General features: G+C 40.5%; 5 protein-coding genes and 1 long non-coding RNA gene across 12 annotated transcripts; 3 read left to right on the forward strand and 3 right to left on the reverse strand.

Annotated features, from left to right (window-relative positions):
• Window positions 1-4,713: 4,713 nt before the first annotated feature.
• LOC132379771 (heparan sulfate glucosamine 3-O-sulfotransferase 1-like) lies at window positions 4,714-5,658 on the forward strand. The gene has a single exon (XM_059948061.1). It carries the CDS (start codon window positions 4,714-4,716, stop codon window positions 5,656-5,658), a length of 945 nt encoding a protein of 314 aa, XP_059804044.1.
• Window positions 5,659-126,312: 120,654 nt separating this feature from the next.
• On the reverse strand, window positions 126,313-135,487 carry LOC132379565 (uncharacterized). Its single transcript, XR_009507463.1, has 3 exons — window positions 135,350-135,487; window positions 133,605-133,736; window positions 126,313-126,509 (listed from the first exon to the last, which is right to left on the reverse strand). It is a non-coding gene; the product is annotated as an uncharacterized LOC132379565 (long non-coding RNA).
• On the forward strand, window positions 133,828-142,886 carry LOC132379564 (homeobox protein vex1-like). Its single transcript, XM_059947623.1, has 3 exons — window positions 133,828-135,974; window positions 136,621-136,829; window positions 141,520-142,886. The coding sequence occupies exons 1-3, from the start codon at window positions 135,587-135,589 to the stop codon at window positions 141,784-141,786; spliced, it is 864 nt and encodes a 287-aa protein (XP_059803606.1). The 5' UTR covers window positions 133,828-135,586; the 3' UTR covers window positions 141,787-142,886.
• A 12,845-nt stretch (window positions 142,887-155,731) lies between these two features.
• LOC132379773 (homeobox protein vent1-like) lies at window positions 155,732-157,612 on the forward strand. 2 transcript variants are annotated; one of them, XM_059948063.1, is made up of 3 exons: window positions 155,732-156,506; window positions 156,601-156,830; window positions 157,137-157,612. In XM_059948063.1, exons 1-3 carry the CDS (start codon window positions 156,242-156,244, stop codon window positions 157,461-157,463), a joined length of 822 nt encoding a protein of 273 aa, XP_059804046.1. In that variant the 5' UTR covers window positions 155,732-156,241; the 3' UTR covers window positions 157,464-157,612. The 2 variants fall into 2 exon arrangements, with proteins under 2 accessions (XP_059804046.1, XP_059804045.1); XM_059948062.1 differs by having other exon boundaries at window positions 155,732-156,410.
• Window positions 157,613-172,753: 15,141 nt separating this feature from the next.
• LOC132379566 (kinase non-catalytic C-lobe domain-containing protein 1) lies at window positions 172,754-326,870 on the reverse strand. Of its 5 annotated transcripts, XM_059947624.1 has the most exons (31): window positions 326,389-326,858; window positions 303,387-303,585; window positions 296,122-296,180; window positions 272,944-273,090; window positions 268,846-268,963; window positions 260,827-261,968; window positions 257,071-257,185; window positions 251,585-251,656; window positions 251,394-251,455; window positions 251,150-251,308; window positions 249,541-249,618; window positions 240,517-240,631; window positions 240,258-240,423; window positions 238,436-239,328; window positions 234,137-234,284; window positions 228,004-228,263; window positions 224,076-224,479; window positions 213,905-213,998; window positions 209,309-209,406; window positions 206,808-207,022; window positions 203,578-203,694; window positions 198,847-198,994; window positions 196,422-196,604; window positions 194,025-194,243; window positions 191,080-191,162; window positions 189,123-189,273; window positions 184,144-184,266; window positions 181,548-181,607; window positions 179,189-179,346; window positions 176,346-176,595; window positions 172,754-174,406 (listed from the first exon to the last, which is right to left on the reverse strand). In XM_059947624.1, the coding sequence occupies exons 1-30, from the start codon at window positions 326,464-326,466 to the stop codon at window positions 176,364-176,366; spliced, it is 6,096 nt and encodes a 2,031-aa protein (XP_059803607.1). In that variant the 5' UTR covers window positions 326,467-326,858; the 3' UTR covers window positions 172,754-174,406; window positions 176,346-176,363. The 5 variants fall into 5 exon arrangements, with proteins under 5 accessions (XP_059803607.1, XP_059803610.1, XP_059803609.1 ...); XM_059947627.1 differs by having other exon boundaries at window positions 172,759-176,595; window positions 326,696-326,870; XM_059947626.1 differs by having other exon boundaries at window positions 172,759-176,595; window positions 326,555-326,857.
• A 65,612-nt stretch (window positions 326,871-392,482) lies between these two features.
• Window positions 392,483-924,443, reverse strand: LOC132379568 (adhesion G protein-coupled receptor A3). 2 transcript variants are annotated; one of them, XM_059947629.1, is made up of 19 exons: window positions 922,656-924,443; window positions 867,186-867,257; window positions 744,425-744,496; window positions 725,430-725,501; window positions 721,606-721,677; window positions 714,458-714,621; window positions 699,372-699,585; window positions 654,969-655,133; window positions 636,569-636,767; window positions 610,758-610,907; window positions 584,616-584,777; window positions 569,757-569,978; window positions 480,713-480,920; window positions 479,639-479,847; window positions 439,888-440,015; window positions 431,298-431,421; window positions 414,560-414,705; window positions 395,637-395,732; window positions 392,483-394,825 (listed from the first exon to the last, which is right to left on the reverse strand). In XM_059947629.1, exons 1-19 carry the CDS (start codon window positions 922,871-922,873, stop codon window positions 393,589-393,591), a joined length of 3,930 nt encoding a protein of 1,309 aa, XP_059803612.1. In that variant the 5' UTR covers window positions 922,874-924,443; the 3' UTR covers window positions 392,483-393,588. The 2 variants fall into 2 exon arrangements, with proteins under 2 accessions (XP_059803612.1, XP_059803613.1); XM_059947630.1 differs by lacking the exon at window positions 744,425-744,496.
• Between the last annotated feature and the right edge of the window lie 44,390 nt (window positions 924,444-968,833).

Genomic DNA, 968,833 nt, shown 5'->3' on the forward strand with positions numbered 1-968,833 from the left:
TCTCTGAGACCCATCACAAAAGATTCGGCAAACGTTGGAAATTCAGAGCAGCCCACAAAATACTGGAGGAACTCAGCAGCGTAGGCAGCATCTATGGAGGGGAATAAACAGATGATGTTTTATACTGAGACCCTTCATCAGGACTGAAAAGTGAAAGGGAAGAGGTCAGAACGAGAGTGAGGAAGGGGAAGGAGTACAAGTTGACAAGTGGTGCTTTCGGATGCCAACCCTGTCTTGTAGTCAAGTTGATTTATGTTGCACGAAAACTGTGTTTTGGTCTTTGTCCTTGCTCAACTGATAAGATCCATCAATAATTTCATGCTGTTCCTTTGAGGTCATGTAGTAAAGATAGCTGCAGATCTCACGTATGTACCATCTCAATGTATGTTGGAGTGGGAAAAGGGATATCAGAATCAGGTTTAATATCACCTGCGTATGTCCTGAAATTCGTTAACGAAGCAGCAGCTAAACAATGCGATATATGATAAGTATAGAAAAATAAATAAATAAATTGCACTGTATATATGTGTATATTAAATAGTTAAATTTAAAATAGCAGTGCAAAAACAGAAATAATAGCAGCGAGGTAGTGTTCATTGGAACCATTCCTGGAAAATGTCCTGGATACCACAGAGGCTAGTACCCAAGACGGAGCTGACTGATTTTACAATTTGTTTGTAGCCTCTTTTGATCCTGTGCCATCGCTTTCCCCACCCACCATACCAGACAGTGATGCAGTCTGTCAGAGCACTCTCCATGGTACACCTGTAGAAGTATTTGAGTGTTTTAATTGAATAACCAAATCTCCTCAAACTCCTAATGAAATATAGTCAATGTCTTGCCTTCTTTACAGCTGCATCAATATGTTGGGACCAGGTTAGATCCTCAAAGATATTGACACACAGGGACTTGAAATTGCTCACTCTCACCACTTCTGATCCCTCTATAAGGACTGGTTTGTGTTCCCTCATCTTACCCTTTCTGAAGTCCACAACCAGGTCTTTGGTCTTACTGACGTTGAGTGCAAGATAGTTGTGTGACACTACTCAACTAGCTGGTATATCTCACTCCTGTACACCCTTTTGTCTCCCTATGAGGTTCTGACAACAATGGTTGTATCATCAGCAAAGTTATAGATGGTATTTGAGCAATGCCTAGCCACATAGTCATGAGTATAGAGAGAGTAGATTAGTGGGCTAAACACACATCTGTGAGGTGTGCCAGTGTTGTTCGTCAGAGAGGAGGAGATGTTATTACCAGTCCACACAGATTGTGGTCCCCCTCACAAACTATAGACTTTTCGCAAAGCCCTAATATCATAGGAAGTTAAATTACTAAATAATGGATTCACTCTTGTTTGCTTTTAAGATGGTTTTTGCATTTTGAAGAGATAATGTCAACTGCTTTATCTCCTGATCTCCTAATCTCCTGACTTACTGAGGTGACATTGAACTGTGTAGAGGGAGAGTGAGTTTAAAGGAAGTGAGCAGGGGTATTTGGCACAGTTGGCGTGTCACAGTTCTCGAGGAGACATTGGACTGTGTAGAGGGAGAGTGAGTTTAAAGGAAGTGAGCAGGGGTATTTGGCACAGTTGGCGTGTCACAGTTCTCGAGGAGACATTGGATTGTGTAGAGGGAGAGTGAGTTTAAAAGAAGCGAGCCGGGGCAACCAACACATTTTGTGTGCCACAGTTTCTGACAGCTTTCAATGGATTTCAGTGCCTGATATCTGCCACATCTCCCACCATTGCATAAGCATCTTCAACAAAATTTTCTACATAAGGAAAGGAAAATCCATCCATGAGACCAGAAGGCAGTTCACATACCTACATATGCCGAGACAGCGGGCTTCTCCATAATTCAAAGACTGACAGACTGAGCTGTATGCCATTAAGGGCTCCTGCAACCTGTTTCTGAACAGAACACACTTTCATTCCCTGATTCCACATGATCACTGACAGTTGATTAGATTGTTAATGCCTCAGACCAGAAAATCCTAATCTCCACTACCCCCCCCCAACCCCACACCCCAAGACTCATTCATCCTTGGTTAGTCAGTTGTTCCTGCTATATTTCAGCCACAAAGAATCTGCAGTAAATATTATTTTTTTTTAAATGTGCATGGCGTAAATAGAAATAAAAGGAGAATGGGGTCAGCAGGTCAAACAGCATCTGTGGATAAAGAAACAGAATTAATGTTTTGGGTCAAAGACCCTTCATTAGAAGTTCTGGTAAATAGCCTACAACCTGAAATGTTAACTCAGCTTCCCTTTCCACAACTCCTTCTAAGGATATTTATTGAAGCAGCCTTTAGGATTCCAAAGTCAGCATCTCAGGTGCCTAGACAGGTCAGGACACTCCCAATTATGCTCCAGGAAGAATATCCCAGTTGATGGTCACCTCCTATATTTTCCATTATCTGGCTTTCATTCAGACTTACCTTTGTGTGTGATATAACAACTGTTGAACAAGGAGGAGAATCAGGAGGAAATATAGGCCAAGGAGATGGTGCTGGCAGATGCTGTCTGTATGAGCTAACAGAGTATTATTAATTGGCCTTTTAACAGCTTACGATATCACATGTCCTTGACATAAGACAGAACATGCTTCAACCAGCAAGATCTGAATAATATTTTTCCTTGGCTTGATGAGTGGTGTTAGATTCATATCACCTCATGCAAGACAATGGTACCTACATTCAGGTGAAGCCTAGGTGTTTCCCCTTCAATTTCAACAGCATTCCCATTGCCTACTACCCATTCAAGGGATCACCAACAACCAAAACCTGCTCTCCCTCAGGCAATGTATTATTGTGGCAGCAAGAACATAGAAATAAGATGTGCATTTGCCAATTGAAGTTATGACCAACAAGACCGCAAGACATACAGTATGTTGCAACGGTGAAAGGATGTTCTTTATTTGTCATTTTAAGTGCACCTCCGTGCTTGCCACTGGATAATCAACCCATTTGGTTGCCATCAGCCATTCTGAACATTCATTGCAGCCACTGATGATTCATGATGTTGGCAGTGCATAACGAGCAGTGCAACTCTTCAGGTCTTCCTTGACAATTGCTGGGAAATGCCATGCATTCTGTACTCGGAAAGATAAAGTATTTGCATCTTGCAAATGAGAAGAGTTTGTGGAATGGCATTGGAGAGTGCAATATAAGGAGTCCTAAATATGGGACCCCCTTCTTCAATCACCTCTGCATCTCTACCAATCAAGGATTCTTTGGCAACCATTTGTATTTATAAATCTGTTCTCCAGACTACTAAATTTTTTGCACCAGTAATGTCAGCCAGAAGTCTGTTGTTGATAGCAAGAGCAATGTAACACCTTCCACTGCCAGAAAGATGGAATGAATGTTGACTAGTATGCCTGCATAATGTATCTATCAATGTGAAAAGGTAACCTGTGAGATGTATGTGTAGGAATAGTGATAAATTTATGATTGTGTGGTGGCACAAATATCACATAGGAAATCTGAGTCATGTTTTAGCCGACTGAATATGGTACATAACATGGAACTGTGTATCAATGTATTGGAGAAATACAATTTGTAATAAGATCACCCACCATTTTCACTCTTCCTACAAGATCATTAAACTTTTTTGCAAAAATATATTCAAGCCCATGTTACTTTGCTCCTGGCTTGGATCTCCTTGGCTATGCTCTGCCTCTGCGGTTTTTAAATTCTGTTTGGTGATACAGCACAGTAACAGGCCCTTCCGGCCCAATGAGTCCACGCTGTCCAATTGCACCCACACAACCCATTAATCTACAGAACAGCACATCTCTGGAATGTGAGGGGAAGGTGTAGCACTTGGAAGAAACTCTCAGAAGATGTACGCACTCTTTACAGACAGTGACAGGGACAGAACCTGGGTCACCGGCAGTGCAATAGCATTATACTAATGGTTACACTACCATGCCACACTCAAATGTTCAGCAATAGTCAGCTGATTCTGGGAAATCCTGAGATCCTTGACTTTGAGACTCCCTTCTATCCAGTCCAGCTCTTCAACTAACATCTTGAGAGCAGCATTAGAAAATTGAGATAGTCCTCTTGTCCATAGTCTGATATCTTACATCAAATTATTCAGCTCTGTATAATCATTTCAGCAGCGGTCAGAGTCAATGAGAACTACATCTTTAAGATGTTCAGACAAGATTAAGATCAACACCACTTGCGTGCAGCTGGTGATAGACAATCTATAATAACGGGCCTGAACAACTGTAATTGCAATATGCTGCAGACTTGGCACTAGCTCATTGCAGCAATCATCTCAGCCAGGTGCTTCGATGAATTTCAAGTGCAAGCTGTACCGGGGCAAACCAACATGGGCTCTACTGATATTGTGATTCAAATTTTTCCGCACTGTGTGGTTTCCAGACCGTCATCTTGTAGACTACTACAATTGTTAAAACGTTGGGGTTGTTGAATGTGCAAGGAAAAATCAATGATGCATAATTAATGTGGAAAAAAGAGATTAAGATTTTAAAAACAACTATTTTATGTTAACATAGTTTTACATGTTTGAATGTCACTCATTTTGTTGGGTTTATCTTTGGCAGATGCAGCTTAAGGCAACATTCCAAATTCATCCTCGTGTGTTTCTGTTCACATCACTTCACCTGAAAGTGCTGACTGGCATTTAAGTGACGACGATAGACTTCAGACTTTGCTGCTAACTGGGCACATTTTCTCCCCATGGCCTGCCTACTGGTGGGGGCTCTCCTTCTGGTAGCTCAAACGAGCTCGGTGCAACCTGGAAGTTCTCAGTGGAAAGAAGGAACACTGCTTCAGTCACTAAGATACCATGGCGGACTGGAAGGAAATGAAACTGAATACAGGTCACCACAGCCACAAAACTCCATTACAAGCCAAATGATTCCACAAACCATAATTATAGGTGTTCGCAAGGGAGGAACCAGGGCTCTTCTGGAGATGTTGGACATTCACCCAGATATCGTGGTTGCTGCTACTGAAGTCCACTTTTTTGACTGGGATGAAAACTATGTGAAAGGTTTAGAATGGTACAGGAAGCTGATGCCTTTCTCTTATCCACACCAAACCACAATAGAGAAAACCCCAGGCTATTTCACATCTATTAAGGCTCCAAAAAGGATCCATGATATGAACAGTTCTACAAAGTTGCTATTGATTCTGAGAGACCCAACAGAGAGAGTGATATCGGACTACACTCAAGTCTACTACAATCGGCTGGAAAACCACAAGCCTGTGCAACCCATTGAAGAAATGGTCATTAAAAATGGAGAACTCAATACTAAATACAAGGCCATTCAGAGAAGTCTATATGACATTCACATGGGTAACTGGCTAAAATATTTCCCGCTGAACCAAATACATATAGTTGATGGTGGTGCTCTTATTAAGAATCCACTGGAAGAATTGCAGAAAGTTGAAATATTTCTTAACATTCCTGCTAAGATAATGACATCAAATTTCTACTTTAATCAAACCAAGGGTTTCTATTGTCTTCGAAGCGATGGCAAAGAAAGATGTTTACATGAATCCAAGGGTCGCCCCCATCCAGTTGTGAATAGTACTGTACTGAAGGAACTAAATGCTTACTTTAGAGAACACAACGAGAGGTTTTTCAGGATGGTCAAACAGTCTTTCGATTGGCATTAAAACAGGGGGAAGATGCAAGTTAACTCAGCTTGGGTTAAAGCAATCAAAACCATTTTGTGATTTTGTAATGACATCCTTTTTAATTCATGGAAAAATTAAAGAGAACTTGTGATCTTCTGTCATAGTAGGTGAGCTGGGCAACAAATCTCCACACAAATGCTGGCCATCAACAGCAATGCATTATTGGAGTGAGCAAATCTAAGACTACTCATGTAAAGCAAAATAGAGACCTTTTCAGTGATAAAATATTCCTTGATGGAAATAGGAGACAATAATATACAATATATTTCATAGGTAGTGATGCTACTGGTTTGTCCCTATCGTATGGATATAGATGAGAATTATTGACAGTTCATGTCAATTATTCTTTGCTTAATTGGCTAATAACTTTTTATGTTCTGCTGATTGTTGTTTGCCTAACCAGAAGGCCTAAAATTGCATATCTGTTTTACATAAATTATGTAAATGAACATGACCAACCTTCTCAAATAAAGGTATTTTGCATGTTTGAAAATGCATGATATTGTTTCTATTTAAAATATTCAACTGTAATATTTCAGAAAGAAAAGTGACAAATGGTTGTGTTACTATATTCAACATATTCATGATATATTGTAAACTGTTCAATAATATTATGATTTGTGAACCTACTACTCATATTTACTTTAAACTATCAAAGCTCCAATGTATATCTTTTTCTCTGCTTTCATTGTGCTATTTATATCAAAATAAATAATATTTTTTTAAATATTCTTTGTTTCATAATGTAATTGCTAACTGTGTGTGCTGCTTACTGTCAACATTCAGGTGATGAAAAAGGAACTACATTGTTGTATCTCCATGTTCCCGTTCAGTTTTTGGGGATGCATTCTACAGGAGAGTTAAGAAATGTTGATAGGCTTGCCTATCCTCAGCATCTTAATTTAACCTGCCAATATGTAATCACATTTTTAAATTTTAATACAATAATGGCATTAACCATAAATATATTAACAAAAGCTTTCAACGCCAACTACTTATATTACAATACAAGTCTTTGACTCAACTTGGAAACAGCTTAATGTTACTGGATCATCGACATTGATTTCTTTGTAAATAGCACCAAAGAACTGCCTTTGAGGTTTTCACACTATTTGGAATTTTCTCATACAACATGAACTTTGCTCCACTGCAAAGTTCAAAGTATGTAAGTGGAGTGAAAATTCAAAAGGCACAAAGTACATTCATAAACCATCTTTAATTCAGGTTGCTTGTCAAAAATTGAAGAAATTCAATCGCATTTCATTTTTGTACAGAAATGCCATCACAATCCCATCAGGTTAAAGGTTGAACTGCACATAAATCTGTTCCAGTAGTTTCACCTTCTGTCACTTGTAATCACATAGTGTAATTCATTTATCTACTTGACTTGCAAGGACTTCATAGCCTGTCTGACAACTGAATTCATACCCTCTTTTCTCGTGATAGATCATTGCAACCTTCACTCAGTGCACTAAATTATAAACCCAAAATCTAGTTCAAACCAGCTGTTAATTCCCTGTCTATAACATTACATATTGTATAAATTCTCACGGGCCACATTTCTATTCTGAACCCTTTGAGGTTGTTCTACTTGTTGGGTTTCAGGTTTTGTATCACCTCCCTTCACTCGCACTACCATATCCCATTCTCCAATCTTCAGAGAGAATGGATCAAGAAGCACATATCTGTTAATTACTCCAGAATGATCACTTATTTTTACATTTAGTTTTATTTTACATTACAGTACATTTAGTTTTATTAACTGAATTGCTATCTATTATATGCAAAATAATTTAGAATTTTGTCTGGTTCAATTTTGTTTTTTTTTCCCTCTTAGTCAATTTATGAATGCACACTCACATAGTTTGGAGACCCTGAGCTCTTTTCAAACACTTCTGCTAAGAATATAGTTTGCACAGTGATACAATTTGCTAACATGAGAGAGCACAGTTTTAAGGTGCTTAGCAGTAGGTACAGCAGAGATGTCAGGAGTATGTTTTTTACGCAAAGAGTGGTGAGTGTGTGGAATGAGCCGCCAGCGACTGTGGTGGAGGCGGATACAATAGGGTCTTTTAAAAGACTCCTGGATAGGTACATGGGTAACCTGTTCATGTTCAGCACAGCATTGTGGGCCAAATGCCCTGTATTGTGCTGTAAGTTTTCTATGTTTCTAATATATCACTCTGCAGAATATTTTCCTCCAAGTAAGCACAGAAGTCAACTTTTCCCATCATTTGAATTGGATTATACATTCTTTATTGCAGAAGGTACAGATGTTTATCCTGAATCTTATAGTGGCTTTTTACCTGTTGTGAGTCCTGGACTCATTTACAATCCAGACGATGGCTAAGTATTGCCCTGGGCTACCAGACGTGGGGATCTGCTCATACAGCTGTTTAAATACTTCCAGAAATCAAACTGCTGGAGGAACTCAGCAGATCAAGCAGCATCTGGGCAGGCAAAGGGATGGTCAATGCATCAGCTTGTTATGCTACATGACCTATCGTTTCACCAGAATCTTCATATTCAGAAGATGCTATGAGACTACAGCTTTCAAAATCAATGCCTGAAATTGCTTCATATGCAGGACAACACGAAGACCCAGAATTGTGGTTGCCATCGCCATGTGTCTCCCAGAAGCTATCATTTGTGGACCATTTTGTGGGAGCAATCCAAAATTAGTCCTATTCACTTGCTCTTTTGTCTTTTATGATTGTCCCATATCAATTCCTAAATCAAATATTTACAATTTTCCCTTAAAAATTATGCATAATTCAATTTCAACTTTCTCATGTGGAGTAAGCATTTCATGTCCTGTCAACTCCTTTATAAGATGTTTCTTCAAACTATTATTTTACTCTGAGGCACTTTATTATGAAGATGTTAATGCAATTCCCCAACATGTACAAAGTAAAACATGAGAGATTCTGTAGATGCTGGAAATCCAGAGCAATACACACAAAATGCTGGAGGGCTCGGCAGGTCAGGCAGCATCAATGGAAATGAATAAACAATCAATTTTCCGGCCAAGATTATTCTCCAGGATTAAGAACTAATCAAAAACTAAATTGCATCTCTCACCCTATTGAAACACTACAACATAAAACTCCAATAATCTATGATTGTTTGGAAATCCAAATAATTCAGCATCTGCCCCATTGGGTGTTGTTTCCCAATTTAAACACACTGAGGCCCCATTTCCAGAGTTCCACTTAAACTTATAAGCAACCTGCCTCCTGTATTGATTTTAAATTTACCAACGTAATAGTTCTCACGTTATTTTTATACTCACCTGCACCCTATTATTCACACTCCCTTTAAACTCACTGGTTCACTAGTATTTATTACACCAATTGAAACATTTTTAAAAAGTGGATTGAGGGTGATTTGAAATATGAAGTGGAATATATTTCACTAGATTGGTTCACCAGACCAGCACCACCAAAATCCCTAGGGTTTCTGGATTATCGAATATGTACTGAAATAATAACAAAAATCTACATTAAATGTTCTGTTGATTTTCAACATTGCAGTAGAAACAATTCCAAATCTTTTCCCATAAATATAGTTCTCTCACTCTCTCACTCTCTTTGGCATCATCCTAGTGAGGATGGCAAATAGTCTAACCGCAATTTCCTTTCTATATGGTTGAAAAATGTCACTTGAGAATTGTATTCTTCTTAAAATTAGATTAATCACATATATTCTCCTTGACTGATTCACAAAATCCATTATGATGGCAGACTCGATCATGCACTTCTTGATTTACATTCCAGTTTTCTGGAAATTATATTTTCTATTTATAGCAGGCAAGCATCTGAGTATTAAACCAGGTTTGTCCTTTCTTCACGTCAATGATCACCAAATGCCTTAAGCCCTCATTTTGAAATGCTTTTTGAATGTTTTCCAATGCAGTTAAGTCCAAGCATGGCTACCTTTTTGGAATTCAGATGTCGAGTCATCCATAGCAACAAATTTTATCAACATTTGGTGTTAGATCATTGGTATCAAGAAGTGATGCACCTGGCTAAAATACTCAGATAACCTGTCTGCCATATATACAATATATCATTTCCTGAAAACTGGAATGTAAGTCAAGAATTGGACGATCAAGTCTGCTATCGTTCAGGATTTTGTGATTCATTCAAGGAGAATATGTGTGATTAATCTAATTTTAAGAAGAAAGCCATTCTCAGATGATGTTTTCCTCCCCATGGACCTTGTTATTGAAGACAACATTGCAGATGCCACAATTCAATGGCCAACAAAAGGCAAAAGAACAAATGTAAAATAAAAATTTATGCAAACAGCTAAGTTAACTTTTGATGTATTATTTACATTAGGTGGGTGGTTGCATTACTCATTGATGGCACCAATAAATGTCCGTGTCTCACTTCAAACTGCATCATCAAGCTATATTCACACCTTAGACTGGCAATTCATGGATTTGGCTTGTGGAACAACCAATTTCAGTTTATTTAAAGCTGATTGTATTTCTTATTAGCAGCAGTGTATTCTAATTTATCAGTTGTTTCTGTTGCTTACTTGAACAGAGAAAAATAAAAGCAAAATTCCAGTTTTATCTGCGAACTACTGGAATGCATTGCTCTTCCACAGACTGGAAGAGGCATGCATCACGATGCCATAAACGGGCTATAGCTCCTCAATTAGTACCACCATCATCTCAACACTAATGAATAAGCTTCAAGACAACACACAGAAAATGCTGGAGGAACTCAGCAGGTCAGGCAATGTAATAGAAATGAATAAACAGTCAACTTTTCAGGCTGAGACCCTTCTTCAGGACTGGACAGATGGGAGAAGATGCCAGAATAAAAAGGTGAGGGGAGGGGAAGGTGATGATAGGTGAAGCCAGGCGAGTAGAAAAGGTAAAGGGTAGGAGTGGATTGAATCTGATAGGAGAGGAGAGTGGACCATAGGAGAAAGAAAAGGAGGCCATGACCCAGGGGAGGTGATAGACAGCTGTGAAGAGGTCAGTGGGGAATAGAAGAAGAGGGAGGGAAGAGAAAAGTTTTTTAAGTGGGAAATCAATACTTATGCCATCAGTTTGGAGGACACCCAGACAGAATATAAAGTATTGCTCCTCTACCCTGAGGGTGGCTTCATCGTGGTACAAGTAGAGGCATCAACCAATCTGTCGTAATGGGAATGGGAACTGGAATTAAAATGTTTGGCCACCAGGAAGTTCTGCTTTGTGTGGATGGTGCTGAGGTGCCCAATTTATGACACAAACAGTACACAATGTGCAATTAAACAATTGAGCTTTTTATGGTTAGTAAAGAAAACAAAAAAGGAGAAGAACCCATTCTCATGAACAGTCTAATGCACAATGTTGGAGCTCACTGATAAGGCCGATCGTCCACCATCGACTTCCTCCAGTCATTGCTGACCTTTGGACCCTCACTCCAAGTCCACTCCATCCGAGGTCTACCAACACTTTCCATTTGCGTCTTCTCTCCTCATCTCTCCCCGGCAACAGACTGTGAATTCCCCTCTCCCAGACACACAAGAAAGAACAACATCCTGTGCAATGGCTAACATGCCCTGTTATCTCTAGTCATAACCCAAACATTGCTGCTACAGAGAAACCATTACCTCAGCAGTGGAACACTACAGAGAAGCCATTACATTAGCAGTAAAACCTTACAGCATGTAACACTCTCTCCCAACCAAATCTAGCCATGTGCTCATGACTTTGAGATAAGTCGCCAATCCTTCCTACAAAACACAAATTCCAATCTAGGTGCACAAGACAGTGACAAAGCTCCCCAAAGCAGTAGGGGTCACACTCTGCTCCCCTGGTGCTACATAGGCCAGCCTATCCAGTGGTCTCCTAATTCTCTGAGACCTCTGCACCTCCTCACCTAACTCTTCATGTTTGGACACTATTGGAGGGACTTCTGGTCTATTTGGCAAGGCCTCCGCCGACCTATCACTTGTGCCCACTGGCAACTCAAACCCCTCTGTCCCATGGCCAAGCCCCCCTCCCTCCCCTGCAGAATCCAGCTCAAACCCAGGCTGCCCACAGATAGCATCCCCCCACCCACTTCACCTGACTCAGCAGGTGAAGGGCTGGGAGTCTCTTCCTCAGTCAATGGGGAGTTAGCGTAAGGCAGCATATACCGCACATCCAGGTCCTCATCCTCTGAATCAGGATCCCTCTCAGGGGTGGGGGCAAGCCTATCCTCGCCTGCTGTGGATCCTGCAATCACCCAGCACTTTTGCAGTCCTCTTACTGGGTGTAGGCTCCAAGTCAGGGTTTGGGTCTACCTGCGCCTCTTGTCCCGGGGGCAGCAGGTAGTCCCAATGGAGAATCTTGACAGGCCCATTTCCATTCTCTGGTTTCACCTGGAAAACTGGTAGGTCTGGCATCTGACTCTCCACCACATAGGGCGTAGCCGCCCAGCGGTCAGCCAACTTATGCTTTCCAGGTAGCCCCAAATTCCTTATGAGGACCCAGTCTCCCGGCAGGAGTTGGGAGAACCTATTCTTTCGATCATACCTCCTCTTGTTTCCTTGATTCTGCTTGGCAGACATGACCCCAAATAATTCATAAGCCCTTTTCAGCTCCCTTCTCATATCAGACATATACTTCAGATGAGTGTTCAGGGGTAAGTCACCCTCGTCAGTCCCAAACCAAAGGTCAATGGGCAACCTCGCCTCATGCCCAAACATCAAATAACATGGTGAGTACCCAGTAGCTTCATTTTGTGTACTGTTGTAACTGTGAACCAGATCCCTGATATGTTGACTCCACCTGCTTTTCTTGCTGATCTCCAGGGTCCCAAGCATGTCTAACAAGTTCCAATTAAACCTCTCTGGTTGGGGATCACCCTGTTGGTGATAAGGCATAGTCCTCGACTTCTCAACTCCAAGCATGCCCAGTAACTCACGGATGAGTCTGCTCTCGAAATCCCGCCCCTGATTACTACTATCCAACTGGGAAGGCCATAATCGATGAAATACTTCTCCCATAACACTTTTATAACACTTGTGCCACTGTAGACTCCCCCTGGTCCTTGGTAGGAAAAGCCTGATCTTATCTGGTGTAGTGGTCTGTGGTGACTGAGGCATTCACTGTGTTGCTGGCATTGGGTTCTATTGACAGGAAATCCATACACACCAGGTCCAGAGGCCACGCACTCTGCAAGCGGGTGCCGCCCGCGTAGGCAGTGTCTTCCACTGTATGCATCAAATGCACGACTTGCAGTATTCTTCAATCTCCGACTTCATTCGGGGCCAGTAAAACCAATCTCTGAGCAATCAACCCCCAAATGTCCAGAATCATCATGAAGTGACTTCAACGCAATTCTCCGAAACTTCTCGGGCAGAACCAGCAGACAATGCCGAGGTCGGTCTGGGGGTGACATGACCTGGTATAAGACCTAGTTCTTCAACTCCAACCAGGGCCATTCTCGCAGTAATGGAGATGTGTGTTTCATCTTCTCCACCTGAGCTATGTTTCACTTTTCGACTGGCTCAATCCTGCCCCTCCTTTCCCTCTGCCTTCACGGTGATGGCAAACTGACACATGGCCTTCACCTCAGGGGCAGGAATGCTCTGCCATTCCTCGTCCCTGACCAGTCCCTCATGCACCCATCAGGACAAAGCATCAGCATCAATGTTCCTGTTTCCCGGCCGGTACTCCAGGCTGAAATAGGCAGACAAAGCTGCCAACCACCGATAGCCTGTGGCATCCAGTTTCACTGATGTCAGGATATAAGTTAGGTGGGTTGTTGTCCATCCTCACCTCAAACTTGGCCCCATAGAGGTAGTCACTCAGCTTATCCACCACCACCCATTTCAATGCCTGAAATTTCAACTTGTGCATGGGATAGTTTTTCTCAGAGGGTGACAGACTCCAGCTGACAACGTAATGGACCTCAACCCGATGCCCTGATGCTGATAAAGGACGCCCCCTAAACCCTCTCGCTGGCATCCGTGTGCAGTACATATGGCAATCAGGGGTCCGCAAAAGCCAGCACTGGCACCTAGGTCAGCAGCTCCTTCAGCGACTGAAAGGCCTCTTCACCGTCTACATCCCACCTCTGTCCAAAGGACTCCGATGGGCTAAGATACTCTCCAATGCTCCTGTCCTTTTCTCCCCCTCCCTTACTTCCCCAAGGGAGGGTAACCCCACAGAAGCTGATTCAACAAGTGACTCACTTTCACATAGCATTTCACAAACCTCTGATAGTAACCACAGAACCCGAGGAACAAGCGCTCACGGTCTGGGGCCTTGGCCAAGTGGTGACCACCTCTGTCTTAACTGGATCCGCAGCTAGTCCATTTACGAGACTATGCGCCCAACATAGCTAACAGTCGTTTGGCAGAACGGGCACTTGTCCAGGGAAAGTTTTAACCCTTCAGCTTTCAGGCAGCCCATACCTTCAGCAGCCTCGCTTCATGTTCCTCCGAGGTGGATCCAAATACTATGAGGTCATCCAGATATACCAATGCCTCAAGCAAGTTCATACCCCCCACTGTCTTCTCCATGACCCGCTGGAAGGTTGCAGGAGCTTCCGATATGCCTTGGGGCATCCTTTCAAACTGGAAAATCCCAGGGACATATAAATGTTGTTTTCTCTTTGTCAGCCTCACTCATGGGGATCTGGTAATATCCACTCCTCAAGTCCAGCACACTGAACCACCTCACACCACTCAGGCAGGCCAGCGCGTCTTCAATCCTTGGGACAGTATACTGGTCAGGGAGGATGCACCTGTTCAGAGTCCTATATTCCTCAAACATCCATACCTTCCAATTCTTCTTTTGGGCCTCTTCTAACCCCCAGGAACCAGGGAGTCCCCAGAGTCGAATGACAGCAGTCAACTTTCCCCCTTTTTCCAATAGTTTCTCCCCGGCTTGTCTCACAGGGACACTAGACATTACCATCACCGAGAACAAATGCGCCAGGGATTCCCCCACTTGAAGGTGACCTCCCTCTTCATAGTGTTCCTGACAATCAGTGCCATCCTGCTTGCCTGTACCACCAAGGGCTTCTGCAGTTCAGGCCTTACCAGTACCCCAGCAGGAAATCCTGACTCTCCCTCATGGTCTTCTGGAGCATCCACTAAGAGGGCCTCGCCCTCAGGCACTCCGGGAAACTTGGGTGTCCCCATCACTTTCACAATCTCCCCGGGCCGTATTGGTTTAGACTGGCCGAACTACACAGTCCCTCGTCTAAATTCGGTATCCGGCCTAATGCAGCCACGCACTTCTTCAAAAATGATAGAACCATGTCTTTGAAATCTCCACCCCCAGCTACCAATACGTCAGCACTGGCCTACATTAAAACAAGAGCTGCACCCACCATTTTATCAAACCTCCACACACAATCGCAACTTTAACCGTACTTAACAATTCATCCAGAGTACGAATATCTACCACACTCAGGGTAATCACACAGCGTCTAATGGAATCAACCGCGAATGTAGCCCCCACAATTGTAACTCTCGGTTCAGCTAGCAGCTTAATATAGGGGATAATAGCTTCCCCAGCCCATCCAAAATTAACAAATCTCGTTTGGGTGGATGCTGCATGATGTGTCCCCTGTTACAAATCAGTATTTCATCTATTATGGCCTTCCCAGGCAGATTCATAGTGATCAGGGATGGGATTTTGAGAGCAGACTCATCCATGAGTTACCGGGTGTGTTTGGAGTTGAGAAGTCAGTACCACGAAATAACAAATAGTACACAATACGTGATTAAGTGATTGAGCTTTATAATTCTTAATTTGACTATATGGTTAATTAAGAAAACCAAAAAAGAAAAAGGGCCCATTCTCATGAAACAGTCCATTGCGCAATGTTGGAGCTCACTGATAAGGCTGCTCATCCACCATCGACTTCCTCCGATCATGGCTGTCCTCCAGACCCTCGGTGCAAGTCCACTCCGTCCGAGGCCTACCAACTCTCTCCAATTGCGTCTTCTCTCCTCATCTCTCCCCGGCAAGAGACCGTGAATTCCCTGCTCCCAGACACACAAGAAAGAATATGCCACTCATTGGCTAGCATGCTCCATTACCTCTAGTCATAACTCAAACCATTACCTCAGCGGTGGAACATTACAGGGAAACCATTACATTAGCAGTGAAACCTTACAGCATGTTACAAGTCTCTGCCTATACTCAGCGAGTGGAAGTACAGCCAGGTGACTGGACAGTGAATGCCCAGAAGAAAATCAATCTCAGCACTGTATATGATGATTTATATGTACTTTGATAATAAATTTACTTTGAAATTTTGTTTCATGTTTCATTCTGGACCAGCTTTCTTGACATAACATTCTGTCTCTTTTGCTCACAGTTCAATCCTTTTCCCCCTAAATGAGCCTTCACTATCAGTCTCCACAGTTGTCCCAAAACCACATAGACCTGCTCCTGCATTTCTGGGTGGGGCAATCAGATTGGCCATCTCAATGCCCTCACTGCAGCTTGCTAACCACAGCACAGCAGAAGCCTTCAGACAAACAACAAGGGCACTTGTTTCAAGGTTTCTGTACTGCAAAAGACGATGTGAGAATGGAGTTTTAGGCCAACACCAGCTAAATAGAATGGATGGGCTGTGCTGGCTCCTGCCTCTTGTTTGCTCTTCCACAATCCCTGCAGCCACAATGAAGCAGAAGAATTAATAACAATAATTTAAACTTACAATTATTTACAGTTGCTTTTTCCATTCAGGTCAATGACACAATTCATTTGAAGAGGTTTTTGATGTGCAGTGCCTATAAGAAGTATTCATCCCCCTCAAGTCAGCATTTAGTAGATGCACCATTGGCAGCAATTACAGCCTTGAGTCTGTGTGGATAGATCTCTATCAGCTTTGTACATCTGGACACTGCAATTTTTCCCATCCTTCTTTACTAAACTGCTCAAGCTCTGTCAGATTGCATGGGGATCATGAGTGAACAGCCCTTTTCAAGCCCAGCCACAAATTCTCAATTGGATTGATGTCTGGTCTCTGACTTTGCCACTCCAGGACATTAACTTTGTTGTTTTTAAGCCGCTCTTGTGTAGCTTTGGTTTTATGCTTAGGGGCATTGTCTTGCTAGGAAACAAATCTTCTCCCACGTCGCAGTTCTCTTGCAGACTGCATCAGGTTTTACTCCAGGATTTCCCTGTATTTTGCTGCATTCATCTTACCCTCTACCTTCACAAGCCTCCCATGGCCTGCTGCTGTGACGCATCCCCACAGCATGATGCAGCCACCACCATGCTTCACGGTTTTGATGATTTGTGATATTTGGCTTATGTCAAACAGCAGGTGGCCAAAAAGCTCAATTTTGATTTTATCAGACCATAGAACCTAAAGCTGCAACTGATGGAGCACCCAGGCAATAATTGTATGTGCAATCTCTCCTATCTCAGCCACTGAAGCTTATAACTCCTTCAGAGTTGTCATCGGTCTCTTGGTGGCCTCCCTCACTATTGCCCTTCTTGCACGGTCACTCAGTTTTTCAGGGTAGTCTGCTCTAGGCAGATTTACAGCCATGCTATATTCTTTCCATTTCTCCAAGGGTATTCAGTGACTTGGAAATTTTCTTTTATCCATCTCCTCCTGATTTGTGCTTCAATAACCTATTCACAGTGCAGTTTGGAGTTTGTTTTTTTTTTTGTCTTCATGGTGTACTTTTTGCCAAGATACTGATTCACCAACAGTTGGACCTTCCAGATACAGGTGTATTTTTACTATGATCAATTCAAACACCTTGACTGCACATGGTGATCTCCATTTAGCTAATTATGTAACTTCTAAAACCAACTGATTGCCCCAGGGATTATTTCGTGTGTCATATTAAAGAATTGGGGGGGGGGGGTTGGGGATTGAATACTTACGCAATCAATTATTTTGTGTTTTATATTTGTAGTTAATTTAAATCATTTTGTAGAGATCTGTTTTCACTTTGACACCAAAGAGTCTTTTTCTGTTGATCAATGTCAAGAAAAGCCAAATTAAATCCACTGTGATTCAATGTTGTAAAACAATAAAACATGAAAGCTTCCAAGGAGTGTGAATACTTTTTATAGGCACTGAGTGTGCTAACATAGCCTCAGTAAAGTTTATGGGTTAGTTGTCATGTGCCTCTGGCCACTCAGCTAAGGGTTTCTGTGCCCTGCTGCTGAATGGAAAGCTGCCAGTGGAGCACAAAACCAAATTCAGAGGAATGGGACCTCCAGCAAACTCCACTCCGCAATGTGATGCAATGGCAGCAAAACACAAATATGAATCAACCTATTATCTGGTTATTTATTGTACTGCTGTTTGGAGGAAGGTCCTGAAAAAAGATTCCTTCGCTTTTCTGGTACATTGCAGTGGTAACAACCCTTCACTGTGACTGTCCTGTTGTATAGAGAACGTCCTGAGATCCCTTTAAAAATCTGTGATCTGTACTGATGTACTTTCAGTCTGGAAACATTCATTCAGTCCAGCACTCGTAGCCTTTTATCACAGATATTTTTCATTTCTACTTCTTGATTTATAAGAAAATATTGTTATTGAATTCCAAAATAGCATGTTCCTTTTAAGATTATGTAAATTGTTTCCAAATTGGTCACTACAACTTATTGCTAATTCATAGTTTCTCATTAAGTGAATGGCTTGTTGAACCATGTTTAAAGGTAGATATAAGTCAATCAGACTGCTGTCACCTTGAAGGTGCATATTGGTCCGATGAAATAAAGATGACAGAAATCCTTTCTTGATGGTCAGATAGTGCTGTGGCTGGTAAAGATATGGCAATCAAGAAGTCACCTGCTGACCTTAAATCCGACTTGATCCGAGTACTGTTGCTTTATAGTGCTAGAGGAGGCTTGACCCAAAAGCAGAGCAGTGGAGCTGATTTAGTGGTGAGCAATAACTTTAATCGCTAAGGCCTCCGTCTGTCAGAGTTGAGCATGGATATTGTGTCCTAGCAGTCTAGATTCACAAGCCTGGGCAGTACAATATGGATGGCAAGCCAAAGGAACCTAAAGGAACATTAGAGACTGATAACGTTTGGTACCAGCAGCATCACCGGAGCTGCCAGTCAGCAATATAGGACTCCAGCTCCGTATTTTTCCCTTGGGGTTTACTCCTGAAGCCTTCCCAATGAGCAGGTAGCACAAGGCAGCAGAGGTCAGAGTTTTCCTTGAGCTGCCAACAATGTGTCCAAAGCGACTGTTTTAAGGTGCCAGTAACCCACTGTTTCCTCTTCCCCTATCAGTGGAAATGGTTCCGCCAGGCTTAGCAGCTAAGCCACCTGTGAAGACCAGGAGATGGACTTGATTGTCAGAAGCTGTTTGAGATGCACACTATTGGGAACATTTAAAACGTAGTGGGAGCTTGTCCCCATTACCACCCCTGGCTATAACAACCTTAAGGAAATTTAATAAACCACAGCAAAATACCAAGTGACAAGGGGCTGTAAAATAATGGTGAACAGATACTAAACACATGCAACAGGGTAACTGAAAGCTAGGAGCAACTGGTTTAGGCTGGCTAGTTCAACGTATGAACAAGAATTGTGGATGAGAGCTCGGTTTAAATAGGCTGCAGGTGATGAGTTAGAAACAAGTGGCAGATGACTCCTTTTAGCTGGGGTGAGACTGGGAGAAGCCTGTATGTACAGGCCTGATAGGACCCCATCCCCTACAGCCGGGCCCTGATGGCCGTGAACGATCAGGATGGGTCCAGTGGAACTCGCCAATGAGCAATGAATCCAAGATGTAACTGGATGGCACCCAAGATCTCTCCTCTGTTCCATACCCTTCCCAGTTGACCAGGTTCTGCACATCCCATCCTCAACGATGAGAATCCATCAACCTGCAACCATGTACACTGGACTACCCTCCGCCATCTTGGCTCCAGAGGTGCAGGCTTAGGCGGATTGAGTGGTCCATGGACAAAAGGCTTGAGGATGAACTCATATAAGGTAGGTGTGATCCTAAGGGATGGTGGCAAGCGGAGATGGTAAATGATTGCATTAAACCCTTCTTTCTAATGATTTGATTTATTTGTTACCAACAGAGCAATGCCACAGCCTCTGCCTTCCTGCCTGTCCTCTTGATACAATGTGTGTCCTTAGACATAAGCTCCCAGATACAATCTTCCCTGCATGATTCAGTGCTGTCTACAACATCATACCTGCCAACCTGTAACTGTGCTACAAGTTCATCTACCTTATTCCAAATACTGCACACAATCAGATACAACACCTTTAGTCTCGTATTCACCCTTTTCGAATTTGTCTGCCTTTTACATTGCAACTCATCCTGTTGACTGCAATTTACCCTCTCAACAGCCTCTCCTCACTATACGTTGCCTCTGCTTGTTAACTACCTCAAATTCAGCACTATTTTTAGTGATGAGCAATAACTTTAATCATCAGCTGCAAAATACCAAACCACAAGGAGCCACAAAATAAGAGAGAACAGATGCTAAAGCACCAGCAACAAGGCTGGGAACAACTGGTTGAGACTGAATCATTCATATGAGTGAACAAGGACTTTGGATGAGAGCTGGACTTAAATTGCCTGCAGGTGATGATTTGGACGTGCGTGGCAGTTGGCTCCCATTAACTTGGTGGAGACTGGGAGGAGCCTGCATGTGCCCATGACACAAATTCACTCCACAATAATCCAATCTTCTTCCACTGTTCTTATCTGAGTAAAAGACAAAATCATTGAAAATCAATAGTGTTGGGCCTATTTTGTGCTTACTTGTTGGTTCAATATTGTCAGTCATAGCAGTAGAAAGATTTATGACTGATTCATCAATGTACTTAGCTGGACTTTTTCCAGAATTAAGCATTTCCAGACCATTTCTGGAAATCAGTAAAAGTATTTTTGCTTCCCCCTGTTGGCAAAGGCTTTCAAGCTTCTCAAAATGTCTTAACAAGCAGTCCTTAAAACCAAGCCTGGAAGAAACTTGGAGCAAAACTGTCGAATTTACTTTACTCCGAAAGCAAGAAGCATATGAGTTGTACTGCATCAGTATGCTTCTTCACAGTTCAATGTTGAGAGTCCTGATGCTTTAAGTATTCCTGCCATTTTTTCCAGAATTTAGTCCATTAGGGCAAATAAGTTTTAATGATTTTGTACAGTGATTTTACAAATGTTCTGCATGGTACAGCTGGATAAATCATTGTTTTGTTTTTTTTATAACAATTACTAAGCTGCTTGGCAGTGTAAATGGATCATCATTACCTATAATATGTGAATATGTGAATTTTAGTTGTTCCCTCCAGTAGAATTTAAGAATTAAAGTAAAGCAAAACTGTATTGTTACTATGTGTTATCACAGCATAAATATTAATGAGTTGCCCTGGGAAAGGGTTCACTGTAAATGTAATGGTTTCTCTGCAGCAGCAGTGTTTGGTTAATGGTGAGAGATAACGGGGGCTTTGGAATGTGCGATGTCCAATGAGGGGAATGTTTTCCTTTCTTCTGTGCCAGGATCGAGGGATTCACGGGCTTTTGTTCGGCAGAAGATGGAAAGAGAAGGTGCCAGAACGGAGAGGTCATAGACTACAGGACTGAGTGGATGTGGAATAGTGTCGGGAGTGACGATGCCTGGGGGAAATTGATGGAGAACGAATGGACGGGAAAATCATGAGCTTCAATGTGCACATCAGACTGGTTTGTTAAAATGGGCCCTTTTCTTTTTGTTTTCTTTACTAACCCTCCAGTCAAATTAAGAATTATAAAGATCGATCGTGTAATTGCATATGGTGTACCATTTGTTAACTCGTGGTACTGATTTGTAACAGGGGAAAACATCACGCAGCATCCACACAAACGAGATTTCTCAAGTTTGGCGGGCCAGAGAGTGTCTTTCCCTAGACTAACACAGCCCACCAAACCTGAGAGTTACAATTGTCGGGCTTCAGGATTGTCCAGGATTGATTTCGTTGAATGCTGCGTTGATTGCCCTGAGCATTGAATGGTGGGTTGTGTGTGTTTTAAGTCTGTACTAGTATGGATGCTGCCGGGGTGGAGCGGTGGTGTTCATCCACAGGGTTACCGGTGACTAATGCGTGCATGTTGAGTGAGGTAGGTATTCGTACTCGAGATGAATTCTTAATTTACCCGTTAAGTACTGTTAAAGTTGCTGGCAAGGTTACAATTGTAGGGCGGAGGTTTGATAAAATGGTAGGCACAGCCCTTGTTTTACTGCAGACTAGGGCTGATGTAACAGCAGTGGAGCGGGCCCGAATCACAAGTCAGGTTTCCCGTAGTTGGGGGTGAAGACTTCAAAGACAGGGTTCTGTCGTTTCTGCTTAGCGAGGGGAAGGAGTGGTCAGATTTGGAATGTCTAATTAGTTCCCGTCCCCCAGGAAAGAGTGAGAATTCTGAGTTATATCCGCCCTTACCTCTCTGGTGGATACGTGGAAAAATACCCAGGTCCAAATCCCTCCTATGGTAGGCTCTGCCTATTCTCTGCAATAACGCCCACCCCTAAAGGGGAAGAGGAGTAAGAGACTTGGGCGGAGCAGACCTCTCAGTTGTTAGATGAGTGGCAGTGCTCTGATGATGTAAAGCGACAGAAATCCATTGAAAGTTTGAGTGGGCGGGCTGCCGATGTGATGAGAACCATGAAGTTCTGGTACCCCCTAGCTAAAGCTGTCGATTACGTGGGAGCACTAGAAAACGCACTTGTCATGACAGGGAGCCCAGTGGAGCTCAAGGTGGGGTTTCAGGGCCTGCATCAGGAGAAGGGGGAGAAGCTTTCTGCCTACATCTTTCGGCTAGAGAGGCAGCTAAATTGCTTGCGACGCAGAGGGGCCATTCAGGTGGCTGAGGTAGATCAGTTAAGAATGGACCAGATAGCAAAGGGCACCCGGTTCCAGGACCTGGTCGCTTGGCATCTCTGACTGTCTTGGACAACACGCCCCCCCACCCCCATTTGTTGAGCTGAGCAGAGAAGTACGAGAGGAGGCCTCTGTCGGCAGGGTACAGTCCTCGGTAGTGGTCCCCTGTGGTGAAGTGACCATGAGTAGCCTGCCCCAGGGAGTGGTAGAGGAGATTGTGGCAGACGAGAACTGAGATGTCCCAGTTGTTATCAGCCGGCATGACCCCTGCATATGATGGAGCTGATAGGGAGGTGAATCCCCTAAGGGGACGGACTGTGCAGAGGGCTGCTGGCAGCCGGTGTCACACAAGAAGGAGAGAAGCCAATATTGTCTGTTATAACTGTGGTGAAGTGTGACACTCCAGGCAGGAGTGTGAATGATGGGAAACCCTTTGGAGAGTGAGCCCCTGGGTACCTAAGCAGAGACAGAGTTGTTGGGAAAACTTTAAAAAGACCCAGTGAGGGAATGACCTGGCATCTCCGGGGGGGGGGGGGGGGCACATTCCCAGCAATTTATCAAGAAACACACTAAAGCAAAGAACCCTATTCCTGAAGGCTTAGTGGGGCCACTCCAGGGTATCACTGCAGACAGAGGGTATTTATGCTGGAGCCATACTTGACGCAGGGTTGCAGGTCGCTTTGCTGTTCCGTTCATTTTACAACTGGTATTTGACACCATTCAGTGCACTAGAGATCTGGGATCTTAGTGCAGGTGATTACCTGCATGATAGCTACTTGTCAGTGAAGCTGGAGTTTTCAGGGCCCAAGCAGGAGTGGCCGAGGCCCTGGATACGTTAGTGCTAGGTTGTCTGGACCCCTTTGAGAAGGGCTGCATTTCAATTCTTGTGGGGACCAACACTCCTGTTGTGAGTAGTCTCACGGGAGCCTGCAAGGAGAAAGCTGGAGAGAGCTTCCTGAGAACATTGTCCGTTCACCCGGTGTTTCGAGCTTCTTTTGAGGAAGTGTGTGGCAGCATTGGGCCGATAACGAATTTAGACGACAGGCTGTGTGATTCACCCAGTCCAGACCAATTGTGTTACAGCCTAGGGAGGTAGGGAGAGTAATGGGAAACCCGTGAATTTCTTGGAATGCCCGAGGGCAAGTCCCTCATGGTGGCTGCTCCAGAAGACCACGAAGGGGAGTTGGGATTACCTGCCGGGGTACTGGTGAGGCCCGAATTGCAGAAGCCCCCAGCTGCACAGGCAGACAGGATGGCAGTGATTGTCAGGAGCACTACAAAGAGGGAGGTCACCTTCAAGCGGGGTTGCCCAGGCGCATCTTTTCCCAGTGACAGTAATGTCTAGTGTCCCTGTGAGACAAGCCGAGGAGGAACTAATGGGAAAGGGGGAAAGCTGACCGCTGAGTCATTCAACTTCGGGGACTCCCCGGTACCTGCAAGTTGGAAGAGGAGGTTGGCAGAGAAGATGCTGAAGATCAATTGGGAGTTTCTGATGACGCCATTCCTCAAGTTTTCTGTAACCTGACTGCTCTGAAGACAAACAAGTTACCAGAGTTCGGGGGAAGTGGCCGCCGCTCAGCAAGGTGACCCGGGCATCAGTAGCATTCGGTCAGTGGTCAAAAAGGGAGACATGGCTCAGGCGGCAAAAACGAAACATGTTGCAGTACCACCATTACTGAGAGAGCAGCCCAGGTTGGAGTTGAGGATCCTATACCCGGGTTACATCACCTCCAGACCAGCCTCAGCGTTCCCAGCTGGTTCTGCCTGATTGCGTTGAAATCACTTCATGATGATTCTGGACATTTGGGGGTTGAAAAGACCTATGGATTGCTCAGAGATTGGTTTTACTGGTCCCTGAATGAAATCAGAGGTCAAAGAATACTGCAAGTCATGCATTCGAGGCATACAGTGGAAGACACTGCCTGCGCAGGCAGCTCCCTTGTCCAGCTTGCAGAGTGCAGAGCCCCTGGACTTGGTGTGTGTGGATTTCCTGTCAATCAAGCCAGATGCCAGCAACATGGCGAATGTCTCAGTCATCACAGATCACTATATGCATAGCCTTTTCCTACCAAGAGCCAGAGGGCGTCCATGGTGGTTTAAGGGAGAAGTATTTCATTTATTATGACCTCCCCAGGCAGATACATAGTGATCAGGGACGGGATTTCAAGAGTAGGCTTATCCATTAGTTACTGCCATACTTGGAGTCGAGAAGTCAAGGACTACTCCCTATAATCCACAGGGTGATCTCCAACCCAAGAGGTTTAATCAGACCTTGCTAAACATGCTCGGAACCTTGGAGATCAGCAAAAAGAGCAGGTGGAGTCAACGTATTGGACATCTGGTCCAATGATACAACTGTACCCAAAATGAAGCTGCTGGGTACTCGCCATATTATCTGATGTTTAGGCGCAAGGTGAGGTTGCCCATTGACCTCTGGTTTGGGACTAACGAGGACGACCTACCACCAAAGACTCGTCTGGAGTATGTGCCTGATATGAGAAGCGAGCTGAGAAAGGTTTAAGAATTAGCAGAGGTTGCAGCTGCCAAGCAGAATCAAGGAAATAAGAAGAGGTATGATCAAAAGGTTAGATTCTCCCAACTCGTGCCAGGAGAATTTGGGGCTACCCAGGAAGCATAAGTTGGCTGACTGCTGGGCGGCTACACCCTATGTGGTGGACAGTCAGACGCCAAAAGTACCAGTTTTCCAGGTGAAACCAGAGGATGGGAATGGAAAAATTCTCCATCGTAATCACCTTCTGTCTCCGGGACAAGAGGTGCAGGTTGAGCCAGAGCCCGACCTGGAGCCTACACCTTGTAAGAAAACTCTGCGGCAACGCAGGACAACAGCAGGAGAGAGTAGACCAGGCCCCACCCCTGAGTGGGATACTGATTCAGAGAATGAGGGCGTGGGGGTGTGGTATATGCTGCCTATTGCGTGGTACTGATTTGTAACAGGGGAAACATCACACAGCATCCACACAAATGAGATTTCTCAAGTTTGGCGGGCCAGAGAGTGTCTTTCCCTAGACTAACACAGCCCACCAAACCTGAGAGTCACATTAATAAAATGGAAGAGAGTAGGAAAGCAGATTATAATAAAATATATACAAATTTATCATGTGTTTCTTCACGATGTATTTTGCTATCAAGCTTATTTACGAAGTATTTCATTATCAACAGTCTATACTATTTCCCACGGTGAGATTTATTCTGATAAGCAAAATTTCTGATGAACGAATGTTTTTTTGAAAATTCAATTTATTCTTAAGCAAAATCAGATTATTTTCAAAGATCTGTTACATAATTAAAATGAAATTGGTGGCTGATTTATCTTAGAAGAATTCTAACATCATCAGATAAAATATTTATTTCTATTTATGCCATATTATTTGACATTTCATTTACCAGACATCGACAAATGTACAACCATTTTCTACAAGCAATGATAGAAACGTTACAATGGTTAATGTGTTTTTGGTGCAGTTGGTTGAAGGAAGAACATAAAACTCTGATAATCCTGCTCCCACAGAATATTGGCAGTACCAGGCTAGCAGATTTCTGGACAATACCTCAACACCTTTTTACTTCATTCTTTTTGCAAGTTAATAAAGTTTCCAGTGAACCCAGTGAGTTTAAAGAGAGCAGGAAATATTCATGTACACTGGAGCCTGGCTCTGACTGGAAAATCACCGTCATCAAAGATCTTCACCACCCAGATTATGCTCTTTTCTCGCTGCTGCCATCAGCTAGAAAGAATTGTGCCTCAGGACTCATACCACCAGGTTCAAGAACAGTTACTACCCTCAACTATCAGGCTACTGAACAAAATAGCTACGCTATTTACACTATCTACGCTCATTTACGGACCCTGTTATATTGTTATTTCATGCTCATTATTTATTGTTATTTATTTACATCTGCATTTGCAGTTGTTTACAGTTACTGTTCTATAGATTTGCTAAGTGTGCCCACAGAAGAAGAATCTCGGGGTTGTATGTGGTGGCATGTATATACTCTGATAATAAATTTTATTTTGAACTTTGAACGTTGGATTTACCCACGTTTCTAACTCATGCTGTCTGGGCTCCAACATGTATTGGGTTGCACCTTGCCCACAGAATGAGCCAGTGCCCTGGCCTCCCTGATTTTGCTGTCTGCCACACATTCACTCTGGATCCTGGGCAAATCCAAATGAATGAGTGAGCCAAATGCTGAACCATCAGAGCATCTCAACAATGCGATGCAGCAGTATCTGCATTTTACTAGAGTACCATGTACTATAGTAACAGGTACCTTAGATATTGTCACCAAATGAAGCCTCAATTTAATGAATTCAACTGAAGGTTTGGCTGTAAAGCTATGTAAAGGAACTTAAAACCATGCCACTTTGTGTTAGTCATTTTAGCCCTGGGAAAAAGCCTCTGGCTATCCACACAATCAATTCCTCTGATCATCTTATATCAGGTCACCTCTCATCCTCCGTTGCTCCAAGGAGAAAAGGTCAAGTTCACTCAACCTGTTCTCATAAGACATGCTCTCCAATCCAGGCAACATCCTTGTAAATCTCCTCTGCACTCTTTCTATAGTATCCACATCCTTCCTGTAGTGAGGTGACCAGAACTGAACATAGTACTCCAAGTGGGGTCTGACCAAGGTCTTATAGAGCTGTAACATTACTTTATGGCTCTTGAACTCAGTCCCATGGTTGATGAATGCCAACACACCAACAAGACTGTCAACCTGCGCAGCAGCTTTGAGTGTCCTATAGACACAGAACCAAAGATCTCTGTGATCCTCCACATTGACAAGAGTCTTACCTTTAAGTGTCGGTTCAGTTAGCGGCTTAATATAGGGGATGTTTGCCCTCGGCCCTGCCAAACTTAAGAAATCTCATTTGGGTGGATGCCGCGCGATGTGTCCCCTGTTACAAATCAGTACCCCAAAATAACAAACAGTACACAATATGCAATTAATCAATTGAGCTATACAATTCTTTATTTGGCTCTATGGTTAGTAAATAAACAAAAAAAAGGAAAAGGGCCCATACTCATGAAATAGTCTATTGCGCAACGTTGGAGCTCACTGATAGGGCAGTTCATCCACCATCCCTCCTCCGATCATCACTGACCTTCGGACCCTCGCTCCAAGTCCACTCCATCTGTCGGTCTACCAACTCTCTCCATTCGCATCTTCTCTCCTCAGCTGTCCCTGGCAAAAGACCGCAAAATCCCTCTCCCAGACACATAAGAAAGAATAACATCCCGCTCATTGGCGAACATGCCCCATTACCTCTAGTCATAACCCTAGCTGCTACAGAGAAACCATTACCTTAGCAGTGAAAGCTTACAGCATGTTACATTTAATACTAAATTCTGTCTTCAAATTTGATCTGCAAAGATGAATTGGATTGGATTACTCTGTCAATTTTTTACTGACAGAACTCTGCCTGATAGGAATGCAAATATTAAAAAACAAAAATATATCTGATCTAATATGCAAAGATGATACATCACAGGGACAGGTCAGCTGATCCATGGTCGTGTTCACGCTGCACACGAACCACTTCCTGAACCATACAGGATCGATTGTGAAAGTGTGGTCAGTGCACATGCAGCCGACTGATTGAGCAGTGAATCGACAGGCCTCCTCCATGTGGAAGGCTGGCCCTTTTTGCATGGGTTTTCAACTGCGCATGGTTTTCTGTCTCAGCAGGCCCGGTTGGTCACTCCCATACTGTCTTCTCCCCGGCGTATTCCGTGACAAACCTGACTCAGTAAAAAGGTTTAATCCTACTGCTCTGTTATCACTCTTGTGGCCCACATACATACCCTCCTTTATTTTTCCCGTTGATCCAGTGCTTTTATTCTTTCTGCATTCCACCTATTTTAACCCAACTAGCTTTCCTCCTAATCAGGGGTTCCCAAACTTTTTTATGCCTTGGATCAATAACATTAACCATGGACATCAGGATGGGAACCCCTGTTCTAAATGCATCATTGCCATTAACTACTCTTTATGCTGTTGTGTTCTTGCCAATCTTTTGAGTTGACAGAACTTTCTTAAATTCCCTAACAAATTATTAGTGGCCATTCTGTGAATGTTATTTGGAATACAGAGCTTCAATCTGAAATATTAGCTCTGCTTCACTTCCCATAGAAATGGTCTAATCTGCTGAGTATTTCCATCATTTTGTGTTTTAGATTTCCATCATCTGCTGTTTTTACTTACTTTCACATATATAAATGGCCCTACTTTGCCTTTCCTTAACAAGTGGAAGTGTTCTATCTAAAGATGTGTTATCAAACCCTTTCATAATCTGAAAGAATTCCAATATTGATCAATAGGCTTCTGATTTATCAGTGAGCAGGAACTTTGGATGGTTTGTCAAGGAATTAAAAAGGAAGTTCATATCCAATTGTGGTAGTTGCCACATCACTAGATTGATCTTCAGCCTCCTCGCCACAAGAATTTTTGGAAGCTCAAATATGAGAGATGTAACTACTTTGAATACCAAAATGACAGAAGTCATAAAGGATGTTTTTGCTGGATGTGCAGTTAGACTCAACATCACAAAGCTACGCTCAGAAGTGTCATTCTGCCCTTGGCTTCATGAATGCAACCTGTCAATGGGCAGATCACTATTGAATGGAAAGAAGTTGTTTTATTAGTCCAGGCAGTAGGCAGAAAGCAGAAAAAAACTCTACATTAATTTTAGTCTAAGTTCCCATTTACAAATGTGGTACGTGTGATGTTTTGCCAATCGTTGTGACAGTGAAGCTTAACCTTTGCTGGTATGCAATCTCATTCGTTTAGGTTTTAATTGCATTCAGTGTTTTAAATATATAAATAATCTGTAACTTTCCTGTCTCAGTTTTCTCTCTCATTCTTTCACCAATGTTTTTCCCTCTTTATTTTTTTCTCTTCCTCTGATCTGACATTGAATCAAGCCATGTCAGTTTGCATTTCTTACTCAGTGCTTGTTCTGATAACTTCTCAATCCTTGACTCTGACAAGTTCAGGAAATCCAGAGTTCCATTTCTTGTTCAGTATGTCCTAGATCCTCTGATTCCCTTACTGTGATAGTTAGTTCATACTTTCAGTCATTTGCTAAGCAAAAAAGCTTTATGAGCAAAGTACTAAAAAAAATGTTTAGCCACGGCAAATATGGCACAAAATGATGTAACAAGAAGCAATTCAATTTTCCAGTAAACACGAGTGAATCTGCAGATGCTGGAAATAAATAAAAACACAAAATGCTGGCAGAACTCAACAGGCCAGACAGCATCTATGGAAGGAGGTATTGATGAAGGGTTTCAGCCTGAAACGTCATCACTACCTCCTCCCATAAATGCTGTCTGGCCTGCTGAGTTCTGCCAGCATTCTGTGCTTTTATTTTTCAATATTCCAGTAATTATTTTTCAAAAATTACATTTAAAAAATCTAAGTTAAACATGCAGCTATATTTGAAATTTATAAACACAAGATAGAGTAAATTTAATTGGCTTGAGGGTGTCAAACAGCTGACGATATTGCACTGCTATATATCACACATTAGTTAAAATAAAAATATTATTTTAAGCATCACAAACAATTCATTTTCAGTATTGATCCTACAGCTTGCTGTGGTTAATCTTGGAAAAACATACTAAATAAAACAATTAACAAAATGCATTTGAAAACAAGCTAAATAAAAAAAACACAAAATGCTGGCAGAACTCAGCAGGCCAGACAGCATCTATGGGAGGAGGTAATAACGACGTTTCAGGCCGAAACCCTTCATCGGGAGTGAAGTAACATGGGATGGTCGAGGGGGGATAAGAAGCGGGGGGAGGGATAAAGTAGAGAGCTGGGAAGTGTTAGTGTTACTTCACTCCTGATGAAGGGTTTCGGCCCGAAACGTCGTCACTGCCTCCTCCCATAGATGCTGTCCGGCCTCCTGAGTTCTGCCAGCATTTTGTGTTTTTTTATTTTTTCCCAGCATCTGCAGATTCACTCATGTTGCCTTTGAAAACAAGCTGATGTAGTTGGAAAAAATCATTAAAAAGGAATTACTATCTTTATCTTCTGTTAAGTTTATTGCTCATCTTCCAATTTCTAAAGAAATTTTACAATGTGCACCTAACTACGTATCATAAAATTATGGATAAGACCGCAAAATAGTCAGCAACACTGAGCCTATTAAACTGCAGTCACCATAAGACATTACCTCATGGAAACAGATCTACTCTGAAACTTGCACTATTGACTGCTCACTTGACTATGCATCCCACACTCTTTATTCATGAGATTAGTCTCCGTTACTGCGGCTTGCTCAACATTGTGTAAAATCTCATAGGAGAAAAAAATAAAAGGTTTTGTTTTTCCATGACCCTATAATTCAAATTCAATTTGATTGAAAATAATTCATACCTAGGAAGTTAAAGTTAAATTTCTTTCAGCAAGAGAAAAGATCAAATTCTGTCATCCACTTCTGCCTTTGATCTGATTTCCATATTCATGATATATTTATGACTTAGCATCTCAATATCGATATGCTAATTTTTTCCACTTTTCTTAGTTTTTAAAAATAATATGGGTTCCTATTGTTCTGAAATGTTATTACAACATTCAGGACAGAGATTTCATTTAAACAATAATGTTGTCACAGCAGATTTAATCATTCTACTAATTTCAGTAGACTCCAAAAGTGGCTCATGATGAGGAATTAACTCACACTCGTAGCTGCCAACTTTATCCTGTGTGCGAATTAAAATGATTTGCTTATTAGGCTGCTGAATGCTCCATTTGGTAGTGGTATCACAATTGGGAAATCCTGGATAAAACCAGCCTTGCATCTCCCTGAAAAGAAAGATACTTCGTGTCTGGACAACGTGGAGGCAAGTATTCTAAAGAAAAAGGGGCAGCATATTCATCCCAGTAGTAAGGAATGCAGCTGGGCAAGTGATGGGTGTGTTGGCGGGAGAGCATTTTGGAGAAACTGATGATAAACTCCATGAGCTCATGGAAATTGATAAGGTTAGTCTGAAAATTAAGGTCCTGAATTGGGAGCAGGCCAATTTCAATATCATAAGACAGGACCTCTCAAAGGCAGACAGTTACTTACACATCAGTCTACAACTGTAAAGTAGGAAGCGTGAGAGTGTTAAAAAGAGACAGTTTAAGGCCAATATATGTCCATGGGGTGAAAGAAAAGTGACAGCATGTCCAGAGAATCCTGGATGTCAAGAGATAACAGGGGCTGAATTAGGAAAAGATCAAGCACATGGGAGGTACAAAGGACTGAGAACAGAGAAAGCTTCTCGGGTTTAAAGAAGGTGGATGGGACAAGTTTTAGCAAATGCAAAGAGCAAATGTAAATTACACTAGTGTGCAGGATTGAGGATAATCAGAAAGATTATAATAAGTATATTAAGGTCAAATAGATACCTGGGGAAATAGACCCTGAATGTTTGTTATGTATGCTAACAAGTTTGATATGAGTGTATGAAGCAGGATTAGTAGGATTGCAGATGACTAAAAAGTTAGTGGCTGTTGCTGATAGTGAGGAGGATAGTCTTGGGCTACAGCAAAAGGTCTAATGGGCACAGGAAGGGCAAACAGAATTTAATTCTGTGATATTCTGTGAGGACCAGGAAGGTTAGGACCCAAACAATGATCAGGTGGGTCCATGGGGTATTGTGGAACAGAAGAATGCTGATGTGTGTCCCTGAAGCCCCAGTATCCCTGAAGCTGGCAGCGTGGGTAGAAGAAATAGTGAAAAAGATGTGATGGTATTGGGCTCACTGTCCGCAAAGCTCTAAACTCAAAAGAAAATTGAATTCCTCATTGAGAAATCAGGGGTGGTGAAGGTCATCAGTTTTAAATTTCTCGATGTTAGCATTTTAGAGGATCTGTCCTGGGCCCAGCACATAAAACTGCAATTATGAAAAAAGCATGGCAGATCTTCTATTTCCTTAAAAGTTTGCAAAGATTCCGCATGATATCTAAAGCCTTGACAAACTTCTATAGAAGTGTGGCGAAGAGTATATTGACCAGCTGAATCACAGGCCTGGTATGGAAACACTAATGCCCTTGTACGTGTACAGTCGACACCTCCCCCACCCCCCACATTTTAACTCTACTCCTCATCTTCTTTGCTCCGGTCCTGCTGAAAGAGTCTTGGCCCGAAACGTCAGCTGAACTCTATTCCATAGACACTGCCTGGTCTGCTGAGTTCCTCCAGCATTTTGCGTGTGTTGCTTGGATATCTAGCATCTGCTGATGTTCTCTTGTTTGCCTTGTATGAAATATCTTCAGAAAAGAAGTGGATACAGCAGGCCCATCACAGGTGAACATTGAGCTTATCCACACAGGACATTTTCAAAGGAAAGCAGCATCCATTATCAGTGACTCCCATCACCCAGGACATGCTCGGTTCCTGCTGTTTCCATCAGGAAGGAGGAACAGGAGCCTCAGGACCCACACCACCAGGTTCAGGAACAGTTATTAATCCCTCAACCATCAGGGTCTTGAACCAGAGAGGATAATTTAATTCATCTTCAACTTCATGTTGTCAATATTTATTCATTTATTTATCTATCTATCTATTTATTTTCCTTTCCCTTTTTTTTCTTCTTTCTTTTTGTATTTGTACAGTTTGTTGTCTTTTGGCACTGGTTGTTTTCCCTGTTAGTGTGGTCTTTCATTGAACCTATTATGATTATTGGATACATTGAATATACTTGCAAGAAAATGAACCTCGAGGTTGTATATGGTGACATTTATGTACTTTGGTAATAAGTTGACTTTAAACTTTGAAGGTAAGTATCTACAAGTACCCCCACTATAGAGTGGTTATACTATATAATCCTACTCTTCAAAGACTAACTATCTAGTCTCTACAGCAAGGTCTAGTTGCCAATGTCCAGTATTTGATTTCTGGGTCCTCACTCCCTACCAAGAAGGAGATACTTCCAGCTAATGAAGTAGTTTAAACACAGTTTATTTTATTTTTGATGATACTCATTTAAATTTAGGCAAATAGTTCTCAATGCACATTTAAAACTCACAGAGGATTTCTGATTCATAAAAGATTTCCAAATTACAGAAGGTTTATAAACTACAAAACATTTCCAAACACAAGTGCAATTCTTGTGAACTAAAAATACATAGCAACAAGTTGCTGACAAGCATATCAACCGTCAGAGAAACTGAAGATTTTGGAATGAATTCTGTTTCTTCTTTCTGTCATTCTCCTTGTCATTCCCAACAATCCCCAATGCTTTCTTTAACATGTATACTGTTTTACCACTAGTTGACATTATCTGTATGTAATATTTTACAGATACCTTTGCTGTAATAAAGTAATCCACACAGATGATCTAATAGCACCTGTGGACAGAGATCCCAGATTCCCAAACTGAATGCTGTGAGAGTGGACTCTCTGGATACACCATTATCCCAACTATTGATGGATCAGTTATACCCATGACCATGTTTGATATGCTAATCAACAAAATCAGTCTGGTCTGCAAACTTCCTTGAACTCAGTCACAATGGTGCGAAAAACTTGGCCAGTGGTGTCTGGTTAGATGCAGCCCAATTAGCATTACCCTATTGTCTTACATTGATTAAGTATCAGCCTACAAGACCTCATTATTTACTTGTTTACAACAAGAAGCTGAGCAAGGAATATTGGTTAGAAGTTTGTCACAAGCACCCTGACACTATGGAAAGGTCACACTGCTGTGTTAGAAAGCCCAAGTTAGCAGTACGCCTCTTGTACACTGGGAAGGGCATACACTTCATGAGATAATAGTGGAGGCAAACACTCTCACAGCATTTAGTAAGTATCTAGACAAACATTTGAATTAACAAAGCATACACAATTATGAATCAAGGGGAAGTAAATAGGATTAGTATAGATAAGTAATTAATGGTCTGCAAGGACTAATTCTGTGCTGGATGACCCCATGGTTGCATACCTGCTTGGCATTGTTCCAAGCTAAATCTCTGAGCAAGTTCCACCTGTTTGATAGATTTTAAAAATTCCACTATTGAGCAAGTCCCAAAAAGCATTGGATGCCTGCCACATGTGTCGATATCGGCATCTGTGAAAATGTAGGTTCCACACAAAGACCTTGCCCACAGCAATTTGTTGAATGAAAGGAACATCATTTCTCCAATGTTTCATTATATCTTTATTTAGAACTGCTCCATCCTTGCTGCTCTTTCAAATAGATGTACCTTGATTTTTATCAGGCTCTAGAATTACTTCTTCCAGTCTTTCTCCAAAACATACAGCCAGATCACAACAACTTTCATTCACTGAAGTCAGCTCCCTATTTCCCTTTGAGAAACTTCCAATACAGAGCTGATCTCAAATGGCATGCACTTCCTGTGCTTCTGTCCAAGTGGTACAACCATAAACAATAAAATATTTGGCTGCTTTTAATAAATATGTGAAACAAAATTACATCACTCTTGGCCTCCAGTGGGTATTTGAAATTTCAGGCATTTGCCTGGCTATAAGTGTAAAACAATAGTCATTATCCCGACTAAAGGCCTTTGAATTCACTGAAAACAAGGATTGTTGTTTTTGGTTCCTCATCAGTTGATCTGGCTGCCTGATTATGTCAGGTTCTCTTCCAATAAATTTCTTTGCAAAATGATTGCATTTTCAATACATTACATATTCTACTAAAAGAGGAAAACTTCCCCGTGTGGTTCCTCCCACTTTTCCAACACTCTCAGATCCCTGGAGTTTCTTAAACCTGTTACAATAGTTTCTCCTGCCACCCTGGGAGATTTCCTTGGAGTATGCACTGCACTTGTATTTTGACCAGCAAGCGCACTAGCATATGACAATTCTCAGCCATTTGCTCTACAGTCAATCATTAATCTACATAAAGATTTACATTTTACAAAAGTATGCTTTCAATTGACTTTCAGTTGGTAATACTGAGTGTTCTACAACATATGTTCAGCTTTCCAAAAATAACTTCAATGGAACCAAACTGGACTAGAAAGCATCACCACCACTACGGTGAGTGTTTAGCACACCAGTCTGCAGTGTATTTTTTGGAATTAGTAAACAGTATCTAGCATTTCAGTTAGCATAATAAAACATTCCAAGATATCGCACATTAAAGTAACCCAACCAAAGACATTGAGACAAGTCTTTAGGTTTGTTACCAAAATCTTGTTTTAAAAAAATGTTAAATCATCTTGAAAGGTGGATGTAGCAGAGACAGATTGTTTTAAAGTAGAAAAGTAAAATTCAGACACTTGAAGATAAAATCATCACGAGTAGGTGAAGAAATTAGAAGATTCACAAAAGTAAAATTCCACTGCAAACCATTCACTATAGTACTAAAATGATCAGTTTTGCTCTTAACCTAAAGTATCAAGACTGAATATAATCTTGTCAGACACCTGATTTCATTGGTCCAGTTTCTCTCTCCAATAAAGTGAAACCACAAATTAAACAGAGGGTAAATGAGACAAGCTGAAGCAGGGTTTCAACCTGAAGTGCCTTTTTGCTCCCACGGATGTTGCTCAGCCCTCTGAATTCCTACAGCAGTATTTTAAGGAAGGATGGATAATGTTGGCAGATGAGCAGTGGAGGTGATAAGGGAACATTGACAATATTAATAAACCCAAATATAACCCAGCTATGTAGTCAGGTATTTTTGAACTCATAGAATATCTTGCGCAGTATCTTGAAACTTTTCTGAAAGGAAGCCCCAAATTGAGAACAATTTGCTTTGAAAATATTTTGGAACAGCTGTGCAGAATTTTCATGTTCAGCCTTTGCATCAAACTTCATGAACAAAGAGAACAGAATGGAACTTGGGGTGCCAGTTATTCATCTGGCAGAGCAGGAACTAAGTGCCTTGCCCTACCGATGAGCTTACTTCAATGGAAATAAACTCTAAACTAATATGGAAGAGTCTTCCTAAGTCTAATCATGAATTCGTTGCTTTTCAACATTGATAATTGTTGTTCGGTTCTTAAGGTTATCTTAAATGTGGTGGGGTGGAGGTGAGGGGGGATAGTGGGGATGTGCCCCCACTACTTTTTAAATGCTCCCAATAGTGTAAGTCTGAAACTAAGACCAGCTCCTGACCTTCACATGTGGCTTAGTTTTTGAGACTGGAAGAACTGTTTCTTCTGACAGAAGAAGGAGTAAAGGCAGGTTACTGGCATCTTAAAACTCGTCACTTCAGTCAGATAGGGCTCATCAGGTGGGTTGGCCACTCACCCAGGGGAAGGAAGTCTCTGATATGAAACCTCCGATGCCTTGAGGCTATACCCACTCATGGAGAAGGCTTGGGGAGTAAACCTCAAAGAAACTTCCAGAGATGGAGCCCCTAAGGCAGTCCTACGTTGAGTTCAATGCTGACTGGCAGCTCCTGCAATACTGCTGGTGCCAATCTGTATCGGTCTCTATGAGTTCAACAACTGCATGGAGAGCGGGAGCCGGCACCCCATATTATACTGCCCTTACTAAAGCAGGAATTATGCCGATTCTATTTTATTTTCAGGTTTTCTTCAACTTAGGCTCTGACTTTTGGCTTGCATTTGGTGTACATCTGGATGTAGGCTTGTTATTCTTCAAGAACTAAGACAAATTAATATTATACACGTCGAGTCATTAAAGGTTTGTTGCAAAAAAAATGGTATCAATTCCTCAAAGCATGGCAATTTGTATTACCTAGTCTTGTTGGAAACAACTTATGTAGCTGCATAAGGCAACATCTAATCCATCTTGAGAGATGACTGTCACAGCACTGCCAAAGTGCTTGATGACGCATCCAGCAGTGAACAAATTAAACAGCAAGTTGCAAACTTACTACCTTCTGCCAGAAGCTGATAATGTGTTCGAAAATAAGATTCCTAAACAAAGACTCATAACGAATCCTTGCAAGCCTCAGTTCTAACGGGCAGCACTTTAAAATATCCCAGTAAAACAGACTTTGAAACAAAGTACAAACCCTAGCTTGTGATGTTCTCATCGGAATAACAATGTTCACTATTTTTCTCTTATTTAATCTGAGGATTGCAGATTTGTAACTTCATTAGGCAAATGGCTGAAAAATATCTTTGCACCTTGGCTCCGGACAATTGCAAATTATTCCCAGAACCAGTTTCATTGAAATGCCAGTTGGATGGGTTGTACAGAGGGTGGACAATGCAGCAGATTCTCTCTGAGATGGTGAAGGCCAATTTAAGCTTCAATTACTATTTTTTAAGCACAGAATTCCCTTGAACATAAAGAGACATTTACTAAAATCCTCCAGTTTGGATTCAATAATACTAATGTCAAAAAAAATCACTACAGGTTACACCTTCATGCCAGCTTTAATTTATAAAATGGCCCAGTTGCTCAGACAAAAATATGATGCTGAAACAAAGAAAGGAATATTGTAAAAGTTGAACAGATTCTTGATCAAAACGCAAAGCTTTAAGCTCACATGAGATAAGGAGTGCTACTTAATTTGAACATGAGAATACAAAGTTTAAACTCGAGGTATTGGTGGGTGTGAGGCTGTGGTAGGGAAATAAGCACATAGCTGATGACTTAATTTGCTGCAGGAGTGATGGCATCCTGGCAGGGACCCCAGCAGGGAGTGTGTTGAAATGGTTACAGGTGGAAATAACAAAAACATGGACTGGATCAGCCAAGATAAACAATATTATAGAGGCAAGATTAGGCGACCTTTGTAATGGGATTAACTTCGGGTTTGGGAATCATCTCAGGGTCAGTCAAAAGATCAAAACTATGGACAGTCTGGTTTGGCATCAGACAATGACAAGCAGGAGGAATGTATCTGTTGGAGAACAGAGTTTTCTCTGAGGCTGAATTTTAGGTAAAATTCAGTTAAAGTATTGCAAGTGTGAGAAAAGGGGAAGGGGGATGTAATCTATAACTAGCCAGCCTATTTTCAGTGATAGTGAAAATTTATAATTGTGAAATTGACTGGATCATGGCTGATGCCATTTAATGCAAGTGACTCGTTTTGGTAGAATGAATGAGAAAGAGCAATATAAGCTAAATGTTAAAAATTCTGAAATAAAGGTGGAAAACACTGCACACTGAGAATGGCTCGGCCTTCATTCTTAAAGAGAGAAACAGAGTTCATGGTCGCATTGATGACTTTTCATCAAGATGCAGACAAAGAATTGTTAGATTTCCAGAGAACCAAGAGCTAGAGGGCTTTTGGACAGAAGCATGAGGTTAAAGATCAGCTATGACAATACTGAATCAAGAAGCAGTCACAGGTGTCCAAATGGCTTCTAAGCTTCTGTTATTCTGGGGAAGGACAAACGTGATGGCTTGGGACAAGGTGGTGGCTGCAGAAGCTACATAACAAGTGGGACGATGATGCAAGAGAAAAGGGGTTGTAAAAAGCCTGTACATACATGAACAAAAGATGGGTTGAGAAGGGACAAGGAGAACAATTTAAAATGGGAAAAGTCAGAATAATAGTGAAATGTAACAGCCCAGGCTACATCTGTAGGAAGAAAAGCAGAATTCACATTTCAGATTTAAGGTACTTTTAGATATGCATAACACAATCCTTGATAGGCCACAATCATGTGTATGACATCCCTGCATATGGATTGTGCACTTCAGTGGATGCCCCCACTACCCTTGACTTTTTGCTCTGGACCCACTCCCATTTATAAAAGAGAGTGAAATTGCAATGGCAACTAAGTGGCCACTGAAGTTCTCAAGGTGATATTCTGCCCCTTGGGCAGTCTAGGGTTGCCTGCAGTACACTTCAGGGACAATGTCGTGACTTTGACATTTGTCGCAGGCAATGTTTACCTGAAGACCCTGCGTGGTCAGGAGAGAGTATCGCAGAAGAAGGGTTTTTGAGCAAAGGGTTGAATGAAGAATCCCTCAACCAGCTTACCTCTGGACATGTAACAATAATAAACCAATTTGAATACCAAGGGCATGCAGTTACAAGGTAAGGGAGGAATCATTTAAAATTGGGATGTATAGAAAGGAGCACCACAGTAGTATAGTGGATAGCACAATGTTTGACAGTACCAGTGACTCGGGTTCAATTCCTACTGCTGCTGCTGCCTGTAAAGAGTTTGTAAGTTTTCCCCGTCACCACACGGATTTACTTCAGGAGCTCCAGTTTTCTCCCACAATCCAAAGATGTACTGATTGATAGGTTAATTGGTCATTGTAAATTGTTAAATTGGGGAGGTGGCTGGGCAGCCAGCCTTGAAGGGCTGGGAAGGCCTACTCTGCACGGTATCTCAATAAATAAATTCCTTGCAAGGAGAGCTGTTGATGCTAGATCCTGTGAGTATTTAATGAGCAGGATAATAAATCTTTTAGGCACAGTGAGGAATTGGGGGTTATGTGGGACTAGTGAAGAGGAAAGTCCAAAATGTTGATTGTTTATTGCTCTCTTTAGAGGCTGCCTGACTTACTGAATTCCTCCAGCATTCTGTAAGCGTCCCAGAGGAAGAGTTGAGGCCTGGGCAGGACAGCTGTGATCACTTGTGAAAGTACAAGGGGGCTTACACTTGCTCCTATTTCCATATGATCTCGTAAAAAGGAATAATAATTCAGCCATTGTGGAATGGCGAAGCAGACTTGATGGGCCAAATGGCCTATTGCTGTTCCTAGGTCTTGTGGTCTAGAGTTTGGAATGAAAGCATAAGTGTCAGTTTACTGTCACACCACACTCTTGCTTGGCAATGATTACCTGCGTCGACTACTCAACATACCGGCATTACCATCAGTCCAGCAGATACATTATTAGAACCAACATGGATCGGTAGGTAACAGGAACCAAGTAACTAGTCATGGTGGCTGCAACAGGAGAGGCTGTGTGTGCCCACGTTCAAATCCTTAGCTAGTGTAACCCCTCCATCAGCTAACAGCCAGGTCTAGATTGTCTTGGTGAGTACTTCTTCAAAACCTCTGGGCAATCCCCCATCCCATTAAAGACAAGGTATCCTCTGCACTGTCAGACCTTAAAGCCACTTGAGATTTTACTTCAGTCCAACATTGCCACTGACTAAAGCGGGTGTCACGTTTATTTAGTTTCAAAGGTGGAGCATGGTGAAAGGCAACAGGCCCCCACCTATGCGACCAATTAATCTTCCAACCCACACATCTTTGGAATGTGACAGGAAATCAAAGCACCCGGAGGAAACCCACACGGTCACAGGGAGAACATACAAACTCCTCACAGACAGCGGTGGAACTGAACCGGTCAGTGCACTGTCATAGAGTTATGTTAACTGCTATGTTGCCATGTCACCTCATGTTGCACGTGGATTGTCATAACCTGTGAAATCTTGCTCCACTTCAGAAAGAAAAGATGCAATCTGCTTCATTTTATCAACTCTGCTCTCAAACGCATCTCTCCCATTTTCCGCACATCTGCCCTCACCCCATTCGCCTGCCACCCCACTTGGGATAGGGTTCCCCTTGTCCTCACCTACCACCCCACCAGCCTCCAGGTCCAACGTATAATTCTCCGTAACTTCCGCCACCTCCAATGGGATCCCACTACCAAACACATCTTTCCCTCCCTCCCCCTTTCTGCTTTCTGCAGGGATCGCTCCCTACGCAACTCCCTTGTCCATTCGTCCCCCCTATCCCTTCCCACCGATCTCCCTCCTGGCACTTATCCTTGTAAATGGAACAAGTGCTACACCTGCCCTTACACTTCCTCCCTCACCACCATTCAGGGCCCCAGACAGTCCTTCCAGGTGAGGCGACACTTCACCTGTGAGTCAGCTGGTGTGGTATACTGCGTCCGGTGCTCCCGGTGTGGCCTTTTATATATTGGTGAGACCCAATGCAGACTGGGAGACCGTTTCGCTGAACACCTACGCTCTGTCTGCTAGAGAAAGCAGGATCTCCCAGTGGCCACACATTTTAATTCCACGTCCCATTCCCATTCTGATATGTCTATCCATGGCCTCCTCTACTGTCAAGATGAATCCACACACAAGCCTCCAACCTGATGGCATGAACATTGACTTCTCTAACTTCCGTTAATGCCCCTCCTCCCCTTCTTACCCCATCCCTGATATATTTAGTTTTCTCCCTTTTTTTCTCTCTTTCTGCCCATCACTCTGCCTGTTCTCCATCTCCCTCTGGTGCTCCCCTCCCCTTTCTTTCTCCCTAGACCTCCCATCCCATGATCCCTTCTCCAGCTCTGTATCCCTTTTGCCAGCCAACCTTTCAAGCTCTCAGCTTCACTCCACCCCCTCCAGTCTTCTCCTAACATTTTGCATTTCCCCCTCCCCTCCACTTTCAAATCTCTTACTATCGTTCCTTTCAGTTAGTCCTGACAAAAGTTCTTGGCCCGAAACATCTCCTTATAGGTGCTGCCTGGCCTGCTGTGTTCCACCAGCATTTTGAGTGTGTTGCTTGAATTTCCAGCATCTGCAGATTTTCTCGTGTTTGCCTAGCCATAACGTGCTGCTTTTGGTTGGGTGCATTACAACAGATAGCTGAGGTGTCACTTCTTTTCCTATAATTGCACTGCGACATGCAATGGATCTTATAGGTTCTACCATCTCCCCCTCCACTCACCCCCATCCAATTATTCACCCTCACGCCCCATCCCTGCAACGGCATTCAGAAACAGTATCACTTTTCCAAATTGTGTCGAAGTCTGTTTGCTCTATATCAGCCTACCTGAGACTGAACCAATCTTAACACTTCTAATTGCATTCCAGGTCAGATTCCATCAATCTACCTTTTCCACAAATCCAGCCTCACCTAAAACTCCACTGCTAATATCACAGCTCTCAGCATCCTGCAAAAACAACAGATGTTGCAGATGCTGGAAATCCAGGGCAACACATACAAAATGCAGGAGGAGCTCAGCAGGTGAGACAGTAACTATGGAGAGGAATAACAAGATGACATTTCGGGCTGAGAACCTTCATCTGGACTGAAGGTCTCAGACTGATCTCCTTTTGAAGGGTCTCGGCACAAAACATCAACTCTTTGTTCCTCTCTATGGATGCTATCTGACCTGCTGAGTTCCTCCAGCGTTTTGTGTGTGTCACTCAGCATCTGGTGTGTCCACCACCTTCGTTCTTGGTGACCTGCACGGAATCTCAGCTATGTAGTGTGCTGCTTTGAAGAAACCGCTCACCTTCCATGACTTCAACCCTCTCTATCCATGAAATCCCCTGCAGCCGTACAAACCTCTGAGATGCCTGTGATCCTCACATTCATTCATTCCACCTTTCATTAGACATAGGAGCAGAATTAGGCCATTCAGCCTATTAAATCTGCTCTGCCATTTCATCCCTGCTGATCCATTTCCCTCTCAACCCTGTCTTCTCCCCATAGCCTGTGACACCCTGTTTGATCAGAAACCTATCAACCTCCACCTTAAATACACCCATTGACCTGCCCTCCACAGCAGTCTATGGCAATGAATTCCACAGATTCACCGGCCTCTGACTTAAGAAATCCCTCCTCATCTCTTCTAAATGGACATCCTTTTATATAAAGACTGTCCCCTCTGGTCTTAGACTCCCCCACCATTGGAAACAACCTCTCCACATCCACTCTAGCTAAGCCTTTCAACGTTTGCTAGCTTTCAATGAGATCTCCTTTATTCTTCTAAATTCCAGTGAGTGAAGGCCCAGAGCCAACAATCGCTCCCCATACGATAAGCCTTTCATTCCTGGAGTCATTCTTGTGAACCTCCTCTGAACCCTCTCTAACGTCAGCACATCTTTTCTTAAATAAGGAGCCCAAAACTGCTCACTATTCTCCAAGTGAGATCTCACCAGTGTTTTATAAACCCATAGCATTACACCCTTGCTTTTATATTCAAGTCCTCTCTAAATGAACGTTAGTATCGCATTTGCCTTCGTCACCAATGACTCAACCTGCAAATTAAACTTTAGGGAATCCTGCACCTCAGATTTTCGTATTTTCTTTCCATTTAGAAAACAGTCTATTCTTTTATGTTGAAGGTTCCAAGGTTCATTTATTATCAAAGTGTACAACTCTGAAATTCTTCTTCTCCAGAGAGCAACAGAACACCAAGAAAGAAAATAATGGTAGCACAATCATCAACCCCCAAATCCCTCCTCCCTGGACAAAAAAACAAACAAAAATGGAACAGACACATCAATTCCCCCCCCCTCAAATTCCCAGCCCCACACAAAATCAGGCAAAAAACACAGAATACCAAAAAAACGATGAGAAAAAGTCCACAGTCCAAGGCCACATCCAAAATGCTGAAAAGCTGGGCAACATTCTCACTCTCCGAGGCAGAGCAATCTCAATCTCCCCTCTCCAGCAGCACAACAATCCCTCAGTGATAAAAAGTCAGGCAGGTGAGATTTCAATCTCTTACATCACTTTAATCAGCAATCAAGGCAACATCGACTTGCCACAAGGTGCCTGCTCACTGCCTCTCCCTCCTGGAATCCTCTCAGTGCACAGAGGCAGCCAAACGATCTGCAAATTGCAAATCACAGGGTCCAACATTTCCAGAAACACATTCAAAATGAAAAATAAATGTAAAAGACATAAAAGAAGTGATATATATGGTTTTGTGATCTATCCAGAAGATGTCCACTGAAGGAGTGTTGTACTCATGCACCATCTTGCCCAGAAAATTTCTACCAAAGTGCAAAACCATACACTTCCCAACACTGTATTCCATCTGCTACATCTTTACAAATTCTCCTAATCTGTCTAAGTCCTTTTGCAAGCTCCCTGTTTCCTCAATACTACCTGGCTTCCACCTATTTTCCATCATACTCAAACTTAGCCACAATGCCATCAATTCTGTCATCCAAATCATTGACATACAACCGAAAAAGCAGTGGTCCTAACACAGACCACTGCAGAACACCACTAGTCACCGGCAGCCAATGAGAAAAGGCTCCCTTTATTCCCACTCTTTGCCTCTTGCCAATCAACCAATGCTGTAACCATGCTAGCACCTTTCCTGTAAAACTATGGGCTCTTGTCAAGCAGCCTCATTTTTAGCACCTTAACAAAGGCCTTCTGAAAATCCAGGGACACAACACGCACCAATTCTCCTTTGCCTATCCTACTTGTTATTTCTTTAAGGAATTCCAACAGATTTGTCAGGCAAGATTTTCCCTTAACAAAACCACTCTGACTTTGGCCTATTCTATCATGTGCCTCCAAGAACCATGAGAGCACTCATGTCCATGTCTTCAGCATTCAAAGCCCAAAGATCTGAAACTCTCTCACTGAAAACCGACCTCTCTAACCCTCCTTCATCATTAAAAAAAACTCCAAGTCTCTTATCACCTTTCCTCTTTTCTCCCCCTGTTGCTAAGCGGTGAATATTGTTTGGCAACGCTTCCATGAATGGCTATGCATTGTTTTTCCATATTGAAATTCTATATAAATACAAGCTGGTGCTTTGGTAACTACTACAGTAGTAGAGCAGTCCATAGGCAAATTAAAGGTCAAGTGTCTAGTAAAGGAGATCTTCCAAGTTCAAAGTTCAACTTGTTATTATTATTGAAGTACATGTGTGTCACCTTGAGATTCGTTTCCTTGTAAGCATTTGCAGGAAGATAAAGAATTTATGAAAAAGTATAAATAACAAAGACTAGCAAACAACCAAAATGTGCAAAAGAAGATAAATTGTGTAAATAATAAAATAGTAAATGAATAATATTGGTAATAAGTAATACTTGTAGTAAAATGAAAACTGCATTGTAATGATCTGGAAAGCACTGCTTAAAATGGTGGTGGACGAGACGCAGTGATAACATTTGAAATGGAACTGGATGCGGAAAAGTAAGGGAAAGATTTGCTGGGCCACGGAGTGTGAATGGGGCAGTGGGACTCATATAAAGGCACTGTTCACCCACTGGCACAGGCAAAGTGGACTGAACGAGTGCAGAACTAACCTTAAATCAACAACTAGCTCTGTGTCTCTAACAAATACCTTGCAGCTGGATAGCCACAAGTAAAATTAAAAGAAACATTTTTCGCTGTTTCAGTTGAAGCCAGTTCAAATATAGTTGGCGTGAATTCAGGATGAACCTGTAAAAAGTGCAATGTAAAGGCAAATCTCAATAAATGAGTTATGTTATAAAGGCAATTCCCAGAGCACAACTTGGGTAATAAAATGTTTATTAAATGCAAGGTGTAATTTCAAGGTAGAAAGCCACAACACAGTACTATAAAATGAAATATTGCCGTGGGAAATCTCCACTTATCTAATTACCCATGAAAGGCACTAAAAGATAGAGTTTATTTTCCATAATTCTTCATGCTGGAAAGGAGGAACATTTACATAAACATTTTACTATAGCTTTGACTTCCTCTGGCCTCATTCTGTCAACATATCACATAATCTTGTGGTACCATGCCGAGATGTGTTCTGGCAAACACAGGCCAGCATTGGAACATTTTCATTTCCCGCTGTCTGCGTCACTTTATTAATAACAGAAGTAAATCCTACTGGCAAAACCCTGAGACAATTCAGCACTGCTTTAATTCAAAGCAAGCTAACAAACAAATAAGTCACAAAGCCATGACATAAATGTCCACTAACCTTAAAACTAACGTGCAGTATAGAAGCAAAGATTTACCCATACATATGGCTACTGGAGTTATTGTTTATTAAATCAGCAGGACAAAATGTAATTTTAAAGCCAGTTTTGTGACTTGTGACAATGCTGTTGTAGATTACCTGCTGAGACAGCAATCATTCTTATTCCTTAATATAACTTCCCACTGATCACACAGGGGATGCACTGGCAAAGATGCTCCAGTTGTTGAAACGATCTGCATATCCATTGTGAAACTGACAGAAAACAGTTCGGCTTCAGATTGGCAAGGGGTAAGCCTGCACTGCCAATCAGTCTGCTGTCAGCCCCCAGAGGCGTAACTGAACATCTGTCAGTGCTGCCAGCATTGCTGAGGTAGCTGTAACTGAGCTGGGTGGTGTAATTAGCATCGGCATGATTCAGGTATGCAGAGATTGGGCATAGCCGGTGGTCCTAACCAGGCCCCACTCCAATATATGCTCTGCACATACTTCTGTTAAATGGTAGCTCCCTTGTGCCATTCACTTATACATCTTTGAAGAAAAACCTTTTTTCTATTTCCATGCATAATGCTAATGAAAGCCTTTAGCTGATCCAGTGCAAGGTCTGGTGTTTGGGCAGAAATCTCATCAGGTAATATTTTCACCTCCTATACTTGCATGTTAAATTAAAACACTTTTTAAAAAGTCATATGGAAAGTATTTAAGTATTATTCAAAACTGTTTCAAATGCTTACAGTCTGATTTATGTTCTTAACATTTCATGCTGCTAGTCCAGAAGGGGAGACAGCCACAAAACAAAGAAACCCAATAGGACCCTCTGCGGAACACTCTGCAGTGGAGGCGAAGTCTGTGGGTATACTTAAAGTGGAAGTTGATCATTTCCTGATCAGTCAGGGCATCAGAGGATATGACAAGGAGCAGGTTTATGGGGTTGAGTAGGATCGGGGATCAGACATGATGGAATGGCCTAATTCTGTTCCTATGTCTTAAGGTCTTATGCTCTTACACATCCTCCTAGGTTTGCAGATTATGGAAGAAGTTTTAATTTCGTAATTAAAATTTGCCAAATCGTTGCTAACACAACAGTGTATGGAAACTCACTCCTAAAATTTGGAAGAGCAAATCTTGAAGGTGTTGTCCCAGGTATCAGTGTTCTACTGTTTGAGGGCAAATCATTGCATCCAACTGCAATGCCCTTTGGAAACTTACTGATAGTGTACCATCCCCAGTGGCAGCACTTTATGCTTTAGATAACACCTGCCACAAGAAAGCATGGCAGGAAATGCACTTGCCACAGTTGGTTGCCCATAACCACCATTAGGTAATGGCTTTCTGATCAAATATGTGCCCATAATATCTCGAAGCAGGCGATGAACTTATCCTCAGGTGTAACAATGGCACCACCTTGTGGTTTACACTGGACATCACATGCATGTCCCATTTGTTCCAAAGACTTTGTGAATGAATCATTAATCTGAGATGGGGCCAGAATCTAATTTGTCCATTTGATTTATTGACAAAAAATGAAAGAGCTGAGTAACCGTTTTTTAAAAAAATGCCAGTTTGATATATTTAACTTTGCAATCCTTCCAGTAAACAAAAAGATATTATGAAAAATATATTACACCCTCACGAAAAGGTATTTCTTGATCAATCATCTGAACCTAACTGGCCGTGATAATATGATGGAAGAGTTTCCTCATTGTTAGATTAGGCTGACTCTCCAGAATATGCTGAATGGCGGGCTTTTCTCTCTGAGGTCCCAGCATGGCTCCAGCATTCCCCCTGTTCAGTGATGCACCAGCAGGCCTGTCAGCCAAATCCTTCCAAATGTTCTTCTCAAAAGGCATGTCAATCTGGGTAATCATTAGAAACATCTCCCAGAGTACATGTAAATGCTTCTAAGATTTCTAAATTAATTTTTATTGCCTAAAGCATTCCGATTCCAGCTCTTCCTCTGAATCTTAATCTTTATTTCTCAGCTCTGCTGTGCGTGAATCTGCTCCCCTGAGAGCATCACTTAACTCAATTATAGGATTTTTAACATCACATAAATGAGGTGTGTGAATGGGACACTCAGTCCTTCAAGTCTGATAGGCTGTTTAATCTGTACTTAATGAAATCTTGGGATGATCTGATTGCAACTTTAGCTTTGCATTCCCCCCCTCCCCCCCAGTTCCTAGTAACATTTCACTCCTTTGTATTAAGTAAAGTAACTTGGAGACTCTGTTTCCCCAGTCACTGTGGAGAGTAATTCCAAAGACTCCCAACACCCTCAGAGGGAAAAACGTCACTTAATCTGTGTTAAATGGATAATCCAATATTTTAAATCATTGAACACTAGTTCTGTACAAGGAATGCTCTCCTATTGACATCACCTGGTCAATGCTCCTCAGGCTCTTAAATGTTTCAGTCAAGCCCTTCTCACTCTTTTGAATTCAAGTTTAGCCCGCCCAATCTTCCCTTGTAAGATATTTCTTCCCTGAACTGCTTCCAAAACCATTAGTATCCTTAATTAAATATGAGACAACTACTGCACAATGCGATCCAAGTACGATCTCACAATGCCCTCTATGACAGAAGCATAATCTCCCTAGTTCTGTCTTCGGTTCCATTGACAATAATATTCTCACAATGGGGGCAGTATTGTTTTTAATGTTTGGAAGTACATATAAAATAAAGTATATTAACTCAATTTGATATCTGTATCAGTGTATATCTGTTTACAGAACTATACAAAAGTTTTGGGCACATATATATAGCTAGGGTACGTAAGACTTTTGCACAGTACTGTATTTGTCAATGTGGAGTGGAGAGCGAGTTTGTAAATCTGGCAGGAAAAAAGGATGTTGGGAATGGCAAGGGTGGAGTGTGGGACAGGTGGCAGACAAGGAGTGCCAGGGGCAAGGGGTGGTGCAGGTGCAGATTCACCCAGCCCTGATGCACCAGGCAAGGTCATTTGATTCTTAACAACTGAGTTATTGATAATTACAAAATGGTTCTCTAGTGCTTCCCTACCCTCTCCCTTCCTCTTTTCCCAACCATGATTCCCCTCTCCCTGCCCCCTTCCCACTCTCAGTCCATAATAGAGACTCATGTTAGAATCAGGTATATCATCACTCACATATGTTGTGAAATGTGAGTTTTTTTGTGGCTGCAGTACAGTGCAATATATAAAATTACTACAGTACTGTACATAAGTTTTAGGCACCCTAGCTATGTATGTGCCTGAGACCATGCTTCGTACAAAGATCAGCGTGAATGAAATGTTTTAAAACAGGGTGAACAGTCATACAAAGAACTTGGTGGAAGCCATAGAGTTTGGGAACTATTGCCTAACAAATAGGAAATCTGCTTATGAGTGTATAATGAGATAAATTTCTTCAGATGTATGATGGAGAGCATTCTAACTGGCTGCACACTGTCTAATATGGATGGGAGCTACTACACAAGCTCGACATAAGCTGCAGAGAGTCATAAACTTAGCTCCATCACGGGCACTAGCCTCCATAGCATCCAGGATACCTTCAAAACCTTCAGGGAGTGATGCCTGGAAAAGGCGGCACCCATCATTAAGGACTCCAATCACACAGGTCATACCTCGTGCTCATTGCTACCATCAGGAAGGAGGTACAGATGCCCGAAGGCTCACACTCAACGATTCAGGAACAGCTTCTTCCCCTGTGACATCCCATACTGCTGGAAAGTCAAAACAAATTTCACAACATATGTCAGTGATATTAAACCTGATTCTGTGAAACCATTAGGAGAGAAGTCCACAGCAGGGGCAGAAAACCCAGACTGGCAATAAACTAAAAAATTCATGTGCTATGGTAATTCTAAGCAGTGATAATCATTGATTAATGTATTAGTAGCAATATAATGAACATTTTTGAGGAAAAAAGGATAAATCTGTTGTTTATTTATGTGTCTTTATTGTTTTAATATTAATAAAGGTATAATGTATAACCCAATATAAACTAGTATACAATTATCCTCAGAACTGTTAGCTGAGCAATTAGTTGCTTGGATTTTCCTGGAGGTCTGCAAAATGATGCCAGTGCTGCACAATTTTACAGTGGATCAAATTCTCACCACGGATTTGGGAAGAAAGTGTAGATCACTCTCAGCAACCGGGGGCTAGAAATACATTCTTCTCATTACTCTGTTCTTGCAGATACCCTTCACCCTGCCGTAGATCTCTGCTGCAAACCACTGGATTTCTGTATTTTTCTAACTTGTGATAAACTCTGAGGCATGAATAATACATCACGCTATACCATGCCTGCATTGCTCCAAGCAGTTTTCCTTCTCAAACTGATCTACCCATTTCAGTTTGCCCTTAAACTCTTATACTGGTAAGTGTTTACAGTAACTCAACTTCTTGTTCATTTTCCATTTTGCTGAGGTTAATGATTGCCGTGACATCAATCATCATGATTTCAAGATGACACAGCTTTTCAGATTGTCCAAAATATGTTTGTCATCAATTCTCAAGGATGGGAGCTTCAATGTATTTAATAGCATGAAGAAGACCTTGAATTAAATCATTTTTCAAGGACCTAAACTAATCAAGAGAGCAAGATTGTTTTCTGCTTTTGAAGGATGGCTCCTTTGTGTTAGAAAATCTGCTGGTTACCTTTTCAACTCTTCCCATTTCACTGGTGTTTACATTAAAATGGTTAAAATGCACTTCATTCTTCGAATGTCTTTAATTGGTCACAACATGTTGATTACCTTTCCATGAGCCATGATGCCAGAAATTTTGCAAGAAGTCTTCAAATAGACTTTAAATAGAACTTGATTGTATTCTGCCACCTTGTCAGACCATTTTAATTGTACTTTGATTTCCACAGAGTTCAGTAGTTGACACTGAATTTTATGAATTATGACCATTAAGCTGGCTACTGACTTGTAATTCTCTGGAGAATTTCATTAAACGTTAAACAATATGCATGATTTCAATAACACCAGAATATGTTTTCATTGTCATGTTCCTCCACAGCTCGTACCATGTTGGCATCACTGTTTAAGCAGTCATTTCAGTTATCGAGTACATGTATTAGATTCATCTATTCAAGCAAAGCCAAAAGTGAAAAGACCAAGTGTATTCACTATCTAATGAAACAACATTTAACACTATACAATATTTGATGCTAGAGTTCCCAGTGGATTTTGGCAAGAAATAACACAATCATTAATCGCAGGAAAGTGTGTTTTTTATATTGAGCTGGTACACTTTCATAGAGGGAATGTGAATAATAACATCTTAGTTGCCATGCTACAAGAAATACATCATTTTTATAATAAGCTTGCAGAAGAATATAGGAATTATTTCCAAAAATAGGCAGAATACAGATGATTCAGAAAAATTGCCACTAGATATATATAGAATCAAGCTGAAAAGCATCATAAAAGCTTACTGAAACACAATGACAAGCAAATTGTAAAAGCAAAATCCTGGGCCAAATCTGCATGACAATAACCACTAAGGTTTACTCTGATCACTAGATGTAACTGTATTACAAGTGCTACAAAGGGCATTGCCCCAAAAATACTTAGCTGAGAATTTCAGCTCAGTTCAATTACTCTGCTAGCACAGCTCACTACCCACAGTTGCCCCCATCACCAGTTCACTCTTATAGAATCACATTTCACTTCCATTTGATCTGATGAAACTTGTAATCAAGTTACATATGGTGACCAGTGCAAATCTTAGTGGTCACACATTCTGCACCCTCTATTCCACTAAATCTCTCACTTTCTCACATTTTCTCTTCTGCATTTAACATCTGCACCATACAATATCTGTACTGTATGACCCCCTGTATACTCCACTCAACCTATAAATGGCATTATTTCACACGTCATGATTAACAGAAAATAATATTCAGTTTGACGTTCTATTTTTAATTTACAGCTCTGTAGAGGTTCTGATTTCTGAACATCAGAAAATACGCAACATTTGTTGACTGGATCATTCTTTATGCTTTCAGTATTTACAGTTGAAAACATATCATGGGACATTTGACATATATACTCCTTGTTCATCCTAACTTCTGCCATCTAAATATGCAATAAATCCCTTCAGAAGTCCCTGAGCGTTTCAATGTTGTCAAGTAGAACGTTTGTCTGTTTACCTTATTACATTATCAAGGTGACATATGTATCCCATCAGAGAATTTTTGAGATTATTACATCCTACAATCTGGCTGAATCATTCTGTTTAGTTTCAACACCGCCCATTACACATTTGTCAAAGTCTGGCTGTGTTAATTAATCAATGCCATAATGGTAATAACACTGATAGTTATGTTATTCAAGGAAATTTAACCAATGCCAAGATTAATCCCATGGGCTATGCAATTCCTTCTATCTCACGGTCCAAAAGCCAGCAAATAAATAGCAGCAAAATCTAATAAGAAGCAGTTAATTTAGCTACGTTTAGCTTCCTAGGAGAGAAGTCAGTGAAATGTATTAACTTGTTCAGTATCTCAGACAGCCACTAACTTTTCATTTTCTCGTCACTGTCAAGGTCTGTTCATAACAGTAAAGAAATTAAACTGCTGGATGAATTCATTAGGTCAAGCAGTATCTGTGGCGACAAATGATGGTCAACACATCCTGACCTCTCCAGGATCTTGACCTGAAACATCGACTATCGCTGTCCTTTCACAGATAATGCTTGACCTGCTGAGTTTTCTTCTGGCTGTTGGCTTTTTGCCCTAGATTGCAGCATCTGCTGACTCTTAAAACTCCTGTTTGTGACAGAGTGGTTATGGAATAATTCCGAATTCTGGTTCTGGAAGACTAACACGAATGAGATTAAGAGACAAAAAGGTTGAAAGGGTGATGATTTTGCTGGAGTAGCAAGTCTGCAAGCTAGCAGACACTGAAGCTTAAGGTGGCCGCCTAGATGTTGTTCACGTTTTACTGATCTAAGCCTTGAAGGGTTAGTGTTAGGAAGAAACAAGGCACATTTGATGAAAGGGCTACTCAGCGTGACTAAAGAAAACGGATTGAAATCAAGAAGCAAAATGAGGCATTTAATAACGTCAGCTCAAAGTGCAGCAGAGATTGAAGAAGCATAAACATTTTCCAGAGGGAAACTGAAAAAGAAAGCAAGGGCAGCACACACAAATTGCTGGAGGAACTCAGCACGTCAGGCAGCATCTACGCAAATGAATAAACAGTCGACATTTTGGGCCAAGACTGGAGAGAGAGGGGGCAGATGCCGGAATAAAATAGTGGGGGGGGGGAAGTAGGATAGCTAGAAAGGTGATAGGTGAAGCCTGGTGGGTAGGAAAGGTAAAGGACTGAAGAGGAAGGAATCTGATAGGATAGGAGAAGGGGAGGAGGAGGGGACCCAGGGGGGAGGTGATAGGCAGGAGAGAAGAGGGAAGAGACCAAAATGGGGAATAGAAGAAGAGGGGAGGGGGAGGGAATTTTTTTACCAGAAGGAGAAATCGATGTTCATGCCATCAGGTTGAAGGCTACCCAGACGGAATACAAGGTGTTGATCCTCCACTCTGAGGGTGGCGTCGTCGTGGCACAAGATAATAAGAAGACGAACATAATAAGAGGAAAATAAGATGCTAGGAAAGAGTCTGGGCATAACATGTATGTGTTGAGGGTTTGAGAACAGAGCTGAGGGTCCCGCACAGAGTCTACCTCCTTCCTTTTCTCCCATCTGCTCCTGTCCTCCCCGGTCTTCTGGCTTCTCCCTAAAGTCTTCCATCTCTAAAGGCAAGCCAAATAGAACAAGCCAGCAAATCTGGGCAGAGAGAAGAGCCTTCATGCAAGGTATTTCTTGTTTTCAAACACCCTCGTGCTCAGTATGATCTCATTCCCTAGCCTGTAACATTCATTTGTTTATTGCACATTGCTAATTTTTAAAAAGTTCCTGCAACTTTGAATCATGTCCTCCAGCTAAACTTGAGTTACTGGTGTTAATGGATTCCAAATTCACTGAGGTAAAAATTATTTTTCTTCTGAAGAATTGACAACCGACCTTCAGTTTATATGCAGCAAAATGTCTTAAGACCATACCTACCTTTGCATCTATTCCCCTGAGACTCCTGGGAACATTATTCTTTCCCTCTGCCTTTAGGCTTTTCCCAAGCGATTACTCTACAAGCAGCAGTAATGCACACCACGATGCTCCACAACAGGCAATACGTCACACTCTCCTTGCACCAGCACGACTGCCAGAATCCACTGGAGAATATAACTAATGACACTGACAAACGTGGACTGGGTGACATTTAATTCACCAGTAAGGAACAAATGTATATGGAGGACGGAAGGTCGGAGAAAGCTGACTTCCCTGACATATCAGTATTGTGTAAATAAGGGATAGACTTACTCTCATCCTGCCTCAGAAAAGAGTTTCATGATAATTCCAAATATTTTGTACCCACGTGCAATCTGTTGCCCTAAGATTGCCCTGTTGCATGATATTGAAATTTTTGCAAGGCAGCAATCAAGTGAGTAGACGCCATAGTGTGACTGGGAACTTCATGAGCCCCGAAGGTTACCTCCATCAGTGCAGAAAGGTGAGCTTTCAGTCACAAATGTGGCAGTACAGTGGTGTAGTAGTTACCAGTCGGGGTTCGATTCCCGCTGCGGTCTGAAAATTCTTCCCATCATCGCAGGGGGTCCCTCTGGGTGCTCCAGTTTCCTCACGTTTTCCAAAAAGATGCCCAGGTTAGGGTTAGTAAGTTGTGGGGATGCTATCTTGGCAACGGAGCGTGACAACGCTCGCTCAACACAATTGTATTGGTTTGATTTGACGCAATCAACGTATTTCACTGAATCTTTCAACGCGCGTGTGAAACATGGGGATAATCTTTCATCAAATGCTACAATTGCCAACTTGGCACTTGCTGATTGAAGATTATCGCTCTCAATATTAAACCATTTAGGACTGGCCACTTAAAAGGATATGACAGATATCAAAATCCAAAAGCAGAAGTAAATATAAGCCAAGCCATTGCACTGTGTAGCACCCACAAAGGACTGCACGTGTCAGAGAATGGGCAGGTGTCAAAGTATATCTCATGTGCCATGGGTTGAAGGATGCCTCGCTGAGTGCCCTTCAACACAAATGGTTTGCTCTGGAATAAACTCAAATAAACCGCAGAGATTTAATAATAATCTTCCATTTCAAAAAAGTCATTTGATTTCTCCTCAAAGTGAATACTGGTTGAAAGTTGGAGGCATTGAGGTACTGTGTGTTGAGAAAGGGTACATGATGACAATTTGACTCAGCGAGAGGCAAGATGGCATATTTTAGAAAGTGACACTCTGTAGGTGTGCTCTGCAGAGCAACATTGGACCATGACAGTGTATTGACATAGTTCCCAATCATAGCTGTCCATTTTGCTATAAGACTGCTCTGTTCATATCAGGACCTTCCTCATCCTTATATCTGGCTGTAGGCTCAGTGCCTTGTTAATGAAATGCTTGTACACCATTTAAGAACTGAAGGGGTTGTTAACTATTATTTCCAAGATGGCGGTGCGAAGAAGCTTGCAGCGGCCACTCCGGAGCTGATTATCTGTTACTTGTGAAGTGGGGTGCCGTGCACAATCATAATCGATTGAAAACGGACATGGGAGCACAGAGGAACATCAGGAAATCTCCAGGAAGACCTTCTTCGTTGCTGCCGCTGCTGTGAGGTCTGGGACTCAGCTGGGAAGAATAGGCCCCCAGTCCTCAGGGTCACGTTGCTGATGGCCGCTGGTGGGGCCATCTTAATACGCTCAGCAGAGGATGGTGCTCGGAGAAGCTGTGCCGGAGGGTATGGTCGTTGGCTCGGAGGTTCGACGGACTCGGAATCTCCTGTGGTCAGGTCACTTTCGGTGTGTGCTGCGTCTGCAAGGCTGAGTTGGGCGGCGCCATGGAAGTCCATAGCGGGGGCATTCCCTTCTGCCGCCGGCGTGGGATGGCAAGTCTGTCAGGACCCTGGGGACTTGTGGAAACTGTGTGGTGATTTCTTTTGAACTTATAGTCCTTTAACAGCTTTGGACTATTTTCACTGTGCCCTTGGTCTGTTTTTTTTTAAAATCAATTATGCTATTGTTTGCACTGTTGTAACTATGTGGTTTTGTGCAGGTCTTATAGCTTTAGTTTTTGGTCTTGTTTGTCTGGTGGATTTGGAGCTCCTTTCCGGGGAACGCGCTAAGACAGTAGCGCGATATTAATACGCAGCAGCCTCTCCGGACTCTGGATTGGGGATTGCCAAACGTTATGTAGATTTTCTGGTGTGGTCTGTTTTGTCATATGCTTTTGTGATATCATTCTGGAGGAACATTGTCTCATTTTTTAACTGCATTGCACTTGTGGTTTCTAAATGACAATAAACTGAATCTGAATCTGAATTAGATCAGCACCATGCATGGGCAAAAAAAATTAGCACAGCAGAATCCCTACTTCATGCTCAGTCAGGCAGTATCATGAACCTATGTGTTTCTGTCCTCTGTTCTTGAGTAAGAGATTCTAGCTGGCAATATTAACCACTGACTGTCATCAGTTAAGTTCTTTAAACCTCCAAATAATCAAGGCACCATGGGCTGGTTTAAGATAAAAATCAATAGAGGAGGATAGTTGCAGGCTCGGATGAAATTGATCAACTAGCAAGATTAGCAGAACAAAGGCACACGAAATTTAGTCCAGTAAGTATGAGGTAATATACTTTGGGAAGACTAACAAGAGTAGGATACAAGCCACAAATGGTAGGGCTAATGCGGGACTGAGAATCAGAAGGGCCCTTGTGTGCAAGTCCAAAAATCGTGAAGTTGACAGCACAGGTGAAAAAGGCAAAATGGACAATACATCAGTCAGGACACAGCATGTAAGAGCAGAAGGGTAATGCTTCATTTTCATAAACCATTAGTGAGACCACAGCTGGTGCACCGTGCATAGTTCTGTTCAGAGGGCATGATTTACACCGTAGTCTCTTTCAATTATGAAGAGTGGCTGGATGGACTAAGTTGGTTTTCCAAGGAGCAGAGAAGGTTGAGGGGAGATGTGATAAAAGTATGTAAAATTATGAAGGGCAAAGATAAGGAAACTATTTTGAATGGCAGAAGTTTTGAAAACTAAAAAGCATGGGTTTAAGGTAAGGGGCAAAGATCTGAGGGAAAACATTTTCAGCCAGAGGGTGATTGGAACCTGGAGTGCACTGCCTGAGTGGGTGGTGAAGAATCAAGATGAGCATTATAGTCGCTAGCCCATAGAAGGTTCTAGACCAAATGGACTGAAAGGCCTGATTCTGTAATGTACACATCTATGATTCTATTTTCATCATGGATAATGGCATTAGAATGCCAGATCACAACAACTCACAAAGCAGTGCATTTTGTGAAGAGGGACATTTTCCTCTTCATAAATGATCAGAAATGTGGTCAGATGCCAGATGAAGTCCTGCTGGTTAAATGAGTTTCATCTACAATATAATGCCCAGGGCTCTTGACAAGCCTACAGTGTGACAACAATTAACTGCTGGGAATGTAATAAACATGAAAGTCATTGTTTTGCTATTTCTCACTGCACATTTCAATTAATCTCAATATCCTGTGGATACTTCACAATTCGGTTTGAATAATCTTGATAAAAGCAGAAAAAATATATTTTCATCAAAGAGCTTTAGACTCCTGACACATCCGGAAAAAATATTTTTTGAAGTAGTACTCCTATGACCAGGCTGTAGATGGACACTTATCATACAAATAAGGCATAATCTTCACTGAGGGAAATGTAAATTAAACTGATTTATTGTACTAGAAGCCATACCCCATCCTTCAGCACCAATTTGCCTCAGATTCCCCCGACAAAGTCAATAGCAGGCCTTTTACCACTCACCCCTTCCACTCAGCCCTTTCTGACTGATGACCTTGTTTATATCATTCAACTGATGAACTGATATCATTGTACCTGCCTTCAGATGTATCCATTTATTTAGTGGATGGATAAAGGAAGACAATCCATAATCAGTTGCTCAGTCAGTCACTACAGCCCTTGTTTGTTCAAAATACTACTAATACTATTGCGACTGGTTGATTCTTCTACATTAATTTCAGTCAAAGTTCAAAGTAAATTTTAATATCAAAGTACATACATGTCACCATATACAGCCCTGAGATTCATTGTCTTGTGAGCATACTCAACAAATCTATAGAATAATAACCATAACAGAACCAATCAAAGACCACCAACAATGGTGTTCAACCAAGGTGCAGAAGACCAACAAACCGTGCAAGTACAAAAAGAAAGAAATATCTATAATAATAAATAAATAATCAATAAATCTTGAGAATGTGAGACAAATAGTCCATGAAAGTCAATCCATGGGCTGTGGGAACGTTTCAAAGATGGGGCAAGTGAAGTTGAGCGAAGTTATCCACTTTGGTTCAAGAGGTTGATGGTTGAGAGGTAGTAACTGTTCCTGAACCTGGTGGTGCAAGTCCTGAGGCTCTTTTACCTTCTTCCTGAGTCAATGTGGTTTTCCTCCTTGGTAGCAGGTGTCATGGTATTTTGGGGAGCTGATCTTCTTTCGCTGTTTTGTCCTTGGGCAGATGCCACTTTAGTTGATCTCTGCAAGGCCAGTCTTTCTTGATATGTACAACCAGAGGACCCAAAGAAAATAAAAAAATTTCCTAAAGAATGAAATTCAGTGGCTTCCTTTAAGTGTGGTGAGATATAACAACACTGTACTTTAAATACCTCAACCAGAACTTATTGTGAAAAATCTATGTCAGACCACAGTCCATGCAGTTTTCCATTCAACACAGCTGCTAAAATATGTTTGACTTATAAAATCTTTAAGTGATTGATTGTGCAGGATTCCTGTAGTAGAGGTGCTGTCTCATCGCTCCAGCGACCTGGGTTCAATCCTCACTTTGGGTGCTCCCTGTGTGGAGTTTGCATGCTCTCCCTGTGAACATGTGAGCTTTCTCCCACATCACAAAGGTTTACAGGTGTGTTAACTGCTGTAAATTGTCCTGAGCGACAGAATCTGAGAGAGTTGATGGGAATGTGGGAAGATTAATCTAGTTAGGGTAGGATTTGTGTATAGATAAGTACGTGATGGTCAGCATTGTCTCTGAGGGCCGAGTGGCCTGCCTCTATGACTTTGTGATATTTAACATTCCCTATTTGTCTGCCTTGTCAACACTGAATAATGAGTTATCACCTACTTAATTTTTACAAACAACCATTTTGAGATCAGAGAGGCTGTTACTCAATAAATATTTAACCATTCTCACCAGGTACTAGGTTGGCATATGAATCCGTTCATCTCTGGAGAGACTAGATTTAAATCCAGGCCAGATGGGGAGATAAATTACTTTTTGCCTTATGGCTACAATACTTCAGTTTGAAATAACCTTGTGTAGGCTTAACCCAATTCCTTCGCTATGCCCATAGCAACACTTCTCATAATTTAGACAAGCTGACATAAAATTGGCAATCACATTAAAAAACCTGCCACTTTTATACATATCTCTGCGGACTGAGGCAACTCTTAGGTGTGACAATTTTTAATTCAACTCAATTGTTCCCACAAGGTTAAACTAGACCTATATTCACAATATTGGGCTTCCAAAACTCAGAGCAACATCATTGAAGTAGTATCTTTAGAACAGCAAGTTGCTTCGCAGCAGAATTTGATACTCATTCACACGAGATAGTATTCTGTCAGTGTGCCTTAATCTAAAGTAGAGACATTTTAATGGGAAACTTAAAGGCTGATTTTTGAGAGACTCAGAGGGAATTCCAGAGCTTCAGGACAGGGCAGATGCCCCCCCCCCCATCTTTTTTATTCTGGCATCTTCCCCCTTCCATTTCAGTCCTGAAGAAGGGTCTCAGTCCAAAACGTCAACTGCTTTTTCATTCCATAGATGCTGCCAGTCCTGCTGAGTTCCTCCAGCATTTTGTGTCCATTGTTTTGAATGGCTTGCTGTTTGTGAAACATTTAAATCAAGGATGATCACGGGGCCAAAAGCCAGGGAGTTCAGATGCCTCAGAGGGTTGTGGGGCTGAAGGAGCTTGCAGACATTGGGACAGTCTAGACCTTAAAACTGTTTGAAAACAAGAAAAAAATATATATAACTCAAAAGAGCCAGTTTAGGTCAATAAGCAAGGCACTGATGACTAACCTGATTTAAAGCGAGTTTTCAGTCCTCAAGACAGTCAGGCCAAAACTGATTCATTTGTTGATTCATTTCTACAGACACTGCCTGACCTGCTGAGTTCCTCCAGTATTTTGTGTGTGTGTTGTTTAAGGTTAGGGTGTTAGATCAGACTAGACTTAAAGCAAATCGCTGGGACAGAACTTAAAGTAAAATCAGAAACATAGTGAAAAGAAAATCATTTTTGTGGGCATCCCTTCTTTGTGATATCAATAAAACCATGTAAATGTGACAATAGATCAAGAGTAATAGATAAATTACAAGGAAAAAATAGCATGAAAAATTAATACTGATTTAGGGAAGGATGCATGGTTAAGGGTAAAGGTTTAATGGGAAAGTTTTTTTATTCTCTATTGATAAGGAAATTGTTAACATACAGTATAAAGGAAATGTTTCTGAGTTGATATAATAAAATAATTCCCAGCAGATATTTCAAAATAGAAATGCTTCAGGTTCCATCTGGCTATGCTATAACCAATCTGGAACCCAAGCTAACATTAGTAACTAAAGGGGAAATATTCTTCAATTCCAACATCCTTGAACTTGAAACACTCACAAAGAAAGCTGTTAATCTTCCCTTTCTGTAAATCAAAATAATTATTTCTCACATTAGATTTCAGAAAGCCATTATTTTACTGCAGATGTTTTTAGTAAAATCTGTTGCTACTGTTTATTTCCAGTCCAGTGGGTAAATGACCTTCCGATGTCTTGGTCTACAGAAATTTGGTTCTGATAGTTAAGCAATGCTATTGATGTTCCAGCTTTAGCAAAACATCTGCCGTGTGAACATTGAATAAGCCAATTATCCTTGATATTGCAAAGCACTGCTGTGATTGAAAATCCCCTGTTTGGATACCCAATTATCCACAGCTTATCATTCCCAATTCTATGATATTTAAAGGCTTTCTGTTGTTTGTATCTGGGCAGACTGTTTAAAATGTAACTCCATTGTATTACTGGCAGTAATCTCCACTATCGGTTTATAAAGGTAGATCAATTAAATTAAATGTGGTGAGCTCCAGCATTTCATGAGAGCACTCTATGTATACAGAATCCATAGCCAAACCCTTTAAAAAGATCTTTATTGCCGTTGCCATCAATATTTTTTTATATTTGAATAAAGCTGTGCCTGGCACAGACACCAAGGACAAAGCTGTATTGGTGAGAACAGAACAATGCTACTGTTTCTCCCCTTTCAGACACTGAGATAACTAAATTGCTTAGCAGACAATGTAAAGTATAATAATACAGTGTTGCATGTGTACCAACTGGAGTCAGATACAATGAACTTCTCTCAGGTATTGTCACATTTTAGGGGGTGATTTCCATCATGTTGTGCATTTCCCAGGGCCAGACCGTTAATATACCCCATATTCCTCAGCAAACACTGTCACCAGCAGACACTCTGATCCACAAAGTTTCTTGTCATCTGGGGAATATATCTTCTGCTGTCTGTGTACTGTCAGTGACATAAATGAACACATTCCTGAAAAGGTGTCCTTCAGCACTGACCCATGTATCTTGGGACACTGAAGATTGAACCACAACCTGTATCAGTGTTCAGATGAGGCTTGCAGCCCATGCACAATCACTGAACATACTCTGTCAGCTTGCTACCCCTTAGATGTTAGAAGAAAAGAAAACAGGAGCTTAAAGGGATGGCAGGAGACTGTTGTGCAGAAAGAGGTTGGAAGATCACAGCTGAAGTTAAGGGAATCACAATGGAGAGAAGACAGTGGATCCAAGGAAGAGTTAAGATGATTTTTGAAGAATGGGTTAGGAGATCATAGTGGTGAGAGAAGATCAGAAGGAATAGAAGATTAGTGAGGAGTGAGGAGGAGAGGGAATGGACAGAAAATTGGGAGATAAAAAAGAGATTGATGCGGAAAAAGAAATGCAAAGCATGAAGAGGCAAGGAGGAAGGAGTTGGAAGAATGATCAGCAAGGGAATGGTGCAGAAGACAAAGATCAAAGTTAAAGGATGACCCTTGATTGTTCAGGGGAAAGCTAAGGGTAGATGATTGGAATGGAGTGAAAACAGGAAATTAAACATGAAAGAAGATAGGATCAAAGGGGAGAGAAATCATTGAAAGCAGATTGGAGTGTGGAAGTGAGGTAAGAAAAGGCACAATCTATGATGCAACCAAAGTCCTTAAACACACCCAAATTCCATTCACACATCTGTGTACAAAGCCTGTGACAGTAGGACCGTGAGCCGAAACATCGTTTTGCATAAGTTATAAGGAGTTTCTAAATTCACTTCAACATTATGATACTTGTTTGCTTTTAATTTGTACTGAAGTATGAAAATATAAACTATAAAAGGTGTTTGCCTTGCTGCATTGACTGCATGCTGCGCTTACATGCTGTGCGCCTCTGGATTCAGTTTAGAAAATAGATCCATCCAAGTGTTTATCAGCATGCTTTCACACAGGGCAGGACAAAGTAGGAAATGTTTTCATAAATTTTCCTGTACATTGATCAGCCAATTAATTTGATTGCCGAGCATATTGTTTTTAACAGCTTCAGATATATTCAGGTATGGAAATGCTAATCAGTAGTTCATGAGGAGACACCAAGCTTCAAGATTGAATATTATTCATTGTTATGTTCCAGTACGTGAGTGTAAAGAGGAATTAAATGTTTGTTGCTTTGGATTAGATGTGGCATAAAATACATAATAAGCATAAAGAATACAATATAAAACAGGAAAAACACAATTAGATACAATAGGTCTTTTAAGAGACCCTTAGATAGGTACACGGAGCTTAGAAAAATAGAGCGCTATGCTCTAGGCAGCTTCTAGAGTAGGTTACATGGTCAGTACAACATTTTGGGCCAAAGGGCCTGTAATATGTTGTAAATTTTCTATGTTTCTAATATAAATATGAAAACAATTCAGTAAAACACACTGTGCAAGTAACTGTCATAAACATAGATTGGTTGTAGGTACATAGGTGTAGGTGATGTATCTGTAGTGGTGGTGGGATGGGTCAATGGATGAAGGTGTTAATCAGCCTGACTACTTAGGGGAAATAACTATTTTCAGCCTAGTGGTCCTGGCATGGATGCTGTATAGCCTCTCCCTTGATGAGAGTGGGACAAAATATCCATAAGCAGGGTGGGTGGGAAGCTTCATGACGCTGCTGGCCCCTTTCCTGAACTTTTATCTATATTTGTGTCCTTAATGGTGGGTAGGCCGATGCTGATAATGCATTGGGCAGTTTTAACTATCCATTGTAGAGCCCTCCAGTCCACAGCAGTGTATCTCCGTACCACACAGTAATGCAGCCTGTTGGGATGCTTTCCACTGCGCCCTTGCAGAAGGCCATGCATGTCAGTGCACCAGCTCTCTTCAGCCTCCTCAGAATGTAAAGGTATTGGTGAGTTTCTTGGCAGTGTAGGATGTGTTCTGGGACCATGAGAGACTGTGCAAGATGTGTACCTCCAGGAGTTTGAAACTACTGTACTCTCAGTCTTGACTGCTGTGCCGCCAATGTGAGGAGTGGTTTGGGAGGTACGGGTTTTCCTGAAGTCGATAACCATCTCCTTTGTCTTGCTGATATTGAGAAAGAGAGTACTTGTCTGACACTAATCTGAGTACAGAATGTAAGCTAACTGAACATGAACTCTTGCACGGGGCAACTACAGTCAACAGAGTTTCAGATGGTGACAAGACAGCATACCGGAATGAGATAGGTTGGCAACAACCTTGCATTCAACGTCATTAAGACCAAAGAACAGATTGTGGACGTCAGAAAAGGTAAGACAAGGGAACACACACCAGTCTTCATAGAGGGATCAGAAATAGGAAGAATAAGCAACTTCAAGTTCCTGGGTGTCAATATCTCTGAGGATCTAACATATCAATGCAGCTACAAAGAAGGCACAACAGCAGCTATACTTCATTAGGAATTTGAGATATTGTATGTTACCAAAGACACTCACAGATTTCTACAGATGTACCATGGAGAGCAATCTAACTGACTGCATCACCATCTGGTATTGGGGGGGGTGGGAGGGGCGGGGCTACTGCACAGGATCAAAATAAGCTACAGAGAGTTGTAAACTAAAGGCTGATTTATACTTGTGTATTGCATCTACGGCATAAAGTGACATGCACCTTCCCAAAAAACTCACTCACGTGTCGCAGCGATGCAGACCACAGTAACTGTGATTGGTCCACTTGGTAGCATCGTAATTCCTCCTACACATTTCCCGTTGCTTCTTCTCCACCCTGTCTGTACACCGATGCAAAATAGATGAACCTAGATCATCAAATCTACCTGTCGACATACAAAAATGCCCATTCGCACAAGTATAAACCAGCCTTTAGTCAGCTCCATCATGGGCACTAGCCTCCAAAGTATCCAGGACATCTTTAAGGAGCTGTCACGGTCCCAATCGTTAATTCACTATCTTTCTCCTAATTTCCTTTGATTGTGCCATGGTTCCAACCATTAATTTGCTTCTAATTCTGTTTGATGATGGCACACCTGGTTTCCATTAAGACCTGCAGCATAAGAACCCCGACATTACAACCACTAGTTGTCAGATCGTTGGTTTTGCCTGTGTGGTAATTAGCCATTCCTGGCCGCGTAGGAACATGTGTTCTAAGTTTTGCTCCAGTTTCAAGGCTTACCTATGAAACTCCATCTCCGTGTCAAGGCTCTGTGTCAAGATCCCACCTGTTTGCTGTTCAACGTTCACGCCCGCATAACCATCCTAACTCAGTCTCCGTGCCTGTGTCCTGCACTTGGGTTCGCTTCATTCACTCATTGCAACAGGAGCTGTGCCTTAGAATGTTGGCAGCCATCATTAAGAACCCCATCACTCAGGTCATGCCTTGGTTCCATTGCTACCATCCGGAAGGAGGTACAGAAGTGTGAAGGCACATACTCAGCAATTCAGGAACAACTTCTTCTACTCTGCCATACAATTCCTGAATGGATTGAACCCATGAACACTACCTCACTACTCTTTTGATTTCTACTTTTGAACTACTTATTTAATTTAACTATTTAGTATACACACTTACTGTAATTCACGCTTTCTTCTCTATTATTATGTATTGCATTATACTGCTGCCGCAAAGACAGCAAATTTTACAACACCTGCCAGTGATATTAAACCCGATTATGACTCTGAACTATTATCCCATCGTTTGTTGCAGCCACTGTCCCCTCAACAAATTGTTCCCCTTTAGTCTTCAATCTCTGCCTCAGCTCTGCAGTTGTTTGTCATCTCCTGATGTCTTCCGGTGACCAGTGGTGTGGCTCAGAGATCTGTTCTGGGATCCTTACTCTTTGTGATTTTTATAAATGACCTGATGAGGAAGTGGAGGGATGGGTTAATAAATTTGCTGATGACACAAAGGTTGGGGGTGTTGTGGATAGTGTGGAGGGCTGCCAGAGGTTGATAGGATGCAAAACAGGACTGAGAAGTGGCAGATGGAGTTCAACCCAGATAAGTGTGAGGTGGTTCATTTTGGTAGGTCAAATATGATGGCAGAATATAGTATTAATGGGAACACTCTTGGCAGTGTGGAGGATCAGAGGGATCTTGGGGTCCAAGTCCATAGGACACTCAAAACTGCTACGCAGTTTGACTCTGTGGTTAAGAAGGCATACAGTGCATTGGCCTTCATCAATCGTGGGATTGAGTTTAAGAGCCGAGAGGTAATGTTGCAGCTGTATAGGACCCTGGTCAGAGTCCACTTGGAGTACTGTGCTCAATTCTGGTCACCTCACTACAGGAAGGTGGTGGAAACAATAGAAAGGGTGCAGAGGAGATTGACAAGGATGTTGCCTGGATTGGGGAGCATGCCTTATGAGAATAGGTTGAGTGAACTCAGCCTTTTCTCCTTTGAGTGACAGAGGATGAGAGGTGACCTAATAGAGGTGTACAAGACAATGAGAGGCATTGATCGTGTGAATAGTCAGAGGCTTTTCCCCAGGGCTGAAATGGCTAGCATGAGAGGACATAGTTTTAAGGTACTTGGAAGTAGGTACAGAGGAGATGGCGGGGTAAGTTTTTACTCAGTGCTGAGTGCGTGGAATGGGCTGCCAGCAGCAGTGGTGGAGGCAGAAACAATAGGGTCTTTTAAGAGACTCCTGTATGGCAACATGAAGCTTAGAAAAATAGAGGGCTATGGGTAAAGCCTAGGTAGTTCTAAGGTAGGGACATGTTTGGTACAGCTTTGTGGGCCAAAGGGCCTGTATTGTGCTGTAGGCTTTCTATGTTTCTACATCACCTTACCAGTTCAACATAGACTCAAACCATAAAAATGGTCAGGACTCAGTACAATGACATGAGTGACCCTAGCCATTCTGAGAATTAAGAGTTTTTCACACAATTCCTTTGTGTATAGTTTAGCAAAACAGCTTAAAACTCAAAAGGAAATAATATAATTAATAAAGAAACAAAGACATAGACATTATCTACACAAGGTGCTATAAAAAGCTGTTCTATGAAAGTGCACATAAAATAATAGTATTGCAATTATATGTAAACCTCTATTATTTAGTTTAGCAGAAACCATTTGCAATACAAATAACTCTTATAAAGCTGAATTGAATGAACAATGAATAGATATGATTAGCTCCGTCTCTAATCATTCAAACTCAGTGACCTCGGTACCAGGATTGAGCAAGATAACATTGTGAAAGAAAATAGTTACAATAACTCATTAATGCCAAAGCTCACTTCGCTCAATTATCCTACCAAATGATGGCCTTGCATCCCTGCACTGCTCTTTCTCCCCCACTCCACTTAATGATACTGGAGGTTTGAGACATTAAATGCTTACATGGACTTTGGAGTGAATTGATCTGCAACACACAGATAATAAAATCTGCCTCTCAATTTTTTCCCCAATTCTCAATTTACAAAGCTCATACATTTCAGAATCAGAATCAGGTTTATTATCACCAGCACGTGACGTGAAGCTTGTTCAGTGTAATACATAATTTCAAAGGGAAAAGTAATAATAATAAATAAAATTAAAATAATAACAATAAATAAGTAAATCAATTACAGTATATGTATATAGAATAGATTTTAAAACATGCAACAAACAGAAATACTCTATATTAAAAAAAGTGAAGTAATGTCCTCAGGTTCAATGTCCACTTAGGAATCAGAAGGCAGACGGGAAGAAGCTGTTCCTGATTCACTGAGTTTGTGCCTTCAGGCTTCTGTATCTCCTACCTGATAGTAACAGTAAGAAAAGTGCATGCCCTGGGTGCTGGAGGTCCTTAATAATGGACGCTGCCTTTCTGAGACACCACTCCCTAAAGATGTCCTGGGTACTTAGTAGGCTGGTGCCCAGGATGGAGCTGACTAGATTTACAACCTGCAGTAGTCCCCTCCATACCAAACAGTGATGCAACCTGTCAGAATGCTGTCCATGTTATAACTATAGAAGTTTTTGAATGTATTGTTGACATGGCAAATCTCTTCAAACTCCTAATAAAGTATAACAACTGTCTTGTCTGTTTTATGACTACATCAGTATGTTGGGACCAGGTTAGATCCTCTGAGATCTTGACACCCAGAAACTTGAAACTTCTCACTCTTTCCACTTCTGGATCCCTCTATGAGGATTGGTATGTGTTCTTTCGTCTTACCCTTCCTGAAGTCCACAATCAGCTCTTTCGTCTTACTGACATTGAGTGCCAGGTTGTTGCTGCGGCACCACTTCACTAGTTGGCATATCTCACTCCTGTACACCCTCTCGTCACCACCTGAGATTCTACCAACAATGGCTGTATTGTCAGCAAATTTATAGATGGTATTTGAGCTATGCCTAACCACACAGTCATGTGTATATAGAGAGTAGAGCAGTGGGCTACGCATACATCCCTGAGGTGCACTATTTTTTTCAGCTGAAGGCTCGAAGCTTGTTGGGCAAACTAAATGAAAACATGTTTAATATCCATATGATATATTTCTTTAAGATTGTCATGGCCAGAGGAGATAATAGGGATAAGCTCCCACTACCTATTAAATGCTCCCAATGCCATGTGTCTCAAATAGCCTCTGACAACCAAATCCAGCTCCTGGCCTTCACATGTGGCTTAGCTACTAAGCCTGGTGAACCTGTTTCCACTGACATATAAAGGGGTAAAGGTGAGTTACTTGTCCTTCAGGGAGACAGGGCTCATCTGCTATTGTTGGCAGCTCATCTAGGAGAAGGAATAAGCACCAAGGAAAAATCTAGAGCCAGTGTCCCTAAGACAGTCCATTGTTGAGTTCAATGCTGACAGGCAACTCCTGCGATGCTGCTGGTACCAAACTTTATCAGTCTCTGCTGTTCCTTCTAGATTCATCAACTGTATGGAGAGGCGGGAGCCCAACAGGTTGCCCTCCATATTGTTCTGCCCTAGATTGCGTATCATATAGACAACTAGAACACAATATCCATAAACAACCCCAACCAACTAAGGGCCTCATTTCTACCAGTATTGACCTATTGGCATCCCTGATGTTTGGTAACTTCTGTTCATTGTCTTCAGAAATAATATACTTTCTTTGTTCAAAATTGATAGCTTGAAGTATGTCTAACAGTGCTGAATGGACATAATGAAGATCTGATTAATGGTAAGGGCTTCTAACATACCAAAAGTATTTGACATGTAATAAGGAAAATATGGTGAGATCAAAATAAGAACAAAGGAATTTGTACCAAAGTACAATTAAGTGAGAATGACAGTTTAGGAGAATAACCCAGTGTGAGAGACAAAAGCAAGAATTTGACAAGCTAAAGGATGGTGATCCAGCAGCAACTAAACTAGATTAACAGCTACTATGTACAAATACTGACAGTTTGGGGTCATTAGAAGTGAGCATAGGTTCAGAAAGGAGCCAGAATGTATATTTCATGTTTGTGGCCATGACAAGGCTAATAGATGTTTGCACCATGTTACGGAATAAGAACAAGCTATGAAAAATCACTAGTGTTCAAGCCTATACTAATAGGAAGTTATTTTGTCTTGTTGCTGCTTCGGGCATTTGCCACTCACGTCCAGGTTGTGACCCATGATATTGAAAAACACATTGCAGTTAAACTAACACTTGTAAGCAACCACTAAAAAATAATGATGGATTTGAGGGGAAATACAGAAGACCACAGTTGTGAAAAAAAGAGATCAAAGATATACTTAAGATTCCACTAATATTCAAAATAAACAGGATTTAACAATGGTTCTGCTGGGGCAGCTGAGAGTCCAGGACGTTTCTCCTTGCTGTTTCATTTTAAACGTAGAAAGGGATAGCAGAATCCAATAATCGGAAGTTCAATACACAAATACGAATAAACAAACAACAGTTGCTTTGTGAATTTCTGTGGCTTATTGTGGGACTTTTCAAAGGGTAGAAGAAAAAGACCCAGGGATTAGAGACTCGATAGGGGTAACTGACTGTTCAGTTAAATGGGAGTACTGCTTCACCACCAAGAGCAGGATGATGAATGTGTAACCACAACTCATGTTCTCAATATTATCTATCTATGCATCTATCTATAAAACCATCTATCTATTCATCCATCCATCTATCTATTGATCCATCTATCCATCCACCTATCCATCCACTTATTTATTTGTTCATTTGTTTGTTTGCTTATGGATTACTATTTTTTTTGTAATGGCACAGTTTGTCTTCTTGGCTGTTTGTCCATCTTAGTTGTATAATGGTTTTCACTGGGTCTATTGTGATTCTTGTATTTACTGCGATTGCCCACAAGAAAATAAATCGAATATGGTGACATATACATAATGTTCACTTTGAACTTTGAACCCAGCCCTGTATCATCCAGCCATTGCCAATGAGGAGCAAAGCCAGATTACTATAAGCAGATGTTCCAAGTTGTGAGAGGTTCAAGCAAACTATTGCAGAATTATGATTGAGCTCTGGCATCGCTGTTCAGTCTCTTGGAAAGGTATGTTTTCTTCAATAGCCTAATCTCAGGGGTTCATTTCTCCACTGTGCGTTTGAAAGAAGGAATGCAAAATTCTGAAATGAGAATCATTCATTGCTTGTAGCTGGTTGACAAAAAATATTGATTTGTGTCCAGGCAAGGTAGAACCAAATGGATGATGAAAATCACAGTAACATAGGTAAAACCCACCTGCAACAGTATCATCTTTCCAACCAGATGTATGCTCATATGATTGACAAAGTCACACAGAATTGAAAATCACAGCTAGATAAAATATGCACCAAGAAGTTCTAAAAAGTAACTTCTACTTTGAAATATACCACTTTATTGTCACGGAATTTTTTTTTCAGTTGCAGTTCTAGACTGTTACTTCAGTCACCAGGATCTGAATAAAATGTGCTTGTTGGGAATTGTCAGTGCTGGGTTTTGCATTTGCACCCAGAAAAGCCTAAGAGAGAGAAGATTGAATGCACTTCGAGAAACAGCTTTGAATTAAGTAACTCTTTCATGAGCTGTAGACTTGCAAAAAGAAATCATCCTCTGACACAGTTATGCAAGGACTCCTTTGAAGTGAAATTCATCATTGTTTTGTAAAGAATCATAATAACATATTTATATGCATATGAATATTTTAACTCAGCATTACACAAATGAAAATCAGATTTTCCCAGGATGAAATGCAATGAACCACTCCAAAGATTCAACCAAACAGTTCCAGTCATGAGTTATGCTTGCATTGGTCCCACAAATTCCAATCTGATATGCAAGGAGTGATATAATTCCTTGAGCAATCCTGCAGAGAATTTTTCCTGGAAAACTGGCCCATGCTTTTCTGAGATATGCCTGATTTTGGGCATTCTCAGAATAACATGGCTTTCAGTGCACTTCTGAATGGTCAAGTCCCCGTCCATGGCTACAGTACTGATATCTACGGTCTCACTCTCCTACTCCTTGACTGTAAACACCGCCAGTAGATCTCCGTCACTTCACCACTCTATAACCCTAGCTTTCCCCATTCTCCAATTATCCACTGCTTTTGGCCCAGATTTCTGTATCCAATCCCCAAAGGAGGCCTGAAGTGAGCTCTGGCAGTGAAAGAATTCATATCCATCCCTAATCCTCAACACTAACTGAGGTCCCAACTGCATCCTCAAAGCCTGGCCTAGGTTTTGTGTGATCTGTGACCCCATCACTCAAGTGAAGCCCTTTTCTAAGTTTCATCTTCAAAACATTGTACCTCCAATCTCCCATGCCTCCTGGACTTGAACCCACTGCTGTGCTCACCTGACAATTTTCTTCATCCTACCTGCATGATCACAGTGAGCAAAGGCACATATGTAAGTTGTATTGAGTAAACCAACAGCAACCTTTTATCTTATTTCCCCTGGTGCCAAGCATCTTCTAGGCCACAGATATCAGGCCTCAGCAGCTGATACTGTGAACCTTACTGATTGTATCTGCAAGATAAATTTTGTGCAAGACAAATAAGTTGTTCCATACTAAACAGTAAAAAGTAGGTTTTGTATAATTTTATAATTATCTCTTATAGATTTTTTATTCATATATGCTGCACATGTAATATCAGCTCCAAACTTGCATGGTAGAGTAGTGGTTAGCACCAGTACCAGTGACCCGGGTTCAATTCCCACCGCTGCTTGTAACAGGTTTGTTCATTCTCCCTGTGACTGTGTGGGTTTCCTCTGGGTGCTCCAGTTTCCTCCCACATTCCAAAAATATACTGGTTGGTAGGTTAATTTGTCATTGTATAATGTCCCATGATTGGGCTAGGATTAAATTGGGGGATTGCTGAATCGTGCAGCTCAAAGGGCCTACTCCGCACTGTATGTCAATAAATAAATAACTATCAGCAGATTCGATGGGCTGAATAGCTCCTATCTCAATATACTTTTCAAATATATGTATAATGGCAACTACAGTAAGATTTCAATCCACTGCAACTACAGGTTAAGTGCTTGCCTAGTTTGCATTTTTCTAGAACTTATTTTTATTTACTTTCAAATATGTTAAAATCATGTCATAGTCAGAAAAAAAATTACACTGACAAAAAAAGTTACATTGCTATTCATTTCTCAACTTACCATGTGTATTTACTTGCTATTTAGCTAGAGACAGTATCACTGCTGATACCTGCATCTGGAATTTGCTCTCCAAACCACAATCTGGAATTGGAAATACATCACCATTCAGTCACCGTCACTGGGTCAAACTCCTGGATCTTCCTCCTTAAAAACATTGTGGGTTTGCTTATACCTCAAGGACTCCAGCAGTTTAAAAAGGCAGCAAGCCACCAACTTCTCAAGGGCATTTGAAAGACTGGATCAACCTACAAAACCATCATCCCTAAAATTAATATATAACAAAAGTGACAATCATGCCCCATTGTACCCAACCCCAGCAAGGGCCCCTACGTTCTTCCATATTAACCTAAAATCACAACAGAATTTCTCTCTGTGATTTAGGAGTGCAAAGGCCTAGTTCTGATGCCACCCCAAATGATTGAACATCAGTTAAATTAGCACCTAGTGAGGGTTGAACGTAGGATGTTGCCAGGCTGTAGGAGTACCTTTCACTAGATGAATATCTCACCACGGGATTTATATTGTGACTTTAAGTATGTGTTACAATAGAACCGATAATCTAACTTGATTGTTTTAAGGAAACATAATTACAAGGTGTCAAACAGACATTCATGAAGGGGTGTTATAAAAGATGGTGAGTAACTCAATTATCTGCTATGTAGCCATAAAAACAAAATTATAGGACAGAATTGCTTACACATTCTGCAGCAAGTAGCAGTATAAATCACATCAGGTTTTACAACTTATGAAATTGGTTCTCTAGAATGGCGAATTCACAAATGCTTTAATTGCACTAAATACATCAGTCTAAATGTCTTATCAGGTTAAGACAGTGTTAGTCTGCAATCCATTCCTATGGGCCTCCATGATCGAGAATATACTGTATCTTGGTAAGGAATAATAGTGACTTGAGCACAGCCTGTGCAGATGAGTTCTTCAGCTCAAATGGAATAGAACTAAAGGACAAGCTAAAAGGCCTCTGGCAAATGAACAGGCAGGATTTTCAGTGTAAAAATGTGCAGTCATACTCACCTTTAACATCCAAGTCATCACAACAAACAGCCACAACATCAAAAGAATTCAACACAAATTACCGATTTTATGAAGACCTTTGAGAAATTACAGCATGATATTCTCTGGAAGATAATTGCAAGATAAGGATGTGTTAAACGAATTCAGTTATTGTATATGAATTCAAACAGTATAGTGCTTGTGAATAAAGAAAGTAATAGATTCTATTAGTTGGTGTCCCTCAGGGAAATCATCCCTCACAGTTTTGTTCAACATCTTCTTGTAAAATATCATTTAAAGATGCTGGGGAATATTATTACAATTACATATAAGGCAGTAGGATTATTACTAACTTGCATTTTGCTGATGACTGACCTACTGACTGAAAATAAACAAGTTTTGCCATATCAAGTAACAAGACTTATATATATTTTTAAAAACTCCAAGCATTTAAAGAGTTGAAATGAAGGTAAGTGCAAAAGAACAAATGTTTAATGAATGCAAGTTCAATTACTAACACAAACATAATATTGAATGGCTGGAAGCTGAAAGTGGGCATTTGCTTGGACTCCCCATATCACCTCAAAATACCCCATGTTGAAATAAGGCAGAGATAATAATGGAAACTGCAGATATACCCAAAATGATAAAAAATAGAAACTAAGAACAATATCATTACCATCACAATTAAGACCATGAATCCATAAGAATCCATAAGCAGAATTAGGCCATTTGGCCCATTGAGTCTGCTCCACCATTCCATCATGGCTGCTTTATTATCCCTCTCAACCCCATTCTCCTGTCTTCTCCCTGTGACATTTGACACCCTAATTAATCAAGCAGTTATCCTCCTCTGCCTTAAGTAAAATGACTTGGCCTACACAGCCATCCGTGGCAATAAATTCCACACCACCACTCTAGCTAAAGAAATTTTTCCTCATCTCTGTTCTAAATGGACATCCCTCTTTTCTGAGGCTGCGCCCTCTGGTCCAAAACACCCCCACTATACCGAACTGAAGAGACGGAGGAAGGGGAGGTTGGCTCACAAATAGAGAAAGCTTGGAGACAGTGTGAGAGGGAGGATAGGCAGGTGATAGCGAAGGGAAGCATTCAGACCAATGGTTTGAGATGTGTCTATTTTAATGCAAGGTGTATTATGAACAAAGTGGATGAGCTTAAAGCGTGGATCAGTACTTGGAGCTATGATGTTGTGGCCATTATAGAGACTTGGGTGGCTCAGGTTCCGGAATGGTTACTTCAAGTGCCAGGCATTAGGTGTTTCAGAAAGAACAGGGAGGGAGGCAAAAGAGGTGGGGGCGTGGCACTGTTGATCAGAGATAGTGTCATGGGTGCAGAAAAGGAGGAAGTCATGGAGGGATTGTCTACAGAGTCTCTTTGCATGGAAGTTAGGAACAACAGGAAGGGGTCAATAAACTACTGGGTGTTTTTTATACACCACCCAGTAGTACAGGGACATTGAGGAGCAGATAGGGAGACAGATTCTGGAAAGGTGTAATAATAACAGGGTTGTCGTGGTGGGTGATTTTAATTTCCCAAATATTGATTGGCATCTCCCTAGAGCAAGGGTTTAGATGTGTTCAAGAAGGTTTCTTGACACAATATGTAGATAAGCCTACAAGAGGAGAGGCTGTACTCGATCTGGTATTGGAAAATTAACCTGGTGTCAGATCTCTCCGCGGGAAAGCATTTTGGAGATAGTGATCACAGTTCTATCTCCTTTACCATGACATTGGAGATGGTTAGGATCAGACAAGTTAGGAAAGTGTTTAATTGGAGTAAGGAGAAATATGAGGCTATCAGGTAGGAACTTGGAAGTATAAATTAGGAACAGTTGTTCTCAGGGCAATGTATGGAAGAAATGTGGCAAATGTTCAGGGGATACTTGTGTGGAGTTCTGCATACATATGTTCCAGTGAGGCAGGGAAAGTATGGTAGGGTACAACAAACACTCCTTTCTTTCCTGAGACCATTCTCGTAATACTCCTCTGGACCTTCTCCAATGCCAGCACATCTTTTCTTATGCAAGAGGCCCAAAATTGCTCATAATACTCCAAGTGCAATCTTACTAATGCCTTATAAAGTCTCAGCATTAATCCTTGCTTTTATCTTCTTGTTCTCTGGAAATGAATCTAACATTGCACTTGCCTTCTTTACCACTGACTCAGCCTGCAAATTAACCTTTAGGGAATCCCGTAAGAGGACTTCCAAGTGCCTCTGAACCTTTGAGTTTTGAATTTCCATTTGGAAAATAGTCCACGCCTTTATTCCTTCCATCAAGTGCATGACCATGAACAACCCTATATTATATTCCATCTGCCACTTCTTTGCCCATTTCACAAAACTGTCTTTTTCAGACACCTTGCTTCCTCAACACTACCTGCCCTTCCACTTACCTTAAATTAACCTGAACAAAACTCCTTGCTGTGCACAGCTATGGAAAGTAGACAACCAAAGCCAAAACTGAAAACCTTCAGGAAGTACATGGAATGAATTACTGTCATAAGATCCCAAGGATTTTCTTACCAGAAACTTAAAAGAATATGCACAGCGGTCGATTAAGCTGGGAAATAGCAGCTTCCCATTAACTCCATCAATAGAAAAGTTTGCAAAGGTTTGCAATATCCTGAACACCAACAGCTCAAAATCAAAACCTCAGGGAGCATGAAGGGAAAAGAAAGAGCAAAAACAGGAGAAGATCAAGTTAGAAAATCATACAGTCGATAGGAGATACTGCAGGAAATGTAACCATGCATGTCAGAGTCTATTAATTAAAAGGCCGCCAAAAGGGTACCTTAAAATTCAATGGGCTATGCAGATCCTAACAGTTAAGTGAGATAGCATCATAATTCCTTTGTTAGCAGCAGATGTTCTACCAAGAGAGTTTTTGCTGTCTATGTTGCTGGTAGCTCTTCTGTGTTAATATAGATGTGATTTGTTTTTGCAATTGTGGCTGTCACTTTGCATGACTGTTTTTCTACTTCCCTTCTATTTTGTACATTTTTTTCTTTTTGTTTTCATGATTCATAAATTTTCAAGATAATACACTTAATCTTGCTCTCTCTCCGCTTTCAACAGTTGTCTTTCAAACAATTACCACAGCAACTTCACTTAATGTGGTAAAATACCACAAAACACTCAACAAAAGCAGAAACAATAAAAAGAGACAGCAGTTTCCACAGGTAAATGTAAAGATAAAGTACTAAAAACGTAATCAAATGACTACAAGATGTGTTCAATTCCAGCAGCTGTCTGGTAAGATGTTGTTCTTTCTCCCCATGACAGTATGGGTTTCCTCAGGGTGCTCTGATTTCCTCCTACATTCCAAAAACTTAGTTTTAGTAAGTTGTGAGCATGCTATGTTGGTACTGGAAACATGGCAACATTTACACCCTGCACCCAGCACACCCTTGGACTGTGTTGGTCATTGAAACAAATAACCCAGTTCACTGCATGTTTCAATGTCCATGTGACAAAGAAAGCTAATCTTTTTCTTTTAAAGTGTCAGAAATAAAACTGCTAAATTTTGTGGATGGCCAAAAAAACTAGAATTAACTGTTTGAAGACTTGCATAATCAGAAGAAATCATAGAGAACAGAAGGGGGGGGGAAGATTTTAAAAAGGATGAGCAGTTGTTGGATGACAGATCTAGTCAGAGGACACAGGTGGATGAGGCCTGGTGGGAGATAAGTCCAGTCAGCAGAGTTTACACAGTGGATGGCAGAGAGAAACGAAGCCAAGAGAATAGTGAAAAGGTGTGGATAAGCACACGAGATGGGACTGAATGAGAATCCGCAGTATTATAGTGGGAAGTGCTCATCATGAAGTTTATATCAGTGTCAAAGTTTGGAACTGGTCCAACTCCATTTTACTGCTATACTCTGGAGCACTGTTTTAATTCTTCGGTATCCAACAACGTTTCTTCATACTCTCATGTCTTGCCATGCTTCCTTTTCTTCTGTTCCATGCACTATCCCATCTGTTATTCATCTCTATTTCCTTTACTAGAATTTCTAACTGGGCTTCATTCATTTTTCTCTTCTCTGACTCAGTTTCAAAAAACAGAAAAATAAACATATGTCTATTAAGGTGTCAGAACTACATATGAGCATCTTAAAGAATTTCTCATGTGGATATAAAAATAAACTATATCCATTTAAAGAACTAACAGCCAAACTTTAATCGCAGCCAAAAAGAAAATCAGACCTCTCAACATCGCCAATGCACAGGATTGCAAGTGGCTGCTGAGTGTTGTAAACTCAGCCAGGTCCATCATGGACACAACCCTCCCCACCACCAAGGACCCAAAAAGTGCAACCTGAAAAGTGCAACTTTTGTTGTTTCTTTCAGTTTTCAATTCGATTGCGGCTCACCCCTGAGATCTGCTGATTATTTCCAGTATTTTCTTTCCTTTAATTTCAGACTTCCATCGTTTGCAATTTATTTCAATGTATATTTTAGTTGTTCTACCCAGCACAGGTTGTTCATAAAATGGAACATTTCTCAGCAACATAATTTTTATTATTTTCACAGGAAATTGGTTAAAATTTATTTTTGAAAACATTGTGGTGAAACTTTTACTCAATCTTAATCTTCTTTCACTTGAAGTGTCTCTATCTCTGGAGGAACAGTATCCTGTAAGATTGTAAAGTCAAAATTCCTTGAGTTAATCTCTCCATTCTGTACCTTCAAATCTCTTGCTGAGCCAACTGTGTTTCAACTACCTTAATTTTATTTATTAAAAATAGTTATTCTCCTGAGATTACCCCATCTTTTCAAATTTTCTTGTCAATAAGTACCAACTGTAATAAAGAAAAACAGAGATAAAGAACATGAAAGGGTATGTTGGTTTAATTAGCCGAACCAACATGTTGACCTTCAGCACAGAAGCTGGCAGAAAGAGCCAGAAGATATTTTGGATATGGAGTGAAAAGTCAGGACCAGCTACTGGTCTGCCTGGTGCAGGAGGCTGGAGGATTGGTGGCAAAAGTGGACCAGCAAGAAATGAAAGAAAAAGCATGCAAGGGCTCCGTCAACCATGACAGAGGAATATCCACTCTTCCCGAAGAAGGAGGTGATTTCATGAGCTTTTGAGCAGAAGGCCCTGTCTTAAGATCAGAAAGAATGGAGACAGAGTGATTGAGAAAACTTGATATCACTGTGTAAGAAGCAGGGTAGGAGAAGGGATAGTCCAGCCTTTATTGAAATATTTATGAAATATTGTTATCTGCTGCCATCTTGTGGCTTCTTTTTGTGCTCTTTCAATGGTCAGTTTTAATACTTTGTTTAATAAATCACATTTGAAATGTACACTTATAATGTAGAATATCAAACAGTATTAAGACAATGCCATATAAAACATCATAGAATCAGCAGTAGTAAATGAAAATATCATGGGCTTGAGATCTTGTTGAATCTCTCTGATGGTGAAGTACTTGACTAATCAGAACTTTTCATTGTTGCGAAGTACTGGGAACTCCATCTGAAATTTTATGATTGGCACGATTTCATCCATCTTGGAGTTGGGGCAGCAGGGAAGACTGAAGAGAAATCAGGTCAGTTCAAAGCAACCAGACAGCCAGTATTCCAAAGTCCTGGGAGTCAAATATTTGTATAAAAAGATCTCTTTATTCTCAAGGAAAATAGCAGAATAGTATTACAATGGCAATTTATTTGAGCTCCAGATAACTTGTCTCATTCAGTTCCCCTTAAGACTCAAGCCTATTCGCACACATCTACCTTGACTAACAAGTTCAAAGTAAACTTACTATCAAAGTGTGCATATGTCATCACATACCACCCTGAGATTTATTTTCTTGCGGGCATTCACAGTAAATACAAAGTAACCAAAAAGATCGTACAAAATAATTCAATAAATAAGCAATAAATATCAAGATCATGAAATAAGAAGTCCCTGAAAGTGAGAAGAGTTCAGTGTGGGATGAGTGGAGTCAACTTAGCTCCTCGAGTTCAAGAGCTTGATGGTTGAGGGGGTAATAACTGGTCCTGGACATGGTGGGGTGAGTCCTGAGGCCCCTGTACCTCCTTCCTGATGACAGCAACGAGAAAAAAGCATGACCTGGATGGTGGGGATCCTTGATGACGGATGCTGCTTTACTGTGGCATCTCAGTGGTGGGAAGAACTTTTACCTGTGAGGAACTGGCATGCATCAACTACTTTTTGTTGGCTTGTCTGTTCAAGGGCATTGGTGTTTCCACATCAGGCCATGGTGCAACCAGTCAATATCCTCCACCACATATCTATGGAAGCTTCAAAGTTTTAAATGCCATAATGAATCTTCACAAACTTTTAAGAAAGTAGAGGCACTGTCGTGCTTTCTTTATAATGGTGCTTAGGTGCTGGACCCGGGACGATCCTCTGCAATGATAACACCGAGGAATTTAAAGTTTCTGACCCTCTCCACCTCTGAACCCCTACTGAGGACTGACTCATGGAACCCCTGAAGGCGATAATCAGCTCCTTGGTCTTGCTGACATTGAGTGAGAGCTTGTCATTGTGGCACCACTCAGCCAAATTTCCAATCTCCCCCCTTTATGCTGATTCGGCACCACCACAAACAGGGCAGAATGAAGTGGGTGAAATCCCTAGGCTTATTTTCAAACATCCCAAATCCATGCACTCACAACACTAGAATCTGAAACGTGTGGAAGGAGAGGTGGGTAGAAGATCCACAACAGAATTCATTCTAGAGCAAATGAGGCAAAAAAATTCAGATCAGAATCTTGCGAAAAACTGCAGCCCCATTTCCGCTGAACATCATTGTGTTTCCACTCTGTCCGGTCTGCAGAGCTTGCATCCAGTGGGGGTGAAATTTGCCTGTAGTAATATCAGTAAATGAGTAACACTGCTGTGGCAACTCATTGCATTCCTTGCCTGAGTTTTTGCTTCTCATTGACTTCAGCAGAGCAAATATCAAACTAGATATGAAGCAATTGGCTGCCTCTCCTTTGCCAATTTTGCAAAACAACTGAAGGAGTTTATTTGTTGAAAGATGTTTTACCTTATCTGAGTTCTGTTTGCTTGTTGCCTATTTAGCAATATATTTGTAACAAAAACACTCATCCAAGACTCAATCACCTATTTTAATATGCTGTAAAGTTTTCAATTGATCTTAATCTTTATCACTTCTAAAACTTAAACTGTAGACTCTGAGGGACTTTCTCAGAGAGTTTGAATCACATATCACAAATGTCTATTTCTCAGCCACAAGGAGAGTTTCACATTGCACTGTAATTAGATTTCACCCTCCTTACATCAACAAAAATGAGATTGCCCAAAAAGATATTTTAAACAGGATTAGGATGGTGTAATTATAAGAATCAGAATCAGGTTTAATATCATCGGCAAATGTCGTGAAATTGGTTGTCTCTTGGTACAATGCAATATATAATAATAGAGAAAAACAGTGAATTGCATTAAATATATATATTAAATAGTTAAATTAAGTAAGTAGTGCAAAAGTAGAAATCAAAAAATTAATGAGGTAATAGTGTTCATGGGTTCAATGTCCATTCAGAAATCAGATGGCAGAGAGGAAGAAGTTGTTCCTAAATAGTTGGATGTGTACCGTCAGGCTCCTGTACCTCCTCCCTGATGGTACAAATGAGAATGGGGCATGCCCTGGGTGACGAGGATCCCATCCTCGTGGGCTAATTCTTCAAAAGGAAATTGTCCATGAGGATGGGATCCCTATGACATGGATTCTGAACTAACCAATTCGTGAGACTTGCTTGAAAAGGTAATAGTCAAGACCGGACTGTGGCCCATCCATGAGACTTGCTTCAAAAGATAGAAGTCAAGACTGGGCTGGGGTGTGCCCACTTGGTCGAGGAGCTGTCCCACGCCGGCCGGTGACCACCCCTGAGTTTGAGTAGAGGAACGAGAGGGGAATCGGAAGAAGGAACACAGAGGGCTCCAAGAGAGTAAATTTAGACTGACAGATAAGAGAAGTGACCTTGGTGTGTGCTAAGTGGTTGGCCAACCATTGGGGAGAAGGGATTGTAAACATTACCTGTAAAAAATATAAGATATTGTACAGTTATTAAAAGTTTGTCTCACCAGTAACTGGAGGAGAAAATGGGTAATATCAGCTGTAAATTTCTAAGTAAAGATTAAGGAAGAAGACCCAGGAGCGAGTTATCTTTCCAGTCGAGACCTGCTGATCAATAATACACAAAAGAAGATTGAAAGTTATAAGGAGACTAACAACTCATAGGTTGGGTCCCCCGCGGACAAGATTTGGTTGGAACTGGGAGACAGCAAGTACTCTCTAACCTTTTCTCGTTATCACTACAGGTGGAGTTGTGGAATAACAAATTACGCAGAAGGCCGAGGTACCCCCATCAGGACCCTCGACTCCGACCACCTCGGGAACCGGACTATATCCTCGAACAGCACCCCTTCCCATATCTGCAATTTCTGGACATTATGGATATAATAGAAATGGTTGTTGGGGTGTCCCGGCGTTGTGACCACCCTGAGCAGCAGCAACATCAGCAAATGCCGAGGAGAGGCTGATGAATAGCTCAGAATCTCTATTCCAGGCTCCTCGCATAATGGTAGGGAATGTCTGATACTTAAACCCTGGACCCTGGCTGAGATATGCAGCATGATTAGAGAAGCAAACCAGTAGCCTTGCAGCATTGGTTGGTCCAGACTTTCCAGGTTTTTAATCCATTACCTGGAGATGTCCAGGCATTGCTCAGGGTAGCCTCTGGATCTTCACGGCCAGGATTTCCCAATGCACCCCAAGGGGACTGGGCTCCTCCATTGGGGAACAAGCGGAATGGTGATGGGAGTCTTACTGATGGAATGGCTGATTGGCTGAGCAGAGCAAAAGATGTCAATCTCACTGGCCAGGCAACACAGTGACTTCGGAGAAGTCACTAAATGTAAACAAAAAGGAGACGGAGACTATTATTGATTTTATTGTCCTGCTTAAAGATTCTTGGGAATCTAGTGCAGTGGTATCCCTAGCAGGAAACAACCCACTGGCAGTGCAGACATTTATAAATTGTCTCCAACCAGAGGTAGCACAATCTTTCAAACTGACCAATCTTAAATGGCATTATCAAAAGGCAGCAAAGTTAGTAAGACTGTAGAGATATCCAGAACCTATGATAGAACCCAGCTGAAGTAAAGATAGGGAAAAATTTGACTGATAAAACATTTGTTAAAGCAGAGAACCCACCTGTTAATTTGCTCAGAAGCTAAGAAATCTGAACTAAATGCCATTATTCATTGCATCTTGAAATGCCTGAGAATAGATTACCTGAGCTCTGCCCTATAATGCTACATAACACTGAACAATCAGAAAGACCAGCTGCTCTCTACGGCTGGCAGACTGGGGGAAAACCCTGGGGAGATTGGCTTTGGCAGCACATAGAAGTCAACATTAAGGCGGGGGAGTTCTTGGATAACTTGATCGGAACTTGTAAACAAGTAACTGCACTACATTGTACTGTGACCTTCAGAGATCCAGATCCCGATTTTGATTATAGAAACCAAGCAACTTGAAATTGCTCACTCTTTCCACTTCTGACCCCTCTATGAGGACTGGTGTGTGTACCCTCATCTTACCCTTTCTGAAGTCTACAATCAGTTCTTTTGTCTTATTAATGTTGAATGCAAAGTTGTTGCTGCAACACTACTCAACTAGCTGATATATCTTGCTCCTGTATGCCCTTTCATCGCCATCTTAAACTCTGCCAACAACAGATCTGTCATCAGCAAATTTTTAGATGATAGTTGTGTTGTGCCTAGCCACATAGTCATGGGTGTGGAGAGTTTAGCGCAGTGCGGGCTAAGCTCACATCCCTGAGGAGTGCCGTGTAGATCGTCAGCGAGGTGGAGGTGTTATTTCCAATCTGCACAGATTGTGGTCTTGCTGTTAGAAAGTTGGAGATGCAGTTGCCGAGGGACATACAGAGGCCCAGGTTTTGCAGCTTTTTGATCAGAACTACAGGAATGATTGGGTTAAAAGCTGAACAGCTGTCAATGAACAGAATCCTGACATGGGTATTAGTGTTGTACAGTAAGCGATACTTTTAAAAACTTACCAGAAGTTACAATAAATAAATAAATAGATAGATAGATAAATCAAATACTGCGAGCAAGGAAGAGCAAAGTAGTGTTCACAGCTCATTCAGAAATCTGATGGCAAAGGGAAAGAAGCTGTTCCTAAAATGTTGTGTATGAGTCTTCAAGCTCCTGTACATCCTGACTGAGGTGGTAATGAGGAGAGGACACATCCTAAATGGTAAAGGTCCTTAATGATGATGGTAGCCATCTGAACTCACATGAAACAAAACAGATTGTAATATTCCACTGGCCTGATATTACTGAAATCAAGCCAAATGAAAGCACCCCTCTGGCAGTTGCTCAAATGCACAGCTCGCCTCTCTAATGCAAACTGGAGATGTTGTAGAGACCAACTTTTGCTGCTTGGAAAGATCTTATGGCAAGAAATTGAGTGCCAAAATGACCTTAACATCCAAAGTGGAGGTCAAGGTCTTCCCACAGCATATCACAAACCTCTTTGATGACAATCTAGGGAACCTTGAGCCTAAAAATACATTGTTCATCAGAAAGGTCTTAGTACAGGGGTTCCCAACTTTTTTATGCCATGGACCAATATCATTAAGAAAGAGGTCCTTGAACCCCAGGTTTAGAACCCCTGTATTAGTAGGATCTGAAGACACTATGGTAGTAGGCTTTAAACAAGTGGTTTGCCTTCTGTGCAGTTCACCTGATTTGGTTAACTATTGCTTACTAGTACCCCTAGTAATAAATTGCTGCTAGTGTCATTAGTTACAGAGACACCTGCTGAATGAGTATCTCAAGCATTAAAAGCTGAAGAAACCACTGTCCATTAATCTTCAGCCTGTACTGAATTCTAATGCTGTTCAGAAAGGCTTCCCAGTATTGCAGATCATCCCCCAGGACAGCACAGTGGCACAGTTGGTACAGCAGCCACCCCTAGTGATTAATCCAACAGGCCAGGTTTTATCTTGATTTCTGGTGCCGTTTGTTTGGAGTTTACATGCTCTCCCTGTGTCCACATGGGTTTCCACAGGTACTCCAGTTTCCTCCCACATCCCAAAGACCTACAGGTCTGATGGTTACTCAGCCACCGCAACAAATAACTGCCCCTTCTGTGTAGTTGAGTGGTAGAATCCGGCAGAAGTTTATGGGAATGTGGAGAGGATAAAATGGATTAAGATAAGATTAGGGTCTGGAATTTGAAAGAGATGCAGAAGGAGTAGCAAGAATGGTAGATTGGCATTTAGTATAGTGGAGGAAGGACCTGTTTCTATTCTGCATCACCCTGTATGACTCTCGTAAATTTCTACAGATGTACCGTCGAGAGTATTCTAACTAGCTGCATCACGGTCTGGTATGGGAGGAAGGTGCTACTCCACTGGATCAAAATAAGCTGCAGAGAGTTGTTAATTTAGTCAGCTCCATCTCTGGGCACTAGCGTCCACAGTAGCCAGGCCATCTTCAAGGAGCAATGTCTCAAAAAGGTAATGCCTATCATTAAATACCCTGATCAGCAAGTTCATGCCTTAGACTTGGAGGTACAGAGAAGCCTGAAGGCACACACTCAATGAATCAGGAACAGCTTCTTCCCCTCTGCCATCTGATTTCTGAATGAACATTGAACCCTGAGCACTACCTCACTACTTTGTTTAATTTTTACTTTTGCACGACTTATTTAGTTTAACTTTTTTTATACACTGTATATACTTACTGTAGTTCACCTTTTTCTATCATAATGTATTGCATTGTACTGCTGCTACAAACACAACAAATTTCATGATATGCTGTATGTTGGTGATATTAAACCTGAGCAAAGGTCATAAGTTGGATTGCAAGTTTTAATGCAGTGAGGGTGGAAATAGGCATTCTTTTGCCATTAAGCAACGGATGAAGTGTGCATCTGTGCCAAGAAACATCTGAAATGCTGACATGAGTAGTGCTTGATAATGTCAAATCCAGCTTCTGGATGGCTGCTATTTTCATCCAGGGATCACCAGGTTAATTTATTCTGACTTTACTTGATTTTGTACAGGAAAAGTTGTTGTGTAACTTTTACAATTTCAAGGCACTTTTGCCTCTGAGTAATTAAAGCAATGCTTTAAACAATAACAGTGCACAGTCAACATCTCCAAAGTCTATCTCAGGAGGACTCAACAATAGTAGTGAATATAAATGAGATAATGTTAATGATTAATCACTATCAAACTATCAGTAGCAGAGCAAGTCAAACAACATGAAGAAAGAAGGGCAAGAGAAAGTTAAATAAGAATGATAAAATAAATAGAAGGCAAAGCTGTCTTTTGGAAAAAAGGAGACAAATGTTTGTGAATAAGAGCTTCTCGTGGGAGTTCTGTCCTTGGCTTGTGCTGAGTTAGCTTATCTGGGGAGAGAGGGGGAAAATTCTATATTCTCTCTTCAATCACTGCTTGAAATATGTGGCTGTGGATGCAGCGAGGGGCCAACAGGATCAATTGTGACGGGCTGGCAGCAGAATAATTCACACAGTGGCCTAGAAACTGGGTCATATAAGCAATAATTTCTTCAGTGCTCTGCACAGATGCATACTTACATCACTCAATAACAGCACAAGCCCATTTCCACTCTTACTGAATTAAAGCTCGGAATCCAACCTACAACCGTTGCTCAGGGGTCACAGTATAACTTGGGGTGTTTTCTTCCATTTGGTTGCATTTATTGTTAGAATCTTAGAAACTGGGACTCTTCCTTCTTTGCAAGAAATCTCACCAAACACCACAGATCTCAGCTCTGACCTTCTGACCTATATCCCTCCTAATCCATAGTTACCCCAACTAACTTCTGACAAAGACCCTCCCATCTGTTGATTTTGTTTCTGCCCCTCTTTCCAGATGCTGCACCACCTTCCTCCTCAGCTCACGCTAATGACTGCCATGTCTGACTCCCCCCCCCCCCCCCAACAGAGCTGGTTGGCTTATTGCAAACCACCTACCCACCTGCCGGGCCCTGATGCCCACACTGGCCTAAGACTTCCGGGACCTGCAAATGACCTCAGGTGAGCGAGATAGCACAGTGGTACAATTAGTAGGACTGCTACCTCACAGGACCAAAGTCTGGGTTCCATCCTCATCTTGTTTATTTATTTAGAGATACAGTTCGGAACAGATCCTTCCAGCCCAATGAGCCACACTATCCAGCAACCAACCTAGCCCAGGACAATTTACAATGACCAATTACCCTACTAACCTGAACAGTCCAAGCTGTGTTAGCCTAACGCCAGCCACCATGCTACCATGACAGAGCTTTATTTGGAGATTGCTTGTCCTGTGACCGCCTAGGTTATTCCTGGGTGCTCTGGTTTCCTTCCACATCTCAAAGACATTCAGGATGATAGGTCAACTGGTCAATGACAATACCTCTAGGTGTGCAGGTGAGTGGCACAATCAAGGTGGGGTTGACGAGAATATGGGCAGACTTTCTAGGTTAAGTGGATCTGGGTGGTTGGTTACCAGTGCAAACTTAGTGCACCTGTTTCCAGGCCTCGTGACTCCATGATCCACTGGACCTGTGAATGAACTTCCAGCACAGCCCTGAGAGAAGAACATTGCATTTCTACCTGGTGCAAGAATGGCTTAGAAACAGTCGCTTAGGAGTTTCTAAGATGTGTGATCCAGTCTCTTGCATCAAGTATTCAATCAGGGAGAAGATTAGAGTGACACCAATACCAATGCACCAAAATAATATACCCACAATGCTCAGCAGAACAACACCGAGCACAGCCAAACAGAACACGTCAAGCAACAAAGCAACAGTAAAACAAACCGTGTTCCTCCCTCCCACTACCCACCCACCCGTGCACACTAACAGACTTCAAGCCCAGAATGGGCCACTTCCAGCCTCCAGTGGACTCACAGATTCACAGACAATGGTGCAGACACAGAGCTCAGGACTTAAGGCCTCGCTTCCAGATTTCCAAACGACCTTTGGGACTCAATCTTCAGCATCGACCCCTGGACTCGCCAGTGACAATGAATGGAGACCCTGGATAAGGATCCTGAGTTGCACGCCTCAAACTCCAGACTTATCAATGACAGGACCCTGAACACTATGTTTCAATCCGCGGTCTCGCTGATTCGCATACTCGGGGGCATCACCAGCCATTGTGCCTCCTTCCTGCAAAGACCTCCAATCGTGAACCAGCCAACAACTTGCTGACCGGAGGGGTGGGAGGTGCTACCAGTCATCAGCCTTGCAGGTCTACCGACCAGACATCTGGCCATGGATGATTTTCATCCCACATTCACATCACTGCCCTCTGAGCATGGAACACAGAGAGCAGAGGACTAAACACCAGCCTGACTTCAAACTCCCACCACATCCCTGTCCCCAAACCCTAAAATGACCCTTAACTCCCCTCTCTATCCCCAAAAACATCTTCATAAACCTAAAAAAATCCTGAAAAACAACCAAGTCTGAGCCACGACTACAATGGAGAACACAGCTCAGCACTACCTTGACCATGTGGATAAGTTAAAGAGTTACACAGTGGAATGTGATTCAGGAAAAAGGGGCTATAAGTCATTCAAGTTATGGTTATGGTTGTTTGCTTTTATCTTTAAACAAAACATCTTTTCTGCTGCAAATTATAATTGCCTCTCTTTCAGACATAAACAGTAATCAGCATGAAACACAGAACAGTACTGCACAGAAACAGGCCCTCTGACCCACAACGTTGCTGAAGTAATTAAATGACTGACTAAATTAATGCCTCTGCCAACACAATGTCCATAGCCTTCTGTTCTTTGCACATTCATAAGCCTATCTAAGAACTCTTAAATGCCCCCCCCCAGCAGTGTATTCCAGGCACCAGCCACTCTCTTGCCCTGTATTTCTTCCTTGAGCTTGCCCCCCCCCCCACTACCACCTTACATACTGTATATGCTTTTTAGCAACTACTTTTATGGGGTGAAGAAAATAAACTTGCTTTCTGCCTGGTCAGCTCAGTTCCCTCCTATCTGCCCTGATTGTATATCTCCCACCCCATACTCAAGCTCAGCATCTTCACCATTTCAGTTACTGCCATCATTTCAGCAACAGGTATTTTTTAAAGTCTCCCTTCCCCTCCCTCCCTTGCTGCCCTTGGGAAACCTCTCTCCCAGTTCACATGCAGCTGCATTTTTGGGAACATTAGCTGTCTGCCAATTGATCAGTTACTCCCCAAAACAAACAGAAAAGTGAAAAGTGTTGATGACAGCCAAGTCTGCGAATGGCAACAACCTACCAAAACCAGAATAACAGACCAGCTGTTTTAGTCACTTTAAATCTGTCCTTTATTTTATTCCCATTAAAATAGTTAATGCTTGCAGGGCAGAAAGCCCTTAGGCCATCTATTTGAACATTCACAAATTACAGCACCACTGTCGTCGGAAAATAATTTTCTTGAAATCAACGCCAATTAATTGTTCATGCAATTTAGAATTATAACACGTATTGAATTTATTCTGTAATTTACTTTTCACCTTTGGCCAACAGCCAAATATTATCGAGGAGGACTGAGATCAGGGCAGAGCTGGAAAAACAGGACACATTGAGAAAGGAGATATGGGCTACGAATGTTCAGCTGCACCATGAATGGGGGAGACAGGCAAAAACTCCCACAGTCTTACAAGATTCCAAGAGTTTTCCTCTGTAAATTTTGATAGTTCATTTACTGATTACTGTGCACTTTCATTTTGGCATTTACCCCCAATTATTGTAATTTGACATCCTTTTCATAAGTGAATCTTATGAAATGATCTGTTAATGCACAAATGATCTGTTAATGCACAAATATTTTCTTAGTTCATACAGCACATAGGATTGTTATTTTGACTGTTTTTGCATTTTTGCATTTTGCAGTATCTTGAGAGTGCAATTTAAATAGATATTAATTTAAAAATTTAAAAATTGATTTTAAAAAAGAATATTTGGTCATTGCAGTGGTTGGTAAGGACAATTATTATCTTCCTTTTCTATTGCTTAAGCAATTTTAAATTGAAACCACCAAACTAAAATGGAAGATACTGATACCAATACTATTACTAATACTAATACTATTTCATTTCACGTTTTTTCCTAGTCTGTGAATACCTCAAAATGTACAATTTAAACTCTGAATCAATTTTATTTATAGAACAATCAGAAATAAATGAAAATATCCTTAATCATTGCTATTGTAGATCTGTTTGTACTGCTGCTATTTTATCACAGAACTAAATGATTGTACTAAGCTCTCAGATGAAACTCTGTGTGAATCCGGCACCATAATTACTCAGAGATGCAGTGGCTGAGGTAGAGCAGCGGCTATCTTGCTGCTTTAATAGTTCAATTGTTCAGTAGTTCCATTTAATATCGGAAAATGTATACAATATACAAGCTGAAATTCTTGTTCTTCACAGGCACCTACAAAAACAGAAGAGTGCCCCAAAGAATGAGTGATAGTAAAAACGTTATGCTTGGTTCCCATTTTACAGATGACTGACTTATTTCGCACGAGTTAAGAGGAGAAACAGTGACACATACCGTGCTTTCCAGATTTTGTTCTGTCATTTCAAATGCTTCATCTGGAACTTGCGTTTAGGTTCAGTGGTTTCACAGATGAGAAAGAATAAAAGTAAAGAAACGAACATTTGGTCAATTTCTCATACAACTAAGATGCAAAGTAATTCAATTTTGTATGATTCCCTAATAAGTTTGGTTTCACTATATCAAGCTCAAAATGTTCACTCCATTATCAACCACATGCCCATGGGTTTTCTGGATTTCCAGAGTAAATGTGTACATACATCATAAGTTACCATTAGCCATCAGTTTTAAAATCCATTCAGATAAAGGGACTAGCTTTATTTCTCATCTGTACTTTGAAACATTCAGTAAAATGTGTCGTTTGTGTCAACAACCAGTAGTCAGAGGATGCGCTAGGGGGAAGCCAGTAAGAGTCGACATGCTTCCAACGCCAACGTGGCATGCCCTCAGCTCACTAATCCTAACTGAACGCCTCAGGATGTGGGAGGAACCCAGGGTACCAAGAGGAAACCCACTGGTCACATGGAAAATGTATAAGCTCTTTACAGACAGGGACAGGAACTGAACTCTGATCACAGACACTGTAAGGCATTGTGCTAACCACAAAGCTATGGTGCTGCTCCAACCATTCAGCTGAAAAGGCCAGAACAAATTTCCTTCCCTGATGTTAGGCTGTTGAAGATTTTAGCAATGTCCTTATCTCAATCTTCATTGTCAAATGTCTGTTTTTTACGTGGATAATTTGCTAAATTTCTGGCTACTGGTCACATGGCTCACCCTTCACCTCAAAAACATTAACTTTGAACATTTAAAAAGCTTCGTACGCTATCTCCTCAATGGGTGCTTGATAATTGAGAGTACACACAGTAAACATTGCAGCATGAAATCATCAACCAGTGTATGAAAGGAGAGAGGAACTGCTGGCAATTATGGATGTTACACATTATGAATAAATTCCTTTTTAAAATTATCAGTGTGTGATGCTACAAATAATGTATCTGAATTCAGACAGCCTTCTCTGTTCTGACCTAGGTCTACAGTTTCAATTACTGATTACAGTGGTCAAATTGTACATCTTGTATCATTTGTTGTTAGACTTCAACAAGTAACCATTTGCAGACTGATTCTGCACAATGGACAAAGTAGCAGTTACATTTAAATTAAATGTGTTTTTTAACTTCTCTCAGGAATAATTTCCAAAACATCACTATGCTATTGTGGGTTCTGATCCACAAAATCAAAAACCACAGGATAAGATGTTAATACCCCTCAGGCCAATGGATTGTGAGGACCTGCTCCAGGCTGCCTTGATGTTGGGAGAGGCACAGGGTTAACACGTAGGGTTTCAAATGGGCGCCTTCCTAATTTCATCAATTAGCCCACTACGTCTCCGGAGGGCTCGATGATGATTTCTGGCATCCAGAAATGTTATATTTTACACCAATAATTCAGACAGAAAATCAGCCCAAAAGAAAACGGGAGGAGCCAAGCCAAGCTGATGGATCTTATGGCACCATTGTTTTCAATCCAGTGTCTACTTTATCCCAAGCAGATTATGCTGGAAAATGCCTCAAAGTAAGATCATATGAATAACAAATTGGACTGGGCACTTCCTGCTCAATAGTTCTCAGTGTGCCTGACTGCAGGAGAGATGAGTAGAAAATGGTGCAATGCCCTACGGATAATCTAAATGCACCACCTACATTTCATCCTCTTATATGGAGTTGAGCTGACTGGTAGTTCCAATCTGATGGTTTTCACTCAACACTTCATATTCAGTTCTCTGAACAATCTGACCAGAAATCAATCCACCTTAATGAGCTATGTGAACTGGGAGGAATCATGTCTCTGCTCTTTCAGAAGAGAGACAAATTTCTATGTGCCTTATCTCAGCTACCTTTGGACAGCAATAATGTTCCTGTGTGGCTGCTGTAGGGGATCTCTCTACTCATGCAGGACACCAGTCTGCTGATGTGCATGATCTTTCTCTTCATGTAGACCAGCGAGCTCCCAGAAGTTAACATCTCTTAACTCTTGGAGTTCCTCACGGGTTGCAACCCTGAGTCAAATGAAAGCAACAAGCAAAATGGCTGTTTTGCCATTTCAATGTGAACAGAGATCTAATAATGTTGCATTCTCTTGCTCAAAGAAGGTATAAGATCATGAAATCATGTCATAGAAGCAGAATTGGGTCAATCAGCCTATCAAGTCTGGTCTGCCATTCCATGATGGCTGATCTATTATTCCTCTCAATCCCATTCTCCTGCCTTCAATCCATAATATTTGATACCCTGATTAATCCAGAACCTACAAACCTCCATCTTAATGATTTGGCCTGCACAGCCATCTGTGGCTATGAGTTCCAGAGATTCACTAACCTCTGGCTACAGAAAATGTTCTTCCTTCTGTTCTAAATAGATGTCCCTCTATCCTAAGGCTCTGCCCTCTGGTCCTAGACTCCCCCACTATAGTAATCACTGTCTTTGCATTCACTCATTAGGCCTTTCAATATTCAATAGGTTTCAGTGAGATCCCCCCTCTTTCTACTAAACTCCCACAAATACAGGCCGAGAGCCATTAAATGCTCCTCATATTTTAACCCTTTCTTTCCTGGGATTATTCTTGTGAGCCGCCTCTGCACATCCTCCAGTGCCAGCACATCTTTTCTTAAATAAAGGGCTTAAAACTGCTCACAATACTCCAACACAAAACACTCTAAATGCTAGAGGAACTTAGCAGGCTGGGCAGCATCTATGAAAAAGAGTACAGTCAATGTTTCAGGCCAAGACCTTTCAGCAGGATTTTCATCATCTTCAGATTTTCTCTTGTTCATAATACTCCCAGTGCAATTTGACCAATGCCTTATAAAGCCTCAACATTACATCCTTGCTTTTGTAATCCAGCCCTCTCAAAATGAGTGATAACAATGCATTTGCCTTCCTTACCCTCAAATCAACCTGGAAGTTAACCTTTAGGGAATCCTCCACAAGGACTCCCTAGACCCTTTATATCTCTGTTTGTTGAATTTTCTCTGCACTTAGAAAATAGTTCATGCCTTTATTCCTTCTACCAAAGAGCATGAGCATGCACTTCTTTACAATATATTCCATCTGCCATTTATTTGCCCATTCTCCCAATCTGTCTAAGGTGTTCTGCAGATATCCTCTTTCCTCAACACTACCTGCCTCTGCTTCCTGCCCCTCCACCTATCTTCATTTCATCCACAAACTTGGCCACAAAGCCATCAATTCCTTCATCCAATTTATTGACATACAACACGAAAAGAAGCAGTCCCAAAACCAACCCTTGCAGCACACCACTGAGAGCAAATTAGAAAAGGCCCCTTTATTTCCACTCTTTGCCCCCAGCCTGTCAGCCAATCTTTTATCCATGCCAGTATCTTTCCTGTAATACCATGGGCTCTTATCTTGTTAAGCTGTCTTATATGCAGCACCTTATCAAAGGCCTTCTAAAAATCCAAATGAACATCACCTAAGAATTCTCCTTTGTCTATCAGAATCAGAATCAGTTTTATTATCACCGGCACGTGATGTGAAATTTATTAACTTAGCAGCAGCAGTTCAATGTAATACATAATCTAGCAGAAAGAGAAAAAAATACAATAATAAATAAAATCAAACATAATAATAAATAAACAAGTAAATCAATTATGTATATTGAATACATTTTTTTCAATGTGCAAAAACAAAAATACTGTACATTAAAAAAGTGAGGTAGTGTTAAAAGCTTCAATGTCCATTTCGGAATTGGATGGCAGAGGGGAAGAAGCTGTTCCTGAATCGCTGAGTGTGTGCCTTCAGGCTTCTGTACCTCCTACCTGATGGTAACAGTGAGAAAAGGGCATGCTCTGGGTGCTGGAGGTTTTTAATAATGGATGCTGCCTTTCTGAGACACCGTTCCCTAAAGACGTCCTGGGTACTTTGTAGGTGAGTGCCCAAGATGGAGCTGACTAGATTTACAACCTTCTGCAGCTTCTTTTGACCTGTGCAGTAGCCCCTCCATACCAGACAGTCATGCAGCCTGTCAGAATGCTCTCCACACTACAACTATAGAAGTTTTGAGTGTCAAATCTCTTCAAACTACTAATAAAATATAGCTGCTGTCTTGCCTTCTTTATGATTACATCCATATGTTTGGGCCAGGTTCGATCCTCAGAGATCTTGACACCCAGGATCTTGAAGCTGCTCACTCTCTCCATTTCTGATCCCTCTATGAGGATTGGTATGTGTTCCTCCGTCTTATCCTTCCTGAAGTCCACAATCAGCTCTTTCCTCTTACGTTGAGTTCCAGCTTATTGCTGCTGCACCATTCCACTAGTTGGCATATCTCACTCCTGTACGCCCTCTCGTCACCACCTGAGATTCTACCAACAATGGTTGTATGGTCAGCAAATCTGTAGATGGTATTTGAGCTATGCCCAGCCACACAGTCATGTGCATGCAGAGAATAGGGCAGTGGCTAAGCACACACCCTTGAGGTGCGTCAGTATTGATTGTCAGTGGAGGACATGTTATCACCAATCCACACAGACTGTGGGCCTGTTATTTCTTCAAAGGATTCAACAGATATGTCAGGCAAAATATTCCCTGAAGGAAACCTTGTTGAAGCAAGAGAAACAAGAGAAAATCTGCAGATGCTTGTTGACATTGACCTATTTGTCATGTGCCATCAAGGACCCTAAAACCTCATCCTTAATAATAAACTCCAACATCTTTCCAACTGCTGAAGTCAGGTTAAATTATCTATAATTCCCTATCTTCTGCAACCCTCCCTTCTTACAGAGTGGAGTGAAATGTACAATTTTGCAACCTTGTGGGACCATTCCAGAAGCTAGTGATTCTTGAGAGATCATTACTGATGCCTGCACAATCCTTTCAGCTACCTCTTTCAGAATCCTAGGGTGTAATCCAGGTGACTTATCTACCTTCAGACTGTTCAGCTTCCCAACCACCTTCTCCTTAGTAATACCAATGACTCTCTTCAGCTCATTTCAGACATCCACTGCTCTTTCAGAACTTCAGGTTTCTCCTGCAGCACGGACACCAGAACTCTAACGGGATTCTGTATGGATACAGAAAGGCATCACGTAGCAATCGATAGTCTGTTGACTCCACAACAGGCAACTCCTGAAATTATTGGCACAATGTAGTGGGATTGACACAGAGCTGCTGCAAAGAAATGCATATGTTCTCCCGAGCAGAGGTTATGGTCTCCTGGTTCTGGATAGCATCCTGTGACATGTTCATTATCTCAGAATGTATCTGCATCACAGTCTTCCATGGGATGCATGGATCACCCTCAAACTCAGCCTACCAATGCAGTGAAACCTCACGTCACATTTCCTGTGACTAATGCTTGATTCATCCCCCTGAAGCCTCTTTCCTTCTTGCCTACCTACTTACCTTGAAGTTCAGAATCTGAGGTAGTGCTATCAGTTGTCATATTCCATAATAAAGATTGCTCATAATTAATATCATCATCAATATCTCCCCTTCTCTCTCCAAGCATCCCTCCTGTTCCTAAATGTTCTTCCTGCTCTGCGCTATGCTATCCAGGTGATGTGGAGGAAAAAGCCGTTCCTGAAATCTGACATGACACAGCAGAAACAAAGGATATTTGCACTTGTAGATTGAGACTAAAATGCCTTTACCATTACGTAGTAGCACAAATAATAATGAGAATGACTACTGTAGATCAGATCAAATACATTGCAATCACCACAGTGGAACATTATTAGTAGGCTTACCTGGCAGATTACTTGGGCCCTCTGTTGCTGAGGTGGTTTGGGTCTCTGTGTGATCTCTGTTCATTAGGAGGAACAGAAGCTGGTGAGATGCTGAACTTATAACGGTCTTTCTTCCAAGCGACTAGCACAGAGGTCGGCAACCTGCGGCTCCAGAGCCACATGCGGCTCTTTGATCTCTGTGATGCGGCTCCCCGTGGTTTGTTAGCTTTTGAAATGTAATTCGAAATTTGAAGATTATGGTGATCTTGTACAATCTGAAAACTTTGCGGAGATACCGTTTCCTGGCACATCCGAACCGGCTCACAATTAGCCACCGTTCAGGCTAAGGGAGATAGCCTACGGGGGTTTGTGAGTACGTGTCTTTTGGAGCATCCGCGCCCATGGGGGGTGGGTTGAGGGAGGCTTTAAAGCAAGGCTGTTTAGTTCGAATAAAGTTACCTTTGACTGCAGTCTTTATTTTAGCGCTGCGTGTAGCGCTACACCGCTACAACGTGTTTTTTTATCGCTATTAATATACATCACCACTGCCAATGCCTGACACCCGCCAGTGCGCGCTTTCTTTTAATTCTTCGATCCAAGGTAGGCTACCTATGGAGTAACCTTCAACCCAACGTCTTTTTTTTCGGAGTTCAAAATGTTTTTGTTGCATGCAGAAATGTAATTTCGTTTTCTCTGCAGGAGTTCATCAATTTCATAAATGCAACACATTATAGTTTGTTTATACATAGCATAAAGGCAAAAAAAAAACCCGTTGTATGCAGTGTTATTTCATTTTGTGGCTCCCAGTGTTTTCTTTTCTGTGGGAAATGGGTCCATATTGGCTCTTTCAGTGGTAAACGTTGCCGACCCCTGGACTAGCAGCACCTCTGTTCCACATCATTCTAGAGTGAATTGATTGGTACATTAAGTACTTCCCTCCCTCCTGTTAAGTTTTCGTATTCCAGGGAAGAAATGATTGAAGCCATTTTTGTTTTGCATTGTATTTTAGATCACAGGCTGGAAAACCCCCCAGTCTGGTTTGTGGTAATCCTTGCTTGAACTTGTACAAATAACATAAATCATGTTTTAAGTGCCTGAGTAATGCTTCAAAAGACATCCAGAAGGTGATCATGCCTAGTACAGAATATGGAGCTTTGGATACACGACCAAGCAATTTTAACAAGGGCTGGAAAAGCTATGTAAAATGGAGGCAGCAACATTCACTGCAAGTATAGGACTGGATTTTGCCTCTAGCCAGTTTTGTGGCAAATCCCAGAGTACAATTGAGTGAGAATTTGAATGGATTGTAATGTACCCACATCCACAGTTCTTCTGCCCATCTCCCAAAAGGAATCTAAGTATCTGCTACTTAATCTGATTGATAATTGCCAATTAAAACTGAATGATCTCTGGGCATAGTGGTGACCACTTTTCTGTGCCCTGATTCAATGCAAAGGTTTGTTACACCACATGAACCTTTTCCTGGCAACATCTGTCCTTAATCAATACACTTTTAATCCATTTTACCAGCTATGTAGCTTGAGGAACATTAAAAGATAATCATAGCATTTACAGTGGGTTTTGTTCTAATATACGCACGCTCTCAGATATGCCACATTTTGCGAACCCTTTTATATTTATGTCATTTTGTCATCCTCGCAATAAAATATCCCATTTGTGTCAAGTCCAGTACAAAGTGCTGCTCTGAGTGCTGGGGAGGACTGCTTCCCGTCCCCCTTAGTACAGATATGCAAACTGAGCATCATGAGGCACGAGCCAAACCAAGCATATCAATGACATTCCTTTAAAATTAATTTCAAACCACTTTTTTTAAAAGTGCAAATTATAGAGGTTCTAATCTCATTTTCAAAACTGATAATGTCAATTGTGTGTAAACCTTTTTCAAAGCAGAAATCCCTGTTGATTCTAAAGCAGTAACAATACGGGAAGAGATTGAGAACATACCGAAATATACAATGTTGAAATGGAGATTCAAGGTGAAAAAATAAGGGAGATTCCGGAGATACTAAGTAAGCCACTTGCACCAGGAGTTATTAACTTCAACCACACCATACTTGGGCATAAAGTGCACGTGCTCCATTTACTAACAGAGAAAGTTAAACACCACCACTCCCCCATCTGCTGCTGCTTGGTTAGAGGACGTAATGCTTTTTCTGAAATTAGAAAAGATTAAATGCACTTTGAGGGGGTCTGTGAAAAAGTTCTATTCAAAATGGGGACCTTTCTTGTCATATTTTGGGAGTCTTAAGGAATTACCTACTAGTTGAGGGCATTTGATTGTACTTGGGAAGTTGCCTCTCTTGTAACACGCATATGGTTGACCTCACAGGGTGGTTGATGAATTGTAATATGAGTGTATTCTGGATCATCTGACATGTGGATGTGTGCGGGCCTTCTTCTTGAAGTAGGGTTAGGGGAATGGCTGTGAAATGTCCATACCTGAATTTGTGAATTGTTGTATTGTAAATACAGTAGCTGCCATGATATGTTCAGGGAGGTTTGTTTAGGGGTAGATATAAAAGCAAAATGGAGGAAAATGTAATCCATTATGTATTCTGTATTGTGTCATTCCTTCAATAAAATATTTTTTTTTAAAAAGAGAAAGTTAAACACATGAAACACTTTAATGCCAACAAAGAACCAATTACCCTGCCCATTCTTCTAATATAAAATTGAAAATTTAGTCTTCGTTCTTTGACATTTGGCATTTTAGTAGATCAATATACAAAAGATACTTTAATTATTTCACCAACTAATTTACTTTCAACATTTTCGCAACCTTATTATTACAGGTGGCAAGTGAATCTCATATGAATGCATTTTTGTGGTTAGAATTTAGATCACTTTCACCTTTTTTGCTTTTAATATGTAAAGAATTCACAGCTTAGCTCTATGCATATAAGGAATGGGAACATCAGTAGATGTGTAATTATTTTCTTAAATAGAGGTATTATCGTTCTCAGGAAAACAGGAGGGTAAATCTTATGAGACACAGGATAGAAGTGGAAGTACAGAAGAAGATGCTTTCCCAGTGCCTCAGTGAAAAAGCAAGCTAAGTAATCCAAGAAAATCCAGCTGGAGAATGCTCAGACAGAAAACTAAGATCCACACACAAATACAGAACCACGACAGAGAAGAATATTAATGTTAAAACTGGTACGGCAAAAAGGAAGATAAAAAGAATGAAAACATTAAACACATACTCACTTTCACATATCAAGAACACTAACACCAAGACAAATGTCCACATTCCGAGATAGCATAAAAGGCAAAGGGATGCCTCGATCAGAAGAATACATTTGATATCAAGATCTGAAAGAAAGGCTCAGAAGTGAAAAGGTGTGTAAAACATGACAAGCATGTTTTCTTGCTCGTTCAGTGTTAGATACCATAACCTGGTATGACACTGATTTTTTACTGAAGAGAAGGGGCCATACATAATGCATGATTTCATACTGACATACCACTGATGAAAAGTATTATTACAAATGCAGAACCCATGAGCTCTTACCAACTGTTCCACTTTGACAAGTTGACGTTCAGTGACAATGAAGTTGCCAAGTTTTTGTTAACCACAAATGGTTCATTAAATGTCCAGATTTTGCAGAGAAATGTCAGTAGTTATGTATGTCCCTGAAGCCAATGTATATTTTGGGATTTATCTTTAGTTTACCTGAATGGTTTTTTTTCTGTCTACAAATTTTAGGCCTGTGCTTATTAGGCATGGAAGCTTCATATTTTTACCCTGTCGTTTATGGTATTGGTATCATTCCAACAGTGCAGACAATTGGATTCCCTCTGAAATGGCTTAACAAGCCACTCAATTATAACAGGGCCTGAAACAGCTGGTCCCAAGGACCTAATAAATCCATTACTCACAGTTTTAAAATAGATTATTAAGGACCTCTAGCACCCAGGGCATACCCTTTTCTCACTGTTACCATCAGGTAGGAGGTACAGCAGCGTGAAGGCTCACACTCAGCAATTCAGGAACAGCTTCTTCCCTCCGCCATCCAATTCCTAAATGGACATTGGATCTTTGGACACTACCTCATTTTTTTTAATAGACAGTATTTCTGTTTTTGCACGTTTTAAAATCTATTCAACATACGTAATTTACTTGTTTATTTATTTATTTTTTAAATTTTTCTCTCTGCTAGATTATGTATTGCATTGAACTGCTGCTGCTAAGTTAACAAATTTCACGTCACATGCTGGTGATAATAAACCTGATTCTGATTCTGATTTTTCATTTTCCAAAATTATGCAGATTGTGGAATAATTCCTGTTAATTGGAGAATAGCTAAAAAAATGACATCATTATTTAAGAAGGAAAGAAGTCAGAAAGGAGGGAACTGATAACCTATTAGCATAATGTCAGTAGAAGGCAAATTGTTAGAATTTGTAATAATGGATGTAATAACAAAGCACCTTAAAAAGAATAATAGGACTGAGGGGAGATAGCATGGATTTACAAAAGGGTTTTCTTCTTTAACTGATCTACCACTGGATGTGAATGGCAGAATAGTTAGTGTGGTGCAGTTGGATTTTCTGAAGATGTTCAGACACAGGAAATTAATCAGAATTGTTAGTGCACAGGGAACTGGAGGTAATATACCAATGTACTGTAAGTTGAACGTTGATCATCAGATAGGAAGTAGAGTGGAAGTAAATGAGTGGCAAGCTGTAACTAGTGGAGAACCCCAAGGATCGCTACCCAGGCCCCAACTAATTCAACAGCTTCGTTGAGGGAACTACTTGTTGTGTTTCCATGTTTGCTGATAATGCAAAAATGAGATGGTATTCTAAATAGGGAGGAAGTAGGGACCAATTGGACTTACACCTCCTGGCTCTGAAAGAGGTAGCTGAAGAAATTGTGGAGGCATTAGTAGTGATGTTCCAAGAACCACTAGATTCTGCATTGGTTCTAGAAGATTGAAAAATTGCAAGTTCACTCCTCTCTTTCAGAAAGGAAGGGGGAAGAAGAAAGGAAATTACGGGCCAGTTAATCTGATTTCAGTGGTTAACAAGATGTTGGAGTCTATTACTAAGGCTGAGGTTTTGGGGTACTTGAAGCCACATGATAAAACAGACCAAATTCAGCATTTTCTTTAATGGGAAATCTTGCCAGACAAATTAGTTGGAATTCATTGAGGAAATAAATGGCAGAATAGACAAAGAAGAGTTAATAGATGTTGTTTACTTGGATTTTCAGAAGACCTTTTCTGGTTGTCTGTCAGTGACTAGTAGTGTTCTGCTGGAGTCGGTGTTGTCCATTAATTTTCATGTTATATGTTAATAATCTGAATGATATAATTCATGGCTTTGGAGCCAAATTTGTTGATGTTACAAAGACAGATGGAGGGCAGATACTACTGAGGAAGCAGGGAGTCAGCAGAAGTACTTGAACTGATTAGGAGAATGGCCAAAGAAGTGGCAGACATAATACAATGTTGTGAAGTGTAAAAGAACATAAGGAGTAGGTGATTCAGCGCATAGACTATTTTCTAAATCAGGAACAAATTCAAAACTGGAGGTGCAAAGGGAACTGGGAGTCATACTGCAGGATTCCCTAAAAGCTTGAGTCAGTAGTAAAGAAGGCAAATGCAATGTTAGCATTCATTTTGAGAGGTCTAGAATATGAAAGCAAGGACGTAATGCTGAGATTTTTAAGACATTGCTTAGACTACATTTGGAGTATTGTGAGCAGTTTTAGGTCCCATATCAAGGAAAGGATATGCAGGCATTGGGAGAAGGTCCAGAAGAGGTTTATGAGAATGATCCCAGTAATGACAGAGTTCATGCATCAGGTACGTTTGATAGCTCTGGATGTCTACTCACTGGAGCTTGGAAAAATGAGGGGGTTCTCATTACAACCTACCAAATAATGAAAGACCTGGACAGCGTGTACGTGGAGAGGATGTTCCCAAATGTGGGAGAGTCTAGGACCAGCCTCAGAAGGGCATGCCTTTAGAACAGAAATGAGGACGAATTATTTTTGCTAGATAGTGTTGAATCCATGAAATACATTGCCACTGAGGTAGTGTCACTGAAAATGTTTAAAGTGGGGGTTAGTAGGTTCTTCATTAGTAAGGACTTCAAAGGTACTGGTGAGAATGTGGAAGAATGGTGTTGAGAGAGATAATAAATTAGCTATGATCAAATCAGAGCAGGATTGATGGGCTGAATGGCATAATTCTGCTCCTCTGTCTTATGGTCTTAATTTGATCTTATTAACCATTTAATTAGTTACAACAGTAAGAACATGGCAGAAGGACAACAGGATTATGGGGTTAAGATGCCCAAGGATCAGCATGAGCTGCTTTACCTTACCCCAAACCAGGCTGCATGGTTTTATCTTTGAGTGGAGTAAATGGAAGACCAAGCTCCATCTGTGAATCAGGTTACTGTTCATGATTGTGTAACCAGTGTGATCGTTTAAGATAAAAATAGGTATTTATTTTAGTAACTAATATCCTAGAAATGTGTAATTTGAAACATAAGGCAAAAGCAGTATGCTTTTGATCTGAATTCACTGCAATGCTGTTCTTTACTTGCTGTCTGGCTCTCTGAGAGATGAGTCGATAGATATGCATTACCATATTGATTGATAAATGTTACATCTTGCATCTTCCAGCATGATGGAATGCAAACTTGTAAATCTATCAATTTCTTAAGGTAACGTGAAATACAGTAGGTTTCTTACAGGGCAGCTTATAATCTCACTGTTTGAGAGTTCCAGAACCTGTTGCAGTAAGATTTTTCACCATGTCAATAAAAACCACAACCTTTCTGAATTCTCCTGATTTAGTGGGATATCACAGCAAATAATACCAGGCCATTAGAAAGCTAATCCGATTGTGTTGAAGACATCCGGACACTTTTGTTCATCAATGAGAAAAATGAAATGGATTGGAGAGTGGAGTGCTTGACTGGCAGTAGTGATTGGGTGCGGGAGGACTTAAAACATCTAAACAAAAATAAGTTAAGGCATGCCTGGCAATACTATGCCCAGCACAAAGCAGACTTTGGTATCTACCACATACCTTGACATTTGACACACGTACTCAGTGGATTAATCAAGACGTATGGAATTCCAGAAATACACTAGTAAAGGATGTGAAAACATAACTGATGAAGCCTGTCAAGATATAATAATTAAGATTTTCCCTGTATCAATTTGTTTTATATGAGTGTATTCACAGTCAGAAATGTACATCACGGACATTATAGACAGGCCCTCCTCCACTGATATCTCCACGGTAAGACATTTCTAACAGATAAAAACCATTAAAAGAACACTATTGGTAACTGCTTTATTATAGGACTATCAAATGGATCGATACCACTAAAGTGAATGTTATTGTTTTCTGCCTCAATTTCTGCTTTCCATTTATTCCACTATATTTGTGGGACTTGGTGCATAGACTAAACTGTCAGAAGCAGAGGGAGAGAGAAATTAATTTTATTTGTCACATATTCATCTAACACTCGAAACATACAGTGAAATGTATTGCTTGCATCAAATCAAATCAGCGAGGTTTGTGCTGGGCAGCCCACAAGTGTTGCCATGTTTCTAGTGCCAACATAGCAAGCCCACAACTCATTAACTCTAACCCATACATCTTTGGAATGTGGGAGAATACCAAATAACCCAGAGGAAACCCAGGTGGGCATGGGGAAAAACACAAACTCCTTGCAGATAGCAGCAGGAGTGGAACCATGATCTGAAATGCTGCCATGCTGCCCTTTATACAGTTCTTTGTCCCATCACGGAGCCTTGCGGTACCCCACTAGTCACTGCCTGCCATTCTGAAAAGGTCCCATTTACTCCCACTCTTTGCTTCCTGTCTGCCAACCAATTCTCTATCCACATCAATACCATACCCCCACTACCATCTGCTTTAAGATTGCTCACTAATCTCCTGTGTGGGACCTTGTCAAAAGCCTTTTGAAAATCTAAATATACCACATCCACTGGCTCTCCCCTATCCACTCTACTAGTTACATCTTCAAAAAATTCTGTAAGATTCATCACACATGTCTTTCAGGTCACAAATCCATGCTGACTTTGTCCAATGATTTCACTTCTTTCCAAATGTGCTGTTATCACATCTTTGATAATCGACTCTAGCATTTTCCTCACCACCTATGTCAGATTAACCGGTCTGTAATTCCCCGGTTTCTCTCTCCCTCCTTTTTTAAAAAGTGGGGTTACATTAGCCACCCTCCAATCCTCATGAACTAATCCAGAATCTAAGGAGTTTTGAAAAATTATCACTAATGCATCCATTATTTCTTGGGCTACTTCCTTAAGCACTCTGGGATGCAGACCATCTGGCACTGGGGATTTATCTGCCTTTAATCCCTTCAATTTACTTAACACCACTTTCCTTCTAACATGTATTTCCCTTGTTACGAATGTGAAGCAACTCTGAGGGGCCGAAGGGTACAAAGTCGCCCCCTCCTTTTTGAGAATCGCAAGTTCGCTATTAATTGGGGTCTGGGACCCAGGAACTGAGAGAGAGAGAGAGACTCGGAATACACAAGGTTTGTAATGTGTCCTGGCCTCAGCAGAATGGAACCACTGATAACGGCCATTGTCTCTTGGAGACAGAATTGTGTATTGAGTACTGTACTATTCATTGAAACCACTCAGGGGACAACCAGACTGGTCTGGTTGAGAGATTGCATCATCCCAACCTGATTGACATCTGAGACCCTGTGAGTAAGGATAAAAGAGGGATCTGGGGAACAACCCCTTTAGATGCACCAGGAGAAATGCTAGAAATCCCATGACAGCATTTTATAGCAAAAGCAGTGGGGGCTCGTCTGCGTCCTCCCTTGCCTGGGTGGCGGGCTCAACACGGAAGAACAGTTTAGCTAAAGGAGAGGTCACAATTGAACGGCCACAGCAATGAAACACCTGATGGATCAAAATCATAAAGGAAAGCCAGCAAGTTATTCTCCTAAATCTCTCTCTCTCTCCAACAATTGCAATGAACTGAACAAACTTTATATTTCCATCAGACAATTCAATATCCCCTAGACAACGATAGAGCTTATTTCTTATTGATTATCATTATACCCGCACTTTTAGATTTAGTATTGACGACGTATATTATCTGTATATTTGCATTGATATTATTTTTGTGTATTTTTACTAATAAATACCGTTAAAAATAGTATCATCAGACTTCAACAGACGTCTCTATCTTTGCTGGTAAGTAACCCAGTTACGGGGTTCATAACAACTTGGGGGCTCATCCGGGATTTGATACCAAATTGGAGGGCCAGTAAATCGGGCTTTTAAGTCCAAACTTGAATCTGGTTGCATGGGTAACCAGACAGGAAGCCAGCAAAGATGGACGTAGACAAATTTATAGAAAACCCGACTCTGGAGGAGCTAGAGGCGGCCACAAATTCAGACTTGATAAATATTATGAAAGGACTAAACCTCGCAGAGGTGAGGTTGTCAATGAAAATGCGGGAGGTGCGGAGGGCCATAACTCAGTATTATCTTGTGAAGAATGTGTTTTTGGCTGAGGTATTGGAGAATATCCCTGAAAAGGCACCAGCTAGTGGGACGGCTCAGTTAGAGTTGGAGAAATTAAGGTTGGAACATGCAATTAAGTTAAAACAGTTGGAAGCAGCTGAAAAAGAGAAGGAAAGAGCTGGAAAGGAAAAAGAAAGAGCCGAAAAGCAAAGGGAGTATGAGCTCCAGCTAAAGGAGTTAGAGGTGAAAAGGGAGCAGGAAAGAGCTGAGAAGCAGAGGGAGCATGAAATTAAGTTAAAACAGCTGGAAGCAGCTGAAAAAGAGAAGGAAAAAGTTAAAAAGGAGAGGGAGATGGAGAAACAGAGGAAACATGAGATGGACAAGGAGAAGTTAAGGCAAGAGCAAAGAGCTCAAGGGCCAGACCAAGAGGAGAGATTTAATGTTAGTAGGGAGTTTAGGTTAGTACCTCTGTTCGAGGAGACGGATGTTGATAGTTATTTCTTGCATTTGGAAAAGGTGGCAGTGAGTCAGAAGTGGCCCAGAGATCAGTGGGTGGCGTTGTTACAAAGTGTGTTAAAAGGGAAGGCACAACGGGCATATGCGGCGTTGTCCATGGAGGAGGAGGAGTCTGAGAATTATGAGGAAGTAAAAGAGGCCATTCTTTGGGCCTAAGAATTGGTACCTGAGGCCTATAGACAAAAGTTCAAAAATTTAAAGAAAGTGTGGAATCAGACGTATGCAGAGTTTGCATATGAGAAGGGTGTGCTCTTGGATCATTGGTATGCAGCAGAAATGGTGAAAGAGGATTTTTGGCGTCTCAGGGAGTTAATTCTGATTGAGGAATTTAAAGGTTGTGTTTCAGATGATATCCGGATGTATTTGAATGAGAAGCTGAATAAATCCATATCTGAATTTGCTCGGTTCGCAGATGAATATGCCCTAACCCACAGGACAAAGTTTTCCTTGAATAAGATTTACCAGAAAGACCGTGGGAAAGGTAGAGAAAGCCCGCCAGCTGAGGCAGAGATCCAGCCGGGAGCTAGTGGTAAAAATAAGGAGGAGGATAGGCAAGACGGCAGGAGGGGTCCTGGCTTGACCTGTTTTAATTGTGGCAAGGTAGGTCATATTGCATCTAAGTGCCTTGCTCCGAGGAAGGAGACAGGAAAAGGGAAAGCAGCAGTCCCTACAGGATGTATTGTGGTGATCAGTAAATCGACGAGAAAGCCCCAGATAGACAGAATACGAGAGGGGCCTGAGAAATTTATTTCAGAAGGAACCGTGTCTGTGAAAGAGGGAGGCACACCAGTTCCAGTGCAGATCTGGAGGGACACTGGAGCTGAGCTGTCATTGATTCGCAGTACGGTACTAGATTTTGGTCCCGAGACTGGAGAGGTGGCTTTGAGAGGCATAGGAAAAGGGACAGAAGCTGTGCCTTTGCATAGGATCATTATAAATTGTGAGCTGGTATCTGGACCAGTTGAAATAGGGGTGCGATCAGAATTTCAGAGAACTGACTTAGACATCCTTCTGGGTAACGATTTAGCTGGTGATGAAGTTTGGTCAGCCATGGAGCTGACGAGCCAGCCTGTAAATGTTGAGGACCTGCCCCTAGATTCCGAGATCTACCCCGCATGCACGACCACTCGCAGCATGTCGAGAAAGACAGCTGAGAACAAGACCAGTTTAATTCAGGCCAGTATTGATTTGGCTGAGACATTTTTACCGACCCTTTACCAAAAGGTGTTAAGAGGGTGGTAAAATGGAGAATAGGGAGGTGAAAGAGAGTAAGGGAGAGGAGGTAGACCTACCCTTATCCAGGAGGAAATTTATAGAGGCACGGAGTAAAAATGAGAAACAGATAAGGCTGTTAAAAGGTCCAGGGTTGGACATGGATGATCTGTCTGGCTTGACAGAACTGTTTGAAGAAGTTGAAAACTTTAAAGGTGTTCCCGATAAGGAAATGAGGGCAGTCCTAGATGAAAAGGATGCCATTACCTTGAAGAAGTCTGCTGGGTTGGCAGATGAGGTTGTTTCAGCCCGCAGGGTTGAGATTACTCCGGAAGGGAGTTGCCCAGAGAGTAACTGGGAGGATCAGGGGAATTTAGAATTTGAAAAGGGTACGGGTATTGAAAAACTGGAAGAGGCAGTGTTCAAGATGTGGATGCACGTGGTACTGAACCTAATAATGGAACTCAGAAAAATTCTGAGGTATTTGATTCAGCTGAAAGGGAATGCAGTCCTTGCGGGTCAGATGGACTTGGTTCAGTGAAGAAAGGGTTAACCGTGGTACTAGTGGGAAGTGAGAATTCCCAGTTGTTTGTGTTGGAAGGTGTGTTAAAAGTTAGTGAGGAGATAAAAGGTGGTGATGTGAATCTTATTATTGAAGGAGAAGGGAAAAGTGTAGTTCCTAAATTGAATGAAGAAAATTTAAAGTCTGGATTAGTGTCAGAAGCAGTAACCAGGCTGAAGGGACAATGGCTTGTTAACACGTGCCTGCGAATCAATTACAGGTTGATTTGGAATGTAAAGGTGCCCCACATGCTATTGTTATTCAAGAGTGTGCTGTGAAGAGGCAGAATTTGAAATGCTGTTTTGGACAAAGAGGGATCCCTTGCAGATCGTAAACTGAAAACTAATAGAATGCAGGGTCCTGAAGATAAAACTAACGACTTGCGTAAAAATAAAGAATTGTGTGGAAATTCAGCCAATGGGCTACGTTTGGAAAACATTGTTGATGAAATAACTCCTATGAAAGGAGCATGCAAAAGCCTATTCCACACTGGTGCACAAGCTAACCACATGGGAGTTAACTGGAAAAGGGGCGAGGGTTGATGGGATGTCACTTTAAATAACAGGATCCGGTTTTAAGGGATTTCGACAAAGCACGTAACTAAAAAAGCCAACCCCATGGAAGATTAACTGTTAAGTTTGAAAGTAAAATATAGATTAGTATTTGCATGAACTTTTGTAATATACACGTAAGCTAAGATCACAAATCTTTAGTTTTTGTTTGCTGAAGAAAAGGAATAAAAATAGGTGGTTATTAAATTGGAGTCTGATTCTACAGGAATTTATTAGGCTACAAGATAAGATATTAAAGGAAGTGACAATGTAATCGCTAACTGTTTCGATGCTGAATTGAATGTATAACTGTATTACTCTGTAGTGAAAAAAAACTCTTGTATTGTGTTAGATTCTGAAATCCTATAAGACTCTGTATTAAATAATTATTACCTGTGGCAAAAATCCGAGAAGGAAGGGGGTGTTACGAATGTGAAGCAACTCTGAGGGGCCGAAGGGTACAAAGTCACCCTCTCCTTATTGAGAATCGCAAGATCACTATTAATTCGGGTCTGGGACCCAGGAAATGAGAGAGAGACACTCAGAATACACAAGGTTTGGAATGTGTCCTGGCCTCAGCGGAACCGAACCACTGATAACAGCCATTGTCTCTTGGAGACGGAATTGTGTACTGAGTACTGTACTATTCATTGAAAGCCCTCAGGGGACAACCAGACTGGTCTGGTTGAGGGATTGCATCATTCCAACCTGATTGACATCTGAGACCCCATGAGTAAGGATAAAAGAACGGTCTGGGGAACAACCCCTTTAGATGCACCAGGAGAAACACTAGAAATCCCGTGACAGCATTTTATAGGAAAAGCTGGTGGGGGCTCGTGTGCGTCCTCCCTTGTCTGGGGTGACAGGCTCACCACGGAAGAACGGTTTAGCTAAAGGAGGGGTCACAATTGAACGGCCACGACAATGAGACACCCGACGGATCAAAATCATAAAGGAAAGCTGGCAAGTTATTCTCCTAAATCTCTCTCTCTCTCCAACAATTGCAACACAGCGGTCCCCAACAGCTGCAGCCTGCATGAACTGAACAAACATTATATTTCCATCGGACAATTCATTATCACCTAGACAACGATATAGCTTTTTCCTATTGATTATTATTATACCTGCACTTTTATGTTTAGTATTGACAATGTATATTATCTGTATATTTGCATTGATATTATTTTGTGTATTTTTACTAATAAATACTGTTAAAAATAGTATCATCAGACTTCAACAGACGTCTCTGTCTTTGCTGGTAAGTAACCCAGTTATGGGGTTCGTAACACCCTCAGTTCCTCCATCTCACTAGACCCTTGGTCCCTTACTATTTCCGGAAGATTATTTATGTCCTCCTTAGTGAAGACAGAACCAAAGTAGTTATTCAATTAGTCTGCCATGTCTTTGTTCCCTATGATCAATTCACCTGTTTCTGTCTGTAAAGGACCTACATTTGTCTTGACCAATCTTTTTCTTTTCACGTATCTATAAAAGCTTTTACAGTCAGTTTTTATGTTCCCTGTCAGCTTTCTCTCATAATCTTTTATCCCTTTCCTAATTAAGCCCTTTGTCCTGCTCTGCTGGTCTGAATTTCTCCCAGTCCTCAGGTGTGCCACTTTTTTTTGCTAATTTATATGTTTCTTCTTTGGACTTGATACTATCCCTAATTTCCCTTGTCAGCCATGGGTGCACTACTTTCCCTGGTTTATTCTTTTGCCAAACTGGGATGAACAATTGTTGTAGTTCATTCATGCCATCTTTAAATGCTTGCCATTGCATATCCACAGTCAACCCTTTAAGTATCGTTTGCCAGTCTATCTTAGCTAATTCATGTCTCATACCTTCAAAGTTACCCTTTAAGTTTAGAACCTTTGTTTCTGAATTAACTATGTCACTCTCCATCTTAATGAAGAATTCCACCATATTATGGTCACTCTTACCCAAGGGGCCTCGCACAACAAGATTGCTAACTAACCCTTCCTCGTTGCTCAGTACCCAATGTAGAATGGCCTGCTCTCTAGTTGGTTCCTCAACATGTTGGTTCAGAAAACCATCCAGCATACATTCTAAGAAATCCTCTTCCTCAACACCCTTACCAATTTGGTTTACCCAATCTATATGTAGATTGAAGTCACCCATTATAACTACTGTTCTTTTATTGCACGGATTTCTAATTTCCTGTTTAATGCCATCCCCAACTCACTACTACTGTTAGGTGGCCTGTACACAACTCCCACCAGCGTTTTCTGCCTCTTAGTGTTATGCAGCTCTACCCATATCGATTCCACATCCTCCAGGCTAATGTCCTTCCTTTCTGTTGCATTAATCTCCTCTCTAACCAGCAATGCTACCCCACCTCCTTTTCTTTCCTGTCTATCCCTCCTGAATATTGAATATCCCTGGATGTTGAGCTCCCATCCTTGGTCACCCTGGAGCTATGTCTCTGTGATCCCAACTATATCATATTCATTAATAACTATCTGCACATTCAATTCATCCACCTTGTTACGAATGTTCCTCGCATTGACACACAAAGCCTTCAGGCTTGTTTTTACAACACTCTTAGCCCTTATATAATTATGTTGAAAAGACTGTATAAACAGTTAATCGCTGATAATACAGTCAAGGTCTGTCTGAGCATTATTGTTATTACTTTAGAAACCTGATCCATGCAGTATACATTTTCAATAGACTTTTTTTCCCACATTACTTGTAAGAGCTTTTCCTAGTCACAGTATTTATCGTATCATTTAATTCAACCTTTCCCAAAATACGCCAGAGAGAGAAATATTTTCTCATTCAGAGCTGGAAAAATAACAACTTGCTAGACAACTGAGAAACAGGGAACAAACTCAGCCTGTTTCAATGTAATACGTAAAAATGCCTTAACAAATGGAAGATAAGTCAAGCTGATAACCGTATCGGATGCCATTTTCAACCTAAAATGATTGTGTAGAATACCTAACCTAGAAATTCTAACATGCAACTAACTATTTTAGTGCAATACATGATGGACATCATCAAGGACCCCCGTCATTCAGGCTATGCACTCCCCTCACCTCTGCCATCAGAAATGAGGTACTGGAACCTTTAGATCCCATAACCACCAGGTTCAGGAACAATTATCATCCAGCTCCTGGACTAGCATGGATGACTTCATTCAGTTCAACAACGAACTGATCACTAAACCTATGGACTCACTTTCAAAGACTCTGCATATCATGTTCTTGGTATTAATTATTTATATAATTGTGGGGTTTATTTATCTGTTTGTTTATTATTTGTGGGTTTTTTGTATTTGCAGTCTTCTTATACAGATTGGTTGCTTGTCAGTCTTTGTGTGCATTTTTGCATTGATTCTATTGTATTTCTTTATTCTACTGTGAATGCCTGTATAAAAAAATGAACCTCAGGGTAGTAATATGGTGACATAAACATATTTTGATAATAAATTTACTTTGAACTTGGAATTTGAGTCTTGTAATGAAAATTTAATATCTAAACACAGGCAGGTACTTTGTGTACCTGCAGGAACTTCTGAATTTTCATGTTTCGACTCAAGCTGTTGCTTCCTTCAATGTATACATTGTAACCTGGAATTAAATCCATAAAGCAGTAAGTTTTTGAAATTACACAGAAATGATACCACTAACAACTTTTCCAAATTTACAAAACAGACAAAACATATTAGGCCATTAGGTCTGTGCTTCTGCTGTTAACATCTGACAGCATATTTTATTTAATTAAACATGCCCTTGCATGTGAATGTTGTTTTTTCTAAATGAAGAAATCGGAGCCTAAAATTCATAACACAGCGGAAAACACTGATGGATCAGTATCGTACTGGCATCAAGACAGATACGCTCTCCTGCTTAAGACCCAACATATGCATGTGTGATAGAAAAGTCCTTGGAAGAGGAAATACATATAATGGTCATTTCTTCAGAATCTCCTGGCATTGTGGTTCATCATGGGATCAAAGAGTCAGTGAGCTGAGCTGTGTATTTAGGAGGGAATATGAATAGAGGGGACAGGGAGTACTCTGGCAGTGAGAGGAACCTGTGAGGCAGAAGAAATCATATCACACTACAGAAGAGTTGGGGAAAGTTGGTTACAGAAGTGATCGGTGTGAGAGGAGAAGTGTCATCAATCAACCATACGGAATCAAATCAAGCAAAATTTAATGCTGTGTGTACTGTACATCTTGTGTATTATAGTGACAGTTCTGTGTTCTTTCAAGAAGCTTCTTCCAGCAAGATATAGTGACTGGTTATCAGGTGTAGAAGCCTTTTGGATTTGACTTGGATCCTTGTCTCTTGTGCTTAGTTACAAAATTCTCCTTCAACTGTTGTAACTGTTGTACTCTGAAGATAGACATTAGCAGTTCTGGCTATTTCTTTGCATATAAATCCATGTTGATGGGTGGAGGGCAGAAAACAGCCTTGCCCTCTCCATTCTGGTTTGCATTGCCACATCAGCTGGGATTCGACAGTTCGCATTCTCTCTCGCACCTTACACAGCATTCTGCAACAGTGAGTGCTCCAATAGCATCCATTTGCTAAACCTGTCTCATGGAGTTCCATCACCAGAGCTCCTTTTCTTCTCTCATCATTCACTTCCATTTATCCATTACACTCTCTGCAAAATGACCCTCTGAATTTCCTGGTCGCATATAAATGCAATGGTGTTTAAAAAGCAAGTGGAAAGATGCTGACATCTGAATGAACTGGGTTATTTTTTAATAACTGGCAGTTATTGAAAGAAAGCTGAGTATAAGACCCTATGACCAGAAAACATAGGAGCAGAATTAGGCCATTCAAGTCCACTCCACCACACCAACACAGCTGATTTATTTCCCCTCTCAACTTCAGTCTGTTGCCTTCACCCCATACCCATTGACCTCACCTAGAGTGGTGGTCCACGGTCGCAGGTTTATAGTTTTGAGCAACAGATTCAAGGGGTGATAAGGAGGAACCTTTCAAACTATGACTGATAAGGGCTTGGAACTGACGGTCTCCATGGCAGTGAAAGCAGGGACGATCAATACTTTTGAAAGGAAATTCAATAAGCATTTGAGAAAACTAGACTTACATGACTGCAGGGACAAAGCTGTGCAATGAGACTGACTGGATTGCTCCACAGAGAGCAGCATGGACTTGATGATCCAAATAGCCTCCGTTGTGCTATTATCATTTCAATACTGTTGAGTGAGTGATTCAGTCAGTGTATCAGTGAAGTGTGACTGAATGAGGACGGTACCAGCTCCCAGCATGATCCACAACTTTCATTCACCCAAGTGTTCGCCAAATTCAGATTATTCAATACAGCCTGTTTGCAGAGGCATGAGACTTTGAAGTTATGTACTTCTCGTTCTATTCACTTTGTTTATGCTTACTTTATGTTTCAAGTGGGTTTGTGTTGCAGGAAGCTTGAAAAGTACAAATGACATGTGCCATCTCCCTATTTTAGCTTTCTGAAGAACTGAATGTGCTTTTAGATTTTATTGTTAATTGATTTTGCTAAGTCACACTTTCCCAGTGAAAATGTGGCAGTAGTTCTGCTTTTAAATGTCAGTAATATAATGACAATGCAAGCAAATAACTTGAGTCTCAACGTTAACAAGACTGAAGAGATGATGTGGACTTCAGAAAGTTGCAGGCTGACCACTCCTCACCATACATAAACAGCTCCTTTGTGGGGAGAGTTAGGAGCTCCCAGTTTCTGGGAATGTACATAATGGACAATCTCACCAGGTCTCTCAATACCACCTTCTTTAGCCAAGAAAGCACAACTGCATCTCCACTTTCTGAGGAGATTGAGGCAAGCAAGGCTACCCCTCCACACCCCCCATTTTTACAGGTGCACCATTGAGACAATCCTGATCAGTGCATCATTGTCTGGTAGGAGAATTGCAAGCCAGCTAACTGCAAGTCCCTACAAAGGATTGCGAGGACTGCTGAGAGGAACTTCAGGACCTCTCTTCCACCCATCCAAGATATTTATCAACAGCGCTCAATGTGCAGGTCCCTCAGCATCCAACAATCTCCTTGAACCCCTACCATCATGCAGGAGGTACTGTAGCATTAGGACAAGGTCTGTTAGAATGTGAAACAGCGGCTTTCCCTAGGACATGAGATGACCGAACATCTTACCACTACTCAGGTCTCATCATGTATGAAGCACCAGTAGTGTATACTCTTTACTCTTTGATTTGTGTTGTAAAAGTACCTTATTATTTGTTAACAACACACACAAAATGCTGGTGGAACACAGCAGGCCAGGCAGCATCTATAGGAGAAGCACTGTCGACGTTTCGGGCCGAGACCCTTCGTCAGGACTAACCGAAAGGAGAGGTAGTAAGAGATTTGAAAGTAGTGGGGAGAGGGGGAAATGCGAAATGATAGGAGAAGACCGGAGGGGGTGGGATGAAGCTAAGAGCTGGAAAGGTGATTGGTGAAAGTGATACAGAGCTGGAGAAGGGAAAGGATCATGGTACAGGAGGCCTTGGGAGAAAGAAAAGAGTGGGGGGGGAGCACCACAGGGAGATGGAGAACAGGAAAACAACTAAATATGTCAGGGATGGGGTAAGAAGGGGAGGAGGGGCATTAACGGAAGTTAGAGAAGTCAATGCTCATGCCATCAGGTTGGAGGCTACCCAGTCGGTATATAAGGTTTGGATTCATTTTGACAGTAGAGGAGGCCATGGATAGACATATCAGAATGGGAATGGGATGTGGAATTAAAATGTGTGGCCACTAGGAGATCCTGCTTTTTCTGGCGGACCCAGCGTAGGTGTTCAGCGAAATGGTCTCCCAGTCTGCATCAGGTCTCACCAATATATAAAAGGCCACACCGGGAGCACCGGACGCAGTATACCACACCAGCCGACTCACAGGTGAAGTGTCACCTCACCTGGAAGAACTGTCTGGGGCCCTGAATGGTGGTGAGGGAGGAAGTGTAAGGGCAGGTGTAGCACTTGTTCCGTTTACAAGGATAAGTGCCACACATTTTCACCCTTCCTCTCAGAGGTTACTAAACTGTATTCAGAATAGGGACCTCTCAATGGTCGTTTGCCTCCCTCATTCAACTGATTCACCTCTGATCATGAATCTAACTAGAGCCGTCCAATTTTTGCAATTCAGTGCAAAGTAGATAAAAATCAATCTTTATATTCTTGTAAATAATTAAATAAAGCTTTAGATTCTTAACAGTTAAAATGTAGTCTGGAACTACTTTTTAACACTTGGGTGTCGGTTTGCTGAGCTCTGTTCACTTCAAAGTTCAAAGTAAATTCATTATCAAAGTACACATATGTCACCACATACAACCTGGAGATTCATTTTCTTGCAAGCAAAGTCAAAAAAATTCATAATAAATAATAATGATAATAATTTATTATTTATAATAATATTGTAAATAATAATAATATAATAACGACTGCACCAACTAGGGCATTCAACCAGTGTGCAAACAGACTGACTATACAAATACAAAAAGAAATAACAATAAATAAATAAGCAATAAATATTGAAAACATAAGATGAAGAGCTCTTGAAAGTGATTCCATTGGTTGTGGGAACATTTCAATGCTAGGGCAAGAGAAGTTGAGTGACGTTATCCGCTTTTGTTCAAGTGTCTGATGGTTGAAGGATAATAACTGCTCCTGAATCTAGTGCTGTGAGCCCTAACGCTCCTGTACCTCCTTCCTGATGCCTGCAGCGAGTAGAGGCCATGCCCTGGGTGGTGGGGTCCCTGATGATGGATGCTGCTTTCCTGCAACATAGCTTCATGTAGATGTGGGTGGGCTTTACTTACATTGCTCCACTTTTAGCTAATTGAAAGGGAACAACAAAAGCCAGTGCCACCTACTTCTACACTTTTCAATGACCACATAAAAGTAACAGTCCAAACGGAGGATGAATCCTCCTCTTCATCCAGATATTGTGCTGATAGCAAATTTAAAGCAGACAATATAGAAGGAGCAAGATGTTTAGTAAACTGGAAATTTTAGAATCATTGAATGACACTGGATTTAAGGAAACTGTTCAACCATCAGTCCAAAATTTCTATGTTTGCTCCTGCCACTGTCCAACCAATCAGGCATAAGATTGATAAGATCATCTAAAAGTGTCATGGTCCGGTCCGTGGACTCTAGACTCCGGGTCTTCCAGTTGTCCCTTGTCTCATTTGGGGCTTAATCATCGGCACCTGATTCCTGTCTTGGGGCTGGAAATATGAGTGGCCCTGGGTTTGAGTGTGGGGGCTGGTTTGTCTTGTCAGTATCCTGTCCTTGTCTCTGTGGGGTTTGTCTTGTCAGTATCATGTCCTTGCCTCTGTGTGGGTTTGTCCTGTCGGTATCCTGTCCTTGTCTCTGTGGGGTAAGTCAGGCTGTCCTTGCTGTTACCCTCCAGTGGGATCTGTCCCTCCCGGTCCTTGCTTCTGTTGGGTAAGTCAGGCTGTAATTGCTGTAACGCTGAGGCTGGACTGTTCCCTTCCTTCCCTCTGAAGCCCTGCCCTGCAACCTAGGCCTGGGGCCCTGCCCTGCCCTGCAACCTATGTCGCCCTACCCTCCAACCTGTGTTGCCCTGCCTTGCCCCTGCCTGGAGCCTTGCCCTGTTTGGAACTGTCTGTCTGTGTCCACGCCTTTACTAGGTAGGTCCGGCTGTTTTGCTGCTACCTAGCGTTGGGAACTATCTCATCGTGTTCAGTGTTCTGTGTAATGAGTCCCAACCCAATGTACTGTACCCAAGGAGGGGTCCTGGCTCTGTGTTCCATATTCCTGTCTCTCCCTCAACCCAGGGTTCTGTGTTCCTGTTCTCCCTCAACCAAGACTCTGTGTTCTGCGTTCCTGTTCTACCTCGACGAAGGCTCTGTGTTCTCATCTTATCAATGTGCCTCGCCCAGCCCAGGAGTACCTTGCCCAGCCCAGTGCTGGGATTCCCTTGTCCTGGGATGTCCAGTCCTGTGCTTCTCCTCATCCTGTAGCCACGTCTTGTCCTCGCCTGGTTCTGGAGTCCGAGACCGAGTCAAGACCCAGGTTCTGGGTCCTCGTCCAGTTGCTGGCTTGGAGTCCAAGCCCAGGCTCCTAGTTCCCAGTTCCACATCCTGGTTCCACTATCCTTGTCAAGTCCTAGCCTAGGCCTGGAATCCTTGTCTCACCCGGGGCCTGTGTCATGTCCAGTGTCCTTTCTTCCTCACTTCCTTTGCTTCCTTCTCGTGCCTGGTCCTGTTCCTGGTAGTTTAGTGTCTGTGTCTTGCTTTTGGGTCCGCTCCCAATGCTCCCTTATGACAATGGTGATCACTTGGATCAGTAGCTCCAAGTTTACTCATTTTGGCTAAGGAGACAACAAGCTAATGCTGTTAATGGAAAGGCTATCTTTAACTCCTCTATCTGTTCATTAGTAAGTTCGTCTCTGTGGGCATCAGGAGGATAGTCTGACTCAACCCTATTGTTTTTCATTTGAACAGCCTAATTCTCTGTAACTTTTGGGCAGAATTTAATAGGGTGATCATTTCCCAAACAAACAAACCCATTAGAAGCTACTTAAGTTGTGACAATGGAATAGATTCATTCATTCACCAACCATTCTTTCTAATAATAAACACAAAGTGCACTGCAGATGCTGTGGTCAAATCAAGACGTACAAAAATGCTGGATGAACTCAGCAGGTCAGGCAGCATCCATTGAAAGGAGCAGTCAACAGATGCTGCCCGACCTGCTGAGTTCATCCAGCTTGTTTGTACGTCTTTCTAATAGTAAATCTTCTTACTGTTAATGACAACTGACATTCAACTTTTTAGACTGAAAGAAATGTCAAGGCTGATTTACATAAGGGCACAACATAAGGATTTGCAGCAGACAGAACACTGAGCTAAAGCAAAACTGTGTAAATATCTTTATAAAATATATGCATAAATTTAAAACTAAAAGCAGCTAAGTTCTATAGTACATTCCAATGTGGACAACAATATACTAATAGTTTAAAAGATTTATTATGTGGTATTATCCCTAAATCATGGCGATCTGGTTTTCTTGTCCTTGGGGTCAGCAAGATTTGCTTGTACAGCAGTAAAAAAAATCTTTGTACTCTGTCCTTGGTGCCTTGGTCCTGTCCTATCTGCTGGAAGGGAGAGAGGAGATAAGAAGGAAACTTACTGTAAACTTCTTGGAACTGCAAGTTCTCTACTATATTATCATTTTCGATGCATTGACGCATAAGACCTATCAGCAGATAATAACAAAAATTGTTCCCAATACTGAACACACAATATTAACATTGTACTTCTTTTCTCTATTCCCCCCCAATTATACATTATCAGGCCCCCTCTGACCATTTCATTGATACATTATTTTCTGTTTGAACAAGACCTTTGTGCTGAAAACTCTTGCAGGTGCAGCAAAGACCTTGGCCGGAGTCTGATGCTGATTTTTTTTTAAAAAAAGATATATTTCGAAAACAGTTACACTGTTTTGCTAAATAAGCTCTCAAGGTCTTTCAAACAGGATAAATATTGATGGGACGCGGCTTCTCAGCATTCTGTCTGCAAGAGAGGTGAGTAATGCCTTTGTGACTGAAAACAAACGCACATAATTCCTAGTTAGTGTAATAATAATGAAAATGAATATATTTTATTTCATTATTGTGGTTTGATGCCTCGATGCTTAAAAATACTAGAAATCGGCAGCTGAAGCATTTATCTATTACTGAATATTGCAATACAAAGGATGATTTTACAACGCAAGTATTTGTCTCAAAAACAAGTTCAACTATAGGACATTTTCACTATTTCATAGCTTGTATTTTATATTTAATTGAATTGATAAATGCTTTTGAGGAAAACCTAGGTTTGCCCCAAAATGACTGACAACGCAAATATTTTAAGTTGTTTGTATACTGTATAGACTTAACGCTATTTCTATGTAATGACGATGATTATTTTGTCCTTTCTGTTATTCCGTCATTCCATTATAACGAAAGTTTATTAATGTTTTTATTACAGGACTGCAAAAATCTTCAAGGGTTTCTTCGATACTCGTTGTTCCTTTTTCCTATGCACATACCTCTTTGAGAATTTGGTCTAAAGAGGCATAGGGCATGGGAAAATGGGGCGATAGAGTTTGCATCAGGAAAAGACACCCGATTCACGTCTTTGATCGTCCTTCAGACGCGGATTTAAAATGTTGTTTTACAATACATTATGTTCATGAAAATAAGAGAATCATATTCATTAACATATTTACTGACCTCATACTTTATTCACTTCCTCTAATAAAATCGACCACGTTCAGATTTACAGTTCTCGTATTGTCTCTGTCGCGAAGATACTTGTTTTCATAGAGAATACAAATGGAAAAGCAGTAAATCTGTTCGCTCATTTTAATAAAGGTTGAACAAAATAGAATGGTAATTCTTGTTCAATAAAACACCTCCGTTCAAACTACAAAATATCACAAATCTCAGGGCACTTTAGAATCAAAGTGTATTGGAACACGATTCAAAGTACCTTCTTAACAGGGAATCCTGATGTTCTTGGATCAAATATACACACCCTGGTTACATACAATGTTAAATTACATAAATATCGGTACACAAATACACAAACACAGGTATGTGCATCTGTGTACTCACCATATTATCTATCCTTGTGCAACATTTGAAAGCTGTCCTTGCAAATCTGAAGAGTGCCGACAGTAGAGATTACGGTAAACCACAGCTTCCTCGTATTCGCTCAGCAATCTTCAAAAACATTTATAACCTGCAAGCGTTTACTTGGAAACACATCAAAACCTGGAAAAAAAACTAGAAAATGGGTCCAATAATTAACTATCACGGACAGCACTGTACTCTAAATCTTCTTTTGAAAGTAATACCAATGCACAATTTTACAATTCAAAACTGCAGCGCAGCAAACTGATCAATTCATGAAATACATTGGGATGAAATAATTTATTAGAAGAACTTACCGGAATGGCCATCTACTCTTAAGTAGAAATCATCCTTGCCTCTATTTAAAATCGGACCAATAAGAACTTTTTAAAATAGAAATTTTACATTTCTTTTAAATTAACGTTTTGGTTCTGGGAGCAGAAATACATTAGGAAGATCTCGGGGTTACGTTGGGTGTTTTAGTCCTGATATTCAGATCTGCCTCAGCAGGTGACAGTCCGACAGTTAACACCACATCTGTGGCCTACACACTTCTTCATTTTAGAAAAATACAGAAAAATATTTCTGAGGTGTTGCGGATAGTGTTCGGGATACGAATGCCACACTGTCTCCAAACAACAACGTCCACTATTGATGAATGTGATTAAGGAAGGGGTCAGCTTGCCAAGAGACAAACGGCACTTCACCTTCGGTTTTTTCCTGACCGATGTGAGCACGAGATTGGGGGTCGTTCGCAGGGAGTAGATGGAGAGAAAATTTATGGCCGAACCGCCTGAAACAAAAACATCACGTTGTCCTTACAGATGGATGTTAAGGTCGGGTTATACTCTCTTCTAAGTCTTCCTCCCAATGCCCCACCAATCGTGTCCATCGGTATGACAATTGCTGACGAACAAGATAGAAAGGGTGGCACAAAACTCATTATGTATAACCAAAGAGCGGAAAGCGTTTCCTGTCCTTATAAATTCTTTGCCGAGAACGAATAAAAAGCTGCACCTCTTCACTAGTTTGTGCATTTAGTTTAAACCTGCAGTTTAAAAAGCAGCAGTTTCGGCTTCAGACTAGTTTTACGGTTGTCGCTAGCGAACAAGGGATTGAAGCTATTTTCCAAAGGAATCGTCCCTGATTCAGTCATAATTTTCTCTTCAGTATGAACTTCTCTCTGATTAACAACTACAATGAAAAAGAAACCTTAGTGCGAAGGAAATTCGCTCCCATATGCTCCGTGCTCCTGTGAATTCAATATTTGGCTCGTTCACAGCACATTGCAACAGGGTTTGAAGAGGATGTGTGGGCGGCATCCATCCCTAACGCCTGGACAAGTTCAGTTTTGTGGCCTATGTGTTACAGACACTTAACAGAATAGGTCTGGCCGCAAACTCTTTGGTTTCGCTCAATTTATAACCACTCTTTACATGCACCTGTCCAATACCATGCTTTGTTAAAACGCATTCATTTAAAAAATAACTCATTTTCTACGGGATCTCACTGTAACAGCTGATGCAGAAATTTTGTCGTACAGTATTATGAACCGCGATGCTTCTGGAGATCATAGACCTCTGGCAGTGTTTTAGATCGGAGGCAGACTAAATCAGACATCTAACGTTAAATAAAATTCACCTACGGCGATTCACTGAACTGGAGCAAATATCTGACTTGTACCACTCCAATTTGTCAGACACAACGGAGACAAGATGAGAAAGCAGATGACTGGTTAATAGAGAAAACGAACTGCTGGAAGGACTCAGCGAGTGGAGACGCTGCCTCAGTACTTGAAGTGCAGAGGGACGATAGCCCTTATGGAGACGGGAAAGGGATACAGAGGATCACCCCACTTCAATAAACTGGCCGACATCCCCCGACACCGGTGATTCCAAAACATCTTGGTTACCACCCCCTAAGCTCCCAAACTGCACTCCCAGCGCCCCTCTCTCCCTTTCCAGCCATTCATAAAAACTATAAAGAAATCTGACTTACGGGTACACAGTGAAAGAAAATAGGAACTGCAAATTCAAAGCAATGGCAAATAATAGCAAAATCTATTCAAATCTATTTAAAACTACAAATAAAAAATACTTATTTAATTAATTACAGTAAAATAATTGTCATCAACAATTTTAGAGTGCGTAATAGTAGTCCAGCAAGGGAGATGAGGCTGAGTACAGGGCTACCTACGGTGGGAAACTTTATCACATGGTGCGAGCAGAATCATCTGCAGCTTAACGTGAAAAAGACTAAGGAGCTGGTGGTGCACCTGAGGAGGGTTGAGGCACCAGTGGCCCCTGTTTCCATCCAAGGGGTCAGTGTGGACATAATGGGGGATTACAAATACCTAGGGATATGAATGGACAATAAACTGGACTGGTCAAAGAACACTGAGGCTGTCTACAAGAAGGGTCCGAGCTGTCTCTACTTCCTGAGGAGACTGAGGTCCTTTAACATTTGCCGGACGATGCTGAGGATGTTCTACGAGTCTGTGGTGGCCAGTGTGATCATGTTTGCTGTTGTGTGCTGGGGCAGCAGGCTGAGGGTAGCAGACACAACAGAATCAACAAACTCATTCGTAAGGCCAGTGATGTTGTGGAAGTGGAACTGGACTCTCTGACGGTGTCTGAAAAGAGTTTGCTGTCCAAGTTGCAAGCCATCTTGGACAATGTCTCCCATCCACTCCATAATGCACTGGTTAGGCACAGGAGTACATTCAGCCAGAGACTCATTCCACCGAGATGTAACACTGAGCATCATAGGACGTCATTCCTACCTGTGGCCATCAAACTTTACAACTCCTCTCTCGGAGTGTCAGACACCCTGAGTCAATAGACTGGTCCTGGACTTATTTCCACTTAGCATGATTAACATTATTATTTAATTACTTATGGTTGTATATTGCTATATTTCTTCACTATTCTTGGTTGGTGCGACTGTAACCAAACCAAATTTCCCTCGGGATCAATAAAGTATGTCTGTCTGTGAATTCACTACTTTTTCACCTCTCAATGAGATGATTTGGCTTGGCACAGTGGTACAAACTTCTCAGATTCCCACTTTCAGTAATTTCCAGTCTGTTTTGTTGCTTTGAAAGAAGTTGGGTGACCACACTGAAACTGTGCTCCACTAATTATGTTGCTGGAGAGGCAATGGAGAAATTTTTACCTTTTTCCACTGTGCAGGATAGCATTCAGAGATTTCTTTCTGCAATCAGTAGTTTTCATATAGCTTTTTGAGCCTTGAATTCAGCTGAAAGTCATTTTGTAGCAAGATCAGTTCTGCCTCCATTCTTCCTGTTTATTCCTCTTTACAAGTGTTCAGGAATGGATGTATTATCCAATCTGGAATTTGGATTGAGAGAAGATCCTGAAATCTCTCTAACTTGTCTTTATGCAGCTCACCCAGGTGGACATTGTGCACTTAAAGATCATCAACTGGCATTCTTCCTTTTCCAACTCAGAAAAGACAGGAAATTGGAAAAAGTCATAACAAAGGCCAATGTTGCACTTAAATAGTTAACTTGGACAGAAATGTTGAGACAACTGATTAGACTTTGATAAGATCCACATAACTTCCTTGCAGAAGATCCATATCATTAAACTTTGCAAATAATTCTGACAAATAAGCCATGTCATGCCTAATATTCTTGAGTTGATTACCGAATGAAGCATTCAAGTCTTTGAAGAATTTTATTGCAAAGTACATACGAGCATCTCAGGCATTTTCTTTTTCCGAGCCATCTGACTTCTGCGTGCAACAGAAAGCATTCAAACTGTTCTTAATTATGAATACAAAGCTCCTGAAATAGTTGAGCATTGAGGTATTGGGGCTTGATTTTATTTAACACTGTGGTAACAGTATTTAATAATTTGTGCAACTGATCACTTGGGTTTTTTTGTGTCAAGGTGTTGTCTGTGAATTACATGGCGAACGGTAAATATGTTCGGTACAGCTTCGTTCAAGAAAGTAAGAACCCCACAGAGGAGTCCCTTCGTTGATGTTGATATTGTACAAATAAGAACATTAGTGAGCAGAATGTCCTTCTCTTTGAAAAGTTGCTCAACAACATGAAATATTGCCTTTCCTTTTGTATCTCTTTCCAGCCCCCTTGCAAATAAGAACTCTTGAACCATGCTTTCATCTCTTTTGAAGTGAATATAACCAAGGAGAAAAGATTTGTTGTCTGGCAAAGTTGATTTATCCAACTGCAGAACAGATTCTGTTATCCTAAGTATGTTGTCTACCACACTCTCAGACAATTCATCTTTTTATCTTTCAACAGAGTTGCAACGAGAGGAATTACCTCAATTATTTGGACTAATGGCTTATGCAAACCCATGCTCAGAACTTTACTGCTGGGAGAGTCAGTTCTTCTCCAATTGTATGGGACTTTCCAGATTTAGCAACGAGCAATAAAAAGTAGCATGAAGCTCGCAAACCATCACTGTTTTGTTCTAGAGTGCTGGAAACCCTGTTTTGAAGTGTCTTTCATTTCTGAAGTTTTCACAAAGTGACTGAAAATAAGCCAAGTTCTTGTTTGCTTTATCAGAGTGTATTCTGTTCAAGTGTTCAAGGAGCCTGCACAGTTTCATTTTCTCATCTGAAAAACTTTTCACACAACAGACACATTGGCTGCTGTTGGTTGCTTTGTGCTGGTATATATCCATATTTCAGATACTCCACACTTGACTGTCTACACTTCTTCTTAGTTAGGTCTGCTTCTGCTATTTTTTGTTTTGGAATAATGACCACCGTCAGTCAGCTACTATTGAAGTCCTACTTTAAGTGCTGCGATTAGTAAAGGGGAAAGTTATGACATTATCATAACTCAGACAAAACCTGACTCACTGCTTGAAGGTACATAAAGTGGGGCAGCGATATTTCAGTTGAGCCATGCGTCAAGACCACTCAAAAGGGCAGATTCTGAACTTCACCCCATTAAAAGCCACATCTTAATTCACAGGAATTGCATTACTGCATGATTAGAGTATGGGAATCATACTAGCTAACACTGTACTGTACTAGTGAACTGTATAATGCACAAGCCAGGCACAGAAATAATACAATCTTTTCATCCCATATTTCTTATGATATGCCAAATACAGAAGTATCACATACCTTTTCAATAATTATAATGTGCCTCAAGCAAAGCATAAGACAGGGGTTCCCAAACTAGGTTCCATGGATCCCTCGGTTAATAATAAGGAACCATGGCATAAAAAGTTCGGGAACTCCTGGAGAATGGTGGGTTAGTAATAAGTGATGTGATTATGTGATCATTGTAATCAATTATGAGGCACTGAGGATCAAATACTTATAATAAGTAATTCATTTCTTAAATTAAGACTGTAATCCCTTAGCTGCCTCTTGCTACCATGCACCTCCCCTTTCCCACACCCTCTATTTTCAAAACTCCTACTACGCCGGGGCGAGGGCTGATATTGCCCACTTTGAGAACCACTGCTCTACATGCTGAGTTGTAATTTAGGATCTCAATCCAAAATGTCAGCTATGCATTTGCCTCCACAAAAATGCTGCTCAACGCATTGAGGCTTTCATACAGAAGACCTTCAACTTATCAGTGACTGCAAATTGATTAGAACCACTCAGTATCTTTCCAAATAAATTGAGGATTTCATCAGCCCTACAACCGGACACCAACATGAATACTGGAAAACAAACAGAACAACAGCACAATATCTATGTAACCCTATAGCTAGCCCATTCTGAGACTTCAGCATGAAATGGCAAAGTTTGGCATGCACAGTTAACACGCATAGAACCACATGTGTACAAATCAGGAATATTTTCAATTTGGTCTGGACATGTATGTCTGTGATTTGCATTATTTTAATTTTGTTTTAAGTCAGTTGTCTTCCATTCTTGAGAGAAATTTTAACTTCACTAGAAATGAAAGCCATCCAAGAATGTGTTTGCAAACTCTATATAATTATAAAGATGACGTTTGCAGTGTATGAACATAAAGTTTTCTTGCTTTTATGTCGGCCTCCCCAACCATCTATCTAGTCTGAACTCCTCCCATCGTATCAAATTGGTTATTGCCCCCCCCCATGCACTGGTCAGCGAATTTGCCCCATCCTCATATTCTACTTGAGCTCATCACCACCATTGTCTCCACTGTTCAAACAGATGTAAAATCCATCAACATAACAATTTTTATACAACCCAACCAATTCCAACCATCCCTGTCCCTCAGATGCACCAGTGCCCACTGGCCATCCTGAAAATGGTCTCTCGCAGGGGGATCAGTTATCAAGGCCTTAGGTACAACCAAATATTTGGTGAAAGGGCTAATGACTAACATATTTATTAGTGTCCATTAGAGTGCCCTGCAACGTCTACATAGCTTGCTTCTAAAATGTTAAAATGCATGGGAGATGAAAATAATTTTAGTAAAACAATATTGAGGCCCCGGCTTGAGTGTAGTGTTCAATTCTGAATTTCCAATCAGTGAATCAAGAAATATAATAGAATGATACCAAGATTAAAAGATCTTTCCTTTTTGAGGAACCACATTATCTTCTTAGAATGAAGATTAAAGGGAGTTTTTAACAGTTGCTTTTAATCATATGTAATTTTCATGGGAACATGAAAACAATTTCCAGTGATTCAGCTATCAATAACCAGGAGACTCAGGTTTTAAGTATTGGTACAAGAACCATGCAGACTCTGGAATTTTTTTTACACACAAGTTGTGTGATCTGGAATTCTCTTCTTGAAAGCATCAGAAAGTCACAGAGTTATACAGCATAGAAACAGGTCCTTCAGCCCATCTGATCCCAACACTGAATCTGGGGACATCCCAATGGTCACAAGACTCCAGTTGGAAAATTGACCTTCAACCAAAGTTTAAAGTAAATTTATTAGTCAAGTACATACAAGTCACTATATACAACACTGAGATTTGTTTTCTTGCAGGCATACACAATAAATCCAAGCGTCATAAAAGAATCAATAAAATAACACACCCAACAGGGTGGACAAACAACCAACGTGCAAATACAAAATAATAATATTAATAATTAAGCAATAAATATCAAAAACATGAGAAGAAGAGTCCTTGAAAGTAGGTTGTGGGAACTGTTCATTGATGGGGCAAGTAAATTTGAATGAAGTTATCCCCACTGGTTCAAGAGCTTAATATTTGAGAGGTATTAACTGTTCCTGAACCTGGTAGTGTGTGGCTCCTGTAACTTCATCCTGATTACAGCAGTGAGTATGGACTAAGTGGTGGGGTTCCTTGACGATGGATGCTGCTGTCCAGTGACAACGCTCCGTCTAGACATACTCTATGGTGGGGAGGACTTTACAGTGATGGACTGGGTGTATCCACTACTTTTTTGTAAGACTTTCCATTCAAGGACATTGGTGTTTTCATACCAGGCTGTGATGCAACCAGTTAATATACTCTCCATCACACATCTATAGAGATATTAGATGTCATGACAAATTTTCAGAAATGTCTAAGGAAGTAGAGGTGCTGCCATACTTTCTTTGTAATTACACTTATGTGCTGGCTGAAATGATAACAGCAGGGAACTTAAAGTTGCTGAACCTCGCTACATTTGATCCTTTGGTGAGCACTGGCTCATGGACCTCTAACTTTCTCCTCCTGAAGTCAATAATCACCTCCTTGATCTGCTGACATTTGCTGAGAGGTAGCTGTTGTGGCACCACTCAGCTAGATTTTCAATTTCCCTCCTATATGTTGATTTATCACCATCTTTGATTCAGCCAATAACAATAGTGTAGTCAGCAAACTTAAGTAAGGCATTGGAGCTGTTTTTAGCTACACAGTCATAATTATAAAGAGGGTACAGCAGGGGGAAAATCGCACAGTCTTGTGGTGCACCTGTGCTGATGGAGATTGTAGAGGAGATGTTGTTGCCCGTCTGAACTGACTGAGGTCTGCAAGTAAGGAAATGGAGGATCCAAATACATAAGGAAGTATTGAGGCTAAGGTCTTGAAGCGTATTGATTAGCTTTGAGGGGATGTTAGTGTTAAATATTGAGCTGTAGTCAATAAAGAACACTTTGCTGTCCATCTATTGTCCATCTAAAATTGTCCACTAATATACTGTCCATCTAATAGCAAAGTACATATTTGCTGTCCAGGTGCTCCAGGGTTGAGTGAAAAGCCAATAAAATGGCATATGCTGTGGACCCGTTGTGCCAGTAGGCAAATTGGAGCTGATCCAAGTTGTTTCTCAGGCAGGAGTTGATATGCCTTAACACCAGCGTCTCAAGACACTTCCTCACAATGGATGTAAGTGTTACTGGATGGTGGTCACTGAGGTAGATTACCACATTCTTCTTTGGCACCAGTATATTTGAGCCTTGCTTGAAATAGGTAGTTACATCAAACTGCCAAAGGTAGAGGTTAAAGATATCAGTGAACTGTCTAGCCAGTTGACCAACACAGGTTTTTAGCACTCGGCCAGGTGCCCCATCTGGGCCAGATGCATTCCATGGGTTCACCATCATGAAGGATGCTCTCATTTTAACATCAGAGACTGAAATCACAGAGTCATAAGGGGCTGTGGGAGGTTACCCTCTGCTTCCGATCATCAAACCACTTATGAATCCAGCTCACTTCTCCTGAATCTTCCAGATCAGCCTGCCATGCGGTACCTCGTCAAAGGCTTCACTAATGTCCATTTAGACAAGATCCACTGTCCTACTTTCATCTATCCACTTAGTTACCTCTTTCAAAATCTCCAAAGGATTCATTAGACATAACCTCACACACACACAAGCGGCGCTAACTATTCCTATCAGGCCTTGACTATCCAAGTGATGGCAGATCTTATCCCTCAAATACCTTCCAGTTACTTTCATATAAGCAAAATCATATAAGGGTGATGGAGAGAAGTAGAGAAATAACATTCAAAACAGAACTAAATAAATATTTGAAGAGGCAAAAAGAATAATGCAAGTCTCTGATGAGGGCCAGGAGAGTGGAAAAAAACTGGATGGCTCACACAAAAGGCCATGAATTATAACAAGTTACAGCAAATAATCAGACTCTTCAGCCCACTGAGCCAGTGTTGACCATCAGCTACCCATTTGCACTTATCCTACATTAATTCCAAATGTTTACCTCAGATCACAATCAACTCTCTCAGATCCTAGCATCCACCTACACACTAGAGGCAATTTATAAGGGGCAACTAGCCTACCAACTTAACCACCTTGAGGATGTGTGAGAAGACTGGAGCATGCAGAGGAATCCCACATCATTACATACAAACTCCACACAAATAGCATTCAGATTTGAACCTAGATCTCTAGCGGTGTAAAATTGCATCTTACTTAGCTGCACCACTGTGCACTTTGGATAGTCTGGACTCCGCAGTAAGTTCAACAGTGAAGCATATTAAAATATAGGCTGTGAATATTTGTTGATTCATATTAGGATTTCTAATTTTGACCATGCCAGTTAGGAAATTCTTCAACTCCTGTCATCTATTACAAAATCTGGGCCAATGAATGTCAAACATAATTTAAGTGTGTGATGCATTGATCTGCTGTCCTTGTATTCTTCATGTGCTGTTGCTTAAGGAATACTGCTCAACCTTTCTTTTAACAATGATCACAGCCAATACAACTCTTTCATTTGAGATACCATCACAGTTTTTTATAAAGATTTATTACATCAGAGCTTCCAGCTATTTCAAGTTCTATTAATCACCATTGGCATCTGTGTCATCATGGTACAAAAAAGGTCTTAACTTTGTGGCAGTAATCTCACCTCTTGAACAGTTGTGGGACAATACTCTTTTTGATTAATTACATGGGCTTGGCCATGCAAGATTTTTTGTACAGAGTTTGCAGATGAGTGAGGGCTAGAGTAACAAACAGTGTCATTTCAAAGAAGTATACTTGGGTCGGTCAAATTGGGGGGGATTATTGGAAATGTGTGGAGAATTAAAAATAGGATTGCCTGAGGATAAACATAAGTGTATGGTTGTTGGGATGTGGTGAGTTGAAAAGCCTGCTTCCACATTCTGCAACTCTATGTTTCAAAGGTCTTTCATTTTTGATCATATAAACTGATTGACAAGATGAATAGACATAAAATCTGTGAAATTTGAAGAGGAAAAGGATGAGTTCTCCTGTGTTTGCAGTTAAAATGAGTACTGGCTATCTAAATTAATGGTATAAATTTAAATCACATGAAGAAACTTGTGGATACAAGATGTTCGCAAAGTTCAGAAAGATGATATATTTGATGGAGACTTACTAATTCTTAAGCAGATCTGATATAAAAACTAATGAAAAACTGTTTCCGGTTAAAGAAAAAATGGGACCCAAAAGACAGTGATCTAGGAAAAGAAGCAGAGATAATAAAATAAAAAGTTTTTGCATAGTGAACTGCAAAGTGAAACGTGTTGAGTGGAATTTGAAAATTATTAAAAAGGAAAAAAAGTGGTGAACAATGGGATTATATGCTATAGATTAGAACCAATAATATGCCTATAGTCTAGAAAACTCCCCCTGTGCTGTACATTCCATACTATTCTAACTCCAATATTCACCTGTGGATCCCCTGCCTTTGCCTTTTCATTGGCTTCTGCTAACAGCTGAAATTTTCTGCACAGCATTCTCTTAGAAATAACCTTTTCATTACAATAATTTCTACTTACACAGTACATAACATCACATAGTACTTTATACAAGTGTTATCAAGCAAAAACAATGCTGGAGATGCAAGATTATGTAAATGCTGGAATCTGGAGCAAAAAAAACCAAACTGCTAGAAGAACTCACAAGTCAGGAAGCATCTGTGGAAGGCTATACAGTTAATATTTTAGGCTGCATCATCATCTGAGATGAGGGTGGGGAGGGAGGGCTACTGCACAGGAATTAAGTAAGCTGTAGAGAGTGTAAAATAAGCCATATCCATCATGGGCACTAGCCTCTATAGCATCCAGGTCATCTTCAAGGAGCGGTGCCTCGGAAAGGTAGCATCCATCATTCAGGACCCCCACCACCCAGTATGCGCCCTCTTCTCACTGCTACCACCAGCAAGGAGGTACAGAAGCCTGAAGGCACACACTCAATGATTCAAGCACAGCTTCTTCCCTTCTGCCATCCAATTTCTGAATGGGCATTAAACCCAAGAACACTACTTTTTTAATATTTCTTTTTTCTCACTGCTTATTTTAATCTATTTACTACGTATATATTTACTGCAATTCGCTGTTTTCATTTTCTCTCTATTATCCTGTACTGCACTGTAGTGCTGCCGCAAAGTTAACAAATTTTGTGACATATGCTGATGATATTAAACCTGATTCTGATTCATAAGGATTGAAAGATAGAAAGGAAATAACCAGTTTAAAGTGGCAATGACAAGGGATGGAGCCAGATATGGCAAGCAATAGGTGATCCAGGTTTGGAGGAGTGATAGGCAGATGGAGGAGGGAAGCGCAGAAATAGTGATAGAAGCCAAGAGGTGATAGGCGGTGCAACAAAGGATTGCAAATGCTGGAATCTGATAGGAAATGAAGGAGCATGGAACCAAATAAAAGAGGTAGAGTGGGCAGATGGGAATATTAAGGGGAAGGTACCTAGTGGGAGGAGTATCTGATTAGAGGAAGAAAAGGAGGAAAGAAACAGTGTGATAGATGGCTGGGGTCTGTGGAGTTATGACCCGTTATAACCCGTGAATTATGTAGAAGGAACTGCGTAGATAAATAGAGAAAAGTAGATGCCTCATCAGATGGAGGGATTTAGGTGTTCTTGTGTGTTCATTGTAAAAGGTTAACAACTGTATTTCTATTTTATATTGACTGTCCTGTTGTACAAACTATTTATTATAAATTACTATAAATTGCACATTGCACATTTAGACGGAGACGTAATGTAAAAATTTTTACTCCTCATGTATATGAAGGACTTAAGAAATAAAGTCAATTCAATTCAATTCAACAATTGGTTAGAAAAAAACCAAACAGCATGTTGACCTTTGTCCCAAATGGGTTGGAGTTTAGTAATTGAGAAATATTATTACAAATGTACTGTACATGGTACTGTGGAGGCTATGCCTAAAATATTGTGTGCAGTTTTAGTCATCTTATTTAAGATATTAAATACTGGCTTTGGAGGCAGTACAAAATGGATTTACCAGGTTAGTTCCCAAGCTGAGAGATTTGTCCTATCATGAGTGGCTAAAGATATTGGACATATATTCATTCTTTGGAGTTTAGAAGAATTAGAGGTGATCTTTCTGAAATAGTGTGTTTAGGACTCTTGGGGGTAAGGCAAAAATAAATGTTGAGTTTCTTTTACAAATAGAGAATCTCAAAGAGATACTTCTACAAAATTAGGGGCTGTCTTTAAAACTGAGGGTCATAGGGTATTTCTCACAGAAGGTGGTAAATTATCGACCCCAGAAGGAAATAGTAGCCAGATTACTGGGGGTACTTAAAGGATAAGTAGGCAAGTTTTTGGATCAGAGAACTGAAGATCAGGGGAACTGACAGAGCAAGGTTGATGGCCTGGGTCAGATCAGCCATGTTCATGTTGAATGGCAGGGCAGGCTTGAAGGCCTGAGTAGTCTACTCCTTCTCCTCTTCTCTTACTTTTTAAATTCAAGAGTGGCCTGAGGACTCTGAGATGTCCTGAAGATCAGACCCCAGTGCACCTGCTTATTTTCTATCAAAATAAACATTATTCATAATAAAAATATTAAACCATGCAATGATTTTTCATTCTTTACATTCATAGTCAATGCTTTCAGTACTGGCCTAGTTCATTGCTACACATCATAGCTATGCAGACACACATATGGCCCTCTGGGGTAGTATACCACAATAATTGAGGGGCTTCTTCACCCAACCTGGACACTTTCTCTCCAGTAGCAGAAGAAACCTATGCCATGGTCATTCCCTACTGAGCCCTTGCGATGGCTGCACCAAGCTTCAGTGCGTCCCTCTACATGTACTGCTGTAGCCTAGAATGTATCAGTCAGCAGCATTCCTCCACTGACATCTCAACGTGCTGGTAGACCAACAAGTTTTGAGCAAACCAAAGAGTGGCTTTCACCAAGTTGATGATCTACCAGCAGCACTTGATGTTCATCTCCCTGTATGCTTCTGGAAACAGATCATTGATCAAGGAGTCCTCTATCATGCAGCTGCTCAGATGAACCATGCCACAAGCTCTTGCATCTTTCACTGCACCCTCTTTGCAAACCCACAGCCTATAAAGAGGTCAGCTACTATCTCTTCCCCACTACAATCATCCCACAGGCAGCGCATGGTGGGAGTGATGCTGTAGGCATGCAGGAAGGATCTGATTGGGAGAGCCCCTCTCACCTCCAGCCAGACAAGATCTTGATGCCTGGCAATGAGGCACTCTTCCAAGTGGTCCGGAAAGTCTGCTCAGGGAACCACCCCACTATCTCCATTGAGTCCTTCTCCTGTAGTGTCTGCAGGACATTCTGGGCTGACCACTCCCTTATGGCCTTTTCGTCAAAGATATTAGTCTGGATGAATTTTTCCATAAACAACTGGTAGTACGGCAACATGACTGGGATGTTGCAAGGCAATGGGGCCAGACACATCCTTCACAACTCTGGCAACAGTTAGAGCCTCAGCACATAGTGGTACTTGGTGGCCACGTATTTAGGTTTCACAAGCAGCCTGAAGCAGCCAGACATGTAGGTGGTCATTAGGGTGAGAGTGACATTGGGTATGTTTTTGCCCCCTTTATCCAGGGACTTGTGCATTGTTATTCATTTGACCCAATCCACCTTAGGTACCCCACAACTGAAGACAACTTAGGTGATTCCCAAACTGGAGAAGCAGGGGATGGACCATACATGCAGCAGGTACAGCTGCCCTGAGAGCATCTCATACCTGATGACCAGGTTCTTCCTGGTAATCTATAAGAACGTCCCTCCCCATTCCCATATTCTCCTTTACCTTTCCCAATTCCAGTGCATCTGTTGGCTCCACCAGTATACTCAGCAATGACTCCAGCTGTGTGGTTGTGCATGGCAAGGAGCTTCCCAATCACCTCTCATCCTTCCTTCAGTATGGCCAGAGTGAGCTAACCTACAAACGAACCATAGACCAGTGACACCATAGAAAAGGCATATACATTTCTTATTTTACTGTAGTTGCAATTTAAATTAAATCTACTTTAATTATTTGACCATTTAAAATCTCTTTATTAGAAACATTTTTAAAGATATTTCAAAAAGCCTTTTACAATGGGTGACCTATCAAAGGCAGTCAGGGTATTTTGGAAAGAGACCTCATGATACTCTTATAGTAGCTCTACCTCATCTGACATCAAGGGTTATTTCATCCATTTTTCTGCATCAGGAAATACAAGAAACGTGGGAACTCAGGACAGCAAACAAGTCTAAGTCGTCGGCCAGGTTCAACTTGAAATCGTCTCTCGATTTTAAACTAGCAGTTACAATGAAGTTATGCTTTGTGTAGTTAACACCTTACAAAGTGATTTAGTAATCATGTAATTTCAATTGCACCATTACAAAAACAGATCACTCCATCACTTCTAAACTGAGAAATTGTTGCCAAAATGCATAAATAATTTTTCAGCAAGTGAGATATGTCATGCTTGGGCTAGTAGTTAAGTCTGACTTAACAGTTTACAGGGGATTCTCTGATCCATGGGCCTTTCACTGATACACAGTGAGATGGAAACACGTGCTGCTGGAAGGGAAAGATGCACTTTGGTCTTCTGAAAGCTGCTGCTGTCCAGTGCATTCCTGGGTCCTGGCCCCTCAAACACTTTATGGGTGTGTTGAAGAGGCATTGTGAATGGCATTAGTACTGACTTGATAACACTGTGATATAGATTTGACAGTTCTATAAATGTAAAGATAATCATATATGTTTTATAGTTTAATTTTGAGATGAAGTTAAATACATAAATATAAAGAACATTATATAAAGGAATGAATACATTCAGGATTGTTTATTGTCATTTCTCAGTACACCAGTGGAAGTACACAAGTTTAGAAGTGATGGAGTGATCTGTTTTTGTAACTGTGCAATTAAAATGACATGATTACTAAATCATTTGTAATGTGTTAACTGCACAATGAATGTCTTCATTGTAACTGCTAACTTAAAGTCACAAGACCATTTCAAGATGAACCTGGCAAGCTACCTAGACGTGTTTGCTGTCCTGGCTGCACACATTTCTTGTATTTCCCAAAAACGATTGTTACTCTGGTTCCGATGCAGCAAGTAAAACCACAAAAAGTACAAAGAAGACGATAATTTAAAATACCTCCTACACATAAGCCGATTGCGTTTATATAAAGTAACGCTAGGTACGGAGTTATCTATGTATAAGGTGACTCTGACAAGAAATGATAATGGATTGGGGAGGGGTGGCCCCAGTTACCAATTTAAAACGATAATATAGTTTAGCAGGATACATTTGCTTGCACGATTGACGCAAATTGGATGAGAACTGTAAATGCCTCCAACAGCACATTATCGAACTGAAGCCAGTACACCAGCATACTTAATACTCTGACACCAGAGTCAATTACGCTCACTGATGCATCACTTTCATCCAAGATAAAAGACCAGTGAATGGTTTGGGGGAGAGCGATGACAGGTGTCTGCATATTAAATGAAGTTAACTGATGCAAATATGCTACATCGAACATCTTGATGTCATTTACCAATCGCCTCAGCCCATTTGAATCCTGAGTGTCGTTTAGTCTACTGCTGTAGATGGCTTTGTCAGATAATGTTGCCGTTTATCATGACGTGGTTGGATCCACCTATTGGCAAGGACGCAGTATTTACTCTGAAGTTAATTCATTACTACACTTATCGTTGTATTGATAATGTTATTTTATTTCTAGTTGAACTTGGCGCCACATCCCGATATCCTCCATTTATCACGTCTTATATTCATGTCTCTTTTGTCGGGGCCGATGAGTCAAGCACTTGTTTATTGGAATCCTTGCTTTGATGTCCGAGCACATTTACTCATCAATGTGAGGAAATGTCCCATAAATACCCGGGCATTCGAAAGGAGCGCTTCTTCTTTTTTTGTTCTGAAGATGCTGGAAGCTGCATTTTCAGTGGAGTGGCTTGCTCAGAGTAGTCAGAACAGCAAAAAAAGTCGGGATGAGTATGGCCAAGTGTTTCGAAGTGGACATGCGGCGAGATATGGTGATTTCTGCGCGACTGAGAGGTCACACGGGGAAGTCACAGCGAGATCTACTATAGGAAGCGGTAGGTCACTAGCCACTAATAACCAGGGGACCAAAACCCAGCAGCGATCTCTGGCAATACGAGGTAAGTGAATATGGGGACGGCATAAAATACCTTATTTTTCCAGGTTTAAAAAAAAAGTCTGTTCATTTTTCGAAACGAATTGCCCTGCTCAATACTATGCGTAGTTATCCCTTCTCAGTTACTAAGGGAGTATTCTAATTGGCAGGATGGGCTACGCGATTTAGTTGCGTTTGTTCATTTCGTTGCAGCTGATTTCAAGGGTGCATAACTTTTTCAATCTCGGGTTTAGTATCACAGGCATATGTCGTGAAATTTGTTTTGCGGCAGTAGTACATTGCATACGCAGTAACGTGAACTACGATAAATATTTTTTTTAAGTAAAAAGGAAAAATACTGAGCCAGCGTTCGCTGTCCATTCAGAAATCTGATGGGGGCGGGGGAGCGAAGCTGTTGTTGAAACGTGGAGTGCGTGTCTTCAGGCTCCGGGTATGCCTTGGGTGCTAGGGGTCTTTAATTATTGATACCGCCTATTTGAGGCATCGCCTTTTGAAGGTGTCCTGGATGCTGGGGAGGCTAGTGCCCGTGAAGGAGCTGGCTGAGTTTACAACTTTCTGCGCTTCTTCCCGATCCGGTGCAGAGTCCCGACTACAAGCGCCAGGCTGCGAGTGGGTCCTGTAAGTAGTGTCTCTGTGTTTGTGTCCGGCAGCTCGGGCCGCCTGCAACAGCAGCAGCGCCTCAGGAGGCGCGGACACCGAGTCCTCCGGGAGCGGCGAGTGGGCGGACCGCCGGCGCCTTCGGACCATCTTCACCGCGGAGCAAGTGCGCATGCTCGAGTCTAGTTTCGAGCGTCAGCAGTATCCGGGCACCTTTGTGAGGAGGAGCCTAGCAGGGGAGCTCCGCCTATCAGAGACGCAGGTGAGTCCGGGGCTCTTGTTCCCCCAGTCTGTGCTGCCGCCTTGCCCGTCCGGTCCCGGCATTGCAGGCTCGGTCATTTCTTGCAATTACGATGCAGAAATGTTAGTCTTGAGGGACAATCATTTCACTGCATTACATGACCAGTTTTAACACGTTTGGGAAATATTGTGCAGGTATCCAGGAAAACGAACAAAAAAAACAAACGGTGAAATTCTGCAGATGCTGGAAATCTAGAGCAACACACAAAATGCGGGAGGAACTGAGCAAGTCGGGCAGCATCTATGACCCCAGAATTGGAAAGAAAGGGGCAGCCAGAATAAGGTGGTGAGGATGGGGGCAAATGGTAAGAAATGCAAGATAGCAGATGAAACTAGGTGAGATGAAGGTGGGTGGGGAAGAGAGACGAAATGAGAAGCCTGGAGATGAGTGAGTACATATACTTCCTTGATACCTGCACAAAAGATTCTGTAGGTGCTGGATATCTTGGGAGAAATGCACACAAAATGTTGGAGGAACTCTGCATTCTATTGCATAGTTCGTCCAGCATTCTGTGTTTCCAAGATTTCTAGCAACTGCAGAATCTGGTGCGGGTATTCTGGAAGCGCATATTCTGCTGCCTGGATGAATTGCTTATTGAAAGGATGGGACAGTGCTGTGAAGTTGTGCAGGAGAGGAATCGTGTAGTGCGTTGAAGAGCTTTTACTCATTGTTGATCGTACCCTTTAAAAGAATGGGATAAATGGGTAAGCTTTTCTTCAAGGACAAAAACTGAATGCCACTCATACAGAGTATTGATGATTCATAAATTTTAAATATAGTTGATTCCTGTTAATTGGGACCAATACATTTTGGCCCAATTAAGCAGCTACCCAATTAGCTGAAATTTCATAGAAATAGTTAAAGGTATTTTTTTAAAGACAGCAAGTTATGTCTTTAAATGAACTACAGAACAAATTAGAACATGAACAATGCTGTGACAACTATAAAACCATATTAGTTGCTAATAGTTGTCTTTGGATGAGTACATCAATGAATAAAGTCAGCACAGACAAGTAGTCACTCTGGCCGTTTCTGGCATCTCCACGCCTGAATGGTTAAACTGCAAGTGAGCAAAACAGTTCAGATCTGTCTTAATGCTTATTTCTTGCCAACTATTGGTTACAAAAATCACTGCTTTTGAACACAAAAGCTGATAACTGGCGCAGTTTTTAAAAACTGCTTGCTCTAGGCAAGGTGTTGTGTTTAATGGCCGTACAAGTGCACTCAACTGATGCTAGTTTAAAAACTGTTCAGCAGCATTCTCCTGCCCCAATTAGGTGGTGCAATCAAATGACGGGAATCCCAGCCATTTTCTCAATTAATTTTCCTTCGAGAGTTGCTACAAATAGTAATTACATCCATTGTACCTTAAATGTATAATAGAAGCATAAAAGCTATAGATTTTTTATGCAATCAGAAGATCCATATGAGAATATTAAACTTGCATCTGTATCAATGGACTTGTACAGTTCTCAAAGTTTCCCTTTTAATATTTTAAAATAATACCATTGCCAGGATGGTAATGTAATGTACAACCAAGAAACTTGCATTGTGAATTTTTGATTTGATCAATTACATTAAAAAAAATCCTGACTTGTTGCATTTTCTTTTTGTTTTGAAGTATGTGTGCAACACCAACCCTATCCCACATCCCTGGGCTCCTTAATTCAATCTAATTTTCGCTTTCCCCACAGTTTCCATTATAAATACTCCTTGATCCTGACCTCCCCAATAAAATCCATGAATTCTGGAACTGCTTCCCAAAATCTCCCAATCCCTTTCATCTTCAAAAGGAAGAAAGAAAGAATTCTTCATCTGTGTTAATATGGCACTATGTTGCTTTTAATTCCAGCGATTGCTTTGGGTCTTTGCTGATTTAAAGGTGCCATTGAGGGGTAAATTGTCACTGTTGTCCCTACTCCCTGGAGAATGGGATTCTCCATACTTTCAAATACAGCCACATTCAAACTGAATTTTGACTTTATTGCAATAAAATCAAAATATGGTATGACTGAGAAGTCACAATCTTTCTGCGACCACTACCCAAATACTTCTGTCAACAAAACCTTTCATTTCCAATGATATCCTGACATTTTTCCATCTTCATTCCAAGTCTTCAGTTTCATAAACATGCTATGGGACACATTTTAACATGATCTGACTTCATTTTTTTAAAGCGAGGCATCTATTTGTAAAGTTGTAATCAAAATGGATGGAATATTTTATGCTAAATTTTTGCTGGTTAGAGTATTAGCAGACACAACGTCCACCAGCTACATAGACTGAATTATTTCCAACAATACTTGCATAGCCATGGGTTTCAATGGTAGTCAAGTTTATTCTCTATGCACAAGTTACATGTATACACAGCTGCAGGGAAAAAATTACTTGCAACAGCATATAAGCAGCATTCATAAGAAAAACAACAAACTTTTTTCAAGAAACAACAAAATCAGAATAAAAACATCACTTTAACTGCAAAGTGAAGTCCATCATAAATTGGATAAAGTAGTTAAAGTTTATCATTTCAATTAGAATCCAGTAAATACTGTATATAATTTTCATAATTATGCCAATAGCCTTGTAATATATTATGTTACAGGGGTTGCTGTTGTATTTGACCCTGACCCTGACCCTAACATCTCTGGCCTTAAGGTCACCCACTTGTTCAGCTGTGCTTTCGTTCATCTGCTGATTAAAAGATTTCCTACACTTTTGTGTACATTTAACTCTTCTATTGTTCTCCTGGCATAGCTTCTAGTGAAACAGAAGTAGGAATGGGCCATTCAGCCCTTCAAGCCTGCTCTACTGTTCAATGTGATCACAGCTGCTCTCTAATTTCAATACCATATTCTGGCGTTCTCCCCCCTACCCTTTGTATCTTTTGCCTAGATGTCCTTCTATCTCCTTTAATAGATTTAGTATATTGGCCTCTACCTTAAGTGGTAGGGAACCTTACATTTGTCCGTGTTCTGTATCCACCATACTATTCCCTGCACATGCAACTTGACTAAATCATACAGTTGTACCATCTGTAATCCTGAAATCATCTAATCCTAACTGGCACATCCTACTCAATCATTGCCTCTGTGAATTGAGCTATAATGATTGCGATTCCCACAATCCTGCTTTTACATCATCTACATCTCCACCCACACAAAAACTCCCCATTTCCCTGCACGCCCATCCCAGCACCAATTCTCCATCACTGTGTTCCTCCCCATCTCTACGTTCTTCCCCATCCCAACAATCCTCCAACACCAGGGGTGGCTACTTGCATGTCTTTTTTTAATTAATCCACATGTTTATCACTTAGTTCTTAAGTTCTGAATTATTTTTCCAACAGCCTCTTCCACTGTAACCTCACCCTCTTGGATACTCCTTTAGATCGATCACTTTGACTTAATTGGCTTTAATATTGTGTGGCTTGGTGTCAACTCCTTTATTATGTTTTACATGTTAGGATATTTTGCTGTGATACCAAATGCAAATTCCTCTAACTCATCAAGTTAATGTATTTAGGAAACCTGCACATATTCTTGGAGAAAATTTTTAAAACTGTACTATTCTGAATTCTATCTGAAACAAGCCCTGATGTGGTAAGAGCTGTTATCAATTTATGAATTAGGACTTTTACAAGAACCAACAAGAAGAGGTTTAAATTTAGCTAAAGAAGGGTGGACATTTTAGAGCTGTGAAGTCAGTTCAAACCAAATACCAGGAGCTTTTGTGGAGATGTAAAGAGGAAGGGGGTAGCTGGGCTAAGTATGGGACCTCTTAAAAAGGTAAATCAATGCTTTGTATTTCTGTTCACAGTGCGGAACACTGCAAAAATCCCAAAGGTTTCTGGTGGTGCTAATTTCCAATTTTGTGGAATTTTGTAACAGTCACAAACACAAGAGGCAAGGTGTTGGAAAATAAGTTGTAGTAAAGGCAGAGAAATTGCCAGGTACTAATAGTTTGCATGCAAGAGTTGTCAAGGGAGCAGCTGCAGAAATAATAGAACCATTGGCTGAGAATTTTCAAAACATATGACTACATTACTTAAACAGAAAAGTCAGCCAATTGGATTAATATCTGTTGGCAAGATGCAGGAGTTGATAATCAAGGAATTAAAAGCTAGTCACTTAGAAATGCTTATTGCAATCATATCAGTTTAACATGGTGTTATAAAAGGTAAAGTCTGTTTGATGGATGTGGTGATGATCATAGATCCCTGTTTTATGACTAAGATAAGATTAACTCTGACCTCTTCTAATGCTGTTCTTGAATCTATAATGCTCAGGTGTGTAGAGTTTGCATAAAATAGCACTCTTTTGCATATTTCCAAAAGTTAAGTGGCATGGTGAATTTGACTAAGCATACTTGCACAGGATATAATGACAATTTAATTGAATTAGCAGAGGATTTGGGTAACTTTGATTCATTTCTAAATATTAACATTTGTAGGGAAAAGGCAGAAAAAATAATTGTCTTCCGGTAGCATATTAAGATTCTAGGAAGTGTGTGATGAAGCAAATGCCCTCAGTCATGTGATCTACACTCAGCTAGATTGGAAGGCATGATGGGAACAGAAATCTTGTAATTTATGCTCATGTTTAAAATGGAGGTGAACTCTAATGCTTATGATCTGCCTTTTACATTCTTTAAGGTCAAAACCTGGTTTCAGAATCGTCGGATGAAACTCAAGCAGCAGCTTCAGGTTGCTCAGGCTGAGGCACTGAAGTCCAGACTGCTTCTTCAGTATTTCTCCCATCCATATCACTCTGCTCACAGCTTTCCTTATGTGGTAGAATCCAGCTTTTTCCTTCATTACCCTGAATTTGGACCTCACCCCACCCAGACTCCTATCTCGAATCACCGCTTGCTGCGCTTTGACTACCAGCTAGATCTACCTCAGACCTCGGGTCACTACTAGTCAACTGCACCCACACCTCGTTATCTAAGATTAAATCTATGGCAATATATTGCACACCTGACAGAATAGCTGTGAACATTCTTTTATTATGTCATTATAATATATTTATTTTTTAAATCTTATAGACTATTTTTGGAGTCGTATGTAGTATCCTGCAATGGATCACAAAATTCTCAACAGGAGCTAACTGTGTGTAAATGAATCTAAATTCGGTTGTTGTATTGAAGGATGTGTTTTGATGCACAGTCCGCTATATTGAAATGTGTAATACTTTTCAATGTACAGCTTTTCAAGCTGTCTTAATACATTGGAAACTGTAAGTCTCTACCTCTTTCCTAAAATGGGTCACAATATCATCCATAAGGGATAATATTTGGAGCTACTTCTGTGGTTTGCTTTAACTAGTTTAGTCAATTCTAGTAATGTTTTTGACCTTTCAAATGTCTTCATGGCATCCTGCTATCTTGTCTGTAGAAATCAATTGCAATTGTTTCTGCAAAGGAGAGATTTTTCGTATTATTCTCACCATTATTGTCGCTGCACAACAGTGGGGTGGAAAGCACAGACAAATCACTTGTGCCTTGAACACCTATGCTGCTATCTTCATCTAAGAACTATACCTCAGTATAAGTCAGGAAAAGTATCTTTTTTTGTCATCATAATTGTCAGCTTTTTCATCAGTAATTACAGCAGCAGTTAACATTATTTACACTGAAAGCTACAATTGTACAAGGAAGTATTACAAATAAAAATGTAATTATCTTTGGTGTATATGTGATGTTTGATCACAATTAAACTGAGTTCTGACTGGTGTTTCATTAAAGTCAGTATAATGTTCTTTCCCTTTAATTATTTCCACTTATAATGCCAAGTATCCCATATATAGTCAAAGATTCACATGCAGCTCTGCAGCCACTTGAAAACTGACCACTTTACATTGCTTCATCTCATTCTTAATTTTTTTCTACATTAAGTTTCTTACACTATAAATCTTTCTTTGTCCTCCTAAATTCTATAACTAATTCTATCAGCTCACTTCATTTCTTGTATTTTATGCCATCAGGAAACATCAAAATTCTGTTCTATATTCAAAAATTGAAATCACTAATATATTTCAAAAGGAGCAGTAATTTCCAGCATTGATCACTACACTAGCTCATTTAAAGGAATTGGTTTAAGTCTAATTCTTAGTGGGGGGGGGGGGGGAGGGCATGAAACAAAAATGGTGCAGATAGTCCAGTGCTTGCCTGCTAATTTACAATTAGTCCAGTTTGTCTGTTTGGCCCATATACTTCTAACTTTCCCTGACTATGTACCAGATATCTTTTAAATATTGTAATTGCACCTGAACTAACAACTCTTTGCATCTTGTTCCAACCTCTTGCTCCTCAGATCCCATTTAAGTCTTTTGCCTCTCATTTCAAACCTATTCTGTCCAGTTTTAAGACTCTCCTACATGGGCGGGGAGCAAAGGGAAGAGAGAGAGAGAGAGAGAATATGTCCCTCATAATTTAAAAAAATCTCTAACAGTTCACACCTCTCCCCATCTTCTTTCACTCCAAGGAAAAGAATCTTAACCTATTCCATCTCTCCCTTCAATCTAGGCAACATTCCTGGGAATCATTTTGCACCCTCCCAAGTCAGATTTTTTTTTTGTAGTGTGGCTACCTGAACACGGAAGGCTCCAAAATATGGTCTAATCAATATTTCATACTATGCCACCCCAACTTCTGTACTCAGTTCCTTCACCACTGAAGAGATTTGGTATGTCAACAAATACACTCAAAAACTTCTATAAATGTGTCATGGAGAGCAGTCTGACAGGTTGCATCACTGTCTGGGGTGGGGCTGGGGCTTACTGCATAGGACGGAAAAAAGCTGCAGAGGGTTGTAAAGTCAGTCAGCTCCATCTGGGTACGAACCTACAAAGCACCCAGGACATCTTCAAGGGGTGGTGTATGAAAAAGGCAGTGTCAATTATTAAGGATCTCCAACACCCAGAGCATGCCCTTTTCTCACTGTTACCATCAGGTAGGAGGTACTCACTCAGTGGTTCAGGAATAGCTTCATCCCCTCTGCCATCCGATTCCTAAATGGACTTTGAACCCATGAACACTACCTCACTTTTTAAATATGGTTTGTTTTTGCATGATCTTTAATCTATTCAATATACTGTTATTTATTTTATTCTACATTATGTATTGCATTGAACTGCTATGTTAACAAATTTCATGACGCATGCCAGTGATAATAAACCTGATTCTGCTTCTGATATATACCTCATTCTCAGCACTCTCGTCTAACTTGAAACAACTTCAGAGAAATATGTATTCCCAAGGTCTCCCAGGCATTCAACATGCATGCTCTGGTCTGACTAAAATCTCTAAAATGTGCCATTTTACACTCGTTTGAATTAAATTCCAACTACCAGAATACCATTCCGATTGGTGTAATGGGGGAATATAATGTTGAGGGATATCAGCCAATACTGTACTTGGATGCAAGGCTTGCTCCTGCTACTAGGCCTTATGTTCTAATACCTTGATGTTTTAGTCACGATTAATATTGGAATTAGCTTATTTAAATAAATGGTTTAGATTAAAGGAAGCTTTCACTTGTAGATGTATCCCCTACAAGTGTCAATGTAGATACAATAGGAGAAAATCTGCAGATGCTGGAAATCCAAGGTACATAAAATGATGGTGGAAACAGGCCAGGCAGCCTCTATGGAAGTGAACAAAGAGCCGACGTTTTGGGCCGCGGCCGATGAGAAGTTAAAACAAGAAGTCGGGGGTGGGGGAAGAAGTACAAGGTGACATGACAGATGAAACCAGAAGGGGGAGGGGGAAGTTAAGAGCCGGGAAGCTGAAAGAGAGAAAGGGCTGGGGAAGGGGAAATCTGATAGGAGCCAGTAGAAAATCATGAAAGAAAGGGAAGAGTGAGGAGCACTAGAAGGAGATGGGTGGTAGGTAAGGGGATGAGGTGAGAGGGAAATGGGAATGGTGAAGCGGGGGGGAGGGGGTGCAAATGTTTACTTTTTTCCTTAGTTGCTGCCTGGCCTACTGAGTTCCTCCTGCATTTCGTGTGTGTGTTGGCAATGTAGTTAATCTTCTCAGATTAAATTCCCACGGACAGCAAAAACATAACGGAAATCGGCTGGTCTCCCGCATTAAATTTCAAGGAGGAGTGCAAATTATCACTCGCGACAATATGGTACTGTACAGCGATCGAATTCGCTCATTCACCTAAACTCTGAGCACAGTTCAGAAGTAATTTTTTTCCCCTACATTCGCGGTCAATTATTCACTCCCACAATTGACCAGGCTACTGTTCTCCTTTCAAACCGTCCGATAACTTCCACAGATACCTGAACGTCGCGATTCTTTGTTTTCACAATTCAAGTGATGTGTCGGTCCTCGAGACTAATTCACTGACCTCTCCCCCTTCTGAGTTGTAGAAATTTGTTCTGAACGTCTACGTTAACCCAGCATCACTAATAGTGGTTATGGGGGGGGGGGGGTGCTGAGAGCCAATTCACTCGAAGGAGCAAAACAGACTGGACGTCCTAACCATACGCGCCAGTTTCTTTGCCAACATGAAACTACTAGTGGCTTTGCACCTCCATGCGTACTATTATATGGCAAATGCCGGAAGAAGATAGCGACTTGTGGCCCGTTGTAACTAAAAGCTGAATTTTAAACCAATAAATGAGCCTTCCATTTCACATCGCTGCTGTATCCGCACACAGACGGGCGCCTGAAGTCTGGCGCTGAAGCGTGAATAAAAATAGTTTGGTTTGTGGTTGTTCCGATCGGTTGACTGTGATCAAAGCCTTGTGAACGGAGAGGAAAACAGTAAACCACTCAAGCAAATGCAAATTATACTATTTACAAATCATTTACAGTACTGTTGGGTTGCCGCTAATCCTTAAAAGAGCCCATCATCGCTGATGATATTTTAGCAGTAAGGTAAACCCGACCACAAAGACTGCGGTTTGTTTGAAGATGCCGCCGCTCTTTGAATCCTACTTTATGTCCATTCGGACTGAAATAAATGAGGTCACTTAGTTCCATCAATACACAAAGTCTAATTCAAGTTTACAGAGGGTGTAGAAACAAGTAAACATTTAAAGAAACATGTTATTTACAAAGCATCTGGTATCCAAGGGCTTCATAAGGAAAAGCACGGAATATATAAAGGGGAATGTTATGGGACATAGCTATCACCTAACATTGATCACATTATGGGCCGGAGCGGGCGCAGTAAAGATTTGCTAGATTGTTTCGGAATTGAAAGGGCTGGAATTTCCTTTCTCTTTAAAAGACAAGGGATGTGAGGACACTTTATCATAACGCAGTGGTGGTCATCTTAATCGCATCTTGAAGGAGATCAGAATCGGCCGGGAGGAGAAGTAGGAGACTGAAAAACCAACACTCAACACTTGACAAACAGCATCTTCCCCTCCGTCAGCAGATTTCTAAACAGTTCATGAACCGTGAACTCTACCTCACTATTCCTTTGCAATTGTATTTTATAGCAATGTTATGTATTTGCACTGTACTATTGTTGAAAAACAAATTTCATGTCATTCTGATTCAGATTCAGTTTTTTAATGAATAAGCTCTTTTTTGAAGGCAGAATGTGGGGAAATATAGACGATATTGCCTGTGGCATAATCCCAGTGAACTAATTGGCCCTTTGTGCGAAAATGAAGTTATAGCTCTGGGATTAATCAGTGCTTTCCAGCCACCTGTAAGGCCATGTTTTTCTTAATGTCCGGAATCCATAATTATAGATGCCGATCACCTGAACTATCTTCCCATGCAGTGGCTTTGATATTTTATACAGTGCCGATTACTTAACACTTTAACGCACTGAACAGTAAACGGCAGAAGATATGACCATATATCCGCAGGGAGAATGTGATTCTTGGGGTTCCACAGGGATCTGCCTGGAGCCCCAGTAGTTTACCATCTATGTGTAGATAGAGCATCAGCTGTTATACCATGATGTTCCCTCGAATGCAGGGATTAACAGCCCGGTTAATGTCATGGCGACTACTATTAAATGAGGGGCCCGTGAACCCCAAGTTGGGAACTGATTCCAACAGGTTTGCTGTAGATTTATATCAGCACAGCTTGGGAAATTTCCCAGCCAAAATCACAACAGGTTAATCTGGCCCAACTACAGCAAATCTGTTCAACCAAAAGGGAGAAATCAGATCGGAAGAAGTACGTGATTTAAATACGTTAGTTTAAACGCTTTTGATTATTTTAAGATAATGTGTTTTAAAATATTTTAACTTTTAATAATCGTTAATAACTTGAATGTTTGTGAATATCAAAACAATGCCAGGTAGGACAAACACAAGAGATCCGGCAAATGCTGGAAATCCAGAGTTAACTCACTCACATGCTGGAGGAATTTGGTAGGTCAGGCAGCATCAGTGGAGAGGCTAGAAGAACATAGAACAAATCAGCACAGGACAGGCCCTTTGGCCTATGATGCTTTGCTAAGCTAGTTATTTGAGTTGAACTGAATTAGCTTTATTTCTTAAAAACACAAAATGCTGGCAGAACTCAGCAGGCCAGACAGCTTTATTTCTTATATCCTTCACATACATGAGGAGTGAAAATCCTTGTGTTACATCTCCATCTAAATGTGCCATGTGCAATCTTAGTAATTTATAATAAATAGAACAGTCAATGTAATATAGAGTACAGTACACTCAAATCAATGAGAGTTCATCAGTCTGATTGTCTGGTGGAAGAAGCTGTTCCGGAGCCTGTTGTTCCTGGCTTTTATGCTGTGGTACCACTTCCCAGATGGTAGCGACTGGAATAGATTGTGGTTGGGATGGCTTGGGTCCCCAATGATCCTACACACCTTTTAACACACTTGTCTTTGTAAATGTCCTGAATCATGGGAAGTTCACAACTACAGATGTGCTGGACTGTCCACACCACTCTCTGCAGAGTCCTGCAATTAAGGAAGGTACAGTTCCCATACCAGGCAGTGATGCAGCCAGTCAGGATGCTCTCAATTGTGTCCCTGTAGAATGTTCTTAGGGTTTGGGGGCCCATTCCAAACTTCTTCAACTGTCTGAGATGAAAGAGGCGCTGTTTTGCCCTTTTCACCACACAGCCAGTGTGTACAGACCACGTGAGGTCCTCGGTGATGTGGATGTTGAGGAACTTAAAGCTGTTCACCCTCTCAACCCCAGATCCATTGATGCCAATAGGGTTATCCCGTCTCCATTCCTCCTGTAGTCCACAACCAACTCCTTTGTTTTTGTGACATTGAGGGACACCACTGTGTCGGAGAGATGACTTCTTCCCATTAACCCATTATTCCTAATTAATCTGATCACTCTGCCCTGTACATTGACTATCAGCTATCTATCTTTAACACCTCCCTGGCAATGCATTCCTTGCCACCATTCTCTGCATGTAAAAATACTTGCCTTTCACATTCCCTTTGTACGTTCCTTCTCACCTCACCAATGAGCCATTGGTGGCTATGTCATCAGCTGCTTAAACTCTAGTCTCTGGAAGGAATTCCTCAGCTCTCCTGACCTCTCCTCCTTGATACTTCAGACACTGCCAATATGTTGTTTGGTGTTAAATTTAATTTTATGTACCTCATGCCAAGCAGATTGGGAGGTTTTATTACATTTAAGACATTATGTTAATGCAAGTTGTTATTGCTGGATAGAAAATAAAGCTTGTCCCAAAGCAAGTTGCAAACCACACAATTGCAAGTTAAAAAACATAATCAGAAAAATTGGGCATAATGTAGCAGCTAGTGCAACACTATTACAGCTCAGAGGCATGGAGTTCAGAGTACAATCCTCTATAAGGAGTTTGCACCCTCCCATGGAATACATGGGTTTTTCTTGGGTCATTGAAAATTGTCCCGTATATCTCTAAATAATTATAATTTTTCAAATTTCATTAAGTACAAACATTTCCCTAATGTCCTTTAAGGAACTTAGCTACTTCTGTCAGGTACTGTATGTCCTACACTTGACATTAGACTATAGTACAGCAGGTCATCTGCAATCTGCACATAATCAAAATAGTCAGTTGATAATATGCTTGCCTCTGACTATGAAGGCAATTTGTTGTCCAACTCCAAAAAGCTTGAGTGCAAATATCTAAACTGATGGTCCATTGCATAACTGACAGAGGGTCCATTATCAGATTTGTTAACCAACGTGCTAGCTTCACTCTCGAGTGTACCACTGTTTGTTGGACTTTGTTGTGTGCATATCTTCTGCCACCTCTTCTATATTGCAAGAATGAATATTCACTTGATTTGCAAGTGGAAGATGTCATCCTCTTGCCATGCTACCAGGGATAGGATTCCTCTTGTCTTCACCTACCACCCCATCAGCCTCCATGTCCAGCACATATTCTCCAAAACTTCCACCACCTCCAACAGGATCCCACCACCTAGCAAATGTTTGCCTCCACCGCACCCCCCCCCCAACTTTCTGCCTTCCACAGGGATCGCTCCCTGTGTGACTCACTTGTCCATTTATCCCTCCCCATTGATCGCCCTCCTGGCACTTATGCTTGTAAGGAGAACAAGGGCTAGACCTGCCCCTACACCTCCTCCCTCACTACCATCCAGGGTCCTAATTAGTCCTTCCAGATGAGTCTGTTGGGGTCATTTACTGTGTTCAGTGCTCCTGGCGTGGCCTCCTGTACATTGGTAAGACCTGACATAGTTTGGAAGACCACTTCGCCAAGCATCTACACTTCATCTGCCAGATCAAGCAGGAGCTCCCTGTGGCCATCCATTTTAATTCCCATTCCCATTCTGATCTGTCTATCTATGGCCTCCTCCACTGTTGTGATGAGGTCACACTTAGGTTGGAGGAACAACACCCTATATTGCATTTGGGTAGCCTCCAACCTGATGGTATGAACATCAATTTCTCAAACTTCCCGTAACATCCCTAGCACCCCACCCACTCCATTTCCCATCCCCTTTTTCCACCAATCAACTTCCCAGCTCTTTACTTCATTCCTCCCCCTCATCTATCATCTGGTGGTTCTCTGTCCCCTCCCCCCACATTTTAAATCTACTCTTCAGCTTTTTTTCCCCCAGTCCTACCAAAGAGGTTTGGCCTGAAACGTCGACTGTACTTTTTTCCATAGATGCCGCCTGGCCTGTTGGGTTCCTCCAGCATTTTGTGTTCGTTGCTCTTTATATTTGTAGATTTGCTGAATGAAATATTTTGGGGAGAAATTGAGTCCATTATGTTTATAACTGATTTTTACCTTTTGTGGGAAGGCATTTCGTAGGTTGGCCTGCAAGGTGCTTTCTTACAACTTGACTCAATGGAACGAAAATCCAGGTCATTTCATTTTATTTAAAATAACTTCTAAAGAACTGTTGAACCACTTCCACAATCCATGCAAATACAAGTTTTTGTACTGAAATGTCTCATCAATCTGCGAATAAGCTTCCAAAAATGTAACTATCCCAGAGCTGTTCGAACACAGACCGGCAAATCTCTTAAATTCAATGTTTCTTTTCTGTAGCATCTAGTGTTTTGAAATAATATTTTGGGAATTTAATGGGCGAATTACAATTTTAACTGTAAATCGGCTCTCAAACTGACTACGGCCGTATGAATAATGACGGTGGGGACAGCGGCGAGTTGGATCGGTTACCAGTACAACTGTCAACCTGTTCTTTGATTTTTAAGGCAACTTCAAACCTGTCCTGACGAGGTTTCCTCCGGCTGCAAAGAGTGCGAGGCGGGGCGGACTACCTGCACGTTAATTAACGTCTTTTCCCTTTCTCGGATTCATCACAAATAAAGCGAGGGTTTGTTCAGACCGCCTGAGAATTTGCATGTCTGAAGAGGCATCAAAGGAAAGATAATAAGCAAACAGCGGGGGCTAGTTCGAACTAATTAAAGGCATCAATGAAATGCTTTGGGAATCGGCAAAGCTGCTAATCGTTGGCGCCGTCAGGTCTGTGTGTGCCCGCTATAGTCGAGGCTGTACCTGGGGTGACACTGTTTTGTAAATCCCAGAAACTTTCTCCCATTCCTCCTGCCTTTTCCATCAGTTGGTTTAAATCCATAATAAGAAACTTGCTTTCTTCGTTCTAGCTCCAATTTTGTACATCGCCCTTTTCTGCCATATTTTGTAAAATGGATACTATGAAGAGTTTATAGCGCGCACTAAATTACTTAAAGGGATGTATTTTCAGAATTAGCGCCTATTTCACTGGAAGGCAGACGCGGAATCCTCGAAACGTGTGAAAAGATTGAATTCGAATGAAAACCTTTGTCGGTAAAGTGAGAAATCCCATTTGAACCCAACTAAACCACGTTCTGCATTAGATTGTGGAACTGATAAGGACAATAAACATTTCAGTTAACTTCACTTGGATCGGTTTCACTAGTTAAAATCACTTTCACAATTTGGCCAAGTGCTATTGGAAGAAAGTCTTTATATTCAAACATTCACACGTATGTAACAAAAGTTGAGCTCTTTGTAGACTCGGGAAATCTGCTCTGAAGGGCTGCATAAATCATTTATGAGAATTTTTAGCAAATATCCACGTTTTTATGCACTGCGTAGTTGAGTTTCGCAGTGCATCCTGTAGTTAATAGGACCCAACCCCAAATAATGTTAATAGTGTGACAATAATAGCGTGGAGAATAAACAAAGGAGATGAAAGGTGGTGGTGTGTAGGCCAGGACTCCGCACGCGATCCTGTTGGACGAGGTATTGGGGGATCGCTCAGCAGGCAGGACGCTTACCTACTGGGTTAATTGTTTTCATTTACTCCTTGATCGTCTGACACATCAACAGTCAGTGTCACTGTTCATGGTGTGAACCTGCTCTCCGGCAGGTCTAATGCAAATTAAAAGTGCTTCGCAGCGGATTTAATCGATTTACAATTGAGAGGATATCGAACTGCAAACTTAATTCAAGTTTGACTGTCAAGGCTTCAAGCAGTTTGGTTCAGCCTAAGACGCTGGCCGTGTAAAACGAATGAAGCCAGCGACAGGCCGCCGAGATAGCGGCAAACTCTGAAACAGATGACTTTCATCTTCCCGGATACGCAACTAACGAAACTTGGTGCAATCCAAGTCAGATACGTAGGGGCTGTGGTGTTGAAACTGAAGTAGCGTTAGTATTAGTCCAAGTTGCCCCTTGTATTTGGAGAGATAACAGCAGGGAGAGAATATATACCTTTAATGTTTATAGAAGGTCTTGTAACTGCGTAATAAACCAATACCCCTCAACAGATCACATACAGAATCGACCTTCTCCCGCTGCTGAGTGCTTTCACATTTGCTATTACTATTACAATTGTGGCAATACCAGCAAATCCCTAGGCCACCCGGTCCCTCAAACTTGCACCGCAATTTAATACGATTTTGGCTGAGCTAAATGCAATTTTAACTCCATATTTAGACTATCCGTGTCACCTTTCACCTCCTCAATATTACATATCAATTTGCCTTAAAATATACCAAATTATCTTAAGATATATCAAATAGATTGTAAAAGTAATTTATTCTTGAGAAAATTCAGGTCCCTTTTAAACCCTATAGATATTGATTCTGAACGTTTGTGTATTGCACTTGATGTGAATCACACAGGTCAACATCCAGCATCTGCAGATTTCCTCGTGTTTGATGGTTCTTCAAACATAGGTTCCAGAAGAAGCATTCTTTGGTAATCTTTTTACATTCCAATAAACAGGCATTTTTAGAAAGGATAGACCTGAAAAGAATGGTCTCTTTCTTATTTTTATTAGGGCTGCAAATCTACAATATAAAAAATTAAAAATCATATATCAAACCTACATGATATGTACTACTAATTTTCCATCAACAATGACATACAATTTCATACCTTGGTCACAATAACATCTTTTCCTGTATAAAATACATTTTCCTAAATATATTATTCAAATAACAGAGAAATTAATGTTAAGGAACTTATCAATTGTATAGATCGACATGGAAAGATCTCAAATCTGACAGGTCATTTGACAAAGAGATATAGACTTACCAAACAGAATAAGTATTTTGCACCAGTCCTCGCTGTGGAAGACACTAGAAGTATTGTGGAACTTCCAGGTGTCAGGGGGCATGAAGTGGGTAAAGCTCCATAACTAGAGAGAAGATTCTTGGGAAAGTGAAAGATCTGAAGGTAGATAAATCACCTGGATTAGACAGTGTACACCCAGAGTTCTGAAAGAGGTGGCTGAAGAGATTGTGGCAGCATTAGCTATGATCTTTCAACCACCACTAGAATCTGGTATGGTTCCAGAAGAGTGGAAAATTGCAAATGTCATTGCACTCTTCAAGAAGGGAGTGAGAAAGAAGAAGCTAAAGGCCAGTTAGTCTGACCTCTGTGTTGGGAAGATGTTGGAGTTGATTATTAAGGATGTGGTCTCAGGGTACTTGGAGGCACATGATAAAATAGGACATAGACAGCATGGCTTCCTCAAGGGATAATCTTGCCTGACGAATCTGTTGGAATTCTCTTGAAGAAGTAACAGACAGGATAGACAAAGGTGATTCAGCTGTGTACTTGGATTTTCAGAAGGCCTTTGACAGGGTGCCACACATGAGTCTGCTTAACAAGCTACTAGTCCATGGTATTACAGGAACTATTCTAGCCTGGATAAAACAGTGAACGATTGACAGGAGGCAAAATGTGGGAATAAAGGGAGCTTTTGCTGATTAGCTGCCGGAGACTAGTGATGTTCCACAGGGGTCTTTATTGGGACCGATTCTTTTTATGTTACATATCAACGATTTAGATGATGGAATTGATGGCTTTGTTGCAAAGCAAAGTTCGCAGATAGTTTTGAGGAATAGAGAGGCTACAGAAGGACTTCGACAGATTATAAGAATAGACAAAGAAATGGCAGATGGAATAAAGTGTCAGGAAGTGTATGGTCAAGCACTTTGGCAGAAGGAATGAAAGGGATGATTATTTTCTAAATGGAGAAAAAATACACAAAAATGAGATGCAAAGGGACTTGGGAGTCCTTGTGCAGGACTCCCTAAAGGTTAATTTGCAGGCTGGGTCAGTGGTGATGAAGGCAATTGCAATGGTAGCATTCATTTCAAGAGGACTAGAATATAAAAGGAAGGATGTAATGTTGATACATTTAAAAAGCACTGGTGAGATCTTTCTTGTAGTATTATGAGCAGGTTTGGGCTCTTAATCTTAGAATGGCTGTGCTGAAACTGGAGAGGGTTCAAAGAAGGTTTACAAAATGATTCCAGGATTGAATGGCTTATCATATTAAGCCTGTCTGATGGCTCTGGGCCTGTATTCACGAGAATTCAGGAGAATTATCTCATTGAATCCTATCAAATAGTGAAAGGCCTTGGTGGAGAGGATGTTTCTTATGGTGGGAGAGTCTAAGACAAGAGGATACAACCTCAGTAAAGAGGAACATCCTTTTAGAATGGAGATGAGCTGGACTTTCTTTAGCTAGAGAATGGTGAATTTGTGGAATTCTTTTCCATAGGCACCTGTAAGGCTACGTCTTTATGTATATTCAAGGCAGAGGATGATAGATTGTTGGTTGGTCAGGGCATGAAGGGATACAGGGAAAAGGCAGGAGATTAGGGCTGAGAGGAAAATTGGATCAATCATGATGAAATGGCAGACTAGATGGGCCAAATGGCCTAAATTTGCTCCTATATCTTATGGTAAGATGGTGAAATAAAGTAATCAATTACCATGTTGCAGGTTACCAACTGGTTATAAACTAATTGTAGTTTCATATTCACTTTCTGGAGAAATTGGAGTTAATATGGTGATTGATGTGGTATCAATAAGAAGATTATTTAAAGGGGACTTATTTCTGAAGACACTAACGTTCAGCAACAGAGCAGTGTAATTAGTTTGGATACACTAACCCACTGAAAAGATGCTTTTATTAATGAAACGTTATAAATCTATCAGGTGTAATTGTATTGAAATGTTTCATGAGTCAGAGTCCAAAATAAAGCAAGTTAACACTCCAGAGTAATAGAGATAAGAACCGGGCCCTGTGGCCCAACTGTTGCATGTCTGCCAAGATACCCATCCAAGCTAGTCCCATTTGGCCCATCCCTGTAAACTTTCCTTATTGATGTACCTTTTAAATGTTGTTAATGAGCTTGCCTGAAACACTTCCTTATAGTGACAATCTTCTGGTGTAAAACTTGCCAACCCGGCTGCTATTAATTCTCTCCCCTCTCACTTAGCCATGCCCTCTAGCTCTTGATTCCCCAAACCATGTGCACTGATGCTATCTATGCCCCTTATAATTTTAAGCACTGGTGTAAGATCACACCTCCTTCTCTAGTTAAATAAAATGTGGTTTGCTGCTTTGAATGGACCAACCATTGTTGGGATTTAAATTATAGGTTGATACTGTGGCTTTAGTTATAACCACATTAACAATTATAGTTTTAGCTAAAACAGGCGTGCTGATTAATGGGTATTGGGCAAGTTCCCTCTCCAAGGAAACCTCTGGCCAGTACTCAATAATTCATGTAAATAAACTTACACCTGCAGAGTCTGGTGGCATCATGCGGCTTGCTGGAAAATTTCAAGTGAAGCCGAGATCACATTGAGATCAGTCGTGATCTCATTGGATGACAACACTGACTTTGGGAGCTTTGGCTCCTAATTCAAATTTTGGCGCGAAACTGATAGACGGATATGAGGACCGGAGAGGATTATATCTTCATCCCAGGCATTTGTAGGAGTCTGAAAGTAACTGCTTTAAAGTCGCCCTTGTCATTTGAAACGTTATTTCAATATAACTGAGGATTCGTGGCCTGTAGTGTAACAAGCTCTACTCTTCCTCGCCACCAAGAACGCGATTTCGAAAATAGATTCCGTCTGCTTTCTAAACTTCCAATGTATTATGAAGAGAACATTAAATTGGGTAAGCATAAATAATTGAGATTCACGTAGTGAACTATTCCCTCTAGTTTCAACTGCTTGCTGCCAACCATTTGCCGTTCTGAGAAGCAGCAACATGTAGTTCGCATTTAATTGTTGGCAGTTTCGATTCATGGGCTCATTAATGACAGGTCGGAAGCGCTTTGCGAATTGCCGACAGCGATTCCAACAGAAAACGATACCTGCTTGGTGTGTGAAAATATATATTGCTTTGATTATTTATCATGCCTATTTGCGAAACAGCAAGGATCCCTCAGATTCCCCCATTCAAAAAGGCCAGAGAGAAGCGCCGCAGACTTGGTGGAGCCAGCGTTCACGGATTTGCCGGATACTCAAACACATTAATGATTTCCTAAATTAGAGCCAATTGTTCGGCATTGTCTGCCCGTTATCTTTGCTTTGAAGTATTTTCACACATGGAAATTGCCGCTGAGCAAGGCCACATAAATTAAGGTGGAGGCTCACGACACGGACTCCAAATTCGAGGCAGAAGGAAGATGGTGAAAGGAAACTTTTCAATTGATTGGCTCGCTCGAAGTAGCCACGAGGTGTATAACGAGAAGACGCCTGGTGAAGGTTCTCCGGGGAGTTGCAAACCATCTGTGCCCCTCACTCAGAATTCTCCCGCAGAAGACTCCACTGTTTCCTGCCTACAAGCACTACCAGGTACCGGTCACTCTACGCTTGAAATGCAAAGACTGTCGCTGCTTGGGATGGGCGATGGTGACCGAGAGCATCCTCTAAGGGAGGGTCTGACTATTAGTAAAACATTGTTAATAACCCACTACGAGTTGCGATTCCGGATTCTGCGCCTAACACTGCAGACCCTCACGGTGCATCTTTGCTTAACCCACAGGTCAGGAGGATTACTGGAGTTCGGAGAGCGATTCCGGCCGTTCGGAGGGCTCGGCTGGGGACGACCGAGGGAGAAGCGTGGGTTGTGGTTGTGATGTCCCCCGCCGAGTGCGCACCGCATTCACAGCACAGCAGATCCACAAACTGGAAAAGAAGTTCAAGCGGCAGACGTACCTGGGGGCGTCCGAGAGGAGCAAACTGGCTGCTTTACTACACCTGTCCGAAACCCAGGTGAGTGTGTCTTCCTGGCAGCTCTTACCAGACACTCTGGTATATTTTAATCTATCTGTACACAGAGGGATTGTTTGAAGATACAAAAATAAAACCGTTGGATGTTGAAATGTGAATTTTAAACGACTTATAAGCACTGAACGGATCAGGAAAAGGGAAACCATGTTGGAATTCCGACTCCATTCGGAACTAGAAATGGGAAATATTTAATTTGGCAGGGAAAGGTGGATAGGGAAACCTGAGTAGTATTATGTGGAATTAATTCTGGCTGCGTTTTTTAACTTGAATTTCCTTTCACCCTCCTAGGTGAAGACATGGTTTCAGAACCGTCGAATGAAGCTAAAACGCCAACTGCAGGATCTGTGCTCTGTTTCCTTTGCCACTCCTGCTTTGACCCATTCGGTGCCGATCAGGGAGCCGCTCTTCGGCCCGTGCACTTTCCCCGGGTACTACATGAACGATCATGGCGTTCTCCACGCCACCAGTAGCCCCCATCGCCACCCACGGCCCGTCTACCCACAGCTGATCCACGGCCACCGTCCGAGTGTGGAGCAGAGCCTCTCGCGGTACCAGCCTTGCGTTTACCCGCTGATGTTGAACTCCTCTCCAGCTGGATTACATGTCTATTCCTGAGCGCTGTCACGGCGCAGCAATCCTATACTGGCGGACTTTTCAGAAAGCGAAGGCGTGGCGCACCGTCAGCCAAGTTGGTAAATGTGAGATGACGTGCTGGTTTATTTAAAACTCTATTTAAAAGTTTGTAAATTTTCAGTCTATTTTGATTATAAAACTGACAGTTGGAAACTTTTCGATTCTGTGCTGATTCAGTACGCTGTTAGAAGCGTTCACCAGATCATAAACCGGAGTAAGAATCCCGCTCTGGAAGCGGCCAAGACACACACGATTCAGTTTCAACGATAGTGGAGGGCTGGATAGGTGAACTAGTGAAATGATGTAGAACAAACAATTTTTCACAGACATCATCCAGGACAACAATGTCTTTGTAAAGAAATATTGTAGACGGAACAGTTCGGAAACATAAAAGGAGCGTTATGGGTATATTTGATTGTCAACGTGGCCTTCAGCAAGACGTTAGTATAGTCCCAAATTAATTGCAAAAACGGTAATCTAGGGTCTGAAAATTAGTATTATGCAAGGATAGCTGTAATGGTGGCAATCCTACAATCGGAACTGCGAAATGTTATTTATTGAGCTACAGCAATCTCTTATTTTAACTCTAGATTTGTGGGAGCAATTTGCAATGACCGATTAACCTATCACTCAGTAGGTCTTTGTGGGCTATAGGAGAAAACCCATGTGGTCATGAGAATGTACAAATTCCTCAGATAGCAGCTGGAACTGAACCTGGGTCACTGGTACTGTTAACAAGTGAATCACTACGCTACCACACCATCTGATGACATTTTTGGATGGTGAAGGGGGTTTTCCTTTCAGTTCAGTGGTTAAGAGATGTGGATAACAAGAGTAAAAGGATTACGGGCTAATGGAAATATTTCTGGTTTAAGTGTGAAATGTATTGCCTGTAAAGGAATTGGAGAGATGCACTCAATACTGTTTTACACAGTGGAGGAGGCTAATGGATTACCTGATGTAGGTATACAATGTACAGAGGGGAATAGATCTACAATAGAGAGGGGAATATTTTTCTTATGATGGGGGAAGTTTTAAGGTTAAAAGTAAAAGATTCTGAGTGGTTGGGAGTGTGGAATACACTGCCTGAAAAGATGGAGGTGGATACACTCAGATATTTAAGAAGCATCTAACAAAAGCTTTATTTGCCAAGACAATAGAATGCTACAGGCTTAATGTGGGTAAATGGGTATCCTGGGCTGCACGTAGTGTGGACTGAAGAGGCTGATTACAATAGTTACACCATGAAAAGTGAACTACAAGGTCTGAAAGCTGTCTGCTGGCATAGATGTGATTGTCCAAGGAGTCCCTGTAGCAGAAATTGACTGTTTAATACAGCATTGCAGTAAAGCTGCATTCCTTGAGAATGTTCTTTTGCCTATCCAAGACGTTTGTGGAAAAGGCCAAGGAATTACATGAATAGCAGGACATTCCATGACTGAATTCTGCAACTATATGAGTTTTAAATTTGTGCCATAAAAGTGGCGGAATGTGGGCAGTGGGAAATTGACTGAAGGGTTTCTTGGCCAGAATACTATGTAGAATTCTAAAATATAAACTGCCCAGTAAAATGTGTTTACTGAATTATTAACTAAGAATCCCTGGTACATTCATTGACAGGTTGAAGAATTGTAGCTTCCAAACATGGTAAAGTAGTGATCCAATCTGCACAGCACTAATTACTTGATTTTGGCCCTTGCTTGTCAAATGTTTCAGATATAATTGCAGTGCCAAATGAATTACAGTCACAGTGACTAGACTGGCGCCAGCTTCTTGCATATTGACAAAAGTGTCATCCAAGCTTCACAAATCTTTGCATTCTCTCAAGCTCAAAGGCAGGGAATAAAAGAATGCCTATATTTCCATAAAGCACAAATGGGGGAACTATAGAACATTAATGAAGGCCCTGCCACTTTACATATACACTCTGCATCTCATACCTACAGTGCCTACCCTACTGTGTTTTCATATGCTCTGCTGATTGTCTTGACAATCTGTTGATTGTCACTCTTGTCACCTCAGCTATTCCTTTATCTAGTGTCACATCTCAGATACTCCTGAACCTAGTGTCACTTCATGTACATACAATAGTGTGATGTCACTATTCTTTGTCATCAATATATCCGAGGATTTTTCCTTGGGCAAGTGTCATTAAACAAATGCATAATGTACTTTCTTTGAAGCTTGTGTAGATTAGACATTTTACCAAAAACTTCGACAAATTTCTATCAATGTGCAGTGGATAGTATCCAAACCGGTTGCATCATAGCCTGGTATGGAAACACTAATACCCAGGAATGGAAAGTGGTCAATCACAGGTTAAACCCTCTTCACTATTGAGTACATTTACATGGAACACTGCTACAAGAAAGTAACACACATTATCAAAGACCCTTTTCATCTCTTCTTGGTACTATCACCAGGTAGGATGTAGAGAACCTTCAGCCCCACACCACCAGGTTCAGGAACAGTTATTATGCTACAAGTATCGCCCTCCTGAACCAGAGTGGATAACTTCTTTCACCACAACTTTGACATACTCACTTTCAAAGACTTCTTACAACTTATGTTCTCAGTATTATTTTTATATGCAGTTCATCTTATTTTTTGCGCATTAGTGTTCATTAGTCTTTATTCATCAAAATTTTTCATAATCTATCTTTTCTTGTAAATGCTTGTAAGAAAATGAATTTCAAGATAATATAATGCTAACATAAATGCACTTATACAAAAAACAACTTTATATTTAAACATAGGTGCACAGTGAATTTTTGACATTCGTAGATCATAGTCAACCCAGGATCAGAGACCCACAGAGTGAGAACAGCACAGGCTCAGTCTGTTATTTTGAGTGTGATTGGCAATCGGAATAAAAGGGTGTTTCTTCAGATTACTACAATTCATAAGACAAAGTGAAGTTAAAATCTTTAATTAGAGCAGTTATTTTTTGAAATGGAATAAAATCCCTAGGGTGATTAATATTGTGATTTACATTCTTTGATGAAAAATGGCAGAAAATAGGAGCTCAGTTAAAAGATGAGCCTCTTCTACTTGGATTATATTTTAAATTATGGGACAAATTTATATTGAAAAGCTGGCTGCATGTGAGTATTCGCAAATGGCCTGGATGACTCTACTCAGCCGAAGGACAAGAGGACTGGGAGGGAATGGGTGATCCTCAGATAGAGAAAGGGAGACAGGGAAACCTTAGGGTGCTAATCATCCCGAATCTTTTTTTCTGCAAGGGGGCAGGTTGTATAATGAAAGCTAAAGCATAGGATATGTCATCATGTGTGATTCTACCTGTCCCATTGCAGGAAGGATGTAGCAGCTTTGGAAAGGGTAAAGCATAGGTTTACCTGGAAGCTGCCTTGATTAGACAATATGGTGTGTCAGTCCAATCACAAACAAGAGAAAATTTGCAGATGCTGGAAATCCAAGCAACATCCACACAACATTGGAGGAACTCAGCAGGTCAGGCAGCATCAATGGGAAAGATTACAGCCAATGTTTCAGGCTGAAACCCTTCATCCGGACTAGAGAAAAGAAGGTGAGTCAGAGTAGGAAGGGGAGGATGAAATTCAAGGTGATAGGTGAAACCAGGAGTGGGGGAAGGATGAAGTAAAGAGCTGGGAACTTGATTGGTGAAAGAGTTACTGGGCTAGGGAAAGGGGAAGGAGAGGACAAAAGGACTTGGAAGAATGAAAAGGGGGAGGGATGGGCAGGTAAGGAGATAAGGTGAGAGAGAGAAAAGGGAACAGGGAATGGTGAAAGGGGGGCATTACTGAAAGTTCCTTCATGCCATCAGACTGGAGGCTACCTAGCCGTAACTTAAGGTGTTTCTCCTCCAAATTGAGAGTTCCCTCATTGCAGCAGTAGAGGAGACCATGGACTAACATGTCAGCATAGTGATGGGAAGTGGAATTAAAATGACCAATTAAACCACCAACCTTTGGACAGTGGGAAGAAACTGGAACACCCGGAGGAAATCCACGTAGTCACGGGGAGAACGCACAAACTCCTTACAGGCAGCGACGGAAAAGAACCTGGGTCACTGGTATCGTAGAGTGGTGTGCAAACCACTACACTACCATGTTGCCCCTCAGCAAATTTCAAAGGAAGTTGCTGAACCAATGATGTTCAAAAATTGCATTTGAATGCTCTGATTGCCTGTCTTTTCAGGAATTTTAATATCTCATGTGTTTGGGGCATAATTAAAAAGTGCCATTTTCAGCATCACCATTAAATACTTACAGCTTGAATTCAAAGGCTCTTGTATCGTCAAACATAACACCAGATCCCTGTAACTTGGTGTTCAAGTAATCTAAATGTGAAAGGAAATCTGCAAAAGATGTCAATCTACAAATCCACATAATGTAACTGAGCTTGACAAAAACATTTTTCACTTGTCAAAACAGATGAATTGCATCAACACACTGTCTTGTTTGAAGACAGACTCCTATGAAGCCAATGAATACAGTACTGTTGTATGTAAGTAGTCTTGTATACACTGAGTTCACCTTAGTAAATTCTGAAATTGGCTTTTTTTTATCAAAACACGTCCACAAAATAAAATTAATTGCCTTGGTTACAACTTTCATCACACCAAGTTCCTTAAGGCTAGCTTTTGCGCACAGTGTTTGTTCACATCACACACAGCCCCTCATGGTCCCAGAACACATTCTACACAGTCAGGAAAACTCACCAAGTCTCTACTGACCAAGCTTCCTGACAAGCTGCCCCTCTGCTTGGCATGGAAACTCCACTGTCATAAACCAGCACACTTTACAATGGGTGGTCAAAACTGCCCAATGCACGAGCCCACAATCAAAAAGACATAAATACAGCAAGGTGCTGGAAAAGTGGTATTAGCATCATGAAGGATACGACCACCCTGCTCATGCCCCACTTTTCTCAGGGAAGAGGCTATGTAGAATCCACAATAGGACTACCTGACTCAAAAATAGTTACTTTCCCCAAGCAGTAAGTCTGATCAACACCTCCACCCACTAACTCCACCAGTACTCATATTTTTTTTCCTGTTAGGCACCTTATGTACAGCCTAGTGTCACTTTATGGTCATACAATCAATGTATATAAGCTATCTTATATATTTATTGCATTTAAAAATTATTATTGTTGCTTATTTGTGTTTTTTGTGCTGCATTGGATCCAGAGTAGCAATTAACCAATTTTTACCAATCAAACTGGATGCACCATAGTTGTCACAGAAACTATTTTTGAAACTAATTTGTCGACCAGACCATTCTTTTACTGGTGCCTTACATACGTTTACACTCATTGGGCATTTTATTATGTGATTCCTGTACCTAATAAAGTAGCCTCTGAGTGTATGTTTGCAGTCTTCTATCTCTGTATCCCATCCACTTCCAAGTTTGATGTGTTATGCATTCGAAGATGTTCTTCTGCACAACACTGTTGTAATATATGATTATTTGAGTTATTGTCAGCTTGAACCAATCTGACCATTCTTCTCTGATCTTTCTCATTAACAAGGTATTTTTACTCAGAACTGTGGCTCACTGGATGATTATTGTTTTTTTTTGCACCATTCTCTGTAAGCTCTCAAGACTGTTATGTGTGAAAATCCCAGGAGATCAGCAGTTTCTGAGATAATCAAACCACCCCATCTGGCACCAACAATCATTCCATGGTCAGCCAATTGGATCACAATTCTTCCCCGTTCTAATGCTTGGTCTGAACAAGAACTGAGCCTCTTGACCATGTCTGCATGCTTTTATGCACTGAGTTGTTGCCACGTGATTGGCATTAATGTGCAGGTGTACCTAATAAAGTGGCTAATGAGTGTACTTCAACTCCGGTGTTTGGTATCTCATCAAAATTGAACAATAATGATTAGTCCAGCCTATGGTGTAACATCAAAGTTTTCATCAAGGAAATGGAAATAAATTTGAATGAACTAATACCTTTTGTTATTTGTTCTCCTATGTTTGATCCCATCATTAATATTCTAAGTTTTCACACTATATGTTAATGATCTGGATGACAGAATTGATGGTTTTGTGGCTAAGTCTGTGGACGATATGTAGATAGGTAAAAGGGCAGGTGGTGTTGAGGAAGATGTTAGTCTGCAGAAGGATTTGGACAGATTAAGAGAATGGGCAAAGAAGTGGCAGGTGGAATACAGTGGACAGAAGTGTACGCTTGTGCACTTTGATAGAAGGAATAAAAATACAGCCTGTTTTCTAAATGGGGAGCGAATTCAAAAATCAGAGGTGCAAAGTGACTTGGTAGTCCTTGTGTAGGATTCCCTAAAAGTTAACTTGCAGGCTGAGTCAATGGTAAGGAAGGCAAATGCAATGTTAGTATTATTAATTTCTTTCTCGATGGGCTGCAATCAGCATGAGAGTTTGTTCATTGGTTATGCAGCCGGAGGTTTGAGAAGAGCTCGGTTGCTTTTCAACTCCTTTTTGGCAGGCTGCAATCAGAACAAGCAGTCATTTGCTGCTGACAGCGCATGGTTTGAAAAGAGCTCAGTTGCTTCTTGGCTGTCTTTTGGTCAGTGCAAGACATCATTTGTGAGTGACACAGTGCAAGGTTTAAAAAGGGCTCGGGTGCTTTTTGGTTCTTCCTCAGCACGCTGCAATCAATAAACAGGAGGCGTATGCTGAGCTGCTGCTGTTGCGGGGGCAATGTCAGACTGATCTGGCTTTGGCTCAACAGGCTTGAGCAAACACAGACAGAGGCTCTAAGTAAGTAAGATTTTAGCACATAGAAAGTACACTGAGAATGGGTTCGGCAGTAGTGGTGTGCTTTTTGTGTGAGATGTGGGAACTCTGGGAGACCTCCAGTCTCAGTGAAAACTACATTTGTACAAAGTGCATCGAGCTGCAGCTCCTTAGAGCCCATGTTGAAGAATTGGAGCTGTAGCTTGATGACTTTCGGCTCAAATAGGAGAATGAGGAGGTGATAGCTTGGAGTTACAGTGAGGTAGTCACGACCCTGAATTGCAGGAGGCAGGTACCTGGGTGGCTGTCAGGAGAGGGAAGAGGAATAGGCAGCCAGTGCAGCGTATCTCTGGTCATTCACCTCAGTAATAAGTATACTGCACCGCTTTAGATACTGTTGAAGCAGGCAACCTACCGGGGCTACAGTGACCAGGTCTCTTCCTCCGATTCTGGCTCTGTGGCTCAGAAGGAAAGGCCGGGGGGTGAAGAAGAGGGCAGTAGTGAGAGGGGATTCCAAAAGCAAAGAAGCAGAAAGCAAAGTCTGTGGACGTGAAAGAGACACCCTGAATGGTATGTTGCCTCCCAGGTGCAAGAGTCAGGGACGTCTCTGATCGGGTCCACAACATCCTAAAGGGGAAGGGTGAACCGTCAGAAGTTGTGATATATATTGATACCAACAACATAGGTAGGAAAAGGGAGGTGGTCCTGAAGAGAGAATATGGGGAGTTAGACAGAAATGTGCAAAGCAGGATATCCAGGGTAGTAACCTCTGGATTGCTGCCTGTGCCACATGCCAGTGAGGGTTAGAATAAGATGACCTGGTTAATGAATGCATGGCTGAAGAATTGATGCAGGGGTTGGGTTTAATTTTTCTGGATCATTGGGATCTCTTCTGGGGAAGGTATGGCCTGTAAAAAAAGGATGTTACACCTGCACCAGAGGGGGACTATTATCCTTTTGGGCATGTTTTCTGGAGCTGTTGAGGAGGGATTAGACTAATTTGGCAGGGGAACTTGAGTGATAGGGTTGAGGATGGGGCAGTAGGTATTCAACTGGCAGCAGTATTTAGTGAGATTGTGAGGAAGGACAGGCTGATGATAGGGCAAAATTGCTGTCAGTGGGATGAGGTGCAGTGCAACAGGAGGGCAAAATCAAAATCAAAAGTTTTACATTTGAATGCACACATACGGAATAAGGTAGATGATCTTGCAGAGCGTTAGAGATTGGCAGGTATGATGTTGTGGCATCTCTCAGTCATGGCTGAAGGAAGATCATAGTTTGGAGCTTAACATCCAAAGATACACATTGAATCTTAAGGATTGGTATGTAGGCAGAGGAGGTGGGGTGACTGTTGGTAAAAAAATAAAGTCAAATGCTTTGAAAGAGGTGACACCGGATCGGAAGACGTAGCATCCTTGTGTGCAGAGTTAAGAAACTGCAAGGGTAAAAAGATCCTGATGGGTGTTATATACAGGCTTCCGAACAGTAGCAAGGATGTGGGCTACAACTTACAATGAGAAATAGAAAAGGCTTGTAAAAAGGGCAATGTTGTGACGATCATGAGAGATCACAATATGTGGGAGGATTGGGAAAACCAAAAGGGAATTTGTAGAATGCCTATGAGATTTTTTTTAAAGAAGCTTGTGACTGTGTCCACTAGGGAATCAGCTATTCTGGATTTGGTGTTATATAATGAACCAGATTTGCTTAGAGAGTGTAGGATAAAGGAACCCTTAGGAGAGTGATCGTAATATCATAGAATTCACCTTGCAGTTTGAGAAGAAGCTAAAATCAGATGTATTGGTATTCCAGTGGAGAAAAGGGAATTACAGAGACATGAGAGAGGAGCTGGCCAAAATTGAATGGAGTAGCAATGACTGGTATTTCTGGGGGCAATCCAGAAGGTGCATGAAAGATACATTCCAAAGAGGAAGAAGTATTCTAATGGGAGGATGAGGCAACCATAGCGGACAAGGGAAGTCAAAGACAGCACAAAAGCTATAAAGAAGGATGAGGATCAGAGTACTTGGAGGTACAGGATAAAATTGGCCAATATCAGCATGACTTTCTGAAGGGGAAATTCTGATGATAAATATCACTGAAACCTATTGAATATTGAAAGGTCTAGACAGAGTGGATGTAGAGAGGATGTTTCCTACAGTGCGGAGTGTAGGACCAGTGGGCACAGCCTTAGAATAGAGGAATTCATTGCCACAGATGGCTTTGGAAGCCAAGTGAGTGGGTGTATTTAAAAGAGAGGTTGAGAGGTTATTAATTAGTAAGGCTGTCACAGGTTATGGGGAGAAGGCAGTAGAATGGGCTGAGAGGGTTACTAAATCAGCTATGATGGAATGGCGGAGCAGATTTGATGGGCCGAATGGCTCAATCCTGCTCCGATGTCTTTTTTTTATATGTTTAATTTAAGAAAGCTACCCCTTACTGCCATCCTCCCTTTCTCTGCCTGCTCTGTAAACAGGTTGCTGAAATTGGCTAGCAACAACACACACAAAATGCTGGTAGAACACAGCAGGCTAGGCAGCATCTATACGGAGAAGCGATGTTGACATTTCGGGCTGAGACCCTTTGTCAGCACTAACCGAAAGGAAAGATAGCAAGAGATTTGAAAGTAGTTGGGGGAGGTGGAAATGCGAAACGATAGGAGAAGACCGGAGGGGGTGGGATGAAGCTAAGAGCTGGAAAGGTGATTGGGGAAAGTGATACAGAGCTGGAGAAGGGAAAGGATCATGGGACGGGAGGCCTCAGGAGAAAGAAAGGACATGGGGGGGGGGGGAGCACCAGAGGGAGATGGAGAACAGGCAAACAACTAAATATGTCAGGGATGGGGTAAGAAGGGGAGGGGGGCACTAACGGAAGTTAGATAAGTCAATGCTCATGCCATCAGGTTGGAGGCTACCCAGCCGGTATATAAGGTTTGGATTCATTTTGACAGTAGAGGAGGCCATGGATAGACATATCAGAATGGGAATGGGACGTGGAATTAAAATGTGTGGCCACTGGGAGATCCTGCTTTTTCTGGCGGACCCAGCGTAGGTGTTCAGCGAAACGGTCTCCCAGTCTGCATCAGGTCTCACCAATATATAAAAGGCCACATCGGGAGCACCGGACGCAGTATACCGCACCAGCCGACTCACAGGTGAAGTGTCGCCTCACCTGGAAGGACGTTCTGGGGCCCTGAATGGTGGTGAGGAAGGAAGTGTAAGGGCAGGTGTAGCACTTGTTCCGTTTACAAGGATAAATCCCAGGAGGGAGATCGGTGGGAAAGGATGGGGGGGGGAATGAATGGACAAGGGTGTCGCGTAGGGAGCGATCCCTGCGAAAAGCAGAAAGGGGGGGGGAGGGAGGGAAAAATGTGTTTGGTAGTGGGATCACGTTGGAGGTGGCGGAAGTTACGGAGAGTTATATGTTGGACCTGGAGGCTGGAGGGATGGTAGGTAAGGACAAGGGGAACCCTATCCCGAGTGGGGTGGCGGGTGGATGGGGTGAGGGCAGATGTGCGGGAAATGGGAGAGATGGGTTTGAGAGCAGAGTTGATGGTGGACGAAGGGAAGCCCCTTTGCTTAAAAAATGGAAGACATCTCCTTCGTCCTGGAATGAAAAGCCTCATCCTGAGAGCAGATGCGGCTGAGACGGAGGAATTGTGAGAAGGGGATAGCCTTTTTGCAAGCGACAGGGTGGGAAGAGGAATAGTCCAGGTAGCTGTGAGAGTCAAAGTTGGCTGCTGTTTCGAAGGTGACGATGCGGAGGTCTTAACACGTTTACAGCTCGCTACAGGAGCACGGCGCCGCAAGTCTTGCAATCACTGTTACCGCTGCAGCACATTATCGGCACTGCTGTAATGCAGGATGTTAATCTACTTCAGCACTACTAATTCCAAAAAAGTGCATTTACATCTCTGAAATTCAGGGCAAAAAAACCCCTTAAAATAATCGGCACTTTGCCAATTGAAGCTGAACAAACACTTGCAAAGATTTAGATGAAAATAAAATAAGACTGATAGAAATAAATTAAAATAACGGTTAATCTCTTTATAACTCTCAGTAATATGAATACACTTTTTAAAAATTCTGAAGAACATATCAAATCACTCCACAAGAAACCACCCTTCCTTCTGAATTTCAGTGTGGGCAACGGTCCCGAAATTGGGAACGCAGCGTTACAATGTTCCAAATCACGACATTCAACGTAAACTCTCGACCAGTTCTGAAATGCCTTGCGGTTTACAGATCTCACTCTCTCCAAGACACCAACGTTGATTGCCGTGCACTAATCTACCGCCAGTCTGTACAGTCGACTAATACCTAGCAAAAGTTACAAATTGGGAGTTTGAGCCTTTGAAGACGACACCATTGTATTGACTAATGTTATGTAAAGCGTTATCGTAAACAGGGCATGACTCACAGATCTAACAGCCAGTTCTGTCAGCTGTTAACTGCCTTTGAAGAAGTCTCCAGGAACACCGCTGGAGTCTGAGAGCCTGTCCTCAAGCAATAGAAACCAGCAGAGAAAAACATAATCATTGCGAGTAGGTGTGAAACTTCGGGGGACAGTAATTGAAGCAACAGGAATTAGATGCAATCATCAATGGACAGCTCCTCCTGTTGTGTACGTTTGGTTGGAACAGCTATGCCTAAAGTGATTTAAGATCCCTATAATTGGATTTATGTAAACTGAAAAAAATACGATTATGAACCTGTTGACAAATGGTAGCAATTAATTCTCTTTTCGAAAATATATTTAACTTGCAAAATATGCATTCAAATGTCACTTCAGGCGATATCACATTTGCTTAAATATTACATCAGCATGGTATCTATTTTCTCGTTTTTTTTTGTGCAACATAGAATGAAGCCATTCGGAGAATCTGTTCTGTATTGGTTCTCCGAGCAAAATCCCATTAATCCCATACTCCCATTTATTTCCCTGTAGCCTCTTCCATTCCATATGCCCATGGATACTCTTACCCATGGATACAAAATGCTGGAGGAACTCAGCAAGTCAGGCAGCATCTTTGGAGGGAAATGAACAGTTGTTTTGGACTGAACCCGTTTGTCAGGACAGGAACGGAAGGGGGTAGGAATAAAAATAAGGGGGTAGGAATTAGAAAAAAAGGGTAGGAAGGGGCAGAACTCAATATGGTAGAATATAGTTGAGTGGGGAGGTAGCTGGTAACATCAAAGGCACAAAACATCAGATACAAAACATACATAACAAAAACAAATTACACACAGGTTTTATAAGAAAGAACATAATTAGAACAAAAAAAGGCATAATAGTATTCCTGTACTGAGGTGGTGGTTAGAGTAGTGAGGACACTGCTGGAAAATTGAGCACCATTACCTACAAAAACGATATGGAAGCACTAGGGGCAGTCCAAAGGAGATGCTTGGATTAAAGGGTCATCATATTGAGGAAAGCTAGATAATAAGGGTCTTTATTTTTTGGAGTTCAGAAGAATGAAGGATGACCTTGTATAAGATACTAAGGGTCTTGATGGGGTAAATATTAGGATACTGCACAGGAACAGGCCCACCATGTCTGCGCCAAGCATGGTGCCAAGCTAAAGAATCCATTTGCCTGCTCCTGGTTTGCAGCTCTCAATTTCCTGGCTATTTACGTGTCTGGTAAAATGCCTCTTAAATATTACTAACATTTCTACTTCTATCACCTGCTCTGACAGCATATTATAGGTATCTCCTTCTCTGTGTAAAATAAAATTGCTTCACAAATCTCCTTTGAAATTTTCTCCTCTCATCTCAGACTTACGCTCTGCAATATATGACCTTTCCACCCTGAGAAAAACTCTATCTACCCTTTCTATGCCTCTCATATTTTTGCAATATTTACTTTTTTCAGACTCTGATGCTCTAGACAAAATAATCTAATCTCTTTTTACAAACCTGACACACCCTAATCCAGACCATGTCCTGGTGAGACTATTCTGCATCCTCTATAAAGCCTTCAGATATTTATTGAATTGCACACAGCTCCTTAGAAGGGGCCTAAACAAAAGTTTTATATAGCCACAGCATGCCTTCCCAACTTTGATACTCAATGCTCCAATCAATGAAGGCATGCTTGCCAAATGCTTTCTTTACTATATGATCTATTTGTGTTACAACTTTTTGGAAACTATGGACTTGCACACCAATATCTCTCTACTCATCATTGTTCCTCATGGGTGCTATTTACTGCATACTTCCCTCTTGCATTTGACTTCCCAAAATATGTCATTTCATATTTTGGGAATTAAGTTCTATTCACCATTTCTCTGGCCAAATTTCCAACTCTATGTCTAACTGTATTCTTGTTCACAGATCTCCAATCAGAGAAATACATATCCACCACTACCCTCTGTCTTCTATGACCAAGCCAAATTTGTAACCATCTTACCAACTCAATGTGGATCCCATGTGACTTAATCTTCTGTTCCAGCACACCGAGGGACCTTGTCAAATACTACAGTCCAAGTAGACAACATTGCGTGTACTCAAAATGTTGAGATGTTTCACTATTTGGAGAGTCAGGAACAAGGGGAAATCGTTCCAAAATTAGGAACCAGTCATTTAAAACTGAGGTGTATAGATGTTCACTTTCCTCGAGGGTATTATTTGTCCCTGAGCATATGAAGTCCAAATTATTAGGAACTTTAATATGATAAGAGATGAATGTTAGAAAGATTGAGGAACTGAGAAACTTGTGTAGACAAATTGAGATCAGACATAAATGTATTAACTGGCCAGCTGGCTAAAGCGATCTGCTGGCATATACCTGCTCCTATTTTCTTGTGTACCTGTGTTTCCCTTCTCCAATGAGTCTCTGCACAGGCTGCACCGAGCTTTCCTGTGCTCTCCTGGATGTACCTGGATCTTGGAAGTTTTCATTTTGCAACAGTCGACTGTGGACAGAGTTTTGTGTTGAAAGACAAATTTCAGACAGACTCAAAACTGATCTTTCAGCAACAGTTAGCACTTGTCTCAGCACGAGTTCCTGAGAGTAGCCTGCAGAACACAGAGAACTGTGAAATGTAACCTCAGTAAAATAATTACATCTCTTTCCAGAGCTTACTGGCAAATGCACATTGCAGAAGGAGATGATGATCTTAATTTTACTAAAGCCACTTTGGAGGTGGTGTGCAGTAATGCAAATACTTTAGCTGTACATGTAGGACCTGACAGCAAGGGTCATTCTCACCAGCCATGCAAGATCACTGTGCTTGTTTTAAAGTTCAGGTGATGAAATATTCTGTTCAATAACTCTGATGGTCTGAATCAGTCATGAGCATAGTACCGCATGTTCTCTGTATTTTATATATAGTTGTTCCGCTCTGCGCGTTGTGGCACATTGGGTGGCAATCTTGCTGTTTCTTTAGCATTTGTCTGTTTTTTACAAGGCCGAGTTGCTAACTTGATGATCAGCACAGCTCAGATAGAAAGCATGCCAGGAGCTGGCTGAATTTAAACCGGGACTACAGGTATTTGCCTTTAAGTCTGGTGCAGATACCACTACACTGGCATAAACATTGTTTTTATTTGCACAGTTTGTCTTCTTTTGCACATTGGTTTATTTATACTTGTTTTTTTTCAAAAATTTGTTTATACTTCTTTATTTTTATGTCAATTCCTACAAGAAAATGAATCACAACATAGTATGCTGTGACATATACAGTGTTATGTACTTTGACAATAAGTTTACTTCCACTTGCGTGGGGAGCCCTTGAAGATCCATTCTCACCTTTCCCCAGCCTATGAGGACATTCCAGGCAGACAATGTCTGATCAACTGTGATCAGAAGAGTTCTTCCATACAAATGTTTCCATGAATGACATTTGGTATGACATGATCCAACTGAATGGAAAGTTCCATGGCAGTGGAACATTCCTACACAGCACTGGGGACAGAGAGAACCACACCAAAGGGACGTTGATGTTGGCATACCCAGGATCTATGCACACCATCAGTCAACCACTCACATAGCTATTAGTATGAGAGCCATCCCATCACCATCACGCCCCAATGTCCTTGAAGATTTTTACTTCACATTTCTGCAGACAAAATTCTCTCCTGTATTCTAGATGAAATGAAAAATGGCTCAGGTGACTGCAACAGCTTGACGGTGAATTGTGGACCACATCTGCTCCATCAGCTGGACAGAATAAATGCAGAATGATGACAAGAAGGGCCATAGAGGTCAGGTTTATCCAGTGGTTTTGCTCCTGAGCATGGTTTACTTACCACATACAAATTCCCCATTACCCTTAATCGAACAAAACATCAACACCAGAGTTTCTTTATCTCAAGATTAAACATACCAAGAAGAAAAAATAGTATCATCGCACTGAAGCAAAGGCAACTTTTCAGCACTAAAGGAGAGTTGAAGTGTTAAGTGTTAGAAGCTCACAGTTCCTAGGATTTCTCTTCCAATGTTTATCTCAAAGTACACTCAGAAGCAGAGATCCCATTCTGTAGGCAATACTTCTAAATTCTAGGGGTTCTACCATGTCTGTTGTATGACAGTTCAGCATATCACCCTATTTTAAAACATTTCATTCACACTAATCTTTGTACAAAGTATATAGTTGTTTGCATTGATACAGATAACAAATTGTGTTAATATACTTTATTTCATATTTATTTCCAAACATTTAAAACAATGCCAAATACAGGTGATTAACCTTTATTTCAGAACAATGTTAATTTATAGTGCATGCATTTCAGTGATACACATAATTCAAACACAATATGTGACTGATAAACTGCAGAAGACTGCACTGTCAGAGCAGTAAAGCCTTGTGATACCTATTCTGCTTATAGCTCATGCATATACTTGTAGAATAAATGGACGGACTTGATCTGAGGGTGGGAAACAGATGACGATCCTGAATGAAAATATCAGAGGGTAGCTGAGTTTAGCTGTTGGGTTTCAACTGAATCTCATCCACAAGTGGCTCCTTAATAACCAGCCAATAAGTGAAGGGGTGCAAAGGTTACCCACAGTTTCAGAGGGTGCAAGCCTGTGGGCATCACTGCTCAGAAATAACCATGGCAGTTCTGGGGTGTACAATGGGAAAGATGTAGAAAAGAGTGTCCAAGAGAACAAGGTCTGGGTTTCTGAGTGGAACCTGGAAATGGACTTCCATAAGTTGCTTACATCATCAGACTTGTTTCTTATTTGGTTCACCTGGCTGGTCAGCTGTGACTGATATCCGACTCAGGAAATCACTAAAATTCTGTTGATTTTGCATGCATGTTATTTAACCTTAATTTATATCTGTATATTTGAGCTAGATTTCAGAGTCTGGCATTTTCATTTCTCTATTCCAATTATGCTAATTTAGAGAGATAAAATTGCTTTCATATATTCAAGTAATTCTTTCAGGCAGTTCCAACAGTTGAAAACTACAAATTTGTTAAAATATGTACCATTTCATGTTGAAATAAAAGCAATTTCTATACACTGATATACATGTTATCTCTCTCTGCAATACCATTAATGCTACCTTTTTTTAAAACAGCATTAACAATTGAAACAAGTCAATGAATGTCTAAAGAATCACCTTGCTTGTAAAGTGCAATAAAATCAACTCAAATATACTAACAGTATGTGTTACTGCCACATTATGTCATCAGTTATCTTTTCATTTATTCTTCTGGATCCATTAACTCTTCAACAGGGAAAAGATCTTCAGCCTATACAGTCCTCCACAGCTTCACTAATCTTTATCTTTTGATGACATCTTACAGACAAATAATGTGACACAGTAAAGCTTCATTATCTATCATGCTGCATTTAATGACTGTCCTGTAACTGGGCAGAGCGGGGAGGCAGGAAGACAAGAAAATCTGCGGTTGCTGGAAATCCAAGCAACACACACAAAATGCTGGAAGAACTTGGAAGGTCAGGCAACACCCGTGGAAAAGTGTAAATAGTCAATGTTTTTGGTCGAGACCATTCATCAGGACAGTCAATTTTATTAAGATGATGTCAGTGTTTTTTTGTTACAGTCATTGATTTTATACATATAAATTAAATGCAACTATCTTGCAGGGCTTTGACACACAGACAATTCCTTTCCCACTACAGACGCTGCTTGACCTGCTGAGTTCCTCCAACAGATTATTTGTTTCTCCAAATTCCAGCATCTGCCCCAGATATTTCAGTCTCTTGTGCACTGTCCAGTAAATTGCACTTCTTTTCCTGTAGAAATCAATCTGTTTTTATTGGAAGAAGCTGCTGTGGTTTATGTGCCCTCAACACTACATAATCTCTCTGAGTAAAAATTGCTTTAGACTACTCTACAACATACACTTTAACAGACTGTTGACTGGTGTCAATAAATATTTTGCATTAAGTACAGAGGGAGTCGATGAGTAACTTGAGGATTGAAGGTTGAAGGCAGAGTACAGATATTGCTTGAGGGAGAACTGGTCAGGATGATGACACTTTTATTGCTCAGGCTCTTGGTTTACAAAGGGGGCTGAGAGGATCCAGGATGTGGGTTGTCGCGGTTGGTCTACTGACAAGAATGTGCCAAGGATGCTGGCAAAGGATTAACGTCAGCTCCCACAATATCAAAATGGGCACACCACCAAGCACAGTGTACGTCTGTCCCTGGCCTCAGATGGCAGTCAATTTCTCACACTCAATGTTGGAAGTTCGTGCTCCTCACTCAGGGCTTCCACAGTCCACAGCAATAATGAGGAGTAGGAGAGAGGCTAGCAGAGAGCCAGTCATACCTCTACTCACCTTTCTGACATCCAGTACTTCATGAAAGACTGACTCAGCTTGAGTGCTTGTTGCCTGCGATATGTTGCTATATACTGGGTCAGGTTTATTCAACAAGTAGAATGCGTGGGACAGTCACTCTCAAACCAAATTTGCATTTATCTACCCAGACCGCTCACTCATTTCTTGTGCTTGTTGTACCTTTTTTAGGTATCTCATCCAAATCCAGGAATCTCAAAGTTGTAGCCAGTGGTGAATGCGTACAAGCAAGCTTTATGAAAGTGGGCTACATGCCCATTAATGGAAAGGCAAATCAAAGACACACAAAATGACTTCAGTATTCTGCCTGACCCAACCTCCATTTTTGTCTATTTTCTTTCTTTTTGCTTTGTGCTAACTCACTTTAAATTGTCCAATATCATACTCTATGTTCATGCACCTTCCCAAAGATGGTGCTGTAACAATTGGATGCTTTGACTGTTCAGTGATTTTATTTAGAAGTGCAGTTTCGTACCATGTGTGGAGACTTTATTGCTGTTTTGATTTCCCGTCTCTCAGTGGGGAGTTCCAAATTGTTGAGAAGCAAGCAGGTTTCTTCACTATTTACCAAAGACAGCACGGAATGTTTAATGTAATATTTAAGTATTATTCAGTCAAATATGTTGATTGCAATGTTTCATGATTTTGTAGTAAATAAATTGTGAAATTTTAGGCTCAAATTCAAAACATCCAAAATATACATCACCTAATTCACAAAGTATGTATTAAACAAATTACAACCTTGTCTTTACATTTCATATTTTCCTATAATATGGTAGGGCATTTGGCGCATCGAGTCTATGCCAACTTTCTCATCCATATTATTCCCCTGCAGTCTTTTCTCTCTCACACATCCATGAAATGCCCCATGATTCTCTTTTGACCCAGCAAATCTGAGCCATTTGCGGAACCCAGACTGGTTGTGGCAAACTAAACCCATGTAGTCACAGGGAAAACATGCATTTTGGACTCATTTAAGTATAACTAAATAGCTTCAGTTGGTGACTGAAAAATTAATTTTAGATTCCTACATTAATTATAAGATTAGTGAAGTTACCTGGATTATGTTAGGTTAAGTGTATTAAATGAAAAATTGAGTCCCAGGGAGTTGACATCAGGGAAGTATTTGTTAAATTTAAGTTGTTTGGTGTCAATTGTTTCCCACTAATTCTAAAGAGTAACTTCAAAAATATTGTAGCTCTCTGGCATTTTAAATTGTTCATACAAATCAATTATTTTTGTGAAATATAAAATAACTCTCAAAAGGCGCAGCTGTTTTTTTAAAGAATAAATTAGTCTTTTTACTAATAACACAAGTAAATGTAATATTCAGAAGGACACCAATCAGTCATCTCCTGAATCAAATAAGTACCTTATTGTTGGTCTAACATCACTGAAATGTTGCTTTCATTTTGCGTAGTGTGTCTTGAATCTTACGTGAGTGCCTTTCAGTTGATGATTTGTAGAAATTATTCTTATTTTCTGCAGCAAGAACATGAATGTCTACTTCACTGAAATGAGATATTTGCTGTCTCAGATGAGTTTGCAGCTCCAGGTCAGGAGTGAATGTGTAGGATTTTTCTTGAAAGGCTTGAATCTGACTAACCACCTTTGCTATTTTCCTTTTAAAAATACAAAAATATACAAAAATACAGAATTACTTGTCCCGTTTGCAGAAAAATAGTGCAAAAGCATTGCAAAAAACAATATAAAACTTTAATAATACTAATGAAGTCACAATGCCCAAATGTCAACGTCAAGATGACATTGTTTATAGAGTCTTCGAGTCACAGAGCAATACAGCCCTTCCGCCCATCCAGTCCATGCTGACCACCATCCAGTGTTGGTTCATATCCCTCTGGACCATACCTCTCCATGTATCTATCTAAATGCTTCTTAAATTGTGTTATTCTATCTGTCTTCAAAAACTTTGACTGGAAGATTATTCCATAAATTTACCACCCTCTACATGAAAAAGTGTTTCCTCAGGTCCTTTTTAGGTTTTCCCCTACTCACTCTAAATGCTCACCCCTAGTTTTTGACTTCTCGAATGAGGTTGTTCCTCATTCTCCTCTGTTCCAAGGAATAAAGACTTAGCCTGGCCAACCTCTCATGATAAATCAGGCACTCTAGTCCTGACAAAATCCTTGTAAATCTCTGTACTCTTTACAGTTTACCCACATCTTTCTTATTACAGGATGACCAAAGCTGTACACAGTATTCCAAGTGTGGCCTCACCAATGACTTATACAACTGCAACATAACGTCCCAAATTCTGTATGCAATGCTGTAACTGATGAAGGCCACTGTGCTAAGTGCCTTTCTTAACCACCTTTTATCTACCTTTGACTTTGTTTTAATGAACTATGTACTTGTTCTCCTAGGTGATCTGTTCCCTTGCATCCCCTAGTGCTCTACTGTATATAGTATAAATCCTACACTGGTTTGGCTTTCCAAAATGTATCACCTCATATAGCAACAGCAGCTCCTAATTTAATGTCAACCAAAACTTACTGATGAATTCATATATATTTGCATCCAAATCATTTAATATAAATAACAAGTAGCAAAGGTCCCAGGGTTAATCTCTGTGGCATACTACTAACTGATAACCTCCATTCTAAGAAAGAACTTTCAACCGCCCTCTCCTTCCTACCTCTGAGCCAATTTGGAAACCACCTAGCTAGCTCGCTAGCTAGATTCTTTGGGACCTAACCTTTCAGCCCAGCCTGCTAAGCAGGACTTTGTCAAAAGCTTTGCTGAAGTCCACACAGAAACCATCCAGATCCTATCCTCATTTACTCTTATGGTTACCTCTTCAAAGGATTAAAAGATTCATCAGACACAACCTCCCATGCACAGAGCCATGCTGACTCCTAATCAGACCTTGTCTGTCCAAATGCTGGTAGATCTTGCTCCTTCAGCAAATTTCCCTTTACTGGTATTGGGTTTACGGAGCTCAAAGAAGTGAGAAGCATCATTCAAGGGGAGGCAGAAAATAATTAATTGCTGCTTTGGTTTATGAGCCAGCTCTATGATCTTCATGGATGTATTAACTGCATCATAATTGCACAACAACTTCACATCAAAGACAGAAGTTGTGGTCTGCCCACATTTCCCACGATTAGAATATTTTGCTCATTATTTTGCACTGCCCACATTCTGAACCTCAGACTTGTTCTAAGTAACTGTGATTCTTGCAAAAACATCTGATTCAGTGATATCTAACCTTTTTTTGAGCTGTGATCCACCAAACTATATGGCATGAAAATCTTGATCTTTTTAGGTGTGGTAAAACAGTGTTACATGGCACACTGATACTGTTTTCTAAAGAACTCGTGGGATCACAATCTTCAAATGCATTCCTTACACCATATTAGCACTGCTGGTTTCCCTGGTGTAATGGGGCGTTGTCTGACTCATTCTAATAAATTCATGCATTTTGATTATTTGTGACTGCTGGTACTTAGCAATGTCGCAGGGATTCCCAAGAGCCAATGAAAGAGTCATGTACACAATCCAATGATTCCAATCCGACGTGTGGTGATAGTGAAACATAATTGACCCTAGAGTGATCAATCATAGTTGCTCTGAGAAAAAGAGACAAAAAGAGAAAGTTCCCATACAATGCTCCAAAGGAAATATTGAAGGAGAATGACATAATCCTTTGAAACAGATGTGCTGAGTGGTGCAAGTAATGGAATACCAGGTCACCCCTCCAGACCAATCTGCATCTTACCTGGAAATCATCGTAAATGTGTTTCATTTCAGAGAGGAAGAAATATATTTTCAGTTGCTAACCCTCAAGAAAACTGTTTGCATGGAATTAAATTACCAGAGCTGAGAATTTCCCAACACCTTTGAAAAGTTTGCAAGTAAAACCTCGATATAAATAAAACAATTAAGTAGTCAAGTGGGTTTGGAATTTAGATCTGCAAGTATAAAATCAGATAACTATGTGGCAATTTTTCTCATGGGTAGGTTTATAGCTGAATTCCTATATTCCATTTGGAGATGATTAACACTAAATTTTAAAAAAGAAAGGTTTAGTGGAAAAATCAATTATATATTATTTTTATAACATTAGCATAACAATGTATAATGATGTACATAATCATTTGGAGAAATTGAATCACATCCTGGACAAATATAATCGAGTACTTATGAAAGGATTAATGACTTTTAAACCAATTACTTAAGTTTGTCAGGACTCACCTTAACTTTGGCCATTTGTAAGTGCCGTTGGCCATGGTAAAGGCACCTATTTCAAGCTGCTGGACATGCATGGCCAATATACGAGCACATGGTAATGTTGGTTGCAGCAGGAAGTTATCTCCCTCCATTAAACAAAGGCTATCACTCTTCAGGAAAACCTGATAACCAGTTTCAAAAAAAAATTAACAACTTAGAAGAAAAATATATTCTTGTGGGTGGGTGGTGTGCAGGGTTGGAAGATTAGGTAGATACAACCGAGTGGGGGCAGAGAAGGATAGTGGTGAGGAAACACAGCTGGACAGATATATGGGTGATGAGCAGGTATATGGTCTATTGTATTCAATATTATGGAAATGCAGCATAGACTAGGCCATGGTTTAGCAGAACACTTGTCCTTTATTTGCAATGGTCATCTTGAACTTCTGGTTGCATGTCATTTCAAACTGCCCTTTGCATTCCCATATGTCTTCAGCCTTCTTTGCTACATGCTGAGGCTAAACATAAACTGGAAGAACAACATTTCACATTCTTCTTCGGTACGCTAAAACCAAATAGTAAGAATATCGAAGTTTCCAGTTTCCGATAACCTCTATCACCCTTGTTCTTTCTCCACTCCAACAAATCCACCTAAGTTCTCTCTCCTTTTGTTGTTCACCATTTCTGTCCCTTCCACTCTTGCTAACAACACTGGTTACCCTTCTCCACCTGGTTCTATTTAACTATCACCCCAACACCTATCAACCTGGGTTTCTTTTCTCTTGGTTTACTTTTCCTATCCCCTTCACAACAAAGTTTCATTTGCCCATCATCCCTCTCTTATCTGATGTCACCTATGACCTAACAGCTCTGTCTGAACTTCTACACACACACACACACACACACACACACACACACACACACACACACACACACACACACACACACACACACACACACACACACACACACACACACACACACACACACACACACACCCTAACTCCTACATATTTGCATAGCTTCCCTGTATATTCCCAACCCTGTTTCAGGTTCTTAACCCAAAATATTGATTTTGCCTTTATCTTCACAGATGCTGTTTGTCCTGCTTATTTCTTGCTGCTTCTAAAAACCTCTCTAACCTGTCGCTTATGCAAGAAAAATTGAATTCATGTAGATTTTGGAAAGTGAAAGCAATGATTTAAATCCTACTTGAAATTTACTCTGTTTGTAGGAGAAGCAGAACGTGTAAAATGTACCTTTCTTTTGACTCTATTATGCCTTATTTCTTTATTATTTCTTTAATGTCTGCTTTCATCATTCACATATCTGCAGTGTGTCACAAAGTTATTTAACCTCTCCAAATGTTAGCACCTTTACTTTCATTTTCATACAGTTTAATAAAGTACTTGCCTATAGATATTTATGTGTATTTCTCATGTTACCATTTGCATGTATGAGAAGTACTGGGCAGCACGATTGTGTAGAGATTAGCACCAGTACTAGCAACCCGGTTTCAATTCCTGCCATGGCCTGTAGGAGCTTGTAGATTCTCTGTGTGAATGCGTGGGTTTCCTCTGGATGCTCTGGTTTCCTCCCACAGTCCAAAGACATACCAGTTAGTAGGCTAATTGGTCAATGTAAATTGTCCTGTGATCAGGCTAGGGTTAATGTAAAGGTACATGGAGCTTAGAAAAATAGAGGGCTATAGGTAAGCTAGTTATTTCTAAGGTAGGGACATGCTCGGCACAACTTTGTGGGCCAAAGTGCCTGTATTGTGCTGTAGGTTTTCCATATTTCTATGTTAAACTGGGGGTTGCTAAGCAGTGCGGCTCAAAGGGCCTGCAGGGCCTATTCTATGCCGTACCTCAATAAATAAGTAAAATGTGATGGCAATTTGCAAACACACTCCATTAGCAATCACAATACTGATTATGAGTTAAACTGTGACAAGACTTCCAATTTGACATTGCATCTTGTGAAGGTGTATTCTTTAGGTTTGCAAAGAAAGATGGTATGAACTGTTTCGCTAACAGAGGGCAATACTTGGCTGTTACCCATGGGCTTCCGGGTAATGTAAATGGCTACCATAGATTGGATCTGCTTGCCATCTGCTCTCCTTAAATTCTAATTTGTCAGTCCTCTTCATTCTTGATTTACACAGTTACAAGATTAGTTAGTTAATCCTCAAAGAAAGAGGGTCTTCTACCATGGCGTAAATGGAAACTCCTGAATCGAACATTGGTTGGTGAGGATTTTATCATAATTAATCCAGCTCACTACTTCAATATGTGTTTCTCTATCAACAGCCAAGTTTTGATGATGGAAGAAAAAGCTTATGCCAATGAAAGAATTCTGGCCACTTCTGAATAATTTACAGTACCTGAACACCAGTTAGCTCTTCCTTGATTTCCAGGGCCTTTGAGGACAAGCTTTTCCATGACTGAAAATAAAAAAGGAAGCAGATTTTAAACGTTTTCAATGATGCTTGTGTTTGGAGACAGACAGCGAAGTGATTATTTTTCAATGTTGAAAAATAAATGTTTTTTGTATTTTCCAGGGAATTACTCAAAATGTCACTTGTTTCTATTTACCATACACATAATAATATGTTGGTGCATTAGATAGTTGCATTATTGTAAAAGAACAATGGACTAGCATCAATAGACTAGAAATGTAAAAGAAAATATAGCTCAAATCCACATGATTGAAGTAAGTCACCTGCAACTCACTTCGCTACTACAGACAATACTTCGATCTAAGATTAGCTGTTACTTGGTGAACACACTCGAGCTTCTCAAAGCTGTCCCGAAAACTCCTACTTCACATTGGATATCATTGGCCAATGATTGCCATGAGTCATTGCAGATACTAAAGTGCAAGGATAAAGTGGGTCAAGCAGCATGCCTGGAGACAAAGGAATGGTTGGCATTTAATGCAGAGACTCTGTGCCTCAGAGTGTTGAAGGAAGACAGACAGTTTATGGAAGCAAGAGAAAGACTGCAGATGATAGAAATCTGAGTGACACACACAAAGTGCTGGAGGAACACAGCAGGCCAGGCCGCACCTATGGAAAGAGTATAGTCAACGTCTCAGCCCAAAATGTTGACTGTACTCTTTTCCATAGATGCTGCCTGGCCTGCCAAGTTCCTCCAGCATTTTGTGTGCATTGCTCAGATAATAGAAGTGTAATTTCTCCATTACACATTCTCAAGGAGACTTTGTGAACATCCTTGAAGCTTGTCCTCTGTTTGCTTGGTAGCCTCTTGCTGTGATGAAGCTTGGAATTTTTTGGAAATTTTGGGAATCTGCTGTTGGGCATTAATGAACAACATGGACTCCATCAGACTGATTATTGGTGATTAGGACTCCAATGTTGGGAATGTTACTTGGGAGTAGACACTGATGTTAGTTTGTTTATCCTGTCAGTGGATTTGGAAGGATTTGTGGAGACACTGTCAGTGGTATAAAGTCCCAATACTTGTTGTTATGATTGCAATGGATTGTGCACATTTTAGATGCATACAACAGGACAGAGGTCACTGATGCTGGGTAGACCATCAGCTCTGAAATGAGTTTGAGAACTTGATATTCAAGTAACCTTTTTCATTGGTGGTCAAACGCTGTTCTTGCATAGTAAAGGCAATGGTGAATTTCTTCACTAAAATCTCTCTTCATTGAGAGCCATCCATATTTCCAGTGTGCTGTTGAACATATTTGTTATTGGAGTGTGGTGTCATGGGGATGGCAGTAGAAAAGTTGGTAGGAGCCCCTTGTTTTGTTCATTTGAAGTGCAGTATAAAAGATTAAGGTTGATCTATCATGTACTTCAGTGATCAAGAAGAGGATAACTTAAGCTCAGTCTCTGAAAGTACTGAAGCTCAATGCAAGAGGTTACGGAGACTTGGGTTTTGCTATGGATGCACATTGATCAAATTTCTGTCAGTCATAGAAAGATAAAGTACTGAACTTGGATGTTCAGCCAACAAAATTCATGCTTACCGCCAATCACCCATTTACCCTAATCTCTACATTCATTTTGTTCTTCTCCCCAAATTTTTACCAACTCTGCCCAGAGTCTGTCACTGACCTACACATTAGGAGCAACTTAGTGACCAATTAGCATACCATACCACATGCCTTTGAGATGTGGGGTGACAATGGAACACCAGAAGAAGACTAACATTGTCTCAGGGAGAATGTGCAAACTCCACACTGATAGCATGTGAAATCAGGATTGAATTATCATTTGCAGCACTGTGCTGCCTATAAATCGGAGATGAAGTGAAGCATTTGGTGAGAATCTTTGAGAAGCTGTTGCTCATGTTGACTGTGGCTGGAAGCTAGAAGCAAATGAACGAGTGCAACCCTTAGAGGGCCAGAGTGCATCTTGGAGCAGGGACACATATATGGCTGAAAGCAGGGTTAGGATTATGAGGGGAGAAGGAGGAGATATTTATTTGGCATAGTATCATTGCTAATTTTAATAGCTTGGTCTATCTGAGAACTATAGTCCTGATAATTCTTAGTTTACCCTTATTCTAACTTCTGGTACACCAAGTTGCTTCCATTAGAGAGCCCATAATTTACTCCAATTAATGCTCTTGGTCCCTTATGAGCCATATCTTCAACTCTATCTTCTGTTTTGTCAAGATCATTCCATGCCACAGCTTGTGTCTCATCCTTTATTACCAGTCAGATTTACTATCACTGTCATATGTCATGAAATTTGTTGCTTTGCAGCAGCAGTACAGTGCAAAACCGTTCAGAAATCGAATGACAGAGGGATGAAAGGGATCATTAAAAAAAACAATAGGGACCAATTAGAAGTAGAACCATAGTCAATATTGTCCCTTTGCATAGCCCAGAAGTGATGTGATCTTTGTCAAATCATTATTTAATTGGCTTTGACTGCACAAGAACTCTAGTATTAATTGCCTAAAGTGAACAAGTTCTTTACCAACCTCAGTAATACTTACCGGTAACTGACGTACTATCAGATTTTCCAGGCTACTGAGAATTTGCATGGCCGTAGCAAAATTTCTCCATTCATAGCAAAGCTGTCCAATGGACAGGAATTTTGACAGCAGTGCACTTTGTGACTGTAAAAAACAAATGAATCACAGATGTTAGCTTCTTTCCTGTTTGCCAAGCAACAGCAGGGATGATCTTCTTTTCTTTTACATATAATTTACAAATAATGTTAATGTGCATGATAAATGTGGATATTTCTGTTATTTTTCTGCCAATACTGAAACATGATAATAAAATGCCTTATGACTGCAAGTATCCAATGAGTCAAGTAAGCATTTATAACCAACAACTCTATACTAATTTAAACTTTCGGACCAAGACTTTGAGATGATGATTTTTGCCATGTGGAGAGATGTAATCAATATTTTATGAAGCAAAACAGCTTATCTGTACGGGGGTGGTGGACCGGCAAAAAAGAGTTGCAAATTCCTTACCCAAGAGTTTAGCAAGAATTCTGGAAACAGTCAAAAATAAGCTAAAATAATTGCAAAGTTATAATACATGATGAGTTGAACACCATTCAAATGAATGTTATAACGGCTTGGAATAAAGATGAATTTCAAAGTCAATTATGAATTCTCTTTTTCTGAGTAGCATCAAGCAGCCCTATTTAAATACTCAATGTGAAACAAGAGGAAGTCTCTGGCTAGAAATAATATGTGGTAAAGATGAGGTGGTTTTTGTCCTGGAGACCATTGATTTTATTTCCAGGTCATTGCTACACTGGCTTCCTATGTTAGTTTATTAAGCCTGACCATCTTCTCACAGTTAATGACTGTTACAGTGCAGATCACAGTCCTAAACCTCATTCTTTCTCCAAGGCCCTGCAGTTAATTTTCTCTTAAGTGCATTTTCAATTGCATTTGAAATTCCCAATTGGCTTTATTTCCATCTGCCTCAAATCTCCTAGATTGTTTGCCTGTCATAATAAATGCAACCTTATATCCTTGAATCATTGCTGATGAAAGCAGCTTATTTCTATGTACCCTGTCATGATTGTGCGCAACTCAATCACATTTCTTTCAATCTTTTTCTCCCTCCCCCAAAGGAAAACAGTTAAAATGTCTCATCCTGGAACAATTCCTGTTCTCTGTATCAACTCTAGATTGTTTAAATCATTTTTAAAATTCAGTCATCTTTTTCTCCCTCCTTTTTTCTCCCTCCTTTTTTCTTTGCTGGCATCCCTTCTCACTGCTGCCACCTGGAGGAAGGTACAGGAACCTCAGGACCCATACTACTAGGTTCAGGAACAGTTACTACCCCTCAACCATCAGGCTCTTGAACCAAAGGGGATAACTTCACTCAACTTCACTTGCCCATCATTGAAATGTTCCCACAACCAATGGACTCACTTTCAAGGTCTTTTTATCTTACTTGTTGCTTATTTATTTATTACTATTATTTCTTATTTTTCTGTTTACACTGTTTGTCATCTACTGCACTCTGGTTGCACGTCCAAGTTTGGTGGTCTTTCATTGACTCGGTTATGGTTATTATTCTATAGATTGCCTACAAGAAAATGAATCTCAGGGTTGTATATGGTGACATATATGTACTTTGATAATAAATTGACTTTGAACTTTTAAGACACATATCAGTAATGTTATCCAATACTCTCCACTTGCTCAGAGAAGTCTGGCAGCATCCAAATTGAACAGCAAATACTTTTTACCTCAATCATTAATTTCCTCCAACTCTGATAATTATTAGTGCCGTCTGCACTTTCAATCCTTAAGCCATCTCAGACAGCAGTCACATTCATCTCTGTGAATACCACCATGTTGATATCTCTATCATACCCCATTCCTTCCTGTCTCTGAGCCAAAATCTTGGAAATTCTATGGGAGTATTTCTCATATGCATCAGTGACTCAGGAAGACAGCAGACCACTCCTTCTTTGACAATAAATGTCGATTTGCCAGTAGCACCCATTTACCATAAGTATACCATATAACCATATAACAATTACAGCAAAGAAACAGGCCATCTTGGCCCTTCTAATCCGTGCTGAACACTTACTTTCACCTAGTCCCACCGACCTGCACTCAGCCCATAACCCTCCATTCCTTTCCTGTCCATATACCTATCCAATTTTTTTTTAAATGACAATATCGAACCTGCTTCTAGCACTTCTACTGGAAGCTCGTTCCACACAGCTACCACTCCCTGAGTAAAGAAGTTCCCCCTCATGTTAACCCTAAACTTTTGCCCCTTAACTCTCAACTCATGTCCTCTTGTTTGAATCTCCTCTATCTATAATGGAAAAAGCCTATCCACGTCAACTCGATCTATCCCACTCATAATTTTAAATACCTCTATCAAGTCCCCCCTCAACCTTCTACGTTCCAAAGAATAAAGACCTAACTTGTTCAACCGTTCTCTGTAACTTAGATGCTGAAACCCAGGTACCATTCTAGTAAACCTCCTCTGTACTCTCTCTATTTTGTTGACATCTTTCTTATAATTCGGTGACTAGAACTGTACACAATACTCTAAATTTAGCCTTACCAATGCCTTGTACAATTTCAACATTACATCTCAACTCCTATACTCATTGCTCTGACTTATAAAGGCCAGCATGCCAAAAGCTTTCTTCACCACGCTATCCACATGAGATTCCACCTTCAGTGAACTATGCACTATTATTCCTAGATCACTCTGTTCTACTGCATTCCTCAATGCCCTACCATTTACCATGTATGTCCTATTTTGATTAGTCCTACCAAAATGTAACACCTCACACTTATCAGCATTAAACTCCATCTGCCATCTTTCAGCCCACTCTTCTAACTGGCCTAAATCTCTCTGCAAGCTTTGAAAACCTACTTCATTATCCATATTATACTTACTAACAAAATATTTTCATTAAGTATGTTGAAATTTAACAAATAAACAAATGAAAATATCAGGATGATGATGAAATTATATTGCACAAACTACAAACCCCATTTCCAGAAAAGTTGGGATATTTTCCAAAATGTAATAAAAACAAAAATCTGTGATATGTTAATTCACGTGAACCTTTATTTAACTGACAAAAGTACAAAGAAAAGATTTTCAATAGTTTTACTGACCAACTTAATTGTATTTTGTAAATATACACAAATTTAGAATTTGATGGCTGCAACACACTCAACAAAAGTTGGGACAGAGTTAAAATAAAATTGAAAAGTGCACAGAATATTCAAGTAACACCGGTTTGGAAGACTCCACATTAAGCAGGTTAATTGGTAGCAGGTGAGGTATCATGACTGGGTATAACAGTAGCATCCATCAAAGGCTCAGCCTTTGCAAGCAAGGATGGGTCATGGCTCACCACTTTGTGCCAAAATTCGTGAGAGAATTGTTAGTCAGTTCAAAAGGAACATTTCCCAACGCAAGATTGCAGAGAATTTAGGTCTTTCATCATCTACAGTACATAATATTATGAAAAGATTCAGAGAATTCAGAGACATCTCAGTGCGTAAAGGGCAAGGTCGGAAACCACTGTTGAAATCGCGTGATCTTCGAGCCCTCAGGTGGCACTGCCTAAGAAACCGTCATGCTACTGTGACAATTATAGCCACCTGGGCTCGGGAGTACTTTGGAAAACCATTGTCACTTAACACAGTCCGTCGCTGCATCCAGAAATGCAACTTGAAACTGTATTATGCAAGGAGGAAGCCATACATCAACTCTATGCAGAAACGCTGGCGAGTTCTCTGGGCCCGAGCTCATCTCAGATGGACTGAAAGACTGTGGAACCGTGTGCTGTGGTCAGATGAGTCCACATTTCAGCTAGTTTTCGGAAAAAAACGGGCGTCGAGTTCTCCGTGCCAAAGATGAAAATGACCATCCTGATTGTTACCAGTGAAAGGTGCAAAAGCCAGCATCTGTGATGGCATGGGGGTGCATAAGTGCCTACGGCACGGGTGAGTTGCATGTATGTGAAGGTACCATTGACTCTGAGGACTCTTAGGATTTTAGAGAGACATATGTTACCATCAAGGCGACGTCTCTTCCCGGGATGTCCAGGCTTATTTCAGCAGGACAATGCCAGACCACATTCTGCACGGGCTACAACAGCGTGGCTTTGTAGACACAGAGTGCGTGTGCTTGACTGGCCTGCTGCCAGTCCAGATCTATCTCCAATTGAAAATGTATGGCGCATCATGAAGAGAAGAATCAGACAATGGAGACCACAAACTGTTGAGCAGCTGAAGTCTTATAATAAGCAAGAATGGACAAAATTTCCAATTGCAAATCTACTACAATTAGTATCCTCAGTTCCAAAATGATTAAAAAGTGTTATTAAAAGGAAAAGTGATGGAACACAATGGTAAAATGCCTCTGTACCAACCTTTGTTGAGTGTGTTGCAGCCATCAAATTCTAAATTTGTGTACATTTACAAAATACAATTAAGTTAGTCAGTAAAACTATTGAAAATCTTTTTTTTGTACTTTTGTCAGTTAAATAAAAGTTCACGTGAATTAACATATCACAGATTTTTGTTTTTATTGCATTTTGGAAGATATTCCAACTTTTCTGGAAATGGGGTTTGTCTGATCTTAAACAATATACTGGGGTCAATGAGGAAAAACTGAGATAACTAAGGCAAAACCTTCTCAAAGACAGCACATCAAAGGAGAAAGCAGGGGTGTATAGGGAGGGTTAAGTAGAACCCTAGGTAGTCAGGCTGAACACTAAGTCATGTAAGTGAATCAGATTTTGCATTTTAACAAAAGCATATCCCTGACTGATTAAAATCTGATGAAATACAAATAAGTGTCTGAAGTTGTGAAGAGCTGGTTCATAAAACCATCTAATAACTTTGATGGATGCAGATTATTTTAACCATTTCACCAAGATCACTGCATTTCAAGAAATGGCTACTATTACAACAGGGTTTTGAGCTATCGAATTATCATAAATTTACATGCTCACCTTACATGTGTTACATGTGACAATTTCAGCACAGATCCAGTGGCTGACAGTGTCTGCATATCTGATCAGCTGTAGCAAGTATTGATGTTGTTTATTTTCTGGAACAAATAAATTACTGCTTTCTAAGGATGTTGATTCTGAAGTAACTGACCTGTGAGTATAAAAGTGAGAATAAATGATCAAATTCTGCTGTGTCTATGCATATATCTTATATTACTGGATTAATTTTCACTTTTAAATTTACAAGATCAAAATAAGCAAAGAAGAATTATTATTGCCATTGGATAATGCCCGTGTTTAGTTATTAATATGTCACAATTTTCATGAAAGTTACAGGATACACAAGAGCCTTGAGAACAAGTTTGTGCTTTCCTGGTTCAAGAGCTGGACTGCAAAAAAAAAGATATTTTCTTCCCACACAAAATGCTGGTGGAACGCAGCAGGCCAGGCAGCATCTATAGAAAGAAGCACTATCAATGTTTTGGGCTGAGACCCTTTGTCAGGACTAACTGAAACAAACAATAGTAAGAGATTTGTAAGTGGGGGGGAGGGGGAAATTGGAAATGATAGGAGAAGACAGGAGGGGGTGGGATGAAGCTAAGAGCTGGAAGGTTGATTGGCAAAAGGGATACAGAGCTGGAGAAGGGAAAGGATCATGGGATGGGAGGCCTACGGAGAAAGAACAGGGGAGGGGAACACCAGAGGGAGATGGAGAAAAGGCAAAGAGTGATGGGCAGAAAGAGAAAAAAAAGGAGGTGGGGGAAAGAAATAAATCAGGGATGGGGTAAAAAGGGGAGGAGGGGCATTAACAGAAATTTATCAGAATGGGAATGGGATGTGGAAATAAAATGTGTGGCCACTGGGAGATTCTGCTTTCTCTAGCAGACAGAGTGTAGGTGTACAGCGAAGCAGTCTATCGATGGCCTCCTCTACTGTCAAGATGAAGCCACACTCAGGTTGGAGGAACAACATCTTATATTCCGTCTGGGTAGCCTCCAACCTAATGGCATGAACATTGATTTCTCTAACTTCTGTTAATGCCCCTCCTCCCCTTCTTATCCCATCCCTGATTTATTTATTTCCCCCTACTCCTTTTTTTTCTCTCTCTGACCATCACTCTTTGCCTGTTCTCCATCTCCTTCTGGTGCTCCCCTCCCACTTTCTTTCTCCCTAGGCCTCCCGTCCCATGATCCTTTCCCGTCTCCAGTTCTGTATCCCTTTTGCCAATCACCTTTCCAGTTCTTCACCCCACCCCTCCTACTTTCAAATCTCTTACTATCTTTTCTCTCAGTTAGTCCTGACAAAGGGTCTTGGCCCAAAACATCGACTGTGCTTCTTCCTATAGATGCTGCCTGGCCTGCTGCATTCCACCAGCATTTTGTGTGTGCTGCTTGAATTTCCAGCATCTGCAGATTTTCTTGGGTTTGATATTTTCTTCCCAGTAGTTTGTGAGGCACAGTTGAGATATTATTATTCAGCTGGGTAAAGAAAGAAGAATTCTTACTCTCAATTATTAACTTGTGGGTTTCACTCTACCATGGGAAACAAATATCCTTGGACTGACCATGGTTAAGATATAATTGTAAAAGTTTTGACAGCATGGGATGTGATGGGGTTTAAAATTGAATTTAATACTATGGTTATAGAAAAACAAAATGACAACATAACTGATATACTGGAAGGTTATGTTTTCAGTGGATTGTAAAAATCTAGCATGACTAAGAAAGGAACAAGAGAAAAATCTAAAAAAACTAAGACTAATTTTATCCTCAAATTCAATTACAAATAAATTACTGAGGACACAAAGTTACTAATACTTTCTGATCATTAATAAGCATTTTTCTTGCCACCTTTTCCACAACATTAACATTTCTTAGTTTTGTTTCAACCATTTTTAAACTTTAATGTTAGTAAAAAAAAAGCATTGTTAAAAAAATTAAAATGATTAAAAACTTACTTTAGAATTGTCGTGGATTTGTCATTTACGCCAAGAGATCTTGAATTCAGAAAATGGACTGGATGACAACCTTGGAACAGCTCCTAAAATTACAGGGAAATAAACAATCTGATTCACTTTTGAATGCTCATGCATCAATTGCGTCCATTAAATATAGGCCTGGAATCTTCAGTGCTCCATAAAGGGAATGTTGCAGACGTGAGTCAACAGTAATTGCTTTGGTATTTCCCACTGGATTAAACTAAGTTGATAGGAACCCACAGAAAATTTCACTAAGCTGATCTACTCTTCCAAAACAGGTTTTGGCACTTTGCCCACTGATCTGATTGGGTTTGGTCAGTAAAGAGATGGAGAAGATGGTAGGAGGGTTAGTTGGGTGGACAGAGACTGTAGTTGCATAGGGAACTGGTTTCTCTTAATGTGGAGAAAGATTATCACAGGAAGGAACCACCACATTTACATGAAGATCAGGATGAACAGAACCAACAATCTACCTTATTTCAAAGTAAATTTATTACCAAAGTATGTATATCATATACAAACTTGAGATTTATTTTCTTGCAGGCACCCACTATCAAATAAAGAAATGCAACAAAATTCATTAAAAACCACACATTACAAAGACTGACAAACATCTAACGTGTGAAAGTGGACAAGTAATAAAAAAAATTAATCAGATGCTGGGCATAAATGGAACTATAAGAAATATCATATGACGAGTTGTATGTAAGAACCATGAAATATAGGTCAATTTTGTAAATAGTTCAAGGGCAGTTGAGCCATTTAAACCAACCGTATATTATAAATATAAGGTCTGTCTAGTTTCTACCTCATCTTCTTCTATGTCTTTTTCATGTTGCACTCAACATTTGCACATCTCTTCAAATTTATGGCCATCTAACTTCATTTCTTAGAACTGAAAATATTAATTCCATTTCTCAGTCCTAGGTAACTTGCCAAGTCCTTCTAGCAATTTTTTGCTATTAGTTCAGATTTCTAGTAAGTACAGTGTTTTTCTTTTACAATTTCTTGCCTCCTTGGATGGCCAACACTGAAAATGTTTTCTATTGAAGATCCTCCCCCTTAACTGCAAACAGTAACAGTTAGAAACCTGTGAGAGAGTAGTGGTATTGGGAAGGGTAAAGAGTAGACTTGTGATAATTAAATATGTTGCATAATTAATTAATGTTAATTAAGAACTCTTTTTATATACTCCAGTGAATAACCTAATAATTAAAAATGATAATAATTACTCAATTATTTTGTGGGTGATTCTAACAAGCAGTATTTATTAACATCTAAGCAATTATATGAAAAAGGAAGACCTGTATTATGGTACAAATGGTTAAAGGCCAGATAACATTAGGAAGAGGTTACATCTAATTCGGTACCCATAATCATGAGCTGTTTGCAGAAGTAGCATTTCACGAAAAGTTAATGAGCATAATCAAGGAAGAGGGAGTTGGACGGAAATAACAGCACCTCAGAGACTCATTCTTCTGATTGTTATTACAAAATTATATCCATTAAAGTAGATTCTGTAATAATTAATTTGTGGAAAATCCTATACCATGGTTGAATTCACCAATTACTTTTAATTTATAAAATGCCTTTTATATACCAAATCCATCTCATGAAAGTTATTATGTGAACGTTTATGGAATATGGACAATGCTGGGAAGGCCAATCTGTATTCCGTACCTGTCCCTAATTGCCCTTGAGAAAGCAGTAAAGAATACTTTATGAAAGTACTGCAATTCTTATGGTGAAGGTACTCCCACAACATTTTGGGGCAGGGAATTTTTGAAACAAGACAAATTAACAAGAAAGAATCAATGTTAGACTTCACTGGATATATATAGTGGATTTCAGGATGGTGTTTGACCCATACTCAACATTTTATGAACATCTTCTTCCCTTCTGCCATCAGATTTCTGAACTGTCCATGAACCTATTAACATTACCTTGCTATTCCTCTTTGCACTACAGTGGATTCCTGTTGGTCAATTGGGCAGCCGCTTATCTGTAACAACTTTTAAAGAACAAAATCAAATTGAGAAAGTAGCTGGGACTCCCTCCATTTATTTGGGACACTATGCCACTTCGTTGGAACAGGAGGCTTACTGGCATTAGTCACGTGCACTTGTGTGGCCAACAGACACTACACTGTGCTTAGAGCATAACGTTTTTAAATAGCATCAACTGCACGAGTTTTATGATAAAAAAAAGTGTTTGTTGTCACTGATAGTTGGCAAGAAATAAGTAGTAAGACTATTCAAAACAGTTTTGCTCATTGTGCTTTCAAGCATTCAGGTTTTGAGATGCTAGAAACAGCTAGGAGTGAAAATGAAATTATCTCACAACTTCAACAAGTTAGGAACTATGAAGAATTTGAAGGCACTGATAATCATCTTGAATATTAAAATGAAAAAGAAGATCTGGCGGATGCAAAGGGCAAAAGCATTGCATGAAGGCTGTCCATTATCCACACGATTTTGTTCATGTACAGTCAATCAAAGGAACAGGGCACTGTATATTGCTCTGCCGTTAGCCATTAGGGACTTCTACTTTTAGGCAAATCTCGAAGTTTTCAAAAGAGTAATCATCTGCTTTGTTTTAATGATGGTTGCCCTCAGGAGAAGCAGTGGCAGCAGCAGATGACCTGAACATCTCCAGGTTAGTTTTAATTAAAACAGGATGTTTACTGAAAATAGGAACAGGCTCAGCTGTGATGAACAGAACATTATACATTGTTAATGTTTACAGATGAATAATAGTCACTGGGCTGAAACACCAATGAACGCCCAGTCAACCAAACTCAGTAAGTCAATACTTTTGGGAGAAGAGACCAGAAGAGAAAGGAAATTGGTGAGAAACCTTAAGATAAAGTGCATTCTACTTCATAAATTGTTAATAAGCATTTATGATGAGAATTCTAATGGTACCTGTTGTAGCAAGGTCAGTTGCTGGGCTATATGCTGTGCACTGTAATCAGCCAATGCGAAAAGGTCTTTCTGACCAGTTTTCTGGCAAACACCCGGCTGTTCTGTTGTGATGTTATCATAATAAGGTCTTGGTAATGCAGCTGCGATGCTGCTACACCTTTCCTTCTGATGACTGTTTGATATCTGAAAGCCTTTAATAATCTTCCGCTTAAAACTCTGCTGAAACAATACAAGATAGGCAGAAAGTAACTCTAAGCAACATTGCTTAACGCTTCAAGATACATCCATGAAATACATTTTTATGGGATAATATTGTTTTTCTAAAGATTTTTTGAACTTATTATTAATTTACATTCATCAATATATTTAAATGGAAATAGAAAGGACAGAACTTGGATACAAGGTGTATTGAAAAGGATCGAGGACAATAAAGTCAGTATGTCAATTCTTTTGTTGAATTACCATTCTGACAACAGATAATTTGCAAGCGAGAATTATTTTTCAAAAATAAAATGCAATTGAATTTTGGGGATGTTGTGCAATAAAGTCCATAATTTTCCTTCACTATACATCAGGGAAATCTGTGCACCTCTACAACCAGACTAATGACATCCCTTCAACCCCTCAGCTACTGTTTCTTGTCCCCATCTATCCAGCATTCAACTACCCGGCACCTTAATGATTTCTGGAAGGTGACCTCTGCATGGAGGTCAGTGATCAGTGGTGTTCTGGGACCCCTCCTCTTTGTGATTTTTATAAATGGCCTGGATGAAGAAGTAGAAGGGTGGGTTAGTAAGTTTTCTGATGACACGAAGGTTGGGGGTGTTGTGGATAGTCTGGAGGGCTGTCAGAGGTTACAGTGGGACATCGACAGGATGCAGAACTAGTCTGAGAAGTGGCAGATGGACTTCACCCCACATAAGTGTGAAGTGGTTCATTTTGCTAGGTTCAACTTGAAGACAGAATATAATATAAATGGTAAGACTCCTGGCAGTGTGAAGGATCTGAGAGATCTTGGGGTCCGTGTCGATAGGACACTCAAAGCTGCTGTGCAGGTTGTCAGTGTCGTTAAGAAGGTATATGTTGTGTTGGCTTTCATCAACCATGGGATTGAGTTCAAGAGCCATGAGGTAATGTTACAACTATATAGGACCCTGGTCAGACCCCACTTGGAGTGCTGTGCTCAGTTCTGGTCACCTCACTACAGTAAGGATGTGGATACTACAGAGAGAGTGCAGAGGAGATTTACAAGGATGTTGCCTGGATTGGGGAGCATGCCTTATGAGAGCAGGCTGCGAATATTTGGCCTATTCTCCCTGAAGTGATGATGAGAGGTGACCTGATAGGTGTATAAGATGATGAGGGGCATTGATCTTGTGGAAACCCAAAGGCTTTTTCCCAGGGCTGAAATGGCTAACATGATGGGGCATAGTTCTTTAAGGTTGTTGGAAATAGGTATCGAGAGGCTGTCAGGGGTAAGTTTTTCACATAGAGAGTGGTGGGTGCATGGAATGCACTGCCAGCAGCTGTGGTGGAAGCGGGTACAATAGGCTCTTTTAAGGGCCTCTTAGAAAGCTACAGGGAGCATAGTAAAATAGAGGGCTACGCGTTAGGGAAATTCTAGGCAGTCTCCAGAGTAGGTTACATGGTTGGCACAACATTGTGGGCCAAAGGGCCTGTAATGTGCTGTAAGTTTCTATGTGCTATGTTCCCCAACATCACTCTTAATTGACTGACCCAATATTCTTCTCTGATCATCAACATCCCACTCAGACCAGATTTCCCTCCCCAACTACTCCCCTGACACACTTCAGCCATGGGCTTCCCCAGCATCCTTTGTGTAGAAAAGACGTGGGTTTGTAAGGCCTGTTCACCAGCTTCCACCTAAGAACCCAAAGAAAACCTTCACTGAACTCCTGTGGATTGAGGGGTTAGTACACCTTTGCAGGTGCTGGCCAGTTTCTATGCACATTGTGCAGGTAAAGCTAATATTTCATTATTGATAGCAGCGTACACAAAATGCTGGAGGAACTCAGCAGTTTGGGCCGCATTTATGGAGACAAACAAACAGTCAACCCTTTGGGCTGTAACCCTTCATCATGACTGGAAAAGGAAGTATCTACCACCTTTTTCTGGTGCCCCTCCATCTTCCTTTTCTCCCATGTTCCCATCCTCTCCCACCTTCTTATTCTGTCTTCTTCCACTTTCCTTCCATGTTCTGATGAAAGGTCTGGGCCCAAAATGTCGACTGTTTGTTCCTCTCCATAGATGCAGCTTGACCTGCTGAGATCCTCCAGCATTTTTGTGTGTATTACTCTGGATAACCAGTATCTGCAGAATCCCTTGTGTTTATTATCTTAAGATTAATTTTGTTAGCCTAAAAAGGCAACACCATACCTTTCTGCAAATATCTTCATCTGAACATTTTATGGAAACTGAGTAAACAGAATCATTGTCTTCTTCATTCGTTATATCCTCAAAATTGAAGCTGGAATAAGACAGCTTATGGGCCATTTTACCATTGGAGAGGTTTTGAAGTAAATTAGTTAAGTATTGGCCCCGGCTGTCACATGGAATCACCTAGCAAAAAAAAAAAAGACTCACAGATGAAGGTAATATTCAGGAGTATCACTTTTGTTGTTAATGCATTATTTTGCATAATTATTCACAATTTTTAAAGTCTTAAATTGGATACACATTCAACTTATCTGTACATCATTTATTAATTATTACTAAATGTATAACTTGTTAAATGACTTGCATTGCTATCTTACTGCTCACACTTTATGAATTATATTTGTGCTTGGCTCTGTTGAAACAAAAATATAGAGTAACACTGGACAACAATTTTTTTGTAAGTGTTGCTTCCTCAGAATTTTTTTTTGTTCAATTAAGCTAAAAATGTTTTGTTAATGATTTTCATTTGTACTCAGGGTCTGCAGCTTCTCGCTTAAGTGTCCAACTATAACCAGCCAGTTTTGATGGATACCAGTTGACCTGATGCTCGTTCTCCATGACCACAATATCCCGGTGAAACCTTTCACCATGCTCATCACTGACAGTGCCAAGATTTGCAGGAAAGAAGTATAACTGGGAATGCAGAAAATGAAACTTTAGTGACATGTTGCACTTTATGGTTTTAGTACACTGGAAGGATGTTGTCAACCAGCTCCATGTAGCTTGGTGCTCTGTAGTTGCCAGGAAAATATTCAACAACATCCTTGAATGCCTTCCATGCAATTTTCTCCGGTCCCACTGAAGTTCTTTGTCATTGATGATATGTTTGATTTGTGAACCAAGAAAAATGCCTTCCTTAATCTTGGCATTAGTTATTCTGACTTGAATTATGAACTGAAATAACAAATATAGGTGACTTCAAAAAATGGTGTGTGACAGGAACGTTTCATGGTGATTTTCACAAACAGCAGTCCAAAATCCATAAGATACATGCAAAAGTATTGAGGAAGCAAAATCTTTGTTGTTCAGTGTAATTAATATTTGTTTGGAAACTGAATTTCACCTTCATTTGGTGCAGTTATAAATGTTGCACTCAGTCTTTGCCTAATTGGATGAATTTGTTCCTAAAATAAAAGTGAAATGGTGAAATATTACCCTTTTAAAAATGTTACGGTACATCCTGATTGATTTGTTAAAAACCATCCCTTATTTTTATGAATGGCAGGTGACTGGACAGTTGCTACAACGTTGCAACTAGAATTCATGGGAAGTGGGTCTGGGTGAAAAAGGTATCTTTTCATGGAAGCCATGGTACAACCATATACAACAAAGATCGTACAGTAGACCCTGGTAATTATGTTGAGAATGCAGTTCCCAATGTCCTTGTACTGACTGCACCAGAGCTTGACAAGGGGGGTTAAATCAAATAACGTTGATAACTTCATCAATATCTTCATTGATAACTCTAAATATGCTCTGTAAACTAGGAATGCTGGGAGAGCTTTAATATTCCAAACGTTATCACGTCTCCCGTACTAGAGGACTGGTATCAGATTTTAAACATGAATAAATAAAAGTCCCCACAACCACCTCTCCTCCCCCAACAGTGCACTCTCCCCACTGACCCTGGACTCTCTCTTATGGGATGTGCATCACTTAGAAAATTGGACTGAGTACTTCTGTGCAAATGTCTCCATTGAAATCCCTCCTCCCCAGCCCTTGGTTCAGCACTGTCCATTAAACTGGAGACTCCTCCACTCTCATCCCTGGTTGTGATTCTTCTCTCTCTGGGTTCTGTCCCTAAGACTACAGCCCAGGCCAATCCTTCTTCCCCATCCACGAAACCAATGTAACTTACCAACTGGATCATCTTGAATCTAACCCTTTCTTCCAAACCTGGGCAACATACAAGTGTTCTGTATGAATGGGACTAGACTGGATAGAATGGAATTGCAAGTATTTTCCCTGCTTTCACCTGTAACTGGTTCTGCCAGAAAATGCATTTTTTTTGTTTGAGGACCCATTTTTGCTAAATGTAGTAATCCTAATTACCCTATCTTATAAATTTAATGCAGCAGAAAATTGAAGTTACTTTTTCTGAACAATAATCTGTCTGAATGCAATAAATAGCAAGCAAGTGTAACCTACATAACATCTGACTGTGAGAATTGCCCTTTTGTAACCTTGTATTAAACACTAAAGCCAAACTGAGCACTAACTTCCACACACTATCACCAAATGCATCTGTATTATCGTTCACTGAACTTGCATTGTATCAATTAGAAATGATCTTTCATTGGTGATTATTTATTAATGAAGACCTTTTAAGTATTAACATTTTTATATCCATATAGATTCAGATTACCTTTCTGGAAATAAAAGTTTCCAACTTGTGTAGAATAACAGGATCCTGTGAAATATCCACACTGTAACATTCTTCAATCCAAGCCTGCAGTAGATCGAGACTTCGATTGTGCACTTTAATGCATTCAGGTGACATTTTCTCTGTTGGACTGGAATTAGAAAATAATTTAGTTTATCTTTACATAGACAGAAATATTGCTTTAAAATAATAAAGGGTCTAATTGGATGTTACCTAATTCTGAGTTCTAGCTTCTTATGCCATTGTGACTGTTGCGGTGAGGAATGCAAAGCCACAAAGACGTAACAAATAGGACGGAGTACTATATATAACAAGAAATATAATCTGATAAAAGTGATTCTCTCTGAACCAGAAAAACAGTTAAATATACTGTATATTTAGTGTTTTTTCATTTGTAAGGTTGTCAAAGCTATTCCTTAGAATCTTAGTAATGTTCAGCACAATAATGGGCTTTTTTAGCCCATTTAGTCCACGCTGTCTACCGCGATGCCCATCTACAGTAATCCCATTTGCCTGTACACTTCCTTGTCTTTTCTATCCAAGTACCAGCTCTAATATCTTTAAACATTTTAATTGTGTTGCCTCCACTAGCAGCTTACTGCAGATATTCCCAAGGCAACATTCCTCTCAATCTACGACTCTATCAATGTTCACATCATCTGCCAATCTGCTAATCATGCCCCCTCCATTCCACCAAGGAAGATAGATGTGAGTACAATTACAATGCTTAAAATTCATTTGGACATATAGTGGAGGACTTTAACTTCTCTAGTATTGAATGAAACCTCTTCAACACCAGAGGCTTGGATGGGGCAGGATTTCTTCATTACACCCTGGAGGGGTTCTTGAAACATTATGTTTCATGAGGAGATTTGCCCTGGTTTTGGGAAATCAGCCGACCCAATGACAGATCTGATAAGTGGTTGAAAATTTTGGGAGTAGTGACTGCACCCATTATCTTTAAGATAATTATGAGTAAGATTAAATTTAGATCTTATGGAATACTAAATAGGGGGAGGCAAATTATGAAAGAATAAGAGCTAAGGGATGATAATTGGGAACAGCTGCTGGTGGACAAGTCCACACCTGACATGTGGGAGTTATTTAAAGACCAGCTGATCAGAATTCAAGATTATCATGTTCCAGTAACAGTAAAGACAAGGATGGTAAAGTAAGGGAATTTGAAAGGCATGTCATTTTTAGGGACAGTCAGCATTACTTTGTGTGGGAAGATCATGCCCGATGTATTTGATTGAGGTTTTTGAGGAGGTGTCAAAAGAGCTTGATGAAGATAAGACAATAGATCAGGGTTGCCAACCTTTTTTATGCCATGGACCAATACCATTAAGCAAGGGGTCCATGGAGCCCAAGTTGGGAACCCCTGCAATAGAATGAATGCACTTTAGTAACAGCATTTGATAAGATGATTGGAATCTTGCAAGTCTGGATTCAGAACTGGCTTCCCACAAAAGACTGAGAGGAGGTTTCAAGACTGTTATTCCAGCTAGAGGTCTGTAACCAGTGGTGTTCCACAGGGATCAGTGCTGGGACCTCTGTTGTTTGTCACTTGGATGAAAATGCAGTGGGATGGATTAGCAATTTTGTGGATGGCACCAAGATTACTTGTGTAGTGGACAGTGTGATTTTCCCTAGAATGTTGAAGGCTGAGTGGAGACATAATAGGCTATAAAATTTTTTGAGGGACAGCCAGAATCTTTTCCCTAGGGTAGAAATGCCAAACAACAGAGAACATGGTTTTAAGGTGGGGGGGGGGGGGGGTTTAAAAGCTGGCACAAGTGGCAGTTTTTTATTTTACACAGAGAGGTAGGTGATTGGAATAGGTAACCAGGGGTAGTTGTGAAAGCTGGCAGTTTGGTGGAGCTTAAGAGGCTTTTAGTTGGACAAATGAATACGAAGGAATTAGAAAGATATGGATAATACACAGAATCATCCATATTATTCCAATCTTACTGTAAACTAGCATCAATATTGCAGGGCAAATGGCCTGTCCAGTTCTGTACTGTTCCATGTTCTTTACAGCAAGGAAACATGGGTCAAATGCAGATAAATGAAACTAACTCAGGTAGGCACCTTGATCAACATGAAGGAGTTGAGGTCCCAGCACTGATCCCTGTGCTACATTTGTTCTGGATTCCCAGTCAGAAAATTATCCATCCACAACAATATTTTGCCTCCTTTCACCTAGGCAATTTTGAATGACAACACATGTCAGGTGCCTTCTTCTTTAACTTTTTGGGCCAGCCTTACATATGGAACCTTGTCAAGAGCCTTAATGAAGTTCATGCATAGCATATAGCTCCTTGGAAAACTCCAAAAGATTTGTCCAGCATGACTTCCCATTGACAAACTGTGCTAACTGTAATGAATCAGACCTTGCCACTACATATCTTAGGAAACCCTGTCTTTCGGAATCTCCTCCAACAATTTACCTATAGTTAATGTCAGACTCATGCCTGCTTCCTTCTGCTATCCTCTTTTAAACAATTCACTTCTCTCCAGTCCTCCAGAACCTCACTTGTGGTCAGAGATGAATCAAAACTCGCTCAAATGCCCTTGCAACTCTGCTCTAGCTACTGACAAGGTCCATGAATGCATGGAGACACACCCTGGAGATTTATCCACCCCAATGTACTTTAAGGTCTCCAATAGCTTCTGCTTGCCTATTCGGAAATGCTCCAACACAACACCGCTCATTTCCCCCATTTCTTTTGTTTCTACCTTGATCTTCACAGTAAAAACTATTTAGTAAAAATCTCTCCCATTTCCATTTACTGTACTCCTGTGTAACATGATGACTGATTTCTCTCACTTGCTACAGCATTATCTGAATTTCTCATCAGCCACTCTTCTCCTCAGAGCTTCGCACCCTGCGATCAAGTTTAAACCCTCCAAAGCAACACCAGCAATTCTCCCTGTCAGGAAATTGGCCCTCCTCCAGTTCAGGTGCAACCTCTCTCTCTCCTACAGATCATCCCATTGTCAGAATAAATCCCAGTGATCCAAGAACTTAAATTATTGCTCTCTGCACCAACTCCTCAACCATGCATTCATCTCCGTACCTTTGTAGCTGATGTGAATGTCAGGATAGTGCAGAATCAGCATATGTGCTGGAAAGTCAACATGAACTTGCTGAATCAAAGGGTCTCTTTCCATGCTGTGAGACTCCATAACTCTGTTGCAGAAATCAGTAAACATAGAAAAACCTACAACATGATACAGGCCCTTTGGCCCATAATGCTGTGCTGAACATGTACTTATTTTAGAAATTACGTTGGGGTACCCATAGTCCTCTATTTTTCTAAGCTCCATGTACCTATCCAGGAGTCTCTTAAAAGACCCTATCGTATCCGCCTCCAACACTGTCGCTGGCAGCCCATTCCACGCACTCACCACTCTCTGAGTAAAAAACGGACCCCTGAGATCTCCTCTGTACCTACTTTCAAGCACCTTAAAACTGTGTCCTTTCACTTTAGTCGTTTCAGCCCTGGGAAAAAGCCTCTGACTATCCACACGATCAATGCCTCTCATCATCTTATACACCTCTATTAGGTCACCTCTCATTCTCCGTCATTCCAAGGAGAAAAGGCCAATTTCATTCAATCTATTCTCATTAGGCATGCTCGCCAATCCAGGCAACATCTTTGTAAATCTCCTCTGCACCCTTTCTATGGTTTCCACATTCTTCCTGTAGTGAGATGACCAGAACTGAGTACAGTACTCCAAGTGGGGCCTGACCAGGGTCCTATATAGCTGTAACATTACCCCACAGCTCTTGAACTCAATCCCATGGCTGATGAAGGCCAGTGTACCATATGCCTTCTTAAGCACAGAGTCAACCTACGCAGCAGCTTTGAGTGTCCTATGGACTCGGACCCCAAGATCCCTCAGATCTCCCACACTGCCAAGAGTCTTACCATTAATACTATATTTTGCCATCATACTTGACCTACCAAAATGAACCACCTCACACTTAATTGGGTTGAACTTCATCTACCACCTCTCAGCCCAGTTCTGCATCCAATTGATGTCTCATTGTAACCTCTGACAGCCCATGACTTCCTTCTTTTCTGCAGTGTGACACTTTCTCTGATCAGCAGTGCCATGCCCCCACCTCTTTTGCCTCCCTCCCTGTCCTTTCTGAAACACCTAAGCCTGGCACATCCAAGTGTCTGTAATGGGCACATCATCATAGCTCCAAGTACTGATCCATGCTCTGAACTCATCCGCTTTGTTCATGATACTCCTTGCATTAAAATAGACACATCTCAAACCATCAGTCTGAGTGCGTCCCTCCTCTATCACCTGCCTATCCTCCCTCTCAAACTGACTACAAGCTTTCTCTATTTGTGAGATAACCGCCCCTTCCTCCATCTCTTCAGTTCGGTTCCTGCCCCCCAGCAATTCTAGTTTAATAACTGAAAATTATTTTCCTTGTAATTCTACTAAATAAGAATTAAGTAGCAGATTCAGTTTAGAAATGAATTATATTTTAATTTTCACTTCATACCAAAAATGAAAAAGAATGTAAGAGGTTTCGTGAGATATTTTGTTGGATTGATTAATTTCATGCAACCCAGATGGCCTCACTCAATCTGATAATGTAAAACACCCTTTACAACAGCCAAAAGACACAAACTAGAAAGCTTTAGATTTAGATTTAGAAAGGACCACTGTTGTGGTCCTTATCAATACCTGATATCAGGGACACTGTTGAATCTATCTTTCAGAAACTGGAGGAATTCACAGGGTGATGTGAAGTAACGGAAGGTATAAAAGAATTGCTGAACATATCCTCCTATTACAGCATTACTGTAAAAATAAGCACAATGTTAATATTCTCATTTTTATGACTTTTTATGACTCCAGCTGACTGGAGCTACAACAGTAAGGCAAAATAAAAGACATGTATAGAGTTAACTATAAATTTAGATACCATCACTTGTCCCCTCCATTTCTCAATTATCCCATCTGCCTGAGAAACAACCTTGTAATTTGGAAGTTCTTTTTAATGTATTGCCCAATTATGCCCAGAAAACTAGTTTGTATCAAAGCCTGCAGGAAATGTAATGGATCATGAGCAGTCTGGTCCTAACCTGCACAACCCTGCCCATGAAACACAAAATTCCTATCCCCTCTCAGAATGTTGACGCTGATCTATGATTTGGCCAATGCCCACACTACAGCCTAGATCTCATAGGATGGCAATACAGTCTAATCCTGATCTTCAAGATATACACACAAAACCATCTACAGCAGGAGTTTCCAACCTTTTTAAAGGCATCAACCAATAACAAGTCAAGTCAACTTTTATTGTCATTTCAACCATAACTGCTGGTACAGTGCATAGTAAAAATGAGACAATGTTTTTCAGGACCATGGTTTACATGACACAGTACAAAAAATTAGACTGAACTACGTAATAAAAATAAAACACAGAGAAAGCTATACTAGATTACAGACCTACACTGGACTGCATAAAGTGCACAAAAACAGTAGCGGCATTACAATAAATAATAAACAGGACAGTAGGGCAAGGTGTCAGTCCAGGCTTCGGGTATTGAGGAGTCTGATAGCTTGGGGGAAGAAACTGTTATATAGTCTGGTCGTGAGAGCCCGAATGCTTTGGAGCCTTTTCCCAGACGGCAGGACGGCGAAGAGATTGTATGAGAGGTGCATGGGGTCCTTCATAATACTGTTTCCTTTGTGGATGCAGTGTGTAGTGTAAATGTCCGTGATGGCAGGAAGAGGGACCCCAATGATCTTCTCAGCTGACCTCACTATCCGCTGCAGGATCTTGCGATCCAAGATGGTGCAATTTCCGAGCCAGGCAGTGACGCAGCTGCTCAGGATGCTCTCAATACAACCCCTGTAGAATGTGATGAGGATGGGGGGCAGGAGATGGACTTTCTCAGCCTTCGCAGAAAGTAGAGATGCTGCTGGGCTTTCTTTGCTATGGAGCTGGTGTTGAGGGACCAGGTGAGATTCTCAGTCAGGTGAACACCAAGAAATTTGGTGCTCTTTACGATCTCCACCGAGGAGCCGTCAATGGGGAGTGGTCCGTGCCCTCCTGAAGTCAACAACCATCTCTTTTGTTTTGTTCACATTAAGAGGTTGTTGGCTCTGCACCAGTCCGTTAGCTGCTACACCTCCTCTCTGTAAGCTGACTCGTCGTTCTTGCTGATGAGACTCACCACGGTGGTGTCATTAGCGAACTTGATGATATGGTTCGAGCTGTGTGTTGCAGTACAGTCGTGGGTCAACAGTAACCAAGAACCCGAGGTTGGGAACCCCTTATCTACAGCCTTCTCTAGTTAAGCTGCAGCTACATATGCTTAAGGTACCAGGAAAGGCTGACAGAGATATTAGCAAAGAATAATTTGCAAAAAATAATGATCAAATCATTGCTACATGTTCTTTTAAGAACTAGGGGTAAACTATGTTTTTATTGCCAAAAGGACACTGAGATGATCAACCACAATAAGAGGGTAAATAGGAAATGTCATGGATATGTTTTCTAAGATAATATTCAGAAGTACAGTACAGTCATTGGTGAAGGCATTGCGCAGCATAATTTGGCAGAACTGGCATCAAATTAGCTTTGCCTGGGCTGACATCACCAACAGTCTCCTCCGCCTAATTCTGGCCTGCCTTTTTTCATTTGTCAGGTAATGGTAACGCCAAGAGTGTGGAAAGACAATTCAAGATCAAAACCTGAAGCTAATCAAAGTGAGTTTGATGAGACAAAACTTGAAAGATGAGATTGGAAATTGCAGGCAGATTCAGTGAATTCACAGCAAAACCAGTTTCTCTCTTAAACCTCATCTCTCTGGTAGCTCAATTCTTTTTGCTTCTAAACTGTAAGTAAATTTATATGATTACAATTATAATACATTATCACCTGTCCTGCATGTTCTGGCAATAACATTGTGGAATATTGTCACACTTGCCCTTGTCGGGCATTGTCTTGAATTCAAAATATTCCTTCTTGATTGCAAATCTCTCTCAGGTTTTACTCAATACTACTTCTATAACACGTCTTACATCCCAAGTTCATCCCCAGTTTACAACAGACCTGTGTTCCTATTGACTGTTCATAACCTGAACCGTTCACAAGTCTGAAATGCAACTGCAGACTGAATTCTCACCTGGCAGAGGATGCCTGCAGCCCTGTAGCAGCTGGCAAATCATACTGCTTGTCTCCCAAAAGTTTGTTTGTATGTAAAGCCTGTAGATAAAATGCTCATTCATAAGCCAGGGAAGACCTGTATTTTACTTGGTCCATCTACATATTCAACACCAACATGGCCAGGTCTTATTCATAGGAGCTTCTCCCTGACACCTTCTGTCTTTTTTTTCCCCTCAGTTTAACCATTTCTTCACAGTATATTCTTTGGAACATATATCTGGCCATTTCCCTGATTACTTCCATTTGGTTTATGTCGATGTTCAGTGGCATATCTAGAACATTCACTAGATTAAAGGTTCTGCATAAATGGATAGCATATTGCAAGCCGTGGGAAACGAGAAAGTTGTGTGACATGCTTCTATAGGGGAGAACATCTCTCTCCGGATTTGCCCTCACAAGCGTAAAGAACTGCAAATACAGTGCAAGAGAAATGTTCTCCACCTGGATACTGATGAAAGGTCATTAACCCTTCGAGCGGCTTCAGGCGGTCAGATGCTGCTGTAGCACTTAAAGGTCTCATTGTGCGGCCACAGAAATGCAGCAGTGCAGTTTTCATTGAACAGAATGAACAAGGAAATCCCACTGCAATCAAAACATTAGGTGATTTTAAACAAAATTAAGGTTGCTGCCTGTGGATCATTTTGGAAAGTACTGGGGTCATAAAGATTTCCATACAGAAGCATATTCTCCCGTTTTATCTAGCACTCAGTAACATTCCTTGCTCTGTGCCATTTACCTGCTGTACAGGTAAGCCATCAAACCCGCTGATGTGCCTGCTTGAAGTATTTGTGTCTTGTTCTCGCTGCAGCTCAGATCCCCTCCTGGAGCATGAAAGGTGAGAAAGGAAATGCTGTTGCTGGACTGGAGGTCTAGCGCCACCCACTGGAGTGGAGAGCTGACCAGTGAATGAAGCAGAAAGGGATCCAAACCCCACAGCTCCATCTGCAAAACCTACGGAGACCAAAAATAACACCAAGAACATACTAGCTTGAATATTTTAACAATAATAACATGACTTGAGGCAAAAAACTGCTTAAATAATGAAAAAACATTAAAAATGAGGCAAAATCCAATGAGCATAATTTTAATTTCCTTTGAGGGAATGTAGAAGTTAAAACCAAGTAAAATACTTCCCTGAAGAGGCAGAATATCAAAAATATATTCCCTGCCTTTGCTGGGCCAAGAAAAATAGAAACGTTGTGGTGGACCAGTAAAGAAAATACTGTACTGCCCTCTCATTCTGCTGACCTCCCATCTCTGAAATTACTGAGAGTGTTATACACTATTTTCTAATTCACCAACACCAATCCTGTGCCTAGCCAGCAGCCTCCAAATTTAATTTCAATGACCAACATGGTCACTTTAAATAAACATCCTAGTCAGTCAGCAATTTGTTGGTGAAGGCCTGGCTTCAGATCAAGTTGCATATCCTACTGCTGTTACATACCAGAACAAGGACTGTAGTACCCTTACCATCAGAAAGATTAGAGTTATGATGAATATACCAACATTAATAAGCTGGGCAACTGTGAGTGTTCACTCAGTAGAAACAATTTATAACCCGCAAAGCCAGAAATAGTGAACCATCCCAACTTGCCTTGAGGGAACCAAGGGTTCGGAGTGGACAAGATGAGGGAACAGGAAGAGTTTATTATTTTTGATTGTCCACAGGGCTATAATATTCGCAAAACAATAATAAAGTAGATTCCAAACATGAGAAAGTCCGCAGATGCTGGAAGTTCGAACTCAGCAGATCCGGCAGCATCAATGGAAAAGAGTTGACATTTTGGGCCGAGACCCTTCTTCAGGACCAAGGAAGGAAGGAGGAAAATGCCAGAATAAAAAGGTGTTATTGGAAAATTACTACAGATAATTTTCCAGCTGTGGGGGGGGGGGGGACTTTGGGGTTCTCATATTTAACTGTCGTTCATTCTTTGGGGCACTTCCCTGTTTTCATGGATGTTTTGCGAAGAAAAACCATTTCAGGATGAATATTGTATACATTTCTCTGACGTCAAATTGCACTTTTGAGGTGTGTACTGTATCTGAAATATTTGGTTGTTTTTGTCAGCACAACTAAATAGTTAGTTGGTTTTAACCATAAGATGGGTGCAGAATATTTAAGGTTTATATTTTACCACCTGAAATGGAGTACTGAATTCCTTTCTGGTCATTTTAAAAGGAATATAGAAGTTCCACAGAGGGCGTGGAAAAGATTTACTACAAGAAGCAGTTGCTACAAAGTTAGATGTAGTGAGGGTAGAGATTTTCACCTTGGCAAAAATGGTTAAAAGGAGATTACTAGAGGTGTGAAAGATCACGATCCGAGATCTTAACATTCTCTCTTTTCATGTCTGACAACTAACGGTCTCAGTATTATTTTTATTTACCATCTGTCTTCTTTTGCACATTAGTTGTCTTTGCTTATGTATAGCTTTTCTGTAAAATTCTATTATATTTCTTTTTCCCTGTAAATGCCTGCAAGAAAATAAACCTCAAGGAAGTATATGGTACCGCATGCATACTTTGATAATAAATTTACTTTGAACTTTGAACTTGTGAATGCAGGCCTTGGGAAGGGACATTGATTGGGAATGCTTATTCAGTTTGACTGAATGGTTGTTCTTTCATGTTGTTGGTGAAATCATCTTTCAAAATCACATTCAACCAAATAGTATGAAGGGAAAATGGCTTTTCTCCTATTTTTCATGAAAAGAGAATGATCTAGTGGCAGAAACAAGATCAAATCTATAGAAGCTGGAAATCCAAGCAACACACACAAAATGCTGGAGGAACTCAGCAGGCCAGGCAGTATCTATGGAAAAGAGTACAGCTGATGTTTTGGGCCGAGATGTCGACTGTACTCTTTCCGTAGATGCTGCCTGGCCTGCTGAGTTCCTCCAGCATTTTGTATGTGATCTAGCGGCAGAAATTACTTTTCTTAAATTAACACTGTTCAACCAAATTATTTTAATTAACATCTCCTTTCTTAATTAAGATGATCAAACATCATGTTACAAACATATATTTGCTTAGTTAAGGGTGTGAATAGAGTTTTGTGGATTCTGATGTAAATAAAGGAATACAAAATGTTTCAGATAAAGTACAGATGTGTAATCTAAAATAGTATTAACTTTAACAATAATAGAAAATATACTGTATATCATCAATCTTTAACTAATAACATTGCTATAAAACTTAACAGTTGTTCTTTAATAGTTTTAGCATTTAAAATACCTCAAGATATTTCTTCTCCTGATCAAGTAGTTCCACCTTCGCTTTTACCTCTTGAAGTTCTTGCTTCAATTTGGGCAACATCACCTTTGCATCAGTCCCTTTAAATTAACAAGTAAAAATGCATTATGAAAATAGAGCCTAAACTCAAATACTTCAACTAAAGACTCAAGAAAATTTTTGACTTGGTCTTCTCCCACTTCAGATAACTTAAACTTAGGTGGTACTGGTTAAGAGTGTCCTTATACTGTCACTTCTGGTTCAGTCTGTGATTTTCCATTTTGCAGTGACATAGCAGTGCAGCGTAAACTGAAACGAGGACTCAGATTGAGTCTGGAGTACAACAGTAGATGATTGACTGTGAAGGACATTACAAACTTCCTGGGAGAACAATATTTTGCCTGAGTTTGGTTAAAGGACCTGCTGAATGGACTGGCAAGTTGGAAAATGTCAGCAAATTCAAGAACTATCATGCAACCTGTATAGAAGCTGCAAATAGCAACTCACTAATAGACAATAGAAAACCATTGCAAATCTCAGGTGATATTGAATTGGTTTAATCTATGTAACCATAAATTAAGCTATTAAAAATTACTTGCAGAGGGTCTTTTCTGGGAGCAAGAATGATATGATATTAGAGTCTTCAAAATTGATTAGGCTTTAGTGTGCAAGTAATCGCATAAGGACATGATGTACGAAACTGGCAGATCCTGAACTACTTTTCACAAGGGATGACATAGGTAAAGTAACCCTTCTGTGTTCAATAGGTAGAAGACATAATTGATTTGAATCCTGAATTGCCCCCATCTGTATATGGTGGACTGCAGATTTTTTAGTGGCACTCAGTGGACTTGGGCCTCAAGCTGTGGGGTCACTTGCTTTTCAGCCGCCGAAGGAGAGGCGTCCGAGTCATCCTGCTCTACTGGGGGTGGCATAGTGCCACTGTGGCGACAGAAGACTTAAAATGGACTGAAGGGTCTGAGCTACATACATGTATATTTGCTTGGTTGTGTTTTGTACTGTATACGTGAAGACTGGGCCTCAAAGCCACAGGGCTGCCTAGCGAGCGTTAGGAGCAGGTCAACAGATGATATTGGCTGGCTGGGTGGGTCTGGACTCTATGTGTATATATATACACGTTCTGTGTTGTCGTATTTTTACTGGTATTCTATGTGGGTTTGTTGGCTTTGTTGTATCAAGTTGTGGCGGGAGGTGGCCTCAGGACTCTTATTAGGTGATTGTGACCTTGGTGTGTGCTTACTGTATGTGACTGTTGGTAATATGTCTTTCCACCTTGACCCCATAGTAACACTGTCCCATTTGACTGTATTCATGAGTATTCATATATGTTTAAATGGCAAAATTGAATTGAATTGAATTTCAGGCTGAATTTATGCTTAGAAATCTACTCATATAAGATATTCTTTTCAGGTCTGTGTGTATGAAAGTTCAACCACGCATTTCCTATTGTGAATCAGACTTCTTATGGAGAAGCAGTTATAATGACTCTTAGAATACTTGTTTCATGAGAAAGAAGGAGAAATCTGCACACATACTTGTCATTCCCACACAACCTGACCAGGTTTGCCCTGAAATTGCATAAAATAAAAGGGAATTCCCTGAGCAGGCAGGCCCAAGCACTGCAAAGCTGATTCAGCTAAGCCCCATAAGACCATAGACCATAAGACATTGGAGCAGAATTAGGCCATTCAGCCCATCGAGACTGCATCATCATTCCATCATTGTTGATCCCGGATCCCACCCAACCCCATACACCTGCCTTCTTGCAATATCCTTTGATACCCTGACTGATCAAGAAACTTCTGCCTTAAATATATACCCCCTTTAAGTTATTTAATTAATGGCTTTCTCTTGGGCCTCTCTACTTATTCACTCCTGCATCAGAAACTCTCCCTCCCTACCATGCCCTAACTTATGACCTTCATCTGTTTCTTATCTCTCATGGCTACATTCACCCCAGGAATAATCAGCTTGTGAAAAATTCTCTTAAGCTTGCCCTGCGCCAACTATTAGCAACACAACCTTAGTTTCTATCCATGGACTCCATGACTGTGGGTGCAGTTTCCTGTATGCATCCGTTGAATTGCTCTGTGAAGTGCTTCCCAGAAACTTCCTTGCCAAAGCCCTCTCCTCAAGACTACATAAGAAAATCCTGCTAATGGATGCATGATTATAAACTGCATGCTTTCTCTAGTTGTCTGTCAAACATCTTGGGGTGATACATAATATAGGTATTTTTATGCTGCTCTTAAAATTGAAGGTAAATTTATTATTAAAGTACGTATATGTCACCATATAGGGGGAAGTTCAAGGGAGATATTAGAGGAAGGTTTTTCACTCAGAGAATGGTTGGGCGAGTGGTGGAGGCAGATACACTAGTGAAGTTTAAGAGACTACTAGACAGGTACATGGAGGAATTTAAGGTGGGGGTTATATGGGAGGTAGGGTTTGAGGGTCGGCACAAAATTGTGGGCCGAAGGGCCTGTAATGTGCTGTACTATTCTATGTTCTATACTACTTTGAGATTCATTTTCTTTTAAGCATTTACAGGAAATAAAGAAATACATTAGAATTTAAACAAAGCTGGACAAACATCCAATGTCCAAAAGAGGACAAGCCACCCCAATAATAAATAAGAAAGTAAATAAATTATACATAGGACATGAGTTGTGGAGTCCTTGAAAGTGAGTCCATAGGTTGTGGAATCAGCTCAGCGTTGAGGTGAGTGAAGTTCTCCACGATGGTTCAGGAGCCTGATGGGTGTAGGGTAATAACTGTTGCTGACCTCGTTGTAGGGGAACGAGGCTTCTGTACCTCCTGCTTCATGGTAGTGGTGAGAAGAAAGCACGTCCTGGAGGGTGGGAGTCCTTGATGATGGAAGCTGCTTTCCTGTAGCAACGCTCCTCGTAACTGAGCTCGACGGTGTGGAAGTCTTTGCCGGTGATGGGCCGGAGTGAAAATACCATTTTTTGAAGACCCTTCTCAGCTGGTTGACAAAATCATTTGCATTTGATGACATGAGGGAATGGAGGCCTTCAGCTTGAGAGCTGTCTACCATGGCCAAGCATCGACAGGAGATTATCTTTTCATTGGATAAGAGAAGCCAGACCAGAAAACGTATAATATTTCCTCTTAATATTGAGATTTGTATCATTCCATAATCTATTTATTCAAAGATGGCTCTCAGAGAAGTCTCATGAATCTCATTCTCTCTGTTTATTCTCTCCCCCATGCACATTGATTTCACTTTGATGTAATTAATGCAAACTAGGGGTATTTGACAGTCAAGTGTTCAAATACGCTATCAACCTGCATTTCTTTGGAAAAGTGGGAGGAAATCAGAGCACCTGAGGGAAAACCCATGCAGTCACAGAGAGAACACAGGTCAGCTCCAAACCTTGTTAGCTGGAGCAGTGAGGCAGCAGCACCATCTGCTGCTCAAAAGATTTTTAGTAGTGACGAGCTTGTCACATTCCTAATCTGTTCATGAGCACCAGAAAGTGACCAGTGAAATCTGTCTCACACTTGTGGAAGCTCAACCCACTCAGGCCAAGGTCATAGTCCTAGAAGCTGAATGCTACCTTAATTCCAGGCACCCTCACGGATATTTCAGCCACCAGCCTCGTCACAGGGGACAAGGATCCATTGTAAATGGACACACATTATTGCGCTATATATGGCAAAGGCCCTTCACTACATTGCCGCAGCTTGGCTGGTATTGAAAAATTCTTGGACTTCGGGGAACCTTCTCAAAAGGAAATTTATTCACCCCATCAGTGAAAAGTAGACTTTAAATAACCGAGCGTGCCTACTTTACAAATGCTCCGTGTAAGACCTGAGACCACTGTTGTTACGTGGAAATTGATTTAAAGGGTTCTTCATGTTGAGACTTGAGGGCCTGAGTTATAGAGAAATGTTGAATAGATTAGGACTTTATTCCCTGGAGCACAGGAGAATGAAGGGAGATTTGATACAGGTATACAAAATTATGAAAAGTATAGACAGGGTAAATGCAAGCCATTTTATTTTCCACTAGGTTGGGCAAGTCTACAACTAGAGGTCATTGATTAAGGGTAAAAGTTGAAATATTTCAAGGGTATAAGGGGAGCTTCTTCACGCAGAGGGTGGTGAGAGTGTGGAATGAGTTGCCAGCAGACGTGGTGGATGTGGATCTGATTTCAATATTTAAGAGGAGTTTGGGTAAATATGTGGATGGGAGCGGTATGGAGGGCTATGATCCAGGTGCAGGTTGCTGGGTCTAGGCAGAATAACAGTTCAGCACAGATTAGATGGGCCAAAGGACTGTTTCTGTGCTGTAGTGCTCTATCTCCTTACTTCCATTACTTCAAATATAATTCAGATTTCCTTTGCACAAAAGTGGAAATATACCTGTAAGGTGTACATGGTATAGAGTAGATGGAATGGATTTCTTGTACTTCTTTTCATTTTACACAGCTGAAAGACAGCAGAAATACCCTTACTGCCTGTATGCTAATTTTAATGTTAGGCTAGTTTCCTTGTAGGCTTTAACAAAACAGAAAAAACAGTGATAATTTAATGCAAAAATGTATGATTAACCTTTGCTTCCTTTTTCCTGTTGTAGGAGTTTCTGATAGAATATTCTGGTTTTCCTGAAATTCTTTGTTTCCATCAACAGGTGTTGCTCAAGGTTCTGTAATACAAAGCATTAATATATTCACAGGAAATTAAAAAAACACTAACAAGCGTATCAAGTATAAATGTATTTTCATAAACAGCAAACAATTGTGGATTCATATTGTTTTATTTACAGTCCTTCACTGTCCCGTCAGGTCATTGACACATAGGTATCTTTAAGCTTCTATCACTCTTTAGTTGTCACAATTGTAGGAATTCCACATAACTGCTCCAATTGTGGCCAATGCACTTCGGACAGTTAATTCATTATGAGAAATCAAGAATTCTCTTGGAAACTTTGAAAGTGGATACCCTTTCCATTGAGTATTACATTAAGATTTCAAAACAAGGTCCTCATTCAAGGACAGGAGAAAGGCTTTATAAAGACATAGAACAGAAATGCGGCAATTCGGACAATATTGCAACAATAGTTATTTCTAGATAATTTTGTTACAATTCATAATTCCACATCCAGCTTTCTCTCAATACAGGTCATGGTCCAAGAGGAATTTGCTGCAGACTGGTTTGTCACTTACATATTTCTCTCCTAAGCAGTCTCCAGGAGTCATGATCTGGTTCCTCTCCAGTTCTGAAATCACTGATGAGGCAGATTCAGCTACACGTGTGGGTAAGAAATGCTTGACATAGAAGGTGGTGCGCTATTTTCACTATTTATGCTGGGCTCCTGTGCACTGATCAAATGAACCCAAGGTTCTTAATGCATTCCCAAATGATCATTATTTTCTGCCACTATAGGCCAGGGACTTCCCAAAGCCAATAGGGAGGCCACACCTTTTCAAGGAGGTTCTCAGAACATTAATGAATTGTGTCCCTTTGGTAACCTTTTGTTGTAATGGAGCTGGAAATAATTCCAGTTTCTAGAGTTTTGTCAGACACGTGAATACTGTACTATGTCCATCAAAGTTAACTGTGTCTAGGACAAGCATCAGTGCTGGAATGCTGGCCTGGGAGAGCACACTGACATTCATTTATCTATTCAGCCAATGGATATTGAAGCCAAAGAGAGGCCATGTAATACAGCAAAAATTAATGGAAAGTCAGAGGATTGGGAAGCCTTTAAAAGCCAACAGAAGGCAACTAAAGACATTAAAAAGGTAAAGATGGAATACGAAAGTTAAGCTAACCAACTGAGAATACCAAAAGTTTCTTCAGATACATGAATGGTAAAATTGAGGTGAGAGTGGATATCGAACCGCTGGAAAACTATGCTGGAGGGGTAGTATTGGGGGACAAGGAACTGGCGGACGAACTGAATAAGTATTTTGCATGAGTCTTCACTGTGGAAGACACGAGCAGTATGGTAGAAGTTCCAGATGTCAGGGGTCATGAAGTGTGTTAAGTTACCTTAACTAGAGAACGTTCCTGGGAAACTGAAAGGTCTGGAGGCAGATTACCCCAGGGTTCGGAAAGAAGTGGCTAAAGAGATTGTAGAGGCATTAGTAATGATCTTCCAAGAATCATTAGATTCTGGAATGGTTCCAGAAAGCTGGAAAATTGCAAGAGTCATTCCACTCTTCAAGAAGGCAGAGAGACAGAAGAAAGGAAACTGTAAGCCAGTTAGTCTGAACTCAGTGACTGGGAAGCTGTTGGCGTTGATTATTAAGGATGAGGTCTCAGGGTACTTGGAGGCACATGATCAAATAGGCTATAGTCAGCATGGTTTCCTCAAGGGAAAATCTTACCTGACAAACCTGTTGGAAATCTTTGAAGAAATAACAAGACAACTTGACAAAAGGAGAATCAGTTGATGTTGTGTACTTGGATTTTCAGAAGGCCTTTGACAAGGTGCTACACATGAGGCTGCTTAACAAGCTACGAGCCCATGGTATTACAAGAAAGATTCTAGCCTGGATAAAGCATTGGCTGATTCGCAGGAGGCAAAGAGTGGGAATAAAGGGAACCTTTGCTGGTTGGCTGCCGGTGATTAATGGTGTTTCACAGGGTCTGTATTGGGACCAATTCTTTTTATGATACATGCCAATGATTTGGATGATGGAATTCGTCTTTGCTGCAAAGTGTACAGGCACTATGAAGACAGGTGGAGGGGCTGGTAGATTTGAGTAAGTAGAGAGGCTACAGAAGGACTTAGACAGATTAGGAGAATGGGTAAATGAAATACATTCATTACATTCATTAAATGAAATACAGTGTTGGGAAGTGAATGGTCATGCACTTTGGTAGAAGAAATGAAAGGGTTGATTATTTTCTAAATAGAGACAAAATACCAAAAATTGAGGCACAAAGGGACTTAGGAGTTGTGGAGGTTAATTTTCAGGTTGAGTCTATGCTGAGGAAGGTAAATACAATGTTAGCATTTATTTCAAGACGACTAGACTATAAAAGCAGGACTGTAATGTTGAAACTTTATAAAGCACTGGCGAGCCTCACCTGGAGTGTTTGGAGCAGTTTTAGGCCCCTTATCTTAGAAAGGATGTTCTGAAACAGGAGAAGATTTCAAGGAGGTTCATGAAAATGATTCCAGAATTGAATGCCTTGTCACATGAAGAGTGTTTGATGGCTCTGGAATTCACTGGAATTCAGAAGAATGAGGGGTGACCTCATTGAAACCTATTGAATGGTGAAAGGTCTTGATAGAGTGGATGTGGAGAGGATGTTTCCTATGCTGGGAGTGTCTTAGATGAGAGAACACAGCCTCAAGATAGAAGGGTGTCCTTTTAATATGGAGTTAAGGAGGAATTTATTTAGCTAGAGATTGGTGAATCTGTGGAATTCTTTGCCACAGGCAGCTGTGGAGGCCAAATCTCTATATATATTTAAGGCAGAGGTTGATAAATTCTTGATTGGTCAGGGCATGAAGGATACGAGGAAAACGCAGGAGATTGGGGCTGAAAGAAGATTGGATCAGCCATGATAAAATGGCAAAGCAGACTCAATGGGCCAAATGGACTAATTCTGCTCCTATATCTTATGGTCTTATTTTGTAGATGCAGCTCTGATATTTCAGAAATTTGAAGTGCCTTATATTGGTAGCTCATGTCTCAAATGTGCACAATAAGGCATGTACACGACCCTCTACTGTCGATAACTCTGGCGAGGAGTATAAAATCTTGATAGTTAACACTCTTTTCAAAGTTGAAGGTTCAAAGTTCAAACTTATCAACAACATTTTTAAAATTTTACCATATACTACTTTGAGATTTGATTGCTTGCAGACATTCACAGTAAAACAAAGAAATACAACAGAATCACTGGAAAACTACACACTAAGACTAACAAGTAACCAAAGTGCAAAAGACAAAAAACTATGCAAATACCAAAAAAATACAATAAAATAATAATAATGCAATGGATAATTAAAGTGAAAAGTGAAACTCAGGATCTACTCATGCAGACTGAATGGGGGTCTGCTGCAAGACATTCAGCAAATCTCCATTGGCAGACGCAGAGGTGTTTTGATGCCTGTCCAACCAACCCAGGTATGAAGGTGGATCACTATAAGTGTCAAATTTATTTGGAGAGTTTGGGAACGGCTTCTTTGGCAGTGAAATCTGGGCTCGAAGCAAATTATTGGGCGGCATGTTCTAGGCCCAGTGTGATTGACCACAGCTGGGCCTGAGTCCTAATGTGAGGCATGATCTGTTGTTTGGATAATTTAAACACTGGCCCTGATAGTCTGGAAAGGCAGTGTGTCAAGAGTCACACTGAGCCAATTTGGAGAAGTTGAGACAGCTTCTTCAGCAGTGAAATCTAGGCCCAGAGTGATCTGTTGCAGTGGAACCCAGGTCATAATGCAATGTACGATCCACTGTTCAGGCAATTAAACACTGACCCAGACAGACTGGGGGCACCTCCCTCCGTGGTGCTAAGGCTATGAAACTGGCCTCGGCTGCTGTGTTTTTGTGTTTGTGAATTTTACGACAATTTGGCCTGCTAATATGATGTACTGAATATGGAGGTTTTGGGCCTACTCTGGGCTGCTCTGGGGATTTGGATCAGGGATTCAATTTGGTCCAGTGTGCTGTTGTTGTTGCTTGCTTCTATTATTTCCATGATTTGTGTTTTTTTTCTCTTTCTCTGTGCACATTGGGGGTTGGTTGTTTTTTAAAATTGGGTTCTTTCAGGTTTCTTGCTTTGCAGATGCCTGTAAGCAAGCAAATCTCAAGGTCGTACAAATTATACATTCTTTGTTAATAAGTGTACTTTGAACGTTTGAATTTTTGCAGTACAGGGGAGGCCACAAATGAGCAATGAATGCAGTAGACTGTACTGGAAGAAACGAATTGCCACTTTCCCCAGAAGAATTACTTGGGTCCCAGAAATGTGGGAAGAAAAGAGTTAAAGAACAGCACCTCAAATGTTTGAATGGGAAACTGTGCTGAGAAAGGGAGTGGTTGGCAAAGATGGAAGAGTGGACTACTGAGTTGCAAAGTGGACGCCCTTAGAAAAGCTGTAGGTGGGAAGCAGAGGAAGAATTGTCTTTTGGTGGAAGCTCTTTGGAGATGTTGCAAATTATGGAGAATGCCCTATGTAACATGGAGGCCGGTGAGACGAAGGAAACCCAAAGCATATTCTGACTGGAAGAAGAGAAGGTGAGAACATAAGTGTGAGGAAAAAGGAGAGGCGGTCGAGGGCTCTGTCAACTTGTGGTAGACTGAAAGCCAAGCTTAAAGCAAAGGGGAAGACACCTTATAGGTACTGGTGTGGAAGAGCTCACCATCTGAGCAGCTACCATGCAAGCAGAGAAAGTAAGAGATTGAAATAGAATCCTATAGGAAACAGAATAAGAGGGGGGATAACCAAGATAGCTGTGGGAGTTGGTAGGCTTACTGTGAATAATATCAGCTAACATATACCCTGAGTTAAAGATCCAGATGATAAAGTAGGTAGGAGTGAAATTTTGAGCTTATTAAAGTAAGAGCAAAGTGGAAAATCAAAGCTACTGAAATCATTAAGTCCTTTATGAGTGTAGGAAATAGCAGAAATACAATCATGGATGTAACGGGAAAGGGAGCAGGGAGGTGATCTGAATAACAGTATATATCTAGGACCGTTTTACATATCCAATATGGAGATAGGCACATGAGTTCAAGAATAAACACAGAAACCTTCAAAAGTGCATACAGTAAAAGACAGTGGAACAGAGACTCTTGCAGTATAACTGGAAGAAAAACTGATGTCAATTGAATAATAACTGGAGCAAAAACAAAGAATGCTGGAAGCACTCAGCACAATCGACGGAGAGAGAATCCATGTTTCTCGGTACTTCAGAGTGGACACAGGATAACTCTAAAGACTTCTACATTGTGGACAGTCATAGACCTCACTCATGTAGTATTTCTCGTAGCAACTGCTGGGGAGCAGCCACTGGTTTTTGCTCTGGAGGTTACATAAAGTTCCCCGAAAGAAAGAACATGTATCTAGAGATATTATCCATTGTGGCGACCCACTTTCTGCGCAGGCGAACCGGCTCACAAATAGCCAGCGTGCGGGGGGAGACTTTGGTAATGCACCTCTGACGTCATTTTCGCCAGGAGAGGGCGGGTGCTAGGGATTAAATGCTAGTGCCGCGAAGTTTGAATAAACTAGCCTCGAAACGACTTACCGACTGCGTGTCGTCTCTAGCTCTGTATGTAGTACATCGCTACATTGGTGACCCCGACGGTCCAAACGGGATTTGGACCAAAGATGACCGACTCTTCATCTCTTCACGCAGTTTCGCTAAAACTGCCAACTTTCTGGACGCTGTGACCACGCGTGTGGTTTAGCCAAGCAAAAGCCCAGTTCCAGGTTCGGCAGATATCTTCTGATTCCACGCATTACTATTACATGGTGAGCATCCTTGACCAGGAGATGGCCGCCCGGGTTGCGGATTTCATACAGTTGCCCCTGGAAGAATGCAAATATGAAGCATTCAAGGCGCTGCTCATTGGGACCTTTGGCCTCTCACGGCACGAGCGGGGTGCCCGCCTGCTTCACCTGGACGGTTTGGGAGACAGACTGCTGTCAGCATTGATGAACAAGATGCTGTCCCTGGCTGATGGACACAAGCCCTGCCTCATGTTCGAGCAAGTGTTCCTAGAGTGACTGCCCGAGGACATACATCTGCTGCTGGCCAACGCAGATTTTAGTGACCCCTGGAAGGTGGCGGCCCGGGCAGACATGCTGTGGAAAGCCAAGAGGGGGAGCATGGCATCCATCAGTCAGATTACCAGGCCACGCACCCAACAGCGGACCAGACCAGGCCCAGCACACAACACAGAGGCAGGAGTGAGGAGGCCAGTGAACAGTGGTGTTTCTACCGCCAGCGGTGGGGCACAAAAGCCCGCCATTGTTGCCCGCCCTGCAAGGGCCAGGGCCAGCTGCCGCTAATGACTATGGCGGCTGGCCACCAGGACAGCCTGTTGTATGTCTGGGACAAACAGTTGGGACGCCGCTTCTTGGTCGACTCCGGAGCGGAAATCAGCGTCTTGCCCCTTATGGGGTACGACACCTGCAACAGGAAGCCAGAACCCATCCTGCGGGCTGCAAATGGCAGCACGATACAGACCTACGGCACCCGCACAGTGCAGCTGCAGTTTGGCACCAGCCGGTTCATGTGGGACTTCACACTGGCCACCGTGGCCCAACCACTCCTGGGGCAGACTTCTTGCGAACTCACAGCCTATTGGTCGACTTGCAAGGGAAAAGACTGGTACATGCTGAGACTTTCCAGACGTTCTCCCTGGGTGAAGCCAAGTTGCCGGCCCCACACCTGGACTCCATCATGCTGTCAGACAATGAATTCACCAGAATCCTGGCGGACTTTCCATCGATTCTGGCACCGCAGTTCATGGCAGCCATGCCCAGACACAGGGTTCAGCACCACATTCCGACCAAGGGACCACCCCTCCACGCCCGTGCACGAAGGCTCCCCCCGGAAAAGCTCCGCCTGGTGAAGGAGGAGTTCAAGAGGATGGAGGAATTGGGGATCGTACGGAGGTCCGACAGCCCATGCACATGGTGCCCAAAGCAGCTGGGGGTTGGAGACCATACCGCAGACTGAATGAGGCTACAACTCCAGACCGCTACCCCGTGCCGCACATACAGGACCTTGCAGCAAACCTGCACGGGGCAAGAATATTTTCCAAAGTAGAACTTGTCCGGGGATACCATCAAATCCCAGTGCACCCTGAAGACATCCCCAAAACAGCACTTATCACCCCGTTCAGCCTGATCGAGTTCCTCCGAATGCCGTTCGGCCTGAAGAATGCTGCACAGACGTTCCAGTGGCTAATGGATGCGGTGGGACGCCACCTGGACTTTGCGTTCATCTATTTGGACTACATCCTTATAGCCAGCAGTAGTCTCCAGGAGCATCTGTCCCACCTCTGCCAGCTCTATTCCCGCTTGAGCGATTTGGGCCTCACGATCAACCCGGTCAAATGCCAGTTCGGTCTCGATACCATCAACTTCCTGGGCCACAGGATTACCAAAGACGGGGCAACACCTTTGCCCACCAAGGTAGACGCGATCTGCCACTTTGCCCGGCCCGACACGGCCAAAGGCCTACAGCAGTTCGTTGGTATGGTGAACTTCTACCACCGTTTCCTCCCCTCAGCAGTCCATATCATGCGCCCTTTGAACACCCTGATGTTGGTTAAAGGCAAGGACATTACTTGAGACGAGGAGGCCGCGGCCGCTTTCGTTAAAGCCAAGGAAGCCTTGGCAGATGCCGCAATGCTGGTGCTCCCCAGAATGGACGCACCCGACACAGCAGTCGGTGGGGTGCTGGAGCAGCTCTTCGAGGGGCGCTGGCAACCCTCGAACTCAAGTACAGTGCTTTCGACCAGGAGCTGTTGGCACTGTATCTGGCAATCCGGCATTTCAGGTACTTCTTAGAAGGCAGGCCGTTCACCACGTTCACGGACCACAAACCGTTGACCTTCATGTTCACGAAGGTGTCCGATCCCTGGTCGGCTCTCCAGCAGCGACATCTGTCCTACATCTCCGAGTACACGACGGACATCCAGCATGTCTCGGGAAAGGACAACATCGTGGCGGATGCACTCTCTAGGCCCTGTCCCTGGGGGTGGACTATGCAGCACTGGCGGACGTGCAGCAGGCAGACGACGAGATGCCCAGCTACAGGACCGCAGTCTCGGGTTTGCAGCTGCAGGACTTTCTCGTAGGCCCAGGTGAGAGGACTCTCCTGTGCAACGTGGCTACTGGCCAACCTCGCCCCAATGTCCCGGCAGCCTGGAAGCGGTGAGTTTTTGACTCCATTCACAGTTTGGCGCACCCATCTACCAGGACAATCGTCCGGCTGGTCTCCAGAAAGTTCGTGTGGCACGGACTTCGCAAGCAGGTCAGTGAATGGGCCAGAACGTGCGCGCAGTGCCAAACATCCAAGGTGCAGCGGCACCCTAAAGCCCCGCCGCAGCAGTTCGAACCCACCCACCGGAGGTTCGACCACATTCATGTGGATATTGTGGAGCCCCTACTAGTGTCCCGAGGAGCACGGTACCTCCTAACTATGGTAGACCGGTTCACGAGGTGGCCAGAGGCTGTTCCGCTGACCGACACATCTGCCGATTCCTGCGCCCGAGCACTGATTGCAACCTGGGTAACACGCTTTGGGGTACCGGCCCACATTACCTCCGACAGAGGCGCCCAGTTCACCTCCAGCCTGTGGTCGGCTGTGGCCAGCCTATTGGGAACGCAACTACACCACACAACTGCCTACCACCCACAGTCGAACGGACTAGTAGAACGCTTCCACCGTCACTTGAAGTCGGCTCTCATGGCCCGCCTGAGAGGACCTAACTGGGTGGACTAGCTTCCCTGGGTCCTACTTGGAATTCACACAGCGCCCAAAGAGGATCTGCATACCTCGTCGGCCGAGTTGGTGTACGGTGCACCCCTGGCTGTCCCAGGAAAGTTCATACCAGCCTCAAACCATCATCATTATCCAGGTCTTCCAGGGCACATCTACCCTTGAAGCAAAACTTTTATTTTTGTATTGTGCATTTGTCTCCTCAAGAACCTGGATCCTAAAGTAGTGAATACCAATCTTGCAATTGATCAATAGAATGCTGTGGAGTGCAAATGGCAGCATCCTCTTAGACATGCAACTTTTTTTTTCTGGGAACCTTGCATTCCAGGATTCTGACCTCATGTGACTTTTAAAACTATATTAGACAATATTGCTATATTACTTTTAAGGCAATAAAAGGTAAGCAAGGAACTTCCAGGCCTTCTGTTATATTGAACAGTCTGATTTTAGGTTGCATTTCATTTGAGGTTTTATAAAGCACTCATTAATAATGTATTAGAAGAAAAATAATAATTGTTTTCTAAACAACTCTTGTAAATATTAAAGAAAATAATTACCCCAGCATTCATTTATTGCCAAATGAATACTACAAATAAAATATACAATGGAAAACATTGAGGATGATAATAAACAATTATATTAATAATGATAGAATAATTTTCATCTGATAATATTAGTATTTTGGGATGCTGCTGTCTCAGGTAATTGATTAATACAGTGTGTTTTTAATGTTTATTTTGCTGCGGTTGTACAAATCTCCCAAATAATTCTTTTGAAAATCTTTTACTTTGTTCAAATCAATGAAGTGCTCATTCTATTCATTAATTTTTAGCTCTGATATTTGTATACTGAAAATCACATCACATATAATATCATACCTGTGGTTTACAAAACATTTAGTTATTGTGCAATTCATTTTATAAATTGGCTCGGAATATCAGTCGTCTCTCAAAAGACAACAGCTTCTTTCAAAATGTTCACAAATAAAATACAGTAGGTATAGGGGAAAAAAAAAGCAAAATAAAATAAAATGGACATTTAGAACATGAATTCAGAAGACATAAAAAGGGATGAAACCACAAAGTTGTTACTATTTACTAGTAACAGCATGATGTACTGCTCAATTCATTGTTGTATAGTAATATAGTTATTGTATTATTTCACATTTGATCTACTAAAATGGGCTCATTTCTTATCTTTTGGTGTTTTTCCATGAAATCAAATCCACGATTCATTTAACAATAGTGTCATGCAATGTATTTGAAGTTATTTTTGAAGTTAGTTGAATAGGGCGCTTACCATCAATTTAGCTTCAATGTTCTCTTCCTCTTTAGAGTTGAATGAATCCTGTTGCTTTACACAAGTCTTCATTTGCTGGTTAAAGCATTCAATTCCAAAAAATGCACTTCTCCACCCTGGGTTGCACCTCTTTTTTCCTGTGCTTAGTTCTGTTATTAGGCTGGCATTTTCTTCTGTGCTTTCATTGCTCTGGCTAAGTTTTATATCTTCATACAAAGTACTACTTTCTGCAATAATATGCCAGTTATTTTCCATCTGATGTAAGTGTTTTGACACATTTTCTTCCCCCTCGCAATTATCTGACTTTAGCTTCTCAAAATCAGTTTCATCCAGTACTGTATTAGTAATATTTTGTCCAAGAATCACTTCAGCATTTGTTTGTAGGTGGTCATCCTTATATTTAGCTGTGCAAGACATAATAAAGTAATCTGTGTTAATAGATGTTCAGGTAAGCTTCTTGCGTAAAATCTGATTGTTAGACTGTATGAAACAGCATGGCCATCCACTTGCACTATTAAAGAGCTGGAATACTTCAAGTTTGATTCAAACACCAGTTACCAGGACAACCAATACCAGCTGAGGTATGTGTCAAACTCCTACCAGCATTTGCCTTACTTTGTTTACTATATGGCTCAGTTCTGAAGCAGAACAGATTCAGTGAATTTATATATAAAGCATGTCAATTTCCTTCCTTTTCATTGGATTATTCCAGCAAGGTCTGACTTGCAAAAAAACCTGGGTGGATAAAATCATAGGAAATTGCAAATTATTTCCAGTGGAATTTAATTTCCAATCCTTTAAGGGTTCATTAACATCCCGTGCCACCCTGAGGGAAATTAGGCTACTCTTGATTTCTTGCTCTCCTGTAGGTGTTGTGATTGAATTCCAGGAACACCATAATTAGATAGAGGGCTCAGCAGAGGGCTGATGAATCAGAGCTATTTTGTGAGATGCCAAAATAGGTACCTATTATAATAGAAATGTTGTAAGAATAACTTCTTACAGAGTAGAACTGTCAATCAAAGGTAAAATTGAACAAAATTAATCCTTTGGTATATGTCAATTTCTCTGGCATTAACCTAGTTGGTGTATAATTTCTTTTATTTTAAGTAATTGACTATCTGATACATTTGCCATTGCTGGACTTTGACCCGGTACTGTAATGTAGGAATGGATTTTTTAGCAATTTAGTCTTCACAAAATCATTCAATTAGTATTATACAGCAAAGTGCATTGATACATTAAATTTTCTGCCTCCTGCAAATGCTAGAATTGAAGAAATTACATAATTGTGCAATGAGCCTTTGGGCTCTGATGCAGCTAATATCTCATTATGGATTCCCTGATGGGGCAAAGTCTTGGTAAATTTGCACAACTGACCTTCAGACCAGAAAATGAGTCAAAGGACGGAGCAGATCTTGGGAATGGGTGCATAGCAACACCTGCACATCAGCAGTCATAACGGCAATGCACCATATCTCGGACATAATATATTACCTGTGACAGAAGGGAACTCCTAACTCGGGCAGATTAACCAAACTCTGTTCACAGTTATCATCTGCACTATGTAGAAAATACTCAACTCATCAGAGGGAAATCATCTCCTTTGCAAAAATGCCAAAAAATCCGAACTTCTTCAAAGAGAGCAACACAGAAACAGATATTTATACTTAAAGTTGTCACAAATATGTTGAATCATAGAATTACACAGCATTGAAACACAGCTATTTGCCCCTGGTCTGATGAAGGGTCTCGGCCCGAAACGTCGACCTGTTTACCCTTTTCCACTGATGCTGCCTGGCCTGCTGAGTTCCGCCAGCATTTTGTGTGTGTTGCTTATTTGCCCCTGGTATCTGCACTGTGAAAGAGCTATTGAATTCATCCTGTTCCATTTTTCTTTCCCTAAAGATCTAATAGGCTTCAATTATATATGCATTTCCCAATTTGAGGTTAAAATTCTCTCTCCCAGCAAGTCCTTCCCATTACACCCTACCTTAATAGTATCTTAATTCCACGGCTCATCCACATTGAATTTTACCTGTAATGAATGCTTCACTGTGTATGATTTTTACAAGAATATGTTGCAGACTTGAATAAATATACAATGAAAGGCCTAAGTAAAGTGAGTCCTCTGAGTATATTTATTGTTGCTTCATTATATTTAGGATGAAATAGGATGCACTTAATGGGAAAGTAGCATCCTGATTCCGAAATTATTTAAATTCTTAATTATGAGACAACAATTAGAAATAACAAAATTATTAGTATGTGACATTTATGTAATCTAAACACAAGTAATTCGCAGATGCTGGAAATCTCGAACAACACATACACACAAGATGCTGGAGGAATTCAAGAGGTTAGGCAACAGCTTTGGAAATGAATAAACAGTTGATGCTTCAAGCAGAGACCCTTCTTCAGGACTGGAAAGGAAGCAGGAGGATAAAAAAGTGGGGGTAAAGGAGGGAGGACTAGCTAGAAGGTGAAGCCAGATGGGTGGGATAGATAGGGGACTGGAGAAGAAGTAATCTGATAGGAGAGGAGAGTGGACCATAGGAGAACGGGAAAAAGGAGGGGCACCGGGGGAGGTGATAGGCAGGTGAGGAGAAGAGGTAAATGGTAATGGAAGAAGAGGGAAGGGGAGGGAAGAAACTATTGGAAGGAAAAATCGATGTTCATGCCATCAGGTTGGAGGATAGTTAGATGATATATACTCAAGAAAGTCTGCAGATGCTGCAAATCCATATCAATGCACACAAGATGCTGGAGGAACTCAGCACGTCAGATAGCATCTACGGAAATGAATAAACAGTCAGTGTTGTTCCTCCAGCCTGAGAGTGGCTTCATTGCAGCAAAAGAGGAGGCCATGCATCAACATGTTTGAATGTGAATGGTGACTGGAATTACAATGGTTGGCAATCAGAAAATTAAGTAATTGGCAGTTCGAACAGAAGTGCTCGACAAAATGGTCCCCCAAATTATGCCAGGTCTCACCAATGTAGAGGAGGCAGCATTGGGACCACCAGGTTCAACAGATGACCCCCAACAGATTTACAAGTGAAGTGTTGCCTCAACTGGAAAGATTATTTGGGACCCTGAATGGAGGTAAGGAAAGAGGTGAATGGGCAGGCATAGCATTTCAATTGCTTGCAGGGATATGTTCCAGGTGGGAGATTAGTGGGGGACGGATGAATGCGCAAGGTAATCACAGAAGAAGTGATCTCTGCAGAAAGCAGAGAGTGGGGTGAGGTAACAGTGTGTCAGGTGGCAGGATCCATGTTGGAGATGGTGGAAGTTGAGGAAAATGTTGGATGCAGAAGCTCTTGGGGTGGTAGTTGAGGACAAGAGGAACTCTATCCCTGTTAAAGTGGCAGGAAGATGGGATGAGAGCAGATGTTTGGGAATTGGAGAACATGTGGATGAGGGCAGCATCAATGGTGGAGGAAGGGAAACGCTGTTCTTTGAAAAAGGACGCTGGAAAAGAAAGCCTCCTTCTGGGAATGGATGCAGCAGAGATGAAGGAACTGAGAAAATGGAATCACATTTTTACAGGAGACAGGGTGGGAAGAGTTATAGTCAAGGTAGCCACGGGAATCAGCAAGTTTATAAAAGATGCTGGTAAACAGTTTGTCTCTAGAGTTGGAGATAGGAGACTGAGAAAGGGGAAAGAGTTGTCAGAAATGGTCCAAGTGAATTTAAGTGCAGGGTGGTAGTTGGAGGCAAAGTTGATGAAATTGATGAGCTCATCATGAGTGCATGAAGCAGAACCAGTGCAGCTTAGTTGTGTATTCTGTAAGCCACAATGGGGTGGGATGGAACCAAGTGTTATTGGCAAGCTTATTATTCTAATTTATTTCTGCATAAGGCAAGTCACTGATTTATTCAAAAGTTAATTTGAAGATCATTTCAATTGCATTCTAGAATATACCTGCAACCAGGTTGTCAGAAAGATGATTCATTTTCAATATTGTACATTCTGGTGGAGCCGAAGGTGATAAATGGTGTTGTTTGAAGATTTCTCTGGTTTCCATATCAACTGCTTTCCTTTCAGATCTGAGCATTGCTTTATGCGAGACATCTTCGCCACTTCTTTGTCTCTTCTGCACAATAAACATGTTCTTTCCCTTTGTATGGTTTTGCAGTGCAAGGTTAACATTGTTAAACACTGGCCTTGTTGCAACTTTTGATCTGAGGCAAATAATAATTAATTTGATAACAGCGCAACATCAAAATTAAAATGTGACAACAGTTTTACAGATGACAATTGTGGTAAAACATATATGTTTCTATTCAGTACACTTATACTCTTTTGACATTTACCCAAACTGAAAGCTTTTACTTAAAGTACATTTACGTAGTAGAAATGAAATTTAAAAGGTTTTCAAACAAACCTTACCAGCAAATCACATCATGGAGCTTTTAAGCTGAAGGGCAAAAAGGCAAGGTAGTTGGTTGTGAGAAACAGAGTGTGGAGCAAAAGGGAGAGAATGATAATGAATCAGAGATATTTAGAAAGAAAATTCTAGAGCAATAGGACCTATCCAATTGAATATATATTTATTGAAAGGTGGAGATAAGAAAATTGAGACATTTTTCACATCAACAGGGAGCAAGAGGATTTATGTATACATAATATGCATGTACAAAACCTTTCACAGTACATCATGAATTCTGTCACAAGTAGTTCAACCGCAGCGGCCAATCTGCCAACAAGAAAATCGAAACACAAAGAAAATAAATGTTATCAGGCTTATAGCACTTATGCTAACTGATAAAGTTCAGCAATAACCTCATTTTTCAGTACTAGGAGGGCTGCCTTGCTGGTCTAAGCTCTTCAAGTATATCCAAATACATTTTAAATAAAAGAAAATTGATGGTGGTGGTGGTGGTGGTGGGTGGGTAGGGGGAGATGTTGAAATACAGCTGATGCCTAAAACATGTAGTTGGCATGTAGATGGAATCAAGAGTTGGGGTGGGGTGGGTGTTTAAAAATGGGTGATGTAGGCCGGAGAAGGAAAATGGGAAGTGTCCTGAGCCTTTGTGGCTCACCAGGCTGGTGCTTATGCCAGTTTCTGAGGCATGAAGCAACTGAAAGTACGAGACTACCCCCCCCCCCAACCCCCCCGGATAGGACGCCAGTCTATCGCAAGGTTGACCCCAGCATTTTTTGCTGGTACCCATTTTCAGCTGGGTAGACTGGAGCATTGTGTGCTTAATTGCCTTGCTCAAGGACTCACATGCTGCCTCAGCTGGGGCTCGAACTCAGGACCTTAAGGTTGCTAGTTGAACACCCTAACCACTTGGCCATGCAAACACTGGAAGAGGATCAAAAGGAAAGAGAGAGGAAGAAGCACACTGGAGGTGAGGGTTACCGAAACTTGAAAATTTAATGTACATACCATCAGACTGAAGATTATCCAGAGAGAATATGAGGTGTTGTTCATTTAGGGTTAAATTTAGAAGAGAAAGTTGAAGGGATTAGGGTCGGGAAATTGATGGGAAGATTGAAATCACCAAAGAAGTCATTCAGTACTGAGGCTCAGCATGGTACATTGGAAGGATGTCTCAGAGTAGGGCTGAGAGGAATTTTACTGGTGAGAATGGTGAAATATGATAAAGTGCTCAAAGAGAAGGTGTGATGCAAGGTCTAACCTGATATTAATAGATACATGACCATCTCAGCAGATTCTATCTGTACAAAGTACAGTAAAACTCCAATAAACTGGTCCCTAATAGCTCAGAGATCACAATGGGTTAACATCTGCTTGCACATTAATATGTTAAGTTCTCATTAACAACAGATTTACGCTTCACGGATCCCTGCACTCAGAGACTGTACTTTATTGGGAATGTGAACCTAGTGCAGTGAAGTCACACTTGGGGCTTGTAACATCAAGGGTTAGGAATCCAGGTATGCTAGTAGCTGGAGCCAGGGTTACTGGAAATTTACTAATACTTTCCACCAGAAGAACAAGGAAGCTGATTGTGGAGAAGTGCTGCTTGTTCTTTGGAGAAGTTGTCACAATTTCAGAACACAGCAGAGAGTAGAGAGACCAAGGTTAGGGCAATATCATAAGCTCTGTGACAGAGGAGCTTTAGAACCATTCATTTTGGTGTGAAGCACAACAGTGAACGTGATCATAGAAAGTGAGTGGAGGGAAGATGAAGAGAGGAAGGTCAAGAGGATCGCTCCCTTCATCATAAGTAGGAAGCAACTAACTCACGTGCATCTCATCAGAGGAGGGCTGCAACATCACTGCTATTTCCCAGGTGTTACTCTGAACTTTCTGTGTCATGTCCAACCTGAAACCTCTCTTTCATGTTAGACGTGACACAAGAAACTCATTAATGAGGAGAACTGCAGGGGTAAGTTAGACTACTCCCCGTCTGCCAGAAAAAGCAGGATCTCCCAGTGACCACCCATTTTAATTCCACTTCTCATTCCGATATGTCTATCCATGGCTTCCTCCACTGTCATGATGAGGCCACATTTAGGTTGGAGGAACAACACCTTACATTCTGTTTGGGTAGCCTCCAACCTGTTGGCATGAACATCGATTTCTCAAACTTCTGGTAATGCCCCACCTCACCATTCCCCATCCCCTTTTTCCTCTCTCACCATGTCGAATAGCCTACTCCTGCACCTATTTTCTATGTTTCTATGTCTGCTTGCCTGCCCATCGCCTCCCTCTGGTGCTCTTTCTCCCATTTTCTTTCTTCCATGGCCTTCAGTCCTCTTCTATCGGATTTTCCCTTCCCAGCCCTGTATCTCCTCAATGTCTCAGCCCAAAACATTGACTGTACTCTTTTCCATAGATGCTGCCTGACCTGCTGAGTTCCTCCAGCATTTTGTGTGTGATCTCAATAATGTGCCTTTCCTTGTAGGTCAATAGTAAGTGCAAGCAGAAAACAGATATCTGCAAATACTGTTCCTACAGCATTTTAAAATGAAACGGCTTCATTTACTTTGTTACACTTTAGTGAAATTTTTAAAGCATTAGACATTGAATCATAATATAGCAATTATTTTAAATTAGCCAGAATTGGTTCCTTTAAGAGGGTAAAATCAAACAGATGCATCACCACATTAAATGAAACATTAAAGAAAATACAGGAAAAATCCAGAAGGTCAGGCAGCATAATTTGTAAGAGAAACAGAGACCTTACTTTTGCTTTGAAAGATGATTTTGATGCAAGGTCTTTGCTCTGATACATTTGATCTATTTCTCCCTCCACAGATGCTGCTTGATATATTAAGCATTTACATTTCTTTCTGTTTTTATTTCAGCTTTGCACCATCTGTTTTTATAATGCTTTGGGTTCATTACCACGTTGATAAAAATTTCAAATAATTGCTTGCTTTGTTCACAAATCCACATAAAGCTACATAAATCAGTGTACTTCAACTCTGTTTCCCATTACAATTATCCAACCAAGGTTGCCTTGGTTACATTAGTGTTCTCATAGCAACTAAACTGGATGTCACTGCATGCTTGAATACACAACTGATGCTAATTATTAAAAAAAAATCCACAGAACCTGTAAATAGACTGCTGCCCACAGAATACAACTTTTTAGACTTATCAAAATTAACCTCGAAATTGGCTTTCAGGCACATCTATCAACTTGCTTATCTACCTGTATTTACATTAAGGAAACATACATTTATGGAGTTCCACTTTTGCAATTAAAATGCCAGGGAGCTTTAATAAGACAAAAAAACCCTAGAAATTAAGAAGAATTAGGAGGGGAGGCCAAAAACTAGATTAAAAAATATTTTCAGGAGAGAGAAAATTATTAATGTTCCAAAGTGGAAAGTTCAAAAGTTAAGTTCCAAATAAATAATTTTATCTTAACATTTTAAATCTCTCAGGCCTCATTATTTACTTTGGTCAAGAGTAACAAAATAAAAAATTTATCTTGAACTGTCCAAAAACAGGGTGTATGTTCATTTTCCCTGTCATTTATAGTTCTTAAGCTCACAGCCCATTATTATTTCATTAAATTATGCCACTAATTTTGGGAAAGTATTATAAAAACAAGACTTGCATCTATAGTAATCCCTTCATAACCTTAGTTCACAACAGAATGCTTATTAATGAGATAAATACACTATTATCACTGTAATTTATTAATAATAAATTAGCTATTATCACAGTTTATGTATAAGGAAGAACATGGAATCATGTAATTGAATGTAAACTGTAATCCCTAAAGAATTTTAAAAAATTAAATATTTCTAATTAGCAAAATCTTCAAAGTATGGTCACTTGTAAATCACCAATAACTACTCAGAAAATATCAAGAAGAATAATAACTTCTCTGCAATATTACACCATGTAAATACGGTCTTTAAAGGAAGATTTAATGAAATATATTATAATATTTTCAGAGGAGATGCAACAAAATAGTTGAGAGGATTATTTTTTAAAAAATCACAATACTTTAATTTTCCAATACAATGCCTTTATTTTACTGTGTACACGGTACACAGCAGAAACTGGTGGAGGCCGCTTCATGCAGACTTTGTTAAATAAATAATTCACATAAATCATCTAGAAAAATAATATATTAATATTAGTTTACAGTTCTTAAGTCTACTTAACAATTTTTAATGAAAATTAAAGAGTCTTCTTTTTAAAAAAAACTGTGAAACCATGCTAATTCTCATACAGTGGCATAGAGTTTCAATAATGGTGATGGGAAGATGGATCTTCAATCAAAGGAGAGCAAGCCAGCAGTGGGTCTTAAGGGTAGCTATAGAAATTGAATCTGGCTCTTCACGTCCACATATAATGAGTATACTTTGATGCTGCTGAAACACATCATAGAATGTGCTGGGATACACTATCAGTGATGTAACCCGGGATCATCGGGTGTTTTGGGTCTTTCAAAGCATCAGTCACTCTCGCCCAGGCGACCTAGCCAGGGCTGATTAGCAGGCTGGCTAGTGTCCCAGCATCACTGGTGCACAGGTCACACCTCTCGCTCAGCAGCCTCTGTAACAGTCCTGAAGGCTCTTTTACTTACAGCCCCCATAATGCCAAGGAGAGGGCAGGTGCTGCACAGCAAGCAGCCAGCAAAACCTCTATGCCCCACCTTGTGCCCTCCATCCCTGTCTCTGGCACTGCTCTACCAGCTCCTGGTATTTGGTTTTCTTACGTTAAATAGTTTGTTGCAGGGGCCGGAGGCAGTTCCATAAAGATTCATGTATTGAGCCACATGCAGACCTGGTTTTGCTTAGTGTGGCAAGCAGAGCAAATGGCTATCTCAGGGTAACCATAAACTACATGGAAACAACAAACAGAAGTTGTGCACCTTACCACATCTTCAATCATGAACATTGCACACACTTGTTTTTAAACTATCACCAAATGGCAGGTATTGTCTCTAAAAGATGTATATTTCCTGTCAGCCATATTGGAAGTTTCAGAGACCATTTAGTATCTCATAAAAGAAACAAAAATAAAATTTCTCTGCTCACAGGTTCATTTAGTACTTCTTTTTGGATGCCTACAACATGACCAAATTTGTCTGTGCCAAACTTTACAGTGGACTCCCAGAATAATTTTCATAGGAGTTTGTAACATAAATGTGAATATTAAATGCAACATTCTTTGATAAAATGTGGGCAGTGCATTTGCAAATGCTAAGAAATCTGTCACTTCCAAAAATATGATGCCTTTCTAAGCTGTGAGCTTCTGAGTCATGGTTCGAGGATAAGAATAGCGAGAGATTAGTGACAACATATCTGGTGTCAATTGGCACTATTGGTTAAAGAAATAGAAGTGAGGCATATTTACAATGAAGTGTCAAGTTTGATGTTGAATTCCCAAAATAGTGAGCTCTTCCAGGAGAGGGGTTCCTGACATTATGCTGGATCTACACAACAACAGTGCTTCTGAATTTCCCATTACCAAGGAAGCCACAATCCCGGGTATTACAGCGAGTATGAGATTGTGTAAAGATACAGTATCTGCAATAATCCTGGGCATTACTTTGCTTAATACACATGCTAGGTACTTTGGGTAGTTAATAAACTTACATAAATTAATACTTACAATGGAGCAGACAACGAAGGATTTCCATTAACAACCTTATAAAGCTGTTTGAGTAGATTGTCATCCCAGTAGAGGTCACAAAACTTCTCCGATATAGCATTACTGAATGTACTGAATTTAAGACTTTTCAAGGATAAGATGTACTCACCTTATAAAAGAAATCAAAAGTCCAAAATCAATTACAAGAGTGAAATGCTATTTCACTTAGCCTGAAAACATTAGTGATGTTGCTTGTTATCAGCTTAGAATAATGCTTTTGAAGCTAGCTACATTGAATTTGAGATTTATTTTGAGTAGTTTCAAACGTATATTACCATATATAAATAAGATAGATTTAGATTCTTCAAATACTACATCTTTTACTATACAAAATAGCATTTTGCAAACAAGAACAGCACTTTTCATTTATTTCTATAATAGAATATTTTTGCTTTTGAAAACAAACAGAGCATTATCATTTTAGTAAAACAACACTGAGTTAAGCAATGAGAGAAAAGATGTCCAGGTAAAAGTTTTCAGCTTCACTATCTGGACAGCAATCTGGGCAAGTGGATATAAACAAAATTAAAATCAATGATTCACACCCACACCAAAATACTGCCAGGATAGTGAAGATGATATAATCTAACACAGTATAAACAAAGGCAAAGAGCAACAGCAAGGAAAGTTCCAAGAAGGACCAAACGTGCAGACAGAAAAACACATTAGAAGTTGTGAGGAAGAAAAATTATGGTGTTCAGCTGCTTTTGAAATCTGCTGCAGCTTTTGTCTGTCAAAAATGAACTAAAAATCATTTGTAAAATAATATTTGAAAACTTTTAACATGTGCCATATCCCACTTTTATAGATTGGTGAGCCATGCTTTAGAGGAAGCAATTAAGTGAACCACTGAAGTTAAGATTGAATAAAATCCTGTTGCAAATAGTACTACAGTTTACAGTGTGTGTATCCAAGCAAACATTTTGATACACTTTTTTTTCACAAATTCACCACTTTGAGTTTGAACCATATTAATTCTTAATGACAGAAAACAACTAGGACTCCGATGTCAACAGCAATCAATGCGCTGGTTTGTGCTGACCCAACACCCTTCACCCAGACTGCACACAGTCGGTATCTGATCCACTTGCCTGCCCTCACCATGTTGAGATGTGACCAGCCTACTGAGCTAGCTCTTCATAGCCCAGGGATGAACAGCAACAAGGCCTCTGGCAGTGTAGTACTGAGGCCCAGTTCCTGAAATAGCAACAAGCAAACTTGGGGGCAGGTGCTTTGCCAGCTATCATCTTTAAATATCTTTGACATGGAAGCAGTTAAAAACAACTAAAATTCAAGTAAATTAAAAAAGTCAGTGTTAATTATTTAAAACAAAATAATCAATATTAACTAAAATGCACAAAAACTTAAATAATTAGAAACATTAAAATGAAGTAATCTTGAAAAGGCAGCTTGAGTCTCACCTTGCCTCCCAAGTCTTTGCCTAAACAAAGCAGCCTCAAATCTTGCCTTTTATCTAACCTGGTTTGGGATACATGATCTCTCAGCATGATGGACTCTGCCATAATGGCTCCATGAGAGAATGTATATTGCAAGGATGTTTTAAACACCGAAGGACTGTCATTATGATCTAAATTAGCAGCAATGTGCAACATGATTTGACCCAATATTTTCTGGACTATTGGATTCTTAAGCAGATGGTCCAAAAAATTTAGTTCAATGCTTTTTTTCCAAATGAACATATTAACAGCCTCTCATACTGATTGCCAAAGGCCCAACAATTCTATCACATAATGTAACAACAGATAGAACTATATGGGAAAACTGGATGTATTGCACAAATAATAAATTTTGTAGCTCTGCCTCTGTGTCTCCACTGGGATTATGTACAGTGGAAAACTCTGGCAATGCCTGCTTGAGCTCCACTTCTGCAAAACTCATCTCATGGTTGTGGTGTGTGGGTTCAGTTACCATTCAGGTAAAGCAGGCCTTCACTATGAGAGAGAGACTTCATTCGGTTAGAGGAGGACTTGCCCAATTACCTGGGGGTTCCCCACCAGGCAGCAGCTGAAAACAGGTGTCCCTTAAGCTAAGAATAAATTTATGCTATCTCATTGCTTCCCAAAACTACGTATCCCAAGACCAAGTCACCGAACAACATAAATGTAACTCTAATCTATCCTCCAGCAAGGGCAACAAACATCACCCCCAAATCCCAACACCCCTTACCACAGGCCTGTGGAACATTAAGAGTTGGGCCCATTGAGCAGGAGTAAATTAGACACGAGGCTAACATTAGTGGAGATGTGAGAGAACAGTCCCCAGTGTAAGATTATGTTGAGAAGCTGTTGGTGATGAGTGAGAAAGAGAAGGCTGAGATTTTAACGGAGTAATTATTTCTCACAAGACTCAAGTTCGGGGGAGCGGGGAAGTTTTGCACAATACCTTTTCTCTTAAATACTCATCAAACCAATTCTTCCTATTGTTAGACTTCACTATTTGAGAGCTAATTCTGTATGTGCTTATTTCAGTGGCAATGCCATCATTAACCTGTGACTTCATTATAGTAAGAAGACCTCACCTTCACTCCTCTGCCTCATATATCACTGGGTAAAATGACAATTCAGCACAAACCAGCCAGTTCTTACTTACAAAAGGGGCTCCCAGCCTGGGGTCCACAGATCCCTTGCTTAATGGTATTGGTCTACTGCATAAAAAAAAGGTTGGGAAACCCTTACTTACATCATCCACCCTCTCCACAGACTCTACACAGATTATACATATTCTGAAGGAGTTAAAATTGGAGCTGAAATTGGCATTCTACTACTTATGAGGAAGAAAGTTGCAGGTTGTAGGAAGATAACAAATAGAGTGGTTAAAAGATCATAAACCTAATGAATGGAATTAAATCCGGAAAAGGAAAATTTTATTTTACCATTTATTCATTCATAGCATGTAGGCATCATTGGTTAGACCACTATTGAGTGACCATTTCTAATGCCCCTAAAATAAAACACTGCTAGGAATAAACCTCTTTACTGTGCAGTGACAGTCACATAAAATAAAGGATAGTGAGAATTCCTGAGCAATAGGGGAACCTTTGAGTGAATAGATTTCCACAGACGTCACCACATTGCAGGAAGCATGCAATAGCGCAAAAGACAGTTCAGAGGAGATCTGTGAAGATATTGCCAAGGCAATATCTTGTAAAATATCCTTGTAAAATTTTGTTACAAGGAGAAAATAGTTTGACTGTGGCTGATATATCTGGGAAAATAGGAGGCTGAGAGGAGGCTTAATTGGAGTGTTCTATGGCAAGCTGAGACAAGGTGAACAGGTAGGGCAAGAGGAGAGGTGAATAACCGAAGTACATAGACTTGATTGATAAGAGAATTGGAGGAGAATGGAGGAAAATTCTTCTCATCCCATCAATTTAAAAAAAAACCTGAATAAATACATGAAGAGCAATAAACAACAATGCTACAGACCCAAAAGTGGGAAATGGGATTAGGCTGTATAGTATTTGATGGTCTCTATGGAATGATGAACCACCAGATTCTCTGGGGAAAATTGAATGCAAATTTACAGGACGCTGGTGAGAGTGCATCTCAGTACAGTGCACAGATTTGGTGCCCATATTTAAAAAAAATGTTATACATGCACTGGAGGCAGTGCAGAGAAGGTTGAGCCCTGAGATGAAGGGGGCTGACATTTGAACAAAACTCAAGCAGGTTGGCCCTCTATTTATTGGAGCTTAGAAGAATGGAAGTAAATCAAACTGAAATAGACAAGATTTAAAGGAGGACTACTGGATGGATAGTGAAAAGTTCTCTGCCTTAACGCAGGTATCAAGAAGAAAGGGACATAGTTTCAGAATAAAGGATTACCATTTAAGATGGAGATGAGGAGGAGCTTCTTAACACAGAGAGCCGTGACTCTTTGAAGCCCTCCACCCACAGAACTGTGAAGAATTAGCTATTTAATATATTTAAGGCAGTCAAAGAATATGGGAGAGGGAACTGAAAAATGTTGAGAACAAGACTGGATCAGCCATGATCATTTTCAAGAGAATGATGGACCTACTTCTCTTTCTTATGTTCTCTACCATAAATATCTTTGATTCTAATGACTAAATAGCAAGTGCTTTAGATGCTGAATACAAGTAAATATTTCAAAAGTGCTTGATTCAACGGTAACTCTCATAATGAAAATATTAGTAAACTTTCCTTTTTGATAGAATTATCAGTAAAATACTTAATGTGTGATAAATTATCAATGTGTGCCAAAATAAAGATAATCTACCCATGGTACTGGCTTCTTCATCATGCTCTAAGTAACCATCAAATGCAAATTCTTCTTTTAAGAGATGAATAGTTTTTTGTAAAAGATTGACTGGTGCTGGATTTGATGAATTTATTGCCACTAGATTGTCTTGAGGAGACACTGGGATGCATGCAGAAGGTAACTGGATATTTTCTGAAATCTCTGCAGAAATGCTTGGAGCAGTTGTGAATGTTTTTATTTCATTTCTAACAACCAATGAGTTCCGTTCCAACAAATATCTTTCAGGCAAAGTCATTTCTGTGGCATTGGTCTTAAAATCTACAAAATTGCTAAGATTGTCAGTAGAAGGCTCCAAAATAGTGTGCGTTTTGATCGTAGCCTTTTCATCATCATTTCTGTTGAGCTTACAACTAAAAGCATTCTTCACTAGTGATCCAGTACTTTTAAAACTGCTTCCATTGCTTCCACTAGAGGTCCTGTTGGAAAGTACTGTAGATTCTGGCAAGAAGCTATTTAACTTCTCTTCATGAGAACTTGGAACGAGGGATGCATGCTCTGACATGGGCAAGTTCAGAAGAGAATCATTTACTGACGTAGTAGAAATAGCTTTGGAGAAGGAATTTACATCCTGGTATTGCAAGGAAATTGTGTGTGGTGCACTTGCTTTGCTTTCAACAATTGGAGAGAGGTTAGTAGATAAACTTGGGCTGCTATTGGTTTGGTTTAGCGATGATGCTGATGTGTGTGATCGTCTGTCCAGAGTCTCATTCTCAAAGTTAAATACAGATGTTTCCACAATTTCATTATGTTCAAAGTCTTTAATGGGCACCGTTCCTTGGTTCTTCTGGATTTCCTCTTTCATAGCTTTAACAAACTGTTTGGCCCCTGGACACTTGCTTGATACTTTTATACTGTTGAATTAAAATAAAAACACACATATACATTTTAGAAAAATGAAGTATGAAATAGAATTTTCACATTCATAAAAAATAAGACTTCTTATCTTTCAGTTTACTAAAAACACTCAGTGTTAAGGTTTGAAAGTACTGCAGGAATGCAAGATACCAGACTAGCAATGTGAAGAACTGAGGAATTATTCAGTGGAATATTATCAACATAAGAGAATGTTTGAGTAATATAACCATACCTGCAACATTCATGAAAACTCTGGGACAGTTATGGAGAGTTACTTTCTGCAGATACAGCATTACATACCTCATGATTGGAGTACTTTGTTGCTTAAATATGTACCTGTGAATCTCAAGAAATCCTTGGCGGTGTCTAGAAGTGTCTACAACTGATACATAAGCCACCATTTTCTATTCTATGCTTTAGTACTTGAAAAATTAAAATATTTCACAAAATAATGCGAAACACACATTTACTTAAATAGTACAAAACCAAAATAGATGCCCAACAAATGGTAAGTAAATAAATGACATTGAATGTGATTTTAAAAAGTAATTTTCAAGTAAACTTTGTTGTTATTGATGTTGTAAAAATTATTAGCTATAAATTTTATCCAATTTAATAAATAAATTTACTTTCTAAAGGAATATCCCACCAGTTTAATGAACACATATTTATTTAGAAGACACTTTTTTTACACCTAGGATCGCCTGACAATGTTAACACAACGCTTTTAAAAAGATAAACTTTTTAGTGAGATTATCTTTCAAAACCTGAAAAATGTAACAAATGGGAAATACAAAAATTACTATATATATTTATAAATTTGCTAAATACTTGTTAAATTCTTTTTATATTGCATTTGCTACCAACAGCTGATCTGAATAAAATGCCCAATACTCTCTGGAGATTCACTTATCTAATGCATTACCTTGTTTTCTCTTTGGTCTGTGCAAGGATAATTGGTTTGAAATGGGTGGCTGGGGAAGTGAAGGCCTCTGGAAGTTTAGAAAGGGACTTGGTGTTTACAGGACACTGACAAGGAATTGGGCCCTTGACAGCTGTCAGCTTGCTGTCAATAGCAAGAGGTACAAATCCTATAAATAATGAATGAAAAAGAAAGAAAATTCAATGGTAATGTTTTTGCTGGTTGATGTAAAAATGTGCACTGCTTCAATAATGATCAGTACCTAATCTGGATGACTCTTGGGCAAATGTTGCATTTTCCAGTGAAGAATAAGAATACTCTAAATTTTCCCATTTGAAATTGAGTCCAGTAACAGTCTTTTCTTTCCTGTGGAATTTCTAATCGAGGGAAAAGAAATGAATGAACAATTATGAATCTACATACTATTTTATCTGTGGGTACTAAATGTACAAATGAATGGAATGCAAACTTAAAAACAAATCAGAGCAACAGAAATAATACAACACTAGTGTCAAAATGAATACAAACACAACATTGATCACTATACATCTGGCTTTTCAGTGTAATATATTTTGACAATCAAATGACTAAAATGTAATAAAGGAATTATTTGATTGTACTGTAATGCTTTGCTTTGAAAAACTCGTAACTGCTTTTACAATCTTGCTTCCAACTAATGGCCTGGAGTTTGCAGACCTTCAGGAAGAGTTTATACCCACCTAGTGCATATCACCTGAAACCAGTCTGCGGCATCATAGCAGATTCCACCCTCTAAGTCTAGCTCCTAGTCAAATGTGAATGGCCAAGCAACAGAATAAACCCTGTCCGCAGAAATGCTGAAAGAAAACTTTAACAGCGATGACTGTCAAAGTTGTTAAAATACTGGTAGCTAGAAATTCATCCCCAGTAGGTGGGGCCAAACAAGTTATGTACTAAACTCTGTTTTGAAATTTGGATGCACGGAATAGAATTTGAATTCCGAATTATGAACTTTGAGGTCTGACAATGTTTTTGAATGTCTCTCACAACTAAACATATTTCAATAAATCTTTTTTTTTAAACTGTAGATTTAATAAAACTTTTTTTTGTCCCACATAGGCATCATCCACTTTGCCAAATGTAAACATCACTGCCAAGTAGACTTTTTGAACAGACTCCATTGCCTAAATGCAGGCCAATTTCTACAGCATTGTGCACCACTGCTGAACTCCAGTGGAGCTGGAAAGTCAGGACATCGTGGGTGCCCAGCTACCTTCAAGATCAGCACTTCTGCAACTGGCCTGGTGGCACGTATGCAGAGAAACACAGATTGTTACTCTAGACAGCTCTCAAAAAATCCAGGTCATTATGGTTAATGTGAATGACATCAGTGAAGAAATGTTGTTAATCAAAACTACAGTGGTTAAAATTCTGGAATATCTTCATTCAGGTAACTCAGGGAAAATATTCTTTCTATTCATTTAGATGATAATTTAAGAGTGGATTACTCCTGCTTTCTAATGCCCATATGGTTTTCATTCTTGCATTTTAAGGCCATTATAATGTAAACAGTAGTGAAGACCCTGATACTTTCATCTGCATGGCAGTAAAAGACTCATATAGGACACCATAGCCAGTAAAGACAACACTGTCAACCTTACTGTTACTCTGTACAGCAGCTTTATATCATCAGTGATATGCACGGCTTCAAACTCCACTCCACCCTGTAACATTAAATCTTCCTTAACCTTTCAGTGAAGCATTAAATAATATGAAGAAGCCACCTTTCAGATGAACTCATACAATGTAACATTTCTAACATTCTGGAATGAGAAGTACTCATTTCATTACTTATTAAATGCAAGACCAGATTAAAAGATTGTTTACTCAAAGGGGGGAGGGGAGGGCGAGGGGAGCTGGCTGCATTTAGGGAGGAGAAACTGATTCCTTTCTGTTAAAGGGATAAAATTGTTTTAGTTGGTTTAACGACTGACTGAGGCAAAAGAAGGACATAATAGCAAATGTATGGAGGTAAGCAACGGGATAGTACATGTACATAATTCTTTTTGGATGCAATGCTGGTTCTGCAGCAGCTTGAGGGTAGTGCTTTTGCAGTGCTGAGCGGCATCTTAGTACGTAGTATTCCTAGACTGAGGAACTTGCAAAGGTCAGTGCTGTGTTTGGGCTTGGACTCAGAAGATGACTCACCTTGGAAAGCTCCCAAGATAGGAATGTATAAAAATACTGTTTATCATGTTCTTGGCGCATGAAAGCATACCACATATGACCCTCATCTGAGCAGTCACTCTTGTTAATTTAATCTTCAGAGCTCAGATACCGCTTTGGTTAATCTAGGAATACCACATTTCCTCAAAGGCAAATATTTGCTAACAAATTCAGCTCTGGTTGGTTGTGCTAAAATTGGTTTGTAATAGTTTTTATGCTTTTGTTTCAACCAAATTTCTGAAGTAAAGGGAGGCTTTCTAATAAATCTTTTACCAAAATATAGCAAAATGAACAGCATTTACTGCTTTAAGGTATGACAATGCCAGGGCTCAGATAAACTACGGCAAAAACTTTGCTGCTAGTATAAAAGCCAGCATTTTCTAAGTGTTTTTATTATTCTTTGTATCTGTCTCTTTCAATCTCCAATACTCCCAGCACAGCAAAATACAGGAAGTATTCTGGTACAAAGTAGATGGTCTCACTTGAGACCATCAAGAAATCTACTTGTCACCATTTTGTCCGTAAGATGAAACTCTCAATACCTCTTTTTAATGTAATGCTTTGACATTATTTACAATATTATCTCCCCATGAAAACTATCCATTTATATTTATTTAACACTTCTAGACCATAAGACCTAGGATCAGAATTATACCATTTGGCCCTTCTCGTCTGCTCTGCCATTCCATCAAGGCTGATCTATTATCCCTCTCAACCCCATTCTCCTGCCTTCTCCTTGTAACCTTTGACGGTCTGACTAATCAAGAACCTACCAACTTCCACTTTAAAAATACTTGATGACGAGTTCTCCACAGCAACCCATGGTGAACAATTCTATAGATTCACCACCCTCTGGCTAAAGCAGGGGTTCCCAACCTGGGGTCCATAGACCCCTTGGTTAATGGTAGGAGTGCTTGGGATAAAGAAGGTTGGGAACTGGGCTTAAGAAATTCTTTCTCGTATCTGTTCCAAATGAATGTCCCTCTGTTCTGAGGCTGTGCCCTTTGGTCCTAGATTCACCCAATATAGGAATCATACTCTCCATACCCACTCCATCCAGGCCTTTCAATGTTCAATAGGTTTGAATGAGACCCCCCTCCCACTCATTCTTCTAAACTTCAGTGAGTACAGGCCTGGTGCCATCAAATGCTCCTCATGCCATTCTATTCCCAGAATCATTGTCATGAGCCTCCCCTGGACCCTCTCTAATGCCAGCACATCTTTTCTTAGATAAGGGGCTTGAAACTGATCATAATGCTCCAAGTGTGGTCTGACCAATGTCTTACAAAGCCTCAGCATCACATCCTGGTCTTATGTTCTAGACCTCTTGAAAGGAATACTAACATTACATTTGCCTTCCTTTCCACCAGCCCAACTTTTAGAACAGCCAAACTTCAATGTATCCTACCACTACCGCAAGGTTAATGCATCATATTTTATTAAATTACATGAATTCTCACTGCACTTTGTATGTATTCAATTGTCTGCTTTACACACTCAAGTGTTGACTCATTTTGCAAAACAGCAATAATGTTGGAATCTATCTTCAGACACATTGAGGCAGAAACTTGGTTTGGTGGCAACTGGAAAGGGATGAAAATAAGTCAGTTGCTGGTTAAAGTCCACGGTCAGTGCTCATAGGGTTCAGAAGTATACACTTCATTTGAACTTAACATTAACCAATTAATGTAATAGAAATAAACTCCTTTTAAGTGCTCTGAAAAAAGAGATTTTGAATCTCTGCTTGTTCGGGGCACAGACAATTTTGAAAGAATCATGAGCTCCATCAGCAGGAATATAATGGTACTACAATACTTTAATAAACATGGTTTATTGATGGGTCTTGATTCAGCAGCAAGGAGGTCCTAGGCAACTGGAGTCCAAAGCCTGCTGAGAGAACATTAACACCAACAAGAAGCTAGAAGTTCACAAAGCTGCCTGTCAGCACGGACACACTCACACATTGAATTGTGGTGCTCCAGTGATTGTCCATGTTGTCCACCAACACCACCAGCTCATCCCAGTGGCTGAGCAGCTGCTGTCTAAATTGCACTTTGGATAATGTCCATCCAAGATGAACAGAGAACTTGATTTTGAGTAAAGAAATGCAGAGAACAGCATTAACCGTTATTTTGATCTCACAAAAAGCATTTGACTCTTACCATTCAAGAGACTGTGGAGCATCCATTCCAAATATGGCTACCTGCAGGCATGTGTTTTCATCTTTTGTCCAGTAAGTGACAGTAAGCAAGCTGAAATCTTCACCAGCTCTAGCCCCCAATCTCAATGCAAACTAGTCCCCAGCAGCAAGGTTGCTTGATCACCCTCACTTTTCTTGAGTTTTTTCAACAGTAGTCCTGCTTCTCACCTTCAAATTGCTTCTCACTCGCTAAACTACAAGACAAATGGGGAGTTGTTAAACCTACGTCACCCCCATTCTAGAATCAAGGACATCCCACCTTCAATCATTGTACTGCTGGAATTAGATAACATCTCATAGACGTATGTTCAGAGGCCAAGCTCCAAGTCTTCTCTGACCAGTTTAGTGAGCAGATGAGGGACTAGGCTCTGTGCCTGATGTCCATAAAACACAATCCTTGCACTTTGTGTCAATGAAGAAATTCGCCACAGTCTTCTGCAGCGTTAACGGCCTGTGGCTATCTGAGAAAAAAATACAGCTTGAAGATCAAGTCCTCAGCACAGGGACAAAACTCATGGTTTGTTGAGCAGCAGTGATCCTGCTTTCCCCCGTGGCTCTGCGCCATGAACTACTTAAAACAGACCTTTAAAGAAATGGATGTTTACAACAAAACTGTCTTGACTAAATCCACTGGTAGGAAAAATGAACCAATAGCAGCATTCTCTCCTACACCAATATCCCTCACATCGAGGCCTAGTTAGGCCCAGTCAGCCTTAGACACGGTCCACTGGACAATGGACGTTATCTTCATGTCCTACACTAGATGAACAAATGAGGTTGATCCCAGATTCATCATGGCTAGGGAGAAGTGGAACTGATTCAGCAACATTTTCAAAACTCCCTTGAAGAAGGGTAACATTTCCACCACCCCATGGAATTGCTGGCCCAGCCTAAATGCCAGAAGCAACACCCTACTTCACAAACCGGCAACCTGTATGCCCCTCAGGCACCTCCTCCCTGACCCCTGGCAGCCTGCAACTTCCACACTGGCCTCATCAGATACTTTCATAAACACACAAGTGGAAGAAAATCACCCTCAATCCCAAGGAGCTGTCTAAAAGATTAGATAGAAATAGAATTAGATAGAAATAAAAATGGCTGCAGGACTGGGAAATCAACCCAGCTACAAACAAGGGTTATGATGGAGATGTAGCGGTCAACCGAGAATTTGCTGTAAAGCTATTGCTCCAGCAGCTTGCATTACTCCTGCTTCTTCTAGTAGTTTCTGCCAACATAAATGGTGAGCACGCAATCTGTTCAGCAAAATAAAATAAATAAACTCAAATGGTAGGGCCGTACCAGACATAATATTCCCCTCTATTCCTGCCTCAGCAATACCAGATATACAGATATCTTTGTTCACAGAGGTGATGCTTGGTATTCTGACAGTTTAAATCTTGGGAAGCAGAAAACACAAATAATCAATCATATGACAAATGATGTGGACACCAAAATCTGCTTGCTGTGCCCAGCTTCCGTTCCCTAACACTACCCTTTGCCATATGTGCCCCGATGTGTCCTGGACAGCCAAACTATTCAAAAGGTTTGTCCTTCCACTGTTCCTTTGTACATTTTGTAAGAAAGTAACCAAGGAGGGTGTCCAGGGAGGGACAGCTCCTCTGGTGAAGGGGCTTGTCGTGTCCAATTTGGTGCAGTTCACCTTTGGTCCCCAACAGGCACCCAGCTCTGGCCTGTGGCTCCAAGAAGCCGTTTACATGCGACAGCGGCCACACCCCAGTACACCGCTTCGGCAGGTGGGCTAAACCAGGCGGGGGTAGCTGGCGGCCTCATACTCCAGTGAGATCGGGAAATGCCTGTCCTAGCAATGTGAAATTACCTCCGGCGGACAATGCCGATGAGATCCAATGGCCAGCAAGATGGTACTGCAACGCTTCATGGACAGCAACAGGCAGAGCAAGCCACAGAAGATGTCGAGGTCATCCACGGAAACCAAGACCCCAGTCTGTGACACTTGTTCGTAACGCTGGACCAGGACTTCTTGGGTCGAGAGTGGAACTACCCCAGTGCAATGGCCTTTTCACTTTAAAAACTCTCCCGCACTGGACAACCACTAATAGAATAGTCAAGCAGAGCAGGAATAAAAAAAACCCTCAGGAGAAAAACATTTTCAGTTGTAATCACTGCTATCAAGTGACAAGGCAATTGGAAAATAATTCTTACAGTTGTTTGCAATTTCTATGAGCAGGAACTGGAAACTCCTGTCCCTCCCTATTCCCACTCCCTTGTCATTTATGCTGGCTTCTGTTGTTCTACAGAAACCCAACTTGTTTATTTATTTATGGCCTTTGTTTGTTTGAAAGTGAATGCTGCTCTTTATTGTATTTAATCAGGAAGGAGCTCAGAAACTGGAACGCATTTGGCATGTTTAATTTCCTATGGTATAATTTCTAAAAATATTCCAACAGAGTCCAACCTCAGTAACTGTCCCAGATATTCACACAATGCCCCGTGAGACTGATGTACAGAGAATACTCGATGTGCTCAGTGTTATTCAGAGATGGTTAATTCCACCTCTGAAATATTCAGTGGTGCATGTGAGGCCTCTGCCATCCCCAGCCGAAAGTACACACACAAGCTTTATTAGGTTTTGTGAAATCTGCATGACTTAAAGGAGATGTTCCCAAATAGTTCCTACTGCAGGAATCCCACCTCATTCAGCAACACAATGTACCCATCGTGAGAGAAACTATGCCAAATAGTCTAGGGCTAGTTGCCGACTGTCACCCAGTTCCCCTTAACTACTGACCAGCCCGTGGACCCTGTTTCTAATCCTCCCACACCTTTCTCCCCAACAACCTCCTTTCCACCCTGCCTGGAAACCTGCCAAAACCCAGCCTTTCTGCTTTCCTTTACATGCTTTGCTCTGGCATGAGCTTTGTACGCTGTGAGCTCCAACAAATTTCTCATACCAGCCCCATGACAAAAATGGCCAAGAGCTCAGTAAATGGATTTTGTGTAACAAGTCTTCAATGATACCACTCAAGTTCTGGGCTTGACCTGTCCACAGCAGTGCCACAGGTAATGCACTTCCCTTAGCTGCTCCATGGTCTTCACACATCCACGATGTCTCCTATGAATTGCCAGGGTGTAGGTGGTTGATCAGATAGAAAGGGCGATGTTAACGTACAAGAGGAAGGATAAGGTACAGGGTAAATGTTAGGGAAACAGATTGATAAGCTTGTTCTGATAGCTGGTATAGACTTGATAGATAGATACATACATACTTTATTGATCTCAAAGGAAATTAATGTACACAGTATCATTACATGCACAGATACCTGTACGCAAATATTAGAAGAGAAGTAAGAAAGAATAAAAAATAAGTTACCTCAAACAGTCTAACAGAAGGGGGTCATCACTTCCCCAGCTATAGGTTGACTCATTATAGAGCCTAACGGTAAGGATGATCTCATCTAGCGCTCTCTGGAGCAGTGCAGTTGTCTTAGTCTAGTACTAAAAGTGCTCCTCTGTTCAGTCAAGGAGAGGCCTGGATACTCCAAAGAACCTCAGTCTCCTTCATCAGACTTGATGATCTCCTTATACGTCATAAAAAGTACTGCATATATAAATGCAATATGTCTGTGCTCAACAACTACTGTTTAACTGTGAACTGTGATTAATGCTCCAAGGTTTCTCACAAGCCTAGACAGAGGAAATATTACATTGAATTCTGATAAAAATTGCTCCCTATCGGATTCCTCCCACCATCTGTCAGTTATGCCAGTTTTCACTGCACAACTCCATTTAAGCTGGAGCTCTTTTGAAACATCCAGAGTTTTACTCTCAATTCATAAATGATTTTCATATTTATGTAAGTAATATTTATGTAATCATTTAAACTGTTGCTTGTACAATGGCTTTGATTTATTTGTGATTCCACCAATCGTCATGAAAGGCAAGAAATGTTACTTCCTTTACAGGACAGGTGGTGTGTAAGTCTGAGAGCAGACTTGTGTGGGAAGAGGCTCCTCACTTTCAAATGAGCATAAGACGAGCTTCTTGGCTGAGAATTTTCACCACTTTTGGGAGTGGTGCTATTTTTCGGCTTCATCTTCAAACTTTTCCCATCTTCTAACATCCTATGTTGTTGCTACAAACCACAAGATGCAGAAGTCAGAAACTTTGTGAAAGTTTCAAATATTGTATCAAAATTCATTTCTTTGGTCAAAGAGAAAACTGCATTTCAACAGCCAATCAGGACACTAATGCCAGCTCCCCGGATCTGTGATCTGCCAATAAGTGACGCTGATAAACTTATAATTTGCGAATGAGCTCAAAATCAGGTTCCACAGGCCTGCAATTGCCTGATCGCTGCTGTACTAATATTCCTACCTGGATATAGAGTAGCTGAGTGGGAAGATCAGTGCAAGTGAATGTAATTCCAGTGGAAAACAAGTATTGCAGTAACACTATAGAGATACTGATTACCACTACATTAAAATCAGTAAGGCAAGATAGCTTGCAGAATCTCTCTGGCCCAAAGAATATGCTCAGAAGTGAAGATGAGTGGTTAATAGATGATTTTGAGTCTAAAGCTGGCCCATTAGATTTACTTCCCCAAAGACAATGATTTTTTCCCCCAACAAAAGTCTAGGAGTAGAATTAGTCATTACTTGAAATAACTTCCTCAGTCTGCAAATTGTCAGCTATGAATTAAATCAAAATCAATTTTCTAGTCCGCTCGATTAATAATTAAGCCTCAATACTGTCATATCCATAATGCTATTTCAAACATCACATAGCATTGCTCTTTGCATTCTTGAGCTTTATCAACTCTTGCAATGGTACACTAGAAATCAAAGGCGAGCTTTCTAGAACACACACTTAAAGATGGAACTATTAATTAATCAACAGAAATACCTGCAGAACACAGTTCCTCAGCAAAACTAAAACCTCTCTGCTGTCAATTCCTCGATTTATGAGGTATTCATTGCAAATCTGTAAAAATTTAAAAAAAGCATCAGTATAAGATTTTTTTCTGCTTCAATTTAAAATTTATATGCATGTTCCAGGAATTGTGACTCACTAGCAAGCCATAATTTTTCCCATATAAATTTAACTTTAGCTTATTTTTCTTGCCAAGCTAATCTCTGTAGGTCAATTGTAAAAACAACAACGAGAATGAGAGGGTAAGAAAATTGTGATCAGTAATTCCAACAATTATTTAGCTCACATTTTACATAGAGTCTTACAGTCATAGAGCACTACAGCACAGAAACAGGCCCTTTGGCTTATCTAGTCTGTGCCAAACTATTATTCTGCCTTGTCCCATCAACCAGCACCTAGACCATTGCCTTCCATCATCCTCCCATCATGTACTTATCCAAATTTCTCTTAAATGTTGGAATTGAACCCACATCCATTACTCCTACTGCAGCTTGTTCCACACTTGTGACACCCTCTAAGTCAGGAGTTCCCAACCTGGGGTCCACAGACCTCTCAGTTAATGATGGGGGTCCACGGCATTAAAAAAAAGAAGCTTGGGAGCTCCTCCTCTAAGTGAAGGATCCCCTTCAATTTTTCTCCTTTCACCCTTAACCTATGAAATCCAGCACTAATCTCACCCAACCTCTGTGGAAAAAGCCCGCTTCAAAAATCCTATATATATACCCCTCATAATTTTGTATACCTCTATCAAATCTCCCCTCATTATCCTATGCTCCAGGGAATAAAGTCTTAATCCAGTCAACCTTTCTCTATTAATTCAGACACCTCAAGTCCCAACGATGTCCTTGTAATTTTTTTGAGTGAAGAACTGCCTTGGGATATTCAAAACTCAATGAATACACAAACCCAAGTTAACATAGAAATTCACCTCAAAAATTTGTGCCAATTGGATTTTGTTCTAGGAATAGCAAAAATATGTTGGTTAACCATAGTTTAAAGGCCTCATTCCCACTCATGGGTCTTCCACTTTAAATTATAGTATTATTACTCTGTACGTGTGCCCCTCTACTTGTTACATTATATTATTTAACGCTCAATTCTTAAGAGCACTAATATATTTTAGTGTGTTGAGATGATATAACAACTTACTGCCTTCGCTACTGCTCAGTAATGGCTGTAGAATAGCTCAGATTTTCAGACAGAAAATAGCAGACCTTTTATTGCAAACATTATACAAATAATATCTATTTTTTTGTTGAGCTTTTATCATCATTCAAGATGATGGTATTCTTGATTAAACTGAATATCCCTGAATGTCTCCAAAGTCTAAATACTTAGCTTCTATTAATCTCAAACTGACAAAGCCTGGAAGTTAGATCACAAATGCAAATAGATGGTGGTGTAGAACCAATGATGGCTTCATTACAACTGCACAGCTTGGAATACATACATAGGAACTGCCAGGAAAAGGTACTGATAGAAATTGAGGAATTTATTTTTAATGCTAATTAAGATACAACTTTGGTGTAATTTACTGAAAAACAGAGACTGCTGTCCAGAGTAATTGAACCGACATTTATACCTTGAGTGCATCTGTAATCGAAGGCCTTTCTGCAGAATTCCTCTTCGCCATATCCAGCAGCAACTTCTTGAGATTTTTGGACAAAGGTAACTTTTGATTCACTGGAGCATTGAATTTCGCAGCTGCCCACAAAATGGCAGCAACTCCATAAACACAGACCTGTGGAGAAAATATTTTCATTCAAAAGATCTGCAGGCCATTCATATGATTAAATATAGAAACATTCTCAGTTTAATTAACAAACCTTTTCAGTAATAATTCCATGCTTTACATATTCCGGTGCCAGAAAGAATGAATCCAGGTTTCCTAAGGCAAAAGAAAGCATATCATGATCAAAGCTCACAGTAGCTGTGATACTATTTATTACTTTAGTAATAAATTTAGTAACTGATATTATTTATTTTCTTATTCAGAACAAAAAAAAGTGTGCCATACCATTGTTCACTGATGATACAAATAGAACTTCACCACTAGAATTAATGTACGCAGATTCCAGACATAAATACTCTAAAAAATACAAAAAATGAATTACCATACTGTTACTAATATCTACTTATTATTAATTTTAAAGTTTAATAACTCAGGTGGTGTTGAGAGGGCCTACAGGATTGAGGTATGTAAGATGAAAGAGCTGATTGTGGACTTCAGGAAGGGTAAGACGAAGGAACACATACCAATCCTCATAGAAGGATCAAAAGTGCAGAGGGTGAACAATTTGAAGTTCCTGGGTGTCAAAATCTCTGAGGATCTAACCTGGTCCCAACATATCGATGTAGTTATAAAGAAGGCAAGACAGCGGCTATACCTCACTAGGAGTTTGAAGAGATTTGGCATGTCAACAAATACACTCAAAAACTTCTATAGATGTACTGTGGAGAGCATTCTGACAGGCTGCATCACTATCTGGTATGGGGGGTGGGGGGCTACTGCACAGGACCAAAAAAAGCTGCAGAGGGTCGTAAATCTAGTCAGCTCCATCTTGGGTACTAGCCTACAAAGTACCTAGGACATCTTTGGGGAGCGGTGTCTCAGAAAGGCAGTGTCCATTTTTAAGGACCTCCAGCATCCAGGGCATGTCCTTTTCTCACTGTTACCATCAGGCAGGAGGTACAGAAGCCTGAATGCACACACTCATCGATTCAGGAACAACTTCTTCTCCTCTGCCCTCCAATTCCTAAATGAGCCTTGAACCCTTGGATACTACCTCACATTTTTTAATATATATTATTTCTGTTTTTTGCATGTTTTAAAATCTACTCAATATAAGTATACTGTAATGGACTTATTTATTTTCCCTCTCTTCTATATTATGTATTGCATTGAGCTGCTGCTGCCAAGTTAACAAATTTCACGTAATATGCCAGTGATAATAAACCTGATTCTGATTTCTTCTGAAATTGTTAACTGTCCATTTCACAATTAGAATGATGTCACAACTACGTACCTGTCATTTAGCATGTGCATTGGCTAATTCTGCAGTTGAAGTGTCATACGAGTGTTGTTTTATTATGCTGATGCTATTATAAAGTTTAAGGGAACATGAGGGGAAACTTCTTCACTCAGAGGTTGGTGATAGTGTGGAATGAGCTTCCAGTGCAAGTGGAGCATGCAAGCTCAATTTCAACACCTAAGAGAAGTTTGGATAAGTACATGAATGGTAGGGGTGTGGAGGGCTAAGGTCACAGTGCAGGTTGATGGGAGTAAGCAGTTTAAATGTTTCAGCATGGGCTAGATGGGCCAATTGGCCTGTTTCTGTGTTGTACTTTTCTATGACTCTGTGACATCAAAGACTACATATTAAGCGGTAAAGCATATTGGTAAGCAAATTAATAGATGCTGGAAAATGAGACTGAAGACCCAGAGAAATGTTTTGATAAAACAAGGAAAAATTTAAATGTGACACAAGAGTTTCTGTAGATGCTGGAAATCTTGAGCAACACACACACACACACACGCATGCACGCACACACACACAAACAAAATGCTGGAGTATCTCAGCAGGTCAGGCATTATCTAAGGAGGGAAATAAAAAGCTTTGTTTTGGGTTGAGACCCTTCATCAGGATTGAGCTAAAAACTGAATGAGGAAAGGCAAAGCCGTGAGAAATAGTGTTTGGAACCTAGATGATGAGCAAATTACAGAATATCATAATTTGATGAAAGGAAACAAGGACAGCTGCATTTAAGTAATTGTATAAAAGTCTGGTCTTAACTCCTAAATAATACTTTATGTCACAGTGTAATATTGTGACATGGGATCAGGGAAACTTGCCTGCCTGGATTCAGAATTGGCTTGCCCACAGAATGCAGAGAATGGTAGCAGGTGAAGCATATTGTGCCTGGAGGTCAGTAACTAATGGTGTTCTGCAAGGAACTGTTCTGGAATCCCTGCTCTTTGCACAGTTAACAAATGACTTGGATGAGATGATGGAGGGGTGAGTTAATAAGATTGCACTGGACATGGAACTTGGAGAATTTGTACATGGTACAGAAGGATGCCATTGGTCACAGCAGGATATAGACAGCACTGAGTTGGGCAGAGAAGTGGCAGATGAAGTTCAGAAAAATGTGAAGAGATATACGTTGGAAGATCAAACTTAAAGGTAGAGTACAAAATTAATAGCAGGGGTCTTAGTAATGGAGGAACAGAGAGATCTTGTGGTGGGGGGGCAAGTCGATAAATCCTCTAAGTCATCTTGTAAGTTGATAGGGTGGATAAGAAGGCACCTGGTGTGCTGACCTTTATTAATTGGGGTACCAAGTTCAAGAGTCACAAGGCAAAGTTATAATTCTATAAAACTCATGTTAGACCACAGTATTGTGTTCATTTCTTGTTGCCTCAATGTAAGAAGGATGTGAAAACTTTAGAGAGATTGCAGGATGCAGAGGAGATTTACCAGAATGCTGCCTAGATTACGGGGCTAGGGTTTTTCACTTTGGAGCAATAGAGGATGAGTGCTGACATGTCAGAGGTGTATAAGATTATGAGGGGCATTAATAGAGTGGACAGCCAGCACCTTTTCCCCACGGCAACACGGGCCAATACAAGAAGACATCTGTTTAATATGAGTGGAGGAAAGGTTAGGGGAGATGTCAGAAGATGTTTTTTTTAAACACTCAGAAATTGGTAGGTGCCTGCAATGTGCTGCCAATGATGGTGGTGTAGGTTAATGTCAAGGGTGACAGATGACACATATTGTTCATAATGGAGACTGTAAATTATTCCACATAATTCATAATTACTGTCCTTGTGTTCACTTTAAGAGAGTGCCTGACGTAATGACTTCAGTGTAAGGTGACTGCGTTTGGTTTGTTCGTAATGGAAGTAAAGGGCTCCTGCTTTTGTTAAGCAGTTAAAACAACTTAGTGTGTTTTATTCACTAAGTCCTATAGTAAAGTTGATACAAAAAGTACATTTAAAAGACACATGGATGTAAGAAAATGGAGGGTTATGAATTGTATAGGAAAGAAGGGGTAGATTGATAGTGGAGTTGATTTATATTGATCGACACATCATTTAAAGGGTCCATATTGTGCTATACTGATCTATGTTCCAATTTTACACAGAATCTACAGATACCTAACCCTTGGTTCTATTAAACTATTTATCATGTCAATTTCAGGAAAGAGTTAAAAGGCAAATGTGTCCGACAGTTATCAAATGTAATTTAATGGAGAAGGATCTGTTAGCAATACACCTGGGCGATAAAGCAGAGCAGAACCCTTCAAAGGAAATAATAAAATTCTACTTTTCATTTCAGTTCCCTAAAAGGCTGAAAATAGCATCATTACACTAAAAAGATGTACTCAGTGAAACCATAAATCAGAAGCCACAGGGGCAAGAAACCCACAAAGCGTAAATCAATGCACTGAATGAAAAATAAAACATGGAAAACAAGGAATCCTTCAGATATTCAGGAAGGAATTTCTATACATTAAGACTGGGAAGAATAAATTCTAAGGCTGAATCACATCAACCACTCACATTTCTCTCTTTAGATCATATTCATTTCTCCCCTATGATATGTCAGGAAAGTTGGTATCAAGTGTAACTAGACCTTGTTCTACAAACATGTAAGTTTAGATTTCTTAACACTTAAAATTTTTTCTTTTCAAAATTAAAACCTGTTTTATGCAAATTCTCAAGAAACAGTTCTGCAAGAGGAGTTCATATGTTACAGTGGAAAGGCAGGCGATGAAATGAGACTCTTTGTCGTGTAGTATCCTTATTCCGGTAGAAATAATTTACAAATAGCAACACTGTATTTCATTGAGAAATAATTACAAGAGAAAATCTGTAACTGTGTTAGCAGAAAGCAATTTGAGAACAAATTTATTCTTTCAAGAGAAAAAAAAGTGGCACTTTATAATTTTAAACAATCTCCCTTATTGTTTTGTTACTTTCAAAAGTTTAAAATCAAATAAAAACATTTAGATAAGTCAAAATATGACAAGAGAATTATAAAATGGGAAGTTCCCCAAACTCTTTCGTGACATGAAATAATGTGAATAATTATGGTATGATGTGTTCCTCAGAGAATACAAGAGTCTATGCTTACTTACATTTGGCAAAAGCTCAAAATAGTTATAAAAATGGCAATTTTATACAATGATGAATGAATGCCAAACCTTGAGTGTGCTACTTTCTTAAGGAAGCACATATCTTGGTTTGAGAATAAATCAGATGAAATATTTGTTCACATTTTAAGAAGATAATTGCTGTTTCTTGGCAAGTTATTGAAATTCTAGTAACTTTTCCAAGGCCTACAGCTACACTAATTTTCTCCCAAATATCTTGTCCTACCTAGATACAACCAAGATATCAGGTGGCAACTGGTATCTAAAACAATGGATATCTATTCAGAGATATGGCAGTGGATTTCAGCAGACTGTTCAAATTTAGATGATTCAAATATCTAATTTTCCACAGGAAACATTGGCCAATAATTGAAAGGCTTATCATATGAAGAGTGTTTGATGGCTTTGGGCCTCTACTCACTGCAATTCAGGAGAATAAAGGGTGACATCATTGAAAACTACTGAATGTTGAAAGACCTCAATAGAGTGGATGTGCAGAGGCTATTTCCCATGAGGGACAGTCTAAGACCCGAGGACACAGCCTCAGAATAGAGGGGTGTCCTTTTAGAATGGAGATGAGGAGGAATTTCTTTGGCTACAGAGTGGTGAATCAGTGGAATTCATTGCCACAAGTGGCTGTGGAGGCCAAGTCTTTACCTATATTTAAAGCTGAGGTTGACAGTTTCTTGATTAGTCAGGGCACGAAGGAATACGGGGAAAAGGCAGGAGATTGGGGCTGAGAGGGAAAATGGATCAGTCATGATGAAATGGCAGAGCAGACTTGATAGGCCGAATAGCCTAATTCTGCTCTTATATCTTATGGTCCTATGATAGGAATGAGATTGCCCTCTTCCCTGGTCGTAGCATCTTTGCTGACTGAGATTAATTTGCAATACACGGGCCAATTCTTTAGTGGTCTGGCTACTATAATTAACAGTACACAACAATCAACTGCATTAAGCTTTCATGCACATGTAGGTCACATTTGCATACTGTTTAGCAAATGCCTTTTAATTATATCAATTATTTTTGTTGCCGTCTAAGCAGAGGTCACCAATATAACAATCGCACATTGGCACTGATATTACAAATGTAACTATGGTAACAAATCAGATTAAAGAAGAATTTTAAAAAGTAAATTACATGAAGCAATATTTATTACCCAACAACAATTAAAATATCACAACAATCCTGCTGTTCCTGCTATATATTGCACACACAAATGTAAGGGCTCTCAATACCACAGTTAATGGTACTGCGAGGCCTACGAAAAAGAAACAAACATGCACAATTCAAACAAAGATCTCTGGAGGAACGTTATCAGATGCTATTGTGCAGTAATACCTGGATAATCGTTGCATTGCTTCAGACTGATCAAACACTCATGGCAGAGAGCCCACAGTTCATAATCCTTCAGAGATTTATTATCTTCAGCAAGAAGATCCTCAAGGGAAATGCACTATTTTAAGGAAAAGAACCAGAGTGAGCATCTGGACATACCTGCCCCACCGTATTAGTAAGCCACTATGCTATGAGCACTGATGTTAACTGCAAGTTTGGAAACAGAAATGAGAGAAGCAAAGCTTAGTCAACCTGGTTGTTTTTGGTACTCAGAAGAAATAATCATGGTGAGACAGTTTGAATGCAAATAATGAATGCACTCTTTGGAAGTGTGAGGCTAGTAAATTCCAATTTCATCAAGAGTTGTGGAATGGTAGGAGCAACAACCAATGTGCTGGAAGAATTCAACGGGTTGCACAGCACCTGTGGAAGGAAAGAAATTGTCCAAGGTTTGGGTCAAAACCATATATCAGGATTGAGAGTGGAGAAGTGAGACAATTAGCATAAAGAGTAGGGTAGTGCTGAGAAAGGATTCAGAGGCGACTGGCGGACTGAGGGGGGGCGTGGGATGGCTGTCAGGTAGTACCAGGTAGGAGAGATGAGCAGGGCAGGGCAGCGGGGAATGTACTGGAGCCAGGAAACTGTGGTAGGTGAATGAAGCAGATGAAAAAAGAGGAGAATATTAAAAAAAAGACAGATCAAGATGGGGGAGGGAGTGTGAAGGTGGGAAACAGCTACTGGAGGAAGATAAACAGCAACACAAATCGCTACCAGAGCTGGATTCAGAAAGGTAAACGAGGTAGGTATGGGAGCTGTTCAGAGAGAGATTGCGGGGTGAGGGGGAGGCGGACGAGTGGAGTGATGGAACGTGCAAACTGGATGGATGGAACTGGGGGAGGGGGAGGAAGATGGGAAAAGGGGAGCTGGGTGGGGGGCAAGGGTGAGAAATGGGACAAAATTGAAAGGACTGCAGATAAGAAATGGGGGTATAACAGAGGGAAGGGAAGAAGACGTAGGGGAGAAAAAGGAAACAGATGGGGGTATAATAAAATTGGAAAACTCGTGTTCATGCCATTTGGTTAGAGACTGCACAGGCGGAATATAAGGTGCCACTCATCCAGTTTTCACTGGGATTCATCCTGGCGATAGAGGTGGCCAGGGATGGCCAGATTAGAGTGAAAATGGAAAGGGGAGTTGAAATGATCTGTAACTGGGAGTTCAGGATAGCCGCTGTGGACTGAGTGTAGGTGTCCAGTGAAATGGTCACTGGGTCTAAGCTTCGTCTCACCACTGCAGATGAGGCCACATCGGGATCACCGAATGCAGTGGACAAGGTCGGAAGAGATGCATGTGAGCTTCACCTAGTCAAAGAAGTAGTTGGACTGCATAGTGCTCAAGAAATTTGAAAGGTAGCAATGTGGTGCAGCATTAATGCTGCTGCCCCATACTCCTGGACCCCAGGTTCTATCCTGACCACACACTCTCACTGCCAAGTTTGCATGTTCTCTTTGGTGCGGTTCTGACTTCCCTTCCGAGCTCAAGAATGTTCCGGTAAATTTTTTCTTAGCATAGTCAAGTAGCAAAAGATTCAAAAAGGACTTGAAAGACATGTGAGAGAAGCTACTATTAAGTTGGACGGCTATAGCGAAATAAGAAGAAAGAATGGAACTTAAGTGATTCTCTTTCAGGAGTTAGTATGAAACAAATTGATTGTATAGTCTAAGCATTTTATTTCAGTACATTTGCACTTCAAATTAAAGACTTTAAACACAAACAGAAAATAATGCTCCATTTTGTATCATCTCACAATAGAAATATCACCCTCAAAGAATACTAGGGACTGGTTTATCAATTGATTATATTTGAATACTTGTCCATTTCAATGAATGCGAAGCAATGCAATACATTATTCAGAAAAAAGAAGTTTCAAAAATCTATTTGCACTCCAAATTTTTAAGGGACAATTATTTCTAAATAGGATATTGCTGACCAATGATGATTAATGATTGTAAAAAGCTTCTTTGCTATGGATTAGTCTCACAAGTAGTAAGCTGCCTGACACTCATCATGCTGGTGCTGAAAATGTATTGCTTGCAATGATCTGGACTCTGAGATTTTAAAAACTGCGCAACAGCCATAGGATGGTGGTCACTTAGGGGAGCAGAGCTGTTGCAGTCATTAGCAGAAAATAGTTTGAACTGGATTACTTTGCAGCATCACATACAAAGCAGTAAAATCATTTGATTAAGTTAAGATTAAGGAATAGATATTATTTCCGACTTGAAGAATTTATATGTAAATGAATAAAGAAATAACGCAGTTTTGTCACACTGAAACATATTTAATGCTTCTTTGAAAACATTACCACAGCACAAGTTTCACTTTGATTTCCAAATGATAACCCACTGATTACAGTTTTTATGAGGGGATGAAATAGCAGGTTGAAATCTCAGTTCAAAAACTGTAGAGGGTAGAGTGAGAGTTTGTGTCTGAGATTGTTTATGTGGTTAACCTGCAGGTTGAGTTGTAAAAGCGAGCAGAGGCAAAAGTGGCCTCTCAAAAGAAAGATGAAATCATTAGAAAAATAGGCTGCTGGTGCACTTTACAATCAACTTCAGTGTGAAGGCCTGGAACTCAGTCATTCATTTTAACATGGAGGAGTTTATATGTAAAAAAAATCAAGGCAGAAATCATGCTATAAAGAGATAGATTATCATCAGAAATACATACTGTTGGACTGGAGTTAAATTGTTATTTTTCATTGTGTTTAACTTTCTTAAGCTTCCTGACATCTTTATATAATCACCTATGTGTGTGTAATTGTTCAGTGAACTTTTAGTAAAATGTTTCTTTGTAGTTCTGTCCCATTCCCCTGAACCTGATTATTTTGTAGGTCACTTCTTATCGATGGAATGTCTTTTTACTATTAGATGATCATAACTTCTTTGTTCTTTATTCTATGTTCACTTTTTGTTCCAATAGCACCGAAAAACAACCACAAAACCAAGCTTTACACCTCATTCCTGACTTCCAAAGAATCTCTGGATTATAATATCACCATATCCAACAATAAGGACAGAAAGACAAGAATATTTTAACAAGATCAATACATAAAATACTGCAAAGTAATATATTACTGAAGAAAAATGAAACTTAAGCTTTGCACGCTTTCAGAAATAACACGCATAAAATTGCTGGAAAACTGTCATTACCTTAGTAAAAATCTTACTTTCATGTTCAGTCCTGAGGTTATAATTTATATTGCTTGCAACTGGTTTGAAACATTACAATTTTAACACCATTTTACAAACAACTAAGACATTGTTTGTGCACACCCAGTCTTTTAAGAGCAAAGGTGATCAAAATTATGGTGATCAAAAAAGGTGATCAAACTTTTAAGACATGACCTTACATGAAATAATGACTTCGTACGCAATGGCCTCAGAGACAATAAAACTAAAAGCATGCTGAAAACATTCAACTGGTCTGCAATGAAGCAAGAAGTACTAATGTTTCCTTCTGAAGAAATCTGATAAAAGGCTTTTGACCCTGTAATGTGAATTTTGTTTCTCTTTCCATAGATGCTGCCCAACTTGTTGAGTCCCAGCAATGTCTTTTTTTTTTGGCTTAGATCTACACAATTGCATTTTTTTTCATGCCTTTATAGAATTTGATTTCAATGACTGGAAAACTACAATACTGTAAGCAAACAGACACAGAAAATTACACCTAGGAATAGTTAGAGCACTGACAAAATACCTGTCGATCTCCAGGAAATCTCTCCGTCGGTCTGATGGGAGGCAATGGCTCACAATCTTCATCTTCACAGTGTTTTGTGATATTTCTAAACTGCAGACCACGACTTTGAGATAAATCATTTACACCAGGGGAATGACTTTGTTTGGAATCATTTCTCTGATTACTACCAGCAGTTCTTCCTGCTGCTGAAATATGATTAATCGTGGAAAACAAATCATTTCCTTCAGCTTCTGGAGCACAGTTACTGTAGTGTCCCACTGTAGCACTTGGTTCTAATAAAATTCCACTTGAGGCAAAAGGGCTTATTTGGCTACTTATGCCTGGAGAAGGAACCGATACTGTTGAAACTTTAGCTTTCAGCTTTTTAATGGAAGACTTTTTCCCTAAAGTGGAAGAGTATCTTAGTACTTGTTCTGCATTCTCATCAAATGTGGAGTTATGACTGTTGGACAGATTCTTATTTATTGCCTCCACACTGGAGACCTTGTAGATGTGCTCATATGAATTGAGGGCATTGAGCCTTTCAAATGGAATACTATTCCTTGCAATAAATGAAATGTCATTATTCTGAGTCCTAAACTGCATTTTCTGAGGATAGTCCTTAATGCTCAATATGTCTAAAGAATACAAAGATTCTGCAGAAATATTAGAAAGCGAAACTGGAGAAGGAATGGATGAGAATGATCTACCGTGGCTCATCTTAGAACGAAGTTGCTGCTGGGTGTTGTCCACCAGCTCTGTTGGCAATTTTGGCAATATTCTCTTCCGAGCTGATGATCGTTTCGGAGGAAGAGATAAGACCTTGTCAGCCTTCTCTCCTTTGGTTTTCCTGTCGGCAGCTGTATAGGCATGATCCACAGTTGCTGCCTCCTCTTTTCTCACACAATTTTCTGCTGTATTTGTATCTTCCGAGCCTTGCTGTTGAGCTTCCTGAATCTCAGGAGTTGAGTCTGGATCTGCATCCTGAGCACACTTCTCAACCTGGCAGACAAGCTCAATGGTTCCACTGTTCAGCATGCTTAAGTCACAAGCCAGGTCTTCAGTACTGGATGACCCATCAGCTGGATTCCGTTCACTGGTCTGCAGTTCATGGCCCACGCCAGCCTGTCGCTTTTTCTCTTTGCAGTTTTCTTCATTTCCATCTAAAAATACAAAAATTTTGAAAGCACAGATCATAAAGTTATCAGGTTCTATATAACTTTTGTGGAAACTGCACAGATATGTAGTATTAGCAATGTATATTCCATTATAATTAAAAAAAACTCATTCATTTTCTGCAAAACTTGGAGCTGAGCTTTAATGGCAATTACATTCACTTTCTCATATTTCACTATGGCACAGAAGTCATGAATTTCTTCTAATACTAACATCAATATTAAGTAGCTACTCTGATAAATTTGTGGAGTAGCAACACTAGGTAGGTGGTACAGAAGCCTGAAGACACACACTCAGCGATTCCAGAACAGCTTCTTCCCCTCAGCCATCCAATTCCTAAATGGACATTGAACCCAGGAATGCCACCTCACTTTTTCAATCTATATTATTTCTGTTTTTGCATAATTTTTAATCTCCAATATACATATACTGTAACTGATTGATTCATTTTTTTTCTCTAGACCATGTATTGCATTGAACCGTTGTTGCTAGGTTAACAAGTTTCACGACACATGCCGGTGATAATAAACCTGATTCTGATTTTTGTAAACAATGGCTTCATAAAGTAAGACACAGTGAATTACTTGGGTTGAAATGCAAATACATAAAGTTTTGATCTATGATATGGGTTATAGAACTGCAGATCAAAGCAAAATAAGAAGAAAGTGCAAAGTTTCATTTTCTGGCCAAATATCAGGAAAAGAGAACACAGATGCTTGCTTACCAGGTTTTTGGATTTCTTTTACCCTAATTTGCTATTTTATTAAAGAGCACAGAAAAGATCTGCATTTATCAGTAACCCACTTCAGTTCACCAAACAGCTGCTGGGTCAGGTGAGAAGCGGAAAGCTGTCCTGCACCAAGGAACAGTTGAACCACCATCTTTGAAGCACCTTCAGTAACACAGACAGAGAAGTTGAACTGGGAGACTGTGATGCCCTCATTGCCCCCACAGAACCAACAGAGGCTTTCGACCTTCAAGAGCTTCTTTTGAAGGAGGTTTAGCAAATGGTCAAGAAAGCCAGAGCTGGCTCAGCGCCTGGTCCGAGTAGCACCATCTACAAACGCTGCCCCCAGCTTCTCCGGCGGCTGTGGAGAGCCCTCAAGGTCCTCAAGAGAGGCAAAGTGCCCAAACAATGGAAGTATGCAAACGGAGTGTGGATTCCAAAAGAAGAGACCTCCAAGAACATCAGGAGTTTAGAATAATATCCTTGCCGAGTGTTGAAGGGAAGATGGTGGAAAAGCGCCTAACAGAGTACTTCCTGAGGACACCTCGGTCCAGAAGGGTGGCGTTCCAAGGGTACCAGGCTGCTTGGAGCACACTGGAGTCATCACACAGCTCCTGAGGGAGGCCAGAGAGAATAAGGGTGACTTAGTGGTTTTGTGGTTGAATTTGGCAAATGTCTATGGATCAATCCCTCACAAGGTTGTTGAAGATGCTCTGAGCAGGCACCATGTTCCTGAAGGAATCAGAGGCCTCCTTATGGACTACTACAATGAGTTCCACCTGAGAGTCTCAACAGGGCCAATAACATCGGACTGGAGACTGGTATCATCACAGGCTGCACCATCTCAGTCATCCTTTTCACCCTGGCAATGAACATGCTGGTAAAATCTGCAGAGCCAGAGTGTCGAGACCCGAAGTCAAGATCTGGGATCCATCAACCACCAACAGGAGCCTTCATGGATGATCTGACTAATAATACTTAATACTTTATTGTCACCAAACAATTGATACTAGAGCGTACAATCATCACAGTGATATTTGGTTCTGCGCTTTGTGCTCCCTGAAGTACAAATCAAAGTAAATATAATAAAAATTTAAATTATAAATCATAATTAGAAAATAGACAAAGGTAAGTAAGGTAGTGCAAGTCAGATCTGGATACTTGGAAGGTACGGCCCAGATCCGTGTCAGGATCTGTTCAGCAGTCTTATCACAGATGGAAAGAAGCTGTTCCCAAATCTGGCTGTATGAATCTTCATGCTCCAAAACCTTCTCCCAGAGAGAAGAGGGACAAAAAGTGTGTTGACTGGATGGGTCTTGTCCTTGATTATCCTGGCAGCACTGCTCTGACAATTTGTGGTGTAAAGTGAGTCCAAGGATGGAAGATTGGTTTGTGTGATGTGCTGGGCTATGTTCATAATCTTTTGCAGCTTCTTCCAGTCTTGGACAGGACAACTTCCATACCGTGTTGTGATGCACCCTAGGAGAATGCTTTCTACGGTGCATCTATAAAAATTATTTAGGGTTTTTAGGGGACAGGCCAAATTTCTTCAGCTTTCTCAGGAAGTAAAGGCGCTGGTGGGCCTTCTTGCCAGTGGACTCTGCTTGGTTAGACCAAGTCAGGTCATTCCTGATATTCACTCCGAGGAACTTAAAGCTTTTGACCTGTTCCACCTGCACACCACCGATGTAGATGGGGTCATGTGGTCCACTACTCCTTCTGAAGACAACAAACAACTTCCTCATCTTGCTGATGTTGAGGGATAGGTTATTGTCTTCGCACCATGCCACCAGGTTCTTAATTTCCTCTCTGTACTTAGACTCATCATTACCCAAGATGTGGCCTACAATTGTGATGTCATCAGCGAACTTATATATTGAGTTCAATGGAAACTTGGCTACACAAACATGGGTGTACAGTGAGTACAGCAGGGGGCTGAGTACATAGTCTTGTGGGGCACCGGTGCTCAGAGTGATTGTAGAGGAGAACTTGTCCCCTATTTTTACAGCCTGGGTCCTGTCTGTGAGGAAGCTGAAGATCCAGCTGCAGATCAGAGCCAGGTTCCAGAGCTTAGGAATCAGTTTATTTGGAATGATGGTATTAAAGGCAGAGCTGTAGTCAATGAAAAGGAGCCTTACATGTGCGTCTTTATTCTCCAGGTGTTCTAAGGAGGAATGTAGTGCCAGAGAGATGGCATCTGCTGTTGACCTGTTGCTCCAGAGTCAGTGCCAGGTGCTAGGTGGATTCTTAAGGGGCTGGAAAGGTTGATGAGGTTGGCAAGGACGTCCTTTAAGCCTACAAAATCAAGATCTGTAGTGCTGAAGAAGGGGACAGTACAGGAAAAATTCTGTTTCTCTATTGAGGACTTTCCAATTCCAACCATCACAGAGAACCCTGTTAAAATTCTTGGGAAGATGTTTGAATCAACACTCAGAGATAAAGCAGTAATAAGAAACACCTGTGGGAAGTTTGAACAATGGTTGCAAGAGGTTGACAGAACTGGCCTTCCAGGGCAGTTTAAGGCATGGATTTACCAGCACGGTACACTGTACAACCAAGAATCCACTGGCCACTGCTTCTCTATGAGTTTCCAATTTCAACTGTTGCTGAATTAGAGAGGGTAGTCAGCTGGTTCCTGTGAAGATGGCTGGGTTTACCGAGGAACATCAGCAGCATCGCTCTGTACGGGAGTAACTACAAACTGAGGCTCCCCCTGAAATCCATCGAGGAGGAGTTCAAGGTTTTGCAAGCAAGAAAAATGCTGCAGTTCTGGGAATCTTCAAATCCAAAGGTTGCTGGAGCAAGAGTGGCAGTGGGAACTGGAAGAACGTGGAGAGCAGAAGCTGCAGTGGAAGAAGCTGAGGCTGGTGGGGGCAGTCGCCAAGGGAAGAGTTAGACGTGGAAGGCTTGAAGTCCCCCATTTTGACAAAGTACAAGGGAAAGAGCAATAAGAACTGGTCCAGAATGAAGTAAAGTCAGCTGTGGAGGAGGAGAGGACCAGCAGAACAGTGGCAATGAAACAGCAAAGTAGCCTGGACCAAATGAGAGCAGGTGATCATGCGAAAGATCACGTGGAACGATCTCTGGAAGGTGGATCCACACCGTATTGTTCCTTATTCAGGCTGTTTATGATGTCCTTCCTAACCCATCCAACCTGCACTGCTGGGGCCTTGCAGAATGACCAGCTTGCCCCCTCTGTGAGATGACCGGTTCAGTGGAGCATATTCTGAGCTGCTGCCCCAGAACTCTTGCCGATGGCCGTTACTGGTGGCGACATGACCAGGTCCTCTGGACAATTGCAGAGACAACCTGCAGCACCCTTAACATCTGCCGGAAAACAAGTCCGGTCAAGAATACCATCTGCTTTGTCAAAGAGGGGGAAAGACCAACAGAACACCAGAAAACAACAGGGTTGCTCTTCACTGCGCTGGACTGGAAGTTAAAAGCAGACCTGGGGAAAAAAGCTGCAGTTTCCTCCCCTCATCACAGAGACTACATTGCAGCCTGACATTGTTGTGGTCCGACTCATCGAAGCACGTTCTTAAGCTTGAGCTTACCGTGCCATGGGAAGAACGCGTGGAAGAGGCCTACAAGTGGAAAAGAGCCAAGTATGAAGACCTGAAGAACAACATTCAAAGAAGAAGCTGGAGAGCAAAGTGTTGGCCTGTGGAGGTCGGGTGTCATTGCTTTGCAGGCCGGTCGCTCTGCAATGTATACACTGCACTTGAAATCATGGGAGAGAGAAGGAGGAGAGCCATTTCTATCATCACAGATGCAGCAGAGAAAGCATCAAGATGGCTCTGGATGAAGATGGCAGATCCGTCGGTTGCTACTAGGGCACAGGCCGGGGTCTGATCAACCCTGGTTGGGTCGCCTGGGCGAGGGTGTATGATGTTGAAAGACCCAAAACACCTGACAACCCCCAGCAACATTACTAATGATGTGCCCTAGCTTAGCATCATGCAGATGTTTCTGTAAGAACTATCAAAATATACACCTGTAATAAATATTGGGTTGCAGGAATTTTACAGGCTCTGTCTTGCCACTGCAAAAGTGGTCTAACAGCACATCCAGCTGCTTGATTGTCTGGAAGCTGAATGACTAACTACCACTAATTCACTCATTCATTCAAGGAGGTCTACTGGTATCTTGCCATTTGTTGTGGATGTAAGGAATGGTAATCCATTCCAATTGTAAAGATGCATTTATTAAAGTTAATGGCAACATCTTCAGTATAGTTTCTTTCCTAACTGTCAATGTGACAGACTGTTATTCAAAACCTACTGTTCTAGCTCACTCACTAATCAGTATATTTTCTTTGCTTTCTTTGACTTGAACCAATGGAGATGTGTCACTCCACTGACTCCACCTCTTAGAATCAAGGTACATTGACGGATTCAAGCTGCAAACCATTCCCTGCAATCACGAAATACAATAAAACCAAAGCCATGAAAAATGAAAGGCTTCACTTTAACTTCTATCTTTGTTCTGTTTTTGCAGAACTAAAAATTTTGAAGGCCAACTCCTTGCACTTATTTATTGACAAAGGCCTTCTGAAAATTTGTGTAAATGACATCCACAGACTCTCCTTTGTCTACTCTGCCTCTTATTCCTTCAAAGAATTCCAACAGATTTGTCTGGCAAGATTTGTCCTTCAGGAAACCATGCTGGGTTTGGCCCACTTTATCAAGTGCCACCAAGTACCCTGAAACCACATCCTTAATAATAGACTCTAACATCTTGCCAACCACTGAATTCAGGCTAAATGGCCTGTAATTCCCTGTCTTTTGTCTTCCTCTCTTCTTAAAGACTGGAGTGACATTTGTGATTTTTCAGTACCACAGGACCATTCCAGAATCTAGTAATTTTTGAAAGATCATTACTAATGCCTCCACAACCTCTTCAGCTACCTCTTTCAGAACGCTGGGGTGTGCACCATTTTACCTTCAAACTTTTTTGCTACCAAAGGATCTTTTCTTTAGTAATAACATCTGCACTCACTTCTGCCCCCCCCCCCCCACACTCACAAATTGAAGGCTGACACAAAATACTTATTTAAATTCATCTTCCTATTCTTTGTTTCCCCATTACTACCTCTGCAGCGTCATTTTCCAATAGGAGTGGTTTAGCTACGTCTTCTTATTGGTAGAGATTGTGATAGACACAGAGCATTGTGCAGTCCCGGTCACTAGTGGTGCATTTGGCTGGACACTGGCACCTGAAGACTTGTCCACACATCTTGACCACTTGAGAAAGCTCACCGAAGTTGCCTCATCACAAGGGATTTATCCACCTGTGTTGTCTCCCACAAGTGTCTCCAGATAATTTAACTGAGGGTATCCAAGTGCTCTGTGACATTGTTCCTCTCTTCCACCCCATACTCCTAGGATGGCAGTGTAGACTTGAAAGTCTTAGAATGTGCTGCCTTTGCACAAAAATATCGCAGATCCAAATAGTCTGTAAAAAAGTTGCCTTCACCTCTTATCCACCTCCCTTTAAGAGGTATAGTCTGTGTTGCAGCAAATAAAGCTAGCCTCATCACTCATTTTGGCTCCAGGCAAAGAAATGTAGATGAAGAACAGTGAAATTAGTGCTTGCTGCAGAAGGTAATAATCACCTTATCTCTCAGGTAAGTGGTGCGTAGCCAAGTGGTTAAGACGTTGGAATAGTGATCTGAAGGTCGAGAGCTTGTGCCCCAGCTGAGGCAGCGTGTTGTGTCCTTGAGCAAGGTACTTAACCACACATTGCTATTGGTCCAGTCCACCCAGCTGAAATGGGTACCGGCAAAAATGCTGGGGGTTAACCTCATGATAGACTGGTGGGGGGGGGGGGGGAAGTCTCATACTCCCAGTCACTTCACACCACGGAACCCGCCACGGCATAAGCACCGGCCTGGTGGGCCTATAAGACTCATATAAGACTTTAACCTTAACTTAATTCTCAGATAAGGGGCCACAAGTTAATCACACACCAAATTCAGAAGCTCCTGAATTTACTCTTTTTTAATTCAAAATAATTTCAATTACCATTTTTATTTTCCAATCTCATTGAAATATGAACATGGAACACACTGCCTATTAGATTATTTTAAAGCAAGCCAATTAAGTGAGCCATTCAAATACTTATACATTGCCTACCTTGAAAAGCACCAACAGATTCAATTGAAAGTACTCTCCGGCCTATAGCAGAGAGATTACGGCAAATAATATCTGATGATAAACATTTCAGTTTTTCCTCACATTTGCTGAGGATACTCTGTGAACACAAATGGACAACAATGTTAATAAGTTCTTAATAAAGAATATTTTGAAAATATTTTGCTGGCAGTGATTCAAAAATGTAATGGGTTAGCAACTACCTTATAACCAGCAGTGCCTGATTTTGGCAGTCAGTAAAAAAAAAACAAAGTGAGAATTATCTGTCCTTTGTAACAGTCCAATATAAAACTAACTTAGACAATCTGGGCTGTGAAATCTGAAAAAAGCCCTATAAAAGCTGATCATACCAAGGGATCAAATGGGCTAGATCCCACAATTAATTCTGCCTATTCTGAACAGAAATGCAGTCAAATTCTGTAATTCAGTGGTGTCAAACACTGATATGATCCAAAATCTACAGAGAATAATGAATATGTTGGATAGATGAGCTAAGGGCATCACAGACAGGCACATGAATGTACGTTATCAGAAATATTAAAGAAGCATGACTTAAAGCAGGACAACAGAACTGGAAGCCTCCTAGCTACAGGGTTTTCAGAGGAAAACAGCGGGTACTAATAAAATGAAGGCACGTAGTAATATTAGTTACAAGAACAATCACAGCTGTGAAAATAGACGATTTGTTACAAAGATCATTAAGTAGGACCAAAGGCATTGAACTAAAGAACAAAAACACTCACAATTGTACTATATAAATCTTGGAAGGAACAAAATTTTCAAGGTAAAGTTCTGACAAATGCAGAGATACATGAGCTGTAGTAGTAGTAAAAGGGGATTTCAGTCACCCTAACATTAACCAGGATACAGATGGGAGAAAGGAGATTTAAAAAAAAACTCTCAGGGCTGGGAAAGACCTGAAACTCACTGCATGAGAGGATAAAAAAGGTAGTATCTCTCAACAAAGTTTCTGTATCTGTACTTGAATAGCCACGTAGGGGCTGGTGATAGAAAGTGGGATTTGTATAGCATTTTTTTTAAACTGGCATATACATACTGAGACAAATATCATATTATATATTTTCCTACATTCTTACAATATAAAATGAGGCCATTCAAGCCACTGACTTTAGAGATGGCTCTTAGCAATGTCATCAGTCACATTCTCCACCCTATTTCTCTATAACCTATTCTCCCTCACATGTCTATCAATTCTACTCTGATTCTCCTGTCACCCACCTGCATTACAGATAACTTGCCAGAGCCAAATGACCAAGGCCAGCTACGGAGACAGGGAGAACGTGCAAACTACACACACACACACACACACACACACACACACACACACACACACACACACACACACACACACACACACACACACACACACACACACACACACACACACACACACAGAGCTTTGACACCTGGGGCCATGAAGCAACAGCAGTATCTCCTCCATCATTTCTGTAGAGTTTTCACTCTTCTATAGTTACAGGACTGGCAAAAAATAGCCAGCGTTTATCAATGAATTGATAGTGATCTTTGAAAATTCCCTAGATTTTGAAATGATCCTGGTGGATAAGAAAGACATAAATTAGAGGGATATGGGCCAAATGCAGGAAACAGGGACAAGTCCATGAATACACCTTGGCTGGCATTTCGAGATATTTTAATCTATTTATTTTGTTACGACTGTGCCCAACTCTGAGGGGCTGAAGGGTCCCAAAGTAGCCCCCTCCTTTTCGAGAATCGCAAGATCGCTATTAAGTCAGGTCAGGAGACCCAAGAAATGAGAGAGAGACGTTTGGAATGTCCTGGCCCCTCAGCGACAGGAAACAGCCATTGTCTCTTGGAGACGGAATTGTGTATTGAATACTGTGCTATTTATTTGAAGCCCTCAGGGAATGACCAAAAGTGGGCTGGTTGAGGGGAGGCATCCCTCCACCCTGATTGACATCTGAGACCCTGTGAGTCAGGATAAAAGAGGGTCTGGGGAACAGCCCCTTGAGACGCACCCAGAGAAACGCTAGAAATCCCGTGACAGCGTTTAATAGCGACAGCCGGTGGGGCTCACGTGCGTCCTTTTCCTTGGCCTAGGAATTGGCGGGCGTCCACAGAACGGCTTAGCTAAAAGGACCGACTACAAAAACGGAACTCTCGAAGGATCGCCATCATAAAAGGAAAAGCTGGCAAGTTTAAAACATCTGTCTCTCTTGACTTCAACCAAAGGCTGCAGCCTAAATGAGCTAATGACTTTTATATTTCCATCTGACAATACATTATCCCCTAGAAAACGATAGAGCTTATTTCTTATTGATTATTATCATACCCGCACTGTTAGAGTTAGTATTGATGACGCATATTATCTGTATGTTTGTATTGATATTATTTTTGTGTATTTTTACCAATAAATACTGTTAAAAATAGTACCATCATACTTCAACGGACCTCTCTATCTTTGCTGGTAAGTGACCCAGTTACGTGGTACGTAACAATTTATTTGGAGATACAGCGTGGAATAGGACCTTTCAGCCCTTTGAGCCATCATTGATTTACCCTAGCCTAATCAGGGGGAAATTACAATGACCAATTAACCTATTAACTGGTATGTCTTAGGACTGTAGGAGAAAACCGGAGCACCTGGAAGAAACCCACGTGTTCCATGGCGAGGACATACAAACCTCTTACAGAGGACGCCGCAATTGAACTCTGAAATCTGATGCACTGAGCTGTAATAATATTGTGCTAACTGCAATGTTACCATGGTGCCCGAAGGGTTTTGGATCAACAGATCTGTCCCTGAGCTGTATTACTCTACGACAATGTAAAAATCTGCATTCAAAAAAGTAATGTGATAAAAAGCAGGAAACTACAGGCTGATTAGCCTAACATCTGTTTTTTATGAAATACTTGTATCTATTACTAAGGAATTAGTGGTAACATATTTAGAAAATCATATTACAATTACATAGAGACAGAAGTTATTACAATTCTTAGCTAGCAGGGTGGATGAAGGAGGTTCAATAGACAATATGTTTGGACTATCTAAGTTTGGATTTCCAATGAGATGCCATCTGAAAGCATTACTACAAAGTAGCTCATGACATTGCAGCTGACATATTAAGATGGATGTAAGTCCTGAAGAAGGGTCTTGGTCTGTCTATTCATTTTAATAGAAGCTGCCTGGACAGATGAGTTCCTCCAGCTTTTTGTGTGTGTTACCTTGGATTTCCAGCATCTGCAGACTTTCTTGCCTTTATATCAGAATGGATAGTATGATGACCAACTATGAGTAAACAAAACTTGGGATCAGTGAGTTATTTTTTGCTTGCAAGTTGTTACTACTGGGGTTCTACAGGGATCAGTGCAGGGGGCATCACATAATTAAACCGTATGATAATAACCTTGATGAGCGAACTAGCCTAACTAAACTTGCTGGCAATGCAAGGATGGGTGGGAAAGCAAGTTGTGAGGAAAAAATGAGCATGTGGAAGGACAAAGGCAGATTAAGTAAGTAAGCAAATATTGTGTTGAGGATTTCTGCCCTTTTCCTTCTTTCAGGCAATGAATTCTAGGTCGCTAAATGTGTGGAAATATGAAATTATTCACTTTGGTGAAAAGGATAGAAAAGCTGAATATTATTCAAATTGGTAGAGTTCATGAACACTTCTGTATCAAGAGATCCAGATGTTTTCCACACGATTGGGGTAAAAAGAGCTAAGGCAAAGATCAGATTTGGTACAATCCTACTGAAGTCAACTTTTGATCTCATTTCTTACAATATTATTGCCATCTACCTCACCAGTGAAGGCATAGTAAGAATTTCTAGCCCACTAGGTTAAGGATAATGTTTATATCCCAGCAAACAAATGTTGTGAACGCAATACCTATAAATTTCTCAGCAGGTAAGCTTTGCAAACTATTAGGCATGATAATGAATTCACAACTATTTCATGCACTCAGCTAACCAAAACTAATACACACTTTGCTTGTTGAAGAAATCCTCAAATAAATAAATCCTATTAGTTAACCTTTATGCTTTTAAAAAGATGAACTAACATGAATTATATCTTGTACCTCAATATCTGGCCTGTCTTCAGGTTTCTCCTGCTGCATTTGCTCAAGAAGGCTTTTTAATTCTTGGCTGAGATTTGGTTTTAATTCTGGCTCAATCACATACTCAGCAGCAGCAGCAAGTGTAGCTCCCAATGAATAGGCATGAGCCTAAAATATTAAGAAAAAAAACATACATGGAATAGAGTTATAATATTAGTTGAATATTTTGGTACCACAATATATATATATAATTTCCTGTGACTTTAATGTAACACTCATAACATTTCAGGTTGTACCAACAACAGAACTTAATGTTTCAGGTTAATATTACATTTATTGCTGGACAAAAAGCTTTATTCATGTACAGTACAGAAACAAAACAACACAAAATTAAATAGCATTAGTTATTACACAAGCAGAAAAAAACTGTTCTTAAAATAAATGAGTAGAATTAACTTAATTATAAAATTATCCATGTAGCCAATATAAAAATAATAATATATCAATTACTGTACCTGGCAAGAATATTTAAGTAAAGTGTCACTTTTTAAATCATCAATATTGTTGATTGGAACCTTGCTGCTTAGTGGAACAAAAACTTCACAATGATGCACAAAAAAATTATTCATAGACTACTTCTGAGAGTGAGTTGGGAAGGGAAGATAAACTAAGGTTTGAAGTCACTCACCATCAGCATGCCTTTCTATGAATATAAATGACACAACCTATTTTGTCTCGTTAAGAGAAACAAGCAAAGATACCCGGAATTATGCACACATATCTCAACTGCAGTTCTGCCAGCAGGTGACAGGCATGTGATACTTGGGGTAGGGACAGGGTCAAGAGGCACAAAGTCTACTGCTGCTGGAAATCAGAAATAATAGAAGTACGCTAGAAATGTTAGGTAGCCAGGCAGCATCTGAGAAGTAGATGTCAGGTCAAAGAGCATGTTAGCCAAAGAAAGCTAATGGGGGAGAGGGGAAAGAGGGAGAGAGGGAGAGATGGTCATGGGAATTATGCTGTAAAGCTCAACTGCATCAAAGGACATTGCCAGTTTCCATTGGGTGAAATGATGCTGAGACACGTCTGCACAGTTCTGCACCTGATATGCTTCTCAGTGACCAGGCTGAGAGCCCACATTGTCCTTTTTCTATGGCCAGTGGTGGGAACATCAGAATTCTACGGTTTGTTAATGGTGAGATGAAGGGTCAGGACTGGCACATGGGGACTGGGGTAGTGAAGTCAGCAGTAATAGAGTGGAAAAGAAGACGCAAGCACTGACAATGGAGGGCACTCCGTGATGGGGACTGGGACTTTGGTAATCAACTGTTTTGAGGGTTAGAGGCAAGATAGTAAATTGATGAATGCTCTGACAGATGGAGATAAGCAGGCATCCCAGTCTGCCTCCAAGTGGACCACAACCTCGTCGTGGTTTGGAGGCTTGCTTGCCTCAGTGACCTGGAGAGCTCTGTTGGTGAGTCAAGGCTTTATGATTTGGATCTTGGTCACTCAAACCAAACAGGTCAAAGGGTAGAGGACAGACAGCGAGTGGTCCACCAGTCCTCCAGGTTCAGGGGTTCTGCTCAGGGCCAACAACCCTGACTGATAAAACAAAATAGTTACAGAAACAACAATGAAGAATCCTTCTACGTCTGAGTGTGACGGCATTCCTGAGTCTCCACCCAGGACTTGCATGAGAGGAAACTATTGACATGATGAAGGAAGTACTGAATACAACCAGAGATGGTGGACCTTCATTGGTGGCATAATGGGCAGTAAGTAAGAAACTCCAGTCTGGAACAGTGTTAGGATGACCATAACGTTGAGAAAGTGGCTAATGACAGTATTGTATGGGGGATGACCTTGTGTTATGTGTCTCTCTGCATGCTGACTTACACTCAGTTGATACAACAAAGAAATACTTGTTATCACTTCTCACTCGAGAACAGAAACAAGTTTCAGCTGCAGAATACTATCATGCAATTGAATATCCAAGAAGTCATGTTTCAACGGAGCTCCCACTGAACTAATGTATCCAAGTCTACCACAGGAATTTGATTCTGTGGATTGAAATGTGTGATTGAAACAGAATCATTCAGTAAAGGACTAAAGGAAATACTGAAGTCAGTCAAGGAAATAGATGTTAGCATTCTCACATTCAAAGAGACAAATTCCTCAAAAGTATGTTCCTGTGTATCCTGGGAGGAAGTTATAGTAGTTAAATATTTCTTATGCCATCAATCCAGAGGAAATTATTTGCTATTGACCACGAACATTGCTGCCTCAAGCTCAATGGTCCAACACATCTGCCACATGCAGTCTGACTTAACCAGTTGCATCTTTAGTCTGGATTAATGATTCTTTTGGAGCTTCAATATTCTGTTTGTAATCTTGTTACAAATCTACCTTCTCTGCTGTATTCATTTTTTGTCAGATGTGCAAATGCACAAATTCTCTTTCCACAGTTGTTGCCTGACCTGCTGTGTTTCTGCATATTCTGTTTCTATTTCAGATTTCCAGCACTTGTAGCTTTAACTTTCATTTGCTATGTTAAGAACTAAAGAAGTTTTGTTTCATTTGCCAAATACCATCATTCTATGTCCCCAATCTTGAGAAATCTATACAATAGGAATACCTACTCTCACAAAATAAAGTGAACAATTTCTCGTGATATGCATTTAATTGAATTGACTTTATTACTTACGTTACTTCACTGTCTAAATGTGCAATTTTTAAAATAATAAATAGTATGTACAACAATCAATATAACATAGAAATACAATTGTATTGGCATGAATTAATCAGTCTGATGGCCTGGTGAAAGAAGCTGTCCTGGAGCCTGTTGGTCCTGGCTTTTATGCTGCAGTACCGTTTCCCAGATGGTAGCAGCTGGAACAGTTTGTGGTTGGGGTGACTCGGGTCCCCAGTGATCCTTCAGGCCCTTTTTACACACGTCTTTGTAAATGTCCTGAATAGTGGGATGTTCACATCTACAGATGTGCTGGGCTGTCCGCACCACTCTCTGCAGAGTCCTGCGATTGAGGGAAGTACAGTTCCCATACCAGGCAGTGATGCAGCCAGTCAGGTTGCTCTCATTTGTGCCCCTGTAGAAAGTTCTTAACATTAAGTGTTTCATGATTAGAAATATCTTCATCAGATCTTACAATCCCTCTTCCTGCTGAAGGAGGAGAAGCTATGAAAGCGTGGTGAAAGGCCTCTACTAACGATTAAAGTTATGTTTTGAATGTCACTACAGTGCAATCAGTGGAACTGAATTCTGTCAGTCACCTGAAACACATGTCTCCCAAGTATTAATGCAGGACTGTCAAAACTATGTGTTAAAAAAAATCAGTTTTGTTTGTACAGCTAGTCACTGGCTCCAATATTATTCCCTAAGCAATTCAAATACCTCTACAATAATATAACAGTGCAGCTTCTGACTCATGAACCCTTGAACACTACCTCACTTTTAAAATATATATTATTTGTGTTTTTTGCACAATTTTAATCTATTCTGTATATGTATACTGTACTGTAATTGATTTACCTATATATTATTATTTTTTCTTCTATATTATGTATTGCATTGAACTGCTGCTGCTAAGTTAACAAATTTCAAGACACATGCCGGTGATAATAAACCTGATTCTGATTCTACAGGCGAATCGATAATAGTTAACAAAAACTTGCAACCTGCAAACTTTTAGTGACATTGACTGATACGGTGCAAATAACCAAATGCAGGAGGAACACAGACAGTCAAACAGCATCTGAGGAGGCAAAGGGATGGTCGACAATTGAGGTTGAGTGGCCGCTTTAACCCAAATGCCAGCATCTGCAATCACTTGTGTCTCCAGTGGATGACACAGTGTCTGTTTATCCATTAACAGAACTGGTTCAGAGATTACCATGCTCATTATTTGTTATGATACGTGACCAACCTTGCTTGAAATTCAATGACTAAGGAAAATTACAAGTTCCAACATGCAAAGGCCAGAAGAGAAAATGATTAACAAAAGTACATTATATTCCTCTGTTGCTAAAATCATCTGTCACTAAGGTATTGATTATTTTTGTTTGCATCAAGAGATTAGGACAGCACTTTATGATAAGGAGGGGAAAATTCCAAAATTCCAAAACCTAGCCAGCACCTACCTGAAAGAACATTGCAAGCAAAAAATAAAAGCATATGTGATATTGGATGATCAGAGCAATGTGTCGTTGGCAAAGTCAACATCCTTTGACACATTCATTATCCAAGGTTCTGTCTCCTTGTGCATGCTGAAGACATGCTCTGGGACATTTGAAGTTGCTAGAAGAAGAGCAGGAGGGGAGGCTTGTCAGTGTTAACAACTATTTAATGGAATTGGTCTTAACTCAAATGAAATCAATATTCAGGGAAAAGACTTCACAGAATCAAGGAAATTATTTTGAAGGAATACTTTTACCCAAGAAGTCCATGCCAGGTCTAAATAAAATGATCTTATCAGTCACATTTCCAGCCTCTTTCCATATCACACTTCAAATTATGTGCCAGAACACTTTTTTTTTAAAAGGCACTGATTGACACTGACCTTCCCATCTCTACAGTTAGTAAATTCCAGGTCATAAATACTCTGACCCAAAACGTTCATCACTTTCCGCTGTGTCTTTTGCCCAAGACTGTAAAACCGTCCTTTGGCCGTTATATCTCCACCATTGGTAAATTTATTTATCCTATTTATTCTATCCTAGTTTTGATCTTTAACAACCATCAAACTTCCCTTCCAAAGTTTTTATTCTAACCTGTCCAGTCTACTCTTGTCACTGAAGCTCTTTATTCTCGGGACCATTCTAAAAAAACCTTTCCCACAACTTAAAACTCCTTCCTAAATCATGGGCACTGCATTCCAGTTGCACCTTAATCAGTGTTCACCAATGCCAACGGGAGGGCAAATCAACCTCTCTGCTTTTGCTCCCCATGCCTCCATATATGAAATCCAGGATCCCATGTGTTTTTCTAGTTGCTCTTTCAATACACCTTTGAGGAAAGATATATCAAGGACCTGTGTCTGTGCAGATCGATGTCCTTGCTGGGCACACTTTCCACTTCATGCAAAGTGACATAGGCAGCCAATTAATAATGAACCCATTCCACTCTTACTGCATAAATCAAATCAATCATATTTGACTTGTTTTCACTGCTAATAATATCAAGATGCTTTATTAGTGGTCACAAAATTGATTTCATTGGTATAACTGTAAAACACAGAAAAACTAGGAATAATGCCAGCAGATTATTGAATCTATTAACATAAATAGGTTCAATATTGCCTGGACTTGAGGTACTGAACTATAGGGAGAGGTTGGGCAGGGTAAGGCTTTGGAACATAGGAGACAGATGGGTTATTTACGTAAGTGTAGAAAATTACGAGAGGTAAAGATAGGGAGAATGCAGTCAGTCTTTTGTTCTCCGGGTTGGGGAAATCAAGATCTAGAGGGCTTAGGTTTATGGTGAGAAGGCAAGGTTTAATAGGAACATTAGAGGCAACTTTTTTTTTCCATACAGAGTATAGTACTTCCATAGAATGAGCTGCCAGAGGAAGTGTTTGAGGTACTCTAGGTACAAGAGCATTTAAAAGGCATGTGGACAAGTACAGAGGCACAAAAGATTTAGAGCAGGGTTTCCCAGCTTTTTTTATGCCATGGACCAATACCATTAACCCAGGGGACCATGGACTCCAGGTTGGGGGCCCCTGGTTTAGAGGGATAAAGATCGAACATGGAGCAAATGGGACTAGTTTAGAAGAGCATTCTGTGTGGCATGAACAAGTTGGCCTATCTCTATGCTGTCTGTATCCATGACTCCAACCTGAGAGTGTTGGACATTGATAATATAAAATAGCACAAGTCCAGTTCATTGCTTCATTGGCAAGATTGATGGCAGGGGAGCTGTGAGGCCTTGGTAGTTGTGTAGACTAGGTCCTCATGCCCCAGTGTCGCCTGTCAGAGTCAACCAGGGGAGGAAGCACTGGAGATGGTTTGGGAGAGAACAGAGGTGTGCCAAGCGCACTGGAAATATCATCCACGCTGGGGTGGGAATAGCAGAGCTGGGTTCCCAGAATCTGTACAGAGTTGGAGGTCGGAAACTTCTTAATGTTTGGTCCCTGGAAGACGAGCTGGATTGCCTGTGGCTGACCCAGTGCAAGACAAGCTAAATTACCTTTGCCTGCTGAAGCAGCATGAGATGAGGAACTGCTGCATACCTGTGTTGTAGAAACATGGCTCCAGGACAACATCCCATATGTCATCAGTCTTCAGGCCATTCCACTCGGGGACTTATGCTGTATGACATTTTGCTGCAGTATGTGCTATTGTCCAACTTCACCTCTGTTCCTCCTTAACATCTTACCCCCACGTGCAGTAGACTTTGTCCTTAAACTGCCAGTGACCTCCCCCCCCCAAAACACACACACACACACACACACACACAATAATTAAGAGGTCATTCAATGTCTACCTCTATTTGGCCTGAATCTATTAAGAACAAGATTGAAGACAGCCAGTTCTGAGGGAGCCTCTCAAGTGCAGTACATCTCCAGGGTGGAAGAGAGGGGCCTCATCCAGAACGGGAGATGTATAATTGAGGGTAATGTGTAATTGAGGGAAATGTGTAATTGAGACTGAAAACAACTTTAGAGCCCATGCAATCTCCCAGATTTGCTCATTAACAACATTTCTGCTAGAGACCTGAGTACTCATCAGTCCACAGTAAGAGAAATTAACTACAAATGTTGGAAATTGAGTACTGTTGCTACTCTCCCTTGGAGTGGGTGTCCTGCAAAGATCACACCTAGAGCACAACATTCAATGCTGAAGGAGGTGAAAAAGAACCCAAGGGTAACAGCAAAAGACTTGCAGAAATCTCTAGAAGTTGCGAAAGTCTCTGTTCATGTGTCCACTACAAGAAAATCACTGATCAAGAATGGTATTCATGGAAGGACACCATGGATGAAACCACTGCTCTCCAAATCAAACATCACAGCTCATTTCAAGTTTGCAAAAGACCACCTGGATGTTCCACAACATTTCTGCGGACAGACGAGACAAAAGTTGAACTTTTTGGCAGAAGTGCACACCACTATGTTTGGAGGAAAAACTCCTGGGAGACTGGTGACGTTTTCTAAAGGAGCACTCATTATGTTTCAAATGTTGTGTTTCAATGGAGCACCAAGCAAAGGATTGCAAGGCCATCATATACACTACTAAGTGTGTCACGAAAAAGTTAAATGAACTTAAGAGCAGGGAGGTTATGCTGCAACTGTACAGGGTACTGGTGAGGCCACATCTGGAGTACTGTGTGCAGTTCTGCTCTCCTTACTTGAGGAAGGACATACTGGCTTTGGAGGTGGTGCAGGGGAGTTGCACCAAGTTGATTCCAGCGATGAGGGGGTTAGACTATGAGAAATTGAGTTGCCTGGGACTATACTCACTGGAACTTAGAAGGATGAAAGGAGATCTTATAGACACATAAAATTATGGAAGGAATAGATAAGATAGAGGCAGGAAAGTTGTTTCCACTGAAGGTGAGACTAGCACTAGGGGTCATAGCCTCAAAATTAGGGGAGTAGATTTAGGACAGAGATGAAGAGGAATTGCTTTTCTCAAAGGACAGTGAATCTGTGGAATTCTCTGCCCAATGAAGCAGCGGAGGCTACCTTAGTAAATATATTTAAGACAAGGTTGGATACATTTTTGCATAGTAGGGGAATTAAGGGTTATGAGGAAAAGACAGGTAAGTGGACATGAGTCCATGGCCAGATCTGCCATGATCTTATTGAATGGCCGAGCAGGCTCAATGACCTACTCCTGCTCCTATTTCTTATGCTCTTATTCCTCCTTGGTATATACTAAAATAAAATGGAAGTCTGTAAGATAAAATAGCATTAGCTTAGAGTGGGGTTGTTTTGAGAAAGTACTTGAGAACCAGTCCACAGCAATGTTTTGAGAAAGTCAAGGAAGCATAATAGCCATAATAGTTGAATGGGCTGAAAAATATGTTTGTCTGGGCTAAAGATTGTAGAGATAAGCTGCTACCACCAAACAATGGAAAAGTACTAGTGTAAGGGGTTTTGAAGGGAATAAGAAGGGGCATTTCCTTTCTGCAGTGGGGAAGGGTGTTTTGTCGTAGGTTGGATCACAGCTGGTGCTCAGATAGGGAATAGTACATTGAGAAAGTCAGAGAATGTCAAGTCGGTGTTAGAGAGAGGGAGAAAGAGATAAAACAGGCTGACTTTATACCTCTTCTCACCTGCCTATCACTTCCCCCTTGGTTGCTTCCTCCTTCCCTTTCTCCTACGGTCCACCCTCCTCTCCTATCAGATATTTTCTTCTTCAACCCTTGACCTTTCCCACCCACTTGGCTTCACCTTTCACCTTCCAAGCAACTCCTCCCCCTACCCCCACCTTGTTATTCTGGCATCTTTTCCCTTCCTTCTCAGTCCTGAAGAAGGGTCTCAGCCCCAAACATTAACAGTTTAATCATTTCTACAGATGCTGCCTGACCTGCTGAGTTCCATCAACACCATGTGGGTGTTACTTGTGAGATTGTCGGATCTGTGGCCTCCAGCATATCTGCTTGCTTAGTGAATGATCATGAATGCAACAGCGACTAGTACACATTAGTACTTTATTCTGGGCCAGCACCTTGGGCCACTACTGGTTCCAGTACACCCACAGCAGAGCACGGTGGGGAGCCGGCTGAGCATCCGTCAGACATAGCTGATACTTCATGCACAGAGATAGGAGGGAAATGCTACAAAGGTAAATCCTGCTCCAAAATATGTCCAGCCAGCACCTACCTGAAAGAACATCGCAAGCAAAAAATAAAGGCGTATGTGATATTGGATGATCAGAGCAATGTGTCGTTGGCAAAGTCAACATCCTTTGACACATTCAATATCCAAGGTTCTGTCTCCTCGTGCATGCTGAAGACATGCTCTGGGACATTTGAAGTTGCTAGAAGAAGAGCCAGTAGATTTGTTGTGCAGGAGGGGAGGCCTGCTTACCCTTGCCAACCCTCACGAGTGCAAACATATTCCCAACAGTAGGAATGAAACCCCAATCCCTGAAGCTGCATGCAGTCATCCACATCTTACGGACGTAGCTGACAGCATTCCTCAAATTGACTCTTCTGCTGGGATTCTCCTGTTGCTTGGCCGAGACACCATCCATGCATGAGGTACATGAGCAGTATAGTGGTCGGCAAAATGCAGTTTATGCCCAAACAACTGGACCTGGGTTGGGTCATCGTTGGTGAAGCCTGCCTTGATGTTCCACTGTCAGCACAATCAACACTAATGTCCTGGAGAGCGGGCACCCAAGTCATTTCATGCCCTGTGAGAGTAGAATTTGTATGAAAGTGAAAATTGTTGGTAAGCAAGCCAAGCAACGTCGGCTCAACCAGATCCAGGCAAGCTGGTCCTCTGTCACTCAGAGGATGAATATAAGCTGGCACCTTCCATCGAAGACCAGGTCTTCCTTCAAATTATAAAGTGTAGACAAACACAGTCTTTTCTGTGATTGCATATTTGTAAGCAACCTTTCAGCACAGAGCAAGTGAATTGGGAAAAGTTTAGAATCTTTGTTGTTCAAAGGCAGGTATGTGCAGAGGAAGTACAGTACATCACAAAGCAGGAACATCACCCAGTCCAAAGTTACCTTCGTGAACGCTGTCCCTTTTTTGACTCTGAGGGCTACAGAAAATTGGAGGACATATTAAGTGGATACAACTCACTTCAGAGGTACCTCAACCAATTCTCATTCTGGGTGAGCACTCTGTCATCAATCTGCTCATCAGACGTTACCATGAACAAGTATGGCATCAAGGCCAACATTTGCAAAGTGAGAACAGTTAAAGACTGTGTAGTAAGATTGTTTTCAACACCAGTCTCCGAGACTGTCCTTCTTTTGCTGAAGATATAATGAAATGGCCATTTGACTTTCAATTTCAGTAAATAAGTTTGACACCATCAGGTGTAGAGTTTTCTGCTTCTAGAGGCGTGTTTGTTTTTATACAAACAGCACTTCGTATTTGCAAGCAGTATTTACAGAATTTCCTCTGCGGGTTAATTCAGATTTTGACTTGAAGTGTGCACGGTAAAAAGACATCCATCTTTATCCACTCTTTATCTGCCCTCAAAATAGCAATTATCTGTTCACAATTTTTTTCATTACAAACCCTGAAGAAAGCTTCTGGCTTGGATGACTTTTGAGAAGGTGTCTAGTTTTGTACACTATGGACTGTGAGGGCAGTAGAACATATGAATCTGCCTTTGTTTATACAGTCTATGAGGAGGGACCCTTGCTTCCCCACTTACATCACAATGGAACAGGAAGGAAGGGTGGAGGGAGAGAAAGGTAATTAAAATGAAAATGAAGAGCATGGTTTATTGCTTTGCCTATATCCCACAGCACAACCTCAGAGACTGCACATCAAGTAGTGAACATTTAGGATCAAATAGGTGTGGGAAGGGATGCCAGATATCCAGGCTCAATCTGATGTCAGGTGTAGGTAATTAGAGTCCTTGAAGGACTTGCTGGAAAGTAGGTCAATAGACAATAGGTGCAAGAGTAGGCCATTCAGCTCTTTGAGCCAGCACCGCCACTCACTGTGATCATGGTTGATTATCCATGATCAGTACCCATTCCTGCCTTCTCCCCATATCCCTTGACTCCACTATCTTTAAGAGGTCTATCTAACTCTTTCTTGAAAGCGTCCAGAGAATTGGCCTCCACTGCCTTCTAAGGCAGAGCATTCCATAGATCCACAACTCTCTGGGTGAAAGTTTTTCCTGAGCTCCATTCTAAATGACCCACCCCTTATTCTTAAACTGTGGCCTCTGGTTCAGGACTCCCCCAACATTGGGAACATGTTTCCTGCCTCTAGCATGTCAAATCCCTTAATAATCTTATACATTTCAATCCAATCCCCTCTCATCCTTCTAAATTCCAGTGTATACAAGCCAAGTCGTTCCAATCTTTCAACATACGACAGTCCCGCCATCCCGGGAATTAACTTTGTGAACCTATGCTGCACTCCCTCAATAGCGAGAATGTCCTTCCTCAAATTTGGAGACCAATACTGAACACAATACTCCAGGTGTGGTCTCACCGGGGCCCTGTACAACTGCAGAAGGACCTCTTTGCTCCATACAGGTCCATACAGCAGTACTGGCTGCAGGACTCAGATGAGGCCTGTAACCAGTATAAATTCATGACAAGGGTGATGTGGATGTCATGTCCTCCTTCATAAATGTAGGAGATAAGGAGCATGCTGGAGTTTATCTCCACTCCTCTCACAGAAGATCGCCCAGGGTCAAAAGAATATGCACTCCAATCTGCATGTTCACAATGGTTTTTTTTTAATTGGAGCAATTTCTGAGCAGCTCTCAGTTCCACAGAAGCAAAGAGATGTGTCATCAATGAGAAGTTCCCCTGGCTGGGACCATGGCGTAAGATCATATTGAAGAACCTTTGCACCTAGAAAAAGGTGACAGAAGATCTTTCTTCTGAAAATTTCCACTTCTGCATTCTGTCCCATGTCCCTAGGTTCCCATCAGAGTCATCAGTGGCATGCAACCTAATGTAACAGAACAGCCACACGTAGCACGACGTTTTAAAGAAATTATCGAAAATGGAGCAGATTTCAACATCTGCAATGTGAGAATGTTTGGCTAAAAGATGTCGACTGAAATTACACCAAAACTAAACAATATAGAATTTTGGCCAGAATCTAGGAGTCATGAGTTTGTTGGTGCAGTATGGCCACTGAAATGAGCATTAAGTAAATTAGCACTTAAACTTTGTGAAAAGCATTCTTTACTCTTCTGATTGTAATCTCAGCACTTTGGAGGATGTCTGAGCAGTCTGTACTCAGTAACAGCAGTCCATTATCTTGTATGCAGCCTTTTCATGGTGCCTAAATAGGGAACAACTGGATGTCAAAACATGATTCAAGACATACTGTCGATGTGCCTGGTTCAATTTTTGTGGTTGGACCCAACTTCTGGAAATTATCAGTAGAACCATTTACTTCAAATTAAACAGATCTTCAGTCCAAAAAGAAGTGCTCTGCAATCTATTGTTGAAGCAGGTCAATATAAAATTTAATGACCAACAGTAGTGCTGTAGGTCGTGCTTTCCATCCAAAGAGTTTTGCAAACATGTTTATGAAATTGCTGCTGTAATGCATATTTATCTGAATTAACACAATTCGGCATTCAACAGAAAGCAAAACCCCAATAATAAAGCAGCAATTACGGGACTGAATGTGAATCCAGGTAGCATAAAGAAGGAAATGGAACATAAAGTGTTATAAAGTAAGAGTACAGATGACTGGGCCGGAACTAATTGTCATGTCACGTAACAATGACTGCTAGAATATGTAATATATTCATTTACACCTGCTTCAAAAACTGCACCCACATTTAAGTCCTTTCTTTTGTCTCTTTCACTATTCAAACCAAAAACTAAATTCCAGAAATTATTATTAGAGAAAAACATGAACAGATTTGTAACACAAAGTTTCAAAATTGACACTAACTTTAAATGTTTCATGAATTTATTTCAGTGTACTCCTTTCAATCAAACTTCACAAGTTGCAGCTAATGTGGTCTGTAATATGTGCCCTATCACTTCCTCAGTGTGCCTTGAACAATTAAGAATTGCACTCCTTGTACTTGGTTAGAGACTAGAAAACTTGTTGCTGGGCTTAAAAAATATATACTAAAGCCGCAACATGAAAATCAAATGGGAAAGAAGTTGCAAGTTCTCAAATGCTCCTTTGCTTGGATTCATCAATTACAGCATTCTTTTTCCCATGATGTTTTCCCATTAGGTGCTGAAAAACATCGTTTACAGTTGATTTATTCTCTTCTGTAGTAATACTTTCCAGTTTGCTAGGTTTGTGATAGATATCTAGTCAGTGTTCTGGATTGTTACCAAATCTATTTTGGAGACATAATCAAGAAATATTCAGCGATTGATTCAAATTTGACAAGAATTTTTGTCTTAATGAAAAACTATATCAACAAAAATACTCTTTGAACCACAATCATCCTGACACAATGGAACAGGCATCTTATTTATTTGAAGTTATATTCATAAAAAACATTAGTCCTCATCTAAATAGTTCTTTCAAAATTACATGCTCAGTAGACTCTGTCATCTATATTGATTTGTTCTTTCTTCTCTTCTAAAGGCAAGCATTGTATTTGCACATTACATCATTTTAATCTATGCAGCAATAACCAATGCCAAGTTCACCCACTTACTTGTACTAGGTGCCAACAATAGCCCCTCAAAGGCAGTTATGAATCTTCAATATTCACTGTTGCCAATAGCACCACATTTAAGGCTGGTGCTGGGCTGTGTCAGTCACATCTGTTAGTTACTGTTAGTTATGGAAATGTGCCACTGAGAACCCAGTATCAAAGAATCTCAGACCAGAAGCCACAATTCCTTCTGTGCCGAGAATGATTTTCTTTCTGCTTTTCAAAGTGCTTTATATCTCATCATGTGTCATGTAAGAAAAAGAACAGTAACCCAGTTCAGCATCTGAAACGGTGACCAACACGAGGAACAATGAACTTAAATATTGCTGTGAAAGAAACAATCATGCTAATCATCTCAATCTCACTGTATAACGAGCAGATCCTTTGTCAGCATCAATACAAATGGCATTGAAATATCTTGTGCATGTGGTGGCGTGTTCCACAGAAATACGCAAGAGCAGCCAAGAACATAGACAATGTATAATGAAGAATAACATTGTGTACTCTTTCTTGTAATAAATAATCTGCAGATATTTTGTTGAGCTATTCATGCATGAAAAAAATAAAACTATGGGATTTTTTTCTTCCTTCCTCTAGTCAGGTGGGGAACCAATAACTGGAAATTTTAATACAACCTTATGGATATGCTGAGTGGCAGCAGCTGTGAGATACAAATGCCCATCTCCATCCAAGGTCCAAAGCCTTTGATGTGTCTGACTAAGAAGTGGAATATAAATGTGCTGCAGTATACTTCTTTCAGAATGTTAGTTCAGAGCGAGCTGAGGCCATAATAGCAGAGACAGTTTTAAAGCCCTGGTATGTTAGCATATGGAATCAGGACAAATGTTGACAACTTGCATATTGCTGAATGGATTGGATCTGGTAATCTAGATGTGATGCACCATCAATAACTCACACTGAGACGTAAGGCGAGATATCGGCTTTTATTGACTGGAAGAAGGAACCAGGAGTGAGTGTCCATCATACTATGTCCTGGAGACTGAGGCCGAGCGTCAGGCCTCAAATCACCTTTATACAGGGGACTGTGGGAGGAGCCACAGGAGCAGTCAGCAGGGGGCGTGTCCAGACAGGCACATAGTTCACCACAAGATGATGATAATGCAGAAAACAAAATCAGGAATATGTAGTTTTAATTTGGGATGGGTCTTTGTTTACAGTCTGGGGCTCAGGAAATCCTAGAGTTACAAAGGATCTCAACAGACAAGAGTCAATGCATTAGGTTGAAGGATGCACTTTGTGAGAAAACCACAGAAGTGTTTTTTTTAAATCATCCTTCTTTTCTAGGAGGTGAGACAATTTGCCACTGAAGTCTGCAGATCATGCTGCCTAAGTGCCCAATACTTCATGGGGTAAATTGTTCATAGTTCTCCAGTGAAAGGATGGTTGCAAGGCGGGATTATACTGCATGTGCAGCATTGCAAGCAGTGACTGCAAGTAAAGATCAACAGATTCACAGAAAAAAATAGGAAAGTTTTGCTTTTGATAAAAGAAAAATTTTCCTGCAAATCCCTGCAAATCAGGAAGTAGAAAGAGTGTTTTTTTAGACCTCACATAACTCTCTGGGTCTCCCATGAGAGCAATGGATCCCTTTTCTTCCCTATTGTTTCATAAATACCCTTTTACAGAATGTTGGTCTTCTTCTGTGCTTGTATTACTGATGCCAGTCTGACCTAATGTATTCAAAACACAGTTGTGTTGGTAAGTTGCAATAATACTAGCACAGGGGTGTCAAACTCATTTTAGGTCACGGGCCGGATTGAGCAAAATGCAGCTTCATGAGGGCCGGATCAGTCGGACGCGTGCGAACGCAGCTTTCGTTGCCTCCGTTTTTTCAGCCTGTTCTCATGTGTCTCAGTCTCTGCTATAACTACAAAGTGTTTCACTTTACAAATTCCATTTCTTATGAAGAAGACTGCTGAGCAAAACTACCAAATAAACACTAAAAACCCTGAAAACCTGGTACCTGAATAAACTCAGCATTAGCCATATCATACGCCATAGGCACTTTGATTACTGGGGCCAGCTTTAATAGTAATTAGATATTATTTCACGGGCCTTGAGTTTGACATATATGTACTAGCAAGTGCATTTCTTTTTGTTAAGGACATTGAGATACTGCAAACACAACGGAGCAATTTTACAACGTCAACCAACTCATTACAAATAGCTTCTGTTGAAAAGTGTGTATCAGGTAGTAGAAAAGAACATTCCAAACGTTGGTATTTATAATCTTGCAGGCATTGTTTGTTTTTCAAATCCTCTGTGCGCTCCAGATTTCTGCAAAACCATTCATCAACTGAGGAAACACCTGTGCTTGCATTCCTTTGAGATTAACATAAAATCTAGAATGCTGAGCTTCTAGGCTCAACAAAGAAACAGAAACAGCGTGCTCTATATTCATAACTTCATGAGCATGTCTAAGGCAGGTTGCTCATGCAAATAAAAGTTTTGTATCGAGTACACTATTCAAACATGCAAAACTGCAACCTTCAAATGCATCACCAATGCCTTGACTGAAAGTTTTGGTCAGCTTGTTTAATTACACTTAATTGTTACCAATTAAATATCAAATTGAACAAAAGCTTCCAAGAAAAAAATGTAGCTTTAGGAAATAGACACCAAACATTCTTTCTATTTCAAGCTGTACTAGAATTGAAGGACATAATTCCAAATGACAGTTCAACACATTATAAAGTTGGATTTCGACAGTGGGTGCTGAACTGTCCTCCAACAGTTTATGCAAAATATTTGAATAATACTTGAGAATAATATAAGGATAAATGTTATCAAAATAATATTAAAAAAACAGAAATTTCAGGTTTTTATTTTTTTTCTTGCTACTACTTTTTCCAGTCACTCAGGAAAAAAGTAGGTAGAGAATGATTATAAAAGTACAATGTTAATGCTTTCTGAAGAATAATTTTCAAATATTTGGCACATGTCTGTTTAAATTACAATATTATTTGTATTCCAGTTTTTTTTAAAAAAGACAGAACTGAAAGAATGTTGTACAGAAACACTGGTATTAGAAGTCTGCGGAGATTTGGCATGATATCAAAAAATCTGACAAACTTCTTTAGATATGTAGTTGAGAATGTGTTGACTGGCTGCATTTTGGCCTGGTATGGAAACAAAAGGCCGTTGAATGGAAAATGGTAGTAGATTTTGCCCAGTACATCACGGGTAAAGCCGTGTTGGAAGAAAGTAGTATCTATCATCAGAGATCTTCTCCACCCAGGCCTTGCTTTTCTCTTGCAAGAGCCTCAGGACTCACACCACCAGGTTCGAGAATAACTACCACACCCTCAACCACCAGGCCCTTGAACAAAAGGGAATAACTACACCCATTTGCCCATCCATTGAGATGTTCTCACAACCAACAATCTCTTTTTAAGGACTCTTTATCTTGTTATTTCATGTTCTTGTTACTTACTGCTATCTATTTATAATTGCATTTGCACAGTTGTCTTTTGCAATCTTTCATTGATGCTGTTACAGTTACCACTCTATAAATTTGCTGCGTATGCCCACAGGAAAATGAATCTCAGGGTTGTACGTGGTGACATACGTGTACTCTGATAATAAAATTTACTTTGAGTTTTGAACTTTGTATTATTGCCAGTGCAAACTTATATTTTCTTTAGCCAAATACACCTTCCTTGCGACCACATGTGGCCCAGATATTAATTTGCCCAGCCTCTTTGCTATCCCGCCACTCAGTGCTGAGCCAAGGGTTCCCTATTAAACTGTCAAGAGAAAGCAAGCAGGTTTTGGCTTAATGTCAGCTATTCAAAAAATAACTAGCAATACAAGTTAGTTTAAGAAGGATAAAGGTGGCAGATTTGAAAATTGCTACTCCTGGAAAATGTACTGTTTATTATACTTAGCTGGAATTTATAATAAAATAAACCGTTGCAGAAATAACATTACATCAGGGATGGCAGTAGCAAAAAGGACTCCCACGCAAACTTGTCAATGATGTAAGCACTTGCAGCAGTTTCAAAGATCCTGGCAATTGACATGCCAGATCATGTATGTGTGATTTTAGCTTCAGATATGGTGATTTATCTCACATTACAAATTTACCATCTTCTTTTCTCCACTCCCTTAAAATTAGCTTCAGTAACCTTGTTATTACTAACCAAAGGCCAACATTAATGAGATTCTTAATAAAACACGGACCATTACTATTTACAAAACTGAAGAATACTACATTGGAAAGCCATTTATACTAAGGTTAGTTGTAGGGGTCCATGGCATAAAAAAGATTGGGAACCCCTGAACTAAGCTAATATTCAATTGTTTATTTTGAAAAAAAAACTAGCATGATTGTTAACCTTGTAGACTAAAGCAGCAAGACAATGCTTTCAAATGAATTTACTTTAAACAGTTTTAAAACATTCTGATGGTCTTTATCTATCTGCTAGGAACAGTGGCATTTCCCTCCTGACCCATGGCCAATTCCAGTTAGCTGCTCAGGTGTACCTGAGGTTTCATATTTCTTTCATATAGTACCACCTCTAGCTGAATCTCAGGCCACAATGATAAGGAGATTGAAGAACACAGCATTTCTGATTTCAATGTCCTCTGGACACCATACAAAAACAGAGCCAGAAGGTCTCTACTATTGATTTCTTTTTGTAGCTCTTTTAGTTGAAGTAAACCAATCTGATTCTAGCCTCCATCTGCTATGTACATTTATCTATGAAAATGTTTTATGAGGGTAGGTGCACTTAAGCCTAGTGGTTCATCTCAAAAATACATTTTTAAAAAATATGTAGATGCTACAAATTTGAAATAAAGGTGGAAAAAGCCTTGAACCCAACAGCTAAGCAGCCCTTGTGGGGTGAGTTAGGTGAAGATGAGGGCTGCTGATGGGCCAAATGAGAATTTGTACAATCTACTGTATCTCTCCACTCAGTGGGGAGCGAAACTACCAACTGAAAGCAAATAGGTTTTGGCTTAATATTGGCTATTAAAAAGACTGACACTGGCAGCTGGCATGAACCATCGATACTACCGTAGATTTCGGACTACAGAGTGCACCTGATTAAAAGCCGCATGCTCTAATTTTAGAAAGAAAATCAATTTTGTACTTGTACAGGTTGCACCGGATTTTAAGCCGCAGGTGTCCCACGTTGTAATATGAGATATTTACACAGAAAGATATTACACGTGAGGATTTTTTAACTTTTAATTAAATCCGTATGGTAACATAAACAAATACATATTGCAAATGCTTTTTTTTCGAACAGTGCCTGTAACACAGCTACTTTTAAATATACATACGTATCGGTAACACACAAATTACGTTGCGTATACTTTTTTACTGAACAGTGCACGAACAACGTTCCAATATCTCCTAACGACTGGTAAAAAAAATATATATACTGCAGCCTACCAGGAAAAGTTATTGATCGCCTTCTTCATCTTCCTCCTGCGCACTAAAACCATCAAAGTCCTTCAGTGTCCGAATTGAACAACCTCAGGATCTCGTCACTCACTTCAGTCTCTTCGTTGTCGCTCTCACTTGAGTGCACGCGGTCCTCTTCATCACGCAGCAGTCCAGCCTTTCAAAACCAGTTGGTGATGGTGGATGTTGTGACACGGCTCCATGCATTTAGGATCCACTGGCAGACTTGAGTTAAAGATGCTCTTCGCATGCGTCCTGTTTTGGTAAAGGATTTCTTGCCGCTCGTCATCCAAGCCTCCCACTCAACGCGCAGCGCCACTTTAAATGCCCGGTTCATGCTAATGTCCAGTGGCTGCAAATACTTCGTGGTGCCCCCAGGAATCACAGCTGGAATTGAGTTTGTACTCTTGATGGCAGCTTTCACAGAACTTTCATTGTCAGCCGCTTAAAAATCACCATCAGTGGAAGCTTTAGTCCGGATGCTGTGCAGCTCAGAACACAAGTAAAATGCGTTCTCTCATGGCCACTTGTTTTCAGTGTGATGGACGAGTCACCTTTTTTATTAACAGTCCGAGTGAGAGGCAGGTCAAACGTCAAAGGTACCTCATCCATATTTATGATATCATCTGGCCCGATGGAATTCTCCGCTATCTTTGTTTGAGTGAGTGTGCGGAAGTTAGCAAGTTGTTCCTTGTGGTCGGGAGGGAGCTGCTGATACAGAGTCGTGCGTACCCTGACGGACAGGCCTTTTCGTCTCATAAATCTAAAACACCACGATGGCCCACCTCTAAAATCTTCGATTTTCATTTTGGTGGCGATTGCTTTAGCCTTCAGTCTGATCTGCACGGTGGAAACACCGCGGCTGCCTGCTCTCTGTGTGTTAACCCAGTCTTCAAGAAAGTTTTCAAGTTCGGGCCATCTGCTATGATTACCTCTGAAAGCTTTTGTCGTCTTTTTGCATTGACTCAGTTCTTCACGCTGGCGTCTCCACTGTCTCACCATCGATTCATTTATGCCAAGATTATGTGCAGCAGCTCGATTTCCTTCTTCAAACGCCAGATTGATCGCCTTTAACTTAAAAGCTGCATCATATGCTTTTCTTCGAGTGTTTTCCATGTTGATGAGGGTGAGTACAAATGACTGATTTACAATAATTTAATTGTGAAAGTGCGCTTGATTTATCGTACAATTTCATTGGACCTCTGTGAACTACTCATCAATTTTATAGGTCTACTGTTACGAGGCAAAATGTTTTTGGCGGCATGAAAAAAAAACATGCATTAGCTGCACCGTAGTATAGGCCGCAGTGTTGCCACAGTGTTCAAAACGTGGGAAAAAAGTAGCGGCTTATAGTCCGGAATTTACAGTAGTCAGTTTAAGAGGCACAATTGTGAAGGGAGAGATGCTGAACAGACTTCTGTACAAAAACAGTTTTGTATAGATAAAGGAGCATTAGAAGGCATTTCTTTTGGAGTCCAAAGTAAACTTATTTTCAATGTATATATATGTCACCATATACAACCCTGAGATTCAATTTCTTGTGGGCAAACTCAAATCAATCTATAGAATAATAAACATAATAGAATCAATGAAAGACCACCAACTTGGATGTTCACTCAGCAAATTGTGCATGTATAAAAAGAAATAAAAATAATAATAAATAAGTAACCAATAAATAGCGAGCGACTGAGATGAAAGTTTCTTGAAGTGAGTCCATTGGTCGTGGGAACGTTTCAATGATAGAGCAAGTGAAGTGAAGATGAGTGAAGTTATCCTCTTTGGTTCAAGAACCTGATGTTTGAGTAGTAGTAATTGTTCCTGACCCAGGTGGTGTGACCCCTGAGACCCCTGTACCTATTTCCTGATGGCAGCAGCGAGAAGAGAGCATGTCCTGTATTGTGGAGTTCCCTGATGATGGATGCTGCTTTCCTGCGACATAATTTCATGTAGCTGCGCTCAGTGGTGGAGAAGGTTTTACCCATAATGGACTGGGCTGTATCCAGTACATTTTGTAGGATTTTTCATTCAAGGGCATTGGTGTTTCCAAACCAGGCTGTGATACAGCCAGTCAATATACTCCTCACTACACATCTATAGAAGTTGGTCAAAGTTTTGTATGCCATGGCGAATCTCTGCAAATTTCTAAGGAAGTAGAAGCACTGCTGAGATTTCTTCATAATTGTATTTATGTGCTGGGCCCAGGACAGGTCCTCTGAAATAATAACACTTAGGAAATTAAAAGTTGCAAACGCTCTCCACCTCTGATCCACTGGCTTATTGACCTCTGGTTTTCTTCTCTTGAAGTCACTAAACAGCTCCTTGGTCTTGCTGACATTGAGTAAGAGGGAGTTCCGGAGTTCTTTGACACTATCTTATACTTGTAAACTGTTATTATTGCCTATGTTAGTTTAGTTTAGTGTTTTATTTTTTTTAATATATATTTTTTTTTCTCACATATTTTTTAATATTTTTTTTTCTTTTTTAATGGTTATTTGTTTTTTTTTCATATAATCATGTGGACTTGATTAAGGTATTTTCTTTTGTTGATGTTTAGTAGGATATTATTATCTTATCAATGTGATTTCAAGTCTATTGTATTTATAATTTACTTATTGCTATGTTATTTTTTTTGTGTATATGTGAAAATCAATAAAAAGATTGAAAAAGAAAGACATTGAGTAAGAGGTTGTTGTTATGACACCACTCAGCCTGACACCAAACTGACTGGGGTCTGTGAGTCAGGAAATCAAGGATCCAATTGCACAAGGAGGTATTGAGGCCAGGGGCTTGGAACTTATTAATTTTGAGGAGACGATTGTATTGAATGCTGAGCTGTAGTTGATAAAAAGGATCCTGATGTATGCACCTTTGCTGTCCAGATGCTTCAAGGCTGAGTAAAGAGCCAATGAGATGACATCTGCTGGAGCAGGCAAATTGAAATGGATAGAAGTCACTTCCTAGGCAGGAGTTAATTGGTTTAATCACCAACCTCTCAAAACAATTCATCACTGTGGATATAAGTGATGCTGGACAATAGTCATTGAGGCAGGTTATCACACTCTTCTTGGGCACCCGTACAATTGAAGCCTGACTGAAGCAGGTGGGTACTGATAAAGCAAGACGTTAAAGGTCTCAGTGAACACTCCAGCCAGTTGATCATCACAGGTCTTTAGTACTTGGCCATGTACCTCATCAGGACCAGATGCTCTTCATAGGTTCAATCTCTTGAAGCCTGGCATGACTTGGAATGAGCAGAAAACACATAGAACAAAAAAAAATCGGTGAAAGATGGGAAGAAGGCAATGAAGCGCTTTCACCAAGGCATTAAAATTACCAGGGTACGAAGGGAATGAAGCTTCTACATAAATCTTAGGAGACTTAGGTGAGCAACAAAATTTGCTCAAGAAACACAGCAAATGGAGCAGCATAGATGGGAGAAAAGGAATTATTAATGTTTTAGATTGAAGTGCGATGTATAGTCTGATTGTAGTCTGATTATGGATTGTCCGCATGGCTTTGTGAGGGGCAGGTCATGCCACATGAATCAGAATGAATTCTATGAGGATGTGGCAAACTACGCTGATGAAAGGAGAGCAAAGAATATGGTGTATATGGATTTAAAAAGGCATTTGATAAGTTTCCACATTGTAGCTTCATTCAGAAAGTCAGCTAAGTATGGGATCCAGGAATAACTGACCTCAGTAACCAATGACATGATGCAAATACAATTAACCCCCCACCCCCCACCCCTACACTAAGCTCATTCCCTACTCTTTTGGGCAACCTGAAGTGACACTCTTTTGCCGTTTCAGATGATGATGGCTTAATCTTCCACTCAGTTTAATAGCTGAATAACTGACACAATCAAATTTCTAAACCTACTCCTACCTTTAGATGATAATAAAGAACATAAGGCAAACATTAATCTTTAATTCAAATGGTTATGTCACAAAAATACAACAGATACTTGGCATAGAGAGAAAGTCTATTAGTGTTTTAGGCATTGAAAAGCTTTTTAGGTTATTACAATTTAAATAATGGGCCTCAATTAACAGCCATTTATAAGCAGCACTCAAAACAATCTAATCTAATTTCTTGAAATCTTTCCCAAGCACATTCTCTCATTTCAAAGAAACAGTTCTCGAGAGAAGCACTTTTCAAAGAAAACATTAAGTATTTATTGCTTCTGTACGGTTTATAAAACTACTTGAAATATGCAGGACAGAAACTCCTTGTACTCTGATGATTTGTATCTCTCTGCAGATGAAAATACTTCAATTTGACCATTTGCTTTCTGGGTCGCTGTCTTATTGTGATGTCCCAGAAGTATGAGATTTCCCCAGAAATCACTCCCTCTATCAAAATTATTCACAATGCTAATTATCTCCATCAGCCCATTCCTTTCCTTTTATAAAAAAGATATCAACTTTCCTGACAATTATTTTGACCCACCTCGAAAGTGTTGCCTGTAACATCAAATTCAGGGGGAACAAATGCACCTTCTGGGTCATCTGCAAATAAGCAACAAGGAAAGTCAGTGACAAAATGGAAAATACAGCAATACGATTTCAAAATAGCATTTAATAACATTGACTTAATAAAAGCACTTTAAAAAATTTCAAAATTTCATTCATTTTAGAAATGTTCTGAGTTTTCTTTCTCTCAAGGCTGCTTCCCCCTTTAGGTACCCAACGGTCACAGGTAACCTGTGTGGGAAGCAAGTAAGCAAGCAGCTCCTTTTTTGAAAAATGAATAGCACTCGTTTAATCTTAATGACCCACTTCTGGTGTGTGACTTTCAATGAGGTGCACAGAGCTGGAACCGTAGCTGGAAAAAAATCAATACTCAGCACAAGCGGACATTCAAGAGCAGACTTGGTGGAAGGCCTGATAGACATAGAAACATAGAAAACCTGCAGCACAATCCAGGCCCTTCAGCCTACAATGCTGTGCCGAAGGTGTATTTACTTTAGAAATTACCTAGGGTTACCCATAGCCCTCTATTTTTCTAAGCTCCATGTACCTGTCCAGGAGTCTCTTAAAAGACCCTATCATATCTGCCTCCACCACCATCGCTAGCAGCCCATTCCACTCACTCACCACTCTCTGCGTAAAAAACTTACCCCTGACATCTCCTCTATACCTAAGCCCCTCGTTCTTCGCCAGCTTTCAAAAGAATCTCACTGGGTTCAAAGTACATTGAGATTTTATATTCTTTAAGCACAAAGGTAACAGTTGATTAAATGCAGTTTCAACATTGAATTTTTGGGTGTGAACTAACAGCTCCACAGAATTACATATTTATAAAGAAAGCACAAATCTGCTGATAAGAACACTTGTACATGTCCAATCAGAAACACAGAAGGTTTGGCAGATGCTGAAAATCCACAGCAACACACAACAAATGCTGGAGGAACTCAGCAGGACAAGCAGCATGAATGGAGAGGAGTACAGAGCTATTTTGGCCCAGACCCTCAAAACAAAAGCTCTTTATTCCTCTCCAAAGATGTTGCCTGACCTGTTGAGTTCCTCCAGTATTTTGTGTGTGTTATATATTCAATCATCTTTGCAAGAAATCCAGATCTCCAAAACAGCTTTCTTAACCACAAGAGATTCTGCAGATGGTTGTTCATTACTGTGCCGTGTCATATGACCTGGGCGATTTTAGTCTTTCCATGACCATGATTGTTCTTAGCAAGTTTTTCTACAGAAGTGGATTGCCATTGCTTTCTTCTGGGCAGTGCCTCAACAAGACTCCAGCCATTATCAATACTCTTTGGAGATTGTTTGCCTGGCGTCAGCGGTTGCATAACCAGGATTTGTAATATGCAGCGACTGCTCATATGACCATCCACCACCTGCTCCCATGGCTTCAAATCTAGCTGATTGAGAGGCTAAGCAGGATCTGCACCTTGCCCAAGGGTGACCCGTAGGCTAGCGGAAAGAAGGATCACCTCCTTTGGTAAAGATATATCTCCACCCTGCCACCCAGATGTTGGAAATCTTAAGCAACACACACATAAATGCAAGTCAGGCAGCATCCATGGAGTTAATGTTTTGGGCTGATAATCTTCACCAGGCCTTTTTTAACCACTGTATTAGAATATTTGCTCACTTTAGTGGCAATTGTACATATTAATGAGGTACCATTGACCTAAGTTGAAGATTCATTCTCATTTATACTAACTGGCTGACATTCTAAGCCCATAACTCCTGAAAATTGTCCCAACACATTGGTTGGAAAAACAATATGATTTAAAGTTGGAATATTTGTGTGTAACTCAGTTAGTTTACCCTCCAATCCTTCCAAACTATTCTCCCGACCTCAGCTCCAACTCCTGCCACGATTTCACTATTACCTCTAATCTTCTTCCCTCTGAGGCAGAACACTCAGCATGGGCCTTACCTTTGTTCCCCTGTATCTACACCCCAATGAGTTCCATGACACCAAGCTTTTCTTCCATAACTTCCATCTCCAATCCCACTTCTTCGACAAGAATTTCCCACCCCTCATCGATGACCCCTTCTCCCATCTTCTTGGGCACTCTGCTCTGGCCTTCTGCCCTATCCGGATCTTTTCATCCTCTAACTGCTGATGAGACCTCAAGTGTCTCCAACTTCATCTTTCCTCTCACCAATTCTGACCTCAACCTCTCTCAACACACTTCCTTCTACACTTTCTCTGTCAATCCCAATCTCACCATCAAACCTGCACACAAGGTGGTGCTGTTGTAGTCTGTCAAAATGAACTCTACCTTGCTGAGGCAAGAAGGCAGCTCTCAGATAATCCTTTTATTTAATGCTTATACAAGGCTTCACGAAGGAGCACCAAGCCTGTCTCCCACAGTATCACCGACCTCTTGATTCTGGTAAACTCCCATCCACTGCCATCAACCTCTTAGTTTTCATACATTACACTGCTTGTTTCTATGTCCTAGATCTATTATTTCTGTTTGCTACTGCCCCACTGAACTCGTGTCCATATATCTTGATTCCATTTTGTTTCCCCTCAGTTCATCCCTTCCAATCTACATTCATAACACTACACATGCTTTCCATCACTTCAAAAATTTTAGTCCCATGGCCCAGATAGCTTTCTATTTCTGATTACTTCCATCCTCCTCCAGGAAGGCCTTAAAACTCTTACTTTTTTCTTGACATCAGACCTAACCAATTTCCCCTCTACCATCAACCTGCATCTGGCAGAACCAGTCTTTATCTTAATCAATTGCTTTTTTGGCTCCTCCTACATACTCCAAACTAAAGGTGTAGCCCTGAACATTTGCACAGGCCCTGCCTACGCCTACCTTTTCGTCAGCTACATGAAACAATCCATGCTCCAAATGTACACAGGTGATGCTCTCCAACTATTCCTCAGCTATGTTGGTGGGTTTCCTGTCCCCATGCTGAGCCTGCTAATTTCATCAACATCGACTCTAAATTCTGCCATGCCCTCAAATTTACCTGGACCATCTCTGACACTTCTCTCCCTTTTTCTCAATCTCTCTGTCTCCATCTTTGGAGACAGACTAAACAAAGACTTCTTTTACAAACCCACTAACTCGCAACTATCTTGACTATACCTGTTCGCACCCTGACTCTTATATAAATGCAATTCCTTTCTCTCAGTTCCTCCATCTCCACAGAATGCTCTCAGGAGGATAATTTTAATTCCAGAACATCTGAGAAGTCCTCTTTTTCCAAAGAACTGCGTTTTCCTTCCACCACTATCAATGCTTCCTTTACCCACTTCTCCCCTATTCCCATCCATCTGCCCTCGCTCCATCCTCCCACCTTTATAATTGGGATAGGGATCCCCTTGTTCTTACCTACTGCCCCATAACCCTTTGCATCCAGTACATCATTCCCCATAACTTCTTCATCACCACCAGGCCCATCTTTACCTCCAACTCCCCACGCTCCACAGGGATCAGTCTCTCCGTGACTCCTTTGTCTACTCTGACCAGATGCCAGGAACATTGATCTCTCTAACTTCTGGTAATTTTGCCCCCTCCTTCCTTCTATTTTTCCATCCTTCATTCTGGTTACTCTCTTACCCCTTATGCCCAGTGGCTCATCACCTCCCTCTGGTTCCCCTCCTTCTCCCCATTCTTCCATTGATCAGTGCCCTTTTGTATTAGATTCCTTCTCCTTCAGCCATTTATCTCTTCCATTATCCCTTCCCTGCTTCTTACTTCATTATCCCACCGTTCACCCACCAACCTTCCCCCTTGCCTGATTTCACCTAACACCTGACAGCTTATACTCCCACCCCACCCCCCCCATCACCTTCTGGTTCTAGCTTTGCCCCCTTCCTTTCCAGTCCTGATGAAGGGTCTCAGCCTGAAGCATCAACTGTTTATGCCCCTCCATAGATGCTGCCTGACTTGTGATCCTCCAGTATTTTATGCATGTTGCTCACGATTTCCAGCATCTGTAGAATCTCTTGTGTTTATAAACACAAGAGCAACTGCACTATCCACCACTTTCCCTATTCTACACAGCCACAAAGGACACCCAAGAGGGTGTGGAAAGTAGAAAACCAAAAGTCTAGGAAAGAGGAACAGGGACAGGCTATATGCTCTGAGCTACTGTTGCAATTCAAAAGGATCATTGCCAATTTAATGGTCTTGAATCTGATTTCCTGACTATTGTCCAAAATCCACACCCCTTGTATAATCCTAAAACTTGTGTTTTGACCCTGGACTACAGATTTCAAAAGATTCATGTCCTCAGAAGAAATTCCTCTCCATCTCTGTCTAAATGAATAATCCATTATTCTCAAGCAATGTTCCATAGGGGAAAATATCCAACCCCCATCTACGTTGGCAAGCTCTTCGTGTCAGAAATCAGCTTCATTAGCTTTCCTTTATTCGTCACAGGTACATTGAAACATACAGTGAAATGTGCCGTTTGCACTTACAAACAGCACAGCCTGAGATTGTGCTGGGGGCAGCCCGCAAATGGCACCACACTCCTAGACCCAACGTAGCATGCCCACAACTCACTGAACCTGATAGCACTTCTTTAGAATGTGCAAGAGAAGCAGAGCACACACAGGTAGACACAGGGCGAATGTACAGACAGAAACATACCCTGAACTTTATTCTTCAAGAGTCTTCTTCTTTAAATAAGATCTGTGCAAAATCTTGTCTTTGAAGAGCAACACCAGATCACTTAATTTATCCTAACAGCATGAAGCACTGCTCAAATAGTCAGCATGAGGACTAAAGCGGCTAGGTTGAAAATGCACAGCTCCTGGGTTACACTTCAAAGTAATACACACAAATTGCTGGAGGAACTCAGCAGGCCAGGCAGCAACAACAGAAAATAAGTACAGTGTAAGCTAACTTTCCAAGCTTAGCCAGTCTGGTTTGGGGATGATGCATGTAAACTCGCTTACATGGGCAGTTCCCACTTACCAATTAAGAAAAAAATATTGATGTCAGGACTCTGGATGGTCAGTCTCTGGTCACAAGCAGGATCCACCTTTCTACTGAACCTCCCCAATATGTGCTGGAAGGCAATTATAAGGAACAACTCTCCTTCTGTCTTGTTGACTCACCTGAAATGCCACTGGTGCATGGCCTTCCTGGCAATTTGAACACAACCAATCGATTGATTGGTCCCTAAAGATACTTCAGTAGTGGGGATTGCATGCCTGTCTACCTGTCTGGGTCTAGCTCAAGCCCCTACCAGCATATCCGCTCCTATGCAAACTGCTAGTATGGACCAGTCACGCATTCCAGCTAAATATGCTTACAGTCTTGTGGTCTTCATTAAGAAGGCCACCATCTCCCTGACTAGCAATACGACTATGCCCTTGACCGCTCACTAGGGCTGACTCTTCTCCCTCTCTCATCTGGAGACGGTGCCCATGGAAAAATACATCAGGGAGGTGTTGGCCTTTGGATTCACCTATCCATCAATCATACCAGCAGGAGCGTGCTTCTTTTTTGTGAGCAAGAAGGATGGCAAGTTCCATCCCTGCATTGATTCTCAGCCCCTCAACAATATCACAGTGAAGAACCCCTAACCTCTTCCCCGGCTTGACTCTTCATTTGAACATCTCCAGGATGCAAATAAATTCTCCAAGGTAGATCTGTGTAATGCTTACACAGGTTGGTTTGCCTCTGAGAAAGACAGCATTCAACTGCTCCACTAGCCACTATGAGTACCCTGTGATGCTATTTGGCTTGGGAAATGCCCCTGCTGTTTTTCAGAACCTGGTCAACGATGTGCTCTGGGACATGTTGAATCAATTTGTTTTTGTGTAGTTGGATGCCTTTCTTAGCAATTCCCACCCTAGCCAGAAACATGTCCAGCACATCCAGAGGATTTTGAGATGTCTCCTTGAGAACAACCTACATGCCAAGCCAGAGAATTGCGAGTTCCACAAAGAGCAGGTGTTGTCCTTAGGCTAAATCATCACACCTTCCAGTATTCAAATGGGCCCAATTAAAGTTCAGGCAGTTACCGAGTGGCTCCCACCTCTGGTCTAAAAGGTGACCTGTTATATGGGATTTGCAAACTTTTATCGCCGCTTCATCAGAAATTTTAGTACCACCATGGCCCCCATAAAAGCAATCACCAGGAAGAGCTCTGCTGGATTCCATTGGACAAGTGAAGCAGATCAAGCATTCTCAGAGCTGAAGCAATGTTTCACCACTGCCCCAGTGAGGCAGCATCCAGATCATCCCATCCATTCATCGTCCAGGCTGACACATCAAATGCTGGCATTGGTGCTATACTCTCCCAGTGGTCTTCAGTAGATTATTGGCTGCACCCTTGAGCTTTCCTTTCCTATCACTTGACTCCTGCAGAATGCATTTATGATGTCGGGAACCAAGAACTTCTGGCTATCAAAGAGGCCCAGGAAGCCTGGCAACATTGGCTAGAGGAAGCAGAGCACTCTTTTCCGGTATGGACAGATCACAAGAGCCTCTCACACATTGATGAAACCAAGAGAATCAACTAACGTCTACCCTGTCGGGGGTCTTTTCTTCATCTGTTTTTATTTCACCCCCACCTACTGCCCTGTCAGCAAGAATACCAGGAATCATGCTTTCCTGATGCATCTTTGAATTATTATAGGTAATACTGAAGTGTACTTTAACCTTCCAGTCAGAAACTGATTCACCATGGGCAAGTCAGAGTCCTGGCTGCAGAAATTCAAAGCTGTTGGACAGTATTTGACATTTCCAAACAAGCCCACAGGCTTCTGTGTGCTATCACGCACAAGATCTGGCAACAATTTTGATCCACAGGAGACTATTCTTACCAGAGAATAACTCCCCCATCCCTCTCTGCTAAACAAAATATTTGGTCATGCTTAGCCTTGTTTTTTCTAAGTCTGTGGTGGGTTTATGGAATGAACTGCCAGAGGAGAGAGCAGAGAAGGGTCATTAAAGTGACACTTAGGAAGTACAGGCAAATGGGACTTGCTTGGAAATGCACCTTGGTCAACGCTGACAAGCTGGGCCAGAGGGCCAGTCTGTTTTCCTGCTACACAACTCCAAATAAGTCCCTTTGTCAATATGTATTTGTAGCATTAATGTTCAGAATTAGTCTTGTAAAGACATCTGCTAGATTTCAGAAACAGAAAGTTATAAACTTTGAATTCAAAAAAAGGAAACACTTACGAATGAACAATGTAGTACAATGTTATATCCACTGAGGCAATAGGTACAGTATATATTTAACATCCGCATTACTTACCACTCAGCTGCTCCATGAAACAGACATTTCCATTAGCGTTGAAAGCCAACGTATCCGGGGTGATGCAGAGTGTATGAAAGAGTGGAGTGTGGGCGATGCTCTTCATTGAAAGACAACATTCTAGGCAGGCTGCCCAGATATCCTGCTCAGTGAGGCAGCTATCTCGCAATGACAGAATATCAGCAAGGGACACATTTTCCTGCCAAATAAATATACAAGGTAAATAAGAAATTCGCATTGGAAACATGGAAGATGACTACATTAAAAAACACATCCATGTTTAGACCAAACACATTAAGACTGGTGACTTTCTACAGCTTTTCAGTAGGTAATTAAAAGAATACACTGAATTGGCAAATTAAATATAGATTAATTTAAAGAAAAAAGAACTGCTTTTTAAATCGTCAGCATTGATATGCCCAACATAAAGAAGGCCATAAGACATAGGAGTAGAATTAGGCCATTCAGCCCATCGAATCTGCTATGCCATACCATCATGGCTGATCCCGGATCCCACTCAATCCTATACACCTGCCTTCTTGCTACCCGTTGTTGCCCTGACTCATCGGGAAATGATCAGCCTTCACCTTAAATATACCCACAGTCTGTGGCAGAGCATTCCACAGATTCACTACTCTCTGGCTAAAAAAATTCCTCCTTACTTCATAAATGAACTCTAGGCAGCAAAATTTTTTCTTAAACTGCCATCAATTTCGTACTGTATGGCTGCTTCGTGAAGTACACAACTTTAAAATGATCATTGAAATAAAGATCAAGTCTTGCTGGTGGGTTAGTTCAAATCAACCCTCTTCAATAGTTATCGGATTGCTTCAGAATGAATTATTCATAGCAACATTTTGGAACAACCCAAGCACAAATAAATCATGCTCACAAGGAATTACAAAGAGCTAAAATTAAACACAGCTCAATGATAGATTTTTTTTGGTGATTTATTGCTAGAAATACGAACTTTCATTTGTTAATCTCTGTAATAGCATCAGTACTCCTCTGGCCAGCCACACAATGCAAATAGTGTTGAAGTGTTACGTAATGGTGGATAGTACCCATTGAATATTGAGATGCATGGTCAGATGCCAGTCTGTATCTATGGGAACCAGGTGCTGGATCACAACTCCCAAATAAAGATGGAAGTCTGAACTCTTCAGTGATCCTGAAGCAACCGCACTCTGTCAGAGACTTTAGCAAGCTTCCCAGTGATTAGGATAGAACATGTCTGCCAGTGGCCTTGTTAAATTTAACATAGACAATGAGCTGTGGTGGTAATAATAATTACGTAATTTTAAAGTTATGTAACTGACGGAAATGTATTTAATTGTTCCATAGCTTTTTATTTTAGTTTAAGATTTTATTCTTGGAATTACTCTTCTAAATTTTAGCTTGAAGACCTGGAAAAAAGCTAAAGAAAATTTTTAAAATGTAGAAATAAAGTGAAGAGTGGTGAGTGGTATAGGCAGGTGCATAGAGGTGATGGAACTGTCTCAGTCCTGCTCACCCAGCCTGGTACATCTACTGGTCAGATATCATCCCTTTTATCTGCTGAGGGAGTTTTCTGCCACCATCCTGGTACTGGTATACGTTTCACCTCAGCCCTGGAGGAGCTGAGCACTGTGTTTAGTCACAAAACAGCACATCCTGATGCCTTTTCTATCATTGCAGGGGATTTCAACTAGACCAGCTTGAAGACGTCTCTGAACATCTATCACCAACATATTACCTGTGACACAAGAGGAGCCAGCACACTTGACCACCATACAGAATGTTTATCATGCCATCCCATGCCCGTACTTTGGATGGTATGACACCCTGGCTACACTTTTATTCCCGGATATAGACAAAGATTAAAGACTGCAGCAACTGTGTTGAGAACCTAAAAGGTATCATCAGCAGAGTTGGAGAAGCACTTAGAAAACTGCTTTGAATTGGACTGGACAATATTCAGGGATTCATTTTTGAATCTGAATACATCACAGTTGTCACTGACTTCATTGAGACCTGTGTAGATGAGTATGTGCCTTTGAGAACATACAGAACATAGAAATGAAAATCAGGGTACTTAGCTTTCTATTAGCTCAGTAGTATTAAGTGTTAATTTGGTAACTGGAAAAACATAATAGTTTGTAGTTTGTGCCTAAAAGTCTTAGGTGTTAGATGTTTCCAAGACTTTTGCATAGTACTGCATTTCAAAAAGTCCAGGGATAAACTATGAAAGGTTATTTTAGCAGTGAGAAAACAATTCTGATGGAAGTTAGAAATGGAATTGGATGCACATCAGTTCAGGCAGGTTTTGCAGGCCATTACTTCCTAAAGGCGAAACCTAACACCATAACTGAAATATGTGATGCTTTACTGCCAGATGCACGCATTGAAAGGGAGAATAAAACTACTCCTGTGTGAAATTCTGCAGCATCTGGTGACCCTGTGATCTTTGTCTTGGAGGCTGATGTCAGAACACCTTTCACGAGAATGAACCCTCGCAAGGCCTCGGGCCCTGATGGTGTACCCAGTAGGGCAATGGAAACCTGTGCCTACCAGCCAACAGGAGTGTTCAAGGATGTCTTCAATCTCTAACTGCTGCAGTCAGAGGTCCCCACAATCAACACTGGTTCACGTCATGGACATGTACTTAGCCTACAGCTCTACTCTTTCTAGAACCAAGACTGTGTGGCTAGGCACAGCCTAGATGCCATCTATAAATATGCTGATAATACAACTATTGTTGGCAGAATATCAGATGGTGATAAGGAGGCATGCAGGACTCAGTAGCCGGTTGAGTGGTTCTACAATAACTATCTTGCACTCATGTCAGTAAAACAAAGGAATTGATTGTGACCTTCAGGGAGGGGAAGTCGAGGGAACACACACCTGTCCTCATTGAGGAGTCGGCAGTGGAAAGGGTGAACTGTTTCAAGTTACTGGGTATCAACATCTCTGAAGCTTTATCCTGGGCCTCACATATTGATGCAATTACAAAGAAGGCATGACAGTGTTATATTTCATTAGGAGTTTGAGGAGACTTGGTATGTCAACAAAGCCTCTCACCAATTTCTACAGACATATCCCAGATGGCATTCTAACTGGTTACATCATCCTCTGGTATGGAGAGGCAACACAAGATCAGAAAAAGCTGCAGAAAATTGTAAACTCAGCCAGCTCCATCATGGGCATGAGCCCTCCCAGCATCAAGGCAGCATCTGCCATTAAGGACTCCCATCACCTAGGACATGCCCTCTTCTCATTGCTACCATCAAGGAGAAGGTAAAAGAGCCTGAAGACAGACACTCAATGTTTCAGAAACAGCTGCTTTCAGATTTCTGAATGGACAATGAATTCATGTACATAATCTCACTATTTTTTTTTCTTTTTATTTCTCACTTTTTGCACTACTTACTTAATTAATATATAGTTTTTATTACTATGTATTGAAATGTACTGCTGCCAGAAAACAACATTGTCCACAACAAATAACAGAGATATTAAACCTGATTCTGATTCTGTGCTTGGTAGGACTGCAGATTGAAAGCAGAAAAGAGTAAAAAGGTCCATGGTATGGAGAAATGCTGGAGAGAGAAAATTGAAATGAAACAATCAAAGCGAAACTGAAAACAAGGTGATTTTAAAAAAAGGAAATACAAATGGGAACGGCAATTACCTGAAATCTTTGAACACACTGTTGTAACTTTCAGCTTATACACTGTACCAGTGAAATTAAATGCAGGGATTTGTAGACAGACAACAGTTCTGCAAAGTTAGTCAACAAATCAGCACATGGATTCACTAATGGAAAGAAATTTTATTTTTTATTGGCATCTTAAGACTTGTCCCTTTAACTTTCCACTGTTCTGATAAAAATCCACCAAACTGAAAAATTGTCTCTGCCCCTAGACCTGCTGGGGAATCCATCATTAACTATTTTTACATTCAACAGTAATATATCCAATCACTTCAAGAGTTTAAAAGATTCAGTTGAATAGATTTTAACCCTCCGTTTCTTCTAAACAATTAAAATTATGGGATGTGTGTATATATATTTTTTAATTTATTCATTTGCAGGATGCGGTTTATCACCAGCTAAGCCAGCGTTTATTGCCCATCCCTAGTTGCCCTTGAGAAGGTGGTGATGAACTGCCTTCTTGAACCACACCAGTGCCTGAGGTGTAGATAAACCCACAGCGCTGTTAAGGAGGGAATTCCACGGTTTTGACCTAGCCACAATGATGGAACGGCGATATGCTTCCAAGTCAGCATGGTGAACAACTTGAAGGGGGATTTCCAAGTGGTGGTGTTCCCAGGTATCTGCTGTTCTTGTCCGTCTAGATGGTGGTGGTCGTGGGTCTGGATGATGCTGCCTTAGGAACTTTGGTGTGTTGTTGCAGTGCATTTTGTAGATAGTACACAGTGCTGCAACTGTTCAATGGTGGAGGGATTGGATGCTTGTGGAAGGGGTACCAATCGAGTGAGCTGCCTTGCACTGGATGGTGTCAAGCTTCTTGAGTGTTGATGGAGCTGCACTCATCCAGGCGAGTGGCGAGTATTCCATTACACTCCTGACCTGAGCCTTGTCGATGGTGGACAAGCTCTGGGGAGTTGGGAAGTAAGCTATACACTGCAGGATTCCTAGCCTTTAACCTGCTCTGTAGCCATGGTGTTTGCATGGCTAGACTAGTTTCAGCTTCCTGTCAATGGTACTCCTCAGGATGTTGATAGTAGGGGATTCAGTGATGGTGATGGTACTGAATGTCAAGGGACAATGGTCGAGTCTCTCTTGTTGGAGACAGTCATTGCCTGGCAGTTGCGTGACTCGAACGTTACTTGCCACTTGTCAGCCCAGGCCTGGATATCGTCCAGGTCCTGCTGTATTTGGGTATGAACTGTTTCACTATCTGAGGAGTAATAAATGGTGCAGAACATTGTGCAGAGCATTGTCATCTGCGAACATACCCACTTCTGATCTTTTTTTAAATTCTATTGTCCTTGCTACCTTAGAAAAAAGGCTCTTTATATTCCTTGCACATCTTACATTGCTTGGAAACCTTTAACATGTGATTGACTAAATTCGGAATTTTTTAAACACAAGTGCATTTGTCATTATATGAATATACTAAGACCATAAGACAAAGGAGCAAAACTCTGCAATGGACAGTCCCAAGCCCAAACTTGAAAGGAGGAGGGTTCAGTAAGAGACTAGCAATCCCATCCCATGCATGCTGAGCTCGTTGACTTCATCAACTTTGCCTCCAACTTCCACCCTGCCCTCAAATTTACCTGGTCCATTTCTGATACCTCCCTCCTCTTCCTTGATCTCTCTGTCTCTATCTCTGGAAACAGCTTATCTACTGATGTCTACTATAAGCCCACGGACTCTCACAGCTACCTAGACTATTCCTCTTCCCAGCCTGTTACTTGTAAAAATGCCATCCCCTTCTCTTAATTCCTCCGTCTCCACAGCATCTGCTCTCAGAATGAGGCTTTTCATTCCAAGATGAAGGAGATGTCTTCCTTTTTTAAAGAGAGGGGCTAGCCTTCCTCTACAATCAACTGCCCTCAAACACATCTCTCCCATTTCACACACATCTGTTCTCACCCCATCCTCCCGCCACCCCACTAGGGAGTGTTCCCCTTGACCTCACCTACCACTCCACTAGCCTCCAGGTACAACATATAATTCTCCGTAACTTCCACCATATCCAACAAGATCCCACCACCAAGCATATCTTTCCCTCCCCCTCACTTTCTGCTTTCCACAGGGATCACTCCCTACTTGACTCCCTTGTCCATTCGTCCTCCCCATCCCTTCCCACCAATCTCCCTCCTGGCACTTAGCATTGTAAGTAGAACAAGTGCTATACCTGCCTTTACACTTCCTCTCTCAACGCCATTCAGAGCCCCAGACAGTCCTTCCAGGTGAGGTGACACTTCCCTGTGAGTCGGCTGGTGTGGTATACTGCGTCCGGTGCTCCCAGTACGGCCTTCTATATATTGGTGAGACCTGATGCAGACTGAGAGACCGTTTCGCTGAATACCTATGCTTCGTCCCCCAGAGGAAGCAGGATCTCCCAGTGGCCACACATTTTAATTCCACGAACCATTCCTATTCCAATATGTCAATCCATGGCATCTTCTACTGTCGAGATGAAGCCACACTCAGGTTGGAGGAACAACACCTTATATTTCATCTGGGTAGCCTCCAACCTGATGGCATGACATTGATTTCTCTAACTTCCCTTAATGCCCTTCCTCCCCTTCTTACCCCATCCCTATTTACATATTTATTTTCTCTCTCTCTCTCTCTCTCTCTCTCTCTCTCTCTCTCTCTCTCTCTCTCCCCCTCCCCCCCCCTCCCCCTGTTCTCCATTTTCCTCTGGTGCTCCCCTCCCCTTTCTTTCTTCCAAGGCCTTCCATCTTATGATATTCCCCCTTCTCTAGCCTTGTATCCCTTTTGCCAATCAACTTCCCAGCTCTTAGCTTCATCCCTCCCCCTCCTGTCTTCTCCTATCGTTTCGGGTCTCCCCCTCCCCCTCCCACTTTCAAATCTCTTGTGATCTCTTTTTCCCATTAGTCCTGACGAAGGGTCTTGATCCGAAACGTTGACTGTACTTCTTCCTATAGATGCTGCCTGGCCTGCAGCATTCTACCAGCATTTTGTGTGTGTTGCTTGAATTTCCAACATTTGCAGATTCCCTCGTGTTTGCGTCCATAAAAATCTGGTACTACAGAAACATCAGCAGAAGTTCCAAATACCTCATCCCTGGGAGAGGAAGGATCTTCACATAAAAGGCGTTTAAAGTCATGTGGTGAAAGCCACTAGTTCGTGGAACCCACTTGGCTGATCAACCTTCTGTAATCCAGGACTACTACAGACTGGTCTTGGACAGAGGACTATGGAAAGCTTCTGTTGACAGCTAACACCACTGTGGGGTAACAGGATTAATTAACTAACTAATATAGGAGCAGATTTGGGCCATTCAGCCCATTGAGTTGGCTCCACCATTCCATCTCATCTATTATCCCTCTCAGCCTCATTCCCCTGCCCATAACCATTGATGCTCACCTTAATCACGAACCCATCAACCTGTGCTTTAAATAAATCCAATGACTTGGCCTCCACAGTCATCTGTGGCAATGAATTCTACAGATTCACTACTATCTGGCTAACAAAATTCCTCATCTCTGGATGTCCCTCAATTCTGAGGCTGTGCCCTCGTATTCTAGACTCCCTCACTATAGGAACCATCCTCTCCACATTTACTCCATTCAGGCCTTTCAATATTCAAAAGATTTCAATGAGTTCCTCCCTCGTTCTTCTGAGCTCCAACAAGCACAGGCCGAAACCAATCACATGCTCCTCATACATTAACCCTTTCATTTTTGGAATCATTCTCATGAGCCTCCTTTGGATCCTCACCAATGCCAGCACATCCTCTCTTAAATAAGGGGCACAAAACTGCTCATAGTATTCCAAGTGCACTCTGACTAATACCTTATAAAGCTTATATCCATGCCTTTATATTCTGGTCCTCTCAAAATCAATAAGACCATAAAACAAAGGAGCAGAAGTTGGCCATTCGGCTTTTTGTGTCGGCTCCGCCATTTTATCATGAGCTGATCCATCCTTCCATTTAGTCCCACTCCCCCTCCTTCTCACTATAACCCTTGATGCCCTGGCTACTCAGATACCTATCAATCTCTGCCTTAAATACACCCAATGACTTGGCCTCCACTGCTGCTCATGGCAACAAATTCCACAGATTCATCACCCTCCAGCTAAAAGAATTTCTTTGCATCTCTGTTTTGAATGGGAGCCCTTCAAACTTTAAGTCACGCCCTCTCATACTAGACTCACCCACCATGGGAAACAACTTTGCCACATCCACTCTGTACATACCTTTCAACATTCAAAACGTTTCTAAGAGGTCACCCCTCATTCTTCTAGACGCCAGGGAGTACAGTCCAAGAGCAGTCAAACTTTCCTCGTATGTTAACTCTCTCATTCCCGGAATCATTCTTGTGAATCTTCTCTGAACCCTCTCCAACGTCAGTACATCCTTTCTTAAATAAGGAGCCCAAAACTGCACACAGCACTCCAAGTGAGATCTTACCAGTGCCTTATAGAGCCTCAACATCACATCCCTGCTCCTATACTCTATTCGTCTAGAAATGAATGCTGACATTGCATTCGCTTTCTTCACCATCGACTCAACCTGCAGGCTAAGTGCTAATATTGCATTTGCGTTCCTTACCACCAACTCAACCTGCAAGTTAACTTTTAGGGAATCCTGCATGAGGACTCCTAAGTCCCTTTGCACATCTGATTTTTAAAATTACTTCACGTTTAGAATATAGACTAGGCCTTTATCCCTTCTGCCAAAGTGCATGACCATACACTTCCCTACATTACATTCCATCTGCCACTTTTTTGCCCATACTCCTAACCTGTCTAATTCCTTCTGCATACTCCCTGCTCCTCCTCCTATCTTAGTATCATCTGCAAAATTGGCCACAAAGCCATTAACTCTGTCATCTAAATCATTGACATATAACATGAAATGGTGCGGTCCCAACACCTTGAATGAAGGGGGACTTTTCTAGTTGTCTGCGAGTGACTAGTGGTTCTCTTTGCCTCCTACCAGTCACCCCAGCTAAGCTGGTATCTTTCCTGTAATACCATGGTCTTTTATCTTGTTAACTAGCCTCATGTGTGACACCTTGTCAAAGTCCTTCTGAAAATCCAAGGAAACACCATCTATCCTCCCTGTTATTTCCTCAAAGAATTCCAACAGATTTATGCCAAATGGCAATGCCTTTGTGATCAATAAATGACACCCACAGTACTGCAAGCTGTGCACCTAATCTAGTTGTTTATTTCTGCAACATCAGTGATATGACTCAAAACCTCCTTTAGATAATTAATGCCATAGTGCATTTGCAGTTACAGTACATTTAACAGTAAATTCATTAAAAAGAACATCCAAAATCTATATACCTTTTTATCTTGGCATCTTTAATATCAATTGTCGCTTACACCAATTTTCAGTAATCCTATTGTTTAAGTTGGGCTATAATGACTACAGATCTAACAAATAATAATTCTGCTTCTTCCTGCAAAAATGATGCCAGATCTACTTATGTCTTTGGTCCTGATTCTAACTTAGTTTGATAAAGGAAGGATAGGTTCCATTCGACTTATCACCAAATTTTCTTCACACAAGACTAAAAAGCCTGATAGTTGTGATATATTTGAAAGCATCTCAATCTCATCTGACCACATGAACACATATTCTTCTTTTGCATTCTTTATGTTTCTAACTCATGGTCATTTTTATGCTTTGCACTGAACTGCTGTCACAAAACAACAAATTCCACGACATATGACCGTGATGATAAACCTGATTGGCATATCTGGGGTCAAAACAACACTTTAAGCTTTACTGCCACTGGGCAAGCCAACAATCTTTGAAGGGAATCTAGCTGCAATGTGGTAGACGATGCACACCTAGTAAATAGCATTCCTCTGACAGCTGTCCTAGGAGTTGAACTATTCCCAAATTTTATGCCTTTCCAAGAGAACATGAGCTGGGAACTTAACTTGACTCTTGTTCTGCTGTGTCCATTTAAAAAAAAAACAATTTCCAGTATGCTTCTGACACTCGTATACACTTGCAGAGGAGGTAATGAAAATAGAAACTAATGTACTTTCATTACTTTTGCTGAACAATAAAGAATAGATCAAACAATAGTTACAAAACTTATGACTGATGATAATGTAATGTCATTTATTCTCAAACAATATTTCAAAACTTGTTATAATTCTCTTTCCTTAGCACAGTAATAACATTACTTTTGCTCAGTATAGCTGCTCTTTGTGTTAGGAAATCAAAAGAGCCGCAGCTAAATATAGCAGTCCCTGATTCCAAAGGTAAGTTTACAGGGGATCCAGGTAGGGCAGTTGGTCAGTAATTCTGGTGACGGGGATGGAGGGGGGGGGGTAATCATTATTTATTTGGCTTGAACGTGATTAAGGCTGTATGGGTCAATCTATGCCACCTACTAATAGGTGCTGGATGCAAGACTGACAGAATGGAAAGCAGAGGCAACTGCAATGCACAGATACTGCCAAGTCTTTTAAGTGCACCATTCTAAGCAGAGATGAATGGCTCTCAAAAGACTCATGCTTAAGGGGACACTTAACTGAGCACGAGTCCCAATTAATTATGAGTCAATTAATATTTTGCTGATAATAAGCACTGTACTGTATGTCAACAAGCTGCTGTTCACACAGTACATGCTGCCTATTACCGAATATATCAAATACAATTTCTACTTTGTTGACACTTATCCTTTGGGATGCTAACCTATATTCCCTGGCTCAAGCACATCCCTGAAACATCTCAATAACTAAATGTCACTCTAGCTACCACTTTATTTCATGACTGCCAACCAACTCTTCCAACCAGTCAACCATGACCTCAATCACTCTTCCCAGACTTATTTCCATTCCCCATGTCCTGTTTTAATTCTCAAGGACCCAAGTAATCTTGAACCCTCCTGATTAACAACTCAAACTTCTCTACACAATACCTTGAATTGTTCATGGCTTACAACCAACAATATGTCAAGTTGACCCAGTGACAGAGAGAGTGGAAGACAGTTCTGTGCACACAGGGTATGCAAGGTCTGTCCTTCTACCAGAATAGTGGAGTCCACTTGTACTTTGCAGTGGAACTCCATGCACAAAACATGCAGTTGTCCATGACAAATTGCTGAGCTACTGTGCCTTTCCTGAAACAGAAACAGTTTTCATAATGGTGAACGTTCTCAACTACAGGAAATCCTGTGCTCATGCATGTTACTGTGGAGTACAAAACTGGGCACACATTCAGCAACAGAATTACTTAGTGGATGTTCAGATTGAATCCAACCTAAAAATCTATATCGACTAAGTAAGCACTGGTGGGTTGCGTAGCCCTGCGAATAATGCAGAACTATAATAGAGTGATGCAAATCATAGAAATGAATGTGCACATCTCTGTCATTGAAAATGGGGCCAATGTTTCATTTAAGTGTGTTCCTGATTAATGCTTTCTTGCTACCCTGATTTCCTAAAACGCAATCTACACCCTTGCTTCCTTAATTAATTGATTCTACGCAGTTCTCTTGAGTGCATTAATCCATTTATTTCAAAATCACTTGCATTCTTACTTTTTCATGTTTTTTTTAAAGCTGATGCTTAACATTTAACGTGAACAGGTTAGAAATGCCTATAAGAGTTCCAATATTGTTTGTGAGAACCCACTCTCTTTTCATTAAACATTGCAAGTCATGAAGGGAGTCAAAGGTAGATCACTTGGTTTGCCAGACTATTAATTATACTCGTACATTTGCAATCAACTTTGTGACAACTAAGTGCCTATGTTTCCTTCTATCTTTCTGTTTCCATAACACAAGGCATTTTTGGAAAAGTTCATATTTCAAAAATGTAATTGAAGGGGGCACTGAAGAATTACAAATAGAGCAGGCATGATGCCTGGACAGCCTATTAAAGTTATAAACGTGAAGCAAGTCAATCGATTACAAATTACATTTTCAGATCTCCAGAAAGAGGTCTCTTGAACATACCATTGTATTTAACTACTCCTGGTCATTTATAATATTTACGTTTTATCTATGTCTCCTGTGGCATTTTCGGAAGACTTTGTAGTTCCCACATTGGTTTCATCAGCCAAATCAGTACCCACATAACAAAAGGGAATGCAAATCTGGCTCCTTCCTGAGGAAAGCTAACAGAACATGTATCATCCTCCAGGAGTTTCCTAAATAGTTTGCCACTTTTGATCATACTCTTATATTCCAATTCGACTTTTTGAAATTTTTATAATTAATAGCAAGTCATTATTATCATCATTATGTGCCGTGTTGAAGAGTTTGGCCAATCGTGGTCTTTGAGCATGAGAGTTCTTGGCAAATTTTTCTATGGAAGTTGACTTGCCACTGTCTTCTTCTGGGCAGTGACTTTAGAAGGTCGGTGACCCCATCCATTATCAATGATCAGAGATTGTCTGCCTGTTGTCAGTGGTTGCACAAACAGGACCTCTGATATGCACCAATTGCACACACAACCATTCACCGCCTGTTCCCATGATCAGGAGGGGTGGGGGGGGGGGGGAGAGTGCTAAGCTGGTGCTACACTGTGCCCAAGGGTGACCTGTAGATTAGCAGAGGGAAGGAGTGCCTTACACCTCCCTCGGTAGGGATGTACCTGTACCCCGCCACCAGTGCACCTTGATTTAAAGGGAAATGTTATCAAACGTTATCCATGCATGCTGGTTTCTGAAGATGTCATCCACATTCAACTTGCTAGTTGTGGTCTTGCTTCCTGTATTACTGGATTGCTGCCTTCTTCACTTCACATGCAGAGCTACCGACTGGATGAGGACATGAAGTCAATTTTGAATGTCAGATCATGCAGCATATTTTATGATCCACAACAAAACATGTACTTCAAAATATTGGTAAATGCCTCAAATAAAATTCTGAAGGCAAAAGTTGCTCATGGTGAAAATATTTTCAGCTCAAGCAGAATCAAGTAACAGTGCTGATATTTCAGGTCAGTGACACTTCATCAAAACCAAGCTATCTGCAACACAGATGGCAACCAACCGGTAGCATTTTTCCAGAAATTTCCATTTTTGTTTCAACATTTCCTGTCATGTTTTGATTTTATAAGTCCTGAAAATTACTTTCTGATGTATTGAGCATGCATCAGTTTCCTCTTGGAAAGAAGCTTAGGCCTGATGTACAGTGTACTCAGCTGGAAATACAAGCCCCTACTCGTGACCCCAGCAATATTGGTGGGGGTTGCGTTACCAGAAAGTGGCCCATATAATCATGATTTTCTGTAACTCAAAATTGCACCACCTGCACATGTTGAAGAAAATAGTTAAATTTACTTTGTCGCCCCCAGATAAATTCTGTGAGCTCGAATTTATATTATCCAAATAGCTGTAGATTATGAAAATTCAAATTACTCTTCCAAAAATCCAAGATACATGCAGTGTTTTTAGGGAGGGCAGAGGGTACAAAGATAGACAATTACAAAATACAGAAATAACAACAGATTTTCTATTTTTTTAAACCTGCATTTCTTGATGTATGCCTAGATCTCTCTCTCTCTCTCTCTCTCTCTCTCTCTCTCGCTCTCTCTCATTACGTCTCCAAACAAATGTAAGGCTTGAAGGTGATAAGTGAAGACAGGAGCATGCCACCTATTGCTATTGTCCCCTCCCAGAACCTGGCTCCATCTACCTTAATCCCATCACCTCAGCATCCTTACCCATCACTGTCCTGTCCTTAGTGATTTTTTTTTTTCCTCCTGATCACATTTTCCGTAGTCGCCGGTGTCTCCAAATGCAGCTGCTGGTCATTTATTAGGAGAATTGTTTACCAAACCAATGAAGTCAGTCTCTTAAGTGCCCCCCTGTCATGAACCAGCAGCTGTTGTACTATTGAGAGAGAGAGAGAAAAAACATCCTGTAGCAACACATCTCCATGGAATTCAATGGGGAAAATAGTACCGCACTAAGGAAAATTACTTTATATCTCTGTCAGAATACAACCCTCTCCAGAATGCAGGATTTCTCAGTATCATTCTGAGGATCCTTCACTGGAATCTTCACACATGACAGTATGAGAATGGAATTTGCTACTGTAACAGTTCGGCATTTGTAATAACGAAACAATCTTTCATATCATTGTTCTCCCAATGGTTCCTTTAACTTTGTTTCATTAACTTTGCATAATATCTACCCAAGAAATACATGCATATACCCAAGGAGAAAGCTAAAGCAGCTATCCTAGTCAAAATAGTGATTCTGTATTTTGTTAATATACATGGAAATATTCTGATTGTGATGCATAATGGCAGGTAAGTTCTTCAGTGCATAAAGAACTTGCCAATCAAGTTTCTTAATGTGCTGGATGTTATTTTCTTAAGGGGTGACCTTATTTGTGGAAGTCACAGTGAAATAAAATCTGTATAAGAAGATTCTTTCATCGGAGATGCAAAGTATACCAGTGTACCAAATGCCTTATGACTGGTATTTATTTCATTTTAGCTCTGGGAAATTCGCATTCTCTACTGCATAATACTGCTCTGCAAATGAATTTTCAGGCAAACAGGTTATAAAGCTTGAAATGAAATACAGCATAAATTCTATTGTTTCTCAGTTGCTTATTACAGTTGTTTCAATAGTGTACCCGTGATTACAATACATTCTTCAGTACACAAGCCAACTTGAGCTTGCTAATTGATGTAATATAAAATCTGAGATGGGGGAGCAGGACGTGGAATAAAATATGAACATAGAGGAACGATTGACAATAAATACCAGCTGTTCTGCTAAACCTGTTTAACACTCATGAGGCACATGTTTCATGACTTCAAATGCCTCCCATCTGCCAGAACTACACCATTCTTTTTCAAAGGAAAGTTTAAAAAAAAAATTGTAATTACTCTCGGACAATAAAGAATGTGGCCTGGCCATAGAAGTTTAAAGGGATGGTATTCACCGATTCACACATTTCCCTATTTAACAATTATAATGAATCAAACAACCTTTTTTCCGTTTCCCTGCTTCCCCCCACCCCAAATCTAAATCTGTTGAACTAGCCTCTTGCTTAAAGGCCAAATAACCTCCTGCATCCCTCTGCCCCATCACTAAATATCAGGTCATCAATGGCAGACTTTGTTTCCTTGGGAGATCTTCTCTATACAGTTTCTCGCCTTGTAATGCTCCAAGCCCAAGGAGACTGCTTTTTCACTCTTGCCTGCTTTTACCCACAATCCACACAACAAGACTGTCTGAGCTTCCATTGTTTCAGCCTACTCAAGACCCATTACATTTATTTATTCCTTTCTTAATTTCATCCTTTGCCCTGTTGTAGTCCACTCCTATTTACATCCATTACCCTTCCGTTGCCCCTCCACCACTTTGACAGGTTCCAATTGTCCAGTCCCAGACACTTGATCTTTATTACAGCTATGCAATTCTTCTATAACTCAGACTCTCACAAGTAATTGTATGATGTCCCTTCAGCAGCAACACACCCAGTTCCCCTCCACCAATAAATCCACCAATTTGGGTGTACTCATCCTTACATTGAGCAACTTTTCCTTCAGTTCCATGGACATTAAGCAGCTCAAAAGATACAGCTATGTGAACTTCTTTTGGGCCTATGATATTCCCATTTCACCTACCCACAAAAAGACAGATTTGCTTCAGTTCAGCTCAGGATCTCTCATCACACCAACAGCTGCATTGGTGCTGCTTGCTAGACTCATGCAGAACTCAAATATTCATTATCTTTTCCTGCCAGTATCCACTTATGTCTCACCTTCACAGATTCATCTTATGCACTTTTCATTTTTGATCTCTCTATTTCCAGCTCAGAAGATAGCATTGTCAAAAAATACCCATTGAGAGCCTATTGACACCCATAGTTGTGTTGACTATAATAGCCCCTACCCTGCCTCCTGTAAGTGTGCCATCTTATTCTCCCAGTTTCTCAGTCTCTGTCATATCTGCTCAAGCAATGAGACTTTTTTTACAAAACTGTCTCTGTAATCTCTTCCTTCTTCCTGAAACGGGGCTTCTCACCTGTTTCCTATAGCTCTACTCTCAGCCTCTCTACCCCTGGACAAAACCAGTGAAGAGTTCCCCTGGTCCTCACCATTTGCTCCGCCAACCTCTACATTCAACAAACTGTCCTTTGCAATTTCTACCAGTTCCAAGCCAATGCAGCTTTCTTTCTCCTTCAGCATTTGTAAGAGATTATTCACGTTGAGACTTCCAAGTCTGCTCTCTAGCCTCCATTAGCCAATAAACCATAGCCCCTCCTTTAACACTTTCCCACTTCTTTCAACCACTTAGAGACCCAAACTGTATTTCAAAATGAAGCAGCAATTCAACTGCATTTCTGCCCGTCTTACAGATCACATCTGGTGTTTACAGTGTGGTCTTCTCTGCATCGAAGATACCAAATGTTATTTAGGTTACTGTTTTGTTTTTAGTCAGCAGGGGTAGTCCTGTTACCTGCTACTTCAGTTCTGTGTCCCAGCTACTTGAGGTTTCTTGCTAGGTTATAATGAAGCCTGAAGAAAGTTTGAAGAACAACAACTCATTTCCCATCTCAGCATCTAATTATCCAACTTCCAATAACTTGCTTTCTTTCTTTATGCTACAAGTAGGAATTTTTGATCTGATTCCTCATGTTACTTGCTCAACATTTTATTAGCACACGCTCAACTGCTATCTGCAACACAACAGATTACTTTGTCACTCTTGAACTATTCATTAACAACTCATCCCCACAGCAACCCTAGCTAAACTAAAAATAATCTGATTATCCTGTCAATCCAACCTTCTCTGCAATTTACAACAGTTTTTGCCCTTCTTTCCAACAATCTTCAACCTGAAACAGTGCCTGTTTCTCAGATGTTGTCTGATATGCCAAAATGCTTGCAGCATGTTGTTTTTGTTTCCGATTTCCATCATTTTAATGCAGTATAATTGTACATGCTTAATTGAAATGTTTTATCAATATGTACACTAATTCTATCAAATATTAATCGCCTTACACTTCTCACTTTAAACAAAATGATTAAAGTAATCATGAAGGTCTAAGGAGCCTCTCAATATACCACCTACCACTGAAGCTAGCATTGAGATGGCTACCATAGTGCTCAATACTACAGTGGGAAGTGTATGGACATGCACTTTGGTGGAAGAAATAAAAGGGCAGATGGCAAACTATTATTATGATGGGGAGAGAATTCAAAATGCAGAGATGCAAAGGGACTTGGGAGTCCTTGTGCAGGATACCCTAAAGGTTAACCTCCAGGTTGAGTCAGTGGTGAAGAAGGCAAATGCAATGTCAGCATTCATTTCTAGAGATATAGAATATAAGAGCAGGGATGTGATGTTGAAGCTCTATAAGGCACTTGTGAGACCACACTTGAAGTATTGTGTGCAGTTTTGGGCTCCTGATCTTAAAAAGGATATACTGACATTGGAGAGAAGATTCAGGAGTATGATTCCAGGAATGAAAGGGTTACAATATGAGGAACGTCTGGTAGCTCTTGGACTGGAGTTCAGGAGAAAGAGGGGGGATCTCATAGAAGCATTCCGAATGTTAAAAGGCCTGAACAGATTAGATATGGCAAAGCTATTTCCCATGGTAGGGGAGTCTAGGACGAGAGGGCAGAACTTCAGGATTGAAGGATGTCCTTTTATAACTGGAATGCAGAGGAATTACTTTAGTCAGAGGGTGGTAAATCTGTGGAATTTGTTGCCACGAGCACCTGTGGAGGCCAAGTCATTGTGTACATTTAAGGCAGAGATAGGTTATTTGATTAACCAGGGCATCAAAGGGTATGGGAAGAAGGCAAGGGAGTGGAGATGACTGGAAGAATTGGATCAGCCCATAACTGAATGGTGGAGCAGATTCAATGAGTCGAATAGCCTACTTCTGCTCAGATACAGTATTTTATGGTCTTATAATACTGGATGATGCCCACCCATTTTTGTTCCTCATTGCAATTTCCCAGCAATGTTTCCCAGAAAGCAAAGTAGATTCACTACAACTCAAAGAAGGAAATAATTTGACAGCCGCTAACTTTTTCATACCCAATTATGTGGAAGATGACTTGAGAGATTCATTTAGGGTTTAGCATTAACATTCTACTTCAGGATTATAAATGTGCAATTTTGCAGTTTCCCAACAAAAGTAGCCTCAAAGTCACTGTTGTCAAGCCACAGCTACATTTTTTACATTTCATAAACAGTTTCCCAGAGTTGTGTTTAATAACCAGCTGATGGCAGGAAGCAATGCTGCAGAAGGTCAGGACTTCTTTATTTAAAGTCAGCCTTAAGAAAATAACCAAAAGTGCAGTATACTTTCACTAACCCTAGAAAATTCTGTCAAAGAAAGCACCATCTAATTTAATACCAATTTTATATTAACACTGAACAAATGGAATTAAAGCTACAAGACTTCTTCGGATTGGATATTGCACAGATTGCTGCTGTTACAGATCATGAGAAATAGGTTCAGTGCATCACACAACACCATTTTTGTGCAAAGGGTAGAGAGGATTTCCCGTGCTAATATTCTGCAGGTTTGGTGATCCCATTGGAATGCTGTATTTCCACTTATCCCCAAGAATACATTGTACAGTAATTCTCAGCTAACAGTCAACCACAATGCTCAGAAAATAATTCAATGCAGAACACATGCCCAACCTGTGACTCCTTGTTATGAAAATTGAGACTGGATAATGAATTGCAAAACTGGTAACTGGTTACCCTGGCTATAGAATGTAGTCTTAGCCAATTACACTACTGCATGGTTCTAGTGCCAACGCACCGCGTTACCAAACATAGAAAGTGACGCAATTCAGTATTTGACATTAAGACATAATTATAGCTATTCTCTACACTGCAAGCTCATTATACAACTTGCCTAATTTCTACGTGAACTAAAATTTTTGATTCATTATGTAAAAGACAGCTGATCTGCTACATAATTTCTGCCAAAAGTAGAACTAAAATAACCTTTTCACTGCTTTTTTTGTTTTGTTTAACCAGTGATTTAGATGTCTGGCTTACCAAGAGTGTCTTTTATTGCACATCAACACACTTATTTTGTTAAGACCACTTATAAAATACTGGACATCCCAGAGATTAACCCATGAACAACAAGCAACGGTGCTGAAGCACAGATGTCTACGTTGTTTGAACTCTAGTGTTTTACATGCAGAGTTATTTAAAACTAAAAATATCTACTAATTTCCATACTTCCACCGCAATTGATTGCTATTATTAATAGAGCCCCAGAATAGCATATTTTTAATTAATAAGAACAATGAGTATTTTAAATTTTAGAACTATTCCTCAAATATAATAACAAGGTGTCATTGCAATTAGGCAGCTCCAGACTTTAGTTTCATCTCAATATTGGATACAGTCTGCGCCAGCATTTAGTTTCCCTCCAATTGCCAAAGATGTGCTTTTTGCTAAGTTAACTGGTTACTGTAAATTGCCTCCAAATGTAGGTGGGACACAGGAGAATTAAGGGGAGAGTAGGGGGTACACTAGAGGATGAAAGAACAGATGGTTGCCTGACAGTTGGCAATGATGTGGTGAGTTAACATGTCTTTTATGACAGTGCTCACTTGATGACTGACAGAGGCAAAAAAGGCACTTTGAAAGTGGTCCTTAAAACCACAACCTGTTGGGCTGTGACACGAGAGACGCTGGAAGGAAATTGTGAATTCTGAACCAGGGTTCAGTTTTAGAGGAAGTATTAGCCCACGAGGAGATAGTTCTTCACTCCAAAGGCTCTGAACCATAGGAGTACTCTACTCTAGATGGCTCTGGCTGTTATACGTCTCCACAAAGCAGCAACTGAAAGATGTTTGCATACTTAAGGAATCAGATGACACTTGGATAAGACTGAGAAGATGAAGACAAATAATTCGAACATTGAGTTTTCTTTCAGATTTCCTGAATTTGCAGGATATTTTCCTTCAGATGGATCAGACATAACTTATTGAATAGCAAAGTTCAAAGTAAATTTAATATCAAAGTACATATATGTTATCATATACAATTCTGAGATTCAAATCAACAGGAGATAATAGTCATTTCCTACAGACTATTTCTTATTATCTGGTGATAATGCACCATCACACAATTCCAGAAATATTGCTCCAATATATTTTGACACCAATTTTTGAAAGGAAATATATGCTGACAACATACAGATCCAAATATTTGATGATCATTTTGTTGTCACTTCAAATTCTCTTAAAACAATTGGGTAGTAACTGCAAGAATATTGATTTAATGTCTATTTTGTGTCACCATGAACATTTCTTTGGCCCAAATATTTACTTCTATATCCTTATAAAATTTATTGTATTGACTTCACAGGGTCTTTTCATGTAGTTCCTTTCAATTCTTCAGGATTCCTTTTTCACTATTTTCTACAATTTCTATAATTCACTGCAGTGTTCTTCAGAAATGCTGATCACGACGTGATTACCTGCCTTCCTTTTAGATAGTTTTATTTCCCAGTTTGATTCATGGAACTCTTATTCATAAACTCAATTGCCTAGCATGGATTTCTCTCAGAGTTTGACCAGGCATATTTGTAATTAATTATCCATGTGATAAGGGATTCATTAGGGGGTACACTTGATTATATGATTTCTGTGTGCAAAGCTTTTTTTTTGGAGCAAAAGAACTTGGACCAAGCTGTCCTGCAGAAATTTCTCTTTGGGAATTCCCAAAACAACAAAGTTTCAGAGCACAGCACTGAACCAGAAGACATGTAAGGTAATTGAAATACACACTTATAATTTTGGTCCCTTGCCCTCCTACCAATTCATCCAGTCTTCAGGCAGACTCACAACCCTATTACTTCAGTCTGTTTTGTGGATCAGCACCACACTAAACTGCCAACTTTCCTTCCCAAAAGGCTCTAACAGTCTCCAGGAGATTTCTTCTACCCTGAATTCCCATCGCGCAATCCTTTGGCCTCATAGCTCCCTCTATCCAAAAGCAATCTTCAAGTTGTTAATTCCAGCAATTCACATGTGTAATCCACTTCTTCCAATTTTGCCCCTACACTATCAGGTGGTTCCAATTTCACAGCCCCACAGCCACCTGCCAGGTTAGATCACCGACCTCCTCCTTGTGTGGCAGGGTGGAGATGCCAGTCTGCTGAAGGAGGAGTAAGGTTCCTCTTCCCTCTGCTAGCCTGCAGGTAACCGTTGGGCAAGATGTAGCACTGCTTAGCCAACCCCTCCCCAATCAGGGTCACATGACCCCATATGAGCAGCGGGTGCATATTCCAAGCCTTGCTGATGCCAAGTAGACAATCTCTGAAGAGTATTGGTAATGGCTGGAGTCACCTGTCTTGTAAAGACACTGCCCAGAAGGCAGCAATGGCAAACAAGAGAAAATCTGCAGATACTGGAAATCTGAGCAACTCACACAGAATGCTGGAGGAACTGAGCAGGCCAGGCAGCATCTCCGGAAAAAGGTACAGTCAACGTTTCGGGCCAAAAACTTTCTGTCAAACCATTTCTGTCCAAAAATTTGTCAAGAGCAATCATGTTGTGGAAAGACCATGATCACCTATTTCATACAACATAGCACAAATCGAATGAACAAACCTCTGCCTATTTTTTGATTATTGTCTCCCAACAATCTGCTAGTTTCCTTCTTATAGTACCAAAACCCATCCATGTTGGTGAAGTCTGATATTCTACATGAGCAGGCCCAACTAGAAAGGCATTGACAACATCCAAACCCCAGCCTTGGGAAAGTGGAACTGAGCAGCATATTTTCACTCATGATCAAAATGATCAATGATGCCCCAAAATTACATTGTTCAAATGCAGCAATTGTTCCTTCCAATTCCTAGGTAGGACTGATAACACTAGACCATGTATATTGTGTCCTATCATTTATTGCTGCTGCAGCCATTTGTTTTGGATTGTATTCCTTATTACTTCATTTCACCTCTTGGTTTCAGAAGCAAACCAATTCTTTGTTGAGGAAAAACAGTGCTAAACATGCTGTTCTATGGTGGGGAAAAATTATAGTAATCGATGTGGTATACATTTTGAAAATTATACTAATTTGTTAAAATGGATTAATTTTATCCCAATTTTACTGAATAGCATTACCCTATTGCTTTTGTCCCTATCAACAGTTCTTCACATTGAGACCCACATAATTTTCAGCTGCATCCATCTAATTTTTAAATTCAATCCAATGTTCCAGGACACTCCTGTGTGGCTGCACAGTGATAAAATCCATTAATTTCTATAAGATGTGTAAGGATTTGTGCTGGTGCAGAAGAGGCCGTTGTCTGGATCAAAAAAGCAAGAAGTTGAACAGTTTTATTTTCTCTGGAACACTGGAAGCTGAGTGGAGACCTGGGAGAAGTATATTATATCGATTGGGTAAGTAATTAGGAGCCTTTATCCTCACGTAAGAAATGCATAAAGACCAACAACCATAGGTCTGAAGTGGGTGAGAGAAAAAGTTTAAACTAGATTTTAAGCAAGTTTTTTTCTTGACAGAATAATAGGTGCCTGGTGCTGCTAGTGGAGGTGACAAGATCATATACAACAGTAATGTTGAAGACCACAAGTGAACAGGCAGGAAATTGAGGGATAGAGAACTTGCGCAAGAAAATGACATCAGTTTAGATTTGTATCACGGCCAGGAAAGGCACGGCAGAACAAAAGACTTTTTCTTGGGCTAGAATATACTATATACACCTTTTCCATTTCCCCTTATTTGTCACGTAATTTGACGGTTTGAATCTTTTCCTCTCCGAACTTTCATACATACTAAATTCTATTTCTTTGCTATTAATACTTACAATACATACTATTTTTGCAATACTGTTTTGCAATATTCTTTTCAAAACTATTAGAGACTGCATCAATTGTTTATATACATATATCCCTACTATATTAAAGTCAAAAGTTATAAATCAGATACAATGCAGCAGAATTGTTTATCGTTTAGAAAGTGTTCGCCTACAAGTGAAAGGGAGTTACTATTTAGAAAATAAATGCAATAAATTAAAATTGAAGGCTTCCGCTTCTGGTCGTAAAGACCGCTCAAATTAAATAAACTAAGCGCATACAAACAATGGCAAAATGTTCGAATAGCCAAATAACCGCTTCACTAACTTTGTGCGAACAATTAAAGTTGCATTACAGGTTACAAGTGGCCGCACAGCCTCAGCGCCTGGCCTAAAATCTGTTCTCTGAAAGAGCTACCAAGGTGATTATAGGACTAACTGCAGACAAGGTAGAAACGGGGGCCGCAGCACCAGCATCTTGCCGATGACCCAGACTCGAGAAGCAACATCCAGAGTCCGAACGTTGAGGGGGTCCACCTACCTCATCTTCCAAAAGCGTAGGCAGCGGCTCGAATTCATAGAACTCCCTCTCGTCGTCATCATCATAATAAAGAGCCATCGCCTTGTACAAGGCTGCTACCTGTCTGCAAGTAATTCGTTCAAAACAAAACTACCGGGTGGGAACCAGGCTGCGAGCCGTCTCTTACTGTTGAATGCAGCTCTCCTGTTTACTCAATGCGTTGGTTGCAAAACACCGGGAACACAACCGCTGCCTCTCCAGAACGAGTTACCCGCATCGCCGCGGCAAGGATGGATACGCAGCAGGGAGACCTTTTAAAAATACATACTTCAAAACATCACCAGTTCATGTCACGATCGTGACCACCTCGCTGCGCAACTTCTCACTCGGTTCGCTTTCATTTGCTGCTCTGCCAACCAACTGAGACCACTGGTTCCCAACATATAATTAATATGAAATTATCTTTTACGCCCCCTCCCCTTTTTTTTCTCCCCGGGTGTTCACCGCAAACGCGACGATCGGTCAGTTAGCTAAATGCCGGCTGCCATGGCAACCCGCATCGTCCCCCCGCCTGCCCGCCGGCGAAGGAGGAGCCTGAGTCGGGCTTCACGCTCCGCCCCCGCCGTTCGCCAGCACTGCGGCGGCTGCCGGCCGCTTGTTACTTCCAGAAAACGGAAGCGGCCCTTCTTTTGATGTTCGTGACGTGCTCCCCCCTCCTCCTTCGCAGGAGAGCGCGGCTTCTCCACTTTCCGCTGATGTTCGGTTGCCGGCAACGCAGAACCCGCAGCCGACGACTTTTTTGTGTAATAGCGGATGCTCCGCCATTCAAAATAGGTGAGACACCAGTACGTGTGGTCAGCCCAGCCATTTCAGCAATTGTTGCTCAGCAGTCCTGAAAGTTGTCAACCATACCCTCGAGCTGACCCTAGAAAAGCGCCAATATATATAACATTGCCCTAAGCCTTGAATTTGCCTCAGATAGGGGCTGTTTTAAGATAAGTTTGGTTGTATAATTGTTTGGAACGTCATGCGCATATCTGCGGCGCATTTTACAGTAGGTAAGAGCCGTGATTTGTGCAAGGATCTGGCATGGCACAAGTTTGCAGAACAGCGAGTTATGATACGAGCGGGGCGGCGAGATGTCACGATCTGGTGCGCTGCTCAAGTCACGTGCGTAACTCACGGGGAAAACCTCGGGGTTCGCTGCAGCAAGGCTCAAACCCCTCCACTTTTGCTGTATTTGTCAGATTGAGCTAAGTCCTTCTGGAGAGCCGGAGAGAGAAACTGGATCCGTTTACACGGATTTATACGTTGTGTATATTCAATTGCGCTGGCAATAACTTTTGGGTCAATTTTTGACCTGCGGAATTCTTAGCAAGTACACTGCTGTGCAGTTGACATGTGCCAAGGGTCAGAAGTACTTTAATGATGTCATCCAGTGCACAGTATCCATTTATGTTTTTAAATTTACAAACACACAAAAAAAGAAATTATTAAATTCCCTTTACATGGAGGTCAGGAAAGAGACATTATTTTATTCAGAGATACAGTGCAGAACAGGACATAGGTCCTCCCTCATTTCAGGTGTAACCTGTCCTTTTTGTTGAAGTCAAAGCTACCGAAGAAGAGATCCCAATGATCTGTCCGCCTGCACCAATTCTTCAGCCACGCATTCACCTGCCAGATTATCCTATGCTTACCCTCACTGGTACGTGGCACAGACAACAATCCAGAGATTATTACCCTGAAGGCCCTGCGTTTCAGCTTTCTGCCTAACTCTTTGTATTCTCTCTTCTGGACTTGCTCCTATTTCCTACCTATGCGTCATGACTTCCTTCTGTTCACACCCCCCCTTTAAGATGCTGTGGATCTGATATAAGACATCCCTGGCACCTGGGAGGCAACATACCATCCGGGTGCCTCTTTAACATGCCAGCTTTCTGGTTTCAAAATAATATTAACAATATAAAAGAGGATGCAAGAAGTCTTTTTTAGCTCAGGAAACTAATGTCTAAACATAGATAATTCACTTGGACCAGATGGTGTACACCTCAGTGTTCGGAAAGAGGTAGCCAAAGAGATTGAGGAGGTATTAGTAATGATCTTTCAATTATCACTAGATTCTGGAATGGTTTCTCTGAGGACTGGAAATTTGCAGTTGTCACCCCACTCTTTAAGAAAGAAGGAAGGCAGGACATTTTAGGCCATTTAGCCTGACTTCAGTGGTTGGAGGGAGTTTGGTGTCTATTATTAAGCATGAGGTTTTAGGGTACTTGGAGGCACATGATAAACTAGTCCAAAGTCAGCATAGTTTACTAAAGGGGAAATGCTGCCTGACAAATCTGTTAGAATTCTTCGAGGAATGAGCAGGCAAGGTAGACAAAGGAGAGTCGGTGGATGTTGTTTATTTGGATTTTCCGGAAGTCTTTCACAAAGTGCCACACTTGAGGCTGCTTAACAAGATAAGAGTCCAAGTTATTACATATGAGGGTAATTTAATGGCTCTGGGCCTGGAGTCTCAGAAGTTTAGAAGCATGAGGGGGGATCTCATTGAAACCTATCAAATATTGAAAGGCTTAGATAGAGTGGATGAGGAGAGTATGTTTCCTTTAGTGGGGGAGTCTAGGACCAGAGAGCACAGTTTCAGAATTGAGGGATGTCCATTTAGAACAGAGATGAAAGAAAATCTCTTTAACCAGAGGGTAGTGAACAGTGGAATTCATTGTAATACATGGCTGTAGAGGCCAGGTCATTGGGTATATTTAAGGTGGAGGTTGATATTTTGTAGATTAGTCAGGGTGTCAAAGGTTATGGGGAGAAGGCAGGAGAATGGGGTTGAGAAGAATAACAAATGAGCCATGACAGAGCAGACTTTATGGGCCAAATGGCCTAATTCTGCTCCTGTGTCTTATGGCAGTGGTCCCCAACCACCAGGCCGCAAAGCATGTGCTACCGGGCCACGAGGAAATGATATGATTTGGCAATATGAAGCGATATGAGTTGGCTGCACCTTTCCTCATTCCCTGTCACGCTCACTGTTGGAACTTGAATGCACGTGAGGTTATTACACACGTGAGGTAATTACTTATGTGACAACCATGTCAGCGTGGGCAGAAGATCAACTCCTCAAGCTTGCAAATGATGGTGGGCTGAAAAGTATGTTTGACATAACATCTCTGCTGGCATTCTGGATCAAAGTCAAGGCTGAATATCCTGAGATAGCCACGAAAGCAATGAAAACGCTGCTTCCATTTCCAACATCATATCTCTGCGAAGCAGACTTTTCTGCAATGAATGCAACGAAAACTAAATTGCGGAATAAAGTGGACTTAAGGAATTCCCTTGGAGTATCGCTGACTCCCATCACCCCTCGATGGGACTGTCTTGTTGCAGGGAAACAAGCCCAGGGCTCCCACTGATTCAGCGATATTGGTGTGTTGCAATGATTTTATACATTCATACAGGGAAAATATGTGCTGTCTGGTTAATATTAAATTTGTTAGATAAACACTTTTAGAAACAAAATTGAGTGTATTAGCCACTTATAAGTGACTTAGTTGACTTATCACTTATATTCCGGTCATGATTAACACCCCCCCCCCCCCACCCCACAGGTCAGCTGGTCTGCAAGAATATTGTCAATATTAATCAGGTCCACAGTGCAAAAAAAGGTTGGAGACCCCTGTCTCATGGAAAAGACCTTCCTGGCCCAATAAGCTGCACCACTTAGCAACCCATCTATTTAACCCTAGCCTGATCACAGGACAATTTACAATGACCAATTAACCTACTAATTGGTATATCTTTGGACTATGGGAGGAAACCAGAACACCCTTAAAGAGACACTGCTATTCCATTTATTTATTGCTCTTCGCCTCTATCAGTCACAGCTTTTACTGTTCAGCATACTTTCAATAGCATTGATGTGTGTCCCATTATTTACTGCAGTTCTCCTGCACAATGGATAGAGAGTTGTGATCTCTGCGATTACTATGAACTCATTCCTTGCAGTGATGTGGAGTCAAATCTAGGATGAGACTCATTCTGCGCGGGCAATGGTAGGGGAACTGAATATACACAGGCTCTTCCCACATGTTCTCCATTACTTTTCTTGGCTCCTCTGTGGTTCCCACTGTGACTTGTTCACTAAAGTGGTCATTAATAAGCACTGGGACTTGTTGGGTTCATTATATATGGAACACACAGTGTCCATTTTTAACTCCAAGTTTCCAGTGACTGGACCAAAGTGCTTTGGAGTTGAGCAATAGAAAATTTTAATAGTTATTGCTAAAAAAAAAATAAAAGATGGACATGTTGGTAAAGAAGGTAAATGGCATTCTTGCCTTCATCATCCAATGCATTGAATACAAGAGCTGGAATGTCACATAATAGTTGAACAAACTGTTGGTTACACTATCATTGTAGAATTGTATGCAGTTCTCCTATAGGAAATGTGTGATTAACCTAGGAAGGGACTAAAAAAGATTCACAAGGCTGTTGCCTGGATTGCAGGGCTCAAGTTATTAGGAGAGATTGGGTAGGTTTGGTCTATTTTTCTTGGAGTGAAGCAAGCAGAGACGTGAACTGTTATAGGTATATAAGATTATGGGAGGTGTAGCGAGGCTAGATAGCCAAAGATTGCCATAGTAATTATGCATAAAGCAAAAGGGTTTCTCTTTAAGGTTCAAGGTAAGATATTTAAAGTGGGATCTGGGGGATATATTTTTTCATACAAAGAGTAGTTAGAAACATAGAAAACCTACAGCACTATACAGGCCCTTCTGCCCTCAAAGCTGAGCTGAACAGGCTTACCCATAGCCCTGTATTTTTTTTGTACCTATCAAGGAGTCTTTTAAAAGACCCTATCATTTCTGCCTCTACCACCGCTGCCGTCAGCCCATTCCACGCACTCGCCACTCTCTGCGTAAAAAGAAACTTACGCCTGTCATCTCCTCTGAGCCCTACTTCCAAGCATGTTAAAACTATGCTCCCTCATGCTATCCATTTCGGCCCTGGGAAAAAGCCTCTGACTATCCACGTGATAGTCTCTCATTATGTCTCTCAAAATCTCTCATTATCATGTACACCTCTATCAGGACACCTTTCATCCTCCATCACTCCAAGGAGAAAAGGTCAAGTTCACTTAACCTATTCTCATAAGGCATGCTCCTCAATCCAGGCAACATTCTTATAAATTTCCTCTGCACCCTTTCTATGGTTTCCACATCTTTCCTGTAGTGAGGTGACCAGAACTGAGCACAGTACTCCAAATGGGGTTTGATCAGGGTCCTATATAGCTGCAACATTTCCTCTCGGCTCTTAAACCCAATCCCATGGTTGATGAAGGCCAATGCCTTCTTAACCACAGAGTCAACCTGCGTAGCAGCTTTGAGTGTTCTATAGACTTGGACCCCAAGATCCCTCGGATCCTCCACACTGCCAAGAGTCTTACCATTAATGCTATATTCTGCCATTATATCTGACCTGTGAAAATAAACCATCTCACACTTACCTGGGTTGAACTCCATCTGCCACTTCTCAGCCCAGTTTTGCATCCTATCAATGTCCCACTGTAACCTCTGACAGCCCTCCACACTATCCACAACACCCCCAACCTTTGTGTCATCAGCAAATTTACTAACTCATCCCTCCACTTCCTCATCCAGTTAATTTATAAAGGTCACAAAGAGTAGGGGTCCCAGAACAGATCCCTGAGGCACACCACTGGTCACCAACCTTCATGCAGAATATGACCTGTCCACAACCACTCTTTGCCTTCTGTGGGCAAGCCAGTTCTGGATCCACAAAGTAAAGCAATGTCTCCTTGATCCCATGCCTCCTTACTTTCTCAATTATCCTTGCATGGTGTACTTTATCAAATGCCTTGCTGAATTCCATATACACTACATCTACTGCTCAAACTTAATGAATGTGTTTACTCACATCCTCAAAAAATTCAATCAGGCTTGTAAGGCACGACCTGCCTTTGACAAAGCCATGCTGACTATTCCTAATCATATTATGCCTCTCCAAATGTTCATAAATCCTGCGCCTCAGGATCTTCTCCATCAACTTACCAACCACGGAAGTAAGACTCACTTGTCTATAATTTCCTGGGCTATCTCTACTCCCTTTTTTGAATTAGGGAACGACATCTGTAACCCTTCAATCCTCTGCAACCTCTCCCATCCTCATTGATGATGCAGAGATCATCGCCAGAGGCTCAGTAATCTGTTCCCTCACTTCCCACAGTAGCCTGTGGTACATCCCATCCAGTCCCAGTGACTTATCCAACTTGATGCTTTCCAAAAGTTCCAGCACATCCCCTTCCTTAATATCTACATGCTCAAGATTTTCAGCCTGCTGCAAGTCATCCCTACAATTGCCAAGATCCTTTTCCATAGTGAATACAGAAACAAAGTACTCATTAAGCACCTCTGCTATCTCCTCCGGTTCCATATACACTTTTTCACTGTCACATTTGAATGGTCCTATTCTCTCATGTCTTATCCTCTTGCTCTTCACATACTTGTAGATTGCCTTGGGGTTTTCCTTAATCCTGTCCGCCAAGGCCTTCTCATCGCCCATTCTGGCTCTCCTAATTTCATTCTTAAGCTTCTTCCTGCTAGCCTTATAATCTTCTAGATCTCTATCATTACCTAGTTTTTGAACCTTTTGTAAGCTCTTACTTTCTTCTTGACTAGATTTTCAACAGCCTTTGTACAACACGATTCCTGTACCCTACCATCCTTTCCCTGTCTCATTGGAATGTACCTATGCAGAACCTCACACAAATATCCCCTGAACATTTGCCACATTTCTTCTGTACATTTCCCTGAGAACATCTGTTTCCAATTTATGCTTCCAAGTTAAAGCCTGATACCCTCATATTTCCCCTTAGTTCAATTAAACATTTCCTAACTAGTCTGTTCCTATCCTTCTCCAGTGCTATGGTAAAGGAGATAGAATTGTGCTTTCCCACTGAGAGACTTGACACTTGACCAGGTTCATTTCCTAATACCAGATCAAGTACAGCCTCTCCTCTTGTAGGCTTATCTGCAGATTGTGTCAAGAAACCTTCCTGAACACACCTAACAAACTCTACCCCATCTAAACCCCTTGCTCTAGGGAGATGCCAATCAATAATGTCCCACCATAACAACCCTGTTATTTGCAGAATAACCTTTGCAGAATCTGTCTCCCTATCTGCTCTTCGATGTCCCTGTTACTATTGGGTGGTCTATAAAAACACCCAGTAGAGTTATTGACCCCTTCCTATTCCTAACTTCCACCCATAGAGATTCCATAGGCAACCCATCCATGACTTTCTCCTTTTCTACAGCTGTGACACTATTCCTGATCAACAGTGCCACGCCCCCACCTCTTTTGCCTCCCTCACTGTCCTTTCTGAAATGTCTAAAGCCTGGCGCTTAAAGTAGCCATTCCTGGTACTTAAAGTAGCTATCCAAGTCTCTGTAATGGCCGCAACATCATAGCTCCAAATGCTGATCCGCACTCCAAGTGCATCTGCTTCATTCATAATACCCCTTGCATTAAAATAGACACATCTCAAACCATCGGACTAAGCGCATCCCTTCTCTATCACCTGCCTTTCCTCTCTTTCGCACTGTCTCCAACTTTTCTCTATTTGTGAGCCAACCTCCCTTTCCTCCTTCACATCAGTTCAGTTCCCATCCCCCAAAAATTCTTGTTTAAACTGTCCCCAACAGCCTTGGTAAATCTCCCTGCCAGGATATTGTCCCCCTGGGATTTACGTGCAACCTGTCCTTTTTGTACAGGTCACACTTGCCCCAAAAGAGGTCCCAATGATTCAGAAATCTGAACTCCTTCCCCCTGCTCCAATCCCTCAGCCACGCATTTATCCTCCACCTCACTCAATTTCTATATTCACTGTCATGTGGCATGGGCAGTCAACCCGAGATTACTACCTTTGAGGTCCTGCGTCTCAACTTCCTTCCTAACTCTCTACAGTCTGTTTTCAGGACCTCCTCCCTTTTCCTACCTGTGTTGTTGGTACCAATATGTACCACGACCTCTGGCTGTTCTCCTTCCCACTTCAAGATATCATGGACACAATCAGAAACATCCCGGACCCTGGCACCTGGGAGGCAAACTACCATCCCTGTTTCTTTCCTGCGTCCACAGAATCCTGTCTGATCCCCTAACTATATTGTTTCCTATCACTGCTGCCATCCTCCTCCTTTCTCTACCCTTCTGAGCCACAGGGCCGGACCCTGAGCCAGAGGCACGGCCACTGTTGCTTCCCCCAGGTAGGCCGTCCCCCGCAACAGTACTCAAACAGGAGTACTTATGGTTAAGGGGGACAGCCACTGGGGTATTCTCTAGCATCTTCCTTTTGCCCTACCTTCTCCTGACTGTGACCCACTTATCTGTCTCCCGAGGCCCCGGAGTGACTACCTGCCTGTAGCTCCTCTCTATCACCTCCTCACTCTCCCTGACCAGAAGTTGGTATCTGCACTGAGATGCCAGAAGAGGTAGTGGAGGCAGGAGCAGTAACAATATTTAAGAGGCATCTAGGCAGTTACTTGAATGAGCAGAGCAGAGAGGGATAAGGAATTAATGCAGGTAAGTGAGATTAACATAGATATAGTTAATGGTAACACTGACACGGTGGCTAAAGAGCCTTGTGTTGTGCTGTACAACTCTGTTGGAAATTCCTTTCTAGCCAGCAGTCAGAAAACAACTTATTAGACAGTGATTTCTATGGACAAGTCAATTCCCTTTTCCATTAGCATTCCTATCTTGCCTTTCTTCTGTGAATCATCATCTCAGTTACTCCTCGGACGCAGTGGTAGTATAAAGGATGACAACAAATCCACCTGTCCTATCCTATTTATGCTGCTAAACCAAGATAAAAATCTATACTGACATAAATTAAAGAAAACTGCATTCCCTTAATGCTGACATACCTTTGACTGTCCAACATTGTTCTCTGCCAGTGACAGCTGCGTAGCTGATGAGACTGTATCAACATCCAGCAGAAGAGATTCCATATATTCAATTAGAGCAGGGGGTCTTAACTGTTTTTATGCCATGGACCCCTTCTCAGAATAAGTTATTTAAATATATAAAATGCATGGGATTACAAATGAAACCAATTATATTGAAATATAGTTATCAAAAATATTAAAAAGAACAGATTTATGATATAGTAACATACGTACTTCTTTACTAATGCATTAAATAACATACATATAAAATATAGGCAAGTTAAAATTAAGTTTTATTTTTAAGGACATATCAGTGTGAAGGCTGTTGTTGCTCAGCTTAAAAATTACATTAAACTGTGGAGTGGTCTTCGTCAGAGCAACAAGCATGTTACGTCGGATATCCAATCGATATTGATTTTGTGTTTTAATGTTTTTATTTTCAAAGATATTGTTGCAAATGGACCCCTGGAATCTATGACGGACCCCCTTTTCATCAGGTAAGATCCCCTGATTTAGGGCGATCTCAATGATCTCCATGCTTAATATTCTCTCATGTAAGTGGCAGCGATCAAGTCTGGTCAGCGACAGTTGATAGAAAGGAATTTGCTAAACTAGCAATGGTGAGAGAAGGATGTTAGAGGAAGGCAGGAAATACACACCTTTTGAAACAACTGTCATAAGCCTCAGTTGAGTTTACAGAGACATGTACACGCGGGTGCAGCAACGTCATGGGCACATGGCATTTGAGACATGGTGCTCACAAGAAAAATCATAAACAAGAACACAATTAGAACAAAACTGAAACAAAGTTTAGAAGACTACCCTGATAATTTCAAAACTTTCAAGACATGGCAGCAGCACCTATGGTTAGATGGCTTCTGTTTGTGCTGTAACAGAAGTTGAGATGTTGGCTATTAGAAACTGTGAGATGGCAAGGCTCATATTGTGCTGAAGATGTGTTCTTTCCATGTTGGAAACAGTGTGCTCAAATGTCTTTAGAATATAGATTTAAACTTTCTGTATCTTAGCAGGACATCTTAAAACTTATTGCTATTTTGCAGAAACATAGCCAGTAATGTTCTTAACATTTTACTCATATGATCATCAGTTTTTATCAGACTTCAACATCAATATCTTCACCCTCACCCTTGGAAGAGCTGAGCTGTGGGCTATCCTTGGTCCTGGGCTGTTCGTTGCTTCCGGCGAATAATCTATAATCTCTAGATTTCCCTCTACAGCACAAAAAAATCCCAGTAACAAACAAGCAGCAAGTTATAATTCAAGAAATAAGAGTGCTTGCTCTATCATTTTCCTACTAGTTTATTGGGCAGTGCATGGCCCAATCAAATTTCTTACCTGTTTGAAAGGAGAGAAACCTAAAGGAATACTCTGGTGAAATGAAAGTAAGAGACACAGCAAATGAGAGCTCGTGGGATGGAAGAAAGTAAGGCCATTGTGGCTAAATATGCTTCAGTGTTACAACTGGTCACTTAATTATGAGTGTTGACTTTGTGTTGAAAAGTAAAACTAATTGTTCTTCATTCCACTTCCCATTCCCATTCTGACATGTCGGTCTGTGGCCTCCTCTACTGTTGCGATGAGGCCACACTCAGGTTGGAAGAACAACCTGTCTGTGTAGCCTCCAACCTGATGGTATGAACATCGATTTCTCGAGCATTTGGTAATGCCCAACCCATTCCCATTTCCTTTTCTCACCTTATCTTCCTATCACGTCCCTCTGGTGCTTCTCCCCCTTTTCTTTCTTCCATGGCCTTCTGTTCTCTCCTATCAGATTCCCCTTTCTCTTGTCCTAATTATCTCTTTCACCAATCAACATCCCAGCTCTTTACTTCATCCCTGCCCCCTCCCCAGTTTCACTTATTACATTATGGTTCTTGCTCCCCCTTCCCACACTTCCTCATCATTTTTTCCAGTCCCGCTGAAGGGTCTTGGCCCAAAACATTGACCGTGCTCTCTCGCTTGGCCTGCTGAGTTCCTCCAGCATTTATGTGTGTTGCTTGGATTTCCAGCATCTGCAGATTTTCTCTTTGTTTTCCATCATTGTGAGACATTGCATCCTCTTTAGTCCACCAACAGGTTAATGTACCCACAAAATTTACTCAGTGCTTTCCACAACCCCTCCATTACCAACCCCATCTTGTTCTGTTCAACCTGCCCTTCACCTCCCTCCATAATGGTTCCCGTTCTCACCCACTTTACATCGGATTCCAGCTCTGATTTTCATCTGTTTCCATCCATCATCCATCTGCCACTGTCTCCCACTTCCACCTCCTCTTCCCCTTCCCTACCTGACTCCATCTGCCCATCATCTGTTACCCTTCCTCAGTCCATCAATCACCCACTGACCCCCCCCCAGCCCCCTATTCTCCCTCTTTAGACTATGTCCTCTCTCCAGTATTAATCCTGTGCAAAATTTCAACCTGAAACATCCCAGATACTGCTCAACCCACTGAGTTCCTCCAGTGGATTATTTCTTGCTTCAGCTGCCAGCATCTGCAGCCTCTGAAGAATCTGCAGACATATGTTGACTCTCATTAACAGATTAATGTTGTTGTTTGTTTATTTTCACGTCAGTACCTCCTGCATGAAGCCGAGGAAAGTGTTAGAAAGTTCTGTGAGAATATGCATGTAAATTTTGGAAGTACAATGGAAAGTAATGACATGAGTCAAAGGCTAAAAGACTCATTAAAAATCCTAGCAACACACACAAAATGCAGGTGGAACGCAGCAGGCCAGGCAGCATCTGTAGGGAGAAGCGCTGTCGACGTTTCGGACCGAGACCCTTCATCAGGACTAACTGAAAGGAAAGATGGAAAGGAAAAATCCTAGGTTGAGTTATATGTGAACTGTAAGTGGCAGTTGCTCTTAGTAACTGAGGAAAAGAAATACAGTGGATTCTGGTTAATTGGGGCAGCCTCACTTAGGGGCAAACCATAAAGAACAAAAAAAACAATCAAGAAAATAGCCGGGATTCCCTTGGTCTATTTGGGACACTACACTGTTTAATTGGGACAGTTTCCATCTGGCGTCAGTCATGTGCACTTATGTGGCTGTTAGACTCTGCACCTTGCTCGGAGCAAAGAGTTTTTAAATAGTGTCAGTTGCTTGCATTAGTGTTCAGAAAGCAGTGATTTTTGTCACTGATAGTTGGCGAGAAATAAATTGTAAAACAGTTTCAAGAATTTAGAAACTGCCAGGAGTAAAAATGAAATTATTGAACTATTTCAACAAATTAGGAACTATGAAGAATTTGAAGGTACTGTACTGCATTCATCTTGAATATTACAATGAAATTGAAGATTTGGAGGATGCAGTTGTCAGCAACATTTTATGAAGACAGTCTGTTATCAGCACTAGGTGTCTGTGCTGATTTTGTTCATTTACAGTCAATCATAAAACATGACAACATACTCTGGATGAATTCCTCTGTCGCTAACTATTGGGAAATAATACATAGTTTTATAGTACTGTAGTAGTTCAAAGGTCCAATTTAATGGCAGAGAAGTGTATACAATATACATTCTGAAGCTTTTTCTTCGCAAACATCCATATATGAATAGTGTTCTAACTTGTTCTGTATTTCATTCAAATATATAATTTGTTACCCAGCTAAATGGTAGTTTGTCTTTTTCTTACTTTTGTAACTACGCCAGTGAAAGTAAGAATAGGATGATTTAACAGATAAATGTGTGGCTGAAGAATTGGCGCAGTGGGCAGGCTTTCAGATTTTTGGATCATTGGGATCTCCTCTGGGGATGGTATGATCTGTACAAAAAGAATCCTGGGGGTGGCATTATCCTTGTAGGCAGTTTTGCTAGAGCTGTTGGGGAGGGTTTAGACTAATTTGGCAGGGGGATGGGAACTGGAGTGATAGCACTGAGAATGGGGCGGTTGTAATGAGACTGTGGGGAAAGACAGGCAGATGAGGGGGCAAAATTGTAGTCAGTGGGATGAGTTAAAATGTAACGGGGCTAAAATCAAAAAGCATGATGAATACAGGACTGAAGATGTTATATTTGAATGCACATAGTATATGGAATGAGGTAGATGATCTTGTCCGCAGTTACAGATTGGCATATATGATATCGTGGTCATCTCCAAGTTGTGACTGAAAGATCATAGTTGGGAGCTTAACATCTAAGGATACACATGTAATACCCTGGTTAAGGTTTCTACTGCTATGCTGTGGGTAGTTTATATTAGCAGCTTTCTGCAAAAGCAGTGTGCCATGCTGCGAAGTGTGTTTTGGCTTCAGCCGAAGACAAGGACACACGTTGTCCAGCTTAGGGATGTGAGTCAGCTAATCAGGATGTGAGATAAGGTTCTAGAGAACTGTGGGGAAAGGTCTTCTGAAGGACAGTGGTCTGGTTCATAGGCTTTTGTTGGGAACTGTGGTGAGGACAGGAGGGAAGATGCCTGAGAATGCCGTGGGGAAGGAGCATCCCCGTTGCATGGTGCTTTGTGCAGATGAATGGCTCCAAGGAGGAAGGGCCAATAGTCCCGTGAGAGAGCCCGTTGGTTGGAGATTGAGTTTGAGTGAAGTTCTGCATGTGGTGTGTGCTTTCACACAGACCAGTGCGTGAGTGAAGACAACTCCAGTATAAGCTCCAACCTTATGTACATATTGGACTGGTTTAACTGTGATGGGCCCTTTTATTTATTTTTTTCTTTTCTCTTTCCTATTAACTGTTCAATAAAGTTGAAATTAGTAAATATACTTTCTTTATAATTTTATGTGGTGTACGATCTGTTATTTCTTGCCATCCAACAAATGTGTGTGTGCAGTATTAATTCAGCATTCACTCAAACCGAGGTTTTTTTAATCAGACTATCACAATGTTCCTGTTTGGCTGAATTCCAAATCATACCGACCCTAGACGTATATTGTTTATGAATGATGGCCTTCCCATTGCTGAGTCACGTGGCCTTTGGCAGAGCCAAGTTTGCATACAAGTCCGGTGAGGGGGCTACAGACATTATATCGGAAGGACAGGCAAGCAGGCAGAGGTGGTGGTGTGCTGTACTGGTGAAAAATGGAATAAAAGCCTTAAGAAGAGGCGACATAGGATTGCAAGATGTAGAATCCCTAGTGAGTAGAGTTAAGAAACTGAATATTAAAAAGAACCTGTGGGCATTATATACAGAGCTCTGAACAGTAGCCAGGAAGTGGACTACAAATTACAGTGGGAGATAGAAAAGGCATGTAAGTAGTGTAAAGATATGATAGCGATGTAGGATTTCAGTATAAGACCATAAGATATAGGAGCAGAAGTAGGCCATTCGGACCATTGAGTCTGGTCTGCCATTAAATCATCGGCTGATCCAATTCTTCCTGTCATCCCCACTCCCCTGCATTCTCCCTACACTCTTTGATGGACTGGCTAATCAAGAATGAATCTCTGCCTTAAATGCACACAATAACTTGGCCTCCACAGCTGCTCATGGCAACAAATTCCAAGGATTTACCAGATTTGGTCAGATTTACTCCGACCAAAGTAATTTCTCCACATCTCAGTTATAAAAGGACGTTCTTCAATCCTGAAGTCGTGCCCCACTTTCCTAGAATCCCCTACTACGGGAAATAATATTGCTATATCTAAACTGTTCAGGCCTTTTAACATTCGGAATGTTTCTGTGAGATCCCCCCTCATTCTCCTGAACTCCAGGGAATACAGCCCAAGAACTGCTAGATGTTCCTTATACAGTAACCATTTCATTCCTGGAATCATTCTTGTGAATTTTCTCTGAACTTTCGCCAACATCAGTACATCCTTTCTAAAATAAGGAGCCCAAAACTGCACACAATACTCCAAATGCGGTCTCTCGAGTGCCTTATAGGGCCTCAACATCACATCCCTGATCTTATATTCTATACCTCGAGAAATGAATGCCAACATTGCATTTGCCTTCTTCATAACCGACTCAACCTGGAGGTTAACCTTTAGGGCATCCTGCACAAGGACTCCCAAGTCCCTTTGAGTCTCTGCATTTTGAATTCTTTCCCCATCTAAATAATATTCTGCCCATTTATTTCTTCGACCAAAGTGCATGACCATACACTTTCCAACATTGTATTTCATTTGCCACTTCTTTGCCCATTCCCCTAAACTATCTAAGTCTCCTGCAGGCCCCCTGTTTCCTCAACACTACCTGCTTCTCCACCTATCTTTGTGGCAAATTTAGCCACAAATCCATTAATACTTTAGTCCAAATCATTGACGTACGTTGTAAAAAGCAGCGGTCCCAACACAGACCCCTGTAGATCTCCACTGGTAACTGGCAGCCAGCCAGAATAGGATCCCTTTATTCCCACTCTCTGTTTTCTGCTGATCAGCCAATGCTCCATCCATGCTAGTAACTTCCCTGTAATTTCACAGGCTGTTATCTTGCTAAGCAGCCTCATGTGCAGCACCTTGTCAAAGGCCTTCTGAAAATCCAAGTACACCATGTCTACTGCATCTCTTTTGTCTACCCTGCTTGTAATTTACTCAAAGAATTGCAGGAGGTTTGTCAGGCAGGATTTTCCTTTCTGGAAACTATGCTGGCTTTGGCCTATCTTGTCCTGTGCCTCCAGGTACTCCGTAATCTCATTGCTAACAATCGATTCCAACAACTTCCCAACCACTGATGTCAGGCTAACCTATGCAGGTAGATTTGGAAAGTCAGGTTGGTGCAAGATCCCAAGAGAGTGAATTTGTAGGATGCCTATGAGATGACTTTCTAGAGCAGTTTGTGATTGAGCGCATTAGGGGAATGACAATTCCTGAATGGGTGGTATGTAATGACCCAGATCTAATGAGGAAGCTTAAGGTAAAAGAACCCTTAGGATGCAGTGATCAAAATAGAATAGAATTCACCCTGCAGTTTGAGAAAGAGAAGCTAAAATTGGGTGTATCTGTGGAGTAAAGGAAATTACAGAGACATGAGAAAGAAGCTGGCTGAAACTGATCGGAAAAGGACGCCAGCAGGGATGATGGCAGAACAGCAATTGCTGATGTTCCTTGGGGAAATTCGGGTGGGAACGATACATCACAAAGACGAAGGAGATGGTAGGTTTGTAGGTTTAGACTTTAAGAAGACTAAACCTACACTGCGCCCTGTTACTATTGATGCCGACGTGGATGTGAGGACCTACAAATACCTGGGGTTGCACCCGGATGACAGAGTTGAGTGGAGCACCATCACAGAGGCTGTGTACAAGAAGGGCCAGAATCGCCTTTCCTTCCTGAGGAGACTGAAGTTCTTTGGAGTATGCAAGTCTCTCCTTCACATGTTCTACCAGTTTGTTGTCGCCTTTACAATCTTCTTTGTGGTGGTGTGTTGGGGCAATTGCATCAACGTGAGTGATGTCAGCATGCTCAATAAAATGATTAGAAAGGCTGGCTCTGTTATAGGAGTCAAACTGGATACACTGGGGGCTGTAGTAGAACCATGGACCCTACGGAAAATCCTGGAAGTTCTGGACAATGTTTCTCAGCCTCTGCATACCACCTTGGTTGAACAGAGGAGCACTGCTTATGATAGATTAAGACAACTGTGCTGCTTCCAGGAGTGCTATATGGGGTCATTTTTACCCTCGGCCATAATGCTGTATAATTAGTCAACCTATAGCCGGGGAAGTAATGAACCACTCCTGTTAGACTGTTTGTAGTGACTTAGTTTTTATTCTTTCTACTTCTAATATTTGTATAGCTGTGCACTTGTAATGCTATTGTGACACTGTAATTTCCTTTGGGATCAATAAAGTCAATATCTCTCTATCTATCTATCTATCTATCTAAGTATTCTAAAGGGAGGATGAGTCAACCATGGCTGACAAGGGAAGGCAAAGACAGCATAAAACAAACTGGAGGGCATAAAATATAGCAAAAATTAGTGGGAAATTAGGGGATTTGGAAGCTTCTAAAAATCAACAGAAGGCAATTCAAAATGCCCTAAAGAGAGAAAAGAAGAAATGTGAAGGTAAGCTAGCCAAAAGAGGATACAGCAAGTTTTTTCAGATCTATAAGGAGTAAAAGAGAGTTGAGAATGGATTTTGGGCTGGTGCAAAATGATGCTAGAGTGGTAGTAATGGGGGATAAGGAAATGGCGGAGGAACCTAATACATATTTTGCGTCAGTCTTCAATGTGGAACAAACTAGCAGAATGCCAGAAATGCTAGAGTGTCAGGGGGCAGATGTGGGTGCCATTGCTGTTACTAAGGATAAAGTGTTTGTGAAACTGGAAAGTCTGAAGGGAGATACTCACTTTGACCAAATGGACAACACCTTAGGGTTCAGAAAGAAGTTGTGGAGCCATTGGTGACCTTTCAAGAATTATTGGAGTCTGGAATGGTTCCAGAGAATGGGAAAGCTGCTAATGTCACTCCATATTTTAAGAAGGGATGGAGGCAGAAGAAAGGAAATTATAATTTCCTTTGGCCAGTTAGAATAACTTCAGTGATTGGAGAGCTATTGGAAGTCCTTTACTGAGCATGAGGTTATGGGTTACTTGGAGGTATGTGATAAAATAGGTCATTGGTAGTATGGTTTTCTAAAGGGAGCGTGCAAAGGGTGGGAATAAATGGGGCCTTTTCTGGTTTGCTGTCAGTGATTACTGGTGTGCTGCAGTGGTCAGTGTTGGGACCATTTCTTTCCATGTCACATGGCAATGATTTGGATAAAGGAACTGATGGCTTTGTGGCCAAGTTTGCGGATGATGAAAAGAAGGGAAGAAGGGCAGGGTGCCTGCAGAAGGGCTTAGATTGGGGGAATGGGCGAAGAAGTGGCAGATGGAATATAATGTAGGGGAGTGCATGGTCATTCCCTTTGCCAATAAGAATAAAAGAATCAACCATTTTGTAAATGGGGAGAAAATTCAAAAATCAGAGGTGCAGAGGGACTTGGGGCTCCTTGTGCAGGATTCCCTAAAGGTTAAATTGCAGGTTGAGTCTGTGTAAAGGAAGGCAATTACAATGTTAGCATTCATTTTCAGAGGACTAGACTGTGAGAGCAAGAATGTGATACTGAAGCTTTATTAGGCATTGGTCAGACCACACTTGGAGAATTGTGAGAAATATTGTGCTGCTTATCTAAGAAAGAATGTGTTGTCATTGGAGAGAGTCCAAAGGAGGTTCACTGTGAATGAAAGGGTTAACATATGAGGAGCATTTGATGGTTCTGGGCCTGTACTCACTGGAGTTTAGAAGAATGGGGGAGGGGTCTCATTGAAACCTATCAATTATTAAAAGGTCTGAAAAGAGTGAATGTTTCCGATAGTCAGGGAGTCTAGGACCAGAGGGAACAGGCTCAGAATTGAGGGATGTCCACTTAGAACAGAGATGAGGATTTTTTTTTAGCTAGAGGGTGCTGAATCTGCAGAATCTTTGCTACAGATAGATGTGTAGGCCAAGTCATATGAATATAAGGCATATGAATATTAGTATAAACTTTGGACAAATAAAACTAACTGCTCTTAATCACATTAATGGCAAGTTGAATCATTGACTTCACAGTGCAGTGTATGGGTTATCTCATTGCCAGTTACACATAATGTCCATCCTCTCATACCATTATCAAAGTTATAGCATCTAGTTAGTACCACTGATATAGCTGAGTACTTTCCTACAGAACACAATGTTATGAGTAGCAAGCTACCTAATTCAAGCCCTACCTACAACTCATGAAGGTGTGATAGGAGCTGAATGTGTGTAGGGGCTGGTGAGAATCTGGTTGCAGAATTGGGGTAGTTGGAATAAGAATATGGAGTGTGGAAGGGAAAGAAACCACCCTTCTTTTTGACCCCACTGGAACTCTGAATGCCTTGGTGAACATGTAAAGATGAGGAGAAAAGTCCATTACTGTCAGGGGCACAGAGAATTAGCCAGGTTAGTATTAAATACAGCAATGGAGAGAGGTTGTCCTCATGATGAACTCCAAGAGCAAAGCAATAAGACCATGCACTGCAGATGCCTATTGGCCTCACACCACAGCAATGAATTCCATTTCCCAAAATCATGGCTTTAAGAAATGCTGCCTTCTCCAAAATTCTACACGTACGCTAATATAAATTTCCATAGATTAAACTCAGTAATTAACAACTATGTCCCTCCATTCGCTTAGGTGCCAAACAGTGCGAATCTCAACTTTAATATAGTTAGCTTTATGGCATGCTCATCATCCATTCACGTGGTTAGACACTCGCTAACACACTTCATTCTCTCGTGTTTGGTAAGTAGGTAAGATACTATGACAAAATTTGCACTGCCAACTAGGAATTGGTGGGGCAAAGGTAGTACTGTTTGGTTGGGTGTAATGGTTATAGCAAGTGACATAACTTCAATGGACTGGAGAGAAGAGTATGACCCTTCTGTTCTGGTGAGATAATAATCCATCTCAATTCCCCCTGCAGTACAGGATCAACCTGACAAAGTAGAAGTGTGAACAGATATGTCCTTTCATAAAAGGTGAAAATGTTACCATTTCAGGCCAGATCCTATCAAAATCAGGTTTAATATAACTGGGATACGGTATGTCATGAAATCTGTTGTTTTGCGGCAGCAGTATATTGCAAAACATAATAATCAAAATACTAAATTACAACAAGAAAATATATATAATAAATAAATAGTGCAAAACTGAGCACAAAAAATAATGAGATTAGTTTACATGGGTTCATTGTCCATTCAGAAATCTTTTGGCAGAGGGTAAGAAGCTGTTCCTAAAACGTTGAGTGTGTGTCTTCAGGCTTCTGTACCTCCTCCTTGATAGAAACAATGAGAAGAGGGCATGTCCTGAGTGACAGGATTCCTTAATGATGGAGCTTGCTTGGTTTGCAACTATCTGCAGCTTTTTCCAATACTGTGCAGTTGCTCCTCCATCCCAGCCAGTTAGAATGCTCTCCACAGTCCATCTGTAAAAATTTGTGAGAGTCTTTCAAGACATATCAAGTGTTCTCAAACTCCTAATGAAATATAGCTGCTGTGTTATCTTCTTTGTAATCGACTGCAGATCTGTTCTGGTATAAATTAAAATCCAACCCAAACAGAACCAATTGGAACCTGACAGCGCCCAAGTACTTGATTTCTCCATAACAACCCAACTGTTACAACAATCTTCAGCATTTATTAATCAGTTTGAGGGTAAAGCACTAAGTATCAATCAAGAACACATGGTACGTGTACTAATACAGTGTAAGTCATCCTGAGCTGGATGAAGTACAGAGCTGTGCCAGCATGGAATTTCCTTTCTGGACGTAACCCTAAATACTTCAACAAAATGTACATCTGACCATCCTGAACATGACATGTAATGGCAACTTGCTCATCTGTTTGGATAACCAGGGGTTAATCACTACCTCTTCAGTTTGTAGTCGTCACAGTGAGATAGAGAGTGATTGTGATAGTCCTTTAAGGAGGGAGTTGGTTGTTTGTTTAGTGTTCAGGTAGAACAGCTTGACTCTGGACATTGTTGCAGTCTTGATCTAAACATGATTAATAGCTCCTAATATTGGTAAAAAATAAAAAATCTTTCTACAGGGGCACAATTGAGAGCATCCTGACTGGCTGCATCTCTGCCTGATATAGGAACTGTACTTCCCTCAATCGCAGGACCCTGCAGAGTGTGGTGCAGACAGCCCTGCGCACCTGTAGATGTGAACTTCCCACTGTTCAGGACATTTACAAAGACAGGTGTGTAAAAAGGGCCTGAAGGATCATTGGGGACCCTAGTCAGCCCAACCACAAACTGTTTGAGCTGTTACCATCCGGGAAACAGTACCGCAGCATAAAAGCCAGGACCAGCAGGCTCCGGGACAGCTTCTTCCACCAGGCCATCAGACTGATTAATTCATGTTGATACAACTGTATTTCTATGTTATATTGCTATATATACTATTTATTATAAATTGCTCATTGCATATTTAGATGAACATGTAACGTAAAGATTTTTACTCCTCGTATATGAAGGTTGTAAGTAATAAGTTCAGTTCAATTCAAATTATGGTAACGGCCATCTCCAATGGAGGAGAACCTAACCATTTCCATTTCAGAAGTAACTGGCTTTGCCATGTTAAACTACCCCAACAACCCAATGGAGCCACATAAGAACTCAGCTACAGCAGTTATATTCATGTTATGGCTACGAAAGTAAATCAGAGATCTTTTGCGAAAGATTAATCTCCAGACTCCCTAGATCATTTCTACTCTTGGGAGGGTATAATCAAAAACTGTGATGGAATAGTCTACACTTTCCTTTACGGATGCTGGTTCAATATGGCGGACCTGTTCTGACACACACTCAACATGTTTGGTCTGAGTCAAAACAGTCTACATATGCAGTACTTTTGAGTGGAAAAATATTGTAGTAAATGATGGGACTAAAAACATTAAATTCAATATACCCATTGCATTATTGGGTTTTAAAAGACATGGCTTTTGGAGTTAACGGTGGCAGTACTTGCCACCCTCCAAAATTGCATTGTTTTTACATTGGTTCCCACAGATTGGAGATAGGAAGTGTAGCTCCAGAAGAGAAAGAAAATGAACCATCGGTGAGTTAGTCTGATGTCAGTATTTGAGCAAATGCTAGAATTTATTAGGAAAGTAGGAACAAGTTGTTTAGAAGATTGTAGAAGCAGGGAGATTGAGCAGGGATTTATGAAAGGGAAACCATATTTGACAAATGTATTGGAGTATTTTGAAATTAAAACCAGCAGTAAAGATAGGGGGGAGCATTGGATGTGGTATATTTAAAGTTTTACGTGCCACATGAATGATTATGACACAAAATAAAGGAAAACAAGTTTGCAAATAATATACAGGAGTGGAGTTGAAGTGATTAACAGAGTGAAAATAGAGAGTAGGAATACTGTTTTATTTTCATACTGGAACATTGCAGGTTGTAGGTGTGACAGGGTCTGGTGCTGTGCATCTCACTGTTCAATATGTCATTAATGAACTGGATGAGATAACCAAGCATAATTTACCTAAGTTCCCTCATGATATAAGACTTGATGACAGTGTGGTTTGAAAGGCTTCAAGATGAATTTGACAGGCAAATTGGAAGAGCAGATGGAATATCGCTTGCAAAACATGAGATAATGCACTTTCATAGAAAAAATGAAGAACAATTTTTTTAAATCTTGGAAGATTGAAAGTGATCAGTGTTCACAGTGTGCCTTCATTTTCTCATATGAGAGTTAACATGCTGGTAGAGCGTTCAAGGTCAGGAAAGCAACGATATGTAGGTTTTTGCTATAAAAGGATTTGAGTGTAAGTATAAAAATGTCTCATTGCAATTATATGAGACCCTCTTGTGACTATGTTTTGGACCAAAACTTCTGCTACATCTACAGTTGAAGTAATGAGAACATTCACTGCTTCAACCATAATTTTCTAACTGTACCTCAGGGTATGTGACAATAATAAACCAATTTGCCAGTTTAATCACTTAGTCAAGTCAAGAAATGTCCCAAGAAACTGTGACACTTACTTCTTTGGGAATCACAGCTCTTACTTTTGTCATTGAGCAAAATTAATACTTTTTAACCATCTAGATGTGCTTGATTTAAAAAATCACTGCTCCAGTCCTGCCGAAGGGTTTGGCCCGAAACGTTGACTGTATTCTTTCCATAGCTGCTGCCTGGCTGGCTGTGTTCCTCCAGCATTTTGTGTAGCTCATTTTGTTGGCTTTTATATATATAAAGAAAATTGTGGAGTAAATGAGCAGAAATGTTAATACAGTATCATAAAGAACTACAGCACAGAAACAGGCCCTTCGGTCCATCTAGACCAGGCTGATCTATTTAAACTGCCGTCCCATCGACCTGCATCCAAACCATAGTCCTCCATACTTCTCCCATTGATGTACCTGTCCAAACTTCTCTTAAAAGTAGAAACCAAAATCACATTCACCACTTGCTCTGGCAACTCATTCTATATTCTCACCACCATCTGAATGAATAAGTTTCCCCTCATGTTCCCCTTAAACATTTCACCTTTCACCATTAATCCATGACCTCTAATAGTCTCACCCAACCCCAGTGGAAAAAGTCTGCTTGCATTTACCCTATCTATACCCCTGATAATTTTGTATACCTCTATCAAATTTCCCTTCAATTTTCTATGTTCAATGGAATGAAGTTCCAATTTATTCAATCATTCCTTATAACTCAGGTCAGCCAGTGTGGGCAAAATCCTTGTAATTTTTCCCTGTACCCTTTCAGTCTTAATTACATCTTTCCAGTAGGTAAGTGATCAAAACTGTGCATAATACACCTAATTAGGCCTCACCAAGATCTTTTGCAACTTCAACATATCTCAACTCCTGTACTCAATACTTTGATATATGTAGACCAAATTGCCAAAAGCTTTCTTTATGATCCTATCTACGTGTGGTACCACTTGCAATTAATTATGGACCTGTATTCCCAAATCTTTGTTCTACCACACTGCTTTGTTCTGCTGTTCACTGTGTAAAACCTACCCTGGTTGGTCCTCCCAAAGTGCCACACCTCACACTTGTCTGGATTAAATTCCATCTGTCATTTTCCAGCTGCTCCTGATCCTACTGCAAGCCTTGATAGCCTTCCTCACTGTCCACTACACTCCCAATCTTGGTGTCACTCACAAATTTTCTGATCCAGTTTACCATAATATCATCCAGATCTTTGAAACAGATGACAAACAACAATGGACCCAGCACCAGTCCCTCCGGCACTTCACTAGTCACAGGCCTCAAGTTAGAGAGGTAACCAGTAACCATCTACTACCACTCTCTGGCTTCTCCTGCAAGGCCAATGTCTAATCCAATTGACTACTTCATCTTGAATGCCCAATGACCAAACCTTCTTGACCAACCTCCCATGCCAGTCCTGTACCTCCTGCAACCAAGTCTCTCTAATGACTACAATATCATAATCCTATGTTGTCCATGCTCTGAGTTCATCTGCCTTTCCTACAGTACTTCTTGAATTGAAATATACACAACTCAGAACATTAGTCCCACCATGCCCAGCCTGTTACTTCCTATCTTTGAGATCTTATCAACATCTGTGTGCACCACCACTCCACTATTTGTTCTAGCACTCTGAGTCCCATCCCCCTGCAACTCTAGTTTAATCACCTCCCTCACCCTTGCAGTGCTAGCAAACCTTCCCAATATTTCAAATCACTTATCAATATGTTATAGGTTCATGTTGATATGCACAGTATTGGAGGCAAAGCAATTAAAACTGCAATGAGCAAGATAGTTATAAACTATACTGACCTAAGATCTAAATGGAGTTCCCTACCGCAGACTTGTAGCGTCACAAATGTAAATCTATTTTCTAAACCGTCAAAGATATGAGACAACCTTAAAACCAATGTGAAATAAGTCAAGGCAGGTGACATTGGATAATTTTGTGGATTTGATCTGGTCATTAATCAGTGGGAGAAAAAATCTAGTGACCCTACAGATACATCTCCTGTTAGAGCCTGGTATCTACATTCTGGTGGTGTGATTTCAGGCTGATCGGTTGATCTGGCACTTTGCTTTTTTTGAGAGTGTGCCATGAGACCGTGTTCAAAGCATGCAGCATGGAAACCAGGAAGCCAGAAGATGGGGCACGAACCCACGATCAATTCTATCTCTCACCGATTAAAGTGCTGAGGCAGATTGAAATCATTGAGTTGGGTGCAGTGGGCAAGTGAGCGTTCAGCGCTGTCCACCAGCCTCTCACTCGTTGCTGTCGGAGAAGGTCTCTGGGTATGGTGGTCTCTTGCTCTCTGCTTCTGAGGAAAGTTTCTTACATTTGAGTGATCTCTCTCTCCCTCCTTGCTGATGGCTGGAGCAAGGTTTGATCGATGTGGATTGTAGATTTGGACTCTGATTCAGGTTTAATGATGTGTTCTATTTCTAGTGCTGTTCTGGTCGCTCTTTTTTTGTTACTACTTTTTGGGCGATTTTTGAACTGGGGCAGCCTGCAGATAGTGAACACTGAGCTGAACAATACTGAAATGTGACTTCTGCATATTCTCTCATTTTGTTTTTGTTGCCATCTTGTTGCTTGAGGGGTTTGGTGTACTTCTTTGAACGGGCTGATTCCATGGTTCATTGTTCCATGACTGTCTGTAGGAAGGTGAATTCTGGGGCTATATACTGCATGCATACTTCAATAATAAATGTACTTTGAATTTTGAACTTTGACCATCTGATTCAAGCCTTAAAAACATTCAAGAAATTCATGAGATCCTTAGATGGCAGGATAGAATATTGTATGAAATCAAGTTCGCTGGTTTGGAGAATGGGGTTAGAAGACACTGATGACTGGTAAGTACTTTAACTATTTATTTTCAGGACAAGACAGACAAGATTCAGCAAATCCTTCAAGTTACATTGAGTTACAAATACTTATCTAAACTGAGTGCCAGAAATAGTAGGACAAAACATACTGTGGCAAATACTTGTGCTTGAATCTTCTTTACTGCAGCACACCTCCACTATTTACTGTTTCCAAGGCATTGTGGTTTTCAAGGCATTGTGGTTTCCTTGTGCAAGATTTAAGCTACTGGCCTTGTGACGTCATCAGCTAAATAGCAGCTAGTGCGAAGGGCTACAACACTCCTGAAAGGGTCAACTCTAGCTAGCAAGAAGGAGCGGCTTTCCATGAACAGGTATGATTTGAAAAAGGTGGCACTGTGCACAGGCTAGTGGAATCCCTGTGGATATACCCCACTATGCTACATACAAATCATAAAGCCATGATTAATGCCCAGTGTGCTACAGTAGTCCACCAGCCTCCCAGTGCCCCATTGTCTTAATATTTGGCTGATGCTTATGAGAACATACTACTGCTTGCAATTTACAATCTATGTTAAGAACTGAAAACTGGTTATCTGCTACACTCACAAAACTCCAGAGTAATTCCTAACATACTTTCCTCTTGGCCCCTGGAATCTGAAATCTGTCCTGGAAGGCCAAACTTTGAGGAGGATCTGATTAAGCAGGGCAGCAAAAATTCCCTTTGTTTTGGATCCCTTCACCAATTGTTAACCTATCATGTTCCTACATGCACCTTTATCTAACATCTCTAAATGGCTATCTATGAAAGTGATCAGAGATGGCAATAAAACATTCCAGAAATTTGATTACATCCTCTTCTTGGGCACAGTTATCTTCCTGATTTCAGCCAGTCTTTAAACTGTAGCAGTGCCATTCATTTGCTTTGTTGCCTCCTTCCCCACTGGCCCATTACACTTTGACCATCCATCACATCCTTATCTTCACAGCTTCGATCCCTGATGGCTAAAACTATCAGTAGTTACTCTGAGGACAGGGTCAGAGCAAGGTGACTTTGCCTCAGGTTCACAGGCAGCAGTTCACCTTCCATGTCATGACAGAACACTATTGGAATAATCTGACAACTAGTCTCTCAGTCCCTTTGATTGATCTGCAGATGGGATTGTGGTTGTGGTGGTCTCCATTCGAGTAGCCGCAATGATCTTGCCCCAGTGGCACCCACTTCCAGACTGTTCTTTCAATTGCTGGCTTAACCACTGAAAGGGCCAAGCTCATTTGTGTTCACTTTGCATTCAGGCAAAGGTAGCTCCCTTTGGAGACTGTGTGCAGTTTCTTCTCTTTCCAATCTACCTTGCCATCGAGGTTATGGAACAAACGAGGGGTGGAACCTGATGTCTCTGCCATAACTTGGATCCCTCTGTTCTATTTTCCCAATATCTTTCTTTTCTGATCTATGTATATAACTAATTACCCGCCTTCAAGAACCAGTCTTCGTTCCAGAGTACCATTACTGTGATATTTACCAAACCATAATACCATGATTCATGGCTTGCTATCACGCTCAAGCTCTCTCTGTCTTCTGCATTCATGTTCCTGTTCATTTTCTTTCGCAGGTTTGCTTCATGGTTGATAGTTGTATTGAAATTTCCTTTAATGAGATTGTTAGTGGATTGATTCCCTTAGTCTGCCTTCTCACTCTGGCTTTCTGTGATCAGCAATGGTGAACTCTTATTTGCATTTTACCTGACATACACTCACCACGTCTCAAATTTGAATTATTTTTTCCAAAAGAACTAAAACTCAATCAGTGTGTTGACAATACCCTACATATATATATATATATTAACCTTACAGAACATTCTTGTTAACAAAAGCAAAGTTTTGGCTCACTCCCCAAGTGTTTAAATCTTTTTCCAAAAACTAATTTCAAATTACCAATTTGCCAAAATGCCACTTTCTTTCTACAACATGGGAATCTCATATCCGGAATAGACACTCGTATTCCCATCACCTTGACCTGGATTCCACATGGCCAGCGTGAAATCCGAGTCTCTCTCTCTCCAATACCCATTCCAAAGTGAGAAACAAATATTCACAAACTTAAAACACATAAGACAAAACAAAAATTGATACTTGCATTTTACTTCCTTCCAAAGCTTCACAAATTGACCTAAAAACAATTGAAACAAACATTTAATACACAGTAAACAATATTTCAAAGAACAAAGGAAAAGAGATGGATGGATGTGTATTCACACAAATTTCACATCAAATAACAGTTTTCCTCTGGATTAATTCAAAACCCAACAGATACAGTTTTAAACAAACAGATGACAGATTTTGCACTCACTTATATAAACGCGCGCACACACACACACACACACTCTCTCTCTCTCTCTCAAGTGAACTTTCTTGTAGCCACATACTCAACTTTTTTAAAACTCGAACTATTTGCACTTTATTATAGGGGGAGGGTGCATGGTGAATGACCCCCACCTCCGTAAGGGGTTGGTGCAGGAAGCCAACACCCACTGCACAATGCCTGCTGCTCGTGAAGGTTCACCAGTGCTTTTTGCAGGGCCTCCAGCAAGGGATAGGGAGAACCCTGAGTGGATTGTGAGGAATCCTACTGGGGATAGGGCTTTATTAGGAGAGGGATTCTCCCTTAATGCCTCCTTGCCTCTCTTCCCCTGGCTGTGCTCCCTCCATATGGCATGGAGAGTTGGAGTGGGAGCTCCATCTACCTGCTCCCTCAGGACCCCAGCCCTGATCAGTGCCAAGAACATTTCCTTATGGATCACATTGGGCCCTCCACTCCATGCTGCAGTCTAATTTGTGCACCTGACTTTGGGAACCTTTCTATTAAACTGATTATCCCCTATCGCTGGTCCTAATAAGGGCAGCAGCACACCCTTTATACAGGGAGCTACTGCCTTAACAAAATACCCTTTCTATGACTCTCCGATGAGTCACCACTGTAGGTTTTCATAAACAAAATGAAGTGGGTGGGACATTTTATATTTAATAAAACCCATAGCACATTTTATTGAACTCCAAAACCTAAACACAAAAGCAGGCTAAAAACCCTTATGTAACAACGTCATCACGTCAGACCAGTCTCTTAAAGTAAAATTCAATGTCAGTAGTTGTGAATTACTCTCCTGCCAATTCCTACCAATTACATTAACCTACACAGCCCCCCACCCCCTAGAATTCACTAAGACCAGCATTGTGAACCTGAATGGAGCTCAGATGAATTGTCTTGTGTTCCGTAGGTGGAGGAACTGCTGGTGCCTCTGTCTCATCTAGAGGTGCATTGACACGCTCGTGGTCTTGTTGTGATTCCAGAGGCATGACAGTGGAATACTTCAAATCTCGGTGGCCTGGTTTAAGGCGATCTACCATAATACATTCTGTTAAGGGTAAATACATTTTGATTTACCCCTCTTCTCTTTAATAAAAGTCTTTTCTCCCCATTCCAGAACATGGAATGGGCCTTTGTAAGGGGGCCTAAGGTGTGCGTCATGGTGGATGAAAACAAACAAGGCGGAACCTGGGTCAACAGGAACCCAAGAGTGCTGTCACCATGATGGGTGCTCGGAATAGGTGAAGAATGAATTGAATTTACTGATGAGGGTAAAATGCTGTTGAGGGGTAGACTAGGCGGTCATGATGTTAGGAATGAAATCACTTAGCACTCGTAATGGCTGCCCGTATGCCAAATCAGCGACAGAGAAAATGCAGGTCCTCTTTTGGAGCAGTTCTGAGCCCCAGCATGGGAGATGATCGTGCCAACACTCATCAGTCAGGGAATCCCTCAGAGTAGCCTTTAAGGGGTAGTGAAACTGCTCGCATAGGCCATTGGACTGCGGGTGTTGTGCCGTGGTGTGATATAGCCTAATGCCGAGGTTCTGGGCCAACGCTGCCCTGAGGTCTGATATGAATTGGGGACCATGGTCAGAGGAAATATCAGAGACAGGGTGCCAAACCAAGGAACCCAGTTCTGAGCCTCATCTCTCTGGCCATCTGCTGGTACAGTTCATCTTGGTAAGAAGGTATGTGAAACCACAGGAGGGTGGGGAAAAGGACCAACAAGGTCCACATTGAAATGGTCAAACCGTCGCTCAGGGACCTCCAATGTGCCAATGGCGCCTAAACACGATGGTTAATTTTTGCCCGCTGGCACCCCTCTCGAGCTGCTGTCCAACATTCATATCCTTTCTGAGGCCGTGCCAAACAAACTGAAGTGCAACCAGATCCTGTGAGGCCTTCCAGCCTGGATGCGAGAGGCCAGAAATAGAGTTGAAAGCAGCCCATCTCCAGTTTGCAGACACGATGTGGTGAGGCCATCCGGTTGAGACATCGCACAGGAGAGAAACCCCACCTTCCCCGAACTTAATGTCAGTGAACCACAGGCCCATGACTGCTGTTCGGTGAGCCTGGACCTCTGGGTCAGTAACTTGGTTAGCTGCCATGCCATCATAGTCAAACCCTATGTGTACGGCCTCAACGACTGGCCGTGAGAGACAGTCACAGCAAATAGTTTGACTTCTAAAGACAAGCGCTGGAGAAATGTGTGGAGTTGAGATGTGTTCGGATTTGGATCCAGGTAAACAAAAAGAAAATCTAAGTCCTTTAATACAGAGTCCATCAGCTGTTGAAAAGTCTGTGCTGCATTTTTCAGTCCAAACGACAAGTGCAGAAACTCAAAAATACCGAACGGGGTTATCACAGATGCTTTAGGAATGCCCTTCGAGCACACAGGCATCTGATGGTAGCCCCTAACTAGATCGACTTTGGAAAAAATTAACCTTCCGGCTAAACATGCTGATAAGTTTTGGATGTGTGAGTAATGATCAGGAGTAGGGTCTCGTTATGGCGTTGGTAATCACCACATGGGTGGCAACCACCATTGGAGTTAGGGACCATATGGAGGGGTCAAGTCCAGGGACTATTTGACTGACGTACAATGCCAAGTCTGTCCATGTTGGCAGACTCAGTTATCAGCTTTCTTGTGTCCAATCTATGCACACAGGCATGGACTGGTGGGCCAGTTGTAAGAATGTGGTACTCAACCCCCACGTTTTGTGACTGTAGTGGAGAATTTGGTCTTGCTGAGATCTAGGAATTCGCCCAGCAGTTGAGTAAACTCACATGCAGCGGTGCATGTGTTTAGAAACATAGAAAACCTACAACACAATACAGGCCCTTCTGCCCAGGAAGCTGTGCCGAACATGTCCTTACCTTAGAAATTACCTGTTACCCATAGTCCTCTATTTTTCTGAGCTCCATATACCTGTCCAGGAGTCTCAAAAAAGACCCTATTGTATCCACCTCCACCACTGTTGCCAGCAGCCCATTCCACACACCCACCACTCTCTGCATAAAAAAACTTACCCCTGACATCTCCTCTGTATCTAATCTGTTTGACAGATTCATTGTGGGGAACTTACTGGGGAAGCATGATAACTACCTAAAGTCCTGGACGTCCATAGGTCAACAGTTCTTAAGATTGATGAACAGTACTTGGTCACACAGGAAACCTGCACCAAGCAGATGTCTAGCCACTTCAGCCAGGACAAGGTCTCATGTATAATGTCACCCACTGAAGCAGAGCATCACCTACCATCTTCTGTACGTCTGGATCTTGCTGCCGTTAGCGGCCTCCAGCGAGGTTTCATTGCTCTTTGCCTTCTGATCAATAGGCGACGCTGGCAGCAGATTCACTTGAGCACCCGTGTCACACAGGAAGCATCCCTCTGGAAGGGTGTCTGTAATGAACAATGGATGTTCCTGGCAGCTGGAATCCATGGAGTTCACAGACCTCTGATGTGCTGATGCCCTAGCACTGTCAGAGCTGCAAGGCAGTCAGCACTTCCTAACATTCATACCAAAGCGAGCGTGGTAAAAAACACCAACCCGGCTTCGGCTGTTTCGCAGCCATGGGTTTCCTATGTTGGAGGCCTTGCTGACCGAGCTTATTCCGAGGCAGTGCATTCCAGACCCCCACAACTCTCTGGGAGAAGAAGTTTTTCCTTAACTCTGTCCTAAATGACCTACCCCTTATTCTTAAACCATATCCTCTGGTACTGGACTCTCCCAGCATCTGGAACATATTTCCTGCCTCTATCTTGTGCAATCCCTTAATAATCTTATATGTTGCAATCAGATCCCCTCTCAATCTCTTTAATTCCAGTGTGTACAAGCCCAGTCTCTCTAACCTCTCTGCGTAAGACAGTCCAGACATCCCAGGAATTAACCTCGTGAATCTACGCAGCACTTCCTCTACAGCCAGGATGTCCTTCCTTAACCCTGGAGACCAAACCTGTACACAATACTCCAGGTGTGTCTCACCAGGGCTCTGTACAAATTCAAGAGGATTTCCTTGCTCTTGTGCTCAATTCCCTTTGTAATAAAGGCCAACATTCCATTAGCCTTCTTCACTGCCTGCTGCACTTGCTCATTCACCTTCAGTGACTGATGAACAAGGACTCCTAGATCTCTATGTATTTCTCCCTTACCTAACTACACCATTCAGATAATAATCTGCCTTCCTGTTCTTACTCCCAAAGTGGATAACCTCACACTTATTCACATTAAACGCCATCTGCCAAGTATCTGTCCACTCACCCAGCCTATCCAAGTCACCCTGAATTCTCCTAACATCCTAGCACACTTTGATAATATAATTACTTTGAACTTTCAGAAAAGATATGTAAAGCATAGACCAAGTGTAAACAAGTTGATTGATTTTATGGCTGAAGTGACGAGCATAGTGTACAAAAGAATGTCTGTCAGATGTTATTAGTGTGGGGTTCCAGAAGACACTTGATAAAAATCCAATATGGGAGACTCACAGTTAAAGTTGAAACTGTGAAACTGAAAGCAAATTATTGACTTGACCCCGAATTGGATGAATGGCCAAAGACAGAAAGAAAAAAAATAGGCACTTTTTAAAAGCAGAACATGCCAAGCATAAACTTAAAAATTAGTATTTGGACCTTAACTATAGATGGCAGTAATGCAAAGGCATTTGTCCCAATTTGCTCATCATATGGGGATATTGTGGCGACCCACTTACTGCGCAGGTGGACCAGCTCACAAATAGCCAGCGCACGGGGAAAGACTTTGGTAATGCACCTCTGACGTCATTTCTGACTGGAGAGGACGGGCGTGAGGGATTAAATGCCAGCGCCGCGAACTTTGAATAAACTAGTCTCGAAACAACTTACCAACTGCGTGTCATTATTTCAGTTCTGTGTGTAGCACATCGCGACATTGGTGACCCCGATGGTCCAAATGGGATTTGGACCAAAGATGACCAACTCTTCATCTGTTCATGCAGTTTCGCTAAAACTGCCGACTTTCTAGACGCTGCGACCACGCGTGTGGTTTAGCCAAGCAGAAGCCCAGTTCCAGATTCAGCAGATATCTTCTGATTCCACGCGTTACTACCATGTGGTGAGCGCCCTTGACCAGGAGACGACCGCCCAGGTTGCGGATTTCATACAGTCGCCCCCGGAAGAAGGCAAATATGAACCATTCAAAGCACTGCTTATTGGGACCATTGACCTCTCATGGCGCGAGCGGGGTGCCTGCCTGCTTCACCAGGACGGTTTGGGAGGCAGACTGCCGTCAGCATTGATGATCGAGATGCTGGCCCTGGCTGACAGACACAAGCCCTGCCTCATGTTCGAGCAAGTGTTCCTAGAGTGACTGCCCGAGGACATACATCTGCTGCTGGCCAACGCAGATTTCAGCAACCCCCGGAAGGTGGTGGCCCGGGCAGACATGCTGTGGAAAGCCAAGAGGGAGAACGTGGCGTCTTTCAGTCAGATTACCAGGCCACGCACCCAACAGCGGACGAGATCAGGCCCGGCAGGGGGGCGCACACAACACAGAGGAAGGAGTGAGGAGGCCAGTGAACAGCGGTGTTTCTACCACCAGCGGTGGGGCACAAAAGCCCGCCATTGTCGTCCGCCCTGCAAGGGCCAGGGCCAGGGCCAGTTGCTGCTAATGATTATGGTGGCTGGCCACCAGAACAGCCTCTTGTATGTCTGGGACAAACAATCGGGACACCACTTCTTGGTCGACAACGGAGCGGAAATCAGTGTCTTGCCCCTGACGGGGTACGACACCTGCAACAGGAAGCCAGGACCCATCCTGAGGGCCACAAACGGCAGCATGATACAGACCTAAGGCACCCGCACAGTACAGCTGCAGTTCGGCGCCAGCTGGTTCACGTGGGACTTCACACTGGCCGCGGTGCCCCGAACACTCCTGGGGGCGGACTTCTTGCGAGCTCACACCCTGCTGGTCCACTTGCAAGGGAAAAGACTGGTAAATGCCGAGGCTTTCCAGACGTTCTCCCTTGGTGAATCCAAGTTGCCGGCCCCACACCTGGACTCCATCATGCTGTCAGACAACGAATTGACCAGAAACCTGGCGGACTTTCCATTGATTTTGGCACCGCAGTTCACGGCAGCCATGCCTAGACACATGGTTCAGGACCACATCCCGACCAAGGGACCACCCGTCCACGCCCGCGCACGAAGTCTCCCCCCGGAAAAGCTCTGCCTGGCGAAGGAGAAGTTTAAGAGGATGGAGGAATTGGGGATCGTATGGAGGTCCGACAGCCCATGGGCCTCCCCCCTGCGCATGGTGCCCAAAGCAGCTGGGGGTTGGAGACCATGCGGCAACTAATGCAGACTGAACGAGGCTACAACTCCAGACTGCTACCCTGTGCCACACATACAGGACTTTGCAGCAAACCTGCATGGGGCAAGAATATTTTCCAAAGTAGACCTCGTCCAGGGATACCATCAAATCCCGGTGCACCCTGAAAACATCACCAAAACAGCACTTATCACCCTGTTCAGCCTGTTCAAGTTCCTCTGAATGCCATTTGGCCTGATGAATGCCGCCCAGACATTCCAGTGGCTAATGGATGCGGTGGGACGCAACCTGGACTTTGCGTTCATCTATTTGGACGACATCCTCATAGCCAGCAGTAGTCGCCAGGAGCATCTGTCCCATCTCCGCCAGCTCTACTCCCGCCTGAGTGATTTCAGCCTTATGATCAACCCGGTCAAATGCCAGTTCAGTCTCGATACCATCGACTTCCTGGGCCACAGGATTACTAAAGACGGGACAACACCTCTGCCCACCAAGGTAGACGTGATCCGCCACTTTGCCCTGCCCAACACGGTCAAAGGCCTACAGGAGTTCATTGGCATGGTGAACTTCTACCACCGTTTCCTCCCCTCAGCAGTCCATATCATGCGCCCTTTGTACACCCTGATGTCGGGTAAAGGCAAGGACATTACTTGAGACGAGGAGGCCGCGGCCGCTTTCGTTAAAGCCAAGGAAGCCTTGGCAGATGCCGCGATGCTGATGCACCCCAGAACGGACGTTCTGACCACCCTCACGGTGGACGCATCCGACACAGCAGTCGGTGGGGTGCTGGAGCACCTCACTGAGGGGCGCTGGCAACCCTTGGTGTTCTTCAGCAAGCACCTACGACCACCCGAACTCAAGTACAGTGCTTTCAACCTGGAGCTGTTGACACTGTATCTGGCAATCCGGCATTTCAGGTACTTCTTAGAAGGCAGGCCGTTCACCATGTTCACGGACCACAAACTGTTGACCTTCGCGTTCACGAAGGTGTCCGATCCCTGGTCAGCTTGCCAGCAGCGACATCTGTCCTACATCTCCGAGTACACGACGGACATCCAGCATGTCTCGGGAAAGGACAACATCGTGGCGGATGCACTCTCCAGACCAGCTGTCCAGGCCCTGTCCCTGGGGGTGGACTATGCAGCACTGGCTGAGGCACAGCAGGCAGACGATGAGATGCCCAGCTACAGGACCGCAGTCTCAGGTTTGCAGCTGCAGGACTTTCTCGTAGGCCCAGGTGAGAGGACCCTCTTGTGCGACGTGGCTACCGGCCAACCTCGCCCCATCGTCCCGGCAGCCTGGAGGCGATGAGTTTTCAAGTCCATACACGGTTTGGCGCACCCATCTATCAGGACAACCGTCTGGCTGGTCTTCAGCAAGTTCGCGTGGCACGGACTTTGCAAGCATGTCAGTGGATGGGCCAGAACGTGCGCGCAGTGCCAAACATCCAAGGTGCAGCGGCACACTAAAGCCCCACCGCAGCAGTTCGAACCCACCCACCGGATGTTCAACCACATTCATGTGAATATTGTTGGCCCCCTACCAGTGTCCCAAGGAGCGTGGTACCTCCTAACTATGGTAGACCAGTTCAGGAGGTGGCCAGAGGTGGTCCCGCTCACTGACACATCTGTTGATTCCTGCGCCTGAGCACTGATTGCAACCTGGGTAGCACGCTTCGGGGTATTAGCCCACATTACCTCCGTCAGAGGTGCCCAGTTCACCTCCAGCCTGTGGTCCGCTGTGGGCAGCCTGTTGGGAACGCAGCTACACCACACTACTGTCTACCACCCACAGTCGAACGGACTAGTGGAACGCTTCCACCGTGACTTGAAGTCAGTTCTCATGGCCTGCCTGAGAGGACCTAACTGGGTGGACAAGCTTCCCTGGGTCCTGCTTGGAATTCACACAGCGCCTAAAGAGGATCTGCACGCCTCGTCGGCTGAGTTGGTGTACGGCGCGCCCCTGGCTGTCCCAGGAGAGTTCATACCAGCCCCAAGGGGGCAAGAGGAAGAACCCGCAGCAGTCCTGGACAGACTACGCGAAAGGCTCAGCAACCTTGCCCCCGTACCGACTTCACAGCACGGACTGACCCCGACCCATGTACCCAAAGAACTGCAGAACTGTAAGTTTGTGTTTGTACGAAGGGGCGGACACCGGGCACCACTACAGCCGCCGTACGAGGGGCCGTTCAAGGTTATCAACAACAACGGGTCCACGTACGTTCTGGACATTGGGGGGAGAGAGGAGGTTTTCACGGTGGACCGACTCAAACCAGCCCATGTAGACTTGGCGCAGCCGGTCGAGGTTCAGGCACCACCTCACAAACAGAGGCTGATCCAGACTGTGGATATTGGGGGGGTGTATCGCCAATTCGGGGGGGGGGGGGGGTTACATGGCGACCCACTTTCTGCGCAGGCGAACCGGCTCACAGATAGCCAGCACGCGGGGGGAGACTTTGGTAATGCACCTCTGATGTCATTGCCGCCCGGAGAGGGTGGGCGCTAGGGATTAAATGCCAGCGCCGCGAAGTTTGAATAAACTAGCCTCGAAACGACTTACCAACTGCGTGTTGTTATTTCAGTGCTGTGTGTAGCACATCACTACAATATATGGGATTATAAACAGCATATATGAAAACATTAAATATTATGTGACGACCAGTTAATCACATGATGGGAAATAAACAGAAGTAACACAATAGATGGGTAAGCAATCTCTTTTACTGAGTATAGGACAAGAGGTAAATGTGATACATAGCTGCCTCCTGGCTGCAAAACATATGATGGCATGGGACTGCTTGACAGCTCTAATCTTACTTTGCAATTTCCAGACCAGCACTCACAAAATGCACAATTCCATGGATTGCAGTTTACATTGTATTTTTCAATGCGTAACCCAAATGACTGTGCCCAGATGGACAAAAATTATCGTAGCACCCTTACTATATTCTGCAAGCTCTGTAAGTTACTAGAAGGAATATTCTACAGTTTATTTTAACCCAAATCATCTTTAAATTTAGTGTTAGTGTTTCCATTCATTGCTAATTTATGGTGGTGGTGTAGTAACTTAGCAGTGATAAATAGTCAAATCCCACTGAAAAGATAACTTGAAAACAACTGGTTTTCTTTAAAAAAGACAAAATTGTTGTATTATTGCAAAAATCTGACTGATATGTTTAAGTGAAGTAATTAATCTTAGCCATTTTGCAGTAAATGTGGCACCCGTCCCACATGATGTTAGATAATTTAACTGCCGTATGAAGTGGCCATATGAGCCACCAAATTAAACAGTTGAAACCAGAATATTACCATTACATTTTATATGTAACTAGGAATGAACAATAAATGTTAATTGTGCTAACGAAGATTCAGAGCTTGAGAATGAATAAACAGATTTTGGCACAGAGAAGTAAATCAAGCACCCATCCAGACAGATTGCGTGAAAAATGTCTACATTTTCCAGTTGCCCAAGATAAAATGAAAAAAAAAGATTGTTGATAGAGCTTCAGTATAGAACTATCAGCTCACAAGTTTCACCAGTGACTGGGAAAGGTGCCAGTGAAAATAGGCTCTTTCACAGTATGTGAGAAGGCAGGAAGTTATAAAATGAATCAGTCTGAGCTGTTTTTGCAGACCTTCTGGTTTTTGACTGCAGAGGCTTGAGAATACTTGACAAAAATTTCAGCTGAGGAACATTATATAGCTGTTGTTGGGGAAGTGTGATTGCTGGCACTAACTTTCCTGATGTCATGATAACAAAGCTCCAGCTGATCTCTTGTGGTCTTCCCTGCAGCATTCTGGGATTTAGAGCAAGAATTTAATACTTTCTTGGTGAAGTGCAGCTGTGTTTAACTTGGCTTGCTTCTTTAAGGCTATTGCACAAGCATTTCCTCGGGGGAACTGATCTAAATATGTCCATTTGAGCAAAACTAGATTTCACATGGAACTAACAGTAGATTTGTGACCCAGCCTTACCCCTCCTCCACTTCATCTTTTTGCTTCAGTAAATGGCACATTTTACATCTGTTAAATCATTCAAACACTTCCATCAGACATCCTTTTAGATGTTATTTCTCTCTGCTTTCAGGTCAAACAAAGAGATTGAAGTGAAATTCACCTTCCTCATACCTATGAAGTTTTCTCCCCTTATAGAAAATAGTCTACGTCTTTATTCTTTCTACAAAAGTGTGTGACCATCTATTTCCCTACACTATATTCTATCTGTCACTTCTTTGCCCGTTCTCCCAATCTGCCTAAGTCTTTCTGCAGACGTCCTGCTTCCTCAACACTACCTGCTCCTTCATATCCTTCCCAAACTTAGCCATGAAGCCATCAATTCCATCACCCAAATAATTGACATATAACATGGAAGAAATGGTTCCAACACTGACCCCTATGGAACACCATTAGTCACGGGCTGTCAAGCAGAAAAGACCCCACTTATTCCCATTTTGCCACATGCCAGTCAGCCGATCTTCTATTCATGCTAGTAACTTTCCTGTAGTACCAAGGGCTCATATTTGGCAGCCTCATGTGCAGCAACTTGTTAAAGGCTTTCGGAAAATCCAAGTAAACAGCATCCACTGACTCTCCTTTTTCTACCCTGCTTGTTCTTTCCTCAAAAAATTCAAACAGATTTGTCAATCATGATTGCCCTGTGCACGTTGGCTTTGGCTTCCTTTATCATTCCCCTCCAAGTAGCCTGAAACCTTATCATTAATAATGAACTCCAACATCTTCCCAGCCATTAAAATCAGGCTAACTGGCTATAATTTCCTTCCTTGTGCCTCCCTTCCTTCCTAAAGTGTGGAGTGATGCTTGCAGTTTTCCAGTCCTCCAGAACCATTCCAGAATCCAGTGATTCTTGAAACATCATTATCAATGCCTCCACAGTCACTTCAGCATTCAATTTCATATCCTCGGGTACAGTCCATCTAGTCCAGGTGACTTCTCTACCTTCAGACCATTCAGCTTCCCCAGCACCTTTTCCTTAGTAATAGCAACTACATTCACTTCGGCCCCGACACTCTCAAATTTCTGACGTACTGCTAATGTCCTTCACAGTGAACACTGACGCAAAACATTTATTATGTTCATCCACCATTTCTTTGTTCTCCATTACAACCTCTCCATTGTCATTTTACAGCAGTCCAAGATCCACTCGCCTCTTTTACTCTACATGTACATATCTGAAAAAAATAACTGTTAGTATCCTCTGATATTATTGGCTAGCTTACCTTCATATTTCATCTTTTTTTCTCTTTAATTTGCTTTCTGTCGGCTTTTAAAAGATTCCCAAATCTTTTACCTTCCAACTATTTTTTGCTATACCTTATGCCCTCTCTTTTGCTCTTAAGCTGTCCTTGACTTCCCTTGTCAGCCACTGTTAACGCTTTCTCCCTTTGATACATGATGTATCCTTGGATATTAAGCTCCCAACCATAATTTTATTTCAGCCATGTTTCAGTGAAGCTCCCAATGTCATGCCTGCCAGTCTCTTACTGCACTACAAGATCTTCTACCTGATTCTGTATACTCCTTTAAATTTAACTCCTTCAGTCTTGTACTCGTCACCCTTTACTATTTTGCCCCCATGTGACACTTTAGCTCAACCCACCAACTTCAATTTTGCCCTATCATCTGCCTGTCCTTCCTCACATTGTCACTACACACTACATCAACTGCCCCATCCTCAACCCAATCATCGTGGCTTCCATCCCCTTGCCAGCTTAGTTGAAGCCCTCCCGAACAGCTCTCTCAAACCTTCCACATGGATATTGGTCCCCCTCAGTTCCAGGTGTAAACTGTCATTTTTGTACAGATCATGCCTTCCCTAGAAGAGATCCCAATGATCCAGAAATCTGAAAACCTGTCCCTGCACCACTTCCTCAGTCACTCATTCATCTGTATTGAAAGTACTCAGGAAGCTGAATAGTCTAAGGGTAGATAAATCTCCTGGACCAGATGAAATGCACCCTCGTGTTCTGAAGGAAGTAGCAGTGGAGATTGCAGAGGCATTAGCAATGATCTTTCAAAAGTCAATAGATTCTGGCCTGATTCCGGAGGACTGGAAGATTGCAAATGTCACTCCGCTATTTAAGAAGGGGGCAAGGAAGCAAAAAGGAAATTATAGACCTGTTAGCTTGACATCGGTAGTTGGGGAGTTGTTGGAGTCGATAGTCAAGGATGAGGTTATGGAGTACCTGGAGGCATATGACAAGATAGGCAGAACACAGCATGGTTTCCTTAAAGGAATACCCTGCCTGACAACCCTAGTGCAATTTTTTGAGGGAATTATGAATAGGCTAGACAAGGGAGATGCAGTGGATGTTGTGTATCTGGATTTTCAGAAGGCCTTTGACAAGGTGCCGCACATGAGGCTGCTAAACAAGATAAGAGCCCATGGAATTACGGAAAGGTACTTACGTGGATAGAGTGTTGGTTGATTGGCAGAAAACAGAGAGTGGGAATAAAGGGATCCCATTCTGGTTGGCTGCCGGTTACTAGTGGTGTTCCGCAGGGGTCCGTGTTGGGACTGCTTCTTTTTATGTTGCAAATCAATGATATGGATTATGGAATAGTTTGTGGCTAAGTTTACTGATGATACAAAGATAGATGGAGGGGCTGGTAGTGCTGAGGAAACAGAGTTTGCAGAGAGACTTGGATAGATTGGGGGAATGGGCACAGAAGTGGCAAATGAATTACAATGTCGGAAAGTGCACGGTCATGCACTTTGGTAGAAGAAATAAACAGGCAGATTATTATTTAAATGGGGAGAGAAATCAAAGTTCTGAGATGCAACGGGACTTGGGAGTCCACGTGCAGGATACCCTTAAGATTAACCTCCAGGTTGAGTCGGTGGTGAAGAAGGTGAATGCAATGTTGGCATTCATTTCTAGAGGAATAGAGTATAGGAGCAGGGATGTGACATTGAGGCTCTATAAGGCACTGGTAAGACCTCACTTGGAATACTGTGTGCCGTTTTGGGCTCCTTATTTAAGAAAGGATGTGCTGACATAGGAGAGAGTTCAGAGAAGATTCATTAGAATGATTCTGGGAATGAGAGGGTTAACATATGAGGAATGTTTGACTGCTCTTGGACTGTTTGGAGTTTAGAAGAATGAGGGGTGACCTCATAGAAACATTTAGAATGTTGAAAGGCATTTACAGAGTGGATGTGGCAAAGTTGTTTCCCATGGTGGGGGAGTCTAGTATGAGGGACATGACTTGAGGATTGCAGGGCGCCTATTCAGAATAGATATGCAAAAAACGTTTTTAGCCAGATGATAGTGAATCTATGGAATTTGTTGCCACTGGCGGCAGTGGAGGTCAAGTCATTGGGTGTATTTAAGGCAGAGATTGATAGGTATCTGAATAGTCAGAGCATCAAAGGTTATGGTGAGAAGGTGGGAGAATGGGACTAAAGGGGAGATTGGATCAGCTGGTGATGAAATGGCGGAGCAGACTCGATGGGCCGAAAGGCCAACTTCTGCTCCTTTGTCTTATGGTCTTGTCATCCTATTCCTGTCCTGACCAGCACGTGGTTACTGAGAGTAATCTGCTCTTCCCTAACTCCCTATATTTACTGTGCAGGACCTGTTCCCCCTTCCTACATCTGTCATTGGTGCCAATGTGTGCCACAACCTCTGGCTGCTCTCCCTCCTTCTTGAGAACCCTCTGCAGCCACTCTGAACATCCTGGACCCTGGCACCTGGTTGGCACACACCATCCTGGATTCTTGTTCATGATTACAGAATCTCCTATTGGGCCCCCTAATTTTTGAAGCGTGGGTTGGCAAGTTTGCAGATGACACAAAAGTTGGTGGTGTTGTGGATAGTGTAGAGGATTGTCAAAGATTGCAGAGAGACATTGATAGGATGCAGAAGTGGACTGAGAAGTGGCAGATGGAGTTCAACCCAGAGAAGTGTGAGGTGGTACACTTTGGAAGGACAAACTCCAAGGCAGAGTACAAAATAAATGGCAGGATACTTGGTAGTGTGGAGGAGCAGAAGGATCTGGGGGTACATGTCCACAGATCCCTGAAAGTTGCCTCACAGGTAGATAGGGTAGTTAAGAAAGCTTATGGAGTATTAGCTTTCATAAGTCGAGGGATAGAGTTTAAGAGTCACGGGGTAGTGATGCAGCTCTATAAAACTCTGGTTAGGCCACACTTGGAGTACTGTGTCCAGTTCTGGTCACCTCATTATAGGAAGGATGTGGAAGCATTGGAAAGGGTACAGAGAAGATTTACCAGGATGCTGCCTGGTTTAGAGAGTATGGATTATGATCAGAGATTAAGGGAGCTAGGTCTTTACTCTGTGGAGAGAAGGAGGATGAGAGGAGACATGATAGAGCTATACAAGATATTAAGAGGAATAGATAGAGTGGACAGCCAGCGCCTCTTCCCCAGGGCACCACTACTCAATACAAGAGGACATGGCTTTAAGGTATGGGATGGAAAGTTCAAGGGGGATATTAGAGGAAGGTTTTTCACTCAGAGAGTGGTTGGTGTGTGGAATGCACTGCCTGAGTCTGTGGTGGAGGCAGATACACCAGTGAAGTTTAAGAGACTATTATACAGGTATATGGAGGAATTTAAGGTGAGAGGCTATATGGGAGGCAGGGTTTGAGGGTCGGCACAACATTGTGGGCTGAATGGACTGTACGGTGCTGTATTGTTCTATGTTCTCTACAGTACAAATGACACAGGTTCAATTCCCACCATTGCCTGTCAGGAATTTGTATGTTCCCCTGTGAACATGTGGGTTTCCTCTGTGTGTTCCATTGTCCTCTCACACTCCAAAGACGGACCAGTTGGCGGGTTAATTGGCCATTGTAAATTGTCCCATAATTAGGCTAGGACTGCATTGCCGGGTGGTGTGACTGAAAGGGCCAGAAAGACCTATTCCACTCTGTATCTCAATAAATAATAATAATCTAATATCTGAAGCAAATATCAGCAAACTTATAAAAGTAATATCGTAACTAAGTTACAATCAATCAGTCAATGGAAATGATGTCAAACTTGATTACATTTGTAACTAGGCATGCAGTTTATCACTAATCAATTTATTTTGTCAGCTGGGTAGAGAAACAATCTGCACAAAAACCAATAAATGAAGAAGCACTTCAGATAGCAAATTGATTTTTTTATGTGATGCACAAAATGTCCTAAAGCTCAGTCACAGTGTGATCACATCTGCACCTTTATCTGTGATTTCTTGACAATTTCTGTCTTTCTATGGTATTACAGAAAACCGTGACAGTTTCATCACTATTGGATGTTATTGCCTATGTTAAATTCAATTTTCTGAAAGATTAGGCCATGCATACTTATTTTGAGATGATTGATGTAAACGAAATGGAATACAAATGGCAAGGCAAAGCAAGTTTTCTTTAAAGGCGGCCTTGATTTCAGGTCCGAACTAATTTTGTCTTTTTTCTTACCTGACATATTTCAAGCCACTTCAATGATTAAGGCAATTTATTTTCCCTCATATCCTTGAAACTCGTGAAATTATTTTCTCTTATGATATGCTCCAGTATGATAAAGTAGTGTGTTCAATTTTTACCAGAATATAGGATATTCATGCAAGAATACGCCATTTAACCATTTAATGGTGATTCACCATTCAAGACACTGCCCAGAAGAAGGCAATCGCAAACCACTTCTGCAGAAAAAAATTGCCAAGAACAATCATGGTCAAAACACCATGATCGCCCATGTCATATGGCATGGATTACAGATGATCCTTTACCTCCATTTTCCATGATTCATCCCACATCAGCTGTTTCCTTTAATATCCACAACTCTATCAGCTGCTCAGAGATAGAAGCTCCACGGTCTTCTTTAGTAAAAAATTCCAACGTTTCATTCCTCCAGTTTGAAGGAATTTATATTATGTTCGGCTGATTTCCATTTTGAGAGAGTGACCCCTGGTTCGAGACACCCCCATCGTCCTTGCAAACACCCTGTCAACGTCAGTAGAATTTTGTATGTTTCAATGACATTTGTCATTTTTTAAATCAAAGGATGTAAGTGGACAATGATAGGGCTGATGGAAAATGTCACACTATGGAAAATTATGAGGTCACCCACCTTGGTGGAAAGATAGGAAGACGAGTATTATTTAAGTGGTGAAGGATTGAAAGATATTAGTGGCCAGAGGGACCTGAGCATTCCTGTGCACAAAATAGCAGGTGAGTAGTAAGGCAGATATCCAAATGCATCACACCCACTGGCTCCCTTTTATTTCGTCTGATAGTTACAACCTGAAAATATTCTTAGAGATTTAATGAAGTGGTTATACTTAAGGCTAGCTCAATAGTTTATAATTAGTCAATCACAGTAATTAGTGGTAATTATAGTGTAGTTATTAGTAATATAAGTAGGTGGTAGAAACACAGAAATCTACAGCACATTATAGGCCCTTCGGCCCACAATGCTGTGCTGACCGTGTAACCTAGAAACTGCTTAGAATTCCCCTACCACATTGCTTTCTATTTTTCTAAGTTCCCTGTATCTATCCAGGAGCCCCTTAAAAATCCCTGTTGTATCCGCCTCTACCACCGTTGCTGGCAGTACATTCCATGCACCCACCACTCTCGGTGTGAAAACCTCTGACATCCCCCTTGAACCTACTTCCAAGCACCTTAAAACTATGCTTCCTCATGGTAGCCATTTTAGCCCTGGAAAAAGCCTCTGGCTATCCTCAATGCCCCTCATCATCTTATACACCTCCATCAGGTCACCTCTCATCCTCCATCACTTCAAGGAGAAAAGGTCAAGTTCACTCAACCTATTCTCATAAGGCGTGTTCTCCAATCCAGATACATAGGTTATAGTCAGGATCTTTTATTTTGCAAAAAAGGGTTTGCTCAAAGGGAAAAGCTCAGAAGTATAGAAACCTAATTGGTGTGATCGGCTGTATTGCTTTGTGCAATGCCTGTCTGTCTGGGCATGGAAAAGCAGCTGAAGTGACTCACTGACTCCGGAGGTGGAGTGGCATCCAGGCAGCAAGCAGTCCTCAAGGAACGTATTTCGAAGGACCGTTTCAGGATGTATATTGTATACACTTCTCCGACATTAAATTGGACCTTTGAGCTTTGTTTTGCAGCCCATCGCATTCCAAAGCTTTTAAGTAATTGATAAACGGTAGAGGTACTTAAAACCTCTCAAGTAGCTTAAAAGTTTTCGTTAACTCTTTTCAAAACAATAAGAAATAAATGTAATCAAAAACTTCTTAAAGCATTAGCAAATAATTAAACACATACAAATAAAGTAAACTAACTTATTTATGTTCATCGGTCTTTATCCAAAAAAATCATTGATGCCGTCTAAATGTATGTCGGCAACCCTCGCCATTCAAACCCTCTCCATTCAAACCCTCTCCTCAGCGCCTCATTCAACGACGAGTAGTAGACGCTAGTAGCTGAAGGTCAACAGCTTCTTGTAGATTCCACCCCTTCTTACTATAACAAACACCATAAATGCAATTTCATTTCTTTCTGGTGATTACTAACACAAAACGTTGAACAAATTATATGACGATTATATGACGATCACGATATTACACCGCAGTATATTAAAGTTGCCAGTGGATGTCGCCAGATGCATTCTGTAAATTGAAAACACTTACGGCCCAAGAAATGCATTAATCTTCATGAAGATTTCTATATTATCCACCTTTCTTCTCATCCCCAGGCAAATTATGCTCATATTTTACATAGGAACTGATTTTTCAGCGACTATTATAAATCAATTTTCAATCAGGAAATACATTATTAAAATTATTTTTAGCAACACGCTCAAACTGCTGGAGGAACTCAGCAGGTCAGGCAGCATCTATGGAAATGAATAAACAGTCGATGTTTCGGACTGAGACTTGTTCAGAACTGAGAAGCAGGAGGAAGACGTCGGAATAAAAAGTGGGGGGAGGGGAAGGAGGCTGGCTGGAGGGTGATAGGTGAAGCCAAGTGAGTGAGAAAGGTCAAGGGCGGGAGAAGAAGGAATCTGATAGGAGAGGAGAGCGGACCATAGGAGAAGGGGAAGGAGGGGGAGACTCAGGGAGTAGTGGTAGGCAGGTAAGAAGAGGTAAAAGTTCAGAGTGTGGAATGGTGGGGGGGGGGATTGTTTTTACTGGAAGGAGAAATGGATATTCATGCCATCAGGTTAGAGGCTACCCAGAGGGAATATAAGGTGTTGCTCCTCCTCCCTGAGAGTGGCCTCATCTTGACACAAGAGGAAGCCATGGTGGAATGGGAATGGGAACCAGAATTAAAATGCTTAACCACTGAGAATTCCACTTTTGGCAGATGGAGCAGAGATGCTTGACAAAGCTGTCCCCTGAATTATAAAGGGTCTCACCCACATAGAGGCGGCCACGTCGAGAACACCAGACACAATAGGTGACCCCAACAGGTGCACAGGTGAAGTGTTGCCTCACCTGCAAGGACTCTTTGGGGCCATGAATGGAGGAGAAGGAGGAGGTGAACGGGCAGGTGTAGCACTTAGGCTACATGCAGGGGTAAGTGTGGAGGGGGGAGATCAGTCGACCTTCAGGGTGGAGGAGCAACACCTTATATTCGATCTGGGTAGCCTCCAAACTGATGGCATGAACATTGATTTCTCCTTCTTGTAAACAAATCTCCCCTGTTCTTCTCTCCCCCTCTCTGACCTTTTACCTGTTCTCATCTGCCTTGTGCCCTCTCATCCTTCCCTTTCTCCAATGGTCCACTCTCCTCTCCTATCAGATTCTTTCTTCTCCACCCCTTTACCTTTCCCAGCTTCCAATTGACTTCACCTACCATTTTCCAGCTAGGCTCCTTCCTCCCCCCCACTCTTATATTCTGGTGTCTTCCCCTTTGTTTCTCAATCTTGAAGAAGGGTCTTGGCCCCAAAATTTCCAGCACCTGCAGACTTTCTTATGTCTATAATTATTTTTATTCATTGTTTCACACAAATGGTTAATTCAGTGATGGAGAAAACGTGGAAAGTATTGTCACCCCCCCCCCCCCCCCCAGTGGCTCCTTTCCTTTCTCCCATGGTCCGCTATTCTCTCCTATCAGATTCCTTTTTCTTCAGCTCTTTAGCCTTTCCACTTATCACTTCCATGCTTCTCAAATCATCCTCCCTCTCCCGCCTGGATTCACCTATAAGCTTCCAGCTTGTTCTCCTTCCCTTCCCCCTACAACTTCTTTTCTGGCTCCTTCATCTTCCTTTCCAGTCCCAATTATGGGTCTCAGTCTGAAACATCAACACTTTATTCCTCTCCAGAATCAGGTTTATCACTGGCATGTGTCGTGAAATTTGTTCACTTAGCAGCAGCAGTTCAATGCAATACATGATATAGAGCAAAAAAGAACAATAACAATAATAATAAATAAGTAAATCAATTACAGTATATGTGTATTAAATAGATTAAATATCGTGCAAAAAACAGAAATAATATATATTAAAAAAGAGAGGTAGTGTCCAAGGGTTCAATGTCCATTTAGGAATCAGGTGGCAGAGGGGAAGAAGCTGTTCCTGAATTGCTGAGTATGTGCCTTCAGGCTTCTGTACCTCCTACCTGATGGTAACAGTGAGAAAAGGGCATCCCCTGGGTGCTGGAGGTCCTTAATAATGGATGTTGCCTTTCTGAGACACCACTCCTTGAAGATGTCCTGCGTATTTTGTAGGCTAGTGCCCAAGATGGAGACGACTAAATTTATAACCCTCTGCAGCTTCTTTCAGTCCTGTGCAGTAGTCACCCCTCGCCCCCATACCAGACAGTGATGCAGTCTACCAGAATGCTCCCCATGGTACATCTATAGAAGTTTCTGAGTGTATTTGCTGACATACCAAATCTCTTCAAACTCATAATGAAATATAGTTGCTGTCTTGCCTTCTTTATAACTGCATTGATATGTTGGGACCAGGTTAGGTCCTCGGAGACCTTGACACAGAAACTTGAAGCTGCTCACTCTCTCCATTTCTGATCCCTCTATGAGGATTGGTATGTGTTCCTTCGTCTTACCCTTCCTGAAGTCCACAATCAGCTCTTTCATCTTACTGACGTGGAATGCCAGGTTGTTGCTGCGACACCACTCCACTAGTTGGCATATCCTGCTCCTGTATGCGATAGAGGCTACCTGACCTGCTGAGTTCTGACTTCATTTTGTGTGTCTTCTTCCTTCCTTGGAGTGGATGAAACGTTTTACTTTTTGGATATACACATAATGATATCGGTCCTAGTGCAACATTTATTTGAAGTAGAAATGAGGGCCCTTTGATCACAATCTAGCTGAAACCTGGTTGCATAGTGCCGCTTGCGACAATAAGAAGAGGCTTCTTTAAGTAGACATCTGTCCAAGAGTGAGAACCTGATGCTGGTGCGAACCCTCAAACTTTTCTGTGGGGGAGTTATTCAAATCACTACATGCGGAATTTTCTTTTCATTCCAGCTGATGCCTGATTACATAGCATAATAAAATCAGTGTAAGTGCACATTAAGAGCTCTGTGCCATTATGCCCCGCCAGTGATTATATTGGAGCGAGTGTGGAGGAAGCTCATTAGGATGTTCCTGTACTAGATTTAGGGGGAAAGATTGGATAGACTGGGCTTGTTACCGCTGCAACGAAGGAGGCTGAGAGGTGATCCAAAAGAGGTGTATAACATTGTAAGAGACATAAGTAATGAGGGAGGGGAGTAGTCTCAATCTGCTTCCCACAGTGGAGGTACCAAACAAGGGGCACATGCTTAAGTTGAAAAGAAAGATCTTTAAAGAGGATGCAAAGGAAGTTTTCTTTTTACACAGAGAGTTGTTGATAGCTGGCACTTGCTGTCAGAGGAGGTGGTGGAATCAGATGTAATCACTAAATTTAAGAGAGAGTTAGACAGGCACAACTTCACAAGGTGATCTCTTAAGTACTTACCATCGCTGTTCATTATGAAGAAGGACATTGTATTTGGATAATTTAGGGAAGTGAAGTGGAATCTTGAAAAAAATTAGACAAATGGGGGGATGCATAGTAGCATCGTGGTTAGCACAACACTTGACAGTACCAGCGACCTGGGTTCAATTCCTGCCACGGTTTGTAAGGAGATTGTATGTTCTCTCTGTGAATGCATGGGTTTCCTCTGGGTGCTCCAGTTTCCTCCCATGGTCCAAAGACATACCAGTCGGTAGGTTAATTGGTCATTGTAAGTTGTCCCATGATTAGGTGAGGGTTAAATTGGGGCTTGCTGGGTGGTGTGGATCAAAGGGCTGGAAGGGCTGTTTCCGCACTGTATCTCAATCAATCAATAAACCAATAAATAATTAAATAAATCACCTGGACCAGATGGTCTACACCCCAGGATTCTGAAGGAGGTGGCTGAAGAGATTGTGGAGGCAGTAGTAATGATCTTTCAAGAATCAATAGATTCCGGCATGGTTCTGGAGGACTGGAAAATTGCAAATATCACACCACTCTTCAAGAAGGGAGAAGGCAGAATAAACAAAATTATAGGCCAGTTAGTCTGACTTCAAAGGGTTGGAAGATGTTGGAGCCAATTGTTAAAGTATGTGGCTTTGGGGTACTTCGAGGCACATAATTAAATAGGCTGAAGTCAGCATGGTTTCCTTAAGGGAAAATCTTGCCTGACAAAAATGTTGGAATTTCTTTGAGGAAATAACAAACAGGATAGACAAAGAGGAATTGGTGGATATTGTGTACTTGGATTTTCAAAAGGCATTTGAAAAGGTGCCAGAAATGAGGCTGCTTGACAAGCTACGAGTCCATGGTATTACAGGAAAGATTCTACTTGGACAGATTAGTGGCTGATTGGCAGGGTGCAAAGAGTGGGAATAAAGGGAGCCTTTTCTGGTTGGCTGCCGGTGACCGGACGTGTCCACAGGGGTCTGTATTGGGACTGCTTCTTTTTATGGTAAATGTCAATGATTTGGATGATGGAATTGATGTTTTTGTGGCCATGTTTGCAGATGATATGAAGATAAGTGGAGAGACAGATAGTGTTGAGGAAGCAAATAGGCTGCAGAAGGACTTAGACAGATTAGGAGAATGTGCAAAGAAATGGCAGATGGAATACACTGTTGGGAAGTGTACGGTCATGCACTTTGGGAGAAGAAGCAAAAAGGTAGACTACTTTTTAAGTGGAGAGAAAATTCAAAAATCTGAGGTTCAATGGGACTTGCTAGTCAATGTGCAGGATTCCCTAAAGGTTCATTTGCAGATGAGGAAGGCAAATGCATTGCTAACATTCATTTCAAGAGGACTAAAATGTAAAAGTAAGGATGTAATGTTGAGGCTTTATAAGGCACTGGTGGGCCTCACTTGGATTATTGCGAGAAGTTTTGGGCCCCTTATCTATGAAGGGTGGCGAGGTAGAGGCATATCTCTACCAAAGGAGGTGTAAGGTGCTCCTTCCCTCTGCTAGCCTCTGCAGGTCACCCCTGAGCAAGGTGTAGCACATGCTTAGCCCTCTGATCAGGGTCATGTGAAGCCATGGGAAGCAGATGGTGCACATCACAACTCCTGGTTATGCGTCCATGGGACCAGGTGGCAGATGGTGCACATCACAACTCCTGGTTATGTGTCCACTAATGCCAGGCAGACATCTCTGAAGACCACTGATAACAGCTGGGGTCACCCATCCTGTAAAGACACTGTCTAGAAGAAGGCAATGGCAAACCACTTATGTAGAAAAATTTGCCAAGAACGATTATTGTTATGGAAAGACCATGATTGCCCACCTCATCCGACATGACACATAACACACAAACAGCTAACAAAGGATGTGTTGACATCGGAGAGGGTTCAAAGGAGATTCATGAAAATGATTCCAAGATTGACAGGCTTACTGTATGAGGACAGTTTGATGCCTCTGGACCTGTACTCACTGGAATTCCAAAGAATAAGGGGTGATCTCATTGAAACCTGTTAAATGTTGAAAGGCCTCCTGTGGTGGGTGAGTCTAAGCACCAGAGGACACAGACTCAGAATTGAGGGATGCCCATTTAGAACGGAGATGAGGAGGAATTTCTTGAGCCAAAGAGCGGTGAATCTGTGGAATTCACTGCCACAAGCAGCTGCAGAGGCCAAATCATTGGATATATTTAAGGCAGATATTGATAAAGTCTTGATTAGTTAGGGCTTGAAGGGTTACGAGGAGAAGGCAGAAGATTGGTGCTGAGAGGAAAATGGATCAGCCATGATGAAATTGTGGAACAAACTGGATGGGACAAATGGCCTAATTTTGCTCCTATATCTTATGGTCTTATTGACAGTAGTATTTGGCTAGGGAATGGTATTGATCAGTTGGTAAAATGGGCAGAGAAATGGCAGATTGAGTGTCATCCTGAAAAGCGTGAAGTCTTACATTTTGGAATGACTGATGACACAAGGTGCATTGCAGTACATCAGAAAATATTGAAGAACAGGGGAATCTTAGAGATCATCCCACTGGTAGGTCGTTTCTCGCTATCCCCCCCCCTCCACCCCAACAGTATCAAAATTATTGAGGTCAAATTATATAATCAACTTTACTAATTATTGAGGGCAAATCTTGTATTTCAACAAATTTGTTGAAATACTTTGAGGAAATAACAGACATGATAGACAAAAGAGTGAGTGGATGTTGTTTAATTGTTGTTTAGAAGGCCTTTAACAAGGTGCTCTACATGAGGCTGCTAAACAAAATAAGAGCCCATGGTATGACAGCAAAGATACCAGCATGGGTAGAAGATTGGCTGACTGGCAGAAAGCAAATAATAGAAATAATGGGAGCCTTTTCCAGTTGGCTGCTGGTGACTAGTGGTGTTTTCCAGGGGTCAGTATTGGGACCACTTCTTTTCACAATGATTTGGATGCAGAATTGATGACTTTGTGGTGAAGTTTGTGGATGATATGAAGATCAGTGCCAGGGCAGGTAGTGTTGCGAAAGCAGGGAGTCGGCAGAAGGGCTTAGATAGATTGGGAGAATGGGCAGGAAAGTGGAAAATGGAATAAAGTGTAAGGAAGTGCATGGTAATACACTTGGTAGAAAGAATAAAGTTGTAGACTTACTTTCTAAACGAGAGAAAATTCAAAAATCAGAGGTGCAAAGGGATGTGGGATTGTTTGTGCAGGATTCCCTAAAAATCAACTTGCAGGTTGAGTTGGTGGTAAGGAAGGCAAATGTTAGCATTTATTTTGAGGGAACTAGAGTATAAGAGAAAGGATGTAATGCTGAGGCTTTATAAGGCATTGGTCAGACAGCACTGAATTGTGAGAGAGGCAGGCACTCTTGAGTGATTTAAGTCTTGAGAGCTGTTTTGGACCACTTATCTAAGAAAAGATGTACTGGCAGGGGAAAGGGTTCAGAGGAGGTTTAAAATGAAAAGGTTAATGTATGAGGTGTGTTTTTCTCTTGCCCTATACTTGCTGGAGTTTAGAAGAATAAGATGGGATCTCATTGAATCCTATCGAATATTGAAATGCCTAAATAGAGTGGATGTGGAGAGGATCTTTCCTTTTGTGGGAGAGTCTAGGACCAGAGGGCACAAACTCAGAGCAGAGGGATAACTATGTAGAATAGAGGTGAGGAGGAATTTCTTCAGCCAAAAGGTAATGAATCTGTGAAATTCATTGCCACAGACAGTTGTGGAGGCCAAGCCATTAACTACAGTTAACGCAGAGATTGATAGGTTCTTGATTAATTGGGCCACAAAGATTACAGGGTGAAAGTAGTAGAATGGGGTTGAGAGGGATATTAAATCAGCCATGATGGAATGGCACAGCAGATTAGATAGGCTGAATGGCCTAATTCTGCTCCTATGGCTTATAGTCTTAGCATACATATAAGTGATCCCTAAAAGCAGCAGCACAGGTAGATGAGGTGGTTAAGAAAACTTCAAGATATTTGTCTTCACCAGCCCAGACATAGAATATAAATTAGAGCAGTAAATTTGTATACAACTATAGAAGTCTTTGATAGTTGAACTATTGTGTGCAGTTCTGTTCACTTCACCCTTAGAAGGTTGTGTACTGGAGAGGGTGCAGAGGAGATGCACGAAGATGTTGTCTGGGATGAGGAACTTCAGCTATAAGGAGAAACTGCATAAATCATGTTGATTTTCTTAGCAACAGACTGTAAGAGATAAGAGCAGAATTAGGACATTCAACCTATCAAGTCTGCTCCGCCATTTCATTATGTCTCATCCATTTTCCTTTAGAGAAGGCCGGAGAGTGAATTGATAGAAATATGCAGAGTTATAAGCTGCATGGATCAGAAGAAACTTCCCCTTAGCAGTGCAGGGCCGAAGTTCAAGGTGAGGGGTGGAGGATTTGGAAGAGATTTGTCCAGGTTATTTCATCCCAACAGTGTTTGAATTGTGAGAGAGGTCGGCACTCTTAAGTGATTTAAGAAGTATTCAAGTGAGCAGTTGAAACACATTGGTGTGGACCAATCAATATAGATGGGTACTAGATGGCTGACAAAGACACAACTTGCCAGATGACCTGTTACAGTGGTTCCATACCACATTCACTACAATTCCTCAGGCACAAAGGAAATTCTAAGCAAGTCATTTTTGTATTGTTTCAGTTAAAAGTGCATTATTGTTAAATACTCTTGAAGTTATATGAGTCGTATTTACTGTGTTGATTTTTATAAAATTATATATAACTTTATCATGGTATACCCGTTCAATGCAAATCCACATTTCAAGTGTCAGTACATAGCAGCACGGATATATATCCATGAATTTTTATCCCTTGTTCAATAGCTAATAACCCTAATTAATGCAGAACCATTGAATGATTTTGTTTCCTCGAAGCCAATTCTTTGTTCACGTGGATTGCTGTGAAATTTTATAGTGGTAAGCCAGTACCATTCTGTACATAATTTTTGAATAGGTCAACCAACAGGTGACCTACAACAAATCTGTGTGGGATACTGGTAGGCGTTACTCTGCAGTTAAAACCTCTTTGTTTGCTTGCTTCAGGTTTCTATCAGCAAACCAATTTATTAATTTTTCAGTATTTCAAATCCCCGGACCTTCATCAGATTTGGAAATACACTTCATCCACTAATTCTGAAAATCAAGTCAAATCATGTAGACAATAGACAGTAGATGCAGGAGCAGGCCATTCAGCCCTTCTAGCCAGCACCGCCATTCACTGTGATCATGGCTGATCATATACAATCAGTACCTCATTCCTGCCCTCTCCCCATATCCCTTGACCCTGCTATCTATAAGAGCTCTATCTAACTCTCTCTTGAATGCATCCAGGGACTTGGCCTCCACTGCCTTCTGGGGCAGAGCATTCCACATATCCATCACTTTCTGGGTGAAAAAGTTTCTCTGTATCTCTGTTCTAAATGGCCTACCCCTTATTCTTAAACTGTGGCCTTTAGTTCTGGACTCACCCATCAGTGGGAACATGCTTCCTGCCTCCAGTGTATCCAATCCCTTAATAATCTTATATATTTCAATCAGATCCCCTCTCATCCTTCTAAATTCCAGTGTATATAAGCCCAGTCACTCCAATCTTTCAACATATGACAGTCCCGCCATTCTGGAAATTAACCTTGTGAACCTGCGCTGCACTCCCTCAATAGCAAGAACGTCCTTCCTCAAATTTGGAGACCAAAATTGCACACAGTACTCCAGGTGGGTTCTCACCAGGGCCCTGTACAGCTGCAGAAGGACCTCTTTACTCCTATACTCAATTCCTCTTGTTATAAAAGCCAGCATGCCATTAGCTTTCTTCACTGTGTGCTGTACCTGCATGCTTGCTTTCATTGACTGATATACAAGAACACCTAGATCTTGTTGTACTTCCCCTTTTCCTAACTTGACTCCACTTAGATAGTAATCTGCCTTCCTGTTCTTGCCACCAAAGTGGATAACCTCACATTTATCCACGTTAAGCTGCATCTGCCATACATTTGCCCACTCACCCAACCTGTCCAAGTCACCCTGCATTCTCATAACATCCTCCTGACATTTCACACTGCCACCCAGCTTTGTGTCATCAGCAAATTTGCTAATGTTGCTTTTAATCCCTTCATCTAAATCATTAATGTATATTGTAAACAGCTGCGGTCCCAGCACCTATCCTGCATACCCTTATGTTACTACCTTCCCAATGAGTTCCAGAAATTTTGGGAGGAACAATTTAATCTTTCCAAAGCAGTCCAGTATTTGTTTTGTTCCAATTAGCAGGATAAGCATTCCAGAAGAAAGGTTCCGATGAAGGGTTATGGCCCAAAACATTGACTGTTTGTTCATTTCCATAGATGCTGCCTGACCTGCCAAGTTCCTTCAGCATTTTGTGCTCGCTGCTTTGGATTTCCTGCATCTGCAGCATGTCTCATGTTTCAGATAGCATGCTGTATTTCCCCTGGTGGAGATACTAATCAGTCTATCACTTCAGTTCATATTTCAATCTACTTGAATATGTTAATACCATTTGTAACTTTCTGTCTGCAGACTCCGTCCATGTATTTATGAACTACCTCAGAGAATTAACTTGAATGCAATCATTTCAGGTAACCATCATTCCAATTATATTTGGTAATTTTCTTTTGTCCTGTTACCCTTTCACTGCACATTTTGATTAGCTGATTAGCATTTATGAGACCTAACCTTTGTAGGCATGTAACATTTGTTTATATATAAATTTAGGCTCTCATGACATTCATAACACAAATTTCTTTTATCATGAGTATTTGAAGATTGCTCATTCTGTGTAGACAGTCAGTCACAGTTATTAATTTTTAGGCAGTTTCCAAGCACCAAAACTTCAGCTGCTGTACACCAGGTTTAACTTAATAGCGAACTTGTTATGTGCATGTGAATAGAGACAGGGAGAAATACAAACAGGCATAGTGCATGAGAGAGGAAGCATTATACAGTACAATAAGCACATTTTGTTATTTAATTGTTTTGAGTCTGTGCTCACAGCAAATCATGTTGCATTTCCATTTCTGATTGATGCTCTCTTTGAACAGGCTATTCTTGTTTGAAGAGTGGATGAAGAAACTTGACAATGCGTTTAAGTTAGTAGAGCTGGCAAAGTGACAGATGACCAGTGAAATCAGAGTGACATGGTTATTATGTGTTTGCCACATACTACATCTTCACAACTTGTATAAGAATACAAATCACAGACAAAAGACCAAAAGATTTACCCATTTTAGAGACCACACAGAATAAATAGTAGGCACATTGAAACTTGTTTGCTTTTTGTTTTGTGTACATAGTTTTATACTATAATTAATGTAGCTGATTGAGTGTAATTAAAATACACTAAACACTAACAGCTATCTAACTAAACCTATTTTGTTTACTGATTTATTTGCCAGACAACTATAACCTGATGCTTGTCATCTCACACCTAGCAGTGGCGCGAACACATTTATATCAACAGAAGCACTTTCTTGCAAATGGTGGAAATAACTTGATAGGTACAACTTACGAGCTGCAATCCAATAATACACAAGTGAGAATTATTCCATTACTTCCCAGTTTTATAGGTCATGATGGAATGGCAGAGCAGACTTGATGGGCCAAATGGCCTAGTTCTGCACCTATGTCTTATGGTCTTATCATATATATATCATACTGTGATGTCTTTTATATATATAAAATATAATTCTTTAGTTTGTGTCTGTTCAAAGGATTGAACTGCAAATATGTTTCTTGCATTAGTTAGTTTGCATTCAGAATAGATTGATTAGATGCCGGTTTACACAGGAAGCTCCCAATCCCAATGAGGACTATAGCATCTTATGAAGACAAACTACAAGGGCCGAAGTATAAAACAACTCAATCTGAGATAATTAATCATTAATTAACCTTCTGTTAATCAATAGCGACAATTAATCAGCAATGACCTACAGAAAAATTGCCATCTTCTCTCAGCTGTTAAATGCAGATGCAAACTGAGTGAGCAGAGAAAAAATAAATGGTTTAAATTTTAATTTTCCTCATATTAATTCCATCTTCATGAAATTAAATTGTCAGCTTAATAGCAAGTATTTAGCAAAAGAACCATATGCATATTCCATTGAGTGAAAGCTACATTAATATTGAAATCGATCAATTAAATAAAAGAATTCTTACCACTGGTTCAGAAGATTGTAGGAAGGTCCATTCCAGAAGAGTATTAAGCATCTCGGCTGATACTCCAGTGTTGTACTAATGGCACGGTGCCCAACTTCACATGCATCTTTTCAATGAGATGTACTACTAAGGCCATGTCAACTTTTTCAGGTGGATATAATTGATGACATGTTTCTCTTGCAAAGAAGATCAGGGAAGCTTTTTTTTTAAGCTTCATTCAATAACACTATAACATACTCTCCGGTCATTATCCTATGTCTGTTTACAGGAACCGAGGCTTTGCTTTCCTTCTATAACATCAGTGTCTCCATTTGAAAAATATTACCCTAATATGTCCTGAGAAGTGGTTAAAAGGATTTTCTCTTTGTTTTGTGTCCAGCTATTAGCTGACCAAAAAGTGTTGCATAGTCTGTTGTTTGCAGTTCTCAGGTATCAAGATGTTGTCCTATTTCATTGTGTTGGCGATTGACCATCCAGATTAAGAAAAGATATGACAGCCACCCAAGAGATCCAGCTCCCTTTCACCCCAGAACTCAGAGTTAACTGCCTTAACCCCATGTATCTGAGCAGCAGTTAAGGCAGGAACATCCATGTTATAGACAAGTTAGTCTTTTTGACTGCAGATCTAGTCATTGGCCTTCACTGACTAAGCCTAAAACAACCAAACATTTCAGAAGAATCACAAAGGCACTAGGGTCAACAGAAAAGTAGGCACAATTTAAGGCCAATATCTGCCAACATTATGCTTACTCTTAAATATCACCGACTTAGAAGATACTTCTTCTGAAAGGGATGAGAAAGGTGTTATGTAAATACAAGTCCTTCTTATTAATGTGAATTGTTTTACTCCCATTTGAAATGGAGGTAGATAGTGGAGCGAGGAAAAATACTTTTAACAAAAACTTATGAGCATGTGTTAACACTGCATGAAATAATGTAAGAGAGCTTGCATGTTCATGCTTTAATATAAACCCTATTTGTACAGAACTGTGTATCAATACCCATGACACATATATCCATTTTAATAATTCCTGTAAAATGTATTCAATGAGTTTGTTTCATTTAAATTTTTTTCCTAATTTTAATAACATAAAATAGCACCAAAGGGAGAAAGGTTGTATCAGGAGAAATATAGTCATATCAAAACTATTTCTTCTTTGTTCCCAAGAAATTAGAAAAATAATTTCTTCTTTATTTTAGAGTAGTTATAATGTGGGAGTGAAGGTCTAAAATCATGGAAATTTTTGCCTCCTGCTGTATTCTTGAAAAACTTCATTTGGCCCAGTAAAAATCAATGAATCTCAGTTGCCAAATAAAAGAGGAAATTATAAACTTCTGACTTTCAGCTTTGAAATAAAAAGGATTTTCTGCTGTCTCTATTCAATCTGAATTGACCCCATTCTTTCAGGTGGACCAGATCGAAATGCTCAGTGTTTGTTTTTGACAAGAAAATTGCCCGCATTTCATCAATGTTTGTCAGGTTAGGTTCAAATTATTCTCTATTGTGGCAGCCAGATTCATAAGTTAATGTTGTGTTTTGACCCACAATTCTGGGCTGGGCTTGTGCTTCTTTCAACTATTACATATCATTTGGATAACTTAAAACATTTTGAGTGTACATCATATACCTGAATTGACAGTCCTTGCAATCAACTTAGCATAACAAACTATATTTCATGAGTCACTTGTGAATTAACTTCAGAAGAAATATGTTATGCCTGGAAAATAAGCAATAAAAACGATGAAGTCTGTAAAGAAGTGGGACGACTTAGAGGAAAATGTGTGACTCCCTCTTTAGAATCCTTCTATACTTTTGTGAAATTATGACTGATACTGAGCAGAGGCTCTTTGCATCCAGAAATCTCTACTGCTCAATCATAGTGTTTTTGTGCGAACAAAATCCTGCTTGTTTGATAAAGGGTGATAACAGAAGAAGTTTAATTCAACCATCAATTGACACATATGTATTTGCATTTTCAAAACTGGAGTAGGATTAAAAATATTAAACAATATCCTGACCAGGAGGTTCACTGGTTGACCCAGGAGTATGGCAGGGGGATGGAAGCAGAGCACCTGGTCAGAAAATAGAGGGATGGAGGGGAGAATAGATGTCATGACCAGTAAAAACAGACAGGAGCAAATTAATAGGTAGAATGGGATGGATAGTTTGAAATGTGTGTATTTTAATGCTAGGAATATTACGGGTAAAATTGCTGAACTTAGAGCATGGATTAGTAGATGGAACTATGATGTTGTGACCATTACAGAGTCTTGGTTAACAGAGAGGCAGGAATCGGTGCTTAATGTCCCAAGGTTATGATGTTTTAGAAAAGAGGTGGGGGAGTTGCACCACTAATCAGGGATATTATCACAGCTGCGCTCAGGGGACATAATGCAGGGCTCATCAACTGAGTCCATGTGGGTAAACTCAAAAACAGGAAGGGTGGAATCACTCCAAAGGGATTGTGCTACAGACCACCAATAGCCACCGGGATATTGAGGAGCAGATATGCAGGCAGATTAAGGAAAGGCATAGAAACAATAGGGTTGTTGTCCTGGGGAACTTCAACTTGCCTAACATAAACTGGGATCCTCTGAGTGGATGAGATTTAGACGGGCCAGAATTTGTTAGGTACATCCAGGAGGGTTTCTTGGTCCAACAAGAGGAAGGGCTGTACTGGGCCTGGTGTTGGGTTATGAGCCTGGTCAGGTGATCAACCTTACAGTGAGTGATTAGTAACCACAATTCCTTAAGTTTTAAGATAGCTACAAGTAATGTGAGGAAAAATTCCTGAAAGCGTCATAAGACAAATGGGCTCATACAAAGGAACACAGGATCTCCAGCAGAGCAGAGACCATTTACAGATGTGACCTTTGCAACAGAGACTGCCACTCTGTGTTTGGTCTCACCAGACACAGATAGTGCTGCACTAACCATGTAGATAGCTAGGACACAACATTCATAGTTGACATCGACTAACAAAGGGCCACTGTTAGGTAAGGACAAGTATGTACCTTGTGGGAGAACATGAAATTAGAGCAGGTCAAATTATGAGAGCATCAGGTAGGAACTAGGGAGAGTTCATTGGGAACAGCTGTTTTTGGGCGTCCACATCTGGCAGGTGAAGGGTGTTTAAGGACCAACTGCACAGAGTACAGGACAGGTCAGAAGGAAGAACATGGATGGCGAGGGAGGACAACCTTGGATGTTAACGGAGGTGATGAATTTAGTCAAGAAAGAAAGAACTGAAAGCTTAGGAAGCTAGAATCAAACAGAGCCCTGGAAGAAAATAATGAAGTCGGAAAAGAACTCAAGAAGGGAGTTAGGCCAGCCATGAGTTGCCATGAAAATCCTTGGATAGCAGGAGTAGAGAAACTCAAGGCATTCGACACACATATCAATAGAAATAGGATAACTAGGGAGAAAATAGGATCACTCAAGAATAATGGGTGGGGGGAAATATGTGCTTGGATGCAAAGGATACAAATGAGGTCCTTAATGAGTGCTTTACCAGTATTTAGCAAGGAGAAGAATGGCGAATAGGGAGATCAGTGTTGAGCATATTGATATGTTAGTGCATTTTGAGATAAAAAGGGGCTAATGTTGAGTCTCTTAAAGGACATAAATGTGGATAGGTTCCCAGGGCCAGATGGGATATACCCCAGGTTACTGAAAGAGGCAAGAGGAGAGACTGCTGGAGCCTTGACCAATATCTCTGGGTCATCTCTAGCCACAGGTGAAGTCCAAGAGGAGTGACAAATAGCTTATGTTGTTCCATTATTCAAGAAAGATACCAGGGATAATCCTGGAAACTATAGACCTGCATCTCTCACGCCACTGGTGGGGAAGTTACTGTAGAGAATTCTTAGGGATAGGATTTATGAGTATTTGGAAAACCATGGCCTTGTTAGGGAGAGCTAGCATGGCTTTTTGCAGGGCAAGTCCTGTCATTAAGATTGAATGTTTAGGTGAGGTGATGAGGGTGATTGATGAAGGTAAAGCTGTAGATGTTGTATACATGGATTTTGGTAAGGCGTTTGACAAGGTCCCTCATGGGAGTCTCATTCGGGGGATTAAGATGCATCTGGATTTCCATAGAGGAATCAAAAGTAGTGGTCAAAGGGACTTATTCAAGCTGAGGTAGCTGATTAGTTGTGTCCTGCAGGGATCTGAACTGAGACCTCTGCCGTTCGTTATGTATGTAAGTGATCTGTATGAAAATGTAGATGGGTAGGTTAGTAAGTTGGCCTATAAATTTCAGATTGGTGGTGTTGTAGATAAGGTAGAAGACTAGCAAAGAATATAGATCAATTGCTGATTTGGGTGGAAAAGTGACAAATGGAGTTTAGCCAAATGCGAAGTGTTGCACCGTGGAAGGTCCAATACAAAGACACAGTACACTGTTTAGCAGTGATGACAAGCAGTGGGATCTTGAGGTCCAAGTTCATGGCTCCCAGAAAGTAGCTACATGGGTTAAGAAGGCATATGGCATGATTACCTTTATTAGTCAAATTGAGTTCAAAAGTCTGGAGATTATGGTGCAGCTATATAAGTGTTATACTTTCAGAGGACTTGTCCTGGGACCAGCATGTAAGTGCAATTATGAAGAAAGCACTACAACACTTCTACTTCCTTAGAAGTTTGAGAAGATTCCACATGACATCGAAAACTTTGACAAACTTCTGTAGGTGTGTGGTGGAGAGTTTTTGACTAGTTGCATCATGGCCTGGTTAGGAAACACCAATGCCCTTGAATGGAAAGTCTGACAAAAAATAGTCGATACAGGCCAGTCTATCATGGGTAAAGCCCTACACCCCCCCAAATGAGCACATCTACATGAAGCGCTGTTCAGGAAAACAGCATACGTTATCAAGGACCCCCACCATCCAGGCCAAGCTCTCCTCTCAATGCTCCAATCAGAAAGAAGGTACAGGAGCCTCCGAATCTACACCAGCAGGTTCAGGAACAGTTATTACCCCTCAACCATCAGGCTTTTGAACCAGAAAGGTTAACTTCATTCAACTTCACTCGTCCCATTGTTGAACAGTTCCCACAACCTATGGACTCACTTTGTAGGACACTTCATCTCATGTTCTCGATATTTCTTGCTTACTTATTTATTATCATTACATTTTTCTCTTTTGTATTTGCACAGTTTGTTGTCCTTCGCACACTGTTTGTCCGTCCTGATGGGTGTGAACTTTCATTGATTCTATTGTGTTTCTTGGAGTTACTGTGTATGCCTGCAAGAAAAAGAATCTCAAGGTTTTATACATGATATATACATACCTGGTTATAAATCTCCATTGATCTTATAAAATTAGTTAGACCACATCTGGAGTAAGGCATACAATTCTGCACAGCCCATTATTGGACAAATGCTTGGAGAGGTTGCAAAAGAGTTTTACCTAGATTTTGCCTGGATTAGCGGACATGTGCTATAATGAGAGGTGTATACAAACTTGGGCTTGTCAGGGGAGATCTGATAGAGATTTATAAAATTATGAGAGGCATAGCCAAAGTAACCAGGCAATATTGTTTTCCAAGGTTTGAAATGTTTACTAGCAGAGGGCATGCATTTAAGCTGAGAGGGGGTAATTTCAAAGGAGGTGTGAGGAGCAGGTGTTTTACGAAGAGAGGGCTGGGGGCCTGGAATGCACTGCCTGGAGTAGTGGCAGAAGCAGAAAGATGAAGAGTTTTTTAAGAGATGTTTAGATAGGTGCATGAATGTGAGGAAAATAGAAGGACATGGACATTGTGTAAATAAAAGGGATTAGCTTAGTTGGCTATTTGATTACTAAATGAATTGGTTCAGCTCAACACCGTGAGGCAAAGGTCTTGTTCCAGTGCTGTGCTGTGTTCAATGTGTTCTATTGACCGATAATTTTTCTCTTAAAAAAAGGGGGCAGAAAAATCATTGCTGTTTTGTCTTAGCTAAGATGACCTAAGTTTCAGTGGGCAAACATGAGGAAATCTGCAGATGCTGGAAATTCAAACAACACACACAGAATGCTGGTGGAACACAGCAGGCCAGGCAGCATTTATAGGAAGAAGCACTGTCGACGTTTCGGGCCGAGACCCTTCGTCAGGACTGATATTTAGTCCTTAGAACCCTTAGTCCGGACGAAGGGTCTCAGCCCGAAATGTTAACAGTGCTTCTCCCTATAGATGCTGCCTGGCCTGCTGTGTTCCACCAGCATTTTGTGCGTGTTGTCTAAGTTTCAGTGGGTTGTATTTTTATTGCAGCAGCTGTGAATAAACTGATCATGTTGAATGAAGTCAACAGATAGATCCACTCCTGAATGTGTGATGTGAAAGGGAGCATTTCACTACTGGATGTCACAATGAACAACTCTCCCAACAGTATTTTAAGGCTGTGATCAATGGCTTCAGTTCTGATTTTGATTACTGGTATTAGCTGTGACTCTACCTGCTGGAAGAATTTTCATTTAACCTCCCCCCCCCCCCACCCCACTCCTACCCTCGCCTGTACTGACCTCAGATTTCCTGGGGATGTTAAGTGGCATACCCTGTCAAATGTTGACTCAAGTGAAAGAAGATTCGGCTCTCCTGATCATAATGAAGTAATGAATCTGCAGGTAAGTGGTTTCAGAGGAACTGAAAGTGAACACTGAGCAACTCACTGGTGAACAGATTGAACTTGTGAAGATGATTGATGATGTTTTCCCTTACCTTCCCGAACAGTTTGCAGAATTTTGGCTGTGGAACATTCTCAGGTAATTTCACTAGTTGCCAGTAAATTAATGAGTTTTTAAAAAAATAATCTTGCACCATTTGTGATTAATTTAACTGATGATAGGTTGGAAAAGGTTGAGCCCCAACTCTCCTTGAACACCATCGCTAATGCAGATGTAGCACAGTAAGATAAAGGAGCGAAAGTAGGTAATTGTACCCAGTAAGTCTGTGCTCCACCATTCAAATGTGGCCATTTTTTTCAATTTTATACTCCCTGTAACACTTAACCTCGCTGCTGATCAAGAGCTATCAGTCTCTTCATTAAATACACAGAGTGACCTGACCTTCTCAGTCATCTGTGGTAGCAAGTATCAAAGATTCACCATCCTCTAACTGAAGGAATTCCTCCTCATCTCAGTTCTCAGGGGACATCTCTTTATTCTAAGGCTGTGCCCTCAGATCCTAGACTTTCCTACAAATGGAAATATCCTTCCAGGTTCACTCTACCAAAGTCATTCGGTGTTTGGGAGTTTCCCTGAGATCACCCCTTATCCTTTTTTTCTTTTCATTCCTGATTTTAATCAATGCCTGCCCACATTGGTGGCAATTCTTTAAGGTGTTTCAGTTTAAACTCTGGAATTCTTTCCTCAGCATCTCTGCCTCTTCATCATTCTCTTTGAGGTTAAGATAGTTCTTAAAACTTATCTCTCTGATCAAGTTTCTGGACCAAGCTTTTGTGAGCTGGAGGCAAATTATATATTGATAATTCTCCTTAACAATCTTTGAATGTTTTACTTAAGCTTTAGAAATATTTGTTGTTGCTCCTCAGAAGTACTTCATCATATTCATAGGCAGTAGTTCCACATCAAACTTTAATGCAGCAGTCAAAAATAAACTATTCTCTACTGTGCACCAATGTCACCCATTCACAAGTCTAATTCAATGCTGACTGATTCATTTAAACTACCAGTTCATCATTATTTCCTTTGAAGAATATTTGCAATGAAGTTCACCACTCTTAACATACAATACAGGGAAAAAATATCCAGCAGTCATTATCAAAACAAGGGCATTATCAGATCAGCCAAAAATATTTCTGCAAGCAGTTGCCTTTGAACTATGCTCTGAAATGCATGTACATGGCAGACCAGATACACCTTATAAAGTACATTCTGATAGGATTAGATAAAGAGGAAGACCAGGCTTCCTCCTTAGTTAACACAGACCAGGCAGGTGAATGACCCATTTATCTGCTATAATATCCATGTGTATTGCTAGCAGGTAATATATCCCTGAAATGATGATAAGTATTCCAGACAAAAATATATTGTTAACACAGGAGATTGTGCAGATGCTGGAATTCTACAGCAACCCACACACAGTGCTGGAGGATCTTAGCAGGTCAGGTAGCATCTACGGGGAGGAATAAGGAGCTGACACTTAGGACCGAGACCCTTCATCAAGTAAGTTGTTGTATTTCTAAATTCTTGTTTAGTGGTTTTTTAAAGGAGAGAAGCATATATCATAGTTGTATGGTTTACAGGTGATATATCTACAACTGAAAGATAAAAATAAAACAAATTTATGTATTAAATTCAAGGGAAGGGACTCTTACTCACATAGCAGCATTTTGTCAATGAGGAAATTTGAAGAACTTTAAAATGAATTCTAAAGATGTAGGCATGTTGCATCAGTATTGGTTTGTCTCTGGAACTGTGTTTTATCAAACAACTTCAAGGATAGTTGACCATCAACCATACTGATATGGGGCTGGTGTTGCCTTTAGGTAAAACCAGGCATGTGTGGTATCAGCAAAAGTGACCCAGCTAAGATATTACAACAATCTGATAGCTTCAATATCAAGTTTACCAATTCAACTTTTATTTTCAGATATCTGAAAACCTGTTTTCAAATTCTCTTATAGCCATGTTGGGGTTTGAGTGAAGTTATCCAGATCCTGGAGGAACATGGCATATCAGACAGCATCCGGGTAGGGAAATAGATAACCAACTGTCCCATTTCTCTCCACAGATCTACCTGGCCTGCTGAGTTACTGTAGCATCTTGTCTATTGGTCCATAATCCAGCATCTGCAGTCTTTTGTGTGTCCACTTAAGCACACCTTTCCTGAATTCCCAATTCAATAACATAACCATAGTGTTCCCATCCCTCCAACCATCTCCACTGAGTCAAACAAATTTACTACTGTGATTAGCTAAGATGAAATGCAGTTACAGTAAACATGTTTCCATTGCTGCTGGCTACACTTCTCTGAGAAAGTTGTGGAATCAAATATGACATTTTTCTTTACCTGATTTCACCTTTTATTGATGACGGGGAATTCTTAAAAGCAAATTCTGAAAAGAAGTTTCATTAAATAGATGACAGACTTGTTGAGGGTTTTTTTTTTGCTTTTTACTAACAAACATGGTGATATCTGCATTTACTAGAAACATTAATTCATTATACAGTGTACAATGTAACATACAACAGTCACTGCATGCTCTGCACAGATAAACTGAAAACTGTCATCTCTAGCACACTTATAGCTTTAAACTTACACATGTGCTGTGGCACTTTAACAGTGAAGTAGTCCAATGACTCTGTTTCAGCATTATGGTTTAATTTGCATGAATTAAATGAGAAGATGCTATAGGTCATACATTACCAGAATGATCAGCTTTTACATATAATAGCAGATGAATATTGACAATAAAATGCAACAAAAATCATGCATATTTCAGCATGTATTGTATGCCTAAATATAGACTTAATATATTTCTTCATACAAAATTAAAGAGCCAATACCCTTTTTATTCTACCTTGTGGGAAAGGTTTCTTTTGTATGGTTTGTGTAACATACCAGACCAACCTATGCTTTGGAGTTACACATTCCATGCTAAAGAAATCACTCCCTTGTGTGTCAATTAAAACACAGGTCCACAATTACCTTACATTATGCAGGATTATTTCAAATATTTATTTATCTGATGATTTATTCCAATGAAGCTAGCAAACTCATAAAAATAATTACAAATTATAAGTTTATACTCTGAACAAATTGCACATTATATTTTCATTATTATAGGGGATTTTTTAAACAAACATTAAAATGCTACTTGTGCTAACCACCAAAGGGCTACTGCCTCTTTAATAGAATAGTAATACTCATCTCTTTTTGGTTGTTTACTTCGAAGAAACAATTTACATTGATAGAAAAATAATCAAAAGCTTCAACTTAATTATGATAAATCTGCAGACTACTTTTTGATTAATGCTTACATTGTGGTAACACAAATGCATCCTTTTAGCTTTAAGTACAAATACATAATATAATACTGCTCTTATGGTACTTTGTATGTGCTGTACAAATATATATGTATACATAGAAATATGCAAATCCTCACAATGAATCATGTAAACAAACACCTAAGCATTATACAAAACTTATATGTGACATTTTGTTGCTGCAATGATCTGAATTTGTAGTCATGAAGCTAAAAACTACACAGTAGTTTCATTTTTCCAAGGACCAGTCCTTATGTTTCCTGTAACGTCTGAAGTATAAATCATGGCTTCATGCAGGTTTCCCTTAAGAATTCCATTTTGATTGGTTACACTTAGAGGACATGATTGTCTCCGTGACTGCATCTCAAAAGTGACTCCTTGGTGCAAAGCCTCTGTGCTGACACCACTGTCTACAGCTTTGTTGCACCCATATAATATTGTGCTGGCCTCACTGCTTTCAGGCTGGCAGACATTAGGGCACTGATCACTTTTTGCACAAATGACTTGCCTTTGGATGGACTGACTGTCCTGGATGCTGTGATGACTTTCCGTATGTGAACTGTGTATGCTCCCATCAATGCTGGAAGGGATATGGTAGGCATATTCCCTCTGAGCTGCGGACCTGTTGTGCCGAATGAACTGTCGTGGCTTAGTTCGAGTTTTCTGACATCTGTGTATGTGCACTGTTGGCCTGCACGTTCCATCTGCATGCAGGTGAATATGTCCGTCATCGTCAACGATTTGTTCATTGTGCATTTTGGCGCAACAGGGTGTGACTGGTGAAACACAATTTACATGATTCTGCATGACATGTAGATTAGTTAATTTACAGATTCCAGTGACGGAATGATTACAACTGGATGGCGACTTATTCGGACAGGGAGAATCCAGGAGGCATGGCACATGAAGCTGGGCATCACCGTTCATGGTCACCTGGGGTCGAGCACTTGTCTGAACAGCATATGTATTCCTGTTTGATTTGCAGCAGGACCACCAACAATGCCAGACGTCATCGCGTTTTGCGCAGTGGTGAACGAGAATAAAAAGTCCTAAGGTCACTGAGACTGCTCCGTACAGGCAACTAAAGATCATATCTAGGAAGTGTCCTTGTGAGACTGCGAGGGCGCCAAAGGTCCACATGGCAATAAACAGAAAGAGAGTGAACACTGAAGCACGAAGCTGAGCCTTAAATGAATGCTCATTCTCTAGCATTGAGGAAGAAATCACTGAACATGTGTGTGACACAGAGCTGGAGTCTGTTACATGACTGGGGCCTACCTCCGTGCTTGCTAGCCGCTGTTGTTCTTCCGTCATCTCTTTCAGCTCATATTTCTTCCCTGGGTGCCGCCTCAGCTGAATTAGCGTACAAAGAAAATAGATGCAACTAACAAGTACAATGAAAGCAGCCGGACCATAAAACGTCCCAAGACTTGGCTCCCATGCCATCCAGCAACTGTGGAAAAAGGAAACACATAGATAAAGTAACCGACAGGCCCAATGAGTGGTTTCTTGATCCCAAGAAATAATCCCCCAAATAATTGAACTAAGAAGTCCATTTCAGAAGAAACATTAGCCAAAAACCAAAAAGAGTACAGATGCTGGAAATTTAAGAAAAAGAAAATACTAGAGATGTTGAACACGTCAGGTAGTCTCACTGGAGAGTGTGACCCCAAGTTAATATTTTAGATAATGACCTTTCATCAGAATTGGAGAATAGGAAACAAAGCATGTTTTCAGATGCAGCTTGGAGAGAACGGACAGAGTGTCTGTGTCTGTGATAATCCTGGTGACAGTTATTGTTTCTGCCATCTAATCTGTGTCACCTAGATTATTATGAACTTCCATGTTCTCTCCCTGGCTTGCAACAAGACATACCTGCTTTCTCAGTTGTCCCATTTTGATCAACTGTTATCCATCTGAAACTCTGTCTGCCTCTCTCTCTCTGTCTCTGTTCTCTCTCTTTCTCTCTCTCTCTCACTCTTCCTTCACTGATGCTGCCTGACCTGCTACATATCTCCAGAATTACCTGTTTCTATTTTTAAGAGACATATTTTTCTCATGTTAATACTTGAAATGTGGCTATATTTTGATAGACTCTGCCCACTTCAAGCACTGGAAGTGAAATTCACCTTGGGAGTTACCAAAGGAGTGATGATGTCAAATTGTAGCCCACTTTACACATCAGTCAAAGATCAAATTCACTCGTAGCAGTTCACAGTAACTTTGGGTAAGTGAGATCCACTTTACAAGGAAATGCTACTTACTATGGTGCATTGTCTTCACTGCCGTAATTGTTGATGTTTGTTGCAGCTGTGATTCCACAAATTATTAATGGAATGCCTCCTCCAATCAGATAAGACCTAAAAAAAGATTGGCAGGTGGATTTATATAAATGCAATGGGCAGAAAAACTGTATATCAATATACTGTACTGACAAATAGTAAGAAACATAGAGGATCGATTTGTAAAGTCCAAGGAAACAATCAAACTGTGAAGACAGCTGGCAGTGTTTAGTAAGTAACAGAATACTGGCCACCAGGGGATTTTAATGGGTGTATATTGCAAATTGCCTGGATTACCGAAGAAGTTATTTTCCTTTAGTACCGACTGTCGCCCTTGCACTGAATTGATGGGTGATAGCTCCTGCTATGTAGACAGTAGCTACCAACCACTGCTGTGGAAATTTATTATCAGGCACTTACGATCCGCTTTAAATGGAGCTTTTGGCTTCCAACTGATGCTGGCAGGGGCAAATGTGCCAGGTTTGAAATTGGAGGGCACAATTTTCATGGTTTTGTTATGAATATATTCTATTTAAAGATCAATAATAATTTGAAGCTGTTTTAAGCATTATTTACCCAAACGATATAAGAATGTACCTCAGCTTCACTTATAAGCCAACAAAAGAAATTCATTAGAACAATAACAAAAGTATTCTGCGAAGTGTTAGTACTACAAAATATATTATACAACATATTATGGTATTGAAAATCATCCAAATCAAGTTCTTCTAAAATGAGCCTTTGGTTTTCATTTAGTGCTAAAGCTATAAATCCTTAATTAAAATGGCTAGAAATAAATGTATAAGCACAAGAAATCATTGTTAGAATACCAAAGCTCTTCATTAAAAATATGATTATGCACATCTTTCAAAGCATAACAACTAATTTAAGCTATGGGTCTCTGAAATGGTTTGCCAAGTGTTAATGGAAAGATGCAAAGAGGACACATGCAGACAAGCAACTGTGTGTTGGCACAGAAACTTCCCTTTGTCTTACATATGTATGGCAAGACAATAGTAAGTCAACTAGAAGGCAGTGGTCTGGAGGCAAGAGCTTGAAGCCAAACATGGAAACTAGTAACTTAACATAAAGTAGTGAAATAAATCTAGGACTTTTTTTTAAAAAAAAAAGCTACTCTCAATAACGCTAACCGTGAAATTACTTGACTGTTGTAAAATCCACCTTGTTCATTCATGTCCTTCAAAAAATAAAACCTCCCATCCTTTTTTGATTTGGTTAATATGTGACTGCAAACCTACCAAGGTTGTTGACTCTTAAAAGGCTCCTCAGTTTGGAGACAATTGGGAATGGACAGTATATAGGGACTTTGTGAAAGACATCCAAATGAATAAATTAATTTGAAATGGAACAATGTAATAGCTGAAATGAGAGATCTTGATTATAAAGTAAGTAGGGAGGCTAGCAGATAACGTTGGGTACGCCATTATATCATTTTACAGAACACAAAAGCTTTGTAGTGTCAATAAGTAAATATGAACAGATATTCAAAATACTTGTATTCATTTTAATTCCTCATAATTTTAATGTGATAACATGACAAATCCCTCATTTCAAAATGTTAATTAATTGTGGCTATGAATAAACGGACAAGTGGGTCCCCATGCAATTAAATGCACTTCTTTCACAAGACACGTGATTCAATCAATCTAATGTTATCTGAAATTATATTGCCGCTCAGAACCACGGAATCAAATCTAACTGAATTACCAGGCATTCAAGCACCATTTGAAAGTCAATTAACTTCAAGATGTCCTTCTTCATTTCAGAAAAATAGATTTACTATTTATCTGTCACCAGTAATAGAATCATATAACTGTCTTCTGATGGAAATAGAATTTTGTATTTTTCAAGCAAAAAATGCATTAAGCTGAGCATTTAAAAATGGATATGAAGTTAATTTATCACATTAATCATAGTATCAGACTAATTGTGAGTGATTTGTAAAAGAAACATGCTTAAGTATCAGAAACATCAGCCATGTATTCCAGATATCAGTTTAGAAGTGTATTCCACAAGGGCACTTCTGTAATACTTTACAACAAGTAATGGGATTTTGCAATTGTGAGTAAACAAATTATGCCTTTATTCTGCAATGCTATTATCATTCTACATTCTCCTTGATTTTTTTTGCTTCGTTCAGGGACTGCAGGTTCACAACAGGTAACGGGGGAATCTTCGTACTCTTGAGATTACATACATATTTGAAAGAATATCAGTTCTCTTACTCCCCACTTCCATGATTAAACAGCCCATGGCCATTCAACAGCTTCATCAGAAAAATGTCAGAGAGTTACCAGGCGTCTACCCAAGTCCACCGGGTGGAACAACAAAATACTTCTGAATAAATGGCTGAGGACTCATATAAAAAATGTAACCATTTCAATGATGAATTTTTCATTTGATAATGTCTATAATATTCAGTATTCTTTGAGAGTCATAAATTTCTCAGCTGGAAGTCTACCCATGTACGTTGATGCTTATATGATGCACTCAGGCATGGAGGGCTTTCTGACAGATGGAATTGCGGGGGGGGGGGGCGGTGTACCACCAGTGCCAGGACATCTAACACTACCCTCACTATGGGAGACCAACTCCATCTGCAAATGCTAAGAAAACTGTGCATTTAGAGCACCAGGCTCTAAAATCCAGAACTAAAGATGATGAGAAAGAACTTTTGTTTTCTGAATGCCATCAGTAGACTTGAAAAAGTTGAGCAGACACTAATATATCACTTTGAAATTATGCCCATATATTTTCTAGGAAAACAGCTTTGCCTGCAGATTACTCATGGTGCAGATGACAGCATTTAAAAAGGGTCCTGTTAAGAATGCACCTGGAAAGCAGTGTACAGGTCTGGTCTTCCTGTCTTAGAAAGGATGCTTGCAGTAGAGGGAGAGGAACAAATATTTAGCAGGTTGACTGGTGGATTAAGGGGATACAGTATTCTAATAGGGCCTGACCAGCTAGATGCAAGGATGATATTGTCCCCTATTAGAGTGACAAGAACTAAGCATTACTGTCTCAAAGTAAGTGGTTCCCCACTCAGGGAAATGAGAAGAAACAGCTCTAATTTGAAGGCAGAGAATCTTTGGAATTGTCTACCAAAGAGAATTGTGGCTAATTACATACAAGATAGAAAGTGAAGATTTTTGTGAGTTAAACAAATCAAAGAATAATAAGTAAGTGCAGGAACGTTGCACTGAATCAAAAGCTCAGCAATATTGTTATTGATGGTTAAAGCAGGTATAAGGCTTCAAATGGCCGACTCCTGCTCCTATTTTAATGTTCTTATGGGTCAACATTGAATGGAGGCTAACAGAAATGAATGAGAGAAACATCATGGATTCCATGGAGAGTGTGGACATTTTTACAGGTCACAAATCAGGAGGAAATGAGGGCAGATAAAGAACAGGTCCTGCAAGAAACATAACTTCACCTGGATCTGGTCCTACAACTTGCTTTCCTGTGAAGAATGCCCACTTAAGGAAAATACTGCAAATACTTCAGATTTTACTTCAACACTGCAATTTTGAGTTCAGTATTTTGCAACTGACAAATTATTATTTTTTTCTCTTTTTTTTGCCAAAGCTGGCTGAGTAAATGAGAAGCCCATCTAAAACACACACACACAAGTAATGCAACACAGCTGAAAAACTAGCAGATCTTAGATCCTAATTTTCTTTCAGTCTGCAACAAAAGAAAAAATCTGGCTGCAGCTATTTTTTAGTCGGCTGCATATGCTCCATTATCTGGGTAACCTCATCCCATTTGAAGGTCATTACCTTCTCATCCCATCTGGTTGCTGCTGATATTAACCCTCCTCAATTCTCATCACGTAATGGTGTTTTTTTTTCTCTCCCTTTCTAAACATCAGCTCTCAGAATTTCTTTCTTCTGCATAACAGATTATGTCTTTTGTTATTCTGCCCTTCACAGTTGCTTTCATTTCATTTCTTTCACTGCTCTTCAATTTCCTTTCCCTTCACTTTTATCCACTTCCTCTGTAGCCCATTCTGTGTAGCATCATATTTAATCCAAATGTGATTTCCAGTTATTGTGTGTCTTGCTCTGTGATTTATAGTTATAGCATTCTATTGCATGTGCTTTTTTAACCAAAAGGCACAGCAACAGTGGTAATAGCATTCACTTGTGAAAGGACTAGAAGACACAGAGATCAGCACTCATTCCACATCTACTCTAATGAGAGACTGTTCGATCTATCAAAGGAAGACAACACACAATCCACTCTAAGAATGAAATGCTTCATCTGTTTTGGAGAGTACTTGGTCCACCTGAAGAAGACAGTGATCATAAGGAGCCAATGGCTGGATCACTCAAAGGAATCAATGTACAATCAACTCATTGGATCCAGAACTCAGTCCATCATAAGGAAACTGCAGCAGAAACAGAATCATTGTAATTTACTATCACTGACTTACGTGAAACTCATTGTGTTATGGCTGCAATACTCTGCAAAGACTTTTAAATTACTATAAATTACAAAATAAATAAATAGCTCAAAAAGGAATTACAAGGTGGTATTTATAGGTGTATGGATTGGTTAGAACGCTAAATCACTGAGTGAGTGTCTTCAGCCTCCTATACCCCTTTCCCAATATTAGGAACAAGAAGAGGGCATGATGAAGATCATCAGTGACAAATGATGCTTTCTCGAGGCACTGTCTCTTCAAGATGTCCTCAGTAGTGGGGAAGAAATTGGCTCAGATGATGGAGACTGCAATCCTGTGCATTAGAGCAGGATTGCAGTCTCCATCATACCGAGATGTGATGCAACCAGTCAGAAGGTTTTCTATGGAAATTTGCAAGAATCTTTGGTGCAGTATCAAATCTCAAATTCCTAGAGCTGCTGGCATGCCTTCTTCAAGATTGCATCATTGTGTTAGCCCAGGAGAGATCCACCAGGATGTTGATGCCAGGAACTTGAAATGCGCTCCAGGAACAATTACTAAGAACTTGAAATCCTCCGTTCACTCTAAAGAAATAGCACTCTGTGTACTTATGGAACACTACATAATCCACTCCAGAAAGGTAATGTTCAGTCGATCCTGACTTGAACACTACAGTACCTAGCCAACTCTGAGAAGCAATGCTCTGTCCACTTGTACAGAAGAGCCTACAAAAAGAGGGCTTTTCCATACAAGTGGCCCAATTCATCATGGATAAACCCCTCACCATCACTGAGCACATCTACATGGAGTGCTGTTGCAGGAAAGCAGCGTCCATCATCACTGACCCCCGCCACTCAGGTCATGCTCTCTTCACGCTGCTGCCATCAGGAAGAAGGTACAGCAGCCTCAGGATTCACACCACCAGGATCAGGAACAGCTACCTCTCACTCATCAGGCTCTTAAGCCAAAGGGGATAACTTCACTTGCCTTGTCACTGAACTGAACTGACTTTCAAGGAGTTTTCATCTATTGTTCTTGATATTTATTGCTTATTTATTTACGATTCTCTAGATTGCTGCCCATGCCACATGCCAGTGAGAATAAGAACAGGATGATTTGGCAGGTGAATGTGCGGCTGAGGAACTGGTGCAATGGGGAGGGGTTCAGATTTATGGATAATTGGGATTTCTTCTGGGGAAGGCACAACCTGTACAAAAGGGACAGGTTATACCCGAACCTGAGAGGACCAATATCATTCCGGGCAGGCTTGCTGGAGTTGTTCGGGAAGGCTTACACTTGGCAGGGGGATGGGAACTAGAGTGATAGTGTTAAGGATGAGGTAGTTGGTTTATGAACAGAGGCAGTGTGTAATGAGATTCCTAGCAAGGAGAGGCTGATGATGGGGCAAAACTGCAGTCAATAGGATGAGTTGCAATATAAAAGGTGGACAAATTTGAGAAGAGTGAAGACAGGACTGAAGGTATGATACTTGAATGCAAACAGTACATAACATAACATAACATAAGAACATAAGAGATAGGAGCAGGAGTAGTCCAATCGGCCCCTCAAGCCTGCTCCGCCATTCAACAAGATCATGGCTGATCCAATCTTAACTCTAGTTTTCACCGAATCCCACAAGGCAACAGTGCCAACCAACAGGGCACCATGCCGCCCATTGTATTTTATTATTCATTCCGCCCAAACCCATTTGATCACCCGGGGAAAAAAAAACAATTTGCCAATTGAGGAGAAAAAATCTGGAAAATTCCTCTCCGACCCATCCAGGCTATTGAAAATTGGTCCAGGAAATCACATGGCTGATCTAAACCTAGCCTCATGTCCACTTACTTGCTCGCTCACCGTATCCCCTAATGCCATTTTTATCCAGGAAAATGTCTATCTCTGTTTTGAATTTATTGAGTATAGTAGCTTCCACAGCTCTCTGAGGCAGTAAATTCCACAGCCCCACTACCCTCTGAGTGAAGTAATTTCTCCTCATCTCAGTCCTGGAACGGCATCCCCTTATTTTAAGATTATGCCCCCTAGTCCTAGTTTCACCCATCATTGGGAACATTCTCCCTGCATCCACCCGATCAAGCCCCTTCACAATCATATATGTTTCAATAAGATCGCCTCTCATTCTTCGGAACTCCAATCTACTCAACCTCTCATCATGCATCAACCCACCCATCCCCAGAATTAACCTAGTGAGCCAGTATGCCCTTTCTTAAATATGGACACCAGAACTGCACGCAGGTAGATGAACTTGTAGCACAGTAACAGATTTGCATGTATGATGATGTGGGCTTCATTGAATCATGGCTGAAAGAAGATTATAACTGGGAGTCTAACGTCCAAGAGTACATGTTACATTAAACACAGGTAGGCAGTGGGGGGGGGGGGGGGTGGGTGGGTGGGGAGCGTGGTCCTGTTGTTAAAAAATGAAATCAAATCATTAGAAAGAGGTGACATCGGGTTGGGAAGGTGTTGATTTGTTGTGGGTATAGCTAAGGAACTGCAAGGGAAAAAAAAGAGACTGGATGGGAGTTAGATACAGACCCCCAAACAGTAGTAAGGATGTGATCTACAAACTACATAAAAACATAGAAAACATACAGCACAATACAGGTTCTTCAGCCCAGAAAGCTGTGCCGAACATGTCCATACCTTAGAACTACCTAGGCTTTACCCATAGCCCTCTATTTTTCTAAGCTCCATGTATCCTGCAAAAGTCTCTTAAAAGACCCTATCATATCTGCCTCCACCACCACCGCCAGCACCCCATTCCATGCACTCACCACTCACTGCGTAAAAAACTTACCCCTGATATTTCCACTGTACCTACTCCCAAGCACCTTAAACCTGTGTCCTCTTGTGGCAGCCATTTCAGCCCTGGGAAAAAGCCTCTGACTATCCACACGATCAGTGCCTCTCATCATCTTAGACACCTCTTATAAATCTTGTACACCTTATTACAATAGGAGATAGAACATGCATGCTAAAAGGGCAATATTACAATCATCAAGGGGGATTTCTATATGCAGGTAGATTGGGAAAATCAGGTTGATGATGGTTCCCAAGAGGGAGTGTTTCTAGAATGCCTAAGAGATGGCTTTTTAGAGCAGCTCATGGTTGAGCCCACTAGGGGATCAGCTATTCTGGATTGGATGTTGTGCAATGAACCAGAATTGATTAGAGACTTTAAGGTAAAGGAACCTGTTGGGATATGTGATCATATCTCAAATTCACCCTGAAATCTGAGAAGGGGAGGCTAAAGTCGGATGTATCAGTATTACAGTAGAGTAAAGGGAATGAGAGAGGAGTTCACCAAAATTGATTGGGAAAGAACACTGGCAGGAGTAACTGCAGAGCAGCAATTGCTGAAATTTTTATAAGCAATTTGAAAGGCACAGGATATGTACATCCCAAAGAGGAAGAAGTACTTTAACTGCAAGATGATACAATCATGGCTACAAGAGAAATCAAAGCCAACATAAAAAACATAGAGAAGGCATATATTAGAGCAAAAATTAGTGGGAATTTAGAGGATTGGGAAGCTTTTAAAAACTTACAGAAGGTGACTAAAATATCATTAAGAAGGAACAGATGGAATTTGAAAGCAAGCTAGCCAATTATATTAAAGAGGACACAAAAACTTTCTTTGGATACATAGTGTAAAAGAGAGGTGACAGTGGCTATTGGACTGTTGGAAATTGATACTGGAGAGGTAGTAATGGGGAAAGAGGAAATGGCAGATGAACTGAATAAGTATTTTGCATCATTCTTCACCGTGGAAGACACTAGCACTATGCTGGAAGTTTGGGAATGTCAGCGAACAGAAGTGTGTGAAGTTGCCATTAGAAAGGAGAATGCTCTTAGGAAACTGAAAGATCTGAAGGTAGGTAAGTCACCTGGACCAGATGACGTACACGCCAGGGTTCTGAAAAAGGCGGCTGAAGTGATTGTAGAGGCACTAGTAATGATCTCTCAAGAATCACTAGATTTTGAATGGTTCTGGAAGACTTGAAAATTGCAAACAAATCTCCACTCTTCAAGAAGAGAGCGAGAGGCAGAAGAAAGAAAATTATAGGCCAGTTAGTCTGACCTCTGTGTTGGGAAGATGTTGGAGTTGGTTATTAAGGATGCAGTCTCAGGGTACTTGGAGGAACGTGATATAACAGGTCCTAGACTGCATGGTTTCCTCAAGGCAAAATCTTGTCTGACAAATCTGTTGGAATTCTTTGAAGAAAATACAAGCAGGATAGACAAAGGAGAGTCAGTGGACGTTGTGTACATTGGTTTTCAGAACACCTTTGACAAAGTGCCACATATGAGGCTGCTAAACAAAGTAAGAGCCAGGATTACAGGATAGGTACTAGCATGGATAAAGCAGTGGCTGATTGGCAAGAGGCAAAGAGTGGGAGTAAAGGAAGCCTTTTCCGGTTGACTGCCAGTGACTAGCGGTGTTCCACATGGGTCTGTGCAGGGACTGCTTCTTTTTATGTAACAATTCAATAACTTGGATAACTAAATTGATGGCTTTATTGTGAAGTTTGTGAAAGATATGAAGATAGTTGGAGGACCAGGTGGTTTTGAGGAAGTAGAGAGGTTACAGAAGGACTTATAGAGAGATTTGGAGAATGGGCAAAGAAGTGGCAGATAGAATACGTTGTCATGCACAATGGTAGAAGAAATAAAAGGGTAGACTATTTTCTAAATGGTGAGAAAATTCCAAAATCTGAGGTGAAAAAGGGACTTGAGAGTCCTTGTGCAGGATTCCCTAAAGGTTGAGGGTTGAGTCAGTGGTAAGGAAGGAAAATGCGATGTTAGCATTAATTTCAAGACAACTAGAATACAAAAGCAAGGATGTAATGTTGAAGGTTAATGAAGTACTGGCGAGGCCTCACTTGGTGTATTGTGAGCAGTTTTGGGCCCTTTATCTTGGAAAGGATGTGCTGACACAGGAGAGGGTTCAAAGGAGATTTATGAAAATGATTCCAAGATTGAACAGCTTGTCATATGAAGAGCGTTTGATGTCTCTGGCCTGAATTCACTGGTCTTCAGAGGAATGAAGGGTGTCCTACTTGAAACCTATCAAATGTTGAAAGACTTAGGTAGAGTGGATGAGGAGAGGATGTTTCCTATGGTGGCAGATTCTAGGAGCAGAGAACACAGCCTCAAAATAGAGGGCTGCCTATTTTGAACAGAGGTGAGGAGGAATTTCTTTAGCCAGAGTGCAATGAATCTGTGAAATTTGTTGCCATAGGTGGCTGTGCAGATCAAGTCTTTAGGTATATTTAAGGCAGAGGTTAATAAATTATTTTTTGTATTTGCAAAGATTGTTGGTTTTGTTTTGCACTTTGTTTGTTGTCTGCCTTTTTGGTATAGTGTTTCATTGATTCTATTGTGTTTCTTGTATTGTCTGTGATTGCTCACAAGAAAAGGAATCTCAGAGTTGTATGTGGTGACTTCAATAATCAATTTACTGCCAACTTTGAACTCTAAGGAGACAGTGTTTGGATCTTTCTAAGGAGATACCGTTCTGTCTGCTCTGCAGAGGCAGGGCTCACTAAATCTCAAGGAGACACTGATTAGTCTTCTCTAAGGAGATATGTCTAAAGGAAATGGTGTGCCATCTGCTCTGGAGGAACAGTTCTCTTCCACTCCAGAATGGCAGAGTCCAACCCAAGTAATCAGTTCTCTGGTCACCCTCAGAAGGCAGCTATTAATTCACACTCAGTAGCCAGTGTTCAGTTCAAAGAAGGCTCACTTCATTCTAGGGATGCCATTGTTCAGTCACCCTGAGAGGTTAGAGGATTTTCAGTGGTCTCCTGGATTACTATAGGAAATGTTTAATCAAAGCCAACCAATCCAAACGTATAGATTAGTTAAAAACCTTTTTACCTCAGTATGGTTCCTCTCTCTAAGCTCGCAGATGTTGAGTATCTGTTTAATACAACTTGTGGATTTGCAACAACTTGGTCTGCTGCTGGATAATGTGAGGAGCCCAACATCAGAGCATAACCAGCAGGCAGCACACTTGGAACTTCAGCATTCATGCATCTGTGTCAAACCTCCTGGGTATCTCCAATATCGTAGTGCAGAAAAGATGGCATTTCCTAGCAAGCTCTAGCTCAATTTGACTCAAGAGATATTTTTAAAGAGCTGGATGGGGCACAAGAATTTCTGTGTCTATGTTGTATTATTTGGAATTGTTTAATATACTTAGGAATAAATAGGGCTGTTTAAAAGGGCCATAGTATCTTTGTTAGTGCTTCACAGTTTTCTTAGGAATTCACAATATTTTCATAAAAATCCTGAAACTTTGAAGGGTTTGATATCATCTCTGAATAGGATGAAGACAGGCAATGTTCACAGTGTGTTTGTGAATTGAAGGTGATGTTGCAAGAGGTTAATATCATGTTGATAGTGTGACCATGAGTATTGTGACTGAGAGAGCTGTGAAAGGAGCAAGTGTTGCATTCAATGTGTGGCAGATAGCTCGTGGATTTGGAAGAGTTTATATTTTCTGTGCAAATAGGTGGGATATTGAAAGGGGTAAATATAATGCTCTGAATAAGATAGAGTATTAAATTGAGATTATATCACCTCTGCGAAGAGGGTGGTACGTTGGAATGAGTTAACAATATTTTTGTGAATATGGTAGGCCACAAGAAATATGTAAGTTACAGTATCTCTGTGAATAGTAGAGAGTCAGAAAGCATTTCCAGTCTCTTTCAGTAAAGGGTTGGATGTTGAAAGGAGCCTCTCATGCCTCTGTGAGGATGGCTGGCATTGGTATTGATTTACTGTGTACCGAGGCTCTGTTTTTAGATAGGGTGTTTGTAAAAGGTTGCAGGGGCTTTGTAATATCTCTGCAGAAAGCTGTTCTGATATAAGCCCTAGAAAACGTTCGAACATTCACAACATTGCTGTGACCGAAGTGGGATTTTGAAAGAAGCTCACAGCATCTTCCTTAATGAGGTAGAGTGTTGAAATGGGTTCACAGGGAGTCTGTTGTTAGGCTAGAGAATCAGAATGTTTAATGTAAAAATCAATATTCCATTAACAACAGAACATGTACGAATCTAAAGTGGCTTCCTTTCATGTTTAAGTCTGTTATTTCTTACAGATAATTTTCTTAGAAAAGACAATTGATCTTACCACAGTAAAATATTATCTTCCGTTGTTTGGGCAATTTTTAATGAAAACTTTCATTCATTTTACACTTAAAAACACAAAATAGTTAATGTAAGGCAAATAGCCTTTCCTTTTTAGATGAAATTGATTTAACGTTTCTATAGGGTGCATGTTCACTTGGTATTTCAAAATACTTCTTTACTGATGATAGTTACAAAGGCAAACACGGCAGTCAGCTTATGTTTGACAAGACCTGACATAAATCACATGTTCAGTGTATATATTCTTCAGAATATGTTCAAACCTTAATGCAGGGTTTGGATCTAAAACCAACAATTTGTTTCCTCCCAAAGACACTGCCCGAACCACTGAGTTCTTCCAGTGGATTGGTTATTCTTCAGTATTTGGAGTTAATCTGTCTCTTTAGGTGTTTATTTATTATTTTTCTGACTAATAAATGTCAAGAATTATAGGACATATCTGTTCATTAGGTCAGAAGGGTATCTTAAGCTATTAAATAGGCGTTTTTTCAGATTATTGAGTCAGTTTTTACAAATTTTTCAGCCAGGTATAAATTCCTTTAGTAATATTACACAAATTATTTAACATCAAAGTTCAAAGTTAATTAATTACCGAAGTATGTGTATGTTACCATATACTACCCTGAGATTCATTTCCCTGTGTATGTTCACGGTAGATACAGAGAAACATAATAGAGTCAATAAAAAAATACAAAGATGGACAATAAACCAATGTGCAAAAGAAGACAAAACATGCAAATACAGAAATAAATAAATAAAATAATAATGAGAACGTGAGTTATAGAATCCTTATAAGTTTGTGCAATTAGATCAGTACTGAGGTAAGTGAAGTTAACTTGTACTATTATGGCATACTCTAGACAAATACATCTTGTGATCTTCTTTACCAAAGTGAGTGGACAGTTTACACTTCCATCATTTTCATTTCCTTTATTCTATTATTTTACTAAACTTATTCATGTTTTAACTGCAGTATTTAGCTATGCAGGTATGTCATCTTCAATACCTCATAGACTTCAAAGTAGAAATTAACTCCAGTTAGTGACCAGTCCTTTCAGCTTGATTATTTTTGGTTTAGCATGTTTACTACTAATATCCTTCATTTATCTCCAGACACAAATCAAAGCAAAGATACCCCATGTGAATTCTACTCATTTATAGAGCCTATAAATCTGGCCAACATTTGTATTCCTTCCAGCTGTTGACAGGAATTAATAATCTCACTTTGATTTGCAACTCTATTTATGTACAGTACTGTACAAAAGTCTTAGGCACATATATAGCTAGGGTACCTAAGACTTTTTGTACAGTACTGTAGTAATTTTATGCATTGCACTGTACTGCTGCCTCAAAAAACGCCCCCAAATATCATGTCTTATGTAAGGGATGATAAATCTGGTTCTGATATGGACTGAAAGTGGGAAGGGAGCAGGAAGAGGGGAGTCATGTTTGGGGAAGGAGCAGGAAGCACCAGAAGGACATTCTGTAATGATCAACAAATGAATTGTTCAGAACCAAATGACCTTGCTTGGAGTCTCAGGGCTTCACCAGTCACAGCTTTATGGGAGAGTGGCAAAGAGAAAGCTGCTGTTGAAAAAAAACTCACACGAAATTTTGGCTAGAGTTAACCAGAAGGCATGTGGGAGACTCTGAAGTCATCTGGAAGAAGGTTCCATGATCTAATGAAACCAAAAGTGAGCTTTTTGGCCATCAGACGTTGTAAGCCAAACACAGCACATCATCAAAAACACACCAACCCTACCATGAAGCATGGTGTTGGCCGCATTATGCTATGGGGATGCTTCACTGCAGCAGGCACTGGAAGTCTTGTGGAGGTAGAGGATAAAACGAATGCAGCAAAACACAGGGAAATCCTGAAGGAAACCTTGATGCAATCTGCAAAGAAAACTTCAACTTGGGAGAAGTTTCGTTTTCCAGCAAGTCAATGACCCCAAGCATAAAGCCAAAGCTACACAGAAATAGCTTAAAAACAACAAAGTTAATGTCCTGGTATGGCCAAGTCAGAGTCCAGACCCCAATCCAATTGAGAATTTGTCACTGGGCTTGAAAAGTGTTGTTCACTCACAATCCCCATGCAATCTGACAGAGCTTGAGGAGTTTAGTAAAGAAGGATGGGAACAATTGCAGTGTTCAGATGTGCAAAGCTGATAAAGATCTATCCACACAGAATCAAGGCTGTAATTGCTACCAAGGTTGCATCTACTAAATTCTGACTTGAGGGGGGCTGAAAACTTATGTATTCATTTTTTTTTATATTTGTAATTAATTTATTTCACTTTGTAAAGTTCTATTTTAACTTTGACACAGAGTCCTTTTATAGGCACTGTATATTGATAGTTACTTTATATTTGAAATAGTATATCCTGACCATACCTAAAAAACATCAGTATTTTAAATTCTAGCTTATTATTTTTTCTCCTTAGCCAACTTGCCAGACACAATGGCCTAGATTTTCTGACCATACTGCTGAAGATGACCTATTTAAATAGATTCCTTACATTCAGTTTTTCACTCAGCAGAAATGGGTCAATGTCTGCAATCTGTGAGCAATACATAAATGCAAGGTGTAAGTGAAACCTGATAACTGCAGGAATTATCATATCAGAAAAATATTGTTAAGAGCATTGTATAGACTTTATTTCATCTTTCTTGCAAACAGAAATGTTTAGAATTTGGGAATATGTGTAATAAGAAGAGATTAATTACAATAACTACCTATTTTAATTTGAATATTTTCTTGTCAGGAAATCAAAACAATAGAAATGCAGAAGCTCAACATTCCAATTTAGGTTTAGGACTCATTTCAGGAACAATTTAGAAAGATAAAAAGATCTTATGCTCATCATCATTATAGATGGCATTTTCATTCAGCAACAGGTTCCTGAGGTTTACTGTACACCCATGATTCCGAAGTTTCATTTACCACAGAGACACACTTCATTAATTAGAGATGGAAAATAAAGGAAAATTTTAAAAATATTTAAATAATACAAAATAAAAATAGTAATAAATTAATATTTTATATGAAATATTACTTTAAAAAAAGAAATTCAAAAACTAATAGGAATGTAATAAACTTAAAACACCAATCAAGTTTCCATGGTGTTCATTTCAGAAATGGTGTCCAGAAGATGGAAAAGATGAGAATCTCTAAATTAGTGAAATAAACGAAAAATTCTGGAAATATTTAATTGGTCTAATGATTTGTATGTCTAGAGGATTGACATCAGTTTTTCAGTCTTTCAGCCTTTTATCAGAGCAGTTAACTGAAGTTAATTGAGCTGAAATGTTAACTTTTTTTGCTGCTTGGCATGCTGAATGCTCCTTTCATTTTCTACATTTATTTCAGCATCCTCATTATTTGGGTTTGGAAGTAACTAGTGACTTTATTATGCTAGTGACGTGTTATGCAACTCAGAATCATACCCATCTTGATAGGGCTTTTGGCCAAAAGCCTTATCAATGTGGGTATGATTCTGAGACACAATAATCTGTATAGAATCTAATGCAGGGAATAAAAAGGTACTGGGGATTGGATGATAGCTACAGAGTACAGGAGAATGGAGGGTGGTTTTCTAAGGGAAGGAGAGCAGGTTCTACATATGGTTGAGGGATGCAGCACGGAAATTCATTTGCAAAATTAGCTCAAGTAATGGCTGGAGGGAGAGTCCAGAAGATCATTCAGTTTGAATAGGGTAAAAAAGTTTGTAAAGGCACAGGAGCGAGAAAGGGAGTGCTAAGAATTAATCAATGTCCATGGGATTAATGTTTCGCATTTTAGGAAAGGAAAGAATGAGAAAACACAAGTGACAACTGAAAAAACAGCATCAGCAGCAGCTCATTGGTCAGGGAATAGGAGATGATAGGGGTTGTAGCAGGTCCAAGGAATTTTTTTTTTACTTCCAAACTGTCTTAAAGCAGTGTGCAGTTTATTAGCAGAGGTGAATATTAATTGTTTGTAATTCTCTACTCCCAGAAATGATCCTGGTAAGATCAAGGTGCAGAATCTCTGCATGGCAGGATTGGAGTATTTCTTTCTGTACTCTGTTTTTCTTCCTACAATAGTATAATTTCACAGCATTTGTGAACATCATTTCTTTAAACCCTGTAAGATATATTCAGGTGCCATGAGATAGTCACAGCAGTGGCATCAATCACCTCCATATGAGGAATTGGAGTTGATTATGAAATGGATCAAGCACCCCCAATCTTTTTACATTTTTGCTTGCCCTGTCTAATCAAAGTTACCAATATGACTTTGAGAATTTTTCTTTGTGAATGACAGCAAGAAGAGCAGTTGAGAAAGAATGATGTCTCTGAGTGCTTCATGAATTCAAGGATTTGAAGGGATGGCGTTCTCGATCATTCATATTTTGATTGGACCTATTCATTTTTGTCTGCTTGACAGTGAAAGTAGCTAAAAATTTTCAATTTTCAGAATTGTGGTGCATGAAAAGTAACCAGAAGCATAATCCATGAATATTAATGGTTGGAAGTCATTTCCTGAACACAGATTAATATAGTAAAGAACATTACAACAGAGTAAAGGCCCTTTGGCCCATAATGTTGTGCTGACCTTTTAAGCTACTTTAAGATCAATGCAACCATGCTTTTCCACATAGCCCTCCATTAAAAATTGATTAAACAGAACTAAAATTTGAGCATTTTACAGATGCAGCAGCTTTCCTTTCTCACGTGGCATCAAGTAAGAGATTACAATCTATGCCATAAGTAAAAAAACAAAGAAATAGAGAAGAATGACATGTGATGAAAGAGAAGCTTTCACAACTGGACAAATCCTATACACTTTGCTGATGGTGTACGCAAGAGAGTAGTGTCAAAATGGTTGTTGTTGTGATGTCTCCACTGTGACAGTGTAGTGGGTAGTGCTTGCTGCTCTCTCTTTTCGCTTCCACCACTGGCTAGCTGTCTTGCGAAGAGGAGAGTTGAATGTGTAAGTCTCTCCCTGCCAGTACACAGCCTCATCTTGAACATTGACTTCTCTTACTTCTGTTAATGCCCCTCCTCCCCTTCTTACCCCATCCCTGCCATATTTAGTTGTTTGTTTGTTTTTTCTCTCTCTATGCCAATCACTCTGCCTGTTCTCCATCTCCCTCTGGTGCTCCCCCCTCCCCCTTTCTTTCTCCCGAGGCCTCCCGTCCCATGATCCTTTCCCTTCTCCAGCTCTGTATCACTTTTCCAGCTATTAGCTTCCCCCCACCCCCTCTGGTCTTCTCCTATCATTTCGCATTTCCCCCTCCCCCACTACTTTCAAATCTCTTAGTATCTCTCCTTTCAGTTAGTCCTGACGAAGGGTCTCAGCCCAAAACATCAACAGTGCTTCTCCCTATAGATGCTGCCTGGCCTGCTGTGTTCCACCAGCATTTTGTGTGTGTTGTTTTAGCCTCATCTAGTGCCTCCTTGCTGGCATCACATGGAAACCGAGCTCCTTTCGGACCCAGGCTGAACTACAGAGGACAGGGAGGAGGTCTGGCCTCTGCACAAGTAGCAGGCAGACCCACTGGTGTGTGGACATGGCCTGGTGCTTGTGAACTAGATCCCCAGCTATGGGTAAATAGCCCCACTGTCTTGTGGGCAGCCTCAGGAGAGACAAAGGCTATGGGAGTAAACCCAGACAGCAAATCTGGAGTGGAGCCCCTAAGGAGGCTGGATGTCACTGAACATCCTTCCGGCAGCTCCTGCAGCCAAGCTGGTGCCAAACATATTGCTTCATAAGTTTTGTTTTGGATTACACTAGTGAGGCAGAGATCATGACAACTGGGCATCTGAGAATCTCCATACCTTCTGCCCAGGCTTGTGATGATGCTCATCATCACTGACTGTCCTTCGAGACAGACGGATGCCAACCAACCAACACAAGAGAGTGAACAAAGAATATAAATGTGTGTAAACTTGCAATCCTAAGATTCTTGACAAAATGCCTACTTGCTCATACATTACCAATAGCAAATATAATTATGCAAAATTAGATAACATCTATATTGCTTATGTTTTAAGCTTGCTACTTTGTACAAATATTAGTCATGATTTAGCAAAATTATTTTGATTAATTTATGAAAGATTTTAATTGTTCTTTAGTGGAGCCATCAATGGAGGCAAGATAAAATAAACACTTTGATAACAGTAACTACTCAAGTATGGTATTTAAATAGTTTTGATTGGTTAATCTAATATCCTCAGAGCTTCTCCACTGGGATCTGATTTTTTTAGCTGTCTGGCAAGAATAAAAGATAAAACATTTCTGTAACTCACAAAATTAGAAAATTATAAAGTACAATGGAATAGAATTATACTCAATTTATTTAATATGTGGAATGACTACCAATGATTTAAAGTAGAAATGTAGTTAAAATTATAACATCTTCATTTTTCTTTCAAGAACGTAGAAAGAACATATTCCGCTATCAAAATAAACACAGGTGTCTAACATTTGCAAATGCATATTACAGGTATTAATTGAAAAATAAAAACTTGAAAATATCCAATTCAAGGTCCATAACCTACCTAATGATGCAACTGGAATGTCAGTTTGTACTTGGTTTCAGAATTTCAAAGCAGCTACCGCAATGGTGATACTCCCAATACACAATTACTCGACAAAATGAATAATAGCGAGTTTGTAGCTAATATTAGATGACAGTAGTGCTGAAGACTGGAACAAATCTGAATGTGCATTCCTCAAATAAGAATGTATTGGCTACAGCAGAGAAAATGTCACTGAGTCTGGTACGGCAATTGTCATTTACTAGAGTGTTCTAAATTTTTAAAAGATCAATAAGTATATGCCAGTGAAATCTATCGGAATCCAGAGAAAAATAGAGGTACTAAGGAACATTAGTGTAAATAGAATTGTATTAAAAATCTCAGTACATGAAAATAAAAAATACTGAACATTCAAATGCCAAAGTGAGAATGGCAAGGTGCATTGAAGAGTTGAACCTATCTGAAATGAAGAATCTTTAATCTTGATGAACCAAAAATTACCACCATATTACAAACAATAAGTTCCCATAACAGCTTGAAGGTATTTACGCTGCAGCATGATAAGCTGAGGAATGCATTGATGGATATAAATTGTTAAATTAAAAGCAGTGAAATGCACAGAAGCAAATGAAGCAACATCCTCATCGGAAATGTCATTCAGACGTTGCGTTCTCTAGTAACTACATTTATATTCTGGAAACATGGTGCTCTGTGTCACCAATACAAATGTCTCTAGCTTCTCAGAGGAATATGATATGCTTATTCCTTACCGCAGCATTGGTTGTTGAGAGTGTGATGGTTGTTCAGCATCGTGGTACTGAGGCACCTTTTTGGTCACTTGCTTGTAAATATTTCTGGCAGTGACACAAATCCAGAAAATTGTAGAGAGAGTGGAGTAGTGTAAAACAATCCCAACCTAAAATATAAAAATATCTACATTATTCAGCGAGAAGAGAAAATCGGCAGAGATATTTAAGGTTAAGGTACAACAATTTTGAAGGAGCCTGTTATACAAAATGTACTCTCTGCAGGGTTTTCTAGTAAAATTCTTGTTCATTATGTAATCTGAGGGCATCAATATGTGTAGCGACATCTCTTCTCTATTCTCATGAGAGGAGATGAATAGCTGAATAACTGAATCAACATGTAGAATTTAAATTAGAAAATAATAAAACCTGTTTTTAGACTTACAATTCATTCTGAATATATCAGATTTTGACCAGTTCTACCATGGATAATGTTGTTAATACATGAATGAAAAGAAATGTATGGTTTGTAGCATAATCATTAAAATCCAAAGTAGATCTTTAGCATAATAGTACTCAGATTTTTGTTACAGGATTAAATTTCATTTTCAGAAGTCAGATTATATGACTGTTCATCCATAAACCTAAACTATCTTTCTAATGGAACAACCCAGAGAGGTATTCATATACACTGTGTCCATCATCTTGAATCAAATGGGGATAACTTCACTTGCCCCATTGTTGAGGTGTTCCCTCAGCCAATGGAGTTACTTTCAAGGACTCTTCATCTCATGTTCTTGATATTTATCATTTATTATTATTATTATTTCTTTATTTTGTATTTGCAGAATTTGTTGTCTTCTGCACTCTGGTTGAACACCAGTTGTGCAGTCTTTCATTGATTTTGTTATGGTTATTACTCTATATAGATTTATTGTGTATGCCCAGAAGAAAATGAATCCCAAGGTTGTATATGGTGATATATATATCTATACTTTGCTAATAAATTTACTTTGAACTTTAAGGGATGCCTCTGTCAAGCATGAGGTTATTTCAGATTGCCTATGATCTTATTAAATAGGCAGACTGAGTGGTCTCTATCTGTTTGCATGATTCCAACATAAATGTTGTGGTATATTCGGAGTACATTCAGAGCTGGCCAGTATGTCCTTACTGAGCACTGCAGCTTTGTAACCAAAGGTTGACGTCTATTCAGTATTTACAGATGCTTGCTTGGTGAGAGATTTGTTTACAGTTTTTGCATTTTGTTAGAAGGTTTCCCAAATTGTATTTACAAAATCAACTTTTGCTAACACAATGGAGAAAATTTAATTACTGGAATTAAATAAATCCTTCACAGAACATGCGTGACATTCATAACCAGATACCAAAATTCAGTTATTTCCATTTTGTACAGTATATCTAGCAAACAAAGCCTTTGTTGAAGACATACTCTACAATTTAAAGATGATGCAGGGAAGGGAGCTGTATGTATGAAAATCTTCATATAAATCACAGCAGCTCATTTTACATCAATATATTGCAGCAAGAATCGATAGAGGCAGTTTATCATTTTCAGCTAAATTACTTTGTTATTAATGACCTTGAAAGTTGTGTATGCATTCCTCCAGGCTACCCCCAATTAGTAACTGGATGAAACAGATTTGTTCTTTTTAATAGCTCTTGTACACCTGTCAGCTTTATTGTGAAAAATGCATGGGTAACCTCCTCTGTAGGAGACATCCAGACAATGAGCGTGATAATAGACTCAAGAGTTGCGGTTCAGTTTTTCGAAGACCCTTATATTAAATATCTCCTTTAGCATCGCTCAGAAACACATGTAGAGTAGATCTTACTACCTGTGAGTCAGAATCCCTGGATTTCTTTCTCTGATTCTGAAGATTCTACCTGCTTTGTTCATAAGAGGACAGCTAGGTTGAGGAAGATTTCCGTGAGAATGTTCTCTAGAACGGGTCAGTAAATGTGACTTGTGGGTAAGCGTGCCTTCCTACAGCATCACCTAATACTGTCTCCATGACATCCTCCAAATTCACACATCCTCTGCCACGCTGACAACCCGAGCATCGTGTAGCAGTTATACTTTACAGTATCAGCAGCCTGGCTTCATTTCCCAGCACTGTCTAAGGAGCTTGTAAGTTTTCCTCAAGACCAAGTGGCTTTCCTCTGGGCGCCCTGATTTCCTCCCACAGTCCAAAGATGTACCAGTCAGTAGGTTAATTTGTCATTTTAAATTTTCCCATGATTAGGCTAGGGTTAAATTAGGGGTTGTTGGGTGCTGTGGCTCGAAGGGCCGTAAAGGCCTATTCCACACTGCATCTCAATAAAATAAAAATAAAAATGTTACACTGAATTGGACATTTGGGGCTGACCGTGTTGTTAGTATACCTGACAGGGTGGGATGTCTGTAGTATACTTGACAGCAGACTCCCAAAGCAAACACTCTGCTCTCAGTTCTGCACAGGAGTGACAAGAAATACAACATACCTTCCTACTTCTGGGAAACTCTGGGCCCATGACCCTTCAGAGTGGAGAATGAGTATTCAGGATGGTGCAAACAACATTCAGGACATGCAAATAAAAATCATACACAGGCAGTAGAAGGGGTGCACCACCTCAAACAACTTCCCACCTGTTCCCCCCCCCCACCCCTCACCATCAGCCACCTCCTGCCCCATTTGTGGAAGGTTCTTAAGGTCCCACAGTGATATAATTTCCCACCTCAGAACCTACAAACTTGGTCTGAAAGATAGACATCCCCAATCCCAAGTGACTGCCTGATAAGAAGACTGAACAAAGAAGACATCAGAAGCAGAATTTGAGCCCTATCAGAGGGCATGAAGAGCACGGAACAGGGGAACAGAGCTGAAGAGATAATGGAGAGGTTGCTGAGGAATGGAGCTGAGCAAGGTGTTATCCAGAGAGCAGAAGATTAATGGTGTGGCAAGTGGGCCATTGCAGTATGTGATTATTCTGCTCTAATAATGGAATATAATTTCCAGAACGTTAGAAGATCAGCTTGGAGTACAGCACTTGACAATGTGAGTTTCATGACCATTGTACAGACATTTAAATAGACAGACAAATAAGAATGGGAAATTCAAATAAAAGAATAGTGGATGATAAAAATGTGGAACAGATTACCATAAAGTGCTCAAAAATAGCTCTGAATAGTTGCTGTCAGCAGACAGGATTCATTGATATTAGGTCTACCGATAAAACATCTCAGAAATCTGGTGGCAATTGAATAGTTCAACAAAATGGTCTTCCAGAGCCTGGGAATTATGTTATATTACTATCACATTCAGGTAATGATTACATTTATCCAAAGACATTTGGCAAAGGAATGTCAATCAGTACCATTCATGCCAATTCTTTCTTCATTATCTCCTGACAGTTAACTAAAATTTATCAGAAAGTAAAGGTATTGCCTTAGGCAACCACTTGTTGTTAATTGAGATCATAGGTAGATCAAAAAAATAGTTTTGTTCTTAGTATGAAAAATGTAAATACTGAATTACAATATGCACTTATCTGCTTTAATTTAAATTAATCTTTGTCTTTTATATAATGTAAATTTTGGTTTCCCTTAAAAAAGCATTATTACAAATCCTACATTTACATGAAAATAAAGGTACATATTAGGCAGTACAAGCCAACTCTCTAAAAGGGTATAAAACTACCTGGTTGTGAATGAGAACAATGACTCTAAAGGTCAGGCACCTTATTTCTTTATTTTAAACTGATGTATAACTCTTTAATCAAATTATAGAAACAGATTTTGAAAAGCACATTCCTTGAGAAATGTATCTAGCTTGCAAAACAAGGGTAAATTGCAGCCATTGACCATCCCCACGCAATAATTTTCAATTCATCATCAAAGATGTATTTTTTTCCAATGGAAATATCAAAAAGATAGATTTGGAATCTGTGCATATTAAAAAGATCCCCAGGTGAGAGAGCTGGTATTTTTTAATATACAATGTTACTTCAATCATATAAAGCTCACATCACCTCAACTGGCTAGACCAAAATTGAAACTTATAACATGGTATTTAAATATTTTTATTGGTGCTTTGAGATTGCATTCCAAAACTTTGTCCACTAGTTAGTGCAATGTGTAAATAATTAGTTATTATTGTATGAAAGGGCAAAGCACACCCACTGACAGAGCCTGAAGTGAACCAGTTGATGGATCTGAGCAAAATATGGCAAGTACCCAAAAGAAAAGTGATGATACAAATGCTGAAGGAATTTGCCACTTGCGACTGAAGTTTGGTGAATTTATTTGAATTTTATATCCCAGGGAATCATAGAAGCTCAATCATGAATCGCTCGCAATTAATATAGGTAACTTTCTGGAGGGAGGTGCAGAAGAATCAAAGGATAAGTAAATAAGGCAGGATGCAGAATTGACACAAGACTACAGCCATGACTTTCCAAAATGGCTCCGTTATCTTAAGGGAAATCACATATAATATTCCTGCTCCTAACTCTTGTGCACTTACATGTCAAGATCACACCTTGTTTCTGATGGAAATTGAATTAGCCTACCTTCTTTTTGGGTCAGTGCCAGCTTTAGATCATACTTCTCAATGGTTTGGATTTTCCCTGGCTTTCTCTATAGATTTACACAACCATTTGTTTTCGCTGCCTATGTTGCAGCTAAATAATGATTTCTGCTTTAAAAAGCCAAAAGGTTTGCCAATTATTTTAACTATTTGACTGACAAATGAAGTGGTTTCCTTTATTGCACCACTACTGATAACTAGTTAATTTGGGTCAGAGCCCTCTTCACTGGTCACTTGTACTTACTTATGTTTGATCTTTTTGAAATTAATAAAGGGAGGAAAATTACTTTCAAAATTATTTATTTTGCTGTTGTAAAATCAATAGTTTAATAAATGCCTGTACATATTGGGGTATAGAAGTAGAATATATTTCATATTTTAAAGTGAGAATGCCATAACCTTTTGCTCATCATTTATGGGGGCAATATTGTTTTCATTTCCATTTGACACTTGCTTAAAAATAGCTCAGATCTATTTAGTGTTCAGAGAATTTATAAATATTTTACTTGTGAGAGGATGCAGGAGCTATTAAGGTTAAGGTAGTTCCAGTACAGATGTAGAGACTTAAGTAATTTGTTAATAGTCTAATTATCTAATAACTATAATTTGGATTTTACATCATTTTTAAATTAAGGCATGTTTTAAAAGTGCTGAACGTAGAGAAAGGTATAAAGTGATGATTCCAGACACAAGGATGGAGGAAGCTAAATGTTCTTCCACTATCCAGGCTGCAAATATTGTAAAGTAAAAATTCATGGGGACTGGGAAGTGAATATTGAGGTAACGAAATAGAAAAGTCAGGAAATAACAAAGGTCACATGATTTATGACGACAGGGGATTGAATGAAGAGCTGAGATGGCCAATGCCAATGAGGTGGCAGGGAACTGTTCTAGCATTAGGAGTCTGCATTTGATTTCAGTGTGTAGTTTTGGCTATCCTGTTGTAAGAAAGACATGGTCAAACTGGAAAAATTACAGAAAAGATTTACAAGGATGTTGCCAGGACTTAGATCTCAGGTTAGCTAGGCTAGGAGTTTATTCCCTGGAACTTAGGGTACTGAAGGGTGACCCTTTAGAAATGTCTCAAATTATAAAAGGCTTATATCAGGTGGATGATAACAATGTTTTACCCAGGGTAGGAGAGCCAAAAACTAGAGGGCATGGGTATAGGGCAAAAAAGAGACCTGAGAAGGAGCTTTTTTATGCAGAGGGTGGTGAATATATGGATTGAGCTTCCAGAGGAAGTAGCTGAGGCAGGTACAATAATATCATTTAAGAAGCACATATTCAGGTGCATGGAGAGGTGAGGCTTTAAGAAATATGGGCAGAATATGCTGCATTGCTTGACTCTATGACTCTGATAGGATATGGGGGTTAATAAAACACCAATCATGTGAAGCAAGAAGCTAAGATTAGAATTCATCCTATTTAATGTGATAACTAGAACGGGGTATAATGTTATTTGTAAGGGTGTGCAGACTAACATGGAGAGAAATGATGATAGTTCCAGTTTTCTTTTGGGTGCTGTTGTATGGAAAGAATGACAATCAGTGAACAGGAATGGATGTGGCCATTTTGTGAACTGTATGATGAACTGATCCTTACTCTGGGGTGACTTAGTTAGAGCCATTCAATGTGGACCCAAGGAATTTCAGCTATTGACCTGCTAAACTTGAGACAATTCTCCAACAAGTAGCTATTTATTATGCAAAGTGACAGGTTTGCAGCATGAGCAATCTGTAATCTCGTTAAGGTCATTGTCTGTGTCTCCTGGTTTGAACCAGTCAGAGTTGAAAAGAACAAAGACATGAGACTGAGAAGAGGCCATAGAACAATACTGTTTGTTGTCCTAGATCAGAGCTAATAAGGAGGGGACTGAGGTCAGCCAGGTGACCTCAAACCAACGAGATTCAAATAGACCATAGTAAGATCACAGGACATAGGAGCAGAATTAGGCCATCTGACCCATCGAATCTGCTCCACCATTCAATCATGGCTGATCCTTCTTTTTCTATCTCCTCGTCAACCCCGGTTTCCGGCCTTCTATCTTTGATGCCATGTCTAATCAAGAACCCATCAATCTCTGCCTTAAATACACCCAAGGACCTGGCCTCCTCAGCTGCGTGTGGTGACCAATTCACCACCCTTTGGCTAAAGAAATTTCTCCGCATCTCTGTTTTGAAAGGATGCCCACCACAGGAAACATCCTTTATACATCTACACTGTGTAGGCCTTTCGACATCCAAAAGATTTCAATGAGATCCCTCCACCCCCCCCCCCCCACTCACTTTTCTGAATTCCAGCGAAATTCAGACCCATCAAACGTTCCTCGCTTTTATTTCTAGAATCATCCTTGTGAACTTCCTCTGGACCCTCTCCAGTGCCAGCACATCTTTTTGAAGAAGAGGGACCCAAGACTGTTCACAATACTCAAGGTGACGCCTCACCAGTGCCTTATAAAGCTTCAGCATCGCATCAAATGTAACATTTGAACTGATAAGAAGTGTTTAAAAAGTAACGAGCTTCAAATGCAAAGCAGCGACAACTATCATGGATGTGGAGATTATAGACTGGAATTATGAGGAACACCTGGCCAGTGAAGACTCCAATCCTAGGTAATACATTTCTCTTCACTGACCGTTTATGGAGGGTCAGGGACACTTAGTAGATGAGCAGACAGGTACTCAGTTGTGTAAATTCACATACTTGTGAACTGAGTCAATATAGGTATTTGTCTGTAAATAGATTCCCTCTGTAGCCAACTACATAATTACATGATCATTATTATTAAAGGGTAATCCTTATAACAGGGCACTGGCGAAGAATATAACTACTCTGATGCAGGAAAAGAAGTCTTATAGTACAAGCTGAGAGTACCAGAGAAAAGATTCAGATGCAGCAGACACATGGAAGCTAACAGACTATGTCAAATAGCACTATAATACATACTGTATCAGTAAGTGTAGGTTAGATCCCGAGGGGATTTGAGGACAGAAAGAGAAGCCTTTGCTGGAAATATACTGGTATGATTAGGAATGGAACAAAGCACAGTTCTACAGAGTTTGAAGAAAGAGGGAGATCAAAGGAGGATGGCAGAACCTGTTCGTGATAAATGGCCTTAGATCTAGACAATAGAACATCACTGTCCCTGAAAGGGCTGGTTTGGTACTTCAGGCTGTGAGTTAAACATTGTGAAAAAACAAGGCAGCCACAAACATCTCAAATCAGGGATAAGACAATTTTCAAATGTTCAGGTGGAATTCAAGGAAAGCGAAACAGAATTCATTTTTAAAATCATACACACTTGGTCAAAACTGTTGGGTTCTCACCAAGAGTGTAATGTCATTCTTTGGCTGTTTTTCTTTCCACAGGTGCTGCCTGCCCTGCACTTTGTTTTCAGCATTTTCTCTTTCTATTTCATTATCCCTTTTATTGAAGGTCATTGAGTGATAAATGTCCTCAGGCCATCAAAAGGACACTGCTGTTCTTTACCGAAACATTTATCTATCACATACAGGTTAGGAGCAGGAGTAGGCCACTCACTCTCTCCTGACTGCTTCACCATTCAACAAGTTTGTGGCTGATGTGATTGAAAATTTAATTCCGCATTTATTCTGCACCCAGCAATCTTACACTCCTTTACCAAGAATATATCTATCTCTGTCTTAGAAATATTCAAAGACTCTGCTTTTAACCATTTATGGAAGAAATCTAATGACTTGGTTCTACATTCCCCGGACAAAAAAAACATCTCCACATCCAACTTGTCAGCTTATCTCAGGATCTTTATATGTTTCAGTCAAGAAGTTCTCTTTCTTCTAAACTGTAGCAGATGCAAGCTTGGTCTCTCTACTCTCCTTCATAAGTCAACCTACCCAGCCTGGTCTATTGTAGCAAATCTTTTCTAAACTGGTTCATTATGTATTGTCATCTTTAAATAAGGAGACAAATGCAATCAAATTACTTCAGATATAATTTCATCAAATCACTATATGAATGATGCACTATCTTCTTGAGAAAGCAGATGGGGCCTTAATTAAACAAAAATCAAAGAGATTTTAAAAAATTGAAAGCAGAATATAATAACTTTGCAAAGACATATTATTAGGATAATGCATGGATTGTCAGTAGGTCAGACAGCATCTATAGAGAGAGATTAAACATTCAAGTTCACGATGGTTCATCAGACTTCCTAAGAAAAAGTCATGGACCTCAACTGTTATCACTGGACTAAGCCATGCTTCACTTGGGTTTTGAGAAGGGATCATATAACAACCCATTAAATAAGTACAAATTTCTGAATCATTGGTCTAGTGCACTTAAGAGTCTCAAATAAGGTTTCATTGTATGCCATGTATATATATATACCTAATTTCCTCAGAATAATCCCCTTTCAATACTTCTGATCTAAGTTGTTCCAATATCAGATTTTAGCTCCTGTGATCTCTGTGGTTGTGTTTTCCCATTAGCAGATAAAGGTTCCAAACTCAAGAGGTTTGATGTGACTGCTGTCCAATGCTTTGATGGCCAATGTAGAAAAAGATCTAAAACAACTGGGATTCTTCTGATCTCCTACTGTAAGTTTGGCAAAGCCGTTAAGAAGTGGAAACTTCACATACTATAGCTTTGCGTAAATTGGTCACTAAATCCATGATAGTAGATTGAGAAACCAGTGCACCAATTCTGTCAGTTTTTAATCTTAAAGCAGACAGCAAAAGTTAATCAGATACCAGAGCAAGGCACACAAAATGCTTGAGGAATTTAGCAGGTCGGGCAGATATCAAACATTACTTTCTGGGAAGGGTACATTATTGCTTCCTTGAGAATATAAAAAGCAGTGGCGTCACCTGCAATTTGTGAGGTCACAAAGATCACCTAATTTACAAGACCCAAGCACCTGCATCATTAGGGGACACTTGACACATTATCAGAGACCTGTCGTTATGAGATTTACATAATAGGATATGAAGATTGTAAACTTGAGGGAGCTATGCTTCAACACTGTTCTTGGATTAGAACAGATATCACATGATTATAAAACCTGGTACAACCATTTTCAAGCAACACATACAAAATGCTGGTGAAATGCAGCAGGCCAGGCAGCACCTATAGGAAGAAGCACTGTCGACTATTCGGGCCAAGACCCTTTCGAACCGTTGGCCCGAAACGTCGACAGTGCTTCTTCCTATAGATGCTGCCTGGCCTGCTGTGTTCCACCAGCATTTTGTGTGTGTGTTGCTTGAATTTCCAGCATCTGCAGATTTCCTCGTGTTGACAATCATTTTCAGCATGCTTACTTGGTCACTCAGGGCCAGGGATGAGGAAACTGTCTTGTTATTCTTAGGCTCAGGTTTTGACTAAGTTACAGTAGTATACCATTCTAACAGGGGTCGGACATCATTTACAAATCTTCTGGAACCTCACAAGACGTAACATGACTAAGGTGTAGAAGGCACCAAGACCTTTAAAACAAACCAGAGCTTTAAAAAAGTTTCTTCTGATATCTCTGTGCTTACTTTCTAAGAATGTTGAAGCTCCAATCTGAGTTTAAGAAAGCCATCGGTGACCATCTTCTTGAACGTCATGGGATGAAGTGTCCTGAAGAAGGGTCTCGGTTTGAAACATCGTCGGTTTATTAATTTCCATAGCTGCTGCCTGACCTACTGATTCCCCCAGCATTTTGTTTGTGTTGTATAGGATGAAGGGGCCATCACAGCAATATTAGGTAGGAAATTCAAGGATTTTGACTGAATGGCAAGGATTTAAGAGTAATCTATTGTCAAGCAGGACTATGTGCAATCTGCAGTGCTGTTCTCATGTATTGTCTGCTCTTATCCCTTTGAAAAGGCTTTGGATTTAGGAGGTGCTATCAAAGAGGTCTTGGTGAATTACTGCAACATTCATTGCACATGGCACTCACTGCAGGCAGAGTGGGATAATAATGGAGAGACTAAAAGCTTAGTGTAGTGGGTGTGATAGTGATGAAGCAGGCAGCTTTGTCAAGAACAGTATTTAACTTCTTGAGTGTTGATAGAACTACACTTATCAGACAAGTGGAGGGTACTCCTACACATTCCTCAATTGCGCCTTGCAGATTGGAATGAGCAAAAAACTGCTTTTTTCAATTACAAGTAATCAATAATCTGTTATAGACTGTGGACTCTTTTCCCATTGTGTGTTTTTAGAAGCCTGTAATAATTCATCCTTTCTTATGATACACTCAACTGTGTGTAACTTCAATTATTATGATCTTTTCAGCATCTGTAATTTGTGAATGGATATCTCTGCAGATATGTTGCAGGAACACTACACCAGAGTAGGTAATCAAAATCATGAATGGTTTTAATTGAATGAATAAGGAAAAAAGCTGTTTCTAGTTGTAGAACTAATGGTGACTAGAGGCACAATTCGAAGATGACTGTTAAAGGAATTGAAGGCAATACCTGCCAGGGTAGAAATGTCACATACGAGAAGGCACATATTTAAGATGAAGGGGGTAAATTTAAAGGAGATTTATAGAACTTTTTTTCACGCAGAGTATGGGATGCCTTGAACCTGCTGCCAGGGAAGGCAGTAGCAGCAGTAATGCTAGTGGCAATTAGGAGGCTTTTAGACTGGCACATTATTACGTAGGGAGTGAAGGGATATAGATTGTGTGCATGCAGAAGGGATTGGTTTAATTTTGCATCATGTACAGCACAGACATTATGGGCCAAAGGGCCATTTCCTGTGCTTTATTTGTTATGATCTGATTTTAACTGCCTAAAATTGTAGTGTAGGCAAGTTTAATAGTCACTTTCAAAGGAAGACCCAATAATAATCTTAATGGAAATATTTTTTCAGGCTATGAAGAAAGAGTAGAGGGATGGAGTCATTTGCAGAGTATTACCAAAATGCTACTATTAGCACAACAGGTCAAACAGTGCTAATACTTTCGTGATACATTATTTTCCTGAAGCCTAAGGCACCAATATTAGGTGTCATTTTGTATCTTGCCACTTACAGTGTTAATTTCCCTCCCACCAATTGAAATAAAAATTACAGGTCTGGAGAAGCACAGCTGATACAGCAGTTTCACAGCACTAGTGACCCCAGTTCAATCTGCTTCTCTCTATGCGGAGTTTGCAGGTTTTTTCCCGAGAGTACATGGATTAATCACGGCTGCACCGTTACCTTCCGTATCCCGAAGACCTGTTAGCGGCCAATGTACAGACCCAAGTGTAGGTAGGAGGATCTGGAGGGGGTGTTTATTGGGCATGTGTGAGAGAAAAGATTACAGGAAGTAGAAGTGTGGGAGCTAGATTGATGGGTTGCTTTAAGAACTGGCACAGACTCAATGGAGTGAGTTGTCTTAAATGTTGGAAGGAAATTTTAGATTATTTGCCAAGGATACACAGCCTTTGACATGGGGGGGGGGGTGCCAATATGCAGCAAAATGAGTGTGTGTACCACCAACTTTAATTGCACCAATACAAAATGTGTACTCCTTAGACCATAAGACATAGAAGCAGAATTAGGCCATTCGACCCATTGAGTCTGCCCCACCTTTCCATCATTGCTGATTGATTACTTCCCTCAACCCTATTTCCCTGCTTTTTTCTGGTAATCTTTGACATCCTTATCAATCAAGATCTTATCAACCCAGTGATGTGCCAATGAGACATAGTCTTCACAGGCATTCAAATCTTACAGGAAAAGGAAATGGTTGGGCCTCCAAGGCTGCTTGAACTCATTCCAATGCTACATACTTGACACCATCTCTAGGTCACCATATCTAGGTCTTGACACCATATCTAGGATATGCTTAATCTCACCCATTTCACAGTTATTAACATCTGTAATTAAATCTCTTTGATTCATTCTGCTTGGTCATGGAGATTTAATGTAATAAAGCTGTTGTGGAACTGGAATTCAAAAATGACCAAGAACCAAGTTGTTAGAGAGTGATTGGCTGCAGCACAACACTCAACAACCAAAATGAATTAAAAAGTTGTTACTGTAAATGGAAACCACATTAAAGTACATTAAAAATACAGAGCAATGAAAATTAGTTGAAGGATAGGATATTAATAGTCTTTCCTAAAAAGTTCACACATTAGGAATCTGTTAATGAACAATTACAGAATGACAATAATGATCTCAATGTAAAAGTGGAAATTACATGATCATGATTCTAACTTTGCTATGGTTTGACAAAAATATAAAGAAAGATCTTAAAAACGAAAATGAATATTTCTCTCTGCTCCTAGTCATGGTTTGAGTCTGTACCTAAACTATTCACAATTTTGGATAACATTATTTCAGTCAATCCCTGCTTTTTATTATTTAAGGAATGTCCATGTTTTTCAATCATCTTTATAAAGTTAGCCCAGAGACATAGACTTTGTTATTCTAGTACCGCACATAATGTAATTAGATCAAAGGGATTTATCAGATTTTTAGCATTTCCACTAACAAAAGAAAACTCATTTGACAAACATAGATTTACTTTGAAATATTCCTAACCCTGATAGAAAGTCAGGGACGTGAAGCATTAACTTGGGACACTTTCCACAAATGTTGCCAGACCTGCTGACTTTTCCAGCATTTTCAATTTTACTTCAGATTTCAGGCGTGTGCAGTATTTCACTTTTGGAAAATTTCAAGTATGCTGATTTTTAAAAAGAAACAGTCTCAGGAAGAATTTTTTGACCTTCTCATGAAGGATTATTTTATTTACATTGAGGTATTAGGTCAGGTTCATCTTGTTTAAATTTCTCCACTCTCGAGAGAGACTAGAATGTATTCTCCAATTACATTGGTTCACCACTAACATTACTGATATAGAAACTTGGTTAGCTTATTCTGATGCGTGCTTGTTTTGCTGATGTTCCTTTAATAAGTGTTGTTTCAAATCAAATCAAGTTTAATTGTCTTTCAACCATACATGAATACAGCCAAATGAGACCATGTTACTCTGGGGCCAACGTGCAAAATGCAGTACCAACAGTCACACACAGCACGTACAAGATAGTAAGCACATGTAAGATATCAGTAAAATACAGTCATGTAAAAAAAGTAATAGTCCAGACCGAGTCCCCATGTATGCCGCAGAAATCTGCAGTCAACAACAACACAGCTTGTCTTCTGCTGAGCAAACACAGGGGGCAGCATCGACACCAGCCTGGATGCCGTGCCAAAGTATTAATTGAAAAGGATCCCCTGGATAAGTTTCTGGACCCAGTTCCAGGAAATCAATCAAGGTATGCTCACTTAACTATTCTCTTCCAAACTTGTCTATGCTCATTAGGCCTCTCCTTAAAGGCTGCACTGACCCTCATGTCCCCAAAGATCCGAACCACATCCAAGACCCCAATCACACATCACCGCCAACGAAGATAATTGTGTGTTGATCTTTATAACAAAGTAATCATTCAATAGGAAATTTGTTTTTGGATTTTAGGACAAGTGTCTCTTCACCCCTCATCTACCTCGCATTTTTCCCAGCCCAGACCATGGGCAGAGTTCTAGAAACTTTGCTTGGACTCCAGTCCAAAGGCACCATCAATTTTTTCTGTGAATCCCATATGGAAGTGATAATTTGCAAGTTGCAAACAAACCTTCAGTGCTTCACTAGGTGCACAGATAAATGTTTAGGCTCAGATGTCAGAGTAAATAAAGGTCAAACTGCACTTGTATACAGTTCTCAGTTGTGATTGCGGAGATATAAGGTCGACATTTATTTGAGAGCTAAGAGAGGAGCCATAGAGTTGGTCCTTCATTGCAAAATAACTGGTTATTGCAAAAAAATCATTAGGTTAATAATTTTATGGCATACTTTTCACCTCAGAATGTTTTTGAAGAGTTCTATATGCAAGTAAGTTATGTGAATGTTGAAGTTTTGTTGCTATGATAGGATAAGAGAGCATTGCCAGGGATGGTGTTGGTTCCATGGGGTTGGGTAGAAAATATGAAGAGTGAAATAATGGCCTTAAATGTGACTTAACTGAGAGTGGATTCCATTGTCGAATGGGAACCCACTCAATGAGACCACCTGTAAATTGTACTACTGACAGCTGTACAATAAAATCATGGTTATATCAGAAATGTCCAATGGCAGGTGCACCTTGCACCAACATAATCTGTTTTCCTGGCAAATGTTACTCTGCAAGGGGAATGGTGTTATTCAGTTCAACAGCACAAGTGTGATTTGCAGATAGTGAATTCTGGTTGAATTTAAGCTCAGAAAAGGTTGCAGTCTTTACTCTTCCCTGGATAAGATTAATTGGCATTGAATAGAGCTGGTTGTGCACTTAATTTTCCAAACCAGTGTGTTTTAAATGATCTTCCAAACAATACCGCAATTGTGCCAGTATTATATTTCTCAAGTATTGTATCAACCATGTTCCATCAGTGCAAAATATGAATTATTGATAGTTGGACAGTACTATTCATACACTCCAGACTAATTTAATACATTTGGCATAGAAAGCTGCTTTCATCTCTGTTTCCTTTGGGGTTAAGTACAAGTTCCAAAGGCAAAAGGGCAACATGTAAATTAACTGTATCACCTTCCATTTCCTGTAATTATTAACATTTTAAATTGTATTTATCACGCTTAAATGGCAAAATGACATTTAGTAGCATTTGGCTTAAAATCTTTATTACTGTGGGGTTAAGGTAATCAGGAGCTATTTAATATCCAATCATATATAAGTATAATGAAGCTCCATATGTCCCAATCATTTAGCTTAAAAGATATGGTACATCATTTTAATAGCAGTCCTAGGGGGTACATTTTGCTTCATGGTTCAAATTGGATATCATTGTTTCTCTTCAAGTGTGGAGTTAAAGGACACTTGAGATTTTAAAAATCAGTTATTGGTACATTCAGTGAATGTGATTTCATATATATGTATGAAAAACAGTTGAATACGCAAAATGATATTAAAATGTTGTTTAAATACAGATATAATAACTGCTATGTACTTTCTGTTAATCAGTTTTGCAAGTTTTTTTTGAAAAATCTGTAAATCACAATTTTCAGCCTTTGCTTACAAGGTATGATGTGATTACCATAAGAAGAATTCTCTAGCATTTCAAAATCACTATTTATTCATTAATAATAAATCAGCTTAATAAATGAGAAGACATAAAATTAAATACTCAAATAATATCTTGAAGAAACAGTTCAAAAAAGCCACATTTTAATACAAGCATATCTGATCAAATATAATTTGTTCCTGTAAGCTTGAGATCATTTCTTGCAGGAATTCCGTTCTGAATACAGAGGTCCATAAGAAACTTGTGTTTGTTTTATAACCATAGCCTGTATTGCAAAATTTGACATGCAAGCTCCATTACCTGTTCTTAAAACTAGAGCAGTTATTATGCATTTCCTTTCCATGACTTTACCACAAATTCCCATTTGTCCCATTCTGATTTGCCAACATTATGGGTTTGATTTTTTCAGCTTCCAAACCCTACTCCTGAATGAAATGTTCGGTGGCAGCTCTGCTTGTTCTTATCAGGTCAAGTCAGCTGTAGCGTGGATGTGAGCCGAGTTAATTAAATATGCAAATTTCTGTCACTTTACTTTTTGTAGTTATCTGTGAAGCCCCTGGGTAATCCAGGGGTATGCCAATTTTAATTAAGTGGAACAAATGTGCTGCCTACTTTCAATTGGACCTAAATTTGGGTACAACATGCATTTGGTGTACCTGTGATTCATATTTTTCCTCTATATTTAATTTAAAGATTTCAAATATTGATCTATTTGTGTAGTGTATTCACTTTGCTTTAATCTTGAGAACCTTAAACAGGATTTCTTTTAGATTCCACATGTTTGTTATTAGTTCAATATTATGCCACCTTACAACCATTCACAAACAGCATGAATTTATGTGGCAAGAATCAGTAAGCAGATTCTGAGAGATCAAGAAAATTAAAAATACATTAAAAGGGCACTGGATATTGAAATAAAGATCAGTCCCCTGCAAGCATTTCACTAACATCAAAAAATGTGGAATAATAACATTTTTAGCAAACATTTTATTCAAATAAAAAAAATAGTGGAACAGTAAAATGGAGACTTGTCTGCCCTTGACTCTACGATAATGTAACTTTGACAGGGACTATCATTCATTTTCTATTTTAGAGATTGCACAAACTAGAAAGTAATATATGCTACTCACAGCTTGACAGATGATTGGGTATTTTGTGCGGTTGATACCTCCAGCATATACAGCACAAGTGAGGCCAGTGTGGAAGCAGAAGTTCAACAGCATATGCCAGCCTTTCCTGCTAATGCGGATGGTGCTGTCAGAAAAAGAAACATGTCATGCAGATATAGCTCTCCCTTTTATCTGTCATCATCAGTGAAATACAATGGTTGTTTTGCTGTGAGATTCACAGGCTATTGCCAACATTACTTTACTAGAAGGTATAAATGAACAGGTTCATTGTCATCCAAATTAAAATAAAACTATTAGTAATTAATAACGATTGTTACAACAAGGAAGCATGTCTCCATCTTATTGCATCATCTAAGGATAACCACTAGAGATTAAATAATCTGAGGATTTTCAGAATGATTAAATTCACTTTAAATAATAACTTAATGATTATTACTTTCTTCCAAAGGTTTTAACTTGGGAAAATAACAACTCAAACTATTAATTAAGCTTTATATTCAGCATAGCTAATCTGAGTTTGGAAGCAGCACAGTTATCTATAAATATGTAAAGATTAGGTGTAGCCTGTTGTACGGATAAAAATTTCCATGCCGTCTTGCAAATAAAAGTAAAATATTTATTTGCGGTGATGGTATAGCTGTGCTTGATGTTATATTTATAGAATAGTATGGCATTGTTGGCAGCAAGTGAACCCATCATATCTATGGTGGGCCTTTCACAGTGCCATTCCTCAGCCCTTTGTCCATATGGTTGCAGTCTTTTTTCCCCCTAAGTCATTGGCATTTGAAACTCTGAAACAGTTTCTATCACCATCTGCAAAGCATTTCTGTCCAAACCTTATTGTTCTACAAAATAGTTAGTCTTACAATCCGAATGGTACTTCTACAACTCAGCTCAGACGTGTGCCCACTATTTGTTACCAATGGACGTAGCCATTAGAAATGGGCTTGATTGCTTTGATTTGATCATTTTAGAATCTTAAGCACCTCTTATCAGGCTTTACTGGTTGAAAACAAAACTCAGTTCTGTTCTTAAAGGGAAGAAAAGGGGCATGATTGTCCAACAGCTAGTGCTGCTGCCTCACGTCACCAGGGAAGTGGTTTTGATCCTGACCTTTAGTGCTGTGAGGTGTTTGTACATTCTCCCTGACACTATATGGGTTTTGTCCTGGTACTCCAGTTTCTTCCTGCATCCCCAGGTTGTGCTGGCAGGCTAATGGGTCATTCCTTAATGTAGACATGTAAAAAAAGAATCAAAGGGCATGTGTGAGAAAGAACACATTGCAGGGTTGCAGTGAAATAAGGAGTGATGAACAGTTATGATGGATTTGCTGTTGGGGGATTATATAGATCAAATAGCCCAAATGCCACTGAAAGCGTACCTATGCAAACAACAGGATCTGTTGTATCCTGTGCAACAGGATTCAGTGTATCCTGTATACTGTATACAGGATACAATACAGTATCATGTATTGTAGTGTTAGTTACAGCCCAAACTTCACTAATCCTTAGAGGCAACTATAATTTCTCAACTCTGTAATAAATACTATACTGACCACTGCATTCTTTTCCCTTTAATAAACGAGTGTGCCCTGTGGTCCAGAGAACCCATCAGCTCCATTCCATACAGCTGTTCTTTCCAATATTCTGACAATAACAAGAACCATTTCTGGGTAGATTCATACAATCTGGAAATCCAGCTGAGAACTACTATACCTACTGTGTCTTATACTGCTGGTTAGTTGCACTCTTACCTTCCACCCTTCAGGTTACGGATGCATCAAACTTAACCTTAGTCTGGGCTCGCGGTTCAAGGCTCCCTAGTTCCCTGGTCAGTTGAAACCAATCCCCAATCTTCTCAATCCCCGGAACTAGAGCCCTTCCTCAGAATTCATTCTCTAAAATCACTGACACAACAGCTCCCTGGACAGAGGGTCTAACTTCTAACTACTACCAACCACTCCCTCTGGGCTAGCCACTGATTCAATCACTGTTCCTCCATAACCCTTCCATTCTTCCCCATTGTCCTTATCAGCAACGTGACCTTAAGCCAGTATCTTCATCCCCTGGATGTGACTCTCCTATTCCTATTTCAAGAATGCAGCACTGGTTCTTGCTCCATTTTCAAATACAAAAATAGGCAACATGTTTCAGCTGAGGCCTTGAGCCAGAGTGAGCTATTGCGCCTCACTGCAAAGTTATTTTAAAACAGTAATTTTGACGTTCCAGAATTTCTAGCCCAACATTCTTTATCAACTGTTTGGCTGCCATTCTTTTCAAAGATGTGAGAAACATTACTGTATCTGTCCATTCATGCCTCATCGTTAAAACTGTACTGTTTGGCTTATATTCACTTCTCCCATTCTATCTACAGTAATCATCAGAATTTTTATTTATTTAATGTAGAAATATATCTGAAAGAGCTTTAATATGAATATTAGCAATGATACTTGGCTCGCAGTGTTTGGGCAGATTACTAAATAGCTGTTTGCACAGGTAGGTTTCTAATGGCAAATTATGAGAGGAATAGTAGAATGTAGAGAAACTTAAGAGGCTCACCAAATTTATCATGTTCCCTTTGACCTTCTCCAATTTGTAATGATGCATCATAAAAAGCATTCTTTCCTCGTGTCTAGAAGAAACTGCAGAGATTGTGCACAAGGCTCAGCACATCACAATCACCAGCCTCCCCTCCATGGACTCTATACACTTCTCACTGCCTCAGAAGATACCACCCACCCTAGACATTCTCTTGTCTCCTCTCCCCTATTGGGCAGAAGATACAAAATCCTGAAAGAATTCAAAGGCTTAAAGTCAGCATATATTCCAGAGAACAATCCTCTACCGCAATAAATTGGACACTACTTCACAATCTACCTCGTTATGGCCTTATATCTTATTGTCTACCTGCACTGCACTTTCACTGGAATTATAACACTTCATTCTGCATTGTGTTATTGCTGTATCTTGTACGACCTCAACACAGCATTGTCATGAAATTACCTGAATGGATAATATTCAAGACATGTTTTTCACTGTACATGAGACAATAATAAGCCAAATTACAAAAATTACCATTTAAAGGGAAAATATCCACACTTCAGGACTTTGTCAGCTCCCATTGCTGGCAAGACTAAATTTTGGGATGATCAACAGTTCAGAATTAGAGGAATACAGATATGTTGCATGGTCTTAGGATTTAACAATATAGAGAGTTGAAGTCTTAAAAGGATTTAGAAACAAGATGAAAATTTACAACTTGGTTAGGCAGGAGGTTATTTATTTATTGAGATTCAGTGCAGAATAGGCCCTTCCAAATGGTGCCACTCTAACCCTAACCTGGTCACTGGACAATTTAAAACAACCAGTTAACCTACCAACCGGTACATCTTTGAACTAGGGAAGGAAACTGGAGCACCCCGAGGAAACCCACGTGGACAAGGGGAGAACATACAAACTCCTCATAGACAGCGGCATGAGTGTAAAGTGTTGTGTTAACCACAACGCTAATTTGTTACCAAGCCAATGTTAATCAGTGAACAGGGTATGCCATGAGATAAGGTGTGGAGGAACTGGGAGAGGACAGGCAGAGGGCAGCAGTATTTTCTACAATCTGTTCTTACATGAAAGGATGAGGGAGAGCAGCCAGGTAATACAGTAGGTATGAATGAAAATTTCAGCAGCTGATGTGCTGGAGCTGCAGTAAAACCAGGTGATTTTATAGAGCTTCAGCAACAGCAATGGATATGTGCTCTAAGCACATTGCAATGTTCAGAAGGCAAGAGATGACTCAGAAATAGTTTGTAGCAGTGACCGAAGCTTCAGATTTCCCAGTCATTAGCAGACAAAAATCTATGTTCATCCATTATCAGACGTTGGACAAATAATTTGATAATTTGGATGCAATGGGGATGTTAGGAGAAGTACCGCTGCCTAGGAAAATACACCATCTCCTCTTTATTCCTCTGTTTAATGTGTTACATGTCAGTACAATCCATAGCCATTCATCTGTCCTCTTGAAGAATATTGTAATTTTCTCCACTACATTCAAGTTTTGCATCTTCTACAGATTTCAAAATTCTGAGCTATTCACCTAAGCCATTTCAAGATCTGATGATGAACCATCATCATGAACAGTCACTGTCCCAGCATTGAAACATCACCAGAAATTTCACTCAAGTTTATTGAAAGGCCTCACACAGTAGGCCCTTCCAGCCCTTTGAGCCATGCTGCCCAACAATCCCATGATTCAACCCTCGCCTCATCACAGGACAACTTACAATGCCCAATTAACCTACCAACTGGTACCTCTTTGGACTGTGGGAGGAAACCGGAGCACCCGGAGGACACACACGCACTCACAGGGAAAACGTACAAGTCTGAAACACAAACTTTCTATTCCACAACTAATTTTTCATTCAGTGTTTCTGCCCGTTTAATCCTATCAGATTTAGTTTAGCTAAGAATTACGTTACAGTATATTAAATTCCCTTTGAAAGTCTTTATATGAAAAACTATTTGCAATGTTCTTATTCAACTCCTTTGTTGGCCTAACACAAACCTCTGAATACATTTTCTCAATCAAACTTTTGGTGGCTCTTTAATAAATACACCTTTGTCCAACCAGGGGTGATTTTTTCTTTCCGAAAGCTTCTTCACCACCAGTGACTGGAAGAAAATTGCCTGGTTTATTTTCCTACCACTTAGAGGTCAAATTACTGCCATTCACAATTCTTCTGTTCACTGACACCGCCTTATATCAAAAGAGGGTTGACAGATAGTTCAAATTTAGGGAGGGCGGATCAGAAAGAGTTATATTTCTAAAGTCACAACACACATTAGTGCGACAAAGTGTAGAGCAAGCTTTTATTATAGCTGTAAAATCAGCCTGTTATAAGGATTAGGAAGTACAGTGGGCTGACATTTCTTTTATTAACGTTGCCTACATAGGAAACAATCCCAGCAGGAAGGAAAGGGAAAATTCTCTTCCAACCAGCTTAAAGGATTTAGTAAACACTTTTTTTTGTGAAGCTTTAACTCTGTACCTACTGGATATAGGTCAACATCACAAAATTAAAACTATTAGCCATTAGAGAGGAGGATTTGGAGAACTGGCACTGAGTTGCAATGGGCATTTCTGCTTTGTCACTGTATTTATTGTGTGATTCCTAAACGTCACTTTCCTAAGATTAACGTTTATCTCTAAAATCTGAAGTAGCTTTCACATGTATCCTTTCTCTCTTTGTTTATCCAAACTACAGGCATTGCAGTAAAGAGATTGCTCCTGTGCCGAAATGGCAACGCAAGCATTGTCAACAACACAAATCTCAATGAAATCCTTGCAGTGAGGGGATTCATCACCAACTGCGGATGTCAGATCTCATGGTAATTTTAACAGTGGGATGAAGAGGTTTACAAAAGTTAAAACAGAATGTGAGCATTATTTGGGCTTTTCGAAAGAAACAAGAGTTTAACCTTTAAAAAAAGATGCCTCATTTTGCAGACTATGGAAACATATTTCTAATTCCTTGGAAATTGAACTAGTTTTTGTGGAAATGTAGTTGTAATGGCATGATGCAAGAATTAAACCAACCTTTAAAGCTATTAAAACAAAGGAAACAAAATCCAGTGTAAATCAGTTCTATAAACCTGAAATTAATTCAGGAATAATTTTATCCCTGCTTTGAAATTATTTTCTGGAATGTATGCTTCATTGTCAAAGTCAGTACTTTTATTATCCATCTCTAATTGGTAGTGAGCTAAAATCTTGAACCACTATCATCTTTCTGGTAGAGTGACCTCATTTGGTAGGGAATTCCCTATTGTGGACTACATGATGATAAAAGACTGATTAAGTATCACCATAGAAAAATTGTGTGTGCCTTGCAGACAACGGTGATCCATGCAACTATTGCCCTTGTCCTCTTTGGTGGTAGAAAATGAGAGAGTCTGGGATACTCAGTTGGAACAGTGTGGGTGAGTGACTGCTGTGCATTTTGCAGATGACATTTACTGAAAGGTGGAGAAAATGAATGGAGTGGGTGCTTGTCAAGAGAGCTGCTTTGTTCTGGGCAATGCTGACATTGAGAGGCGATGGAAATTACGTTACATGTGCTTTTCAGATTCTAAAGAAGCTTTGGAATGCACACAAGTGCAGAAAAGATTTGCCAAGACTTAAGGGACTGAGTTATAGGGAGTGGTTGAACAAGAAAGGACTTTACTCCTTACAGCAAAGGAGACTGAGAGATGATCTTATAGAGGTGTGTAAAAGCATGAGGGGCATAGATAGCGTGAATGCCCTCAATCTGTTTCCCTGTGTTGGGGCATCAAGATCTGAAGGTCATAGGTTTAAGATGAGAGGGGTAAGATTTGAGAGGAATTTGACGGGCAATATTTTTACACAATGCGGTACCTATGTTGAATCTATGCTGTCAGAGGAAGTGGTTGAGGCAAGTGCAATAACAGCATTTAAAAAAGATACATGGATTGAAAAGGTTTAGAAGGTTACTTAACAAGATGCTGTCTCGCATAGAGTTCTTGTCTTTTCAACAGGTACATTTAATGTCAGGGAATGTGTACGATATACATCCAGAAATTCTTTTGACACTGTCCAGAAGGAGGCAATGGCAAGCCACTTCTGTAGAAAAATCTGACGAGAACAATCATTGTCATGGCAAGACCATGATCGCCTATGTCATACCACATGGCATGTAACAAACAAATCTGGAACAGAAGAGATTAAGTGGGCTCATGGAATGGTGTTCTGCCATCATAAGCCAGTTTGATTCATTTGTGATATCATTAAACACCCATGTGTAGGTCTTTTGAGGATAAGTTGAGAGAACTTGGGCTTTCTCTTTGGAGTGAAGGAAGATGAGACCTTCAGCAAATACAATAACCTTTACTTGAGCATGTTAATTAGTGAAAGGTTTTCCTTGGATTTACATTAACTTCAGTTTCAGCAAGGTTCTTTGTTGCTACAGTTGATCACATATTGCCTTGATATTGTCATATTCCCAGTGTTCAGGTCATCAGTTCATGTTTCGAGCATCATCTTGTTGAGGTCTGGATCTGAGTGGTTCTGTCAAAATCTAAACAGGTTTATCAATGAATGAAGTATAATTATACCTTCCATCACTTAGGCCGAAAGAGTGGCAATTAGTTGGTATGGATTGGCTTTAGTTTTTTTATGGGCAGGTCATAACTGGGGAATTTTCCATATTGTCAATTGGATTCCTGTGTTGTAAATATATTGGAACACATTCACTAAAGACACAACCTAAAGCATTTGATAGAGTATATGTTCTTGGGTGTTTAATTATATCATGAATGAATCAAACTGGTTTGTGACGGCAGAACACCATTCCATGATCTTGCTTAATCTCCTCTGTTCCAGATTCTTTACTTTGTTATGTGTCATGCCGTATGACGAAGGCGATCATGGGCTTTCAATGACAATGATTGTTCTTGGTAGATTTTTCTACAGAAGTGGTTTTGCCGTCACTTTCTTCTGGATGGTGTCTTTACAAGATGGGTGACCCAGTCATTATCAATACTGCAGAGATTGTCTGCCGGTGTCAGTGGTCAGTGTAGCTAGGACTTGAGAGACACACCAGCTGCTCACCACCTACCCCCGTGGCTTCACATGACACTGAACGGTGGGCTAAGCAGGTGTTGCCTAAGAGTAACCTCCAGGCTAGCAGAGGGAAGGAGTGCATTGCGTCTCCTGTGCTAGAGGCATATCTCTACCCCGCTACCCTCTGTTCCAGGTTAGATTTCCCGTATTTCTCAAATATTTCTGATTTAATGAACAGAATGGCCCAAAGCATTACAACATAGTTTGACCACATACTGATTTGATTCCACTGGCAAACTGCAAATTTGATCTCTTCTGGATGATTGGCAGAAGATGACACAGGGAAAAAAGTATCCATGACCTTGAGTTTACAGTCTGGAAGGGTATTGGAAACATATTCAATCATGGCTTTTAAAAAGAATTAGGGAAATACAAGAAGGAGAAAAAAATTATAGGGCAAGGGAGATAGAGATTGGAAGTGGGATCAACTGGATGTCTTGTACAGAGAGCGCATAGTAGCTCATGGAAAAATGCTGCATTCCTTGGTGTAAAGAATCTATGTTTCTATATTGTTAAGTTTGCTATTGTTGGTTGTGCTGAAGTAATTGGAGAAATTTAATTCTAAGTCCACAAAAATCCTCCACTTTCTTTTAATATCATTGATTCTGTTGTTTGTGAGTTCTAAAATGAACATTTGGATATATGTTCATTTTTAGCTATAATAAAGCTCTATTACCTCGATTAGAGATTTTATTTCTTTGCTGATTGAAAACACTTATCACTGTTCTGTTCTGCATCAGAACTATGTAAGTTTCCAGCCTGGACCTCCCCACTCAGTCTATCCCTTTACATTTTGTTATTTTTCCAATATATTCCTCTTTTTTCTTCTTCTCCATAGTACATACATGCATTCTTCATTGTAATGAGACAGAAATCTGGCCAAGTTAAAATTCACTTTTAAAAATACATACTGCATACTTTAATATGGCTTTCAGAGGAACAAATCAATTGCTACCTGTGATGCACAATATAGGTGATAATGGATGCAAAGACACAGAGCAAAAGGACTGCAGTGCAGGCATATACCACAGGGTGCAGGAACTCCCCTGGGTACTGATTGAAGGAAAGCACTGTCTTCAAATCCTGAAAAAAAGGCCAAAAAAATCATTAATATTCATTAATATTCACAGCTTTCTTAACCTGGTGAGAAAATGGGGTTACTGCATTAAACTTTACATTAAGACACAAGAAACAGAACAATAAATATCCCTTCATGTTGCTCGTCATTCAGAAAGATCATGGGTATATTTTACCTCAGCAACATATTCCTGCAATGACCTAACATTCTTTGATTCCCTTAATATCCAAAAAATTCATCAATCCTGTTTGGAATAGTCCAAAAAGAATGCTGCAGAGACTTGATCACCTCCTGTAGCATTCTTGGGTGCAGCATGTCTTTTGAGCTTGTTTTTTGTCTTGAATGTGACTCTGGAACTGTTGGAGCCTGTGATTTGCAGTTTGGAGATCTGTAGTCTCAGAGAGGGTTCCAGGAGGCAGAGGCAGCATGTGCGGACCCCGTGGCGAGAAGGCTGCAAGCCCGTGTTTGACTCCATTTTGCCAATTAAAATTTCTATTGTTCACCAATTAAAGTAATGAGAGAGACTGAAACTTCAAGGTCAACGTGGAAGGTGAGCACTGGCTGCCTGCCTTTCAATCGCTGGGGGATCGCTCTGCTGCCAGAGAGGGAAGATTGCCTTTTGATCGCTGGGGGATCGCTCTGCTGCCAGAGAGGGAAGATTGCCTTTTGATCGCTGGGGGATCGCTCTGCTGCCAGAGAGGGAAGATTGCCTTTCAATCGCTGGGGGATCGCTCTGCTGCCAGAGAGGGAAGATTGCCTTTCAATCGCTGGGGGATCGCTCTGCTGCCAGAGAGGGAAGATTGCCTTTCAATCGCTGGGGGATCGCTCTGCTGCCAGAGAGGGAAGATTGCCTTTTGATCACTGGGGGATCGCTCTGGTAAAGGAGAGGGAAGACTGCCTTTTGATCGCTGGGGGATCACTCTGCTAAAGGAGAGGGAAGACTGCCTTTTGATCGCTGGGGGATCACTCTGCTAAAGGAGGGGGAAGACTGCCTTTTGATCACTGGGGGATCACTCTGCTAAAGGAGAGGGGAGACTGCCTTTTGATAAGTGGGGGATCACTCTGCTAAAGGAGAGGGGAGACTGCCTTTTGATCGCTGGGGGATCGCTCTGCTGCTGGAGTGGGAAGATTGCCTTTTGATAACTGGGGGATCACTCTGCTAAAGGAGAGGGAAGACTGCCTTTTGATAAGTGGGGGATCACTCTGCTAAAGGAGAGGGAAGACTGCCTTTTGATCACTGGGGGATCACTCTGCTAAAGGAGGGGGAAGATTGCCTTTTGATCGCTGGGGGATCGCTCTGCTACATAGAGGGGTGACTGCCGTTTGATCGCTGAGGGATCGCTCTGCTACAGAGAGGGAAGACTGCCTTTTGATCGCTGGGGGATTGCTCTGCTGCTGGAGTGGGAAAGGCCAGCCACCACGCCTGGAGAATGTTTCCTGGGTTTTCTGCATTTTGGTTATGGTCTTGGACTATAGACTTTTTTCCAGTCTTATAGTTTTTTATATTCTGTGTAATTTGTCCAATCTTGATTTGGAGGTCGATGTTCCATTTTTGTTCTTTTTTTGTGTGGGGAGGAGGGATTTGGGGGTTGATGATCGTGCTGCCATTCTTTTCTTTCTTGGTTTCATGGCTACCCAGAGGAGAATTTCAGAGTTGTATATTTTGACAATAAATGAACCTTTGAAAGATTGACTATATCACTGGACAACAAAGATTTTGCTTCCTGAATACTTTTAGGTGTATCTTTTGGATTTTGTGCTGCTGATCATGAAAATCACCATGGAATTTCCCTATTACACACCTTTTTGAAATCACTTCTATTTATTATTTCAATTCCTAATTCAAGTCAGAATAATTGACATGAAGGTTAAGGAAGGCATTTTTGTTGGTCCACAAATCAAACACGTCCTCAATGACAGGCAATTCAGGTGGGATTGGAGAATACCACATGGAAGGTATTCAAGGATGTTGTTGAAAATTTTCTTGGTTGATTACAGAGCACCAATCTACGTGCAGCTGGTTGACAACATGCTTCAAGCGTGTAAAACCATGAAGAGCAACATGTCAGTAAAGATTCATTTTCTGCATTCCCATTTAGACTTCTTCCTTGCAAACCTTAGCGTTGTCACTGATGAAAGGTTTCACCAGGACATTGAGGTCATGGAGAAACTGTATCAGGGCAAGTGGAATCCATCAATGCTGGCTGATTATTGTTGGACACTTAAGTGAGAACCCTTAAGACATTGAGTACAAACAAAAATAATCAACAAATCGTCTTTAGCTTAGTTGAACGATTCCAAAGCATCATTATTCAATTAAACACATTATATTCCATGAAAGTTAATTTCTTGTTTCTCCAAATCCCAATATGATACGGGTAGTCTAAAATTATATCATAATCAAAATTGTTGTCCTCTGTATTCTGAGTGTAATTTCTTCTCAGTTTAGTACTGAATATTTGACTCATTTTGAGATGTGAATCCCTGTTCCAGACCATGCCAGCAACTGCACTCTACATTCCAATGAGATCACCTCTTATCCTTCTAATTCCCAGCGATTACAGATTGAGTGTGTTTAATCAATCCTCATAGAATATACCCCATTGCACAAATCAGTCTGGTGAACCTTCGGTACTTTTCCTCTGTTGCAAGCAAGTCCTTTCTCAGATATGAAGAGCAGATTTGCACACAATATTCTAGGTGCAGTCTCAATGGGACCCTACATTACATTATTCCATATGGTTATCATTAGTCAGGGCTTAGAAAATTACACTCACATGCAGTAATTCTTTGAAAAATATGACAGCTTTTTTTAAAAAGCAACTATAATTTTGTCACATTATCATGTGTTTTTTTCTGTATTTCACCCAGCTTTAGCTGGCACAATGCAAGATACAAGTACTTCATGAAGGATCAGCTCCAGTTAATTCATAAGAAATAGCATGATTTCTACATAAGCCTTTGCAAATCTTCACATAACATTTTGAGAAAAAGGGAAAATATGATTGGTAGAAAGATAAAAGAGCAACATTTATAAAGAAATCAATAATTTCCACCAAAAATATTTGGTTTATGTTTGAGCAATCTTTTTCATCGCCTACTTTTACAGAACATAAAGCCCAATATTTTGCAGTTAATCATGAGAGAATGTCTGGATGCAACATTGTTGTTAAACTGCTAATGAAATCTCAGTTTTCAAAAGTGAGATTTCTGTGAATGCAGCTTTATTGGCACTAATGAAACATTAGCACATGATCATGACACAGTGCAATAATTATCCGTTAATGCTTCTCAAGCATTTAATCACATTATGAACATAAACATCAAGAAGTTCATGGAGCTTTTATGATTGAAGCTTTGAAAATGGATGATAGGATTGCTATCCAGGGCTTGTTACCTCAGGACGGAAACTGTTTTAATAGCTGCGCTCTTTAAATCTAGCCTCATATAATGTGGAGAATACCTCATTTGGTGACAGAAGGTGTTGGCAGGCATTTGGGAGTTCATCATGATCTGTGAGACATTGAAATGTAGCACAGCATATGAGAGAAGAGGGCCTATGGTTTACTGCCGCTGCACTACTGCCTTTTGGGCAGAAGGTGGAGAGAAAAGGAGAGTTGAACCATTCTCTCCTGAATTACCCTCAGAAAGAAGTGGGAGGAACCACAATACACCGCACCAGATAATTCAAAGACCCCACATGAATGGTTCAAGGCTAATGAAATCAATTTACATGCCATTTCTCATGAGCTACAGCCCAATAGACCAGTCACCTGTATGAAATTGCCATTAATCTGTGATTGTGTCTAGCATTTGTATGCTATGTCATGTCCTTACATGACCCAGCAGTTTTATAGGAATCACGTATCTCTCAGCCTGCAAAGATTGGCAATTGCTTAATTACAGCAGGCAGAAGAGCTGAAATATTTCATAATATTCATTGGCATACATCACTCCCTCTTTCAGAACAAAGTGGGGGGGAACTTCTGAATTTGATGATGCATTAATGGAAATGTAATCCAGATCTGCTGGAATTTACTAGTAAACTGATTCTGTGGTCTACACTACTGCAGGATTTAGTAGAATGGGTCTGCCTTGATGTTCATGATGGTATACTTAATTGTCTTTTGCTGTCTGAGGCTCAGCAGGGGCTGAACGATTTTTTGTAAACAACAATAAGGAAGAACTGGGATAGTGGAGGGAAAGATGTAAGAGACAACCCAGAAATCCAGTTCTTCATGCACTGTCTCATTCGACTGCAAGGCCACATTTTGGAATTTTGATTAGGCTGAATTTGTGTTGTGGGTCTGTCTGTCAGCAGAGGGGAGTACAACAGCAGCTGTAGCTGAATGAAACATTGGTGGTGTGTGAATTCGCAGAGCGTTCAGATGATTTGGTGAAAGGCAGGTTCAAACTCACTTGGCAGTTGTGGACATCATATCTGTCAACATGTTCTGCGAACAGACTTCCGATGGAGTCTAAAAGGAGCTCAGTTTTGCTGAAGCTTCTCTTGCAGTTACCCCGAGGAAACCAGCTTTCAAATCCTATACCAGATCAGTGCTGACACGAGATCAATAACTCTATGGATTTTAATACTGAAGAGGGTAGGAAGAAATATAACAAGGAAGAATAGTTCTTCTTTTTAAATTGTTTTGGTAACAGTTATTGTGTTTTTGTGAGTGTGCTAAGTGAATTTTATAGTTGAACACCACTTGGGAAATATTTAACATTTGAATTATTGCTTTAATACTTCAATGGTTCAATAGTTCAATTTAATATCAGAGAATATATACAGTATACAACCTGAAATCCTCACTCTTCACAGATACGCAAGAAACAGAAAAAAACCCAAAGAATGAATGACAGAAATGTTAGAACCTCAAAAGGAATACTACTTATTCCTTTTTACAGTATCTCCCTCCTCTCTCTTTTGGCAGCTTGACTGGCTCCAGTACTACCAGTACTTGCTTCCATTGCAGCTACATTCTAATGCTATTAACTACAATGTACTCACAGAGTCGCAGAATCACACAGAGATACAACATGGAAACTTGCCGTGGGGATGGCGGGGGAGCATAACAGTTAGTGCCTGCAGTAAGATTGGGGTTCAATTCCTGCAGCTGTCTGTAAGGAGTTTGTATGTCCTCCCTGTGACCTTGTATGTTTTCTCAAGGTGCTTTGCTTTTTCCCACATTCCCAAGACATGTGGGTTTGGGTTAGTAAGTTGTGGGCATTCCACGTTGGCACTGTAAGTGTAGCAATACCTCCATGCTGCCCCTACTTTAAGATCAATGTAACCCTTCCCTTCCATATAGCCCTCCATTTTTCTATCACCCATGTGCCTATCTTCCATATGTCTTTAATCTGAGAATTTCTAATAAGCTCTTTAAAACTTTTGCCTGTCTGTCCCTTGATGTAACTCATGAATGTCATGCACTGTTGACCACGACTTTCTCTTCCATCAGTTTTTCCCGTCACTGCAAGCTGTTCGTGCTTCTCTTTCCTCAGTACATGTCCCAGAATTTCCAGCTGCCATTTCCTGATTGATGATATCTGCTCTCTTCTTAATCCACCATTATCACCCACGTCAAATGACATGGTACACATGATGAAGATGTGCTTAAGTGTTTCTTAAATGTCCCTAATGTATCTGCCTCTGCCACCAACCCTGGCAATGCGTTCTATGTACCCACCACTCTGTAAAAAAAACTTACCTCTGGTATTCCCCGTTATACTTTCTCCAATCACCTTAAAATTAGGCCTCCTGATATTAGCCATTTCTGCCCTGGGAAAAGGTCTCTGTTTACCCATTCATTCTATGCTACTCATCACCTTGTACACCTCTATCAAATCACCTCTCATCCTCCAGTCTAAAGAGAAAAGTCCTAGCTTGCTCATCCTATCCTCTAGTTCAGGCAGCACCCTGATAAATCTCATCTGCACCCCTTCTAAAGCTTTCACATCCTTCCTATAATGAGGCGACCAGAACTGAACGCAATATTCCAAGTGTGGTCTAACCAGTTTTAGAGTTGCAACATTACCTCACGGTTCCTGAACTCAATCCTCTAATTAATGAAGGCCAACCCACTATACACTTTCCTAACTACCCTATCAACTTGCGCTGCAACTTTGAGGGATCCATGGAACCCCAAGATCCCTTTCTTCCTTCACATCATTAAAAACCCTGCCTTTTTCTTGAATTCTGCCTTCAAATTCGACCTTCAAAATGAATCGCTTCACACTTTTCTGAGTTGAACATCAGTTTTGACTAATATTCACCAAAAGTCCTTGAAAACTGTCTTTAAGGCATCAATTTGAGCTGAAATACAGTGATAGTTAGGAAGTATTTCACTATTCTTGAATGCAAAGTGCTTGAACAGTTTGCATTGCTTGTTAAAGACATTATGTGATTGTAGCTTTTCCTCTCTTTTTGTCTGAGTTGTCAGAATAAAAAAACGAGAATCAGAATCAGGTTTAATTTCACTGGCATATGTTATTTTGTAGCTGCAGTACATTGCAATGCATATTAATAATAAAAAACTATAATTTACAATAAGTATATATAAAAATAAACTAGTTGTGCAAAAAGCAAGGAAAAAATACTGAAAATACTGGATTCAATGTCCATTCAAAATTCTGATGGCGCGGGAAGCTGCTGTTCCAGAAATGTTAAGGGTGTGTCTTCAGGCTCCTGTACCTCCTCCTTGATGGTAGTGATGAGAAGAGGGCATGTCCTAGGTGATGGGCATCTTTAATGAAGGATGTTGCCTTTTTGAGGCATTGCCTTTTGAAGATGTCCTAAATGCTGTGGAGGCTCGTGCCCTTGACAGAGCAGGCTGAGTTTACAACCTTTGCCAGTCCTGTGCAGTGGCCCCTCTATATCAAATAATGATGCAACCAGCTAGAATGCTCTCTGCAATACATCTATAGAAATCTGTGATTTGTCTTTTTGACATTCCACGCCCCCTCAAACTCCTAATGAAATATAGCTGCTCTCATGCCTTTCTTGTAATTGCATCAATATGTTCGGCCCAGGATAGATCTTCAGAGATGTTGAAACCCAGGAACTTGAAACTGTTCACCTTTCCACTGCTGATCCCTCGAGGAGAACTGGTAAGTGTTCCCTTGACCTCCCATCCCTGAAGTCCACTGTCAATTCCTTGGTCTTACTGATGATGAATGCAAGGTTGTTGTTGTGACACTGCTCAACCAGCTCATCTATCTCAAACCTATAAGGCCTTTCGTCACCACCTGAAACTCTGCCAACGATGGTTATGTCATTAACTTTTGAGCTTTGACTAGCCACACAGTCACGGTACAGAGACAGTAGAGCAGTGGACCAAGCACACACACTTGAGGTGTGCCAATGTTGATTGTCAGCAAGAAGGAGAAGTTATTTATGATCTGCAGACTGTGATCTCCTGAAGAGGATGTGCAGGGTCCATTTACAGAGGGAAGTAAAGAGGTCCAGATTTTGAAGCTTGTTGATTAGAGCTGAGTGTATGATTGTGTTGAACGCTGAGCTGTAGTCAATAAACAGCAGCCTATGTAGGTATTACTATTGCCCAGGTGATCCAAGGCCCAGTGGACAGCCAGTAATATTGCATATGATGTAGACCTATTGTGGCGATCGGAAAATTGCAGTGGGTCCAGGTCTTTGCTTATGCATGAGTTGAACCTCTCAAAACACTTCATCACAGTAGATGAGAGTGCCACTGGGCGATAGTTATCATGTTAAGCAGGTATTTGATTTTTTTTTCTCTGGGAGTGGAGAACAAGTGGGACTAGCTCTTTGTCATAGATATCCAGTAACTATCAGCTCAAAATATAACAGAGTAAGGCCAGCACACCATTGAAGTTATGGAGAAAGTCCAGAAGTTTTGTTTTCCGTTATGATAACATAATTATTTTTGGCTGTGTCATATAAAATTAACATAAAATTTGCAGTATCTTCATTAATAGAAAGTGTCACAAGTATGATTTAATTTTGTTGTAATTAGTTTTTATTAAAACTATTAACGAATGTTATATTCCATCGAAACAGTTTACAGAACACTATTTATTGCAAGAATTTGGATTTTCCATAGATAGGAACTTCAGCTTTTGAAAAGATGCATCAGAATTGAAATTTTAGCAGGGCAGTCTTTCTGACTGCTTTCAAATGGTAGTTACCATTCTAAGTACATGGCATGCAGGAGTTTCCAACCTTTTTTTATGGCATGGAGCCTTACTGAGGGGTCCATAGACCCCAGGTTGGGAAACACTGCCAGAATAGGTTCTTAATTGGGGCAGTCATGTTCTTTTCCATTTTTATACAATCAAAGCAGGCAACTCACATTGGTATCTAAATCTTCCAGTGAAGGGTAGGAGCTCTGAAGTGAAGAGGCTATGCTTTAAATTAACTTACTGAGGGCACATTAACAACTGGATGAGGACCAGGAATAGTTATTATTTGCACTTGCAGCTTGCCACCCCTAAACTCTGAATGGAGCCTATAATGACATCTGCTACTCAGAGAAAATCGAACATTTTGTGACTGGGTTATTCAATATAGAGCTGACATTGACATTACTTTGCAATCAGACCCACTTTATATTGCATGGAGCAGCCAATCTTAATATTACAATCACAGCACTTAGCGTGAATAGTCTATCATAGCTATTCATGTCACATCAGACCAGAGCAAAATACATTTTCTTGACAAATGCTTCTTAGTAAGGGTGAAGCAGTACTGGAAGTTAATGTAAACCATTAAAAAAAATTTTTTTTGCACTTAAGGTATAATTTCAAAATTCTAAAAATTATATCATTCTATTCCAAGTAAGAAAATTCCACCAACGCCATGGTGAAAATGAAAGAAATATGCTTCAGATGCTGGATGAGATATGTAAGGAAGATTGAGAGAAGTAAGGGTGGAAATTGCAGAAGTACTGTTCACAATCTTCCAATTACCATTTGATTTGGGGGCTTAGCTGGAGGATTGGAGCACTGTAAATGACTTGACGTTCTTCTCCACACCTTGTGGCACATCGTGTGGCAATCTTGCCTTTTATTTAGCAATTGTCTGTTTTTTTTGAGGCCAGGGTGCTAGCTCAACCCAGCACAGATGGAAAACCTCTAAGGAGCTGGCCTGATTTGAACCCGGGACCACTTGCCTTGAAGTCTGGTGTGGATGCCACTACACCACCTCCTCACCATTGTAAGTGATAGGTAAAGAGTAATCAACTCAGTCCAGGCATAAGGGTATGAGAATAAACTGGGTGTGAGAGTAAACCACCAGCCACAGACCAGGTGTAATGATAAACCAGCAACTACTGACAAAGTGTAAAGGTAACCACAGACCAGATGCCATAGTAAACTAGCCAGAGGCAGATCTACAGAGTAAGCAGCATGAAACTGTTGACATTGGTGAAAAGGTTGAGAATGCAAGAACCAAAGGTTAGTTAGTTTGTACTTGGTATGCATTGTTTGACAGGGTGGTGAAAGAAGATTCAATTACTTAATTGATCTTGACATCAAAGAAACACATAGATTTGGAGAAAGAACAAATGTGTGCGACTAGCTCAATTGTTTTATCACATGGCTTGAATGGCATTTTCCTGTGCTATGAATCTATTACATAATCAATTTAAGTATCAATTTGGATAATGATCTGGAAGTAGACCATTATTCCTTTGCTAATTTTTGGAAGAATGATGGTTTAACAAATGCCAGGTCATCCACTACCCAACTCGAACTCTATCACTCTCTTATTCAAATAGACGACAAGACTTGAAATAACTTCTGCAGAACCCAGCATCCTAGAATTATGTCATCCATGTAAAAAAGATGGATTCTTTTTTAAAAAAGCTAATATTCTTTTCATAGGATTCATGTTTAATACTTGCCTTTTAATATGAAAATATTAAGCTATTTATTATATTTAAATATAATAATATATTTCATCTTGTTTGTGCATATCATAGCACTCATAAATTTATATTACATTTGGTCGTGTTATGTACGTGCATTCCATGTCACAGCAGTAAGACATTAAACCAAATGCTAGAGAATCATTTAGAAAGTACCAGCAAGGATTTGATAAGCAGATAGAAAAGGTGCTGATGAATAATCAGCATTGTCTTTTTATAAGTAGGAAACATCAACAGCTAGCTTGCCCTGAAAGCAAAGCCAAGGCGAAGTATATATGAATAAGATCCAGAATTTGGATTGCACAGCGCAGAGGCTTTTTAATGCAACATTATTTAGTTTCAATAAAAAAATAAAGTGTAAAGGAAAGTTGTGGATTTACTCAGAACTTCACAAAGTGTGCAATTTTCCTTCTGGTCCTCTGGAAACTCTTCTGGAATCCTTCCATTTTAATGCCATCCTTTCTACAGCAGGGTGACCTGAACTGTAAACAGTACTCTCTTTAACTATGTCTTCTACAGCTGTAATATGACGTACTAACTCCTGTACTCAGTATCCTGACTGATGAAGGAAAGTGTGCCAAATGCTGCCTTCATCATTCTGTTTACCTGTCTTGCTACTTTCAAGGGACTACAGGTCTAGGTCCCCATACTTAACAGCATTTTATACAGTGCTGGGGGAAAAAAAAGGACAAATCTCTTTTAGCTAAATAATTAGTGATTTTTCCTTGGAGCACCCAGTGAACCATCCTTACCCAATCGTGATCTTGAAACCTCACTTCACAGTTTCTTGCCAGTTCTATTGAAAACCCAGCCCCAACCCACACATAGTCCGACAGCAGGTTTCTTGGCTTAATTTCTACATTGATACTTTTCCTATCAATGACCTGACTGACCTGCATGCTACTCTGGTCACCCCTTGCTTCTGATGACCAGGTGCAACCTTAATGATACTGTTTCCTGCCAACTGGCGCCCCAACCCTCCTATTGTCCTCCTTGGGTCTCTCAATACAGTGATTTCCCACCACTCACACCATTCCTCTCTCAACTTAACTTGTACATTGTCTTTCTTTGTACATCCCTGAGTCACACCAGGGTAAGACCAACTGTGCATCTCGAAATTCACTAGTTTTTCCAACTGCTTTGAATCCAAGGATTGATAGAGAGTTACTGCTGTAATATTTGTATTAAATTGCTTGTAATGGGCATTGCGGTACAATAGATTAAATTTAGAGCAGCAAATCACATTTGGTACAAATCTAGTTTCCATTATCTTTTGGGCTAATGTAAAGAACACCAATGAGAAGCCAACTTCTGTCATAAAACAGTCCAGAATGAATTAATCACCTTGCAATTTTTTGTGAATAGTTTTTGTTCTCAGACATTCAAGGTAGCTTTAAAAATTGAATTGAAACTCATGGCTGTTTTAAAATGCTGGAATAGAATATTTAATTTACTGGAAACGATCTGTCATATTCTAATATTATCAGGAACAGATTCCTCAGATTATTTTCAGTCATTTAAAATCAGATTACATAGGTGATGGATTGACACTGATTAAAACTGCTTACTTATCTGTAATAAATTTGTTTGCAGTTGTATTAATCAATCTGCATATTGCAACTAACATTAAATACATCAAGGAGCATTCACTGAAGCAAAATAACCTTTTAAATTTTTATTTCAGAATGCTGCTTGATGGCAGATTTTATGTTTGGAAATTAAAAAAAAAGAATAAAACATATTTCTCAAAAGGGGTGCAATTTATAACTATCTCACTAATACAATTGGAAAAGAGAACCGCCTGCTGAAAAATATATCCTCTGGCAAGGGACTGCAGAGCAAGGTCCATCTAGAAGAAGATTTTTTTCCTTACTAAGGATTTATCTTCCCTTAAAAGCTGTGGTTGCTTTGTCAATTAAAATTTCCAAAACTTAGGCATTGGAAGCAAGGGGTGACAAGAGTAGCATGCAGGAGTTAGGGGAGTTAGTCGAAGAGGTCAATCAGGTCATTGATAGGAAAAGTATCAATGTAGAAATTACTACATTACTACAAGTATTGAGCAATAAGTGGTATTGTGAGATATCACAACATAATAGAGTGAAATGACTACTCACGTTGCTCTGTTCTAATGCGAATATTACTATGTCCTATTTGACCTGTGAGATTGTTTTAAAATTGAACACAACTTGCATATATTTCAGAGAATAATAGTAAGCAGATTCTGAATAAATTAGGTATGATTGACAGAAGACCACAAAAGCAATCTAGGCGTTTCAGTTTGTCTTGTAGGTTTGCTTGATAATGCTTTATAAAAGATGTCATATCTAAATAAAAAGCCTGTTTAAAAAGTGTTTTGCAGGTATTCGGTCACAATAGAGAACAGGGAGTGAAATAAGAAGGCTTAAGTTGTATTTGTTGGCACCTTGTTTTTAACAGTTTGTGAAGAGTATTTATTACTTTACACTTGCAAGCTGGTCTAATTATTCACAACACCCTGAAAAAGTATTCAGCCCCCAATCCTTTGCTCACATAAATGAGTATTATAACCAGGGATTTTGATCAACAGCTTGCTCTCCATATCATATTGCCCAGGCTTGTGGTCTAGACAGCTAGGACACAAGATCCATGGTTGAACCTGACCAACAGAGAGTTCCTGATCAATTTAACTGAGAATTTTTATTTGTGAATCACATGCTTCTTTTTTCACAGTAGAGCCCAATAAAACAGGGAAAATTGTAAAGTATGAAAAACTAAAAATGCAAAAACTGATATGTCAGCACTTCAAAAGTGTTCTTTACTTAGTACTCAATTGAACCACCTCTCACAGCTATTACAGCCTGTAGTCTTTTTGGATCAGTCTCTATTAGCTTTGCACAACACGATTGAGCAAGATTTGCCCATTCCTCTGCAAAATTGCTCAAGCTGTTCCAAGCTAGTTGGGGAGTGGCCGTTGGCAACACTTCTGTGGTCTTGCCAGAGATCTTTGATTGGGTTAAGATCAGGATTCTGACTGGGTCATTCAAGGTTCGATTTTTTTTCATTAGAAGCCTGACAGCATGCTTTGGGTTATTGCCCTATTGAAAGACAACTTCCTTCCCAGTTCAAAATTTCTGGCAGGGTCTAGTACATTTTTTATCCAGCATCTCTCTGCATCTGGCAGCATTCATCTTCCCCTCAGTCCTGACCAGATTATCAGACCCTGCTGCTGGAAAGCACCCCCACAGCATGATAGCATAGCATAGGATAACACATTCACTCTCACAGCTACTATACCCCTTCCCACCCTCTTAATTTTAAAATGCCATCCTTTTCTCTCAATTCCTCCATCAACGCTGCATCTGCACTCAGGATGAGGCTTTGCATTCCAGAACTAAGGAAATATCCTCCTTCTTCAAAGAAAGGGGCTTCCCTTCCTCCACCATAAATACTGCCCTTGATTGCATCTCTTCCACTTCATGCATGTCTGCCCTCACTCTGTCCTCCCACCACCCCACCAGGTGTAGGGTTCCTCTCGTCCTCACTTAACACCCCACCAGCCTCTGTGTCCAGCACACAGTCTTCATAACTTCTGCCATCTCCAACGGGATCCCACCACCCTCATCTTTCCCTTCCTACTTTCTGCAGGGGTCGCTCCCTACTCCTTTGTTCATTCGGCCCATCCCACTGATCTCCCTCCTGGTTCTTATTCTTGCAAGTGGAACAATTGCTACACCTGCCCCTACACCTCCTCCCTTACTACCACTCAGGGCCCCATATAGTCCTTCCAGGTGAGGCAACACTTCACCTGTGAGTCTGTTGGGGTCATGTACTGTATCCAGTGTTACCAGTGTGGCCTCCTGTATATCGGTGAGACCCAGTGCAGACTGGGAGACCGCTTTGCTGAGTACCTACATTCCATCAGCCAGAAAAAAACAGGATCTCCAAGTGGCCACCCATTGTAATTCCAATTCCCATTCCAACATGCCAGTCCATGGCCTCCTCTACTGTCGCAATGTGGCCACACTCAGTTTGGAGAAGCAACACCTTATATTCTGTCTGGGTAGCCTCCAACCTGATGGCATGAAGATTGATTTCTCAAACCTGGTAATGTCACCCCCCACCACCATCTTCCAGTCCCATTTCCCTCTCTCACCTTATCTCCTTACTTGCACACCACCTCCCTCTGGTGTTCCTCCCCCTTCCATTTCTTCCATGTCCTCCTGTCCTCTCCTAACAGATTCCCCCTCTCCAGCCCTTTACCCTTTTCACCAATTGACTTCCCAGCTCTTTACTTCACCCCTTCCTTCCATCCTGGTTTCATTTATAACCTACTTCCTTATACCTCATCCTCTCTTCCCCCCACCTTCTTACTTTGACTTATCATCTTTTCTTTCCAGTCCTGAAGAAGGGTCTCAGCCTGAAACATCAACTGTTTACTGTTTTCCATAGATGCTGCCTGGCCTGCCGAGTTCCTCCAGCTTTTTGAGTGTCCTATTAGCAGTGGTGATACATCTAATGGAGCTCCCTCTGTACCGTCCTGTCACACACCCCCAGAGTCAGTCAGACACAAGGCGCTGACTTCAAATTCACACAACTGAGCTGTAGTGGGATATCTCCACCATATTTTACATTAGAGATGGTGTTACACAACACCTATCACCCAAAAAGTTCCAACTTAGTCTCATTCCAACCACAAGACCTTCTTTGATAATCTTTACATTATCTTCTAAGTGACACTTTGCAAAGCCTTTACAGGTCAGGATTTTTTTTTTTAACTACAGCTTCTTCTTTGCCACTCTTTCATAAATACCATTTTGTGCAAGGTCTTAGAGATTGTGAAGCCATGAAATTCATCTCTAGTTGCAGCCACTGACTTCTGAATCTAACTGAGTGACTTGGCATCACAGTAACCTCTCTTAACAAGTGCCATTCTTCTTCAGCAATTACACTTGGAGGGGTGGCTTGACCTAGCCAGAGTGGCTGTGGTTTCACAATGGCCTGTACTGAGCTCCAAGGTATGTTTAGTGCCTTTGAAAAGGTCTTGCACCCTTCCCCAGATTTGTGCTTCTCTATTGTAATTTCCCTGACTTGGCTTGAATGCACTTTTGACTTAATTTTGGTTTGGTCTGTTGAAAATCTACTATACTGTTGAACCTTACAGAGTGAGGATGAATTTATTTGTGTGAATTCATTGAAAACAGGTGGTTCTCCAATTTTCTACATTAACAACTTGGGTGAGTTGGTAAGGTAATACACTATTTTGCACCTGGCAGAAGTTAGTGTAGTAATTACAAAGTCCATGAATACTTTTTCCAGCCTCACAAATGTGGTTTTTAATTTTTAGTAAACCATTGACAGGTTTTGGAATTTTTCTTTTGATTTGACATGACACACAAATAGGTTAGCTCAAGATTCCTACTTCAATATATTTTAAATGTAGAAAATGAGATAGTAAAATGTGAAAATAGTTGAGAGGGCAGAATACTTTTTCAAGGCACTACGAAAGTGTTTGAAAGAAACACTAAAACATTTCCCAAATAGCATGTTAGTTTCAAAAAGAGTGGTTATTCTCTTTATTTCTTATAAAACATGATCAATAGCATGCAGCCACCTGCAGTAGCATGATATTATACTTAGCCATTTATTGTATTAACCATTTTTAATATATGAGTAAGGATAGAAAGCAAATAGATGACTAGGATTATCAAATGAATCAAATTGGCTGCACAGTTACTGTTCTGTTTCACTGCCAATGTTAAATTGAAGAATGCCTTTAGTTGCTGCAGCCAAGTAAATTTTAAAATTAATATACTATGGTAATAACACTACATCCAATGGTAGGAATTTTCTTTGTTTTATTACTAATTCAATTAAATTTATCAGGAAAAATTGCAGAGTTCCACCTGAGGCAAGCTCGAGCTAGAAATTCTACAGGGCTGCGTGTGATTTTTGGTACTTAATTCATGGTACAAATCTGTTGATATTCTAATAATTTGTACCCCATGAATGAGAACTTTGTTTGTACACTTCATTACACACTTGTGGGCTGTTCCATTTACAGAACTTAAGATCATTATCAATCCAGCCTTCTTAGCACCAGTTTGCAGGACGCCTCATTTTAGTGCACCACTGCTGCTCTACGGTCAAGGAGAGGGGAATTCATCTGCTTCTCCTTGACGGAGAACAGCTGGCATCATGGAATCATGGATTGAGAGTGCATGCTTGCCCAAGGTTCAAGGAGTGACACTGTGCAATCACTTGGATCTCAAGGACGTCCACATGAATCTGGAATGCACGTCATGAAATCCTTTCGCTGTATCACCACTGCTACTGCTCTTTGACTATGAACAGAAAATTAGAGGCATAGAGTTCAAGATCTATGCCTCTAATTTTCTGTTCATATACAGCACAGGAGGCAGGCCATTTGGCCCATATCAACCCTGCTAACCAACATGCCTATGTGTGCTCATCCATTATCCTGCATTTGGCCCATATCCATCTATTCTTTTCCTGTCCATGTAACAGTCTAAAAGCTTTGATTGTATTTTCTTCTATCACCTCTGCTAGCTTTATGTTCTATATACCGACCATCCTCTGTGTAAGAAAAACCTGTCTCTCAAATTAAATCCTTTAATTATTTCCCTCTCACCTATGTCCTCTAGTTTTAGACTCCTTTGCCCTTGGAAACAAAACCATGCCTTTCTACCTTATTGCTGCCCCTCATAACTTTATAAACCTTGTTATGATCATCACTCAGTTTCCTGTGCTCCACTGAGATCAGTATCAGCCTTTCCGATTTCTAATTGTGACCAAAACCCTCTATTCCCGGTGATGTGGTGGCGATTCTCTTTCTAGTGCTCCCACGTCCTTTCCAAGATGTGGTAATCAGAAATGTTCCAAGTACGGCCTAATCAGTGTCTTGTACAGCTGCAACATGATATCCCAATTCTTATATTAAATACCACTGTCTACAAAGGCAAGCAAGCCATATGGCTTCTTCATGACCCTAGCCACCTGTGCAACTATGACACCTGGATCAGAGAGCTATGAACCTGCACCCAAAGATCTGTCTGTAAATCAACGCCTCTAACATTCCTATCATTTACTAAACAGGTCCAGCTAGTACTAGACAGTCCATTTATTACTTCGGTCAAGAATCCATGTATATCAAGTGATAAACAACAGATTGGACCTCAAAATTAGCTTCTGTATTCAACCAGGTACCAAGATCTCAGCTACTGGGTGAGAATGAGAACTGCTGTGTCTTTCTGGTTATCTGAGGTATGTTATATACAGTATGTGAAAGTTCAGGTGAGTCCAGAATAAGAAAAGTATAAGGGTGATCATGATCAGGGGAGGAGGAGGGTGAGTTGTGCACACACTGGGTAGGTCTGGAGAATTAAATTGCTCTGGGGTGAAGGACAGCAGGAAATGGATGAACTGAGTGGATAGGAGTACACTGAATCTTACATGGTAACTCATCCTCTAATGGGCACTGGCTGTTCTCTGCCACAATGTCAAATTCAGCATCTATGGAACATGGTTCATGGCCTGACCTATGCACCAGTACTTCTTAGGCAGTCCTGCTAAGGATGAGGGTGCTTTTTCTCCCAATCCTTGTCTGTGGGTTCTGAGATGTCAGCATTGGGCTTGATTCCCTGGTGGCTTCCTTATCATTTTGTAGCAGAGGCAGAAAGGAGATGCATTGCTTAGGGCACCCGGGTCTGTAGTCACTCTCGATTGGCAGGATCAAATGCTTCTGTTAAGTTAAAAAAGGCAATGTATAATGGTTGATCCTGTTTCCTTTTTTTTGGCATTATTATGTAGAGAACTTTCTACCTCAGATACCCCAACATTCAGATGGGTAGAATCCACATTGTAATTCAGAGAGAAGCTCTCCAGCCACTTGCAGGGGCAAGTTATGGTGGTCCCACTGGCTGAGAGAAGAGGACCCTCTGTAATAACTACATTTATATGTCTCTTTTTCTGAAGATGATCATAATTATTTAATCACTAAGATCTTCTGTTATCTTCCAGAAGTGGGATATGGACCTATGAATTTGTGGCTTAAGTTGCTTTCCACCTGGTTTAGAATATTCCTGGGGTTCCAACTATTCCCAAAGCCTTGTGGCCTTTTATTTCACGTGCAGTATAGCCTTTTGACTTTTTATTGGTTTGGTCTGGAAGAAACTGATTGCTGTTCTGTTGAATGGGGTTGAAGACAGGCACATTAAGGATAGCATCTGTTGAGAAAATCTTTAAGTTGCCCCTAGAGAGGACGCTGACTGCTTCTCTACATTCAATGAGCTATCCTCCTTTCTCATTCCTCTGTGGGGTGGACCTGTGGGGGATTCAGCATCACTGGAGGACCCCAAATATCATGGCTATGAATGTGTTGCTGGACTTCATCTCACAATCTACCTCATTATGATCTGGCACTTTATTGTTTGCCTGGACTGCACTTTCTTTGCAGCTCTATCACTTTGTTCCACAATGTTATTCTTTTACTCTGTTCTACCTCATGTAATGAACTGCTCTGTATGAATAGTATGCAAGGAATGCTTTTCCCTGTGCATGTGAAAATAACAAACCCATTCCAATTCCAATCATGCACCCGTTCGATTCAACATCTTTACATAGGTTGCAGGTCAGGACCACACAATTCAGATGCCTGTTGAGCTGGTTTCTTTACCCTGAGTGAGCCACAGTCGCATTTCCAATCCAAGAACACTTCCCATTTGCAGACCTTTTGGCCTGAAAGGTTGACTGCGCTTTTTTCCATAGATGCTGCCTGGCCTGCTGAGTTCCAACAGCATTGTGTGTGTGTTGCCTGGTTTGCAGGTGTTTACAAGGGATTAGTTTTTGAGGCTCCTTCTCATTTTCATCAAACTCATCTCTGTATATTCTTGTAGAAAAGCCAAAGAAATCCCAAGCATTGTAGATACTTTGTGAATTCCATTAGCTTGTGAGTCTGTGAGGTTCGATCTGAGAAGCTATTTTTCTGCAGGACCCTAGTGTCTTTCAGCATTGATTTTCCCATGTCAGCATTCTTGTCCTTGCTGTTGCTTTGAGGCCAGGTTTATGGGGATAACAGTAACAGATGGTGCTCAGATTAATAATCATAAATTCCTGGTGTTGTAGTAGGCCTCCGTTAATCTCAATTGGATTTGGAAGCCTGGGAAAGTATTTTTTATGGAAGAGTGGCAGTTGCCCAAGCTGCAAATCTCCCCCCTCTGCGCCACCGATGTTGCCCAAGGGAAGGGCATTAGGACCCATACAGCTTGGCACTGGTGTCATCGCAGAGCAATGTGTGGTTAAGTGCCTTGCTTAACACACGCAGCCTCAGCCAAGGCTCGAACTAGTGACCTTCAGATCACTAGACGAACGCCTTAACCACTTGGCCACGCGTCAACACGACCTGGTGTTGTACAGATTATGGGGAGATCCTTGCAGGTTCTCACTTAGTCAATGCCATCATCTCACAGGTGCCATTGTCTTGAAGTCTTATCTAGTACCTACCTCATTCGTTGAGCTGGCCATCTGTTACCTCTGTGTCTCGCAATGATATCAATGACAAAGCATTTGCATTCATGGTCATGTCAGTGAAATAGAACTGTGATGTTGCTGGTGCAGAACTTCATACTATCAATATGGACAGGTTGTGAGAACTGGATTTATTCTTAGTCTGGGCGAGAGTTATAGGTAACCACCTTGGCTGGACATGCGACCTACCTGGGATACCTATCATCTGACCATAATGCAGTCACAGAGAGAATGCAAATACTGAAATCTGGAGCAAAAGACCAACTACTGGAGGAACTCAATGTGTCAAACAGCATCAGTGGAGGGAAAGTGACCATTTGGGCAGGGGAGATATCCAGAATAAAAAGGTAATGTGTTGTGGTGAGTTAGGGGCAGGCAGTGTTTGGTGAGACCAGGTGAGAAAGGAGATGATGGATAGGTGGCACAAGATAGGTGGGGAAGTCTGGAGACAGAAGACCATAGATAGTGGATTATAGATCGAAAGAGAAAGGGAGAATAGAGAAAAGGTAGAAGATAAAGAGAGAACAGGAAAGGGGTGCAGTTACTGTCTGGTGTATGTCGTGACAGAGGCTGGAAGGCAATAAATGGAGTTAGAAGAGCCAGTAGATGCTGGAAACTGGTAAGTAAAGGAGGAGGTAAGTGGAAGCAAATAAAGGAGTTGGTAGACAGGGGGAAAATGCAGCGGGAGAGTGTAGGAGAACAGAGTGGTGTAGTGTGTGGTGAAGGGCAGATGAAAGCTGGCAGGGGAAGGGAATGAAACTGAGTGACAGGGGAACCAGGAGGAGAGGGGTGACAAGAAAGAGCAGAGAATGTGTCATGACCTGAAGTTGGAAATTTCCTTGTTTGTACCATGGTGTTGTGGACTACCCTGGTGGAGACAGGTGTATAAAGACTGGATATTGATGGTGATGATGATATGGTGGGGGCTGGGGAATGGGAAGTTGTCAGAATGGGGGGTGGTAAGCAAATTAGGAGATGGGATCATTGTGGGGGGGGGGGGACAAAGCTAATGCAGTCACAATTCATTCTGAGTGCAGAGCTGCATTTGGGATGAGATGTAGAGATCCAGCACTGGTGTAATTGAGTGGCCATTATCAGCTAGAGAAATCATCAGTTAGTACTGGTTAGTTAAAGATAACAATGAAATCATTAGGGCTTTACATTGCTCTGACAGGAAAATGATTAAAGATCAGCATTAGCATTATTTGTCACATGTATATTGACAAATACAGTGAAATGCATTATTTGCATCAAATTAAATCAGCAAGGATTGTGCTGAGCAGCCTGTATATGTTGTCACTCTTCTGGAGCTAACTTATTAACCCTAACTGTAAGGAAACCCGAGTACCCGGAGGATACCCATGCAATCACAGGGAAATTGCACTGTACAAACTCCTTATAGACAGCGGTGAGCGTCAAGGCCTGATCTTACAGCTGCCACTGTACAGCGCTGTGCTAACCGCTATGTTAGCAATGTTAGTATGCAAACACCAACAGGAGATGCATGGAGGGAAATAGAGCGCTACCAGCAAAGAAACAAAAGAGCAGAAAACCTGCAGATGCCGGAAATCCAAGAAACACACACAAAATGCTGGATGAACTCAGCATACCAGGCAGCATCTATGGGAAATAATAAACAGTCAAAATTTCAGGCTGAGACCCTTCATCAGGGTCTTGGCCCGAAACATCCAACATTTCACGTATGTGTTGGTTAAACAGATGCAGGTTTCTTTCTCACTGCCACTTTAGCACAGGATTTTATGATTTTCACAATTCGTAACACACAATTGTTTGATTAAGGTCATTTTATCAATTATCTTATTCTACGCATTCATATATGCAGCACCATAGAGCAGGCATGGGCAAACTACGGCCCGCGGGCCATATGCGGCCTATTAAGCTTTTTAATCCGGCCCGCAGAACGATGAAATTATATTAATAAACCTTGTTAACGTTTTTTCCCCGCAATTCTGGCGTTTACCCAATAGATGACGCACTGTATATACATTTGTGGCGACCCATTTCCTGGCACATCTGAACCGGCTCACAATTAGCCAGCATTTCGGCTAAGGGAGATAGCCTGCGGGGATTTGCGAGCACAGAGCTTTGGAGCCTCTGCGCAGGGGGGGCAGGTTGAGGGAGGCTTAAAATTGAGGCTGGGGATTTCGAATAAAGTTTTTTTCTTCGACTGCAGTTACCGAGTCCATGTCGTAATTTTAGCGCTGCATGTAGCGCACCGCTACACATTGACCTTTGTTGAGGTGCAGCGTATTACTCCACATTTGCGCTTTACTCTTTGTTCAGCTCGACCTATTTGTGTGAACAGGCGTTCAGTGTCATGAACATCAACAAAGCCAGCCACAGATCCAAGTTAACTCACCAACATGTCAGATCCATCCCGAGAATCGCCACAACAAAACTAAATTCAGACTTTGATGCGCTGGCTAAAAAGGGAGACCAACAACACTATTCCCACTGAAATTAAAAATAAGTTTCTTCGTTGTGTTATGTAAAAAATGCATTTGAAAATATTTTTTTCAATAAGCCTTACATGTTACATGTCATTTCTGTTAAGTGATGGACATGAGTAGTGCGCAGGTGCACGTACGTTCTCAAAATAAAAAATGTGCTCCAGATCAAATAACGCGCTCCGCATACTGGCTGGTCGTTGTTGAGTTTTGGCACAGGGGACAATTGAATAAGAAGGAGCAGGACAAGCAGACCTGCATCTCCTACCGTCTTTGAAATAAAGACAGTCAGGAGGAGAGGGATGATGATAATATCTTGAAGGATAACAGAATTTTCAGTGCTTTAAAATAATAACTGTTACTATTAAAAAAAGCTGTATTTTATTCATTTAATTTTCAGTGTTTTAAAAGTCATTTCAATAAATAGCTAAATACCATGGGACTTCAAAGACAGATATTTTGTTGTAATGCATTTGTTCATTTTCAATTGAAATTAAAGCACATGTTTTCTACATATCCCATGATATTTTATTTTCTCTTATGAGGTGTATTACCAAAACACTCCGTCCATCTGCTCCTGGTCCGGCCCCCCTGTCAAATTTTAGAACCCTTTGTGGCCCACAAGTCAAAAAGTTTGCCCACCCCTGCCATAGAGTATTAACAAAAATTTATTGGAGCTTCTCAAAATTTCAAATACAGCATAAGTTAATACACAGCTCTGCAGCACACTTAACAGTTTATAATATTCCATGAAACTGAAAGAGATTTCTGGTCTGGCTAATCAGTTCATGCTTGAGCGTTCACAGTGAAGAATACACTGTAAGTCTTATACAAGTACAATCACAAAGCCCAAGTGACAGCATCCCCTGAGCTTTCCTTTAAACAATTGACAATGATACCTACACAATAAATCAGTGCAACATCATCTATGTGTTTAAACTTGTTGCTGCAGCGATATGATTTGGTGCTAATACTTTTCATTTCACAGTGTTACATTTACAAATTTTTTTCTTAACACTGCCCCTGACATTGAATTCAGTCAGGCACAAATGAGTGGGAGAAAACACCATTTGCGCCCAAAAGCTGATGGATAAATATGAAGCACTCTTCATAATGAATCTTCACACCTCATTATCATTGAATTGGAGAGCTGCAGACAGTTAATTGGATCAGTGGAGAAGAGCCTCATGTTCTTTATTTGCACAGTTTGTCTTTTTTTCAACACACACAAAAAGCTGGTGGAACGCAGCAGGCCAGGCAGCATCTATAAGGAGAAGCACTGTCGACGTTTCGAGCCCAGACCCTTCATCAGGATTAACTGAAAGGAAAGATAGTAAGAGATTTGAAAGTAGTGGGGGGGGGGAAGGGGGAAATGCGAAATGATAGGAGAAGACTGGAGGGGGTGGGATGAAGCTAAGAGCTGGAAAGGTGATTGAGCACCAGAGGGAGATGGAGAACAGGCAGGGTGATGGGGGGGGGGGGGGGGAAGAGAGAGAGAGCGAGAGAGCGAGAGAGAGAGAGAGAGAGAGAGAGAGAATGAGAATTAAATATTGTCAGGGATGGGGTAAGAAGGGGAGAAGGGGCATTAACAGAAGTTAGAGAAGTCAACATTCATGCCATCAGGTTGGAGGCTACCCAGCCGGTATATAAGGTGTTGTTCCTCCAACCTGAGTGTGGCTTCATCTTGACAGTAGAGGAGGTCATGGATAGACATATCAGAATGGGAATGGGACATGGAATTAAAATGTGTGGCCACTGGGAGATCCTGTTATCAAATACAGCATAAGCCTGCTGTGTTCCACCAGCATTTGTGTGTGTTGTTTGAATTTCCAGCATATGCAGATTTCCTCGTGTTTGTCTTTTTTTCAGACTGGTTGCTTATCAGTCTTTATCTGTCTCTGTATAATTTTTCATAGATTCTATTATTTTTCTCTTTTTTCTTGTGAGTGCCCGCAAAGAAATGAATTTCACAGGCGCATATGGTAAAAAAAACAGTATACATACTTCGATAATAAATTTACTTCGAACTTTTGAATGTTGACCTTGGAAGAGACCTTGGCTGCATCATCAGTAATGGCAGGTGGAGAGGGAATTGATAGAATGGGGGAGCAACAGAAAGTAATTAAAAAGGAAATGGAACAATGCAGGCAGTTGTGGGGGATAGATACAATCAGAGACAGTGGCAAATGGTGGCTGTTAGTTATATATGTTTTAAAATGAATTCAGGAGAAGTATTCCTGCTTCTTTAGCTCTACATTCAGGTCAGACCACTGTATCAGAGGTGTCCTCAAAGGCACACAGCTTCTTGTACATTGCTTTTTAACTGTAGAGTGGCACATCATGAAGAAAGCACACATTCTGTTCACCATACACATTTTGTACTCCAAAAATGAGCTTGGTACCATTTAATTTCTATTGCCTGATGTTTCTACACAGTTGGCTGACCAGCTATCTGGCATATTTTGATAAGTAAAGCTTCGCCATTTGTGAGTGGAATTGATAAAATAAAATTTCTCCTTCTCCTTTCAAAGCAAGCCAATCTTCTCTGATTAGAGCTGGTCAATAACAGTGGAAAGTATGTAATATTGGTGCAGGGTGTCAGAGGTACAAGTTTAGATAGCACTGAGTATTTGATTATAGTGTACAGCTAATTGTGATTAAATGGGTGCAGAGCAGAAATGGTTTTAAGTAACATTGCTATGGATAATAATGGGTACTAACATTATTGTTAATGAGTACATAGGAGCATAGAAGCTGGCAATAATGAATTGAAATGCACTGGTGTTATTAGTCACAGGTATTAATACTGTTAAGTATATATCTGCTTTGGGGCTTTTTATTGAAAGATTGGAATGGTATTTAATAACCCTTGAAGCCAAAAAGGAGTGCAATAAGCCTATCTGTATTATTCCAGGTCTCCTATGGTTGTATCCGGCTTATCCTAATCCATAACTTGACTGATCTTCACTTTCTTTCCACTTCCATATGTTGAGAGTCAGTCTAAACAGACTAAATTTTCAAGGCTATGGGTAGAGATCAGTGGTGTTTGTGAGAACAATAGACACAAGAACAGGCAGTTGTAATGGAAAATATTGGCAATATGATCCAGGAAAATCTGATTATTAGCTTCAGAATTGCAGATGAAGAAAGATGCATGAGTGTACAAAACCTCTTAATAAAATTTTCAATGACACAATAGAAGGTAAGAACGAATTTAAAAGATGGGGCTGCATGGTAGAGTAGAGGTTATCTCAGCGCTTTACGGTACAGGTGGCCCAGGTTCAATTCCCGCCACTGCCTGTAAGGAGTTTGTATGCTCTCCCCATGACAGTGTGGATTTCCCCAAGATGCTCTTGTTTCCTCCTACAATCAAAAGACGTACCGGTTGGTAGGCTAACTGGTCATTGTAAATTGTCCCATAACTAGGCTAGGATTAAATTGGGGTGTTGCTGGGCGGCAAGCCTCAATGACTGGAAGGGTGTTGTATGTCAATAAAAAAAATAAAAGGTAAAACATTTCTGAATATAGTACTTTAATCACAAAAATTTCAAATTTCTTTCTCTGAATTGGTTATAGAGTTCACTATTTTGCAGAGAATTATTGTCTTTTAAAACTTTCTGTAAATTTATGGTTATTTTAATGTGCAACTATCTTCTTAGAATCCCTAAAAATACTTATGATCTCTAATTGTTATTAATATCACGAAACAAATCACACTTGAAGTGAAAATGGATCCATTCCTGGCAGAAAGTTAAGGAACTGCATTCAGACTATGGTCAGTCGAAATGGTCATTAAAGACTTTGGAGGAATAATCACAGTAACAAATTACTTGAAATGTATTTGAAAGTCTATTCCATAATTACTTGAAGTTCATTACTAATGACACTTTCTGCAACAATCCACAACATAGTTCATATAAAAATGACATGTTTGCTAAAGAGTGTATAAATTATCAATTCACTGATATTAAAACTACTGTTAAATTACCTATTGAAATATAATCAGGAAGTTTTCAGAGGATTGAAAAAAATGAATTAATCTTGATTTTGCTTGGTCTCTACAAATACTCCAGTTGGATGTTGAATGTACTGTAGTTATTGTAGATTTACTGCAGTAACATTAAAAATTTATGAATATCAACTGGAAAATAATTATCTTTGGGCAGAAGAAATTATTGAAAACAATTTAGAACATAGAAAGTAAGAAACTGAATAAATTAATGTAACATTATCAAAAAATCCCATTTGAATCAGATAAAGATGCATATATAATTACATCAAATAATTTTGCCAGTCACAATATTCAGCGTTCATGTGCCACAGATGCAGTATGCAGGCAATGAAGGGCTTTGAAGGAAGTAGTCTCTATAGTTTTGCTTTGGTGCCCACGGTGTGGGGTTCATTTAATTCTCCCTGTAAATGTGTAGGTTTCTCTTGGATCCTTTCTTTCCTTCTCACAAACCAAAGATGTGCTGGTAATTTAACTGACGACTGGAAATTGATGTAAATTACATTAAACTATCCCCTGAAAGTGTGGTAAAAAATTTCAAGAGGAGTTGATGAGCATGTGAGAGCGAAGAAGTGATAGGGTTGCAGGGAAATAGGAGAGGAAGAATGGGACTGATGGCGTCGCTGTGCAGAGAGCTGGCATGGACCTCATGGGCCAACTGGGCTTATTCTATGTCATAATAAGCATTATTTATCTTATCACTTTCAACTTATTGCAATGACTAAACTGAAGTCAAACATTGCATAATTTATCTTGTATTGACCATGCAATCAAGTTAACCTTTATTAGTTTGGAAGCAGAACCCATTGCGTAAGTAATATAAAATGCAGTGATGTACTGAATTAATGTCTCTTGTGAATGAGCTTACCAAGGGCCCGTTTACAGGTTTGCCTAAGAATTGACTCAGGCTGCCAAGGACCCTGCCACATATTCCTCTGCTGAAGGTCTATTTTTACAGATTAGAAGGGAAGTTCACAGCCTTTAAAGTGTAGCAAAATCTGGTTAGTTTGAACTGATATGATAGTGAACAGCACCCTGCACAATTTCTGTTAGTATTTGAATTTTAACAATATGGTTAGAAAAAGTGAATCACTGATAAATTGTAGGAATATAATCATCTAGGTGTAAAGTTGTAAAACAGTAGTCATTGCAAGTTCAAAGTAGGCCAAGATGTTTCTCACAGATCCTCCAATAGCTGATGCACTATTACACAGAGGAGCCTGAAAATGCACTGTCAGTCTAAGGCACGGAGCTCATGACTTCATGAGGACTGGCTTCTGGGAATCCCTGCCCCAGGACTGCTCAAAGTGATGAGAGAGATAGTATTGAGAACCTAAAGTCTATGCATTCGGAGGAAGAAGGACATAACCCCAAGAAGCTACTGCCCCATAGGCACCTTTTGCCTCATCTTTGGAAATGTCTGCAATTTCCATCTGGTCCTCAACAGTCACCTCTAAAAACACAAACTGGATCTGAAGTAGATTGTCCTTGATCATCTGGGACTGCTTAAGAAGAAAAGGAATGTAACTTAAAGTGGTGTAAGGTGCCCCTCCCCCTTTTTCTAGTTAAATACTTAAGTACTTCACTTTAATATTGGCTCTTTCTTAGTCTCTCCATTCACTCTGCTGGTAATTGACCATTCTCTGAATCCCCTGACCACTGATGTACTTCTCCTGCTCTGATCTGTCTACTGATCACTTACCCTCACTTCATAATCAACATCAGCATCCTAAAGTGACCATGCTTACTGATCTTCTGCAGTGGTGCAGGTCACGAAGCGAAAGCGTTTCAGTGTGAAAGGCTATGACAAAGATGTCACTTCCTTTATTTTTAGAGATACAGCATGGTAACGGGCCCTTCTAGCCTAACAAGCCCACATTATCCGATTACACCCATGTGACCAATTCACCTACTAACTTGTACATTTTTGGAATATGGGAGTAAACCAGAGCACCCGAAGGGAACCCATGTGGTCACAGGCAGAATGTGCAATCTCCTTACAGACAGTGGCAGGAATTGCCATCTCCTTATATTAAGCCCTGAATATCAGGAACAATGAATATTCTTCATAATCCCTCTATAGAGGTCTGTATCATGTCAATAAAAGTCATTTGCTATAATAGACAGGGCTTATTGTGTAGCAATTTTTTGGTTGTGTAATCTCTAAGTGCTCTGGTACCAGATTGCACCAAGCACCAACAGCTGCACAACACTCCCTTCAGAGATGAAGTCCAAAGTGACTCCCTTTCAGAAACTAAGGGTAAATGATGAGGGCCAGATGACCTGCTCAGATATTTCTGTAGGAGGAATAATTAACCATCAGCAGGCTATGCAAATTGAGTAATAGATGAGGCAGAGGTAGGTATATTCATTCACCAAAGGGATTCTTAGTGGAAAGGACTTAATATTTATTTATTTGAACTACTGAAAAATAGCATGAAGCTTTAAGTTTCTTTGATATTCTTGGAAATTTTGCCCATTCCAGTGGGGGTGGGGTGGGGGTGGTAAACATTTATTTGCCAGTATTCTTTACTCAGAAGATAAATATTAGCAATGTTCAGTTGAGACAGGAAGATTTGCCCAGCAGTTATGACATAGGTCTTGTGTTGGGATTGATAGTGGCCACTGACTTAGAAAAGAAGAAAGGCATTTTTACACTAAATCAAAGTGTCAATGTCTTCCATAGTATTGAATCTCACAGATTTTTGGGTGGTCAGTCTCTTGACTTCTCCTTTGAACAGCACTTGATCATTGCAATTCACAATGAACATCAGGGCTTCCTGTGTAGGTTCTTGTGTTCTTGTGTAGGGTCTTTGATCACTAACAGCACAACTGGCCAGTCAGTGAAAAGTTTCTGTGTTCCTGTCCACCACGATTCTTGTTCTTCAAAAGGCCTGGTGGATTTTTTTTTCTCTTTAATGAAAATCATTGAGTTGTAGCATTAAATTGAACCTGTTCAAAGCTGCTGAGTACTTCTGGCACTTTCCGTTTCATTTCCTATTTCCAACATCTGAAGTATTTTCCTTTTTCTCTCCTATGTCATCAATCTGGGTTTTGTGTGCTACAGTAGACTACTGAGCTGAGGCAGGAGGGTGGGTACACTCCACCTCCCATGATTTATCAATTCACCTGGCTGGCATTAAGGGAGAAGGCTGAAAATAGTTGCTTCCTGGCTGCTTCTTGTAGGTTGAGTACCTGCTCTTGGCAGTTGGAGCTGATAATCTTTTCCTGTTTGTGTATGACAAAGGGTTGTCTACACTTATGCATTTGTCATTATATTTTCTTGCACCCTGAAGAATTCAGCTTGTTAGCTGAAATCTCTGAAGCTGATAAACACTACAATTCAGGAATCCCTCTGGAATATCCTGCACATTTCCCCTGTGCTTGCTCACAGGGATGTGCTGCCAAGATGTGTTGAGCGAGCTAGGGCTTTTTTCTTTGGAGTGAAGGAGGAGAGAGCTGTATAAGATGTTAAGAGGCACAGACAGAGTGGACAGCCAGTGCCTTTAGTTCAGGGCAGCAATGGCTTATATGAGAGGGCATAAATTTAAGGTGACTGGAAGAAAGTATAGGGAGGGATATCACTGGTAGATTTTCTGCATAGACTGGTAAGTGTATAGAAAACACTGCCAGGGTAGTGGTAGAGTTAGAGACATGAGGGACATTTAAGAGACTCTTACAGAGGCACACAAATGAAAGAAAAATGGAGGGCTATGTGGGAGGTGGGTTGAACCCTGTACCCACCGAGGTGTATACCCACCTGACACCGCGCACACCAAGCCCCACACAGACCCCTCATGACACTCCCATACTGGGTGCCCCGCACCCGCATATACCAGGCGCCTTGCACACGTATGAGGGATCACTGACGCCTAATGGGCTGACACCTCCAGTCAGGCCGGAACCAGCACAACCACCGTCTCCGGTGCAATCACCACCGGCACCTGTGCAATCACAGCCGGTGCTACGTAGATCGCAGCGACAGATTCGACCACCTGATAGACTTAACCTGTAAATATACTTGTAAGAAACTTCGCCCCAAGGGGACTCTCTTTTATAAAAAAGGGGGGGGGGGGTGAATGTGGTGAACTACATATACCTGTCTGGACACGCCCCCCCTCCCCCATTGACTGCTCCTGTGGCTCCTCCCACAGACCCCGGTATAAAGGCGATTGGAGACACAGCTCCTTCCTCAGTCTCCAGGATGTTGTGTGGTGGTCGCTTGCTGCTTGTGCTTTTCTCCAGCCAATAAAAGCCTATCTTAACTCATGTCTCCGAGAGTTATTGATGGTGCATCAGGAGGGAAAGGTTAGATTGATCATGGAGGAGGCTAAAGGTCCACATTGTACCATGAGCCAAAGGGCTGTAATCTTCTACATTCTGTGATTGTGCTCTTATATTCAGAGAATATCTGGATTCAGACGGGGTTCCAGAGCTTCATGTAGAAATTGTATGGTGGTGCAACAACAGGTTAGAGAATCATACCCTTTTAACATAGTGCTCCCCTGAAAGTCTATCAAATATACTGTTCTACCTGGAATCATATTTTTAAGAGATATATTTCTTGGGCTTGCATCTTTTGTCACATTATCTGGTTCTTCTTACCTAATACGTTCTGGTTTCTCTTCCTCCACCTACACAAGCTGGCAAAGAAAGTCATACACACAGGGGAGTATTATTTCTCTGTCATTTTCTGATTTGGGAGTGGAGTTGTGGTGTGAATAGGAAGGATGTACAGGGATAAAACCATTGAGGGAAATGTAAAATGGTATCCTCTGTGAGCTGATGCCACTGAAGCATTTGAAACAAGAAAATCTCTCACATTTCTCCTTTCCACATGAAGCAGATGACCGGGGAACAGCTGCGTCTCATCTATAAAACTCCTGCATTTCCCTAATGGTGCTAAAGCAAGAGATTTGCATTCATGGTGGCATCAACTACAATGAGTCCCACCTTATTTAAGATGACACACAGTAAAAGCTGTTAAAAAGAATTATGAAGCTACTGTTTCATATTTAAACCCGAAATTGTGCTAAACACAAATTTCCTTGATTTTTTTCACACTGCATATGAGCAATATGAACAGTATATTAGAGCAGAAACATCATGATCTTCACTCTTTTCCACAAAATGACTTTTGTTTAACAACGTTGTGCTTTTCAAAGTCGCACAAACTCTATTTTATGGACATAGAAAGAAGAGGTTCTGCAGATGCTGTAAATTCAGAGCAACACACAAAATGCTGGAGGAACTCAGCAAGTCAAGCAGCGTCTATGGAGGGAAAACAGTGGATGTGTCAGGCCAACCTCTTCATCAGGATTCTGTCAGACTGCTTTGTTAATCTCTGCGATCTATATTAGTTTATTTAAGTGATGGTGTAACTTTAATAACTTAGAGTACTTAGGGTACTGTTGAGATCATGTTCTTTTAATTGAGAGTGACTGCCTTCAATTGAGGATGCTTTTAAATAGTCCACACACCCCCTGCCAAGTTATTTGCTTCTGTAAGCAGCATCACAAAGAAAATCGACTGACAATAACTTGGCAGCAAGACTGGGGTGTTGGGAATAACAGGATAGTGATCTGCTATGAGAGAATGAGATTTTCTAAGTAAAGTGACAACAGTAGCAGGTAGTAGACATGTTGGATACCGTGGAGACCTCAAGAGGTATGAGCAGACCTTACATGTGAAGCAAGTAGAAATATTCCTGAGAATGGGTGATATTTGTTGTAATCCTTAGGGAGATCTCAGAAATGAAAAAAAAAGAAAAACCAGCAGTTAGTGGATGAAGTGGGGAAACACACGACATTGCTGAGTTGAATGCCACCAACGTAAGTAAGGTCACATAATGGAAACTTCATGGACATTTTTATCTGGGACATATAGAGATTTTTTCTGAATTTCAGGTCTGTAACATGCAAACAGAGACCAGAGGTTAATACATTTTTGGGCCAAAAATTGCTAGCAAGGCAATGTAGTTTCCACTTATCTTTTAGATTTGCTTTGTGTCAACTGTTAATGTGCACCTTACAGATTTTAAAATTCAGCTGAAGCTATTTAATGTCGTAGGGTTGGACAGCACAGAAAGAGGCCCTGCAGCCCGACTGATTCTTGCTGACCAAGATTCCATTCTAAGCTCGTCCCCTTTGCCTGTGTGCAGCCAAGACCCCAATGAACCTCTCCTATCCATGTACCTGATCAATGCTCTATTAAATATCGTTCATGTACCTGCTTTTACCACTTCTTCTGGCAGCACATTCCATATGCTGACCACGCTCAGTGTGAATAAAACTGCATGTCAGGTTCCTATTAAATCTCTTTCCTCTCACCTTAAACCTATGTATGCCATCTCGTTCTTGATTCTTTAGCCCTGGAAAACAGGCTGTGTGCATTAATCCTATCTATGCCCCTTATGCTAATACCCTTCCCTTGGACAACATCGGTGGCGTGGAGAGGGGATACTTGCAGCTTGGACAACTGCCAGTCTTCCACAAAAAAAACCTTGCCCAGGCTTGCACCCTGGAAACTTTCCAAGGCACAAATCCATGGTCTATCGATACTAATGGAGGCCTATGATCTGAGAGATCACCCCTCATTTTCCTGCACTCCAATGAAAAGAGTCTCAACTTGTTCATCCTCTCTCCATAATCTTGTCCTTCAAGTCCCAGCAAATTCCTCACAATCTCCCCTGCAGTCTTTCCAGAATAATGGCATCTTTCCTACAGCAGGGTGACCAAAACTGAACACAATATTTCAAATGTGGCCTCACATCCATCTTGCACAACTGCAACATGACATTCCAACTTCTATACCCAATGCCCTGACTGATGTAGGCCAGCATACCAACCACATTCTTCACACATTTTCCTGTGACACCACTCTCAGTGAACTATGACTCTATACTCCTAGTTGCTTCAACGCTCTTCAGGGTTCAACCATTCATTGTTAATGTGGTGGATTTACCACGAGGGAGATTTTTGAACAGCTATTAATAGGGAGGTGGTGTTTAATATATGAGGCTATTTCACACAGGGAATAATTCCAAGGCACAGCCAGAGAATAATACCAAAAGGGCAATGGAAGTATGAATCACTTGACAGTCAAGTGAAAGGGACACTTGGGTTCAAAAGGAGGGAGGCTTTGCATTTGATGTTATAAGAACACTCTAACCTCAGGATGCTTGAAGGAAAAACATAAAATACTGGAGGAGTTCTTATGAAACATTGACTGTGTATTCCCCTTCATCGATGCTGCCTGACTTGCTGAGTTCCTCCAGCAATGTGTGTATGTGTATGTGTGTGTTGCTCAAGATTTCCAACATCTGCAGAATCTCTTGTGTTCAACAGGTCTGAGTTTGCAATTGTCACAGGGCAGGGCATTTCTGAGATTAGTTCTGATGATGTGCCTTCAACCTGAATTGTTAACTTTTTCTCTATACATTTTCTGTTATTATTTTAGATTTCAGGAAATAGGATTGTGTAGCTATGTTCAGGACACCACGTTTAGACCACTTTCTTTGTAGGGAAGACTAACTTTAAATAAAACAGATTGATATAACAGCACTGAACTGTCTTGGACCTGGATATCATTTCTCACAGAGTAAAGTAATGGTGGGCACCAGAAAATGTGGCAAGCGTTGCACCAGAACAATTGCATTGGAATTTAACAATAGTCCTTCTAACAAGCTTCCAAAAACACATTCTGAAAGCACAACTACAGGCTATAGTTGGAGAAAGATAACCTCAGAATTGTTAGCTTAAGCTACAGTGATACAACAAACTGGATGGTGAGGGAAAATACAGCCTGGCTGAGTGCAGTGAGTTTTCTCCATGAGGTAAATGTGGAGATCAAAGTGGGCCATGAACCAGCACAAGTAGGGTGCAAATTGACAACAATCCACCTAGCAGGAAATGTGAAGCTTGAACTAAAAACAGAGCCAACCTGTTAACAGCTTAGAATCTGCTTATTAGGAGAAGAAACATAGAAAACCTACAGCACAATACAGGCCGTTCAGCCCACAAAGTTGTGCCGAAAATGTTCCTACCTTAGAAATTACTAGGCTTACATATAGCCCTCTATTTTACTAAGCTCAATGTACCTACCTAAAAGTCTCTTAAAAGAACCTATCATATCCACCTCCACCACCATTGCTGACAGCCCATTCCACACACTCAACATTCTCTGAGGAAAAAAACTTACCTCTGACATCTCCTCTGTACCTACTCCCCAGCACCTTAAACCTGTGTCCTCTTATGGCAACCATTTCAGCCTTGGGAAAAAGCCTCTGACTATCCAAATGACCAATGCCTCTCATCATCTTATACATCTCTATCAGGTCATCTCTCAGCCTCCGTCACTCCAAGGAGAAAAGGCCACGTTCACTCAACCCATTCTCATAAGGGACATCCCCAAAACTAGGCAACATCATTGTAAATCTCCTCTGCACCCTTTTTATGGCTTCCACATCCTTCCTGTAGTGAGATGACCAGAAATGAGCACAGTAATCCAAGTGGGGTCTGACCAGGGTCCTATATAGCTGCAACATTACCTCTCAGCTCCTAAATTCAATTCCGCAATTGATAAAGGCCAATACACCACACACCTTCTTAACCACAGAGTCAACTTGTGCAGCTGCTTTGAGCATCCTATGGACTTGGACCCCAAGATCCCTCTGATCCTCCACACTGCCAAGAGTCTTACCATTAATACTATATTCTGCCATCATATTTGACCTACCAGAATAAACAACCTCACACTTATCTGGATTGAACTCCATCTGCCACTTATCAACCCAGTTTTGCATCTTATCAATGTCCCACTGTAACCTCTGACAGCCCTCCACACTATCCACAACAACCCCAACCTTTGTGTCATCAGCAAACTTACTAACCCATCCCTCCACTTCCTCATCCAGGTCATTTATAAAAATCACAAAGAATAAGGGTCCCAGAACAGATCCCTGAGGCATACCACTGGTCACCGGCCTCCATGCAGAATATACCCATCTACAACCACTCTTTGCCTTCTGTGGGCAAGCCAGTTCTGGATCCTCGAGGCACTGTCCCCTTGGATCCCATGCCTCCTTACTTTCTCAATAAGCCTTGCATGGAGTACCTTATCAAATGCCTTGCTGAAATATATATACAGTACATCTACTGCTCTTCCTTCATCAATGTGTTTAGTCACATCCTCAAAAAATTCAATCAGGCTCTTAAGGTAGATCACTATTTCGACCAAAGCATATACATGTTTCTTACTAAGAAAACTGGAAGAATTTTGTGCAACACAGGCTTGAAGGAAGTGGTGAAACAGCCGTGAATGGGAATCTGATATGACTTGACATGGTTTGCATTGAGAGTAGATAAAATCACCAAAGTGTCTAGTATCAGAGACATAACGAATAGACAGAAGGCATTCTTTGAGAGTTATGGATTTGCAGTGTATACTGAGTGCTGGTAATGGCTGGGCTTATGTCTATTTTGCCACTGATTAATAAGAGCAGCAGGTATTGCATCATGATTTCTGAAAAGCAATCGGACAGAAGGAGATGATTTTAGAAGCACCTGCACAGGCAACTGTAAAGTTAAGAAACAGATCTGGTAAACCAAAATTACAAGCTGGCCAGAGAATTTAGCCTTGCTTAAGTGTCCATAGGAAGAGATTTTCCAAGTAAAGGATGGATGGACTACTATCGATTATAAGGTTCTAAGGTATTACTTTGAGTATAACTTGGCAATTTCAAAATTTAGGGAATACATGCAGGTCTCACTGGCAGGCAGTTCTGAAAACCTCTGGACTATTCAAGTGTGCCAGTTCACAGAAGCTTTCACAAAGCAGTTGAGAAGCAAAATGCTTAACATAAGGTGATATTGACTGGACCTTGAAAATTCATTGGGGTAGATAACACAAATCTGTGTAATTTATGGTGAAGAGCTCAGTGTCAACAATGCCCTTGCTCGGAGAAGATTTACCAAATGGACTGAATCGGCACAAATGTAAAGAAACCACACATGCTTAAGTTCTGAAATAAAATCTGAAAATGTTGGAAACACTCTCTAGGTCTGATTAGGGTCCCAGGCTATGGTTCCTTTTCAACAGATACTGCTTGGCCTACTAACTGCGTCCAGCATTATCAGTTTTAAAACTAGCCTGTTTAGAGAGAATACTTCATTGCTTGTGGAGCAGTTCAAAATCTCTGAAGACTTTTCAAAGATGCCGTGTCAGGTACGGGCCAATAAGTGTCAGACAGTCCAGAAAGGGAAAGAAAGAGATGGACTTCGTAAATTCAAAAATGACAGGAAGAAAGAGGAAACACCCAGAACTTAGTGAGACACAGTGGGAGCCAGGGTACAAGTGGGATGAATGCAGAGACACAACAATGGGAAGCTTTAAGATGCAAGCAATGAGTCTTGACACTGAGTTCATGTTATCCAATAATCTACCTATTGCAAGGTACAATAGTTTTGGTTGTAGTGATTGATGCCTTGTGGACTTTGTGGTAAGTATTATGTGGACAGTTTAGGGCAGATGGCTGTTACTGAGAAGATCACATCCAGAACGTTAGTACAATGTATTCAAAGTCATGAAGGCAATTACATTGAGGCATCAATTGAAGCAAAGGATATGATACCAGATGTGCATGAGACCTTCTAGAGAAGTGATCCCTCTGGAATTACTTGTGTCTGAAGTGGTTATTTTGGAAATAGCGAGCGCAGTTACATTGAAGATTTCAGTGGATGAAGAGACAAAAAGGCAGTATGAATTCATACTTGATTGAATTTACAACTACTGTACATCTTGATGTAAATACTTAACCAATTGTGAAATCTTATGAATGTAAATAGTTGATGGTTCGTATGATTTTGTTTTTTTTATATGGGAAACAGTAAGTGTGCCTTTACCAAGTAATAGAGGTTGATAGTGTATGAAATACCGCAAAGCTGTTTTGTTGAGAATTACTGCTTGGAACTCTACTTCTGTTTATTAACAAAGAAGCCTGTCAATACAACAACAATAGATGAGAATAGTTTGGAGGAATTCAAAAGGAAGGCAAGGCTTGTATTTATACTACAACTGTCACAACATACTAAAGAATTTCACAACCAATGAAACATTTTATGTAATAGAAGAGTGTACAACAATCAATTTCACATATTTAGCACTGGGACACAGAATGAGGGAATGGGGTTTATGTCCACAGAAGCAAAAGTGCCATAACAGGGCTGTGCAATGGCTAATAAAGAATAAGTATAGATTCATAGAGTCATAAAGTAGTACAGCACAGAAACAGGCACTTCAGCCCATCTAGTCCATGCTGAAACCATTTAAACTCCCTATGACTGTCCTGTTCTTATTTTGGAATGTCAGTGATCCCATTTGTGACCCCCACCACTACAAAATAAAATACAGTTCATACGGGATCCAACAAACATGAAAGCACTTATTATAAATGATGCAATGTAATAACTTGCATGAACATGTGACAAATCTTTTTTATTTCACAAATCTTGTATTAAAGTTGATTTTATTCAAAATCATCAGAAATGTAAATGTTCTTACCATGAAACAGCTCTGTACTATTTACAGAGAAGTTTCACTTCATGTTAATCCAAGTTTAAATATCCAAGTTCCTGACGAGGATTTAAATTCAGTGAGGAATTAATATAAAACCTCTTGCAAGATGAAAGGGATTTGACAATACTCTCTGATCACATTATTTACTCTCAATTATAATACTACAACACACCTCCCTGTTAACATGTAAGTCACAAATCTTATTTTACGTGTTTTAATGATAACACAGATACATTTGTTAGGACAGGGTTTACTATTGGCGTGCCTTGCTAAAAAGTTGAGTGTAAATTAGGTGCCCACCATTCAAAGAATTACTTGCAGCTGAAATTTGTTGCAGTTGTCAGTGTAAATACTTACTATATTACCATATTGGATACCCTGAATTACAGGGTTTTGTAAAAAAAAAATCAAGGTGTTAACATGTGTTCAGATTTAACATCTTTAATTAAAATAGTTGTTATTAAAACTGCCTGCTATTTATTTTTCTGTTACTAATTACCTTTGTAATTTCCACACTGAATAATGATAAGGTGATGATACAAAGGTTTGAAGCAAGAAACTCTCAATGCCATAAGACTCAGTCATAATTCTGTCAAAATTTACCATTTGATCGATTCAGATATCCTTCCCATAAACACACCTTCATAATTGTTAATTGACAATTCGACATGCTAGACAAATAGAAAGTGTACTTCCCTTGATTTTTAAAAAATGAAGTACTTATCATAACATGGAATGTTAATTATTATCTAATTTTAAATAGAGAAAATTGTTTAGTAATATTTTTCATTATTTTCAAACAATATGATGTTGGAACCTTAATTCTTCAGGGAGTGGTAATACCAATGAACTATTATTTTATTCAGCTAAATAGTCCCACTTTGGATCCTGTCCAAAAGCTTAAGAATGAACTCAAAATATTTTCAAAGTGAGATGATTTATGCCTTGATGAGTGATAATAATCACATTACATTACAGTTCGTCACAAACCTATGCTATGATTGGCCAACATCTGTGCTCCATCTGACAGCAGATTAGTATTCTGCACACACTTGTCCTCTGTTTCACAGTCGTCATTACAGCTGGCTTTTACAAATACATACCAATACCTTGACATTTACACAGTTATAAACCTTTCAAAATGCAAACAAGATGAACCTATTTATCCAGGTGTAATTCTGCTGAAATAATGATTTTATAAATGCAACACATTTTATTGTGGCATGTGAGAAAAGGATTTAATGCTTCAACTCACCAATCAGAAATTTCCTGTTCAGAATGATAAAGCACCTTTAAATCCAATATTCACATGCAGCTGCCACTGGAAAGGGGCACTAAGTAAGTGTTAATGTTACTGATCTTACCATGTACTCTGTTTCACAGATTTGTCACACCTATTCTTTCTTTGACAGAGTTGATGCTCAAATTATATTCACATGTTATATTGCTTGTGATGAGGAATGCGAGACTGCACAGAAATGAAAGAGCATGCCATGGGGTACACACAACCACTGAAATTAACTGCGATATGTTTATAACATTTTAGGTCATACCTTGTAGATCAGTACAGTAGCTAACCATTCCATCTTTAAGTCCATGCCGGGTTTATTGTGGAAATAATGTCATATATAAAGTATATTCCAGGCGATGACATCAGTCAATAAATCATAAACCCACACAAGGGCAGACTACTGCTGTCTAAGATCAGTGATGAATGCCTATTTCTATTTTTTGTTAAATATGCATCTTTCTAGTGCCTGATTGCAATAGCCCCATAAAGCACAATTTAAATCCAGAAAACAAAATTCTTTCCCGAAAACAGCAATGAACATCACAAACGTCAAAAATGAGTTGTGCCACCGGTAAATCATGCAATTAAGTTGTCCTATTATTTTCACTTGCATAATTTCCTCAGATATGATGCCATACCTAGATGTTCATCTGCAATCTATTGGATCACTGCAGTCTGCAAAAAGTGTTGAATTATTTATATTTAATGCTTCTTATGAAATGTTACTGCCTTAACCTTAGATATGTCTTTCTGAGACCGCTGGTAAGATATTGGGGTCTTCATTAAGAATGAGATAAAGTAATGGTTTGTTGCCAAGCATAACTTTCTATTAAATAATCAGACATGTACTTACCATTAGTACTGCGAAGTTACCGAACTGCAAACATTGAATGGTGGTAATATTGCTTGCAGAGTTTGCTATATGGCACCCTGTAGCATGCCAACCACCATGTCCATCCAAAAGGTCAAAATCCCAATATGCGGCAGTGGGATCTGCACCCGAAGCAAAGTGCCTCAGAACAATGGTGATGGGCTTGGTGAGGTTCCCCAACCTGCACCCTTCTGCAGAAGCAAATTAAATTAGGTTTAAGTGGAGTGGAAAGAACTTATTGATGAATACTATATCTAAAGATGTAGAAGGTTTTAAACTGCAAGCATTGGAAGATACAGAATTATTTCTATGCTTCAGTAGCACAATGAGAAACTTGCAGTACAAATTGAGAACTGTTACATCATAAAAGAAAAAAACTACTAACTGCCTTTTATAAAATATCCTGTTGAAATATATATCTTACTATAAAGATAAAGAATAAAGCCTTGCTCAGAACAAACAGCAGGATGTTTTCGTCTTTAACCCCTGTTTATATCATCCTCATTTATGCTTCATGAAGACTGTCAACTGAGCATTACTCTACCTCACATAATAAAATTCTCTCTGAAAATGGGTAAATTAAATTAAGAGCAGCATGCAGTACAGAGTAATTTTTATGAAATGCATTTTGTTTATTACTGATTATATGCCTGACCTATATTTTATTCCATTTTGGTATTCAATTGAAAGATATTCATAGCGTGTATACATGTTTAGAACATTTGGACTTGGTCGAATAAATATCATAATTTGTTAGAATAATTAATTTGATTTATGAAAATAGACATTTGAGGTTTTGTTGTAGCTACTAGACACCAATAACCCTTCTTCATCCATTTGAAGCATCACACTGAAGGTCAGTAATATAAACAGGATTATCGTAGTCAAATACTACCATTTATATAGCAACCTATACTTCAGACACAAAACTGCACATGAATCCATGCATTTACATTGTCTCTCACAGTAAAACAGTACAGAGAAATGCTTTTCAGCAACCTGGTCTACATTATTTCAACTATCAGGAATATTTACATTTGGGTAGAAAAAACTTACCTATTTTGATGAAAACAACTGGTGTTGAAACACATTTGCGCTTCCCATCATCAGCAAGGTTTGATGAGTTACCTGTACTAGGAAAGAGTTTTCCATTCCGGAATACAATAAATTGCAGCTTGCAGGATGAGTTGTCAACAGTGTGCAAGGCTAGGATTTGAGAGAATATTGATGGTGGCAATTGAACTGATGCCACTGCTATGGTGTTCTGTAGAATTAAAAAGGAAAAGATGTGAATCACAACATTGTTGTTTTCAATATTTTCCTTCACAGCAAGGCAAATGAACTGTCTCTTTTACCGACAGATTGGAAGCTACCAAAAAAAGGAGTCATAATCAGGGGAATTGCTATAATTCAATGCATTTTAACAAACAGCACATTTCCATTGCCTGAGAGCTTTTCTGGTCAAGCTCCCTGCTGCAGAGGTGAGAATGGTTCCTACCATTCATGCTAGAGGGTTACATCAACACTGCAGATCTTATTTAAAGAGACAACCTACCAGGTTTTTACCCTTCACTGGCAACAGAATCAGACAACTCACATACCAAATACATTTCTAAAAGGTTGCATAGAAGTGTTTGTTCTCTATTAATATGAAATAGCAGTCAAATAAAGTGCCTAATCAAAGAAGCCACAGAGACAAAACATATTTTAGTTTGGTTCTACATTTTCAGAGAGACAATACTGTCTGCCTTTATTCTTCTTAAATGTTGATTACTCATTACGGTTTGTCATTTGCCACATTAATCACAGATCTGAAACAAAAGCATCAGAAACTCGTAACCTACTGTCATTAGGAAACAAATTCAATTATTATACAGTGCAAAACTCAGTTTTATTTCCTCTGTTGATTGGCATAACACTGAGAAATAAACTTCAAATGGTTATATTACTTAAACCTTTGTCAGCAACATTACACTTTATCAATAATAAACAACCAGCAACTTTGTCATTTACTCGATGATATAAATCAGAGTAGAGATCTGCAAAATCGTTTGCTGCAGATCTAATACTTAAATACAGAACATTGTCTCAAGCCAGGTAAAGGTTGAGGTGCACTGTGTAGCAAATGTCAAAAGAGGGAAAAAACAGAAGCCATGGCTAGACCATTGGTTTCACTCTGCTTATGCAAGCATGTCCCAGTAAGATAATAATGCTTCACATCAATTATATTTCCACTGTCTGCTTTCCTGCTTAACTCAGGAGAATACAAAACTAACCAAATCCCTCCTCATTTTCTCCAGCTATAAAATTCAAAGCCAGCCATTCCCTAATAATTAATAAAAAGGATAAATAAACTAAACTTAATTGAGATGATCTAGGTAACTAATCTAGATAGTGTCTCAGTCATAGAGAATAAAACACATGCAGCTATTTCCCGAGAAATGTATCTCCACAAGCAATGGTGAAGCCACTCCTGCAAGGAACAGTCCTTCACATATGATAGATAAACAGTTCTGTCCCCTAATTAAACCTCTCAATATTGTGGAAGGAAAACTGTCTGGATAGCAGAGTTACATCAGAATACCCAGCAAATTCCCATGAAGCAGCTATGCTCAGCTGAGTAATGCAGTTGCTGATTTGAAGAGACAAATTTTGCAGCACTCTTTTTGTTCTTGAGCTTAGATACTGGTGCAGGAGAAGCAATATTTCTGCTCCCTTATGTCCAAAATATTACAGAATTAACATCAGCCATGACAACACTGCTCTTTGTTCATGAAAGGGATGCCTTCACACACGAGCCAGTTCTCCCATCAAGAGAGATCAAAATTCTTTTGTGGGATTATTAGTGTTTGGATCAAATCCATGGGTAAGTAAAGCTCTTACCAGACAGCCAGTGGAGCCCTACCTCTTCTGGCAAACAAACCTCCTCTGGAGTGGCTGAATGTCCACATCAAATGCACACGATCCTCACACAGTGTGTAACTAGCAGTGTGAAAATAAACCTGAAGGCAGAAATTCATTGATGCCTTGTTTTGATTGCTCTAACACCCCGGGGAATTCTATCTGAATGCTGATTTACTAATGTGGTTGGGTGTTTGGTCTACTCTTTGAAGATTCTATACAAATAGCATTATATGAAGCATGCTGCAGTTTGTTACAGTCAATCTTTGGTTAATGTTTCAAAAATACCAATTCTGGAGTAAGACTTTTAATTTCATTAACTATCATAATATTAATTTTATGTATAAGATGATTGAATTCCACATTTATCTTATTGACTGTAATTATAACTTACAATCAAGATAACACCTCTGCGCCAACCCGAAACACAATTGGACAGTGATTGAATAACATTTTCCTGAGATTTTTTTTCAAGTTCAAAATTTGGAACGATTTGTAATGTCATTAATGAATCAATGATTTTACCTCGTGTGAGTCACATAAGTTGATCGTATTTAGTTATGTTGCTGTGGCACACATCAGTAATTAGACAAACGCTGGTCTTCAGGTGCGTTTTATATAGAGCAAATTGGCTCTTATAATGTAAGCAGATAGTAATTGTTCACCCATAGTGTCTTCAGAATCATTTTGCTGTTAGTGCTACTCAGAAGCAGGAATTAGAATCTGCAGTACTGCTCCCATGACAACCAGCTACCTCTTATATACAGTATCAATTTGAATTTGTGCAGGCAATTTCCAATACACCATTCAGCCAGAAAATATATAACACATCTTGAGGTATGAGAATAATCCTCTTTCTGCAGAGGTAGCAACCCATCATGCAAAATAAATGGTTTAAATGTGTAATTTATAATTTAATGGGGTTGTGGAAAATAGTAAATACTGCTATTCTTTTGCTCTATGCATTTAAAAAATTTATAACCGAATTCTATGAAAACAATTAAAGAGAATATAATAACACAAAACATAAATGATATCTCTTGATACTCCATGCAATAATTCCTCCATCATGAATCTACATCATTTAGTTTTGGACACACTGTACAGTTCTACTGCCAAGTACTATTACAGGTCATTAGTAATATGTTGTGTCAAAAATTGCACTTCCTTAGACCTCATGGCCCTCTGTAATAAAATATTAAATGACATTGAGTTTAAGGCAAGAACAGCAATTGAATGAAATGAGAGTAAGTTCAAAATAGTCAGCTCATATCAGAGAAAAGTTATTGTATTTATAAAGGAATATTTATAGGATTTAAGACAACTTTAAAAATAAAATAACAATCATTGAAAGTGAAATATATCTCTGAGTATCACTCTTGTCAATGAAATCAAGGGGTCCGCTGGAAACTGCCATTACTTGGGGTTTCTGGGATAATACTGAATGAAAAATAATGGTTAGAATGGTAGTGACATTGTTGTCAGTATACATAGTGATTCATTGTGTAACTTCAGGTAGAAATGTTGGTGCATTTTTCTCTCAGACTGTGAGTCTTTCCTTATAACATTCGCTGGCATAAAACCAATTTGTATCGATCTGAATCAGCCTCTGGGTTCACATAAAAAAGCAGCAGCAGCAGTTTGGATAATTCTTTTCTATCTACCAGAAAACTAATTTAAGCCAACACCCACAAATTACAGAGGAACATTAGAATATATAGGTTTGGGAAAAAAGCATGTTCTTACAACTTTTCAGTAAACACTTCCAGTGTGTTTCTTCAATTCGATCACTTCTTTCCCCAGCAAAGGGTATCAAGGTTTTCAATCACTTGGTGTCCACTGGCACTGTCTCCATTCTATGGCGTCAACAATCCTCTACTTCAATTGCCTGATCATCTACCAGATTTCGAGGTTTATTCTTTGACTCTGGTTACAGAGCTTAGTCCTTTATCTGGTAGATCCTTCAAAACTGCAATTTCAGTAGCTCCTGCACAAGAATTTACATTACAAATAGTTCCTTTAATCTTTCTCTGTGCATAACTACCCCACAAAGCTTACAAACCAGTGTAACAGTAACGTGGCTCTTGCCTTCTACCAAGAAGGAAAGCAATTTTATTAAAATCTATTTATATTATCTTGCTCTATTTATATGAGTCTTGTCTTGTCATTCACCTCTCTGAACACAGGGAAATCATCTGCTCCAGAGTCTGTAATCTCATCTCATCAGTACTGGAGGGTGAAGACAGATTTTATAGACTTAACTGTAACTCAGTGAACAATAATGTACAAGGTACCCATACTTTGAGAAGGACATTTTGACAAATGCGTACCTTGTACTCCAGCAACTACAATGACAGGGCTGTACAAAGTGTCAATGGCTGTCAAGGTCAAGGTGATCCGGTTTAAGATGGACTGCTGAAGCTCAGCAACGACTTATTGGCGACAAACAAAACACAGGAAAGATCTAAATACTTTATTGATAACACTTTCAACATGTTAACAGACTTTTAACGTCGTAAATTATCAAGTTGTTTGTTGTTGGGGACATCTCGTTTTGAGAGTGAGAGAGTGAGAGAGTGAGAGAGAGAGAGAGAGAGAGAGAGAGAGAGAGAGAGAGAGAGAGAGAGAGTGAGAGAGTGAGAGTGTGAGAGAGAGAGAGAGAGAGAGTGAGAGAGTGAGAGTGTGAGAGAGAGAGAGAGAGAGTGAGAGAGAGTGAGAGAGAGAGAGAGAGAGTGAGAGAGAGTGAGAGAGTGAGAGAGAGAGAGAGTGAGAGAGAGTGAGAGAGAGAGAGAGAGAGAGAGAGAGAGAGAGAGAGAGAGAGAGAGAGAGAGAGAGAGAGAGAGAGAGAGAGAGAGAGAGAGAGAGAGAGAGATGTCGAATTATCAGACTACCTGCGAGTCTGTGTCTTTATTAAAGCTTTGCTGCATGCTTGAGCGCTCAGTGGAGGGTGCTGATGCTTTTTTGCTGGTGCGGGTGGGTCTATGCCTTGCTGCTGCTTGTGTGTGGGAGGGGGAGTTGGGGGAGGGGCCTTAGGGGTCCTAATGGTTTAACTGTCATTCATTCTTTGGGGCATTCCTCTGTTTTTGTGGATATCTGTGAATAAAAAGAATTTCAGGATGTATGTTGTATACATTTCTCTGATATTAAATGCACCTATTGAAACCTTTTTCTGGTAAAAAAAAATCACTGCAAACAATAGCCTGTAACTTCCCTTTGCATGTGGAGGCGACTCGATGTGGCTGGACTGAGACAAGGCAGCAGGTCCATCACTGAAAGTGAAAAAGAGCTGAGGTTTGATTGACTTAAGTGCCAGGCCAAATTGGAAAGGTCAGGTACAGGCCTAATTGAGGCAGTGGGGCCCAGGATCCAGAGCATATCTAAGTGGCAGAATCTAATGTTCGGGTGACAGTTTAAGCGCTGGGCCAGATTGAAAACAGGATGTCGAGGCCGGGCCGGTTCACCTTGCTGCTCCACAATGTTTGCCCGGCTCTGTGCTCAGCTGAGGATGTGGCCCTGTGTCTGTCTGACAGACTCACTTTTATGGACTTCCATTCTGATGCACCATCAATAACTCACACTGAGACGTAGGCGAGATATCGGCTTTTATTGACTGGAAGAAGGAACCAGGAGTGAGTGTCTATCATACAAGGTCCTGGAGACTGAGGCCGATCTTCAGGCCGCAGGTCTCCTTTATACAGGGGCCTGTGGGAGGAGCCACAGGAGCAGTCAGCAGGGGCGTGTCCCGACAGGCACATAGTTCACCACATTCACCCCCCCTTCGTTTGAAAAAGTCCTCATGTAGCGAAGGTTCTTACAAGTCAAGCCGATCAGGCGGTCGAATCTGTCGCTGCGATCTACGTAGCACCGGCTGTGACCGCATAGGTGCCGGCAACATTGGCGATTGCACAGGGGACGGGGGTTGCGCGTGTTCTTGCCCACTAGGCGCCGGTGATCCCTCATGCATGTGCGAGGCGCCTGGTATAAATGCGTACGAAATGCCCGGTATACAAGTGTCGTGAGGAGTCTGTGTAGGGCCTGGTGAGTACGGTGTCACCTCTGGTGCAGGGTTCACAGTTACCGGAGAGCCTTCAGGGTAGTGGTCTGCTGCACCTGCGGGTGCCAGGTCGCGGATGGAGACCGTGTCCTCCCGCCCATCAGGTAAGACCACGTAAGCATACTGGGGGTTCGCATGGAGAAGGTGAACCCTCTCCACCAGCGGGGAGTATTTATTGCTCCTCACATGTTTCCGGAGCAGCACTGGCCCCGGGGACGTCAGCCAAACTGGTAGGGTGGTCCCAGTGACAGACTTCCTGGGAAAAGAGAATAGGCGTTCGTGGGGGGTGGCATTGGTGGACGTACATAACAGAGAGCGGATAGAGTGCAGTGCCTCAGGGAGGACCTCCTGCCATCGAGAGACCGGCAACCCTTTGGACTTGAGGGCTAAAAGTGTGGCCTTCCACACTGTGGCATTCTCCCGCTCTACCTGGCCATTACCCCGGGGATTATAACTCGTGGTCCGACTGGTAGCAATGCCCCTAGCTAGCAAGTACTGGCGCAGCTCTTCACTCATAAAGGAGGACCCTCTATCACTGTGGATATAGCAGGGATACCCGAACAGAGTGAAGAGCTGGCGCAGGGCTTTTATGACGGACGTGGCAGTGGTGTCGGGGCAGGGGATGGCAAAGGGGAACCGTGAGAACTCGTCAATAACACTGAGAAAATAGACATTGCGGTCAGTGGAGGGAAGGGGGCCCTTAAAGTCAACACTCAGGCGTTCAAAAGGGCGGGTGGCCTTGACAAGTTGTGCCGTGCCAGGACAGTAGAAGTGCGGTTTGCACTCGGCACAAATTTGGCAGTCCCTGGTCATCGTCCTGATGTCCTCCAGGGAGTACGGCAGGTTCCGAGCTTTCACAAAATGGTAAAATCGGGTGACCCCCGGATGGCAAAGTTGTGCATGAAGGGCGTACAGCTGGTCGAGCTGTGTGCTAGCACATGTTCCCCGGGATAGGGCATCAGGGGGCTCATTGAGTCTGCCAGGCCGGTACAGGATATCATAGGTGTAGGTGGAGAGTTCTATCCTCCACCGCAAAATCTTATCATTTTTGATCTTGCCCCGCTGTTGGTTGCTGAACAGGAACGCAACCGAGCGCTGGTCGGTCAGCACAGTGAATCTTTTGCCAGCAAGATAGTGCCTCCAGTGCCTAACAGCCTCCACTATGGCCTGGGCTTCTTTCTCCACCGCGGAGTGCCGAATTTCAGAGCCTTGGAGGGTGCGAGAAAAGAATGCTACTGGTCTGCCTTCCTGATTAAGGGTAGCAGCCAGAGCGAAATCGGAGGCATCACACTCCACTTGGAAGGGAGCGGTCTCGTCCACTGCATGCATCGTAGCTTTGGCAATGTCCGCTTTAATGCAGTTGAAGGCCGCGCAGGCCTCAGCAGAGAGGGGAAACGAGGTAGACTTGACCAGGGGGCGAGCCTTGTCTGCGTAATGGGGGACCCATTGGGCGTAATAGGAAAAAAAACCCAGGCACCGTCTGAGTGCCTTGAGAGTGGTGGGAAGAGGGAGCTCTAACAGGGGGCGCATACGTTCGGGATCAGGCCCAATAACCCCGTTTTCCACGACATACCCAAGTATAGCAAGGCGGGTGGTACCAAAAACACACTTGTCCCTGTTATAAGTAAGGTTCAGAGCTGCGGCCACTTGGAGAAACCGTTGGAGGTTGGCGTCGTGATCTGGCCTGTCATGACCACAGATGGTGATGTTATCCAGATAGGGAAATGTGGCCTGCAGTTGGTACTGGTCCACCATCCGGTCCATTTCCCTCTGGAAGACAGAGACACCATTCGTGACACCGAAAGGGACGCGCAGGAAGTGATAGAGCCGGCCGCCCGCCTCGAAGGCGGTGTAGGGGCGGTCCTCTGGGCAGATGGGGAGCTGGTGATAAGCGGATTTCAGATCTATTGTCGAGTACACCTTATACTGAGCAATCTGGTTGACCATATCCGCGATGCGGGGTAGGGGGTATGCGTCAAGCTGCGTAAACCTATTGATGGTTTGACTATAGTCCACCACCATCCTATTTTTCTGCCCAGTCCGAACAACAACCACCTGGGCCCTCCAAGGGCTTGTGCTCGGCTCAATGATCCCCTCCCTGAGCAGCCGCTGCACCTCCGACCGAATGAAGGCCCGGTCCCCCGCGCTGTACCTCCTGCTTTTGGTTGCCACAGGTTAACAGTCGGGGGTCAGGTTGGTGAACAGCGGTGGGGGAGGGATCTTGAGAGTGGAGAGGCTGCAAGTGTCGGTAGCGCAGCTGTTGGCCTGGTTCTGGATGGGATGTGTGTGTCCGTGTGTGTGTGTGGTCAGTAGCGGGGTATGTGAAGAAGTCCCACAAAACTGAGGATTCTTGACAGTGAGTGGTGGGAGGGGCCCGTCGTATACCATAGTCACACTTTCGAGATGGCTCTGGAAGTCCAGCCCCAATAGCACAGGTGCACACAGATTAGGCATGACCAGCAGTTCAAAGTCCCGATATACTGTGCCTTGCACCACCAAAGTCGCTACACAACCCGCCCGGATGTCTGCGGACTGCGACCCAGAGGCCAAATGGAACCTCCGACTGACCGGCCGCGTTGCAAGTCCGCAGCGTTGCACTGTGTCCGGGTGAATAAAACTCCCAGTGCTGCCCGTGTCAAACAGGCATCCAGTCCAATGCCCCTCCACCTGGATGTCCATCATGGATCTTGCAAGCTGGTGTGGGGCGCTTTGGTCGAGAGTCACAGTGGCCAGAGTTGGATCGCCGTCGGGGTACCCGGTCAGCATCGGAGGGTCGGGGGCGGGGCATGCTGACGCCGACAAAGATGGCCGCTCACATCCGGGGTACCCGGTCAGCATCCGAGGATCGGGGGCGGGGCGTGCTGACGTCGACAAAGATGGCCGCCCACATCCCGGCATGCAAGATGGCGGCCCCCACGTTTCACCCGCAGCGCTGCACTCCGCTCGAGGTTGAGACTTACAGACCTTGGCGAAGTGGCCCCGCTTTCCGCAGCTGGAGCAGGTCGCTTCTCGCGCTGGACAGCGTTGTCGAGGATGTTTCTTTTGGCCACAGAAATAACAAGGCACGAGTTTCTTACGGGCCACAGCCGTGGTCTGGGTCGGGGAGCGCGTGGAATGGCGACTGGCGGCGGCGTTGGCGAATTCGCTCCCGGGAGCCGGCGGTGGCGGGGTCTGAGGCGTCCACGAAACCGGCGGGGAATCGCGCGACTGGACAGCGTCGGCGTTATGCCGCGCAGCTTCTAGAGCGTTGGCCTTCTCTATCGCCGAGCTTAAGGTAAGATCCGAGTTCTCCAGCAGCCGCTGGCGCATGTACACTGACCTCAGTCCCGTCACAAAGGCGTCTCGCACCAGCAGCTCCGCATGCTGTTCTGCCGTGAGCGTCTTGCAGTCACAAGCTCGGACGAGTGTCTGTAGTGCTCGGAGAAACTCAGCGCACGATTCGCCAGGCCGCTGTTGCCGGGTAGCTAAGCGATGTCTTGCGTAGACGGTGTTCACCGGCCGCAGGTACTGTCGTTTGAGGGCGTCCAGTGCCCCTTCGTAGGTCGGCAGGTCCCGGATAAAGGAGTAAACTTTGGAGGAGACCCTCGAGAGTAGGATTCTGTGCATAACGGCGGGTTCAGTCGCACGAAGCTCCGCCAAGTACGATTGGAAGCATGCAAGCCAGTGTTCAAAAGCGAGAGCTGCGTCAGGGTCTTGAGGGTCCAAATCCAACCGGTCCGGACGCAAAACGGGTTCCATGTTTTAAAACTTCCAGTCAATAAAATTGATGCACCATCAATAACTCACACTGAGACGTAGGCGAGATATCGGCTTTTATTGACTGGAAGAAGGAACCAGGAGTGAGTGTCTATCATACAAGGTCCTGGAGACTGAGGCCGATCTTCAGGCCGCAGGTCTCCTTTATACAGGGGCCTGTGGGAGGAGCCACAGGAGCAGTCAGCAGGGGCGTGTCCCGACAGGCACATAGTTCACCACACATTCTGAACCCTATTTGCTTGCTTTTATTTGCACAATCTGCTTTTTTTTTATCCCCCTCTGCACATTGGCTGTTTGACAGTCTTTATTTTTTTAATGGGTTCTTTTGGGTTTCTTTGTTTTGTGGCTGCCTGTAAGGGGGCGAATCTCAAAGTTGTATAATGTACATACACTTTGATAATAGATGTACTTTGAACTTTGAAGAGCTCTGTATCAGCTTCCTTCCATGATAAAGCCAGGCTGGATTTGAAAGACTACATGGAGTTCAGTAAATGATTGTCTCTTAGTTAGTAATGAGACATCCTTCCTCACTCTTACTGCTCTGCGGCCGTTTGCTGTGAAACTAATGACAAGGCCAAGCCCGTACTGTGGGTTGCAGAGCACATACCATAACCTGTTACCTTTCACAAACACTCATATTCCCTTTGACTCTTTTTGATGTTAGCCCACAGTAAGGGTAATCTATAATCATCAATTAACCTAGCAGCAAGTCTTTGGAATACGGAGGAGCACAGTAAAGGGAGAGGAAAGACTATTGGTTTAAACTGGATTTATTTCAATGTCAGAGTCATAGCAGGTTCAATGAGTTACTCAGGCTTTGGATTGCCTCTGGAAACTGGAATATTATCACTATAACATGGTAGGACTGGCAGCTCAAAGTTCCAGGATATAGATGCCACAGGTGTGGTAAAGTACAGGTAAGAGAGGAAGAGGAGTTGCCATTTTTATGTGAGAGGACGTAATGGCAGTGCTTAGAATCGACATTCCTGGGGGAATGTCCAGGGAGACTACATGGGTACGACTGAAGAAGGAGAAATGGAAGGTCATTTTGATAGCATCATTTTATAGCCCCCCCCCCCTCCCAATAGTCTGTGGGAATTAGAGAAGGAGATGTGTAGAGAGTTTGCAAGTGGATATAAGAATAACAGGGTTGTATTAGCGGGAGATTTTAACTTGCTGAACGTTAACTGGGCCACTCACAGCATAAAGGGCTTGGATGGGGTACAGCTTTCTAATTATGTCCCAGAAGGTCTCCTTAATCAATCTACTAGAAAGGATGGAATACTGGACTTCACCCTTAGGGAATGTGACAGGGCAAATAACAGATGTGCCACTCAGGAGAACTTTGGGACCAGTGACCATAATTCTTTCAGTTCTAAAATATTTATAGAGAAAAAATATGATGGGTTCACAGGTTAGACTCCTAAACCGGTCAACTGATTATAGGCTTTATGGAATGGAATTTCAAGAGAACTCATTGAGGTGTCAGTGGTGGAAAGGCTGAGCAGTTTTAATTTCCTGGTGTCAACAACAACTTGGAGGATTTGTCCTAGGCCCAACAAGTTGATGCAATCATGTAGCACGCATGCCATTAACCCTACTTCATTGGGAGTTCCTGAAGATTTGTAATGTCACCAAAGGTTCTTGCAAAATTCTGTAGCAGAGAGCTATTTGGCTGGCTGCATCACCATCTGGTATGAAGCCTCCAAAGTACAGGATAACAAGAGGGCGCCAAAGGTTGTAAATGCAGCTAGCTCCATCATGGGCGCAACTCCCCCACCATCTAGGACATTTTCAGCAGCTGTTGCCTCAAAAAGGTGACATCCATCATTAAGAACCGTCAACATCTGGATATGCCCACTTCTTGTTACTACCTTCAGGGAGGAGTTACTGGAGCTTGAAGATCCACAATCAACCATTCAGAAACAGCTTCATCTGCTCTTTCATTAGATCTCTGAATAGTCCATGAACCTTTGAACTGGGTACTTCCTTATTCATATTTTGGACTATTTATTAAGTTTATAATTTATAGTAATTTTATGTACTGCTGCAGCAAGACAACAAATTTCACATTATATACAATACTGTGCAAATATCTTAGGCTTCCTAGATTTTTCATATAGTTTCAAATGGTATGGCCTCCACTGAGCCCTGATCTCAACATTATTGAAACTGTCTGGGATTACCTGGAGATGCAGAAGCAAGCGAGACAGCCAAAGTCTTCAGAAGACCTCTGGCAAGTTCTCCAAGATGCCTGGAACAAGCTACCAGCCGATTTTCTTACAAACTGCATGACAGTGTGCCAAAGGGAATTGATGCAGTTTCAAAAATAAAGGGTGATCACACCAAGTATTGACTTAATTTAGTTTTTTTAAAACTGTTTCCTGCTCTTTGTAGTTTTTTTTGATATTTAGAAAGTTTTCATTTGATTATTTTTCAAAGCATCTACACTTTGAAGATCCGGTACTGTCGAAGGGTGTCGGCTTGAAACATCAGCTGAACTCTTTTCTATCGATGCTGCCTGGCCTGCAGAGTTCCTCCAGCATTTTGTGTGTGTTGTTAGCTTTACAGATTTTTTTTTTACATGCGCCTGAGACTTTTGCACAGTACTTTAAGCCTGAAAATAAATCTGATTCTGATTCCGGTGTTGTAGGTATCAGTCAGGATCTCGTAATGGTTCACATGAAAGACGCTGAAGCAGCTCAGCAGGTCAGGCAGCACCACTACAAATGAATAGACAGTCAACATTTCGGGCTGAGACCCTTCTTCAGCACTGGGTCCTGTAGTGGTTGACAGGCACAACAGTTGGTAAAAGGGACAACTGATTAGTGGGAGGTTTAATAAGAGTGTTATCAAGAATTCCAAATACAGCATATCCTGTTATGTTGAGGAGGAACACTGTAACTGGCAAATTTAGGGTACCTTGACTGACAAAAGATATTGAGACTGTAGTCACGAGAAAGAAAATAGGCACACATTGGATATGGCAACCAGGAGCAAGCAAATCCCCCAATGATGATAAGAAGTCTAAGAATACACCTAAGAGGGAAACCAGAAAGATAAAAAGAGGGCATGAGATGTATCTGTCAGAGGTGGGATCTTTAATGTGATCGGCTGATTGAGGAGCACCAATCTGTGCTCAGAAGTAGCCAAAATGGCACCTCAGCCATCCAAGTTATGTTTTGAAGGTTAGGTTGCTCAAGTGGAACAAATGATCCTGCAAGGCCACTGCTATGATGGCACCATGCTATACCTGTACACCAAGTATCTCAGCTACACATTATTAGTAATTGTGTCCACAAGTGTGTAAAAGGCACACCAGGTTTATACTGGAAAAGCTAGGCTCCAATCCTTGCAGGCAAAATGGAGCTGGACTCTGCAACGTTAGCTTGACATTTCATGCAGCCTCTCTGACAGGCCTGTCAACGCAGCAAGCATTTCACTGTGCTTACCCATCTCTTGAAGGATGCAAAGTCCTCCTGCAAGGAGATGGCATCTGTGTACTCTTCCCAATGCCTTGACTGCAGCCCACAAGACTGGTGACTCACCATGTGCATATCCCACCTCCAAATGAAGTGTCAGTGGCTGTAGTGTTAAAATGACTAATGGAATTTTTTTCATCTACAGTTTCTTCCACAATGTCTTCTCCCTCTTCCATCAGCGAATGGCTAATTTGAATTTGACGGAGTCTTGGAAAGGAAAGGGCATCAGGGTAGCAATGTCGTGAATGGAGAGGGGTTGTGACTCAAGTAGTAAGAGTCATACTCTTTCTTAAATCAGACATTGACTGTATGGATGAGGCGAAGCAGAATGACAGAAGAAGGACTAGCTGTAAATAAAATGTCATTTTCTTCAACCTCAGTCCCACTGCTCAACAAGGTTTCCACAACAACCATTCCATCATTGGAGACCTATCTGTCCCAAGGAGTAGGGTGATGCACAAACACAGAGAAAATCTGCAGATGCTGGAAATCCAAAGCAATACACCCAAAATGCTGGAGGAACTCAGCTGGTCTGGCAGCGTCACTGGAAAAGAGTAAACAGTTGACATTTCAGGCCGAGACCCTTCTACAAGGCTCATTAAGGCCTGTCACAACTGGATGGCTGCTGCTGTTGCTGCTACCAGCTGGGCATCACCTTGTGCTTCCAGAGAGCGGGACAGTTATGAGTGAGTAGTCTGCAATGTGTCCGGATGATGTGCCTACCATGGGTGATGTGCTGACAGTTTGTGCAAGCTCTGAGACAAGGTGGTAAGACTGAGACTTGACTGACAGAGATTGTTGGTAAGTGAATGATGGGAGTGTGCCGCATTGAGCAATGAATGCAGGGGTCGCGGTCTGGTTTAAGTGATATGACATTGACCATGACTGAGCATGGGAGTGTGCTCCATGTGTTCAACTATATTCACATGTTTTCAGAGGACTTCTATGGGCCGAATTGGCGAATTCTGCTCCTACAGTATATGGTCTTCTGGTCCTTTGTGCATTCAAAACATCATCTCCTCGTCTAATCGCCTGCATCAAAGCTGATGTGATGCACCTACACATCATGGAACTATGCTCTGCAATGTTGCACTTTTCTTCTTGAGGTATATTCAGGTCACCTCAACAAAGACTTCAACCACCTGTCATAGTCACCCTTCTCCATTCAGCAGTACAACCACCTAAACTCATATTAGTTTGGATCCACTGCTGATGCAAGACAACCAGAAATGTTGCTACTGAAGGCATTATAATGAACCACCTTTCACAGACACTGATAAACCTTGTATCTCTCCCCTCCATCCTACTCCAGGTGTTGTCTTAGTTTGTCCCTCTTTGAAATACAGCATTACTAAGCATTTGTTTTCCATATTGTCAAGTTTAAATCTCTTTAATAAATAGATGTTACATCATATTTTGCATTAAAACAAAGTAACTTTTTCTCCCCCACACACAAAAAGATACTTAGTGTTTACCTTTTCCACTTAGCAAATTCTTGTGGTAAACAGATCATTCTTTGCTAAATTGAGTTTCTCCATCAATTGCTCTATCACGAATTTAAACTGCAGTCCAGAAAACACTTATTATTCGAATAAACCCAACTAAAATATGCAATACCCCTTTTCAAGCAAAATTACAAGGTAGACAAAAAGCCACAAGAGACTGCAGGTGCTGGAATCTGGAGCAACATACGATGTTCTAGAAGAACTCAGTGGGTTGAACAGCATCTGAGAAGGTAAAGGAACCATTAATGTTTTTGGATGAAGCCCTGCATCCGGATTTTTGATCCTGATATTCCAATGCAGGGTCCAACCCAGAGCTCAGCAGGTTGAGTAGCATATCCGGGGGTAAGGAGTTGCAGTTTGAAAACCACTGGTAAGATTGGTTTTGGCAGCATGAGGGTAAATATACCCCCAGTTTTCAGGTTTTTTTTCAAAGTGCAATGAAATGGGGATTTAGACACTTTGTGACAATAATTCAAAGTGATTTTGTATCTATCCATCCTTTCCCTTTGCATCACATCAAAGACGAGCTCCAAAGTATTTCTGTCATGACCACAATTTATTTTTGTTTTATTTATTCATATTTTGGGAAATGGGCATCTATGACAAGATTTGCATTTGTTGTCTTTAACTCATTTCCCTGAACAGAGCAGATTTTACATTTGGGTCTGCAGTCACATACAGTCTCAAGTAGATGGTGATGAGTTCAATCCCTGCACCACCCCCCAAAAGGCATGACTAAACCAATTGAGTTTTTATGACACCACTGTTCTTTCTTCCCTATAAAATTCAGATTATTAATTAAATGTCAAATCCACAACTACAATAGCAGGATTCGAGCTGTGAGTTATTAGACCAAGTCTCTGGGTTACTATGGTAATTTAACCACAACCCCATTATTGTTCTGCATCATAATGGGGTAGACTTTCCTGCAACAATTGCAACAGGGGAATTGTGGGCAGAAAGAATCTGAAGGAATAGTTCCAACATCTATTTTCTCAGCCAGACCTTATCTACATCCTGTTGCTGTTCATGGAAGAAGATCATGAGAGATTAGGGATTAGGACTCCGGGGAGAGATTGATTCCATGAGAATAGGAAGCTACTAATGTTTCTTGTCACAAATGATGTGAACCTGTCTTTTAACCTTTACAGTGATCCACTTATAATTGCTCATTGTACTAATCAACTTCAAGTACATCAAATTCATCGATTTATGAATGCTTGCTTTGTGAATTTTCACTATAACATCTTTGAATTCTAAAAGTAGTTCAATTACAAAGTTATTTTTTAATTATAAAGAATAATGAGCCAATGCTGAGCACAGCAGTATACTGTAATACCCATAATGCACAGCGATCAAATATTTTGTTTTACAATATTTTGCTTGTTCCAAGAACACATCCTGTTCAGAAATTGAGCAGTTACTGTAATAATGGGTGGAAAACACCCATTCCACTTACTACAATTTCTTACTTCAATGCACCAATTTCTACATTCTCACTTGGCTAGCTTTTTCAAAATCTCCATCAAAATGAAGGAAGCGCAAACATTGGGCTGTTAAAAGCTGAGCATTGTTTTAGGGCTTCACAGAGGAGAAGTGGAACATTGGTTCCAATATCTTAGAATAACTTCATAGTAAAAAATTTGCGAATCTTATTTCCTTTGCTTCTTTATGACATTTTCCCCTTTGTGATGAGAAATATTTCACCCACTTCACTACTCATGCATCTTATGAAACTAAAACTAATGAGTATCAACAGATTAAAAACTCTGGAGTCAAGCCTACAGAAAGATAAATGGCTAAGGTCATTAGACATCAGTCACCCTAGCCTCAAATGACATTACAGCAGTTCCTTAGAGCAATATTCAAGGCCAAATCATCTTAAAATGCCTCATCAGTGACCTTCCTTCCATCATGAACTCTGAAGCAGTGATGTTTTCTGATGACTATTTAACGTTCAATTCCATTCACAATTCCGCTGCAAGTGAAGCAGGCCACATCAGCATGCAGCAAGGGCTGTTCAATGGCATATAATAGTCAAGGGACAAAAGTGTGAGGTAATAATCAACTTCAACTGGAGGAAGTCTGGACAACTACCTCAACACTCAAAGACATTCCATCATAGAGGCCTCCGCTTGTGATAGATATTCACTCAGCTTCCTAGCACAGGAACACAACCTTTTGAAAGGGTCAGAGTTGGTTTTGACAAAGTGAAACTTCCAACCAATATTCCTTGCTCAGCTTTTGTTGCAAACAAGTAAACAGTGAGGTTTTGTAGGCCTATATTTAATCAGTGTAACACAATAGGGCTCTGTTAATTGGCCTGCATCATACCAGACAATCCTTATTTGTACCAATGTGATTGATTTCAAGGGGGTTTTCAGACCAGACTGATTTTGTCACTTAGCACATCAAATATGGTCACAGGTACAGCCGATCAATCAATAGTAGGGATGTTTGAGTACTCAGAGAGTCAGCCCTCACAGCGTTAATTCCCAGTGTCTGGGATCTCTGTCCCCAGAAGCTTTTAGACCAACTGTGTCAACTACTTTGTCTTGGAAAAGGTATCTGAAAAACATTTCCTGCAGATAATGTCAACTAGTATCAAAACAGTATAAATGTTAGAAAGCATTGGAGGTTGTTATGGATGGCAGGGAGATTGACAGAAAGAAGAACCAGACTTCATTCCTCAACCTTTGGTTTCTAAAATGGGTGACTCATCCATTTGCAACTCATTGGTATGTTCTTTTAGTTCATAAGCATTGTACCTGTGTTTGGAAATCCCCTGTAGTTTATATATCTTTTGGAATTCAGAGATCTTTTATAAATTGGAAATCCCTGGTGAGTCTTAAATGTGTGTCTAAATTTAAACATGTATCTTTGAAAATAAACTAAACTGTTTAAACTGTTTTGTTAGTTGGAAATATCTCCTCCTTGGTTGGGGGGGGGGCAACGCCCTAGTAGTTGGTTGATGCAGGGTACCTGTAGATTGGATAAGGCTTTAAATCTCCTTTTGAGTGTAGGGCTTTGCAGACAGTGAATCCAAAACTATCACACACTACCAGCATCCAGGTCACCATTGACCACAAACTCTACTGGACCAAAATTATAAATACTGTGGATGTGAGAGCAAGTCAAAAGCTGGGCATTCTGTGGCAAAAGATATTGAAAACTGTTTCTATTTATCTTGCAAGCACAACACAGGATGTGTTGGATATTTTCACTTGCGTTGATGACTGCAGCTCCAATAGACCTCACGATGCAGGACACCAATAGGAATAATGCAGCCCTATTGAAAAGCTCTTCAACCACAGCACTTCCTCTACCAGCACAACATGGCTGTGGTGTGTGCCACCTACAAAATACACCTGCAATTACTCACAGTGACAGCATTACTAAATCCTGCAGCCTCTGTCACCAAGAAGGACTAAGAATTCAGGTGCATGAGACTACCACTACCTTATGGGTTCCCCTCATAATTGCACACCATTTTGGCATACTGATCCATCATTGGCCCTTCTCTTACTGGATTGGAATCCTGGAATCTCCAACTCAGCAACACAGTGGGAGTAACTTCCCTCACTGCTAGCTCACTGCCATGTTTTCAATGGCAATTAGGGAAGGCTGGTTCCACCAGTGACACCCACATCCCCAAAAACTGATAAAACAAAATGTCGCTCAATCAAAATTATCACAACATAAGAATTTATAGAAAGAATAGATAAATCTGGCACCTTCAATACTCTGCCCCCATTAAGAAGAATAATTCATGACTTATTTTTACATCAGCATACAAGGCCTTCTACATATTGATTCTACATATTGGCCATGGCCAACCCTGTACCTTCCCAGACAGTCCATTCTCTAGGTTGATGAATGTGACCTACTAAAAACCTGCTAAATATAAAAATAAGATAAAGCAAATATACCACAGTATTCAGCGATAAACAAAAAAAAACACTAATGAGAATTAGTTGTGATCCAAAAAGTGATGTTACCCTACTTTAAATTTTATGTTTGGTTTATTTCCCAGAAGGTCTGCTTCAAGTCTCAGTAGTAAGTCACTACATCATTTTTAGTTCCACTGCAGAAGTAATAGTCGTGGGGTTTGGAAACACATTGTTCAGAAGGAAACATTTCCCTGGCTATGGGGAAATTGGACTAATTGGATCGAATTTGTTTTTACAGAGCTAGCATAGTCAGAGTAAAGGAGGAAATAAAGCTGTTCACAACCTCAGAATACTTTAAAGCACTCCACTGTCAATTAAGTTCATTTTGAAGTGTCGTTGCTTTTACAATGCTGAAAGAAATAGGAGGCAATATCCTCAAAACACAGTACCACAAACAAGAATAATCATATTGATAATGACAAGGTGATTTGCTCTGAGATGTTAGTTATGGGAAAAATATTGGTCAGGCCACCAGAGAGAAATCCACTGCTCTTCAGTGTCATTGCACCTTGTATCTATAAGAGTGTAGTAAAGACCCCACACTCAATTTTTTAAAAGAGAACATCATCACTAAATTGTCATTGAGTGCCATGATAGCATAGTGGTTAACATGACAGCTTGGGGCACTCTGGAGTTCAGAGTTCAATTCCTACGCCATTCTGTAAGGACTCTCTGCGCATCCTCGCTGCGGCATGCGTGGATATTTCCCAGATGCTCAGACAGTGCCGTGATTAGGTTAGGGTTAATTGGGTTTGTTGGGAGTTGCTGAGGAGGGGTGGTTCGAAGGGCCGGAAGGGTCTACTCTGCCTTGCATCACCAAAATAGCAATAAATCACTAATATTACAGCATTCCCCCATTAGTACATGGGTGTCACACTGGATTTTGAGCTGAAGGCCTGGAAATGGGATGGGTTATGTGCAGTTGTAGTTTGCCAAGTGGAACTAAATTATGGACTTGTCTTTTGCAACTCCACTGTGTGAGTATTTGGCTCTTAGAACCCTGCAAACAGTTCAGCTTGATTGATAGTCATGACTTCAAACTGGGAAGGAAGCACACATCAAGATCAATAACAGACTAAAGGGGAAGACAGAATGTTCTGGAAATGCCTGCCAATTCTGGCAGCAACAATAGAACGAGAACCAGGATTAACACTTCAAGTCAAGGACCCTTCAACAAAGCTTGACAAAGGGTCTTTGACCTTAAATTGTTTTGCCACTATTTGCTAATGTTTCCAGTACTTTCTGTTTTCATTTCAGATTTACAGCAGAACATCTGCAGTTTATTGAGCTTCAGCTAAAGATACAAGACTGATCCCCAGGCAGGAAGTGCCTGACTCCTCACATGGGATCCCTTCAAAATGGGGACTAGATCTCTAGGTATGTATTTGCTTGAAATATTGGACTAGTGATGGCAGTGACCAGAAAGAAGAATTCCTGCTTTTCCAGACCCAAAGGAATACTTTTCCCTCAAGCTATATTCAACTAGCTTCAGCTGTCAGCTTTCCGGGATTTGAGGAAATTGGGCACCCCTGTAAGACCAGCAGAGCAGTTTTAACAAAAGCTCGTAGTCTTATTAAAATGTAAACATCATACCTACCTGCCTCCTGGGTTCCAGACTCAGCTCAGCAAACCTAGCACAGTTCACAAATTCAAAACTTTTCCCATATAATCCTCCATTCTAACTCCTGCCACATTCAATCTCACATATTCAGATATAAAAATGTGTCTCTTTGATTATAATTAGTTATAATACTCTTTAAATTTTGTAACACAGTGCCATTAAATAGTCCATTCCAGGTTTCTGTCAGAACAAGAATATAGATTTAGGATAAAAAGTTTCTGATTATGTTGCTACGTCTAGCTCCTTTGCTGTATTTAAGTTTGTTGATAACACAAATGTTTTTGCCTGAATCAAAGGTGATGACAAATCAGCATTGGGGGGAGAATGAAAGTCTAGTTGGATGTGCCAAACAACTTCTTACTCAATGTCAACAAAACCAAAGAGCTGATTATCGTCTATAAGTGGAAGAAGCCTGAAGTCCACAAGTCACTCTTTGTTATGGGAACGGAAGTGGAGAGGGTCCTTTGCTTCGAGTTGCTTGGCATCAACAAATCAGAGGATCTGTCTTGGGATCAGCATTTAAGTGTCATCATAAAAGAAGACAAGGCAGCACCTCTACTTTCTTAGATGTTTGAATAGATTTGGCATTTCATCAAGAATTCTGACAAACTTCTATAGGTGAACAGTGGTAAGTATCCTAACTGGATATATCATTGGCTGGTATGGATCCACCATTGACTAAGAATAGAAAAGACTACAGACAGTAGAGCATACAGTCCATCCACCACAGGCAAAGCCCTCCACAGCATTGAGTACATTTACCAAAGAGCACTGCCACAGGAAAGCAGGATTCATCATCAAAGACCCAGTCCTTCCATACTATGGGGCAGGACACAAAGAAGCCTTAGGCCAGAAACCTTAGGCCTCATACCACCAGATTCAGGAACAGTTATTATGCTACCAACATGAAGCTGCTGAACCAGTGTGGACAACTTCATTCACCATAATTTTTAAGCGTTTGTAAGACTTCACTCTCAAGTGCTCTTTACAATTCATATTCTCAGTGTTATTTTTATTTGCATAGTAAGTCTTTTGCCATTTGTGTTTCTCACTCTTAGTCTGTTTATGTAGAGTTTAATATAAAATTCTATTGCATTTCTTTTTCCCCTGTTAATGCCTGCAAGAAAATGAATCTCAAGGTAGTATATCGTAAAGTATAAATGCTTTGAAGAAGTTGAGCTGGAATGGCAGTCTAGTGTCACATTAATTGCAGGATAATTTTTTAAATTCATTTTTCTGAAAGTGAAATGGTTTGTGGCAAGGCAGTAGTGATTTGGACACAGCATCTGTGTAACTATTGTGTTCCAACGGAGTAACCAAGTGTTCCTTGAAGAATGAAGAAAAAGGGCTGTACACATTCAGATTCCTTGCTACAGTATTTACTTCATAAATTAACAAAAAAGGTGAATTTAAATATTCACCAGAAAACAGCTCACAGATTAGTAATCAAACAACAGTTTTATGTGGCATGAAGGAAAGAAAATGCTGTACAGTAGAAGGTTATTAAATTACAGCTTGATGCAGCAAACAGCAAGAATGATAGAAAGGTGGAGAATTAGAGAAACAATGGGAACATTAATGGAAATGACAGATAGGTCTGTTTAGCAAAAGTGGCATTGCCCGTTCAGTTGGATAAATTCAATTTTGCTGTTCAAGTAGAAGTGTTAAAACCAAATTTGATGCCTCAAATCACCTGAATTTTGTGTTGATTAGCCGAACCCTCTTTCCACACAACATATAGGACGCATTTGAGTTGAGTTAAATATGATGTATGTTTGTGCAGTTTGCACCACAAAGTAAGGCCCAGGAATTGAACTTGCTGATATGTTGTGATTTAAATGGCAATATCTATTATGTTGCACTGCGCCACATTCAATCTATGGTTTCTTTGAAAGAGGTCTCAACTTCCTTATGAGCAAATGAGCTTTTTTCCCTGATCACAACACTACTGCAAACTCTGCTTTCAATTCAATAAACTAATAATCATTAGTCAGGGTTTCAAAGAAATCAAAAGTCAGTGCTGACAAACAAAATCTCTGGAAGTGCATGCAGTGAAGACTTTGTATATTAATACCATCTTAATGATATGTTAAGTAATTATTTCAAGTAATTGCACTACTGTAATATTGCCATTTTCTGAGACAACCTTTTAATTAGAAGTCTTGTAAATAGAATGCTACTAACACCACAGAAGAACAAACTATCAACAAATTTAGAGAAGTAAAACAAAAGGACAGTTAAGTTTTGTTGACATTGATTAAAATGAATTGGAAGAACATAATATTTGGAAATGATAATTTAACAGACATGCAATTTTATTACAATCTTCAGCATCTATTCATCAAATCACCTCTAAAAACCAATAACATCTCTAAAAGCATTCTCCTAGAACATCAGACAAGAATATTGATGCCCATTGAGTGAAACTATAAAATTATAAAATATTTCTGGTATTTTAAGAACTCAGCTTTCCCTGCAGCAGAAATTGAATGTCGGACTGCTTGTTTATTAGCAGTATTCCTGTGGGGTATATTTTTGTCAAAAATTTGTGTAAGAGGTGTAGCCTGTTTTTATGGATTTGTGTTGTGATATTTTTTCTGACTTTTGCAGGAGAATGTTTAAGATGATATGGGTTAGCTGCAGTTGGGCCCTAAAACCTGCGAATTGCAGTTGGGCTGAATGCACATTGGAAAATGAATGGATGTTAGAAGAAAAAGATTAAATGCATTGCTGGCATTGAAGCTTCTGTTTACTGTCTTTAGTCTGTAATAACAGAAACCAGCTTCCCCTCCATGGAATCTGTCTACTCTTCTCCCAGCAGCCAGCGGTAAACCCCACCCGTCCTGGACATTCTCCACCCCCCATTCCATTGAACAGAAAATACAAAAGCCTGAAAGCACGTAGCTCCAGACTCAATGACAACTCAGATCTCACTGATGTAAAGACTATTGAACGGTTCCCTAGTATAGTAAGATAGACTCTTGACCTCACAATCCATCTCTTAATGATCTTGCACCCTATTCTTTAACTGCACTGCTCTTTTTCAGTAGCAATTACAATTTATTCTGTATTCTGTTATGGTTTTACCTTGTACTAATTCAATGCGCTGTGCAATGATTTGATTTGTATGAACAGTATGCAAGAAAAACTTTTCACTGTATCTCGATACATGTGACAATAATAAACCAATTCTAACAGAATTCACTAATGTCTTGAAAGAATTATAGAAATATGCAGCAAAGTAAGAGATGACTTAACCTATTCTGGCCAAGGAATACATTTGGACTAACCCCACTTACGTACTCTTTTTAAATATTCTTTGCCTTTACAACATGAAGTGACATATGTGCTTTTTTAGTTGTCTTAGTTACCCGTCCTACCACCTTCAAGGATCATCAAAAATTTTCTACTTTAATATTTATCAAAGTTTGATTGACTAGAACACTCACTGGGTTGCATTATAGTATTTAATTAAGGAGTATTTTTCTGTCAACTAAATGGCACCACTGTCAGAGACAGCAATCTGTTACCAATACTGTCCTTTGTCAGAAATGACAAACAGTATGAAAGTGTACATATGTATTATTTAAAACAGAACAGCACAATTATGATCCAAAGTAATAAATATGCAGTGGACTTCAATTCATAATCAGTGACTACATTACAATTGAAATAATTTTAAAGTCACTTAACATCTTGAATTTTTTATAATTAAATGAGCAATGTAATGAAATTTGAAGAGACTGCTTTCTCTGACTCACTTCTCATCTTTGTAGAGATGACTGATTGTTACTGTTGTCTCCTAATTGAAAACTTAATTTGTCTTCAGGCCCAACTGAACCCAAGCTAAAATTTCATTCACCATTCAATGAAGCAGTGAGGTAATGTTGATCTGCACTTTGCCTGATAGGTAGAAAACCCATTGGCATTCACTGTCAGTGGGTGAACAAAATAAATCCACAAATATTATACTCATTCTGCAAAATGGATGAGCATAAGGTGAGAAGTGGAGGGCTTATTTTAGATGCGCACAAAGTGAAATACATCAAAGATGGAATGCACGACTAAGCACTCAGCACTGTACAAAGTAAGACTATAAGATATAGGACCAGAATTAGGCCATTTGGCCTGTCGAGTCAGTTCCACCATTACTTCGTGGCTAATCCATTTTCCCTCTCAGCAACAATCTCTTGCCTTCTCCCTAGATCCTTTCATGCCCTGATGAATCAAGAATCTATTAACCTGTGCCTTGAATATTCCCAATGACTTAGCCTCCCCAGCCTCCTAGGGCAACGAATTCCACAGATTCAACCCTCTCTGGCTAAAGAAATTCCTTTTCACATCTGTTCTAAAAGAACATCCCTCATTTCTGAGGCTGTGCCTTCTGGTCTTAGTCTCCCCACCATAGGAAACATCCTCCCACATTCACTCTATTGAAGCCTTTCAACACTCGATAGGTTTCAATGAAGTCATCCACATTCTTCTGAATTACAGTGAGTAGAGGCCCAGAGCCATCAAACGCTCCTTGTATAAAAAACCTTTCAAGCCCAGAATGATTTGGTAAATGTAATGAGTTACTGACCTGTACAACATAATGAATGACGTACAAGTATTTAGGAATGTAATAACAAGAAAGGCCATTTAGTTTTGCAAGTTCAAATAAATTATTAAAGGTTTTTTGAACTCATTTGCTCAGCTACATTCACTAAGTTTTCTAATTATTTGATTCTGTAATAGGTACAGAAATAATGTGCCTAATTTGGAGTGTTAAGGAGCAACTCAAAAAGAGTTTTTACTTAGCACTGAAGGAAAGAAAGTCCTTGACCTCCTCCTATTCCACTTAACCATACAACCATTTACCAATTACAGCACAGAAACAGACCATCTTGGCCCTTCTAGTCCATGCCGAACGCTTACTCTCACCTAGTCCCAACAACCTGCACTCAGTCCATAACCCTCCATTCCTTTCCTGTCCATATACCTATCCAATTTTACTTTAAATGACAATATCGAACCTGCCTCTACCACTTCTACTGAAAGTGGTATTCCACTTACTTTGAAATTTACAGAATACTTATCGAATTACGAAGTTCAGATTCTTGACATCGCCAATGATCCCAAACCCCAAAATACATACCATCTGATCAATCTTGTTCCCTAAAAATATTTTCACTTTCTGCAATGAGACCTAGGGGAAGTGTTCACGATGATTTCTAGAATAAGACACTGCAGAGCCACTGGAAGAAGTGGTCCATGCTGATTCTTCCTGTATTTTTCTTTCCTCACTTTGGAAACCGTACTTTGCCATCCCCTTTTTACAACACGTCTGAAGTCGTGCAGAACCATTTCTTATTGACCCTTATAACTGTACAACATGTGACAGTGGAAATACTTGTGCTGCACAGTATTTTGCCAGGTTGCAGATTAGTGACTTAGTCAGTCTTGGCCCAGTATGATCTTAGAACTAGTATTTAATTTTACCTTCTGCATAGCATTACATACAGCACTTTGCAAACCTTGATTGTCCAGTGGCATTCCCTTTCCATTTATTTACCTTCTCATCTCATTTTATATATATTTTTAACAATTAGAACAGCATTTCACCATCTAACAACCAATTCGAAGCAAGAGTTGAATGCTTTTTTATAATGTCTTATGCCCATCTCAACTGCAATATGGGAAACATTTTGGAACACATCTGTGATCACCTTTTGACAATAATTATGAGTGATGAGGTAATATAGGCATCAGTGCATAGCAACTCTCAGTCAGTTTCTTTATCTTATTGCCTGATTTGTGAGTATTAATAACAAGAACAATAAAGGGACAAGATAATTTTTCAGAAAATTTAGATAGAATTAGCAATTGTTCAACACTGAATTACTGTACTGTGACAACTGAGGCATTTTTTTTTCTGGGGATGTAATTGATCATTTTGAAGTTTATGTATCCATTTGTTGTTCAGAATAACTTAGCACATCAAAAATAAGATGTAATTTGGAAAGAAAAACTTGATTTTCTGAGAGGTTTTAAGTTATTATGTACTGTGACCCAAAAGGAGGTCAGTTGTTTCCCAGCACAGATATTCCATTGGTTCAATTCCACCTCTCCTTACTTCCATGTAGCCTAACTTTTATTTTGTTTCACAACTCCATACACTATTTTGTTTTGGCCCTTACCTGCACTTAACTGTAATTTATTGGAGCCAATTAACTCACCAGTATGTTTTAGGAAGAAATGAGAGAGTACCTAAAAGAATCTTACAGAGATAAGGTACAAACTCCACGCTGATAATATCCAAGGTCAGGATCAATCCTGGATCACTGCAGCTATAGGTTAGCAGTAGTAACTGCTACAGCACCATGCTATTTCATAACATAATGTTATAGAGATGGACAATGAATAATTTAGGAAAAAAACGTAACTGCAGGGCTGAAATTCAGCAACTTTGTCTGGCAGTCTTTCTTCACATTATCCCTTAGCTTTTCTAACTTTTTCCTCACTTTCTCTTCATAATCTTTTTTTTTGATTTTTTTATATTACAAGATTAAAATTTCCATTATCCTCCTCTGTTGGTTTTAATTATTACTTTGTTAGAGTACCTCAGCTCTTGAGATAAACACATGAGATTCTGCAGATGCTGGAAATTCTGAGGAACACACACATAAAGTGCTGGAGTAATTCAGCAGGTCAGACAGCATCTATGGAAAGGAATAAAGAGTTGATGTTTTGGTTCAAGACCCTTTATTAGGTCAGTTCTTAAGATACTAAATTTGCACCAAGGTATCCTGTTTAATAAGTATTGAACCTTTTATTAATCCTATACTTTCAGCATTCCTCATTGCAATAGTGTGACTTCCAATTCAAGGCATACTTTGTGTACAAAATGTACTTATGGGCTGATTTTTTAATGACAATATGTGCAAGGAAATTTAATAAGTATCTAATTAATAAACAACCCAAATAAACACTGCTGTTAAGATATCAATGTACCTACATAGATATCTGGTCTCCTCTTTATCACCTCCAGTTTGGATACATAAAATGTAATAAACAGATTATTCAGCATAATTCCTGAATAAATGGTTGACAAATGTTTGTAACAAATTATATTGAAGTAAGGGAATCAATAACGAGAAAACAAATGGCAAACACCTGTTAATGTATATTCTTTTTCAGATGATCAATTTGGCTCAGTTTTAAAAGTCTAGGGTTACAGAAACATTTTGGCCTCTTGCCATCTTGTAAGTGTAAGAATATACTAATATGAATGTCTGTTGCAATCAATATAGGTTTTGGAACATCATAAAGCATTCCCTTCACCTAATATTTTCACCTGCTTTACTGTATTCAACCATGATCCGCATCACCATGATCCACAAGGTAACTCTACCTGACACATGGATCAGTCATGCCTAGCGGCCATAGCTGTAAAAATGTAATAATGTGAAAAGGAGACTGCATTATTTTGTAACAGTGCATTTGGCACTTATGCTCATCGCTGACTTATACAATGCTTCCCTTAGTGAATCCCTTAACATTCAATTTTCTGCAAAGTGCCAGCCTGATGCTCAAACGTCAAGACATCTGCAGGGGCAGGGTCTTGTGCATGTAAATGTTACTGCATTCAGCAGCAGGGAGCATTGCCCTGAAACAAGAAACAGCTTAAAAAACATTGAAGTTGAGATGAATAATACTACCTTTTCCATAGACTCGCTGACTATTTCCAAAATTTTCTACCTAAATTTCAGGTATCTGTTTTTAATAATCATTAGGAAATTTGCACAATCTTTCAATGAGTCCACTGGTGTAGAGCAGGTGCCCTAGAGCCAACATTTAACTGAAGTAGAAGGCTGATAGATCAGGGCCATTAATTCCTTCAGGAACAATTCCCAGGGTTCAGCACATTTGGTTGGACTACATTTGGAAGTTAATATTTTCAATTGATAATATTTTGTGACGGTCCAATGTTAAGAATCTTTACATGCAGAAAAGAAATATTTTTGCAGAACAATAAATCATTTGCCTAATTTCCTCAGCAAAAAGGATTCAAAGCTATCAACACCAATTCTATTGTAGATGATCAAGTAGATTTGACATGTTAGACAGTTTCTGCCGTGTGCTTACCAGCTGTCATCTGATAGCTCATCCATCACTCAGTAACCTTTTCTACTTTGAGATCAATGCCTGGGAATATTCTTGTTCAGAGCAGGCTTTTATTTTTGATTATCTTTCGCAGTCAAGAGATGTTCCTTGATCCTCTAGTAGTCCAATTAGTATGGTAATAAACACGCTATCTAGAATGGTATCAACCCCACTGACAGATCAGGGAGTGCTAATGCTACCTCTTCAAAGTGATTCAACCTATAGCATTGATCTGAATGAAAGTTCTGGAGCTTGATCTTGCATATAGCTTAACTTCCGTTGACTGTATCAAATGTCAAAAAGAAAACAAATAAAACCTCTTATTTTGCTTCTGCTCGATTACAGTGATATGATGGAGGAATTTGAAATGATCAGACGATGAAAGAAGATAGATTTAAAAAAATTGGTTCTGTTTGAATGGCTTGGATCAACAAGCCATAAATTTAAATTCAAATGGAAAAGGTTTAGAGCAAAGGACAAGAGATGCTTCTTTCTGCACAGAACTGTAGATCCTACAATTCAATGGCATGTGTAATAGCTGTTACACAGACAATTTCAGCATTCATTCGGAGTCTAGATGTTAGGTTGGGGCAATAGTATGAAGGGTAATGGGAGTTGAGGTAGCATACATGACTAGGTGAGCATATCTGTGAGTGAGGTAGGTAAATGCCAGCAGAGGATGGCTGGTCTGAAAACAAAATACCAATGTGGTAATTTTCCCATGTCTTTTAATTTAATTTCTATTTTAACAGCTTGGTTCAGTCATTTGTAATTTGATAATAATTTAAAATATACTTTAGAGAAAGAGGAACCTTTGACATATAAATTTCACCTCCATGAAACTTTACTACAATGCAATAGGAAGGAAAATATTTTGAAACTGAAGCATGAATGCCTCGAGTTCACAGAAGTAATTTCCACAATCAGTGGAGTTTGGAGTATTTATCATTCAGCCACTTTTCTTATTTGTTGCATCACCGGCCTGATAGCTTCAGCTTAATTTCCCATGCAGATTATTAATACAGAAAAGATGAAGAAAAAAAAAACCTTTTCTCAAAGTCTGACCTGCAAATATGATCAGTTTCATTAGGCTTAAGGCTCCTTCAATTACATCCATTTGTGGCAAAACTATTTTGACTCAAAGGCTAGAAGTGTCTGTTTAACATTCTGTGTTAAACAATCTGAACCTGAATCAGAATATTGTGTACACTGATACCACTGGCAGGATAAGTAAGCTTAATGTCACGACCATTTGAAAGTTGATGCCATCAGCAAAATCTGAATATAACCAATTATCAACTCCCTAGCTTTTAACATGGATCATTAATCTCTAACTCTTTCATTTGAGATATTATTGATTACTTAATACTAATACTGATATAGTTTCTTCCATAGTCTTGCTTATTGCCGTTCTTTCACCTTTGCGTCCTCTGTTGCCCCACTCACTTTTTTTCCTAATTCACATAAGGAATTGAACAAAATGCAACTTCAGTTAATTTCTTTGGGGCTTCTCCTGACACTCCCATTGCGGCTTTGCTGGAATACCATGGAAAAACTTGCTTCCAATCAAAGCGTGGACCAGTAGGTAATTTGTGAGATGGTGTACTCTTCCCACCATTTATGCTGGACTTCATTGTGCTCCCAATACATAGATATGAGGTTCTCAGTACCATTGAGAATGTAACTTCTACAATTCGGGTTCTTATCGACCAAATACCAGAATGAGCAGGGCATATAGGGATATGAAATTAATGCAGGCAAATGAGATTAGCATAGATAGAAACAATGGTATGCATAGAATTGGTAGGCTGAAGAGGCCTGTTTCAATGTTGTACATCTCTATGGATATCTACTTAAGGAATCTGATGTTGGGCATGGGATCAAGATTGCCTGTTCAACAGAACTGACTGTTATTGCAGTCTCAATGTTGGGAATTTGGCTTAAGCGAGGACAATAAAGTTGGTTGAAAATCATTCCTGTGTTCTGAGGTGCTTGCTATATCTGGTACCAATCTTGGAAGCACATGCTGTCAAGTAGAATTCAAGCTCGGTACCACATTTAAGATCTCGATCTTGTAACCTCTTTTTTTTTCTCATTTAGCTGAAGGTTCTGCTGACATTGAACACAATGGTGAACTTCATTATTCACATCTGACTTTGGTCAGATTTGAAGCATCAAAGTAAGAAAATTGGTTTGTGCTATCCAGAAACTTGCTGTAAACCTTCATTTCAAGAGGAAGTGTTACAGAGTAGGGACAGTTTGGTAGAGGACCATTTCCTTGGGCAGATGTTGATTGTAAGGCCTCATTTTAGTAAGTGTGTCAACAATAGCTTGCAGTTTAGCCTCCAATCAAGCACAGTCGTAGGTATCATCTGCATTTTGCAACACAAGTGGAGGGGTTGTGGTATCTCTTGTTCAGGTGTATAGCCAATATAGGATGAATATTTTCCCTTTAGTTCTGAGGATTAGCTCCACTCCCATGGGAAATTTGAACATGGTGAGGTGAGGCATTATCTTGGAGAAATCACTTGGAGTCACTGTGTGTTGAAGACCTGTACCTCTGTATGGAGATCATCTACAATCTGTCAGGGAGGAAGTTCTTCAGCCTCCAGGAGGAAGCAGTTCAATATGATCATTATAATGCACACCAGAGAGAGCTCTCTGTAATTACCACAACCAGATCTGACTCCTTTCTTGAGAATGTGCTTTATTATATCATCGCTGGCATCTCCAAATCAGGAGGAAAAAATTGCCATGATAAATATTTTAAAAATAACAGCTGACCTTCCAATTACTAACACTATGCCCACAACTCATGCATTCCTATCCTCAAGCTTAAAAATTTTAAAATGAAAGTATAAAAAGACTGCAATGACTGACAGCTTCGATTGCTTATTAGCATGGTAACTATATCACAAATACAGCTTCTCAATGGATTACACAGCTCACTCACCATAAAACTATTTACTATTTGCTCACTAGAATGAACAAATGAATATCCTCATTTCCTTTCCTAAGAGGAATCAAATTTTAGTCTATCAGCCAGAAAGTTACTCTAGAGCTGAAGCAAGAATTATGACTTAAAATTACATTTTTAACACCTTATTTTGTGTGCAATGCAATCCAATTACTATGAAAATAGGAGATTACAGTCTGAGTTAGGAAATCTGCGATGGTTCCAAATTCCTTTCTACGTTCGCAGTTTATACATAGCGGACCCTTGACACCTGTTGTGGTGTCAGCATCATGCAATGAATGTCTAAGAGGCACTTCCAGAACCCTTCTTCTTGCTGGAGTGGCTGTCTAGATCCCAGTGCTCTAGAAAATTCTGATGACTTCAGCAAGCAGTATTTGTAGCTTAGTGCAGCATTCTAAATGCGGTGGATTCCAGTTAGTTGGGACACATCAGGGCCAGTACATTTTGGCCCAATTAAGCGGCTGCCCCAATTAACCGAACTTTCATGGAAATAGATAAAAAGGTTTAAAAACGACAAACTGGGTAACAAATTATGTATTTAAAAGAAATACAGACAAAATTAGGACACTACCAATACTACTACAGTATTGTAAAACTGTGTATTAAATTATAATAGTTATTGGCAGAGGAATTCATCTAGTGTATGCTGTTGCATTCTTCTGATTGACTGTAAATGAACAAAATCAGTGCAGACACCTAGTGCTGATAATAGACAGCCTTCTTTATGACTGCATCCTTCAAATCTTCACTTTCATTGTAACATTCAAGATAATTGCTGATACCTTCAAATTCATCATAGTTCGTGACCCGTAGAAGTGGTGAAATCATTTCATTTTCATTCCTGGACATTTCTGGCATCTTCAAGCCTGAATGCTTGAAGCTGCAGTAAGTCAAACAGTCCCAAATTGTCTTACTGCTTATTTACTGCCAACAATCAGTGACAAAATTCACTGCTTTTTGAACACAAACACATGCAACTGATACTATTTAAAAACTGTTCGTTCAGAAGCACAATGTTGTGTCTAATGACCTCATAAGCACATGTGACTGATGCGAGTTCGGCAACAGTCTCCTGTCCCAATTAAGTGGCTTAATGTCCCAAATAAACAAGAGGATTCTCATCTATTTTCTTGTTTAGCTTTTGCTCTTTAAGTATTGTCCCAAATAAGTGCCTACTCCGATTAACTGGAATCCATTGTATTTGTTGATTAAACATATTTGAATAGTCATGTCTTATTAGTGGGAAACAAAAGCCTTTATTTCAGTAGTGTAACAGTGACCAAAGGCAATTAGCAATGCTACACCATCAGTTAAGTGGCTGTCAGGCCAACGTACATCATTTTATTAATCATTATTACCACAGCCATGAAAGTGTATCAATGCCTCTACTTGCTCCACAGGCTAAAGACATTTGGCATGCTCCTGTTGACCCACACCAATTTTTTTATTGATGTATACACAGAAAGGAGCCTATCTGGATGTACAACAGCTTACTAGGGTGATTACTCTGAACATGACCTCAAGAAACTGCAAAGTTGAGGATGCAGCTCAGCACATCATGGAAGCCAACCTCCATTCTGTTTATAATGCCTTGCTAGAGCAGCCAGTGTAATCAAAGACTACCCTCACCTCAGACATTCTCTCTTCTCTATCCTGCTATTGGACAAAAGATTCAAAAGCTTGAAAGCACATATCATCAGTGGTATGTAGATCATATTTCATTAGTACTTGAGTAATAATGTAAATTTATTGTTTGAATAAGTATTCTTATTCTTTAAAAAACGTGAAATGCATACGTCATCATGCTGTTACGAAGGATGAACAAATCTGATGGGCAGAAGGGTACAGAGTTGCCCATGTTCCCCTCCCCTGGGAGAATTACAAACTGTTACTGTTGCCATGCTGCTAATGAGAGAGAAAGAGATGGAACAAAAACATACTGGGACTGGAACATTTGCTTCAGATAAGTGAGAGATAACACCGGGAGAGAGAGACTTGTTGTTCCACCATATTATGACTCCTGAAAGACTTATGGCTCCGGAGAGGGCTGTTTACTTGGTACCATTCTGTTCATTAAAATTCCTCAGTGGACAGCCGGAGTGGGCTGGTTTGATGAGCTAAGCCATTCAAAACTGATTGACACCTGAGACCCCGTGAGTGAGGATAAAAGTGAGGTCTGGGGAGACACCCCTCAGACGCACCAGGAGACACACTAGTGAGCTCTGCTTAAGTGTTGGAACCCACGAGAAGGTGTGGGGCATCAGAGACCGAACAAAGGATCAGTCAATTTTAACTCACAGTGTTTATAGCGAGGCCGGTGGGGGCTTGTGTGTGTGTCCACCCTTGCCTGGGTGACGAGTCCACCATAGAAGAACGGTCTAGCTAAAGACGAGAGGGGTCATACCTGAATGGCCACAACAACACATCGACAGATCAAGAACATAAAGGAAGGTTTGACTGACTGTAGCTGTCACTGTTTGCTCGCCCCCCCTCTCTCTCTCTCTTTCTCCCTCCTTCCAATGGTTACAACAAAAGAACCAACAACTACCTCAACCTACATGAACTGAACTGAACTTTATACTTTCCCATGATAATTCATTATCCCCTAGACAATGATAGAGCTTGTTTATTATTGATTATTATTATAACCACACTTTTAGGTTTAGTATTGCTAATGTGTATTATCTGTATATTTGCATTGTTGATATTGATTTGTATAGTTTACTAATAAACACTGTTTTGAAAATAGTACCAGACTCCAACGGATACTTCTATCTTTGCTGGTAAGACACCCAGTTACGGGGTACGTAACAATGCTACCACTTGATATGTCTTTCTTTGAATTAGTTTAATGCTTTGAAGTTACAAAACATAACAGATACTTTTTAAATGAATCTGAGACGGTTTCTGACTTGTTAAAGCACAGCAAGATGTTCGAACTAAAAAAAATGCAGTGAGAACAATGCAGAATAAAAAGACATGCAGCTCAGCATGTGCAGAGAGGGTCGAGTTTTAAAAAATGCAGTACGGCACATATTCTATGGAAGGGAAGACACGACTGAGTTTTTTTTAATGTAAGAAAACATAAGAGTTTACAGGTTCATAAAGATTGAGTGCCGGATTATAGCTATATTGTAAAGCTTAACAGGCTTGATTACACAACAGATAATTTGATTTTATATACTGAGCAAATTGAGCAGTATTTTGAAGCATATTAAATAGCCAATGAGAAACAAGTGCCTATTTTGCTGAGTGCATTGGGTTTAAGGCATACGGTTTGCTTCAAAACTTAACTACTGCAACCAGATCAGCAGAAGAACTAAGATTTGCTGATGTTGTCAAAGTGATGCCAGAACACTTAGAACCAACGCCATTGTTGATTGCAGGATGCTTTAGGTTTCATACGTGGAATCAAAAATAAGGAGAATTCATTTCAGCATATGTGGCTGAATTGAAGAGATTGTCTGAGCATTGTCAGTTTGGTAATGGGCTTAATGATATACTAAGAGATCATTTAGTTTGTGGAATTTTAAATGAAAACATTCAAAAATGGTTCCTAACTGATGCACAACTTACATTTAAAAGAGCAGTTGAAATCACTGTTTCAATGGAAACTGCAGCCTGAGATGCAATTGAGTTGCAGTCACAAATGAAAGTAAAAGTGACCACCATTGCCATGTCTAAACAGAAGCCTGCCTGGTCAAACAAGTTGTGGCAGGCACTCACACACACCAGAATTATTTACGGTTGTCCTGTGGGGCAGGCATTCAAAGTTGTAGACTTAGCCAGCTCCATCATGAAAACTAGCCTCCCCACCATTGTGGACATCCCCAAAAGGTGTTGCTTCAAGGAGCTGGCATCCTTTTTGAAGTACCCACACCATATTGTCTCACTATTAGCATCGGGAAGGAGGTACAGGAGCCTGAAGGTGACACTCAATGTTTTAGGAGAAGCTTCTTTCCCTCTGCATCAAATTTCAATGCACCATCAACTCATGAACACTGCTCTTTGGCACTCCTATTGCACTATTTCTTTCTTATAGATATTCTTATTGTAACTGATGGTAAGTTTTATGTGTTGCACTGTACTGCTGCTGTAAAACTACAAATTCTGTGACATATGTCAGTGATAACGGGTTGGCACGGTAGTGTCACTGTTATCATAATTCTATTACAGCACCAGTGACATGGGTTCATTTCCTGCTGCTTTAGGTAAGGAGTTTCTATGTTCTCCCTGTGACTGTATGTGTTTCCTCCAGATGCTCTGATTTCCTCCCACATTCCAAGGATGTATGGGTTAGTAGACTGACTGGTTGCATGGGTGTAATTGGGTGGCACAGGCTCGTTGGTGCTGTATCTCTAACAATAAACCTGATTCTGATTCTGAACTACTTTCTCCCATCATGTATGCTCTTGCTAGTGACTGTAAAATCTTCAATCAACCTGAGTTTAGAAATACATTGCCATAGAAACTGATCTGCACCTTTAAAACTGTTGAACACCCTCGGCTATCTGAGGCTCTGCATACAATTAACTGCCTGCTCTATGTTTTTCCTTGTGCCATCTTCGGCCTATTCAGGCCCTAGGGAGGAAAGTGAATAAGCTGGGATTAAAGTTTGGAGGCAGTGGAGCTGAGAATAGAGAAGCGGAGGGGAGGATTGGGACCGTAGTGTTGGGATTGGGGAAAGTTGGCTTTGTCTATGTCATTAAGAAGAGAGGTGGATTGTGCAATCAATGGATGGGATGAGTGGGGAGTTCCTGAAGGAAAGCAGCAAAGTTGAATTTTCAGTGCCATTATCTGACTTTAGAAATGAACATATAAAGTGTAGAGCAATATAACACAAGTAGAGCCCCTTTGGCCCATGGCATTTGTACCAAACACAATGCCATATTAAAATAGATCTTCTCTGGCTGCACATGGTCCATACACCTCCATTCCCTGCACATTGATGGCCTCTTAAGCACCATTTACCCCTGGCAGCCTATTTACCACGCTCAATGTAAAAAAAAACTTGCCCTAAACTTTTCTTTTAAATGTTCCCATTTTACTTTACATGTTCCTTAGTCTTTATCATTTCTACTCTTGGAAAAGGTACTCTCATAATTTTATAAACTTCGTTCCAGTCTCCCTGAAAGCCTGAGCCTCTGATGCTCCAAGAAATACAACCCAATGTTATCCAATTCCTCTTTCAACATCATAGGCTCTAATCCAGGCAGCACCATGGTAAACCCATTCTGTATTCTTTTCTAAGCCTCCCCATTCTTCTTGTCATGGGGAACCAAAATTGCACATGATATACATGATACTCAAGGTGCAGCCTACCCAAATTTTTATATACCTGTAGCATGACTTCCTGACACAATACTCTCATTCTTGACCAATGAAGATAAGCACACCATCAATATACTTTTTTTCACCACTCCATCTATTTGTGTGGTCACTTTAAGGGAGTTATGGAACAGGATCACAAAACTCTAATTGTATTCCAATTGCTCTCTGAAAAAAAAACACTTTCAGATATGCATTGCTGAAATATGTAGCAGTTTCAATCCAAGTATCTGGATGCAGATTTGCAGCTTAATTTTAATGGAATTTATTTGCCTGTCCACCAATAATGAGGTGACTTCTGAAATACTTGCAACATGAGACGATTGAACAAGAGACACGTTTAAATTTCAATGAACTGGTATTGCTAGGAACAAGTATTTCTTAAAAATGGAAACAGAAAGCAAAGGCTAATCAGCTACAAAACAGTAACTCTCATCGGAACCCGATGAGAAATTCAGAGGAAGAGCAATAAATATTTAAAGGTTTTTCATAATCAAGTTCTTTAAATTAGAGCTTGGCTTTTCAAACCTACTGGATGGGGCTGCCAAAACATTTTGTGTTTGGTTTGGGAATAAATGAAATGTCCTATTTCTCGCAATCTAAAACTAGGCTATTCAGCCTTATGAGTCTCAGGGTAATCCCATCACTCCCACTGATGCTCCTATTAGCTAATGACATTAGGTCAATATACAATTAACCTAACATCTATCACACCTTTGGGATGTGGAAGAAAGCTGGAACACCTGGGGAAATCCTTGTAGAAACTTCACAATGACAGCACTAGAAGTCAGAAACAAGCCAAGGTTGATGGCTCAGAGATAGCTTTGCTGCCTGCCATGTCTTTGTGCTGTCAGTAGGCTTAGGTCAGATCCAGGTCAGGTTTTAATTGAGCATCTGTGCAGAAAGATGGACACTGTTGCAGGATCTGTAACATTTACTATTTAACAGCTTCTCAGTCTGTAAAAGATGAATTTTACATATGCAAATTTGTTCATTTTCTCATATGGCTATTAGAACTCCATGGACAGGAAATTCTTCAGCTTTTCAGCAGGGGTGAGATAAGCCTGTTCTGCACAGTGATCCCATACTGGTTCATGCTGCTGCTAATGAGATGTGTTTCTCAATTGCATTCCCAGTGAGAAAATGCGGGCTTGTGTGCAATGGCCAACACATTGTTTAGATCAAAACTGCACAATACATGCCTCTGGGCAGTAAAATACTGCACACTTCTGTGGTGAACTATGTGTGCCTGTCTGGACATGCCCCCTGCTGACTGCTCCTGTGGCTCCTCCCACAGACCCCTGTATAAAGACGATCTTAGCCTGGGCCCGGCCTCTCAGTCTCCAGGATGTAGTATGATGGTCACTCACTGCTGGTTCCTTCCTCCAGTCAATAAAAGCCGATATCTCGCCTTTACGCCAGAGTGAGTTATTGATAGTGCATCAACTTCTGGACATTGTCCAAATGACAATGACAACAAGCCACTAGTGGAGGGTTTTCAGAGTTTTGCTAAGAACTGTCTGCATTGATCTTCAGCTGGATGAGGAAAAGAACCTATCTGAGCATAATTTAGGCACTGAGCTGGCCGAACGAAGTCTTCTGCACTGGAGTATAGGGATGGTGCTCAGAGTTTAGATCAAACAATGCTGGTAGGATGTAGCCAGGTGAAGATAGCACAAAGAATGAGCTCACAGGGACCTGGGAGCAATGCTGTAAAAAGTTCCATTGAGCAAACTCGTGGTCAGAAGACACTGATATTTTGTCACACAGAAAAGATTTTGCGCAGCTACTGTATCGTACAGCAGACAGGAAAGGATCAAACACAAAATACTGGAGGAAACTCAACAGGCCAGGCAGCATCTATGGAGAGGAATGAACAGTCAGCATTTTGTGCCAAGGCCCTTCATTGGGATCCCTTTCTTAAAGGCTCATCAGGGTGGAAAAGTGGATGTCACTCCTTTTGAGGCAAGCTGTTACCCTGGCTGAAGCTGTGGATATCATTAGTAAAGAAAATGAATGAGAACAACATCCCCTCATACCACTGAAATCTCAACCTCTTTAAACGTCTGTCTGGCACAGATCCTAATGGGACTTTCCTCTCAATTTCAACATGCTCTATTTTTATTACATTGTTACAGAGCCTGGGAGAGTATGCTTAACTTCATCCCCATGAGCAACTTCTCTCTGATCCTTTGTCCCAGCACATGTTCACTGGCGTATGATTTAGCCAGGAGGAGGAGATTGCATCTTTACATCTTCCATCACTCTCTCCAGCACCTCAAGTTCTCACACAAGGGGGATCGTGCAGACTGGACCAAGACACCTAGCACCACTGCAATGAATTATCCCAAAAGATCAAAGGACCAATAATCCAGAGGATTATTAATCCTCGAGGGCAAGGTCTGACACCAGCTGTGCTCCGTAGTTAACGTTTAGAAGTCATTAACATGAGTACATAGATAAAAAGTAGTTTTAGAGGGATATCAGCCAAACACAGACAAATGGGATGAGTTGGTTAGCATGAATGAGTTGGGCAGAGGGGCCTTTTTTAGTGCTACATGCAGTAACTCTGACACAGTGGGGTTGCACTAATGAAATGACTGCTACACTTGCACATTGAGATCCTGGATCACTGTCTGGTCTGCTGAACAGGCTGGCAAGAAATACCAAGGAACATGGGGAAATAGTTCCCAGAAACCTTATCGCAGCTACAAGCACATGCTTGCCTGCCAGGAAGTGGGTTGGCACTCGTGTGCCAGCTGGCAGTAACACTGCAATGCAAGAACAGTTGAAGAAGCAAGTTTCCACAGGTGGAGGCCAGCCAAAGGCCAACTGCTTCAGTGTAGTCTCGGTCTGCTCTGCCCAGAGCTCCACGTACTCCCACTGAGGATCCGACAGCTGCCACCAGACAATAGGTAGCTCCAACAGCAAGCAGACAATTCCAGCAGGTGCAGACACTTGTTACCTTTTAATGGATGGAGGTGATGGCTTATTCCCATTTTAAAGTTATTCGTGCTGTTCATAAATGTTTCACTAAACATAGGTAAGTCAATTTATTATGCTTAAGGAAAAGAGTAAATAACCTAATGTATCCTGGTTGTGATGTAAGCATCATCGGGCAGTCCTTGAGAGGGACCCAACAACGTTGTCCATGATATGATATTTATACCTTTTGAAAACTCTTGATGCATACACACAACATTTGGCAGCTAGATGTAGTCAGAGGGTCAGGAGCACACCCAGATTCAGTCTTAGCCAAGTGCACTGGAGTACAATAACATGATTGATTATCTGAAGGCTCAGACACAATACAATGACAGTTTCCTCCACTTGTAAGTTTAACGATGGCAGGGACACTGGTGGCTTTGTGGATAGTGAGGAGGATTGTTAAATGATACAGTAGGATATAGATCAGTTGGAAATTTGGGCAGAGAAAATGCCAGATGGAGTTCAATTTGGACTAGTGTGAGGTGATGGTTTTTGAGAGGTCAGTGCAAGAGGAAGGTATATTGTAAATAGTAGGACCTTTAGGATCAATTAGGACCCTTAGCTTGTCTTGCATAGCTCCCTGAAGAAGGCATGGGCATGCTTCCCTATCTTGGTCATGTCATTGAAAATAAAAGTTGGGAAGTCGTGCTGTGGTTGTATAAAACCTGGTTAGGCCAGATTTGTAGCATGTGAGCATTTCTGCCACGCTACAGAAAGGATGTGAAAGGCTTTGAGAGGGTGGAAAAGAAATTCACCAAGGTATGTCCTGGATTGCAGTGTATTAACTATAAGAAATTGGCTGGACAAAGTTGGACTGTTTTCTTTGCAGTACTTCAGGCGAACGGGCAATCTGCTATATGCTTATAAAATGATGAAGAGGCCCACATAGTCAGAGTCTTCTTTCTGCAGTGTATGCTTAAGGTGAGAGGTAAGCATTTAAGGGAGATTTACGAGGTTGGTTTACTCACACAATGAACACTAGGTTCCTGAAATGTGCTGTCAGGCAGATGGTAGAAGCAGTAACAATAGTAACAGTTAAGTGGCATTTACACAGACACTTGAACAGGGAGGGAATAAGCAGATGGGATTAGTTTAGACTGGCATCATGATTGGCATAAACATGGTGCCTGGAAAGGCAGGTGGCTGTGCTGTACTTGCCCTGTTCTCTATGTTCATTAACCTTAAAAAACATTTTGCGGTGGTTTGGCAGGGATGGCAGTCTTGTTGGATACCTGCTCACTGGATGGATTGATGAGCGCATGCATTGATTCCTCATGACACAAAAAGATTTATTGATGATATCCTGTATCTGTTTCGGTTCACACAGTTTATTTCAACATTCGTAGCCTGTATGTCAGAGAACTGCAATGGAAAGCTGCTGTGTTTTGAAAGATACGTAAATGTCTCACACACGGTCTTTGCTGTTCACGTTGCCAGCATCTATTTCCAGAAGCAGTCGCAGATCTGTGAGGTGCATTGGGCAGGCTCTTCACAAACACAGCCTACAGAAGGGGGTGAGGTGTAGTAGTAGTCATTTTAACATTGTGACACAATTCGCCTATCCTGACCAAAACAATTGATCATGTCATTTGATAACACGATAAATGTTAGCTTTCTTTTTCGCTAGGCTAACCTTAAACAGAAAGATGAGAACACAGGCTCCTGCAGGAGGCCATTGGTTATTGCCTCTACAATTTCCATTCTTAGTGATTTTGCAGTGTCGTATGGGAAATGTGGTGGCTCAAGAAGGCAGTATCCATTATTAAGGACCCACAGCATCTAGGATGTGCCCTTTTCTCACTGCTACCATCAGGGAAGGGGGTATAGGAGCCTGAAGACACACACTCAACTTTTTTTAGAAACAGCTTCTCCCACTCCTTCATCAGATTGCTAAATGGTGCATGAACTCATGAACACTGTCTCACTGTTTTCTTCTCTTTTTGTATTTCCTAGCTGTTTTCATATTTCTTATTATAACTTATATTTTTATGTATCGCACTGCACTGCTGCCACAAAATTTAAAAATAATCCATGACAGAAATGTCAGTGATAATAAGCCTGATTCTAATTCTGCAGTGACAGAAGCTTAGTAAAAGAGCCTTTAAGGAATATCTAAATGTAGCTAGAGATGTACAACTGGAAAGATATTTAAGGTGGAAATTAACTGCTAGTTTATTAGGTTGAAAGGTGTAGACAGGGTAAAGCCTGGTGTTGCCTCTGTACATTGGGAGACTGATCTTATACATTGACGGGTAAAGGGAATTAAATTTCATTGGGCACAAGTCACATTACAGGACCTCATTTCAAAGAGAATGGATGAAGGGGGCTCCCCTCAGACTTAAGGCACAATGGAGGATAGACAGGATGTAATTCCCTATTCTGGTATGAACCATTTTGACATCGATAAAAATGTGTTGTAAAAGATTTAAATATACATGCCAAGGTCACTTTATTATGTACCACCTGTACCTAATAAAGTGGCCACTGAGGGTAGGTTTGAGTTCTTCTTCTGCTGTAGCCCATCAATTTCCAGGTTATATGTGTTGTGCATTCAGAGATGCTCTTCTGCACAGCACAGCTGTGAAGTGTGGAGCCACCTTCCTGTCAGCTTGAACCAGTTTGGCCATTTTTCTCCGACTTCTCTCCTAGACACGGCATTTTTGCCCACAGAACAGCTGCTCATTGGATGTTTTTTCACACCATTCTCTACAAAAATACTGTTGATTGTTGTTGCATGAAAATGCCAGGAGATGCCAGGCAGTTTTGTGAGATCCGCAAACCACCCCGCCTGGCATCAACAATCATTCCACGGTCAACATCACTGAAATTACATTTCTTCCCTATTCTAATGTTTGGTCTGAACAACAATTGAACCTCTTAATCATATGTTTGCATGCTTTCTTGCATTGAATTTCTGCCACATTTGGCTGATTAGATTTTTGCATCAGTAAAGTGTATAGGTGTGGCAATAAATTGGCCACTGAGAGTATAATCCCCTCTGTTACAGGTTATGGGCTACAAGGAAAATTGGTGGTTCTATGATCTGACATAGACGTGATTTGTTAAAATGGCCTATTTCCATGTAGTGAGGAAATATGGAAACACAGAATAATTTTGCCTAATTGCTCAATAGTTTTTGAAAAAAAAGCATAAATTTTGGTTAAACAACATGGAGCACATTGAAGAAGAAAATTAAGCCACTGTTGCAAAACAGACACAAAATGCTGAAGGAACTCAACAAGTCACGCAGCATCCTATCAGAGAATACAAATAGTCAACATTTCAGGCTGGGACTCCTTATCAGGGCTGTAAAGAAATGGAGAAGGCAGAAAAGGAACCAGGGAAGGGGGAAGGGGAAGGGGGAAGGTGCATGGGGAGATGAGAACTGTTAGGTGGAAGAGATAAAGGGCTGAAGAAGAAGGAATCTGACAAGAGAAGAGAGTGGACAATAGAAGAAAGGAGGGCAACCTGAGGGAGGCGATGATTTGGTGATGGTTGAGGTCTGGATGGCAAGGGTCATTGATGATAGATGCTGAGGAGGTAACAAGAGAAATGGGGTAAGAGGGAAGCAAAAAATTGGGTTAGAAAAAGAGAGAAGAGGAGAGGGTACAAATCACTGGAAGTTAGAGAAAGCAATGTTCATGGTGTCAGGTTGGAGGCTACCCAGCTGCACAAGTTTGCTTGAGAAGAAACAGAATGATTGGGATTTGAAGGAAGCATGGTCAGTACAAGGGCAGTGAGCAGGAAGGTTGAATGACCAGCAGTTTAGTGGATAGAGTATGACAGGAATAAGTGGTGGTTCTCTTGGATGAGCTGAGCTGTAAGAAACAGGTTCAAAGTTCAAAGTAAATTTATTATCAAAGTACATATATGTTACCATATACTCCCCTGAGATACATCTTCTTTGGGCATACATAGTAAATACAAGAAACACAATAAATGCAATGAAAGACACATAGAATCGGTATGTAAAAGACAACAAATTGCAAATACAAAAAGGAAAAAAAATAATAATAATGACTGATCATCTACAACAGGTAGGACAATCCATAATAACTATCTGGAGTATTTTAACTATCTGGATATGCTACACAGGACAAACAAGCAAGAAGAACTTATTTAATAGATATAGCCATTCCAAACATACATAACTTACAGAAATCAAGAAGTGAAAAATGCTATCAATATGCTGATTTAAAAGAGGAAATACACAGACTTTGGAACATGAGCAGGGTATACATTATCCCAAGAGTAATATCTGCAACTAGTATCATCCCAAAGGCTCTACAGAATAGCATTAAACAGTAAAATCTATGTAAACCTTCAGAAAACTAGAGCAGTCCAGAAGTTCCCAGCAATGGACAAATGAGCAGGCTTGGCTATGCTCGCACCTCAGGTTTTGCCAGTGTGAGCTGAGAAAAAGTAGATAATAATAGTAATATAATAATAACAAAGCTAAAATATAAGTAAAGCTAAAGCAATTAATTCAAGTAGTATAGCTATTTTTGAAAGTTATAAACTTGAACTTTGGATTAGGTAAGTGGAGAGCATTAAACACAAAGGTGTAATGGAGCTAGTAGAAAATAAAACAGAGCAGCAGGATGCAATGGATGAATATCAACAAGCAAAGAGAATAGATCATACTGCGTTAAAGGGAAAACTTTCGACAGGATTTACTTCAAGGCTTAAAAAGTTTGCCAAGCAGAGCTCAATAGCAAAAATATAACACTGTAGCCGTGTGCTACACGCAGCACTAAAATAACGACACTGAGTCTGTAAACTGCAATTCAAGATGATTTTATTCGAACTTCACAGCCTTGCTTTTAAAGCCTCCCTCATCCCGCCCTCCCCGGGCGCGGATGCTCCAAGGGACACGTACTCACAAACCCCCGCAGGCTTTTTTCCCTTTGTTGCGGACCTGGCCTTTGTGCCTGCACGCTGGCTATTTGTGAGCCGGTTCGAGTTCACTAGGAAGTGGGTCACCACATTACCCCCCCCCCACAGAACCGGCGATACACCCCCCAATGTCCACAGTCTGGGCCGGACCCTGTTTGGGAGGTTGGCCTCTGCGCCGCGGTGCCAGAAACTTGACCGGTTGCGCCAGGTCCACATGGGCCGGTTTGAGTCGGTCCACTGTGAACACCTCCTCTCTCCCCCCAACGTCCAGCACGAACGTGGACCCGTTGTTCCGGAGCACCGTAAACGGCCCCTCGTAGGTCCGTTGCAGCGGTGGCCGATGCCTGCCCCTTCGTACAAACACAAACTTACAGTTCTGCAGGTCTTTGGGTACGCAGGTCAGGTTCTGCCCATGCTGCGAAGTGGGTATGGGGGCCAGGTCACGAGCCTCTCGCGTAGTCTGCCCAGGACTGCTGCGGGTTCTTCCTCTTGCCCCCTTGGGGCTGGTATGAACTCCCCGGGGACGACCAGGGGTGTGCCGTACACCAACTCGGCCGATGAGGCGTGCAGATCCTCTTTGGGCGTCGTGCGGATGCCGAGTAGGGCCCAGGGAAGCTCATCTGCCCAGTTAGCTCCTCGCAGGCGGGCCATGAGAGCTGACTTTAGGTGACGATGGAAATGCTCCACTAGTCCGTTCAATTGTGGGTGGTAGGCAGTGGTGTGTTGCAGCTGAGTCCCCAAAAGGCTGGCCATAGCTGACCACAGGCTGGAGTTGAACTGGGCGCCTCTGTCGGAGGTAATGTGGGCTGGTACACCAAAGCGGGACACCCAGGTGGCAATCAGTGCCCGGGCGCAAGACTCGGAGGTGGTGTCGGTGAGCGGGATCGCCTCTGGCCATCTTGTGAACTGGTCCATGATAGTCAGGAGGTGCCGCGCTCCTCGCGACACTGGCAGGGGGTCCACGATATCCACATGAATGTGGTCAAAACGTCAGTGGGTGGGGTGGAACTGCTGCGGCAGAGCTTTGGTGTGCCGCTGCACCTTGGCCGTCTGGCAGTGCATGCACATTCTGGCCCATTCACTGACCTGCTTGTGGAGTCCTTGCCAAACAAACCTGCTGGAGACCATCCGGACAGTTGTCCGGATGGAGGGGTGCGCCAAGTTAAGAATGGAGTCGAAAACACATCGCCGCCAAGGTGCCGGGACGACAGGACGGGGCTGGCCGGTGGCAACGTCACAGAGTAGGGTCCTCTCACCTGGGCCTACGGGGAGGTCCTGGAGCTGCAAACCGGAGACTGCGGTTCTGTAATGAGGGATCTCTTCGTCTGCCTGCTGCGCCTCTGCCAGCGCCTCAAAGTCTACCCCTTGGGAAAGGGCATGAATGTTGGGTGAGAGAGTGCACCCGCCATGACATTGTCCTTACCCGAGACGTGCCGGACATCCGTCGTGTATTCAGAGATGTAGGACAGATGGCGCTGCTGGCGGGACGACCAGGGATCGGACACTTTCGTGAATGTAAAGGTAAGCGGCTTGTGGTCCGTGAATGCAGTGAAAGGCCTACCTTCCAAGAAGTACCTGAAATGCCGGATTGCCAGGTATAGTGCCAACAGTTCCTGGTCGAAAGCACTGTATTTGAGCTTGGGTGGCCGCAGGTGTTTGCTGAAAAACGCCAGGGATTGCCAGCGACCCGCAATGAGCTGCTCCAGCACCCCACCGACTGCCGTGTTAGATGCGTCCGCTGTGAGGGCGGTAGGGACGTCCATTCTGGGGTGCACTAGCATCGCGGTGTTTGCCAAGGCTTTCTTTGTTTGAATGAAAGCGGCGGCGGACTCCTTGTCCCAGGTAATGTCCTTGCCCGGATCCGACAGCAGGGCGAACAGGGGGCGCATGATCCGGGCAGCTGAAGGGAGGAAGCAGTGGTAGAAATTGACCATACCTACAAATTCCTGAAGGCCTTTGATCGTGGTGGGTCAGGGGAAATGGCAGACCACATCTATCTTAGCGGGCAGAGGGGTTGCCCCATCTTTAGTAATCCTGTGGCCCAGGAAGTCAATGGTGTCGAGCCCGAACTGGCATTTGGCCGGGTTGTTTGTCAGACCATATGAACTCAGCCGGGCATAGAGTTGACGGAGGTGGGACAGATGCTCCTGATGACTGCTGCTGGCTATGAGGATGTCGTCCAAATAGATGAATGCGAAGTCCAGGTCGCGTCCCACTGCATCCATCAGCCGTTGGAACGTCTGTGCGGCATTCTTCAGGCCGAACAGCATGCCGAGGAATTCAAAAAGGCCGAACGGGGTGATGAGAGCCGTTTTAGTGATGTTGTCCAGATGCATCGGGATTTGATGGTATCCTAGGACGAGGTCTACCTTGGAGAAGATCCGTGCGCCATGCAGGTTTGCTGCAAAGTCCTGAATGTGCGGCACAGGGTAGCGGTTCGGTGTGGTAGCCTCGTTCAGCCTGCATTAGTCGCTGCATGGTCTCCAGCCCCCTGTCGCTTTGGGCACCATGTGCAGGGGGGAGGCCCATGGGCTGTCGGACCGCCGGATGATCCCCAATTCCTCCATCCTCTTGAACTCCTCCTTTGCCAGTCGGAGCTTGTCTGGGGGAAGCCGCCGAGTATGGGCGTGGAGGGGTGGTCCCTGGGTCGGGATGTGGTGCTGTACGCCGTGTCGGGGCATGGCTGCCGTGAACTGCGGTGCCAGAACCGATGGGAAATCCGCCAGGACCCTGGTGAAGTCGTTGTCGAACAATTTGATAGAGTTGAGGTGAGGGGCTGGCAACTGGGCTGCACCCAGGGAGAATGTCTGAAAGGTCTCGGCGTGGACCAGTCTCTTCCTGGGCAGGTTGACCAGTAGGCTGTGAGCCCGCAAAAAATCCGCACCCAGAAGTGGTTGGGCTACGGCGGCCAGTGTGAAGTCCCAAGTGAACCGGCTGGAGCCGAACTGTAGCTGCACCTAACGGGTGCCATAGGTCCTTACTGTGCTGCTGTTCACGGCCCTCAGGGGGGGACCCGGTGTCCTGTTGCGGGTGTCGTAACTCATTGGAGGTAAGACGCTAATCTCGGCACTGGTGTCGACCAAAAAACGGCGTCCCGACTGCTGGTCCCACACATACAGGAGGCTATCCCGAAGGCCAGCCGCCATAGCCAACAGCGGCGGCTGACCCTGGCGTTTCCCGAGAACTGGCAGGGCGGGCGACAATGGCAGGCTTCTGCGCCCCACCGCTGGTGGTAGAAACACCATTGTTCATTGGGCTCCTCACCCCTGCCTCTGGGGTTAGCGGGCTCTGCAGCCGGGCCTGGACTGGTTTGCTGCTGGGAGCGTGGCCTGGTGATCTGTGCGATTGACGCCCCACTGACCTTTTTGGCGTTCCACAGCAAGTCCGCCCGGGCTGCCACCTTCCGGGGGGTCGCTGAAATCCGCGTTGGACAGCAGCAGGCGTATGTCTTCGGGCAGCTGCTCCAGGAATGCCTGCTCAAACATGAGGCAGGGTGTGTGTCTGTCGGCCAGAGACAACATCTCATTCATTGAAGCTGATGGAGGTCTGTCTCCCAAGCCATCCAGGTGCAGTGAACGGACAGCCCGATCGCGCTGTGAGAGCCCAAAAGTCCTTAGGAGCAGGGCTTTGAATTCCGTGTACATGCCGTCCGCTGGGGGAGACTGTACGAACTCCGCAACCTGGGCCGCTGTGTTCTGGTCGAGGGAGCTCACCACGTAGTAGTAATGGGTGTCCTCTGAGGTTATCTGCCGAACGTGGAATTGGGCTTCTGCTGGCTGGAACCATAGGTGAGGTTGCAGCGCCCAGAAGCTTGGCAGTTTCAATGAAACTGCATGAACAGATGCGGCGTCATTTATCTCTGGTCCAAATATCGTTTGGTCCGTCAGAGTCACCAATTGTAGCGGTGTGCTACATGCAGCGCTAAAATAACGACATGGAGTCGGTAAACTGCAATTAAAGATGATTTTATTCGAACTTCACAGCCTTGCTTTAAAGCCTCCCGCATCCCGCCCTCCCCGGGTGCGGATGCTCCAAGGGACAAGTACTCACAAAACCCCGCAGGTTTTTTTCCCTTTGTTGCGGACCTGGCCTTTGTGCCTGCACGCTGGCTATTTGTGAGCCGGTTCAAGTGCGCTAGGAAGTGGGTCGCCACAACACAGGCAATAAACACTTTCACTACACCCATATTAACATAATCTTCTGGCATAATATCTTAGTCTGAGACTGATCTGAAAAACTTACAAAGAAAAATGAGAGCTGAAATGACAAATTTAGAAAACACTATGTACACTCGAACACACTTAGATTAAAGCTATCTAGAACAGAAGGAAGAAAATGAATAACAGACATAAAAATTTACACAACAGTCAGAAAAAACCTCTAAGGCTATATCTTCATCACTGAGAACAGGATCCAGCATGCTATGACAGCATATGCAATTCTGCTATGAAGTACACATCACTAAACTTAAATGAAAGCACAACCCAGAAAAATGAAGTAGTTATGGATTGATTATTATAGAAGAGCATAACCCTGCATGGAAGACATTCCTACTATATGAGCAGACTAGATGTTGACAAGGAACATTGAATGCCTGGCTCAGCGTTGGAGATCTCTCTCCAGAAACAGAGGGGTTCCTTGTGGCAATACAGGACCAGGTGGTTAACAAAAAAATGATCAAAAATACATTGCAAAAGACCAACAAATTAAAGAACATAAATGCAAAAAATGCTATGAACAATCTAACACATTACAGGATCCTGCAGCAGTTTAACTCAATCTGATTACTTACACAGGCACCATCAAGAGGCAAACAGCACTCACCAAAGCTTTGCTTTAAAATAGAAATTCATAAAAGACACCATATCTTACTATAAATACAAGCCCAATTCAGCATTAAAGTCAGAGTCTGATCCATTATCACAGATAGGCCAATCCACAATAACCCTTCCAGATATAATATTGCAGAATAAACAAGCAAGAACAACTTACTTAATAGATATGGCCATTCGAAACACACATACCTTACAGAAATCAATGTGAAAAAATCAGAAATATGTTGAATTAAAAGAGGAAATTGAAAGACTATGAAACATGAACAGGGTATTTATTGACCCAATAGTGATATCTACAACCAGCATCATCCCAAAGTTCTACAGAACAGCATTAAACAACTAGGCCTACACAACAGTATTTACGTAACTCTCCCGAAAGCCACAATACTAAACACCAGTAGAATAATTTGAAAATTCCTAGCAATTGAGAAATAAGTGCACTTGGCTAAGCCTATACCCCAGTTTTTATCAGCTTGAGCTGAGAAAAAATATAAATATAACAACAATAATAATAATAAATAAATAAATACATACATACATACATACATAAATAAATTAATGAATGAATCATCAATAAATATTTAGAACATGAGATGCAGAGTCATTGAAAGTGAGTCCCAAGGTTTCAGTGATAGGATGACTGAAGTTATCCCCTTTGATTCAAGAGCCTGATGGTTGAGGGGTAGTAACTGTTCTTGAACTTGGTGGTGTGGATCCTGAGATCCTGCATCATCTTCCAAATGGCAGCAATAGAAGAGTGCATGGCCTGGATGGTGGGTGCCCTTGATGACGAACATTGATTTCCTACAACAGCTTTCCATGCAGACAAGCTCAATGTTGGAGAGGGCTTTACTTGCACTGGACTGTATCCACTACTTTTTGTAGGCATTTCATTTCCAGAACATTGGCGCTTCCATACCCGGCCATGATGCAACCTACTCAGTATACTCACGGCCATGCATCTAAAGAAGTTTGTCAAAGTTTGCAAGCCTCTAATAAAGTGCAGGTTTGTGAAGATTCGGCATGTCATCTAAAACTTTAAGAAAGTAGAGGTTTCTTTGTAATGGCATTTGCATTCTGGACCCAGGACAAATCCTCTGAAATGATAAAGGTGATGGATAAAGAAGGAAAAGTGAAGAATGATATAATTCTAGGGCTAAAGCTGTGGGATATTTGATCATCAGACTGGCTGTAGGAAGGGAAGTTGCAAGCAAATTGGTACAAAACCACAACTTCTTACAGATAAAGCCAACAACCCTGGGATTAAGATTATACACGGACAGGCATTTTTTTTTTCACAACTTAACTTAAATATCAAACAATTCACCAGAATATTTAAACCTCTAAAATGCCTCTTCTTAGGAAAAATTGAGACAATTGCAGGAGAATCAAATCAATGTCAATTATTAAAAGCTCTCATGCTTGAATTTCTGGCACTTCATAAAAAATTTCTGAATCATGCTCTAAAGCCATGTCAAGCATATTGCCACTGCTGTCAGCACTGATGACCAATCTACAGATGTGTCTTTGGAAAAAATGGAAAGGATGTCAGAACATCAGATGCTCCAAAAATCAGTAGCATGATAGCTGCAATGATTAAACAGTGCTATAAGGCAGTATTGCATTTGCTCTAGCGATGAAGAATTTAGAAATAGAGTAAATGCAAATCTACACATTAAAAAAAAAGGATGTAATTACAGAACCTCAAAAGACAGAGAAACTTTAAAACAATTTGGAATCTGCACAAACTGAAGAGTATGCCACAAAACCTGCTGGAAGCAAATTTTCTTCATAAGGAATTTGCAGTTTGATTGAACATATTAAATATGTGCAACCCTCAGAATGAAGGGTAACAACTGAATGTATGGAATTACTGATTTGCAATTTGTAATTATGTCTGAAAAAATACTTAACTGCTTGAAGTTGTATTCACTAAATATAAAGGCATCTCTTTCACTATTTCTTTTTCAGATAAAGGCGATGCACAATTCTAAGTGTGTAGAAGAATTAAGATACTGTTACTGCCCGTGTCCAAATTTGGAAACTGGAGGTTGACAATGCTGTTCTGTAAAAGAGGTTCCTTCAGTGCACTTGCTCCTCATCACAGACCTTTCAGATTTTCTCACTGGGCAGTCAGGAATCTATTCGAGACTCTCTGGGCAGCTTGAAGGTGAAGTTTATAGCGAGACAATCCAATAGCTCAACTGCCATGACAAACAACAGATGGTCGTCTCATTCATTCTTGATTCCTGGGTTGCATTGAGAAAAGCCACGTAAGTGTAAAGAAGGGAAAATATCCAGCATGACCTATCTCCAATTTATTTTTGTCCCTGCTCATTGCAACATCATCTGAAGATTAAGTAGCTTACTGTAAAAAGATCCAGACCTTAAGTATTACATCAATGACATTAAATGAAAATCAGACAATGAACAGCATTGATATAGAAGAAAAACATTACATTCCAATAATTAAATAGAGTTTTTGAAGGGATAACTGATAATTCTGATTGGCTCTTGTAAAGACATGTGAACCAGTTACTGCACACCGTATCACTTCATATGAGGCTTGGCCTATGTTTCAGCTGTAAAGGACATCAGCTAGGTCTGGGAATACGGATGATTGCCAAGGTTTGTAAAGGACATCAGCTAGGTCTGGGAATACGGATGATTGCCAAGGTTTGGCCTGGTTTGCAGGCAGGATGGACAGGTTATGGGTGGAAACATACTTCGAGACAAGAAGAAAATGAATGCGATTAAGGGCAAAGGCGTCAAGAGACACAGGTGAACACATCAGTCAAAGTAGCATCATGTATCAGCCAAACACTTAAAATGCTAACAATACAAAGATGTTTATTACTGGGAGAACTCCAAAATAATGAATTCACTTTAATATCAAAAGGACCATGGTCAGATTGCACTCAACATACTGTACATATTTCCAGGAAATAAACTTCATGGAGGCAGAAATATGGGAGAAAGAGCATACATTATTTAACAGAACTGAGTGATTAAAGCTAATTGGGATGAGTGATTTTTTAAAATAGAGTATAGTTATATATCACCTTTATTAGAGGCCTTTATAATTATGAATGGATTAGGCAGAGAGGATGTGGAGGTGGATAAACTAAGAGACACGAAACATGATACCAACTAATATAATAGCAAAATAAGTGGAACTAATTTCAGCAAGGTTGGAACTGCCTGCCTTGGGAAGGTCATATTGGAAATAGTTTTGATGCAACACAGTACAAAAGAAGGCTATGAAAGAAATGACAATAGGAAGGTTCACAGAAAGGAACAAGCAAGGAAGAACTCACTTGAAAGAACTCATGAGGTGTGTAAACATCAATACTGGTTATTTGAGTTGAACTCCTTGTAATATGAATGAATCTTTGAGGACAAGAATAGGCAGCTCTCTTCATAAGGCAGGCAAAGAGCACTGCACTAGTACCTGCCGAAGAATAATGTTAACCTTCAGAAGAAGTATGAGAAGATTGAGCTAAAATGTGACCTGAGCTGTGAAACACAAGAACTTCCTATGATAAACCAGCCACTCGAGAAGGAATCAAGGAAGATTATATGGTTAGGTTACTGGTACTGAGTAATTAAACAATGCTTAACTGTGACTGCTGCTGTAGTTACCAAGAAATATTAGCACCATCTGTAGTAGAGCTGTAGATCTGGCATTTAAAATTTCAATTAATATTCATAAAATATGCTATACAATGTGTTTATGATTATGCATAGTTAAGGTAACAGCTGCAGTAAGAAATATGAAATTTCTAAGTTTGAAGTTTATTGAAAAAGAGTGATCAATAGGAATTACTTAGGATTGAAAGGACCCTGGGGAGGTGTTAAGTTTGGCATATTAGGTAGAGTTTGTTATTGAGAACACTGAAGAAGTGAATGAATTTATAATTATTTATATTTAAAAACCGGTGATACATGGAGATATCTCTGTAAATTATTAATTAATTATATCACTTTACATTTGTAAATATCAACTGCTATATAATTTAGTTGATGTAAATAGTGTCTTGTATTTTCTGCTTTTAATGAGAAGTAATGTTATCATAATGATTATGACTTCTCTTCTAAGACTGTGCACTGTGCAATATGACCTTTGAATGATTGTTGTACTCTGCTGTTAGGAGAGTAAAGATTGTATAGTTAGTAACCTTATCCATGTTGTCTGCTTTACTGAAAGAAACACAAAAGAGTCTACAATTTCTACAGGTCTGTTTCCTTGTTCAAACAAATGAAAAGGAGAACAACCAGTAAATAGTTTTGTCTGGACAGAAAACTGGACAATATTAGGTAGTTTGCACAAAGAACAAATTGCGTTTCTTCTTGAAAATTGGAAAAATGCTTTAAGCAACCACTATAAATGATTTTTTTCAATTTTTTTTCAAAAATAAATTCCCTGAATATTTGATAAATGACTGCTGCAAGGATCAGCAAAGATATGTTAGTCCCTTCTTTTCACATCCAGAAAATTCCTAATGTTGACTCTGCTACAACACCAAAGACCTTCCCATGAGCAACAAACAGATCAAATTGTGAAAGCTCTGAAATAAATGTTTCACCATAAATTAGTGATGGGTATCTGTGCTTTGTTTAATTGAGTATCATTGCATTCAATATAAAAGCATTATTTCTCAAAAACTAAGTTCATGACTAACTGCATTTTGTTTCAAGATTAAAAATATTCCAACATTACAGACCAAAATGCTTCAAATTAAAGCTATTGCTTACTTTGTACTCCTTATAAAATTACCTTGAAAATCTCTAGGTTTCCTCTCCCGAGGGAATAAAAACTGAGAGTTTAGTCTCTGTGAGAGCTAGTCTCTACATTTTGCACACAACAAGCACCCATTCTCCACTTCATATATACAGGCTACCGTTTTGCCATCTCTACTCTCTTTTTAAAAGGGAGCAGACTGAGTAATGTATAAAATTATATATTGTACAATAATAACCAAAATCACAGATTAAGCTTTTAAAAAATAGAACAGATTCCAAACGTTTCACCTCCAGTATACCAGTCAATTGCAAGAGAACAGCACACCTCAGTCACCACATCAGCATCACTGACAATATCTGAACTGCGAGGAAGTAGTGCACTCTCCAATGCACTGGCAAATGTCATAGAAAAGTTGCCAAGGCGTAAGTATTTCCTTATATCATATCCCTTTTATTGTTAAGATAATGCAAGCAATTTTACATTTTACATTTAAATTCTCTTTGTATAGAAACATGGAAAATAGGTGCAGGAGTAGGCTATTCGGCACTTCGAGTCTGCACCGCCATTCAGTATGATCATGGCTGATCATCCAACTCAGAACCCTGTAGCTGCTTTCTCTCCATACCCCCTGATCCCTTTAGCCACAAGGGCCATATCTAACTCCCTCTTAAATATAGCCAATGAACCGGCCTCAACTGTTTCCTGTGGCAGAGAATTCCACAGATTCACCACTTTCTGTGTGAAGAATTTTTTCCTCATCTCGGTCCTAAAAGGCTTCCCCTTTATCCTTAAACTGTGACCCCTCATTCTAAACTTCCCCAACATTGGAAACAATCTTCCTGCATCTAGCCTGTCCAATCCCTTTAGAATTTTATACGTTTCAATAAGATCCCCCCTCAATCTTCTAAATTCCAGTGAGTATAAGCCTAGTCGATCCAGTCTTTCTTCATATGAAAGACCTGCCATCCCAGGAATCAATCTGGTGAACCTTGTCTGTACTCCCTCTATGGCAAAAATGTCTTTCCTCAGATTAGGGGACCAAAACTGCACACAATATTCTAGGTGCGGTCTCACCAAGGCCTTATACAACTGCAGTAGAACCTCCCTGCTCCTGTACTCAAATCCTTTTGCTATGAATGACAACATACCATTTGCGTTTTTCACCACCTGCTGTACCTGCATGCCCACCTTCAATGACTGGTGTACAATGACACCCAGGTCTCGTTGCATCTCCTCTTTTCCTAATCGGCCATTGTTCAGATAATAATCTGTTTTCCCGTTCTTGCAACCAAAGTGGATAACCTTATGAAAACAGCCAGAATCTGATGGAGCAATTTTATTTATCATGTTGTTAAGATACCATTATGATGAATGAGACAGCAGACGACTTGTCAAAAATATATTTGCATAGTGTTCCTGGCTTCCATTTGCTCTGTTTAATATAGATGACTAACTACACACTATCTGATTACACAGCTTCTAGATCCTGCATTGTTATTGACTACAAAGGAAAAGGCCACTAATATCTTAAACTGAGAGATAATACGTTTATTGATGTAGGTCTTGGTCAATAACATTTCACATCTCCATCATACTGAACATGTGATTGTGTTTGATTCAGAGAGGAGACAGCTTTAGAAAGGTGAACAAGTTCCAGGAGCAATCCTTCTGTGCTTGAGCTTGTCAGTCCCCTGCACCCGGAACCATGCTGCCTCTTGCAGTGGTCCAGGGTGCAGTGATCTGATGGGAGCTGCGTTCCCAGCACTTTAGTGAGATAAAGTGCAATTGATTCTCCTGAGGCAAGTGACAAGAATGGTGTTGACAGCAGTGGGGCTCAGCCCCTTACTTGCACTTACTGGCTGTCAGAACTGCTGTTTATATTGAATGCTAGTGAACGTCTTTCTCATTTAAGACAATTCACAATCAGTCAAAATTTAAAAAAAATTTGAAGTATAAAATTTTAAAACTTTAAAATAATGTGCACATGAAAATATATGCATGCATGCATTCACACACACACACAAAACAATTAAAACACTCATATTAATCAAATAGCAAAATTTTGGAAAAAGCCTTGATTACTTTAAGTGGCTAATAACTCCCATTTGTCGGAATGAATACATTGTACTTGCACCAGGTTAACCTTGCACAATTTCATAGTATTTAAGCAGGCATACTAAAATCTTTGTTTCTGCATATATCTTAAATACAACAAACAATTGCTGTGTGTGATGAATGAGCTGAGGTAGTTACTGTACACTCCACTTAAATAAAAATCTTAATAAATAATAAAATATGGCTCCCATGAGAATTAAAGTGGTTTCTCTGCTGTAGAATTTTGTGCTTATCAAAGAGAAAACTATATTAGTGTGTGTTCTAAGACTTTCAACTGTTTATTCATGTAGTTTCCAGTATATAATTTTTCAATGTATAATTTAGATTAACAAACTAATAGACACTGAAAATTGACCCCTGCTGGAGATTGGATGCTTGCGTTACGCTTGCCCTACCAAAACCCCCTTAACAGTATCCAACAAAGTCATAACCCAAAGACGAAGCTCCAATGCTAAATATATATCGCCATTTTGCCGTATGTGTGGATTCTCATCTATTGTTTTCGTTTACAGTTTATGAGAACCTTTTGGCATTGCAGAGTCAAGTTCTAGTTTCAAGTTCCATAGATTGTTCATCAGTGATGAACATAATTTGTTTCCACTCTAATTACATAGTGCACATAGAGATGTGCAGACTTTGCTACATTTGGGCAGTGTGTGTTTTAAACAGAATGGGAAAAGATATGCCACTTCTGTTGCTTTTGCTGAGACTCTGAGTGTTTTGAGAGAGAAGCATGGTTCTCGGTGCCATACCAGATAATTCTTCTCCATATTAAGCATCCATGGGTCAGGGATTCCACAGCAGAGTGAATATTACATTTTGACAAGGAATTTATTTTTTTGCCAGACAAACATGAAGAGAAAGGAAGATAACAGATCCTGTTTAATTCGGCATCATAGTCAGCACTGACATGATCATCTGAAGGTTCTGTTCCCATTCTACGTTCATGTTTTTATGTTCTATGACAGAGCTTGGAGAAGCACGCATACAAATTATGTGGCCTGTCCATCAGGAGTTGCCAAGTGTAATTTGAGCATTCATATTGGCCTGGCATAAGGGGATTGACGTTTGTTTACTTCTTCTGTCTCTGGATTTGGTGGTAACAATACATCTGACGAGAGCTATGAGATACCTGCTATACATAGTTCATGTCACTGAAGCAGACAGGAGAAAGAAGGGATCACATTTGTCTCACAGACCAAAATGTGATTTTGAACTGCATTTGAGATCTTGATCTTAAACACACATTCACAGGCAGTTAGAACTCCTAATGGTGCTCCAGTTGCCTTTGCCGAGAGAAGATATCCATGAAATTGGAAATGATCCACTTTTTCCATTAACTTACCATGGACACATATTGGATTTGTGCAGCAGATATATGCGAGCTGATTATCTTTGCCTAGCACATACTTCAAGAAGTGAAATGATGATGACTCTGAGCCCGGCCTTCAAATGTGCACATATGGGAATGTGCTCTGAACATTACAGCTTAATGACGAAGGTTGTAGTAACCATCATGCAGTGAAGGTGATGCAAGTCAAACTATTTTTCATCTGGACCGCATTTCTGCTCCACACCAACAGAAAATTTGTTGAAGTGAGCTGCAATACTGCAGTGAGAATGATAATGTACTAGAGAATTGACAAAGACTTGTTGACCCTGTGATCGGGTGTGTGGTGGTCTCATTTGTCAGAACAGCTGCTTCTGTGGCATCATGTATTAAAAAGAGAGTGGAAATGAATTTCTAAGGGCAGACAAATTTGTAAAGTCTCTTCTATACTACCTCTCCATTGAGTGACAATTTTATCTAAGGGAACTCTGACATACAATCAATAAAGATTGTTCATCCTTCATAAGCTTCACATGAAGTATGAAGAATAAAGGATTTTATATAAAAAGTGACATCTTCTCTCTTGGTGGTGTGAATGTCTACAACAAGGTGACTTAGTTCAAGTATTCAAAATTAGATACTGCCTCCTCTTCGAATCTGCAGATCTTACCAATTCTGCACAGGCAATGGCCTTTGGTAATGTGTGGCTACTATTACATACATTAAAATGCTAAAGCACTGTCCCACTCCGGCAGTCCAGCTTCAGCATTTCTTTCCTCAGTTTCTGTGTTACTATGTCAGTCTGGAGCTCTAGACAATTATATTTTAAGTCATTTCTTAGTTGTACCATTAAAGTTGCCAAATTTGCATGACATTCACATTTTGCAAGGGATTATTATTCTAACTATCAAAATACTGCAAATCTGATTAAGTGAAAAAAATTGGAAATCAAGGATTTCTCCGAATACAAGGATTCTGACATTATTAAGGTGATTTTGGTCTTGCTTGCACAATGTCAATGGCTAGGATGCCTGATGGCCTACATCGGCTAATTGACGTTTGCAATGTAAATTGAAAATATATGAGTGATCAGAAGCACTAAGGACTTCATTCTTTTTAGGTTTATCTTTGGATTGAGAGAGACACTACCAGTTCTGATCTTTAGTTTGTCTGTCATCTGCAAATTGAAGGCTTATGATTTATCTTGATTGAAGTCTAGGTCCCAGAGAAGAAAGATCAACTTATTTCCTCAACCACTTTCTTTCCAACAGACTGAAATGAACTGAGGTCCAATGCTCTTAATCATTCAAATTCATTAAACTGTACATTTGCTTCTGGTTTCTGATCATAGCCAATGACTCTGCTGCCGTAAAGTCAACAAATTTCATGATTTATGCCAATGACATTAAACCTGTAGCTTATTCGAAGGATATTACTGCAACCAGACAGACTGTGTGATTGGATAACAGAAACTCCCTGAAACAACAGTATTTGTGAATCTCGCACTTGGGGCAAAATCCTAGTCTTATAAGGAGAGCTTTATCTTTTCCATGAACAATATAAAACAATAAATTTACAAGAGTCAGAAAGCATTTCCTCCCCAACAAAACCAGATGACTTGATTATTTACATCTATTGCTTTATCGAGATTGCATTTGTCATTATTAAGTGTAATTGAAATCTAACATTAAATGTAAATCTATCAAAACTATACTTTGGGTGTATTATTATCAGAATATTCAATCAAAAATGATTCACGCTGATTTTGTCCTAACCATATCATATAATTATTAATAGCAATTATCCTCTTGATTTTGTTTTCTGATACTGCTACTCACTGGCAAGGTATTCAAATAGCAACTTCAAAGTTCTTTCCAGTAAATTCCTTCTAGAGAGTAGCATATGCAACCGTCTGATGCATTAACTAAACATCTGTTCCTCTGATCTGTGACCTGCAAATATTGCACATCCTGGTCTCCTCTCCTCTTGTTGATCAAATATTTAATTTAAATGACTATAACCTACATTTAGTAAGGAGCTTGATTCACTGCCTCTATTTTCTTTATTCATAATTTATGATCCCGTTATGTTCTCGGTTTGAAAAATGTTGAATTTTCTGCTGGAGAAATGCTACCTTCATTGTTCTCTATCATATGTATGAAATTTGCCAGTGGCACTGACTGATTGCTGCACAGAATTATTTCATTGACTAAAGCATATATTAAAACAATACTGTGCCCTTACTCTGTAATGGTGTCTCTTTTGCAAAGAACAGGTTGCTTAGAAGTGTGGTGGAAACAAAGTTATAGAACTAGGTAGAATTCAAATCACAAAGCCATTCAGTCAATGTGTCAGTATCAATATTTATGGTCTACTTCATCCTCTTTCTCTAATGTTACTTACTTAACTCCATCAACATAACCTTCAAGCTCTTTTCCCACTTGTGCTTTTCTGTAACACATACAAACTGCTGAAGGAACTCAGCAGATCCTGCTGAAGGGTCTCAGCCCAATACGTTGACTATACTCTTTTCCATAGATGCTGCCTGGCCCGCTAATTTACTCCAGCGTTTTGTGTGTATTGCTTGGATTTCCAGCACTTGTAGATTTTCTCTTGTTTGTGCTTATCTGTCTCATGTTTAACTGCATCAACAATATTGACCCAGCTGCTCTGTGTGGTAAGAGTTCCACATCTTTGCCATCAGTTAAGGCTTTTCTTTCAAACTGTAAAATTTTTATAGCATCTTTTTTAGGGGTGGTGGTGATAAGACAGGAAGAGAGGACGAGAGAGAGAGAAAGTGTGTGAGAGAGTATGAAAGGGCGAGGGAGGGGAAGAGAGAAGCTGATCTTCATTTGCTACTATGGGTAATCAATCGTTCAATTTTTGTTCCATTTCTTTATGCCTCAGTATCCTTTGCGTACCACAGCACACAAAACTATATGCAGAACTCCATCTGAGGTCTAACCCACTCTCTTATTAACATAACTTCACTGAATAATTATTTTCCTCCAGTGATGTTAATTCTTGGCTACAGTAAAAACTGTATTTTATGACCATTTTAAATATAAACCAATATTAATTGCAGTAATGAAATGGCTCATGTAAAATTCCAACATAATAATATAATAATATATTTTTCTCCTCTTTGAGAAGCATGTTCCACATTGTGGAACCAGTGCTGAACTAATTGGAGCTATGGGATACATGGATATGTAGGACTTCCTCTTTTAATCAATCTGATAGAAATCTTCTAAAGAAAGTTGAAAATGTTTATGAAAAATTATTTTCATAGCTCTGGAAAAACACAGATGCTAAATGCTAGATGCATGTTCAAAGAGACACAAGAGACTGCAGATGTTGGAATATGAAGCAACAGTCTGCCTGAGGAATTTAGCAGATTGAGGAACATCAGTGGAGGAAAAGAATTATTGATGCAACAGGTCAAAACCCTGCATCAGGATTTTAAAGCTGAAATGTCAGTGATTCCATTCCTCCCACGGATATTGGTTGACCAGCTGAGTTTCCCCGTAAGATTGATGCACTTTCAAAGAACGAGACAGATAAAATTTAACAGCTTTTATTCTACATAAGTCCTTGTTTCTCAATTATATATAAAGATTGAAAAACATTCAGCATAGACACAGGGTCTGCATGTACAAGTGAAAAACTGTTATTAAATTGTTACTTGTTCTTTCCTAAAGTTATTTCATAATTATCTGTTTTTAAATGGGAACCAGCATCCACACTGGATACTTGATTATCCTGCACTTATTAAGGCATACACAGGAAGAAGGTCTTGCTGGACAAAATCTTACTGGACCTTTTTTTCAAAGATCATCACAAATTCAGATCATGAGGGTGAGATAGAAAATTATCCACCCCTGGAACTCCTCAGCTAAGCTTGGATAGACAGCATGGCCACATTTCTCTGCTTTGCCACCAATTATTTCTGAATGTTTTACAATGGCCCCGATATTTATTTTTATAGTGTTTTTATTATGCTTAAATAAACAATTAAAATTTAGTTTCTAAATTAAACTGATTAAAATACTTAAATAATTAAACACTTTGCAGCAAATATGAATTATTAACAAAAAGCTATTTGTCTCATCTTCCTCACAGCTATAAAATGACCATTCAGATTAAATGCCTTGTGTAGCCTGTAAAGGTCTAACTTGGGATGGAACACAAACCACATGGAGATACTTAAGACTGAGTTCTGGGAAACTCCACTGAGTGTATGCTCCAAGAACTCCACGCAGTCTATCTGTAAAGCGTAGTGACAGATTTGCTGGCAGAAATCTGTCAACAAGTACAGACTTACAATGTTACCACATGCATACACTCACTCCCAAATCTTCTGGTACAGTACTGAGTTAGATGTCACCAGTTAGTTGCAAAAATGTCACTATAAACCCTGCCAAAATACCAACTGCTGCATTATTCTGTTGTCCTTCGTACTGTTCTCTCTGAATACTCTGCCATTCCAAAAGTGTCTCCTCATGCTCATTGAAAATTCAATATTTAACAACAAAATCCATGTCTACTGAAATGGCTCGAATTTCACTGTCACTTCCCTGCATATGCTGATGTCTAGAATTGTTCAATACTGTAAATTATGTTACAAAATCTATAATGCAAGTGTAATGACAAGCCTTTTCTCGGTAAACACAGAAATGTGCCAATGTGAATTTCATATTTCATTAACATGAGAAATCCTGTAGATGCTGGAAATCCAAGCCAACACACACAAAATGCTGGAGGAACTCAGCAGGTCAGGCAGCATCTATGGAAATGAATAAATAGTCAATGTTTTGGGGTGAGACCTTCTTCAGGACTTTTTACTGTGAGTTGCAACATACATAGAATTTTGTGTTTCATATTTCATTGATATTTTTTAAAGTGACTATGTATATACATTTTAAATGGGGAGAAAATGAGAAGCTAAGTGATAAATACTGTTGCAAAATCACAATTATCGTAAACATGAGAATATCTGCCGATGCTGGAAATCCAAAGCAACACACACAAAATGCTGGAGGAACTCAGCAGGTCAGGCAGCATCCTTGGAAAAGAGAAAACAGTCGATGTTTTGGGCCGAGACACTTCATCGGGGCTGTGAGGGATGAGGGAAGACATTGGAATTAAAAGGTGGGGGTAGAGTAAGGAGGCTAGTTGAAGCTGATAGACGAGGCCAGGTGGGTGGGAAAGATCAAAGGCTGGAGAAGGAGGAATCTGACAGGAGAGGAGAGTGGACCTTGGGAGAAAGGGAAGGAGGAGGGGACCTAGGGGCGATAATAGGCAGATGAGAAGTAAAAGATCAGAGTGGGAAATAAAGGAAGGGTGTGGAGGGTGGGGTGGAATTTTGTTCACTGGAGGACGAAATATAAGTATTGCTCCTCCACCTTGAAGGTGGCCTCATCTTGGCACAAGAGGAGGCCATGGATTGACGTGTCGGAACGGGAATGGGAATTGGAATTAAAATCTTTGGCAACCAGGAACTCCCCACTTGCGGTGGATGGTGCGGAGCTGCTCGACAAAGCGGTCCACCAAATCACAGCGGGTCTCACCAATGTAAAGGAGGCTGCATCAGGTGCACCGGGTGCCATAGACGAACCCAGCAGATACACGGGTTGCCTCACCTGGAAGGGCTGTCTGAAGCCCTGAATGGAGGAGGGGGAGGAGGTACAGTATACGGGCCAGTGCAGCACTTAGGCCACCTGCAGGGCGAGGTGCCTCAAGGGAGATTAGTGGGAAAGGAGGAATGACCAAGGGAATCATGGAGGGTGATCCCTGCAGAAAGTGGAGACGGGTGGGGAGGTAAAGGTATGTTTAGTGGTAGTGTCCCTTTGGAGATGGAGGAAGTTGTGGTGGTTGATGAGGTGGTAGGTAAGGACAAGCGGGACTCTATCCCTATTATGACAGTGGGAAGATGAACTGAATGCAGATGTATGTGAAATGGAGGCGATGAGGGCAAGGTGAACATCAATAGTAGAGGGTATTAAGGCAGTATGAACCATCACTTAAAATTTTTTGTAACACAGTTGCTTTGTACAATTTTAGAGTGAAAAAAAGGAAAGGAGCACCATGCAAAAGTTTGGGCACCGCAAGAGACTTGAGCTCTTAAGATAACTTTTACCAAGGTCTTAGACCTTAATTAGCTTGTTAGGGCTATGGCTTGTTCACAGTCATCGTTAGGAAAGGCCAGGTGATGCAAATTTCAAAGCTTTATAAAAATCCTGACTCCTCAAACCTTGTCCCAACAATCAGCAGCCATGGACTCCTCTCAGCAGCTGCCTAGCACTCTGAAAATTAAAATAAATGATGCCCACAAAGCAGGAGAAGGCCATAAGAAGATAGCAAAGTGTTTTTAGGTAGCCATTTCCTCAGTTCGTAATGTAATTAGGAAATAGCAGTTAACAGGAAAGGTGGAGGTCAAGCTGAGGTCTGGAAGACCAAGGGAACTTTCTGAGAGAACTGCTCGTAGGATTGCTAGAAAGGCAAATCAAAACCCCTGTTTGACTGCAAAAGACCTTCAGGAAGATTTAGCAGACTTTGGAGTGGCAGTGAACTGTTCTACTGTGCAGCAACACCTGCACAAATATGACCTTCATGGAAGAGTCATCAGAAGAAAACCTTACCTACATCCTCACCACAAAATTCAGCATCAGAAATTTGCAAAGTAACATCTAAACAAGCCTGATGCATTTTGGAAACAAGTCCTGTGGACTGATATAGTTAAAATAGAACTTTTTGACCACAATGAGCAAAGGTATGTTTGGAGAAAAAAGGGTGCAGAATTTCATGAAAAGAGCACCTCTCCAACTGTTAAGCATAGGGATGGATCGATAATGCTTTGGGCTTGTGTTGCAGCCAGTGGCATGGGGAACATTTCACTGGTGGAGGGAAGAATGAATTCAATTAAATACCAGCAAATTCTGGAAGCAAACATCACACAATCTGTTAAAAAAGATGAAGATGAAAAGAGGATGGCTTCTACATCAGGATAATGATCCTAAAAACACCTCAAAATCCACAATGGACCACCTCAAGAGGTGCAGGCTGAAGGATTTGCCATGGCCCTCACAGTCGCCTGACCTAAACCTCATCAAAAATCTGTGGACAGACCTCAAAAGAGCAGTGCATGTAAGATGGCCCAAGAATCTGAGAACTAGAAGCCTTATGCAAGGAAGAATAGGTGAAAATTCCCCAAACAAGAATCGAAAGACTCTTAGCCGGCTACAGAAAGTGTTTACAAGCTGTGATACCTGCGAAAGGGGGTGTTACTAAGTACTGACCATGCAGGGTGCCCAAACTTTTGCTTCTGGCCCTTTTCCTTTTTTGTTATTTTGAAACTGTAAAAGATGGAAATGAAAAAGTAATCTTGCATAAAATATTAAAGAAATGTGTCATCTTTAACTTCATGCCTTTTGGAAATCAGGTCATCTTTACTCGCTTAGCTATTCACAATAACAGAAATTTTGACCAGGGGTGCCCAAGCTTTGGCATGCCACTGTAGCTTTCCTCTTTTGCATATGCCAGAACCACAGTCACTATGGCAAGAACATTATTGGCTGGGCAATAATTTATATAACTGAAATGCATCAGTGATCCTAGAAGAAATAAAATTTGACACAAGCCAGAAGGGATGAACAGTGCTACAAAAGTTTATGATTTTTGTACTAAAAAGAATTGTATTCTTTAGTTTTCATGGTACCCTTATAAATGGAGTATAAGGCATGTCCAGGGAGGGGTAGCACCTCTGTTGGATGGCTTGTCGTGCACTGCCCAGGGGCAGCTCGTACACCTTTGGTCCCCACCTGCCACCCAGCTCTGCTTGCATAACTGCTTGCTTGCGACAGTGTCCACGTCCCGACACACCGTTTCGACAGGTGGGCTAAACCAGGTGAGGGTGGCCGGAAGCCTGCAACACTGGTGGGATAGGGACTTGTCTGTCTCAGTGTGCAAAGTCACTTCTGGCGGACTGGGCGGATAAGATCAATTACAAGATCCAGCGGCGAAGAAGGCGATGCTGCGACACTACACAGAGAGTGAAGGGTATGACAAGGCCCAGAAGGCATCATGGCTGTCCACTGCAGACAAAGAAGTCTCCAGTTGTGACGATTTTTTTGTACTATAAAACTTTTCCTACACAGGTTTTTCCTCTATGCAACTCTTCACCCAGATGAGCTGCACAGAGAAACGTCAACATCAGAAACAATGGACAACCAACACCCTATTACACAAACTCTTGCAAATTCTTTCTATTAAGCTCGAGGTAGAGGTGAAGAAAGAAAGACCGTCAGATAGCAAGGCAGCAGCTGACAGCATGTGACAAGAAGGAGCCCTTTGAAAACTGGGCTCCAAGAAGAAAATATTGTGGTGGCCTTGTGTGAAAGAAGACAGTTGTAGCTGTTGGAGGGCAATCGTCTCAGCCCCAGGCCCTCCACAGGTCAGTGTCAAAGGCGCAACAATATTCAGCTGCTTTATCTATGACCTTCATTCTCTCAAAAGAGAAGAATTAGGGATATATCCTGATGACTGCATAATGTTCAGTTCAACTCACAACTGCTTAGCAGCCTGCCTGGAGCAAGATGCAGGCGACATAGCAGCAGGTACATTAGTGCTATAAAGTTGCTTGGCAACCTCTAACAAGTGGGAAACTAACCCTCTACACCTGGTATTCAGTTGCATTATCGTTGGTGTGTTCCCTAGCATCAATAACCTGGAGATTCAGTATTGACCAGAAATTCAATTGAATCACTCATATAGTTACTGTTGCAGTTCTATCATTTACAAGACACGAATAGTGTGATAGAATATTCTGGACAGCTACAACAACAACTCTTCAGGAGCTCTACTCCGTCCAGGACAAAACAGCTCCTTTGACTCTTGAAGCATTCATTCCCTTCACCACCAAAACACAATGGTTGCAATGTAATGTGTTTGGAGTTACCCACTGCTCCAACAACAGCTCTGAAATATGTCATCTGTACCACCTACACTGACAAGGGCAACAGGTGCATAGAAGCATCACAAACTGCGGATTCCTCTCCCAATTGTGCAGTGTCCTGATTTCACACATCCTTTATTGTCATGGGGTCTGACACCTGGAATTCCTACCGCAGAGGTAACGTCAGAGTATCTTCACCAGATAAACCAGAACAGCTCAATGGCAATCTGCGATGGGCAATAAATGTTTGTCTTGCTGCTGAAACTCAAACTGAATGAATATTAAAAAACTAGTGTGTGTGTGTGTGTGTGTGTGTGTGTGTGTGTGTGTGTGTGTGTGTGTGTGTGTGTGAGCTGCAAGGCAACTTACATTTAACACCTGAAGATTCATGTCTTCTGAGAGTTGTCCTGTAGCATAGCAACTGTCTGACACTTGTCCACATGTTGACAGGGAGGCATTGCATCATCCAATGCCATCTCTAGTTCCGGATGTGCAAACATGACACTGAAAATCCATGATATTATGCTGCTTCCATTCGCTATGAACAAACATAAATGCACCAGGCAGACTATGCTCTACATGATACATTGATTGCCAATGACTGCTGATTAAAAAAAAGAATTGAGAGAGAAGGTGGCCTTTACTGTCCCTTTGGCAAAAAATAGTTGCAGGTAGCCATGCAGAAATAGATCCACAATGAAAACGATAATTCCCCTGGTTGTCGTATGAATAAGCTGACCTAGAAATATCATTTGTGGTGTTATGAAATTTTAACTCCAGTACATTCCTACTTATCCTTCACAAGAGAGACATGAAATACTAAAGGAAGGTTCAGTAGTAATAATTCCAACACTCGATTACAGATTCTCCTTTCTGATACATTAGCCTCCAATGGAGTACAAACAGAATTAACCAATATCTGAACGATGAACCATAACCTTAGATTTCTGCTCTGTAATGTCAGGCTGATGCCATAGTGGCAGTGGGCAACTATTTGACATTGCACTGGCATACAGGCAATGTGTTTTCCAATGGATCCCTAACTGCTGCGGCACCAGTTCAGGGGAATGGCATCAGAACTCAAATCTGCTATCCTCTCGCAGAATGGCAGAATTCTTGACCTCAGTACAAAGCAAGGAACAGGGATGCTTTTTACCATCCACAAATCAACTGCAGTCTCCTTGACAGCAAGTAATCCATCTGTCATGTCATATCCCCTGGCGGAGCAACACACTAGAGAGTTTAGGTAATCCAAGAAGCACAGGGGCTAAGGGAAAGCACAAGAGGGACTGGCTAATGTTTCAATATCTATAATTCAGAATATGATTTGGTGTTCTTTTCCATTCTGTACAAGTCGATACAGTACTTGGTAGACTAGGAGGATAACCAAAGTTGAATGGAATGGGGAATTAAATTGTGTTCTGATTAAATTGTCCATATCGACTATGCCAGGAAGTGGCATCCAACTTCACTTTTTCCTTCTCCACTTCCTCCTCACATTTATCCCCCTTATTATTCTCCACTGTTTCTTTTCCTCCCCCGATATCCCTCTTCTTTCTCATCTTCTTTCTTTCATGCAAAGGGCTTGCATTAAGGCCAGAGATGAAGAGACATGATGAATTTGGAGATCCACTCTGCTCTGAACCACAGAGACCTCTAGCACAGGAAGTAGAAACATGATGAGCAGGTTATTCACAATCAGGGTGGCAGTATGGCTCTCATTAAATAATAACTCCCCTCTTGTGCATGACCTTCAGATCTTGGAGAGGGTATTTAGTGGGTAGGCCTTATCTTCAAGTAACTAGATTTGATCTGGCACAATTGATCTAAGATTGGTGGCAGAAGAGAATGGATGAGTCATGACTATTCTCCAGGTACATGGCACTGATGATCAGAAATGTCTATGTAACTTTACGGATCATTTGAATATTCAGGAACCATAATTTCTGCTGCTCCAAAACACTGCATTGAAGATGATATTTTCCTACACAGCTGGGAAGACAGTAATCTTCCTGGATCTATTAGATGTGCACAGCTTAATGTCTCTTAAAGGAAGAGATAAATTTGAATCCCAGTGAACATTGAGCCTCCGGTCCCTCACTGATGGAGTGGTCCACTACAATTGTGGCAGATCTGTTCAGCAATATCTAAGTTGAAGAAATTCAGTCATAATTACCTTGTCTGCCATTGGCACTGTTGGTCTGCACCCTTCAAAACCACCGTCCATCCCCTTACTGCATCAGCTTGTGTAAGCATTTATGCCAATGCCATATGGGTTACTTCCAACACTTTCTACTACAGCAGCAACTGGTTCAAGCATTGGTCAGCAGTCAGCTGCACTTAAGAGAACTACTTCTAAACTACACTGACAGAGGTAATCCTCCCCTTCTGCAGTGTGGGCCCACTTCTCATTCCCTGGACATCATCCAGAGAGAACCACCAGTAAGCTAGCTCCTCATGCTACATATAGATCAGACTGAAGACAGGGAAGCAGACTTTACATTGTCATCATGAATTTTAAAATGGTTTTGATTTGGAAATGAAAGCAGGTGTCACTGTCCAGGCATCAAATATATGGCATGCAAATGCCCTTCTAACAACAGAAATAAGAAGTAACTCCATAAATCTATAATTAACTAATTATAGAAAGTGAAGAAAGAAGCATAATCAGATTAATCACTTTACATTTGCACCATTTTCTTCTCCTCCACAATTTCCCCTGAAGTTATTAAATATTCAGGCTTTCAGAGGTAAGTGATTCTGGTGTTTGCAGCTGCAACAAAGCAAAACTTTACATTTGTTATCAAATGCTGAACAAATGCAGTTAGAAGTGAAATTACCAAAAAATAATGCCAGTAATACTCTATTCTGCCAGTGGGTATAAAAACAATAAAAAATGTTACACCTTGTTGAGTCATAACTAAAGCTGAACTCTGCCTCTGGTCATGGAAACCTAGCCCATCTGTGTACATCATCATTCCCTCTCAGTGTGATTTATAGAATGCCACTTTTATAAAAATACTATAAAAAACTTAAACTTACTTGTTTACTTTCCCAATTGTCTTTTGAAATAATTTCTGTCCACTGCACATTATGCCACTGGCATTTCAGGCAGCAATGAAGGTCCTCTATCCCTGGCTGTGTTCAGGACCGCCTTCATCATGTCAGTAACTCGGTTTTCACCACTGTTAGTTATGCAAGATCCAGGTGGACCCTCAGCAATACTGTCGCATTCACACGTGGAAAGATTCTTCATTGCTGTTTTCATAACAATTTTGGCTTACCAATCAGGGTTGCTACCCCTGAGCTGACCAGTGGACCACTCTTAGTCTGGCCTCTACCCTTTGGCTTTTGGTAGGGTCACCCATGCCAATCAGGTCAAAGCATAAAGTCCTGACTTCAGCCAGCATAGCTCTTCGGGTCATTGAGGCACGCAAGCCTCCAAACCCTCCAACAAGTTTGTGGTCTTTTTGAAGGTTTGAAGACGTTTACTGAAAGATAAACCAGTGTGGGCAAGAGCAGAATGATATGGCAGATGATGGTGTGACTAAGAAAGTGGTGCAGGTGGTAGGGTTTCAGATTTGTGGATCGTTGGGAACTCTTCTAGGGATGTTACAGTACAAAAAGGGCAGGTTAGACCTGAAATCACGCGGGTCCAATATCCCTGTGGGCCAGATTGCTAAAGCTGTTGGGGAGGGTTTAAGGTATTTTGGCAGGGGAATGGGAACTGGAGTGATAAGGCTCAGGATAGCATGGTTGGTACACAAGTCGATGCAGTGTGTAGTTTGACTGTGAGGATGGACAGGCTTTGGAGTGTGTCCAGAGGAGGTTCTCGAGAATAATTCTGAAAGGGTTAATGTATGCGGAGCATTTGATGGCTCTGGGCCTGTACTCACTAGAGTTTAAATGAATGAAAGGAATCTCATTGAAACCAACTGAATATTGAAAGCTCTAAAAACAGTGGATGAGGAGAGAATGTTACCTTTAAAGAGGAGTAATGAGGACCAGAGAGAACAGTCTAAGAATAGAGGGACATCCATTTAGAACAGATGAAGAGGAATTCCTTAGCCAAAGGGTAGTGAATCTGTTGAATTCTTTGCTACAGACAGCTGTGGAGGCCTAGTCATTGGGTATATTTAAAATGGAGGTTGATAGATTCTTGATTAGTCAAAGGATCGAGTTGAGAACAATAATCAATCAGCCATAATGGTGGAGTAAGCTCGATGAGCCAAGTGGATATATATTTTGAATGTCATTTGTGTGATCCAATCTGTATTTCACTTTCTGTGAAGTTTATCAGAAATTATGGAAGCTGGTGCTTTTTACTTACTGCTTGGCTAGCTTTGCACAGAAGATTAGCTGATTGGCAAAAGGCAAAGAGTGGAAATAAAAGATGCCTTTTCCTGTTGGCTGTTAGTTACTCATGATGTTCCACAGTGGTTAGTTATGGGTCTGGTACTTATCACATATATATTAATGATCTGGGTGTATTGTGGCCAGATTTCTGGACGATGCAAAGATAGATGGACGGGCAGGAAGAGTTGAAGAAGCAGGGAGTCTGCAGAAGGACTTTGACAGATTAGTAGAATGGGCAAAAAAGTAGCAGATGGAATGCAGGGTAGTAAAGTGCATGGTCATGCACTTTGGTAGAAGGAACAGTGGGTGTAGACTATTTTCTAAATTGAGAACCAATTCAAAAAGGAGCAAATTCTGATGCAAAAGGACTTGCGAGTCCTAGTGCAAAATTCCATGAAGGTTAACTTGCATGTTGAGTCAGTAGGAAGGGGAACAAATGCAATTTTAGCATTCACTTCAAGGGGACTAGAATATAGAAGAAAGGATGTAATTCCAAGGCTTTATAAAGCACTGGTGTGACCTCATTTGGAGAGTTGTGAGCAGTTTTGTATCCCATATCTAAAAAAGGATATGCTCACATTGCAGCAGGTTCAGAGGAAGTTCATTGGAATGATCCTGGGAATTAAAGGGTTAAACTATGAGGCGAGTTTAATATCTCTGTGCCTGTACTCTGTGGAGTTTTGAAGAATAAGGAGTATCTCAGTGAAATCTTCCAACTGTTGAAAGGCCTAGACAGAGTAGTTGAATCAGCCACTTTACTGGATGGCATCAGACTATGTCATGTCAGAAATGGTGTGATTCCTATCAATGACTTCTTTACTTTCCTTATGGCAGTTTTCTTTAGGATTAATGCACGTTCTTTGTCTTTGTGCTTCAACTTAATTTGCTATCTAATTTTACCATGTTTTTCACATCTCTAATTTTCCTCCTTATTTAAACTAAATTAAAATAAGCATAATTTATGCAATTCTCCAAGCAAAAACATTTCTTGCTTTTTCTTTATCTCTATACATTCTTCCTTTCTCACTCCTTTTTAAAAGTTTGATCTGACATTGAATTCATTTATTTTATCCATCTTTCTCAGACCTTGTACTACTATTTTCACAAACCCTTGCTTCTGATGGTCACAGTTTCTTGTACTACTCTTTAAATTTCCTGTGCCCAGTTACTCAAGAAAGATATGATCAACTTGTCTTTCAACAAGGTCACATTTAAGAAAACAAACCAGACAAAGGAAAGTCCAATGGACACAACAAGTTGTCCACCCACAGAAATTATGGCCCACTGAATTTTCAAATAAGGTTAGAAATATCTATCAGCAGCTGTTCACAAATTCAGATCAGCTTCCTGCTCTATTTCCCACATCCCATAATATTTCAGAATCCTCAGTACACTGCTCAAAACATGATTTTCTGTTCGTTTCTAATTCTCTGCATCTATATTTAATGTATACAGACTACACAGGAGAGAATTAAATTTTCAAAAGGTTGATAAAACTATTCTCGTCCCACAGCACACAAACTTCCAAATGAGAAAACCCAGCAAGTCACAAATTGGTGAATGTACATGTGCTTTGTGACATAAGGCATTTATCCAAATCAGCGCTGGTTGACAGAAAAAAATAACATTTATAATTAGAAGCACATAAGGGCAAAATGTAATAGCTAGTTGACTTGCTGAAGCTACTTAAATTTTACTGGAGTTCCGAAAACATGGTGATAGTGTATGCCACATGACAGTAAGGATCTAGGCTCAACAGAACAGCAGAAGTAATCAGTTAGTCAGTTGGTAAGTTCAACTGGAAGAACTGAGTGTTTGGATCTGAACGTGCTTACTCTCTGGTCACATGGCATAAGAATAACATGATAAAGGCATAGACTATTTTCTAAAAGGGGACTGAATCAGAGGTGCAAAGGGACTTGGAGTCCTGGTGCAGGATTCTCTAAAGGTTAACTTGCAGTTGAGTCAGTAGTAAGGAAGGCAAATGCAACTTGAGCATTCATTTTAAGAGGACTACAGCTTTGAAGAAAGATTGCAATCCTGAGGGTTTATAAGGCATTGGTCAGACCACATTTGTCAGCCATTTTGTGGCCCCATTTCTGAGAAAAGATGTGCTAGCATTGTAGAAGATCCAGAGGAGGTTTCAAAGAACAATCCCAGGAATAAAAAGAAGCAGATGACAGCTTTGGACCTGTAAGTTTCTATTCTGTAGAACGAGGTGGAAGCCTACCAACTATATAACGTGGATGTGGGGAAACTGTTTCCAATTGTGGGAGTGTCTAGGACCAGAGAGCATGATTCAGAAAATAAGGACATCCTTTTAGAATAGAGACGAGGAGCAATTTCTTTCGTCAGAGGGTGGTGAATCTGTGGAACTCATTGCCACGGATGGCTACAGAGGGCAAGTCATTGGATACATTTGAAGTGGAGGTTGATAGGTTCTCATAGATTCTGGATTGGTATGGATGTCAGATGCTGTGGGGAGAAGAATGGAGAATGGGGCTGAGAGGGAAAATAGATCAACCTTTGAGTGTTTGAATTGTGGAATGACTCAGTGGGCTGAATGTTTTAAATCTGCTTCTATGTCTTATGGTCTCATGATCTTGCACAAAAATTGCACAAAACTGCATCAATCTTTCACTTTGTTAGTATTTGCTCTGCATAATTTCAAGGCCTAAGTCTTTGGGTTTATGTTTAATGCCTTTATCTAGTGCCAAGGAAACAGCAACAGCCTAACGCTACACACTGCTCAGTTCTGGGAATTGGGTGGGGTATGTGGGGGCACTGGTGCCTCTGGTTGTTCCATTTATGTATAAATGGATGAAGTATATGTTTATGTATTTTTCAAATATTTATCAATCACTTTAAAATCTATCATTTATTTCAGTCAGCTTCTGATAAAAAATATATCAGCTTCTTAAACTGATAAGCCCCAGCTTTACCATTCACTTCTAGTCATTGCCTTTGAAAAACTGGCCATTAGGCCAGTGAAAATTCTTCTCATGATTTTGAAATTTTCCAACAACTCCCCTAACCTTCTCTGCTTATAAGTTTCTCCTCATAAATGAAGTCATTTTTTCATGTGGTTAACCTTAGCTAACCTTAGTTCCACAGCATCTTGACATCCTTCCTGAAGTATGTCATCCATAATTGGACACAGCAGCCTAGAAATTTATGTCATTAGTGCCTATTTTCATATGCAAATCAAACAAAAAAACAATTCTTTATAGGCTTCACATTTACAGGTGAAAAACATGTTCATCAGAAAACTTCCAGCTATCTCCATGTGCAGTCATACCCTATCAATTTTCTGGAATTGGCCACAGGTCACAAATCATGTTTACAAAGAGAGTGCTTTATATGTGGAACGTGCTGCCACATGAGTTGGTGGAATCAGGTACAATTAATTGACAAACCAGTAAGGCACAGCAGGATAGAGTCTCAATGCATGCAGATGGACTAAGTTAGATGTGCCAGAAAGTTGGCATCGACATTGTGGGCTGAAAGGTTTGTTACTGTGTTCCACAACGTTATATCAGTGACCATAGCTCTGTTTATTCTGTGTGGTTGTGTCACCTGCAGAGTTGCTTGGAGAAAAAGGTCTAAGTGACAGGGGAGCATAGTGGTTAGCACAACGCTCTACAGTACCAGCCATCTGATTTCAATTCCCACTGCTATCGGTAAGGAGTTTGTACATTCTCCTCATGACGGCATGGGTTTTCTCTGGGTAATCCAGTTCCCTCCCACAGTCCCATGAAGTAACGGTTGGTAGTTTAATTTGTCATTGTAAATTGCTCTGTAATTAGGCTAGGGTTAAATTGAGGGTGCCAGCCTCAAAGGGCTGGAAGGGCCTACTCTGTGCTGTATCCCAATGAACACATGACCGGCCAGGAATGCATCATGCTGCTTTTGTGCTTTGTGATGGCAGAAGGGGGACATAGTGGAGACCTGACTGGACAGCTTTAAAGCCTACTGCAAGCCTGAAAAACACCTTCCAATGTTCGCAGCCTAACAGGAAGTATATTTTTTAGCACTTACTCATTCCATGGGTGTCTCAGAATTGACACCTCTAACAGCACTTCATCAGCAACCTTTCTAGATAAGCCATGACAGGGGCTGCAGAAACGCCAATTGAGTGTAATAGTACAGATGCTTTTCATACAAGGAAGGATTACATTTGCCCTAAATGAAGACAGATTTCATCAATTCATGCGTGCTGAGAATCAATGATAAGAGAAACGAATAATATAAAAATTAGGAATTGCAATACTTTTCAGTAAAAATGCATTCCATAGTGCCTTTCCAGTTTCCTCATGTGCTTTGTGTTGGCTGAATGCCATGTTGCAGTGTCTTTTGTGTGGCTGCAATCCTGGTGCTAGGAGACAGCTCACTCTCATTCTCCAATCTATGCAGATGTCCTCAACGACCAATGGGAATTCTTGCCTAACTAGGTCAGCCTCAAACTGCCAGCCAGGGCCAGCTAAGGGAGCAATGTGGGATGACTGCTGTGGGAGCAGGCATATGCTGCCGGAGAGGCTGATCCGGGCGATGGGCAAGCTGTGGAGTTACTGGTCCACAAGAACAATGATCCAAGATGCTTGGATAAACAATCCACAGACCCAGGTTCAAATCCCATCCGTTGATAAATTTAAAGTAAATCAATTATCTTTAATTTAGAATGATAGGTCTAAAATTGTTACATTTTGTAACTTCAAAACATTAAACTAATTCATAGGAAGTCACGAAATGCAAGTCTGAGTTCACCTTTACCTTAAATGACGTGTGCACACATCAAGTGGTAGCAATTAATCTATTTTTACATATTAATTATTTAAATGAACAAGAATGCTTAATCAAACTATATATATATATGTCACTAAAATATTATTGAAATACTAAATACACAGCAACAAGTACCCACAAAAGCATACCTCTCAGACATCCCATATCACAATCCTTTGGTACATTCTGTTCCGTGACCAGATCAGACCCACCAGAAGCAACAGCACAGTGGTACATAGAAAAGAAAGAGGATTCCTTGGAGTCCTCAACAACTGCAGAAGTCTCTTGGCATCAGGCCAAACCTCCTCTTGACTAGTCCTCCTTCACCAATGAATTTGTTATCCTCTGGATTGAACAATACTTGGAAGAAGCACTGACCGCAGCAAGGGCACAGAATGTACTCTGGATGAGGGGGTGGGAATTTTATATCTGTCATTATGAACAGCTTGGTAGCATCAGTGCTAGGTAACTTGACCAAGCCATGTCAAAATGGATCTGTGGTAGGCAATGACTGAAATAATACGAGGAATAAACTTACCTTACATTGTCATCTATCTACCTGGTAGATGCATCTGTCCATGGCAGCAATGGAAGAAGTGAAAACAACATAGTTCTTTTGAAAACTATGTTCCACACTGGCAATTAACACCCTCTATTATAATTACCACAATCTTGCTAAATTAGTATAGATTCAGAACAGATCTGGCTCTCAAAACTGAGACCATTAGCTGAAATATACAAACTGTAACCTCATGGCCTAACATATCCCTCACTACACCATTTAAATTATTGTTCATTCATTCGTGAATTGTCGTACAACATTGGCTGATCATGGTCTTTCCATTACCATGATTGTTCTTGGCAAATTTTTCGATAGATTTAGTTTGCCATTGCATTCTTCTAAGCCGTGGTTTTACAAGACAGGAGACCTGGCCATTATCAATACTCTTCAGGGATTGACTAGTTATGTCATCAGTGGTTGCATAACTAGTATTTGCGATATACTCCAGCTGCTCATATGACCAACCACCACCTGCTCCCATGGCCTCATGTGACCCTGATCGGGGGGTTAAGCAGGTGCTACACCTTGCCCAAGTGTGACCTGCAGGCTAGCAGAGGGAAGGAGTGTCATACACTTTCTTTGGTAGAGACATATCTCCACCCTGCCACCCAGTCATGCTAGGGTATAATTTCTGTTTCAATGAGAGATCCAGAAGGGCATGTTGGGAGCCACAGCAGGTGCATCTAAAGTGATATGCCTGCCTCTTGTAGTTGAAACATTGAACTACATGCACACTAAATACTAAAAAAAAACATACAACACTGTCACAGTGAATCAAGAATGGTGGTGGACAATAAATAACTAATGAGAGGAGAACACTCCAATATATCCCTGAGACACAAGAGACTGCAGATGCTGGAATTTGGAGCAAAAAATAAAAATGCTAAAAGACCTCAATGGGTCAAGCCTTGGGTACTTATGCAGAGTATTGAGACACAATGCCAATCTCTACAAATGCCTCTTGACCCACTGAGTTCTTCAAGCAGTTTTTTTTTCACTGCAAGATTATCGCCATTCTCAATGATGGAAGGCCCTGTATGTGAATGCCAGAGGCAAGGCCACTGCTTTTACAACCATGTTCAGCAGGAGGTGGCTGAAAGATGATCCACCCATTTACCTCCTGAGATCCCCGCCATAATAGAAACCAGTCTTAAGTCAATTAACCTCATTCCACACTGTATCAAGAAATGGCTAAGAGCTCTAGATATACCAAAGATCAAATGGCCAGAGAATATCTCACTTACCTTCTCTCATGCTGTGCTTCAAGCCAAACTTTTCCAGTAGGGGTACAGCAGCATCATCAATCTGACAATTTGGAGAGTTTCTCAGGTATTAACCATGCCACAAGTGGGAGAAATCCAATCTAACTAATTGCTGCTAAATCAGTCTACATTCAATTATCAGTAAAGTGATCAAAGGTGTCATTGAGTGGTGTATACTCAATTCTCAACAAAACAGTTGGATTTCACCAGGGCGAGGACACCAGATTTTATCTCAACCTTGGTCAAAACTACTCAATTCTCAACAAAACAGTTGGATTTCACCAGGGCGAGGACACCAGATTTTATCTCAACCTTGGTCAAAACATGGACTAGAGCGAAATTGCTGAGGTAAAGTGAGAGTGACTGCTCTTCACATCAAGGCAGCATTTAACTGAATACAGCAGTAAGCACTTCTGCTAAATCTGAAGTTCAAATTAACTTCAAGAGGAAAACACTCCAATAGCCTGAATTATACGTCACACAAAGGAAAATGATTGTGGTTGTTGGACACCAATCATCAAAACCCCAGGACACCCCTGCAGGAATTCTACAGGGCAGTATACAAAGCCCAAGGATATTCAGCTGCTTAATCAATAATAGTAACACCATCATAAGGTCGGAAGAAATGAAGCATGTTGATGACTGCACAACATTTCTTTCTTTATTATTTATTTATTGCAGTACAGTGTGGAACAGGCCCTTCCAGCTCTTTGAACTGCACTGCCCAACAATCCCCAATTTAACCCTTGCCTAATCAGTGAGCAATTAACCTATTAATCAGTCTGTCTTTGGTCTGTGGGAGGAAACCAAAGCACCAGGAGAAATCCCAAGCAGTTACTCATGCAGACTACTCTAATAGTGTCTCAAAAACATCACCAACAAAAAGGACACACGACACACGACACACAAGAACACTGCGACTTGCAGACTCCCCTCCAAAGTGCATATCATCCTGGCTTGAAAATACTCCTTTAGCATCTATGGATCTAAACCCTGGGACATCCCACCCAAAAAAACAACTGTAGCAACTCCAACACCTCTCAAAGACAGTTAGGGATGGGAAATAAATACTGGCTTTGCAAAAGACACTCAAATCCTGAAAAATATATTAGCAAAACCAAACACAATGCTTTACAACAGACAACACCAGTTTCTTGTATACTTGCTGGGTGGCCTATCAGAGGACAGGGAACACAATGATAGATTCATCATTTGGCACTTAGAATCCACCTCACCACTGTTCAGCTTACAGTCCCGCTGACAGCCCCTGAAACACAGGTCCCTAGCCCCTGCTATCTTCTCCGTAATTTTTGGAGTCCACTCTTGGTGCAATCAGAACAGAATAATGTATGGTTGTTATGGATCTGCCCCTGCAGGAAGAGATGAATCCTTACTTACTCTATTTCTCTCATGTAGGAAAGAGATCTGCTGAGGTCTAACCTTTCTCTGTTGATGAAGAACAGGTAGCTATTCATTTACAATGTCGCTTTGCTCAGAGAGAGCTGTAAGATGCTTACCTGCAGCACCCACCAAGAGTAGGAAGTTGCTCACAGATGGCATTTTTGAGAACAGTGACCAGCTCAGACGTGCCATCCCTTTCTTTGTCTAATGAGGAGGTCAAGCTGTTTTCTGGTGCCATGATGCTGTCCCTTTAGAGCTTCTGGCAGCTCGCAGGTGGCACAGTCAGCCCAGCTGGATCAGCACCAGACTGCATGGAGCTGGAGGACTCTGTGGGGCCTCCATCTGTGCCTTCCTAGCAGCAGTGTGGGCTTAGAGTAAGCTTCTTCCATTAGCGAGATTCAAAGTTCAAAGTTAATTTATTATCAAAGAACATATACGTCATTATCTACCTCCTTGAGATTCACTTTTTACAGGCATTCACAGTAAAATGTAGAACTACAATAGAATCAGTGATTCTGGGTGCAAATGACTATTTCACAGGTTCAAATATATTTTTTGGCAAACAACTTTGCTAATTTTTGTGGGACTTTCAGAGTATGTGAGCATAATCAAAAAAACAGCACAATCAGATAGCTAGACATCTAACTGCCAATGCTTTGGATTGATTTCTTAATTTCTCTTTGAGATGCATTATATCATTCTAGATAAAATATTTCAGATACCTTGTCTCTCATTTCATATCTTCTTCATATTCTTCTTCTTGGAATTAATTATAATACTATATTTTATTCATTATCAGTCCATTTTGTCACCTACCACCCTTCTCTGGAGTCAAATGCTGTCTTCTGCACAGTGAAATTGGATCTTCAATTGGCATAAATATTTTATATTGTTTTGATAATAATCCTCATGCCCTTTGTCACCTGTTAGTTGAACGTTATCCCATCATTTTAAGAACAAGAATGAATGTCCAATATGAAAAGCTGAAGCGGGATAGGACTGCCATCCAAGATAATCCATTGATTTTCTCCAGGCCTCATTTTTATGCAGAACAGTTACTTAGGTTAAGCTGTCACATGCTGTGTGACGTCAATACTTCGATGTGCTAAGCCTGCTGAGAAAGATAAACATGCACATCTGGAAGGTGTTTTCAGGAACTGGGTGGGTTTGAGGAACGCTTAATTTTCCGCATCTTGCTTAGCCGTTTCACATTAGTAGAATGTTTCTTGAAGGGAAATGTGCTTTTACGTGCGAGGCAGAACACAGATACAGGCCACTGGTTCTCACTGGTGTAAATACTATTTTGTTCATGTTCCACACTAGCATGTTAATACAGATCAAACCATTACAAGGTGCATTGAGGAAGAATGAGATGAAACAATAACAATGCAGAATACCGTGTAACAGTTACAGAGAAAGTGCAGTGCAGGAAAACAATAAAGTACAAGATCATAACAAGTAGACTGTGAAGTCAAGAGTCCATCTTATCCTACAAGAGCTCTGTTGAAGTGTGTGGTAACAGCAGGGTAGTAGCTGTCATTGAGCCAGCTTTTATATCCTCTGCCCAAGGGAGAAGGGAGAAGAGAGAATGGACAAGGTGGTGAGGTCTTTGATAATGCTGACTGCTTTACCGAGGCAGTAAGATGCGTACATTCCCTTTATTTAAAAGTCCCTGGTGTTAAAGATTCAATTTTCTCATCATTAGCTGGGTAAAGGTAGTTCTCATTATTTCATTCAATAGCAATTTTTTTCAGTTATTAACATTCATTGAAATTTCAAAGCCATTTGCCACCTCTCATCAATGGGAGTGTTAATTATTTTGAAAATACAAAGATTGGTTTCACTTAAAAAAAAGATATTTCAGGATGGGGTAGAGAAAAGTCAATAGTTTCAAATGGGCATGGGGGAGTGGTAATCTAATTAAGTGCTGGGTTACCTTTGATAATTTTCAAATTATGATTGACAAAGACTATTTGTGAAAGAGTCCATAGCTTTTTGCCTGCTTGGCTACTTGCCACAGGCAGTCCAAGGTGGAAAGATAAAATAAGGTGAAATGCAATTAAAATGATTTCAGTAAATATAGATTAAAATGGCATAAGAAGTAATTACAGCATTAAGGCATACAAACAGAGCAAAAATAAAGCTTGTGAGAATCAAGGAAGAGTATCAGCTTGATTACAAACTTGACTGAGGAGCAGAGAATCAATTCCCAGATCTGGAGAAGTGTTGATGTAACATCAGAATCAGTATCAGTTTTAATTAATATTACTGGCATATGCTGTGAAATCTGTTGTTTTGTGGCAGCAATATAAAAAAATTATAAATTACAATAATTATATTCAAAAAATTAAATTAAGTAAGTAATGCAAGAAGAGAGCAGAGAAAAAGAAAAAAAATATTGAGGTGGTGTACATAGGTTCATTGCCCATTCAAAAAATCTGATGGCAGAGGGGAAGAAGCTGTTCCTAAAACATTGAGCTTGTCTCTTCAGGTCCCTGTCCCTCATCATTGAGGGTAGCAATAAGAAACGGGCATGTCCTGGGTAAGGGGGGGTCCTTAATAATGGATGCCACCTTTTTGAGCCATTGCCTTTTGAAGTTGACCTTGATGCTAGGGATGCTAGTGTCCATGATGCAGCTGGCTGAATTCATAACTATCTGCAGCTTCTTCTGATCCTGTGCAGCCATCCCTCCATACCAGATGATGATACAACCAGTCAGAATGCACCATACATCTGTAGAAATTTGTGTCATTGGTGACATATCAAGTCTCCTCAAACTCCTGAAAATACATAGTCACTGTTGTGCCTTCTTTGTACTTGCATCAAAATGTTGGGCCTGGGACAGGTCTTCAGAGATGTTGACACCCAGGAACTTGAAAGTGCTCACCTTTCCGCTGCTGATCCCTCGATGAGGACTGGTATGTGTTCCCTCAACTTCCTCTTTGTGAAATCCACAATCAATTCCTTGGTCTTACTAACATTGTGTGCAAGGTTGTTGTTGTGACACCACTCTACCAGCTGATCTGTCTTATTTCTGTGGCTTTCCTCTGGGTGCTCTGATTTCTTCTCACAGTCCAAAGGTGTACCAGTTAGTTGGTTAATTTGACATTGTAAATTGTCCCATGATTAGGCTAGGGTTAAATCAGGGGTTGCTGCACGGTGCAGCTTGAAGGGCTGAAAAGACCGATTCCACGCTGTAAATAAAAAGATGTCCTTGACCACTTCTTTGAGTTGATTGGCACAGGTTTTCATTGCCATATCAGGAGCACCATCATGCCTAATGCCTTACAAGGGTTCACTCTCTTGAAAGATGTTCTGTAGTCTTATTCTCCTTTTCAAAGTGTGCATATAAGGTGTAGAGCTCATCTAATAGTGAAGCAACACGGCCGTTCATGATGTTAACTTTCGCTGTATAGGAAGTAATGGCCTGCAAACCCTGCCAGAGCTACCATGCATCTGATTCCATTTCTAACTTCAACTGGAATTGCTTTTGGCTCTTTTCCCTTCCGTAGGTCAAACCTGGACTTACAGTATTGTTCTGGATCACCGGTCTCCAATGTCACAGATCCAGCCCTAAGCTGACTATGAAGCTCCAAGCTTGTGGTTTGGGTAGATCCAGTATGTTCTGGAAAACACATACTCATCCACACAGGTCTTGATGAAGCTGGTGACAACTCTGGTGCGTTCATTCAGATTTGAAGCTGAATCTCTGAATATTGCCTAGTCCACTGACTCGAAGCACTCCTCCACCCCCCTTGACCATGTCCTTTTGGTTCTCATCACTAGTGCTGCAGTCTTTAGTCTCTGCCTATACACTGGGATTAGAAGTACAGCCAGGTGATTGCACGTTCCATAGTGTGGGCATGGTATGGCTTGGTAAGAGTTCTGTATGGTGGTGTAGCCGTGGTCAAATATGTTGGCTCCTCGAATACTTGGGTGATTTGTTGGTGGTAGTTGTCCATTGCTCAGTGATTAGTATTAGAATCATTGTTTTTGAAATATAGATAACCTACAGCACAGTACAGGCCCTTCGGCCCACAAAGCTCTGCCAAACATGTCCTTACCTGAGAAATTACCTAGGGTTACCCATAGCCCTCTATTTTTCTGAGCTCCATCTACCTGTCCAGGAGTCTCTTAAAAGACCCTATCGTATCCACCTCCATACCATCACTGGCAGCCTATTCTACGCACTCACTACTCTCTGCGTTAAAATTTAACCCTGACCTCTTCTCTGTACCTACTTCCAAGCACCTTAAAACTGTGTCCCATTGTGCTAGCCATTTCAGCCCTGGGAAAAAGTCTCTGACTATACACTCAATCAATGCTTCTCATCATCTTATACACCTTTATCAGGTCACCACTCATCCTCCATCGCTCCAAGGAGAAAAGGCTGAGTTCTCTCCACCTGTTCTCATAAGGTATGCTCCCCAATCCAGGCAACATCCTTGTAAATCTCCTCTGCACCCTTTCTATGGTTTCCACATCCTTCCTATAGTGAGGCGACCAGAACTGAGCACAGTACTTCAAGTGGGGTCTGAACAGGGTCCCATTTAACTGCAACACTACCTCTTGGCCTCTAAACTCAATCCCATGATTGATGAAGACCTATGCATCATATGCTTTCTTAACCACAGAGTAAACCTGCGCAGCAGCTTTGAGTGTCCTATAGACTCAGAACCCAAAATCCCTCTGATCCTCCACAATGCCAAGAGTCCAACCATTAATACTATTTTCTGTCATCATATTTGACCTACCAAAATGAACCACCTCACACTTATCTGGGTTGAACTTCATCTGCCACTTCTCAGCCCAGTTTTCATCCTATCAATGTCCCACTGTAAATTCTGACAACTTCTACTCCCTTTCTTAAATAATAGAACTACATCTGCAACCCTCCAATCCTCAGGAACCTCTCCAGTCCCCATCGACGATGCAAAGATCATTGCCAGAGGCTCAGCAATCTCCTCCTTCGCCTTCTACAGTAGCCTGGGGTACATCTCATCCAGTCCCAGTGACGTATCCAACTTGATGCTTTCCAAATGCTCCTGCACATCCTCTTTTTTAATATCTACATGCTTAAGCTTTTTATTCCACTGTAAGTCATCCCTACAATCACCAAGATCCTTTTCCGAAGTGAATACTTAAGGAAAGTACTCATTAAGTACCTCTGCTATCTCCTCCGGTTCCATACACACTTTTCCATTGTCACATTTGATTGGTCCTATTCTCTCACATCTTATTCTCTTGCTCTTCACATACTTGTAGAATGCTTTGGGGTTTTCCTTAATCCTGTCTGCCAAGGCCTTCTCATAACCCCTTCTGGCTCTCCTAATTTCTTTCTTAAGTTCCTTCCCCAATAGCCTTATAATCTTCTAGATCTCTATCATTACCTAGCTTTTTGAACCTTTTGTAAGCTCTCCTTTTCTTCTTGACTAGATTTACAAGAGCCTTTGTACACCATGGTTCCCTGTCCCTGTCTCATTGGAACATACCTAGCAGAACTCCACACAAATATCCCCTGAACATTTGCCACATTTCTTCCATGCATTTCACTGAGACCATCTGTTCCTAATTTATGCTTCCAGGCTCTGCCTGATAGCCTCATATTTCCCCTTACTCCAATTAAACGTTTTCCTTACTTGTCTGTTCCTATCTCTCTCCAATGCATGGTAAAGGAGATAGAATTGTGATCACTATCTCCAAAATGCTTTCCCACTGAGAGATCTGACACCTAACCAGGTTCATTTCCAAATACCAGATCAAGTACAGCCTCTCCTCTTGTAGGCTTATCTGCATATTGTGTCAAGAAACCTTCCTGAACACACCTAATGAACTCCACCCCATCTAAACCCCTCGCTCTAGGGACGTGCCAATTGATATTTGGGAAATTAAAATCTCCCACCACAACAACCCTGTTATTATTACACCTTTCTAGAATCTCCCTCCTTATCTGCTCCTCGTTGTCCCTGTTACTATAGAGTGGTCTATAAAAACACACAAAGACTTCCTAACTTCTACCCACAGAGACTCCATAGACAACCTCTCAATGTTTTCCTCCTTTTCTGCATCCATGTCACTAACTCTATGGCCACAACATCATAGCTCCAAGTACTGATCCATGCTCTAAGCTCATCCACTTTGTTCATAATATTCCTTGTATTAAAATAGACACATCTCAAACCATTGGTCTGAATGCATCCCTTCTCTATCACCTGTCTATCCTCCCTCTTGCATTGTCTCCAAGCTTTCTCTTATTTGTGAGTCAACCTCCTCTTCCTTCGTCTCTTCAGTTTGGTTCTTACTCCCCAGCATACCTAGTTTATACTCTCCCCAATAGCCTTAGCAAACCTCTTTGCCAGGATATTGGTCCCCCTGGGATTCAAGTGCAGCCTGTACTTTTTGTACAGGTCACTCCTGCCCCAAAAGAGGTCCAAATGATCCAGAAATCTGAATCCCTGCCCCCTGCTCCAATCCCTCAGCCATGCATTCATCCTCCACCTTTGATTTTCTTCGATATTCTTCAATAACTTGGGGTTGGGATACACAGAACATAATTTCTAAGATTATAAGAGGCTGCAGACTCAGATGTGGTAACTAATGTAGATGATAGACACAGACATCAGGAGTTCATGGACCGGTGAGATGCACAGATGAAATTAAACACAAGTGTGGAAATAAATTGTGAGTGTCTCAATTTTAAAAGTGTACAGAGACAAAGGGAAATGAAGATGAATATACACAATGATTCTTAGAGGCACAATGTCAAGTTCAGAAGATTGCTAAAATGTATTGACTTTATTTAAATTACAAAATAAGGAGTTTTGTTGAACTTTTATTGTACATCATTTAGGGTTCAGCATGAGTAACAAGTACATTTCCAAGGACCACAGTCAGGGAAGTCATTAAGCTGACTAGATTTTAGATCTCATTATGACCTCAGTCAAAGAAAATGGATGAGAGTTGAATTCACAGGTGAGGTAACAATTATTGGGCTTAGTATCAAAGTAGAGTGTAATGAGGAACTCAAGTCAAATTCATAACTGAGTTGCATCATACTCTAAGGATGATGTCATTTGTTTTTGTACCAGGACATCACTGGAGTTGTCATTCAGGCCCAAGCACCTCTAGCTTCTCTTGTGAATGATCTTTCCATCAACACAAGCTCAGATAAAGCAATGGTCTACTGATCACTGTAGCTCTCAATTCTGTTCACAACTCTTTTGTTCAGAGAATAGTTTCAGCATGGAAGAAGGCCATTTAGCCCATTGAATCTATGCCAACTGGTCCCATAACCTGTCCCACTCCAATGACCCTATATATCTTTATTCAGGTACACAGCCAGTTTCTTTTTGCATACCATGCTTGAATCTGACTACTTTATCTATTCCCAACTATGCATTCCGGATCCTAATAATCTTCTTCATATAGAAAGCAGAAGTATATTAAAATGTCAGTTTTGGTTCATTAGGTAATCTCATTCTAGACTTCTGCAAGAAGAAAAAAATATCTCTACCCACTCTCTCAACCTGCTTCCTGATTTTAAAAATTAAACCCCCCTCAACCTCCTCTGCTTCAAAGAGAAAACAAAGCTTTTCCAATCCATCCACATAAACTAAAGTCTCATTCCTGTCATCATTCAAATAGGTCTCATCTGCTTTCTCTCTAACACTTGTATCTTTCTTGATGTTTAGTGCATAGTACTGAAGGAAATCTCTACCTGTGGCAGAACCAGTGATTAATAAATGCACATCATTACCTCCTTGCTCTTGTAAGAAACAGCCCATCTCTGCATGCAACGATTTATGGATATTCAGGCTCAGGCAGCTAGTGCTAAAATAGTGTCACAACAATCATCTCTGTCAAGCTAACGGTATCTCCTTGATATCCAAGTGCATTCTTGGGCCACCACTCACTGAATTGATCTACTATCTAAACAGAAGCATCGGCCATTGGCTGTGATAAGTGACTCACTTCCTGAGGCATTGATCATGTGGATAGTCAGAGGGCTGAAATGGCTAACACGAGAGGGTACAATTTTAAAGTACTTGGAAGTAGGTACAGAGGAAATGTCAGGGGTAAGTTTTTTTACGCAGAGGGTGATGAGTGCATGGAAGGGGTTGTCAGTGACAGTGGTGGAGGCAGATACAATAGAGCCTTTTAAGAAACTCCTGGATAGGTACATGGAACTTACCAAAATAGAGGGCTATTGGGTAACCCGAGGTAATTTCTAAAGTAGGTACATGTTTGGCACAGCATTGTGGGCCAAAGGGCCTGTATTGAGCTGTAGGTTTTCTATGTTTCTATGTTTCCCTAATCCAGGCATGGGCAAACTACGGCCCGCGGGCCATATGCGGCCCGTTAAGCTTTTTAATCCAGCCCGCAGAACTTGATGAAATTATATTAATAAACCTTGTTAACGTTTTTTCCCCGCAATTCTGGCGTTTTCCCAATAGATGACGCACTGTATATACATTTGTGGCGACCCATTTCCTGGCACATCCGAACCGGCTCACAATTAGCCAGCGTTCCAGCTAAGGGAGATAGCCTGCGGGGATTTGTCAGCACAGAGCTTTGGAACCTCTGTGCAGGGGGGCAGGTTGAGGGAGGCTTAAAAGTGAGGCTGGGGATTTCGAATAAAGTTTTTTTCTTCGACTGCAGTTACCGACTCCATGTCGTAATTTTATCGCTGCATGTAGCGCACCGCTACACATTGACCTTTGTTGAGGTGCAGCGTATTACTGCACATTTGCGCTTTACTCTTTGTTCGGTTCGACCTATTTGTGTGAACAGGCGTTCAGCGTCATGAACATCAACAAAGCCAGCCACAGATCCAAGTTAACTGACCACCACCTCAGATCCATCCTGAGAATTGCCACAACAAAACTAAATCCAGACTTTGATGCGCTGGCTAAAAAGGGAGACCAACAACACTGTTCCCACTGAAATTAAAAATATGTTTCTTCGTTGTGTTATGTAAAAAATGCATTTGAAAATATTTTTTTCAATAAGCCTTACATGTTACATGTCATTTCTGTTAAGTGATGGACATGAGTAGTGCGCAGGTGCACGTAATTTCTCAAAATAAAAAATGCGCTCCAGATCAAATAACGCGCTCCGCATACTGGCACGCTCTCACTGTTCTGTCATAGTGCGGGTCGTTGTTGAGTTTTGGCAGAGGGGACAATTGAATAAGAAGGAGCAGGACAAGTAGACCTGCATCTCCTACTGTTTTTGAAATAAAGACAGTCAGGAGGAGAGTGATGATGATAATATCTTGAAGGATAACAGAATTTTCAGTGTTTTAAAATAATAACTGTTACTATTTAAAAAAGCTGTATTTTATTCATTTAATTTTCAGTGTTTTAAAAGTCATTTCAATAAATAGCTAAATACCATGGGACTTCAAAGATAGATATTTTGTTGTAATGCATTTGTTCATTTTCAATTGAAATTAAAGCACATGTTTTCTACATATCCCATGATATTTTATTTTCTCTTATGAGGTGTATTACCAAAACACTCCGTCCATCTGCTCCTGGTCCGGCCCCCCTGTCAAATTTTTGTGTCCCTCAAGTCAAAAAGTTTGCCCACCCCTGCCCTAATCCATTCTCTGATCTACAATGCACATGGCAAGAAGCACTAAAATAACTCATAAAGATTATTTCACCTTCCAAATACATGAATTCTACCCATTTAGAAAGACAAGTATAGCAGCCGTATTATAACAACACCCCCTTGAAGCAACATGCTATAATGACTTGCACATACATTCCTATATTGCCTTGGAGAAAAAGCCTTGGACTCCCTGCCTAACACTTCTACTATTCAGATTGCACCCAGTTCAACAAGCTGACCATCATACTGACTCCCTCGCTGGACTGATACAGCCTGAATAAATCTTCCCAAGTGCAGTTAGTAAATATCAGACAATAAATAATGACCCAACCAAGAATACCTATATCCTGTGAATAAATAAAAGACAATTATAATTAATAGTTACACTAATTGTAAGTGATCCTTGTTTTAGTTGGTGGATTAGGCAAAAAAAAAGCCCTTTAGCACTGATAGCTTACTTAGAATGTTAATCATCTTGACATTTGAAAAGAGAGCTGTGACAGAAAGCCTGCTTTACAAACCCACCACAAATCATCCTTACCTTAACTGGGAAATTCACAAGAGAACTGGTAAGATTGCCTGTAATGCATTTAAAATTCAGATGTTGGTCTCGACGAGATTCAGCCTCCCAGACCTGTTGACCAGCACCACGACGCGATGATGTCTGTAGACTTGAAGCAACTTTCTGGAAAGCTGTGCAGGTCATGCCTGTGAAACTGGATGGCTTGATCTTGAAGGCCTCGAGAGCTATATTCGTGGAAACCTGGTGAGAACATATTTGACCAAATGGAATTTCAGTGACATGACAAGAAGTTTGTGCATCATTTAGGTATATGAGCTTAAGCTTGATACTTTGCCATTTCTAGTTCCACCTTTGTGTGTGTTTTTTTGGTCTCATGGAAAGCCTTGCTATCTCACTGAGCCAATTCAGCATTGTTAATTGCTAGCTGGCAGTCATCCATGATGAACAGAAATTGCTCAGCATTGCGTGACATTGTAAAAGAAACGCTGGTTTATTTTATTTATAGTCAGCCTTAAATCTTACTTCATTTCAGCTTTAATGGATGCAAAACTGAATGGTTCACTGAGACAAATTTTCAAAGGTCATGATAAATTACCTGAAACATGGTTGTTACTGTTGTAAGAAGGACTAAACCTCAGAGTTTGCCGATAGAACTTGGACCTCAATCAACAAAATTCAAGTTAGCATGATTGCTGCCTGCATAATAAAATGACATTAACATGCAAAGTGCATTTTAATACTCAGCCTGCTTTGAAGGAAAAATGGAGTCACAGGCTGATGTGAATTAACAAACAAGAGACATGGTTGGGGAGCCTGAAATATTTAACAGAAACCTTCTCTGCAGAATGCAAATTGCTCCCCTTTAGTGAGAACACAAGAGGTTATAGGTTATTACTTGCACTGGTTCAATAGAGAAAGTGTGATTTTAAGTGTATACTCCCGTGAACATTTGAATAATTCAGAACCTCCAGGCAAGAATATATTACAGCATTTCTCATTGGTTTTAAATACAAAGTTAACATGTTCTTGCCTGTAGGGTTCAATTCTATACTACAAAACAGATTTACGTTTACTGTTTTGAATTCAGAAATAAGCTGTAACACTGCCAACACGATTTGACTTACATATCTTGTTCAGACAATTCATGTCCAGCATTACTTAGTACAGTTTAAGCTTTAAAAAAAATTGAGTGTCAATATAGAGATCACTTCAAAATTTCAGCAAAAGCTCTGCTATCTCTGCCTTAAGTTACACGGAGTCCTGCTTACGTCCATTTTCCTTGATAGGCTTTGTTTTAAACAGTAATTCAAGTTAAATCTGCACATCCTTATTTTCCCTTGACCAACTCTATTCTGTATTTCTCCCACTTTTTATAACCACATGAGATTTTCAATTCTTGTCTCCTGAGCATGTCCCGTTTTAATCACTCTAGCACTGGTGTATCCGTAATATCTTTGTTGCTTTGCCCTTTTCCTATCCTGTAAGTTGTTCCTTAAAGCCTAACCCCAAGATCAAGCTTTTGGCTTGGTGCCAAATTTTGTTTGAAATCACTGCTGCACTTCACTGCTATTTTTCTCTCCATACTGTTGCTTAATGTAGCTTGGACTGTATCTTTGGAAAGCAGGCTACGAATAGTGGGCCTGATTGCATTATGCTATTTACAAAACTCAAGGGTAACCTGTATTCTTGGAAAAAATAATTAATGCAGCTATTCAAGAATTTGATCCTGCTGCAATATTTGATATTTGTTTCAGATGACTGGGGATGAAGAATGTCTCATTCATTACTTAGAGCAATGAAAAATTTTCAGATAATTTACAGGTAAGGGAGTTAGAATGTTTCATAAATAGAAATTCAGAGAGTAAACAAAAATGAAGTACAAGTTGAGAAATCCTTATCCAAAAACCTCTGAAATCAGAATTTTTACGATCACTGACGTGACGTCAACAATGGAAATTCCACAAGTTGCTGGGAAGGTCCCCAGGTGATGCGCAGGTCTCCACGCACCAGAGACAGCTTTAAGAAGTGACCTCACATTTGTAATGAAAAATAGAAAACATTGCTTAAGGTGAAAAATGGATCGTGATTGCGTACGGAAAGAGTGGAGTCATCAGCATTGGAGTGAACATATGTCACTTAACGGTACGCTGATCATGAAACACACAAAGATCTATCACAACAAACTGAGAAGTGAAGGTAATTTTGAATATTCAGCAGGCTTGTTGCAGAAATTTAAGAAAAGGCATGGTATTAAATTTTTAAAGCATCTGCTGATCCCGAAGCAGCAAAATTATTTTTGAATTTGTTAATATTGTCGCTGATGAAATCTAACAACAGAGAAAATCTACAATGCTGCTTATTTTATACATTACATAACATCTTAAAAAAAAAGTAAAATACAAATACAGTGTACTGTAACATTTTAATCAAAACATGATCGTGGTTGGAGACTGAAAGCCTGCTGTTGTTTGTTACTGTTCTACACTGATTCAGGTATTCTCCCGATGCTGCTGCACTGTTTTTGTTACCCTGCGCACATTATATTTTCATTATATTAATGATATGTTATAATTTTTACTGTTAAGTACATACATGTGAAACGGGGCACCTTTTTATCACTTATTAGGGAGAGAGAAGGCCTATGGTATGTTGAATTACTGGGTGAATGTGTATTCTTTGGGGTACTGCAAGCCTGTGTCTTCATTAATGCTTTGCCATGCACTTGAGAGTGCGCTGGGGGGTGCTGATGCTTTTTTGCTGGTGGGAGGGGGCAAGTCGTTGCTTTCTGCTGCTTGTGTGTGGGAGAGTGAGCTGGAGGTGGACTTTGGGCTTCTAACATTGAACTGTCATTCATTCTTTGGGTACTCCTCCGCTTTCGTGTATGTTTGTGAAGAAAAAGAATTTCAGGATGTACATTTCTCTGACATTAAATGTACCAATTGAAACCCATTGAATCCTACTGACCTATGTGATGAGCAAGTGGAAGACAAAGACTGCCTACCAGTAGCTCATAAATTCAGCGTTAGAAATAATGGCAATCCCAAGCTATCTTATTACATACTCCAAAATTCAAAATCTGAAAAACTTCTGGCCTCAAGCACTTTGGATAAAGAGTACTCCAACTGTATCAAGTCAGTAATTGTTCAACACATCTCTGCACTGGACTAAACTCATGTTATTGATTGCATTGAATACAGCCCAACAAGCAAACATTATCCTATTCTGTCTTCACTGAAATACAGCTGTAATCATTTGAACTCAATTATGGACACCATCAGTTATACTTACTAATTATCTGATGATTTTATAATTGCATCAATTAAAAAATCTATGCTTAAGTCTTGTGCAATTGCTTAATGTTAATGACAATGTTTAAATGATCTGCCAATCTCTCACCATTATTCCACAAGCTAATAGTTAGCTTTTGTGAATTCCCAGGATGCTCCTTCAGCAAGGAATCCTCTGCCATCTCTTAAACAACCTTGGACCGGCTGGAGACTTTTTATTTGGTTGGTCTATGAGTGAGCAAAGTGAGATGCAGCTGTCTCTATAAGAATACCCACAGGGGATTTGACTGACTGATAGTTTGAACCTCACAAAATATACTCTCCAGAACAGAGTGGTTGCCTCAGATATGGATTATGAGCAGCTGGGAAGGGAAGCCTTGTAACCCCATTGAGGACAGCAAGATACACAAGCTTTAGGTATAATGGAACAGAAATTTAATGCACCCAAAAAAGGTTAGGAAGACATTGTGCGAGGGCACCAGCGAGAATTATCCCAGTACCTGCTCCAACCATTGTTGGCTGGAGAGAGTCTGATGGGGGGGGGGGGGGGGGTCTCACAGTCATCTTCTACTTGGTACTTCAATTCTCATCACATAGGCATTTCAGTTACATACTTTATGACTAAAGTTTATTGGCTGGTGGCCTGTTTTGAGTTGGGGGTTATGGGGTTGGAATGTTTGGTTACCAACCTGAGGTTTCTTGGGGTTGCATTGTGACCACAGCATGAGGACTGGGGGAGGGGTGTAGAATTGTGGGGGCACTAGAGCCCTGTAATTTGATAGTGAGAATGAGGTGGTGACATCAGAGCCAAGTACACAGTTAATTGATGGGGTGGGAGGAAATTGGAACACAGTGACCCAAGTTTAGGAAGCCTTTGCTCTGACAGCCTTGGGAGACTCACTGAGGGCATGATACATAAAGTGCCGTGGAGAGAAAAGGAACATAATGCAAGTGAGTGAGAGGGTTGGGGTTGAAGGTCAAGCCTGAAGGTAGTTAGTTTGCAAGTTTGGGGAAGAGGTATGGAAAAGCAGGGATGATCCTGCAATATGGGGACAGGATCTGAAGGATGGAAGTAAAGTTGGAGTCCTTCCTGTGCTCAGATGTCTGGGTTATTCCAGGAGTATCCAATGCTGGTCTCTCCTGGGGTTCCCAACAATAGTTAACCCAAAAGCAATATAGTCCGTGGGTAATGTCATCCACACATTCATTGCAGAAAGTAGGTCAGGGTGATTATTATTGAGTCTCACTCTGTGGAAAACTCAATCTCTAATAGCAGTGCAAAAGAAATGTTATGCAACTGAATTTTTGGGCAATGAGACAGGCAAGCATTGTAAGCGTGACTGAAATGGAGATAATGAGATCTAAAATCACAGATGCAATTGATATTGAAGCACAGCAGTTGGTATCATCCCACTGGGACTGAATCCTTAGGAACCTTTGGTCATTAGGAGATTGACAGAGCAAATTCTACTTATGCTCTCCAAACATAATTTCATAAAATTCCTACAATTAGAGATTGGAGTGAGGCCTAATTTGTAAAGCAATATTATACGATTGATTAATTTCTGGACAGCCTCTTTTTAATCATGGAGTCAAATGGTTGAATTCCAAAACGTTTCATTAAATTTCCTTCATGATATAAAAGGTTGATTCAAGCATGACAACAATTTGAAAGCAAATATCACATAATGTGGATAAATATAATGTTTTCTGCTTTGGTAAGAAATATAGGAGCAGAAAGTTGTTTCAGAGGTGCGCAATTCTGATGTGCTGCCGTGTAAATGGCTGTCCTTGTACTCAAATCAGCACAAATGAAAGGAAAATAAATTATATGTTAGCCATGGACAAAAATGAAACATTGGAGAGAGTTTGAAATTCTTTCACGTGTATCTGTTTATGCAATTGGAGAATCAGTATGGAGACCTACTGTGAAGTGTCTAAATTATTTAGAGACCGGTGCTGGTGCTGGTGGTGGGGTGTTTAAGCCAGAGTTGCAGATGGATAAGAACCAGAGTGCCAGAACAGACAGTGGAGTAGTTGTGGGGAAAGATATTGTTAAGCCTACAAACAAAGTCAGGAATCGAAATGTTGAGCATGGACGGACTAATGTTCTGAGTTGAGCTAATTTCAATGCAAGGCAGATAAGCTTAGGGCATGGAACAGCACGTGGAATAATGAAATTGTAGCCTTCAGTGAGTTGTTGCAGGACAGGCAGGATTGGCAGCTCTATGTTCCAGGGTTCAACTATTTTAGACGTGATAGAGCAGGAGGGATTAAAGGAGGAAGGCATTATTAGTCAGTGAAATTGTCACAGCTTTGCTCAGACAGGACAGACTGGTGAGCTTCTCTACTGAGACTACATAGGTGGAACTGTGGAATCAGAAACGAATGGCCACATTAATGGGATTTCATTATAGAGCACCCAAGAGTCTGCAGATTGCAGACTGTTGTAAGAAACATAAGGTTGTGATAGTAGGTGATTTTAACTGTCCACATTTCGATTGGGACTTCCATACTGTAAAAGGGCTGGATGGGGTTGAATTTATCCAATGTGTTTAGGGAAGTTTTCTTAATCAGTACACAAAAGTCTCAACAAGAAAGTGTGTGATACTAGATCTCCTATTACTAAATGAGACAGGGTAGGTAACAGAAGTTTGTGTGGAGGAACACTTTGCATTTAGTTATCATAATGCCATTAGTTTCAAGATAATTATGGGTAAGGGTAGGTCTGGTCTGTGGGTTGAGATTCTAAATAGGAGAAAGGCCAATTTTGATGGTATCAGTAAGGATTTGTTAAGTGTTTTCTGGCAAAGGTGTACTTGGTAAGTGGGAGGCCTTCAATAGTGAAATTTTGAAAGTACACTGTTTCTATGTTGATGTCAGAGTAAACAGCAAAGGTAACAGATTTAGGGAACCATGGTTTTCAAGAGATATTAAGTCTCTGGGTAAGAAAACAAAAGGCGGTAGCGATAAGCAGAGGAGTATAAGAAATGCAAAAGAACACTTCAGAAGGAAATCAGGTGAGTTAAAAGGTGGCATGAGGTTGCTCTAGCTGGGATTTGTATGAAGGAAATCCCAAGGGCTTTTGCAGATATATTATGAGCAAAAGGATAAAAACAGACAAAATTGGTCCTCTAGAAGTTCAGACTGGTCATGTAAGAATGGAGCCGAAAGAGATGGGGAAATCTAAAATGGGATTTTTGCATCTGTATTTACTTGGGAGATGAACAGAGTCCAAACCAACCTACAGGAAAGCTATCAATAAGATTGAAATAATGCGGAGAAAATTCACATGATTTTTGCCAGGCCTTGAGTACCTGAGTTTTAGAGAAAGGCTGAATATGTTAGGACCTAATTCCCTAAACCAAAGACGAATGACTGGAGATTTGATAGAGATATACAAAATTATAAGGGGTATAGATAGGGTAAATGCAAGCAGGCTTTTTCCACTGAGGTTGGATGAGACTAGAACTAGTGGTCATGGGTTCAGGGCAAAAGGTGAAATGTTTAATGGGAACATGAGGGGGAGTTTCTTCACTCAGAGAATGGTGAGAGTGTGGAACGAGCTGCCAGAGCAAGCGGTGTATATGGATACTACATTATTTCAACATTTAAGAGAAATTTGGATTGGTACATGGATGGAAGGGGTATGGAGGGCTATGGCCCAGATGCAGTTCAATGGGACTAGACAAATCAATAGTTTGGCATCGACTAGATGGGCAGAAGGGCCTGCTTCTATGCTATAGTATTCTATGACTCTATGATGACAACACTGATTCAGCACCCATGATCACCACTCCCAGCAATTGACTAAGAACATCGTCCCCTAATTCCCGGAGGCTAAACTGGAGGGCAAGTTACCATTCACCCAATCAATCACCTCTCTCTTCTGCGATTTGTGGCTTGTCCAAGTTCCTATCCTGTAAAGCAAATGGACAACAGGGAATTGCATGAGATTAGTAGTGGAATGCCTGTTCTACTCATCTCCTGCTGGCTTTATGTGGGTTAGAGTTTTTCAGAAAGTGGACCCACCTACCAAACTTGCACTCAGCCAGCATCCAACGCAGATTAACTGTGTCTCTCCTGGTGCAGATGAATTTTTGGATTGAAATGTCTTACTGCACTTATGCAAGGAGTTAGGAAGACCATGTCCAATTTGCATGAATTTTATTCCTATACATTTAACTGGAAGGTGCTAAAAGTCAGGCAGTTTCTATTAACAGCACGGGAATTTCCTTTCCAACTTCACTGAGCCATTTTGGCATTTAACATACAGTACAATTGGGAGCGAATCATTTGTCCTGAATCGTATGTTCCTCTGTGATCTGAAAACAATGTTGTTATGTTTTGTAACTTCAAAACATTAAACTAATTCAAAAGAAGACACAGGAATTCAAAATGTGCATCTAACATGATGTTTTTACTTTAAGTGAGGCATGCAGTTATCACATGGTAGTGTGATGACGTATACAAATCATGTATTTTTACATAATACCATAATGAATTATACAAACAATGTTTACTCAAACAATGTATTTACAAGATTACTCAAATATTACTGAAATATCAAATACAGAACAGATATATTTCCAAGCATTAGCTTTGGACTGAAAATGTCAGACTTTACAATATTTAAATTATGCATGGAGTTATGTAGAAGGCCAGTTTTGGTGAACTTGAAGATAATTTTATATTATTACACTACAATACTCCTGCGTTTTACCTGTCAATTTAAGTTTTGCAAAATAAATTCACTTGATACTTCAAGCATAAAACAAGAGTTGATACGAAGTCCAGAATGAGAAATCAGAAGATAAATCTAGTACTGAACTGCCGTAATGAAGCAAAATTTGCTCTTTAGCTCCCATGTGCATGACTGCATATTTATGTAGATCACAAATCAAGAGTAGAAGCCTCAAACAGTAAAGGGAATTAAAAGCCACTTATGAGATGTATCCCAGGATAGAACAATCAAAACAGTTTATAAACTTACATCAATGCCTCAAAATAAGAACTTCAAAAAAAGTCTTGCTTCATAATGATATATATTATGACTATGTTCAAGTTCCAGTTTTTGTTATCTGACTGTACATTTATACAACCAAATGAAGCAATGTTTCTCCAGGCCATTGTGCATCTGTAAAATGTATATCACATACAGAACCTAAAATATTACCATAAATAAGTTCTTAAGCTGGTGCCACATACAGTGGCTGTGTTGCAAGCTCCATACCAACTTTACAGTGTACTGCTAATTTCTGCAATTTCCTTCACACTTCTTGTGCAAGAAGCTGATACTCACATTAGATATGATTGACTGACTGTCTGAACATTGGGAAGACAGCACTTACCTACAGTGTGGCACCTTTTCTACACTGAGAACCCTGCTTACACAATCCAGGGGAGGCTCCTTTATCACACCAATGCTACCCTGGAAGCAACGGCGGAGGTGAGGGAGAATGGCTGGCGTTCCGGTGAGGTAGAGAGAGCATGCTAACTGGCTGCCGCTCCCTAGCTCCCTAGCTTACTCCTGGCTAACTTTCAGTGAGAGCCAGAATCTCCTATCAGCAGGAAGCAAAGGAATGTAATGTTTTGTACTTCGTGGAGACCTGGCTGATGGAGGAGATTCCGGATCACGCCACGAGCCCTCTGGGTTCTCCCTGTTCCTGGAGGACAGGTCTAAAAACCTCTCTGGGGAGTAAAGGAGGTGGGGTATGCTTCATGGTCAATAATGCTTGGTGCGACCCCTGGAATGTGCATGCCCTCAATATCCTTTTGTTCCCCGGATTTGGAGTACCTTGTGCTGCTGTGTAGACCTTTCTGTCTGTTAGGGAGTTCACAGCTGTGTATATTCCGCTGCAGGCTGATACTGCCCTGGCTCTCAAGGAACTGTACGAAACCATCAACACCCTGGAAACTGCACACCCAGAGGCTGCCTTCATCATCACCGAAGACTTTAATAGACTGTCGCTGTCTAAAGTCGCTCCGAAGTTTTGTCAACACATCAGGTGAGCACACAGGGAGATAGCCTACTCGACCACTGCTACTCTCCCTTCCACAACACTTACAAAGCACTCCCCCGTCCACCGTTTGTGAAATCGGATCACTCTGCCATCTTTCTTCTGCTGAGGTACAGGCAGAAGCTGAAACAAAAGGTCGTCATAGTTAAAACCATCCTCTGTCGCTCTGACCAATCGATCCCCATGCTACAGGACTACTTTGATGAAGTCAACTGGAACGTCTTTCATGATGAGGATGTCTCTGAGTTCACAGAAGGGGTCACGAACTTCATCTGGAAGTGCATCGAAGACGTTGTCCTCCAAAAATCTGTCAGGATCTATCCAAACCAGAAACCCAGGATCAACAGTTCGGTGCAAGTAGCACTAACCATGTGAGACAGAGCTTATGTGCTGGTAACCAACAGGAACTCAAGAAATGCCGCTATGATCTACGCAAAGTCATCAAGGCAGCAAAGAGACAATACCGGGCCAAGATCCAAACACAGCTCTCCACCAACAACACACACAGCTTATGGCAAGGTCTGCACACCATCGCAGACTTCAAAGCTAAGTGCAATGGTGCTGCCAACATTGCTGCCTCTCTCCCAAATGAGCTAAATCTTTTTTAAGCTTGGTTCGATATCACCAACATTGAGCCCCTGAGGAGAGCCACTAATGCAACCTACACCTCTGAGGCTGAGGTACATAGGTGTTTCCAACGAGAGGACGTCGCAAGTCTATGGGACCGGACGGCATCCCAGGGCAGGTACTCATAGTGTACACAGCACAACTGGCAGGTATGCTTACAGACATTTTTAATCTCTCCCTCTCCCAGTGTAGGGTGCCCGCCCGCTTCAAAACATCCACCATTGTTCCAGTACCTAAAAAGATCAAGGTAACATGTCTGAATGACTGATGTCCTGTCACACAGTGGTGTCAAGAAAACCTCCCCCTCAATGTCGCAAAAACAAAGGAGCTGGTTGTGGACTACAGGAGGAATGGAGACAGGTTAACCCCTATTGACATCAATGGATCTGGGGTTGAGAGGGTGAATTGCTTTAAGTTCCTCAGTATCCACATCAACGAGGATCGCATGTGGTCTGTACATACTGGCTGTGTGGTGAAAAGAACACAACAGTGCCTCTTTTATCTCAGATAGTTTAAGAAGTTTAGCATGAGTTCCCAAATCCTAAGGACTTTCTACAGAGGCACAATTGAGAGTACATTCAGCACTCCTTATCCGTGGGTTCTGCATGCACGGATTCAACCAACCACGGGTCGGGAAAACCCGGAAGTTCTCTCTTCAGCACTTGCTGTTTGAGCATGTACAGACATTTTTTTCTTGTCATTATTCCCTAAACAATACAGTATAACAACTATTACACAGCATTTACATTGTATTAGGTATTATAAGTAATCTAGAGATGATTTAAAGTACATGGGAGGATGTGCATAAGTTACCGCGGATCAGGAATTGTGAAAAAAATGGAGGTTCTCTAAGTCGGAACAGGTACATCCGGTATTATTTAGCGTCAGTTAGTCAAACATTTGTCTTAGTATATAGTACAGTATATATTTTACCATTCTATGCATATAAAACACCTAAGATACGTATATATTTCAATAATTAAACCACTGCATTGCTCAGTAATAATTGTAGCTTTCATCAGGGCAGGGCCTTCACATGTTCCATTATTCTCACTTTATCCTTTAAAATTGTTCCAATCGTTGACTGACTGTAGCATAACTTTTTTCCAGTAACCGATGGTGTTTCACCTCTTTCCAATCGCTTTATTATTTCCACTTTATATTCAATTGTGATCATTTTTTTAGAACAGAAACACTGCAGGCGGCAGACCTCGAGCTCCGCCAGGTCCTAAAGTCCACCACCCTGAGACAGGTTAAATAAGGTCCAGAGCTCTGCCGAGTCCTAAAGTCCACCAACTTGAGCATCTGCGTTTTTTAGTATCTGTGGGGGGCGGGGGGGGGGGGTCCCAGAACCAATCGCCCATGGATAAGGAGGGCCAACTGTACCCTGACTGGCTGCATCACTGCTTGGTATGGGAACTGTACTTCCCTCAATCGCAGGACTCTGCAGAGAGTGGTGCGGACAGCCCAGCACATCTACAGATGTGAACTTGCCACTATTCAGGAAATTTATGGAGACTGGTGCAAAAAAGGGCCCGAAGGATCATTGGGGACCTGAGTCACCCCAACCATAAACTGTTCCAGCTGCTACCATCTGGGAAACGGTACCGCAGCAGAAAAGCCAGGACCAACAGGCTCCAGGACAGCTACTTGCACCAGGCCATCAGACTACTTAATTCATGCTGACACAACTGTATTTCTATGCTATATTGACTGTCCTGTTGTACATACTATTTATTAAAAAATACTATAAATTGCACATTTAAATGGTGATGTAAAGATTTTTACTCCTCATGTATGTGAAGTATATAAGAAATAAAGTCAATTCAAAGTTAATATAATTCAAAGGCGTGTAGTGTGTAGGTAAACAGTAGACAGCTTGCTGTTCCAGTAATGAGACCTCATTGACAGAAGAGTATTCATTAACGTCACAGCCTGAGAGAAGTTGTTACCCAGTCTGGCAGTCCTGATCCTGATGCTTCTGTACCTCCTTCCTGATGGTAGTGGGTCAAAAAGTTTGTGGAATGGGTAGTAAATATCTTCGACAAAGATTTGGGTCCTTCATCTGCATGTACTCACCAAGGGTCTTTGTGTTCTTCACTCTCTCCACAGCAGAGCTATTGATGTGCAATGGAGAGTGGCTGACAAGTGCCTTCATGAAGTCCACAATCATCTCTTTTGTCTTGTCCACAATGGTTGTTGCTTTTGCACCATTTGGCAAGTCTCTCTGCCTCCCCCCTGTATGATGACTCAATATTGCTACTGATGAGGCCAGCCATTGCAGTATGATCAGTGTACTTGATGTGTTTTGAGCTGAATCTGCAGTGAGGTCGTGAGTCAGCAGCATTCAACAGCAGCATCAGCTTCCATCAAGAAGTCCAAGATCCACTTACAGAGAGGGGTGTTGAGTCCCAACAAGCACAGTTTATCCACCCGCTTCTGAGGGACGATCGTGTTAAACTCCGAGCTGAAGTTGATGAACAATGTCCTGGTGTACGAGCCATCGTTTTTGAGGTAGGGCAGGCCAGAGTGGAGGGCCGAGGCTATGGCACCATCAGTGGACTGCTTTGAGTGGTAGGTGAAATGGAACAAGTCCAATGTGGCTGGAAGGTGGGATTTTATACAAACCATTACTAGCCACTCAAAGCACTGCATGATTGTTGAAGTCAGTGCCACTGGGTGGTAATTATTTAGGCCAGCTACCGTTGCTCTCTAGGGCTTTGGAATGATGATGGCTGCCTTGAAGCCTGCAGGGACAGTGGAGTGTTTTAAAGAGATATCGAAGATGTCCATTAAGACCTCTGCTAGTTGTGCCGCACAGTCCCTCAGCATCTGACTAGGTACGTCATCTGACCCCATAGCTTCGTGTGGGTTTACCCCGGCAAGGATCATCCTTACCTATCGTGCAGCCAGACAGGGTGCCTGTTCCTCAGAGTAGAGGGGACTTACATCGATATCACATCACCCAATGCATCGAATCATACAGAGAGGGCACTCAGCCTGTCAGGAAAGAATCCGCTACTATCATGGGTGTGTAGAGTGGGCTTGTAACCGGTTACAGTTTGCATTCCTTATTACATGTGCCACGTGTCCCTGGTGCCACAAAGGTGTCCTTGGCTTTTCTGTGCGTACTCACACAGTGCCTCCCTGGTGGCATGGAAGAGTGCAGCTCTTGCTGACTTTAGAGTCGTCCTCTTTCCCCTGATCCCTAAACGATGCACGGACCTCTGCAGTCGGTCGAGGTTTCTGGTTTGTTCTGGCACTGTCGTGTGTAAACACAGTAACATCCTCAACGTATTTTCCTATGTAACTGGTCACCGATCCCACATATTCGTCAAGGTTGACATGATGATCATAGGTAGCTGCCTCTCTGAACACGCTCCAGTCCGTGCTTTCACAGCAGTCCTGTAGCACTGAGGTGGCACCTTCGTGATCTCCTTGTGAAATGGTTTGACTCATTTAACCAGTATGCAAGGATTAGAAAAATGGAAATGCAGGGTCTGGATGTCCAAGGTGAGGTCAGGGCTAAGCCTTGCAGGCTCCGTAGATGTTGGTATAAACCAGATCTACAGCAAGTTGACATGCTGGTAGAACTTTGGCAGGGCTGTTTTTAAGTTGGTTTGATTGAAGTCACCATCGGGTGAATGGCTTTGAGCTTGCAGATGGTGCCATAGAGTGCCTACAGTGCTTTGCCAACACGAACATGGAGTTGGTGGGGGGGGGGGGTGGGAGATGAAATCAGCAATGATCACAATGGCAGTGAACCCCCTCGGTAAGTGGAAGGACCTGCATTTCACCATTAAGATTCTCCTGTTAATACCAAGGCATTTGCATACCTGCTCTTATTGATTTAGGCGCACAAAGCTTCTTCACAGTTCTTGCTGGAGTTTGCAGCATTTCTGTCCACCAGAAAAGGTATTAGACCCTCTAGCTGGATGGCTGGTAGGAATGTCATGCTCAAGCCACGTTTCTGTCAGGATGATTTTGCAGCAGTATCTCATCTCCCCCTGGTTCAGACACAGATGCAGAAAATCCAGTTTATCTTCTAGCAATTGAACTTTAGTGAGTGGAAGCTTCAGGACCGTGGAGCTGCAGGGATCTACTTAAAGTCTTGAACACTGGCGTGCTTATCGTGCTCCTGCATTTGAATCTACTGCTCCCAATGGCCGCTTCCCCAAGTAGCTGTCGTAGACCACAGCACAAAGTGAGGATCTGCACCCCGTGTTAGTCCATAGCTGCACAGCACCTTCATTATTCCATTCTCCAGCAAGGCAGACTTGCCAATTTTAGTGTTCTTTATGAATAGCAGTGTTTTGCAGTCATAGAAAAGGTGAATAGGATAAGAAATCTCATTGTTGATTGGAGCCAGAGTGGCCGCTGTGACCGTGTGTGCCATTATCTGGAGTCGGGAGGTGGACTTTTCCCAAAATCCATCGCTTTCACTAAAATCATGATCCGTGGCCTTTTGAAAAGCTGCAGCCTGACTCTGCCGACCAAGTTGAAAGTTTACAACCAACTTATAAACAAGACACCCTCAGTAAGAGCAGAGAAAATATGGTTCCACTTTTACATTCCTTGAAACAACTTAGAGTGCTTGAATCACAAGAAGAAACATGGGTGTGGTCATATACAACAATAATAAAAGGTGTACAGAGACACTTGTTCAATCTGTTCACTGCCTAGATTTCAGAAAGCCCTCACATGCAGATTTCACCAAAAATAACTTGTTCACTTGGATCGTCTGCAAATAATTTATTTTGAATGGAGGAAACCCCACAGTGAATGTTATTGCAAATGCAATTTCATAAATGTCCACTAATTAATGAAACTGCTAAGAGCCGAAGAAGTACTTATCTTCAATATACACAGTACTATAAAACTTAGTCCATCTATCCATTCATCTTTTCTAATCAATTGAGAAAAAGAATTAATGAAATGAATACCTTAGAAATACCCTGTGAATTGCTGTTTAGCACAAGGTTTGCAATGAGTTCCACGCACTGCACAATTCGGGTACATGCCTTTTCTTCATTCTGGGCCATCCACAAAATGTGTTCATCCACGAGCATCATGTTACTGGCGATTTCTATGATGGATTCGCCCAGCTGGGGAACAAACATGCACAATTATACTCAGATGATTCATTTCCAGGTGCCACTGTACTGAAAAATAAAAGTCTTTCCAAAACTTTTGTTCACCATTCAAAAAAAGTGAACCTAGTAACAGCCATTGATATCTGTTCAAATCTTAGATTAGCTAAGCTTCGCATTCTTTTACTGAAATGATAGACTTCACCTATCTTTATTAAAATGCTCAAACCAAATGTTGAAATTTTCATTCCAGGCTCTGATGTTCATGAAGAGCTCCAAGGAATGCTCAGATAGGAAAACATAATTTCAATGCAGATTTAATTTTCTTCACAGATGAAAATGTCAGCTAATCAGTCAAGTAAAATTCTGCATAATGCGATCAGGGAATGCTTCACATTAAATTTTCCCCTGATCAAGACAATACAGAGTCTGGCACATTCAAATGTACAAATGTCAACAACTGTGGTTGTTGAAGTTCAGTTATCACAACCTGAGGCTGTCACTGCAAAAATCCTGCAGGGCATAGTTCTTGGGCAGACAGCTTTCCTGTATCATGTGCCTGGGAAAACAGCTGCTTGCTGACAATCACAGAATCAGTTCAGTTCCTAAGACTTGACTGACTTCAGCAGACATAACTCAGTTCATAACTTGAAATAATCTTAGCAGCCGTTGCCAGCAAACATGAGGATTTGGCAACATCTAAGCTTGGGTGGAGAAATACTATATCACTTTTGCAGCTTGTAGCTGATCTGGTGATGGCGAACTTAAACAAAAGGACCAGAAAACTCTTTCATCCATCCTAAGGATTAATCTAATTAGAAGTTGAATTGGACCGACCATAGCTATAGGGTAAGGGGCAGGGAAGATGTTGGGTAGTTCGAACTGTGTGGTTCATCTGCTTGGTCGTGAATTTCTATCTATAATTAACAATGTTTAAACCAGGAACTTGTCAGAATATTTGTTGCTTGCTTGAAAGAGTGCAGTCAAGACTATGCTCCATCACTTCAATTGTGTATAAGGCTTAAGAAATTGGTTTTAGTGTCATCAAAACGACCTTCCTCTCACCACTACACTGATGACGACTGCAGTATGTATGATTTAGGAATGTACTGCAAAATCTCATTAAGGTTACTTTAATAGAACCTTCTGTTCCAGTGACCACTTTGACCAATGAAGACACATAAAGAGAGTAACAGATAGACCAAGATCTGGAACATGGCTGGAACTGACAGAGACACCTTAGGCAGTTATGTGTAGCAGGCCAATCTTGTAGACTTACTGATAATGAACTAAAAATGCTACTGAACTCGTTCACAGGAAAGCAAGCCTGAGAACTTTTTAGGGTGGGACCAAGCTGGATCCAGGAAGATTCAGGGAAAATGTATCTGCTGGCAGGAAGAACTTCAATCCTTAGCGCTTAAGTTGTCAAATTAGAGAATTGAGACTTTTAGTTGGGGCTGGGATGGATGAAACGGGAACAGTGAGTATCGTCTGCAATGCTGGTAGTCTAGTCAGGGGCTGCAAATATCAATTAGGATGGCAGTACTAGTTGGAGTGTGTTGTTAGACTGATGGGCTGTGAGTGCAAGGAGATCAGTGTGCAGGTGCAGCAGGCTGCTATACAGGGAGGAGAGAAAGAATAGAAGACCACTGACTGTGAACCAGGTAAATCAATAACTTAGAGAAGTCTTCCTCATAGGTATCCTGTTTAATAGGATTAGGCTGAGCCAGCATGGATTTACCAAGGGCAAATCATGCTTGACTAATCTGTTGGAGTTTTTTGAGGGTGTAACAAGGATGTTAGACGAGGGTAAGCCAGTGGATGTAGTGTACCTAGATTTTCAGAAGGCATTCGATAAGGTGCCACATAGGAGATTGGTGAGTAAAATCAGAGCTCATGGCATTGGGGGCAGGGTTTCAACATGGATAGAAAACTGGTTGGCAGATAGAAAGCAAAGGGTAGCAGTGAATGGGTGTTTCTCGGACTGGCTGGAGGTGACTAGTGGGGTACCACAGGGCTCTGTATTGGGACCACAGCTCTTTACGATTTATGTCAATGATTTAGATGAGGGCATTGAAAACTATATCAGCAAGTTTGCTGATGATACTAAACTGGGTGGCAGTGTGACATGCGAAGAGGACGTTAAGAGAATACAGGGAGACTTGGATAGGTTGGGTGGGCAGATACTTGGCAGATGTCATTCAATGTGAATAAATGTGAAGTTATCCACTTTGGAAGCAGGAACAAGAGGGCAGGGTATTGTCTGAACGGTGTAGAGTTAGGAAAGGGAGAAATGCAAAGAGACCTAGGAGTCCTAGTTCATCAGTCAATGAAGGTGAATGAGCAAGTGCAACAGGCAGTGAAGAGGGCAAATGGAATGTTGGCCTTTATTACAAGGCGAATTGAGTACAAGAGCAAGGATGTCCTTTAGCATTTGTACAGGGCCCTGGTGAGACCATACCTGGAATATTGTGTACAGTTTTGGTCTCCAGGTTTAAGGAAGGACATTCTGGCAATTGAGGAAGTGCAGCGTAGATTCACTAGGTTGATTCCTGGGATGGCAGGGCTGTCTTACGCAGAGAGATTGGAGAGATTGGGCTTGTACACACTGGAATTGAGGAGAATGAGAGGGGATCTGATTGAAACGTTTAAGATAATTAAAGGATTTGATAGGATTGAGGCAGGAAATATGTTCCAGATGTTGGGAGAGTCCAGTACCAGAGGGCATGGATTGAGAATAAGAGGTCAGTTATTTAAAAAAGAGTTGAGGAAAAACTTCTTCTCCCAGAGAGTTGTGGAGGAATGGAATGCACTGCCTCGGAAGACGGTGGAGGCCAATTCTCTGGATGCTTTCAAGAAGGAGTTAGATAGATATCTGATGGATTGGGGAATCAAGGGATATGGGGACAAGGCAAGGACTGGGTATTGATAGTGAATGATCAGCCATGATCTCAGAATGGCGGTGCAGACTCGAGGGGCCGAATGGTCTACTTCTGCACCTATTGTCTATTGTCTATTAAGTGATTGGATGGCACAGGTCATATGACGGAAAAGATGAACCGGAGAATGGTGGGTGAGTGGTGGGTGACTACATTCCACTCGCAGAGGTGGGAGTGGTGGGAAATAAATAGTAGCATTTAAGATGCTCAAGGAAAGGTACACAAATATGCAGAGAATGGAGGGCTATGAACCATGTGGGGGAAGAAGAGACTGTTTTAGTTAGGTGTTTAACTAACTAAATTAGTTCAGTGCAACATCATGTGCTGTAGGGCCTATTCCTGTTTTATGGTGCTCAGTCGTACACCAGTGGGGATAGAAGAGTACACTTGCAGTGTGCGAACACATCAGATGCATGGAGGAACCGAGGATTTCACCCAACTGGCTCGAAGTCCCAGACTTTCGAGATCATTTTATTCCTCACAGAAATTGGATGGAGTGGCAGATAGGTGCACAGCACCAGTATGGAGTTGTACGACTTTCATTTACCCGTCAACTCATACACCATCCTGACTTTTATATCAGCATTCCTTCATACATACAGCGGTCTCTATCACACTATCCTCAATTGTGGTACTGTTACCAGCACAGTCAGCCTTGGTCCATTGTCTCAGGAACTAGGGGTGGTCAATAAATGAAACCTCAATCCAGCAGACAAATTTAAAATATCAAGTGCCTGCACATTTGCAATGTACTTCTCAGCACAACTGTTACTGTGATAAGCAGATGATTGAGGTACTTGTTAATCTTTAATTTTAACAACTTTCCAATTACACAAAGAAAGAAGAGATTTTTTCTTTTAGGAGATTTAACAGAATCCAAAATGTTTACCATTGCTTGCATGGTGGGTGGTGGTGGGGGGGGGGTGCTGATGCTTTTAGTAAGCAGGTTGGGGGGGGGGAGAAAGAGGAATGTTGATGCTGCTGTTTGTATGATTGAGGGGGAGGGGAACTTCTGCGTTCTACTGTAACATTTTTCTGTCATTCATTTTTTGGGATTTTTTTTTCTTCTGTTTTGTGGACATCTGTGAAGAGTAAGAATTTCAGGTTGTATACTGTAGACATTCTCTGATATTAAACTGAAACATTAAAATAATGCCAAAACTGCATTTTGTATTTAATTTCATTTTAGATTAATTTAATATAAACGCAGAACTGGGTGCAATTATAACTTCGGTGACAGTAACAGAATTGCCTGTAGTTGCCAACAAATGTAGTAAGGGCACATGATAGACATACTTAGGATATTGTGGTTATTTCGGAGCACACGGAGACTTGAAGAACAACAATCATTTCAGTTACAGCCAATTGCAGTGGCGGAATTGAAGATACCTTTTAGATTTGCTGTCTGAAGAGGGAGTGTTATTATTCAACCTGGTTTCCTAACTTATAAAGAAATGTATTTTCCCCATTTCACCAGACCCAAAGGTGAATAAAGAAATCAATATAACTTGATCTTGAGTCCGAGAGCTGTTGTGATTGCAAGCATTCAGGCAAGCAGTAAGTCCTTCATTGCATTCCTGAGTTCACTCTTATAAAAAGGAAAGAAAAATGGATTTCTTCAACTGTTGAACACATGAAATATCTTCAGAACTATACTTGAGAAGCAGCTGCAGAGATAAACTTAGGCAAGCAAAGGGAGTGGTTCCACTCCAAACAGAACATGAAGATGTTCTATTAATATCACAAAACTTTGAAACACTTGTTCTGACATTCTTAAATATCCTGAGACACTTGAAAGGAGAATTATCAGAGAGGGGTATGGAGGGATGTGGTCCAGGTGCAGGTCAGTGGGACCAGGCAGAAAAATGGTCCGACACAGCCAAGAAGGCTGAAGGGCCTATTTCTGTGCTGTAATGTTCTATGGTTCTAAAAAAAATAGGGTCAATTGGTGAGCAATAATTTGGTCAAAGTGATTTGCTCTTGATCGATGTCAATAAAACTAAAGAGCTTATTTTTGATTTCAAGAAGGGGAAGGAGTTGGGGAATCAGTGATGGAGAGAGTCAATAGCTTTTAATACCTGGGCATTAAAGTATCAGATGACCTGTCCAACGCCCAGCACATAGATCATAAGCAAAGTGCACAAGCATCTTACTTTCCCAGGAGGTGAACTTCCCTGTCACTGAACTTTACCAAACTTCTAGAGATGTATTGTTGGAAGCATCCTGGCTAGCTGCATCAGGGTCTGGTACAGCAATTTGAGCGTAAGAAGCTGCAGAGGGTAGTGGACAAAGCCGAAGGAACTCAGCAGGTCAGGCAGCATTAATGAAAGGGAATAGATGGTCAACATTCCAGGCCAATACTCTCAGCATCTCAGAGCAAAACTTCAATTGTTTACTCCTCTCCATAGTTGCTGCCTGACCTGCTGTGTTCATCCAGCACTTTGTGTGCATTGCTCAAGATTTCTAGCAGCTGTAGAATCTCTTGTGGCAAGGAGCAATGGACTTTGCCCAATACATTATGGGCACATCCCTCCCCACCACCGGCACTATCTTTAGCAGGCTTTGCCTCAAGAAGACAACATCTATCTGCAAACAACCTTGCCATCTGGCCAATGCCACTTATTTTCTAGCTACCACCAGGCAGAAGGTAGAGAAGCCTGAAGTATAACACAGGTAGGTTTCTGTACTGTCCTTCAACCATTTGGTTCTTGAACCAACCAACAAAATCCCAATCACTACACTTTAGCACCATTATGATCACTTTGTGCTACAATGGACTTGTTTTTTTTTCTTTTGTTCTAATTGCGTTCTTTCTTCTAAAATTGGGTATTATTTATGTTTTCTTGTGAATGCTGCTTATATGGTGCTATGTAGCTGTGAGTTCTTTCTTCACTGCACCTGTTTATACAAGGAGTTGTGAATATGACATTAAATTCCTAAAATTGATATTAAAATTTGCACTATTTATTTAATTCTTTCTTTGCACAACGTATTTAATGTAATTCTTATTGTAGTTTATAGTTTGTTTCTATGTATTGCACTGTACTGCTGCGGCAAACCAACAAATTTCATGACTTATGCCAGTGATATTAAACCTGGTTCTGATTCCAAAAATCAACTATGCTTTAGACCATCAGGTAAGCTTTAAAAAGCAAATTAAAGGAGGGGAAAAGCAGAATACTCGAGTACTGTAGCAGCAGCCAGGCCAGTGGAACTGAGGCTGGATCCGTAACACAGCAGGGAAGAATTAACTCAAGCAGAGTGGTAGTGATAGGAGGCTCGATCGTAAGGGGCATGGACAGGAGATTCTGCGGCCATGAAAGAGAAGGCAGGATGATGTGTTGCTTCCCAGGTGCTAAGATCTGAGATATCTCAGAATGGCTGCAGAAGGTTTTCAAGAGGATGCAGCCAGAGGTTGTGGTGCACATTGGCAGCAATAACTTAGCTAGGAAGGGTGAAGTGGTCCTGTGCAGTGAGTACAGGGAGTTAGGGAAAAGGCTGAAGAACAGGACCTCCAAGGTCGTAATAAAATCACAAACAAAAAAAAATCTACAGATGCTGGAGATTTGAGAAACACAAACAAAATGCTGGAGGAACTCAGCCGGACAGGCGGCATGCTTGGAAAAATGCAGTCAACGTCTCAGGCCGAAACCCTTCGGCAGGACTGGAGAAAAAAAGCTGAGGAGTAGATTTGAAAGGTGGGGGTGATAGCTGAAACTTGGAGGGGGAGGGATGAAGCAAAGAGCTAGAAAGTTGATTGGTGAAAAGAGACAGAAGGCCACAGAAGAAAGATAAAAGGGGGAAGGGAGAGGAGCACCAGAGAGAGGTGATAGGTGGGCAAGGAGACAACATGAGAGAGGGAAAAGGGGATGGGAAATGGTGAAGGGGTGGGGGGTGGCATTACTGGAAATTTGAGAAATCAATGTTCATGCTATCAGGTTGGAAACAGAATACAAGGTGTTGTTCCTCCAACCTAAATGTGGCCTTATCACGGCAGTGGAGGAGATTGTGAGTTTATTGGGGTCATATACTATGTTCAGTGCTCCTGGTGTGGCCTCCTGTATATCAGTGAGACCCAATGTAGATTGGGAGACCATTTCACCGAACATCTACACTCCACCCGGCAGAAAAAGTGAGATCTCCCAGTGGCCTCCTATTTTAATTCCACTTCTCATTTCCATTCATGGCCTCCTCCACTGTCGTGATAAGGCCACACTTTTTATCAGCTTTTTTCCCTCCAGTCCTGCCAAAGGGTTTCGGTCCGAAATGTCAACTGTTTTCTTTTTACATAGATGCGCCCTGGCCTGCTGAGTTCCTGCAGCACTTTGTATGTGTTCCATGGTAGTAATCTCTGGATTACACCCAGTGCCACATACTAGTCAGGGCAGGAATAGGATGATGGTACAGGTGAATGAGTGGCTGAGGAAGTGTTGCAGGGGCAGGGTTTCAGATTTCTGGATCATCGGGATCTCTGTTGCAAATGTATGATTTGTACAAGAAGCGTAGGTTGTACCTGAACCCAATGGGGACCTGTCTTGCAAGCTGGTTTGCTGCACTTGTTGAGGAGGGGTATAACAACATTGGCAGGGGAATGGGAACTGGAGTAAGACGGCTGAGGATGGGCAGTTAGTATACAAGTTGATGCAGTGTGTAGTGAGACTGTGAGGAAGGTCAGGCAGATGACAGGCAAAATTTCAGTCAGTGGGATGAGATGCAGTGTAACAGGGAGACAAAATAGAAAAAAGTGATGAATACAGGACTGAAGGTGCTATATTTGCATGTCCACAGTATAGAGAATAAGGTAGATAATCTTGCAATGCTGTTAGAGATTGGTAGATATGGCATTGTGGGCATCACTGAGACATGGCTGAAAGTCAGAGATCATAATATGATAGAATTCACCCTGAGAGGGATAAGATAAAGACAAATGTATTAGTTAACGGTGGAATAAGAGGAATTATGGAGGCATGAGAGAGGAGTTGCCCAACACTGATTGGAAGGGGACACTAGCAGGGACGATGGCTGAAAAGCAATGGCTGAAATTTCTGAGGGGAGTTGAGAAGGTGCAGAATAGATACATTCCAAAGTTTAAAAAGTATTCTAAAGGGAAAATGAGGCAACTGTGGGTGATGAGGGAAATCAAAGACACCATAAAAAGCAAAAGAGAGGACATATAATATAGCAAAAATTAGTGGGAAATTAAGAATTGGGATGCTTTTAAAAATGACCAGCAGGCAACTAAAAAAGACATAAGGAGAGAAGAGGTGAAATATGAAACTAAACTAGCTAAAAATATCGAAGAGGATATCAAAAGTTTTTATAGATATATAAAGAGTAAAAAAGAGATGAGAATATACATTGAACTGCTGGAAAATGACACTGGACAGGTAGTAATGGGGAAGAAAGGAATAGTGAACAAATTTAAGTATTTTGTGTCAGTCTTCATTATGAAGTACACTAGCAGTATGCCAGAAATTCGAGAGTGTCTGGGGGCAGAAGTGAGTGTAGTTGCTATTACTAAGGAGAAAGTGCCTGGAAAGCTGAATGGTGTGAAGGTAGATAACTCACTGGGACCTAATGAACTACACCCCAGAATTCTGAAAGAGGAAGATGAAGAGATTTTGGAGGCATTAGTAATGATCTTTCAATAATCACTTGATTCTGGAATGGTTCTGGAGGACTCGAAAATTGCAAATGTCACTCTACTCTTTAAGAGGCAGGGAGGCAGAAGAAATGAAATTATAGGCCAGTTGGGTTGACTTCAGTTGTTGGGATGATTCAGGAAACCAATCTTAAGCACGAGATTTTTGGGTCCTTGGCAAGATAAAATTGGACAAAGTCACCTTGGTTTCCTTAAACAAAAATCTGGTAGAATACTTTGAAGAAATAACAGGCAGCATAGACAAAGAAGAGCCAGTGGATGTTGTTTACTTGAATTTTCAGAAGGCCTTTGACAAGGTGCTTCACAGGAGGCTACTTAACAAGATAAGACTCCATGGAAATGCAGGAAAGAAGATTGACTGATTGGCAAGAGGCAAAGAGCCAGAATAAAGGGGACCAATTCTGGTTGGGTGCTGGTGACAAATGGTGTTCCGCAGGGGTCAGTATTAGGGCCATTTCTTTTCAAGTTGTATGTCAACAGTTTAAATGATGATACTGATGGCTTTGCAGCCAAGTTTGCAAAAGATATGAAGACAGGTGGAGGGGCAGGTAGTGTTGCAGAAGGGCTTAAGACAGATTGGGAGAGTGGGCAAAGAAGTGGCAGATGGAATATATTGTAGGGAATTGTACGATCATGCACTTTAGTAGAAAAATTAAAGGCACAGAATATTTTCTAAATGGGGAGAAAGTTCAAAAATCAGAGGTGAAAGGGATTTGGGAATCTTTGTGCAGGATTCCTTGAAGGTTAATCTGAGTAGGTGGTAAGGAAGGCAAATGCAATGTTATCATTCATTTTGATTGGACTAGAATATGAGCAAAGATGTGATGCTGAGTTTTTATAAACCATTGATCAGACTGTGCTTGGAGTATTGTGAGCAGTTTTCAGCCCCTTATCTGAGAAAAGCTGTGCTAGCATTGGAGAGATTCCAGGGGATGTTCACTAGAATGATTCTGGTATCAGGAGTATTTGATGGCTCTGAAGTTCAGAAGAATGAGGTGGGATCTCATTGAAACCTATCAAATATTGTAAGCCCTACTACACAGTGTAGATGTGGAGAGGATGTTTCCTATAGTGTTTGAGTCTAGTGTTGGAGGGCACAGACACAGAATTGAGGGATTGTAGCGGTGTGCTACATGCAGCGCTAAAATTAGGACACGGAGTCGGTAACTGCAGTCGAAGGAAAACTTTATTCGAAATCCTCAGCCTCACTTTTAAGCCTCTCTCGACCTGCCCCCCGTGGCGCAGAGGCTCCAAAGCTCTGTGTTCGCAAACCCCTGTAGGCTATCTAATTGTGAGCCGGTTCAGATGTGCCAGGAAATGGGTCGCCACATAACCCCCCCCAGAACCGGCGATACACCCCCCAATGTCCACAGTCTGGGCCGGAACCTGCTTGGGAGGTCGGCCTCTGCGCCGAGGTGCCGGAAACTCGGCCAGTTGCGCCAGGTCTACATGGGCCGGTTTGAGGCGGTCCACCGTGAAAACCTCCTCTTTCCCTCCAATGTCCAGCACGAACGTGGACCCGTTGTTCCGGAGCACCATAAACGGCCCCTCGTATGGCCGCTGCAGCGGTAGCCGATGCCTGCCCCTTCATACAAACACAAACTTACAGTTCTGTAGGTCTTTGGGTACGCAGGTCGGGTGCTGTGAAGTGGGTATGGGGGCCAGGTTACCAAGCTTCTCGCGTAGTCTGCCCAGGACTGCTGCGGGATCTTCCTCTTGCCCCCGTGGGGCTGGTAGGAACTCTCCGGGGACGACCAGGGGCACGCCGTATACCAACTCGGCCGACGAGGCGTGCAGGTCGTCCTTGGGCGCTGTGCGGATGCCGAGTAGGACCCAGGGAAGCTCGTCCGCCCAGTTGGCTCCTCGCAGGCGGGCCATGAGGGCCGACTTCAGGTGACGGTGGAAACGCTCCACTAGCCCGTTCGACTGTGGGTGGTAGGCAGTGGTGTGGTGCAGCTGAATCCCCAAAAGGCTGGCCATAGCTGACCACAGGCTGGAGGTGAACTGGGCACCTCTGTCGGAGGTAATGTGGGCCGGTACACCAAAGCGAGATATCCAGGTGGCGATCAGGGCTCGGGCGCAAGATTCGGAGGTGGTGTCGGTGAGCGGGACCGCCTCTGGCCATCTCGTGAACCGGTCCACGATAGTCAGGAGGTGCCGCGCTCCGCGCGACACTGGCAGGGGGCCCACGATATCCACATGAATGTGGTCGAAACGCCGGTGGGCGGGATGGAACTGCTGCGGTGGGGCTTTGGTGTGCCGCTGCACCTTGGCCGTCTGGCAGTGCATGCACGTTTTGGCCCATTCACTGACCTGTTTGCGGAGTCCGTGCCAAACGAACCTGCTGGAAACCATCCGGACAGTTGTCTGGATGGAGGGATGCGCCAAGTTATGAATGGAGTCGAAAACACGGCGCCGCCAGGCTGTCAGGACGACGGGACGGGGCTGGCCGGTGGCGACGTCACAGAGTAGGGTCCTCTCACCCGGGCCCACGGGGAGGTCCTGGAGCTGCAAACCGGAGACTGCGGTTCTGTAACTCGGAATCTCCTCATCCGCCTGCTGTGCCTCTGCCAGTGCCTCAAAGTCTACCCCTTGGGAAAGGGCATGAACGGTAGGGCGAGAGAGCGCATCCGCCATGACATTGTCCTTACCCGAGACGTGCCGGACTTCCGTCGTGTATTCAGAGATGTAGGACAGGTGGCGTTGCTGGCGGGACGACCAGGGGTCGGACGCTTTCGTAAACGCAAAGGTAAGCGGTTTGTGGTCCGTGAACGCGGTGAAGGGCCGACCTTCTAGGAAGTACCTGAAATGCCGGATTGCCAGGTAGAGCGCCAACAGTTCCCGGTCGAAAGCACTGTACTTGAGCTCAGGTGGCCACAGGTGTTTGCTGAAAAACACCAGGGGTTGCCAGCGACCTGTGATGAGTTGCTCCAGCACCCCACCGACTGCCGTGTTAGATGTGTCCACTGTGAGGGCGGTAGGGGCGTCCATTCTGGGATGTACTAGCATCGCGGCGTTCGCCAAAGCTTCCTTCGTTTGAACGAAAGCGGCGGCGGACTCCTCGTCCCAGGTAATGTCCTTGCTCGGACCCAACGTCAGGGCGAACAGTGGGTGCATGATCCGGGCAGCTGAAGGGAGGAAGCGGCGGTAGAAATTGACCATACCTACGAATTCCTGAAGGCCTTTGATCGTGGTGGGTCGGGGAAAGTGGCGGACCGCATCTACCTTAGTGGGCAGAGGGGTTGCCCCGTCTTTAGTAATCCTGTGGCCCAGGAAGTCAATGGTATCGAGTCCGAACTGGCATTTGGCGGGGTTGATTGTAAGACCGTACTCACTCAGTCAGGCGCAGAGTTGACGGAGGTGGGACAGATGCTCCTGACAACTGCTGCTGGCTATGAGGATGTCATCCAAATAGATGAACGCGAAGTCCAGGTCCCGTCCCACCGCGTCCATTAACCGCTGGAACGTCTGTGCGGCATTCTTCAGGCCGAACGGCATGCGGAGGAACTCGAAAAGGCCAAACGGGGTGATGAGAGCCGTTTTGGGGACGTTGTCAGGATGCATCTGGATTTGATGGTACCCTCGGACGAGGTCTACCTTGCGCCGTGCAGGTTTGCTGCAAAGTCCTGAATGTGCGGCACAGGGTAGCGGTCCAGTGTGGTAGCCTCGTTCAGCCTGCGGTAGTCGCCGCACGGTCTCCAACCTCCCGTCGCTTTGGGCACCATGTGCAGGGGGTAGGCCCTTGGGCTGTCGGACCGCCGGATGATCCCCAATTCCTCCATCCTCTGGAACTCCTCCTTCGCCAGTCGGAGCTTGTCCGGGGGAAGCCGCCGAGCACGGGCATGGAGGGGTGGTCCCTGGGTCGGGATGTGGTGCTGTACGCCGTGCCTGGGCATGGCCGCTGTGAACTGAGGTGCCAGAACCGATGGGAAATCCGCCAGGACCCTGGTGAAGTCGTTGTCGGACAGCGTGATGGAGCCGAGGTGAGGGGCTGGCAACTGGGCTGCACCCAGGGAGAACGTCTGAAAGGTCTCGGCGTGTACCAGTCTCTTCCTGGGCAGGTCGACCAGTAGGCTGTGAGCTCGCAAAAAATCCGCACCCAGAAGTCCCACGTGAACTGGCTGGAGCCGAACTGTAGCTGCACCTGACGGGTGCCATAGGTTCTTACTGTGCTGCTGTTCACGGCCCTCAGGGGGGGACCCGGTGCCCTGCTGCAGGTGTCGTAATTCGTCGGAGGTAAAACGCTGATCTCAGCCCCAGTATCGACCAAAAACCGGCGTCCCGACCTTCTATACCACACATACAGGAGGCTATCCCGATGGCCAGCCGCCGTAGCCATCAGCGGCGGCTGGCCCTGGCGTTTCCTGGGAACTTGCAGGGCGGGCGACAACGGTGGGCTTCTGCACCCCACCGCTGGTGGTAGAAGCACCAGTGTTCATTGGGCCGGGGGTTGGCGGGCTCTGCGGCCGGGCCTGGACTGGTTTGCTGCCGGGAGCGTGGCTGGGAGATCTGTGCGATGGACGCCCCGCTCACCTTTTTGGCGTTCCACAGCAAGTCCGCCCGGGCTGCCACCTTCTGGGGGTCACTGAAATCCGCGTCGGACAGCAGCAGGCGTATGTCCATGAGGCAGGGTGTGTGTCCGTCAGCCAGAGGCAACATCTCATTCATTAAAGCCGATGGAGGTCTGTCGCCCAAGCCATCCAGGTGCAGTAAACGGGCAGCCCGCTCGCGCCGTGAGAGTCCAAAAGTCCTGAGGAGCAGGGCTTTGAATTCCGTGTACTTGCCGTCTGCCAGGGGCGACTGTACGAACTGCGCGACCTGGGCCGCTGTGTCCTGGTCGAGGGAGCTCACCACGTAGTAGTAGCGGGTGTCTTCTGAGGTGATCTGGCGAACGTGGAATTGGGCTTCGGCTTGCTGGAACCATAGGTTCGGGCGATGTGTCCAGAAACCCGGCAGTTTCAATGAAACCGCATGAACAGAGGCGGCGTCGGTCATTTCTGGCCCAAAAATCGTTTGGACCGTCGGGGTCACCAATTGTAGTGGTGTGCTACACGCAGCGCTAAAATTACGACACGGAGTCGGTAACTGCAGTCGAAGGAAAACTTTATTCGAAATCCTCAGCCTCACTTTTAAGCCTCTCTCGACCTGCCCCCCGTGCCGCAGAGGCTCCAAAGCTCTGTGCTCGCAAACCCCCGTAGGCTATCTAATTGAGAGCCGGTTCGGATGTGCCAGGAAATGGGTCGCCACAGGATGTCCATTTAGAGCCGAGATGAAAAGGAATTCCTTCAGCCAGAAAGCAGTGAATCTGTGGAATTCATGGCCAAAAATGTCTGTGGCCTGGTCAATGGGTATACTTAAAGAAGAGGTTGATGTAACGGTATCAAAAGTTGTGGAGAGAAGGCAGGAGAATGGGGTTGAGAGGGATAATAAATCAGCAATGATAGAATGGTGAAGCAGAATCACTAGGGTGGGTGGCCTAATTCTGCTCCTATGTCTAATGGTCTTATGGTCCATGTGTTTTGGACTTAGGCATCTGGCACACCAACGAATGATGTGGTAAAATAAACTTGGAAGATGTCAAGTCGCCTGTAGTGAGAATAACAGCTCCAAGTTTACTGAGCCTAAACAAGATTACAGAGGTGGCTAAAGCTGCAGAAGGACTTGAGCAGAAACATGAGAGATTTAAAACTAAGGCTTCACTAACTCAAGAGACATTGTGGATCACCAAGCACACAAGAGATAAATCAATGGGATTTTGCAAGTTCAGGTACAGACTAGATCCGGAGAACATCTCAAGAGTTGGGTCTGCTCGTAAAACAATACATGAGGCTACCAAAAGCAGGTTTGCTTTAAATACGATAATGAGAAAAGGCGATGGAGATGATTATGAGAGTTTTTTTTTCATTTCTGTGATACAAGAAGACATAGGTTTAAGGTAAGGGTCTAAAATTTACAGATGTAACTGGCAAGTTCTGTTCTTACACAGAGAGTATAAGGTACCTGGAATGCAGTGGCAGGGCAAGTAGTGGATACAATTACAATAGAAATGTTCTAGAGGTTATTAAGGCAAAAAACTTATGTACAAGTGGGAGCAGAGCAATATCGACAATGTGGAGGTGTAGATGGGGTTAGTTAGATTTACATCATGGTTATTGCAGATAAGGCCGGCTGTAGGGCCTGTTTCTGTGCTCTACTGTTCTGGGTTCAAACAAGGGGAACGATTGGGGGGGTGGTGGTAGAGAACAGTGTAGCTCAATATCAGACTGGACAATGAAGGGAGGTGGACAGTAATTGGGGAATAAACTCGGATTTGGGGACCTGAAACAATGACTTTGGTCTATCTGAAATGATATCACAAAGATCTTGAAAGGAGGAGTCACAGCTCCTGATCAATTAACTACACTTAAGAAATGCACATTTCAAAGCAGTGAACACACTTTTAGGGATCCTGCAGTTCATGTTCCTTGTGTTTTTGTTTACTTCCATTTTACTATTTGCACAATTTGATTAAGGCGCTTCAGCACTGAACTGACTCTGCATCTGTGGCCTGCAAACATTGGCACAAGATTTAGCTGATTCCGTGGCTATGGCCTGCAGCCACTGGACTCCTGGACCAGCTTCACACGTCATGACATTAGTCACTTGTTATCAAAGAATGAACACATTCTACTCCATGAGATTTGTTTGCTTACAGGCAGCCACAAAGAAAGAAACCCAAAGAACTCAATTTTAAAAATGAAAGATCATAACCACTGCGCAGAGAAAGAGAGAAAAAAACACACACATTATGTAAACAATGGATGCAAATGGATGCATTCCAAACCAGATTAAGTCCTTAGATCCACTGCCTGGAGCAGCCGGACGGTAGGCCCAAGCTTCGATCTCTGTTCTTCACACGTAAAAGCTCGCAGAGACAGCAGCTGCCAGAGTGAGGAATAAACATTTCACGAGAGTGAGTGGAATCAGCCCAACCCACAACTCTGCATTCATGCTTCCCAGTCTATCTGGGCTGGTGTTTAAATCACCTGAGCACCAGATCATGCCTTTCTCTAGGATCTGGGCCCCAGTGCAGCGATACACCCAGGCGCAGCCTGAAGCCGTTCTCAATTTCACCAAATCGGCTCAGCGCTTGGATCGATCCAACCTTGTGCTCGGGATATGTGCGCTGGGCTCGTAACTCTTCCACATCGACTCCTCTCCAAATCGTTCACTCCAGCAGTGACAGCGATACCAACTCCACCTTGAACATGTTGTGTTCCAGCTTTGCAATACACCACTGCACTCATCCTTCCAATCAGCTTCTCCTCCACTTGCCTCAGCGGCTCCGTGGCTGTGGACTCACTTCTGGGGCCCCTGCAGTTAATGTTATTTTTTTACACTTTACAGTTTGCACAATTTGTTCTTTTCTACACACACTGGGTGCATTGATGGTCTTTAAACAGATTCTATTGTGTTTCTTTGTTTTGTGGCTGCCTGCAAGAAGACAAATCTCAAGGTTGTATACAGTATACATACTTAGATAATAAATATACTTTGAACTGTAGTTTTGTTCTGTTTACTGTGATCTACTTTGCAATATTTTCCACGTTGATTTTAAAGGATTCACAGCAGGTCCAGAAACATAAGGAGCTTGTCTAATATTTTTGCAAGAACACAATTAAGATGAAAATTGATCCTTTGCTGATGGCAGTTTGGGTTCTTCTTGTCAAGAAATGTACTACATGATGTCACAATTGTTATTGATTGATTGATTGGTACAGTGCAGAGTAGTCCCTTCCGGACCTCCGAGTCATGTTGCCAGCAAACCTCAATTTAACAACAGAACAATTTACAATGTCCAATTAACCTACTAACTGCTGCGTCTTTGGACTTTGGGAGGAAACTGGGAGCACCCTGAGAAAGCTCAAGCATTCCATCAGGAGGATGTACAGGCTCCTTACAGAAGACGTTGGAATTGAACTCTGAACTCTGACGCCCCAAGCTGCAATCGCATCGCGCTAACTGGTACATAACTGTGGTGCCCATCACTATCAATCTGTCACTTTAACAAAATTATCAACATATAGCAGAAAAAAACAAGAACAAAACTTCAGTAAGTGAATTCCAATCTGATCATGTAAAACCAGCTAATTTTCTTTTAAGTTGGTCCTCTCATAGAACATTTTAGTGGAATGCTAGCCCAGAAAAATAATCCAGTTTTCAAATAGCAACAGCAAGTGAAATGTCAGTTGTCTTTTCCAAATATTTTCAAATTCAGATGTTTTCTTCCAAATGAAATGCCAATATACGATGTGGCTTCAAGCCACTCAAGGCAGTAAATAACCTTAATTTACCCTTTATCTGCAATTGTAATTCCAGAGACTTGCTCAGAACAGGCCAAATCAAACATCCTGTGGAGAGTTTAAAAACAATTTCCTTTTGTTTGCACAAGTAAGTGATCTCCAAATGAAACATTCAAAGCCAAAGTGAGTGAACTAATACAGGTGAATTAAAAAGATTTCTGATAACTGTGGAGTAATAATTTGTCTGTGCTGGAAAATAATACACTGAAATGGTAATGCACTGCAGACATGCAATTTTAACTCAAGGAACTTATCTGTGCATCTAATGTAGAGATTCTAGCTTAAGCAATACCAAATGGTTACTTATTGCATTAGTTCAGAGTAATTCTGGGAGTTGTGTGCATCCACTGAATGTAACAAAAGACCCTTGACAGGTAAGGGCTCACTAACCACACCTGCTGCTCTAAGTTGCTGAATGCACAGCGAATACGTGAACAACCAGTGACGTAGGCACGGGGGACAAACACCTTATTTTCCGTTTCAACTTCAACATCAGCATCTTGGAGGATCTGTCACTGATGCAATCAAGAAGAATGCACACCAATAGCTATACTTCCATAAGCATTTTATGGTGCATCCATTACAAATGACCCTCACCACCTGGGACATGCCCTCTTCCCACTGCTACAATCAAGAAGGAGGTATAGCAGCCACATGACATCACTACTCCACCTTTTGTACCATCTATTCATTTATAGCTTATTGTAATTTTTATGACTTTAACTCTAGTCCTGCCATGAAACAACAAATTTCATGAGATATGGCACTGATAATAAATTCTGATTCTGATCTATTGGTGTGCCCCTATATGTGGGGCACAGTGAACCATACAGGTTAGTGATGATCCTGCAGTGCCCAGAGGGACTTGAATGCCAAAGTGATCATTCTAATACTGATCCTATGTAGAAAAATGTTCAATGATCTGATATATGTATGCTGAGGTCAGTGAACACAAAAAAAAACAAATAAGTTACCAGGAAGACGAAAATAATATTTCCCCATGTACTATTTCCAGCAACAATGGTTACCTGATGAAAATCTCTCATCATCATTACTCCTACTTGACATTCATTAATCCCACACACGCTCATATAGACATATGAAACACCATGCACAAATATATTTCCAATTTGCATGCAAAGTTTGCAAGGTAAGAGCAGGCAATGATAATGGATGGGGAATGGGCTTCAGAGAATCTAACTATTCAGAGATATGCAGGACTGAGTCCGGCAAACATTGCATCAACTGTCAGACAAGCTGTGGGTAACTCCAAGGATCACGGTGCACTACATCTAATTTTGCTTCTCATTTTCCACTTACCACCCACACCCAAACTTTCCTCATTTGCAAGAGGCAGGAGATTTAAATGCAATGTTCTTCCAGAAATGTCTGCACAGGCACTTCCTAAGGAGCCAGCGGAAACTATATATGATGACACACTGTCACAGCATCTGTCACTTGTGTTCACCAGCTCTGATACTGGCACACAGGGATGGGGGAGGGAGACTAAATAGGCAGTAGATGCATGTGGCAAGTCACCGAGGAGAAGTGAGCTGCAGCCAAAACAAGGAGTACCAGTTTTCCCTTTAACACGAAGCCACATCAATTCTATTTCTGAGGGACCGGGATGGGCAATCTAAAATGGAAGACAAAAAAGACTGCAGTTTTTGTAATCTTTAACATAAAATAAACTGCTGGCAGAACTCAGAGCATAGAGGGAGAATAATCAGTTGAAATCGATGAGAGGGGGAGTGAGGCAGGAGCTTCCAGGCCATCTGTAGAACAAGGAGCAGAGGCAGATAATGGGCAGATGGAGCCAGGTGGGGGAGCAGGTGGGTGGAATTTAGAGACAGAAGCAGAGTGGGAGATACGTAGAGAAAGATAAGGAAAGAGAAGATACGGGGGCAGATGGATCCATGTGGACAGATGGGAAGATGAAGATAGAATCAGAGGCATCAAGAGGCTACAAATTTAGGTTCTGATAAGTAAGGAAGATAGTAAGTAGAACCAGGTAAGGGAGTGGGCGGATGAAGCCATTTGGGGGAAAGTATGGAAAATCCAGTGGGTTAAGTGTGTGAGGAAATAGACACTTGGTACCAGGTGAGGGAGGACTAGGTAACAGAGGGAGCTGGGGGTTGTGTTTGACAATACTTGGGTGCATCAAGAGAGAGAAAAGACCACAGATGGAGCAAGTTAATTAAAACTGAAAAATTCTGTGTTCAAACCACTGGGTGGTATACTGCCCAAATGGGATAAACATCACCTCATACTGGTTTTGCTGGATGCCATGCAAATGCACTTATAAAGATTTTGTGCCTCAGCAAAGATACTCTGATTTTTTATATCCTTGTGAAAATAAAGTGCTCAATGCAAGCTCCAAAATGCTTACTTGTGGGGAACAATTAACACCTTTGCAAATCAATCTAATAAACTTCCCTCTCATTAAGGATCTCTTTAAATACCACAGGTGGGGTTCAGTCCTGACTTCCTGCAATGAGTCAGACATTGTGGCAGTTGCTTAAAGACAGGCAATAAAATTACTCATGGCAGAAGGATGAATGTTATCACTACGTATTCTACATGCTTTAGCAAGGCACCACAAAGTGCATGGAAATACCTGGTGCAATATCACAACCCTAAAAATAGAAAAATAGTTTCCTAATGCTGTGACCTTAAACTCTGCTAGACTTTGCTGATGAGCTCATCTGTAAATACTTCAATTTGGTGAATCTCATGGGAGTTCAATGATGGGGAAAACCTTTAATAAGAAGGTTTTAAGACCAAGATCTCTAAAAATGATTCCTCTTGATTTTCTGACAAAAAAATCTCTTCACTTCAAGTTATCAGATGAGCTCTTGTTGGTTACAATAAGCAATCAGAAGGGCTCTTTAGCAAGAAGCCAACTGTTTTTATTGGGAATAGTTTACAGCAACTGAAAAACCTCATCATTAAGAGGTTTAATATTATCACTTGATATCAATAGAGCTTGATCAAGTAACGGGGTAAAGTAACCCTTTAATTTCAAAATTCTTATTGAAATTTATTCTGTCGTGCTGCCCCACTTTAAAGAACTAGGAACCTGAGATTTGCACAGCATCAGAAAAATATGCAGAAATTGAGCAATTAGACAAGGTTCCAGAGGTAAATATTAATAAGCCCATAGACTATAAGACATAGGAGCAGAACTAGGCCATTCAGTCCATCCAGTCACTCTGCCATTCCATTATGGCTGATCCATTTTCCCTCTCAACTCCATTCTCCTGCCTTCTTTCTATAACCCATTATACCCCGACTAATCAAGAACCTAGCAACCTCTGTCTTAAATATACCCAGTGACTTGGCCTCCACAGCTGCCTGTGGTAACAAATTCCACAGATTCACCACTCTTTGGCTAAAGAAAATCCTCATCTCTGTTCTAAGTGGACTTCCCTCTATCAGAGCTATGCCCTCAGATCCTGGACATTCCCACAATAGGAACCATCCTCTTCATATCCACTCTATCTAGGCCCTTCAACAATCAATAGGTTTCAATGAGGTCACCCCTCATTCTTCTGAATTCCAGTGAGTACAGGCCCAAGCCATCAAATGCTCTTCCTATTACAAGCCTTTCAACCTTGGAATCATTTTCATGAATCTCCTTGGAACCCCTTCCACTGTCAACACATTCTTTCTTACAAATCTACAAATGAGACTTCACTAATGCTATATAAAGTCTCAACATTACATCCTTGCTTTTATATTCTAGTCCTCTTGAAATGAACACAAACATTGCTCTCGCCTTCCTCACACCAGACTCAACCTCCAAGTTAACCTTCAGGGAATCTTGCAGAAGGATTTCCAAGTCTGTTTGCACTTCAGATCTTTGAATTTTCTCCCTGTTTAGAAAATAGACTATGCTTTTATTCCTTCTACCAAAGGGCATGACTATATACTTCCAGATATTGTATTCTGCCAATTCTTTGCCCATTCTCCTTATCTGTCTAAATCCTTCTGCAGCCCTCCTGCTTCCTCAACTCTAATTGCCTCTCCACCTATCTTTGTATAGTCCGCAAACGTGGCCTCAAAGACATCAATTCCATCATTGAAATCATTGACATTAATAGTCACTGGAAGCCAACCAGAAATGGCCCCCTTTATTCCTACTTTTTGCCTTCTGCTAATCAGCCAACACTCTATCCATGCTAGTATCTTTTCTGTAATACCATGGGTCTTATATTGTTGATCAGCATGTGCGGCACCTAGTCAACGGTCCTTTGAAAATCCAAGTACACAGCATCCACCTGTGTCTATCCTGTTTGTTATTTTCTCAAAGAATTCAAGCAGATTTGTCAGGCAAGAGTTTCTCTTAAGGAAATGATGCTGATTTTAATCTATTTTATCATGTGCCTGTAAGTACCCTGAGACTTCATGCTTAACAATCGACTTCAACATCTTCCCAGCCACGGAGATCAGACTAACTGGCCTATAATTTTCTTTCTTTAGCTTCTCTCCCTTCTTAAAGAGTGGAGTGACATTTGCAAATTTTAGCCTCCACAATCTCTTCAGCTACCTCTTTCAAAACCCTAGCATGTAGTCCATCTGGTCCAGGTGACTTATCTACCTTCAGACCTTTCAGCTTCCCAAGCAATAATGCATTATGCATTATATATTTTTTTGAAGTAGTTCATTTTTTCCTTGTGCCATTGAAGTGGAAAAAGATAAAAGCAGTGTTTCAATTTTCCCCGAGGCATCAACTCCACAATCACCTTTAGTTAAGATGTGTGGAGACCATATTAAAGCTAATGTACAGTATATGGGGTGAGTGCAGATCTGAGGAATGTGATCTTAAATTGGATAGAGTGCTTACACTGACCTAGTAGTGCCTTCTAGGGTGAGACAATAGAGGATCTGGGGATAAATATTAATTACACAACATTAGGAAGAGAATAACACGGAAATAGTAAATCTGGAACACAGTCCAGAAATAAACAATGAAACAAGGACAAGATTTTAAAAAATGTACTTCAAACTGTTCTAAGGAAGGTTCCTATAAACCGAGGAATGGAATGAATCGGAGACTGCAGAAACATTGAAGAAACAACTGTAGATCTTGGTAGGATTGAACTTGGCTGATCTGTATTATCTTGTGATCTGGATCAACTGCAAAATTAAAAAAGGTGGACCAATGAAAATAAATACCTTAGCTTGGAAAATGTATGGAATTCAACCAGAACAATAGTTCAGTATTGCTGCATCAATATATTATGGTGGCCTTTGGAATGATTCCCAAGATCCGGATTAATGCATTGTTTTTCCAGCTATTTTAAATATGTTACTGTACTGTTTTCGAAGGGCACTGGAATTTGGAAATTATTTTCAAGAAGTAAGTTGCAACATAGCTAACTCTGCTTGGATAACAATGTAATGTAATTCACTGCTGAGGACTGAAATGATACTTAAATAAATTGCCATTCCATCTTAAAACTTTAAATCTGCTGATAAATATCTGATCTGCTCTTTGTTAAGATTGCTAATATAGAAGCTTTTCACGCTAATTACAAACTAATAAAGGGGTGTTTCTTGCTTCGATGATACATTCTGAAAAGTACAATATCATAAGTTTACTGTAAATTTTATTTTGAAGTACAAATCAGCCATTCAGAAGATGAAGAAGTCAAGGATTCACAAAGAAATTACTTTGATTAAATGTAATTTTCTACTATTCAAGAGAGGGAAAACCAGGGATAGATAGATCAGTTTTCATGACATGCTGCTTGCAAGTTACTAGAGTCTATAATTAAGAATAGAATGAGAGACTACATTGAAACTTTTTAGTTGCTTGTAGAGAATAAGCATGTTTTTTGTAAATGACAAGCTTTACTTGATGAAATCTATTTAACCTTATGATGAAGTGAATAAATTATATTCAGCAGCTTAATCATATATTTCTCTGAAAGCATTAGGTTTAGTCCCTTTGCAGACTATTAGTTGAAACTGAAATCATGAAACTGAGGACTGATCAGTTAAAAGATTAACCTGGCAATATGTCAAAGATATGGTCAAGTACAGTAATTGACAGGATGTGACTACTAATACTCCACAGGATTGGAACTTTAAATATGCACTCTTTTTATTAACAAGTTTTAATTGGTGCAATAAAGAGTACAAAATTACAAGAATTTATACCAGAGCAAGGACTAAGTTCTGGCAAATGTACTTCAATATTAGTTCAATATGTGAGACATCCTTTCTTCATACTAAGAACAATCCTCAGATTACTTTCTATCTGAAGAAAAGCTTGAAAGAGTGCAGTTTTAACTTGTTAATAATAGTCATACAGTATGGAAACAGGCCATTTGGCCCCAAGTTCACAGCAACCAGTGGGAACTCTGTGAATTAATCCTACCTTTCAGCACTTGACCAACATCCCACTATGCCTAGGTAAATTACATGATCCTCTAGACAATTTTTAAATGCTGACAGACTCCACTTCCACTACTCCCTCCAGCTGTGTATTCTAGATACTCACCACTCTTCAGGTGAAAACAGCCTTCTTTGATTCTATCTAAGTCTCTTATCTCTTCACCTAAATATATATATCCTCTTGTTTCATTCACCTCTGACCTGGAGAACAATGTCCTGTGACCTACCCCATCTATGCCCCTCATGATTTTATACATTCAATCATATGCCCTTTTAACTTCCTCCACTCCAGGGAAAACAGATCTAAGCTCTCCTGTCTCTCCTCAAAACTGAACAGTTCATGCCAGGTAACATCCCGATGAATCTCCTCTGCAACTTCTCCAGCAGTAGCAAATATTTTCTTACAGTATGGTGACCAGAACTACTTGCAATGCTCCAACTGAGATCTGAACAGTGTTTTATAAAGTTGGAGCACAATCTACCTGCTCTTGTAGTCAATGTCTCAAGTGATGAAGGCACTAGGCATTTGTGCACTGGCAACTTCAAGGGTGTATGGACTTGCAAGCCAAGGTCTGTCTGTTCTTCAATATTCCCTCAGAAATTAAAATTCATGTGCATTTTATGGGATGTTATATTGAAGTTGTGTAAGACATTGATGAGGCCTAATTTAGAGTATTGTGTGCAGTTTTGGTCACCTACCTACAGGAAAGATGTATATAAGTTTGAAAGAGTACAGAGAAAATTTACAAGGATGTTGCCAGGTCTAGAGGACCTGAGGTATAAGGTTAGGATTTTATTCCTTGGAATGTGGGAAAATGAGGGGAGATTTGATAGAGGTATACAAAATTAAGAGGGATATAGCAGGCTTTTCCCCTTGAGGTTGAGTAGACTACAATTAGAAGTCATGTGTTAAAGGTGAAAGGTGAAAAATTTAAGGGGAACATGAGGGAAAACTTCCTCAGTCGGCAGGCTGTGGAAGTGTGGAATGAGCTGCCAGCACAAGTGGTGTATGCAATCACAATTTCAACTTTGAAGAGAAGTTTGGATAGGTACATGGATGGTAGGAGTATGGAGGGCTAAGATCTAGGTGCAGGTAGACGGGAGTTTAAATGGTCCGACATAGACTAGATAGCCAAAGAGCCTGTTTCTGTGCTGTATTTTTCCATGACTCTCTGACTCCTAACCTCATTAATATTCTGAAAATGCTAACCCTTAAGAAGGACATACTGGAGTGAGATCAAAGATTGGACAGATTGAGAGTTGGATTTTAGGATTTAAAATGAAAAGGAGCAATTAAACAAATAAGAGTTACAATAATCAGAATTTAAAAACTAGGAGCAAATTTTATTCATTTTGAGAGAAACTAAGAGCCAAGAAGAACTACTTTTACATTGAATAGTCTAGAAATTGGGAACATAGCCTTTTGGAGTTGAAGGATCAACCAACATGATGTACAAAAAGTGGTAAAAAAATTTCAACTGTTTTCTGCAAATTGATGTGGATGTTAGAGATCAATCAATGTAAGTTTTAGAATTAACAATTTTAAAATTGTTAATTTTAAAACTGACATTGACAGATCTGTTGTCATTGGATATGGACCATTTATAAATAGAGCAAATATTAGCAGAAATTGTTAGAAAAACTTAGCAGATCAGGCAGTATCTATGGAGACAGAAATAATCTTTCAGATCAATAACCATTCATTCCATGTGGGAAAAACTTGAGTGAATGCTGATGAGAAAGCAAGAGTTGACTAGGATGGCTCAGAAGAAAAACTCATTTGGGAATGCTGATATTGTATGAGAAGATGTGTCTGATCATCAGGAAGGAGATACAGGAGCATGAAGGCACACACTCAATGATTCAGGAACAGTAATAAGCTGTAGCTTCAGCCTACACCCTTTCAGTCTGTTTTAAAGAATATATATATTTTTTGTTGTAATCTTGTCCTATGAAATCATCATTGTAAATGATGCTTTTTGTTATGTTTGTACTGACCAAAATAAATTAATTTCATCTAATTAATTTCAAATTTTTAAAAAATTCAAATTGAAATTAAAGTTTCTTACACTGCCATCTGATTTCTGAATGGACATTGAACCCATGAACACAGCCACATAACAATTTTATTTTTATTTTTACCCTATTTATTTAACTATTTAATATATATATATAACAATTTCAATACTTATTTCAATCTTATTATGTATTGCAATCTACTTCTGCCACAAAGACAACATATTTCATGACACATAACAGTGATACTTAACCTGATATTGATTCTGAAACATTGTGATAGTGTGACCAGACAAGACTAAAACAACAAGTTTGGCTCTTCTCCCTAAACACTCGTTCAAGTTTGAGGAGACTAAATTGTCTATTCCTCTTCCTGTGTTACTATGGATGTTTTCAGAGCAGAGGTTATATGTTTAAATGATTCAGATTGTCAGGTTCATGAAAACATGGAATAGACAATTTGTTCTGAATAGTGAAATAGATCACATCAGAAAAGGATAGAATCTATAAAGCTCTTCTGGAAATAACTCCTGCAGCACAACTCATTAATAACTTTAAAACAGGAATTAAGAACTGAGAAAATTAAGGTGTATGAAGTGTCATGTACATGGAATTCATTAACAAGATACTTTACGTCTTTGACTTGATCCACGAAGACGATAAGTTTCTGAATTATCCTTGCCACAAAAATAACATCCATCATGTCCACGAAGCTTGCCGATTCTCCTGTGTAGACCATCAGTTGGTGGGCACAAGCAACAGCATTGGTGGCATTCACTGGGATCTGAAATCACACACGGTCTTTTTTTTACTCAAAAGTGTAGAAATAGTAATCCATACATGTTTGTGAAGTTAATAATAACTTAAATTTACAGAGCCACCTTCAATTCAATTGTGAATCCCTCAAGTTATCACAGCAGCACAGCAGGATATCCAATCTGACCACATTTTAAAGGGATATATTAAATAAAAACCCACTAGACACATATGTACATATTATTGGGAGGAGGGGAGTGGTAATTCCCACCATTGCCCATGCACCTGACTTTGCGAGAAAATATGCAGGTGCTAAAAATCCAAAGCAACACATAAAAAATGTTGGAGGAACTCAGCAAGACAGGTAGCTTATATTCCATCTGGGAGGCTTCCAACCTGATGGCACGAACATCAATTTCTCGAACTTCTGATAATTACCAAACCCCACTTCATTCCCCATTCCAGTTTCCCTCTCTCATCTTACCTGCCCATTACCTCCCTCTGGTGCTCCTCCTCCTTCCTGTTCTTCCATGGTCTTTTGATGTCTCCTATCAGATTCCCCCTTCTCCAGTCCTTTATCTCTTTCACCAATCAACTTCCCAGCTCTTTACTTCACCCCCTTCCTCTCTCCCAGTTTCACCAATCATCTACCACTTTGTACTTCTTCCTCAACTCCATCCCACCTTCTTACACTAACTTCTCTTTTTTTCCCAGTCCTGATGAACGGTCTCAGCCCAAAACATCGACTGTACTCTGTTATATAGATCTTGCCCAGCCTGCTGAGATCCTCCAGCATTTTGTGCGTGTTGCTTTGTGACAAAATTATCCAGACATCTAAAATGCAGTCGCACTCCCAGTTTTAAGGGAACACATGTTCAAGCATAAATGCATTTACAGATTTACGATTTTTATTTATCTTCCTTTGAGCAATAAAAATGTATTACATTTTGATCTATGACAAAGGAAAAAAAAGATATATCAGGTGAAATTAACAATAGTATTTACAAGGTTCTCTACAGATGGTGGAGTGAATATGTATGATAATTGGAAAGGAAACTCTGCTAGGTGCACAGTCATGTGACTTAGCAACAGAAATTTAAACCAATATCACACTATAAAACACATCTGTTTTTAATTATTTCACATAGCTATTTTCCATTGTCTTAATGCAATGATTGTGTCATTGCATGAATTCATTGATTGCTTATCTTTTGTTATGAATACCATGCAATACGTGTCAACGCTGTGACAGGAAGTAACTGCTTTTGTTTTGTGATTTGATTACATTTTACTTAAGGCTATGTACTTGATTATATTTAACATTGGATTTCATTTAATCAGACTTAGAACATATTTCAATTTGATTGACAGCACATAACATTGCAATTGATTCCATCTTAAAAATATCCAGCATTGAAAGCTTTAGAACACTGTATACAATTTCTACCCTGGTGCCTATTAAGAGCATTTCACAAAATTAGTATTAGATAATCATGCACAGTGCGTTTAAATGTCATTTGATTTTGGTTCAAATCAAATATCCATTATTACATACATTATGGTAGCATAGAGGCTTGCGTGATTCTATTCAGAATGGACGTGTTGTCATTGGAAAGAGTCCAGAGGAGGTTCACAAGGATGATTCTGGGAATGAAGGGGTTAACTTAAGAGTTGCATTTGGCAGCTTTGGGCCTGTACTCACTGGCATTTAGAAAAATGTGGGGATGGGGGGGATCTCATTGAAACCTACTGAATGTTGAAAGGGTTACATAGGGTGGATGTGGAGAGGATGTTTCCTATGGTGGGGGCATCTAGAACTAGAGGGCACAGCCTCAAATTTGAGGGGCGATCTTTTAGAATAGAGGTAAAGAGGAATTCTTTTTTAGCTAGAGAGCAGTGAATCTGTGGAATGTTCTGATACAGACTGCAGTGGAGGCCAAATCCATCAGCATACTTAAGGCGGAAGTTGATCGTTTCCTGATCGGTCAGGGAATCAAATGATATGATGAAAAGACAGGTGTATGGGGTTGAGTGGGACCCGGGATCAGCCACGATGGAATGCTGGAGTAGACTCAATAGGCTGTATGGCCTAATTCTGCTCCTAAGTCTTATTACAGGTTAGGGTGTTAGACCTCAGAGTTGAAATCTAGCACCCTCTGTAAGCAGCTTGTACATCCTCCCTGAGGAACGTATGGGTTTCCTCAGAGTGCTCCAAAGACATACTGGTTAGCTGGTTAATTGGTCATTCTAAATTGTCCTGTGATTAGACTAGGATTAAATCAGGGACTGCTGGTAGTGTGCCTCGAAGGCCCAGAACGGTCTATCCCACACTTAATCTCTAAATAAGTAAATATAATGTGTTTTTAATCAATTTAATCACATTTTACTACAGGCATCATGGTATTCCAGCAGAAGCACAACTCCTTCCATTTGAGTTGTAACAAATCTGAGACTACTGGGCACCTCAACTTACAGGACGGAGTAGTTATGTGCATCCTGGGTATGTAGCCTAGATAGTCTTTTCTATGGCACCCTCCACTCTGCACCTTCCTCAGCAGCACACAAAATGCTTGAGGAACTCAGGGGATCAGGGGGAATTTGTGCAGGGAGATGAAGAGTCAACATTTTGAGATGAGATGCTTCACCGGCACTGAAAATCACGAGTGGGGATAGCCAGTATAGCGATTTCAACTTTATTTATTTATCTAGCGACACCCTGCAGAAACTGCACCCCCCCCCCACCCCCAAGCCAGGCTGTTCCAGCAACCCCACAGCCCTGATTAACACTAAACTAATCACGGGGCAATCTACAATGACCAATCAACCAACACCGTACATCTTTGGAAACCCATGCATTCCACATGGAGGACATACAGAAACCCCTTACATAACTGTGCTGGAATTGGACTCCAAACATTGGAACGCCCCAAGTTGTAACACCATCACCCTAACTGCTACACTACCATGGAAACAGCTATCAAACCAGCTATTTCCCTTCTATCTTTCATTTCAGATGAAGGGACTTGACTCAAAACGTCAACTGTCCATTTCCTTGTACAGAAAATGCCTGACACTCTGAGTTCCTCCAGTAATTTTTTGCTCCAGATTTCAGCTTGTGTCCCCAGCTTGCATGTTTCGTTTCTGGATCGTGAATAACTACTTTAAGTTAAGGGAACATGGGAGTGAGTGAAAAGGCAGCACAGGGAAAAACTACCTGGTGAGCCAGGTGCCAAGCCTTCAGGATTTCTGAATAGTCAGATTTAGACTATTGAAGCTTTATTGGAACTCAAGCATTATCTGCACTTATTCTTTTTTACATGCTGGACACAAAGCAAAAAAGCTGGACTACACTGAGGCAGGAAGTAGTTGTGTTCACTCACGGCTCGGGCAGCCTAGGTTTAATCTTGACCGCTGATGTTGTGTGCAGTTTACAGATTCTCCCTGTGACCATATGGGTTTCCTTCAGTTTCCTCTCACATGCCAAAGAGGTGCAGATTGGCAGATTAACCTGGCCCTAGTGTGGGTGAGCATCAAAGTTGGGGGAGAGTGACGGGAAGGGGGAAAGAATGCAGGATCAAGGGTAGCACAATAGTATAGCTGCTGTCATGAAGGGCCTTGGCCTAAAACATCCATTCTTTATTCCCCTCTGTAGATGCTGAATTCCTCCAGTGTTTTGTGCATGATAGTTGCTGTCTCACAACTCTAGCTACCCAAGTTCAATGCTGACCTCTAGTACTGTCTTACTGGAGTTTGTACTTTTTCCCTGTGACCATGTGGGCTTCCCCTGTTTATTTTCCAGTCACCTTCTGCAACCCAAAAACATGTGGGATGGCCACTGTTAATTACTCCCTGTGTGCTTGTGAGTGATTGAGTCTGGGGTTATTTCATGGGAACGGGTGGAGAATGAAGCAGCAATAGTGTGAACAGGCGGCTTAGTGAATAGCGATGGTCTGATAGACTAAAAGGCCTGTTGTGCTGTATGAGTTCATGACTGTATTTACACATGTCCCTTCTACATTCATGCTTTTAACTAGATAGGGGTAAGCTGATGAAGAGGGATGTTTGGGAAAGAAATTCTTAAGTTCAGGTGAAATAGCTATATTTGGCATTAATATATTTCCAGAGAATCATGAAGACAAAGATGCAGCTATTTTTCCCGTCTTTAGGACTGGAGCTGAATATAGGATGTTTAAAAAAAAAATTCTGTTGCAATTTTTGATGCAGAGAGCACATCTTTCTCTACAATCCTGCCAAACATGACAGGCTGATTCTTCGACCAAGCAAACTGAGTTACTCCGGCTCTCTGGAAGATTAGTGATGGAATGGAAAGATTCCAATCTATTATCATAACAAAGCCATGCAGTCAACTTTAATGAATAAAAGCAACTGCTTGCATTATCTTCCTGGTGGCATTTAAAATAAACGTAGTTCAATATCAGTAACCAAGGGCAAGTCTGCATCTGACGTGTGGAGGGTGTTTAAAGATCAATGGCACAGAGTACAAGAAAGGCAGACACAGTAATTCAAAGAACCAAAATGAAATGAGTGAAAGACAGCATCCAACAGGACGGACAAACAACCACTGTGTAAAGACAACAAACTGTGCAAAATAGAAAAGAAAAATAAAGAAATAATTAATACCCCCCCAAAAAATATCAGTAACCAATAGCCAGTTAGAAAAGACTTTCAGGTGCCTTGTTTATTCAAAAGTGCTGAGTAAATACCACAATTCCCCCAATCAATATATAATAAATGATGTTAAGTCATTATTAATGATATTATTATCCACTGAACTGACATGAAAGCATCTAATACTACAGACAATGTGGAGAGCTTTTGCCTCTATTCAGACTCGGTATGCTGAATCCATTTCATGAGAATGTTTCCATTGTGCTATTTTGAATGTGATTAGGGAAGCAGCTACACACAGAATTACTGTTTCTCTTACTATGTGCACAAAAGAAATCAGGTCTTTACTTGCATTATACCTTTTACTGATGTTACAATGCACTTAAGACCTTACAACCAATTAAACTATAACTGGTAGGAAAAAAGTTACACAAAATTCTATCCACAGCAATCACCACATTTGGCTTACGGTTTTAGGCAATATGAAGAAGTAGATTTTGCATCTTTTAAACAGCATCTCTGTACTGCTCGAGAAATTATTCATCCAAAAATGTTTTCTCATCGAAAAAAATGAACAACCAACTCTGCTCTTTTGAGTCAGTTATGTTGGCTAAGACATTTTGAGAAACCTACATTCTTTTAAATAAGCTTTGTGATTTGACATAATTGTGGGAAGAGAAAAAGGTGGGCCAAGGAGAAACATTGTAAATTGGATTTAAGTTAGTTTCATTAAACTAAGGTGTGATTTAGCAGAAGTGGATTGGAAACAGTCCCTGAAGGAAAATCAACATCAAAGAAATGGGATGCATTCAAAGAGCAGATGCTGGAGGCTTACTGAAATGAATTTCCAAAAAGAAAAAAAGTGAAGAACTGCAAAATTGTACTATCTCGAGACACTGAAGAACATATAAGGAATGTAATACAATGTAGCAAAAATAAAGAAGAAACCAATACTTAAAGATCAACACTGTAGGAAGTATAGAAGAAGTACAGGGATGAAATCATAAAAGAAGTTTATTAAGATGGAAGGTGCATGAAAAATTGATGGTAGGTACAGTATAATCCAAGAAAACTCTAAGATATGTTATAAATAGATTAAGTGAAAGAGATTTGCAAAGAATTTTGCCCTATAGAGCTGTAGAGCTCCAAGCTATAAACTCAGTATGGATGGTTCCTCATATTTTGTCTATCTTCACGTTAGTGAGTAATTCTAGGTACCAAAATTCAAGAGGAACCAGCATGTGACTGAGGAAGAGGAAGAGAGGGCGGGAGGGAGAGAGAGAGAGAGAGAGAGAGAGAGAGATGGATGGAAGGAGGGGAGGAGAGAGAGGGAAAGGGAACACAGAGAGAGTGAGAGAGGGAGGGTTGGAGGGGGGCAAGAAAGTGTGAGAGAGAGAGAGAGGGTGGGATAGAGGGAGGGAGAAGGAGCGAGAGAAATGGAGAGAGAAATAAACTGTTTTCATTGGTTAGTTTAAATTATTAACTAACAGTGAATGAAAGAAGATAATTGCTAAGAGGAATAATAGATGATGAAAGTTTGGAATTTGGGTGTGAGAATATTTTGGAATATCAGGTATGAGAAAGCACCTGGATACATGGCCTGGGAGAATGAACTGTATGATTCAATTAATGTAGAAATAAAGCTATTTGAGCTAGTGATTCCCAGTAAATAATCACAAGATTAGGAGCAGAATTAGGTCTGCTCTGCCATTTCATCGTGGCTGATCAATTTTTCCTCTTAGCCCCAATCTCCTGCCTTCTCCCTATATCCCTTCATGCCCTGACTAATCAAGAATCAATCAACCTCTGCCTTAAATATCAATAAGACTTGGCCTCCACAGCTACCTGCGGCAAAGAATTCCACAGATTCACCACATTCTGGCTAAAGTAATTCCTCGTCATCTTTGTTCTAAAAGGATGTCCCTCTACTCTGAAGCTGAGTCTGCTGGTCTTAAACTCTCCCACCAAAGGAAACATCTTCTCCACATCCACTCCATCAAGGCCTTTCACCATTTGATAAGTTTCAATGAGGTCTCCCCTCATTCTTCTGAATTCTAGTGAATACAGGCCGAGAGACATCAAAAACTCTTCATCTGACAAGCCATTCAATCCTGAAGTCATTTTTGTGAACTACTTTTGAACCCTCTCCAGTTTCAGCATATCCTTTCAAAGGAGCCCAAACCTGCTCACAAAACTCCAAGTGAAGCCTCACCAGTGCTTCATAAAGTCTCAGCATTATATCCTTGCTTTTATATTTGAGTCCTCTTGAAATGTTTACTATCTTTGCATTTGCCTTCCTCACCACAGACTCAACCTGCAAATTAAACTTTCTGGAATCCTGCACAGGGACTACAAAGTCCCTTTGTGTCACAGTTTTTTACATTTTCTCTCCATTTACAAAATAACCAACCTTGTTATTTTTTCTACCAAAGTGCACAACCGTACACTTCCTGACACTGAACTCCAGCTGTCATTTTTTTGCCATTTTGCATTCTGCCAATAAGTCTTTCTGTAACCTCTTTATTTCCTCAAAGCTTCCTGCCCCTCCAGCTATCTTCATACTGTCTTCAAATTTTGTAACAAACCCCCCAATTCCATCATCCAAATCATTGATGTGTAAAGTAAAAAGAATTGGTCCCAAAACAGACCCCCGTGGAACACCACTAGTCACCAGCAGCCAGTCAAAACGGACACAACATTAACTGATTCTTCATTGTCTATCCTGCTTATTACTTCTTCAAAGGATTCCAGCAGATTTGTCAGGCAATATTTTCCCTTGAAGAAACCATGCTGACTACGGCCTATTTTATCATGTGCCACCAAGTACCCTGAGACCTCATCCTTAACAATTGACTCCAACATCTTCCCAACCACTGAGGTTAGACTAACTAGCCTATGGTTTCCTTTCTTCTGCCTCTCTCTCTTCTTGAAGAGTGGAGTGATATTTGCAATGTTCCAGTCTTCTGGAACCATTCCAGATTCTAGTGATTCTTGAAAGATCATTACTAATGTGTCCGTGATCTCTTCAGCCACCTCTTTCAGAACTCTAGGGTGTACAACATCTGTTCCAGGTGACATATCTACCTTCAGACCTTTCAGTTTCCCACGAACCCTTTCTCTAGTTACTTCATATACTTCATGCCTCTTGACACCTGCAACTTCCACCTTACTGCTAGTGTCTTCCACAGTGAAGACTGATGCAAAATACTTATACAGTTCATCTTTTTATGAATATTTTATGAATACTTATTCATAACCTACCTAAACAATGGTGACTAAGCAAGCAACAGTTTATATTTCATATGGCACTCTGTAGGGCAGATAAACCAGACCAGATGAGAAGGAAAGATGTTATTGTACTTCATTGATCACAAAGGAAATTGTACCATACCACAAAACCCTTAAATGCAACCCTGGAGAATCTGTTAAATACATTGCAAACACATTCATCTCATCTAGAAATGAATCGGTTAAATATTGCTGTTTTTTTTTTACTGTCAACCAGGAGAAGAAAGAAATCCTGTGGTACCTTCTAAAATGAGCTAAGGCTGTTAGCAGATTGTTTCAATTTCACAGACAGGGAAAAACCCATTCATCAGCGATCAGCTTATTTGAGGAAGCCTTTCTGAGGGAGGGACCTTATATGAGACAGAATTAACTCCAATAAAACACATGTGCACGCATGCAAAGGCACTCATTTTTACCTGATGGCCAACAGCAGGAAGCACTTGCAGTGAATTTCAGGAACATAAATCAAAATGGGAAAAAGCATTATCAAGATGACTTAGATGTTGCAATTATTGTGGAGAACAATACAAGTGGTTGTTAAAGAACTGTCCTGGGTATGGGGATAAGTCCATATGTTGTGAAATAGAAAATAATTGTTACATTAAAGATTTCATTATTGTTACATGGAGAGGATGAGATGAGGCATTCGGGAATAGACGAAGTTGTATTCAGTGTACCATCTGAGTACAATGTACCTGATTCCAAACTAACTTGATGCATGGAAGGAACATTGTTGATGCATATCTAACCTAAGGTATTGACGTGAGGGCATCTCGGGAACAGGCCAACAACCTCAAAATGATACAGTTAAACCAAAGTTATGTGATGTTGATGGAAGGTAATATGACATTGAAGTGTGCTGAGAAATGGTCTTTGAAGGTGATAAGTCCAAAATATCAAGACAGATATAACGTAGATTTATTGTAGAAGATCAAAAGGAAGTTGCTTTCATCTTTGGAAGTATTATGGCAAGGCAGATGGAATGTGGAAAAGGTATAGCATTACAGGTAATGGTGATTTGACACTCATATACCAGATCATACAAGTTTGTGACATATGACGTTGTCCTATATGGAATGAAAAGGCAAGACCTCTGAAGAGGTTCACTTAATGGAAGCAGAAAAGAGATAGCAAAGGGTTCAACACTAGTGGCACTGGAGAAAGATAAGGACTGCCCTTTTGTTTCCACAGATGCTGACCTCCTCCAGCAGTATGCATTTATTCCATGGCTCAGCTTCTCCACTGCCAGTGAGGGCAAGTGCAAAATAAAAGAATAACTGCTCATATTTCATATTTGTACAGCCCAGGGTTGTACAATCCTAAGGTTGTCACAGCTGGAGTGGTAGTGGGGATAAGCTCCCACTACCTATAAAGTGCTCCAAATGGCGTGTGTCTCTAACAGCCTCTGACAACCAAGTCCAATTCTTGGCCTTCACATGTGGCTTAACTACTAGGCCCGGTGGAACTGTTTCTACTGACAAGAGAAGGGGCGAAGGCGGACCACTGGTGCCTCAAAACCAGGTGCTTCGGGCAGGTGGGGTTGGTCAGCCTTGGATGACCGTCTGTATAGGAGAAGGAAACTCTGATTTTAAACCTCCACTGCTTGGCAGCCAGAGACCCACCCATGGGAAAGGCTTCGGGAGAAACCCCGAGGAAGAAGTCTGGAGCCAGGGTCCCTAAGGCAGTTTGATGTTGCTTACAGCTTCATTTTGGCAACCTCTGCGATGACACTGGTGCCCTTGTACTACATCAGTGATGTGGAGAGGGGGAGCCCACTACATGAGCAACAGCCAGTTTTTCAAATCTTCCTGCCCAGGCTTGTGTCCTGGAGAGGGCACAGCCCACCAGAGGCACAAACCCATGACCCCCTGAGATCAACGTCTGCCTACTACCACTACAATCTAATGGGATGGATGTTGAATTTTCTAATTTCAGGTAAACCACTCCCATCTACACAGCTAGGATTTTTCTCTCTTTGATCACTTATTCCATTCCTTTCCCCACATCCTCTCTGGGCAGCACCTCCCCCCACACAGTTCCATCTTCCCTCAGTGGCATTCTGTCTTTACTATTTCCCCTCCTGTACCCCACCTGCCTATTTTCTTCTGTCTTTTGTTGCATCCTATCACCTACCTACAAAACCTACAAAACTGCCCCTAATCCACCTCCTTTTTCCCCATTTGGTTCCATCTGCCCATCATTCCAAACCCTATCTGGTTCCACCTGTGACCTGCCAGTCTCTCTCCCATTTCACTGTACTGGCCCCCTTCCCTCTACACTCTTATGATACTGGGTATCAGTCTGAAATACTGTCCTTCCCAATCTATCTACAGATGCTGCTTGATACTCTGAGTTCTTCCAGCAGTTTATTTTTTGCTTCAGATTCCAGCATTTGCAGTCTCTTGTGTCTTCACTGGACCCATTACAGACAATGCACATAGATTCACAAAAGTATTTTCTCGCTCCAAGAGGAAATACTTGGACAAATGTTGCAGATGGCATTACTGGGATTAAGAGTTTCTTATCTGGGGTTCATCTGTACAGCCATAAAAAAGGAATTTGAAGAGCTTACAGTGTAAAGCAAAAGTTTCCACAACCCTGATCAAAATTTCTGTTACTGTGAATAGTTAAGTGAGTAGAAGATGAACTGATCTCCAAAAGTCATAACATTAAAGATGAAACATTCTTTTCAATATTTTAAGCAAGATTTGTGTATTATTTCTGTTTTGTACAATTTCAGAGTGAACAAAAGGAAAGGAGCCCCATGCAAAAGTTTGGGCACCCCAAGAGATTTGAGCTCTCAGATAACTTTTACCAAGGTCTCTGACCTTAATTAGCTTGTTAGGGCTATGGCTTGTTCACAGTCATCGTTAGGAAGGGCCAGGTGATGCAAATTTTAAAGCTTTATAAATACCCTGACTCCTCAAACCTTGTCCCAACAATCAGCAGTCATGGGATCCACTAAGCAGCTGCCTAGCACTCCGAAAATTAAAATAAATGACGCCCACAAAGCAGGAGAAGGCTATAAGACAATAGTAAGCAACACACACAAAATGCTGGCGGAACGCAGCAGGCCAGGCAGCATCTATAGGAAGAAGTACAGTCGATGTTTCGGGGCAAGACCCTTTGTCAGGACTAACTGAAAGAAGGGATAGTAAGAGATTTGAAAGTGGGAGGGGGAGGGGGAGATCCAAAATGATAGGAGAAGACCGGAGGGGGAGGGATGAAGCTAAGAGCTGGGAAGTTGATTGGCAAAAGGGATACACAGCTGGAAAAGGGAGAGGATCATGGGATGGGAGGCCTAAGTGGAAAGAAATGGGGAGGGGAGCACCAGAGGGAGATGGAAAGCAGGCAAGGAGTGATTGTGAGAGGGACAGAGAAAAAAAGTGAGAGGGAAAAGAAGAAAAAAGGGAAAACAAACAAACAAATAAACCTCACCTGGAAGGACGGTCTGGGGCCCTGAATGGTGGTGAGGGAGAAAGTGTAAGGGCAGGTGTAGCACTTGTTCCGCTTACAAGGGTAAGTGCCAGGAGGGAGATCGGTGGGAAGGGATGGGGGGGAATGAATGGACAAGGGAGTCGAGTAGGGAGCGATCCCTGCGGAAAGTAGGGTGGGGGGGAGGGAAAGATATGCTTGGTAGTGGGATCCCACTGGAGGTGGTGGAAGTTACGGAGAATTATATGTTGGACCTGGAGGTTGGTAGGGTAGTAGGTGAGGATAAGGGGAACCCTATCCCCAGTGGGGTGGGAGAAGGATGGGGTGAGAGCAGATGTGTGTGAAATGGGAGAGATGCGTTTGAGTGCAGATTTGATAGTGGAGGAAGGGAAGCCTCTTTCTTTAAAAAAAGGAAAACATCACCTTCATCCTGGAATGAAAAGCCTCATCTTGAGAGCAGATGCGGGGGAGACGATGGAATTGTGAGAAGGAATGGCATTTTTGCAAGAGACAGCGTGGGAAGAGGAATAATCTAGGTAGCTGTGAGAGTCCGTAGGCTTATAGTAGATATTAGTAGATAAGCCATCTCCAGAGATAGAGACTGAAAGATCATGAAAGACGAGGGAGGTGTCTTAAATGAGCCAGTTAAATTTGAGGGCAGGGTGAAAGCTGGAGGCAAAGTTAATGAAGTGAACGATCACAGCTTGCGTGCAGGAAGCAGTGCCAATGCAGTCGTCAATGTAGTAAAGGAAAAGTGGGGACAGATACCAGTATATGCTTGGAACATGGACTGTTCCACAAAGCCAACAAAAAGGCAGGTGTAGCTGGGACCCATATGGGTGCCCATGGCTACACTTTTGGTTTGGACGAAGTGGGAGGAGCCAAAGGAGAAATTATTAAGAGTAAGGACTAATTCCGCTAGACGGAGGAGAGTGGTGGTAGAGGGGAATTGGTTAGGTCTGGAATCCAAAAAGAAGCAAGAGAGCTTTGAGACCTTCCTGGTGGGGGATGGAGGTATATAGTGACTGGATGTCCATGGTGAAAATAAGGTGGTGGGGACCAGGGAACTTAAAATCATTGAAAAAATTCAAACCGTGAGAAGTGTCACGAACATAGGTGGGAAGGGATTGACCAAGGGCGGATAAAACAGTGTCAAGGTATGCAGAAATGAGTTTGGTGGGGCAGGAGCAAGCTGAGACAATATGTCTACCTGGACAGGCAGGATTGTGGATCTCGGGTAGGAGGTAGAAGCATGAAGTGTGGTGTGGGAACTATGAGCAAAGCATTTTCAGGTGGCCGTTTCCTCAGTTCGTAATGTAATTAAGAAATGGCAGTTAACAGGAATGGTGGAGGTCAAGTTGAGACCAAGAAAACTTTCCAAGAGAACTGCTCGTAGGATTGCTAGAAGGGCAAGTCAAAACCCCCATTTGTCTGCAAAAGACCTTCAGGAAGATTTAGCAGACTCTGGAGTGGCAGTGAACTGTTCTGCTGTGCAGCAACACCTGCACAAATATGACCTTCATGGAGGAGTCATCAGAAGAAAACCTTTCCTGCGTCCTCACCACAAAATTCAGCATCACAAGTTTGCAAAGAACATCTAAACAAGCCTGATGCATTTTGGAAACAAGCCCTGTGGTCTAATCAAGTTAAAATAGAACTTTTTGACCACAATAAGCAAAGGTATGTTTGGAGAAAAACGGGTGCAGAATTTTATGAAAAGAGCACCTCTCCAACTGTTAAGCATGGGAGTGAATCTTTGGGCTTGTGTTGCAGCCAGTGGCATGGGGAACATTTCACTAGTAGAGGAAAGAATGAATTCAATTAAATACCAGCAAATTCTGGAAGCAAGTATCACACCATCTGTAAAAAAGCTGAAGATGAAAAGAGGATGGCTTCTATAACAGGATAATGATCCTAAACACACCTCAAAATCCACAATGGACTACCTCAAGAGGCGCAAGCTGAAGGTTTTGCCATGGCCCACACAGTTCCCGGACCTAAACATCATTGAAAATCTGTGGATAGACCTCAAAAGAGCAGTGCATGGACGATGGCCCAAGAATTTCACAGAACTAGAAGCCTTTTTCAAGGAAGAATGGGTGAAAGCCCCCCAAACAAGAATTGAAAGCTGGCTACAGAAAGCATTTACAAGCTGTGATACTTGCCAAAGGGGGTGTTACTAAGTACTGACCATGCAGGGTGCCCAAACTTTTGATTCGGGCCCTTTTCCTTTTTTGTTATTTTGAAACTGTAAAAGATGGAAATAAAAATGTAATCTTGCTTAAAATATTAAAGAAATGTGTCATCTTCAACTTCATGCCTTTTGTAAATCAGGTTATCTTATATTCGCTTAGCTATTCACAGTAACAGAAATTTTGATCAGGGGTGCCCAAACTCTTGCATACCACTGTATTTTTAAAACAGAAAAAGGCATATTTTTCATAATTACACACTCAAACGCTGAAATTGCAAATTAAATATTTACAAGGTTGCAACCAGTATAACAGATACTATGAAACAATGGCTTATGTCTGGTTTGCTATCATATAGTCATGCATTCCATCAACATCAATTAGTGACTGAGAAGACAGGAAAACAGTAAATTTAACTTAATAAAATGTTGTGACTCAAGTTATTGATTCAGTTGAATGCGAAGCAATAAAATCTGAGTCAAGCAGAGATTTTTTGTTCTCTCTGAATTGACATTGTTCAGAGCCTCAGTCCGTGGTTGTTTTATATTCTTAATAATAGCCATGAAAGAACAACTGCTGTAATAGGTTCAGTAACATTAACAGACAAGGTAAAGCCCCATCAGAACTCCCCACTTTTTCCCCTTATTTCATTTCACTTTGAAATGTAGCAACACTGATCCAAAAGGCAGTTAACATTCTGGCTGGCACACTGAGTAGAACGTTTACTATTCCCTTTTTGGACATTGATATCTGGAAGTAGAATCCTAGCTGAATGATCTATTTTAGCATTTAATATAGAGTTCCCTGACTATCACAGACCTCCATCTGTAAGTTGTCTGCTCTAATTCAGCAATGTATAAACAATGAAGGCTGACAACTGTTGGCTAGGAAGGGCAAGGGTTTGGATTTACTTGATCAATGCCTGCGTCAGGAGGGCTGCAGATTTTACAATTCACAGAAACAGAGGAACACCCCCTCTGTAGCTCAGGTTGTGCTGTACTCTGAGAGAATGGCACTCTTGAAAGCAACTCCCTAGCTGTTTCAAGAGCTGCTTTAACAAATGCTCAATAATATTGCCCTATGAATCAGACTTCCATAAGACCATAAGACAAGAGCTGAATTAGACCTTTCAGCTGATTTGTTCCCCTTTTATTGATTGATTGAGTGGTTCTTTTGACGGAAAATTAACTCACTTTCCATTTCAATCGATCAGTTCTAGCAATGCATCACAGAAATGTGACCAATGCAGATTTTTCTCAGAGTGGGTGATCTCACTACCTTTCCCACCTCACAGTACTGTGACTGACTCATCCCAGCTGGACAATGAGTACACACTCTTAACACATCACTTTTAAACCATTTTTTCCCTTTCCCTTCTTTAAAATGTGCCTTGCATTCTGCTTTACCATCTTAAAAGATCTTCACCCTACCCCTAACTGTTGCAACAGGGGTTTTTGCATGGGTCACCAGCAACATGCAATTGATCGGCGGTTAAGCTTTGTTATTTTGCTCCAATACTCTGTTCCCAATGATATGAGGTGACTTACAACTTTAAATCTCTGAGCATAAAAGTTAGATGCCAACAGCAATATTTAAAGCTGTCCCTTTTAATCTGAAACAACAAAATCTATTGGGACAAAAATCCGTGCATCTTCTTTCCTCTAAATTAAAGTACAGTACCAGAAATGAAATTGTCATTTGTGCTTTTCACAGTTCTTTCTGAACTTCCAACCCTTCTGGGAGAAAGTCAGTATCTGGTAGTTTTTATTGAGGATCTATATTTGTTTCCTTTATTTATTTGTTGAGATGGACTAGGTCCTTCTGGCCCTTTGAAACACATCACCCAATACCCAATGCCAGCACCCTAGGCCTGAGTTGAAGTAATAGTGATAGTAGTAGTACCCAATACCCACTGAATTAACCCGAGCCTAACCACAGAAAAACTTACAATGATCAATTAACCTACCAACCAGTATGTCTTTGGCCTATGGGAAGAAACTGCAGCACCCAGCAGAAACCCACACAACCATGGGGAGAACATTCAAAGTTCTTACAGACAGTGGCTGGAATTGAACCCAGGTTGCTGGTACTGTAAAGCATTGTGCTAGCCATTATGCTACTATGTCACCTCTGAGTCACTCTACCAGTCTATGTAATCATAAAGACATAATCCACTTAAGTTTAGGTAACTGACCTGAAAATAAAATATTTATCAGAAATGAAAAGTTCTCTTGATAACTTTACCATATTTTAGTTTTCTCTAACACTACCTAATCTGTTTAAAGAGTGCATTATCATAGCCCAAACATACTGCCTTTCAATACGATATTGACAGATTACAGAACATTAACTACATAGTTACACAACTTATTATTTTCATTTGAATGAGTTAAAGTTTTCAGGCAGAATTTCAGCCCAAATTCAATTTTTCATTAAAATTATAGGGATTTCCTAGGGTTCTTTTCCAATTTCCAATTTAAAGATTTCAGATCAGATTTCTCTTGTGCAATGAGAACAATTTTCCTTGGAAGCAGAGAAACATATTACCTCTTCTTTATCAGTGTTTGGCATGCTTTAGCAATTGTCTCCACAATGTCTTTTAATAGCTCACTTTGTATAATCATGTGCTATTCAAATCATGATAAAGTTGCTAAAGAATGACAAAATGAAGGGGTATAACTTAATTCAATATTATGACCAAAAATTTTATCAAAAGAATAAAAGAAAATAAAAAGAAGAGAAAAGAAAATTTTATTAATAGCTGAACAGTAAGACCAGTTTTATTGCAAACCTATATGTAAAAAAGACAAAATTGTTCAACTTTTCTTTTTTCAAACACTCATTAAAAGTCAGAATCACGTAAGTATAACATTAATTTATTCTTAGTTATTGGGAAGTAGATTTCTTTCCCTCAAGAAGAAATTGCTTCAACATTTCATGTTCAGAATTATTTCACAATCTCAGATAAAAACATGATATAATTCAGCAGCTATGCCAAAAGATACAAAAAAAATATAACCGGGTGACTGTCGAATCTTATTATCGTCAAAAGTGTACTTAGGCATCCATCTGGGTAATGCTAGAATAGTTGCCTGTGCCTTTAATTGGAGACAGTGATGTCATTACACATGTGTGAGATAGTGGGGAGACCATTTTGTTTTCTGCAGAAGAAGTTGGTGGGGCTTTGGGATTAAGTTCCTCCCAAAGATACTGGGCATGGTGAGGAAAGGTGAGTATTAATTGATGATATCCATGTGAATTAGTTTATGCTTGTTGGTGAATCGAGAATATCGGTAATTTGACATGTTTTACATGTGGATGCTTTAGATTTTCATGAGTGAAGGCATCGGCGCTGGATAGTGTGGTTTGTGTAAAGTTCCTTACCGGCCAAGTAGGTCAGTCTTCCTGTAATTTAACTACCAGGCAATATCTTGTAAAAGTTGTGCCAAAGTGTACCTTTTGTCTAACTTTACTGTATCATGACTGATTGTCAATGTAACAGCGTAACGTGAACGTTTAGTCTCTGTTTGGAAGTTAAGTACGTGTGTACTAAAAGGGAGTAGACGTCTTAGATGAGATGTATTCGCTTATACTTTTGCTGTTGTGTATAAGGTACAAGACTATTCAGAACCAATGTTCCCTCTAACCTGTGTGCACGCACATATCTTTTGCTACAAGCACACAAAGGAATTTTAACTCCGCACCAAAGGTTATCACCTTCTACCTTGATGGCATGTTAAATATATTTCACATCTGTACAGAATCTCATTTCCTTTTCCAGTTTCTGGTACTGACAGTGTTGGTAATGTGGAATTTGCGATGATTTGTCTGCAGATTTTAGAACTGGCTTATTTATATAGTTTTTATTGAACAATTTATTCAGTGCACACATGTTATCACTGGGCAAAAAATTTGCATTGCATTAGATTTTTGCATACCCTGGTCATTAAAAATTAGAAGGAACATTGTTCCAAACTGTTTGGTTCACTGCAGTTTCAATCATTCAGGCTTGGAGATGCCAGAAATGGCCAGGAGTGAAAAGGAATGATTTCACTACATCAACAAATTAGGAAATGCGCAGAATGAAGGTATCAACAATCATCTTGAATGTTACAATGATAGTGAAGATTTGGGGAATGCAATCATTGAAAGTTTTATATCAAAGCACTAAAGCGGGGAATATGAAGATGAGGAAAGTGATGAGAATGACACAACTGAACCTGAGCTAATGACTACACATGATGCCAGGAATGTATTGTTGGATTTTGACATTACTTCATGCAGGAAGACAATGAAGGTAGTCCAGTCTGTGTCTGCATTGATTTTGTCCATTTCCAATCAGTCAAAACAACACACCAGCATACACATTGAGGAATTCATCAATTTCTAGCTATTACAAACTATATAAATAGTAGATTTAGCAAGGGTCTCAAATTTTCTTTGAAATCAAAATAAAAAAAAAATCAAGTTATCACTGCTTTTTGAACCAGTGTTAATTGGCCCAAATGGATAACATACCACATGCACGCACAACTGTTCGCTCTCAGCATCGTATAGTCCCTAATAGCCACACAAGTGCACGTAACAGACTATCTCCTACCCCAATTATGCAGCACAGTGTCCCAAATAAACAAAGGGAATCCTGGCTATTTCCTTGATTTGTTTTTGTTCTTTGAGAGTTGTCCCAAATAAGTGGCTGCCCTGATTAACTGATGACCCAATTGCCCAATTAACCAGAATCCATTGTGTGTCTGTATGTATGTATGTTTTCATGATACCAGGAAAACTTCCATAGCCAAAATGAATCTGAATAATTTGACAACTATTTGGCTTGCTATGAAGATAATCAGAAATCTTTTGAAGTGCTGCAGAATATCCAAATTATACTTTATAGTATTCAATATAAAATATCAGCATGTGCTCATGTGAAGCTAAATCAACCTTTCAAAGGTAAATGGCATTACATTTTGAATAATGCATGCTAAGAGCATTTGAACACTTGGGCTTGTTAAACTGAATTATTGCAGTAGTACATTTACCAATGTTTTTCACCTACTCATAGATTTTCCATTCAGCGTTGCAGTACAGTACTCCATGTTTTTTTCAAATTTCTCTTTTAATCTCATAAAAACATCCTCTGTTAGATTATTGTGAATTTTCCATATGTTGTAAAAATCCCTCAGATGATTGTTGCCTAATCGGATCAAAAACTTGCAGAGTTTTCTTTTACACACAGATTCCACTTCAGCAAAAATGAAATTTCAAACATGCTGCGAATGGCAAATGGCAAAGTCCTCCACATAAAAAGCTAGATAAAAAATATGATATTGCCTCATCTTACTAGGAATGTTTGTCATATAGGTAGTACTGTACTGTGAAAAAGTCTTTGGCACCTATATATGTCTAACGTGCCTATGAATTTTGCACGGTACTGGTCAACGTGGAATGGAGAGTGAATTTGTACTTTCGGCAGGAGTAAAGGATATTGGGAATGGCCAAGGCAGAGTGCTGTTGAAGGAGTGTGGGATAGGTGGCAGAGAAGGAGTGGTAGCAGTGAGTACAGACACATCTGACCCCGAGACACCAGGCAAGGTTATCACAAACACGGAATCGGCAGCGCAGCAGTTTTGGTAAATGTGCTTGTGAATATGCACGTGTCAGCTAATTATGGTGGTGGTACTTAACTCCCTTCTTTTCGTTGTAGTGCTAGTCGAGGCTTAAGCCTGCTTGCATTCAGCCTTTCCTGAGAAAATGGACTATCAAATTGACTGATGCTGAAGATGAGTGGTATTCATTCTATATCTAGTTATTCCTTTCAGCTGTGGTGCTGGCATCTGGTTTTCCATCTGAGAGTTTTCAATAATGCCGTTTGGCCTAGCATTTATTGTTCTCCTTTCCTTTAAAACTGCGCTTGCGTTAGAGTCTGTGAAATATCAGCCCGCTTCAATCTCTCTCTCTCTCTCTCTCCCTCTCCCTCTCTCCCTCTCCCTCTCTCTCTCTCCCCCTCTCTCTCTCTCTCCCTCTCTCCCTCCCTCCCTCCCTCCCTCCCCCTCCCCCTCCCCTTCCCCCCCCACTTGGGCCATGTCCGAACTTACTGGCAGCAAGTCTTGACCACACAAAGATGAATCCAACAGAGAGTGAGCAGCTGACCTTGGTCATAAGATTCACTGGTCAGGTAGGGGACAAGCTACAGGCAATTGAATCTGTTCTGAGTGAAGTTACTGAAGCAATAAGGCAGATAATCTCATGCCGCCAAGCCCAGTGTCATCTGGAGGAATAAGTATCACTTCTTGCCACAGCCTTTCAACAGCTCATCACAGATAATCGGAGTCATGTGTCTGTAATTTCCACTCTCATGGCCCCTGTCCATGAACTTATTGTGGATGGCCAGCATCAGCTGACAGCCATTAGCATTCTTGCCAACACAGCCTCTGGCCACGTCAGTCCCACTCCCAGCATCTCGCAGGTCCTCCTTTTCTGCTGCCCTGACAATCTCCGCCACTAATGCTCACACTCCCATGCCCAGCCAAGAACTGACTCCCGCACCCAGACAAGAATTGACTCCTGCTTTTGGATCCCCACAGACTCCCGCTATTGGACCACCACAGACTCCCATGTCCATGCAAGAACAGAGTATTCTACCACCAGGTAGATACTCTGGTGATCCTGATGGCTGCAGGAAATTTATTACCCAATGCAAGCTGACATTCCAAGTTGATTTGGTGATCTGTGAAAACTGGCATACATGGTTAATCTCCTAGATGGACCTCCACTCAGCCCGTTCAACACTTTACGGGAGCCTAGTCATTCTGACATTTTGTTGTAGAGTTAAGGAGGGTTTTTGAACTTGCTGTACGGGGTCAAGAGGCTGCCCACCAGCTCTTGAATCTGTGCCAAGGCAGAAGAATATTGAGGGCTTATGCAGTCAAATTCCGTAGGGACAGGAAGGACTGAGAGATCTCTTGTCACTGCCTTCCAGTATGGACAACGCAGGGGTCCATGGTGAGAGTGCTGACCGTGACGAGCAGGAAAATCTGGGTGACCTGATTAATCTGGCTACTTGAGTTTACGACTGGGTAACTGAGTGACACACAGGAAAGAATGTCTCAATCTTCCTACACACCACCTGATCACTGCCTCTCCTCTCCCTCACCACCCAGCACCCTGTCCACAGAGCAGCCTATACAAGTGGCGCCCATGCTTCTGTCTTAGGAGGAATGAGATCAGCACAAGAGAACAGGTTCCTGCCTCTATTGTGGTGATCCAGGACATTTCTGGGCAGCATGTCTCAAGCATCTGGTAAAAGAGGAGACCTGTCAGCAGGGACGGGAGTCCTAATGGACCAGTTCTCTCTTCAGTCAGCTTCCCCTAATTTTGTAATGCTCACAGCTTCCTTGTCGTGGGAGTCTCAAACCCATGAACTTAAAGCATTTATCGACTCTGGTGCAGCCAGGAATCTCAGGGACATCTCTCTAGCTCAAAGATGGGGTGCTGCAACTCAGGAATTAAGAGAAAAGATCAAGGCCCTGGATGGTTGACCTCTGGGCACAGGCCAGATCCACCTTTCCACTGAACCCCTCAAATCTGTGCTCAAAGGAAGCCATAGTGAAGAACTCTCCTATCTAGTTGAGTCACGAATTGTCACTGGTGCTCCGTCTCCCTGGTTATCCTGACATTATCCATGGTCTCCTAAAGCCTTCCAAGAGTGGGGACTGGTATGCCTGTCCATCAGTTTGAGTCCATCTCAAGTTCCATTCCATGAATACCCTCCCATGTCATCTAAGGATGCGAACCTATTGAACCTGTCTGGGATTCTGGCTGAATATGTTGATCTCTTTGAAGTCTTCAGTAAAACGAAGGCCACCTCCCTGCCTCCACACTGGCTATAGGACTGTGCCATAGACATCCTACCTGTAACTAGTCCTCCCCAGGGTCAGCTCTTTCCCTTCTCTCGTCCCGAAACTGGGGCCTTGGAGGAATACATCAAGGAGGCAATGGCCATGGGGTTTATCTGTCCATCAACCTCACTAGGTTTCTTCTTTGTGAGCAAGAAAAATGGCAAGTTCTGTCCATGCATCAACTATTGGCTCCTGAACAACATCATTGTGAAGAATCAATTCCCTTTTCCCCTGCTGGTGTCTGAATTCAAACATCTCCAGGGAGCAACCATATTTTCTAAAATTGATCTGTGCAATGCTTATAATCCGGTTTGTATGAGAGAAGGGGATTAGCGGAAGACAGCTTTCAACAGATCTAATGGCCACTGTGAGTACCTTGTGATGCCCTTTGGTCTGGCCAACTGTTTTCCAGGCTTCAGTTAACAATGTGCTCAGGAATATGTTGAACCAATTTTCTTCTTTGGTGTATTTAGGCGACATCCTTATCTATTCCCGCTCTCATCAGAAATACATCCAGCATGCCCAAAGGGTTCTCAGATGGCTCCTTGAAAATAACCTGCATGGCAATCTCAAGAAAGGTGAGTTCCGTAGGTGTAATTTTTGGGATATATACTCACCCCATCCAGTGGTCAGATGGACCATAGTGAAGCACAGGCAGTTACAGGGTTGCCCAAACCATCTACAGTCAAACAGGTACGGCACTTCATGGGGTTTGTGGACTTTTATCGCCACTTCATCCAGCATTTTAGCTCAATCACGGCTCCCATAAATGCACTTACCAGAAAGCCCATGATAGGATTCTATTGGACAGACAGTGCCGACCAAGCATTTTCAGAGTTAAAGTGATGTTTCACCACTGCTCCATTGCTGCAACACCCAGACTATAGCCACTGTTGAGGAGGATGCACCGATGTCGGCAATGGAGCTGTCCTCTCTCAGCGCATGTCTGCGGATAGCCGGCTGCACACAGATACCTTTCTTTTCCGTTGCTTGATTCCAGCCAAGAGGAACTAAGATGTCAGGAACTGGGAATTTCTGGCTCTCATGGAGTCCCTTAGGAATGGTGGCACTGGTTGGAGGGGGCAGAGCATCTTTTCTCAGTCTGGACAGATCACAAGAACCTCTACTACCTTCAGGGTGCAAAGAGACTCAACTCTTGTGAAGCCCGGAGAGCTCTCTTCTTCACACGATTTAATTCTTCCTCAGCTATTGTCCCAGCAGCAAAAATACCATGGCCAACACATTCTCCTGGTAGTTCAACGGATTTGAGAACAATGCCGATCCAGAGCCCATCCTTCCTTGCTCGAGTATTGCTGCTCCAGTGATCTGAGGAATGGAGGCAGAGGTGAGGACTGCCCAACAGTCGTTCCCAGGCCTGGGTGGGGGACCTCCCAACTGGCAGTTTGCCCCTGCATTATGCTCCAAAGTGTTGGAATGAGTTTATGAAGAGAAAACTTTGGTGGCCATCTATGTCCCAGAATGTTCACGGCTTTGTATTCGCTTGTCCCACCTGAGCTCAGAACAAGACATCATGCCAGCGTCCTGTGGGTCTGCTATGTCCACGGGCTGTGCCCCATCATCCCTGGTCAAATCTCTCAGTGGATTTCATCACTGGGCTGCCTCCTTCTCATGGAAACACTACCATTTTGGTCATTGGTGGAATGATTTTCTAAGGCTTCAATGCCCTCTTGAAGCTCCCAATGCCTCGTAAGACTGCCACATTTATGGCTCCATGGCTTCCCTCAAGACATAGTGTCTGATCATGGACCACAGTTCACTTCCCGCTTTTGGAAGGTTTTCTGTTCTCTTGTAGGAGCTACAGCCAGCTTCTCGTCTGGTTTCCACCCCCAATCCAACGGCCAGATTAAGAAAGTGAATCAGGAGTTGGAGACAATACTATGTTGCCTTGCCTCTTCCAACCCCACATCCTGGAGCTCCCAATTGGTTTGGGCAGAGATCGCCCACAATAATCTCCAGTCATCCTCCATGGGTATCTCTCCCTTTGAATGCCAGAAGGAATTCTAGTCCTTGTTCTTCCCTGATCAGGAGACTGATGTAGGATTTCCTGTTGCTGAACAGTTGAGCCAGCACTACAAACGCTCCATGAGACAAACCAGGGCTTCTCTGCTGTGTGCCCAGAAACAACAAGATGGCAGGTTGATTGGCTCTGCCAACAGGAAAGGCCATTCAAACCAAGAGAGGAGGTCTAGTTGGCATCAAGAGCCACAAACTGGCTCCATGCTATGTGGGACCATTTGTAGTGGAAACAGCTTTCAACAAAGTCTCATGGGGATTGCGTCTAACAGCATCACTGAAGATCCACCTGGTGTTCCATGTTTCCCAGCTCAAGCCAGTTACTACCTCTCCTCTGGGCCCAGTCACCCCACCTCCCCCTCCTAACCCACTTGGGAGATGGTTTCCTAGTCTATATGGTGTGGCGCCTCCTGGTATCTCAATAGGTCCAGTATCTTGTGGATTGGGAAGGGCATGGTCCTGAAGAGCACTCTTGGATCTCGGCGAAGGACTTTTTGGACAGGTCGCTCATCTGGGACTCCCAGCGGGCACAGGTCTGTAGCACATCAGGGAGGGGGGCCCGTCACAATCACACACTCTGCAGTGCTGCAGATTTGTTAACTGCATTCATGAATATGCACGTGTCAGCTTCCCCACCTCCCCCCACCTTCTTTATAGTGCCCCTGCCCCCTCCTCCTTCAGTCCTGACGAAGGAATATAAGCTGTTGCTCCTCCAACCTCAGTGTGGCCTCATCGCGACAATAGAGAAGGCCATGGATTGACATATTGGAATGGGAATAGGAAGTGGAATTTAAATGGGTGGCCACTGGGAAATCCCACTTTTTCTGGTGGACAGAGTATAGGTGGTCGGTGAACTTTTTTCTGCCAAACTGATGAGATCTATATCTTCCTGCAGTCTGAAATTGTTCCTCCCAAATTTTAACTGCGTAGCCAATTTTTGTCACGGTCCCAACCATTAATTCCTCATATTCTCCTAATTCCCTTTTCCCCGTGTTCTCCCCGGCTCCTTCATTGCGGCACCTGATTCTCATCTAAACCTGCATCATAAATACCCTGGCTTTGCATCCACTCATCGCCAGATTGTTGTTTCAGCCAGTGTGGTAATTCATGTTCCTGGCCGCTTAGGATTGTGTATTCTAAGTTTTGTTTCAGTACTGAGGTTTGCCTGTGTAACTCTGTCTCTCCGTGTCAAAATAAATCTTGCCTGCCTCCTGCCTTTCCGTTCATCCTCCTGTTTGCCGTTCAACGCTCACGCCCTCATCTGCATCCTAACTCAATATCCATTCCAGTGTCCTGCGTTTGGGTTCACCCGTTCCCTGCAACAATTTTTGAATCACCTGCAAAGTATTTTAGTATCCATCTACACTTAGGTCTAAAATATTAACGTATAACAAAGGTCAATAGACTGAGTTTGGTTGAATTGTACTTGTGATACTCTTCCAGCTACAAAATCACTTACTAACCATTACCTTTTGATTAGTTAAACCACACTTGGAGTACTGTGTTCAGTTCAGGTCACCTCACTACAGCAAGGATGTGGATACTATAGAGAGAGTGCAGAGGAGATTTACAAGGATGGTGCCTGGATTGGAGAGCATGTCTTATGAGAATAGGTTGAGTGATCTTTGCCTTTTCTCCTTGCAGCGACGGAGAATGAGAGGTGACCTGATAGAGGTGTATAAAATGATGAGAGACATTGATCATGTGGATAACCAGAGGCTTTTTCCCAGGGCTGAAATGGCTAACATGAGGGGACATAGTTGTAAGGTGCTTGGAAGCAGGTACAAGGGAGATGTCAGAGGTTTTCACACTGAGAGTGGTGGGTGCATGGAACGTACTGCCAGTGACAGTGGTAGAGGCAGATATAAAGGGTCTTTTAAGAGACTCCTAGATAGGTACATGGAGCTTAGAAAAATAGAGGACTATGTGGTAGGAATATTCTAGGTAGTTTCTAGAGTAAGTTACAAGGTCAGCACAACATTGTGGGCTGAAGGGCCTGTAATGTGCTGTAGATTTCTGTGTTCTATGTTCCTGCTACTGGGCCAATTTTGGATCCAAGTTACCACTCTCCCAACTAAGAACTAGCTTTCCTTGAAGGTCCTTAACATCAGCTTTGTAAAAATGGGGACGTTCATAAATGGCAATTCAAATTTTACATGTAATTCAATAAAAATGTCCATTTCAATATCGGGCTAAGCTAACAAGTTCGTTACCTGGCTGAATCGATGAAGGATTCGTGTAACCTCATTTGCATACGCACACTCAGTGTAATTCCCTTCCGTCCAATGACCAGTCCTGTCACATTTGCGCCAGGCTTTCCCCTGTCGATGGTCTCCATAATATGGTACAGAAACAAATGGGTACTGATTGCAAGTATAGTATGCTGTGATACCTGCCAATGTTCGAGGCCATCTGCAAAAATATGAAGGTAATAAAATAAATGAGAAAAGGTGTATCTTACTAACACTTGGATAACTACTGTATTATACAGAAGATTTCTGAAATAACTTCGCTGTGTGTAATGTAGAACATATGCTTTTTAATGTACCCACTACAATGTTTGCAAATTGACAAGGTTTAATAATTCCACATATAAATTTTGGGTATAGCAGGTTAATATTTAAATTACTAAGTTTTAATATTATTGGAAAATGATTCTGCAGCTTGACAAGACATTGCTTGTATTTATCAGCTTCAGAAGATGTGTAGGAATTGGGAAAAGAGGAAGGGGAATTCTTTGATATGGCTTCTGTATGAAAGGATAAATAACTTTTAAGGTGAAACATGATATCCCAGCTAGTTTTGACCCACTATAAAAGGGGGTAATAGATCTGTTTTTTTTACACTGCATAAGAGATTTCCGCTCTGTAGAATCTGGTACAATATATCAGTCTTGTTATATAGAGTCATAGAACACTACAGCACAGAAACAGGCCCTTTGGGTTACTATTAATCTGTCTAGTCCCATTGACCTGCACCTGAATCATTGCCCTTCATACCCCGCTCATCCATGTACCTATCCAAATTTCTGTTAAATGTTGAAATCGATCCCGCATTCACCAATTCCGCTGGCAGCTCTTTCCACACTCTCACCGTCCTCTGAGTGAAGAAGTTCCACCTCATGTTTCCATTAAACATTTCACCTTTCACCTTTAACCCACGACCACTAGTTGTAGTCTAACCCGACCTCAGTGGAAAAAGTCCGATTGAATTTACCCTATCTGTATCCCTTAGAATTTTGTATACCTCTATCAAATCTTCCCTCAATCTTCTATGTTCTAGGAAATAAAGTCTGAACCTATTCATTCTTTCCCTATAACACAGGTCCTCAAATCCTGGCAAAATCCTTGTAAATTTTCTTTGCACTCTTTCAATCTTATTGATATCTTTCCTGTAGGTAGGTGACCAAAACTGCGCATAATACTCCAAATTAGGCGTCACCAATGTCTCATACAACTTTAAAATAACCTCCACATTCTGTACTCAATATCTGATTTTTGAAAGCCAATATTTCAAAAAGCTTTCTTCACAATCCTATCTACCTGTGACACCACTTTCAAGGATTATGGATCGATATTCCAAGATGCCTCTCTACTACCGCACTCCTCAGAGCCCTACTGCTCACTGTGTTTGTCTTACACAAACTTCTGTCACCTGCCCTGTCCCATTCCCTAAGATATCTAGTATCACACTCTCTTTGGCTGATACGATTAAGGAAGCTTTCCTGAACACATTTGACAAACTCTATCCCTTCCAGCTCTTATACCGTATGGGAGGTCCAGTCAATATGTGGATAGTTAAGATCACCTACTATAACAACCTTAGGTTCTTACAACAGTCTGCAATCTCTCTACAAACTTGCTCTTCTAATTCCTGTGTACTGTTGGGTGGTCTAGTCTATGCACCCATTAGCATGGTCATCCCTTTCTTATTCCTCATTTCCAGCCATATAACCTCAGTAGACAAGCTCTCCAGTCTATCCGGTCTGAGGACAGATGTCACAGTTTCCCGATGAGGAATGCTCCCTTTTTAATGTCTCCTGCTCTATCACATCTTGAACAACAGAACCCTGGAACATTTAGCTGGCCAGTTCTGCCCCTCTTGCAAAAACGTCTCACTAATTGTTACAATGTTATAATTCCAGGAGCTGAACCATGCCCATACCTTTCCTATAATATTCATTGCATTGCAATATACACATCTGAGAATATTAGTCCCACCATGCTCAATATTTTGATTCCTAATTTTGTATGTAGGCCTAGCGACATCTTTCCCTACAACCACTCCACCATCTGCTCTGGTTTCCATTTCCCCTGCAACTCTAGTTTAATACCACACCCCCACCCCAATGTGCAGCACTAGCAAAACTTCCAGCAAAAATATTAGTTCTCTTCCACTTCAGTTGCTAACCGTTCCTTCTGTAAAGGTCCCAACTTCCCTGGAAGAGAGCCCAATGATCCCAAAATCTGAAGCCCTCCCTTCTGCACCACCTCATTACCCATTGTTAAACTGTATGACCACCTTACTTCTGGTCTCATTAGCATGTGGCATAAATAGCAATCCTGAGATCATAACCCTGGATGTCATGTCTTTTAACTTAGCATTTAACTCCTTGAACACACCTCGTCTCACTTCCTACCCACGTCAATAGTACCAGCATGGGCCACACCCTCCAGCTGCCTACCCTCCCACTTAAGAATGCTGTGGACTCGATGTCAGATCTTCCTAACCCTGGCACGCGGGAGGTAACGTACCAGCTGGGATTCTCTTTCTCATCCACAGAACCTCTTATCTGTTCCTTTAACAAATGAATCCACTGTGACTACAGTTCACCTCTTCAGCCTCCCAAAATGATCGGGAAATCATCCAGCTCCAGCTCCAATTTCTGAAGGAAGTTGCAGCTGAATGCACCTCTTACAGGTGTAGTCATCAGGGATACTGGGGGCCTCCATGCCTTCCCACACTATGCAGAGGAGCATTCAACTATCCTGCCTGGCACCCCCACTGATCCAACTGCGCAGTAAGGAAGAAAAATGAAAAAATCTACCTCCAGCCTCTGCCACTCCTCTCCAAAGCTTCCATGCTCCAAAGCCTGAACTCTCCACTCTAACAACTGGCAGACTCACACAATGACAACTCTGCTTGAACCTAATCTCTATTTATTGGCCTGTGCCAAGTGCTTAATTCTGCACAATCCAATGTCTCCTTGGGAACTGTGGAATGCAGAATGTTACTTCAATTGCTACCGTTGCTCAATCAATATTGCTTTTAAAATGAATTCACTAATGATGTGTAGTTTCCATCACCATGCATGTTTATTCCCCCAATCATAGCCATTCAGATTCTTGTCTCCTTATTTAAGGAACAATGTTAATACATTAAAAGCAGTTCAGAAATCACTTACTAGATTATTACTGGAATAGAGAGCTTTATGAAAAAAAGGATGAACAAACTGTGCTTACATCCAATAGAATTTAGAAGAGTGACAACTCAGTTGGAACATATAAGTTGGAAATGCATCACCTCACATTTTTGCAACAATTTTTCAAAACCCCTCCAGCCAATATTTGTTCCTGACCTAATTTAGGTTGCTTGTACTTATGACTGATTGAAGATTTTTATTCTTCAAATGGACATTTAAGTTTATTGGTTGTATTTCCATTCTGGTTTCTGAAATAAACCTTTAATTTGATGCTGTGCTGCTTTCAATTTTATCTTTCTCAAATACTGCTGTTTCCTTTGACTCAATGCTTCCTGTAGGCAGGTCACTCCTGCTGCTGTTTGTAACTGTTGTCTACAACTATCTGCTTGCTCTTTGATTTGGTGTTGCCTATTCACTTTGGGGTGTGAGTGGCCTCTGAATCGTCTTGCTGCCAAAGCTACGACACCTCTGAAAACAGCCTTTCAACCAGAGTGACACAAAATGCTGGGGGAGTTCGGCCATCTAGGCAGCAGAGTGTGTCTCAGTCAGTCATCAGTGATTTAATGCTGACTACTCCCGTATACACTGGTGCATGCTTGTAGTCCACAGTTATTTATTTCTAGTTATCTTTCAGTTTCTTGAGATACATTGCAGAGTAGGCTCTTCCCGTCCTTCAAGCCATACCCAGCAACCTCCTCCCCCAACCACCGTTTGAACCGTGGCCTAATCACGGGACAATTTACAACAACCAATTAACCTACCAATCGTTATGTCTTTGGACTGCAGGAGGAAAGCAGAGCATCCAGAAGAAACACAAACAATCATGGGGAAAATGTGCAAACTCCTTACAGACAGAAGCGGAATGATAGGTAACTGTACACAATCTTCCCTATAGAACATCCAGCAGTCTGCATTATCTATGATTCAGAGATCATCTTCATGCAATTTTACTGTATGCACATCTTTCCCCAACACATAATTGTATTTTAATGCATTTTTAATCATCACTAAGTTCATAATCTAACATGGGTCATCTTTATCTATGAAGGTGACCTCATTGAACCTATCAAATGGTGAAAAGCTTTGATAGAATGGATGCAGACAGGATGTTTCCTATGGTGGAAGAATCTAAGATTAGAGGGCACAGACTCAGAATACAGGGGTGACCTTTTGGAATGAAGATGAGGAGAAATTTCTTTAGATGGGGGTGGCAAATCTGTGGAATTCTTTGCCACAGGCAGCAGCGGAGGCCAATTCTTTATGCATATTTAAGATGGAGATTGATAGATTCTTGAATGGTCAGGGCATGAAGAGATATGGGGAGAAGGCTGGAGATTGGGGCTGAGAGGAAAATTGGATCAGCAATGATGAAATGGCAGTGCAGACTCGATGGGCCAAATGGCCTAATTCTACTCCTATATCTTATCCTCTTATTCTCTTCAGAGGCACCCCTGACAGTGTTGGGGTTTTACAGTGAGTGGTGAGGAGGGTTATAGCTGTTGAAATGGGCATTAGGTGGGAAACACAACATAAATCTGTTGAATTCTAGATTCAGCTTAATCCTGTTGAGCAAAGATTGTGAACTCCCCCTGCCCCTCCCCCTGCATGTTCATTACAAGCAATGAGCACAATGTATGTGCAATGTACCAGTGAAAAAGAGGAGAGCAGTCTTGAGGGTGGGCTGAGAAGGTGACGATGATAATGCAGGTGAGAAGGCAGGCTAAACGGCTGCTCCCTCGATGGATGCTCTAAAGATAAAAGCCTTTGTTTGCTGTAGTTTTATTGGTTCTTTCCATAACAAACTCTAGAGGAAATTTTGGGTGTGTTAATGCAAACTTTCTTGTTTTGTTTTGTATGTTGGAGACTGCCTACTTCCTTGCTGCATTGAGCAAGTCTCCCCAGAGTGTCCCATATGGGACATGAGCTGGGTAGTACAGGAAGCCAATAACAGGGTTATTTCTGATCAGAATATCACTGACAAGGCCAGTATTTATTGCCAAACTTGATCTTCCCTACAGAAAATGGCACTGAGTCACTTTTTTAAACCTCTGAAGTCCTTCTGGTGAAAATACTTCTATAGTGCAGTTTGGCAAGAGGCTGCAAGATTTAGACCAGTGATGATGTAGCACCAGTGTTAGTTTTCCAGTTCGGTATGGTGTTTGACAAGGAGAGCAACCTGCATGTGGGGGGTGCTCCCATAATCCTACTACCCTTTTCTTCCTGGCAACAGGAAAGATTCCATTATGTTCCTGAGCTGTGCTTTAAGAACAGTGGAAATATCTTGGAGTGTCAGAAGATGAGCCACTCAGTCCCATGTATCTAACTTTCCAGCCATGTATTTATTTGACTGATATAGTGAGACTGTAGTCAAAAGGAACCTCCATGATACTGATTGTGGGATATTCAGCAATGGTAATACTACTGAATGCCAAAGGTATTTGGTTAGATTTTCTCCTGTAGAAGATTGTCTCTACCTGGCATTTTTATGGTGCAAATATTCAATCGTCCATCTTTAAATGTTGTCTAAGTTTTGCTGCTTACAGGCAGCAAGGTTGGTGGCCTGTGATTGAAGAGAATGCTGTATTTTGGATTCTTAGATAATTTCCACAAGGTGTCAGAGCAGCAGTGCCTCAAGAGGCTCAGTCTATCACTCCAAGTGGTAGCAGGTCTCTGCAATGTGCTCAAATGATCCGTGCTCTCTGCCAGAATCAACTGAAATGCCCAGCCTCTGGTTCCCAACACAAACACAACCGTTGTTTATTTGTGCTTCATTGGACATTCCGACAAGAGATATCCACAGGAATTCTCAGTTGCATACATGTAGATCAGACAGGCAACAATTTTTTGAGGAGCAAAAGGCAAGATGCTAGATGAACCGTGCAGGTCAGGCACAGAAGGGGAATTGACAGTGGACATTTTGTGTTGAGACCTTTCACCTGGATTGAAAGATAGTGGGGAGGCAGCCAATATAAGGAGATGAAGGGGAAGGGTTGGAGCAAGGCCTGGCAAACAATGCATGGATCCAGAAAGATAATTAAGCAAATAGGGGAGGGGAAAATAGAAATAGCAACAAAGGTGGGAAGTGATAGGTGGAGGCAACAAAGATGATAAAAATGCTCATGTTGTTGAATTTTAAACTACCCAGGTGAAATATAAGGTGCTGTTCCTCAGTTTGTGTGGAGAAGGTGGAGACAGATATGTTGATGTAAAAATTGGAAGGGGAACTAAAATGGTTTGTAACCATTTTAGGTGCTCAGCAAAGTGGCCTGGTCTGCACTTTCATTGTTTGCAATGGTTGCTGGGTACATCAATTTCACACCTATGAAGCCAATCAGAATGAGCAGACACTCACCAATTCCCTCAGGTAAGGAGGTGATACACTGCATTCAAGTGTCAATATGCATGTGCAGATTAGTCTGAAGTTTACCTCTCATTTAAAACGAATCTGCTTCGTTAATGTACAATTATTATTTTTAAACATTGAAGGATTTTTCTCCAGGAATGTGAAATTTGTCTGTGAAGATGCTAATGATTATATTAACCTTCAACACTTCAAAGTATGATTTTGGGGTAGGCTCATTAAGGAAGGCAAACAACAGAAATCTTGCATAAGCTTTCAGTGAGGAGACAAAACTAATGAGACACAGGAACGTTGCAGTCCAAGCTATATCTTGAACGAAGAAGTTATTTTACAAGCTGCAGGAGAGACAGTATTTGCCAGTTCTTGGGGAGCTTTTCATTATCAAATATATTATGATACTAGGAATTGCTGTGGTCTGCCAAGGATCTAAAATGCAGCAACAAAGACTGGAAACTTATGCAAGGGAAGACATTAGAATTGACTGGAAGCCACAGAGATGGGCAGCACTGAACCAATGCTTTATAGGGTGAGCATTATGCTAAAACAGGTCAGTCAAAGGTCCAGCTCTAGGAATTAAAGTTGAAAGATATCCTGGGTTCTTTGTAGGCTGGTACCCAAGATGGAGCTGACTAGTTGGCTAGCTGCATTATAGACTGGTATGCCTTTAAGCAGAAAATCCTAAAAAAAGGTAGTGGATTCTGACCAGAACGTCACAGGTAAACACCACCCCCCCCCCCACCACCCCAACCACTGAGCACATCTACATGAAACATTGAGGTAGAAAAGCAACACTCATCAGCAAAGATCCTTACCACCCAGGCCATGCTTTTCTCATGCAGTTGCCATCAGATAGAAGGTACAAGTGGCCCAGGACCACAACACTAGGTTCAAATACAGTTACTACCCCTCAATCATCAGGCTCTTGAAAGGTGATGACAACACTAATTTATAAGGATTCTTTTATCTTGTTATTTTGTGCTCATTATTTATTGCTATTTATTTATAGCTGCATTTGTACAGCTTGTTGTCCATTGTCTACAGTTACTGTTCTATAGATTTGCTAAGTATGCTCAAAGGAAAAGAATCTCAGGGTTGTACGTAGCAACATATATGTACTCTGATAATAAATTTTACTTCGTGCATCTTTAATTTTTCAGCATCATTACGAGACAAAAACAGAAGTTACTTTGCAATATTAATCAAGTGTTAAAATGCTGTTCTGGTCATTTACCTTATGTGGGATTTAAAATTCCAATCTGAATCAAGGATAACACTTCTGATTTTATGAGTGGAGCCATGTTCCCAAGTTTATCAAGAAGTTTATCTTTTTGACTTTGGAACCAACCAAAAGTGTATCAGTTTTACGAGGGGTGATTGATAAGTTCGTGGCCTAAAGTAGAGGGAGTCAATTTTAGAAAACCTAGCATATTTATTTTTCCTACATTTACACACTTAGTCTAACGGTTGTGGAGCATACGGATCCCTTTGTAGAAGTCAGTGTCTTGGACCTCCAGAAATGGTCCACAGCATGGGGTGATTGATATGTTCGTGGCCTAAGTTAGAAGGAGATGAGTTATTAACTTCAAACTTTCTACATTTTCACTCAGAGTTGAACTGCACATGCATAAGAGCTGTATAACTCACCTCCTTCTACCTTAGGCCATGAACTTATCAATCACCCCTGCTGTGGACCACCTGGAGGTCCAAGACGCTCTCGTTACATGCACGTGCAGTTCAACTCTTTGACAATAGACAATAGGTGCAGAAGCAGACCATTCGGCCCTTCGAGCCTGCACTGCCATTTTGAGATCATGGCTGATCATCTACTATCAATACCCGGTTCCTGCCTTGTCCCCATATCCCTTGATTCCCCTATCCATAAAATACCTATCTAGCTCCTTCTTGAAAGCATCCAGAGAATTGGCCTCCAATACCTTCCGAGGCAGTGCATTCCAGACCCCCACAACTCTCTGGGAGAAGAAGTTTTTCCTTAACTCTGTCCTAAATGACCTACCACTTATTCTCAAACCATGGCCTCTGGTACTGGACTCTCCCTGCATCTGGAACATATTTCCTGCCTCTATCTTGTCCAATCCCTTAATAATCTTATATGTTTCAATCAGATCCCCTTTCAATCTCCTTAATTCCAGCGTGTACAAGCGCAGTCTCTCTAACCTCTCTGCGTAAGACAGTCCAGACATCTCAGGAATTAACCTCGTGAATCTACGCTGCACTTCCTCTACAGCCAGGATGTCCTTCCTTAACCCTGGAGACCAAAACTGTACACAATACTCCAGGTGTGGTCTCACCAGGGCTCTGTACAAATGCAAGAGGATTTCCTTGCTCTTGTACTCAATTCCCTTTGTAATAAAGGCCAACATTCCATTAGCCTTCTTCACTGCCTGCTGCACTTGCTCATTCACCGTCAGTGACTGATGAACAAGGACTACTAGATCTCTTTGTATTTCTCCCTTACCTAACTGTACAACATTCAGATAATAATCTGCCTTCCTGTTCTTACTCCCAAAGTGGATAACCTCACACTTATTCACATTAAACGTCATCTGCCAAGTATCTGCCCACTCACCCAGCCTATCCAAGTCGCCTTGAATTCTCCTAACATCCTCATCACATGTCACACTGCCACCCAGCTTAGAATCATCAGCAAATTTGCCTTCATCTAAATCATAGGTGTCAAACTCAAGGCCCGCGGGCCATATCTGGCCCGGCATACAATTATATCCAGCCCGCGAGATCATTTTAGATAGATCTATTATTTTAATTATTAATGGACCAGCGATATGAAGCCTATGATTGTAAGTTAATACCAATCATAAAAATAATGTTTGCTCAGCAGTCTTCTTCATAAGAAATGGAATTTGTGAAGTGAAACACTTTGTAGTTATAGCAGAGACTGAGACGCATGAGAACAGGCTGAAAAAACGGAGGCAATGAAAGCTGCGTTCGCACGCGCCCGACTGATCTGGCCCGCATGAAGCTGCATTTTGCCCAATCTGGCCCGTGACCTAAACTGAGTTTGACACCCCTGATCTAAATCATTGACGTAGATTGTAAACAGCTGTGGTCCCAATACTGAACACTGTGGCACCCTACTAGTCACCACCTACCATTCCGAGAAACACCCAATTAACGGCTACCCTTTGCTTTCAATCTTTCTATCTGTCAACCAGTTTTCTATCCATGTCAATGTCTTCCCCCCCAGTGCCATGAGCTTTGATTTTACTCACCAATCTCCTATGTGGGACCTTATCAAATGCCTTCTGAAAAGCTCATGGCCTAAGGTAGAAGGAGGTGAGTTATACAGCTCTTGTTACATGCATGTGCATTTCAACTCTTTGAGTGATAATGCAGAAACTTAGAAGTTAATAACTCATCTCCTTCTACCTTAGGATTTGAATTTATCAATCACCCCTGCTGTGGACCACTTCTACAAAGAAGGGATACGTATGCTCAACGACCACTGGACTAAGTGTTTACATGTAGGAGGGGACTATGTTGAAAAAGAACGTGCTAGGTCTTCTAAAATTGTCTCCTATCTTAGGCCACAAACTTATCAATCACCCCCCTGAATCTTAAAATTTAGCTTTAGAAAATTATTGCTCATCCATTGGTTATTGCAGCCATACCAGAAGTCAATGAAGATAGGGTGTTATTGTCATATAGTTCAACCTGTGTTGTCAGCAGTATGAAGAGTGGGTGGGTGTTGGACATGAGATCAGGCTGATGATAGCAGGATATACTGTATTGTTTCTAATTTGTCTTTAAACACCCAAGGTAAAATTAATCCATGAACATTATTATTGTGCTTCCTATGTGTAATTGGTTGGGAAACCTGGAATTAATGTGCTAAAGGATAAAGCATCTCCAGCAGATAAGCTGTCAAAAACAAGCGAGAAAATACCCATCTCCCACTTTGGGAATTAAACTATCCTTTTTCCCCTTTGTTCCATTTACAATGATAGCAATAGGTTATATACAAACATTTTATGACAGTGTTGGGTAGGTCCCTGATGGCATGGCAATTCTCATTATTCTTGTTAAGTTAAAATAACCACAGGGCATTGCCACAGCAGATTTGGTAAAGGTAATTACATTTTATTTTACTAGCAACAGTTTATTGCTAGATGTTCCTGTATACCATTTTCCTCAAACTATTTTAGGTGAATTTGGAGTGAACATTACACCACTTAAAATCAAACCAAAAAAAAAGACTGATCACTTGTATCATTTGCAAGTTATTCTTGTGCCTGTTTCTTAATTTTTAAACATACTACTGGAAAATCACAGATCACTGTAATTAAAAGTAAGAATTTCTCAAGAAAACTGTTGCGTAAGTTGCCCAGGATCCAAAATAATTTCAAAATCATTCTGATTTATTTTAACACTTGTCTACATTCAGATGTGTGAAAATACCCCTCCCTTTTAATATAATTTACAGTCATTCATTGTCTTATTCTTGCACTATATTATATTCACTGCTGCTTACTTTCCATCTCGAATTGCTGTAATGTACTGCTATGGTTAGTGAGGTATCCCAACTTTCATTAATGCAAGTGTTTCCAAATGTTGATTTCTTTATCAAGCTGTTCCTACTTCACGTCACTGACCTTTGAACCATTAGCTGGCCTGAGAAATATTATGCATTGCCCAATACTATAACATCAGCTTCTATCAGAGCATCAGTCTCTAGCACAAACATTTTCCTTCATTGTATTGACTGAAATGTATGTTTAATTTCCTTTCATGCTTCTTCAAAATACACCATGTCTCTCAGTGATCATCTTAACCAGTCCCACCTCTAATTTTAATTGATTGATATTCTTGTTTCATTATCTCCTTCTGTCTCAGCTGAAGCTCTCACAAGTTTTTAAACCCATACTCCCCAATTTATAACACAGTAGCCAAATTTAAAATTACAAATTCTCCTGGAAATCCTTCCCAACTCCTTTTCTCAGTTATTGTTACCTTTCTTAGATATTTTCAGTATATTAATTTGACAATATTTCCTGATTTATTTCACTTATTTAGTTTTTTCTTCTGGTGGCTTTTCCTCTTTGATCCTTCATGATGATTTTTTTTAATATAAAGAAAGAAGATTAAATTTGTTGTTGTGTATCAGATTTTTCAAGTAATTTCACAATTATCAGGTGAGTACTGATGCTGAGATTTTTGAGTGTTTTGCAGTATGGTTCCCTGTTGTTAAAATTAGCTTAACTTCCAGTAAGTTGCCTATAACTGTCATTTTCTGTACACGATATCCAGAATTTTATCCAGGTTTTAATTAGACCTTTTTAAATATTTACTTATTCCTATTGTTAACTGCTCCCTCCTTTTAGATAACTTTTCTGTGACAGTATTGTATGCACAAATATGTTACAAACTTACAGTGTAAGTGATTAAACAACTTCATTTAAATTTAACATCAACAAATGGAACCTGAGAACGATCATCTGCAGAAATGAGAAACGAAAGCGTGAAAATGTTCTAAACTGCAAGTACATTGAATTTTGGGAAGGACAGTGACAAACCTCTAAAGAACATACTAACCCTGGAATGGCCATATGCTTAGAACTTGGCTGGAAAAACAAGGAGAGGCACAATGTGAAATGAACTAAGGCGTTGAGTCATTTGATAACATGTAATCTGAAATGTATCTGAAATAAGGAAAAAAAATCTTTATGACCTGTACTCTATTGAGAGCAAAGCTTTGGAAGGTTGTCAAATTTTAGCAAACTCCAAACTTGGAGCAGGGGAAAGACTGTTTTACCAGGAGCTGTCAAGATCACCAGGTAATGAATACCATACAGTAAGTGCCTACTGGCTGTAACAGAATATATTAGCAAGATCTTGTACTTACTCATTCAGTATTGCATTAGAGAATTCACTGACATACTCTTCCAAAGAGTGATGCCCCCGTTTTATTTTCCCTGGCCACAGAGGAGCTGCCAGAGGGAACAAGCACTGAAGACTTCCTGGTATTGCAGAACGTGTTTGATCATGCAAACTTCACTTTGAATTGTTGAATATTAACTGCACAGAAATCTTTTGCCTTTGCCTGATTCTCTGCAAGATCAAGACTCATTTGCTGTAATTTTCCCACAGCCAGGACTTCCTCCAAGTACTGATCTGATTCTCTTTTGAAAGGCATGATTGAATCTCTCTCCAACATCTTGGACAATGCATTCCAGCCACTAATCACCTGTTGCATAAAAATGATTCTCCTCACATTGCCTTATGTTCTTCAATCAATAATCTAAGATTTGAACCCATTTTGTTCTCAATCCTTCTTCCAATGGAATCAATCTCTCTAACTATTCACTACGGAAAACTCATTACCTCAGGAATTAATGTCACCTCATCTGAAACCTCTGTGTACTAAGCAAAACAAGCTCAGCTTCTCCAAACCTGCCTAGAGTCATACTTGTAATGATTTTCTGTTCTCTCTCCACACATCATTCCAAAAGGGTGATGTTCAGAACTGGCTTCAATGCTCCAACTGTAGTTGATCTAGTGTTTAATCCAGCTTTATCATAACATATTTACTAATGCCTTAAGCACTGAATCCATTTTACTTACTTAAAATGCCACCCTTGACATCTTCAAGATTTATTCCCAATTCTTGTGAACTCTTTGGAATTTAATCCAATTTTTTTTCCTTCGTTTTTCTGGCCAAATGATAAGCAGCTGGCCATCGCAAGCCCAGTCATGTCCTTTGGAAGTCTAAAGCTATCCTGCTCCTTGTTCATTGTACTTGTGGTCTCTGTATTTTTCACTAAGGATAGCACATCAACTTAGAGATATATTTCAGCCAGTAGACATTCCACTACACATGTCAATACGGTATGTAACAACATTGTAAAACATGCAGAGCACCGTCTGGTAACCTATCAGTGTTAATTTTGCCTATCTTGTGCACTAGTCAGTCCTGCCATCAACAGTTAGACTGCTGTGCCACAGCTGGTTGCAAGGTCCTAGATGAGGAGGATAATAGAGTGGAAAGGTGGAGACAGCACAGAGACACTTTTTGGTATGGGGTATCTATTTCTGCCCCATAAATACCTGCGACCATAATTACCCATTCATTAGCATGTTACAGTGTATTTTGGAGTTATGTGAATATAGCAAATTTAATTCAAACAAGAACCAATCTTCAGTTCATAATGTAAATTGTAAACTGCAAGCAGTAAATTGAAGTTAACAGCACACCTTGGCAAATAGGTCACCATGAGATGTCTGCATATGCATCAACCAATCATTAATACAATGGGGTTGTGTTAATTGCCCTCCATCAATCCAGGCAACTATGGGTTTAGGTAAATTGGACCTTTGTAAACAAGTTCAAGGAAGCTTGCAGACCAAACTGATACTATCACAAAGAACGTCAAATAACTGATCTATCAATAGTTGGGCATCTGGCTTTCTGTCATCATAAGTTTTTAGAATATCTAAGATGATTAGTTTCTCCCAAAAAAAAGCATTTGAACCTTCAGATGTGTTTTACCAATTACAAAGTGCTTCCATTATAACTATGTATCGCAAAGGATCCTTTTGTCAATCCGAATTATTGATGTAAGCAATGTTGCAAATTTTGAATCATCTACTGTCACCTTTGATCTTAAGAGTACAAAAATCTACAGGGTATTTTGAGTTTAGGAGACTCTACTGAGAGAGTCTCCAGAAGTACGCCTACCTATTGTGCTGAATAAAGACTTCTATATCATCAGGCTCAGTGATCCTCTAATGACTTTGATCAGAGTCACAACAAACTGCCACAAATTTTACTTCCCATTTGTTGTTAGTCATCACAATATATTCTTGGCAAGAAAACAAAAATAAAAATGAGGAGAAAATGAATACTCCACATCAAATGTATAAATCAAACTGTTAATATACATATACGACCACAAATCACCATTAAATATTACCCATCTTCCCACTACAATTCTGCAATGCATTGCTTCCACAGTCCCTGGATCTTGGCTAGTGAAAGGATAATGTACTTCAGTGAAGCTGATTGTAGATGACACTAGATATTTCGATCACACCTCATCACCATGAGTGATAAAATAATCTAGTTTGGCTGGCTCGAGCAAAGGCATTTGAAAATCACTGTTGAGTTCATGACTGCTGGAACACATGTTCAGGTGTCAGTCTTGGCTCAGTGGGTGAAATCTCCCCTTTGTGATCCAAAGGTTCTTCAGAAACCAAGAATGAGACATAAAAAGATCTGCTTATGGCCATTTTATTAGGTGTTACAAGAGCAGGAAATGAACAAGAGAAAACAAAGGAAGAAGCAGTTGTAGTCATCTCATACTCAGACTAGATATCACAAAATACGACAGTGATAACTATCAACCTATAAAATAGCCAGATCTAAGTAGCGCAATACCAGTTGCAGAAAACCAAGAAGTTTCTAGAAAAATACAGAAGCAGCTGCACTGTAACTGCTGGAAACTTCATTGAAAAAATACATGAATATATGTATTCATATATGTGAATTATATGTGATTATATAACAACACAAGCAACCCTAGGCAAGTTAAACTACGAGAAAATTAACAATGCTACATCTTAACAATCCTAAACATTTAATGCTTCTGCAACTAGTGCATAGAGTGTACTAGCCACAAAATGTACAACACTACCCACAGAAGTTATTCTGATAGCACCCCAAATCACCAAAGTCTGCCATCAATGCCAGTACCATCAATACCATGATGCATCTGCAGGTTCTCTTCCTAGTTGTTCTGATATGAGGCACTAGTTAGCCCTCAAATAGAGTTTTGGACCTTTTAATTAAGAAAAGATACAAAATGTATTTCAGAGAAGGTTCACTGTCACATTCTGAGTAATAGAGTGATTGTCTAACAAGGAATGTTATTCTGATACACTGTTCTGATTTAGAAATATAATCATGGAGCTTCCTACTAAAAACACTTTGCGAGAACCTTCACTAAGAGAGTTGCATTGGTTTAAGACTTTGGCTCACCATGATTTTCTTAAGGCTTTTAAGGATATGCAGAAATGTTCTCCAAGATCCTGGAACTGAATTTAAAATTAAAAAATCCCACTTCAGAAATAAGGCCATCATGTCCGTGATGCAGTCATTGCTGCAATCGCAAATCATTGCATTCTTCCCCTGATTTAGCCTTTCGTATTTGGGTGTTGCTGAAGCAGATGCGCATCCCTCATTGTTCTCAAATTGGCAGTTGGCACCCAATCAAATATCTACAGTCCAAATGAGTTGCTTGCAGAAGGCAGTTAGGTGTTAATCACATTCAGGAGTCTGAAATCATGTAAACCAGACCAGATAGGATGTTAGACTGCTTCTCTTGGAGAAGATTAGTGAACCAGATGACTTTTTAATCAACTGGTGACCTGAAACTCCCAGTGAGACAATATTTTAACAGCTCTGACCTACTTCCTTTTGCTGCTGCTGGCCTGATTATCCTGAGGCTTTAAAGTTTCTTAAAGGGAGTCTACCACAAGTGGATATCCCATAAGGACATAAGAAATAGGAAGAAGATCAGGGCTCACAGTTCCTTAAGCTTCAACAAGATCATGGTTCATTCAGCTATTCTCAACTACCGATTCAAAATTAATCACAGCTTTGAAAGTATTCAAGGAACTCACTCGACAGTTTTCTGAAGTAAGGAATTCTTCCCAATCTCATATTTTAAATAGGTATTCCCTTGTTCTGAGACTATGTCATATGGTCCTTGATACTCCCATGAAGGGAAACCGCCTTGCGGCATTTATCCTATTAAGACTCCTAATAATCCTATGCTTCATTAAGATCACCTCGCATTCTTCTGAATTCCAGTAAGTATAGACCCAACCTGTTCATCCTCTCTTCGCTATGGGCCATGATGTATAGTGTGGGTGATCAATGTCTTTCCATGACCATGATTGCTCTTGGCAAATTTTTTTTCAGAAGTGGCTTTCCATTGCCTGCTTCTGGACAGTGTCTTTACAAGACATATGGCCCCAGCCATTATCAATACCATTTAGAGATTGTCTATCTGGCATCAGTGGTCACATAACCAGGACACCAGCTGCTCATTTGGCCTGCATCCATAGCTTCACGTGACCCTGATCTGGTGCTACAGTTTGCCCAAGGATGACCTGCAGGCTAGTGGAGGGAAGGAGTGCCTTACACCTCCTTTGGAAGAGATGTATCTTCACCCTACTGCCCAAACCTGTTCAACCATTCCTTATTAGACAATCCACCCCTTAATGGGAATATACCAGTGAACCTTTTATGAACTGTCTTCAGTATGATTGTATCTTCAAAAAGAAGAGGATAAAAGCTCTATTTGCAGGTTAACTACTGCCTTGTATAATTCAAGCAAGACTTCCCAGTTTTATTTTCCAATCCTGTTAAATAAAAACTAGCATAGTATTTGTATAGCAGCTGTGTCTATGCACTAACTTCTGTGGATTGAACTGGGGAACTTTCCTGTCCCCTCTGCAGATGCTACCCAACTCACTGTGTTCCTCCAGAAACATTTTCTTTTCTACCATCTACAGTCTCTTGTGTCTCCACCATCTTTCTGTGTTTCAGTTACAAGGATCCCCATATCCTTTAGTGCTGCATTTTTTGCAGTAATTCTCCATTTAGGTAATAATCTGTTTTATCTTCCAAAGTCAATAACTTTACATTTTCTCACATCATGCACAGTTAGCTATCATTCTGACATTTACTTATCCTATTACCAGCTCTCTGTAAAATGTCTGTATCCTTTACCCAGTTAGACACCCTCCCCAACTTTTCAATACACCACATTAGCTTCCTTTTCCTAATTATTAATATATTCTGTGAAAAGCTGTTGTTCCAGCTCTGATCCTTGTAGCATCCCACTGGTCACTGGTTGCTAAACTGAGAAAGACTGCCTCATCCCACCTCACTGCTTCTTGCAAGTAAGATGATCCAATATCTGCGTCAATGATTTACCTTCAACACAATCTTTCGGTGTCAATTTTGTGAAATTTGTAATGATTACTGATGTGGAAATAATGCTGATTTCTTTTTTTTATATAGAAATACTGCATGGCAACTGGCCCTTTTCAGTCCAACGAGCCTATGCTGCCCAGTTACACCAATGTGACCTATTAACCTACTAACCCATATGTCTTGGGATGCAGGTGGGAGGAATCCAGAGCACCCAGAGGAAACCCATGCAGAAGAACGTACAGACTCCTTACAAGCAATGGCAGGACTTGAACCCGGTTCACTGGTGCTGTGAAGGCATTACACTTACTACCAAGCCACCTAATTCTAGTAAATACAATTTCTAAGCAATAAATTTTGATGTTATTTCTCTCAAATTCTTGCTTTGGAACTTTGATAAATAAATCAACTCAACTTATTTGACTTCAAATCTTAATTTTTAACCTCAGATTGGTAAGTGTTATTTGATCTTCAAGCACCTAAAAGTAAAATTTTGCGAAGTCATGCCATTGTGGATTAATACATGCTGTGAGTACAGGTTGAAGATTTGTACAAATTGGAACTAAAGCGGCCAATTTTCCACTACATCAGAGTTACATTTGTTCTGTCAGACCATATCCCTGAAGACAGAGAAATCTACTTTTGAACAACACACACAAAATGCTGGTGGAACGCAGCAGGTCAGGCAGCATCTATAGGAAGAAGCACAGTCGACGTTTCGGGCCGATACCCCACTAGCATTTTGTGTGTGTTGCTTGAATTTCCAGCATCTGCAGATTTCCTCGTGTTTGCAAAATCAACTTTTGAATTTATTTTGCTTTACAATGAGTAGGCAGGGTATTTCATGGTGTCATTTACCTAAAGTCCCCTTTATTGTTGGTGATCCTCTCTGCCGAACAGTATGGTGCAGCAATTTCCAGTGCCACAATCTCTACCATCTTAGTGCTGTTTCCACGGGAGGTAGTGATAAAGCACTCCCACTCTCCTGAAGCAGTTACATCAATGTTTGACAGGATCAGCTCACTGTATATACAGAAAAGAAAGATAAGATATAGTGATAACCTTGTCATTCAGGTTGATATTGACAATCAAGACAGCTAGTGCTTTTTAAAAAAGCATTCTGACCATAAGAACTTAATTTACTATGTATGAAGCTTTTAAAATAAGCATGTTATCAATCATCTTGCAGATAAAAACTTTCAGAGCCTTCCCAGTAGGAACTAAGAAGAGAGAACCCATATAACCATTGACCATACGACTTGCTGCAATTCTTGTTATTTTTATTCTGAAGTGATTTGAATGAAAAATTTTAAGGTTTAACAAGGGGTAATGTGTAAACTGAAGTGGCTCTGTTAAACAGGTACACAGAGCCACAAGCTTAAATATCCTTCATAGGCATACAGATCCAGGAATCAATATGGCTGTTATTTCATTCAGGATAGAATATAAGCCATGAAAATGATTTATGGTTTCATTATCATTTCAAATGCTGCACATAGTATTTAAACATAAAATAATAAATGACCCAAGACCACTTTGGATAATTCAATATCACACTGTACATTTATTATTCACTGTATCTTACAGAATGTAGCCCCTCCTTGAACTCCTCCTACAGTTTTCTGCCCCGTCAGAGAATCTATGCTCTTTATTTTACTATACCTTGATTCTATGGCCATATAACAACAACCTGCGGTTATAAAATACCTCTAACATGGTAGAACATCTGGACGGTTCAGAGCATCACTACCAAACATAAAGGGCAAAAGCTTGTTTTGAAAGCTGGGTTACAAGTATTGTAAAGGTGGAAAGAAGAAGATTAACTTATGCATGGAATTCAGAGTTCAAGCTTAGGTACATGAAGGCAGTGTTACCATAAGTTGGATATTTTAAAAGGTGATGAAGATTTTAATACTGAATGGTTGCTGTAGTAGAACATAGTTCACCTTAGACACGGTGAGCTTGGTGGACTAGCAAGAATAAGGCAACACTTGAAACAAGACAGATGATGATAAACTCTCCTATATCAAAGTGAAACTTCTCATAACCTCTCACTGTTACAATCAGTCAAAAGCTAAGAACATTGTCTGATTGAAACAACCAAAATCCAATGATCAGATGAAAATGCAGCTTGCTTTCCAAGAGTATATTTTTTCATTGAAGTTTGTTCCTTTTTTAAAAAGAACAATTTCAACAGATATTATTATTTACTAATTTTCAAAGTTAACAAAACCCAGCAGTATTGCATTATTTTGTAGTAAATCATTCATTGGAAATGGGGGAAACCCAGAAGGCAGTACAGTCTAACCACATAATTAATTCACTAAAAATTAGTGCCAGAGATTCCACACAAACCTCACCCTTCTCACTTCCATGATATTCACATTGCTCAATAGTTCTAATTCAGATTTTTTATGAACTTACAATGAAATATAAAAGGTACTCTTTTATATAAGAGTTGCTGTCATACTCTCCCTCTCTCAGTCCACTTCATTCACAGTCAGAACTAACTTCTGGTAGACACCGTCAGTCTTATGATTCAGAGATCACAGCTTTATGTGTGGCCAGAATAGAAGCAGTGTGTTATAGGATTAATGACACTACCCTTTTATTGAGTTATTTTACCCAGAGGCTTTCTTGACAAAGAAAAGGCAGATACAGTGTCTGCTCTTCCATCTTCCTAATCCAACCGGAGCTTTAAAAGACTCAAGTATCACCAAACATTCTTCAATGTGGCATTTGCTGTCACAGAGCTCTCTCTTGAGATAGAGCCATGTTCAAGATCACCTTCAACATTGAATCTCCCTCTGAATAGTAATAGGCACTCCTCTCTTTGAGACATGCATCCAGCAAAAATGAAGGGGATACTAGAAACACTTATTGAGAAACAATGTTATTGTTATTAATGACAAAGTAAGGTAAATTAATTTGAACTGGGACCATCATTTGGAATCACCGCTGGTGGCCTGCAGCATAGTCGTAAAGCCTTGTCCTGAAATCACCCTCACCAACATCAGCAGAAGTGGCAGCTGCCAATGCCAAAGAGAGAGAATCCATTTCTTATATAGCTATTAAATACCACTGATACCAAGGGGCACATAAAAACGTTTATTAAAAAAAGAGTAAATACAGATTGAGTGCCCCTTAGCTGAAATGGTTGGTGCTGGAAGTGCTTTGGATTTGGGATCTTGGAATATACATTGAGATAGCTTGGGATTGCCATCATTTGCGACTCTGCTACCGGTATGCTGTCCTTGTCTTACACTTGTTCATCACATATATAGATTTAACAGTAAAAAAATATCAACATACCAATAACGTAATGAAAATATAACATGCGCAGGGTGACAAAAGCAGCACAATACCATCAGGAAAGTACCAGAATCAGCTGTTGAACAACAACAAACAACAAGAAGTTTTCACTCTCCAACTATGAGAGAGATTGAGGGGGGAATCTTATTGAAACGTATAAAATTCTAAAGGGATTGGACAGGCTAGATGCAGGAATATTGTTTCCGATGTTGGGGAAGTCCAGAATGAGGGGTCACAGTTTAAGGATAAAGGGGAAGCTTTTTAGGACCGAGATGAGGAAAACCTTCTTCACACAGAGAGTGGTGAATCTGTGGAATTCTCTGCCACAGGAAACAGTTGAGGCCGGTTCATTGGCTATATTTAAGAGGAAGTTGGATATGGCCCTTGTGGCTAAAGGGATCAGGGGGTATGGAGAGAAAGCAGGTACAGGGTTCTGAGTTGGATGATCAGCCATGATCATACTGAATGGCGGTGCAGGCTCAAACGGCCAAATGGCCTACTCCTGCACCTATTTTCTATGTTTCTATGATATTGTGTTTTGATTATAAGGTTACAGTATGCTGAATTTGTATTTGACTTTTTAGGTTTTATGTAAGGTATAAAAACGATCAGCAAAGTTGGGTCAAACAATCAGCAGATGTTGGAAATACAGAGCAACACACACAAAGTGCTGGAGGAACTCAGCCGGCCGGGCAGAATGTATGGAAAAGTGTAAACAGAATGCTGAGACCCTTCTTCAGGACTGGAAAGGAAGGGAGAAGATGCTAGAATAAAAAGATGGGGAGGGGAAGGTGGATTAGCTAGATAGTGATAGGTGAAGCCAGGTGGGTGGGATAGGTGAAGACCTGGAGAGGAAAGAACCTGTTAGGAGAGGAGAGTGGATGATAGGAGAAAGGGGAGGAGGAGAGGATGCAGGGGGAGGTGATAGGCAGGTGAGATGAGGTAAGAGACCAGAATGGGGAAGAGAAGGGAGCAGAGAGGGAAGGGAAAACATTTTTTTACTGGAAAGAGAAACTGATATTCATGCCAGCAGGTTGGAGGCTGCCCAGACAGAATATATGGTGTTACTCCAACACCCTGAAGGTGGTTTCATCTTAGCACAAGAGGAGACAATGGATTGACACATTGGAAGGGAGAAGAAATTGGAATTAAAAAGTTTGGCAACTGGGAAGTTCCACTTTTGGTCGATGGAGCAGAGGTTCTCGAGAAAGCTCTTCCCCAATTTACGATGGGTCTCACCAATGTAGAAGAGGCTGCATTGGGAGCACTGGACACAAGTGAAGTGTTGGCTCACCTGGAAGGACTGTTTGGGGCTCTGAATGGAGGTGCGGGAGGAGGTGAACAGGCGGGTTGTTGCACTTTGACCACTCATAAGTGTAAGTGGCAGGTGGAAGATCAAGAGAATCATAGAGGGGGCAATCCCTGTGAAAAGTGGGAGGGGGGAAGGTAAAGATATTTTTGGTGGTCAGATCCCTTTGGAGATGGTGGAAGCTGCGTCGAATGATGTGTTGATTGTGGAGGCTCACGGGGAGGTAGATAAGGGCAAGAGGAACCCTGTCACTGTTAAGGCAGGGAAGATGGGGTGTGCACAGACGTTTGGGAAATGAATGAGATGTGAGTGAGGGCAGCATCACTGGTAGAGGAAGAAAGAGGACATCTCTAATGTGCTGGAAAGGAAAGCCACATCCTGGGAACAGATGCAGTGGAGAAGACGGAACTGAGAAAAAGGAATAACACTCCTACAAGAAACAGGATAGGAAGAGGTACAATCAAAATAACCATGGGAATTGGTTGGTTTACAAAAGATGCCAGTCAGCAGTTTGTCTCCAAAAATAGTGTGAGATTAGAGATCAAGAAAGTGGAGGAAGATGTCAGAAATGGACTTGTTCTGGTGTTAGATTTTCATTAATGATATTTTAAAAATTTAATGCCATTACGTAAAGTATAAAAACAGCATCACAGACTTATTCTGGTGCTAGAGTTTAGTGATCAGTACATGCTTTAAAAATTTAACGCTGTGCCTTCTATTAAATTTCTGCAACCAGCCTGCAGAATATTTACAATTACCTTCAATTTTCAGTTCACCATGCTCAATCTTTGCTTATTTCATGTTCACTCCGACGCTGACGATACATGATCCAGATCTTCATTTTTTGCTTAATGGAGTGTTTTCCATTTTTCATTAACTTCTGTTTATTACATATGTGAGATCATTTCTCCGAAATGTCTGTGGTGTGCAGAGACCTGCCCATTTCCTGGGAACCTTTCTAGCGTCTTGTGGAATTATCTATTTGTGACACCATGTCAGCGTTTGTAAAACATTTGGATTTCAGAGGTTTTTGGATAAGGGATACTGAACCAGTACTTTTAAAAACTAATATAATTCCATGCTGGATTCTGTATTGAAGGATGCAAGTGAACTTACAAAGCAGATCTGCATATTCAAAGTTTAAAAGTTCGAAGTAAATTTATTATCAAATTTATTACCATTTTCTACACTGAGATTTATTTTCCTGCAGGCATTCACAGTAGAACAAAGAACCAACGATAAACTACACACAAAGCTATATTTGTGTGGAACCACGTAAAACCTAAGAACTACTAGTCACACCCTATACATTGCACCTCATTAGTCTGTTTCATTTGTACTTTTCCTTCGTCCTTTTGCTTTGTGGATCTCAAGGCTATTCAGTCCTGTGTCACTCTTATTATCAGATTTTTCTTCAACAGCATGCAGATTAGTGCTCTTTTTGAAACTGCAACTTGACATCTTTTCTTTTTCACTTTCCAATGCAGTCTGTTTATTTTTGTCTGCCTGACATGCTCTTTGTATGTGTTTTACTTTATTGCGTTTTCTGCAAGCTTTGCCTCTAAATCTGCACTGGTCTGGTGTACGTGAGCCCCTGTTCAGACAGGTGGGTTTCTTTTCAGATGTTGCAGTTCTGTTCGTGCTCACTTTCATTCCTGACTGCACTCAATTGCATCCTAGGCTGTAGTTTCCATTGATACAGCAACATCAAATGCTCTTTTGAATATGAGTTGTGCTTCAGTTAGAGTCATTTGTGAATGCTTTCTTGTAAGATTCCACACAATACATGATCTCTCAGTGAATCATTAAGTGCATCAACAATGCTCAGACAATTCCTTCAATTCAGCATGTAAGCTGAAATGGACTTCACTTCCTTTTGATTCCACTTATGAAATCTAAAGCATTCTGCAATCAACAATGGTTTTGGTTCTAAATGTTCCTGTATTGAAAGAAAAACACAGGAGCCTGGGATAACTCATATACAGTTAATTTTACTTTAGTGAGGTGCACAAATGTGACGTGGTTGTGTAATGACATATGCCATTCACATACTTCATACATATAATCGTTATGAATTATATAAATAAACAAAGAATGCTTAATCAAACCATATATTTACAATACTACTCAATTATTACTGAAATATTAAATACGCTTCAGCAAGCACACTGTAATTGCCTTCCCTAAGGATTCATGCCACAGAACCTTCGCTTTGGTATTACTGTGATACACAGAAACTCGCAGTATTTGTTGCATGTAATGAATTTGTGGCATGTAATCTGTCCTTTCAGCTGCTGCTCTGAGGTTTCTAAAAGGAAATGATTAGTTGGAGCTGAAGAAATTAACACTTCTATTAGCAACCATCCAGATATGATTTGAAATTAAACAGCAAATGCTGGAACGATTCAGCAGGTCATGAAACATCTGTGGATAGATGAAAAGTTATTGGGTCAGATTGTGGTGATGGCTAATTGCCAGCTGTGTAAAGATATGCCAGCATGTGGACTGGAGCATGGATCTGCATTCCTTCCTTGCACGTGTGCACAGAGCCCAGTGTAAATCCATGAGGAACTCAACAGTGGAGCAGAGACATTTCACATCTGCTCCCTACCCCACCCCATCTCCAGTCTGTCATTGTTGCCGTATCTAGTTCAATTGAATGCGACAAATAAAATGCATGGAAAAGATAAATACAATTCAGGAACATATTTTAAAATCTTATTTAATTCGTATTCATAATCTTAATCAATTTATGCACAATTAATTTATTTATGTACAGATTATTAAAATAATGTTTATTATGTTTTAATTTAAAAAAATAACAATCCTTTAATTATTCTCCAAGAGGACCACAACCTTGTCGTGGTTTGGAGGCTGGCGTGCCTCAATGACCTGGAGGGCTAGCGTTGGCTGGAGTCAGGCCTTCATGCTTTCATTCTTGGTAGGGTCACCCATGCCAAACAGGTCAAAGGGTAGAGGCCAGACTAAGAGTGGTCCACTGGTCTTCCAGGTTCAGGCGTTCAGCTTAGGGCAAACAACCCTGACTGGTAAAACAAAATTGTTATGGAAACAGCAATGAAGAATCTTTCGTCTGAGTGTGATGGTATTCCTGAGTCTCCATTCTGGACTTGTGAAACTGATAGTGGTGAAAACCGAGAGGAAGCAACTGACATGATGAAGGAAACCCTGAACACCACCAGACGTGGAAGAGCATCATTGTTGCCCTATATGCCAGCAGTGTAAAAGTATGTTTTAATTATTTCTACATATTTCTGCTCATCAAAATAATGTGTCAATGGAAAAGGCCTTTTGACATCATTAGCTTGCTGTTCAGATGCTCTCCACCTCAAGTAATGGTCACAGCTTTATGGTCTTGTCAATATTTGGTTGCAAAAATAAACTACAACCAGAGAGGCTCACACTAGTTATGGGAGGGATTGAGTAGGATCCAGCCTGGTGTTTCAGAATTTCATACTTATGCTACCTGATTGCTGGATATTCCCAACTTTTTTTTGCCTTATTTTAGGCTTGTATTGTCTGTGTGTTTTGCTTATGGATCACTTAATATAGTATAATACCGGAGCAATGCATCTCTGCCAAATACCTTCAGAGTTTCTGATGTGGACTTTGAGTATCATATTTCCATAGTCCAATGGCATTTTCAGATTAATAGAGCAGAAACACTTTCCAGTCATTAATGCAATGAGGTTAGTTTGAGGTATTCAAAGGTCACAGAATTACTGTAATTCAGTATGTAATCCATAATGTTTCATATTCTTGACAACACAATATAAGGATGCTGGGTGCCTCATCAGTGATGTCCACTTTCGAAGGACAAATGAATTGCCCGTTGCAAGTGTTGAATTTCTGAGGTATTTATATCAAAAAAATTCTTGTTCTGTTCAGCCCCAGCTGTTTAAAAACTTAGTGGAGTGCTCATGCTATAACTGGCACTGGAAGAACTGTCCCTGCTGCTGACATTATCTGCAAGATGCCTGACCAGCTCGTCTAACCTTGCAAGGAGGAAGTAGTGAAGATTGATCTCTTCTGACGTCTGGCTGGTTTATTGTCTGGAGTCCATGCACTATTAAGGTATGCCTAAATTTAGATTTATTGCCTCTGGCAAGCTTGTCTGTAATATCCAATGAAGTAGTTTTGAGAGGCCAAACAAATTCCAATGTGTAAGATTTAATTTACAGCAAAGAGAATTGCAACTACTCTTCATTGCAATTCACTATACTAACTAAAATAATTAATGCAATTCAATTTACAGCTATATTTCTATACTGATTGTGCATGAAATAGCTGTACAATGTTGGAAGAGCAGGCAAAGGAGATTTAAAATACAATATTGTGAGGTTTATGCTGGATATTTACATAGTAAGTGTTATCCTCAAGAGTTTTGACACATCATTTAAATGAGTATTTCAAAGTCATGTCAAAGTCAAAGTAAACTTCTTATCAATGCCACCATTTACATTGAGGTTCAGTTTCTTGAAGGCATTCACAGGAAAATAAATGGGATTTATGAAAAACTATACACAAATAAAGACTAGCAACCAATGTGTGAAAGACAAATTGTTTTCATATTAAAAATAATACTGAGAACAAGAGTTGTAGGGTCCTTGAAAGTGACTTTCTGTAGTTGAATAGCACCTTTAGATTAATGGAACAGAAACACAAATAAATATAATATGATAAATATAAATATAATATGAAGTGCACAGCTTTCGACACCCAACTTTGTGTAACATAGTCATTATAATGCCAGAGTTTAAATGTAGTCCTCCAGAACGTCTCAAGCTATCACAAGCTTACTCTGCAAGGCTTCACATATCCCATTAATTTCAATATTAAGATTTCAACTTCACCTATTCAACTGATTTTTATAATTAAATATGTTTTTTTGTGTTTCTAAGCTACTTATATATATTATTTACAGTTATGAGAATCTACTCATAAGATGCAACCCATCCTGTATCTAACTGAGAACTTGATAAAACAAAACATATGGAAGAAAACAAGTAAGAGCTCAAGGAATTGTTTAACGTAAATGCCACTGACACTACACTGTGGAACAGATTGTGTCTTTTATTGTAGCTTCGGCTTCGGGATTTGGTAGTCTAAGTTGTAAAAGTCCTCACAGCCTACTCAAATATTATTCACTAGCAATCAGTAAATAGGACAGTTACACGTGCTGATATTTTTAAGAGCGATTAAAACACATGCAGGATGATGAAAGACTTGCAGCTACATACTAAGTGTGAAAGCTCAAAACAGATACGCAATATTGAACAGGAGAAGTAATTAACTAGTATGATTAAAATCTAAGGAAGAAGTTTCTATTACATTGGGACAAGTTAGTGTTATGGCAAGCAGAGACAAACAATTTTTTGGGCATTTGTTAAGATAAGGTAAAATGAAAATAAGTAGTAAGTAGATGCGACTTACTGCATATATATTCAAAACAAAAACAATCCCCATTTAGTATTATTTATTTTGTTGTAAAATAGAGTTTTAAAGAGACTATGTGCATTTAATAATCAGTGCTACACACAATTTAGTAGATGTACTAAGATATTCTGAAAGGTTATCTTTCATATTAGCCGAGTTTTTTCACACTAATGAAATAATCTGTGGCAGCACTGCTACAAAAATAGTTGTACAAAAATCCAGCAACCTCTGGTAACAACTTCAAATTTCCAAATATCTGCAGACATTAGTCTTTTGTTTTAGCGGATTTCTGCAGCCCTGCTAAGTGACATTACAGCATTTGTGATGTAATTTAATAGTCTCAGGAGCCAATCACTTTAAGGAATTCTTACAGACGACAAACCACAGATTAACAGCACAGTTTAATTTTCTTTTCAAAATAAAATGTGACAAATAATGATGGAAATAAACACACAAAAACAAATGGCACTGGTAATGGTTGGAAGAAATATTCATTTTTTTTGAGTGCTGGAAAGTTAATTGAGCAGTAATTATGTTTTATTAGAACATTAAACAGCCAGTTGGATCTTGCATAACAAAGTGTGAGATTTTTCAAAGAATCTCAGAGTGGGACTAATTAGTGAAATTCAAGTGTGTAATGGAATCAGACTTAAAATATTTGCTACAGAAAGTTCCACTTTTGGCAGATGGAGTGGAGGTACTCAAAAAAGTAATCCCCAATTTACAACAGGACTCACCAATGTAGAGCAGACTGCATCGGGAGCACCAGACACAATAGACAACCCCAGCAGATTCACAGGTGAAATGGTGAGATGTTGCTTCACCTGGATGGACTTTTTGGCATCCTGAATAGGGGTGGAGGAGGTAGTGTATTGGCAGGGGTAGCAATTTGGCAGCTTGCAGGGATAAATGCTAGGAGAGAGATTAGTGAGGAGGAATGAATAGACAAGAAAATCACAGAGGGATGTGGAGGGGTGGGGAAGGGAAGGTAAAGAAATGTTTGGTGGTAAGATCCCTTCAGAGATGATGGAAGTTGTGGAGAATGATGTGTTGTACGTGCAGGCTCATGGGGTGGTAGGTAAGGACAAAAGCAACTCTATCACTGTTAAGACATCAGGAAGACTGGGTGGGGACAGATGTTCGGGAAATGGTAAAGATGCAGCTGAGGGCAGCATCAATGTTGGAGTAAAGAAACCCTTATTCTTTGAAGAAGAGGCAAGTCTCTGATGTCCTGCAAAGAAAAGTCTCATCCTGAGAACAGATGCAGTGGAGAGGAAGGAACTGAGAAGAGGGAATGACATTTTTACAGGAGACAGGATGGGAGATGGAAGCTTAATAAAAGATATTGGTAGACAGTTTGTCTCCAGAAGTAGAGACAGAGAGATTGAGAAAGGGGAGAGAGATGTCAGAAATAGACCAAGTGAATTTAAGGTCAGGATGGAAGGTGGATGAAATTGATGAGGTCAACATGAGTGCATGAAGCAGCCCTAATGCAAAGGGATGTAGTCATGAACACAGCACAGGAAGAGTTAGAGACCGTTACCAGAGAAGTCTTGGAACGTGGATTTTTTTCACGTAGCCCATGAAAAGGCAGGCATAGCTGGCAGCCATGCAGCTGCACATAGCTACACCTTGAGTTTGTGAAAATGGGAGGAACCTAAGGAGAAAATGCTGAGTGTCAGAGTGTGAGGACCAGTTCCACCAGATGGAGGAGGTTGGTCGTGGAGGGGAAGTGATCTGGTCTTTTGACAAGAAAGAAGCAGAAAGTTAGAAGGCCTTCTTGATGGGCAATAGAAGTGCATAGGGACTAGACATCCATGGTGAAAACAAGGTGATCAGGGGCTGGAAACTGTAAGTTGTTGAGATTGAGGGAATGTGAAGTGTTGCGTACGTAGGAAGGAAGGGGGTAAAATGAGAGTTAGGGTATGCGGACACAAGTTCAGTGGGGCAAGATCTGGGTCTATCTGGATCCATTGTGGATCTTGGCTAGGACATAAAAATGAGCACTGAACTATGAGGCTTGTGGCAGTGGATGCGAGATCTCCAGAGTGATGAGTTTGGTGATGGTATCGGAGACAAACACAAACAAGAGAAAATCTGCAGATGCTGGAAATCCGAGCAACACACACAAAATACTGGAGGATCTCAGCAGGCCAGGCAGTATCTATGGAAAAAAGTATAGTCAATGTTTTGGGCTGAAATCCTTTGGCAGCATTTTGGTTGTGTCAGAGACAATGTGCTGATGGCCCTGGGTGGAGTCCTTTTTAAGGAGTAAGTAAGAGGGGTTGTCTGAGAGTTGCTGCCCAGCCTCAGCATGGCAGAGGTCAGTCTGCCAGACTATATCAGAACTCGCTTTGTCTGCAGGTTTGACGGTGAGGTTGGGATTGGTGCGGAGAGAGTAGAGTTCACAAGGGGGTAAGGTTCAAAGAGGAGAGAGGAGTGACGAATTTTGAGAGGAGAGAGGACTGCAGTTCAGCCTCCTGCAGTGGCACGAAGAATTATTGATCGCAACTTTGGGACTCCTACAGTAAAACAATGCAAACATGGAATTGGTGTAAGACTGTCAGCACTGCAAGTTAGTACTATTGTCTTAAGTACCTCAATAAAATATGGATTATCAGTAATTTCTATATTGAATCATACTTGTAACTTCTACATTTTCAAAGCATAAACACAAGAGGTACTGCAGATGCTGGAAATCTAGAGCAATACACACAATGTGCTGGAGGAGCTCAGCATGTGAGGCAGCATCTATGGATGGGAATAAATACACAGAAAGATAGATAAATAAACAATGAGATTCAAAGTATTAGTGTAATTTTACAACATGACTGTCTTCAAGCCTAGTGAAATAAACACAAAAGCTTTAGCTGTTCACTCATTCCACAGTATGACAATCTAAGGAGAAATTATGTTGGGTCTCCAGAATTATAACAGTTAAATGTTACACCACTTCAATGCTCACTGATTAATAGGTGACATGGCACACAACCTGGGTATCCAGCATTGGCTGCTTTACAGGGCTAGGTGCAAATAGCAGGAGTTGCTATCTCCAAAATAAGGGTGCTTTCACACTGTGGTGAGTCATAAAATCATGAGTCATTTTAATTTGTATTGCTTATCAGATGAATCAGTCATCACCTTTAACTGAACAATAAATGTTGTATTAATCTAGAATATTAGACTGACTAAAATATTCTGAAACCTGCTTATGTGCAATCACTGTACGGTGAACTTGATTGTTTTTGTAAACGGTGTAACCAGCAATGTTTCATCAGTGTCCTGCATAATTCCCTTTTCAAATCTTTAAACAGCATTATGTTGTCATGCATCTACCCGCACCTGTCAGAACCTACTTTCAGAGCCTCACTTCCTGTCATTATCAAATGGTCTAGCTGTTTTTAACCAGAATTTATTGTGACCAAATCTAGCTTTGGCTCTGAAAGTTTATCTAAGTTGTTCAATCACATTCTTATATTTTATGGCTGCCAAAAGGAAAGAAATTCCTGAACTCTATGGTTTATTCCACTTTGGCCTTAAACAGAGAGTCATACAGCAGAGAAACAGCCTCTTCAGCCAATCTAGTCAATACCGAAACCATTTAAACAGCCTACTCCCATTGACCTGCACTGGAACAATAGCCGTCAATATCTCTACCATCCATGTACCCATTCAAACTTCTCTGAAACATTGAAATTGAGCTTGCATGCACCACTTGTGCTGCCAGCTCATTCCACACTCTCTCGCCTCTTTGAGTGCAGAAGTTTCCCCTCATGTTCCCCTTAAACTTTTCACCTTTCACCCTTAACCTATAACCTCTGGTAGCAGTCCCACCCAACCTTAATGGGAAAAGCCTGCTTGCATTTACCCTATTTATACCCCTCATAATTCTGAACACCTCTATCAAATTTCCTCACAATCTTCTACGTTCTAAGGAATAAAATCCTAACTTATTCAATCTTTCTTTATACTTCAGGTCCTCCAGACCCGGTAACATCCTTGTAAATTTTCTCTGTACTCTTTCAATCTTGTTTATACCTTTCCTGTAGGTAGGTGACCAAATCTGCACACAATATTCCAAATTAGGCATCACCAACATCTTCTACAACTTTAACATAACATCCCATCTCCTGTACTCAATACATTGATTTATTCCCACAAAACCAATGTCTAATCTAAATTACTACACCATCTTGAATGCTGAGTGACTGAACCTTCTTGGCAAGCCCCCCACGTGAGCCTTACTAAAGACCACGTAATAACTTGTTAGGCAAAAACAAGACGTAGCAAACCCAATATTCTGCAGATTATATAAAATACATTATCAAATAGTTCAGATATGTTGTCTAATGAAATTTATATGGCAATAAGCAGTTGCAAAGCAGTTGAAGGTATTACAGAACAAACGGCTAGTAAGGAAATTTTTAGGAAATCTAAAATGCTATTTGTTGCAGATCTATTCTGTTTATAAAACATGAATTAATGCACTGAATAAAATATGGGAAAATAACAAATTAAAATACTTATTCAATTATCTATTTTTCCCTTAATCAAGTTTTGTTTGCATATACTGTACATATTTAATATGATATTTACAGTGTATAGAAACATTAACTTGAGTATCTGTTTCTTCCTCCTTCCAAAGTATTTAAATATGCTAGAAATCAAGATTCCTTTGCTCCAGGCAGTCTGTGGCTCACTAGATGCCTTTTGATAAATTATTGAGTACATACTGAAAAACATAAGAAAGCAGTGGAAGACAGTTGTCTGTACTCAGACTCTTCTACTGAATATATTTGGTAACCAAACCATATGCAGTTGAAGTATCTCAAAGTTATTTTAAGTTAAAGAACTTGGCTTTGATATTGTGGCAATGACGCTGGGGGAACAACGTATTTTCCTTTGGAATTTTTATGGGTGCTTGCACTTGCAGTGGAACATCCAGTGATTAGAAACCTTCTTCAGAGAATATGGGACCTGAACAATTAACTGGCACAGTGTTAAGTCATTAGACTGAGGCATCCATGTGGACAAGGGGGAAGGACATCCTACTTTAGAATTGCGTGCATCAAAACAGTACGATTAATCTACGTCCACTAAATCATACCATATTAGTACTACCTCCCACTTTCATACTTTCAGTGTACAAACTAGGCTTATTGCTCCAGAAGAAGCCCAGATTTTTAAAATGTTCATTAGCAATTAAATCCAATTTGCACTGGTTAAACCTAGCCCACACAGTTTTACAGTGTAGTAGGAGATGGTGTTAGCAGATGTTCTAGAATTGAGCTATCCTGGACATTTTGATAATGGTCAAACACAAGACAGTGCAGGCTTTACTGCTTTCTGATGTTGCACTAGAGGCTTTAGGACTGGGGGGGGGGGGGGGCGGGGTAGAAAGATCCAGTTTTACAAAAGGCCCACAATTCCCGTCAGGCAAATAATGCAGTGGGAGGACTTGTGTGCAGCAGTTAATATTGGGATTCAAGTATAAGGGATCTGAATGCAGTGATGCGCAAAGCTCAATAACATTATAAATGCAGCTGACAGTGAATGTGTCTTCAAATGCCTCATGCAACTGGCTTTATTATGTAGTTAGAGTCTGCTGAATTCACCACACCCCCATTAACCTAGCCAATAAACTCTACCCAGCAGAGCACATAATTAAGATTTGGATATTTCAAAAATGAGAAGGGTAGAACAAAGGACGTTCACTACACATTCATTTTAATAGTAAAATACAAAGTTACAGAGGTTTTAATGAGGGTTTCAGATGCAAATGAGCTGAGACACAAGCGGTCTGATGACTGGACTCCCATTTGTTGCGGCCTGCAGCAAAACTATCAACCTCAGTCACATAGAAATGGATCCATTTCAAACTTCTTATTGGATCTTTGTGATGATCGCTTCAGGGTCAAATACAACACCAATGCAGAGTAAATGCCACGGAATGGTCTGTGGATGTTAGTCAGGTATGGACTATGTCTGAATATAACAGCATTGTGTTTGGTAGACCTGTTTTGCACCAGGTAAGTTTGTATTTCAGTTTTCCTTTAAATTGAGCCCCAACTTGGGAGCTGAGGAAACCAGTGTGGTACTGCAACTGGCACATCAAGCAGCATCTATGGAGGCAAAGGACGCCATCAGTCAGCACTTTGTTTCCACAAATGTAACGGTTAGAGCAACACCTACAGAGCAAGTGGTCATTGATTGGTGGGTAGGATTCAATTCAACTCTGCTGTCTGTAAGGAGTTGTGTATTCTCTCCATGCTGGCGTGTGTTTTCTCCAGGGACTCCGGTTCCCTGCCACGTTCCAGAGATGTACAGCTGAGGATTAGTAAATTGTGAACATGCTATGTTGATATCAGAACATGGTGGCACTAGCAGGCTGCCGTGAGCACATCCTCAGATCGCGTTGCCCTTTGACACAAAATGCTGCATTTCACTGTACAGAAAGTCCGATGTGCACGAGGCAAATAAAGCTAATATCTCTTTTTTAAAAGATGCTGTTTTACATATCGCATTTTTCCAGCAGTTCAGTTGTTGGTCCAGATTCTGGGATCTGCAGTCGCTTGTGCTTTCATTGTATACCAACCATTCGTTAAAAGCTAACTTAAAATGTATTTTCCTGCAATCAGAGAAATCAGTATTCACCAGATTGCCTAACAGATACAACATAAATTTTCTTTGATAGCTGAAAGAAAATTAAACTATGAAAAGCTACTGGCAGATTCGTATTGCATTGTAGGTCTCAGAGCTTGATAATTCCCAGATGTGACATCTTGTCTGCATTAATCCCAACAATATGACACAGCAATACCATATTGATCTCCTTATTAGACCACCTCTGAAGAAACAAGCACCAACACACATTTTCATTTAGACTACTGGTGGATTAGCAGATATAAACAATGTTTTACTCAAACTGTTTATTTTTCTGATCATTTTGTGGTCCTTCAAGATTCCACCATTTCATAAGATCATGATTTTGTACCTCATCCAGATTCCTGTCCTCAGTGTCAAAAAAATCTATTCAACTCAGCCCTGAATGATGAAGCTTATAAAAATTCATAATATCAGTCAGAGCAGGCCTTTTGTCCTACCAAGTCCAATTTCAACTAGATGGGACCCACTTCAGTTTTTTGTCTCACTAACACATAGTAGCCAATTAACTAATCAACCTCACTTATTTGGGATGTGGGATGAAAGCAGAGCACCTGAAGGAAGCCTATGGAATCACAGTGAGAACAGACAAATTCCATGCAGTTGGAAGAGGTTAGGAATGAATCCAGGTCACTGGCCCTGCATATAATGGATCTAACAGCTCACTAATGTGCCTCTGAAGTAGGAATATCCCTAAACTTTACAAGCATTTGTGTAAAGAAAAGTTTCCTCATCATCTTCCTTAAAGGCATACTGCTTACCCTTTGACAAATTTCAGATCTATTTGCAATGCAGGCACACAATATCAAATTACAGAAAATACAGACTAATTTTACTCAGGATCTCATTATAGAAAAATCTACTCCTCCAAGAAAGAACACACTAATCCAATATTATACAGATCCAAGTTCAAGGAAATCCTTTCTCGTGAATGAACACCAAAACTTCAACAAAACATGTATCACCACAGCTCTTTGCCATTTAATGATTGCTTCTTTATACTTCAGTCTTCTTACGATAAGCATTAAAGGACATCTCTATATATATCCCTCATACCTAACCACTTAAGTGGAAAGCAGCCAGTGAAAGAGTGGAGATTTGAGGCTTTGACTCGAGAGGCTTCGACAAGAAGAGGCAGAGGACGAGTTTGTTCCCAGTTAGACTTTACAATGCCTCCTGAGACGGTGATGAGCCTCTCCTGTGAGATGTGGCAGTCTTGGGGGGAACTCCCCTCTCCTTCAGAGTCACATCTGCCAGAAGTACATGCAGCTGGGCGATCTGGAAGACCGTGTGAGGAATCTGGAGCAGCAGTTGGATGACCTTCGACTCATAAGGGAAAATGAGGCAGTCATAGCTGAGAGCTACAGAGAGGTAGTCACCCCTAGGCTGCCAGAACCAGGTTGTTGGGTGACAGTCAGCTGGGGGAAAGCAAAGTTGAGTAGATATGTAGTGCAGAGCACCCCTGTAGCCATTCCCTTGAATAGTAAGTTTACCATCCTGGATACTGTTGGCGAGGATGACCGACCAGGTGTGAGCCACGGTGGCAGGGCCTCTGGCACTGAGTTTGATCCTGTAGTGCAGAAGGATGGGACGGAGAAGAGGAGAGCTGTCGTCATTGGAGACTCTATAGTCAGGGGAGCAGATAGGAGATTTTGTGGACGTGAGAAGGAAACCCGCATGGTTTGTTGCCTCCCAGGTGCCAGGGTCCAGGATGTCTCTGAGCGGGTGCAGGACATCCTGGTATGAGGGGGAAAGTAACCAGAAGTCATAATACATGTTGGTACCAACGATATAGGCAGGAAGAGGGATGAGGTCCTGAAGTGAGAGTTTCGGGAACTAGGCAGAAGGCTGAAGAACAGGACCTCAAGGGTGGTGTTCTCAGGATTGCTGCCAGTGCTACGTAATAGTGATGGTAATTGGAGGAGATGGCAGTTGAATGCGTGGCTGAGGAGTTGGTGCAGGAGGCAGGGTTTTAGATTTTTGGACCATTGGGATCTTTTCTGGGGAAGCTGGGACCTGTACAGATTGGATGGGTTGCACCTGAACTCAAGGGGGAGCAATATCCTTGCTGGTAGGTTTGCTAGCATGGTTCAGGAGGGTTTAAACTAATTTGCAAGGGGGATGGGATCCGGAGCAATAGAGCAGTGAGTAAAACCAGATCTAACATATAGAGAGGCTTTGAGGGAAGAGCAGCAGAATAAAGGGTGTAAAGGTAATAAAGTAGAAGGGCTAAAGTGTGTGTACTTCAATGCAAGAAGCATCAGGAACAAAGGTGATGAACTGAGAGCTTGGATACATACATGGAATTATGATGTAGTGGCCATTACGGAGCCTTAGCTGGCACCAGGGCAGGAATGGATTCTCAATATTCCTGGATTTCAGTACTTTAAAAGGGATAGAGAGGGGGGGAAGGGGAGGAGGGATGTCATTACTAGTCAGGGATACTATTACAGCTGCAGAAAGGGTGGATAATGTAGCAGGATCCTCTTTTGAGTCAGTATGGGTGGAAGTCAGGAACGGGAAGGGAACAGTTACTCTACTGGGGGTATTCTATAGGCCCCCTGGTAGCAACAGAAATACTGAGGAGCAGATTGGGAGGTAGATTTTGGAAAGGTGCAAAAATAACAGGGTTGTTAACATGGGTGACTTTAACTTCCCTAATATTGATTGGCACTTGATTAGTTCCAAGGGTTTAGATGGGGCAGAGTTTGTTAAGTGTGTCCAGGATGGATTCCTGTCACAGTATGTTGACAGGCCGACTAGGGGGATTGCCATACTAGATCTAGTATTAGGTAACGAACTAGGTCAAGTCACAGATCTGTCAATGGGTGAGCATCTGGGGGCAGTGATCACCGCTCCCTGACCCTTAGCATTATCATGGAAAAAGATAGAATCAGAGAGGACAGGAAAAATTTTAATTGGAGAAGGGCAAATTATGAGACAATAAGGCTAGAACTTGCGGTTGTGAACTGGGATGATGTTTTTTCAGGGAACTGTTCTATGGACATGTGGTCGATGTTTAAGGATCTCTTGCAGGATGTTAGGGATAAATTTGTCCTAGAGAAGAAGATAAAGAATGGTAGTGTGAAGGAACCATGGGTGACAAGTGAAGTGGAAAATCTAGTCAGGTGGAAGAAGGCAGCATACATGAGGTTTATGAAGCAAGGATCAGATGGGTCTATTGAGGAATATAGGGTAGCAAGAAAGAAGCTTAAGAAGGGGCTGAGAAGAGCAAGAAGGGGGCATGAGAAGGCCTTGGCGAGTAGGGTAAAGGAAAACCCCAAGGCATTCTTCAGTTATGTGAAGAACAAAAGGATGACAGGAGTGAAGGTAGGACCGATTAGAGCTAAAAGTGGGAAGATGTGCCTGGAGGCTGTGGAAGTGAGCGAGGTCCTCAATGAATACTTCTCTTCAGTATTCACCACTGAGAGGGAACTTGATGATGGTGAGGACAATATGAGTGAGGTTGATGTTCTGGAGCATGTTGTTATTAAAGGAGAGAGGTGCTGGAGTTGTTAAAATACATTAGGACAGATAAGTCCCCGGGGCCTGATGGAATATTCCCCAGGCTGCTCCACGAGGCGAGGGAAGAAATTGCTGAGCCTCTGACTAGGATCTTTATGTCCTTGTTGTCCACGGGAATGGTACCGGAGTATTGGAAGGAGGTGAATGTTGTCCCCTTGTTCAAAAAAAGGTATTAGGGATAGTCCGGGTAATTATAGACCAGAGAGCCTTACGTCTGTGGTGGGAAAGATGTTGGACAAGATTCTTAGAGATAGGATCTTTGGGCATTTAGAGAATCAAGGTCTGATCAGGGACAGTCAGCATGGCTTTGTGAAGGGCAGATCATGCCTAACAAGCCCGATAGAGTTCTTTGAGGAGGTATCAGGCATATAGATGAGGGTAGTGCAGTGGATGTGATCTACATGGATCTGTTCTAGGACCTCTACTTTTCGTGATTTTTATTAACAACCTGGATGTGGGGGTAGAAGGGTGGGTTGGCAAGTTTGCAGATGACACAAAGGTTGGTGGTGTTGTAGATAGTGTAGAGGATTGTCGAAGATTGAACAGTGACATTGATAGGATGCAGAACTGGGCTGAGAACTGGCAGATGGAGTTCAACCTGGATAAATGTGAGGTGGTACACTTTGGAAGGACAAACTCCAAGGCAGAGTACAAAGTAAATGGCAGGATACTTGGTAGTGTGGAGGAGCAGAAGGATCTGGGGGTACATGTCCACAGATCCCTGAAAGTTGCCTCACAGGTTGATAGGGTAGTTAAGAAAGCTTATGGGGTGTAAGCTTTCATAAGGCGAGGGATAGAGGTTAAGAGATGTGATGTAATGATGCAGCTCTATAAAACTCTAGTTAGGCCCCACTTGGAGTACTGTGTCCAGTTCTGGTTGTCTCATTGTAGGAAGGATGTGGAAGCATTGGAAAGGGTACAGGGGAGATTTACCAGGATGCTGCCTGGTTTAGAGAGTATGGATTATGATCAGAGATTAAGGGAGCTAGGGCTTCATTCTTTGGAGAGAAGGAGGATGAGAGGAGACATGATAAAGGTGTACAAGATATTAAGAGGAATAGATAGAGTGGACAGCCAGCGCCTCTTCCCCAGGGCACCACTGCTCAGTACAAGAGGACATGGCTTTAAGGTAAGGGGAGGGAAGTTCAAGGGGGATATTAGAGGAAGGTTCTTCACTCAGAGAGTGGTTGGTGTGTGGAATGCACTGCCTGAGTCAGTGGTGGAGGCAGATACACTAGTGAAATTTAAGAGACTACTAGACAGGTATATGGAGGAATTTAAGGTGGGGGGTTATATTAGAGGCAGGGTTTGAGGGTCAGCACAACATTGTGGGCCAAAGGGCCTGTAATGTACTGTATTATTCCATGTTCGATATTTGTTAATTTATCACTATACAAAAATATTTATTGTTTTTTCAAACAAAATGCATAACTTGATTTTTGCATATTTTACTTCATCTGCCATCTGTTTTGCCACAGTTTTAACTTTCATAGATGCATATATTTATACATTATACATATATTTATATATATTACTTTGCGGAAAATTTACTTCTTCTCAATTTAGTTTCCCACATATCTTTTTTTCATTAGAAAATGTGACCATGCCACATTCTCTTTTCTTCTGTTATAAAATAAGCTGTGAATACCTGATCCCCATGAGAATGACAATTAACATTTCTAACTCAAAAATGATCCTTCTATTTCTATTTTAATGTTTTATTACTTTAAGCAATCCGGTATACACGCTGTCCCCTCAGTCTCCAGAGCTATTATTTTATGCTCTGACATGAATGATATTAAATGTCTCTCACTTTGAGAGAACTGTTTCTGTTTGCTATAGTAGAAGAGGCCAGGAGCAGAGAACGCGGCTGCAGAAAAGAAGGACCAGAGCAGATGGGAAGGAGTTTTTTAGCCAATGGGTGGCAAATTCATTACCATAGATGGCTGTGGAAGCCAAGTCACTACTATATTCAAAGCAGAGGTTGGTAGGTTCTCGATTAGTAAGGGCGGGTGGGGGGGGGGGGTCGAATGTCTCAGGGAGAAGGCAGCAAAATGGGTTTGATTAGGATAATAATTCAGCCATGATGGAATAGTGGACAGACTAAATGGACCAAATGGCCTAATTCTGCTCCTATGTCTTATGGTCCTACTTTGTATTGAATTGCCTTTATTACTTACATCCTTCAAATTCATAAGGAGTGAAAACCTTTATGTTAATTCTCTGTCTAAATGTGCAATCTGCAATTTACAGTAATTTGTAATAAGATATATGTACAACAGGACAGTCAATATAACATAGAAATACAATTGTATCAGCATGAATTAATCAGCCTGATGGCTTAGTAGAAGAAGCTGTCCCGGAGCCTGTTGGTCCTGGCTTTTATGCTGCAGTACCATTTCCCGGATGGTAGCAGCTGGAACAGTTTGTGATTGGGGTGACTCGGGTTCCCAATGATCCTTTGGGCCCTTTTTACATACCTGTCTCTGTAAATGTCCTGAATAGTAGGAAGTTCACATCTACAGATGCACTGGGCTGTCCACACCACTCTCTGCAGAGTCATGCGATTAAGAGATGTACAGTTCCCACACCAGGCAGTGATGCAGTCAGTCAGAACGTTCTCCATTGTGCCCTTGTAGAAAGTCCTTAGGACCTAGGAACCCATACCAAACTTCTTCAATCGTCTGAAGTGAAAGAGGCGCTGTTGTGCTTTTTTGTATGTACAGACCATTTGAGATCCTTGGTGATGTGTATGCTGAGTAACTGTTCATGCTTTCAACCACAGATCCATTGATGTCTATAGAGATTAGCCTGTCTCCATTCCTCCTGTAGTCCACAACCATTCCTTTGTTTTTGCGACATTGAGGGAGAGGTTGTTTTCTTGACACCACTGTGTCAGGGTGATGACTTCTTCTCTGTAGGCTGCCTTATTATTATTTGAGACTAGACCAATCAGTGTAGTACCATCAGCAAATTTAATTAGTAGATTGGACCTGTGGGTGGCGACACAGTCATGGGTATACAGAAAGTAAATGAAGGGGCTTAGGACACAGACCTGAACGGCACCTGTGTTGAGGGTCAGAGGGGCAGAGGTGAGGGAGCCCACTCTGATAGGAAGTCCAGGATCTAGCTGCACTAGGCAGGGTGAAGGCTGAGGTCTCTGAGCTTCTTGTCAAGCCTGGAGAGAATTATGGTGTTGAATACTACAACAGCATTCTCACATAAGCATCCTTCTTCTCCGGGTGTGTAAGCACTACTTTTGATCATCAGCAAAGTGATGGAATGGTTCATCAATAGTGCTCTCAAGGGGTAATTTCTTAGCAACAGCCTGCTCACAGAAGCCCTGTTTGGCTTCTTCCAAAGTCACTCAGCTCCTGACCTTGTTGTAGCCATAGTTCAACAGAACAAAAGAGCTGAACTCCAGAGAGAAACTGTCAGCGATATCAAACCGGCATCTGATCAAGTATGACATTAAGGAGCCAAGGCTAAACTGGAGTCACGGGAAATTGGGGAGGGGGGGAAAACTTCCACTGGTTGAGATCATACCTAGCATGAATGAAGGTGATTACGGTATTTGGACAGGACTTCCTCAGGTTAGTGTTCGTGGTCCAACCATCTTCAGTGGCTTCATCAATTACCTTAATTTAGTTATAACATCAGAAGGAGCAATATTCATTGATCACAATGTCCAGGACCACTGAAGCAGTCCATTACCACAACATCCAAGGCCAAGGCTGCTCACAATATTCATGCTACCAACTGTTGGGTAATGACGATACCCAACAAGAGAAATTCAACTCTCTGACATTAGTTGGCATTACCATTACAGTATTTCCCACTATCAATATCCTGGCAGTTACCACTGACCGGAAACTTTGGACAAGTAACATAAGATGGTTACAAGAAAAAGTGAGAGGTTTGGAATCATGTAACAAATTACACCCTAATTTTCAAAAGCCTGTCCACCATCTACAAGGCTCAAGGCAGGAATGGGATGGAACACTATCCACTTGCCTGGATGTGTGCAGTTTCAATAACACCTAAGAAGCTCAATACCACAGAGGACACAGCAGCCCTCATGGTTAGTTCCCCATCCACAATCATTCATTCACTCCAGTATACAATAGCACAAGAATAAATATAGAGAGATTACAGCAGCAACTCACTGAAACTCTTTAGACTGCACCTTGCAAACCTTAGACTTCCGCCAACTAGAGGGACAAGGGCAACAAAAGCAGAGGGAAAAAAGCAGTTGCCTTCCAAGCCACAGACCTTCCTGACTTGGAAATGTAGTCTTCACTGACCCTCGATGGAAGTCCTGGAACTCTCTCCGTTACCATATCATGGGTGTGCCCACTCCTTGTATTGCAGCTGTTTAAGAACTCAACTCACTACCACTTTCACTAGAGAACAAAAGAATAGTAAATTTAATGGTACAACAGCCTTTGAAGACTTCGTACCTTGAATGAATATAAAAATCAGTAACTGAGTTCAAAATATCTCAGCTGTTGTATCCAAGTGTAGACCAACATTTAAAACGTCTCCAGTTCAACATTATAATGATCTGTGCATTTTATAATGATGCACTTGTTCTATCAAACAATGATGTTCAGTTGTATTCAAATTCATATTTCATATGAGTAGTGGTTATGATTTATTCAGACATGAATTTTAAGTATAGATCAATCTAATGAGAAGATTAATCAGTCTTCACACTTGAAGTTTGCCATCCAATGTGTAGGAGAAGCTATTAAATAATTCTGTTCATGAGCAAAACAATTTATAATGAACTGATTTTGACAATGTAAATCATGAGATCCAAGGAGATTAATGATGAAAGCTTTTAAAAATTTGAACTTTCTCTTGCTGTAATAATTTGAATAAATTGATAAATCTAGTTAAGTGATCAGAAAAGCATACATGCAAATAAATGAAAGAGCACAGTTAAATGCACAAAAAGTTAAAAAGGAAAAATAACATACAAAGATTGCTCTGTAGATGAGTCAAGAGTTGTAGGGGATAGAAAAAAAATCAAAACAATCACGACTTGATTAAACTGTTGAGTAGGCTCGAAGGGCCATGTAGCCAAATTTAGATAATTTTTCTTCTGTAATGTTATTTCTGAAGAGGTGCATGTTCAAACAACCAAGTCCAATAAAAAGTAAAATTTAGTAGTTTGGAGTTGTAAGTTAACAGATTTTCTTTCACTGCTATTCAGAGAGGTAAAAAAAAGCAACAGGAACTAGAGAGCTGATATGAAACCGTAGCAGTAGAATAACTTATGCACTAATTTCACCAAAGTTAAAGATATTAAAAAGATGATAAATATGATCATGGCTGAGCTTTCAAAAAAAATTCTATGGGAGTAAAGTAATGGTTAATTTATGGTGTATTTAGGAAGATTTTGATCTTTGTAGGTTTGAGGAAATGGATTGTAATATTTGCAAAAAGCTGAGACTATGGAATGTGTTCTCCATAGTTTCCATAGTTTTCAACAGCTGTCTATCTATGCTTCTGAGTTACAGACTAAAAGAAAGTCAGTGGGGTTCCCAACCTGAGGTCCCAACCTCGGTTAATCATGAAAAGACTGGAAACCCCTGAGTTAGAGAGTCTTCTGAATAAATAAAGGATATCAACATCTTAGAGGCACTTACTGAAATTAGAAATGGTCTCAGTTAAGGAAAGCAAACAGAAGGAAATAAAACACAGAGGTAAATCTATGCCTTTTGTAGACTGATGCCAAAAGGACTCATTTAATGGAAAATGATAACTAAGTGATTGATGGTCCTCTTGAATAGTTAATAATGACTTAGAAGCTAATTTTTTCTCCTTAACCTATTGCTATAAATACAATGCAGAATCCTGTGGGAAATAAAAACTGGCAAACCTTATAACAATAGAAAGTTTCTCTCTGTACATTAATCTGTCATAACATTAGAAAGATTGCAAAACTTGAAGCAGGGCTAAATTTAATTGAATAGGCTGGAAGGAGAATTGCTATCTTTGTCATTAGCTGTCAGCTTCTAATTACCTAACAATTACAGTTAAAGGAAATCTATGAGACTGTAGGATGCTTCAAAATTCTTTTTGCTAGAATTTGGGCGAGGGAGCCATTTTACCAGCATGTTAATGCTCTCAGAAGCTGACCATTGTGGATTTCATTCCTTTGTGAATGGAGAAACACACTGTGAACTGATCAGAAATTACCATGCAATGTCTTACAGAAGATCAGATAAAACATCCACAGTAAACTTAGTGAACCATTAAAATCACCTGGAACATAGAAGAAAGTTAGAATAAACTCAAGAAAATGAAAACCAGTGGAAGACAAAATTAGCAGCAAAGTAGTGCAGATTTTGGAAAGTTTGAAAAAAAATTGTCAGTAGACAGACCCCATCTGTGGAAATAGAAACAGAATTAACATTTCAGATTAATTCCCTGATGAAATAACAACCTGCTGGGGAAAAGCACAGACCAAGGAATAAAATTACTTAATTTGCTTCCTTTCACATCCAATGTACACAAGAAAGCATGTTTGTGCATACACAACCTATACATCTGCAGTAACATAGGGAGATGACCAACTACAGCTGGTCACAGAGTTAGTATGAAATATGCCCAGTTGTTTGAGAATTTTGCCTAATAAAATTCACACAATGGGTTCCAAGGTTGATCGATTTGAGGTTGAATTTTAAGAGTGCACTATTGTTGAAAAAGGACTCATTGATAATGTGAACAAAGAGATATTATTTCAATTCAGGACTTCAAACCCATCTGTTACAACTTAAACTTTAGTAAAAATGTGTTTTTTCCTGTTATCCATGCATGAAGATACAGATACACTTCCTAAAAGATATGACTTCAGTTTATGTTCAATATGTCTATACACACTCAACAGCCAAGTTACTTGATAGATAGGAAATTGTATAATACAATCAAAACTTGATAACCATGTCGAGAATTTTTTGTATTTTGACTCACTAAATCTCCACTTACAGGATATTAGATTTGAAATAGTGTATGCTGGCAGTAATATAACAGATAAAATTGAATCATTCAGTTCTAGCTTTTAACAGTAGTTTCAGTTACTTTAAACAACCACAGGCTTTATTGACTTAAAATTAAGCAACACTTAAGATTCTGTTGACCTTGAATTCTTAGATGAATAGACAATTATGAGGTTCTGGTCATGAGAATTCACACTCAAGAAACTTATTCAATTCCCAGGGAGGGCAGTTTATTTTATCTGTATCCCTGATGTGGGACTCAGTATCTCCACCTTTCATCAGCTGGGAACTATAAGCAGATAAGCAGGAAAGGATGCAGCAAGTTTGTTCAAATGCACTTGCCTCAGCATTGAACACTGGTACAGTAGAGCCATGAATTACAACATCGCAGAGTTACTTCAGAATTCAATAGTACCTTCGCAAGCTCATGATCCTGGAATTCCTTGTTGAAGAAGCAATTCAGGTTGCACCATCAGCATGAGCTTTAAATCAATTCAACGAAGACCCACAATCTTCCCATGATCAATTCATGCAGTGTCAATGCAATGAAAGATCTTCTCAAAGTAAATGCAGTAATTACTCAAATTGCAAACATTTGATTTATGAATTTTCAAGATATAACATTACTGGTTCTCTTGAGTGTGTCTTCAAACTATGAAGCAATTTTTCATGACAATGAACAGTATGTCATTCAATGAATGTAGGAACACAATTGTACCATAATACCTTTTGTTCAGCCTTTTTTAATTCTATAAAGACTCTGACCTGGATTTACATACTGACTACAGTTCTTTGTGGGAATGGGTTTCAGGACTGGCTGTTGTGCCAAGGGCCCAGCAACGTATTCGGCTCAGCTTTGCAAGCCTAGGATCTCTGGCCTGTAGGTGAATCAAAGGTCGGTGTCACAATGGGAGAGCCATGTGTCATCGGGGGAGTCAGAATATCTGTGGGTGTGTGCCAGAGACTCGTGATCTTTGGGCACAGAGCTCAAAAAAAGCGACATGGCGGAACTTTTAATATCATAAACCAGCGAGTTGTTGTTATGTCTCCCCACTCACTGTGAAAACAGAGGCACCTCTTTCTCCTGTGGTATGTCAAATGCCGGGTGAACAATGTAGTCTTTCAGGTAACTGCAAGTTTGTGTCTTCAGTGTTGCTTCGCTTGAGTGCTTGGTGGCGGCTGCTGATGCGTTTTTTGGCCGGTGGTGGGGGGTGGGGATTGCTGCTTGCTGCCACTTACACGTGGGTGGGGGGAGCTGGGGGGAACTTTGGGGTTCTAACATTTAACTGTCATTCATTCTGTGGGAGCACTCCTCTGTTTTTGTGGATGTTTGCGAAGAAAAAGCATTTCAGGATGTATATTGTATACATTTCTCTGACATTAAATTGTACCTTTGAAACTTTTCACCTTTGAAGAGTCTTCATTTAATATTTACTGGAAAGATTGGACCTCTGATCACAGAGAATACACTGACTTTTTTTTGGACAAACCCAAGGACTTGCATTAATTGAAGCTTTAACATCACATTATGCCTTATTGGACATGTAAGTGCTGCTCCTTCATAATCAAATCAATTGGAATCCAGATACATAACTACCAGTAAAATCTCCTTTGATTAGTGTTTAATTTTATTCATATGTTTTGTCATTTATATTTCTCACAACAATTATTGACCTTGATAGTGTGAAGGGAGATGACCTGTGTGATCTGATTATTTAAAGTTCCCTTCACTGAAGGACATAATGACCAGCTATATTTCTTTGACAACCCTGCATCTTCCATCATCATTTCATGGAGCCATCTCGCATCTTTGCAATGGTGGGGTTTAAATTTTTGAGTTGTTCGAGCAGTACACAAAGTTTTTATACCAATTTGGATATTGCACTAGACAAAAATAAGTATGAAGGCTTGAATTAAATTGAATACAAAATGGAGGGTCATACATTTAGTAAAAGCCACAGGACATCTCTATTACCAAGCCAGTTGAGATTGTCTGGGTTCAATATAGAGACATTAATATTTGTCATCTCAGTAGCAGACGTAATCAACACTACAGAAACAATGAAGCACCACATGTCTAAAGAGACCAAAGAGCAGTAAGAAATTTCTGTTTGTTTATTATGGTAATGACAGTTACAATGTAAGTTCATGGCTGGATGGATTGGTCTTGTGCTCTAAAGGTTATAGAGATTGTACAGGAAGGTATGAATGAGCTTGAGGATCAGGCATGATTCTCCTAAATGGCTTCACAGGCCTGAGAAGCAAATAGTCTAATTTAGCCCAAAACATAGGCCAGAGACCCTCCTAGTAAATTGTTGACATATGAGCAAACTTATGATTTTCTATGCAAACTTTTTTAGACTGTTGAGTAATGAAGCTGATATCAGATATATTTAAATTTCTAAAATCTCTATGCAGTTATTTTTGTACTGTTAACTATATTCTTATAATATATAATAATATTTAAATATTAATTCATACATGTGTTAATATCTTCAATAAAAGCAAGGAAGTAAAGTCAAACCATTAAAACTATGAATATTTCTCACCCTTAAATTTATTTTATAAAGTCACAATTCAATTACATTTGTCTTCAGCATTGTAGACTTACTAAAAAGGAGCTTTTTTAAAAAAAATTACACATATTCACATCTTTAACAGGCATACTGCTGTCAATCCCTGACATATTAATTCAGGAAGTAGGTGGGCAGGTTGAATGCCAGTGTGACTTGAAATTAAAGCTCAAATCTGAAGATCCTGATTATTAAAATACTCTCCAATATGACCTTTGCTGAATAGTCTGTTTTCAAATAACTTTAAAAAATCAAAAGATATTGCCCTCACCCTAGCTGGTCTGAAATTTAAAACTAAATTTTTTTCTCCTTCCCAGTTCTGATGAAGAGCCATTGACTTGAAGTGTTAACTTTGTTTCACTTTCCACAGATTCTACTTAAGTTGTTGACGGTTTCCAGCACTTTCTGTTTTATTTCATGTTGTTCATAAGTCTGATTATCACTGGGTACTTCAACTGGTAACTGATAATTGACATATTATTGTCACCTGTACTGAGATACAGTGAAAAGCTTTAGTCTGCGTGCCATCCAGACAGACCAATCCATATTCTCACTCCCCAAACTGCGACTTGAAACCCCACTAAAACAGCTTCTTTTACTTACCGTCAAGTCACCTCTTTCTCCATCATGGTGCATACATCCCAACACCACATTATTCCCTTATTATGGTCCTGACAAACCTATAGCTCTAGTTATGAATTGATCATCCCTCATCTCCAGTCTTATTTCAATAAATTGACATTTTACCAAGTGGTGTTTCTTAAATATGCCTATAATTAAAAGAGGAAAACATAAAGTTAATTTTTAAATAATCTAATCCTATTTAATTAGTGTATGGATTCTGCCAAGCATTATCCGATTTTTTAAACTGTAAGAAACAAGGTAAGGAAGAGCAAGAGTTATTTGAATTTGTCAAAATACTTGATGTTTTCTTCAAGGCATTGTCAGATTTGCTGAAGCAAAAGTTGTGGATCAAGTAATGAGATTACGATAGTGCATGAGTCCTGACTTTTTCAAAATTGGAGTCTCAGGGCTCTCTCTAAGTGTTGGGATGCAATGTTGCAACTGGTCAGGCTACACTTGGAGTATTGTGTACAATTCTGATCATCACTCCACAGCAAGAGAGTGGTGCAGAGGAAGAACACTGAAGAGATTCACCAGGATGTTGTCTGGACTTAAGACCGTTAATTACAAGAGGAGATGGGGTATGCTGGCTCTATTCTCACTGAAACACAAGTGGCTGAGGGATGGAGCTTTTTAAAAGTAATACACACACTCACTATATGGGACCTACTTTCTGCCCAGGGGGAGGTACAGGAGCCTGAAGACCCAAACTCAATGATCCAGAAAGAACTTCTTTGCCTCTGCCATCACATTTCTGAGCGGTCCACAAACCCATGAACACTACCTCAATGTTCCTTTATTTTTTTGCATTATTTGTTTATTTTTGCATGGTCTCATTTATGGTACTTTATAGATTTTTATGTCTTTGCACTGTACTGCTGCTGCAAATCAACGAATTTCACATCATATGTCACTGATAATAAATCTGATCAGATATGGTAGACAGTCGAAGTCTTTTTTTTCAGGCTGTAGAATCTAAGAATAGGTATAAAGCAGCCTTTCTCAGCCTGTATGCCCTGGAGCAACCCTTGAAATAATTTTCAGGTCTCAGGGAACCCCTGCATAAAAGTTATTATAATCTACAGCTCACGGTATGTTACTATGATCAGTAACTTGTAGACATAATAATCCAAAAATAATTGTCAATGTTCTTTTGAGTAGAGAATGAATTTTTAGTCAACATTTCTTGGAAAGAAAAGGTAGTTAAGCTTAGCTTACCTTTCTTTAAAATTAATCTTTCTTTTTCTTGAATTTTAAAAACTCATAAGGCAAACATAATAAGTTTCTGTTAAATAACTTCCTTAAGCCAAAATGGAATTGTTTCTCTAAAGCTTGGTAGATTTAATTTAAATAAAGGTTGTAAATTTATTTTAGTTAATGCTATTTACAAAATGAAAATTTATTGACAATGCTGAATGTTAAAGTTACTAAAAACCATAATCCAAAGCAATAAGAATGAAAATATAGCCTAAGACAATTTTATACAAGGTGACATGATCAGGCTCAAATATAAGCCTAACATGTGAAACATGTGCTTTTTTTTTTGCTGCACAAATACCCAATTTGGGGTCGAACTTGAGCTAAACACACATAGATTTCATCTTTAACAGAGGTGGGATGATATCTATCCTTGCTCTTAATGCTTATTAAACAAGAGAAAGCTTGCACACACATGTAAGAACTTGAAAACTGCATGAAAATGTCCACTGTCTTCCTATGAATGGCAGGATTCTCTTCTTTCACAGAAATCCAGACCCTGTTGGGGGCAGGTCAGTAATTCTCATCTTCAGTGCATGATCAGAGTGCAGCTCACAAAGTTCTTCCTCTTCTCTCAAAGTCAAGTTCTCAGGCTGAGCAGGAGATTCAGAGAAAGGGTCCCTCACCCAGTCATTCACTTGTGTTGAAAGGGAGGGAAAACACTGTTTAATTTTGTTCTGCAGTTCTTCAGGGTGGTTTTCAATAAGACTCAAGGTTTTCTGATCCTTCCTCACTCTCAAGTCCAAGCAGCAGTGGAAATGTTTCAAGATCTCCTTTTGCAAAGATTTTTCCAAAGATTCAGTTTCTTTTTAAATCCAAAAATTTTGTCATTTGAAGTCAAAATATTTTATCCAGGGGCTTGCAAAGACTCGTACAGCTGGTTCACATGATGAAAAATGTCTGCTAAGTGGGCTAGTTTCTGCAGCCATTCTTCATCTTCAAAGCACTCAGCAAAATCTGGCCTACTATTTTCTTAAAAGTACTCCTGCAATTCACCTTTCAGCTCAAAAACCCTGTTGAGAACGCTAAGCCACTAGACTTCTGTATGTAGCAGGAGATTGGTGTGCTCTTTAACCAGGTTTTCACATAGCGTTTTAAACATTCTTCTTGTTCTTTATTTAATAAAGTTATCCATTTTTGTATCATCATCCAGAACTATTTCATTTCATCTCCAAGAGGTTTTGACATCAGCACCTCTCTGTGAAGAAAGCAGTGTGTTGTGACAACATCAGGATTTTCTTTTTTTTACAAGAAAAACAACACCTCTCATGGATCCAGCCATTGATGGGGCACAATCAGTACAGATGCCAAAACAGTTCCTCCAATACAGACCCTTTGTTTCCACATATGAAGACAAAATATTAAATATACCTTGGCCTTTGCTTGTTTCGGGCAGCTCTTTGCCACAAAAAAGTTTTCTTGAATTTCACCATCATTTACAAATCTTATAAATGTTACAATTTGACATTTATTGGTGAACTCTGTTGACTCATCAACCTGGATTGAGAAACTGTTGCTTTTCAGTTTATCACACAAAACCTCTTCAGCATCACATGACATGTCATCAATATGTCGACTTATCGTACTGTTTGAGAGTGGCCACCTTCTTGCCCAACAAAAAACATGCAAACGCCCATTCTCAAGCTGCTATATGTGGCCTCTGCTCTTCTAATGCACACAGAGGGTATGCTACGGGCTGCAGTCACAGTTCGCCAAGGCTACAAGGGCTTTCAGGTTAATTGTTGTTCTCAAGAAAACAATGATACTCCATCTGAAGCCCCTTCATGATGTTTACAACTCACCTCAGATAACCATTGACAACCACCCTCTCACCACAGTTGAGCAGTTTACCTACCTGGGCAGCGTCATCTCCAATGACGCAACCGTAGTTAAGGGACATTGACCATTGACAATCGACTTGCCAGAGCTAGCAGTGCCTTCAGTTTCCTCCAGAAATGTGTGGAAGAACCACCAGCTGCATCTGTCCACAAGAATCCAGCTGTACAGGGCTGCTGTCATCACAACACTGCTATATGGCTCCGAAGCTTGAGTCTTGTATCACAGGCAAATCTGGTTGCTCGAGTGCTTCCACCAGCTCTGCCTCTGCTCCATTATGAGCATCAGCTAGCAGGATCATGTCTCCAACAACAAGATCCTGGAGAAGGCTCAACTTCCAAATATTGAAGCCATTTTGCTGCTCAGGCAGCTCCACTGGTCAGGACCCGCGTATCACATGGACAACTCCAGGTTACGGAAAGCAGTACTCTACAGAGAACTCTCTCAGGGCAGGAGAGATCGTGGTGCCCCATGCAAGAGGTACAAAACCAACTTAGGCAGCAGCTCTCTCAGGCAAATAGCAGGCCAAGGAGTGGCAGCAGCTGCCTTGTGACAGAGACCGCTGATCCATGTGGCAGACAAGAATTTTGAGGAATCCAGAAGAGTGACTAAAGAGAAGAGGAGATGCAGGAAGGATCCTACTACCCAAGCACCTGCATCCTAGCTGTTCCCGTGTCCCTACTGCTCCAGAGTCTGGAGATCCAGAACTAGCCTCGATAGTCACCAACGATCATGCCGTCACTCCTGAGGGCTCTTCTTCCCTCCTGATCTTCACAAGCGAAGAACCAGCCATCATCACCATTGATTGTAAAAACTTTTCAATTTCTTGTACTGCATCTTGTCTGAGCCTTTTACCCACTATAATTTTATACGTTGCCATTGGTAGGTTCTCACCAACTGTATGACTTTCCTTTTCTGGGTAATAAGTTCTGCTGCTGAATAACTTGTTTCCTGACCATTTTAATGACTGTGACATTATTAACAAAAGCTTTACTCTGTTTGTTTTGAGATTCCAATAGCTGTTTAAAATAACAGCACTTTTGCAAGTCATATGGCCGTGATTTGTAATTAAGTGTCTTTTCACTTTTGCAGGAGCCATTGCTGCATTTGTAAGTTTTTGCCACAGACTGGGCACAATGGAATTGGACAACTTGGATCAACAGTTCATGTAAAACCCATTGATAAGTAGCTTTCATTGTGAAGATGGACATTTTTGTGTCTGTTCTTGCACTAGTGCAGTGAAATTACTCAAGATTGTTATTCCAAGATTGCCACATTAGACCACCAGACATGTCTGTAAAACACAGAGGTTAATAAAATATAAAAATGGGCAAGTCAATTCAATCTCGGAAAACATTCTTCATGCTCTTCATCAGCCTATCGTCTTTCCGTCTGTTCATACAGCACTCACCAATTATCCATGTCCTCTCCTACCTCGCGTCAAAAACAGAGAATGGTTTTAACCAAATAATCATGTTCCTACTGTGCACTGCCATACTGGCCTGAAAGACCATTAATGAGACTGCTAACAGGGTCACTGCCCACCACTGTGAGTGCTAGTATTGTGCCTTGTGCGAAGTTCAAAAGGACAACTTTTTAAAAAATCTCTCACAGAACCCTGAGCGACCTCTCGCAGAACCCTAGGTTTCTGCTGAACCCCAGTTGAGAAAAAGTGAGTGTGACAAATTTGAGGAGATTTGAGAAGCAAGATTTCTATTGAGAGTTGTGGTTGTGTGGAGGTAACTGCCAGAGGAAGTGGTAGAGGCAGATACAATTACAGTCCTTAAAATAATCTGGACAAATACTTGGACAGCAAGTGAGAACAGGGATAAATGTCTAATGCTGACAAATAGGATTATGCTAGATAGTCCATTTCCGTGCAGCACAATCCTATGATTCTATGCTACTAATTCGACTGTTATATCAGTAACAACAAATGAAAAGTCAAAATGCAGATAGGGCAGGAATAGCAACAGAATCAAAAATCATGTTCTATAATTATAGACCGCTCTTCTTAAATCCCTGAAATTTTCGGAGTGTCCTCCCCCTACCTAACATCATTATCTAACATTATTCACACATCAGTAATCCACATATTGTAAGAAGGAAGATTATGCAAATGATTGGCTTTAATATTTGAAAAGGATTTCTTGCAACCTGCTGTCTTCATCCTTGAATAGGTTTTCAAACCACAGTTTGCCCATTTTCTCCTTTCTGTTCATTTATTTTTATTTCTGTTTTTATAACCACTAATGGATTGAATTCTCTCACCAATGGGCTGATGTTTGAATTTCTATTTTTGATCAATAAATTCACAAAATTGCTTTGTGTGGATTGCATTTGAAATGACAGGTTGGTACAGAGATAAAATAGCGATCAAGCTATCAATCTTAACGATTAGCATTCTATTTTTAAAACATTTTTGGAAATGATGTTTTGATTCTGTATCTATAGCAACAGGTCTCACCCACTAGCAACACATATTGAAAATTTCTGTCTCCCTTCCTATGATGTCCAGGTTTCTTGGTTATCTTCCTAAATTATTGTTATATGTTTATCAGAAGTGAGGCTTCTCATCAGAATGACGGATTCACGTGATGCTTGTTTGGTGCCTGCACTTGCAACATTATTTCTGATTTTATAAGATACTTACTGATATGAACACAAACTGATGTGTCATAAGTTAGTACAAATCTGAAGTAAACAGATGAAATAATTTACCAGATAAACATGTCAATCTTTGTTGATCCAGCCAAGTGCTTTTGTATTATTAAATATAATTTACTTTGAAAGATATCTTCTCCCACATGCACTCCTGATTTAAGTCAAAAAAGTAGGGTCCTATTCTTAGATTATTATTAACCACCAAGCAATAAAGAAAAGATGAATGACATCTGTGCTTTGCACCTTTTAACCACGGTAGATCAGACATTAAATTGAGTCTGCATGCTAACCCCTTTTATTTACTGTAATTACTTCATTTATTTTATAACAAGATCACAACAATTAATTTGATTACATCAGTTCAAAAATTCATGATGGGAAACAGACTGCAACTGTGTTTTAATGATATTCTGACAGCCATACTGTGATGCTTTTCAGGCGCACATCTGTTATCCAATGTTGATCCATTCTAGTAATCTGTCTATGAAGTTCAAGTTTGGTTTATTGTCATCCAACTGTACATATGTACAACCAAATGAAACAATGTTCCTCTGACCACAGTGCACCACAATACATACAGTATCACACACAGCATTTAAAACAAAGTATTACTAAAATAAGTTTAGGCAATATCATTCTAAATTATCTATGAGCCATTGCAGGCAAAATTCCAGAACCAGAATCAGGTTTAATATCACTGGCATATGTTATGAAATTTGTTAACTTACAAAAGCAGTAGAATGCAGTACATGATAATAGAGAAAAAAAAAGTAAATCAAGTACAGTAAATATATATACATATTATAGATATATATAAAATAGTTAAATTAGAAATAGTGCAAAAACAGAAATTATACTGCAAAATTAAAGTGAGGTAGTGTTCATGGGTTCAAGTCAAGTCAAGTCAAGTCAACTTTTATTGTTATTTCGACCATAACTGCTGGTATAGTGCATAGTAAGAGTGAGACGACGTTTTTCAGGATCATGGTGTTACATGACACAATCAAAAAACTAGACCGAACTATGTAATAATAAAAAAAACAACACAGAGAAAGCTATACTAGACTACAGACCTACACTGGACTGCATAAAGTGCACAAAAACAGTGCAGGCATTACAATAAATAATAAACAGGACAGTAGGGCAAGGTGTCAGTCCAGGCTTTGGGTATTGAGCAGTCTGATAGCTTGGGGGAAGAAACTGTTACATAGTCTGGTTGTGAGAGCCCGAATACTTTGGAGCCTTTTCCCAGATGGCAGGAGGGAGAAGAGATTGTATGAGGGGTGCATGGGGTCCTTCATAATGCTGTTTCCTTTGCACATGCAGCGTGTAGTGTAAATGTCAGTGATGGCAGGAAGAGAGACCCCGATGATCTTCTCAGCTGACCTCACTATCCGCTGCAGAGCCTTGCAATCCGAGATGGTGCAATTTCCGAACCAGGCAGTGATGCAGTTGCTCAGGATGCTCTCAATACAACAACCCCCCTAGAATGTGATGAGGATGGGGGGGAGGGTTGTGGGAGATGGTCTTTCCTCAGCCTTCGCAAAAAGTAGAGATGCTGCTGGGCTTTCTTTGCTATGGAGCTGGTGTTGAGGGACCAGGTGAGATTCTCCGTCAGGTGAACACCAAGAAATTTCGTGCTGTTTATCATCTCTACCAAGGAGCCGTCGATGCCGTCCTGAAGTCAACAACCATCTCTTTTGTTTTGTTCACATTAAGAGAGAGGTTGTTGTCTCTGCACCAGTCCAAGTCTGTTTAGGAATTGGATGGACACCCAAGCAGACCACAATGCACAAAGTTAGCCAATGCAACTAATCAGTGTGAGATCTCCTCTCCTCTTCACAATTAAGTTTCTGAAATGATGACCAATCAGCTAATTGATAAATATATAAAGGTCAAGCATTTGGAGGACACACCACAGTGCACTGATGATGCCTCCTCATGTAGTGACCATACGTTTGCAATTGAATTGTCAAGATCGGAGATCAATTCAACCCAACCATAATTCAAAGAGTATAACAGTGCGCTAAACAGTAAAGTTTGCTGACCAAGTGATGAGACCTTGGTGCGGGCTGAGTATTCATTAGACTCATAGCCTGAGAGCAGAAGCTGTTCCCTAATCAGACATTCCTAGTCCTGATACTCCTGTACGTCCTTCTTGATGGCAGTGGGTCAAATAGATTGTGGAATGGGTGGTAAGGATCCTTAATAGTGCTTCAGGCCCTTCACCTGTAACACTTCCAGTAAATGTCACAAGTAGGGGTGAGGGAGACCCCAGTGATCCTCCTGGCAGCTTTCACTATCCTCTGCAGGGTCTTGTGTTCTGATGCTTTGCAGCTTCCATACCACACAATGATGCAGCCAGACACGATACTTTCAATGGTGCTCCAACAGGAAGTTATTAGAATGAGGAGCTTATAGAAAGTTGTTAGAATGGGGAGCTTTGCATGCCTCAATCTTCTCAGAAAGTGTAGATGCTGTTGTGCCTTCCTAACTAATGAGGAGGCATTGTGGGTCCAGGTTAGACTGTCCATTATGTGCACACCAAGGAACTTCGTGCTCTTCAGTCTCTCCATCACTGAGCTATTGAAGTGCAATGGAAAGTGGTCCACCTCCGCCTTCCTGAAGTCCACAATCATCTCTTGTGTTGTCCACACTGAGCTTCATGTTGTTATTATCACACCATTTGATGAACCTCTCTACTTCCACTCCATATGCCGATTCATCATTGTTGCCACGAATCCAACCACTGCTGTATCATCACCAAACTTGACGGTGCAATTCAGAATCAGAAACAAGTTTAATATCACTGGCATTTGTTGTGGAACTTACCATTTTGCTGCAGCAGTACAATGCGATATATAATAATAAAAAGTCAATAAAATTGAGTGGGAAATAAGTATTAAAATTTAAATTAAGTACATAGTGCAAAAAGAGAGCAAAAGTAGCGAGGTAGTGTTCATGAGTTCATTGTCCATTCAGAAATCTGATGACGGAGAGTAAGAAGCTGTTCCTGAAATGCTGAGTGTGTCTTCAGGTTCCTGTACCTCTTCATTGGTGGTAGCAATGAGAAGAGGGCATGTCCTGGGAGATAGGAGCCCTTAATGATGGATGCCACCTTTTCGTGGCATCACCTTTTGAAGGTGTCCTTGGTGCTGGAGAGGCTGGGGTCATTAATGGAGTTGCCTGAGTTTACAGCTTTCTGCAGCTCTTTCTGATCCTGTGCAGTAGCACATGGTGCCACATGGTGATGTAACCAGTTAGAATGCTCTCCACGGTACACTTGCAAGTCTTTGGTGACATACCAGGTCTCCGTGTTTGAGATCCAACTCTGAGCTGGATCCGGCAGTGTAATTGTGTGTCAGCAGTGCGAACAGCAGTCAGTTGACCACACAGCCCTGTGGGGCAATAATGTTCAGCATGATTTTTTGTCTTGTTTTTGCTCTTGTTTGTCTGGTAGATTTGAATTTGGAGCTCCTTTCCGGGGAACGCGCTAGACGGTAGCGCGATATTAATACGCAGCAGCCTCTCCGGACTCTGGATTGGGGATTGCCAAACGTTATGTGGATTTTCTAGTGTAGTCTGTTTTGTCATACGCTTTTATGATATCATTCTGGAGGAACGTTGTCTCATTTTTTAACTGCATTGCATTTGTGGTTTCTAAATGACAATAAACTGAATCTGAAGCTGAATGATGGAGCTTCAGACATTGCCGCCGACTAGGACTATCTGTGGTCTTTCCATCAAGAAGTCCAAGATCCAGTTGCAGAGAAGGTTTTTAAGTCCAAGTGAGGATGGTTTGCCCACAAGCCTCTGAGAGATGATCATGTTAAACGCCAAGCTGAAGTCAATGAAGATCCTGGCATGTGATGTATTGCTTTCTAAGTGGGACGCTATGGAATGGAGGTCCGAGGCTATGGCATCATCAGTGGACCCATTTGAGCAGTAGGCAAACTAGAAAGAATCCAATGTACCTGATATGTGGGATTCTATATAATCCATTACCAGCCACTTGAAGCACGTCATGTTTGATGAGGTCGGTGCTTTTGGGCAGTAAATGTTTAGGACAATTAACATCTCTCTCATGGGCACCAGAATAATGGTCGTGACCTTGAAACCTGCAGGGATAGTGGACTTAAGCAAAAGGAAGTTAAGGATGTCCATTAAGACCTCTGTTAGCCCAGCTGTGCAATCTCTCAGCATCTGACCCAGTATGTTGTCCGGACCCACAGCATTGCTTGGGTTTACCCTGGCTAGGATCCTCCTCACCTCATCTGTGGCCAGCAAGCTGCCTTCTCCTCAGGGGAGAGGGGGCTTTACTCAATGCCATATACTTCATTGTTCCAAATTGTGCATAAAAGGTATTCAGCCTATTAGGAAGGGAGCAGTCGCTGTTACTGATTTGAAGGTTAGATTAGTAATCTGTTATAGTTTGCATATCTTGCCACATGTACCTTGTGACTCTGGTACTTCTTGGAGAGCTGGTGGTGCTCTCAGTGACGGAGGAAGGTTGCTGAGCACAGCAAAAAGGGAGAGAGAGATTTTGTATTTCTGCGAGTAGTAATCTTTAATGTAGATCTTGAAATGAGAACCATATTTTTCTCGCCTCCATGTACCATTGCAGCTCAAGTAAAAGACAAAGAAAACCTCACGCTCATCAACTGACATGGAATGTGGCCTTTATATTTATTCAATGTGGGCAAAACAGCAATGACAGCAAACCCAGTTTGACATAATTGATTACTTTCCTTGCTATTTTATTCAAATAGCAAATTCATTTAAATTATAGATTCTATTGAGTGCCTGTTATTGTCCAGTAATGGAAATGTTATCTGAAACAGCATTTGGTGTGAGATGAAGATGATGGAGAAAGCAGCAAAGAATTCACAGAATACCATTGATATGGTGCATCTCACACAAAATCAAATCAAATCAAGTTTAATTATCATTCAAACCATACATAGATATAGTTGAACCAGACAGCATTCCTCTGGGGCCAAGGTGCAAAACATTCCGAATAGCAAGTAACTAATACAAAATAGCAAGAAAAGAAGCATGTTCACTCAAGAAAAAAAAAGAACAATATATAGTCCAACACCCTGAGCAACAGGTGTCTCAAAGCGCCTGTGACCTTGCTTTGATTCTGATCTCCGGTACTTTTCCTATGTAGTTTTCATGTTCTCTCCGTTACTGTGCAGGTTTTGCCCAAATGCTATAGTTTCCTCCCATATCCCAAATATTTGCTAGTTGTTAGATTATCTATAAATTGCCAGTCATATAGGGATGGTAGAGAAATCTTGGTGATGTTGATGGGCATGTGTGAGAGAAAAAGTTACAAGAAAGAAAAGTTTTCATTGAGAGTAGGGGAGTTTCAAACAAGTGGACATGATTTGAGAGTTAGGGGGCAAAAGTTTAAGGGTAACACGAGGGGGAATTTCTTTACTCAGAGAGTGGTAGCTGTGTGGAATGAGCATCCAGTAGAAGTGGTAGAGGCAGGTTCGATATTGTCATTTTAAAAAAATTGGATAGGTATATGGACAGGAAAGGATTGGAGGGTTATGGGCTGAGTGCAAGTCGGTGGGACTAGGTGAGTATAAGTGTCGGCATGGACTAGAAGGGCCAAAATGGTCTGTTTCAGTGCTGTAATTGTTATATGGTTATATAGAAATGGGATTGATAGGATGCTCTTTGAGAGCTGGTATTGACTTGATCGACTGAATCTAGAATTGGCTTGAACACCAGAAATAGAGGATAACTACACTCATTCTATTTATGCTGTTCTGATAACCAATTATCTTACTTTAAGTACTCTTTATCTTATTTCATGCTCTTGTTATTTATTGCTATTTATTTATATTTGCATTTGTAGGTTGTTTTTCATTGGCCTTGTTTATAGTTACTGTTCTATAGATTTGCTAAGTATGTCCTCAGGAAAAAGAATCTCAGGGTTGTATGTGATGACGTGCATGTACTCTGATAATAAATTTTACTTTGAACTTTGAATGTCTCCTTCGGTCTAAAGGAATATGAAATAGTAGATACACTTTCTAAGCAAATTTTTAAAAAGAATTACAAATGACCATTATTCATTTCAAATATTCAAAATACTTGAAAAACTTGTTTCAAATCAAAACTGAAGTCACATGCGATGCCCCATTCCCATACCTGCAATCTTCAGTGCATCACTGAGTTTGAAACTAAGTCGAAACTTCAGAACTCCATTTAGTTCATTACTTTTCCTTGAGATTATTACACATCACCAAATACTCTCAACCCACTTGAGTCATTTTGCATCCATACTTTACTCAAATGCTTTAATTAATCCAAAACGTCTAATGTCTTTACATCTTAGTGTCCTGCAGAGACGCATCTTTGAAACCTTAATGCTATTCTACATTTGATGGAAAAGGCTGGGAGGGACATTAACACAAGAGGGAGTGCTGCTGCCTCATAGCTCCCCAGACCCAATTCTGTGTAGAATCTCCATGTTCTCCTGGGTACTCTAGTTTCCTCTCACATCCTAACAAAATGCTAGCAGGTTAAACAATCACTGCAAACGATTTCTGCAGCTGAGAGGAAAAACAAACTGAAGGAGAAGTGAATGGCATGTGAGAGAGCATGGTGTAAAATGACAAGGGGAAGTGGAATAGGACTGATGGGACTACTCTTTTGTCCATCAACAATCACCCAATGGACAGACAGCCTTCTTCGGTGCAGTAATAATTAAAATATCAGCCATAAACTGACACTATTTGTTTACATAAACAATCTGCATACGTACATTTTGTCTGTTTCTTTAAAAACCGAGCAAAGACACATACATTTCCTTTTTAGTTACTTGGAATTATAAGAATCCTGCAAAGCTGGGAAGACTGCAGAAAAGTGCAAATCTTTGACTTATTCAGGCTGCTGCCAGCATGACCTGCGGTTTAGTTATGCACACACATACATAACTATTACAGACAATTGCAAGTTGTAAATACAGTATTTCATCTGTCACTTCCACAACATTTCACACTCTACACATTTCTACAGAAACCTTCTGTACCCAGTCTTCATCCCTTTACCTTACACCAGACTGGGTTTCTGAACACGTTATAATTCAGCTAATGCGATGAAAAGTTTGGATTACTACATTTCAGAAATGCAAATCAGTAAAATGTCTTCGTCCTGATCCAGATGGGTCTAATCTTTTTCCCACTCCTAGAAAAACAAATCATCTCATCAGACAACCTGATGCTAATCCTTGGGAAACTAGCTACTGGCAAGGGTAAGCGTAAGCCAGCAGCAGTGGAGAATTCTATAGCAAAAGCTGCTCCAAATAAAAGGTTTCTATGCTGAGCTGCTCTTGATGGTCAGGGTAGACTAAACTTTTCATAGAAAAAATGTATTATTAATCTTTTGCTTCAAAACAAAGTATATATTGACAGATATCTGTGATACTAAATATTTTAGACCACAATTACTTTATGGGTGCAATAGTGACAATGCCACTAAAGTTACTGGCTGACAGTTCCAGTAACCTGGGTTCCAACCTGACCTCTGGTGTTGTCTGTATGGAGACTGAATGTTCTCCCTGGGACTATATAGGGTTTCTCCCACTTGCCAAATATGCATGGGCTTCCCCAAGTGTATGCCAATACAACCGGTAACAAGGTAAGGTGAAAAGTTCTGGGAGGAATCAGTGAAGGAATGAGGTTTCACTATCAGCCAGGCTCAAAATATCAGTTCTGAGAAATGCCTGATTTGAATTCAGTTTAATATCTTCCTGACAAAAGACTGATACAAAGATTAGATGTTTAGTTATGTTACTACAGACAGTGTTAATTCAATTCCCAGTCCAAATATCCAGTCAATCAATTGCAATATACACCTCTGGAAAGGAGCACAAGCATGAACTTCAGATGCACTTTCTGATAGACTTGGACCGTGTGCAATGTGCAATTTTCATTGAAGATCAAGTAACAAATGCTCTCATATGAATCATAAAATAACCCAGTTGAGGAATACTTGTGTCCTTAATTCAATGACATTTACAATGTCATTTGCAGCAGACACGTTAACAGACTTAAGGCTGATTTATACTTGTGCGTACGGGCTATGCCGCAGCCTACGCCGTAACCCTGATTTTCACTTCTGCGTCGCTCTATGCTGTAGTGAGCATGCGTTGGTGTGCGCCCAGACATTAGTTGGCAGTGGGGTTTCTATGCCACTGGGTTGAGTTTCTTCATGAGAGACATGGACGAGGAAATGCATTCCAAACATTTTTGCATGTCGGCAGGTAGGTTTGATGATATGGTTCGTCTATTTCGTATCGGTGTACACATAGCCTACAAACATGGTGGAGAAGAAGCAACCGGAAATGCGTAGGAGGAAATGCGATGCTACCAAGCGGACCAATCACAGTTGTTGCCGCCTGCGTCGTCGCAACGCGAGCAACTTTTCTGGAGAAGTGCACATCATCCTACAGCGTAGGGTACGGCGTAGGTATGGCATAGGGTACACGTTGCCTACAGCATCGATGCGACGCACAAGTATAAATCAGCCTTTAGCATATGAGCATGAGCTCAAACGTGTTTATTATACAGATTTATGCAAGAATTTATCTATCATATTTGTCCTAGATGAACTGCTAAGTCTCCAAGTTTAACATTAAATAAAGATCAGAGTGCAAACCATACAATCATATGATTTTTGGTACCGTCTTTTAATTTATTAATGTAATCAGAGTTCTAAATACTTTAAGGATGCCCAGAACATTAAGCGATGGGAAATCTTCATAGCATCTGTAATCATTTACCACTCCAGAAGGTGGCAGTCACTACTGAGGGCATTGTATTTGTGTGCTACACTTCTTTAGAGCTAAGTGTTTCAAGCCAAGGCACAGACTTAACAATATTGAATTTAAATGCAAGTATGTACAGCAATATATGTTCTGAACTCGGTTGTAATAAAACAAAATAATAAGCAAAGGTGAATCAGTAAACAGCAAGCAATTTAATATTAAATCAACAGCAAACACAAAGGAAATTCTTACCTGGTTATTAAGCAACAGTCATGAATCATAACTGGTTCAACCAATATTTCATTATCTTCATCTGTTACCATTACTTTTCCATTATGTCGCCATTCAATTTGCATTGTTTTATCCACATATGTTGCAGTGCACAGAAACAGTAACCGATCCCCATGGAATACAATTTGACGGTGAGAGGGGATCATCTCAAACAGAGGCAATTCCAAAGGGCCATCTGAAAATTAATAATTGTAAATGAACACGGTGAGTAACTCTTCAAATTGTGTTTAGTACCAGTACAATGTACAAATAAATGTAAAAAAATTAAATATACTATGATGCTGTATACTATATATAATGCTGTTTCACAATTTTCATGGCAATTGATTCACAATTAATAATTGTAATCTCTACATTGTATGCTAGAAGTGTATCGGTTGTCCAGGGAGGAGTAGCAATTCTGATGAAGGGGCTTGTCGTGTCCATTCTGGGCCAGCTCACTCACCTTTGGTCCCCACTGGACACTCAGCTCTCACCTGTGGCTCCAAGCAGCTGTTTGCATGAAACAGCAGCCAACCCCCAGTACACTGCTTCGACTGAGGACTAAACCAGGAGAGAGTAGCAAGCAGGCCTCTTACCCTGATGAGATAGAGACATGCCTGTCCTAGCACGTGAAGGCAGCTTCAGCAGACTGGGGCAGATTAGATTAGATTAGATTCAACTTTATCGTCATTGTGCCAAGTACAGATACAAAGCCAAATGAAATGCAATTAGCATCTAACCAGAAGTGCAAAAGAACAGTGTTATTTACAAAATAACTGCAAATAAAAAGTAAGTGCTACAGCATTCAAATATAAAAGTACTGAGACAGTACAATATGGGTGCAATAGATGAGATCTACAGTGAGATATAGTGGCCAGGAAGGCAGCTCTGCAACACTTTGTGAAGAGAGAAAGGCATGACAAGGCACAGGGTCATTCATTGCTACCAAGGAAGACCCCAGTTTGTGACGACTACTCATACCTCTGGGCCTGAATTTCTAAGACAAGAGAGTGGAACTGGTCCAAGGCAACAGCTTTTCCATTTTAAAAATTCATCTATGCATGCCTCCTGTCATCATCGGATACGATAGACAACTAACAATGAGTCATGTTAAATACGGCGATTTTCATTGTCATTGGACAGATTACTTATTCTTACATATGTAAATTCATATTTGGAGTATTGTAAGCAGTTGTGGACTCCTTATCTAAGAAAGGATGTGCTTAGATCCTTTGCATTGGACAAGATCCAAAGGAAGTTCATGAGAATAATCCCCAGAGTGAAAGGATTAACATACAAGAAGCATTTAATGGCTCTGGACCTGTACTCGACGGAGTTTAAAAGAATGTGGGGAGGGTGGAGTCTCAATGACACCTATAAAATTTTTGAAAGACTCAGATAGAGAGGTTTCTATAGTGGGAGAGTCCAGGTTCAGAGGTACAGCCTCAGAATACAAAGACATACCTTTAAACCAGAGATGAGGAGGAATTTTTTTAGTCAGGGGATGGTGAATCTGTGGAATTCATTGCTGCAAATGGCTTTGGAGGGCAAGTCATTGGGTATATTTAAAGTAGCAGAAGACTGGATTCTTGATTAGCAAGGGTGTCAAAATTTATGGGGAGAAGGCAGGTGAATAGGATTCAGAGGGATAATAAATCAGTCATTATTGAATGATGGCATGAACTCGATGGGCTGAATAGCCTACTTCAGCTCCTATGGTATGTCTTTTGTCTTACATCTAAATTCACTTCTTCTACAGACATCTTTCTTGGTAACAATGCCTTCTTTAACATCATTAATTTTACCATTCACAATTTTTTCATCAGACCCAGTAAAGATTATTGTCTTATCAGATGACTGTACTATGTGTATAGAAGTTATTCATTTCTGAGAGGTGAATTTGCTAATAGAACCAACATTTATTTGATCAATCACAGTTAAGGTCACAATGAATACTTGGGCATCCTAGTGATTGAACAACCTTGTATCACGGGTGATTCTCAGCTAGACTGACCTGGTGGGACCTAGCTCCTCTCCAGAGGGTTACTGAACCAAACAGTAAATAGGAAGTTATTCACTTGGATTTTGAAATGGGATTAAGCATTTTCAGGCAACAACCAAAGAGAGGCACTTATTGTCTGTCTGTATATCACATTCTGAAGGTGATGCTGAACTGTTTTGTTGACCCAATACAGCTTATATAGTGAAGGTATCATTTGCAATAAAGGTAAAGGACCCTATTATCTCAATGGGACTGAACCTGCTGCACTATTCCACCAAACACTGGACCCTATATCTTGGGTCTTTAAAGAGAATCCCCATGTCCAACTCAAGGATAAATTTTACCTAATTATCTGAATTTAAATTTTCAAGCGGATGTGGAAGTGGAGAGTTTCATATGCAGGTCTTTAGATCAATATCCAGATCTATTCAAGCGATAATATGAAAATTATGCTACTGTATCCCTAAGACAACATTGAGGTGTTTTTCAAACAAAATCAACTCAATTCAAAGCTCTTGGAGAGCAAACAGATTCATCTTTGTCACGAAACTCAAGCTTATTTGAATCAGTTGAGATTACATAAAACAGCAAAGTTCAGAACTGTACTGATGGGAATTTACAGTATTCAGATCAGCCATTTAGAGATACTGAACATCAAGTTGTTTAATCAAGTATTTAAATACAGCGGATTCCAGTTCAATGGGCTATCGGGGCAGCCATTTATCTGGGATAACTCTTCAAGAACAAAAAATAATTGAAAAAGTAGCCTGGATTCCCTTCATTTATTTGACACACTATGCTGCTTATTTGGATAGGAGACTGTTGCTGAACACTTTCTAACCTACATCAGTTGTACGCACTTGTGTGTCCACTAGACTCCATATCATTCTTTGAGTGAACAGTTTTAAAATAGCATCCATTGCATGTGTCTGTGTTCAGAAAGCAATGATTTTTGTTACTAATAGTTGAGGAGAAATAAGCAGTAAGGCAATTTAGAACTGTTTTGCTTGCTGCGGGTTATAAGCATTCTGGCTTCAAGATGCCAGAAATGGCTGGGAGTGAAGATGAAATAATTTCACAACTTCAACAGTTTAGGAGGTATAAAGAATTTGAAGATATCAACCATCATCTTGAATGTTACAATGAAAATGAAGATCTGGAGGATGCAATATTCAAAAACATTGTATGAAGGCAGTCCAATATCTATTGGACAAGCTATTGGTGATAGTCACTCCTAGGAATTTGTTGTAGCCAGCAACATATGCACCACCCTTTTTCCTGAAGTTTTCCTGTTTTGCTGGTGTTGAAGTAGTGATTGCTGTCATGACACTATGTTATTAAGCTTTCTACCTCCTTCCTGTATTTTGATTCTTCATTATTTGAGATACAGCGGTATCATTTGCAAATTTGTAGATGGAGTTAGAGTAGAATCTGGCCATGAAGTCGCGAGTACACAGGGAATGGATGCCAATAATTCTGCAGCTTATGTCTAATCACCACCTTGCTATGTAACTTTCAGGTCAGAAGGCCCAGGACTGTTGGACCCATCCATTCATGAAAGGCCAGTGTTAGAATGAAAACACTATGAAAGTGATGAACCTAGTACCTTTAGGAGGCCCTGTATTTAATTTTAGATTGACAGGCATGGACTAAAATTTACCAAAGTCCAATTGTCTGTGCTTGGAAGGACAAGGCCTTTTCTAAAACAACATTGATAAAAAGAAATGCTGCAAGCTGAAGAAAGCTGTGGGGAAAGTCATTTTCTTTCACACACAAGTTTAACCCAAGGACATTATTTACATTATCTACATTTTCCACATCTGTCTGTGGAATTACAACAGAGAAAGAGCTTTACAAGATGCTGACAAAATCAGAGCTCCTCCCATTAAAACAATTTCTCTGTGAAAATTAATAACAAGCATGGGTTGTTATTGAATTGGGTTAACAAGCATGACTTTCATCAGAATAACCTGGGTGTGAAAGGAGCCATCACAAAGGGTGAAATTGACATCAATTAATTATTTTTGAGATCTCCGTATTACTAACAGGTGATTTTAGGACAAGCCTGAGCAATTTTCAAGGTGGAATGCCCTGTATTTTAGGGGCAGATACATTAGGGACAGACACATGGATGAATGGAAAATAGTGGACTATGTGGGTAGGAAGGGTTAGATTGGCTTTGGAGTAGGTTAAAGAGTTGACACAATACTGTGGGCTGTAGGAGCTGTACTGTGCTGTAATATATTCTATGAAAATTCAGACAGGTCTGATCAACCTGTTAAGACAAATTAGGAAAGGTGGAGGGAAGTTGGGGGTAATAGCATTGTTGGGTCATCCAATTATAAGCAAGCTGAAGTTAGTTAAGAATTAAAAACTCTATTGGTGTACAAACTTTGGGAATATTTATAGTGTTACTTGGCTACACTAAACTTTCAAATGTAAGGCATGGGCAATTTCAATCATTCACACAGGACCAAATGCTGGTAAAATGTATCAGATGGACTACCAATGGTAGTCAAAACAGTTCCTTAATTGAAACCTTAAGGAACAATTCATTTTGGTATCTTTCCCTTTCTTTATTTGCCTTGTCTTCTCCGTGGAATGTCACCTTGTTGTGGTGGAAGAGCTTGTATGGTCCTGAGATCCCGAGAGCGATGCCGTCTGGACCTATGCTCCTGGTAGGGTCACCCATGGTGGAAAGGTCGAGGGTGAGGTCCCTGACAAAGAACAATCTAACTAAGACCTCAATGGTGGAACAGGTGGACGGTTACTTCGAACTCAACAGCTGTGAAGGCGGATGAAGGCTGCAACAAATCCATCCTCTCCAATTGTCGTGGTTTCCATGCCATTGGAATCAGTTGGTTGGTTTGTGAAGTATCCTGTGCTTCTTGGAGTGCAACATCAAGTACACATTAAACAAATAAATGCACAGGCGTCTTCGCTCTGTGGGCCACAATAGATCAACGGAACCAAGACTATTATCCTTGACCTCTTTGTCACGACCGACCGCTTTGCTTGTATAAAGATACAGTACATATATCTTTGTTTGATGAAATTCTTGAAGCTAGTATTCTAATACAAGTTTTATTTTTATTATGTTATCCTGAAAAAATATTTTTTCAGCTCTGCTAAAATTGTTTCCTCCAACCACAGTACATCGTTCTCCAAAATTTGCATGCACACCTTCTAAATGTTAGTGTCAAAAATTACTTGTTAGCAATGTCAAAGCAAAGTAGTTAGACTTGTAGTGATAGGATGAATACAACCAACTGATAAAATTAATAAAGAATGGGTGTTATTTAGGTAATATTTCCCCACAGGCTTGTACTGGACCTGAGCAATTTCTGATATGCATTAACAACCTGCAGGGGGACGCACTGGGAATTAAGCCAAATCACACAGGGCATTCGGTAGTTCTGTGCACAAGCTGTGAAATGTGGAAATTCAGGACTCAATGATAGATTTAATAGTTATCTCCTCCACTGGACCTCATATGAGTGAGGTGTCATAATGGTCTTCTTGGGATTCTCAGCACTACACTGGGGAGATCACTATTCAGCCTGGCTAAGGATCCCATACGTAGCAGAGGTCACTGGAGTAACTGTTTTGAAGAAGGTAATTTACCTTTCCTTAAATTCTGTTTATCATTTTTGATCTTCTTATATGCTTGTGTGTGCTTTTAAGTAATTTAATTTCATCAGAATTTTTATTTATTTCAATTGTGATGATTTTATATGTCTCTGAATAGCAGAATCATTCAAAATAATTTACATTAGTGTTAACTTTGACAGCAAACAGGACCTCACCCCAATCACTTTATTTAGGGGATTCAAGGTCTCCCTTGGGTGGGACCTGCATACTAAGGCACATATCTCTAAGTGACATCTGGATTGTGCAACAGGACTCCAAGATCACATGGCTTGATTCAGTTAAGTGCAAGAATGTGAAGACCTGGGTAGATTTTCTAACTGAAGGAACCAAATTAGCATGATCTGGTCATAAGATCTCAGCTTGTAACTGTCACAGAAAAATAATGACAATGGGATAGACCTCTGGAGAACATATTAGCCTGGTGAAATTGGCAGGCATTTGCAAAAGGAAATTATTTACTGAACTGTGAAGTTTTATGTCTTGATAAGAAATATGAGGAGAGGCAATAGGAACTACATGAAAGAAGTTCAAGGCTGCAGGAAAAGGGATACAAAGGACATATTCACATAAATCTTTGAAGGTGGCGAGTGAAGTTAGCACAATCATATAGTATTCTTGACTGCATTCATAGTGTAAATAAGCAAGAAGTTACGCTAAGAATTTTTAATCAGTAGTAAGGCCCCAACTGCAGAACAGTATTCAACTATGCATACAACATTTTTGAAGGAATATTCTATCCCTGGAGAGATTTACAGGAATTTTGCAAGGGGTGAAGTGGGGAGAATGGAGAAGCTCAGGATGACCTCTTTAAAGTGCAGAAGAGATCAATGCTGTACAGAATTGTTAGCGTATTTCTCTTCTGCAAAGCATGTCCCTTCAGACAGCAAAGGCAAACTTGAAATGCCAGTCTCCTTTCACTTTAATTCTTCATCCTGCTCCCATTCTGACCCTTCTGTCTATAAGCTCCTCCAATGAATCCCAGCAAACTTGAGGAACAATACACTATTGAAAATCTTGTCATATGAGGAGTGTTTATGGCTCTCACCTGTACTCACTGAAATTCTGAAGAACAAGGGGCGATCTCATTGAAACCTGTCAAATGTTGAAAGGCCCCTGATGGAGCAGATGCAGGGAAGATTTCTCCTATTGTGGCAGAGTCTAAGACCTCAGAATAGAGGGATGTCCATTTAGAATGGAGGTGAGGAGGAATCTGTTTAGCCAGAGCATGGTGTATCTGTGGAATTCATTGCCACAGGTGTCTGTGGAGGCCATGTCATTCGAGATATTTAAGGTGGAGGTTGAAAGGTTCTTATTTAGTCTGGGCCTGAAGGGTTATGGGGAACAGGCAGGAGATTGGGGTGAGAGCCATGATGAAAAGACGGAACAGACACGATGGGCCAAATGGCCTTACTCTGCTCCTATTTCTTATGGTCTCGTGGTCTCATCTCTGAATAGGCACGTTGTAACTCCTGAATTTAACAATTACTCATAACCAACTTTCCCTAATAATAAAAGCAGAAAATGATGGAAAAGTTCAGTATATCAAACAGCCTCAGTGGAAGGAGAAACAGAGTGAACGTCTAAGATCAAAGTTCATCAGAAAGTAAAAAACAGCTTTAAGTTGCAGAGAAGAGGGTGCAATGGATAAGACAAAAAGAAATCCAGTGACATTGTGAGGCCGGGTTAGCGAAACGGATAACTTATGGTAGTCATCCTACTGCTGGGCTCATGGGAGCAGAATATGAACAAAGGAGCATAAAAATTTGTAAAATGCAGGTCTGTGGGATATGAACTACAGGTAAGGTTAATGGAGAAAGACTGGGCCAGTGTCATAAGTAGGTAATGTTGAATTGGTTAATTCTGATACAGACAGAGAAAGCAAATTACCTGAAGTTGTAGAATTGAATATCGTCTGGAAGGCAGCAAGATATCCAGATGGAAAAAGAGTTTCTCTTGCTCAGGCTTACATTTGGACTTATTATAACAATATAGGCAACAGGAAAGGCAGATCAGAATGGAACTGAGACAGAGAATTTAAGTAGCAAACTGAAATCTCAGAGTTTCCCATAAGAACTGAGACCAGTTTTGAAAAGCAGTTATCTATACAGTTCAACACATAGCTAAGGAGTTGGTGCAGGGAGGAAGGCTTCAGAATTTTTGGTCACTGGGCTCTCTTCCAGGGAAAGTGGAATCTGTACAGAAGAGATGGTTTGCACCTGAACTGGAGTGGGACAAATATCCCAGCGGGAAGGTTTGATAGTGCTGCACTGGGGGGGGGGGGGAGAATTACACGTGAGCTGCAAGGAGATGGGAACTAGAGTGCCAGAACAGACAGCATGATTGAGAGAAGCAAATTTGTAGAGAAATCGCAGACTACTTCAAGAAACATAAGAAGTGATGGTAGGTGATTTTAACTTTACACATGTTGACCAGGACTCCCATACTGTAAAAATGATGGATGGAAAAGAGTTTGTCAAATATGTTCAGGAAAGTTTCCCTAATAAGTACATTCAAGTCCTAAGTAGAGAGAGTGTGATACTAGATGTCTTATTAGGGAATGAGATAGGGCAGGTGACAGGAATTTGTGCAAGGAAACACTTTGCATCTGGTGATTATAATGTCATTAGTTTATGGAAAAGGATAGGTCATGTCCTCAGGTTGAGATTCTAAATTGGAGGAAGGCCAACTTTGATAGTCTCAGAAAAGATCTGGCAAATGTAGGTTGAAACAGGTTATTTTCTGGCAAAGATGCACTTGGTAAGTGAAAGGGCTTCAAAAGTGAAATTCTCAGAGTACAGAATTTGTATGTTCCTGTCAGAATAATAGCAAGGATAACAGGATAAAAGCAAGGAACCTTGGCTTTTGATGGGCAGGTTAAGGAAAAGAAAGAGGTACATAGCAGGTATTGGCAAGCAGGGACAATTGGGGTATTTGAGGAGTAAAATTAATGCAAGCAAACACTTATAAGAAAATCAAGAGGAAATCAGGCTGCTCTAATAGGTGATGTGGAGAATCCTAAGGGCTTCTAAAGATATATTAAGTGCAAAAGGGTTGCAAAGGACAAAATTGGTCCTCTAAAAGAGTAGTAATCTATGCATGGAGCAAAAAGAGAGGGGGGAGATCTTAAATGGAATTTTTGCATTGTATTTATTTGAAGGCAGTCACAAGGTCTATAGATGTGAGGCAATGCAGCAGTGAGTTCATGGCCCCCATACTGATTCCAGAATAGAACCATCATTGCTATCTTGAGGCAAATTAGGGCAGATAAATCCCCAGGGTCTGACAGTATGTTCCCTTGGACTCTGTGGGAATCTACTGCAGAAATTGTAGGGTTCTATCAGAGACGTTTAAAACATCATTAGTCACAGGTGCCGGAGGATTGGAGAGTAGCTAATGTTGTTCTGTTGTTTAAGAAAATCTCTAATAATAAGCCAGGAAATTACAGGCTGTTGACTGGACATCAGTAGAGGGAAACTTCTTCGAAGGTACTCTAAGAGACGGGATGTAATATAATTTGGATAGACAGGGACTGATTAGGGATAGGCAACATGACTTTGTGTGTGGTCAGTTATGTCCAATCAATTTGAGGGGTTTTTCGAGGAAGTTACCAGGAAAGCTGATGAAGGCAAGGCAGTGGATGTTGCCTACATTGAGTTTCAGAGGCATCTGACAAGATCTCACATTGGACATGGGTCAAGACGGTTTATTCTGTGAAAATATGGTGGCTGACGGTGTGGGAGTTGAGGATTGGGAGAACTCTTTCCTTGTCCTATTTGCAAACAGAAAGAGCAGAGCCCAACCAAGGCTGAATTAATGGCTGTCTGCTGTATTTTAATGGAATTAAAATAAAATGCAGACCCTAGAGAATTCAAATAGAAAGCACTGGAAATACTCAGCAGGTTAGTGGGTGGATTTTCTGAAGAGGTTGTTAAATGTAAGAACATTACAGCCCCCCAGACTTAATAGTGAATTCTACAAATATAGGTCACTTGTTGGCTCTGTATTTGAACCTGCCATTTGAGTTTTCTCTCTCTCTGGGCATAGCTGACCTGCTGGGCTTGTCCTACATTTCACATTTTTGTTGGTCTTCTCACTTTCTAATTGCTCCCAGCAATCCAAAGACTAGATGATCTTCAGAACTTGTACCCATGGAAACCTATCCACAACCCATCAGAGGACTTCCCCTTTCCCTATCCAATCACTGATGTATGTCCTGTTCTTCATTTCACAGACATGGCCTCACACGGTGAGTGTTTCCAGCATTTTCTGTTTTTATTTCATAGTTCCAGTATTAGCAGTTTTTTAAAAATCATTTGGATGTCCTTGTTCAGGCACTGGTAGTTATGATGTAAAGTTTCCCACTTCAACTCCATTTTCCTTTCCTTACTGATGCTGCCTGATTTGTTGGGTATTTCGTATATTCTCTTTGTTTCAGATTTCTGCCAACTGCTGTGTTCTACCAATCCAGTCTGTTCTTTTGCTCTTTATTCTGTCTCCACTATCTTCATTCATCAATTGATGAGATGGTTCAGAAAGCATACTGTTACGCAATTTTGGTTTCACATTGTCTTTGCTATCTTCATCCTAGCCTTTCTCTTGATATCACTTCTCCACCTCTGTTGACTTTAAATGTTAACTCTGTCTCTCCACATACTGGTGTCTCACTTGATGAATATTGAGAATTCTAGGATATGTGTTTTAAAAAAATCCATTAAAATAAAACATTATACCTAGCAATGCACTAACTGAAAAGATGTGCTAATTTAATCATAACATTCAAAGGAGAATTAAATAAATATCTCAGGGGGAGAACAATTATAGAACAAGGAAGTAGCTTAATTGGATAGCTATACTCTCATGGGCTGTATGATTCTGCTGTTTCATTCTGTGTTTTTATTATTAAGCAGCATTGAATGAGTGAGATTGTGGAGGTCATGAGAAACAGTTGGGTTCAAAGTTCAAAGTTTAAAGGACACTTATTATCAACGTACATCTTCCCATGTCACCGTATACTACCCTGAGATTCATTTTTTTACAGATTATACACTAGAATAGTAGCAACATGTTACCACATTGTACAATAATATTTTTCTTAATCAGAAAGAAAATAGTTCAGACTTCTTTCATTTGGCTATTTTGAGACAAATGTTCTTGATATCCTGTTTAGCAACCTGAAGAAAGATCTCCATGCTTTTGTTAAGTTTTGCAGCAACACTGAGAACAAGTAGGAAACAAACTTCAGTAGAAAATATTTTTGGTCATGGGAAACAGTACAATCTCCTCAGGAAAAGTGAAATATTTTACAATGTCATTCCTGGCTCCTGTATGCCCAAATTGTACCAATGGAAACATTCATATAATTCTTTCTAATGCAATGCAGGAAACCTTTCTTTCTTCTGCAAGCAGCTTAATAAACTGGAATTGATTAACTCTCTGTGAAACAGTCAGCAATTGGTTTTAATGCAACAGAAAATCTGCAAAAAATGCTTTTTTTAATCTGTTCTGTGGTTCCAGGCACAATATTTTGCATCTAGTACAATTGTACTCTGCTAGAATACAGCCAAACAGGAGGATTCATATTACAAAATGTGTACTAGCGAATTACATGCAATCAACTTTTCAGCTTTGTGGTTTATATTTATTCATGTCAAATTAATCTGACACTTCCAATTTTGATTGCGGCCACACCATTGCTTGATAAAGACTTCTACAGGATCTGACCTCCATGAACAAATAGTGAAGGATAGCAAATCAATTTAAATTGGTAGGTTATGTTTAACCAGTCTATTAGAGTTTTTCGAGGAAGTTACCAGGAAAGTGGGTGAAGGGAAGGTAGTGGATGTTGTATACATGGACTTCAGTAGTGCCTTTGACAAGGTCCCACATGGGAGGTTAGTTAGGAAGATTCAGTCGCTAGGTATACATGGAGAGGTAGTAAATTGGATTAGACATTGGCTCAATGGAAGAAGCCAGTAAGTGGTAGTGGAGGATTGAGTGGAGGCCTGTGACTAGTGGTGTGCCACAGGGATCAGTGCTGGGTCCATTGTTATTTGTCATCCATATCAATGAGCTGGATGATAATGTGGTAAATTGGATCAGCAAATTTGCTGATGATATGAAGATGGAGGTGTAGTGGACAGTGAGGAAGGTTTTCAAAGCTTGCAGAGGGATTTAGACCAGTTGGAGGAATGGGCAGAAAAATGGCAGATGGAGTTTAATGCGGACAAGTGTAAGGTATTGCACTTTGGAAGGTCAAACCAAGGTAGAACACACAAGGTAAATGGTAGGACACTGAGGAGTGCAGTAGAACAGAGGGATCTGGGAGTACAGATACATAATTCCCTGAAAGTGGCATCACAAGTAAATAGGGTTGTAAAGAGAGCTTTTGGTACATTGGCCTTTATAAATCAAAGAATTGAGTATAAGCGTTGGAATGTAATGGTGAGGATATATAAGACATTGGTGAGACCGAATTTGGAGTATTGTGTGCAGTTTTGGTCACCTAGTTACAGGAAGGATATTAATAAGGTTGAAAGAGTGCAGAGAAGGTTTACAAGGATGTTGCCGGGACTTGAGAAACTGAGTTACAGAAAAAGGTTGAATAGGTTAGGACTTTATTCCCTGGAGCATAGGAGAATGAGGGGTGACTTGATAGAAGTGTATAAAATTAGGATGGGTATAGATAGAGTGAATGCAAGCAGGCTTTTTCCACTGAGGCCAGGGGAGGAAAAAAAGAGGTGAAGGGGGAAAAGTTTAAAGGGACCATTAGGGGTGGCTTCTTCACGTAGAGAGTGGTGGGAGTGTGGAATGAGCTGCCAGATGAAGGGGTGAATGCAGGCTCACTTTTGACATTTAAGAAAAATTTGGACAGGTATATGGATGAGAGAGGTTTGGAAGGATATGGCCCAGGTGCAAGTCAGTGGGACTAGGCAAAAAAAAATGGTTTGGCACAGCCAAGAAGTGCCAAAAGGCCTGTTTCTGTGCTGTAATGTTCTATGGTTCTAAATTATTAGATCAGTTGCATTGGCAATTGCAAAACATTTAATTACTCTTAGCTTTATGATTTATCTGTCTGAGATATACAAAATAGTTATAGTGAAGAAAATCTCCACCTGTCCTATCCTAATGTCAAAATATTCAATATCTTGATGTAGTGAACAATTGCCAACTGGGTTTTGTACTTACCCAAAAGGCATTTAATCACAGATGTACAACATCAAACCCCAAAGTGAGTGTCATGCCTTTGGCTTAGATCTGAACAAATCTACATCTGTTTTGCATTCTTTTGGTTTCTTTCACGGAGAACTACTGCTTCCAAACACAAATCACTTGCACTTCACGAATGAAAGACAACCTCTGGAAACTGTAAATTTTGTGCCACAAGGCATTCTCTTCTTAAGTCAGATTTCACCTCCTGGAGAGAAATGTGCCTGCAATGGCCAAGGTAGCTGGCAACCAGCCAAACTCTGCATACCATGAGACAAGGGAGAATTTAAATCTGTCATGCCATCTTTAGTCTACCTCGGAAATCCAAGATAGCTATTGGGCAGTCTCTGTGTATGGGACTCTGCTTGCCATCTGGCACTGATTACAAAATTGGGAGTCCATGCATATTTGAAGGATCCGACTGAACTCCAGTTTGTACTTCCCTACAGGTAATAATTACAAGTTACGGAGAGGCAAGGGGATGTAGAAAAGTAGGTCCCGTCTAAGAGTAGGTCCCTGTCCTAGTTTTAAATTTCCAGGTTAAAATCAGATCTGAGAGCTGTTTTGAATTGTGCTTTGCCAACGCGCAGAACAGCTTCCGTTAATGCATTTTGTACGATATTCTACTCAACTTAGTGAAAGTAATTTCTTAGCAGAAAAAATATCAAGCATACTTGTGCAATAAAATCTATTGCCCTTGACTTTGCTGCAATACATGATTTTATATATTAAACATCTTTTTTTCTAATAACAAAAGTTGTAGTTTCATATATCACTTCTCTACAAATGTCAGTTTTGCCAGTGTGGATAAACGTGCAACATGCAACTGCATTAACACGATGAGGTGCTAAAAATAAAATGTACCATAAGCTACAGCTCATTAATAATTACTCATTAATAATTCCTGTACTATGGCAATGAGTAACCAATTCATTAGCTCTAGGCATATTCTAATAATTTGTGAGAAAAGAAAGCAAACATCTGTGAATAAAAAAGAAGCAAGTCCAAGGTATAAAAAGACAGACTTTCTTGGGAAGCATTTGAGATTGAATGCCTTTTTGGCAGCCAGCATACACGGAAAGGATACCTAAGAGGATTATGAAAGCGGAAGCTTATAAAGATTCCAGAATATTTAATATTTTCTGCTAGCATGGGTGTGGTTTCAGTTGTGTCACATTCATAGAAATTCAGCTGTTGTGTAGATTTTCAAGAAGATGCGTATTCCTTGGGCCGCCATTCAGAATGCTCAATGATAGAACCACTCGGAAAGGTGGTAGAGAATCTTTTGAAAAAAATCTGTAGATTTTTTTAATATCTTAATTTTTTCTTGGTCAAAGAGAGAGAGAGAGAAACAGATGATTCAGGCTGCAGGATTCTGGCTTCAATTAGCCTCAAGGTCAAGAGATGTAATTGATTTATTCTGCTCAATCCCCAAAACAATTCATTTTGTCATCTTTCAGTCTAATTTCTTCCACCTCCATTATGATCAAGAGAGGGTACACATTCACTAAGTCTTCTAGGCAAACATGGGCTTCAATATATGTTAATCCCTGTTTGAAGTCTGACAGTATTGGGTAACATTTCAGCCAAATTTCAAAGTACCTTAGCATATATTTTCTTAACAATCATATCTATAAAACAGTGATCTTCTCACCCATAACTAAATGACTCAAAGAACTGATAAGCCACTATTCTAAATACAGACAGCATCTTTTGAGAGCTGCACTATGTACAGCTGTTGGCGGGTACACACAGCAGGGCTGCCGTCTCAAGTTCCAGAGACCTGAGCATAACTCTCACCTCCAGTGCTATCTGTGCAGAATTTCCACTTTCTTTCTGTGGTCAAACGTGTTTCCTCCAGCTCCTAAACACATTTCCAGTAAGCTGTGGATTGTGGCCACTGTAAACTGCTCCTAGTTTGTAAAATCTGGGAAGAGTTCATGGGAAGAGGGACAGATTAAATTAAAAATCAGATTAGTGTAAGATTATTATCAATGTTTGATAGTTGGGATGGAAGGAAGGATCCTTTTCTGCACCAAATGACTGTGTTACTCGATGGAGCCAATCCAGGAGCTCCCACCCTTTTTTTATGTTGTGGACTCCTACCATTAACCGAGGAGTACGTAGGCCCCAGGTTGAAAACTGAAGCTCTAATCTATCATTATCCTCACAACCATGACACTCTTTTGGTGAATTTTGCACTTACCACACGTAAGGTCGTTCTCTTTCAAAGTTCTGAATGGTCTTCCACGTAATGGCGTTGGGTAGACGCATGAAGTGTCATCTGCTATGCGAACTGAAAAGTTTTTGGCCCACTGTAAGACCCATCTGAGGTTGCAGTCACACATTAAAGATTCGGTACTAAAGTGCCTGCAAGAAATTGAATTAATTTTAATGTAGGCTATATTACTTCTGAGTAGATACATGGCACACTCTAAAATTAAAATACGCACATTAGCACCACGCTCAATACAATATTTCATTTAGTGATACTATCTGGCCTCTGATTTTGTCACTTTATTTTTGCAAGTTATCATTATTCTTCCAGGGCAAAGGTAAGACCACACCCACAGCACTGCAGTTTTGTTCTCCTTCTTTGGAGGTGTATACTTGCATTGCTTACACCTCTTTAAATAAGGCAGTGATTAGGAGAAGGCCCAGCAGCGAGGTTCTTGTCATTTTGACAAAGGACTGAGCAGATTGGACATATACTTAACTGAAGTTTATGAGAATGAAAAGTGACTTTATTGTAACATAGAAGGTTTTGAAGGAGCTTGATAGGCATTTCCCTAGTGCAGGAAGCTTGAACCAGTGGGAGTAATAAAGTACAGTCACCATTTCAAGCCCTCTCCATACTTTAAGGAATGAGGAAGGATTTCCGCTTTCAGAGCGTTGTGACCTTTGGGATTTTATTTATTTATTTCACAATATAGAGTGGAGAAGGCTCTTTGAGACACATCAGCCCAGCAAACCTACAACCCCAATTAACCCTAAACTAATCACGGGACAATTTACAATGACCAATTGACATACTCGTTACGTCTTTGGACTGTGGGAGGAAACCGAAGCATCCAGGGAAAACCCGCACATTCCAGGGGGAGGACATACAGGGGCTCTTTGCAGAGCGGCACCGGAACTGAACTCTGAGCTCTGGAATGCAATCAGATGCCATTGACAAAAATATTTTAAATGTCAAATTACCGAACTGAAATGGGGAATAGACCAGACTTGTTACACGGAATTAATGTGAGCTTGGGTGTGTTTACTTGCAAATGAATCGACTCCCAATTGCAGACACTCTGCAGACTGGGTATATTACAAACATGCTCAAGTAACTTTACCAATAAAACTAACATAACCTTCAGAGATGTTAGTGTTCATTTCACATTCAATTACAATAATTTTAAGCAGTGCACTGATCCCTTAACCATAATAACATCAGATTCTTGTCTGGCCAATTTGGCAATGAAATTAAACTTGATAAAAATAAGTTAAAGGAAAATACAATAGAAAAGAGTAATCAAGACCCCTCAATTGCCTTAAATTACTTTTGAAGCAGACGCAAACACAGCAGTTGAGAAGTAGACAGCAAGGTTCCACAAACAATCAAAGAAAAATTGCTGTTCCCCTTTCCTTTTCTTTCTTTCACACACAAAGTCACTATTACTGAAGCACCAGAGAACTACGCCACACTGTTTAAATATTCCCACTTAGTGTTTCGTAATTCCAACAAGAAATGGCAAATTAAGTTAAAATGGCTCTGTGTATATCTGTTATTATCTGTTACATCAATTATATCTGTATTGAAATATTCAATTAGAAGCAAAAAAAAGACTTCTTGGAAATGCAGTACAGTAGCCTTGGTGGCACTAACAGTCTCATACCATACGACAAGGTTCATGAAAACTCTAGAACCTTGTTTCAGACCATGTAACAATTACAGTCTAGACCAGTTGTGGTCATTCCAGACAAGTTCTGAATTGGAATTACAAACAGTCTTAATCGTATCATTTTAATTATTTCCTTCAGCTGAAAATGCAGATGTATGAATTCCAACAGTTTAAATATTTTAAATGCTATTCATAAAGAGCTGGGTAGAACAAGGCAGCGATCAAAGTTAGGCCTTCTAGCAAAACAAATGTATTTGGCTTTGTGTAAATGAATCTAATCCCTTGAGTGAAATACAGTAAGATTCTTTCACTGACATGATATCATTCCAATGTTTTTCTTTATTAAAACTAGATACCCTCTCTTTCGGTTTCCAATACTTTACATCATTCCTGCATGTATACTGAGACTTATTTTAAATGAGGGCTTCAGGAAAACTGGGTAAAGTTCTCTACCTTTCCAATGCATTGCAGTGGAAGTATTTGTTGTATTATGTCACGGCCTACACAACCTCAGTAATTAACTGGTAAAGATAAATTGATAGATCGGCTTATTATTGTTATATGTACTGAGCTACAGTGAACAACTTTCCTTGCATACTCTCCATGCAAATCAATTCATTAAACTGTGCTTTGAGGCAGTATAGAGTAAAACAATAACAGAATGCAAAATAGTGTAACAGAGAAAGTGCAGTGCAGAGAGACAATAAGATGCAAGGTCATAATACGGTAGATTATGAAGTCAAGAGTCCCCCTAACAAATTAAGAATCTTCAGTAATTCTGTGACAGTGAGATTCAATAATGACAGAGCTATTCAGAAATCTTGTGACAGTGAGATTCAGTAATGACAGTGATATTCAGTAATCTTATGACAGTGAGATAGAAGCTGTCCTTGAGCCTGCTGGTCTGTATGTTCAGGGTTTTGTACCTTCTGTCCAATGGAGGGTTGGAAGAGGACTTTTGATTATGATGTCTGCTTTACTGAGGCAACAAGAAGTGCAGAGAGAATCTGTTGAGGACAAAATAATTTCTGTAATGTGATGAGCTGTGCCTACAACTCTGCAGTTATCTGCGCCATTGCCATACACAGCTGAGATAGAATCATTTGTAGGGTTGAGAGAGAAGAATATTGGGATTGCTTTGCAGGGAGCCAAAAAGATCAAATGGAACAACTGAACTCCTTCTGTGTCACAATAAGTAAACACTAGTTTCCATGATAATCTGTATTGATCTGTCCTCATAACTTTATTAATAAACGCAGAAGACTTAAGAGCAGAATTCAGCCATTTGGCCCATTGAGTCTGCTCTACCACTCAATCATGGCTGATCCTTCTTTCCCCTGCCTTCAACCCCATTCCCCAGCCTTCTCCCCGTAACCCTTGATGCCATGTCCAATCAAGAACCTATCAAGCTCTGCCTTAAATACTCCCAACGACCTGGCCTCCACAGCTGCCTGTGGTAACAAATTCCACAAATTCACCACCAGTAATGAGATTGGTTACAATCAAAGTTAGCATTTTGAATTATTTAATTGGTGGGAAGTAAGTACTGCTGACTTAGCCATCATTGCTATTTATTTCTGATCATTTTTGAGAAGGCAACAGTTCGTTGTTTTACGGATCACTGCAGCTGTTAAACAGGACATTTCAGGATATTGCCTCAGTGATAGGAAAGGCACAAGTGCATCTCTAAGTTAGGAAGGAATAATTAATTAGAGGAGATCTGTTGGAGATAGTGTTCCTGTGCTTAGATAGATACTGTCCTTGTCTTTCTTAATCAAAACTTATCTAATTATTCACAGATGATGTCATTGGCTTGTTGGTTTCATAGATTAACATTGATACAATCAAATATCTTGTGTTGACAGCACAATCAATATTTTGCTTTTTAATTCTTCTTTGAAAGCAGAAAATATAATTTCCAAATATTAATCATGCACAATTGTACAAAATGATTGCATATGCAAATGCTTTTATAATCAACTAAAAATAACACATCTTACAGTGTACCCTAAACAAAATTGGTTTACATTTTTAGCAAAACATCCTCAAGTGCTTACACTGCAGATATGTGCCTGCACTCAAGTAAATGGGGATGTGCAGAATGCGCCTACTGGGTATGGCTTGCATACAGCTACGGGGCTAGATACTAAGTGGATTCAGTTCCTCAGCCCTTATGGAGTGCATTGATGTCTGACCTTCAAGTCATTCTGTTCTTCTGTACAACTGTACACAGGCATAGAGCCTGAGCCTGAGCCTGAGCCTACTGGAGGTTGTCCAGGACACAGCCTGTCCTGTGGCTGGAGGCCTGCCTGTGTGTGTGAGTGGTGGGAGGGAGGGAAGCAGCTTGTCTTGTGGCAACATTTGTGGGCTGTCCCCAGCATGTACTGAGGTTGCCTTGAATGTTAGCACTAAGGACAAACCTTACTGGAGACAGACTACTGAAGCCTTTTATAAATCCAGTTACTAACTCTCACAGCTATCTTGACTGTACCTCTTCCCACCCCGTCCCTTGTAAAAATGCCATTCCCTTTTCTTAGTTCCTCCATCTCCACTGCATCTGTTCTCAGGATGAGGTTGTTCAGTCCAGAACAACTGAGATGGCTTCCTCCTTCAAAGAAAGGGGATTCCCTTTCAACGCCATTAACACTGCCCTCACCTGCATGTCTTCCATTTTGCGCACTACTGCTCTTACCCTGGCACACCAGGGATAGGGTTCCTCGTACTCATCTACCACCCCAACAGCCTCCGCGTCCAACACATGAGTCTCCATAACTTCCACTGTCTCCAACGGGATCCCACCACCAAACACACCTTCCCCACCCACCCCCCAATTTTCTGCTTTCCACTAGGATCCCTATGCAACTCCCTTGTCCAATTGCTCTGGCCCACTGATCTCCCTCCTGGTACTTATCCTTGCAAGTGGAACAAGTGCCACATCTGCCTCTACACCTCCTCCTTCGCTACCATTGTGGGCCCAAACAGTCATTCCAGGTGAGGCTATACTGTTGGGGTCATCCAGTGCTGCCAGTGTTGCATCGTGTATATAGGTGAGACCTGATGTTGACTGGGAGACTGCTTCATCGAGTACCTTCGCTCCATTTGGACAAAAAAACAGGATTTCCCAGTGGCTACCCATTTCAGTTCCACTTCCCGTTCCCATTCCAACATGTCAGTCTATGGCCTCCTCTTGAGCTACAATGAGGCCACACTCAGGTTGGAGAAGCAACACACATTATATTCCATCTGGGTGGCCTCCAACATGATGGCATGAACATTGATTTCTTGAACTTCCAATAATTGCCTCCACTCCTCTCCTTCACCATTCCTGTATCCCTCTCTCTCCTTCTCTTCTTACCTGCCTATCACCACCCTCCAGTGCTCCTGCCCCTTCTCTTTCTTCCATGGTCTTCTGTCCTCTCCTATCAGACTCCCCACACGGTTCTCTTTCGCCAATCAACTTCCCAGCTCTTTATTTCATCCCTTCCTCTCTCCCGGTTACACCAATCACCTGCCACCTTGTACTTCTTCCTCCCCTCCCCCACCTTCTTATTTTGATTTCTTCCCCCTTCCTTTCCAGATGTAATGAAGGATCTTTGCCCGACTACTTATTCCCATCCATAGATGCTACCTGACCTGCTGAGCTCCGCCAGCACGTTGTGTGTATTGCTCTTGATTTCCAGCATCTGCGGTACCTAGGGTTTTTACTGTATGTTTATATGTGATAAATAATCTGCACACTGACATGCCCAATACAGTTAAAGTTTAGTAGGCTTTTACACACCCCCGCCAAGCCCTCAAGGCAGTCAACGAATATCATATAGATTCTGAGTTTACTTCTTTACGCCATCCATTTCAATGGACGTAGGGTCTTTCAGAAGGGAGAATATTCCCTTTGTGCACTTGTAATCAATGTTCCCTCTAATTTTTAGTAGTCAGTATGCGCAAAAATCTTATGTTGTGCAAATTTTTTTCCTGTGACAAAAGTATGTGCACATTGAATGCACACATGTCACAGTTTATGTAGGTTTACAAAATATTTGACATAAAACTGGACAGAATAACAACAAAATAACATACAGTTGGCCCTCCTTATCCACGGGGGATTGGTTCTGGGAACCCCCGCAGATACCAAAATTCACGGATGCTCAAGTCACTTATTTAACATATATCAGTGTGGTGGTCTTTAAGACCCAGCGTAACCCCAGATTTTATCTAACATGTCTCCGTGCGGTGGACTTTAGGACCTGGCGCAGCTCTGAATCCGCAGTGTTTCCGTTCACGAAAATAATCACGATCGCAATTGAAAATAAGGTGGAAGTAATAATGCGATCGGAAAGAGGTGAAATGCCACTGGTCATTGGAAAAGCGTTAGGCTACAGTCGGTCAACAATCAGAACAATTCTAATGGAGAATGTGAAAGACCCTGCCCCAATGAAAGCTACAGTTATTACTAAGCAACGCAGTGGTTAAATTATTGAAATACATATGTTTCTTAAGTGTTTTATATGCATAGAAAGGTAAAATATGTACTATATACTAAGAAAAACATTTCATTAACTGACTCTAAATAATACCGGATGTACCTGTTCCAACTTCAAATCCAACTTAAAGATGGACTCAGGAATGGAACTCATTCATAACCCGGGGACTGCCTGTACTTTTAAGTCATTTCTAGATTACTTATAATACCTAATACAATGTAAATGCTAATGTAAATAGTCATTATACTGTATTGTTTAGGGAATAATGACAAGAAAAAATAGTCTGTACATGCTCAAACAACGAGTGCTGGAGAGAGAACTTCCCGGTTTTCCCGATCCACGGTTGGTTGAATCCGCTGATAAGGAGAGCTGACTGTACATATTTAAGTAACTCAGTTATTTTTTTCTCTCTCCTATCTTTAGCTAAAAAATTATTTTCAATAAGTATAATTGTTAATTACTACATAATTTTAGGTAACTCACCTTTAGTGCGCACATTGATTTCCTTTGTGTGCTGGTTGTAAAACATGTGCAGATACACACACGTACAGCTTAGAGGGAACATAGCTTGTAATTATATAGTTCCATCCCATTGCAGAATTTGAGCACACACCAGAGCAATCACTAGCTTATTATGAAATACTAAAGCAAGGATGTCTAATGCAGTCCCAAAATTATACAAGCACAAGTCCCTTCGTGTCCTGTCAAGAAACCGCCTGGGCTATTTTTACCAAAGAGCCCCACTGCTATTACAGGTACTCTATGTTCGTGGCAAATAGGCAGCACATATTTTTGTTTCTATACAATAAAGCATGGAGGTTATGGCAGCACCTTTGCTACTTAGCCTCTGTAGGTTTGAATAGATTAGTACCTTGAACAATATGAACAAGTACATTAAGTTTAAGTTGACAGAATTGATACATAGTGATTTATAGAATTGATACCCAGTAATCAAATATTCTGGATAAAATAAGTGTACTCACAAGACTCGTAGTGCTGTAAGTTTAACAAACAGGCCAGTAGGAAGGGTTGAAAAGATGTTCCCCGACAAATTCCTAAAAGAAAGTACATTATTTACTGATTAGCATCAACATTCAAAACATGCTGGCCGAGGGGTGGTAAAATGTTTAAGAGGTTGAATGTTTGGCAGGGTGGGTTAAAACATGTTGCTATTCATTTAAAGCATTAGTGTTGCTGCTCAATATCATTATCTTGGAATAAGAGCAACAGTTACAGAACAAGGCATGCAGGTACAGCTCATCAATCCTGTTACTTCTGTAGGTTCTGCAGAATCTAGGTCATTATCAATTTTATCCAATCTTTTTGATCATGATGCTGTGTCACCAAGTTATTCCATCCCCATATCTGATAAAACAAGAAACTACAAATTCTGAAAATAAAGTTAGAAAATATTTGAAATACTGTTTTTGTCTCCACAGAGTCTAGTTAGCCTGCTGAGTATTTCTGTATTTATTACTGTTATTTAAGAACCTTGCCTTAAAGCAAAAGTTGCATACATTTGCAATAATGTTAAACATTATCAATACAGTGTTAATGTTTACACATTCAGTAAATTTGATAGAATGAACCATGATGCCTTGATGCATGATGCGGGGAGGTTTGCTAAGGCTACTTGGGAGAGTTGGGAGAGGGGGGTAGGAACCAAACTGGGGAACAAGAGGTTAACTCACAAATAGAGAAAACTTGTAGACGGTGTGAGAGGGAGGATAGGCAGGTGATAGAGAAGGGATGCGCTCAGACCGAAGGTTTGAGATGCATCTATTTTAACGCAAGGAGTGTTGTGCACAAAGCGGATGAGCTTAGAGTGTGGATTAGTGCTTGGAGATATGATGTGATGGCCATTACAGAGACTTGGATGGCTCAGGGACAGGAATAGTTACTTTAAGTGCTGGGTTTTAGATGTTTCAGAAAGGACAGGGAGGGAGGCAAAAGAAGTGGGGGCATAGCACTGTTAATCAGAGATAGTGTGGACGCCATGGAGGGATTGTCTACAGAGTCTCTGTGGGTGGAGGTTAGCAACAGGAAGAGATCAATAACTTTACTGGGTGTTTTTTATAGGCTGCCAGATAAAAGGATATCGAGGAGCAGATAGGGAAACAGATCCTGGAAAGGTGTAATAATAACAGAGTTGTTGTGATGGGAGATTTTAATTTCCCAGAACTCAATTGGCATCTCCCTAGAGCAAGGGGTTCAGATGGGGTAGAGTTTGTTAGGTGTGTTCAGGAAGGTTTCCTGATACAATATGTAGATAAGCCTACAAGAGGAGAGGCTGTACTTGATTTGGTATTGGGAAATGAACCTGGTCAGGTGTCAGATCTCTCAGTGGGAGAGCATTTTGGATACAGTGATCATAATTCTATCTCCTTTACAATAACATTGGAGAGAGATAGGAACAGACAAGTTAGAAAAATGTTTAATTGGAGTCAGGGGAATTATGAGGTTTTCAGGCAGGAAACTGGAAGATTAAATTGGAAACAGATGTTCTCAGGAAAATGTACAGAAGAAATGTGGTAAATGTTCAGGGGATATTTGTGTGAAGTTCTGAATAGGTACACTCTAATGAGACAGGGAAGTTAGGGTGGGGTACAGGAACCGTGGTGTACAAAGGTTATAATAAATCTAGTCAAGAAGAAAAGAAAAGCTTTCAAAAGGTTCAGAGAACAAGGTAAGGTTAGAGATCTAGAAGATTATAAGGCTAATAGGAAGGAGTTTAAGAAGGAAATTAGGAGAGCCCGAATGGGCCATGAGAAGGCCTTGGCAGGCAGGATTAAGGAAAACCCCAAGGCATTCTACAAGTATGTAAAGAGCAAGAGGAGAAGATATGAAAGAATAGGACCTATCAAGTGTGACAGTGTGAAAGTATGTATGAAACCGGAGGAACTAGCAGAGGTACTTAATGAATAATTTAGTATTCAATATGGAAAAGGATCTTGGTGATTGTAGTGATGACTTGCAGCAGACTGAAAAGCTTGAGCATGTAGATATTAAGAAAGAGGATATTCTGGAGCTTTTGGAAAGCATCAAGTTTTTTAAGTGGCTGGAACTGGATGAAATGTACCCCAGGCTACTGTGGGAGGCAATTGCTGAGCCTCTGGCGATGATCTTTGCATCATCAATGGGGACGGGAGAGGTTCCGGAGGATTGAAAGGTTGAAGATGTTGTTCCTTTATTCAAGAAAGGGTGTAGAGATAGCCCAAGAAATTATAGACCAGTGAGTCTTACCTCAGTGGTTGGTAAGGTGATGGAGAAGATCCTCAGAGGCAGGATTTATGAACATTTAGAGAGGTATAATACGATTAGGAATAGTCAGCATGGTTTTGTCAATGGCAGGTAGTGCCTTACAAGCCTGAATGAATTTTTTGAGGATGTGACTAAACACATTGCTGAAGGAAGAGCAGTAGATGTAGTGTATATAGATTTCAGCAAGGCATTCAATAAGGTACCCCATGCAAGGTTTATTGAGAAAGTAAGGAGGCATGGGATCCAAGGGGACATTGCTTTGTGGATCCAGAACCGGCTTGCCCACAGAAGGCAAAGGGTGGTTGTAAATGGGCCATATTCTGCATGGAGTTCAATCACCAGTGGAGAGCCTCAGGGATCTGTTCTGGGACGCTTACTCTTCGTGATTTTTATAAATGACCTGGATGAGGAAGTGGAGAGATGGGTTAGTAAGTTTCCTGATGACACAAAGGTTGGAGGTGTTGTGGATAGCGTGGATGGCTGTCAGAGGTTACAGCAGGACATTGATAGGATGCAAAACTGGGCTGAGAAGTGGCAGATGGAGTTCAACCCAGATAAGTGTGAAGTTAGTCATTTTGGTAGGTCAACTATGATGGCAGAATATAGTATTAATGGTAAGATTCTTGGCCGTGTGGAGGATCAGAGGGATCTTGGGGTTCGACTTCATAGGACGCTCAAAGCACCTGCACAGGTTGATGCTGTGGTTAAGAAGGCTTAGGGTGTATTGGCCTTCATCAATCGTGGAATTGAATTTAGGAGCCAAGAGCTAATGTTGCAGCTATATAGGACCCTGGTCAGACCCCACTTGGAGTACTGTGCTCAGTTCTGGTCACCTCACTACAGGAAGGTGGTGGAAGCCATAGAAAGGGTGCTGAGGAGATTTACAAAGATGTTGCCTGGATTGGGGAATGAGCCTTATGAGAATAGGTTGAGTGAACTCAGCCTTTTCTCATTGGATCGACAGAGGATGAGAGGTGACCTGATAGAGGTGTATAAGATGATAAGAGGCATTGATCATGTGGATAGCCAGTCTTTTTCCTAGGGCTGAAATGGTTGCCACAAGTGGACACAGATTTAAGGTGCTGGGGAGTAGGCACAGAGGAGATGTCAGGGGTACGTTTTTACTCAGAGAGTGGTAAGTGTGTGGAATGGGCTGTCAGCAATGGTGGTGGAGGCAGATACGATAGGGTCTTTCAAGAGATTTTTGGATAGATACATGGAGTTTAGAAAAATAGAGGGCTATAGGTAGTCCTAGTAATTTCTAAGGTAGGGACATATTTGGCACAACTTTGTGGGCCGAAGGGCCTGTATTGTGCTGTAGGTTTTCTATGTTTGTATATATACTTTCATGGTCTGATGCTACAGGGGAGAGGGTGACAGTCTACAGTAAGTATGTCATCTCCAAATTTCCTCTTTACTTGCATTATCTTATCACAATATGTTTCTGAGATGCATATTATGCTCATGGTCATTGTCTCTCAAGGTGACTGCAAAAAGAAACCAGACTTAATGTGGTAACTATCTGCAAAATATGTAACAGACTTACAGCCTTGACAGACTGGTAAGGCCCACAAACATCTCAGGACTCAGACATCCAATTCTGTTGTTTGACAGATCTCTGTAAAGAGAACACAAAATAGTTACATTGTAAAATGTGGCCCATGTGTTACTATGAGTCAGTCATTATCTTAAACAAGTGATGTGGTAACGAGTGTCATAAGTCAGGGAGATCCAAGCCAACGCTCTTGATCTACCTGAAATTCTCTCTTTTCAAGTACCTTGTACTGAGAACACAATGACTTGGTTCCATGTCTTTTTCTAAGAGAAAATCAGAGAGGGTTTATATTTCTCATTACATGTCCATAGTACCAACTCCATCAACCATTGAAGTTATCTGAGGCAATCTTTTGATACCACTTGTTACATACCCCATGGGTATTTTGTGACTATCCTATGACCATGATGTAATTGAGTATCTGGTGAGCATGACGTAATGGTCTTGTGATGGTGGGGTGATGTAATTTCCCGCCAGAGTGAGGTCACATGATGTAATTTTCCTGCCAGTTTGAGGTCATGTGATGACCTATTCCAACAGGTATAAAACGGGAAAGCCTTGCTGTAACACAGGTCAGTCCATTGTTTAATTTGTCAGTTACTCTGTTATGATGCGTATTTGTCTCATGACGCAGTTTTATTTTAAAGTGGAGTTTTACTTTCTATCTTAAGTCTCAAAGGTTCTTGCTGGCAGTTTCACCACAACGCTGCCAGTTTTAGTCCAGTCGAAGAGTGAAGAATTTAACAAAGTGCGGGAACCCAAAGGATCAAGTAAAGTTGGTGTCATTGGCGGTAATACAGGATCGACCTTATTTAATCTTCATTCAAGGAATTAGTAACTTGCATTCGAGATAATCCCTGATATATGAGCAGAAAAGATTGGAGCAGTATTATTCTCTAAGGAAAAGGTCAGTTCCTTTAAACCATTTTTTATTTCCTTCGTCATAAATCCTTCGGGCAAGGCATATTTCGGCTGGAATCAGCAGTAACGTCATGTCATCTAGGAATTCGTTACTTCAGGAAAGTCTCTCCTAATTGATTGTGTAAATCATTTGGAGTTCCACATTTACCACTCTTAAGACTGTGCTTGCATTTATCGCTTTAAGAACTGTGTTCGCATTTATCGCTTCATCAAGAACTGTTTGAGTTGCCGTATAGCAGTTAACTTCCAGTTAATTGTTTGTTTACTTTTCATTTGTTGTTGAGTTGAGTTTAAATAAATGTTTAATTTGTTTATAAAAAGCCTGTCTCAATACTATATTCACGCCAGATCGTAACACACTGGACAACAAAGATTTTGCTTCCTGAATGCTTTTGGGTGTACTGTTTGGGTTTTGGGCTGCTGATCATGACAATCACCATGAGAATTTCCCTATCATGCACCTTTTTTTTATAATGGCTGAAATCTGTTATTTCAATTCATAATTCAAATCAATTAAAATGCTGCCCACAAAGTAAGCTGAAAAGTTTTCCATCTTGTCCAGGCATGCCTATACATGTTTAGGCAGGGTTGATGCTGCATGGCAGGACAGGTTTTAGTAAGGTTATAAAAGCATCACGCACACACGGTTCTATGCATTGCACTTACATGTATATCAGTTAGCGATCATGTTGATGCACATGCTCTACACAGATAGAATATTGTGTGTACTCATTATAAACAGGAATTATATTTTCAGGAGTATTTATGATAGGAAAATGTCTCACCAATGTTGCAACAGTTGTGGTACTTTCTGTTATACTTGTGGCTACTATATGTTTAAATCTCAAAGACAGAGAATGACTCCTCATTAAGAAAGCCTATGAACTTTACTTTGGTGTCAAATTGGTCACCAGCACAAAGCATGGGCTCCTCACATTTGTTGCATTCCCATTTTGACTTCTTCCCTGTAAATCCTGGTGTTATCAGTGACGAACATAGTGAAAGGTTTCATGTGGATAATGCAGTCATGGAGAAATGGTATCAGAGCAACTGGAATCCATCACTGCCGGCGGATTATTGGTGGACATTAAGCGAGAAGCCGCAGACACTGAGGATAAATGAAAATCATCAGCAAAACATTTTTAGCTTGGTTGAACTATTGCAATGTGTCAGCACTGTTATGCTGTTAGACGTATTCAATAAAAGTTATTTTCTTGTTTCTTCAAGTTCCTCCATAATACAGTAGCCTAAAATTATATTTGTGTTCAGCTTCCAGTGGTTTATCTTAAACAAAAGAAATTCTGAGGAAGCAACACTTTTGAAAAAATTTGTTGTTTGCTGCATCTTAATGGAGAAATTATGAAGCAACATTGATCAAACAACTCACACCTCAATAGGCAATGAAATTAGACAGGACTGAAAAGCCAGGGATTAATCAATAAAAACTAAAAGCCAAAGACAACATGATGCCTTGAATTTTTAGTTTTGTTGTTGAGCCCCCAGCCACCAGGTAGTTCCATTATGTATCACCCAGGCTGAAGAATAGGAATCAAGTGAGGCACTGGAGGAATTCTGGAATCTTTCATCAGTCACTGGGGCTGAAGAAAGGTGCAGAAATGTCAGGGCATGCTGTAATCTGCTTTAAAGCCTGGCTTACAATACTGACAGGGATGCAGATGCCAGATCTCTGTTTTTGTGAGTGGGCAAAGTAGTTGCACTGAAACCAAAAGTAATAGGGTACAGGACCTAAGTATCCCTTTTTCCAAAATATCTACTTGATAGAGGAACAAATAGATTCAATGAGCTTCCATTTTGAGTCCTAAACTTGTTTGTCTTGAAGCAACCAAGAAGAGCACCAAGACCATGAAGCAGTCAAAATGATATGCCGTTTTCACTTTCAGAACTCACACTGATTTCAAGGGCTTGAGATCCCTGGCAGTTGGTTCACATTGTGATGACCAATGAGCACACATCATTCTCCTCATCATTTCTCCCTTACTGTCAGATGGGAAAGGCTTTGATGAAATCTGGCAGCACCAGGAATGTACTTAATAATCAGGTGAATAACCTGATTACACAAGTTTAGAACATACCAAGAGGAAGATAATGAGGGCTCCTTTGAAAAATGGGCTCAGTCAATTCTACAATCGCTAAACCAAAAAGGTAAATTCTATTAGGAGAACAGGGTTGCTGCATCTACCTTTCAATCTTCTTCAATGCACATTTTGCACCTGTCCATTTCTAAATCAGTCATAACAATAAATTACTTTCCTCATTTACCAAAATTACATGGGGTCTCATGGCAGTATAGCAGTTATCGCAATTGTTTTACATGCCAGTGATCACTGATCATGGCTTGATTCCTGCCACAATACGTAAGAGTTTGTACATCCTCCCTGTGACTGTAGGTTTCTCTAGGTGTTCTTATTTTCCAAAGGTTTAGGTTAGAGTTAATAAATTGTGGGAACGCTAACTTGGCGCCAGAACTTGTGGGCTGCCCCAAGTACAATCCTCACTGATTGTACAATATTTGACACAACCGATGTAATTCAATGTGTGTTTCAACGTTTTGATGTACATGTGACAAATACAGCTAATCTCTACACTATGTTGACCAGGCAGAGTGCAGAAGAGCAAGTTACTATTTAGCAGGAGCGAGGGAGATTGTAGTCTAGGTGTGACAGGGAAGAGTGTAGTTGTTAGTGAAGGGTAACAATTCTGGGAAGAGAGAGAAGTTGTTTGAGGCTAACAAAGTGTTATATCATATCACACAAAAAGAAGGGGACTGAGTTTTATGCTTTTGGGAGTCAATTTATTTTCTTCAAGTCTGCTGAGTCCACACATCTGTAATCACAGATTCACAAAGATCAACCAAAAAGACATCTATCAAAGAAGAAACAGTGACACGAGATAAGCCCTCAGCACGCCATGCCATGGTAGTGAAGCAGTTCGCGCAACATTATCACGGCTTGGAGCATTCTGAAGTCTGGAGTTCAATTCCGGCACTGCTCTGTAAGGTGTCTATGTACATGCTCCCGTGGAACGTGTATGCTTTCCCAAGGTCCTCCCGTTTTCTTCCACATTCCACTGGTTAATCAGTCCTTGTAAATTGTCCCATGATCAGGTTAGGGTTAATCGGGTTTGTCGAGATTTGCATGGCCAGCTTGGCTCAAAGGGCTGGAAGGGCCTACACTGTGATGTATAGTATTATTAAATAAACAACTAGAACTATGACAATGAACCTGACTGGCTTGGAGGTCGAAAACTATCAACCATATAAATTCAAAATTATATATATATATATAGTGGTCACAAGTGTCAAAGGGGGTAGATGAGGGTGAGCTTGAAAGGTGTGGGGGGCATTTTGGTTCCTTTTGGCACTTGAAGAGAGCATTAAAAGGCATGTACCCTTTAATTCAGTACGTACTGATGATTTTTTATTGTTGGTTTCCAAGCCTTGGTAAACCACTGCAGGGCAACTTTTAAATATAAATGAGGCAGAATGAGAGCCTGATTAAAGATATTAAAGAGTCTTGCATGGCACACTGGTATGAAGCAAAACACAAGATAAAATTGACAAGAACCATGTGCCAACTGGTGAGAGTAATTCCATTTCCTCTTTATTGAATTTCAATCTCCATGACTCCCAAATCTTGATTGTATTGGGCAGGGTGTTGTAAGATGGCGTCATTGGGTTGTGTCAGGGTTAGCACTGTTGTAGCTTACATACTCTTCATAACTTGGAAGAAAATTCCACCATAAAACCAAAATGCTGTGGTCCAGAACCTTGATGTAGAAGGAATTACCCATGCATTTTGAGGTTTTTTTTTAAATTAATTGCATATCAGTTTGCTGAAAGTGGAAGCAGGCAGTGCTGAAGTGAGTTAAACTTTGAGTGTGTAACCACAGGAAAGGTGCAGGCAAATCTGTTTCTCCTTAACCAATCAGCATGAACATTTGTGCAACTTAAGAATGTCAAGACTGACTTGGAATGGTAAATCAGAAAGGGAAAATTTAATGTCAATTCTGGCACTTGAGGAGAACATAGGGAAAGAGGGACAAAAAGGAAAGGGAAAACAATTGCTTTTTATTTCACGCTTGAATTTGTTTTAAAATTAAGTATAATAAGAATTCTAATTTTTTTGAGGAGTTATTTTTACCATATTGTTAAAAGGTGCCAAAACATAACTGTTTAACTATGTGCACCTGTTTTAAAAAAAAGCAAAATTCACACTATTTAAAACATTATCATTGTGTTGCAGGCAGTGCTGTGTCACTTCTACAGTTTGAAAGGCAGAGTACTGCAACAGACACTTTCATATTTGAACTTAACTACATGTGTATTTTGCCTGGAATCTTATGTAAATAAATAACAGTACCTGGCATTAACCTTAACACAATGTTTGTCAACAAAATCTGGAATATTATTTGAATAAAATTACAAATCCATTCCACATAAATTAGTATATAAATCCAATACACACTGCACACTGATAATTTGCCCTCCCTACACATCTGCATAAGAAAAATATACCCTTCATTTTTAGTGACAAGATAATTGCCCAGCCACGAGAGAAGAATGTTACAGGTATCATTCAAGAACCTTGGCAAGTATGGGAGGAATTCCATTGTGAAGCAATTAAAGCTGCAAACATGGAATAAATCTAACATGTGGCTGAAAGGTCATTCAGTGGATAATAATGAGACAACCGTTATAATGTGGGAAACAGTAAAGTACAATGCAACCTTTTGTGCTAACCATATGTTTTCCATATGTATCACCATATAAAATCATGATGCCATAATTCTTCTTTCTTTAATTAGAGATATTGTTGAACCATGAGCCTGAAAGGATACAAATATTTGGCAGCTGTCCCAAACATAGCACAGCAGCCTCAATTTTAGAGTATTCGTCAGCTTTTAAATGAATGGAATAATTAATCAGAGCTATAATATGTACTCAAAAATCAATGCTGGTAAATGCTGAAAGCATCAACAGATTCAAACTGAGTGAGGTAGGACTCCTGGGGATTACACGAGAAATGGTGTGAGAAGAAACAGAAGTTGTTGCTGGGGATTGGTGGTAGTCACATCAAACCGGAATGTATGTGCCTTTAAAATGCTATTGAGTCTTATGCAACCAATAAAGTACTTCTGAAGTGTTGTCTCTCTTGTAAATAGGATATGTAACTAATTCAGCCAGAGCAGTGTCAAATAGCAATAATAATTGGATGTGCTGTTTCAGAAATGTTGACGTAATATACAATGGCTTAAATGTCAGATGACTTCCTGCCTTTGTTTAAGGGCATCCAAGCTTCTGTGCAACCTCAGAGATCAGAGAGGGCATCATTTAGCAACACAGCCAGAAGACATCACCTCTGAAGAAGTAGCATTTTTGCAGAATGTCAGTGGTCTTTTCCAGTCCACTTGGCTGACTGGAATTTCAAGCAAGTGTATCCAAAGTATGGTTAACAACTGACATGTGCCAGGTGAGATTTAGTTATTTATTGAGATACTGCACAGAATAGGCCCTTCCAGCCCTCTGAGCCACACTGGCCAGCAATCTAATCTGAGCCTAATCATGGGACAACTTATGATGGACAATTAATCTACCAACTGATATATCTTTGGACTGTGGGAGGAAACCGAAGTAACTGGAGGAAACACACGCAGTCGCGGGGAAAACGTACAAACTCTTCACAGGAAATTGGCAGAGTAACAAGAAACAGTAGGAAGTAAAAAGTTATTTTTTGTGAAAATGGAAATGTGCAGTTGGGTTCCCAGGGCCAGTAATATGATTTGGCCTGAGTGTACAGGGTAAATTCACAAATTTTCTGATGATGACACAAAAACGTGAGCTGTGGTGAACTATGAGGAGGACAACAGTGGGCTTCAGGACAACAGAAGATTGGGTAGTGGGCTGAGTAGATAGAATCTAATGCTGATGATGTGCCTTGTTGTACTTCAGAAAAAAAATTGTATCCACTTCAGATAAAATGCCATTGCTCAGGCGGCAGCAAAATAATCTGGGAAAACATCAAGGTGTAGAAGAGGTTGACCAGGGTGTTGCCGAATGTGATGAGGAAAGATCTAAAGAGATGTGCAGGGTAGATTTCTTTTATTACACAGAAAGTGATAGGTGTCTAGAATCTATCAGTAGCACTGGTAATGGAAGCACATGTAGACTGAAAGGTTTAGTTTAAACTGGCACAGACATCGTGGTCTGAAGAACCTGTTCCTGTGCTGTACTGCTCTGTGTACCAACGTATTGAAGTTACTTACTCTTGGAGAGGTACTTGTGAGCTTGGCAGAAGTAACCTTTGAGAAAAACAAGAGCTAAACTGAAAGAGCTGAAGTACAAAACTCCGGACAAAGTGGGCATACTGTTGAATTACAGCAAAGCAGAAAGCCATTCAGTCTATTGGTACACACACACTCTATATATCAGCAATCTACCTAGTCTCATTTCCATGCCTTCTCTCCAACACATACCTTAATCTTGTCTCCTTATAATTTTGTTGCGAAGGACGACTGGAAGTGGACCCAAGTTCAGGACACAAACACGTGGGTTGCATTAACAGAAGTGAGTTTTTTAATAGTTGCAAGGAAGGCCGGGGAATGAGGATTAGATGCTTACATGGATGTGGGCTTGGACGCAGGGCTGGAGCTTGGACTTGGACACTGAGCTGGGACTCGGAAGTTGAACATGGAGCAGGGACTCGGAAGTTGGACATGGAGCTGGGACTCAGAACTTGGACACGGAGCAGGGACTCGGAACTTGGACACGGAGCAGGGACTCGGAACTTGGACACGGAGCAGGGACTCGGAACTTGGACACAGAGCAGGGACTCAGACTTATAATAACAAAACCAAACAATGACAGATGATTTGTATTTTGGCTCGGAGTAGCGGCAAACGGCCTGCAATTCTCAGCTGCCTACAAAAATGACAGAATTCATATCTTGACTCGGAGTAGCGGCAAACAGATGGCAAAACTCAGCTGGACACGAAAACAACAGAATTCCTAAAGCAACCCCAGGCACCGAAGCAACTTAAAGTTCACTATTCTGGGCAGCCCAGATGTGCATTACCGCCCTGCTCAGGAGATGGACCAGCCCCGAGCAGACGTAAGCCAGAGCTTTTATGCTGCTGGCTTGGATGAGAATCAGGTGCTGTAATCAAGGAGTCAGGTAAAACAGGGGGAAAAGGAAATTAACAGAAATGAGGAGTCAACTGACTGGACCGTGACAAACTTCCTCTGTTTTAAAAAGAAAGTCCCAGCTTCTCAATATGTCCTACCATGTTCAATGAACCAAGCTGACCCCACAATCTCTCAGTTCTTCTACTTCTTTTAACATCTCTAATTTATATTGCTTTTCATTTTTATAACACCACACATCATCAGCATTAAATTTCATCTATTCACCCACTACTCAATCTTCTTTTGTAGTGAAGTCCACTGTTGTTCACCTTATAGTTCAAGACCCTTCAAATTTTTAGGTAATCAGAAAATGTGTGGATTTTACCCTGCACACACAAGTCCAAATTTTATTACTGACCCTGGGGAACTCAACTCCACATTTCCATTTTCATAAGAATAACTTTTTACTTCCTATTGTTTCTCATTACTTAGCCAGTTTCCTATCAGTACCATTGAAACTTCCTATTCCATGGCTTTCAGCTTGACGACAAGACTGTCATGTGGCAATGTATTAGAAGTCCAAGTATTCCTTGTCAGCTGCACTACTCTCATTGTATTACCAACTAATTAGCTTCCTAAAGGTCAGATAATGAATTTACTTCTCCATGATAAACACTTCCTCAAAATCCACTGACATCTACTAGACAGGTATATGGAGGAATTTAAAGTGGGGAGTTATATGGGAGGCAGGGTTTAAGGGTCAGCACAACATTGTGGGCCAAAGGGCCTGTACTATGCTGTATTGTTCTATATGTTCTATAAATACACCTAGTTCTTATTATCCACCAACTTGATTTACATGAATCCATATACTCAAGGGATTAGCTGCATGTTACTGGGATTGTTGGTAAATATAACACATTCCTCCAGAGCCTTCTACTACAGTGATTAGTGAGTCCTATTTCCCATTCACTTTGACTGTGCTTGCTACCTTCTGCTGACAAGACATGAAATACCAATAATCTATATATGCCCAGAGTCAGAGTCGGGGATCTGTCTGGGCGTTTTCTTTGTTTGACACTGCTGGCGGTGGGATACCAAGAAGGAGTAAGGCGCTCCTTCTCTCCGCTAGCCTGTGCAAGATGCAGCTCCCATTTAGCGACCCCCACCCCTGATCAGGGTCACGAGAAGCCATGGGAGCAGGTGGTGGATGGTCGTATGAGCAACTGGTGCTTATCACTAATCCTGGTTATGCAACCACTGATGCCAGGCAGACAATCTCTGAAGAGTACTGATGATGGCTGGGGTCACTCATCTTGTAAAGACACTGCCCAGAAGAAGACAACAGTAAACAACTTCTGTAGAAAAACTTACCTAAAGAATCATGATCATGGAAAGACCATGATTGTCCATGTCATGACACGGCACACAATGATGTTGATGACTGTTCGGGAATATTCTGGAGTTATATGAACATTGCAGGTATTTATTCAAACAAGAACCAGTTTTCAGCTCTTAATGTATATTATAAATCACAAGCAGTAAATTGAAGCAAATTGCAAATAAATGATTATATCTTTGGAGCACATAGATATGGCTTGCAAAACAGTGACCATGCGATATTTGCATATGAATCAGCCAAACATTAACACAATGGCTTTATGTTAATTTGCTTGCATCAAACCAGGCGACCTGACAAAGTTAATTGCACCATTGTGACTGAGTTCAAGTTTGAAGATCAGGCTAATGTTGTCACTTCGCAAACCACATATAGTCATAGGTATAGCTTCAGTCAACAGCTGATCTGGCATCTGACTCTTTGTCTTCATAAGTTTTTAGAATATCTGGGTCAACAGGGGTGTTTGAACATTCAGAAGTGTCTACCACTGTAGGTATGTAATTCAAAGTAAGTACTGTCAACCCAAAATATTGAAGTAAATGATGTAATTGTAACCATTGAGATTATATTGACTCATCTTTGATCTTAAGGGTATAAAATGTGAGATTCTACCAAAATGGTCTCCAAGAGAATGCCCGCTTGCTTTGATAAATAAAGACTTTCATATCCACAACTTCTCCAGTGATCTAGTCACAGTCACCATATTTGGAGGTTTGTCTGGGATATGTTCATGCCCCAATTACATAGGCAGCAATCTCAGCAGTCTAAGGAGGGTGAGTATTTCTGATTGTGAGCCCCAATGCTTAGACCTGCTTAGGCCAGTGACCATGGAGTCATGAAATATCAAAGAACATGGTGGAGAGCTGGAGACACAGATGTGAAAGCGATGTGGTTTGTTTGTGTGCGGGTGTGTGTGTGTGTTTATTTTGTGTAAAGGACGAACCACCAGACAATGCTGGGTAGCTTGTTGAGACGGGGCTAAAGATGGTTACTGACCATTTGCGGTGCCAGAGGGTGCATGTATACTCATGGGAATTGTTTGTGTGTGTCTGACCGTGTGTGGGAAAACCTGAGAATCAAAGCCAAAAATGGGCGATAATGCAGAAATATTTAACAATCAACATAAAAGGGTTACAGCAACATGATAGGCTCAATTATGAAGTGGGGAGAACTCACAGGAGGCTGTTATTTTACAGGTGTAGAGGGGAAAACAATGAGTGCAGAATAACGTGAGCTTCAGGTATTTGAGAGAGAGGGAGTGTGCTTTTCAGAGGATTTCTGGTTATGCCTGAACAATGTAGTTACCGTCCTGGGGATAGATGAACTTTGTAAGGCACGTGCTGTCATAGATTCAGTGACAGGATGGACTGCATGGATAAGACAGGCTCAGCACATACGTTAGATTCACAGAACCAACAAATGGCAGCCCTTCATATAATGCTTTTGATAACTGCATCCTCCAAATCCTCATTTTCATTGTAACTTTCAAAATGATTGTCAATACTTTTTCAACTAGTGAAATGGTTTCATTTTCACTCTCAGCCAATTCTGACATCGCGGAACCTGGCTGTTTGAAATTGCAGCCAGTAAATCAATTCTAAATTGCCTTACTGCTTATTCATCACCATCAATCAATGAGAAAAAAAATTCTTTTTGAAAACACACACACACACACACCAATATTTAAGACTGTTCTTGTAAGCACAGTGTAGAGTCCTACAGCCACACAAGTTCACTCGACTAACATTAGTTAGAATCTGTTCGGCAACTGTCTCCTGTCCCAGTGGAGCAGAATTGTATCCCAAATCAACAAAAGGAAAGGAATCCAGGCTATTTTTTCAATTAGTTTTAGTTCTTTAAGAGTTGTCCCAAATAAGCAGCTGCCCAGATTGACCGATGGACCAATTAACCAGAATCCACAGTGCGTATGTTTAAATGTACCATACTGTACAAAAGTCTTAGGTGCATATATTTAGCTTGGGTGTCCACGACTTTTGCACAGTACTGTCATAATTTTATGTATTGCACTGTACTGCAGCAAACAAATTTCATGACACATGTGTGTGATGATAAACCTGATTTTGATATGGCTCTCTATTGGGGACAGAGAGTGGGAAGAGGGCTGGGAGAGGTGAATCATGGTTGTGGAAAGGAGAAAGGAGAGGGGAAGGAGCAGGAATCACCAGAGAGACAGTCTGTAATAATCAATAAGCCAATTATTTGGAATCAAACGATCTTGCCTAGTGTCTTAGGGTTGGGTGTGTCCACACCTGCACCATCCACTCGCCTGCCCCGGCACTCATCCTCTGCCACCAGTCTCACCCCCCTCCCACAGTGCTCCACCTTCCCCATTCCCTACAGCCTTTGCTCCTGTAAGAGTTACAAACCTACTCTCTGCTCCACGTTGGCAAATACAGTACTGTGCAAAAGTCTTAGGTACCCTAGCTATATATATGCGCCTATGACTTTTGTACAGTACTTTTTTTTTCACTGGTGAGTTTGTAAATAAGTTAAAATACATTAATAGTATAAGTGGCTGGTATTGTGACTGAAGCCAATGGTTCAGACATGGACTGGGGATGTGCCCATAGCAGGCATTGGAGTTCACGCATTGCAGGGGGTGGGAAAATTACATTGACTGCAGCCAGGGCTGGTGTCAGCAATTTGGTAGACGTGCTGACAGTTCTGCTGTCTGCTGCTTCAGGCTTTACCACCAGCTACCGGCTGCCACAGATGGTGAGAAACTCTCCACTGAAGGAAGGCAGTAAATCAAATGCAAACTATAAGAGATGAAAATACAGACTGAAAACATACATACAAACTGAATCAAAGTAGCTGTTATATTTTTAGCAGAGTTAACAAGTGTACATCATTGCATCCCAGCAGCCTTACAGTCATCTGATTTCATGTTACCAACAGCGAGTCTGTATCCCTGTCATTTGCAGAAATGATGACTTGAAATGATTTAACTCTAATACGAAGCCTTGTCAAAATGTTTTATCTCTCAGTGAGAGACAAGTTTCAATTGAACAGATCTTTGTAAAGGCTGGAGGCCTGGCAATATACCTTGTTGAAATTGAGGATTGTAACAGCAGTCAAGAGAAAGTTAAAGAGTCTGAGCAAAAAAGATCAGTGAAAAAGTTAACACTGCGGGCCAAATGCCTGACACCTGTTCACATGCTAGTAACATTAGCAGGATTAGGCTGAGGAATTCTAAACATGAAAAAGCACAGGGTGGCTGAGCCAAATCTGGCAAATGAATGATGAGACCAAGCATATGACTAAACAAAAGTGGACTGGAAACAGCTACTTAAAGATAAATCTTTATCAGATGAGCAAATGATATTCAAGCAGGAGAAAGTAAGAGCTCAGAGCAAATCCCTTCCCAATAAAAGGAAAGGAGAGCTCTCAGTTCTAGATTGCTGTGGATGTGAAGAAACATAAAATAAGTATAAAAAAACAGATTGAAACTTTTCACATATGTGAAACATTGAACACCAGGCAAAAAGAACAGGAAGATGCCCAGGTAAAATTTTGAAAAGATGATAATTAGTAACTACAAACACAAGGAAGTCTGCAGATGCTGGAAATCCAAAGCAACATACACACAGTTTTGGAGAAACTGAGCAGGTCAGGCAGCATCAATGGAAATGAATAAACAGAAGGTTGAGACCTTTCATCAGGATTAGAAGTTGGGGGGTGAGATGCCAGAATAAAAAGGTTGGGGCAGGGGAAGAAGGATAACTAGAAGGTGATAGGTGAAGCCACATAAAAAAAAAATAGAAGATGCCCAGCTGAAATGTTAAAAAAATGTTAATTGGCAATTAGTTTATTATTGCCATGCACACCAAGATACAATGAAAATCTTTGTTTTGCATGCCATCCAGACACATCATTCCCAATATATGTACATCAATGTAGTATAAAATAAAAGCAATAACAGAATGCAGATTAAACCCAGAAGAAGTGCAGTGCTTATCGATCAGTAAGGTGTAAGGTCCGTGACAAGCAGATTGAGAGATGAAGGGGTCTTCTTTATTGTACAAGAGGTCTGATCTAGAGTCTTATAACAGCAGTGTAAATGCTGTCCTTGAGTTTGCTGGTATGTATTTTCAAGCTTTTGTATTTCCTGCTTGATGGAAGTGGGAGAAGGAAATTTCTGGTTTTTGAGGGGCCTCAATATGTTGTCTGCTTTCCTAAGGCAGCTGACAGTGTATACAGAGTCAATAGAAGGGAGGCTGGTGCCCTGATACTCTGGGCTCTGTTTACAGCTCTCTACAATTTCTTGCAATCTTGACCAGAGCAGTTACCAGACCCAACTGTAATCCATCGGGATAGGGTGCTCTCTGTGGTTTATTTGTAAACATTGATGTGGGTCTTTGGGGACATGTCAAATTTCCTTAGCCTTCTGACAAATCAGAGGTGCTGGCATCCTTTCTTAGCCATTTAGATGACGTGGTTTGACCAGGACAGGCTACTGGCAACACTTATATCTAAGAACTTGAAGCATTTAACCATCTCCACCTCAAGACCAACAAGGTATGCACTCTACCCATCTTACTGAAGTGAATGACCAGGTCTTTTGCTATGCTTGCAATTTTCTCTTTTCACAATGCCATTAAAAAGCCATCAGCCTCACGCAACTCTGTCTCATTATTGTTTGAAACTCAGCCTGCTACTGTGATGCCACTTGCCAACTTAAAGATGGATCTTGAGCAGAATCTGGCCACAGAATTGTGAGTGCGTGGGGAGTAAAGCAAGAGACTGAGGATTCAGCCTTGCAGGGTACAAGTGTTGGAGATAATCATCTGGATGTATTGTTGCCTACCATTACCAAATATGGCCAGTTTGTCAGGAAGTTCAGGTTCCAGTTGCTGAGCCCTATGTCTCGGTGTTTAGAGATGAGTTTGTCTGGAATTATTCTGTTGAAGGTGCTGCTATAGTCAATCAGTGGAAGTCTGTCAAAAAGCAGCAGGTAAAATCATTGAAAAACCATGAAACGTTCCACAAATATCTGAACAGAAAAAAATAACAAAGGAAATTGTGAATCCTAACAGTTATAAAATAACCTGAATATAGAGGCAGAATACATCATCAGTTCTTAATTTCCAAACATATTCAAGGAAGAGGGAGATGAGATAGACTTTGATTTTAAGGCAAAATAATATAAAGTATGAGAAACGACACAGACATTGTGGACAGTGCCACCTGTTCCTTTCACCTTCTTGACACTGAAACTGGATTTCTCATATTGTAAAATGGCAGGTCACAAATAACACAAGGGACACAACTGCTAAAACCCCCAAAGATAGGAATGTTTATTTGATGACCACATTTGATTGTTATGCATTCAAGATGTTCAAAGGAGTTATCTAGCAATTTTCCTTATTTTTTCTTTGTTTAGAAGCATTTTTTTTTATTATGCACCACAACGTAACAGGGTCCAATCTTGTGTCAATGATGATCATGCCTTTAACGATGCTGTGATTCAACTAAAACATGGGTCTCATCAGAGCTGTGGTCAGTTGGGGATTGGCCACACACATTGACGACTACATTGACCTCATTCCCCTTAATTTTGCTCACTTCCAGGTCAGCCTTTTATGCAGCTGTTCTATGACTGCCATGGGAACTGGTCATTTATAGATTGATGAACTTCCCTACAAAAATGTAGTAAATGCAAAGAAACTCTACATCACAAGTCAGGCAAATCCTATTTTAGCATATCTTTCAGGGCAAAAATGACCGTAGCTCTGTTCCACGTGTCCCTTTAGACTGAAGATGAGGAATTTCTTCAGCCAGAGGGTAGTGACTCTGTGGAATCTGTGGCCAAAGACGGCTGTACAAGTCAAGTCACTGCATGTATTTATTGCAGATAGATAGGTTCTAGATTGGTAAGGGGATTAATGATCACCAGGAGAAGGCAAGAGAGGTTTAAATAAAAACAGCCATGATTGAATGGCAGAGCAGACCCAATAGGTCAATGGCTTAATTCTACTCCTACATCTTATTGTCTTATAGTTATTTTGGCCAAATTTCACAGTTCATTGCTGGAGGCTAAAATCGATATTAGTGCTAAATTCACCAAAAATAAGAGGAATGCAACTTCTACACAAATTGCTTTATGTCTAAGCTATCAAACAGTTTAGAGCTCCATCAGATTATTGACACTTTCTCTAGAGTTTATTTATTCCCTCCTGATACATATAGCTTCTCAGCAAAACTTTGACCCCACGATTTTTTTTTTCTCTGGTACTTCTCTTTCCTGTTAATAAAAGGAAAACCACATTATTTAAAAATATTAAGTATGGTCTACACAAGGTTCCAAGGTTCCTGCTTAACTCCTAAATTTACAGTTTTACCCCTATTAGATTGAAACCTAAGCTTCACTAAACTGCATGATGACTTCTAGGGATTTGGATTTCTGTAGTTGAATGACTAGATTGATTCAGGGTGAGATCATCACTGTGCAAGTCTTACTAACGACAGAATGGTCATTCTTGAGATAAGCTTGGAGTATGATGATAACAAATAATTCACCAGTGTGTTTAAATGTTAGAAATGTGAAAAAGTAAGGAGTTTACAGAGAATAATAGTGTACATACTAGAATTGTGACACAGCTTAATGATTGTTTGTGCGACAATTCTTGACTGGTCCATTGGGACGGTTAGTTGAAAAGATTGGGCTGGAATCCATTCTCGGGTAGTATTTTCTTGTCAATCACGCTACCTTGATGGCTGAGCAAAAGTAATCCCAGGGCAAATTCTGATGTAAACGTCATTCAGTTTGATTCAAACACTGCAAGATACACAATGTAAGAAATTGTACCAATTCTCCTACTGCCAGTAGCTGTTGCCAAGCTGCTGATAGTACAGCCTTCATGCTGCCATTACACTTGTATATGTTCCTTGTAACTACAAATATTTGAAGAGGACAATCTATTGATGTTTAAATGTCCAAAAATGTGTAATGGAGTAGAAGCAGTTTTAATATTTAGTGACATTGCTGCCGACAAGTGAATAATACAGTATTTAAGAAAATTTCAGTTAAAATACTGTTCTTCTCTCTATACTTCTTCTGAATCACTATTAAGAGTTAGCATTGTAAAAGTTGTTTCTACCTTTTCTATTTGTGTATCTGTATGTGAATGAACTCATGTGATCCTCCTGGCACTGTCATATGACAATACAGTGCAAAAGTCTTATGTATATATATCTTAGATGCCTAATACTTTTGCACTGTACTGTATTTGTCAACATGGAGCCGAGAGGGAGTTTGTAAATCAGGAGGGAGCAAAGGATGTTTGGAATGGTGAGGGTAGAGTGCCACTGGAGGCCTACAGTACAGGTGGCAGAGGAGTGCCAGGGTTGGGGGAGGTCTACAAGTGCAGACACATATAGCCCTGAGACACCAGGCAAATCCACTTGACTTCAAAAAACTGGCTATTGATCATTACGGAGCGTCTCTCTGGTGCATTCCCCTCCCTTCCCATTTCACCAAACATGCTTCCCCGCTCCCTGTCCACTTTCCCCTCTCATTCCACAATAGAGAACCACATCAGAATCAGGTTTATCATCATTCACATATGTCATGAAAATTGTTTTTTTTGTGTGGCAGTAATACAGTGCAATACAATGTCATGAATTCGCCTTATTCAATAATAGAAATGGATTAATTTCAAATCTGACCAATATTTCAAAGTTATATTTGAGTACCAAAACGTGCATTTCAACATATTGCATACTGCATGTAAGCACAGAGTCATTGCACATGAACACTGCATGCACAACCCAAACTTTGAGCTTTACTCACTCAGAAGGAGGCTTCTACATTACAGAAAATGCTAATTCCCTTTGTACATCAATTTTTAAGTAAATGCTTGTATATGCATAATAAGAACCTTTCTCACAAATGTAAGCTTGGTCAAATTCAAATACCAAGCAGCATAAATGCTGAGAAAATAAGGCACGGTGGAAGAAAGAAATCTGGTTTCAGAGAGTCCCAAGGTTTTCCTTATTTCCTCTTTTCTTTCTCTCACCTGCAATCAACATGACTGAAGAGAATATTTCATGACTCTTTAATTCTAAAAACATGTCCATGTCAAACTTACAAAATTACTTCTACCCTTGAAGTCTAAACCCTTCAAATAAAATGCAGTTTAAATGCTGGAATACCAAAGAAAAGCAGACTTTTAAACAGGTGCTAAAGTCCGTCAAGTTAAAAAAAAAGGAAAAAGAATTAGACCCTGTAATCTGTGAAACTCAAGACAGTTCAGATTCCTTCATACATGTGTGTGCTTTTTTTATCCCTTCTTCAAGGCTGCAAACATTTGGAGGATGCCTATTAAAAGCCTCTCCACTTTCTTTAACATTAATAAACTAAACATTTTACCTGTTCTGCAAAAATTAATATAGGTCGACCTCCTGGAATCCAGCAATCAGTAACCGAGTTCCATCATTGGTTCAGAGATGATTCTCACCAGCCTAATTTCAAATTTCCTGTGTCACTGCACCAATTCGACCCCACTGTTTTGGGGGTGCCATGAACATAATCAGCTGCTGTTGGCATGGTCTTTAAAAGTAGAAAGTCATTGCTCTGTGTTATTCTGCATTTATTTTTATAAACTGTGCTTATCTAGCCCCAGTCATGACTTCATTGAATAAAGGAAGTGCTTCTCGTGGTGTAAAGCGCAAACACCATACGTTATCTATACAAGGTAAGGTGAAAGCTCTTAAAAAACATAACTGCGGTGTCTGTGAAAAACATATGCAACCTGTATAACATTGGCTCTTCCACAGTTTATGATAGAAAGAAGCAAAAAGAAAAGTTACTGCCGTTCTTTGGTGACAGTGAATCAAAAAACAGATATGCATAAGGAAAACAATGAAAAATGGAAGATGTTCACAACAATAAAGTTCTCAAAGTGGTTTACATTTCACGTCAGTGAAGATGTAGTACTATCAGGAGAGCTGGTGGAGGAACAAGTGAAATTATTTCATTAGGAATTAGGACTGGATTATGAGTGCGGTTACAGTGAAGGGTGGTTTCATATCAAGCAGTGACATAGTATAACACTTTGTGCAGTGTTTCAGTCTTTGCATTTGTCGTTTCTTTTTCCTTTTTTATTCAACTTGTATATTTGCAAGTAGGGTGAGGTGATCATCAACTGTGTTAGAGGTGTTTATTTATTTAATCCTAACCTAACCCCTGTGATATGGCAAAATTACTAATCCAGAACTACATAGGTCTCAATCATTCAGATTCCTGAATAAACATTATACATCCTTAAAAACATTTCAACTTGAAACACCATCAAACAATCGACTCTTTTACCTAAAAGAATAACAACATATTTTGTTCTCAATATGTCATTATATTAAAATAATAGGGTCAACCTCTATTTAGTTTTGAGAGTAATAATGAAATATTTCATAGGTTTTGTTACTTCTCAATGTTTCACCCAGAATGAACTAGGAAATTCATGAACTAATGTCACAGGTAATTCGAAGAGAACAAGTACTTACAATTGCCTCAGTTCTGAAAGCCCAAAGAAAGCCCCAGGCTCTATGTTGCTAATCAAGTTATTCTTCAAATCCCTAGAGAAAAGGAGAATGAAAAAATAATTATAGGTTGATGAGCTGTTTTTTTTAACTTAATGAATGAAATATGATTACTGAAATTGAATGCTGTGTTTGTTTTCTCAGCAACGGTGAAGAATGTGTCCTGTAGCTTCCTTACAAACCAAGATAAAAGCAAGTTTACATAGACAGTTCAAAAAATCTTCAGGATAATTTGTCACTGAAAATTTTCACTGCAACAGCCAATTTGATGAGCCTTTGGTTTGGGAATACACTTTGATTTGACCAGCAAGGAATTCAGGTGGAAGACGAAAAACAAACCAAATCCACTGCAATCCTAATTCTCACGTAAATTAGGGTACCAATGTTTGACTCACTGGGATTGAAGATGTGCTCTCCTTGTGACTGGTATAAATAATTTGTTTAGTTTAAATGGATTAGATTGCCTTGGGATGGTATTCCACAGGAGAGGAGCTCTACAAATCACTGGTATACAGTATGATTGGCTTTCACAAAACTGGCACATTCTTCTTTGAGAGGAGTCAGTCTGCTGGAATTTTTCCAGCTTGATTTGCTGAATATTTCCTGCACTTTCTGATTTTATTTCAGGTTTACTTTTTTTTTTGTTTTATAATCTATTTGGCACCATATTCCTAGAAAGTGGAAGCATGTAAATAAACGTGATGCTTTCACAGATCAGCACAAAGCAGCTGGAGAAATTCTACAAGTTTCACATTTCAAATCTGAAAAAATAAACCGTTTGAAGGAAGGTCTATGAGGGAAAAGGGAATGGGGAATTCTACTACTTCTTTTTGGAAGAGCTGACAATCCTTTCTATTACTAGTGTCATAATGTTATATAAAGGTGACATCTTCTTGCAAAGCAAATATGAACATTATGAATAATGTATGCTTGTATATCAGACATTCACTAGAATTATTATAGAAGTAGTAACAATCTATTGAAACTGCCTTACGATGTACCATGCTATTGGAATCACGTGTATCTCTTCTGGCAGAGGTATGACCTGTACAGAGGTGACAGGTTGCACCTGAATCCAAGGGACCAATATTCCCACAGGCAGGTTTGTTAGAGCTCTTAGGGAGGGTTTAACCTAATTTGGCAAGGGGGTGGGAAGCTGAGAGAAGGGACTTAGGATAGGATGGATGGTAAAACAGCAAAGATAGCATACAGTCAGACTGTCAGGAAAGGAAGGCAGATGATAGGACACTATTGCAGCCAGCAGCGTGAGTATCATTGCATTACAGTGCAGAATTAAAAAGAGTAGCAAATACAGTACTCAAAGTGTTATATCTCAATGCACAGCATTTAAGAGATAAGATGGATGACCTTGTTGCACTATTACAGATTGCCAGGTATGATATTGTTGCCATCACTGAATCGTGGCTGAAGGATGGTTATAGTTGGGAGCTGAATGTCAAGGTTACACATTGAATCAAGTAGGCAGAGGGAGTGGCGTGGCTCTGCTGGTAAAGAATGGCATCAAATCAGTAGAAAATATGACATAGGATCAGGAGATGTTGAATTCTTGTAGGTTGAGTTAAGAAACCGCAAGGGTAAAATAACCCAGATAGTAGATATATACAGGCTTCCCAACAGTAGCCACCCACAGATTACAACGGGAAATAGAAAAGGCGTGCTAAAAGGGCAGTGTTATGATAGTCATGGGAGATTTCAACATGTAGGTTGATTATGAAAATCAGGTCAGAAATGGATCTTAAGAGAGTGAGTTTGTTGAATGCTTATGAGATGGCTTTTTAGAGCAGTTGATCGTTGAGTCTACAAAGGGATCAGCTATACTGGATGTTATGTAATGAACTGGAGGTGATTAGGGAGCTTAATATAAAAGAACCCTTAGGAGACAACAATCACAATATGATTGAGTTCAACTTGAAATTTGATAGAGAGAAATTACAGTGGTCTGAGAGAGGAGTTGGCCAAAATAAATTGGAAGGAGATGCTGGCAGGGATAGCAGCAGAGAAGCAATGCATGAGTTTCTAGGGGATAAAAATGAGGAAAGTGCAGGATAGATGTTTTCTAAAAACAAAGAAATACTCAAAAGGCAAAATAGTCCAACCATGGCTGACAAGGGAAGCCAAAGCTAATGCAAAAGCAAAAGAAAGGGCATACAACAAAGCAAAAATTAATGGGAAGACTGATTATTGGGGAGCTTTTAAAAATCTACAGAAGGGCAACAAAAAGAAAAGATGAAATATGAAAGCAAGCTACCAAACGATATTGAAATGTATAGTAAAGGTTTTTTCAAGTATGTAGAAAATAGAGATGAGAACGGTTATAGGATCACTAGAAAATGAGGACACAGAAATAATAATGAACAAGGAGATGGCAGATCAACTAAATGAGCATTTTGCATCAGTCTTTACTGCAGAAGACACTAGCAGTGCATCAGATGCTGAAAGGTGTGAGGGAAGAGAACTGAGAGCAGTTACTATTACAAGGGAGAAGGTGCTCAAAAAGCTGAAAGAGCTAAGGGTGCATAAGTCAACAGGACCAGATGAACTGTACCCTAGGGTTCTGAAAGAGGTAGCTGTAGAGATTGTGGAGGCATTATAAATGACCTTTCGAAAATCATTGGACTCTGGCATGGTGCCAGAGGACTGGAAAACTGCAAATGTCATTCTACTCTTCAAGAAAGAGGAAGGCAGCAGAAAGGAAATTATAGACCAGTTAGCCTAACCTCAGTGGTTGGGAAAATTTTGGAGTCAATTGTTAAGGATGAATTTATGGAGTACTTGGTGACACAGAACAAGATAGGACAAAGTTAGCATGGTTTCCTTAAGGGAAAATCTTGCCTGACAAACCTGTTGGAGTTCTTTAAAAATATTACAAGTAGGATAGATAAAGGGGATGCAGTAGATATTGTATATTTGGAATATCACAAGGCCTTTGACAAGGTGCCACACATGAGGCTGCTTGCCAAGTTAAGAGCTCGTGGTATTACAGGAAAGTTACCAGCATGGTTAGATCATTTAATTGTTAAGGAGGCAGTGAGTGGGAATAAATAATACTTGTCTGGTTGGCCGCCAGTAACTAGTGGTCTTCCATAGGGTTCGGTGTTGGGACCACTTCTTTTTATGCTATATATCAATGATTTAGATGATGGAATAGATGACTGTTGCCAAGTTTGCAGATGATATGAAGATGGGTGGAAGGGCAGGGAGTGTTGAGAAAACAGGTAGGCTGCAGAAGAACGTAGACAGTTTAGGAAAATGGGCAAGAAAGTGGCAAAGGAAACAAAATATTGGAAAATGCATGGTCATGTACTTTGGTGGAAGAAATAAATGTGCAGACTATTTTCTAAACAGGGAGAAAATCCAAAAGTCTGAGATGCAAAGGGACTTGGATTCCTAGTGCAAAACTACCTTAAAAGTTAACTTGCAGGTTGAGTTGGTGGTGAGGAAGTCAAATGCAATGTTAGTATTCATTTTCAAGAGGTCTAGAATACAAGAGCAAGGCACTGGCAAGGCCTCACCTTGAGTATTGTGAGCAGTTTTGGTCTCCTCATCTATGTAAATATGTCCTGGCATTGAAGAGGGTTCAGAGGAGGTTCACAAGGATGATTCCAGGAATGAAAGAGTTATCATCCAACAAATGTCTGATAGCTCTGGGTCTATACTCATTGGAATCTAGAAGGATGAGGTGGGGGGGGGGGGATCTTATTGAAACCTTTCGAATGTTGAAAGGCCCAGACAGCAGAGATATGAAAAGAATGTTTCCCATGGTGGGGGAATATAGGACAAAAGGGTACAGCCACAGGATAGAAGAGCATCCATTTAAAACAGAGATGCAGAGAAATTTCTTTAGCCTGTGGGTGGTGAGTTTGTGGTATTTGTTACCATGGGCATCTGTGGAGTCCAGGTCGTTGGGTGTATTTAAGGCAGAGATTGATAGGTTCTTGATTGGACACGGCATCAAAGGTTACCAGAAGAATATATTCTCATATTCCTGTCATTCCTCATTGACAGAACTAGCCTTCTCCATTTCTCCTATTTAATGCATTTCAATTCACATGAAATTTCTGAAGGACCCTGTTATGTTTTGAAGTTCAAAAGATTAAAGTAATTTAAAAGAAGACATGGGAGTCCAAAATGCATGTCTAACTTCGTATTTACTTTAAGCAAGGTGCTTAAATGTACGTCTATATTGAATCATTGAAATGAACCAGAATGCTAAATCAAACAATATATTTACAAGATTACTCAAATATTATTGAAATATTAAATACATAACAGACCCTAAAACATAACAATAGATTTAAAAAACAATAATATATTCAATCACAACCTACTGAAAAACTTACAAATACCTTTTTAAAAATAAGGCATGAATTTACCCACTGAAATAAGCAGCTGCAATGAACTTATGTCATGAAAGGACATATATAAATGACTAAACTGCTTTTTTCTGCTACCTCAATAATAGCTTACTTTGAAAATATTTTAATCAAAGCAGCAGGAAGCATGTCAGAAAAAATTAGACTGGTGTTGCCTGTTATTCCACAGTATAAGTTCAAGATTTTTGTTCTTTTATATTAACATTTCTACATATAACCTGCTCATTTGCATCTAAATATGCAATCGTGTGAATATATACCATTTATTGTAGTCTACTGATCTGTATGAAAAAAACTCAAATTGGTATCAGAAGCAATATATTGAGATTGCGAAGGATTTTAACAACAAAAAATTTACAGTTGATTATTATATGACTAGTGCTAACTACCAGATAAAGTCTATTGCAAATTCAGATGGTGTATTGTGTGAACAACTATTGGACTCAAGCAAACAGAGGAGCATCACAGGCAATTTCTCTCAGAGAAATACCAGGCGACATTTGTTTTCCTTTTAAAACTTTCTGCATTTGGCTATATTCCAGCTGGTAACAACTGACTCTGGTCTGAAAAGGATTATAATTACAAAACCACACAATCATGTACATATACTTTATACATGTAACTTCACAACTACCCAAACAAATATTATTGACCATTATTTGAATGAGTAGATTATGTCATATGCTCAGCATACTGCTAATACAATATAGAAGAATGATTGATTCAGTGCCTAGATGAAAACCACCAGAATCTCAAGGCAAATAATTGCCCCATTGCACGTAACATTGATTTGCCATGTTTCTCTCAAATGTCATAATTTGACTTGGATCTGTAAAGACTTAACAAGATTATAAAATATTCATGAAAATTTAATTTATAGCTCCATCAATAAAGCCAGAGCAATGACTCCTGAATCACAGAAGCCCGATGTCTCCCAGTGATTTAGTTAGCTTCCAATATGTAAGACAAATGATTTGAAGGCCAAAATGCACTAGAGCATTGGGGTTCCAATACATTTAAAAAATACACTATTTCCGTTTGTACATGTCATGTGACAGTACAGAGCAAATTGATAAGTTAATAATGAAATTATGGCAGATTTTTAACTTGCAGCATCACTTCCATGCACAGACCCTCTATCCCTTGATTGCCTTAATACGTTGAAACTTATAATCTTCCATCTTGAATAGACTGAGTGACCGGATTACTGACCCATTACTTTAAATCTTTGACCTCTGGTTCAAGCCCCATAATTCTAACATTGAAGCGTGTAAAGGCCCAGTCTGCTTAATCTTTCCTTAAAGAAGCAATCCCTCCACCCTAGGGAGCAAATCAATAAACATTTGTTGCTCATGGCAAGTCCTGAATGGATTGGTGGACCAAACTGTGCACAATATTTCAGGACAGGCAATATCTGTGGAAGAATTAACAAGACTGATGTTTTACGCCAGAGTTCTTCATTGAAGATCCTCTGACTTGAAAAGCTGTTGCAGTTTCTTTTTCCACAGATGTGGCCTGAGTTTGTTGAGGATTTTTATATTATGTAGATTTACATCTGCATTTTTTACTTCCACAATATTCCAAATGGGATCTTAATAATACCCTCAGGATGCCTTCATTCTTGTATCAAATCTACTTCCCATATGTTTAGTATGTTTTGACATCCCATTTTTCCCTTTAATTGTCTGTGATTTTGGTGTGTTAACTTCTTGCAATTCTGATGTAAAAACACATAAGAGCACATAGAGTGAGAATAACAATGAGCCAAGAATAGATCCCTGTGGGCAGCCTCTAACCTGATGGCATGAACATCAATTTCTCTAACCTCGGATAATTTTCCCTCTCCCTCCCTTCTCCCCCTTCCATTCCACAATCTGGCTCCCCCTTACCTCTTTCCTGTTTACCTGCCTATCTCCTCACAGAGGTGCCCATCTGATTTCCATCTGTCATATGGTCCACTCTCCACTCCTATCAGACTCCTTCTTCTCCAGCCCTATACCTTTTCCACCTATCACCTCCCAGCTTCCTACTCAAGCAAAACCCACACTCCAAAAATGAAGTAAATTAATTCCTTGAAATACTGAATTTTAAAGCAAACCAGACTTAAGCAAAGTTAAAAGTTCAAAATAAATTTATTATCAAAGTACATAATGTATATGTCACCACATACAACTATGAGATTAATTTTCTTGTGGGCATACTCAATAAGTTCATAATAGAATAATAACCGCAATAGAATAAATGAAAGATTGTACCAACTTGGGCATTCAACAAGAGTGCAGGAGACAACAAACTGTGCAAATACAAAAATAAATAAATAATAATAAATTAATAAACAATAAATATCGAGAACGTGAGATGAAGAGTCCTTAAAGTGAATCCAAACGTTGTGGGAACATTTCAGTGATGGAGCAAGTGAAGTTGAGTGAAGTTATCCCTTTTGGTTCAAGAGCATGATGGATGAGAGGTAGTAACTGTTCCTGAAACTGGTAGTGTAGTCCTGAGGTTCCTGTATCTTATTCATGATGGCAGCAGCCAGAAGAGAGCATGTCCTAAATGGTGGGGTCCCTGATGATGGACATTGCTTTCATGCAACAACATTTCATGCAGACATGCTCAATGGTGGGGATGGACTGGGCCATACCCACTACTTTTTGTACGATTTTCCATTCAGGGCAACTGGAGTTTCTATACCAGGCAGTTGTGGAGCCAGTCAAGAAACTCTCCACAACACATCTATAGAAGTTTGTCAAAGTTTTAGATGTCATGACATTCTTTACAAACTCCTAAGAAAGTAGAGGCACAGCCATGTACTTATGCACTGGGCCCAGGACAAATCCTCCAATATAGGAACACCAAGGAATTTAAAGTTGCTGACCCTTCCCACCTCTGATCCTCTGATGAGGAGTGGTTCATCGACCTCTGGTTTCCTCCTCCTTCAGTCAATAATCAGCTCCTTGGTCTTGCTGCCATTGATAAGAAATTGTTGTTATGGCATTATGAAGCGAAATTTCAATTTCCCTCCGATATGCTGATTCATCACCAACTTTGATTCAGCCACTGGCATTGGAGATGTGCTTCGCTACACAGTCATATGTGTAAAGCTGGCAGAGCAGGGGGCTAAACACACAGTCTTGCGGTGTGCCTGTGAGGATAGAAATCACGGAGGAGACTTTGTTGCCAGTCTGAAGTGACTGTGGTCTTCAAGTCAGCATTGCAATGTGAATGGCATTAGTTTCCCATTATGCTTTTATTTTGATAACTAAACTAAAAATGATAATGCATCAATCAATTTGAAAAGCAAAACTTCAAGTTTATGAGCCTGGGGATCTGAGAACTTCAAATAGAATTAGAAACATTTCAGATAACATTGTACTGTAGTAGATAATCTCAGTTGTGTTTCAATTGGGATTAGATTCCCATTTGATGCACATTTCACAGCAATATTTATTCTATATGATGTAGACTTTACAAACACCAAAGCGGATTTGATACTACATTCACTTAAGGTCAGATTTGAATATTACTTCTGAAAATTTAGCTGACATTGGATGATGTAAGAATTCAGTAAAATGATTAGAAAGACAGATGAAACATTGAGCCAACAAAATATAGAACTACCTGTAAAAAGATGTAGATATCAAATACTGTTACGTAGTGGTAATAATGCTCTACAAGCAAAGATCATATGGGAAACAGTAGAGAACCAACACATCTGAATACAATGGCAGAATATGACAAAAGCCAGGGATGCCTCGAAAAGCAGCATCCATCACTTAGGACTCCCATCAACCAGGTCATGCCTTGTTCTCATTACAACCGTCAGGAAAAAGGTGTAGAAGCCTGAAGCCTCAATGATTCCCGAACAGCTTCTTCTTCCCCTCTGCCATCTGATTCCTGAATGGACGTTGAACCCATGAACAATACCTCACTCCATATTTATTTCTATTTTTAGATTACTTAATTAATTTACATATTCACATAAAATTCACATTTTATTCTATTATTATGTATTGCATTGCACTGTCACAGAGAGAACAAATTTCGCATATACCGGTGATATTAAATTTGATTCAGATTCTGATGATTTTATGAACCACCTTTCTAAAGAAAATATTCAAAGCACAACAACACACAAATAATTAATTACAGTTATTAAGTATTTGTAAATTAACAAGGTTTGCCTCCTAATTCATAGACCAAGAATACTCAATGAAATGTGTCTTGTTTGTCATAGGATCAGAGAGGTCAAAGAGCTCATTGACAGAACAGCAGAACAGATGCATTGGTGTGCCCTCTTGAATTTAGGTTGAATGCCGGTATTTCTCAATAGGACCACCAACCAGAGACAGCAAGATTCACCCAAGCATCTGTTTTCTTGAGTACATCTGAATAAATATATTTCCATGATATCTCAAGAGTAAATGCTCAAATAAGCAACTTTATATGAATGCTTATAAAGCACGAGAAATGGACTTCCATTCTAGTCTCCAGGTTTTCGGGTGAAGTATTTTACCAATGTGGTTTTATGGCTTTGTAATGTGATGAATGAAGTTCAGTAGTCAGGGCTTTCACAACTAAAGCAATAAAATGAACATAATCCATTTGAAATTAAATTTAAGACACGGAGTTGCCTTTGTTTACCTGTAATTGTAGACTTTGTTTATCTTTAAAAGACTTAATCCTACACAGCTGTGTAGCTTTCTGGAGATATGTTGGGCACAACTGTGAAACATTCTATAAGTCAAACTGTTGTTGCTAAATTCAGAAATTAAATAATTAATTGATGATATGGAGAATTTTTAAGCACTAACATCTTGCAGATGAACTAATTCCATAAGTGGCAGAACCAGTCGTCTATTATCAACCGTACTTTTGAAAGTAAGCATATGCAACACAGATAAAGTTTGTTCTATGTTATAAAAAGGCCAGATACTTCACTTGCCCATTTTCATGAATAAATATGCATAAATACATCTCTTGGTATGTAACAGGATATATATGTGGCATGGCCACTTTCTCAGGAAGACCGTATTTTCATGCTATTGTGCTGGAATGTCAACCCACTAGTCAAATTCCATGTTTATCAAGTATCCATCCAATCTTTCCATAATATTATCCCATATTCCCAGTAACTGATCTCACCCTCAACACTTGACTAGCATTAAACCTGAACAACTGAGGCCTAGATCACTCCTAAAATAACCGCCCCTCTTCGTCCCTGACCCTTTAACCTCTGACCTCAGTCCCAATTAGGCTAAGAGCCGTAGAGATCAGGCATTACTGAAATTTGCGGTGCCTGGCCCACAACTGAAATGCATTGCTCTTAGGACCATCTAATCCACCCATTAAGGGATAAAATAAGCTCTAGGTTGCTATAATCCACAAAAAAGATCTTCCATTTTGAATGTGAATTCACTCTAGTCAATACAAAATGTCTCCTTTTAGCTAAATATATTTTTTTAATGAGGGTCCTGCAAGGAATTCACCATTCTACCATTGAGAATTGATCCAAATTCAAAATGAAACAAGTAAGCTGTTCTTAATATTGTGCTTGAAAAATGTTATAAAGCTGTAAACTAAATATAAAAGCCAAAGCTTGGCTCTATATGTGTATTAACATAGAAGCATATGGTGAAATCATCACTTATGTCAAATTAAATCAGTGGGGATAGTGCTGGGCAGCCCGCAAGTGTCACCACACTTCTGAAGCCAATGTAGCATGTTCACAACTCACTAATCCTAACCGTATGTTTTTAGGATGTGGGAGGAACCTGGAGCAGCCAGAGGAAATCCACATGTTCAATATATGCCTCTGAAACAAGACGACATGGGCTTCTTTTTTAGCTTTAAAGCTCGGCTGTCAGCAAGAGATTAGCAGTGTCAAGAGAAAACTGGAGAAAAGTGGCTATGCAATGATAAAAACGATACCTCAATGGAAAATGGACAAATTAATAGGAAGCACAAAGTGAATCACATAAAGATAAGCAATAATATATTGATGAGCTGTATAAATATTTCTTGGAAAATTGCTGTAAAAGTAGGGAGGACACTAGCAACTTCCCTTTCTTCTCTTGGATTTAGATATGTATGGAACTTCAATTGGACTTAAGGGATTTAAAGATAACAAATCCTCTGGAATATATACAATTGTATTTAGGGAGCGATAAGGAAGGGATTTGTTGTCATTTTCAAGGCACCTGTAAAAACTTGTAATATTCCAATAAATCAATAAGCAAATGCATTTTAAAATCCAAGAAATTTGACCAAAGCTACTAATTAAAACCCATCAGCATAACTTGAATAATTAGAAAATAATAGACATCAGAATAAAATGAAGAATCATCTTTTTGAAGGAAATTGAATAAAAAGTGTCTTACACAACTCTAGATCTTGTCTTGGATGATTTCAGAGTGCTTTTGGAAAAGGTGCACCATACAAACTGGCGAAGGCCGTATATTTCGTTTACAGCTTTATAACATTTTTCAAGCACAATATTAAGCACAACATACTTGTTTCATTTTGAATAAGGGATTAAGTCTTGTTCTTTTTAATTTTTGGTTCAACTTGTGGTGCGTTTTGGGTTTTAATTGTGCTGTGCAAAAAATTACCAACTTTTGGATATTAAAGTATTTCAGTCAATAAGATGCATCAACTTGTATTCTCTATAAGAACAATTGAACTGAAATTTTAAAAAAACCATTGGTGGACTTAAAATATTATTCCAGAAGTGGAGCTGGTACATGATTTTAACTCTACTTGTCTTATCTTGAAGTCATAATGTACCATAGCACAGAAAAACATTCATCTGCACTGACCACTCATTTAGACTAATCTTACATGGGTATCATTTTATTTTCCACATAATCACATTAACGTCCCCTAGATGCTACTGCAGTGGAGGAGGGGGCAATTTACAGTTGCCAATTAATGTGCCAACCTACATGTCTTTAGGATGTAGGAGGATAGAAGGACACCTGATGGTAAACCACGTGGACACAGTGAATATGTGCAAACTCCATTCCTCACTAGACTTCAGGATTGGACCTGGGTCACTGGAGCTGTGAGATACCAGTTCTACTACCTATGCTACTGTGCTGCACCATGTATGGGATATGCATGTACATGTATGGATTCTCTGCTACTTGCTAGACATGGTGTTAAGAGCGCTACCTTAAAACTACTTTTATGAAGCTAATAGATTTTATCTTTCCTGTTGATGTTTTATTCAAATGTGTATGTGAGTAGAAGTAAGGCAGTTTCAACATCTCCCAAGAAATGGATGTCGCACCAAAAGAGATCTTGTAAAGAAGTGTGAAACAAGGTAGGATTGAAACTTGGGAATAAGGAAAGAAAAATAAAGAGGGAAACTGACAGGGAAAATGACAAAATTCTGAAGCATTTGAAAAGAAGGAGCTATTGCTAATAATTTCCTTTTCCATTATACCTCCTCCAACAGTCAGCTTTGGTTTCCTCTCTTGCTCCTTCATTATCTCTTTTCTACTGCTGTGTTAGTCTTTCTGCCATTTGTCATTTCACCTTTCCTGTTTTCTATATAAAGTCACTGGATTTGTCTTTGAACTTTTCCTCCTACCGGCTCTACTCCCCGCATTTACCCTATTTCACCTGGGGAAAATCTGTTCAAATGTTAATTCTAAGTTCAATATAGGATTCCCTCTCTACAGATGCTGACTGACTAGCTGAATGTTTTTACTAATTTCTGTTTCCCACAGTCTATTGCATTCGAAATGTTATGAAACATATTTTCATAATATGGACATTGTGTATAGCATAATGGCATTACGGCACCAGAGATCCAGATTCAATTCTGACGCTCTCTGTATGGAGTTTGTACATTCTCCCCATGACCACATGGGTTTCCTCCCAGTGCTCCAGATTACTCCAAAGACCTACAGGTTAGCAGGTTAATTGGTCACATGAGTGCAACTGGGCAGAGTGGGCTCATTGGGCAGGAAGGGCCTATTACGAAACTGTATCTCTAAATAAATAAAATATAATAAAATATTGTACTTCAGTGTTTTTTTAAGAAAATATATTAACAAACTTCCACAAGCCTATGAAATCCTATATGCTCATAGAGAAAACAAATAAATTGCAAAACGATGTCCAAAATAATCACTGACCTCTTGGTTAAGTGACCTTGTAGAACTGTAGATCTAAGAAAATTGGTTGACAATAATCAACATAAATGTGACATCTTTAAAAATGACAAAATATGCTGAAAAACTTCACAGAAATATCACCAAATAATAATCAGAGCCAATGTTGAAATAGACATTCAAATATATGATAATCAATATATAATAACCTCCCAAACTCATAGTATTTATGAACAAAAGAAATTTAAAAAAACAAAAAAAAAACACTAACCAACATGGGCCATTGCATAATGTCAAATATATACAGTAGTGCCAATAATTCCAAACCTCCATCCAAATAATTAAGGATAATAAAAGTGAGGTTTAGGAAAAGACAATTTATGAAAATGTTGAATAAATGGTCTCCAAGTTTCTTCAAATTTAACTGAAGGATCAAAGACAACACTTCTAATTTTTTCTAAGCTCAAACAAGAGATAGTTTGAGAAAACCACAGAAATATAGTTGGAGGATTAATTTCTTTCCAATTCAATAAAATAGATATTCTAGCCACTAATGTAACAAATGCAATCATTCGTCGAGATGAGGGGGACAAATGACTATTTTCCACAATTGGTAAACTGAAAATTGCAGTAATAGGATGTGGTTGGAAATTAATATTCAGAACTGTTGAAATAATATTGAAAATACCTTTCCAGTAATTTTGCAAACAAGGGCAAGACCAAAACATATGGGTCAATGAAGCAACATCAGAATGACATCTGTCACAGGTTGGATTAACATAAGAATAAAATCGAGCAAGTTTATCCTTAGACATATGAGCTCTATGTACAACCTTAAATTGTATTAGGGCATGGTTAGCACAAATAGAAGACAAATTGACCAACGGTAATTGTAAAATTTTCTCCCATTGCTCAGTGGGTATAAGACAATGAAGTTCTTTTTCCCATTCCTTCTTAATTTTTTCTGATACTTCTGGCTGTATTTTCATGATCATATTATAAATGACAGCTACTAAACCCTTCTGACAAGGATTCAGAGCTAAAATTCTATTTAAATTCTATTTATGTCTATTTAAACTATTAACTATGTACTCTCAAACTCTGTTTTCATGTTTCATTTATGTTTGCTTAAAAAATTAATAAAAAGATTTAAAAAGAAAAAGAATAATCAGAGACAATGTATACCCTGAGGTATGACTCTTGGTACAACATTGTTTTATCTACTGAAGTACATTCAGAGTTTACTGCAGCCTTCAATAATAGATGCTTGTTTAGAATTTCCATCCTTGCTGCCTGACTTGTAGAATAGTAGTATAGAAGAAATTTCAGACACTATGTTGAGGTAAGCTGACATCGGCCATCAATGCAGGAGATCTCTTATGGAAGAAACAGACCACTCGATTTTTCATGGAGGTGGACCGGTCCAGTTCTTCATATCAGTATTTATATTTTGACTAGATTAAACCAGTCAGCTTGAGGGATAATACAAAGCTGCAACGAACACTGAAGGGATCTGGAGATAAGGAAGCAGATTTAGGAAGGAAATGCCAGAGAATATAATTTTGATGACAGAAAACCTTCAAATGGGGCTTAGATATCCTTCAGCATTGTTGAGTGAGAGAAGGTCACAGTGAAAGGGAAGAACAGGTCCATGGAGGGATTTCTAAACAAAGTTGGGAATATTACAATGGATCTATTTCTCATACAGAAGCCAATGCTTGTTAAGAACATTTTTTCACTTTTACTAAACTTGAACCCATGACTCGCATCCTGTCAAAATGTAGTTGAAAGGATTTTCAAGATTAAGCCTTTCATAGTCATGATTACATTGTATATCCTTGCTAGATCTTTTGGAAACCTCCATTACAACAATTCTTCTGATACTTCTCAACACTTAAGATTTTTGATGTCAGGAATTAACCTCGACATTTCCAGCTTTGGCACAGCTTTGTTACAGCTTGCTGATATTTAGTGCTATTCAAAACAAATATATGGCGAAGCAAGGCAAAATACTGCAGAAGCTGGAAATTTGGGAAAACAATCCTAGAAAATGCAGGAGACATTCAGCAGGCTTATCAATGTTTCAGGAAAAAAGCCAGAACTAAATTGTACTCCTCGTACATTGTGTTCTTAGAATATCATAAATTTATGTGCATCACTCTTACTCCCAAATGCCCGATTTACTAATTTTGATAAGAAAACAGTCTCTCATCTGCTTTGCCAATACCATTCAGACTAGTGTATCTTTCAGTGAGGCCACTCACCCCATCAGAGTCCTGGAGTTAAACGGCAAAGAAACAGGCACTTTGGCCTAACCCCTCCATGCTGACCCAGATGACTTCCTGACCTAGTGCCCTTTGGCCCATATCACTCTAAACCTTCCCCATATACACTGTAATTGCATCTACCTCCACTTCTTCCTCTGGCAATTCGTTCAATATAGCCAGTACCTTCTGTGTGAAAAAAAATTACATTGTGTTCCTTCTATTTTTAATCCTATCCCCCAGGGAAAAGATTATGACCATGCAGTTTATCTCTGCTCCTTATGATTTTATAAACCTCTGCAAGGTCACTCTTCAGCCTCCTTAACTCAAAGGAAAACAGTCCCAGTCAATCCAGTCTCTCATCATAACACAAGTGTCTCCAGTCTAAGCAACGTTCTTGTATATCTTTTCGGCACCATCTTTAGCTTAGTAACATCCTTCCTACAGTACAACAAACAAATCTACATATAATATTCCAGGTGCCTTCTCACCAACCTCCTACAGAGCTGCAATGTGACATCCTATTCCTTGTCCGATGAAGCAAGCATGACATATACAAAATGCTGGAGGAACTCAGCAGGCCAGGCATCATCCATGGAGAACAGGACAGTCAATGTTTCAGGCTGAGACCCTTCGGCAGGACTGAAGAAAAAAGCCCTTTTCACTACTTTAAAGTATTTATGTCACCAGTTTTGGTGAACTATGAGAATATGTACACGACGCTGGAAGAACTTAGCAGGTCAGGCAGCATCTGTGAGAAAAGAGTAACCAACGTTTCGGGCCGAGACCCTTCATCAGAAATTGGGGGGAAGAGAGGGCTGAAGCCCGGTAATAGTGATGGGGAGGGGGAAGGGCTAGAGGCGCCAGGTGGAGAACCAATCAGAGGAAGGATAAAGGGGGGAGGGGATAAGCATGAAAGAACTTTAGAGGTAAACGAGCAGAAAGTTGAAAGAGGAGAGAGGCAGAAAAGGACCTAGGATAGGGGAACGGGGAGGGGGAGGGGGAGGGAATTACCGGAAATTGGGGAATTCAATGTTTATACCACCAGGCTGGAGGCTACCCAGACGGTAGATGAGGTGTTGCTCCTCCAACCTGAGTTTGGCCTCATTATGGCAGTAGAGGAGGCCATGCATGGACATATCTAGATGGGAATGAGAGGCAGAGTTGAAGTGGGTGGCAACCGTGAAGTCCTGTCTGTTGTGGCGGATGGAGCGGGAGTGCTCGACGAAGCGGTCCCCCAATCTGCGTCGGGTCTCGCCGATGTAGAGGAGGCTGCACCGAGACCACCGGATGCAATAGACAACTCCAGCAGACTTGCAGGTGAAATGTTGCCTCACCTGGAAGGACTGTCTGGGGCCCAGAATGGTGGTAAGGGGGGAGGTGTGGGGACAGGTGTAGCATTTGCACTTACAGGGTTAAATGTCGGGTGGGAGTTCTGTGGGGAGGGACGTGTGGACCAGGTAGTCGTGGAGGGAACGATCCCTGTGAAAAGCTGAGAGGGGTAGGGAGGGAAAGATGTGCTTGGTTGTGAAGTCCTATTGAAGGTGGCGGAAGTTGCTGAGGATAATGTGTTGGATCCGGAGGCTGGTGGAGTGGTAGGTGAGGACAAGGGGAACCCTGTCCCTGTTCTGGTGATGGGAGGATGGGTTAAGGGCTGAAGTGCAGGTGGTGGAGGAGATACAGGTGAGGGCATCTTTGATGACGCCAGAAGGGAAACCACGATCCTGAAAGAAAGAGGAAATTTGAGATGTCCTGGAAAGGAAAGCCTCATCCTGGGAGCAGATGCGGCGGAGACGGAGGAACTGGAAATAGGGAATGACATTTTTGCATTGGGCAGGGTGGGAAGAGGTATAGTCAAGATAGTTATGGGAGTGCCCTCCACTCTCTCCGCACTAACCCCAACCTCACCATCAAACCTGCAGACAAAGGTGGTGCCGTAGTAGTCTGGTGGACGGACCTCTACCTCACTGAGGCCAAACGGCAGCTCTCCAACACCTCCTCCTACTTACCCCTGCCACAGGACCCCACCAAAAAACATTAATCCACCGTCTCACGCACCATCTCCACCCTCATCAACTCCGGACACCTTCCTCCCTCAGCCAAAAAACTCATAATTCCCACACCCTGCACAGCTCAATTTTACCTCCTCCCCAAGATCCACAAGCCTGACTGTCCCGGCAGACCCATAGTTTCAGCCTGCTCCTGCCCCACCGAACTTGTGTTCGTCGAGCACCTCTGCTCTGTCCGTCACAATAGACAGGACCTCCCGGTTGCCACCCACTTCAACTCTGCCTCTCATTCCCATCTAGGTATGTCCATACATGGCCTCCTCTACTGCCATAATGAGACCAAACTCAGGTTGGAGGAGCAACACCTCATCTACCGTCTGGGTAGCCTCCAGCCTGGTGGTATGAACACTGAATTCCCCAATTTCCGGTAATTCCCTCCCACTCCCCTTTCCCCTATCCCAGGTCCTTCTCTGCCTCTCTCCTCTTTCAACTTTCTGCTCCTTTATCTCTACAGTTCTTTCATGCTTATCCCCTCCCACCCCCTCCCACCTTTATCCTTCCTCTGATTGGTTCTCCACCTGGTGCCTCTAGTCCTTCCCCCTCCCCCCCTCCCCTACCTATCTCTATTACTGGGCTTCGGCCCTCTCTTCCCCCCCCCCCATTCCTGATGAAGGGTCTCGGCCCGAAACGTTGGCTACTCTTTTCTCACGGATGCTGCCTGACCTGCTGAGTTCTTCCAGCGTCGTGTGCGTATTCTTTGATCCACAGCATCTGCAGTTGTATTTTTGTGTGTTGGTGAACTATGTATTTGCATCCTACTGTAGGTCTTTCTATTCTATAAAACTTCGCAGTTCCCTGAGTTAACTTTGTAACCCTTGCCTAAGTTAACATAATAAAATGCATCACTTTGCAAATATCTAAATTAAATTCCACCTGCCATTCCTCTGCCAACTTTCCCATTTGATCTGGATCATATTTTAACCTTAGACATACCTTCACTATCAACCACAGAAGCAATTTTGGTGTCAACCACAGACTTAATAATCACTTATCTATATTCTCATCAAATCTTTAATATATATGACACACAACAGAGGTCAGAGCACTGCAGAACACCACAGAGTACAGGCACCAGTCTATTTCCTCTCCCCATGAAGAAAATATGGTGATCAAAACAAGTTTTTAAAAAGCACCAACTGGTAAGTAGTGTGCTAGTCCACTGGAGTGCTTGGTTATGTCTGAAGCAAAAAGGACGAAATGAAATAGGTAAAAGTGAGAAGCAATAGAAAGTGTTTTTAAAAAACTATGACCAAACTTATAACTAGCTCATTAAGTATGATGCATTTTCTAAAATATCTTTTGAGCTTTGATTTAAAGCTGTAGACTGGTTAATACCGAGAACCTATTCAATAAAGTAGGAAAGTAAAGTAAACAATGATACAAGTGTAGCCCTCTCACTGAGGCTCTAAATAAACTAGGCTTGTTAGCTAACTCTGGCTAACAATCACGTGACTCAGTGACTGCATGGGTAACAGTGAGAAGGCAACCTTCAATAAGCAACACACGTGTCGGGTGGGTATGATTCGGGTTCAATCAAACAGGAAAGTTGGAATGAAAATTGAGGGAATGAAAATTGTGGTGAATGCTATATTAATACTGTCCCATGCAAAGTTATCACTCACCAGGAAATAACAAAGCTTACATCAGAATAAAATAACGATACTTCAACTTTGACAACCGTTAATAGAAAAAGAAAAGGTCCCAATTACAGTGAAACCAGTCTAAGTGTGCACATAAACGTTGGAGCCCATTTCTGGATAGTCGGGTGCTTTGCTTTGATTACTCACACGCTGAACAAACGTTCTGTGTGAAAGGCACCAGCTACAGTTCGAACTTCCCTCAAAGCCAAACTGTCTAACGCAGGGGTATTGGCACTTCCTCCTTGGAACCATTCATCTGGTCAAAGTGCTTCCTAAAATGGGATTTCTCCTTCAGGCGGGATTCTGCGAGCATCTTTGCTTGTGCTCTTCTCCACACCTGCTTCTTCTTCCAATCCCTGCCAACAGAAAACCCAGAACCAACCCACTGTCCCTCAGAAATCAGATCCTGCCCAGCTCTCTCTAAGGCTCCATGGCATACCACTGAGCAGAATGATTCCATGACAAACCCAAGTGATTGACACATTTCTAAACTGAGCAAACGGCTCCTTATCTTAGCAGAAACCAAAATATTGATCTGTGAAACTTAATTAACACAACATACTGTTTTACAGGACAGCTGCAGAAACTAGCACAACAGAAGTGTGGAGGAAAAATTAAGCTTAAGGACTGGGGTTAGTCCTGACAAAGGGTCTCAGCCCGAAACATCGACAGCGCTTCTCCCTATAGATGCTGCCTGGCCTGCTGTGTTCCACCAGCATTCTGTGTGTGTTGTTGTTTGAATTTCCAGCATCTGAAGATTTCCTCGTGTTTGCTCTTAAGGACTGGGGGTTGGCAGAGTCATGGAGATGTTGTGATGGGGAGAAAAATGGGTTTATCTTCCTTGTGCCAACAAACAATAGATCATGTCATCAATCATATGGGTGCTAAATTTGTGTAAATTGCAGAAAGAGTGTCTGGAGACCAGCTTAACTAGTGTGATTAGATTGACAGGATGAATTTTAAATTGTAACGTTGCATTGGTACAGACATTGTGAGGAACAGTTCCCCGTGAATTCATGAATTAAAGGCAGTAACTAGTTTTGTGTTTGATTGGTACTAAATTCTCTAACAAGTCGTAATGCAATAAAACATGCTCTTAACCAGGGCATTCCACAAACAATAATTCCACACCCATTTAGGTTTAAAACTAAATGTCATATAAATTCATCTTATTTACTTTGAGAATGTAACATAATTTGTGTGATAGATATTATTCTTTTTGATTTTGGAACATTGTCAGGGTAATTCAATAAAACATAGGACTGATAAAACAATTAAGTTAAGCAGCTGTAAAAATGACTTAACATTTTGAAATGTGAGAAAGAGATCGACACCAACGACTCTCGGCAAAAAGGACGGCCAGATGCTTTTCTGTTTTTAATCATAGTGGTATCTGATGAAGACATCAAAAATAGAAAGACTTTTAAGAGTGCCTGGGATTATGAATGTGAATTGATTTATTTCCCCTTTCTTCAAGAACAGTGTTTGGAACCTAAATATACCCTCATTGAACAACACTGTATTCTTGGATTTACATACACAACTGCATTCTTATAGCTCCCCATTGCACATTGATAATTACATTTCTAACCGCTTTGCTAATTGTGCAATTGTCACTGCAGATCAGTAGTGACATCAATAATCACTAAATCATAAACTTGAGAGATAATGCAGATACAGGAAATCTTGAGCAATGCAGGTAAAATGGGTCCTGTTGGGATGAAGGGTTCTGTGCTTATGACTCTATAAATCTGTGAGTGGCTAAACATATACCGGAAAGGTATCTTTTTAATGATAGATAGCCATTTTTGATTGAGATAACTTTATACTGTATAAAGGGAATTTCATAACAGTTGGCTAACCTGATTCTATACACCAATAAAATTCTGATATCTACACACAGGGGATGGACAGAGAGATATCAGGGAATACTTATAGAAATGAATGATATTCCGAGATTTCTCTACACTTACTTTCAATTTCCAGAGGTTTCTGACTGCTGATGATGAGTTTATAGAAATGCTCCTCATAAAAGACTAGCAAAGCCAATGCAATTGCCCTACTGGGTTATATATTCTACACACAATTAAGTACCGTATTTTCAATGGGCGCATATATTATAATAAAGTCCTTATTTGAAGACATCTTAGTTTGCTATGAAAACATCGTGAATTTTTTTTCTCTAAACTGTTTCCAGAGGGCATGAATTTAAGGTGAGAGGTAAGATCATTTCAACGGTGATGTGAGGGGCAACAGTGGTGGATGCCTGGAATGCATTGCCTGGGGTGGGTAGAGGCAGATACATTAGGGACTTCTAAAAGACGTTTACATAGGCACACAAATGTGAGAAGAATGGGAGAATATAGACATTGTGGAGGCAGAAGACATTAGTTGGCCAATTGATTACTAAGTTAATTTGTTCAGCACAATATTTTGGGCCAAGGAGCCTGCTCCTGTACTGTTCTATGTTCTATGTGCAAACCTAATAACTATGAGCAACTCAGTCAACAAACATAGAAGCGTTCTTAAATTACTCGCAAATTTACTCATGTCCAAACACTAAAGTTTAAAAAAATGAATCTGCAAACATAAAACATCATGGAAAATCTACTGGTTTGCTTTATTTCACATAAATCCAGATTATCAATTTCCAAACAGTATGCAATCAGTTAAACTCAAAAAATAAAATCTGGAAATTCTCACGAAATGGCAATTTGCCCAAAGGACCTGAATATTTGTCTTCTAATTTCCTGATTACAATTAGTTAGTTTCTGAATTCAGGCAGAACTAGCTAGAAATACAAATCAATTCCCCATCTTAATTCATCGAGAAAGCCCATGGCCCAAGAGCAATGTGACTACAGCTGGACAAACTCAAAGTATCAGGGATCATAAAATGATTCCCAAGTTTTATTGCACCAGTAACTGCATTTCAGAGACAGTGCCTGTACTAAATTTAAAATTGGACTGTTTTGGGCTGTGACTTATTCAGCTAAGTGTATACATAGAGTTGATAATTAAAATATAACATGCTAAACAAGTGAAAATCTCAAATCCAGTGTTAAGTATGGACAACATGTATAATTTCTGTTTCAATTGTGCAAATAAGATCTTTTGTGAGAACTAATGGCAATTGGCCTAACATATACAAATACATTCAATGACATCACTTTTTAAAAAATAAGTTATGGACAATTTGTAAGTTGATATCTTAATTGGCAAAATGCCAGTGTCTTGGCCACTTGCAAAGATTTAATAGAAAACAGAACTGTGAACTCCTGTCAAGCCAACAGCCTGTCTGAAATACATCTCAATGTCCCCAAGTGACACATGCATGAAATAATATAAAGTTAATCATTAGCAGAGTACAGCTATAACATGTACACAAGCTGAATTATGTGCTAAAGAAAGAGTCAGTAGTGTGGTTGCCACTCAGAAATATATGGTGGTCTAAGGATTAAGCACAAAAGACTTAAGCAGACTTTTAAAAACACACAAAAGAACCTCATTGGTAAAAACAGTGTTTACAAAGGTGGAAATTGACTATACCATTTATTGTTTTAAGCATCAGAAGTACTTTGTTCAAATCGTTGCCTACATTTGGATCAGAAAGTAGGAAAGATTTAACTGATCCATTTCAGAGATGCACATGCATAACTGGAATCATTTACCAGACACAGTCTGACAGGACTCAAACTTTTAATTGGTAAGTGTGGAAATTCTCACAAATTGCTCTAAATTTATAGCTCATGTAGCCACAAGAGCTTCTCACTCCTTTTTCCCTATTCCCTCCACCCCAGGCAAACAATGGAGTTTGTTGTTCCAGAATTCACTTTCAATTGGGAACCTGACACACAGAGAAAATAAACTGAAGCAATGAAAGTGTTTCTTTTATATTTCGCAGGTACACCTTATTTCAGTTCACACTTTGTTTGTGAAGAAATTCTGACTTCATCACCTTTTATCACCAGAAATCTTAGCATTGAATTTCTTTTTAAAATATGGAAACACTTTCTCAGTCAAATGTAAAATAACAAATTCATTCTCAATCTTTGAAAATTTCTGGGTTAAGATGTTGCAGTGAGACATAACAAAGGACAGAGGCCAATGGCCAGATCAAGTCCATAATTTTAAAGCTCAGAGGATTTCTAGATGTAAAGGGAATCAGCCCAAATGACTTCCCTTATAATAAGCACTCATACATGGATAATGCACTGTAGATGTGCTCTGAATAATATAGAGGAATGTACTCTCATTCCACTTGTAAAGTTCTTTCTGATTTAGTATCTGGGAAGTCCCTCAGTTTTAATTTCTTTCCCCCAAAAACATATAAATTATTAAAAGAATGAAGCATTTCATACTCCATTACCAAGTTCATCATGATTCATTATGAGTTCAGTTTTATTGGCAAGATGAAAATGTTGTTAAAGGGTGAGTTAGCAAAAAAATTGCAAATGCTGCAAGTCTTCAGTACAGCAAAAACATGTCAAAAAATGTATAAATTGTGTAGCACCATGGAAGGAGAAAGCAACTAATTATTATCCTGAAAGCAAATGGCACATGGATGATAGAAAAATGAAGGGCTCGATGGGAGGGAAGTGTTAGACAGATCTGAGAGCAGGTTAAAAGTTCAGCACAACATTGTGGTCCAAAGAGCCTCTACTGTGCGGCACTGTTCTGTGTTCCATGTTCAAATTTCTTCATCTACTTATTGTGAATTTCAAATACTGTACATTCTACTTTAACCATTAAATTAAATGACATTGCTAAATTAAAACACTGGGAGTTTTTGTTTCATATACATGAAATTTCAATTGTTTACCTATTGGGAATTTAATTGTCAATTAGGTTATAAATCGAGGAACTTCATAACAATGCTACTCATGTAATAAACTTTTCAAAGGGGTGTATGGAAGACTGAATGTCCAAATCTAAACCTAAGAAAACTGTAAATTTTTCTTTAGACCAGGTTCTTCCTTTGGGAGCTCTTCTCGGCTGGAACCAAAATGTTCCAAGATGAACTTGGCAGAACATACTTCCAACTTTCATTACTTAAGGTTATGGTATCAAAATCCCCTTTAGTCATACAATATCTTCTCTTATTCAGAATGATTTACAATGACTCCACAGAGTCTATTTAACAATTGTTCACCATGCACCATCGGCAATTTGCTTACTGCTTACAGCACTTTTCCTGAAAACAAAAACATACAAATGCCATTGTTTCATTTATGTGAAGAAATTCTCATCAATTAATTCAAAATGAAATTTGAATATATCATCATATCTCATCCAACTGTATTTTTGAGTGCCATTATTAGTTTTTAACCATGCAGTCCAACTCGCCCTCAATTCAATTGATTGGAGGAATCTAGCAGCCAAAATGAAGGATGACAGTAATTAGTTTGGTGATGGTATTGGATTCTATACAATGTCCTTTCAGAAACTGGAAACAACACCAAGGACAGCATCAATATCAGCAGATTGACTCATTAAAGAAGAAATAAATATTTTGTTTCATGTTTGAGTGTTCAATCAATCAAACCTACTCCTTATATAATCGAGGCAAGCAAGGCTCCCACACCCCATCTTAACAGTGTTTTACAGAGGCACTATCCTGACAAATTCCATCTCCATCTGGTATGGGAGCAGTTGAGCATCAGACCAAAAATCCTTACAAAGTACTATGAGAATGGCTGAGAGGATCAGAGGAGTCACCCTGCCATTCATTGGGAACATTTATCAGAAGCACTGCGTACACAGAGCCCTTAGTATTATTTTAAAGATCCCACACAACCATCCAGCATCTTCTTTGACTTTCTATCATCAGGCAGGAGACTACGATGCATAAAAACAAGAATGGTCAGGATAAGAAACAGTTTCTTCCCCCAGGTCATTAGGTTTCTGAACTCCCTACTGGAGTCGCCAGTTAATATGTTCCAGTATAATATTTAATACTAATGCACTTTAGTTTGTTACTTATGTGTGGTTCGCCTGTAAATGTTATCCTTACCTTCATAGGTTATTGCGTGTTATGTGTGTTACATGTATTGGCGTGCTTTACACTCAGTACTCAACCAAATTTGGTGACCTTGATACTACATTTGATACTACATCACACAATCTACCCTCCTTTCAACTTACTGGCTGAGATACTGCTGTCAGTTAGTAATTTGAAATTTAGACTGTGTCTGGTGAAATGTTTGATCATTATTCCAATTAATGTACATGAAATACAACACTTTAGTAACACTAAAGCAAAATAATATTATAATTCAACAGTCCAAAATTGAAACATATAATGCATGTGTGTTCAGAGCAGCATCAACTGAAGTGACACCTTGGCTTGGATGTTTCTTTTCAAATCTGAACTGGAAGGTTATGCAGGTCAAATACTACTTAAAAATTTTCAGTTCTTAACCTGAATCAATATCTTAGACCTTCTGTTTACTCTTGAAACCACTGTTTTCAAAGGGGAGTGATTTTCTTGTGCAGATTATTTTAACATTTCCATAACTCCTTAAAGAAAAGAGGTTTTATTCAATGCCTAACATCGGTAATCCAAATTAACCAATCCTTAGGGTATGTGTGGTATTGGGATCTTGCTAACTGTGAATTAGTTACTGAATTTTGGAATATGGAAGATTCTGCAGAGATAGTATTTGACGTGCTTTTCCTACGCTTGACATGCCTGTTGTATGTGGTTGAGGTCTCAGAAGCTTATAGGAAGGTAGATATAGCAGTTGGCCCATTAACCTAAAGTTCTGTCGCACACTTCACGGAGTGGTGCTCTTTATCAGTAATTGATCAAAGAATCTGCTGGTACATTGAAAGTAGTGGTAAATTTTGTCATCAATAATTGGCTTTGGTGAAACTTTGCTCCCACTATACAGGAAATGATCTACATTTTTCCAGTCATGACATGAATTTTTGCAGTCGGAAGGCAACGTGGTGCATTTGGAACTAATTGGTAAAAGACATTTATCACATGAATGTGCAGTGTAAGTCTCATCCTTTGGTATGCTTGCCAGCAAGTCTGCACAAAATTGAAGAATTGTTTGTTTACTACAGCTCTACTACTGGGGTTTGGATGACTTTGGTATGAACTTGTTAGAGGTAAGGAGAAACAAATTGAGAAAGAAATGAACAAATAGCGAGAAAAAGCATCAAATGTCACTTCAAATGATCAATTTACCATGAAAGAATATATGGCCATCAGCAACCACAAACAGTGAAAACATTGCAATCGTACCTCAATGTGATCAACATCATTAAAATAGTGCACAACCTGGTTTTTAACTGTGTGTCTCAATCTCATCACATTTTCTATTCAATGTGGTCACAGACTGAAAGAAAATGCATAAAACAACTGTAATCCACTGAATGCCAATCCCATTTCTGAAAGATCTGTACTGCACCGACAATATCCAACTGCTCTCAATTTATCCAAGGGATATGCAAGAGAAAACAGATGAATAACTTGAATTTAATTATGTGTCTGCCATACAGAGGAATATTTAATTTGATTACACTGAATAGAGGGAATGATGAAATACTGCTGCTCTCTTGATTAAAATTAGGGACTACTTATGTGGATCACGGCTAGTCCTCTTTCATGGCATAAAATTTAGGTTTTCAAAGAACTGTCTCTACTCACCCCCACTGATCACAACCTCCAGCATCTGTCTGATGTAGTTAACCTCAAAAAATACAGAAGCTGTCTTCTGCGATTCTTTAATCCTCCACAGAGTACGATCTTATAGAAGATGGAATCAGTACAGAGACAATGTACAGCCGTGGCCCGAAACGTCGACTGTTTATTCCTCTCCATTGATGCTGGTTGATCTTTGAGTTCTTTCAGTATTTTGTGTGTGTTGCTCTGGGATTCCAGCTTCTCTTGTGTTTATCAATACAGAGTCAGTGAATTGATGCAAATTTTAATTTTTTAAGCCCTATTGTCACCACTGGTACATTTAAAGCTTTTCCTTGAATGTGTAACTGGATCTTTTATGCTATAAGAGATTATAAATGGATTCAATATGAATCCCTCTGAACATAAAACAAGGTCATTCCAAGGGACTGTGGCAATGCACAGTAGGAAACAGCTAATCAGCAGCTAATGTGGGCCGATGAAAGTAGTAATAGCACAGTTGCAGGCTGCTCCCTGACAATTCCAGTGCCTCGGGTTCAATCCAGTGCTCTCTGTCTGGAATTCATATGTTCTCTGTGATCATTCAGATATACCCTAGGTATTCCAGCTTGCATTCCCCGGTCACTGCAAGTTGCATAGACATAGAAAGCACTGAAACAGGCTCTTCAGCCCATCTATTCTGTGCTGAACTATTATTGTGCCTAGTCCCATCGACCTACACATGGGCATTACACTCCATACCCCTCCCATCTACGTATGTACTTACACAAACTTCTCTTAAATGTTGAAATCAAACCTGCATTCACTACTTCTGCTAGCTGCTCGTTCTGCACTCTCACCATTCTCTGTGTGAAGTAGTTCTGCATCATGTTCCCCTTAAACATTTCACCTTTCACCCTCAACCCATGACCTCTATTTCTAGTCTCATCCAGCCTCAGTGGAAAAGTCCTGCTTGCATTTACCCTATTTATAGCCCTCATCATTTTATATTGCTCTAGCTCAATGCAGTGTAATGACTTGACTGTATGAACAGTGTACAAGACAAGCTTTTCACTGTACCTTGGTACGCAATAGTAATAAACTAATACCAATACAAAAAAAACTGGGTGGCAGGGTAGAGATACGTCTCTACCAAAGGTGTTATTTTCGCTCTACTAAACTGCAGGTCAACTTGGGAAAGGTGTGGCACCTGCTTAATCCCCCAGTCAGGGTCAGATGGAGCCATGGGAGCAGGTGGTGGATGGTCATATGAGCAGCTGGTGCATATACATCACATGTCCTGGTTATGCAACCACTAACACCAGGAGCATAATCTCTAAAGTTCGTGCTGCTTCCCTCAGAAGGGCTGCTGGTTTGCGTTGCTTCCCTTGGAGAGGCCGTTGGGTCTTGATGCTCTCAGAGATGTTATCGAAAATCTGAGATTTATGGATTGGACTGTAGTTCATATTGGCCTCTTTCAGTTCTATGATTCTTTTCATGCTCTTGCCTATTCTTTCTTGTTGCCAATTGGTGGGCTGAGAGTTTGGTCTTCTGATCTGCTAGTTTTTGTGCGAGGGAGATGTTGAGGAGTTTGGGGTTTGTGAGTTTTTGCTTATTTTTCTGTTCATGGGGAGGATTTGATGTCTCTATGGTTTTCTCTCTGTTATCACGATCTGACGAAGACAAAAAGAGTTATATTCTGCATAGTTATATTGGTGATAAAATGAACCTCTGATCTTTAACCTTTGAGTATTGATTATGATTGGGGTCATCCATCTTGTAAAGACACTGCCCAGAAGAATGCAATGGCACACCACTTCTGTAGAAAAAATCACCAAGAACAATCATGATCAAAGACCATAATCACCTGCGTATGTCATATGATATGGCACATGATGATGATGATGATGATATACACAAAAATCGGGAGTATGAGAATTTCATAGCAAATTCTACAGATTTCTAAGATAAAAATTACATGCACAGTTCATGGTCTTAATTCCTTACAAAGGACTTCATATTTTGACTTGAAGTTCTGCAAAATAATCTGAAGGCTGTTATAAATGGAGTCCTTTTACTTCCTAGTTTGTTGTCTGCAAAAACTATTCAGTCTGATTGTGTTAACGAAGAGGTTAGGCACCCAACATTCCTGGTCATTAGAGCTCTTCTATAGGAGGCAGCAGACTACTGTTAGGTTGGAATAATGTGAATCAACAACACAAAGATCATTAAATCTTTGTGGGCCACTTTATTCAGGGTCAGTTGTAAGCAATATCCATGCACTACTGATTGAAAAATACAGGCCATTGTGTTCGTACAGCTACTCATTATGTTAGTTCTGCATGACTTGCAATGATGTGTGGAAAAAAAGGAGAAACAGCTGCTCTCAGTTATAAAAATCATGCCTACTTTAATGTCTTAAAAGTGGTGAATATAGCTTAGTTCAAATCATTTGTGATAGTTCTATCGAAATCTGATCAATGTGGTCTATTATGTAAGGGAAGCTGAATTATTAGATACGCTGTAAATACACATCACTCTCTCCATAAAATGAAATGACTATACACAGTTAAATCTTGATAAATGTATTTTATTTTGCCAAAATATGTTTGGATCAAAATCTCAATAAGCTGGTTAAAAATAGCCAATGTAATCATTGTTGCAGTTCTGTGCATTTAATGACACAGTCAGTAAAGAGACTTTTGCAAAAGAACTGAAAAATAAATGTGATTACACCTTGGCAGTGGTTAAACTGCGTTTCATGTGTCTACCATTAAAACCCAGGAAATAAGGAACATTTTAAGCCTGGATCAGGGTTTTCTATTTTGCAGTTACGCTTGGATCTAAACTTTCACATAACAAAACACAACGGTTCACAGTTTGGTATGCGGTGATTTGATTTCAAGTAAATTATATGTTTCCTTGTAAATAATTTATGCATTTCCAAATTTTAAGAAAGTTGAATGTGGTTAGATCACTAAACTATACCATATTTGGTATTATTTTTAACAGTATAGAATATCATTTTGGTTTGATTCCAAAATAGTTTGGTGGAAATCAGATGACTGCCAATGTATCTGCTTCAACATCTTGCCAAGAAGTGTAACATTTAAATGCACAGCGGGTTGAATTTCAGATAGCCCCAGCTACAACACATTATTATCAAACTGATAACCATGATGTCAGAATTGTAATAAGAACTAAGTTCAAACTAACATATAGTGGAAAAAGTTGTTTCAGAGAGTTATTCAAACTTTTTACAGCTGGAACAAATAACTGATGGAAACTTAACCAAATGCTGACCATGATGAGTACAAAGGAGATAGACAAGACACTGCAGTAATATTTACATTATGCTTTATTAGTGCTTTGAGCAAGAAAAAAGATTGTAACACAATGACTTAATTACTAAATCACAACGATCTATAAAATTTGTGAATTTTCAGGTATTTATGGAATTGATATTAGACAACTATTCACAGAACATGGAATAAAAGGAAACCTGCAGGTCAGGAAGCCAATTAGCTCAATCCCAGGTTATCTTTTCAGGTGTACAATGGACAGTGTTCCCGGACCAATTATTAGAATTTTGAGTTATCAGTGCTTATTTCCCAAACATATGTGAGGCCAGCACAAGTTGGGATTATCGTAGATGACTTCAAATGTACTCAGAATTCCTGAAAGTACTGAAACAGTCTAATACTGTATACTGTCAAATGGACAGGTTTGGACAGACCAGTGACAAGAATACACACCCCCAAATTACTGTTTCTGATAAGAGGATGTAACCACACATTTTTTAAACTCAGTGGCATTGCTATGGTAAAATGTGTGCTTTCAATAAGCTAGGGAATCAACTTGGACCAGAATCCAACCACAGGTGAACAGAGATTCAGCATTCATCACCTGATACTAGTCAGCCTTTTCACCACCAACAAGGGCCAAGCATTTGTCAGCAACACACAACAAGCTAAACACCATCACAGACAAATGAACAGCACCCCGCTCTTCACTGGTACATGGTGACTGAAGTGTGCACTATTAAAGCGACATACTGTAGTGGCTTGCTAAGGATCCTGTGACAGTGCGAGCTTTATTTTGGCCTCTACCATCTAGAAAAAGAACAGTAGTGAGCACATAGAAACACGGCCATTTCTAAGTTCACTTCCAAGTTACACACCATTCTGACTTGGCACAAAAAGACTGGAACTCTTCCCAAACCATTTTATGAATACCTCTGCTAGACAAATTACAGTGTTCTTGCAGATGGCCCACTACCAACACTTCAAGGGCAATTAGGAGTTTGGCAATGAATTCTAGCCTTGCTAGAGATGCTACATCTCACTTGTGAAAACTTAATTGATTTGATCATTTGACTGTCGAAGCTTGGGGAGATAGCTGATCAGGTTATGGGCTCAGAAGAGGCTGGGTGCTCCCATGGCAATAGAGAAAAATTATACAGCACATCAAATCGACTATCTTCCAGGAACTAGAAAATTGCAAACCATCAGCTACCAGTGACAATGACCACAGACCAGGCCGCCTTCCCATTCATGCAGTTAGGAAACACGGTATAAAAATATAAAAGAAAACAGAGGAAAACAATTATAAAACAAACTCCTGCAAAAGCTAATGACAAAACTGATACCCCATATATCTACTCCCAAGAAGTTTTAGGATATGCTATTCAATAAGTGGTGCTAATGTCATTGGAATCACCTATTTACAATGCATGGATAATTTAGATGATAATTTGATTTACTGGTGCTCTGGAAATTTTGTTGATTCTATAGGGAATGCAGCCCATAAGTGACCAGTATTTTTCACACCTTGCCAGTTGCAAAGAATTCACAGCCGAATAACATGAATTATATATTAAATGGTGATTGGATTGCTGTATTATGCTCTTGGGCCAATCGGACTTTGATGAATGGTGCATGATCCTGGTGCTTGATGTGAAAATGCCATTGACTAGCTTTGTAGCTAACTTGTATCTCCCTGTTGAGTATTGCATCTCTGAGAAGTGTAAATGCTCAAATTGAAGGCAGTCACAACATAGAAGTTTTCAAAACACTTGCACCTCAATTCTGGCCACCTGCTCACCTCATTCCACCACTGCCAGCAATGCTTTAATACTCAAGAATTCCCTAAATACTTCAATCTACCTGTTCACCCTCTGTGACCTGAACTTTCCTACATTAAGTTTCCATATATATGAATGTTATTATAATCACAGACTAGTTTTCACAAAATGAACTGAAATTAGGATAATTTAATTTCCACAGTCAAAATGCAACAATTGCTCTTTTCTTAAGTACAAATATGGCAAAACTAAGTTTATTTCACCCTAAGCTTTTTTTTTTTGTAGATATTGAGACACATGATCCTACAAATATTGTAAAGAAAAAACTGATTTGCTTTGGAAAATACCATATTAGACAAACGACGAAACAATAATCTTCTGAACAGTGAAGATGCATACATCAGGATGATCTTCATTGACTACAGTTTGGCATACAATACCATCATACCCTCAATAAGCTTCAGGACCTAGGCCTAAATATCTCCTTGTACAACCGGTTCCTTGATTTCATTACTTGCAGACCCCAGTCGGTTTGAATTGGCAACAATATCTCCTTCACAATCTCCATCAATACAGGTTCACCACCAGGCTGTGTGCTTAACACATTGTTCTATTTGCTTTATACTTATGGTATGTCTATGAGGGATGAGGCTAAGCAAAGCTTCAATGCCATATTTGCTGATGACACCACTCTTGTTGGCCAAATCAAAGGTGGTGATGAATCAGCATATAGGAGGGAGACTGAAAATCTGGCTGATTGGTGCCGCAACAACAACCTCCCACTTAATATCAGCAAGACCAAGGAGAACATTATTGATTTCAGGAGGAGAAAAACAGAGGTCCATGAACAGTCCTCTTCACGGTATCAGAGGTGGAGAGGGTCAGCAACTTCAAATTCCTTTGTGTTATCCTTTCAGAAGATCTGCCCTGAGTACAGCACACATGCGCCATTATGAAGAAAGCCAGCTGTGCCTCTACTTTCTTAAGATTGTGAAGATTTGGTATGTCATCTAAAACTTTGAAAAGCTCAACAGATGTGTAGTGGACGGTATATTGACTGGTTGCATCATGGCCTGGTAGTGAATTACCAATGCCCTCGAATGGAAAATCTTACAAAAAGTAGTGGAGATGACCCAGTCTATCACCGGTAAAATCCTCCCAGCCAGTTAGCATATCTACACAGAGTACAGTCGCAGGAAATCAGAATCCATCATCAGGAACCCCCACCACCCAGGACATGCTCTATTCTCACTGCTGCCATCAGGCAGAAGGTAGAGGAGCCTCAGGACTCACACCACCAAGTTCAGCATCAGTTATTATCCCTGAACCATCAGACTCTTGAACTCAAATGCGGAGTAAAGACAAACTCCAATGTAGCAACAGTGACCGGAATTTACTCCTAAGAATTCCAACAGAATACCAGCAGCTTAGCCCTGTGACATCGTGAGACATAATATTCTCAAAACTAGGACCCCGCAATTAGTGCTTATCAGGTGTCCATTTAAGTAATACAAGTAACATGCATTCCTCGATTCTATCAAAATAAACTTAAGAAGTTTAACCAGAAAACACCAGGAGACGTTACAAAGAGTGAGTCACTCGAGAAAAACACATGAAAATCTAAATGATTAATGATCCCTATTCTTAATTCTGGTTCCCTTAAAAACCTTGGAGTCCAACACCCTCTGGCTCCCCGCCAAAGCCCAAAAAGTTTATTACAATTATCATTATTATTAATGTTTTCCTTTCCTTTGCATTTGCACAGTTTACTGTCTTTTGCACATTAGTTGTTTGTCTATCCTGTTGGGTATGGTTGTTGATCGATTCTATTATGTTTCTATGATTGGCCGCAAGAAAATATATCTCAGGGTTGTATATAGTTACATATATGTACTTTGATAATAAATTTACTTTGAAATTTGATATATCCAGATAAATTTGTTTCATTTCATATGCTCAGACTCTGACTGTGAAGCTTAAGGCAAAAATAGTAACTCCAAACACAAACATCTGCAACAGAAACCCTCAAGTAAAACTATAACTGAGACATCATAAAGCATGAAGAATATAACTTGCTAGTTAAGTATAATGATATTTCATTTTGCTATGGAATTCTTGTTTTTATATTTAGTCTAAACTTCTTCTCAATATATCTCCAAGGGGATCATAACGTTGTAGTAGAGTTTGGAGGCTTGTGTGCCTCAATGGCCTGGAAAGCTACGTTGGCTGGAGTCAGGGCCATGTGCTTTGGCTCTTGATAGGATAATCTATACCAAACAGGTCAAAGGATAGAGGTCAGATGAAGAGTAGTCCACTGCTCCTCCAGATTCAGGAGTTCAGCACAAGACTAACAACCCTGAATGGTAAAAATAAACAATTGTTATGAAAGCAGCAATGAACATTCCTTCTACAGACAGAGATGGAAGACCTTCTTTGGTGCTCTAAATGGCATAATGGTGTAAATACGTAAATCCTATCAATATTCAAAACCTGTACTTACTTTGAAAATGCATAAGCAATTGGAATATTATGAATATTAAAATATTCTGACAGAATTGTGCCCTGAAAGCCAGATACAAGGTTAAGTCTAGGCAACCCTCACCTACATAATCATGTTTAACTAGTGATCAAGTTATACAACATGTGTTTTATACATAGCTCTGCCACAACAGCAGATGTATTTCACTTGGAGCCCAAGGCATTACGTGCAGTAGAAGTTCCTTGGCTCTGTTTGTCCACAGAAAGACCTGTTCACTTCCAATTTCACGATTGTGCGTGGAGAATCACTGGAAAGAGGTTCAAGTAGATAGGACACAGAAGGCTGGAGTTTAATGGAAGAGAGAGTGTCATAGAGAATAATATGGTCAAAAAGATACAGCACAGAAAAAGGCTCTTTAGCCAACCGAGTCCACGCTAAACATCAACCACCTATTTACACTAATCCTGCATTCTTCACATTTTTCATTCTACCCACATTCACATCAGCTTGCACCAGATTCTAACACTCTTCGGCCAATTACATTTGCCAATTAACCTATCGACCCTCATGTCTTTGGGCTATGTTAGGAAACCAAAACAGTTGAAAGAAATCCATGCGGTCACAGGGATAACATACAAATTCTACTCTGACAGGATTTAGGGCCAAAACTGTATTTTGTTTTCTGGCTCTACTATGCCACTGTGCTACCCAAGGTCAATATCTCATTTTATGTGGGTGGTAGGGAATACATGTGAGAAGCAAGTTACTGAAAAGGTAAATCTGTTCCTGAACTGATGTGAAAGCTGGCCTAATGCTTATGAGTCATGAATTGACAAAAGAATTTCAAATGAATCACGTGCAAACGTGTGTTATATATTACTGGATGCCACTGTATATGTCTAGGCATCTCCATACATAACTGGATCATAAGCATTTCAGAACAGGAAACGATTCAGTGCCGTTTGGAACTGCACAGTAAGTATTTCTCAGATAATGTTCTACCTTACAGGGCACATATATGTGGTAATACATGCTGGCATTCCTAGGCCATTCACTGCACCTGGGAAGATTTCACGGAAGTATGAAATTTAATAGACAAGCATGCAAAAGTTGAAATGTTTGTACAGACTCAAGAATTTGTAGGTTAGGTTGTAAAACTAAATGAGAACTGTGCAAGTTATCCATTTATGAAAGATTTTATTTTCCGAATTAAAAAAAAATCTTGGCAGTACATACAACAGCACTAAGCCAGTACTCCAACTTCTGTAAGTATCCTGTACTTTCTCACTGTGCTCTTCGATTCTGGCATGCCTATTTACACTACTGGCATTCTGTCTCCATCACAATGACAACTATCTACATATGTTTTCCCAGAGCTATATAAATTTTATTTTTGAACAAGCCTTAATGTTATCTTAAATTGCTCAAAACACAAAAATATAAAATTTTACATCTGCTAAAATTTAACTGCTGAAACAGATGTAAATTCACATCAAACCTCGGTTTCCTTGTGCCGCATACATCTAGGAAGTACACACTCTGGCCCCACCACTATATCTACACTATTCTTGGTTGGTGCCACTTTAACAGAACCCAATTTCCCTTGGGATCAATAAAGTATGTCTGTCTGTCTGTCACCAAATCCGTGAGTTTGGGACAGCTCTCCCACCCCAAACCCCGAATTGTGTGGATGTTTGTAATTTGCAACCCTGTTACAACTCGGTGCTGAGAAATAACAGACAGCACACTGCATATGATTAAAGGAATTATATTTATGAATATTAAACTTAACTAGAGGGTTAGTAAAGAAAAGAAAGAGAAAAGCAAAGAGGGCCCATTATAATTAAACAGTCAAATGTGCACAAGCTGGAGCTCAACTCTTCCAAAAGTCATATTCACCGATCCTCAGCAGACCCCGGCACCTTGCTCCATCAAATCATGGTCCTCCACCGGGTCGAATCCTACGACTGGTTCTCTCCAGTGTCTTCTCTTTTAACCTCCCACCAAACCAAGACTTTACCTTACACCCGAGTGAGGCACACAAAGAAAACGGCTCCCCCTGATTGGACAGCTCACAATCCAAAGCGCCCATAATCTGTAACCATAACCCAAACTCTGCTTCTACAGTAAGACCATTATGTTAGCAGTGAAACCTTTACCAGGGTGTTGCACACATTTAAATGCAATGCTTCAGTACAGAGGGTCCCAACCTCAGGTCCACGCATCCCTTGGTTAATGCTAAAAGCTCCATGGCATAAAAAAAGTTGGGAACCCCTGCTTAGTGTAACAGAAGAGAGAGAAAAATGCTTTATGCACAATTCAATTTTTAAATTATCTCCTTACTTGCTACATTTTTTCATCATTACTGATATCTAAAAAAAAGGCAACAGTTTAAATAAACCTCCTTTAATTATACTATTTGAATTTACCATGTATTACAGGGTTTTACGTTAGTTTCCTGCTTACTTATTTCATGACACCAGTAGTACATGATGAGTTTGATAGTGTTTAATTCTCTTGTGCCTCGTCCATCTAGCCCATTCTTTAGGGAAAGAGGCCATTTTGATAACTCTGGGCATAAAATAACAGCTATATATAAAACCTGGAACTTCTCTGTTGCTAGGTAAATGATGAGAAGCTCACACTGCACTGTGGGAAATGATTGATCTAAAATGGAGCACAAACTCAAGTGCTGCATATCTTATATGGCCTTGGCTAATTAATGTGCCATTTCTAGATAAGAGTGAAAAAAAGGCAGGTCACTGTTCTGGATTGCATGGGTGGATGACTTGATTGTTTGTTGGAAGGGAATGGCACAGTAGGGAAGGAACTGGGCTCACAACCATGGGGTGTGTTAACAAATAGGTTGAGGAAGGAGGCTGTAACCAGAGTGAGCAGATGTGAAGGGAGATAGAGAACTCAAAATGGACTGCCACAAGGGGTGACAAAGGAACGTAAAGACAATCCCTCACGAAGTAAGTTCTAACAATTAGGTGTATTTAATCCCTTTAAAGCTATCATAAAGCTAGGCACCATCAGTACTTTGAGGGGCATGGTTCCCATCACTATGGATCTTTACAAATGATAGACTGACTGCTGTAGGTTAGAATAAATGGATATTAACAGTGAGATCCACATCAAAAACAGAACCAAATTAGAAATCAATCAAACTTCACAAACTTCAAAGAGCGTAAAAAGTTTCAGCACTTGTTAATAAGATGAACTGAAAATTCAATCCACAGATATGCCACAAAATGGATATTATTCCAAAAATTAAGATTTTTATTTGAATTAAAGATTATTTGCTTCTCATTTAATAATACATTAAAAACATACCATTTTGCACCCATTTTCAAAATAATTTGTACAAGCATCCCATAACCACAAGAGATTCTAAAAATGCTGGACGTCTAAAGCAGCGCACAAAAATGCTGGAGAAACCCAGCAAGTCAGGCAGCATCTATGGAGGGAAATAAACAGTCGATTTTTCAAGCTGAGATATCACGTGTGTGTGTGTGTGTGTGTGTGTGTGTGTGTGTGTGTGTGTGTGTGTGAGAAACCATTCTACTGCAGGGAGCCGGCGGTGAGTAAGTCAGTGAGTTAAGTCAGTACGTCAGTAAGAATTCATGTGTCTATTTATCTCTCTCTTTAGAATCATGCCGGGAAGAAGCTGCATCAAATAAATGTCAAACATTATCAATTGCAAAGCGAACTGATTAACTTTCACCACAAAATGAATGTGCTTAGTCTTAAGCAGGTAAAGAGTTTCCTTGAGTTAAATTAAAAAAGATGTGTATTTAACAGTGCCAAATATTTTAAACAACTTCAGTCTTTCCGTGAAAACTTATATTGCTGGCAGCCTCAGTCAAACAAAAAAAAAATTAAGGGAAGAGAGCAAAATGCACCCTGGGATATGTCAGTCAGATGCCTCCAAACAGGCAGTATTCCAATTTCTGCAAATATTTTTTTCAAAAATCTGACCTGACAGAGAACATAGAACATAGAAATTTACAGCACTTTACAGGCCCTTTGGCCTACAATATTGTGCCGGCCATGTAACCTACTCGAGAGCCTGCCTAGAATTTCCCTAGCACATAGCCCAGAATTTCCCCAGCGCATAGCCCTCTATTTTTCTATGCTCCATGTACCTATCTAAGAGGCTCTTAAAAGTCCTTATTGTGTCCGCTTCCATCACAGCCACCAGCAGTGCATTCCATGCACTCACCACTCTCTGTGTGAAAAGCTTACCCCTAACATCCCCTAGCTACCTACTTCAAAGCACCTTAAAACTACACCCCCTTGCGTTAGCCATTTCAGCCCTGGGAAAATGCCTCTAGCCATCCACACTATCAATGCCCCTCATCATCTTATACATCACTATAAGGTCAGCTCACATCCTTTGTCACTCCCTGAGAAAAGGTCAAGTTTACTCAACTTATTCTCATAAAGTACGCCCTCCAATCCAGGCAACATCCTTGCAAATCTCCTCTGCACTCTCTCTACGGTATCCACATCTTTCCTGTAGTGAGGCGACCAGAAATGAACACAGCACTCCAAGTGGGGTCTGACCAAGGTCTTATACAGCTATAACATTACCTCACAGTTCTCGAACGCAATCCCACGGTTGATGAGTGCCAACACACCGTACGCCTTTTTAACAACAGGTCAACCTGCTCAGCAGCTTTGAGTGTCCCATCAACACACACCCCAAGATACATCTTCTTAGGTGAATTGATTATTATACTGATATTGAGTGAAAAAGTACAGATGGCTTTTAAAAAAGTCCTCAGTTAAACCACAATTGACAATGAGGGATATTTAAGATGTATTACAGTAATGCAGCTTTCCAGCATAGCTGCCACCAACTCATTTGCATTTACAGAGGTTATAAAATTCATAAGATTTAACCCTTTCACATTTAATATGAGGATTTGAGGTTTGCTATCGTAATTTTTCTATTGGATGAGCACTTCTAGTAGAAATAGATGAAAGTCTAACTGTAATCTGCTGAAGATCCATCACATCGAAAAGAATAGATGAGCTCTCCAGGCAGTCCAAAACAAGTGCTCTTTGTCATGGCCACAAGTGAAATAGCTGCAAGTCTGAGAAGAACATCAGAAATATAGAGCTTCTGCGTCATGCCTAAGGAGATTGCATGGAATTACAAATAAGAAAAAAGTAATTTGAGTTAACCTGAATAATTAATAAAATATGTTAGCTTGTATCCAGGAAATCTGAACATTGATGATAATCACACTAGCGTAGAGGCACAATGAATGCCCAATGCAGAACAGTTTTAGCAAGTGCCAGCAGTTTATTAATAAGAATGGATAAAGAAAACAGCTGGTGATCCAAGTAGTAATCCTTAATAATGATTTACTTGTAAAGTAGTAGAAAGAATTAACTCCATGCTCTACCATACATAATCTAAAAGTCAATACTTTATTTAAAGTATGCTCTAGAGCATAACACTACTCAAAAGCATATAGCTAGTCAGGACAGGGAAGCCTGGAACATAGGAATTATAGCAGTGGTTAGAAACTTAATAATGAGATAAGGTGATTCACTTTGAATTACTGATGTTACGAATGTACCACAGCTCTGAGGGGCCGAAGGGTGCGGGGTAGCCCCCTCCTTTGTGAGAATCGCAAGATCACTATTGAGTTAGTTCGGGAGACCCAGGAAATGAGAGAAAGACATGCAGAATCCACAAAGAGTTGGAATGTGTCCTGGCCTCTGAAAGGCGGACCCATTGATACCGGCTATTGTCTCTTGGAGCCGGACTTGTGTATTGCATCCTGTAAGATGCATCGAAGCCCCCCAGGCAATGAACCGAGGGGGAGGTTGGTGGAGGGATTGCATCATCTCAACCTGATTGACATCTGAGACCCTGTGAATCAGGATAAAAGAGGGTCTGTGGGAACAGCCCCTCAGATGCACCAGAAGAAACGCTAGCGATCCCATAATAGCAAAAGCTGGTGGGAAGGCCACGTGCATCCGTTTCCATTTGTCCAGGAATCAGTATGCCTTTACCACGGAAGAACGGTTTTAGCTAACAATGGGGAAATCAACTCCCAACGACTCTCGAAGGATTGACATCATAAAAGGAATGGGCAAGTTTTAACCCGTCTTTCTCTCCAACCAAAATGCTGCAGCTTGAATGAACTAAAGTGACTTTTATATTTCCATCGGACAATACATTACCCCTAGATAACGATAGAACTATTTCTTATTGATTATTATTATACCTGCACTTTTAGATTTAGTATTGATGACGTATATCATCTGTATGTTTGCATTGATATTATTTTTGTGTATTTTTATCAATAAATACTGTTAAAAATAGTACCATCAGACTTCAACGGACCTCTCTATCTTTGCTGGTAAGTGACCCAGTTATGGGGTACGTAACACTGATGACATGCAGCTAATTGAACCTGGATTCAGAAAGCATACGAACTTCTCAGATTTGCGTAGACAACATCAATCTAGAAAAGGTAACAAACGTCAATCGAGCACCCAAACAGTTAAAGCAGAAGAGGCATCGAGTTTAATAATTTTGAGTGGATCTCACTCTTGAACCTGTATTCTGATCTAAATAATGTTAAAGGAAAAAATATTCAGAGAATGCAACTGGCGCTAAAAGGCAATAGCACAATAAGAGACTCTAATGTAAAGTGGGGTGGAAAATCAGTAATGCTATTGGCTAAAGGGATTCAATATTTTAAAGTCAGACAAGCAGCTCTCCAGCTACTATGTCAGGGGTGTGTGGACCCCCTTGCTTAATGCTGTTTGTCTATGGCATAAAAAAGATTGGGAACCCCTTTTCTACATGGGCTCTTCCTTGTGCAGGAATGAAGGATGTGACTGAGTAGCTACAAGACATAAAATTCTTAAAGGTTTTGCAGAACACCTGGAGAACTGCTTGACTTATCTCATTGGCTCCTTTTGGTGCAAAAGTGATAGGTCAAAGGTAGGATGAAATTGACAGAAAGACGATGTTCAGTAGGCAGAATTTTAGTAATAAATATATTCTATTGGTTAAAAGTGGATGACACAAGATACAGGAATAGAAAGAAAGCAAGGGGGAAGAGATGGTGATGAACGAAGAATTTTTGATTTCTAAGATGTTGGAGTCAGTTTTGGAGGAGGTAGAACACACATGGTGCAGAAATTGCACATCAACAAAGCTGGCACAAAAGTCCTCATTGTGGGGGAGGAAATAGGAGGTGAGTGGATTCCCTGATACCAAGCTAGACTTCCTGGATAAATGTTAAAACAACCAGAGTTAAAGAATAACAGTGACATCATTAAATCCTTGAGTGCACTCAATAGCCCACCAATTGTGTGAAAGGAAACAGAATGGCAATTTTACAGAGAAATTACAAGGAAGTGCAAGAAGTGCTGGAAATTGAGGTGTTGGGGAGATTAATTCAAGTTAACAAATTAAGTAAAATAATTAATTGGAAACATGTAAATTTCATTGTGTTGAAAATGGTCTGGCCAAGGTAAACTGAACTTATCCAATGGGTAGCCTTTCAAGGGTAAATGGTTTGCAAACAATATATCTGCTCAGGAGAGGAAAAAATACAGAAACGGAATACAGGAATTCTTGGATAACAGAAGAGCGGGGGTCCCAAAACAGATCCATGTGAAACACCACTGGTCACTGACCTCCAGGCAGAATATGCTTCATCTACCCTCTGCCTTCCATAGGCAAGCCAATTCTGAATCCACACAGCCAAGTATACCTGGATTCTATACCTCTTGACTTTCTGAATGAGCTTACCATTGGGAAACTTATCAATTGTCTTACTAAAATCCATTTACACCAATCCACTGTTCTATCCTCAAAACTGTGCTTTGTCACATCCTCAAATGATTGAATCAGGCTCATGAGGCATGAACCGCCCTCACAAAGCTATGCTGCATACCCTTAATCAGACTAACCTTCTCCAAATGCTCGTAAATGTTGTTTCTAAGAATCTTCTCCAATAATTTTCCCACCACTGAAGTAAGGTTCACTGGTCTATAATACCCAGGGCTATCCCTACTCTGTTGAACATAGGAAAAACATTTGGCACTATCCAATCAGGTGACCTTACTGATACATGGAGAAAGGGAATATGCAAAGTTATTAAAAACCTACTGTTCAATTGTCTTTAAAAGTAACACTGCACAACAGACATCAAAAGAGCAGATAAATGACATACTGGATAAAATTAAAATTGACAACTCTGATACATGTAAAGTTCACTGTATGTGTTACCTAAGAAACCTGTAAGGGAAACGTAAAGTTCACTGTATGTATTACCTATGAAATCTGTATGCTGAGAGAATTAACTGATGAAATTGCAGAGGTTTTGGCTATTATCATCCAAAACTATTGTACCTAGGAGAGGCACCAAAGGACTGGAGCATATCAAATGTTACAGAAACCCAAACTCTGTAGTGGAAAAATTCTATTATGATAATCATGACCCAAGTTAACCATTATGTGCACAAGTAAAAATTAATAAAAGAATGCCAACATGGTATATTGTCCTTACCTAACCTGATTATTTTCATAAGGTAAAAAAGAGGGTTGATCAGGAAAATATAATTGATAATCTGTTAATAGACTTTTACAAGCATTTGATGAAGTTCCACGTAATAATTTTGTCAGCAAAATTAAACCCTACAAATTAACAGAAGATGGAAGGGTGAATTCAAAATTAACTTGGAACAGGTGTCAAAGAGGGAATGGTCATTTCTCAGGTTAGAGAAGGAGTCCCTATCTATGCTGTTTCTTTACTTGATGACTTTGATATTGCAATTTGCAAAATACAGAAAAATAAATTGTGAGATACTAGCAATAGATTTCAAAAGGATGTATACAAGATGGTAGACTGGGCATTTTTGAAAGATCAAATTTAGCTAAGAGAAAATAGATCCAAGTTTGGGAGAAAGAATGTAAAATAGAGTACTGAAATAAATACAGTTCAATCCTAAAATAAATGCAGTCAAAATTGGACATTGATATATAATTCCACAAACCTTTCAGGATGGTAGGAAAAGTTGAAAAAAATTATTAACAAAAAAGCCCATGCAATCCTTAGGCCTGAAATAGAGCTTATCCTGAACTTACACAAAATAAACACAAAATGCTGGAGAAACACTGCAGGCCAAGCAGTATCTATGGAAAAAGGTAAACAGTTGGCGTTTTACGTTTTTTCCATTGATGCTGCCTGGCCTGCTGAGTTCCTCCAGCATTTTGTGTGTGTTACTTTGATTTTCGGAATCTGCAGACTTTCTCTTGCTCATGTTAAATAAACTACTGCTTGTTATCACTCAAGATTTGTATCAACTCTGTCAGCACACAATAAGTAAGATATGATTGTGGTGAAGTGGTCTCACAGATGTGGGATTTTTCTGTTTCATAGAACAGGAAAGCTTGAATTGTCTTCCTTACAGTAGAGAAGATGAAATTTGATTTGAAGTATTCATATCATTGTAGATTTAATCACAAACAGAAATTGTTCCTATTGCCAAGCTAAAGTCATAGTAATAGAATGGTACAGCACAGAAATAGGCCCTACTGACCAACTAGTCCATCCTGACCTAGCTACCCATCCAAGCTAGACCCATTTGCTTGCTGTCCCTCAAGTTACTATCAGAATTTTCTCCTCTCACCTTAAATCTATACTTCTCATTTCTTGATTCACCAACCCTGGGGGGAAAAAAACAGAATGCATTCACCCCTCTCAGTGTCCCTCATGATTTTCTACACCTTATTTACCTTTGCCCCAAAGAAAAAAGTCTTAGCCTGACTGACCTCTCCCTACACCACAGTCCCGCACGTTCTGGCAATACCCTTGTAAATATTTTCTGCACTTTTAGAAGTTTACTAACATCTTTCCTGTAGCAGGGTAACCAAGACCAGGCACATTACTCGTCAGCATCTTATGCAGCTGCAACATGACATCCCAACTCTATACTCAATGCCTTGGCTAACAAAGGTCAACATGATTTCATCACATTGCCTAACAGTGACTCCAACTCACCAGAAAAAGGTGAAAAGGTGAATTACCGAAGCTTTAATTTGAAACAATTCACTACAGATGCTGGAATCTGGAGTAACAAATAATCTTTTGGATGAACTCAGCAGGTTGAGTAGCATCAATGGGGAGAAAAGAATGACAATGTTTTGGGTCAAAAACCTGTATCACGTTTCGATGCTTGCGATAAATTTAACGTGATTGGTAATAGATCTGGCTTGACACAGGAAAAACATTTTCAAGCAGTAAGCAATAATGATCTAGAATTCAGTACCTGACAGGAAAGTATTTTTGGTTCCATATCTAAGGAAGGATGTGCTGGCAGGTATAGAGGAGATTTACAAGAATGATTCCAGTAATGAAGTGGTTAATGTATGAGAAGTGTTTGATGGCTCTGGCCTATACTTGCTAACTTTAGAAGAATTGGGTGGATCTACTTGAAATCTACTGAGTATAAAAAGGCCTGGACTGAGTGGATGTGGAGAGGATGCTTCCTATAGAGGAAAAGTCTAGGACCAAAGGACACAGCCTCACAATAGAGGGAAGTCTCTTGAGAATAGAGATGAGGAGGAATTTCTGAAGCCATAGGGTGGTGAATCTGTGAATTCCATTGCCACAGATTGGTGAGAAGCCACATCACTGGGTATATTTAAAGCAGAGGTTGATAGGTTCTTGATTAGTAAGAGTGTCAAAGGTTTTGGGGAGAAAGCAGGAGGATGGATTAAGAGGGAAAATAAATCAGCCATGATCAAACAGCAGAGCAGACTCAATGGGACAAAATGCCTAATTTTGCTCCTGTGAATTAAGTTTTTATGAAACAGATTCAAAGAGCTGTTTTGAAAGAGGTTTGGACAGCTATTTGAGGAAGTGTAAAAAATATGATACAGAAAGAATTGAAGAATGGAACATGATTAAGCCTATTCTTATAATAGGGAGCTACTAATCCCATTGAGGCATATGTGATCATGAAGGAAAAAATAGAAATTGGTATAAATTGTGGCATTAAAATATGGGCCATTGATCTAAACCAATTTAAATACTGATCTGAACATGTTTCTCTTTTTAAATATTAGCAACATTCAAACTGGAATTCTTGATGGAGTAGTGATGACTAACAATGGAACAGTTTTCAAGATTTATGGAATAAAACTTCTCTTCCTGATGTGTGGAAAACTTTCATAAATGGCAACACTGGAAAAAAAAAACATCTGAACCACGGCAGCTGTTTGAGGAATTTTGACACCACATTTGTAATTGTGTTTTTGGCATCACTGATTGCCTGCAACTGGATGAATAAGAATGTTCCTGCAACAACTTCTCCGCTGGGTGGTATATTCCCAAGCCAAATCACATACAATGATGTACTCAATAGGAACATAGAAGAAGCCAGCTATCTTGTGCAAACATTTATCCAATCTATCTACAGTGAAAGAGGACTATTAAATCAATTATTTCTGAGTACACTATTAACTGACTATTTAAACAGTAATGGAGAGATAAATCTAATGTCATTTATAGCCCTAGGAAGCCAATTTCTCCAAGACTTTCAAATGTTAACTCCAAATTCCAATATTTCTCATGGGATCCTCTTAGAGGATCATAGGAAATTTACAACAAAGAAGGAGGGTATTTATCCCATGGCATGCATGCTGTACAAAAGGGAGCTACCCAGCCCAAATCAACTTTCCAGCACTTGACACAAAGCCCTACTAGTCTTACCTCTTCAAATACACACGTAAGTACTTTTAAAAAAAGTGACAAGGTTTCTCCTTCACCCTATCATCTAGCAATTTCCAGATCCACTCCACCCTCAGAATGAAAAATAATTCCCTCATCTCCCCTCTAATTCCATACCACCCTGGTTTTGATCCTTCTGCTAAGAAGAATAGTTCTTCCCTGATTAAATCATCTTTGCTTCTTGTTACTTTATACAGCTCAATTAAGTCTCCCTTCAACTTCCTGCTTCCAAGAAACCAACACCAGCCTATCTTACCTTTCCTCACACATGAAATGTTCCAATTTTTACAATATCCTTGTATTTTTTTCTATGTGCCCTCTCCACTGTATTCATTTCTTCCCTGTGAGGTAGTAACCAGAACCATATGCAGTTCTCAAGCAGCAATCTACTTGATTGTTGGGTGTAGGTCTAAAGTACCTTTCTTGCTTCATATTCTATGTGTTGGCAAATACAGGAAATCACCCTAATAAATGTCATCTCATTAACTACCTGTGAACACTCATTTCAAAGTTATTTTGCTCTCTCTCACACCTTTCAAATCTCTCAAGTTAATATTTGCCATGTTACCTGGCTAGCTGATCAAGCCAAATATGTCTTAAAAACAGTCTAAGACTTTCATTCTCAATGTCACAGGCCCCCTCTGTATCACCCACAAATCTCTTTTAAAGTAAGTCTATATTATTAATCTATATTATAAAATAGATGGCACTCTCTTTACACAGAGAGTGGTGAGAGTGTGGAATGAGCTTCCAGATGAAGTGGTAAATCCAGGCTCACTTTTAACATTTAAGAAAAACTTTGACAGGTACATGGATAAGAAGTGTATGGAGGGATATGGGCCAGGTGCAGGTTAGTGGTACTAGGCAGAAGAATGGTTTGGCACAGCCACGAAGGGCCAAAAGGCCTGCTTCTGTGCTGTAATGTGTTCTCTGTTCTAAGTATAGAGCTACATGAAATCTTACTAATAACATATTTCTGCCTATTATACTTTGCCTTTATACCTTGCTTCCTATTTAGCCAATTTTGCATTTAATCTGCTGCTCTCTCTTGGATGTCCTGGTTTTATAAAATTAATATGAGCATGCAGTGTGGGTCAAAAGCCTTGCTGAAATCTGTGCTCACTACATCAAATGCACTAGCCTCATTAGCTCACTTATTACCTTCTCAAAAATTCACTCACGTTAATTAGACACAACCTTCCCTTAACAAATCCCTGTTGATTGCTCTTATGTAATTTGAGCCTTTTTAAATGGAGATTTATATTGTTTTTCAAAATGGATTCCTATAAAATGCTCACCACTGGAAGTAAATTAATGGGTTTCATTTACTCAGTTTAGCAGTTCATCTTTAAAAGTGAGGAAATCAAGTTGTGAAAAAGTTGTAAAGAGTCTGCAAAGGCATATAGATAGTTAAATGTGCACATAGATTTAGCAGAGGGCTACAATATGGGATCCCCAAGATGACCACAACCTTGTCATGCTTCAGGGTCTTGCCTCAGTGATTTGGACAGCTATGCTGACTAGAGTCAAGGCTTTACGCTCTGGCTCTTGATAGGGCCACCCATGCCAAGCAGGTCAAAGGGTAGAGACCAGACTAAGAGTGGTCCACAGGCCCTTCAGGTTCAGGGAGGTCATCTTAGGGCTAACAACTCTGAATGGTAAAACAAAACTGTAATGGAAACAGCAATGAAGAACACTTCTACATCTGAGTGGCCAAGGACAGACAAAGATTGCTGTCCTAAACACCAACAGCATAATAAACAGCAAGTAAGTAATAAGCGTTTCTCCAACTTGCATTGAGAAACACCAAAGCATTATATTGCTTAAAAGGAAAAAAGATCACAGAATGTTGCAGTATGGTGTCTTCAAACAAACACTTCTGAAAATTAAGAAAATGTTTTTCTTCATTATCAAGGTAGGAATCTCTTGCTACAACAGTTCTCTTCTTAAGCAGTCCTTTGTTTTACATCTCCAAGCACTGATGAGATGACAGCAGGATTGTGAACAGAGATTTGAATCCTTTGTATTGGATATACTTGCAATGGAGATAGTTCAGGGAAAGGTCACTAGGTTGGAATGTTTTCCTAATTGGAAAGGTTGTGCAGGTTGAATAGGTATTCACTGGAATATTGAAGAATAAGAAATGATCTGATTGAAACATATGAAACCCTGAGGGGACTTAATAAGGAAGGTGTTGAGAGGATGTTTCCCTCATGGCTTCATGCATCAGGGCACAATCCCAGAAAGTGATATAGCCCAAATCAGATAGAGTGACTCTTCTTTCAGTGGGTCAGGAATCTCAGAAATTCTTTCCTAGCCCCATCCCCAAAGCCTTTGGAAACTGAATCAGTGAATGCACCCATGATTGGGATAGACAGATGTTTAGTCTATAAGGGAGTCAAGTGAATGGGGAACTAGCTGGGACAGCCAAGCTGGATTAGTCATGGTCTTACTAAATGGCAGAGCATAGTTAGGGGGCTATACAGCCTACTGTTCCATTTATTTCCTAGATTATATTCTTGTTCTATTCTGAAATTATGTCTCCAATCACAGAAATTCACATCTGTTTGCCTAAGTATATAATTTCCTATAAGTATTATTGTCTCTCTCTGTATAGTTGATCTACCCATGGTGCTACAGATTTAGCTCTGGCTCAGCTAGCCAAGTGGAACCCTCTTCCTCCTGTTATTCAGAACCAAGTACTGGTAAGAAAGAGAACAAAATATCATTCAGTGTGCTCCTGAATGATTTTTTAACTCTTCTTTGTCTGTCTATCAGTCATCCTTTCCCCTCTCTGCCGAGAGATGTTCTGTCCAGTCCCAGGCAAGTTGGTAAGCAGACAGAATTGAACATCATTTAATTGTGTTTAGAATCAAATCTCCAAGCCCTTTTGGATGGCTAGCATCAAATGTAGTAAAAATGGCATTAAATCAGCAATACCAATGTACATTTTGTCTACTACATATTATTGTACTCAAAGCCCAGGGCATCATGTGTAACAGAAATGGCACAATTCTATAAAATGTTAATTGTCAGAAAGGCTAAATTAGTCCCAGAAGTTAGTCCAAAGATTTCAAGCTCTAAATAAATTTACAGTAAACTCATAAACTTATAGGTTCAGCTGACTTTCAGGGATTTTATTAAACCTCATTGAGGAAAGTGGGCTCATATAAACTGTCTCTGTTGCTACTTTGTATCAAGATAGGCCCAGACAAAATTTGTTTATTTTGAAAACTCATTGTCACACTGCAACATTATAAACCACTGGAATTCAGTGTATGTATATACGTAAATTGCAGTTTCTATACACACACACACACACACACACACACTGTATGTACGTGTGTGTGTGTGTGTGTGTGTGTATGTGTATAAATATATAGAAGGAGAAAGAGAGAGAGAGAGAGAGAGAGAGAGAGAGAGAGAGAGAACAACCATTAATACTGTACCATAATGGTATTTAATTCTAATAAGGATTGACATGCATGATTTCTGTTCTCTTTCAAAAAAAACACTAGTTTATGACTAGGTAAAATTATGAGATAACTAAAGTTTTATTCTCTTCTAGCTTTAATTGAAAGTTATACTCTGGTGCACTTTTTAAATCTTAGGAATACTAAATGGCATTTAAATAAACAGGACTGTGTGGTAAAAGATTTAACACCATTCGTTTTTCTTCACCAACACACTTTCTTTCAATGATATCACTATGGACCCAACACATAAACAAAGATATCACAAAATAACAAATGAACAGTGCATTTTAAAATCAAAATTCATAAACGTAGCATTTTCTAACTTTAGTTCTAAATGTGCATTACTCTTTACTGAAGAAGCTAAGTTCTACAATGACATGATGAATAAATCTTAAATGGAAATGAAAGTACCACTCTCTTCTGTGACCAGACCAATATAAAGGGCACAGTGTGTTAAACAGCCAGGTCTCTGAAGAGCTCTAACACCAAGCCATGAAAGAACAAAAATGTTCTCTGTCAAGTGAGCAGCAATTGGCCATACCCTTCACAGTACTTTATAAATCAACAGAATAAAAGACATAAACTCAAAAATCAGTAATTCATGACATCATAATAAAAAGAACAAAAATCAGCACTCACTTCATCAACTGCCAATCTTAATTGAATGCTACATTCATATCAACAGAGGTCTTTGTCCTCCAACTTGCTTGGGGCACGACTGAATGAGCATTTACTGGCAGTTTGCATTTCGTTGTACTAGTCTCATTAAAGCATTCTCAGTGCTGTCCAGCAAGGACACTGGCACGTGGTATGCTTCACAGGTGGCTAATGCTTAGACTATACTGTCACAAAGGGAAAGCACAGTCCTCGGTGATGTGATAACAAGCACTCCTTTATGCACACAGCTCAAAGTCCCATGCCAGTTCATTAGAATCAGAAAAACATCCAAATTAATCAGCCATTTTGGTGGCGATGACTGGGAAAATGAAGAACCTTTACTGCACAGGGACAAGAACAGAATGCACATTCATGTAGCAAGCAAATGTAATGACCATGGGAAGAGGAACATATTTTACATTGTTAGTGATAATGTAGATTGGCTGTCCAACAAATAGAAACGCTCATGATTTTATTAATGATATAAAAGTAGGCTTACACAAAAAGAAGACACTGATGTTACAATGATTATTTTTTATAATGTTTAGCAGGCTGTGAAATCACTTTTCTCCTCATTTCAGCTGGTCTGAATACGGTTCCTCAGAGCAATGCCCTTAGCCAAAGATGAGGATGATCCCTCTCTGAACTTCCAATAATTATGCTTCAAACTAGGTTATAAAGCAATGTAAAGAACTTTGGATGGTATCACTTTCTCTCCTCAAGAAACAGCACAATATCCTGAACCTGTATTAAATAGAATCTTCTCGATTCATGAAGACCAATAGTATAGATTGTGCTGAAAAACTATTTTTTTTCACTGAAGTGAAGGTTCATATGTTTTCAGAGCTTTTACTTGTATTACTTTTACTTTAATTTACTTGTACTTGAGTCGAAGGGAAAAATACTCCTTTTTTTCTTCTGGTTAGTCAAATGTTCAAGCTTGTGAAAAAAATCCAGTTAAAATGAACGCAGGTGAAGAATTTCAATCTGATTTAATGCATTAGTCATTTAACATGACTAAAAAGGTGTGCGGTTGATACACCACTTCATCTAAGGTACTTCTACATACTGTACATTTCTAGGTATCTTAACAAATATTAAGAAATTAGTCAATAGATTTTTTGGGAGATTTCTAATTGATCTTGCACATTATTTCATTTAAACATAAGAAGTATAAGGGAAGAGAGGAAAATGGCATGGTAGAATAGTGGTTAGCACAATGCGTTACAGTACCAACCACCCTGGTTCAATTCCCACCACTGCTTGTAAGGAGTTTGTACATTCTCCCTGTGACTGCATGGGTTTCCTCTCGGTGCTCCAGTTTCCTCTCAAATTCCAAAGACATACCAAGTGATAGGTTAATTTGTCATTGTAAGCTGCCCTGTGATTAGACTCAGATTAAATTTGATTATTGCTGCGTGGTGCTGCTCAAAGGGCAGCAAGGGCCTACTCCATGCTGTATCTGAGTATACCCTACCCACCACTGAGGATAACTTCAAGAGGCAGTGTCTCAAAGCAGCAGCAACATTCATCTTTAAAGACACTCACAATGCGGAACATGCCCTATTTTCTTTAATACCATTGAGCAGGAGGCATAGGAGCCTGAAGACTCACACTCAATGATTCAGGAACAGCGTCTCCTCATCTGGCATCATATTTCTGAATGGGCCATGAGCCATGAACACTGCTTCATTATTCTTTTTATTTGCACTAATTATTTATTCTTTTATAATAATTGGATGGCTTTGAGCTGGTATTGCTACTGCAAAACAACAGATTTCCTGTCATATACGAAACTCAGTGATAATAAAATTGATTTTGATTCTGCATATGGGATCTCAAACCTGCTCTGCAGTTCACAAGGTCATGACTGATCTGACTCAGGTCCACTTTCCTCCTTTTCTCAAAGTCCTTCAATTCCTCGTAGACCAAAAATCTAACCAGTTTAGCTCCGAGTATCTTCAGAGTTCTTTGGGTACAAAATGCCTAAGGCTCATAACCCTCTGGGAAAGTAAATTCCTCCTGACCTTCACTGTAAATGAGAGGCCCTCTAGAACTATATTCCAGAATTTTAGAATGGAGCCCCTTACAATAGGAAATGGTGCTTTAGTATTCAAACTACCAAGCTCCCTCGGAATCTCGTCTGATCTTCAATAAGATCATCTTTTATTCTCTTAATCTTCAATGACTACTGATTCAACCTGTTCAAGTTTTCCTCTAAAACCCATTTGTCACAGGAACCACCCTAGGGAACCTTGTCTAAACTGCTCCAACACAAGCATATTCCATAAGCATATTATATAAGGATGCCTGAACATTTGCCTTCCCAATTTCCTGCTGTACATGCTAACTTTCTGTGTGTTTTCTGTGAAGGCACCCATATGCCTCTGTGCCATACCATTCTATCAACATTGAAAGAACACTTTGCTTTCTTATTCTTTCTTGCTCAAATTTGTTCTCAATGTATTTCAACTGTTGATGATTGCCACAAGTTAATCTATGGACATCTCTCTGGAAGTAATTTGATTCATTTTCACTATTCATCTTGTATTAACAGCAAATCTGGCGACAATGCACTTAATTTCTCAAATTCATTAAGAAGGATTGTTAGTAGTTGAACTCCTACTGATTACAACTTGCCAACCTGAAAAAAAAAACACTCATCCAGACTAATTGCAAGTTAGACAGGAGCCTTTCCATTTTAATAGCCTCAAAACCTCAAGCTCTTTCCATGTACAGAAAACTTTATGAAACACCTGAATGAATGCCTTCTGGGGATCCGGCTAGATGACAGTTGCCCTTTATGCACTCTGCTCATTCACCATTATCATTATGCGCTGTGTCATATGATGGCTGTGATCATAGTCTTGACCATGATTGTTCTGGACAAACTTTTCTTCAGAAGTGGTTGGCCATTGCCTTCTTTTGGGCAGTGTCTTTTCAAGACGGGTGACCCTAGTTACTATCAATACTCTTCACAGATCATCAGCCTGGCGTCAGTGGTCGCATAACCAGGACTTGTGATGTATACTGGCTGCTCATTTGATCATCCCTCACCTGCTCCCATGGCTTCATGGCTTCACATGACACTGAGTGGGGTGGGGGTGGGGGGAAACTAAGCATGTGTTAGACTGAGTCCAAGAGTGATATGCAAGCTGGTGGGAGGTATCACTGCCTTACACCCCCTTTGTAAAGACAGTGTTGGGTATCTCCAGTCCACCACCAATGCTGCTCATAACATCCTCCAAAAACTCAACGACATTTGTCAAACATTATTTTCCTTACTTTGATCCTGCCACCTGCCATTATTTTCTGAAAGGTATTGTCCTGCATTTTTCCGATGACAGTTATTGCTATAGGTTTCTTTTTTTTTGGTTTTCTTCCTTTTTTAATTGGGGCAATACATTTCCAGCCTACTGGGACATTTGCAGAATTTTGGAAGATTGAGCTGACCTCTAGTATGATAAAAAGGGACACATCCTCATAATCAATTCTGTCGTAGCCATGCAGAATATTGCCTGCTGGTATTGCACTTCCTCTGCAACTATAACGCCATATTCTGCCTTACGTTTTTACTTCACTGTATTATGTTTTACTCTTGTGATGAAATGATCTGAAGTGGATGGCATGCAAAACAAAGTTCTTCCCTGTACCTCAGTACATGTGAGAATAATAAACCAATTACCAGTCTCTGTAGCCACAGTGCACTGGTAATCAGATCCAGGGGATCAGCCATCTTTCAGGTCCGTTAGTTTATATAATATCTTTCCTCTTGTGATGATCATTGTATTAAATTCTTCTCTCCCTTTAGATTTCCTCTTGTCATTGGGATGTTTTTAGTTTCTAAAGTACTAAGCATTTCCACAAAGTCTCTTCAATAACTTTATTTTTTCCGTTATTAATTTCTCAATCTTTTCCCACCTTTTCCCTTTGTGGAACTTTCTTTTGTCTGTTTTAATTTTTTTTTTGGCTAGTTTATTCTCATAATCAATTTTCCCTCTGTTTCTTACATTTTTGTCATCACACTTTGTTCATGTCTGAATTTTACAGAGTATATCTCCTTCAAATGATAATAGCGGTAAAATTTATCTCCAGCATTATTGTCACTCTCAGAGGCCTGAAAATCAATGCTTACTTATTCAGAGACCAATCCAAGCCTTCCTTATCCTATTTCCCCTTTTAAAGTGCTAACTCTCAAATGGCATTTTGCCCCAACTGAAATCTGTGGTCCCCTACCCCCACCTCAAATAGAGGCTCTGTGTGTGTTTACAATGCTTTGCTCCTGTTGGTCAGAGTCACAGTCACTCTCAGCTTCCCAGTCTCAGGATCATTTCATACTGCCACATCAAATGTGGGCATCAGCATGAAACTGTAAAACATCAGAAGGGAACAGTGTAGTGAAACCAGACATTCATTTACAGTGGAGCATTATAAGGGGAAACTTGATGGCAGAAATCTGTGAATCTGCATGATTTTGATATGTACGGTAGTTTCACAAACAGAAATAAGTGATCCACAGCACTGGTTTATTGCCAAAATCTATTGTGCAACTATTGTGCAATATCTTGCATCAAAACACCTCCAAAACAGCCAAGCACAGAATCCTGTATGCACTGGGTATTGCTGGATTTTAGCCAACCAAAGGCCTATTGCCCCTGTACCAATAAGCTTATTCCTAAACGTAGAAGCCATGTATCTGTTCTCTATTTGCCTTGTATTCTGTGCTGTATGTTTATTATGGTAACTAGTCACATTAGTGGGAGCGTGGTAAAAGTAAAGGGAATAAGTTCTGTATTCATGCTTATTTTGTGGCAGTCTACAGCTTAGGGCTAGTGGTGGTCCTATGTTTGCTGATCGCTGAGATAATATTCGATAATGCTTAATTGTGTGTTTGCTAATTGCTAATAAGCGATTAAAATAAAGAATCCGACTCTTTGGAACAATCATTGGAGCTATGGGAATGACATGCAAGTATAACAACTCCACCTGGGATTGAAGGCTGCAACAATTGTTTCGTTTTGACTTTGGATCAATTTTTACCACTACACTAAACAAACCGCCAGAATTGCACTACATACATGGTCAACTGGGTGAAGTGGGGAGATTATAAAGAAATGAGTGAAGAATGACACACACAATAACAAGTATATCCCATAGGAACAGAATGAGGCCATTCGGCTCAATGAGTCTGCCCTAGCACTCCATCATGGCTGATTTATTAATCTCTCTCAACCCCATTCTCCTGTCTTCTCCCCATAACCTCTGACACCCTTACTGATCAAGAACCTATTGACTGCCGCTTTAAATATATCCATTAATTTGACCTTGACAGTCCTCTCTGGTAGTGAATTCCACAGATTCACCATCTTCTGGCTAAAGAAATTCTTATGCACCTCCGTTTTAAAGAAACAACCTTTTATTCTGAGGCTGTGCCTCTGATCTTAGAACCAATCCACTCCCCCTTCCCCCAAAAGATAGGAAACATTCCCTCGACGTCCATTAGTCCTTTCAATATTCAATAGGTTTCAGTGAGACTCCTCTCATTCTTCTAAACTCTAGTGAATACAAGCCCAGAGCTATGTTTTAACCCCTTCATTCCCAGAATCATTCTCCTGAATCTCCTCCAGACCCGCTCCAATGTCAGCACATCCTTACTAATATAAGTAAGGACCCCAAAAACTGCTGGCAATACTCCATGCAGTTGGACAAATGCCTTATAAAGCCTCAGCGTTCCTCTCAAAATTAATGCTAACACTGCATTTGCCTTCTTTAATCGACCTGCAAGTTAACCTTCAGGGTATCCTGCACAAGGACTACAAAGTCTCTTCAGACTGATAATTTGTGAATTTGCTCCCCTTTTAGAAAATAGTCTATGCCTTTATTTTTCTACCAAAGTGCATGGTCATGCACTTTCCGACACTATATTCCATCTGCAACTTCTTTATGCATTCTCCTAATCTGTCCAAGTCCTTTTACAGAACTCCCTGCTTCCTCAACACAAACTGCCACTCCACTTATCTTTATATCATCCACAAACTTCACCACAAAGCCATCAATTCTAATTGTGATTGGCTAAGTGTGTGGTAACTCAGCCAATAAAAGAAACATAAGGTAAATTTGGGTAGCCATTTTGAAGCTGCCATTTTGTGAGTGGGCCAGAGAGGTGCTTTGGCTCAAAAGGCTTCAGTGAGGAGACACAAGTGAGTAGCAGAAAAGAACAGGTAAGGTTTTTTATATAGTGGTTAATACAAAGACACTGAATTACAATGAATTAAATAAAGTAGGGACACAGTATCAAGTGGTGTATTGCAGCTGCATGATGTAGGAGCTGAAGGACCCCATTTGGTTTCTTTGTGACCACATCTGCAGGAAGTATTGGTTGCTCAAAGAACTCAGGAGAGTGCAGGAGAGATTACTGAAGTCTCCAGAAAAAAAAAGGATATGATTAAGTTTAGAAAGGGATAAGCATTTAACTTCATTATAAAGGAGACACAATTGAGAAGGGTGGTGAATATAGGACTGAAAGTGTTATATGTGAATAAATGCAGAATATGCAAACTCAAGAGAATAAGGTGCAGAAGTGAATGTGGTTGCTATTACTAAGGAAAACGTACTTGGGAGGTTGTAAGGTCTGACAATAGAAAAGTCATCTGGATCAAATAGACTCCAAACCAGTGTTCTGGAAGAGGTAGCTGAAGAGGTTATGGAGGCATTGGTAGTGATCTTTCTAGAATCACTAGCTGCTGATATGTTTGGAGGACTGGAATATCACAAATAAAATTCCACTCTTTAAGAAGGGAGAGAGGTAAAAGAAAGTAAATTGTAGGCCAGGTAGCTTGGCATCAGTGATTGGTAAAATGTTGGGAGTTCATTATTAAGAATGAGGTTTCAGGTGCTTGGAGACACATGACATTATAGGCTGAAGTCAACAAGGTTTTCTAAAGGAACTTCACAAATCAGTGGGAATTCTTTGATGAAATAACAGGCAGGATAGACAAAGGAGTGTCAGAGGATGTTGTTATTCGGATTTTCAGAACGCCTTTGACAAGATGCCACACATGTCGCTGCTAAACATTGTAAGGCTCCATGGCATTGCAGGACACATATCACATGGACAGAAGATTAGATGCCTGGCAGACAGCAAAGAGTGGGAATAAAGCAGGTCTAATCTGGTTCAGCAAAGCACACACAATGCTGGAGGATCTCAGCAGGCCAGGCAGCTAAGTATGGCCAACGTTTCAGGCTGAGACCCTTCAGCAGGATGGTTGCCTGTCTGTGTCTAGTGATGTTCTGTAAATGTTAGTACTGAGCCCCCTTCTTTTCACATTACATGTTAATGATCTGGATGATGCCTTTCGTGGCCAAGGTTGTGGATGACACAAAGATACATAAAAAGTTAAGCAGTGTTAAGGAAGCAAGGAATCTGCAGAAGGACTTGGACAGATTAGGAAAATGGTCAATGATCTGGCAGATAGAATACAGTATTCTGCCCTTGCTCAAGAGCTAGGACAGAAAGATCACTGCAGTCCTGGTGTGGCTATAGTTGAAGGTGGTTTTATTATTCACCAACACGTTACAGTACACAAAGAGCCGGTGTGAAAAAACAGTACTTCTCGGCATTCTTACGAAAGACAGATTCAAATATTGATTGCAATTTCCTACAACTTCTAACAAATGCTTTTGTCCATTGGTGATTAACTTAAAAGTATTAATAATATAAAATGGCAGACCTGATGATGAAAGCTACTTGTTTAACAACGTGATGTTAATGAGTAATCATTAACAGTTGTGAATTTACAAGTGGTGAGATCTAGTAATTAGAGATAAACAAATTGTAGTAAACCATGTATATCTGTGTGGACACGCCCCTCTGCTGACTGCTCCTGTGGCTCCTCCCACAGACCCCTGGAGAAAGGTGATTGTGTCACTGCCCCTCCCACAGTCCAGGGCAGTCATCCGGCATGGACGTGCTCCGTTTTCCTGCTAATAAAAGCCTTTCAGTATTTACTCTACTTCCAGTCTTTTGGAGTTATTGATAGTGCATCACAAACCACATCAGGAAAGACAGGACATAAAGTGTTGGGAAATGTACGGTCAGGCATTTTGGAAGAAGGAATAAAGGCGTAGACTATTTTCTGTATGGGGAGCAAATTCAGAAATCAGAAGAGATGCAAAGGGAACGGATGTGAAGAGCATGCTTCCAATGGTGGAAGTCCAAACTAGAGACTTCAGAACAAAAGGATATTCTAAGTCACCTGAAAGCAGAAGTTGATTAGTGAACTCATAAAAGGTTACAAGGATAAAGCAAGAGAATGGCATTGAGGGGGAAATAAATCAGGTATAATGAAATGGCGAAGCAGACTCAATGGATTGAATAGCCTAATTCTGCTAAGATGTCTTATGAACGTAAGTAGACAATTCCCCTACTGGATGTCAGCGATGAATACAAGAATAATCACTGAAGATGCAAGGAAGACTCAATGTTAACTGTAAGCATTTATGGAAAGAAAGCAGTGAGAACTCAGTGTGCTGTTGAGCAACCTTTTAGTGAATTAAATTTGGGTGCTGGCACAATTTCAGAGGAAGCAGGGTTACCATAAGCTGATTATTTTCCTGATAAATATAATTTGTCATTTTTCAGATCAGTGAGTTTGGAAAATCATATTGGGGCAATTTTTAAACTCTGGACCATGTTTGGCATCATTTACAGATGATTAACAGTGCAAAAGCACTTTGAATATTGCCAGAAATCTCACTGGAAGACCTGGGGTTGAATTTCCCACCTGGCTAAAGTGGGCCCAGAAATGGCCTTGGCATTGTGGCACCCAGAATCAAGTCTACTTGACTCAGAATGGAGCAGAGTATCACTTGGCCAATGCCTAACTGCACAGTGCCATTCTTTCTATCAATCTGATAAGTCCATCTCAAACCATGGCTTCAGAAAATCCTCATGCATCTGCAGCTTATGCAGCAGTTTATCAAATACGACCATGCGATTTTTCAAAATCATATAAATTTTATAATCTTATATAAATATTTTTGCTTCAGCTCTCTTCATTCATACTAATGAGTGCATGGTCAAGCAAAAATATGAATACTTTATATTCATTATATCAGTTCTAGAAAAAACAGATTTAAATCATGACTGATTAAATAAATGCACTGTAGCTTTATTGAATGAAACAGCATGGAATGTTCTTAGCCATCTGCATTAAATTTGTTAGAGAAAACTGGCACACATCAGCACAAGATAATATGGACTCATTACCTGAAATGACATATTTAACAATAATTGCTTCTGAAAATCACACACTGGGAGTGATTTTAACCCTAAAGTAGACAGTTATAATTGACAGGTCACTTGCTCGCCCCAGACCATTAGGAGTTGATCTTCGCAGATTTTAAGTCATTCAATGGCAAGTATACCTGCCCAAACACAGTGAGGTCATTGGAGCTCAATAATTGTCATTCCACTCTGGCAGCCCAAGTGTATAAAAAGATGTGAGATACTTTGCAGGCCAGTACAGTAGTGAAAGAGAAATCTTGAGGGCCAGAAAAAGTCCAAACCGTTTGTAATTTTTTTTCAAACTTCCCTTCTGGGGCTAGCGGGGAAAAAAATGCTGACCCAGAGCACAAAATGGAAGCTCTGGTCAAAGCTGTGAGAAGATGTTGGGTGATGGGTGTGGTGAACTACATATACCTGTCGGGACACGCTCCCTGCTGACTGCTCCTGTGGCTCCTCCCACAGACCCCTGTATAAAGGCGATTGAGACCTGAGCCCGGCCTCTCAGTCTCCAGGATGTAGTATGGCAGTCACTCACTGCTTGTTCCTTCTTCGAGTCAATAAAAGCCGATATCTCGCCTTTATGTCTCAGAATGAGTTATTGATGGTGCATCAATGGGATTTAAATAATTTTCGGGAGTTAACAAGTCTGAAATAGCAGACAGGTTTCTAAAATTATACAGCTCCTCACCTGGTCTAAAGTTAAAAATAGGGCCACTATTATTTTATATAGATTCATTTAATTTTATTTCTGTAGACTCTTCCTTTTATAAAGGTCCATTATTAATTTAGTAAATTAATCTACATATACTTCATGGTAAACATACATTAACCAGAATCAATTTAGCTTAACAATAGAGCAATTTATTTTCCCAAAAAAATAGGAAACTTCTTATTCTTATGGTTCTGATGGCGTCAGTGTTTTCCAGCTGTCCAGCTTGTGCTGTAGACATTCCTCCCAACCCTTCCTCTGTTAATAAGTGGTGGGAAAGGGCAGTGAAGAAACAATGTCCTTGCAACGCTGGCTCCAGCTCCATACACACTAGCACCATTCTCACTAGAACTCCTTAAATGTAGCTCATTAAATGCAGTTGCAGGATGAGAAAATAGCTATGTAGAAAACTTTTCCCCCCCCCCCACCCCAATTTAAACACTGTATGCACTGTTGTTAACAACTGCAAGCCTACATCTGAGAGCAAGTCCATGCGGGAATGATCATCTTGTTGTTACTGACATTCTGTTGTAAGAGGCATATTTTAAAAATGTGTTTCCCATTAAATGGAAAGCTATACTATTTTAACGTTGTTTCGTAAACAAATGTTAATCTCGAGGTACGCATTAAATGCCACTCATCCAATTTTGGATTGTAGTCTATAAATTCTTCCAAATACAAAATTATACAGCAGCTTTACTTAATCTTACCCATATATTAAATCTCCTACAATTTCTAACACTGATCCAGACAATGATGTCAGTGGGTTAACCATCATCTCTTTCCTAAAAATAAATAAATCTCAGAAACTTCTTTTGTAGCCCCATAGCTTCTGCACATCATCCTCTCACTTTCTAGTTTCTTTTAATCCTGTAAAGATATTTTTGATTAGTATATATTTCATCTGATTATTTAAGCCTGTGAAAATGTACTATCATTTGCCACAATTCTTATATCTGATGTTCATCTCCTTAATATACACTAACATGTTTCTTATTATCCTAAGGCTGCTTGCAGTCCTGTTCTTCATTAGGTGTACATATTCATATTTACAAAGAGTATTTATAATTGCCATTGAAGTAGAAAACCAGGCAAGATAGAGCAGACGTTATTGGCTGAATGGCTTATTCATACTCTTATATCTTAATTCTTATATCTGTATACAAATAATTCAGCTGAATTTAAAAGCCATGTAACATGGCTGGTAATTGACTGGGAAGTGAAAAGGGAAAGAGAAAAATGAATGCATTAAAACTGTTATTCTGTGTTAATTACTTCAACTTAACTGCTTAGTGTTAATTACTTCAACTTCTTCTGAGCACATATGTGACTCTTTAAAGGGTAGCGAACTTGATTAGGTGGTTCAGGTGACATATACAACCAAAATGGCAAACAGCTCACTTCAAGCTTTTATTCAATGAAAATACAGTGCATTCTGATTAATTGGGACACATCGGGACAAGAACATTTCAGCCTAATTAAACAGCAGCCACAATTAGCCAAAGTTTCATGGAAATAGTTAAAAAGGTAGAAAAAGACAAAGTACCATTTAAGACATTATGTATTAAATGAAATACAGAACAAAATACAACACTACCAATTCTACTATAGTTCTATAAAACTATGCGCTAGTTCTTAATAGTTATTAATGGAGGAATATGCAGCCATATTCTTTCGATTGACTGTAAATGAACAACATTAGTGCAGATAATAGATTGTCTTCATACAATGCTTTCAACGATTATGTCCTTCAAATCTTCATTTTTATTGTGACATTCAAAATGATTGTTGATACCTTCAAATTCTTCATAGTTCCTAACTTGCTGAAGTAGTGAAACCATTTCATTTTCACTCCCAGCCATATTTGGTAACTCCAAACCTGAAACCTCAGTGAGAAAAACTATTCTGAATTCTCTTATTGCTTATTCCTCTCCAATTATCAGTGACAGACATCACTGTTTCTTGAACACAAACACACACAACTGATGCTATTTAAAAACTGTTCACTCTAAGCATGGCATAGTGTCTAATACCCACACAATTGCATGCAACTGATGCCAGTTAGAAACTGCTCATCAAGTCTCCTGCCCCAATTAAGTGGTGTAGTGTCCCAAATAAATGAAGGGAATCATGGTTATTTTCTCAATAAGGTTTTCTTAAATTTTAAGACTTGTCCCAAATAAATGGTGCCCTGAATAATCAACAGTCCAATTAACTTGAAAGAACTGTATTCAGACTGGGAAGAAGTTCTGCAGCTGTTGAAAATCAGAAATAAAAACAAAAGTGCTGAAAATGTTGGACATATTAAGCAGTATCCAACAAGAGAGGTTTAATATTTTCTGTTAATCATCTTCCATTTTTTTTTCTTTTCTCAGTGGTCAACCAAATTTTATGTTTTCCATCAAGGTTAGCTTTGAACACTTAGAAACACTTCAATTCATAACACAAAAATCCTGAAAGTAAAATCTCTTAGAAATATCCTATCATACCACAGTTACAATGTGTAATTACCTTTCAAGTCCTGTGAAATGGATCGTCAAGGAGGTGGAGATGTTATTACAAATCCGCACAGATTGTGGCCTTCTGGTTAAGAGGTTGAGGATCCAGTCTATCTGGTTGTGTTTACTGAATGAAACATTTTGTGCTGCAAGTGTCCATGTTGCTGTCTCAATTGTGCAATTACAAATTAACACCTATTTGAAATAGGAATGCTGAATAACAAGTTTTTGTATTTTAGCATTTATTGGAAGAACAATGACTCTGAGAATATAGTGGCCCATCTTGATGCACCATCAATAACTTTCCGAGACGTGAGGCGAGATATTGGCTTTTATTGACTGGAAGAAAGAACAAGCAGCAATTAACCACCATGCTACATCTTGGAGACTGAGAGGCAGGGCTCAGGCCCCAATTGCCTTTATACCGGGGTCTGTGGGAGGAGCCACAGTCAGGGGGAGGAGCCACAGGAGCAGTCAGCCGGGTGGGGGGGGGTTCAGACAGGTATATGTAGTTCACCACACATCTGTAGTGAACAACATCAAATCAAGTTATGTTTTCAACTCCAGGGTAGTTAGTGACTTGAATATACATTCTTTTAATGTCATTCATTCAGCTGCTATCAAGCCAAATCACTGTGACAACTGATACCTATTTTGATCCCTACTAACAGGTTTTTTTAAGGATGATTATGTGCTTTCAGTACTTGATACTAACTTGAGCAAACTATTAAGGTTCGCTAAGTGCTAGATGCTGGTGGCAGTTGAGGTTGTAATCCTATTCCTGATTCCTTTCATCCCTATTAAATTATAACCAGTGAAACACCTGCAATGTCATTCTCTCCTTACTTCTGGAAACCATAAAAAATCTAGCCTATTGGCTTTTTATTCTGCTATTAGATGCTTCTTAAATGATATCACCCAGGTACCAAATATATTCATTTCTTCTCCTCAAGATCGTTCCATTGTCTTTGATTTGATACAAATATTGCCTGACCAGAAATTTCTTCCACATAAGTAATGGAAGAACTCCACCATGTACAGTCCCAAGCCCAGCTGCAAAATGAGGAGGGTCAAGCATGGAGCTAGCAACCCCATCCCATAAAAGCCCTATGCTATAGAAACACAAACAGAAGAGGAAGTATCTTTGTTTAGAAGAGGTATAGATGGGCTACACCTGAAAGACTGGGTCAGGACAGAGGACTCGGGCAAGTTGCTGTCAGCGGCCTATGCCCCATTAGGGGTGATGAGATAAGAAGAAATACTGGGATGCCCAAAGTCAGACTCCAATTCCCCAGAGTATGAATGTTGTTCACTGTCAATCATATTAGTCGCTCTTTCTGAGTCTGACAGAATCTTAAAGCAGATGTTGATAATCTTGAAATCAGTCATCAGACATACAACAAAAAACTTGAGATATATATATATATATAGCTAGGGTGTCTAAGACTTTTAAACAGGAGTGTATTTCTCAGGGGAATAGAGAGAGTTTGTAAATCTAACAGGAGCAAAGACTGTTGGGAATGGTGAGAGTGGAGGTGGCAGAGAAGGAATGCTAAGAGCAGGGGGCTGGTGTGGGTGCAGACACACCCAGCTCTGAGGCACCGGGCAAAGTCATTTGATTCTAAACAATTGGTTTACTGATCATTACAGAATGTCTCTCTGCTGCTTCCTGTTCCCTCCCCTCTCTCTGCCCCCTTTCTTATGTATATAACTAGGCAAATGCTTACTGATGTTCTTTGTAGAAAATGTAAAACAGAAAAATACCTTCAAATTGTGTATAATAAACAGAAAACAATGTCTTAGCTGTGGACTTACAGGTAAGTCACCAAAATTAAATCCATATCCAAAACTCTGCGTGTCTAGACCTCATAAACCCTAAATGTTACCAATCATTTAATTTTATACATTACATTGACTTTCCTCTTTTCCTAATATTTTGAAAAAATTTGTATTAGTCAAATAACATAATGCAATCAAAAGTCACATCTTACACATTTAAACATAATCTTGATGAAACTGGAGCCATTCATAACATCAGCGGTCTGAAGTCAAGGCAAGGAAAAGTTGGAACAACGGTAGGAATTCTAAACTATTACTGCCGAAACCCAAATCAATTCATGTTAAACAAAGCATTAACTAATCTGTAAAATAACTCTAAACTTATTGAAATAAGATTTCTGATTAATTTCTCTTTGAAGCTTTATATATCAAGTTCAATTTACAACTCTGCAAAAAGTGGCTGAAATCTGATCTTTGACCCATGTTATTTTGGCAATCACAATGTTTTGTTTATCAGGGCACAGTGGGATTTAACCCCTCCTGCGTGTTCTGCTGTGGAAAGAATATATAGGAGTCCTCACTCTGGAACCTGGAACTGGTTGTACGGCAGTTTATCCTGAGGGAGGCCTTTTACATTAAAAATCAACGTTCTTACGTAATTCTGAAGGGCAGTGTAGTGGCCAGGAGGAGGGCAAGTACAAGATTTGGCACCTGCATTCTCCACTGCTCAACAGCTGCAAATAGTTGAAACAGCATGACAAATTAGTGCTTCATGTTGTGTTCAAAGCAGAGTGTGTTGAAAAAGGAAAATAATCTCTGAACATAACAGAATGGGCAGAGCACAACACCCTGCTGTGACACATTAGCAACAGCAAGAAGATTCATTTGTTACAGTATACAACCAGCACAGGATATGAACTGTAGTTAATAAATCGTACATTATTTCTAAATGGCATGAATTGGGTGCACCACCTTCTTCAATTTTAAATTATGTTGATAGTCTTACATTCTTATTCCTAAGGCCTTTTCTTTCATCTTTCAGGAGCAATGGTCTTCTCAAATTTTACTTACAATCTCCCTCTGTCCAGTTGTCCATAAAGCACAATTTTATGGACTGAAACCTGAAACAGAAGCCTTTTTATAGTCCACAATCACAATTACAAAAATGTAAGCAATTCAGACAGGCAGTCTTCCAAATTTAAACTAAAAGCAGGACCTTCTGCCAAATTCAAGCAAAACTGAAGTGAAAAAGACAATGCCTTCTAATCAGAATCCCCATGTGGAAAGCAAAAACCAACCAAAGCTTGTGCAAGACAAACTTTCAGAAATGAATTGCGGCCAAGCTGTCAAGGTAAAGTGCTATGATTTGTTATTGCAGTCACTTTATCTCACACTGTGCGGGGTCACTTGAGTACTTAAATTCTAAAACTGCTATTCATTCTGAGGGTGGGTCAGCCGTTACCAGGAATAAGGAAACCACCATTCTCTACTTGGGGAAAAAATAGCATTCCTATTGCCTGCAGGCCTTCACAGTTGATTGCTCCCTCATGGAGAAATGGATTTGTTGTTATCTGGATTTCTAACCACACACCACATAAATGTGATAAACAAGTTTGCTTACTCTTTGACTTAAATTTCTTGTATCCTTCATCCAATAAATAATATAGTCCAGTCTTCAAATATTGCACACTCCATCACATCAATTCCAATAATACCACTTCCACATTAGTGCCTCTGCCAGGTTTTCCTTTCCTCTTAAATGAGGCTTCCTTTCCACCATAGTTGAAAGGCACTTTGACTACATTCACAGATTTCAAGTACTCTTTTCCTTCTCTCCCGGAACATTATGGTTACCTTTTGGCCTCGGGATCTGACAAAAGTAGTCAACCTGTAAAAAATAATCTACATTCCCATTCTTCTCTGATCTATATTAATCCTTCTCATTCATGCTTTTCTTGTGCTGCAATCATGTTTCAAATGATTTGCACTTTGGAGGAAAGGTCATTAACTTGCATTTTCCTGAAGTACTCTCCTCACCACCTCTCTTCCACATCAGCCTGAAAGGGAGGCAGGCTCTTTCCTGATCTCAACATAGAAATGTGACAATCAGGCGATGAGGTAAACCTCCACCCCCCCCCCCCCAAGGAGATATCAGCACACTTGTCCTCCACCCCCCCCCCCCAAGGAGATATCAGCACACTTGTCCTCCACCCCCCCCCCCCAAGGAGATATCAGCACACTTGTCCTCCACCCCCCCCCCCCAAGGAGATATCAGCACACTTGTCCTCCACCCCCCCCCCCCAAGGAGATATCAGCACACTTGTCCTCCACCCCCCCCCCCCAAGGAGATATCAGCACACTTGTCCTCCACCCACCCCCCCCCAAGGAGATATCAGCACACTTGTCCTCCACCCACCCCCCCCCAAGGAGATATCAGCACACTTGTCCTCCACCCCCCCCCCAAGGAGATATCAGCACACTTGTCCTCCACCCCCCCCCCCAAGGAGATATCAGCACACTTGTCCTCCACCCCCCCCCCCCCCAAGGAGATATCAGCACACTTGTCCTCCACCCCCCCCCCCAAGGAGATATCAGCACACTTGTTTTTCATGATGGCCTTTCAGGCCAATGCCACAACTCAACAGAGTTTTTTTATACACCATTCTCGAGGCTGAGGGGTAATCTAACTGAGCTGTATAAAATTAGGAGAAGCTGAGATAAAGTGAATAGAACTTCCTTTGCAGAGAGTTCCATCAACTTAGGGGATACAGATTTAGGCAGTAAGTTTCAAGAGGAAGGTGAAGAAGAGTGAGGGAGGCCTGAAAGTCACTGGTTGAAAGGTTGACAAAGGCAAAAGCCTTCATCAGCTATAAAATACTCAAAAGATGAGCACTTGATGTGCTGTTGCAAAAGTAAGATAGCCCTTTATCGGCTGAGTTCATTCTCCGTCATAAATTTCTATCATCCACTGACTTTGTGCAACCACTGCAAATTTTTATTGGGAGAATCCTACAACAGTGAATGACCTTTAGGGTGATTTTATGACAGGTGAATTATAGAAAATGAGCAATTAACATCAGATCTTGGAAATCCATAATCCTGTTTTTAACAAAACTTACACCATGCAACTCTACCAAGATGTATAGTAGGTTCTGTTCTTGAGCTATCACAGAACGGAACTAGGAACCTCCCAGCTTCTTACTTCATCACCCCACCCCACCCACCTGGCTTCCCCTTCACCGTCTAGCTTATACTCTTTCCTCTCCCTCTCTTTCCGGTCCAGAAGAAGTGTCTCAGCTCAAAATATCGACTGTTCATTCCTTTCCATTGATGCTGCCTGACCTGCTGAGTTCCTCCATCATTTTGTATGTGTTACTCTGGATTTCCAGCACCGGTAGTTTGTTACTAATCCATTGTGCCAATATTTGAATTTGTAATTTGCAGCCAAACAAAATGGAAGATCTTGATATCATTTGGTGGCTGGTTTAGACCATTTTCAGTCATGTGTGCCTGGCCTTTGAGTACAAATATCTTCAGCACTAGAACAACTTTCTGGATATCTGAAGTTTCTCATTGACGTGGTTACTTAGAACCACAATCTTCAGCAATTACAGGAAATCCAATATACAGGATATGTCAATGGTACACTTTACTTTTAAATACAAGAATTTGAAATGTGCATCTCCAGTCTTGCCTGAAGTATCACCACGATCACTGGAAAAGGTAAGAAAGGGCTGAAGAAGAAGGAATATGACAGGAAAGTAGACCATGGGAGAAGTGGAAGGAGGAAGCACACCAGAGGGAGGTGATAGGCAGGCGAAGAGAAGAGGTAAGAGGGAAGGCAGTCAGAGTGGGGAATGGAAGAAGGAGGAGGGGGAGGTGAAAAATTACAATAGTTAAGAGAATTCAAACATTGGCCTGTGTTTACAATATAGACAAAAAGGTACATATGGTTTAAAAGTATATGAAAGTTCTTCGTTCAACATCTTCACAGAAAATAGTTGAGGTATTCAGTTCCAGAAAGCAGTTAAATATAAATAGAACCTTTCTTATTCTCTGTCTGTAAATCAGTGGACCTGAAATTGTGCTCTATATAGCCAACAAACAGTAAATCCTCTTACTCACCCTGGAAAAGTAACTCTAGCAATAGGTTAAAAGTCTGTACATAGTGTCCAGTTCCATTTTCAGTTAGTAAAATCTTATGCTTGCAATTATAACAGGTCATGTTTAGCTTGCTGTTGTAAGGATGTTTTTTTAAAATGAAAGTGCCAATAAATGGAGAAGTGTGAGACCTATTCTGACAAGTTCAGATGACCAAATCTATCTGTTTGCTCTGCTGCTGGACACAGTATGAAGTTTAAAACAGAGTTCACAACATTACACTGGGGGAATCACTAAGGATGTTCTGGTGTATAGTCCAAGACCCAAATGACTTTAAAAAATTCACAAATAAATGATTAGGAAACAAAGAGAAGGTAAATTGCTAAATTTGAAAAAAAAACACAAATATAATTGCTTATGTGGTTTTAAGGATTTTGACTAATATATTTATTTGTTTATATTTAAATGTGAAGCACAGATTTTGCAGCTTGCAAAGTCCTACCTCCTGCTTTTGTGGCAGTCAAAGGCTGCCACAGCAACTTGTGAGATCAGGACTTCTTCATTGTTGTCAATAATTCTGTTGCTACTGAGACCACCTCAGTGAACACTGGGGTATGGAGGCTAATTGAGATTGGCCCTCCTTATCCAAACAAGATTACAATAGACAGGGGAACAACTCAGAGCCTGGGGTTCTAGGTGAGCAAAATGTGGTCCATTGTAAATTTGTTACCCTGTAACTGTACTTTTCTATCAGAGTATAGGCTGCACAACCCTGTCAAGCAAGGTTATACAACTATGCAGCATAGGATTTCGGAGAGACTGTATTAAGGGTGGGTTTAATGATGTTGGAAATATAAAAAATAAACATGGATAAAAGCATCAAACATCAGCTATAAAAATACTGCAGATTGTTGAAATGTTGAGCAATACACACACAATATACACACAAGAAGTACCTTGTGTCCATCAACACAACCGCAATAGTGGGGAAGGCTCAACAGTGACTATACCATCTAAGGTGCTTAAAGAGAGCTAATATGCCCCAAACATTGCTGACCAACTTTTATAAATGTATGATAGCATATAGTTGCAGCAAGACAGATCACATAGCACTCCCACAGGTGATTTGGCTAGCTCAGCACATCATTGAGACTCTACAACCGGACCTAGATACAATCTATAACTCTCGATGCCTGTGGCATGCTTGTAACATCATTGAAGGCCCATCCCATTCCAGACACTGTCTGTTCAATCTTCTACCATCTAGTAAGAGATACAGAAATACCTTCACCAAGACAAGTCAGAGTAAAGAACAGTTTCTTCCCAAGGGCTGTAGTGTAGCTGAATAATGTTACACCCCAGCTTGCCAATGGCCTTTGAGTCTTATGGAGTATCGAAGCCACTTATTATATGTAAACATGGGAGTTAAGCCATACCACATGCATTGTAATTATCTGTTTGCATAGACTGGAGTAGCACCACAATCTCATTGTCTTGAACAATGACAGTACAGTTCTATTCCATTCAAAATACTAGAGGAATTCAGCAGGTCAGGTAGCATCATCAGAGGGAAATGAACAGTCGATGCCTTGCTCTAATACTTAGGAGAGTGAAATCTATTTGCAAAGGCCAGTACACTTATTCTAAATCCACAAAATTCCTTGATTGGTAAACATATTCAAAATGTTTACACTCAACAATTTGTGAAAGAAACAAACATATTGCTCCTGAGTAAAGCTTCCCAAACGTTATTTTTTCTAATTTACTGTTTCATTGTGTATTTTGGATACACCAAACCCTCATGTTATGATAGGGTTGTATTCCTAGAAAATATATTCCATATCATAATTTTCTGTTACATGAATTTTGACAAAAATGGAATAAAATGTTGTTTCTTTCACATTTTTTGTATATTTAGTTACTTTTTTCCCTCATATTAACTCCAAAAAAGTGACTTTTATTATCTCAATTTTTTGTTTGTGATTTGAAAGGGCAACTTTTCACTACTGAAACTATTGTAATGTGGAGATACACTGGTATTAGAGAATTTGGTACATTATATATACAGGTCAAGATACGGAAATTATTCAGAGAAATTCAGTTTGGTCATCAACATGGTTACAATTAACTACTAAAAGACATCTCATTTTAAATGTCATATGCTTAGATGAGATAGTTGCATTGTAAATATTTACTGTCAGTTTTCATTGTGAATGGTGATATAAAACGTATGTCAAAAGCTATGCGCCATCAAGAAGATGTTTTACAATTGTAGCTGATTTTTTGTGTTGTTCCACTTTGAGTGGAATTGAATTTGAAACTTCTAACCACATGAATTAAATTTTTAAAGCCAATTTTTAGATTTTTTGGTCAATCCAGCCTTTTGTAATTTAAGCTGGCTGCAGTGTGTTGAATTCACTTTCTCAACATTGTTGTCTTCCAGCACCTGTTAACTAAATACACTGTTAAAATAATGCACTTTGTGTCATTGTTACTATTTCAGTAAGTAATAAGGCAGGCAGGCCTTAGTGAGTATTGACAATAATAACTCACCTTTATATTATGTTTTGTAACTTCAAAACATTAAACTAATTCAAATGAAGACACAGGAGTCCAAAATGTGAGTCTAACTTTGTACTTTACTTTAAGTGAGGCGCACGAGTATCGCAGGGTAGTGTGATGACGTATACAATTCACATATTTATACTTACAACCCATCATCATTTATTTAAATTAAAAAGAATGCCTAATCAAATAATACATATTTATACAAAACTACTTGATATTACTAAAATATTAAACAAAGTTTCAGACAACTGAATATATAAAAAAGGTAAGAAACATTTAAATTTGTACAGTATCTTTCATTACCTCAGCATTTCTGGAAGTATTTGAGCCAATATAAGCAACTTTTGAGTTCTGTTATAATTTAGGCAACCAAGTCAGTAAAGTTCACACGGCAAGTCACAATACCAGGGGTGATTGATAAGTTTGTGGCCTAAGGTAGAAGGAGTCAATTTTAGAAAACCTAGCACATTTATTTTTCAACATAGTCCCCTCCTACATTTACACACTTAGTCCAGCAGTTGTGGAGCATGTGGATCTTGGACTTCCAGGAAGTGTCCACAGCGGGGTGATTGATAAGTTTGTGGCCTAAGGTAGAAGGAGATGAGTTATACAATTCTCTTTACAGGAACATGCAATTGAACTCTTAGAATGATTATGCAGAAAGTTTGAAGTTAATAACTCATCGGGGTGATTGATAAGTTCATGGCCTAAAGTAGAAGGAGATGAGTTATTAACTTCAAACTTTCTGCATAATCACTCAAAGAGTTGTCCGGCATGTGCATGTAATGACAGCTGTATAACATCTCCTTCTACCTTAGGCCACGAACTTATCAATCACCCATCTGTGGACATGACCACTGGACTAAGTTTGTAAATATAGGAGGGGATTATGTTGAAAAACAAATGTGCTAGGTTTTCTAAAATTGACTCCTTCTCCCCTAGGCTGTGAACATATCAATCACTCCTCGTAAACCAATAGCCTGTTGTACTGTGAATAATCCACGTACAAAAATTGACTTGACCACCTTTTAAATTCTTCTTTGAGTTGTGCCATCAAACACTTTACATCTACATTTCTGAGCTAATGCAGTCTTGCATTAATGTCTCATCCAGGGCAAAATATGATATAGAATTAATTTTAAATGATATTTTACAGTAAAAATAGCTAATCTATAACCTCAAAGGTGCAATGGTTCATTTTATTGTCAAAGTATGCATGTACAATACAACTCTGATATTCATCTACTCCAGATAAGCCATGAAATATAGAAAGTCATGGCGTTATCAAAAAAACATCAGCCACTCCCTCCCCACTTGAAAAGGAAAATGAAGCAAAACTTACAAACCCATAGCCCCTCACTGCCTCCATCTCACAAAAAATCTAACAGGTCGCCCTCACAGAAAATGGCGGCTAGAACACCAAACCCTTTACCCCCCAACTCCTCCCTCAGACAAAAACCAACAGATCGCCCACCCAGAAGATGACAACCAGAACATCAAAAACCCCCAAACCCCAACCCCCTTACTCACAAAAAAAGCAGGAGTAACATCAAATACCCAATTCCTCTCCCCCACAAAAAGAACACCATATGCAAGTAGTTACATAAACCCTAGACATCTATCTTATGTCATATGGGAAAATTGATTTGTGAATTTACTTTAACTGGTGACTATGATTTTACAGTTTAAGACCAAATTAATAGTTAGGTTATCTACACAGAAGTTAGGTTTTTTTTAAATAATAATTCTGCATTTACCTCAAAATTCATCTGACTCCAAATTTGCTAAACGTTAAGCAATTCATCCAGACCAAATTTTAGTTAATATAAACTTACAAGTATTAGAAGTACTTAAAACTAGAAACAGGCCGGTACCAGCATGTAAATGCAAGTTATTTCCCTTTTCCTTCAGTTATACAAAACCAGAATAAGATGAATCATCATGCCATTTATCTTTTCAGCAACTTTTATTATGAAACTGAATGATTAATGGATGGCAAGTAGTCCAGACAATTGGAAGAAAGGAGACAAGGTCACCTTCGATGGCTACAATGTACCAGAAAATGAGAAGAGGCTATTATTTTTTCTTTGTGGCATAGAATCAACTGGCACTGGTGCAAGTGAAAAGATTGAGATTTATTCCTCTCTCAAATGCATTTGGTCTGAAGAGGAGCATCTAGTCCAGTAATAATGCACAGAACATTAACAATGCCATGCATGATTTTCCATTACAGTCCTTTCTTAGATTGGATGTTACCCAACACCAGTTTCCAATTAGGTCAGGATCACCTGTCTGAAACACTCTAGAAGTAAGTGGGAATAGATATTTTGAACATTGCAATAAATTAGCAATATTAAAAAAATACAAGATTACTGACCATAATTTTCCCATGTAAAATATTAGCCAAGAAGTTAGCAGAACAGACATAAATAGAGAACCAAGAAAAGAAGCAATAAAACAGGATAACTTGAAGACATTTCTGCCCATCTAATTTTGCCAAGTGTTTAACTTTGTGTTCCATACTGCACAGAGACTGACAACTTATACTGATGTAGTCCATATCATAGCCCATGTTTGGAACGGAGGGTTTAGCAGCTAAACTTTAGCCTGACTGGGCAATTGAAGCAGAAGTATTAGAAACTGCCAACTGACTACTAACCACTGAAATGATTTACACACCTTTTATACAATCCTCTGAACTTGGTTAACAATTATGTTTCTGCTGTTTACATGAGTTGCCAATGGCATTGTTAGTTTGAAGTCTTAAACTCCAAATGATTAAAAGTAGAGTCACCCTACTTCAAAAATACAAAATATATTCATTATTTAAATAATCAAAATATATCAGCTGTAAATAACATTCAATACTTGTTAATAAAATGAATTCAATATGATATACAAGCATAAAGTTGTTTATCAACTGTACTTGATTTGATACTTATTTTATGCATATACTGTAGTTAAAATGTTAAGATTAAATAATTTTATATCTGATACATCTATTGTTTTGGACAGAATTTCTCCTCATTGTTAAACTATAATTCCAACTACCAACAGATAAAAGTAATTCGGAAGAAGTGCAGCCTGTACAATGTTAGATGTTCCAACCAGAACATTTTTAGTTAGCTTTGTAATTTCCCTGCTTGTTTGCTTCTCTTGTACTGATATTGCGTATTAGCATTGCTCATTGCTAGACAACTGAATCAACAAATGGTAAAAAAAAAGTGCTTCACTTAATTCTAAATTGGAAGCAAGCCCCTTGAACATTTTAACCTCCTTGTCTGTGATATGGCCATGTATGGCCATGAAAATGTATTTCTTGAAAGTTCCTCAAATGCTGTTCAGTCATTTTCTCCCCCACATGTGACAAGTGAATATTTAATATCCATCACACAGCATTAAAAGAAAAAAGTGCTTATTTATCAAAAGGCAGCTTTCGACTATTCATCAAAGTATAAGCCTTATATGCCTTGCACTAATAAATTGTCTATGTCTACAAAGGCCTTATATTCAGTTCACTGAACTATGCAAATATTTCTTGCAATAAAATGACAAGAGGACCATAACTTGTATACATTTTTCTACATACAAATCCAAACAACGGAAGCTGTAAAGTGCATCAGACACTAGGTTACACAAAAAAGAAACTGGCAATGACAGAAGCTGAAAATGCTTCAGAAGTCCCATTATGGAGGGGGCAGGAGTTAATAACACGGAATCCCATCACAGTAATTAAACAAAATTAAAAGGGAAGGCTCAGCTATTACTGCTAAATAAACAAGAAATAATGAGAACAAGATGAAATTGCAGTACTGTTTGAACACCGAGGTGGGAAATGGTAAATATATTGAATTTGTTTAACATTATTAAGATATGACTTGATGATTTCCATCCAGCAATCAGTAAATGGATTTACCAGATCTTCATCTCAGATCTGCTGAAGAACAGAGGAAGGGACATTTGTAAGATAATGAATCTGAAACCAGTACTTATCACTGATATTTTTTTATTTTTCTCTTTTAATGATTTTAACAGGTGAAGTGTGGAAGAATTGCCAGTTTTCGTGAAATACTTAAGATTGGTTTAACTTTGCAATTGATAAATAATGGTTCTTTTGGGTGAATCATGAGGCTACATTAGTACATTACTGCTGTCACCTGGTATTATGCAACTATGCTACACAAGTATATAAATGTATTTTTCTTCCCTTTACACAAAACAAGGATGTAAATTATCTACTTTTGTAAAATACCCCAAATTATTTGCATGTTTTTAAATATATTGCTTTAAAATATTTTAAACAATAGTCTATTCAAATATAACATTCACCCAAGAAATGAATTATAAATGGCCAAAGTTTGCCGGTCAATCACAATATGTAAACATTAACTTGCTGAGCTAAATATTTGCACCAGATGTTTGCAATTCTCAATAAAAGTGGAACAGTTTCAGAGAAAGCTGAAAAATCCTTTCATTTCAATGCCAAGCATTAGTACAAAGTTCATAGAATTGATGTATTGCAACTAATATAGGTTGCTCCAGAAGTCTTAGTCCAACATAATAATTCCTGAATTATTCATGTTTAATGTGTTCATATTTATCTTTCATGAAAGATTTCTAGAAGCTATCGATAAAACCCAATGAAGCTGCACTCATCCAGTGTTCAACAATTTACAAAAAGTGGCTATGGAATCACTGGATGCTGACTTGTAGTTACCAGAGATACCAGACAAGACTGCAATAGTAACTTCCAATCCTGTTCTTACTCAACTCCTACAAATATTGATGACAATAAATAATCATCAAAATTCTACTACTGTTGGTGTATTTCAAAGCAGTTGCTGATGCACCATCAATAACTCTCAGAGACATGAGGCAAGATAGGCTCTTATTAGCTGGAAGAAAGCACTGTCAGCAGCAAGAGATCATCACACAACATCCTGGAGACTGAGGAAGGAGCAGTGCCTCCAATTGCCTTTATACAGGGGTCTTTGGGAGGAGCCACAGGAGCAGTCAGTGGGGGGGGGCATGTCCAGACAAAGTTCACCACAGTTGCCTTATCAGCAGTATGCAATTTCTTATTTATTTTAGTAAATTAATGGTTTGAGCCAGGCAAAAAACACATTGGAAGAAAGAGCACAAATATTTTTGACACATTTCTTGAAACATGGTAGTCAACCAGTAATCCAAGTGATTTTAATGCAAAAAAGAACAAATGAATTTGTAAACAAGTGAGTTTTCACTAAATCTATTATTGTCTTCATTACTATCCTAACTGAATCAGCCTTAATATCTCAATAGAGTGGAGAAATTCACTGAAGGATTGCATTACACTTGACTCATGTAAAACAGGCAATATTAACTTTAGAGGTCTTTCTGCGGCTATCTGGTGTAAGGATTAAACATGAGCAAAGAGTGTAGCTGAGGTCCAGGTACTACTTGATATTACTAGGACAGATGAAACCAAAGGAATAACCAGATCTTAATTATATTCTTATTGAACACAATAACAAACATTTCCAAATCATTTTTCATCTATTGAACACTTCCTTATTGTATGTCATCCATGCAACTTTATCTCATCAGATGATGTCACTTCTGGTGCAAAGTTGCTTTTAAAGCATTGGGAGAAACTTGGACCATATTGTCATTGGTTCAGCACAGGATGGTAACAATTTAAATCTGAAAGACATATAAGGTAATCAAAATACTGGCACACATTCACACCCTTTCACTCATTAATAGTACCCCATCCAACGACTCCATATCCCTTGAAGCCCTTCCAAAATCAGTTACCCTCCCAGAACGCAAATGTGTACTTCCACTACCTTTTAGCATCTAGTTACTCTTCTACGATCTTTTCAGCCCAATTTAGTTAATGTGTCAGAGTCACCGCGTGTAAAACTTAGGAAGCTGTAATCAAAAAGTGTCTTTGAAGGTTATAAAGAAGGCAGAAGAGAATTCAAGAAGGGAATCAGGAATCCCAGAAGGGGTCACGAACAGTCCTTGGCAAGAAAGGTTAAAGAGAATCCCAAGGCATTTTGTACCTAAATCAAGTGCAAGAAGAAAACTAGGAGAGAGCAGGTCCATTCAAGGTTAAGAGACAGGGATATATTTGAATGGATGCTGAGGATGGAAGTGAGGTCCTTAATGAGTACATTAATTATTTACCAAGGACAATGACATTGAGGATAGAGAGATCAATGGCACATGCATTAAAATGGTGGGGCATTTCAAAGTAATGAAGGAATAAAGTGATAAAGTAGTAAAGTGCTGGGCCTCTAAAAGAGCATAAAGGTGGATAAGTCCCCAAACATTGATGGGACATAGCCCAAGTTATTGAGAGAGACAAGAGATGAGATTGCTGGGGCCTTGATCAATATCTTTGTGCCCTCTCTAGTCATAGGATAGCTCCCAGATGACTGGTAAGTAACTAATATTGTTCCATTATTCAAGGAGGGAACCAAGGATAATCCTGGAAACTGTAGATCAGTGACTCTCACATCCATGGTAGGGAAGTTACTGGAGAGAATTCTTCAGGATAAGAATTATAAGCATTTGGAAAACTATGGCCTAATTAGGAAAAACCAGCATGTCTTTGCATGGGGCAAGTCATGTTTTACTAACTTGATTGATTTTTTTTGGCGAGATAACGAGGGTGATAAGGTAGAGCTGCGTATGTTGTCTATATGGATTTTTGTAAGGTGTGTGTGACAAGGTCCCTCATGGAAGGCTCCGCCAGGAGATTAAGATGCATGGCATCTGTAGTGGTTTGACTGCTTGGATTCAGAACCTTCCCACAGAAGACAGCGTGTGGTGGTTAAAGGGACTTAGTCTAGCCGGAGGTCTGTGATTAGTGGTGTTCCACAGGAATCTGTAATGGGACCTCTTCTACTTGTGATGTATACAAATGACCTGGATAAAATGTAGATAGCTGGGTTAATAAATTTGGTGATGATATGAAGATTAGTGGTGTTGTCAATAGTGTAGAAGACTAGCAAAGCATACAGCAGGATATGGTTTAGTTGCAGATATGGGTGGAGAAATAGTAAATGGAATTTAACCCAGCCAATTGCAAAGTGTTGCGCTTACAAATGTAAAGATACAATACACTGTTAAGGGCAATACCTGGGGTGATTAAGAAGGCATATGGTATGCTTGCCTTTATTAATAAAGGCATTGAGTTCAGAAGTCAGAACGTTATATAGCAGCCTTATAGAACTCTGGTTAGGCCACATCTGGAGTACTGCATACAGTTCTGGTCACACCATTATAGGAAGGACGTCAATAATTTAGAGAGGGTGCAGAAGGGGTTTACCAGGACTCGAAGGCATATGTTGTGGTGAGAGTATGGATGATCTTGGGTTGTTTTCTCTGGAGCAGAGGAGGATGAGGGGAGATCTGAAGGAAGTTTAAATGGTGTTGAGTGACATAGAAAGAGTAGACAGACAGTATCTTATTCCCAGGATTGAAATGTCTAATACCAGAGGGCATGCATTTAGAATGAGAGGGGCAAGTTCAAAAGAGATGAGAGTTTTTACAGACAGAAAGAAATGAGTGCCTGGAATGTGCTCCCTGCTGACTGGGGTGATGCTTGAGGCAGATACATTAGGGACTTTTAAGAGACGTTTAGATGGGCACATTAATGGAAGGATATGGACATTATGCAGGCAAAAGGATTAGTTTAGTTGGCTACTTGATAACTTATTTAATTGGTTTGGCCAATAGTGTGGGCCAAGGGGCCTGTCCCCATGCTGTACTGCTCTATGTTCTGTGTTCTCCCATTAGGGCCTTTAGAGGGAATTCTTTAAAGAACTTTCACTGGAATTTACCATTCATTATTTTTGTTTTGAGCATTTGGAAACTAGAGAATACTCCAGCACTTACTTTCATGCCTGTAAGGCACAGTGACTTTCTAATTAACAAATGTGGCTTTTAGAGTTGTAAAACTTCATAGACTAAAAGAATAAATTATAAAATGAACAAACAAGCTGCTGGAGTAACTTAGTGAGTCAAGCAGCACCTAAGGGAGGAAGGAATTGTTGACATTCTAAGTAGAACCCTCCATCAGAGCTCCATGATTTCAACACAAAGCATTAACAACTCCTTTCCTCCCAAGATGCTGCTCAACCCACTGAATTCCTCCAGCAGATTGTTTGCTGCTCCAGATTCCAGCATCAGCAGGCTTTTATATTGTTAAATTATGAATTTTTTTAACTACTTTAAAAAGTTGGTTTGTGAAAGATCATCACATTCCATGCATGTATATATAATGTACATAAACATGTGGAATAGTTATCACATGTTTAGTATTCTCTGTAATGTTTCCTCATTTTTATCATGTTAACATAATCATGCATATGGTTACAATTTCAAACAGGAAATGGCATCATATCTATGTTGACATCTTATTAAAGAAGTCATTAAGTTCAATGTGCAATGCTTCTGTGTCACAATAAATATATATATAATGTGCACTGCAGTTGATATGATATCAAACACATTCCACTTTCAGATTTCAGCAACGGATTCAATGCTAGAATTGATTCAGATGACCCCTTGTCATTGAGGGATCAGCAGTGGAAAAGGTGAACAGTTTCAAGTTCCTGGGTGTCAAAATCTCTGAAGATCTTTCCTCAGCCCAACATATTGATGCAATTATGAAGAAGGCACGTCAGAGGCTATATTTCATGAGAAATTTGAGGAGATGTTACCAAAGACTCCAGCAGCTTTCTATAGCTGTACCGTGGAGAGCATTCTAGCTAGTTGCATTACCATCTGGTATGTACCGGCCACTGCACAGGATCAGAAAAAGCTGCAAAGGATTGCAAACTCAACCAGCTGCATCATGGGCGCTAGCCTCTCCAGCTTCAAAAGGTGATGCCTCAAAAAGACACCATCATCGTTAATGACCCTCATCACCTAGAACTTTCTATTTATTACTATCATCACAAATGAGGTATAGGGGCCTGAAGACACACGAAACATTTTAGGAACAACTTCTTCCCCTCGCCATCAGAGTTCTGAATGGACAATCACTGACCCATGAACATGACTCATTATTTTTGCTCCCTTTCTGCACTATATATATAGTTGTAATTTATAGTATTTTATGCATTGCATTGTATTTATAGATTGTGCTGTCGCAAAACAACAGATTTTATGATATATGCCAGTGATATTCCCCTGATTCCGAGCTCTGAGCTGAATATTTACAGGTGTCCCTCATATCATTAAACCTATTGAATGTTGAAAGGCCTCAAAGAGTGGATATGGAGAGGACGTATTGGAAACGTTCCAATATTGGGGAGTCTAAGACCAGAGGGCACAGCCTCAGAATAGACGGACATTATTTAGAACAGAGATGAGGAGGAATTTTTTTAGCCAGAGAGTGGTGAATCTGTGGAATTCATTGCCAAGTCATTGGGTACATTTGAAGCAGAGGTTGATAGATCCGTGATTAATCAGACATGAAGGAAACAGGGAGAAGGCAGGAGGTAGGGGCTGAGAGGGAAATGGATTAGCAAGGATGAAATGGCAGAGCAGACTTGATGGGCTAAATGGCTAAGTCTGCCCCTAGATCTTATGGACTTATGTTATGGAAGGCTTTGTCAAATAAGTCAAATTACCAAATCTTTCCAATTGGTATTTTAATTCTTTAATAAACTAAAATTTAAAAAATAAAACTAGGAAAAATGAATGACCAATCCAACAAATCTGTTTCTATTTTATATTTTCTTTCATTTTATATTTCAATTTTGCACATTATGTGCCTGCCTCTCTGCCCAGGGTTGAAGGTCTTGTCTGCACAATTGCCGAGGGACAAAGGTCACATCCGTCCACCCACACCCAGGGACAAATGATGTGAAGACTAATTATTTAGCAGCTGGTATTTAATTTGAAGGATGACCGCGGAGGTGCGTGTGCTGCTGAGGACCCGTGACTCCGCCTTCAGAGCAGGTGGCAAGGAAGCCCTAACAATAGCGAGGGCCATACTGTCCCGGGCCATCAGAGAGAGAAATCATGCACACGCCCAGCGAATCAACAGCCATCAGGATAGCGGTGACACGTGGTGCATGTAGAAGGGCATTCAGGACATCAGCAACTACAGAACAACATCACCTGCCTGTGCTGGTGATGCCTCTCTCCCAGATGCGTTGAACAACTTCTACACTTGTTTTGAGGCGGAAAATGATGTGGTGGCGAGGAAGACCACTCCTCCTCCTAATGACCAGGTGCTGTGTCTTACTGTGGCCGATGTGAGGAAAACTCTATGCAGGGTCAACCCTTGGAAGGCTGCACCAGACAATATTCCTGGCAGAGTGCTCAGAGGTTGTGCAGACCAGCTGGCAGAAGTTCTCACTGACATCTTCAACATTTCCCTGAGCAGCACCAGCGTTCCAACATGCTTCAGGGTCACCACCATCGTCCCCGTGCCGAAGAAGTCTTCAGCGTCCTGCCTCAACAACTACCGTCCCATTGCTCTCACATCCATCATCATGAAGTGTTTCGAGAGGCTCGTCATGAGGCACATCAAGACCCTGCTACCCCCCCCCCCTCACTGGACCCCGAGGTTCGTGTATCGTCCCAAACGCTCAACAGACGACGTTACTGCCACCACTCTCCACCTGGACAAAAAAGACACCTATGTTCGAATGCTGTTCATAGACTTCAGTTCAGCATTCAACACAATCATTCCTCAGCACTTGATTGGAAAGCTGAAACTGCTGGGCCTGAACACCTCCCTCTGCAACTGGATCCTAGACTTCCTGACTGGGAGACCTCAGTCAGTCTGGATCGGGAGCAGCATCTCCAAAACCATCACACTGAGCACGGGGGCCCCCCAGGGCTGTGTGCTCCGTGCACTGCTGTTCACTCTGCTGACTCATGACTGTGCAGCAATACACAGCTCAAATCACATCATCAAGTTCGCCAATGACATGACCGTGGTGGTCTCATCAGCAAGAATGATGGGTCACCATACAGAGAGGAGGTGCAGTGGCTAACGGACTGGTGCAAAGCCAATAACCTGTATCTGGAAGTGAAGACAACAAAAAAGATGATTGTTGACTTCAGGAGAGCATGGAGTGACCACTCTCTGCTGAACATTGACAGCTCCTCCATTGAAATCGTTAAGAGCACCAAATTTCTTGGTGTTCACCTGGCAGAGGATCTCACCTGGTCCCTCAGCACCAGCTCCATAGCAAAGAAAGCCCAGAAGCATCTTTACTTTCTGTAAAAGGCTGAGGAAAGTCCATCTCCCACCCCTCATCCTCACCACATTCTACAGAGGATGTATCGAGAGCATCCTGAGCAGCTGCATCACTGCCTGGTTTGGGAATTACACCATCTCAGATCACAAGACTCTGCAGCGGATAGTGAGGTCGGTTGGGAAGATCATCGGGGTCTCCCTTCCCGCCATTACACCACATGCTGCACCCGCAAAACTAACAGTATTGTGAAAGACCCCACACACCCTTCACACAAACTCTTCTTCCTCCTGCCATCTGGCAAAAGATACTGAAGCATTTGTGCTCTCACGACTAGACTGTGCAACAGTTTCTTCCCCCAAGCCATCAGACTCCTCAATACCCAGAGTCTAGACTGACATCTACATCATTTACTATTATATTGAAATTTGTCCTCTACTGTGCCTATTGTCACACAGGTGAGAAACTACTAGAAAATTCAGCAGTCTAAGGAACAAGGAGGCAATTAAAAGAGAGGGAGGACTCTGACTTGGTTTTGATAACACTTTTAATTGTGACCTTGAGAGAGAGAGTACGGCACCAGCTGAGACACGAGCTGGGATGTCACTGTGGTAACAGCTCAGAGCGGTTGAGCCAACAGACGGCTGGAATTTCGGATGGAATATAAAAGTTGAAGCTTTGGTCTGATAACGGCAGAGGAGACATGATACTGGAAAATTGCAGAAGCAACCCGAGAAACCACTGGTGAAGTTTAAGATCACCACGAGGGTGGAGGCCACGGACACATTAATTTCGACCCATAATTACCAGTGTGGGGAAGAGCTTGCCTGTGTGGGTCTGCTGGTGGTGAACCCGTGCCATGGGTTAGTAGACCATTCCATAGAAGGGGCTCTGTCCATCTGTGTCTGTGTGGGGTTCACACGAAGTGACTCTAAAGACTTCGGAAGCAAGAACAACCAAAGCTGCCAACGTAAACATCAACTCAATTAACTCTCTCTCCATCAATTCAACTTGACGCAACACAAAGTGAACTGAACTGCTTCAACTTACCTGACACTGTAAAACTGAAATCTACCTCCTGGACTATTTTATCTTTGTATCCACACACACACATTTACGGAGATATATATATATATATAAAATAGCTTATAACCTGTATCGTATTATCTGGTTTTAATGATATTAATCTGTAGTAGTAATAAATATAGTCTTAATCTATAGTACACCAGACTCCAGGTGTGTTCCATTTCTGCTGGTCCTTTTCAACTTGTCACAGGATTCGAGACTCTATTGTCTTGTTTATTAATTATTTATTGTACTGCCCTGCACTGCTTTGTGCAGTTTATGTAGTCCTGTGTAGGTCTGTGGTGTAGTGCAGTTTTTGTGTTGTTTTACGTAGTCCAGTGTAGCTTTGAGTTGTTTCATGTAGCACCAGGGTCCTGGAGGAACGTTGTTTCATTTTTACTGTGTACTGTACCAGCAGTTTATGGTCGAAATGACAATAAAAAGTAACTTGACTTGACTCTTTACAAGTGAACAACACAGATGTCTAGCAAAGACTTAATGTTAATTAAGCAAGCAAATAATGAAGCAAGATTTATGCATCCCTTGTTTTATGTAATATATTTTCTTCTACTCTGCTCAATACTTTCACCAGCTAATGGATGGTAAATTCATTAGCAGTGTATTGGTTTTGCAAGAAAGTTAACTTGTTCTGAAAACTGGGTCTGTGATTTGGCCACTTATTTTCTTTTTATTGCTGTAGATCTACAGTGGTTTTGCTAAACAAAATCTGTGGCCAGGTTTTTCTGTGTCAAGAGAGATACTTATATATTTGGTTATTTGGAGCAATCTCTGCTCAGACATTTTGATAGACTTGGAGTTTACATATCCCCACAAAATATAGATTTTTCTTATTGGATGCAATCCCAAATTCCAACATTTAATATTTGACTCCAACTATTTTATGCTTTGGCTGAAACACTTTCCAGACACCATTGGGAGTACACTGGACCATAGCCTTAATGATTGGATACAGGATGAACTTTTCAATTATTCCTCTGATTGCCCTATGAATTTACTACAAAAATGTACGAGACAAAACTGCATTCTGGATTTGTTAGGGACCACCGATCTAACTGTGAAAGAGAACAACAGTATTTCCATTCTGAAACCTAACAGCAATTGCACAAATATCAAGATGAAGACAAAAAGTCACTGTAGAGTCATAGTTACTGAGAAAATACAAGATATAAACAGAAGCAGAAAGGTGGCAGGAAGCCAAGAAACCAGTACAGTAAAATAATAAACATGACCAGGTGACATTTAACACGACTTTCCATTTTTAGTAAACATTAGTACGAGCAGAATATGTTCACTTCTTCAAGTAAATTGCATTATTTATCAAATGTTAACCAGGCTATAATTGATGTTCAGAAACCTTGCAAAATAGGAGCAGGATTAGATCATATAGCCTCTCGAACCTGTTTGGTTTCAATACAATCAATTTAATCAAGCCTGATCATCTAGCTCAATACCATATTCCTGCATTGACCCTAAACTTCTTGATTCTTTTGTATTTGGAAATTAATCCATTTGCTTTATGAATATATTCAAAGACTTGACCCCTACAGCTCCTTTTGGTAATGAATTTCCTAAATTCACAACCTTCTTTAAGAAAACATTTTTCACTCTCCCTTGCCCTAAATGTCATAAACTACATTCTCAGTCTGTGACTCCCTCATTCTTGGCCCTCCAAGTGGGAACATATTCCCTTCTAAACAGGCTGTTTACCCTTGCCAGAACCAAGTAGATCTAATCATCCCTTATGTGTCAGTCTTGCCATCCCAGGAACCAGTGAAACTCTATTAGCTTTTGATAGTCCAAAAAAGACCCATTTATTTATCCTCCTTATTTAGAAACATAGGAAACCTACAGCACAATACAGGCCCTTCGGCCCACAAAGCTGTGCCGAACATGTCCTTACCTTAGAACTACCTAGGGTTACCCATAGCCCTCTATCTTTCTAAGCTCCATGTAGCCATTCAGGAGTCTCTCAAAAGACCCTGTTGTTTCTGCCTCCACCACTGCTGCCAGCAGCCCATTCCACGCACTCACCACTCTCTGCATAAAAACCTTACCCCTGACATCTCCTCTGTACCTACTTCCAAGTACCTTAAAACTGTGCCCTCTTATTTCTTGAATGCCAACAATTTTCAATCCATGTTAATACATTCTGCTTAATACAATCTACTTTTTATTATGTACATTAAGCCCCTTAGTGAGGTTTTGTCAAAAGTTCTCTAAAAGTCCAACTACATTAATCTATTCTACGAAATGCATCCCTAAAAATATTCAGTAGCTATTTCAAATACAGTTTCCCTTCCAGAATATATGTTGACTTTGTCAAACCCAATTGATACTTTCAGTGGTCTGTCACATCATGTACTGCAGAACCCCAACTATTTACTGTAGAATGGCCAAGATAAAAATCCTATAGGGACAGCACACAAAAAATGTTGCATTTCATACATAGATCATCTCAGAGTGAAATTATTCCAAAATCGTTTTACGATCTTATACACCTTTTCAATTGTGTGAGACTGTTGCAGAACTACACCTGCAAATGCAATTGTACTTGTAATATTTTATTTTTTAAATTGTACATTTCTACGCACGTGCCTATGTTCAAATGTACACTTCCTGTAAGATCAGGATGCTCATAACTGTGTGGTGGTACTGAATAAATAATATTTAGCATATAAATGCTGGATCATTTAGGGAACATCAATATTTGTTCATATTTAATAAGAAAAGGAACCCATGCTAATCTAAAAGTTGAAATCACAGTTCTTTACGGAAAGAGGTATAGACCATAGAGAGATCATTCCAGGTTTACAGCTCTTCTGAACAAATTCTAGAGATGTTGTAAGATCCTTGAAAATTTTTGGGCGCACAAAAATAGGAATTTGACCACAAATACCACAATGGGGCTAAGGTTTCTCTATGTTTTAGTGGAGTAAATAATTATCATAGAACCACAGAACATTACATCACAGAAACAGGCATTTTGGCCCTTCTCTTGGCTGCGCTGAACCATTTTTCTGCCTAGTCCCATGACCTGCACCTGGACCATATCCCTCCATACCCCTCTCATCCATGTACCCATCCAAATTTTTCTTAAATGTTAAAAGTGAGCCCACATTTACCACTTCATCTGGCAGCTCATTCCACACTCCCACCACTCTCTGTGTGTAGAAGCCAATGTTCCCTTTAAACTTTTCCCCCTCACCCTTAACCCATGTCCTCTGTTTTTTTTTTCTCTATTCAACCTTTCTCTATAACTCAGTTTCTCAAGTTCTGGCAACATCCTTGTAAACTTTCTCTGCACTCTTTCAACCTTACTAATATCCTTCCTGTAACTTGGGTGACCAAAACTGTACACAATACTCCAAATTCATCATCACCAATGCCTTTTGCAACCTCATCATAACATTCCAACTCTTATACTCAATACTTTGATTTATAAAGGCCAATGTACCAGAAGCTCTCTTTACTACCCTATCTACCTGTGACTCCACTTTTAGGGATTTTGTATCTGTATTCCCAGATCCCCCTGTTCTACTGCACTCTTCAGTGCCCTACCATTTACCTTGTATGTTCTACCTTGGGTTTCCTTCCAAAGTGCAATACCTCACACTTGTCTGTATTAAACAATTATCCAGCTGGTCCAAATCCCTTTGCAAGCTTTGAAAACCTTCCTCACTGTCCACTACACCTCCAATCTTTGTATCATCAGCAAATTTGCTGATCCAATTTACACATTATCATCCAGATCATTGATATAGATGACAAATAACAATGGACCCAGCACTGATCCCTGTGGCACACCACTAGTCACAGGCCTCCACTCAGAGAAGCAATCCTCCACTACCACTTACTGGCTTCTTCCATTGAGCCAATGTCTAATCCAATTTACTACCTCTCCATGTATACCTAGTGACTGAATCTTCCTAACTAACCTCCCATGTGGGACCTTATCAAAGGCTTTAGTGAAGTCCATGTAGACAACATCCACTGCCATCCCTTCATCCACTTTCTTGGTAACATCCTCAAATTAGATTTGTTAAACATGACCTACCATGCACAATGCCATGTTGACTCTCCCTAAAAAGTCCCAGTCTATCCAGATACTTGGTAGATCCTATCTCTTTGTACTCCTTCCAATAATTTACCTACTACCGATGTCAAACTTACTTGTCTATAATTTCCCTGATTACTTTTAGAGCCTTTTTTAAACAACAGAACAACATAAGCTATCCTCCAATCCTCCGGCTCCTCATCCGCAGATACCGACATTTTAAATATATCTACCAGGGCCCCTGCAATTTCAACACTAGTCTCCTTCAAGATCCGAGGGGGATACCCTATCAGGTCCTGGGGATTTATCTAATCTGATTTGCCTCAAGATAGCATGCACCTCATCCTCTTCAATCTATATAGGTTTAATGACCTCACTACCTGTTTGCCTTATTCCATTGACTCCATGCTAGTTTCCTTAGTAAATGCAGACACAAAAAACCCATTTTATATCTCTCCCATTTCTTTTGGCTCCATACATAGCTGACCACTCTGATCTTCAAGAGGACCAACTTTATCCCTTACTATCCTTTTGCTCTTAATATATTTGTAGAAGCTCTTTGGATTATCCTTCAACTTGACCGCCAAAGCAACCTCATGCCTTCTTTTAGCCCTCCTGATTTCTTTCTCAAGTACTTTTTTGCACTTTTTATACTCCTCAAGCACCTTATTTGCTCCCCGTTTCCTATACATGTCATACATCGCTCTCTTCTTCTTTATCAGAGTTCCAATATCCCTTGAGAACCAAGGTTATTTATTCTTATTCACTTTGCCTTTAATCCTGACAGGAACATACAAACTCTGCACTCTCAAAATTTCTCCTTTGAAGGCCTCCCACTTACCAATCACATCGTTGCCAGAGAATAGCCTGTCCCAATCCACTCTTTTTAGATCCTTTCTCTTCTTCAAATTTGGCATTTTTCCAGTTTAGAACCTCAACTCGAGGACCAGATCTATCTTGATCCATGATCAAGTTGAAACTAATGGTGTTATGATCACTGGAACCAAAGTGTTCCCCTACACACACTTCCATCACCTGCCCTAACTCATTTCCTAATAGGAGATCTAATATAGCATCCTCCCTAGTTGTTACCTCTATATATTGTTTAAGAAAACTTTCCTGGACACATTTTACAAACTCTAACCTGTCTAGACCTTTAAGAGTAAGGGAGTCCCAACCAACATATGGAAAAGTAAAATCCCCTACTATCACAACTTTATGTTTTCTGAGGTTGCCTGCTATCTCTCTGCAGATTTACTCCTCCAATTCTCACTGGCTATTGGGTGGTCTATAATGCAACCCCATTAACGTGGTCATACCTTTCCTGTTTCTCAGCTCCACACACATGGACTCGGTAGACAAGCCCTCTAATCTGTCATGCCTGAGCACTGTTTCCCTAAATAGCAATGTCACCCTCCTCCCCACCCTTCATCCCTCTGCCTCTATCACATTGGAAACATTAAGCTGCCAGTCCTGCCCCTCCTGTAGCCAAGTTTCACTAATGGCTATTATGTTGTAGTTCCATGTGTCAATCCATGCCCTCAGCCTTCCCCACTATACTCCTCGCATTGAAATAGACACACCTCATAAGATTATTACCACCACACACACACACCCTTCTATATGTGACTTTGCATGAACTTTTAACATTAGTTATTTTCACCCCCCCCCCCACTCCACTATCTGCTGTGGCACTTTGATTCCCATCCTCCTGCAAATTTAGTTTAAACCCTCCCAAATAGCACTAACAAACCTCCCCGCAAGGATATTGGACCCCTTGTAGTTCAGGTGTAACCCGTCTCTCTTGTACAGGTTCCACCTGCCTCAGAAGAGGTCCCAGTGATCCTGAAACCTGAAACCCTGCCCCCTAGTTCCTCAGCCACGTGTTCATCCTCCAGAGCATCCTACACTTACCCTCACTGGCACGTGGCACAGGTAGCAATCCTGAGATTACCACCTTCGAGGTCCTGTTTTTTAACCTCCTACCAAGCTCTCTGTACTCACTCTTCAGGACCTCCTCACTCTTTCTTCCTACGTCATTGGTACCGATGTGTACCATGACATCTGGCTGATCACCTTCCCACTTCAGAATGCTGTGCACGCAATCAGAGACATCCCTGACCCTGGACCTGGGAGCCATCCAGGAGTCTCTGTCACAATCACAGAACTTCCTGTCTGCACCTCTAACTATAGAGTCCCATATTACTACCACTCTCCTCTTCTTCCACCCTCCCTTCTGCACTGCAGAACCAGACTCAGTGCCAGAGATCTGGCTGCTGCAGCTTATCCCAGGTAAGTCATCCCCCCCAACAGTATCCAAGTCGGTATACTTGTTGTTGAGGGGAATGGCCACAGGGGAACCCTGCTCTGCCTGCCCTTTCCCCTTCCCTCACCTGATGGTAACCCAATTACCTGTGCACTGCTCCTTTGACGTAACTACCTCCCTGAAACTACAATCTACAAACTCCTCATTCTCCCAAATGATCCGGAGGTCATCCAGCTCTTGCTCCAGTTCCCTAACATGGTTTGTTAGGAGCTGCAGCTGAATGTACTTCTTGCAGGTGTCATTGTCGGGGACACCAGAGATCTCCCTGATTTCCCACATCCTGCAAGAGGAGCATTCCAACGTCCTGCCTGGGATTCTCTTTGCTCTAAACAAGTAAAACAAAACTTACCAGAACCTACACGAGGAAATCTGCAGATGCTGGAAATTCAAACAACACACACAAAATGCTGGTGGAACACAGCAGGCCAAGCAGCATCTTTAAGGAGAAGCACTGTTGACATTTCGGGCTGAGACCCTTCGTCAGGACTAACTGAAAGGAAAGATAGTAAGAGATTTGAAAGTAGTGGGGGGAGGGGGAAATGCAAAATGATAGAAGACTGGAGGGGGTGGGATGAAGCTAAGAGTTGGAAAGGTGATTGGCAAAAGGGATACAGAGCTGGAGAAGGAAAAGGATCATGGGACGGGAGGCCTCAGGAGAAAGAAAGGAGGGGGGGGGAGCATTAGAGGGAGATGGAGAACAGGCAAACAACTAAGTATGTCAGGGATGGGGTAAGAAGGGGAGGAGGGGCATTAACGGAAGTTAGATAAGTCAATGTTCATGCCGTCAGGTTGGAGGCTATCCAGCCGGTATATAAGGTGTTGCTCCTCCAACCTGAGTTTGGATTCATTTTGACAGTAAATGAGGCCATGGATAGACATATCAGAATGGGAATGGGACATAGAATTAAAATGTGTGGCCACTGGGAGATCCTGCTTTCTCTGGCGGACCGAGTGTAGGTGTTCAGCGAAACGGTCTCCCAGTCTGCATTGGGTCTCACCAATATATAAAAGGCCACACCGGGAGCACCGGACGCAGTATACCACACCAGCCGACTCACAGGTGAAGTGTCACCTCACCTGGAAGGACTGTCTGGGGCCCTGAATAGTGATGAGGGAGGAAGTGTAAGGGCAGGTGTAGCACTTGTTCTGCTTACAAGGATATGTGCCAGGAGGGAGATCGGTGGGAAGGGATGGTGGGGGGGAACGAGTGGACAAGGGAGTCGCGTAGGGAGCGATCCCTGCGGAAAACAGAAAGGGGGGGAGGGAAAGATGTGCTTGGTAGTGGGATCCCTTTGGAGGTGGCGGAAGTTACGGAGAATTATACATTGGACCTGGAGGCTGGTGGGGTGGTAGGGGAGGACAAGGGGAACCCTAACCTACCCTCACCTCTGCCTGTTCACACCAAAGCCTGTTGAGCCAAAGCCATCCCACTCTACTCTCTCTCACTCTGCTGCCCACTGTATATTGTGGTCCTTTTTCTTAAGCCTTTGGCGCTCTACGTCACACACCTGCGCAGTCTAGCCTCTTTTCCCCAAGCAGTGTAAAAAAAAGATTTCTCTCTAAGATTCCTTTACTCCTTCACTCTCAGCCTCTTACTTCAATTTAAAAAAGATTGTTGAAAATTCCTCTCCTTTTTAAGCCTTTGGCACTCTACGTCACGCGCCTGCACAGTCTAGCCTCTTTTCCCTGAGCAGTGTAAAAAAATAATGACTTCTCTCCAAGATTCCTTTACTCCTTCACTCTCAGCCTCCTGCTTCGATTTAAAATAAATTAGCTATATTTAATACCAAAGAATTTTGGGATCTGCTGTCAGTTAATGTTTGGGCAGAGATCAGTACCAGCATATTCTTGAGGTTTCAAAAAAAACGTTCTGGCTCGCTCTGCAAGATGGAGGTATGTGAGTGAGCATTGAGAATTACAAAAAAAATCTCAAAAATGCCATAAATAATTAATGAATTTACAATTAACAAAATTTCAGAGCATACTAGCAAAAAGCACCCAACATGAATTAAGTACATGTTACCTTAATGCCAGTTACTCTTGAACATTCCAGGAAATTCCTTTTAATTTTTCATAAATCATACTGATGGCATTTACTTCCTATGTTAAGTTCTGGACATATGCTACTTTTCCTTTATAATCTAAAATTAACTAATGAAACAACAGCATCTTTGCTAAAAATGTTGAGAATCAAATTTCACTTACAGTTCCTTATTTGCAAAAAAGTTTTTTATGGTTCATTGATTTTTTGATTTGAGCCATGCAAATGGGAGAGCTACATTAGAGAGAGGTTTGTCAATAGACAATGATTCTTTGTCACCAACAAAAAAGCCATAGCCTGAGACCCAGATCCATCTGCCCTCCCAGTCCTGCCAGGAGATACTTAAAAGACAAATAATGGTGATGTTATATAACAAGCGCTAAGCTATCATGAAATCACGCAATTAAAATGTGTCATTGGCAGGCCTATGTGAAAACAGGAATCATCTTAACAGCATGTTAATTTTAGGATGATAGCTAGAGTATTAGTTCTTCACTATCAATAAAATAATCCTATATCATTTAAACTAACTTGCCTGGAGAAAATGCAAGGCTCAAATTTGCAGTAGCCTGGAAGTATAATCTCTTTGATTCTCAAGCTGAGAAACTTCCCCATATCTCTGTTGGCTTTACAGGTGACAGTTGATTGATAGTGAAGGAATGACAGCACAAAATAAAGAAATAAAAATTAATAAATTATTAATACATCATCTCAACCTAGAGAAAACATAATAGAAACTGTTAATCAGACTAAAAAGACTAGAAATTGGAAACTGTGCTGCACCGGCAGACTGTGTATTTAACATCACTGGATGCTTAATAATGTTATTAAATGCTCAACTCCACATTTGTGCTTAATTAACCTTCCAATATATCTTTCTGGCAATGGTTGGCCATGAAAAAAAAGTATATTAAGCTAAATGATTTTCACAAGTTTATAAAAATGATGAAGAAAATTGCTCAAAAATGGGAGTCAAGCCAAAAAGAACTACCAGGCTGCTATCCATTACTGGTACTTTTAAATAAAAACTTTAACATTAAAGACTTAAGAATTTATAATCCCCATATCTGTTATGATAAGTGTGAAGAAGGTGCTGCCAAAAAGGTTCTAGCAGTATAAAGAGCAGTAGGCCAAATCTGATTGGAAAAGTAATGGAGTACACTGTTGCTAATGAGCAAATCTGTCAGTATGTTAAGTGGAAGAGAGCATAGGCCAAGTGTTGAGAATTCCTAAAGTTTGCTTTATTATGATATGATTGTTCCAACACAATCTTCACCAGCCTCCCTCATTCTCCTCCATATAACCATGATGTCAATCAGAATTCTTCTGTCCATACCGAAACTCACAATGAGTTCTGTTTATATATTGTCCCTCTCTTTGCTAACCCAGGTTGGCTCCTGGCTAGGTAACAATTTTTTCAGCCTTGAAAACCCTCTGTGTCATCTGCATTCTTGTAATTCTGATCACTCACTCATCTCCAGATTTCATCTCTTCATCAATGGCAGCTATGCTTTCATATGGTCCAAGACTCTGGAAATCTCCCTGCAAATATTTCCATCTCCTATAAGATTCTACTTATCGCCGATATCTAAAGTTTTTATTATCTTCTCCCAATTATTCGTTACAGTATGTGGCTTGTCATATGTTCTTTTGGTTAACCATGGGACAAATTTGCATGTTAAGGCTGTTGTTATAATGGAAGTTGTTTTGGTTCAAAGGTTCATTTTATTGTCAAAATATGCATGTACAATACAACTCTGATACTTGTCCTCTCCAGATAGCCACAAAATACAGAACAAGACCACAGGAATCACAAAAAGAAAATACATCAACCCCACCCTTCCATGTTGTTAGTTGTTAGTGACATTACTGCACTATGTGTTGCATAGTAATTGAATGCATTCTGATAGTCCAAGTATGTGACCTCTCCTGCAATACTTCATCTGTACTCTTCTAATTGTCTTCTACAGAGAAACCTTTCAGAACAGTTAACCATGACCTAACAAGTTATAATCCATGCCTACTCCTTTTTATTATATTTTGTGACCCTTCTATCTTCTAATTTCTAATAATTCCGGTATGTTTAGTGTCACTGACATTAAGTTAACCAAAATTCCCTTTTGTTGGTCTGTCTCTCCTTATACAGATGAAGGAATAAGATCAATATTTAATCTCTGCCAAAGAGTAAACAGTTGATATTTCAGGCAAGACCCTTCATCAGGACCCAGCGTTTCGGCCCGAAACGTCAGCTGTTTACTCATTTCCATAGATGCTGCCTGACCTGCTGAGTTCCTCCAACATTTTGTGTGCATTATTTTGACTTACAGCATCTGCAGATTCTCTCTTGTTTTTAATCTGCCAACTTTTAAAAACTATTCCCTCTTCCAATGAGCTTTCTTCCGATGTTTCTTGTTTCTTGAATTTGTGAGTACATACAAATTGTACCTAGGGCCTTAACGCCAGATTTGCTAATTATCATTGTTTATTTCATTTTGGTCTCAACAATATCAAGATCAGCAAAGCAATTCCCTCAATCAAAGCCCGTGTCTGCAACATTGTGATTCTACTGGAGAAATTGGAGGCCCGAAGCCTGTAAACAAATGAAGGCTGGAGGCTGGGAGATGGTATGTTCTCTTGTAGGTTTGGAGAACTGTCTGTGTGAGTCAGTAGGTGGCTGGAAAGAGGCTTGTTCTGCTGTTGTTTTTTTTTATTGCTGTTGTTCTGCTGAACATTGTAGGCGTGCTATGTTGCTGCCATAATATGTGCTGGCACTTGCAGGCTGCCCCCAACACATCATTAGATTGTGTCAACTGTAAAGACAAACAACCCAATTCGGGTATGTTTTGATGCACAAGTGATAAATAAATGATTCTCAATTTATTGAATTTATTAATGACAGTCCATATTCACTTTCTGCGCACCTCATACCAGCTTCCTGCAATGTGCTGGCCCAGAGCTCAGTAGCTGCACTTACTCCAGTCGAACCTGTTTCTTTCCTTCACTAAGCTGTTGTATCTTGCAATACATGGTTGGATAAATCAGTTTTCAAACTAAACATGTTTTAGTCACCTTTAACGTGCTGATATCCTCTCTACAAATTAAACCCCCCAGCTCTCTTGTGTGGTTTTAATCCTATTTACTTTGCTTCAACTGGCTAAATAGTTTCGTTCTGTAAATCCCCTCAACATGTGTAATAATAATTTTAGTTTTATGACTTCATCTATGCTGGAGACATTTGTGCAATTTTCATTTCTTCTGATTATTTTTACTCTACGCTTTCCCTGATCTGTTTATTATTATGCTTCCATTAATTTCTAGCAGCTCCCTACTACTCAATGTTACCATTTCAAAATTTTCAAATTACACCTTTAGACATCCCTGTCACAGCCCAATTCATGTAGAATCTCTCCCATTTTGCTGCCTTTCAATTTAGCTCTAAAACTTGATGATTCTTTTGCAGGACCTCTCCTTGATCTTTTCTCTGGTGTTGTATTCAACATCAAGTGCAAAAACTGAATGCTCCCCACTTCCTTTCAGAATCATTTCGAGCCATATCAAGATGAGGCAGTGGCACAAATTGTACATCTGCACTCTCATCTCCCTGGTAAGCTGTGTTCAATCCTGCCCTCTGTGTGGAGTCTGCATATTCTAACTCGGACTGCATGTGTTTCTCCACAAGTGCTCCAGTTTCTCTCCCTAGATGGCACAAACTAGAAGACTAATTAGATTGTGTAAATTTTCGAGATCATAGGTGAATGGAGAGTAAAGTAATTTTAATACAACTGGTTGCTAGATGGTCAATGCCAGTTCATTGAGCCAAAGGGGCTATTTCCTTCTCAATTTTCCTTCTGGTGCACTCTGAAAGCAAAATACTCTTTATGTCTCAACCTGATGACAATTAAAAAAACTTTATTCTGTTATCCACCCCACCCCCCCCACTCCAATTATAAAATCCTCAAAAAACTTCTGCGATCGTATTCTCTTGGACATCTCTTTGATCCTGTCCTTAGCATTCCAGTTGTCTTTCACCCAGATTTCAAGTAGTTTGTACTTATAGGGCATGTACAGTGTTTACCTGTACCTTCATCCACTCCCTTCTTATATCTGTGCTTTCCTCTTGTGGGCATACTTTGGAGCAAATAATCCAGCAATAATAGAGCATCAGATAATGATGGAGGAATAGGGTAAGATTGGGTGTCTAGAGTGCTGTATGTGAAATGACAAACGAGACTTATATATACTTCCCGAGGTCTCGAAGATGCTTTTGCATATATCTAATTTTAGATATAGATATATTGTATCGCTATATTTTTAATGTGCGGTCATCATTAATTTGTAAGTAAAATTGCATCCGAAAGGTCCCATGAGCAGTAGATTCATTGACTAATGGGCTAATTTCCACCACATCTTGGCTGAGATGCATGTTAGACAGGGCTTCCTGCTGTTGAAGCAAGAGGGGATCTTTCCCCTTTTCTCTGATGTTGATATAAATTTCCATCCCAAGGCTAAAATTGCAGTGACATCATGTCAGATTAAGTAACCAAGAAATAGAGTGCAGGTAGAAGGAGATGAGTTATACAGCTCTCGTTACATGCACATGCAGGTCAACTCTTTGAGTGATTATGTAGAAAGTTTGAAGTTAGTAACTCATCTCCTTCTACCTTAGGCCACAAACTTATCAATCACCCATCTGTGGACTCTTTCTGGAGGTTCAAGATCCGTATGCTCCACGACCGCTGGACTAAGTGTGTAAATGTAGGAGAAGTCTATGTTGAAAAATAAATGTGTTAGATTTTGTAAAATTGACTCCTTCTACCTTAGGCCATGAACTTATCAATCACCCCGGTATTTATTCCATTCATTCATTCATTTCACTTACACCACATTTCTGACTGTGCATTTAAGTACCCGTTCAAAAAAATTATATTAAAAATAAGATTTTGTTTTGCTGAAGGCTTAGTTTTGCCAGCCACCGAAAGTCATTGTGTCCTACTTGATAACCTTCCACCAATAGAAACATTTATGAATTCATTTTGTAATACATAATTATAGATATATATTATAACCCTTAATGATTTTGAACAGTTCTATCAAATCCCTCTGAATTTTTGTCTGTTCAAAGGAGAACTTCCACAGAACTCAAATCCCATTTTCTTGACATTTATGTAGAAAATCGCTCCTCCCCCAAGGCCACGACATTCATTTTAAAGTATAGTGCTCATAAATGAACAATATAATCCAGCTGAAACTAAACCAATGTTTGTAAAGGTTTAGCACAATATCCTTGCTCTTACACTTTATTCTCCAATGATAGATCAAAGCTTCTATGTCCTTCTTTAAAAGATTTTCCAATCTGTGCCATTCTCTAGAACTTGTACACATATACCCAAAGTCAGATCATTCCCAAATATCTTATAGTTTTTTCCTCCTGCTCCCAAAATCTGTTATGTCAGTCCACTTAACCAGTCTTTCTCTCTCTTCCTGAAAGCCATTATAGTCCTCAGTTAACAGTTCAAAATTCTGTGCCATCTGCAAACTTTAAAACGTTCAACTGTACACCCAAGCCCAGGTCATTAATATATTAGAACTCATAATTTTCTTCATACTAACCCTGGGGAATCCTTCTGCATTGCTCCCACCAAACATAACTGCTCTGAGTTTTACCCTTAGCTGATACTGTAGTCATGCTGTCACTATTCCTATAATCCATGTGCTTCAATTTGCCTGACAAGTCTAGCGAGTGGGTATGATAGCCTTTCAGTATGTCAGGTTTTGAAACAGATGCAAATGGAACACTCACAGGTTTTTTTCATGTGGGAAATGGCTACAGTATTATTTTCAAAGCATGTTTCCAACTATTGGAAGTTCTCCGCTGCACAACATTTTTTTACATCTGTATGGAATTAAGTAAATTTTAAAATCTTACATGTTACTCGGAGCCTCTATGGAGGTTATACATCCTCACCAAGTGTCAGAAATCAGCAATTTATCAACCCAAAATTTTAAAAATAGATACTTCCTTTGAAAAACCTCTGCACTGTTGTCGATTTCCTGATTAAAAAAGCAGACAAACCTCTCTCTATATGCTACACTCTGCTAAAGGATGTGCAATGCTGAACAGTTGGCTCGCCTTCCCCATCCATGGGGAAATACTTCAGCTCAAAATGTTGATGCCATAAGCACAAAATGAAATCACTAAAGCCTACACTGACCCATAAATCTATGCAAAGCAACACACACGAGAAAAGAATTGAAATCTATTCCAGACCCTCGTGCAATTGAGTTCACCTTCGAGTGAGTGGAGGTACTGCTTTCTTCATTTTCTTCATATATCGATAAAGCAATTTCAGTCCATTCTCATAGTGCTTTAATAGTGTCCACAATATTATTAAATTCACATTATTTAAAAATATAAAAAGTTGACTTTGATAGTTTTATAACTTCAAAACTGTAACAAAATTTGACAAATATTTAGAAATATATAAGCAACACACACAAAGTGCTGGAGGAATTCGGCAGGTCAGGCAGCATCTATGGAAATGAATAGAAAGTCGACATTTCTGGCCAAGACACACTTTCAGGAGTCCTGATGATGGATCTTGGCCTGAATTATCGACTCTTTATTCATTTCCAGAGATGCTGCCTGACCTGCCGAGTTCCTTCAGCATTTTGTGTGTGTTGTTTTGGATTTCCAGCATCCACAGACTTTCTTGTGTTTAATATTTACCATATATAATGTGAAATGTCAGTTTCTGTTAAAACAGGCACATGTTGAAACACATTTTATAAAAGTCAATTTTCCCACATGATGGAGATCTACTAAGATCATTTAATTCAAGGTAACCTAATATTTTTCAGTGGGCTGCATTCCTTGCAAGAAGTCATTTTTTTGGGTGAGGTAGCGCAAGATTTAAAAAGAGCTTAGGGCCTTTTGGAAATTTTCAGAAGGATGCAATCATAATGATCTCTTAGGGACTTGGCAGAGGCCAATAAAAATAAGCGAGGTATAAGCAGAGTGGACATTGTAGGAACGGGACTGTGTTAAACTGGCCAGTCTCTGGCACAACAAGCTTATATCAAGTCAGAATAGGAATCAGAATCAGGATTAATATCACCAGCATATATCATGAAATTTGTAAACTTAATGGCAGCAGTACAATGTAATACATGATAAACAGAGAGAGAGAGAGAGAGAGAGAGAGAGAGAGAGAGAGAGAGAGAATAAATAAATAAATGGGGATAAATAAATGAATATATATTTATATTAAATTGTTAAATTAAAAATAGTTATGAAAAAGCAGAAATAATAAAAACATGAGATAGTGTTCATGAGTTCAATGCCCAGTTAGAAATCAGACGGCAGAGGGAAGAAGTTGTTCCTGAATTGCTGTGTGTGTGCCTTGAGGCATCTGTGTCTTTTTCCTGACAGTAACAATGAGAAGAGGGCATGTATAAGTATAACAAGTGTAGGCAGGATGGTAGTTAATGCGGTGAAAAGCTCTTCCGGTGAGATTTTGGATTTCAAGGTACCTAATGCTCTCCTTGAGTGTAGTACATCCAGCTGCAGCTGCTGGCCGACAAGGCTAGAAATGGTACTCAGGATGACCCGGGAAGCTGAAAACCTCATTGATGATACTTTTACTGTGGTGGTCACAGCCAGAGTGCTGGCTTCAGAGAGTAGATGGGTGACCAGCAGGAAAAGCAAGCGGAGTAAACAATCAGGGCAAGAGTCCTCTGTGGCCATTCCCCTCAAGAACAAGAAAACCTCTTTTGATACTTCTGGGAGGGATGACCTATCAGGGCACATCGGCAGAAGCCAGGCCAGTGCAATGTAGCTGGCTCTAAGGCTCAACAGGGAAGGGTAAATTCAGGCACAGTAAAAGATTTACAAGGATGTTGCCTGGATTGGGGAGCATGCCTTATGAGAGTAGATTGAGTGAACTTGGCCTTTTCTCCTTGGAGCGACAGAGGATGAGAAGGTGACCTGATGGAGGTGTATAAGATGAAGAGAGGCATTGATCATGTGGATAGTCAGAGGCTTTTTCCCAGAGCTGAAATGGCTAGCACCAGAAGGAAAAGTTTTAAGGTGCTTAGAAGTAGGTACAGAGGAGAAGTCAAGGCTAAGTTTTTTTATGCAGAGAGTGGTGAGTGTGTGGAACAGGCTGCTGGTGATGGTGGTGGAGGCAGATACAACAGTGTCTTTTAAGAGACTCCTGGATAGGTACATGGACCTTAAGGGCTATATGTAAAACCTAGATAATGTTCAGCACAGCATTTTCGGCCGAAGTGTCTGTATTGTGCTGTAGGTTTTCTATGTTTCTATCAGATTCGATAGCTGGGGGGGGGGGGGTGGGGGGCAGAGACGCTGTGGCCATGAAAAAGATGCCAGGATGGTGCTTGTCTCCCAAGTGCTGGGGTCCAGGATGTCACAGAGTGGCTGCAGAAGATTCTCAAGAGGATAGTCAGCCAGAGGTCATGTTGCACATTGACACCAATGACATAGGCAAAAAGGAGAAGTAGTCCTGTGCAGTGAGTATAGGGAGTTAAGAAAGAGACTGAAAAGCAGGTTCTCAAAGGTAATCTCTGGATTACTCCCAGTACCATGTGGTAGTCAGGGCAGGAATAGAATGAGAGTACAGATGAATGAGTGGCTGAGGAAGTGGTGTGGTGGGTGGGGTTTCAGAATTCTGTATCATTTGGATCTCTTCTGGGGAAGGTATGAGCCGTACAAAAAGAACAGGTTACACCTGAACTCGAGGATAAGACCCATATCCTTGCAGGCAACATTTTTTAGTGCTGCTGGGCCGGGTTTAAACCATTGCTAGTGCTGTTGCGCAGGGTGATGGCAACTGAAGTGATAGGGCTGAGAATAGTGCAATCGGTATACAAGTCCATGCAATGTGAGATTGTGGGAAAGGACACGCAAATGATGGAGCAAAACTACAGTCAGATGGATGAGTTGGAGTGTAACATGGGAGCAAAATCAAAAAGGAAGTTGATTATAGGGTTGAGGGTGTTATATTTGAATGCAAACAATATACAGAATAAGGACTTTGTGGTGCAATTAGAAATTGGCAGGTATGATATTGTTGGCATCACTGTGTCGTGACTGAAAGAAAATCATAGTTGGCAGCTTAATGTCCAAGGATACATCTTGTATCCAAAAGATAGGCAGGTAGGCAGGGAAGTGGGTGTGTTGGTAAGAAATGAAATCAAATCCTTAGAAAGAGGGCCTTGTGGGTCGTTAATAAACTGCAAGGCTAAAAAGCCCCTGATTGGTGCTATATACAGGCCTCCAAACAGTAGCTAGGATATGGGATATAAATTACAATGGGAGATAGACACTAGCAATATGCCAGAAATTCGAGAGTATCAGGGGGCAGATGTAAGTGTAGTTGCTATTACAAAAGAAAAGCTGCTTGGAATTCTGAAAAGTCTGATGGTAGATAAGTCACCCCAATGAGACGAAATACACTACATGGTTCTGAAAGAAGTAGCTGGAGATATTCGTTATGATCTTTCAAGAATCATTAGATTCTGGAGTGGTTATGGAGGACTGGAAAATTGCAAATGGCACTCCTCTCTTTAAGAAGTCTATTATTAAGGATGAAGTTGTGGGGTACTTGGATGTATATGATAAAGCATGGTTGATGGTTGTACCAGTTAAAATGCTCTCCACAGTATATCTGTTGAAATTTGTGAGTACCTTTGGTAACATATCAATTGCCATGCAAGGTTGTTGTTCTGACACCACTCAACAAGCTGATCTATCTCATTCCTGTACATCTTCTCATCACTTCTGAAATACTACTGAACATAGTTGTGTCATCAGCAACTTTATAGATTGTATTTGAGGTGGGCCTACCCACACAAACATGAGTGTAGTGAGTGTAGAACAGTGGGCTGAACACGCATCCCTGAGGTGTGCCACTGTTGATTGTTAGCAAGGAGGAGATGTTATTTCCAATCCACAACTTTGGTCTCCAGGTGAGGAAGTCAAGGATCCAGTTGTAGAGGGAAATATAGAGACTCAGGTTTTGGAGCTTGTTGATTAGAACTGAGGGCTTAATTCTGTCAACACTGAGCTGTAGTCAATAAACAGCAGCCTGAATCTCTGTCGTCTAGGCAACCAAGCCCGAGTGAAGAATCAGTAAGTTGCAGGTTGAGTTAGTGGTAAGGGAGGCAAATACAATGTTAGCCTTCATTTCAAGAGGACAAGAATATAACAAGGATGGTAATGCCAAGGCTTTATAAGGCATTGGTCAGACCACACTTGGAGTACTGTGAGCAGTTTTGGGCCCTTTTCTAAAAAAAGATGTGCTGGCATTGGAGAAGGTCCAGAGGAGGTTTACAAAAATGATCCCAGGAATGAAAGGGTTAATATATGAGGATTGTTTGATGGCTCTGAGCCTATACTTGCAGGAGTTTAGATGAATGGGGGTGGGGGGTATTTGAAACTTATCAAACACTGAAAGGCCTAGATAGAATGGATGTGGAGATGATGTTTCCTATAGTAGTTGGGACTAGGACCAGAGGGCACAGCATCAGAACAGAGGGACATCCATTTAAACTGGAAATGAGGAGAAATTTATTTAGCCAGAGGGTGGTGAATCTGTGTAATTCATTGCCATGGATGGTTATGGAGGCCAAATCACTGAGTTTGTTTCAACCCGAGGTTGTTCGGTCCTTGATTAATCGGAGCTTCAAAGGTTAGGGGAGAAGGCTGAAGAATGAGGGATAATAAATCAGACAGGTTGGAATAGTAATGGGTCAAATGGCCTAATTTTGTTCTTATATTTTATGGTCTAGAGATCTAATATAATGTTCATTTTCCTTTCACTAATATCACATTACTTGTACATGTGTAAAAAAACTGGAGGGATACGCCTGTGTAACTATCTGTGTTGTGTTTGGTTTCAAGGAACCTGGTCACATTGGTGCGACTTCTGTGACTAGTTCACAAGATGCCATGACGTATTCTGAGGATTGAATGCATGCATCAAAAGGGATTTTTGCACATGTTGTGCTTTAACTGGCTTGACAATCATTGCATTCCATGTGTAACATTGATGGAGACTTAGATAGGAAATTTGCTTTCATTAGCGTCACACAAATGAAATATGAATCAGGAACAAATAGTCCTTGAAGATAAAGAAAAATACCATGTTCCAATGAAAACAATAAAAAAATCTCTGAAGTAAATTGATTTACACGCTACTCATATTATGACAACTTTTCAAGTTGTTGTTGAAAAGGGTCAAATATTTCTTTAGCTCTGTCTCAGCTGAAGAAAGTAACAGCAGCATACTGGATATCTGCTCATAATTGCAAACTCATGGCACACTAATCACAAGCAAAATTTTGACTCTGCAGTCAATTCTTTGTGTCCCATCTCCTAATTCAAGAGTCGGACTCATACTAGCTTTCAACAACATGCCTAGTTGAGAAAAAATAAAATATCCTTTTTTTAATTCTTCCTGAAAACATTGGCCTTGACTTTATTAAAATTTAACACTGCAATTATTGTGCTTCCAATTTGCCAGCATTGTGGTGGAAGAACTTCAAGAAAACATGACAGGAAAATTCAGTTATTATTTACAATTTGCCATAATTCCTGAAATGATGGCACTGCACAACGAGCCTGGGTAAAAATATTACCATTCTAATCATTATAATCCCTCTCCTCTATCCAGGTCAATGGGAGGATTGAGTTTGCCAATGTATTGATATTGCCTCTTATACCATAGGGAACAGAGACGGCAGCTTATAATATTCAGATAACAAGTACGCTGCACCTGGGTAAATTTTTAAAGAAATTTATTGAAATATTAAAACAATTAAGTCACAAAGTAAGTGTTTAACAGTTGGGCATTTTCTCAGTTCCCTTGCTTCATATACAGTGGAGTCCAGTTAATTAGGCCTGCTGATAATCAGGGCAGCTGCTTATTTGGGTCAACTTTTTAAAAAACAAAAACAAGTTGAGAAAATAGTTTGAATTCCTTTCATTTGTTTGAGACACATTGCTTAATTGGGGCAGGAGACTTGTCAAACAGTTTCTAACTGGCATCAGGTGCGGGCGGCTTTGTGCCCTTGGGTGCACTGTGCACTTGTATGAAATGTTTTTAAATAACACCACTTGGTCTGCTTGTGTTCTGAAAGCAGTGACTCTTGTTACTGATAGTTGGCAAGAAATAAGCTGTAAAGCAATTCAGAACCGTTTTGCTCACTGCAGTTTCAAGCCTTCGGGCTTGGAGATGTCAGAAACAGTCCACCACTTCAACAAGCATTCAGATATCAGCAATCATCTTGAACACTACAATGAAAACAAAGGTTTGAAGTATGCAATCATCAATAGCATTACATGAAGCCATTATTCACAAGTGTCTGCACTGATTTTGTACATTTACAATCAATCAAAAGAATGCTGCAGTGTGCACTGGATGAATTCGCCCATCGATAAATATTAGGAAAGAATACAGTTTTATAGTACTGTAGTCATATTGATAGTGTTCGAATTTATTCTGTACTTCATTTAGTTACATACGAGGGGTGATTGATAAGTTCATGGCCTAAGGTAGAAGGAGTCAATTTTAGAAAACCTAGCACATTTATTTTTCAACATAGCCCCCTCCTACATTTATACACTTAGTCTAGCAGTTGTGGAGCATATAGATCTTGGACCTCCAGAAAGTGTCCACAGCAGGGGTGATTGATAAGTTCATAGCCTAAGGTAGAAGAAGATGAGTTATACAGCTCTCGTTACATGCACGTGCAGTTCAACTCTGAGTGATTGTGCAGAAAGTTTGGTTAAAAACCCATCTCCTTCTGCCTTAGGCCATGAACTTATCAATCACCCCTGCTGTGGACACTTTCTGGAGGTCCAAGATCTATATGCTCCACAACCGCTAGACTAAGTGTATAAATGTAGGAGGGGACTGTGTTGAAAAACAAATGTGCTAGGTTTTCTAAAATTGACTCCTTCTACCTTAGATCACAAACTTATCAATCGCCCCTTGTAATTTGTTACTTAGTAAATGGTAGTTTGTCTTTTTTTAAATAGCTTTTTAACGATTTCCATGAAACCTTGGATAATTGGGGCAGCTGCTTAGCTGGGTCTAATTTTATCGGTCCTGATGTTTCCCAATTAACCAAATTCACTGTATTTTTATTGTTAACTAAGCTTTTGAACTAACCATAGATTTTAGTTGATAACATCATGTAGCTTAGATTTGTGCAAAGTACAAGAGGCAATCTTATGTATTTTGGACCATTCTAGTTATATCCTTCCATAGATCTTTTTAATACAAACATATCATTCAAATCAAATACAAGTCAGATGTCTTGTTTGTGAATTATCAGTTAGAGCCACTGTTTCTAAATACAACCCTTTTATATAAACTGTTGTCATGTTCTGTTCCTCTCACTGATCTGTTATGTTTCAGCTGGATGGGACCACACTCTCTTGACTTCATTCTTATCTTTCCAGTTATACTAACAGAATGACCACCCAATGTCTTCCTGCATCCCTACTATTAGCTCTGATGATTCTTGTCAACACCACTTCCTTGCAACTCACTGGTCTGCCACCCACACACACCTCCCCCATAGCTTTTCCATGTTTGCACTTCCCTTTTGCAGCCCAATGAGACCCACTGATCCGGAAACCTAACTGGTCCAGCTGCCCCATCAAGGTGGAATGACCGACAAGTAATCACAAACCTTCATGTGGCAGGTCCTGGGGATCTGCTTCCGGGACACCCTGATGGCTTTCAAGGAAGTACAACTTTTTTTTTCTTAATGTTCTTGTTAATTAGGTACATTTAGCTTCATTAAAATAATTTTAAAAGAAGTTCAAAAATAAATTTACTTCTGTGTATTGTAAAATACCTGAATTTAATTTAACACTTCAAATGTAAAGTAAAAGAATCAAATGAATTGGATGTGCTACCTGCCTTCAGGGTGCCAGTGACGGGCTGATTCAAGGCTGGTGTCCCTGACTGAGGCATCACGGGAGGCCACAGAACATCAGGAGCAGCCCGCTAGCTGCTGGCTATGTGCCCAGAGACCTGAGCTCCCTGGGAACAAAGTTCAGAAAAACGATGCAACTGACCTTTAACACCTTAAATCAGCGAGTTGTTTGCATGTCTCCCCTCTCGCTATGAAATGGGGACCCTTCTTTTTCCCTTATGAGAGAGACAGAGGGTCTGTGGTATGTCAAACTACCAAGTGAACGAGTAGTCTTTGGAGTACTGCAAGTCTGTGTCTTTATTGATGCTTTGCTGGACACTTGAGTGCATGGTGAAAGGTGCCGATGCTTTTTTGCTGGTGGGGGTAGGGGAAGGGGTCATTGTCTTGCTGCTGCTTATGAATGGGTGGAGGTTCTAATAGTTAAGTATCATTCATTCTTTGGGGCACTTATCTGTTTTTGTGGATGTCTGTGAAGAAAAAGAATCTCAGGATGTATATTGTATACGTTTCTCTGACATTAAATGTACCTATTGAACATAGCAGTCATGTTTGGCATAAGGCTGAGTACTAAGTGGTGAAGTGCATCATGCCCCTTGTCTCAAAGCATCCGTGTTCTCCTTGGGATTTGTGATAACATTTGACTTTTCCACAGGATCTGCTACAATATATGATCACTAACTCATTTCTAACTTCCTTGCACCATGAAAATGTGAAGAGTGCAGCTGACCAATAAGAAAGATATCATTGAAACTTCTCAATGGAACTCCTGACAATGCCTTCCTCTGCTCCTTCTCAGCTCACTTGCTGCTAGAATCTCCATCACTGTCTTGTTACCCCCATGGTCACCTCAGTTTCCCCTTATCAGAGCCATCTCCCTCCTGTACCCATCCCGCAGCTTAATAAGCTTCTTTTGTCTTCTGCCGGTTCTGACAAAGCTCTTCAACCTGAAAGGCTAGCTCTGTTTCTCTTGTGTGGCTTGTACTCTTGTACCACAAAATCAGGGGCACCATGTTAGCATATCAGTGAGCCCAATGCTATTATAGCTCAGAGCATCAGAGCTAAATTCTGGTGTCCTCTGTAAGAAGTTTGTGTATCCTTCCCGTAGAATGACTGGGTATTCTCTGAGAGTTCCAGCTCCCCCCCACCCCCGCTCCCCACAGTCCAAGCACGTATCAGTTAGTAGGTTAATCAGTCATTGTAAATTGTCCCATGATTAGGGGATATTGGGCGGAGTGGGTTGAAGAGCCTATTCCATGATGTTTCTCAATAAATTAAATAAATAAAAATGACTACACTGAGCCTATGAATCCATTATCTTGTCCTACTTTCTTCTTTAGTTCAGCTTTGAATTGGAAAACAAAATCATTCAACTATGATAATGAGTAGCATTTCTGAATATATGTTTTGTTGTTCTTTTAATAATATTTCTTTATATTTCTCTGTGTACGTTTAATAATATTTATCCTCAGTCTAGCTGAATTATAATTTTGCCTACAAAAGTAATGCATGCATTATAGGAATGGAATTCATTGCCAAGGTTAAAGTTTGAATCAAGTCAGGCTTCTCCATAATTTTGCAATTAAGCAACTGAAGCAGACAACAAAAAGAATACCACAATCCTAACTCAGTGGTGACAGATAATTATATATTACAGCAAGTCCTGGGTTGCCACAGTTTCATAATTCAACACTGCTGTTGAATTCACTGTTCGCCACTGGTTCGATCTGATAGTTGGATTAATTTGACTGTCAACAACTCCAGCTGGTACAATACGTTACAGTATGGTATCATGCTGTTCTTTACCACAGTCAAATGATGCACACATGGATCTTTTCTACTTAACCCAATTTTGCTGTTGTGATATGTAGTTTATTTCTCTCTATCAAATGTTCTCTATCTACTGCTAAACAATGGAGTCCCATCATAACACATAATGGAAAATATATCAGGGAAGGAATGTAGAAATACTTATGCAGGTTACTTTTCCATTAATAGTCTCTGGAACTTCAGAACTTTTTTCAAGTTCAGCGAAAAGATTTTGTATGAGAAATTCATTCACACAGTTCCGAAGAAACCATTCAGCAACTAAATTTAAAGAGAATGCAACATTTTTTTCTGGCAGTGTTAAAACCCATCTATAATGTCTTTTCATTAATTCACAAAAGTTTTGTGTTTTGTAGCACTACTTGTTGGCACGGGAGTCGCTCAAGAGACATCAGCCAAAATTCATCATAGGCGAAAGTATGCAGAGGAGATTGAGCAGGAACAGATCAATTCAGCCATGAGGAGAGACTGGATAGCCAGACTTCATCTCTTTTGGAGCAGAAAAGGGATCAGGTTAGGATATATTGAATTATCAACAGCACAGACAGTAAGAAAAACTTGTCATTAACAGTGATGTCAATAATCCGAGGGCATAAATTTAAGTTAAGGGATAGGGAATTGCAAAAGAAGTCTTTTTTCCCAGACGGTGATAGAAATCTGAAATCACTTCTGTTGGAGCCAGCTACTCCTACAATATTTAAGTAATATTTAGAAATGCATTTGAAACTCCATGCTGTAGAAATCCACAGGTGAACCGATCGAAAATGGGATTAATATAAAAAGGCATCTGACTGCCAGAATGGTTTCTGTGGGCTGAAGGGCCTGTTTCTGTGCTATAAGACTCTATTTTAAAAAATATTTGTCATTGTTCACATACTATCTGATCACTGATACCCTCATAATTTTGATCCTTCATGGAAATTTGAAAAAGCCTTTTGCATAAGTCATGGAGACAGTTGTTGAATAGAGTGGTGGATGTTGTCCACGTGGACAACAGTAATTCATATGACAAGATCCCTCATGGCAGGTTGAGAAAGGCAAACGGAATCTCCAGTGAACTGGTAAGTTATATGAAAAATTGGTTTAACCACAGGCAACAGCTGGGGAGATATTCTTTTCATTGGATATCTGTGACCAGTGGTGTTCCATTAAGGTTCAGTGCAGGGACCTCTGTTGTTAGTAATATGTTAAAGGTCCGTTAGCAATTTGGGAAGAGGAATTTGAGTAGAGAAATTTGGGCAGTTGTTAATTAATTTCAATAAATAAGAAATATTGAATTTGGGAGGGCAAATTCAAAAGGAAAGTATATAGTAAATGGCAGAACTTTAATGTGCAGAGGAATCTTCAGATTCATGTCCATAGTTCCCTGAAAGTAGCAACATATGTGGTTGGTCAGTCTGGGCATCCAATATAAAAGTTGGAAGGTCACATGAGAGCTAATAAAACTCTGGTTAAAGAGCAGCTTGAGTACGGTGCACTCTGGTCACCTAACTATAGGAAGGACTTGGAAGCCCTGGAGAGGGTGGAAAAGAAATTCACCAAGACGTTGCTTCGATTGCAGCCTATTAGGTGTAATATTGAACAAACGTGGATTGTTTTTCAAAGTTCAAAGTAAAATTTATTATCAGAGTACATCTATGTCACCATATACAGCCCTGAGATTCATTTTCTTGTGGGCATTCTCAGCAAATCTATAGAATAGTAACTATAACAGGATGATTGAAAAAATCAAGTAGGGTGCAGAAGACAAAAGACTTTGCAAATGCCAATATAAATAAATAGAAATAAATAACGAGAACGTGAGATAATGAGATAAAGTGTCCTTTAAGTGAGATCTTTAGCTGTAGAAACATTTCAATGATGAAGCAAGTGAGTGTAGTTATCCCCTTTTATTTAACAGCCTGATGGTTCAGGGGTAGTAACGGTTCTTGAACCTTGTGGTGCGAGTCTTGAGGCACTTGTGCTTATGCCTGATGGCAGCAGTGAGAAGAGAGCATGGCCTGGGTGGTGGGGATCTCTGATGATGGATGTTGCTTTCCTATGATAGTGTTACATGTAGATGTGCTCAATGGCCGGGAGGACATTACCTGTGAAGGACTGGGCCAAATCTCCTATATTTTGTAGGATTTTCTGTTCAAAGGCATTGGTGTTTTCATACAGGCCAGTCACTACACATCTATAGAAGTTTGTCAAAGCTTAGATGTCATGCCAAACCTCCATAGAATCCTGAAGGAGTAGAGGTGCTGCTATGCTTTCTTTGCAATTCCATTTATGTTCAATTTTGCTGGAATGTCAGAGGCTCAAGCAATCTGACAGAGTTGAATAAAATTAAGAGACACAGAAATGGTGGAAGTAGTCAGAGCCTTTATCCCAGGATGGTGATATTAAATTCTACAGAGCATAGTTTTATGGTGAGAGAGTCATGATTGAATTAAGAAAAGATGTATGAGCATTTTTTTCAAAAACAGAGTGCCATGACTGAAACGTCCAGCCAGGGGAGGTGGTTGAAGCAAATACAATAACAATGTTTAAGAGACACTCAGACTGACATACGTTCAGCATACACCAGTAAGAAACCTAAAAAAGTGGCCACAGAGTGTACTTTTAAGTCTTCTGCTGTTGGGGTCCATCCACTACAAGGTTTGACATGTTGTGCATTCAGAGATGCTCCTCACAATTGTTGCACATGGCTATTTTACTCTCACCTTCCTGTCAGCTTGAATAGTCCAATCAGTCTCCTCTGACCTCACTCATTCACGAGGCCTTGTCACCCACAGAACTGCCACTCACTGGATGTTCTTCGGTGTTTTTATCATTTTTTGCACCATTCTCTGTAAACTGGGCTGAAGGGCCTGTTCTTGTGCTGTACCGGTCTATTGTTGCTGGCATCTGACCTGGTGTTCTGCAGGGGCAGGCACACTGGGATAATGGTGTGTTTTATAATTGCAACAGCTGTTAATGGATTCCACTTCTGTTTTGGATAAAAAAAAACTGTAGCTCAGAGCACTTCTGTGCCTCTGTGTGGAAAACTCTCGTTAGGTAGTCAGCAGCAAAATCCATCCTTACATATTATATAGCAAATCCAGGAACATCACATTACTGCATAAAAATACTTCCAGTATACCAAAACCTGAACATTACTGTACAGTACATATCGACGGGGATATGACTGACGGTAGAATTGCCAACAGCAATCAGAGAGATGAGGTCAGATTAAAACTAATGACCCAGGATTGGCTTCCACGAATGGATATATTTGCCAGAAACAACAGTGTTCAATGTAGACTGGATTCACACTGACTATCCAAGATTTAGAGTGCACATCTCATTAGAAGGTTAGATCAGATACCTATGTTGGAGCTGTGCTAAGATTTTAAACGAAGTGGAGGTACTGTGTTTCATGATTCCAATATGGTTCTGTATAAATATCTGAGCTATTGCTCTCTTATATGGGAATTAGAGAAAGTTTGTCCCTGTGGTGTCTTTACCTCTGTTATGTTGGAGTGCATGTGTGCAAAGTTTTGTGCTGACATAATACCCAGGAGAGTGCAACTGCCCCTTTGCTGTGCTAGAGTTCCAAAAAAAGTACTGATACGTGATGTTTTAGTGGTTAAACTACAGCCAAGAGGCCAACATTATGAGTGCCAAGACATGAGTTCAAATTCCACCATGTCAGCAGTGGAAATTAAAATCGAGTTCATTAAATCCAAACAAAAACTGTTATTAGTAATGATGGCCATGAAATTTCCCGAATGTTTAAAAAAAACTTTATCTAATTTACTTCAGGGGAGGAAATCTGCAGTTCTAACAAGATCAGTGCCACATGGGATTCCAGACCCACTGCACAAATCTTCCAGTTATAATCTATGTTACTGCAGCAATTCAGGAAGGTTAGGGATCAACAACCAATGCTGGTCTCACAAGTGATGACTTGAATAATGAAGAAAGAAAGAAAATATTGGTTCATAGCACTGCATAAACATTTTGCTCTGCTTACACGTCTTCTTGGCCAAGTGAGAAGCACTTTGGCTCCAGTAACCACAATTCTGTTAGTTTGAAAATAGAAGAAGATAGAACAGGTCCACAGCTTAAAAGTTCTGTAACAGAACAGTGCCAACTTTGGACAGATCTATCTGGGATCCTCTAGGTAACTCTACTCTAAGGCAAAGAATAGATGGCAAATGGCAGGATTTTAAAAGGTTTATATCAATGTCCAGAGGCAGTATGTTCCTGTTAGTGTGAAGGGTAGACATACCAAGTTCTGTAAGGTAAAAGGGAAAAGCATTGATTGGGTTTAGACAGCTGGGTACAAATAAATCCCTTTGTGATTATCAAGTTTAAGACTAGGCTTGGATTTTTCAGGTTGAGAGAAAGATAATCCCAAGAAGTTCTTCAGTTAATTTGATAGCAAAAGAGTGACTAGGGAAGAGACTAGATCCTCTTAAAAACCATCAGGACTGCTTATGTGTGGAGCCACAGGAGATGGCTTAATTTTTTTAAAGTCTTTTTTCCCCAGTGTTTACTAAACAGAACCTATTAAATACCAGCGAAATAAGGGTAATAAGTAGTGAGGTCTTGGAACATTTGTATATTAAGGAAGAAGGTATTTACAGCTTTGAAGCGCATTAAGATGGGCAAATCCCTAGGAACTGAACAAGTGCAGCCCCTAATCTTATGGGAGATCAGGAAAGAAATTGCAGAGAAATGATGCTTTGTTTGTTGTTTGCCACTGGCAAAATTCCAGAAGGCTGGAGGGTCGCTAATCTGATTCCATTGTTCACCAAGGGTAGAGACTTACTTGAATAGAACTACAGGAAACTACGGGTTGGTGAGCCTAACTTCGATTGTAGGGAAGCTAATGGCGGAATTCTAAGGGACAAGAGCTACCATCACCTGGATAGTCAAGGCCTGATCCAGAATAGTTTTGAGCGTGGAAGGTAATTTCAGACAATCTTAGAGTGTTTTTGAAAAGGTAACTGAGGGGACAGATGAAGGTATGGAAGTAAATGCTGTCTCTATCGGCTTTCAGTGACACCTTTGATAAGATTCCATAGGGCAGGCTGGTCTGGAAGGTTAGATCATCTGGGATTCTGGGGAGCTATTGATATGGATTGAGAATTGATTTGATGATAGGAAGCAGAGTGTGATAGTTAAATTTATAATTTCTAACTGGACCGTTATGAATACTGGGGTGCCCCAGGGGTCATTGTTAGTCCCTCTGTTATTCATTATTTATATAAATGATCTGGATATAATTATAAATGGTATGATTAGCAAGTTTGCTGATGATACTGAATCAGGCGGCTCTGTTGACAGTGAAGCAAGTTGCAATGAATTGCGAAGAGATCGTGATCAGATAGGGAGATGGGCTGAGGAATGGGAAATGTATTTCAGCTTAGATGAGTGCAAGGTGATACATTCTGGGCAATCAAATTAGAATAGGAATGGAAGAGCACTTACAAGTGCTGTGGAACAGAAAGACCTTGGGGTTTCAAGTGCACAGTTCACTGAAAGTGGCCATTGAAGTAGACAGAGATGTGGAAGAAGGCCTTTATCAAATCAGGGTATCAAGTTTAGGAGGACAGACATAATGTTGCAGTTAAGTAAGTTGCTGGTGAGGCTGCAAATGGAGAATTGTGCACAGTTTTGGTCACTCTGTTATAAAAAAAGATATTGCCAACTGAAAGGGGTGCAGCTAGATGAGAGGGCCTGAGTTATAGGGAGATAATGATCATGTTGGATCTTTATTCCTTGGATCGCTGGAGAATGAGGGGTGATCTTATAGAAGTTTTTTAAAATCATTAGGAATATGGATAAGGTGGACAGTCATAGTCTTTTCCACAGGGTTGAGGAGTCCAAACCTGGAGGGCACAGATACAAAATAAAAAGGAAGAGATTTAAAAGAGATCTGAAAGGTCTTTATACCGAGTGCAATGAGTACCTGGAATGAGCTGCCAGAGGAGGTGGTCTAGGTGGGTATAACATGGTATTTGGTTAGGTACATGGAAGGAGGAGTTCAGAGTGTAATGGGCCAAATGCAGGCAACTAAGACTAACAATGATGATGCTAAGGTCAACATGGATCACTATGATGAGAAGGAGACACGAGAAGGCCTTGGTGAGTAGGAATACAGAAAACCCCAAGGCATTTGACACATATGTCAAGAACAGGAGGATGACTATAGTTAGGGTTGCACCAATCAGAGATCAAAGAGAAAACATGTGCCTGAAATCGGAGGAGGTAGGGGAGCTCTTTGATGAATACTTTGCTTCAGTGTTTACCAGTGAGAAGGTTTTTGACAAATGTGAAAAGGCTAATAAGCTGGTAGATGTCAAGGTTAAGAAAGAGGATGTGCTAGATATTCTGAAAAACAAAGAAAGATAAATCCACGGGACTGGATGAAATATACCACAGGTATACTTCCTACTATGGGAAGCAAGGGAAGAGATTGCTATGCCTCTGGTGATGATCTTTATGTCCTCACTGGCAGCAAGAGTAGAACCAGAAAAATGGATGGTGAGTTTGTTCACTATTCTTCTGCTCCCCTGAGCTGGTGCAGTGAAAGAAACACATTCAGTGTGCATATTTGATTCAATACAATTTAAATCAAGGCAGAGATCCACACTCTTCTGATGTGCCCTTCTGTAGTTTGGCCTAGCAAAACTACTTTCCTTGGAACAAAGGGCCTTCATTATTGTCTTTGTTTCTCTTCCCACAAATCTAGCCTATCCCATGAGTATTTCCATCATTTTCTATCTCTGTTTGATCTCTGGCGTCTGTAATTGTTCTGACTTTCACCTTAGAAGTTGAAGGAGAGACTACTGCAAGCAATAGTGCTCATATAGTAAGAATGGTACTAAAAGTAGAAACTGTAAAAGTAATGAAAGTCAAGTTCTTCAAACTTAACTTGAAAACAGTTACTCAAGACCATTTTTGTCCAACATTAACAGCAGCCATATTGTTACCCCTGGCAAACTGTGATGTGTCTCTTTAGCCTGTTCAGGAGGCTCACATTGAACTTGAGAGAATTATTCCTTACCATTTATAAGGACTATACGTGGCCACATATGCATTATCAAGTCTCTCCAGTGGCTGGGAAGGTTGCTAGTGAGATTCTGTGCATATACATTTATGGCAGGGATTCCCAATCTGGGGTTTATGGATCCCTCAGCTAATGATAAGACTCATTGGCATAAAAAATGTTGGGAACCCCTGCTTTATGGGCTGGCTGATGAGATCTCATCTAAATGGCAGGTGGGAAGTATTCAATTAGATCATTTGATTCACACTCACTGAAACTGAAGCATTGTTCAAGGCAGGTATGGAATTATTTCTTTCAGTGCAATGGAATGTCTAAATGTTACAAATAATAATAAGGATTCACACAACCCTATTTTAATACATTATTAAAACAGCACTACAGAATTTCTTGCCCATCATTTTCAGACAGATATTAAATATGTGGCCCAAACGGCCATTTACGGAGCAAGCCTTTGAGGGGAGAAGGTTACAAAAAATATATAGTAAAAAAAAAGCACCCATTACAAGCTGTTACACTTACTGACATGAAAATTTTGAGAATAGCCTTAAAATGAGTTAATGTCCTGTAGTTTTCTGCAGCATTTTAGTCTCTAAAAATAAACTGTAAGATTGTTTACTATATATATTTGAGACTCAAAAGACCCAAGTTTTTTTCTAAACATTTACAGAAGCAAAATATTGAGGATCTGGTAATACTCACAATATTGGCAGCAACTGTAGAGGAAGAAAGCAGATTAATGTTTAGATATACACATACAATATGAATGTATATAATAGCAGGAGGAGAGGTTTGTAACATCTGATCTGATAGTAACATCAACTCTGCATTCTCAACTAGCGATTTACTTTATTTATCAAGAATCTATATTAAAAATATTTAACCCATCCTTTGAGATTGTTAGTTCCAAGCTCTTCTGAGAGGAAAATATCCTCTGTATTTCTATCCTAAATGAATGCCCCTTTTGATAGGCATGTTACCTCCTTTTTAGAATCTCTCAAAAATCAATACATCCTTTCCATCTGTCCAGTCCCCTTTATGTATATCTAATATAATCATTACCTTTCATTCTTCTACCCTGTCAAACCTCTTCTCATAAAATAACTCTTTCCAAATTGATAAGCTTTTATCAACTTCCGTATAAATAAGGAATTGTGTTTATGAAGGAGTGGGAAAATTTCACAGTAGGACCTAAAACGTCAGGACATAAAAGAACACTGAATAACAGAAAATAGAAGAAGTATTTACCAAAGATAAAAAATAAATTATTCCCAAATGAAGCAAGCACAAGGTTTCAGATTTAATTTAACATTAATAGTTAGTAAAACCTTGGTTTAGGAAATGTAATTATGTTTATACCAGTAATACATACAAAATGTTGGAGGAACTCAGCAGGCCAGGCAGCATCTATGGAAAAGTGTAAACAGTCAACGTTTCGGGCTGAGACCCTTCTTCAGGAGGGTTTATTGTTTACGTTTAAGCCAGAGTCATTATTCTGGCACCAATTTAAATAAATGTAATTTGAAGACAATTTTGACTTCAACTGTTACCACAATATGCATTATATTTTGGGCTTGATTACTCTTTCAAAGATGTTTATACCCAGTTATTTCACAACTAGCACTTAACCTAAAATTGTGTTATTTTACTATACATTTCTTCCAATGGCTGTGAAGACACATCATCAAACCAATTTATTTGACCACACTTATTTATATGCAATCTTATTTTCAAAATAGAAGGTCATCAGGTAATTTTGTCCATTCTGATCAACGATGTTTGACTACAGAAGCAGATTCAGAAATGAAATTCTAAAGCTTTCCTTAGATTGTCATGATGTCTTTCCTTTGAAGATCAAGGCCAATTTGAGAACAGAATTACTCTTCAGCCTTCAGCTTTGATTGAACCAACAATCAAAGCATAAGTTGTGTCTTGCTTTGTAACATTGGCTTCGATCCTAAATTACATTGTAGCTTCTCTAATTGCTTAGCAGTCATGGAACATAAAGCCATCTGCATTCTGCAGACAACTCACCATCACTGAAATTGCATCTCCATCTGTATGTATTGATGTATTTTATATTTAACATCCTAGAAGACAGACATGTTGGAAGTAGAGAGAGTACAGCTAAGTTGATTGCTGGGATTAGACTGTTGAGTTTTCAGTGAAGCCTGCTGATACAAAGAGTGTGCAAACTGGAGAAGAATCAATATAACCAGTGCAGAACTGACCAAAATCCTAAAGGTATAAATAAGTTAAGCATATTCACACTCAGAAGGGTAATTGCCTTTCATTTAAAATAAGGAGTCTGAAAATACAGTCTGTATATATCAAAATACAGGAGACACTGAATATATGCAATGTACAAACCTTTCATATAGGAATGCTGAGTGGATGAATAATTACACTGAAAAACTGGTTGATGATGATGAACCATAAACATTCAAACTAACCAGTTGTAGTATAATGTGCTTTTTCACTGTTACGTTTTAATGGTTGTGTAATTCTGTCAATGTCCTCCATTCTACGTTGTAGTGAAGGATGTCTCCATTTCGATTCTAATCCAATTTCCAAGAGAAAAGAATACTTCTTGACTGGAGAGTTGTAACTTGTCCCACTGCCCAAGATCTACAACATGCATCCAGCACCTCCAATCATTGGGAGGGAGAAAGTGGACCATTGGAAATCACATTCTGAAGTTCCAACTGTTTGACCTTTATGTTACAAGCTAAAATCAGGAGGGAGGATCAGTGCAATTTACTATGCCTGTGAAATTTTGAACAGATTTGCAATCTAATAGCTCATTTGATTTTAAATCTAATTCACAATGAACTCACTAGGGCGACAGAGTTCTAAAGTGGTATAGCACAGAAACAGACCCTTCAGCCCACTGAGCCTATCAATCACCAATTTTATTCATGCTGTTCCAAATCTAATCTACTTTATTCTCTCCAAATGCCAAACAACTACCTGTCCCATCCCCACCTCCCATGCCTTCCTCCAACCCAATGCCCTTCCTGAGCTTCCACCACTCCCCTCACATTAGGATCAATTTGCTTTGGCCATTTGACCCACTAACCCTCATACTTTTGAGCCAAAATTAATATTGTTACTTTTTAAAATTCAGTTACAATGAGCTAGCAACAGATGCATAAAAGATCTTTTTTCAAAATAAGAATTACACAGGATGCCTCCAGTGGACTAAATCAAAAATTGTCAAGGACTTAGCATGTAATATAAACTTTTAAATAATTGCACAAACATAACCAGAAATCAGTAATTTAAAGAATTCTATTGAAAGAAACCTTTGACTTGCTCTTACATTGTAGACCTGGGCTGTGTAATGTCTTCACATTTTAAAACAAAACTGCATTCTATTATTTGTATTGGGATGAGGTTTTACACATTCATGAGACGAGCTGGAAAACTTCCAAGTTTATCCAACAATTTCTTGCCCTCCTGACATGGTCTAAATCACTGAAATCCCAAGGCAGGATACATAGCATAATCCACTTGAGTAAACAATTGCCTGAGCATAAATTTAAAATCCTTCAGCTGATCTCTGGAGAGAACTTAAATTTCAGGATGCATATGTATAATAAAACCTTAGTGAAAAATAAATAGAGTTTGCTGGCACAATCAAGTTTATTGGTCCTTGAAAACAGCACAGAACTCTAGACAATGTGACAACCCAAATTTGCTCATATTGCTTTCAGTTAATTGTGACAAATGCAGCAGTCAACAGAATTTAATGGTCTACCATTATTATTATAAAGGTGAAAAACAGATTCCTTTTACACTATAATAAAACCCTCACCAACCATTAAATTGAATATAACCAAAGTTTTACAAGTATTCCAAGATGCTGGAATACAAAAACATCATGCAAACGTATTACAAATTCATTGTAACTTCTGTGTTAATGTTGGTTATCTGCCTCCTATCCTAAGATACATTGAAAGTGTGGATACTCTTCTCACATTAATAACATCTCTACTAAGTTTTTGTTTTTATCAATAATGACCATTTTGTTCTTATGATCAAAGATCCATAAGCTAACTCAATGTGATAATTTATCCATTTTCTATATTATAAATGGGAAGATTATATTAAAAAGGAAATATGATATATTATAATTGGATTAGAATACAATAGTTGTCTTAACATGTTGCAATAAAAATTTTCTTCATACATAAAAGATTCAAAAATAAGACTCACACTCTGATAAACCCCCATTGTAAAAATACAATAAGAGACAATGGAGGTTTTATGATTAAAAAAAATGCCACTAACATTAGACACTTGCATTTCTTTAAACCTGTAAGCAATTAATTTATAAAAATATAACTAAAACATAAACTCCAGTTGCTGTAGCACACTGAATGGACCATTATGATTTGTCTCCTTTCTTTAGTTTGCATTTACCAGCCAGATCTTTTTTTACAGAGTAACATTTACTTTGATGTTCTTCATAAAATGGTTAGGACAAGCATCTATTATTCCTTTTGATTTTCAAAATTAACTATTGAAGAATGATGCTTCCATCGCACAAGATGACAGCAAGGGTTAAGGAGCCTGAATATGGTTTAAAATGCTCGGGTAACGTTAACAGTTAATGTTTGGATTGAGAAGGTGTTACGTGTGTGTGTATATATGTGTGCATACAAGCTGTGGTTCATTTTATTAACACAACAGCAATTACAGTGCCTACATAATGTTAACCCAAGTTTTGCATTCATGATTTTAAAAACTAGTGGCAGTTTTCAATGCACTAACTTTTTCCCTTAATAACAGTGGAAGTATCCAATAAAATTTATATTTGTAAGTCAGTAACATTTTGCTTACTATTTAGGTAAGAATTTAACACATACTATTTGTAGAACTAGTTTCATTTCACTTAAACTATCATAAAAAATTAGACCAATGAATCCATCATACCAATTAGTATCCGAAGGCCTTGGCTTTATCTAACCACATTCAAATCCATTTAAACTTTATTAAATGAATTGAATTCACTTTATTATTAACATCCTTCATATACATGAAAGTAAATACCTTTACATTATGTCTCCATCTAAATGTACAATGTATAATTTATAGTAATTTATAATAAATAGTATGTACAACAGAACTGTCAATATAACATAGAAATACACTTCTGTCAGCATGAGTTAATCAGTCTGATGGCTGGTGGAAGAAGCTGTCCCGGAGACTGTTGGTCCTGGCTTTTATGCTGTGGTACCGTTTCCCAGATGGTAACACCTGGGACGACTTGAGGTTGGGGTCACTCAGACCCTTTTTACACACCTGTCTTTGTAAATGTCCTGAATAGTGGGAAATTCCCATCTACAGATGTGCTGGGCTGTCCGCACCACTCTCTGCAGAGTCCTGTGATCCAGGGAAGTACAGTTCCCATACCGGGCAGTGATGCAGCCAGTCAGGATGCTCTCAATTGTGCCCCTATAGAATGTTCTTAGGAATTGGGGGCCCACACCAAACTTCGTCAAATGTCAGAGGTGAAATAGGTGTGGCCTTTTTTGCCCCACAACCGGTATGTACAGACACATGTGTGATCCTCTGTAATGTTTATGCCGAGGAACTTAAAGCTGTTCACCCTCTCAACCCCAGATCCATTGACGTCAATAGGGGCTAGCCTGTCTCCATTCCCCCTGTAGTCCCAACCAACTCCTTTGTTTTTGCCAAATATTGTAGGAGGAGCTTTGGTCTTTCTTTGCCATTTTCACTTTTTTCTATTTTGCAAAAATATGTAAAAAAGGTGATCAATGTGGAAGCCAACTGTAGCAACTGAATGTCACAAATGGCAAGTACATCTTCTGTTGTATCGGTAGAAGCTGCCATATCCAGCATGTCTAAATTCTAATGACATCTGTCATACTCTAACAATCAGGGATTCCTGACAGCTGCCTGAATCAAACAGCTTGTTCATTAAAATATGCTAATGATTATCCTTTAAGGTCGGTTAGTGAACTTACTACTTGGTTTCCTGATTCGGGAGATGAGGAGAAACTGTTTTTCCCAGAGAGTGGTGAATCTGTGGAATTCTCTGCCCAGGGAAGCAGTTGAGGCTTCCTCACCAAATATATGTAAGATACAGTTAGATAGGTTTTTACATGGTAAGTGAATTAAGGGTTATGGGGAAAAGGCAGGTAGATGGAGCTGAGTTTATGGACAGATCAGCCATGATCTTATGAATGGCAGGGCAGGCTCGATGGGTCGGATGGTCTACTCCTGCTCCGATTTCTTATATTCTCATGCTATGTTCTTATGTTATCTCAAACAAGATATCAAACAAGGGAAATACAATTCTTTAAGTATTTCCGCAACTCTATTAGGAACATACTTGATTAGACGTAGCGTGCTGCTACTCGTTTACATCAATTTGTTATCTTGCTGAGGAGCAGCACAGCATATTGCTTTACTTCTTAGGGAACGAGCTGCTTTGTTCTGCTGTTTGCTGCAACATAAACTGGAGTTCAATAACAGAACAATGCATTTTCTGCAATAGTGAGGATTTCAACTCTTATACATCTGCATCATTCCAAACTCGATCGGAGACTGACTTTAGTAATTTTGCAATGGTTAATGCAAACTTCAAAATCTTCCTAATGAGGTTTGGCAAGTAATTGTACAATTCTGTGTATATATATATATATATATATATATATATAGCTAAGGTGCCTAAGAGTTAATGTTAGTACTGTATTTGTCAACATGGAGCAGAGAGAGAGTTTTAAATCTGTTGGGAGCAAAGGATGTTTGGAATGGCAAGGGTAGAGTGCCGCAGGAGGATGTGGGACAGGTGGCAGAGAAGGAGTGCCGGGCTGGTGGGGAGGGTTGGCATGGGTGCAGATAAACCCAGCCTAGAGAAAACACCAGGTAAGGTAATTTGATTCCAAACAGTTGGTTTATTGATCATTACAGAATGTCTCTCTAGTGCTTCCTGCTCCCTCCCTTCTCTGTGCCCCTTCTCCCAAATCATGATTCCCCTATCCCTGCCCCTTTCCCACTCAGTCCACAATATTGATCCAGATCAGAAACATCACTCACATATATCATGAAATTTGTTTTTTTTTTGAGGCAGTAGTACAATGCAATTGTGGTGAAGTACATATACCTGTCTGGACACACCCCCACTGCTGACTGCTCCTGTGGCTCCTCCCACAGACCCCTGTATAAAGGTGTCTGGAGGCACTGCTCCTCCCTCAGCCTCCAGGATGTTGTGTGATGGTCTCTTGCTGCTGATAGTGCTCTCTTACAGCTAATAAAAGCCTATCTCTCGCCTCATGTCTCCGAGAGTTACTGATGGTGCATCAGCAATACATAAAATTACTACAGTACAGTACCCTAGTTATGTGCCTAAGACATTGCACAGTACTGTAAATAGGTCTAATATTATCCATAGTTGTGGATTTGCGCAGGTACAGTTCACAACATATTGTAATCATGTAGTCCTTTGAGCTCCAGGTTATGAACTAAAAAATATTTTTCTACAAAAGGAAACACTTCTGTTGTTGGAACATTCAACAGCTTGACCAAGAGAGGTAGTGTCTGTGATGCTAGTTGACTAACGTCAGATTCCTTTTAACAAATGTTCTTGTCCGGTTTTCCCTTGGTTTCCACCACCCAGGTTATAACCCTTGCCAGATCCATGCCTGGCTAGCTAGTGATCTTCCTGCATCACCACCCCCCACACGCCCCATCATCTCTGAATTCCAAAGTGACAGGCCAATGCTCATATCCACTTTCCATGTTACAAACTCACCAAACCATAGCTTCATAGGTCTTACCGAACCATGCCTCCACCACCCAAATTCTGAGTGCCTATTTGAATTTGACCAATGCCACCTTTTGTCCCACACAACAACTCCCCTTCCACGCCACCCATTCTTTTAGTTCACTCAGACTGAACTTTAATGCAGTGTGCATCAGAATACCTATTTTGGTCATTCACAATGCCTAGGGCTTTGTGTATTACTGTCTTCTGCAGCAGAGGCCCATGCACAAGACATTTGTTGCCCCATACAACGTCATGTGGGAAATTCATTTCTCCAACCACCCCCCCCCCCCAACAATGCTATCCATCCAATGTGAAGAACTTGTTTTCACTGCTTCCCCATAGGTCAGGGAGTGAAAAGCAGTGGTCTTGAAAAGTAAATAGTAGACTTTATGCAACTTGAAATAACTCCCAATGTTTCTTTCTATTTGTTTTTTTTCGATGGAAATAATTCATGTGTTTCATAAAGGAGTGAAAATATACAATCCAATTTCTATTCAGCTATATGTTAGAGGTACAAAAGTATATGATAGTATTGGCATTGTGAACAAACATTAGTTCACAAACAGTTAAAATACCAGTAGAATTTCACTCAGTAGAATGCGTGACAGCCACTCACTTCATGAACTGGTTTATTTTACTTAAAATTAGAAGCGATTTCCTGCATATTTTTCTCGAAGACTCTACTCACCAATCAACTCCCATTCTATTCATTGGCTAGTTGCCAGTCTTACTCACTCAAAAACAAAGAAAATTAACATTGTAAAATCCCTTAATTTTGAGAGCCTAGCAATCATTAAATGTTCTCAAAAAAAAAGCACATGTTAAAAATAAGGTACAATGATCAGTTACTCACAATTTCTCTAGAGAACGCAAGCCAAAGAAAGAGCCATTCTTTAACAGCGAGATCTTGTTATTACTCAGGATCCTGCATGAGGTTAAAGAAAAATGTAGTTAACATCTCTTTTCAGAATGATAAATGAGCCAGTGCAGTAAATGTTGTTGTATTTTGTGTCAAGACAAAAGGTTTAAGTTGAACTTACATTAAAATACAACAGATTTAGAGACCCAAAATCAATTTAATTCTCCTTCAATGTCCTAGTGGACATAATAGCAAGTAAAGCTCAGATGGTTACATATTAGAAACACTAGAATAAACTCTGTAATAAGAAGAGTTGGTTGCCTGATATAGTTCAACCAGAGTTGGGGTGGGGGGCCGGGGGGGAAGACCCTGGCATAAGATTTTCCAGAGAAACGCTGGCATCAGGCAAGCATCAGGTTTCTCAGAATTTCTGTACATGCATGCAAGAATCAAGCACGGTACCAAATTTCCAAACAGATGATTTACTATGCTTTTTACAGCCATGCACTCTTGAAGTATTCTTCAAGGAATCAATGGAAAAGTGCCAACATCCAACAGTTGCCAGTTGAGCCTATATTAGGTTGCATTTTTTAAAAAATGACTCCATTCACTTCAATGGAGAGGAACTGCTGTGAGGAATGAAGGTATGATGTTATTTCCACTTAATGAATTAATGGAGATACATATTCCACCCTTTCACCTCTGAATACCAACATCCTTTCAAGAGTTCTTGACAAAATTAAGAATATTTTATTTTAATAATTTTGGGTTATTTTAATAGAGTAATTATTTAAAATAATTATTAAGTAACTCTGCATGCCAGAGACTGATTTGATAGCTGTCTGAAATAGGATGTACAGCTTAGTTGGCTGAACTATGCACCTTGAAACATTCTATTATGATCTGCAGGCTGAGTTTCAAATGGCATCTAGCCCAAATGACCTAGCTACCCATGCAAAGCTTGGCCTGTGATGAACAGGCCAGCTTCAGCAAGCAACTGCACACAAGGAAACCTGTACAATGTAATTATGAGATTGACAGGTAAGCGAGTAGTGAGCATGAGCATTTTACAGTCACAAAGAATTTTGAGGGTAATGTTTTTATAGAAATAATTGTATTTTGAAAGAAGCATCAAAACAAAGCAACCAGTGATTATACCTTTTGTTGTTATCATCATCATTATGGGTTGTGTCATATGCCATAGACATAATCATGGTCTTTCCATGATTGTTCTTGGCAATTTTTCTACCTAAGTGGTTTGCCATTGCTTTCTTCTGGGCAGTGTCTTTACATGACGGGTGACCCCAGCCATTAGCAGCACCCATCAGAGATTGCCTGCCAGCGTCAGTGGTCGCATAACCAGGACTTACGATATGCAGCATCCACCAATCCACCACTTGCTTCCATGGCTTCACATGACCCTGATCCAGTGGGGGAGGGGGGCTAAGCTGGAGCTACACTTTGCCCAATGGTGACACATTTCTCCACCCTGCCACCCATTCTTGACAGCGTCTTAGCTTAAGTGGTTGAAAAGCTTTATGCATGCATTTCCTCCATCATTGTTGCAGTATAATTGTGCGGTATGCTATGAATTACAACTTTCCAAAGCTGCTTCTATAGCACTCTCAAAACCCATAACCTCTAATAACCAGAATCATAGCTGTGATGACCGTATGAAAATAACATCATATCCAGCATTGAAGATCAGAAATATAGCAATGTTTCTTCAGCAACACTGCATCACATTCCTGGAACAGACAGCACAGTGCGAATATTGAAACTATACAGGCTACAGCAACAGGAAGTACTGTAAGTGTCCATGACTTTCTCAAAAACTATTAGATGAAATAAAAGAATTGTCTTGTCAAATACATTCACATACCATGAATGAAAACAATTTACATTGAAAGCAGATTGAAATGTATTCAAAAGTTAACAAGATCTATATTGTTTCCCGTTAGACACAGTCAGAGTCTTCTGTCACCCTTGTGATCGCAGCATTGTGTAGAGTCCATATTAGTCTTGTTAGTCACCTACAAAACCAGAGGGGAAATAAGCTATTTGATATCGCAAAGGACTGCTTACAAAGAAAAAAAACCACCATTATAAATGTTTTATCACAGTTGTTCGTTACTCTCCATTAATGTTTTTCAGTCGTTAAGTTGACTCCGACTCTTCATGTCCTCATGGACTCCTGCACACCATGCCTTCTTGTTGGGAATTGCCTCTCTAAGATCCCCCAAGGTCATGCACATTGTCTGAGTAGTACTGTCTATCCATTGTCCTCTCTTTGTTTTACCTTTTGTTTTACCTAACATGATGTGGCCAAAATACTAATACCAACAAGAAATAAACTATTCGATATCCCAAAGGACTGATTATGAAGAAAAATAAAACTTCACCATTACAAACTATTCATCATAATTGTTCATTACTCTCCATTAATATCAACAAAACCATGGTCTGAATAAGATTCTTTCATTCAATACAAAAGATAATATTCATCAAGCTTATTAGATTGGTGAAGAGATTTGCACAGTAATAGGGGATTCCATAATGCTTTTGAGCATGTTAAATACTATCAAAGACTTTCTTACCCACCAGTATTTATTGATAGTATTAATAAAACTGTTAAGCTGACTAGTGTGACCAATGAAGATAGAATCCTATCTGTATTCATTCTTTTTATTTCAGACCATCCACACTCTAATTAATCAGAATCAGAATTAGGTTTACTATCAGGTTTAATATCTCCTGCATGATATATAAATGTAGATATGATAAACAAATATGGAGAAAAGAACTTAATTATATTAAGTATAAATATGTCTATTAAATACTTAAGTTAAAATGAGTAGTGCAAAAAAAATAGAAATAAAAAAGTGGGATCAATGTCCATTTAGAAATCAGATAGCAGACGGGAAGAAGCTGTTCCTGAATCGGTGAGTAGGTGCCTTCAGGTTTCTGTACCCCACCTCCCGAGGGTAACAATGAGAAAAGGGTGGGAGTCCCTAATGATTTATTAAATGTATAAAGCTAAAGACTGTCCTATTCTTACAGATGTGTTCTCGATTACAAAATAAATACTTGTACAAATGAGCATGTCAGTGGCATAGAGGAGCAGTAATTTTTTAAAAATTAATTATGCCATTTACTGGGTTATGAAAGCAGAGTTGATTCAGATAGTTTGTAAATTGGATTGAAAAGAGCATGGGAGATCAGTAATGACAAAGAGTTAATACTTTGTGTGTACTTCTTTGGGGAAAAGAAATTCCATTGAGTAAGTGGCAAAACCATGGCGAACTAGAGAAGTTATTTATTGAGTTAAAGCTAATAGTGTTGCCAAAAAGAACATTGAACTTGAGGTTCTTGAGGTCTTAAAACATCAACAAAGGATGACAAAGCAATCAATAAACTATAAAATGCACTAAAAGAATGAAGTAACAATTCTAAAACAAGTTAAACAGACTGTAAGAACATTTAAAATTACACAAAAGGAAATAGTAGAAATATATGCTGATCACTTTACAGATTGGTCATTGGGAAAGCAAAGTAGCACTAAATACCCAAACACCTGGGTATCACATGGATGGTAGATATTCATAGTATGGCTAGAATTGAGATTTTGGTTCAATGTTATTGAATAGAAACAGAGCTACTGAAAAGCCTCGGCCCCTTTAAATGTGATACATTCAAAGCAGATGGTAATTTTTTAATATCTGGTGAGAACTCTGAAAATGCTGAGTCTTAGTTTGTGAGGATAATTCACCAATGTATTCAACTCAAATAAAAATAGCAATCAATCTAAACAGTACTTGGCTATGATAAGACAATAGCAGAAGGTTACACAAACACAATGACCTTCTCTGAAATTGTTGCCTGATTCTAAAAGGTCAGCACTGCACTCAAGGTTGAAATCACACTGAAGACCTGAAGCAAGCTGTGCAAAACTTTCCATTAGTAAACATCTAAAAAAAAGTATTGTTAAGAGAAAGAGCAGGATGGAAGAAAAACTGCTCAGTGCATGTATGTATTTATGTTAGCTTTGGCCCTTGGAAAGGTCAACACTGCTGACTGAAAGAAGCATTTTGTTCTTGAGACAATCTGGAAACAATATTAAAGAGCAGAACTCAAATGCAAAGAAATAATTACTGGGCTACCTTAAAGTAGGAATCCCTATTGTTTATCCAGCTGTAATAGCTGCCATTAACTGAGAAAAAGTATTTAAATATAATTTCATTATCAATATTTACTAAATTTTGTTGATCTGAATAGAACATCTGAGATTCTTAGTTATCTGAAACTATATTTCAGGTCTTAAGAACCCAAGATTATGAACACTTCATCCTGCCTTAATACATTCATTCAAAACCCTGTCACCAATTATCAATGTTCCTTTAAAGATAGATTGATTGACAGACAGATACTTTTGATCCAAAGAGAAATTAAAGGTGCACAGATATGCAAATATTAGAAGAGAAGTAAGAAAGAATAAAAAATAAGTTCCCTCAACCAGTCTAACAGGAGGAGGGTCATCACTTCCTCAGCTATAGGTTAACTAATTATACAAGAGTAAGAATGTAGTGCTCTTTGGAACAGCACAGTTGTCTTAGTCTATTACTAAATGTGCTCCTCCATTCAGCCAAGGTGGCATGCAGAGGATGAGAAATATTGTTCAGGATTGCCAGGATTTTCTACAAAAAGGAGTACAGTCATCATTTCAAGCCGAAACCCTTCAGCAGGACTCTTCTGTCTTGCAGAAGGGTTTTGGCCTGAAATGTTGATTGTTGTCTTTTCTGTAGATGCTGCCTGGCCTGCTGAGTTCCTCCAGCATTTTGTATATGTTGCCCTTGTATTCATTCTCCCATCCTCCCTTTATACACCCAACTATTGCTGAGTCATCGGAGAATTTCTGCAGATTACATGAATCAGTGTTGTATCTAAAGTTCGAGTTATACATGGTAAACAGGAAGAGAGCCGATGTAGTCCCTTGTAGAGCCCCAGTGCTGCTTATAGCATGTCTGATACACAGCTCTAAAACCACACAAACTGTATCTGCCCATCAGGTAGTCCATTATCTATGATACAACAGAAATGCCAATCTGCATTGAGCAGAGCTTCCCCCCAGCAATGAGGGCTGTTTGGTATTGAAGGCACTTGAGAAATAAAAAAAACATGCTCATCACGGTGTTGCCCTGCTTATTCAAATGGAAGCAGGCTTTGTTCAGAGGATAGATGACAGCACCATCCACTCCAATGTGCTCCAGGTAGGCAAACTGCAGAGAATCAAGTGCTGAACTGACCGGGGGCCAGAGGCGAGGCAGAACCAGCCTCTCTAGTGCTTAATGCTGTGTGAAGTCAGGGCCACTGGAAGGAAGTCATTCAAGACTTTTGGTTGGCCCTTCTTCAGTACTGGGACCACACATGATGTTTTCCACACAGCTGAGACTCAGATTGAAAATGTGCTGGAGAGCTTCACGCAGCTGCTCAGCACACTCCTTCAGGACTTTGAGGTTCACACCATCAGTCCCAATGCTTTGCCGTGTCTGAGTTTCTCCAGAGTCCTCCTCACCTGCTCAGAAATGAAGGTGAGTCCATGATAACTGGGGAGTTGGTGGAAGGTGGGGGCAGGGGGAGGTGAAGATCGGGACAATAATTGGTATGTGAAGATATGGATGGTAGGTTCAGGGCAAGGAGGGGATGTAGACAGTGGTAGCCTATGTTTCAATCCACAAGTTGAACTAGAGGGGGCGGGCGGGTTGGTGGGAGAAGGGGAGGTGTTGGTGCTGAGGTAGCATTGGGTGCCTTGGCACCTAGACTGGTGTGATGAGGGAGATATGAACAGGACAGCAATTGTTAAATCTACTGAAGAATTGGTTTAACCCATTAGCTCATTCGTGGCTGTATTCTGAAGCTCTACAGCTGAGCTGATCAAAGCCAGTGAAGTCCTTCATGTCTCTTCACACCTCCCGTGTGCTACTCTGCCCAAGCTTGTTCTCTGGCTCTCTCCACCTTGATCTTCTCCTGTAGCTCCCTCTGCATGTTTTAATTCTTCCCTGTCCCCTGATCTTCAGGCTCGCTAAAGAAATGATTTTATATTCAGCTTTCCATACAAAACTAAATTAAAAGTATAGTCTGAGAAGAACTAGATTAAATTCTAATAGAAAAAATATAATGTGGTTTAATTAATGATCTGTTGTTTCACTGTATAAAGCATTACCATGTTATACAGATTTAACATTATGTAATATAATGCTGCCTCCACTTCTACACAAATGCTGAAATTAATTTCCTTTCTGTTATCATTTTATTTTGCTGAAATCTGAAGTAAAGACAGAAGTACTCAGCAAGTCTGATAATGATAGAGAGTGCAACAGTGAACATTTCAGGTTGATGATTTTCATCAAATCAACAGGAAATACATTTGCTGGAAAGAAAAAGAAAGTAATATTGCCACCTTGCCAATTTAAACTTTAAACAAATGAAACAGATACATAAACAAAGCCTTTACTGTGGGATACTTTATTGTTTAATTATGAAAATAACATCATTAATTTGAATGGAAACTATATTTTTTAGATTTGTAAAGGAGCTGTGATATACAGAGCCTTGGGACTATGCCAAAATGGACTTCTGCTCACAGCTAAGATAATTTCCAAGCGATTTAATTGATCTCAGGTAACTTGTCTTCTGTGACTACCTGAGTTTCTTCAAGCTGTTCCAGTTTCCTCCCACAGTCCAAAGATGTACTGACTGGTAGGTTAATTGGTGATTGTAAATTGTTCCATGATCAGGCTAGGGTTAAATCAAGGGTTGCTGGGTGGTGTGAATCCAAGGGCCGGAAGGGTCGATACTGCACTGTATCGCAATCAATCAATCAATCAATAAATAGATAGGTAGGTAGGTAGATTTTTTTGTGGAAGCAGTACGTTTCAATATATAATAGTAAAAAGAAAAACAATAAATTACAATAAGAAATATATATAAAAAGTTAAATTAAGTAAGCAGTGCAAAAAAAGAGAGCAAAAGAAAAATGGTAGTGAGGTACTGCACATGAGATCATTGTCCATTCAGAAATTTGATGACGGAGGTGAAGAAGCAGTTCCTAAAATGTTGAGTGTATCTTCAAGCTCCTGTACCTCCTCCATAATTGTAGCAATGAGAGGAGGGAATGTCATGTGTGATGAGATTTCTTAATAATGGAAGCTGTATTTTAGAGGCATTGCCTTCTGAAGATGTCCTCAGTGCTGGAGCGGCTAATGCCTATGATGAAACAGGATAAGTTTTCAACTATCTGCAGCTATTTACAATCCTGTGCAGTGAGCTCTCCATACCTGGTGGTGATGCAAGCAGAACGAATGTTATCCATGCTACATCTGTAGAAATTTGTTAGAGTCTTTGGTGACGTACCAAGTCTCCTCAAATTCCTAATAATATATCGCCACTGTCATACTTTCTTTGTAGTTGCATCAATATGTTGGGCCCTGGATAGATCTTCAGAGATGCTGATACTCAGTAACTTCCACCTGCTCACCCTTTCCATAGTTGATCCCTTGATGAGGACCTGTGTGTGTTCCCTCATATTCACCTTCCTGAAGTCCACAATCAATTCTTTGGTCTTACTGACGCTGAGTGCAAGGTTGTCGTTGCGTCACTACTCAAGTGGCTGATCTATCTCATTCCTGTATGCCTCCTCATCAACATCTGAAGTTATGCCAATAATAGTTACAGAAGATATTTGAGCTGGGCTTAACCACACAGTCGTGTTTGTGCAGAAAGTAGAACAGTGGGCTAAGCACACGTCCTTGAGTTGTAGCCATGCTGATTGTCAGTCAAGAAGGAGATGTTATTTTTGATCCATACTGCCTGTGGTATCCCAATGAGGAAGTCAAGGATCCAGTTTCAGAGGGAACTACGGAGGTCCAGATTTTGGAGCTAGTTGAAAAGTACTGAAAGTGTGATTGTGTTGAACACTGAGCTGTAATCAATACACAGCAACCTGACGTTGCTATTGCCATTGTCCAGTTGGGCCAAGGCTGTGTGGAGAGCTAGTGAGATTGCATCCGCTTTAGATCTATAGTGGTGAAAAGAAAATTGCAGTGGGTTCACGTCCCTGAGTTGATTCTAGCCATGACCAACCTCTCAAAGCACTTCATCACAGTAGATGTGAATGCAACCTGGCGATAGTCAATGAGGTTGAGGTAGCTCACTTTGCTGTTCTTGGGCACTGGTGTGATTGTCACTCTTTTGAAGCAGGTGTAAACCTCCAGCTGCAGCAGCGAGAGATTGAAGATGTCCTGGAACACTCCTGCCAGTGGTTGGCACAGGTTTTCAACTCTACGAGGTATACCATCAGAGTCTGACACCTGATGGTTGAACCTAATGAGAGATGCTCTGACTTCCAACTCTGAAACAGAGATCACAGTCACCAGGTACTCCAGTGATTCACTCGGGTGTAGCGTTATTCTCCCTTTCAAAACTAGCATAAAAGGCATTGAGGTCCTCTGGTGGTAAAGTATCCTGGGCATTCGTGATGTTTGGTTTCACCTTGTTAATTAATGGCCTGCAACCCCTGCCAGAGATAGTATGCATCTGAATCCCACCAACTTCAAAAAGAATTGTTTCTTTCTGTAACATAAAATTGATTTTGACTGTTCACATTGTGTTTTATTTAGGTGTTACTGTTAAGCAGGTGCCATGTTGGTTAGGATTTAAGATGTCAATTCTTAGTTAATCTGGAAGCATGATCGTTTCTAGATGGTTTGATTAGATGAACTGGTCTTCCACAACATATCAGAAAGTAACAGCTACAATTTCCTCATCCCTTCCACTTCCTCTTCTTCTACCCCTACTTCACTGTTACTGTACATATAGCTAGTGGTGATGGTGAACATTTACGTATAACCCTGAGAATGATTATGAAGCTTGACACCCACTCAGTTGAAATGTACAGCGTTCCCCCATAGCAGTCAAACAGCAAAACCATTGCTTGAGTGCATGTTCTCCAGACATTAAAAGGCTGTACAGTACACACATGTTGTCTATGTGTGCATAGGCTTTACACTGTATCAAATGTATCACTGTACCATATGTTTAACCTTTTGTTTTCTATTCACTGCCCATATGTCACGGATATATAAAATAACACAGTGTACTGTAAAAAGATGATAGTATCAGAACTGCTATCAGGCATTGTATAGTTAGATATCAGGCAACAGCCTACATGGACAGGAAAGGAATGGAGGGTTATGGGCTGAGTGCAGGTCAATAGGACTAGGTGAGAGTAAGCATTCGGCACGGACTAGAAGGGCTGAGATGGCCCGTCTCCCTGCTGTAGTTGTTATATGGTTATATGGTTAGCTTTTCACAGTTACATGCCTTCAAGATGGTGAAGGATTGAAATCTCTTCAAGCTGTAATCAATGGCATCCTAAACCGTGGGGGAAGCTGAAAGAATTGCAAATCTTAGTGCACAATTTAACTGCACCACGCTCTTGGAACAGAATACATTCATAATTTTTGATGATGAAAATACTAAGTAGAAAGCTGCAGTATGTTCTAGATATTTTCATCTCTAGCTGGGAAGAAACCCAAATCATAAAAGTCTGTGGACACCATAATTTTTTAGATCTATTTACATCTATAGTTCTTGCATGGCTGCTGTTATAATTATAGTCATGGCACTTAGACAGCTATAGAATATAATTCCTCTGAACCAACATTCTCAGCTCAACCACACTGAACATCACCGTATAATTTTAATCCAGAAGCATTCATGTTATTTTCAAGTAATTGATAATCATTTCTAAAATTACACTTGCACCAGATTATGATACTAAAATTAATACAGACATTTTTGGCATGTCTAAACCACAACATTATGTGCATTTGATGATGTTCGCATGGGACTGCATCTAATAGACAATTCTACATTACTGTGGTTTAGAAAAGGAAACAATTCCAACCAGCAAGCTACAGAACTTAGAGCTGTTTAGTATAGGTGTTCCATTCGTAGTCTAGCTATGATATTCTACTTGCACCCTATAAAAAGACATCAGGATAAACATTATACATTCTTTTAGTTTCAATCATTAGAAGGAAATTCCATCAGCAATTACATATCTGGGTAATAAAATACTGGTAGGTGCTTACAAGGCCATATTTAATTGTATAGTTCTAGTGTCACAAACCACAAGGGAGAAATCATGTGAATGTCAATAGAATATCAGCACTGAGTTACTGCCTAATATCCTATTTACAGTTGGAAAGGGAAAACAGATAAAAAACATAATTTGGCTTCTGCTTTGCGGTGCAAGTCCTGCGTTTTTCAAAAAAAAACTCAACTACTTAGAAACCCTTCAGGTTTCATAAAGCTCGACATGACACTTGTGCTGTCTGGTGCAAATTATGTATATCACTCACTACTGCTACCTCAATAGTGTTTTTCTAATACTTATTCTAGTATTCTGCTACTACCACCTCTATTGGAAGTTTGCAACAAAAATTCAATGGCTGCAGTTTGATTTAATAGCTGTGTTAGTCCCCATGTAACATAAGGTTTGATACAACTGTGTACAATTTTCTCTATTGAAATTGGATGTGCCAACTTTAAACCTATGGTTGATTTCAGTGGGCTGGACTTTTTGGCCATCTTGATAATTGATTTCCACATATAACAATGGAGCACTTCTAGAATGTAGACACACAGAGCTAAACACACCCCATCCAGAACTTTGTCAGTGATTCTCTTTGCTTCACAATTTATACTGCTTTCCTATATAGTCATGTGAAAACAATGGCTTGATGAATATTAAGGACACTTACAAATATTTTTATTGTGAATTAACCAGAAAATTATGTGAAAACATTAGTCCAACTGTAATTGTTGAAATTTAAAATTAAAAAACCCAAAACAATACAACCCAAAAAAAATACTCAGCCGTTCAGCCGCCATTGTGGAGAGGTAAACAGAATAAATGCTTCAGGTTGATGACCTTTTGTCAAATCAGTCAAAGCCTCAGTTACTAGTTAGCCATTCCCCAAACTTTAAAGGAATGATTTAACATGTGCAGAATGCAATGGTTTGAAAAAGATAATGAAATTCAATGTCTACTTATGCTTTTTGCCCATGTTCAGCTTTTTACTTAAGAGATTACAAAATGCTAGTTACAAATTTTGTTTTCCATTTCCTTATTTTGATGTCTTTGAGAACTCATCAAAGTGACTGGTTACTCAGCAATTAGGGTGAACTTGCTGTAAGATCCCCTGGGGCTGACACCTGACAACAACCCATTTAAGAAAAAGGAAAATCTGTAATAAGTGATTCTGCTGCATTTTTGTGGTCAGTGCTCCAAAGAGAGGCAACCATTGCTAGTGCTTTGTAAAATCCAGGCCAACATTTGCATTTGAAAATCGCTTCAAAATACATTAAATCCAGGTGGAAATAAATAATTTCATACTGTACATTTGCAGAATACCCAGTCTGACTTAAAGCAGTTCCCCTCAGCATTTAAAAAATAGTAATCATTTTAGTGGAGCTTTATGAAGTATGACACATTTCACAGTATAAGGAAATTTGATCCTCAAAGCCACTTCTTCATCTCCCCTTCATTTTAATAAATTCTTTACTAAGTATTTTAAATCTGATAGCTCTTGGTGCTTTGATCAAGGTATAATATCAGCTTAACCAGCAAAGCAACTGAAAGATTCAAATTCAGTAATTTATCGAGAAAATAAATTTTTTAAAAACTCTCACCTGAATGAGAGATATTGCATGTGAATGTGACAGTTACTTTCCTGAAGATTTGCACATCTCAACCAAATTGTTGAATAGAGTGGTACTTGGCTCAAGCAAAATTGAGAAATTTAGTGATTGGAGGCTATTCTCGTTACACTTTAAGGTCAGTTTCTCTATTGACCTGCCAGTACAGACTCAATAAGATTGCATCAATTTGAACATTTTTACTTTTTAGAACAGAATACAGAAAACAAGGCTCTTGTCTTTTGGACACAGAAAGCAGATAGCTGGTAAAGTGGTTCATAATGGGTTTCCCCTACCAGTCAAGCACTAACAACATATTTTTATTTAAGAACAAAGGAATGTGATTTGTTTTGATCACAGAAGAATTATAAAATGGTTATTGCCTAATTGAAAGCAATGATGGAAGCATAGCCTATGGTGGTTTTGTAAAGGGAACTGAGTAAATATGTGGAAAATAAAACTTTGAAAGAACATCTGTAAAAGCTATGGGAGTACCACAGTGGGTTGATGGTTGGCATTGATATGACAGACCAAGAAACCACAGAGGTAAGCTCTAATTCACAATAAATTTTTAAATAAATATATCGGTTAGTTAGATTGCCAACATTTGAAATAGTAACTCATTTACAGTAGGTGTTCACATTACTTGTATAACAAAGTTGTGTCCTCCTTCGGCACAGGTGCTCCTGCTGCTTTTTTCCTGCATGATTCCAGTATCACGTAGGATGGCGTACAAGAGAAGGCAAAAGTACTTGTTTAAATGGGGGCCACCAAAGGTTCCACAAAATATCTGTGTAAATATCTGTGTAGCAGATCATGACAACAACTAAAGTGCATTTGACTTGAAAGTGCAATGTGCATAATGCCTTCCTGTTCATTCAACTTGTTCCAAGTCTTATCTTTAACCAAATGTTTGGTTAAGGAGGTAGGTTTCAAGACGCTTAGAGCAATTGAATGGAGAAATTATTAAATTCAATGGTGGGTAGGTGGTCAGACCCACAGGAATGTAGATACATAGAGTGCTATAAAGCAGGAAAAAATTATAGATTTGCGCAGGGGCAAGAACATAGAGGAATTTGAGTGAGAAAATACTATCAAAATCAGAACAAAAGCTTGTTACCGTTTTACAGGCATGAGTGTGATCAGGATCAATTTGGCTCCCCAAAGTGATTACAATGAAATATTAAACTTTTTTAAAAAGCACCTTGAGCAATTACTTTGCCTTAGCATTTACAAAATTGGATGTAAATCACAGTGCATCCAAAAGAAATTAACATTGAATCAGGGAAGGGGTCTGAAAGTATTAACTTTGGCCAAGTAACAATAAGAAAATTATGATATGCAAAAAGGACAAATTCCTAGATGGTTTTAATCTAGGGGGTCCCAACCTGGAGTCCACGGACCCCTTCCTTAATGGTATTGATCTATAGCATAAAAAAGTTGGGAACCCCTGCTTTAATCCCTTTATATAAAGATATCAAGTACTTCAACGGCAGTCTTCTCCGAGCACCTGCATGTAATGGACATCCCTTGATTTAGAGTCCACTTGTTTCATTTGGAAAACCGAACATATCATTTTGCTGATTAAGAAAGGTTAGAGAGGGAAACCAGGGACTTATAGGATAGTTATAAAGCATATAGATGGGAAGTTACCACCCAGTACAACTTACAGTCTGTATATGGCTGCCATTGTCCAATGAGCCTTTAAGAAATGCATCTAGCTTACAGCAGTGCAGACTAGTTTCAACTGTTAAAAAGCGAATTATAATTTGCACATCCTATTGTCAAATACACAAGCTTCCAGCAGAAATGCCTTTAATGAGCATATCATTGGTATATGCCTGCAATGGATTATATTTTCAGTTTATGTTTCAGCTTATCCAAAAAAGAAAACAACAACATAAATATTATTTGATTCACCAAGCTTTCTCTTGATGTCCTTATGATATCCATATAAGACCACAAGAGCATAACACCATAAGATATAGGAGTAGAATTAGGCCATACAGCTTATCGAGTCTGCTCTGCCATTCCATCATAGCTGATCCTGAATCCCACTCAACCCCATGCAACTGCCTTCTCACCATATCCTTTGATGCCCTGGACGATCAAGGAACTATCGACCATGGACTTGACCTCCACCATGGGCTGTAGCAGAGCATTCCAGAGATTCACTACTCTTTAAAAAAACTCCTTACCTCTGTTCTGAAAGGTCACCCCTCCATTTTGTGGCTGTGCCCTCGAGCTCTGAATACCCTCACCATCAGAAATATCCTCTCCAGATCCAACTTATCTAGTCCTTTCAACATTTGGTGGGTTTCAATTAGATCCCCTTGTATTCTTTTAAATTCCAATGTGTACAGGCCCAAAGCTGCCAAATGATCCTCATATGTTAACTCTTCCTTTCTGGAATCATCCTTGTGAACCTCTTCAGGACCCTCTCCAATGACAGCACATCCTTTCTGAGATGTAGGGCTCAAAACTGTTGACAATACTCCAAGTGCAGCCTGCCTAGTGTCTTATAAAGACAAGCATCTCCTTGCTTTTATATTCCATTGCCCTTGAAATAAATGCCAACATTTCATTCGCCTTCTTTACCACAGACTCAACCTGTAAACTAACCTTCTGGGAGTCTTGCACTAGGACTCCTAAGTCTCTCTGCACCTCTGATGTTAGAACCGCTCTGCATTTAGATAATAGGAACTATTGTTCCTTTTATGAAAATGCATTATCGTACATTTCCCAACATTGTATTCCATCTGTCATTTTTTTGTCCATTCTTCCAATTTGTATAAATCCTGCAGCAATTGCATTGCTTCCTCAACACTACCCACCCCTCCAACTATCTTCATATCATCAGCAAACCTTGCCACAAAGCCATCAATTCCATTATCAAATCATTGACAAACAATGTGAAAAATCGTGGTCCCAATACTGACCCCCTGAGAAACACCACTAGTGTTTCTCCACTAGTTGGCAGCCAACCAGAAAAGGCCCCTTTTATTCCCACTCACTGCTTCCTGCCTGTTAGCCACTCCTCTATCCATGGCAGTATCTTTCCTGTAATGCCATAGGATCTTATCTTGTTAAGCAGCCTCACATGTGGCACCTTATCAAATGCCTTCTGGAAATCCAAGTAACTGACATCCACTACCTCTCCTTTGTCCACCCTACTTGCTATTTCCTCAGAGAATTCTCACAGATTTCTCAAACGAGACTTCCCTTCACAGAAACCATGCACACTTTGACCTATTTTATCATCAGTCTCTAAGTACCCCAAAACCTCAACCTTAATAATAGACTCCAACACTTCCCCAACCACTGAGGTTGGGCTAACTGGCCTATGATTCAAAACACAAAAATGCAACTGCAGATGCTGTGGATCAAAGAATACGTATACAACGCTGGAAGAACTCAGCAGTTCAGGCAGCATCCATGAGGAAAGGGTAGCCAACGTTTCGGGCCGAGACCCTTCATCAGGAATGGGGGAGGAGAGAGGGCTGAAGCCCAGTAATAGAGATAGGGGAGGGGGTAGGGCCTAGAGGCACCAGGTAGAAAACCGATCAGAGGAAAGATAAAGGGGGGAGGGGATAAGCACAAAAGAACTGTAGATAAAGAAGCAGAAAGTTGAAAGGGGAGAGAGGCAGAGAGGGACCTGGGATAGGGGAAGGGGGAGGTGGAGGGAATTACCAGAAATTGGAGAATTCGGTGTTCATATCACCAGGCTGGAGGCTACCCAGACGGTAGTTGAGGTGTTGCTCTTCCTTTCTTTTGCCTTCCTCCCTTCTTAAAGAGTGGCATGACATTTGCAATCTTCCAGTCCTCTGGGATCATGCCAAAATCAAGTGATTCTTGAAAGGTCACGACTAATGCATCTGTTATCTCTTCAGCAACCTCTCTCAGGACTCTGGGTGTAGTCCATCTGGTCCAGGTGACTTATCCACCTTAAGACCTTTGAGTTTTTCCTTTGTAATAGCAATGGTGCTCATTCCTGCTCCCTGGTCCCCACAGACCTAGAGCACACTGCCACTGTTTTCCACAGTCAAGATAGATGCAAAGTATTCCTTAAGTTCATCAGCCATTTCCTTATCCCCCATTACTAAGCTCACCAACATCGATTTCCAGTGATCCAATATCAACTTTCACCTCCCTTTTACTCGTTATATAACTGAAAAAACTTTTAGTATCCTGCTTTATATTATTGGTTCATTTGGTGTCATATTTCATCTTTTCCCTTCTTATAGCTTCTTTGGATTTTAAAAGCTTCCCAATCATCCAACTTCCCACTCACTTTTGCTATCTTATATGCCCTTTTCTCATAATAATAATTACATTAGTAACTCATAATAGACATGGATTCATTATGCCAAGTCTAAAAGATGTAGATAATTCCATTCCATTATATACCATTTTTTAAAAATGAGAGTCAAACAATTCCTTATAATAAATTAATCCTTATTCGTAGCAGCACACCCAAAATGCTAGAGGAACTCAGCAGGTCAGGCAGCATCTATGGAAATGAATAAACAGTTGATGGATGTTTCAGTCTGAGACCCTTCTTCAGGACTGAGAAGGGGAAGATGCCAGAATAAAAAGGTGGGAGGAGGGAAAGGACACTAGCTGGAAGGTGACAGGTGATTTATGGATAGATAACGATGGATATAGAAGTAAAGAGGTTTAAAAAAAGGGTCATAACGGACATAGAAAGATGTTTGTAACACTAGGAATAATGACCAGCTGCAATGGAATAGCCATAAATAAGATCTAAGCATATATTTTCAGTATTAAAGCATTCAAAGCATATGTCCAGTTTCTCAATAAATTACTATATATTTTAAATAGTTAAAATTCACAAAATGAACCAGCTATTTAATATCTTAATGTGCTGTCCTGCAGTGATAAGCATGCGAATTTGCATCCGGAGTTTCATACATGGTAAGTTCTTGATCTTACTTGTGCTGCCTATGAGAAAATGCTTGAGGAAAGTCATTATACAGCACTCCTGTGGTTGTTCTGGCAGCTGAGTTTTATTAGCAGAGGCCTAGTCCCCAAACCAAGTGGTATGGAAAAAGCAGAAAATAGTTTTAAAATTTGAGATTGCTTCTTTTGCAATAAACTAATCGTTTTCTTGCTGTTCTCAGCAACATTTTAATCTGTTCCAATGAAGTAAGTAATATTTTGATTTTGTAGCGTGTCTAAAGTAACATTATGAAATATAAAGGGTATTTCATGCAGTGTGTACAATTGAATCATAAATATTTGTTGTAAATGGGTTTACATATGGAGTAAATCATTCCTATCATTAAAAAGTTCTTACTAGCCATATATTGAACTTTAATTGATGTTGTTGAGTAAAAATTATTGAATCCTGGTTTCAAAAGAATGCAAATTTTCTCTTCAGGTTAAATGGTCATAAAGGAGAACACACTGTTCTTAAGCACTTTCAGAGTCTTGATCTTGGACTGTTGTCAATTGGTGGAGTTTCATCAGCTGTCTAAAATTCAATGCCAAATGTACACGTGGATGTTTTAAAGCTTGTTTATATACTATGGTGATCTGCCAAAGCAACCTTAAAGGTTTTGGTGGTATCTCCTTCAAAACCTGAAAATGTTGAATTCTTACAGTCTTTCTAATTATAAGGCTCAAAAATGCAGCAGAAAATAAAATTATACCTGCAATTTAATTTGATTAGAATTTCTAATTTATTTTTCCTGATTATTAATCAACTTCTGTTATTTATAAACACAAAAGCATTACTCTCATATTCAAATAATAGATTGTTTATGTAGAATAATCATAAATGGTTGTCAGTGATTAATAAGGCATTAAATCAATCAATGCTTTCTTGTGATGTTCTAAGCTATTTGTCAACAGGTTCAGTGAGTGAACCAAGGCTGTAAATTCAGTACCAGTAATTATTTTCTATGTAAGTGTTGATTTAAAACCTATCACTAGTTATTCTGTGAATGTATTGTTGGTTAATAAAAACCTTGCAAACAGAAATATGCTATAATGAAGCTGAAGGAAAACAAAGAATTCCATGTGGTTCTATTTTTTGTTGAAATGATTGGTCACAGGTGTGCAAACTACCCTTGATACAGAATAATGTTGTCGGGTGTAACAGTTAACCAGAGAGTATTAGAGATGATCACTCTGGACCTGGCTAATGCACTAATTCTTTGACTGTGCAAACTGTCTCTTCAGCTTGCTGCTTTGCCACTGTGGCAGCTCCACAAAATAGTCTGCTGTTGACAAGCAAAGCTCTAACAGCCCGGACTGAAATTCTGACCTGCATTGCCCTGCCAGTCACTGTTGGTGTAAAACCTTGGAGCCATCCATCAAGTATATCCAGACCCTCAGCTCACTGCTGAGTTGAGATGCATGCTGTTTCTCTCTCCACGGATGCTGCCTGATCCACAAGGAATTTTAATTGTTTTTATAATTACCACACTTCTACACTTCTGGTTGCAGATTCATTTACAAGCTTAGCAGGGATCCACACTCATCTCTGCATGCCATTGCTGGAATCTACAAAAAGTTTAGGTAGTGGAGAAGCAGCAACAATATTCCATCTGTGTTGCCTTCAACCTGATGGCATGAATATTGATTTCCCCTTCCATTAAAAAAAAATCCTCCTCTATTCCCCACTCTGACCTTTACCTCTTCTTACCTGCATATCACTTCCCTCTGGATCCCATTCTCCTTCCCCTTCTCCTACGGTCCAGTCTCCTCTCCTATCAGATTCCTTCCGCTCCAGCCCTTGAGCTTTATAAGTCACCTGGTTATTTTTTTAAGAGTTGAGATAGAAAAGGCAAATGTTTCCATTTCATATGGATATCACTTGCAATTTATTAAAAAGGATCATGTGTGAACTAGATGGACCAAAGTTACTTCTGTTGTTTAGATGGACCAAAGTTACTTCTGTTGTTTATTGAAAATAGTCACCTAAATATGCTCACTCAATGCAAGTTACAAGGCACATTGTTGTAAATAACAGATATTGTTCATTATGTGTCACATCGTATGACGTAGGTAATCACGGTCTTTGCATGACCATGATTGTTCTTGGTAAATTTTTCTATAGAAGTGGTTTGCCATTGCCTTCTTCTGGGCAGTGTCTTTACAAGACAGATGACCCCTGTGAATAACAATATTGTCTGAAACTGTCCGTCTGGCAGCAACTGTCGCAAAACCAGGACTTATAATGTGGAGCAGCTTCTCATACAAACATCCACCACCTGCTCCCTAGCCTCATGTGACCCTGATCGAGGGCTAAGCAGGTACTACCCCTTGGCCAAGGGTGACCTGAAGGCTAGTGAAGGGAAGGAGAGCCTTACACCTCCTTTAGTAGAAATGTATCTCCACCCCACTACCCAAATGTCAGATATACAAGTAATAAAGTAAGACCTCTACATATGTTCTTGAGTTCACTGATTCAACTATATTCAATTTTACTTTTCTCCTGGAGCTACACTTTGTATAAATGCTTGCTCAGGCTTCAAAAAGTTAGTCAAATGTCTTAAGTCCAAAACAAAATAGAAAGGCCTGGGATTGCACTATGCTGCTGGCAAATAATGCTTCAAACAAAGATTAAGAGATCTCTGCAGCAAACATTTTTTCTAATCTTTGTAGCTTTCAGCCATCACTTCATAGGGAGCCCTGATGAATATATCATTACTGCCCAAAGAACCACCCACATTATCAAATTCCTGAAGTGGCATAGCAAAGAAGGGGAAAAAAAAGCACAATTTTTAACACCCATTAAACATATTATAGAAAGCAAGGTAAAGATTTGAGACTGCAGATGTAGTAGCCTAGAGCAAAAATCAAACTGATGGAGAACTTGGTGGGTCAGGCAACATCTATGGAGTCAAACAAAATGTCAATAGTTTGGGTCAGGTACCTGCATCATACTGAGTATGTAGAGTGGAGCTAGCCAGTATAAAGAGGTGAGTGGGAGGAATAGGTGAAGGGCTGGCAGTCATTAGGAAGAACTAGGTGCTGAAGGGGATGATGGGCAAATGTGGAGATAGGTGGAGGAGGAGAAGGAAGGTGGGTGGTGTTGGGAGATGATGGCTGGTGGGTAAAGACCAATAAGGAGAGAGGGAGAGGGAAAAAGAGGAGAGATGGAACCAGATTTGGGGAGGGCAGACTGAGGCTGGAAGATGATTTAGAAATCAAAGAGGTTGCAGATGGTGGAACCTGCCACTGACTTCAAAATACAGCAAATTACTATATTAATTCAGTAACCTATATTTTTTTCCATTTCTAGCAGTAGCCCTGATTTTGATCCTCTGAATGGATATTAAACTCAAACAAATTAGGTGACAATCTTTGGTATTGTGAACAAATTAAATTCAAACTGTTCCATGTGGAAAGTTCCTCCCAAAATTAAGTACTGTTACTTGCTGGGAGAAAGCAAGCATGAAATATACTTATAGTCATTTGACTTAATCTAATTTAATATTAACTAATTATGTCTATATAGTAACACGGTACATTTAGCTTTGGAATTTTGGCAAATTATTTGTGCCAATTCATCTTTTGTTTCATACTTCAACATTTTGTTTTTGTTGTCTTGATATAAAAAGCTATTTGCCTTCTTAATTGTTAATTTAAAAATAAAATTTGCCTTACATTCTGGTATGACCTCTATAATGAAATGATATTAGAAACAAATGCTAGCTTCAGCTATAATTGTTTCTTTTGCAATTTAAAGGTTGTGTGTGTCAGAGGCCATTCATAACTGAAACAATTAATGTCTACAAAACTGCACTGTATGGCCCTGGCTTCTGTAACAATCTTAAAATGAACAGTCACTGTATGAAGATGCTTCCTTTGTTTAAGCATCAAGATATCATAAGCCATTACATACCAGTATATCACTCATGCACGGCCCTTAAAAGTAAAGCAACTGCTTGGCATTATGGGATAATTGGTAGAATTGTCTATTTTATTTTGCTTTTTAGCGGTTCTTATTTCGCGTGCAGTCATAGCACTTCAAAGAAATGCCAATGTAACAAATCAGACCTGCAAAAATTTGGACAAACCTCAGTAACAAGGAATGCTGCTCTCAATCACAGTAATACATGTTAGCAAGGCAGTTCCCTTCAGCTGAATCGGAACACTAGTAGCTGCTTCCCTGAAGTGTTATCTTGTCGTTGTCTTCTCACAATGGCGACCACTCGGGTTTTGTTTGTTTTCACGCAAGATTAATTACTACAAACCATCAAGAAATGCTGTGATGAAGTTTGAATGTTAAAGAAGCATGCTTCATGCACTGGTACTAAAAGGCTCCAAGGAAAAGGATTGATATAGTCCAGCTTTACTGCTGGATTATTTATTTATAAGATGCATTGCAGAACAGGCCCTTCCAGCCCAACAAACCATTGCCACCCAGTGATGCACCTATTCAACTGTAGCCTAAACTCGGGACAATTTACAAAGAACAATTAACCCAGAAACCAGTATGACTTTGGACTGCGGGAGGGAACCACAGCACCTGGAGAAAACCCACACAGTCACAGGGAGAATGTACAAACTCCTCACAGATGTCGCCGGAATTGAACTCTGACACCCAGAACGGTTATAGCATTGCACTAACCACTAAACTACATGGGATTAGTTTATTGTATTGATGCACCATCAATAACTCACACTGAGACGTAAGGCGAGATATCGGCTTTTATTGACTGGAAGAAGGAACCAGGAGTGAGTGTCCATCATACTATGTCCTGGAGACTGAGGCCGAGCGTCAGGCCTCAGATCGCCTTTATACAGGGGCCTGTGGGAGGAGCCACAGGAGCAGTCAGCAGGGGGCGTGTCCAGACAGGCACATAGTTCACCACATGTATATAGTGCAAATAATTCATTATTAAGCAGGGGATGTTGTTAAATAATGATCAAAGATAGTGGCAGTGCAGGAATATTCTCATAAGGCTGGTGTTAATGTGCTATATTTCTCCTCCTGTGCCTAAATTGTACTCTTTGATTTGATGGTGTTTAAGTATGTCACTGGATGCATTAATTGAAAACAATTATTCCATTAACAGCTATCTCTCATCCTCATGATGCTGTTGGAGGATGATGCCAGAGCAAGATTTAATAAGTGCAGTTTGTGGATTGGACTTGGAGTTACATGGAAACACAGAAAACCTACAGCACAATACAGACACTTCGGCCCACAAAGCTGTACCGAGCATGTCCCTGCCTGAGAACTACCTAGGCTTTACCCATAGCCCTCTATTTTTCTAAGCTCCATGTAGCCATCCAGGAGTCTCTTAAAGAGTCCATGTAATGATGTGTTCTAGTTTCTGTTTGCTTTTTTGGTTGCTATTTTGGTTGATTTGTATCGGGGTGGCCTGTACATAAGGAACAGTGAGCTGAACTGAAATATGCCTGGACTCTTTCGATTTGTGTATTATATTCTGTACTTCACACAATTTTTTTGTTGGTGTTTGCTCAATTTGTGTTTTTTTGGTGTGGGGGGAGTAGATGTTTTTCTTTGAATGGGTTTTACGGTTTTCGTTATTTTGTGGCTGTCTGTGGGGAAGGCAAATCTCAGGGTTGTATACCGCAAACGTACTTTGGTAATAAATGTACTTTGAATCTATGAAAAAGAATGGCTCTGCTCAGTTTATATGTAAACATCTGATCAGGATTAAATTCAGTATTCAAATTAATCCTTAATGAAGGATAACTTGATACAACTAATAACTCAAAACCCTGTTTCTGTCATCTCAAGAATCAGAATAAAATGGTGAAATGCTCCTGAATGTTTTTACCAACACCATCACAGAATCATCAAAAAGTGCCCTTGAATTATGCCATATTATTTGAACTGGAACTGCAGTCTGAAGGGGATTTTAAGGTCTAATGTACCACTCAGCTTGTTTGTCACCATTTCATAACATAGTACATGAGCAGACACTTTACCATGCTTAAACGGGTTAGACAGTACATTGCTGTCTGAGGCCATATTTTACTCATGATTTAATTAACTTCTTTAGTCTGGTTTGAAAGCTAACCAATTCTGAAAGCAAGCAATATGTCATAAATTCAGAGCAGTCTTGCTGGAATGCTGCCAAGAATGATGATGCTGGAGACAGAAATGAAATGCATATGACAGATTGCTGGATGTTCCTAAAAGCATAGCTTAATGTAGCAGGCTGATATTGAGGACAGGTTGAGCTTATCGAGCCCTTAGACAACCTGGCATATATACAAGATATGCTGCCTTTTGTTCATTCTTGCAAACTTTATTTCACAATAAGTAAATATAACTGTGCTGGTCCATGTTTAGTACTAGAGCCTAGGTTCCAGGTTAAAATCTAGAGGAGACAGAAGGCAAGACAAATTTTACAACAAAAACAATCATAATTCTTGGTTTTAGACTCATAACACATGAAGCATACTATGAAATAGTTGTGGTGAATGGTTTCAAATTCAAAGTAATGGAATCTACAGGTAGAAGGGCTGACAGCATCAGCATTATAAGTATGCGTTTATGCTCTCATGCTGTAGTCTTAAACATTTTTATATCAGGGCCAAACGTAGAAATAATGGGATTTGCCAGGCCTGTGGTACTATTTTGAAGAGATAAATAATGGATGAAGTCTTGTCTTCATTTATTTAAAAGGCTAGTCCACATCGTAAGCAATGATGCTATCATGCATAGAGAAGTGAGGTGTTTCATGGTCCAAGTAAACAATATCACTTCCCGGGGTGGAGTTTTGGCAATTTCTAACTTGACTTGAACTCCCTCTAAATATTGCAGCATGGCAAAAGTCTGAACTTGAATTGAATTTGGATAGAAGTTGGAGGGGGAGTTAAGATGGCGCTAAACAGCGACTCCTTTGCTTGCATCTTCGGATACAGATCTATTTCCATCTTTAATATCTTTACTTTTCCTTTTCAAGGTTCTTTTGAAAATCCTGACCTGGAGTTACATGGGAATAGGACCCATTCTCAGGGTTTCAGGACCGGCCATTGTTATTCAGCCTGAGAGTCCAGCTCAAATTCAAAAGCCTAAGATCTCAGGGCTCTGGAGATGGGTGGTGCTATGGCAAGAGATTCATGTGTCGTCGGGGAGGCCAGAAAATCTTTTGCTGTGTGCCTGTAGACCCAAGATCTTTGCGATCTTCAGGCACAGAGCTCGTAGAAAGCAACAAGGTGGACGTTTTAACATCGTAAACCAGCGAGTTGTTGTTATGTCTCCCACTCACTGTGAAAATGAGGGACACCTCCCTCTCCCTTATTAGGGAGAGAGAGAACCTGTGGTTTGCCGAATCCCAGATGTGATGCGATAGCCTTTGGGGTAACTGCAAGGTCCGTGTCTTTGCTATCACCTAGCTCACACTTGTGCTCGGTAGTGGGTGCACTTTTTTTTTGCTGGGGTGGAGGGGGAATCATTGCTTGCTGCCGCTTACATGTGGGGGGACCTTGGGAGGCTGGTTCTCACATTTAACTGTTGTTCATTCTTTAGGACATTTCTCTGTTTTCATGGATGTTTGTGAAGAAAAAGCATTTCAGGATGTATATTGTATATATTTCTCTGACATTAAATTGTACCTTTGAAATTGAATGAATTGAATTGACTTTATTTCTTACACCCTTCACATACATGAGTAAAAATCTTTACGTCTCCATCTAAATGTGCAATTTGCAATCATAGTAATTTATAATAATTTATAATAAATAGAACAGTCAATGTAATATAGAGTACACTCATATCAGCATGAGTTCATCAGTCTGATGGCTTGGTGGAGGAAGCTGTCCCGGAGCCTGTCGATCCTGGCTTTTATGCTGTGGTACCGCTTCCCAGAATGTAGCAGCTGGAATAGATTGTGGTTGGGATGGCTTGGGTCCCCAATGATCCTACGGACACTTTTTACACACTTGTCCTTGTAAATGTCCTGAATCTTGGGAAGTTCACAACTATAGACATGCTGGGCTGTCCGCACCACTCTCTGCAGAGTCCTGCAATTAAGGGAGGTACAGTTCCTATACCAGGCAGTGATGCTGTCAGTCAGGAAGCTCTCTGATACCAATTCTACAATGCATTAATCCTTGATTCTTCCATATTGAAACACAATGAATTTCAGTTGTACTTCGATTTGATTTTCATACTCAATTATCCGATTTATTGTCTCTGCATTTTCATTCCTGTTAAACTCTTACTTAAAGTCTTTTCTACCCTTTGTTTTATGAAAAAAATTAGATTCTTCATTTGACTATTCTTTTTCTATAGTTAATGATTTCTTTACCTCTTCTAGCCTTCTCTTCACCTTTCCATCATGTTTTTGCTTCTTCTATTATTAAATGCCAATTAATACACATTTCTGTCCATAATTTTAGAACCATTGTGCAATGTAGAAGTTTGATTTCATTGTCTTATGCAAGGAAATCCAACATTTTCTAGCTCACCCTTCACAAAATTGCACTCCCACTTATTAAAGGAAAGTATTTGCTTTCATTCCCAAACACATGGTTTCTGTTTTTCAACCATAGCTTTGCCAGTTTTCCCTATAAATTATGTAATCTATTTCCTTCTTCTTCCTAAGGGATTGTCATAATATCCAAAACTTCTGTCCTGCCTTCATCTCCCCAAGAATGGTTAACACTCCCAAAATGTCTTAAGATTTTTTTCTTATCTGAGATCCGCATTATTTTCAAGCTTTACTTTATTGATAATAGATTTTGCAGTCCAGTACCATCTTATTTTTAAAGTTCTGCCAACATTATATTGCACCTAATGATGTTACGGCAGCTGCTTTCAAGATGTTTCTCAACTACTACACGGCCTACCTTTCTCATGCAGGATCCCAAGCTATTTCCTTGACAGGATGAGAATATTTTGAAAATAGTTCTGGAAACCTCTTTCCATTTTTAGCAACTTAGTTTCCTTTCAACCCAATCTATTTGTGATCGTTGAAGTCAATCTCTTCAAATGCCACTGCCTGAGTGGATCCTTTTCAATGTGATGGAATTTGTAATTAAGGTTCTGCCTTTGCATTTTTTTTCTAAATATTACCTCATGCAAATGTGGTGTAATGTCCTTATCCTGATGTTACCCAAAAGTTCTCACTTTTTTATGCTGCAATCTCATGGCAATTACACCTTTTCAGTTTCATTAGCATTAAATTAATTAGTTAAGTCTATCACCCCCTGCTGGGGTATAGTGTGCCCACAGCTGCTCCCAAGACTCCTCCGTCCTGGGTCAGTCTTTCAAGTAGTCCCCAGATGTAGCCCAAGTTCTTGGTGTAAGATCCTTCCTCTCCTTGGGATGAGGTCTTCTGAGCTTCTGTTGGGAGTTTCTGTAGCTCTGCGTTTTTACGAGATGGGGTTGCTAGCCCCATGCCCAACCTTCCTCCTTGCACAGCTGGGCTTGGGACCATCCATGGAGGAGTTCTTTGTTCTAATTTCTTAACTTTCTGAACTGATAATTATGGTTTGATTATTTTAACTGCCCACACTCTGCAGGACAAAAGAGGATAGATTCAGAATTAGAAATTGTACAATTAAACTGCATCACCTGAGACCCACATCAAAGGTAAAAGTAGTGGTCTTTCCTTGGCATTACAGCTATAAAGTCAAGCAAGTGTCACAGTACCATAATCCAGTACAATTTCATGAATTCCCCAGCATCATTTGATGCAGCTTTTAAATATGAGGTTCTTATTTCCTCCAACTGCCACTGAAGATTGTTCCAAAACCTTAGGAACCCAGCTCCCTTATCGTTTGTAGTGAGTGTGGAGAAGTCTACCCATAGTCCTGTGAATTGCATAATAGTTTTGTATGAGTTTTCAAGGTAGAAGACATTAAAATGATAGAAAAAATAGTAACTTGTGGACAAAGGAGAGTTGTGAATGTAAAGCAATCAGTATCAAGAAAATATGAGGCAAACTATTGAATCTAAGGCCAAACAAATCCCCTAGACCTGTTCCCTTGGATTCTAGTGTTCTAAAAGAACCACTGCAGAAATAATCAATGCATTAATTGAAATATTCAATGTGTGAAAAACGTCCCAGCAGATTGGAAAACAGTTAATATAAACACAATTACTCAAAATGAGAGACAGAGAGAAGACGAGAAATGTTGAGACAACTAAATTAAAGATATTGATTACCGTGAAATTATAAAAGTATGATTTGATTTAGTAAAGATAACATTGTTTGTGAATGGGAAATTGCATTTTAGAAATTTATTAGAATTTTTTGATGGTACATTTATCAAAATAGACAAACAGATCAATGAATATACCATATTGTATTTTAAATTCCAAAGTTCATTCAAGATTTACAGAAAAGGTGAGAACAAGGAGAAAGTTGGGATTTGGAATAAATGGGTCATTTTCAAGTTTGCAAGCTAGTTTTAATGGAGTGCCTTAAGCTTCAGGTATTTTCATGGCTCAGATATAATTTAACATTTTTTTTAGTGAGCTGGACATACTGGCTAATTTTCTACTTGTCATGGAAATATCAGTATTGTAGCATCCGGAGCACATTGAATGAGTTATGGCTATCTCTAGTGCAGATGAAATCTATCCGGACACAGCCTTCAATATATCTATTACTTTCAGTCATTACATGATATTACAAGGAATAAATTGAATTTGCTGAAGACTAGATTCTGCGATGTTGAGGAACTCAAGAAGAGGCTGAGATAGATTATCACTTCATACTTCTGGCTGAGGATAGCTGTAAAAGTTCTGATAGCTTGTGATTGTTCAGTGCTGACTTAGGGAGTTTCACGGATGCCTAGTTTTAAACCGTTCTGGATCTGCTCTAATTAGAACAATTGTAATCTAATACTACATCTACAAACAAACTCAGTGTGCAGAAGTCACCTCTTTCTCCACAAGGACTATGCGATGGTTATGCATTTTAATACTATCATCAATACAGATTTGTATCAGGCACAGGATAGAAAAGGTTTATCATTCTTTGCAGTTTTCCAGAACCAGGCTGACAGCTGAGTCTTTCGGACTCAATCAAGTTGATCAGATGCAGAGCTGCCAAACAGTGCTTCTTCAAAGTGGTATTAAACACAAAGAGTGGGTGATAATCTACAGGAAGTTTCTCTTCTGATGTTTGATTTGATGTTAGATGATTTTCAGCTGGAGTCAAAGTTGAGTCCAAAAGTTCCAGTACCAGTTACATACCACTGTGCTACCACCTAGATGATTCCATTAAGAATGGGGGTATCTGTAATGCTGGCTGTGTAATATGACTTTTTGATCACAACTTGACTTTTGCATTGGACAGCTCTTCCAGTGAAGGCATAAGCCAGGAGGTTTTAAGGAGAGTTTGTGGGGATGATTGACCATAGGACCATAGGACAAAGGAGTAGAATTAGATCATTTGTACCATCCAGTTTGTTCTACCATTCAATCATGGTTGATTTATTTTCCCTCTCAGTTCCACTCTCTTCCTTTCTCCCTTTAACCTCAGATGCCCTTAATAATCAAGAAACTATCAAACTCTGTTTCAAATATACCCAATGATTTGGCCTCTACAACCATATATATCAATGAATTCCACAGATTCACTGCTCTCTGGCTAAATAAATTCTTCCTCATCTCCATTCTAAAGCGACGTGCTTATATTCTAAAGCTCTGGTCCCTCTGTTCCTTGTTTTTCCACATGGACCATGACAACTGGAGTGAATGTGTTTTTTTCTGTTTCAAAATTCATTCTGATTTTCTTCCCAATGTGTTTTTGCATTGGGCTTGAATCAAATGAATGACCTGCTAGATTTAGATTTCCTATCTTTCTTCATGAATACATTATGGAATTTCAATGATTGACATGACCTCCTACTCAAAACCAACAAAACCGAGTATCTGTTTAAATAATCCAATGGCGATGGTTGTGGGTGGGCTGTGGGTGTGGTTCTTCTTGCTGCTGAGACAAGGGTTCACGTGAGGGCTTCATATGGCGCATTAGCTGAATGGACTCAAGCCAACTTGGCAATCAGACCTCAAACTAAATCTGTCCCTAAGCGTTTATATTACTCTTTCCCCATACTTCTCAACCTGAAGTGTATTACAGTTGTATGACTGCAATTTGTCATCAGATTCAGAGCTGTCCATTCCCCTCCCTGCAGAACTTTATGGGAATTCACTGCTACGTGGCTCAGTTTCTACAGCTTTGAATCTCACTTTCTTCAAGATAAAAAGTAGTTGATCTACATTTTGGTGTTACATGTGATTCTAAAGCAGTAGGTGCCAGGGAGCAGAATTTTGCAGCATCCATTTTTCAAGTTCAATTAAATTCAAGACAGCCTATAACAGTGAGTTCACTTCTTAAAAAAATTGGCTGCAAAGGACTTTGGAAATTCCTGGATTGAGACAAATGTTATATAAATGTATGGTTTTGTTTCCTGTTGTACTCCCACAACTAAGCAGTATCTTTTCCAGCAGCTGACACAAAAGAACAACTTCAAAATGATCAGGAGTTGAAGCTAGCTTTTAGGTTATGGCACCTTTTCAGTCCATTCAGAGCTGCAGGCAATTGTAAATAAACACTGCACTCACAATCCCACTCTGTATTAAATTAGAGCACTTACTTCAGGGCATTTTCAATATGCATGTCTTTTCATTCACATTCTCCACAGAAATGTTTTATCTTCTCAACAATCCTGTCCATCCTTGGGTGAAAAATAAACTACCAGTTTCTCTTTCATGAAAATAAAAGGCCTACTAATGGTGTACAGTTCTGCTTTTATTCTGCTTATATTTTGCCCTGGAGTGTAGTGTAAGTGCATTAATCATAACTATCATGGATATGCTTCCTACACCATACTAATTACTATGGCTTCTTGTAGCATTTCATTCAGAATAAAATGTAGATGCCAAATGAATCAAATTAGGAAATGCATAGGATCAGATGTAAAACTGAAAACTGTCAACCTAGGGTTCATTAATGGTTGAATACACGCTGACCCTAGATGTGAAAGAAAAACCAGAAAGACGAACTGACATCAATCAACACAGTCTGCACTTGCTTGCTGGATCAAGCAAGGAAGAAAGGAATTAGTGATTTTTTTTTGGTTTACGCCTTGCATCAGGACTCCACCGGTTTTGTCATTTAAAAATGTTTCCCCATCCACAATATTAGAATCAGAATCAGGTTTAACATCGCCAGCATATGTCATGAAATTTGTTGCCTTTCGAGGAGCAGTACAATGCAATAGATAATAATAAGAAAAAACAGTGAAATATGTAAGTAGTTAAATTAAATAATTTGTTCGATGATAGAGATAAAAAAAAGTAGTGAGGTAGTGTTCCTCAATGTCCATTTAGAAGTTGGATGGCAGAGGAGAAGAAGCAGTTCCTGAATCCTTGAGTGTGTACTTTCAGACTTCTGTACCTCCTTCCTGATAGCAGCAATGAGAACAAGGCATGACCTGAGTGATGGGGGTCCTTAATGATGATTGCTGCCTTTTTGAGGCATTGCTCCTTGAAGATGTCCTGGATACTATGCAGGCTAGTGCCCATGGCGGAGCTGACTAAATTTACAACTCTCTACAGTTTATTTAGGTCCTGTGCAGTAGCCATACCAGATGGTGATGTAGCCAGTTGGAATGCTTTCCACAATACATCTGTATAAATCTTTAGAAGGCTTTCCACCTTCTAATTGCTAGGTTTAGAAACTCACACTTTTTAATTTGTGATCATCTTGTCCTCAGGAATATTTTCTTGAATGTCTACCCTTAACTCCCTTCATCGTTTCCCAGTCAATCCAGGTCCTTTCTCTACTTCAATCACTTGACAACTGTTATCTACACTTATTTTTATCCTCATGGGTTAAAAGATCACTCTCCAAACTTAAGAAGAGAGAAAACACAATTACAGCTATAGAAATATGTTGACATAAATATTAATTTCCTGATTGTGTAATAAAACTAAAGGTTAATTGCTCACCCCAGACATGATCAATAATCTTACTGAACAATTCGCTGCAAATTCAAAACAGATTAGTCGACTGCACAACAATTTTTTGTCATTATAAATGTATCAACCAAAAATGAACCTCATTTTTAAATGATAAATTATTATTCCTCTTCTAACTAGTCATTGGACCTCGCTTATACTTGTATCCGGTGCACTTCATCTAATTGGAATCCTAGCCCCTGCCTGAAAGACCTCACAGGCACTTCGCTGTTTTTATTACTCAAACTATTATGACTTGTGCTTTTATCCTTAGAATTAAAATATTCATAAAGCAGTAAGTGTCTTTCTAATTTAATGCAATTTTATCAGCAAAGATTTGTAAATGTAAGCATAAACTCAGAATAGCTCACTTGTTTGTGCTTTTTGCGCTCAAATTGCAAATATTTTCCATATAACTTCCTTTCAATTAAACATATTGCCCATGAATGCAAAAAGCAATGAGATAATCAATTGTTGCACATTTCATTTAAAAGGTTTTCAAACTGTTACATTATTTGGAGTCTATGACAATATAGTACAAAAGCAGTCAGTAGAAAATGACGCAAAATAACAGATTTTTAAACTTTAACAATGTTAAACAATAGAGACACCTTTACAATAAAACACCATAAGATTCACAACTAGGCTATTCTGGAAATACAATGATCTTATTTCCTGAGAGAATATCTTAAACTCAGTTTGCAGGAAACAATGGTTCCCGGAACAACGGAAATAGACAAAAGGAAGATGTAAGATAACAAAGTGTGCAGCAGACCTAAAAATTATGAGAAAACAAAGTACACTTGAGACCATATATGCTTTTCCTCCAGCCGTTTCAAAATAACTAGTTCTAAAATCCATATATAAATAATTGGAACCTTAAATTGAATCATCCAGTTATTTTTACGGTCAATTGCTGCAATATGGCAAATGACGTTACTTAACATAAAAACAAATTTGGGCTGTATTTTAATAAATTCATAAATTCTACTACCATAGATACGTTTCATGACGATGAACAAATACAAAATTCAATTAAAGAGCAAAATATATTTTAAGCAGCTCAAGTTATTTTTGAATTTGTAGTGAATTGTTACTTTGATATTACCAGGGTTCATTCTACCACCTTGATATATCACATTTGGCCTATCATTAACAATGGAATTTCAGCTACAGTTCCAACAATGATGGACTGAGAACCAGCTAAAATTAAATGGCCAAATGGTCTCTAACTTTGTCATAAACAAATATAAACTATGAGAACAATAAAACATTACATGCAGCTCAACAGATGTTCAGGACGTAGGCAATCAATAGATAGAAGGAAAAATTTAAATTGAAAGGTGAACATAAAATATGGCAGAATTGACAGAAAATATTAAATATTACTGAATAGAGAATAAAGCTCCTTTGCTCAAAATTCAGGAAAATAGTAAGATATTTACATTTTCATTGCTACTTTTACTCCAATAAATTATATTACCAACTGGAACACTGTGATAATAAATATTTGTACATTAATATGAAAAATCCTTAGAAAATCAATTTTCTGTTAAACATTTGTACCTGCATGGTGCAGACATGATTGAAATATTAATTACTTTCATAAAATAACTTGTGGGCCAGTGGTGTGGTGGCATCCACACCAAATTTCAAGGCAAATTTTCCTGGGTTCAAATCTGACTGGTCCCTTGCATTCTTTCCATCTGTGCTAGGTCGAGCGTCGAGCTAGCAACTCGGCCTCATAAAAAGACAAATGGTAAGGAAATGGCAGAAAGGTGCCTCAAGGTGTGGAAAGTAACAATATAAAGTGACTAGAAATACAAATGTAATTATAGGATAATATGTCAAAATCTAAAAGTATATAACTTTACTCCATTCTCAAATAGCCAAGTAATAACCTTAAAAAGGATTGAGAGATAATTAATTACCTTTCATGCCTTTATGGTGAACAGATTGGTGAGCTAGGCTGCTGCACCAATATGCCGGAACTGCTGTGTAATATTCTTCCCAATACCATGTAGTTGGGACATTATCCCACCAATACTGACAGTAAGTTAACTAAATGCATGGTGTCTGTGGGTTGCTGATAGAGATTTAGAGGGCCCAGAATTAACTTTTCTGTGGTTTGCTTGACTGTGGTTACAAACTCAATATCTTGGAAACTGCTCAAAGAGGAAGCCAAAAATGTGAGGTTTTACTGCTGCTAAACACAAAGTAAACACTGCCTGCCGGATTATGCTTTTGATTACTTCTTGCTACTAAATTAAACATCCTTTCTCTGTCACCTGAGGATTGTAATGGCTTTAGTTTTAGAATTACCTAACTGCATTATACTTTTCAGAAATTAGAAAAACATCCCTTAAATTAGTTTAAAAGTCTGCAGATAGAATTACAGTTGATAAAGGAAATGCACAAATTTCATGCTAAGTATTATAATCACACAAACATGGACCCATTGTGTCTATGCTGACTCCCAGGAGGAGCAATCTCATTTCCCTTCTTATTTCACTATACCCCAAATAGTCCATCATATGTGGCTATCAGTTCACCCTTGATTCTTTTCTGCCTAACCTGAGTTGCAGAGCAATATACAGTAGATAATTAACCTACGCACATTGTCTTAACAATGTGGAAGGAAGCCTCCGCATCTGGAGGAAACCCAAGTCACTTCAGGGAAGAGACACAAATCCGATAGCTGTAGCACCCGACGTTGGGATGGATTCCATATTTCTGGAGCTGTGAGACAGAAGCACTATTTGTTGTACCACTGCAAAAGGCATAATTCATGAAATTTCAGCACAATTTCTAATTTTCTTCAGGAATGGAAATCTCCTTCTCCGGACTGACCTATATCAGACTTCAGACCTACAGCAAAGTGATTAACTCTTCAAGGCCCACTGAAATGGCTTAGCTACCCAATGCATATATCATAATCATTAAGTTAAAATCTGACTAAGGACCTTCATTAGTAATTCATAATGTCAACTCAACAAACAAAACTTTCTAAGAGCAATTAAGGATCGGTAATAAATGCTGATCATACCAGTGAAGCCTACATCCCCCCAAAATGAACAACTAAAAAAGAACTACATATTCACATTAATTCTCCTATATACTGTAAGAAAATGTTTTTGTTAAAATACAATTGTATTTCAATCTAATTACAAAGTTTTGATTATTAAACCCCGTTTCCTTTGTCCAGAGGGAGGAAAGTAGTGTCTTTTTATTGTAATATGCAGTGCCATTTATCATAACTAACTTTAATTGTTGTCAAATATTTCTGAATATTGATATCTTTATGTAAATCTTTCAAAACTGTACATGCTTTACTGATTTTATCAGCATAATTAGCCCTGTAATCAATTTTCTAATTTATAGATTAACATTCATCATCATAAATCAACAATTACTTCATCTTAACTGAGGCATTAAATATGAATTAAAATATTTTACAATAAATGCCTTCAAAGTAATCCAATGAAATGTCAGGCAAATATACTTATCACCACCTGAAATGATTTAATATCTCATATTCTGAAACCCTTCCCTTGATTTATAAATAGTGATTTTGAATTTGCTTACTAGAAAAGCTGCATTCAAAAATTAGATATTAAAGATAAAAAAATTAAGAAAAATAGCTAATTTAACTTTGTTCTCTGTAATGTACACAACTTGGTTATTATCTCTGCCTGTTTAAAAGTAATGATTTGGCCTTGGGCCACCCTTAGGATTCACCTCTTTCCTACTTTTTTCATAATGTAGAAAATAAAATAATCAGAAATTGGATAGGATTGCTTTAAGACTGATTTGATGTGTTGAGTGTCCATTTGATGTGCCTTCCACATAATTAAGGAAATATTTTTAAAACCTTCTACTGCAACACTATTTTCAAACATGAACATTTGAACATATGAATTAGGAGCAACAGTAGGCTACTCCACTCCTCCTTCCTGCTCTGCCATATATGTTGATTTGTTTGTAACTTAAGTTCCATACACACCTCTCGTCACCCTGCTCATTAAGAACACTATAAAAGTGTTCGACTAGGCTTTTGGATCGATTAGGCTTATACTCACTGGAATTTAGGCTTATACTCCGTGGAATTTAGAAGATTGAGGGGGGATCTTATTGAAACGTATAAAATTCTAAAGGGATTGAACAGGCTAGATGCAGGAAGATTGTTTCCAATGTTGGGGAAGTCCAGAACGAGGGGTCACAGTTTAAGGATAAAGGGGAAGCCTTTTAGGACTGAGATGAGGAAAAACTTCTTCACACAGAGAGTGGTGAATCTGTGGAATTCTCTGCCACAGGAAACAGTCGAGGCCAGTTCATTGGCTATATTTAAGAGGAAATTAGATATGGCCCTTGTGGCTAAAGGGATCAGGGGTATGGAGAGTAGGCAGGTACAGGGTTCTGAGTTGGATGATCAGCCATGATCATACTGAATGGCGGCACAGGCTCAAAGGGCGGAATGGCCTACTCCTGCACCTATTTTCTATGTTTCTATGTAAAAGTATCAGAGGACTCTGTGCCACTACCATTAAAAGAACAGCGTACCAGACTCATGATACACTGTGGTAAAACTCTGCTAAACAATCAGTGGCCACTTTATTAGGTACACCTGTATACCTATCTGTTGTAAGCATCTAACAAGCCCATCATGCAGCAGCAACTCACTGCACTAAAGCATGCAGACATGATCTGATCAAGAGATTCAGTTGTTGTTCATACCAGATATCAGAATTGGGAAGGAATGTGATCTAAGTGACTTTGACCATGAAATGATTGTTTGTGCCAAATGGCATGGTTTGAGTTTCTCAGAAACTGCTGATCTCCTGGGATTTTCATGCCTAAAAGTCTCTAGTGTTTAGAGAGAATGGTGCAAAAAACAAAAAAAAACACATCCAGTGAGCTGCAATTCTGAGGGCAAAAATGCCTTATTAATGAGAGTGGTCATAGGAGATGGCCAGACTGGTTCAAACTGAGAGGAAGGTGGCAGTATTACAGCAGTGGGTGTGCAGAAGGGCATTTCTAAATATACAACATTTCGAACCTTGAAGTGGATAGGTTACAGCAGCAGAACATCACCATTATACATGGTGGCCAATTTATTAGATACAGGAGGTATATCAAAGTGTACAAGATGTAGTCATATAAAAAACTGATACAAATTTTAGATTCCCTCACAACGGGAAACATTAAACCTGATTCTGATTATAACACAAACACACTGTGAAGGGCTCTCAGGATTTTATATATTTCAATCATGTCTCCTTTATTCCTTTATTTTCTAAGGGCAGCAAGTTCATGCCTAACTGCCCAAATTTTCCTGAAATAACAAACAAACTATTCTATGTATTAAAAATGAAAACAGCTATTAGATTATTTGCAGTTTTTCCAAAATGTATACAGTGATCTGGAATCGGAGTCCATCCATTGCAAGGGCAATAAATAAGAAGATTAAGAATATGATTCTTTAGTTATAATTAAGTACTAAATAGTCAGATACATGATACCACAATAAAAACGGCACCAACACAGCAGCATAAGTGACATGATCAAATGCCACGTCCCTTGTCTGACCTCAGTCAGCTCTGTGGTTATACAATAAACCTCAGATCCCACAAGTAGCTCTTCTTATATTAAGCACCACTATAAATATAATGAAAATGATCAGTTAGCTCTGTTTATAGCTCAAGTATTTACTTTTTTCTCATTAGACTGTAATGCATAACAAAACTGTGCTGAAAGGAAATACTATAAACACGAATGTCATTCTACCAGAAGAAATGTCAGCAGATCTACAAGAGGTATTGCAGCAACTAAAAGAACTGTTTCTGGTGGCCAAGACCTAGAGTTAAAACACTAACAATCAAAGCCATTTTTTTAAAGAATAATCACTCTTACATTGTTAAACAAACATAGCAGGATACAATTTTTTTCATCATGTATGGTTGGGGGGAACTCACAGAGAACTGTCAAGCAAAGCTTAGAAATTAAGCAGAAATCCATACTTTGGCCACTTGCCATAGGGAATCAATTTATCCACTATAATGTGCTCTTGCATAGCTGTTGGGAAGGATCATTTTTATAATTATGATCTGTAACTAGACCACAGGGTGACCCATTGGGGGCACCCTTTGAGAGAAGGGTAGTGCAGTCTGATGTGACCAGAAGGAACATTAAATTTTCATGAACTCTATCGGTATCGCTTTGCTTTGGAAATTGAAGAAGAAAACCTCAGTTTATTAAAGAAGAATGATGTGTAGCAAGGCAAATATAGCTCCCCCTCGTTTAATGAAGGACACTTTTAATGGCATCATTTCTGGTTGATCTGCATCCCTTGTGCCTCTCGTTGTCATTCTGGGGATGTGCAGTCCTTTCATCTGCAGTCTCTTGATCTCTTCTGCTGTTTATTCTTTGTCTCTGATCTTGGAGACGTGCATTTCTCAGTTCCTTTGTCTCTTCCTCTCTCCTTCTTCTGTGCCTGTTTTTGTCATTCTGGAGATGTGCCGCACTTTCATCCCCCATCTCTTCATTCCTTCTGCTGTTTGTTTTTTTGTCTCTGATCTTGGAGACGTGCATTTCTCAACTCCTTTGTCTCTTCCTCTCTACTCCTTCTGTGCCTGTTGTTGTCATTTTGGAGACATGCATGCCTCTCCTCCTCTGACTCTTCTTCTCTCATCTTCTCTGTCGTGACTCTTTGATCCTGGAGTCATGCAGCCCTGGCCTCATTCGATTCTTGTTCTCTCCCTCTCCTTGCCACTTCCCAACGATGTGTGGCATCATCTCTTGACCATAATGTCCCCCTTCTCTTTCCACACGGCATAATTAGGCTGACCATATTTTTTTTACCCTAATGCTGGACAGAAGATACGAAGCAGTAACACCAAAGCCTCCAGGATGCTGATTATTCTTGATGATGTGGTTGGCACTCTCCTAAATGGACGTGATATAGTCACCGCTGTCCTTTGACTGCAGCAAAGAGTTTGATGGGTGTCTCAAAGTACATCATTACAACAAGATTTAATTACCTCTTATTGATGGGTGGCAGTTAGATCTGTCCCAATCCTGCACGTACTGATGGTGATCAGCAAAATGTGATCGCTCGAAATACAGCTGCCGTGCCCTTTTGCTCCATTGGTGTTGCTGCTGCTGAGAACATTGTGAGTCGCTTCTGAGGCTTGCAGTGTGCATGCGTCATGGTGTCGCATCGCGGTTTCCATCATGGCGGACATCAGGTGAAAGTGGGGCTGTTGATTTTGGCGAGTGAGCAATTTTATACGAATAGTTAACACTGAAATTTGCCTGCATTCTGTAAGCTAGTGCATTTTAAGTCAATTCAGTCAAAAATAGTGCTGCTGTAATGCACCATTTACACTAATTGGAGGTCACAAACAGACAAACAGAGCATGAAAGTTTTAGTAGTATATAGATACACAAAATACTGGATATTCACTGGGTGTTAAGTTTCCCATAAGGAACAAGAAATGAGCATCAGGAACTTCAGGACAGCTAGAATGGCCCACCATCAATTTCAGAAACTACTCAAACAGTGCAGCATGAATATAGTTTCAAAGAGTTTACATCTAGGTAAACGTCAGCAGGGGTAAAGATGTCCAAAAGCTTCATAAACTACAGAAAACTATATTTATGCTGATTTTTTGCAGGGTTTCCACATGATTACCATCAAATTACAATATATTTTTGTTTCTTCTTTCTTACTTATATTCTTAGAAACAGATTTTTTAATTTCCCAAAATACAAAATATAAAGTTGCTTTGGAAACTTTTCCATTCTGTAGAATGTAAGATGCTTAACTATTTACAGTTTAATCATAAAATAGTGACTGCAGTCTTGGATACACTCATGTGGGAATGTATGAGAAAAAAATAACTTTGGAAGCTCCAATTCACCTGGGAATGCTCCAAAGCAGTTCCACCAGAGTTTGGAAACTGAACTACAGAAAACTTAGGTCATAGAGATGTGCCTCTTGGTGACAAGTTCAGCTTATTGATTCCATGGATCTAAATAATGCAGACACCTTCCAAGTTGCCAGAAGGAAAACAGAAAGAGGGATTATTGTACATTGTGTCAATTTGGAGAAATAAATACAAAAGCTAAATATCAATGCTTCATTTTTAGTATGTTATTCTTCTGGATAAGTGGCAATAACTTTAAGGAACTAAAGTACTTCCACTACAATAGACGTTACAATAATTATTCTTATTATGATACTTGTTTGGTAATCTTAAACCCAAGACTTAAACATAAGTTAACAAGAACCACAAGAAGCAACATACTCAAAATACTGAAGGAAATCAGCAGGTCAGGCAGCATCTAAGGAGGGAAAAACAGTCGATAAACTGGGGGAGGGGAGGAGTACATGCTGATAGATGATACGTGAAGAAACCACAAGGGGTATGTCTATCAATATAGAGATAGTTGATGATAATCAACAGACCATCTATTCTATGTCAATACCAATTCTGCCGGGAGCAACTATGGCGATGATTTTCTGCTGCCATACTATTTGAAGCACAAGGAAAACTACAAGGATGCCTTTAAGAGTTAAACTGGTTCCAGATGTTCCTGCTCATACTAAATGCAGATTGTCAACAGGCAAGCTCTCACTTACTATTAACTGAAACATCTCTATGAAAAAAATAATCTAGAATAGCACACTACAGCAAGATTTGAATGATCTGTTTATCTACAAGTTAGACATAGCATAGCATAGACCAAGCTCTTGGATCTCTTTGCAAGATGGACAATTAACATCGTAACATACTGTACTTTTCAGACTCAACTATAAATCAAGTTTATTAAAGGGATGGTAGATAGAAGCAAACCCACATATGTAGCTAGATTATGATTTAGTCTACTTGTAATTATTGTTTCAGAACTGTCTCATTTTTATATGCAGCAAAAAGGGCAAGACTATAATCTTTCTGACATTTGCTTATTGAGGCAAGTATCAAAATAGCAATTTTTGCACTCTTAGTTCAAATGTGAAATCAAGAAAAAATTAATTTGGCATATTACAGAATTAAAACCTTTTCTATTGCAAATCCATGAGCAGGTAAGTATTGTGATTGTGGACTATGCAAGAAGGTATAGTTTTAGGTGCAATCTGTGGTAAATTAGTTGAGATTAGGCAAACCACTTCTACAATTATTCCAAATATCCCAGACCTTCTGATCATGATCCAGTGACCCCTGCTGGAAAGTACATGCTTCTGGCCAAATAAGACTAGATTCAGCTGATTGTGATGCCTTTCACAGTAGAAATCGGTGCTGACACTCACTCCCTGGATTAATGTACAAACATCAATCAATTTCTAGAATTGCCAATACTATGTAATCATATCTAACCTCACTGTTTTGGGTTAGATGGTGAAGATTAGAAACCTAAGCCAAATAAAAAAGGAAAAAATTGAAAAATAAAATTAATTTGTTTTGCAATAGCATCAAGAAATATGGTAGTTGCTGAAGAGCACATGTTCACAATAACTTTTTTTACGTGCCAAGTTATTTTGTAAGCAAAAGACAAATCAAGGCAATTAATTGTACAAATTCAAATTGATGAGTTTTCATAATTTATAATTATAAACTTTAATAATTTCTAAACTAAATTATAATTGTTTATAATTTATACACTTACTGATGGATATTTTGACTGATAGTCATTCACAGCAAAATCCAATAATTAATTATGGTACTATTTTAACATCTGCAAATATGCTAAAACATAAATAAAGTACATTTCAATCAATACCATAGTCTTTAATGTCATTGTAACATTTGAATTCAATAATATCAAAATATCTGCTTATTATGATTGGAATATATGATTTGTTTAAAGAGGTCTTCTCACTACCATTTCAACCATTTCAAGTTGCCTATGACAGCTGTGAAATTATAACTTTAGTCAATTGTTTTTTTAATCATTCCCATAGCCACATCTTGCTAAATTATTTCATTGAAGTCTATAATCCATTCCTTGTGTTTCACAGTACTATGCAAAATTCTTAAGCACATAGATATACCTAGGTGCCTAAGACTTTTGCACGGTTTTGTGTTTGTCAAGGTGAAATGGAGAGTGAGTTTGTAAATCTGGCAAGAGCGAAGAGTATTGGGAATGGCAAGGATGGAGTACTGCGAGAGGGGTTTTGGATAGAGAAGGAGTACAGGGGCAGGTGGTGAGGGTGGGGATGGATGGTGCGGGCACAGACACACCCGGCCCTGAGACATCATGCAAGGTCTTTTGCTTCCAAACAATTCATTTATTGATCAGAATAGAATATCCTTCTGGTGCTTCTTGCTCACTGCCTCTATTCCCAACTCTGATCCCTTCTCCCTGCCCCCTTCCACTCTCAGTCCACAACAGTGACCCATATGTGACATCACTCACATATGTCATGCTTTTTTTTGTGGCAGCATACAGTGCAATATATAAAATTACTACAGTACTGTTCAAAAATCTTAGACACTCTAACTGTATTCTGTATACATCTCTAAGACATCTGCACAGGACTGCAATTTGCTGTACTCTTAAAGGGAAAGCTTACTATTTACATATACGTCTTTCTTACATGGACCTGCCCTGGGCACAAAGTCTCCTTTCATTGATCAGCTCTATTCTACTACCACAAACAAAAGTGTCAATAGTTGACAAAAATACAACATGATACCTTCAGGTGCATTGGTACTCCTTGCATGAAATATAAATGTACTGTGTGAAGCAATAAACTATATTCATCATTTGGGTTAGAATTGAAGTTCACAACCCTATAATGTATATTTTTTAATTTAATGATTTATCCAGTTGTTATTAGACTAACCAATTTATATGTTGTTAAGAATCAGGTGAAAAAGCATTGTCAAAACTTTACCATCAGAGAAGTGGTCTCTCTTTAGCAGTTGTAACTCTGCAGTTTAAAATCTAATGATCCTAATCCTTACTGTCATTGACAACTTATTTATATATTAAATATAAATATAAATATACACACATATGCACATTAAAAATATATACATTAAAATAATTCAGCATTGTGGTTTGGAACCTGAGTCATCATATCTGAAAATCAAACCATTTATATAATCATTCTTTCAAAAGAATTTATATTCCAGTTCTTAAAAATTGTAATGAATGATTAATGCAAAGTATACACAATAGATGCTTTGGTGTTCATAAATGAAACTCAGCTTTTCTCAAGTTCACTGCACGTGGGAGTAGAAGTATGTCAGTAATTTCCATTGTTAGACACTGGTTTGGCACATCCACTTGTTTTCATCTCAGGTAGCTTCCCTTGCTCTTTATTTCATGTCTTCATTTGGTTTTAACGACACTAATAAGACATATCTTCAAACTAAAAGACCCAGTGGCAATTTCCAGTCTGATTCCTGGTCCCATTTTAGATTTTCATGGACTTTTGATAATGAATGCATGAAGTTTTGAAAGGAGTGACAGAGGTTGGGCACTTTGGTTTAGTGGGTGTGGTTGAGGGCCGTTCATGCCAACATGGAGCATGAAAATTAGATAGACTGTGTACATACACCTACTGATGCCTCTGGACATATCTTCAGTGATGTTCCTGGAATCATCGGGTGTTTTGGGTCTTTCAACATCATACATCCTCCTCCAGGTGACCCAGCCGGGGCTGTTCAGACCCCAGCTTGTGTCCAGCTGACTAGCTACTTATGAGTCCATGGCTCCCCACTTATGAGCCACAGCCAATTTGAGGCCCTCTCTGCCGCAGCAGTGGTACTGTGGATGGCTTTCCTCTTCCTCTCTTCCTCAATGCTCAAATTGCTGAAGGCTCTGGCTAAGGAACGGGCTGCAAATCCCCTACAACCAACCTCCACTGGGAGACACCTCGCTCTCCATCCAGCCTGCCGACAGTTGCTGACCAGTCCTGTGTACTTGGAGAGCTTCCTTTCAAAGGCCTCTTCCAAGTGATCTTCCCATGGGACTGTCAGCTCCAGCAGCACCACTTGCTTGGTAGACTCAGACACAAGGACAATGTCTGGTCGCAGGGTGGTGGCTGCAATATGGTTGTGGAACTTCAGCTGCCTTTCGAGGTTCACCAATAGCTGCCAGTCCCTTGCAGAGGTCAGGATGCCTGCAGATGTTCTTTTGGCAGGTATTGGCTGCTCCCCAGCTCTGACAAATGCAAAGGTCTGCTTAGAGGGTCGGGACCGCTTTGTCCACTCAACTCCTGCACTGATGGCTTCAGCAATGGTCTTCAGGACCTGATCATGCCTCCATCGGTACAGTCCCTCTCCAGGTGCCCTTGTGAAGCCGCTGAGGACGTGCTCCAGGGCTCCTCGCTTGGAACACAGTGGGCACGCAGATGACTCTGCTTTGCCCCATGGGTGCAGGTTTGATGGGCTTGGAAGTACCAAGCTGTTGTAAATAATGTGGCAAGACTGATAACTAGTCCTGCATGCCAACTACGTTCCAGCTGAAAAGGCTCAATATTTGGAACTATGGGTCCAAATCTCAATTGACAGTATTAAGTGGAACATTTTCAAAATATACAGGTTTTGACAGTTCTGGACTGCTGGATTTTGGATGTTCAACTAGAAATGTAGTCATTCCCTAAAAACATCATAAACCATGCACATACTATCATAATTGCTATTGCTATAAATATATGTAATGACTGAACAAAGAAGCCTTAGGTAGCTCTTTTAAGTCATAAAAACTTTAGAGCTTCACATTTCTAGGTTATCCTTCTTCAAACCCACTTTATTGGCAATACTGTGCTTATTTTCAGTAGGTGGTTTCACGGGGAAAGCAGTATACTTGACCTGCACCTCTGCCGAGGGATTCACAAAAGTACTATGGCAAGTTCCGGATGCACTTTACATCTGGCCTTTCACTAACCATAGCTGGCACCTGCATTGCAATCTCATTCAAATTTGTATAAGGTTTCTTGACGGAAAAGAATGCTGATAAGTGCTTTCATTTTCCTTATTTAAATTGTAATGTTTTAATTAATTCCTAGGACTTGTGCTTTTTAAGTACTTGATGTTTGTAATGTTTAGATTATTTCAATCTGTTTGAACTATTTTTAGTGTCTCTGATTGCTAGGTCTGTAGTGATCAGGGCAGTGTGGAGACATGGCCTCAGAATCCACCCTCAGTTCTAGTCACTGCTTGGCATAAAGTTCTTCCTCATTGGGAAGGCTACTTTGAAGAGCTCCCAAAGATGATCAAACTGACAGGACAACTAAAATCAAGTGAGGCCAATATTCCAAGGCTACGGATGAAAACTGGGTCGGAACAAACATAACTCAATTCAATATGTAAACATTTGGAAAACAAAATACCATAAGAGTACATCAGTTATAATAGTTACAGTATGTGAATTGTTAAAACAATGTTTTCAAGGCACCTTTTCACTTCTGTCTGTGATGTTTATTTATGTTAAAATTTGTCTATTGGTTTATTATTGTCAAATGTACTGAAAACCTTTGTTTTCAATGCCATCCATACAGATCATTTCATTACAACAGTGCACTGAGGTAGTGCAAGGAAATATAATAACAAAGAGCAGAATAAGGAGTTACAGTGACAGGGAAAGTGAGTGTCATTGGCCAATTGATTTTCTTATTGGTACTTGATGGTGACTCAAGGGCCAAATTTAAAATCAGTCCTACAATGTTTTGCTTGTAGCATTGAGAATGATTAGCTATAAAACAGACACTTAATTGTATATAAAATTAAATACAGTAAATTTTGCAAAAAGAGAGAGAAAAAATACTGAGGAAGTGTTCATTGTTCATTCATAAATCTGACGGTGGTGGGGAAAGAGGGGAAAAAACATTGAGTGGTTGTCTTCAGGTTCCTGTATCTTCTTGTTCATAGCAATAGGAAGAGGCATGTCCTGGGTGATGGGGTCCTTAATAATGGATGCCACCTTTTGAAGGTAAACTGGAAGCTGGGATAAATAGTGCCCATGATGGAGCTAGTTGAGTTTACAACTTCCTCCAGCTTTTTCCCATCCTGTGCAGTGGTCCCTTCATACCAGACTGTAATGCTCTCCATGGTACATCTATAGAAATTCGAGTGTCTTTGCTGATATACCAATTCTCCCAAAACTACTAAAAATTAGCTGCTGTCGAGCCTTCTTTACAACTGCATCACTGTGCTGGGCCCAGGATAGATCCTCAGAGATGTTGACACCTGGAAACTTGAAACTGCTCACCTTATCCACTTCTGATCCCGCGATGAAGATTGGTTTGTGTTCCTTAAGTCCTTGGCCTTACTGACGTTGAATGCAAGGTTTTTGCTGCAACACCACTCAATCAGCTGATCTACCTCACTCCTGTACATCACCTTGTCAACATCTGAAATTATGCCAACAATTGTTGTGGCTGTGGCAAATTTACAGATGGTATTCAAGCTGTGCTTAGCCACACAATGGTGGGTGTAGGGAAAGTAGAGCAGTGGGAAAAGCATGCATTCTTGAGATGTACCAGTGTTGATTAACACATGCTAACTTGAGTGCATTTCTATGTTATGTTGTCAGTCTGTTCTATTTATCATAAATTACTATGATTGCACATTTAAACAGAGACATAACATAAAGATTTTTACTCCTCCTCGAGGATGTAAGAAATAGTCAATTCAATTCAATTCAATTGATGGTCAGCGAGGAGGAGATGTTATTTCTAATCTGCAGTCTGTGGTCTCCCAATGAGGAAGTCTACAATCTATTTGAAGAGGGAGATACAGAAGCCCAGGTTCCGGAGCCTGTTGATTAGAACTGAAGGTATGATTGTGTTATATGCTGAGCTGTAGTCCATAAGCAGCAGCCTGATGCAATATTGTCCAGGTGATCCATGACTGAGTGGAGAGCCAGTGAGATTTGAATTGCTGTAGACCTATTGAGGCAATTTGCAAATGGCAGCAGGTTCAAGGCCTTTGCTTAGGCAGAAGTTGGTTCTAGCCATGACCAACCTCTCAAAGCACTTCATCACAGTTGCCGTGAGTGCCACTGTGCGATAGTCACTGAAGCATTCACCCTGCTCTTCTTGGGCACTATTGACCTTCTGAAGCAGTTGGGAACCTCCATATGCAGCAATGAGAGATTGAAGATGTTCTTCAACATTCTTACCAGTTGGGTGGCACTACAGCCCTAGCAGGTACACCATCAGGGCCTAACATCTTGTGAGGGTTCACCTTCTCGAAACATATTCTGACGACAGCCTTCAAGACTGAGGTCACAGGGTCACCAGGTGCTGCAGGGATTCACAAGGGTGTAGTTTTTACTCTCCCTTTCAAAGCATCTGTAAAAGGCACTCAGCTCATTTGGGAGTGAAGTATCACAGCTATTTATGATGTTAGGTTTAATGGCCAGAAAATCCTGCTAGAGTTAATGTGCATTCTATTCCGTTCTAACCTCGAATGGAATTGGTTCTTCGCCCTTAAAATCAGCTTCTGTAGGTTGAACCTAGCCTGCTTGTATAGTCTGGATCACTGGTCTTGAATGCCATAGACCTAGCCCTCAGCATACTACGAATCTCCTGGCTTATCCACGGCTTTTGGATCAGATATGTCTGGTATGTTCTTGAAAACTCACACTCACCCACACAGAACTTGATGAAGTCAGTGACAGTTGTAGCATATTTATTCTAACTCAAAAATAAATCCCCGACTATTGTCCAGTCCACCGACTCAAAGCAGTCCTGTAGGTGTTCCTCCACCTCCCTTGATATACCTTCTTGGTCCTCACCACCGGTGTTGCAGTCTTTAATTTCTGTCTATAAGCTGAAGTACAAGTACAGCCAGGTGATCAGATGGGTGTGGGATGGCACAGAAAGCATTCTTGATGATGGTATAACAGTGGTGAAGTGCACTGACTTCTCTGGTTCCACAGGTGCTATGTTGGTGATAGCTGTTCAGACTTCTTCAAACTGGTCTGGTTGAAATCTCCCGTAATGACAGGGGAGGTTTTTGTGTCTGGTGATTATGTTGCTCAGCTTCAGTGCATGCCTGATGTTAGTCCAAGGTGAAACGTACACCACTAGCAGGATGATGTGAAAAACTCCCTCAGGAAATAAAAGGAATGATATTTGACAGCCGAATGTTCCAGGTGGGATGAGCTGGACTGCCATGTTTTTGCAACACAATGAGTTAAACGTAAATCATACTCCACCTCTGCCTTTAAAAGACTCAGCTGTCCTGTTTTTGTGGAGAATGATGAAGCCATCAGGCGGCAGTGCTGCATTAAAAATTTCCAGTGTGAGCCATGTTTCCATTAAGCAGAATAGACAGCGGTGCCTGATGCCCCTTTGGAACTGCAATCTTGCTCTGAGGTCTTCAATGGTATTTTCCACAGACTGTACATTTGCCAGCAGGATAGTTGGGAATGCAAGACTTAAAGCCTCTGCATTTCAATTGTACCTGTAAACCAGCACGGCATCCCCTCTTCTATTTTCTTAAAGGAGAATGGCACTTGCAACCAGATTTTGTCATCCATTTTTGTTGATTTTAAGTATTGATAGACTTTTTGAAATGTCTTAAAAAGATACTTCTTACTAAAGTATCCATTGTTGTGACTGTGGATTTCAGCTATAGTATTCCTAAATGGGTATATTTGATTATTCCCATCAAAGCTGCATGCATGAAATTGCCAGTTGATGGTGCCATCTTACCTTAAGATAAGATCTAATCAGCCATCCATGTGGCAGCAACTCAATATATAAAAGCAGGCTGACGTGGTCATAATGTTCAGTTGTTGTTCAGACCCAACATCAGAATGGGAAGAAGTGTGATCTAAGTGACTTTGACCATGAAATTGTTGTTGGTGCCAGACAGGGTGGTTTGAGTGCCTCAGTTGTTCATGTACAATGATCTCTACAGTTTACAGAGAATGGTGGAAAAAACAAAAAACAACATCCAGTGAGTGGCAGCTCCATGGGTGAAAACACTTTGTTAATGAGAGAGGTCAGAGGACAAATGGCCAAACTGGTTCAAGATGACAAGAATGTGACAGTAATTCAAATAACCTCACATTACAACAGTGGTGTTCAAATGAGTTTCTCTGAATGCGTAACACATTGAACCTTGAAGTGGATGGCTAAAGCAGCAGGAGACCATGAACATACACTCAACGGCCATTTTAATAGATATAAGGACATATCTAATAAAGCAACTATTTTATTATAGTGTAAACCATAGAGCATGCAGATTGCCAATATAAAACTATTGTACTCTACGAGAGGAAACAATGTTTGACTGGAAACCAAGCATCAGAGTAATAAAACCAAAAGCTGTCAAAAGAACTTCGTCAAAAATGTAAGTGTTTTTCCATTGTCCTTTTAAATTTCACTTTGTAATAACCATGACCTGCAAACAATATAGTATCTGCATAAAATAACTCATTCAAAATTCATTACATATTTCACTTGTCATAAAACAACTAAGTAGTGAATCATAATAAATATATTACAACAATTCTAAATATCACTTGATTATATGGCAGTATTTAATTCCAAATTGATTGATACTGATGCCTGGAATGGTTAAAGAGTGGTGGGAGTGTGGGAAACAGAAAATAAAATGATGGTCATGACATCTGAGGTTCTCCTCCCAGTTTGCAGCTGGAGTGTGCAATTTTGTTTTTATTTTTGTGATCTTTAATGAGAAAATTTTCTACTGTTCCTTTGAAATCTGCAGAAAAATACTACAGAATGAACAATTCCACGGCAGTCTTTATCTCTTGTGTGATTCTTCACAATGAACACTGTCAATAGTTGTCTCTAACATCAACATTAGAGTAGAATGTCTATTCCATATAATCCAACTGCTGTATCATTGACATTTTTGTCGAGCATAGTGATACCCTGCAATGGATGCTTGATACTAGAGAGAAATTCCACTCTTCAACAAGAACAATTTGCATTTATATAACAATGATAAAATATCTTAAAGTGCTGCACAAGGACATCATAAAAGAACATGTTATCAGCAAGTAACTTTAGAAGTCAGTGGGCAAGGTAGGGCTTTTTCAAAGAGTTAGGCATCAAGAAACATGTTAAAGGAGTAAATGCAAGCGGAAAAGCAAAAGAGGTTTAGGGAATTTGGGTACATTGGACCAAAGAAACTAGATACAAGATAAACAGTAGTGAAATACACTTATTGACCACTTTATTAGGTACCTCCTCTACCTAATAAAAGTGGCAATTAAATGTATGTTCATAGTCTTTCATCCATTTCAAGGTTTGAAATGTGTGTTTAGAGATGCTCTTTTGTACTCCACTGTTCTTACATATAGTTATTTCAGTTACTGTCACCTTCCTGTCAGCATGAACCTGTCTGATTATTCTCCTCTGACCTTTCTCATTAACAAAGCATTTTTCCTCCAAAGAACTGCCACTCACTGAATGCTTTTTGCTTGTCACACTATTCTCTGTAAGCTCTAGAGACTGTTGTGCGTGAAATTCCAGAATATCAGCAATTTCTGAGAAACTCAAACCATCTCATCTGGCACCAACAATCCTCCCACGGTCAAAGTCACTAAGATAACACTTCTTCCCCCAGCTGAACCTCTTGACCATGTCTGCATGCTTTGATGCATTGAGATGCTACCACGATTGGCTGTTAGATATTTGCGTTAATGAGCAAGTGTACAGCTGTACCTAATAAAGTTGCCATTAAGTATTTAAGATGGGAATGCTCAAATGCATGGAACTGAAGAGTGCAGATGTCTTGAAAAGTTGTTGGAATGGAAGAACTTAGGAATACGAAAACTGAGTCAATAAACAAGTAATGTGGGCCAATATATGATAGATAAATGGCATAAATAGAACCAGGATTCAGGGGAAAGCATTTTGGATTAGCTCAAAATTATGGAAGAGGCAAAATGGAGTAATCCATTCCAGCATGAAGCTAACTTTCAAAATCATTTGCGCTGAGACTGGGTGAAGTTATATGATGTTACAGTGGTGAAAACAGATGTCTTAGCGAAAACATGGATATTTGTTTTCTATACTTTTCTCAGGTCAAGCAAGACACCAGGGTTACAAAACATAGAATTCACTGTGCCTCAAATTTATACTAATGGAGGTTTTGCAAAGTCAACAAATCTCCCAGTAGACAAGTTCAGACCATATCCTATATTGCAAAGTCCATTTGATGTTCCATCTGTAAGCCTTGAGCTTTTCACATTGGTAAATATTGAAAAAAATTGCTGAAACCAGCAATGCCAAATAAATAAACTGCAAGTTAATGATTTAAGATCATAAACTGCATGTGCCCACACATAACATATCATTGAAGGACTTATCATTCAACAAATACTTTGATTTTTACAATTCTACACTTTATATTTTTAAATTGTATATTGCTTCTCAAAAGTTGTCATGATGGACATTTCACCAATTCTGTTTCCTCTTTGTCCACTTCTGTAAAACTACTTAAATGAGGAACATGCTTACATTGATGTTTTATTATCTCACCATGTATGTTCAATCTATTTTGAGACAACAAGTAGTAAGATTACCTAGATACCTAGCAATTTATTAATTTAGCATTTCTACTTTCAATATATTTTGTTCAATCATCTTATGGTCAGCACCAGTTTGATCATCTGCATTTTAATTAATTCCCTTTTTGAACATTATCAATTTAACAAACTGTAACTAGAATTACAGGTATGTGCAAGGATTATTAATGTCAATTTCTCCCTGTTTCTGCAAATGTATCCATCCTTATAACGTCCTCTTCTGTGATAACTTTTCATTATTGGTTTTAATTGCTGCACTGTTGATGACTGGCATAAGCACCGACTCTGCCATGGATTTTGGCCACCTTTGAGGGTGGGCAGCTCAAGAGGTTCAGTAATCATGCTCAAGAGTATGCGCGTGGCATCCACGTTCCAGGAAAGAAGGTTACAATTTAGATTGACACTGCAAAACAGCAGTATTAGTTTAGTATTAAGTTACTGCTTCTGAGCTGTGATATCAGCGTTACCTTTTAAATTGAGTGTTATAGTTAGTGGTTCTGTCGGCCCAGCTTTCATTATTTTTCATTTTGTTCTTATCAAATCTCAGCGAACTGTTCATTCTGCTGTTGTGTCCCTCCGTACTTGGGCTGTCACCAAACACTGAAAGTCAGCAAGACTCAATCCAGTGGAGAAGGAACAGCTGATCTCAGGCCTGAGTTTCATTGGGAGAGAAGTTCAAGTCAGTGGAGCCCGAGTTGGCAGAAGTGGTTTCAGCGGTGCAACAACTACACACAGAGTGGCAAGCCTAGATTAAACTGAAGTTCACTTGTCAGATAGAGGAAAAATTAAGGTCAGTGGAGTCTGGGTTTGTTGGAAAGGCTTGTGCAGAGTGAAAACTATCTTCAGAATGGCAAGGCCCCTCCAAGCAAAAAGAACAGGTCTCAGCATTTATAGTGATGGTTGAGCAGCTAGACAGCCAGAATCAGCCACAATTAGGCAGCCTTCAGCTCGGACAGTCCCACTCCCAGCATTTCCCACATACTCCAATTTAACAGTCTCATCAGACTCAGCCACTAATGCCCCAACTCCCTTGGCAGTTTACAGATCAAAACCATGTATTCCTCTGCCAGGCAGATACTCCAATAACCCCAACAGATGCAGGAACTTTATTACCAAGTCCAGCCAAGTCAGTTTGGTGATGATATGTGTAAACCAGTGAAGCCCTACCTAGCCTGTTCAACAGGGTAGAGAACAAGGTTCCCCTACAGCCCAGTCTTTCCAACAATTCACAGTTAAGTTCAAGAAAGTGCTTGATCTTCCAATGTGGGTTCAGAAGGCTGCCCACTGACTTCTGAACCTATGACAATGAGGGACTATGCAGTAAAGCTCCACACACTTGCAACAGGGATGGGGTGGAATGAGAGATCCCTCGTTGCTGCTTTCCGGCATGGGCTGAGCTCAGGGGTCTGGCATTAGATCCACAGTGCGCTAGCTGATAAATCTGGCCATTCGAATAGACAACCAGGTAAGTGAGTGGCGCAGAGAGAGAATGCCCAAGCTTCCTGCTCATTAGATCACCACCTATCTCCAACTCCCCCCCCCACCACCCAATATGCAGTCTGCAGAGGAGTCCATGCAGGGTGGGAGGGCCTGCACGTATCTCGGGAGGAACGAGACCAGCGCAGGAAAGCTGGTTGCTGCCTCTCCTATGGCAATTCCAGACACTTTCCAAGCATCACGTCCCAAGAGCCAGTAAAAGAGCTGGTGCTTGGCCTTTCTGAGCTAACTCAACACAACCCACAGGTCGATCGGTCCCTAAAGGCACTCCAAGACCTCGAGGATTGGGAGGGGTGTGGCCCAGAGGCACTTTCTTGGGTTCCAGCTCATGTCATCCTGGATGTACCTACTTCCAGTAGGCACAGGTCTCTGACACGTCAGGAGCAGTGCATGGGGTGGAAGGGGGGGCTTGTCACAACCATGGATCCTGGGCACCCTCACAGCTGGGCAGCTGAAAAGGGTCAGCAATCACACTTGTGAGGGTGCACATTCCAGGCAATTAGGGTTTCTTTGTGGTTGTATTTAATTCCTTTCCTTTTTGTTACAGTCTTGTCAAGTCTTGACCATGTTCTGGGACAGAACATTCTAATTTAGATTGACTCTGCAAAGCAGCAGTATTAGTTCAGTATTTAGTTACAGCTTCCAAGTTGCAGTGCCAGCGTTAACTTTTAGTTTGAGAGTTTTAGTTAGCGGCCCTGTTCGCCTTGAGTTTATTATTTTTCCTTTTGTTCTGTACAGTTCTTATTAAAACTCAGTGAACTGTTCATTCTTCTGCTGTGTCTCCCCCTCAGCACTTGGACTATCACCTAACACCGAGTCAGTGACAATATCTTCAGCTGCCACAGGCCTAAATTCTGGAATTACGTACCTAATCCTCCCTGGTTCATTACTGCTCTTTCCTTTTCCAAAAAAAAGGCCCTTAAATCTTGCCCCTTTGACCTTGCCTTTGATTTCTGTGCTTCAAAGTTTAACTGTTGTTTGATTAGGGAATTAAGCAGAATGAAGTTAATTCTAGGCTTCACTTTCTAACTGTTCAGCACACAGTGACTGGATTTTTTTCACTCTTTTTATGATTGTTTTACGGAAGTTACTAAATATATAATCAAATGGGTGATGCATACTTAATATGCCTGTAGGATAACAGACCAAATGTGCTAACTGGACGGTGGATTTTATTCTATAGATTTATAAATCAATCAAGAGGAGTGAAGAAAAGATTACATAGAGAAAGCAAAAAAAGTTGGACCTAGTAATCAAGTGCTCTATGGTTTGGGTATAAAGATGAGTAACAGAGAACAGCACTCCCTGGGCCTAAAAAAGAAATTGAAAACAAGCAACAAAACGCTGACCTTACCATAAACACAAGAGAATCTGCAGATGCTGAATGACGTACGCAACTGCAACAGCACTAAGTTAGCTAGTATGATCATAAGTATCACAGCTTTTAGGTAAATGCAGTGTTAAAGTGGCCTCGTTTACAGATAAATTATTCAAACACTTTCACTGTATAGAACAGTAGATGCTTGGTTTGGGTTAGACAACAAATTTACTGTCAGTTGACCATGAACAATGAAACTAGTGTCTGAATGATCTAGTCAAACCCAAAGTTACAATGCTAACTTTGGAAATGATGTGTTTATTGTCAATTGTAAGCACTATTTTATATCCAGCTTTATAAATATAATTTAATTCATCACTAAATTTATTTCTAGCATTATTTGCTGTTGATAGTGATGTTACTACACACAGAGCTTTGAATAGCTTTTGTACATTGTTAAAATATACGCAGACAATAATTTTTAATATCAAAATATTTATCACCACCTGCAAACAGGTTAAACAGATTGAACATTATATGGCAACTCTAATATTAGCATTCTGTGTGAAGAATCACAAAACAGGAAAGGACACTCTGGAATTGTATTACTCGTTTCTTCTGTAGATTATTTGGCCACATTGAAACAATCTATCATTAAAGAGCACAAGTAGAAATTTGTTCCAAAATCTGAAATCTTTACATAAATTATTGAATATGAAGGTACAAGCAAACCCCAAATCAGGGGTTCCCTACCTTTTGTATACGGTGGACATGTACCATTAACTGAAAGCCATGTTGGGAACCCCTGCCCTAAATGATGTTCCTGGGATATGCACTGATTTAAAGCTAATGTAGCAGAAGAAGGAATGATCAAAGAGGTTCTTATCTTGCATCAGAAATCAACCTTTTAGTGACTAATTATTGAATTACACTACTAGAGGCTGCAGTAGGCTGGAAGCGTGGCCACTGACTCCCGGCCATGATCCAAGCCAGGTGCAGCGGGCTGCCACAGGCAAACAGGCCTGAAGCCCAAACTCTACAACACCTGACTGCACTTTGAGAGTTTTTAAATGTCTCACATAATCATTTAAAAAAATAAACATTGTATGATTTGAAAATGAGTAAAAGTTAAGAAATACTATTCTGAATTAAAACATTAAATTCTAATGAATAATTACAACATTGAAAGAAAGTAAATTGTAAGGCACTTCCCTGTAAATTCATCCATCCTCCCTCCCCATTAGGCTAGTAATTCTCGTCAAATGAATGGGATCACTACCTCTATGCCCCCCTTCCATGGAGTAAAGCTGACGCGGTTGCAAAGTGCACTTACACCCTCTCCTTATTGATCATGGTTCAATGGAAAGTTGAGCAAAGGAGCAGATATTCAGATGTGCTGCCATCTGACAACCAGCTGATCTTGGGCTTCTACATCCCGTGCACAGAATCTGCAGTGATGTGGATGCCTGATCTTTTCAGGTTACAAGTTACCAGTCAGCACAATTTCAGCTATTGAAAGACTAATGATATAATTTTATCTGTATACCATCTCACATCAGTTGGTCTTTAGTGAAGTATTAATCAGCCAATAGGCAGCGGTGTTTAAGTGTGCTCCGGTGTCTGGGTAGCTAGCCTGAGCACTTTTAAAGCTTCTTATTTATTGTCAAGGGAAGTCCAGCAACAACCTGTTCACCTTCAGTTGCACTCGGGACCACGGTGCAGAACTCCCTTATTGCTGCTGTATCTACGACCTGTCAAATTCGTGTTCCAAAGGGTCAGCGCATGAATTGTGCACGTTTTATAAAGCAAAACGAAATCAACGTCGGTTAATCGCAAATCTAACTCCGACAAATACACCTGTACACATCATGAGTATATTACCACTGCAATCCAGTAAATATAAACAGACTAGGGAGGCGCTGAGGTTAGCTAAATAATGCATAACTATTACGGCACAATTTTAGGTTTGAAAATACTCGACTAGTGAAAACACAATGCGGAGAACTCCTTTCATCTCTTACTGTGTACACATAAGGGCTGAAATAAAATGATTAACGACCCCGGGACAAGATTATCATCGGTACACATGACCAGGCTATCGGAACACTCATTGTGCAAAGAATACCTTGTCGAAAGAGGTAAGGATCTAATGTGGTTAAACGAACTATTACAACGAAAGCATGCAGATCCTACGAAATGCAGCGGCCTTTCTGCCACAGCATCAAGAAAAACACCGACAGCAAGAGATGTAAGAGGCAGTGCGTCCCAGTTGATAAATTATATATTGCGCGGTCTGGAGTCTGCAACTGGGCAACGCCGTTCAGTTAATGTGATTATCATAGAATCCCAAATATATTTGCAAGGCATTTATAAGATAAATTGATATCCACGTTGATGCGATGTTCAGTCGAAAGAAAATTCAAGTACTCACAGCGTCACCGTTTTGCTGGGCAGGAGGCTGGGTTGCAAAGTTTCTAACAACTCTCCACGACTGCAGACCACTTTTATTCGGATGATTTGCCTGCTGGGTCCCTTCGACCGCTCGCTGGTGCAACTACAACTATCTATGATCAAGTCAGGGCAGTTTCTGTTGGCGGCTATTATTCCAAATAATCCAGCTATTAACTGCATCAAATACAAAAATCTCATCGTGGATCAGTCGTCGTCTTTAGTACTGATCTAATGTCCTCGGAGTGGCTCATATCTCAATGCTTCCAGGAACAGCAGGTTAGTGACCATTCCGGCCGTTCTCTTCGCTGACAGTCTGCAAAGTTGACAGATCTCGTTTAATGACTTTCCTTTGCCAGCAGTTCGCTTTTCGCCAACTGTTGATGCAAAGTTGCTGGCTCCCGACTCAGGAAATGCAGCGCGGTTCACATTACTGGCGTTGTTCCGGAGTTTTGATGTGTGTCACTCGATTAGACAGGAGAACGTTACACGATTTCCTGCACAACTTCTCGGAGCAGCAATGACAGCGCTACATTTGCCCCGAAGTTCACGCCTTGATTTTTGTTGCTATAGCGCAGCTGGCTAGACTCAACCCATCCTTTAAATATGTTTTCTTCACGCGAAGCATTTTACGGTTCTCCAGTCACCGCGGGCCTAATGAGCTGTTTATTTCCTGGTGCCGAGTATGAAGACTTTTCCTCACAGAACTTCCCGGCAGAGCCAGAGTTAGCCGGCCAACAGGTCCGAGCAGCGCGGCGGCGCGCAGCAGATCCAGATGTGCACAGACCTCCCCATCAGCAGAGCTGTCAATGTCCTGACGCGCCGGGGAGCTGTGGCCGCCCAGCCGGCCGGCCTTAAAGTTACAGCACACCTTTCTCTCGGCTCACTGTGGGGAGACCGGGAACCAAGTGGGCTGGAGCGTGCGATGGCTCACTGGCGGGACCGCGTTTCCTCAGGCGCCGTTTGCACCCGACTCCAGCAACGTTCGCCCAGCATAGTTCATCAGCCAGACTGGAAAGGGCCCCAGTGCACAAAAGGAAACTTTGTGTGTGTGCGCGCGGGGAGACATGCTGCGATTCACGTGACTAAGTGAGAAAGGATACGACCAAAATTACTGACCTATGTCTGTGTTTGTACCGTTACTTTAACGATCTGTCAAGTGGAATTCACTGGAAACGGGCCTCGCATTCATGTTTAAAAATAAACGCAACTCCACATGTTTAAGTGAGCTCTAACACCCACCGCTGTATGCATTTACATTTTTTATGTTTACAAAATATTGATGACATTTTTTATGGAAACCTGCTTTATAACTTAAATCTTAAACACTGGGTGTGGCATACTTAGGAAAGAAACTGGAAGAATCTGGGTGATGTACTAAATACGTAGCTTTTTATGGTCAGTGCGAAGCCTATGTACTTTTCGTCTGTTTTGGCTAGGATTGAGGGAACCGTAGCAAACTTGGTACATCAAAAAAACCCATGAAACTGTAACAGCACTACTATGTTCGCTAATTCTCGTGATTGTTAACGGGCTCTTATTAACAGAGTTATAACCAAATGAAATGAGCGTTTTAGCACTTGGGAAGCATCTGCCTAATGCAATCTGCAGAGCAGTTTATACAATACAGTTTACTAGCCACCGGGAGTTGCGCAGGCAACTTATTTTCTTTGCAGGGTTTTGAACATTTTCATGTCCAGCAATAATTTGGTCGCAAACGTGTCTTTCTCAACTAGGATCACTGTAACAGATGGACTTATTATTGAGACTTTGCTTTGCACTAATTGCCCACCTGTTTCCTTTATTATGTCTGTATTACAAAGTTCAAGAATACTTCTGCAAATGTAGGTATCAGGTTTTAATTGGGATGCAGCTTCACATCTCAAGTGGACTCCCAGACATTATTTGAAAATAAAAGTAAGGAACTCCATCTATGGCAGTACTACAGAAATTAGATTAACTTGATCTCATTGCTTCTCACTATTGTACATAAATGTCTTTCCATTCCTGATGAAGGGTCTCAGCCTGAAACGTCGACTTTTCTCTTTCCCATAGATGATGAGTTCCTTCAGCATATTGTGTGTGCTTTAGATTTTCTCATGTTTCTGGTACGTAAATATCTGTCGGGTTGCTAATAGCACCGCAGGTTCTTCACCTCAATTCAATGCGTACAACTTGCCTTGAGATAATCTTGAAAAGCAATCTAGGGCTTTTATAAATACAATTTTTTACAGAATTCTTTTTCAGAAAGACCCCCAAATAGTAAGTTAATTTAAGGAAAGTAGGTGCTTCATCTTAGCTGTCTGCCTTTGATTATAACCTATGACATTCCTATATGGCCGTTGCTGCTCAATTACTTTTGTTAGAATAACATTTTCACGAAAAGTACGAGTGTCGTCTCAGTTACTACAAAAGGAGAAGGAATGATCTACGTATGGAGATTGGGGGTAACACAAAAACTTAAGAAGAGAGTAGGATTGCTTTGAGGCACTCCGAAAAAGATACAAGCTATGTTTCACACAGATACCTCAACATACCTAGGGGTGATTGATAAGTTCATGGCCTATGGTAGAAGGAGACGGGTTATACAGCTCTCGTTACATGCACATGCAGTTCAACTCTGAGTGATTATGCAGAAGGTTTGAAGTTAATAACTCATCCGGGTGATTGATAAGTTCATGGCCTATGTTAGAAGGAGACGAGTCATTAACTTAAAATGTTCTACATAATCACTCAAAGAGTTGAACTGCACGTGCATGTAACAAGAGCTGTATAACTCATCTTCTTATACCTTAGGCCTCGAACTTATCAGTCGCCCCTGCTGTGGACGCTTTCTGGAGGTCCAAGATCCACATGCTCCACAACCGCCGAACTAAGTGTATAAATGTAGGAGGGGGCTATGTTGAAAAATAAATGTGGTAGGTTTTTTAAAGTTGATTCCTTCTACTTGGGCCACAAACTTATCAATCATCCCTCATAGTGATAACAGCAACTGATATCTAAAGATAGCATATTTCCCAAATAATCTTACTTCTCATATTAAATATCTTTGAAATTGATTCTAAATTCATAATTAGCATTTCTCTGATTTAAACTCATGATTTTGCTATAAAATTCAGTGACCTTCATGTTTTGTGAATTGCTGATCTGCAATGACCAAACAAGGTAAATAATTAGTATAAATATTAGATATTAGTATACCATCTGTAAAGTTCCATCTCTTTCCTAATTATTCCCAATTTGTAAAACTTCAACCTACTATGACATTTATTTACCAACTGAAATTCGTCACCGCGCCAATTATAAATTGTCATAACTCAATTCCTATCAAAGTGTATCTGGAATCTTCAAATTACTTAATTGCAATATTTTCACAATGTGGTATCAAATCTGAAATTTGATCTCATTAGGTTTCATTTAGCTGACATTAGATGGTGTAACTGTGGAAATTACAGGTTATCTCTGTGCTCCTAAACTGAAGGGAATTTCATCTCTTCAGATTTCTGTTCTTAGCTGCCATCTTTTGACCACGAGTTATGAAGTGAAGATGTATGGCGTAATCCTTTTTTAAGGTTTCTGATGGCTGTTGCCAATCAATCTGTATCTGTCACAAGTTAGTAATCTCATAGAACATTACAGCACAGGAACAGGCCCTTAAGCCCACAGTGTTGTGCCATACCAATTAAATTAGTAATCAAATAGCTAACTAAACTAATCTATTCTGCCTACACAATATCCATATCCTATTTTTCTCACATTGATTAGCCTATCTAAACTGCTCTCAGAAGTCCCTAGTGTATCTGCTGCTACCATCACGCCAGGCGACACATCCCAGGCACCCATCACTCTGTGTAAAAACTCTGCCCCACACATCTCCTTTAAAATGTTTCACCTTAAGTGCATTGCAGGCCAAGAGTTAAGGTCACAAGCTGACGTGTAATTTAATATTTTTCTTATCAGTATGCATTTAATTCCACACTTGTTTGAACTAATACATTGATTCAAATGATGTAATTTCACCGGGTTTTGATTAGAGGCAATGTATTTAACTGGTCCATCCCACATCATTAATGCTGTGATTTATATGAATGATTATAAATTGCATTTTGAATGATATGTATGACTTTTCCCTTGTACTAAATTTATAAAATAATACTCATCCATTTATTGAATGGATTATTTTACTTCCTTGACAAGTGTGTCCTTTCAGGATTGGATATTTCCTCTTGGTAGTTCTTTGCTGCAACAAGTAAGGGTATTATCGCCACCTGGTGGTCAACAATAGGAAGATCACAGAGGGCTGGACCATCGTTATCAAGGACGGTGAGAGCCACTAGCAACATCCCTTCTGTGGATTATACACTCATTGTCATATTTCTACAGACTGCCTGACTCACATGGGCGACCTTTGATTGATGATCTGGGAGGCAAGATGAGGTTTGCATCAGGATTTAATTTTTATGATTGCCATAGCTGCCACATCAAGCCAACTTGTCCTTAAATGGAGACATGGCTTGAATAAAAAATGTAAGGAAAGATGAATTGTGTATATTTTTATTTATTTCATATAATATATTTCATGTTTAATAATAGCAATTTTAAATTTTATTTTACTTTCTATTTATTTTAGCTTTTCAATTAGATTATGTTTAAACTTATTCTAAGTGTCTATGATCATCAGAGGTATCTACAGGAATTTGGGAATGCCTTTGATAGAACAACCTGCCAAAAGATCATCCAGGTGATCTGGGATCAATGGGGAAAGCAGCAACAATGGAGGGTATGGGACAGCTGAAGATTTGGGCTGAGGACCTACTTCAGGACCAGAAAGAAATTATGATCAGATGACTGCTGTAGCACCACATAATGTTATGGTAATCAGGACATTGGCAGGAAAATGTCTAGAAAAGTTAACAGCAACTGCAAATCTAGCATGAAAAGTGTACACAGACTACTTTAAATACAATTTGGGCCCAGTGCTGCATTTTTGCCAGCAGTTCCCTGGCAAACTGTTAACATTTGACTACATAAAAGCCAGCAAGTTTGAGAATTAGGTGTGTATGTACCTGGAGCAGAAGTCATGAACTTGCTGATGGATTCCTGTCTTTGAATATCTTACTAAACCATGCTAATATATTCCTAAAGCCAAGTGATTTAGAATTATCATTAACATCACTAGCACACAACATGTCATGAAATTTGTTGTTTTGCAGCAGCAGTACATTGTTATACATAAAAAACTATAAATTACAATAAGAATATATATATTTTTGCTATATATTTAAACTGTTCCTAAGTGTTTCTGATCATCAGTGATATCTACTGGATGTTGTGAATGCCTTTGACAGAACAATCTATACATTTGAGGGTCAAATATACAGTGTATATATTTATTTTTTTCTTTTTGACCCTCGAACCTAGATATTGAAAAAAATATTCTGATCTTTCGTAAATTTCTTTGCTATATATGGCATTAGTGATTACAGACAATCCCCTTGTTACGACTGTTCCTCTTAAGTCCATCACCACTTCTGGGGCATAGGCTTTCCACAGGAGATCTCCAGAGTCCTCTGTCCTGGGCCAGTCCTTCAAGTTGTCCCCAGTGTAGCCTATCTTTGAGATCTTTCCTCTGCCAAGGTGAAGTCTTTGGAGCTTCTATTGGTGTTTGGTGTAGCTATGGGTTTTACAGGGTGGGGTTGCTAGCCCAATGCCCTACCCTCCCCCATTCACAGCCAGGCTTGGAGCCATCCATGGTGGAATTGTCATGGCTGCTTGGGTTATGGAAATTCAACCAGACAGAATTCACAAATCATTATCCAAAAAATGAAACATGGAACGATATTCACCCTTACAGAATTTAAAGCATGAAGTAAACCGCAACTTCTGTCACTTTTTAGTTTGTAGTCACTCAGTCCCATGGGGGGGGGGGGGGAATAAGATTTGTATATGACAGCACTGTGATGATTAGGTTGAGTGGTCACAGCTGACTTCCCTCGTTTACTGTACCCTCACTAGTTTGACAACAGGTCTTATAGTGCCATACTGGCACATTTGTCAACAGCAAGATATTTACTCTGACGGCCTGCATTGTGGGTTGGAGAACACAATAGATGAAGTGTGTGGCAGTGGTTTAGTTTCAGACTATCTTCACGTGTTCTCAGACTTGAGTGGGCTGCCAACCCAACAAATGCAGTGATATCAGATCCTAATCTATTGTCTCACAGTACTGAGTGACTAAAGATAAAAACTGACAACAGGGCTGTTTCTTTCACTTGAGGCTTGTTCAACCCTGAGTCTAATGTTTAAAAGATGGTGGTGAGTTACTTTGTCATCACTGATAATGTTGGTTAATATGAGAAAGAAAGTATCCAGCTCATCTTTATCTCATCCCCACTCTCCACTTTCCACAGGGATTACGTTCTCTGTCTATTTGTCCTTCCCCACTGATAACCCTCCTGGCACTTGTCCGTGGAAAATGTGCTACATTTGCCAATTCACTTCCCCCCTCACCACCATTCAATGTCCTAAACAATCCTTTGAGGTGAGGCAACATTTCACTTGTGTCGGGGTCATCTACTGTATCCGGCCTGCTCTACATCAGCGAGACCAGATGTAGATTGTCAAATGCCTTCGCTCCATTCACAACAGGCTATATTTCCTGGAGAGCCATCCATTATAATCGCAATCCACATTTCCATTCCGACAGGTGGGTCCATGGCCTGCTCTACTGGCACAATGAGGCCAGTCTCCGGTTGAAGGAGCAACACCTCATATTCCATCAGGGTATTAACATCAGTCTCTAACCCAGTAATTAGTAACCTCTACTTCTCTCCTGTTCCATTCCCCCTGCTGGCTTCCCTCTTACCCCTTCCCTTCTCCTCACTTGCATTTCTCCTCCATCTGGTGCCTCTCCTCCTTCTCTTTCTTCCATGATTCATTCCCCTCTCCTATTAAATTATTTGTTCTTCAACCCTTTTACCTCTTCTACCTGTCAACTCCCACCTTATCACTTCATCTCCTCCCTCCCACCCATCTACCTTCCCCCTTACCTAGCTTCACCTATCACCTTCCAGTTTATATTCCATCTCCTCCCTCCACCTTCTTAATCTGCCTCTTCCCCCTTCCTTTCCAGTCTTGATGAAGGATCTCAGCTCAAAACATTGATTCTATATTCCTTTCCATAGAAGCTGCCTGACCTGCTGGGTTACTCCCACATTATGCGTATGTCATCCTATGGGAATGCACCTCTGATGTCATATGGGATTCAACGGGAATTGGTGGGGGGGGGTTGCCTTTATGGAAAATTGCAATTCAGATTTTTTCTAGGAACACAACGTTTCCGTAAAGCAGTGGTCACCTGTATTCATGTGGGAGCCCTGATATGTAGTTTATTGAGAAGCTTGCTGAGCCCAGAAAAAGGAGTTAATAAAAATATAAGGAATATACGGACTTGTTGAAGAATCATCTTAACCCAAAGTCAAGCAAAATCATGCAAAGATTTAAGATTATTTTATGGTTGAGAAAACCTAATGAAACAGCGGCTGAACTTGTAACACTTTGGTGTGTGAAACCAACTGTGACTGGATTAGGATGTGGTTATCATCAAAGTTAAATGGTCTTTCAAGAGTATATTGAAAACTGCCCGAGTAGTGGAATCAGCAGGTGAATGCATGGAGAACTGACAAGTGAGACCAGATGTTTCTTGTAATAGCAAACACAGTGGAAAAGTGGCAAATCACAATTTTCCAAAGCAAACAAACCATCTTTTAAAAAGAAAAAAAAACAGATTGTTACCACTGTGGTCCAAGCAAGAGAAGTGTCACATATGTTGTTGAAAAGACCACATTGCTAAAACTCATAGGAATAAACATAAAGTTGAGTAAACAAAATTAGAAATAAGAACAATGAAAGTGTTCAACATTTTTTTTAATTTACACTTTTTAAAAAAATTTACATTTTCACTTTATAAAAGGTCACCAGATGTACAGTATTCTGGTGAAACAGTGCTGGCTTAGCAAAATAGGTTCCCTGGTTGCTGTGAATGATAGACACACAAAGTTTGAGTTTGACGCTGGGTGCAGTATTACACTGATGAACTGGAATATGTTACTGGGTGGACAGAAAATATTGCCACCATGCCTCTCTACTCTTAGTTATGATGAAGGATTTTGACCTAAAGCGTTAACATTATCTTTCCTCCCACAGATGCTGCTGAGCTCCTCCAGCAAATTGTTTGTTGCTCTAGATTCCGGCATTGCAGTCTCCTGCGTTACCAGAAAATATTACTTGAACAAAAGAAGTCTTAAAAAAATCTGAAAACTGATGCAAAGCATTAAAACAGTTAGAGTTGCTGATGGCAATTAAACCTTTACCACCAGAAGTGATTGCAAGCTCCAGATTAAACCTATTAGGAGGTAGATGGAAGAAAGGAATTCCCCAGAATGATATGGACTAGAACATTGAGATGGACAAGAACATTGCCAGAAACTGCTGAGAGACATGAGCTTGTTTCAAAGATGTATTAGGCATCGTGAAACACACCTAAATCGAATTTTATGTTGATCGCAATACCCCACATTGTTCTTGGAGCAAAAGGGGCCTTATGTAATTAAGTCAAAATTGGAGGAAAAGGTGACTGAAACAATGGAGTACTCTTGGCAGCTCCTGGTGTGCCATGTGAAAGCACGATGGATTGGTCCATCACGATCTATGGAGATGACAAGCTGGCTGTTAATGAATTTTCATCCTAGGATTAGTATCCCATTCCTATTTTCAGTTTTGTTTAGGGGGCATTTCTTCACTGTTTGATATGAGTTATAGGTATCAACAAAGAAATGTACAAGTTGGACAAGTTTTAGACTGTCATTGCACATAAGCACAGTGAAATGATTTACATGCTCTACCAGAGAGATGGGATCTCCAGTATATTTGAAAGTTTTCAGCTGGCTTGGGCTGTGGAGAGAGTGATGCAGTAGTAACTTCTGTAGTGTGTTTATGTACGTGTACAATATGTTGGCGTTTATGATGGCACGTGGCCTAGTGGGCAAGGCATCAGACTAGTAACCTGAATGTCACTGGTTCGAGCCTCAGCTGAGGCAGCATGTTTGTGTCCTTGAGCAAGGTACTTAACAACACATTGCTGTGCGACGTCACCAGTGCCAAGCTGCATGGGTCCTAGTGCCCTTCCCTTGGACAACATCAGTGGCGTGGAGAGGGGAAGGCCTGCAGCTTGGGCAACTGCCGGTCTCCCATACAACCCTGCCCAGGCCTGCGCCCTGGGAACTCCAGGCACAGATCCGTGGTCTCTCAAGACCGACGGATGCCACCACCACAATACATTGAAAGTGTATTGCTGACAGCTGTTCTTGTCCAAGCCAAAGGGAGTCATAGTGCTTTAGGGGCTTAGCTTTAGTCACTATTTTGTATGAAGGCTTTTGTAAAAAGGCTGTGTTTGCACAATGAGCATGTTTGAAGGTAAACAAACTTTTTCAAAGATTCAAAGTGCTTTTATTATCAAAGTATGTATGCAGCATTTAACCTTGAAATTTTTCCTCCCCACAGGCAGTTAGAAAGTAGAGAAACCAAGGAACCAATCCGTTCAAAGAAACGCATCAAACATCAACACCCCCCCCCCCACGTGCAACAAAAATTGTGCAAGTGGCATCAAAGAAATGGACGACTCAATATAAAACACAAGCTCAAAAGCCATATTTAGTACAGTTAAGTTCAGTGTTCATTATTTGCAGACCAGTCTGATTCAAAAATCACCCAAAAGTAGTAACAAGAAAGTGACTAAAACTGGAACATACCATAAACCTGAATCAGAGTCCAAATCTACAATCCACATCGATTAAACCTTGCTGCAGCACCCCCTGCCAACAGCATCGAGGACACACTCAAACGCGAGGACCTTCCTTTGGGGGCAGTCGGCCTCTGCCCTTATTTTGTAAGTTAAGACACAGCAAAGCACTCTTTTGGAGTAATGTATCAGGGAATGGTGGGACAATTATACGTTTCATTGGATAGTACAGACAAAATCCAGGCTGATCTGCAAATTGGTTTTGATGTGCTTTCATGTGCCTGATAGTCTACCTAATCATAATGAACACTTTCTCTCGCCCCAGAAAGGAATTATATGGATTGGGATTGCTTCAGAGAATTACTTCCAAACACGATGAGTTTTAAACAAATAAACTTCTTTCTACAAAATCACATTTACAGTGCCTAAAAAAGTATAAACTTTTTAGATCACTTTGTAGAGCTCTTCTTTAACTTTTGCCCCGGAAGAGTCCTTTTCAGTTAATCAGTACCAAAAAAAGCCAATTTAGATCCACCGTGATTCAATGTTGTAAAACAATCAACCATGAAAACTCTAAGGGGGTGAATACTTTTTATAGTCACTGTATGTGGTTGAATTTTCTAAGTTTATTGTTAATGTGTATATTCAATCATTTTTTGATCCAAAAAGCTATTTTATGTATTAGCTAATATTTAAACCATTTTATTTTTGCTTTGTGGTCTAGGAAAAGTTCTCAATGAAATCCTGAATATTTTTGTTGGATTGATCTGAACTTTGAACTGTCAGCGAATGATGTTGCAAAATGGGATGTTCACATACTAGAGATTATTGGTGTCACCCAGTATTTTTTTGTCTTGGTGATAGGCAATTCATTGCTGACTGCAAGACCAAGACTCTTAGCAGTTTCATACTAATATTTCCATTTTTTACCCATGTGGTATAATGTTTGGTTCAATACATTAAAAACAAATCAGTATTAGCCAATAACCTACAGGGGCCAAGATGAAGTCTTTCAGTGCCATCTCTCCGAAAAAGTTGGACCAATAGATGTGTGACATCTAGGATTCAACCAGTTCAAAGATTCTTCTAAAAATATTTTTCATCTTCTTGGATACTTTGACTATTGTATGGGATCAGCAGAGTAAAGATTGTGCATTGGTCCAGCAACACAAAATACTTTAAACTAAACTTTAGATAACTTGGACAATTGTTCATTTCAAATAATAAAATAAATTAACATTATATGCACATGCCTCAGAATGTGTTAATTATATAAATAGCCAAGAAATAAAAAAGTTAATTTTTTTTCTTGTAACAGATAGCATAACTATGTCTTGCACCTTTAAAGCTTAGTTGTCTCCGAGAAATAAAAAATGCTTTTATTGATTCATGGTAACAAAGCAGGTGTGTGAATAAAATGCAGTATTGCTGAAAAGAGAGTAACTTTATCAGATGTTTAATTCTAATAATAGAATGACAAGAAATATTATAAGCAAGGATCTGTGTAGTTGCAGGCAGATTGTAAAGCTATTCATTGTCCTTATTGACTATTATGTATATGGTACATGCAGAATTATTTGCATTCAGGCATATTTTATGGCTCTCAATTAGTTTGCTTATTTACAAGTTAAATTTAAACTCTTCCCTAATTTAGCCAGTTGATGTGTTATTAATAATTTAGGCTGCTACAAGGGAACAAAGGAGTTTGGATTTTTGATATTAATCAATAAATCATTTCTGTATCCATGAACAGATAAAATGTTTACCAGTCGCTGAAGGATGCAAAGGTCGTTTAAGTCATTTCATTATATGCATTCAGAGAGAAACAACAATCTCAACAATTCTGCATCTAAATGCTTCTTTAATGACTCCATGATTCTTGCCTCAAATGATTTGGCATGTTTTAATGTAGTATTCTTTAATTGCAGCATCTCTAAAGTGTATACTTTAATGAGTAATGGATTTCACTGATTTAGAGCAACTAAATTAAATTAAATAAATTATCTTAATTCGGACATGGTAGCGCAGATGGTGTGCTGCAACAATAGCACATGGAAGATGATTGAAACCATGGGATCTGCAGCTGAACATTTAGAGTTGATGAGCTAGAGGCATATTACAACACCATCTCTCTTCCTGAGAAGGAATTCTGGCACCAGAAACAGTGGAGTGATGAAAGGACACAGGACACAATGGACAAATTCATAGGCATACTATCATAGATGGAAGTGCCGGCCATTAATTTAACCAAATGTACATTTGCTCATTTTCTAAGTCCTTTTTACTAGAAACTCTCAAGTCAAGTTCAAGTTTAATTAACATTTAACCATACACATGAATGAATACTGCGAAACGGAACAGCATCCCTTTGAGGTGAGGATGCAAAACACAGAATCAACACATAGCACACTGCACATATAGGACATATAATTGGTTTAGTTTCGATTAGATTCAACTTTGTTGTCATTGTGCTAGGTACAAATACAAAGCCAAATGAAATGCAGTTAGCATCTAACCAGAAATGCAAAGAATAGTGTTATTTACAAAATAATTGTGGATAAAAAGTAAGTGCTACGGCACACAAATATAAAAGTATTGAGACAGTACAATATGGGCGCAATACTGCTTAGCGCTGTGATGTGAGGTTCATCAAGGTCACAGCCTCAGGGAAGAAGCTCTTCCTGTGCCTGCTGGTGCGGGAGTGGAGGCGCCTGTAGCGCCTACTGGATGGGAGGAGAGTAAAAAGTCTATGGTTAGGATGAGATGCATCCTTGATAATGCTTTTCGCCCTGCCCAGGCAGCGGTTATGGTAGACGTTCTCAGTGGTGGGCAATTGGGTGCCGATAATCCGCTGGGCAGTTTTCACCACACGCTGGAGTGCTTTGCGGTCGGATACAGGACAATTGCCGTACCACACTGAGATGCAGTTGGTGAGTATGCTGTCAATGGTACAGCGGTAAAGGTCCGTCAGTATCCTGGGAGAGAGTTAAGCTTTCTTGATACTCCGCAGGAAATAAAGGCGCTGTTGCGCCTTTTTGATCAGGATAATTATGATAGCAGAATAACATACTGTTAACAATAAAATATTTAACAAGTATTAATATAGCCCAAGTCCCTATGTGTCATAGTCTGTAAGTTGATAGTGCATGTATGTTATCCTGGAGCCATGTTTCTGCAAGAGCAGCCTACAGCAGTTCCTTATACAGGGCAATGCAGCTGCAGAGGAAGGCAATCTGGTTTGTCTCCCACTGAGCTAATACAGGAGGGCAGCACCTACAGTTTCCAACCCAGTGCAAAATCAACAAATACATCAAAAACTTCTATAGATGTACCATGGAGAGCATTCTGACAGGCTGCATCACTGTCGGGTATGGGGGGAGGGCACCGCATAGGACCGAGAAAAGCTCCACAGGATTGTAAATTTAGTTGCTCCATCTTGGGTACCAGCCTACAAAGTACCCAGAACATCTTCAAGGAGTGGTGTCTCAGAAAGGCAGTGACCATTATTAACCCACAGCACCCAGGGCATGCCCTTTTCTCATTCAGGGAGGAGCTACAGAAGCCTGAAGGCATACACTCAACATTTCAAGAACAGTTTCTTGCCCTCTGCCATCCGATTCCTAAATGCACATTGAGCCCATGAACACTACCTCATTTTTAAAAATAAATATTATTTCTGTTTTTGCACGATTTTTAATCGATTCAATATACATATACTGTAACTGATTTACTTATTTATTTACATCTATTTAGTTATTTACTTATTCCTATATTATGTATTGCATTGAACTGCTGCTGCTAAGTTAGCAAATTTGATGGCACATGCCAGTGATAATAAATCTTATTCTGATTTTGAATCTGAATCCAGTGGCACACAGCCAGCTCCAATGTATCCTTCCTTGGCAGCCACAGTAGTTGACCCCAGGACATGAATAAGGGCCAACCAAGGCCACGCAGCTGCCCTGCTATCAGTCTCGACAATGAGCCAGTGAATTGTTCTGACAGTATTCTACATTACCAATGTCTAACAGGATCTTTCAACCACAAAAAGAACATCCTGCACTATCTGTTGGTTTGCACTCTACTGCTGACGCCTTCTTCCCTAGAAGGCTGTAGCTGGCTAGAACACAGTCTGCAACAACTCCAGGTTCATTGCTATCCAGCAGCTTGCTAGTGGGGTAGACCTGCGATACTTGGTGTTCTTAATATCTGGCAATGTCTTGCAATCATGAGAGAGACATAAAGGACAAACAACACACACAAAATGCTGGAGGAATGCAGCAGGCCAGGCAGCATCAATAGGAAGAAGTACAGTCGACGTTTCGGGCCGAGACCCTTCGTCAGGACTGACAAAGGGTGTGTGTCGCTTGAATTTCCAGCATCTGCAGATTTCCTCGTGTTTGCGGTTTTTAAAAGGACAAACAACTGCACCTCTAGTTGAACTCAGAGAGGCCGCTGCATCCAAGCGCACCACCATCTTACCAGGAGGACACCCACTGCTATATGTTATAAGTTAAACTAAATCTCTACAACATGCTTTCCACATACCAATCATTCTCGTGGATCCCTTCTCCAAATAAGTTTTATACAGTCCATACTGATCTCTATGGAACTGCTAAATTGGCTTCTTAAAGTTGGATACAGCCTACTCAAGTACTGATATCAACAACAGATCCCCCTGGACAGCAGACTCTTTCCCAAATATCATGTGGTCTTGGTTTCAGCCACTGCAAAGTTCAACTTGACGTTATTGAAATGATAATGGTGATTTCCTGTACAAGCCCTTCTGTATAGTATACTACTGCCATCAGAATGACGTATTTGTTTTATTGCTTTACCACTGAATAAATGCACAAATCAGACTGGCAGACAGCCAAACAGTCAATATTACAATTCCATGGTATTTTAAAAGTCTCTGTAATATTCTCTTTATCTCTCCAAACACATATTCTCATTGATATTTCCAGCTCTTGCCTCACCCCACTATGGGATGTGATTTCACCTCAGCCTTTGATTCTACAACTCTTGACCTTTTTCAATCTCTTTGGTGTTGGCCCAAGTTTCTCTCTGTTATAGCTCATGTTAAGTTGCTGAGAGAGTGAAATGGTAGCCATCAATCTCTCATTCACCTTGACCATTATGTTACCTTTGATTTTACCTGTGGATATTGGACAGTTCTCAGGTCCAATAGACCAATGGCCAGGAACAAAACCAAACTGCCAGAGGAACTCAATGGGTGAGTAGTATCTGTTAAGGGAAAGGACATTTTGGATCAAGGGAGTTTTGCAACAAATGTAAGGGAGTTTTTGATAGCACTTAGTTTCCATTTGGATTTTTACCTCAATAATCTTCCCTATGTCTTATTTCCGTAGAAAGCACACTTTTATAAATATATCCCCTGCAACAGTCAGTGTGCTCTATTAAAGAGCTACACCATCAATGAGGAATCTCAGAACACCTGATCTACAAACATCTGGAAATTTCACCTTTTGCTAATGTTTTCAGTCTGACTATGTTTTCAGCAAGTGTTTTCTGTGATCTCTAGTTGGACTTGCCAGAATTGTAGCCTTTTGGAATCTTTGATGTTCTTGGATTAAGTTATCCTTTCACTGATGTCATTCCATCCATCTTTGAGACCTTGTTAGATATTCATGTCAATACTGAACCAAGCAAAATTCCTCTTCCACCAACAACGCTAATTCCTTCTTCCACACCTGCATGGGTACAGTTCCAAATCCTGGAGACCCTATGATATTGCCTGTTTTCAGCAAAGTTTCTATTACAAGGCACCACTTTTACTTTTCAGGTTCTTTGGCTTACTTTGCAGAACCCATTGCCTGCCATTATCACTGTTCTGCTTGGAAAACTCAGCTCTCTATTCCTTTTGCTTTGGATTTTTGTTCTGCTACTCCCTTGTGCAGCAAATTCCCATTGTAGAGTCTATAGGTTCTGCATTGTTGCTCCTTGTGAAAGCATCCAATCCAAGAGCAATGTGGGAGTATCTTGAACAGAAAGAATGTAGTGGTTCAAAAGGAGGTTGATCATGATCTTCTGAAGAGTAATGAAAGATATATGAGGGGCGTTTGATAAGTTTGTGGCCTAAGGTAGAAGGAGTCAATTTTAGAAAGCCTAGCACATTTATTTTTCAACATAGTCTCCTCCTACATTTTCACACTCAGTCCAGCTGTCGTGGAGCATATGGATCCCTGCTTTGTAGAAGTCGGCACCTTGGACCTCCAGAAGTGGAGAAGATGAGTTATTAACTACAAACGTTCTACATAATCACTCAAAGAGTTGAACTGCATGCGCAAATAACGAGAGCTGTATAACGCATCTCCTTCTACCTTAAGCCACAAACTTAACAATCACCCATGCTGTGGACCACTTCTGGAAAAATAAATGTGCTAGGTTTTCTAAAATTAACCCCTTCTACCTTAGGCCACAAACTTATCAATCACTCCACTTATAACAAATATTGGCCTTACCTATGATGTTTTAATATTCCCCCAAAAATAAATTGCTAAAAAAGGATACATAGCAAAACATTTCTATTAAAGGGAATAACCTCCCAATTATACAGTCATGCTTAGTACAGTCACAATTCTTCAATCCTTTGGACTGTATTTACTACAATGAAAAAATGATTTAAACTTAAGAAAGTGAGATTTCTAATAACAATTAATCTTCCAAAGAATTAATATCGTACAGTTTAAGGTATTTATATACCGGAGCAAGTGAAATGTTTTGTAGCACTTTGTTAAAATGATCCTTAAGAAGCAGATCCACTTAACTTTTTGTGTTGAGTTTAATGAGCAACGTATGTCCATCAAGGTCTTAAAAATAATGCTCAGGCCAAGGCTGATATGTAGCCTGTGTGGAGTAAATTTGATTAAGCTGAATTGCATTTTTAATCCCAAGTTTACTGTAAATAGTACTTGAAATAAGTTATTTTTAAATTAAATAACTATTGATACTATTAACTTGCAGCACAAATTGGGTAAAAGCAAAATAGATAGGTAAGTTGGGGGTCACTATTTTTAAAGTGTGCCATTGCATTACATGTGTTGAATATGTAATGTGTTGAATATTCAGTGATAAAGCAGCTGGAAAGTATTTCATATCGCCATAAATTGAATGACTTCTTATAAGAGTAAACCTTATTACGGCTGTCAGCCATGTAACCTTGAAGATGATGTCTTTCAATATTCTGTCACAGGCTCGTTTCATTTACCTGCTAGGGGATATTACAGACTGAGATGCATAATATCAATAGTTAGGTTATGGCTGTATCTGTCTATCATGCCTGTTTCAGGAAGTTAACATGCCAATTTTCCAAAACAGAGAGCAAAAAAAAAAGATATTGTGTCACATTTCAGACCCCTCAGCTAATTTTATAATTAGCCATGTTCTTTTATTAATTACTTAATTAAACTTAATGAATGTGTTTCCCTCTGTTGAACATAATTCTCTGATTTACTTTATTTAACTTCTTCACAGGATCATGGGCATCTGTTCAGACATTAGAGAGACAATGTGAACAGAGGAGGTTGGGTAATGACTGAGGTGTAGGTTTTATTTAACAATTGAGTGGACATATTCACAATAAACTACAAATATTTATAAATTTCAGATATGTATTGATATACTCAATGTTATGCAAAACATTCTAATGCAAAGTTCTGGGGGGAGGGATGTGAAGCCCAGGGGAGAAGTGTATGTAGAAGGAAAATTCTGAACAATAAAGACTGGATCTGTTGCATAGACAAATAAAAGGGTGCAGGACATGGGGAATAAACTAAGAGATTGGTTCCCTGCTGAGCTGAAGACCCATTCAGACTGAGTTCTGCAGGAATGAGGCAATGCCTTTTACCGAGGATGATTCATTTAAAGTCAAAAAAAAAGGTCAGAAGAATTAGTAAAAAAATATAGTAGGGTGATACAGAAAAGAGGCATTTAGTAGAAAGATTCCGAAAAGCATCAAAATCCAGATTTGATGTATGGGTAACGATCATCAGTGAATAATATGAAAGGATATAAAAGCTGGATTAAAATTGAGTCAAGGTGAAAAAAATGGTAAAGGACAAAATTAAAAGGTTCTGCTTATATCCATACTGCATTTACTGTAGAGTACATGAATTGATAGCACAAACAGGAAAAAAAATCATATAATTTGATAACCATTACAGGAATGTGACTGCAAAGTGGTCAAGGCTGGGAACAGAATACTCCAGGGTACTTAACATTATGGAAGAATATAGACAGTAAGAAAAATGAGATGAAGGAACAGTGTTAATAAAGGATGTGATTAGCATATTGATGTAAAATTAACTTAAGTGAAGTCAATTTATGTAAAGCTTGAGTTCAGCTTGTCCAGCGTTTGGAAAGCGCATATGATAAAAGTTGCCAAGGGAAAAGTGTATATTTGCATAAAAGGATTGTAGTAAAATTGAGCCATTTAAAATCTTACATTGATTGTTTACATCATACTCGTAGGCTTATAAACATAAAAATTAGGAGAAGGGATAGGCCACCAGCTCTCTTGAATATGCACGGCCTTTCAATTAGGTCATAGCTAAACCTGAACTCTGTATTCCATCCATGGTTACCTTTCATTTCCTTGCTTATCAAAAAAAATCTCTCCAATTCTGTCTTAGAAACTTTTCCAAAGGTACTCAACCCTCAGAGACACAAAGAATGCCTCGTTAAATCATACCTTAAATAGGAATCTCTCAATTTTAAATTTGCCAATAATGACATAAAAATTAGGAGCACAATGAGAAAGAGGACTTTAAACTAGCATTGCCATCAGAGAAATACCACACAAATAAATTTAATAAATTAAGGGAATGAATTTAAGAGAAATGTGTAGATATCCATTTTGATAGGAAGAATAGAAAAGACAAGTATTGTTTGAACAGTGTCATGCAGTAGGTGTCTGCATATCCTTTAATATAAAGCATTGTTAGCATGTAAGCAGAGCAAGTAATTAGGAAAGCACATCAACTGCTGGTTTTTATTGGAAGTGGTATGAAACAATTGTAGGGAAGTCTTGTAAATAGCATTGTTGACCATTCGTCAATGGAACGAGGTTAGGAAATTCACTATGCAATTCATAATTAATTGAAGCTTGCACTTTGTCTCTGTACAAACAATAACGTGACTATGTTGATCCTGGGCCAACAGCTTAGAACATGGATTCTACTGTCCCCTCTGTACTAATACTCACTCAGACAACTCATTCCATTTATAACACTGAACTAGGGGATCTCTTGACCAGACAATCGATTCCTTCTTCACCCAGCCCTGGCATGGGGGCTCTTCCTTGCAATGGTTGATCTCTTGAGAGTTATTGCTGATAGCACACTCGATGATTTTTATACTCATTCCTTACCAATTCAAATATTGCGTTCCAGTGTCATTGGCTGTAGGTCATCTGATTGACCTTTAACACCTTTTTATTGGCTCTGCTCCAGGTCTGCATCCATTTATTGCCCTGTTCTCAGCAAGTGACAATCAGTAATTTTTGGCTCTGTGTTCTCTTCAGTAACCAGCTCAAATCACTCCAGGCAGGCACCATCTCCAACATTCACTAACCTGCATGTTATGTCCAACCAAGGAACATCTCACAGATAACTTCTTATTTGGAAATTGTCTCTAGTCCAGCAGATTACTTGAAACATCATTGTGTCTTCTTTAAAACACAAAAAGCAAAGCAACTCCTTCTCACAAGATGGAGGATGTAAAACAGTTCCACAAAATGGCAGCCTCCATCTCCAAGCACGTGGCAGGAACAAAGGCAATTGATCTGTCTGCTTCCACTATCCTTGACCTATCCAAATTCAACATTTTAAATTCACCATGGCCAACAGCATTAGTGAAAGCATATCTTGAGTATTACAAGGAATTTTCACCTCTTTCCATTGGATGCTGTTCAGAGAAGATTCAATAGACTGGAACCTAAATTCCTGCAGCAAGCAGGTTACTTTAGGCCTGTCTGAATAGGGTGGCTGTACATTAACTGAGATTTGAAGGAGTGAGAGGCTATCTTCTTGAAAGATGCAAAATATTGAGTGGATACTATAGGGTTAACCCTGAGAGGATGTTTCCCCTTGAGCCCCAGAGAGCAAAATTGGGCTGTTCATCTACGGCAGAAGATGATGATTTTCTTCTCTCAGAGGATTAAGATTCATTTGAATGCTCTTCCCTGGGAAGGCTGAATCATTTAATTCAAGGCTATGACAGGAAAATATTTGGTCTGTAGCAAATTTGACAGTAATTGGAAACAGGCAGAAGAGTGAAAATAATGCAAAGATCAGATTTTACATAACCAGCCATGATGTCATTGATCGGCAGTTATAGGCTACTCCTGCTCCTATTTCTTATGTTATTAATTTCTTTGTCAAGGCAAGATGAAGTGTCACAAGTGAGCAAATATAATACAAGGTATTGATCATGGGCTTTAGAATGTGGCAATAACAGTTGTTGGAGAAAACCAAATCCCTTGTAATATCCAAATGGAACAAACTGGAACCAGGGAGAGTGGTTAAATGACATAGCCATGAAAGCAAGTTTGCTAGATACCTAATTGGATAAAAGAAGGGAAAAAGGAAGTTATGAAGTTGTCATTACTAAAAGAAATTAAGAACTCCTATTAGATGGGAAAACACGAGGTCTTCTAAGCATGTCTCCTTGGGAAGGAAATATCAGTGAATTAAATATCAGTACTAAAGGAAAATAGTTTATTTTAAGTGGATTAAGGCATGATGGAGATTTATGTAGAAAGGGAACATAATTTTTCTTTTGGTTTGTCAACTCTTAGAAGATAATTTGCTTGTTAATTCACGCTCTTTCAATTATTCAGCATGTTGTTAGAACTCGTTTCCTAGTCAGTTTGATCCAAGTTCATTATATTTTTTCTTCAAACTCTGACAATAAATGGAAAGGAAAATATGCCCCAAGATTTGGTTGCATTTGATCCTTCTTCCCTTATATTTCATTATCGTGTCTGATGTTTCCTTTCATTATTGTTCTACAGGCCTCCTTGATCTTGGTTCCCATGTTCCCACCGAAGAAGACAAACTAGAGAATTTTCCATTCCCCAAGCTGTATATTTAATTGTACGTTTTATATTTGCAGGAGAAATAGATAAATGAATTTTCCACTGATCACATGAAAACTTCTGTTGTCAAGGTATAAAGGCTTCAGTGTATTATGAGTTGAAAAAAGTTGTTCTAATTTTTCCACTCCACGAAATCATAATAAATTATTCAGAATTGTTGAGTAGTTCTTCTGTAAATTAAAAATACTGATTTCTTAGTACATCATAGCACTCGTGGCAGAACATCTGACAATTTCATGCTGTCTACCCGTACTGTCTGCACTTGCAGCACTTTTCCATCTGCTGCTTTGCAGCATACTTCAGCTGAAAAAGTCCATTCTCCAATGAATACATTATTAAAAGTGTTTCTGTATGTTAGGTTTGACTGTTACGTTTTTGGGGTGTTAGATAAATTTTGAGGCAAGTAATATTTGTTGCATGTAAATAAATTTTATTTTGTACCGTCATGCTAATCCAGCTAGTAAGGTTAAATATATACAGTTTTATAATATATAGGGTTGATGAGGATTAGATATAATGTTCTTATTACTCATTTGATGTGAGATTTACGGTCTACCCATAATATGCATCACAAGTAAACATACCAAACCTGCATGCGTAACATTATTTGGATGGGAGCATTGACAATCAGTATTGTACCCATTAAAACTGAGGGGAACACATCTTTGTTGTGTATCTTGATGAGTGTAGCTCCAAAATATTACCTTGTAACATATAGAACATAGAATAGTACAGCACGTTACAGGCCCTTCGGCTCACAGTGTTGTGCCGACCCACAAACCCTGCCTCCCATATAATCCCCTACTTTAAATTCCTCCATATACCTGTCTAGTAGTCTCTTAAATTTCACTAGTGTATCTGCCTCCACCGCTGACTCAGGTAGTGCATTCCACACACCAACCACTCTCTGAGTGAAAAACCTTCCTCTAATATCCCCCTTGAACTTCCCTCCCCTTACCTTAAAGCCATGCCCTCTTGTACTGAGCAGTGGTGCCCTGGGGAAGAGGTGCTGGCTGCCCACTCTGTCTATTCCTCTTAATATCTTGTACACCTCTATCATGTCTCCTCTCATCCTCCTTCTCTCCAAAGACTAAAGCCCTAGCTCCCTTAATCTCTGATCATAATCCATACTCTCTAAATCAGGCAGCATCCTGGTAAATCTCCTCTGTACCCTTTCCAATGCTACCACATCCTTCCTATAGTGAGGTGACCAGAACTGGACACAGTACTCCAAGTGTGGCCTAACTAGAGTTTGATAGAGCTGCATCATTACATCACGTCTCTTAAACTCTATCCCTCGACTTATGAAAGCTAACACCCCATAAGCTTTCTTAACTACCCTATCTACTTGTGAGGCAACTTTCAGGGATCTGTGGACATGTACCCCCAGATCCCTCTGCTCCTCCACACTACCAAGTATCCTGCCATTTACTTTGTACTCTGCCTTGGAATTTGTCCTTCCAAAGTGTACCACCTCACACTTCTCCGGGTTGAACTCCATCTGCCACTTCTGCATCCTATCAATGTCTCTCTGCAATCTTCAACAATCTTCTACACTATCTAAAACACCACCAACCTTTGTGTCATCTGCAAACTTGCCAACCCACCCTTCTACCCCCACATCCAGGTCGTTAATAAAAATCACAAAAAGTAGACGTCCTAGAACAGATCCTTGTGGGACACCACTAGTCACAACCCTCCAGTCTGAATGTACTCCCTCCACCACAACCCTCTCCCTTCTGCAGGCAAGCCAATTCTGAATCCACCTGGCCAAACTTCCCTGGATCCCATGCCTTCTGACTTTCTGAATAAGCCTACCATGTGGAACCTTGTCAAATGCCTTACTAAAATCCATGTAGATCACATCCACTGCACTACCCTCATCTATATGCCTGGTCACCTCCTCAAAGAACTCTATCAGGCTTGTTAGGCACGATCTGCCCTTCACAAAGCCATGCTGACTGTCCCTGATCAGACCATGATTCTCAAAATGCCCATAGATCCTATCTCTAAGAATCTTTTCCAACAGCTTTTCCACCACAGACGTGAGGCTCACTGGTCTATAATTACCTGAACTATCCCTACTAACTTTTTTGAATAAGGGGACAGCATTCGCCTCCCTCCAGTCCTCCGGTACCATTCCCGTGGACAACGAGGACATAAAGATCCTAGCCAGAGGTTCAGCAATCTCTTCCCTTGCCTCTTGGAGCAGCCTGGGGAATATTCTGTCAGGCCCTGGGGACTTATCCGTCCTAATGTATTTTAACAACTCCAACACCTCCTCTCCCTTAATATCAACATGCTCCAGAACATCTTTCCACTTTAATCTCTAATCGGTCCTACCTTCACTCCTGTCATCCTTTTTTTCTTCACATAACTGAAGAATGCCTTGGGGTTTTCCTTTACCCTACTCACCAAGTCCTTCTCATGCCCCCTTCGTGCTCTTCTCAGCCCCTTCTTAAGCTTCTTTCTTGCTACCCTGTATTCCTCAATAGACCCAACTGCTCCTTGCTTCCTAAACCTCATGTATGCTGTCTTCTTCCACCTGACTAGATTTACCACTTCACTTGTCACCCATGGTTCCTTCACCCAACCATTCTTTATCTTCCTCACTGGGACAAATTTATCCCTAACGTCCTGCAAGAGATCCTTAAACATCAACCACATGTCCACAGTACAATTCCCGGCAAAAACATCATCCCAGCTCACACCTGCAAGTTCTAGCCTTATAGCCTCATAATTTGCCTTTCCCCAATTAAAAATTTTCCTGTCCTCTCTGATTCTATCTTTTTCCATGATAATGCTAAATGTCAGGGAGCGGTCATCACTGTCCCCCAGCTGCTCCCCCACTGACAGATCTGTGACCTGACCCGGTTCTTTACCTAATACTAGATCTAGTATGGCATTCCCCCTAGTCGGCCTGTCAACATACTGTGACAGGAATCCATCCTGGACACACTTAACAAACTCTGCCCCATCTAAACCCTTGGAACTAATCAAGTGCCAATCAATATTAGGGAAGTTAAAGTCACCCATGATAACAGCCCTGTTATTTTTGCACCTTTTCAAAATCTGCCTCCCAATCTGCTCCTCGGTATCTCTGCTGCTACCAGGGGGCCTATAGAATACCCCCAGTAGAGTAACTGCTCCCTTCCTGTTCCTGACTTCCACCCATACTGACCTAAAAGAGAATCCCGCTAAATTACCCACCCTTTCTGCAGCTGTAATAGTATCCCTGAGCAGTAATGCCACCCCTCTTCCCCTTTCTCCCCCCTCTCTATCCCTTTTAAAGCACTGAAATCCAGGAATATTGAGAATCCCTTCCTGCCTTGATGCCAGCCAAGTCTCTGTAATGGCCACTACATCATAATTCCATATATGTATCCAATGCACACATTAATAACAAGCAGCTTTTATAAAACAAAACAGTAAACATTATAAGTACACAATTTGACTCTAGTCACAGGAATTCCCTGGTCTTAAGCATTAAGATGTCCCTTTGTAATGCTCAATGCTAGAAAAAAAATGTGAAAGTACAGGTAATTATGTGGTTCAAAGGTCTGCAGCGGTGTTCCTCAGCATTTCCCTCAGAGACCCTCATTACCCAGCTGCAGTCCTGGGTAGGTCTGTAGTATAGTGCAGTCTTTTGTGTTGTTTTACATAGTTCTGTGTAGTTTTTGTATTGTTCATGTAGCACCATGGTCCTGAAAGACGTCTCATTTTTACTGTGTACTGTACCAACAGTTATGGTCGAAATGACAATAAAAAGTGACTTGACTTGACTTATTGACCAGGTCAAATCACTGGTATCAGCAGCAATCCCTCTGTATGTCCAATGCCAGCCTCATTCATGTCTGTAGGTATGGGAGCCTCATAATTCGAACCCATGCACTATAGTTCACATAATTCTTCACGTTATTGGGTCACCATGTTGGAATGGCTTCTCCATTGATGACTGCCCTGTTCTGCTTCCAAAGTTTGAAAATTGAAAAGTATCATTTTCCCTTTTCCCAAATTTTGCACTAGAAAGGTTTGTTCTTTCAGGACAAGTATTGAGACAATTAACCCCTGTATTTTAATTTTACTTCACTGAGAAGCATCGCAACACATGGAATCTAACATTGTGTGTGGTAGAAAATTCAGCTTTACTCAGGGTGTCACAAACAAGAAAAAGTCTGTAGGTGCTGGAAATCTGCACAAAATGCTGGAGGAACTCAGCAGCCCAGGCAACATCTACGGAAAAAAGTACAGCCGACATTTCGTGCCGAGACCCTTCCATACAGATAGCTCATCTCAAATCATGGTAAAGAGTACACAGGAGCACCCAACTGTGGAATCTCTTAACTTTCTAAGCCCCAAGTTGACACCTCATTCAAAAAAACGGAATAGTTTTAAAATTCAACTTCATAGCATGTAAATTTTTGAGTGCTTTTTGTTTCAAAATAGTGTGTGATGTAGTTGTAGTATTAGTGAGATAGTTGGCATATGCATAACTAATACCAGTTGCAAGTATGCAACATAGTCAGTTTATGGTTTCAGTTGGTCAAAAGCACTGATGCGACTACTTGTGATGCCATATTGGACCATGAAGCTCCAATACTGCTGTTTCTTTACCTCACATAGCTAAATATATTATTACCAAATGCTAAAAAAAAAGCATACTGAATATTATTTATGACAAGCTAACTGTGCTTTGGAACTGCACACAGGAGTGAGATAGATCAGTTGAGTAGTGTCATAACAATAACCTTGCAGTCAACATTAGTAAGACACAGGATTTGTTGACTTCAGGAAGTCAGAAGAACACACGTCAGTCCTCATTGAGGGGTCACCACTGGAAAGAGTGAGCAGATTCAAGTTCCTGGGCGGTATCATCTCAGAGGATCTATCCTGGGCCCAACATATTGATGCAATCATGAAGAAGGCACGTCAGTAGCTATACTTAATTAGGAGATGTGGCATGTCACTAAAGACTCCAGCAGTTTTCTGCGATATATGGTGGAGAGCATTCTGACATGGTCACATCACTGCTGGCTATGGAGGCTCCAATGCACAAGATCGCAAAACTGCAGAGAGTTGTAGACTCAGCCAAGTCCATCATAGGCACTAGCCTCCCAACCAGCGAGGACATCTTCAAAGGGCAGTGCCTGAGGAAGGCAGTATCCATCAGAGAGACAGACAGACTTTATTGATCCGGGGGGAAATTGGGTAATCCCAAGGGAACCCTTCACTAGGACACACCCTCTTCCCATTACTGCCATCAGGGAGGAGGCACATTCAGTGTTTTAAGAACATTAACCTCTGCCATCAGATTTCTGAACAGCCCGTGGGCCCATGAACACTGTGTCACAATTTTGCTCTTTTGTTGTATTTTATATATTTCTTATTGTACCTTATAGTCATTTTTATGTATTGAATTGTGGCTGCTGCTGTAAAACAACACATTTTGTGATATATCAATGAGAATAAACCTGATTATGATTTTAATTCTATATCAATATTGGATCCACATCTATATATCCATGTATATTTAGATCTATATCTATATGTGCCAAAACTAGAAGGTACAGATACAAACAAGAGGGGAGTTTTGAAAGAAACCTGAGCGGTAACTTATTTACACTGAGGGAATTGAATACCTGGAATGAGCTGTTAGAAGCAACATTTAAGATAAATTTTGATGGGTACGTATAGAAGAAGGATTTGCAAGGTTATATGGGTCAATTGCAAGCAAATGGGAATATTAGGGAATTATTAAGTAATTGCTTTGCTTGTTTTCACTGCTGTTCATAGCAGACTGCACATCCAAAGGAAAGTTAATACTGAATCAGGAACTGAGATTTGCTAAGCAACACACACAAAATGCCGGAAGAACTCAGCAGGCCAGGCATCATCTATGGAAAAGAGTACAGTCAAAATTTTGGGCCAAGACCCTTTAGCAGGACTCGCTGAAGTCCTTATGAAGGGTGTCAGCCTGAAACATCGACTGTACAGTCCTGCTGAGGGACCTTAGCTCAAAGTGTTGACTGTACAGTCCTGTTGAAGGGTCTCAGCCTGAAACGTTGACTGTACTCTTTTCCATAGATGCTGCCGACCTGCTGAGTTCCTTCAGCATTTTGTGTGTGTTGCTTGGATTTCCAGCATCTGCAGATTTTTTCTTGTCTGAAATTTCCTAAAAATTGACTAAATTGAGAAAATCATGTCAAATCGACATGACTAAGCAAACAACAATAAAGAGGAACAATGCTGTATCAGATATATTCTTTAGACTAAAAGCACATAAAAACACAGCATATCAGTAACCAATCCACACACATTTGCAGACGCAAATTACATTTATATGTTTTAGGTATCAAAAATAGATCAAATACAAGAACTTTTCCTTCATTAACTTTTCAAAGTTCTGAATCACCTTATATATTTGTATCCACTTGACTAGAGATGTATCCCAAATACTGGAAAAGTAAATAAGTCTTAGCACATGGCTACAAAGCATAGTCCAATTTTCCTCAGTTTTAATTTGATATAGTGCATTTGATTATAGACTCAAGAAAATCTCAGCTGAACAATAGCTTATCATTGTAAATATGTCAAATTCTGAGTAACAGTGCTAACTATAGAGACTAAAGTAAATACTGTACATTAGCTTCCTCTGTCTTTCATTGCTTTAATCAACATTATCTCCTCCGTTCAGTCGTGCAACAGACCAACATCATATTATGCACTATTTATAGGAATAGGGTCCTGCCCCTAATTGATTCAAATACCTAAGTGTTTGGGTGATGGGTGCAGATAGGTCTCTGCCAAAGGAGGAATAAGGCACTCCTTCCCTCAACCAGCCTGCAGGTCACCCTGGGGAATGGTGTAGTACCTTCTTCGCACACCCGATCAGGGTCATGTGGAGCCATGGGGAGCAGGTGGTGGATGGTCATACCAGCAGCTGGTGCCTATTACAAGTCCTGGTTATGCAACCACTAACGCCAAGCAGACACTCTGAAGAGTATTGATAATGGCTGGGGTCACCTGTCTTGTAAAGACACTGACAAAAGAAGGCAATAGCAAACCACTTCCGTAGAAAAATTTGCCAGGAACAGTTATGGTCATGGAAAGACCATGGTCCTCATGTCATACGACATGGCACATAATGAATGAACCTAAGCGTTATGGTAGACCTGAATACCTGTTTAGTGAGAAGCTTAATTAAACCATTTAAACCCTAAAAGTTCTCTACTGCTCATGAAGGATTTTGCTGAAGCAATAATCAAAACTCTTTGCAATATACAGTCAAAATAACTTGCAAGAGAGCCATTTGCCTTTTCTTCTCCTTTAAAGACTGGGACACGCTAAGTTGCTTTAAAATAATTACAATTTATGCTCCTTCTTGAGAAAGGATCCACTGCTTTCTGGTTGTATATGATGGATAATCTCTTCCTGGGCTTCCAGCCAGGTACAGATATTAATTATAACTGATGGTTCAATGACAAACTCTGCCATCTTCTTCAGGGATGATGTCTGGACACGTCCAGTCCAGTGGGACGTGCCTAGTCCAGTGGTATTTATGCCCCTGAAGTCTTCACCTCTTGATTGGTTAGTCCTCATCCAATCAGATTTCCGCTCTCCCACTTGTTTACATTCAAATTCCAGATCTTACTTAGAGTGAGACTTTCGTATTTGTTAAAATTCTTTTCCTCTAGTTTTATTTCAATGGCTTCTTTTACCAAATGGTCCCAAAACCTATTGCCGTGGCACAGTAATGTGCTGTCAAAGTCAATCCCATGCCATTGTGAATGCAGTTTTCTGATTTCTCTGGGTAACCGATTTCTCTGGGTAACCGAAACAGATACACCTCCTGTGCTCCTTGATGCGCGTTTCCACCATGCATCATGTCTGACTAATATAGTTGCTCTGCATTCACAGTGAATCCTGTAAATACCAGCAAACCTATGTTCCAGGTCATCTTTGACCTGCATAAGCTGTGTCTTGGGCTTATTTATGGGTCTGTGGATGGTATTAACCTGGTATTTCTTCAGGATCCTGGCAATCCTTCCAGAAACAAGTTGGGAGACCAGAAACCTGATTGGATGAGGACTAACCATTCAGGAGGGATGGACCACGTGGATATAAATACCACTGGACTAGACATGCCCATGCATCATCTGTGAAGAGAGTGGCAGTTTGTCATTGAAATGTCGATTATATTTCATAACCATACCTGGCTGGAAGCCCAAGGAGACTTTATTTGTGCTCCTTCTTACTCTGTATTACAAGTGAAGACACTTTCAGGACAGTAAAACAATTATTAAAATTTTCTTTTTACATTTACCAGTGTCAAGATGCTAACTTTGGAGGTATGAACTTCAGTTCAGTTCAGTTCAGTTTAAGTTTATTTTCATTTAGAAACCACAAATGCATTGCAGTTAAAAAATGAGACAATGTTCCTCCAGAATGATATCACAAAAGCACATGACAAAACAAACTACATTAGAAAATCCACATAATGTTTGGCAATCCCCAATCCAGAGTCCGGAGAGGCTGCTGCGTATTAATATCGCACTACCATCTTAGCATGTTCCCCGGAAAGGAGCTCCAATCCCACCACACAAAACAAGACCAAAAACTAAAGCTACAAGACCTGCACAAAACCACATAGTTACAACATATAGTTACAACAGTGCAAACAATAGCATAATTGATAAAAAAAAAGACCATGGGCACAGTAAAAATAGTCCAAAGATATTAAAAGACTATAAGTTCGAAAAAAACCACCACACAGTTTCCACAAGTCCCCAGTGTCCCGACAGACTCGCCATCCCACGCCGGTTGCAGAAGGGAGTACCCCCACTATGGACTTCCACGGCACCACCGGATTCAGCCTCGCAGATGCAGCACACAGCGAAAGCTCGGTCGAACCCAGCCTTGCAGATACAGCACACACCGAAAGCGACATGACCGCAGTGGACTCCGAGTCCATTGAACCTCTGAGCCGACAACCATCCCCTTCGGCACAGCTTCTCCGAGCACCAACCTCTGCTGAGCGTATTAAGCTGCCCCTGCCAACATCCACCGGCCACTGGCAACACGACCCCGAGGACTGGGGGCCTGTTCTTGCCAGCTCCGGAGTGGCCGCTGCAAGCTGCGTCGCGCCGCCATCTTGACTAGAGTAGAGTCAATATGAGTAAATGTTCAGTGAAATGCAAAGTTCTATTTCTTCTAACAATATTTATCATTCTCAGCTTCATGGGTAGGTCTTTTCCAGCAGCCACTATTCCCTCTAAGCTGCACGGGTGTGTGACCACACAATAATGGAATTGCTCCCGCACTCGTAGCCTTTGGTGCTGTGCAGCTGGAATTTTCTTAACATTTAAAGTGCTGTGCAGTTTTCAGCCTGTGTAAAAAATTCCAGCTCAGAACAATGGCTGATCAATGCAGCTGTAAAAAATAAATTTGAGGAAACCTTGCCAGCAGGAACAGAATATTTATCAAAACAGTTGTCTGCATGGCATTGATAGAAGGCCAAACATGAGACAGTTTGGTGCTAGTGGAATATTCCCACAGGATATTTTGTTCAAAAGTTTCATGTTCAGCTTTTAACAAGAGATTAAAGATCTTATATTACTCTGCTAATGTTCTAATCTATTTTTCCATAAAAATATTCAATAACAAATAATGATGATGAAGCTCTATGACACTTAACACTCTTATTTGCCTTTTAGTTAATTCAGCATTGATGCTCATGAGAAAATTTACAAATATTTTATTGTACTTTTAAACACTAGTTATCTTCTATTTACCTCACAAATTAAATGTTTGTTCACTTTCACAATTTTCACCTTGGTTATCTTTTTTAAAATCTGTTGAAATAAAATGAGGAATAAAATAAATAATTATTCATCTAATCAGTTTTTAATCAATTCTGATTGAGGTGTACTTACTAGAAAGCAGAATGCAGAATAAAATGAAATGAAAGTGGAATTAAATAATTATAAACTTGGATTATAAGCTCTAAATTTATGGGGAAAAGTGAATGAGATTTGTTTTTCCTACGAAGTCGTCAACAGCTTCCAGACAATAACTGGAGCCAACTGACCTTGATAAGAAAGCAGAAAAATGATAATTGTCAGAAGATGCAGATAGCACACATCTCTCAGTTTTTCTACTCAACCAGATGCACTTCATACCAGATTGATTCCTGGGATGGCAGGACTTTCTTATGAAGAAAGATTGGATCGACTAGGCTTATACACACTGGAATTTAGAAGACTGAAGGGGTATCTTATTGAAATGTATAAAATTCTAAAAGGATTGGACAGGCTAGATGCAGGAAGATTGTTTCCGATGTTGGGGAATTCCAGAACGAGGGGTCACAGTTTAAGGATAAAGGGGAAGCCTTTTAGGACCGAAATGAGGAAAAACTTCTTCACACAGAGAGTGATGAATCTGTGGAATTCTCTGCCACAGGAAACAGTTGAGGCCGGTTCATTGGCTATATTTAAGAGGAAGTTAGATATGGCCCTTGTGGCTAAAGGGATCGGGGGTATGGAAAGAAAGAAGGTAAAGGGTTCTGAGTTGGATGATCAGCCATGATCATACTGAATGGCGGTGCAGGCTCAAAGGGCTGAATGGCCTACTCCTGCACCTATTTTCTATGTTTCTATACTCTGCTGAACATCTCACCCAAAATGCACAAAAATGCTTATTATGCAGAGGTATTTTCTAAATAATATAGAAATAGCTATTTATTATTTCATTCAGTAATTTATGTGGTAATATTTATATAATGCAGAAAAAATCATGATATGTAGAGTCCTTGTTGGAAGAAATTCCCAATTAATACGCTGTTTCCATCTCATTACACTATTACATTGGACATCTGTATATTTCCCTTGCTGTCTTTGACAACATGCCAGAAAAGTTTATGACTCATACTCAACACTAAAATGGGATGTTAACTTCCTTTGAGTGCTACTGAATATATCCGAGAACTGCTTGTTAACTCATGCTAGTTGTAATAACATTCTATTTCCGCTTTATTGAATAAAGAACTTACTACAAATATCCAGAATATCGATAGTGGGATGGCAGCTACATTGGAAGTTCTTTGGTGCTAAGTTTGAGACTTCTCAATTCCCAGACCTTACTCCATTTGAAATTCAGCAGATTTAATCCCCTTTAACAGAAATTAGATCATTTCAATTCATATTATTCATTGCTATTAAATCTTAATTGGAAAATATTTAGGTTTTGCTGGTGTTCAAGTAGAAATCTAAACAAGAAGCAAAAAACAATTTGTTCATAGAACATAGAACAATACAGCACAGTACAGGCCCTTCAGCCTATAATGTTGTGCTGACCCTTAAACCCCACCTCCCATATAATGCCCCACCTTAATTTCCTCCATATACCTGTCTAAAATATACCTGTTCAGTTAAATTTATTTTAGGAAATGATGTTGATGATGGCAATTTTGATAGGTTGCAGTGAAATAAAGTAGGAGGAAGTTTTGTGTGATGCTGAAAGAATCAGCTGGATTGATGGCCTATTCCGATTCAGAAAGATTTATCTAATTCTATCTATCTAAGAAGTTACACAGAAATGAGTAGAGTAAAGGTATATGATAAAATATAGTAAATTTGGATATTCCTGACAAAATCATATAAGTAACAAAACAGAAAATGCTAAAAGCTAAAAGGGAGTCAACCCTTTTTACACCATCAAAGTAACAGTGCAAACATTTGACTCCAGGTTGGGAAACCCTGCACTAATGGAACTCAGCAGGCAACATCCATGGAGAGAAATGGACAATCAATATTTTGGGTCAAATCCCTTCACCACTTCATTGATACTTTGACTTGCTGAGTTCCTCCAGCGCCTTTGCATTTGCCCCAACATGTGCAGTCTCTCGTGTTTCCATACCTGTGCTGACATCAGCTTCTAAAATTGAACCACACATTGCAATCCCATTTTTGGGCATCCATTTTAAATTAATCTCTTTCCGGCACTTAATGTGTGCCATTTTCCATGGTGTTTCAATAGACTTTACTTATGAGTTTGTGGTAATTCAAAAATGATTTAGATGAGAGGAAATACTTCAGTTAAATCTAACTTTTTAAAATTAGTGGAAGATGTGAATGAACTGTGATTTTGAACCGCTGCACTTCTCTGTTCAAGATATTACTGAAATGCAGTTGAATAAGGACTTTAATCCAGTGGTGAAGAAGGACTGCCAATATATTTTCAAATGTAATTAGTTACAAACTCTTTGGATGGTGGGATGGAGATGGTTCTCCAGCAAAGGAGGTATAAGGTGCTCCTTCCCTTAATACACACTGAGTAGATTCTGGCTCTGTATTCTCACAAAAGCCAAATGCTTGCAATGTTCCTGAACCTCCTAGTTTCCAGCTTAAAACTAAGTCATACTTCATAAGCAACTGCCTGATTAACATATCAGAAGCTTTCTCAGATATGTTACCTGCTAAAGCTGTTGTAGATGGATCACTGCTTTTGTCACTTTCGCAGAATAGTCCTTCCTTGGTACAAAGTGCGTTTCAACCAGGGGCACAGAGGGTGGCACCAACACCCATTTGTCCTCTGTCGGGCAATGGTTCGTGGTGTACAGCATGGAGACAGTTGTAGCATCACCCAGTGCCTTTCTTAATTCACTTTCAGTTGGCTTCATTGTAGAGAATGTGAAACGCGAATGGTGAGTGGATCTTCAATCAATTTGTAGTTCTCAGCTAATCACCGCCCCACAATGCTGGCCTTCCTGTTTTTAACCATGTACAAACTCTACATGGCTTGTTGGTTGTTGCACTTCACAGTCATAAATATCATTCCCACCAGAGTTATCTTTTCTTCAGTGTAAGTTCTTAGTTGGATATCTACAGGCTTCAGTTTAATATCTTCAAAATGCTGTTCAAACTAATTTTGTGGAATGACTCGATTGTGTCTTCCCTTCCAAACAATGCATGCTGTACTGTGTTGTTTTTAACTCAACAGTCTCTGCACGTACTGGGCTGCATCTTTTACCTGCCATTCCTTGCAGCGTTTTTTATTTCGTTCAAACATCTTGTTGGGCTTCAACAAGTCAGTAGCCATATCAGTAACACAAAATGCAGCAGGCCAGGCTGCGTTCCACCAGCATTTTGTGTGTGTTGCTTGAATTTCCAGCATCTGCAGATTTCCTCCTGTTAGCCATCTCAGTAAATTCAGTTCTAGTTGCTCCGTTATAGGAAGAATGCTAGACTTTACAGAAGGTTCAGAAGAGGTTTACCAGGGCTGTGTGCAGAGTTCATTACTGCACACTCTACTCACACATGATCGGACATCCAGGTAATCAGAGTGTCATGCTCACTGATGACATGTCAATGGTGGGACTCATCACCATAACAGTGAGACAGTCTGCGGAGGAGAGGTTGGAGAATTCAAGGCCTGTTGCTGGGCAAATGACCTCTTCCTTAACGTCAACAAGGCAGAGGAGATGGTTATCAGCTTCAGCAAAACTCTCACCACTCAGACTTCTCACATCAGTGGCATAGCAGTGGAAACTGTGAGCAGTTTTGACCGGTTGGGAATGCACATTTCACACAACCTCTCATGGTCCCGGATCACGTTCTCCACAATCAAGAAAGTTCACCGATGTTTTTACTTTCTGGGGAGGCTGAAGAAAGCTGGACTATACACTTCAATATGACATTCTACAGGTCACAGTTGAGAGCACTGTGAGCTACCTCACAGTGTGGTACAGAAGCTGCACTGTAGTAGACAGGAGGGCTTTACAATGCATAGTTGAAACCATGCAATGCATCACTGGCACCAGCCTACCCGCAATAAAGGACATATGTATATATAGAAAGGTGCTGGGAAAGGGCCAGTAACATTATGAAGGATCCCATCCACCCCGCTCATGGATTGTTTGTTCCACTCCCATCAGGGAGGAGGCTAGGTAGCATCCACACCAGGATCACCAGACTCAAAAACAGCTACTTTCCCTAAGAGGTAAGGCTGATCAACACCTCCCCCACTAACCCACCCATCCACAACCACTCTTTTATCATTTCATGCAAAGACATTGTGCCTAGTGTCACTTTATTGACACGCAATCATAAGGTATCTTAATATATTTATATTTATTGCATTCTTTTAAACTATTGTGTTCTTTCTATCATTGAGTTTATATTTGTGCTGCATTGGATCTGGAATAACAATTAGTTCATTCTCCTAGACTTGCATATTGGAAATAATGTTAAACAATCTTGAACCTTGATATGGCAGATGGAGTTTAACCCAACCAAATGTGTAGTGTTGCACTTTGAGAGATCAAACGTAAAGAGAAAGTATTCAGTTCATGGCAAGAGTCTTAACAGGACTGATGTGCTGAGATATCTTGAAGTTAAAACCATAGCTCCCTGAAAGTGGCCACACAGTTGCGAGGGTGGTAAAGAAGGCATATGGCATGATTGCCTTTATTAGTCGTGCTATTGAGTTCAATATCTGAGAAGTATGTTGCAGCTTTATAAAACTCATCTGGACTATTGCATTCAGGTCTAGTAGCTCCATTATCAGAAGGATATTGAGGCTTGTGGAAATGTTTCTCCACTTTGTAATAAATGTAACTCTGCTGATGCCTCTTTAATTCATATGTTTTGGTTTTGCCCTAAAATTGAAAAGTTTTGGCGGGAAGTATTTCATACCTTCTCACAACTTTTTAGGGTCCAATTTGACCCAAATCCCCTTACTGCCTTGTTTGGTATTATTGCAAATGAAGATATAACTTTAAATACTTCTAACCTGCAGGTTTTAGTTTTTACCTCTCTTTTAGCAAGGAGAGCAATCTTGCTTACATGGAAGGAGTCTACCCCTCCTACACATCTTCAATGGCTACGTGATATTACGTCTTATTTAAATTTAGTAAAGATCCGCTGCTCAGTCTTAAATTTGAAACAATCTTTTTATGATATCTGGGGACCTTTCCTAAATTACTTTTCCAATTTATAAAGTTTAACAGTGCACAGAATTTTATGTATATTTTTATCTTCTCTTCTTGAGCAAATATATTTTCTTTTCTAATTTATTCATTATCATCCATCAGCTTTTTTCTTTGGTAGTTGGTAGGGGGTTGACTTCTTTAATATAATTTTTTTTTATGATGTATGACCTATCTTTAAATTTTTAATTGCAGAGTGGTATACCTTTATGCTATAACATTTTGATCAATTTTATCACAATATATGAATGTACACAAGTTATGTTGAGATGTATCCATGTGTTGCACTCTGTAAATCTTGTTTTTTTTTCTTCTGAATAAAAATATTGTAAAAAGAAAGAAAGAAAGAAAGAAAGAGGCTTTGCAGAATGTTCAGAAGAGGTACCCTTTTTCAGATAATGTTGTGACATTAATATTATTTGCCATTTATCAGTTGATACCCAAATATTGTCGAGGTTTTGTCCATTCCTACATACACTACTTCAGTTGGCAAGGAACGATGAATGGAAATGAATATTACATGACAAACCCATTTCTGGCATTGGGTAGGTCACAGACCAAGTAACCGAGGGTGGCCAGCCCCAAGAAATGTCAATAATCATGTCCTGTATCTGAGGTGATTGAATCATAATCAAACATAGACATCTTTCTTTTTGCAAGGTAGGACTCCAATCATTGGAGTGTTTTTCCCTGTCGTTACTTGTTGTTCCCTTGGTCAATGACAGTCATACTCATCTTGTCTTTGGAATTCAGCAGTGTTTATATGTTTCAGCCAAGGCTGTTGACATCTGGGGTGGTTCTGGCAAAACCTAAACTGGATATTGATGAGTAACTGGTAGTAATGGAAATGTCAATGGTACCTTCCATCACTTTGCTTATGATTAACAGCAGAGAGGATAGATGGTAATTAGCTGCATTAGATTAATTCTGTAAAAAGGAAACACTTGGGCAATTTTCCACGTTGTTAGGTTAGTGCCAGCGTTGTAAATAAACTGGAGTAGGTTGGCTAGAGGCGCCGCTAGTCCTAGACTGTCAGTGTTAAGTAATTGTGGTGAACTATGTGCCTGTCGGGACACGCCCTGCTGACTGCTCCTGTGGCTCCTCCCACAGGCCCCTGTATAAAGGAGACCTGCGGCCTGAAGATCGGCCTCAGTCTCCAGGACCTTGTATGATAGACACTCACTCCTGGTTCCTTCTTCCAGTCAATAAAAGCCGATATCTCGCCTACGTCTCAGTGTGAGTTATTGATGGTGCATCAATTTTATTGACTGGAAGTTTTAAAACATGGAACCCGTTTTGCGTCCGGACCGGTTGGATTTGGACCCTCAAGACCCTGACGCAGCTCTCGCTTTTGAACACTGGCTTGCATGCTTCCAATCGTACTTGGCGGAGCTTCGTGCGACAGAACCCGCCGTTATGCACAGAATCCTACTCTCGAGGGTCTCCTCCAAAGTTTACTCCTTTATCCGGGACCTGCCGACCTACGAAGGGGCACTGGACGCCCTCAAACGACAGTACCTGCGGCCGGTGAACACCGTCTATGCAAGACATCGCTTAGCTACCCGGCAACAGCGGCCTGGCGAATCGTGCGCTGAGTTTCTCCGAGCACTACAGACACTCGTCCGAGCTTGTGACTGCAAGACGCTCACGGCAGAACAGCATGCGGAGCTGCTGGTGCGAGACGCCTTTGTGACGGGACTGAGGTCAGTGTACATGCGCCAGCAGCTGCTGGAGAACTCGGATCTTACCTTAAGCTCGGCGATAGAGAAGGCCAACGCTCTAGAAGCTGCGCGGCATAACGCCGACGCTGTCCAGTCGCGCAATTCCCCGCCGGTTTCGTGGACGCCTCAGACCCCGCCACCGCCGGCTCCCGGGAGCGAATTCGCCAACGCCGCCGCCAGTCGCGATTCCACGAGCTCCCCGACCCAGACCACGGCTGTGGCCCGTAAGCAACTCGTGCTTTGTTATTTCTGTGGCCAAAAGAAACATCCTCGACGACGCTGTCCAGCGCGAGAAGCGACCTGCTCCAGCTGCGGAAAGCGGGGCCACTTCGCCAAGGTCTGTAAGTCTCAACCTCGAGCGGAGTGCAGCGCTGCGGGTGAAACGTGGGGGCTGCCATCTTGCATGCCGGGATGTGGGCGGCCATCTTTGTCGACGTCAGCACGCCCCGCCCCCGATCCTCGGATGCTGACCGGGTACCCCGGATGTGAGCGGCCATCTTTGTCGGCGTCAGCATGCCCCGCCCCCGACCCTCCGATGCTGACCGGGTACCCCGACGGCGATCCAACTCTGGCCACTGTGACTCTCGACCAAAGCGCCCCACACCAGCTTGCAAGATCCATGATGGACATCCAGGTGGAGGGGCATTGGACTGGATGCCTGTTTGACACGGGCAGCACTGGGAGTTTTATTCACCCGGACACAGTGCAACGCTGCGGACTTGCAACGCGGCCGGTCAGTCGGAGGTTCCATTTGGCCTCTGGGTCGCAGTCCGCAGACATCCGGGCGGGTTGTGTAGCGACTTTGGTGGTGCAAGGCACAGTATATCGGGACTTTGAACTGCTGGTCATGCCTAATCTGTGTGCACCTGTGCTATTGGGGCTGGACTTCCAGAGCCATCTCGAAAGTGTGACTATGGTATACGACGGGCCCCTCCCACCACTCACTGTCAAGAATCCTCAGTTTTGTGGGACTTCTTCACATACCCCGCTACTGACCACACACACACACGGACACACACATCCCATCCAGAACCAGGCCAACAGCTGCGCTACCGACACTTGCAGCCTCTCCACTCTCAAGATCCCTCCCCCACCGCTGTTCGCCAACCTGACCCCCGACTGTAAACCTGTGGCAACCAAAAGCAGGAGGTACAGCGCGGGGGACCGGGCCTTCATTCAGTTGGAGGTGCAGCGGCTGCTCAGGGAGGGGATCATTGAGCCGAGCACAAGCCCTTGGAGGGCCCAGGTGGTTGTTGTTCGGACTGGGCAGAAAAATAGGATGGTGGTGGACTATAGTCAAACCATCAATAGGTTTACGCAGCTTGACGCATACCCCCTACCCCGCATCGCGGATATGGTCAACCAGATTGCTCAGTATAAGGTGTACTCGACAATAGATCTGAAATCCGCTTATCACCAGCTCCCCATCTGCCCAGAGGACCGCCCCTACACCGCCTTCGAGGCGGGCGGCCGGCTCTATCACTTCCTGCGCGTCCCTTTCGGTGTCACGAATGGTGTCTCTGTCTTCCAGAGGGAAATGGACCGGATGGTGGACCAGTAGCAACTGCAGGCCACATTTCCCTATCTGGATAACATCACCATCTGTGGTCATGACAGGCCAGATCACGACGCCAACCTCCAACGGTTTCTCCAAGTGGCCGCAGCTCTGAACCTTACTTATAACAGGGACAAGTGTGTTTTTGGTACCACCCGCCTTGCTATACTTGGGTATGTCGTGGAAAACGGGGTTATTGGGCCTGATCCCGAACGTATGCGCCCCCTGTTAGAACTCCCTCTTCCCACCACTCTCAAGGCCCTCAGACGGTGCCTGGGGTTTTTTTCCTATTACGCCCAATGGGTCCCCCATTACGCAGACAAGGCTCGCCCCCTGGTCAAGTCTACCTCGTTTCCCCTCTCTGCTGAGGCCTGCGCGGCCTTCAACTGCATTAAAGCGGACATTGCCAAAGCTACGATGCATGCAGTGGACGAGACCGCTCCCTTCCAAGTGGAGTGTGATGCCTCCGATTTCGCTCTGGCTGCTACCCTTAATCAGGAAGGCAGACCAGTAGCATTCTTTTCTCGCACCCTCCAAGGCTCTGAAATTCGGCACTCCGCGGTGGAGAAAGAAGCCCAGGCCATAGTGGAGGCTGTTAGGCACTGGAGGCACTATCTTGCTGGCAAACGATTCACTGTGCTGACCGACCAGCGCTCGGTTGCGTTCCTGTTCAGCAACCAACAGCGGGGCAAGATCAAAAATGATAAGCTTTTGCGGTGGAGGATAGAACTCTCCACCTACACCTATGATATCCTGTACCGGCCTGGCAGACTCAATGAGCCCCCTGATGCCCTATCCCGGGGAACATGTGCTAGCACACAGCTCGACCAGCTGTACGCCCTTCATGCACAACTTTGCCATCCGGGGGTCACCCGATTTTACCATTTTGTGAAAGCTCGGAACCTGCCGTACTCCCTGGAGGACATCAGGACGATGACCAGGGACTGCCAAATTTGTGCCGAGTGCAAACCGCACTTCTACTGTCCTGACACGGCACAACGTGTCAAGGCCACCCGCCCTTTTGAACGCCTGAGTGTTGACTTTAAGGGCCCCCTTCCCTCCACTGACCGCAATGTCTATTTTCTCAGTGTTATTGACGAGTTCTCACGGTTCCCCTTTGCCATCCCCTGCCCCGACACCACTGCCACGTCCGTCATAAAAGCCCTGCGCCAGCTCTTCACTCTGTTCGGGTATCCCTGCTATATCCACAGTGATAGAGGGTCCTCCTTTATGAGTGAGGAGCTGCGCCAGTACTTGCTAGCTAGGGGCATTGCTACCAGTCGGACCACGAGTTATAATCCCCGGGGTAATGGCCAGGTAGAGCGGGAGAATGCCACAGTGTGGAAGGCCACACTTTTAGCCCTCAAGTCCAAAGGGTTGCCGGTCTCTCGATGGCAGGAGGTCCTCCCTGAGGCACTGCACTCTATCCGCTCTCTGTTATGTACGTCCACCAATGCCACCCCTCACGAACGCCTATTCTCTTTTCCCAGGAAGTCTGTCACTGGGACCACCCTACCAGTTTGGCTGACGTCCCCGGGGCCAGTGCTGCTCCGGAAACATGTGAGGAGCAATAAATACTCCCCGCTGGTGGAGAGGGTTCACCTTCTCCATGCGAACCCCCAGTATGCTTACGTGGTCTTACCTGATGGGCGGGAGGACACGGTCTCCATCCGCGACCTGGCACCCGCAGGTGCAGCAGACCACTACCCTGAAGGCTCTCCGGTAACTGTGAACCCTGCACCAGAGGTGACACCGTACTCACCAGGCCCTACACAGACTCCTCACGACACTTGTATACCGGGCGTTTCGTACGCATTTATACCAGGCGCCTCGCACATGCATGAGGGATCACCGGCGCCTAGTGGGCAAGAACACGCGCAACCCCCGTCCCCTGTGCAATCGCCAATGTTGCCGGCACCTATGCGGTCACAGCCGGTGCTACGTAGATCGCAGCGACAGATTCGACCGCCTGATCGGCTTGACTTGTAAGAACCTTCGCTACATGAGGACTTTTTCAAACGAAGGGGGGGGTGAATGTGGTGAACTATGTGCCTGTCGGGACACGCCCCTGCTGACTGCTCCTGTGGCTCCTCCCACAGGCCCCTTTATAAAGGAGACCTGCGGCCTGAAGATCGGCCTCAGTCTCCAGGACCTTGTATGATAGACACTCACTCCTGGTTCCTTCTTCCAGTCAATAAAAGCCGATATCTCGCCTACGTCTCAGTGTGAGTTATTGATGGTGCATCAGTAATATAGCTGAGATATTGCCTATTACCAAAAGCATTTGGTGTATGCAGTGTTATCAATCATTTCATAATATTATATGGACTGAGTGAATTGAATTATCTGAAATCTACTTCATATGATCTCAGGAGGAAATCAGATGGATTATCTGTACTGTTCAGTACTTTTGGCTGAATATAACTGAAAGTATTTCAGCCTTGTTTTAATCAAAATTGCTACAACATGTTACCTGTTTATGATGTATATTAATGACCCAGTTGGAACGGCAGATGGGTCTGATTCATACCATTGCTGATGAGCAAAGGGATATTGGGGTCCACGTTTACAGCGCCCTGGAAGTGGCTACATAGGTTGATAGAGAGGCAGATAGCATTCTTGCTTTTATGAGTTGAGGCACTGAGTTTAAAAATCAGGAAGTTATGTTGCAGCTTTATAAAATTCTAGTTCGACCACGTCTGGAATATTGCATACAGTTCTAGTCATCCCATTATACGAAGGACCTCCAGGCTTTGGAGAGAGTGCAGAAATGATTTACCAGGAGGCTGCCTAGATTAGAAGGTATGGAGTACAACGAGATGTTGGACAGTCTTGGGTTGTTTCCTCTGTAACAGCGGAGGCTGAGGGGAGATTTGATAGAGGTTTATAAGATTATGAGGGGCATTGATCGTGTAGACAGACAGTATCTTTTCCCCAGAGTTGAAATGTCTAATACAAACGGCTATGCATTTAAGGTGAGAGAGGGTAATTTCAAAGATGTGAGGAGCAGGATTTTTTACACAGAGTGGTGGGTGCCTGAAATGTACTGCATGGGATGGTGGTAGAGACATTTAGGGACATTTAAGAAACATTATGAAGGCACATGAATGTGAGGAAAAAGGAAAGATATGGGCATTATGTAGGCAGAAGGGAATAGCTTAGTTGACCATTTGATTTCTAATTTACATGTTTTGTTCTGTCTTCTATGTTCTATTCTTTATATGCCAATAATGATATTAAGAATTCCTGTGGCCACTTTCCATTAAAATATAATTATTTCACAAAAATGAGAACTATTTACATATTAGACTTCACTAAGACATCTGACAATACACTTCACAACATTGTAGGCCCTTGTGTTAATCTACCTCTTTATCATGGAAAACATGACGTTGGTACAAAATCATTGACTCCGTCTGGAACTTGTCAAGGAATTGTGTATAAAATGCAGGAAAGTTTTCTTTGAAATTGTTGGTATGAAATAAAACCCGCTTGCTTTGGCTAGCCTGTTCATTTTTGAACGTTTCTTAGCTTAGTAATTTTACCACGGTAATATGTCAACATCAGGTATAATGCTTTAAAAAAAAACTTACCTGAAGATTAGTCATATAACAATTATATGTTCACAGAATGATAGTTGTTTCCTTTTTCAAGAAGGTAATTCCTCTCACTCTGGCATTGTGATGCCTCAAAAATCTGGTAGGCTCTGGCTGGGACATTATTACCTGAAATGATCTGGAGGTCGACAATTTCAGGGTGACTGTGACCTTCACTGCCAGTAGGAGTTTTTCCAAGCCAAGAGTGACAGTGACCTTGACCTCCATTAGCACATATAGAAACCTGTATTTCGAGGCTCAAAAGGTCATTGATTTCAATGAGGAAAAGTTTTGCAATATGAATCAGCCCTTCAACAACAATCAGGCTGTTTTGTAAGGAAGCAAGATTTTCAGTCAGAAACTCACACCATATTGCCATACTTGGGGTTAAGAATATTTTTAATTGCACATCAGCTGTATAAAGGAATTTCAAGGTCAGGGTTTCCAAAAGCATTATAATCTACAAAAATATTTTTAAAATAAATCTTAGAATTACTAAATAAAAATTCATTATTTGCCCACATTTACCCTCCTTACCTGCAACATGGAACAGGCCCTTTGGCCCACAATATTGTGCTAAGCCAATTAAATTAGCCATCAAATGGCCAACTAATCACTCCTGCCTACACAGTGTCCATATCTTTTTGTTTTCCTACGTTCATGTGCCTATGTAAATGTTCCTTAAAAGACCCTAATGTGTCTGCTGCTACCACCATCCTAGGCAGCAGGTTCCAGGCATCCACCATCCTCTTTAAAAAAAAACTTGCCCTTCACATCTCCTTTGAAATTACCCATCTCACCTTAAATGCATGCTCTCTTGTATTAGACATTTCAACCCAGGGAAAAAGATACTGTCTGGGTATTTGATCAATGTATCTCATTGTGGCACTCACCAGTCTATAGCTTCCTGGGTTATTCCTGGTTCCCTTCTTGAAAAATGAAACAACTTTAGCTACTCATCAGACCTCTGGGAACTTGCTTGTGGCTGGAGAGTCATGAAGATATTGGTCAAGACCCCAGCAATCTCTTCTCTTGCCTCTTTCAATAACCTGGGATATATTCCATCAATCCCTGGGTACTTATCTGCCTTAATGTTCTTTAAGGGACCCAACACTACCTCCTCCTTTATCTTGAAATACCCTCTAGCAAATCAATATGCTCAATACAGATTTCCCTATCCTCCATTCTTCTCCTTGCTACATACTGATGGCAAGCACTCATTAAGCCCCTCTTCTTGCTGGACTATCTATATATTAATTTAAGAAACTCTCCTGAATGCATCTAACAAATTTTGTCCCATCTAAACTTCTTCCACCAAGAAGATTCCACTTTATATTAGACAAGTTGAAGTCCCTCATGATGACAACCCTATTGTATTTATGCCTTTCCTTAGTTTGTCTGCTCCCAGTTCCTCAATGTCCCAGTGGGATCTGCAGTACAATCCCATCAGTGTGGTTGCACCTTTCCTGTTTTTGAGGTCTACCCATTTTGGACTCAATGGATAAGCTCCCCATTATGTGCAACTGTGATATTGTCACTGATTAGTCATGCAAATCCCCTCATCTCTTTTACATCTGTCTCTATCTTTTCTAAAACATTGAAACCCTAGGACATTAGGCATCCATTCCCATATCTTTCTCAATAAAGTCTCTGTAATGGCCACAACATCATATTTCCATGTACTGATCTATGCTCTATGTTCATCATCTTTACCCATTATTCTCTTAGCATTAAAATACAGACATTTCAAACTATCCATCCCATCATATCTATTACTTCGCTCTTTCCAGTTTTTATCTATCTTCCTCTACATCCCTACACTTTTTGACCTGGTGCTGTTTCCCATTCCCTTGCCAAAGTAGTATAAACTCTACTGAATAGTACTAGCAAACCTTCCTGTCAGGTTATGGTTCCCCTCTAGTATAGATGCAACTCATCCCTCTTGTACAAGTAAACTCTGAAACCCTGACTGCTCCACCAGTTCCTCAGCCACTCATTCATCTGTTCTATTACCCTACTCTTACCATGACTAACACATGGTACTGGGAGTAATCCAGAGATCACTATCTTGGAAGTCCTATGCTTCAGCCACTTTCCTAACTCCATGTACTTACTGTGCAGGACCTTTTTACCCTTTCAACCTAGATTATTAGTGCCAACATGTACCACCCTGTGCACGCTCCCTGAGAATCTTCTGCATCCGCTCTGAGGTATCCTGGACCCTAGCACTTGAGAGGCAACACATCATTCTGGAGTCTCTTATGTGGTGACAGAATCTCCTGTCCAACCCTCTGTCACTCCGTCTGATTTTACTCTGCCCTGCTGAGCCTCAGAGCTGCCCACGGTGCCACTGGTCCGGCTGTTGTTGCTGTGCCTTGATATCCAAAGGGGTATGCTTGTTGAGGGGAGCTCACTTCTCCTGATGGTCACCCATCTACCATCAGAAGCTGCACTCTTACTTCTCCATATGTCATCTTGTCATGACTTCATCTTACACATCTACATAACACATAGGACCAGAATTAGGCTATTTGGTTCATTGTGTCTGCTCCACGTTCCATCATGGCTGGCTTATTATCCTTCTCAACCCATTCTCTTACCTTCTCCCTGAAACTTTTGATGGCCTTGCTAATCAAGAACCCATCAAGCTCCATTTTATATAAACCTAACAACAAGGCCTTCATAGACATTGGTGGCAATTAATTTCACAGATTCACCACCCTCTGACTAAAGAAATTCCTCCTGTTTTAAGGGAATGCCTTTGTGTTCTGAGTACATTCTGGTCCTAGACACACCCATCATCTCCATAGAAACTCTATCAAAGCCTTTCAACTTACAATAGATTTCAAAAAGATTCCTCCTCATTCTTCTAAACTCCAGCGAATACAGGCCCAGAGCTATGAAATGTTCCTCGTATATATTGACTTTTACATTCCTGGGATAATTCCCGTAAACCTCTCCAAAACCAACATCCTTATTTAGATAAGGGGCTCAAAGCTGCTCACAATCCACCAAGTGTGGTCTGACTAATGAGTTATAAACCCTCAGTATCATATCATTGCTTTTATATTCTAGTCCTCTCAAAATGAATGCTAACATTGCTATTTGCCTTTCTCACCACTGACTCAGCCTGTTAACTAAGCATATGTCATTCTAATAATTATTTTTCTATTGATTTTGAATTTATTTTCATCATGAAACTTTATGTAAAAAATACTAATGATTACTTGACACGGAGACTGCAGTTATGTTTAAGATATTTGAAAGACCATAGTTACATATAAGTGTGCTGAATATTACTTTGTTAATGACTTAGTTTCTTCCAAAGAAATAACTATCTAACTCTTTTTTATTAAAAGGTGGCACATTGGTGTGGTTGTTTGTTGGA

This window comes from Hypanus sabinus, chromosome 22 (assembly GCF_030144855.1).
Source record: "Hypanus sabinus isolate sHypSab1 chromosome 22, sHypSab1.hap1, whole genome shotgun sequence".
Taxonomy (NCBI): Eukaryota; Metazoa; Chordata; class Chondrichthyes; order Myliobatiformes; family Dasyatidae; genus Hypanus; species Hypanus sabinus.

Coding starts and splice junctions, on each gene's coding strand:
- LOC132379773 (XM_059948063.1), top strand. CDS start 156,242: ATGGTGAAAGGAAACTTTTCAATTGATTGGCTCGCTCGAAGTAGCCAC. Junction 156,507..156,600: donor AAGGGAGGGTCTGACTATTA/GTAAAACATTGT, acceptor CTTAACCCACAG/GTCAGGAGGATTACTGGAGT. Junction 156,831..157,136: donor TACACCTGTCCGAAACCCAG/GTGAGTGTGTCT, acceptor TCACCCTCCTAG/GTGAAGACATGGTTTCAGAA.
- LOC132379568 (XM_059947629.1), bottom strand. CDS start 922,873: ATGAGATTTTTGTATTTGATGCAGTTAATAGCTGGATTATTTGGAATA. Junction 610,908..636,568: donor TCCTTCATCGATTCAGCCAG/GTAACGAACTTG, acceptor GTGTGATTTCAG/ATCCCAGTGAATGCCACCAA. Junction 479,848..480,712: donor AGTTGTTTTCATCAAAATAG/GTAAGTTTTTTC, acceptor TTGCTTCTGCAG/AAGGGTGCAGGTTGGGGAAC.
- LOC132379771 (XM_059948061.1), top strand. CDS start 4,714: ATGGCCTGCCTACTGGTGGGGGCTCTCCTTCTGGTAGCTCAAACGAGC.
- LOC132379566 (XM_059947624.1), bottom strand. CDS start 326,466: ATGGCTCTTTATTATGATGATGACGACGAGAGGGAGTTCTATGAATTC. Junction 234,285..238,435: donor TGAAGAAGCCAGTACCATGG/GTAGATTATCTT, acceptor TTCTTTTATAAG/GTGAGTACATCTTATCCTTG. Junction 228,264..234,136: donor CCTTCGTTGTCTGCTCCATT/GTAAGTATTAAT, acceptor TATTTGCCTCAG/ATCAAAAGTTGCAACAAGGC.
- LOC132379564 (XM_059947623.1), top strand. CDS start 135,587: ATGTCTCTTTTGTCGGGGCCGATGAGTCAAGCACTTGTTTATTGGAAT. Junction 135,975..136,620: donor GCGATCTCTGGCAATACGAG/GTAAGTGAATAT, acceptor TGTGTCCGGCAG/CTCGGGCCGCCTGCAACAGC. Junction 136,830..141,519: donor TCCGCCTATCAGAGACGCAG/GTGAGTCCGGGG, acceptor ACATTCTTTAAG/GTCAAAACCTGGTTTCAGAA.